We start from the raw sequence: 1,012,694 nt of genomic DNA on the forward strand, positions 1-1,012,694 counted from the left end.
GCCTGCAGGCTGGATATGGCCTTCCAGCTAAACACGATTTGACATTTTCAAAAAATTGTAAAAGAAAGAGGAGGAAGAAGAAGAGGAGGAAGGGGAAAGAAAAGAAGAACACACAACATAGCCCACAAAGTCTAAAATATTTACTTTCTGGTCTTTTGCAGAAAAGTTTGCTGAGCTCGGTCTAACGCAATGCAAATACAAGGCTGTAAATGAATTTAGCCCTATCCCAGCTCAGCCACAGCTAAAACAACTGATGTAGCAGATCTTAAAAAAAAAAAAAAAAAAATTAAGAGTGATGAAATATATAAAGTTCTCATCTAAAACTGCATTTGTAATCATTATAAGTAGAAGGAGGAAATGTATACCTGTAGTGAACATTCCATAATGACTCTGAAAATATATTTTCATCTATATGAGAGTTTATGATAACTCTATTTGACTCTAGCCTTCCATATACTTACCAGGTGGCAATATATGCCAAATTAGCCTATTAAGAATCATTGCAGGTATACTCTTTACTGGCCTACGCTTGTCTTATGGTACACCTATGAGTAAAAAAATGTACGTCCCCAAATGTCTAGGGAATGAAAATATAATGAACTCTCAAAACACATAGAAAAATGATGCACAGGGGTGCCTGGGTGGCTCAGTTGGTTAAGTGTCCCACTTTGGGTCAGGTCACGATCTCACAGTTCCTGGGTTCGAGCCCCACCCCCTCCTTTCTGGCTCTGTGCTGACAGCTCAGAGCCTGGAGCCTGCTTTGGATTCTGCGGCTTCCTCCCTCTGCCCCTCCCCAGCTCATGCTCTGTCTTTCTCTGTCTCTCGAAAAGAAGTAAATGTTAAAATAAATAAATAAATACATAAATAAAAATTTTTTGAAAAGAAAAATGATGCACAAAGTGAACAAACGGAATAAAATTGAATTTGGTACCTTTCTCCTAAAAGGAGTTTAAGAATCACAGAGCAATTGCACCTCCTCAGAATCTTGGGAAACAGGTTATGAACTCATTTGGAGAAGTGTTCTTTTACTCTGTGCCAAAGAGGCTCAGCTTTTGGGAATCAGATTCATAAAGTAATCCCAAAGACACAATGCAATTCCTTTCCGAATGATTTCCATATGTTTGTTCTAATTTTTTATTTTTATTTTTGATGTGTAGAAACTTTACTATAGAATCTACAAATAAATATTCGCTTTAAAAATATATTAACTTGCACCTGATTTGTCTTTCAGAATTGCGAGCTAGCTCACAATAATATTGTTTCATTGTTATTTATTTTTCTCACGAAGAAAGTAATGTTAAAACCTTGCTAGGAACTAACATTTTCTGATAAGGATTTAAACTATATTACAATTTTTAAGAAACAAAGTTTAAAACACCAGATAAAGTATTGAAACCTAGCATGCTTCACCATTTAATAAAATTATGACTCATTTCTGTAAAAAACTGCTTTTTTAGTAAGAAAAATGCTTTCTGAGCTAAGTTTAAACTGCCGGGGCACATGGGACACCCACAAACCCAGTCAGCAGAAGTCTCAAACTTCTATAAGATTAAAGGAAAAATAAATTAGTGTGTACAGAGAATGAAAAAAAAAAATCCCCAATGGTACGAGTCTATAAACGGAAGTAAAACTAAAACTCCCCTAAAATCCCCCAACCATCAATCCTTATAAATTCAGCACTCATCTTCTCCCTTGATTTCTTCAGGAGTCCCTTGTGAAATGCACACAAAAGTCCTCAGTGATTTTGATCTCGGAAAACAGAGTCCCCAAACTACGCTAAGCATGGCTGCCGACCTCCGTGTCCCAAACCGCTTAACTTTTAAAACCACGCAAGCACACGTGGGGCTTCCTGAGTTCTGCTAGGGTTGGGCGGTTTGGAACCCCGTGGATTTTGCAGGTGTGTAATCCAGGGCGCGCTGTACAGGTGGTGTGGGGCGGGGGAGGGGGGGTGCGGGCAGAGGTGTGTGGTGGGCGCCGCCGGGGCCGGGCAGGGTGGGTGGGGCCGGGCGTGTGCCCGGGTGAGAGTGAAGTGCTAGTGACAATACGGAGGTGGCGTGTGGGCTCCAGAGCTGGGAAAGAAGTAAAAGCTCCGCCCGGATGCCCCATATGGAGGGGTGATAGCCGCAGCCCCGCTCGTATTTAAGTGTCCTTTGTCACTAACAAGTTAAATTAGAGATGTTATCTTACAAACCACACACACGCACACAGCCAAACGTCCTATGAAAATACATGCTCGTGTCCCCTACTACGCCCCCCCCCATTCCCCCATCTGCAAAGAACTGAGTTTTACACCCTGCCCCAAATCCAATCCCGAATGCGGGAGCGTCTCCCTCCCCCCGGCCCTCGCCGCCCCCACGGCAGTGAGTCAGAGCCCGGCGAGCTCGGGCGCTGGCGCCCGGAGCACGCCGAGTGGGGCGACGGTGGCGCGGCAGCCGAGGAGGGAAGGCGGCAGGAGCGGGACGTAGCTCGGGCCCGCGCGGCCGGGGCCCGGGAGCGGGGTTTGCGCAAGAAAAGGCGCCTCGGCGGCCCCCGGCCGCCCCTCCCCGGCCCCGGGCTCCCCGCCCGCGCGCCTCCCCGGCCTCGCGGCGCGCCAGGCGCAGCGCGACGGCGCGAGAGCCGAGGGGAAGCGGCAGCCCCGCCGGCCCAGCAGCCCGGCGGGCGGCAGCCAAGGCGACCGCGGAGGCGGCGGGCAGGGCGCGTGCGCACTGCAGGGGCGCCAGATTTGGCGGGAGGGGGAGTGTCCAAAGCTCTTTGTTTGATGGCATCTCTGTTTACAGAGTTTACATTTTAATATCAACCTGTTTCCTCCTCCTCCTTCTCCTCCTCCTCCTCCGCGACCTCCTCCTCCTCCTCCTCCTCTCTCTCCTGAGAAACTTCGCCCCGGCGGTGCGGAACGCCGCTGCGCAGCCGGGGAGGGACGCAGGCAGGCGGCGGGCAGCGGGAGGCGGCAGCCCGGTGCGGTTCCCGCGGCTCCCAGCTGCGCCCCGCGCCCGCCGCGCCATGGCCCGGAGACCCCGACACAGGTAACGGGGAGCCCGGGCGGGCGGCCGCGGGCGGGGGCGCGCGGCGCACCGGGTGCTCGGAGAGCAGGTGGGAATGAGTTCCCGGATCTCCTGCGGGGCTGTCAGATCCTGCGAGGACCTAGAACCTCTGCCTGGGCAGAAGCCGCTCGTGCAACTGATGAATGGGAGAACCTATTCGGGAAATATGTCAGGGCGTCAGGAAGCATGCCCTGAGGCTCATTTTGCAAGTTGCACGGGGACCCATTTCTCTCTAGGGGGCAAAAAAGCAGCACGTTCCAGCCTGGGGCAGAGCGGTGCCCACCCAACCCCGGGGAGCCCACTAGGTCCCTGGCTTGATGCCGCGGGCGTCGGCGAGGGAGTCGCTGCGTAATTGCTTGATGCATTGCGTTATGTTTGGACTTGGAAGTGCAGAGCATATGGCAGATATAGGGAAGATGCCGGACTGTTTAGTAGCTGCAGGTAGTTCCTTTAAATTTCATTCATTCTTTATGGAGGCGAAGCAGAGCGGCAGCTGACAGGCGGCTGGAAAGATTTTGGGGAGGAAAAGGGTCGCTACATTTGCAAACTGCTTTAAGCCAAGGTTTTGAAGGCTCTGATCATTGTACTCTGGCAGGCTTTTACTTCTTATGCAAACACTTTACACGCACACGCGTCCGCGCCGCACATGTCCCCGCACTTGGGGAGGCTCGCCGGGACGATGGGTGAAGTCTGCTAACAGTGCGGCCGCGCGGAGGGGAAGAGGGAGAGGAGGAGGAGGAGGAGGAGGGAAATACTCGTCCGAACTGTCAGTCGCCGGCACTCCCGCTTCCCCTGGTCTCTAGGGGGACTGGACGCGCCGGAGCTCCCTGCGAGCCGCCGGGTGCGCGGACAAGCTCAGCGGCCGTCGCGGTTGCCACCCAACGGGGAAGGACGGAGGCGGGCAGCACCCAAGGCCGCTGCCGCGCAACCGGGACGCAATCCCCGCGGCCTCTTCGCTGGGGCTAGAGGTCCGGGCGCGGCGCGCACACGTGGACGCCGCTGAGGTTGCCGCGCCTCCCCACGCCCTGCTCCCGCAGTCTTAGGTCTCCGGGGCAGAAGAGGGGTGATGGGCCGACCCTCGCTCTGAGCTTCTTGGTGTTAGCCCCTGGGGGTAAAGCAAATCCAACCTCTTTTCCTTCGGGTTGTTTGTTTTTCTGGTACTTATTTGTTTTTGAACCGGCTGTCGCTCGTCCCCGCGCAGCGCTGGGAAGTTGCAAACAGCGTGGGTGTGGGCCCTGCCCCAGCACCCTCGGATCGAGTCTGGCCAGGCGGGAAGCAGCGCCTAGGCATGGCTGGGCGCGGGAGAAAATGGGAGGCCACCCGGAGGGCCCCTGGGCTCCCTACGCCTCGCCTAAGGCCCCGCCACGCGGGGCGGGGGTGCTGCCCTTGAAGTGGTTTCACCTTCGCCTTTGGGACTTAACAGCAGAACAGCCAAGGCACCTATATTTTTTCTTTTCTTTTTTTCTTTCCGAGAGCAGAAACTAGGAGTAGGAGAAGAAGGAAGCTGGGAAGGGGTGCTGGGAGGAGGCGCGGTGGAGGCTCCGCGCCCCGCGATCTCGGCTGGGCGGGTGGGGCGGGGCCGCGCAGGTTCCTTGCAGCTCCCAGGTAGCGGAGAAGGGTGGCGGCCTGGAGGGGCGGGAGCCTTGAACCTGCCTGAGGGGGAAGAGAAACCCGGCTGCGGGCTCGAAGCCGTTTCTTGCAGGGCGAGCGTCAACTCGGCAGGGATTATTAACCAGGTCAGCGAAATGAGTCTGAACCCCTTTTCTAGAATCACAGTAGCGGCCACAAGGCACTTCCTCCCACTCCCCTCCCTCTTCCCAACCCCCAACACCTCTTTTCTTTTTCGTTTCTTTGCACGGTTTGTTTCCTTGACAGAATGTAATATTCATAGTTGTACTCATGTAACCACACCAGGTCTAGCAGGTGGGGAGTCAAGTGCATCAAGCCTGAAATCAGCCTTTGAAAGTCCTCTGACTGTTGGGTCTGAGCAGATAAAGGAAAAGTTATTTCAAGTCCTTAGTAGAAATTAACCGTGCTACTTAGCCTATCAGGACAACTTAGAGCAAGGACATCGCATGCAGAGCTTAAAAGCCAGCCCGGGTTCCCAACCTGCTGACGGACCCAGGAGCGGACTGTGGGCCGCCCTGGGTTCTCCCTGCTGCCCTTGTGGCCTCTTCAGGACCTACGGAAGTTCCACACCACATTTCCCCCCAGGACTTCGGTTTTGCACGTCTCTGCCTCTGTGCTGAATTTGTAAGAAGCAGGGAATATCTGAAGTCATCATTTATTAGCACTGGAAAGTACCTTCCTAATAGAATCCAAGTCCTTAGGTATAGGCGAGGAACTGAGGTCCTGAGAGAGAGGAAGTGATTTGTCCGAGTCATGCAGGGAGGTGGAGGCAGAACTGGGACTGGCACTGTTGCCTCCAGACCCCTGGTCCTGTTTGATGCCTACCCGCTCTCACCTGACATTGGCTGCCCCCTATGGGCGGCGGTATTTGTTGCTAGTTCCCGAGAGGTGAGCTGTTTCCAAGAGAAAGATGCCCAATTACTAGTTTGGAAAATGTAGTTCTCACCTCTGAAAATGTGATCTCCAGATTTAACCAAACCTAACACTTTAAAGTAGATGGAATCTGTGACTCCTTGCTCAGACTACCCTGGTTTTCCTGGTATTCCTGATATTTTATAAGGGGGCCACTTCATTTGGGGGCTTTTCAAGGAGTTCCCTATGACCCTTTTGAAAGATGCTGCCCTACAGCTCTGGGAAAAAAAAATTTTTTTTTTCATCTTCTGCTGCTTGTGGGATTTTTTAAAGGGAAACTATTGCATTTATTAATCAGAGACTGTTTAGAGCCTGTTGTTGACAGTGGGGAACAGGAGCAGACTCTTGTTTAAAAGAATAGACACTAAATAAAAATTGACTATAGATTATAAACACAGCTCTCTTTTGTAGTGGCATTTGGCGTTTGCGTCACAGCCTACTTGTCACCATGCATCCTAGACTTTCAGATTGTTTCTCAAAATGATAGTTTTAAATTATGAGAACCTCCCATTCAGGATTTTTGGAAAGCACTTTTGCTTGACTTGTAAGGGTATATATATTTGTATATATTATATACCTGTATTCTATATGTATGAATTATACATATTGTGTATATATCGTGCACTTGTATTATATCTATACTTGTAAGTTACTTTGCGAAGACAAAACCTGATATAGATATAAATTTACTTTTTATTTTTTTTTAATTTTTTTTTTACGTTTATTTTATTTTTGGGACAGAGAGAGACAGAGCATGAACGGGGGAGGGGCAGAGAGAGACGGAGACACAGAATCAGAAACAGGCTCCAGGCTCCGAGCCATCAGCCCAGAGCCTGACGCGGGGCTCGAACTCACGGACCGCGAGATCGTGACCTGGCTGAAGTCGGACGCTTAACCAACTGCGCCACCCAGGCGCCCCTAACTTTACTTTTTAAAAATAATAATTTGCATCATGATGCTGCTTTATATCAGCATTTTTATTGTTCTCAGTTTGGTGGATTTCTCAATATTACAATGGAAAACTTTACTGAAGTTTCTAGGATAGTATAATTTAAGATATTTAGGATATGTTTGTATTACATTAATTTCTTCAGATACAATTTAAGATGGCATGTCATACGTTGTATAAGTAAAATTGTAGGTAAAAGTAAACTAACTTTTACTGGCTGTAACATTACTGCCATCTACTTAGTATATGATTAATAAACCTGAAGTGTAGCATTATTTCAAAAGTCATCAAAATTCATAATTTTGTCTACTAGGTAAAAGAAAAGCTCTCTTCAAAACACTAATGCATTCTTTTTAAAGCCATCTGGGGGAATCCCTCAGTTTTGAATCAGGTACATCTTAAGAGGTTTCAAATACCGTTCAGTCAGAAATAGAAAAAAAACAAAACAAAACAAAAAAGTCAGTAAGAGTCTGACTACCAAGTGGCCTAATTATTCATTTAGTTACTTAGGAAACAATATTGTAATCACGGCCACAGGTTGGATCAACTGTGCTGGAGTTTGGGGCTGTTGGATATTTTAATGCTTTTTGGATATTTTAATATTTTAATGGATATTTTAATTTTATGAAACCGTCTGGTCACTTGATGGCCTTATCCTTCCTCAGGTTTTTTAAATCCTTTCCTCTTACATTCTCTTAATCTTCTAATCTTTAAGGGATGACTATAATTGTATTGTTGGGTGTATTACTTCTTGAATTTTTTTTTCTCCCAATAAAACACCAGTACCACTGGAGTAGCATGATTGAGTTGTTTATTTTATTGGAGAAATATTATTTAAGTGATGTGGTGCATGCCAAAGATTTTGAGTGTGTACTTATGTGAAGGACATAGGCTCTTGTTTCTTTGATTGTCCTTAACATTAAGTTTTAAACTTAAACCTCCATTGGTTGGAAGGTTGCCAAATGTGTAACTTGTCACTGGGCTGACAGTCACAGCAGGTTTAAACATGCAGAGCAATAAGAAAGTTCCAGGTCCTTTGCCGTATCTGTGGATACCAATAACAGCAGAACCAGTTTACAATACTAGAGCAACAGAATGAAGAAAGCAATCTTGTTGTGCGAGTTTTCAAACTTTTATCTTCGTAACCTTTGAAAAGATTGAGTTTTCGTGTAAGTTTTGTAATCCAATAGTTTTAAGTCTTCTGGTGTCAGTCCCCGTCTGCCCATTTTTTATTTCTGCAGCATATACAGCAGTGACGAGGATGACGAAGACATTGAGATGTGTGATCATGACTATGATGGACTGCTTCCCAAGTCTGGAAAGCGTCACTTGGGGAAAACTAGGTGGACCAGGGAAGAGGTAAATAATCATGTTATCAAAACGTGGGATAAACCTAGAGTGTGTCAATTTATGAAGAAAATGTTACAGCTAAACTACAGGTGCTCAAACTCATTAGCATGAGCCTATGCACCATGCTGAACTCGCAGCACTCCCCCACGCGTGCGCCATACAGTCCTCTTCCAAACTCTTTGTAGTTCTTTGAATTTCCCGTCCTCAGTGTATGTTTCATCTGTGTTTCTCTCTACCTTTTCTGCTCTTGCCCTTCTGCACAACTCCTTACTCCTTCTTCATCATCTGTGAAGACATCACCTCTTCAGTGAGGCCATCCCTGGCTTCCCCAGGCAGGTTAGATGCATCCTCCAGGCATTGGCTACACATTCGTCCTCACTGCTGCTGTAACGTGTGCCTCCCCCAGTAGGCTGACTACAAACCTACCGAGGGCAGGGCTAAACGTCTGTTCGTTTCCGTGTTCCCTGAGCCCAGAATTGCTTGATACAAAGTGGGATGGTAGTAAGTATTCTCTGTACAAGTGAATGAATTGCTATGTCCAAAAACAAAAGTATGAAACATAATACTCCTATCTTGTCATAATGGATTACACATGAATGTCTGTTCTAACAGTGTGCAATGATGGATGGAGATGTGTCTTCTTTCCACCTTTCTCTTTCCCGTAGCTTATCAAAAGCTTGATCTTTGTAGAAATGGGAAAATACTTAAGGAGCAAAATTATTAATGTATGGGGAAAGTTACTTTTTCTTTAAAGTTTTCAAAAACTTTTGCGACTGATTGCAGAGGATTTTATGTTAGATTAAATGGTATTGATTCTTCTTCAGTTTCATTCCACCCCACTTCACTCACCAGAGCCCCAGTTGAGAGGCTCTGGCAGGATTGCTAGGGAGGTCCCTAGGAAATGCATAGTTTACCTATGGAGGTTGTGCTCTCAGATGATCCTGAGAGCTATAGAAGTTCTGTTGTTAACACTGGTTTCCTAATCCCTGTGTCTGTGTCCTTCTTGGGACTCACAGTGTGTGTGAAAGTTACCTTTGCAGAAAGGTGGGGGTTCTTCTTTACCTGAAGGAACATGCTTAGGAAGACACTTGTGAACTGAAAGATTTCTCCCTGACGTGTGGTGTCTTCTGTGTTCTAATAAGTTTGGCCTCATTTAAATTATGACTATGTTGATACAAAAATGCAATTACTTTCTTACATTATAAATACCTTCAAATGTAATTAAAAAGTGATCTTCTGTTGTTTGCGTGAAAGAGGTTGAACTAAGGAGATGTTAAAATAAAAATCGAACTGGTTCTTACTCAAGATCCTATTTGTTGCCATAGTTGAATATCTATTGACTCTAACATTTGGGTTCATAACTTTTTCCTGTCAAGTAAAACTTTGAACAGTTATCATATACTAGACATTCAGTGAGCCAGGCATTGTACTAAATGTTTCGCGTAGCTACTTCATGTAATCCCCAAATAACTACCTCGACATCAGCATTGCTACTGCTTAGATGACAGTATTGAGGCCCCAAAAAAAGTCAAATGATATCCCCAAGTGTATGTAACTAGTCAATAGCTTAAAGTCAAGTTTTAAACTTTGGTCTGTTTGACTCTAAATAAATCTATGCTCTAAACCAGTATATTAGATTAATATCTGTTGTATTTGGATATTTTTGAGTTTTTTTTTTTTCCTGGATTGGATTATTGGATTGGTTCCCTTTTACTCTAATTAGAGCAAAGTTATACAGTAAATGAATGATATCCTAGGATTAACTTTAAATGTCTTAGGATGAAAAACTGAAGAAGCTGGTGGAACAGAATGGAACGGATGACTGGAAAGTTATTGCCAATTATCTCCCGGTGAGTTCGTAATTTTTTCTTCTATGAAAGGAAATCTTCTCCCCATGATTTAAATAAGATATTCGGAGAGAGGGCATTAAGACATTACACATTTGCTCATATACAAGAATCAGGGGGAGAACTGCCTCAACCATAACTTATGGTTTATATTTTAATCTTTTTATTTATTTGGGTGATATAAATTAGCATTTTTATGACTTGTGTACATTAGGATGACTGAAGTCATGGTATTTCCAAGTTAGCTTTTTTGAATTTCCTGTTTATTTCAGTAGCCATACTTTTGGTACCCTGGCTGAAAATTTTGGACTCCATTTTGATTTATTCCACTTCCCATCCCATACGTCTAAGCAGTGACTAAGGAATCTGAAATTCCTTTGTCAGTCAGTCCCTTGTCTCCATCCTCCTTGTTGCTCTACAGAATTGCCCCCTTCCCTCTTCTCTGGACAATTCTGGTGGCTTCCTAACTGGCTTTTCTATTTGTAGCTTTCCACTTTTATCATCCATCCCAACCACTGTTGGCAGATGGAGCCTCCTAAGATGCAGCTGCATCCTTTGAAAATCAACAGCAGTAACATATATAGTCTCACAAATTAAGTACACTGCCTAGACCTGGCACATAGGGACCCTTCCACACGGCTCCAGCATACAGCTCCGGTTCACTTTCCTACTTCCTCTCTGTCAGCAGGTTTGGTTAAATTAATTTCCGCTTTACCTCCTTTGGGCTTTTGTCCTTGGTGATGCCACCTCCTAGAATGTTCCACCCATCCTTCAAAGTCCCTATCAAGAGCTTTTGCAGACACCTCCTAAGGAAACATAATTTCTGCTCCTGAGGAAAAGCTTCTGCTCTCAGCCCAATATAATTTTGCTTTGGTTTCTTCTTGCATATGAATCAAATTCTGCCTTCTATTAGTTAGTTACATATCTGTCTTTTTTTTTTCTTATAAGATTATACTCTCTCATCCTATCTTTATTGATTTTTGTTCTGCAGTATTAATACTTGAGGCCCTAAACTGAAGTGCATCTCCTAGGTTGAATGGGAGGCAAACTTTAATCATTTAGAGTAGGTTTCCATGGAAGCCCAACCTTCATGTGGAATCGCTAACAAGTCTTAGTTCATAGAGGCACTTCCACATGCTGAAGTTAAGGTTGAGTTAAATCGACAGCCATGTGTACAATATGAGGGTCCTTCAGTTCGCATGGCAGGATTATTTCACTTAACAGGTAGAGCTTCTAATTTTAGATCCAATTTTGATATATTCTTTGTATGTTTGTTAGCTGTAAGCAATGAGGGATAGGTAGGCTCTCCAAACATGCCCTAAAATGTTCCTGAACGTGTTTCCTGTATATTGTCTGTGTATGATTCATATAATAACCAAGTCTTCATGTGCTTATCGCATCATATCTATATGACAGTGCATACTTTATTATTTGTCTAGAATCGAACAGATGTGCAGTGCCAGCACCGATGGCAGAAAGTACTAAACCCTGAGCTCATCAAGGGGCCTTGGACCAAAGAAGAAGATCAGAGAGTAAGTTCTTTCCTCATTGGTGTGCGAATCACAGTTAAGAATATTCCCCAGACATCTTAATTAAATGTTTCCCAACTTGAAGAAACAGGTAAAGTGTACAAACAGGAAGCAGAGGACTCTATTCCCATATTTCCAATGAATGAAAGCAGAGTTTTAGACCCTTTCTAAAGATCTTGTAACACTGAAGAATGATTACACTGAGTCATTACATAACATTAAAACATAGGTTATTTTTGTGTGTTTATCTGAAGGTGATAGAGCTTGTACAGAAATACGGTCCGAAACGTTGGTCTGTTATTGCCAAGCACTTAAAAGGGAGAATTGGAAAACAATGTAGGGAGAGGTGGCATAACCATTTGAATCCAGAAGTTAAGAAAACCTCCTGGACAGAAGAGGAAGACAGAATTATTTACCAGGCACACAAGAGACTGGGGAACAGATGGGCAGAAATCGCAAAGCTACTGCCTGGACGGTAATAATATGTCAAAAAATATATTGATTGGGAAGAATGAGGGAGTGGGTATTGAACATTTTGTTTTAAATGTATAGCGAGTGAATTACATTCCCATTATTGTAAGTGTTTCATTAGATTTGCCAGATCCATAGGTTTTAAAACTGGAGGAGCTCTTAGAGTTTATCTGGTTGGGGACTTCCAGAATCCATCCAACAGTGAACTTTGGGCCGAGTCATTGAACTCTCCTCAGCTTCAGTTGCCCCATTTGCAAAATAAATAATAGCCTACTTCACAGGGCCAATGTTTGTATCGAATAAAATGATTGTCAAAGCACTTTGTAAACTATAGAACTCTAAACACAGAGAAGCAAACTGAGGGCAGACATTTTGTCTCTGGTCTGAGTTCATACAGCTGGTTCAGTGACCAGAAGGATCTCAGCTATCATTTTCCTGATACCAGCATTCATTTCATTATACCACTTGGCTTAGTTTTTTTCTTTTAAAGAAAGAAACAAGAGTATTTCTAGAATTATCCTACTGCTTCCAGGTTTTTAAATAATGTCAGTGTTATGCTTTCTTTTAATGAACAAGGCACAAAAAATGACCTCATCGTGAAGCACATCTCTAGAAGCTCATCTTTGTCGCACTCTCCCCACTTGAACAGTTTATGACACATTTTCTTTAATTTGGAAGATACTCTTCATTATAAATCTTACATAAACAATGTAAGAAAATATTTAATAAATTATATTCTTACGCAGCAGAATTGGAGAAAGGGACCTTCAAAGAAGGCCATGGCTCTGATGGTTTATGTAGCATTCTTGGGTGATGGTCCAGAGCACCGCCTCCCTCATGGCTCCCTATCAGCTTACAGGATCCAAGATATTGAGGAAAGAAGGCCTTTTCTCCCATCTGGCCTGAGAATATGCTGTTGATTCTTGTAAAAATTTAAGGGGCAACTGAACTTCCTCTTTCTTTAGCATACATGCCCCCACCCCCATCAAAATAGTAAAAGGGAGGCCTAAAACGTTTTTTTTTTTTTTTTTTTTTTGAATTGAGAAACTTTTCCTGAGAACTGTAAGACTTTAGTGAAAATGCTTTTCAGTTGGAACTGATATGGGGACGTAGCATCTTTCCCCTTCTGGATCCCATTTTCCATTGTCACCTCTGGTTATAGAACAATTTGAGATGGCCGTCAAAAGGTGGGAGTTTCTTTTTTTCTTTTTCCCTTTTTTTTTTTTTTTACTCAAAATTTCTGGCTAGTGCTATTCGAGACAAAGAGTGGACAGCGAGGCAGCGGCGACATCATTATCATTCACCAAACTTTACTGTGTGCCTGTGGGGGTGTGTAGGCCCTACTAAGCCGGTAATTTTCCAGAATAGTTGGATCTTTAAGTTGTATTAGAGTCTTGTATTGTGAACACTCAGAATAAACAGGAAGGGTTTGTATCGAAAATTCTCTTTTCTCAAGGAAACAAAATAGTTACAAAATTTAAAGATTTCTCGAAAGCCACATTTATTCCATCTTGTGTAATGAAGGAAAATATGGATTTTCAATTAGATAATAGAGGCAGCATGACTTTCAGAGGTCGGGAAGACTAAAACAATTTAAAAGAAAACACAAAAAACAAAAGACCCAAAGAAGAGGTCTCTGTGGGAAACAGTTTTCTGTCAATTAACTCTAATCTGAATTAAAATGTTTTTTTGTAAAATTCTTACATGATATATTTCTGTGCAGAACTGATAATGCTATCAAGAACCACTGGAATTCTACAATGCGTCGGAAGGTCGAGCAGGAAGGTTATCTGCAAGAGTCTTCTAAAGCCAGCCCGCCAACAGTGGCCACAAGTTTTCAGAAGAACAGTCATTTGATGGGTTTTGCTCATGCCCCACCTTCAGCTCATCTCCCTCCAGCTGGCCAGACTTCAGTTAACAATGATTATTCCTATTACCACATTTCTGAAGCGCAAAACGTAAGCCATTTCTGAGAATTTAGTTTACTGAAAGAGATGGTTATGTCAGCCCCAGGTAACAGTAATACCTCGCAGTCGCTGACTTTTCAAAGACCTTCCACAAAGGTGATCACCTCGCTTCAGAGCCTCGAGGTAGATAGGGGGAGGTATCCTTACCCCTGGTGTATGCTGGGAAGCCAGGATGTTAAGTAATCTGCAGAGGCGCACAGCTCGTAGGGCAGACTGCAGTCCAGGCTTTTGGATTCCAACTGAAGTGCTTCAGATCAGATTAGCTTTTGAACGTAAATCCACTTAACAAGTTCCTGCCGAGAAGAATGGGGTCATGAAGATGCATTTGTGGGCTTTTGTTTTTCTCTTCCAAAATGAAAAGTGAATGTCATATTAAATTTAAAGCAGAGATCCTTTGACACTGAAATGCGGCAAGTTTGATTCTGTCAAGTTTGATTCTGGTAGTGATCTATCTAGGAGAAAAGTCTTAATTTGCTCCTTCCACGTGTTTTCCTTCTCACTCCGAGTCAGGTGCAGTTCTGTGACACCACTCTCTGATGTCTTCTTTTGTTTTCCTTTGGATCAGTGTGATGCCTTCCTGATTGCCAGACATTTATATTTAGGGAAAGAAATGTCCAGAGTGGGTGGGGAAAGAAAAATTCGAAGCATAAAGGATAAAATCAGTGAACTTGTATCTTACAACTAACGGTAATAGATGGTGAAACTTAGCCAAGAATATGGAGCCCGTGTGCAAGTTATATTCAAATCATATTCCTGAATAGTTTTTATTCTTCTCTGTCTGTTCTATCATTCATTTGACTACAGACTTTCCAGAAAAGTGTCAGATGAGTGAACCATCATAGGCAGTTCTGTGCTCTTTACTATAACTAATAGTTATTCCAAGAAAAATATTTCTATTATAAACAACTAAGTCATCAGTTTTTCCCATTACAGCTTCTTTCATACATTCATGAATATATTTTAGGTTATATTTTTCATTGTGTTATTCTCTAATTAAGGGATACTTTTTGTCAAGATCAACGAGCACTCCAAATCTCTTGACGTTGCTTAAGCTATTTATTTGGCTATTTTTAAAGGCCCGGCTAAAATTTCAAACTAGAGGGTTTTTTGTTGTGTTTCTTTTTTCCTCTGTGCATGTGTGAATTTTATTAGTACAGTATTTTTTTTTCCTCAATCCTAGAGGAAGCCAATTCCCCTAAAGCGTATGTGACCATGAATGACTCGGCCTTTGTTTGTCTGCCTTTTTGATCTAGGTCTCCAGTCATGTCCCATATCCTGTAGCGTTACATGTAAATATAGTCAATGTCCCTCAGCCAGCTGCTGCAGCCATTCAGGTAAGATCATGTGAAGACCATTTCGTAAAGAAACCCTTTGGCTGTTCAAAGCAACTTTTTCAAGACATGCTTTATTTCTTTCATGTAAATACTTATTTTCGCTTGACTGACTGATGTAAAAAAAAAAAAAAAAAAGGGAGTAGCAGAGGGGTGGGTAGAGTTCTGGCCAGCAAGCTACCAATCTTCGCTTCTAGAGTTAAACCTGCTCAGGAATTCTCTGATTCTCTGATGTCATAAGTTGAACCAGCTCATCAGTCAGCACCCACTTGAGCCTCAGATTTCACATCGCTCCCTTAGGTGTGGAATGACACTCACAGAGCTTTGTGCCACATTTCGTTGGTGCCAGTCTCACGCTGAGGCTCATTGGGCTGTATGGCCCCTCATGACTGCGGGCCACAGCCATTGTATCTGCAGTAGCTTCAATCAGGCCCTTCTCTGTTTTTCTTCCTTTACTTTTAATTTCAGAGACACTATAATGATGAAGACCCTGAGAAAGAAAAGCGAATAAAGGAATTAGAATTGCTCCTAATGTCGACTGAGAATGAGCTCAAAGGACAGCAGGCGCTACCGGTAAGAATGCAACCAGGTGCTTGAATGTGGGGAGAACTTCACCCCGGTGCCCTCCTGTCTCTTTTCCCTTCTCTTCTGAGTGTTACACTAATCAAGACTGTAGATCCATTAATAGTGTTTCAAAAAAAAATTTTTAATGTTTATTTATTTTTGAGAGAGAGACAGAGAGTGAGTGGAGGAGGGGCAGGGAGAAAGAAAGAGACACAGAACCTGAAGCAGGCTCCAGGTTCTGAGTTGTCAACGCAGAACCCAACATGGGGCTGGAACTCACGGACCACTAGATCATGACCTGAGCTGAAGTCAGAGGCTTAACCCACTTAACACTGTTTGAACAGAAGTTGCTTGTAATAAAATGCAGTGGGTATCACCATGTGTGTTGACTAAATTAAAAGTAGCCCTTTTGAGTGGCAATAGAAACACAATATCCACTTGTGATTGTCACCATCAATCTTCCTGTTTTTCCAGGACTGTTACTAGTTCAAAGACTGACTAACAGATATAAATGAATGAAAATCTGCTTTTATTTACAAAGTTATGTATCTGTATGATACCTACTCATTTGATTTTTTCTTTTATTATTTTTCTTAACCTACATTTTCATACTTTCTAATTCACATATGATTTGAAGCATGTTCAGTATATACCTGTGAGAAAGATACACATCCTCTCTCTGTCAATAACACGGCTGCTCTCTTCTGTTTGCACGCATGAAAGCCCTGTGGACCATTCCTGAATTTTGACATCTTTTTGGTGATTGGCCGCAAACTGAGAAATCAGCGTGTACTTTGTGACAGATTTAGTTCAGCAACAAAGAGAATAAAAGAGATGCGATACCCAGTGGGTATTCTTAGGAATACATGTCTTTGGGGTTAAATCGTAAGATGATTATGTGCATATGTTAGCTCGACCACTTTTTAACTCTGGTTCACGTTTTGCAATTTCTCTTGTTGCATGGTCGTGCCGAAAGGAGACTTCTGTTAATTTGCCCTTCTGCTTTCCTAACCACGTTGATTTGACAGCCCTTCACTGCATCAGTGCAATCCGTAACATTAGAAAGGGATAGAAGCAATGAGAACATATGCAGAGAAAAGCAACTCTAACTCTCGAGTCCTCTGACCTTTTTGTAGGTTAGAATGAGAACAGGACAATTCTTAGTTCACAGCAACCATGCGTGGTCCTTTTGGAGATGATGTTAAAGTAGACTTTTAAGATGGACCATGGGAGAGTGGCACTTGAGGACACAGTCTCTCTGTTGGCAGTTTTAGCAAAATGATGACAGTGAGGGTGTTCATATAGGTGACAGACTATGCCACTATTAAAAAGCAGGGTCTTGCATCGATAAAAGGAAACATCTTGACGACTGTTTCATAGGCGCAAGTTTTGGATGATGCAACTACTTTTATCTTTCCTCCAACAGCATCTGATACCTTGTGCAACTTCGTTGCTAAGTTCCTTCTCCCTTTCTTCTCCCTACTCTTTCTTTATTCCCCCCCCCACCACCTCCTTAGACGCAGAACCACACATGCAGCTACCCCGGGTGGCACAGCACCACCATCGCTGACCACACCAGACCTCATGGAGACAGTGCACCTGTTTCCTGTTTGGAAGAACACCACTCCACTCCCTCTCTGCCTGTGGATCCTGGCTCCCTACCTGAAGAAAGTGCCTCTCCAGCAAGGTGCATGATCGTCCACCAAGGCACCATTCTGGATAATGTTAAGAACCTCTTAGAATTTGCAGAAACACTTCAATTTATAGATTCTGTAAGTAGAATTGTTAAGGCAAGTGAATGTTTTTGATAGTGAATTAGGAAACCCAGTTCTCAAATTATTACCATTTTCTATGGCAAATAACATGTTATTAGCATGTATGAATGTAAAAGTATGATTTTAGCCTTTGTGTCTGTTTTTTCAAAGATCTGATTTCATAGGCTATGCAGATAAAAGGTGGCTTTTCACGCATTTCCTTCAAAATGCATACTTTTTAAAATAGTAAAGTTGATGACCTATAAGTAGATCTCGGGTTATGGAGTACTGTTTGAGTTATTTTTAACGTATTTACTTTGTTACTTTTTTGTGTTTCTTTAGAATTGTGCTTTGCTTTTGTTTTTAAGTTTTGTTTTCTAATTTTTTGAAGTTGATTTGTTTATTTTGAGAGAGAGAGAGAGAGAGAGAGAGAGAGAGAGAGCGAGCAGGGGAGGGTCAGAGAGAGAGAGGAAGAGAGAGAGTCCCAAGCAGACTCCATGCTGTCAGCACAGAACCCGATGCAGGGCTTGAACTCACGAACCATGAGATCATGACCTGAGCCAAAACCAAGAGTCGGATGCTTAACCGAATGAGCCACCCAGGCGCCCCTAGAATTGTGCTTTGCTTTTGGGTCGCACATTAAGAATTATGTTTACTTAGACCTTTAAGCAGTCGTTCCGTGTATTTGAGTGGTAGCGAGTTCATTGCTGGTACATGGCTCTCTTCACAAAACATTGATGATTGATTACCAGCCCCAACTGGTTCACTGAGATAAACCATCTTTAGTGAAACAAACGTGAGGTTAGCACCTAAAAAGCAAATGTTCAGTTCATTTCCTTTGTTGCCCAGTTGGTTAAAAAGCACTTACCTGCATATCCATCCAACGGGATGAAGGTTGCCAAAATGTGCCATCTAGAAGAGGTTTTCTCTTTGCTTCGGATTGCATGCAAATGAGAGAATACCTGGAGGTCCCCGCAGCACACACGTAGGACCAGCCTGGAGGCCGCATGGTAGACCTGCCGTGCGGTGTGCTGGAACGGTTGTTAATCCTGACGCTATTTCTCAAGAGGGCCAGGTGTTTTCTCTGCATTCGGTGTTCTTTCTCAGTGCTGTGTTTCAGGTGATGGCACATATCGTGCACACACCATCTCAGAGTTCTGTGCCTCCCACATTGTTTCAGGATTCTTCATCATGGTGTGATCTCAGCAGTTTTGAATTCTTTGAAGAAGCAGAGTTTTCACCTAGCCAACATCATGCAGGCAGAGCCCTAAAGCTTCAGCAAAGAGAGGGCAGTCTGAATAGACCTGCAGGAGAGCCTAGCACAAGGGTGAACGCTCTCAAGTTGAGTGAGGGTTCACTTGACCCGCTCAAGCCCTTACCTCCTTCGAGGCACGGCACAGTTCCACTGGTCATCCTTCGAAAAAAGCGCGGCCAGGCAAGCCCCTTAGCCACTGGAGGCTCTAGCTCCTTCCTATTTGCTGGCGTCAGCAGCTCAACTCCCAAGCGTTCCCCTGTCAAAAGCCTACCCTTCTCCCCTTCACAGGTAGAGCATGATTTCTACACAGCTATTACTAATTTTCAACAGATACTCAAGCCTTCATAATCTAGAAACTAATCCTTTGGAACAAATGACTAATTACTGTTGCCCTCACTGATCTCGTTCCATCGTTGAATCTAGCTGTTGCTAAGTCATACTGCTTCCCAAAGTTTGAGCTGTCTGTAGGCTGGCTGATCATTTTGTCATAATTCTCGCTCTTTCTTTTGGTGGTTTGAAACATGGTTAGCTGCATGGGACGTGTTTTTATTTCCTTCAACACTAGAGTTTAACATTTCGGTCCCTTCCTTTTCTCCCCTCCCTTCCCTCTCCTTAAAAACTTTAGTAGATTTTCTTCCTATTTGTTCACTTATTACTTTGTGATTCACTGACCCAGGGGAGGAGGGAACCAAACTATATTTGGAGAGCATTTGTTTGAGTCGCAACCCGAAACTTTAAAGGTTCCAATCCATCCATATGTGGAAAAGTTTTGGAAAAGCATAAGGAACAAATGCTTAAGGAAAGCAACTTCCGTTTTAATTTTAATTTCTCAACATTGGCTTTTTGAGTTGTGCCATAATTTGTTATCAACCCAGTATTTGCCATAAATATCCTTTCATAGAATTTTTTTTAAGGCATGGAAATTATAATTCTTATCAGAGACTTGTATTCCTTAATTATGAGAATAATTGAAGTTAATAGTTAATTTGGCACTTTCAAACATTTTTCCAGTTATGTCTGTTGAATTTATTTTAAGGAGAGCTCTAAATATGAACAAATGAAGCACCCACCAAAATAATTATCTTGCTTTTTGCTTGTATCTTCCAAATTGTGTTCTGAAGAATATTAGTTCTACAAGACTTTAATAGATGGTCCAGAAAAAATTGAAATATAGAAGTTTGGGAAACACTAAGTCAGAGTTAAAATTGGTCTCTTTACTACAGGACCTCTCAGAATTTTTAATGAATTGGTGTGCATTATGAATTTCAGGAGGAGATTATGATATATGTATGTATCCCAAATTTATTGTATCTTGGAACTTTTTGAGGAACACCTGCTATTTTCCCAGAATGATGGTGTTCTGAGAAACACAGCTTACTATCCAAGAATTTTCCACATAATGCAAATCTTCTGTCATAATTCATGGATCATTAAAGAGAAAAAATAGCAAGAAAGAAAAACAAGAATTACTTTCCAAAAAATCACCTTAATGCTTATAATCTTAATAAAGAGTGCATCTCATTCTCTTTAATGGCAAATGGCACTTATTGAAAATTTTTTCTTAGGATTTTGCAAGTTTTTCAGCAATGACCCTAGATTTTATTTCTTGGAAATTTCATTCTGAACCTCGGGTGCTCAAATGAAATAAATCAATACCCTGTCCAATGCTATGTGCTTGTTAACATCTTTGTTATTTTACATAGTGGGTCAGTAAAACATACTTGCTCGTTTTCATGGTGTGGTTTTTAAGTTGGGCTGAATAAAGAATCACTGTTTAATCTAAGTAATTTTTTTCCCTTTCTTCCCATATTTAGTTCTTAAACACTTCTGGTAACCATGAAAACTTAGACTTGGAAATGCCTTCTTTAACTTCTACCCCTCTCAATGGTCACAAATTGACTGTTACAACACCATTTCATAGAGACCAGACTGTGAAAACTCAAAAGGAAAATACTATGTAAGTCCTTGGTTCAAGAATAAAATTATTTCCCCTTATTTACCTATATTTAATTAATGGAATACAGTCCCCAATGTCTGATCCATTTGCATGTACGTAATTTTACTGATCTACCTGTAATGTACATAATCATGTATATTCCCACATTGAATATATCTGTCTTGCACATGTTACAACTACCTAGAGGTGGCGAGTCAGAGGATAAACTAGATTACTTTTTGTAGCTCACTTCAAAATGTTCTATACATACAGAGGTAGTCCTTATAATTTTTCTGTTCAGTTTTTCTGTTTGCTCAGTAAGGCTTTTCTTTCTTCACCGAAGACAAGATTTTCAACCTCCTTTGCTCTCTGATTACAAAATTCAGAATAACAGTGGTATGGTTCTGTACTTAGTTCATATTTTTTTAATCTTATGTTTCCTTTTTGAAATTTATCTGTCGGTAGGACTGCTTCTAAAATCCCCAGGGATATTATATGATCAGAAGCCAAGGAGTGATGCCTCCCACATATTCAATAAAGGGCTTAACCAATTCGAAGAAATGGCAGAGAACATCAATAAAAAAATTCAGTCTTACTATTTCCTGTTACAACAAGTACCTTTTAAAAGGTGGTTTTCTATGTCTTCTGTGATGAGCCTGTTTTAATGAATAGATAAAATTTATTTGTAAATGACATCAAACCTTTACCATGTTTATGACCATTAGAAAGACCTAGAGGCACTCTGTGTATCTTCAGAACCACTAAAGAAAGATGAAGAATATTTTAATGCTCTTAGTCTTGGGAATATAATACTTTTAAATATTTGGAAATATGTGATGTATATGTTATCTTTTTGTTAACAGTACACATATGATTAATTCACATATCCAATTGCATATCAATTATAGGGCTTATTCAGTATAAAAATATTATATTTAATAGGTAGAATGATGTAAAAGGGCTTATGTTCTTTCATATTGAACCAACCCTTGTTTTCCCTTTAAAGTTTTAGAACTCCAGCTATCAAAAGGTCAATCCTAGAAAGCTCTCCAAGAACTCCTACACCGTTCAAACATGCACTTGCAGCTCAAGAAATTAAATATGGTCCTCTGAAGATGCTAGTAAGTTTTGGCCAAGGGCTTGAGGTTAGCTGGTGTATTAATTACAGACAGAAACTTGCCTCTGATGCAAACATACCCGCTCTTCCATGCAGCCTCAGACACCATCTCATCTAGTAGAAGACCTACAGGACGTGATCAAGCAGGAATCTGATGAATCTGGAATTGTTGCTGAGTTTCAAGAAAATGGGCCACCTTTACTGAAGAAGATCAAACAAGAGGTAAACGTGAGATCCTTGGGGTCAAGAAGGAACAAGATGTGAATCCTGCTCCCTCTGTTCCTTGTGGGCACGGAACGTTCCTTTATACGTCTGGCATCAGTACTGGGTAGCAGCGCTGCTTTTCATACAAGGTTTGCCTGCAAGATGCGGTTAAGAGGTACTGCTAGACTGTGGGCATGTAACCTTTCATTTGGGAAGCCAAGCCACTTCTATCTACTTCATGTGTGAGCAGAAAACATGTTAGAGAGGATAAAGGAGAGAGAGGGAAGCAGCTTTTTACCGTACTGTTTTATCACTGATACACCGATGGATAGATAAATAATACACCGACTTTTAATTTTCAGATGTCATGGAGAATTGAAATTTATATTAAAACAATAGTATCTAACTTCCAGCATAAAAGAAAAACGCTGTAACTTGCAGGGATCCAAGTCTTAGCTTGGTGGCAAGAAGCATTTCCAGCAGGTAGATACCGTGCCTCTTGAATTTATTTTCATATTAGGATTAATATTTAAGAGACTGGCCAGAAATTTACTCTTTTTTTTTTTAGCTTTATTGAGATATAATTGACAAAATTGTAAGACATTTAAAGTATACAACATGATGATTTGATATATGTATACATTGTGGAAGGATCACTGAGTCAATGGACATATCCATCACCTCACATGTTTATCTTTAACTTCTGCTCTCTTAGCAAATTTCAGTTCTACGGTACAATATTAGCCATGACACTTCCCATGTTACACATCAGATCCTCAGATATTGCTCATCTTACAGAAATTTACCAACGAGTGCCAATGCTCCATGGGAAGTTCTAGTTCTAGAAACAACAAAGCACTTCCTGTTTGCTTTCAGGTGGAATCTCCAACGGATAAAGCAGGAAACTTCTTCTGCTCCAACCACTGGGAAGGGGAGAGTCTGAACACTCAGCTGTTCACACAGGCATCGCCTGTGGTGGATGTGCCAGTAAGTACACGCCCACGTTATGAGATGTTGGTGCCTCGCAGAATTCTCCATGTGGCATGTGAGGCTCCTGTGGTTTTAGCACTATTTAATGCATTATATTTCTGAACATTCTCCATTACATGTTTATTTCCTTATGATTCCTCATGATCATTAATGTTGAATGCAGAAATTTTGTTTCTGTGTTGGAAATTCTTTTTCATCGCAGATTGTTTTCATTATTTATTTTCTTATGATTTGAGAGTCTTTGCCACTTAAAAAAATCCGTGGCATGAAAATATGTATTTCCGTGAAAACAGAATGTTAATCTTTGCATTTTCTTCTCCTTTGTTTATCTGTCTCCCAAATGTAGTATTTTCTCCTTGTTACGTAGTCTCCTGTTTGGTTTTTTGTTTGTTTTTTTTTTTTTTATTTAAATTTTTTTTTTTTCAGCATTTATTTATTTTTGGGACAGAGAGAGACAGAGCATGAACGGGGGAGGGGCAGAGAGAGAGGGAGACACAGAATCGGAAGCAGGCTCCAGGCTCTGAGCCATCAGCCCAGAGCCCGACGCGGGGCTCGAACTCACGGACTGCGAGATCGTGACCTGGCTGAAGTCGGACGCTTAACCGACTGCGCCACCCAGGCGCCCCTCCTGTTTGGTTTTGTGCAGCATCTAACATAATGCCCGTCAGCATCTATAGTAGATGCCCTTTATTGTTCCTATTATTGCATTACTTTGGTTGCCACCATTTTTTAAGATAAACTTTATTTTTTAGAGCAGTTTTGGGTTCATGGCAAAGTTGAGCAGAAGATAGAGATTTTCCACATACCCCTGTCCCCACACGTGCATAACCTTCTCCATTATCAACATTCTCCGCTAGAGTGGTACGTTTGTTACACTTGATGAACCAGCACTGCTGACCCTTTGTCTCCCAAAGTTCATAGTTTATATTAGGGTTTGCTGTTGGTGCTGTACATTCTGTGGGTTCGGACAAATTTATGCCATGTATCCACCATTATAGTTTCGTAGAGAGTAGCTTCACTGTCCTAAAATTTCTCTGTGGTCCACGTATTCATCCCTCCATCACTCCCCCACTCCCTCGCCAACCCCTGGAAGCCACTGATCTTTTTACTATCTCTATAGTCTTGCCTTTTCCAAGACTTCATATAGTTAAAATCAAACAGTGTGGAGCCTTTTCACATTGGCTTCTTTCATTTAGTAATATGCAGTTTCCTCCATGTCTTGTCGTGGCTTGAGAGCTCCTTTCTTTTTAGCACTTAGTTACCACTAAGTAATTTTTTTTTAAGTGTTAAACTTTTTAAAAATTTTTAAATAATGCACGGCTGTCCTTCATGGAGAATCAGAGCTAATAACAATTGATGATATTTATTCAGAATATACTAAGTGGTAGGTACTCTTCTAAACGTTTTAGATGCATTACTTCATTTAAGCCCCACAACAGCCCTGCAAGGTTGGTAACATTATCATTACCATTATACCAACTGGGAAACAGGCACGGGAAGGCTTAGTCCCTTACTTAAGACTACATAGCTAATAAGTGATGGTTCAGAGTTAGAACTCAGAAAGTCTAGTTCTAAATTGCATAGTTTAAAAAAAATTACTTGAAAAAAGAGCAGGTGCATGACTGGGGGAGGGGAAGAGAGAGGGGGAGAGAGGATCCAATGTAGGCCGCGCACTGCCAGGGAGGAGCCGAATGCAGGGGTAAAACTCACAAACTGTGAGATTGTGACCCGACCTGAAACCAAGAGTCAGACGCTTCACCGACTGAGCCACCCAGGCACCCCTAAACTCCACACTTTTAACCATCATACTATACTGCCATTAATTGATAACTCTAAAATATTTCCATACCAATGTATAAAATAAATAGCTCTCTAACTAGAGCTTAGTAGATCTTTCATTTTCAAAAGTATGGATTTACCGATTCCTTTAGCAGGTATTTTCTGAGTGCCCATCTCCCACCTAGAACTATATTAGGACCCAAAGCTTTTTGTTGTAGTGGTGTTTGCCATGATGGGATTAGGGTGAGTACTAGCTAAGGCCTTCTCGGAGCTCGGTGAGAAGAGAATTTCTGGCAGATCCCTGCCTTTGTTCCTGCTCATACGTATCACTTCATAATAATCTCCTGTCTATGGTGTCAGAATGTGTCGGCTCTCATATTCTCCACTCTCATTTAAATTTCAAATTGTTCTTTCCCCTCAGAATATTCTTACAAGTTCCGTTTTAATGACGCCAGTATCAGAAGACGAAGACAATGTTCTCAAAGCATTTACAGTACCTAAAAACAGGTCCCTGGCGAGTCCCTTGCAGGTAATTACTATTCCAACATTGGTGTCTTAAAAGCCATTCACTGAAACACTGTCATCTTGAGGGTTTTTTTTTTAAGACTTTAGATACAGATATAGATACAGCTTTTAAACAACTCTTGATGTCTAAAAATCTCCTAAAATTCCCTGTTGCCACTCATCTGAGACATACTAGAACATTTTATTAGAGCAGGTTTCCAAAGCATGATGAAGTGACACATTTCTTACTGTGACTGAGGGCAAGATCATGGGTTACATGTCTGTCAATATTTCTCTCTTCTCTCTTAAATAGTTTATACAAAGTTTATTGGTATAGTTTTCTTTTTATTTCCAACTTTTTATTTTTTACACTCAATTAGTAAGCCATCAAAACTCAGGCACTGTTCGAATTTTGAATGAAGTTTGAAATTAGCTGGTTGGAAAAGAATTACAATGTATTTGACTATCAGAATAAGAAAGTCAGCTGCCAATGTTGTGTGGCTAATCTGCAGTTGACCATCTGCTGCTGGGTTTTAATATCAAAAGAGATTTCCCTTGTAACTCTGAAGTACGTGTATGTTGATGAAATACAGCAAATTCCAGATTAATCCTGAGCCAAATGTAAATAAGAATGCAAATTTACTCCCCTAAATTATTTAAAGCGGTTCCCAACATTAAATAGCCCGATATCCAGCCACCTGCAGAGCTCACCTCCCCCACCACCCCTTTGAGCTACACCCAGAGAAACTTCATAAACCCTGGAGCGTAAAGAGAACCTGGAGTCTGAAGGGGAAAGTGCTGTTTGTACTAAGAGTTAAAGGCACTGAACTAGGTTGGCTTGCTTTGAGAACTTGCTCTCTTTTCTTTTCTTTTTTTTTCTTTTTCTTTTCTCTTTTAAGGGCTTCCCCATCATTGTGGTAGGCTTTCTCTCTGCAAATTGTGAGAATCTTAAAACTTCCCCATTTTAAGTATTTTTGATATCTGGCATTATAGTTTTTAACGAATGCAAATGTAGCTGGAAGGGCTATAGGCAGGCACATCTTGTTTCTTAATTCAATGAGGTTGCTTTCCTGTTGCTTCTCTCTGGTCCAGCTACTTTGGTGAGAGGTGATGGTTGACTGGAGTGTAGGACACAGAAGAGGGAAAGCCAGTGCCTGGGGTGGGGGATTCTGGAATGTTCTTGAGTTAGTCAGGGTTGGGTAGGCCACCTGTGGAAAGACTCAGAGTATCACCAAGAATTGGGACAGGAGGAAGAGAACGAATTCCACCAAGGCCGAAGGGAGACACAGAAAGCAGATTAGAAGCATGTCAAGGCAAGGGTCAGCTCCTTCAAAATTTTACCTTGCATTGATCCTGGCTCCAAAAAGGCCATGCTTTCTTTGTTTTTCTTTCCTTCTTCCTTTCCTAAAAACTTGGCCCTTGGTTTCCAGAACACAGAATTTGATTATTGCTGTTAGTACAGTAAGCTAGAGTAAACCTTACATATATTTTATAACCTAGTTTGGGATTCAACCTATGTAAGTTGTCTAATTTTTTACCTTAAGGTTTTTAGTGCTATTGCATTTCATAAAAATGATCAGTATGGAACTTTATTCTCAGCATATTTATATATTACTTAATGGAAATAGTAGTTATCTTTGAAACTCAAAATTAAGTAGTAGCCCTGTTTTATTAATCTATATTTTCTACCATAGAAAGGAGTCATATTTGGTACTCTACAGATTCTAATATCTGTACATTGGGATTAAGCCATTCACATACATCATGCTGTGAAGGCAATACTCGTCAATTCCATTAAATGGAGTAATTGAGATCCAAAAATTAATTTTAGAGTCAGTGCTTCTGTCTGTACTATAGGGCTTATTGATTTACACTGCTTAAATATATCTTACTATTCTGCTACAATAGATAACTAATTCATTTTAAGAAATCCTCATTAAATGAATTAATAGTACACACACACCACATATTTCCATTGTTTTGTGTCATGGAGATCTAGCTTCTTAGGTCATAGAAGTATGTGATTTCTAAAATGTTTTAAATTCTGTGATAAATATTGGAAAATTGATCAAGTGAATCTAAATATTTAAACTGATGCTGTTTATATTTCATATAATCCTGATTCAACAATATTTACATAGGTGTTTATGTGATTTGTTAATTTTGTTTAGAAGTTTTGCTTTATCATATATTTCCATTGGTAATTCGATTTGACCTAATCAGGCAGATTTCTCATTTCTCATGAAATTTCTCATACTCTCATGAACAGTATTATTGAACAGATGCATTTCTTACATGATCTGGCTATTCAACTTAAGAGTACTTAAGTAACCTATCACTTTTGTATTTCGTACTTAAATGTTGAATGGGATTTTAGCCATTCTAGATATTTTTATCATAGTGCTTTTAATTAAAACAACTAAATATAATTCATAAAATATTTTTAAATTTTGATACTTCTTTTTTTAAAATGTTTATTTATTTATTTATTTATTTAGAGAGTAGGGGAGGGGCAGAGAGAGAGAGAGAGAGAGAGAGAGAGAGAGAAAATCCCAAGCAGGCTCTGCGCTGTCAGCACAGAGCCCAACCTGGGGCTCAAACTCATGAACTATGAGATTATGACCTGAGCTGAAATCAGGAGTTGAACACTTAACTGACTGAGCCACCCAGGTGCCCCCAGATTTTGATACTTCTAAAATATAAAATACCTGCCACTTGTATAGGGCAGTTGGATTGTCTATCCATCCAATAGTCTAAATAACTTAGGTATAAGAACAGTTTATTGAAGACTAGTAATTCTGTGTTCTGTCATTTCAGTGTTAATCATCCCTGGCTTAATTATGACAATCACGCTTTAGAGCAATTACTATTTTTGAGGCCAATATACTGGAGCTGCACAATTCTAGCTTCTGATGTACATAGAAATGCACATGCTTATACATAAATATGTGTAAATTACATATAATATTTTAAAACTACAAATGCAAGAAGCTATGAATTGGCATTTTGTTTTGACAAATTTCAAACATACATAGAAGTATAGAAAATATTCTGTGATTTAGATTTAACAATTATTTACATTTTGCCATATTTACTTCATCTATTTTTATGAGGCATGTTAAAATTCCAGACAGTATGACATTTATTCACATATGCACTTCCAGATGTATCCCCAAAAATAAAGTTGTTTTCATATATAACTGTCATCACACATTGTTATTTATAATAATTCTTTAATATTCTAATTCTCAGTCTGTATTTAAGTTTCCCCATTAATTCAAAAAAGAATCCTTTTATTATCTGGTCAGATTGAAACAATTTCACATATTGCGTTTTTTAAAAATGTCTATTTATTCTGGGGGAGAGAGGGCAGAGAGAGAGAGGAAGAGAGAATCCCAAGCAGACTGCATGCTGTCAGCTCAGTCTTACAAACCGTGAGATCATGACCTGGCCAAAATCAAGACTTGGACACTTAATAACTGACCCCACCCAGGCGCCCCATTCACATTGCTTTTTGTCTCTTAGATCTCTTTTAATCTCAGACCAATGCTGTCCAATAGAACTTCTGCAGTGATTTAAATGCCCAGTATGCTCCTGTCCAATGTGATAGCCAGAATTTTCAGTTTTATTTAATTTATTCTGTTTTTACTTAATAGGCACATTTCCTTCCTCTTTTCCTGGAATTAACCATTTCCCCAAAGAGTTCTGATCCCTTCTGTGGGAAACGGTACATAGAGACCAAAATCAGGGTGCTAAATACATCCATGTGTTATGTGGGTTTTCTTTGAGAAATAATGAATTTTAGTAACTCAGAACTCTGAGTTACAGTTAAATTATAAGGCTTACGGAGAGGCTATATTGGCCATTATGCACAAATAATGTTCTATTTGTTTTTAAAATGATTTATGCTAATCTCTTTCCAAAAGGAATTTGTAGCAGCTGCACAATCTTATAATTGTTGGATGTCTTCTTCTTGTTTCAAAGGTGCTTTAATTTTAAATTGTAACAGCAAACAGGGATTCTTATAATAAAAATGTTCTGAGACATTTTTGATATTTGTGTCTTTCATGTAGCTCAAAATATGTTGAGATTTTCACATTGGGCCATTGTACCATTTTTCCTATGTTGTGTAGGGGTAGAGGATGGAGTCTAGAAAATTATCAGATTATCAAGTTTAGGGAAATAAAATCCAGCTTAGAAAACTTGCAGTTTGGGACAGGAAAGAGATTCATGGTGGAACACGATTCTGAAGTTACCCTGAGAGAGCCTGAGGCAGACGCACACATCCACACACACCCACACAAAGCTCCCTCTTCTGCAAGGAGAAAAGCGCTGCCTATTTTCTTCAGCATGCTTTCCATTTGCTTTCCATTTTGAAATAAATACATTATGCTAATAACCATTTCTTGAGGTAGACATTTCCATTGGCAGATTCGAAACTGTACTTAAGTTATAAGCCTACTGAACTTCTGTATTTTTCTCTTAAATTATAATTTCCTTTTATTCCTATTTAAGACCCGAGTGTAAAAGATGTATTCATATGCTCTCTTTACTCACTCACTTTCCTCTTTTTTGTAACCACAGAATGACAGCCTTAAATTTTAATTTCCTGGCTTGGCTTGTCATGGCCTTACTTTTGTAAAACAGTGAGTTTAATTTAAGTGAATTTCTTAAGCTATTATTATTTAAACACATTTGCACAACATCAAAGAATCTTAAAATATTATTGCAAGCAAACGAAACTCACTTTTTCAATTCCATGTGGTTTTGATTGCTCCTATCTTTATGTGAATTGTTAATGAAAAAACATTTTTAAATAGGGCAAACCCTTTTGGTATGATCAGCATTGCTGAAGAGCACAATAAACTAACACGCAGGCAAGAGAAATCTGGGTTCTACTCTAGAGTCCACCATTTTCAGATTGCATGATCTTAATTCATTAACCTCTTCAGGACAACATGTTCTCATCTATAAATTGAGAACTGTAGTATAGTATGTCCTCCTCTCATCATACAAGGCTGGTAGGAAGCAGAAATGGATATAATATTGGTTTCAAAATGGCAGCACAGTTGTCCATGTACATTGGTGGTATCTATTATTAGGCAAAAGCTGTGCGCAGTCTCTCAGAAAGGAGGCCTCATCTTTGGCCAAGTCTTCTTGCCCTGTGGTGTGCTATTTCCTCTAGCACGTTCTTTCTCATTCCTTGTTCCACTCTCACAGAAGTGTGTCAGTGGGTCACCCGAAGAGATAGCTGACTCAACTGATGCCTGAAATAAAGGTAGTCAGATCTCTGATGGAGATGAAACATCTGATTGATTGGTTTTCTCTATTTTTCTGCTACTTGTGTTGGCATGTCAACACACATGGAAACCGTCTGTCTACATGTGTCATCTGTCTTTCTGGGCATTTCTTAATGTAGTGTGCTGTTGTTGGCCTGCTTTCCTGGATACCCCTGGACTCATTTGGTTCTCCCTTTGGGCCACTTTTTTCCACCTCCCCCAGCAAGAATTCATGTAGCCGTTGGTAGTATTTCAGCGGCCTGCTTTCAATATATGTTATAAATTAAGCAAGTTTGCTGTGTACAGCTTTTGGATCGTAATAGGAAAGGCCGAATGAGGGAAGAAAATATATCAAGGTCAAATTCAGAGTGCCCTGCCCCAGACATTACAAGATGTAGATTTTTTGTTTGGTTCGCCTTGGCAAACGCTATGATACTGACTCTTCCATGGGACAGCAAAGATAGAATTGCTTTAGAGAAATTTGGCACTCGTCTTAATCTTAATAGTCTGAACTAATGTATCACTAAGGAAAGAACTATTTTCTCCAAAAATTGTGACACCCTAGGTTATGCGACATAAACTGTGTGTAAAGTCTGTAAACATGTAAGATGAAGAGACCCTCGGAGACATCTAGGACAAACTCCGGACTGGGGAAAAGTCTGTCCACATTAGCAATAGTTAACTTAGGCTTGGGTGGGCAGTAGAGGCACTGGTGGATAAGGTAACCTCCAATCACTGTCTGGACCTTTAATTCTCTAGTTTTTAAGGCTCTTTTCTATGACAAGTTGAAAATCCCGAAATTGGGGGCATTCCACTGTTTTGTGCAGACATAGGGAAGCAGTCGTGCATGAGAAAAGTTGGGTAGCCATAGACCTTGCCTTACATTTCTTCTCAGGTTTATCTCTGACTTTTAAGATACAGCAGCTTTCAAGATTTTTGCATTATCTCTTATAATTGATACATCTTTAGAAGATGCTCTTTGGGGAATGAATTCTGACTTTTAGAATTTTAGTCCAGAGTAAGCATTTTCTTCAGGTGAGTTAAATAGAATAATCAGATAATTTTTATCCTTATTCTTTAGGACACCATTCATATCTGTTTATTATTTAAAAACAGACCAAAAGAAAAATCCAATGCCATCTCACGAGTTGCTTTGGTTTTACAAAATCATTTTTTATGACTTATGCAAATTTTTTATTAGGTCTGCAAATTGTAAAACGCATACCTTGCCAAGGTTTTTGACATGAGCAGCTATTGTGTGAAGCTGCAATATAATATAATAATAACAGCAGTTGTTCAGCATGATAAAAAAAAAAAAACTATATTCCAAATGAAAATGTGAAGATAATCTAATTCTGACAGAACACCACCTGTGGACATGGTCTTGACTCATTTTATTTCTTCTGTTTTCCACAAAGGATCCCAGTATTTGTTTAAAGTGCCCTAGCAGGATATCCCCTTTAAAGCTTTGACAGTCTGTTTGCAGTTCACTTCTGCCCGGGAGCAATTAAAGGCACATTACAGGATAAACAAGGTGACTGTCAGGTGAGAGGAGGAGAATGTTCCTTAGGATTATTAATGTTGAAATGAATTAGGGTAGAGTGACAGGTCTGCATTCACGTAAGAATTCATGGACAGAAATCCTTAATTCTTATCAGTTCTTTAGCGTAAATGAAACTAAAATTTAGGAAGGAATAGAGAGGCACAAAGATAACAGATGACAGTATTAAAAAATATTCTTCTAGCACAAAGACATTTAATCCCTCTTTGTCAAAACTATTCTGTCTGCTTGAAAAGTTGGCCAATGGCCCCAGGGTTTCAAGGTAAAGAGAGAGAAGGAAATAGCAAAAGAGGAGGCCGCTGTCATTTCAGCTGTTGGACCTGAACACTTCTTTTCATACCTGAGTCCTTGACCTTCTGCTCTGCCTCAACTCTCACCCTAGAGGTCTGTGTCTGTTCTGACTGAATTTTTCTTCATTGTTGCAAGGAGTACTCACAGAGTGCAGAAAAGGAGCTGGCACACAATGACTACTGGGTCCTGGCATTTGTCCACGCTGGGAGGTTCAGGTCTTCCAAGGGGCTTGCCCTCCTGAGACTCTGAGCTCCAAGGCTCATATGCCCCCGGGATGGTCCATTTTCTGGAGTTCAGTGTGTTTCTTGGAAAAATCCATTCTTGGCTGAGGAAAAGTTGACTGTTTGAAAAGTTTCCTCAAAAGACTAATTAAAAATGTATGATTTTTAAAAAAATACTGATCTTGTGTTGAATATCTGGCCCTGGAGAAAGAGGCAAACATGAATAAAGTGGTGGGCCATGTGGGCCATCCAGTAAGAACACGGTCAAATTTCAAGTTGAGAATATATGAAACTGATAATACTCAGTATTCGGTTCTCCTGAACAGATTCTGGGAATCCTGCATTAACTTAAGTACTGTATGGCCAAGTATCAGAATTTGACTTTTACCAAGAGACATGGTATTGTATTCACACGAGATTGTTTTCACATAGTATTTTAAGATACTTGATTTACGCATTTCGAAAATTAAGTTTGCATTAATTGAAGCACCACTAAAGTAGAAGAATTCTTAACCAGAGGAAAATAGAAACGTTTGTCCTTTCTTCTCATTTTTTTCTCCAACCTCAACTTACATTCTCCTTTCCACTCCATTCATTCGCATGTGTTCTCTCAAAATATGTATTTTTGGGTTTTGTATGTATCTTTATGTAATTTGGATTTGCATATAAGATATTAGTATACGAAGATACTTCCTTCTGCTGTTTCTTGTTTTTTAATTTATTTTTTTACTTGAGGTGGGGGGTAGGGGCAGAGGGAGAGAGAGAATCCCAAGCAGGCTCCACGCTCAGTACGGGGCCCAACACAGAGCTTGATCTCACAACCCTGGGATCATGACCCGAGCTGAAATCAAGAGTTGGATGCTCAACCGACTGAGCCACCCAGGCGCCCCTTTACTCACCTGTTTTTTTCGATCCATGCACTTTGTTCTGTGTGCATCATCGGCTCTGAGCACTGCACAGTACTTCATGTAGACATCTGCCATATTTACCTGTTCACTCTTGAGTAGTGATATGTCACAGTGCTACAGGGACTCCAGATGTAAGCTCAGTAATTGAAACGGTAGCATCAGCTTTTTCCTTTTTTTAATTGGGTGTCATGTGTCCATTGGGTGTTTTCAGTGCTGCACCGAAAATTTAGCAAAAACACGTAGGCAGCCAACTCAACTGAAATATGAACTCTGTATGGGCAGATATACACTAGAGAAATATGTACCTTTAGTCCACTTGCTTGAACCTAGAGAAACATCATTTATTCAGAACTATTTCAAAGACCCTGGTGATTTTGTCTAGGAAAAGATTAAATGTGACCCAGTGGCAGAAGTCTGCTCCAAAAAAAAACACCTGTCATCTTTGTGATACACAGCTCCAGGAAAATATTATAATAATCCATCTTGCTATGTAGTATTTCAAGTTATGTGTTGAACCTCTGAGCCTTCAGAGCAAATATATGTAAACTTGGACAACTTTGCCTTGGTGGTGAGACAGCATGGCAGACTGGGCAGAAGCCGGGAAAGCCAGTTTGCGTCCTCTGAAAGCTCACAATTTAGAAACATGGCACCGTAAGCCTTATGTCACTGCAACTTTGTTCCAGCCACTAGGCTGGAAAACCCCATCACCAGACAAATACCACGTTCATTCAGAATTACTCCTGTTTGCTACAAAGTCTGATGACTTCGACTCCCCCTGCCCATCTAAATGCTTCTTCCTGCAATCCCAAGTCCACTGAGCCGCCCCCACTGTTTTCCACTGTGGAGGATGCTCATGGAAGCAGCATCTTACCCTCAGTAGGGACTTGCTTCATCACTTCTTAGCTGGGTGTCCTTGAGGATGTTGCCTAAATCCTCTCTTCCTTTAAAATTGGCCGGTGTGTAGAACAGGTGCACTGACTCCCACCTGTGCCCCAGGTATTTTGTGTAAGAATTAAATGAGATAAAACCTGTGAGACACTGGGCAGCATGGGTGGCACTTGCTAAATGTTGCACTTGACCCACTATATCTCTTTCTGTCTCGCGGTCCCTCCCACAAGCAACGTACAAATTGCAGCTTCCTGGTTCTTTTGTGCTCTCTCTCCACCCAGGTACACTCCTCCTTTCTCACTGGTCCATATAAATCCACCTTTTCTCGGGGCGCCTGGGTGACTCAGTCGGTTAAGCATCCGACTCTTGATCTGAGCTCAGGTCGTGATCTCACGGTTCCTGGGATCGAGCCCCACGTCGGGCTCTGCGCTGACAGCACGGAGCCTGCTTGGGATTCTCTCTTTCCCTCTCTCTCTGTCCCTCCCCAGCTGGCATTCTCTCGCTCGCTCGCTCAAAATAAATAAATAAGCTTTAAAACATGAATAAATGAATCTGCCTTTTCTTGCCATTTCCCAGACAATTCCTCGTGGTGCCACCCTCTCTTCACCTGGGCGGGGCACCACCAACGTCTTACCCTGCCCATTACTACTCCTCCTGTTCCACACCTGTTCACTCTGTCCCCTAAAGGACACTCTAGAGAGCAGAGAGGCCTTTCCTGTCTTCTTTTGTCCCATGGAAGAATCGCTCTTAGATGTCAATTCCAGGAATAGTTGTGCTTTGACTAAACCGCTGGTTTAGTTTTGAGCTCAGGGACCCCAGATCTTACATCTGCTTGAGTTTCTGTTTACCTCTGCATTGACGGCTGGACAGCTCAGAGACCAGCTTGAGGCTTACACCCAGCTGGTGCGCTGTACTTCATGACAAGTGTTTTACGTACAAATCTCACCCAGATCATCATGTTGTTTATTTTTTCCCCGTTTCCCTGTGACCCTGCCTTGCCCACTGTTTAAACCCTGTTATCTTATATTTATATTGTAATTATTCTAAATCCTTTTGGGAACTACGTAGAGCACAAATAGCACATATTTCAGTGGGAAGCAGTATGGAGGGAAGGCAAGAGCCAGGGCTGTGCAGAAGACAAACCTGGGTGCAGAGCCTCTCCACTCCTCACCCTCAGCGAGGCTTTGGAGGGTTATCTCCACCCTGGGTTTCCATTTCCTGCCTGACTGAAGACAGAACGTACCTCCCCCTCAGGGGGGTGGTGCTGTGTAAGTGAGATCATGACCCTGAAGTGCCAAACACTGGCTGCCTATTAGATACTAGTTCCATCCGTATCTTCCAGTGTGTCTATCCTGGTGAACAGATATTTCTAAATGAATTGATACTTAATTGGTACCTACAGAACAGATACCATGTTTAGTAGGTGTTAATTGATTCCAGCACCTCCAGGAGCTTCTTCACTCAGAGGACTGAAGCCCTCACCAGTTTGCTTCATGAGACACATTAGGTACCTGGGAGAATTATGCTCCTTTCTGTCTCCAGCGTTGTAAAATCACCCAATAGACAAAAGTGGGAAGTGTGTAGCCGTAGCTTATGGTATCGTTTGAAGTGGGGTTTTCTCTTAGCAATAAATGATTTCTGGCCCTTAATAGCACGTCCGAATGCTGGGGGGCAGAGGGTTAAGATTTTATCTGACAAAGGCTCCCTGGTAACTGCTCTTGCCATCCCGAGGTCAGAATTCTCTACGCTGGTTCTGCTGGGATCGGGGATCCTTTGCGGGCTCAGGTATGGGCTTCCTGTCTGACCTTGCCATTGCCCTCTTTCCCCCCCATTAGCCTTGTAGCGGTGCCTGGGAGACCGCATCCTGTGGAAAGACAGAAGATCAGATGACGGCTTCTGGTCAAGCTCGTAAATATGTGAATGCCTTCTCAACCCGGACTCTGGTCATGTGAGACGTTTCCAGACAAGCATTATGGTTTTCAGAACACTTCAAAAGTTGACTTGGGATGATATATCATTCCTTCACATGAAACTTTTCATGAATGGGAGAAGAACCTATTTTTGTTGTGGTACAACAGTTGAGAGCAGCACCAAGTGCATTTAGGTGGATGAAATCTTATGGGATTTCACCCAACTAAAAGGATTTTTTTTAATAAATAAATAAATAAATAAATAAATAACAGTCTTACCTAAATTATTAGGTAATGAATTGTAGTCAGTTGTTAATATCTTAATGCAGATTTTTTTAAACATAAAATGATTTATCTGTATTTTAGAGGATCCCACAGACCAGTATTTTTTTTCCTGTGATGGGGTTTTTGAAATTTTTACACAAAAAAAAAGGTACTCCAATATTTCACTTTTCTCAATCACTAAACACAATGCATTACTATAAATGTTGACTTAATACCATGGGATTATTAATCAAGATTGTAAATGCTCATTTATGGTTAATAACATTGGAGGTACATTTATTGTACTAAACCATTTTATGAGGTTTTTTTGTTGTTGTTGTCAGCTTGCTTTAAAAATTATTACTGTGTGAAATAGTTTTATAAAAAATTATATTTTTATTCAGTAATTTAATTTTGTAAATGCCAAATGAAAAATGTGTTTTGCTGCTATGGTCTTAGCCTGTAGACGTGCTGCTAGTATCAGAGGGGCAGTAGAGCTTTGGACGGAAAGAAAAGAAACCTGGTGTTAGGTAATTGACTATGCACTAGTATGTCAGACTTGTTAATTTTTTATATATATATATGTACTTTTTTTTCCTTTTGTAATACCTTGGAAAACTGGTTTGGGAGATTTTGCATTTGTTGATGTCATTGTTTTTTTTTTTTTTTTTTTGGTTTTTTTTTTATTTTTGGTTATTGTTGGTTTAGAAGAACTCGCATTGCACTTCTTTACTTCTTTTTTGGGAGATCTGTGTTGTTGATGTTCTGTGTTTTGTTTTGAGTTCAGCCTAACTGTTCTTTAATTCAGGGGTTATGTGTTTGATCAGCGTCCCCCATGGTTTCCAAGTGTAAGGTCTCAGAACTGCCGCACAGAACCTGTGTTCGCAGCTGGGGTCGAGAGCCTGGGGTCTATAGCCAGTTGCTGCCTTAAGAACATTTGGTGCAAGATGGCCGGCACTGAACTTTGATATGACAGTGTACTTACTGCCTTGTAGAGAAATAAAGCTGTGCCCTTATTTTAATTACTTCTGGCTTCTCTCTTGTGATTGTGGACGATAGTTATACTTTTAAGGAAATGGAGTGAACCCGAAGCACTTTCTTAGGTTAATAATTTGTGCACCATCTGAACCTCATGTGAAGAAGCCAAGAAAGAAGAACAAGAAAACCAAGTTCAGTAGTTTAGAAAATCATCACGTGCAGAGCGACAGCTGGGAGGAATCTTGCAGAATGTATTAGTCAGGGTTCCAGCAGCATGTGCACTGGGATAATGAGGACTGATACCACAGATGTGGGTGGGGATAGGAGGACCACGGGGTTGGTGCATGCACCTGGGTGGGTAGAGGCCTGAAGGACACTGTCACCTGGAGAGGGGCAGTCACGGAAAGCAGGAGCCCTAGAGAAGAGTCATGACCTTTGAAGACCTCACAGGGAGAGTGCCGAGGGCAATGCTTGACTTTACTTCCATCCTTCCATCTCTGTCAAGGGTCCTCGTCCACAGAACCAACCAGAAGCTAGAAGGCAAGGGAGCACTTGGATGTAAGGTCAGTCAGCCTCTGAGGACAGAGCCCGAGAACATTGACCTGCTGGGGCAAGGGTAGGGCATTCCAGCCGAGTCACCCATTCGTTTCACCTCCCTGTGTTACAGATGAACCTCTGCTGGCCTCCCTCTCTGCTCACCCTTCTTTTTCCTGTGCTACAATAGCCCTCTCACCTGGACGTCTTACAATTTCCTCTAGTCACTCTTGTCCAACTTAGACTTTGCATTCTCACCTGCACGATGCACTTGGTGTTCTAGAGCCAAGGATTTATTATCCCAATACCAGTCTTTAGGACTATTTAGGGAAAAAAAGATAGAGTAAAAAGACTGTTTAGTATTCTCCAATTGTCTTTTTTTTTAATGTTTATTTTTTGGGAAGGCGCCTGGGTGGCTAAGTCAGTGGAACGTCGGACTTCGGCTCAGGTCATGAGCTTGTGGTCCATGAGTTCAAGTCCTGCATCAGGCTCTGTGCTGCTTCAGATTCTGGGGAGCCTGCTTCAGATTCTGTATTTCTCTCTTTCTCTGCCCCTCCCCCATTCGTGCGCGCGCGCGCACTCTCTTTCTCGAAAACGAATAAACATTTAAAAAACATTTTTTAATTTAAAAAATTAAAAAAATAAATATTTTTGAGAGAAAGGGCATGCAAGCGGGGGAGGGGCAGAGAGCGAGGGACAGAGGAGCCAAAGTGGGCTCTGCACTGACAGCAGCAAGCGGGACGCGGGGCTCGAACTCAAGAACACGAAATCCTGACCTGACTTGAAATCAGGTGCTTAGGCTTAACTGACTGAGCCAGCCAGGCGCCCCCTTTGTTTTTCCGAGAGGTAATAACACATCATCCCTAACACAGTGTTTTTATATTCATGAACTCTCCGAGTATGTTCCAAGTGCTACTCTGCCCCTTACTGGCAGTTCAAAGTTGGACAGGTCACTGACCTTTCTGAGACTCTTTTATTCACCTGTGAGATGAGTTCATTCCTACAATGAAGTCGTTGAGTAACACGCTATACAAATATTTGTTGTTACATATGCTTTCTGTAATTAAGTAATGCATGCCATCTAGTGTGTCAAATGTTCATCTGACTGGTGATGTGCATTGCTGATTACAGAGTTAAATGCAGAGGTCATATTGTAACTATTAAATTAATGGCAAGAGTGAATTCAGCATTATGCAGAACTGAAACAAATATTTACCATTCTGAGGGGCACCTGGGTAGCTCAGTCGGTTCAACCTTGGCTCGGGTCCTGATCTCATGATTCGTGGGTTCGAGCCCTGTGTCGAGCTCTGTGCTGACAGTTCAGAGCCTGGAGCCTGTTTCAGGTTCCGTCTCTCTCTCTCTCTCTCTCTCTCTCTCTGCCCTTCCCCTGCTTGTGCTCCGCCTCTCTGTCTCTAAAATAAATAAACATTAAAAAAAAATTTTTTTTTACCTTTCTGACAAGTACATGACCTAGTAACTAGAAACTTAAAACTTGAACTAATGAAAAATAGTGCAGATTTAGGTTTTATGTACAAATACTCACACTCGTATAACACCCATTTCATCAGCATCTCTAAGACATTTATTTGTCCTGGCTTTTTGTTTTTAATCATCCTCCTTTCTAAAGCAGAGATTCAGGCAGTAAAATATATGGAAATAACATTTCTTACTACTCAAAAGAAAGGTTGTTCTTTTGAGTTCCTGTGTGTAAAGCTTGTGTCCACATGTGTACATCTGGAGAACAGGAGAGATGCTGAGAAAATTCTGATTTGTCTCCCAGCTGATAATGGGATTAATCGTTCAAGATGAGCCAGAAGTGCAGGGAAAATTTTCTTTGTTTCTTTAGAAATTATAAAATGCTAGAACTGGAAGGGACCTTAGACATCCTAAGGGGCTTCCCCTGTTTGTCACACTTAGAGGCCAACCAATTGATCTGAATTGAATTCAGACTCTGCCTTTTACCAGCTCTATGACTTTATGTAAGTTTTACTTTATCACCCCAAGCTTCATATTATTCATTGTATGTTTTACTTATATAGGACTTTCTTGTGTTAATAATTAGTGCACCAGCTGATACATCTCAATGTTGTTAGGTATTACGAAGATGATTGCATGACAGAGTAAATGTGTTCTTGCATCTTTGTAAAATGTTGCAGTGCCTAATGATTGGGTAAGTCACTGTAATGACTTAGGATCAATCAGAGAAAAAAACGTGTCGATTACCTAGCAATAGAGAAGGGAAAACCACTGAGGCCCATGTCTCTGATTGTGTTAAATCTAGTCTTCATATTAAAACTAACTTTAAATCTAAGTTATATCCTCTCAAAATATTCCTAACCATTCTGAGATGCCACTAAAAATATGTTTCCCCTTCCTGTACAAATGTTTGTGGGAAATATGGGGGCATATTTTTCCTCAAACTTGTTCGTTTCTAATCTGAAAAAGAAAACCAATAGATAAAATATGATGTGCAGGTCTCTTACACTGCACTTAAAATACTTACACGTTTGTTGCTTGTTGTTTTTTTTTTCTCTAACCTTTGCCATTATAATTTTTTTTCCCCCTCATTCTCCATTTTTTAGAGAGCAGAGTTAAAAGGAAGTCAACTAAATGCAAAGCTCTTCTTAGGGGCACCTGGCTGGCTCAGTCAGTAGAGCATGCAACTCTTGATCTCAGGGTTGTGAGTTCAAGCCCTATGTTGGGTATATGGATTACTTAAAAATAAAGGCATTTTTTCAAGTTTTTTTAATGTTTATTTATTTTTGAGAGACAAAGAGAGACTGAGCATGAGCTGGCGAGGGACAAAGAGAGAGAGAGAGGGAGAGACAGAATATGAAGCAGGCTCCAGGCTCCAAGCTGTCAGCACAGAGCCCAATACAGGGCTCTAACTCATGAGCCGTGAGATCATGACCCGAGCTGAAGTCAGACGCTTAGCTGACTGAGCCACCCAGGCGCCCCCAAAATAAAATCTTTTAAAAAATAAAATGCAAATCCCTTTTTAAAAATAAAGTTGCCTTATATATAATTATATGTAGTAACTTTGGGAACTGCAGCAAGATGAAACTGAACTATACATTTTAAGGAAACTGTATTTTGGTAATAAATAGGCAAGAATTCTTTTTAATTGACATTTAATGTAAATATTCTTGCTGCTGACGTGGAAATTGGGGAGATTGATATTTGCCGTATAGACCATATTTATTCAGTTAGTACCTATTGCGTATTTGAGTTGGGGTTAGAGTTCAGAACATAGCTGAAAATCCCTGGACAATGGGAGCTTACATTCTGGAGGGAGACAGGAGTCAGTGGATAATTACGGTGGGGTTGTAACAAGAGTAAAAGAGACAACAAGAGAGCACTAAATCTAGACTTGGAGGAGCAGCACAGCTTCCCACAGAACTGGCATCGAGCAGGACTGATAACACCAAGATAAAGCTGGGTAGGAATTGGAGGCGGGGTCAAGGTGAAGGTAGCATCTGACATTTCCTGGAGGAAAAAGACCCAAATAAAATGACTTGTCTTACTTTAAATTCATGATGGCAAACTGCAAAAGGGGACTCAGGCAATTCTACTACCTGAGGATATTCTCTGGTAAAGTCTTTTTCTCAGCTCAGAACATCAGTGAGAAAAGAGAAGCATCCCATCTCCCCACGTCAAAGCCGTCCACAGACCAGCACATGCCAAAGTCCTTTCCTTCCGCCTTAACATGGATGAGCACTCCCAGCTGCAATCAGGGGCCAGCCCTTCCATTTGGCCTCTGCAAGCTTGTATTCTTGTACTTTGTACCCTCCAGGGCCTCATCCTGCAGATAGGATCTTTCTCCTATATCATAATGTCTTCCTCTCTCCTGAATCACTCTTATCACATTAACATGGTCTACATCTCCCAGCAGTAATATCACCATGATACAGCCCCATTTATCTGTTCTTCATCTCAGCAAAACTACTTAAGGGATCTTCTATGGTCATGGGCACCACTTCCTCATGTTGTCTCCTCCAGTGGTCCACATGGTATGAACTTTCATTGCCCCTGTTCCACCATGTTTGCCCTTGTCAGTGTCACCAATGGCCTCCATGTTTCCAAATCCTTTGGTCACAGGCCTCATTTCACTTCAGCTATTGGCAGCCTTCTACAGATTGGCACTCCCACTTTCTTGAGCCACTTTCCTTTCTTGGCTCTAGGGTACCACTCTCCCGGTTTCCCTCCTTCCTCACTGGTTTCCTCTAAAGACCAAAAAGTCAACTAAGTTTAAAAATCTAATTGGCTTTATTCAAACAAATAGAAGGGAGCTCCAAGGAGTTGTGGAAAGTAGAAAGCTTCTACAGGCAGAAATGGGTGCAGGGGGCAGGGCAGGTGGAGGGGTGGCAGCTGCAAGACAAAGAAGTTATTAGCAAACGTTTCAGGCAAGGTCATCTTCCCTCAGGGGGAGAGGCAGGAGGTCTCCTCAGACAGATAATGCAGATGACCTTACTGGTGTTGATCAAGAAATCCCAGACTGAATGGTTTAAAATTCCACTCCTGGGAGAGGTTGAAACGGCAATTAGGTTATTAAGTCTTGATCGGGCTTAGCATAAGTGACTCATTTTAGGCCTATTGTTTCTTTTCTTTTTTTTTATTATTTTTTTTTATTTTTGAGAGAGAGACAGAGAGAGCACAAGCAGGGGAGGAGAAGAGAAAGAGGGAGACACAGAATGTAAGGCAGGCTTCAGACTCTGAGCTATCAGTACAGAGCCTGAGGACACAAGTGAGATCATGACCTGAGCCGAAGTCAGATGCTTAACCAACTGAGCCACCCAGGCTCCCGAGCCCGTTTCTTTTTAACACAGTTTGATACTTTCTTCCTCTTGGCCTCCAAGTGGTCCTTTCCTCCTTCCTCTCCATCATTCTTCCCAAGGGACTTTGTTACCTCTGTTGCTCTAAGTATCATCTTTATCTTTAGCCCTGACCCCCTTCCAGAATTCCAGATTCCTGTATTCTATTCCATATTAACATCCTCCCCACATAAACTTCTTAAATTTAGTATGAACAAAATGAAGCTCATAATCACTCATTGCTTCTATTTTTCTCATTTGAAATCATTCTCATTTGTAGTAATTAGCCCTCATTTCTTCCATTTCTCAAGCCAAAAAAACGTTTTTAAATGTTTATTTTTTTTGAGAGACAGAGAGCAAGAGAACATGCAAGCAGGGGAGGGGCAGAGAAAGAAAATCCCAAGCAGGCTCCACCTTGCAAGGCCCAACGTGGGGCTCAAACTCACAAACCGTGAGATCATAACCTGGGCCAAAATCAAGAGTTGGACGCTTAACCGACTAAGCCATCCAGGCATGCCTCAGGCTAAAAATTTGAGCGTCATCCTTGATTTCTCCCTTTACCTTATCACCCCTCCTTACACCCAATTGCTCACAGTGACCTGAGTTCTATACCTTGAAATTATGCCACCTTAAATGTGCCACATTTCTTCATTGTCAGTAATGACATTGTTAGTAATGCCACAATGCATATTAAGTGCTCACGGTAGAAGGGAGAGGGAGGGAAGGGTCCTAGCAGAGGGAAAAATAGTGATGTCTGAGAGGTCAGAGTGAGGAAAAAATGAAAGGGAAACCTGGGGGACCAGGAAAGATATGTGGCCAGAGAGAGAAGCCTATAACCAGTCTTCAAGAGTTTGAGTTGTGTCCTTAGAGATAAAGGGAATCATTGCATGTTGAGTGGCTTTAGACAGGGAAATAAGATGATTAATTTATACCCGACTTACATAAATAATTCTGTTCAAATCCCTTTTTTACAGATAGGATAAAATGAAACTTCAGTTTAGCAGAGCCAATTGATTGCAGGGACTAAATTTTATACTCAGCCAGTTGGGTTTTACATAGTACATTTCCTACTGTGTCTTAATTTCAAAGGAATGTGCTTTAATCCCAGAAAATCCTATTGAGAAATACCTTTTGCTCTGAAGTTAACAAAGACTAATTTATTTTTTTTTTATTTTCATAAAGGCTATTTTCACATTTTATAGTATATAAAGAAACTAGTACAGGAAAATTTACATAAAACACTTTTTTCCTTTAAGAGCAGTATCTTTTCAACCAATGATCAATAATTTATCTAAATTATTGTCATTTTCCTTGTCATCTTCAAAAGCCAAATCTTCCATTGGATTTTTAACATATGGTGTAATTCTTGCCCAGTAAGGAACCCTGACAATATTTGTTCTGGAGGGTGTTCTCGGCTTACTTTATAGTTATTGTATTTTAATCTGTAATCTAGAATACATTCATGTAGTCCAGCGATTTCACACTTTTTGGGGCATCAGAAACACACTGTGAACTTGTGTGATTCTTGCCCTTACTCTTGGGGATTCTGATTCATAAGTCAGGTGCTGACCTAGGAATATTTTCACAAGCTTCCAGGTAATTCTAATGCAGGTGGTCTGAGGGGACCACACTAGAAACCCTGTCTTAGGACAAACTTTTTTAGTCTCCCAAACCCTGTGCCTTCTTTATTACAATCCCCATGGATTTCAATTCCTGTGGAGCACATAATTCTTCATTAAAATGTACATTGGTCTATAGAATATTAGAAAAATATTAAGCCCATAACTATAAATAGAGTTTCTTAAATCCAGGGAATCATTGTATTACAGATATTGGCAATTAAGGCTGAACTTGGCTGTCAGATCCATCTTTTGTTTCAGTTTTACAATATGTGGCAAAGCATAATTTTACTCACAGTATGTCCAAATCTCTTTAAACATATGGCTCTATTGCATATGACCTATCAAAAGGGAATTAATAGCTCAAAAAGTTTAGTTCATTTACAAAATACAAAAATACCATTTCCATCCAGAAGTCCCCTGTTCTAAACCAGTCTTTAATCAACTTGCCAAATGCTTGTTCAAGTCACTTTACACCTCTCTACTTTGGAATTTCTATTTAAATGGAGGAAGTGTTTAATCTTGTATATAGTTACAAAGCACACAGAGGTTCTCAGATCAAAGACAAATAAAATTCAAAGAAAGCTTCAGTAGCTCAAAGACATTGAAATCCTAAGGACAGAATAGTGAGGTTTTCCTGCTGGAAAGCATCCTCTGAAATGAATTTGTAAATTGACAAATTATCCTTGACTGTGTTTGGGGGCAGATGTAAAGGACAGAGCTGGTGTTGGTTTTCAGTCACTTCGCTAAAGAATGTAAAACCATCCACCTATAATTTAGTGGTCCCAGATACCTAATTATGGACAGACTCCTCACCTTCCCTCCTTTGGTTAGTTTCCAAGTCAGTGAAGCAGTGACCAAGTGTATAGCCTGCCACACACTGGGATGGTACACGTTGGCTTGGGCAGTAGCCACATGACTTCACTTGGATCATACCAGATCCATTCCCCTCCCCAGTTGCAAATCTGCCCAAATGAGAAGACATTAGAAACATGTATCCTGGTTAAACGTAGTGAATGGAGGACATGAATTAATGCCACTCCATCGGGAAGTTGTACCAAATGACAATGAAGGGGGAAGTAAGGAGCACAAATATAAAAGTCAAAGAGAATAGAAAAGACCGGGTACTATTACTTTTTTGGCAAGAACCTAAATTATTCACGTATTCTACAAATATTTATTGAGCACTTCCCATGACAGGCAGAATTCAAAATTCTACAAATCTGATATATGTAATTTTCAAATTACTCACAGAGCAATATTGCCTTGGATGCCCCCCAAAAGTACCAAGAGAATGGTCTGTTTCAGATTTCCTATTTTATTAGCCATATTTCGTTAAGACGAAATGTCTTTATTCATGTTTTAACATTTCTGACATCAGCTGTGTCTTTAACATAGTTTGATTTTTCTTTCTTTGAAAATTGGTATTAAGTCCATAGAGCCCTGTACTTGATGACACCATAAAATAAAGGAAGAGCTTGAAACTTAAAATCAGAAATATCTGAAAAGACTCCCTAATGTTTTAGGGGCACTTGGCTGCTTCAGTCAGTGGAGCATGTGACTCTTGATCTTGTGGGTCGTGAATTCAAGCACCATGTTGGACATAGAGCTTACTTTAAAAAAAAAAGACTCCTTAACTTTTTACTTATGAATTTTTTCTGAAACCCACAGGGGTTCAGCCTTCACAAATTTTGACCACTTTTCCCAGACAGATCAGAGCCACATGCTTAACCGTGGCTCATGGGTTGATGCATGTCTAAACCATTCCGGGGTGGGAATGTTCTTATACTTTCAGTCTCTAACCCAATACCCAATGTGTGGAAGGTGCTTAATACATATTTGGAAAGTCCATGAAAGAATATGAGTTAGCATCCCTGCATCATTATTCATGACCTACCTGTGACAGTGATCAAACACTTCATCTCTCTAGGTCTGTGTTTGCTTAGCTATAAAGTGTGTTTGGATGGGGTGCCCAGGTGGCTCAGTTGGTTAAACATCCGACTCTTGATTTCAGCTCCTGTCATGATCTCAGGATTGTGGGATCGAGCCCCACATTGGGCTCCACACTCAGTGTGGAGCCTGTTTAAGATTCTTTCTCTCTCTCACTCTCGCTCTCTCCCTCTCTCGCTCTCTCTCTCCCATTACCCCCTCCCCCAACTTACACACACTCTGTCTCTAAAATAAAAGTTTAAAAAAGCTTAAAAAAATAAAATGAGTTTGGATGAGCTCAGCTATGGACAGACTCCTTCCTGCTCTAGCCATCTCCAAGTAAGTGAAGTCATTAAGCTGCTGCACATGGGAAACTACAGTGGTTTTAGAGGATTTATTTGACAAGTGTATTGTTCATGAAAGCAATGTACTTGATAACTGCTGTCTGGATTATGTCTCCTCCTAACGCATATGTTGAAGTCCTAACCCTCAACGCTTCAGAATGTGACTATATGTGGAATAAGGACCTATAAATGGGGGCATAAGGTAAAAATGGGGGTAATAAGGTAAAAATGGGGTCATATATATAACTGTGATGTCCTTGTATCCTTCTAAGAAAGGGAGATTAGGACACAGATGCACAGAGTGACCATGTGAAGACATAGGAAGAAGATGGCCATCTACAAATCAAGGACAGACGTCTTAAAAGAAACAAATGCTGCCAACAGCTGGATCTCAGGCTTCTAGCCTCCAAAATTATGAGAAAATAAATCGCTGTTGGTTAAGACACCCAGTATGGTACTTTGATATGATAGCCTTAGCAAACTGTACAATAACATTGGCTAATCACCAGTTGTACAAGAAGAGAAAAAAGTTTCTACAGTCTGGGGCTTCTCCCATCTCTGTTCCCAAACCTCCCAACTGCTGCTTAAATGGGAGTCCTTCTATTCCAAGGAACTCAGCAATGCTCTGTTGTGTCACCTAAAAGCCTCTTGATATAGGGAAGCCCTCTTTGTGTCTTATAGCTAATTCGTATAACTTCACTAGAGTCAGCTAACCAGCTGTATCACCATGCAAAAGTCTTAAGTCTACTCTCTAGCACTCTTACTAAAAATGCATATCATTGAGCAGAGGGTGGCAAATTATGACCCCTGGCCAAATCTGGCCCACTGCCTGTGTTAATACATACAAGAACATAGCCACGCCTTTTCGTTTGCACACTGTGGCTGATTTCCCACTACCGTGGCAGAGTTGAACAGTGGCAAGAGAGGCCACATGGCCTGCAAAATCTAAAATATTTATTACCAGGCCCTTTACAGGAAAAGTCTGTGACCCTAGTCCTTGAGGAAAAGTAACGGAAAATCACAATAGCAGTTCTATTTCCAGTGGTGAAGATAATGGATTGTGCTTTAGTTAGACTAATTGAGTTTCTGATTTCTCCATTTCCTGGGCCCTTTTGTTGGCTACATGCCATGACTGCTTTTGTTTGGGAGTTGAGAACATCTAGTAGTTTAAACATATACAACTGCCAACATTTGACAGATTTTGACCTACAAATATGGCAGCTTCATGTGACTCAGCCCAAGACTTCAGCCTCCTCCAGCATTCTCACTTTCCATTCCCCATTCCCTTTGTAGACTTCCAACTCCCTCAATGGTTGTCAACCTTGGCTACATACTCGATTCACCTGGAGAGCTTTTAAAACATTAATGCCTAGGGGCGCCTGGGTGGCGCAGTCGGTTAAGTGTCCGACTTCAGCCAGGTCACAATCTCGCGGTCCGTGAGTTCGAGCCCCGCGTCGGGCTCTGGGCTGATGGCTCAGAGCCTGGAGCCTGTCTCCGATTCTGTGTCTCCCTCTCTCTCTGCCCCTCCCCCGTTCATGCTCTGTCTCTCTCTGTCCCAAAAATAAATAAATGTTGAAAAAAAAATTTAAAACAAAACAAAACAAAACATTAATGCCTAGGCCATACACGGAACCAGTTGAAGCAGACTCTGGGGGAGGAGCCCAGCATTGGGTATTTTGGATGTGCCCCAGGTAATTCTAATGAGCAGTCAGGCTTGAGCATCCCTGAGCTACAAAGAGCTTTTGACAATATCTCAGTGCTGGGTGTCATGGACTCCTTCTACCTAGACAGAAGAATGTGGGCAATTGTAATAAATGATTGGCATAGCCCCTACTGCAAACCTAAGCCTGCATCAGTCAGCTGAAGAGCTTGTGAAATCCCAGATGGAAGGGCTCACCTCGAGAGTTTCTGATTCTGTAGGCCTGGGATAGGGTCCAAGAATTTGCATTTCTAACAAGGTCCCAGTTGATGTTGATGATACTGGCTCAGTATTTGCACTTTGAGAACCATTGTTCTATTAGTATCTTCCATGGGCACAGTGCCTCACTCAGAGTAAGGCTTTCATGAATGTTTGTTGAACAGAAATGAGAGAATTGTTGCAAAAGGGAAACCTAGTGACTTCTTTTGGCTAGAAGCTAACCATATGGTAGTGAATGAGATAAGCAGCCTCTGTCTTCATGGAACTTATGTTCTAGGGAAAAACACAACACTTCAGGGATGACAAAGAATATGAAAACAGTAATTTGAAAAGATATATGCAACCCTATGTTTATTGCAGTATTATTTACAATAGCCAAATTGTGGAAGCAACTCAAGTGTCCATCGACAGATGAATGGCTAAAGATGTTGTTATATGTACAACGGAATATTACTTAGCCATATAAAGAATGAAATCTTGCCATTTGCAACAACATGGAGGGATCTAGAGAGTATAACGCTAACCAAAATAAGTCAGTCAAAGACAAATACCATATATAGTATTATTCACTTATATGTGGAATTCAAGAAACAAAACAAATGAACAAAGAAAAAAAAAGATACAAATGAAACAAACAGACTCTTAAATATAGAGAACAAGTTGATGATTACCAGAGGGGAGGTGGGTGTGGGATGAATGAAATAGGTGGGAAAAAAACGCCTGAAAAAAAAACCACAACAAAACAGCTTCAAGGGTAAATATAACTATTACAAAAGAAAAACATAGAATACTATTACAGCACATAGAACTCCCCTATTCTCATGGTTCCTGATCCTCTGAGAAGCCCCTTTTAAATTCGATGTTGCTAAATTTTATCATCACTAGGGTATCTGGAATCTAAGAATAGAATACTCATTTTGGATAATACATAGATGACAAGGGGAGAGAGAGAGGGAGGCAGGGAGGGAGAGAAAAAGAAGGGTGAAGGAAAAGGCGGAGAGAGACAGGGAAGGGGAGGGGAGGGAGGGAGAGACAGAGACAGAGAGATAGAGAAAGAATTAGAATAGAAGAAAGCTGGTTGATAGAAAAGCAAAAAGTGTGTTTGACCAGAAGTCAGAACTGTGTTCCTACTTTGGTCGTATTACCACCTGTATTAGCTTGGGCGTCCATAACAAAATACCACAGACTAGACAACCTAACAGAACTTTATTTTCTCACAGTCTGGAGATGAGAAGTCTGAGATTAAGGTGACACCTTGGTCAGGCGCTAATGAATGTTCTCTTCCTAGCCTGTAAATGGCCACCTTCTCACTGTGTCCTTACGTGGCCGTTCTGTGGTGGCAAGAAATTCATCTACCTCTGCCTCTTCTCATAAGGCCACCAATTCTGTCAGATTAGGACCCCATCCTTATGACCTCATTTAACCTTCATTACCTCCTAAAAACCCTGTCTCCAAATACAGTCACACTGGGGGTTAGGGCTTCAATATAGGAAATTTGAGGGGACATAATCCAGTTCATAGAAACCACTGCTTATAAACGTAGGCTTACTTAATCAACTAAAAATTACATTGCCGCTAATATATCTAAGATCCTAACACTCACTAGCAGGGAGGACACGGAGGAGTGATTGAAGATTTTGTGGCTCATTCTTCTCCTCTCACACGCACATAGCTTTTGGAATGCTGGGACACCTCAGAATGAGGGCAGGTCTCCATTTTCAGTTACTTGAGCTGTGAAGGCTGCAAACACCAAGGGCGCATCTAGATTCGGGCCTCGTGGCAGACCAGACATCTGTCTGGAATATCATGGCCGTTGTGATGGCCCAACTTCTCCAAGTAGTTTTCCATCCCAATGGCTCAGTTGCTATTCTCCTGCAGCCTCTCTGGTTCTACAGTGCTTCCCACAACATGGGTTCCCCGCAAGCCCCTTGTTCACCTCTCCTACCATGGCTGTAGCCTTATACCATCTCCATAACCAGTTAGGATGACACGAGTGTTTTCATCCTGGGCTTAATGTTTTAATCCTTTCCTATATCTACAATCCTTTTTTCTTTTCTTTTCTTTTTTTTTTTTTTTTTTGCTTAGAATAATTACTTCAAGTTTTATTTAATAAAACAAATCAGTCCAATAGTTCCAAGATACAAAATTAACCGGTTATGAATGAAAACAGCACACAAATCAATCCTTCCTCAGGGGAACAGTCTCCTCCCTGGTGCCCCCATTGGTCGCAGTGCAGATTCTGAGTGCATCCCCAGTGTACATGTCCCTCTCAGCCGCTGAAATGAAGACATCTTTCACAAGCCACGTGGCTCTGTCCAAGGACAGTGCTCCACATTCTGCATGTTCTTTTTTTTTTTTTTCAACGTTTATTTATTTTTGGGACAGAGAGACAGAGCATGAACGGGGGAGGGGCAGAGAGAGAGGGAGACACAGAATCGGAAACAGGCTCCAGGCTCCGAGCCATCAGCCCAGAGCCCGACGCGGGGCTCGAACTCCCGGACCGCAAGATCGTGACCTGGCTGAAGTCGGACGCTTAACCGACTGCGCCACCCAGGCGCCCCAACATTCTGCATGTTCTTAAAACCAACCTGGTTGTCCAGCAGGGGCTGTAGCAAGGCCTCCAGCCTTGAACGAGTCCCTCTGGTAGGACCCTACTGGGCCAAAGCTGTACACAGCTCCTTTCCCGTCTTCATCCAGTCCCCCGATGATGTTGTAAACATAATATGGAAAGAAGCGACTTGAATAGAGGATTGTAGACAGCATTGCAGCAATCGCCCCTGTAGTCATGGTCTTGTTATTGGAATGCTTATACATCTTTAGTCTTACTTCAGTAATCTTTGTAAGACAAAATCTTTGTAAGACAGTCTCCATGAAATCCGCTGCATCCAATGACTGTTTTGTCTGTTAATCTGTAACACTTGGAGCTGCCCCGCATTTTTCAAGCTGCATTTTTTTTTAATATATGAAATTTATTGTCAAATTGGTTTCCATACAACACCCAGTGCTCATCCCAAAAGGTGCCCTCCTCAATACCCATCACCTGCCCTCTCCTCCCTCCCACCCCCCATCAACCCTCAGTTTGTTCTCAGTTTTTAACAGTCTCTTATGCTTTGGCTCTCTCCCACTCTAACCTCTTCTTTTTTTTTCCTTCCCCTCCCCCATGGGTTCCTGTTAAGTTTCTCAGGATGCACATAAGAGTGAAACCATATGGTATCTGTCTTTCTCTGTATGGCTTATTTCACTTAGCATCACACTCTCCAGTTCCATCCACGTTGCTACAAAAGGCCATATTTCATTTTTTCTCATTGCCACGTAGTATTCCATTGTGTATATAAACCACAATTTCTTTATCCATTCATCAGTTGATGGACATTTAGGCTCTTTCCATAATTTGGCTATTGTTGAGAGTGCTCAACACCCAGTGCTCATCCCAAAAGGTGCCCTCCTCAATACCCATCACCTGCCCTCTCCTCCCTCCCACCCCCCATCAACCCTCAGTTTGTTCTCAGTTTTTAACAGTCTCTTATGCTTTGGCTCTCTCCCACTCTAACCTCTTTTTTTTTTTTTCCTTCCCCTCCCCCATGGGTTCCTGTTAAGTTTCTCAGGATGCACATAAGAGTGAAACCATATGGTATCTGTCTTTCTCTGTATGGCTTATTTCACTTAGCATCACACTCTCCAGTTCCATCCACGTTGCTACAAAAGGCCATATTTCATTTTTTCTCATTGCCACGTAGTATTCCATTGTGTATATAAACCACAATTTCTTTATCCATTCATCAGTTGATGGACATTTAGGCTCTTTCCATAATTTGGCTATTGTTGAGAGTGCTGCTATGAACATTGGGGTACAAGTGGCCCTATGCATCAGTACTCCTGTATCCCTTGGATAAATTCCTAGCAGTGCTATTGCTGGGTCATAGGGAAGGTCTATTTTTAATTTTCTGAGGAACCTCCACACTGCTTTCCAGAGCGGCTGCACCAATTTGCATTCCCACCAACAGTGCAAGAGGGTTCCCGTTTCTCCACATCCTCTCCAGCATCTAGAGTCTCCTGATTTGTTCATTTTGGCCACTCTGGCGTGAGGTGATACCTGAGTGTGGTTTTGATTTGTATTTCCCTGATAAGGAGCGACGCTGAACATCTTTTCATGTGCCTGTTGGCCATCCGGATGTCTTCTTTAGAGAAGTGTCTATTCATGTTTTCTGCCCATTTCTTCACTGGGTTATTTGTTTTTCGGGTGTGGAGTTTGGTGAGCTCTTTATAGATTTTGGATACTAGCCCTTTGTCCGATATGTCATTTGCAAATATCTTTTCCCATTCTGTTGGTTGCCTTTTAGTTTTGTTGGTTGTTTCCTTTGCTGTGCAGAAGCTTTTTATCTTCATAAGGTCCCAGTAATTCACTTTTGTCAAGCTGCATTTTTAACGAAATCCATGAATAATGGACTACACCAGTGTGCCTGGCTCTTGATTTCGGGGTTGTGACTTTGAGCCCCACGTGGGGGGTAGAGTTTACTTTTAAAAAATAATGTGCTACACCAATAAGAGACTTGGGTGGAGCAGAATTTTTCCTTGCTCTTCATACAGCAAGACAATTGCCTAAATTCCTCCAAAATTCTCTCTTTCCGCGCCTCTAATTTCTCCCCTTTTACTGCTCTCTGGGTAAGTGGTAACATAGCGTAAACATCTGCTAATCCCCAAACACAGTGGTTGTGGTTTTAGCAATGAGAGGAAGAGTCACTGGGGTTTTACTTACTGGAGAAACTCCCAGCAGCCAGTCAAGCAGCCATAGAATTTCCCCCACCCAATTTACGAAAGCTAACAGTGTACACTGGAGTTCGTGGGGTTCCCAACACCATAAATTCCCAATCCATTGACAAGAATGTTTTCCTTTGGTTCAATACTTGTATCAAGTGAGTGGAACAAGGTATGAAGTACTATGTTCCCGGTGGACAGAAAATCAGCTATTGGCCTACGTGGACATTGTGGTTTTAAAACAATAGAAGAGTATTTCCAGGGCCTCTTTTCCAGTCCTCCAAAGCTCATATTGACTTCTCTTACTCCTAATATCTAGCTGTATCACTCTTTTGAAGTTGCCTTGTCTCTTCCTTCCATCACTGTACATATTTTTCAGTTTTCTATGCTCAAGGGGCTTTACCCTTCATCTTGGACATCTGGGCTCTTTGGCAGAGGCACAAGGTGGTCTCCTGTCCTTCTATATCCCATGATTCCATGATTCCTTCCCATGTCTTTTATTTTTGTTTATATCACTATTGAGAGGGAAGTCTCAGGAGGAAAAAAAATAAAGAAAGAAGGCTCAAAATATGACTCAGAATTAGAGCTGCAGTAAAGGAACATTCTCTGGGCCAGCAGGCAGGAGTTGCATTCTTGCCAACCCTTCCTATCAGCAGGCAAGCAATGCCTCCATTCAGACCGTGTGAGTCACTCTGAAACTAATTGCAGTTGGTGCTTTTATTGGCATCCTTCCTTTGAAGTTGACTTTCAGATCATCAGTGGTTTTGTCTGTAGACCCTGGTGCCAAGGTGAAGTGACAAACTTTGCTCACAAAGCAATATTCTTAACAGCATTTTACTCTGGGCTACCAAACTGTCCTGTTAAAAGTGAACACAGAAGAATTGATTGTGGATGGATAGGCGTAGGTAGATAGATATGATAGATATGATAGAGCAAGTATTATGAATTATAGAATCTGGGCAGCAAGTGTATGGGTATTACTTTAAAGCTCTTTCAACTTTCTTGGCCGTTTCAATAGTCACAAATAAAATGTTTGGGGGAAAGGAATACAACAACATCAGCAGTGAGGTTAGTAGTAGATTATAGACACTTGAAACCTGAGCTTGCAAGTAAGACTGTAGATCTTTGTATACTTTTTTTTTTAATTAAATGACTTATTGATAATTAAGTATTCTGTCCTCAATATTTTTCAAATTAAAGACATAGATATCATACAAGAAAGAAGGGATTAACACTTTGAATACCTTACATGTAACATGCTATCAAATTCCAAACCACTAATCATTTATTAAGCCATGGATAAAAGCAAGGGTTTTGATGTCAGATGATAATGGGAACATACATTACACCAAATTATTTAATCTCTTTGAGCCTTAGTTTTCTCAAGTATAAAATGGACCAGGGGTGGTGGTGGTGGTGAGGATATACACATCTTAAAGTTACAAGGTTCAAATGCTCTGTAAAGAATTAACTGCTCTGTAAAGGATAAAGTACCCTGTAAATGCTACTTATAAAAAGAAAACAACTATGAGAATTAAGACAGAATATGTTATCCCAATGTTTCAGACAAGCCCCCCCCCACCCCAAATTTGGCCAATGTTATGGGAATAGTACCACTGGAGCATTTTGAAAGGTTGAAGGTCCAGGAGACTCTCAATTAAACTCACCATTTTTCTTCTGAAGCACCTGAAACTCAGACTTTTCACTCTTAGAGGGGGAAAAAAATGGAAATAAAATATTGTGACCTTTACCTGTAGTTCTTAAGCAAATTACACAAAATCTGTATGTACCTGCCACAGAGACATAATTTGCACATTATCGAAACAAATGAAATGTCATGCTTGCAAAATTCCTATGAGAAATCCTTGTCCCAGGTCACTGTTTATGTTGCTACCAAAGATCAGAGTGGGACCGGCCCTTCCAACCTGCCTCAGAGAGAAATGGAACTAGGATAACACGACAAAGCAACACAAAACTCAGTGTCTTAAAGTAACAGCCGTAAATTATTTGTGAACCTACACTTCTGCTGATCTCAGCTGGGTTTCCTCAAGCACCTGAAATCCAGCTCTGCTTCTGGATTTGGCCCCACGGGTTGCTGGGCTTGTTCACATGGTGGCTCAGCAGAGTCCCAAAAGAGCCTGTAGGTGGGCACAGCCTCTGGAGACCAGGGCTCAGAACAGGCATGATGTCACCTCTTTCACATTCTGTTGGTCGAAGCAAGTTACAGGCTCAGCCTAGAGTCAAGGGGAAGGGAAATAGGCTCCACCTCTTGATGGGAAGAGCTACAAAGTCACATTGCAAAGGGAGAGGAATGATTGTAGCCATGTCTGAGAACAGTCTATCAAAGCAATCACGGCCTGGATCACTTTTACTCTGGAAGATGCTACTAAAAGGGTCAGTACATCTTCCCCTTTAAAGCAGATGTGTAGTTGTGGACCAAATCCTCTGTTTCAGGAATGCCCATTAAAAGGTGAGAGGCCAGAAACAAAGAGGTCCTGTGAGCTGTGAAAACAAATGCAATACTATCTGAATATTTTATAATTTTATTTTGGACAGAGGATAAAATAGCAATAATCTGTTGGTTAGTCTCTGAGTCTCTTGATGTCATGGTTTATCTTTAATCAAAAATAGATCTAGCTCAGAAAACAGTTATGCCTCCATTAACACGAAAGCATTTTCTACCGTTTCCGTGCACGTTAACATGCAGGGTATAGAGGGCACTCCAAGAGAATCTGGCTTTTCTCTAGGTGAAAGTGTGAAAGCCCTGGGATAGTTGGTCTCCACAGGCTTACCGCCTGAGCTGTATTCCCATCGAATGTTCCAGATTCCTTAGGTGGAAATCAGATTTCTCCCCTCTGACCACACAAAGCATTCTATTTTTATCTCTCTTTTGACACCTATAAATGTCTTAACATTACATTACATACATAGCTCATCTTCCTCACAAGATTGTTTTGTGTGTCACACCTTACTTTTATAGTCATTTTTGTGTCTCCGTTAGCATGTTATAAAGTACCTCATGGTTGGTGTCCATTCTGATTGCTTAGTAGCTCTGCTGTGTCATTGGTAAACACACACAAGAATCTGTGGACACTGAACCCATTATTATAGGGGATTATATACTCTGAAATATTCTCCTACTGTAACTAGATTTTATATATATTACAAAACATGCTTTCTAGAGTTTATGTATTTTGAGAAAGAGAGTGTGAGCAAGGCAGAGCAGAGAGAGGAAGAGAAAGAATCCCAGTCTCTATCAGCACAGAGCCTGATGTGGGGCTTGAACTCACAAGCAGCAGCAGATCATGACCTGAGCCAAAATCAAAAGTCAGACACTTAACTGACCCACACAGGCGCCCCTCAAAATATACTTTTTAAAGACTGTTTTAGCCTCGCAAAGAAGTAGAAGGAACCCCCATGCCCCCACCTCAACTCAAGGAAGACAACGAGGAAGCATAGCAGATGAAATCCAAACAATAAACAGCAAATAATTCCAAAAGTTGAAGTTGTCCTAGCAAAAATACTCATATCGGCTGTAACATGTGGAGGCTTCCACATTAATCCAAGGCCCCCGGAAGGGGACTCAAGTGCTTCTAACCTGGTAGTCTTGAAGGGCAGAACTCGAAAGATGGCCCCCACCCCCAAGATTACTGTGCCCTGGGTATTTAATCAATCACTAATGTAAGTGCTGCCATGAAAGAATTTTCCAGATGTAAGTAAAGTCCCAAGTCAGTGGGCTTAATAAATATTCTACTGCAGGCTTCACCCGGGTAGATACACCCTTTAAAAGCAGAGAAGTTTCTCCAAAAAGTAGCAGAAGAGGGAGTCAGAGAGATTCAAAGTGTGAGAGGGATTCAGACCATTGGTGGCTTTGAAAATGGGGGGGGGGGGGGGAGAGGGGGGTCTCACACAAGGACCAGAGAGAAGCCTCTAGAAGCTGAGAATCTTCCCCATCTGACAACCAACAAAGAAATGAGGACCCCAGTCCTAACCAGTTGTAAGGATCTGAATTCCACCTACAGCTTAGGTGAGCTTGAAAGCAGATTCTTCCCCAGACTCTCCGGGTAAGGGCTCAGTCCAGCCGACAACTTGACTTCAGCTTGCCAAGCCCTAAGCAAAGAATGCCGTCAGGCCCTCCTGGACTCCTGGCTGCCTACCTGTGAGCTAATAAATGGGAGTTGTTTGAAGTTTCCATGTTTGTGGTAGTGTGTTATACAGCAGCATTAAGACTATGCAGTTTTAAAGGTGTGACGTTTTAAAGAAGGGAGGAAATATAAGCAATCTATTCTTGAGAACTGGCTAGAAGGAAAACTGTCATCAGGCAAAATTGAGTTTCAAATTAAGGCATTAACTGAAATGGAGGCAGCATTCAAGTTTATCATGCACCTGTCAAAATGAGAAGATGATAGGAATAATAGAAAGATCCTGACAAATACCAGGGGCTATTACAAATATCCAGGCAGGGGCTATTTCTCTTCCTTCCTTCCTTCCCTTTCCTTCCTTCTTTCCTTTCCTTTTCTTCCTTCCTTTCTTTCTTTTCTTTCTCTTTCTTTTTCTTCTTTCTTTCTTTCTTTCTTTCTTTCTTTCTTCCCTTCCATCCTTCCTCCTTTCCTTATTTCTTCTTTCTTTCTTCCTTTCCTTCTCTTTCTTTCAGAAAACCAAGGGATATGCAAATATGTTTACATTTCATAAAGACAGCTTTTCACAAAGCAAAAGATAACAACACAGGGGGAGGTAAAGCTTCCTAGGCCCCCAAAAGTTCCTCAAAGGACAACCAGCTACAACATGGAAGCGACTGCCATCTTGGAGCAAGGATGCTGCCAGGCATGAAGAACTCCTCTGTTCCCTCCTGGCACCCTCTCCTGCTTGACACTGGAAACCCCGCCTTCCTGCTTGTTTACCAGGGGCAAGGAACTGGTGCGACACAGTCCCAGAACATTCTGGAGTGTTTGCTGTGAGATAAAGGGATGTGAAGGCCATGTCCCATAAGCACCTCTCAGCGGGTCCTGCTTCACGCTGGCCCGAGGCCCACACAGACACAGGGGTAACTTGATGGTGGGGGGGGGGGTGTCAGAGGGCTCAGAGAAAAGTGGACACGTCTAGGACTAAAGCAATAAACATGGGCTCTGTACACGGTGCTGCCAATATGGGTCTGGTGGGATTAGGCCACTTCATCTTTTGGACATAATGTACTGTGTGTAGGGAGGACAGTGTATGTGCAGGACAGTGAGAAGTCGGAAACTCCCCCGGGGGGCCTGAGAGGAATTTTTTTTTTTTTCATTTGGACACACATTTAGTCAGAAGAGGACTAAAAATACATAAAATCAGGTAGCTGAGTTGTGGAACCTACGTCACGATTCTATTGCTCCTGCGACAGTATAAATATTTTTCCCTAGTCGAGGAAATACTACCATCACTTAGGTATTTCTCACGGTAAGTTGGTAGCTGAATGATACCATCTTGCCCGGTGCCGTCTGCTTATTTTCCTGAACTTTCTGTCCATGCGGACATTTGCACAGCTCCGAGTATGTACCCTGCTTGGCACATATTTTTTTTTTTTACTTCCTTATTTATTGACTTGATCAGCTGTGATTTCTATATTGGTACCTGTGTTTATCTGGTGGAAAAAGTCCAAAACAAAAGTCCTAGCTACTGTTTTTCTCAAATATTACCCAGAGATTACTCAGCGAGGCCCGCACTCTTGCCAGGAAGAGTAGTAGACGGCCTGTGAACGTGTCCTCCTCGTACAATCAGAAGTGTATGAATAGATTATACCTAAGCATAGAAACCGTAAAGGATCCCTGAATGTGAACCTCTGAAATTAAGCACAAAGTTTTGAGTAACGGTGCTGTTTTCCATGGAGAGGGTGTTCAGTGCTTGAGAAAGCTCCTGTCTCAGCAATATTCGTTGGGAGTTGTTTGGATGCAAATGACAGGAACTGAATTTAACCATCAGAACCCACATTTTGTATCTCCTGCACACCTTGTGGGGGTCCTGACAGCCGGAGGTAGGAACGCAACACTTTGGGTGGTCTCTCCAGCTTTCTGGTGTGTCAGCTGCATTCTCTCCAGCCAACGACAGCTGCAGACTCAGCTTTTTTTTTTTTTTATGTTATTTATTTTGAGAGAGAGAGAGAGAGAGAGCAAGTTGGGGAAGGGCAGAGAGGGAGAGGGAGAGAGAGAGAATCCCAAGCACGCTCAGCGCTGTCAGGGCAGAACCCGATGTGGGGCCCGAACCCAGGAACCGCGAGATCAGGACCCAACCTGAAATCAAGAAAAACACCAGGAGGAAGAACTAAGAGTTTGGTTATGCATCAATGGCCATATAATGTTTCTTTTCTGATTTATTATTGTTCAAATTTCAGAGAACATTTGTAAACAAAATATATTTCAACTCATAGCAATGTTTGAATAAAGATAGATTTATGGGGAACTGATCTGGCATCCTATTATCTGTTATCTTCATCTAAATTTCAGAAAATAGACTTCACCTGAAATTTGTTATTTTTTAAATTTATTTTTATTAAATTTTTTTAATGTTTATTTATTTTGAGACAGAGACAGAGTGTGAGCAGGGGAGCAGTAAAGAGAGAGGGAGACACAGAATCCATAGAAGGTTCGAGGCTGTGAGCTATCAGCACAGAGTCTGACACAGGGCTTGAACTCACAAACCATGAGATCATGACCTGAGCTGAAGTCGGACGCTCAGCAGTGAGCCACCCAGGCGCCCCTACCTGAAATTTCTTATTGGAAGTATCTTATTTCCTGAAAAATGGTGTTTATAGTTAGAGAATCACGGGTCTTTCTGATTAAAAACAATTTTAGGGATTCCTGGGTGGCTCAGTTGGTTGAGTGTCTGACTCTTGATTTCAGCTCAGGTCATGATCTCATGGTCCATGAGATCAAGCCCTGCATCAGGCTCCAGCTGAGCATGGGGTCTGCTTAAAATTCTCTCTCTCTCTCTCTCTCTCTCTCTCTCTCTCTGCCTCTTTCCCCCACTTGTGCTCTCTCTCTAAAAGAAAAAATAAATTTAAAAAATGTTTTTAAGTTGGAAAATAGTTAAAGGTAAATATTATGACTTATAGTTGATTCCACGAATACATATTTCCAAAACAAAACACTGCAGGATATCACAAAGTAAATGTTTCCTCAGCTTATTCAAAAATCTGTAATGAGGCAATTGTGATGCAATCTGACAATTTGTGGCCGATTCCTGCACAACACATCAGACACTATGCAAATCCGACAGATGCTTGGATATCATTGACACAATTTTCACAGGGTTATAAAAGCCTCTTTCTAGTTTATAAAATTCACGGCCAGACACAGATGACCCTGCTAACATAAAGGAAAATGCAATGCATTTATAGAAAACCAAGAGTTTGGTTATACATCAGTGGCCATATAATGATTGCTTTTCTGCTTTATTATTGCTTTCCTGGGTTCTAGATTTCTTTTCTTTTCTTTTTTTAATGTTTATTTATTTGAGAGAGAGAGAGCGAGCGAGAGAGAGAGAGATAGTGAGTGGGGGTGGGACAGAGAGAGGGGGGCACCGAGGACCTGAAGTGGGCTCTGTGCTGACAGCAGACAGCCCAACTCAGGGCTCAAACTCATGAAACGTGAGATCATGACCTGAGCCAAAGTCAGACTCCACTGATTGAGCCACCCAGGCGCTCTGGTTCTTGATGTCTCAATATCCTTTCTGTCTTTCAAGACTAACTCTCTCCCTTTGGACCTGATTGTTGACATTTCCCCCAAATATGGATCTGGAATCCTTTCCTTGGCTATAATTTATGCTGGCAGGCTGTTCTGAGAAAAAGTCATGTAACCCAGTTCGGCTCCAGACAACTGTTGCTAAAATATCCCAGTCACCATATGTCATCTTATCCCAAGTAATAAAAGAAATAATTTCTCCGGTTTAAAGAAATACCGTCAAATCCCAACATGATGTATTTAAACCTGATAATACCATTTTAAATTTTATTTCAAAGAAGGAATAAGTAAAAAAATATCAAGGAATATTCGGGAAAGGAAAAAAAGTAGGAAGGAGAGCCAGCAATAATCCTGTAGCACTGGGTTGGGATAGCTTCATAGTGATAAGAACTTAATCTATCACAAAGGAGGTCTCATAAAATGACCAGGAAGGAAAGGGACAGTGGTTAGTGGTTAGAGATTGGTGCAGAAAATCCATCTATACCTGTGTCACACACTAGATAATATAATTTAAAAAACTAAATATTTTATAGAGTAAGAATTGAATATCCAATATCTAAATTCTGGATTGTTTTATTAACCTTAGAAGTAAAGGATTGACTCACAAAACCAAAAGTCAACAGATTTAGGTAAAGAGACTTTGAAAACATTTACATCTGCAAAAGAAAAAGTCTTCTTCAGCTAAAGTAGAAAGGCATACAAAGGCTGTGAAAAGATGTATACAGCAAATATGATAAATACAGCAAATTCTTTTTTTTTTTTTTAAGCAGTCTTCACATCCAATATGGGGCCCAAACTCACAACCCTGAGATCAAGAGTCACATGCTCTACTGACTGAGCCAGCCAGGTGCCCCAAATATAGCAAATTTTTTATTTTTTAAAGAATTCATTAAAAAATGCAGTAGATAAATGAATTAGCTGAATAACAGGAAACATAGTTAACAAAAATTTAAAATTAGCAACCTTGCTAAAAATAAAAATATACATAAAAATAGCAACAAGGATGTTTTTGGCAATTCAGACATCCCTCACACTGTTAGAAAAGGTTTAGGGGATTGGATGTACTCCTATACCCTCGCTGACAGTGTGAATGGCTGCAACTATTTTGGAAAACAAATTAGCATCACATATAAAGAATAATAAAAGCATTGTTTGCCTTGAGACGGTAATCCCACATCGGATAACTTGGTCAAAAAAAAAAGCCAAAATAAATAAGAAGCCATAGGATTTATGATAAGAAAGGAAAGAAAGAAGGTGGGAAGGAAGTTAAGAAATTGGAATGAAGAAAGGAAGGAAGAAAAAATAAGGCATTAATTAAATTATGGCACAATGCAGCCATTTGAAACAAAGTGTACCCTACAAAAAGCAAGGAAAACACTTGCTATGTAACTAATGTTCAGTTGCACACAGTGGGTTACCAAGCAAAAATGAACATGTACACCATTAGGATTAGAAGAGAAATTTCAAAAGGGAAAATAGTTGGGATTTAGTTTCCATCTTCCACATGTTCCTACTGTCCTTAACACTAATAATAAAGCATAGCTAATGCTCAGGAGACACATGATGCTTTCAGTCATGAATGCGCCCAGGCTGGCAGGTAGCCACATTCTTCATTGTTCATACAGAGGAGAGAGCAGCTTTGAATTGACCCTGGAAGTTTCTGGAATAGGAATAACAAAGAAAAGAATAGGAGAAAGTGAACTAAACTGCTTTATTTGCTCATTTATTTTAAGCCAGGGGATACCCAAGAGCATCCACTTTCCATATACACGCGAGGAAAGACTATTCAGGTAAATGATTGTTCGTATTTTCACTCAAGCTTCAAAAAAAGCACTTGATAAAATCTCCGGAACTGGGTTTAAGTGTTGAGTTACTTATCGGCACTTTGTTGTATTAATCACCGCCATCAAATAATAAACTATTTATTGGTCACTCCATTGAACGTTCGGCTCCACTAGCCTCTATCTGTTAGGGGTGTACTCCTCCCTAGTTACAAAGATACTTTTTCTAAGAAAATGGGAAGATCTGGCCTTTGGACTGGCTTTCTCCCCCTTCACATCCATCTTACACTTGTCTGATTGCTTTGGTTCCTGGGTTTGGTCAGAGGGGAGGGAAGCGAAAGGATTGACTCCCGGCTGCTGGTTTTTCCTACGAGTGTCAGGGAACAGGCTTTCCTTTTTAATGATTAATAACAACATGGTGGAATTTTTCTATTGTTCGGTTGTCATTTGTAGGCTTTCTATTGCTGTCATCCTGGCAGCCAAAAAAACCCCTCCAACAACCCAAGAAACCACTGCTCTGCCCTGGGATCAATGGGCAGCAGTGTTTCTGAGCTGACACCTTCAGGCGGAAGAGATGTCAGATTTACAACCATGCCCGCTTTGGCCTCCTCAGCTGTGAAAAGCTACAAGTGCCTGTTTCCTTTCAATACTTAAGCCTCAAACTACAACAAAAGAAAAAGATTTCTATTTCCTGCCTCCTACTCCTATAGTTACAAAACTGTCTTTTTGACAGGCTATTAAAATTTTTAACGTTGAGATGGGGGGAGTTGGGTTTTTTTTTAAGCACTCACGTTGATGGTTTTAGAGTATCTTGAAAGGCGAGGTGTGATTTAGCTTTCTGGGGTCAGCATTCGATTGCCTTAGCTCAGCCTTGGTCTCCCAGAACGCAATGCCACCGGCCCTGGAAAGGAGTCCTGGAGAAAGCAGTGGTTGTTGGTTAGCAAGGCGTTACTACAATAAGAATGTTATATACATAACTAACTATGGGCCTTAAAAATACTTCTAGTGCAGGGGCGCCTGGGTGGCTCAGTCGGTTAAGCGTCCAGCTTCCGCTCAGGTCATGATCTCGTCCTCTGTGAGTTCAGGCCCCCCACCCCGTGAGTTTTGGCCCCGCATCAGGCTCTGTGCTGACGGCTCTGAGCCTAGATAGAGCCTGTTTCAGATTCTGTCTCCCTCTCTCTCTGCCCCTCCCCCACTCATGCTCTGTCTCTGAAAAATGAATAAACCTTAAAAAAAAAATTTAAAAATACTTTTAGTGCAGATCTGGCTCATTTGCTATTCTATATTGTATATTGTATAGCTATTCTATGTTGTATAGCTGATGTGATTTGGTTCTTGGTCAAGAATTCACTATCTTACAGAAACTGATAGGAACAATAGACCGGAACAGGGCAAGAATCCTGACTGTCAGGACAGTTTTGTGGCCAGAATTGTTTAAAATCCATGTATATAATTAGTCACAAAGATGACAAATTGTGTTTTATATGTAGAATATTGGATCTAATTCCTTGTCTGCATCACGGAGGCTGTCTCCTGGGTAAAAGTAGGTTTTTTCACTAGTTTAGTTGTTTTCCTATCTCACATGTAAACATTTCACAACACACCAGGTACTTCTAGGGGTGACTACAGGATGTGCCGTGACATGATGTGTTGGTAGCTTTTACCGGTGGCTTTTTCAGCCAAGGATTCTTCATTAGAATCCTGATGATTGATATTCCGGCTTCACCGGCTCCAAACTCCTGGGCCTGTAGTCACTGTGGCCAAGCTCTCTCCACGAGGGAGAATCAGAGAAGAGGTCATGAACGACAGGAGTCCCCTGGATCTGCTCCACGTTAGGGCCCGTCTCTGATGGATGTATTTCCTTGTTGAGAAATAAAGTGTTATTCATTAATAATATATGATAATTAAACTAATGTTCTTATTTCATTGAGCTGGTTCTCAAAAGTAAACAGAGGTTACTTTGAGTTTGTGTTCCCTCAACATTTGTGTGGGACCCACTTGCAGGCAGAGTTCTATTTTGGTGACTGTGGGAAATCACCAAAAATGTGGAAAAACTGACCCCTGCACACGGAGTGACTCATGTAAATTTAAAAGGGTGGGGACTTTCAAGAGATCTTTTTGTCCAGGTTCCCTATTTCTAGGTATGTGCATAGTTGTGTTAATAAATAAGCAATAATAGGGGCGCCTGGGTGGCTCAGTGGGTTAACCGTCTGACTTCGGCTCAGGTCATCGTCTCAGGGTTCGAGCCCTGCGTGGGGCTCTGCACTGACAGCCTAGAGCCTGGAGCCGCTTCGGATTCTGTGTCTCCCTCTCTCTCTGCCTCTCCCCCGCTCACCTCTGTCTCCCTCTGTCTCTCAAAAATTAATAAATGTTAAAACAATTACAAAAAAACAGCTCAGTTTGCTTATGTCTGTGGATTGGGGATGCTAGTGTCCTAGAGCGAATGAAGAGTGTGTGTGTGTGCGTGCGTGCGTGTGTGTGCGCACGCGCGCGCACGGCGTGTATAGCACTTGACCATGGGTCTATATAACTTGCATCACATTTCGCAAAGGACCTTATCCTACCTTTCTCGCTTCTGGCATTAGAATTACCTGTGTGCACTTTAGGGGATTAAAGGTATGTTTTTTAATGTTTGACACATGTGGAGAAATGTGTCAGCGGAAAGGATTTGGTCTCCTGGGGAGCTCCCTTAGTGGGCCCGGTGGGGTGGACACTCCCAGCACACAAGCGAGGCCTCCGAGGCCTCCCGTAATGAAAAGTGACAGTGTTCCCAGTGGTGGGAGGCCACCGGGGAGAGGGCCAAGAGAGTGCTGGTGGTTCTGGAAGGATTTGCATAATTACATTCACCTGAGGGACTCCATTTACCCAACAATGGGCCCCATTGTGGTAAAGCCAGCTGCTGGCCATACTGTGAGAACAATGTGAGCTGTGGCCTTGTTCTCCTGAAACAAATGCTCCGGACCCTGAAAAATGACAATTAGCATTTTGAGTGCTCGTTCTTAATAGTACAAATGTTAGCATGTTGTGTCACACTCGTATAACGAGGCGTGTGTTTATGTGTAATACGTGTTATTACTTCCCACTGGGGCGGAAGGATGAGATACGATTGACAACACCCCATTTACAGACGCCCAACCTATCCTGTACACAGCTTCATATCATGAAGTGAGATGACCCTTTACGTACAGGTTTTCTGCTGATGTTTGGAAAAGAATGATGTACCAAAAGCTGCTCCTGGGTAAACGCACTTACTGTTTTGAGTTCCGGTACAGCGTCTTTTGTTCTGGGACTCTGCAAGCTTACAACGGGTTCGAGAGATGCTAATCAGAATTTACAGAGGAGGCGCTTTGGTGGAAGAGGCCGCAGCGCTGACACGTGGCCACGCTCTGTGGCTGGGGGCGTGTTTACCTAAGACTCCAAACAGACAGAGTGGAGATACCCAGACAGCACAAACACAGTGCCCGGCTGGGTTCCTGGTATTGCCCACATTTACATTCAAAAGGGAGGTGCACGGGGTGGGGGCTGCATGGCTCTAGAGGACGGTTCCTTGTATTGTGCTCATTAATTGTTACATTCTGTCCCTTAAATTTAGAGCACAAGGCACATTTTTAAGGGGAGAAAACCCCCTAAAGGAGGGTACCTAGTATTCTCAGCTTTAACTAAGTACATATTTCTAATGTCATTGTGTTAGCACAGCAGCATCCCCAATTGTTTTCTGCGTTTTACTGGAAAGTGGGGAAACACTGGAGCATGTTCCTGGGGAAGGAGCCAGGCTCTTCTTTTGAAACTCGAGCTGGGCCTAGCCTAATGCAAAAAGGGGGTGTTTGCTTTAGCAATTTCCTGGCTTTCTGATAAGATATAAAAGCTAGAAGCTAGCAGGATTCCAAAGACGGTAGTCAAATACTAGGTCCACGTGGCCTTGGCTCTGTCCCTGTCTTCCGGGGGGGGGGGGGGGGGGCGGGGGGGCGGGGCGCGCAGGCTAATGAAAGACAAACATGCTGGTTTTTGTTTTCCTTCGACAACAATCAACACGAATTACAAATGAAAGACACTCTGCTGTCAAGGAGAGGGCTCCCTCTAAGAAAGTGGTAACACAAAATGGCAGGACGCATGACAGGTGCCCTGAGAGCCTGTGTGCCCCAGGAGGCCTGGGGAAGGTCCAGAGTCAGGTGATGGCAGTTCTCCTGATAGAACCAAGCTTTGCCCCACCTTCCCACCATCACCGGGGCAACCAAGATGAGTTTTCTAAAGCAAACCCACCTCCTTGAAACTCTGCTGGCCTCCACAGCCAATGGCAGTGGCCCCAGGGGCCTTAGTGACCCATCAGAGCCATCCGGGCACCTAACCCTACCACAAACCTTGGGAATCAGAATTCTCTAGAGCAGACAGACACAGAAAGGAAATCGGTATTTATATTTCACTTTTCAAGTCCTCCAGCTTTTTGGATTCAGAGAAAGAACTACAACCACATGAAAGGACTCCAACTTCCATGATATATTATTTCCAAAGGAATTTAATTTCCCTCCTAAATGCCTCTGAGGGTTCCTGGGTTGAAGGGAAGGAGATGCTGAGATTTTACTTTTTTTTTTTTTTTCCTTTTCTCATTACCTCAACTCAGAGCTCCTGCCTTCAACCTTTCCCTCCAACTGTTTGGTGTCTCCCTATCCCTTCTTTGTTCCGACTGACCCTCCTCCTCCTCCTTTTCCCAGGGCCTCACCGCCACCAGCTGATGCTTCATTAGCGGTTAATAAACCTTAACTAACAGCAAGACTAATGACAGTGCAAAACACGAAACGAAGTAGTGTTTAATATCAGACAGCATTGCTCCCCAAATGACGTGGCCTTTCTCATTATTAGAGAGGTAACTGGATGGTTATCCCTGTCCTTATTCCCTGACCTTACCCATGTCCTGCCCCAGAGGGCCTTCTTCCCGTCTTCTCTGGCTTTCTCTTCCTCGGTTTCAAGCTCCTTCCTGTTATCAACGGGATGTTTGTGTTTTCCCTCAAATTCTTACGTTGAAGCCCTAACCCCTAATATGGCGAATATATATTTGGAGGTAGAGTCTTGGGAGCTGATTAGGTTTAGATGAGGTCAGGAGAATGAAGCCTCATGGTGGGATTAGTCCCTTACAAGTGCCAGGTGAGGACACAGCAAGAAGGCTGCTATCTACACACAGGAAGCAGGCCCTTGCCAGGAACTGAATCACACCAGCATCTTAATCTTAGACTTACCAACCTCCAGAACTGTGAGAGAGAAATGTTTGTTGTTTAAGCCCCCCACTCTGTGCTGATTTGTTATAGCAGCCCAAGCTGATAAGACATTTCCCTCCTCTCCAACTCTCCAAAATCATCTTCTACTGAAGATCTTCCTCTGGGCACAATCCAGAAGGTGCAAAAATTGAAGGTGTCTTCCTCTGCACCCCCTCTCATCTTGCAGGGCAGCTTAGCCCTTTTGCATTAGTCTCTTCCTCCAGCTAAGCTCCCGGGCCTTATACTTCAAAAACAGTATCAGTGAATGTCCCCAAAAGTAAGAGTGTTATTCCCCCAGGATAAATTCTGTAATTTTCCTGACGCCGTCAGATTTTTTAAGTTGCAAAGATTCACCTTGTTGGGACCCTAAAAAGCTTCACAGATGGTTCTGATGGAGCCAATTTGCTGGCTGTATCTGGCAACCGTAGGCTCCCCTTCAGTGGAAGATCCTTCTAGGAAGCCTGTCCCTCTTGGAGATTCCTGCTTACCCCAGAAAAGTCTCTGCAGTTTGCCCCCTGAAGCTTTCTGTAACCCCACCCAAAGGAGCTTTTGTTTTTGTCACACTGCTATACTTTGTACCTATCGGCATGGAAGCATTCATCTTGCGGTAATGGGATTTGGGGGTTGTCACTTCAGACTTCCATAGTGGTCCAAGAGTATTTTTTTTTTAATTTTTAATGTTTATTTTTGACAGAGAGAGAGAGACAGAGCATGAGTAGGGGAGGGGCCGAAAGAGAGGGAGACACAGAATCCAAAGCACGCTCCAGGTTCTGAGCTGTCAGCACAGAGCCCGACGCGGGGCTCGAACTCACGGACCAGGAGATCATGACCTGACCTGAAGTCGGCCGCTTAACCGATTGAGCCACCCGGGTGCTCCTGGTCCAAGAGTATCTTGAGAGCAAGTCTTGCTCATTATGGTGTCTCTGACATTCAATGTGCTTGTCATTTTGTGGAGTGTTGTGTGCTTACTGAGTGAGGTAAGATGTGGAATGACAAACATTGGTTGGATTTGGCAATTAGGAGGTAATTGGTGATCATGGTCACTCCAGAGGAAATACTCATTAGGGACAGGCTGCCTTTGGGGCTCCTCCTATAAATGGGCAGACTGGGACCTGCACACAAGTGCTTGACTGATGAGGGTGGCACAGTGGGATCTTACCCACAGTCCATCATCCTGGCCATGCCTTCTGGCATGTGTACCTCAGCCTACTGGAAGGATACCATGTACTTACTGATCTACCCAGAGGGCCACATGTTTTCAGTGTGTCAGCTAGAAGAGGCCCTTTGTGAATTACCTAAGAGGCACTGAGTGTGCTAGAAGAGTCCCTGCTGCTGTATAGCTCCCACCTCCTGGACTGGAGTCTTGCTTGGAACCCTACTGAGTCATTTCATTCGTTTCTCTCTGTGAAAGGGGAAAACCTATCACAGAGTTAAATGAAGTACTTCAGGAGGGCCATCATTGCCACGTATTTGGAAAATGCTCAAAAAGCCCAAGATGTTTCCACAGGCCCCTCAAACTCAACGTGTGCAAAACTGAAGCCATCACCTCTCCTGGGCAGGCCTGCCTCCCTGTGTTTCTTTCCATGGGTACATCTGACTGCCCAGCTAAAAGCCCTCCTGCCCTGTCATGCCTTCAGTCTACCCACAGGTCCTACTGGGTTCACCTCAAAGAGCTAATTCCCATCCTCTCCCCTCTGTTCTCTGGCCACCGCCCTGCCTCAGACCATCACCCCTTCTGACTAGATTATGTCAATTGCTTTTTTAAAAAAAAATTTAAGTTAATTTATTTGTTTTGAGAGAGAGAGAGATAAAGAGAGGGAGAGAGATGCAGAGATGCAGAGAGAGAATCCTAAGCAGGCTCCTTCTGTCAGCCCAGAACCCGAGTCGGAGGACTTCATCTCATGACCCACGAGATCATGACCTGAGCTGAGATCAAGAGTCAGACGCTTAATCAGCTTAGCCACCCAGGTGCCCCATGTCAATTGCTTCCTGTGACTTCCTATTACAGTTGGTCTTCCCTCACAAATTCATCCTCCAGATGCTCTCCAGACATCTTTCTAAAGACAGGATCCAGTCTCCTGCTTAAAACCCTTACAACATTCCCCCTTTACTCTCAGCCCATTGGCTGAGTCCACACTAGCTTGGTGTACAAGTCCATTCACTTTGGTGCCAACCTACCATTCTGCCCTTTTCCAGCTGCTCCACACTGTGCATTAGCCTGTTTCCTGAGTGCCATGCTCCTTCAAGCTTCCTTGACTTTGCACATGCTCTTCCCTAAGCCTGGGCCTTCCCCCCTTATCTGTCACTTTTATCTCCAGAATATTCTGAATCCCCCTCCAAGTTCTCTGTTCATTTTCTGTATGACTGTCCACTCCTCTGTTGTAGCACATCATGTTGACATACAGTCATTTGTTTAATTTCCCCGATAGGTCCTTGACTTTCACATCGAATGTGAGGTGTTGTTCATTTTTCTCTCTCCAGAATTTATTGAAGGGTCTGGCATTTATTTTGTGCAAAGTAAATGTTGAATTGAAAGTCTTTCCACAAAAACATCAACAGCTCTACAATGGAATAACGTCAACTACTAAGAAGAATGAGTTAGACCCACACGATTATAACCTCAGAGTGATATGTATCTATTTTTTTGAAACAGGTAGAGAAAATAACTCTTCACATTTGTTTTTGTCTAAATGTAGCCAAGTGGATGGAAGAGATCCTAAATTCAATCTTCTGTTAAGCCGTGAGCAAGATCGGAGGAAGGAGGGAAGAGTGATTTTCTTTAAAACTTATAACTTATATAACTCTATTGTTGGACTTGTCAAAAAGAGCTTCTATTGTTTTTGTAAAATCAATTAAGAAAAATGAAGTAAGTGGTTGGTAAATGAGTAAATAGGCTTCAGCAAAGAAGTGCTCAGAAAGAAGGAATATTGTTACCGTGGTGCAAACCCTAAGAAAATATGAAGAAGAAAGTCAAAATCCCCAAAACATATCATTAGGGTCTTATTATTCACTTTGTAAAGGATTTTTCTCTCCTCTGAAAGAATCTCCACAGGCTTCTTTTTAAAAAGGCAACTCCATTCAAGCTCTTATGCATTTGTTAACAGATGATTAACTACGTATTTGATGGGGGGTAGGCAGGGCCAAGAGAGAGAAAGTTTCAGGAGTCCATGCCAATTGAAGAGCTATCAGAAACAAAGATAAGCTCCATTAATATTATAATGTAATTATCAGGGAAATTATTGCACTGAAAAAATTCAAAGTTCACACAGTTTTTCTGGAGAAAGGGCACCCGGTATTTCCGGGAGAAGGGGAAGGTGCCTGCCTTCCTGGGGTTTGGGGAAGAGGTGCCAGGCCATCAACCTGAGAACACTGCACCCACCGGGCAGATACTGTACCCAGGTCCTAGATCTTACTGAGAAAGCAAATCCTTTTCAGGTGTCTGAAAGTAAAGCGGAGAGGTGGGTGGTAGTGAGTAGATAAGAAATCTCTTTTTTTGTGTGTTTATTTTTTGAAAGAAAAGAATAAAAGTTAGGGAGAGCAGATTTGGCAGTCACCTTGAAAACAGAAGAAATACTAAGAACCTTGCATCATGGCAACGACATGGGCCTACCTTATATTTTAGTCATTAAAGCAGAGGATGATGAGAACTACTAACTCATTTTTAGTATTTGATGAAAGGAAAAAAAAATCACTCAGGCTTGCATTATTTGACGTACCATGTGCTTGTCACTAGGGGATAATTTAAGAAAGAAATTTTCTACCAAAAGAAAGGAAATCAATCCATAGGCCTCTTGGGTTCCCACCCACAACTTGTATGTGATAAAATCGAGTGAAAAACAACAAGCATTGCCTTGAGGCGGAGAGGAAGAAGGCACAGTGTGGCAGTGTCTTGGAATCCTCTGGATTATGTAAAACAGGGGTGACAGACTTTTTCTGTAAAGGGTCAGACAGTAAATATTTTACTCGTTTTTCTGAGCCAAGCGATAAAATCTAGAATATGATGTAGGCTCTCTCATAACAAAAGTGAAGGAATATTTTTCCACAACTTTTTAAATTAACCAAGTTCAACACTTCGGACTAAAATTTGAATTTCATGTCATTTTCATGAGCATTGAAATTTCTTTTATGAAGTTTCTCAACCATTTGGGAATGTAAAAAGTGTTCTCAGTTCATGGGTCGTACAAAAACAGGTGGTGTGCTGGACTTGACCTGTGGGCTTTAGTTTGCTGACTCTGGACGTGGATAGAACATTTCCAGGTCAAGACAAATGTCCTGGATCAGTCAAGGCCCTACCAGCTCAAGCTGAGGTTGGCCATCACTTGAGAATTCTTCTCAACACAGGAGCGCTGCCAGTGACAACCATAAGAAGTGACAAAGGACAGCCTGGCCTGCGATGTGTGGCATCTCTGTAGGGACTACTCAAAGGACAGTCAACTCAGATGACAACTGGGTTGTACCTGCCCTTTCAGATCTGGTGCAACTGGCTGAGCCTCCATCCCCAGCCTTAGAAAGTCAGACTCCAAGGTTTCAGTTATTTCCCAAGGAGCTTGCCTGCTTGTGTCCAGGAGCAATTGTTTCTGCTGCATTAGGTCAGTTTATAAATTCACCTGTCCTTGTTTTCATGATTGCTTCAACCAGAATGGGGGAATTTGGTTGTTTTAGTATTTTTTAACCAACTCACAGACTTGCAATTGAAGATTTAGGGAGACATGGCAGCAGTAATGGCATTTGCTCACCATTGTTTATGTCATCACCATAGCCAGCATTTCCAGACAACTGGTTTGTTTTGTCAGATGCTTTTCATATATTATCTTATTTAATCTTTTAGTAGTCATCGGAAATAGATTTAAAAAAATTGTTACCACATTTTATATTTAAAAAAAAAAAGAAATGAAATGAAAGAGATTGAGGAATTTTCCAGTCACAGAGCTAGTTGGTGGTCGAGTTGAATTTGGAGAACTGTCAGCAACCCAAGAAGCCGGTGCTCCTAAAAGCCACCCAATCTCCATCTGTGGTGCTTTAATTGAACACTGGACTTTTTTGTTTTTGAAAGTCCTTTCCCACCTTCCTTTCCCATTCTCACTGGCCAGACCACCTTCCAAAGTGTCCTGGCTTCTCACTATTTTCCTGGTCCTCTCCTCACCTGTGTCTTTCTTACTTCTCCCAGATTGCTCCCATGAACTCCTAGTACCTTGATACAATTATCCAGAGTAATTTAGCTCTTATCAGCTCATATTCCCAAACTAAGCTCTACAAGAAGTCTTCTTTGAGAAATAATGTCATGTTATAGGAATAAAACCTTGATTGGCCAGGTGAATGTAGAATGATAGGACAAAATCTGTATGGAGAGGATGGAAGAAATAAAGTGTTTTACAACATTAGAAAAATGAAGAATTTCCCTTTCTTTCTTGGGGGGATGCAGCAAATAGACAAGAAAGGATGAAATCAGTGATTACTGAGCAGCATCGCAGAGAAGATATAGGACTTTTTTTTAAGACTTTGCTTTGTGGGACACTTGGGTAGCTCAATCAGTTAAGTGTTCGACTTCAGCTCAGGCCATGGTCTCATGGTTCCTGAGTTGGAGCCCCACATTGGGATTCTCCCTCTCTCTGCCCCCACCCCCCGATTTGCTTTCTCTCACCAAAATAAATAAACTTAAAAAAAGAGTTTGCTTTGCATGTAAGTGTTCAGTAATATCTTCTATGCATAAAAAGCTTTGTGAGAATATATGAATGTATGAAATCAAGAAATGAAGAATTCAATGGAGACAGAAAGTAAGAAATTAATGTAAGTTCCCTGAGAATCTAAAGAAATTCTATAGACTTTCCATATTGGATTTTTGACATTGGACTTCCCACAAGATGTGCTGATGTTACCTAAATCTTTAGCAACAGGGTGAATCTACATGGTAAAGTGTGAGCCCACAGGGAGAAGAACAATTCTATGTGGGTAGGGAGTAGAGAATGCAGAAAAAGAAATATATAAAGAGGGTAAATTGAAGGTCAAATGAAAACCATATTAGAGAGGGTGGGGTGATTAAGAAGGGGACCTGAATAAGGGCAGAATGGTGGGGCTGGAAAGGATGGGATGAATCTCAGAGAGGTGATGGCACCAGTTGGGTTCCAGGCACAGGAAACAGCAGCCTTTCTAGGTATTTTAACCAGAAAGGATCATGATGTAGGGAATTGGGTTCTTTCTAATATTTCTGGAAAGGCAGAAGAAGTAGACTCCAGGCTTGGGATGAACAACATTGCAAAATGGCCCACCTGGGAATTGGACCCCCCCCCTCTTAATAAGAAAAGGGGGTGATTAGGAGGGCATGTTCAGCACTGTCAATTTCAGGAAGAGCCTACCCTCGCTATAAGAGGAGTTGCCATCACAAGTAGGGGCTCTAGAGCTACGCTGTGCCCACTCCATCTGCAACAGCAAAACATTCATGCCTCAGTCCACACCTTGCAGACTTTATTGAGGCAGGTGCCTGGGTGTTAGAGCACAATTGTGCTTGCCAACAGAAACCAGCATAGAAAGATCTCTTCCATCTCATTTCTGCTCTCCAGATTTCATATCAGTGCATCTTATTGGTGGAACCGAGTTACATTAAGAAGCTAGTGACATGCCAAGCTATATGGGAGCCAAAGAAAAAAGGAACATTAAAATGTTGTAATACATAATGCAATACTGCATTACATTTTAATTTTTTAAAAATATTGCATTAGCATTCATTGTCTGGATTCTTGAATTTTTGATGTCCCCTTAAATTTTGTGCCTGAGGTGCCTTACCTCCCTCCTCCTAGCCCAAGCCCTGTTGGGAACTCTAGTTGCAAGGGAGTCTTAGAAATATATTTTTTAGCTTTCCATCCACTGCAGTAATGAGGGCACACTGGAGGATGTTAGCATGGAGGTAGAGAGGCATCTGTGACAGTTCATTTTATGTCTGGGCTATGGCTTGGGCTTGGCTGGGCTATGGAGCCAATGTTTGGTCAAACACCAGTTTAGATGTTGCTGTGGAGGTACTTTTTAGATGTGATTGAATTTAAATCTTTGACTAAAGCAGATTACCCTCCATGATGTGGAGGATGGCCTCATTCAATCAGTAGGAGGCTTTAAGAGAAAAGACTGAGGCCCCCAGTGAAGGGGGTCAAAATTACAAACTTCCAGTTATAAGTAAGTCCTGGGAATGTAAGGCACACAACACAATCATTATAGTTAACATTGCTGTGTGATATATTTGTAAGTGGCTGTGAAAGTAAATCCCCAAAGTTCTTAAGGAAAACACTTTTCCTTCCTTTTCTTTTCTTTTTTCTTTTCTTTTCTTTTCTTTTCTTTTCTTTTCTTTTCTTTTCTTTTCTTTTCTTTTCTTTTCTTTTTTCTTTTCTTTTCTTTTCTTTTTCTTTTCTTGTTTTCTTTCTTTCTTTCACTTTCTTATCTATATGAAGCGATATATGTTAACTAAACTTATTGTGGTGATCATTTCACAATATATGTAAGTCGATTAATTATGCTGTATGCCTTAAACTTATACAGTGCTACATGCCAGTTATATGTCAATAAAACTGGGGGTGGTGGTGGTGGTGACCTCTTTAGGTATTTCAACTAGAAAGGGACATAATGTAGGGAATTGGGTTCTCTCAAACTTCTTGGGCGGGCAAGAGAAGCAGGCTCACTTATATACACATACATCCTATTGACCTTATTAGTTTTGTTTCTCTGGAGAACCTTGGCTAAGGTTAACCTTATCCAAAGGGATGACAATAGAGAGGCAGTTTGCCAGGGTCTATTGACTGAGTAGAAGAAACAGTATTGGTTTTTAGTTTCAAGGTAGAGGGAGGTAAGAAGAAAAGGAGGGGACTAGGCTGATTCCCAGGCTCCTAGTGTGGATATCCAGCTGGTGCCTCTGGTCTCAATAAGGAAGACAAATACAGTGCCAGATACGCCCATGAGAAAACAGAGCACACGTTCATCATCCTTAGAAGACAGCTAACATCTCTCAAGTGCAGCCATGTTTCAGTGCATGAAAGCCACCCTATATGTGTCACAGGTTGCCTAGAATAGGCAATTTGCTTGTTCCCTCACTCATCCATTAAATAAATGGTTGTTAAGTGCCTATGAGTCACGTACTGTTCAATGGCTTTGGACGTCCAATGGTGAATGAAAGATCAATTCACTTCCTTCATGTTTTTATTCTTATTTAGGAAGATATAACAAACACACACACATGCATACACACACAGATAAAATAATTCCAGATAGTAATATGTGCAGTGAGGACCATGAAATTGGGCAACGTGATAAAGAGTGACAGGTAGTGGGGGCTACCCTGGACATGGTTCTTCAACTCAAATATACCTAGAACCCATGAGAATGTGGGAACCGACCGGATGGCCATGGGGTGAGGGGCCGGTTGAGTTGCTGTGTGTGTGAACAAGCTGGAATCAAAGTAATGAAATCCAGGCTTATGTGAATTATGAAAGGGAACCCAAGCACAATAGGAGCACTTGTAATGCACCCCTTGGTTCCCCATACTGAAGGCGAGTAGGTGGGAATTGAATGGGCCTCCATGGGGCAATGCAGACGGCAAACTGCACGGCAAGGCCCTGGCCCAGGGCTGAGTCTAAGAGCAGCGTGGGGATCCCGGTGCAATGGAGGCTCTCTGAGGTGCAGGCGATGCCTGGGGCTGTTAAATCTCCAGACTGACACAGTGCTCGGCACACGCTGGTTTCTCTCGAAATGTCAGTTGACAAATTAAGAAATCCCCTGCCTGAAGATGGAAGGAGCAGCCACAACAGAACCAGGGAGCCTTTGCATTCTGTGTGATTTCTTCACACTTGGGGAAGCATTTGCTTCCCTCTATGAAACAAGCCCCCACAGCTTTCCAGGTGGGGATGGGGAGCTGGCCCCATGGCTCCAATTCTGTCTCCTTGATAGCAGCGGTTGCTGTCTTCTTGGGGGGGACTAGGATTTGCTTTTAACACTTCTGCCATAGTGTGGCTCCAAATCCTTTCCTTAGGTTTGTCCCCTTAGCAGCTGAGACAGCCTGGAATTCTAGAAGACTTCATTAAATGCTAAGGAAGTAAAAAAGACTAGTATGCCAAAGAACTCAAGAAGGGTAATCTATCAGATTTACGTTGTATGGTTTTCTGATCTTTTTAGACCTGCAGGCTCTGGTACCACATTCCATGTAGAGAAATTGTTCAGGTCTAACCCCAAAAGATGGGTGCAGTTTCACAGATGACATGACTCAGCTCTAGGCCCATCACCACGAACAGGGAACAAATCTTCCTTTCTACAACGAAGCTTGTGTCTGCCATTAAGAGCTCATGGCCAGATCTAGCAAATAAAAATACAGGACACCCAGTTAAATTTGGATTTCAGATACATAACAAAGACTTTTTTAGTATAAGTATATCCCAAATATCGCATGTTCCAAATGTTGCATGAGGTATATTTATAACTAAAACCAGTCTGTTGTTTATCTAAAATTCAGATTTGACTGGGAGGCTCCAATTTTACCTGGCAGTTGTACTTAAGATCAAGAAAGAGATTTTAACTCGTCACCTGCACCTGGCCTTTTCACCTAATCCTCATTCTGGGTTCCAGTGCTGGGTCTCCACACCTCCCTCAGGGGTGGGTAGAGCTATTACAGCTGTCCCAGTCGTAAGTTGTGACTTCTTCCTTTATTTAAGACCCTACCTACTTCCATTTCTATACAACAGGGGTTCTTGCCTGTTTGGACAGAATCATAATATCTGAACATAAAATGAGCATATTATCCACACAACAGAAAGTATGCATCTGTCATCGTTTTATGCAGTCAGTACACAACAACTTTGTGTTTTCCTTTGGGAATAACTAAACTCAGTCCCCTAGTGACCGTATTCAAAAATCTTGAGGACAGTAAAGCTTCTTGGACAGTTGGTAGATATTCAGTCTAGAGCATTTCCATTGCTCTTACATATCAGAGGATTAAAATAGTCAGCCAACCATATGACATGCCTAGGAGCTATTTTCAGCTCTGTTTTAACCTGTTGAACTCCGGATAGCAACTTCTGTATTTTTATCTTATGTTATGCTTCCTTTGAGGCAATAAGTATGGGGCAGTCAGGTTAGAAAGAAATAACTAACAACTTTCAAGAAAACAATCTAAAATAAGCCAACTGTGTAGCGAACATAAAAATATACAGATTTCCTTTGCTTCTACTGGTAATGCCGAAGTCCACGTACTTAGGATGTCTGCACGTAACGTGTATTTAGCCGCGTGGTTCTTTTGCACTGAACCTTTTAGATCAGATGTGTTAGACTTTCTCCCTCCCCCACCGCACGATTAGTGTGAGACCTCTTGCCTCCTCAGGTTGAAGCAGAGTGGTAATACTGTTTAACTCTTAATTCAAACATAAAGTGTAACGGCCACATGAGCCATAACAGTATCTGTCTAAATATTAGCTGGAATTCCTAGTCCTGGTTCTTTTACTGACCCTGGCTGTCTAGGCAATGTTTAAAAGTGCCTGTAGTCACCTCCCTTTTTCCTTTGCTTATGTGGGCATGAGACTGTGCGTTCTTCAACAGGTTGGAAGCCTGCCTTGTTCGCTGCTGTCATGGCCGACTCAGGCTGTCATAACAAAACACCACTGATGGGGACAGCGGTGGCTTAAACAACAGGTATTTATTTTCTCACAGTTCTGGAGACTGGATATTCAGCAGATTTGGTTTCTTCTGAGGCCTTTCTCCTTGGCTTATAGACAGATGCCTTCTTGCTGTGGCCCCCTTGGTCTTTCCTCCGTGCATGGACCCTTGGTGCTTCTTCGTGAGTTCAAATTTCTTCTTCTTATGAAGACACTAGTCAGACTGGATGAGCACTCACCCGAATAGCCTCATTTTAATTGCATTACCTCTTTGAAGGTCCTATTTCCAAATACAGTCACATTCCAATGTACTAGGGATTAGGAATTAAACACATGAATTTTGGGGAGACACAGTTCAGCCCATAAGAACCACTGTCCAATAACTAATTCTGTGCCTGGCACCTGGTACGCAATAAATGCTGAATACAAGAACTTTGATAACGTCATTGGTGAGACAAGCCACTGAGTTTCTTGCAGTAGCTCATCCAGAGTGTGTGATTTTTAAGCTTTTCTACCTACACGTGTTATTTGCCATTGATTGTGTGACAGCAAGTAATCTGACAGGATATTAGATCTGGACACCCTGCTTCCACAGAGATTAGGCCGCATGTATGTTGGAGCATCCTTCCCGCCCCCAGGCACAGAGCCTGTCACTTCCACGGCGTCTCCACTGGCTCCCCATCAGGCTCCTGATGGCGGCTGACGGGAAATGCAGTGGCAATAATGAGGTTCCCCAGCTGTCTGTCAACTCTAGCCCTCCTTTCAACAGATGCTTGACCTCACCCTGTGGAGGCATGCATCTCCCAGTTTCCGTTATTTCCTTCACACTGGGAAGAGAAGTCCTAACCCACGAAGAGATCTCCTGCTACTTTTCTGGGGGAGAATGGGCATCTCGACAACATACCCATTGTCTGAGCTGCGCTTTGCTCGACTAGTCTTTCAGGGCAAGGGAGGAAAAAAAAAAAGCCCCAAAACTTTGATCCCTGGGGAGGCGAAGCGGAAGTTGATCTTCACCATTAAATTTTTTTATAGATAGCAAAGTCCATGCTTCCACCTGCATCCAAAGCACAGAGGCAGCTGGCAGAACAAAGCACCAGAGAAAAATAGCTGACCAGAATCTCTTAAATTGCCCATGTACAGGTGCAGCTTGTTTTTCATCTCGGTGGCAGTCACTAGTGATTGACAATGTTTTACTCAGAGGACTTAACCCTTTTTTCTCCTACATGAACCAGAGTCAAGGACCATGGTTTAGAAAATAACTCCTACCCCGCCGTCCATTCGAAAGAAATCCAACCGAAATGGATAGCAACGCTACTTCAAACCAGTGTTCCCTTCAGGGAAGGAAGGAACTAAACACTTTTAGACAAAAGTTTCGGAAAACTATCGCTAGGCCTCTCCAGCTTTGTTGCCAGGGCTGAGGTACTCCTTTTGTGCTGACAGACACCCAGATAGAGGTGGATGCTTTTCCGGAATGGGAGTGATGTCATGCGTCGGATTCTCTAGGTGTGTCATATGTCTTGTACCTGACCTAGAGAACCAATTCCTGTTTGCCCTCAACTTTTTTCCTTCACCATCAAACGAGCTGTCTTAGAGGGTAAGCGGCAGAGAGGAGACACGGGCATGCAGCCTAGGTTTCAAACTTCCCAAGATGGCGAACGGGACAGCCTTGCCTCGCTGGTGTTGAGCTGGTTTGTTTCTTTCCCCCATGACAACTCCCACCGCATCTCACATGGGGTTACTTTTCATAGTTGTGCACAAGGACGTTAGCCATTTGGGGAGTCCCCTTGGAGGAGCTGAATTTGTGTAGAGTCCAGATAGGTCATCTGCATAATGGCAGTCTTCGGAGCTTTCGTGGGGGATGAATTGAGGGATCACAGAGGGACGAGGGCAATTTTTAACAAACGCATGAACAAACATTGTGAGGGTGGCATGAATAGCTCTCAGAACCTCCACAAGAGTTGAACATTTGGAACAAGGCCAAGTGCAACGGAGGAATTATCTCCTAAATCGTGAGCCCTCCTAGCGAGAAGAAAAGTTTGTTACTGCTGATTACAAGTTCTCCTGAGCTCCCACCCGGGAGCAGAGTCCTGAGCCAAGGATGTTAATGAAGAGACAGTATTGTGGGTCAGAGGGCTTCACGTTCTGGTAGGTGTATTATAAATCAGTTCCTCTCAGCACCAGAGACGTCACAGATGAACATTTTTAAATAATTTAACTGCCCGGAATGCACCATGGTATGAGCACAGAGCATGACCTCCTTAACCCTCACAGCCATGGAGCGATGGTTTGACTTCTGAATGGAAAAAATGACATGCGGATAACTCTGACACTTCAAGAGTCTTAGCAAATTTCCAGCTGTCACACATGCCCAAGAGGCTTCCTAGTCTGGGTCTTTGGCCTCGACATGGGCTTGGAAATGAGTCCATGCTAGGTTCAGGGCATCTGTCCAGATGTTCAGGTCTCCACACTCAAACCAGTTAATCTGGAAGTAAAATAATCAAAGGAACTCTGTGGCCTGGAAACCAATCTCCCTCATTCATATATCAAAACTTTTGTATGAGTCTTGGTATGGTCATGTGGCCAAAAGCTATTGAATTGTAAAATTTTGAATTTCCAATAATCGTTTTGATCTTAAACGTGGATAACAGCTGCTAGTGATTGTGCATGAAATAAAATACCAAGATTATGCAGAAATTACAGCCTCAGCACCATGGTGATAATCTAATGAGGCAAAAGCTTGGATGTATGTCAACTTAATCAGAACAATAGGTGCTGTCAACCAGACAGAGATACTGTAGGAAGTAATGTCTCAGAAATAACACGGTCTGGAGTTCGGCGGCAAAACTCTTCTCCCTGGGAGTTTCTAGCAGGCGTCTGGAATATGTTTTTCCTTCAGCCCAATTCACAAAATCTTCTGTGGGAGCGGTGAGAACAAATCCTAAATTCTGCTTCAATATTTACCCCTTGTATTTGGACTTATGTCACCACAAAAGTGGAAGCAGAAAACTCACAGGCCCGGATCGACCCATGGGGCAGCTGAGCGCCCAGGATTTTCTTGTGGTTTTGGTCTCTCCATGAGGGAGATACTCTTTAATCACCATACTCATTCTAACAGATTTTCGAACCAGGGGTTATATAGAATGCTCTAGACTTTGGATATTCTTGGCCTTGGGAAAATGATTTTTTTTTTTTTTTTTTAAGTTTGTAAAGGTAATTACCATTATTTACAGTTCTGAGGGCAAAGCCCCACCCTGGGCTTTGGGCCAGGGGATCTCAGGCTGGAGTGTGGTGAGGTGAGCCAACTCTGAGACAAAAGCACAATTATGCTCACATAAAAACCAACACTGGTGGTAGTGGGATGAAGGAAACACCCACGCAAGGGGGAGGGGTGTGTAGGGAGGGGCTTCCTTTGAAGTTTTGCATAAATCTTGTAAAGTTTTCCCCCCCATCGTGCTGGGAATGAAGAGCCCGAGTCTTTATCCTGGGTCTCTTATTAAGCTGTGCCATAAGGAAACGGACTTCCTTCTTATTTGATTTGCCAATTTTTAAAACTGAACTTTAAATAAAAGAATTTTAGAAGAATTAAGAAAACGGGAAGTGTTGTGTAAGGTGTTATGGAGTTTCTTCATTTCTTGGCAGAAAGGAACTCAACTAAAACACCCAAAGTGGATAGCTTTCTTTTTTAAGCCCACTTCACGTTGTAGGTAGTTCACGGACCCTCCTTTCTGATTCACATCCATTTTCCACTTAGGAAACTTTTAAAGCTGTGGGGTTAGAAAAAGGGTTGCCACGGTGTGTCTGGTTCTCCTAGTCAGAAAATAATTAGCTAATACATAACTACTTGCACACGTTACCTTCTTGTTAACTATGCCATCCGCATCTTTTTCTTCCTGCCAGGTGATTATTGGTGCTAATGTTACGAACTCGTGGCCAGAAAGTTGTAATGGAAGTGTTGACGCGCCCTGAGATCCATGGGGGCTACAGGGTAACTAACCACGAGCAGCGAGTGGCAGGGAGAATCGGAACCCAACGAGCAGGCACCCCCAACCTGGCCGAGAGTGCATGAGTGCCCTGGTTCCCAAAGGGCTGGCCCCATGGATTGTCCATGGCACAGTTCACGAGAAAAGCCATAGGAAGTTGGATTTTCCCTTTCGGTCCCGAAGGAAAATACCCTTTGGGAACCGGTGTTAGACACATGAAGTCCTCTGGCTGTGACCTCGGTGAAGCCAAGGCTGAACGTGTTTCGGGAAATCAGCCTGCCCCTCGTTGCTGCACACCTGACAGAACCCGAGCGATCAGTTCTGGGCACCCAGCTCTTTACTGCCCCGCAGCAAAGACGAAAGGGGAATTACAGGCGGGCTGGACTTGAAACACTGCTGACACCCCGCCTGAATTTTCAGGTGCCCCGGGGAGTCCTTTCAACCACCTGGAATGGAGGCTGGTTCAAGGTACAGATGCAATATGTGTTTGTCTTGCTTTTGTTTGCACCTGAATACAAGTACCAGCTGGAAGCCAGAAGGTGTGGAGTATTGCAAACAATTTTGACTGTAAATAAAGAGAATGTAAGAGTTTAAAAAGACATTGCTGTGAGCTGCGTCCTGGGGGGGGGGGGGGAGAGAGAAAGAGAGAGAGAGGGAGAAAGAGGGAGAGAGAGAAAGAAGGGGGAGGTAGAGAGAGGGGAGTAGAGAGGAGGAAAGGGAGAATAAATACATTTGCTAAAGGAAATAGAAAAATCCACAGGAATTTGTAATGGTGTGACAGTGTTGCATATTTTCTATGGTATGGTAATATCCCTACCTACAATTTGTCCTCAAATTACCGATGTATAGAAAATAAGACTTTGGACCTGTGATCTGCCTTGCTCAGTACTGAATGTGTCTACTATGTGCCTGGCCCTGAGGTAAAGCCCTGGAATCACTGATGAAAAGATAGTTCATGCTACACTCAGACAGCAAGTTCACACGTACAGTGAGAGTGCTGCGTGACAGAGACGTCCCAGGGACCATGAGAACGGAATGGGCCATCCACGGCGCCCTAGGATAGTGAAGGGAGACTGGAGAGGGGGTGCATCGAGAAGGGATATCATACACAAACCTCTTCTTTCACCAAAAGACACAATTCCCACAAGGGTGTGAAATGTATTGGTGGTAGTCTTATCAGTCATTCCTTTTGGACTAGGATAATGTCTATAGCCTATGGAATTTGGAAATACAGCATTTTACTTAGATGCTAAAAGTTGACGTGAGTATTTCCAGGGCAGTATGCAACACCGAGACTCTTTTGACCAACCCATTTTGTTGAAGATTGTTCTGCAAAAGGCATTAGAAATTTGGAAATTATTAAATGTTTAACTTTCTTATCTAATCCTTATATCCTAGTTTACAAGCTGTGTGATCTGAGATACACAGCTTTACCTTTCTGAGCTGTAGGGTTTTTGTTCTGTTTTAAATGGGAGTAATAATATCTACCTTTTAAGTTTATTTTTTTGAATTGAGATAATGCATACAAGGAATCCTGTGCCTAGCCTGTGCTCAACAAATGGTAACTATAGTTAAAATTAGTCTGTAATAGTGAATAATTATAATAAACTTTTCCTTTTCCTGCTAAATTATGACTGTGCATAGGATAGAGTGAATAGGAATAATGACAATTATTTTGTGAAATTAGTGGCTACAGCCTACTAGAATGGTTAAATTTTTCAGTGAAATAATCCAGTAGTGCTGATGAGTAATTTATCTAATAGGATAAATGTCAAAATCACATTTCCCTGGCTGTGTAGACAGAGCGAGTGTCACAGCGAGGTTACCCACAATGGCCCACATTCTCAAGAAGCTGACCAGACTCTTGTTTATACTCAGGAGCAGTTACACTAATCCTAAGGAGAATTAGAAGATCAAAAGTTAAAAGCACATCAAGACTAAAAGTTAAAGGTGTTCAACAGCATCTTTAACATCAGTCACCTAGAAATCTGAGTGCACAGTGTCATGACCATAAGCAGACCTGCCTTAGCTGGACCCATGCCAAAGGATGTGGCGCCCCAGCCCCCTGCCCCAGTCAGCCAGGTCTGCGTTTGACTTGTGCACCTGTGCCTCAGGGTCTGAATGCAGCTCCTGAGACTTTTTAGGTAAACACTGCCGGGCTGGATACTGGGCTTACTTGTTGAACAAAGACTTTGTGAAGCTTTCAGGATTTTTTTTTTTTTTTTTAGATGATAAAAACACGGGTGATGAAAATGACTGGATTCACTTATAGGCATGAAAATAGATAACATGAAGCCATGAGTTCTTACGAGGAGTTGCTCAGACTCAGCAACAATCATAGTGTGGACTTTGGTCTATGAGTCTAGGAATCATTTCTCTCAGAAAACTACTGAAATTTTAAGAAAAGAGTGATCGAGGCATTGGATTCACAGGCAACAGGTTCAGATACACAAATTTTAGAAGACTTTTGAAGTTTTTTTCCCCCTCAGATGAATGGGAATGCAAAATATTATGCAAACCAGTTTTAATCTTCTGTATACTTTGCCTCAGTAAGAAAAATTAAAGGCAAAAAAAAGGGAGGGGTCCCATCCACATTTTAAGATTGTGTTTTTATGTAAATACAGTGTTGCTCAGAATGCACATGTGGCTTGAGTAGAACTCACCTTCTGGACAGGTCCTCCATCTTGGATTCCCTGGCTTTGGAGGCAGACTTAGATGTGATCAGTCATGGTTTTAATGTTTAATGTTGAATTCAGTGAATGCTACTGGCTGATGTTAGGCAGGGAAGAAGAAAAGGGGAGAGTGTGAGAAAGCAAAGAGAGAAGGAGAAAAGATGAAACGCTGCTATGACCACAGAAAGGTATTACAGAAAGACTAATGACATTTTCGTAGATTCCTTCCATAAATTCCCTACCCCGCTGGGTATTTAGAATTATTACAAAGATTATATTCCACTTGGGGACATCCTGTGATATTGAGCGTAAGCACAGATTTGTAAGAATTATCTCCGTCACACAAGAAATAGGAGAGAATACATTGACCAATAGATTACATATTAACGTTAAATAATACCTTGATTGATAGACTGTGAGTTTCGATGTCGGCTGTTAAGTGTCTTGGTAGACATTATTTTTAGGGTGCTATGAGAGCACAGTGAGGAGGCCACTAACCCATTGTTAGTAATTGGGAAAGGGATCTTAGTGCATACATTTGAGATGAAACCGGAAGGGCAATATTTAGCAAAGGCATGGTGTGGAAGAGTGTTTTCAGGTTGACAGCACAACCCAAGGGCTTGAAACAGCAATCGTGCTTTGTGGGAAGTACTGGGGTCTTGCCGTAATGTGAACAGAGGACATCCATGTGAATCACAAAACGGGATGAGGCAGCAGGGGACAGGTCATGGAGGTCTTTGCTGTCCTCAGCTGCTTGGTCTTTTGAATACCAACCGTTTCTTACTTTTGCTGTCAACTTTGGAAGTCACTGACTTTCCTTTGGGTTTGCTGTGATCAGAGCACAGGACTTGATTTATAGGAATTATTCTAAGCAAACAGGAAAAGCTGAATGGATTTAGTGACAGCGGATGGGGACACCAGTGGAGTTTGGAGCAGGGTGTGACATGCCAGGTTTGCATTTTATAAAAATACTCTGTGGTGCCTCCAAGTTGCTCAGTTGACCTAATGAAGTTCTAGATCAAATGGAGAGTTACTGTCTTTTAACAGAGAGTGTATTTGGTAACTTGAACAATAAGCATTTGGCTTATAAGTCCAATGCATGAAATGATTCTGTTTTACTTGGTTTATGAAAAGGTTTTGGAAAAGGACCCTGGCATTTTCTGTACATTTTCCTCCTCTTTTGACTATAAAACACAATTAAAAAGTATTTTACATGTTTTGGAATGTTATAACTTCATTTTTTAAATGTTTATGTTGAGAGACAGAGAGAGAGAGAGAGAGAGAGAGAGAGAGAGCGAGCGAGCATGGGAGGAGCAGAGAGAGGTAGAGAGAATCCCAAGCAGGCTCCACACTGTCAGCTATCAGGGCAGAGCCACTGCAGGCCCTGAACTCCCGAACCATGAGACCATGACCTGAGCTGAAACCAAGAGCCAGATGCCTAACTGACTGATCCACCCAGGCACCCCTAGAACTTCATTTTTAAGTGCTTGCATTTAAAATATGTAAATACTGGATGGCAGCAAAAACAAACATCTTACAGCTGACTTCAGAAGGAGATCATTCGATTCCAAAAGACACATCTAAATGAGTCTTATTAATTTATAGGTGCCTCTTCTATAGAAAACATTTCCTGGCTTTCCACATAATTTATTTCCACATATTTCAGATATCAGTGAGGAGTTTTCCTAGTTGGAAAGAACACAACATTGGGAGAAGGAGAGCTGGACTCTCATCAACAGTTGTTGGGCGAGTCATTTACCTCCCTTGTAATTGGTGTGAAAAATGGAAGAGTCTTGCCTTTTCTGTGTAATGAAGGTTGTTACACAATGAGGCTCAAATTCGGTGATGTTTGTGGAGGTCCTCTGAAAACCACTGTAGGGTGACAACAGCAATAAACACATGACATTTTCAAGGTGAGACAGAGAAGAGTTGAGGCTCCTGGTTCAACTGTCCATCCAGCTCCTGTCCAATGCTTGACAACCAGACATTCAATCACGTGCTGTCGAATAAGTGAATGTGTGTGTGCGCACATACACGCACACTTTTAAAAAATATTAAAAGTGTTAAAACTATTGATGATCCTGAGTTATAAAAATATATTTAGGAAGGTAGTTAATAATCCCAGCTTTTTAATTTTTAAAAATTTTATTTTAGAGAGTGAGCGAGTGAGCACGAGCTGGGGAAGAGAGGCAAAGAGAGAGGGGGTAGTGAGAATCTCAAGCAGTGTGGAGCCTGTTGCAGGGACTTGATCCCACAATCCTGGGATCACAACCTGATCTGAAATCAAGAGTCAGATGCTCAACTGATTAAGCCACCCAGGCGTCCCATCCAGCTTTTGATATATATAAACAGAATTAGTTCTTCTCTGTATCCAGTTGTCAAGATAGAAAATACACACACACACACACACACACACACACACACACACACACAAAACCTCTCTTCTCATACATGCATAAAAATGTCACTTCTCCACTCTCTCTTACCTATTTCCAACTCTCACTCATTCTAATTCATCACTGTAATAACCTAGTTTTAAGGGAAAGTTATCTGAATGTAGACCATGCTCTACATGGGATGGTCACTTTCAGCTGCGGATGAGGTTGAGAAGATTTAGGGCACTTTCAGAATTAGGATTTAGTCATTCAGCTTTAAGTGAAGTAAGAATGTTACCAAGTAGGCAGCAGTAGGAGGAGGGGAATCAGCAGAAGGCAGGGTACTGCCCTTGGTTTCTGTGATTCTGGACAACTTACCTAACAGGGGTGTGTAAAAGAAGGGTCTTTGTTTTATTTTTTGGATACAAACATACTGTCCATCCCATTTCCAAAATTTTACACAGTAGAGCTCTGAAGGGAGCTTTTCAGGGGTTGGGGGGGGCAGACGGGTGCAAAAGCTTTCCTACATTCCCTCTTGTTCACCTTCCCTCAGATTATTCTGTTTGGGGGAATGCATGGTTTGTTGTTGTTTTTAAACTTAAGCCCAAGCAACAAACTTCTCAGGTCCTCTGAGATAGGATCCATTTTCAGTAGTAAGGACCAAGAGAAAGGCAAGAACTGGAGAAAATACAAGGAGCATAATGTTTGGTGACTGGGCTGGAACCACTACCTTTGCCTGGCTTCTCACCTGTTTCCCTTGAGCAGCTTCCATTTTACCTTCTACCACCCGGGACCTATCACCTTTGAGATTTCCAGATTCAAGGAAGACCTCCTTGGGACCTCTTGTTTGTGATCGGAGGAACTCTGACCTTGTAAAAAACATGGACGAGGAAGGTTGTGGACATGGAATCAATGTAGATTTATTTTTTAGACGTGGTGTCTCTCTACTCCTCCAATAAGGAGGAGCCTTATTTACTAAGATCCACTCTTAACATCAACCACTATAACACCTTTATCAAATGACACATCAAGTAAAGACGGATCGTTCTTTCACACTGATAGGAACTGCCAAACAACTCGCTGCTTTTTAAAAGATTTTATATATAATTTTTATTACCTTTTTAAAAAGTAAACTCTACACCCAATGGGGGGCTTGAACTCACGACCCTGAGATCAAGAGTCACATGTTCTACTGATTGAGCCAGCCAGGCAATCCCAGAACTCACTGTTTTATAGGAAAATCTATTTTGGCAAAACCCCTCACAAAACCATTATTACATTATTTTCTTTCTCTGGATTGGAGGGGGGATTGGAGCAGGAATAATGTCTGAATTTATCTGTGCTCTAAGTTTACAAAACGGCGGGATTGTGGCTTTCAGAAAAGGAGGACACCCAGATGGAAGAAGTGGTCTTGTGTCTTCTTTTCAGGAAGAGGATGCGTCCCAGAGACTACCAAGAGGGAAGTGACCTTCAAACCTCCCATGAGAGAAACCCATCATAACCAGCAGCAGGCACCCATGCACGGGAAGGGCTGACCAGACTGTACTGTCTCCTACCCAGGGCCATTCATCTTCAGGAAAAAGACCACAAAATGCAGAGAACAGACTAAACTCATTATCTCAACCCAGGATCTGTTCTATATTCTAGATGTTCTTCTATTTTGAAATTCAAAATTGACAAGTCTGTCCTTGGCTATAGGGCATCCTGAATACAATAGTACTATATTCATATTTGAAAGAAAAATCTACCTTCACTTTATGTGGCTGCAAGATCTCCAACAACTATGGTATAACAGTCTGTCGCAAGTGTATTGGATGTTTCAGTTTGCCAGACCTGTCATGATAAATTAATTACAGGATGTTGCAGAAATGGCAAAGCTCCAGCAGCATCTTGCATGGTTTAATATAGCCCCATTTCCCCATTTCAATGTATTTGTGGTTAGATAAATCCTCAGAAATTTACAGCTGCTATAGACGAGTTTATTATGTACTCTGCCTGCACACATGATAAGTATAATAAGAATTTGATGTTCTTAAAGTACATAGATTTTACTGACATTTCTTTACCACCATGGAAATATTTAGTTGCTAAAAGTAGCATCTGCGGATACTTCTGAACATTAACTTCAGCAGAACAGGCAGGGATGGTTAAAAACATTACTATGCTTAACCAAACCTTCCATTTGCTTTAAATTGAAGAACTGCAGCTCAGAAAAAATTACATGGGGCATTTATATAAAATGGCCCTGTGAGCAAATTTAATAGAAAAAAAAATCAACTACTGATTGTCAGTTGAAAACACTTTAAAAACTGAACTGAAGCTACCACACTTTTCTCCAGGGAACCTTCCTTTTGTCTCATGACTGCTTTTCTCAAGCTTCAGTTCGTTTTTGCTCTGGCAGCAGTTATTTTCCTCACCTTCTTGCTCTTTTCTCCTTTTGCACTTTATCTTTTCCTTATCTTCAACTGAGCAAATCATTTCCATTCTATTCCAAGCGATTTTAAATGACTGACAATACAGAAGTTTACTTACATAAACACTGTACAAGCAAACCATTCCTACATTTTCTTCCACCATATTCTTTCACAATTCTTGACAAGGATCAAATGATGAATGAAGGAAAACTGAACTGGAAGTAGTTAAATTAGATTGTTCACTCAATACTTGTAGAAATGACACCGCAGTGTATATATTTGGGCCATTTTGACATCGGTGACAGAGGTGGGACGTGTATTGTGGTTATATATGCACTTATGACCCTCCCTCCACTTTTTAGATTGAAAACAGGAATTAAAATTGTAGATTCTTAGCAGTCTTAGCCTCCCTCATTGAGATAACAAAAATAATTCGTCCATAATCAGAATGAGTTTCAGGTGTCAGAAGAGCAACTTTAGAAAACAGTGTGCTGAGAACATATGCTTGATGTAGATTTGAAGACGATCATTAGAAAAAAAGCATTCTTTGTGTTTACAAAACAAATGTTTTTATGCTATCCAGTTCCCGCCTTAACTTAAAGTATTTCCTATTCACTTTAATAATTGGAGCAGAAGGGTATGATGAATGAAGCGCCTCATTACGAAGTTTGCTTTCTGGGTCTCTACAGAGAGTAGCTGTCTGCTTCTGCCTAGTTGGTCCATTGTTAACCCTAAATGATGCTGACATCAATTCTCCTGCAGATAATTGGGTCCATCCATAGATTGAGTTCTCCAGTCAACAGAGCCTTTTGATTGACGTGACTCTTGATGTTTTTATTATCTTTTATATGACTGGAATGGAGCCTTTCTGTTTCTTGAATAATATCTTACTGTACATGTATTAGTTTGATTCCACAGAATCTTTCTTAAGAAAATATAAGAATTGTAGTATGGAGTAAGTAAAGATTTATCAAAATAATTATGGGATAAACAAAGTTATCAGCTCAAAAATTTTTTGTTAACTCAGACATATTTCATTTTTTTTTTGGGTGTCTGTTGCATTAAAGACATATTAGATGCTTCTAGTCTGAGTGTGGTTGTGGGTACATCCAAACTGCTTCTTTCTTCTAGCTTGTGCTGGAGTCTCCAACAATAAGCATTAACTGGCATTTACTCTATACAGCAACTGAGATCCAGCCCTTCAGAGACCTCCCAGTAGAGTCTGGCAATCTCCATTTACAACTTGTGGTGATGTCACTGGTCATGTGCACTTGGACAAATTACTTAACCTTCAAAATCTTGGTTTCCTTATTTGTAGGGCAGGTAATAGTCTACCTACCTCATAGGTTTGATGTGAAGAGTAAATGAGATCATACACATAAGGCGAAGATTTGGGGAATATTTTCTGTTCCTGAGTTCAATGAAGCAGAAATCAACAAATACATAGCTTAAAAAAGTCAGACTGTTGAAAAATGTTCTCATAATTTACTTAACAGATACGGCTCTTCGATGGAAATCATTTAAATACATGTAAAAGTGTAAAGTCTTGGGGCACCTGGCTGGCTCAGTCGGTAGAGCACGTGACTCTTGACCTTGGAGTTGTAAGTTGGAGCCCCATGTTGGATGTAGAGATTGTTTAAAAATAAAATCCGTAAAAAACAAGTTGAAGGTCTTGAATTTAAAGGTCCTAGAACTCTAACTCTCAAAAATATTTGTGAGTTAAATATACAATTAAAGTGACATGTCAAATAAAGCTATGAAATAGTAAATTATTTCCCAGATATACTCTTGTCGAGCTTCCTAAAGTGAAAACGTCTTTTTGCAATAAAACTTCCCTGTAACTTAAAACTAAAATGAAGGTCAAGTATTTGCTTTTCTGGAAAGAAGCCTTACATAAGGTTTTAAAAGTACCAAGTATTAGTCACTTAAAAACACTGATTTCATTTAAAATGTGCATTTTAAACATTTATTTGCATCATGGTGTAAAATATTTCATGTCTTAAACCTTTAAAAACTTGATTGTTGTACTAGCTTTGCAAATCTTATCCACTATATAGTTTTGATATTGAAGAAAGTTTAATGTTCAAGATAGAGTAGAATCAATTGGGAAATAAATGTGTAAGAATGGCTTAAAAATATTATTTAGATCTAGAGAAAGATAGTGTCAAAATGTTACTTGTTTGGAGAAAAGAGACTTCATAAAATGGGACACAATTCAATGATTTCAGAAGATAAACAAAGAAAACTCATTTGTTACTAAGAAAATGTGCAGTATTAGAATCTTCAAATAGATTCTTGTGTCCGATTCCTTTACTTGACTATAATTTGGACTTCTATTTGGAGGGCACTTTTATGATCGCCCCCACCCCATCTCATGTTTGAGAGAATGGTGAAGATGTTTTATTAATCTATTTGTGGACATAACTGGAGTCTCATTTGTCAACAGGACAAAAGAGAGAAGGACTGGGCTTTGAGTAAAACCAACTTTTCCTGGTTTTGCCTCAATTGTTATTTTTGTCTTCAGTAGTTGCGATATAAAAATAACCCTTTATTTTTCATATGAACATTGAGATCTCAGCAGATGTTTAGCTCCCTTGACATATTTCATTTGTCTTGATTTAAAATCTTTCTGCAACTTGTTGAAATTCTTTGTGATTAAAACTGAAATCAGAGAATCAGTACGCATCTCAAAACAATGCGCTGAAACAGCAGAGATGCATATTTTTATTTTTTAATTATCAAGTGCATTCACAAGACAGAAAGAACAAGCTTCTACAAGGGTGACTCAAGCTGCTTGGGCCGGGCTGTACGTGAAGGCACAGATGTGTGCACTCAGGACACTGGGGGCTCTGTGCCACTCGAACAGACTTCTGTGCTGATCGCTGAGGGTTTTGGCTGGCATTGATGCCACTCACCACCTTCAAAAATGCTCCCCCCTTTTAAGTTCTACACAGCAGGGGAATGTTTACCAATTTTCATGCCTCAACAACATGTGCAGGGATAAGAGTCACATACATTTTTACTAGAAGATATTTTATATTGGGTATACATCTGGGCAAAATTTACACCTCAATGCTCAACACTGTTTTTCTCACTTCTTATTTTAATGGAATCAATTGTCTAATTTGGTAAATAAGTTTTCTGGTTTTTATTAGTTTTGACCTGTGTGGGATTACATATTTATTGACAGACTTATAATCACATAGTTGAGAAAGGAGAAGAGTCAAGAAAAAAAAAAAACCAAAGAAATGAACTTTTCTATTATAACATCACACTTTAAAATATATAGTCACACACACACACAAAATATATATATATATATATATATATATATATATATATATATATAGTCACATGGTAATGATACCATTGTTCTGGAACTCAAGAAATAAATAATGCAATGTAATAATTTAAGAATAAATGTTAAGACTAAAATAAATATTAAACAATGCTAAGTCTACAAATTACTTATATGCTTAAATATGAAGTGCTCTTTTTAAAAAGTAATTTGAAACACTGCTGCCAAAAGCCATTTTTAGTTTGTATGTATCAAGTTACATATATGATTCATTCAAAACTAACAAATTTGTTCCCTTTTAATGTCTTTCTTACTGGGACCATTTTGAATACACATTCTGAAGCTGCTTCCCTCTTAAAGTTAAATTTCAAAAGCATGTATTTCATATTCTGAACAGAACATCACACATACAATCACAATACAGATGTAAGAATATTAAATGACTGCTTAATGGACATCCTGACAGTGCAAACACTTTTCCTTCATCTCGGCTGAGTGGCAATTATGTTTTCTTCTTTATTGGTTTTCCAACGGTGGTAATGTAATTCTGATGCAATAACTAATACACATAAGGACCAATACTCGGATCAACAACAATCACAATGGTTTAAAATAATTAAGGTCAAAAGGCCCCATTTATTTTTCTACTCATACCTCGCTTCTGATTTTTCTAGATTCTTTCATAAGGACAAGGAGTAGTGGGGCCTTACTTTCTTCCTTAGTATCTGGAAGTTCTTCAGTCTGAAGAGAAATTCCGTTTGGTTTAATTTGTCATTTCATTTCTGTGTATTTGGTTGTCTCTTCATTCTTCAACTCTTTACTAGGAGAAAAGTACACAAAACGTACTAAATGAACTTAGACAATGTCTTTTGGCCACAACCAAATCTCGGTGTGCCCTGGCAACAACGTGGGTAATAAGCACATGGCGTAACACACACACACACACACACACACACACACACACACACCCAAGAAAGACCAAAGTACTAATCACCTATCTCCTAATGTGCTTCTTGAACACACTGTTAACACTTTTGGCACCGTTAGTGGTTGCGTAAGGCCTGCTCCAGCACTGACAAGTGAAAAAGAAATACACTTCTCAAATACAGACCCTAAGCACTCCAAACCTGGAGTAACTTCCAGAAATTAAGAGCAGGCAATCAGAATTCGAAAAGCTCTTCATTCATTGGAGGAAAAAATGTCATGGATGATGCTCCAAGGTTAGTAAATGGGAAGGATATAGACCATCTTATTAAATAGCATTCTTTCATTTAGTCAACGATTATGTCTATTTTCACAAAGTGGGTTAACTATTACATTTTTCGCATAAAACCAAAAAATGGTGTGGGTCATTTTTAACAAAGGTAGTGAGGGTTAATTATGCATTTAGATGCAGCTTTGAAATAAATCAAATTATGTCACTAATGAAAATCAAGAACCAATACGTGGATGAAACAAGGACCTTCTTAGAGAACATGCAGGAAGGACACAAAAACTAGGGGGAGATAAGCTAGTCGTGTTGAACCGGACACCCTTTACTGCAATTATTCATGTGCCAGTGGTGAGTATCTGAAAGTAGATAAACACGTTGCTGTCCTTCCTCTGAACAGAAAGGGCTTCATGCTTGATTGCTCTCAGAAGGCAGATGCCGCCTGAGAGTGATGGCAATGTGGCTAAGGTGGCGATCAATTCTACCAAGCGCTCCTGGGAAAAGTAGAGACTAGGGCATCCCGGCACGAAAGGGCAGGGTGACCATTTCCTAAGCCCCTTCCCTGGTAGCACAGGAGGCTTAGGCAACATCTGTGCTTTTAGGGGCAGGCTCAATCTTAAATAAATAAACTATCTTTTTTGCTATCTTTTTTTGATGAAAGACATTTATACACGAGGGGAAAGAAAATCCTCTGTCAGTCCGTTTCCGGACTTCAAATCTGTTCAGCAGAGCTAGCACAGATAAGGTGGCATTAAATGTACAAGTCCAAAAATGTTCCAAGTGAGGCTCACGACAGCAACTGAAGTAGAGTGTAAAAGGGTACAGAGGTGGTGTGCCAAGGTACAATCTCACTTGGGGCCAGAAAAGGGTGTCATTCATTCTGTCCCTGTGTGTATACATGGGAAGCACACAAAACTTGTCCCAAATTAGGGCCCAGGGCCCAATAAATATGGAAAAGAAAGCAGTAAAGGCTCAAATGGATGCTGAGCACCAGGGCCTGAGAAACCCTATAAACATCTGCAAGGGGCCATGAGGAAGGTAAAAGGATCTTAGAAGAATAACGAGGCAAAACAGAGTCAGAGGAGGAGTTTATAAAAGTGGTAACAAAAACAAAGAAGAAAAACAGAAAAGGGAAGGGAGAGAAGAGCAGCTGGAAGTGAGTGGGCTGCATCCTGCACGTGCAGAGGATGTAGGACAAGTGACATTCATCAGGTGGAGATGGCACTATGAGAAGTAAACAGAGAAGCCAGAGGACCCTCCGGAGAGGGAACCCTCCAGAGACACAGTGAAGCAGGCCGTGTAGATAACATCTTTAAGAGAAGTGAACCAGGCTAAGTGGGGTGCAATGCATCTTAACTCATTTATTCCTCATAATAATCCTTGAGGTAGGTATTATCCCTACTTACAGATGAGAAAACTGAAGAACAAAGAGCGAAAGAAGCTTGCCTAAAGTCATGTACAGCAAAAGTAGCCAAACAGGACATGAAGCCAGGGAATATGGTTCCGAACTCAAGCGTTCTTCATCCCGGGTTGTCAGCACAGAGCCCAAAGCAGGGCTCGAACTCACAAATTGCGAGATCATGACCTAAAGCCGAAGTCAGACGCTTAACCAACTAACCCTGCGTGAAAATCTAATCAACTGTCGTCGTCGTCGTCATCATCATCATCATCATCACTTAAGTATTCACTGTGTAGAACATTATGTGCAACACTTGTATGGAAGTGGACAGACTATATAGGCAGTGCTATGTAATAAAATTAATAATGTGTTAGTTTTATTCCTGTTTAAAACTCTGTTTTCAAACAATTATATTACAGTACAGCATGCTTCTCTCTCTCTCCTAATCAGAGACTGCGTATCAGCCTTTCATCACACGAGTTGTTTTTAAAAAAATGTAACAGTGCTTCCAATTGGTATAAGGAAGAGAACTACAGTACTGTAGGCCATAACAATTCATTCATCACTGTAGAGGCCAGGTGACTGTGAAGCAATTACAATGATTACACTAGGCTATCATAAAGTAATCATATTGCTGCATCTGTTATCAATGCATGAATGTTATATGTTTAAATAAATATGGACTTTTACATTACCTTTTCATTTTTGATGTCAGTATTAGTAATACATATTACACCTACAGTGTTTTATATCATATAAGACAATAATGATGTAGGTACAGACAGATGATTCATCTTGTAAACACGATGTGAACTTACGATATTGATTAGTACAGTAATATAAATGTATTTTCTCTTCTGTATGATTTTCTTAGTAACGTTTTTGTTCTCCAGCTTACTTTATTGTAAGAGAACACTATGTGATACATGTAACATACGAAATATGTGTTAAGTGACTATTTATGTTATCAGTATTCTGGTCAACAGTAGGCTGTTATTGTTTGGGGGAACCAAAGTTATACACGGATTTTGACTGCATAAAGCAGGGACTGGTGCTCCTAACCCCTGCGTTGTTCAAGAGTCAACTGAGTATGTTGTATACAAACTACTTCATAACCGTCTTTCTCCTACTTAAACATCTTTCCATGTCTATGAAAATACTTCAATAATGTAACAAATAGTATCACATGGTATTCTCTTATAGAAATGTTTTATAATTTAATCAACTCTATATTCATAGAAATTTAATTCTTTCTTCCTATTTTTAAAACACTGCTTGAAGGAACAGCCTTTTTACTGATTCTGCCCATGTATACTTGACCATTTTCCTATAATAGATTCCTAGAACTAAAACTGTCAAATCAAAGGACATGAACAGTTTGACAAGTTAAAAAAAAAAAAGAAGTATCACCAAGCTATCCCCCACAGGGAATGGATGAATCTTATACAATTACCAGCAGTGTATGAGGAAACTCAGTGCCCCCATTGGTTTTATAAGTTTGAAACTTGTTGCCATTTTGTGAGGGGAAAAATACTGTATCATTTACTAATTTTTGTTATTTGATCACTGGAAGGCAGACACTTCATATATTCATTTTCTTTAAGAATGTCCTCTGAAGGCCCTTTGCCAATTTTTCTTTTCTTTGTTGATTTTTAAGAGTTTTTAAAAAATATGTTAAGGGTATTAATTCTTTATCTGTCACATATCTTGTGAAGTTCTTCCTCATCCTGGGTTATTATATGTTTCTAGATTTTGCTTTAAATCATTTTGAAGTTCTTATTATTAAAATTTGTTTTAAAATGTTTTCTGATTCTGTTATCAAGGATAAAAAGTCATTTCTTAACCCATGATTGTAGAACTACTCATCTATATGCTTTTGGTATAAGGAGATTTAAGTTTTTTATAATTAAAATCTAACAATACTTATGAAAATTCTGAATCTGGTTTCCTTTAAGTAACAACTTCACAAAAGTGGACACATTTCACGTTTAGCAGACAAATGTCACCACTGCCTAACCGAGAAAACAGAGGCCTCTTCTTCAGAAAGGTCTTCCTGACCTTCCTACATTCCATCCCCCACAAGAAAACACCATCATTCAAACACACTTGTCTCACTGGCCTATCTCAGTACAAAAGTGACCCTGCCTTGTTTCAAATTCTAGTCTGTGTATTTCCTCTGGTCTCCAGGGATTATTCACCTGTCCTTTATCTTGAATGGCTCCTCCCCTGGGGCTCTTTCCTTTCGGTTTGTAACTCTTCTCCTCATTCCCCTCTCTACAAAGATCTCTAAATCCCGAGTTTTCTACTGGTTATTGCCCAGCCTTTTCTTTCCTTTGAAGTACGGCTTCTTGGAAAAGCAGTCTCTTCTGATTATTTTTTCCCTCTGCACTGGAGACGGTCTGATTCAAGGACTCTCATCAAAACTATCTTCTTGGAGGTCATAAACGGCCTCTTGACAGGAAATCCTGAAAGGGCACTTTTAAGTCCTTATTTTACTTCTCCTCCCTTTGGCATTCGCCATTGTTTATTTATTTTTAATAGCAGTATAATTAACAGAAAATATTATATTAGTTTCAGGTGTACAACACATTGATTCAACAACGCTGTCCGTTATTCAATGATCGTAAGTGTAGTTGCCACCTGTTACCAAAAATGGTATCACAATATTATGGACTCTATTTCCTATCCTGTACTTTTCATCTCCATGACTTATTTGGCATTTGTGATGGCGGACCAGGCCTTCCCTAAATCTTTCCCTGCTGACTCCATGCTACAACTTTCTCCTGGTTTTCCTCTTACCTCTATTAGGGTGACCTTTTGACTGGTTTGCTCATTCTTCTTCCCCTGCATATCCATTGTGTGTCCTCGGTCCTCACGGCTCTGCGCTTTGCCCACTTCAGAACTACGGGAGGGAAAGATGAGAAACAGGAGCCCGTAAGAAGACTGCTGCCATAGCCCACATGAGGCTCTGATCTAGGGCAGTAGCAGTGGGAACAGAAAGGGGAGATCAATGGATGGATCTGAGAGAAAAACATTAGGGAGATGCTCAAAATAATGTAGAGACATGAATCTTTAGCTGGTAGGGTTCCTTCTCTATTATGATGAAGGGACAGAATAAAATAAATTTAACTTCTCTTAGAAAAATATTAGATGCCCAGGAAAAGCCAGAATATTTTCTTATCAAACTAGATGGAAAAAAACATGTGTGTATGTGTAAAAATAACATGAGATTCCTTAATGACAAAGAAAGGGGTGAAGGAAATTTATGCATAAGAAAGCTGTGATATGATCCAAGAATTCCACTACTGGGTATTTACCCAAAGAAAGCAAAAACATTAATTTGAAGAGATATATACCTCTTATTTACATTATTTACAATAGCCAAGATATTGAAGCCACCCAAGTGTCCACTGACAGATGAATGGATAAAGAGGATGTGGTGTATCTACCCAATGGAACATTATTCAGCAATAAAAAAGAACATGGTATTTTTCTTTGTGACAACATGGATGGACCTAGAGGGTATTATGCTAATTAAAATAAGTCAGACAAAGACAGATGATTTCACTTACATGTGGAATATAAAAAAACAAAACAAGTGAATAAACAAGCAAAAAGCTGAATCAGACCTACAAATACAGAGAACTGATGGTTGACAGAGTGGATGGGAGTGGGGGATGGGCAAAATGGTGAAGGGGAGTGGGAGATCCAGGTTTCCAGTTATGGAATGAAGAGTCAGGAGAATAAAGGGTACAGCACGGGGAATACAGTCAATGAGACTATAAGAGTGTTGTGTGGCGAGAGATGGGGGCTACCTTGTGGTAAGCACAGTATAATGAAAAGACTTCCTGAATCACTAAGTTGTACACCTGGAACTAATGAAGCACTGCGTGTCAACTACACTAAAAACAAACAAACAAACAAACAAGCAAAGAACCCAACACTGTGATATTCTGATCTGTGGGATGTGGAATGCAGCTTTTCAAATGGTTCAACAGTAAGAGTAAAATATAAAACAAATACTTTGTGAATGAGTGCAGAGTAAATAGTGTTAGGAGAAAAGAAAATACAAAAACAATGAAAAAAGGGAAATTTAAAAAGTGGAAGACAGTGTCTCCTTTCTACCATGTCTGGGAATGGTGGAAGAGTTTGATCCAGATGCAAGAATTTCAAAATCAAGTAAATAAATAGGATTGAATAGAGATTACTACAAACTAAACCATGTTCTCTCAAAATCACAGGCTGAAGGGGTGCCCAGGTGGCTTAGTCGGTTAAATGTCCAACTCTGGCTCAGGTCACGATCTCACAGTTTGTGAGTTTGAGCCCCATGTCGGGCTCTGTGCTGACAGTTCAGAGCCTGAAGCCTGCTTCAGATTCTGTGTCTTCCTTTCTCTCTGCCCCTCCCCTGCTCATGCTCTGTCTCAAATATAAATAAACATTAGAAAAATAAAAAAAAAAATCACAGGCTGAAGTCCTAATTCCAAAATGGAAGCAAGGATCTTTAAGGAGGTTAATTAAGATTAAATGAGGTCATAAGGATGAGACTCTAATCTACAGACCAGAATTGGTAGTCCTTATTAGAAGAGGAAGAGACACCACAGAGCTCTTTCCAACACATGCATAGAGGAAAGGCCATGTAAGGACACAGCAAGAAGGTGGCCACCTGCAAGCTGGGAAGAGAGGTTTCACCAAAAATTGACCCCACTGCAACCTTGATTTTCAACTTCCAGCCTCTAGTACTGTGAAAAAAAATTTGTTGCTTAAGCAACCCAGTCTGTAAGCACTGATAATTTTTGCAAACTCTCTCCAGGGAACCTATTCTCAGGCATTAAAGTAGAAACTCAGGTGTCTGTGGAGGCTACGGTGGGTAATGCGGTGAATGAGAGAAGCAAGCTAGGGGTAATACAGTAAACTGACGAACTGGAGAGTGGATGACCCACACAGGAGAGGCAATCCGCTTCCTCAGCTCAGCTCATGGAACTGTGGTCCAGAACATCAGATTAATTTCAAGAGAAGTACAAAGTCTGCATTTATGTGAATTATTATTATTATTTTTTTTTTTGCATTTAGCCACTGAAAATTACACACACATACATACACATACACAGTGGAGCCAACCAAAGATACTAGGACTGCATCTTGCTGGCAGGCCCTAGTTTTTGACCTCTGCTCTGGCCACAGAATATCTCCTGGCCTCAGGGTACCCCAGGCACTTTCACACTTTAGCTCCCGACGTCCTGATTTCTAGGTCCTTCTCTTTTTTTTTTCACCCTGCCTCAATATGGTCTTTAGGGCTTACATACTATCTTATATCTTTAGCTTTTACTGACCACTGTAGGAAAGTCAGACTGTATGATCCTCTTCACTTTTTCTCTCATAATCTATATACAATCTAACAGAAAATTACCTTGAAAATGGATACAACATCTGGACTTTTGTTTGCAGCCAAGATGGGGAGGCAGGGACTGGATATACTGCTTGCCTAAAACCACCACCACCAAAAAACCCCACAACAAACTGGATAAAATATATGGAACAATAGTTTTCAAGACAATGAATCACTGGCAACAAAGGACACTGATACCCAAGAGACAGAGAACAAATGAGATGAGCCCTATGGTCACCCAGCTCACCGCCTTGAGAATTTCCAGGGTACGGCACAGGCAGATGAGGCCTGCATGAGTCCTGGTGGACTCCCTAACAGCTGAGGGCCTGAGGAGACGGAGATGGCTAGAGTTCACAGAGTGTGAGAGGAGAAAGCCTCACAGTGAGAGAATGTGAACATCTGCAAAGGGTTCCCTTCAAGTATTCAGAAGAGCTGGTGAACTCATGCACCTGAGGACATTTCCTAAGGCCAGAACAGTGCCTGTGCCTACCAGCCAGGCTGGAAGACCTCACAACTCAGAAGGGGCTGCCCAGAGTACCCAGAGGGATTTGTGTCCATAGTGAGGAATAATGAATGGCTCTGGTCCCCCCTAACAAACCTTGAAAGCAAGACCCGAGAAGATCAAAGTGTTCTGAAGTAGCTTAACTATATTCTAGAACAGAGCTTAAGAATATTTATAGAAATACAGAAATATCTAGTAACCAAAAGGTAAAGATTTCAATGTGTGGCATCCAATAAAAGTGTATTGGGGGGTGGGCAAAGAAATAGAAAAATACAACCCATGATGACGATCAAAAAACTGAAACTGACTTAGAACTGACTCAGATGTTAGAATTCTCATTAAAACAATGTTAGAAAAAACATCAAAACAGTTATTATAACTATATTCCACTTGCTCAAAAGGTTAAGTAGACCCAAGGATGATATCTGTAAGACCCACTGTGAATTTCTAGAGATGAAAACTAAAAGGCCTGAGGTGAGAAATAATACTGGAAGGGATTAAAGTCAGATGAGACACGGCAGAGAAAAGATCAGATAACTTGAAGACGCAGCAACAGAAACTATTAATAGAAATTAAATAGAAGCCACAGCAATAGAAAAGGTGAAACACATTGAAAAAAAAAAAACAACTAGAAAAAAAGGCATCAGGGAGCATGGGACACCTTCATGTGGCCTAATGTATGTGTAATTGGAATCCTCAAAGATGAGAGAAACAGGTGGAGGCAGGAAACAACAAAAACAAAACTAAGAAGAAAAAATGGCCCAAATGTTCCAAATTTGATGAAAACATAAACCTAAATGATCCAACTAACCTCCAGCACAGGAAACGTAAAGAAAATTACAAGGCACATCATAATCAAATTGCTCAAAACCAGTGATCGAGAGAAATCTCACAGGTAGCCAACATAGGGGAAACCATGCTCTGTACGGAGGAACACAGAGAAGCATGAGTCTATTTCCTGTTGGAAAAAACTGCCAGGTGAGAAGGCAATGGAGCTGAATTTTTTTTCTTTTGATATGAAATTTATTGTCAAATTGTTTTCCATACAACACCCAGTGCTCATCCCAACAGGTGCCCTCCTCAATGCCTATCACCCACTTTCCCCTCCGTCCCACCCACCATCAACCCTCAGTTTATTCTCAGTTTTTAAGAGTCGCTTATGGTTTGGCTCCAATGGAGCAGTATTTTTAAAGTACCAGAAAAAAAGTGCCGATCTTTCAACACAGAATTGTATGCCAAATGAAAACAGCTTTCAAAATAAAAGATGAACTAGTCCTTTTCATACATGTGAAAAGTAAAGGCACTCATTTTTAGCTAACCAACATTACAAGAGATGTTGAAGGGAATCCTCTGGGTGTAAAGGAAAATGGTACCAGATGAAAATACGGATCTACACAAAGGAATTAAAAAATACTGAAAAATGAAAACAAAATAGGCAAATATTAAGGTTTTCTTATTCAATCTCTTCCAAAGATGACAGTTCACAAAATTAATAACATAATGAAGGGGTTATAACTAATATAAATAAAGTGTGTGACTACAGAAGCATGAAGGTCAGGAAGGAAGAAATGGAAAAACACCATTTTAAAGTGCTAAACCCTAAAAAAAAAAAATCACTAAAAGAGGAAAGCACAGCATTATGGGTAATAAGCTAACAAAGAAAGATAAAATAGATAAAACATAATTTAAAACAAAGCTGAAAAAGTTGAAAAATGAGAGAAGAATTGAGACAAATAGAAAACAAAAAACAGTATAATAGACTAAAACTTCTCCATGTTAATAATCATATTAAATATAAATGTTTGCTTAATTATCCTAATAGGCAGAAATGGTCATATTGGGTAAAAAGAGCATGAACTCAGCTGTATGCTGCCTATAAGAAGCATACTTTAATTTTCAACCTATTTGCATTTTTATATTTAAAGTATAAAAACACATATATCATTCCAACACTATTAAGAGAAGGCTGGAGTGACTTTTCTAATATTAATTGAAGTAGATTTCAGAACAAAGAATAGGACCAGAAATAAAGTCATTTACCTCCAAAAAAACATAACAATCCTAAACATATGGGCACCTAATACAGAGCTTCAAAATACATGACACAAAACCTAACAGAGCTACAAGAATTAAAAAACAAGCCCACAATATTAGTTGAAGACTTCCAATACCCAACTCTCAATAATTAATAGAATAGATAGAAAATCAGTAAGGCTATCCCAGACATAAACAACACTTATTACCCCATGTGATCGAATTTATTTATAAAAGAACACTTCAGGTAGACAAGTGCATGATACTCAGTCTTTTCTTTTTTTCTTTTCTTTTTTTTAGTATAATTTATTGTCAAGTTGGCTAACATACAATGTATACAGTGTGCTCTTGGTTTTGGGGGTGACTCATCGCTTTTATACAACACCCAGTGCTCATCCCAACAAGTGCCCTCCTCAATGCCCAGCGCCCATTTTCCCCTCTCCCTCACCCACCCCCGCACCATCAGCCCTTAGTTTGTTCTCTGTATTTAAGAATCTCTTATGGTTTGCCTCCCTCCCTCTCTGTAACTATTTTTTTCCCCTTCCCTTCCCCCATGGGTTTCTGTTAAGTTTCTCAAGTTCCATGAGTGAAAACATGATATCCGTCTTTCTCTGTCTTATTTCACTTAGCATAATACCCTCCAGTTCCATCCACATTGCTGCAAATGGCAGGATTTCATTCTTTTTCATTGCCAAGTAGTATTCCACTGTATATATAAACCACATGTCCTTTAACCATTCATCAGCTGATAGACATTTAGGCTCTTTCCATAATTTGGCTATTGTTGAAAGCATTGCTATAAACATTGGGGTACATGTGCCCCTATGAATCAGCACTCTGTATCCTTTGGATAAATGCCTAGTAGTGCTGTTGCTGGGTCATAGGGTAGTTCTATTTTTAATTTTTTGAGGAACCTCCACACTGTTTTCCAGAGCGGCTGCACCAGTTTGCATTCCCACCAACAGTGCAAGAGGGTTCCCATTTCTCCACATCCTCGCCAGCTTCTGTTGTTTCCGGAGTTAATTTTAGTCACTCTGACTGGTGTGAGGTGGTATCTTAACGTGGTTTTGACTTGTATTTCCCTGATGATGAGTGATGTTGAGCATCTTCCCATGTGTCTGTTGGCCATCTGGATGTCTTCTTTGGAAATGTGTCTATTCATGTCTTCTGCCCATTTCTTTACTGGATTATTTGTTTTCTAGGTGTTGAGTTTGGTAAGTTCTTTATAGATTTTGGATACTAACCCTTTAACTGATATCTCATTTGCGAATATCTTTTCCCATTCCGTTGGTTGCCTTTCAGTTTTGTTGATTGTTTCCTTCACCATGCAGAAGCTTTTTATCTTGATGAGGTCCCAATAGTTCATTTTTGCTTTTATTTCCCTTGCCTTCGGAGACGTGTCAAGCAAGAAACTGCTGTGGCAGAGGTCAGAGGTTGTTGCCTGTATTCTCCTCTAGGTTTTGATGGTTTCCTGTCTCACATTTAGGTCTTTCATCCATTTTGAGTTTATTTTCGTGTATGGTGTGAGAAAGTGGTCCAGTTTCATTCTTCTGCATGTTGCTGTCCAGTTCTCCCAGCATCATTTGCTAAAGAGACTGTCTTTTTTCTATTGGATACTCTTGCCTGCTTTGACAAAGATTAGATGGCCATAACATTTGTGGGTCCAATTCTGGGTTCTCTATTCTATTCCATTGGTCTATGTGTCTGTTTTTGTGCCAATACCATACTGTCTTGATTATTACAACTTTGGAGTAGAGGCTAAAGTCTGGGATTCTGATGCCTCCTGCTTTGGCTTTCTTTTTCAACATTACTTTGGCTATTCAGGGTCTTTTATGGTTCCATATAAATTTTAGGATTGTTTGTTCCAGCTTTGAGAAGAATGCTGGTGCAATTTTGATACGGATTTCACTGAATGTGTGGATTGCTTTGGGTAGTACTGACATTTTGACAGTATTTGTTCTTCCAATCCATGAGCATGGAATATTTTTCCATTTCTTTGTGTCTTCAATTTCCTTTGTAAGTTTTCTATAGTTTTCAGCATACAGATCTTTTACAGCTTTGGTTAGGTTTACTCCCATGGTTTTTGGTGCAATTGTAAATGGGATCGATTTCTTGATTTCTCCTTCTGCTGCTTCATTACTGGTGTACAGAAATGCAACCGATTTCTGTACACTGATTTTGTATCCTGTGACTTTGCTGAATTCATGCGTTAGTTCTAGCAGATCTTTGGTGGAGTCTTTCAGGTTTTCCATGTATAGTATCATGTCACCTGTGAAAAGTGAAATTTTGACTTCTTCTTTGCTAATTTGGATGCCTTTTATTTCATTTTGCTGTCTGATTGCTGAGGCTAGGACATCCAACACTATGTTCAACAACAGTGGTGAGAGTGGGCATCCTTGTCATGTTCCTGATTTCAGGGGGAAGATCTCAGTTTTTCCCCATTTAGGATGATATTAGTCATGGGTTTTACATATTTGGCTTTTATGATGTTAAGGTATGTTCCTTCTATCCGGGCTTTCTTGAGGGTTTTTATTAAGAAAGGATGCTGTATTTTGTCAAGTGCTTCTTCTACATCTATTGACTATACATTTTTTTCAAGGGCACTAAAAACTTTTACCAAGAGAGACCATATTAAGAATCACAAAATAATTCTCAATAAATTTAAAAAGATTTGGATCATTCAGAATATGTTCTTTGACCACAATGGAATTAGAAATCAATAACAGAATGATATCTGGGAAACTCCCTAAATATTGGGAGTGAAATGACCCACTTCCAAGTAACCCAGGATCAAAGAATAAATCTGAAGAAAAATTAAAAAAGTGTTTTTGAAAGAAATGAAAATGAAACCACAATATATCAAAATTTGTGGAATGCCATTCAAGCAGTGCTTAGTGGGAAATTTATGGCACTAAATGTTTATATTAGGAAAGAAGAAAGGTATTAAATCGATGTCCACAGTTTCCACTTTAAAAATTGTGAAAAAGGACAAATTAAACCCCAAATAAGCCAAATAAAGACCAGAGTAGATACCAATGAAAGAGAAAATAGAGAAACAATAAGGAGAAATCAATGAAACAAAAATTTGATTCTTTGAGATCAAAATTTATAAACCATTATTAGCAAGGCTGATTGAAAAAAAAGAAATTATTTAGGCTGAGATTGCTCGCTGCCTTAAAAAAATAAATTACCAACAGCAGGGATTAGGGGGCTGCAACACTACTGCAGATCCTATTACTACTGAAAAGATGAGGGAATATTATGAACAACATTATATCAACCAATTAAATCACTTGAGTGAAATGGACAAATTCCTTGAAAGAAACAAACTATCAAGGTTTACATAAGAAGAAACAGATAACCTTGAGAGCTCTAATTCTACTGAATAAATAGAATTTGTAGTTAAAAATCTTCCAAAAAAGAACATTCCAGGGCCAGACAGCTTTACCTGTGAATTTATCCAACATTTGAAGAAGAAATAAAATGATGGCCATGAAAGTGGTGGAGCTAAGGACTTCTGAATATTCTCTTCTTCAAATAAGCTAAGAGAAAACTGGCAAAAATGGTCAGAATCAGCATTTTCAGATTTCTAGAAATTAGTCAAAAGCTTGTGGCAACTGGGGAATGTTTATTCAAGAAAAATGGTTGAACCTTGGTAAAAGCAGAGAGCTCTGTGGCATTTTAACTTGACCTAGTCCCATACCCCACTGTAGCTCTGTGGTGGCCTTGAAGAATAGCCTGCAATTTATGGCGAAAGCCAGCAGCCCGGCAGCTACTGGAAGGAACAGAACAGGGATGGAGCTCTTTCAAAGCCTCATTTTTAAAGAACTATTTTACTTGATCTGTCTGGTGGTTCCTTGGAAGATACCACTTATAAGGCTGTCAGTACTTGACCTATCTCAGAGCTGGCCTTTTCCCTGGGAGGCACTTGTTAAAACAATTACAGTTAGCTTCATGGCTGCCTGAGTGATGGATAATAGAAGCCAAACAACAGACTAACTAAAAAAGGTGAAAAGGAAAAGTTGGGGGAGTAAGATGTCCACACGAGTTTTCCCAAGTTCTGACACTATTCGGAGAGTCTAGAAGGTCTCACACATGTACGGTTGTGAGCATGCACAGCAGAGACCTAAGAAGGCTTTACGCCTTCACTTCTGGCTGATCTTAATGCTCTGTGCTAATAGGAAGCAAAAGCTAACACAGAGTTGTCAACTGCTTGGCTAAATATCGAAGGTGTGCTCAATACCCCAAGAGACCCCTTAGCAAGACTGAGAGACTTACTGGTTCCAGGTGTTCAAGGAAATCTTTGTCCAATTAGCTGATCACTAGTCAACCAAGCAGAGACTTCAGAGGCCAAACATCGTAATTATAGAGTTGTAGAAATTTGTTCAGAGAAGTTATTTAACAAATAACAACTATAATAAGTAGCATCAACAACCAACCCCAGGGAAGGGAAGAATCCAATTCTTAGAGTTGTCACATTATAGTCTTTAAAATGTCCAGTTTTCAACAAAAGATTACAAAGACATACAAAAAAACCAAGAAAGGATGGCCCATACAAAGGGAAAAATAATCAGCAGAAACTGTCCCTTAGGAAGTCTATACATTGGACTTTCTAGACAAAGACTTGAAATCTATTATTGTACATATGTTCAAAGAACTAAAGGAAATTATGTCACTAAACAGAGAGTATCAATGAAGAAATGAAAATTATAAAAGAAAAAATACCAAATCTACAGACTCTTCCAGAGAACAGAAGAACTAGAAATTCTTCTTAACTCATTCCATGAAGCCAGGTTACCCTAATACCAAACCAGACTAAAACATTACAAAAAAACCAAAGACCCATATTTTTCATGAACAAAATGCGAAAAATTCTAAATTAAATTTTAGAAAATCAAGTCCACAAATTTATAAAAATGATAACATACCATGACTAAATAGGGTTTATCCTAAGAATGAATCGTCAGTTTAATATTTGAAAATCAATGTAATCTACCATATGAACACATTAATAAAGAAAAATCATGATTATCTGAATAGACACAGAAAGAGCATTTGACAAAAATCCAACATCCATTACTGACACAAACTCTCAGCAAACCAGGAAATGAAGGAATCTACCTGATAAAGGACACTTATAAAAAAAAACCTATGATAATATCATATTTAATGGTGAAAGACTGAATGCTTTCCCACTCATTACCCATAAAATCATGAAGAAGATAACGCTACCTACTCTCATCATTTCTATTCAACATTGTAACATTATACTGGAGGTTTAGCCTTTGCAATAAGGCCAAAAAAAAAAAAAAAAAAGGCATCTGGTTTGGAAAGGAAGGAATTAAACTGGTTTTTATTTGTTTGATTGTCTATGTAGAGAATCTAGTAAAATATACTAAAAAGCTACTAAAACTCAAAAGACATTTTAGTAAGATGGCATAATGCAAGTTCAACATCCGACAGTCAGTAGTATTTCTATAAATGAGCAACAAACAATTATAAATATCATTTACATACGAAATACTCAGGAATAAATGGGTCAAACATCTGTAGGACTTACACCCTGAAAACTAAAAAAACAGTGCTGAGAGAAATTAACGAAGACCTAAATAAATGAAGAAATATGTTAATGAGTCAGATTACTGAATATTGTTAACCTATCAATTCTCTCCAAACTGGTCTGTGGATTCAAGGCAATGCCAATTGGAATCCAGTAGGCTCTACTGTAGAAGAAGCTTATTCTAAAAATCATGTGCATATAAAAAAGACCTTGAATAACTAAATTGACATTGAAAAAGGACAAAGTTGGAGGACCAATAATACCTACTTCCAAGACTTCCAGTTTTATTATAAATCTCTAGTAATCAAGACAGTGTATTACTGATTAAAGACAGAAAACCAGATCAATGGATCAGAACTGAGTCCAGGAACAAATGCACACAGATACTGACAATCGATTTTCACAAAAATGCAAAAAGGCCATTCATCTGAGGCAGGATTGTTTTTTCAATAAATGGGGCTGGAACAACTAGAATATGCAAATGCAAACAAACCAAAATAGATGATCTGATCCAAACCTCATACCATATATAAAAATTAACACAAAACAGATCATACACTTAAATATAAAACCTGAAAATATAAAACTTTCACACGAAGATGTAGGAGAAAACTTCTGTGACTTTAGGCAAAGGATGCTTAGACAGTATAAAGCATGATTCATAAAAGAAAAAACTGATAGACATCATCAAAATAAAGCTTGTTCTTTGAAAGCCACTGTTAAAAGAGAATGAAAAGGGAAAACAGAGGCTGGGAGAGAATATCTGCAAATTATGTATCTGCAGAAGAACATACTTAAAATATATAAAGAACATTGTGATGTCACACACCTCACAATGGCTGGGTCTGATTTCACAAAGTGGAGGTCGGGGTGGGGGGGGTGGTGGTAAAAAAAAAAAAAAGGCTGAGAAGTGGACAAAGCAAGAACTAAAAAAAAAAAAAAGGTTGCAAGCAACAGATATTTTAAGGAAAAAAGGTAAACCACTTCCTTCTCGTGAAAAGGAAACTGGAGTCTGGAACAGGATTATTATAAAACTGGAATGACAGGATACTTAGAATTAACTCTTAAAGCCTTCATTATATTAAGAAGAGATTTCATTCATTCAGTTCCCATCTGAGTGTTCATAAATAAAGGACTTTAATATTACTATCTGAATTAACTTTTCTCTGATCAAAGCTGTTAATGAAATAAAACATTCTATCTTTAAAAAAAAAAAACCCAACAAACTCAAGTTAAAACAGATTAATGACTAGGGAATACCGGATACTACTTATTAAGAATTGTCACATATTAATAGAAACTTCATTACCAACTCTCAGGCAGTAGATAATAACATCATAGGGGCATGAAGTACAAAAGGTGTAAGTTTCAGACTTTTAAGAAAATGCTTTGGTTAAATTAACCTATTGGGGTTTTTTCTTGATACCTGAAGAAGGGAGTACAGCTTTACTAAAATGTGTAAACATTACTTGCACAGAAGTGATTGACATTTCTAAAAAAAGTACAAATAAGAAAGAATAAAGATAAGAAATTCAAGTGGAAGTAGTAAGAGGTAGTCCTATGTGGCTTATTTATATATATTCTGGTCAACCAACTAAATAAGTTGCAAACTGAATGGCAAGACTGAAAGAAACAACACAATTAGCCTTCAGGGGTGCCTGGGTGGCTCAGTCGATTAAATGTCCAACTCTTGATTCTGGCTCAGGTCATGATCACGAGATCGTGTGAGATCAAGCCCTGTGTCAGGCTCCATGCTAAGCATGGAGCCTGCTTAAGATTCTCCCTCTCTGCTTCCCTCCCCAACTTGTGCTCTCTCTCTCTAAAATAATAATAATAATAATAATAAAAATTAGCGTCTGTCCATTTACTTGGGTACAATGGACTCATTTAGGTAAATTAAAGAAATAAAGAAATGGCTTTGTACATACGGGCTATAATATTTCCACCTTCCACTTGCCTACAGTTTTCAGGTCATTAGAAATGTATCTTAATTCATCCCTACTTCTAAGAAATTACTAGTATAGGGAAAGCCCAAAAAGCTGCAGATGAACTTGAGCATTTAGACATAAATGCTCATGAAAATTTATTTTCAGAAGCTTTGTAAGTGTTCTATGCTCAAAAGGAGAAGTCAAGCTACCCTGACAGTCTTTAGGAGCTGGGACGTTTTGTGAGGTGTTTTAAAAATTCTAACCTGGAGAGCATGGTGTGGATCTGTGTATCACCGGAGAATAGGCATTCAATGCAGTCAGTGACTACAGACTCTCATTTGCATATTAGATACAAGTTTGAAAATTTTTTATAAAACATGTTCAAAAACACCAAGAGTACTGTTGCCATAATGTATTAAATATGGTATTTAAAAATTTTTTTATTTTTATTTTTGAGAGAGACAGAGAGAGAGAGAGACAGAGTGAGAGAGCATGAGCAAGGGAGAAGCAGACAGAGACACACACAGAATCTGAAGCAGGTTCAGGCTCTGTCAGCCCAGAGCCTGATGTGGGGCTCAAACTCACGAACCACTAGATCATGACCTGGGCCGAAGCTGGATGCTTAACTGACTGGGCCACCCAGGTGCCCCTAAATATTATGGTATTTTTTGGTTGTTGAAACAATTTGTCCTTACTGTTCGTGTATTTTTTATATGTGTGATCTGTCATTGAATATAAACTCTTTAGGGTCAATGACTGTATCATCAACTATTATATAAAATTCCAGTGTGGGGCGCCTGGGTGGCGCAGTCGGTTGGGTGTCCGACTTCAGCCAGGTCACAATCTCGCGGCCCGGGAGTTCGAGCCCCGCGTCAGGCTCTGGGCTGATGGCTCGGAGCCTGGAGCCTGTTTCCGATTCTGTGTCTCCCTCTCTCTCTGCCCCTCCCCCATTCATGCTCTGTCTCTCTCTGTCCCAAAAATAAATAAACGTTGAAAAAAAAATTCCAGTGTTTTAGAGAATGGAACTGAAAACTTTCCCGGCAGATGTAACAAGAATGAAGATCACAAAGACCTGGGATGTGTGTTTCATACGGGAGGCAGCGGGAAAGCCTGGAAAGAAAAGCAGATTAGGAAACAGAGGACCTGTGTTCTGGTCCTGGGTCTGACATTTAGTAACCACAGTGACTTGAGACAAGTCACAGCCTCTAAGATCTAAGACAGGGGTCAGGATACTGGTCTGCAGGGAGATAGAACCAAATGTGATCCATGTGAGTGGCTGTGCTCTGAAGTGATACAGGGCTATATATAGTTATATCATCATCAGATTTTCTCTTTAAAAGATTTTAAAGCTTCCAACAAAATGGCATTTTACCGGGAAGCCTGACAACACTAAATATAATTTAAAACAAACAGACAGACAAACAGCCCAGCAGTCTGGGGATCTTGGCTCCTGGTCTGTGCACTGACACAGAAGTGCCCTGGGAAATTTATGCAAGGTCTTTCCCCTTAGTTTTCTTCACTAGAAAACAGAGGGGATAGAGAATTTCTAAGGAATCTGCTAGGTCATGATTCTGTGACTCTTTAAAACACCATTTAAATTACGTTTGTCTTTCATCTGTAGAATAAAACATTATCTTGTGAAATAATGCATGGTTTTATTTGATAATTCCTATAAAGTAGACTGTCATCTCCTTCAGAATTTTTGAAGTGAAACAGACATATTATTCTCCAAAATGTCAACATCAGTAGCAGGGTTAACCTGAACAAACATCTTCGTGAAGGAAATTCAGCTGGGATCATCCGGGTGCGTGTGTGTGTAAGCATGTACTCATATGCGTATGTGGGTATGGTTGGTGGATGAACAGGAGGGCACGACAGATTATCTAGGCTGTTCGAGGCTGTTACCCTCTTGGGATAGTTTGCTAGTGATTGTGTGAATATGAAGTTTGGGCTGAAAGTTAGGTACAAAATGATCTGCACTGATAAAAAAAATGAGAAATAGGAAGATTTTTGATATAAGGTTTTTGAGGTAAAAGGGATTTTCATTTATGTATTAAATGATGCAGCAAGTACCAAATGAAACTACAAAAACTTCCTAGTGATCTTTTATAACAAATACCTCGAAACAAGTTGCTTAAATATATTACGCATTTGGAGAAAATATACAATGATAATGTTCTGGGTATTACTTTCTTTTCTTTAATGTCTCAAAATAGGTATTTCATAATTTTTTTTAAACCACACATCATCTACGTGTTTTCAGTTAATGTCATTTTAAAATGTTACTCAAACAAAAATAAATGACAAAATGCTCCCAAAAAACAAAAATTTAGTATGATATTTTAATTTTATTTAATATTATTTCTTATAACTTAGTTATAATACATTCTCAAAGTCCAACCGTTAAGATATTCTTACGGGCGCGTGGGTGGCTCAGTCGGTTTAGTGTCCGACTTCGGCTCAGGTCATGATCTTGCATGAGTTCAAGCCCCACGTCAGGCTCTGTGCTGACAGCTCAGAGCCTGGACCCTGCTTTGGATTCTGTGTCTCCCTCTCTCTCTGCCCCTCCCCTGCTCTCTCTCTCTCTCTCTCTCAAAAGTAAATAAACACTAAAAAAATCAAAATAAAATATTCTTAAGCTAGCTCAGCTCTTAAAAAATCAATTATCTGAAATTTGACTTTCTTTTTTTAAAGTTTGAGTTTTTTTTTTTTTTTGAGAGACGAAGAGAGGGAGGGAGAAGAGAGAGAGAATCTTTTCCTTTTTTTTTTTTTTTTTTGTTTATTTATTTATTTTGAGAGGGGGTGCAGAAAGAGTTTGAAAGAGAGAGGGAGAGAGATTTCCAGACAGGCTCTGCATTGTCAGTGTGGAGCCCGATGTGGAATTTGAACCCACAAACCATGAGATCATGACCCAAGCTGAAACCAAGAACGGGACACTTAATTGACTTAGCCACCCAGGCACCCCAGGGAGAGAGAGAATCTTAAGCAGGCTCCACGTTCAGCGCAGAGCCCAACACGGCGTTCCATCCCACAAACCTGGGATCATGACTGGAGCCAAAATCAAGAGTTGAATGTTCAATCGACTGAGCCACCCAGGGGCCCCTGAAATTTAACTTTTGGTGTAATGTCATAAAAAGAGAAATGGAGAAATTGTCCTTAAAAAAACAAACAATACTTGTTTAGCGCTGCAAGTATTTAGAAGGAAAAGTTGCTTACTGTGTCACAGACTCTGAGCCCAGCCTGAAATCTTGGGACTTGTCCTTAATGACTGACCGCTGCAAAAGAAGAACAACAAACGGTAAGTACAAACTCAGCACAACGCAGGTAATAGTAGCAACTTGCTGAATGAGGAGAGAGCATGCTTGTTCTGAACATAAATGTCTACCAGCATAATGTTTTCACTCCTACGGACAACCAAGGAGAAAGTTCTCCAGATCATCTGAGCACTCTGTACGCATGTCAGTTTTCAGGTATGTGGCAAAAAAAAAGGTCAGATACGAATCAGTGTAAACTAATCTAGAAACACCATATGGCATATCACTTAAGTTCTAAATGTATCTTTCAACATCGCATCCTTCGTTCCTCATCCTTTTGGCATACTTTATATTTTCATAGTGATGACACTCATGGAATTCTATCTAAAATTTTGGATCTGAAAACCCAACCTTCTACAAAATTTGTTCGGTACATATTTTATTAACGGCACCTTTGTGAAGAAAACAAATTAAAAGTGCTTTCAGTGGTGTCAGATTATATTGTTATGTTTGATGGTTCCTCCAGAATTCCAGCATTAAGTCCGAATGAAAGTATACTGTGGGAAAATGGAGTTTGATATGAGACAGTATTTTATAAATCTACCCAACGTTGCTATAAAATTGGCTACAAATATTTTTTTAAAGAGGTAATTACATGTTATGGAAAGAATCCATTTAAAATTCACATAGAAAATATACAGTTACTAAGTTTTGAGCCATATACAAATCAAAGATATACTATAGCCACCTAATTATTTAATTAAAAAAAAAAACTGCAGAAAACAAAAACCAAGATGAAATCAAAGAAAAGGAGCACAGTCCTTAAGTTGTTTCAGTCTTAAGTTGTTTGAGTAACTACTGTTTTCCCAGTCTTATCTTTCCTGAAGATTGTTTTGCTTTTTACATTTTGTCCCTCACAATCAGATTCTGCAAGATCATTCTTTAGCAAGATTTGGCACTTGAGTATCTTAAAACAAGTATTCTTTTTTTCTTTTTAATTAGTAATGTTTATTTTTTAATTTACATCCAAATTAGTTAGCATATAGTGCAACAGTGATTTCAGGAGTAGATTCCTTAGTGCCCCTTACCCATTTAGCAACCCCCCCCCACAACTCCTCCAGTAACCCTGTTTGTTCTCTATATTTAAGAGTCTCTTATGTTTTGTTCCCCTCCCTGTTTTTAGATTATTTTTGCCTCCCTTCCCTAATGTTCATCTGTTTTGTATCCTAAAGTCCTCATATGAGTGAAGTCATTGGATATTTTAAAACAAGTATTATTAATCATAAAGATTTCAAGACGATATTATATTATGTAGTATTATTGCTATCTGCATAGCTTCAAATCAAGCATATAATAAAAACATAAAAGAACAAGAAGACTTAGTGGTGAAAGGTGGATCTTGTAGCAAGTGACTCAATTTCACAGAACAACCAAAGCACCAAGAACACCCTGATTTTTCCCTACTAGTGAAGATGATCTGACTTACTTAAAATGTGTTTGGGACAAAAAGTACAATCACATGAAAAATTCAAATTCACGGACTAATTCAGATTGCAGAACAGTCTACCTTCCCTGAACCCAACAGCGCAAGAAGCAAAAACCATCAAAATCTAAACTCAGAAAGTATCAATTATAACTGAATATATTTAGTTTTTCTCCCAGTCTTATGAAATAAATTCCAAAGACAGCAATCAAATTGATTTTAGTTTTTACTTGGTCTAAGTATTACTTCTATCTCTTTGCTCATGGCAAGCCCAGCATCTTACCATATGTATACGTATGTATGTATATGTATATAATGTGTGTATGTATTATATATATATATATATATATATATATATATATATATATATAAAAAACGTATGCAACTTTGTAAAAGTCTGGATTAAAAAAAACCCCTCGATGTAACAGCTCTGATCAGAATTTGAACCTACTTCAGAGGTTGAGGGAAGAGAAATAAGACTGAATTGTATATCACTGTTAAGTCAATGTTATTTTTAGTTATTTATCATGACCCTGACATATGAGTAACAACATATTGTCATGTGTATGTCTTACCAAACCTGCTTTTAATAGTCTGTTCATCATGTGAAATGGATGCAGAAAGTTTGTCGTAAGTAGATTTAACACTGTCCCTGCCATCTTTCCTGCTGTATTACTGTATTACAGTAACTGGCCCATTTAAGTCCTTCTTCATATTGCAAAGGTGGCTTAAATTGTGTTCAAATCTTATGAATCCCAAGTTAATAGAGTATCCACATTACAAAGTTTTAACACTTATTAAAGGACACTTATTTAATTAGGACCAATATTCCACTTCTAAACACCTTTACTCACTCATTCCTTGGTCTCAGCAGCAGCACGCCATATGGGTAGTTACTCATGGAGGCAAGAAGGAGGAGGAAGAAGGTATCTCTGTGAGCTGTTTTGTTTCATTTCCTTGTTTAGCAAAAAAGCCCCCACGGCTGTGATACCACCAGCCCACAGCACCCCCCACCATCCACCAGGCCAGGGAGCACGGCTGCCCTTCTTTCCCTCCTGTCCACACACACCTCTCAAGTTGTTTTGTGACTTCGTCTCCTCTTCACGGTACCCTTGATTTGGAGAGGAGGGGACGAAGAGAGGAAGAGGAGCAAAGCAAAGAAGACGAATGAAAGGACCAGAATCCAGGGGCTCCTGCTTCCCAAACCCTCACAGCTTCTTAGTGAGGCTTTTAAAATTAGATGCAGTGAGACTTAAACATGAAAGGAATGATTAACGAAATGATTTTAAGTGCCTCCACCGATCAAATGGGAGATTTACCAAGAAGAAAACAACTCATAAATAGCTTTGTAAGAGAAATGGGCCATGCAAACAACTCATCCAAGTATTTCTGTAAACTTGAAGAATGAATGTAAAATTAGGTAAATGTTCAATCAATGTCTGTTGTAGGTAGCACACAGGTGAGCTTTAAATAAGGCAAATTTATGGTATCGTACAGCTCTATATTTATGTGTTTATGATACCTTCTGATATCTTCTTTTTCATATAATTAATATCTACTGTTTATTTATACCCACTTGGTAGAAATTTTTTAAAAAGAGAGAGGAAAACAACAACTAGAGCTGGTGGCTAAATTGTAGTCGTGGCTCTGTCATTAGCTTTCCATGTGGCCTGAGTACAAGCCATTTCCCTTCTCTTGGGGTCTGTTTTTTACTTGAAAATGAACAGAAGGGGCTCCGAATAAAAGCGTGATCTATCACAGCACCATTCGCGTATTTTACAGATGAGGAAATGGAGGCCCAGACTCGCCAAGGCTACAGAAGTCGCCCAAAGGCTACAATTCTGGTTTTTCAAACTGATTTAACAACAAAACTATTTTTCAAAGACAGTTTTGCTTGGACCCCTCATATAGAGACACTTAAACGTGGAATTAGTCTAGGTGAAGTTAGGTTTGGTGGCCTGGCAAACCCTGTCTTCCCAGCTCTACTCCCCAGAACCCTAAAGAACAGGGTTCTACAGAGGAGAGTTTATAGACCACAGGACTAAACAAGCTCTTCCAGATTTCCTCTGTTGCTAAAATTCTGTTTCCAGGAGCACAATTTTACGATTTTATATATTCCCTTGATTCTTTGATTTTAGAATTTATTATTAGTTATGTGAATTGTATTTGATGCTGAATTATAATGCTTTTCCTTGAGGACAAAATAGTCCCGTGCATTAAGATGCGGTTTCTGGAAGGATATAAAAACACAAAGTGAAGGTTTTCATTTTGGTTCGTGATTTGTAGTTTTGGGTACTAACTGTGCCAGTTAGAAACAACAACAGGTATTTATGAAACCCCACTCTGAGCCAGGCACTGTGCTAGATGTCCTGGGGGTACAAAGCTGAGGAGGCTATAGGAATTCATGACCTAATGGGGAAAGCTTTACATACAACCAACAAGGCAGAGAGGAATAAACATTACGATGACGATAAAAAGGAAATGTGCAGAAATAAAGGAGCAGAAGCCTTGAATCGTAACTGGAAGTTTTTGAGAGGGATTCACAGAGGAAGGAGCATTTAGCTAGACCTTAAGAGATCTCAGGAGATCCGCTATTTCACAGCAACATCCTTCCCATGCTCTTTCTTCAGTTCACTCTTGACCAAAACTGGCATCCTTTAACCTTCTACCCTTTGTCCTTTCATTCTTTACAAAATCTCTGATCTCATGGACTTAACCAGTATGTTTAGCAAATGACTTCCAAATCAATACCATTAAACCAGATCCAGATCTTAAGTTTTCTCCAAAATGACTTGGCAATAGCTAGTTTTCAGCCAATTTTGTAAACACAGCAGTTTTTTTCCCAAAAACACACTTGGATCTGTAAATTTTCATCAGAACTACCTGCAAGTCTGAGTTTTCAGCAAATCTCTCCTGAGTGCCATAGATGTCTGCAAGATATCTGTAAGTGACTGTTGCATAGATGCTGCCAATTTCATTGAGTCTCAGATTGAAGTTCTTCTACTCTTATACACTGGGGTGTTCAAACTAGAAACCCAGGTTTCTCCTTAACCTTCACATGGATTTAGTTCACCAAATCCTAGTTTCTCATTGTATTTGGCGTGGATTATTGCAACAGCTTCTCCTGGTCATAGTTCCTTCAGTATTGCTTTTTTTCCATTTTTTTCAGAGCTTCTAGAATGCACTTTTGAAACAATTAGATAATCCTTTGGTGACTCCCTACTACCTCCAGGATAAGATGCAGCTTTTTTTCCTTTTTTTTTTTTAAGTTTATTTATTTATTTTGAAAGAGACAGCATGAGCGGGGGGACGGGCAGAAAAAGAGGCAGAGAGAGAGAATCCCAAGTAGGCTACACACTGTCAGTGAGAACCTGATGCGGGGCTCGAACTCATGAACCATGAGATCATGGCCTGAGCCAAAATCAAGAGTCAAGCGCTTAATGGACTGAGCCACCTGGGCATCCCTAAAATGCAGCTTCTTAACATGCCATAGGGACCTTCTTAAATCCTGTCTCCTTGTTCAGATTCAGCTTTTTAAAAATATATTTAAAAGTTTTTTTTGATGTTTATTTTTGAGAGACAGAGAGAGAGAGAGAGAGAGAGAGAGAGAGAGAGAGAGAGCGCACAAGCGAGCATGAGTGGGGGAAGGGCAGAGGGAGAAAGAGGGAGACACAGAATCTGAAGCAGGCACCAAGCTCTGAACTGTCAGCACAGAATCCTGTGTGGGGCTCAAACCCACGAACTGCGAGATCATGACCTGAGCCAAAGTCGGACACTTGACCAACTGAGCCACCTAGGTGCCCCAGCTCTTTCTGTTTTTAACTTTGCATCCCAACCTCTAGACCTGATGAAATACTTGTGTGGCCCAAGTGTACCAGGCCTTAGTATATATCTGTTCAGTCTGCCAGGAATGCCTTCCTTCCGTGAAACTCAATTTAGAAATCAATTCCTCTGGAAAGATTTTCCTGACCTCACGAAGCTTAGGTCAGGAACCATTTCTATTTGTTCCTCTTGCATTTTGTACTGCAGTCTACTGAACTCTTGTGCAGCAAAACTCCCAAATGTCTGACATCTGCCAGCTCTTTCAAGAGGGAACTCCCTGAAGGTGAGGGCAGACGATGGGCATGACCAGAGATTCCAGAATGATATCTATATAAAAACTTCTAGGAGGCAGTTAGAAATATACCTGGGGGATTCAGGATAGGAGCCAGGGTTACAGATGTAGAGTTTGGTACATCTGAGAATACCAAAGTGATACCCAAAACTATGGGGCTAGAAGTGATAACCTAGACAAAAATATGTTAGAGAAAAATAAAAAACAACAACAAAAAAGATGCAGCAGTGTACGTCTCAGAGAAGGCTTGAAATATAGTGGCTGGTGAAGCCAGGTGAAAAAAGTAGTAAGTTCAGCGCTGAAAGGAAAGAGAGAAACAGCAGAGAGACGGTAGTGTTAATGACCCAGGACATAGCGGGTATGGAGTATTTCTTTACATGGTCTGTTAATTGCTGGGTTTGGTCCTTCCTTCTACTCTGCATTTCATTCCTTGTCCTTTCTCCCTGTGACCAGCTAGCTGGCTTTAAAATTTTTCTGTTGAGTATTTCTAGCCACCTCAGGGCTTTTGCACATGTGGTTGCCAGTGACTCAAATGTATCCTCCCGCCTACCTGGCCCTCTTTTTTTTTTTTTTTTTTTTTAGTATTTATTTTTGAGGGGCGCCTGGGTGGCTCAGTCGGTTAAGCGTCCGACTTCAGCTCAGGTCACGATCTCACGGTCTGTGAGTTCGAGCCCCGTGTCAGGCTCTGTGCTGACAGTTCAGAGCCTGGAGCCTGCTTCCGGTTCTGTGTCTCCCTCTCTCTCTGCCCCTCCCCCGTTCATGCTCTCTCTCAAAAATAAATAAACGTTAAAAAAAATTTAAAAAAATATTTATTTTTGAGGGAGAGAGACAGAGCATGTGCAGGAGAGGGGCAGAGACAGAGACAGGGAGACACAGAATCAGAAGCAGGCTCCAGGCCCTGAGCTGTCAGCACAGAGCCCGATGTGGGGTTTGCACCCACGAACCTTGAGATCATGACCTGAGCTGAAGTCAGACGCTTAACCGACTGAGCCACCCAGGTGCCCCTAGCCTATAACTCCTATAAAAGCTGGAAGGGCAATTTCTGTCTAATTTGCCATTATGCTATCCAGACAACATCCCACTGCAGTGCCTGGAAAAACAGCAGGCATTCAATATGCATGTGTTAAATGAGTAAATAATAAGATGCCACAGGAGTGGTGGAGCAAGGATGGGGCTCACGGATGCAGTAGGAGCTAGAAGAACGTGGAAGGGAAATGACCAAAACCACCAGTGGAGGCGTCAGCTGTAGAAAGAAGGGGGCTTCCTTTTTTATCTGAAAGCAGCTGGAGAGGGAAGGTGAAATTACAGAAATACGGAGACCGTAGAGATGAGAAGTAGAGAAAATTCATGTTGGGGGACTTCTCTTCAGAGTCAGCTTGGAGTAAGAGGATGGGGCTGGAGGGATGTGAACGTCTCTGTGACACAGCACAGACAGAACGGGGCAGGGAGTCAGTCAGGAAGAATGAAAAAGATGATCGAGACCATGGGCCTCACTGAGGCTGGGAATCACAACCATGACGCAGAGACAAGCAAGACAATTACGTGACTTTCCTCAGCAGTGCTAAAATGAACAGTTTACCCCCAGACCTAGGGACCAGTAAGAGTAGTAATGCTAAGTCACACACTCCAAGTACTGTATGTATCTGGCATTCAACTGCTAAATAATTGCACCTTCCAGGACTTTATTTCTGGCTGGTCTAGAGTAACCTGATTTGGGGAGAATGAAAAACGACTGCAGGTGACCGGGGAGGCAGGAAACATCAGAATGCCACCCTCTCTCTCTCTTTTTGAATTCCTGCAAACTAAAGAATCATTTGGGTCATCCCCCTCCTCATCTGGGACTGAACTATTCGTTAGAGATGGGAGATTAAGGAAGGAAATTGGAGAGACTCATGGCGACCTAACTGTTTGATGAAGTCCATCGCACCCAGCCCTCTATCCACTGCTGAACATCTGCTGTGTGAGCATGAGCACCATCACTGCGGTCTCCGACGGGGGTCAGGTCCGACGTGGAAGATTCACAAACATCTCAGCACAGGTGCTCCTATTTGTCTGTCTGACCTTTCCATCACTCAGTAAACATTCACTGGATACCTGCTTTGTATTAGATGCTGGGGATTCAATTCTGAACATAGTCCCTGCCTTCAAGGAACATTTGGACTTTTTATTTCCATCCAGAGAGGAAGAAAGAAATAGAAGAAAAAAGTCAGACACATGAGTCATGCTAGAAGTAGCAGGTTGTATTTTTTTTTCTTTTAAACCAGCTTTCTTTGCCTGACCTTCTTCTTCATCTTTATTATAAAGACTTAATGGGTTTTATGGAACAACTATGTACTTTTAGGAGAGTTTCAACACACAACCGATCATTATTTATGGATTGCCTATTTGCGAATTCACCTCCTCACTACAGTTCACTTGTAATCCCAGATCAATACCAGCAGTGCTTTTATAGTCATTTGAATACGTGTGCACGTGCAGGGTGGTGAAAAATTTGAGCTGCCTGATGCACACAATCCCACTTGGGGCTGAAACACTAGAAACTTCTAAAGCTTTGGCATGTTTCAAATGTTCTGTCTTATTTCAGCTCTCATACTGTAAACGAGCATCCCTTTTGTGGTGTGTTTACTGCTATGTTTTCCACATTTTTGTGTTTGGCTTGGTGATTCTGCTGTTTAAAATGATCCCTAAGCAGCATGTTGAAATGTTGTTTAGTATGACTAAATGCAAGAAGGCTGATGTGCCTTAGATGAAATACATATGTCGGATGATCTGTGCTCAGGCACAAGCTATAGTACTGTTGGATAGGAGTCCAATTTTAATAAATCAACAATATATATATTAAATAAGGTGTCTTTACACAGAAACACACATAAAACTAGGTGATGTATTGGTTGGCTGATGAAAATGTGGTGGCCAGAGGCTCACAGGAACCTAATCCGGTATTTTCCCTGGAACACTGGTTCAGTATTCATTCACCAATTCAGTGTTCGTGGTGAATTCAGAGACCATAACTACTATGAACAATGAGAATCCGCTCTATATTTTTTGGTATGGCTTCTGTGTATCTACAAAATTACTATTTTACTGTTCTTTGTTGCTACCTTCTCTTACTCCTGACATATCTATGAAGTTTTTGGGAGCTCTGTCCCAGTCAAATCATAATAATTTATTGAGAATATTCTCTATGTAAAGTACTAAGATGAGGGGCTTTGAAAGGAACATTGATTCCCATTGGTTTCACATAGCTATGTGTAATGCTTTACAGGCTGCTATAATGCGTCAGGTCAACTTGAAGTTTATATATCCAGAGATCAAGGGATCTGAAGCACATATGTTATTCCTCCAATAAGGCTGGAAGAACATTTGCTAGCAAAATTCCGTAACTCTTGTGTCTCCCAGGGAGGCTTTCAGAAATATAAAGGAGTATCTCCCAAAGATTAGCATGTTTAGGGTAGGATCTGGCACCAGGATTTTTACACAAGTGCCCCAGGTGATTCTGAGGCCTAGCACTTTGATAACTATTAATCTGGCATAAATCAAATTGGCAATTTGTTGGGGTAGGAGAGCTAAGGACTACTTTTTGATTTGGTGTCTGAAGCTTAGTGAATATAGCTTAGTAACCAATAAGCATGGATTATGTGATCTCCTCCCTTGTTTTCTTCCCTTCTTCCAGCTTGAATCTCTATTCTTACCAACCCTACCCATCAAGAATTTCAATTGCCCTCCTGATAAAAATATTAAACAGAAACAGTGAGGCTGTGACTCATAAGTTAGTAAGGGAAAACGTATGTACAAATAATTTGGCACTGAAGTAGCAGGTGACAAATGTAGCAAGAGACCAACAATATGCCATGAGATTATGGGGGGAAAAGACTTCTCTGACCAAGTGGAGGTTCTGGCCAGTCTGTCTAAATGAATGATTCCTTATTCTTCTTCATTTCAGTATGTGTACATATGCATATGGATACGTACGTATCTATATTAGTTTGAACAAAATTGTTCAGTGATGTTGCTTTTAACTTTGCTGTTTACATCATTTTAGTAGGTTTATATCCATTATACCCGAGCACAAATCATGCTTTTGTTTTAACAATATTTATAATGTAAAATTTATTAGCTATAACAAATGAAATAATTAGACATGGCATTTGTGGTTAATTACAAAAGTTGTGATAAACAATGTGACCCAGGGAAGCCTGAATGGCTCAACTGGTTAAGCGCCTGGCTCTTGGTTTTGGATCAGGTCACCATCTCATGGTTTGTGAGATCAAGCCCAGAATTGGGCTCCACACTGACAGCACGGGCCTGTCTGGAATTCTCTCTCTGCTCCTCCCCGACTTGTGCATGCACGCGTGCACACATGCACATTCTCTCAAAATAAACAAATAAAAACTTTAAAAAAATAAAAAATTATGACCATACTACAAGATTGCTCAAATGGGGAAGTTCAATATGAAATATAATTTACACTTATACCTGCCAGTGAGTTTCAGGACAGGACAATAGATAGCCTCATGATCTCGGCCTAGGCATGTTTTCTACTGTAATCTTGGGAATGATACTGCTTTTAGTCAGTCGCTCCAAGATGGCATCACTTGGGCAGAGAACACTTTCTTACAAAGGAGATGTCAACCTTTGGGAGGTCTATCAAGCATTCTATGTTCTTTGTAAGACACAGAAGTGTGTAACTGAGGTCGCTACTTCAACACATCCACGGTAATGGGGAAGCATAAATAGGGGTAAACAAACAAACAAACAAACAAGGCTCATTAAGCACAAAAAAGTTCTGTAAAAGAGTGATAAAAGAAAAACTGTTTCAGTGTATTGTATTATATGCAGGGTTTGTGCAGATAAAAGAGACTTTTAAATAAAAAAAGTTTCTTTCCTTTGTCTGCCAACTAAAGGAGAACCGTGTTAAAATTAGAGATCATTATGGCATTATTGGGGCTGCTGCGTAATAACAAGAACATGAGCATATAGTTAATTTCTAAGGCAAAGGAAATAAATGGTAGTCAAGAGCTATCTAAATTTAAGTGAGACATTTTATATATACTTTTCATGTTGAGCCTCACCATAGTTGGATACATCTTTATGTGAAGCTATCATTTATAAGTAAGTAGGATAGTCTGTAACTCCATATAGTGTATATGCGTATAGCTTGCCAAAAATGGAAAAATGAGGGCAAAATTTCCTTAACAGGACCTTACAATAAGAAGAATTGTAATTGAAGGAAAAACACACATATGTATGTCACAATATTATATATGTATATTTTTATTACAATAGAGTAGTTCTCAACTGGAGGGGATAATTTTGTGTCTCAGAGGAAATTTGGCAATATCTGGGAGGCATTTTTGATTGTCACAACTGGAGAGATTAGTGTTTATGGCATCTAGTGAATGGGTGGACAGAGGCCAGGGATGCCGCTAAACATCCTACAATACACATTCCCTCAAACAGAGAATTATCTGGCCCCAAATGCCAGTGCCACGTTTGAGAAACCATGGAGTACTTGACAAAACACAAGAGGACAGAAAAGTCAGAGTATCAGAGAACTTCAGAAAAAAAGGACAGGCTTGTTGAGTCAGAAGACAGGGTGACTGATGTTAATCAATTCTGCCAGTATCTAAAGGACAATTTACAACCTGGAATGACTGGTGGCAAGTTCTCCCAACAAGATCTTACACATTTTATTAATTTTATTAAAATAAGTATTTATTTATTTATTTTGAGAGAGTGAGGGGGGAGGGGCAGAGAGAGAGAGACAGAGACAGAGACAGAGAGAGAGAAAGAGAGACGCACACAGAGAGAATCCCAAGCAGGCTCCACACTGTCAGTGCAGAGCCTGACGTGGGGATCGAACTCACAAACTGTGAGATCATAACCTGAGCTGAAATCAAGACTCTGATGCTTAACTGACTGAGCCACCCAGGCACCCCAACAACTTACATATTTTAGATCGGTGACAGATTATTAGATGGATGTTACTGATACCATCATGAAAAGCAAAAGGAAATACCATATTATTCTATCAAACAATGCTTACTGTCATAGTAAGAGTGAGTAATGGGCCAAGCAAAACATTGGTTTGACCGAGTACATCACTTATTTTATACTTTTAATGTATACTCATCCATTCAAAGACTGAATGCTACATCTGCCTTCTCAGAGTCATGAGGGAATGTCCTACAAATTCTTACTAATGGCTTCTTGGAACAATTATGAAATCTTTATTGAATTTATATTATTCTCTAAACTGGGTTTTCAATGGAAGCTCTACATAAGAAACCGAAACGTGATAGAGGATGGGCTCAGAGACTCAAATCAGGTGAATCATCAGTGGGTTGCTAAACTGGAAAACAAACTTGCCCTTATGTAATTTTGTGTAAATTTTAAGTAACGGGAGTTAAGAAGACATCAAGGATATGACACATTCCCCAAACTAAGCTACAGGGGGATTCTCTCACAGCCTCTTTAATTTTGGAACCGCTGGCAATGATGGAGGTCCCGGACCCAGGCTAGATAAGCTGAGAAGACAGGCTGTCAGCGGTGTTTCACTCTGCCGGGGTTAAGAGACTCCTGGAAACACACAGGGGGACTCTGCCCCAATAGGAAGCAACACAGCTGCTGAGGGGAAGAGACAAGGCAGCAGCCGAGGCACACGTGTCAAACACGCTGGCTGAGGCAAAGGTGTAAAAAGGAGAATGAGTAGAGAAACTGGTCACCAGACCTTTAAGAAGGTCAAGACCATACGGTTTCCTTTCAGGGTAAGAGAGATTTTGGAGGCTTTTAGAGTTTCTCCGTGTAGAACATTTAGGAACATTACTTTTGAAAGCAGAGTCTGTGGGCGTGAGGTGACTCATACTCCCTTTGCTGTCACATCATCAGGGTCCACTTACTTTCTTTGCAGAACATGTTCTCTCTCTAGGCTAATAGAAAATTTTCAGTTGTAGACAATGGTTTTTGAAGTTAATATTTTTCTCAAAATAGTTATAAGGTATTGAAACAAATTATAAGGAAAAATACACATCCGTATCGTCTGCACTGAGATTCCTCACAGGACACAGATAAGTACTTTGGTTTTAGATTTACTTGTAAGTTAAGATTTTGATTTCATGCTCTTCAGATGAAGGAAGAAAAGTAAACATTCCTGAAATTTTAAAACAGATCCAAACACAAACTAATTTTCTATCTACTTAAAATAACAAATTAGAGACAAATCAACTGTATTTTGTTTGATAAACCAAATTACTAAAGTTAAAAAAAGACATAAATTGATACTATTCTTTAGCAACAGGAAGGAGGCAATATTATGATTGTATTTTCAATGATTTAGCATACATTAATTAACTTCTGGATATCTGAAAAATCTGCTTCAACATACCAAAAGTAACCAGTGCCTATTATAAACATGTTGTTGGATTAAACATAATAAAATCATTATTACTTCTGTGGTTAAAAATAATTCAGGCGCACTCCTGGTACAAGGACCAGTAAATGGAAGGTTTTCTTTTCTATAGGAAGTGATTTTTGAAAATAGTGACATATAGCCCAGTTAATTCCGGCTTAATGAACTGTCTTCTTTTGGGATGAAGAGGGTAAATGAAAATTAGAGATTCCGTAGATGAAGACAGACACATGTACACTGAAGGCAGCTAATATACTGCCTACTGTTTTTCTAAGAGTTTGACAGAATTATCAATTTAAGATTTTGTGTGCATTGTATGCTTGGCTGGAAGAGGTACTACTATGGAGTTACCTGATGCTTCTGGGTTTTCTGTTTTGCTTTGGACTAGACAAGAAGAGAGTTGTTCCTGAATAAAACTGGAGTATCATGCACTTTGGTTTAGGGGTCAGCACTTTTGAATAAGCCCAGCCTACTCTCACTAATTCCAGATGCTCAGTAAAATACTGAACAGAATTAAAACACTCTTCTCCTCATGGGAGAAGCTGAGCTATAATGGATATTTTTAGAATTACCTTGAAATAGCGAAACTAATAAATATTATTCTTTTAATGAGTTTTTAGAGAAAGACAAAAACATCACAGTAATTTCTTTACAGTCACAAAAATAATCTGAAATTCCTATACATAATTATTACTATACACCTGGAATTTGCACAAAAACATACTTGGTTGTATCAATGTTGAAACATTCATAAAGTAGAAAATGCTTCTCTGCTTTGGGTTTCATTCTTAGCAAAAAAAATAAGCATTTTCTGAAATCTAAAAAAAGGGGGCATTTTAGGAATTAAAAAAAAAAAGAAAACTGGGCATTTCAGTACCTTGAAACTTAAAAAAGAATCAGAAGTATCTGTGCTAATAAGGAAAGATGTCCAGGATATACTGATGGGAAAAAAAATCAGAATATTAAGTATGATCCTAGTTTCATTGAAAAGAAGAACAGACATGAATAAAGATATGCATGCTCATATGTGCAGACAACATTTTTAACAGGATATGGAGGAAACTGTTGGAATGAACACAAATATTAGCCAGACAGAGGGGTTTTATTTTTCATTTACACTATTCTTTATTGGTTAAATTTTTAAAACTATGAGCATATACTACTTTTACATTCAGACAACTTACAGTTATTAAAAAAATTTTAAAACAGGAATTTTAACAGCAACTTTTCTCCCCAAATAAATGGATGACATAGGTTAATAATTAGGCTAGTAAAAATAGAGAGCCTAAGAAAACAATAAGGTCTAAAATACAAACATACATAAACCAAGGTTGTCAGCACTATTTTTTTCCCCAAGCTTCTCAGTTTTTTCCTCCCTGATAGCACCAATATTCTTCCTTCTATTAGATGCACATTCACAGCACATCCCGATAAAAATGTTCTGGAGTGAGCCTGAGGAAAACATTCTCCTCCTCTCGCTCTCCTGTGGTATAGGTAATGGCTGATCTGTCTGGGACTCTCTGGCCTATCATGGAGAGTCACCACCTCAAGCCCTGTGCCCGCCTCCTGCCCTGGGAGAGCCGAATGCTGCCATCACCCACTGACACTGCAGTGAACCAGATGAAATGCTGGAATGTACCCGGGGCTTTCAGCAACAGAACAGGTGTGCTCCACTTGGAAGGACTTACAGGATTCAGCAGCTGCCAAGCTATTAAAAGGTATAATTTTACTTCTTATTCCATAGTTTGAATAGAGATAAGTTCAAGAAGAAAGAAAACTACTGAGGTGGTTTCCTTTTTTCCTTAAAAAGTACAGAGAATACAATTCTAAAAACTTCCACATGGAGATGGGCCCCATGAAGCAAACATAAAACAGGAATGTAAAAACCAATGTGACACGAAACGTAGCTAGCTGTGCAGGTAACAGCTGTCTGTGCTGTTGACTAGGTGGTGGGGACAAAGGGGCACTAGCTTGAGAACATGAAGTCCGAGCTCCTAATTAGGAGTCATTCTGAACAAAACTCTTACAACCTTTCTGGATCTTGATTTCCTTATCTGTAAAATGAAGGAATTGACTAGAATCACCGTGGATGATCTCTAAGGTTCCTTCCATGTCATCAATTCTGTAATTCTATGAACTTAGGACCCTCCCCTCCACAATTCTAAGCACTTAGCAGAACTACTTTTCATGGTCTTCTTTTTAAACATATCTTCTATATGACAATAAATATAAAACTTGCACATGAAATTAAACATCTGATAGTATTTGTGGCAGGATCTTGATAAAATCAAACCATATATATTCTGATAAAGGACTCAACTGAAGAAAGGCAACTATGCCAGGTGCTAAGGAAGGCTGGTTACACATTTCTCAAGGGCTGGCTGTCTGCATCATGACTCAAAGTGTACCCAAAGCATTTTGATTACCTGGGACAACATTACTGTTTCTTCTTTTTACATAAGCGTGTATCATTCCTGATACTTTCTCAGAAAGGGAAAGTAAAACACTATCTACCTATACACCTGTTATATTCCTAGGAGAAAAACATGTAGGACTCTATTCTAACACAAGAATCCAGTCTGAGCAGATAAAATCATGTTCTTCAACCAAAGAAATCTATGCATCTTAAACGTTAAAGGCCATTTGAGTTCCCTCTCAACATGAAGACTCTTCTACTCTCTTGCCCGCATGGAGTCTTATCCTCTGGAAGTCCTTGCTTTACCTATTTTTATGTTTTTAAATGTTTTACTTTGCATGTCTGCAAGGTCCTTGAGGTCTGTTAGAACTAGCATTTGGGCAGTAGTGGGATTAGCCTGAGGCAGACCTCAAGGGTCAAGACGGATATCTGAAGAATTACTCTGCTGAATTATAAATATAAAGGTATACATGAATCATGGACATCAGTCTGTGAAAGGAAAAAGCACACAATATTTTTTGATGAAGTAAGTTATTCTAAGTGGAGAAGTAGGGGCAGAGGTGAGAACTGGGGACTCTGAGAAGCAGGTTAAGAGGTCTGTATCCATAGGAACACAGGTGCATCAGGAAGAGGTAAGGGCAATACCAACATCCCAGGCAGCCAGTAAGAGCAGACTTAGTTCAAGGCTACTGCACACAGACGTGGGGGTTGAGTAACCCCAATTTCAAAGGTCAGCATGATGTGGAGTCAGGGATACCAGGAAGTCACTAGAAGTAAAGGTTATGCCTTTCATAGCATCTCTAACAGTTCTTGACAGACTACGAATATTGTGAGCTATTACAATGACTCCCTGTGCTGATGTTATAAATGCTTTTTTGCATTAAATGTCTTTAGGTTGCAAATGTACATTAGTATCTTCCTAAATTCTTAACCCTGGTGCTCATTTACAAACAATGGATAATATTACACATGTAGCATTTGCTCAAATACCTTACCAACCCTTTGAACTGTATCCCCTGTTGTCCCCATACTATCACAGGTGACCACTGTCATATGTCCTTGCTGTATTTGAAACTGGTACTTTACCTAGAAACATTTTTTTTTCAGTTCTTTGTAGCACAGGCTGTTCATTCTTATATAACCCAACCATGAATCCCAGGTGCCTGGAGTTAACACATGCCCCCTCTTAACTCTCTGTTGTTAATTTTAGGCTATTAATACTTAAAAAAAAATTTTTTTTTTAACTTTTATTTGTTTTTGAGACAGAGCATGAACGGGGGAGGGTCAGAGAGACAGGGAGACACAGAATCGGAAGCAGGCTCCAGGCTCCAAGCTGTCAGCAAAGAGCCCGACGTGGGGCTCGAACTCAGAAACCATGAGATCGTGACCCGAGCCGAAGTTGGTCGCTCAACCGAATGAGCCACCCAGGCGCCCCAATACTTCTTTTTTAAAGTAATCTCTACATTCAATTTGGGGCTCGAACACACAGGGTAAGAGTTTCATGCTTTACCAACTGAGGCAGCCATGCGCCCCAAAGGCTTATACCTTTAAAACACTCTTCCTTGGATGCCTTGACACCTGACTACACCACTCCCTATTTGTCTTTGTAGTTGTTGCCTCAGACCTTGTGGTTACTCTAACACAATGGTTCTCAATGTTGGCTGCACATCTAAATAATCTGGAAAGCTTCTGAAATCTACCCATGCTGATATCCCATTCCAGAGCAATTAAATCACATTCTGGGTGTGGGGACAGGTATCGATATATATATATTTTTTAATTTCTTAGGTGATTTCAATGTGAAGCCAAGAGTGAGACATCTGTTCTAATGTAAGAATCAAGGACATCAGCTCTTGGGTCACCAGTGTCCCCTTTATCCCAACTCTTGTAACCATTATAGAATTTTAAAGTCCAAGAGAACAACCTATTCACCACTCTGGGTCCAGTTCCTTGACCAACTCAATTTTTACAATGTGTCCTTCTATTCACTTCAGCTCTTACACGTGCTCTGTGAATTTATTATAACCTCAGTTGCCTGACATCTGAAATATTAAGTAAGCAAAGAGTCTGTGGGCTTACAGGGCATAGTTCCAACTTTTTTTTTTTTAAGATTTTATTTTATTTTATTATTATATATTTTTAATGTTTATTTTTGAGAGAGAGAGGAGAGAGAGCGAGAGAGAGCGAGCACGCTGCGGAGGAGCAGAGAGAGAGGGAGACACCGTATCCGAAGCAGGCTCCAGGCTGTCAGCACAGAGCCTGACGTGGGGCTCGAACTCGCGGACTGCGAGATCATGACCTGAGCCAAAGTTGGACGCTTAACTGACTGAGCCATCCAGGTGCCCCTTAAAGACTTTATTTTAAAGTAATCTCTATACCCAATGTGGGGCTCAAACTCATAAACCCAAGTCAAGAGTGGCATCCTCCACCAAATGAGCCAGCCAGGCGTCCCCAGCTTGTCACCTCCTTTAGGGTCTGACACTCTGCCTCCACCTGGGCAGGCATGGCTTAGTGCAACCTTGCAGAGAACCCTGCTTTCTAAGTGGGCCAGTCTTCTCCTGATTCCACATCCTTTTCAATCTGGCAGATCCCCCATGGTGTGTCTGTCGCTCTGGTGACTCTCTTAACAACACTATCAAGTCTCTTATCCTCTTGTGCTTTATCACAACTGCCCTGGTTACGTATCGAACCAAATATGCCTTCTCCACTGCTACGGCCCGCATGCTGAACACAACTGAAGGAAAAAATCCAACTACACAGAATTAGGCCACCTACATTTTCAGAGGACACAAACAGCTCTCAGCACCACTCAGGAACCTCTCTAGATGTCTCAGATGAACTCTCGTGCCTGCTCTCTTTACAGGCATTCTAAGGGTCGCTATTCTTCCTAACTCCTTTGGCCCTCACTTTTGAAGTGGACCTCTTTTCTATGGTGGAGAACATAATGCCAACCTTAACTTCTAGAGTTCCACCCTACCAACTTATTTGTATCTTCACTGACATTTACCTGTCTCAGAGGGGCACTGCTCTAAGTTCAGCCTTGCTGACATTTTTGGCCAGATGATCCTTTGGTGGTGGGGGAGTTGTCCTGTACATTCTAGATGTTTAGCAGTATCTATGACAACAGTATCCCCCTCTATGCATGTATTTGTAAAAATATTTCCAGACCAAACGCCTGCCAAATGCCTCCCGGGAGGCCAAATCACCCTAGGTTGAGAACCACTGCTCTAAGCCAAGGCTAATCTATCAACCTGTCTTTCTGATAAAAACCTCCTGCTTCCTCCAAGATCTATGTGTGCTTTCTTTATCTATTTGCAACCTAAACCTGCCCATTGCTTTTGTCTCCTTAGTATAGAGTTTGACATGTCACTCCAGTATTTACACAGTCACTCGTGGAAGCGTGTCGCCCTCCAGACACAGTGGGAATTTTTTTTTCCTTTCAGGTGAAGCTCTGGGAATGACCTCTATGAGTTCCCTTGCCGAGGCCCCATTCTACTCTTCAATCCCGGTCATACTAGTTGTCAATCACTGATACTTCTGCACAGGTGCCAGGGCTTCCTGATTACCAAATGCTTCCACTGCCGAACTGACTGGCTGTTTCTGACATTGCTGACCATACCCTCCTTGAACCTTTCTTCTCTCCTGGTTTCCAGGGCACTTCTTTTTTTCTGGTTCCTTCCTTCCACTCGATTATTCTTTCTTAATGTCTCCTCTTTCTCAGATTCTCCCTTAAATACCAGTGTTCACTTGGGATTCTGTCCCTGGCTTTTCTCTCAAAACTCTACAACATCCCCCCCCCCCCCCCCCCCCCCCCCCGGGCTTTCTCCTTCATTACAAGCTTCAACTCTTCCGATAGAATACAATGCATACACTAACTCCTCCCCACGTGATCTGAAGCCCTACCTTCTCTCAAATTCCAATCCTGCATGTCTGACTTCCTAGGGACTATTTCCACCTGGGAGCACTACAGACACCACTAACAAATCAAGATCTCTAAAACTGAACTCATCACAGGCTCCTCGTTACCACTGTCAGTCTCTATGCCCCCAACTATTCCTCATTCTTTTATTATTTCCATGGTACTACCCTCCAATCAGTTGTATAATAAGCCAGGGCCTTAGCACAATCCTAGATTTCCAACTTCCCTAATCATATTCAATCAATCAAAAAACCTTATCAATGATACCTTACATCCTCCCTTGTTTCCCCACTAGTTCAGGCTTTTATATTTTATTTCAGTGGTTTCCTAATGAATTTCCCTGACCCAGGTCTTAGGTACCTCTGATCCAACCACTGTGTTGCCACTAGAATGTATTTTTAACAGACAAATCTGTCCATGTCACTCTCTGGATTACCTCCTCTAAGGGGATCCCCTCTGTCTGATGCATTTACAACGTAAGCATCTTAGCAGAGCACAATAAGCTCTCCGTGGCCTGGCTCTTGCATTTCTCCTCTCCTTCTCCCCATTAGACCCCATGTTCCTCAAACATAACCATACCATACCACAGTTTTCTCAAGTTGTTCCCTCTGCTAGATGTTTTTTCTAAGATCATCTAGCTAGCATATACTTTTTCATCGTATAAGCCTTAGCTCAAGAATGATCCTGTCTGAGAACTCTTCCTGGACTCCTAGGGCACATTCAGAGGGTTTCTTCCTGTGTGTTCCCAAGGCACTGTGCACATAGCTTCATGATAGTTCCCACCATTGTCCGCTGGAATTGCCCTAGTCCGCTGGTGTCTCACCCACCAGCCTGCAGGCTCCTGACGGGCATATGCTTTGCCTACTCAATCCTGTTTCTGTGAGGATGAATAGAACGCCCAGCATGGAAATAAGCACTCAATAAACAGGCTGAATGACTAAGTGACACATGGACAGGTTCAACTGTCAAAAAACTCTATCAGGAAAAAAAAACAACAACCGTATCATGACATGGTATTTGTACAAAAAATATATATGTCAGTTTAAGGAGTCAAGAAGTAAAGTTTTAGGTTTAATAAGTAATATATATGACAGTACACTGCTTGTTAAACTTTTCTATCGAAGTACTACTAACATCAAAAGAACAGACTGATATCCCCGGGGGATCAGATGGCACAGACTAAAAAACATGACATTTCTCTAATATATCCATTTTCTTTTATTTTTCTTTTTTTAAATTTTTTAATTTTTTTTTAACATTTATTTATTTCTGAGACAGAGTCAGAGCATGAGCAGGGGAGGGACAGAGAGAGAGGGAGACACAGAATCCGAAGCGGGTTCCAGGCTCTGAGCTGTCAGCACAGAGCCCGACGCGGGGCTCGAACTCACAAACCGTGAGATCATGACCTGAGCCGAAGTCGGTCGCTCAACCGACTGAGCCACCCAGGCGCCCCTATCCATTTTCTTTTTAGCTTAAAACATTCTGAATTCCTAGCAAGTCAAAGGAATGCTCCAGGAAAATAGAACATGTTTATTCTGTGGGCTCTAAGACCGCTAGCTTAACTGTGTACCTCAGGCGGGTGGGTGACAGGGTCAGCACAGCATCAACACAGAAACAGCATCACATTTAAAGTCACAGGTTCCATTTGGGGTCCTTGCCCCACCACCTGGGCTGTGACCTGGGGTCTATTTTCATCCCTCTGAGCCTCCTCAGTTTCCTTATCTGGAAAATGGCTATAATGGCTACTAATATTAATGATAATAATGATAATAATATTTGCCTTATATATTTCATAACATAGGTGCAATATTAAAAGAAACCATAATGAAAGCAATGAAGTATATAAGCATGAAAAATAAAGTTGTATTTTATCCAGAGAGCAAAAACTCCAGTTCATATGCAATCCATATTCTTGAAAACATTTACCTTTTGAAGAGCTGAAGAAGGTTTTTCCAGTTTGGTCTTCTCCTTTGTGGTTAAAGGAGGGGATCGCTCCTTTATCTCTGGAGGCAGCTCTTGATACAGTGCTGGAATTGAACGAGGAATTCACGTCACAAATTGAGGAGCACTGACGCCAGGGGTGGGGGAAACAGTGAGGGGGGGGCAGATATGAAACTAAAGGTATTGATAGTCACTTCCTTGGTGTAACAATAAGCTACCTGGCACTTCATATTATAGCCAATTTATAGTTGCACACAGTAGTTATCAAAAGAACATAATTTATGATTGGAAAGTTTTGATCAGCAGGATTTGAAAAACATAGAAGGTGTCATTTTCACTTCTTATGTGGTCATGCAGATGCTTATCTCATTTTCTCTCAACTCACATTTACCAGGAACCTGCTACAGGCAAGGTTACCCGCTAGGTACTGGTAGAGGAGTTGGAAGAGGATCAAAAGACAGCCTTTGCTCTCAAGGAGCCTACAATCTGGTCAGGGACAGACGTGTTCACAATTGTAACATAAAACAGAATATATCATTATTCAAAGAGAGACAATAAAGTCAAGTTCTGATGTGGATGGCAAATGCTCAACGCAAGAAGTGGTAGGTATGTCAGACTCTGAAGAATAGGTAGGATTTTGCAGGCAGAGGTAAGGAGAAAGAATAATTTGGGAAGATGGTACGAAATAAATGAGCATGGGGCTAGGGCTATATACAATATTGAATCTGTTCACAGTCTGAGTCTAAGGTTCTGATAGTCTAAGATTATAATTTATATAATCTATTTACATACAGTGTTGACTCTGAAAAGCTTATGTGGGAATTTTATTATTTTATTTATTTATTTATTTATTTATTTATTTATTTATTTATTATGAAATTTATTGTCAAATTGTTTTCTATACAATACCCAGTGCTCATCCCAACAGGTGCCCTCTTCAATACCTATCACCCACCCTCCCCTCCCTCCCATCCCCCATCAACCCGCAGTTTGTTCTCAGTTTTTAAGAGTCTCTTATGGTTTAGCTCCCTCCCTCTCTCTTTTTTTTCCTTCCCCTACCCCATGGTCTTCTGTTAAGTTTCTCAGGATCAATGTGGGAATTTTAAAGGACTAAACAGAAAACGTGTTTCAGTTAAATGAAAATCCTGGGCAACTCTGAATTGAGAGACATTGGTAAAATATAACTGATTGAAATCCTTAAATTATAAGATATATTAATTGGCTTTGTGTATGGGTTGATTTTATAATTAGGCTTCTTTATCTCTCATTGGAAAGGATGTTAGATGTCATTAAAGGAGCTGTTCATGTTTTTCTTTCCAGTGGCTTAAGATACAAAAGGAGTAAGTTCTTTATAATAATGGGGTACTTCTATTGTGTTCTCCTAGAGGACATGGCTTTCAACTGAACGGTTGGTACAGAGTCTGTTCACATATATACACTCCCTTAGAGCATTAGCTTTGCATACTGGGCTTCAGACGAAGATAAAGGACAATTTCTCCTACTATTTTTAGAGTGGGATATGCCGCTGATGGTCTTTATTCTCTAGTGTTAAAACTGAGCAGGTGCGTTTTTGTTAAATTCAGGTATAAAGTAGGATAAAGGGGAAAAGAAGATAACCCCTGATGAAGTGAGAATTCAATCATTATATTCTCGGGTTTTCTGAGAATTTTTTGTGTGTTCCGGATAAAAGGCTTTTTCAAGAAGCAGTGACTGAGGCCAAAAGCAAATACCAATTACCCTGGGATACAATAAGGAATTATGGCAGTCGAAGGATGGTCACTCCTTGGAACATGGAATTAATTTCTGCATGCAGCCATCAACCACCACTGCAGTATGCTTCAGAAGTCTCACTTTGGTTATTATGGAACAGAAACCAATTTTCATGGATTTTTAACCCAGTGTAGATCACATACCTATAGCCTCTCAAGATTCATAAGCCTAAGAGGTTATTTCTACAAACTAACTGTTCTAAACAAAATAACTACTCTAAAGTTAAAACATCTAATACCATCCTGCCTGGAAATAAATACATCATCTTTTTATACTGTCAAGTGAAAAAAAAAATAGTTTGAATGTTTCCACTTTGTCTAGAAGAAACAGTGGATTATGATACCTTGTTAAAATTACAGACATACTGCAGAGTGACTGTCATTGGGCCGGCAGCTCTCTTGACTTGAAAGTGGGAGTTACTCCTGCCAAACTGGGGCTGTTGATCTAGAGGGAAAGCCACCCCTGGGAAAGGGGAGGACGAACTGGGACATCTGAACCGAACTGCAAGTTGCAAGTACTGAGCTTATGAAAGTGACTGGGAATTAACCTGTCCCAAAATTTCTTCTTTCCGCCCTCTTAATTTTTCTCCACTGTGCATCCTCTTTTGAATATTAAAAGCAGTTTTAAGAGCTATCAATCATTTATTGCTCAGAGAAGAATTACAACAGTGGCATGGAGGAAATTCAGAATTTGTCATGAGGGAGAGAAGTGGGTCATTTTTGAGACACTTCGCACTTTTGAGGGGAGGACTTTGCTGAAAGCAGCAGATTAGCTGAGGGAAAGAGCTGCAGAGACCAGGAGCTCTGGAGACTGGGGAAGGGGGCCCTGGGAAGTACCAGGGTGCAGACACGGTAATGAGAGGGGGTGAAAGAGAAGTAAATTCATCTGCGCCTAGCCTAGCACCCAGTTCTCATGGAAGAAACGATTCTTCCTCTTTTCCTTCGTCTCTTTTGCTCTCAAAATTCAGAACTTACATTAGGAATCAATAGTACTTTTTGTTCAGCCAGTTTGGGTTAAATGGGGTTTTGCAGACTAGCCTGAAAGTCAAACTGTTACTTATAATATTTTCTTTTTTGCAGAAACAAAGGACTTAACAATAATGATTCAAAAAAGTGTGCTCTCAAGGCTGCCTGTACTACATTTTAAACCAGAACTATACAATTTTAGTGTTTCTGGAAGGACGCTTACAGGCGACGGAGCTGGACTTCCTCATGTTATAGGAGGAAACTGAGGCATATTGATGTTAGCTGTCAAGCAAGGATTAAAAGTCAGTTTTCCTGACCCCTGAGTATTGTGCTTTTGCACCAAACCATCCAGCGAACTGCTGATAAGAAGCATTCTTCTCAAGAAGCACTGCTCCACTTCTCTCCTTTCTTCAGTCTCTAAACTGTTTTATCTTCAGGCTCTCTGTATTAGTTCTATTTGTACCTCTCCAATGCCTGCTAGGACATCTACAGCTCTCACAAACTCCTATTCAGGACTTCTCCTCCAGCTCATTTCCTTGGCCTCTCACAAATGGGGATTTAATTCACCCGAGAATGAAACAACCCGATGTGGTTCCGTTCCAGCAGGTACCAGCCAGGACTGAGGTATACAGAGTACAAGAGAGACTGGTTCTCACAGGGCCTGTCAACTGAGAAGTCACTGCGGCAAGAGATGAGCCGACATGAGTGTATGAAGCAGGTGGCCGGCACGCAGGGCTGAAGAATGTTGGTAGCTAGAGAGGCAGGTCCCCTGGGCTAAGTCCATGAAGCAAATATTCCAATCTCGGAATGTAGTAGCTTTCCAGTGCATCAGTGCCACCTTTTTATTTTTATTTTTTGCATCAAGAGAATGAAAAGCAATACCCATTGGTAAACATATGCAAAAGTTACAGAGAGAGTAAAGGGTAGCAGATGATAAAATCTTGGACTATCAGTTATACCATATTAGTAAGCCAGGAAGGGAGCATAAAACTTACTTTCACTAGCCACATGATTAGCTGGGAAATAACCCTCCTGTCCCTTTCCTCTGCTGCCATACCACCAGTCCTCATTATCTTTGAAAAACACTCGGATAATGTCTCCGCGATGGATGCTTAGTTCATCTGATCGATTTGCTGTGTAGTCATAAAGAGCCACTACCTACGAGAGAGATAAGACCACCACAGCTTTATCACAACTGTACCACAGAGAAAACCCCCAACATTCACTTCCTCTTGCAGAAGAGCAGCTGAAACCAAAGCAGTACTTTGGTAAGTCTGAGGCTGTCTCAAGGTTTGCTAATGGGATCAGGGGTGGTGGGAACACAGCAGGAGAAGCAAGATAAAAGACTGCGGGATTGAGAAATGGTTAAGAGCATTCAATACACTAAGATTAGCTTCAAAATAGCAGATGTTAATTTTTTTTTAAGTGAATTACTTGTGAAGCAAATAAAAAGAAGGCTCACACACCATTCACTCTCTTAGAATTGTCGTATACTCCCTTTGGATCCCATGCTCTGTGCTAAGCAGATGTAACTGAAAAAAAATTCCTCAGAACGTCAACAATTTTACAAACAGCAAAACGTAATGAAACAGCCTGATTACATAACTTCATTGTGATCACTTGATCACTATTAATGTCTCTTTTAAAAATATATTTTCCCATGAACACATGCTTTTTTAGTATTTTATATCAAACTAAGTCTTTTGATTAAAAATACTCAATAAAGTTATTTTCACCAGATACAAATTTAAGAAGAAAAGTCTTTCTACAAGAATACTCTCTCCTATACTGTATGGTAGTCACTGTATTCGATCTTTTTATTTTTAAAAAACCCAATAAAAATGAATGGCTTGCACAGAAATTTAACAAATCCCTCAGAGCAGTTATAAGGATGAGGCAGACCTCAATCCATTTTATATGTCATGCATTGTATAACACAGAACATAACATGTATACTAAAGAAGAAACTACTTCTTTTCCTACTTAAATGGCGTCTGAAAATTAACAGGTTATACAACTATATATGTGATGGAAAATTATCATTACAATCCTTTGTGCATTTAGGTTACGTACTGATTCATTCACTCAACAAGTGTTTACTGAAATCCTAATGCGCCTGCTACTACTAGGGGCTAAATATACAATAATAAATAGGACCCTTTCTAGAAGGGCTACCTCATTTTGGCTCTCCAGGAGAATAAAGGATAATCAGGAATTAACCAGGTGAAGAGACAGAAAGCATGTCTTGGGCAAACTGTATTGCTTGTGTGAGTCCAGGGAAGAGAAACCCAAAATATTCAATATGGTGGGAGCCTGAATTAGCAGCAAGAGCCTAACTAGCCAGGTGGGGGAAAGAGGGTACAGGGACAAGTAGGGGCTAGCTAGATCATGCACGTTGTAGGAGCTCATGCTCATAATAGAGGCCATGGGAAGAGAGAAGAGTTTTAAGCAGGACATTCCGTAACAGTTTACAAATCTCTTTGTGGTGCCTTTTAGTTTACAATATTTATTAACACATTAACCAGGATATTTTAATGGATAAATGTGGACTTACCTGCTGTCACTATATGGTATAAGGGCAGTAAAAATAATTTAATTCAAATGGTACAAATGCCATTCCTATTGTACTGCTTAGCACAGTCTGTAATAAACAATATGCTATATAGGATGTGGTTTCAAGTTTACAAATCTTTTACAACTTTTAGTGTACTGATGCCAAACTATTTATGTAAAAGTGGAACTTAAAAATTTTTTTTTAATGTTTATTTATTTTTGAGAGAGAGAGAGAGGAGAGCAGGGGAGGGGCAGACAGAGAGGGAGACACAGAATCCAAAGCAAGCTCCAGGCTCCGAGCTGTCAGCACAGAGCCCCACACAGGGCTCGAACTCACAGACCATGAGATCACGACCTGAGCCGAGGCCAGACACTTAACCGACTGAGCCACCCAGGTGTCCTGTAAAAGTGGAACTTTTAACTCTTCCTTCCTTCTGTCTTCTCCTTTATTCTTCTAGCTGGCACTGTCACAGAGGAAGAAAGCTAATAAAAATGTTCTGAATGCCTGCCACGGTCTAGGTACAATTCTAGCTGCTTATGTACGTTCTTAGACAATCCTGTGATGGTATGAATTCTCATTTCAATTTTATAACTGAGGGATTTTATGTACCAAGAACTTTAGTAGCTTGTCTAAAGTAAACTATAAGGAGTTACTTTTTTTTTTTTGTCCAAAACTAAATACATTTATAGGACGTCTTTGTCTGGAATCAAACACACGAGGAAGCAGCAGAGAGAAGAAGGGACGAGGGACAGAGTTCCCCAAACCTCAGGAAAGAGCAGACACAGTTCTGGGCGGCACCATGTAAGTGGCTGGCTCTGCAGAGAGAATCAAGACCTGGGTCACCTGCAGGCCTGCTCTTTCACGACACCTGATTTCCAGCCGCAGAAAACAGTGGGCTCCTCACCCTGGCACTGGTGCACCGACACAGCACAACGTGGGTGAGTCTTATGGAAGGATGAGGTTGGTGTGTGCTTATTTATCAGGAGCCAGAGCTGGCTGCTCGGAAGAAGGGCAGGAGCGATTTGGCTCAGGCAAGAGAATCATTTATAAAGTCCCGTATCAGGAATGGGTCCTTGGGTGGATTACTGACAATCTGGAATCCATCAACCTAGAGCCAGAAAACCTTTCCTGAATTCTCCACTATGGTATTTGATAACAGTCTCTTCAGAGGTACAGGGGTCCAAAAGACCTCTAAGATCCTACATTTCAACTTGCCTGTTAAAGTATCCACTGATTATCCTCCTTACACAAATATTGCACACTATTTTTTTTAATGTTTATTTATCTTGAGAGAGAGAGAGACAGAGAGAGAGAGGGAGAGGGTGAGAAAGGGAGAATTCCAAGCAGGTTCTGGCTGTCAGTACAGAGTCCAATGGGGGGCTTGATCCCATGACTGTGAAATCATGACCTGAGCCTAAATTAAGAGTCTGATGCCCAACCGGCTGAGCCACTCAGGTGCCCCTATAGAACACTAGTGTTACACAGCCCTCCAGTCTTTGTAAGTTATGTTCCACCCTCTTTGACCCTGTTATGGACTGAACTGTATGCCCCCCAAATTCATAGGTTGGAGCCCTAACTACCATGTGACTGTATTTGGAGATAGGGCCTTATGGAGGTAATTAAGGTTAAATAAAGTCATATGGGTGGGGCCCTAATCCAACAGGACTGCTGTCCTTATAAAAAAAAGAGGAAGAAACAGCAGGAACATGCATGCACAGAGAAAAAGGACATATGAGGACACAGTGAGAAAGCAGCTGTCTGCAAGTCAAGGAGGGAGGTCTCAGGAGAAACCAACCCAGCTGGCTACTTGATTCTGGACTTCCAATTTCTAGAACTGTGAGCAAAAAAATGTTAAGCCCTTAGTTTACTGGTACTTTGTTACAGCAGTCCTGGCAGACTGACCCAGTTCTACAACCTGATGGTGTCAGATGAATCACTCACTACTACCTGCCATGGCACTGCAAATGGACACCTTAATTCTACCCATTTTAGAGCCTTACCAGCTTACAGTACGGTGTTCCAACACTATTATTTTATCTCCTGGTGTAGAAATGATGGCCTCGTCACCAAACTCCATCACCAACATCATTAGGGAGGCTACATCCCTCAAAGCAAAGAAACCGTCTTTGGAGCATGTCACCATCATACCATTACTGACATTTAAGCGAAAAACCGCTATACAGTGAGGAATCCGTGTGCTGCACATGCCAACAGTCCACATCCTGGCAGTGGAGTTATGGCCATTCCTTTATCGTACTGAAGGTACGGGACTAAAGCCACACGGCTTATATTCTGCTATCTAATCTATATAGTCTGCTTACACTACAGTGGGTGTTTTTTTGTTTTTGTTTTTGTTTTTTTTTTAATTTTTTTTTCAACGTTTATTTATTTTTGGGACAGAGAGAGACAGAGCATGAACGGGGGAGGGGCAGAGAGAGAGGGGGAGACACAGAATCGGAAGCAGGCTCCAGGCTCTGAGCCATCAGCCCAGAGCCCGACGCGGGGCTCGAACTCATGGACCGCGAGATCGTGACCTGGCTGAAGTCGGACGCTTAACCGACTGCGCCACCCAGGCGCCCCATCAAAAGACTTATTTTAAAAAGTTCATTTATTTTGAGAGAGAGAGTGAGAGCGAGTTGGGGAAAGGTAGAGAGAAGGAGAGAAAGAGAATCCCAAACAGGCTCCGTACTGTCAGTGCAGAGTCCAATGCGGGGCTTGAACTTACAAACCATGAGATCATGGCCTGAACCAAAGTCAGATGCTTAACCAAATGAGCCACCCAGGCGCCCCTCAGCCCAAGACGTATTAAAAGTCCTCCTTATGGTTATTGGCAGGATTATGACCAATTAACATAAAGTGAAATGAAAAGTAACATCTCAGGTTTATTATTTTTTTTGCCAGAAGCCTTGTTACAATTTAAGGCACATCAACTAAAATGTGTACAGTTTTAGTGCTCAAGGTAAATGCACTTACGACTTTATTACACATTTGGCATTCTTTAAGAAAGTACATTAAGCTTTAGTATAGATATATTCAGGTTACACTTGTGTTTCAAATGATAAAACATTGTTCTTTTTTGATTTTACATATTTTCTCCTCATGTATACAGGAGATGCTTAAAGTGAGCTCTGGCTACGTGGCTGGCCTTGGATTTATCACTCTGGGTATACTGGTACAGCAACTTACATGCAAGAACAATTAACTGGAGCAAAGGGAGAAGATACTTCTTTCTGCAGACTCCATAAGGACTGTGCAGAAATGAGTATGTCTCAGCCAGGCAGTTCCATTTACGTGTAAATGTACTGGGTTTTATGTAGTTACAACATGATGGGTCTGTAGCTTTTTTTTTTTTTTTTTCCTCAACGTTTTTATTTATTTTGGGGACAGAGAGAGACAGAGCATGAACGGGGGAGGGGCAGAGAGAGAGGGAGACACAGAATCGGAAACAGGCTCCAGGCTCTGAGCCATCAGCCCAGAGCCTGACGCGGGGCTCGAACTCCCGGACCGCGAGATGGTGACCTGGCTGAAGTCGGACGATCAACCGACTGCGCCACCCAGGCGCCCCTGTAGCTTTTTAAACTAGCAAACCCCTGAGAGACTGTACCTTCCAGGTGAAATATTTATAATAGATTGTGTTTCAAATGCTGTTTTCTGCTTCTTGGACATTGAGGAAACATTCTTAATTTTGTAGAATTGGCAACAGGGTTCCCCCACCCTCTTCTCTCAAGCTGTAAACTGTTTTTTTTTTTTTTTTTTTTTTTTTACAAGAAGTTATAAGAAGTCTGGGTACAGCTGTAGTATTTCAAATGCTTTCTGAGAGAAAGAAACTGTTTCCTTGGCCAATGAAGAAACTTCTCATGTAATCAAAGAGCAGTTTATATATCCTGATCCTTTTTTTTTTTTTTTTCACACAGTGTTTTTCTCTGGAATTATAATGGCTACAACAGCCTCATCAAACACTGTCTTCAATCCCTTCTGGGTTAAAGTTGAACTTTCCACATGGTGGCCCCTGTCTCTTGCTAGTTTCTGTCCCTGTTCTACATATAAACAAGATTTTCTTTCATATTATTCAGTTTTGCTAAAGTTTTGGGGCTCACCTTGAAGATCAGTCTGAGTTCCTACTAAACGAGGCACATTTAGTGTGTGTTCCCTAAGTTCTGATGCCCACTCCTCTTTCACATTTCGAAATAAGGTCACAGAGAAGCATATAAGGAAGACATCACGCACTGCATAAGATACAGGCCTCAGATGACCATAGTGTTCCTGTCTGATGACTATCTTCCTGTTCTGCTGTATCACAGAGTCTCAGGATGGGGTGCTTGCCCTCCGCCCTGTAGCTGACTGCACTGAAGATGGTGGGCACCACTCCTCCAGGAAGGCGTCGGTGGCACAGCTCATGAGTAGGTATGTCTTGCCAACCGCCACGCCCTTGAGCATCAGCCTCTGGGTGGGCCCCCCTTTCCTGCCATGGCTATGCCCACCCACTGCCCCAGGAACTATTTAACAAGTAAAATAAGATTTAAGAAAGTCTCATTCCTCAATGATGTCAATTACAGAATATTTGGTCTTTATTACTAAAATAGAAAAAAAGAGCAGATTAAAAAATACTAGTAGAAAACCAAATTTAACAAAAAATTCTAAATCGCACAGAAATACATTACTGAATATTCCAATGACTACTTTACTAAGTGACACTGGGACTGTATTTTATTTCATGAGAGGAATAAAAAGCATACAGCCCATTTCAAGCATCATGTGGTAGGAAGATATATGGTCCTTATGATTATTTCCGTAAGTACTATGTAAGATACCCCACAGATGTTTATAAAAAAAGAAACCAAGGTCCTATTATTTTTAACTGATCTTATCTGGATAATAATAAATTAAGAAAACAGAGATTAAAAAAAGTAAATAATTGCACAAAGTTTATTGTCTCTGTGCCAGGCAAACTATCTGTTCCTATCCTGCTATATAATGTTAGTATATGTGAACCTTAAACACTTTATCAAACAAATATTTGAAAATACTAAATTCCAAATATCTTCTGGTAAAGTAAGTAGGGTAATGGAAAGAATACCAAACTAGGAATTAACATGTTTAGTTACCAGTCCTGTTTGGGCCTCCAAGGCTGAAACGTACCATAAAACACTCAGACTGGATGGCTGTAAATGAACAGGTCTGGACCAGATGCTATGTGGTATGCCCTTGAGCTTTCAAAATTCTATCATAACATGTACTCAAGAAACTATTCCAAAAAAATAACATTCACAAATTTCAAGGTAAATTCAAAATAGTAATTTGTTGGATAATAGTGTAGCTGTATTATTTGTGATCATCCATAAATTGGAAAAGCTTGTTTAACTGCTACAACACCACACCGGAAAAGCCTCCTGGTACTGAATAAAGAACAACAACAATACAGCATTTCTTCTGAATTACCATTTAGAAATTACTACTTCTTTGACAAATAGGAATGACTTGACCTTTGGACTTCACACATAAAGCCACTCATTTTATTTGATGATTGGTATCACTTAAAACTTTTCCTGTTAGAAATCGTAATTCACACATTTTGTTACACTGAATCATTAGTGCTTCATTTGAGAAGGAGCTCAGATGTAACCTTTTATTGGTTATCTCCTAAAAAAATCAAGAGAATGATGCAAGCTATTTTATAGACTGGAGTACAGATTTTGTTGTTGTTGTTGTTAGTGAAGAAAAATGGCAGTGTAATTTTTCTTTCTTGGAAGGGATAGCAAAAAGAGAATTATGAATCACTGATTTAAGTTAGGGTTTTTATGGTGTGCTCTCCAGACCAGCAGCAGCAACGTTACCTGGAAATTTGTTAAAAATGCAAATTTTTAGACCCCATTCCAGAGCAACTAAAATCATTTATTCTGGGATGGGCCCAACAATCTGTGTTTTAACAAGCCTTCCAGGTGACTCTAACATACTTAAAAGTTTAGTTAGTATTTTATTTCAATGATCTACTTTATAAAACATGCACACTTCTTTTTTGCACATATAAGGTATGCAACTGAATGGGTAAGAAGCATAAAATATAAAGCCAAATCTTGTAACAAAGTGTTACTGGCAAAACTTGAAAAAAAGAAAAAGTAAACCTGTTCTTCCTTTCCTATTAGTTTTACTTATCTTGCTTAGTTTTCCTCTTGTCTCACTGAAATGCTGACTAGCTCTAGATCTGAGAAATTTAACATCTACTCCGTCATTTTATCAATAAGCACATGATCAAACTGCAACCAGGAGTCAGGGCAAACATTCCTTCAGTTTCCCTACAGCCTCTTAAGGATTAGTGAGATCTTTAAAACAGGAAAACAAGCAGAACTGAAAAACAGAATCTGTTCATTGAGCAACAATTATGAGGTACCTACCGTGCCTGAGCTATTCTGACAGGCTGGGGAGATAGCAGTGAACAATACAGACAACAATCCCTGCTCTAAGAGAGCTTCTGGTTTTGTTTTGTTTTTTAATTTTTTTTAAATGTTTGTTTATTTTTGAGACAGAGAGCGCAAGTGGACCAGAGGCAGAGAGAGGTGGAGACACAGAATCTGAAACAGGCTCCAGGTTCTGAGCTGTCAGCACAGGATCTGATGCGGGGCTTGAACCCACAAACCAAGAGATCATGACCTGAGCCAAAGTCTGATGCTTAACCGACTGAGCCACCCAGGCGCCCCAGAGAGCTTCTGTTTTACTGGATATTTTATTGTTTTTGGTCAGGTAGGCCTTTTCAGAAAAAGGGCTACTTTTAATACTTGCACAAGTTACTCTTCTGTTTATCTATTTTTAAGTTGCTAATACACAGTACCAGGGTATGTGCTCATATTAAATTCTAAAATAATTATTTATGAATTTCTTTTTTTAAAAAATTTCTTTTGAGAGAGAGAGAGTGCGCACATGTGCATGAGCGGGGGGGGAGGGGGGCGGGCAGAAAGAGAGAGGGAGAGAGAGAATCTGAAGCAGGCTCCATGCTGTCAGCACAGAGCCTGATGTGGGGCTGGAACCCACAAACTGTGAGATCATGACCTGAGCTGAAATCAAGAGCTGGATGCTTAACTGAGCCACCCAGGTTCCCTAAGTTATGAATTACTCCTGAAAGTATAATAAATTCCTTTAAATTCTTATAATAAACCATAAGCTATGAGTAAATAAAAAATTATTAAGAGCTAGATGCAAACAATATATTTAAACAAGAATAAATTCAAGTATTTGCAAATAACATATTACTCACAATTTATAAACACAGTTTTCGCAGTTATAAATTTTAAACTCTATAGTTTAAAGCAGAAATTCATAGAGATTATATATAGAAATATATCCCTTATGATAAATGAATATTCTTTTTAACTGTATTGTATTTATTACCTGGTTTTACCTACCTGTAGATGATACTTACCTAGCCAGGTCTTTCCATAGCCATAGGGTTGTGAGAGGTAGTAAAAAAATTTCAAAAGTACATAACTACATAAATGTTAAAGAACTTAAAAATAAACATAAATAGATAAATAAGTTATAAAAGGGTCTTCAAACAGACAGACCTGTATTGCTGTAAAACTACTTTGGAAAAACCCTCTCTAAACTTGAAAAGGCACTTAGTAGGGACTCCAATGTCGAAATAAGCAATAATTTCCATTGTTTTCTTTTAGAGTGAGGTACAGGTTTATGCCTCTGTGCTTAAGTATGCATAACAGTCATAAAACACCTGTTACTTAAAAATTACATAAGGTCTGAAGACAAGTCTTTAGAGAATGAAATTTAAATCTCTTTTTGGTGCTTAATGGCATCTTCAGGATTTCCTGAGCACCAATTCTAAGTGCAAACAGTTGTAGTCCTTAATATTTCAAGACAATCTATTACAGAAACTTTTGAGATCTACTTAAAAGCACTCCTTGATCTCACACTCCGTAAGTTCGAGCCCCGCGTCGGGCTCTGTGCTGACAGCTCAGAGCCTGGAGCCTGTTTCAGATTCTGTGTCTCCCTCTCTCTCTGCCCCTCCCCTGTTCATGCTCTGTCTCTCTGTCTCAAAAATAAATAAATGTTAAAAAAAAATAAATAAAAGCACTCCTAAAAAAATGTGTTAAATTTATTAACAGATTATAAACAATTTCTAAAAAGATGAATTAATTAAGATCTCATTCATGTAGTAAGTATCTCAAGTGTGTGCTATATAGAAGGCCATAGACACAGTATAGGAAATACAGAGAAATGCAGCCTACAGTTCTTGACCTGAAAATGCTTAGCATAAAATTAAGAAAAATATAGTTTCAAATACTGTACACTAAAAAATCTTTATTTTTAAAGCTTAGAAGAAGTTAATAAATTTACAATAATCTTTTTTATGAGATATTTTATATAAACACATCTCATTTAGATGTTTTAGTTTTAATCAACCAAGATTTTACATTTGCTAATTCTAAAACAAGTGTATGAATCTGTTTGAGTCTTTTCTCAGCATCAATATACATCTACTGGTATTTAATAATTTGTGATGCTATAGGTATGTGTGTATTCGTGTAGTTATATCTAGAAATATATGTATTACCATTTATTTAATGTTTACTATATGCCAGGGATGTGCTAAGCACAAAGAGTATACAAGTATATTCTGTGTGCGTGTGTGCGTGTGTGTGTGTGTGTGTATCTGTGCATACAGGTCTGCTTTTCTCCTAAGCCTATGCTTTTAGTCACTAAATTTACAGATTTAATTTTGAAGTTAGAGGCCTTCATGGAACCAAGTAAATATGAAGCTGCTTGGTTCATTGACTGTGACTTTCCTTAAGAATATGCTGAAAGGAGGGTATTAAACACTTGGCATTTCTATTAAAGAAGGCACCTAAAGAAGATCATCAAAGCATTTTCTTCATATTAGCTTCTTATTCACAATTAATGGATGACACCAAACTGGGAAGTTATGTGGGAAACCATCACTGGGCCAAGGTCACAGCTTTTTATGTATATTAACATATGTGCCCATCTGATCACTGCACTTTATATTTAAGGGTGGAGGGAATTACTGAAATGCTACAGGCAGAGTTAATTAGGAAAAACTTTTCAAAAGGATCTTGGGTAATAAGTTTAAATGTAAAGAAAAGCTTTTTAGGTTGCTGATAGCTACACATCAATAATTCACCGCTCATCTTATTTAAACACGACGCTTCCCTATTTCCAATTCTAATGTCAATCCAAATATGCCAGAAAAAGCTCATGTACATGCATGTGAACATGTGGTTTGGTGGGGAAGAAGAATAACAGAAAGATGATGAAAAAGCTTAATGGAAAATGTCCCTATGTTAGTATATAATTTTAACTGTGTTATGTATGGAGATGTACACACTTAAGGAACATGAAACTTACCATTTCAAATAGAAAAATATGAATCAGCAAATGGAATTTTTAAGATGGAAGTGGAAAATTTTAACTTTAGAACAAATGAGTAAAGGGGAAGCACTTTTGGAACAGGGGAGTAATGAAAACCGGCTCTTCCATAAAGGCAAGCACACTGGCAAAAATGGTCAAAACCAACTTTTTAATAAGTATGAAAATTAGCCAAAGGGTTGCAACAATTCAAAAAGCATGTATTCTCCCTCTCTCCCTCTCCCTCTCTCTCTCTCTCTCTCTCTCTCTCTCTCTCTCTCTCACACACACACACACACACACACACACACACACACACACACACACAGTTGAATCTTGGCAAAAACTGCAAACTTTGAGGAATTTTAACCTGTCCTGTTCCCATCACTCTCTTACCAGCTCTAGGGCAGCCTCAAAAACAGACTCACAACAATGGTAACTGAAAACCATGAGGCTAGCAGTCACCAGATAGGGCAAAATGGGTTCAGAGTGCCTCCAAAGCCCTATATCCAGAGAAGGGTCATTATATGACCTATATGGCAGCCCCTGAAAAGTCTGTAAAGTTCCATTCTCTGGGCTCATCTTTATTTGATGTGACTCAGAGCCAGAAATGTGAACAGCTGTATCCTGAGGATATTTATCAAAAACCATCAGTGGCAACTCAGATGATGATATGAGTTAGGAAAAGTAAGGGGCTGGCCAAAAATTAAAAGGCAACACTGGGAAATGATATGTCTACAGGATACTCCGAAAAGCTGCCACATATTCCTGGAAATCTAGAAGGCCATACACATGTGCAGGGCTGTGTGTATGCCTAAGAAAGACCAGAGAAGGCTCTAATTTTCATCTCTGGTTGACCTCTGTGCAAACAGAAAGTAAAATCTAACTAAGAGTTATACACAGCATATTGAAGCAATGAAAATAAGTCCCAACACACACAGAGCCCCTTGGAAAAGGGTGCAGAACTTGGTTCCAGGCATTTAAGGCAATTTCTGTCCAACCATTAGTTGACTACTAAGCTAACCAAACAGACATTTCAGTGATCAAAAAACCAAAAAAATATAAACTTTATATAATTACTTCAGGAAAGTCACCAACTAAAATAGTAACAATAACAAAAAATGACAAATCATGCGGAGTGGGTATAGAGAATCTAATTTCCAGGTCTGCCAATTTATATCATTTCAAATGTCCAGTTATCAACCAAAAATTATGATAAATATAAAGAGACAGTGAAGTATAACTCTACACAGGAATCAAAGAAGTTAAGAGAAACTATCCCTGAGGAATAGACATTAGATTTAATATATATATTTACACATACATATATGTTTATGTATGTATGTATGTATGTATGTATGTATATGTATGTACATATGTACGAATGTACGTATGTATATATACACATACATATATGTTTATGTATGTATGTAAAGATATGTATATATACATATACATATGTTTATAAAGATATATATAATAAAGACATACATATACATATATAAAATAAAGATACATACATATATACACATATAAAATATAGTATATATAACATACATATACACATATACATACATATATATTACATATACATATACATATATATACATTACATACGTAAACACATATAAAATAAATATATTACATATCTATATATCTATATCTATATCTATATCTATATCTATATCTATATCTATATCTATATATGTAGACAGAAAGAAAGTGTAAGAATTACAGCAAACAGAAAATGTCAATGGGGGCACCTGGGTAGCTCAGTTGGTTAAGTGTCTGACTTCGGCTCAGGTCATGATTTCCTGGTCTGAGTTCGAGCCCTGCATTGGGCTCTGTGCCGACAGCTCAGAGCCTGGAGACTGCTTCAGATTCTGTGTCTCCCTCTCTCTCTTCCCCTCCCATGCTTGTACTCTGTCTCTGTCTCTCTCTTAAAAATAAATAAATAAACATTAAAAAATTTAAAAAATAAGAAAATAAAATGTCATTGAAAAATAGAAATTATTAATAAAATAAAAATTCTGGAGTTGAAAAGCACAATATTAACTAGAGGGGCTCAAGAAATTTGAACTAGTAGGGGAAAGAGTCCGTGAACTTCTAAGATAAGTATTTTGGAATTATCTAGTTTGAGGAACAGAAAGAAAAAAGAAGAAAAATGTCAGAGCCTCAGAGATCTACGGGATACTACCAACTGTACTATCATATGCATAACAGGAGTCACAGAAGGAGAGAAAAGGGAGAAAAAATATTTGAATACATAATGGCCCTAACGTCCCCAATTTTGATGAAAAACATTAATCTGTACATCCAAGAAGCTAAACAAACCCCAACAGGATAAACTCAAAAAGCTCCAGATCTAGGAATATCATAATCAAATCGTTGAAACCAAAGACAAGAATCTTGAAAGTAGCAACAGAAAAACACATCACGTAGAAAGGATTCTCAATAAGACTAACAACAGACTTCTCATCAGAAAACTTGGAGATCAAAAGTTAGTAGGAATATGTTTTCAACATTTTGTGTTCAAAGACTCTGCCTATCATTCAATATGCAGCAAAACTATTCAATATGCAGCAATTAACATATTCCCAAATAAATGATAATAGAGATCATTACTAGCAGATCCACTCTTCAAGAAAAACTAATGGAGGTTCTTCAGGTTGAAACAAAAAGTCATTTGACAGTAACGCAAATCTACATGAAGAAATAAAGAGCAGCAGAAAAAGTAACTACACAGGTAAATATAAAAAGACTGGCTTTTTTTGTAACTTCTCCATTTGATTTAAAAGACAACTTCTTAAGGAAATAATTACAAAAATGTGTTGATGAGTTTACAGTGTATAAAGATGGAATCTATATAATAGTAGCACAAAGGAGACAAAAAGATAAAGAGCTGTATTACAGTAAAGTTTTTACATACTACTTAAATGAAGCTAATTTAATCCAAACTACATTGTTTTAAGTCAAAACGTTAGCTGTACTTCTCAGTGTAACCACTAAGAAAACAACTCACAGAATATATATATAAAAAGAAAAAGGGAATTAAAATTGTATAGTAAAGAATATTAATTTAACCCAAAACAGTGAGCAATAAAGGAATAAAGGAACAAAAAGATATGTCAGACATAAAGAAAACCACATCGTAGACTTAATTCTACCTCATCAATAATTACTTTAAAGGTAAATAAATTAAATGCTCCAAACAGAAAATAGAGATTATCAGAACGGAAAGAAATGATTCAACTGTATGCTATCAGAGAAATATTTTAGGTTTAAAGACAAAAAAAAAAAAAAAAAGGGTATGAAAAAAATACACCACACAAACAAGAGAGCTGCATATCAGATCTCTGATATCAGACAAAACAGAATTTAAAAACAAAAACTGTCAGTAGAGACAAGAATATTTTAATGATAAAAAATGAATCAGAGAGACATAAGTATAAATATGTATGCACCTCCTATAGCCTCTAAGTACATGAGGCAAAACTGATAGAACTAAAAGATGAAATAGTTCAACAACAACTGAAGCTGGAGACTTCAATACCCCACTTTTAATAGTGAATAGAATTAGGCCCAGTGTCAACCCAGAAACAGATGACTTGATCAAAACTACAAACCAATTAGATCTAACAGACATTTATAGAATGCTGCACCCAACAAAAGCAGAGTACTTATTTTTCTTATGAGCACACAGAACATTCTCTAGGATAGACAATATGCTACACCCCAAAATAAGCCTTTATTATTTTTTTTTTAAGTTTTTAATTTTTTTTCATTTTTTTGAGAGAGAGAGAGAGAGAGAGAGAGAGACAGAGCACGAGCGGGGGAGGAGCAGAGAGAGAGGGAGATACGAACCCAAAGCAGGCTCCAGGCTTTGAGCTGTCAGAACAGAGCCCAATGCAGGGCTTGAACTCATAGACAGTGAGATCATGACCTGAGCTGAAGTTGGATGCTTAACCGGCTAAGCCACCCAGGCGGCCCTAGCCTTTACAAAATAAACCCTGAAATAATAGAAAGTATGTTCTATAACCACAGTGAAATGAAAATAGAAATCAGTTACAGGAACCATTTGGGAAATTCACAGATGTGTGGAAATCAAACAACACACTTCTTAATAACCAATGGGTCACAAAGACATCACCAAAGAAATTAGGAAAAGATACATGAAAAGGTAAACATAATGTGCCAAAAATCTATGAATGCAGCAAAAGCAGTGATCTGAGGAAATTTTGTAGCTAGAAATGCTTTTGTTGAGAAGAGAGATATTAAATCAACAGCTAATCTTATATTTAAAAAAAATAAAACTAAAACGCAGAATAAATAGAAGGAAGGGAATAATATAAACACTAGCATGGAAGTAAATGAAATAACAAATGGAAAAAAGAAAAAAGAAAATTAATAAATCTAAAATTAGTTCTTTGAAAGACCAAGAAAATTAACAAAACTTTAACTAGGTTCACCATGGGTTGGAGGTAACATTCAAAATAATAAAATCAAATATGAAAGAGATAGCAGTACTAGCTTTAGATAAATAAAAAGGATCCTAAGGGAGTGCTATTATCAACTGTATGCTAACAAATTAAATAGCCTAGATGAAAGGAATAAATTCCTATAAAGACACAACATTGACTGAAGAAGAAAAAGAAAATCTGAATAGACCTGTAAGGGTAAAGAGACTGAAGTAGCAATCAAAAAACTTCCCACAAAGAAAAGCCCCCAAACAGTATGTATCATTGGTGAATTGTACCAAATGTTTAAAAACAAAATAACATCAAACTTTTGCAAACTTCCACAAAAAAATAAAAGAGAAATCAACACTTTCCAACTCATTCTATAGAGACAGTATTACTGTGATCCCAAAACTAGACAAGAAAACTACAGACTAAGATCTCTTATGAATATTTATGTAAAAGCATGAATAAAATACCAGTGAACAGAATCCACATGTAAAAAGTATTATATACCATGACCAAGTGAAATTTATCCTAGGAATGACAGGTCTGTTTAACATGAAAATCAGTCAATGTAAAAGACCTTATTAATAGTGTTAAGGACAAAACCCACACAATTATCTCAATAGATACTGGAAAAGCATTTAACAAAGTCCAACAGCCTTCCCTGATAAAACACTCAACAAATTAAGAACACAAGAAAACTTCCTCAACCTGATAAAGGCTATGTGCAAAAAACACACTACTTACAACACACTTAATGGTCAAAGACTGAAAGCTTCCCCCCAAAGATTAAGAATAAGACAAAGATATCCACTCTTGCCACTTCAACACTGCACCGGAGATGCTAGCTAGAATAATTAGGCAAGGAATAAAAAGGCATTCAGATGGAAAGGAAGAAGTAAAACTTTCTGTATTAGCAGATGACATGATCTCATATAGATAATCTCAAGGAATCTATAATCCGCTCCCCCCAACATCTTTTAGAACAATAAATTCAGCAAGGTTGCAGAATACAAGATCAATATAAAAAATCAAGTATATTGCTATGATATAAGCCGAGGAATGAATAATCTGAATATAAAACCAATTTCATTTGCAACAGCATCAAAAAGAATGAAGTACTTCAAACAGAAGTCTAAGAATTTTATACTGAAAGCCACAAAATACCACTGAAAGAAGTTAAAGACTATCTGGGGCACCTGGGTGCCTCAGTTGGTTAAGCGTCCAACTTTGGCTCAGGTCCTGATCTCACGGTTCGTGGGTTTGTGAGTTTGAGACCCACATTGGGCTCCCTGCAGTCAGAGCAGAGCCCACTTTGGATCCTCTGTCCTCCTCTCTTTCTGCCTCTCCCCTGCCCATGCTCTGTCTCCCTCAAAAATAACCATTAAGAAATTAAAAAGTATTTAAATAAACTGAAAGATACATGTTACTAGATTGGAAGACTTAATACTAGTAAGATTAAAATACTCTTCAATTTTGATCTACAGATTCAATAAAATCCCTATCAAAAAATTTATAGAAACTGAGAAGGTGACTGTACACAATAAACCTAGTATTGCCAAAACAATCTAGAAGAAGAATAAAGTCAGAGGACATGCCCTGATTTTAAAACTTCCTACAAAGTTATAGTAATTAAAACAGTAGATTACTGATTTAAGACAGGCATATGGAACAAAAGAATACAATCAAAGAGCAGAGAAATAAGTCCTTGCATTCATGGTCAAGAGATTTTTGACGAGGGTGCCAAGACCATTAAATGGGAGAGGAATATTCTTTTTTTTTTTTTTCTTCTTCTCTTTTTAAGTTTTTCTGAGAGAGAGTGTGTGAGCGAGGGAAGGCCAGAGAAAGAGAATCTTAAGCAGGTTCCATGCCCAGCCTGGAGCCCAGTCTCACGATTGTGAGATCAAGACCTGAGACGAAATCAAGAGTCTGAAGTTTAACCTATTGAACCACCCAGGTGCCCAGGAATAGTCTTTTATTTTTTTTAAATGTTTATTTTATTTTTTGAGAGAGAGAAGGGGACAGAGGATCCGAAGTGGGCTCCACGCTGACAGCAGTGAGCCTGAAATGACGCCTGACCTCACAAACCATTAGATCATGGCCTGAACCAAAGTCAGAGGCTTAACCGACTGAGCCACCCAGGCATGCCAAAAGACTAGTCTTTTCAATAAATGGTGCTGCTAAAATTGGATAACCCACATGCCAAAAAAGTAAAGTTGCATTCCTAAATCACACCATATGCAAAAATTAACTCAAAACAGATTCCAGAACTAAAGGTAGAACTAGATGTATAAGAAAACTGGAGTCATTCTTTGTGACCCTGGATCAGACAGTGGTTTCTTAGATATGACATCAAAAGCACAAGTGACTAAAGCAGAGAGTAGATAAATGGACTTTATAAAAATTTTTTAAAAATATTGTGATTCAAAGGACAAGAAAAAGACAACCTAAAGAATGCAAGAAATATCTAAAATCATATACTTGGTAAAAGACTTGTATCCAGAATATATAAAAAAAACTCTTAAAGTCAATAATAAAAAAATAAACCTAATTAGACATAAGTAATACAAATATATTTACATCATGTTTATATTTATATATAATTTATATAATATGCAATTGATGTTTATATAATGTGTTTACATTTATACATCATATGCCTGGCTCGTGGTAAGTACTCAGTAAGTGTTAGGTAGAACTATTATTATTTAACTCCTAAAGTTCTTTGAGTTATCACAGAGGGATTTTGTAAGAAAGTACTTCTGTAGGATGCCCAAGGGTATAAATGTGGTCCTATTTTTCAAATTAAATATAGAGTTGCTAACTTTAACTCGATTTCTAAAAACAATTCATTTCTACATTTGGCACAATAAGCTTTTAATCCAATATATTCATATACATATACATATACATAACATATATTCACTTAAAAATACTTCTGATTTGTAATATAGTAAAATATAATTGCAATTTGCCAATTAGGAAATAGGCAAAGGATTTGAATAGACTTTTCCAGAGACGATACACTTACATCAATTCAAAAGATGCTCTATTATTAGTCACCAAGGAAACACAAATCAAAGTCAGAAGATACTACTCAACCACTACAATGGATATAATAAAAAGGACAGTAACAAGTGTTAGTGAGGATGTGGGGAAATTTAAACCCTTGTACATGGCTGGTGGGATTTTAAAGGTTTAGACACTTTGGAGAACATTTGGGCAGTTCCCCAAAAATGTTAAACATAGAGTTACCATATGACACAGCAATTCCACTGCTAAATATATGTCCGAGAGAACTGAAAACATGTTCATACAAAGACCTGCACTTGAATGTTTATAATAGCTAAAAATGGAAGCAACCCCAAAACGGTCGATAGATTAATGGATAAAGAGTGGTATATCCATATAACAGAATATTATTCAGCCATAAAAAGGAATGAAATTCTAACGCATGCTACAACATGGATGAACTCTGAAATCATGCTAAGTGAAAGAAGTCAGACACAACAAGTCATAAGTGATATGACTGCATTTATATAAAATGTCAAGAATAGGCAAATACATAGAGACAGAAAGTAGATTAGTATTTGCCAGAGGCTAGAGAGAGAAGGAAGCAATGCGGGTGATTACTAATGAGCATAGGATTTCTTTTTGAGGTAACAAATACATTTAAAATTTTTTTTCAACGTTTTTTATTTATTTTTGGGACAGAGAGAGACAGAGCATGAATGGGCGAGGGGCAGAGAGAGAGGGAGACACAGAATCGGAAACAGGCTCCAGGCTCTGAGCCATCAGCCCAGAGCGTGACGCGGGGCTCGAACTCACGGACCGCGAGATCGTAACCTGGCTGAAGTCGGACGCTTGACCGACTGCGCCACCCAGGCGCCCCAACAAATACATTTTAAAATTGGAGAGTGGTGATGGTTGTAAAACTCTGTGAATATACTAAACCCCACTGAATTATAGACTTTAACAGGGTAAATTTTATGCTATGTGAATTATACCCAAATAAATCTGTGATCTTAGGGGCGCCTGGGTGGGCTCAGTCAGTTAAGTGTCTGACTTCGGCTCAGGTCATGACCTCGCAGTCTGTGAGTTGGAGCCCCGCATCGGGCTCAGTGCTGACAGCTCAGAGCCTGGACATGCTTCACATTCTGTGATTCTTTTCCCCTCTGCCCCTCTGTGCTCTCTCTCTCTCCCTCTCAAAAACAAGTAAACATTAAAAAAATTGAAAATAAATAAAAATAAAAAGAGAGCATAGAAATTGTGGTTATGGGAGGTGAAGCTGGTTATGATGAATAAAACAACAGATACAAGCAAAAATACAAAGATGGAAACCATAGTTCTTCACGACAGAGGGGAGAGGCTTGATTCTGGCTTTGGAAATGAATAAGAGAGGTTAGACTGTGGAAATATAATAGAAGAGAAAAAAATGCACGTGAGACCTAAGAGAGATAAGTAAGCTTAATATGTATATTACCAAGGATTTTTGGTAAAAACTGAACAGCTGGTAGCACCAGGGACAGAAAATTAAAGTCCCAATGAAAGTCCTGGGGAAGACAGGAATTTTATTGAGCCGTACTCAATAAAATAATTAGGTTCTTTGAGTTAACAACTGTTAACAGCCTAAGTACGTATTATAAAGATTTTTCTATTAGAATGGAGAAAGTAAAGAGTAAGACCAGAAATATCCACTGAGGAATCATTCCATATCAACTGAAACTCGTGTGTACACAGTGAGCTTTGCAAGTAAGTCCCAGGGAAGAAGGGATAAGCCCAATCACCTCATTCTTGGGTAATAGTCACAATTACCTTCTCATTCCTTCACTCCACTTCTTCAAACAGCTGTCTGTGGCATGTGGGTAGCATAGTTTGAAGTGCAGCAGGTGTTTGTAATTTCCTTTCTCAAGGTCACAGGTGACTATGCCAGTGCACTCGATAAACCACAGCTTCTGGGCCCCTTTCTTCCCACTAAACCCCAAGATCCCCTTCTCACATCCAGATTACTCTCTGCCACTTATATGACTTTAACTCACCCACTGCTATTAAAATTGAATTATTTCCAGGAAATCTACTAAGACTCTATCCACTAACCTCAAATCATATCTGATTAAAACTTCTTGGTGGGTAGATGGGATATTTTCCAAAATATTTTTTGAAATTGGCTTTCTTAGATAACTTCCATGTTAGATTTATTAGGAGGGAAGAATTGTATTTGGTTGTACACACCCCCCCCCTCAAATCCAGGGCCTCATGACCCTTTTTAGCTGTTACTGTGGTCAGCCTTTCCTGTAGTGCTTAGCTGCCCTTCATGACCACCTCTGCCCAATCTTGTTACAAGTTACACTGATGACATAAAATCAGAGGAGACAATATACAGTATAAAGCCAGGCTCTTAAAACCATAAATTGTTTTTATAAGTGCTAACTTTTGTCAACATTAACAGAACTGTTCCCAATTTCTACAGAATCTGCCTTGTGCCACTGAGTAACATTAGAATGTAATGGTTTATTCACATTAGCTGATTCTGCTTTTAAGGGAGTTAATATTTTTGGTTCATCTACCATAATTCATTAACATATTCAATTTAAATATTTCTAGAAGAAGCTTAAAGACCTTTTGTGTCTCAGTTCCCCCACTGGCAAACGATGATAATAGTGACATTTTTATTTTATACAACTGTTAATGATATTCAAATGAAACAACTTATTCAAATGAAATAACACTTGGCACAGTGCTTGACAAACAGTAAGTGCCTAATAAATGTTAGGTATAATTACTATACAACCCCTAAAGTTATTCAAGGTATCATGGAGCAATGGTGTTTTATAGCAAAATATTTCTGTAGAATACCCACACCTGTGAACATGGCCATATTTTCTAAACCAAACAGATCTACTAACACCAACTCCATTTCCAAAAAACAAAATTTTATTTCTAGGCTTGGCAAATAAGCTCTGAATCCAGAAAAGGCCCTCAGAGAAGTCGGCTAATGTTGCCATAAAATATCACACCAGGCAGAGCTATGGTGAGACAAGAAAACTTCATGAAGTTTCATTCAAAACACAGAACAAGAAGTTTCATTTCCTCCAGGGATTTATCTCACTTAATCTTTATGCATCAAACCAATCTGTGACCCAATTATGCGGTTATACCAGGAGGTGTCTGCATTACTGAATGCTGTGCTATTTCTGCCAAAGACGGATCTCTGGGGATCCTGAGATAATGGCAGCGTAAAGAGCATCCAGGAAGAGGAACATGCATGTTTTTACCAAGACAAAAAAAAGGATCTGTGGAACATTAATAGTGCCGGATGCCACATGTCCATCTAGGCAGGAAAAACAGAGCACTAGTTGGAGGACTTTTGATTACATTTCTCCCAAAATGGAAACTAATATTCCGGGATGATGAACGTTGAGTTTTTTCTTTTCTAAATGATTGCTTCCTTCATTTGATGGCATGATCAAGGCAAGTTTTGGTTTCTGCAATGGACTATATTAACACTTCCTTAAATAATCAAATTTTATACTGATTGTAAGGAAAATTTCAAGTAATCACCAAATCTTGTTTTATTTATTTATTTATTCATTCATTCATTCATTCATTTTTATCAAATCTTATTCATTCATTCATTCATTCATTCATTCAATTTATTTTTACCAAATCTTATTTTAAATGACAGGCAAGTAAATGCTTTGCTAAAGCACATAATGCAATTAACACTGAAATTTCTTTGAAATCATAACATCCTCCTAACAAAATTGCCCATATATAAATAAATTGTTATTTTTATTTTGTTCACTGTTCAATATTTTTCTAATGTTTTGAATAAACACAATTAGTAAGTGGTATTATTAAATCTGTCAGTGTTAAAGAGTTTGGGGAATAGCTATTATCATACCTGAGAAAAAAATTCAGAATTCAAAAGAATTTTGACAGGCTGGATACTGAGCCCAAAATGAATTGATGAAATTCAACAAGGATGAATAACTATACACTTAGGGTTAAATGGTATTAAGCTAATATCTGAAAGATCATTGTGTGCTGCACACTGTACTCAGTACTTAAAACAACAGAACAACACTAATGAGGAAGGTACTATTATTAACTCCATTCTAGATAAGAGGATGCTGAGGCACAGATCTGTAAATAATGGGAAATACGTTTTGACAGCACAAGCTTAAAACTTTAAGGAATTATGGTAGGTCACAATTCAATATCAAACACAATATCCAGATTACAGAAACCAATGGTAATCACTATATTTTTCACTGCAATTGGAATATTAAGTTCACTGCTGGATATCAGTTTTCCAAAGAATGTAAACAAACTGGAATGGAATCAGCATAGATTAAGATGAATAGAAGAAAATGGGTATACTTAACCTAAAAAAGAGAAGTTCAAGATAAAATAGATGCTCCAAGCATCTTAAGAGCTGCATTTACAGAAGAGGAATCTGGGGCGCCTGGGTGGCTCAGTCAGATAAGCATCCATCTCTCGATTTTGGCTCAGATCATAATCTCGCGTTTTGTGAGTCTGAGCCCCACCCTGGGCTCCTCACTGACCTGTGGACCCTGCTTGGGGTTCTTTCTCTCTTCCTCTCTCTCTGCCCCTCCCGTGCACTTTCTCTCTCTCAAAATAAATAAGCAAATAAACTTAGAAAAAAAAAAAAAGAAAGAGAACCTGATTTAGTCTACCAGGGTCTAGAAGCCAAGATACTAACTATTTGTAGTAAAGCACAAACTTGGGTAATTAATGAAAACACAATGCTTACAAGGTAGAACCAGTTTTTGCTTATCAGGAAACAATGTATCCACAAGTAAAAAGATTTTGTCTTTCTCAGTGACACATCTTTCTCATATGTTGATGTTAAATAACTACAAATGTGTAGAGACTAGAAATGCCTCAACACTTGTTATCACAATATCCCATTATTAAGAAATAATGTAGTCTATTGTAAAGTCTTGGTGCAAAAACTCTGAGGCTTCTCGGTAATATGTTAACAAGGAAAAGACTTTCCTGGCTCTGTATTTACTATCTGTGATGCTGGATGAACCTCTTCACTTTTCAGTGCCTCAGTTTCCTAATTTATAAAGTGGGAATAATGATACCTACCTCAGAATTATACAGATGGAGAGAGAGTAGATATAAAGAAACACTGGTAACACAGTAAGTATTCAATATATGTATATCATTAATGTTCACAATAAACATTAATAAATAATTTTTTAAAAAGTTTGTTTTTCCCAGGCTTCAAGCTATACTACAAAGCTGTAATCATCAAGACAGTATGGTACTGGCACAAGAACAGACACTCAGATCAATGGAACAGAATAGAGAACCCAGAAATGGTCCCATTGTCAAACTAATCTTTGACAAAACAGGAAAGAATATCCAATGGAATAAAGACAGTCTCTTCAGCAAGTGGTGCTGGGAAAACTGGACAGTGACATGCAGAAGAATGAACCTGGACCACTTTCTCACACCATACACAAAAATAAACTCAAAATGGATGAAAGACCTCAATGTAAGACAGAAAGCCGTCAAAATCCTTGAGGAGAAAGCAGGCAAAAACGTCTTTGATCTTGGCTGCAGCAACTTCTTACTCAACACGTCTCCAGAGGCAAGGGAAACAAAAGCAAAAATGAACTATTGTAACCTCATCAAAATAAATAAAAAGCTTCTGCACAGTGAAGGAAACAATCTGCAAAACTAAAAGGCAACCGACAGAATGGGACAAGATATTTGCAAATGACATATCAGATAAAAGGTTAGTATCCAAAATCTATAAAGAACTTATCAAACTCAACACCCAAAAAACAAATAATCCAGTGAAGAAATGGGCAAAAGACATGAATAGACACTTCTCCGAGGAAGACATCCAGATGGCCAACAGACACATGAAAAAATGCTCAACATCACTCATCACCAGGGAAATACAAATCAAAACCACAATGAGATACCACCTTACACCTGGCGGAATGGCTAACATTAACAACTCAGGCAACGACAGATGTTGGCGAGGATGCGGAGAAAGAGGATCTCTTTTGCATTGTTGGTGGCAATGCAAGCTGGTGCAGCCACTCTGGAAAACAGTACGGAGGTTCCTCAAAAAACTAAAAATAGAACTACCCTATGACCCAGCAATGGCACTACTAGGCATTTATCCACAGGATACAGGTGTACTGTTTCGAAGGGACACATGCATCCCCATGTTTACAGCAGCACCATCAACAATAGCCAAAGTATGGAAAGAGCCCAAATGTCCATCTATGGATGCATGGATAAAGAAGATGTGGGATATATATACAATGGAGTATTACTCGGCAATCAAAAAGAATGAAATCTTGCCATTTGCAACTACGTGGCTGGAACTGGAGGGTATTATGATAAGTGAAATTAGTCACAGAAAGACAAAAATCATATGACTTCACTCATATGAGGACTTTAAGAGACAAAACAGATGAACAGAAGGGAAGGGCAACAAAAAATAATATAAAAACAGGGAGGGGGACAAAACACAAGAGACTCATAAATATGGAGAACAAACTGAGGGTTACTGGAGGGGTTCTGGGAGGGGAGATGGGCTAAATGGGTAAAGGAATCTACTCCTGAAATCACTGTTGCAGCTAATTTGGATGAAAATTTTAAAAAATAAAAAATTAAATTAAAAAAATAAACCTCTTGTAGATCCTGGCAAAAAAAAAAAATGTTTGTTTTGAGCGAGACTGTGCGCACATGTGCGCATGAGCGGAGGGGCTGAAAGAGAGGGAGAGAGAGAATCCCAAGCAGGCTCCACGTGGTCAGCACAGAGCCTCATGTGGAGCTCAATCTCACAAACCGTGAGATTATGACTTAAGCCAAAATCAAGAGAGATGCTCAACCGACTGAGCCACTGAAGCTCCCAATGAATAGTAATTTGATAAAATTCTTGGAGATTCAGGATCATTAAGAGTATCAGTAATATAATAATGGGTAGTAATAATGTGTGCAATGTACTGTACTCAGATGGTAGTGCTGAACAAGAACATGCAAAATCACTCTTTTAACAAACTGGTGCTTGTCAGAGGGGCAGACAGGCAAATGGATGAAAGGGGGGGGGTATGGATTTCCAGTTATGTACTGAATAAATCACGGGGACAAACAGTACAGCACAGGGAATATAGTCAATGGTATTGTGATAGTGATGTATGGTGACAGATGGTAGGCACACTTGTGAGCACAGCATAACTACAGAGTTGTTGAAGCACAACACCTGAAACTAATGTAACATTGTGTGTTAACTACACTTCAATAAAAATAAAATAAAATGCCAAATTGTAGAGTTGTTAAAACAAAAAACAAAAATAAAACCCAAACTCCTTCTCTTGATGTATTACATACTTTACTATGGAGATAGATTCCTTTATTTTTTATATGTTTTTCTGCTATAAGACCTCACAATGGGTAAAACTTGTGAATTAAATATAACAGGGTTTGTGGAAAAGATGTGGTTGTTGCAGACTACTTAAAATCTATGGAGCTTTGTAACTAGGGCACTGACAGAAACAGTAACAATCTTAAACTATGTACTAATGTGGTGTTAAATCTTAGCTGGTGTTAAATCTTTGAACTCAACATTATTGTCAGTCCATCCTCAGACTGCAGCCCGTAAGCAGCATCCATGAGACCTCTTCTGAAATGCAGGTCCTTGAAAGGATTTACTGTCAACAGAGACCAGTCCATCAAAATTAAAAAGCCAACCCAGGTTTTAGACTTCATCAATCAAATGACAATTTTTTTGAAATTAGGAGAAATGTCTTAGCTGCTTCTTCATTTGTATTAGCAGTTACTAAAGCTACTAAAATGGCCACTCAAAAAGGTACTTTAGCTTTTAAAAACTGCTCGGTCTTGGGGTGCCTGAGTGGCTCAGCCGGTTAAGAGTCTGACTCCTGATTTAGACTCAAGTCATGATCGCATGGTTCATGAAATTGAGCCCCAGGTTCGGCTCCACGCTGACAACACAGAGCCTGCTTGGGATTCTCTCTTTCAAAATAAGTAGAAAAATATTGCTTGGTCTTTCCATTAGACTGAGAAAGCTGGCCTCTGACTGCTTTCACAGTTAAAATACGCAGAAAAAATTCCTCTGCTTTCATACTGACATTATCCATTTATTTATTAATGCACACAAGCTAACTGAAACCATAGAAACACACAGAAATACAGACTGTACTTACTTATGACAACAGTAAGTACTACAAAGAAAACAGGTTAGGGGGTTAAGCAGGTGATTTGGGCAGGGCATATCAGCACTTCGAAGCCCTGTGTGGCATTAAATGGGGCTCCCGCCTTCTGGCTCCTGTCTTCCCAGTTTAAGTCTGTAAGGGAGCAGACACCCTCTAGCATTTGTTCTTTTTGCTGCTTGCAGGGGGAAAATGACCAAAATGATTCCTCTGGAGTAAGGACCTATGGGAACCATGTGTTCATACTTCTAGGTATCTCATTGGCTTCCCTAAGAAAGTACCTCACCTAGAGTCGAAACTAAAATGATGTTAATTTTTGTTTTCAAATGCTTAAGATATGCTATTTAAAAATATTTAGGCTCTTTTGACTTCTTGAGTCATGGTTTTGATTAGCCTATTCCTCAAGTTCTACCAATTTGTGTAACTGGATGTGCCATTTCCTGTGTTAGGAAAAATAGTGAAAGAGTTTAAAATGGACAAAAAAAGATTGCAGGACATTCCTTCAATAGAATATCAGGCAGCCTGGCCAGTGCCTTTTTCCCACTCTACTACACATGCTGTCTAAACCATCTGTTGGCTCACTTGCACAGATATCTGAACACCATATTCTATTGCTTGGCATCATTTCACCACGTACTGGGCTTACGAAGGTGGAGAGATTCAGTCCTATAGGAAGGGACTTAGTTTTTGATCTATTGAAGGCAGCTAGCCTGTGTCCACCACATAAGCGGCACAAAATTTCCAATAGCAATGATGGTGATGGGCATTTGTTACACGACGTGGTGAACATAAATGCCATGTGTATAACATAAGGAAGTGAATTGTAACTGAATCCTGAGGACGAGCTGAAGGAGAGAAATGATGATTGTGCACTCAAGAGATGACTATCAGAGATTTGCTTAATTTTTATGCTTTAGTATGTTCTTTCCTAACGGTAAGGGCAGCTGAAAAAGATACACAGAACTTTAGATCCAGAAATGGACTTGAAAGATCAACTTCTTCAACCTAATTTTACCAACTAGATAAGTAAGTCCCTTGGCAATGGACCTTGCCACAAATGCCCTACCCTACTCCTCTGCCAAATGCTAAAATCTGGTTTGCATCTTTCTCCTGCCCCATTTATATTGCTAGACATTTTCCTCTGAGAAATATTCATTTTGAATGTAATACTATTGTATAAATACCTAAATTTCATTTTTCACTTTTGAAGAACATGGAAAAACAATTACTTTGCACTCTATATAGATTAATCTCATGACAGCTCTTTTTGCTAAATGCTACTTTCTTTTGTGAAGTAAGTCAGTGACAAACACAGAAGGCTGAGTGGACTGCTATTCTGTTTTCCATCCTCCTCTTGTAACAGGCTTCCTGAATTCATCCAGTTCTTCATGCCTCCTAGTGTGACCATCTAGCTTCCTTTCTAGGGCCCTGTTCCCATCTCTCCCAAAGCTTCTGTCTACGAATGACAGAACAAAACTCCCTCCATTTCCACCCTCCCCAGACTTCCAACATGCTACACTATTCCTGATCTCTTCTGACATTCTTCTCATTTCATCCGTCTTCTGTGAAGGTTCTTCTTCCAACCTTTAGAATATGGACATCCCTCAGGTCCTGCCTGTCTCTTTGCTCTTATTTATTCCTATAGTTTCATCATATTTTCATGTATTCAGCTAAGCATTATCTAATGACAGTGTATAAGCAATGGTACGACAGACACGGTCCCTGCTTTCATGGAATCTACATCCTATTGAGGAAGACTGGTGATAAACAAGAAAACAACTAAATAAAAAATTACAAATGGGGATAAATATTAAGAAGGAAAAAACAAGGTACAATAATAAAGACTAATCGGGGAGTATCTACTTCAGATAGAGCGGTAAAGGAAAGTCCTTTGAAAAGTTGACATTTATTGGGATCTAAAGAAAAAGGCTGTTACGCAAAAGGTGTGTATATTCCTGGCAGAGAGACCAAATGCTCAAAGGTCTACAGGTGAATGGGAGAGAGCTTGGCTGTGTTTGAGAAACTCGGAGCAGAGAGTATCATAGGGTAATGCTGGAGAGGTAAGTAGTGACCAGATAATGCAAGGCCCTACAGGCCCTGGGTTTTATTCTAAACATAAGGAGAAGTTACTGAAGAGTGTTAAGCCAGAGGGTAAGCCATTATGACTTAGATTTTAAAAAGATCACTCTGGCTGTCATGACTTTCAGACTGATGAATACCAACACATGGAGGGTTGCCCAATACAGTCCCAGTTTAGGCCCGTTGTCCTGGTGTAACTAGACTTCTATACCAACTCCTTTTGAGTCAGAATATGTAGTAAGTACATAAATACTAAAGCAAACTTTAAAAAATGAACACAGAAAAACAAAGAAGGTTGGTCAAGACACAGGCAGGCTTTGTGGCAACCTTCATCAGATTCCCTTGTCCCTGATGCCCCTGACCTAGGTGGGACCCTGGTGTCCTCCCTTTGATTACTGACCTAGTTTTACTTCTCAGGCTTGTGCTATGTTCTTGTCCTCAATATCTGGCCATCTCTTGTGATGAAATAATATTCAGTATCTGGTATACAAAAATATATTGAGTGGGGTGCAATGCATCTTAACTCATTTATTCCTCATAATAATCCTTGAGGTAGGTATTATCCCTACTTACAGATGAGAAAACTGAAGAACAAAGAGCAAAAGAAGCTTGCCTAAAGTCATGTACAGCAAAAGTATCCCAACAGGACATGAAGCCAGGTAATATGGTTCCGAACTCAAGCGTTCTTCATCCCGAGTTGTCAGCACAGAGCCCGAAGCAGGGCTCGAACTCACAAACTGCGAGATCGTGACCTAAGCCTAAGTCAGATGCTTGACCCACTGAGCCACCCAGGCGCCCCTTCATCCTGCTCTTCTAATACTGTTACTTAATGTGAGAGGCCCAGACACATTTAGGGAACTGCAAGTAGCTCAGAGTATTGGGGAAAAGCTGGAAATAAGTTTAGAAAAGTAGTAGTAGGACATCAAATGGCATGCTAAATAGCTTAGTTTTCAACTGGTAGGATATGGGGTGCACCATAGGATCCTAAATGCATGGCCATTCTTATCTTTTGGATAAACAGTTCTGTGGAGAATGGATTTGGAAGGTGAGTAAGAGGAGACTGGTTTCTGACTCAGCTTGTTATAGAGACTGGATATGTGCCTCCTTCCTGCACGGGGTTTTTGAGTGACTGTTGTCAAGAATCTGCTTGCTCCCTGCCCATGATGACAGAAGGACTTCCCACAACCTCTGCCCAGGCCTTCTGACTACTGCTTCTCCCGTCTGGACTTCAGAGCTATAGAGTCTGGCTCTATGAAGCACAGCAAAGTTAGAACTTCAAACTCATCCTCTCTTCTGAGTTCTAAGCCTATATTCTCAGTTCTTTGAACATTTCTACTTGTTTATGGCCTCTGGCTACCTGAAATTTAGCATTCTCTAAAAATCATCAAGTCAGAAGAGAATTAGGGAAAAAAGTCTAAGAAAAACATAAATGTCAGAAGAGTATGCTAGTGGGAAAAATCTACATGAAGCATCAAAATTTACAACATGTGGAAAAGCAACTAACATCTATAATACTTAATAAAATTGTTATATTATGGACAACTCATAAGTGATCTTAAAGGAAAACCTATTTTGCATTTGTATTCGAATTTCAACAGGACTGCTTTGAATTGCTACTTTATTGATAAGTGAAACAGATTCTTTTATGACAAGTTATAAATGCTTATAGTTTATCGGTTCCCTCTCCACCCTGCAATTACCTACAGGAAGAGATTGGCCATGGTTTTATTTTATGAGTTTTATAGGGGCACATTCACCCCAGTTTGCATACTATGAATTCCTGGAAAATTCTACAGACTGGAAAAAAAGAAAGTGCTTTCTTCACATCAAAAGAAGCATTTCACTTGAACTTCTGTATTTATCCATAAATATACAGCCCCAAGTACTATGTTAAAATGTGAAAGACAAATTTTACATAAATATATGTATAAGGCGTAGTATACTTGTGTGTTATAATAGAATATATAGCAATCTTGTGAACTTGCATAGTGGGCTAAACAATGACCCAAACCTAACAACAAAGACAACTTAAAATGTCACAGAGGGGCACCCGGGTGGCTCAGTTCGTTGAGCATCCAACTCCTGGTTTCAGCTCAGGTCATGATCTCATGGCTCGTGAGACTGAGCCCTGCCTCAGGTTCTGCACTGACAGTGTGGAGCCTTGGAAGTCTCTCTCTCCCTCTCTGTCTGCCCCTCCCCCACTCATGCTCTCTTTCCTTCTCTCAGAATAAACTTAAAAAAGAAATGTTGTAGACTAAAGATAGATTATCATAGAATCCAAAAGAGTCTTAGAATAAATTTTAATTTGTAGGATTCAGATCAACACCTTTACGAATAAGTTTACTGTAAACGGCAAGCAACATCATGAACATCTCAGATATTTTTCCAGAATAGTAAAATAGTGTAAAACATATTGAAATTTACTACTGATGAAACATTACATGACAAAAACTTGTCAATCAAGCCCTGAGAAAACCTAGAAGTATACCTGCAGAATGAATAAATTAAAAGTTTGTTAAATGCAACTTACAAAATGAAGAATAATGAATGAATAAATTTCTAATCAGACTAGAATATTTTAATTTCTAATAATTAATGAAATATTTAGATGGATGGCAAAAGTATCCCAAAACTGGTATAATCTTAATGAGACAGCCTGGATTTTGTTTCAACCCGTTGTGGCTGATGCAAGCTGTAATTATATACACTGCCAGAAAATCCATTTGTTAAAAGAAAATTTGTTCTCATTAATGCGGATTGTGGGATCACTGAATAAAAGAGGAAGAAAGGAGTAGTATTAACTAGCGTTACAGGTTTGGAATGCAGGAGCTTTATAAAAATCAGCAATCAATTCAATAGGCCATGCTGATGCTTGAATTTTTAACATACCAGTTTTCACTAGAAGAGATTCAAAAACAGTTCTTCTCAAATCACTAAAAATTCTGTACATATTCAGCATGGCTTATCGTGTTTTAATTCCAACAGAAAACATACAAAGCTATGGGAAGTTCCATGCATATAGCAGGCTATGGGCAGGTTTGTAATAATCTCAATAAGACCAAAGATTTACAGAGACTTCCTTATGCTAGTTGTGATTTTTCTCTGATTTACAAATGAGTCCTTCATTTAAAGTGAATATGAGACTCAAGCCTGTGCTTACTTAACTATTAACTAACTTTTACACCTGCCTTGCAGGGTTCAGACAATGACCTCTGATTAATCTGAGTCTGATATTATCCTTAACAGCAACTCGTTCTTAAAGTGGCATGATCTAATTATTTTCATGTAATCTAATATCATGACTGTCTAATGTCTTATTTGCTTTTCCTATAATAGTAAAGTGTTTGAGTGACTACCATTCAGGACAAAAAGAAAGCCACACATTTAACCATCAAATCTGAACTAGGACATCAGGTATAAAGAAAATAAAAGAAAATCTGAATATATGAGTAGGTAAAACAGGCTACCTTCGCAAAAGAACTGTTAGGCTGATGTTCAATGTCTCACCCAAAACACTAAATACCAGAAAGCAAAAGAGGATCAATTTCCATAATGTTCTGAGGGGAAAAGTTTATGTCCAAATAATTAAAAACCCTAGCAAACTCTTATTCAAAGACAACTAAGATATTTTAAAATATGTAGACTCAGATACTCAGATAATATACCTCTCACATTATATTTCTGGAAAAAAATAACTTGAAAATATACTGTTGGATATAAACAAAATTAAGAGCTCAAAATGCAAAAAAAAAAAGTGAATAGTGAGGTTTGATTCTCTTTGAAGGAGGAGGTCATGCCATGTGGGGATATTCTGTTTTACTTCTACTGAAGGCATCTCAAAAACACACAAGGTATTATTTAATGTCAGAAAGAAAAAAATTCCAAACAAAAAAATTAAAGCTCATGTGTTAAATGAACAACAACAACAAAAAGAAACAAGATAGTTAAAAAGAGAGTGGGAGAGAACACAGCAAAGAGGTGGTTTTGTTTTTAGGCAAACCTATACTTAAAGAACACCGCATCACATTAGAACACTATAGGATCAAACTCTCCTCCATAACCATAGATTTACTGAAAAGTTCATTCCGATTTGGAATGTCAAGAAACACAGTTTTTGACAGAGGCCTGAAAAAGTCTCATTTCCCTCACCTGCTGAACTGCTGTAATTAGCATCTAGCACTCTCTGGGACCCAAACCATCTGCGGTGGTTCTCGGAGCAACAGGAAAGTGGAGGTGGTAACATACAGAGAGAGGTGACCTGGAGGCTGGTGGTTAGGAACGAGGTCCAGGAAGTCACTCAGGGACCTGGCCTCAGCCATTCTAAAACCCTGGTCCACCGCCTTCTTATCTTTTCTCCGGACCCCAGAGTATCTCTCCTTTTTGGGCTAGAGTAGTACCAGGTTTGAACTTACAAATACTCAACTTTGTTAAAGTTTTCCGACAGACTTTTTCCTATTTCTTTTATGTCTAAGTATCTTCTTCTCTTAAACCCTTTAAGGAAAACAAGGGCACACATACAAAGGATGGAAATTAGGTAAGACTATTTCCGTGAAAATCAGACTTTTCCTCTCCTGAGGACCAGAAGACACTGGGTAATGAACAGACTTGTGATTCTATTTAGAGGTTATGGACAAAAGGCCAAAGTTAACTGTCAGCAAGGTAGGGGACTTTTTGGGAATGAGGGGGCAGTAGTAAACTAAGTAAATTAGTAAACTAAGGAGTTTGTAGTAAAGAGACTGAAGGAGCTCAGAAAAACATACCAAAATGCAGCCTGGCTCTAGTGAGGGCTTGGAGAACCAATGCATGTTTGGGGTGTGCCTGTATAAACCAAATATATTAAAACTTACAGCTTTATAGATCAGAAATGTTATTAATATATTAGGAGCTATAATTTAATAATCCAACTGAAAAAACATAAAAAAAGACCAACAATACCTAAACCCTTATGTATTAGATTTTGTTTGGTTCTTTGGAGTCATTCTGAGACTGTTAGGGCATTACTGTAAACATTAATGCCATTATTTCTCATGATTTCATGAGAAGTCAGTTCTATTATTTCATCATTTAGTTAAGATGGAAATCTACAATCAGCCTACAGAGTAAAACAAAAAAACTGTTAGGTTACACTTTTCTGAGTTCTAGAATGTACCAAAAAAACCCCCAACAAAACCAGAAATGGAAACACAGGTGCTGTAGGAAAGCCTATAGGAATAAACTGAATTTCAAAAGTATGTAAATCATCCAGTAAGTATCTTTTTCAAATACATTAAGGGGTTCCAGTTCAAGATGGTAACACAGGAAGATCCTCAACTTACCTCCTCCCACTGACACACTAAGTCTGTAGCTACATGTGGAACAATTTCCTCTTAAAAAACCAAAAGGCTGGCTGAATGAGGACTACCCCACAGGCAAACAAGAAGAAAACCACACTGAAGCATGTAGGAGAGCCTAAGATACAACCTTGCCATAAACCCCCACCCCAGTGCAGTGACCCACAACCGAGAGAAAAAGTAAAACCTGGAGTTTCTCCTCAAGGAGTAAAGGGTTCAAACCCCACCTCAGACACCTCAACTTTTAAGACCTACACCTGAGAGAAAATAAATTATTTTCCATAATTGCTAGTCTGCATTTTTTAAATATTAAAGAATACAGTGTACATGTTATGACTACTATTTTAGCATACTTACTAAAGTTTAACTGCAACACACACAATAGCCAAGTACTTTTAGGATTACAGTGGTGTTTAATTCCTCAAACACCACTTTTCCAGAGCCCCACACAGTAAGTTATCAAACAGGCTGGCTCAATCATATGAATTTATTACAAATGGAAAATGAAGGCAACCTGCCAGTGAGAAAAATATTATCAATAAAATTCAAATATAGTTTAATATTGCCTTTATTTTCATAAAAAAGGCATTACCAAATCTTTCTAACAGGAAATGATGAACTGTATGGAGTATCTAAAAGACTTAATATACAGGAATGATAAGAGAAACAAGATTATGCTCAGTGAAGAATAAGATATATTTTACTCTGTATTATTTTATGAATCTTTCAAGTGGGAATTGGCCACTGATACATATTTCATTCAAATATTATATTTAGAGAATAGAAGGGAAATTTAATTGTTTTCCTTCTACATTATCTTATACAGTTATCTTTAACATAGTAAATAGGTATTATAATTGTTAAATGCCTTTTGTTGTCTGGCAGTAATAGAAGAGGGATAAAAGTTTTCACTTCTATAATAATAAAGCATAGCAATTCATAAGAGAAATGAAACATGATGGCCTGCTTTTACTATTAAAAAATATTCACTCTAAATAATGATGCTAGTGCACAAAATAAAACTCATTTTAAAAAGTGTAAATAAATTTGTGTGAAGATTTATATTAACTTATTAAAAATCTAAAACATTTTTAAATTAAAAATCATTCTATTTATAATAGTAACATAAACAAGTATCTGCAAAAATGATACCATATCTTATTTTCCCAAATATTGGCAAAAATTAGTATGTTTTCCTCATTAAGTTAGAAAACATGAGGTTAATTTTCTTGAAGGGGTATAATTTTCGGCAAAAGGGAGGTCAAAAGACTTTTCTACAATGGCATTTTGTGTCCTATAACCAGGATCATTTTGTAGCTTATCAGTTTTAACAATGCAGAAATAGACTGTCTTACCGTTGGTGCTGTATCTACATGATGGTTACAAGGCTTTCTTTCTATGTTGATAATTCCTGTGCAAAGAAAAGATGGTAGATATTTGATTATACCTATTCATTTTATTGTGAAAACATTTATCTCAGTAAGAGGTGACTCCTATAGCTTATAAGGAAAAAAGTCTCATTTGAATGGCAGGATCCTTTAAAGTTCTATCATGAATTCTTTGGTCAGAAACAGTTGGAGAGTTTAGCTAACTAAGAGACCCAACTCAAAGTGAGCTGAGCAAATTTTCCCATTCAAGAGGTGTTTAGCAATAGTCTAAGATGTGTCCATACCCTGCTCTTGGCTCAAAAATTATACCATTATCTCCACTCTGCTGCAGTTCTTCCATTAAATTTTTATTTCTGACTTGAGGTCATCAAGTTTTCATAAAGAAATATCACAAAGGCTGTAAAAGGAATCACTTCCTTATTTTCTCATAAAGAATAAATAAATCTACTTGAATTTCTCTTTGATCACTTGACTTCCTACTATGTCATATTCTATTTATTCAATCACCATGGAGTGTCTGAAAAAAAAAAAGTTCCCCCTGATTCTCTCCTTTAAAATGATAATATTGACTGCTAAACTTGAGAAAAATCCTTTTATCATGTGTGGATTTATCTTTTTGTTCCGAATGTCCTTTCCTGCATTTCTTTGTAATAAACAGCTTTTAAGGATATAACACATTGCATCTCATCAATAAAGATACTGGTTCAAAGTCTAGCTCAGGTTAAAAATGAACACAGGTGTGGGTCTCATTTACTTTATAATCTCTGTCCATCAGCAAACCAACAGGTGAGTTAGGACATTAGAATAGTTCTAGTTCCTTCAAATAATGATACAGGCTTTCACATGCAAGGCTGCTTAGAAGTAAGAATTACAAGTATTGTTAGGAGCAATTAGCACAATTTCTGATTGAAACAATAGCTCCTCCCATTTACAGTCATTTAACTCATTCTTCTTCAAGTATGATAAGGGATTATGTGAGAGAATCATAAAACAATCACTTTTTATCACTGTGAAATAATATTTAAAAATGAACGAAGTACCATGAAACACGATTAAAAATTTTTTTTTGTTTCATTTTAAAAATTCAGCTATAATTAGCCAATGAAGTATAAAGCAGTATACTACCTTATACAATCAACTAATATTTACTAAGTGGCTATTTGGTATCAGTGATAAAAGATGAATTATAAAGGATAAATTATAATTTCTGACTTCAAGACTCGAGTAAAACAGAGGATTTGAAAAAAATACTCTAGTATATAGAAATACTAGAGTATTTTTTCATATACAGAGTATTTGAAATACAAATTTGAAATACAAATACTCTGTATTTGAAAAAATACTACAGAGCAAATTAAAAGTTTTGTCTTAATAATAACAAAATCTTTAAAGTAATTTTTATGCAAAGACATTTTTATTCATAGAGTAACACTGGTCTTGAATAAAAAATTTTTAAAAACCCCAAGTAAACATATTAGAAAATGTTCAGATAATGCTGACTCTTACTGGTAGATTTTAGTAATACTGAAGTATATAGAACAAATGGTGAAATCCCCACTTCCCCAGCGCCCACACTCCCCACAACCCTCTCTGGCTGCATCCACTGAGAACAGTCTGGCATGACACAGGCTTTTAATCAAGAGTTAGCAAAATCTTACATGTGTGTTCTCACTATTGTAATCTGACTGCTATAAAACTGACCTAGGCTGATTACTAATTTTAAAGTTCTTATACATTAAGAAAGTAACTTCAAGACGTTGAAAATAAAAATTAAATCTACATCTTCAGCTTATACAATTACAAAGAAAAAACAGCTACGTATTTTACAGTTTCAATTTCAGGATAAGTAGGTGGTGGAAACTAAAAATTTTTAAAGTGGATTATCCAAAGATATAACCTTAGTTTTAAATTTAGATTGCCAATTGAAATAATATGATTTGGAAATACAATTAATACATGTTTGTTCGAGCTTTCAGTAATGAATATACACAAAATAAGCTTAAGAAAAAATGTTCCCAAACAGCTTACTATTTTAAGTACATTTTACCAAAAAAGTCTCCATTTGTATGTTATTTCACTTTCATTAAGGTATGATAACAAGTGAAAGCTCCTAATAAATAGATTGCTGTGCTGGTTATTTTTGTGTGTCAGCTTGGCTTGGCCACAGTCCTGCATATCTGGTCAAACATTCCAGATATTTCTGTGAAGGTATGTTTTAGATAAGATGAACACTTAAATCAACAGGCTCTGAGTAAAGGAGATTGCTCTCCGTAACGTGAGAGGGTTTCATCCAGTTGGTTGAAGGTCTTAAGAAAAAGAATGACTTCCCCTGAAAGAGAAAAAATGTTGCCAACAGACTGCTTTTGGACTTGAACTATAACTCTTCCCTGGGTCTCCAGGCTATCAACTGACCTTGGAGGTTTTGTACCTGCCGGCCTGCATAATCGTGTAAACCAATTCCTCAAAATAAATCGATCTATATACACATTCTACTGGTTCTGTTTCTCTGGATGCTAACTAATACACTTAACTTTTGGGGAAACAATTTTAAAAAATGAAACTACAATTGTTTGTACTTATTCTAAATTAAATTTTTGTTCACTAATTAATCATGCAGTAATATGGTTAAAAGGTCCAACTTATTATGGTATATTTTAAAAATCCAAATACCTCACAATGAACTTAATATTACATCTGTAGAATAAATTAATCTACCAAATAACAAAATCAATATGTCAATAGATATTTACCACTAGATTATCCAGTCTGACAGTCTCTGCTTCTTGATATTTATTTACATTTAATGCAATTACTGATATGGCTATGTTTAAGTCTGCCATCTTGCTATTTTGTTGCATCTAGTTCTGTTCATTTCTCCTTTCTCCATACTCTTTTGAAATAATCAAATACTTTTACTATTCCATTTTATATCCCCAATGGCTATATTGTTAGCTACACATCTTTATTTTTTTCTTTTAGTGGCTAGAGATTGCAATATATATCTCTAATTTATTACAGGGCACCCTGAATTATGATTTTATACTTTACTAACAATATAAATATCTCAAAGCAGTATTACTCCATCTACCCTTCCACCCTTTATGCTATTGTTGTATTTTACCTCCATATGTTATAAACCCCACAACATTTTTCCTGGATACTGTTTTAAACAGTAGTATTTAAGAATGAAAAATCAGCTTTTTATATTTACACATATACTGATCCTTTCCAGTGTTTTCATTCCTTCCTGCAGATCCAAGTTTTCATCTGAGATCATTTCCCTTTAGACAGATGAACTCTCTGATCTCTCACGGTGTAAATCTGTGGATGACTGTTTTTTTTTGTTTTTTTTTTTCTGTAAAGACTTTAGCAGGCATTCATGTATGAAGGCTAATTTTGCTGGATATTGAAATCTAGGTTGATAGCCATTGTCTTTTAGCACTTTACTGATTTTATACCATTGTTTCTTACGAGAACAAAGCCATCATTTCTTACTATTATTCTCTGAATGTCATGCATTTTTTCCTTTGGCTGCTTTTATGATCTTTTCTTTAGGTTTCATTTTCCTCAGTTTATTTAAAATGTACCTAGGTGAGGTTTCACTTATATATATTCTTGGGGTTTGCTAAGCTTTTTATATCTTTTACGTTATTTTCTTTTATTAGAGTTGGAAAATTCTTGGCCTATTAGTTCTTCACCCTATCTTCTCTATTTTCCTTCTGGAATTCCATTTATACATGTTTAGATGATTTGATGTAGTCGCACAGGTCTGATGCTCTGTTATTTCCCTCCCCTACCCTGTGCTTCGATTTGGATGATTTTTATTGTTATGTCCTTGAGTTCAAGGATCCTTTCTTTCAATGTGTACCATCAGCAATTAGGTTCACTTAATGAACTTTTCATTTTATCTATTACACTCTTTAGATGCAGAATTTCCACTTATTTTTTTTATGGTTTCCATTTCTCTGCTGAAATTATTCATCATACCCATGTTTCTTCAAAAATTATTTAACATATGTATAAAAGTTATTTCAAAGTTCTTGTCTACGAATTCCAATCCTTCTACTGATTGTTCTTTTTCTTGATTATGGGTCACCTATTCCTGCTTATTCACATGCTTCATATTTCTGACTGCAGGTTAGACCTATTAGATATATAATTGGTAGAGAATGAGAGAGAAAGCATGCTTCCCCAGAAAGGGCTCACTCTTTCTTCTTCTTGAAAGCTATGGTGAAGGGTGGATCTTTGTATTCAAATCAGGAGTTAGCCTGGGTTGGGCTTGGGCTGTTGCTTTAATCTCGGTACATCTACTTATTAAATATCTAAAAATAAGATCAGTTCCTCCCTCTAAATCTGAGTAATGGATTTTTGGATCAGAAATCCTTTATCTTAGTTGTCTGAACAGGTTATTCCACTATCAGCCAGATTTCGAGACTTTTACATTCAACTCTCTTCCTAAGGTAAAGAACCTGTTCCTTTATGTACAGGCTTGTGAAATTTTCCCTGTATCTGAAAATCAGAAATTTTACTAGGGTATATCAAATTGTGTCTTGGCTATAATTAACCTTTCTTGGGACTTGATAAGCCCTTTAATGGGCAGAGTTTTATCAACTGCTTAGAGAAATTTTATTCTGTTACTTCTGTAAATTTAGCAGTTCATTTTATTTTACCTTCAAAATTTTTATCTTTATGATAACCAATGTACTTAATCTTCTAAGGAAGCATCTTCTTTTCACTTTGTCTAATGCTTTTAAAACTTGAAATCATACAGTTTAGCTTAGTTTCTTTCTAGAGGCCTACAAGGATGAAAGCAAACAGGATGGCAAACCCTAGAGAGTATATCAGAAGATCAAGTTTTTTTCCTGGGATCTCAATGCCAATGTGTCAGGAATGGGGGTAGGGGCAGGTGCGGGAGGGCTCTGTTCTCCTTGGTACTAAGCAAGGACATGTGCAGGGAAAGCCGGTCTCTTCCAAAGGTGTAGGCAAAATGTTTTTTTTAGAGTTCACTGAGGTCTCTCAGCCTACAGAAGTTATAATAAATGCTCTGGGTAACTGGCTATATTTGTCAGTTTAATGTTTTTAGTGTATCAAGAGCTTGGGAGAGCCTATGCACCACAGTGGATCTAAAAGTGCCTACATGCAAAGGGACCTACACAACTGGAGGAGTCTGGTTCCAGGCCCAGCCACTGGGAGAGGACTGTAACTTGCAACTGATGAGACCTGAGAGGAGGAGCTCACCCCTGTACCTCAGCAGGTGGGTGTTTTCGTGTTTTGCCATAGCTCAGACCTCTATCAGTATAGTTGGGACCACAAACCATGAGCATGCAAAGAAAACTATCAACTCTCATAAGGAGTTTCAGTAACCTGAACATGACCAAATAACTTTCTAGAACTGGTAGTGCCACTGATGACAAAGGAAGAATGAGAGGGTCTTTTAAATTAAAATGTAACGAAACAAACAAAAATCAACAACTATTAAGAATTTTAAGATATTAATTAACAAGCAATGAAGATAACTCTATTTTAAAGGAAGGAAACAGTAGTGGCTTCTAGAAAGTAAATAGGAAGATGGGTAGCATTCCCAAAGTCACACAACCAATGAGCAGCAGTACCATGACTGAAACCTACGTGTATGAGTCACAAACCCTCCAGACCCATTGGCGTGTTTGACTCCTGTGGCAAGGCCCTGATTTTATTCATCTTTGCATCTACAGTGCCTAGTCCAAATGCTTAAAACCCAGAAGACCCCCAACTCTTGAAATGAATAAATGGAAACTATGCCATATCCACTGAGTTCATGTGCTATAATACATATTTACCTGTGTGCATTAGTTATCAGAATGTTTGAGTTAATCTTCTAGGACTGCTTTCAAAAATGTTAATTTACTACGTTCTCTGGTAATGTATCTAAACTTACTGTAAAACTAAAGTGTGTTACTTTAAAATTTTCCTAATTTTCCAGATATTACACATTCTAGAGAAGTTAATGGAAAACATTTTACGCTTTTTGGGAGATGGTTAGGTATTTTATTTTGTAGAAAACTAGAGCATGACATTTACCCCTGTACTTGACTGACTCAAACAGCGGAATTATATATTTTACAGTTTCCCTAAAGTCCACACACCTTCAACTCAAGACCACGATCAAAGGAAAAAAAAAAAAAACAAGATAATGAAATTTCTTGCAAAAGCAAAAAAGGCAGGAATATGTGCCAAATTCTAGAGTCAGAATATATATACAGCAATATTATGTATCATCACCAAATGTTTATGGGCTACCCACTAAGCACAAGGCACTGTGCTAGGGACAAGAGAACCCTGATTCTCCCTTTCATGACCCCTTTTTAGGAGCCATTCACTTCATGCAACAATATAACTATGCATCCTTTTTGAGTTTTAGAAATCATGAATCTTTATATAAGGCAGAAAGAATTATGCTTTGATTACTTTTGACTAGGAAAAAATGAAATAAAATGTACTATATTCCAGTAAAATAGTTTTAGAAGGTAGTGTTCTTTCAAGGCAAATTTAACATAAAAGTTGTGCAGAGCTTGCAAGCATTCTTAAGAACTAGAAAAGAAGTAAAACTGTTTTTCAGATAATATAATTTTATAACTAGAAAATTCAAAAGAATCACTGCTAAAAGAAACATAATCAATAACAATACATCAGGAAGTTAGCACAATATAAAATTTAATATACAAAAATCAATATCCTTTACATATTCAAACTAGCTAGAAGATATATGACAAATACCTCATTTATAAGAGCAAAATAAAAGATAAAATACCTGAATAAATACAAGGAATGTACAAAACAATATGAATGTTAAAATACTTCTAAAAGACATAAAAGTAGCCCTGAACAAACAGACACCCCTTATTCTGCAACAAGAACATATAACATTATATAAAGGCCAATTCCCTCCAACATAATATATGAATTTAGTGTGATTTCAATAAAAAAAGTTTTTTGCCCCAGCACAAATTGACTCTAAAATTCATACAGAAGTATATGCAAGAACACCTAGAAAAATCCTGGGGAATAAAAAGAGCAATGAGGGGAAATAAACACTACTAAAGATCAATATATATTATAAAAAGTCTCTGCAATTAAAACAATGTGGTAATGACACATGAATAGACCTGTAGACCAGTAGAATATATTAAAATGTTCAGAAAAGGATCCAATTACATATGGAAATTACATGCAAAGAGGAAGAGATACTTTTTAATACATGGTGTTGGGATGCAATGTATGTTTCGAAAAAGAACTGATCCATACCTCACACCATACACTAGGAAAGGAATTCTTAATGGGTCATATTTAAATGCTAAAAAGGAAGCTATACCAATATTAGAAGAAAAAACATAGTGAATGTCTTTACAAACCCAATGAGAAAAGCTTTCTTCAAATTTTGTGCTGCAAAATCAAAAGCCAAATATAAAACTTGGAGAAAATATTTGCAACCTACATTACTGACAGATGACGTTTCCCTATTATGGAAAGCAAAAATATACAAATATTAATAAGGGTGATTTAAAATTTAAATTGGAAGTCACAGTATGAATTCATTGAGCTTTTAAGACTTGATTTCCTAGATATGTCCAGTGAATAAAAGTCTTAGAAGCAATGATATCCCAACAGCAATGAGTATACTCAGCCCCAAATTTTAGTTTCTAAATTCCATTATCCACAAACTAGTACCAGGACTCCTTGGAGAATTGACTGATTCCAGCTTTGGGGAGGGCAAATACAGGATGAACCTAGGACACTGCAAGCAGCACATACTCTGAGCTACCTGGTTCATATCAAAGGACACAGGAGTGGACATGAAGGGGCTCCTCCTTCCCAAATTAGGGAACAGTTTCAGCAACACAAAGAAAATGACAGTGAAGAAGTACAACAAAGTGAATGAAAAAAATTCACAATACTCAAAAGAGACAGGCAAGAAGAAAAGGAAATGCGCCTCTGGACTGAACACCAGCCAATAAATGTAGAACCAATCGTAACGTTAGAAACCAACCACTGTTAATAGTTATTTCAAGTAAGGATCATCAGTGGCTGCTGAAACCACTGAATAAGGCTGTTGGGGAACAGGGTATTCACATGGTCTCAAAGTATCAGCCCACAGAATACCCACTCAGCAATTACAAAGGGAAAAGTTTACCTTTACCACAGAGAGATCTAGTGTTCACCAAGTTAATCAAGGATTAAATTTAGCAACACAAGTCATGGAACACCCTGACATTCCATGCCTCCTAACGTGATGCAGAAAAATACACATTATAGTGTTCTTGCCAAAACAGTTTAACCTGAATCTAATCACAGTGAAATAGATAAAAACAAAACACTGGATATTCTACCGGACAACTGGCTCAGTCAGACTCTTCAAAAAAGTCCATGTCATGAAAAACAACAACACCAAAGGAGTAGATTAACAGAGATTAAATGAGACTAAAATGACACAGCAACCAATATAAGTGTGACTCTGGATTGGATGCTGGACAAATAAGCATGCAAACAAAAAACTGCTTAAGATACTTTAGATAGAATTAAGAAAATGTGAATATGAACTGTTTATTTGATATTATAGAATCATTGTTAATTTTCCTTGTGATAATGGTACCATGATTATATAGAGAATATCCTTATTCTTAACAGATATTTGAATGAAGGTTTTGAAGGGAAGATGCAAATGGTGCAAATTTGGTTTTATTTTATCTTGTTTCCAACTTTTTTGTGGTATTAAAAAACTTCAAAATACACTTGGGGAAAGGACTATAGACCCTTATTAGACATTTAATGATCATATAGCAGGCAAGCAAATAGTCAATGGTTTTGAATATTGCTAAATCTTCCACGTAAGCAGAGTAAACAGGGCTTAGGTTCTCACTGAAAAAATTTCTCAGCATTATTTAAAAACAGTCAATGAAAACACTTCTCCCAACTCTGAATTTAATGGAGTGTCTTCCTAAAAATAAGAAAAAGCTCCAAAATTAATGCACAAATGAATAAAAAGCTACAATATGTATTTATAGTTTACACATTGATAGCTTCACTCAATAAATCTGTTTATTGAGAAATAATTTTCATGGCAAATCCCTGTCCCAAATCAGAGGTATCAGTTATCTATAATTCTCTATTATTAGTTTTTACCCCTTTACAATTAGAGAAAAAACATTTCAAAGGACAATTTAAATAATAATATTTATCCATAATAATCCTGACTCTGGAACTACTCTGTATGTTTCGGAAGACCAGCTCTGGCAGTGATTAGCTATGTGACCTTGGGCAAATTATTTCTCCACTCTGTGTCTCCATTTCCTCATTCAGTACAGGGAAAAACAGTATGTATCTCATAGGTTGATGGGAGAATTAATTAATTAACTATAGGAAAAAATACTTCAAATTGCATCTGGCATACTATGTATGTTTGAAATATATATATATACACACACACACACACATACATACACACACACAGTATCAGAATGTTTATTTTGATGTTTAAAATAACGTATATTTGTATATTTTTTCAATAGCCCTCAAATACATGTAGAACTAAAGTAAGCATTATAATTAAATATTTGTATGAAGGGTCAGATAGTCTAATAATGAGTTCTGCTTTAGAAAACTTAATGGCTTGCTTCATACAACCTGAGGTAAAAAAATAACTAACTTTATCATACCATAAAAATATTTTTATTAAAAACTATGCCCATACATACATATACATGTGTGTGGGTTCAGATGGCATACATACCCATGTACATATATATAAACCCTGCCCCCTCCTCTCTATCCCATTACTTAACTTGGACTGTTTCTCCTCATTTGGATAACTGGAATAGATTCCTAACCAACCCCCCTGACTTGGGCTTTCCAATGACATCCCACACTGCCAGAGTGGCTATTCGAAGGAAAAATTGTTATCCTCTTCTTCTATAGCATAGTCTTTAGGATAAAAATCACCCTTCTCGAGTGTTTAACTCAACTGCTTAACTAAAAATGGCACACAAAGCTATTCAGGATGTAGCTACTGCCTGGCTCACTAACCATCCCCCCTGTCATTCACCCTTGCCATTCCCCCAGCTGCTCTTTAAGCAGAATGTACCTAAGCTTTCTCCATTTCTGACACCTCCTTCTAAGCTGAATTATTTCCTAGACATCCTTTAAAGCTCAGGTCAAACACTGTGTTCTCTAGGAAATGGTCTGTGATATTCTTCTTCAGACCGCACTCTGATTCATATACCTCCCTCCAGCTCTTCCCTCCCTTAGCATGCCTGTACAATCCTCTATCATAACATAAACTCGCTATGTTTATGAAAACTTGCTTAGTTCTATGTGTCATACAGTTCATATTTAATAAATGCCTGTTGAATGACTGAAAACACATATACAGAAAATGAGAGTTAAAAACATCTTGCAGCAAAACAGGCTGCAGATTCTCCACTGGTACAGTCATCCCATATTCTACCTATTTTTCTAAATATTCATCTAAAATACATTTTTAATAAATGCAAATCCTAAAATGACTTTTCCTCATCTAGCCTAGTAAAATGTTAACATTTGTTTTTTATATTGGACTTTTTCAGGATGGCATGGGAAGCCCTTTATTTACTGGATACATATTTCAGATTACAGAAAGGGAACATTCTTTGAACAATTTACTTTTCATGCATTAGAAGAAAAAAACCGTCCCACACTCAGAAACGTCAAAGGCTGAGGGCCCCGAGTCTACAAAGTTTGGATATCTATGCAGACCACAGAGGTAAAGCACAGTGAATACACAAAACCACAAATCAGTAGGCTTTTTCCTGTGTTAGTTATGGAAATAGGTAGTGACCTACTCATCAAGGGTATGTAAACACGAATGAGTAGGTAAAACACTGGAAAGGAGGGTAAGGGGTCCCTAACATTTGAGACTGGTAAACTGAGACTGGTAATGCTTCTGGAAAAGTACAAAGCAAGCAGGGAAAAGAGAGTAACTCTACAGTGTGGACGGCATCAACCAGACAATACGGCTCTTGGTTACAGCCCTGCCATCATAGTCTGTCTGTGCTTCAGTTTAAGCCTCACACCTGTTGGGAAGATCCTTCAGTCTCTAATAATCTGTGCTATTTATTCCCAACTACGAATACAAAATTAAATTCACTGATCCACTGAGAATATAATGTTAGCATATCTCTAACTTGTAAACTGATGCCCAAATAATTTAACTGTCCTAACCAACAATCACTTAAAATTCTACAGTAGTTATTTACTACCAAAAACTGCATACAATTTTTAGTATCTGACAAACATCCTCAGTAAACTCTTAACAGGAGATTAAGGTCTGTTCAAATCATACCCTTTGTGACATGCATATTTCTACATATTCAATCTGAGAATAGTAAGGATATATTTCTAATATAATTATGTCACATATTTATTATATAGATAAAGCCAAAATACTATAATTCTGTGTGTGTAAAATCCTTTAAATATAATTTAGTATCTGTAAGTCTCTACGACTAATATTATTTTAGCAGTCATACTACAGAATCTTGAAAACCAAAGTACAGCAACAAAAAGGATAAAATGTAAACTATCATAATAGAGGCATTTTTTTCTTTCAAATTTATTATTGCAGTGAAGAATTTTAAAAAAAGAAAACATATAGCACCAAAAGAAGCTTCATGCAATTGCCTGCTTTCCTCATTTTTTTTCCTTTTCTGTCTTCTGGTTAGTGAACATCCAAGCTATCTATTTCGGAATCATCCTAATGGCTCTTAGTCTCTTGGTCTCTTTTCATTTAATAGCCTCTTCCAGCTTATCTCATTAACTCCTGTGGACATCAAGACTACACACAGGCCACTGACTCCTTAATCTTTACTTATGCTCCAAGCCCATATTTCAAAAATTTTTTAAGATTTTATTAAGAAATCTCTACACCCAATGTGGGACTCGAACCCACAACCCTGAGTTCAAGAGTCACTCGCTCCATCGACTGAGCCAGCCAGGTGCCCCTCCAAGCCCATATTTCAAAGTATGCAGTCTAGTTCCTAAGACAGGGCCTGACTCATAGCAGGATATTTAATAAATGCGGTCCAAATGAATAAGCAAGCTACTAATACCTTGCTCTGAATGTCTTCCAGGCATCACAAACTCAATATGTCAGAAATATAATTCATTACCTTTTTTCCCCAGTATTTCTAGGTATCTCCCTATTTTTGTTAATGGACTGCCATCTACTTATTCACCAAAATTAGAAGCCATAGTTACCCTCAAATTCTCTATTCCTTACCACTCACATTCCAAATCTCTAACACTTAATGACTTAAACATCTCTATTTTCTTAAAAAAAAATTTTTTTTAATGTTTATTCTTGAGAGAGAGACACACACAGAGTGTGAGTGGGAGAGAGTCAGAGAGAGAGAGAGGGAGACACAAATCTGAAGCAGGCTCCAGGCTGCGACCTATCAGCACAGTGCCCGATGTGGTGTTCGAACTCATGAATAGTGAGATCAGACCTGAGCTGAAGTTGGACGCTTAACTGACTGAGCCACCCAGGTGCCCCTAAACGTCTTTATCTTCTTACTTCAGTCCCATTTTCCCACCTCGATTGTTAAAAATCACCTTTTAACTGACTTTCCTAGCTGGCATGCACTAACACCTTTTATGATTATTAGTTTTCTCATCTGATAACAATTAAATACTGCCTTCTCTGAGGATTTGTAACTACATCATATATACACTCCAGTACATTTTGTTCATTTTTCTTATTTAGAGAGTATCAAACTGTAAGATTCCATGTACCTCTCCTGTTTAAAAATATATCTCGGGTGACTGTGTGGCTCAGTTGGTTAAGCGTCCTACTTCAGCTCAGGTCATGATCTCATGGTTTGCTTTGTGAGTTGGAGCCCTGCATCAGGTTCTCTGCTGACAGAGAGCCTGCTTCAGATCCTCTGTCCCGCGTCCCTCTCTCTCCGTCAGCTGTGCTCACTCCCTCTCTCAAAAATAAATAAATATTAAAAGAAACTAAAAAAAGATGTCTCTTGTGAATATTGCCAGCACCAGGGAACAGGCAGTGTTCTGCACTTCATTTACACAAGATTCTGTGCAATATGGCCCCCTGCTACCTCTCTGGCCTCACTGTCTTCTACTTTTCCCCTCGTTCCCTTTACTCTAGCCATACTGGTCTCTTTGTTCTTCAAAAGAAGAACCACACCACACACATCTCTGATTTGAGATCTTGGTTAGGGATGCTATTCTCCCAGACGACATGGCTTTCTTTCTTCAAAATTTTGCTCAACTGTCAGCTTCCTTGTGACATTTTTTTTCTCGACCACTCTATTTAAAACAGCAATATAACCTCACTTCCCAGTTCACTTTAACCCCCTTCCCTCCTTTGCTTGTTATTTATTCTATATTTATTTGCTTATTGTCTCCTTCTCTCACTGGAAGGTAAGCTGAACAAGGATATGGATTTTTACCTGTTTTGTTCACTTATACATTCACATACCACCTATAATAGTGCCTGGGATAAAGTTAAGTACCCATGGGGTATTTACTGAATGTATGAATGAATGCTGCATTCCCAGTATCTGCATGTGAAAGAATTAAACATCCTTTAGAATTAAGAACAAAAGACTCCAAAAAAAAAGTTAAAATGAGAAAAGAATTAATGGAAAAAGTATTTTCATCTATTACACTGTTATGCTATCGAGAATGTAGGAAGGTGAGAAGTCATATTCTCAGGTCTATCTATAAAACAAATAATTTAAGTACTAGGGAGAGGTAATATGCTAAGATTCCAAACACAAGCATGATGATTTAGAAGACATTTTCCGTAACTCAAGGCAAAGAGATGTTATTAAAAAAAAAGATGTTGCTATATCAACTTTTTCCCTATAAAAGTTTAATGAATATTAAGGAAATTAATTTGCCTGTTATACTGTGCATTTATAACTGCCTTTAACATTAGTTGTTAATGTTAAATCATCACTTGAAAATATACAGATTAAAATTTTTTTTTTCAACGTTTTTTATTTTATTTTTGGGACAGAGAGAGACAGAGCATGAACGGGGGAGGGGCAGAGAGAGAGGGAGACACAGAATCGGAAACAGGCTCCAGGCTCTGAGCCGTCAGCCCAGAGCCTGACGCGGGGCTCGAACTCCCGGACCGCGAGATCGTGACCTGGCTGAAGTCGGACGCTTAACCGACTGCGCCACCCAGGCACCCCGAAAATATACAGATTAAAAGACTGAGAAGGCATTAAGTATCAAGCCTCATAACGTTACTACACAAGTGGAAATAAGGAAAAAAAGAAACACAAGAGACCCCTATCCCTGCACCAAATAAAAACACTTCACATTTGGTTGACTCTGAATTGGCCAAAATAAAACATCTGCTACACTGCTTCGACAGAGCTTAGTAGCTGTGAGATGTGACTTGACTCCTTTCAAAAAGAAGTCAGGTGTACACAACACACACACACACACACACACACACACACACACACAGTCACTCACACATATTCGTAGGAAAGAAAAGAAACTGGAGTGTTTTATAAATATTCACTCATTTATTCCCAGAACACCCTCAGGAGGCAGATTTGAAGGGTACAGTACAGTAATGGAGGTTATTACATGACTTATGATACACTGGCCTTATAAAAGGTCAGCATCAAAATTCAAAATCCTAGTTCTAAACTATCGTTGGGAGAAGTTTTAAATAGACAATACTGTTTTATATTGAATAGAAGACACACAATTCTAAGCAGAGCCATGAAACTAAGTGCATTTCACAAGGATAATGTGTTTGAGCAGACTGTTTCATGTCTGTATTCCCTTAGTGTTTTATGCTTATCTGCTGTTGAACCTAACCCCATTATTCTGAGGACTTTGAGGGCAGTCCTTTATCTCCCAGTTCTGCCAGGGTTTGGCACAGTCCCTGTCACACAGTAAGTTCTCCAAAAACAATTGTTGATGAACTGTATGAATTAATTTTTGATAAAGTATATAAAAGTTTTTTTATTTTTTTAAACTAACAGGTTCTGTTAGGATATTTCTACTAAAATACAGTATTTCTGGTTCTGTTCAAAAAGATGGATACTAGTCAAAAAACATTCTCAATTTTTACTCTTTATGAAATTATAGTTGAATATTTTTCAGAGGAGAAAGTTGAGAAAAAAAAGTAAATTGCCTGAAATTAGAACATTAGGACAATGTTCTACTTTTTACTTACTGAACGTTTACAATGTAAAAGCCTCTTAAATTATTTTTAAAATATGACCAGTCACTCCATCTAGTCATTTCTTAAGTTGCCATATTTGTCATCAACCTTGCTCTCAGACTTGGAGGCAAGTTGCTGACTAAGAACAACACAAAGAGTGATTCTTTACATTTTCATTCACTTTTCATTCAAGGAAAAAGCTTCCTGAAAACACACATTTAAAATTCTGGAAAATACAAATCAACATTATCTAGACATCTCTATCATTACCAGAAGGACCAGTTCCTAAACCTAATTTCCATCGTTAGTTGACATTTTCAATAAGTGATGGATATTCATTTCCAGAAAACATTACCAGTAAATTCTATGATATCATAGAATGTTCACTATCCAGACCAAACTGACTAAACCACAAAATTCAAAAGTATGCACTTAGGCTAGTCTGAGAGAAACCTTAGGACTATTCTGAATATAGTCTTATAAAGCATAACCTAACTGAGTAAGAGTGAATGAAAACTTAATAGTCCTCTTCCTCCAAATTTCCAGAGTCTTCCTCTAAATTTCTAGAGCCTTTGGTAGACAGAAACTAAAATGTTTAAAAACTGAATTATGTCTTGTCATAGACTTAATTTTTTAAAAAGTTACTCTGGGATGCTGGAATTTACAAAGGAAACAAAAATTATTTTTATGCTCTAAATGGTATTTCATTTCCCCCCCCCTTGACCAAGGGAGTAAACATGGGAACTGCTTCCTTGGTTCTAAGCAGTGCCCACCCTCAGCAAAATACATAAATAAAAAATGATTACTCGTTTTTAAATTTCATCACTTTTCACAGAATCACAGAACATAAAGATTGAAATGAAGGGATGTGAAATATGTGCAGGTACATCAATGGAAGGAATGAGTAAACTGGATTAACATGGAGTATTATTTGACTTTTTATTTTCAACATGAATTAAAAATATTTTTCATTAACAGAGATGTGGTCAACATCTTGAAATACAGATATATTGACTAGAATACTGAAAAACTAAATAGTATCTAGCAACTGAAAGATGTCAAAATTGTGGAATACTCATTTTCCCTTCAAAACCATGCCTTAAGTTTATTATCAGAAAAAAAGTTATAAAAAAATCTACTTTAAAACCTACATACATGAAAATATACCCTATATCATTTTGTATGCCTTACTGCCTTAGAAATGGAAAAACTGTCAATTTCAGTATGAGATTATAAATATAGTAAAATGCATCTTATGGTTGATGTTAAATAACATTAAACGTAGTCTTATTCTTAAGCTATGTAAAAAATAAAGTTACCCCTGGCCAAAAATAATTTATCTGTTTTATAATCTGGCCTTTTCCCCTTGCCAGGTACAGCCATATAAAGTTGTAATTCTTTCAATAATCCTCACTTTTGAGTGAATTGATTACTGACAGTTTCATTTTTCCCTGGAGGCAAAGCAGTAAATCAGAAACATTCACTACTTTCATCATGATGTAAATTATGTTCTGATAAAGATGAAAATTTCCAGCTCTCCTACTTTAGAACTACATGATAAAAACCACCTTTGTCATGGAAATGTTTTAACCAGTATGCCTAGAGACTGTATTTTGAAAAAATATATAGTGTACTAGAGGAATATGGATTTTAACACACAACATTCACTAAGTCTAATTCTAAGAACATAGTGATTTCTCTTTCTAAAATTTAGTGGGAAGTTAGGTAAATTTAAAATAAAAAGTTCATTGATTAAAATAGCTCTGAATATAGTCATAAAGATACTATCTATAACTCCTAGTGCATTTTAAGTCAAGCATGGGTTGGTATTTAAAAACTTTCACTTGCAGTAAACACTTTCCCATCCTCTATTTTCAAATGACAAGTCACTAGGATGAAATAACTTACTGCAGGTCATAGCATAACTAACAAAATCTGGATCTAAATTCAGGTGTCTGACTTCTAGGCTAAGTGCAAGCAGAATGTCATGTATTGATTTAAATATGAAGAGTAAGAAACTTGTCGACCCCCTATTCAAATTAATATCAATGCTGCTTATTAATAACATTTCTACAATCCTGATGATAAAACACCATAAAATTTTCAACATTATACTCAAGGAGGTCTTAATATTAAAAGAATTATATATATTTTAAAAAGTGGTAATCTATTTTTTATATCGTAACACTGATTTGTCTGGTGTCAGATAATGAAGATATACATAGAAGTAGATTTTGTAAGTCTGAACTGTCCAATGTAACAGCCATTGGCCATATGTGTCTTTTTATTTTATTTTATTTTATTTTATTTTATTTTATTTTATTTTATTTATTTCAAGTTTATTTTTATTTATTTTGAGAGGGATATAGAGAGCAAACTGGGGAGGGGCACAGAAAGAGGGAGACAAAATACCAAACAGGCTTCATGCACTGTTAGCACAAAGCCCAATGTTGAGCTTGAACTCACAAACTGTGAGATCATGACCTGAGCCGAAATCAAGAGGTGGATACCCAACTGACTGAGCCACCTAGGCACCCCTGTATGTGCCTATCTAAATTGAAATTGAAATAAAATAGAATAAAAAACAGTTCCCAAATCACCCTAGCTACATTTTAAGAATTCAATGGCCACATGAGGCTACAGGCTACTGTATTGGACTGTGCAGATCTAGAGTTTGGAAAAGCGGTCTGGGCTGAAGATAAGACACTGGTATAGAAGTTTTTAGTCAAGATATCACCAAGGAAATGAACATAAATATTGGAAATAAAAGAGGATCAGATTGTAGTGGAACCATGTGATAAGACATGGAAGAAAAGAGGAAGAATTAGCAAAAAGAGAATGAAGGGTAGTGGCTAATGAGATAAAAGTTAAAGGAGAATGTGGCGTCCCAGAAACCAGTATATTGAGAAGAGATCGAATGTGTCAAGTGCTGCTTATAGGTCAAGTAACATAAACAGGATTGACTACTTGTATGAGCAACATGAAAGTCACTGGTGAGCTTGAAAAAAAATAGGTTAGAAAGTTCAATAAATTTATAGAAGATGAAAAGTGATTAGAAGTATCTGTCTGAAAACATTATGGTGGGCTGCAGTAGATACAGAATTATCTGACAGTGAAACTGAGGACCTGTGGACACAGAAAAAGCATATTTTGTAGGGGGCAAAACAAAACCCAGGAGAAATAATTGAAGGTTCATATATAAAATATTTAGGCCAAACAGGCTGCAGATCGATCCCACATAAAATGGATGCTGCCGAGCATTAACCATAGACAAAAAAAGATTAAAAAGTAAAAATAAATCAGTGGAATTGTCCCTAAAAATATTATTGAACATACCACTTGGAAGAGTGAAGACTTCTACAAGTGAATACTGTTGCCCTACTTCTCATTCTGGCAATGAGTGTGACAGCCTGACAAGTGGACTCATTTATCTTGCTTGCTTACCCTAAATATAAGCTGCCAGTTAATATGTCTTAGCCACATATACAAAGTCCCCAATACTTTCTGCTAAAGTGAACAAAATAGCAAGATTATAGAGCTATTTACACCACAGAAGAGGGACACCATATTTGTACCCAGTCCTTCATATAAAAAAAAAGACAAATACCAATGATCATCAGATACAAAGGAAAAACCACTGGCATGAAACAAAAACATAGGATACATAAACAGATGAAAAAACTGAGCACAGGAGAAAAACATCAATTCAGACAAAAGAACTTTATTTAGAATTAGGAAGACGTAATGACATCCACAAAACTCTGACACCAAAAAGAAAAGGGACAAACAGGACAAGAAAGAGACCATAAAGATCAGAAGGACAGTTGGTGAGTTAAGAAAGATTCAGAATCAAGACAGGGCTCTGAGACTAACTCGTCAAAGGAAAGGACTCAAAGATGGGTCCACAGTTTCTACTGGAAAAATGGTAATGCTGTCATCCAAAATGAGGCAGGAGAATAAAATACAGAAGCTTTTTTCAGGAAATGAAAGCTCATGCATGGCAATGATTACATGTGTGTCATATATATGACCAAAGTGGTTAGTATATATATATCTTGCTACACAAGCTTGAGGCTAAGTATCTTCTGAATTTCATATTTCAGAGCCATCCATACTACAGTAGCTGTTTAACTTTGCCTAAGCTCTCAAAAAATTTACATGTGATCTTTTAAAAAAGGATGCTATACGCAAGTATTTTCTATAAATCTTCAAAATATAAAAAAAAACAAAAAGGTTCTTAATACATCAATTGGAAAATTTTGTAAAAGATAAACATCAGAATATCTATAAAATGCAAATTCAAAGGTCTGGCATGTGTTTTGGCTGCATTACGATTAAATTAGGTAGTTCTCATTTATTAAATCAGTAGAATCTCATTTTAATTTCTTATAGTTAATGGCTTTCAGTTGCTTTCTTTTTATTTTTCAGTGAATGTTAATATAATTATTTCACCTTTAAAGTGAATCCACTGGGTAAGTACTACAATATACTTCAACAACTAAATTTAATAGGCTCTTAAACAAAACGCATGCGCATGCGCGCGCGCACACACACACAAATGTGAGTTAAAAAAATAAAAGGAAAGCTTAAAGTTTTTTATTTTTAACACATGGGGGAAAAGGTTGAAAATTATAAGGTTGGAACCATATACACAATATAAATACCATATAAAATAGCTTCTTAGAAAATAATTGGCTAGCATCTAATGGACAAATTTAAGCTCATTCAAATCAACAGATTTAAATGAGGAGAAATGTTTGCATTCATATCCTCTCTTCAGAGGGTATTAGGAAAAAATTAGTAACTCAATGGGGACATTAATACGAAATGAATATCCATGTGAACGAAGAACCATTCATTAAGTATATTAGTATTTACTAGAGTTGATAAAATGATTTTTAAATTAGGAAATGATAAATATATAGATTATATTTTGTTATCAACACAATTGGAAACACTTTACTAATTCAAAGAATTTTTTTTTTCAACGTTTATTTATTTTTGGGTCAGAGAGAGACAGAGCATGAACGGGGGAGGGGCAGAGAGAGAGGGAGACACAGAATCGGAAACAGGCTCCAGGCTCTGAGCCGTCAGCCCAGAGCCTGACGTGGGGCTCGAACTCACGGACTGCGAGATCGTGACCTGGCTGAAGTCGGATGCTTAATCGACTGCGCCACCCAGGCGCCCCAACACTTTACTAATTCAAATGATATTTATTATTGAGGAAGTATAAGGGCTTCTATTACAAATAAGGATAAGTTTTATTCTTTTAACAAAGGGCTTGGGGCGCCTGGGTGGCTCAGTCAGTTAAGCGGCCGACTTCAGCTCAGGTCACGATCTCGCGGTCCGTGAGTTTGAGCCCCGCGTCGGGCTCTGTGCTGACAGCTCAGAGCCTGGAGCCTGTTTCCGATTCTGTGTCTCCCTCTCTCTCTCTGACCCTCCCCCGTTCATGCTCTGTCTCTCTCTGTCTCAAAAATAAATAAATGTTAAAAAAAAAAAAATTTAAAACAAAGGGCTTGACTTGGATCACTGAAGAATTACTTAGTAAAAATAATGATATTGGTTACTAAAATGGCACCTTAATTCTTTAATGTAACAATCAAACATCAGTGTTAGATATTCCAATTACAAGCAACAACAAAAAAAATCTAACAAATAAAATCTCATTCTTTGTGGTAGGGAAATATAAAATAGTGACTTGTTAAAGAAAAAATACTCATGAAATCAAGGTCATTTGCTCAGTGTCCAGAAAAATCCAAATATGAACATAGTCCCACACCTCCAGGGTTTTGTGTTGACTCGTACTTATGGGGAAAACCAAAGTTTCAAAGTTAAGTGGATTCCAGTGGATTATTTAAGTTTGAGATGCTCGTTTGAAAACTTTCTTCTTAAAATTACTTCATCTTAATGTCTTTTTTGGCATGCTTCTAAAAATTCTACAACCATTATTTGCCTCTCTGACGTGTTCTTTTTTTCTATAATCATCACTTATCACATTTTATTAAAACATGTCTTGAAATAAGATTTCCTCCATTCCTTTGGCCACAATATGATTCCAAACAAACAACAAAAAAAAAATCGGAAGAATCTCCTATAAAATCTCATATTGTTTATTCTTACAATTTCTTATGGATTTCAAAGTATTAAAAATATTTTTCTGATCCTCACAATGAAGTAGAAAACAGAGACAATACACCTGGAGAGATAAAGGCAGTTACCCAAGAAAACAGCCGGGCAGTGGCACAATTAGGGCTCGGGCCCAGCTCCCCTGGCCTTCTGACCCCAGGTCTAGTGCAGTGCTTTTTGCACCATAAGCCACATGTACTGAATTTAGAAAACTGGTTGTTTTGGAAAACAAATTCTTGCTTTTAAAAACTGCATAATAGGGGTGCCTGGAGAGCCCAGTCGGTTAAGCATAATTAAAATTAACTCTATAATTTCGGCTCAGGTCATGATCTCACAGTTCGTTAGGTTGAGCCCCACATCAGGCTCCTCACTGACAGCATGGAGCCTGCTTGGAATTCTCTCTCCTCTCTCTACCCCTACCCCGCTCGTGCTTGCTCTCTTTCAAAAATAAATAAACGTAAAAAAATGTAAAAAAACGTTGCATAATAAAAATATTTTTGATTCTTTTTAGTACCATAAAGCACATTTAAGGACATGTGTCTATAGAAAATCAGTTAATTCTGCAGACATCTTTATCTGTGATGGCAAATTCATTCCTGTCACCTGTCCCACCATCCAAATCGCAATCTTGGAATTCTGGAAGTCTGTTATCAGAATTCAATAAAACATGCTTTCAATTAACACTTTAAAGTTCATTAAGTAATACTATGAGAAAACTGCCAATTCTGATAACATGAGAGAGTTCTTTGAAGCTCATTTTACCTTCCTTAAAATGGAAACCCCCTTCTACCATCAGCTGTGTTTACTCAGAGTCATTGTAACTCCCGATTTTTGCCAACATGTTTTCTTTCCCTTCCTCTGAAATACAAGTGTCACGTTTCCAACTTGGATGTAATCTACCTCCTATGATGGGTTATATAATGATATTACAGAATCTCTGGTGAAACTAGGGTCCATTTCAGTGGTATTATAAGTTTTGCATTTTTCTGCAAATAATTAAAACCTTAAGAAATACTTGAAAAGAATAAAAATTAATTTTAACTGGAAAGTGGCTCCTAATTTTAAGAGCTGGTCAAGGGAATAAGTGTCTACTTGCCAAAGGCATGCAAAATCAATGGAAAAAATCCAGTTCTTCAAATATTAAACATGTAGATGCACAAAAGTTAACTTGGTATCTCTTAACCAATACTGAAGCCATCTGAATCAGTTTATGATTATGTCTAAATCAGATACTTTGCCTGTTTAGGATATGATAAAAACTGAGATTAAATGGTTGTTTGTAAAGTTTAATATATGTTTATATGGGCTATTGGAAAGTGCAGCCAAAATATGGAGAAGACAGAGCTATTATTGATTGTTTTTAAAAACCATGTCACACGGTCTTCCCTATCAAACTCCAAGTCTACAATGAAAAGAGATATATTAATAAACACATTAAAAAATGTCCTATTTTGTATGACTCAACTTACCTATTGAATATGAAATAAATTTAACTTAAAGCAATGCTGTGAAAAGATACACTAATAAGGGGTGCCTGGGTGGCTCAGTAGGTTGAGCATCCGACTCTTGATTTTGCCTTGGGTCATGATCTCATGGTTTGTGAATCTGAGCCCCACATCAGACTCTGTGCTGACAGTGTGGAGCCTGCTTCTTGAGATTCTTTCTCTCCCACTCTCTCTGTCCCTCCCCCCCACAAGCTCGTATTCTCTATCTCAAGATAAATACACTTAAAAAAAGATACACTAAATACATAAAAATGAAGCATGCTGCCCTTCAAATATAAACATGAAAAGATGATACACCACCTATCCCACTGCCAGTAGAATGAGCACTTCCTGCTAATTTCTGCTGCCCATAACAGTAATTAATTCTATTTTTTACTAAATAATCCACATTTTAAAATTTACTTCCATAATAAGTACTCTTGAGATGGCTGAATGGGATCTGGGATTGAGACAAACTATCACAGAACAAAATTTCTCTGCAGAGAACCTGTTGATTTGACTGCACACTTAAATACCACAGTATCACTGAAACTAAACCTTAAAAAAAATCTAACAACTAGCAAACTCAGAATTATATTTAAAGGTCAAAGCAAAGTAGAAGTTTGTCAATCCTTAGGAAATACCTTCATTTCACCTCAGCTTTAGCACAGAGTTAGTACTGTTCAGATTATTACTCTACAGTAGATTACAGACCTCCAAAGCTGGTAACAAAAGAGAACACCTGCAGCCAGAGGGACCACGTGGCAGAGTGGGAGGTCAATGGACCAGGAATGAAGGAGTGGCTCCAGGGCCAGCCTCACGGACAGAATCGAGAAGGCAGTCCACTCCACCTCCTACACTCGTGCCTTCCTCTAGGAGTAGGCAGTTTGGTACGGTAGTATGAGAGGGACGGAGCTAGGAGCGAGGAGATACTGTTTTAAGACACTACCAGCTACATGGACTCTGTCAAGCCAGCCTCTCTGCCTCTCCCTTTCACTGTAAAGGGCTGAGCAAAGTTTTAACGTCCTAGATGCTCTAGAAGGATTTCATGCCCTATGATTTTAATGTTTACCCTACTTCCAAGAAAGTTTTATCGAAGATCAAATGAGAATGTATATGAAAGCACTTCACAATTTTTTTTTATAAACACAAGTTACTCTTACTGTTTTAGAGATTTTCTTCATTATATACTAAAGAAGTATGGAGACAGTTTTGAGATGCAGTATAACATGTCCTCTACATGGTGAGGCATGATGAGCTATAACCTTCAGTTTAACCTAAAATGTTAAGATTACATTTTTGTTTTGTTCCCTCCAGCTTTATTAAAGTGTAATTGACAAAATTATAAAATTTTCATTCTTACAAAAGTTACTCGGGAAGAGATTTTTGGGGGGGATTTATAGTTTTAATTTTAACAGGATTAATAGAATTAGCTGATTTATTCCTTTGTAACTAAGAACCTAGAGTAATAGCCTAATGAATACTTCTTGAAATAAGGATCTCATAAGAGTTGTATCCAGCTTTTTTCCTGTCTAACCCATTCTTCACTCAGTTACCAGACGTATTTTTAAAATTTTTTTTTTCAACGTTTTTTATTTATTTTTGGGACAGAGAGAGACAGAGCATGAACGGGGGAGGGGCAGAGAGAGAGGGAGACACAGAATCGGAAACAGGCCCCAGGCTCCGAGCCATCAGCCCAGAGCCTGACGCGGGGCTCGAACTCCCGGACCGCGAGATCGTGACCTGGCTGAAGTCGGACGCTCAACCGACTGAGCCACCCAGGCACCCCTCCAAATACTTTTAAAGTAGAAAAGTAGTATTGTCCCTGGATTTGTAAATAATGTTAATCTTTTCAAGCTCAAGTTTATTATAATCTCTTTGTCAAAGATAATCATTTTGTTATTCCCAGCTGTCTCATCTTTCTAAAAGAATTCAATAGAAAATACACTGTCAAAACATACAGCCTAACAAACAGAAATAGTCCTCTTTAATTACCCAAAATACACATTTCTCACCTTGATGCTTTTTCGTTGACATCCTTTGAAAATATTATTCAAATAAATTTAAAACATTCGCCTAAAAATTTGCAACTGTACAGTTCGTTTCAACTCAGTGACTTATGTAGATTTCTATATCCTGTTTCTTCCCAAATGTATTCTACCTTGGCTTTCCTTGAAATTATAAAATGGGATTATCCATCAACTATGGTTCTTTTATCCAAGGGAAACTGAATCAGATTTAATATTACACATGTTTAAAATGCATGTTTTGCTACTTTAAAATTATTTTCTGTTCAACAAAATAGAGCTTGAGAGCTATCTACTATTACATTTACCAGGTTCAAATTTGCTTTTGAAATAACTTCAGTGATTTTAAAGAAAACAAAAATGCCAGAACATAACTCAAATATGAGAACTGACCACTACAATGCTATGAGCTACAGTTCTCAAGTGAAATAAATGGCATCTTCTAAAAAAACAGTATCTGAACATTTAAAAGAGTACTCAAAATAAGAAAAGGGGCTCACCGGTCTGAGTGAAACCAAACTGTTGAAGAATCTGATGAGCGGCCAGCATGTCTGACTGCTTTACCTTAGACGGCTGTGAGGAGACTGGCATTGAAGTAAACGAGAGATTTTTGTTGACCTGTAATAGGAAAGGCAAATCAGAACCAAAGTGTAATTTCCTGGGTTACTGATGCAAAAACTGGATGAGAAATGTTTGCTTACAATGCAAACCAGGACACATGGTAGGTCAAAACAAGTGGTAACGATTTATATGCTTAGTTTTTAAAGTTTACAGAGTAGTTTTTATCAAGAAAGGAATACAGTGGAAATGAAAGCAGAACTATAAAGTAAATCTGCCTTACTAAAACAAATTTGCTTATCATGGAATTGACATTATTAATAACAGAGTGGTCTTTTATTTATTTATTAAAAAAAATTTTTTTTAATGTTTACTTATTTTTGAGACAGACAGAGACAGAACGCAAGTGGGTCAGGGGCAGAGAGAGAGGGAGACACAGAATCTGAAGCAGGCTCCAGGCTCCAAGCTGTCAGCACAGAGCCCGACGCGGGGCTCGAACTCACAGACTGTGAGATCATGACCTGAGCCAAAGTCGGACGTTCAACTGACTGAGCCCCCCAGGCGCCCCAATAACAGAGTGGTCTTAAAAGTTATGCAAAGACATGCAAAAATTAAAAATGACCTGCCCCCTTAATTTTCAATTAAGAAAGTCAGAATGTTTCACAGCCACACTTCTTTAACATTCTGTGAAACAGCAGGTACTTCCTTTTCAGAGACTGTACAGAAAACACCTCTAATATTCACATTTTCATACATCACAGTGACACAGGTAACACAGCTGTAACCTAAGCTGCCAAGTGGAATAGTTCCCACTGTCTGAATACAACAGTCTTCTGGAAATGAAACCTGTAACAAGTACATGATAATAATAGCTTATGCAGGAAAATAAAGAACAGGTCACCAAATGTGTTAAATGTGTATTAGTAAATTTATCTTGCAACTTATAATTAATTTCAGCAATGATCTAGTCTCTTGTTGGTTATTAATAAATCATTATACCTTTATTATTTTTTGAAATAACTTCATTTTCAGAAATCATGATAAAATGTGATCTAATTCTGAAAAATTTTAAAGTTTGAATTTCTAATTCATTGTAAAATATAATCTGTGAATTGCCAAACTGTTAAATGATAGTTTATGGCATATAAATACTAATATATGAAAATAGTTGCCTTCCCTTGCTCTTTTCAAAAAATAATTAGAGGACAACTACTGTACTAATATTAAAAAATTCCCTTTTGATGTTCTACATAGCAGTAGATTGTGGTTCCTGCATGTCCTTTATCTGACTCATCATTCATATAATGTTTGTAAATGCTTCTCTTCTCTCAAATAGTGATAGTAAATGGTGTATCAAACTTTTCTTCTAAAGCAAAGGGCTTTTACATATTTGGTAAAAAAAATTATATATTATACCATATAATAGTATAGCTCTAAAGTTTGTAAACTGTTATGATGTCATTTTATAAAAAACAAAAATATTTTTCAAAATAGGGTCAAATACCGCATCAGTGCTAAAAAAAATTATCCAGCTTTAAAAATTCTATCAGGAGCCATGATTAAACGTTGAGCAACATTAATGGTGACTATTTACATCAATACAATACCTAAAGTGTCAATGAAATCATCTCACATTTTTGATTTTTATTTCCATCTTTAAGTGAAGATAATAAAAATAGTATGCATGCTTCATTGGGAATGTGCTGGAGGAACAATAAAGATGAATTGGTATTATAAAGTGCTATTTATGTATGCAAAACATAAAGCACTGGATAACATATTAAATAAAAAATATATGAAATAGAGTATGTTGGCAAAGGGAAGCCATAAAGTGCTATACAAATATACAGTGCTATAGAAATATTAGTTATTATTATTAACATCACTAGAAGTAAGAGTAATTAGAAATATGTAATTTAGTATAATGATACAGTAAATTTTTCATAGTGCTATGCTTTTAAATGGAAATATTATACACAATGATATATATTTATCACTTAACTATTTAATCCACTTCTCTTTTTAGAATCATTTTCAGTTTTACTTCTGTGTTCTTATAAAGTTTTTTCCTACATGTCAAACAATGCATTTTGAAATCTGGTCCAAAGGAACAAGTGTATGCTGGGGACACACACACACACACACACACACACACACACACGCGTGCGCGTGCACACGCGCAAACACACACACACACACACGCGCGCCATACTACAGGCTTTTTTAGTCTTCCTCTTCAAATATTTACTTGTGCTAAAACCAAAAAGAACACTGGGGAAGCTAGAATAGGATACTTCAATGTCTCTGCTCAAACAGAGACTTCACATATTCTTCCTAGGCATTTTAAAAATTCTGTTCTTTCTCAACACATTTCTTTAGGGACTATCTAATACCTATGAGGTGGTAAGTAGCAACATACAGCAGATTTCAAGACTTTGGATAGGTGTTAATTATTATAGTGACTTGAAATTCACACTCCAAGTATTTTCAAAGCTAGCCTATACATATTCACTACTTTACTTAAGGGGAGAAAAATAATAATAACCATTAACTAGAGTGAAGCAATATCTATTTTTGAAATATATGCTGTGGAAAAGAGTTGCTTAATAGTTTTACAACAACAGAAAGGTTGGCTAAGATAGTCTACCCTACACAAATCTACCCTCTTTTCACAACACACTTTTCTGCTTGCTTCATGCAAAAACCACAGTCTGCCAAAGTCAGTTTAATACTCCAAATTGGGGAGAACTAAAAACATACAAATTTAATGAAATTCTTAATAGTAAAAAGGAAAACATATCACCTGAACTTCGGCCAAGTTAATCACAAAAATGCTTTTGCTTACTCTTTCTGAACATAAGCAGCTTTGGGCAAAATATGCAAATACTAATTCTCTAGGAGGAGGTTAATTTTCATATTAAAAAAGTCATTACCCTGACCTCAAATTGAGTGCACAACACTGAACAAGCTAACAATTAGTTTCTTGTTTAGTGATTAGCTAAACTATGAAACCTTTGGGAGATACATAACACTCATTTTCATATGTATTTACACACCTCATCATTTTAGCTGATTTTAGATTATATGGTACATACACATGAAGTAGAATTGTTTTTAAAATTTCAAGTTGTGGAGATACTTCAAATTGCTTTTAAATTATAACTTGAAAGATGATAATATGGTCTATACATTTATGTTTGCAAATGTGTCCCCTCCTTCCTCCAAAAGGCTATTTTTTTCCATTACACTGGAACAACAATGCAGATAATACTTTCATTTGAAGACAGTTCTGGTTGCAAAAAAAAAAAAGCCCAATACCCAGGAAATGTTCTGTTGCAAACTGAATGTCTGTTATAAATATTAGAATCCCAGTATTAAAGAACAAGTGAAAGAGAAAACCTGAGCCACAATGAGACTCGAGGCAACTGAAGTCAGTCAGGTATCTTAACATTCTCATATGATAAACTAAAGCAGCTTAAGTTCCTGTGATTTCTAGGTTAGTAAAACCTAACAAATGAATAGCCTGTGGTGTCATAAAGAGAAATTCAAACATGAGCTCTAGGTCCCTAGGTATTTTCCATATAAGCTACCACAGTAAAGTGAGGGATCAGGAAGAAACACTGTGCAGAAGAGAAATTTCTACAGTAGGGTAAGGTGCCAGGAAGTCTCCCCCCAAATCAGTTCATCACTGCTACATGAACTAAAACCAGAATTCAAATTTGAATCAGTCATAACGAAGTTTTATTTTGCAGTATTTAATCAAGATTTTTTGAACTTCTGATATATATATATATACACCAAGGACTGGTAGTTCAAAGATAACTGATATGATTCCTCCATGCAAAGCTTAAAAATTAAGATGTAGTGCTGGTTCAAACCATTTATCCAACATGTCTTAGTCAAAGTCAATTTATCTCAATGTCTTTGGTTTTCTTCAAACTTTACCTCCTTTCTCAGTGTATTTCCTTACTTCACAGAGAAAATTTGGTCTTCAAGTCTCTGAAACCCTCATTTTCAAACCTCTCAAAGAATACAGCTCTTACATCCACCTTCACCTCTTTTCATCTAGTGCCCCTCTGTTGAACATTAATCCCTCCATCTGTTCCCTTGGGGATACCTTTTTTTTTAAAGTTTATTTATTTTGGTAGAGAGTGAGAGAGTGCGTGCGTGGTAGCAGAGAGAGGGAGAGAGAATCACAACCCACCCTAACAGCGTGGAGCCCAACACAGGGCTCGATCTTAAGAACCTCGAGATCATGACCTGAGCTGAAATCAAGAGTCCGACGCTTAACTGACTGAACCACCCTGGTGCCTCTCCCTTGGGGATACTTCAAGCTCTTCCAAATTCTACTTTCAAATTCTCCACTGGCTGTTTCCCTATAGGAAAAAAAGCATAGATCTTTCTACTTCAGTCTAGAAACAAATAGCAAAAAATGAAAAATTCTCACAATGATTCCATAATTTCCTTAAGCTTCACTGAAAGCCAAACTCCATGAAAAATAGCACATAACTGCTATCCATATAACTCAACCATTCAATCTCAACCAAGCACAATGAAGCTTTTCTCTACCAGAAGACTAAATCTGAAGTTAAAGTCACCCAAGACTTCAACTGGGCCGATTTAGCAGATTCACTTAAGCCTCTGAGATCTCTAACACTGCCAGTCACTCTCTGTTTCTGGAATCTGTTTTCTGTGGGCTATCCTGCCACCACTGCTTATCAGGGTTGCCTGTTAGACGCACTGGGCCCTCTTCTTCCCTCACACCACAAGGTCACCCTAGGCAGTAATATTTGTTTTCATCACTTCATCTGCCTTCTATGCCGACGTTTCTGAAATCCAAAACTCTTCCAAACACGTTAAGTTCAAAGCTAAACTAACTCCCTCCATTATTTACTGTCTCAGGGAAAGCTACTGCTATGCACTTAGTTGCCTCAGCCACAAGGGTGGACATCATCCTACACGACCATCTCACACTCCACAGAGTTGGTCACTAGGTCAATTAGATGCTTGGACATCTGACCCCACTCTTTGTCTCCAGTCAGGGCTCTAGTTCAGGCCTTTTTCTCTGCTTGCAAAGTACTGCAATAGTCTCCTGCTTTGTCTCCCTATCTCCTGTATCTCTAATTCTTCTTCTATACTACTAACAAGATAATCTTTCTGAAATGCTAATTTTACTAACATTTCTGGTTAAAACCTATCATCAGTTGTTCCACTAGATAATGTCCATAATTCTCATCCTGGCATACAAAGCTTTCTATTCTAATAATTACCTAGTTCCTCAACCTTATCACTCCTTTTCCTACGTTGGCTAAGACAAACTGTGTATAACTCTGCAGACATGCCAAGTTGTTTCATGTCCCTGTCACTTAGCTCATACCGTTCCATTTCCAGGAATGGGCTTTCCTTTTGCCTCCACTTTCCTGATGGATGTCAACTCCTTTTTCAAGCTTTAGCTCGAGTATTATATCATGTGTGAAAAGCCTTTCAGATTCTCCCAGGAGAACTTACCTCTCCCTCCCTTGTCTCCCCACCATGTCTCGTATCTTATTATCATACTGTATTATCACAGCACTGGTAACACTTTGGTGTGCTTAATTATTTGGTTAATTGCTATCCAACTGACTGTAATCTTCCTGAGGGTAAGAACCAGTTTTTGTTCATCTTTCTTTAATAAATAACTCCTATAAAACTAATAATAATTGCACAGAAGTCAAATGAAGTAATATAAATGTGAAAGCAGTGCATGTTTAAAAACCTACCCAAAGCTAAGGTGGTAACTGTGTTCAAGACTTCTCAAATGTAACCTTTTAATGATAAAAATTGGTAGAATGAAAGCCTTAAAAGTAAAAAATACATTCAATTTCATGGTTTAATACTCAATTTAAACCTAGAAATAGGTATGTGAAGTAACAGAAAAAAAAATATTGGTTTCTGGCTGCAGTTCCTGGCACAGAGCTCCTGTAATTTCCTAAGTGATAAAAGTACTAGGAGGATCTTTTGTTCTAATACTTGGTCTTTGACTCTGGTTCCAGACACTGAGCTCCTATATACCTTGGAATTTCCTGGGAGACAGAAATGTCTTTTGTTCTAATGAAGTCACTTTTGGTGTTCTCTGGGATGAGGGCTGGTCTCCAGAAAGATCAAGCCATGATTAGAAGCTTGGAATTTTTAGCCCATCCCCCCCCCCTCCATTTTCCAGGGAAGGGAGAGGGGCTAGAAATGGAATTGTAACTGATCATGCCTACCTGAAGAAACCTCCATAAAAATGCCAAGAGTATGGGGTTCAGATAGCTTCCAGGTTGGTGATCACATGGACGTGCTGGGAGTGCTGCGCCTGAGAGATCATGGAAGCTCCGGGCCCTCCCCACACACCTTGCCCTCTGCATCTCTTCCATCTGGATGTTCACCTGTATCCTTCATCCTTTTATAATAAACTGGCAAACAGTAACGAGTAAATTGTTTTTCTGAGTTCTTAGCTGCTCCAGGGAATTAACTGAACCTGAGGAAATTGGCCCGGGACCCTCCAATTTACAGCTGATTGGTCAGAAACACAGGTAACAATGTGGACCCACACTGGCACCTGAAATGTCAGAGGTGTGGTGGCACGTGAAGTCTTGTGGGACTGAGTCCTTAAACCTGTGGAATCTGCTGATCTGCCGCTCTCCTCAGGTGGACAATGTCACAATTGAGTTATAGTGTAGGACATCCTGTATCGCAGAGAACTGCCTGGTGTGGGAAAAAAACCACAGCCCATCTGGTACCAGAAGTGTTGTGAAGGTTGGTGGTAGAGCGAGAATAAAGGAGACACATGGGAGGAAAACTGGCTTTTCGTAAAACAAGGGGTTTTTCTTGTTTTCTAAAACTTTCAGGAATAAAATTACATAATTTCTTTTAGTGGCCTATTTTGGCCTGTACCACTCCTACAGTCAGGCCAGTCTCCCAAATACTGTCAAAATAACAACACTTAATTTGCTTTTCTCGAGTTTTGGAATGCCATGAAGGAATAATTTTAAGCATTAAAAACAAACCATTGAGAAAGAAACTCTCCAAATAGGCGTAAACAACTATTCTATTAAGATCTCAACTTAATTTTTATCTCTTCATGATGAAAATATCCAAACTTTTTTTTAGGAGATTTATAAAAATCATCATCTCTGGATTCTCCATTTTTTAAACCTTATTTTTTAGTGAATACTATGTTCTAAGATATATTAGATTATAATTTAATTATGACCTTACCTTTACAGCATTATTCTACTAAACATAATTCAATGAACTTCAGCTTGGCTGCATTTATATTCATCTAGCACAGGTGATATTACTAATTTAAAAAACAAACAAATAGCTTTGAGAAGCTCACAAAGGAGTGTGGAGATTCAGAAATGTAAGATTAGAGGTGGAGGCAGTACTATGTGAAGCTGAAAAAGAAGGAAAGGGAGGGAGGGAGAACAAGGAGGAGGGGGAAGAAGTTAGGAAGGAAGGAAGGAAGGAAGGAAGGAAGGAAGGAAGGAAGGAAGGAAGGAAGGAAGGAAGGAAGGGGAGAAGGCAGAAAGTTGTTTCTCTCTGAGGGAATTCATAATTTCATTCTGGAAAAGACAGCCAAAATTAATTATAATTTAAGGAAGAATAGGCCCATTTCTAACACATGCCAGGTATGATATAATTATGTCCGGAAACAGGAGAAAAACAGATTTAGTTCCATTTGTGAGGAATAACACAGAGCTGAATGGACACAGACTCCAGGCAATACCATTTCTGATGTGCTTCAATCCAACTCTAAGCCAAGGAAAAGAGCAAGGAAATCCGTAAATTGTAAACTCATACACCGATATTTTAGGGCTATCACAATTCAGAGCAATGCAAGACTTCTAATACCATTTCCTATCTTGGAGCAATCAGATGAGCACTTTTACAACCTCCCATCATCAAATTTGTATCCAAGCATCTACCCAGTTTCCACCTACTGGCCTATCAGATGGGATGAAAAATCCCTTCTTTTAAGGCCAGCTCCTCCACTAGTATTCAGGATTACATCCCCTCTCACTTTTTCAAGGACTTGAGGGCAGCAATGACCACCTCTGTGGTACAGTACCCACTTTTCCATCACTGCTGAATTATTCCAATCAGCAAATAAATATGCTTTGATGTTGTCCACTGACGACTCCTCCTCAGCTCCTGTTTCTCTGCTTCCCAGTCAAAATTTATGGACTTCTGTCCTCAACTCACTTCAATTGTGCGTTTGTCTCTGCCACTTACTGAAACAGTTTCCATCAAGGTAACCAAAGGACACCATCCAGCCAAATACAATCCTCAATGTTCTATCCTCATTTTGCTCATTCTCTCAGTCACACGTGATAGCTTAGCACCTCTCTTCCTTGGAATACTCTCCTCTAGGCTTCTCTGACATACGCTTCTCCTAGACCCGTGCCTCAGATCTTTAGCTACCTCTCCCCAGGAGATCTTATCCAATCTCACAGCTTAAATAAATGTAACTTAGCCCTAACTTCTTCCCTGAACTCAAGACTCAGAAGTCCAAACACCTACCACACAACTACGTCCACATCCAAAACTCTGCTCCTAAAATCTGCTCCCTCCACGCCAGCATTCCTCACCTCATTCAAAGCTCTACTAGCATCCGTACAATTGCCGCAAGCAGCAAGACAGAAGCCATCTTTCCTCTTTCCTTCACTTACACCACATCCAATCCATCGCTGAGCTGTGTTGAATCTGCTTCCAAAACATATTGCAAATCTGTCCACTGCCTGCAAATTCATTATCGCCACTGTGAAATTAATTAAACAGGAGGCGATGAGTCTCAGGCAGCTCTAATGCTATGGCGCCTGGCCTTACAGGCTATGGAAGCAAAGCCCAATCTAAGCCCGTAAATACCTCCAGGTTACAAAGTTGAAACCTAAGGACAACCAATCACAAATGGCCAACTAGGCTTTAAACTATCATCAATCTCTAATTTCCTTGCTTTGCTTCAGCCTTTTCTGTATATAAAGTCTTTCCTCAGTTCCTGCCAGTGGAGCACTTCTAACCATGTCCAGTTTGACGCTGTGCCATTCAAATCAATTTTTGCTCAAATAAACTCTAAAAAATTTTAATAGGTGTCAGTTTATCTTTTAACACCATCCTTAGTCCAGGTACCATCTCCTCATGGACAACCATGAAAGTCAGCTAACTGATCTGCTTGAAGACTTACTCCCTTTAAAATCTATTCTCACATTCTCCCCAGCTTAATACCTCCACCACAGCTTCTCTGATTAAAACAACACCTAACTCCTTACTGAAGGTTTAGCAGAATATGTTACCCTCAAATATGCCTCTTTGGCATAAGGATTATTTTCAGAAACTGCAGACACAGGAAAAGCTCTGAAAACAGGTAGAGAAGCTACCCTTCAATGAGGGAAATGTACTTAAAAAATTTTTTTTAATGTCTCTTTATTTTTGAGAGAGAGAGAGAGAGAGAGAGAGAGAGACAGACAGAGACAGACAGAGACAGAGCATGAGTGGGGGAGGAGTAGAGAGAGAGGGAGTCACAGAATCCAAAGCAGGGTCCAGGTTCTGAGCTGTCAGCACAGAGCCCAATGCGGGACTCAAACCCACACACCGTGAGATCATGACCTGGGCCAAAGTCAGATGCTTAACCGAATGAGCCATCCAGGTGCCCCAGGAAATGTACTTTAAAAAGGAGGCCTTTACTAGGAAGAGAGCTATGCCCAGAGAGACCTTTGTCACTGGAGGGACTTCACTACGTGGCAGGGCAGGCTTTGTTCGCCTAACAGTTCCTCCTCTCACTTTCCTGGGAATGGCTGCCTTCCCACTTGGGAGCCCTCTATCCCTATCGCTCCCTTTCCTACACTAAGGATGGTTTATAAAAGCCTCAACTGCCTGCAGCTTTGTAGTCTCATATTTTTGTGGGGCTCCCATATGTGCATAATTAGATTTTTTTCTTTTATTAATCTTTCTTATGTCAACTTAACCATCAGACCTAGAAGGACAGAGCCTAGGAGAGAAGGGAAATTATTCCTCCCCTGCATTACCATGCTTACAGGCATTTTAAAGGCATGCATGGTCTCCTGATCACCTCTCCAACCTCGTCACGAAACACCGTTTCTCCTTACTTGCTCATGATTACTACTTACACACAGTGCTCTTCTTTCTGCCAGTTATATTTCCAGATGAAGATTTTCCAGGACAGGACTAGCTCCTTGTCAAATGTTTCTCTCAGAGAGGCCTTTTATGAACACACTTTGAGGGCAGCTGTCCCCCACTCCCCCGGCATTCTCTGTCTCAGGGATCTACTTTTATTGTTACATCACTTATTGTCTGAAATTACCTTGTTTCCTTTTTTTACTGTTTATCTTCCTATGACAAAATGTGCCTATTCACTGTTCTAACCCAAGCACACATGTGCGTGTGTGTGCGCACGCACACACACACACACACACACACACACACACACACAATACTTACTAAAGCATGTTAATGGAAAAAAGGAATGAATCTTCAACAACATAAAAATTCGGCTGGGATTTAAGGAAGAAAAAACTTAGATACCTGGCAAAATTTACTACCCTGGTTGCAACAAATGAGAAACTGCAGAAATATACTTTGCTTTTAAGACTAAGGACTTTTGACAATGGCGCCCAAACCACTCAATGGGGCACGAACAGCCTTTTCAACAACTGGTGCAGAGACAACCAGGTGGCCACATGCAATGGGATAAAGTTATAGCTCCACATAGCATTATACACATAAAAAAAGAGAAGATAATCACAGACTAAGTGTTAGAGTTAAAAATATTAAAATCTTAAAAAGAGGTACATCTTTGATGTGTCAGGTTAGGCAATGGTTTATTAGATATGATACCAAAAGCAAAGTGACAAAAGAAAAAATAGATAAACTGAACTTCACAAGAATTAAGACCTTTTTGCTTTAAAGGCCATCATCAAGAAAGTGGAAAGACAACTCACAAAGTGGGATAAAACATATGCAAATCATCTATCTGATAAGAGATTTGTATCCAGAACTCTTAAAAAGTGCACATTAAAAAGACAATTTTTTTTTAAATGGGCAAAGGATTTGACCAGACACTTCTCTAAGCAAGATATACAAATGGCACATCAAACATGCTCAATGTCATTAGTCATTAGGGAAATGCAAATCAAAAGCCACAACGAGATACCACTTCTCACCAACTAGGACAGCTATCCTAAGAAAGACAGAAAATAACAAGTGTTGGTAAGAATGAGGAGAAACTGGAACCCTTACACATTCCTGGTGGGAATATAAAATGGCACAGCCACTTTGGAAAAGTGTTAAATATAAAATTTCCTCAAAATGTTAAATATAGAATTACCACACAGGATTCTAAAATGGTGCAGCCACTTTGGGTAAGTTTAGTAGTTGTGCAAAATGTTAAATGCAGAGTTATCACATCACCCAACAATTCCACTCCTATATGTCTCAAGAAATGAAAACATACACCTAAACAAAAACTGGTACACACATGATTGGAGTAGCATTATTCATAATAGCCCCCAAATGGAAACAATCCAAAAGTCTATAAACTGATGAATGGGTAAACAAAATGTAATGTATCTGTGCAACAGAATCTTATTTGGCAATAAAAAGTAGTATGGATAACATGCTACAAATGGAGGAACTGTGAAAACATTATTCTAAGTGAAAGAAGCCAGTTATAAATGACCACATATTCTTTGATTCAATTGATATAAAATGTTCAGAACAGGCAAACCTATAGAGACAGAAGGTATATTAGTGGTGGCCAGGAGTTTGTGTGTGTGTGTATGTGCATATACCTATAGAAATAATGACTGCTAAGAGAAACACGATTTCTTTTTGGAGGCAATAAAAAAGTTTGAAAATCAGGTAATAGTGATGCTTGCACAGCCTGTGAGTAAGGTAAAACCCAGTAACTGTATACTTCAAAAGGGCAAATTATGATGGTATGTGAATTACCTCTCAGTAAAACTTACCAAAAAAGAATAACTAGAGACAATAGTAAGGTTAATCTTTCCAAATACTTAATTTCCAAATATATCATCATATTTTCAATGAGCATTTATTTTACTTCTGTGAAATACTTGGGGTACAAAGATGAATATAACGATCCTTCATCTGCAGAGAGGTTCCAGATTAGCAGATGACAGTTTCCTCAACCTTTGGCAAATATGTACAGATCACCTGACTTTTGGTCATTCAGAGAGCTTTACAAAAGAAGCGTATATTAAAAAAAAAAAAAAGGGGGGGGGGGCGGCGCCTGGGTGGCTCAGTTGGTTAAGTGTCCGACTTCGGCTCAGGTCATGATCTCACGGTCCGTGAGTTTGAGCCCCGCGTCGGGCTCTGTGCTGACAGTTCAGAGTCTGGAGCCTGCTTCAGATTCTGTGTCTCCCTCTCTCTCTGACCCTCCCCTGTTCATGCTCTGTCTCTCTCTGTCTCAAAAATAAATAAAATATTTTTTAAAAAATTTTTTAAACAGAAGAAGCGTATATATATTTATTTGTTAAAGAGAAAAAGCTCTGAATTGCTAGCCAGAAAATTATTTTTTACTTTGGTTTTATATACTATGTACACTTAAGAAGAGGTAGTAATCTTGGAGCTACAATCACTATAGTAATCACCGCTATCAGGAGCAAGTTTCCTGAATATCTGCAGCCCAAGTCAGAATATAGCTTGTTGTCTTCTTCCCTTCATCTTCCTTCCCCTTGTCTATATTCCATATCCTGTTGACTTGCGATAATTAGGTAAAAAAGTGATGGGTCCTCACTGATACTGGACAGTTCAGCGATGGGGTAAGTATAATGTTTTCTCACATGTTTCCTCTATAAGATGCCTCATGTGAAAAGAAGCAATAGCCTAGGACCTACTTCTGTATTCCAAGTGCCTGCCACATGGTAGTATATGTTTACCGAATAAAAAAATACTTCCACTGCACTGATATGACACAAAGCAGTGTTTGAACATACCAACACCATGCTAATTCCCTTCTGAATGTCTCACCCTTTTACTCTGTGATAGATATAATTACATTTGATAAATCAATGAACGTCTAATTATTCAACTGAATTTGGGGAGTGGACAGAGGAGAGGGAAAGACAAACATATGGTGCCATTCCAACTCTTTTAAATTAAAATTTATTTTCTTGACAATGGAGTTAAGAGATTGCATATAAAATAGCTTTGCTTGTAAAAAGAAGAAAGCTGCTGTGTTGGAAGCATCTTAGATACAATTTGGTTGAAACTGTTTAATAATCAAAAGGTATGCTACTATTTTTCCACTAACTTTGGGGTCTTGAGCAAATCACTTGACTTCAATAAGCCTCAGCTTCCTCCTTTCTAAAATTGGAGTAACAATAATATCTAATTTGCCTGTCAGGATTGCTATGCAGCTAAATGGAAAAAGAAGTGTGAGACACTGGTATAAGTAAATGATCAAGAGCATTATAAGCACACAGTGTATCACTGTTATTTATGCGCAGCTTGCATGCGTTTCACGGCTTATACAGTTTACTCAGCATACATCCACTGGAACTGTACCGGTGTCTCTTACCTATTAAGTATCGTATAATATTTTTCTCAGAGGATCAAATGACCTTGCTGGCCCTTTACTGAAAGTACATTCCAATTACTTAATATTCTTAAATCTTCGAAAATATGAAGGTATTTGTTAAAGTCTCAGATTCCTGTATATAATTCTTTGATAGATTTGAGCTCAAATAAGGAAAATACACACCTGACTAGCTTTTGTAAAAGTTCTAGTAAAAACTCCGAATGGTACATTTCAATTCTCTGGTACATCACAATGAAAGCTCTGGTCTTAAAGTTATCTTCCTCCTGATAAAAACTGCTTACCTTTGCAGTACAGGCTCGTATCACCTCCTAAAAGAAATACAATACAAGTAAGGAAATATTCATAATTTTATTTTAATAAAATTATCAACTCTTTTCAACACATTCTGATATTAATCCTTTAATAACCAAAATCAACATCTGGGAGAGCCTCTTTGTCTATCACCCTGTAGCTGTCACTCTGCATTGTTTCCAATGAGCTGGAAAGAGTGTGAAATAAAAAAAGAGACTCAGTGAGTTCTTGGTAAATCTAACCTGCTGAAACAAAAGGCATGGAGAGCCCACGCACATCTGCCTCCAGAAAACTGTGTGGCCTCAATAAACTTCATAAACAAACCTAGTAATAATAAACTTGTAAATTCTACACCAGAGCCCTAACATGTCTCAAAGACGCACCCATAATTAATTATTGTATATAATTATCTCTACAAATAACAATGCTCATAAATATAACATCCATATTAATAATTTACTTCTGAGGAAATCTAGTAACAAACACTACTAAATGGCAAAGTATGTTATCAGTATTGAAGGAGCTACAGAAAGGAACCACCTACAATTCATGGGACAAGGGAAGAAAAAGATCGGTTTTGACAAAGAAACTAGTAAAAGTCAACATTATAATAAATGATTTGAAAATGTGCTGCTATGGAGACACAAAAAATATCCAAGTCCAATTAAGGTCAGCCAGCATGTATCATCAGACAAGAGAAACTGAGAAAAATGCTAACGATGAATATGGAGTTTAGGAAAAAAGAGAACTAAAAGAGGAGTATCAATTTTTTATCCAGAAATTTCTAAGGGAAAGAGACTATGTCTGAAGGGTATTAGTAATTCGATCACTAAAAGGAGAAAATGACACTGCCGGAGCATGAGATTCTGTCTGGACTGAATCTCAGTTCCAGCACTTGCCAACTGTGTGACACTGGTGATATTGCTTGAGCTCTGTAAGCCTCAACTTCAGTTTCCGTAAAATGGGGATAATACTAGCACTCACACTATAGGATGGTTTCGAGGATTAAATACAATGAACAAGTAAAGCACAGGAATTCATGATGTTAGTCATCATTCATAATTAAATAGATGTTAGTTATCATCAATCATTATTAGGTGAAATGTCCCAAAAGGTAGAGAAAACTAACCTTTTTGCAAAGCTGGCATAAAACATTTTTAAATCTATCTAATCCCTACTCCTATGACTCTGCTTATAATCAACTCTGTCATCATTAGCCTGGGCTTCAGATTAATTTTTAGAAGTGAGAGTGGTCTTGAGTGTTCAGGCAGCTAGAAAGGTATACCTTTCCCTATAAGTAAGTTTTTTAACTTCATAAATCAACTTTTTGTAAGTCTGATTACTCCCAGTAGGTACCCCAGGTTCTGAGCAAGTTTGGATGCACTGATAAGATCAAATTTTAAAAACAGCGTGACTTTTGGCAATGCTCTTAACATACTGTCTACCTAAGAGATCTATCTGGGCTGCAGTATGCCTTTCAGGTATTGCTGTAGCTGCAAATACAGTCAACTCTGTTAAAGGAAAGAGGAAAGAGCTAAATGACTAAATGGTAAGGCTATGGAGAACAGAGAATTATCTATTTTTGTTTCCTTTATTCATTAATGAGTAAACACCTGCTGAACTGGATTGGTTATGCAATTCACACACACACACACACACACACACACACATATCATACCCTAAGCTTGCACTATATTTTATTTAAAAAATTCCTACTGTGGTTACAAAGAAAGAAGTATCTCTAGTAATATAGTCCTCATAATATAGAAGTAATCAAGTCTTCCCTATTACACTTCTCTATAGAAGACCACTGTTAGAGTCTTCAATGGACTAAAAACCTAACAAGAAAAAATTGAGCTCTACCAAAATAAATTACAAGAAACAAGAAAAAGGATTTGTGACAAAAGGTAACAATCCAGTCAATGCTTGCAAAATATAAAAATAGAGCTGCCAAGGGAATAAAGAGGACATTTTGTTTTAATTCCCATACATACTATCTACATTCCAAAAGAAAATATATTGCAGATGACATTTGAAAGAGTTCGGTGCATTCTCTCAACATGGGAAAAACAGGGTTTTTCAAAAACCACAGCCATTATACACAAAGTTTTCATTTCTAAAGGCAGCCTTGGTCTACCTCAATCCCAATGCAAACAGATACTCTAATTTAAAAGAAATAAATAAATAAGAGAAAGAAATTTTTCTCTTATAATACATTATCAATCTACTTCCCCTTGCTTTTGATTTCATATCTTAAAAAATATTTTTCTGATTTTTCCTTTATATCTATTTTCTTTTGTTCTTATGTCCTTTCATTTATCTGAAGATGACAGCTATATAAGATGACAAAAGAAAAGCTACAAGGCTAAGGTAATTCCAGCACGTTAAGTTTTATAGTGGAAAGATCAACAGATTGTAGGAAACTTGTTTTTTTATTGATCAGTGAGTTAGTTGCTCATATCTGTGAAGACATTTTGCCATGTAAGATTTTACACAAGGGACACTTTTTTCCCTAGTGAAGAAACATTTTTCTCTAGTTTTTAAAACTCCATTTATCTATTTATACTTCCTTTTAAAATCTGGAACATCATACATTATTCAATTAAACTGGTAAAATACACAGAATTACAACTTTGAAATAAATTTATTAATTTACAGTACATATTCTAAAATTTATACTGATAAAAATAAAAATATTTCCCTTATATTCCAATGAAACCTGCATTCTGGTATAACTGAAACTCCAATTTTCTAAAGAAAGAAAAGTAGAGAGGAAGTAAGTATAGTCATAACTAAAGGTGTCTCAATATAGTTCCTCATATGTTTGGGTTAAAACTGGTGAAGATTCCTATCAATGGAGGAGAGAAAGGGATTATATTTATTAAGTGCCAGGCACTGTGCCAAAAGGTGACAACACGACAAGGAACAAGTCTGCACAGTCCCTGTCTTCAAGGAGCTCAAGGCTAATTCTAACTAAAGGAACTATTATGTTCAAAGAGCATTAAGCATTTTTAAGGATATCTAAGCTTCCCAATACATTTTATTAGTTATCTTTGAGAAAGTTAATGTAATAATTTATAATGAACAGAATAAAAAGCACTCTATTTTTAATTAAGCATCCTCCTCCTCATTTTCATGACCTATTTTCCAGTTTTATGGCCAGTCCTGATTTTGACAGCACTTTTCTTGTAGTGAGATAACAGTCCTTTTAAATATGCTTCAGGAACATCTGTATCTATTCTTTTTGGAAGTTCCTGCTTATTTATTTTATCCATTTCTTTGTTCAAGTCTTTTTTCTTTATTATTTAAGCTTTGGCATGTTAAGGAGGTTGTACCTTTAACATATTTTACATGAATAATTTCCCAGGTTGGTGCGCCTTTTGTGTTCGTGTGTGTTGTACATATGCACACACATACGCACTTCCATTTTTAAATAGCAAAAGAGATCTTGGGCTGGTCTTTACAGAAATATCAAGTCGGGAAAGCATGATAGTTTATCTATCCCATATCAGTCTGTTTACTGCAGTGGGTGATGTTAGAACAAATACCAGAAGGCAACCAAAAAAGCATTAGAAAACCTATTTTTAAGTAACCTACTTACTTTTTTGAATTAATACTTATTGGCATGGCAATGTAAAATAGAATCAAAATGGTTTTAAAATTTCCAACTTCTCAACTGCATAAAATCATCAGACATACTGTGACAGAATCGAGTCTCTGTTTCACTTGCTGCATCTTCATTGAAGAATTGTCAGCGTGGACGTAGTCATCTATCTGAAAAGAGCCTTGATGAGGCAGTTTAGGACAGGTGCATAAAGCATCTTGACTTTGGTGTATTCCAGGTAACGGAAATGTCCCATTGTAGCGTTTGAACATTTCACCCTCTTGCTGGGCAACTGAAAAAATACATCCATAATTAGTTAAAGTCATCATAGCAAAAGCACAATGAAATAATTAAGCCATGAGACTGTAGCATTAAACCAACGATCAGAAACTACATAATACATTTTAAAAACTGGGTGATAATAAGACAACATGACTGGCAAAATGTGAAATTGTGGAATTATTCAGTAATATAAAAGCATGAAAAAGGAAAAATAATAATTTCACAGATGATTTATGTCAGGCAGTATTATAAATCAGCCTTGAAGGCCATGTCATCTCTTGGTGTGGTAAAAAACATGTTGGAATGGGAACCTAACTTTAAATTTTTTTTTATGTTTTATTTATTTTTGAGACAGAGAGAGACAGAGCATGAGCAGGGGAGGGGCAGAGAGAGAGCGAGACACAGAATCCAAAGCAGGCTCCAGGTTCTGAGCTGTCAGCACAGAGCCCGACACGGGGCTCAAACTCACAAATCACGAGATCATGACCTGAGCCGAAGTCGGACACCTAACCAACTGAGCCACCCAGGCACCCCGGAACCTAACTTTAAATATATGTATACAGAAAACGTAATATAAAAAATCAAAGGCATTAGGGAGCCTGGGTGGCTCAGTCGGTGGAGTGGCCAACTTCAGGTCATGATCTCGCGGTCCGTGAGTTTGAGCTCCACGTCAGGCTCTGTGCTGACAGCTCGGAGCCTGGAGCCTGCTTCAGATTCTGTTTCTCCCTCTCTCTCTCTGCCCCTCTCCCACTCATATTGTCTCTCTTGCTCTCAAAAATAAACATAAAAAATATTTAAAAAAATCAAAGGCATAATAGAATAGAATTAAAGGAAAGGGAAGAACAATAAAAATAATTATTTGCAAACCCATCTCCCTAAAACAACTCTTTTCGTATTTCTATACCCCTCTTAATCTTTATACATATGGACACTTTACACAAGATACCATAATGTGAATAAAATTTAATTTTCTTCAATTTAATTACAAACATTTTTCGTATTTTTATAACTATGTAGTTACCACTTTTAAATGCTTTACAACATCTCATCCAATGAAGCACTATTATTTATTTATGCATTCTCCTATTACTAAATATTTACAATGTTTTGTTTTCCCTCATTACAGACCATGTATGAACAAGTACTTTTCATAGTTCAAATTATTTCTTGAAATAATTCTTTCTTTGTATTTAATTCCCCAGACTGGAATAGATGGCCAAAAGAGTGAATGTTTTTGATGATGACGACGACGACAAGGACAACAGCATGAATACTGTACTTTATGGTGTTTAGAATGCGTTTATATACACTATCTCATTTGATCATTTAAAATAAAGGAATCTAAAAATTTGTAAGTACCTGTTTGTATATACAAAGGAGAAAAGTATACAGTAATCACTTAAAAAGTATTTCCTTAATTATATAATTTTTAATAGAAGGACTTTCTAAACATAACATGAGAAGAAAGTGATACAATCAAGATTCATAACAGGGAATCAATCAATAGACCAGCCTCCAGGGTTTCTGTGGACTATTGAAGTTACATATAGAAATATGAATGTGTAAATGTTTATGGAAATCAGATCCGTAACTTTTATCAGATTATTTGTCAAAGGACTGCATGAGTCAGAAAATGTTAAGAATTGTCAACATAAAAGATGGACAGATTTTTCTATGTGAACATTTAAAGAGTCTCTGTTAAAATGAAAAAAATAAGGCTATCATAATAAAAATAAAAAAGCATAGGAAAGGTAAGAGAATTCCATCTCTGGCCAAAATAAGAGTAAAAGGGACCGGATTTTTCCTCCTGCTTGGAACTACCAAAACGTAGATAGAATGTATAAAAGGAAGAAGTGAAATTGTCTTTATAAACAGAATCGTCTATCCAGAGCTAAGATGATGGTAAGGCAAGTGAAGCAGTACAAAGGAAATTTATGGAGGTTCTCACTCTCAGGTCCTGGCCCCAAATTTGTGTAAAAAATCTGACTGGAATCTAAAAACATAAGTCATTAGAACTAACAATCAACTTTAGACAAGATCAGCATTATTTCTATAGACAAGTAACAAAGAGTCAGAAATTTAAATTTAAAAAATATATATCATTTAGAATGATATAAAAAACATGACATATTTTGGGAAGCATCTGATGATAGATGGGAAAGACATGTACACTGAAAACTACAAAAACAGTGCCGAGATAAAACTGAAGAAGAACCTAAATAAAGAGATAGATTATGTTCATGGTTTGAATAATCAATACTGTCAAAATGCCAATTCTCCCCAAATGATCTGTGTAATCTCACTCAAAATCCAGCAGGTCCCTTTTGGGGAAATTGTCAAATTCTAAACTTCAAATGGAAATACAAAGGATCTAGAAGAGTCAAAACAAGCTGAAAAAAAAAAGGGGGGAGTTATACAACTTGACTTCAAGTCTTATTATAAAGTGTAGTAATCAAGACACTTTGTTTTTGGCACAAAGATAAACAAATAGATAAGAGAACAGAATAGAGCTCAGCATGTACGGACATGGTGTAAAGCCGGTTCTTTTGAATAAATAGTGCTAGAACAAATGGATATTCATATGTGAGCAAATGAACTTTGATACATACTTCACACCATGTACAGAAAATAACTCAAAATGAATCTAAAACCTAAAACCGTAAGACTTCTCTAGAGAACACACAGGAGGATACTTTTGTGAGCTTGCATTAGGCAAAGATTCTTAGATACAAAACCGAAACTCCATATAAAACAAAAATTGGTAATTTAGAACGTCATCAAAATTGCAAACACTTGTTCTTCAACACTGTTAAGAAGAGAATTAGAAGACAAAGACTGGGAGAAATATTTGCAAATCATGTATCTAATAGAGCACCACTTTTATGGAGAAAACCTAACACTTAAAACTTCATAGTCAGAAAATAAGCTAACTAAAAAACGGGCAAAAGACATGAACAGACACTTCACTGAAGAAGATAAATGGAAGGCAAATATGTACATGAAAAGGTGGCTCAACAACATTAGTCATTAAAGATAAGCAAATTAAAACCAGCATGAAATAGCACTGCACATCAGTACCAGAGAGGGCTAAAATTAGAAAGACTGACTACTTCAAATTTAGCAAGGGTATGGAGATACTGAAATACACACTACTGGGAGAAAGGTTAAATGGCATAACCACTTTAAAAACAGTCTGGCAGCTTCTTACGTTAAACAGACATCTGCAATTAGATGCAGTCTTCCTACTCTTAGGAATTTACTCAGGAGAAATGAAAGCATGTGTTCAGACAAAGACTTGTAGATGAATGTTCATAGCAGCTTTATTTCTAATAGCTAAAAACTGGGTACAACCCCCATTTCCATCAACAGACAGGCTGTGATATATCATAAAATGAAACAATACTCATTGTAAGGATGAAGGATAAACTATTAATAAAAGCTAAAATAGAGATAAATCTCAAAGTAATTATGGGTGAAAGAAGTCAGACAAAAAAGAGTACATGGTATAAACAGTCTCACTTATACATAATTCTACAAAATGGAAATTAACTCATAGTGATTGCCATAGGGAAGGATGTGGTAGGGAGAAATTTCAAAGAAGCACAAAGTAACTTAGAAATGATGGATATGTTCATTATCTTGATTGAGATGATGGTTTCACACATGTTTAAATATGTTTAGATTTATCAAAATGTACATTTTAAATATATGCAGTTTACTGTATTTCAATGTACCTTAATAATGTTGCTCATACAAAAAAAAGCAAATGACAAACTAGTGATAAAAGGGGTTAATATTCTTAACATGCAAAGAGTCCCCATAAAATGAATTAAAAATAAATAATCTATCAGAAAATGGGCAAAGGACCACCACAGAAAATTTCACAAAAGAATAACTATGTGGCCAATAAAAGAAATATTCAGCCTCACCAGTAAGAAGGAATAACGGAAAAAAAGGCAAATTAGAAAATGATGTTTTTTGTTTGTTTGTTTGTTTGTTTTTGGCCTGTTTAACTGACTCACTGTACCTCAAGATCCTTTTTCCTAAGAAGCAAAATGGAGTAGCCAGGCAAGTACTGAAGTCATGTTTACAATACTGAAAAACTATGTAACAGTGGAATTGTACAATAATATTTTAAATAAATTATGGTGTATTTGTTTAATGAAAGGGAATTCAGCAACTAAAATTATGTACAGAAGTACAGCTGCCATGATGAAATATTACTAACATGTTAATTGCAGGAAAAATAGTTTATAAAGCAATATAATGGATATACAGAAGAATAATCACGTGGTTTTGTTTTGTTTTGTTTTGTTTTGTCACCGGTCTTGGGGTTTCATCAACCATGAATCTGAGATAGCACATATAAAAAATTTTAGGGCCTTGACCACTGTATTCATGCCCTACTTCATTTACACACTCTAAATACAGCACACACTCTTTAACGGGTGCTCTCTTTCTGCAGACCTTAATGATGAAAGGACCAGGGAACAATACTGAGGGAGAAGACCTGCTTAGAACCTACCATCCCAGAGGATGCTCCTTCCTCAATACCCAACTACTGTTTGCAGATGGAAGCGTAGCTGCTTCTATGCTTAGATTTTCATGGGTCTGCCCACTACTTTTCTGTACACGTTCTGAACTTCCCTTCCTAACACTGAAAATTTACTCTCAAATATTCAGATTGTTTAAAGAACAACAGAAACTTTGAGGAGGTGAAAGAAAAGTGCTCTTGAAATTGGAAACTGAAGGCTTAACACTAGTAGATGAGCCAGGGATGAATGAATCAACAGATAAAAATAATGTTTCACCATCTTTGCCTTATTTGCTTTTCAAAACTGTTCTTTTAACATTTCATTGTTTTGTTGTTGTTGTTGTTGTTGTTGTTGTTGTTGTTGAGTGGAAAGTAGAGCTGGACTTAAAGTATTTAATGGCATTTTCTGATTTCTCTGTTTTTCTGTACTTGGTAGCTACCTAATAAGCCCACCACGATTTAACTTGAAGCTATGAGTGATCGAGCACAGAAGCACATAAATGCTGATATAAGCAACAGTTATGCAGGATAGCAGGATTTTGATATTTATCTTATTCTTCTTGCCAAACTGTATTTCCTAAGTATTATGCTACACTAAGTATTATGTATCATATTTTCTTTAAAAAAGGAATTTTTTAACAAGTAAAAATAACAAAAAGCATTGCCTGTTTATTTTTGGTGGTATAAAGATGCCTTTCCAAAAAGATTACAATGGCCTACACAGATGCAGGTAACAAAAATAAAGCCCAAACAATTATGAATATTTGTTTCTGTTGTCTAAGGAGAGTTTTCTATGCAAAAGACATTTGACTGGGTTTCCAGGAGTCACACGGACATCATACTTTATATTTAACACTTCTAGTGCTGTGAAGGCAGTCATAAAAACAGAAGTCTGCAGAAATATTCAAAGACCTAGTTTCTCAGATACTAGAAACAGAAGCTACTTTACAAGTCTTTGCATTCTCCCCTCCCTCACCCTCCACAAATACATACACCTATTTGTATAGCGCTGTACAGATTATTTCACTGTAAAATAGGTCATAATGGAAGCTTTCTGAAATTCCCTTGAGCTCTACGCTTCTAACATTTCAAAGGTTTCTAAACCATTTTCACATAGGCCATGATTGGAGTACAATGTTGCAATTAAATACCTGTATTTCTTCACTTAGTCATTTTCTCTTCTTTGGCTAATTTAACTTTGTACACTTAAAACTAACTTAACCTGAGAAAACTCAAAATTGTAAGTCTCATCTCCATCCTTCCACCACTTTTTTAGGAGTGCATGAGAGCAGGCTCTGGGAATGCAAAGACACAGGCCCGTCTTGGGGCTTGGATCTCTTGGAGGTCAACAAATAAGTACTACTGTGTGCTCAGTCGTGTAGCAGAGGGACCCACAAGGTGCTAAGAACACAGAGGTGGCAACTACATTTGCTTAAAGGAATGATATACCCATCAAATTACTTATAAACCTGCCTACAATTGGCTATAATTGGGGATTTTAAATTTTACGCACTTAAATTCATAAAATGTTTTCATAACTGATAATCAAATTTTGATTTATACAAGTTCAGTGCTGTTGTGTACGTTCTGACCTTAAACAATTATAAAAAATAACGTGGTTTTCTCAGGAGATTTTTATCTTTATAGGAGGAAGAACAGAGGAAATAAGATATTTTAATCCAGAGCCTTTTGCATTCAGAGTGAATACATGTTTGTTATTATTAAAACCTATATTTACTTATGTTATTGACTTTATAATAAAGTGCACCTAAAAAAACAAAATATTTTTTCTCTTATATTACATTAAGATTTCCTTTTGGTTCAACACTTAATTCCTTTGCTCAAGACCTATTATTTTACACAGCTCTGTTAATGGGTATAGTCATTTTACAGGATACCTAATTTCTTTACTTATAGATGAACGATTTCTAAATATAGTATTACTGTAAGCTGGCAGGTCTGCTTTTCTAGTTTCCCAGCATTCAGCAGTTATGCAGCACCCTCCTTCTCTTCCTCTAACATCTGCAATGTGTAGGGAATTCCTGTGGTCTGAGTGTTTGTGTCCTCCTGAAATTCTCATGTTGAAGTTCTAATGCCCAAAGTGCTGGTACTTGGAGGTGGGGCCTTTGCGAGGTGAGCCCTCATGAATGGGATTAGTGGCCTTATAAAAGAGGTCTCAGAGAGTTCCCTCACCCCTTCTATCACATGAGGTCACAGCTAGAAGATCCTGTCTATGAACCAGAAAGTAAGCTCTCACTAGACATCGAGTCTGCTAGGCCTTGATCTTGGGGCTTCCCAGCATTCAGAATTGTGAGAAATAAATTTCTGTTGTTTACAAAGCCATGTAGTCTCTGGTATTTTGTTGTAGCAGTCTAAATGGGCCAGGACAAGAATGTTTAAGGGCTTATAATGGTTTTTTTAATTGTACTTTACTGGGCCCGACTTGTTCCTGCTTCAGCTAATCTTTTTTTTTTTTTTTTATATGAAATTTATTGACAAATTGGTTTCCATACAACACCCAGTGCTCATCCCAAAAGGTGCCCTCCTCAATACCCATCACCCACCCTCTCCTCCCTCCCACCCCCCATCAACCCTCAGTTTGTTCTCAGTTTTTAACAGTCTCTTATGCTTTGGTTCTCTCCCACTCTAACCTCTTTTTTTTTTTTTTCCTTCCCCTCCCCCATGGGTTCCTGTTAAGTTTCTCAGGATCCACATAAGAGTGAAACCATATGGTATCTGTCTTTCTCTGTATGGCTTATTTCACTTAGCATCACACTCAGCTAATCTTAAGAAACTGTATGGATGCACTAGAGAAGTTCTATTGAGTAACACTGATTCGAATAGCTTGGGTGTATTCAGGACCATTAGTAATTTTATATTTAATATTTAATATGTCAAAGAGAACTTATAAGTGTTACTAATGAAACTGTCCAGGGGCGCCTGGGTGGCTCAGTCAGTTGAGCATCCAACTTCGGCTCAGGTCATGATCTCACAGTTCGTGAGTTCGAGCCGCATATCGGGCTCTGTGCTGACAGCTCAGAGCCTGGAGCCTGCTTCAGATTCTGTGTCTCCCTCTCTCTGCCCCTAACCCACTCGCATTCTGTCTCTTGTGTCTCTCAAAAATAAACGTTAAAAAAAAAAAAAGAAACTGTCCAAAAAGCTATACAAGAAAGTGTAATAGATCCATGTCTCATAGCCAACCAAATAGGAGAGCATCTACCGACATGCAGCAAATCTGAACACCAAAATATAATAAACTATCTCCAGGTCCCCTGAAGTACATGCTATTGTCTTTCTGTTGATTTCCTATTCCATTATCCATCAATTTCCATATGTCATGCTATTCAACTAAAGTGTGTGATGTGTGTATCGCTATAGAAAATGGCTAGGATTTCTCTACTGAAGCCTGGTTCATGAATTCTTAATATACGAATGCTCTATACCATGCTTTATAGTTGCATTTTTGCCTTTGATAAAACACTAAGAGAGGTATTTGATAAAACAGGATAGATATTTTAATTTTACAGTGAAAAAAAAAAAACAGATACAAAAATGCTAAATTACTTGACCAGGGTCAAGCAGAAAGTGATGGCACTTTGTCTAGAATTCCAGTGAGCTCACTCCTACTCCAGCCTTTCCCACCACACTGCTATTTCACACTGTACTATTCTTCCTTCTTGATGCACTTTAAAAAGCACCAATGTAAACATAAAAAAAAATGTCCGAATGAGGAATTCACAGCTCTGGTTTATGCTCAAAGCTACTTTTTCATATGTCCTCAATCTATGAATGACACAACCAAATCAAAGTATCCATTTTGCACAGAATGTTAAAGTAGACACTTCAGGATACAACCAAGAAATAGGTAGTTTAAGCATATCTTCAAATATGGCATTTCTATCTCTTAATTCTACTAGGCTAACAATAGACACTTAAACTTGGACCTACCATCAGTTATATATGTTACTGCATAACCTTATCCAAGTATGAGAATTGTAATAACCGAGCTTGTTTTCAGGCATTCATCATTAGTACTTTAAGAACACTATTAAATTTATACAGACAACTATGCATATTAAATTTACCTCAGCTACATATTAGCTTGTTGCAAAAATATTACAAAATTAGTTACATTAAAATTTAATGCTACATAATAAAGATAATTCGTATTTTGGACTATACTGAGAATACAACTGCTTAATGCGTTGTAATTGTCCCCAACATTTGTAAAGGAATGAACTATTAATAATACTAAGTAACCAAAGTTCCTTTTAGTCTTAAGGGCTTTTTCGAAATATTAAAATTAAAAACAAACAACACACTTTATTACAGGAATATCTGGTTACCTTCTTAACTAAGTTACTTCATGAAACAGGAAATGCCAAGACTGAAGTAAGCAGACTGGCGTTTTAAAACTATGGGCTCTGGACTTAGCTGGGTAAACTTTAACATTTACCAAATGTGTGACCTGATGTAAATTACTTCATTCTCCCTGTGCCTCAGTTTCATCATATGCAAAATGAGGATAATAATAGCATCTACCTTGTGGGGTTTTGAGAGGACTATATGGGAAGATGTATGTAATATGCTCATAAGAGTAGGGGACACAGTCGGTTAAGCGTCTGACTTCGGCTCAGGCCATGATCTCATGATCCATGAGTTCAAGCCCTGCATCAGGCTCTCTGCTGTCAGCAAGGAGCCCGCTTCAGATCCTCTGTCCCCCTCTCTCTCTGCCCCTCCTCTGCTTGTACTCTCTGTCTCTCTCAAAATAAATAAATAAATACACTTAAAAAAAAAAAAAGAGTAGGGGACACAGTAAATGTTTGATAAATGATAGCTCCTACTACCACTATTATTATTATCCCCCAATTTACTCACTGATCATGCCTCTCATTCTATGTTTTTTATAAAATTTAAGGGAAAAATGCTATTCTATAGGATCTGTAATTCTCATTTCACACACTTATTGCACATCAGTAATATACCAGGTACTATGTTAGACATAAGGCATTGCAAACACCATGGACTTTTGGTCAATAAGCAACTTATATAACAAATTTTTTATAGGAACATAAAGGTATACATTGCCTTGAACTCTGGTAAAGTATGTTGCAGTGTGCAAAATAAAGCCATCAACAATGACAATGTAGGTGGTTGTTAATGAACATGAATCCAATAATAAAATCACATTTAGTGTCAATGCTAGAGATTGTTGTTCAGTTTAACTAAAATTCTTCCAGAGGTTTAATCGACAACTTGGAAAGCACAAAAGACTGGAAAGGAGCATGGTAATCTCAGTCTGATTCCTGGATTTTATAGCTCTGTTCAACTTGGCACACAATAGATGCTCAATAAAGATTTGTCTTCCCTCAGAAAGCCACTACGACTAAAAAGTACTCCAGAGTTAATCTGATTCAGAGAGAAGATTGCCACCTAGTGGAACGTCAGGCTCATTACCTGGGATTATCAAGTAATGCTGACAATTTACCAATTTAAGACTTGATCCTGCTTAAAATACTACATGTATTTTCATTGTGTGTTAGTATTCAGGCTAGGTACTGGTAATAAAAAGATGAATAAGCCTCCATCTCTGCTCCCTATGAAGTACAGATAATACAAAAAAATCACATACTCAAGAGGCATAAAGTAAATGATACTGCAGAAAAAAAAAGTCTGCTTATTAGACAATCAAAAGCTAGTACTTCAGGAAATTTCCTAAAGAGGCAAGTTAGTGTAGCAAATAAGAGCATGGTCTCCAAGGGTAGTTTTTTTGGATTCAAGTCCTGGCTCATTAAGATGAGGATAATTACAGCACCTATCTTTTAAGATTATTGTGAAAAATGAAGTGAATATATATAAAATGCTTAAAACGGTACCAGGAACAAAGAAAGTGCTTTGTAAGTACTAGTTATGATTATCATCACATGTAGAACAGGATCCCAGAGATGGAGGTAGACAGATATTAATAACAGAACATTAACTGCTAGAGCCTAGGTTCATAAATTTAATTCAGTGGAAGCCGTTCTCTTCTGACTAGTACTCTGTTATTATGGGAATCCTAAAAGTACATTATTTGTGGTACTCTGTGACTAAATTTTGTATTACTAGATGATTAACCCTTTCAACATCAGGCAAATAAAACTGCCTTCTGAAAGTAAAAATTGTGTTCCTTACCAAAAACAGCAAAAAGTCAGTAGAATGAAAGACCCAAAAGACCACAACCTGAACATATGCTTAGCAGGGAAAGATGCTTGCTGACTCTTCACAGATTTTGCTAGAACTGAAAGACAGATGATACATTTAGCTACCATTGTGGTCTCATTCACAGCTTATTCAACTTATAAAAAAAATGAGTTTGCTCCATTTTCCTTGAAAAATGTCTAAACGAATGAGCAGCTCTGATAAATACTATTTTAAAATCATGTAACTATTCTGTATCTTTCAAATTTTATACCATTAAAACATTTATATAAAGATACATGTAAACTTTATTTTCAGACAAGAAAGTCTGGGCAAAATATTCCTGTATTAAAAATAAATAAAATATAAGGCAAACCTGTAAAAGATTAATAATAAATACTATATGTTTTAATAAAAAATCTAAACACTATTTCACTTGATGATTCTGGCCTGTATTTAATAAGTAAAATTTATTTTTGGATCGAAAACAACTTTCTGTTTTCTTATGAATATATACCATTCACAAGAACTGTGCTAAATCTTGGACTGCCTAGGATTATGTAACTTCTTCCTAAGCTTCCTCATTTTAAAAATAGGCAACAAAGAGTTAGGAAAATGTGTTGAAACATTTTGAGTTTTGTTTGTAAAGGTATCAGTATATTGAAAATTGTGTTCTAAAATCATGGTACAAAATAATTTAAATTCCATGTCTATTATCTGAACTTTTTAATTTCTGAAACACTTTGAATTCCTTCCTTTTGACAGTAATACAGTATAGGTACAACATGATGTTCTTAACTTCATGATTTATTTTCTAATACAACTGACCCCAAAAGGTGCATACTCCAATAAAGGCTGTCAATAGAACGAATGAAAGGGGAAAAAACCCTTTTTTTCAATTCCCTTTCATAGAGAGATGCTTACCAGCATATTAAAACCTAAATTACCACAAAGTCAAGTATATATGGGTTAAATGAATATGGTAACAACCCATTTTACCTTTTTCCTTGTGTTAATATAGTCCTTTTCCATATATGAAGTACTTTCCCAGTTCCCGACTCACAGATTCCCCACAAATGGCTCTCTTAGGTGGCACAGGTATTAAACAGTAGTGGTACCACTTACCAGATCAGGAAATGGAGCTTCAGGAAGGCAAGAGGCTTGCACCAGGTCACTACAGCAACAGAAAGGAACCTAAAACCTCTGTTTTTGAATTCCTAAAAGCACTTTGCTCTTTCTACTGACATTTCTAGAACGGACTTCTTAGTCTAGGTGCCTACTGCTTCAAAACCAAACTGGCAAACCCAACTGGGCTAATCTGATGGAAACCCTTGATCCATGACCAAAAATTACTGAATAAAAAAAAGATAAGAGTGGGACTTTCACTTGCATGTGTAGTGAAAATTTCCAAAGCCTAAAGAAAAGCACATTAGGAATTAAATGAAGACTGTTGTGAAACCTCTAAAGGTTCTGAGGAAATAACTGCACTGCTGATTTCTGTACAACAGTCCCAGGTTAAGAATAAGTGCCTAGGTGTAACTCTCTTTCACAGGAAGATTTAGAGTTGGCACAGAGAAAGACCTGTCTCTGGATACATGTTTGCACCAGTCACCAGATTTGAATATGCATTAGAGAAACTGGTTACATCTTGGTAAGATTTTTAAAAATAAATTTCAATTTTACAAATTATTTTCTAATATAATTTGCCTGGAATAGCATAATAATAATAATAATACCCATTCAGTGATCAACAATTTCAGGCTTAGAACTTAACTGTTTAATAATTTAGCACATATCACAACCATTAACAAATAACCAATTAACGCTAACATTTCTGTGTGATCTGCGTGAACACAGTAAACGTAACCACTTGTATTTCATTTAAATTTAAAACTCTTTGCCAAATAATCCCACATTCATGTTACCTATAATGGATGTATTTGCACATTTATGCATTTATGACATTGTATGTAAGCCATCCTAGCTTAGCAAAAACAGTGAATGATGATATATGACATCCTACTCAAATCAGAAACTAATAAAGACCATTTATTTTTGAACAAGATTTAATATATAAAGAAAATGGAACTGTAATTTTGGGAGTGACAGCACTATCAATGCGATGTAGAACAATGAAATCCTAATTTCAGGAAAGAAATTAAAGAAATGTATGAAATACAGCATAAATCCAAACAATTCTAAGAATGCTATATTATTCCGAAAAATGTGTCCAGAATCTTTATTTCTTTATTTTTTCTCAGAATGATGGAGCAGTGTAATTTTAGAGTAAAAAAAGACATTAAATTTCCAATTCCAGATCTTGTTTCACTGACACTTGATTTTTTTGCCTTCCTTTTAGGTTAAGAAATTCTTGAAACTATAACTTATTATAACTATGTGCTCTGGTGAAAAACAGAAATATGGAATAAGAAATTAAATATTCAACTGAAAACATTAAAGATCCATATTTCCTAAATGTTATTTACCTTTGAAATTTAGTTAATACATTCTCAAATAATTTTTAGGTGAATTTGACTTGTGATGACTACCTTTCTATGATTCCAACATAAGGGCACAACCATTTATGTGTATCTTCGCTGATATTTAAACTCCATAATGATAGTGCTTTTGGAAAAATAAACTGTTATAATAATAATATAATCTATTTAATCTGTTTGGGTCTTAAAATATATTTAAGAAAGCTTTATTAATACAAAGGTTGATAGTCTTTACAGAGCTCATGATTCCTGGGTCAGTCTAAAAGTAAAGGTTACTCGAAATATTTTTATCAGCAGTGAACTTACCATGGAAATCATAAATATACAGAAGAATTGGCTCATTCTGCCCAAACGCACAAAATGCAACCATATTTTCAAGTGGGTGATAAGAAATGTCTCGAATGGGTGATTTGAATGGCAGGTCAGAATACATTGCAACTTGTTCTCCTAAATAAGAAAAGACATTCAATCATTTGTACTATCTCAAATATCTCTCATTAGAAGATTATTCTGCAACTTACTAAAATAGTTACAGTATGTAATAAAGCTCATATTATTTACATGAGAACTTCAAATACTTAAAAATAGTTCAGTAACTCTTAATTTTTTTAAAAATGTTTATTTATTTTGGAGAGAGAGAGAGAGAGAGAGAGAGAGAGAGAGAGAGAGAGAGAGGGAGAGAGGGAGGGAGGGAGGGAGGGGGAGGGGGAGGGGCAGAGAGAGAGGGAGACACAGAATCTGAAGCAGGCTTCAGGCCCTGAGCTATCAGCACAGAGCCTAATGCAGGGCTCAAACTCACGAACTGTGAGATCATGACCTGAGCTGAAGTCGGACACTTAATCGTCCAAGTAACTCTTATATTTATTTTTCATCCTGTTGGACCTTTTCTACTTTGCAATTCAACCTCTTCAATGAGGTTTTCCAGGCACAAAATAAAAACAAAGAACTTACTAGTAGAGAAGTATCTGACCCTGAAATCTGACAGAGCTGAGCAAATGCCAACTAACAAAGAACTCAGGGAGAACTCATAAGGAACTGCAGGCTCTAAAACTGAAGATACTGTCTGGCTGAGGGAGATCTGGTGGGGAATAAATTTTTCTATTTTTTTTTCCCCAGAGACTGAGATACCACCTGCTTTAAAGATATATCTGATTATTAATCGCTAAAAGAGACCTACAGTAGAGGCCTAAGGAACCTATGAAAAACAGAACTCACAAAGCAAAGAATCTAGATCTACTCATTGAAGGAGAAAAGAGATTTAACACTTCCAAACCGATCTTAAAGTATCGAAACATGATAAGAAAAAAAAAAAAAACACTAAGTGAACTGACTAGTCAAAAATGTTAAAGAAAAGATCGAGAGACTGTGGATTAAGGAGGGGCACTTGTGATGTGAACCAGGTGCTGCGTGTAAATGCTGAATCACTAAATTCTACATCTAAAACTAGTATTACGCTGTATGTTGACTATCTGGAATTTAAATAAACACTTGGAAAAAAAATTAAGAGAATAAGCACAGTGAACCAAATACTACTGATTAAAGATATTTTAAATTTTATAAAATCTCTCAATTTAGTGCTAAGAAATGTTTATGTGGTTTTAGCTTTTCTTTTGAAAAGCAAAGGTGAGGCACAAATGAGTAATTAATTACAGTAATTGAAGTAAATGGTGTTTTTTTTTGTTTTGTTTTCTGTTTTAAAGATTTTATTCTTAAGTAATCTCTACACCCAATGTAGGGCTTGAATTTACAACCGTGAGGTCAAGAGTTCCATGCTCTACCAACAGAGCCAGCCAGGCGCCCCGCCCCGGGTAAGCTGCTATTAAGTTTCAGACATCAAAACTTTGACAGGAATATGTTTGTTTCTAACAAAAATATATTATAGATATGTAGCCATTTGTATACTCACTTATATTCCAAATTCAGCTTATAAATATTTTGTATTTTGTATTACAATCTTAATTAAATACTTCTCTTAACATAGGATAGGGAATATAGTCAATCATATTATAATAATTTTGTATGATGACACATGGTAACTACACTGATCACTGCAAGCATTCTGTAATTATGTAACTGTTGAATCATTATGTTTGTCATACAGCTTAAACTAATATAATATTGTATGTCAACCACAATAAAAAATACTTCTCTTAAGATTGATAATATCTCATTATAAACATTGAATTATAATGTGAAAGATATCAAAACAGTAAAGAACAGAATGTTAACACAAATTTAGACTGCAGCTTAGTTCCATTATCAGCTTTCCCATTTCCCATTTGGATAAACATAATTGAGAACCTGAAATCAGAATTTCCTTGAAAATTATTCCAGAAAATGGCAGTTTTCACCTTCATTCAAAATAAAAACAAACCAAAAAATATTTTTAAGATAAATGAAATACTTACCTGTTTCTGGGTTCCAAACGTATACTGTACCATCCTCACTTCCAGCAAAGAGAAAAGTCCCACATGGTGTCAAAGTACTATGAATCTTTTCCCGATAATTTGCTGCACCTACAAATTTCCTTGCTGCTAATCTATAAACAAAAAAGATTTCACACATATAACCATGGAAGAGACTGGTGGTTAAAAAAAAAAAACACAAACCCTTTTCTCTTAAATACTTTACTTGCATTTAACGATTTTTGAGACTCTGTTACATGGGAGACATTCTATGATGGATGTAGAATAAAGAAGAGATAGTCCCGGAGGTCAGGGAGTTTCTAATTTAGCAGGACAGAGAAGGAATGCATCCATGTAAAACAGAAAATGGATACAGAAAGTGCCATAAAAGAACAAAAAGAGTACTTTGCAGATTTGGATAAAAGTGATTATTTCTAGCTATGCAGAGAGAGCCTATATTATAGAAGTAGCATTTGAGTTGGTTACTGAAAAATGTACAAAAATTTTATACTCATATTTTTTACAGGTGATAAATTAAAAAAAAAAAAAGTTTACTTACTTTGAGAGAGAGAGAGTGTGCACGAGTAGGGGAGGGCAGAGAGAGGGAGAGAGAGAATCCAGAGCCCAACAAAGGGCTCAATAGCATGAATCAAACTGTGAGATCAAGACCTGAGCTGACTGAGCCACCCATTTACCACCCCATGTGATAAATTTTTAAAATCACACAATGCAGAGTTGGGACACTTCCAGAAATATTAGATAAAAATATAATTAAATCATCTATTAAATATGGTATATAACTTTCTAGACTTTTTCGCTTGTGAATAATAACTAACATTATCTTAGTGCTCACTATGTGCCAGGTAGACACACAATTGTCCCCGATTTAACAATGACTCATGAATAACGGCCCTCTGTGTCAGAGCGTATAAATTAGGTATTATCATTTTAGTAGGTATGTATTATATCAAGTCTAAACGTACCTTAAGAAATCTTCTACTATGAGACAACAGAATATTCCCAGCTTTCTCCTACCATGAACATGATTTCTATGAACAAGCTTGTGTAATTGTACTTTTTCCCTGCTTTATAACTATTTTCACATAAATTCCCAGACCTGAGGTTACTGGGTCAAACATTTCTAGAGTCCTTGCTATATGGTGTAATGTTTTAAGCACTTTGCATGTGTAAACTAATTTATTCCCCACAAAACCCTTACAAATATGGTATATTATTTCCCCTATTTGAATGAGGAGGAAAAGAGAGGCAGAGAATGGTTAATCAGTTAGTGAGGGATGGAAAAGGCAGTATTTGACTCTAAGCAGTTTGCCTCTAGAGCTCAAGCATGATTCTAAGCTGAATACTACATACTACTTAAAAAGAGAATAACCAAACTTCTAAGGCCTGACCTTCTAAAATGTGGCTCTAATCTCTACTTCTAAAACTCTCAGGGCTCCTAGGTGACTCAGTTGGCTCAGTGTCCGGCTCTTGGTTTCGGCTCAGGTCATGATCTCACAATTTGTGGGATCGAGCTCTGCGTTGGGCTCTGTACAATTCTGTTTAGGATGCTCTCCTGTTTAGGATTCTCTCTCTTGCTCTCTCTCTGCCCTTCCCCTGCATGCATGTGCACCCTCTCTCAAAATAAATGAGTAACCTTTAAAACCAAAGAAATTCTCTCTCAGCACTCCTTATCAAGAAACTTATGCTTCTACAGATTTACCCACCTTGCCTCGAACACAACTTCTATTAACCTACCTCTGAATTTTATTCCAGGCTTTTCATGTTTTCCACCCTCCTGACAACACTTCTATCTTCTCTAAATTCCATCCATCCTTCAAGACCGAGCTCAAAGGCCAGCCTCTCCATAGAGCCTTTAATAGAAGACTATAGTAGACCTATCATCACCTTTACTATTGCCATGAAAGATATAATCCTCTTATTATGTATTTATCTTCATTAAAAAAAAATACATATCAAGTACTTACTATCAGCCAGGCATAACATAGGTACTATGTATGTAAGAAGAATAAGCAGATTCCAATCCTAGAAGATCTCACAATTTAGCCTCATTAAATGTTTTGTGAGTTATTTTGGAGGCAGTTCAACTAGATTATAAACTCCTAATGAACTCATTCTGCTAATCATTCTCTCATAGCACTGATGTCAGTACCCTGAACAGCTCCACATAACCTCCACATAAACACTGAAGGCCTTAACAGTTAGCCCTAAAAGATAATTGCAGAATAAACTAGTATAGACTACCACATTTTCCTTTCAAAATACAATAGTGACAACAGAACTAGCCTTCTCTTGTTTGTTTTACAAGTACTATTAACACCAAACAAGAACCATCAGAAGACCATGCTGGTTTGTCCAGAATTCCGCTGCTCTGCTTTTAACATTAAGGATATTTCCTTTCCTTATTTAGAAATAAAACAGAATAAGAAAAACCAGGACATGTGAATCAAAAGCCATCTCATTCTGTTATGGTAGTATATCAGAGTACTACGCTATACCAGTATCATAAAAGTAAAAGATATCTAAGGCAGAAGTTTCTTCTTCTTCTTTTTTTTTTTAATTGTGACAACAAAGAGCAACTGACTATATTTCTACTTCAGAACTATTCACATTTGAGCCAGAAAACTCTTTGTTGTGAGGTGGGGGCACTGTCTTACAAACTGTAGGATGCTTAGCAGTATTTCTGGTCTCTATCCACTATATACTATCTGGTCTCTATCCACTAAATGCTAACATTCAAAAATGCTTCCGGACACTGTCAGATGTCCTCTGGAGGGAAAACTGTCTATTTAAAAACTACAGCTGCATTTTATAAATATGAATTAATTCATTTCTTATTCTATGAGTGCTTAATCAGTCAATACTGAAATATACTTACATTCGGAGATCCATAATTCTCAAAGTACTGTCTTTGGTATGGATTAACAATCGTTTTCCATTGGGATGAACCTCCAAATAACTTATGGGAATCCCCTTAAACTCACTCTCTTTAATTTCCTGAAATGATTAAAAAAGATTATAAAATATTAGCACTGAACAGTTTATTGAATATGAAGCCTCTTTTAGAGTACAAAACTAATTTGAAGAAGTCATTTTCAGTTATAATTTAAAGCGCCCTTTAAAATTGCTAGCCAAAGAATTCCCAATGAAGGTTGAAAATAAAGCTGATAATATGTATTTTTTGACTGTTATATACGGCTACACTTAATTAGCATTATTGTAGTATATCCCCAAATAAAAAGCACTTCTTAAAACATAACTTCTAACATTGAATTTTCTTGCTTACCATCATATAAGAAAGATTCTAATTTTTGTAACTTCAAAAGTTAGTACGGAGTTAACTTTCAAATTCTATTTCAGTATGAGATCATTTTTTCATGTACTTATTTCCACTTTATCCTGAAAAGGGTATGTTATTGGCATCTTATTCTGAGCTCATTTAATTTAGATTGTAGTTTTAGGTTTTTTTTTTTTTTTTTTTTGAGGAACAAGAACCAAGATTTTTATTTGTTCAATTCTTGCATTTGAAGTATTCCTCAATGACATCCTTGGCCTGAGACTCTCTGCCACAGATAGTCTTAACCACTACACAACTGCAACCAACCACTTTATAGGATTTTCCCTCCCTGTTAATTTTACAGAGGCCGACCCATTCCCCCAGTTTCCCGTCGTCATCAACCTTAATGAGGTTGATTTGGTGTTCAGCACAAAGGGCCTCCCCACCAACTTGACATACAGAGAGAGGCTCATCCCAGTTGGATGCAAGCAGACAAAGACGGGCTTGATGCGTGTCTAAGGCTTTGGCAACTTCACGAATTCCACGTGCTAGGCCACCGTGGATGAGGGTGGTCTTCAGCACCTCTTGTAAAGCAGTATTAACGTCCATTACACCTCTAGCAGCAATGCCTTCCTCCGTGTGGTGGTGGTTTATGGTGGAGCCAAACCTAAAGTGCACCTGAGCCTCCAGGATTTTTTTTTTTTTTTTTGATAGTTATTTAAGGCAGCCATGGAAGACTCCTGGCTAATGATGTCAAGAAAGACATACATACTGAAGGAAAATCTGCCTGGATAAGCCTCACAAGGAAGAATTACTAAAGCAAAACTGCTCAGACTAAAGTCCACAGAGTCAACAGAAAGTCTGCTTTAACCTGCAGGCAGAATTTGGAATTAGCCTTCATGTCCTTCGAGGCTCCGACATTATGTTTTGTCGCCAGTTCCTAGAGGGGTCTCCTCTTCAGGGGCGGTTTGGCACCAGCTGGAGTACAGAGGGCTACAGTTCCGAGAGCAGCAGCTGAGCCCACGCTATCGCTGTCTGACACTGAGACCCACCGCTAGCTCCTTTTTAAAAGTTACAGAAAAGAGCCAAACACTGACAGCACAGATGGGGGTTATACTAATTGAACTACAACAACTTGGGGTCGGGGATGCACTGTTGGGGGTCTGAGAAACATTTACACAGATGCAAAGGTGCAAAATCAAAAACACAGAGCTGTCTAACAAGTTATGTTAGGCATGAATTTGACAAAAGTGCCAGCAGGTCTAGCGTTTGTAGTATCTGTTAATGATTTCCTTTATAGTTTTCTTTATCGTACTCATCTTCAAACTAAAAACGTCCTAGTTCTGAAGCCCATGTCCTGTAACAAGGAGTGTGTGCAACAGCACACGGACACTTCATCTTAAGGGACAGCTGGGTATAACCTCCCATGTCTCACTGCTGGCTGAAGAGAACCACATAAGAAATCAGAGTCTACAGTTTGTTCTAGGGCATTAGCTACTGAAAGACATTCCAGTTCATTTCCTGACTTTTTATTTTGGACTGTCTCAAGTAACTACCAGGCTGTCGATTTTGAAGATAAATTTGCCTTTTAACAACTATACTGAGGTAAAGAAACACACGATATTTAACACAAATAACAGACTTCGCATTTTACACGCAAATTACTGGAATAGGTGACTTTGGAGTTTTGCCAATCCCTCAGGTATATAAGAATTAGAAAGTTCTTTTCAAAATGTGTGAAATTAATCTACAACACGAATTCCAAGCCATCAATCATTAATCTGAGAGACTAGATGAGAATGACTAAAAATAGAATAGACAGTTTTTTAAACAGATCTGATAGATTCAACTAAAGTTCATAAAAATTCTTTTTCACTTAGAGTGTCTTTACTTCAAATGAGGACAACTGTTATAGAAGAACAAAAACTTAAGAATAAATTATAGCATAATAGAAACTATATCAACTTATACAAAACTCAGGTTTAAGAATTCACTTTGTATTTTTAACTAAAAAGTACTGAATACGCACCAACAAAATTGCTTAAAACACTTAATTGCTTAAAAACACTCCAAAAATGAATGTCTTTACTTCAAATGAGGACAACTGTTATAGAAGAACAAAAACTTAAGAATAAATTATAGCATATTAGAAACTATATCAACTTATACAAAACTCAGGTTTAAGAATTCACTTTGTATTTTTAACTAAAAAGTACTGAATATGCACCAACAAAATTGCTTAATGTACCAGCCACCTTAAAAACACTCCAAAAATGAAAGATTATTCGTTTGTTTCTGCCTACGTAGCAAAGTTTAAATGAAAGCAATTATAGTGATTGAAGAGCAGACCCCACTCATAATTACTTAATTTTGATTACATCATTGTGAAAGACACGACTGTTAAAATGTTGAGCATGTTGTTTTTAGAGTGATATTATTGGGTCAAAAGAAAGAATATGAATAGCAGATAACAGAAGTTATGACTTAGAGATGGTAATATTAACATATGCCTCATTTGAGCATAATTTCAGTAGTGGATCACTGAACGCCATATCACAAATTAGGGTTCAAAATAAGAAAGTGAAGTCTGACCAAAATGAAAATTTTCACTAAGTTGCTATATCACCAATTAGCCATCAGGAAGACTTGATAATGAATCAATGATAGCTTGCAGGGACTGAGAAAAACTTCACTTTTTTTTGAGAAGAGAGAACAGAGTGTCCTGACATCATATTTTTAAATTCATGTGGTTCAATTTTTTCTAATTTCTTTAATTAAACCCTAAATATGAAGTATGATTTTATACCTTATTTACACTCCAGTGATGCACTGAATGTGGCACATCATTAACTCTGACATAGGTATTCCAAACAACAATCACTCCTGTGCAATCTCCTGAATACATGTGATGACCTATTTAAAAAAAAGTAAAATTACTCTTTTATAAGTGCTACACACAGGTAGAAACAAATAATATGAAATTGGTAAAACACAGCCCAGTATAACAAAGAATCAGAGGGGTATTAAAAGGTGTTTTAGCGAAAAAAAAAAAGGCCAAAAACCAAAACACAATTTGTAGTCAAATCCCAATGATCTTTAAATGAATTCTTCACTCTACCGAATTACTTTTGACTTATTTCCCTTTGTCACTTACTTGAACTTGAATACAAAAAGAAATGAGCATCTTAGTGCATTTGTACATGGTTCAAATTATAAAGCCAAACAAATTATTTGAATTATCCAGTATGTCTGTATTGCTTACTTTCATTAACCTGTATAATCTGTTTTGTATTACTGGAAAAACACCTATATTTTATACATACTTTTAGCAAAGTGCCTGATACCAGTAGAAACTCAGTAAATGATCAGGGAATGAATAAAATAATAAGTAACAGGTGCTTCAGTTTAACATACATTCTTAGAGTCAAACCCCCTCATAGTTGAATGGAACCTCAGAGACCATCAAATTCAACTTCACACCCACTCAGGAATATCTACCACACCATAATGAACAGACAATTGTCTAGCAACTGTGAACTTAATATTTTACAAAGCAGCTATTCAACTGATGAACTACTCTGTACACTAGAATGTTCTTTCTAATTCTGAACAAAGAATATCTGCCTTCTGCTGCTTTGGTCCCATCTCTACCTACTGGAAGCAACACAGACTGACTTTCTTTGTTTCATGTATAGAGGTCTTAGTCAAATATTTGAAGAAATTCCTTCCTCTTTTTATAATCTGAGTTACTTCTACCATGACAAAGTTTACAGACACCTTTCTATCCTTGGTTGACTTTTCTAAATGTGTTCCAATTTTTTAACATCCTTATGGTTAAAATATATTAGCAGTATTGTCATTTTGATCTGGATCCCATACTAATTAATTATAGCTATAGTCTGTATACCCAGCGTCTGAAATATTGTGAAGGTATATACCATAATCATACAGATTTTGTGAGGAATAAACTAGTTTACACATGTAAAGTATTTAAAACATTAAACCACATAGCAAGGACTCCAGAAATGTTTGACTCAGTAACCTCACATCTAGGAATTTATGTTAAGAAAATAATAGTGCAACAAAGCTTTATATATATACATATATAAACATATATGTACATATATATATAAACATACACACACATATATATATAAATAAAATTCGTATTCACAGAAATCATGTTCATGATACGAGAAAGCTGAAAACATTTTAAGCATTGCCGATAATAGAAAATGTTTTTTTCTTGAAAATTTCTTCAGATACATTTAGACGACTCTATAACATATACCTACTAACTGTTAGCTGAATGCAGTGGTGCTCAGTACACAGTGTAAATACAGGTTTCTCCCACTATCTATCTAATATTCTTTTGGTATTTCCCGTTCTTCCTCATTTTAACCCTTTCACTCAAAAGCCACTTAAAAAAAAAAAAAACCTACTCAGGGGGCACCTGGTAGCTCAGTTGCAGTTAAGTGTCCGACTTCCACTCAGGTCATGATCTCACAGTTTGTGGGTTTGAGCCCCCATTGGGCTCTGCACTGACAGTGTGGGGCCTGCTTGGGATTCTTTCCCTGCCCCTCTTCCACTCACACTTTTCTCTCTCAAAATAAATAAATAAATGTTAAAAAAAAAAAAAAAAACAAAAAACCTACTAAGGGGATAATCACCAATCCAATGAAATATATTTATGAGATTTGACATATGACTGGTTCTCACAGTAAAGATTAGTTGAATATAAATGTTTAGGAATTTAATGAACTTAACATTACAAACAAAACTCCCTCAGTGCTAAATCTGTGCCTACATCTACCATATGATCTGCAAAATACACATATATACAAATACGTACAATTATCAATACACAAAATCCCTCTCAAACTTAAAAAATTATCTTGGTGAAATAAAATTAAAAAAAATTCTTCATGCAACTATCTTTCATTTGGAATATATTGTGACATACCTTCAACATCAAAACAGAGAGAGTTGATGAAACTCCTGTGTGTGTCAAACTGTCGGATCAATATGGCAGGATCCTCTCTCATATCAACTTTCCATATCCGTATCACGGAATCATAGCACCCTGTAACCACCACCTCTTTCACAGCGGGATGGAATTTAGCCGTGTAAACAAAAGAAGGATGAGGCAAAACTCTGAAAGTACTGGTACTATTTATTTCATTTTTCCATATCCTGGAAAAGGATAAAAAGTTATATATTGCTTCTGAGATGCACAAGTTTCTAAAACTTTCTCTAAAAACACAGCCAATGGGACTCAAGTAAGCAATGATTACAACCAATGGTAAACTAAATTTCCTAACAATCAAAAATAATATGATCAAAGATTTGATGGCTGGGGTTCTTTACATTTTGACAAAGCTATTTCTTAGTTATTATGAACCATGTTAATTTGTCTACTAATTGTAACTATACTGTAAAATGAAAAATTATATTTGGATAGGTCTGTTTTTCTTAAACATACCTACTTTTGTCATTGATTAAATACACACTGTATAGTTGGTAAAATACTGCATTTAGTACACTACACACAAAAAATAAAATCTAGGGAGAGCTTTAATTATCCCCCACTTAGGTTGTGTATATTGCTTTTGCAAAGTGCTCACTGTAGAGGTTAGAGAACAGGATACTCCATTAACCTTATATATGTAATTTCATAGCATAGATAAAGAACATGATCTCAAAGACTTAAAAGCCATAATGAAATAACTGTATGAATACTTGCATAAGATTAAAATAATTATGATTTTTGATAGAAAACAGACTACCTTACATTAAATAATCAACTTATGTTCAACACTCTCGTTATCTTTTCCTCTAAATAATGGACAATTTTTAAAAAGCAGTGTTACTGTCACTGCTACAGTCTTGACAAAAGAGTACATCTCAAGCGTTAAAATTGTTATGTCAGAAACTCTGCAATTCTAGTCAATGTGTAAAAATTGGAAAAATCTAACAACAGAGAGCTACTAAATGAGTGTAGAACACTGTTTTTTTTAACTTGATTAAATTACTAGAATTAGAAAAATATATTAATTTTTTAATGAGGGGATTTACAGTTCATTCTTTTAATTACTACCTAAGAACTAAAGCAAATTAAGTCCTTTTCAAATTTATCGAAGAAAGAAAAAATATGGTTGCCATTTAAGAATAACATTCTATGCATTTTCTCAACAGCTGCTCCGAATACAGGATATGATCTTCAATTACTAAGAATCCAAACTAATGATGAAGGAAGTGAACATGTTTTCAAGTAAAAATAAAGCATGTATGTCACTGCATAAACATTCTTACCATAGCAATACTTTCAATGAATGCATGCTGCATGAAATAGAGTACTTAAAGAACAAAATCATTAATTTGTGATTAATATTGTGAAGATTGTTTAAAAGATGAAAACTTCAGTTGCTTGCTAAAAAATCTCAGTGGTATAATCTGAAATACTATATAGCGGATAGAAATGAAGCAATCATACCTTAAAAACAGCTCAATTAAAACACACACAGCATTTTTGGGGGCACTTGGGTGGCTCAGTCGGTTAAGCGTCTGACTTTGGCTTAGGTCATGATCTCACAGTTCACGGGTTCGAGCCCTACATCTGGCTCAGTGCTGATAGCTCAGAGCCTGGAGCCTGCTTCGGATTCTGTGTCTCCCTCTCTCTCCCTGCCCCTTCCCTGCTCCTGCTCTGTCTCTGTCTCTCAAAATAAATAAATGTTTAAAAAAATTAAAAAAAAAATCCAGACACAGCATTTTAAAATAAAAATGAAGCTTTTTATGTGAAGACCTAACTGGTGTGAATGATGGCGTTCATCAAGCAAGCAATGGTTGAATCCAAGAACAAAAGAAACATATTAATGAGTCTGGGGGAAAAAATAGGCTAATCACAAAGAACAAGGAGATACTCAACTTGTAATGACTAGATGGGCGCACAAAAAAAAAATTATTACAGCTGGGTAAGAAAAAACACGAAGTTAAACAGTATGTGGGATTAAGGGTGGCATAGGGACCTATGTGCCTAACTGGAGCCATTACACATGGGAAAAACTGGATTATTTTAGGAGTTGCCGGTTAGAGAAAAATACAAATTATCTGGATGACAGCTAAAGATTTTGGCTAAACTTACATGGCAGAGAGCTATCCAGTGGGAAACAGTTGTACTCAGGAGACACTAACATGTGGTGTGGATCCCCAGGAAGATGGAAGAAACAGCCAGAGAAACTCATCCCTCTGCCACTCTTGGCATTAGCAACTCTAATTCTCTTCCTTTTGACATTAGCTTATTCATTTTTAGTAGTCCTTACCCCTTTCAATAACCTCACTCTTTTTGGTTCTAGTCACAATGTTTCTCTCGTCACTCAGTTAATCTTACACATTAATATTTTTATGATGCTAAGAGCTCTCAATCAGTATAAATTTCAAAGCTACAAAAAGAAAAAAGTATACTGTACTGCAACATATTATGTGCTGTGTGGAAAAATCCAAGAGTCTTCAAGAAATGGTTAAATCTGAGCTGAGTTTTAAATGATGACTATGAGCCCATGGTGGCTCATAAAAGGCACTTAAATGTTTGCTGAGTCACTGAGTTGGGCAGGAAGGCTAGGAAAAGGGCATTTAAGCAAAGGAAGAGGAGGCAAGGCTACAGGGCATGGGGGTTTCAAAGAGGGTAAGATACTAAGGGCATTTCAAAAGACTGTGTGGGTGAGGCCAAGGGCATATAGCAAGTGCACAGGACAAGGGTGTAGGGTCAAGGAGAAACATGCTTGTTATGCCATGCTAAGGAACTGGAACATTTTTTCTTTCTTTCTTTCTTTCTTTCTTTCTTTCTTTCTTTCTTTCTTTCTTTCTTTCTTTCTTTCTTTCTTTCTTTCTCTTTCTTTCTTTCTTTCTTTCTTTCTTTCTTTCTTTCTTTCTTTCTTTCTTTCCTTTTTCTTTTACAATTTTTAAAATGTGTTCGCATGTCCTCATGTGAGCAGGGGAGGGGCAGAGAGAGAGGGAGAGAGAGAACCCCAAGCAGGTTCGATGCTGTCAGTACAGAGACTGACATGGGGCTCGATCCCACCTACCTGACCTGAGCCGAAATCAAGAATTGGATGTCCAACCGACTGAGCCACCCAGGTGCCCCGGGAACTGGAACATTTTCAAAAGGGTGGTGGTAATCAAAGACTTCTAAAAATCAAGGCATTATGAAAGATGGTTTTGGAAAGATGGAGGAACAAAAGATTGAACAGTGGGAAAGTTCAGCACTAATAGTTTAAGAGCAGATAGCAAGGGCCTGAATGAAGGTAACACCAGTGAGGACAGAAAGAGTGTGACAGAATGGTGAGCCTTTTAGAAGGGTGAACCGACAGACCGTGGTGCTGCTTGGTTGCGGGGAGGAATGGTGGGAAGTAAAAAAAGAAATGAGGGCTCCCTGGGTTCCTGGCTCAGGAGACAAGGTGGATAAGGATGCCATTAAAAAATCCACAAGAGGACTAAAAGAGGAAAGCAAAGTTTTGTGATTATCAGCAAGTCTGATCTGAGGTGCCACGGGACAGTCCAGACAGAAGTGTGTAACAGAAAGTGCAATTCAGAAAAAGGTGGGCGCTAGAAGTCACTGCCTATGACTGAGACTCCAAGCCGGGAAAGACGAGAGAGACCAGGTCGAGCACCCCAAACCAGGGAAGATGACAAGAAGAGAATAGGCAGAGAATAGGCAGAGGAGGAGGAACAGGAGGCAGGGAATGAGAACTGGCCAGAGTCACAATAAAAAGGAAACAGAAGAGGTTGTCAAGGAAACCATTAACTGAGAATATTTGAAGACTGGTCAATAATTAAGTACTGCAGTGAAAGCAAACAGGATAAGGACCAAAACTGGCCCTGGGATCTGAAAATCAGCAAGTGACTGCTGACCTCTTGAAGAAGGTTTATCTAGCAGAATGGGAGTGAAAGCCAGACTAACTGGGTTGAAGTAAAGACAACGTGCATAGAATGCCCTTGATGATGTAGAAAGAAAAATAATGTGGTAGTCTGGAAAGGAGAAAGAGTTGAGAAAAAGATTTCTTAAGATAAGAAGATGTGAACGTATTTTTAGGATGACAGGACAAAGTCAATAGACAGGAAGATAGTGAAGAGACAAGAGGTAGGAAACAGAGCTGCAGACTGAAGGACTGAGATTAAAAGCATAGATCAAAGAGTGGCCGGAAAAAGTGTCTTTATTCACATTTTTGTTAAGGCAGCAGACAGAGATAAAGATGGGTACACTGACAGACACTGGGTGGAAAACCAGAGGGAAATACAGGAAGTGCATGTCTGGCTTCATTTCACTGTAAGCTGAAGGCATTCAGCTAATGAAAGTGGGAAGATGTGACTCAGTGTACAGAACCTGAAGTGCCATGAGGCCTGGATATGCCGCCAGAGAAATGAGGGGAACAGCTGAATTTTGATAAGGAAAAGGATTGTGCAGCTGAGATGAGAGCTCAAGTGATTTTAAGACTTACAAATCCAGGGGCGCCTGGGTGGCGCAGTCGGTTAAGCGTCCGACTTCAGCCAGGTCACGATCTCGCGGTCCGGGAGTTCGAGCCCCGCATCAGGCTCTGGGCTGATGGCTCGGAGCCTGGAGCCTGTTTCCGATTCTGTGTCTCCCTCTCTCTCTGCCCCTCCCCTGTTCATGCTCTGTCTCTCTCTGTCCCCAAAATAAATAAAAAACGTTGAAGAAAAAAAAAATTAAAAAAAAAAAAGACTTACAAATCCAGTCAGGCCTGGCAGGGTTATAAACTGTTCTCTAGTACAACCTGGCATCAGACAGAATGGCTATGCCGAGAAAACAAGCAGACCACAGGTTGTGGAGGATAACGTAAGGAGGGACGCATAGCAGGTTCCCAGCTACACAGGGAAGGAAATCAATGCTCACCAATTACTATCTTTTGCATTTAAATATAAAGTAAACGGTAATGATAACATCTTAATCAATTAGACATCTTATATTAAAAAGGAAGCTGATAAGACTAGTAAAAGAAGGGATCCAGACGCAAGGAGTATCTGCTACAAAGTGTGTTAGAAAAGCAGGAAGCAGAAGAGTGAAGTCAGAGGGGATCGCAAACTGCTCCAAGTATCAGCTTCTTAGGGTATAGAAATAGTAAGTGTTGGGAATGCAAGCTGGTGCAGCCATTCTGGAAAACAGTATGGAGGTTCCTCAAAAAACAAAAAATAGAACTACCCTACGAGCCAGCAATTGCACTGCTAGGCATTTATCCAAGGGATACAAGTGTGCTATTTCGAAGGGACACATGCACCCCCATGTTTATAGCAGCACTATCAACAATAGCCAAAGTATGGAAAGAGCCCAAATGTCTACCGATGGATGCATGGATAAAGAAGATGTGGTATATATATACAATGGAGTATTACTTGGCAATCAAAAAGAATGAAATCTTGTCATTTGCAACTACGTCGATGGAACTGGAGTGTATTATGCTAAGTGAAGTTAGAGAAAGGCAAAAATCATATGACTTCACTCATATGAGGACTTTAAGAGACAAAACAGATGAACATAAGGGAAGGAAACAAAAATAATATAAAAACAGCGAGGGGGACAGAATAGAAGAGACTCATAAATATGGAGAACAAACTGAGGGTTACTGGAGGGGTTGTGGGAGGGGGGATGGGCTAAATGGGTAAGGGGCACTAAGGAATCTACTCCTGAAATCATTGTTGCACTATATGCTAACTAACTTGGATGTAAATTTTAAAAAATAAAAAATAAAATAAAAAAAAAACCATCAAAAAAAAAAAAAAAAAAGAACCTCAGTGATTATCAGCCAGAGTCCCATTAAAATGAAAGGTGTATGGAAAGTGCATTGCAATTCCAAAGTAAAGGTCACACTGCTCAACTCTAATCTTAAATAAAGTTCTGAGAATGGAAAAAAAAAGAAATAATAATTTTTTATGTGCACCCACCTACATTTGTTGGAATCAAATTAAATGACATCTATAAAGGCATTCTGAAAAGCTGCCTAATAATACATTTAGAATACATGCAAGGTAGAGCAAGCAGCTAAAACAGTGTCAATGGCACTTCACAAAGTAGTTTTTAAAAATGCTACTGTGATACTTATTAGGTTGGAAGGGGTTAGATTATTTCATGACTGACATTCTGAAAAATGCAAATACTGACAATCTAGAAAACTTTTAAAACATGAGGCGCATATTCACTTACAAGTATCCCCTGCTTTTCGAAAGTCTGCATTATACCACTTTGCTTTTCCTAAGACCTATATTAGTACTTTTTGGTTTGTTTTCACTAACCCAAAGACAGCTGAAGAGAATTTTTGCTTTGATGAAAAAACGAGAAAAGCAAAACTAGGGTTCAGCATCTGTTTTGCAGTGAGCCCTTACAGAGGCAGCACACACCCCAAGCAGCGAGTAGCACCGTCAAGCTCTTCCCTGGAAACCACACTCAGCATCTCCACATTGAGCTGCTCTAGCTCTGAACTGTATCTGTGAGCATCTCCGCTTTATCCCAGTTTATTGTGTGCATCCATCAGCAAGACATGTCCTTTGGTATCAGAAAAGTCCAAGAGGCTATTTTTAGGTCTGGGAACACTCAAAAACTTTTCCATATACATTAACAGTAATTACTTCTGCATTTTATGCCATTTTTGTCCTAGGAAAAATTTCATAGAAATGCCATACTTTTGGAGAGCAGAGGAAACCTTACTGGCCCTGTACCACGTAGTGCAGCACTATGGCCTGGCCCCTGCATAGAGCTAACAGTGAAGACAGACCCTTACCATTAAGAGCTTATATTTTGGGGAAAATATCAATTGTTTAATAACCTCATGCCAAAGTATTAATCAAACAGTGTATATAATGATCATTGAAAGACACTGAGACCAAAAGTATTATACATTACCTAATACACTTAACAAAAACATCTTCAGGAAAAAAATTTTGCACTACGACTCATCTAATCAGTCTGTAGTATGCATCTCTGATAGTCGATCATCCAAACAAAAATGATGCATTAGTTACTTTCCTTGACGGCAAGCAACGTACAGAAGAAGTACTTCTCAAGGATACTAACCTGGCGGTGCCATCAGATGAGGCAGTAAGGATATAGCGATCGTCATGTGACCAGCAAAGATCATAAATAATATTGAGGTGGCCACACAATTCTCTCATGAAACGTCCAGAAGGAATTTCGTATACTAATGAAAATATTCAAAAATTAGTAGCTTTCCAGGACAGAGACTCTCAATCCAGTAACACATAAATACATAGTTTATGATAATCTGTATGTACATAAGGTAAGCACTGCCTCCAAGAATATTATCACCAAAGATATTTTAGCATAAAAAATTTCAAAGTCTACTTAAAAACAGTTTTTCATTTCCTTTAGACACAAGAATTTCCACATACAATATTTTACAATATGCTCCAATTAGCATTTATTCTCATCACTTCAAAGCAATTTTTCTAATAATCTTTGACAATCATTAATCAAATAATAAATAACATTTAAATTGCAACTCCAAAGATTCTATAATTTGGGCTTTCATGAATAAAGCATTAGTCTACTGAAAATTAAATTCCAACAGAATTTTAATTCTTTGAAGAAAAAATGTGAACTGTGCTACTGTCAGAAAAAATTTCTAATACTAAAATGATTTAGTAAGAGAATTAACAAAGACCCAATCTGATTAAAAGGCATTGTGGTTTTCCTGTAAGTTAGGTTCACAATAAAATCTTCCAAGACAATGACTGAATTTAGAACAACAAAGTGTGCAAGTCTCTACTTCCACCTAGTGGTAAAACCAAATCCCCTTTAAAATACTAAGCAGAACAGAATTACTTCCGGAATAGCAACAGAAGGACTTCCGAATATCTGCTCCCTGATAAAAACAAAGAGAACACTGCCAAAATTATCCAAATTAACTTTTTCAGAACTCTAGAAATTAAACAAAGGTTTGCAACAATATGAGGAGCATTTATTTAAGAAAAACAGCTGAATCTTGGTAAGAACCTGAGCTTCGTGGTGTTTTAACTTGCCATGTTCCCATTCTCTTCCCCCAAGCTCCAAAGGAGCTTTAAAAATCAATAGCCTCACAACTTAAAGCCAGCAGCATAGCAGCCACAGGATGGGGCAGAAGAGGTATGAAGCTCCCCCAAATCCCCATCCCCAAGACTTACTACTATTAACAAAGTCTAGAAGTTCCCTGAAAGTCTCCATTCTCAGGGCTTGGCTTTATTTAACTGGGCTCAGAGCATGCTCTGTGCGAACAGCCCTAACCCTAGGGTACGTGCTGAAATAATCAGTGGCATAGCTGTCTGAGGCAGTGATGCCAACTGAGGCTAAGAAGAGGCTGAGCAAAAAACTTAAAAGGAAAACACTGAGAATGAGATGTCCATAGGGGACTTCAACAAACTCCTGGGAATCTAGCAGGACATGAACATGTGAGTGAAAGACTCTAAGCCCTCTCTCACTCTGGCTGACCTCAGGAGGCTCTGTGCAAACATAAAGTGAAGGCTATGGCAGAGTTGCAAACTGCCTACCACAACATGTTAAGAGTACATCCCAATGCACACACAGATCCTCTTGGCAAAGGCTGGGTGATCTGCTCAGTCAAGACATTTAAAAATGTCTAACCATGGCTGACCACCAAGTTAAGTGAGCAGAGACTTCAGAGACAACAACAAATCCTGGGTGGGTGGGTAGAGAGGAGGGGGAAGGAAAGGAATCTGATTTCCTCAACAGCCACACTGTAATAATATCTACTTCTCAACACAAAATTAGGGAGACATGAAAAACCAAGCAGTCAACTATGGTCATAAAGAAATGAGGCAGTCCACAGAAACTGTCTAAGAGGAAGCCAAGATGTTGGTATTTCTAGACAAAGACTTTAAGCCCACTTTTACAAATATACTCAAAGATATCAAGAAAACTATCCCTAAAAATTAGGAATAATTCTCACCAAAAAAATACCAACAAAGGGACAGAAATTATATATAAAAAACCCCAAAAATTCTAGAGTTGAAAAATACAATAATGGAAATAAACAATTCACTAGAGGGGCTCAATAACAAATCTGAACTGGCAGAAAAATCAACAAACTTGAAGATAGGTCATTTGAGATTATGCTGTCTGAGGAAAAGAGAGAAAAAGAATGAAGATAAAAGAATAAAGCTGCAGGGACCTGTGGGACACCACCAAGTGTACCAACAAAGAGATGACAAGTCTCAGAAGAGAAAAAATAGAAAGGAGCAGACAGAACAATGTGAAGAAAGAAAGACTGAAAACTTCCCAATTTTGTGAAGACATTAATCCACACATCTAACGAGCTAAATAAATTTCAAGCAGACACATCATAACCAAACAATCAAAAACCAAAGACCAAATTCTTCTTCTGTTTTTTGAGACTTAAGCAATAAGTACGTCTAAATTTATATAGCATTTTGCACAAGTTGTTTTTAAGCATAAAGTAACATTTGTCACTGAAATGCTGAAAACATAAATAAGAATGAAAATAATTCCTTCACTGCCCGGAAGAAATAAATCACTATTAACACTCTGGAGTATGTTTCTTAAGAATCTTTTCTCCTTCATGAATAGGTTTTGATGAATTTTTAAAATAGCATGGGTATAATAAAACTACACAAAAAAAATCTGTTTGTTTTTAAACTAACATTTCATGAAAAATATATTTATTTGATTTATTTAACATTTAATGTTTATTTAAAAAATGTTAATCAAGCCAATTAGAAGTCCCTGCTGAAAGAATAAATCTGCTAAGAAATAAACTGTGTGAGACTGAGGGAAGTTCAACACTACCCTAGTGCTTTGGGCAGATGCCCATAGGGAGTGGGTTACTTCCTGCTGAGGAAGCTGGTTTTCATAATTATGCAAGAAATAAGGCAAAGTAGGGGCACCTGGTGGCTCAGTTGGTTAAGCACCAACTCTTGATTTTGGCTCAGGTCATGATCTCGTGGTCCATGGGTTCAAGCCCCACCTGGGTCTCTGCTGATATGTGGAGCCTGCTTGGAATTCTCTCTCTCCCTCTCTGCCCCTCCCTCACTCACTCTGTCTCTCTCAAAAATAAATAAATAAATATTTAAAAAGGAAAAAAAAGTAAGGGAAAGTACTTAATGCCTTTAAGTCTAGAAGAGATGCTCACTTAAAAAAGATCTCTACTGTTACAGAAAATTTTAATATGGTTTTCTCTATATTTTTTAAATGTTTATTTTTGAGGGATAGAGACAGTGCATGAACATAAGCATGCACCTCCAGAAAAAAGGAAGAGGGAATCCCAAGCAGGCTCTTCACTGTCCGCGCAGAGCCCAACATAGGGCTTGAACTCATGAACCCTAAGATCGTGACCTAAGCAAAAATCAAGTGTTGGAGGCTTAACTGACTGAGCTATTCAGGCACCCAAACAAGGTTTTCTATATTTTTTTTAGAAGCAATTTGAGAGTGGGTTTTGGGCCACTGCTGACTTCTCTACCATAATGAGAAGTCATTCTCTAGATACTCCTGAGCCAGATGTAACTCTTCTAATGCATATGAAATTCAAAGGCTTTCATAATTTAAATTATCACTGTTACCAACTGACCATAATGGACTAGAATTCCTCATGAGATTTATTAATGCCTGCACATTTCTAAATTTCTATTTTAAAATAGAAAATGCTTACAAAAATCCTCCTGCATGTTTTAAAAGTAAACTTACCATCCTTCATTTGGTCATTCTCTTTCTACTCCCGAACATAAATTTTATAGAAAGCTGTAAAATTATTGTTAAAAAACTGGAGGATTACTCAAATTAAGATTTCAATGAATTTTAAAAACCAAACAATGTCCTCCACATAGACTTTGATCAGATTAAACAGGCAGAATTATTACTCACAAATAATCGGATATCCGTCCCTGCTAGCACAGGCTGCTGCTAATATTCTTCCGTTGTGAGAGAAAGCAAGACAAAAACATCCTCGTTCTCCTGCATTTAGTGAGAAGAGGTGCTTGTTTGGAATACGGCAAGCCTAAGAAAACATGTATTAAGAAAAATAAGAAACATTAAAATATGAAGGCTAGTTGTTGATTCAATTACTAAGTGGTAGAGCTTTTTTTTTTTTTTTTTAAGTCCCTCTACTGTGATGCAGAGAAAGAGAAAAGCAAGTAAACAGAATGATGGAAAACTATAGTAAATTATTTTACTTCCTAAAGAGGGAATCAGTTCTCCATAAAATAAAGTCAATTTATACTCAATAAATTGAGTACTAGCACTTAATTCACCTAAACTGCGAAGCAATAATGCCATTATCTGGTACTCTAAAGTTGTCACTACTGCACAAAAGATATAGCCACGCACAAAAAAATGTCATATCAGATCTTTATTCCATGACACCTAATAAGTGATATTTGCTGAACCACAACTAATTCTGAGACCATAAATGCCCTATAGGGTCTAGCTTAAGCCCAGAATGTATGAATGCTCATTTTCTCTCTTTTTCTCTCTTAAAATCATCATCATTTGTGGCTGCCTTCCGAAAGGTACTTTCAAAGTAATCAATCACCTCTTGTTGGTTTCTTCTTCATTAATTTTATTAAAATTTCTTCGTTAATTTTTATGAATTACCAGACGAACCCAAAACTTTCCATGTATAATATCTACTGTAGAAAATACTACTTTTATTTGTCCCAATTCTACTTCTTCCAAACTTTCGTGAGCCTTAGTTCTTGTTATTCTGAAAGTTCAATTAAACATATATTGGACCCTTACTATATGCTATGAATGTGGTACTACCTCACAAATGTCTTTTAATATGTTCATCACAGCACCCTGTAAGTAACCATTATTTCTACATACAGTTAATAAGGATTATTCAGAGGGTCAAGTGCAACTTGCTGGGCCTAGTCAAAGACTATTAGCTCAAGAGTCTGCCTTCTGGACAGGTACCAGGTGCGTCACAAGTAGCACCAAGATTCAGCAGTATTAGCAGGCAGCATTACAAGCAGCTACTAGGAAAGTGGAATGTTCAACAGACATTTCTTAGGTGTCAACAAGGTAGCGGACACCATGCTACCCATCTTTGCCCTCCATTCTCCATCCACACATTTTAGAAAAGAAGGGGTGATAAAAAGAGGATAAAAATTGAAGGAAAAATCAGGAGGTTTTATAAGCACTTGCTGCCGGCAGTAGATGCGGCTGAGGAAAACTCTGCCACACCACCAAAGTAAAATCACTGAAGCTACTACAATTTTCTTCGTATGACCAGGGTTTAGCACTGTACTAGAAGAGGCGCTCAATGAACAATTGATAATAAAGGTCTTCCACATCTTTGACTCTTCTCCCTTCTTTCCTACCTGTCAGTCATTAAATTATGCTGGTTTTTGTTCTATCTTTCTCTTGTATTCATCCCATATTTTTCCTTTTTGTTACCATTATCCCAAGGTTAGACCCTTTTCCCCTCACACATTAATGACTACAACTGCCTTGTAGTGGGTCTCTCTCATTCTGATGTATCCTACCTCAAGATCTCCAACATGCTATGCCAGAATTAATTTGTTCTAAAATATGGTTATGAAGTACTATTATACTTTTCTCCTACCCAAAAACTTTCCATTACTTCCCACATCCCACACAGTCAAGTATTGGGCTACCATTAGTGATACTCTACATCGTGGGCCCAATCAATCATACCACTTTATCTCTTATGCAAACTCTGGTTTCCAGCCAGCCATTTTTTAAAAAATGTTTATTTACTTATTTTGAGAGAGACAGGAAGAGAGAGCACAGGGGAAAGGCAGAGAGATGGGGAGAGAGAGATGACCAAGCAGGCTCTGGTCAGCACAGAGCCCGATATGGGGCTCAAACCCACGAACTGCGAGATTATGACCTGAGCAGAAATCAAGAGTCAGATGTTTAACCAACTGAGCAACCCAGGTGCCCAATCCAGCCTGCCAAATTTCTGAGTGCCTGAATACAAGAGGTCCATTCCCATTTATTTACAACTTTGCCCCCATATTGAAACACCCTTCCCTGTCCCTCTTCACCCACCCCTAACTTGGCTGCCTTTAAAGTCTATTTCAAGCTCCCCCAACCTGTGGAATGAACCCTTCTTCCACCACTCCAGCTCACCTTCTTCATATCTGCAACTCTCAAATTGTTTTAGTTTCAGGATGGCTTCAGAGTCTTTAAAGAATTTTGAAGACCCCAAAATACTTCTATGTGGATATAACCATATTTATCACATTAGAAATTACAATTGAGAAATTTAAAGAACATTTCTTAATTCATTGAAAAAAATAACAAATAGCCAACCTATTAAATGTCAACATAAAGATGTTAGTCTTTTATGAAAAATAACTACATAAAATGAATTGTTCCACACTTTTGAAAAACTCTTTAATATCTTGCTTAATAAAAGACAGCCAAATGTTCATAATTGCTTCTGCTGTCACTCTCTTGTGCTATCACGTATCACTTAGTCTCTGGAAAACTCCAGTGTATACTTAAGGGAGAACAAAAGTGAAGAAGATAAACTAAATCATTATGAAGTAATCAGAATCATTACAATTCTATTATGAAAATTAGGTGACTTTGTAGACGCCCTGAAAGGGTCTCAGGACTTCCAGCAGTTCCCAAATCGCACTCTGCAATTATCATCAGAACTGCCTTTCCTCAAGACTTGTCTGCAGTACACCTGACAGCGAACAACACAGCAACTGTCTCCTGCTTCCCCAACGAATGTTGAAGGTCTCCAAGGGCACAGTCTAATGTTACTCTATCATTATTATTATGTTCAAAGTATTTTATTATTTTTTTTATTTTATTTTTTTTTTCAACGTTTATTTTTGGGACAGAGAGAGACAGAGCATGAACGGGCGAGGGGCAGAGAGAGAGGGAGACACAGAATCGGAAACAGGCTCCAGGCTCTGAACCATCAGCCCAGAGCCTGACGCGGGGCTCGAACTCACGGACCGCGAGGTCGTGACCTGGCTGAAGTCGGACGCTTAACCGACTGCGCCACCCAGGCGCCCCTATTTTTTTTATTTTAGAGAGAGAGTGTGACCCAGGGAGAGGGGCAGAGGGAGAGGGAGAGGGAGGGAGGGGGAGGGGGAGAGAGGGGGGAGAGGGAGGGAGGGAGGGAGGGAGGGAGAGAGAGAGAGAGAGAGAGAGAGAGAGAGAGAGAGAGAGAATCTTAAGCAGGCTCTACATTCAGCATGGAGCCTGATATGGGGCTCAACCCCATGACTCTGGGATCATGACCTGAGCCAAAATCAAGAGACAGATACTCAACTGACTGACCACCCACTCGTTCCATATTCAAAGTATTTTAAAATGACTTTAAGATGTATCTGTGAAATGGGACTCAAAAAGAAAGTCAAATGTGATGCAAAATACAGAAAGTAAAAAAGTCTATGAAGGTAATTATTCTTATGTATATATTGAATGTTTGGATAAATTAAGATTTTGGATAAACTGCACCTGGCAATGTCTCAGATGTACAGAATGAACCACTCCACTCTTTGTGGAAATAAGTAAGAGATCTGCAAAACTGTATCAACAATGTTTCTCGCTACTGTAAAATATGCTAACCAGAAAGGAAAACATTAATAAAAGCTTAAATATTACTCAACTTGTGGTAGAAAAATATGCATGTATATATATCTCCATCAAAATGTGATTCAGGAAGAAGCTGGGAATTAAAAAATAAATCTCATGAACCCATTAAAAAAATCCATTTTTTAATAAAATCCATTTTACTAAGAAAACCCATTATGAGATCTACTTCTTATAAACATCAGAAATCTGTTGTTTTATTGCTGTTATGGGTTGAACTGTGTCTCCCCAAATTCATAGTTGAAACCCTAACTCTAGTAACTCAGAATATTTATATTCTAATAATAATATTTGGAGATAAAAATCTCTAAAGAGTTGATTACATTAAAATAAGGTTTTGTTTGTTTTTCTTAGGGTGGGGTCCTAAACTACTAAGACTACTGTCCTCACAAGAAGAAAAGACACCATGGATGAACACACACAGAGAAAAGACCACGAAAAGGCAGCAAGATGGCAGCCATTTGCCAGCCAAGGAGAAAGGCCTCAGAGTAAACCAACACTTAACCCTGGGACTTTAGCCTCCAGAGCTATGAGGAGGTAAGCTTATGCTGTTTAAGCGCCCCCCCCCCCCCCCCCCCGCCCCGGTCTGTGGTATTTCTTTATCGCAGCTCCAGCCAACTGATAGAAAAAACCCAGGTCCCTAACAAAGAACCTAAGATAGTGCTTTTATTTTTATTTTTTTAAAATGCTTTTATTTCTTTTTGAGAGAGAGGGCATGAGCGGGAGCAGGGGGAAGGACAGAGAGAAAGGGGAACAGAAGATCTGAAGTGGGCTCTGTGCTGACAGCAGGGAGCCGGACCTGGGGCTGGAACTCACAGTAATATCATGACCTGAGCTGAAGTTGGATGCTTAACCAAGCCACCCAGGAGCCCCAAGACAGTGCTTTCATAAAGCACATGATATGCACGCTCTATTATTAGTTGCCAAGTGAATTAATGAAAAGACAAGATTGTGGTAAAAAAAAACAGGGATAATCTGAGAGGTTTTTTTTTTTTTTTTTTTTTTTCAACTTTTTTTTTTTTTTTTTTTGGGGGGGGACAGAGAGAGACAGAGCATGAACGGGCGAGGGGCAGAGAGAGAGGGAGACACAGAATCGGAAACAGGCTCCAGGCTCTGAGCCATCAGCCCAGAGCCTGACGCGGGGCTCGAACTCACGGACCGCGAGATCGTGACCTGGCTGAAGTCGGACGCTTAACCGACTGCGCCACCCAGGCGCCCCGATAATCTGAGAGTTTTAAGTAGCAAGCTAGTTACCCTCAGAACTGTTGGAGCTTTTAAAGTAAGTAAGGACACCTCTAAATGAATCAAGAATAATCCAACACTTCACCTGCCCAGGTAGTCGTTTCCACTTCACCACTTCCTTGGAATCTTCTAGTCCAGGTTCTGCATCTAATGAACTGGCCTCGTGGTGTCGTTCACAGTGCACTGGTTTACCTTTTTCCTCCTGAAGAGCCACCACAGAATGGTAAGACGGCTTTATCTAAATATGTATAGAAGTTGAGAAAATGTTAAGTATTGATTTAATCTTTTTCTCTTTTCTAGCACACAGGGTTTTTTAAATATTGAAACAAACAATATGGAAATGTTTTCAAAATGTAATTCAGAAAAACATTCTACTTTTATGTACATTATTCTAAATAAGATGAAGGGAACTTGAAATTGTAGTTCTATAAAACCAAAAAGCCTAGAAGTTGGGAGGAAAAAAACAATTCCGATGGTTGCATGAAATGGTTTTAATAATTCTATCCCTTTGTTTTTGCCTCTTCACCAACACCTACCAGATGTTATTTCACAGCTCTGATATACAATGGTATCTCTCCCCTTAATATGGCAAAACTGATACCCTAAAGACCTAAAGTTTTTAAATTGTGCTTTTCTTAAGAAGAGACTTAACTCTATTCAAATCAATGCAAACCAACCCTGTGGTCACAACTTACAATATCAATTACAAAATATCTAACTGTTCTGAAATGTCTCATTGCAAATAAGACAAAAACAAAAATTTTGTTTTAGAACCAATTCTTTGCTAAAGTCATTCATAGCTTTAATCTATGGAAAACAGCAGCAGAAATATTTACTGATTATTTGAATAATATTGTGAAAAGTGTGCCTATAAATCATGGTACTGCAAATGCCTGGACCAAATCTAGCTTGCTGTTTTTGTCAATAAAGTTTTACTGGAACATATTCATACCCATCTGTTAACATTGCCTACATATGTGTTATGTACCTACTTTTACGCTACAAAGACAAAGTAGTTCCAACAAAAACTATATGACCTACAAAGTCTAAAATATTAACTATTTGGTCCTTTACAGAAAATATTGGTCAACTCCTACTTCATATCATTTTTTATGTTTAATTTTTAAAAATGAATATTATTTTTAAAAATTCTCCTAACACTGAAACTTTTATTTAGTACTAAAAAATTCGTTTAAGTGTCTTTTTTTTTTTTTTTTTTTTTGAGAGAGAGAGAGAGCAAGAGAGGGCACACAAACTGGGGAGGGGGAAGAGGGAGAGGTCTAGAGGAAGAGAGAGGATCTTAAGCAGGCTCCATACCCAACACAGAGCCAAATGTGGGGTTTGATCCTATGACCCTGAGATGACTTCAGCCAAAATCAAGAGTTGCATGCTCAACTGACTGAGCCACCCAGGCACCGCCATTTAAGTATCTTTTAAAATATAAGCTAGCATAGGCTTAATACATAGCTGTTGAAAGTACTTTTATATTCCAGAAATCAATTAAAATAATTTTAGAGACCTTATCTTTCTAGAAATGGAAAATGTTACCATTTAATTTCAACAATGGAGAACATATATTTATATGTGCTATTAACTTACACATTCTGGAACTTTCAGTCCTCTTACAGTTACGTACAATGTTGATGGGTACCAATTTCTTGGGTGTTTTGACCACCATTCAAAAACCTCAACAACATTTAATTGGTATCGAGGCTTAGTAGGTGGGTAATACAGCTGCAAACGAAGTTTTGAATTGATGTTTACATTTCCATTGGCTCCGAGAAGCTTAAAATAAAAATTCATATAAAATATTACTTTCACTGAAAATAAATATATCGAGTAAAGCAATAGTACAAGTCAAAAACTCATTGAAGAAAAAAAAAGATTAATATGGCATGATGAACTTCCTTAGAGATATAAAGCAAAGAATACTGAATTGGTTAAACACAATTCCAGATCATCTCAGCAAAAGGTAACCCAAACAACTTTTTACATATTTTCTTGATAGCCGTCTGGCATGTACAAATTCAGGCTGTTGGTAAAGCACTTACATTACTGTGCCAGATGTTACTTTGCACAAAGGAGGTGATCAAAAGACCTTTGTTTGTAATAACAATGATAAAATTAAAATGTGTATTATTTAAACACAGAAACAAATTTTCCATTTGTTTGTATCAGTTTTTTAATGGGAACATTTTAATGTTTTAATTTTCAAAAAGTCAAAATCATTTTCAAAGAGTAATTAACATAAAGGCATTCATTACATTAAAAAATATTTTAATCTACGTTCTTAAAAAAGTTTATTCAATAAAAAAACTTATTAAAACAACTTATACTTAAGTAAATGGAGATACTTATGAGAAAAATAAAAATCTTACCAACTCAAAATAGGTCCTCTTTTACCAGACCATGACTCTAAGTTGAAGATGTCTGTTTTCTTTTTTTTTTTAAGTTTGTTTATTTTGAGAGAGAGAGAGACAGACAGAGATAGAGAACCTGAGCAGGGGAGAGAATCCCATGCAGGCTCCACACTGTCAGCGCAGAGCCCAACATAGGGCTCAATCTCATGAACCCTGAGATCATGACCTGAGCCAAAATCAAGAGTCAGACGCTGAACCAATTGAGCCACTCAGGCGCCCCCAGAAAATGTCTTTGTTAGCCGTTGTGTCCTCTACAAATTAGGAGTAGAAACAGTTTGGAACTTTTGCAGCAGTTCAGACAGAACATGAAGGTGACAAACTAAGAGAACAGGGACTGGGTGCAGGGAATATACTGAGTAGCTGTTCCTGACTGCTGCAACTTGGAAAGGAGAAAAAGGGAGGATTCAACAAAAACTCAAAGGTAGTGCTGTCCAACAGAACTTTCTGTGATGATAGGACTATTCTACATTTGTGGTCCTCAATACAACATACACTAGTCATCTATGGCTATCGAGCACTTGAAGTGTGGCTAGCACAACTGTGGAACTCAATTTTTAATTATATTTAATTTTAATTAATTAATTTGAATTCTAATAGCCACATGTGATTTGTGGCTACCAAAATGAACAGTGCAGCTCTAAGGCTGTAAACGTGGGAGACTGGGCTGATGGCAACACTATCAACTGAAGTAGCAGATACAGAAGGGGTAAAGAATATAGGTAGAATGTTCAGACTGTAGGAGTCTAGGTATTTATGGGTCATCCAAGTTGAAATGTCTGAAATGTGAGGCAGAAGCAAGAAAAGTGGGTCTAAGAAAGGCAGATCAAAGCTGAAACTATGAGTAGGAGTGACATTAAAGAGGTAAGTGGAAGACCATGCCGGAAACTGAAGGATGAGTACAGGGAAAATGAAGGAAACCAAGAAAACAGAGGTTCGAGAGAGTGATGGATGAAACACACATAGGTGTGATTAAAAAAACCTAAAGTGTTCACTCAATAATGTGGCAAATAGAAGTCACTGATTCATTTGAAGATGTCTGCTAGCTGAAACAAAATCCAGATTGTAGTCTGTTCAAGAATGAAGCATCAATAAAGAAACAGAGCTGACAAAAATATAGCCCATCTCATCCCTAGCCTTCTAGGGAAGAATGTAAAGTCAATGGAGGTCGTAAGCTGAGAGTTGATGTTATGATATATAGGGGTAAACAACAGTTTCAATAGAGTGATAGAGTTGTTCAGTAATTAAATAGTAAGCTCTCAAGACTCCCTTGATAAATCCTACTCCTGTCTTAAGCTTATCATAAGGGAATAATATTTTAAGGAGATACTATTCCCCAGATTTTAAATCAAACTTTCCTATAGGTTGTTTTAATACCCACCAGGCAATCTAGTTTACACTAGTATGATGATTAGCATGAGTAAATGACTACAATCCAGCCAACATCTTGCTATTAGTAGAACGTGGATAAATAAAGCTTTTTAAATTTAAAAGAATGGTAATATATATGTGCTAAATGAATTGAAAGTACCTTTAACTGAGAATTTGTATCTGGATAAGGGTCCTTTGGGTTTATTTGAACCCCTGTATAACTTTACAATATCCTAGGACATTCCTGGAACCAATGGTATAGGTATTAACACATTTAAATTTTAACTTAATCCATGCTACTTTCAAAGATGGATTTTTCCTAGTCACTGTTTCCATACATTTGTTCATTTTCTCAGTAGACATTCACCATACACTTTCTGTGTACCACTAATAGGCTGGGAGCTAGTGGTAATTATGCAAGAGAGATTTTCAAGAGAGTAGTATGTCAAATGCAAAGAGATATGGTAAGATAAGGACTAAAACATATTCAACAAATTTGCCAAAAAGAAGTTCCTGGTGATTTTGAAAAACTTACAATCTAATGAAGGGAATACGTAAGTGTTATAATACAGGAAATACATATAATACTTTACCCTTTATAGGGGGTGGAGAGGAGAGAATTCCTGATTTGCCATTTCTGCCAATGGCGTAAAATGGATAAATAAAAACCTATGTGACACTTAAAGGGAAAAGGCTATGAGACATTATTGTTTCCCAAGTGCAGTTTGTAGTAAATACTGTAGTTCTGCACAAAAATTAGCATAAAAGGAACGAAAGTACTTTCTAGTAAGACCACACAATGACAGTATTTACTATGTGAAAGTAACCTTTTTTTATTTGTTTTGGCTTTTGCATTATTTTTCACTCTAAATCAGTTGGTGGGGGAGGGATATAAAAAGGTTTTAACACGTTACAAAAGAGTGATTTTAGAAGGTGCATTGGACCAACTGATTCCCAAGTCCACTTTAGAATAACTTCCTCCCACAGCCAATCTGGCTGCCTTATAGCAAGCAGGCAGTCAGACTATACCTCTTCTAAAGACTCTCTATAACCCCCAATGAGGATTAAGTGCCTTACCTGGGTTTTCACACCATCCACTCTATAGCACATAATCACATAAGTAATATGGTTTTTAAATTTTTTTTAACATTTATTTATTGCTGAGAGACAGAGAGACAGAGCACAAGCAGGGGAGGGACAGAGAGACAGGGAGACACAGAATCTGAAGCAGGCTCCAGCTCTGAGCTGTCAGCACGGAGCCTGATGTGGGGCTCAAACCCACAAACCGTGACATGACCTGAGCTGAAGTCGGACACTTAACCGACTGAGACACCCAGGTGCCCAAGTAATATGTTTATACAGAAACTGAACTGGAGGGTAAGGAGAATGTCTAATTTATCTGTGAATGCTCTGTATTCAGCAGAGTGCCTGGCATTTCACAGACACTTAAAGCTTTATTGAATGGATGGATGCAAAAATGGAAAAGTTTTATAAAGTGTACAAAATAGGTTAATTTCAAGATGTTTTGTAACTCATTTATATTTGAAGTCAGAAATAGAGGATACCAGGAATAAAAGAATTTTTAACCTTATAATTATAAATTATATAAATTATGATTTATATATAATATATAAATTACATTAATTTATATATAATATATATAAATTATATAAAATATAAAATTATAAAATTCCCCTTTTGTAAAAACCAACCTATCCATGTCTTTTATGTCTGTTTAAACACTCAAAAGACACCATCATTTCCTACCTAGATTACTGTTAACAATTTTTAACCTTAATCTTCCATACCTGTATGTAATCTTCTATATCTGTACCCTCTCAAATCATCCTCCACCAAGCAAAGTAATCTTTCGAAAACATAAATCAAATTATTTTACCCCTTTGTTTAAAATCCTATAATGGCTTCCCATTGCTCTTTAGAATTCCATAATGGCTTTCTGTTCCTATAATGGCTTCAAAGACCTTGCATAATCAAGACTCTGTCTACGTCAGCAATCTTTTCAGACACCATTTCCACTCTCAGTCTCTGTCCTCCAAAATCAGCGGCCTTTTGGTCATCTGAGTACATCCCACTCCTCCCAACATCAGGGTCACTGCATATATGGTACCTTCTACCTACCTACAACTCTCTCTCCCACTGCCACCATCTAGCTAATACTCAGGTTCAACCTCTCTTCTTTAGGAAACCTTTCTGTGACCTTCACACAGTATTTACAAAAATTGCAAGGAATGATAAATTGTATAATCAATTGTTTTATATCTCCTTTTCTTGCTAGAAAATGAAATCTACAAGGTCAAGGAGTTTATCTTCTTTTTCACTGACTAGAAAAGTTGCTGGCACACAGACAGTATCTTTTTCAATACTACATACTCAGAACCACATAGTGTATCTGGCACATACTACATGCTCAATGAATATTTAACAATCTGAATGAGTATGCTCTAAGCTTGAATTAACAATTCTTCTCCACTGCAATCTTCCTCACATCACAACTCCCTATATGAAAGCAAAGTGATTTGGGGAAATGTAGCCAATCAGATTTGAAGATGATTTTTAAAGCATTTAAAATGGGTGAAAAACATACCTTGAGAAATGCCCAGGCAATTTTCCGAAAGCCACATTCTTGATTTTGAATTTCAGAGTTATTCTTAATTTCATCCATGCTTAAGAAATCAAGAATCTGTAAATATGTACAAAAAATTACTTCAGAGAATACCAGCCTACATGAAATTTAATATTTTCTAGTAAAATATTATTGAAATTAAAAGAATAATTAGTATACTTCACAAATGTTTTCTTCACATGGAAGAGAAGCATTTCTTATCTCATTTCATTCACCTTTAAGTTAACTCATTCTGTCAGTGAGGGTCCATTTTTTTGACCACTTTTATCTTTTATTAATAAATCATTTATTAAGAATTATTTCACATCCAAGACCAAATATTAAGGATCTCAAATATAGTTTAGGCACAAATACACCAAGCACAGAATTCTTAGGCTTTGATTGATTGATTGATTGATTGATTAATGTCTGAGAGCGACTTCAAAAATTGCTTAAAAAACCTGAGATCTGATCTCTGGGTCCTTCCTTGGATCACTTTCCTGAAGTTGGGGATTTTTCTCTTTGGATATGTGTTGTCATTAGGCTCTCAAGAGGATTTCTTTCATATCTCCATTCTGTCTGGATGTTCAGACTCATGGATGTGGACCCAAGCTGCCACAGACACTATCTGTGCTCTAGGTACTTGTCAGAGACGATCACTTAGAACTACCTGGTACTTTTCAAGAGCTCAGCTGAGACAACAAGTCTTTACAGATTGCTTAAAAAATGATTTTAAAGACTTCTAATAGATACCAAATTGTCCTCAATAAACCCTTAAAAAGCTGAAGTCAAAAAGTAGTTTTGTTTGACAATAACATTATGTTAAAACTTAAGAAGCAACAAAAAATGTCATAATCCAACAATCTTTCTTAAATCTACTAATCTTGGGGCGCCTGGGTGGCACAGTCGGTTAAGCGTCCGACTTCAGCCAGGTCACGATCTCGCGGTCCGGGAGTTCGAGCCCCGCGTCGGGCTCTGGGCTGATGGCTCAGAGCCTGGAGCCTGTTTCCGATTCTGTGTCTCCCTCTCTCTCTGCCCCTCCCCCGTTCATGCTCTGTCTCTCTCTGTCCCCCAAAAAATAAATAAACGTTGAAAAAAATCTACTAATCTTACTAAAATAAATGTGAATGAGCATTATAACAAATGACAAATTTCTATGACAAAGAAAAAGTTCCTTGACATACAAGTTACATCACTTTTCAAAAAAATCACAACTTTGTGTATATCACACAACATAATCACAGAATGTAAATAGTGTTTATATAATAAACATATAGATCATATGAAAGTTAAGGATCAGAAAAACATGTAATTCCACAAAATCAGTCATTGGTGCTCGTCACATCTTGCTGTTCCACTGCTAAAATTCTGCATCTTGCTTAAATGGGAAGAGAGGTTTCTACACTTCCCTGGGCTTATGGAGAGATGACATGAAGAAGAGAAATGTGTATTTCAGGTTTAAATCACCTTCAAAAACAAATTACCTACACCTAAAATTAAAGTAACTTTGGGGAAATATTTCCTTTACACTCTGAACCTTGATTTCCTTTGCTGGAAAAAAATCAGAATAACAAGTCAACTCAACGGCCATCTATTCCATAAAACTTTCCCTGACTGCTCTGACTCTGCACTAACCTTCCACATTGAAGAAGTTCTACTTCCTCTTGGTTATATATTACACTGTCTTAGCTAAGCGATCTCTATTCCTCTTTATTGCCCTTGATAGTATATAAACTCTTAGAGAGTCCGATATGTTTAATGAGTTTACATTTTATAAAACGGATTAAGAAAGAGGACTACATAGATACAGATTACATTCATCACCTCAGTTTATAGTCATGGTGTTGCTGTAAGAATTAAATAATAGAGTGAATCAAATGGCTAATTACTTGCACTAGTAAATGCTCAGGAAACTTGCTATTACTTGAATTTCTCACTTGTAATCTCCATAGCATATTACAAACACTAAATCCTGGGGATTCAATCCTCACACTACTTTGCTGCATTATTAAACTACTAAAAACAACAGCTTATATTTATGCAATTAAAATATTAATAACCAAACATAGTTTAAATCACTCTATTCAATCATACCTCAAAAAACAAGATGACTTTAGGGCTCTCATCAGAATCTCGAAGCAAATAGGGGAAGTTTTCATTAAATATAATTTGTTCTTCCCATTCTGGAAGTCTTGATTTTAACTGTTTGAAATCAAATGGCTGGGTCATAATAGGAAGAATGTAATCCACATTCTCTTTTTCACAGTAAGATGAAACAGGCCGTTCACTGTTCAAAAACAGATACGTCCAATAACATGATTAAGATTATTTTGAGAAGATGAGAAAAAAATATAGTGCTTGAGGTAAAGAAATAAGAAATAGTCGTGATATATGATGGAAAATTATTTTGGCTGTCCACTGAGAAAATTACAAATTTTATAAGACTTAGAAGTGGTAGTATCCTATTATCATCTTGTATTTATATGCTATTGATTGGTTTCAGTGAATCATTTTATTACAGAAATATAAAGCAAGAGTTCAGCATACAGAGCTACAATAAAGTAACTCCTTTAGAATCTTAAATGAGTCTATGATAAAACAGTACACCACATTTAAATAAGAAAATGAGTACAACAGGATTGCAAACCTTTTGAGGTATGTCATATTTTTTTGTATGCCCGAAGACAAGTGAATAAGTGACTTTTTTGATAATCCTCATGTTTCTCATCCCTGTCATTTTTCAAACCAAATGACTTTTTTTGAATTCTAGTATAATCATTTATTTTACTGTGCTTTTCATTTGTAAGCTTCAAGCAGGTATGAGCTATAGAAGTAATATTAGAAAAAAGATTAAATTCAAGATTCATTTCCCTCATAAGAGGCCCAGGTAACATACTAACTTCAAAAGAAAAACATGAAGTTAGACAATTAAAGCACTTATAGTGCAACATGCAATGATTTACACTGCAAGTTACATGCCATAAATTAGTCATGAAGTTTGGGAGAAGCTCTCTCAACTCCCCTTGACTTAAAATCAATCCCTGGGGGCACCTGGCTGGCTCAGTCAGTTGGGCATCTGACTTTGACTCAGGTCATGATCTTGCAGTTTGTGATTTCGAGCCCCACACTGGGCTCTGTGCTGACACCCCAGAGCCTGGAGCCCAGTTCGGATTCTGTGTGTGTGTCTCTCTCTCTCTGCCCCCCGGCTCATGCTCTGTCTCCCAAAAATAAATGTTACAAAAGATTTTTAAAAATAATCACTGAATTAACATATGTTCTCCATTTCTTCTATAAAACATACTGATCAGGGGCGCCTGGGTGGCGCAGTCGGTTAAGCGTCCGACTTCAGCCAGGTCACGATCTCGCGGTCTGTGAGTTCGAGCCCTGCGTCGGGCTCTGGGCTGATGGCTCAGAGCCTGGAGCCTGTCTCCGATTCTGTGTCTTCCTCTCTCTCTGCCCCTCCCCCGTTCATGCTCTGTCTCTCTCTGTCCCAAAAATAAATAAATGTTGAAAAAAAAAAAAATTTAAAACATACTGATCAGTATCAATGGTTGATGAACACCGACAACTAGTAAACTCTTCTCTAATGCAAATCTTTATCTCTAATGATAGAAAATAGGACTTCCATTGCAGACAGTTTCAAATTCAAGGGTTGGCTGTGCAATTAAAAACATTACCTATCATCTTTCTTGACATATTGACCAGTATGCTCATCAATCACATGAATTTTTACCATTGGGTGAGAAATCATAAAATCAGATTTAAGTCGATCAGTTCGGTGAATGTAAACTCCCAGGACAAGATCATCATCAAGCAAACATTTGGGATAGACAGGACTATCTTGGCTTGTAACTTCATGAACACCATCACCACCTGTGTCTTCTTTATCATCTGAAACTACATACATGAAAGAAAATCTACATTATAATTAATTGTTCCCATAACGATATAGCAACAATATAGCACCCTAATCTTTACAATCCATGATTATTTTTCTTTGTAACAAAGTAACTTCAAAGGAAAATAAAGAAAAAGCCAGACAACAGCAGATTACACTCTAAGATAAAATATTATGTTTACGAATGCATTAAAATAGGGTGAGGAATCTTTCTTTTTTTTTCCCTAACAAGAACCAAGAACACAAAAAGAAAATAATGAGAACTAAAGACAAAAAAGTGATTTTATTTAGGTATTTTCTAAGTAGAATATGTATCACTCAATTAATTTACAACTGTAATTTTTTCTTCTGGGTAGGAGGTAGCAGGTCAATGCTTCTGGCATCAGCAACTTGAAAAAGTCAAATGAATTACAAAAACCTTATTTTTAAAAGCATCAGAACAGTACAGAGACAATGTATAGCAGATGGACTAAAATTCCAGAGAAAGAGAATCATTCAGTGATAAGCTGATGGACTGAAAGCTCTTTTAGTCTCTGGGGACATTTGTTGATTCAGGGTGTACGCTGAGGATCAGGGTTTAGCCCCGCAAAAGGTCACCACTGGGAGAAAAAGTAGCAGTAAACTTTTAGCGGTTGATGGGGCTACAGCCATCATACTGGAGATCTGAAGAGCCTCAAACACATGGCTAATTTTTCCCCACAAAACTGAACTGAGAGACTGAAGAGGTAGTGAAATCTCCCCAGTCTTGTGGTACTAGGAAACAATGACCCACCAGAGGAAGAGGCCTGAAACAAAACAGGCAAAATAAAGCCCTAGAGGGAATGGTCATTTTCCACCTATAGCCACTTTTCACCTGGGGTCACTTACCAATTCTGGGTGCAGCTAGAGGTTGAGAATCCAGGCATGGCCCCTGGAAGAAGGCCCCGACTGGGGGCACAGAGAAGCCAGCAGAGATTCTGGTATTCACATGGGGCCGGAGTAACAAAACTGAAGACTTGAGGGGCCTCACACGGCCAGTCTCCCCCTCAAGGTATCTGCTAAATTTTGAAGCTGCATGGGGCTGAAGGCTAAAGGACTAGGCTGAAAACCTCGGAAGGGCAAAACTGAATCTCCCACAGTCTTTCAGGCTGAGGAGATAAATATTTGTCAGATTCTCAGTTCAAAACTCCTGGAAGGCCACATCCGAGGAATGGGGCAAATCAAAAATACAGCCTACCAAAACTAAAACCCAGTGTTGACCTAGCTCAATTTCTGATGGATTAAAATCAGTTTTCAACCCTATCTGCCTAAGAGAGTAAAGAGGAAACTCTCTCTAATAGGAGATAAAATCAGCTGGAGCCTCTAGCACTCTACACACAATATCCAGCATATAATAAAGAGTTACTAGACATAAAAGAGGCAAGACTATATAACCAACAACCAAGAGAAAAGACAGAGAACAGAAGCTGACCCACAGATGATCCAGACTGGAGTTAGCACACAAAAACTTTAAATAACTATGATTAATATGCTCAAGAAAATAAAGGGAAAGATGGGTTAAAATGGAAACTTCCTGGGGCACCTGGGTGGCTCAGTTGGTTAAGTGTCCTATTTCAGCTCAGGTCACAATCTCATGGTTCCTGAGTTCTAGCCCCATGTAGGGCTCTGTGCTGACAGCTCAGAGCCTAGAGCTTGTTTTGGATTCTGTGTCTCCCTCTCCCTCTGCCCCTCCCCTTCTCATGCTCTGTCTCATGCTCCCTCTCTCAAAAATAAATAAGCATTAAAAACATTTTTAAAAAATGGAAACTTTCTACAGAGAACTGGAATGCGTTAAGAAAACCAACAGGCATTCTGGTGCTGAAAAATAAAGCATCTGAAATTAAGAACTGGATATATAGATGTGTTTAACAGCATACTGGATACAAAGAAAGACATGATTAGTGAAACGGAAGAAAGAGCTATATCAATATTCAAACTGGAGCATAATGGAAAAAATTTAAAAAGAATATGGGGAAAAACATAAGAAACATGTAGATACACTTATACTTATATATATAAATTTATAGTCTAGAAAAAGAGGAGGGAATAGTGAAGAAAGTATATTCTAAAAAATTCTGACCAAGAATTTTCCACAATTGTTAAGTAGTATCTACCAGTAAACTCTAAGCAGGGTGAATTCCAACAAACCCATATTTAAGTATAATGTGACAAAACACTCAAATCAAAGAGAAAAAGGAAATCTAAAGCTGAGTCAGAGGTGAAAAAAAGTAATAATCCCACTAATGGGATGTAAATAAGACTGCTGCTGGAAACAGAAATGATGGAAGTCAGAAGACAACTGCATGATTTCTTTAAAGTGTTAAAAAAAAAAAACAAAAACCTGCAACCTAAAATTCTATACTAGCAAGTAGGCTTCAAAGATGAAGGTAAAGTGGGGCACCTGGGTGGCTCAGTCAGTTAGGCATTGGACTCTTGACCTCAGCTCAGGTCATGATCTCATGGTTTGTGAGCTCGAGCCCTGCACTGGGCTCTGTGCTGATCGCACAGAGCCTGCTTGAGATTGTCTCTCCTTCTCTCTCTGCCCCTCATCTGCTTGCACATGCTCTCTCTCTCTCACTCACTCAAAATAAATAAATAAACTTAAAAAAAAATGAAGGTAAAGTAAAGGAATTTTAACACAATAAAATTTGAGGGGATTAGGAGGCCTGTACTAAGGGAAATACTAAACTGAACTTCTCAAGCAGATGAAAAATGTAAAAATGGAGATTAAAGAAAAAGTAAATTTGGGGGTGAATATAAAGATCAGCGGTACAAAATGGTCAATATATTAGCTGTGAAGTTTAAAATACATGCAGAACTAAAATGTGTGATAAGAAACCTATGAGGCAGGAGAGAGAGATGCAGAAAAAAAACACCTGGCAAAATTAAGATGGAATTAAACTATTCTAATGTTCTAGCAGTATTGGGGGAGCATATTTTGTTAGGGAATTAATTTGTATTAGACTATAATAAGAATAAACTTCATGTTCTTGAGGGTAACAAACTGTAAAAGAATATAGAATTAACAAGTTAATATAAGAAGAAAAATTTTTCTACTTTTTTTTTATGTTTACTTGTTTTTGAGAGAGAGACAGAGCATGAGCAGGGGACGGGCAGAGAGAGAGGGTGACACAGAATCTGAAGCAGGCTTCAGGCTCTAAGCTGTCAGCACAGAGTCTGACACGGGGCTCAAATCCACGAACCATGACATCATGACCTGAGCCAAAACGGGATGCTTAACCAACTGAGCCACCTAGGTGCCCCTAGAAGAAAATTTTTAAAATAACTTGAACAATTCAAAAGAAGACAAGGAGGAAAAGGAACATAAAACAGATATATCATACAAGAAGCAAACAATGAGATAATAAATATAAAGACACAGAAAGACTGCAAACAAGGGGCTTTTTGTTTTTTTTTTTTAATTGCCTTCACTTTTATTGAAGGTCTGTTCCCAAGATGCTCACAGGCTGGGGGCTGTGACCCCACATGTTCTGGGGTGGGGGAAGAAAAGAAGTGAAGGCAAAAAGGAAACGAAGAGACACTATGGCCCAAGCAAAGGGGGGGGGGGGGTGCAAAGTAGGCACAGGTGGGACACCTAGGAGGTGGCATGGAGGAGAAACAGAGTAATGGCAAGCTCTATCTAGACCTGGGGACCATGGGCCAAGCATAGGTCTGAAGGCTACCCCTCCCTCACCAAGTTGGCACCACCTGGCAGTGTATTGTGGGTAATGATGGAGAAATGATGATGGGCAAAACTGTATGATGCAAACTCAAACACAAGTAGATTTTGAGGGAAAAAAATTATTAGAGATAAAAAAAGATACTGTATAATGATTGCTCTTATAGACTGAATGGTTCTGTCCCCACAAGATTCTTATGTTGAAATCCTAACTTCCAATGTGACAGTACTAAGAGTTGGAGTGTTTGGAAGGTGATTAGGTCATGAGCATGGAGCCCTCATGGATGGGATTAGTGCCCTTATGAAAGTCTACAACCAGGAAGTGGGTCCTCACCAGACACCAGATTTGTGGGTGTCTTGATCTTGAACTTCCCAGCCTCCAGAAATGTGCAAATAACTTCACTGTTTAAGCCATCTAGTCTATGATATTTCGTTACAGCAGCCTCAATGATTAAGACAACTTGCAAGTATCAATCTGACAGGAAGATATAATGATACTAAACATGCATAAATTCAATAACATAATTTCAAAAAATATAAAGAAAAAAACAGAAAGAAAAAGAGAAAGAAAAACCCAAAATTACAGTGTGAATTTTAACACTTAACAAATGATAGAATAAGCAGGACAAAAAAAAATCAGGAAAATGAGCTGGACACAATAAACCCAATCTAACTGACATACATAAACACTGTGCCCCATGGCATCAGAATTCACATTCTTTTCAAGTGCACATGGAATATCTATCAAATTGACTATAAGCTGGTCATAAAGAAAGCCTCAATAAATTCAAAAGACTGAAATCACTCACAGTTTGTCCTCTGAAAACAACGGCAGATAGAAACGAAAACAAGATAACTAGAAGATCACCTGCTGCCTGAGACTTAGACAATATACTTCTAAAATGGGCGATCGAAAGAGAAATTAAAAAGGAAATCAGAAAATGTCTTTATTGAATGATAATGAAGATACATCAAAAATTTGTGGGATACAACTAAAGTAATACTTCAATGAAAACTTAAGGTCTTAAATACACATAAAGACTGAAATCTTATTAAAATCTATCTTACAAAGCTAAAAATAAATAGCAAATAAAAGCAGAATGAAAAAACTAATATAAATAAAATAATCAAAATAGTACGACACAAATGTACGATAGATAAAATTCAAAGCTAAAGGGTGATTCTTTGAAAATCCTGAGACTTATTAAGATATCATGAGAAAATGAATTACCAAGATCAAGGGACACCCTTTCAGACACTGTAGACATAGAAAATTTGAAAATTTGGATTAAATAGACAAAATTCTCAAGAAATAGTCTCTCAAACCTGACAGAAGAAATAGAAAATATGAAGAGTGATATTTATTAAAGAAACTACATCAGATGTAAAATTCTTCCCACAAAGAAAACTTGACCAAAAAGACTTCATTAGTAAATTCTCCAAACATTTATGGAAGGAAAAACACCAATTAATACAAATATTTCTAGAGAAGTGAAAAAGATGAAACATTTCCCAACTATTTTTGAGATCACCAAGACCTTGGTATCAAAAACTCTCAGTATTTCAAGAAAGGAAAAGTACAAACCATTCTCTCTCAGGACCCCAGATACAAAAATCCTAAACAAAGTATCAGTTATTCAAATCCAGTAACAGATTAAAAAGTAGAGAAAGAGGACCTCTTCCAGGAACACATAGATGACTTAATATTCAAATAACAATTAGTCACATTAATAGAAAAAAATGGTGAAAATTTATATGATCAAGTTGAGAGATACAGAAAAAGCACCTGATAAAATTCAGTATCTATTCAGGATTGAAATTTTTTTTAAACGTTTATTTATTTTTGAGACAGACAGAGACAGAGCATGAACCAGGGAGGGTCAGAGAGAGAGGGAGACACAGAATCAGAAACAGGCTCCAGGCTCTGAGCTGTCAGCAGAGCCCAACGCGGGGCTCGAACTCATGGACCGCGAGATCATGACCTGAACGGAAGTTGGACGCTTAACCAACTGAGCCACCCAAGCGCCCCTATCTATTCATGATTTAAAAAAACTATTAGCCAATTAGAATAGAAGATAACTCATAAACTTGATACAGGGTATTTACAAAAAAACCTACAGCAAACACCACACTCAGTGGTGAATTAATTAACGGAAGCTTTTCCCCAAGGCTGATAAACAAGAAAAGGGTACCTGGTATTTTCACTTACTATTTAACACTATAATGGAAGTCCTAGCCAGCGTATCCAGGCAAGAAAAAGGAGTAAGATACAAGGACTAAAAAAAGTGCAATGAAATAATCATTATTAACCGAAGATTTTGACTGTGTATGTAGAAAATTAAAAACAAGCTATGGATACGCTCTTAGAAGTAATTAAATTAATTTAGCAGAAACACTGGATACAATACTAATTTTTAAAAAATCAATTCTATTTCTATCTACATAGATTTAGAAGCATGTATACATGCGCGCGCGCGCACACACACACACCCCAGCACCAAACAAACAGAAAAAATTTAAAAAACAATGTCATTTATGACAGCATTAAGAAACATCAAATACCTAGGAATAAATCTAAAGACAGACTCTCCCGAAACTTACAATATTACCAAGATAAACTGGAGATGTAAATAAATGGAGGGGCATACCAATTTCAGAAGTGGCAAGAATTAATACTTGGTAAAGATGTCAAATCGATCTAGAAAGTTGTTAAACTATAAATATCTTTCAATTCTGTATCAAAATAATGGTGGGTGTGGGGGAAAAAAGAGGGAGAATTGAGAAGCTGCTTCTAAAATTCATCCGGAAATTCAAAGGGCCAAGAATAGCCCAGGTAATGCTGAAGAAGAAAAAACTACTGGAGTAATTACACAACTAAACAGCAAGATCTATCATAAAGGTACAGTAATTAAGTCATAGTTGTATTGGTACAAACAGTCTAATGCAACAGAATGGAAACTGATCCATTCACAGTCATGTTACTGATGATAAAGGTGACACTGCAATACAGAGGGAAAAAATGCTCTCTTCCATAAACGGTACTAGGTCAATTATACATTCACACGGGAAAAAAAATGGGTCTTAACCACTACCTCTCACCATACACAAGAATAAATTAATTCCAGATAAATTGTAGAGCTAAATGCGAAAAGCAAACAAAAAACTTTCAGAAAATAATGTATACAAAAACATCTTCAGGACTTGGGAAATATTTCTCAAATCTCAGAAAGCACTTGCCACCAAAGGAACAAAGTGGGTAAATAGGGCTATATCAAATTTTCAAATTCTGCTTTTCAAAAAATACCAGTAATAGAAGAGTAAAAGCCAGAGTGGGAAGATAGCTGCACTATGCACGTGTGTATGTACGTATGTATTCCTTTCTGAGAAAAGACTGTCATCTAGCTATATGAAATATTCTCACATTAGAAAAGGCAGACAATTCCATTTCTTAAAAAACACACATCGAAGACTTCAACAAATTCACAAATAAAGAAATCCAAGTAGACAATAAACATGAAGAAGTTGCTCAACTTCACTAGCTACAAAAGTTTAAAGTAAAAATGAAATATCACTATATATTAAGAATGCCTACAATTTTAAAATACTGACACTATGTTAGTGAAGATGTGAAGCACTGGGAGCTCTCAAATATTGCTAGTATCATCAATACTAAACCAGCTCTGGAAAATGGCAATTATTTATTAAAGTGAAAAATATATACGATCTATAACACAGTGACTCTCTCCTAAGAAGATGGCCAAGAAAAATGTGTATCTATGCTCCCCAGACAGAAGATGTGACTAGAATATTATAGCCTTATCTGTACTCACCTAAAACTAGAAACAACTCAAATGTCCATCAGTACAACAGGTAAATTACTGTGGTACATTCACACAGTGGATACCTATACGGTGCAAAAGCAGAACTGATAATGAAGAAGCTCCACTACAGGCAACAACAGTATAAATCTCACAAAAATAATTTTGAGTGAAAGAAGCCAGACACAAAGAGCACACTATTTCTGATTCTATTTATATTAAAGTGGAAAAATTGACAAAAATAAACTGTGTTACATGTCAAGATGATGTGTACTCCTGAAGGGCAATGAACTGGAGGGGTATTTAAGGGATTTCTGGGTGCTAATGATGTTCTGTTTCTTGATTTGGATGATGATTTTATAGGCACATTCCGTTGGTGAAAATTCACTAAGTAGTGTCCCCGACACCTGCACACTTTTCTATATGTATACCACACTGCAACAAACATTTTAAAAATGTAGTAACGGGAACCACAAAGCATCATCAATTGCATATCCAATGAATAACTACCATAAATTCTAAAGTTGCCTATTCTGGAGGGCACTTGGGTGGCTCAGTAGGTTGAGCGTACAACTTGGGCTCAGATCTTCATGATCTCACAGTTCTTGAGAGGGAGCCCAACGTTGGGCTCCCTGCTGTCAGTGCAGAGCCCACTTCAGATCCCCTGTACCCTCTCTGTTCCCCTGCTCTCTCTCTCTAAAATAAACATTATATTAGTCCATGGGGCGCCGGGGTGGCGCAGTTGGTTAAGCATCCGACTTCAGCCAGGTCATGATCTCGCGGTCCGTGAGTTCGAGCCCCGTGTCAGGCTCTGGGCTGATGGCTCAGAGCCTGGAGCCTGTTTCCGATTCTGTGTGTCTCTCTCTCTCTGCCCCTCCCCCGTTCATGCTCTGTCTCTCTCTGTCCCAAAAATAAATAAATGTTGAAAAAAAAAAATAAAAAAAAATAAACATTAAATTTTTTAAAAATTGCCTATTTTGGTCCCATTTTTTGGCCAATAAAATGGAAATCGAAAAGGAAAAAAAAATAAGAGGTAGGAAAAAGGCAGTAACAAGAAAAATAAGAGGAAAGAAATGAGTAAAGAGAAAAATAGAAAGTAAGTGGGGGGAAAGGAAAAGTGGGAAGAAAGAACAGAAGCTGAATTAGGCTGAGGACATGGGAAGACAACAATGTTTGACAGAGGGATACAGCCTTAACATCTGAAATGTTTATTGGCTGTGACCATTTATAGCTCTTAATAACTACGAGTCTTAATTATTTAGGGGTTCTAAAACTCAATGGTATAAAGAAGAAATCTTCTGTGCCACAAAAGTGAACTACAAAGTTAATGTCATTCTAGGGTTCAATTAAATTAAGAATTAGAGGTGACTCAAGTAATATTAACTCATCACAGAGACCCACAGTTACAAATAAATCAATGTTTTAATATAGATGAACCCAAGAACAAGTGCCAAATACAGTTACCTCTTGAACAATGCCAGGGTTGGGGCGCCAACCTCTTGTGCAGTTGCAAACCTGTGTTTAATTAACCTCTGACCCCCCCAAAACTTTACTAATGGCCTATTGGTGACCAGAAGCCTTAATGATAACATAAATAGTCGATTAACACGTATTTCACATGTTGCACATATTTGGCAAGAATATATATACTCTTATTACAATAAAGACAGAAAAAAGAAAATGTTACAAGGAAATCACAAGGAAAAGAAAATACATTTACAGTACTGTACTTATTTATCGAAAAAAATCTGTTTAAATGAGCCTGCACAGTTCAAACCCATGTTGTTCAAGGGTCGACTGTATGTTATATTGGATTTTTTTCAATTATAGTCTTTGGAACCAGATATTCTTTAGTTTTAAGGACTCAAAGTTTTAGAATCAAATTCTTTTTATCAAGGCACACATTTTTTCACTTAATTTGGATAACAAACCTGATCTGGCCTTCTTTTTCTTTTTTTTTGGTTTGGATTTTGTGTCCTCTTGCATGCTGTCTTCTCCATTTTCTTCCATTGAGCTTATTTTACCATCTTGATGAGAATCTGAAGTAACTGTTCTAACTGGAGATTTCTTCTTTTGTTCACCTTCAACTGTGTCATCAGAGATGGTTAATGTACTGCAAATACAACCCAAGTACAAGCTGTTACAAATGCATTCTTCACTTTCTTCTTAATGGTGCAACAAAGTGAACAATGAACAGAGTCAAGGATAATCCTAAAATCAGTATTATTTCCTGCTAAGGGGATACATATATTTTATTATGCACTAAAATGGTGAACTGTCAAATTAGGTGTCAATGGGTAATATTTCATATTTGGTAATGAGTTACATACCCATGAGCCAAATTAAACTTAAGCTGTAAACTCCCAGAAAAAAAATGAATTTGTATGCTTATGAGCAATAGGTCTTTCTTTTTTTAAAAAATTTTTTAAAATGTTTATTTTTGAGAAGGAGAGACAAAGTATGAGTAGTGGAGGGGCAGAGAGAGAGGGAGACACAGAATCCAAAGCAGGATCCAGGCTCCGAGCTGTCAGCACAGAGCCCGACAAGGGGCTCTGTTTTTCCACTGACTGTTGAAAGGATCCTCACCCTGTTGCCAAGTAAACGACTAATGAAGGAATTTTTAAATTATTTAAAAACAAAAAAAAAATGTTTTAAGTTTGTTCTGCTTTCAAGAGGCTTCAAATACCCAACTTTTGACTTCTAGGTAATGATTAATTGCTTGTGTTTTCCAGTGGCTGGTGTGCCACTACATTTTCAGAAGGCTATTATTAAAATTAATAATTTTAAAGTTCTGCATCACATGAACTAATAAATGGTAAGGGGTAGCAGCCTAGAAGCATACTGAGTTGTGGAGAAAAACCAGCCTATTAAAGTTTGTAATTTATCAAGTAAAAAATCTGCATCTAAGTAATAAAAAACTGACTTCAATATATATAGTCATATTTTTAAAAAACACGTTGAGAAATAAAAAGATTAGAAAAATATTTCAAAACTGCCTATTACTCCAGAAGGCCATGCCATTTTATCACATCACCAAATACATGTATTTGTATTTAAAGAGAGCTATCTTTTGCATGCCAGTTACGTAACCCATGGTTTTATTTAAAATTCATGAACTAATATTTAATAGTGAGTATGGCTTACCAGTTCATAACAGACACGGTAGTTGTAAGAAAGGTTTGTGGTATACTGTGGCAGGCAGGCTCTAAGATGGCTCTCGATCCTCACCTCTTGCCATTAGTATCTTTGTCTAATCCCCTTCCCTTGACTGTGGGCTGAATCTAGTGACCCACTTCTAACAGACAAAATAGGACAAAAGTAATAGATGTCACTTCCACACCATGATCAGGTTTCACAAAGACTATGACTTCTCTCCATCTCCCTTTCCAAGTAGCTCATATGGAGAGGTCCATGTGGCAAGGAACTGGTATCTCTGGCCAAAAGTCAGTCAGGACCTGAGACCTGCCAAGCACCACATGAGTAAACTTAAAAACGGACATCGCAAGCCTTCCAACAACGATGTCCCCCAGCCGAGCGTGAAGATGAGTGCAGCCCCAGCTGACGTCCTAATTGCGGCCTATGAGAGACCCTGAGTCAGAGGCACCCAGTCAAGCCAGGCTCAGGTTCTTGATCCAAAGAAACTTGAGACAATAAGTGCTGTTTTGCTAACTTCTAGAGTAGCTTTTTCTTTTAATTTTTTAAATGTTTATCCTTGAGAGAGAGAGAGAGCACACACAAGCATGAGTGGGGGAGGGGGGGAGAGAGAGAGAGAGAGAGAGAGAGAGAGAGAGAATCCAAAGCAGGCTCCAGGCTCTGAGCTGTCAACACAGAGCCCGACGCGGGGCTTAAACTAATGAGCCATGAGATAATGACCTGAGCCTAAGTTGGACGCTTAACCGACTGAGCCACCCAGGAGCCCCTAGAGTAGCTTTTTAATGTAGCAACAGATAACCAATACATATAGTAAGGTGTTCATGTAGCAAATCTATTTGCCTTCCCTTTGTTACCACTGGTTGTCTAGCTTTTGGCAAGAGGGGAATTATGTTTAGGTGAGGACACTAAGGCAAACTGTCCCTGAATGCCAGGGAATAATCAAATATAGAATGTTCTCACCTCAAGTTGTTTATGTAAATGTGGATTATAGAAAATGAAGGTAATTAGTTAAAAGACATTTTTTATCTTGTTTTCCCCAAAGAGAGACATAAGAATACAAGTATGATCACAGAAACTCACATTGTACATGCAAACACATATGTGTAAGTATCATATATAGAAAAAAAAACCTAGAATACAAAATTTCTTATAATGATTACCTCTGGATGGCTGGATTACTTTTAGCTTCTTCTTTGTCGGTATGCTCTACAATAAGCAAATGTTACTTGTATGATAACGAAAAAAACACTATATTCATATACTGAACAGGCATTCATAACTCAAAAATGAGGGAGAAGTTGGGTTTCTGTTATTAAACAAGCTGATATAAATAAGTAGTTAAGGGTTAGAGACTCCAGAACAAGACTGGTAAGGTTTTGGCTAAACTTCATACTGGTTCTGTGACTGCACCCTTTCAAGTTTCCTCACCTGCAAAACAGGATGATAGTATTACTATTCCTCATAGGGTTGTCACAAGGAATAAATGAGTTAATTCTTATAAAGCACTGAGCATATACTAAGGTGCTATGGAAAGCATAACTGTTATTATTGTACTGGCAACAGGTTCACATGAAAGGTTAAGAATTTCCTTAGTATAACTGCAGATATTACTCAAAAGCTGAGAACACTAGTGTTTTTTAAAGAGGACCTTTCATATTTATCAACACAAAGTACCTTGACTCAGCTTTAGATGAGATTGGAACTTTCTTCTTTTTCTTTACTTTTTTTTCACTGTTCAATTTGCCATCATGCAATGAAGTATCTTTTTTCTCACTGTTCAATTTGCCATCATGTAATGAAGTATCTTTTTTTTCACTGTTCAATTTGCCATCATGCAATGAAGTATCTGAAGGAAAGTAAGTCAACTGTTCTTTGAGTTTCTTTCTTATTTTCTTCTTAATCTCCTTTGCCATTTCTTCAGCTACTTGAAGTTGGTATGCTTGCATCAGCTCTTCTTCCTCATCTAAATTATTATTTTCTCTTTCTTCATCTGCCTTCTCGCTTTTCTGACGAGCAACACCTGGCTGTGACCTGGTTTGTGCTTTCCGATGCATAGAATCCACCTTCTTCCTGGGAGTTGCCGGTTCCATTCCTTGTGCAGTCACCTGGAGTGCTGTTTTTACCTTTTTACTCGCCTTTCCTTGCTTGTCTTCCTCTGCACTGACATCATCTGGATTTTCAGGGGCTGACTGGAGATTCCTTAGTTTGTTTTTAGTGACTGGCATGATCTTCTCTGGGTTATTAGTGTTACTAGCACTTACATCATCACTTTTAGTTTCTTTACTTTTCTGAAGATTGCTTCTAACAGTGTCAAGCTGGGAAAAGACGACACAATAACAAAGTTTCAGCCGACCACAGTTCAGTTATGTAAAGAGAAAGCACAATGATCGTTGTTCAATGTGTAATCTTGGGAAAGTTATTTCATTTTTCACTTGGACACACTGATACCATTCTAGACCATCTCATTAGCACTATCCTAGTTTATTCTCTCAGCATTCAGTTAGTAATTTCTGAGAGTAACTTCAGATAAATGAGGTAATTAACAGGGAGAAAAAGTAGTTAATGACTTTTCAGAAGTGAATAAATTGCTCAAACCTCAAATGTTATTTTTCTCTTTGGCAGAATGATGCATACTTTAATTATAAAGTATTTGAGAAATTGCTAAAAGAGGCACAGAGTTAAAGCAATTCAGATTCCCCCTGCAGAAAACAAGGTCATTTATCTTGCTTCATAATTACATTCTAAAGTCAGAAGTCTATAGTTCTAGAATCACCCTACAACTGATTCAAATACATCACTGAAAATCCTGCTAAATATTAAACATTATCAAGTTAAATCAAATCACAGACTAAATACATGCCTATATATCTTTCTAATTAAAATTACTTAAGAGATATTTTTACTAGAAAAGGGCTAGAAATCAAAAAGAAATGTTACTAGTAATAGAATAAATATTCTGAGAAATTTCCCAAGGATAAAAAATAGAAAGGATTAGATCTTTGAGGAAATTAGCAGAAAAAACCACAACCCGCAGGAAAAGACTTCTCCGTGTTAGGGTGATTCTGGAGAAGCCACATAAGCCCTGAATCAAGTAACATCAGCAGAAGGAGGGGATTAAACCTGAGGATGACCAACTGAGGAGCTGGGAAGGACAGCTCTGTCCCCCACCTCCATTTGTGTCAGATGGTGACTTTCACCCAGAGGATAAGCAGGTGAACAGAGGGACATGCAGCATGCTTCAGGTAGGTACAACTGTCACCATACATACCTGGAATCTTACAGTATATAGCCTTTTGTGACTGGTTTCCTTCACTCAGCATAAAGCTTTGGAATTCATTCATGTTGTTGCATTTGTAGTAGTTTGTTCCTTTAACTGCTCAGCAGTATTTCATTGCATGGATCTATACTATGTTTCTCTATATACTAATTAATGAACATTTGAGTTATTTCCAGTTTTGCACTGTTATATGTTTTTTGTTTCTCTTGTATAAGCACCCAAAAATTACTGTGCTATAGAGTAAGTAGATGTTTAACTTTTTTTTTTTAATGTTTATTTTTGAGGGGGGAGGGGCAGAGAGAGAGGGAGACACAGAATCCAAAGCAGTCTCCAGGCTCTGACAAGCACAGAGCCCTACGAGGGGCTTGATCTCATGAACCGTGAGATTATGACCTGATCCAAAATCAGATGCTTAACCAACTGAGCCACCCAGCCACCCCTAAATGTTTAACTTCTTAAATAACTTGCCAAACTGCTTCCCAAAGTGGCTGTAACATTTTGAAGTTCCAAACGCATAAGAGTTCCATTTCCATAATGGCCTTATCAGCATTTACCGTTGTCAATTTTTTTTAGCTATTTAAATATGTGTGTAATGGCATTTCAGTATCGTTTTACATTTTAAGTTTTTTGTTTGTTTGTTTGTTTGTTTTTTGACAGAGAGTGCGCAAGCAGGGTAGGGGCAAGGAGAGAGGGAAAGAGAGAATCCCAAGCAGGCTCTGCACTGTCAGCAGAGTACCCTATCATTACTGTTTTAAATTGTATTTCCCTAATTAGCAATGGTATTGAAAATCTTTACACATGATCTCTTCTTTTTTTTTTTTTATTATTTTTTTTAACGTTTTTTATTTTTATTTTTGAGACAGAGAGAGACAGAGCATGAACAGGGGAGGGGCAGAGAGAGAGGGAGACACAGAATCGGAAGCAGGCTCCAGGCTCTGAGCCATCAGCCCAGAGCCCGACGCGGGGCTCGAACTCACGGACTGCGAGATTGTGACCTGAGCCGAAGTCGGACGCTCAACCGACTGCGCCACCCAGGCACCCCCGTGATCTCTTCTTTAAGTGTTAAAATTTTTTTGCCCATTTTCATTGGGTTATTTTCAAATAATTGAGTTCTAAGAGTTTTCAAATGTTCTACACATAATTTATCAGTATGTTGTTGAAAATATTTTTCTCCACCTATAGCATATGTTTTCATTTTCTTAGCAATGTCTTGAATTTTCACAAACCCGATTCATATTTTTTTCTTTTATGTTCATGCTTTTGTATGCTGAGAAAATCTATTCATAACTCAAGGTTACAATGGTTTTATCCTGTTTCTTCTAGAACATATGTAATTTTAGCTCTTATGCTTAGGTCTTTGCTCCACTTCTATTTAATTTCTGAACATGATATGATCATAGTTTATAATATTGTATATGGAGATATGTTCCAGCAACATTTTTTGAAAAGGTTATTTTTCTCACTCCTTGGCAATTCTGGCACACCTTGGCAATTCTGTCAAGAATCAATTAACCATACACATTTGGGTCTACTTCTAGACTCTATACTATTGCACTGAATCATGTGTCTATCTTTATGACAATAACAAGTTGTCTTGGTTACTACAGCTTTACAACGAGCTTTGAATCAGACAGTCAAATTCTTTCAACCTTGTTCTTCTTTTTAAAAATTGTTTTTAGGTATTCTAGGTCCACTGCTTAAATTTACAAGTAAGTTTTATAATTAGTTTTTCAAATCTTAAAAAAAAAAAAACAAAAAACCACCTACTGGCATTTTGATAAAATTGAATTGAATCAATAAATCAACTTTCAGAGAGTGGATAATAATGTTCTGTCAGTTATTATTTGACAACAATGATTCTTCTGATGCATGAACATGAGTATCTATTTGATCTTTGTTTTTAGCAGTTTGGGGGTTATCAGGATATAACACGCCTTGTACAGTTTTTGATAAATTTATTTTTGTAATATTTATTTACTTTGGAGAGACAGAGAGACAGAGTGTGAGTAGGAGAGGGGCAGAGAGAGAGGGAGACACAGAACTGGAAGCAGGCTCCAGGCTCTGAGCTGTCAGCACAGAGCCTGATGTGGGGCTCGAACTCATGAACTGTCAGATCATGATCTGAGCTGAAGTCAGATGCTTAACCAAGCCACTCAGGCGCCCCAACTTTGACCTTATATTGATAAACCCACTTCATAGTACTAGTTAGTAGCACTTTTTGTAGGTTTTTGTCACCTGTAAACAGAGACACTTTTACTCCCTTTTCAATCTTTATGCCATCTTTTAAAATAGCATTATTGCATTGGTCAGGGTCACCAGTACAATCATGAATACTCATGGTGACATAAGCTCAAACTTAGGGTAAAAGCCTTCAATGTTTTACTTTTAAGTATGATGTCAGCTATAGGTTTTTATAGATTCCCCTTATCAAGTTAAGGAAATTCTCTATTCTTTTTAAGAGTTAACAGAACGGGTGATGAATTCCGTCAAATCCTTTTACTGCATTTATACAATCATATTGTTTTTTATTTAATCTTTTAATGTGATGAATTATATTGACTGATTTTTCTAATACTGAGTTAATGATGTATTCTTGAGACAAACTTTATCTGGTCATGGGGTATTATCCTTTCCATATAACTTAAGATTGGTTTCCTAATATTTTATGGAGTTATGTCTGCTCTATGTTCAAAAGGGATACTGGTATAGTTTTCTTGTAATGTCTTTGTGTATCAGGATAATTAACGATTGCCTGCCCAAAGAGTAGAGAAACAGTTGCTCATTTTGTATAGTCTGTAACAGTCCGTACAGAATCATTATTACTTCTCCTCAAATGTTTGGTAAAATTTACCAATGTGGACACCTGAGAAAAGTAGGTAGTTTTCTTTACGGGCAGGTTTTTAACCACAGATTTCATTTTTTAAAGGTGTTCAGGGGCGCCTGGGTGGCTCAGTCGGTTAGGCGTCCGGCTTCGGCTCAGGTCATGATCTCGCGGTCTGTGGGTTCGAGCCCCGCGTCGGGCTCTGTGCTGACAGCTCAGAGCCTGGAGCCTGTTTCAGATTCTATGTCTCCCTCTGACCCTCCCCTGTTCATGCTCTCTCTCTGTCTCAAAAATAAATAAATGTTAAAAAAAATAAAAAAAAAATCTTAAAGGTGTTCAATATACAAGTTATCTATGCCTCTTTGAGTCAGCTTTGGTAGTCTGTGTCCTTGAAGTAATTTATGCATTTCATCTAAACTGCTAAATTTATTGTCATAAAATTATTTGAAATATTACGTTATTCTTTTCAGGTCTGTAACATCTACAGTGAATACCCTCTTATAGTCCTAATTGGTAATTTGTGTCTTCCCTTTTTCTTAATCGATCTGGTTAGAGGCCATGCAGTCAGACACTCAACTGACTGAGCCACCCAAGCGTCCCTGCAAATTTTTAGTTTTAAACTTTATGTCATTGTTTTTGATCTGTCAATGTTGTAAGTCAAATGCCTGTCATTTAAAAAATCTATTTTAGGGGCGCTTGGGTGGCGCAGTCGGTTAAGCGTCCGACTTCAGCCAGGTCATGATCTCGCGGTCCGTGAGTTCGAGCACCGCATCGGGCTCTGGGCTGATGGCTCGGAGCCTGGAGCCTGTTTCCGATTCTGTGTCTCCCTCTCTCTCTGCCCCTCCCCCGTTCATGCTCTGTCTCTCTCTGTCCCAAAAATAAATAAACGTTGAAAAAAAAATTTTTTTAAATCTATTTTAGAGTCTACTTTTAAAAATAGGAAGTTTAGAGTCGCCTGGGTGGCTCAGTTGGTTGAGCATCTGGCTCTTGATTTCTGCTCAGGTCATGATCCCAGGGTCATGGGATTGAGTCCCACATCAGGCTCCATGCTCAGCATGGAGCCTGCTTAAGATTCTCTCTCACCCTCTGCCTCTCTGTCCTGTTCACGCTCACACACATGCTCTCCCTCTCTCTCTGGAATAAAAAATTTTAAAAATTAAAAATAAATGTCCAGGAACGTTTATTTGTAGGACCAATAGTTCTATATGTCCTCACTACTTATTTCTTTCATTTTAAGTGTTTTAGCCACTTCTTCTCATGGAAGAATGCTTCAAATTTATCTTCCACATCACTAACTACATTTTCCATTGGTACCAATTCTACTATTTTGGGTTTAAGATATAGTTAAAAAAAAAAAACAACTAAAGAAAGAACATGGAAGGTGGTTTTAAATCTCACCTATTCTACTTTTGGTTATATGGCCTTGGCAAACCACTTAACACCTTTGTTAAGTGGTTCTTCTGTTCAGATGTCTATAAAATCTTTCATGTCTATAAAATCTCTCATGTGCAAAGTAAGAGCCTCAATACCTATGTTCCATGATTAACATGAAAATCAGAAACAGCATTTGGAAAATTCTCATCACAGTGCCTAATAGATTGCTGAAAAATAAGGTGAATCTGCCATTATTACGAGTTGTTACAGCCTTTTCCTTGCTTCCTTTTCTTATTTCAGCCAGCTTCCCTTCCCATGTCAGCCTGCTCTGTACATGAGACTCCTTGTTTTTGTTGTGAAGAGGTCCCATCTCTTCGCACCTTAGTGAAAGAGATCCTACTGGGTTGTGGTTAGGAGGGGAGGTTCCACAGCCAGAATGTTAAGACTGTGAATTCTGTCTGGTTCTACCACTAACTGTGCAAATTTAGGCAAATTATTCAACCTCTGTGATCTAGTTTCCTCATTTATAAGTGGAGATAAACCACATCATTTTGTTGTTTGTATTAAAAATGAGTGGATATGCATAAAATGTTTAGAAGTGCTTGAAAGATAGAAAAGCACTGCTATCTAGTAAATAGAAGCAGATATTCTTCCTCTACTCCTAAAATAAATCATTTCAAAAACATTTTGTTTCCCTCTAAGTCCTCCAGGAATATCCCCCCTTCTTTTGAGCTGAACAATCTCTTCCTAAGTATTTTTTCCTAGTATACTCATCTCTGAAAAAGAGAGAGAGAGAGAGAGAGAGAGAGAGAGAGAGAGAGAGAGAGAGATTTTAAATGGCCTCCTATGAACTAAAAGAGGCTGGGTAGGTCATGTTTAGTCACCTCACACTTGTGTGTTCCCAATATCTAAACTGGACCATAGGTAAATGGATGTACCTTCTGCCCATTTTCTGGCTGTCCACTTAACTGAGCATTCCAGGCCTAAACAGCATTTGGTTCATACTCACGAAGCCCAGTTCTAATAGTGAGAGAAAATATGAGGTTTCACTTTGACTAAGTCCATAAAAATATCCTCAGTTGTTTCCAGGGTTCTTTCTGCTTTTTTTGAGTACATACCAACTGGCTCAAGGAAAGGGCATATCCCAATAAGCAATGTTCCATCCTCCACATGCCTCTGTTCCCTACCACACTACATACTGGTACCACCAGAAGAAGCACGTTCTATCTAAGGGCAGCATCCACTACAGGAGACCTAACCTGCCCCATTCTGTCAGTAGTTCTAAACTGATGTGCAGTACTACACAGGTGTACTATGAACCCCGTATGTGTGTGCAGCTGATTCTGGCTAATGTCAGTACTTACTTTTGCTTCACTTGAGAATATATACTATTACACTGGTAACTGCCAAAGAGAATATCAGAATGAAGAGAGCACATGACAAAATTCAGAATAGGGTAAAATTTGCTACAAAATACAGGTTATATATATAACTTCTAAAACTCCTGCCAAAGAAACACTATATACCAATTTACCAGAACATGCATGAAGTTATTTGTGTGTGTGTGTGTGTGTGTGTGTGTGTGTGTGCGCGTGCACGCATGCACAAAACAGATTATGGTCAAAGGAGTAAAAGGTGGGAGTGAAGTAGCTAGACAGGTTTAAAGAGTGACTATTACATTAATTGTGGATACTATTACAGACACTTTATAATACCCTGGAATCAGGTTGCAGTCATTTGTTGATTTGTTTAGTGCTATTTGGGTTCTGCATTTTTAATCTCTTCAAACGTACTGCCAAAAAAATTCTATCATTTGAAAGTGCACCTCAAGTACAAAAGGATAATTACAGTCTTAAGGTTCCACTGATTCCTCTTGCTTCTGCTGGGTAGAATCAAATTATCTAGACTGGGTAAGTCTAGATAAGCCACTGAATAGCTGAAGTAAGATAATTACTCCCTAAGTCCTTCACAATGCTGGGTTAAAAATCTTCATTTTCTTTAAAAATGTGTAATATGTGTGGGCACCTGAGTTTGCCCAATCTCTCATCACTCTGTCTACGTTATTCTCATAGGACAGCACTCAAGACTGAACTCAGTACCCCAAGAGTGATATATATGGATTTTACCGTAAACTTTATTTTACCACACATTATTGACCATGACATACCTTTACTGTTGTTAATTTCCAAAGTTCCTCAGAGTTTTAATATGAGAGTCATAATTTCATGCAGAATATAAGTCATCATTACCAAATAACTGATTACTCACTACAATTTTTTCTCCAGATATGCCAGTTTTTTTCTTCAGTTTTTTTCGTTCATGTATAACATCATGGTGGGTCTTAAGCAATTCCTCAAAGCGAACTCTGGTTTTCAGTTTGGCTTCACTCTCCACTACAAATGATAAAGACTCATCATTTTCTGAACAATATTACTATAGCACATATCTGCATTATTATTATGTTAAAGAACACAGTCTTTAGACAACTACTTGAGTTCTTTAGCTACCTTAGAAGAAGTGACCAGTCCTTTCTTCTTAAAAAACTTTTCTTTTGGCTATGGTGTCACCACACTCACCTGTATCCCTCTCACCTGTTACTCCCTCTAAAAGTTTCCTTTACTCAGTTAACTTTCTTTTTTTTAATTTTTTTAATTTTTTTTTTTAATTTTTTTTTTCAACGTTTATTTATTTTTGGGACAGAGAGAGACAGAGCATGAACGGGGGAGGGGCAGAGAGAGAGGGAGACACAGAATCGGAAACAGGCTCCAGGCTCCGAGCCATCAGCCCAGAGCCTGACGCGGGGCTCGAACTCCCGGACCGCGAGATCGTGACCTGGCTGAAGTCAGAAGCTTAACCGACTGCGCCACCCAGGCGCCCCTCAGTTAACTTTCTATTTATGATGCACAGTAACATTAAATATTAACATTAAATAGAAATTGAAAACCAAACTATATCTAAATATAATATTGGTTAATGACATTGACTTTATTCATTAATTGGTTAAAGAATCCCTTTAAATAATCCCAACTTTTAAATAAATAAATAAATAAATAAATAAATAGATAACATGTATTGCATATATAAATTTCATAAAAGTCTTACCAGTGGGCATATCTCAGCTATATGGAGAGCACCAAGTTGTAATGTAAAGCCCTGACTCGATAAGCATCCTATCAAAACAAAGAGAATTTACTTGTAATACGGAATTTGCAAATAAAAATTACAAAACATTCTTCATACAAGATTATGTCATGATTTATCTACTACCTCATAAGATTTATACCAATAAAGCTAAGTTCTCTTCTCTTACTTTAATCTTATGCAAATGACTTAAATACATTCAAATCAGTTTAGGGTCTGAAAAAAGGTAAAGAAAACTGGATCGTATTTGGGTAAAATATTTATATGTTTGAAACAAAAAATTTAAAAAGAATCTTGAAAGCAGTAAATACATACTTTGTATATCAATGCACTTTTAATAAAAGTGTTGTAAGTAAAAAATAAGCTTTTCAATGTACTTTTAAGAAGCCAAACTCCACCCCAGAATTGACTTTCCCAAGAGCACACACTATGATATTGGTAAAGTATGACTGTGGGTACCATATTAACAGAAAATGAATTTAAACATTTTTGTACCTGCCACTGAAAATGTTGCAACAATAGAGAAGGTTAAGCACAAGCATTCATATCATTCTCCTCAAATAAAAACCTGGGTGTGTATTATTACATATCAAAACCAGGGATAAACTCAATACACATATTCCTGCATTTCCAATTTTACTTAAAGATGGAGGTATGGGTCCAAAACATATTAATTTCCACCTTAGAGCATAATATTCACACATTTTAAAGAATAAAGTGGAAGACTGTTAAAGAAAAAAAAGAGAGAGAGAAATATAATTTGAATTGGCTCAGCAATTATTGGTTGAGGCTCCAGATTCCTGGGGATCCACATTCATGTTCCTCTAATATTAAGGGTATTCTGGACAGAAAAGTCTAAGAAGAAACGCTAAAAAGGAAACAATGACTACACACATACACCTAATTATGCAGTTTAAATATAACAACTATCTGGTACACAGACAAAATAGATGTCACTAAATCCACACAGTAAAGACTCTTACACTTTACTGATGGGAGCCCGAATGTACTCTTTCTAGTAGATACAGATCTAATAAGTTTGGTCATCCACTTTCCAATCTACCCTAAGCTAGAAAAAAGAGAAGACGCAAAGGCAAGTGCATCAGTTACTGAAACATAAAGCAAATAAGAACCTAATATTTATATATTCCCTGGTCATTCAATACGTAGGAAAACAGCTGAACTATATATATGACTTTGAGTCATTAAGAAAAGGCTTACTTATATTCAGCTTAACCTGTTTTCCCTTAAAAAATTATGATATTTTAGACATTTCAGAAAGATAAAAACGACTGAAGAGGCAGGACAAAGAGTAAAGGATGATTCTCGTGCTTCTGCAAGTAGAATAATTAGGCTAGTAGTATTATTAACTGGAATACAGTACAAGCATAACGGAGAACTTTAAAACCCAAGTCTTGGGATTAGTCTTACAAACAATTAATTGTGACCTTAGGTGTTTGTTTCCTCATCTGTAAAATCAATCTAAAGGTGCACATTCAAAAGGTTGTTGTAAGGGTTAGATGATTTAGAACAATGCCTTAAAAAAAAGCACTGATAAACATCTGTTACGATTGTAACAGATATTTCCTACGGGGACAACACTCAGGTGAGCTTGGTGGGGCATGCTGAGCTGGGGCACTAACCAGCTACAAACGTTGGCTCCACTGTCAGATCCCTAGATTCAAATCCCAGTTCCACCTGCCAGTAAATTAATCTCTGGACCTCAACTTCCTAATCCTTCGAAAGGGAATCATAACTGTAAATTACTCACAAGGTTTTTGTAAAAATGAAATAAGAATATGCATGTAAAATACTTAGCACAATGCCTAGAACATGGCAAGCCCTTTGAAAATGACAGCTATTAGCACTGTGTATATAAATCTGTGTTTGTGTATGTATAATGAGATTGTTTGGTAGGCAACAGAATATAGTAATCCAGCAAGGAGAGCCAGGCTGAAGATTTGAGCAAGTTGTGAAGAGCGTCCACTGGATCTGCAGTCTGGAAGTCACGTGTTTGCAAAAATGTTTGTGAATGGGCAGAAATCCGGCAGCCATAGGTGGAGGAATGAATGGAAGGTGAGATCTATAGAAACGTGTGGATAATTATTTCTACAATTCTGCTTCCAACTGTCTTCCCCCACCCCCAAAGGCAGTGACATGAGGCAGTAGCTTTGAGAGACAAAAAGACTGTGGAAAGTTTTTACTTTTTTTTCTTAAGATTGTTTCCATGTTTCCATCACCCTATCCTTTTAAAAATAAATAAATAAGTCATCCTCCACGTTGCAAGCAGAGGAATCTTCTAAAATACAAATATGATGGCATCATTTCTGTTTAAATATCTTCACTAGATTCTGAGGCACCTAGGTGGCTCACTCAGTTGAGCCTCCAACTTCAGCTCAGGTCATGGTCTCGTGGTTCGTGAGTTCGGCCCCGCATCTGTGCTGACAGTTCAGAGCCTGGAGCCTGCTTCAGATTCTGTGTCTCCCTCTCTCTCTGCCCCTTCCCCACTTGTGCTCTCTCTAAAAAAATATAAACATTACAAAATTTTTTTTTAAATCTCTTCACTAGATTCCATCACCCACTGGAAAAAATAGTAAGTCCTTACCACCGGGGTTCAAGGCTACTTATAAGATGACTCCCTGCCCCTTTTTTTTTTAAACCTCTCTTTCTCCAGCCACATTTCCATACACATTTTGAACTCTAGCCATGTGCAACTACTTACAAGCCTTCAATCATGCCAAACTCCTTCTTGCCTTTGTACCATTACACGTACACCTCTCTCTCCTAAGAAATGACTTTCTTCTTTTGTCTAGGAAACTCCTAACTATCCTTTAACACTAAATGCAAATGGTATCTTTTCTGGGAGCTCTCTAACCTAAAGGGGCAGTTAAATACTTCTCTGTGATCCCACAGTGCCTTGAGCTTTACACCTCCCTCTCTACCTCAGCCCTTTATTTCCACCTTGGTAAAACGTTCTATGACCCAGGAAATTAAAATGGCACCTACTTTATTGTAAGGAGAAAAGGAAATAGTGAAAAGCAAAGTGATCAGCACCGTGGCTGACACATTGTAGGTGCTCAATAAAATTATGTCTATTATTATAGTACTAAAAACAATTGTGCCATAAATAAAATACATCAAGTGAATTACAAGTTCACATTATTTACTATCAGTAGTACAATGTATAGTTGCATAGACACTAATATTACTTAATACAGCATATACGTAACAGAAATAATCACCTCCAAACATTAATGTGTTTGAATGAATGACTAATATTTGATTAGTAACATCACTGGCAAAAATTAAGGGACAAATTTAAAATGGTATCTCTGGCCCTCATATATACCATTATTTTAAAGCTTCTCCCTCACAAATCCCTTTATAGGAGCTGCTAAGAAATACTAAATTTTGCTATTTATATATGAGATGCAGTACATTTCATCTCATATTTCCTTTTCTCTAAACATCTGATTATTGGCCAACACATGTGTAAAGACCATGGGGAGAAGAAGCAGAGGCTTGAATAATTTACCCTTTAACTGAATTTTATAGCACAGGAAAAAAAAAAGAATCCAAAAAAAAACGCTGTATGCATAATTCAACTAATAAATGAAGATAGCCTCCATAAATAAAGATAAACAAATAAACCAAGCACGGTTTTAAAAAACGTTTGGTATTTGTATTTTTCAGATATTTTTTAAAAACTTCCCAGAGTTCTCACAACGAGCAATCTTCCTCCTGAAAGCCCAATCAGTAACGGCAATAGTTAAAGCAACAGGTGAGAAAATTGTTAGCATCCTTTTCTCAAAACGTGAAAGCCATATACCCCAGTGAGTAGTTGTTCTCACAGTAATGCTGAAATGCAGCACAACCATTGGTAGCGATTCTAAAGAGTGTACTTTTCACATACATATCAAAACGACCCTTTTCTTATAAACGTAACACACTGATCACCTTTTCTCAGATGTAATTAAGGCATTTCACCGGTTCGAGATTCAGCACCAAGCTGACACCCTAAAAGGAAACAGACACCCTAAAAGGAAATAAACATCCTTAGTGCGCATCTGACTTAAATGCTTTTAAGCCAGAATCCGGAGTAGGAAAGCCAAAGATTGCATTCCCTCCACGCTGGCTCAGGACACCACACTGGGCGGGCCCGGGATGGGAGCCCAGGGATGGGAGCCCAGGGAAGGGAACAGGAAAGTACTTAGAGGTATTCATCAGAAACTACATCCCAAGGCTCCGCGGCACTTGGCGGGTCAGCCTGCGGTGGCGCAGTGCCGCCCCCGCGCTCTCGGACTCAAGCAGTCCCCCAAGTCGCGGCCCCCGGAGAAGGCCGAGGCAGGCCCAGGGCCCGGCCCGGGCTCCCGCCACCAGCAGGCCTGCAGCGTACTCACAGAGAACTGAGCTCAGAGCGGCCGACGGCCCGTTCCCCCCGGGCGGACACTGGGACGGTGCGAAGCTGCCTACCGCGCCGGGCGGGGCGGGGCGGGGCGGGGCGGGGCAGTCACGGGACGCCCCCGCAGCCACCCAGCAACCAGCCAGCCACTCGGGCTCAGAGAGCCGACTAGGTGCCGCAGTGCGGGCGGCGCGCCGCCTGCTGACGTCAGCGCCTGCCTACGCCGCCGTTCCCACGACAACCGATGCGGCCCGAGCTCCGGGACTGGACCGCTGCCCAACTTAGACTCCGGTCCGCGGCCCCGCCCCCGCGCCGCCTACGCCGGGGCCCCGAGCTGCTGCAATGCGGCGCCTGTGGAGGCGGTGCGCGCGCGCCGGCCCGCGGGCCTTCAGACTACGGCCGGGCACGCGCTCCGGTGATCGCGCGCCGGACTCCTCGTGCCCGTGCGGAAAGCGCGAGGCCGCGGCCCTCCGAAGAGAAAGAAATGCCCGGCCGGGAAGCCCTAAGGGGCGCAGGGAAGGGTCTGAACCCATTTGGTCGTCACGCCTGAAAAAGCGTTTTGTCCCTCAAAACCGTAGCCATCGCTGGAGCAAAACGAGAGGGGGCAGGGATAGACAGGGAGGCAGTCGTGGAGCCCTCCAAGGCGAGAAGCGTGAATGAAGGAAAGCAACAGGCACGTCACCGCCCTAGCGATCGCGCCCACAAAATGAAACATCCTTTTAAGCGTGGAGAATTGAATTGTGCTACAGACCAGATATTAAGGAAACAAATTTCCATGATTCGTCTGGCGCGGTGTTATGTCGCCATGTGTTTAAAGCAGAACAAAAAGAAAACCCTCATCTTTTTCCACGCCAAGTGCCCCCTCCCGCTTTCTAATTTCTGCCAGAGGCGCCATTTTTAGCTCCGAGTCACCAGGGATGGAAAAATACTAGTCAGGCCCCTCCCCAGCTCTTGAATTTTTTGCAGTTCGTAGTCATGCTCTATGCCATAACCTGTTGCTTAGTTTGTAAAGTGAGAGTGTTCTGCATATTTCTTTGGAGGCCAGCTTTTCCATTTATATTAGAACCACCACACTTTACAAAGCACATCTCATTTGTTTCTCCCAAAAGCTGTGATAAGGCAGTGAAAAGAAAAATTCCCATCTGAGGCATCTCAAAATGAACTGTTCAACTTTCTATTGAAAACCTATTACCCTCGGGGCGCCTAGGTGGCTCAGTTGGTTGAGCTTCCGACTATGGCTCAGGTCATCATCTCGCAGCTCGTGAGTTCAAGACCCGTATCAGGCTCTGTGCTGACAGCCTGCAGCCTGCTTCAGATTCTGTCTCCCTCTCTCTCTCTGCCCCCACCCACTCGCATTCGTCTCTGTCTCACTCAAAATAAACAAACACCAATAAATAAATAAGTAAATAAATAAAATCTATTACCTTTCTGGATTTCTATCTTGGTTTCAATCACCACTATCCTCCCAGTTTTCCAAATACCTGCAGAGCATCCTAAATGCCTCTTACACCAAATTATGTCCGCTCTGCTTTTTTAACACTCCCAGTGTATAGCCTATCCATCCTGACTCCCGCTGCTTTGTGCCAGCCTTCATCACTTCTCACTGAGATTATTGTGGGAGGGCGTCTTTACCAGTCCCCTGACTCCAGTTTTGATTCCAGAACGCCATCCTCCATACTGCTACCAGAATGACCTCACTAAAATTATAAATGTGATAATGCCACTGTCCTGAAAATTCTGCAAGGACTATCTGTAGGAGAAAATGTAGTCGCTTTACTTAAACTATTAAGACACTCCGTTTGCCTGACTAGTTTCCTCTCTCATTGCCTTCTTTCAATGTTACGCTTCAGCAATATTGAATGCATGTGTACCATGCAAAACAATCCATACCCTCATGTCCCCATTCCTGCGCATATTGTCTTCTCTCCCTGAAAAATCTCTTCTTGTGAACTCCTACTCCCCCACATCTCATCTCAAATGTTGTCCATACTTTGAATCCACTTAGCTATTTTTTCCCCTAGCTCCCTCTGCTAGAGAGATGTAAGGAACAATGATACCTTAGAAGCAATGAGCACATAGTGCCTATTTCTTGGTTTTTAAACACCATTCTCTATTTAAAGGAACTAGAGCTTCTTGGGGAAATGGCTTATTCAGAACAGGAGCAGGGGAAGTATAACACGAGCCTGGACAATTTTTTTACACCAGAAATTAAAGAGTTTTTACAGAATCATGGAACATATGAAAGGGACTCAGAAACCAGCTTAAAGGAGCCCCCATCAGCAACATATGGGGCAATCTGAGCACCACTTTAATAATATTAATAGGTTATGATCTGCTGAATAAAATAGGAATACTTGAGTCTATACTGAAATAAGTACATGAATATTTTTAAATGGGCATAAAGAAACGTCCTTTCTTATCTTAGATGGCCAACTAATAAATGTAGAAGGAATGATGTAGGTAGATATATCATCATTTGGCAACTATTATAGTAACAACTGATTCAGCCAAGAATCATCAATGTATGCTAATACCAGAGGGTGAGAATTTTAAGAGGAACATTATAGTCTTAAAGTATCTTCTGACCAAATACTAATTGCAAAGGGAAAAATAGGAACTTGACTGTACAGAAATCTGGCACCAGTGACCAACGTTACCGTCCCCAGTAATAGGACAGATCAGCATTGTAAGCCACCTGGTAAAGACACTTAGAACACACTTTTGTGATATTCCTGCCAAAAATGTACAACCTGAATCTAATCGTGAGGAAAGATCAGACAGCCACAAATTGAGGAACATTTTACAAAATCATAGGTCTTTACTATCCAAAAGTTTGTCAAGGTCATGAAAGACAAAAGAACTAAAGAACTTTTTCAGGTTGTAGGAGACTAAAGAGGCATGACAACTAAGTGGAACATACGATTCTGTATTGTATCCTTTTTCTGTAAGGATATTATTGGGACAATTGACAAAATTTGAATGGGATCTGTGGACTAGATAGTATTTTAACAATGTTAATTTCCTGATTTTGATGACTACAGTCTGGTAATATAGGAGATACTTTGTTTCTAGAAAATGCACACTGAATTATTTAAAAGTAATGAAGCTTCATATCTGTAACTTACTCAAATGGTTCAGAAAAAAGTATATAGAAGTAAAATATGAGTATGTGTAGAGACAGAGAAGGATAAAGCAAATGTAATATGTCAACAATTGAAGACTTGGGCAAAGATAGAAGTTCTTTGTACTATTCCTGCAATATTTTCCGTAAGTTTGGAAGTATTTTAAAATAAAAAATGTTGTGGGGCGCCTGGGTGGCGCAGTCGGTTAAGCGTCCGACTTCAGCCAGGTCACGATCTCACGGTCCGGGAGTTCGAGCCCCGCGTCAGGCTCTGGGCTGATGGCTCAGAGCCTGGAGCCTGTTTCCGATTCTGTGTCTCCCTCTCTCTCTGCCCCTCCCCCGTTCATGCTCTGTCTCTCTCTGTCCCAAAAATAAAAATGTTGTAAAGGTACTGAGATTTCTGGCTTAGGTAACTGGATGGAAAATGGCTAATTAATTAACAGTGGAAAGGCAGGAAGAGCAGGTATAAAGGAAAAGATAGTTTCAGTGGGATATATCCAGTAGGCAATTGAATATATAGTAAATATAAAAATGAGCCCCATTCAAACTGGAGAAAGCAGATATGTTGCTTTCCTCATTAGCTCAGAGCACCAGACTGAGTTCCTACTGGTACTAGGAGAGGCAAGCAATCAAGAGTAGTAGCACTCATAATAAAATTGGCCAACTATTCATGAAATAGATTTAGGGTATTCAAAACATTTAAATAAATATAAAATAGCAAATTTATTGAATAAGACCTAAGTATGGTTGATAGACAAAATGTTTCTCCCCTCTACAAAATATCCATTAACCAATCAAAAGAGATGTTGGCGTTACTGCTTGTACTGCATTGCTAGGTCTACCATGCAAAGTACCATAGACTGGTTGGCCTAAGCAACAGAAATTTATTTCCTCACAATTCTGGAGATTAGAAGTCCCAGATCAAGATTTTGGCAGGGTTAGTTTCTTCAGAGGCCTCTCTCCTACCTCGTCCTTTTGTCTTCCCATAGTCTTCCCTCTGTACCTGAGTCCTAATCTTCTCTTCTTAGAAGGACATCAGTTATATTGGATTAGGGCCCACCCTAATGACCTAATTTCAGTGTAATTACTTCTTTAAAAATCCTATGTCTAAATATAGTGACATTCTGAAGTGCTAGGGTTTAGGATTTCAACGGATGCATTTTGGGGGCAAAAATTCAGCCTGCAACACTGCGGGTGTTATTGTGCTGGAAGTACAACAGAATGCAAAGATGGGACCTGTTTGGATTCTCATTCAGAACAAACTGTCTAGATAAAGATGTTTCAGGCAATCAGAGATTTTTCACTATGGGCTGAGTTTGAGATGATATTAAGGAATTTTTATGTCTTTATAAAGGAAATAATGACAGTGTAGTTATGTAAGAATAAGCTGTTCTTAAGTCAACAGAATAGAATGACAAGATGTCTAAAATTTGCTTTAAAATATTCCAGAAAAAAAATAAAAAACAGGTAAGGGAAAGATAACACATATATACCTAAATTTTGATGGTCATTGAAGCTGGCTGGTAGGTACCTGGTATTTCATTATACTTTTTCTTTGTGTGTTTGGAAATTTTTGTAATACGCCGTCAAAACAAAAGTAGGAAAACTCATAGAGAATTTGAAAGACATAGAACCACAGAGAAAAAGGAAAAAATATTCAGTACTACTTCTTAAAGAGAATCCCAATTAGCTTTTTAAGGCAATTTTGTTTTTAGTCTGCTTTCCATGCATATTTTAATTTTGGTCATATTGTATATAATACACTTATTTCTGTTTTTTGAATTAACATTATGTTATACTTTCATTTCCATACTATTGTATATGCCATGTAAACTTCATTAAAATTTTTAAGCTTGTTAATAATGTTTGTGTGTACTCATAGTAACAATTCAAACAATCATCCAGACATTTATAATGCAGAAACTGAACCCCTGTCATATGATAATCACTGGTAATAGTCTTTTATACCTTACTCCTTTCCTTCATGTATATACTAAATACACTAAGTTCAAAAAAAAACAAAAAACTTCATACTATCAACTTTGTCCTGATGCCTTGTTTAGTCTTTACCATGTATCACCATCCTAGAAGACTTTTTTTAAATGTCAGTAACATGCATCTATACATTCATTTTAATGGCTTCATACTCTATCAGTTTTATTCCAGTGTTGCCTTATCAATTATGATAAGAATGCCAAATATAGTGGTTTTTTTGAATTAAAAGAGCTTTCATATAAGAGTCTCACATTATCACTAAATTTATTCCTCAGTATTTTATATATATTCAGTATTATTTTGAATTCATTAACTTCTCTCACTTCATTTGCTAACTGGTGATTGCACATTTTCCTACTTTTCCTCTATTCTAGGTCTCTTTTGCTAGTTTTTGTTTATTTCCTTAACCTCTTGGTATTGGAATATCCCAGAACTAACCTCTTGAACCTTTTCTCTATCCACATGTACTCACTTGGTGATCTCTTCCAGTCTCTATAGTCCCCTGGTCATACAGTCTACTTCCACACATGTCTCCCTAGCCCATTCCTCTCTCTTGAACTTCAGACTCATACATCCAACTGCATACTGAATATCTCCACTTAGATGTCTAATACACATGTCACGCTTACTAAACTCCTAATCACCACTTGAATATCAATGCCTCCCTTGAGGCTTTCTCCATTTTGTGTAATGGTAACTCCATTTTTTTTTCCAGTTACTGACGCTAAACATCAAACACCTTGGAGTACTCTTGACTTTTCTCATTTTATTATACCCCATATACAACCAATCAGATTAATATTGATTTGAACCCAAATCCCACATAAGAGAGGCTATATTTGTAATTTGGAAGGGACAGTTTTCTTCTACTCAAACTTTAGCCCAGACCAGCCTCCTGGTCTTCCTTTGTTGGTGTAGTCTCTTGAGGGTCACAGTTTTAGTCAAAGGTCTTAATGCCCACACTGAACAAGAGCTCATATTCTATGTTTTGGTAGGCCAATCCACTGTGGGACTACATTTAGGGAATCAGCAAATACCTCTAGTGTAGGATTACCTGTGAGTAGTCCCTGCTTACCATTTTGTTTCACTTTTTTTTTTCTCTTTGGGCCCCTGAGAAACTTCCTTTGCTTTTCAGAGAGTTCAGTGAGGCAATTTGGTTGGCATTTCTAGCTGATTTTCAGAACTTTTTTTTTTTTTTCTGCCGAGTATCTCTTTGACATATTGGGTAAAAAAGGATTCCTTCTCTCTCAACTCTTAATACATATTACAGGGTATGTATGGATTAATAGTGATTGCCTTGTAATAATGATTGCCATTCAAATTCAGCAATTAGATTATATGAATTACTGAAATAATTGAGTTTTCTTTATAAACTTTCTGTGAAGAGACTTGCTGATAAAACTTGGTGAGCCCGTAGATGTGGGTTAGGTCAGAATTCATGGAACTTCCCACAATGTATAAAGCTATTTATAGATTTATTTTATATATATAATATTGTTTTGTTAGGAAAAGTGTTTTGATTTAGGTCTCATAAGGCCTCATGAATAACAGGAACTGCAGTAGAGATAAAGGAAAACAACAAAAATTCATCAAATGCTCAATTTGGGTCTCTCAAGCAATGAACACTAGATGGCAGCAAATCAACATTTGTCATTACCAGGGCCTGAAAGATCCCAGTTTAAAGACATGGCCTTATTACATCTTATTATGCATCTATTTGTAATCCAAACCACTTAATTTACTGATGTTTAATCTACTAATTTGAATTTATAATAGTATGATATATTTGACACCTGGACTGAAAAATGTAGTTTCTTGATTAATAAATATAGTATACAGAATGGTGCCCGTACCATCAGAAGTCTGTCCAGCAACACTTCCAAGAATCCACTGTCTCAAGACCACTCTCTACACAGCTCATCTTTTGTCTATGATGTGAGGTCCTGTGGTTGGACAAAAGGTATATGTCAGACACTCATTCCGGTTCCTGTGTTGTAAGCCTCTTGTGCCTATTAATGCTTAAATTTTCATCTTATCATTCAAATGATATCTGTTTATTAGATTGAGAACTAGCTTCACGTTTCTTACAAAGTGTGAAAATAGAGGCTTCCCAAGCTTTATGATGAGTAATTACCAGGCCTCCTTCTCTAGGGACTCAGGTTAGATATTTCTACCATGAGTGAGAAGGGACTTTACTTGTTTTCACATTTAAGGTTATCTTTGTACAATCAGCATGTCAAATTAAAAAATATGTAATTTGGGTGTATAATTTAGCTTCATGAGCCCATTTTTTTCTCTCCATACCTGAGATCATTTATAATTTTATGTCTTTTGAAATGTTTGGAATAAATTATTATTAACAGAAGACATTAATAATACAGAAAGAAGGGGAAAATGACAAGGAAGTAGTTCACCACTTCCTTCTCCAAGTGCTGGTCCGAAGAGTACAGCAATTCACAATTCCCGTTTCTCCGCAGTTTCACTATCCAGGGTTTCATTTACCCGCTGCACACCCAGGGTTTGGAAGTAGATGATCCTCCTTAGGAGAATCAGCAGAAGGTCAATAGTACCCTAGCTCTATGTCACAATATGTCACAATGTCATTTGCCTCCTGTCATCTCTGCACATAAGCATTTTATCATCTCACATTATCACAAAAAGGGTGAGTACAGTACAATAGATATTTGGAGAGATCACAGTCACATAACTTTTATTACAGTATAATTGTTCTATATTATTGTTCACTATTGCTGTTAATCTCTTAATGTGCCTACGTTATAACCTAAACTTTTTCATAGGTGTGTATGTGTAGGAAAAAACAGTATATATTGGGTTTGGTACTAGCTGCAGCTTCAGGCATCCCTTTGGGGGGGGGGGGGTAGCGGGAGGAGGGCCTTGGAACGTATTCTCCTTGGATAAAGGAGGACTACTAAATCCCCTTAAGCAGGGTCGCCTGGGTGACTTAGTTGGTTGATTGTCAGACTTCAGCTCAGGTCACGATCTCACAGTTTCTGAGTTCCAGCTCCACATTGGGCCCTGCACTGACAGCCTGGAGCCTGCTCCAGATTGTGTGTCTCCCTCTCTCTCTGCACACCCCCCCCCCCCCGCCCCGCTCATGCTCTGTCTCTCAAAAATAAATAAAAACATAAAAAAAAATCTTTTTTAAAGCCCTTTAAACAGTTTCTGGTTTTGTTTCTTCTGGTGTTTACCTCCGTATCTCTTAACATTATTGCTAAATTCATCAGTTTTAAGTATTGCCTTAATGCACTGCTAAAGGAGATGAATGAACTCATTTGTATCACCTTCTATATTCCTTCCCCATCTCTTCCCAATAAAGTCATGTGCGGAGGCAGCAGACTACAGTAGAGAAGAGCACACTCTGGAATCCCATTTCTGCCCCTTGCAAGCTGTGTGAACTTAGGCAAGTGAATCCGTCCCTCTGAATCCTCTTCCTCATCTGTAAAATGGGGATAATTATAGTCCTTCCTCAGAGGATTATTATGAGGATAAATGGGTCAAAATACACCTAAAGCACTAACCAAGTGTTGATATTACTATATTTAATTTCTCTCCTGGTTATTTTTTAAGTAATATACTTACCCCTTCATTTTTGGTCAACTACATATCATATCTCTTGTCACTCTACTTTTTAAGATAAAGATATTGGCGGGCGCCTGGGTGGCGCAGTCGGTTAAGCGTCCGACTTCAGCCAGGTCACGATCTCGCGGTCCGTGAGTTCGAGCCCCACGTCGGGCTCTGGGCTGATGGCTCAGAGCCTGGAGCCTGTTTCCGATTCTGTGTCTTCCTCTCTCTCTGCCCCTCCCCTGTTCATGCTCTGTCTCTCTCTGTCCCCAAAATAAATAAACGTTCAAAAAAAAGAAAATTAAAAAAAAAAAGATAAAGATATTGGCAACCTTACCCTTCTTTTACTCTCTCCCCCCTTTCCACACCTCCATCTCACCTCCAAGTATTTTCCATCTTTTAACTAGTTCTATTTTCTGGGAGATTTTCTCAATTTGATCCTCTAAGCATCTACTGAAAATTTTACTTTAGCAATCTGAGAGTTTTACCTAATCATTAGTTTTACAGGATTTTAAAGATTCAAACTCTTCTTGACTATTGTGTTAGTCAGGATCCCGTCAGGGAACAAAAATTACCACACCGATACTTTGAATAGAGAAAATAACTGTGAACTAAGTACATTGTGTCCATTGAGAAAAGGAGGCAAAAGTGAAAACACAGGCCTTTTGAGAGTCTCAGAATTGCAGTTTGCAGAGCACAGATTCTGAAGTAACCAAAGTGTCCAGCTCATACGGGGGAGGTAAGGGTTTTTTTTTTTTTTTTTTTTTTTTTTTTTTTTTTTTAACGTTTATTTATTTTTGAGACAGAGAGAGACAGAGCATGAACAGGGGAGGGGCAGAGAGAGAGGGAGACACAGAATCGGAAACAGGCTCCAAGCTGTCAGCACAGAGCCCGACGCGGCGCTCGAACTCACTAACTGTGAGATCATGACCCCCAATTTAAATCATGGTAACTGGGAACATCAAGGACTATTAGTGAAGAAAGAGCCTTCTCTTAAAAGAAAATAGGATAGTATCTCTAGTGAACCCTTGGAGTTAAAGATTATGCAACTCCCAAACCTGAAACTACAGGAAATCCAAAGTTTAAATAAAACATTCAAATCAAACACAGATCATTTAGTTTTCTGAAGCCTTTTTTCCTTTTCAAGCTTCTATCACTGAGCATAGTCTGTTGGTCAGACAACTTGGAGTAATACCAGAAGTTATATGCTCATGCTCTAGAACTAGACAAACATGAATTTGAAACACATTTCCTACATTAGTTATCTAACCTTAATCTAAGTATATTACTAATGATATAATAATTCCTAAGATTTGTGAGTACTTGCTGTATTTCAGGCACTGGAGTATTTTTCATATAGTGACTAATCGTCACAGTTCCATTAAGTAGGTCGTAGTTTACAGATAAGGAAACTAAGGTGCAGGAAAGCTGAGCACTTTGCCCATGATGGCTACTAAATAGATGGAAACACAATGTTTGAATTCAGAAGACTGTGTTCCAGAATCTGGAGTTTTAGTCATTACACAATGCTAGTGCCTGACAAATAGAGCTTTATAACTCGTAACCTGTATTATATCAATCGCTGTTTATTTTATGTACTAAAGATCCATTCCATTCTTTCCATATCTACTCCCATTACTTCTACCTGGATGATACAGAAGCCCCTTAGGGCAGAACATCTCATCTTTCTTCAACCCATCCTCTTCACGGTTTTCCAAGGCTCTTTAGCATTTCACTTCCCTGATCAGAATTTTTCAAAGGTTTGCCTCAAATACTCAATATATATGGCCTACAGTGAACCACATATATCAGCCCCACCATTACTCTCCTATCCCCTGACCAGAAACACTATATGTAGTTCTGGAAGATGTCAGTTTCTCCAATATTTAAAGTAGAAACATGTCATATCAGTCATAATTTTGCATATTATTTTCTCTGGCTGGAACACTATCATCCACTTTGTCCATCTGTCAAAGTCCCATTGCCCTGCAAATGTCACCTCTCCTTTCACATGGCCCCCAATTCCCCAGTGTAGAGTAGATATTCATGCTCCAATGCCTTTGAAACACATTGATTGCATTTATATATAATGAACATTGGTTCATCCTGTATGATATGTACTGTCTTAGTCTGTTCTGGCTGCCACACAAAAATACCAGAGACTGAGTGATTTATAAACAACATAAATTCATTTCTCACAGGTCTAGAGGTTGGGAAGTCCAAGATTCAGAAGCTGGCAGATTTGATGTCTGGTGAAAGCCTTCTTCCTTTTAGACTGCCATCTTCTCTCTGTGTCTACACATGGAAGACAGGGCAAGAGAGCTCTCTGGAACCTCTTTTATAAGGGCACTAACCCCATTCATGAGGGCTGCATCCTCATGACCTAGTCATCTTTCAACAGGCCCACCTCCAAATACCATCACATCGGATATAACAGATGAATTTGGGGGAACAAAGGCATTCTAGTCTATAGCAAGCACCTTGAGAGCAATGATGATGGCTGTCCACCTTTTTTTTGTCCTGTATTTATCATACTGCTCTGCACATAGTAGACACTGACTATATTTTAACTGAATTTCATTCTCTTCACATCGCTCAGAAAATGTCAAAGCCAGGGGCACCTGACTGATTTGGTTGGTGGAGCATGCAACTCTTGATCTCGGGATTGTGAGTTTGAGCCCCATGATGGGTGTAGAGATTCCTTAGAAAATGTCAAAGCCATAAAAACTCACAGCCCGTTTCCCACTAGTTTAACCTATACTTCTCAGAAATTAAATTTCTTGGGAAATTGAAAATTTCTTGGAAAAAACACACTTGGTTCTACAATAGATATTGATCTCTAATTACTGAGTTAATCCTAACAAAAGAAAGACCTGATCAAACTAACCTAAACCCACTGTGGGACTTAGTTGGGAGGCAGAGAGTAACAAGGGAAGACAGAAGTGGGTGAATGGGGTTGATCGGGTCTGACCACTGGTCTAATACACCCAGAGTGCCCTTGCTGCCCAGGAGTGATTGCCACATTCTGGCCTTGCTCTCTGAGTCATACTTATTCCTTTATTTTCTCTTGGGTTCCCTGCATTTGATTCTTCTTTCTGTGAGCCTTCTCACCCTACTTTATCCCCAGTCTCTAGTTTTTCTTCTAGTAACTCCAGTCCTTTTGTAGAATTGAGGCTCTACCACGTTCTTTCTAGTCCTTTTCCTGAGAAAGTATTGCAACTGTCTTAATCTCAACCCAGCTGCTTTTTTTAATGGGCAGACTATCTAGAAAAGGAACTTCAAATTTTATTGATTGACAATATATCTTAATATAGTGAGTGTGTGTGTGTGTGTGTGTGTGTGTGTGTGTGTGTGCTTTCTACCCAGCACCTCTTCCTTCTTGTTTTGGTAAAAATACTTAGATTTTCATGTGGAAAATAATCCTTCTCCCATTATATGTGGTCTTGGAAGGGATGTCAATGAAAAAGCCCTACTTTTGCCTAATCTAAGGCCAAGACATGGACACAGGGACACTTGAACTAAGCAAGGACAATAAACTCTCTCTCTGTAAATTAAATCTTGAATGGGGTAACACAGTTATTGATGATTAATCTGATGGCAGCAATCCAAAGACACTATAAATTAGTCCTGACTATTGGATTATTGGAATTATCTGTTTTGCAGTAATTTCGTAGTTTATAATATGCATTATCTGCAATAACATTATGACAGTTCCATACTTTTGTTTGACATACAGTACATAGATAGAACAGATTTATCATATTTGGTCTGTAGGTAAATCATAAATCTTTTTAAATTGCTTAACTATATACCATTCTGAATCTTTTCATTCCACCAGGAAAATACAGGTTCCCCCCCCCGCTTTAAAAAAAATTAAATACCAAAATAACTATACTTAAATAAATAATGTTATGATGATGGCATTTAGAAATTCACAATAAGGCCAAAGCCTTCTATTTGCAGGGCTGCTCAGCCCTGACCCTGTGGAACACTCTGGGCAGGCCTGTGGGTTTTCTTCTGCGATAGTCTGAACTGAAGCTGGGAGGGGGCCATAGTGCTCACTCTCTTACCTTTGTTTCCTTTGCTCTGGATTTTAATTTTTGTAGGAGAGAAGTCAGCCCTAGGACTGGATCAGTTATGAAAGGCTGTGGGGAATTTCCTATTACAAATCAGAAAACAACTTAGATGTTTTCAACGCTTAACTTCAGGGCACTTGCTCCAAGACCCTCCTGTCAACACGCAGCTTCTGTTCCACCTGAGCTCCAGCTACCTGTGAGCAGGGCCAACATCATGACGTAGACAAGTGGTTGGACTTGATGATGCCTGGAACCGATGACACTGAATGGCCAACAAGCCATGGAGAGATCTGTGACATTTTGAAAAGGGTGTGTTGTAAAAGGTCAAATCTTTTGTTTTCCAGTCCAAGTAGTAACAGTTCTGTTGTTTGAAACCTACATACTCCTTAGAAGACTTGTTCTACTTAGAGTGGAATATTATGCCTGGGGGTGGGGGGCTGGGGCGGGGAAGAAATCAACACAAAGAAACTACAAAAAAGAGCAGGAAAGAAAAACAGTTAAGTGCAGCTCCTGTGAGTCCAGCAGTTTTTTTCCTCAATGTAACAAGAGGTTATCTGTCTGTCAAGTCTGTAGGGCCACCCTTACACACTGAAATGGAGGTGGATTAAATGCATGAAGCACCTGCTCTAACACAGAAAACTTGCAGATGTTATCAAGCAGTTCCATCTGACCTTTAACAGGACAAACAAAAGGAAATCATCCGTAGCTGGAAACAAACAAACTGCAAAACAAACAGAACGAAATCCACGCGAGAAGTCCTGTGTGATTCCAGAGTAGAAATGGAGTGATTTGAAATGTCAACGCCTCCCCACCCCCATTTGGTAAAGAAAGAAAGTACACGTCGAAATATTCTAATTCCACATGGGAACAACAAAAAACTGTCTTACCCACAGTGCCCTGCCCACAAGTCCCCTGAGCGAGGCGAGGTGGCCCCCGCGACGTCCTGGTAGGTCAGCTTGCCCCAAGCGTTGGGCCCTCTCGGAAGGACCCAGCTGCCGGAAGGAGGTTTCCTTCCGCGTGTGGCTTTGTGCAGGTGTGACTTCCGTCTTTAACTGAAGGCCGCCTGCATTTTTGTCTGCAGCGCTGAGGAGAAGTCCGACCGCAGGGGCCTCTACCTGCCGAGAGAATGCGCTGGCAACGTGGGTGGGAGGCAGCGTCCCCTTCTGGCACCACAGAGTTGACATTAAAGTAAGAAAAGCTCTCCTAGTGGCCAGACTTGGACGCCGTCCTCCCGCATGGCGGCCGGCAGCTTTCCCATGCTCGCCGCGAGACGAAGCTCGGCAGCCTGCGGTCGGGACCCGCTTCTGCCGCAGCCATTCGGACGGGTCGCGGTTCCAGCGCTCTGTGGGCAGAGACGCCGACCCCGACGTGTGTGTCACCAGCCGCTTCCGACCACTCGCCACTGCCTCGGACTCCCGGCCGTGCCCCGCGGCGCGGATTGGCACCACGTGAGTCCCGTTTTGCTTTACAGTTTTTATTGGTAGCTGGTGCCGACCTGGAGGTGACCGTCTGAACCGGGGTGGCCTGTCACATCTGAATGATCCCGCTAGCGGCGCCTTGTGTGGCACGGCTAACTGCAGGAATAGGTTCTACTTTCACTTTTCCTTCTTCGTGGTCTTCACACAGGTCTTTTTTTTTAAATTTTTTTTTCAACGTTTTTATTTATTTTTGGGACAGAGAGAGACAGAGCATGAACGGGGGAGGGGCAGAGAGAGAGGGAGACACAGAATCGGAAACAGGCTCCAGGCTCTGAGCCATCAGCCCAGAGCCCGACGTGGGGCTCGAACTCACGGACTGCGAGATCGTGACCTGGCTGAAGTCGGACGCCCAACCGACTGCGCCACCCAGGCGCCCCTTCACACACGTCTTGAGGCTCTTGCTTAGGAGGGGCCGGCACGGCCACCTGAGTGACCGGCCACCCACCCGGCGACAGCGTACGCGTTCGCTGGGGCCAGGCGGGCCTCGCTGGTGATGGGCACTACAGGGATCCAGTGGACGGCGCGAACCGTCTGCATGGCAGGCTGCTGGGAGGTGGAGGTGGTCACCGGGGCTGCGACGGTGGAGGTGACGGGTCATCAAGATGGGTGGACTAGACGGAGGCGAGCCTGGTGCCCTCCTGGACGAAGGCCCGTAGGGTGAATCTTCTCTCGACCCCTGGGAGGTGGGGGGGGGGGGGGGGGTCTGAGCGCCACCAATGTGAGCAGACAGGCTCCACCGGGGATGGGAGAGGCCGGGCACTTCCGAGAGCGGTCCCGGAGGGATTCTGAAGCAAGACCCTAGACCTCCTTTTCTAAAAACCTACTCAACTAATTTGCTTTCGGAAGCAGGATCTATCCTCCAGAAGGAACCTTTACCTGGTTCTTCCTGGGAACCTGGTACTTTGATTGCAATAACAATTCAGAGAGACATTGTGGCGTATTGAATTCTGCTTGCCCTTGTAGTATGGATAATTTTTTAGTGATGTGCATATACATTGCATTTAGAGTGAGTGGTTTATCAGGAAACATCGTAATTGCTTGTATGATTAATTGTGTTCAGGAATAAGGTGGCTTCGTATCATCCTTTAGGCTACCCAGAAGCTTCCTGTTCGTTTTCTGTCTGTGAGTCGTGGGCCATTAAATTGAAGTCAGATGGGATTCCACAGCGAGTTTTGTACTCCCCGGGAGCTGGATGGGCCAGTTTGCAGCACTGGTGGTTCCCGCGCCGGAGGCGGGGGGGGGCTGATGAAGTGGGCCGTGGTGTCTGGAATGTCGATGGCCAGGGGCGAGATGTGGGCCTGCTCTGGTTTCACGGGGAACTCGGCGCCTCCCGTCTCTCCCTCTTCTCGCTGGACAGGCAGCGATCACGATTTTGATGTTTGTGTTCGGGAACCCGGACGTGCACGCGCGCTGCAGCTGCAGCGGCGGCTTCCCACGCCTCTGAAACACTGTCCGTGAACGCGCGCTTCTGGTGGACGCAGCGCAGGCGGAAATCACCACAGGCTTGGGGCCTGGGCTATGAGGTCAGCTCCGGGCAGCTCTGCCCTGGCCACTGCTGCCTGGGGACATGAAGGTCTGGACGTGGTGCTGCAGGGTGGCGCCAGCGACCAAAACTCATGTCCTTTGAGTCCTGGGACGAGTTGGGCCCCATGGTCACTGAGCGCTTCCTTAGGTACTGGAACTGGAGGCCTTAACATGTGCATCATGGCCCAGTCTCACCATTGAACTGAGGGCCACACCAGGCCGCCGGCCCTGTCCTGTTTCTTTAAATATTCTATCCAATGCTTTATTGTTCGGTCCTGTAAATGACCTCATACCTTTGTAAGAAATCATTTTTTTGTGTCCTTAAATTGAACAGTGTTGGTTTACATACTAAAGCCCCAACTGACAAATGCAAATTCCTTGCTGCAGTGCTCTTCCCAGCATCTGGGAAGCCTTGAGGTCCCAGTGTTAACTCTGCTGAATCACCAACACCAACAACAAGGGTTTTTAATAATTGGGTTTTTAATAGTTCTCCAATCTTCCCGTAACTGGGAACTGATGTAACTAACAGATCCTATGATTTGCCCCAATGTGCTGATTTTCTGTGTGGTCAGTCCTTGTCATGATGATAGCACCGTCTATATTTACTCTTGTTGTTGTTGGGTTCAGTGTCGATCCAAACTTGTGCTACCTACTTTCATTATCTGACCAAACCTTTTCTTTTATGCTTTTCTGAGGTATAATTTACAGATCAGAAGATTCACCTATTCCCAGTGTACAGTTTAATGATTTTTAGCAAATTTATACGTTGGGTAACCCTCATCACAATCCAATTTTGAATGCCCAGTCTTAACGTGTATATTTTCCATGGCTCACTGATGGGTCCTAAAAGCATGTACTGTACAAGCTATAGCAACACCAGACATGGGGCAGACCTGTAGATCTGCTGGTGTCCTCAAGCTTAATGTAAGGGGAAAGTGTCAATGTGGTAGATTTCAGAGACAATTACTGTTATTGAAGGGGCGATGCCAAGGGTCAAATAGAAAAGACACTAGAAACCCCAAATGGGATCCACATAATAGGAAGCAGCAAGACAGACCAGGCACCTGGAAGCAGGACACAAGAAAGACATGCTATATGGTTCAACCTTATGCTGTGGGCAGATCTCACTGCTTTGAATGGATGCGACGCACTTTTGCTTCATAATGCCACCTGGTGCCTGATACCCCAGATTTCACTTAACATAAATTTCACTTAAGTTAAATTTTTCACTTAACAAATTTTTAACACATGGAATGAAAATGTTAACATATATAATATTAGCCTTGGGACTAGGGTTGAAAAATTTTTATTCTTCCTCCGTTACTCTTCATCTTACAGTGAACCTATCTGTGAGAAAAGTGGGTGATATGTGACTAACATAATGATGATGATACTTTATTCTAGCTCATGTCATACCATATTTGAATTAGTACCCTCCTGCTGCATCTCAAGCTTATTGATGAGTTACACCATGTAGGAATATAAAAAAATTAAGTTGGCAGATTTTGGAGACTGACTCTAGAAGGCTGGTGTTAATCATGAAAAGATCTAATATTGAAACAGAACAACTAGAGTGAACTTGGAGGAGAATAGAACTTTTAATTTTTTCTCTCCCCCATTGTTTTTACTATCTGTGATCATGTCTTCAAGGTGGCACAATACAGAGTGGCCAGCAAGGCCTTCCTGTTGCTTTTGTATGTTCCAGCTTATTATTCTTGCGAACATGATTAAGTTCTGTAAATATCTTAGTTTGGGGCTTAGCTGCAGCTACCCTGGAAAAAGAATATAGATTGAGAAAGGTACAAAATATATGTTTCCCCCTTTGGTAATGTTTAGATGATTTATTATTTCTTCAGAGTAATTAAAATTGGGTGTCAAGGACAGTTTTTTGAACATCAAAGAAAAACAAGAGCCCTGAAAAATAGAGATATCAGAAGTATTTCTTTATTTTATCTTTATGACATGGGTTACCATGGAAATGGAAGGGGTTAGAACAGAGAAAACTAGAGAAGATATGGTACCATTGGGGATTATAATGACTTTGTGAAGGTTTCTCTTTCAGAGATAGGTTCAGTTTGGACAACTGACTAACTCACATTATGTGGTGTACTCTAAATGGCCAATAAAATTCCCAAGGTTTTTCAAAGCAAATGGTGTTTGTATCTCACCAAAGACCCACATCCAAAATGTTACCCAAGACTTGTTCATACTACTTTGAAACTATCCCCACGATTCATAGATTTTTACAATTTCTCTGTTTCTGTTGCTTTTTTCTTAAGTCCCCACTATTTCTTGCCTGGATTCTGTGATGGTCTCTTTACTAAACTCCCCACCTCAGTTGTGCCTCTAGATCTATTCTGTGCATGGCTGTCAATGGGTCTGCTCATAGCCACCATGCTTGAATTTTTAAGTTTTCCATATCTTTCAGAATAAGGTTGACATATTAGGAAGACTCTTCATGTACTCTTTCAACATCATGCTTACCCCTTTCCTTCCTTACACTCTTATGTATCAACTGAGTACAACTATTTCATTTATTCGCTCATCTACTTAGCGAATACTGATTGAGGATTCAGCATCTGTTGGGCGCTGATCTGGGTGTTGGGAGTATAGTAGTAATACTTCCAGTTTTTAGAATGATTCCTGTTTGCTCTTACATGTAGTTCTATGTATATCTTCCTCTCTTCCAGGAACTCCCTTCCTCCTTACAAGCCTATTTTCTGCTAGGTGCACTTCTGACTTACTTCTGATAAGCCTCTCCTATCTTGTAGGCTGAATGAAGTGACATGATGTGTCATCTCATAATACCCTCACCCCTCATGCATTTATCACACTACATTTTTCCTCTTCTCTTTATACGCCACTAGGGTATAAGCTCCTTAAGGCGATATATCCTACTCCTTTCTGTATCTCCAAGACTGTGCCTTGCATCTTATAGGTGTTGTTTATGGGAGATCCTTTGAAAAATCTCCAAATGGGTTATGAAATCCTAGACACTGCCTAGTAATGATGTTTCCTTCTGATGGGAACAGATGAATTAAATATACTTTGATCATTGTTTTTAAAGCAATTTATGCAAAGGTGGCCATGCCTTTTTATGAAAGATATCAGCACAAAGGGAGAAAAGAATAACATTTGCAAATCTTTTGCTTAAAGCTTTTCCTTAGAAATCTACTTGTGTGCTTTTTTAGACAACTATTTTTTTTAAAAAAATGTATCTGTCTCCATAGCTAGATTAGGAGACATTTTGATCTTAAATTTGAACTTTTATATGCGAATTAAGACAAACAGAAGTTACAGAATTTGTAATGCATTTCACCACAGATACAATTCCTGCTCTGGAGAAGACATCAGAACATAGTCTCCACTAGTAGAGCACACCTGAATATCCCATCAACTGTGGCCCAGTCCCCTCTGTTGTCTACTCCTGAGAAGGCTGGATTTTCCAGAAAACGGACCCTGAGATTTGTATATGAGAGGTTTATTAAGGAGGGCTCTTGGAATCTACACATGAGGTGGGGTGGGAGGAGGTGAGTGAAGAAATCTGCACTGTGAACACTTATTATCCTACAGCTCTTAGTCACTTAGTGGGAAAATCTGATTTTGAGGTTCAGAACCGTTAGGAAAATTCAGATTCCCATCTCCATGGAAATGGAGGGCTATCCTAGGGCAGGAAAGTTATAGTAGATCCTGGTGTTTGCTTTCAAGTTTATTTCCCTCTTCTTTCTTGCTGTTAAAACTTATCCAGTTGTTCACCTGCTATGTAGCCATTGGCTCAGGAAAAGTGACTCCGATCCTTTGTTTCAAGAGGATAAATCTGACTATTCTTAGCCAATCATTGTAATTTGATTCTGTTCTCCAGAGACTGGATTAAGAAGAGGCATGCCATCTTTCTGGCTAATTTTCATTTCATCTTTGGATGAGGGGATGTCTGCTGGTTACTTCTCAGAAAGGCTTGTTTTAAGAAAGAAACATGTTTTAAAAAACCAGTGACATTCTGACTCTGGATGTAGCTGGATGAAGAAGTGGTCTACAGCTGCTGCAGTCACATGCACCATGAGAAGAACCAGCATAAGCTGATAAGCAAGATATTAAGATGGCAGAATGAGAAGATGGCAAGAATCTGGTCCTTAATACTTCTGTGCTACTGAATTAACCAACCCTGAAACTTCATGCATTAGGATGCTACAGAGAAACAGAATCAATGGGATATATATGAAATTATAAATTTAGTACATATATGTTCTGTTGATTTTTTATAAGGAATTAGCTCATGCGATTATGGAGGCCAACAAGTTCCAAAATTGCTGTCAGTAAGCTGGAGGTCTAGGAGAGCTAATGGTATAGTTCCAGTTCCAGTTTGAGTCTAAATGCCCAAGAACCATAAGAGGTAATGGTGTAGTTCTAGTCCGAAGCATGACAAGCTCAAGACCCAGAAGAGTTGATGTTTGAATTTGAGTCTGATGGAAGAACACTGATGTTCCAGCTCAATGGCAGTCTGGCAGGAGGAATTCTCTCTTACTCAACTGAGCCTTTTAGTTCTATTTAGGCCTTTGATGGGTTTAATGAGACCCACCCACATTAGAGTGGGCAATCTACTTTACTCAGTCTCTCTATTTAAATGTTAAACTCATCCAAAAACACCTTCATAGAAACACCCAGAATAATTTTTTAACAAATATCAGGGCACCTCATGGCTCAGTCAAGTTGACACTTAAACTTAACCATTACAATTGATCCCTTATCAACTTGTCACCCATATGCATCTCTTTAAGCCATAATTACTCCCCAAATGAAGACAATAACAAGGTCATAATTTTATCTAGGACCATACAACCATCTTGCATACAACTGAAAATGCCCCTTCTCTAGAAGAGGAGGTAAAGTCCTTGAGTGATGTTTGCTATTCTTCTTGATATCCTATAACTTAAATACCATGATGTAAAATTAGCAATACTTAAGTATTATGATACAAAGTCAATACATTTTATGTTACATAACAGGGGAATAAGAGAGGAAATAAGATAGAGATATACATAAGCTAATATACATGTAAGTATATTCACAAAAAAATAAGAAGAAAAAACTCATGACAGTTAAGTGCTTATTTCTGTAACTGGTTACATGGTCATAGCTAGTATTTATCACTACCTTCTTTTACTACCCATTCTATATTCACTCTGCCTTCATCAAGCACCTTAGCTGGTCATGGTTGATTACCTGATGAGGTGACCAAAACCTTTATTCTTGAAGGGTCTGGGCTATTAGTAGTTCTGCCTGGATTGGTTTTTTTGTTTTTTTTTTTTTAGTCTTCTAGTGACCTTAATCACAAAGTATGGGAATACTAAGGGATATATTTCAGACATACTCTTCCTGCTTTGTAGAGTAGCAGAGTAGCAGTCCCATTTCCCATTAGCAGTCAGAATCAGTCACCCAAGACAGCACAGTAACTCCCTTCTTTGCCTGTTGATTCAGACACAATGAGTCCAAAGTGGTGAGGTGGCAGGCTTAACTTCTAGTTCAATGGAATCATTGTTGTGTCTCCTGGTGAAAGCATTCCTTCCTTAGGAACTAAGACTAAGCCAGCAGACAGAAAGTTGCAAGAACAGGAAGCAAAAATTTTGCTAGTGAGTCATTAAGAGTAATAGTGAGTGCTGCTACTCCTGTTTCCATCCTTTGATTCCTGGACCCATGAATTCCAGTTATTGCAGAAATAATTCCATATATTGAACATTGATTCAGATCATACGCAGCCATCTGGAAACCTTGTTCCAGTCCTGCAAGGTATTAGCATTTAGCTTGTGCTATAGCTGAGTCTTCAAAAGACCATTCTACTGTTCTATCAAGTCAGTTGCTTAAGGATGGTGCATAACACAGTAAGACCAGATAATTCTGTGAGCCCACGCCCATGACCACAGCTCATCTGCTGTGAAGTGAATTCCTTTATCAGAAGCAATGTTGTATGGAATACATGACAGTGCGTAAGATATTCTATATGTCTACAGTGGTAGTTTTGGCAGAAGCATTGAATTAAAGGAAGGCAAATCAATATTCAGAGTGTCTATTCCAGTAAAAATAAAACTCTGTCCCTTCTATAATGGAAGGGATCCAGTGGAATCAACCTGCTACCAGATAGATGGATGATTACTTCAGGGAATAGTGTGATGTTAGGGACTCAGTGTTGGTCTCTGCTGCTGACAGGTTGGGCACTCAGTAATGGCCATAGGCAGGTCAACCTTATAGAAGTCCATGTATATACCAGTTCCATTTGATGATGGAGTCCTGCTGTGTATGCCCAACCCTATGGCTCGATGGGTAAGATAGCACCCAGCTCATGATGGGCAGTGGGATTGCTTCCTAACTTGGTGGGCCAACAATTAAGCAGTCAGCTTCTAATAAGACCCTGTATAAGTCTCAAAAGGAGAGTAGTTATCTGCAGAAGATGGCAGGGCTTTTTCCTGAAATCCAAGAGCCTACACTGTGATTTACCTATAGGAGTCCGCCAAAAGCTCTAAATAGGATTTCTGTCTGCCACTGATATTTCAAGCATCTTTGGATCTGCCTGCCAGATCATATGGCCCAAGTAGCAGAGCAGCTTGCATGGACATGTTGCAAAGTCTCTTTAAATTCTGGGCCCCACTCAAAACTAGCATCTTTACAGGTTACTTGGTAAATGGTCTGGAGTAGCGCACCCAAGTGAGGGATATGTTACCTCCAAAATACAAAGAGGCCCTTTTAGTGGTGTGCCTTTTTTCTGGTTGGAGAGGGGGTGCTAGATACAGCAACTTATCCTTCGTGTTGGAAGGGATATCTTGACATGCCTCACACCACTGGACCCCTCACAATTTTTTATTTATTTCTCACCCACTGACACACAAATGTCTTCCCAACAAGGTTAGGATACTTCTTGCTTGCCAGATCCAGTCAGTTCAATGCCATCAGTGTAATAGACCAGTACGATATCTTGTGGAGAGAAAGGTGATCAAGATCTCTATGAACTAAATTATGACGTGGCTGGAGAATTGATATACTCCTGAGGTAGAACAGTGAAGGTCTCTTGCTGGCTTTGCCCACTGAAAGCAAACTGCTTCCAATGGGCTTTAAATGACAGGGATGGAGAAAAAGGCTTTTGCAAGATCAATAGCTGCATATCAGGTACCAGGAGATGTGTTAATTTGCTCAAGCAATGAAACCACATCTGATATAGTAGCTGTAACTGGAGTCACCACATCCTTAAATTTACAGTAGTCCACTGTTATTCTTTAAGATCCATCTGTCTTTTGTATAGCCAAATAGGCATGTTGAATGGGGATGTGGTGGGAACCATCATCTCTGCAATTTTTCAAACCTTTGATGGTAGCACTAATCTCTGCCATCCCTCTAGGAATGTGTATTGCTTTTGCTTTACTATTTTCCTGGGTAAAGGCAGTTCTAGTGGCTTCCACTTGGCTTTCTCACCATAATAACCCTAACTCCGCAAGTCAGAAAACTAATGTGGGAGTTCTGCCAGCTGTTAAGTCTGTCTAATCTAATTATGAGTTCCAAAACTGAAAAATAACTATGGGTTATTTTGGTCGACCCATTGGGTTTGATGGAACTGGTAGGCCTACAGTGAGGTGGACCTGGGCTCAAACTCCATTGACTTTTATAAGCCTTTACTCTAGCTGGTGACCACAGTGATATTTTCGATTTCTTGGAATTAGTGTCAGTTCAGAGCCAGTGTCCAGTAGTCCCTGGGAGATCTGATTATTTTCTTTTCCCCAATGTACAGGTCCTCTGGTAAAGAGCCATAAGTCCCTGAGGGAAGGACTGGGAGAAAGGTTAATAGTATAAATTTTTGGCAGTGTACTGGGGCCCTTCCTCAAGGGCATTTGGTCTCCCCTTTAGTCAAGGGGTTCTGGGTCTGTAAACTGGCTCAAGTCTGGGAGAGGCCATGGCTCTCTGTTTTTATGATTCAGGTTAGACTTTTCATTTAACTTAGAACTTTTTTGCTTATACAGATCATGTAAGAATTTAGTAGACGTGCTACTTATTTCACTTATAGGAACACCATGTTCAGCTAGCCAGTATCATAGGTCTGTATGAGTCGGACTGTTGTGACTGTTGCTTTCACTCTGCTATTATGGTAACCCTGCCCACCTTGCCTTTGGTAGTTGAATGCCCTCATTTCACCCCTGCCACACCATGATCCATTTACTCTCATTACATTTAGGTTTCCCAATTCAAGGACTGTAGTCCCCACTGTAAGGTCTGGCCTCCAGAGAATAATGATCGCAGCTCTTCAAGGATGCTGGGGGGTGCCTGGGTGGCTCAGTTGATTAAGCTTCCGATTTTGGCTCAAGTCATGATTTCAAGGTTCGTGAGTTCGAGCTGTGTGTCAGGCTCTGTGCTGACAGCTCAGAGCCTGGAGCCTGCTTTGGATTTTGTGTCTTACTCTCTCTTTGCCCTTCCCCCACTCACACTCTGTCTCTCTCTCTCAAAAATAAATAAACATTAAAAATTAAAAAAAAGGATGCTGGGGCTCCCCTTACAAATTTATTTCTTACAGTCTTGATGAAAGGTACGTATTCTGGACACTCCCAGAGTGAGTGAGTATGTCTTAAAAGACAAGTCCATTCCAATCTCCATAAGTCTTTGAGGCCCTTCTTCTACATTAAACTAGGTATGTCCAGCATTTCCAACTTGCTCACTGTGGGCCACCATTTGGTCCATGTTTCAGCCAACCAACCAAAGAAACTGTTCAAGCCCTTTCTAACTCCCCAAGCTGCATAATTCAATACAGAATTTCTGCTTACTGAGAAATTAATAAATTCAACCTGATACAGTTATATGTTCCTTTCTGTATTATCCCACACCCTCAACGTCCATTTCCATACATGTTCTCTAGATTTCTGTTTGTATAAATTAGAAAGTTTAAATATTTGGGAGGGGGAAGTGGAGCACACCTCGTATGAGTCGTACTTGTACCTTACTTTTAGGGGCCTTCTGAGGTTTGAGTCAAGTTATAGGTCTAGAAGCAAAGAGAGATTGTAGCGGTTGGTCCTGAGGAGACTAAACATTGTCTTGTATGACAATTGCCTCAAGAGAGGCCATTACAGTTTTCTCAGTCAGGATTAATCCCCTCAGGGGTAAAGAGTTCTCTTCTATTGGGGGTAGAGAGGCCTCATTCTTTATGGGTGGAGGGGCTGCTTCCACCGGCAAAGAAGTTTCATCAGAATTTAGGGGCTCAATGGCCCCAGCATCATCAAAGTGTTCCCACATTCCAACTTTCAGGATCCCATCCCTTCCCAAGCCAATACCCTCACTTTAATGCTAGACACTCCATGAAGCTGGGAGTTCAACTTGCATTGTTATTCAGTCAATTGCAGTCTAAAGTTCTGTGTTTGATTTTCAGCAATTTCAGCCCTGCTGCTACAGGAGATAAGGGTCTCCTTCAGGACATACGTTGAAGCTTTCAGGTCATTTGTGTGGTGCTTAATATGTGGCTAATTCATTCTTTAATTTGACAAATACCTATTGAATGTTAGCTGTGTTCCAGCTAGGCATATGGCATGCTTCAGTGAACAGAGAAACAATGATGCTTTTTGTGGAACTGACATTCTAGTGTATAACCGAATGGTCAATAGAGGTTTGGGTTTATTTAAGTTTATTCCAAAATAAAAACCTACTACTTCAAACTGACATTTCTTGCATACCCATGCCTAAGAAGCAGATACGACTTAATGTAAACTTATAGACACAACACCATCAAATTGTTACTCAAATGAGACTCAAGCTTGGCAGGCTGTCAGGAGTTTCATTCCTATCAATAAACAGTGTCTGGAACTTATCTATTGCCCCAAGCCTGCTGTAGAGTGAGCCTGTATAAACGACTGTGTGGCCACCAATGTTAAGCTCCTTGGTCCCAATTCTAACCCTACTGTATACGTAGACTCTTGCCTCTGTTCTGTGTTTGGACTTCACTCTCTGCTGGTAATGGATTCCAGCCCCGAACCCTGGCCAAATTGTCTGGGCTTGGAAAGCTGACTGGTCTTGCCAGCCCCCTCTCTCTGGGGGATCTGGATCCTATCCCAGTGTTCTCCTGTCTGCAGTCCACTGACTAAGGCCCTCTTATAACCGAGACAACCCTTCCCACTCCAAACATAAAACTGTCATTTATTGGATAATAACACTTCCCATTTAACCAATTTCTGGTGTCATGCTCTCACCTGGCATATTTGAGATGATGACTATCAACATTAAGCTGGACTGGACTCAGGTTTTGTGTGTCCCCTTAGAAGCTGAAATTGGGGGGAATTTTACTGTCCTATTATCAGGCTGGCCCTGTCCCTACTTGGTTTACCTCCCTCTCTCTTATAGGTCTATAGCTGGGGTTCTCTTCTGAATCTGCTGCCAAGACCGATCAGATCACAACACAAAGAGTGAGACTTTTCAGCATTCTGTAGAGTCTGCTTTTCCAAACAGTGCTTTAGACTTTAATGACTCTTAATCATAGTTATAGGTAACATCTTATACTTTCTGTAGTAGATTAGGCCACCTGGAAAAGAATCATTTTCAAAAATTGTCTAAGATTCAGATGCTGCACCAAATGTTTATGCCTTTTGCAAGCAGTATGGTCCTATTCCAACATATCATGCAGAGTGCAGATCGGTGTTCCTTTTAACTTCAACAGTGATAAATATTTATTAAACCTCCACTATGTTCATGGCACCACACCAAGTGCTGCTATAACTATTTTTCCTTTCCAGGAAAAATAAATTCAAATATGGACTAAAAAGCCCAAACTCATGAAACTGGACTGACTTTGTTTCTTAAAAATTGAACATATTACAGCTGTGTGCTTAAATCTGATTTAAACAGGATGAAGACATAAACATGATTATTGTTGGGCATATAATACTGTCTGAATAAATAGACCAAGTGAAGACTTCCTCTAAAAACTATAGCACACGTATGTGAAGATGGTAGTTAACTTAAACATTCTTCTGCTGTTCTGTGACATGGCCAATTCAGAGTGTCTTGGCATTAATCTTAAAGACATTTAAAGACGCTCTCTTTTCCCCACTCTTTTTCTGTGAAAGTATATGTGAACCTTACTTGCAATAAAAATCTCATAATATTTTATTTCTTTTTAATGTACGATTTCTGTCAAATGCTGTGTGGAATAAATCAGCACTGACTTTTCAGATTCCAGTGCTGTTCCAGAGTTCTAGCAGCTGTAACACATATTTACATCTTCTAATACCCTTACTATTAAGGACATAAATGCAGAGACAGAATTTTTGTGTATGTATAAATATAAGCTTGGCCAATTGTGTCACTAACAAACTTCCTTCAGAAGGCTTCCAATGTTGAATTTTAATTATATGCTTGAACAATTAAGACTTTGGGATTTTGGTTTTGAAATACTTATTAGTAGAAAACATACTGAAATGTTGGATGTTCCAGATAAGTCTCTTTAATGATTTTGCATATCTGTGTCATGTTTGAATTAGAAATATCATTACTATTTTGATTTTATACATCTGTGAACCTAAAAACCTGCAGGACTAACTGTCCAGGAAAAATTAGTACTTGTTGCTCAAGTACTAATAAATGATCCAAGTTTTATGTAATTCTCACTATTTCAACATATTCTCTTCAGTATTTTGCTCTGTAAGACTTTCTGACCTCGTCATTTGTGGTTAAAGATAATATTTTACAGATGAAAGCATAGGTACCTTGTGGAGGAAGGCAAATATCTTGAATAGTGCTAGAAGCAAGTAGTGTAAGTAGTATTACACAAAAAACCTTTTTACAGATTAGTGAACTAAAACTCTTATGGTTAAAGATAACTGCCACAGATTAGCAGAAGTTCCTAGTTTCATTAACAATTCCCCATTTTTAATAAATGCCCTGCTTTACCCATGATTTTGTGGATAAGAAGTTAGCTGAGAAAGTTGCTCATTCCTCTATAATCACTTTTATTTAGTGATGTTAATTTGTGAATAATTTTCTTGTTTGTTGAGGCATGTGCCATGAAGTTCAGATGCAGGCTACTCTTTGTCCAAGAAAACTAATTAGTTGAATGAGAATGGGTTGTAATTATCAGAGGTGATACCAGCAAATATTTTTTCAACTTTATGTAAAACAAACTTTATAACAGTTAATTACGTCACAGAATTTTTTAGTAGGAGCTGTAAGCACTAACAATAAGCATTTAGTGCTTGCTGTATGTTGATATTTTTGCTATGCTCATTATATACTTTATTTCATTTAATTCTCCCAAGAGTCCTATGAAGTATATGCCATTATACTTTATTTTAATGTCACTGAATCTGATATTGCAAAGAAAAGTTTGTGCCTAAGGACAGATAGCTACCAGGTGGGTGTTGGGAATCCTGGGCTGGGTAATCGGACTAAACTTCCTTTGCTCCAATAACATTTTGTAAGTGTCTTTTACACAAGGATGTCTTATCTTCCTTGTAAGCTCATTGAAGGGAAAGACTATCTGTTGCTATTATGCTATAAACAAAATGTCTTATAAATTCCTTGATATAGCTTTGCTGTTGAGGAGTGCAAACATTCATTCAAAAATTATTATTAAGCATCTACTTTGTGCCAAGTTCTATTGCAGTAGCTGGAGATACAGTGGTGAACCAGAAAAACAAGGTCTTTATTCTTACAGCTTAAATTCTAGTTTCTGGGATAGGGTGTGAATAGGGGGTAAAGTGAGAAACACATCAGTTAATGTCCATCTGCCATAAGTTATTCTACTACAGTGATTGTCACATAGTCGGGTCTGGACATGCATTACACATCTGCTTCATGCTGGGACTATTAGTCCCTCAAAATTTTAACCTCAATGAAGAACATGAGTAAACAGCAGCTCTAAGTTTACACAGAAGAGCACCAATTAAAAATGTGGCTCATGGGGGCACGTGGATGGCTCTGTCAGTTAGGCATCCGACTTTGGGTCAGGTCATGATCTGATGGTTCATGAGTTCAAGCCCTGCTGTCAGTTCAGAGCCAGTTTTGATCCTCTGTCTCCCTCTCTCTCTGCCCTCCCCCTGCTCACTTTCACTCTCTCTCTCAAAAACAAAAATAAACATTAAAAAAATATATGGCATACGTGTTCTGACTTTCAGTTCAGAGATATGCCATTTTAAAAGACAATTTGGGGTGCCTGGGTGGCTTAGTTTAAGCGTCTGACTTCAGCTCAGGTCATGACCTCACAGTTAGTGAGTTCAAGCCCCGCGTCAGGCTCTGTGCTGACAGCTCAGAGCCTGGAGTCTGCTTCGGATTCTGTGTCTCCCTCTCTCTCTCTGACCCTCCCCCACTCACATTCTGTCTCTGTCTCTCTCCCGAGAATAAATAAACATTAAAAAAAATTTTTTAAAGGACAGTTAACTTGCATAAAGCATTTACTTTTGCCATTAAGTCTTTATGGCATTATATTATACTAATGTTATTAGTTTTAAATAAGAAAGCACTATATTTATTTTACTAATGCACATTAGTAAGTATGCATTATTAGAGATATTTTTATATGCTGTATTAAATGTAAGTTCCTTTGTTTTATTTATTATGAATATTATGGAATATTTGAAAATAGTTTAAAGTATAAGTTCTTTGCTTTAAAAAACCACATTACAACATTAAACATTCAGAGTAAATCTCTTATCTTCAGTTATTTATATTTTTAAAGAGTCCTGTATAAAGATTTCTTCTCTGGTTTGCTAAGTACCTTTAATATATTCATTCATTCAACAAATATATTATGAAGTCACAGCAGTGGAGAAAACAGGCAAAACTATTGCCTTCAAGGAGCTTAATTTCTTATGTGAGAGAGAGAAAAATAAATAAAGTGTTACATTACAAAATATGCTAAAGGGTAACAAGTCCTATAGAGTGGAATGAAGCAGGAAAGGGGGTAGAGAGTGCTAGAAACAACTGGAATTTTAAATATTTGGATATTGTATTTCTTCAGTTTTTGAATTAATAAAATACAGGCCTTCTACACTATTTTCTGTCTACCATCCCACCTCCCCATGGAGATATATTTCTTGTGCCCCAGGAGGCTGACCCCTGTAGAATGTTTCACTAGGGACCCTTTCCACCACCACTTTCCCTCCCTGGCTTCCAGCTGGGCTCAGCCAATTGGCTACATGGCAGGAGATAAGAAAGCAGGAGGAGAGAAAGGTAGGAGTATTTATCCCACCCTTCCCAATTTCATCATAGTTCTAGCAGTGGCTGTGTTCCTTTACCACCACAGCTTATCACTGGTCAATCTGTATCTAGAGTTGCACCTCTTACCAGTCTCTCTATCTTTGCACTTCAGGTTTAAAGGCTTGGTAATGGTGTCTCACTTTTGCTAGCCTCTACGTACTTAACCTACCCTTCTTGGTACATTTAATCCTGCCCACACATTGGTAAACAGCCCTTTCATTAAACTCACTGGACTAAAAACCCTTTGGAATGTACCATCTTTTTTTTTTTTTTTTTTTTTTTTTTTGCTCCTGAGAGCTCCTGAACTATTTCAAAAGAGATATAGCACAAACTGTTGGAAATAAAGCCTTTCAAAAACTTTTATATTGTGCATCACAGCATTACATTCAATAGCAAATAAATTACAAACAACTCATACAACCATACAACAAATTATTAACAAATGAGATTACATTAACATGAGAAAATATTATTCATCTCTACAGTGAGACTTATGAAGAAAACGTGGGAATAGAAACAGAGTATTTGAAAAAAAAAAAAGAAACATAGTATTTGAGGTGGGGTGAAGATCCATGTCAAGGAGCTTTGTTCTTATGTTTTCTTCTAGGAGTTTCATGGGTTCAGGTCTTCTATTTGTATTTAGTCCATTTTGGAATTAATTTTTGTGAGTAGTGTAAGATATGGGTCCAGTTTCATTCTTTTACATGTGAGTATCCAATTATCCCAACTCCAGTTATTGAAGAGACTGTCTTGTCTCCATTGAGCATTCTTGGCAGCCTTGTCAAATATTCATTGACCATATATGCTTGGGTTTATTTCTGTGCTCTCAGTTCTGATCTACTGGTCTGTTTGTTTTTATGCCAGTACCATACTGCTTTGATGACAATAGCTTTATAGTATAGCTTGAAATTAGGAAGTTTCTTACCTCCTGCTTTGTTCTTCTTTTTCACTATTTCTTTGGCTATTTTGGGGATCTTTTGGGGTTCCATATAAATTTTAGAAGTGTTTTTTTCTACGTTTGTAAAAAATGCCATTGGAATCTTGATAAGGATTGAAATGAATCTATAGATAGCTTTTAGCAGTGTTGACATTTTAACAATAATTCTTCCAATCCACAGATACAAAATACCTTGTCATTTGTGTCTTTCTCAGTTTGTTTCACCAATGTCTTATACTTTGCAGTGTACAGATCTTCCACCTCCTTAGTTAAATTTATTCCCTCAAATTTTATTATTTTTTATGCTATTACAAATGGGATCCATTTCTTTATTTCTCTTTCAGAAATTTTGTTGTAGTGTACAGAAATGGTACTGATTTTGTGTATTATGTATTCTACAACTTTACTAAATCATTGATTAGATCTAACAGTTTTTTGTTTGAGTCTTTAAGATTTTCTTTATATCATATCATAAAATCATATAATCTGCAAATAAAGACAATTTTACTTCTTCCTATCCAGTTCTGATATCTTTTCTTTCTTTTGCTTGCTTAATTGCTTCGCTAAGACTTCCAGTACTATGATAGATAGGAGTAACAATAGTGGGCACCCTTATCTTGTTCCTGATCTTAGAGGCTAAACTTTCATCCTTTCACCATTGAATACGATGTTAGCTGTGGGCTTGTCATATATGGACTTCTTTACATTGAGATGTGTTCCTTCTATGCCTAATCTGTTAAGAGTTTTTATCATGAATAGATGTTGAATTTTACAGATACTTTTTCTGCATTTACGGAGGTGATCATATTCTTTTCTCTCATTCTAGTAACATGATATAATGCATTGATTTGCATATGTTGAACCAGCCTTGCATCTCAGGGATAAATTCCACTTGATCATAGTGAATGATTCTTTTAATGCACTGCTGAATTCTGTTTGCTAGTATTTTATTGGGAATTTTTTTTGTCTCTACATTTATCAGGAATATTGGCTTAGAGTTGTGGGTTTTTTTTGTTGTTGTTGTTTTGTTTTGTTTTGTTTTTTCTCTATTAGTGTCCTCTTCTGGTTTTGGTATCAGGATAATGTTGTCCTAGTAAAATAAGCTTGGGAGCATTCCCTCTTCTTTACTTTTTGGAAGAGTTTGAGAAGGATTGGTATTAATTCTTCTCTAAATGATTTGGTGAAATACACCAGTGAAGCCATCTGGTCTTGGGCTTTTCTTAGTTGGGATATTTTGATTACTGATTCAATCTTCTCACTAGTAATTGGTCTGTTCAGATTTTTTTTTTATTTATTCCTGATTCAGTCTTGGTAAATTGTATGTTTCTAAGAATTTTTCCATTTCTTCTCAGTTGTCCATTTTGTTTGTTCATAGTTGTTTATAGTAGTCTCTTATGATTCTTTGAATTTCTGTGGTATCAGTTGTCATTTTTGTTACACTTTAATTCTAAAACTTAGCTATAATTATTAACAGACCTGGACTTGCAAGGTTGAAACACAGTTTTTGTAAAATAGAAAATTTAATTTTACGTATAGTTTCCCATGGTTTGTAATCAAGGCACACTCTCCCAAACAAACAATCTGCTTTATTTTTTGTAAATTTTTAAATGTTTATTTATTTTTGAGAGAGAGAGAGAGAGAGAGAGAGAGAGAGAGCACGAGCAGGGGAGGGGCAGGAAGAGAGGGAGACATAGAATCTGAAGCAGGCTCCAGGCTCTGAGTTGTCAGCACAGAGCCAGATACAGGGCTCAAGCTCACAGACTATGAGATCATGGCCTGAGCTGAAGTTGGATGCTTAACTGACTGAGCCACCAGCGCCTCGAACAATCAGCTTTAGAACTGAGTATAAACAAAATAAATCGTGTTAACATCTAGACAGCTATATTAGGTAACCTGGTTCTTAGTCTTTCAATGTGTGTTCATCAGCCTTTATTTCTATTGACCTATCTTCTAGTATATTCACATTTCAGATTTCCATTTAGTACATTCAGAGTCTGAAGACTGATATCTGACTGGATTTCAAGGAGAAAAAACTAAAAGGAAACTAAAAAGGAAAAACCAGAAAGAAACTTTATTTCAGATTTCTTAATCAAGAATTTACAGACAAATCTGATTCTTGAGGAAATACTCTTAAGAGGGAATTCTGAAAAGTGATATTCCAGAGTATGTGGAAAATAGATATATTCTGATGAAGTGCCAGAGTTGAAAGTCCAAGTGCTTATGCTCCAGTGACCACAACCCTAGATCTGGTTGTTTGATGTTTTAATTCAATTCACTTTTAGTTGTTTTGCTTTTCATTCAACAACAAAGTGCAGCATTATATTTTGGGGGGTAATATTCTAATATTTTTCTAAGTGTGGGATAATGAGTTTATCCTCTCCATCAGTTGTCACTCATGAGGTATCCAGAATCATCAAACACCAGTTGTCATACCTTTGATGTTGAAGGAATGCTGGTTTACTTTAGTAGACATTGGACCAGGTGACTAATCAATATTACACATCTCTAATTGCAGTGAGCCACAGAAACCTATTTCTCCTTGTTACAATGATCTCTATGAATGGAGTGATTTATCATATAAGTGATAAGGGGATGCACTGATGAAATATGCATGTTTTATTTTAATGCTACAGAACCAAACAAGGGGCTGTTTTTCTTAGTCATTATTTTCTGATGTTTTTAGCAAGCTTACTTATTCTGCTGTTCACTCTTTATGTTGCTACAAATTCCCAAGCAATCAAGATGCATTTTTTCCTACTGAACATGTATTCCCCCAAAGGTGACCAATTTTGGCAAAATTTCTTTCTTTTTTTAATTTATTTTGAGAGAGAGAGAGAAGGGGCAGAGAGAGAGAGAGGCAGAGAGAATCCCAAGCATGGTCTGCACTGTCAGTGCAGAGCTCCACATGGGACTTGGTCTCATGAACTGTGAGACCATGACATGAGCAGAAATCAAGAGTCAGACACTTAACCGACTGAACTACCCAAGCACCCCTAGACAAATTTCTTTTAATGCAAATCCAGTTAAATTTTTTTCTAAAAAATCATTCATTCATACCAGTTAATACATGTTATGGATTTCTTTGTACTTTTAACTAGGTGCCAAATTACAATATACAAATCTACATGAATGATGTAGGGTGGAGCTAAAAATAACAATGCTTCGTTGCCAGCTATGTGACCTTATTATAAGCCTAATCATATCAATGTTAATTATTAAGTATGAAGATGATTCTTTTAATTTATTTTTTCTATTAATTCATGCCTGGTAGTTTAGCTCTAATTATCCATAATCTCTTCTCAAACTCCCTTGTGCTCAGATCCCTTGTAGAGGACCATCAAATACTGAATGGGCTGTTGAAAGGTTCCTTCCTACCCAATGGATAGAAGATTCTAGGATGTCTTAATATACTTAATACTTTATTTAAATCACTCCTGGTGTGTGATTTATATATAGATCGGCTCTCTTGAATATATAACTGAATACAGTTATTAACAGGGCATTTCTAGGTCCTACTGGGTCTCAACAGGACCTACAAAGAAAACTTGTCTCAGATTCCATTCTGGGACTGCTTTATTATGAACTACTAATAAATTACCCCACAAGAGGTCACCAAAGCTCCAGTTTTTTATGGAGTATGAGTTTATGACTTTTGGCCTCACAAAAGAATTGAAAAAGATTTTGTTCCCTGGTTTTCTGCTTACTCAGTAGGCAGATCTGTCAGTCTACTCCAGCTAGACACGAAGGTAAGTAACAGAATTAGGGCTTAGTTAGGGCCAAAGCAGTTCATGGACATTTGTAGCCATCTGTTGTATGGGCCAACTATTATAGGGATATCCATAGTTTGGACTTTAGAAAAATGGTTCCTTAACATAATTTATATGTGAGAAGAAAGGAAAAGACAACACAGGCACCTTCTAACCTCAGTAACTAAGCTCCTTTAGCTCCTTTATCCATAAATTAGACCCTTGTAAAGACACATTAGCACTTTTAGGCCTTTGGTTTATATTCCACATTCTTGTACATACCAGAATGATAGAAGAGAGATCATATAAAAGAGGCTTATGCACAGGGTGCCTGGGTGGCTCAGTCGATTAAGTGTCCCACTCTTGATTTCAGCTCAGGTCATGATCTCACAGTCCTGAGATCAAACCCTGTATGTGATTCAATGCCGAGTGTGAAACCTGCTTGGGATTCTCTCTGTCCCTCTCTTTTTGCCCCTCCTCTGCTTGATTGTGTGTGCATACTCTCTCAAAAAAAAGTAAATAAATATTAGAAAAAAATAAAAGAGGCTTGCTTGCAATAAATAACTGCTTGGGGAATATTGAATTAAGAAATACTAGAAGTACTCTCAGTGATGGAAAATTGCTAGATCTAACTACTTGTTGGGAAGATTTTTAGAAGTAAGTAGATTTCTGTGAAGAATCTTTAAGAAAAGCTTCAATTTTCTTTATAGCAAACATGAATATTAATTTTTTTAATGTTTATTTATTTTTGAGAGAAAGAGAGCACTAGCACGTGTGAGTTGGGGAGGGTCAGAGAGAGAGGGAGACACAGAATCTGAAGCTGTCTCCAGTCTCTGAGCTGTTAGCACAGAGCCCAACGCGGGGCTCGAACCCATGAACCATGAGACCATGACCTGAGCCAAAGTCTGATGCTTAACCGACTGAGCCACCCAGACATCCCTATAGCAAACATGAATATTAAAAGAAATTTGAAATTATGGATTAGGAAAAAGTTAGGTTTTTAAAATTTTTTTTAAATGTTTATTTTTTGAGAGAGAGAGAGAGAGAGAGGGAGAGAGAGAATGAGCAGGGAGGGGCAGAGAGAGAGGGAGACACAGAATCCGAAGCATGCTCCAGGCTGAGTTGTCAGCACAGAGCCTGACATGGGGCTCAAACCCACAAACCATGAGATCATGACCTGAGCCAAGTCAGACACTTAACCGACTGAGCTACCAGGAGCCCCAAAGTTAGTTTTAAATTTGAGGATATTTTCCCCCACTCTTAGAAGCATTCCCCCAACCCTTATAAACATATTACCTTAACATAAAAATAGTGTTATTTGATTTCTCCACTCCCTAGATCTTAGAATAAATAGTGTTACTTTTAGAAGCCTTGTGCAGTAAAATTATTGGCTGTATGTCTACTTAGCTGGGGTCACTAGTTGCATTTTTTAATGAGTTCTATTACATAGGGGCAGAGGGTACAGACAGAACCTTCTCTTATTTTTTCATTTTTCTTCTTGAAATGGGGAATATTTAACTTGAAATATTGTGGTTTAAACATATACAAAAAGAAGTTTTATTGTTGTGAATCAAGTGTTTGAACATTCTTATGCTTTCATATGAATAAACAGTATTAAAATTACAAAGAATATTAGAATAGTAAGGATGGAAAGACCTGTAAAGATCCCAACCCTATCAACATAAAGAGGTTTAGACAAGATGATTTCTAAGGTCCTTTCAAGTCTGAAAATGTATGGACTTTATTTAAATTCTCACATTTTGGACTATAAAATGTCCATTTCTACTCCAGTGAGAATGTTTTGGGTGGAGGGCTTTTCTTTTTTGAATAGTGATCTTATGCCTCATAGTTTGGGAGCTAAAAATCAGAACATGAAAATCTAATTTTCTGCAGTTACTGAGATTCTGCAAGATTTCTTCAGCAATATTTATTTAATATATATTTTCAACTTCCATGTTAATGAACATACTGTTTCATTAAATGCTTTTGTAATATGTTAACATGTTAAACATGTTCATTTTCTTTTGAAGGTGGGAGATTCTTGTATCAGAGATGCTCATGAACTGAAAGGCCCAAGTGACTAATAATATAAGGACACTGAATTTCTATTTGATTTGAGTCATTACTCAGCAAAAAAAGGAGAAATGAAATGTAGGCTAGTCAGGAGAGTGGGAATGAAGGAGTAAACCAGTCCTATATGAAAAGGCAAATTATAGTTATAAGAATCTCAACGTTTTGTTTTTTTTTTTAATTTATTTTTATTTTTTTTATTTTTGGGACAGAGAGAGACAGAGCATGAATGGGGGAGGGGCAGAGAGAGAGGGAGACACAGAATCGGAAACAGGCTCCAGGCTCCGAGCCATCAGCCCAGAGCCCGACGCGGGGCTCGAACTCACGGACCGCGAGATTGTGACCTGGCTGAAGTCGGACGCTTAACCGACTGCGCCACCCAGGCGCCCCTATAGTTATAAGAATCTCAAAGAATCACGCAGTAAGCCATTTTGGTATCACTGCTATCTATTTCTCCATCCTAGGCTAGTGTTAGCTGATTAGCACTGGTTGTCCCCAATTTACTCGCTGTAAGCCCTAGGTAGGCACTGCTAGAGAACATTTCAAATATGTGTGTTACAAATAAGTGTGAGTCACCAACTCCTGGCCCAGCTGAAATGACACAGTCAGGAGAGGATTAGGATTGCATCAGCACTGCATGAACTTTACCTCATGCCTGACATTGGATTCTGTGCTTAGGACAAAGGCTTTCCTAGTTCTTACACAAAAGTAACAGTACATTTGAGAAAAAGGGACAAGAATATGGACCACTATATTGTTGCATCCATGCTAAGGCGCGCATTGTTTTTTTTAAACAGTTTTGTATCTTTGAAATCAGGTTGCATGTTACAAATGCTGTTGGCAAGGTGATAGTCATAAGTAGTCTTGGTTTGTATGGGTGCAAACTGGATCACAGCTGTTCATATTGCCTTCCCTTCACCGATATGTACATTGTTGATACAGCATGAGTTGAGCTAATTACCCTTTATAGTGCTTTTAAAGATGACACTATAATTCACCATTAGATTGAAAAGTTCTAGCCTTGGTAGAAAGGCTAGAAACAGTGCAGTGGGGTGTCTTTTTGGTATTAGTAAAATAAAATATTTATCATTGGAGGGGTGACCCCCTTTCTTATTGTCTTGCCAATTAATAAGATGCTTGAAGGATCCTAAGAAAGGAAAATACAAGTTTTTTAAATTGTGTAAGGTGTTGTGACTGAGATATAGGCAAAGGATTGATTGCCTGTCATTTTGCTATAACACGTGTGGTCTCCAGACAAAGACCATCAGCATCACCTGGGAACTTGTGAGAAATGTAGACTCTCAGGCCCGATCCAGACTTACAAAGTCAGAATCTGCATTTTAAGAAAATTTTCAGGTGATTCATATGCACATTAAAGTCTGAGAAATACCACTATCACAGGATAAGCACTTAACTGAAGGCAGGAGAAATTGCCAAATCCCTTTGAAAAGATGAAAGAAGTTTTAAAACAACAAGGAGTTGATGTGATCAATCCATTCATCATGCAGGGCTGTCATTCAAGTGTCAAAAACCAATATTGGAAACTTTTGCTGGGTTTGAACAGCAACTGCTTAACTTTCTGTGGCAAGTCAATGGAGGAAAAATTGAGACTATTAGTAGGTTAAATAAGAAGTGCTCACAAAACCCTGGGCTCTTTGATAGATCTCAAAATTGCACCAAAAGAATTCTTTCAATATGTATGAAATGAAAATTCTAAGTTATAAGAAAGCATTGTTATAATTGTATTGACAGCTTGTTTTGTTCCTTAGTGTTCCATGAAATAATGTATCTCCTAATTGATGGTATCTTAGACTTAATGAAAAGCAGTATAACACAGTGTGCTAAGTGCTATAATAGCAAGGAACAGAGAATTCTTTGGAGCAAACAGGAGACCATATCTCTCTCATAAGCAAGGAAGGTGTATTGCCTTGAACAAAAGTTAGGCAGGTAAAGAAGAGAATGGAGTGAAGTGCACTGAAGAGAGGGGAGTGTTCCAAGGCAACAAGGCAGCTTGTCAAGAAGCAGATAGAGAAATGGAACCAGGTTTTTATCTGGGGCAGGGAAGCAGACAGAGATTGCTGGATTTGTAGCTTTGCCTTAGCTGCAGTGTTACAGAGCAAAGGCAAAGGTAAGTACCTCCGAACTTCAAATGTAGTTTTGGTAGCTTACAACTCCTTTTCCCGCAGGGAGAATGGACCTTGCTTGGGGCCAGTTTTCCGTTGAATTAGGTTTAGGGACAAAGGTTGCTTTGTCCTTGGATTTTCCTGAATGAGTTTGGCCCGAATTTAAGGAATGGAACATTAGTTTTGATGGCTAGAGGTGAGGTTCTCAATCCTGTCTGCATATTTTAATCACTCCAATGATGTCTGAACCTCACTCACTGAAATTCTGAGTTAACTGCCTGGGGAAGGAGCATAAGTATTGGCATTTTTTGCCCTCTCCCTCCTTGATACTATTAGGTAGCTTATCTTAAAACCACAGGCTTAGGGTCAGAGTGAGTTTGGGTTAGAGGAGCAGCTGTCAGCAATATACATGAACTTCAGGGACCGTAAGTTTGCAAAGGAAGTGAAGCATCATTCAAACCTTTGCCCTTTAGGGGAAATTGAAGCTGACTTTCTGCCATTATCTTGTGAGCCTCAGGAATAACCAAACATCTTTGAACATCTTGGAACCCTAGGATAACCGATCTCTTTTCTGGCATTATGTGGGTGTTTGGGGTGTAAAAGCTTTCCCTTTCAGGCTCCCGGATATGTACTTTTCAGGGCAGCCATTAAGGTGGTGCTGCTGAGCTAGTCATATTTCACCTTGGAGGCAGTCTTTTCCCATTTTTTCCTCTTCTTTTTGTTCTTTTTCCCCAGAGCCTAGAAGAATGGATGGTGAACAATAACTAGCTCCTTGTTGAATAAATGAAAGGACGTATGGGCTACCCCCAAACCATATGATTTGTTGGTGTCAGTAGCACTGGGAACCGGGCACTGGCTGTGTGGTCCATATTCCAAATGTGTAGAGCTACCCTGACTGGTGACTTGCTTTTCTTGTTGATGCCACAGGAAATAGAGTCATATGGGCACTGTCTCCTGGCAACTCTAGTGGTGGGTGAAAGGGGTTAGGAGTTGGAGGTGGGCAATTTGTTATGCTTCTAGCATCAGGATGAGTTGAGTTCAGCGCGCAGCACTTTAAGCCCTTGGGGTCTAAAATCATAAAGCATCCTGGTACCGGGGTGAACATTTATTGTGTTTGTTGCTCAGCACTCACTACCCTAATTTGCTTTGAGGGACTGACTTTTCCCTTACTCTCAGTCCACGTGCTCAAGTCTTGTGCATACCCTACAGCAGAGGTTGGCAAACTATTGCCCATGGGCCAAATCCTACATGCTGCCCATTTTATAAAATGTGTGCTAAGAATGGTATTTACGTTATTAAATGGTTGCAAGAAATCCAAAGAAGAATAATATTTCATGATATGTGAAAATTATACAAAATTTCAAATTCAGTGTTCATAAATAAAGTTTTAGGGTAATGCTGCCATACTCATTCATTTATATGTGGCTACTTTTGTGCTTCAATGGGCGAATAGTTGTGAGTAGTTGTGACAGAGGTAATGTGTCCTATAAAGTCAAAAATATTTACTCTCTGACTCTACAGAAAAAGTTTGCTGACCCTAACCTAGACTATCAGTGTATGATTCTATTTCCATGATTGCAGTGTCTATTTCAGCATAAAACCCAGAATTAAACATCTGGACCTTTGTTTGAGCTTTTGAGGAAGATGGCTACCCCCTCTGCTGCCTCTGAGGATGTCAGGAACCATCAAGCAAGCCCCTAAGGATGAGGTCCTAATCAAGTTTGTCTGAAACTATTCTAGCTCTGGAATCTTCAGCTATGTGATTCAATATATTCTTTTTAATCTTGTATTAGCTACAATTGGTTTTTGTTGCTTGTAGCCAAAGAAACTTAACTGATAAGGTCATTTGTGTTTCTTGTTCTTGTTTTAAGAGTATTGTGTTATTACTTGGTGCATAAATATTCCTGACTGTCAGGTCTATATTGTGTATTGTACTGCCTTTCTTTGCTACATGTGGTGCTTCTGACTTGCATTCAACATTGTCTGATGCTGCTATCATGACCCTGCTTTCTTTTCGTTTATATTTGCCAGATAAGTCTGTTGAGTCTTCTGTTTTCAGCTTTACTGAGTTACTCACTTTGTTTCAAACTTTGCTTTTCAGTACAGCATGTCTTATTATGAGATCCTGTCTGATTTTTTTTTTACCTTTCCTTTTATTTTTTTAAAAGGATGTACGTTCTTTGATTATTAGTGGGTCCTTTTATACAATAAAATAGTATACACAGAGTATTATTTAGACTGTAAATGAGTCGTGTATTTTAAGCAATGTTTATCAGTTCATCCCCCTGGGCCTTCATGCTCTCTCACACCAACCTTCCTACTGGATGGGCCATACCCCTTTGTACCTTGTCATGGTCAGTAAAGTCCATGAGCTGACCTGTGACCACCATTGCCACAGTAGTTCAATCTCAGTTCTACATTCAAATGCATTCATTGCTCATGGCTGTTAACTTTTGCCACAGCTTCTTCTTCCTTTTATTGATTGGCTAAAGTTTGTTTCTTTAAGAAGTATTTATAGGACTATATTTCCTAATTCATCCATGTTTGCAATGTCTGATGTTGGTCTCTTTGTGCCTGCACAACACTCTGACTATAAAAATCTCTGGAGTGCATGATCTTTTTCCTGATGACAGCACATTTCTCCATCATCTTTCAACATTGTATTGTGGCTGTGGGAAAGTTGAAGCCTACTGGATTTATACTCCTCATAGACACCTCCTCATAGATTCTTTATTTTTGAAGTTTAATACCTTTACCAGGAAACAGACTTCACCAGTTTGATTAGTTGCATGTTCATTTCCTGAAATATAATGTCATCTTTGAATTGGTGAATTCCAATCTGCATTGAAAAAATGATTTTTGAATTATATTGTGAAACTTTTTTGTGTCTTACTGTTTTCTTCTTCAGAGGCACCAAATAAATATGTATTTGAATTCCTTTGTCTTCTATCGTTTTAATTTTCTCTCTAGTCCTTTTAAACTCTTTGGGTTTTGCTCACGTTCTCAAGCTTGCCCTTCATGACCTGGATTTTGTTTTCTCCGTTCTCCTTTCTGTTGCTTCCAAATGTGATAGTCTTTCATTTTTGTGATAGTCTTCTTTTTAGTTCACTGATACCCAGGAGGACTATTCAAAGTCTTCACCAGCTTCATGGCAATATATCTGAGGTGTGTGTTGTGGGTTTAAGTCTATTTTGGGGGGTCATATATCTTTCTTATCTTTCTTAGAGTGTTATTGCTTCAGCCCCATGCATGTCTCTCCTCCTTTTTTGTATTATGACTGATTTATGAATGAGGAAGTTTCTTCTCCTGAGCAATTAACAATTAGTAGTGGTACTACTTTCACCCCAATATCGCTCTGATTATTTACAATGGTTTACATGTATTCTCAACAGGAAAATCCTTTCATTGAATGAGTTCTAAACTTACTTTCTTCATTAAAAGAACAAGCTGGATAGGGGCACCTGGGTGGCTCAGTTGGTTAAATGTCCAACTCTTGATTTTGGCTCAGGTCATGATCTCACAGTTGGTGGGATCAAGCCCCACATTGGGCTCTGCATTGGTGGCATGGAGCCTGCTTGGGATCCTCTCTCTCCCTCTATCTCTCTGACCCCCTCCCTGCTTGCACTCTCTCTTTCTCTCTCTCTCTCAAAATAAATTAAAAAAAATTTTTTAAATCTTTAAGGAAAGGAAAAGAAGAAAAAGAAGTTGGATAGAACTTGTATTTATGTTTTTAGTTTTTAGTTTAATTTCTCTTGTTCAGAACGGAGCTTTAGTCTTTTCTCTGGTTATAAAATAGAACCTCATAGGAAGTATGAAACAACATAGGAAGCATAAAGAAAAAGGTAAGAATCACCTATAATTTCACCACTTAGAGATCATCATTATTTTGTTGTATATCAGTGTATAATTTTTAAAGCATTTAAATTTATATAGCATACATATGTTGCTATATATAGCATATATACACACATACACAGAAAAAATGGCACCCATTTGTGTATATACGTTTGTGTGTGAGGGCATAATATGTATATTTAGTGTATATACACACAGAAAGAAAAGTGTACTTATACTGTAAATATATAATAAAGGGATCTAACTTTATTTTCCCCTAATGGGTAGCCCCAAGGTTCCCAAACAATACACTAAAGTTCTCTAGGACACTATAGCAAACTCACAGGGTATCCCTGGAATTTTTTTACTCTTAAGGAAAATGCAGTTGTGAACCAAATAAAGGAAAACTCATGTAAAATGGAGTTGGGAGGCCAGAAAGGGGAGCTCTCACACCCTACCACTCCCCATCAATTACAGACCCAAAAGAAAAAGATTTACCTTGTCTACTTCTCTGGCAACAAAGTCAGCCGATAAGAAAATACCACAACTCAGCCAATGAGAAACTGTCTGAACTCTTACTTTTCTCCAGTGAACTTTCATTCAAAGCAGTCCCTCTGAATTTCCTCCTTTTTTCTGTGAAGTAACATTCTTCTTTAATCTCCAGTTTGTCATACCTTGTATGTGATGAATTGCAATTTCTGTGCTATGCGTGAATAGACCCATTTTGCTGGTAATATAACTGGCTGTTTTATTTTTTTAAGGTGGACGCAGGGGTAATGATATGTCCTGGCTACATCATGAAGTACTAGACTGAGGCAGTTCACAAGTCTGACTTTAGACTGAGCTATATTCCTTGTAATGACATCTTTTTTTGCAAAACTGGGTTGATGCAGTTAAAAGTATGTAGTACTCTGTGAAAATCAGTGTGAGACAGGAAATTGTGGGTGACAGTGTCCACTCTGATTCTAAGGTTTGAGAAGTATGCAGTTGCCAATACCAAGCACATCCCATTAATAGTAATTAAGAGTGAAATAAAAATATTTATTTCAATTTATGTATATATATTTTTTCAAGCACTGAAGTCTATGCATCAATCAAATGTGTAATAGAATAAGGATATTTTCAGACTTCCACAGTCTCAAAATATTTACCTCTCAAAATATTTATACCCTTTCTCAGAAACCCACTGGAGGATATGATACTTGAAAATGAGAGAATAAATCAAGAAAGAGGATCTGGAGAACAGGGGATTTATCATAGAAAAGCAGCAAAGGGAATTCCCAGTATAATGACAAGTTGCTAAATTAAATCTTTTATTCATTTTTCTGTTGGTCTTTTCATACTGACTTGAAGAAGTCTTAATTAATTGACTTGAAGAAGACTTGTCATTTTGTGGGTTATTTCTCTAAATTGCTTTTGTCTTTTGATTTTGTCTGTATTTTTTTAAGCTTTGCTATACAGAAATTTAACAATTTTATGTGATCAAATTGATTAATCTAAATATAACTTAAACTCTCAGATCCTATGATTGTAAGTTATAAAAGAAACCACTGTGGGGGTGCCTGGGTGGCTCAATCGGTTAAATGTCCAACTCTGATTTCAGCTCAGGTCAATATCCCAGGGTTGTGGGATTGAGCTCCATACTCAGCGCAGAGACTGCTTAAGAGTCTCTCTCTCTTTCTCTCTCTCTTCCTCTGCCCCTCCCCCACTGTCTCCCTCTCTCTCTCAAAAAAAAAAAAAAAAAGGAAAAAAAAGAAACCACTGTGTAGTAAGAATAGGGTGCAGGTGGCACAGATGAAAGAATTCAGGATTGCAGTCCAGAACATATGGATTACAGATAACATAAAGTAGTGTTATGGTTATAGAATTTAAGCCAGTTGCTTGATTGCTTTGGATTTTAGGTTTGTTATCTACAAATTGATATCTGTCAAACTCCTTCCAATTCTGTGCATTGATCAATTTCAACTTAATGTAATGGGAAGCTTTTGACAACAAATTTAAACTGGCTCTTGGAAAAATATTAGAATCCACCAACAACAAAAATTTCAGATTAAAACCATGAGACTAAGTATTATAAAATCTGAAAACATGCTGATTAAACTCATACAATAATTTAAATTGACTGCTGCTCAAAAGAAACTGAGGAAGGAAAAGATGTGTCCTCCTTTGGGCTGTGGTCTAGTTATCCAGTGATTGTGGGAATGGCAGATAGGGCATATAGAGGCCGGGACATGCAAACTGGTTTCAACCAAGCTTTTCACTGACAAAGAGGAAACAGATGGGAACTTACTAAAACTCCACCTGTAGTGGAGTTTGTGCTTTGAACACAAACATTTTCTTCTTGTTTTTTGTTCTGAGAGTGACAACTCATTTACAAAAGATGAAGTAACTGGAGAGCTCTGAAACTCACTGACAGTCTGCAAGGAACGTTCCTCACTCTTTAGTTCAGGCAAAAGATGGGGAAGGAGTGGGCAATAAAGAGGAGTTCACTGCTGTTGCAACTTTTTCTCTTTCTTTCTAAATTGCCACCACACATAACTTTTTCTTATTTTTATTTATGTGGTCCTATACAATACTATGATCAGGATGCATCTTTCATTAGCATTATCTGCAAACAGGAATGACACATTGCATGCATTTGTTCTGATATGGTACTAACTTTTTACCTTTAAATAAGTAAAAGTGCTTCTCAGCCAATTTGAATTTTGCATTTATTTTGTCCAGAATATAATCAGTGGAATAAATCTTCCATCTCTGCTCTAGATTCCTTTTGTTTTTCATGTTTTCTACTGCTGGTTTGTTCTTATTCTTGCATGTATATAGTGATAAAAGCAATCACAGCCATATAATTTGTGAAGATCTCATTTGGTCTTGTTGAAGATTACACAGTCAAAATAATTTCATTAGTATCTGAGATAAAATGATATAAATTTCAGGTCTCAGTCAGGATATATGGATAGGAATCAAATGAGCTTGAAAATCTGTTAACATTTGCACACGTTTGACACATCCATTTGGTCAATATAAGGTAGCTGGTATAGCAGACTAAATGGAGTAAATGCATTGGGTTTTTAGGTTGTTTGGAATCATCTTAGATGAATTCCAAATGAAAAAAATCCATATGCATTAAAAACAAACTAAAATTACTAAGTATTAGAGGACATGTATTCATAATCATTGTAAAACTTTTAATAATCATTTTGTGGCCACATGAGGCTAACCATTTCAAAATGTCAGGCAAATTTTTATTATAAACATAATGCAAAATGTTACAAACTATTGAGATATAGAGAAGAGTACAGGGCCACTACCTTAACATACCATTGTGTAAATTTTACTATCCATCCTCACGGACTTTTGTCTTATGCAGATTTTTACATAGCAATATTTACCTGTATTTAGTAGTCTATCAAGTGCATTTTTACGTTTGCTATATTTTGACATTATTTGTGATAGACATAGCAACAGTCTGTTTGTACTGTAACTTGCTTAAATAGTGCTCATTTGTTGAATAGTCCCCCATTTTTCTATTAAAATATCACTAGTATAAATGTATATTTATAAATGTATATATAAATAATCAGGTTTTTACCCGTTTTTAATTATATTTTTAGGAAGCATAATAACCAAGTTAAAATGTGTAATATTTTCTGTGGTTCTTGACTTATATAGCCAAATTGCTCAAAAAAATGATTATGCATTTTTAGAGTGCAATTAACAATGTCTGAATTTGCCAGTTTCACTGTACCACCACCAAAATAAAGAAACCAATTCCATGGATTTAATAGTACTTTTCTGTGTTTTGTTTTAAACTGATGGCCTTTGCAGAGTAGGTCCAGTGCTGTTGTAGAAATTCAGTTGTGGTTAGAGAGAATGGAGCAAGAGATCCAAGGCTTTCCTGGTGGTGTTTAGCAGTAAAAGGCAAGGCAAGTGTGAGGTCAAAGATTTTTAACTGGGTGTGGAGTGGAGTGTGAAAACATTTCTATTAAAAAACCCAGAGTTTTTCTCCGACTTTTTGGATTTTGGTTTTAAAGTTTGGCCTGTTTGATTTTTTTATTATGGGTTTGTTGGAAGTAAAAAAACAATCTCTATCACCTGCCACTTTAATAAAAAATGTATTACTTTTGTCCCCACAATCACTGTTTTGTGCATGGTAATGGGAGATTAGGTTTCATGTGCACTTAATCTGAACTTACCTGTGATCTCTGGCAGCCACAGCTCTCCAGCATGGGAAGCCCGGCAAGTGATTCTTAGCACTCTCTGGTAAGGAGGCAACTTTTGAATTGAAAGTCTGGCTTTGGAAACTCCAGGAGTTTTTTTTTTTTTTTTGAAGCACTTTTTATAATTTTTGGTACTTGGAAGGCCTAAGACTTCAAACAGCCTTAGGCCATTTGGCCATTGGTCAATTAGAGCAAGTGATTCAACTGCTTCTGCAGTTGGCAGTAGGGAAGACAGAGCAGCCTGGCCAGGGACTTACCGTACTGTGGGCATGAGGGAAAGTCTGCGACCAGCTGCCACCTAAGAAAGGGGTGTACGTGTGTGTGTGTGCGTGTAAGTGGGTGTGCATGTGTGTGTACACAGTGGCAAGGGAAGTAATGGGGTTTGGAATCCCATTTGTTGTCTAAGTAATATTGGCCAAACAATATAGCCCTGGTTTTTGCTTTTAATCTTTAGCTGGAAGACCTCTTATTTTCTGTGTTGGTTGAAAACTGGGACTGTTTCCCTGGTTACTGAGTCTACTAACTGGGGCAAAGTGTAAGGTGAACATGCCACCCTTTGCATTAATTAGAGCAAAGACCAAGTCTCTGTGTGGGGTGTATGCATGTGCCTGTGTTCAGCATTTGAAATAGGTGTGGTAGACCACGAACAGGGACGTGGGCTTGAATGTTTTTGTTTCTAGAGATTGAAGGAGTTTACTTTCTGCTTTGAGCAGGGTTATAACCTATGGGTAAAGAGCTGGTAGAACCAGAGAGGATGAGGACCAGGAGACAGAGAGAATGGCTAATGGAACATGCTCCTGGTAGATAGCTTATTCATTCACAAAGATACGGCTCAGCAGGCAATAGGAACTGGGGAAGATGCTTGATGGTGAATTTGGAAGCTAAGAGCAAGAGAAAATAACTGAAGTCCTGGGAATAGTGAACTTGTCATGAAAGAGCATGTTGAAGATGGAAAACAATGAAAACATACTTAGATGTGGAGACCTGAAAGGAGAGAACAAGTAGAGATAAAATTCAGAAATAAATGTGAGGTCAGTCTTATATTTGTCACTTTAGAAAATCAAAATTAAATTGGTATCTTAGAAATTTTAGGCTAAAACACATGCAGGCATTCCTCTGTCTTATTAGAGGTATCACGAGAATTACAGCAACTCCACTTTTGGCTCTGTATCTAACAGAACTGAAAGCAAGGATCTGAGCAGACATTTGCACACTCATGTTCATTAGCAGTATTATTCACAAAAGTCAAAAGGTGGAAGCAACACAAATGTCTATCAATGGATGAATGGATAAACAAAATGTGCAATATACATACAATGGAATATCATCCTACCTTAAAAAAGAAGGAAATTCTAACATGTGCTACAACACATGTCAGACATATGCTTAAGGACACGATGCTGAGTGCAATATGCCAGTCACAAAAGGAAAAATACTGTATAATTCTAGTTATATAAGGTACTGAGAGTGGTCAGATTCATAGATACGGAAAGCAAAATGGTAGTTGCCAAGGGCAGGGGTGTAGGGGCGGAGAGTTAAGTGTTTAAGGTACAGAGTTGCAGTTGGAGAAGATGAAGAGTTCTGGAGAAAGAGGATAGTGATGGCTGCACAGCAATGCAGATGTACTTAATGCCACCAAACTGTATAGTTAAAAATGGTAAATTTTGTTATGTGTATTTTACCACAATACCAAAAAGCACAGGGCCATATATATAAAATTATATTGCATAAAATTATAGTAATCTCTTGCCAACCACTGCTTTTGGAACTCTAGGGTTAATTTATAGTGATTTAAAATTTTATAAAACATTTTAAAAGTCTGACATCTTTTACATATGTAAGTTTAGTTCAGTTCTTTTTTTTAGATATTTTTTTAAAGTTTATTTATTTATTTTGAGAGAGACAGCATGAGTGGGGGGGGGCAGAGAGAATGGGAGAGAGGGAATCCCATGTAGGCTCCATGCTGTCAGCACAGAGCCAGATGTGGCCCCACTTCTGGCTCTGTGAGATCATGACCTGAGTGGAAATCGAGAATCGGACGCTTAACTGACTGAACCACCCAGGCACCCCAGTTTAGTTCAGTTCTTTACATGTGTTCCCAAATCTGGTTCTATCAAAATCACTTATTAAAGTTCATAAATGCACAAAATACAAATTTCTGGGCTCTGCCCCAGACCCATTAGATCATAATCTCAAGGAATGGCAGCCAAAAAATAGTATCTTAACAAGTGCTTCAATGGTCCTTATGCAGCAAAAGAATACTAAATCTTCAGATTTCTCTTTTCTCTTTCAGACCTGATAGGTTTATGCGGGTGTGCAGAGAGAAAATTTATCCTTTAAAATTTATCCCGTCAACAAGGAGAGAAGCATAGAAAACTAGTATAGGAAAATAAAACTTCTTTATCATCTTGATAGCTTATTAAAGAGCAAATGCATTTTGTAAAAAGGAATAGGGGAGCACCAATGATAAGTAATGTAGAAATTATTGCCATCCTTGGTAAGTGGCAAGTCATAGTCAGGCATTATTTGATTCAGAAAAATAAATAAGTTTTATAGTTACAGCACCTCCAATGTTGTGAAGCCATATATATATATATATATATATATGTATATATATATATATATATACATATATATATATATATATATATACACACACACACACATATGTGTATATGTATACACAATATATATACACATATGTGTATGTGTATACACAATAGTATATGAACTATTTCTTCTTTCAATTGCCTTCATACCTATGTAGGGCAGGGCCTTTGGGTTTATATATTGGAAGAATGCAAATGCAAGGCATTAATTTTCAAGCAAGTAGGTGATGGTTTTCAATCCTTTTAACTGGGTAATCAGGCTTATGAGTACATCTGCCTCAACAAATCGGTCACAAGACAGCAATAGTTGTAGAACAATTGAAAGAAGAGCTCAGGGAAGATTTTCTTTGAGAACAGGTTTTAATGATAAGTATGATCTTTTTGACAAGAGGTCTTCCAGACTTTTATTTATTCTGCTTCTAAATATCATATATATAAATATCATATATCATATCATAAATATCTAAGGCAAGAGATTACTATAATTTTATGCAATATAATTTTATATACATGGCCCTGTGCTTTTTGGTATTGTGGTAAAATACACATAATAAAATTTACCATTTTTAATTATACAGTTCAGTGGCATTAAGTACATCTGCATTGTTGTGCAGCCATCACTATCCTCTTTCTCCAGAAGTCTTATGTATTATATACAATATTTATTTATTCTGCTTCTATATATCATACATAATATATAATATATATAATATAGCTGTATATATAGTATAGCTATTTGAGCTCTTTTTTCCCTTTCCAACTTTTAATTTTCTATGAAAAAGTATTGCCAACAAACTATTGCCAGATCCAGAGCTTTTCAAGAGCATGGTTGGCAAGGAATTACTATAATTATTTCAGGCATGAAAATAAGCATTTATACACTCACTCTTCATTACCTTAAGGAAAATTGGACAAGTAACTGAAAACATTTTAATAACTGTGGCAGGACAAGGTATTAATAATTTAGTGGAGCAACTTCCTCCATGCACCACCTCTTTTCTGCCCTGGTAGAGAAGACTTAATTGAAAAAAGAATGGAAAATAAATAGAAGCTTGCTGATCCCATGGAGGATTGTCATGAAGGCATTTGTTAAGGCAAAATCTTAGAAGGCTTGTGGGCAGCCATCAGAGTTCCTGTGATTGAGGTGATGCCCACCGAAGGAACTGAGAAGGTATATCTTTGTCAGTCTCTGTAGGCTATTCTATCAGCAGGCCTCCAAGTTGCGGAAGGATCAATGTGCCATGGTAGGATGTGTGCTCAAAGGAGAAACAGTAAGATGGCAACCACAATGGAGTAAGAACCTGAGAATTTCACATTTCTTCCATACAGTCCCTTGAAGGGTGTGGGAGTAAATACTAATGACTGATATTTGATTAGCTGCTTCCCTCCCTAGGTGGGTGTGGGCTCAGATCTGGGAATAATTTGATATGGAAGATAAACAATTCCAGCATCTCATGTTATGGGGCAGTTTATACATGGTACAAATGATTATGGATATTGCTTACAATTTCCATTCCAAATTGATTTTTACAAGACTTGTGTTTTGTGTGTGGGGGAGGGGATTTGATTTTGCCTACTGGAAGATGTGGCTTTCCCTGAATCAAGTGTGAGAGAAAGAAGGAAAGATTGTGGAAACAGCTCTAAGCAGAAATGCAAGTGACACTGTTGTGGAAAATGTCAATACAAATTTTGGGACTAGAGGGTTTTTCAGAATTATTGACTTTATATAAATTATGCTTTTGAGGCTGAATTAGCAGCTATCAGAATCCATATACAATTTTTTTGTTTTCCATTTTTTATTGCTATAACATAATAGGCTTTGCTACTGATGGTATGTGTGAAAATACCAGTGGGGGAACAGATTTTTCTTTAACTGATTAAAATGTGTGGAGCTGCCGTGATGATTTCCTCTGTGTTTCCTTTGGCTGCAGATAATACCACAAAGCGAACTCAGTGACGCACATAGGCAGCTGATAACAGCTGACACATGTGGATCTTAAGCCAAGTGTATATTATCAGAAAACGAGCTAAAAACCCCATAAAATTCCCCACTGACTGACTTAAAAACATTCCTTTTAAAATCTCCTAATGACACAGTAGATGATCTTTTTAATTTTGCATACTAAAACACTTCTAGTGAAATATGAAATGAGAGTAAAAGTATGTCCCTTTAGTGAGTATGAGCTAAGTAGAAGTTTTAACGTACTTTTCAACAGCATAATATCTGAAAATTGCATAAATCATTCATTAGAATTTATAATTAACTATTAGACAGCCTTTATTTGCCTTTTAAAATTTAATGTTAATATTTTAATCAAAGTTCAACATTGACAGAGTTTAAAAAGTCAATACCATAGGCTTAAAAAGAAAAACAGCAGTCCTCTGCTAAACCTCTTTCCACCAGATTCCTGTTGCCTAGAGACACCACTTTAATCATTTTTGTTGTTACTTCTATCATTTACTTTAATATTTTTAATTAAACTGCTCACACTGTTATTTTCGAGTCTTTACTTTTAAAAATTGTCCCATGACTTCCTATATAGAAGTTATTAATTCTGGTCTCTTCCACACCCCCCCCCCCCACTTCTCTGTCCACACTCTTGCCACCTTACAATGTAGTTTTTGATTAAATCATTTTGGTACATTTTACTTGGTTAAATTACATGCTTGTTATGATCATTAAAGTGTCACTCACCACTGAACCATAGTGAATTATGATCTTTCTTCCTTGTACAACTTTTCATTTTCTCTACTAATTGCCTTTTGTCAAGTTTAGTTGTCTGTGCACACTCATCATTAATTTATTACCAAACTCTAGATCCCTTCTCCTTGCTCAATATGCAGATATCCTCTCATCTGTCCTTATCTTCAAATACCGTGGTGGCCATAGACCTGCACTGGTCAGCTATCCTTTGAGAGAGTCAGCGATGGGGAGGATAGGGATCACCTCCAGTTGCTGGTCCTGTGGGAGGCTTAGGCCATGCTTCCCCTGGATTTCCCCCAGCCAATAACTGAGCATGGCAGGCCTATTCCTGTCCTAGTACAAATGAGCAGTCTTTGCTTGGGACTGCCCAACCCTATTGGCCTGGTTGAAACTTTCTCACAACTGAGCTGTGGTCTGGGAATTTCTTACACAATCCTTCCTTCCCCCTCTTCTTTCACAGGTGTCAGATTGGCATCCCAGTCTTAATCCCTACTTAATCCTGCTACATCCTCCTTTATTCTCCACAGACATTAACCCCAATTAATACTTGCATGTCTGATCTCAACTTGGCACCTGCTTCTTGGAGGACGTGAATTGGCACAGGGAAGCTTGGGAGGGGTCTGAGAAAACAGGCACTAAGATAGGATTTGGGGACTGGCTTGCTCTTTGCCCAGGTGGTGAAGAGAACCTCATCCTAAAAAGAATGTGGGTGCTGATACAGCTGGAGGCCTAATTATTTAAGATTTCACTTATTATTTGGGGAACAAATAGCAGCCAGCCAGAGGGCTGATTATTGCTAAGTTCTATAGATGTTCTACAAGGGATAATAGAAAACTGAGGGATGGTTAACAAATAGTTAAGAGCTAACTGTAAGTACCAGAGGGACTTTCTGGAAGATTACTAATAAGCCCTTATCTTCTTCAGTGGAGGGACATACCCAGCCAAGGAACAGAGACAAGAATTTGTAAAGTTACAGAGCTGCTTAAGCGACATTTAAATGCTCAGCCAAAGCAGGTCCTGGGACCCCAGTGCATGGGATGGAAATATCTGGGAGATTGTTCCCAGAGATTTTTGGCTCTATAAGTCCCCCAAACTCTCAGAATTTATAGATGTTGTCCTCTTCTTCCTATCAAGGGCCATTTATTTTTTTTTGTTGGAAGATGCTGCAAAAGCCTCTCTCCTATGAGACAAGTGTCCCTTTCAGGAATTCCCCACCCTGTCTCCTAGCTGTGAAGCTGGTAGCTAAATCCCCACTGGGGTTATGCTAAGTCTGATAAGAGAGGAAAGAAATAACACACCAAAGGAGTGTCAAGAATTATTTAACATGTACTGACAGGAACCAGAGGAATACACTTGTAATTGGATTTTGATGAGACTTAATCAAGAAGGCCCAGTAGTAAGACTGGTTTGAAAAAACCTTTTTGACCTGGAAGTATTTTCCTGGGATGTAGGATTTAACACCCTGGCAAGGACCTGAGGCAATGGAACCAACTTACTTTTGAGTGGATCTTAGAAACCTGGATAAAACAATCACTTGAGTTGAATGGAATTGGCAGACTTTAGAGGAAGGACTACAAAGGCTGAAGGAAGTGGTCCCTCACAAGGAGGGAAGACATTTTATCAGATGTTAATGTCTACCAGAAAGCATATACCATGGAAGAGGCACTAAATAACCAAGTAGACAAAATGACTTGGCCATTTGATATTATATAGTCTCTGTGATCAGTCACCCTGGAACTGACAGGATAGGGAGATGAACACCCTGGAACGTGATGGAAGAGATGGGGGATATACATGGACCCAGTAGGAAGGTCTCCCATTTACCAAGGCCTGTGGACTTACTGCTGCCTCTGAATGTCCAGTTTGTCAGTAATGAAGACCAATGCTGAGCTCCTGATCTAGTATTATTATTTTAGGAAGCCAACTAACCACTTGGTGGCAAGCCAGCCATATTGGGTCTCTTACCTCCTATTTAATGATGGCCTCTATTTTCTACTTGAAGTTTGAAACAAGTCTGTCTACTTAGAGTGAAGGGGATTTGGTAAAAAAGAGTAGTGAGAAAAGAAAGAGGTTGACTATGGGATTTAGTAGGTACTAGTTATTTGAACAATAATAAGTGGGTTTTTAGAAACCATTTTTTGAGTACTAACAGTGGCAGGCATTGTATTAAACTCTCTTCAAGAATTATTTGTAATAGTTATAATCTATCACATTTACTTTGACAATTACTTAATATTATCTCTGTTATATGGGAAAGAGATGGTATGTTAATTGCCCGGTACATTCCTTTACTCATTTTATGTATATTTAGTGACTCTAATTGCATACTAAGCATCACTCTCAGCATAGTAAGTAAATTTGTCAGTGATGCAAACCAAGGACAGTCTCACTTCAGAATCCAATTTCTTTACAATAAAAAATTTAGGTCAATAAAATGGCTCAACAGTGCAAGCATGTTTGCCAAATGAGCCTCTACTGGGTTTACCATTATAATGAGACAGAGAACTACTGCTTTTACAACATGGGCAAATAAATTATTTCATAACTACTTAAGTCCATTCAAATTATCAAGGATAAGTCTGGAAGTTGAACTCCAACTTAATTTCTCTACTGTAATTAGAAAGATGGATTAATAGCTTGTCCTTTTATGTAATTTCCTTCTTGTATATTCAAAAAGCAACATCTTCAAAGATTTTAACACTCTTCCAGTAAATTACTGCTAATTCATAATTTAGGATATTTCACTTCAGTTGAAGTTAACATGGGCACTTACTTTGAGGAAATAATGTGATAATCATTGCAATAGCTTACATAAAATTATAAGCAAGAGTGACGGTGGTTGCATTTAACTCATTTTTTAAAATGCTATTTTATTGATGGTTTATTTCTTTGTTAGTAACTTCAGTCATTTATTGAAGCACACTCAAGTGGTATTTACTTGCACAATGCTATTAGATTTACAGTACTCAATTTGTGTTGAAAAAAACTATGATTTAAGATTTCCATTCTGCTGGGTTTTCTTTTTTTTGTAACTCATACAGTTTTTCTGTTTACACATTCACATCTAGTTTTTATTTTTGAGAGAGAAGATTTCTTTTGTTTATATTTTTCTATTGATTGTAGTTGGAGGAACAAATTGTATTGGCCACCTTGTGCATGTGGGACTTGTGTGGGAAAAGTGAAATGCTATGGAACATTTAAAAGCATACTAAAAAGCAACAATACATCCTTGAGGGTAAGTGCCATCCCATAGCGGTTACTGCTATGACCTCAGTTGTGGCACAATTTTGGCAAATAGACCAATAGGGCTAAGCACCTCTCAAAGCAATTTTTATCTTTGAACAAATATAAAGATGGAGCAGTAGAGTGAATTACTCATCAAGGGCTTGGCAAGAAAGATGAGTTACTATGAGAAAATGCTAGTGAATTTAATGACTCTTTGGGAACATATAGTCACTTATAAGTCTCTGGGGGTCTAAATTTGGGTAATTCACAAGTGTGAAATTGGCAGTCTAGTTAAAAAGACAGAACTTATGCATTGCTTTTAGAAAGCAATTTTAATATGAGAGGAACACTGGAAACTGGACAGGACATAGCAATATTATGTTAACGACTTTCATTTTGTCATGGTGGAACAGTTCATTGATTCCATGAGGAAGATGGAACAAAAGTGACTTCCTAAATGTCTTTCTTCTTCTAGGAAGAGAACAATTAATCAGGTAGGATAGCTCATTTGAAGTCTCTTTGAATTAGTTGCTATTCTTGATTTAAAAAGAAATTTCTCTAATAAGTAGGTGTTCAGAGTTTGGGGAAATGTCATTTGACTAAAGGGAAAAAATAATTTGAAATATCCTCATTTTCTCAAACTAAATTGGATTCAACATACCCTGTATGTTTTTAATTGACACTGGGATGTTTGAAGGGATGATTTACCAAGTATAATATATTCTTTTGTTTCTCAATATATTTCTCTTCCCAGGCCTTCAAATACTATACCTGTTACCATTCCTGCATCTCACCATTGAAATAAAATTAACGCAAGTATGTTTTTGAACACATTTTTAAAGCTTTTTATGTGTTTCTTCTACTTCCATCCAGGATGGAGTAATAGGGACTTGTCGCTTAAAGCAAATAGAAACCCAAGCAATGTATTTATAAAACAATGGATTTTAGACATTGGACACGAGAACACAGGACTGCAATCTCCTAAAGAAAAGAAACGAAGTAAGGTCTACAATTGCATCAGTTTACTGCTTAGCTTGTGGAGGGTACAACCAGAGACCGGGGGGCTTGCCAAGATGAAGAGAAAGGTTTGAATCCACAAAGGCCAAGTTAAGCTAGAATTTGTAGGACAGTGTACCAGTGAGGAATGAGCAGCACAGAGATAGAACTCTGGTGATATGGAGAGACCTCCCACAAGTCTTTGGTTGAATACTGATCTCCATAATGCAGGAGAGGAAACTATCTGATGTGGGAAGGGGGAACACAGTACAAAGAGACTAGGCTGAACAATTTTTAGGGCTCAAACTAGCTGGTTCATGTTTCCACCATCCAAATGGAAATAATTTGTTATACAAAAGGCATTGGGTAGGATGCCGAAAGAGTTTCAGCTTAGTTGTGGGCATAAATCGGCTCTATGCTAATGGATGCTCTTAACATACCCTAATGAAACTTAACAGCTTTAAGCCTCAAAATGATTTACCCCATTTCAAGTAACCTAACTGCATGCCAGAACAAAATCCTATGCTGTTCAAAGGAATATAGCAAAACCCAGCAAAGAACAACATAGAATTCACAGTGAATGGCATCAAACACAAAACTAACCAGCCATGCAGAGAAGCAGAAAGTGTGATTATAATCACATGAAAATAGAGATGGACCTAGAAAATAGGCCCAGAAATTAAAAGATGATGAAACTAGCAGATGAGGATGTTAGAAAAATGATTATAAATGTGCTCCATATGTTCAGGAAGGTAGAGGAAAACATGAACCTGATGAAGAGAGAAACAGCCCAAATGAAACTTCTAGAGCTGAGAAGTACAATAAGGGAAATGAAAATACAGTTGAATGGGTCATCGGCTGATTAGTGTAGAAAAGATCAGCAAACTCTCAGCCACAGAAACTGTCCCAAATGAGCACAGAGAGGAAGAAAAGACTGAAACAAATGAACAGAGTTGCCTGTGGGATACCAAGCTGTCTAACATACGTGTAATTGGAGTGCTAGATGAAGGTGGGTGGGAGGACAGAAAAATATTAAACAAAAAAGGGCCAATTATGTTTCCAAGTTTGAATATAAAGAGAAATTTTAAAAGGAAATCAGAGGAAAAAAGGACTAATAATGTACAGGGACAAAGAGAAGAATTATCACAAATTTTTTGTCAGAAACCATGCAAACTAAAATGTAAACTTAATGTTCTGAAAGGAAAAAAACTTCAAATTTTGTAATATTGACAGTTTCAAAAAGAAGGCAAATGAAATATTTTCTCTGTCTCTCTGTCTCTCTGTCTCTCTGTCTCTCTGTCTCTCTCTCTCTCTCTCTCTCTCATACACACACACACACACACGCACACACACAGTTGAGAAAATTTGTCACCAGTAGACCTGCACAACAAGAAATGTTAAATTTTTCAGTGAGAAGGTTCATAACTGTTATATATATATATTTTTTTTTAATTTTTTTTTCAACGTTTATTTTTTATTTTTGGGACAGAGAGAGACAGAGCATGAACGGGGGAGGGCAGAGAGAGAGGGAGACACAGAATCAGAAACAGGCTCCAGGCTCCGAGCCATCAGCCCAGAGCCCGACGCGGGGCTCGAACTCACGGACCGCGAGATCGTGACCTGGCTGAAGTCGGACGGTTAACCGACTGTGCCACCCAGGCGCCCCTGTTATATTTTTGATTAAACCTCTTTATAAATGTTGACATTCTTCCTTTAATCTGATATATTTTACCATAAAATTTATATTATCTGAAATCAATATTGCATTTTTACTTACTATATTCTTGCCAAAATTAGCTGCTCTCATCTTTTCATTTCTAATATTTCTAATAGATTTATTTAGGCATATTTTTCCCAAGGGCAATAGTTTGAATCCTGCTCTGTAGATGATTCTGGAGTGTTCGCCTTTTTTCTGAGTTGACTTTCAGGCAATTTTAATTTGTTGTTATAACAAATGTATTGAGTCTTTCATCATTTTGTTTTATGTTTTATGAAGCTTTATTTTTTTATGCCAGTACTTTTGTGTTCTAAGTTTTAAGGAATATTGGTTTATGTGCATGCCTGTGTGCTGCTGTTGCTAAGTGGACATTTTCTTTGCTTTTTATATTGCCTACTGAATTGGATGCCATCTGTATACTTTATCACTAATTCTAGTAGTGATCACTTTCATATTTGAAAATATGTTTGAATCTCTTCTTTTTCTCTGTTTCTCAATTTCAAGAGTGAAAAAATGAATTTGCTACTTTGAATGTAATGTGAATAATTTACTATATTTTACTATTCTCAGAGAGAACAGACTCATGTTTGCTATTTCATTGTATTTATTTTTTAGGAGACTACAAACTATTTGCCAAAGTGATTGTCATCTTACAGTTTGACCCTAAGTATAAAAAAGATTCACTTGATATTACCAGTTAAAAAAAAGTTTAGTCATTGTAGAAGTTTTTTTTTTAAAAACTGGAATAAAATTATTATGTAATATTATATAACTTCCAAGTATACAGCATTATAATTCAGTATCTGTTTGTGTTACATAGTAATCACCACCAAAAGTCTAGTTACCATCTGTGACCATATAATTGACCTCTTTCACCCATTTTGCCCTTCCCCTCTGATAAGCATCAAACTGTTCTCTATATCTATGGGATTTTGTGTGTTTCTTGTCCATTTGTTTTGTTTATTTAGATTCCACATGTGAATGAAATCATATAGTATTTGTCTTTCTCTGTCTGACTTAATTCACTTAGCCTAATATCCTGAAGGTCCATCCATGTTGTCACAAATGGCAAGGTTTCATTCTTCTTATGGCCGAGTAGTACTCCAGTATTTGTGTGTGTGTGTGTGTGTGTGTGTGTGTGTGTGTGTGTGTGTGTACTATATATATATATATATATATATATATATATATATATATATAGGTATATATACACTACAACCTTTTTATCCATTTATCTGTTGGTGAGCACTTAGGTTGTTTCAATATCTTGGCTATTGTAAATAATGCTGTAAGGAACATAGGAGTACATGTATATTTTCAAATTAGTGCTTTCTTATCCTTTGGGTAGATACCCAGAAGTGGAATAATTGGATTATATGGCAGAACTATTCTTAATTTTCTGAGGAATCTTATATTGTTTCCCATAGTGGCTGCACTGACTTGCCTTCCCATCAACAGTGTTTGAGGGTTCTCTTTACATCCTCCCTGACACCTATTATTTCTTGTCTTTTGGGAATAGCCACTCTAATACGTATGGGGTGATATCTTATTGTGTTTTTAACTTACTTTTCCCTAATAATTAGGGGTTTTGTAGTTTTAGCATTATGTTAACATCTGTGATCTATTTGAGTTAATTTTGTAAAAGATGCGATGATTAAAACCCCCTTGTTTCTCCATACAAATACTAGTTGTTCTAGCATCATTTATTGAAATTATCTTTTCCCTCTATTGAGTTATCTTGACGCTATTGTTGAAACTCAATTAACTATAGATATGTGGATATTATTTGTGGATGCTATTTTATTCCATTAATCTATATGTGTCTGCTTTTTAAAAAAATTTTTTTAACCTTTATTTATTTTTGAGAGAGAGGGAGACAGAGTGCGAGCAGGGGAGGAGCAGAGAGAGAGGGAGACACAGAATCTGAAACAGGGTCCAGGCTCTAAGCTGTCAGCACAGAGCCCAACATGGGGCTTGAACCTGGAAGCTGCGGGATCACGACCTAAGCCAAAGTCGGACGCTCAACCGACTGAGCCACCCAGGTGCCCCTCTCTTCTTTATACCACATTTTCTTGATTACCATAGCTTTATAGTAAGTCTTGAGATCAGCTAGTGTAAGTTCTTCATTTTTTTTTTCTGGCTATTCTAGAGCCTTTGCATTTCTACATAAACTTTAGAATCAGCTTTAAAGTTTATACCAAAAACACTTGTTAGAATATCAATTGAGATTGCATTGAATTTATAGATCAATTTGAGTAGAGCTGACATTTAGGCAATTTGAATTTTGGGATTTATAAACATGTATATCTTATCCACTTATGAATATCATTTAATTTTTCTGTAGGATGTTTGTAATTTTTAGTGTACATATCTTACACAAAATTTGTTAAGTTTACCCTTCTTCTCAAAATAGAAAGTAAAAAACAATCACGGAGACTTAGTACCATCATAAGTGATTTTAAGTATAGAGATTCTTCTCACATTCCTATTTTATTCTGTAGTTTGGCCAGAATGAAAGATGGCTGTCTTGGAGAAAGATGACAGATTAATCAACTAGTTACTCTATTTACAACAACTGTTCCATATATGGTCTTCATATTGGTATCTTATAAATGTTTTCTTTTTTCTATGTTAAAATATAGAAGATACCAAAAGTATTAGTTTTTCACTGAATCAATTAGTTCCTGGGGCTCTGGCCATTTCATAGGACATCATACACATTCGTTACATTGATGATAATATCAGTGTGGTAGGTGCTTTAGATTACATGTACTTCTGACAACAGAGGGGTCTGACATCTCAGTAAGTTTTTTTGAATCCAGGAGTCTTGGGTGTGAGAAGATAGATATCTTTGCAACAATGAACTCTTCAATGTTTAATGGGCCTGTTTAAATTTTAGAGGCAATTTATTCCACATTTTGGAGTACTGCCCATTTTATTAACTGCATGACCTAAAAAGCTGGTAGTTTTGAGTAAGATCTGAGCAAGAGAATAGCTCCATTTGACCCAGACTGCGGTGCAAGCATCTCAAACTCTCAATTCTTGTGTAGGAGGGAATCTGATTTTGCTGAAAGTGCCTATGGAAGATCAGAATGCTATGGCAGGCAGTGATAAGAGAATTGAGGAGGAGACTTATACTTTTGATTTGAGAGGTAGCTGGGATTGAAATTTGGCTCACTTCACTTTCTGCTTAATGGCTCCCCCATCACCAAGGAAGCTGTCAGGAGCTTGCTTGGTCTGAGTTCATGCACAGCTCCTTCTGCCTTTCTCCTTCTGTTGGACAAGTTTATGATACATTCTATAAACTCATCAAGAGGTACTAGTATAATAGAGTGTCTCAATACTTGACAACCAAAGACCACCAAGAACACATATGATGTTGAACAGGTTGAGTTTAATGCTTGTTGCAGACAGAGAGGATGTACCACACAGGGAACTGTGGGACATTTATGTAAGAGGCAGTTAGAAAGGACTAAGAAATTGTTAACCGTGTTAGGTATTTTGGGGGAGGGTTGAAGACCATGGTGTTTTGCTCAGGTTTGGATGTGATCAGGAAGCAAAGATAATTCTATGATTGGGTATCTTAAATCTTACCTATAAGTGGAAGGAATAAAATGAGGTTATATTTGTAACTGGTAAAGAAATAGCAGTCACTCATATTAGCCAGGTTAGGGAGATACTTGGTTATTTTTAATGGTTAGGGTAATATTTCATGCTTTTATCTGTTTTTAGATATAATTATGAAGTGATTTTTTTGTCCTAATCCATTGCAATCAGAGTGGCCTTGGCCTTGTCTGATGTCGATGGTCTGTAAAATTACTCTTGCTCAACAGGAGAACCTAGCTGTTAGTGTCAGGTCTCACCAAAGTCTAGCTGATGGTTCCAGGCCAATCCTGTCTGTTGGGGGCTGTTTCTCTGAAGAGCCACTGTTCACAGCCTTAATCTCAATAACACCAGTCTATATTGGCTTTCTATCTTTCCTTGTCTCATTCTTTCAGGTTCTTCACTTGTAGCCCTTGGAATGGAAATCTGGTTCACTCCACTTAATCTTAGTCTGTACCCTTATTATTTTCCAGGCATAATAATTTAAACTAAGACACTCTTTAAGGGAAAAATATTCTAAGAATTATTCTCCTGTTGGATGGGGGCAGTTCAGGGTTGATTGCTGGTAGTGGTTTTCTGTGATGCCATGTAAAAAGCATGCAGCATCTGTCAGGGCATGGTGACTGGGTAGGTGACAGACACCTACCACATCTACATCCTTCCAGATGCCTTGTTCTTACATAGGCCTCTAGAATGAAACTATAATCCTGAAAAAGAAAAAAAGAAGATAGGTAAGGAAATTCTAATTTCACTAAGGGAAAAGTTAGAATAAACTAAGAGTATCATGTTTTAGCTAATATTATGTTTCTACCAGTGAAAAAGCTTAAGACAGAAAATAAGTTCAGTGATTAAGAAAATGAAGAAAATCCCAAATTTGTGGCTTGACAATTCAAATTTATAATTAGAAGTATTGACAGTGTTCAGATGAAGCATGATCTAAGAAAGAGGAAAGAGGAAACCCAGGTTATTTAAATTTTCTTATATATACTTCTTCACATATGTAAAATTTTTCTACAACAAATATGTATTACTTTTGTACCCATGACTGGCATTAACTTGCACTATAATTGTTATTACTAAATTTATCCTAATAGAAATTATAACTGATGAAAACACTTAAATTTGTCTTGTTGATATATTCTTAGCAAATAATACCCTTTCATACTATGAAACTGAGAATTCTCGGTCTTTTTACAAACTCTTGAAAGTGAGAAACGGAATTCCTGCCTCTTGGCCATATATATCATTGGTAGTTGTAGAAGGAGCCCATGCTTATTTTTAAACAAATCTGTGATCACATAGATCACATGACATTAAGCAAGTGACAGTTCAATGGCAATATCCTAAGTTATTGCGGGCAGATAGATACTTAAATAGGTCGAGCAGGAAATGTTATGACATTCACTTTTGTGGGCAGTGGGGGCAGGGAGAATCTATTGTCAGTTCTAACTTCAACCAGGAAATGTCTCTTTCTACCAAAAGAAGTGTCATTCTACCAATCCCCCTTTCCATTTCCACAGTTATGTGGAAAGCCAGGTTCATGCAGTGGATGAAGCAGAGGGGCCTGTCCACTGTGAGAGGACAGATTGATCATGGAGAAATGCTAGTGCTGCTATTGGGTGCAGGGCATATAGGCAGGACTCAGAACCTTCTCCTGTAATCAGCTAATGCAGACCCACCATCTAATGATTCAGAAAGTGAGCAAAGACTAAAATGGAGAGAAAGAGCACAAAGACCCCAAGACCGTGCATTAGAGTGGGACAAGAATAACAAGGGGTAGGATGCACAGAAAGGACCCAAATGACATCAGTACTAAACCCTCAGCTGGCACTAATAGTTTTCTGGAGGCCAGTACAACTGAGAAATTGTGAAGTATATGTACAGATTTGGAAGACACAAAATGAAGATTACAGTATATTACCAATATAATCAATATGATTAAAAAGATAAGCTGCAAATTGGGAAGATATTGGCCACAAAGCAGTTATTATTTCTTTCGAGCATGTGCCTGGTATTGTGCTGAAGAGTTTACAGGCCTTGGTATGTGTGATTCTCACAACACTTTGAGGTAGGTACTGTTATTTCCCTTATTTGGATACCTGATGTTCAGAAGCACAGAAAACTTACAGTCCTGCAGCAAACTGTTGGCAGGGCTGGATTCAGACTCCAGATGTCTGACTCCAGAGTCTGCATTCTTTTTTTTTTTTTTAATCTTTAGTGTGCATTTAGTTTTGAGAGAGACAGAACATGAGTGGGCAGAGAGAGGGGCAGACACAGAATCCTAAGCAGGTTCCAGGTTCTGAGCTGTCAGCACAGAGCCCGACACGGGGCTTGAACTCACAAACCGTGAGATCATGACCTGAGCCTAAGTCAGATGCTTAACCAACTGAGCCACCCAGGCGCCCCAGAGTCTGCATTCTTAATCACTGTGTAGACTGTCTTTTCAAACTCACCAAAGGTGATCATCAAATATTCTGTGAAGAGCAACTGGAAACCCATCATTATCTACAGCGTAGTCCTCAGAGTTATGGGAGTATGACTGAGTCGAGAAATTGTTAGAGTGCAGATTCAGCATTTTGTAATAGATTTTGTTGTTGTTGTTATTTGCAAATTAGTAAGGTATGGAACATTTTCAGGTACTGATATTTGTGGATAACTGGGTCATATGAACAGCACCAAGTATTAAATGACAGGTTCGAATGCCTGGACTGAGCAGGAAGGCTAATTGAATTCTATCTTAGCAAGGTTCATTTCTCTCTGAGGAAACTACATTTCACACTTCCACAGCATGAAATGCTTCCATAGAGGTTCTTAATAGTTGACAAGTGTAGATCTAGATTTAAAGGTTGTGCAGTGAGTAAATTTGTTTTGGAATCAAATAAATATCACTTAAATTTGGAAATAGATACATTTATAGAAGGTTATAAGGCAATAAAGTAAGCACCCAAAATATGAGAATGCTTTTTAAAATTTCATTTGAAAATCTGTTTGGAAACCAATGAATATTTTGCAGAAGTAGGAACATCTCTTGCATTTTTTTCTGAGTTCAATTTTTAATATTTAATTTTTTTTAGATCCACATATAAGTGAGGTCATATAGTATTTGTCTTTGTCTGGTTTCTTTCGCTTAGCATAATGACCTCAAAGTTCATCCATATTGTTGCAAATGGCAAGATTTCCTCCTTTTTTAAATATACAGCTGAATTATATATATATATATATGCCATCAGGTTGTTTTGGTGTCCTGGCTATTGTGTTTAGGGCATTAATAAAAATTCAGATGCAAATATCTTTTTGAGACAGTGATTTCATTTACTTTGGTTATGTACAGAAAGTGGGATTGTTGGGTTATATGGTAGTTCTACTTTTAATTTTTTTAATGTTTATTTACTTTTTGAGAGAGAGGCAGACAGAGCACAAGTGGTGGAGGAGCAGAGAGAGAGGGAGGCACAGAATCTGAAGCAGGCTGTAAGCTCTGAGCTGTCATCACAGAGCCCAACGCAGGGCTTGAACTCATAAACCATGAGATCATGACCTGAGCCGAATGAAGTCAAACTCTTAACTGATTGAGCCACCCAGGCACCCCTACTTTTAATTTTTGAGGAACCTCCAAACTGTTTTTCCATAGTGGCTATGCCAATTTACATTCCCACCAACAATGCATAAGGGTTCCCTTTCCTTCACATTCTTGCCCACACTTTTTGATAATAGCCATCCTTACAAGTGTAAGATGATATCACTTGGTGATTTTGATTTTCATTGCCTGATAAGTAGTTATGTTAACCACCTTTTCATCTACCTGTTGGCCATCTGTATGTCTTCTTTGGAAAACTGTCTGTTCACAGCTAACATCATATGAGATGGTGAAAAACTGAGAGCTTTTCCTCTAAGATGAGAAGACAAAGATGTCTACTCTCACCAGTTTTGTTCAATGCAGTACTAGAAGCCTTAGCGATAACAATCAGACAGGAAAAAGAAATAAGAGGCATCTATATTGGTAAGAAAGAAGTTAAACTGTCACTATTTGCAGATGACATGATACTATACATAAAAGAAAAAAAATCCCTAAGGATTTCACCAAAAAAAAAAAAATGTTAGAAGTCATAAATGAATTCAGTAAAGTTTCAGGATACAAAATTAATATCCAGAAAATCAGTAGCATTAATATCTACTAATTAAGTAGAAGAAAGACAAATTAAAAAAACAATTCCATTTACAATTGCACCAAAAATAATAAAATATCTAGGAATAAACTTAACCAAAGAGGTGATAGATCTGTACTCTGAAAACTATATAAAACATTGATGAAAAAAATTGAAGATGACAGAAATGGAAAACATTCCATGCTTATAGATTATAAGAACTGATAATTGTTAAAATGTCCATACTACCCAAAGCGATCTACAGATACAAAGCAATCCTTATCAAAATACCAACAGAATTTTTCACAGAACTAGAACAAAGAATACTAAAGTTTGAATGGAACCACAAAAGACCTTGAATAGCCAAAAACAATCTTGAGAAAAAACAAAACTGGAGGTATTTCAATTCGAGATTTCAAGATATACTTCAAAGCCATAGTAATCAAAACAGTATAGATATGTAGATCAATGGAGCGGAATAGCGAGTCCAGGGATACACCCACATTTATATGATCAATTATTCTGTGACAAAGTAAAGAAGAATATACATTGGGGAAAAGACAGTCTTTTTAATAAATGGTTCTGGAAAACTGGACAGCTACATGCAAAAGAATGAAATTGGACCACTTTCTTAAACCATACACAAAAATGAACTCAAAATGGATTAAAGACTTAAATGTGAAACCTGAAGCCATAAAACTCATAGGAGAGAATATAGGCAGTAACTTCTTTGACGTTGGCCATAGCAACTTCTTTGTAGATATGTCCCTCAAGCAAAGGAAACAAAAGCAAAAATAAACTATTGGGACTACATCAAAATAAAAAGGTTTTTCACAGCAAAGGAAGCCATCAACAATATATCTTATGCATTTTTAATTGGTATATTCCTCTTTGGCTCAGCCTGAGGAATAAAAACCACAAAGTCAAGTTTTAATAGTTGGGGCTGAGGCATATCTTTCTTTCTGTGTGGAATAGATGGAAAAGAATAATACAAGATAAATAAACCTTTTCTAAGTAGATCTAACATAATAGATTTTATAAATGCTTAGGTTTGATTTTGAAATAAATTATTCTACCTGACCGCAGTGTTTTCATTGTAGATTAATATTAATATTTGACATATCAGATTATTAGATATTCATAGTAGTTGATTCCTAGGGCTATCATGGCTCATTCTTTTATTCAATGAATATTCATTGAAAGCCTTCAATAGGTCAAACTCTCTTTTGGTTCTGGGAACAATATACTTGGTCATAAGATAGTCAAAGGTCCCTTCCCTTTTGGAGCAAACACTCTTATGGGGAAAATGAGACAGTATTTAAAATTTAAAGCTATATATATCAGATGGTGTATATTTTTTCCTCTGAAGGAAATAAAGCAAAGTTCTTTGATAGGGAGGGACCTGGAGCTCCTTTGGGGTAGCAGTCAGGGAAGACCCAAATGGTCAGCAGGAAGCACTGGTGCAAAATCAGTGAAAGAACATTCCAGGCAGGGGAACTGATAGAGCTGCCAGTCAAGAACTAAGAAGTAGGCTATTCGAGAAGGAGATAGTACAAATAGTAGACTGTTTTATCTAGGCAACATAACCAGGGGATTACCTAGCATCCCCTCTACTATTGGTTAGGTTCCAATTCCATCCTTATAAGTGGATCAACTACACACTGTTTGGTAACACTGGTTTTTATTAACTATTCACAAAGATGGCAGAAATAACAAAATTGGCATTCTTGCATAGCAAACAAAAGACTAGTCTAGGAGTGACCTGGAGAAGCTTAGTAATATGAATGTGTCCAGTTTGATAGTTAATACGTTAATTCTATTATCAGTTATGAGTTTGTAGTTAACCTTCTATTAAAACTGTGAAGGAGGAAGAATACAATGAAGATGACATAGAGCCCAGCTTCTTGTTGGAACATGTTACTGAGCAAACATGCTACCTAACACACAAGTTAAATGCTGTTTGTTGTTCCTGGGGCTTTATTTGGAGGGTCACTCTTCTGGATGTTTTTTAATACACTGCATTCCAACAGCACTGGCCCAAGCCTGTTATTTCCACCTTATTGCTCACGTGGTTTTTACTCTGGTGCTGGTGTGCATAAGTGTGGTTGTTTCTGTGGTTTTCTTACAGGTTCTGGAGAGTTACAAATTGTGCAAAAGGTCATAGGTCAGTTTATCTTTCCAGATATAGAACAAAGCAAAACTCTAAAATTCTGGTTTTAGCAAAGTAATCTTGTAAGTTTAATTTGCCTTTCCATGATTAAAAACAAAGAACAAGTAAACAAAAAAACTTAAAAATAAAATCAGAGGTCATTAGCACAGAATAATAGTCTTGAGCCAATGGAGAAAACAAACAACACACACACACACACACACACACACACACACACACACACACACACCATATACATACACATACAGTCTCTCAATTATGCCTGCTCCTCTTATCTCTCTTTATAGTATTTCTTTTTTTAATTTTTTTAATGTTTATTTATTTTTGAGAGAGAGAGAGAGACAGAGCATGAGCAGGGGAGGGGTAGAGAGAGAGAGGAGACACAGAAAACAAAGCAGGCTCCAGGCTCTGAGCTGTTAGGAGAGACCCTGAAGTGGGGCTCAAACTCACATACCATGAGATCGTGATCTGGGCTGAAGTCGGCTGCTTAATGGACTGAGCCACCCAGGCACCCCTCTTTATAGTATTTCTTAGCTGTGCTTTTTTCCTAAAGGCTGAGAACATTTTGTGGTATTTTTGATGGGAGAAAGGATCACTAGGATCCTACACTATAGGTCTTCAATTCATAGGAACTGGTGGTAGAAGGGAAAGAAAATTGAGTCATTGTGGTGAGGGAGCCAAAGGCAACCTGAGGACAAAGCACAAGGGAACACCCTGCACCCACCCCCTCCAGAAACCCATAGACTCAGTTTCCTGGGGCCCTAACATCACACTCCCCTCCATAATGATGTAGGGAACAAAGGTAAGAAGGAAATGGTAGATAAAATTAAATATCCTTATAACCTGCAGCCCTTTGACAAATACTTGGGATAGGCAGAGTATCACATTTCTCCAGGAACTCCCTACTGTCTTAATGCCTTAATGCCTTACTAGAGGAACAAACAACCTTAGCTTGACAATAGCTAGGCCTCCAGTCTCCTATGAGTCTTCTTTAGCGTTTCAAAGTCCTTTTGGAAACCTCCCTTTTGCCTTTACCTTCCCCAACTCCATAGTATATATTCAGTTACTCCTCACAACCCCAGTGCAGCTCTTTCCGCCCACAGGTCCGGTTCCTGTGCTTTAATACAATCTTTTTGCACCAAAGATGTCTCAAGAATTCTTTCTTGTCTGTCAGCTCTGGACTGCCACCACCACTCTAAAAACCACCTCAGTTATAACTCAGCAAGGATAAGTGATCCAAGCTATAAATATACTGGTAATTCAAGAATATTTAGAAAGTTCTACTGATAAATTTAATTAACGGAGTATCGTAGTGGATGTAGTAAGTTGTTTCTTACCTCAAAATCTCCTTTTAATATTTTAATATTTATTTAAGATTTTAGTGAAAGATGTTCTCCTTTTTGGGACTTCCTCTTCTTCCTTTTGTTTCTTTATCGTAAATTCTATTTAGGGAGCAAAGTGAATCTTTGTTCTTTGTAACTGCAAAAGACTTGTTTTTAAAGAAAAAACTTATTAAGAAACAATCATTTCTGTTAATAAATTACAGAACTGGAAGATGTGTTGCTTAATTGTAGCCATCCTTAACCCTGGTTGCACATGGGACTCTTATAGACTCCTGCTTCTTAAAACTTACGTGCATGTGAATCATCTGGAGATCTTATTAAAATGCAGATTTTGATTAGGAAGTTCTGGGATGAGGCCTGAGATTCTGCATTTATAAGCCCCCAGGTGATGTTGATGCTGCTAGTCTGTGGACCACAATTTGAATAGCAAGGAGAGAGAGCTTTTAAAAATTGTTAATACAGAGGCCATGCCTAGAACAGATTCAGATTCATAGTATACAATGTGGGATGCAGGAATTTTTTAATGCAGATAATCCACAGATTATCTAGAGTTTGGATGAGCTAGAAGGCAATGCCAGTCCTGACTGTGTATTAGAATCTTCTGCAAATCATTAATGATGAAATTTCTGAATCTCAATAGTTTTAAATGTTTATAGCCAATGATGATGTAAAAAAACCACTATTCTGGGGGTCATTACATTATGTCATTGTATTAAATTGATGAAACTGGGTGAGATTTTGGGTATGTGCATAATTTTAGGGGTAGCTGCTCATAATTATCCATTAATTTTTAAAGGAGCTGATAACCCTGAAAACATTATAATCCACTGACTTAAAAAAGTCTAAACTAGAGATGGATTATTTTTTATGAAAAGATCCTTTATAAAATGGTCACATAGTAATGTAAACTCCTGAGCTATTCTATAATGTTCAAGTGTGATAGTACATCTAATCTTAAATACCACTGATTGTAAGATAACACAAGTATGTAATGTGTCACTAAAATAATAATAATAAGAAGAAATGCTCCTGATTAAACAATGATATAACACTTACTACAACATGCATTCTAATTTCAAATAGGCTAAAAAGGTTTTAAACTATGCTCTGGAATCAATGAAACATGCTGTTCAATTTTGGAAATTCTCTGTCCATAGAACTCTTCAGAAACACACAGATTATCTAAAGGGATTTCAGATTTGTATGTCTCACTCACTTATTTTTAATTGTAATGCTACTATTATGGACAATATATAGTGAGGGTGAAATACCTTTCTAAGTCTGTATGTTACAAAAAATGGTAGAAATCAGCCTCCTCCATTCTATTCTATTTCATTATTTAAATTCAGTTTAATAAAGGTTTAAAGTTTAGCTTTTACAGACAGAAATTATTAGCATTTTATTAAATAATAACATTTGTAATATATATACATATATATTTGTAATATATACACATTTAATTAATATAATACATATAACACATATAATATATGTAATATATATACATATATACATATATATAAATATATAGACACACATATAAACATATATACACACATATAAATAAATAATAAATATTTATTTAATATTTTATTAACTTAATTTATTAATTTTATACAAAGATATATACAAACATATAAATAAATAAGTAAATATTTATTTACATATATATGTGCACACACAATTGCATTTCCTAATTTATAAGCTATAATAGCAACTAGAATAAAATAAAACACACTACTTAGAAGATATTTTACACATTTACTTACATTCTTACTGCAGTCTGGACCTGTCTCTTTTTTTAATATTAGGGATGACAGCTGAGTAGATCTGAATTTCAAAAGTTGTCCATTAGTACCTAGAGGGAGGACCTAACTGGAATATAGAGAAGCTTTTGACTAAGAGGTCAGAATTTGTAAGGCTTCAAGATCAACACCAGCAGATTTTATATCTAAAATAGAATTATAATGATTTGCAAAGTTTGTTAACAAAGTTTCAAATATTTTGTAAGTAGAAAATCTTGTCAATTTGAATAGATAAAAAATCATGAAGAAAACTTTGAAAATTTATAACTAAGAAGATGCTGAAAATGCTTGATTTAATCTCTGCTTTTGATTTCCAAAGAAGTTTTGAGGAGTATATACAGTGTGAAATAAAGTATTCTGTATTTTAAAACAAAAATATATCCTTTCTATTTACAATGTTGTTCATTTTAGAGGAGTACCTCCAAGATTATGTAGTTGTCTCCTCAAGAGAATCAGTTGAAATTTACTGAATGAAACAGTTTAATAAAATGACTGGGTACAAAATCAATATCTTTTTTACACAATGAATGGCCATTCATATTCTAATGAAAAAGAATCCTTCTGTAGCAGCAACAAAAAATATAAAATACCTAAGGAAAAATTTAAGTGGAGATATAAAGGACCAATATGATAAACTCCAAAATGTTGATACAGATCTAATAATACTTGAATAATTTAAAATACATGTTATATTTTAATGAGAAGACTAAGTATCATACAATAGCCATTTTCTGTGAATTAATTAGATCCAAATGAAACTTTTTTGAAAACTCCAGTAAATACTTCTGAGATTGACTTGGAATAATACATTTCTAAAATGGTCTACACAATTTTTTGTGTGTGGTAAGAAGAGTAGTAGATGTGCATTTCCTTACCAAGATTTAAAATTGTGTAAAGCTGATAAAAAGTAAATCACTTAGGCACTTGAATAGAAATGTATCAATAAATCAGTGAAGTAAAACAACTAAGAAGAAACCCTAGCATTTTGGGAAAATATAGTATATGATGCGCATGTTATTTCAAATTGAAGGAATAAAAATAAATTATTCAGCAAATAGTATTGGAACAACTGTCTGTTAAAAATTGATGTTAGATTCCCTATTTCATAACTTTATACCACAATAAATATTTAACTATAAAAATAGAAGCAATATAAGTATTAAAAGAAAATACAGGTAAATATTTTTAAATCTTGATGTAGGAGGAGAGATCTTTCCAAGTAGGTCACCAAAGGTAAATTAATTAAGGAAAATATAGATAGATTTAAGTACATGAACTTTTAACTTTTATACACTAAAATCAGCATATGAATATAAAAGATAAATAATAAACTAAGAAGATATTATGGCATATATAATAGATGAGATATACCATTTACAGAAATCAATAATGAAAAGGCAACTACCCTAACCAAAGAGCAGAGAAACCATAAAGGAAGAAACATAAGGAACACCAAACACAAAAGTTAACCAAATTAGATGAAATTAAAGGACATATTGTATCATTTAGCCATTTTTGTGTAACAACATTCCCAATACAATGGCTAAGAAAACAATGATTTGGTATCAAAACTCACACATCTTTTGGTTGGCTGTGAGTTGCGTGCCTTGGAATGATCTTTCCTAGGCTTTCTTTTGTTTCTATATGCAGCTGGTGCCTGTGTGTAGCTGAGGCTTGCCTAGGATTGTTTACCTAGGGCAGTTTTGCTCCATGTGTCTTTCATTCTCTGCTAGAGTTCCACGTATTTCTCATCCATTTTTTTTGTTATCAGTTGGCTAGTGCAGCATGTCTTTCTTGTGGCGATGCTAAAAGTATAAAAGTGCAAGCCCAGTTGGGCAATAGGAGGGATTGCAAAGTCACATGGTAGAAGAAATGGATACAGGCAGCAGCAAAGATTGGGGGTCACTGATATAATCTATTAGATATTATCTTTTGCACATCGGTTGGTGAAGATTCTTTACGAAGCTTATAATATTCAGTGTTGTCAAGGGTGTTAGAGAATTGGTACTCCAATTTCCATTTCCTTTTGCTGGTGGGAGTATAAATGAATAATAAACTATTTGGAAGGAAATTTTAAGAGTATGCTTCAAAATCTTTTTTAAAAGTGTGAATTTTTACCCAACAGTTCCATTTTAAAGACTTTATTGCAAGAAAATAATGAGTGAAACATGGAAAATTGTGAAAGTTTAATCTGGGCTAATGTAGACCTGGTTGCACATGTAGGACTATCTTATATGTGTCTGTGTATGTGCACATGTGTGTGTGTGTATTTTGTAGTTGGCATTTTTCATTGATTGATGCTTGGGCCCATTATATATTTTGAATATCATCTCTGAGTATAAGGATATTAAGGACTATATTGTTTGTAATAGCAAATACATGAAAATGTTCTTTGTTACATTAACATAAAATTGGCAAAAATATATGTTGCTATGTCCACACAGTGGGTTACTAGAGAACTATTGAGATAATGATACTTTTGAGATACTTGAGATAATGATACTGACAATCTATTTTTATTTTTAAAAAGTTTTATTGAGAATTTCATTATTATTAGCTTGGGGAAAATATATGGGTAATGACAATGTATGTTGTGGAGTCAAAACATCCCATAGAAAATAGCTACAGTTCTTAAAGAACAGATTTGTCCAGTCCCATCACAAATGAGAGTCTGTTCCCTTTTGAGCAAAGGGACATGACTCAATAAAATTCATAAAAGAAATTCAAATGTATAGAAAGTAGAGTATTAGTAAGGAAGGTATGGACACTGTTATATACACATACATACCCAGCCATGGCTTCTATAAAACTAATGTTTGCTTGGTTCTGTAAAAGGAGGAAATATTTCAGGGTTTATGGTAAAGTCATTTTGGAGGTAGAGAAGGTTGGGTTGGAAAAGATTCCACATTTGTCACGCTTTTTTTCAGGTTTAATAAAAAAAGCGAGTCTGATTTAGTGAATGGAACATTGTTAGAAGTCAGAAAATATGTCTGTTTCTCATTATACTTTTCATTTGTAACATGACTTTGATGAAGGCCCTCCTCTTAGCATGAAAGTCATTAATCAACCAAAGGTATGTAAAACATTTACGATTTTAATGCAGATATTCAATAAACTTATGAATACTGGTTAAAAATAAAACTAAGAATCATTTTGTTTATTATATGCCTTGAGGATCCACTAAATATTTTCTGCTTTTGAGTATAAAATAAGAAAATTAATTAAAAGCTTAATTAGCCATAATATATTTTTTTGAAGAAAAACAGCAGCGGGTAATTTTATTGTTATTATTTGAAGCAATGAGAGACTATTGAGTGGGGGGGCAAGCATGCAGGTAATGAGTTTTATTGAAAAATCCAAATTTCAATGACAGATTTTGCAGATTTTTGACCAGTGTTCCATAGGTTCTATTTCAAAGTTCTGTTTGAGATTTGAAAAATGAGTTCTATTCCAAAAATAATTTTTGAAAAACCTTTAATTTGTTCCATCTCTGCAGTGTATTGATGAAGAAACTGAGATTCAGAGTAGGCTTCTACCCTAGCTCAGTGATTAATAACACTTGGTAGGTGTGGTTGAACAAAATGCTTTCACATCATTGTTACATTTGGTCATCACCACCATCATGTCACCTAGGGTCAATAGTTATCAGTAACCACCATAAGCCAGATGAGGAAATGGACACCCAACAAGTTTCAACAGCCTACTTAAGAGATGGAACACCCATCTCCACTCCTAGTCCAGCTTCTTCTCCTTTATTCCTTCTCCAAAGCACTTTCTACCTGACCAGGCTGCCTTCTGTTCATAATGGTTCTCTCTGGTACATGCTCCAAACCAGGGATGTTGTACCATTTAACTTAGAGTATTTATTTATTTATTTATTTTTATTTTTTATTTTATTTTTTTATATTAAATATAATTTTTGGTCAAATTGGTTTCCATACAACACCCAGTGCTCATCCCAACAGGTGCCCTCCTTAATGCCCATCACCCACTTTCCCCTCTCCCCCACCCCCCCATCAACCCTATGTTTGTTCTCAGTATTTAAGCGTCTCTTATGTTTTGCCTTCCCCCCGCCCCCGTAACTTTTTCCCCCCTTCCCCTCTCCCTTGGTCTTCTGTTAAGTTTGGCAGGATCCACATATGAGTGAAAACATATAGTATCTGTCTTTTCTGCCTGACTTATTTTACTTAGCACAACACTCTCCAGTTCATCCATGTAGCTACACATGGCCAGATTTCATTCTTTCTCATTGCCAACTAGTATTTCATTCTATATATAAACCACATCTTCTTTACCCATTCGTCAGTTGATGGACATTTAAGCTCTTTCCATAATTTGGCTGTTGTTGAAAGTGCTGCTATAAACATTGGGGTACAAGTGCCCCTATGCATCAGCACTTCTGTATCCCTTGGGTAAATTCCTAGCAGTGCTATTGCTGGGTCATAGGGTAGATCTTTTTTTAATTTTTTGAGGAGCCTCCACACTGTTTTCCAGAGAGGCTGCACCAGTTTGCAGTTCCACCAACAGTGCAAGAGGGTTCCTGTTTCTCCACATCCTCTCCAGCATCTATGGTCTCCTGATTTGTTGATTTTAGCCACTCTGACTGGCGTGAAGTGATATCTGAGTGTGGTTTTGATTTGTATTTCCCTGATGAGGAGTGACGTTGAGCATCTTTTCATGTGCCTGTTGGCCATCTGGATGTCTTCTTCTTTTTTTTTTTTTTAAATTTTTTTTTCAACGTTTTTATTTATTTTTGGGACAGAGAGAGACAGAGCATGAACGGGGTAGGGGCAGAGAGAGAGGGAGACACAGAATCGGAAACAGGCTCCAGGCTCTGAGCCATCAGCCCAGAGCCTGGCGCGGGGCTCGAACTCACGGACCGCGAGATCGTGACCTGGCTGAAGTTGGACGCTTAACCGACTGCACCACCCAGGCGCCCCTGGATGTCTTCTTTAGAGAAGTGTCTATTCATGATTTCTGCCCATTTCTTCACTGGATTGTTTGTTTTTCAGGTGTGGAGTTTGGTGAGTTCTTTATAGATTTTGGATACTAACCATTTATCTGATATGTCATTTGCAAATATCTTTTCCCATTCTGTCGGTTGCTTTTTAGTTTTGTTGATTGTTTCCTTTGCAGTGCAGAAGATTTTTATCTTCATGAGGTCCCAATAGTTCATTTTTGCTTTTAATTCCCTTGCCTTTGGAGATGTGTCAAGTAAGAAATTGCTGCGGCTGAGGTCTGAGAGGTTTTTTCCTGCTTTCTCCTAGGGTTTTGATGGTTTCCTGTCTCACATTCAGATCCTTCATCCATTTTGAGTTTATTTTTGTGAATGGTGTAAGAAAGCGGTCTAGTTTCATTCTTTTGCATGTTGCTGTCCAGTTCTCCCAGCACTATTTGTTAAAGAGACTATCTTTTTTTCCATTGGATATTCTTTCCTTCTTTGTCAAAGATTAGTTGGTCATACTTTTGTGGGTCTAATTCTGGGGTTTCTATTCTATTCCATTGGTCTATGTGTCTGTTTTTGTGCCAATACCATACTGTTTTGATGATTACAGCTTTGTAGTAGAGGCTAAAGACTGGGGTTGTGATGCATCCCGCTTTGGTTTTCTTCTTCAATATTACTTTGGCTATTTGGGGTCTTTTGTGGTTCCATACAAATTTTAGGATTGCTTGTTCTAGCTTTGAGAAAAATGCTGGTGCAATTTTGATTTGGATTGCATTTAATGTGTAGATTGCTTTGGGTAGTAGTGACATTTTAACAATAGTCTTCTAGAACTGATACATGAATTCAGCAAAGTCACAGGATACAAAATTAATATACAGAATTTGGTTGCATTTTTATACACCAATAATGTAGCAACAGAAAGAGAAATACAGAAACTGATCCCATTCACAATTGCGATAAGAATCATAAAATACCTAGGAATGAACCTAACCAAAGATGTAAAAGATCTGTATGCTGAAAACTATAGAAAGCTTATGAAGGAAATTGAAGAAGATACAAAGAAATGAAAAAACATTCCATGCTCATGGATCGGAAGAATAAATATTGTTAAAATAACTTAGAGTATTTAAAGAGACTTCCATCGAAACTGCCATTATTAGAAAGGATTGATCTCAAAATAGCAGTCCTGTGTGTAAATATGTCCAATAATGACCAACACTAGCAAGTAAGTACTGAGAACAGTATGAAACTTTTACTTAGTAATTTTACAGGATGGCTGTGTGTGTGTGTGTGTGTGTGTGTGTGTGTACAAATTGCTTTATGTGTATCTCTTCTATAGCAGATTTTAATAAATGGTATATTTGTAACTTTAAAAGTTATATTAAAGACCTATTATTTGAACACTGTAGCATTAGCATTGTAGGCATAAAAGTTCTTTATTTTCTCTCAACAAGTTTTAATGATATAATTGATTTTGAATTGGTTTTTATATAGTGTATTGTATTCCTTTCAAGTCAACTAAATTTCTGTAAGTTCTGTATGTTCATTAAAAACACTTGCTTACTTAGGGGCGCTTGGGTGGCTCAGTCGGTTCAGTGTCTGACTTCGGCTTAGGTCATGATCTCACAGTTTGTGAGTTCGAGCCCCGCGTCGGGCTCTGTGTTGACAGCTCAGAGCCTGGAGCCTGCTTCGGATTCTGTGTCTCATTCTCTCTCTGCCCCTCCCCCACTTGTGTTCTGTCTCTCTCTGTCTCTTAAAAAAAAAAAAAAACGCTTACTTCAATTATGACTCTTAGGAGTAGGAGTGGTAGATGAGAAAATGTGTATCTGAGGCACCCTTATGATGTCTGTCCTCCCTGTTAATTGATACATGCATAAAAACCTGCATGGGACCCTCAAGGATCTATTTGCTGAGGGACCAGGGAGTCTATGGAAAAGCACACATTTTAAGAATCCTGGTTCAGAATTTGTTTTGTGAAGATCTTATCATGTCCTCAGACATGAAAAATAAAATAAATGATAATGGCCACATTATATTCCGCTATATATATCTACTAGATTTTATTTAACCATTCCTCTCTGGTTAGACATTTGAGATACTTAAGATGTTTTTGAATCTTTGTTATTGTTTAAAATAATACTGAAATGAGCATCTTAGTGCATGTATCTTTGCATGCATCCCTAGTAATTTTTATAGGAGGAACTCATATAAATGACATTATTGTACAAATTCACACTTTCACCAATTTAAAATAATCTTTCTACTGCAAAATTTCACTAATCTTGAATCATACATCATTTTACCTAACATTACTGATTAAAAATGTTTCCTCAGTATATTAGGGCATTTACCATTTTATATCAGAGTGAACTTTTAAAAATGTATTTACCAGTACGTTTTTGTGATCTGTAAGTAACACGTATCTTTCTACATCTGAGATTTATGTAAAATAATATATGGAATCAGAGAATCTGGGATTCTCTCTGGGATTATCTCTGAGTTGAAGGATGATGGTATTTGTTTTCCTTAAATTTTTTGTAAGTTTCTGACCACATAATATTTTACATATAAAAAAATACAAAAAAGATTAATGGCTTCTTATTTGCAAGCAAGATACATAAAATATAACGAGATATATATGTATTATCTGATGTGGTTTGAAGTGTTGGGGTTGGAGCCCACGGCCAAGAAAGAATTCTTGAGATGAGATATCTTCAGTGTAAAAAGTTGGTTCTATTAAAGCATGGGGACAGCGCTTGTGGGTGGAAAGAGCTGCACTGGGGTTGTGAAGAGTGACTGATTAGAAAAGATTTTATACACTATGGAGGCTGGTGTCAGGGTTCCAGGAAATTGAATCTATAGGTTTCTGGAAGTTTGGCTATTGATAAAATTGGTTTTTCCTTGTAAATATTTCAGACAGTTGTAACTGAATGAGACTCATGTCCTCTATGACTGTGATCTTTATCAGTTAACCATTTGTTTTTCCCTTTTCTTTGTTCTTGGGCAGCCAGGAGTACCTGAGGAATGGCACACTTACTCCACCTGGGGAGACAGGGGTGCTAGCTTGTGCTTTGCCCTCAGCTTGCCTTTGTTTTCCACATCATTATCACACTGAAATTTTGTTCAGTGTTTTTACAAGACTTATTCAACATATGAAGGATTTCAGTCTATACACACTGCCCGTTTCCCTCAAAAGAGCTGTTTTTCATCTCTATAGCAATGTGAATGGGGTAGGACTATAAAAAATAGCCAATTGAAGATATAGCAAAACTGATATCTTGAAGGTACTCCCAGCATTTGTAAGCTGCCAGATACCCTAACATATATAGTGAAGTACTTAAGTATATAGGAACAAAATTACTTGAATACAAGAACCAAATTACTTGAATATTACTCCAAATGTTATACTTACTTCTTGAATGACCTTGAGCAAGATAAATTTGTATGCCTCAGTTTCCTCATCTGTGAAATGGGATATAAATGGAACCTATATTTAAAGGGTATCATAAAGATGAAATGAGAAACTGTACAGAAAGGATCTAGAAATCCTGGCACTTAATAAATTCTTAAAAAAATAATGACTATTACTATAATCAGGGCCTTCCTTACTTTATGTTTACCGAAATTTAGTTTCCCGTGGAAGAACACAATTACCAGATAGTTGAATGGGAGTGAGGATTGTTGTAATTATAATTTCATTTGCCTTTTGTGAAAATCTCTGTGACATCAAGGAGCTGGAATGACACGAACAAAGGCAGAGCCAATGAGAAGCAGAAATTATGTTCATGAGATAGTAAAAAAAATCTAGGTAGTCCACAGCATACCACTATTCTAATACACTATTAATTATTAATGTTAATGAACTAAATGATTGCTTATGTTTCGCCTTAACATAAAGATGAAATATATTTTAAGACAATGTTTTATACAATATTTATGTAATATACAATCTTTGCAAAATAAACAGCTATATGCCATGGCAGTATGTTTCACGTATTCATCCTAATCCATCACTAGGTAGCAAAGTTTCTGATACTTTTTTTACCCTAGAGGACAGGCAGTGGGGCTAAGGCATTGTCCAGAATGATTCTCCTACTAGGGAAGCAAGTGGTGAATTGAAAGAAGTTTATGTGCTGGTTTAGTACATTTGTTTTGTAGATAGAAGTGGCAAGGACCTAACTACCATGATATAACAAATCTAGAGTTGCTTTTTTAAAAAATCAGTTAAGTATGACAGGAAATGTTACAAGTACAACATCTGTGATGAATAATTAAGCAAAGATTGAATATGTTTATTGTAAGTAGAAATCCACTTCCAATGACCTTGGTGATAATGATAGAGTGAAATAATTTTAAAAACCATTCTTTGACAACTGTAGGACATCAGTGAAAGAAAATGAGGAACCACAAAAAGCCCAAAATAACCAAAGAAGGATAAGAAGGAGAACAAAGAAATATAAAAGCTGGAGTCATCACACTTCCTGATTTCAAACTCTATTCCAAAGCTATAGTAATCAAAATCATGTGGTATCAGCATAAAAACAGGCATGTAGACCAATTGAAGAGAATTGTGAGCCCAGAAAGAAATCCACACATATATGGTAAACTAATCCTTGACAAGGGTGCAAAGAATATACAATGGGAAATGGGAAAACTTGAAATCCACATGCAAAAGAATGAATTTGGACTTTTACACCATATACAAAAATTAACTCAAATTTGATTAAAAATTAAATGTAAGAACTGAGACCATAAAACTCCTAGAAGCAAACATAGTGGGTAATCTCTTTGACATCAGTCTTGTAAATGATTTTTTTCACTATTTCATCAAAAGCACGGGCAACTAAAGCAAGAATAAACAAGTGAGACTATCAAACTAAAAATTTCTGTACAGAAAAGGAAATAATCAACAAAATGAAAAGGCACCCTACAGAAGGGAAGAAAATATTTGCAAACCATATATCTGAAAAGAGGTTAGTATAAAAAATATATAAGGAACGTATCCAACTGAATAACCAAAAAACCCACAGGTAACTTGATTTAAAAAATGGGCAAAGGACATGCATGGACATTTTTCCAAAGAAGATATACAAATAGTCAACAGGTATATGAAAGAGTGCTCAACATCACTAATCATCAGGGAAATGCACAATGATATATCACATCATACCTGTTAGGATGGCTATTAGAGATTTGTCATAAAGATAGAGTACTGGTGAGGATGCAGAGAAAAGGGAAAACTTGGGGAATGTAAAAAAGGGAATATAAATTGGTCCCACCCCTATGGAAAAACTCTATGGAGTTGCCTCAAAAAGTTTAAAACGGAACTACAAAAAAAAAAAAAATAGAACTACCATATGACCCAGCGATCTGATTTCTGGATATATATATCCAAAGGAAATGAAATCAATACCTCAAAAAGATATTTGCATTCCTACATTCAATGCAGCATTATTCACAATAGCCAAGGTGTAGAAATAACTTAAGTGTCAGTTGATGGATGAATGGATAAAGAAAATGTAGAACATATACACAATGGAATTATTTAGCCATAGTAAGGAAGGAAATTTTGCCATTTTCAATAGTGTGGATAAACTTGGAGGACAGTATGCTAAGTAAAGTAAACCAGACACAGAAAGTCAGATACTATGTGATCTCACTTACATGTGGAATATATGTAGCTGAAAAAGTCTTAAGTTATAGAACCAGAGAGTAGACTGGTGGTTGTCAGGGGCTGGGGGTGGGGTAGATGAAATGGGGGAGAATGTTGATCAAGGAGTACAAATTTTCAGGTATCAGATGAAGTGCTTGGGATCTAATGTACAGTAAGATGATTATAGTTAATACTATGCTGTATATTTGAAATGTACTAAGAGAGTAGAACTTAAGTGTTCTTACCACGATCACACACAGAAGGTAATTATACAGTAATGCATATGTTACTTAACTTGATTATAGTAATCATTTCACAATGTATATTAAATAATCATCTTGTACCACTTAAAAAATCACATTGCATATTTGAATATGTACAATTCTTATTCCTACCATACCTCAATAAAAGCTGGAAAAATTTTTTCTTTTAATTTTTCTTTTAAAAAAATGTTGATGTTACTAATGGACTAAAAGTCTCAACTAAATGTTACTTAAGCTCTTCACTCTATTCTCTCCCAGAACTTCAAAAGTATTTTTTTTTGGAAAAATTCCCTTAAAATTATCTCTAGGCTGAAATATTTTCACAAACATTTTCATGTTTATACTTACCTTGTAAATCCAGAACCCCAGGCAGCTTTGGGGCTGGTTACCAGTGAATTAATCTGGTCAGCTGCTTCGAGCTGCTATTTTAAGGTCACTGTGCTGTGCAGTGTATACATTTTAGAGAATCTGTCCAGTGTGGTGTCACAGAAAAGTTGACTATACTTCCATGTAAAGAAGGGCTTGGTGAACGTCTGATCGTTAAACCATCCCTTTGGCCATATTTTATTTCATTGTAAATGGAGATTACCATGCAGAGGAATACCTGCCACTTTCTGGATGATTCCTAACTAAAGGATCACGTCATTCACAGGTCAGAATATACTCTCAGCTCTTAGCATTCCTATTATTTCAGACCCATTGAGAAGCTATTTTTGAAATATTTTTCATCGTTTGCTAATTTTTAATGAGTAGAAAATATGACAGAAAACACACTGAGAATAAACAAAGTAGTTTTTTTTTTAATGAGGTTTTCACTAGATGGATCTCTCATAAAGGCTCTATTCAGTAGTACCTTAGTTTTACTGCATTCTAGGGTTCTAGAGCAAATTCTGGAACTGAGGCTTAGATATACATATATTAATATATATATAACATATATTAATATATATAACATATATTAATATATATATATTATATATATATAATATATATATGTAAAACCTTCCTTTCTCCCAGTCTAAAAGTCAATCCTTATTGACATTCTCTGTTTCCTTTTCATATTTATTTTGTTCTTTCTTGTTATGGCATGTATTCCTGGACATTTATATATTTGTAACCATTAGAGAAAAAAAGGAAAAGCGCCTTAAAGAAGACAAATCAAGGGGCCTGAAAGTTACCAGCAACCTAGAAATAGTTACACACTTGTTAGCACACTTTTAGTAATGAAAAGCAATTTTTATCATTAACTTGGATTTATTAACTTCTTGAAATTATCATGGATATAAAAGTGGCTCTAATCTGCTGATACTCTATGGTGCTCAACAAAATTATTTTCATATAAAACAGGATAAGACATAATCCTTTTCTTAACTAAATATTATTTTTCAGCCATGAGCCAAATTTTTCTAGCTAAATGAATTAAAAAATAATACAAATGCATTGCCACTACCCGAGATATAGCAAAATCACATTTTCTGTGATTGTCTCATTGTCTCCTTGGACACTGCCCAACCACCATCAATCTGTTTTTCTGAATCACTGCTATGTGTGACCCATAGCTACTTCCATGATCATTGAGACCTCACATCAGTTTGGCTAGTGTTAATGTAAGTAGTGATGTTGCATCTTAACTGCTTTACAGCTTCTGTGGGTCTCCGTGAAATTAGGACCAATCTTCTCTCGCAATGACTGTGCCTTGTACCTTCTCAATCTGGCTGTATGGTGCTGCTCACATTCTTCACAGCTATCTTTTTTTTTTTTCCATTTTGGTGTGGCAATTTATTTCCTTAGTAAAAACAAGAAAAATCAAGATGTATATGAGGATACATGATATTATTTGGTTAAAAAATTCACTATTGCTTTTGTTGGTCTTTCAACCTTTTACTAAACTTCAAACAAAACTGACTTTTGCTGTGTCAGAGAATATCCTGCAAATTGTAGGTGTATATATTATACCATAATATGGCCTTGTAATTTCAAATCTATTCAGTAATGGTCATTGTCATAAACCTTATATAATATTTGCTTTTCATTGTTTACATATATTTTGTCATTGGTACTGTGTCCTCACAAAATACGTCCATTTCTGCAGTATTTATTGATTTATTGATTCTTTAATCTTTATTGATACTTTATTTTCACAACTGTGTACAACTCTTAAATGGATATTTATTTATATTTTCATGTTCAATCATAGAAAAAATAATCTTATGGGAAATTAGCCCCTGGCCACCATCTTTACATATTCCTAATGTATTCTTGTCATGGATTATTTGGTATATTTATCCTCCTATATTTTAAAATCATGAGTGTCCAACTGCTCTAGCCACCAAAGAAATTCTTGTGAACCCAAAAATACATACACTATATTTTTGAGGATTCAGTTTCAAAATAGAGCTAGTTTCTATTGAGCCCCATAAACCGAGGAGTCTTCTCTTAATATGTGTAAATATGAATTCCAATCATTGGAATATTCTACAAGTTCATTTAAAAAAAAACATAATGAACTTTTAGAAAGTATAGTTTTTGCCTTTCATTTTAGTAATTGTTATGACTTAAGAAATTTTGTGAAGGTATATATCTGTTTAAACATTTTTTTATAAAATGATTTTTCTGATTATGATGCAGTTGTTGTACAAATTAATAAATTCAGAAAAATACAAAGAAAATAAAAATAATGCATATTCTCACCAGATGGCAAATCATCATTACCTTAAAAAGGCATTTTTAATGCAAGTGAGAGCATATATGTTAGTTAACTTTTTTCTCTTAGCAGTATGTAATGTGATCTTTAATCGAATAGCCATCATATGAGGTTTCCATGATTTATTTAATAAATGCCCCATTCTTGGACATTTTTATTATTCTCATGTCTTTTACAAGGATGTAACAAACAGCCTTGAAAATAAATGTTCATGTGGTTTTCTGGTAACTGTTTCAGATCCATCATCTTGAATTAAATTACTGAGTCAAAGATTTGCATTTCCACCCACACTCTGCCTCCTCTTAGTGATTTAGTACTTTGGGTTGCCCTGATTTCCTTCTGTAAAGCCAGAAAGTGATGTGAGAAACTAATTTACAAAGGATATTGTTTTCCTTTCCCTCTTTCTTGCTCAATTGTCTTAGGCCAGTTCTGCAAAACAGTCCATGTGAGCAGGTTATTTGTAGGAGGGTAAGTGGAGAATAAGCAGCAGCACTGGAAGCAAGTTTGAGCATCAAGAGAGTAACTACAATGCACTAACACAGTCTCAGCCATCCCAAGGACAGAACAGGGGCCCAGGTGGCTCTACAGAATTTCTTGAATTGAGATGGGTCTTTGTAACCCTTTCCTGCCTCTGCCCCCAGCCCTTTGACTGGTCCTTAGATCAAGGTGGGCTGCCGCACGTGGGCAAGGCAGTGCTTGTGCTCAGCCTTTGGGTGGGATGAATGCCTTATCCCAAAGTGGGGGTCTGGGCGATGAACTACTATGTGTTCAGCACCTTGGCTCCTTGGATTTTGCATTATCAACCAAGAAGAGATGAGATGTAAGTCAAAAGAAATGTCTCTTATAGTTTGGCTCCCTCCCTCTCTAACTTTTTTTTTTCCTTCCCCTCCCCCATGGTCTTTTGTCAAGTTTCTCAGGATCCACATAAGAGTGAAAACATATGGTATCTGTCTTTCTCTGTATGACTTATTTCACTTAGCATAACAGTCTCCAGTTCCATCCACGTTGCTACAAAAGGCCATATTTCATTCTTTCTCATTGCCAAGTAGTATTCCATTGTGTATATAAACCACAATTTCTTTATCCATTCATCAGTCGATTCAATAAATTTCATATTAAAAAAAAAGAAAAGAAATGACTCTCCATTGAGAAAATTTTGGTCTTGCCTGGCACCTGAGTTGGAAGATGTATTTGAGTAGGTTCTTTCTCAAAGTTCTTCCACTTCTTTCTCAAATCTTGCTCTAGAATTCAAAATAACATTTACCGTGATATGAGAAGAAGACATCTTGAGCCATTTATTGACAAAGCAGTGACATTAAACACTACATATTTTATACACCAGTTTAAGAGTTTACTGGATGAACAAATCTCACTGTGAAAATAATTGTTACTGATTATATAACAAAGTGGCTTACTGTGTTTTGACAATTAAACCAAATTTTGACAATTAAAAAATTCTGTGAACCTCCCCCCCAGTAATCTACTTGTAATTTTTTGTTAAATATTTGCTGGCTACAGAGTTTTGTTTGGGGACAGTTTAATTGCTGTTGTACATGGTTGTACTTGTTGAATATTCATATTGTTTCTGTTGCCTAAGATGAAAAATTAGAATCATTTAACAGCATTAAAATATTTAATAGAAGCACAGTTCTTTGTTGCCATATTTTGTAAGTGCAGAGATGAGGGTTATATGGAGAGAGTCATTTGGAGTACATTCTACTCTGTATCTCCCACTGGATGTACATATAAATCATGGATAGAATGCATAAAGCAGATATTTGAAGACTCTAAAAAATAAATAGTAGCAGATGTGGCGGGGAAGAAGATGAGAATTTGAAGTACCACTAAATTAGTGGTAAGTTCACCATTTTTTACTTGAATCTTCTGGCTTAGATTCAAGGTAGCCTAAATCTTTAAATACACGTTGGAGTGCACTTGCTAGAGCTCCAGAATTTTCCTCATTCAGACTCTAGGTGAAAGAAAAGTGCCCTTCTGCAAATGAGAAGGGTGGCAGTGAAGGTTCACAGGTGCTTCAGACTCTGAGGGAAGGGAACTTTATTCCTTGACTAGAGGATGTAAGGTCCCAAGAAGGCAGGGAAAACACTTAGTGCTATTTTTATATCTGTGTCCTCTCACCACTTCACCCAATGGTGCAGTCACAGGGAGTGAGTAGCAGAGGAGGGTAAACAAAACGCCAGCTTTTCAACTGGAGGAGAGGAGAGCTTTGGGGAACCAGAAAGTGGGGTGGGTGGTGGGGTGCGCATGGGAGTTAGCACTGGGGGAGGAATTTGGGAAAGGGACTCCATAGATTTATGAATTTCCGAGCTCACTCTAAGAAACTGCCAAATTGACATCCAAAGTGATAGCACCATTTGCTCTCTCAACCAAAAAAAATATATGAGTGTTTCAGTTGTTCTACATCCTCACCAACACTTGGTATTGTCAGTCTTTTTAATTTTAGTCATTCCAATGTGTACATGTAGTGACGTGTCATTGTAATTTTAATTTACATTTCCCTAATGACTGATGATGTTAAACATATTTCATTTGCCTTTTGGCTATTCATATGTCTTCTTTAAGGAAGTATCTGTTTGGATGGTGTGTGCTCTTATTATTAAGGCTTCTCAGTGTAAGATTTTTTCGCATATTTTGGATGCAAGTTCTTTGTCAGACATATGCAATGTATTTTCTCCCAGTGTGTGGTTTGCCTTTTTACTTTAACAGTGTTTTTGGAAAAGCTGACTATTTATAATTGAAGAAATATAATTTGTAATTTTTTTCTTTTTTGTGTTCTGTCTAGTAAAGATTGTGAAACTTTTCTCCTTTACTTTCTTCTGTAAATTTTATAGTTTTAGCACTTGCAGTCAGTTCTGTAATCCATTTCGAATAGATTGTTATTTGTGGTGTGAAAAGAGTTGAGGTTTTATTCTTTCTCATATGAATATCCAATTGTTCTAGCACCATTTGTTGAAATGAATGTTCTTTCTCTATTGAATTACTTTGGGACTTTTGTTAAAAATCAACTGACAATGTATGTATTGGCCTACTTATGGGCCATATTCCATTCTGCTAATCTATGTGTCTTTCTTTAGGTCAATACTGCACTGTTTTGATCACTGTAGCTTTGTAATAATTCTTGAAATCAGAAAGTGCTTAAAATGCATTCTTAAAAAAATTAGTTTAGGCTAATTTAAAAGCCTTCAGCATTTCTCTTTAAAACTCAGAACTAGCTTATTTTCATTACAAACCTCTATGAGATTTATTGGGATTACACTGAACTACATATATATATATATATATGTAGTACATATACATATACTACATATATATATATATATATATATATATATATATATATATATATATGTAGTTCAGGAAAATTCTTACAGGAAAGAATTAACTTGTTAACAACACCGAGTCTTTCAGTCTATAAACATAGATTTGTATATTTATGTCTCCATTTAGTTAATTCTTCATTAATTTATGCAGCAATTTTTATAATTTTACTTATATAGGTCTGGCACATGTTTTATTAAATTCATCTCTAAGAATTTCATGTTTTTTGATGTTATTATAAATGGTATTTGAAAATTTGTATTTTGTAGTTGGTAAATAGGAATAAAAATAACTATTATATATTGGCTTTATATCCTGCTGCCTTAATAAATTCACTTACTAATTCTAGTAGGTTTTTGTAGATTTCTTAGGATTTTCTGTGTTCATTTTCATGTCATTTGTGAATGAAGTCATTTTAGTTTTGCTTCTCTCTTTACAATAGACATTCTTTTTATTTCTTTTTCTTTTGTTATTGATCTGGCTTGGCTCTCTAGTACAACATTGAATAAAAATGGTGAAAGCAGACATCATTTCCTGTTCTCAATTATGCACTAGGGTGGGAGGAGCATTTAATAATTCAACCTTGAGTATGATGTTAGCTGTAGGAGTTTTATAAATACCCTTTATCAGGTTGAGGAAGTTTCTTTCTAGTTTCTTCCTAGTTTGCCAAGAGTTTTTATCATGAAAGAATGTTAGGCTTTGTACCGATTGAGATGATCATATGATTTTTCTTCTTTATTCTGCTTATGTGTTGAATTACATGTATTGATTTTTTAAATGTCATTCAATCTTGAAATCCTGTAATAAACTGTTAAGTCATGGTGAATTACCTTTTTATATAATGTTCCATTCAATTTGGTAATATTCTATTATGAATATTTGCAACTGCATTCATAAGATATTGATCTGTGGTTTTCTTTAAAAATATTTTTTAAAAAACATGCACACACACATATTTTATTATTCTGACTTGTTCTAGGATGAACTTGAGGTGGTTTGAACATATCAAGAGTGTAGCACAAATAATTACTGGCTCAGTGCTCTCTTGCCTACTTGTTGGTAGCTCAGGCCACGCATACCACTAAAACTTCAGCTTCTGGAAGATATTGGTTATTTCTGTATTCATATAGGGGTGGTTCTGTTTTCACTAAATCCATCTAAAATACAATGTGTGCTCCCATTTTTTAGACTAAGTCCTTTGTTACATCAGGAAATATTTTCCCTATTATTTCTTTGAATATTGATTGATTCTTACCTTGCTCTCATTCTAGAATTCCTATTATACATTGTTTTCTTATATCTGGCCTCATATATATACATGAACATATATAAATATATAGATATATATGAATATATAATATATATATATTTATCTTTTTACCCTTGTGGTCTGGGTTCTAGAAGAATTTCTCTAGTTTGTCTTTTATCTCCCAAATTCAGATATTTTGCTGTGTCTGATTTGCTACTCAGTACCTCCTCTGTGATAAATTTGACAATAAACAATTGAGGATTAAATTAATTAATATGTTAAACAACTAGACTTAATACTCATCAGCTTTGTTTTCTTAGGGCATTAGCTTTTTAGCTTTCCTGTCTTGTTCCTCAGTGTCCATTAGTTTTCATGTTTAGCATTCTTTTGTCTGTTAATTTCACTCAACTATAAGGTATTTTTTTTTTATTTTTTTTCAACGTTTACTTATTTTTGGGACAGAGAGAGACAGAGCATGAACGGGGGAGGGGCAGAGAGAGAGGGAGACACAGAATCGGAAACAGGCTCCAGGCTCCGAGCCATCAGCCCAGAGCCTGATGTGGGGCTCGAACTCCCGGACCGCGAGATCGTGACCTGGCTGAAGTCGGATGCTTAACCGACTGCGCCACCCAGGCGCCCCAACTATAAGGTATTTTTAAAACCTCCTAAGAATTATATATGTCACATAAAAGACAATAAAGATTTGAGTGCAGTGCTAAGAAAAAAATCCATGAAAACTTGCTGTTTTTTTTCCCTCTTTAGATATGGGCTTATCTGGTTCATAATATTCTGGACAACAATGCTATATTACTATTGCTAACTAAAACCACTTAGTATGTGTCAGGCATTGACATTCTATGTATATTAATTTATTTAATCCTTACAATAACATGATAAAATAGTTACCATTAGTATTCTCATTTTACAGAATATATAACTATAACTATATTTATTCATATTATTAAAAAATAATAAGTGAGTACTGGTCTTAAATTAATTGTATAGTTAATTAATATTGGGGAATTTTCTTTAGGATCACTCTAGCTAAAATGAACTTCACTATGAGCAATGTTTTTTTCCCTTCTCCATATAACACAGACCAAGCATCTTCACAGGCTTGAGGCTAAGAATCTAGAATCTAATAACAACTTGAGTGTTGGAGTTGCATGCCTTACCTTTTACAAAATTCCTTACATTGCCTTAGTTCAGGTCCTAAGCTTCTCTTGTTTGAATTATTACAATTGATTTCTGACTGAGCTCTAGGCTTCAAGTCCTTCATCTATGTCATCCTCCACATGGATGGCTAGAATTATTTTGATCATTTACTTCCTTGATTACAAAACATTATTGGCTGCTCAATAGCATTAGGTCTTATTCTCTGTTCATAAAAACTGAATCCTAGCCTCACTTACCTCTCTACTGTTGTCTCTAATGACTAACTGAAAGCAAGTAATCCAAGGCCTTTATCCACTCATACAAATATTCTCATCATTCGTGCCTTTGCTGCTAAATGAATTTGCCAGTCTTGACTATGTGCAACCGATAAGGCTATTCTTCTGTTTATATTTGGGGAAAATCAGTTGCAATCATACTCTTACTGTCTACTATTTATTGAAGGCTTACAGTGTACCACGGTACATGCTAAGTCCTTTACATGTATCTGTTTTATAGATAAACAGAGCTGAGGTTTAGAGAAGCAGTCGCCCCAATTCAGTCAGCCAGGAGTTGAACTTAAGGGCATTCTAACTGCAAGCCTGAGTTCTTAGTCAGGACTTCTAGTGCTTTTTGCTTATTCCCTTCATTGAACAAGAAGAATAGAACTAACACTTCAAACCTGACATATGTACCCTGTTTTGGAAGTAATAAGATAAATTGCATCTGGGAAGCTCTGTCAGGAGGAATTTGAAGTTGTTACCGTCCCTTAGTTTGTAGGTAATTGTGAGGTCTCTTGAGTCTAGAGCTTGGCAGTATGTTTGCCAGTACTGATAAGCACAAGGTAGAGTATTTCCCCTTCTCCTTTGGTTAAAGGTCAGTTCACTTTTTTCATGTTTACTTTTCATTTGCTGATAAAGGAGAAGAATAAGAGGATAATAGATGTGATCCTTTAATCATGTTTCTTAATATTATGGATTGACATAAAAACATGGCTTGCTTTATCTAGACAGATGCGGTTTTATAAAATAGTCATGAATGGGCTTTTTGACTTTCAGAATAATTATGCACATAGCAAGTATATTTTCTGGGAAGTGCATCTTGACTTCCTTCCAGTGGATTTCTTTAGGCATTCATGGTTGTCACTTCCTGATCAGTGTGGGACAAGGTGAAATACATTTAACTGTATTTTGCTTTAAAGCAGAATATTTAAGGGATAAAGTAGTTGCTAGAAATTAGAGCTGTGGTTGCTTGCAATAATTAACTCAAGCCTTGTGAATGCTATTTTTAAAATTTGTAGCTCATCCTTTCTGTTTTTTTTTCAAATATTAAGAAATAGGGATTTTTAATGTACTGAGCTTAAACCCTGTAGTGGGTAAAGGAATTAATTTATTTAGCGTGTCCATAATGACACTAAATTAATAATTCAGGGTAGTTAAAAACTCAGCAGATGCTGGATTGACCCAAGGAAGGGTTTCGATCTAGTGAATTGTTTGGCATGACTAGTCTATCATTAAATAACAATCACTGAAGGCTTGAAAAGGCACATAACAAGCAAAGGAAAGTTTGTGTATTAGAGTGATAATATAAAATACTTGAATTAATATGCATTTTATATTTTATATAGTAATTATGTGGTGATAAATAGCTTAATATTTTACTATGTATGAACTCATTATCTACATTTTACATTTTTATACAGTGGTTATGTAGTATCACTCTACTGTGAACAGTTTGTATTATTTTAAGTCATTATCCAAGAAGATAACACAAAACTGGTTCATTTTCTTTTAAATTCCTATACAGAGGGGCACCTGGGTGGCTCAGTCAGTTGAATGTCCGATTCTTGGTTTTGGCTCAGGTCATGATCTCACAGTTTGTGGGTTCAAGCCCCATATCAGGCTCTGTGCTGACAGCGAGGAGCCTTCTTGGGATTCTCTCTCTTCCCCTCTCTCCATGTCCTTACTCCCTTTCAGAAATAAATAAATAAAAAGAAAAAAATAAATTCTTATATAGAATGAACTTCCACTATAGATTTTGTTTCTGTAATACAAATTTGAAAATGTCACTTTTCAAATCATAGACGTATTGAAAGTATTTGAGATCTTTGGACCCACATAAAGAATTTGTGTTAATAATTTGTTATTAGCCATCTGAAGCTATAATACTGAGTTCCTGCTACCCTTCAACTATTCAATGTGGATAAGCTTAATGCATGAAAGGAATAGTAATATTTCAAATTGTATACAAAATTATCAAGCCTTGTATCTTTGGTGTGTGGTGAGTAAGAAGAAGTGGAAATTTCATTAGTCTTATTAGGGTAGTTGTACATCATGGGGTGTGGATCAACCCTTGCAAGTTATAGGGAAAGTGGCATAGCATTTGCGATTGATTCATGTGCCACCTATAAATCTCAAATAGGAATAGCTCAGGAATTAAGATTAACTAACATTTATCAGTGGCTAATTATATACCAAGCACAGTTCTATGTGTTTAAGGTATATTCAATCATTACTCTTAACAAACACTTTTTTGAAATAGATACTGGTATTAATTAGATAACAATAGGCACAAGTGTCTTACAAATACAGAAAACTGAGGCAAGCAGTAGTTAAGTAACTTGCTGCATAGCTAGAAAGTGATGGGGCTGGGATCAAACCCTGGCAGTTTGGCTACCTCATCAACACTCTTAATTAACTACTTTGTTAAATAAATGTCTCCCTTAGGATTTAGATTTAGATTTAGGTTTAAGTCATAGAGTAGTTTGTTTTCCTGATTTTTTCTTAGTTAAGTTGGAAATTTTCTGCCAGCAAATGTCTAATTTATCTGGTGTTTGTATCTTAAGGATTGTCAAGCTTTAGAATTTGTTTCTTTATCCCAGTGGTCAGTTTAATGTTGAGCTCAAGAATTGTTTCTGAAACCAGCCCTTTGTTTTTATGAAGAGACAGAGAATATTCTATGGCTTTCTTATGGTTTGCTCCTTAGTCCTCCAAGCTATCCCATCTCTCCTGCCTTTCTCCTCTGTCCATGCTCACATGTACTGGGCTAGTTTAGGGTCTCACTAGCTTCCTCAAGGATGGTCCTACCTCGAGTCTCCTTACAATATATTTACTAGATTAACTTGAGCAATGTTCTGATCACAAAACTTATCAGTGTCTCTCCATTTCTTATTATATACAACCCAAACTCCTGTATCTGAGAGTCAGACCTTGGTGGTCTGTATCTAACTACCTTTCTAGTCTTGCCAAAAATTTCATAATAATCATGGAAGGTAACATTTATTGAGCATTTACTCTCTTTTCAGCACAGTGCTTGTTTCTGGTCACATAAAGATAAATATAACATAAAACAACACACTTTATGCCTTTGTGAGCACCACAGGGATATAATTGACACATAACATTGTGTAACTCACTGCTCCTGTTATATGCCATTTTTAAAATTTTTTGTTTTTATTTATTTTTTTACTTCATGGTCTTATTGTCATTCTGCCCTCCTTGAAAGTTTCTTTCCAGTTCTCTTCTGCATCTCAGTCTGTTGAATAATGATCAGACTGCTAGGCTGGGGATATAACTGATCTCTCTCACCACAGAACCAAAATATTCCTTTTTGGTAAACTCACATAGTGCTATAACCCTGTATTCTGGTTATGCAAATGATATCTCTCTACTGTATCTTAAGGACATCTTGAATTTTGAGATTTATTCCTCAAAGTGCCTAGCAAAAGTTGGCGATCAATTAATAGTTTCTATAAATTAATGTTCTTAGATGATTACTGTCCATTCTTATCAGAAAGATACAAGAATGGGTTCAAACTCCCTACTCTGTTTGGAAGTTTCAGGATTTAAAGAATCGTCATTAGCAGTTTTTTATATCATACTAATGGTTTATTTGGATCTTCAGGCATCAAGCTGAGCTTTATCAAGTGCGCTTTATTTTTAAGCAGTAAAAGCTTCTAATTATGTCGCATAATAAAGACAAATCTGGGAGAAGCTGAAACAGACTCTCCAGCAAAGGGTTGTGTGGGGCATGGACGACAGAAGCGTCTACCACATTTTATCACAACCTTCCTTGTTCTCTTGTGGTTTGACTTTTCTGGTGATGTCTAAACTTAAACAGAAAAGGAAACCCTACCTTGGAGGGATGACTTGGAATAGAAAACAAGGCCCACGGCTTTCCTGTTGGGCTGGTGGCTTTGACCTTGGCCACATGTGCATTTGCTTGGAACTCCTCCTAACATAGGTGTCATGTAAATATGAGTTATTATCAACATGCTTTCTTTCGGTTTCCTTGAACAAAACACCCTCTCTCATGACATGCTGTGCATGTACTTGGAATGAATGGGAGTTTTTGAATTTTAGATTTAGGAAGCAGAAAATGTGACTGACATTCATGTCTTTTTTTCTGCCTTTAATCTAGGGATGCAGGATTGGGCCAATATATGAAGGGAATAAAACGTAGGAGAAACTTCCTATTTAGCCATGAAATAACCAGGGATATGAGGTTGAGCTTATAGGCTCTAATTGAATGTGTTATTTTTCAATTTTATGAAAGCTGGCCTATGGTATTACTGTGCAGGTGTTTGCCAGCTGTTTCTTTTCAATTGTAATTCTTGTGAGCTCTGCTTTAAATATATATATCACTTGAGATCCTGAAGGATGAGATACTATTGTAGGTTCAAGGTAGTGGTTGTGGGATTGTGTTTGTTTCTAGATTTTTAGTTTGGTTCAACATGTTTAAAATATTTTCTTTTAATTGCTATTATGAGTATGTTTGTTTAAGCCTTTCCAGGATGGCCTCTACGCTCAAGTGAAGGAAAATATTGAAAGAATTAATAGGCTAATTAAAACCGTAATCTCACCTCTCTCATCTGCCCCTCACTATTCTGCCTAACTTGTATGGTTGCCTCAGTTTCCCATTTAGCACTGAACTTGGAAATTTGAACCATGAAAGAGGAATCATTTATATGCCTACAAGTTAACAAATAATAATAAACATTGTGTTCCTGGAACAGCAGCTTTCGGTCATTTCATGCCTTCACTGGCCTGTTGGCAGAGTTTCACTAATGGGAGAAGATCCTTCAGTTTGTCACATTGAATTATGGTCTGGGCACAGATAGATCAAGGAATTGTAAACCAAAGACACATGGACAGTATGTCGGTATTACTGTTCAGGATTCACAAGCTGTGGAGTTTAAACAGAATGGAGTGTGTCTCTGTTATTTTTATCATTAGAAAATTGAGGTTAAGTTATAATAATAACTAATACTTATAACTTTTATCATGTGCTATTCAAGTTTTCTATATGTGTTCACTTATTAATCCCCTTGCTAGTTAGGTATTATTATATCCTTGTTTTATAGATAGAGAAACTGAGACAGAGCAATGTTAAGAAACTTGTACATGATTATACAACCTGGATTTGAATGCAGGCAGCCTAGCTCTTTGCCCTATCTATACTAAACTATCTTGAGTTGTTGCAAGGAGTAAATAATTACATGGATTCATGATTTCAGAATTAGTCTATGGAAAGTGCCTCTATAATTCCTGTGTTTGGTATGTTTGACCTCCTACACACTGGTTAAGCACTTTTTCATGATTCCCGAGGAGCACTAATGTGAAGTAACAAAGCTTCTATCTAGAGGATAAGCTAAGTCAAGATGAGAAATCACACGAGGCATATTAAGGCATATCAGGGTATACCAGGTGATGTCAACCAAGTACGGGGTGTGTTGAGCTGAGACTCCTACATCAGGTTCCAGTAGTTCAAACTTTTCATAGGAACCTCCTTTTGTGAAACCAAGTATAAACCTCTCATACATTCTCATGTGATTTATGCTAAATTTCAGAGCATGCAAAAGCTCTATCACCCTGAGATTTCCTTAAATTAACTAGATCAAACTGCTGAGCCCACCATATGGGCTTCTGAAAAATACTTTTGCTTGTTTGCTTTTGGATGGGTGGATGGATGAGTAGATAAGTGAAAGAAAAAAAAGAGCTTAAGTTCATAAAGTTTCAACTTGCAATCGTTCATTGTGGCTACCAGGAAGTAATGGCAATCATTAGATGATTTGCTCTTCTTTCAAAGCTTTGTCCCCTCTTAATCCTTAATAAACAGGTAAGGAAAAGGAGCTGTAGCAAGAGGTCATGCTGTCTCAGTAGTTTTCTTTTTTCTTCTTGACCATGATTATCACAAAATGGGGGATAATTTAATCTCCATATTATTTTTGGCTGTGGGCCAAGAATATAAAGAGGAAGAGAAAATACAACCAACAACCACAAACATACAGAAAGTAAAACAAAGTTACTGAGTTAGAAAGTGAGACCCATGTAATGATGGCTTAATATATTAATACCATTAAATACTTTGCAAATCAACACTTGTAATTGAATGCAGATCTATAATTTATACATTTAGGATGTATACATTCTACCTTTATCTTCAGAACATTGGTTTTCTTTGATTTAATATATTCTTGCCTACTAATTGGCAGAAAATGGCCAGCTTTCACAATAGGTTTAAGTAGTCAAAACAAGGAACTGAGTAAATGAGGTGACAGCTAATATGTGCTTTACATATAGTAGACATACAAAAAATAATTGAGGAAATGTAGATAGACACACACAGATAGAGATAAACAGATGAAATAATGGTGCCAAGCTCTGAGCTCTACTTGGAGGGGTTCAGCCCTCTGGGAAGGTAGAAAGAACAAGTAAAATGGCATGGCCAGCCATTGCTAGGAGAGGTTGTTTGAATATAGGCTGAGATTCCAATGATATGGATAATACTTAAAGATTCAGAGGTTAACAGAAGCAGTCCTTTCAAAAGTGGCACATATGCCTCCTTTGGTGAGGAGAGGATGGTTAGTGTTTAATAAGTGGGCGAGAAGTGTTATTTAACAGATCAGGTGTTTTGCTATAAGATCAAGAAATGGTCAAGGCAAAAGAACTGGCCTAGGCAGACCAGTCAGTATATAGGGCCTGCCCTCAAGAGGTGAGTGGAACTAAATTGCAGAAAACCATTTTAATACAATGATTCAGGGCTTTTCGCTAGGCTCACTCTCCAATTTTCTTCACTTTATCTTAAAAAGATCCAATGATGAGATTTCACAGAATCCACAAAGCCATAAATGTCACATGCAAAAGAATAAATGTAAAGTTTTGCATTGAGCTTAAGAGACTAACTACTTAAGTGGATGATGGGAAGCGAGAACAAGCTCAGTAGCACATTGTGTGAGAAAAAAATTTAAAAAAAATAAAATGAAGCATTGCATTCGGACTTTTAAAATTTAAGCTTGACTCTGCCACAAATTACACTGTGTGACTTGTCACAAATCTTTTAGATTCTTAATTTCCTTATCTGAGAAAGAGGGTGTTGGGATAATATCATCTTTGAAGTTCTATCTGGACATAATTTTATAGTTCTGTAGTTTAGAGGTTTTTTACTAAGTACAAATTCAACATGAGGCAGTGCTGTGACATATGATGCCCCAAATCTAATTAATTAAAAGAAATACAGAGACTTGATAATTTCATGGTCTTCAAAATTAGTCACTTCATTTGACTGACAATCAAGTTCTGTCTGCCATATATTTGGAAGGATATTGAAAAATTAATAGCACATCTGCAGGAGGGTGACTGAAGTGTTTATGATTCTGGACACAATATTCTAGAAGAAATGTAAGATGAACTAGGGTTCATCATCCTAGGCCATAGAAGGAGGAGTTACCAGCAACTTTCTTCTAGTATCTCTTCTTGAAGCTCTACAGGGAACGTTATAGAAACCTATTACTAAAGGATACATAAAAATAAATAAAAAGAAGAACTTTCTAGTAATTAAAGTTCACTAGTAATAAACTGGATTGCTTTGTGATAAAGCTATGTCCCTGACAAAGATATTGTTCTGGGAAGTCAAACACCCATCTGTGGGTGGAAAGCTGGATCTGATGACTTGAAGGGTCCCAGGCACTCAAAGCTGCTTTCATTCTATGATTTTCTGAGTGCTAATGTTGGTTTTGAAATTACTATAAAAACAAATTCATGTGCTAGTGTTAGGTATGACTAATTTTTATGGCAAACTAGCTATTTTTTGGTTAATCAGAAATAAAGGGAATAATGAGAAATAAAATAAAAAGTTATCAACACTCAGACAAATCCATTCAGTTTCAAAGAGGAGATGTAGAAACTGCAACATAGTCTAGAGGTTCATTCTCACCAGCTCCTCTGCCCCCTTAGCCTTCGCATGTGTTTCCCTCAGCAGACCTCTTTTCCCATCCAGTCCCGCCTTGACATCTGCTTCTTGGAGAGTCTAAACTACACAGTAATAAATGTGAGTGGGTATCAGCTGTTTTACTTTGTTAGCTATTTTACTCTTTCCTCTATGGCTCTAACTTTTTTTCTGTGAATAGTTATTTTTTTCTGTTGGTGGATATAGGATTAAAGTGAGTTGGAATTTTTTGTGCTCTTTTCTAATGGAAAAATAGAAATGATCTTCCTGTTATAAAATAATTCATTATTTTAGGAGGACAGTAATGATTTAAAACTGAAGAATTTGAAGAAAAAAATGAGTATCTTAAGTGGAAGTATTTAATACCATTTAATATATTTTTTAAGTTTATTCATTTATTTTGAGAGAGAGTGCAAGTGAACGGGGGAGAAGTGGAGGCAGAGAGGGAAAAAGAATCCCAAGCAGGCTCCACGCTGTCAGCATAGACCCTGATGCGTGGCTTGATCCCACAACCCTGAGCCGATATATAGCGTCGGATGTTTAACCAACTGAGCTACCCAGGGACCCCTACCATTTGATATTAAACCTCACATCTAAATGGACTAGTAAAATTTATATTGGTGTATACAATGTCACTATTAATTTGTAGACATGACTTCAAGGAGGAACAGCAGGAAGGAAGTGAAGAAAGTCAGACACTTGACCAGGCCAAAATCTCTCCACTGTCTGGTTTTGGTGTCAGCTCGTCTTCTGTCTCTTGTGCTGGCATTTCCAGCCAGTACATCCTGGATGACCCAAAGCCAGGCATTTCCTGCAAGGTAGCAGGAGGGACAGGAAACACCATGTGCTTCCTGGTTTTGAAGGTGGCACAAGGCTGTGGGCAGCCAATAAAAGCAAACGCCCGAAGCGGGAGGAATTTGGTGACCCTGTCAACAGAGTTTTTCTTTTCAGCAGAATGATACAATCACTTGTAAAATTTGAGCGTGGACTCAACTAATAACTGGTGGGAACGCACTTACTGCAGAACTTTTACTTTCAGCGACTCCAATTTAATAAGGTATAGAGGACAAATGCCCACTCATTCAAGGGAGAGAAACAAAGACACACTCAATTTCAGTAGCCTCAGAGCTTGGCAGCGCCCTCAGTAGCGATAAGCCGACAGTTTTTGCCCTCAAGTTGAGGTAAGGCCATTCCAGAATCACTTCACCAAAGGGGTGGCTGGGTGGCTCATCCAGTTAAGCGCCTGACTCTTGATTTTGGCTCAGGGCATGATCTCACAGTCTCGTGAATTCAAGCCCTGTGTCAGGCTCTGTGCTGACAGCCCAGAGCCTGCTTGAGATTCTCTTTCTCCCTCCCTGACCCTTCCCCACTCACACACTCTCTCTCTCAAAATAAATAAATAAACTTAAAAAAAAAAAGAATCATTTCACTGAGGACAGTCTTGAGGAGAATTGAGGAGCAAAGACATAACGTTATGTCTTTGATGGAGAGAAGAGTGCAGTCATTCTAGTTGAGAACTGAGGTCTAGTTGAGGTCTGAGGCAGAGAGAAGGATTTGTGAAAGTGACCTGGGACCTTAAGTAAGCCTTTGAGGTTCTTAAACATGGTATAAAAACCCATATTTCAAGAAGTAGAGTGAGCCTAGAGGGAAAAAATGTTTTTACATTGTTTAAATATGTCTCTCTTAGGGGAAGGGAAGAGGACCACGATTTGTGTGGCCTCTCTTCTGGTGTTGGTGGTGCCTGGTGAGGTTAGGACAACGCTAAGTTTTTGAAAATGGAAGGATCTTTTATTCCCGAGATGCCATGTAAGATAATGACCAAAGGCAAGGTTGGGATCAGCATTGATACGAATTATAGTTCTATCACCCACTAGTTGTGTCACTTTGCAAAGCTGTTTAATATTCCTGAACTTAACTTCCTCATGAGTTAAATGGGCTAAGTAATAGAACCTATCACAGAAGATTTTTGTGAGGGTTACCTGAGATGTGGCATGGACAGTGTTTAGTAGAGTGCATGGAATATTTTATGGGAGCCCAGATTCAAAAGTGACTAACTGGAGGAGTTACTGAGGCCTCTCAGCACAATCTTGCTTGCAAAAATGGGCACGCATGGCTTTTAACCAGTTTTGTTAAAAATTAGTAATTCATGATGGTTTTATCAAAATACATGATTGGTACAATCAGCTTTTATCACACAATGCAGCTTATATTTGAATTACAGTTACCACCTGCTAAACAAATTCTATGATTTAGAAACAGGTAACCAAGTATTTTTACAATGAATAATTTCAAAATGAATAAATCCACCCATTTATTCAACAAACATTTATTTTAAATAGTGATATGTGCTATAAAAAATAAAAGAGGCTGATGTGATAGTGAGTGGGCTGTGTGCATGTAGGAGAGGTAGTGCTCTCTGATTTATGTCGGGAGCTAATCCTAAAGTCTAAATTCCAAAACTGCTTGAAAACTGCAACTTCTATAAAGTATGTCTGACTTAAAAATTGCCAGGTGTGTATAACATTCCAATTTAAATTCAACATTTCCTTGTGGAGAGTTAAATTTTGTTTGTTTTAGGGTTCGTGGACTTTTCCTGGTATTTTATTTTCATTCTATTTGAAAATGAAATTGGGGAAGAAAGGTTCTTTTCAGTAATTGAAGGTAAATCCTTAAGCATAGATTTGTCTCTGTTTGGCTAATGTTTCACTGACCCCTACAACACTGGCATTTCTAGAATGCCAACTAAGTGATTATTCTAAACTCTCCCCAGTTGATTTTCATTGGCATTATCAGAAGCTGTCAAGAACTCTTTCGATGGTTATAGTTTTTTGTGTTTGTGTAGTAGTTAATTTGCAATCATACATTGCTTTGTTGAACATTTGAAGTTGACTTGCTGATGACATTCTTTTCTATAATGCATTTCCCAGATAAAGTAGAATACATGCTTGAATTCTCAGGTTCATACATTAATTTAAGAAGAATTTATCAAGTGCCTGTTATGTGCCAAGTGTTTGTGATATTAGGTTGAATCCTATGCAATTATTGATATTCCATGCTTTTTAGCCTAAAAAATAAAAAAAAAATTGATTTGGCTCAACTTATTCAGAAACAAGTTCTCCTTTAAAGAGATTTCAACTGAATATAAAATTTTAGATATATAAATAAATGAATACCTTTCAAAGTTGTATTTACATCTAATTAGAAAATTTGTGACTATGGAAATTTAAAATTCTATAAGTCAAGAATATTTCTGTATAATGAAATTGTATCACTGATACAGGCTCTCATTTACAGAAATTTGTTTTTTATATTAATCGTCTCAGAGTAACAAATGCTTTCTTAAACTCTATGCTGTAACATAAGGAATTACTTATTTGGGCATTTTGTTGTGATTTTAAATGATAATTTTGAATCAGAAGTGAGTTAAATAGTAAGCTGTAGTTTGTTTCCGCTTGCAAGAAATAATTAATCTTTAACTTCTGGTATCCCTACCTACCTTCTTTCTAAAACACAAATAATTTCTCTTACCAGAAACATAGATTTTAAAGCAATCACAATATACACTGACACAGAACAGGAAATTAGAACGGTGCTAGAATGGGGAGAGACATGTACGTACTTGAATTCAGAGCTTTTTTTTTTCTCTTCTGATTGAATGCCTGATAAAAGCAGTGACATATGGATTCTGTTTTTATTCAAAGCCTGATTGTGGTTATGACTCCTGGCAGATATGTTCACCACTACAAAAGTCCACAAAGGCCTTTGAATTGTTGACTCTATTTAACAATCTGAAAAGAGTTCATTGTTCTTGGTCCCTTGGGGATAAGGGGAGGCAGGGTAGAATAGTGGAAGGGGGTTAAAAGGGAAAGCAAGAAGAGGGATATGAATATTGTAAAATATTGTTATTTTAAACCTGAAAGTTTTATTTTAGTTTACACTTAGGCATTGTTATATAATGGAGGGAACACAGAATTAAGACATGTTGTTTCAGGCTGCTAAACCCAGACCTCCTTCCTCATTCCAAGCTTACCTGCCTCTGTACCCACGCCCCCCCCCCCCCCCCCCACCCGTTCTCTCACTGCACAGAGGTGATAGGACCAAGCCTCCTACCAAGCTCAGAATTCCATCTCCTTCTTCTGGTCTCTTTACTATCCTTTTCTTCTGTATCTTCACCTTCTCTCTTTCTAATGGATCCTCCCTATCAACATTTAAATATATACAGATCTTTTCATTTAAAAAAGGTTCTTCATTCCCTTCAGTACCATGTAACTCTCTCTATCTTTACCAGCACACAGAAAATAGCACAGAAGGGAAACAGTTGTCTTGCTCAATGACCCCATTTCCTTAGCTTACATTTACTAATTAACCTTCTGAAAGGGTAAACTAAGGTCATCAGTCACTTCTCTGATGATAAGTCCAGCACATATTATTAAGATTTCATATCACGTGACCTCATATTAAAGAATAATATAGCTGATTATTCCATCCTAGTGGGAACCTCTGCTGCTTTGCTTTCCATGATTCTGGGTCCCCTTAGATTTTTGGCTAGCTCTCTAGTTTCCCCTTCTTCTTCTCCTTTACCAGAAAATCCTTACCCATCTAATTGTAAACATTGAACTCCTTCAAGCTTTAATCTTAGCTCTTTTCTCCTTTCCCAAGACCAACCTTATTCAATAGTTTCCCGGTCTCAGGGGCTCCTTATGTAAAAATTACTATATCTACAGCTACTGTTATGTTATCATGATCAATAAGTTGTAGATATGATCAATCAATAATAATGTTAATGCTCTTTTGAGGAGAGAATGATAATTTTCTACAGATATGTTTATTTTGGCCAACTTATCAGCATACTCATTGTGTGTGGCTCCCTTTCTCACTAAAAATATTAACTTGAAATAAAAATTTTAGTTTTTTTGTTTTCTTTTTTTAAAGCTTGTACTTGATTTTTTAAAACTCTCCAAGAAGACCTAAAAGATTTGCCACAAATGTCTGCTAAACAAAATGCTAATGAGATGTGACATGATGCATGCTATAAGGCAAGAATGTTCTTCCCCTATTTATATGACTAAAATTAGTTTTTAGTTTACCTTAATTGAAGAAAGAAATGGTAATTAACCTTGGCTTACCTTTAAAAATCAATTTTTTATTTTATTTTCATAAATTTTTAAAACTCGTAAGTCAAACAATAAGTTCAATGAAATAGAAGCCAAAATGAGGTTTACTTTTTAATATTTATATTTATTTATTTATTTATTTATTTATTTATTTATTTATTTATTTAATTTTGAGGTTTAGTTTTTTAAAGGTAGATTTGATCATTTAGATTTAAATCAAGTTTGTAACTTGATTTTTGGTTTGTTTCAAGTTTCTATTTAAATTCTAATTAGGCAACATACAGTGTAATATTGATTTCAGGAGTAGAATTTAATGATTCATCACTTACATATAACACCCAGTGCTCATCCCAACAAGTGCCCTCCTTAATACCCATCACGCATTTAACCCATCCTCCTGCCTACCTCCTTTCCAGCAACCCTCAGTTTGCTCTCTATAGTTAAGAATAACTTGCTTTTCATTGTTAGTTACAATACGAAGATTTATTTTCCGTGCTGAATAGTAAACATCCTAAAATCATAAGCCAAAGCAATGTAAATAAAAATACAGTTTAGGATACATAAAAGCCAATGTTTTTTACACAAGACTTTGACAAAATAGTTTCTTGCTGAGTGACATGATTAGGCTTAAATATAGGCCTACCAGTTGCAAATTATTGTGCAGATAATGTTCGTTCCTCCATCTGTTTTATAGGCCTATATTTGGCAAAAACTTGTTTGAACCAGCAAGAATGAGATGTACATATATAATATGAAAACTGTGCTTGTTTTTTGCTCAAAAATATATAATTCTGGGTCAAACATATGAGGTAAGCATACATGTATTTCATTTTCAACTGTAAACAGAAAACTACTGTCCTAGTTTTTGATGCTGGTTAAATGAGAAACACTCATAAATGAAGGAAGTTGAAACCACAGAAAAGTACTCACTACTTCCCTGTAAGTGGCAGGATACTCTGCTTTTACAGAAATCCAGAACTTATCTAAGGGCAGAGCACTAATTGGCATCTTGAGTTTATATAAGCAAACTTCAGCTCAAAGTTATTCATCTTCTCTCAAAGTCAAGTTCCCATTCTGAAAGGAAATCTAGAGAAAAGATCTCTCACAGTCATACACTTGGATTGAAAGGGAAAATACTTCCAGTGTTATTCTTAAGTTCTCTGGGTGGTTTCCAATATGGCTCAAGACTTGTCATATGCCCCCTCCCTCTCAAACCCAAGTTGCAGTTAAAATATTAAAGAATTTCCTGTTGCAATACATTTTTTCTAAAGATATGTTTTCTTTTAAATTCAGGAATCTTGTCACATGAAGTGAAAAAATGTTCCTGGATCTTACAAAGACTTGTTCAACCGGATAATGTGATGAAAAATGTTTGCTAGGTAGACTAGTTTCTAGAGCCATTCTTCATCTTCAAAACATCCAACAAAATCTGGCCTAATAATATGTGGAAAGTGCCTATAATTTCCTTTCGGCTCAAACACCCTGTTGAGAACTGTCCCCCTGTTAAACCACTGGATTTCTGTACGTAGAGGTAGGTATAGGTGCTCCCTTTCTAGATTTTCATACTGTTTTAAATCTGTCTTTGGTGAACTGGTCTTTGTTTAATAATAATTTTTATAGTATCATCCCGACATTTTTAAATTTCATATTCAAGAGGTTTTGACACCAGTAGCTCTCTGAAAAAGTAAATCAGTGTATTGTGATGTCAGTGAGAATGTGAACTTTTGGGGGGCACCATTAACACAGTTACCAATGCAGTTCTTACAAAATAGAACTTCTGTTCTCAGAGATGAACATGAACATCAAATGTATCTTGTTCTTTACTTGTTTTGAATAACATTTTGTAGTAGAAAAAACTTTTTAAAATTTCACTGTCATTTAGAAATCTTATGAATTCTACAGTGTGACATTTATTGGGAAAATTTGTTTATTCATCACTCTGGAGAGAAGCTGTTTATTTCCAGTTTATTACACAAAACCTCTTTAGGGTCATGTGACTTATCATCAATATGTTAACATATCATACTGGTTGAGAGTGGAACTTTTTCAGTTGTTGTACAGAATCTCACCCTCACATTTTACTAACTATAATTTTTCCCACTATCATTAAGTTCTCTGAACATTATTAAGTTCTCTTAAACTATGCAATATTTTTCCTAGATTATAAATTATTCTCCTAATAACTCCTAAATAAGTTGCTTTCTGAGCCCTTTCACTGAAAGTGACTTTTTTTTAAAAAACTAAAATCTTTTCTGTGTGTTTGAGATTCAAATTGCTTTTTAAGATAATTAGCATCTTTCTTGTCAAATGGCTGTATTTTGTAGAAGTCTTTCCAGTTTTGCTAGAGTTATTGCTGACTTTTTGTTGTTTGCCCCAGACTGTGCACAATGCATAGGACAGCTGGGATATAAAACTCATTCGGTAGCTTTTGTCATAACGGTGAACTTCCTTTGGGTCCCTTGCTGAACTAGTGCGGTGAATTGACTCAGAAGATTGCAATTCTTCATCACTAAAATCATCAAAACTATCCATAGACCTAAGCCTAGATCCTCTATTTCCATCTTATTTGTGTCCTCATCTTCAGAAATCACCATACTTGACCTTCAGACATATTTGTGAAACACAAATGCAGATAAAGTATGAAACAAAAGGCACAGTAATAAAGTGAGAAAATCTTGAGAAATTCTAAAACCTCATGATACGATTGACCTTTAACTGATGTAATACACATTTTGCAGCATTTAGTATAAGAGCAGGTGGCAGGGAACAATTTATTATTGGTGTGTATAAATGTCTTCTTTAGAATAAAAATTTCCCTTTGATTTTCTGTTACATTAGTAAAGCTTATTTGCTTCAAGTCAGTTGGCTGAGCGTAAAGGGAGGTGGGGAAGGCAATTTGAGAGGAAGAGGTTGATATCATTCATCTACCTTCCTCTATTTTGTGCAACAGCAACACTCATCAGACATCAAAGGCCTTCTCTACCTGGCATCAAAATGTGAGGATGGACTCATCCCCATGAACACTATCCTACTGCCTGCTGTTTTGTGCGCTGAAAGTTCTGTAATATAATTCCTAATGGGAATCCTCAGTCACGGCCCATTTATTCATGTAGCACATGAAGCTCAAAAGCTGATGTTTAATATTTTTTCAATCATTCTTTCACATAGTAGCCCTGGTGATATTTAACAGATCGTGGGATTCTGCAGAACTTCTATTGCGAAAGCCTGCTGAGATACTCTCACCTTCTCTCAGGGCTTTACTTATCTTCCTACAAATGTAAGCCTCCTCTTAGTTCTGAGCATGTGAAGTTGCTTGCTTACTGTTTCCACTTGAACGTTTCATAAGCATATCAAACTCAGTGTGCCAAAAACCAGATTCCTGGTGTGTTCCTTCTTCCTCAATTCAAAAAAGAAAATTGTGAGCCACTTCTAGTGGTGCCTGCTTCAACAAATACACCAATCAATATCCATTAATTGGACATATCAGCAACCTGGACATCATTCTTGACTCAATCTCTTTAGCCCCCATGTTTACTCAATCTCCAATTCCTGTTGACTCTACTTCCTAAATATCACTATATTGGATATTGTTCTTATTCTCTATCCTCATCACCCATTGTCAAACTAGTCCCCATTTTTTACGCTGAATTTCTAGAAGTGGGCTCCCTTATCTACTATTTATCAGTCCAATGTATTCTCCATTATGTTGCCAATTGGGTGATTTCTAAAATGCAGTCTTATCATGCCTCTTCTGGCTTGAGATTCTTTAATAACTATCAGGTCATTGCTCTTAAAATAAAGGCCAGAATCCCTAATAAGGCGTACTGTGATGTGTGTGATCTGGCCCCTGCTGACCTCACAAGCCTCACCTCTGACATCTCTCTTTTCCTCACTGCATTCCATTCATGCAGATCCTTAAATCCCCTGTTCTGTGTCTCCTTCTAATCTCTGCACTGTGGCTCATGCCAACTCGCCTCTGCCCATATACCTCCCACTCCCACCCCCACTTGATCTCACTCCTACCCTCTTTTAGATCTGAGTTGAAATGTTCTTTCCCCAGAGAAGCTAGAAGTTTCTTAGTACTATGTACTTCTGAATAATTTCACTTACCACAATTCTAATTATACAATTAATTGCACATTTTGTTGGTTATTATCTATCCCCAAAGCAACTCCGAGTGCTCCTGGAAGGCAGAGGATATATTTGCTGTGTTTACTACCTTATCTCCATCATTAACACATGCAAAAACAATTGGTGGGATAAGTAAGATTTTGAATGAATGCTTAAATTCACTGTTTTGCTTCTTTCATGCTATAGTTCTCAACTTCAGGAATAGAATTACCATAAGCATTACATAAAAGAAACCTAAATTTCTTTTTTTTTAAATTTTATTTATTTTGAGAGAGAGAGAGAGAGAGAGAGAGAGTGCAAGCTAGAGAGTGTGCACGTGAGTGGGGGAGGGGCAGAGAGAGGGAGAGAGAGAATTCCAAGAGAGATGCTGGGCTCAATCCCACAAACTGAGATCATGACCTGAGCTGAAATCAGGAGTTGAACATTCGATGGACTGAGCCACTCCAGCACCCCTAAATTCAGTCTTTTTAAATTAGACTTTTGACAGTAAACAAATTAGCTTTTAATATTTGAAACTTTAAAGAAAAAGTCTACCCCACCATCTCATGTGTGTTGTAAGTCTTATGTGATAAAATACAGCTTCAATATACAGCCAAGTGACAAACAACATGAAATTTTAAGTTATAAAAATAATTATCTGTGGCTTGAATTTATTAGCATGAAAAATCATCCTATTTATTTGTAAGAGCAAATACAAATAATGATTTGAGATTAGCTTTGCAGCTGCCGAGTATTTTGTACCCATTAATTATTGCACGGCACAGTTTAAAAATGTACAAGGAAAATACAAAGATCATTTTATAGTTTTATTTTTCTTACTATTATTTAGAAGATGACATTTTGAAATCAGTATTGCCTATGAAGAAAAATGTCTAAATATATGGTTTTAATAAATTTGCATGCCAAAATTAATATTTATTCTTTTTTTGGTTTGGATACAAACCAGCATAGACATGAACTTCGCTCATTTCTCCTGGGATACAAGAACACACTATTCAGATTCAATCAGAACATCCAGATGTAAATGAACTGTTCATCCAGAGTTCACAGGATGTTCACTTTGGCTTTAGTTCTTCCAGACTGGATCCGTGTCAAGACTTTTTTAAAAAATTAATTAGTAGTTTGGCAAAATTAAAGAATATTGTTATTCCAGCTTGAGATCCTTTAGAGTGACTAGTAATCTCAAAAGAAAAGTTGTCAAGATGTGATCAATAATTATTTAAAGTATGAAGATTAATAATTAACCTCCTGATGTGGACTATAAGGATTTATTCCCCCCACTATATTTTCGAAAAGCAGGGTAGACATTTATCAGAGAGGAATCCACAATCAAAGATAGAAAAGAACATGCCTTTTAAGGTCTTTTCTATCCCTACTTAATCTCTGCCTTTCCATATAGCACAGGTCCAGCCCAAGGCACCATTATGGCTTTTCAAGGCTGATGGGCTACTCCCTGCTGGTCGCCTAGACATGGCTGGTGGCTAATTCCCTGTTGGTTGCCTAGACATGACTGCACCAGTTGTTGGGATATTAACTAGTACAACTTACTATGGTCCTAAGAAGTGTAATGCTTTGTTCTTACCAGCTCCAAGGGATGAACATATGACAACCAAAACAAACAAAACCCCACACAGTGTCAGATATGCAAATTATTCATTTAAATTACTTGTCTGATGTCACATTTTTCTGATGGCAATATGAGACCAACACATTTTTAAAGTTTAGTCTTATATTTTCCAAAATGGCAAATTGTTTTTCAGAAGTTACGAGCCACCATGATTTGAATAGTTATAGCCTGGGGCTCTCACAGTCTTATTGTGCATTGGAGTCTTTTACCCTCTAGGAAGATAAACCTGGATTTGTAGTGTCCGGAACAGAGTCTTCGACCTTGTATTTAATATGTTTGGATTTGTGCAACACATTTCCTAGAAGAATTCTTCTTACTACCCGGGCAAACCCCCAGCAGGACAAATGTCGACATTTCTAGGTACATCATATTTACACAGCAGAAAATTAAAAATAAAAAACAAATTTAAAACAACTGGAAGAAAAAGACACATTACATAGGAGAACAATGAATGATGGCCAACTTTCCAGGCCAGAAAACCTTGAAATAATATCTTTAAAATCAATCAGTGCAGAAAAAAAATCAATCTAGAATTCAATGTCCACCAAAAATATCCCCAAAATTGAAGGCAAAAACCAAAACCAAAACAAAACCAGAAACATTTTTCAGTAGACAAAACCTAAAAGTCTTCAGTAAATCTGCGCTGCACAAAATGCTGAGAGAAGGTGTTTAGACTGAAGAAAAATGATACCAGACAGAACCCCAGATCTGCAGAATGCAGTGAAGGACACCAGAAATGGTAAATATTTGGTTAAATATTAAAGACTGTTTTCTTATTTTTATTTTTAATACATATATGTTTATCTACTTTCATTTCTTCAAAAATGTACTTACTACATAAAATAAAAATAACAATGTGTTGGGCTTATTGCTTATGTAGAAGTAAAATAAGAACACAATGCCTAGGAAAGGGAATAGATATTACACCTATAAGGTTCTTACATTGTTTGTGAAATAGGATAATTTTATTTGAGAGTAAGCTATGAAAACTTAAATATAGATATTATTATTTCTACACTGAGCAATCTATAAAAAACAATGTTCTATTCTTCTACATTGGAAAGCTGGACAAAGAGGATAAAATTATACTGAAATTAAGTAGGAAAAAGAAAATATTAAAAGTGATAGAAATCATGAGCTATATAATTAATTCTCTAAATTTTCACCAGGTTTTCCAACACAGACCACTACTCAGGAATGATGATTGCCAAGCGTGAAATCCCTATCACCCTGCTTAAATTCATTCAATGTCTCCCAACTCAAACTCTTCAGAGGAGCAGATAACACAGTATCTGGCCAGATAGCCAGAACCACACCTTCCTTTTCTCCTAGTGATTGACCAGTACATTTTCTAAAATGTAGCAGACACTGAATTAATATTTGTTAACTGTGTGAAATAAGAAATTAATAAATTAAAAATGATGGAGACCTTTTGAGGTCAGGTGCTGATCATTTCCTGGGTCAGTGTCATACACATTCTGCACTTGAGTAATAGTGAAACAACTGCCATTCTGTAGCAGGCTACATTATCTTAAATATGTCTCCTCTGCCTAGAATACTCCATACCAATTGTGGGTGGCTGGACAATTTCATCTCATTCTTTACCTGTGAATTTACCTTCATTTCTTCTGTAGAGCATTTCTGTGTTGCTGTAGGAAGAGAGAGCCATTCCCTCTTATCTATCCAATAGCATTTATTAGCGTGTATCTTTTCCAACTCTATTGGGAGCTTCTTGATAAAAGAGAGTGTCTTTTTGTTTATGTATCCATAAAATCTAGTATTTCTGCCACATGGTAAAGGCTAAATGCAAACAAACACTGACACAACTACATTAATATTTTATAACACGTTACATGTGTATGAATTGTATCAATAAGAGTAATATTGGTGGGTGGATAATTTGAGATGCATTCTTAAAACACGTGTCCCTGAGTATTGTGATTAAGCAAGTTGTCACTAGGTCCTCACCAGCCTCATTCAAATCTTTAAACAACTTCTTATCAGCAATGCCGACTTACACAAACTACTAAACTTCTCTATACCTAAGCCCCTCATCCACAAAATTGGGATTTAAAATGAATCTACCTTATTCTGCCATTGTGAGGATTGAGATCATCTTGGGGCATGTTGAGTGAAGTCATTAGCAGGTAGCACTTAGTAGTACTTGTTCTTGTTATTATTAAGTACTGTAGTTTGGAGTCAGATATGAGCCTGACTTGTTTATCATTTATCAGTTGTGTGATTTTGGAGAAAGCAGCTGAGCTTTCTGGGTCTCAGTTTATTTATTAAATGTACAGTGGTGAAAACCTTCCATAGAGCTGCTGTGTTGTGCTTTCACTAAGATAATGCATGTGTTTGTATATAGCAAATGCTTAAAAGATGGGGATTTTAGTTATTTTGATTTCTCCAGTATCTATTGATTTCTCTAGGATGAAGAAAGGAAGATGGTGGTGGTGCAACACCAAGTTGGGGGGGTGGTGGGTAGGTGTAACTTCCATCATGAAAATTTTTTGTATTATAGTACATAGACACATCAGGACAAATGCATCAAAAGCTATAAGAATATTTTCCAGGGCTCAAAAGCTTCCAAGCTAGCTATTCATAATCAAATAACCAACTAATGCTAAATATTAACAAGAAAAACAAGTGATTTCAAAGAGAATCTTAGAATGTTTTTTATCTTAAATATACTTTCTAATTATTTTGTAATTATTAATATAATTACACAATAGCTAAATCTATTCTGTTTTCATGAGTGAGCAATATGCTTTATGAAGCAACCCGTCTTCATTCATTCACATATTCAGAGTATAGATATATAGCTGTATAAAGCTCTGTTCTTATACAAAATAAGTTTAATAATGACTTTAGCTTAAAAATAAGCTGAAGTTATAGGAGATTGTATAGCTCATTATATGTTGACTAACAGGGATTAACCTTATTAATATAGAATTTTGTATTTTAAGGGTAAAAATATAATCTTTGACCCTGAAAATTTAAAAAAATATATGTGTATAAAAATGACTGGCTATATCTAGAAAAGGTATCTATTCTAAAAACTGCAGATATTTTATTTTATGAACAAGGTTAAATAGTTTTCATTCAACTAAATTACAAGTTGTTTCATACTGTTTTTGTTCTATTAATGAATATAGGTATAAAGCATGTTATTGGAACTGTAAAATCTGTTGGCCTAAAATTCGCTAGCAGTCTGTCTGATTTTAACCCAGGTAAGGAATGTACTAAATGTGTTGGCTACTGGTAGATGTAAGTTGTTTCCTAATGAATGAGTTATCTGCTGTTTTAGAGAACATATTGGCTAAAGTCTGCAACTATTATCGATCTGAGCATAGGTGTTGGCATTCAGTATATATTTCTTTTTTCCTAAGACTTGCTCATCAAAATTTGGTAAATATTAGGTGAACATAGGACTTACATTTTCTGTGAGTGTTAAAAAAGTAAAAAAAGGATTTTCTCCCACATAAAAAATGACCTAGTGGTGGACTCAAAAGAAACAGCAAAAATATACATGAAAGGATGCAGCATGTGCACTGAGGTCAAGCAAGAACAATGATCAGACTATGAAATGTGGTCTGTTCTGTTCAGACCTGGAGTGTGGTGACCCTGCTTATAAAGGTGGACCAGATGCTAAGTACCAAATGATCCTGGGGCTGGTGAAATAAAGAGAGGCATTACCCAAACAAGTTCATGAGTTCACTGGAAAAATGAGGAAGTAAAACTATTATCATGAGTGGCTGGGGTCATAGCCAGAACAGATAGAATGTGCTCCAAGACTAAGGATAAAAACATAATTGTGATGGGGTGGGAGGGAAGCCAGGCCTGAAGCCAAGGGATGAAAAAAATAAATGAGAGGAAAGGTAATAAAAGAGTTGGGTGATTGAGGAAGCTAGGTCTGTAAACAAAGGGTGTGTATCAAGCCCTTTCCTTCATGCAGTGCCCAGGGAAAGCTCTCTAGGGCTCAAATGGCCTCTAAAGGCACCACTCTCCCAGGCTAGACTGAGCTAAATGTAATTGTGCTGTTCTTTCATTTGAGTGGGTGCCTTTGTTTACTGTTCATAATTCTCAAGAGCCCAATCTTCTTGGTACCGTTCTTGAACTTTCAGTATTCTTATCAACAAGAACATGCCCTTTTCTTCTCCAGCCTCTTAGCATGGTGCCCCAATGTCTCTTGCTGGTTTGTAATCCTTGATTTACAAACAAAATACCCTTCCTAAGCACCCCTTCCTCTACCCACCAAATCAAAATGCCAAAAATACAGCATTTCTGAGTCCAAGGGATGCTACAGTTGTCATCCAAAAAATTAGGACAAGCACAGAAATTACAGCTCTTTCATTCAGATCATAAGTCAGACATTCTTGAACTCATCCAACAAATATTTAGCAATATCCTCATATGGTTTCTGTGTTAGGTAAGCCTTTCAGGCTGTGTGTCCCTATTCTGTGACTTTTGGTTGGGAGAGAACACCAACCTTTTGATTCCCACCTCATGCCAGCTCCCCCAAGGATGTGCTGCTGGCATAGGGTGTGGCTTTACTGATTACTCACTATGTGTGATCCTGCCAATTTTCATTAACAGGAATATTTCTATCAAAAGTTAGCATTCTTGAAATGATATTTTGTGGCTCTATCACATACTTCTTTTTTCCAATCTCTGATATCAGAAGTTTTAAAAAAATTTTTTTTTAATGTTTATTTATTTTTGAGAGTGAAAGAGACAGAGTGTGAATGGGGGAGGGGCAGACACACACACACACACACACACACACACACACACACACACACACACACACACACAGAATCTGAAGCAGGCTCCAGGCTGTCAGCACAGAACCCGACGTGGGGCTTGAACTCACAAACCGTGAGATCATGACCTGAGCCCAAGTCGAACTCTTAACCCACTGAGCCACCCAGGCGCCCCCATATCAGAAGTTTTTATAACTGACTTCTGAGCTCCTGTCCTGCATTCACTTTTGTTTCCTGGATATGAATGTGGATTCATTAGTAGATGTTAGGCAAAGGTTACCTCATAAGTCATTTCTGGGCTTTTCAAGGTGAAGTAATGCTCCCTTAACAGAGTTTTAGGGAAGAAGAATATTCTTTTCTTCTCCTTTCTTTACTTATTCAAAGAGACTCGCCCTATATTTCACTATTGGTAGAGATTGTTTAGTACAGCTGGACTGTCTTTCCAATGCACCAAGAATATGTGTTCATGGAAATTGGCTCTAGAGCAGCGCATCTCAGATTTGAATGTGTGTATGAATTGCCTGGGGATCTTGTGAACATACAAATTCTTCTGTTTAGTAGGTCATTGAATTTTACTGAATTTGTGCAGGGCAAGAAGTCCCTTCCTGAATCCTGAACCCGTGGATTACGAGTGTCATATGGAGTTTGTTAGAGATGCAGACTTTTGGGTACCACCCGGATTTAATCAGAATCTGCATTTTAATAAGATCTCAGGTACTTTGTACATTAAAGTCTGAGAAACATCCTGAAAATCACCCAAAATTAGCTACATAATGGCAAAAATGAAAGCACAATTACTATATCCTCTCTGACTACATCTTTACTGTGACCTTCTTGGATTTTTCCCTGAGGACGTGTCTGAATATGGTATCATTTGTCGTCAAGAGAAGCAGCTGTCCATTACTTTGTGTAATAAATTCTGAAACATTAATGACATTACTACTACATATAAATCTATATACCAATGGCTGCAAACTGGTGTCTAAGTACAGAAGGAAGGTATGTTTTGTTGGTCATTTTGTTTGTACTGTATGCAATTCAAAGGCAGTGGTCCTGGGCAGGTTGAGCAGATTAATACCCATTTTCTTAGATTTCGTATCTTCCATAGGTACCACACAATGTAACTACGAGCATTTGAGTTAGAGGCCCTTTGGAGCAACAATTCCCAATGTAAATTACATGGAACAGTAGTTTGAGAACAATAAGCAAATATTGTTTGACAAAAATGTTGCTGTAATCCATTAGGTTTGATAAACGGAGTGAAACAAAAAGAATTTTTTGAAGGATGTTTCAGAGGCTTTAAATTACAGTGTACACTTTGAATCTTTATTGCAACATCTCCCAAAATTATTTAGTCATGGAAAACTTTGTTACAGAGGATCTCAAAGGATTAAAGTTCTGTGTAATGTACTTTAGACCAAGGTTGGCCAACTACACTCTGCAGACCAAATTCACCCCACCACCTGTTTTTGTAGTGCCTATGAGCTAGTTAAGTGGTTAAAAACCAAAGAAGTATAATATTTCATGACATGTGAAATCTTAAGTGGGATTCAAATTTCAGTCTTCATCAGTAAAGGTTTGCTGCGACAATAGCCCTGCTCATTTGTTTACATATCACCTATGGCTGCTGTCATGCTATAGTAGCAGAATCGAGCAGCTGAGGGAGAAACCACATGCCCTGCAATGATGCAAATGTTTACAACCTGGCCCTTTTCACACAAAAAAACTTCACAACACCTGCTTTAGATGCTGCTGCTAAAAAGACCTAACCTCTTCATTGATAACAGTACTATCTTTTTTTAATGAGTACAGGTGTGCTAAAGCTAACACCATTCCATAGCAAATCAATGTTTTCTCACAGAGAAATTGTAAAATCGATGTAGTGAAATCGATGTAGACATGTTAAATACCCATTTTAACAAATTGTGAGATTTTTTGTTCTGAAGAATGCCTCAAATAACTTTCATTTTAAAAAATTAATGTAGAGTTTAGATTTGATAGCACACTTGTGCAATATCCAGTTATTACAAATTTTACCTGAATGAATTTCCAACTGGTTCTTCTATCACAGCACTTCTCAAACTTTTTGATCTCAAGAACTCTTTACACTCTTAAAAATTATTGAGGATCTCAAAGTTCTTTTATGTGTGTGGGTTGTATTCATCAATATTTATCAGACTAAATAAATTAAAACTGATAAATTAAAAAATATGTATTTATTACTCATTTGAAAGTAACAGTAAGCCCATTTCAAATTAACATAAATAACATATGTTTCATGGAAGATAAAAATTATTTCCAAAGAGTGTCATTCTTTGACATTATTTTGCAATTGTCTGGTTTAATAGGAAATAGCTTGATTCTTGTCTGTTTCTCCATTCATCTATTAAGACAGTGCATGCCATTAAGCCTCTGGAAAATTCACTGTATACATGTAAAATAATGAGGGTGAAAAAGGTAAATAATGTCTTGGATTTATTATGAGAGTATATTTGATTTCAAAGAAGGGGTCTCAAGGACATCTAGAGTCCTCTGTACCACACTTTGAAAACTGTTACTCTTCTGTAACTGAGAATGAACAATTAGTCATATACATCTCACACGCATACACACATACACACACACATACACACACACACACGCGCGCGCGCACACACAGGTTTACGGTGATATAAATTATTGGTGGTCCCTAATTTAGGAATGTAGTATGTTTCAAAGTTTGCCTCTGAGCAATCTGATTACTTATCGAACCTCAATTGACTTGCACTAATAGTATTTCAGAATCAATCTGTTTTGAGTATTACTAATTGTGTGTGAAAATGTATCCAGAGTCCAAGCCTAGAGTACAGGAAATGACTTTCTTCTTGCTGGCTAGCAATGATGTTGGAACTTCTGTACCTCCATCATGCCTCACCAGCTAGTGAAATTTAGAATTTCTTCAGCTCTAAGAAACTACTGGGGTGCCCCTGGCCTGGGGCCGGAAGCAGGAACATGATGAAAATAGAGACTTGGGGTGGGTGGGCTGGGAAGTAATTTTTCTTCTAAGAAATGCAGGAATTTCATAAGCATTTTTTCACTCTATTGCTTTTGGGCTTTAAATAAAGTCTTGTCTTCTTGTTTTCTGCAAAGCAGAATTTGCTGTTTTCTCCACTGAGAATTGCTGAGGCCTCTAACAACTCAAAGTAGCTTAAAGAAAAGATAATTTGTTGATTCCCATGACTTGAAAGGTATAGAAGGTAGAGTTAACATCAGACATGTTTAGATGTCATCACAACTTCTCTCTTCATCTCTCAACTCTACTTTCTCTATGTTGGCATCATTCTTGCTTAAACTTGTCCTTTCCATGATATGAAAAATACCACAACCAGCATGCATAGTCTTTCCAGAAGGAAAGAGAAGGAAAGAGACTTGCTTTATTACCAGTGCTGTAAAGTCTGCTAGTGTGCCTTCCCAAGTCACATGCCCATTTCTTAGTGGAAAATGGATGTATCGATTGGAAGTTCCTCTAGAAGGTCATGCATTGCTGCTAAATGAAATAAAGGGCCCTTTTGATATTTTCTGAGTGTTTTTGCAGTTTTTATATTGTAATTATTAAATTTATTAATTTGCTATCATAATTAATTGCTTTGAAAAAAACTGAGAAATAAGATGCCAAATGACAGATAAGACACAGAGTTTTAGATAGCTCACTCTACTCCTAATCTTCATCTAGGCATGGCTTCATACTCTGGAAAACGTGTCCATATCTATCTTGATCCTTCTTGAAGCTATTGTTCCCTTACGGTCTCTTAATGCAGGAACTGTCGTAGCTTTTTTGTTGAGAGGAAAGCTGAGACTCAGTAAGGCTAAATAATCCAGGGTCTTGTAAATGGTAGAGCCAAATCCTTCTCATCCCCAACTAGTTATCTTTCCACCACAGGTGCTACCTCTTTATTAAACACCTTGCTACCTGAAGAAATCCTAAATTTATTTATTCCTTCACGAGATATTTACTGACAGGCACTGTTCTGGATGGTGAGGACATACAGTGAGCAAAGCAGACAGGTCTTTGCTCTCATGGAGTTAATGTCCTAGTAAGGGAGACAGAAAATAAATAAATATCTATGATGTCACATGGCCCCAAGTACTGGAGAGAAAGTGATGGGAAAAGTGTGCTTTTTAATTAGCATGATTAGGGGCAACAACTCTGAAGTTACAATTAAACAGGAACCTGAATGAAGCCAGGAAGCATGCCAGAGGGATACTGGAAGGAGGGGCGTCCCAGACAAAAGAACAGAAAGAACAAAGGTTCTTGAGTGTCAGTGTTCTTGGCATGTGTGCAGGGCCTAGCAAAGAGGGTAGGGGCCTGGAACTAATTTTGGGTAGGGGTGGGTGCAGTAGGGAATTAGTTCAGAGAGGTAGCCAAAGGACACTTTATCCAGAAAGATCAGAGAAATGGAAACTGTTCAACTGTATATTCTCATTTTCTGGAAGAAAAAAAAATTTGACCATTTTAAGGTGTTAACCTTGAAATGATGAAAGAAGAGAAGCTTTCATCCTTTCTACCATCAATAAGCAAGTGTTCAAGCTTATATGTTCTATTATTTTACTCATTCATTCTTTCAGTCAACATTTATTAGGCACCCACTATCCTCTAGATTTTGAGCCATGTGTTGAAGCTGTGGAAGAGGAAAAAGGTAGTTTTGAGTCCTCCAGGACCCACTGCATATCATATGCAACAAAAGAGTGATCAGATTGACAAGAGCATCTTGCATTGCTTTCCACACATTTTTTCCCCCAGAAAGTGGTTTCCACAAGAACTAGCTGGAAACCTGCCATTCACTGACATGTTGCTACATATTTTTAAATTAAATGCTCTACTAGCAATGGAATCAGTGTGGTAATGGATCCATCTTACTACTGTTTCAGAAAGGTTTAAAAGCATTTAATTTCCATGTCACATTCATTAAAAATGCATGATGTCATGCACTCTGGGGAGCAGTCTGTTTCATAATTTGAAGTAGAATCAACAAAGCATGATTCAAAAAGGAAACAAAGGTGACAAGGTACAGAATAACATGAAGTGGTATACATCCACTTATCATGAACTTTCCTGGGATTAAGTGATCTGACAGAGAACAGAGAGCTTAATGGAAACAAACCAGAGAATCAAACTACATTCCATTGTCCTGAGAGAGAGAGAAAGAGAGAGAGAGAGAAAGAGAGACGGAGTAAATCAGAATGAAATAAAGCTGATGTTATACGCAGAAAACATTTTTAGCATTGGTTTCCTCTATACTGAAATGAGGAAAACAGAGGATAAGGAAGGCCAAGTGAGGAGACTGCATAATGAGCCATGGGATTAGAGAGGATGCAGGTCTGTGGAGTGGCCTCTGCCTCTGCAGTCAGAAGTACTGCTGGCCAGCTGGCACCCACCCTGCCTGAGGCTCTTTCATGTGCCTGGACTTTAGAATGAGAGAGGAGGGCTGTGGATATGCTCTGTCCCCAATATCCACTCCCCTTCCCTTCCATCTACTTCCAGCTCGTTTACATTTGTACTTGCACATTTCATCTGGGTCATGAAAGTTGGTTATATACTATGGCTACAGAGTACTATATTACATTTTCAAGGGCAGAAAGGGCTATATGTTAAGCTGCCAAATCAGATCCTTGCCAAAATGGTCCAAGCTAATGAGAAGGTTTGTAAATTACAGTTAAATGGATGAGCTGTGGAGAACAAGGAATACCATGGAGAGGTAGCAGATGGAATCATTGGGGGTCACAGGCTCTTTCACTGGCATTTCTTTGGCATGAACATAGTTGAGTTATTTGAGAATTTAAGCCTTTATGTGTTAATGTTTTAAGAATTCCTATAAATTTCAAGCTGGAACTAGGTCAAATATTATTCAGGCCAAGGGACCTATTGCAATGTTTTGTGTCATACAATCGGTCAGTAAACAGCAAAATGAATAGACAAATATCAAATTGCAGAAGTAAGGACAGTTTTACCATTTGAGTCTGATTCGTGCCCTGCTTCATCCCCACAGAGGGGAAATTTTATTAAATTTAGAAATTGCCACATATTATGGTATGCTTTAATTTTAACTAGTCCTAACACTGTGTCAGCTGACTCACTGACCAATTAATAGAAATTAGATGATTTTTCTAAATTGGTCTTTCCTTCTTTCTGAAGTTTTTCAAAGTTTTGTTTGGTATGTATTTGCTTTGGAGTCAAACAACATAATTTTTTTTTTAAAAATCATAGTTCTTTGAATCTTTGGACTATTTTCAAACTATGAGCCTTTAATTTCAAAGACTTTCCCATTTTGCAACTGAAGGCAAATGACCTTAAGGATCCCTAGAGAAGAAATCCTTAGAAATGACTAGTCAGAAATTTAAAGTAGAAGAATTAATTTCTTGGCTGTATCCCCATAATTGGTTGATCAAATAAGGGAAAAAATTTCTTATAGTGTGCCCAAGACATATTTTTACGCATATTCATTAAAAAGCATAAAACATTTTTGTGATGGAATGAATTTGATGAAATTAATGTACTTTTTAAACTAGGTTATTTCCTTAATAATGACTAAGAGAATAGAAAATACTTTAGTCTTAAAAAAAGCAATTATTATTCCACATTACCAAGCCAAAAACATTATTTAAAAAAATTTTTTTTATGTTTATTTATTTCTGAGAGAGAGAGAAAGAGAGAGACAGAGACAGAGACAGAGACAGAGCACAAGCAGGGGAGGGGCAGAGAGAGGGAGACACAGAATGTGAAGCAGGTTCCAGGTTCTGAGCTGTCAGCACAGAGCCCAATGCAGGGCTCAAACCCACAAACCCTGAGATCATGACCTGAGCCCAAGTGAGATGCTTAACCAACTGAGGCACCCAGGTGCCTCCCCCAAAATAAAATTATAAAATTGTTATAAAAATTATAAATAAATTAATTTTAGATGTAGGTTATGGTAATTTCTTGGGATTTGCCTGCACATCAGTAGCAAATTATAATCAGATAGATAAAAGTAAAGTAGATATCAGTTCTTCTTTTCCTCATGTCTTCTTCTTCTATATAGTTATGATCATCATTAAAAAGAAATGCACTAAATATCTAACATATATGGAGTTATGTTGTGGTATCTGCATTCCCTATTTTCAATAAATTGAAAAGAAAGGAAAACAGCCTGTTGGGTTTTTTGGCAAAATCCAGTTAGTAAAAGCTTCAGTATTTATTTTGTGTTATATTCATTTTTTTGTTGGTTGGTTGTTTCTGTGGCATTTATTATGAGGAATTTGTGTGACTGAGAATTAGTGGTGAGAATGGAATAAACCAGAAGACAGGTGAATAGGTATAAAAGGAACTAGAAAAGAAAAAGGACTATGCTTCCATGTGATGTGTTGTGCAGTTCAGCACGGAATGTTGTGGGGTTCCATCCAAGGTGGAGTTACCTGTTGAAGTCAGGAATGGCATCCACAGAGCAAATGCATCTGAAATGAGTCCTGAGTAAGGAATAGGAGTTCACTAGGTAGACTATGGTGAGGATGGGGAGAATGTTACTTGTAGGCAACAGCACCGTCAAGGCCAAGAAGCCAGTGAACAAATTCACGTGCATGTAGTTTATTCAGCAAGACTGTTGAGGGCCTTTGGGAAATGGGGCTGCAAGGCAAGCTGTGGCAAATGAGCCCTTCACAGGCCATGCTGGAGACTTTTGAATATAGGTAGGTGATATGAGAAGCCACTGAAGAGTTCTGCATAGGATGTGGGGGTTAAGTGTTTATGGCATGTAATGTATTCACCTTAGAAAGATCACTTCTGAGGTTGTGCAGAGGATTGAAACAGGGCTGTCCCGAAGCTAAAGGGACCAATCAGTAAGTGTTAGCATAAGTTAGGTTATGATGTGTTAACAAACAGTGTTTAAATCTCAGTTGCTTTGTGCAACTGAAGGTTATTTCCCCCTCTTTCTATAGGCCCTGCACAGATCCATGGGGGCTGTGTTCCACAGTGTCACTCGAGGACTCAGGATCCACCATGTTTTGACTGCATCATCTGGGACACATGGGTTTTTTTTAGTTACCAAAGCAGGGAAAGAGGCAACTACATGGTTGTGCTCTGAGTCTCTTATGCTTTGGGATGACAGTGACATGTGTCATTTCTTCCTGTAGTCACAATTAGTTACATGGCTCAGCCTAACCACAGGAGGTTGGGAAAATGAGGAAAGCAGACGGAATGCTTGCTGAACACCATGGTCCCTGCCATGGTAAGTTCAGGTAACTAGATGAAAGCTGCTATGGGGCTGGAGAGAAGGCAATCAGCTGTGAGTGGTCTTAGGGTGTTAGAAACAACAAATGACTCAGGTAATTTGGTGGGGAGTGAGAGAGGAGTGGCACAGAAGCCTATTGGGGAAATACTGGGTGGTGCCAGTATACACAGCTTAGTGAGTAAAACGGGTAGAGGAGTAGGTGTAGGGTAGAGAGTGATAAGGTACCTTTTGGCCAGGACTGGTGTCTGGAGAGCCTAATTAAAAATGTCCAGCAGTAACTACAGGTCTGGAGCTCCAAACAGAGTCAGGTCTAGCATTCATATTTATATACAATCATACAACTATAGCAAGAGATTGAAAACATTCAGGTAGGGGCACCTGGGTGGCTTAGTCGGTTAAGTGTCTGACTTCAGCTCAGGTCATGATTTCACAGTCTGTGAGTTGGAGCCCCACGTCAGGCTCTGTGCTGCCAGCTCAGAGCCTGGAGCACCTGCTTTGGATTCTGTGTATCCCTCTCCCTCTGTCCCTCCCCTGCTCATGCTCTGTCTCTCTCTGTCTCAAAAATAAATGAAACAAACATTAAAAATTAAAAAAAAAATTCAGGTGGATGATTCTTGTAAAGAGGAGAATATAGAATGAGAAGAGGTAAGATCTAAAAATGTTGAATTGTTTATGCAATCTGGAACCAGAGTCATCATCCCCAAATTGATTTAGGAAATAGAGGGTCAGAATGTCTGCTTACACAAGACTATAATTAACTGAGTTTGGAAGTGTGGTTGCAGAGGCTAGAGACACACTGAGAGATTTATTGAGTGCAATATTTATTTGACACCTAAGGAAATAAAGCAAGAGTTCTTATGAATTCCTGCAGGGATTTACTTTAGATAATGAAGAGCAACTCGACACTACAGATGATTAGACACTAAAGGGGTTTATTAAATGAAATGAGTGGAAACACTGATTTTTACTTCTTAAATCTCTCTGGTACACTGGTTTTCAAACTTTTTCAGAGGGGCTGCAGGATGCAAGGGGAAGCAGGAGCAGAGTTAGTTGTGACTTCATTCCACCTGTACCAGCTCTGCGGTGATTTGCTTAATATCCTAAAATTTCACTCGCAAAAGTTTCACACTACAAACAAAGGAAAACAAACATTTGTCTCCCCATCTGCAATGTTAAGAAGCCTTAGTGGAGGCTTTCATCGTTTCTCGGTTGGATTAGTTTATTGTTCCTCCCATTGGTCTCCCTATCGCGTCCTCCCTTTGTAATCCGCCCCCTACATTGCTCCCAAAGTGATCATTCTCAAACACAAATCCACTGCTGGCATCTGCTTCTACAGGCATTTATTGATTTCCTATCACCTTTAGTGTCATGTTAAACTTTATAGAATGGCACTTAGAAAGCACTTCCTGATTGGCTGGTACTTACCTTTCTCTAGCTCCATTTTCAGGATGTCTCCCTTTGTTCTGTGTGCATCAGGCATAATGAAAGATTGGTACCTGCAGTGCCCTGAAGGTTGAGAATGCCTTCTACTGAGCTAATTCGACTTTTCAGCTGCAGCTTCAGCACAACGTCCTCTTAGAAGTCTCTTTGACACCTGCTAGTCCAGGAGGAGTCCTCCTCTGAGACTTTGTAGCAACCAAATGGGTACTTCTCTCTCTCTCTCTCTCTCTTTTTTTTAAATATTTTTAAATGTTTATTTATTTTTGAAAGAGAGAGACAGAGACAGAGACAGAGACATATAATCCAAAGCAGGCTCCGGGCTCTGAGCTGCCAGCACAGAATCCGACGTGGGGCTTTAACTCACAAACCATGAGATCACGACCTGAGCCGAAGTCAGACCCTTAACCAACCTAGCCACCCAGGCACCCCAAAATGCCTACTTCTCTGAGAGCAGCCACCCCACATTATTTTATCAGTGACTGTGTTGGTCTCCTCAGTGGGCAAGCACCTTCGGGAAAGGGACTGGCTCATCAATTCAGTTGCCTCAGACTTGACCCTGTACCTGGCCCTCAACTTTGTTGTTAACAGGTTTATGAATCTCCCTTTGTGGAGATGGTCAAAAGTGATTGATTTCTATCTGTTTGATTCACTTGAAAATATTTGGTCAATGAACCCAGACTAAAGGACACCTTAAGGTTTCATTTGTATTTTGTCTCCTTTTTTGTGTTTTTTACACCTGTGGAATTCAGTAGCCTTGTAAATATAAATTTGAAAATGACATTTTTGAATATTAGGAAAGATTTTTTTGATTCTTCAAAATATAAATATTTATCTTTATATAAATAGGGGTGCTAGGGTGGGTCAGTTGGTTAAGCGTCTGACTTCGGTTCGGGTCTTGATCTCACAGTTTGTGAGGTGGAGCCCTGCATCAGGCACTGTCAGCATGGAGCCTGCTTTGGATTCTCTGTCTCCTTCTCTCTCTGTGCCTCCCCCACTTGCAATCTCTGTCTCAAAAATAAATAAATAAAAACATTAAAAATAAAATATAAACAAAAATGATATAAAACAAAAATTTGGATACAGAGTTCTTCTTTAATGGAAAATATTACTGTAGTCTTCCTGTTTCAAATGTCCTAAAACATTACTCTTTTTTTCTGTAGCAGCCCAGCCACAAATTTAATAGTGCCCATTTTCTATAAGACAGAGTTGAAACTCATTAGACTAATTTCCAGATCTTCTGTAGTCTGACACCAAGTGTCTTTTTCAACCACATTTCTCACTACTTTTTGATGCAAGTTTTTTGGCCTCACTTAGTTCTTTTCTCCTTATATTTCTATTTATTCTATTTGATTCTTGGATATTTTAAATCTAAAGTTTTATATCTTCTTATTTCTGGACTTTTCTCCATTATTACATCTTAGAATATTGTCTGTCCACTATTGGTTCACACCTTTGGATGTTCCGTGAGGCAGGTATGTAGTCTATGATTCCTGACTTCTTCTTTATATCCTCCATTGCTATAGAGATATTCTATCTTTGAATTCATCTTCAAGTATGACTTGTCTTCTGTGTAATCAATTTGCTGAAATTTAAGAAAATTAATGACTATATTTTTATTTGGCTTTAGAATTTGTGTCATAATTCCTGTTTTTATTTTACAGGTGCAAATTCTTTCTTTATATTTTATTTTATTATTTTTTTAAGTTTATTTATTTATTTTGAGAGAAAGAGCGAGCAGGGGAGGGGCAGAGAGAGAGAGAGACAGAGAGAGAGAGAGAGACAGAGAAGCCCAAGCAGGCTGTGCACTATCAGCACAGAGCCTGACTAGGCTCAATCTCACTTACCATGAGATTACCACCTGAGCCCAAATCAAGAGTCAGACATTTAACCGATTGAACTACCCAGGTGCCCTTCTTCCTTTATATTTTAAACATACTTATTATAAACTCCCTTTCATATTGTTCGATTATTGCTAGTTCCTCATGTCTTGTGAACTTCCATGTTGAATGTCCTATTTTGTTTTAAGGTTTTAATTTGTGGATTTTCTTCAGAGAGAATTATCTTTTCTAGAGATCCAGATAACCACCCTGGGGTGATGTCCACTGTTGTGTCTGTCAGTACTTTCAAAACATATTCATTCTGAATTATTTTTTGTGTTAGTTTTTCAGCCTGGTATTATCAGATACACTGGTAATGAGAATTCGGTTCTTATTCCCATGAAAGCTTAGTCTTGGGGTTATAATATCCCTAGAAGACTCTATTTTACCCACAGGGTGGGGCTGTTGGCTCATTTCCAGCAGAGATGTTCTGGATCCTTCATGGTTTGTGCACTGAGATGTTTTCGTTGATTTTGCACAGGGAGCCCAGTTCTGATTCCTGCAGTGCGTGTGTTTTCCTGGGCTGGGTTCTGGCCTTGAATGGCCATGAAGGCAACAGGCTTTGACACCTGTATTCCCTTGATGTTTGTAGCATCCTTTTCACTTTTGAGTTCTACTATATATTTAATATTTAAAAATACTTGTTTTTATTTCTATATGTTTAGAAATGTTGTGTTCAATTGATTGGAAAACTGTCTACTATTTTTGAGTATCCAAATATTTACTGTTTTGTTTCTATTGTTCTTTCTACTTTGAATAATCTCTCAAATTATCTCTGCCCGTTGAGAATTTCTTCTAACCTTCCAGGATTTGAGGGGCTTGCTGAAAGTAAACTCTTCTGTGCTTTTTTTCCTCCAGGGACCAAATTAACCCCTAAGTAGTTCCTTATCTGAACGCCTTTGACATCCATTTAATACTTAATCGTATTTATTTAAAATTGCTTTCTGGCTATTATTTGTATTCTAGTGAGATTATAAAATTTTTGACATTTTGGGCTATTTCTTAAGCTTCTTGGATTTTTCCATAATGAAATATATATATATATATATTTCATATGATATATATATATATATATAACTGGGAATTCAAATAAATACTTCCTAGTAGAAGAATGACTGAAATAAAAGATATACGGGAATCAGAATACTTTTACAGTATTTTGGATTAAAATTTGTAATTTAGATTAAATGTAAAAGGATTCAAGCGTCCAGGTAAATAAGATTTTTTGTATTCCTTTTTTGTTTGTTTGTTTTATGCTTAAGCATTTTATTCTGGATTCCTGAATTTATAAGGCCAGAGAGATTTCATACAAGGTCCTAGGTTACTGAAGGAGAACAGAAATTTTTATTTCAAGCAGTATAAAATTAATATGATAGATAAAATCTGAAAGGAATGTGTTTGTGCCAACAAAAGAAGCTTCCTTAAACCAGTTGGGAAAATTGGCTACCTTTTTTTCTGTTTAGAATTTGGTCTTGAGTAAATGAACTAACAAGCAGCTGTTTCTGAGTTACTTTCACAGGGAAATGTTTCTGAGTTCCAGCTCATAGGAGCTCAGGAAGGTATGGGATGCAAATTACATTCCAACACGAACAGGCCAATCAAGCCTTGAACACTTTTGAGGTCTTTGGCTTTGCCTATGAACATGGGAACACCCAAGGGCACCTTCAAATTAAAAATAAACACACTGTTCTAAAGAGTCCTGGATGTGTAATTTGGTAGAAATTTAAGGGATGTCTTTTTATAGTAACAGAGTCTAGAAAGAAAATAAAATTCAGGTAAGGTTAAGTCCTTTCCAGTCATAAGTGTATGTAAATGACTTTTAACTCTAAATTCAAGTACTTTGGGCATTTCCCAAGTGCCCTAATACTTTGTGGGTAAAACACAATATTTTAGTTCCAGCCTGATTTTTATAACCTACTGGATGATATCATATTAATAAAAATAATAGCTAACATTTATTGTATAATTGCCTTATGTCAAGCTATATTCTTATATTCCCAAATATTTCATTCAATACGTAAATAACCCTGTGATGTCACTATTATTATTATCCTCCATTTGCAGATGGGAAAAACTAAGATACAGAAGGATTAGTGAACTTACCCATGTCACAAAGTAGTCTTCAACTACTGAGGAATTCCTACTGGCTTCCTATTCATGTCGCTACTTTAGAAGACATATTTGTTTAGGGTTCTCTTGGAGAATTTATATTTTATTGAGAGTAGAGGGGAAAATGGCAGTGTTGGTTAACTCATTACCACTTGTTGCAATCTAAACTCACTCCTTCCTATTGTGTCATGGTTTGATTATACATTTCCTCTAAGTCTCTCTGGAAACTCCATTATCACCATTAATCTTGGGTTTAAAAGAATCGATGCCAGCTACCATCTGAAAGTGGACATATCCAATATGGATTAAATGTAAATTAAAAATCCAACATCAGCTGGCCCATCATACCTGTATACTTTATGCTTTCTTTACCCCACACTCTAATCCAACTTGTTTTCTCGCAAGCTAAGAGCCTGTTGTTGGCTCTCTGGGGGCACGCCACAAATTATGCTGTGTGTTTATTATGCCTGGAACCCCTGTATGCAATACTCCCCCCTTAGCTGTATGCTAAGGAAACTATGATTTCTGAAAAGCTTATATTTTAATATTTAGAGCAGATTTGTTTAAAGGAAGGATATGGTCAATGCTCTCTTTCCCTGTCTTCAATAAAGGCCTAGGTATTGGCTTTTATGTTTGTTTAAAATAATATTTTAAACTCAGAGAATTTTGGATAAGAAAAAAAGAAATGAGGTTAACACAAATAAACGGTTTTAAATTAAATTATCTCAGCTACAGAATATATTACTGGAAAGGTCTTGAGAACTTCTCTAGAGGTCCTTAAATTTTTTTCACCTGTACTCCTCAAGATGGGATGGTGGGGGATGAGATAAATTCTTTGCTATTTTAAGCTTCCTTCCAACTTTCTGTTGCTGTTATTTATAATTCGACTCCAAATAGAAAATATAGGCCTGTCTAAAGTATATTAAGAAAAGAAGCAACTGTTTGATCCCTATGAATACAAATATGCAATGATGATGGAAAAATTCAGGATGTTGGGACCACTAGTGCTCTATTCAAACTCTTAGGCAAAGTAAGCAGGATACTTCATTTTAACAAAGTTTCTCAACTTTTGATGAACTAAACTTACCTTAGGGAGCTTATAGAAGTACAGATTTCTGGGTTTTCACTTTCTACCTCCCCTTTCTGCCCCAAGTTTCTGAATTTGATTGCTTTCAATGAGCCTGATACATTATATTTTATTGAATATATATGTTTGTCACAGTCCCTTTGGAAGACACTTTGGCAGTTTCTTACAAGACAAAACATACTCTTACTGTAAGATCCAACAATCATTCTCCATGTTATTTACCCAAAAGAGTTGAAAACTTACGTTCAAAACAAAAAAGCTACAGATGGATGTTTATAGCAGCTTTCTTCATAATTGCCAAAACTTGGAAGCAACCACAATGTCCTTCAATAGGAAAACGAGTAAATAAACTGTAATGCATCCAGACAATGAAATATTATTCAGCTAAAAAGAAATGAACTCTCAAGCCATGACAAGACATGAAGGAAACTTAAATGCATATTACTAAGTGAAAGAAGCCAAGCTGGAAAGGCTGTGTACTCTATGATTCCAACTATAGACCTTCTGGAAAAAGCAAAACTGCGGTGACAGTAAAAAGATCAGTAGCTGCCAGGGCTTAGGGGTAGGAGTAGAGTAGGAATGAATAGGCAGAACACAGAGAATTTTTAGGTCAGTGAAAATACTGTATGATACCATAATGATGAGACATGTCATTAGACATTAGGCCAAATCCATAGAATGTACAATACTAAGAGTGAACACTAATCTAAACTGTGGTCTTTGGGTAATAAGAAGATGTCAATGTAGATTTATCAACTGTAACAAATATATCTATCACTCTGGTGGGGGATGTTGACAATGGGGGAAGCTATGGGAGCAAGGAGTCTATGAGAAATCTCTGTACCTTCGTCTTAATTTTACTATGAATCTAAAACTGCTCTAAAAATTAAAGTCTTAAAAAGTCTCAGGCAGTTGGTTTGTGTCTGGTTTCTCCATTATTACTAAGACAGCAGAGAACATCCCAGGGTTTATTTGATTCCTACCCTGAGCCAAGTTCTGAAGTGAGGTCTCTAGAGAAAGGATTCATATTCAAGGCCCTCCATACATACAGGCCTGACTCCCTGGTAACTGCTTCATCTGCTTGAACCTGAGCTTCAGCTCATTCTGCAGCTCCGCCGACTTTTGGGTCTGGCCCACATGGAGCCACTATCTGCTCACCTCTTTCCTGTTCATGTCATTCACAGCCTATGGAGAGAAGGAGCAGAGAAAGTGCTTGGTAACCACCCTGGATGTGACTCTGACTTTAGCCAAGGCCTCCAGTCCCATGGACCTAGAGAAAGCCACCTCCAAACCAGTCACCCTTGTTAGCTGAGAATAATTAGTACTAAGATAAAGGCCATTTAAAGTGAATTTAATTTTTAAAAACATGGGACAAAATTTCAGAGTAAACTATAGATTAAAACATGTTTTTGATTGGGGCTATACTTGAAATTGAAATTCGTAAAGTTTCTCATATTTAAAATATAGGTTCTAATCACAACTACACACTGATCATTTGAACAAAGCAGTAAGCATAATTATTTTAAAATGATATGGCAGCATAATCAACACCCTTCACTTCATGTTGGATTTCACAGCACAAAGAATCCTTTCTGTGTGCTGTGAGGGCTTTAAATCATTTTTAAGAAACATTGTGTCTTAGGGCACCTAGGTGGCTCAGTCCGTTGAGCATCCAACTCCTGTGTTCAGCTCAGGTCATGATCCCAGGGTCATGGGATTGAGCCCCATGTTGGGCTCTGCACTGAGCATGGAGCCTGCTTGAGATTCTCTTTTCCCTCTTCCCCTCTCCCCTGCTTGCACACACACTCTCTCTAAAACAAACAAACAAACAAACAAACAAAACTGTTTGTGTCTTAATCCTTGCTGATTTTTTTTCTACAGTTAACTGACCTGACTAAACCTGCCAGATCCTAAGTGGTCAGTGGCTTTCAGTATATGAAACCCTGCATTTTCTGCAAGCATACAACTTGGACTGAATTTGCATTGAGTTGCCTGCAGCAATCAGCAAAAGGCAGACCTTCTCTGTATACTGACTCAATAGTTAGGATTAAATACTGATGTTAGTGAGGAGAAATGTTTGAAAAAATACTGATTTTTTAAGTAGTCAGTTAATAATAAATATTCCATGACCAATGGTCTTAATGGGTGTCAACCATGGAAAAAGATCTATGGTAGGAGGCCACACATGACATTATTATTCAAGCTTTGCAATAACTGTGTGAACTTGGATCATTTGTTCAGCCAATATGTATCTGGTAGCTACTGATGCAATAGTAGAAATGTAAGGACGAAAGGAGACAAAGTCCCTACCCTCAGTTCTATACATAGGGATCTTCCCTAGTGAAGAGAGAGAAGAGGCACCTCGTAAGTAGCATGGAAAAACAGGAAGCAGTGTATTCTGGGAGGAGGGTAAGAATAAGCTGAGACCCAAAGGCTAGGTACCAAATAGTCTAAGGCTACACTGTCTATTATGGTAGTCACTAGCTACATGAAACTCCTGAGCACTTGAAAAATGGTTAGTCTGAATTGATATGTGCTAGATTTCAACGAATTAGTCTAAAAAAGGAATGTAAAATATCTCAATTTTTATATTGAATGTGATTAAAGTGATAATACTTTGGATATGTTAAGCTGAATAAAACATGCTATTAACATTTAAAAAGTATGGTTTATATAAGATTTAAGGTAAATATAGCAGAACATAATGTAATAAACACAATATACATAAAATCTATTTATTACTTCATTCATTCATTCATTCATTCATTCATTCGCAGTTGAAGATCAGTGCTCATGAAGGCCATTTATTTGTTTGATAATGCCAGACAAATTCACAAGAAAGAAATTATGGAATAAGAAGGGTGGAAAATGAGAACCAACTATTCTCTTCATAATTTCCAAAATTATATGTATTTTCACAAAAATCATAAATAACTGAAAGTAGTCATTTTGCCTCAAATTCCCAATCAAGTTTAAGAAATCTTTTGTCTGAATTTCCTAATCTTAGTGGGAGGCTAAATATTCAAATTTATAATGGGCAGACCATTATGATAATGGAACTCTGATCACAGTGACTACTTCAGCATTTGCCTAAATTCTCTTAAACCAAAAAATCTCTAGTGGGTCGATGAGAGGCAAAAAATGGAAAAGCCAGGTAGTAGAGGTGGTGACTTTTAGAGGGTGATATTTCTGATACTTTCTGAGAGTTTAATAAGCAACATTGAAGTGGAGCAAAGGAAATACTCTTCTTTAGATAACATGGGGCACTCTGAAACTGGATTCCAAAAGCTCATTCTTGACATTACTCAACTATGTCATATAACATTTGTGATGTACTTAAGGAGCAAAACCCAAGTCATAACAACAATAGACCTGCTTTGCCAATATCGCTTTAGTCTTAGAAGAAAAGGCTTTAAGGCAATTTCATCCTGAAAGCATTACTGAGTACCTATTATTTTCAATTCACTGCACTTGGCAATGAACATAAGAGAGATGCAGAAGCTCTCTTTTCTCTACCGATTCTTCAAAGGAAAGAGCATTTTCATTTTAATTAGGTGACAAGACGCACTGCTAATTGTTCGTGCCAATTTGCTGATCATTTGTAGTTCCAATATGGTGTCATAAAAGGAATCACAAAACCTTGTAACTTACTTCACTTTTTCTCAGTAGTTTTACAGATTGATACTATAAATGCGAATTAATTCCAAATAACTCCTGTCTTCTAAAAATCAGGCATGAACTAATATTTCCCACAACTCTGATGTTGGAATACCCATGGTTAATAGATTATATAAATTCAATAATTAATTACATTCTCATCTGGAAGAATCTGTATAAAAAAAGGAGCATGTAGATATTTGAGTGGGGGTGAATTAGAGCATATTAACACATTTTTTATATCAAGTACTTTTAATGTAAATTTAAACATTGTCAGATGAACTAAAGCATTGAAAAGATGAATTTAGGAGCATTGTGAGAAGTATAATAATATCCTTGATATTCAAATTTGGATGCCCATTGGAGTCATTTGTAAAATTTTTAAAAAGTACTGATACCCTGAAACCCCAGTGATGCTGACTTAGTTGGTCTGCAGTATGGCCCAGGCAAGGTGATGCTAATATACAGCAAAGTTTGAGAACCATTGGTTTAGAATCTAGAATCTAGTTTATTACAGCTTTCGGGTCATGCCCCTCCTTCAGGTTCCTAGACCCTTTTCTGATTTCATAGCCTTGTCAAACAGTTCTCTGATAATTAATTTCATTTCCCAAGTAGGTATTCCTGCTGGAAGGAGATAGTACTATTGTAAATAATTAATTGATTTTAAAGTCGAATTAGTCTCTGGTGAGTCCAAGCTTTGGAAGGTAATGACCTCCTCTCCTGCACCCCCCAAGCTGATTGGCCTTGAATATGCCTACCCTCATCAAGATTTGAGGCTTCCAGAGCTAGCAGGCCAGCCCTAGTAACGAAAAAGATCAACGACCACATGAAATCCATACCATTTTGTCAATCTGCTTCTGACATTTGCTTAATCATGTCCTTGGACCAGTGTTTCTCAGTCCTGGTTGCATATTTAAAATCCCCTGTGAAATTTTAGGACTCCTGATGCCTGGGCCACAACACAGACCAATTACATCAGAACCTCTAGAGGTGGAGCACCTGGGTGGCTCAGTTATGTGTCTGACTTTACCTCAGGTCGTGATCTCGCAGTTCCTGAGCTAAAGCCTGGCATCAGGCTCTCTAGTGTCAGCACAGAGCCCTCCTCAGACCTTCTGTCCCCCCTCTCTCTGCCCCTCCCCTGCTTGTGCTTACACACACACACTCTCTCTCTCAAAAATAAACAACACAAAAAATAAAAGAATCTCTGGAGTTGTGACCCAGTCATCAATGTTCATTAAATTTCGCCAGAAGATATAGTATGGGAAGAAAAATAATTTTCTCTTGAGCCTTTTAATCTGACACACCTGTGCAATCAAAAGACTTTGGGGTACCTGGGTGGCTCCGTTGGTTAAGCATCCGACTCTTGGTTTCAGCTCAGGTCATGGTCTCAGAGCTTCGTGGCTCTGAGCCCTACATCAGGTTCTCTGGCAGCATGGAGCCTGCTTGGGATTCTCTCATTTCTCTCTCTCTGCTCCTCCCCTACTAATGCTGTCTATGTCTCTCTCAAAATAAACCGAGAAACTTAAAAAAAAAAAAAAAGAAATTAAGAGGGAAAAACAAAAGTTTAATAACATTTATACCTTCTGTATATATGGGAGATGTCCAAGAAAACTGAATAACTCTCTGAAATGGCTGAAGCCACTGTTAAAATAACATCTTTAGCTAAAGACAAAAGAAAGATGTTGGAGATTGTAGGGGTTGGATGGGAAGACCAATTATGGAAGGGCAAGGGTGGGGGTGGATGGCAAGAAGCAAGGGTAAGATGGTTATGCTGATGGGGCGCCTGGGTGGCGCAGTCGGTTAAGCGTCCGACTTCAGCCAGGTCACGATCTCGCGGTCCGTGAGTTCGAGCCCCGCGTCGGGCTCTGGGCTGATGGCTCGGAGCCTGGAGCCTGTTTCCGATTCTGTGTCTCCCTCTCTCTCTGCCCCTCCCCCGTTCATGCTCTGTCTCTCTCTGTCCCAAAAATAAATAAACGTTGAAAAAAAAAAAAAGATGGTTATGCTGATTTATATTGTTGCTTTCTGCCCTGATAAGTTTCTAAAGATTTAGATTTACCATCCTTTTGGTACAGAGAGGGAGACAAATAGAATCTCTTACAAATAGAGATTCCCCTTATAAATGAAAATGCTTCTTACAAAATGATAACTTCTACTATTTTCAGAGCTTCTGCTATGTCTGCTCTTTCTTAAAAATACTCAGCCTAAAACAGTCCTTATGCCAAGAGACATATTTTGGGGTGGCAGATTCTGTTCCCCTTAAACATTGAGAACCAGTGGCTTAAGCTGTAATACTCTCACAAATTTACCTAAAACATTTCTGAATTTGTGGGGTTTTGTTTGTTTGTTTGTTTGTTTTAGCTGATATTTGAAACTGCAGAGATGTAAACATATATATCTTTTTAACCTCTAACCCAAGCTGGTTTGTTTGATGACAGATAAATATTGTTAAAAATCTAAAAAAAAAAAAAATAATAATTAAATAGAACTGCCTGGTAATATACTTACATAGCCCTTACTTTGGCCAGGGGCTCTTCTAAGCCTTGTACATAAATTGACTTATTTATTCTTTCCTCATTTTAAAGATGAGGGAACTTGCCCAAGAGCACACACTTAGGGTTAGGGCCAAGATTCAAATGAGCCAGTCTGGCTCCAGAGTCAGTAAGCTTAACCACAGTGACCAATGGGTGTGGTTGCTGCAACTGCCAGATGCAATGAGGTAGGTAATATTCTTATACTTCTATTTTACAGGTAAGGAACTGAGGTACAGAGTAACTTTCCTAGGATCCCACAGCTAGTAAGTGGCAGAGCTGGGATTTAAACTCAAGCAACTTGACCCTAAAGTTTGTGCTTTGTCAATAATATGGACTTCTTTTGCAAATATTCAACGGATGCAGCTTTTCAGAAACTTATGTTACAATATATATTGGAATTTGGTGTTGTAAGTTTCATGTGTGCTTTTAGGCTTATCCTTAATATTTTATGCAGAATTCTACCCAGGATTTTTGCACGACTACTAATGTACTGGAGAAGCCGTTTGTAAAGGATGATGCAGCTGCTTTATTAATATTAGTTCATGGTTTCAAAATTTCTTTGATGTATGCATACGTTAGGCAACATAAGTTCATCAAAGTTGCATGAAAAGAGAAGAAAAGATTCTCCATGCCCTTTCCTAGATCTTTGCCATTTTCCACTTCCAAAAATCTTAATTTCCATTATTAGTTTGCTGTGCCCTTAATTTAGTATTAAAAATCCAAGTTTCTCCCAGCTATTGGACATTGTCCCATTTCAAACTTTTAAAAACAAATTATTCAGAATTTTACAGCAATACTATGTAAATAGGACAAATACATCTTGGCTCTTGGCAAATGGCCTTGAGAATTGAAACAGTTTCACACTGTGGATTTCCATTAATGTCAAAAACGTATTGAACTTAGTCTTTGTAAAATGAATCAATTCTAGATTTTAAGAGGTGATTTTAGAAGTTCCTTGTCTCACATTTTAATAGGCAAGCAAATCGCCAGAGGGTCTTGTTTAAAAAAATGCAAAAATCTGGGAGGCTGGAGGTGAGATACAGGGTTCCATATTTCTAACAAGCTCCCAAGTGATGGTGATTCTGCTGGTCTCTGAACCACACTTTGAATAGCAAGGACATTGTACAGGTAAACTGGTTCTCCAAAGGAGGAAAACAAAGTTTTGATTTGTTGCTAATTTCTGAGATATAAATACCCCCACAATGGTCAAATTTCATACCAACATGGTATTCCTGAAAACTAAGTCAGGAAGAGATATGCAGCATAATATATACAAGGGGCTCTTGAGTGCGGGCCTAACACGGCTTCAGCACTCCACTGGATGTATGTGAGTTTAGACACACCCTATTTCAAGATTCAAAATAATAAGAGATGCTGTTCCACTCTGCAAAGGTTAGGGAGACAAAGAATGTTATAGGGAAAATGACTAAAGGTTAGTTACAAAGCGTTGAGAATAGGTGCAGAGTAATGTAGTTCCAAGGTCATATAGACTGGGTTAGAGAGCATGTTTAAGGAGTTAAAATCCACATGGGGCCAAGAATGGAGACTTTGAGGAGGATTTGAATCAGATTTGATGGTGATAGTTTCAGATGCATGGATAAGGAGAACATTCAACAGAAAAGGAAGTGAGGTAGGAACTAGCAAAATGTCTGATGCAAACAAGGTGAGGGAAGACATTGGCATTCCTGAAGAGTTGGGAGTGGGGTAGCTGTTCCAGGGGCTGAATAAGAGTATCCTGCTTTCACAAATGCTTCATTTTCTGGCATGTCTGGGAAAGAAAATACTCAGATTAATCAAACATCCAAGTTAACAGAGAGCTGACATAGGGAGTAGAAAGAGATACCAATGCTTAAAGAATAGAATACATTGAAGTATACAGAACCTAATTTCTTTGTTGTTTGATGGAGAAAGGACTTCTAGAGCTGCCATTTCTCAGAGCCATCACATGGAGCAATTTTGGTCCCTAATCGGGTACAGTTGGAGATGGGATGTGGGAAGTTCCATTCCCAGGGTGTTATAACAAGATTGTGTTCTTAAGCCCTTCCCCAAGGCTGCAGTGTGAAGCATCTCGGGAAAACTTAACGCCATAGAAAGAATTTCTAACTGGGAGAAATGCTCTCCTTTGCAATACGCTGAGTCTCTTTAGGAGTCCGGGTTCAGCTTCCTCATCTGTAATATGAGGCTAAAATACCTATCTCATGTGGGTTTTGTGAGGATTAAATGGTCAAGACATGTTAGTGCTCAATAAATACAAGTTTCTCCATTCCAAATACGTCTTTCAGAAAACCCAGGGCAAACTGTGAGCCATGTTTGAATGTACAGAGACCTTTCCTGATTCCACAGTAGAGGGCTTTCCCTAGATCCTCTGGCCCCTGCTTTAGCCAGCTAACCAAATGCCCTTTTACATTTCTGAGACCTGAATACAGATTTATCTTGAAAAAAAAAATTCTTTTCTTTCCTGTATCTTGGAATAAATGTGCTATTTCATTTTCTTAATTTGTACTTTGTTAAGAACCAGAAGAGGGAACTTAAGGTCAGTCAGTCTCTCAGGTTGAGAAACTCTGAAGCTATAAGCCCCAGAATCTTGTCTTTGTCTCTGATTCCAAATGGGCTTGTGGGGAAAAGTGATATAACCATGAGATCACTGTGTTCTTTTAGATGATTTCCTGTTTCCTGTGTATTTAAATATACAGGGAATAATCCCGCTATTAAAATGAGACCCTGTATGTGTGTATGGGCAGAAGTTCAATGAAAAAGGAAGAAAAATATGCTTGCTGAATACCAGATGTAGAATGCATAAATCCTGTCAGAACAAGTGGGGAATAGCTTTATGGCTGACTTGCAAGAAACCTAAGGGAGCTGGGAAGTCAGATAGGCATGTGTCAAACAGACTTATTTAAATCATCCACTTCCTCAGCAAAATAAAAGTTTGAGAGGGTTCTGTTTTCTTTTGTGGTTTGAAATTACAGTTGTAGCCTTAGAGGTCCTGCTTGATTGAGGGCTTCCAAGCAAAGAAGTTACGCTACCAAGTTCAGGCTCCCAGCAACAGTGGGATCATCCAGTGCCTCTGACTGAGGTCTCCAACCTTACCCTGTTTGTACTTTCTGCTCTTTGTCATCTTGGAAACAAATTGCAGTGCAGCTGACCACTGCTTCATGGCCCTCCAGCTTGTTATAGCTGAAAGGCTTTTTTTTTTTCGTTTGCATCTGGAAGAGAACGGTGCCCGCTGGCTTGCTTCTCAGAGCCGGCGTCAGATGGCACACGGTGATGTAGAGCACAACCGTTAGTGCTGCACACTTGGAAACTAGGCAACCCTTTCTCTCCCCAGCCTCTTCCTCGCCACAGTTCATACGTTGTTGGTGACTCTATATACTGCCAGGTTGTGTTAAGACAAACAAACCTGATTTAAAAACTAATGATTTGTGTTCTTGGTCACAAGATCCCCATTAATTTGTAGTGAGAGATACAACTAGACACCAGACATTTTTCAGATATGACTTCCTGACAGTTAGTAAGTCTCCTGGGAGGCCATCTAATAGTGAGGTAGGTTATTGGTGTGAATAGATGCAAAGGAAAGGTGTTTAAGTATTAATCATTTTCTTTAAGGCATGGTAGCTTCCTAAATTGTTTTTCTTGGGATATTTCTCTTTTAAAATATCCTGTTAAATATATTGTTCTGCCATGGCTGTACTCACTAGAATAAAAACAAAATATGGTTCTGTGAAAAGACCATGGGCTTTATTGTCAAACAGACCCAGGTCCAGATTATTCCAACTCTACTACTTACTGTGTGTAAACTTGAACATATGACTCTACCTCTCTGAGCTTCAGTTTGCTCACCTTCTTGCTGAGAGTATATATTTAAAGGCATTTATATAGAACCTACCACCGTATCTCAGTATCTGCTACTTTGAGAAGTCATGAAAAATTCTTTTCTTTTTGAGAAATCATGAAAAATTCTTAATGCTTACCATCATCCATCCATCCATCCATCCATCCATCCATCCATCCACCCATCCATTTATCCATCCATTCTTTCACTAAATGCCTTTTAAACATTTTTTACGTGCCAGTCATTGTTTCTATTGGTATAGCTACAAACAAGAGCAAGATGTGAGCTTTGATCATAGGATGTAGTCTCACTGTCTAAGCTGGAGATGTATGTATTTAAAGGTATGCACCAGGCACAAAGATGATATAAAGGTGATGTTCAGTTCTCTCTGGCTGAGTGTGAAGTGTCAGGAAAGCCTTAGACAAGGACAAGATTCATAAGCCAGACCCTGAAGAATGAGTGAGATTCCAGCTAAATGAGGTGGGGAGTATGAAGGATGGCGATGATGGCAAGTTTGAGCGTTTCGGAAAGTAGAGAGTGTGCAAAAGCCAAGAGACAGAGAAGAATATGGTACCTTTTGAGAATTACAAATTGTTCTGTGTTTAAAAGCATAGGTCCCGATGGGTATGGGAGGGTATGAATGGCAAGAAGGATGAGTCAGAACCTGTCAGAGGCCTTAGGAGACATGAAGAGGCATAATCGTTTTGTGCTGTGAGCACTTGTGAGCTGTGGAAACTTTGTGAGCAGATGCATACAGATCGCTATCCTACTGATAGAAAACTACTACCATAGAAGTGTTTATTAGATATGCACAATTATTTTTTATTTCTCTTGATGATATTTGGAAACATGCCTACTGTGAGAAACAGTCAAATTATCAACTCATGTGTTAGTCACACGTAGGCTCCTCCTTGACATTTTTTTTCGGGGAAGTGATGGTGGCAGCGGAGAGCTACACTGTTCTGTGCTCTTGTTTCACTGTTCAATCTTGTTAAAAGAGAATGTGTACTGTTTATATTTACTTTTATCCTCCATACCTTCTTTTTTGTTTCAAAAATTCCTTTTCTTTGAACTTTTTAACATTTATTTATTTTTGAGAGACAGAGGTAGAGCACCAGCCGGGAGGGGCGGAGAGAGCAGGCTCCAGGCTCTGAGTTGTCAGCACAGAACCTGATGCAGGGCTTGAACTGCCAAACCACGAGATCATGACCTGAGCCAAAATTGGACATTTAACTGACTGAGTCACCCAGGCACCCCTCAAAAATCCCTTTTCGTTAGCAAAACATCTGAAGAACTGCTCTCTTTTAGGACCACAGAGAAAAGGGACTAAGTTTTTGTCCCCAGCCTCTGTGCGGAAGGATCACTAGAGGTGGTTTGGCTTTGGGTAAATATTGAGGTAACGGAATGATGTTGGGTACAAAGCATTCTGGCAATTCAGCCACAGAGCTATTGTGATTTGGGTGGAGACACCCAGTTTGGGGGGGTTCAAGAGCTAGGATCCCTGGATTACCTCAGAGCCTGGGCCTCTACTATATCGCAGCTCAAAGCAGGATGTCCCAAGAGCATAATAAGCATTGGAACGAGGCTGACAGGTCGGGAAAATGCCCGAGAGAGGAATGCCAGATATACAGATGTAGGCATAAACTTCTTGGTTTATGGAATTAGTTCCCAACCATGTAGGGAAGAGTTCGAAGCAAGATTGGTAGTGAAATAGTGCCTTAGACACAGAAACTATGTGCGAGCCCAATAAGTTAAGTGTGGGGGGTGAAAGGGAGTGGCAGTTTGGAGGCTATGTGGGTGCAGCCTCACCTCTGGCCCTCTGGATATGGGCCCTATTGGCAGTAAGGTATGATTCCGAACTTTGTGATGCTAGTTTCCTTCCTCTGTCATGTGAGATATAAACTGGACCAAAGGACAAACTATGATGTGTGAGTCTCAGCAGAAATTATGCCTGGGGATTGTTGTTTTTCTACTAGTAAGAAAACTGGGGGGAAAAAAGGACAGAAGTGTGTGTGTTAAAGGGAATGGTTTTAAAGTTCCATGCTTTCATGTGCGTTTAAGAATGGCTCTTAGCATGGGGCGCCTGGGTGGCTCAGTCAGTTGAGCATCCGACTTCAGCTCAGGTTATGATGATCTTGCAAGTTATATATAAATTTGAGCTCCGGGTTGGGCTTTGCGCCAACAGTGTGTAGCCTGCTTTGGATTATCTGTCTCCCTCTCGTTCTGCCTCTCTCTCTCTCTCTCTCTCTCAAAAGTAAATAATCAGAAAAGAATAGCTGTTAGCCCTTAGCAGTGTGAAATACATTTCTTTCATCTTTGAACATTGGAAAGACTTCTATAATCTTTTTATTTATTTATTTTTTCATCTTACTATATTTGTATTCCAACCATGTGACTTCTTTTTTTATGTTAAATATAATTTATTGTCAAATTGGTTTCCATACAACACCCAGTGCTCGTCCCAACAGGTGCCCTCCTCAATGCCCATCACCCACTTTCCCCTCTCCCCCACCCCCCATCAACCCTCAGTTTGTTCTCAGGAGGCAAACCATAAGAAATTCTATAATCTTTTTTTTTTTAAACGTTTTTTAGCTGGGCACTGTGTCACTTCAACGTTTATTTATTTTTGGGACAGAGAGAGACAGAGCATGAACGGGGGAGGGGCAGAGAGAGAGGGAGACACAGAATCGGAAACAGGCTCCAGTCTCTGAGCCATCAGCCCAGAGCCTGACGCGGGGCTCGAACTCACGGACCGCGAGATCGTGACCTGGCTGAAGTCGGACGCTTAACCGACTGCGCCACCCAGGCACCCCTCTATAATCTTTTTAAAGTGCACTTCCATTGAGGGACAAAGAATTTTTCAGAATTAGTACTACAAATCATGGGATGGGAGAAGAGGTGGGGGTGGTGAGTGGGCTATGTGTATGTGGGGAGAGAGAGAGAGACAGAGAGACAGAGAGAGGAAGGGAGAAGAAGAGAGAATATGAAGTCCTTATAAGGTAGAGTGTTGAATGCTACATACTGTTGACTGTGGACCCCAGAATGTGTATGGTGAAATTTATTGGAACAAAATTTACATATTTATGAAAATGATGCAGTTTAGAAAAAAAATAGCTTGTTATGCTAGCGTCCTTTTCCTTTGTTGATGTTCCAAGGTTATACAAGCCCTGAATCTTTCCACATTTCCAGCTCTTATCTAAGAGTGTGTACCACCTGGGTTGGGAGGAGGAAGATGAATGAAATTGGGGAAGTAAATGGTGGGAAGTATCCTGAAAGAAATCAGCTAGATATGTTCAAGTCAGCAGGTTCCAAGAAAATTATGTAGTAATTTGAGAATTGTGTAAGGAAAGTTCTAACACATATTTTCTCTCATGTTTTTTTTTTCCCTCTTCTGCATGAACTTATAGTGATTACATCACTTCCCTTCCTCACCTCTTCCTCTTCTCCAACTTGTTGCTGTAGAGGCTACGTGAGTTCATTGTCCCTGGAAATGGAGCAGACAGAAGAGAAAGCAGTGACTGTGTGGTGAGCTTAAAGATATATCTATTCTCTGGGAAGTGGGAGGATGGGGAGTGGGGAAGGACAGAAGATATATATATATTAGCTATCTATTGTTTCATTATAAGTATGCCAAAATTTAGCAGTTGAAAACCAACATAATCTCACATAATCTCTGAGAGTCAGGACGGCACGGCTTAGCTGGGTGGTGCTTGCTCAGGTTCTCCTTTGGAGTTGCAGTCAAGGTGTCTCCTAAGGCTGCAGGCCTTTGAAGGCTCAGCTGGGACTGAGGTCTTCCAATTTTAAATGGCTTCCTTATATGGCTATTGGCTGGAGGCCTCAGTTCCTCACCCCGTGGCTTCTCCAAGAGCAAATGACCCATGAGCAAAAGACTGACAGAAGCTGTAGCGTTTATTATGACCTAGTCTTGGAAGTGATGTACCATCACTTCCATAGTATTCTGTACATGAGAAACAAGTCACTAAGTCCAGCCCACACTCAAAATGAGGGGAATTAAGCTTTGCTTCATGAAAGGATACCAGAGAATTTATGGACATGTTTTAAAACTACCATAATATGTATATGCCAACTTTACAAGGTGTAGATTTGAGACTAGAACAAAGTTATGGATAATGTCTCATTTTGTAACCAGCAGCCTCATCTGTAGTAAAAGCCCAGAGTTTATGGATCATCACAGCCAAATAGGAAAAGGGTTTGCTGGAAAAAACTTGTAAAGGATGTTATTTCACTTGTCTATTTATCCTAGGCCCCGGGGTAATGGTTACAAATTATACGTCTTACATGATTCAGGAACCTCTGCTGAATAACAACTGAACAAAAGGGCTTTACCAATTTGCTCCTGCTACAAACATGAGTGCCTGCTTCTCCAAACCCTTGGCAATACAGTAGATTATCCTTCTTTGATATTTGCCAATTTGGTAGGTAGAAAACGGTCTGAAGTTGCACTTTTAATTTCTATTTTTCTCTCTCTCTTTCTCTCTCTTTTTTTGAGAAGGCATAGGGAGGGGATGAGGGAGAAGGAGAGAGAGAATCTTAAGCAGGCTCCACACCTAGCATAGAGCCCAACACAGGGCTCAATTCGGAGTTCACAGCTGTGAGATTATGACCTGGGCTGAAATCAAGAGTCAGATGTTTAACTAACTGAGCCACCCAGGCGCCCCTCTATTTCTCTTGTTGTGAATGAGAGTAAGCTGTTTTTATATGCTTTAAACCATCTGCATTTACTTTACTGTCAACTATTTGTTCTTAATTTTTGCCTACTTTTATATGGGGCTTGTCTTTTTGTTTTTTCCTTACTAATGAATGGAAGTTCTTTACAGATTAAAGAAATTAGCTCTTCTCTGCAATGTGAGTGGTGGAAGTATATTCTTAGTGTGTCATTTATCTTTTTTTATTGTTTCTCATTCTCTTTTTTGTCATGTAGTGATTTAAAAAACAAATCTGTTTTATGGTCACATTCATCATGCATCAATTTTTTTCTCTTATAGCTTCTGGGTTTGTGTCATTCTAAGCCTTCCCATTCTATGGTTATTAAGAATGTCCTATGGTTTTTCCTTTAGTACTATTATGGTTTGTTTGTTTGTTTTGCATTTTAACTGTTATTAAACTGGTTCTTTTAATGCTTCACAATATTAAACTATAAATACTTCAGTATTAAAGTATTAGTGAATCATTAACTTTATGTCCATTTTTTTCTGCTGCAGATATTTCTGTTTCATTCTCAGTTTTCTCATTTGTGAAATAGGGATAATAATTACTATCGAGTACCATCCATGGCCTTTGGCGAGAAAAGACCATTTTCCAAACTGAAAGCTAAACCAGAATTTTCTTCCTCATTACTTAAAGCCTTTACTCCATGGTTATGTTCTCTGCCCCAATGGGACAATCAAGATTAACATGGATTGCAAAATAGCTTGCTTTAATAACAAAGGTCAAAATTCAAATTAACCATTTCATGTCTGCTTACATGGGGGCCCCTGCTTTCACCTATAATGTTTAATTACATTATTTTCAACAATATACATCCACAGCTATCACTGGTGAAGTAATTTTGGCTACTTATGAATCAGGATTGCAAAATGCCTCATATTATTAATGTTACAGACAAAAAGTTTTGAATTGGTTATTTGTATATCAAAAAGATAATTCCACTGAAATAATATTTTAAATATTGGTTAGGTTCTTGTGCCTTATCCCAAATTCCAGAGTTATGTATTATATGATGAGGGATGAGGGAAAATGTACTATGTCATCTACACACAACAGTATTTTGTAATACTGTCTCTCTGGTAACGTACATCTGAAGGCCACTTCAGGAAGCTCAAAATAACATCTTCCCCAGTCCTAGCAGCTGAAAGTGAGGCTCCTTGTTGGAGGCAAGAGCCATTGGCAAGTGGTTGTAGGCTCCAGAAAAGACATCCTGGTCAAGGGAATACGTCTTTATATTTATATTAGGGAAATCAATTCCCTAATATTTGGCAGTCATCCTGAATGGGAAGCACAGAGAAATTATGTGTTCAGTGTTGAATTTCAGAGGTGTACCATTTTTTTTTTCTCAGCACATGGCCATAAGGAGCTTTCTTGAGTACAGCCTGAGAGTCTAGGATCTGGAACTTAGTCACATAAGGCATGGAGATAGAGGGGATGTAGGGGAAGGTGGACCTAGCTTTGGAATATGAGAAACTGTGGAACTTACTCGGTAGAATGTAGTATCTTAAAGGCTATAGAGAATATAATACATATTCAGAGTGAACTATGATGTGACAGGGCCATCTTTCTAAGAATTTGAATTGTGCACAAAGAGGGCTAAGAAATTTACAAAAGCAAGCTTTAGCTGTAGTCAAGTTTGTAAGCATGAAACAGGGTTTCAGCCACCAAGGTGTTTCAAGAGAAGGAAGGTACTGGGGACATAAGGTGAAAGGTAGATCTTGAACCCCACGCTGATGGTTTGGATGTGATTAATCCCCAGTGTCTAACATTGGGGCCTATCTTGGGAAGTGGGGCAAAGCAAGGTAGCACAATGAATGAGGTAGTTCTGACTGGAGCAAGGAGGGAACAGAGGCCGGAGGGGAAAAAAAGGACAGTTTCCCAACACTGAGAAAGTAGCTGACTGTTATTGGTGATGCTACACATACCACTATATTTTGTGCCTACGAAAAATACATATTTATTCCAGGAGCATTTACTGGTTTTGCCCATTGGGAAAAAGGCATGTATGTATTATTTTTCTCAACGACATTTATGAATGTCATAAATGTAATGACAATCACGAAACGTTGGCTAATAGATTTGTAAATAGTATTTCCAGGGGGCCAAATCTATTAGAAAATGAGCCAGTCAAAAAGAGTAAAGTTCACCTGTTGCAAATACAAATTATGATCTTTTGAAATAAAAATAAAATTATTCTTTGATACATTGTGCATGCTATCCATGTTCTCTGCATTTCTTTCCCTCTGTCTTCTGGCTGTTTTGCTGCTCATTAACACCTCCATTAGAAAATGCACAGAGCAGTGACGGAAATAAAAATGCAAATTGAACTGCAACCAAGAATTTTATATATATATATATGTATATATATATATATATATATATATATATATATGCTTTTTTTAAATGTCAACATAAGAATGATATAAATATCTCAATTGTAAAAATAAATTGTGACCCTGATTAGCATATGGTGCTTTGGATATACAAAAAGTGGTGAGGAATTAGAATACTTCCTATACCGAAGAAGAAGTTCACAGAATGTTATCAGTAGAAAGGACCACATAGACAGATTGAATGAGCATCTATTCCTTCAGGTGGGAATTACAGAAAAATTCATTTTTTTATTAAAAAGTTTTTTTGATGTTTATTTATTTTTGGGAGACAGAGACAGAGCATGAGTGGGGGAAGGGCAGAGAGAGAGGGAGACACAGAATCCGAAGTAGGCTCCAGGCTCTGAGCTGTCATGTCAGCACAGAGCCCGACTCACGGCTTGAACTACCAAACCGCAGGATCATGACCTGAGCTGAAGTCGGACACTTAACTGACTGAACCACCTAGGCGCCCAAGAAAAATTCATTTTTAAAAAATGAATTGCAAAGTATACACCAACTCTTAAGACCTAACCACATTTCTGGAAGGAAACTGAAAATCTTGGCCTAAGCATGTAAAACTAGATCACTTGCTGGAGTTAAGGAATGCATGTGCAATGGAAATCCTTTTTTTAAGAAAATTATTTTAACACATTTTCATAAAGGAAGTTGGGGTGGCAGTATATGACACTAGTAGGAGAGTATACATCAAAATATTAATATTATATTATGTGTGTTATTTAGGCCATTCTAATTTTGTGTATATATTATATCTTAAATTTTCTACAATGCATATGTATTAATTTTATAATCCAAAAGTAACTTTTAAAGAAAATTTTATGTTTCACTGCCACTTGTTCATCTGTCAATGGAGTTTGTTCTGTGAGTTTTGTTAATCAAACCCATTTCACAGTAGGATGGAAATAGGGATCAAGACTAGGAATTTCCATCAGACAAATAATTTTAATGATCAGCACAAGGAGCTTAGCCCTAACAGGCTCATATACACATACTGATTAGGTTTATCAGGCTGCTTCCAAACAGGAAGGACTTTTTAAATTTAAAGACTGAATGACTCAACTTGTAGGAATTCAGTGGCTCAAAATATTATATTTTCTAAGTGATGTTATAAGATAACTGGACACAATTAAATTGTGGCTGTATGAAAAACAATTACCACTACAAAATATTAATGTGGTGAAATTGCCTATATTCAGTATTATATTAGAAATCTATACTAGCATATGTAATATGCATGTCGTATATCATACATATGTAAATATATCATATATATACATATACATATGTTAAATAAGCAAAAGGCAATTGAGGATTACACTTGTTATTATCTATTAGTGAATCTCCCTTAGCTTCAAGGAAATTATAGATTTAAAAAAAATTTAGTGGCACTGGTGAAAACAAAGTCATTAGAAAAATTTCACAAATCCTTTTAGGAGGATAAATAATACATTTTTGTTTATATTTTTATGGTACAAACCTCAAGAAGTGCCTGAGTTATCTGCCTAAACATGGAACTTATTTCAAGATGTGCTGATTGACTCAAGAACACAATTTCTGGTTTTCAAGATTGATTATCTGAAATCAGTCTGAAATTTCTGGCTCCACTGCCAAATTTGGACAAACTTGGAAAACCCTCTCCGTGTCAAAACGCTCACTTGCTCACGAATCTTTGAAACTTTATGCTGAGATTCACCATGAGTAATGCAAAATCAGAATCAGAATTGAATGTATCCTGAGTATGCCCCATAATTTGCCAAAACAGTCTAATCTGTTAAATATAAAATCTTCATTGAAATGTATAAAAGTGGTCAGTGACGCACATTAAAGCCATAGTTGTAGACTAGATAAATTAATTAGTTTATAATACTGCTGATAATATATCTGTGTTACTTCTATTTAGGTTATATTCCACTATGTTTATCAGTAAAAATCCATTAAGTATCATGTACCTCCTGATTTCTGAAAATTGAAGTTTATGGAAGTGAAGTGCTTTTTTCAAAATAAAGAATGTGGGCTAGAACTCAGATATGCAAAATCATGTGTAATCAGTGGCCATTCTCCCTGTCATTAAAGAACTGGAAGGGTCTTTGAAGGAGACTGATAGGAACTACAAGTCTTGGCATATATAATCATGAGATGGAAAGATCTAAGAGATTTCAAAAAATAACTTTTACTTTATAAAAGATTGATTACCAAAAGGTTAGAAGATAAAATTAATTAAGTCTGTGTGCCATCTTTACAACTTATTAATTATTGCTGCTAGTTATTTAATTTCTGCCTTCTGTTTTTCATTTTTAGAATGGAGATAATTATTGGGCTGCCTGGGTGGCTCAGCCAGTTTAGTATATGACTCTTCATCTCAGCTCAGATCTTGACCTCAGGGTCGTGAATTCAAGTTCTGCATTGGGCTCCACACTGGGCATGGAGCCTACTTATAAATGAATGAATGAATGGATGAATGAATGAATGAATAAATAGGGGCGCCTGGGTGTCTCACTTGGTTAAGCATCCGACTTCAGCTCAGGTCATGATCTCACAGTTAGTGGGTTTGAGCCCTGTGTCAGGCTCTGTGCTGACAGCTTGGAGCCTGGTGCCTGCTTTGGATTCTGTGTCTCCCTCTCTCTCTGCCTCTTGCCCACTTATGCTCTGTCTCTCTCCATCTCTCAAAAATGAATAAATGTTAAAAAAAATTAAAAATAAAAATAAATAAATAAATAAATGTAAATTAATAAAATGGAGATAGTTATTGTGTCTCTTACAGGGTTCTAGTGATGACTAAATGACTCAGTAATATGAAAGGCTTAGGACAGTGCGTGGTGCATAGTAAGTGTTCAATAAATGTTAGATATTATTGCCGCTATATGCGAAACACTCTTGTGCTCTTAACATACATGTTTTTATTTAATCCTTACAATATCACTGGAGGATAAGTATTACTAGTATTTCCATATGGCAGTTGAGAGGTTTGGTAAGAGGTCATATTTGCATAGCTAATAAGATTAAGAGTCAAGTTTCAAACCCAGATCTGCATAATCCTGGAATAGAAACTGGCAAATTAAGAATGTTTTTACACTTTTAGTTGTTAAAAAAAGTGGGACAGAGATTTTATGTGACCTTCAAAGGCCTAGTGTTTGCATTTGGATCTTTATGCATGTTTGCTGACTGGTACTTTAGAGCCATTTTTCTTTCTATAATATCAGCCTAGCCTGCCTTCTGAAAACTGGATGCCTATTCCAACTTCTAGAGTCATTCACTTTTCCATTTACTCAACAGATATGTATGAGGCATCTGTATAGGTGCCTGGTTTAGAAAAATAAATGAGAAACAGACATTGTATTAAGAAACTTACAGTCCTTTAGGGAAATCAGAGGGAACATTGATAATTATGGGACATTGTAGCAGGTGTTCTAGTCCAATATCAGAGGGTTCTATGAAAGCACATAGAAAGGACCACTTATATAGTATTCAGGGGTCATATATGCCTCCTGGAAGAACTAATAGTTGAGATAAGTCCTCAAATTTTCGTTTAAGAGTGGGTGTACTGTATTCTAGATAAATGGAGCAGCAAATAAGTATGAAGGCCCTGAGACAAAAAAAAAAAAGTGTGAGAATTTGAGGAGCTACAACTGTGGTTGAAGTTTACAGCATGAGGGGAGAGAACAGAGGGGGCACATGGCAAGAGATAAGGCTAAATGGGAAGGCAGGGTTTGAAGCACAAATGTCTTCCATATCATACTAAAGTGTTGGGCATTTATCCAAGATTCTGAACATTGTCAGGCTATGGGACTGTTGGAAACTTTAAGCAGGTAGATATTTCAATTTTCATTTTAGAATGATCCTTCTAGAAGCAGCATAGGAGATGTATTTCAGGGCATCAAGAGTGAAGGTGGGGATTCCAGCCATGGAGTTAAAGAGACTCAATTTACCCTCTTACCTTAATAAATTATAAAACTGAACAAAACATATAAAAGTAACTTTTTTCATACATTGGATAATAGGAAGCAAAAGACTATGAATCCTGTGGGAAGGGAAATAAATAAGGTGAGTTCTGTAATTGCACAGGATTTCTTCCTGGAAGCACATTCCATGCTACAGAACTGAGACGGAGATTCCAAGAAAAGAACAGCTGTTACATAATTGAGGAGATAGATCTGGATGTGCAGGAAGTCTGAGATGTTTTTAAATGGTGATGCAAGGTTATGCAAAGTAGGGAGATACACAAAAAAAAAGTGCCAGAGATACGCAAAGGAAGACCTGGGAGTCTTTGAAAAATATTAATACATGCATGAATGAGGTGAAATTTTACAAGGGTGAGCAAAGAAAAACTAGGAGGTTGTGAATGTAACAGGCTTCCATAAGTGGCACAAGCCTGAGAATCATGAACATTATCACCAGATAAAATGGAGAGCTCTCATTGATCACTTGGGGAATGCCACTCCAGAAAGTGCTATACTTTACTAGTAGGTTACATTGTTCCGGAAGTAAATGCTCCTCTAGACCTGCCCAAACAAAACTTAAAACAAGCCTCAAAATGATCTAACTAAAATATATATTAGGAAAGAAAAAATTATCGACAATAAATTATCTAGGTTTATTGGACCTAAGTTTATTGGAGTCTTTACTATAAGAAGCTAGGAAAGGAAGAGAAATTAGACCTTAAGTAAGTACAAAGAAAATAATTTAAAAAGTAAGAGTAGAAATCAAAAAATACAAAGCAAGCACTGAGGAAATTTATGAAATCCTAAACCGGGTCTTTGACATCAATAAAATCTATAAATATCTAGCTAACTTGATAAAGGAAAAAGGGAAGACACAAATTACCAATGACAGGAAGAAAAAGGAGACATCACTACAGATCTTACAGAGTTTAACTGAACAGTAAGGTAATATTATCGAAACATTTATGACAGAAAAGTTAGATTGTTGTGAAAAACATCCTGTGGTGGCAGAGGCCATCTGACAAATGCCAGCATAACAACAACAAAAATAAATAGTTTATTAAGTAATTTTATGTGTCAGTCCCTGGCTTGGCAAGATAGAAACAAATGAAGACCAATCAAACGAGAAAAACAGACCGTTTATTCAGAGCTTGCTACACCAAGGGAATCAGCCACTGTGAATTACATTTTGGCAGAGACTCAATGATAGGCAGAAGAGTGGGAAAATCATTATAAGTGAAAAAAAGGTATGTTTCACATATATCCTAATTGGAAGCCGGTGGGATAGGGAAGCTTTAGCCTGCTACCTAGAAACAGAACATCCTATGTGATTGATTAGGGGTACAAATTTGGCTTTCTCTGGTTGGTCCTAAGTTAGAAGTAGTGACAAAAATTAAGGAACTGTCAGTTATTGATGAAGTCCTGGCCATTTTGGGCTGATGGTTATAGAAATAATAGTTTAACTTTTTTGGATTATTGCTAGAGATAGCCATTTGACTACCTACAAGCCTGACTATAACAGGTTCACTTTCTGGACTATTTATTGTAGATAAAGGGGTTGGTTTTCTATCCAGGTTATGGGTCAGAGTTCTATTTTTTTATATGGTCTAGCCATCATCTGCATATTCAGTCCTTCAGTAATAAATCATATAGTGATACACCCTTTAATCTGGCAGTATAATAAAAAGAGTAATTCAGTCCTTACTGGGAGCATCTGAAAAGGCCTTATAGTGAAGGCAATATTTGAGATGAATCTTGATGTCTAAGCAAAAAGAGGATGAAAGGAAATTGCTACCCTAGATTACAACATTTTTAAAGAAATAAGCAGATAAGGGTGTGATGTATTCAGGAATCAGTGACCCTTTAAAGAAGCTTGAACATAGGTGGCAGGGGGGTGGGGTGGGGAACAGAACATGAGCTAAGAAAGAAAGGTTGGAACCAAAGTGTAATGGACTTTGAATAATAATAAGACATAATATTATGGACTTCAGGGGAGAGATGACTGCTTTTATGCCAATAGTTATAATATTGCATTTTAGTTTTAGGAAGATAATTCTTATGACAGTGGAAAATATGCACGGAGTGTATCAGGAAACTGGAAGCTTGCTTGCAAGCTAGGATGATATTTTATAAATCAAAAGAAGTGGCCGTGAAGGGCTTGATCTGGGCTGGATCAGTGGGCATATAACAGATAGAGATGATCAGTGCAGCATCTTGGACACAAAGTGAGTACTCCATAAATACAGTATGTTTTTGAGTGAATAAATGGAATATCTAGGAAGTGGAATAGATTGGGCTTGGTGACTTTTTGGATGTTATATCCTAAGAATAGGAAAGATTTAAGAACTATTAAAATTTTTAGGTTCAATACTAATTGCACAGCAATGCCGTGGGCCAAAGTATGAAAAATAAGGAGGGTGATACTTTATGAATGAAAATGCCAGGTTCAACTTTGGGCATGTGTTGAGGCTTAAAAACTTTGAAAAGTCTTTGGCAATGTGGTATGGAGGCAGGAGTTTGGGGGCTCACTGGTAGCACATGAAGGAGTTGGAATCGTATGAAAGGGTATGATTGGTCAGAAACACCTTTGAAAACTAGGAAGGAGGATCCAATTCTTGAGTAAATACACTGATTTTTAAACAGTAGATAGAAGAGGAAGTGTCAGTATTTGCCAACTAAAAACTGTCTCTGTGATCCTTCTTTGGAATTTCCTTTTTCTATTGCTTTGTGCTGTTCCTCTTTTTGGAAGTAAGATGATGAACAGAGCACTTTGAAGAAAACTGTAGAAATCAGGTTGTGTGGAGTGTACAGAATTCTGAGAATCTGACATTGAAGCATGGACTTCCAATGGGTGAATGGCTCTGTGGTATGAGGTGACCCGAGTTGGAACCCAAGCTCACTTAATTTATGTGACCTTGACCATGTTACTTCTTTGTGCCACATAGTAAGGTTAATTATAGCCACCTTAAAGAGTTTTATGATTAAATGAGATAATTCTATATAATATATGTAAGGTACCTGGTAATATCTAGCACATAACTTGAACTCAATAAATAAAAGGTGCTATTATTATGAAAAGAGCTAGAAGAGTAATACTAGAGAAAAGCTGTAAATATAATTTGTATTTTGCCACATACCAAATTGTTTATATTGCAAAGATAATTGTGGGGACTTAATTTTTTTCTCTTAGCCCTCCTGTCTTAAGAAAGAAATACTTTGCTTCAATAAAATCAGTTATGCTCTTTCTAAAAAAGGATTTCTTAAAACTTCCAAAATAACATTTTATTATTTCTTTAGTTCAACATATATACTTACCTTTATTCAAAATTACTCTCAGGATTATCTGTTACTATGGCACTTCTAACTAACAAAGATTTATTGGGTATCTGACACAGCACATGTCAGGTGCTGTGCTGAACATCAGAATACAAAATACAAAGATGAATAAGGTTGCTTCTCTTGAGAAATTCATTCATTCAATAAAATATTTATTTATCACCTACCAAAGGGCAGGTACTTATTTGGTGGTAAAAATGCAGCAGAGAATTAAAGCACATAGAGACTCTGAGCTTTGGCAGGCTACACTGAAGTAAAGGGAGAGACAAGAAAACAATAAATAGGTAAATAAAGAAGATAAATGTAGGTGGTGCTTAATGAAGAAAAGAATAAAGAAATAATAGGGACAAAGTGACTGGAAGAGACAGCCTGTGTGGCAAAGTGGTCTCTTTGGGGCTGGGGTGTGGTGAGGTGGAGGAACATGACAACAATAGTCAAATAATTACTGAATTATGAAACCAACTATTGTGATAGTTGGGGACAAAGGAAATTATAGACATAACAACAAAAAAGGCCAGTATGGGGGGAAGCTCTAAATGCTTTAGAAATAAATTACTTTGGAATAAAATTTTAGTCACTTTAAGGGTTTTTATATGTTTATGTCTCTCACTTTAACCTCATTCTTCAATTAGGGATAAAACGTAAGAGAGAAAAAAAAATAGCTTTCTTAGATTCTCCCAAATATTCATTCACTTTGGATATACATCTTGACTGCAAATTAAACTCAGGAATGTTGGATATAATTTTTGTTATAAGTAATATTTTTGTATCATTGAATCTCCGATCAAATAGATTTTCATTATGTATGTCTTTAAAGTCTAGGCTGCAAGTCTTTACTTTTCTTAATTATCTAACCAGCATGTAGAATCAAAGGTGGTATTTAAAGTCATAGGATTTTGGAACTGGAAAGGACCATTTTGTCTAAGTTGCTCTTTTGTGGAATGGAAAGAAATAACAAAAAACAAAATAACAGAAACTAAAGGGAAAAAAAGGATAATCGGCAGAACAAGAGTAGAAGCCATGGTTTCATATCACTGAATCCAGTGAATATCTTTCTAATTTTCTGATCCATTTCATAAACAAGTGCTTCCTATATGCCCCACACTATATTAGGCTCTGGATACCTATAGGAGTAACAAGCTCATTGCAGGAAATCATTCTCTCATCCCCAAGGATCTTGTAGATTGCCAAAAGATGTCTCAAGCAAATTATAAGTCATGACCTCTCAAAGAAAATAGGCATTATATAGAATATGTCAAATTGATACATGAGAACAAGTCCTTGAACATACTTATTCTTTATCCATATGTATTAAGATTTTGTAAACTACATTTTAATAGAGAAGGCTTTTGTATTATGGATTTTGAGTTTAAACCTAGACTCTGAGACTTATAATTTCTGACCTAGGAAAGTTGCTGAGCTTTAGTTTCTAGTGGCAAGTTATGACAAAATCACCAGCCCAGTGCTAGGAACATAGATTAGACACTCAATGCCCATTTACCTTTTATTTTGCTTTGTAAGTTTATACTTTCTTAAGAGAAGAAAATATGTTTGTAGAAAAGTGTTTGCAAGATGGAACCATAGGATCTGATCTATTAATTCATGCAGTGACTTTTATTGAATGAATGTAAGACTTAATCTGATGTTTAATTTTTTTTTGCAAATATTATTACTTAGTTATTTGGGTTAATAGAGTGATAATTAACTTTCCATTATTGGAAACTGATTATATTTGATTGATTTGTCTGAATCTCTAAACTTCTTTTAACTTTTCTCTACCAAACACAGACCAATTTTACTTGTATTTCATCACTATTATGATTGTAAAGGCCAAGTAAAGGCAGAACAAAAATTATCTTCTTCATTTATTTCTTTCGTCTTTCATGCTTTTTCTTCTGGCCCTGAATACACTAAAAATAGAACATTGAGTTAATAATCTATGAAACACTGGATAACTATTTGCAATAGAAAATCTGGTTTTTAATCTTAGCTCTTATCCTTACTAGCTAAATGATTTTAGACAGATAGTTGTATTGTTAGTCTTCAGTAGCCTTCTCTGTAACATGTGGGTATTAATGCCTACCATAGGACTGCTAGGAGGATTAAATGAAATAATATCTGTAAAGTATGGTAACTGGCACATAGAAAGTATTTAATAACTGATAACTATTTTTTGTCTCATTAGATATTTATTTTCTAAACAAGATTGCTTGTTCTCCAATAGCTAATTGCCGCCTTCTGTTGACATAGTTAAACTTCGATAAACATTTGAAATCCCATGTATCATTTATCACCTAGGCATTGAGCATAATATAAATATTGTCCAGATTCTATATCTTAGAGTGTATCAAGAATACACTCTATCAAGAGTGTATAAGAATACTCTTATCTGCTACAGATTTTTTTCTTTTTTTATTTACTTATTATTTTTTTCAATATATGAAATTTATTGTCAAATTGGTTTCCATACAACACCCAGTGCTCATCCCAAAAGGTGCCCTCCTCAATACCCATCACCCACTCTCCCCTCCCTCCCACCCCCATCAACCCTGTTTGTTCTCAGTTTTTAAGAGTCTCTTATGCTTTGTCTCTCTCCCACTCTAACCTCTTTTTTTTTTTCCTTCCCCTCCTCCATGGGTTTCTTTCTTTATTTATTTTTGAGACAGAGAGACAGAGACTGTGAGTGGGGGAAGGGAAGAGAGAGAGACAGACAGAATCCCAAGCCAGCTGTACACTGTCAGTACATGGGGCTTGAACCCATGAGCCATGAGATCATAACCTGAGCCAAAACCAAGGCTCGGACGCTAAACTTATTCAGCCACCCAGGGCCCTCAGATTTCATATTTTTTAAATGCCATGTACCTTGTGTCTGTTGGTTTCTCCAAGGAACAATAAATTAATGAAATATGAACCTTGTCCTCAAAAGGCATGAAGACCATACTAATTATAATACACATAGAATGAATGATGCATACATCTCTTTTTCTTTCCCTATTTATCCTCCCTCAGCAACTCTTGAAACTCTTCCATTTTGCCCTCTGAAATTCATGGCCACTCATAAAAAAGTATTTCCTCTAATGGAAACCTTGCTCTCATCTGACACGGCTTCCTCCACAGCCTTCTCAAGAACTAATCCTTTTCTCTCTATATCGATGACCCACTGATCCTAATGTTAAGGAAGATATCCACCTTACTTCTCATTGCTACACTATCCAATATGGTAGCCACTAGTCACATGTGGTCATTTAGATTTAAATTTATTAAAATTAAATGATATTAAAAATTCAGTTCCTCAGTTCTACTAGCCATATTTAAGTGCTCAGTAGCCACTTGTGGCTATTGGTAATGATATAGCACAGATATAGGACATTTTCATCAATGCACAAAGCTGCATGGAAGCTCTATTCTAGTTTATTCTTTTAGCTTCCTCTTCCAAGTCCCTAGCTGTGAATGTTATCAGCCTGTGCCATGCACTGCTCAAACCTTGTGACAGTCATCCATTCTTTTTTCATGAGGTAGCCCCAGGCTCATTTTCATCATCTACCTCAATGATCCTTCCAAATGTTGGCAACTCAATTTCTTGATCTCTCCTCCTCCAAGGATCTTGCTCTTTGTTCTAACTTAGTACTTCTCCAAACAGATTTTTGACTTTATTCTCTTACTAAAATTTCTTTTGTCAAGGTCGCTAATGAATACCATGTTGCTACATCTAATGATAGAGTCCCAGTTCTCATGTTACTTGACTTATCAGTGACATTTGCAAGGCTGATTACTTCCTGCTTTTAAAAACACTTTCTTTTACTTGGCTTCTCAGACACCACTTTCCTTTTCTTTCTTTCCTTCTTTCTTTTCTTTTCTTTCTTTCTTTCTTTCTTTCTTTCTTTCTTTCTTTCTTTCTTTCTTTTTTTCTTTCTCTTTTTTTTTGAATATGAAATTTATTGTCAAATTCCTTTCCATACAACACCCAGTGCTCATCCCAACAGGTGCCCTCCTCATTCCCCATCACCCACTTTCCCCTCCCTCCCACCCCTCCCCCATCAACCCTCAGTTTATTCTCAGTTTTTAAGAGTCAGACACCACTTTCTTTTGGATTTCTCGTACATCACTGGCTACTCCTACTTCATCTCCTGTGCTTGTTCCTTCTTATCTCTCTAACTTCTGAATACTGTGATGTCCTAGTGCTCAGTCTTGATAGTGCTTCCTTTTTTGATCTACATTAGCCTTGGTAATTTCATCCAGCCTCCTGATTTGAAATGCTATCTATCTTCTTTCTCTCTCTCTGTCTTTGTCTCTCTCACTTTCTCTCTCTCATTTTCAGACCAAACCTTCTCTCAAACTCCAACTTTCCTATCCATCTACATACTTACCATCCCCACTTGGCATTTTAAAATTAATGCATTTCCAAACTTACTTCCTGATTTCTTTCATAAAATTTTATCCTGTTGCTATCTTCCCTATCGTACAAAATGCTGACTCCATTTTTTCAGTCACTTAGATCAAAAATTTTAGCCTTGATATCTCTCTTTTTTTAATCTTATTTAAGTTTACTTATTTTGAGAGAGAGACAGAGACGAGAAAGAGAATCCTAAGCAAGCTCTGCACCATCATCAGTATGGAGCCTGACGTGGGGCTTGAACTCATGAACCACAAGATCATGACCTGAGCTGAAACCAAGAATCAGATGCATAACCAACTGAGCTAACCAGACACCTCTGATCTCTCTTTTTCTTACACTTGACATTTAGTCTATCAGCAAATCTTTTTGGTCCCATTTTCAAAATACATTGGAATCTTTTTTTTTTTTTTCTTACTACCTTCACTATTTCCAGGTGGTTTAGCCTCTCTTGCCCAGATGAAGTAGTAGCCACATAATCATTCTCCAGCTTCTATACTTACCCTCGAATTGTCTGTTCTGAAAAAAGCAGCCAGAGTTATGATAGTAAAATATAAGTCAAATCATGTGTGTCTTTTTTGCCCCAAATTCTCAACTGGTTTCCCATCTCACTCAGAGTGAATGTCAAAGTCTTTATAGTGGTGTAAAGTGATAGAGTCTGTCCCCTTAAACTCTTTGATTTTATCTCCTGTTATTCCCTGAGTGTCTATACTTCAGCCACCCTGACCACTTGCTATTTGTCTAACATACCAGACAAGCTCTTATCTGATTTCTTTTGCATTTGCTGCTTCTTCTGCCTAAAATTGTTTTCTGTCAAATGTCAAGCTTGCCCCTTCTCCGTTCTCATTGCAGCTTTCCCAACCACCATATTGGACATTGCAAAGCTCTCTCCAACCTCCAGCACCCTCCAATTTCTTTCTCAATTTTATTTTTTCTACATATTTTACCCATTCTTTCTATCTATCTATCATCTATCTATCATCTATCATCTATATCTTCCCACTAAAAGAAAAATGATGTTTTTTTTCTTTTTGCTTGTTTTATTTATTATTAAGTCCTTGACACATAATAGATGTTCCATGTAAATTTATGTGAATAATTAGTGGTGTTCTCTATATTAGTTGTATTTTTTAACTGAGATATTTTGTTTCTTTCTAAGCCTATTTCTTTTTCTTTTTTTTAGTGTCATTTTAATGTTTTTGTTTAAATTTCAGTATATTTAACATCCAATGTAATACTAGTTCTGGTGTAGAATTTAGTGATTCAACTCTATACAACCCCCAGTGTTCATCACAAGTGCACTCTTTAATCTCCATCACCTGTTTAACCCACCCCCCACCCACTCCCCCTCTGGTAACCATCAGTCTATTCTTTATAGTTAAGTATGACTATTTCTTTTTAAACTTATTTTAATTATTTAGATGATATAGATGTTAAAGTCCAGAATGCTGTGGGGGGGGGGGGATATATTAAAACCACCCGTTACACTCCAAAAACAAACGAAAAACCATAAAAAGTTATTTTTATAAACGTCCAAAACAAATTATTCTGCTAAGAAATAAAGAGTATAATTACCAGGAGCTAGAGAAGAGAGTACATCAGAGTGGGGGCTAAAGCTATATGCCTAATGGCAAGCCAGGACCAAATTAGGACAATAGGTGCTGAGGTTTCAGTGTTTACTCACGAGGAGAAACTGAGTGTGTGCTGGCCAAAGTGAAGGACCAGAGGGGAGACCACCAGGGTAAAGCTGGTGGTGGGGTGTTATAAGGAGCAGGGTACTGAATTAGACCCACTCAATGAAGAGGAAGAATCACCATGGATTGGAGCCTGGACCACATCACTTGCATAGGGTTCAAAATTGCACAATTTGTGTCAAGCAGAATCCCCAAGGCTCTAATTTAAGTCCAAGGTTGGAGCCATGAAACCCAGAGGGCCATATTGTGGCTCATCAAAGTCATGCTAGTGGTTACCTGTACTCTAGGAAGAGGGAGGGGGAAGGGCAGTCATCCAAAAGGACTTCAACTTTATCTGCAGTATTTGTTAGGGGGGAGAAAATCAAATATGAGAAAATGTTACCAATCTTCAGTTACTGTTGAAAACATGGGTGATTTTCTCTTTTTCTATATATATTTTAGTCATTATTTAAAAATTTTTTAAGTTTTATTATTTATTTTTGAGAGAGACAGAGATAGAGAGAGAATGAGCAGGGTAGGGGCAGAGAGAGAGGGAGACACAGAATCTGAAGCAGGCTCCAGGTTCTGAGCTGTCAGCACAGAGCCTGACGTGGGGCTAGAACTCATGGAGTGTGAGATTATGACCTGAGCGGAAATCAGACGCTCAACCGACTGAGCCACCCAGGCTCCCCTTTAGTCGTTATTTTAATGTAATGTTTTTAATATAATTCTTTTTAGACGGGAAAAGTTTCAAAAGAAGTAGGAGAGCTTTTCTAGCCTTTTTATGATGATTCTAGTGGCTTATGTCTGTTTCCCATATACTTCATTTGGTAGCATCAGGAGTGATTAAAGGAAAGAGTAAATTCCAATGAACAAATATATATATATATATATATATATATATATATATATATATAAATAATTTGTTTCTTGTAAGTTGTAATGCATTACAATCTACTGAAAATTTCTCTCTTAGGATAAAAGTAAAAAAAAAGAATCAAATCTAATTGTTTCCTTTGGTTCCCTTGATCAATCGTGATAGTATTGTACCGACTTGGAAGGAACTCAAACCTGCAGGACTTCCCATGCAATTCACATCATATGGCATTTATAGTGAATGAGAATAGAAGCCAAAAGAAGCACTTACATATCCCTGGATGTTTACATATGATTGTCAAGTAGACTTTATGTTGTGTGTGTTGTGTGGGTGTCTCGCTTTAAATTAAAAACTTTGAACTCTTTGTTCAAGAAGTAAATCCAAGTTTTGTTCGTATTTAGTGAAAATTGCTTAAGTGTAAATCTAGAATATTTATTTGCTGTAAATCTTCCTGAAAAATTCTATTAGATATAATAATCTGTGTTGTCTCTCCATATTAATATTCTGTACAAAGAACAATATGTTTCTGATAGCAAATGGCCTCTTCTGCTAACACTTCTGGGTAAAAAACTTACATTTTTTTTGAATGCTAACTTGGAATAAGAGCAGCTTTGTTATTCTACTTCACATATTGTGCTTTCAGATGAGTTTTCTCTTTAAATTTCACCTTAAAAGAAAATTCTCTGCTCTTCAGAAAAAAAGGGTATTCCCTGTGAGAAAATCTCATTCAAAATGCCATTTAAAAAAATATGCTTTGGGCGCCTGGGTGGCTCAGTCGGTTGAGTGTCCGACTTCGGCTCAGGTCATGATCTCACAGTCTGTGAGTTCAAGCCCTGCATCGGGCTCTGTGCTGATGGCTCAGAGCCTAGAGCCTGCTGCCGATTCTGTGTCTCCCTCTCTCTCTGCCCCTTCCCTGCTCATGGTCTGTCTCTCTCTGTCTCAAAAATAAATAAAAACATTTAAAAAAAAATAAAAATAAAAAATATGCTTTGGGGGCCCCTGGATGGCTCAGTCAGGCGTCCGACTTTGGCTCAGGTCATGATCTCGCGGTTCGTGAGTTTGAGCCGCGCGTTGAACTTTGTGCTGACAGCTCAGAGCTTGGAACCTGCTTCAGATTCTGTCTCCCTCATTCTCTGCCCCTCCCCCACTCATGCTCTGTCTCTCTGTCAAAAATAAACATTAAAAAAAATTTTTTTTAAATATGCTTTGAATCATCCTTTGCATCCCCTGTTCACTTTTTGTTTTGGCTCACTGTATACTTGAAAGCTGCTAAATAGATCTTACTCAAATTTTCCAAAACAATTTTTTATTGGAAAAAGACCAGGAATCAGAAACATAAATATTTGGACCTAAAAATGCTCCTTCACATTTTAAGAATTTGATGAAACTAGATGTTTAAAATAAACTTTTTTCTCTTTAATGGATTTAACAAACTTGTCCCTTGTAATTACTTGACATTTACTGTAAGTTTTAAAATTTTACACTTTTTATAAATATGACCTGTTTGGATCTTATGTCCAATCTTGGAACCGGTGACCTGGGATGATGCCCTGACCCCACTCCTATTGCTCTATCATTTGATACATTTAAATTATATCTATCTATATATCTATATCTATATCTATATTTATATCTATATCTATATTTATATCTATATCTAAAATGCCTGCAGAGCACTTTGAGATATTCAGAATAAAAAAAGTTCACAAATTGTAAACTTGTGACCAAAGATGGGACTCTTTTAAAAGGAAATAACAATTGGGAAAGCCAGGAGATAGAATTGAAGAAGCATTTCAACCAAAGGGTGATGAAGAAGGTTTGAAAGTAGAAAAAGAGAAGAGAATATAAACAGAGACCTGAATCTGACATGATCCCTAGTATAGCATGTCCAGGAGTGCTAATAACAGCTGATAACATTTTAAAATTCATCTTCTCATCTGTCATAATTGTGCATGAAAATCATGCAAGGCACTAGTAATATAGTACCCATGATGGGCTTGAGACATGACATTCTCCTAGAAATATCAAAAGATGAGTATAGCTTCCATGAAAAAAGTGTGAGGCATGTGTGCTATTCTTCAGGCCATCACAACAAAGATGATTATATTAATGAAAAGGGACTTAATTAGAAATGAGCACTTTGAGAGGAATTAAGTCACTTTATATTTATCACTTATATTTGTTATAATTACCTTCTCATTGAATTAATCAAGGTTGAACTCTAACCTATAACCCCAGATCACTTGCTAGAATTCTGTCTTTGTCCAAAAACCAAAATTTGGACTTCACATGAATTCATTATCCTGGTGTTATCCCAAACTTAGCTAATCAGTAGGAACAACTGTGTAGCTTAGCAGAAGGTCCAGGTCTACCCCAGACCACTAACTCAAAATCTCTAAGAAGGACTTTGGGAATCTGGCTTGCTTTTATAAACACTCCCAAGTGTCCAAGAGCCCTTGTATGATAGAGATATGGCTCAAATGTCAGGAAAAAAATTGGAACTTTCAGTAATTTATTAACAGTTGATATCTGAAATAGCAATAAAGTCTATCAATTATTTTGTGTGTGCTATGTGTCAGATATTGACATGAACCTTTTTCTATCTGCATACTAACACTTCTAGGAGTCATTATCCCCATTTTACAAACTAGAAGTTCAATAGCAGAACAGGTCTGCAGCTTGCCTAAGATCTTACAGTAAGTAAGAGGCAGAGCTGAGATTCTGCCTAACTCTGGAGCTTGCAAACCTTTCAGAACAGTATAAATATAATATTCTGCTTCTTCGTACAATGTCCTGACTGTGTGTATTGTTTGGTACTTGGCATGTTTGGTTAAGAAGACTTCCGTATTTATTTCCAACAATGTTCAGGAAGAAACATTGTGTGTTTTTAGGAACCTAGTATTAAATAAAATGCCCCAGTGGTAAGCTTCTCTCTCTTTGCTTCCTTTCTACTCCTCTTCCCATTCTGGCTAGGTTTGGGTCCTTTCCCAACAGTGCAGGTGACTGTAGGAGGTATACCCTCGCCATGGAGGAGAAAGCTCACTGGCAATGTTCTATCATTCTTCTGCAGATAATGACCACTCAGCCCTTTCCCAAAATTAGGTAAGCTTTGAAAATTTGGTTAATGCCTTTAGGTTCCCAGAAGCTCGTTCCATTTTTGTGGCCTGTGTGAAATTCTTATGTAATGTTCTTATGTAAAGTTACCTGCAAATTTGATATAATCTGTGTTGTATTGCAACAGACCACAAACCAAGAATTTCTTACTGTGGGTTTTCTATAGAAAGGCAGTGTGCTGTGAAAAAAAAATCTTATAAGAAATAAATCAAGCTTCATACCAGAAAGAAGCATACTCATTTTAAAGTATAAATGTCCTGAAATATTAAAGCAAAAGGGTGATAGAAAAATTCAGGAACATTGAAATGAATGAATGATGTTTGCTCATAAAGGAAAGGTGCTCTCTTTGGTTTCCAGCAGGCTTTTGATTCCCAGAATCATCCTGCATATATGTTGAATTGCATTGCTTCTGTTTTTATCTCTCTGCTGCATGCTGTGCAACAAGTAGATATGGACAATTATGTTTATTAGTTTGGGGAATGAAGATGCTTTTCTGGCAACCTGGCAGAGTGCTAAGGAAGCGTCTTTCAGATTCACTCATTCCGTTCTTGAAGTAGTCAGGCTAACTGCATACAAGCTGGGTGTTTAGTTTGGGGTTATGGACAAGGGGAAAATATTTTGGCTAATGTGTGCTTACGTCAATGGCTTAAGTCCCAGTCAGTTGAAGTACTCTTGTTGCTTAACAAATGCCTGCCCCTTTTGTAGTTCATCTTAAGAAATGCTAATAATTGTCTGATAGGTTGTATTGGAAGGGAGGGCTCTGTCATCAAAGCAAAAAGTCCTTCTGAGCATAAGCACAGTGTGTGATTAACTTACATATATGTTTTTCATGCAAATTTGTGTTTATTTAAATATTGATGGAATAATGATCAAATGGTCAAAGTAGCAATTAGATTGTAGCCTGGCTGTGTGGCATACATAAAATAGAGTTTCACTTGACCTGCCTCCATGCTATCAGTATAAACTTTGTTTTTCTTGGTCAAATTTTTGTGTCATATAAATGTTCAGTATTTTGAAATAATGAAGAACTCTCCCTTCTCTGGCCTTCTTCCACATCCTGATCTAGTCTTTGGTAGTATTTCTTCTTAGGACACCTGTACTCTGGCATCATTTGAATTGTAGAACAGAACAATTCTGCTTAAAGTGCCCAAGAATAGAATGATAGAGTTGAAAATGTCAACTTTTCAGAAATAGATGTAAAAATTCACTTCTCCACGCTCACAGTTGAAACTAGCAAAATAAGTGGAAAGCATTGATTTTTATTTTGTTTCTTTTCAAGAAACTTAACCACCGCATAGAGATGTAAAGATGCTTAAAGACACAATTATAGTACAAGCCAAAATATGATAAAGAAATATAAAAATATTTAGGAATATATAATAGGAGATTACAGAAGATGAACATCCCATCTTAGGAAGGCTCCATTTCCAGAAATAGGGTGAATGAAATACTCTAGAAACTTTCCAACAATATACTGGAGAGCTGGATAAAATGTGATAAATACCTTTTTAAATACACAGTTTGTCATGCAAGAAAGTAAGGTAAATTTCCAAAGAGCAAAGGGGAAGTTTGAAATTAGAACAATGAACTGATACTAAGTGTAAAGCTATCCTGGGAAAATAAACCAGTCTCAGTAACCCAGAGTCTTGGATTTTAATGAGTGCACACATGATAATAGTCAAGGCTTTAAGCCTGTGCAAGGTAAAGTGTATCCCTGCATAAAGCCAAACTCCTTTGAAATCTACATAGTCAGGGAAGTGGTGGGTTGCCAAAACAATCACAAAACAAAAATGTTTTGGACTACTAATAAAGGCAGAAGGGAAAGAAACTTGCTTGTCTTCACATGGAGCATGGATAGGTAAAAAATCCCCTTCTAAAATTTGGGAAGAGCAGGCTTGTTCTTGTAGGGTAATTTGGAAATTCCAGATGGAGGAATTGACTTCAGGTCATACTTAGTTGGTAGTGCCCCAGAGTTTCTGATAGAAAAAGAAAATCTAAGCAGATGAACAGATGCACCTACAACTTAGACCCTGCAGGATCCATTCATACAGATAAAGCCCAGAAAAACATGAACTAGCAACACAAAGGCAAGCTTACACAGAGAAACAACCAGCCTTGGGCTTGTTTGTTCAAGCAAAAGTTGATTCCAAAGACTTTGGATATTGTATTTAGTATGTCTAAAATGTAAATGTGTTTAAAATATTTAAGTAAATGATAGAGGGATTTAATAACATTAGTAAGGAAAATGGTATTATAAAAAAGACTGACACATGTAAGAATCAAATGGAACTTCCAGAAATTAAAAAGCATATATTGAAATTAATTTTCCACTGAGGAGGTTAATTCTCCAACCATAGTTGGAGAATTAATGAAATATAAGATCAATTTAGATATATTTCCCAACATACACCAGATAGAAATGTAAACATAGAGATCGTGAAAGAGAAATTAAGGGACATGAATAATAAAACAATTTGGTGCTATAAACATCTCAGTAGCTCAGAAAGTGGGAATTTAGGAATTTTGGAATTTAATCCTCAATTCAGAAAGAAGAACAAATTTCAAAGAGGACCAACTAAAAGAAGCGCGCACCAAGACACATCATACTGAACTATTATGATAAATATGCAGAGTATCAGAGGTAATAATAAAATACTAAGTGGTCAGAAAAACAAGATAGATTGTTTATACAAGAATGACAATTAGACCAAGAGCTGACTTCTCAAACAATCATGGGATACAGAAAATGTATAAAAATATCTTTCAAATTTTGAAAGGAAAAAACTGTCAGCTTATATTAATATGCTCAGAAACCTAATTGAATGGCCATCTATGACATTTTCAGATAAACGCAAACTGAAAGTGTCTATCACTAACAACTTGTTATCACTGACAAATTTCAAAGAAAAATTAACAACTTCACCATCACACTACAAAGTTTTAACAGATTTCTTAATGACTGAAAATTCAAGCAGTAAAATTAAGTAACTTCAATGACATACTTAACAAGCTTGATCTAATAGCGTATAGAAAAGCCAATAGTCCCAAATAAGGGAAAACATATTATCAACCCCACATTAGTAAACTGTTACCATTTGCCTTCATTAATAGATCATAATAAATATAAAAGATTATATTACACAGATCAATTACCTGAACAATTCAACTTGGTAATCAATAGCAAGAAGAAATTTAAAACTTTGCAATTAATTGTTAAAGAAGAGATCATAATGAAATTTAAGACACATTTAGAACTATACATTGTTATATACACTAAATATGAAAAATTTTAGAAAAGAAGACAAAATATTAAAGAGGAATAAAGGTTTAATATTAATGAAATAGACATTTAAATTAAGAAATTTAAATTAAGAGATTTTAAAAAGAATACTGGAAATTATCAGGGGAAGTTGGAAGAATTAACAAATGTAAGAACAGAAACTAATTCAGTATGTTACAAAGGACTGGAAAACAACCCCAAAGCTGTTTATACAAAACGCAGATAGAGGGGCGCCTGGGTGGCTCAGTCCGTTGAGCTTCCGACTTCGTCTCAGGTCATGATCTCACAGTTTGTGAGTTCGAGCCCCGCATCAGGCTCTGTGCTGACAGCTCAGAGCCTGGAGCCTGCTTCAGATTCTGTGTCTCCCTCTCTCTCTGCCCCTCCCCCACTCATGCTGTCTCTCTCTGTCTTGGAAATAAATAAACATTAAAAAAAATCTCATAAAAAATGCGGATAGATAGACAAAGCTACAATAAATTTGAGCAAAGGAAAAAGAGAAATAAAAGGCACAAAAAATATTAAAAATAAAAAGTGTAATGTAACTGCAGAAACAGTAAAAATTCACCCTTTCAAATATGATACAACCTTATGACAATATATTTTAAGAATTAGAAAAAAGTCCCTACAAAGATACAGTTGCAAAATTGACACAAGAATAAATAGAAGACCTAAATAGAATTATACTTAATACAAAAACTGAAATCCGTCACGTGGCAGAGATTTGCCAGATGCTCACTAGGCTATTTTCTTTCCCTAGAAATAACATCTGCCTTCCAGTTAGGCACCAGTTAGGTTGAAGTCGCAAGTCTGGTGCTAGCCAGTGGAATAAGGACAAAAATTAGTATATCACTTACAAGACTGTCCTTCACAATATTTTTTTAGGATCTCTGGCTTGCTTTCACTTGAAACTGAAGGTAAAGAGATTTTAAATGGTGGAGCCATGCAATAGAAAAAACTGGAAGGTTGCTATCCAGGAAAGGTGCTAGACCAACATCCACCTGCTTTACACTAGTGGTGAATGATAAAGAGACCTCTGTAGGAAACAATTGAAATTTAGGGAATATTTTTAATAGCTGCTGTTATAATCCTCCCCATTGCAAAACACATATCCCAGATAATTACACAGGCAACATCTACCACATGTTCAAGGGACATGTAATTCCAATCTTACATAAATTATTCCAGAGAAGGGAAAGAGGAAAAAGGCTAAAGTAACCTTAATACCAACACTTGAAATTAACATGAGAAAGAAATAGTAAGATCTATGAAAGAGAGCAATTCTAAATGAAATATTTGCAAATCAAATCCAATAAAAATAGATATGTATTATATATACATGCAAAAAATCATTCATCATTTAACAAATATCTTTGATCTAATACGTAACAAGCAGCAACATAACAACTTTAGATACATCTAAGAAGAAATAGACAAAGATTTTTGCACTTGTAAGCTTTCATTCTAGCAGAAGGAAATAAATGAGAATCTGTAAATAATAGACAGTCCCTAGTATCATCCTCAACTGAGACAGTGTTTGGCTTAGCGCTGCCCAAGATAGTCTTAATTTTGTAAAACTACATCGTGCTGATGACTCATACTGAGTTATCATTAAAGGGAATTCCCCAGCCTTTTTGTTTGCTTGTTTGTTTGTTTGTTTGTTTCATATAAACTGTTATCAGACCTCTTTACAATTAATTTATTATTACATTCACTAGATATATAAAACATCAAAACAGGATAAAATAATGAATACCCAGATATCCATCGTCAGCTTAAAAAAATGAAACTACACATTCAGGCTGAATCCCCTGGGTAGTGCTCTGTGCTTGTGTTTCCTTCTCTATATGCAATACTACCACTAACCTCAATTTGTTCCTGTTTTTTACTGTTATGTTTCTATGTATTTTTAAACATTAGAAAGTATTATTTTATAGCCTTATATAAATGTTAATGGGATAGAACAAATACCATTTATCTATGGCTTGGCATTAAATGATAGATAAGTCTGGAAAGGTGGTTCACAAATTTGGTAAAACCAAAAAGCAAAGGGATAGCAACTATTTGCTGCTTACAAGAAACATACCTAAAACAAGAGGACTTTAAATATTTAATTGACATCACAACATTCATCATGCAATAAACATAAGAGCTATGACCTGCAGAGTTGCCCACTCAGGTCTGCATCCTCTCTAAATCTTTTATGTGGACTATTTTATTTAATTATCAGAATGACATCTATTTGTTTGTCTTCTTAAAGACTTTCAAAAAAGTTTTAGAACTGCTTATGTAAAGATCATGCTTATATTTTGTAGGTTCCAAAGTACTTTACAGTTCATTAGGGTAAATGATATTATTGTCTATAACATTTCATTTTCTGTTGTTGTTACTGATTTTTATTGATGTAATGGATTTTTATATTGATTTATATTGAGCCACCTACTGAACTCTCTAACTAATTGTATTAATTCTGGTAATTCTTTGGATAATTCTGAAAACATTCTTGGGTTTTCTATAATTATACTTTCTGTAAAAACTGAAAGTTATGTTTCTTCACAGTCTATACATTTTACTTCATTTTTTGTTTTTACTGGTATAACTAGTACCTCCAGTTAAACTTTTAATTGAAGCAATGATAAAGGATACATTACTTCGCTGGGGCCAGCATAACAAAGTACCACAAACTGGGTGGCTTAAAGAACAGAAACTTATTATCTTCCATTTCTGGATGTTAGAAGTCTGAAATCAAGGCACTGGTTGGATTGGTTGTGAGCCAAGGATCTGTTTCAGGCTTCTGTCCTGGGCTTGTACATGGCTGTTTCATGTTCGCTTTCTCCCTTGTATACATGTCTGTCTCCAAATTTCCCCTTTTTATAAGCATACCAATCATACTGGATTAGCATCTACCCTAATGGGCTCATTTTAACTTGATTACTTCTGTGAAGACCCTATCACCAAATAGGGTCATATTCTGAGGTACTGGGGATTAGAACTTCAGTATATGAGCTTGGCAGGGGGGCAGAAGGGTACAGTTCAATTCCTAATAGATGATACCCTTGTCTCATTCTTATTTTAAAAGGAATACCAGTGACATTCAATTTTAAGTACATTTCAAAATAAATTTTATCAGGCTAAGGAAGTTCCCTTTAGTATTTTATTTAATAAGACTTTTCCCCCAAACACATTATTTTTATTTCACTTCAGAGCCAGAATGTGAAAGTAGGTCATGGAATGTTAGCACTCTTGATATGATTGCTGTCCTAAACTGGCTTTCCACTTTAAATCCCTAACTGACTAAATTTAAAGGCTCAAGAGATGTTTATCTGGGAAATATCAACAGGAAGCAGTGGTAACAATATGAATTTTAGACAAAATAAAATTAAAGCAAACAGCACTAAAATGAGAGAGTAATTTTATCATATCAAAAGTTATGACTCAGATGAGGACTTTAAGAGACAAAACAGATGAACATAGGGGCAGGGAAGCAAAAATAATATAAAAACAGGGCGGGGGACAAAACAGAAGAGACTCATAAATATGGAGAACAAACTGAGGGTTATGGGAGGGGTTGTGGGAGGGGGGATGGGCTAAATGGGTAAGGAGCCTAAGGAATCTACTCCTGAAATCATTGTTGCACTATATGCTAACTATTTTGGATGTAAATTTTAAAATATAAAAAATAAAACAAGTTAAAAAAAAGTTATGACTCAGAATAATATAAATTATGAACTGTAACTTAACATCAGATTACTAGACAAACAAATGGAAATTGAGAGAAACAAAACTGTTCAGAAGATTTATAACATATCTATTTCAGCTTTTGACAGATTCAATAGAAGAATAATAACTGATCATTTGAATAATATAATTAATAAGTTTACATGGTATATTATTTCCCCAAGGCATACAGAGTATTAATACCATTAACATCACAAACAAAAAAGAGGCTTAAGAAACAGGTCAAAATTAAAAAAAAAAAAGTAAATTCCCAAAGTACAAAAAATACACATATATTTTCTATCTAAAAAACAATAAATCTAGAAATTAATACCAAACGTTTAAATAAAGAAGTTTGTCTAATCAACTTAAAGAAAACCAAAACTAAATAACCATTATTTCAAAAATAAAAGAAAATCTATACTTGGTTTTAGGAAATATATTGGAGAACACTAAAACTTATAGAATAAAGCCAAGTTGTAATTTGGAAAATTTATAAGCTTAAGTAATTTTATTAGTAAGCTATACAGAATTAATATAAATGAACTAAACATCTTATTCAGGAATTTCAAGAAAATGTCAACAAAAAAGAAAGGAAGAAGGAAAAAATAAATACAAAGTGGAATTTAATAAATTACATAGTAAAGCAGTAGAATTTATAGTGTTAAAAACTGGGAAAATGATGAAATAGTCCTCTCAAAATTATAATAAAAACATAAATCCATATATACAGAATGAGAATTAGAAAGGAAAAAAGAGATTTAAAAGTATAGAAGATTTAAAAGCTTAGAATACAATGTTCAGTTCTGTTACCACCTTTGAAAATTTAAGGCCAATGAGGAGATTTGTGAATCAGTACAAAATACCCAAATTTAACCAAGAAGCAGGAACCAGAATGGTAGCATGGGAAAGGATTTACCAAAGAAATATCATTCTTCCAGAAAAGACTCTGGTTGCAGACAATTTTGTGGTACAGAGTTTGGGAGCATGGAGTCTAGTTCCAGACTGAGTTCAAATCTCAGCATTGCCCTTTATTGATGATGTGCCTCAGGGCAAGTAATTTAGCCTTCCCATGTTCAGTTTACTCTCACAATAAGATATCTGTCCTCTAGGGATACTACTTGTAACTCTAAAAGATTTCATCCATGTGAAGTACATAGAGCAGTGCTTGGTGTATAATGGGATAAAAGTATTATCTGTTATCAATATTATTGCCACTGATTACACTCAAACTTCAAGAGAATAACTTTGACATATATAACTAATCACATGCACTAGGAAAATATGAAGTGTGCCTAATTTATTCTCAGAGGTTATTAACATCTTTGTTCTATTTAGGTTTTGTTTGTTTGTTTCATTGTCACTTCCTTTTTTTTTGTCTTTTATTATTATTGTTTTTTATTTTTTTTATATGAAATTTATTGTCAAATTGGTTTCCATATAACACCCAGTGCTTATCCCAACAGGTGCCCTCCTCAATACCCATCACCCACTTTCCCCTCCCTCCCACCCCCCATCAACCCTCAGTTTATTCTCAGTTTTTAAGAGTCTGTATGGTTCGGCTCCCTCCCTCTCTAACTTTTTTTTTCCTTCCCCTCCCCCATGGTCTTCTGTTGTTGCTCAAGATCCACATATGAGTGAAAACATATGGTATCTCTTTTTCTCTGCCTGACTTATTTCTCTTAGCATAACACTCTCCAGTTCCATCCACGTTGCTACAAAAGGCCATATTTCATTCTTTCTCATTGCCAAGTAGTATTCCATTGTGTATATAAACCACAATTTCTTTAGCCATTCATCAGTTGATGGACATTTAGACTCTTTCCATAATTTGGCTATTGTTGAAAGTGCTGCTATAAACATTGGGGTACAAGTGCGCCTATGCATCAGTACTCCTGTATCCCTTGGGTAAAATCCTAGCAGTGCTATTGCTGTGTCATAGGGTAGATCTATTTTTAAATTTTTGAGGAACTTCCACAGTTTTCCAGAGTGACTGCACCAGTTTGCATTCCCACCAACAGTGCAAGAGGGTTCCCGTTTCTCCACACCCTCTCCAGCATCTATAGTCTCCTGATTTGTTGATTTTAGCCACTCTGACTGGCGTGAGGTGATATCTCAGTGTGGTTTTGATTTGTATTTCCCTGATGAGGAGTGACGTTGAGCATCTTTTCATATGCCTGTTGGCCATCTGGATGTCTTCTTTAGAGAAGTGTCTATTATTGTTTTTTTTTTTTTTAATTTACATCTAAGTTAGTTAGCATATAGTGCAACAATGATTTCAGGAGTAGATTCCATAATGCCCCTTACCCATTTAGCCCATCCCCCCTCCCACAATCCCTCCAGTAACCTTCTGTTTGGTTTAAGAAGGCGGAACCAATAATATGTCACAAAAATTTGGACTTTCTGTTAAATACATCTGCCCAAGCACTGGGGCTGAATATTCATTCTCAGGCTGTGTCATTTCTCTGCTAATATTGCTGCTCCTCTCTATGAGCCTATCAGCCAGTTTCCTCTGCTGCCACCGAGCTTCTGCTTTCACATAACTTGTCTTATGGATATGGCTTCATTGACCACCCCTCGCCACCATCATTCATCACACAGTATTCCTTCAGCTTCTGTCTGATTTCCAGTCAGTGTCTGAGCAGTGTTTTTGTTCATCTTTCCAAAGAAGGGATCTGATTGGCTCAGCTCATCGTATCCAGCCATAATCAGGGTTACTGCCCACCACCCAATTCCGATGCTTTGAGGCAAGAATCACAGATACCAAGCATGATTATCTAAATAGCAGGAGTTGTGGCAGTTTTCTAAGAATATGGTGTAATGAGCAGCACATAGTTTCTATCTATCATCTATCATCTATCTATCTATCTATCCATCCAAATAATAGGAGGGGAAAGAAAGGTGTAGAAAACTTGTTTGAAGAAATAATAACTGAAAACTTCCCTAACCTAGGGAAGTAAATAGAAATCCAAGTCCAAGAAGCACAGAAAGTTCCAAACAACGCAAACACAAGGAGGCCCACACCACAGCACATAATAATTAAAATGTCAAAAGTTAAAGATCAGGAAAGAATCTTAAAAGCAGCAAGAGAGAAACAAAAGGTTACTTACAAGAGAAAACCTATAAGATTATCAGCTGATTTTTCAGCAGAAATTTTGCACACCAGAAAGGATTGGCATGACATATTCTAAGTGCTGAATGGAAAAAAACCTACAGGTAAGAATACTCTACCTGGCAAGGTTATTAATCAGATTGAAGGAGAGATAAAGAGTTTCCCAGACAAGCAAGATAAAGGAGTTTATCACCACTAAACTAGACTTATGAGAAATGTTAAAGGGACTTCTTTAAGTGGAAATAAATGGCCATAGATATAAGAAAATTATGAATAAAAATGTAAAATATAAGAACATATACACCAAATGTGAGTAAGGCAGTTTAAAGGGAAGAGAATGGGAAAAAGAAAAAGAAAGGTTTTTCTTTTCTTTTTCTGTTTTCTGTTTTAGAATGTGTTTGAATTTAAATGACCATCAAATTAATGTAGACTGCCATTTACTTAGGATGTTATATATGAACCTCATGGTAACCGGAAACCCAAAACCTATGATAGATACACAGAAAATAAAGAGAAAGAAAGCCAAACATAACACTATAGATACTCCTCGATCACAAAGAAAGAGAGCAAGAGAATAAGAACAAAGAAGAACTATAAGACAACCAGAAAACAAATTAAAAGAATGGCAATAAGTACATACTTATCTATAATTACTTTAAATGTAAATGGCCTAAATGATCCAATTAAAAGAGATAGGGTGGCAGAATGGATAAAACACACACACACACACACACACACACACACACACACACACACACCAAGAAGACCCATCTATATGCTGCCTGAAAAAGACTTACTTCAGATCTAAAGACACATACGCACTGAAAGTGAAGGGATGGAAAAACATTCACCATGCAAATGGAAGTGAAAAAAAAAGCAAGACTTATATCAGACAAAACAGACTTTAAAACAAAGACTAACAGGAGACAAAGAAAACATTACATAATGATAAAGGGATCAATACAACAAGAGGATACAACAATTATAAATATCTATGCACACAATACTGGATCACCTAAATACATAAAGCAAATATTAATGGACATAAAGAGAGAAAGTGATGGCAATAAAATAATAGTAGGGAACTTTAACACTCTACTTATATCAATGGATAGATAATACAGACAGAAAATCAACAGGGAAACATTGCCTTTGAATGACATACTGGACCAGATGAACTAACAGATATATACAGAACATTCCATCCAAAACAACAGAAAGAATACACATTCTTTTCAAGTGCACATGGAACATTCTCCAGAATAGATCACATATTAGGACATAAAATGAGTCTCAATAAATTTAAGAAGATTGAAATCATACCATGCATCTTTTCCGATCACAATGGTATGAAACTAGAAATAAATCATAAGAAAAAAACTAGAAAAAAACCCCACAAACTTATGGAGAATAAACAACATGATATCATACAACTAATGAATCAATAAAGAAATCAAAGAAGAAATAACAAAAATACATGGAGACAAATGAAAATGAAAATACAACAGTCCAAAATCTTTGGGACACAGCAAAAACAGTTCTAAGAGGGCAGTAAACACAAAATGGATAAATTTCTAGAAACATACGATCTTCCAAAACTGTATAGTTTTTGCAGCACCATTTTTTAAAAAGACTAAAGGCTATCTTTTCTCCATTGTCGATTCTTCTCTCCAAGTCTAAGATTAATTGACCATATAAGCGTAGGGTTATTTCTGGGACACTATTCTGTTTTATTGATCCATGTGTCTATTTCTGTGCCAATACCATACTGTTTTGATAACTACATATTTGTAGTATATCTTGAAATCTACTGACTATGTGGAGGCCACGTCATTTACCGATGAGAAGAGGGAAGATTATTCTATAAATGATACTAGGAAATTGCCTTTTAGAAAAAAATGAAATTAGACTCTCAACTTATATTGCATGCCCAAATAAATTCCAAAATTCTTGAATGACTTCAGTGAAACAAACAAGATAATACAAAAGGCAAAAAATATGAGGCAAATGGTTAACTTTACATCGCAAGAGTTTTATAAATTAAAAAAGGCAAATTATCTAAAAAATATAGACAATTCAGATTAGAAACACAAAAGCCAATAAATAGGATGTAAGCTCACTAGTAAATAAAATATGCATACAAAATGCTTTTTTTCTCTGTCAATGTAAGAAATATGTATGATGCTTAATTCAGGCAAGATTATAGTTACATGAGTATTTCTCACATTGCTGATAGAAGTTGATATTGGTACATCATTTCTGAAAAGCAAGCTTTAAAAAGGTCATATATTTTGACTACTATGAATCTAGCCCAAAGAAACAATTTAAAAAAAAAACTATACCAAGACTTATCCACAAGACCCTTTTAAGTTTTTATTTATAAATGAAAACTAGGAATCAATCATTATGTACAATAATAAAATAGATGGGAAGTACATTATAAACCCACACAATGGAAATTTTAGACTACTATTTAGTGACAGGAAAATGCTTACAAAATAGTATTTAGTGGGGAAAAAGGCAGGATACACCTGCTTTATATGGTATATACAGTAGACCCTTTGCATTTAAAAGTATAGTATTTGATTATTAACATTTGCCTATTTGTGATGGACCTCAATGGTCCATGATGAATAGTATGTTTTCCCTTAGGGAGACTGCTTATGAAAGATTGCAGATTCTTTTCTAGTCAATGTTTGTTTATATGTTTCTTCAACTATGCATCAGTTCACTTTTAAAAATAGGGTTCTATAAAGACAGTCTTAAATTCTTTGATATCAGCATACTCAACAGATATGAATATTTAACAGGTTTTGTTTTTCCTCCAGGTCATTATCACCCACAACCCCCATCCTCTTTCCCCATCCTGTTCTCCAAATATTTATTAGGTCCTACAGGATAGAGTTGGACGTGCTGGCTTGGGTACAGAGGACTAAATTGAAAGAATATGTTATGAATGTAAGAGGCCTGTGATGGCACTTTGCCGTAGCACCAGTCAGTGAGGATGTGGCTGCTTGGGCTACGGGAAGGCATCTGTCCCTTTAGAGTACACTATTTTAAAGCAAAGCAACAAGAGGACTAAAAGAACACTCCAAAGCTAAGACCTCTTGACTCATTATTCCAAATTCATTACGCTTAATCAATCTCAGAGCTGTATTATAAAGCAAATAAGTTATTTAGAAATAATTGATTTGGGTGAAATTGAGGTCAGAAACACTTTGAATGCTGCGTGAGTACACATTTTCAACCAGATAGCTAGCTCCCTAACACCCTTTCATGCTTCAGTCCTCACCTGATGCCATTTCCTCCACAGAGCTTTCCTTGACACCCAGTTATCTTCCCTCCTCTCTCATAGCACCATACTCTTCTCTGTCACAGCACTGGTTTGGAAATCAAATAGCCTGCATTCAAACCCTCTCCCCTGGTGGGACTGTGGGCAAAATACTTGACCCCCTAAGCTTCAGTTTTCTTATCTATAACACCTACCCCAGAGGAAAATTGGGAAGAATACATGAGATCATTTATTGAAAGCCATTGACATAGTACCTGGTGCCTGGTAAGCATTTAAGCAATGTAAGTCATTCCTGTAATAATAATTTATAAGTATATGTTTATATGCACATTTATTTGTTTAAAATATTATCTCCATTTAGGAAAGGGTCATGTCAGTTTTATTTTCTACTTTACACTCTGCACCTAGCATACTGCCTAGTACCCAGAAGATACAAAATAAATATTTGATTTAATGAATGAATGAATGAATGAGCCAGGATTGGAATGATCTTGCTCTATATTCTAGGACTAGCCATTTATGTAAGATGGTATCTTTCATGTTCTTGTTCACGAGCTTTCAGTTTCATCCCTTACATCTCTTATGTATTCATTCAGACCCAGAGTGTGCATAGAATGAAGAAGAGGCCAGACATATTGTGATTACTTTTAATGGTTCTCTGTTCCTGTCATGGTGTCTTGGACAGACCTATTCTAGGATTTTGAGACTGGAGTAGATATTTGGTATTATGAATTCAGTTCATTTATAAGAATGTAAAATATTGTCTTTCTGGGAAAGACCCTATTATTAAGGTGACAAATGACTGGGAGACATTTGGACTGAAAGATCAACTGAACATGAGATTAACATTATTAAAGTAGGATCATAGAATGCACTTAAATATTTTCCTTGTGTTTTTCCCATGATCAACTTCATACAGGATCATTTGGAAAATGTAGGAAGAATGCAACATTTAAAGAAGAAGAAAATAGGGGCACCTGGGTGGCTCAGTTGGTTAAGCATCTGACTCTTGGTCAGGCCATGATCTCATGATTTCATGAGCTTGAGCCCCGCCTCAGGCTCTGCGCTGATGGTGCAGAGCCTGCTTGGGATTCTCTCTCTCCCTGTGTCTCTACTCCTCCCCAATTCATGCTGTCTCTGGCTCTCTCACAATAAATAAACAAGTAAGTTTAAAAAATTAAAAATAAATAGAGAGGAATAAAATATCACAGACACCCCCAACCCCCGAACCACAAGTGTTCATCTTTTGGCATATTAACTTCCTTTCACTCTAAAACAAAAGATTTTTAGCTCTGAGAGAGCCCTTAGGCTCTGTCTCCCTGCCTGTCATCCTTTCTAGTAAGTACTTCATGCCTTGTGCAAAGACAGAAAGAAAGCATGATTTGGGTAAGATAAACTGGGCTAGGCATATGGAAAACACAAACAATTATAAGAAAAAAAAATGGCTCTTCAACATTTATTTCTCAGCATCACAGGAAGTTGAATTTGTATAGAGTTTGAACCACCCTCCATTAGATCTACTGGTAAATGATTACACAATTCAAAATCCTGACCACATCCCAGCAAACCAAACCAAAGTGATCCAGAAGAATTACCTGCCCAATTTATACTATATCTAGAATAGGCTATATTCCTTTCTTACATATTACATGATATTTCTTGAACAAGTATTAAGTACTTTGATTAAAACTCAGTGTTTAATATGTTGGCCATTAGGATAAGGTGATTTTAGAAGATGTAATGTGGTAGGGTCCCCTCCCTAAGGAAAGAAAAAAAAAACAACCTCAAGAAAACCTCAAGGCAACCTGGCTATACACATATGTGACAACATCCCTCACGACCTTGTAAGATGAGACCACTTAATCAGACTGCATCTTTGTGTGTTACCATATATGGGAGACAAAGAAGTAGAATATATATAAAAAAAACTACTCCATGTGGCGTTCGGGGCTCAGTTCTTTGGGTATGAACCCAGCTGAGCCCTGCTGGCATGAATAAAGTTGCTTCCTGGAAAGAAAAGCCTCTGTGTCACGACTCTCTGTGCAAGAATCCTGCTACATTAGGAGAAAGTGATCCTGGTAAACAAGCATGGGTCATACAAGGAATTATTCCTGTAGTAGTAGTGATTATAGAAATAAAAAATTAGAAATGTTAATTTTAAGAAATAAAAAATGTTTTATAATAAAAACTTGTTTTTTTTAAAAAAATTTAACGTTTATTTATTATTAAGAAACAGAGAGACAGCATGAGCATGGGAGGGGCAGAGAGAGGAGACACAGAATCTGAAGCAGGCTCCAGGCTCTGAGCTTTTAGCATAGAGCCCGACGCAGGGCTTGAACTCACAAACCACGAGATCATGACCTGAGCCAAAGTCGGATGCTTAACTGACTGAGCAACCCAGGCGCCCCAATAAAAACTTGGTTTTTAATAAATACTTGCATTTTGATGAAATATAATTATGTCACTGAATATTTGATAGCATGGGGATATAATCATAATATTTGAATCAAAAAGCTATAATTAAATGTTATGTGCAGTAAAGTGCTATTCATGGAAAAAGTATTTCTTTATTTGGAAAAGAGACTGGAAAGATATACACCCAAATGTTAGTCAGGCTTATCTGTGTGTGATGGGATCATAGTGATTTTATCATTCACATGGAATCACATGCAATTATTTGTGCTTTTTAATATTTTCTAAATTTTCTACAATGAATATATATTTCAGTTGATTGTCCTATCTAGGCAACTTTATATTTTGAACTCAGATAAACCATCAGGCATTCTTAACCTGGAGTATTTGGGCTCCCAAAGGGTTTATGGGTAAGTTCAAAGCATCTGTGAACCCTATGAAACATTGTACACAATGTTACATGTGTGTTCCTATATATATTGTTCTTAGAAGACGATTCTTATATTGCACCAAATTCTCACACTGTAATGTGACTCCCAAGGCTTAAGGAAAATTACTTTCCAGTAACCTGTTCTAAATCCTGTTCACAGATGACAGTTCAAAGTAGGTGTCTCCCCATTCCTCATTTCAAAGATTCTGTATGTGTATAAACTCTTTGGGCTAGTGGGCCTTTTACACTAGATTTTAGTCTTCTATGCACATTTGGAACACAGCCAGAATATTCATGGCAGTATATAAAACTAGCATCCACTCAAAACTAACACAGAAAAGGTAAGCTATTTATTGTGTGATAAGAATTGCATCGTACTATCAAAACTCTCTCATATACCCTAATCATTTAAAAATAAGAACAGAAATTTCACATTACAGATAAATAGCATAATTACTTGTTTTTGTTATAAATTATTTTCATTAAATACATTTTGAAGTATTACCTATTGAGGAAGAATTCAACTTTGTCCCTTCTCGATCCTTATTTGAATAATCATATGACATAGATTTTTTACTCTATAAGTCTTCAAATGGTGTTTGGCCAAAAGCAGTAAAATCCTAAACTGATCTTTGTAAATGTATTTTCTTCTTGTGAATGGAGATAGAGAGGTACTCAAAGCTGCTTGTGCTTCTTGCTCATGGAAATTAAAATCTTATGGGGTAATGCCAACACCACTAGCATACCTGAAATCCTTAAAGAACATTTGTTTTTTATTCAAAAATTCAATTTCTTGAAATATTTTTTTCACTTTGTTCCTACTCTTTCATCTTGGATAATTGTACACACAGACTCACACACACTTCTTTCATTCATTAAGTGAAGAATTGCACTCTGGCTACAGAGACCACATCATAAGTACTTACTAAGTTATAAGGACAAAGAAGGGGATTCATTTTTAATTTATTATTCAATAAAATTATTATTTCCCATTTGGGACAGATAGAGAATTTGTGGCTCTTTTGAAATACCAGTCTTCAGCCTCATTTCTGTCCAGAGAACAGTACAGTCCTTTTGAGTTTGGCCCTATAAAGTGTTTCGTTTATTTGCTTTTTAATTCCAGGGTTGATCTTTACACACACTATTTCATGGTGAGCATTGGACGTTTGCCCCCATAGTCTTTGGGGAAGAAGGCATGTGGTGGTTTTCCTTTTTAAAAAGTTCTTTATAATCCACAGCAGCCAGTTTGGGTCTTGAAGACTTTGACCTAAAACTGTGACATTTTGTGGATTTTTGAACATTGCAATGTCCCCATCACTAAGGGAGAGGCGAGAGAGGATGATGCCCCCTTACTGTGGCACACTCCTTTCTTACTTCCTTTTGGTGATTGACTCCGATCTACCATGTACACTACTGGAGTTCTCATTACAAATCTTTAACTCTTAAAGATTAAGAATTCAGTTATAAATGATGTCTTTCTAAAAAGTAATCGCCATGGTCTAGAATAAGGATTATTATTAGAGAATTCTGATTAGGCCACTTAGAAATAGCAAGACACAAACCAAGGATCTGAGAACATGTGGAGGAGTAAGATACCCCTGGTAATTTTGCAGTGTTTGACAGGATAATATTTAAGAGTAGGAATAGTTCAGCTTTCTGACTTTTTTATTTTTAACTTTCTCATAAACTTTAAACTATTGAAAATCTGAGACACGGGGAAGCAATGTATGGGAGAAGGCATCTATTTGGTTAAAATGTTCCTTTATATAGTAACTGTAGTTTCCAACTAGTGATGTTCAATAGATACAAAATTATTATTATATTCAAAATAAAATGGAATCAATATCATGTTATAATCATAGCAAATACTAATAATCAATACTTAATGTTATTAATAATTATTATTACAATGTTCAATATCATGGGATACTATAAAAATATTTCTAATGGAAGCCTCTTGTCTCTTTTCTATACATTCATGAACCATGGAGGTGGGGTTCTCATGTTCTTCATAAATACTTTTCCCCACCACATCTCTAAACATCCCAGACTTTACTTTTCTTAATTTATTTTTGAGAGAGAGGGAGGGAGAGAATGAGTGGGGGAGGGGCAGAGAGAGAGGAGACACAGAATCTGAAGCATGCTCCAGGATCTGACCTACCAGCACAGTCCCCGATGTGAGGCTTGAACTCACAAACTGCAAGATCATTACCTGAGCTGAAGTCGGACGCTTAAGTGACTGAGCCACCCAGGTGCCCCCATCCCAGACTTTGCTATGTGAATTGCATCTAACATGAACATACTCATGCTTCATTTTTACAATCAGCTGATATCCAAGGAACCCTCCACCATTTCTCCATAGCTTCAATACAGAGCACATGGCTAATCTTCATTCTTCTTGTCAACACAATGATTTCAACACTACTTTTGGTGTTTCTTCCAATACTATGGTCTTACCTCTTACGATCTTTCCAAAAACCAATTTCCATTTCCATTCAATGTAGCCACTCTGTTTGTGATCAGAACTTAAATTTCATCATTATTTAAAACTATTTTATTGCTAATATCTCAAACTCTAATATTTCTTTTTTCCTCCACAAATTTTACTTTCCTGCTGCTTCCTTTCTACTAATCAGGATAAGAGCCAAAATGCCAACAGCATTTTTCAGAGAGCTAGAAAAAAACAATCCTAAAATTTGTTTGGAACTACACAAGACCCCAAATAGCCAAACTGTACTGATCAAAACAGTATGGTACTGGCACAAAAAGAGACCCATAGATCAATAGAACAGAATAGAAAACCAAGAAATGAACACACAACCATATGGTCAATTAATCTTCAACAAAGAAAGAAAAAATAATAGTCTTTTAACAAATGGTTTTGGGAAAACTGGACAGCAACATGCAAAAGAATGAAACTGGACCACTTCCTTACACAAAACACAAAAATAAATCCAAAATAGATTAAAGATATAAATGTGAGACATTAAACCATAAAAATCCTAAAGGAGAACACAAGCAGTAACCTCTTTGACATTGTCCATAGCAACTTCTTTCTAGATATATTATTTCCTGAGGCAAGGGAAACAAAAGCAAAAATAAACTATTGGGACTTTATAAAAATAAAACACTTCTGCAAAGTGAAGGAAACAGTCAACAAAATTAAGGGGCAACCTACGTAAGGGGAGAATATATTTGCAAATAAAGGATTGTGTCCAAATCTGTAAGAATTTATAAAAATCAACACCCAAAAACAAATAATCCAATTATAAAATGGGCAGAGGAAATGAATAGACATTTTTACAAAGAAGACATACAGATGACCAACAGATATATGAAAAAATGTTCAATATCACTTATCATCAGGAAGTGCAAATCAAAACTACAATGAGATGTCACCTTACACCTGTCAGAATGGCTAAAATTAACAGCAAACAACATCTCTGCATCTCTGAGGATGCAGAGAAAGCAGAAACTTTTGGGTTGTTAGTGGGAATGCAAACTGGTGCAGCTACTCTGAAAAACAGTATGGATTTTCCTCAAAAAGTTAAAAATAGAACTACCCTATGATAAAGCAATTGCACTACAAGGTATTTACCCAAAGAACACAAAAATACTAATTCAAAGGGACCTGAATCTCAATGTTTATAGCAATATTATCTATAATAGCCAAATTATGGAAATAGCTTAAGTGTCCATTGACTGGTGAATGGGTAAAGAAGATGTGAGATTATATATGCAATGGACTTTTAGCCATAAAAAAGAATGAAATCTTGCAATTTTCAATGACATGGATGGAGCTAGAGAGTATATGCTAAGCAAAATAAGTCAGAGAAAGACAAATACCATATGATTTCACTCATATGTGGAATTTAAGAACCAAAACAAATGAGCAAAGGGGAAAAAGAGAGAGAGAGAGAGAGAGAGAGGCAAACCAAGAAACAGACTCTTAATTATAGAGAACTGATGGTTACCAGAGGGGAGGTGGGTAGGTGATGGGTTAAATAGGTGATGGGGATTAAACAGTGCACCTGTTGTGAGCAGCACCAGGTGTTGTATGGAAGTGTATGAAACACTATATTGTACCCTGAAACTAATATTACACTGTATGTTAACTAACTGGGATTTAAAATAAAAACTTAAAAAAAAAGAATAGGACCTTTGAAGTCAAAAAGACCTAAGATCAAATTATACCTCATTAATTTTTGATATTTTAAATTCTTCTAAATTTGAGGTAGTCTAGATTAAAAACTATTATCTCACTTTTCTAACTGGTATCTCTTCCATCATTACTGATGTGGATGAGCATGTTTTTCATGTTTAACAGTTGTTTGCCTTTTGTTGTTTCTGTGAACTGATTATTGATCTGATTTCTATTTGTCTTTTTCTCAGTGACTGTTAAGAGTTTTTATATATTACAGGTGCTAATTCTTTGTTATAATATCACACAGCTTAATTTTCTTACAGTCTCTTCTATTTCAGCTATGTTTATGGTGTCTTTTTACATCTTAATAAAATCAAGGTCATATATCTTTTATGCTATCATTTTTGGCTTTTGTATTCTATTTAATAAGGCCTTCCCTCACCTGAGGTTATAAACTGATACTACTAGATTTTCTTTTGATTCTTTTAAAGGTTTAAAAACTTGTTGTTATGTTTTTTATACCTACCAAAATTATTTTTTCTGCTATAATGTATGCTATAATGTAGGCATCTACTTTAAATTTTATCCTTCTTAATAGACCACCTTTCATTATTTATTTAAAATACTACCCTCTCATGTATCAATATATCATATATGAACATATAAGTCTATTCTAGTTGGCCATTTTACCTAATATTTACCAATGCCACACTGGGGCTTATGTATCGTGAAATCTGGTGGAACAAGTCCATTCATTTACTAATTGTGTGACTACTAGAATTGACTTGCAATGCTCCGTGAAACATCTTGGGATTTTTTTTGGGGGGGGGGAATTGCATTGAATTAATGTATTAGTTTGGAGGAAACTGACATCTATAAAATGGTGGGTCTTCTCATTCACAGACATAGTAACCTCTCCCCTTTTCAGGCCTTCTTAAATTATGCTCAGCAGGAAGATTGTATAATTGACTTAACTAACAAATATTTAACACCGTTTTTATTAACATTTTAAAATTTATTCCTAGATACCTGGGATTTAATTGAAAAAACTCTTCCTGTAACATTGGTCCTTTCTCCTGATCACATTCTGTCACTCAAATTCCCTAAACTATCCATTTTTGAATGATAGGTTTGGAGATTCTGTTTCTCCCACTTCCATGTTATTTACTTTACTCCCATACAATTTGCCTTCCTTTCCTATCCCTGTAAAAAATACTCTTTAAAATGTTACTGATTATTCCTAAATTGCCAAACCAATAATTTTTTTTTCTGTTTTTATTATCCTCAGATTTTTTCTGTTTTATTATCCTCAGTTGTTTTTTTTTTTTTTCTGTTTTGATTCTTAAAACCATTTCAACATTCCTCCTTTGGTGTCCATGGCATTTCAGTCTCCTGATTTCTGTTTTTGTTTTTGCTTGTTCTTTTGCACTCCTTTGCATCTTACCTGGCTTTTTATTCTCCAGTTTTGTAAAAATAATATTTTTATGGTCCTCTTCTCTTTCTATGTGCTTCTTCCAATTTGCTCCAGAATGCAGGAACTTCTGTGTGCTTTCATCAGTGACACAAGCACTTGGCATATTGAAGGCGATAAATAAAGGCTTCTTGAACAAATAAATTAACTAATCATAGCTTCCAAATTGTTATCAACACCAATGTCAGGCAACTATTGATTATTGTCAAAGTTTGAACTCTACTTACCATTTTTGTGTTACTTTATGGTCCATTCTACTTTGTCTTATTTCTTGCTTACATTCTAATCAAACCAGGGTAATCACTATTTCCTAAGGTTGTGTTTGTTCCTGATGTTTTCTCTTTCTGGGATCCCTTCCATTTATATTTGTTGAAATCCTGTCTATTACTTAAGGTCCATATCATCTATCTTCTTTTCTTAGAAGGCTTTTCTCATTCTCTCTTATTTGTTGTAATCCCTTCCACTTTTAAATCTCCATAGATACTCTTTGGCTTCTACTGTCATTGCATTTGTATGTATCAATGATAAAATTCTATTTTTAATACTGGGACAGATTAAGAAGAATGATAATTCCCAATCTTGTCAGGGATGAGGGAAGAGAAAGTCTCAAACATTGTCGGTAGGAATTTTCAGAGGATAATTTGGCAACATGTATCAAAACCTTGGCAATGCAAATAGTCTCTGCAGTTTCATTTCTGTGATTTTTTTCCTAAGGAAATAGCCAGATATATATGTGTAATATTGTTTAGTATGACATTTTGTAAATTTAAAAAAATGTAAAACCTAAGTGTCTAACAACATAGTTTTAGTTCAACAAATTTTGGAATATCCTTATAATAGACAGTAAAGCCAAAATAATCTTTTAAAAGAACACTTACTTACATGAGAAAATATTCACAGTATAAAAAAATAGGAAACAAAATAATTTTTCCAGAATAATGCCATTATTCCAGAGAATAAATATTCTAGAAAATAAATATGCTTAAAATATTAGGAAGACGTATGCCAAAATGTTAATTGTGTTGTGGGGTTATGATTGATATAAATTTTTTAAATGTTTCCTATGTTTTCCAATTTTTTTATGCTTGTCTATGTTTTTTAAAAGGTGTCAAGAAAATTGATGCTTACATTTAAAATAGACTATGTGGTATGCCACCCAGATTCTTCCTCCTCTCCCCCTACTATCTCACCTATTAGGACTTAAGCTCTCATATCCCTGCTGCTAGAAGCACTGAAGGCTGACAACTCCCCGTTGAGACTCCCTTCCTTCAACTCCAATAATTGCTCTTCACTGAAAAAAGCTGCCTCTGAAGAGAGTTGCCTCTTCCAAGGTCATGCCCCTTTTCCCACAGGTAGTCTGCTTGCAATGACTTTACATGTAGGGCTCTAAAGGCCTCCCTCCCTTGTCCCAGTCTGAGAGAACTCTACAGGACCATCCAGCACCCCGAGCTCCCTGTGTTCTTAGCCAAGGTCTTTGTTGAAACTGTTTTGTAACCCACCTTCTCCCTCTGCCCACTCCTGCTTCCTTTGCTCCCCCACAGCTGTCAATTCTGAAAGCACACCATAATAAGCTTTCTGTATGGAAATTTTCACTTCAGGATCTTCTTTCCAGGGAAACTGACCTGGGACATCTGCTGTTCACTGGGCACTTTACATCTAGTACTCTCCGAAAGTCTTGCAAGAAGATTTTTAGGTAATTATTGATATCACTTCTTTGCATAAGAATAAAATTATATTCAAAATATTTATGTAATTTGTGCAAAGACACATTGTTACTAAATGTCACAGCCACACCAAAAGCAGGTATGTTTGGGAATTAAGACCATGCGTTTTGCATTCAGCCAAAGAGCTCTCTCCGGTTAGCCTTGTGTTTCATTATTTTTGTTCTTTGTTTTTCTTTCTGGTAGATGGCAAATTCTTTAGCTTCAGGGATTTTGTCTTATTTATCTTTGAATCCCCCGTAGGGTATTTTATGGTACCTTGCACATAATAAGTGCTCCATGTTTGTGAAATTGACTTGAACTAGTCAAGATTTAAAATGTTATTCTACTACTGTTCCATAAGAAATGCATTCCCTAAAAGGAAAAGAAAATAATAATGGAAAGATGTAACAATTTTAATTCAATTTATTTCACGAAGTAATTTCCTATAAAAAAGTGATACCAATTTTTTTCTCCGCCTTCCTATTAGATAACAAAATTCTATTTTCCAGAACTTTGCTTTTAATTACCAAAGTAAGCAAATCAATGAGGTGTAATAAACTTATATTGAACTTTTCTGGCAAATATCACAGTTTTTACCTTATATCCCTGATTCAGACCTCTATGAAATATAAATTATTTGAGCAAAGAACCTACTAAGAATAGAAAAATGTAACAAGAAAATGAGCTTGTTTTTAACACAAAACTTGAAAGTATATTAACAGAATTGAAGCAGACCAAAATGCTTGAGTGAGTTTTCCAGTATCTATTAGAATTTGCAATTGCAAGTTATATTTTTCTTGAAAAGAAAATCTGTCAGATTTGTCATTTTTAAAATACAAATGAAGTGAACATATCAATGATAGATTATATTTTTAGGAATAGATAGTATTCGATCCAGGTTTGGGCTTAGGGAAAGGGCATTGGAAAATAATTTACAAAAAGCACACGGTGTAGAGTTTTCCTATTGAGTAAGTGTTCTTTGTTCTTGTATGACTATAGATAGAATCAATGTGATCTAAGGATCAATTTAACTTAATTGATCAACTAAGGATCAATTAAGTTAAAAACTGTTAATGCTATAAGGCTTGGCAAAAGGCATAATGAATCTATAGAGTGCATTACTGGTAACTGACCCAAAATATTTCATAAAAGTGACCAATGCAATAGCCTTGATGCTTTTCTAGTAGGCAAAATAGACAGTTATACAGGTGGGATGATTTCAGGGGCCACCACCACGAGTTCAAACACTGTGAGTCTTAACACTGTGAGTTGGGAATTCATCATTTTGATTGACTACTTTGTTTTCTATTACAATACACATCTCCCTAAGAAGATAATATTTATCCATTTCTCAATATTTTGTTTTAGCCTTATTCTAGATGTTCTCTAAGAGTTTCCCAATAAAACATAAGCAACCATCTCTAAGCCTAGAAGATCAATTTATTGATAGCATTTCCCTCTGGACTCTAATTTTTCCTTTTGAGTAGAAATACTACAGTCTTTGAAAAAACCTCCATGCCCCCCCTTTTCCCCTTCCATTATAAAGTGCTAACAAAAAGGGACTTCTGAGTATGTAGGTATTTATGTTAAAGTGATTATAAACTGTTATTTACTTAAAAACCTCATATGCTTTCAAAGGACCACAACTGGGTTGCCCCCATTCTTTTCCCAGCCCCACCCTGATACAAACTTTCTTTCCAGTTCTAAAATGAGATTGATGTCTTCCTGAAAAGGCTTGGAAATTTTGAAATAGTCGTTTTATTACATCAGTGGAAACTTCTTAAATTAGTGAGCTAGTTAGACTAATAAGGATCTTCTCTTGAGATTGCAAACATCAGTCAAGAGTAATTTTATAAATAATTTTAACAGCATAAATTATTTTAGATGATTGGCTTATCTTAATTCCTACCTGAGATAATCCACTGAAAGAATAAGGTTTTTAATTTGAGAGAAAGGGAGCATGGAGGATGGGATGGCATAAAGGTGTGGGAAATTCTTAGGGTAGCATGAAGACTGGGACTGGGTTTGAGAAAAAGATACAGGGTGGTGCCAGATCAGCTTCTTGTTTCAAAATTTTGTCTTAGATGGGCTTTGATTAAGATGAGAGAGGTTCCAACTTTTATCTCTTCTTGCTCTTTGCTCTGTACTTTATTTCTGTCCCTTCCTATCCTTACCCAGGACAAGGGTGCCTCTAGCAACAGGAGACTTGAACTAAGCCTACTTTTACTAGAAATAAATCTAAATTACATTATGAGTTCATTGATTTTTGCCAGTTGGCTGGCATTTATGGTACCCACTTTTGAGAAAAGATGTCTTTACAAATCCGAACAATAAACACCTGGGAAGCATTTTACAACAAATTGATTTCTTTTTTTTTTTTTTCAACGTTTATTTATTTTTGGGACAGAGAGAGACAGAGCATGAACGGGGGAGGGGCAGAGAGAGAGGGAGACACAGAATCGGAAACAGGCTCCAGGCTCTGAGCCATCAGCCCAGAGCCTGACGCGGGGCTCGAAATCATGGACCCTGAGATCATGACCTGGCTGAAGTTGGACGCTTAACCGACTGCGCCACCCAGGCGCCCCATCAAATTGATTTCTAAGTCAGGCTCGTGGTTACAGACACCATTTTAACTGAGAAAGTACCTACTAAAGTCAGCTGCCCATCAGATGATTTAAATAACTGTTTCTACTGAGCAAGTAGAAAAGAATGGTGAGCTCATCCATTTTACAGTCAGAACATCCCCATGTGGCAGGGTGGGCCAACTAAAGAGGGAAATGTGGGCTGGTAAATATTTAGTAATTATTTAGTGTATAAAAACTTTAGTCATGGAGATATTTTCTCAATTTAAAATTTTAAGAGTCTTTTATTGGAGTTTCAGTGATGGGTATGCATTTGGGGATAAAAGGCACAAAATGTACAGACAGAAAATGAAATGAAACAATGAAAAACATGGCTCAACACACTCAGAAAAGCTACTTGGCAGCATTCTGTGAACTTTTAAAAATATGTTATGTTCATTGGCCTTGACAGCTCCTCTCTCTTGTTCCCTTGTCAACTTTACCCACCATCCCCCTCAAAAAAAAGAGCCCTCTTCTTTTTTCCTTTTCTTAGAAGGCTATTTTCCCTAAGAGAATTCTGCACTTTATTTCCTCATTCCTGAGTCTTTCTAGGGAGGATGGTGCCTAAGAATGGTGTTGTTTTCTGTTCACGTCATTAACTTTGTTAGAACTACACCAGATAAAGTCAGTGGGAGTCTTCCCTTCCCACATGAACTCTGTCAAGGCCATGGTTTCAGGCAGTTTATGGTGGGTACAGTGAGGTTCAGGATCTTAACCATGACCCTGTGGAGCATATGGAAACTGAAACTTCCGAAGGAAACTTTCCACTTCAGGTTTTGGCAAAGAAAATAATACTGAGACAAGAGCAAGAATTAGATCATGACACATGTTACTTGGCAAAAGAGGAAGTCAAAGAAAATAGGATGAAGAAAAGCCTAGGAGACAACATGTTGGCATCACTTTTGTACCTAGGACTCTCCTCCTTCTTTTAACTGCTTTCCAAGCTAACTTTTTATTATTCTTACTGCCTTTATGTTCTTCAAGACTTCATAGTTAACGAAACATGTGTTGAAAGCCATTTAGGTATTTATTTTTCTAGGGAGGTCTTTCTCCAATTGTAGAGCTCTCTCTGATATTCTTATTATTCTTGTTACTCTTGATATTCTTATTTAGTAATCTTTGATTTAAGAAATTGACTAGAATCCTGAAGGCAATCTATTGTCTTGTGAACTTTCATTTTTTCTTATTTAAAAATATTTTCGTTGTGTCTAATGGGAGAAAAGAATTATGAGGGTAAATCTTGGAAACCCATATGAAGGAGATAAGCTCTGAATCCCTCTTTGCAGTCTGAAAAGGACTATGACAAGCAGAGACCTAGGGAAGGGTATTCAGATAGGACAACAGAAGCAGAGGTCTGGAGGCTGAGACTGTGGGGAACGGGGATGAAAGGTGAGATTTCCCATGTGTAGGAAGAAAGTAGAATTTAGAAAGAGGTACATTTAGAAACATAACCTGCAGCCAGCTTCTGGCGATCCTTGAATGCTAAAGCAGAAAGATTTGGATTCGTTCCAAATGCAGCCCGGACCTAGTAAAGACTTTTAGACACAGGTTATATAACCAGATGAATTTTAGAATGATACCTCCTAGCAGCAAAGTATAGAATTAATTGGAGAGGAGGAAATGCCTGGGGGGAAAACAAACCAGTTGGGGTACAAGTGGAGAGCCTTCTACAAAAGAGAAAATTATCTCAGAAATAGGGTCAACAAGCTTTGACCAGTAATTTATTATGGCAATAAATGGGAGAGAGGAATAGGAGATGAGCTCACATTTTGTAGCCTGAATAGTAGAGAAGGGATGCAGGAGGAGAGGAGGTTTGAAAGGAAAGATATGTTCGCTTTGGGGGTTTTTATGAAAAAGTACAGCCTATAATAATCTTTGCTACTTTTCAATTGTAATGATCAGCTCCACACAGTTTGGGTCTCTATTATATACATTCTGAGATACATAATAATTTATTTATTTTTAATTCTGGTATAATTAATGTACAGAACTATATTCATTTCAGATATACAATTATAGTGATTCAACAATTTTCTGTGTTACTCAGTGCTCATCATAAAGTGTACTCTTAACCCCCCCTTCACCTATTTCACCCATCACCCCACCACCAACCCTCTGTCAACCACCAGTTTGTTCTCTATACTTGACTCTTGTTTTTCTTTGGCTTTTTTCTTTGTTTTGTTTCATAAATTCCACATATGAATGAAATCATATAGTATTTGTCTCTCTCTGACTGACTTATTTCACTTAGCATTATACCCTCTAGATGCATCCATGTTGTTGCAGGTGGCAAGATTTCATTCTTTTTATGGCTGCACAATATCTCCTAATATATATATGCTAGGATATATGTTAGGATAATATTATATATATATAATATATATACACACACATATATATATAAAACATCTTCACTGAGATATATAATATTATAGATAGTGTTATTATTATTATTTAATTCCAATATTATTTAATTCCTCATAATGTATGTGTGTATTGGAGCTTTGACTACCTGATTAGGATGTAAATCTGCTCATAATTGAATCAGAAATTTCTATAATAATCTAAGTCATCTTTTACTGTTTTCACCGGTCATGCTGTTATTTCTAAAATACAAGCAATATTTCTGTCAGATATTGCTATAAATTTGAAATGATTCATAAGTAAGATCAATAGTTGGGTGATTTTGAGGTGTTATTGTTTGAATAAGGTAATTTTTTACATTTTATTTTATTTTATTTTATTTTTTTAATTTTTTTTCAACATTTATTTATTTTTGGGACAGAGAGAGACAGAGCATGAACGGGGGAGGGGCAGAGAGAGAGGGAGACACAGAATCGGAAACAGGCTCCAGGCTCTGAGCCATCAGCCCAGAGCCCCACGCGGGGCTCGAACTCACGGACCGCGAGATGGTGACCTGGCTGAAGTCGGACGCTTAACCGACTGCGCCACCCAGGCGCCCCTACATTTTATTTTAGAGAGAGAGAACATGAGTGGTGGAAAGGGGAAGAGAGAGGGAGAGACAGAGAGAGAGAGAGAGAGAGAGAGAGAGAGAGAGAGAGAGAGAGAATCATAAGCAGGCTCAAGTCAACATGCCTGCATGGATTCATCCATGCCTGCATGGATTCCAAACCCTGGGATCATGACCTGGGCCAATATCAAGACTTGAATGCTAAACAGACTGAACCATCCAAGTGGCCCCAGGTATATTTATATAAAAAAATATATTTTTCTTTCACATTAATCTTAAGGAAGGTCTACTAACAGTTGTTTATGCATCATACATTTTGCTATATAAAAACATTGCAGTTTTAGAATAAATACGTCGTATCAAATAATTGTTTTCATTTTGTTAGCAATTTAAACTCAGATATTTCACTTGATACTATTTATATATACATGCTTGTATGTTTTGTAGTCTTACTTATATTCAACCCATGACTGATTCTGGACTTTCTGAAAACTGGCCCAATATTTTTGACATCTTTTAAATAGGTGGCAAACCATTTTCAGGTACATTAATTTTTTTAAAAAATTATGATATACTGGGGCACCTGGGTGGCTCAGTCGGTTGAGCGTCTGACTTCGGCTCAGGTCACGATCTCACGGTCCGTGAGCTCGAGCCCCGCGTCGGTCTCTGTGCTGACAGCACAGAGCCTGGAGCCTGTTTCAGATTCTGTGTCTCCCTCTCTCTCTACCCCTCCCCTGTTCATGCTCTGTCTCTCTCTGTCTCAAAAATAAATAAACGTTAAAAAAAAATGTGCTATAATTTTTACAGATGTTTTGAGAATATTTTTGGCTATCTTGATTTAAAATTATTACTGTGATTTAAAGATATTTAGAGTCACACATTCCTCCTTGAGTAAGGTCAGTGGTAGGCAGCAATGTCTGTTCTGACCCAAGAGGAAGTCTAGGGTTTTATTCTCTGGAGAGGACTCTGAAATACAGGATGCCATGACATACCCTAATCCTAACTCTACCTCTAACCACCACCCCTAACCTTAACCATTACCATAACTCTAACCCTAACCCTAAATCTAAACCTAACCCTAATCCTAACCCTAACCCTAGACGTGAGAAAGAGGGTTCCTGAACACATGATAAGAAAAGCTGAGAAGCAGCCTAGTTATTCTGGAGAAGATTCAAAAAATATATAACACAAAATGAATTTTCCTATATATGTTTATATATAGTTTGTGATAATTATGATGCATTTATAATGCATATTATGTATCTTTTTACCAATTAATCTTCAATAACTATAAAAGGAACTTAATTTTTATGTCCATTAAGGTGCTCTCTATATTTATATGTCTAACCTATCAAAACTGAATCCAAGACAAAGAAACATTCTCCAGGAAATTAGTTAGGTGATCCTGGCAATTATTTTATAGATTGTATTATTGCGGAAATAACGTGCTACTTTTTTTCTGCCGGGTTTTTAACCTGACCCTTCTTTAAGCCCAAAAATTATGCATCCTGCCCCATTGACTTCAGGTTTGGCAATATACTTCATTTGGGCCAGTGAAATATATGTAGAAGTAACATAATACTCTTTCAAGCAGAATCTGTAAGAGTAATTGCCTAGTTATACCAACATTTTTGTCCTCTCTTCTAGAATAGCGTGTCATCGAAGGCCTATACCTTCTGCCTTGGTCTCAAAATAAAGTACTCTTGGAGCAAAACCTTGGTCAATCTATAACTGTGTAATTGATGAGCTCCTCGGATTTGGGGGTTATTTGTTAACTGTACCATATTTACTTTAAACTTACTAAGCCAAATAGCTTTCTGCATTCTTGATTCTTGTTATCTATTCTTCATTTTAGTATAAACTATTGTAGACTTTTCTACATTTCCTGTATAAATATCAGTCTTTTTGTTTGTTTGTTTATTTATTTATTTAGTTTTGAGAGAGAGAGAGAGGGCATGGATGAGCGAAGCACAAAGAGAAGGAGAGAGAAAATCCCACGAGGGGCAGAGAGAGAGGGGGAGAGAGAAGGAGAGAGAGAGAATCCCATGCAGGAACTGCACTGTCGGCACAGAGACTGAAGTGGGGCTTGAGCTCATGCATGAAGCAGCACTTGAACTCACTAACCATGAAATAATGATCTGAACCAAAGTCAGGTGCTTAACCAACTGAACCACCCAGCACCCCCAGTGTATTTTTATTAAAAGGCATAATACCATAAAATTATAAATTAAAAAAAATTGTTTCACAGTGCACTGTGAATATTAAGCCAGATGGATAAATGTGTATTTGTGCCTTTTCTGGTTGAATACTGTTCTCCTGATGGAAGGTATTATGGTGTAGTGGTTAAGGGTACAGTCTCTAGGACAAAATACTCTAGGTTCAAATCACTAATACTCTGGGGTCAAGTCACTGTTCTACCACTAACTATGTGACTACAAGTAAGATATTTAATTTATTTGTGACCCTACATAACTGACTTACTTGCCTTATTGTTGAATAGTTTTTTTCAGTGTTTTTCTATTTTAAGAACATGTTAAATAATACCATGGGCACCCTCTTCTGCCTCAACCTCTTTTCTGTCTTACCCCAATTTCTCACAAAGCCTGATTCTTTTAGTTTTAAAATGTTTTTTGTATCTAATCTTATATCTGGTACTACCACTACCAAATTACATGATGATTTCAATATATGTAAAAGAGTATGAAACATTTTATAAGTCAGTAACTATTCTTGACTTAATAAAATCTCTTAGGAAATGATTAAAAAAGGAAACCTCGTTAATTAATATCAAAGACTCTGGCAACATATCTCCTACTTGTGAAACATTAATGATATTTTCATTAAAATAAATAATAAGTCAAGGACGCCATCCATTATGCCAGTAGGCAATGCCATCCATTATGCCAAAAGGCATTCCTTTTGGAAAGAAAGGTAAATTCAGCTTTTTGAATGACCTTGAGCTATGAATAAAATGTTCCTTAGAGTGTTCTCAGACTTCTTGATGTACTCCATTTTATGCTTTATACTATCAATTAACCATTTTAATACTTTCTTTGAAATAATAATAATATTAGTCAAAGTGAGTTATTTACATTTAATGTCCAACTCTGTCCAGCCAATAAAGATTTTCTGTTCATCAGTAAGCATGTGTTGGTTGGCTTCCTTACCCCAGATGGGGAGGTTGGATTAAGTCAGCCATACAACAGGGTTCCCTTGCCCTAGAACAGAAGCAGGATTTCCTCTTTCCTGCAGCTATGGATGTGTGCATTGAGAAGAGAGGGGAGGAAGTGTCAAACTGACTCCTGGAGAGTGGTTCAATGGTGGAAGCCGAGGAAGCATGCTTGAATGTTCTTTATATCTGCAAAGGACTGGAGTTGGTGAATCAGGTGAGAGGAGCACCAGGAAAAGGATGAAAGAGAGAAAGAAGGTCACTAGTGTATGCGGCTTGGCCAAAGAAGAGTCCTGTCCAAGGCCAGTTCTTTAACAGAGCAATTTCAAATTCACTCAGTAGCCTTTCTGTGATTTCAAATTTACATGCATCTCGGATATACTCAGTCTTTATAATTCATTGCTTTCCCATATTACAGGGAATATGTGTAAGCACCAGAAAAGGTTAAAGAAATACGTTGGCTACTCTGATGGATATTTTGAAAGCAACACAAAAAATATGCACTACTAATCAGAGTTTTCAGCGCTTTCAGTCAATAGAAAGGAAATTCAAAAGAAAAATGGGATATTGTTTGATGAGTCAAAGTAGAAGTATTTACTTAAATGTTACCTTGTGCAAGCAGAGAAATATTAAATCTGGTACTATCATACAAACAGCTTTGGCCTCAAGAAACCAGCCAGACTTTAAAGATTTATAGAAATCTTGACTAGTGCTACAGACTCCATCATCACCTACATGCAGATCTTAGCACCAAATCTCAAGGCGGGGTTCCCAGTAGAGAATTTCTGGAACATGTGTCCATTGGTGCTGCAGCAATGTTTTCTGTTATGTAACTCAGCTGGCAGGATCAAACACAGAGCCTGGAGGACGGCAGAGCCACAGTTCCATGCTGTGAACAATCTCCATCACTCAGCCAATCAATACACAGATAGATATGGACCACCTAACCTATGGATGGGGACTGGACTCACACAGGTTTGTTTGCCTAATACAGTGTTTTACAGGAAAACAAAACAATAGCTTTAGGTTTTGAGATTAGACTGCAGATGGTGAGAAAAAAAATGTTAGGAAGAGGCAGAGTCACAAATAGGAATAATTACCCCAACTTCTAACTAAATTATAATCTTTATATGCATATAATGTAGGAAGTATGTCAGATTCAGTATTGTAGATAGAAATCATATAAGTTCAAATAAAAAGAGCAATATTATAATTCCTTTTTATTATACAATCAAGGGCCATTCTACATTTGCAAGATAGAAAACAATTTTATACTTTACATGAATTTTTTTAAAGACCTAGAATTTGGCCTGACTCTGTGTCATGTGATATTTTATAGCTCTATCATTGAACGGGACAAAATTTCTTAGGTGGGATGTTTGACTTAACTATGAGCACATTTGTTATAAATCCAGGATCCTTTCCAGATGATTTTTCTTCAATTCTTGTGTCAAAGGTTCCTGAAGACTCAAAGCCCAAATTCAGTTCAACTGAGCCAAGGGAAATCTTGCCACTAATAACACAGTAAACTCAGGGCACTGAGATATTCTGGCTGAAAATAGTCCTTCCATGAGGGGTAACAGACTCTGCATCAATTATGATGGCAACTGTTTGTGAAAAAGCAACACTTTTAGGGGCACCTGGGTGGCACAGTCAGTTAAGCATCTGACTTCTGCTCAGGTCATGATTTCATGGTTTGTGAGTTTGAGCCCCACATGGAGTGAGCCCAGGCCCTGCTTTGGGTGAGCCTGAAGACCGCTTTGGGCTTTGCGCATCCTCTCTCTTTCTCACTTTCTCTCTTTCTCTCTCTGCCCCTCATGGGTCTCTCTCTCTCTTCCTCTTTCTCTGCCCCTCGCTCACTCATGCTCTCTCTCTCTCAAAATTAAAAAAAAGCAACACTTTTATAATATTAGCTTTTTTTTTTTTTTAGAAAAATCAAATTTAATGGCTGCCTACACAGTCTGAATTTACAGGATCAGGGAAATTTTAGTAAACAGCCCTCTAATCCCAAAACATAAGAAGGCTGTATCAAACAATTCTCCAAATTTCCTACCTGCCTTCTGCAGGTTTTTCTGATTTGTCGTTGAATTTGTTGGAATTTCAATATGGGAAAAAACCATGTCAGACATCTCTTTATTTTTCCTGCCCCAGAATTCCAAAACTCAGCAAAAAAAAATGGTGCTTTCCTATCACCTCAACCATCCTCTTGGACATCATACCAAAAAATCCACTCAGAAACTGCCCATCACTAAGTATGGTCTTCTGTTTCCTTTTGCCTACTTTATGTTTTAAATGTATGCAGGATTTTGATTTTATTCAGGTATGGTGAGGCCAGTAGATCAGGGATGATTGCTATTGAAAAGATAGTTCATTGCACACAGTTCCCAAGAGGACTGGGCACACCACACCATTCAGAGCCATGTGGGGGGAAGCACCAAGGTCTGTAGGAGGCAGAACTGAGGGAAAAGAAAGATGAATGAGAGCCTTTACTGTGGTTTTTGCAGGAAGGAGTGGGGGAAGCAGAGTAAACAAGCTGAGCAGGTTTAGGATTGGCTGCTTTGAATAATTTAGGCTAACCCTGAGCTACATGGGTGGTTCCTCATTGTCTAGTCCTTGGCTCTAAGGTAATTTATAGCAGAAGGGACAGGGCTCCAGACTGCAAGATTTTAACACAAGGAAGCAGGTGGGGTCTGAACTCAGGATTGGATGGTTTATCTATGGAAGATATGTTCACATGTATTATCTCTAAGAATTAGCTAGCCCTGGAAAGGACAGTCTGTCCCCAGTCAGCAAGGCCCCAGATGCCAGAGAATCAAGAATACAGAATATAAGAAAACATAGCTAATGTACCTCATTATCAGAGCAATGAGGAACCTATTTTAGGAGCTTTGGCCCTTGAAAAATCCATTGATTAATATACAGAGAAAGTAGGCACTAAATTCACTAATGTAATGGGATTTTTTAATGTATTTAATTTTCCACTCATTGTGCTCAGTATATTTAAAAAGCAGAAAGTCAATCCAGAGCAGGACTGACCTGTCCAACAAAGAGTCTCCTTATGTCACCACATCTCTGCCTTTCCTATAGTTAGAGTTCCTCCCCAAATCATCTTTCTGATGACTAGACAGAATCATTTAAGATTTTACTGCATCTCTTGATAACGTAATAGATTAGGAAATCAGAGACAGTTTTGAGAAAATAAAAAGTAGTTATAGAACAACTTTAGGTAGCAAAAGCTTAGTAATACAGTGTGAGACTGTCTTAGCCATCTCTAAGTTTTTAATCTTACGATTTCCCTGGTACCCTTATGGATACAGTGAGTTTAGGAAAATCACATGGATGACCAAAATGAAGCAATTCATTCCCTCAAAGCACAACGATTTGTTATGCACAATGATTATATTTTAATTTTAAGCATTTCTTCTTGGATCTAATTTAATATTTCTGTTTCTGCTATAAAAATCTGTCTTAAATTGTTAGTTGCCTTAAATGATTTTTTGGAAAGGGGAGAAGAACAGCAAACATGCATGTAAATATATATCTTTATGTCCGACAAAACATGTCTTTTTAGAGGGAAAATGTTTTAGTAAATGAGTAAGTCAGTGATGGAATGAGGCACAGAATTATCACTGTTCAAGGACTTTATACTACATAGGAGCTTGCTCCAGACTCCTCTTGAACTAAAAAAGGAGCCACATGTGAGGATGTAGAATTTGGGTCCCCCCCCTTGAACATTCCTATGTCTACTTTAGAGCTCCTACATCAAAGGATAAGAACCTCATGTGGAGCTGGCACATCAGATCAACAGGTCCTGGGCCTGCTTCACATAGATGTTTGGTCCATTCATTGCTGTTACCCATCTCTTCCCACCCGGCGCTCTAATCTGGCCCATGTGCCCTTCACCAACAGTGGTAGACAGAATAATGCCTCCTCCCCCATTCCCTGCCAAGATGTCCATGTCCCAATCCCTGGAATTTATAAATATGTTATCTTATATGGCAAAAGGAACTTTACAGGCATGACCAAGATGAGATCACCCTGGATTAGCTGGTTGTCCCTTAAATATAATCACAATGATCCTTATAAGAGAGAGAAAGAGGAAAAAAAAGGTCAAAGGCACTAGTAGATACGATGACAGATGTAAGAGGTTGGGGTTAAGGAAAAGACCATTAGCCAAAGAAGGCAGGTGGCCTTTAGAAGTTGAAAAGGCAAGAATATGGGTTTTCCCTTAGAACTTCTAAAGGAACCAGCCCTGCCAACGATTTGACTTTACTCTCATACTCTAAACTGAATATTTGTCTCCCCCAAATTTGTATGCTGAAACTTAACCCCCATATGTCGGTATTTGGACATGGGACCTTTGGGAGATGATTAGGTCATGAGGATGCAGTCCTCATGAATGGGATCAGCTCCCTGATAAATAGACCTTGGAGAACTCCTTCACCCACTGCCTGTGAGGACACAGTGAGATCATAGCCACTTATGAACCAGGAAGCAAACTCTCACCAGATACCAAGGCTGAGGATGCCTTGATCTTGGAAGTTGCAGGCTCTGGAAAGGTGAGAAATAAATTTCTGTTGTTTTTAAGTCAGCCTGCATATGGTATTTTGTTATGGAAGCCTGAATGGACTAAGCCACTTTGTAAGAATCCTTTTGGGCTTCTGACCTTCAGAACTGTAAGATAAAAAAAAGTGTTGCTATAAGACACCAAATTTGTGGTGATTTGTTATAGCAGCAAAAGGAAACTACTACACCAGCCAGTCCCCAAATGATAACACTCAGCTGTTTCAGGTTATATTTTCTATTTTTTGCAATATTGAAAGGGCATTTTTTAAATGTAAGGAATCTCTTCCACCCTGTTTCCTCCACACCTAAAATAGTTTTTTCCAATTAAGTATAACCTCTCATAATAAAGAAAAACTGTTTGAAACATTTATTATTCCCAGCCAGACAGGAGCCTCATGATGACATATGAATGAATGAAGAATCTATTCTAATGGAGATTTGGAAATCTTAGACACACACACACATACACACACACATACGTAATTCATTATGAGTTGTATATAATAAAGAATATACATATTTATGTGTTTTTAAATATATATGCATATGTTTATATGTGTGTGGTTATCTATATCTATATATTAAACTAAGAGGAAAAAACTCAAGCCACAAACAATTATCAACTTCCATATAGATGCCATTTTGTCAATATTTTTTTCAAACATTATTTCTAGAGGGTAATTTGGTGGTGCCTATAAATTCGAACATGTGTACATCTTATGGCCCAGCATTCAATATTTAGGAATTTAATCTAAAGAAATACTTTTTAAAAGTGCAAAAAATATATGTATAATAATGTTTATTGCAGTACATCATCTTGTAACAAGTTGAAAGCATATGTGTCATTTAAGAAATGTATTTTAGGTGCGCCTGGGTGGCTAAGTTGGTTAAGTGCCCAACTTTGACTCAGGTCGTGATCTTGTGGTTTGTGCATTCGGGTTTGGTGCTGACAGCTCAGAGCCTGGAGCCCACTTCAGATTCTGTGTCTCCCTCTCTCTCTGCCCTTCCCCCACTCACACTCTGTCTCTCTTGCTCTTTCTCTCAAAAATAAATAATAAAAATATTAATAAAAATATATATAAATGTATTTTAGTTTATCTCATTAAAAATGAAGAGATTAGAATGTACCATCAGAGAAACATGTCCATGATATATTGTTGAATTTATGGAAAATTTTAGAACAGGGAAGCTTTAGATTAAAATATATCATATGAGCCATAAAAGTACGTGCATTTAAAAGTACTGTAAGAATTTCCTTGGGTGCATCTGGGTGGCTCAGTCGGTTAAGCATCTGACTTCGGCTTAGGTCATGATCTTGGGGTTGGTGGGTTCGAGCCCCATGTCGGGCTCTGTGCTGACAGTTCAGAGCCTGGAGCCTGCTTCAGATTCTGTGTCTCCCTCTCTGTCTGGCCCTCCCCTGCTTACCCTCTGCCTCTCTATCTCTTAAAAATAAATAAACATTTAAAAAATTGAAAAAAAAGAATTTCCTTGGGAGCCTAATTACTTCAAAATATACATACATATTTACTTATTTATATAAATCATTAAGATATATTGCTAGCATTAAGAACAGAGGAAGAGAAAAATTTAAGATAATAAATTTTAATTTCTGTTTCCAAAGTTAAAATTATACAAGTACTGTGCTATATTTGTCTATTACTGTAGAAATAGATAGAAATAGATCTCCCCTACTTTTTTTTGCACTGTAGAGTTTGAGAAAATGTTAAGTCTCTGAGAAACACTTTGAAGATTTTAGTCTCTTGATCTCACCAAAAGTCCTAAATTAATAATTTTTATTTATTAAAATAAAATTTTCATTCTTTATTTTTATTTTTATTTACTTTTTTATTAAAATTTTTTTAATGTTTATTCATTTTTTGAGAGACAGAGAGAGACAGAGCTTGAGTGGGGGAAGGGCAGAGAGAGAGGGAGACACAGAATCCGATGCAGGCTCCAGGCTCTGAGCCATCAGCACAGAGCCTGACATGGGGCTCGAACTCACAGACCATGAGATCATGACCTCAGCTGAAGTCGGATACTTAACTGACTGAGCCACCCAGGCGCCCCTCATTCTTTATTTTTAAACTTAAAATTTTAGGACAGAATCAAACTGTAATTTGGGAGGAGAGGTTGGAATGAAAAACGTTAAGAATGCTTACTAAATAGATGGTTATACAATTTCTTTTTCCATTAAGTTTATTTTTTAAATGTTTATTTATTTTGAGAGAGAGAGAGAGATAGCATGAGCAGGGAACGGGAAGAGAGAGAAGGAGAGAGAGAATCTCCACGCTGTCAGCACAGAGCTGGGACTCAATGTCAGCTGTAAGACCATGACTGTGAGATCATGACCTGAGCCTAAATTGAGAGTCAGTTACTTAACCAACTGAACCACCCAGGCGCCCCCTTTCTCCATTAAATTTATAGGTGACTCTCATGCAAGTCAACTTTTTAAAATGTTATTTATTTTAATTTTTTTAATGTTTATTTATTTATTTATTTATTTTTTGAGAGAGAGAGAGAGAGAGCGGGGGAGAACGTGGAGGGGAGGGGCCAAGAGAGAGGGAGACACAGAATCTGAGGCAGACTCCAGGCTCTGAGCTGTCAGCATCTCAGAGCCTGATGCAGGGCTCGAACTCACGAACCATGAGATCATGACCTGAGCTAAAGTCAGACACTTGACCAACTGAGCCACGCAGGTGCCCCTAAAATGCCATTTAAAGGAAAACAGATAAATACAACTCTGGAATTATTTTCCTATAAAGGAAGGAAGAAATGTAAATGGAATGATGCTATGTGCATGTCTTTGTCCTAGCAATTTTAAAATGTCATTGCATTTGGTTCACAAATGCTTGTTGAGGCTAGAATCATTAGTCACATTTTTCTGGGGAGGAGTAGTTGTCCAGGAAGCACAGTGTTACGTCGTCACATGTTCTGACATGGAACTCATGACCTCTTTCCACAGCAAAGGTCATAACAATATTCTATGGTTTTATGCAACCTAACTAGTGGAATTATGTTTCTTGAATTTATATTTGCTAAAGGTGAGCCTTTATCTTGGGCAAGTTCTATTAGGAATGTGCAAACACAAAATGCAGCCATTTAACATATCTAAGATGATAGCTGCTCTAGAAACGTTCTGGCTCTGAAAAAGAACAGTCGCAACTTAAACTATGTATCTTGAGCATTTCTCTCTTAAAGACTATCGTTAGCCATTTTAACTGCAGGGAGATTAGAGCTTTTAATTATCTTATTGTCAAATCTGCATGTATCAAAATCTGAATTTAGACATATATTGTAAACATAAATTGGTATTTTTAGGCAAAGCTATAACAGCTCCCTGTGATACTAACCACCCAGATATTTTGCTGTGTAGTTTGGATCTTACATTTGTTCTATAGTTGGATAAACACCTACCTCAAGTTCAGCCAAGAGTATGTAAACAACTGAGACTATTATTGATATGAATAATAACCCAGCTTTCATAAGAACTGAATATACATATTTTCAAGGAGTGTTTATATTTCATAAATCACATTGAACTACGATTTCACATTTCTCTCTCTCTCTAGCAAGACCCTTTGAGGAAAAGGATTTTGTCCTGTTTTGTTCAAGTTATACCCCACATTACTGCACTTGATTAATTACTCACATCTTCAAAGGTTAACCAGCTGATATCATTCACATGTTTTCATCCTCACTGCCAGTAACTGCATTCAACATCTAAAAACTTCATTTCCTTCAAGGAAGCTTCTCTGATATCCCAGACTGATAAGGATTTGCCTTTGTATGTACCTTTCTCAATATTCATTGTAATCTTCTGAAATCACTCATTTGCTCTCTGGCAGCCTCCACTAAGATGATAGGGTAAGAGCTGAATCTCATTTGACTCTACTCTGTCTCCATCTGGATAGTAAATGAGGCCTGTGGGCACTCTATAAGTGCTTATCAAATTAAATATTTCTCCTTACCCTATTCTGTTTTTGATAAGTAAATGTTATTGAGGTATAATTTGTATCTAATAATATTCATTCATTTTGTATGAACAGGTGGGTTACTTTTGACAAATATATACCTGTGTGTACCCATCACCTAAATCAAGATACAGACTATTTCCATTTACCCAGAAAGTTTCTTCATCCCCTTTTATGGTCAGTCCACTACCTTTTGCTCCAGAAACAAAAATCTCCTTACTATAGAATAGTTTTACCTATTCTAAGAGTTCATGTAAATGGAATCACACAATATGTGCTTTTTTTGTGCTTGGCTTCTTTCACTCAATTAAATGTCTATGAAATTCATCCATGTTTTCATATATGGAAGTCGTCCCTTTTTATTGTTGGGTAATATCTCATTGTGTGAACATACCATAATTTATTTAACCACTCAGCTGCTTTGTGAAAGCAACAAACCTAATCTTTTATATTTACTCAATTATTTACCACTTGGGGGATTTTGCATTCTCTCTTTTTTTGATCTAAATTATATTAGGGTATATTTTCTTTTGGCCTTATGATTTTCTTTCAGAATTTCTGGCTGAGTAGTTGGCTGGCGGAAAATTTGCTCAGCTTTTACTTCTCTGAAAATATCTTTATTTCATCTTTGTTTTGAAGAAAATTTTCCTGGATATTGAATTCTTTCTTGGCAGCTTTTTCTTTCAGAACTTTGAATCTGTCATTTCCTTGTTTTATGGGCTCCATTTTTTCTGATGAAAAGATGAAATAATACTATCTCTTTCCCTTATATGTAATGTGTCTTTTTTCCTCTGGCTGCTTTATTGGATGGTAAGTCCATCTAATATAATTTTTATTTCAGTTATTGTATCTTTTCATTTCTAGATTATCCAGTTGATTCTTTTTCGGGGGGGGGTGGCGGTTATTTCTCTGTTGAAATTCACTATCTGCTCATTCATTAGGTCATAGTTTTTCTTTACTTATTTAGCATATTTTTCTTTAATTTTTTAGCATATTTATAAAAGCAGGTTTTTTTTTTAAGTTTATTTATGTATTTTGGGAGAGAGTGAGAGAGAGCGAGAGAGTGCATGAGCGGGAGTAGGGCAGAGAATGAGAGGGAGAATCCCAAGCAGGCTCCGTGCTGTCAGCACAGAGCTGGATGCAGGACTCCATATCAGGAACCATGAGATGATGACCTGAGCAGAAATCAAGAGTGGATGCTTAACCGACTGAACCATTCAGGTACCCCTATAAAACCAGTTTTAACCTTTTTATCTGTTATGTCCATTATCTTGTTAATCTTGGAGTTCATTTCTATTGTCTGCTTCCCCCCGCCCTTGATTATGGATCACCGTTTCTTTGCATGTCTAAGAAATTGTGTATTAAACACTAGACAGTAGAAGTGATACACCTTAGAGATTCTAGATTTTTCTCTTTTTCTGTGAAGAATGTTGATTGCTATTTTAACGAGGAATTCAGTCATTTTGGACTCATGTAGGGTTTGGTTTAATTGTAAGCCTCAGAAGGTGCTGCCTGATGTAGGTACAGCCCAGATCTCCCTCAGGGACCTACAGAGGACCTCCATATAGAATTCTAAGATAGTTCCTTCTTTTCCAATGCCAAGCTTCATAGATTCCACTGCTTAAGCTCCCCCACCCTCTTACCTTGACTTCCTTGGGTCAATGGGACTGATGGGTTCTGTTGGAACTCCTGTGCAGCAATTTAAAAAGTGTCCATTAAGCAGAGATCCAGGGAAATAATGGGACTAACCTTGTTAACTGTACTTCTCCAAGGGTCACAGTCCTTTCTAGCCTGTTGTTCACTATCTGAAAACAGTTGACTCGTATATCTTGTATAATTTTATAGATGTTTATTGCAGTGGTGATAATCTGATACTAGGTATTCCATTCATGCTGGAAATGAAAGTTCCTCTATTCTATTATTTTTCTTTTTCTTATATTATGCATCTATTACCCTTTAACACTTAAAGTAATTTACTTATTTATCAGACACTCATGGATTATCATCTGCCTTTTGCCCCCACCCTGCCAGAATATAAGGAGATATTTGACAAATATCTCAGATATGTGTCAGTTTTTTTCACCATTTTATTTCAAACACCAAGAACAGTGTCTGGCACATAACTGGTGCTTAATCAATATTTGTTAAATAAGTGAATATATTATCTTAACCCTCTTACAGCTAAGGAGACTTATACTCAAAAATTGAATATATGTATATTTAAAAAATTTCAAATAGCTAGCTAATAGTAAGACTTGTTCTAAAGCTTCTGAGTCAAAACCCTATGCTCTTCCCACAGCACCATTTTTCTGTTCCTAGAGTAAGACAGATAGAGAACAAGCTTGAGAGAGAAAAGGAACTGGGAGGAAAAATGCACCACTACATTTCCATTAACATCCTAAGAAGATGCTGATTTTTGGCTTTTTTGTTCATTCAATAAAATAGTTCTATATTCTATGTGTAAAACTCTGTACATAATGATGAAGCCTTACTTCTGGGTAAGGATTTTAGAGAATCTGGTTTGGGATTTGTGGTTTTATAATCTCATTTACTTATGCTTTCTTTCTTTTCTTTCTTTCTTTCTTTCTTTCTTTCTTTCTTTCTTTCTTTCTCTCTTTCTTTCTTTCTTTCTTAACCAAATGGTGCTTCTTTGAATGGGAAATTGAGTCCCAGTCATGGCTCCGCTATCTACCAGCTGTGAAACTTTAGAAAAATATTAACCTTTATAGAGCTATGTTTTTCTTTTTTGCTAAATGGTTCCAGTAACAAAAGGTTTTCCCACCACTCATCTTAAATATAGGTCAAAACATATAATGAATTTTAAAATACTTGGAAAATTATAAATGCTTATACAAATGTTAAATATTATTCGAGCTGCTTAGAATCTGAAGTCAGTAAACTTATATAATGACTATGAGTTGTAGATTATGACTAAAATCACATGTAAATAGCAGTGGTGGTTATCAAAAGAAGTATATTTATTTTGTGTTAAATTGCACTTTATAGTGGGCCTTAATAAATCAAACCAAAAGAAAAATATCTCTGACTTATGTGCCTAACAAGAGTGTTATAATACAAATTTACTTCAAATTTCTTTTAAATATTGCAACTGAGTTTTTTTTTTCTTGGTATAATTAGGGATTCTTTTACCAATATAAAATAAGATACATGGAAATAATTAGAATGAAAATGAAAACATACTTTAAAAAATAATTTAAGGGTTGGGATAACATTTTCATTTGAGATCTCATCTAAAAGATCAGAGGGAGAAGGTATAATTTTGTTTCCAGTTACAAGTCAGTAGGATACAAAGTAAAATTTACCTGATTTAAAAATATTTTACTTATCCAAAGGGAAATGCTTCTTTCTTTTACATATAAGCATACTCTTAATCATTTTCTTTATTGATATAAACACTTGTCCTGCCTGATTTAGGAAGTTTTGGATATTTCTATTGTATTCTTCTTCTCTTCCTTGGGGAGTACAGTGAGGAGATGATTATGTGTACAATTTATAAGGAAATGTGGTATTTTAGCCTAAAACTATATAACCAGTAATTGTGAGTTAACAGTTCTCATTCTAAATATCAATTACATAATTCTGGATTTAGTGCAGTTCTTCTCTAAGATCACATATTAAAGTATTAAGATTGAGTTGCAGGGTGCCTGGGTGACTCAGTCAGTTGAGCTTCTGACTCTTGATTTGGGCTCAGGTCATGATCTCATGTTTCCTGGGATCAAGGCCCTCATCGGGCTCTGTGCTGTCTGTGCAGAGTCTGTGTGGGATTCTCTCTCTCTCTTTCCCTCTCTTTGCCTCTGTCCCACTCATGCTCTCATGTTCTGTCTCTCTCAAAATGAATAAATAAACATTAACAAAAAACAAGATTGAGTTGCCTCTTCAGGCTGTTGGAATGAGGATAATTTCTTTGTTGAAAGGGGAAAAAATGGAGGAAAGATTGATACAAGAAGGTAACAGTTGAAATCTACATAACTTGACAAAATAGAAGTTGTCTGGAAAAGGAAGAATTAATATTTTCAGTCTAGTGCAGCAGCTGAGAATCAGGTCAGGCAAACCCATTAAATAAGAGATTCCTGTAGGAATTACATGCACCGGAACTGGTAAAGGGGTTTGTAATTAGCAAATAAATTATGTGTAAGTAAATGTATGTTTTTAAATTACTTGAAGGCACATACATTAGTTTGTTTCAAATAACTTGAACATCTATTTAAACATTTAAAACATTTTCTCAAGTATCATTTGTCTACTCCCTGCATGCGAGCGTACGTGCGTGCGTGTGTGTGTGTGTGTGTGTGGCTGGGTGTGTAAAGACCTATTCCACAAAGAATGAAAAGGTACTGTGTAAGCAAGTTGAATTGGGATTTTCTTTTATCTGAGAACAATGAATCAAATGTAAAAATCATTAATGTCTATTCGTAGAACTGTAAAGTCTCACTTGTTATTCTATAATGCTGAAATAGAATATAGGATCTCTTTGGGGTGCCTGGGTGGCTCAGTCAGTTAAGCATCGGACTTTGGCTCAGGTCAGGATCTCATGGTTTGTGAGTTCGAATCCAGCATGGGGCTCTGTGCTGACAGCATGGAGCCTGGAGCCTGCCTGCTTCAGATTCTGTGTCTCCCTCTCTCTCTCTGCCCCTCCCATGCTCCTGCTCTGTCTCTGTCTCTCAAAAATAAATAAACATTGAAAAAAAAGAATATAGAATCTCTTCTCATTGAAGAAATGTGCATTCAAGAACCTTCTGAACTGGCAAGAAATCTTCCTTTTAACAGCATTCCCCAAGAAAATTTTGGTATTCTTGGACTGAGGACAATTCTTAAAATTTTTCAAGACACATGAAAACTCATGACAAGCTCATATGGATTTACAGTGTGCCAGTGGAAGTAATTTTATATTTGGAAATGTTATTCAGTCCCTATTATGTGTTTTTTCCCATGGCAATACATGAAAGTGAATATTAATATTTGGACAATTCCTTAATGGTTAGATAGCTAGCAATCACACTCTGAATATTCTAAACAGAAAAAAAGCTCTAAAGAAAGGTATTTATTGTAAATATTTTATTTAAAATATTTTTTAAATATTTATTTATTTTGAGAGAGAGAAAAAGAGGGAGCGCGAGCATGAGTGGGAGAGGGGTAGAGAGAGAGGGAGAGAAACAGAATCCCTCTGTGCTCATAGCACAGAGCCTGACAAGAGGATCAGTCTCATGAATCGTGAGATCAAGAGTCAGATGCTTGGGGGCGCCTGGGTGGCGCAGTCGGTTAAGCGTCCGACTTCAGCCAGGTCACGATCTCGCGGTCCGGGAGTTCGAGCCCCGCGTCAGGCTCTGGGCTGATGGCTCAGAGCCTGGAGTCTGTTTCCGATTCTGTGTCTCCCTCTTTCTCTGCCCCTCCCCCGTTCATGCTCTGTCTCTCTCTGTCCCAAAAATAAATAAAAACGTTGAAAAAAAAAAAAGAGTCAGATGCTTAACCGACTGAGCCACCCAGGCAACCCTAAAAAGTTTTAATGGAAAATGAATAGCTATACTTATTTAGTTTCCACACAAAACATTTTCATGTACATTATTCTAGTGAATCAGCACAGCAGAATGGGATTTTATAGACTCAGTTTGCACACCAAAACTTAAGTTAAATTGTCTGTGATCAAATAAATAGTAAGGGTTGTAGCCAGAAACCACAGACAGGTTTTCTGACTCCAGTAGGTAGGAATTCCAATTTGTTAAACAAACATAAACAAAAACACAATGCTAACCGTAAACATGTTCTTTAAGATCCTTCTTTCAAGTGGTGGACATTTTGGCCAAGTGAAAAAATTAATAAGTATGGAGAAATTTTATTTAACTATTAAAGAAATTAAAGATGTTTATAAAAAGAATCATATGAAATTTCTACAGTTAAAAAATACCTGAAATGAAAAATACTCTGGGTGTGCTACATACAAGTCATATTTCATCATTTTTTGAAAACCAGTAATATAGAGAATATCTTAAAACCAGGAAGAGAAAAAAGATACATTGCATACAGGGGAACAAAGGTAAGAATGATCATGGAATTTAATATAAACCAGAGGCTGTGGAATAACATCTTTAATGATGTAATGAAGGAAAAAAGAAAATTGTCAACCCAGAATTCTATATCTAGTGAAAATGTCCTTATGAAAACAACATAAAAGCATTTCAACACAATCAAAAGCTGAGGTGAGGTGTCAATCTTCTTCAGGCTGAAGGAAATGATACCAGGTGGGAACTTGGACCTACAGAAAGGAATGAAGAACCTCAAAGATTTAAATATGTGAATAAATAATACTTTTTTTCCTTACATGGCTTTTTAAAAATAAAATTGGTTACATTAAAAAATAAGGTGGTATTATAGGTGAAGATATATGAAAATAATACCACAAAGGACAAGAGGAAAGAAACAGAAAGATATTGCACATGGAGTGGTACAATATTAGATAGTAGATTGTGAAAACTTAAAAGGTTGAATGTTGTAATCTCTTGAGTAATCATCTAAAAAACGAAACAGTGATGTGGAGTTAATAATCTAATGGAAGACAAAATGAAATACTGAAAATAATTAATTGAAAATAGAAGAAAGAAGGAACAAAGGAAAATAGGGACATTGGCCAACAAATGCACTAAAAGATGCTCTTCATTCTTAAGCATCAGGAGAATGTAAATTAATGCCACAATGACATACCAGCACACATCCACTAGAATGGCTGAAATTTAGGGGAAAAATGCCAACACAAATGTTTAAGTGGTGTGGTACAACTGTGACTCATTCATTGCTGATCTAAGTATAAATTTTTACAACCACTTTGGAGAAGTCTATGGCAGTCTTTACAAAACTGAATAAAACCTAATATGACCACCTCAAAGTATTTACCCAAAACATGTGCACTAAATGACTCATTTGAGAATATTGATAGCAGTTTATTCACAATAGGCAAACTGGAAACAACTCAAATGTCCATCATTAGGGAAATGGGTAAATATTTTCTGGTATATTCATACAATGAAATAATACTCAGCAATAAAAACAGCAAGCTATTGATACATGCAAAAACACAGATGAATCTGAACATATTACAGCGAACTGAAGAGGCCAGACTCAAAGTTCTGTTTTCCATGATTCCACTTAAATATAACTCTACAGCAAGCAAAACTAGAGTGACAGGAAGCATATCAGTTTTGTCCTGGGGCTGAGAAAGGGGAGGTCAGGAATTGACTGCAAAAGGGCAGGAGAGAACCTGGTGGTGTGATGTATGTATTCCATAACCAGATTTGAGTAGTATTACATGAATGCCTACATTTGTCAAAATTCACCATGCTATACACATAAAATGGGTACATTTTGTTGATATAAAAAATGAAAAATAAAGTTTATTTAAAAAAAGAAAAAATAGTGAAGCAGAATAAGTTTAATAGTTAAAGTGTATGTAAATTAATATTTTTGAGGGAGAGAGAGCAGGGGAGGGCAGGAAGAGAGGGGGGCAGAGGATCTGAAGTGGCCTCTGGGCTGACAGCAGAGAGCCTTATGAGGGATTCAATCTCATGAACTGTAAAATCATGGCCTGAGCTGAAGTTGGACGCTTAACCAACTGAGCCATCCAGCCACCCCTATATTAGTTAATATTGCCTATTTGTTATTTGAATCTCAAACTGCCAGTCTGGAAGAAGTCCACATTTATCCGAGGTAGTCAGTACCTTTAACTTTCTCTTCTCCTAGCAGTCCTTCACCAAAATACAAGTTAATGAATATCTCTCAGAGTTTCATGTCTGTTACAAATAAAGTCACAAATTTCCCAAAATATCTTGAATAGTGAGAGTTACATTGTGAGACGTGAAGAATTTGTAGTTACAATTGCTCGAGCTTTTTAGACTACTTGCAATGCACAGAGAGAAGGCAATAAAAAGTGCTCCAATTTTGCTTCTTGAGCTAAGTTCAGAAGCTGATCAAGTTGATCAGCTTTATGGTATACAGTAAGTATCATCATTGTTTGGCAGCTGAATTTGAAATAGGACAGATGTCATGAGTCAGTCAGGTATCAAGAGGCTTCCCACATTTAGTATGAAAGTAAATTAAACACACACGCGCGTGCACACACACAGACACACACACGCGCACACCATTTGGTTTGCATGTGACTCTCTAAAAGTAAACATAGTTTGTTGTTGTTGACAACAGAAAAATACCAAAGGACCTGTTTGTCTGAAACTATTTCTTATTTCTGCCCTCTGGTTTTGATTATAGGCCACTGAGTCTCATCATTCCACTTCCTTCCTGTCATCTGTACCAACAGGAAACATGGAAAGTAAAGAAAGGGCTCAATTCATGCTTGACAACAATAAAAATGTTTAACCGATCATTCAAACTTCTCTCATCAGCACCAAATAAGCTATTAGATTTGTGATCAAAACGTGAAACTTAATCATTAGAAATTTATTTTGTTCCCTTCACAGGTACTAAGTAAGAGGTACCAAAGAACCAGAGGTCAGTTCACTGAAATCCGTCTTTTCCTTTCTCAAGTAACTGTGCAACTGTCTGATCCCTAAAATAGGTAGTTGATTTTAATCTTGAAGGACTCTGCCACTTTTACAATGCTTTCACTACAGGAAATTATGATGCAGAGTAGAAGAAACGTAATCAAAAGTAATGCTATCTTATTGAGCGTCCAAAAATATTTTCCAACATGCACATGATGCAAATTTACTTAGAGAATCAATTACATTATCTAAACAAATTTTATTTAGCCCTTCAAAATATACGTAGATAGATAACTTGAATATTTGAAATGATCCATGACATTGGAATCAATTAAAAATAAGTTGATACTGATTACATTTTAAGAAAACATTAGCATATTGTTAAGTTATAGTAATTTCCATTAATGCCATTGAATTATTGAAGATTATAAGAAATATAGGCGTGTTACTTTTGTTTATATTTTAGAACATATTTCTATACCATTGAGTAAATAATAATCTTATGTTTCTTTGTGGTAATCAGGAAAAATGCAGAGTACTCTTCTATTTATGCTGATTTAATTGCCATATTTACATATTTCCTTTTGAATGTCTCATACATCTGTTCTTAATGTTTCTATGAAAATTATATTAAAACCACAAAGTCAAGGTTTTGATGAGTAGCTCAGAAGCAACCCAAATACAATATAAACATTAGAATATAATGCTTCTCATGGCTAGTGATGGGCAGGACCATTTTTCATGGAGACTGCAGAGCCAAAGAAGCCAAAAATTAGAAATATGTCAGCCTCTAAGTTTAAGATTTTTTTAATAGATAAATGTTTCCAAATGTGCAAGGCTACCCAAAGTTACTTTGATTTTATTCTATTCCTATTCTAAAAATAAAAGTTTCCAAAGATAGATTAATACTTTCTTGTGAAAATTCTAACTTATCTCAGGAACTGTAAGGTCAAAAATACTGTTTAAAGATATGGGGTGGTAGTGATGATCTTGCATGTGAGAAACATGAAAACATAAAGATATCTAATGAATTATTCAAAGAACATAATAAACAATATGTTAGAAATTGAGAAAATGTATTTCACCATATTTTGAATGTAGACTAATTCAGATCCAAGTTTCCATCTGGTATCAAAATAACTTTAAGATACCTTAAACAAAGGAATTAAATAAGCTATAAATCAGAAATTATAGATAGTGTTGACTGTTTAATCAGGAATATGCATTTGTCATTTATCTTTCTGCAGTGGCTCAAGTACATGTCCCAAATGGACACTAAAATGTTACCCTTTAACCTCTTTGGCCTTTGTCTTCATATCACTAATATGTAGCAACTCAACTAGTCAGGCACAATGGACTCAAATATCATTTTTCTATTATCCTGAGATATATGATCTAAATATAAAATAATGAGCCAGATGACATCTCAATGTCACTTTCAGTTATAAGATTCTTGGTCATTATCATTGATTTTATTTCGTTTTCATATTGAGACCAAATAATAAGGAATATAAGCACCATATGGACAATTTACTATTCAATAGGAATGGTATCACTTCCCAGTCCTCTCTCTGACATTCCTCTCCCGCAGTAAGTTAAATCAAGTATGAGAAGGTAAATCATTATTTGCCATTCTCACTCCCTCTCTTTTCCTATTTAATACAAACAGTATTAGATAATGGGAACTTTTTAAAAAAATGTATAAAGAGGTTGTAGTTGTATAAAAGGGTTCCACCATTTGGGAGAACATTTTGGCTTAATAACACATATCTCCAAAACATTATATTGAAGGGGGAAAAAGTGGCAGGGAGATACACTTGGTCTGATACTATTTTTATGATTGAAAAACATTTGAAATTACATCTTTTTTCCTGAGTACATAAGAATAAGAATAAAAACATGCATATAACAATAAAGATGAAATCAGAAGTGTTCATACTGGGGGAAGGAGAAGAGAGAAAACTATTCAGAGACAGATGAACACAGAAATATTTGATTATATTGGTAATATTTAATTTTACACCAAGTGTAGGTCTTGGGGTGTGTATTATAGTATCCTTTTGGCTTCTGACATTTCTGAAATATTCCATAATGAGAAAGTTTAAAGAAAGCAAGATTATTCAGCTTGAAGCTAAAAAAGTGATTTATTTTTTATGTGGAGCATGAGAACCTGCTGTTTTCTGCTTTCATAAACAGAATTGGAAATTTAGGTTCAATATAAGGAACTTTCCCAGGTTAATGAGTTCTTCAGTATTGCCATGGGTTGCAAAGAAAGGTTTCTGTGGCTCCTTCTGAACATGTTGATAATGAGGCTGGGCTTTTATCTCTCTCCAGGAGCTTGGGTGGCCCTGGCTTAAAGTGGACTCATCACTTCCTTACTACCATCTGACTTTTCAGTTCTTACTATAGATGATAATAGTTTAAGATGAGGAAGGAGAAGAGGAAGGAATGAACATTTATGAGCACGCATATCAGAGATTAAAGCCCCCAGAGCAGGCCAAATAATAAACAACACAGAGAAGTAGACCCTCCTTTCATTTTTGTCCTTTATGATTAGAAACAATTTCTAAGGAAACCAGACATATATTCAGTTCTTTTCATTCAATGTCTTAAATCATTTTTTTTTATCTGCATAGGAAGTCTTCTGGGAAAGTACCTTTAAAATATCTCCAAATATTTAGCCAAATGATAGAGTCAGTTAGAAAGACGTTGATCTTCCACTGTTCCATTTCTATGTCCAGCTGAGATGGTTGCAGACTGTGTATGGTCATTATCTCTTTACTGGGATGAAATTTAACTTGATCCTGCATCTGGAAATGGGACTTAGACTACTTACATCATGGTATTTCTGGACAAGGGATGATATTTGCAGGCTCCATTTTCTAACTACAGAAAGAACAAACATTTCTTTGATACCATTTATTAGTTGTTAGTGTTCAAATTTATGCTTTGGTGTGAGATTCTTGAAATACTGCCACTTCTGCTCCATGTGTAGGAATTAATCTGCATGTTTATATAGATGGGGTGAAATCTGGTTTATTTCTTTCTTCCTGAATATTTCTTTCCTAGGGCTTCTAGGGAAGCTGCTAGTTAGAGACAAGAGGAATCATGAATCTAAGGGGTTTTACATCCATCTCTTATATAGACACACTGCCCAGAAAAATCACTTTTGTCAACTTTGATCAAGAAACCATGTAAAATACATGACTACCAGGAGTTTTTTCTATTTTGTTCACTGCTATGTTCTTGGTGCCTAGAATACTGCCTGGCACAGAGTTGGTGCTCAAAACATGTTTGTTGACTGAGTGAATGGATTACAAAAACAATCGTGTTTTCGTGCATGAATTCTTCCTAAAGATTCCGAGGTTTTCTTATTTACATAAATGTTAGGATTTTTATATGTTTTTGTTCCCACTACATGTAGCAAAAGTACTTTTGCCCTCTCAATAATAAAGTGTTTATAGAATAAGTGTTTAACCTAAATATTATGTGGTGAAAGTATTATTTTTTTAATGTTGGTGGAATTTGGAGTATTCAGGATTGCTTGTCATATAATTCCAGTTATTCCTACAATAGGACAAATTTCCGTTTAAATGTTTATTGTACACACACACACACACACACACACACACACACACACGTATGCTAGGGAGGAAAATAACATATACATACAGAATGTTTACTCATCTATAAAACCCAGCTAACAATTTCCGATCTGGCTCACTCCAAAGGCTGTGGTAAGAATCAAGTGTGGTAAGAATCATATTCTAAAACTTTTGGAAAATGCAAAATATCAAGTCTAGGCACTGCAACATGCATTCTTTATTTAATTTCATGGGGAAGGAGATGCAAAAAATTGACCCATTTCAATTATAAGTCAAGAAATAACAAGCTTAATTTTTGACACCCAATTGAATTTAGCAAAAAGCAGAGCTTAATCATACTGTCAAACCAATTCCACAGGTTGAAATAATGATCTCCACAAACTAATTGTGTCAATGTTCAGAAAAAGTCTATATGTTCTGAAGACTATGCATTCAAGTATTATCCATTTTACTAATAAATAGGGATTTCCCCACAAGGCGTTGTCATCACAGAGAAATTAAATTTATGGTTGGCACACCCCTCAACTGTAAATATTTTGCCTGGCTCATTAGGACATATATCATAATATATGTCTCTATTTCTGACTAGAAAATATGAACATAGTAATTCTATTCAGTAAAGCTGGAATTTGATCTAGCCTGTGTTAATTTTACTCAAGACACACACATAAATTTGTATTTGCAGGAGGGTTATTTAAAATAACAAATTTTTTTTTTTAACGTTTATTTATTTTTGGGACAGAGAGAGACAGAGCATGAACGGGGGAGGGGCAGAGAGAGAGGGAGACACAGAATCGGAAACAGGCTCCAGGCTCTGAGCCATCAGCCCAGAGCCTGACGCGGGGCTCGAACCCACGGACCGCGAGATCGTGACCTGGCTGAAGTCAGACGCTGAACCGACTGCGGCACCCAGGCGCCCCTAAAATAACAAATTTTTAAAATCAGTACTTTGTTATTTAAATATCAGATTTACAGCCAGAAAGTTGGATTTTGGTTAGTTGTGCTTATCTGTGCTGAATTATAGCAAATAGAATCATAGTAAAATATTAGCATTAAAATATTAGGGTTTTAACTATTTATTTATTTTGTCAAAATAACATATTTTGAAGAGCACCTATCATCCTACTAGCTAATGCTTGATTATTTGTTAGTGGAAAATTCTGTATAACCTGTATTTTTGTATTTGCATTTTAAGGCAATAAAACTTGATTGCATATAACTCAGACTATGAAACTCCACTAAATATTCTCATTAATATGTCCTCATATTTTGGATGGAATAATTTGGATAATTCTAAAACTATCCCAGGTGCTGTTAACATTTGTTGAGCATGGGAACTACAGACTTCTCCAAGCACAAGACAAGAGAAATTCACTTTAAAAAATTTGTCTACTCTTTCCTTACTCAGCCTGAACTAAGAATATAGTAGCAAGACAAGGATTTTTTTCAATGTCTAGTGATTTAATTCAATTTTAATGTTTCAGAACCATATGTAACAATTTCCCTTCAAATTAGTATAAATTGGCAAATGTATGAAAATTTCTACATGCTTTGGGTTTTTTTTTCTCTTTCAGAACATAGTATTTCACAGCAGTTGAGTTCTTGGAACTGTGAAAAGTATATAATTCTTTTTAAAACAGTAAAAACAGAAGATTGTGTATACAAAAAGGTTCTACTAAACCCATTAAAAATAGCACTACCTTTTTCTCAGAACTAATAAGCAAATAAAACTAGCTGAGATTACAATTACTGGATGTAGTCTTGGCAGATTTGAAGACAAATATTTTCCCAAAAGCATAGAAATAAGCATACCCAAATGTTTTCTTTCCAACAAAAAAAGAATGAAAAAAAAGCTACATTCTGTAAACCTAAGTGTACAACGAATAGACTAGATTAATGTGTATTTCAGAAAATAATCTTGAAATAATTTTTTTATTATTTAGAAAAATTCACTTCCATAAGTTAAATTTATTTATATCCTTTTTTATTTATTAAACATTAAAAGACTTCACATTAACATTACCACAAATATTTGGCCAAGCATGCCAGATGCTGATTACAGGCCTATGACAAAAAATCTGGCATATTTCCAATCAGATGCCTCTACTGTATTCCAAAACAGAGCATTTAAAAATGCAGTGTTTCTCTGCTGAAGGATGTTAAATCCCCAACTGTGCATATTTGAGAGAATGTAATCTACTCATTGTAGCTAAACCATTAGAGCAGGACATTAACATGAAACTGAAAAGCAAGGGATGTCTCTGGGTGATGTGGCAGCATTAAAGACCAGAGAGCCTATAGCTGCACACATACAAACTCAAGTACAACTCACAGACTGCATAATAACAGCTAACATTTTTGAGCACTTACTCTGTCTAGGCAAGGCGTTTCATGTAGACTAGCTCATTTAGTCCTCACAATCCTATAAACCAGGAACTATTCTTATCACTATGTTAGAGATAAAAAAAATGTGGCACACTAGGTGTCCCATTTTATGTCCAAAGTCTTAAAGGCATGCATCTCACATTACATACGTGTTCTGATATAAAGACTAAAGATTCCAACCAGACTATCACTCAGGACGTAGCCAGTCAAGTATGATGTCACAAAGTGGACTGAGTGGCCTCTGTCATACCACCCCTTTTGTCTTTTGCTTAATCATCACTGTGCCTAGAGTTGGCATTTATCATATATCTACTTTTACCTTCAATAAACAAAGCCCATGATGTCAAAGTTGGTTCCAGCAACAGAGTATCTAAGCAGGAATAGAAAGGCTGCTCATGGCACTGTTCTGTTTCCCTGAGGTTACTTTCTCCTTAAGGTTTCTGGCAGTTAGGTGCTACTTCCTTCACTGTGGGCTCAGGTTTTTACTCTACTTTTCACAACATGGTTCAAGTGTGCACAGTGGATTTATAACAAGTTTTAATACCAGCCACCACTTATGGAGCTCTACTCAAATTATCTGCATTTGTACTGTGCACTGGGCTCATTTAATCCCAAATAAGAGTTATTATTTTCTTTTTTTTTAGATAAGAAAAAAGAGGCCCAACAAGATTAATCAAGTTGCCCAAGGTTACTGAGCTTAGAAGTGGTAGAACTAGGTATAAACTCAGCTTTCTTTTAATTCGATGACTACATCCTTAATTTTTACGCTTGAACCTCTTCTTCCCCAACTTCCCAAGGAATTATACCCTAACACAAGTTTACTCAAAATTATATTTTAAAGTGTTCTATATGCCAAATACTGTACTAGGATTTTATGTGCTAAGAATATACCAATGTCACACTTTTTAAGTAGTTTAGAGTATGTCAGGGAAGAAGCACATAAAACAAGTACTTAAAAATGTCAAATGTCCTGATAGGTTAGGGCCAGGTAACTATCCCAATGTAGGAAGAGCTGATAGATGATGCGTTCACCCAGGTAACGTGGAGGAAGCTGGAGGAGAGAGGAATATCTTAGGTAGACCATAGACATAAAGGACCTTAGGGAGAGAGCATGACATATATATATTTTTAGCATATTCCACCATTTACTCATGTTACCAAAAATAGTTTAATCTGATTAAAAAATGGGCAGAGGACCCAAATCGACATTTTGCCAAAGAAGACATACAAATGCCAAACAGACACATGAGAAGATCCTCAACATTGCTAATCATTCAGAGAAATGCAAATCAAAACCACAGTGAAATATTTTCTTATACCAGTTAGAATGGCTAAAATCAAAATGACAAGAAATAACAAGTGTTGGTGAGGATGTGGAGAGAACAGAACCTGTGTGTACTGTTGGTGGAAATGTGAATTTTATAGCCACTGTAAAATTTTGTGGAAATTTTTTTCCCCATTGTTTTGTGGAAAACAGTATTGAGGATCCTCAAAAAATTAAAAATAGTGGGGCATCTGGATGGCTCAGTCTGTTCAGTGTCCAATTTTGACTCAGGTCATGATCTCGCAGTCCGTGTGTTCAAGCCCCATCTTGGGCTCTGTGCTAACAGCTCAGAGTCTGGAGCCTGCCTCAGATTCTCTCTCCCCGTCTTTGTCTCTGCCCCTCCCCCACTCTGTCTCTGTCTCTCTCTGTCTCTGTCTCTCTCTCTGTCCCAAAAATAAACATTTAAAAAAATTTTAAAAATTAAAAATAGGAATATGGTATGATCCAATAATTCCACTACTGATATTTACCCAAAGAATACAAAAACAATAATTTGAAAAGATACATGCACCCCCATGTTTATTTCAGCATTATTTACAATAGCCAAGACACAGAAGCAAACTAAGAGTCTATCAATACATGAATGGAAAAGGAAAATGTGGTATATAGAGAATGGAGCATCATGCAGATATATAAAGGAAGGTATCATACCATTTGAGACAACAGGTATTATGCTAAGTGAAGTAAGTCAGACTAAGAAAGACAAATACCATATGGTTCCACTCATAAGTGAAATCTAAAAAAAAAAAAAAGAATAAACAGCAGAATCAGACCTACAAATACAGAGGACCAACTGATGGTTGCCAGAGGGAGGAGGAAGGGGCATTGGGCAAACTGAGTGAAGGGGAGAGGGAAGTACAGGCTTTCAGCTATGGAATAAGTAAGTCATGGAAATAAAAGGCAGAGTGAATGGAATACTGTCAATGACATTGAGATAGCAATGTAGTAAGACAGATGGTAGCTACACTTGTGAATATAACATAATGTATAAACTTGTCAAATCACTAAGTTTTACGCCTAAAACTAATATAACATTATATGTCATCTATAATCAAAAAATAAGCACATATAGCATTTTTCTTCTTATGACTTTAGCTCATTCACACCCCAACGGAGGAGAAAAAAATCCCAAAACAATTTTAACTGACCACATTCACAGAAAATGACCTCATAATATACTACAAGACACAAGGAGGTATCATGTACTCTGTGTCCAAATATTTCTCCTCTATTCCTTGTACAAGGTGAGCCACCATCATTGAATATGCTGTGAACCAAATCAAAGCATAACTTCAACATATGTCAGGTCTCACTAGAAATGGTAAGTATAGTAGAAATTGGACTTTTTCTAGCAATATTTTTCTTTAAATAATGAATATGTCCAGAATTGGATCACATAATGAGAGGGATAGTATAGTGAGCAAAATCTAACAGGTAAGAAGAGGACAGATCATGTAAGACCATGGAAATCATGATAAGGATATATCTTCTTTTTAAAAAAATCCGTAGAAGAACACATTTCGCAACCTCCTGACATGATGCACTGAGGTCACTTTTGTGTTGTTTCTGCCAAAAATGTATAAGTTGAATTTATGAGGAAACATCAGACAAAGACAAATTGGGAAATATCCTACAAAGAAAGTGACATATACTCTTCTGAAATATCAAGATTACAAGAGTCAAAAAAGAGTAAGGAACTGTACCACACTGAAGGAGATAGATCAAAGACACAGCACAACTAAATGTAAATTGTGATTCTGGATTGGATCCTGGATCCACACCTATGGGGCTTATATAAAAGAGTGTGCTTTTTTTAGGAAACAGCATGAAAGTATTTAGGGGCAAATTGTCATTATTTCTGTAATTCTCAAACAAATCAGAAAAATTACACACACATACACATACATACACAGAAAACAAATGTGATAAAACATTAATTTGGGGAATCTGAATGATCCCCAAAGAAGCTGAGTGAAGGGGAATTCTTTGTATTACTTTTGTGAATTTTCTTAAATCTGAAGCTATTTATTTCAACCTAAATTGAGACCATCTTTAACACCACTTTTCTGGAGTGTGTGTGTGTGTGTGTGTGTGTGTGTGTGTGTGTGTGTGTATGTATTTTTGCAACCTAAATTGAAAGAAAACTGGAGGCACAGATTACATTTTCCTTTCTATCTAAGGCCTAGTATTTCAGGTTTAGTTTTCTCTTTGTGGATTTCATTCCCTGCTGGGTACTCTCAACACAAAATGACTTCAGTCCGTCTCCCTTCCACAGAACTGAGTTGTCCTTGAAGGTTTTCACAAGATAAACAAATCAAAATGCAATCAAATAACCCCAATATCCATGCAAGACATACAATAGATTCACATTTTGCATTGGAGCTAAAATTGAACTTGAATACATTATAGTCAAAATCATCCTAGAACAACCTTTAACTATCCCATTAAGTAGGGGATCATTGATTTGTAGAGTCATTCTTATGCACAGTAAATTTTGACAACCACTGAGCTGAACAAAAGGAACAAAATAAAAATTTACATATAAATGTCTGAGCATTCAGATAACTCTGCTCTTAAGATTATCAAAACCTGAGCAGTCTGCGGTGGGGAAGGGGGTAAAAGAACAATTTTAAGTGGTTCTGCTTGCTGTGGAGTTTATTCCATTTGGTTTAATGTTAAGCCTCTAAAAGTATAATACATGCAAATAGATTTGTTTGTTGTCAGGATTAAACAGGAGTAGAACAAATAAATTGTCCTTCCAACCATGAGGGAGGAACTGGTATCACAGTAGGCCTTTCACCATTAGCAATTAGAAAACTAGAAAAAAAACAGGAGAAGTCACTGCCTTTAAACATTGCAAAAAAGGCAGCAGAAAACTGTGGTCCCTGAAGAAGAGCAAAAATGAGCCGTGCAACTGTACCAGATTTCTGCCTGGTGTCACTCTCTAGACTGTGGTTCAGGGACAGGGATCCCAAACAGTACAGAAGTCTCTCTGAGCTGAGGAAACAGGTGAGAATTCAGAGCCAGTAAGATAGCTGGAATTTGTATGGCAAGGTTCTGGAGGGAAGTGAACTGTGCAGAGAAGGAGTTCCAGAAATTTGCCTAGGGATCCCCTTGAATCTTTGGCTGAATAGTAAGCAGTGTATATGCAGGTAGAATTCTGAGGTGAGACAAAGTATAATACTATGAAAGAAAACCTACTGAAGAGCTGAGAATTGAACTCCCACAGCTAGACAAAGAAGGAAGACATTGGTGTTCTGTCCTGCCAATGTGAAAGGGCCTTATGAACAATACAGATTCAACAGAGACCAGAGCTATGCTTTGGGAGTAGGGCAAGACTAGTCCTAGAGAAAAGGTGACCTTTGATCTACCCTAACAGTAGGGCTTGAAAGAATCAAACTCTACTGCAAGTAATTTGACTATCTATGGGAACAAAACAACACTCTATTAAGGGAGTCAGTAACATCCAGATAGTCAACAATGAAGCATCTATAATGTCCAGTGTGGGGTCCCTGGGTAGCTCAGTCGGTTAAGTGTCTGACTTCGGCTCAGGTCATAATCTCACAGTGTGTGAGTTCTAGCCCCGTGTCAGGCTCTGTTCTGAGAGCTCGGAGCCTAGAGCCAACTTCAGATTCTATGTCTCCCTCCCTCCCTCTGCCCCCCCCCCCCCACTCATGCTCTGTCTCTCTCTGTCTCTGTCTCAAATATAAATAAAACCATTAAAAAGTATTTGTAATGTCCAGTGTATATTTAAAAAATACCAAACATAAAAAAGTAGGAAATTGTGGCGCATAATCAAAATAATAATTATTTAATAAAAACAGACCCAGAAATAACAGATAATGAAATTAGTAGACCATGCCTTTATGAAAGCTATTATAAAAATACTCAAGGATTTAAAGGAAAAAGAAGATAAAGAAATGATAAATCTCAATAGGGAAATGTAAACTATAAAAAGGAAATACTAGAGATAAAAAATACAATATCAAATATTAAAACTCACTGACTGGGCCCATCAGCAGACTAGACACTGCAGAAGAAACTATCGGTAAACTTGAAGGTGGCAATGGAAATTATCCAACTAAAGCATAGAAGGAAAAACAAAATGAACTGAAAATCAATGATGGAGTTTCAGTAACTTATGGTATAACTTCAAGCAGATCTAGGAAGCTCAGCAAATTTCAGGATAACATAAAGGAGACCATCCAAGAGCATATCAGGGTTCAGTTAGGTAAGAGAACTACTACATGTGATGGGCAACAAGGGACTTATTTTGAGGATTAGACCTTCTGCAATTTTGGGAACTTGTTAGCAGTCTATATAAGGCTGTTGACTCTGTGCCAGCATGAAGCCTGAAATCAGCAAGGAAATACAGAGATGAAGTGGAAAAGAGCAAAGATGAACCTTGAGGGAATCTGTGGGGAAAAACTGAAATCTGTGGAAAAATTAGAACCCACTAGAATAAATAAGAACATGTGTTTGTCTTACCTCCTTTAATTTTGTTGATGTGAGTGAATTGCAAGCCAAGCTGGAAACCTTCTCCAGGAAGCTGTAGGTGCTCTGGACTAGGATTCACAGGATCTGAGAGTAGCTCTGGTTAGAAGAACTGCATCAAAATTTAAAAATTCTGGTTATCGGGGCACCTGGGTGGCTCAGTCGGTTAAAGGTCCAACTTCGGCTCAGGTCATGGTCTCACAGCTCGTGAGTTCGAGCCCCGCGTCGGGCTCTGTGCTGACAGCTCGGAGCCTGGAGCCTGCTTCTGCTTCTGCTTCTGTGTCTCTCTCTCTCTCTGCCCCTCCCCCACACATGCTCTCCCTCTCTCTGTCTCTCTCTCTTTCTCTCTCTCTCTCTCTCACTCTGTCTCTCTCTTTCTTAAAAATAAATAAACATTGAAAACAATTCTCGTTATCAATGCTGATGTTAAGGAAATAAATATGAAAGATTCCACAGATTGAGGGAAAACATTTGCAATACAAGTGCTTTTATACAAAACATATAAACACTTCTACAACTCAATGGTAATAAGACAACCCCCCCCAAAATAGATAATTCCTTGAATAGGTACTTCATAAAGAAAGATACATGCAGGTAGAATTGTAAGCACATGAAAAAGTGCTCGGTCTCATTAATTATCAGTGAAGTAAATTAAAATCACATCACAAGACATCACGAAGAACCCACTAAAATGGCTAAAATGAAAAAGACTGACAACATCAAATGTTGGAGGAGTTATGGAGCAACTGACATTTTTGTACATTGGTGGTAGGGCTGGTAAATGGTGTATAACCACTTTGGAAATGAGCCTAGAGGTTTTTCATAATGTAGTCATATACCTGCCTGTGACCCAGAAATTTTACACTTGGGCAATTGTCCCAGAGATGTTTTTTGTTGTTTTTTGTTTGTTTTTTTGTTTGTTTGTTTGTTGTGCAGACACAAAAAGACTTGTACAATAATGTTCCAAGCAGATTCATTCATAAATAACTAAAAGTTAGAAACAATCCAAATATCCATGTACAGAAGAATGGATAAAGGAACTGTGGTATATTTATACACTGTATTGATTATAACTCATCAGTAAAAAGAGCTCACAGCTTATATGTGCAGCAATATGAATAAACTTCAAAAAATTCTGCTGAGTGAAAGAAGCCAGACACAAAAGGGGACATACTGTATGATTCTGCTAGTCTAATATATGAGGATTCCAGAATAGTGGTACCTGTGGGTGAAGGGCTGAGGCTGATTGGGAGGGGGCACAATGGAACATTCTGGGATTATAGTCGTGTTCTATATTTCAATAGGAATTTGAGTTTCATGAGTATATATAATTGTTAAAAGTCATCATACTGAATAGGCACTTCATTTAATCTATCATGTGCTGTATGCAATTGCACTTTTTCCGGGGGCCATCACATAATAGATACTCAAGTATTTGGTTAAATTAAACTGAATTATTTTTTATTATGCCTCCATGCACACTTTTTGTTGTTGTTGTTAAGTTGTGAACTAACTTCAGCAGCTGTTTCCTGCCTTTCTAAGTCAAATTGTCCTGTCCAGGCCCTACTAGACAGTTCTTATTTTCATGCCCTAGAGTGTTTGTTTCAGGACCTATTGCAGTTATCACTGGGCTCTTGTGATTGACTATGTACTCTACGGTTAAAAGAAGCTACTAAAATCAGAAAAGTCAAAATGATGCATAGGCTACTAGGTGTAATTACGGTTCAAGTTCACCTGCATGTCAGGTTAAATAATCTCCTACCAGACTGAATTCTTAATATAGCAAAAAAGTTCGTCACTTGCAAACAGCTAAGCAAACCTGGGGCAGAGGGTTATCTAGCATGAATTCTCATCTGTTGGGCAGGTTTATGTATATAGTAAGTAAGATTCCTCTTGGCGTGGTTGTATATTTGACAGCCAGAATCAGACTCAGAGCCTATCCTCATGTTCTGCTTCCCTGGGCTACAATCAATGTCCACTTGATCTGTGAGGGGCTGTTAGTGCTGTCAAAGCTCACAACCACTCACACTGCCTGCAGGTGTCTGTAATGCCTGGTGAATGACTTTACCATTCTTAATTCATGAATGAAATCAACTCCTAGGACAACAAAAACCTCATTGCTTCAATTAATTATAGTGAGAGAAATAAATAAAACCAGAAAAAGCCTCCAGATTTTTAAAAGAATGAAAACAAACAACAACAACAAAAAGACAGAAAAAAATGCAAAGAAAAAACCAAAAAGAAAGAAGATGAGAAAACTCACACATGTAGGGGCAGCACTTTATGAAGAACATAATGTCCCCTCAGTCTCTGTTATTACAAGATGACTTTGGATAGTTGCATTGATTTTTTTTTTAAACACATAACTCTGTTATTCACATTAAGAAATAACTTGGGGCACCTGGGTAGCTCAGTCAGTTACTAGCGGCCAACCTCAGCTCAGGTCATGAACTCACGGTTCATGAGTTTGAGCCCCGGGTCAGGCTCTGTGCTGACAGCTCAGAGCCTGCAGCCTGCTTCAGATTCTGTGTTTCTGTTTCTTCCTGCCCCTCCCCTGCTCATGCTCTGTCTCTTTCTCTCTCAAAAATAAATTTAAAAACATTAAAACAGAAAAAAAATTAAGTCTTTGGAATATATTGCTTTCATTCAGAAAATTCTCTTAATAGCACACATCTTTTAGCAAAGAATCAAGTTCATTAATAATCTAGTGAGTAAGAATATATTTAAATCATGGCTTTATGTCCTCTTATAGGCCCTTTTAGAAAGCCATGATTTTTGGTGGTAGGTACAGTTGTGAATTTTTAAAAATTACTGATTCATCCATTTAAATTATTTTATTGTATTTATATACCCTGTAGCTATTCCATATAATGACTTGGGAAATATTCTTACAGAATGCCTCTTGATCAAATTTATCATGAACTGGGTATTTGCTATTTAAAAAAATAGATGATTAAGTATGAAGTTAATTCTGTTTTCTGAATCAAAAAAGTCTACAGACAATATATATAATTATTAAATGCTAATTAAGTCTTGAAAGGGCATTTTGTGACCTTTTGAAAATTGCATATATATACATATATATATATATGAATATATGAATATATACTCAGTGGGATTTTTGCATTAGGAAATAGGATAAATCACTTACCGAAGGTCCTCAAGGTTTTATTGTTTTTTTGTTTGTTTGTTTTTTCACTTTCTGACATCTAAATGACCCTGAAGTGTGGTGTTCTTTCAATTTTGTTCTGTCTGCTATTCACATTACAACTTTATCTGGTAGTTTTGCATTCATTTATACATCCACTAAGCTATAGTGGATACCTTCCCCTTCCATTTGTTCATTAATCTGTCAAATAGTTATTGAGCACTTACTATTGTAAATACTGGCAACACAGCTGTGAACAAGACAGATGTAGTCCCACCCCAATGGAGCTTAGAGCTTCTTGTCACATAAGGAATTATACAAATGATTACTTAATTACAAATATGACCAATGTCCTGAAGAAAAACCTGGTCAGTTGTGGAAATGTGGTTAATCAAGGTCTCTTCTAGTGTCAGGAATTAGTTTAAATTTTACAGGTATACTATTTTCATGTATAGTTACTTTGCAACAACAGTATAGTCATTTTTTAGTTATATCAGCCCCAGTCCATCTGCTGGTGTTGAACAAGTATTATACTGATCTGATACTTTTGCCCAAAATGGAAATGGTTTGTGTTGTTTGAATTACACAATTTGCTTTTGGGGTACCTGGGTGGCTCAGTCAGTTGAGCATCTGACTCTTGATTTCAGCTCAGGTCATGACCCCAAGGTTGTGGGATCGAGTCCCGGAGTCTGCTTGAGATTTCTTCTCTCTTTGTCTCTCTCTCTCTCTCTCCCTCTGCCTCTGTCTCCCACTGCCACACACACACTCTCTCTCTCTCAAAAAAAATTAATTAAAATTTAAAGTTTATTTATTTCTGAGGGAGAGAGAGAGAGGCACGTGCCCGCACAAGTGGGGGAGAGGCAGAGAGAGAGGGAGACACAGAATCCGAAGCAGGCTCCAGGCTCCGAGCTGTCAGCACAGAACCCGAAGTGGGGCTCAAACCGACTGAGCCACCCAGGTGCCCCAATTAAAAAAAATTTTTTTAATAAAAAAAATAAAATAGAGGTTTAAAAAATAAAATAGAATAAAATTTTAACTATAATTTTTTAGGTTTATTTTTCCAATAATTAAGTACAAAGTTAATTCTGTTTTCTGAATCAAAAAAAAGCTACAGACAAAATATGTAATCATTAAATACTAACTAGGTCTTTAATGATAGCATTTTGTGACCTTTTGAGAATTGCATTTATTCATTCCTTAGAGGGAAAACAGTAAAAATAATTAGTTCTTTATTGCTTAAGATGCTAGAGATTGATATAGTTCTGAATTTTATAACAAACAATTTAAATGTTTCCTTATCAAACAAAACATTATTCTTCCAAGTTTTGTTTGATGTCTTTTAGCTATAGTCATACTGCAAGTACAAATGTTAATTTGCTCACCTTTATTGACCTAATCATAGAACTATATTGTTTACCTGTAAAGCTATATAGTTAATATAGCTTAACTATAAATAATTTAATAAATAAATATCAGAAGCAAGATTTTATTTTATAAACTGCCTGGAATCTATGAATGTTTTTCTTTAACTTTCTTAGCAATTTCTATATCTATGTACAATAATCAACTGTCTTGCTACACCTTATCCAGAAATTCAAAACAATGACAAATCTTGAATGTCATTGCTGAGATATGCCTAGATTAGTAGTTTGAAGTTGTTTTTAATAGATTTCAACAGTCCTGTTCATTTTATAGTGGTATTTCAGAGAAAAGACCTAAAGCCAAAAGTGATCACAGTTTTGAAATACCCCAATATAGAAATTTATTTTGGAAAACTTAACATTGCATTACTTTTATTTTGTGCATTTTCCAATTGAAGAAAAACTAGCTAAACTTTTTCAAGAAAATGTTAGTCATTGTATTAGTCTAGTTGGACTGCAATAACACAATATCATAGACTGGGTGGCTTAAATAACAAAACTTTGTGTTTTCATAGTCTTGGACAATGGAAATCTCAGATCAAAGTGCCAGCAGGTTGGTGTCTCGTGAGGACTGACCCCCTGTTTGGCTTTCTTACTAGGTACCCACATGACCTTTCTTTGGCACATGTATATGGAGAGAGAGTGGGTTCTCTGATGTCTCTTCTTTTAAGTACACTAATCCTATTGAATCAGGACCCCACTCTTATGACCTGGTTTACCCCCTAATAACTTCCTTAGAGGCTCCATCTCCAAATACAGTCATGCTGGGAGTTAGGGCCTCAGTATGTAAATTTTGGGGGGACGCAAACATAGTCCATAATAGTCATGAAAATGTCAGTTTAGGTTAACTCCAAAATCAGTAATGCATTGTTTCACTTAATAAGATTGAAACAACCTTTAATTCTCAAAGCTTGGGTTCTCATCAGCAACCCAGACCATTGGGTCAGACAGAGATAATTTCTTGTTCAAGATGTTATGTAAAAATGATACAAACTGCATACCAAGGTAACATATTGACAGAAGCTTATCTTGTTAGCAGTACTTATAAAAAGATATTTTAGTACCTTTTAGTGCAATATCCAATATATCAGGGAATGTTAATTAAAGGAGATATAGTATGTGATAGCCATAAACCATATTTTAATAGATACACTTCACTCACTGTTCTGCAGGAAAAGCAAAAAAAAAATGCATTGTATAAAAAAAATAGCATTTCCAAGATGAAGCAATAATTTGAAGCTATTTTATAGATATAGCAAAAGAAATCTTGTTAAATGAGGAAACACAGGTTTTGGCACAAATAGGTTTAGGTTCCTAATTACTTCTTTTACTTTAGCTACAGAACTCTGGCTTAGCTGCCATAGGAAAGAATACTGAGGAAGTACTGAAGAAACACTCGCGTGAAAAGTGAGAACTCAGATGTCCAAACATGGAAGACATAAACAGGCCTGAAAAATCCTGTCCTCAAAGAAATTAGAACTACAAAGAGATGCTTTCCAAAGTTAAAATTTCTGTGGTGGAATAAACACCTCATTCTTATGAAAATGGTGAGTTCTTAGAATGGATACAAAAAAAAAAAGCAACTGAGTACAGCTAGATTGCTTCCTGGTGTTTAGTGCTGGAGTTCTGATGTTTTTCACCCAAGAAACCAGTGTCCTTAGGGTTTGCAGAGAAAGACCTTAGCTGTCGTGGAGCCCTCCCCCATTTGTGTGTGTGCACATTCTATGTGTAGCTCTGTCATGTAACCGAGCACTTCACACAGAGTCATATAACTCTCCTGGGAAAGTGAGGGGACGAGAAAAGATAAAAGGGAAGCCAAGGAGAGCACCTCCTGACAAGTAGAACATCAGTCAAGGTAGCAGTCAGTGTGATTTTACAGTGCATGTTGACACAAGAACAAATTAACTAGGCAGGTAACTTAGGTATCAGAGGTCCGTAAAGATTATAGTGGATAAAGTGGTTAAAGTTGAGTTGAAAGAATGAGACAAGTTGCTTGCTAATTAAATATTTTCTAGCAGGTCAAATACATTTAAAAAAAATTTTTAATGATTATTTTTTTAAATTTTTTTAATGTTTTATTTTATTTTTGAGACAGAGAGAGAGACAGAGCATGAGCAGGGGAGGGGCAGAGAGAGAGGGAGACACAGAATCGGAAGCAGGCTCCAGGCTCTGAGCTGTCAGCACAGACCCCGACGCAGGGCTCGAACTCACGAACTGTGAGATCATGACCTGAGTCGAAGTCGGATGCTCAACTGACTGAGCCACCCAGGCGCCCCTAATGTTTATTTATTTTTGAGAGAGAGAGAGAGAGAAACAGAATGTGAGTGGGGAAGGGGCAGAGAGAGAGGGAGATGCAGAATATGAAACAGGCTCCAAGATCTGAGCTGTCAGCACAGAGCCTGATGTGGGGCTCGAACTTGTGAACTGTGAGATCATGACCTGAGCCAAAGTCAGATGCTTAACCAGCTGAGCCACCTGGCTGCCCCTAGTAGGTCAAATACATTAAGAGGTTTTTTTTTTGTTTTTTGTTTGTTTGTTTGTTTGTTTGTTTTTTTACTGATCCCCATTATGAGGCGTTTCCATGACCTGCATTCTAGTCTGATAAAACTTCAGTGACAGAGATAGTGTTTGGCTTCTGTTTGTTTCTTTTTAAACAGAGATTCAGTGAGGTAGATCTGGAAAAATGAGAGCTGCAGCAAAGTCATTAGCGATTTGATCCAGCACCCAAATATCAGTTTTTGAAGTAAAAAAATAAAGTTCTAAACTGTAATTATTAATCAGATTGTAAGTTATAAGAACGTTGTATATATGAAAAAGTGTCTCATTTTTCCTGATAAAAAAAGTCATTAAAATGAATAAATCCAATAGAGTCTTAAAAAAGTACTCAGTAGGGGGTGCCTGGGTGGCTCAGTGGGTTAAGCCCTTGACTTTGGCTCAGGTCACGATCTCGTGGTTCATGGGTTCAAGACCCACATTAAGCTCTGTGCTGATAGCTCAGAGCCTGGAGCCTGCTTCAGACTCTGTGTCTCCCTCTCTCTTTGCACATTCTCTCTCTTTCTCTCTCTCTCTCTCTCAGTCTCTCAAAAATGAATAAACATTGAAATTTTTTTTAAATACTCACTAGTACTGCTTGCATTTCATTTAACATGGTTTATTTAAAATTTTAGAATAGTTGGGGCGCCTGGGTGGCGCAGTTGGTTAAGCGTCCGACTTCAGCCAGGTCACGATCTCGTGGTCTGTGAGTTCGAGCCCCGCCTCAGGCTCTGGGCTGATGGCTCAGAGCCTGGAGCCTGTCTCCGATTCTGTGTCTCCCTCTCTCTCTGCCCCTCCCCCGTTCATGCTCTGTCTCTCTCTGTCCCAAAAATAAATAAACGTTGAAAAAAAAATTTTTAATTTTAGAATAGTTAACCTGAATATAGGAATGTTCCAAAGTTTATAAGAAACTCAGTAGAAAAGATGAACAAGGCAGACATAGCAGCCACATACACCATGTTTGTCACATAATAGATTCCCTCTAAAGATTTGTTAACGTATTGACTGCATAGCTTGAAGGCCATAAAATGGTACAGCCTAAATTTTTTATGAGGTGCTTTGTAAATATCTTGCATTTGTCTTCTAAATGCAACTTTTGCTGTATTCTGGGACTGACTACTTTATTTTGTTGTAGCTAACAACAGTTAGTTGTTAGTAGCTTTGCTTTGATTTCCACATTTTCCTTTAAATTTTTATGAGGAATGACATGGGAACTGTAATGTTTACATTTTACATCCCCTAATTCCATCCTGTGTTCAAGGAAGGTGGAGAAAGAGCAACAGGAATTTTGTGAAGTATGTCTCAGCTCATAGCCAGAACCTGTGTTCAGAACTGTGCTGGGGATGAGAGAAAGCTCTGGGGACAAATGAGAAAGGTAATGGATGTGCAGATTTTCATGAAGAAACCTGTAAGACCTTGGGTTCAAGAAGCAGATAGACTCCTCTAGGATTGTGGCTCTACCTACTTAACCTAAATAAGACACAGTTCTTCATTTATAAAGTGGAGATGAGAGTGAGTATAAAGATTAGAGGCAATATGATTAGGTTCTAGAATACAGTAGGGGCTCAAAAAATGTTATCACTATTCCAAAGAACTTTTAGTGGTATAAAAAATATAATAAATATCATCTAAGAATCATAGAAGATTCTGGGTGGATTATGGTCTAAACCTCACACCCAAAGCCCATCCATGAGGAAATTGCAATGGGACCAAGGAAAGCTAGGAACTATTGAGGTCTTGAGCTTTAAAGGAGTTGTGAGGAGCTGTTCTCCCACAGGATTTGAGAAACTTGCCAGGGAACCATTGCCCCAGTGGCTGAGGCCCGGATCCAACCTGATGGTTCCCCAGACTTGTGACATCAGCACCCACTTGACTCTGACTCTCACTGCAATTTAGCAAGTCACTGCCCCCTTCAGGCAGCCTAGTCCAAACCCCATCAATGATGTGCCCTTTGGAGCACTCCTTCCCCCTAGAAAAGTGTGGGGCTCGGGAGAGTACAGTACAGAAAGGAGAGGCAGGGTTTCAGCCCTTTGGCAAGCTTAAACTCCCAGCCCCCATTTCTGGCTTTCAAATTCCTCCACCATTGACTCTAGATCTCCTGAATTTGGCTAAAGGACTCTTTAAAGATTCTCATTGCTGATGCCCTAAATCCCTCCTTTGGCTGCTCTCCTTCCTCTATCTCTAGAGTAGGGACATTTGCAATCTCCATCTGGATGACTAATGTGAACACGGAAGTTAGGTTGGTTGCCCACTCCACAGATTTAGGCAGGACCCTTACCGATGGGCAAGGCACACATTTCTACCACCAGCGGGTACACATAATGCTTGTTCCATAACTGAGAGAACCTGAACTTTTAGTTTAAGTGGTTTGGTGGTAGGGCTGGGGCAGAGCTGTGGGCAGCCTGTGCTGGAGTCCACATTCCTATTCTGCCAAGCCACTTCCCTCTAACTGGGGTGGGTTAGAAGGGAGGAAGAATGGGGGGGATGGAGCTAGAAAGGTAGGCTGTTGCCGTGTAAGCAGTGGAAAGTCAGAGAGGTCAAACAAGTTTTTGAGAAAAAATAATCTGTCGGGAAAATGCAGAACTGACTAGAAGAAGGAAGATATTGAAAGACAGAGAGAGTGCCTAGGAGAATTTTACATGAACCCAGGTGTAATAGCTTGGGAACTCCGCCTAGGAGATAATATTAGGAATGAAAAAAAAAAGTAATAGACATCAGCCAGGAAAGATTGCCCCTGCCTGGTGACAGACTGAAAGTAAAAGTAATGATTCTGGTGTTGAGACTAGATAATGAGAACTAGTTAAAACAACCACAAACTCCCCGAGATAACTAAGAAGTTATAGTTAATAATCCTCTTTTGTGTTATCTTCACCTTAAACATTGCTGTTTAGATCTCCCTTACTGGATTACACTTTATACTAAATGATCCTGATATTATCAGCTTTCTTATTTTACCATTTCCCCAAACACATATTCATATGAAGGCTTATTAATGGGCAGAATTAGTATGCCCATGCTCTCTGCCACCTCTCAGCCCAAAAATGGGGTTCTGGAGATTAAAAATAAGAATGAGAGCTCTCCTTTACCGAACTTCTATTATGTATCCACCTCTAGGCCAAGTTTCTTATATGTATTTTCTTTTTTTTATGTTTTTATTTATTTTTGAGAGAGAGAAACAAAGCATGAGCAGGGGAAGGGCAGAGAGAGAGAGAGAGAGCAAGACAGAATCTGAAGCAGACTCCAGGCTCCAAGCCCTCAGCACAGAGACTGTTGCGGAGCTCAAACTCAAAAACTGCGAGATCACGGTCTGAGCCAAAGTTGGAGGCTTAACCAACTGAGCTACCCAGGCTCCCCTTATATGTATTTTCTATTAAATACCCATAGTGACTCTATGACATTTGTGCATTTATTATTCCATTTTACTAGAAAGAAAGCTAAAGGTTGGAGGGGTATAGAAACTTGTTCAAGGTCATAGAGCCCAAAGTGGCAAGGCCAATATTGTATCTTCTGACTATCTCCTCCAGAGCCCACACTCAGCCACTATTGATAATGGTATATAATAATTGATTCTAAACTCATTTGAAAAAATATTCTAACTGGGGAGGAGAAGTGAGGAAAAGTCTTAACATTCTTTTTCACACACCAGCTTATTTATGCTATAAAGTACCATCAAATAGGAATGTTTATGTGGTTTTCCTTTAAGACTTAAATGTGATCTGAAGACTATTATCACATTTTAATGGCCTAGAACATGGATGTAACATATTTCCAAGAAGGAGAATTTGGTACTATTGAAAAAATCTAGAATCCCATCCAATAATTCATTATTTAAAAAAGAATTTTTAAATGTTTATTGATTTTTGAGAGAGAGAGAGAGAGGAGGAGGAGGGGCAGAGAGAGAGGGAGACACAGAATCCCAAGCAGGCTCCAGGCTCTGAGCAGTCAGCACAGAGCCTGACGCGGGGCTCGAACTCATGAACCGCGAGACCATGACCTGAGCCAAAGTCAGATGCTTAGCCGACTGAGCCACCCAGGCACCCTAGTTCATTATTTTTAATCCAGATATAAACATAAAGTTATTTCAAGGTATAAATTCGTGAACAGAAAGAATGTCAGTGTATTATAGCGTACCCATAAAGAAGTCTGACTGTTTAAACAGTAAGCCACTATTTTATTCCAAATTAATGAGAGAAGAGGTTAACAAACGGGCACACAAATCAGAAATCGAAATGTCCGGAGGTCAGTAGTTTTTTTTTTTAATTTTCATATTTTATTTGTCAGTTCTCTAAGTGATTTTCAACTAAGCAAAAACACATTAAAGGAGAAGCTCATTTCATTCATTTGCAAGGCAGACTATGGATTTCTTTTTGCTGGTCCTCTTTGCACTTCAGTGGAACAAACAGTGCAATTTTTATCCCTTCTGTTTTTAGAGCAGCAGCTGTAAAAGTAATTAATGGCTATAGGAACTCTAGCATGCCCTGCAGAAGGCCATTCTGCATTCAACACGAGCTGTGGAATCAAAGCTGCCACTTCTGATGCCTCCGGCCCCTGAGGGCGCATCCTGGTGCATGCTGAAACGTTCCTGTCTCCACCTCAGAGTCTCCTCAGCACCCTCATTCCTTTTGGCCACCGACACCTGTAAAGAAAAACTTGTGTCAGTGGGTGTTTTCATACTACTTCAAATGATGTCTTTGGTGCATGTTCAAAATTGTTTTAACCTCTTCAAGTTGACAGTGATGACCACAGATTTTCTACCCGTAGTGAGTAAAGACATGAGAGCAGTCATAAATTTTATAAAAGGATGTGTGTTTCCCCCTATTTTTTTTCTCTTCCTTTTCATCTCCACTTTTTTCTTTGGTTTCTCTACCTTTCTTCCAAATATATTCATGCAAAAAAACATGGCCGCGGTTAGGTAATGTCAGGTGTAATAAGGAAGCCTGCCATGTGAGCCATCTGCGTGGTTAGTGGACCCGATGTTAGGATTGAAACCAGATGAGCTGGCTTGCAGACCTTGGCAAGGCTCTTGCTACCTGTGACCTTGAGTAAATTGCTTGACCCTCTGGATTCTCACTTTTCTGATCTATGAAATAAGGATAATAATACTTGCCTGGTTTACTTCACAATGTCCTTGAGAGATAATGAATGTGAAAGCGCTTTTAAACTATCACAGTGCTATACAAACATAAGGAATGATGGTGTTCATTTTGACAGAATAAGGCTCTCCACAAACAGTGGTGACAGAGAGGGGTAAGCCTGGGATTCCTTTGTTCCATCTCATTGAGTCATGTAATAACACTGAGGCGAAGACTTTATGCTGCGTTTTCCCTGGTGGACCGGGGGAACGCACATTTGCCAAATATGGAGGGGGAAGCGGAGCCTTCTGGATCACCTCCCGTTTCTGCCCTGGAGCTGAACAATTCTACACCTCCAGAGGAGATTACTGATCTGACAGTCCTGAGGCTCCCTTCATTCTGCCTCAGCTGTGCTGCTGCTCCTCTGAAATGCTCAGCAACGGGATGTTAAATGGTTATGGCTGTTGCCCCACCCTTGGGAGAATGCCCAGGGGATGTGGACCGCCCCCAGGCAGCCCGCAAGAAGCTGGACCAGACAGTGCAAAGTCACGGTGCATCCAAGCACCAGCACGCACATCTTTTCTCCACCACATGCATTTTCAGGGTGCCCTCTAGCAAATATCCAATATTGGACATTTGAAAAGTTGGGGAACTGTCCTGTTAGTCTTTTATTCACCATTATAAGAAGGTGAGATAACATCATCCAACTGGAATTGGATAAAATTGGTAGAAATTTTGACTGGACTGTAGACCTGGGGCCTAAAGTTAGTCTGACCACGGACAAGTAAAAACATTAAAAATTGAAAATAGCATTCAAGATATTTGTGAAGATTCACTTTCAGTTTAATTTTTTTCCCCTCTCTCACTCAGACTACAGTGTGGGAAGAATTAAAAAGTTTTAATGGGGGCGCCTGGGTGGCTCAGTCAGTTAAGTGGCCGACTTCAACTCAGGTCATGATCTCATAGTTCATGATTTCAAGCCCTGCGTCCAGCTCTGTGCTGACAGCTCAGAGCCTGGAGCCTGCTTTAGATTCTGTGTTTCTGTCTCTCTCTCTCTGCCCTTCCCCTGTTCACACTCTGTCTCTCTGTCAAAAATAAATTAAAAAAAATTTTTTTAATTTATAAAAATAGTAAAAATGTATATGCTAAACTGATAAATGTGTTCATTTCACAAAAATGCCTTAATTTTGTGTTGAATCTAAAACAACAGTTCTCAAGCTTCTTTTTTTAATGCTTATTTATTTACTTTAAATAAAAAAGAGAGAGAGGGAGGGATAGAAAAAGAGGGAGAGGGAGAGGGAGAATTCCAAGCAGCCTCTATGTCAGTGCAGAGCCTGATGCAGGACTTGATCTCACAAACTGTGAGATCATGACCTGACCCCAAATCAAGAATCAGACGCCTAACTGACCAAGCCACCTAGGCACCCTGCAGTTCTCAAGCTTCTTGGTCTCAGGGCCTCTTAAAATTCATAAATTATTTAGGACCCCAAAGGGCTTTTGTTTATTAAAGTTATGTCAATAAATATTTACCGTATTAAAAAGTTAAACCTGAGGGGTGCCTGTGTGGCCCAATCTGTTAAGCATCCAACTCTTGATTTTGGCTCAGGTCACGATCTGGGAGTTTGTGGGACTGAGCCCCAAGTCAGGCTGAGCTGACAGTACAGAGCCAGCTTGGAATTCTCTCTCTCCCTCTCTCTCTGCCTGTCCCCCACACTTGCTCATGCCCTCTCTCTCTCTCTCTCTCTCTCTCTCTCTCAAAATAAATAAATAAACTTTCAAAAAAGTTAAACCTGAGAAGTTTTAAAAAATACTTAATTATTAATTAATTCAAAACTAATAGAAATAAATTCATCTGTTAACACCAGAGCAATGGTAACATATGCCATGTAGCTACTGAAGACCTAAATTGTTAACTCATGAGGAAATGAGAGTGAGAAAGGCAAATAACTTCTTATACTTGCTTTTTGATAGCCAAGTTGAGAATCTTAACCTCTCAAATATTTTGATCTCCTGGGAAAGGTATAAAGAACTACAATATATTATTTTGCTTTTTTTTTTTTTAATTTTTTTTTCAACGTTTATTTATTTTTGGGACAGAGAGAGACAGAGCATGAACGGGGGAGGGGCAGAGAGAGAGGGAGACACAGAATCGGAAACAGGCTCCAGGCTGTGAGCCATCAGCCCAGAGCCCGACGCGGGGCTCGAACTCACAGACCGCGAGATCGTGACCTGGCTGAAGTCGGACGCTTAACCGACTGCGCCACCCAGGCGCCCCTTATTTTGCTTTCTTTAAAGAAATTTTTAAAAGTTAGTTTCACTGACCTGAAAAATATATTTTTACTGTTAAGATTTCAGGCAATGAGTTTGAATCCTCATTTTGCCACTTAGTGATTGAATGACATTAGACAAGATACGTAAGCTTCCCAGAATCTGTGCCCTCATCTGCAAAATAAAGATGATGAAAATATACCTTGTGATGAATAAATGAACTTATACACATGTATGTCACAGTTTCCCAGAGAAACAGAACCAATTGGATGTATATGTATATGTGTGTATATGTCTATAGATGTGTATATATACATATATTTTATTATCTCATATAATTATATTTAATATAAAATATTATGTTATAATAGATAATAGATAAATATTTTATATTATATATATATATATTTTATATCAGTGGGGAGAGAGAAGGAAAGAAAGAGGGAGAGAAATTTAGTTTAAGGAATTCGCTCATGTGATTACAGAGGCTAGAGATAAGGATAGAGAATCCAAAATCTTCAGGGTGCACCAACAGGGTGGAAACTCAGGGAAGAGCCAATGGTGCTGTTCAAGTTAGAATGCCATCTGCATTGGGGAGGTGAATCTTTTGTTCTGATCAGGCCTTTAGCTGATGGCACGAAGCCCACTCATGTTATGAAGGACACCATGTTATTCAAAGTCCACCAATCTGAATATTAATCAGATTCAAAACTCTCTTACAGGAACATCCAGAATAATACTTGCTCACATATTTGGGCACCATAACCAGCCACGTTGACACATAAAATTAACTATTACAGTGTATAAAGTACTTTGCCTCATTTTCTTTGTTTGTTTTGTTTCTTAAATTCTACATTAAGAGTGAAATCATATGGTATTTGCTTTTCTCTGTCTGACTTATTTCACATAGCATTATACCCTCTAGGTCCATCCATGTTATTGCACGTGGCAAGATCTCATTCTTCTTTATGGCTGAGTAAAACTCCATTGTATATAAATGCCACTTCTTCTTTATCCACTTATCTGTGGATCTGCACTTGGGTTGCTTCCGTATCTTGACTATGGTAAATAATGCTGCAGCAAACATTGGGGTGCGTATATCTTTTCAAATTAGTGTTTTTGTTCTCCCAGGGTAAATAACCAGTAGTGGAATTATTGGATCCTATGGTATTTCTACTTGTATGTTATTGAAGAAACTCTATACTGTTTTCTACAGTGGCCGTGCCAATTTACATTCCCACCAACAGTGCATGAAGGTTGCTTTTTCTCTACATCCTCTCCAACATTTGTTATTTCTTGTCTTTCTTATTTTAGCCATCTGACAGGTGTAAAGTAATATCTCATTGTGGTTTTGATTTGTATTTCCCTGATGATTAGTAATGCTAAGCATCTTTTCACGTGCCTGTTGGGCATCTGTATGTCTTCTTTGGAAAAATGTCTATTCAGGTCCTCTCCCCGTTTTTTAAATTGGATTGTTTGGTTTTTCTGATGTTGCCTTATATAAGTTCTTTATATATTTTGGACGTTAACCGCTTATTGGATATATTATTTGCAAATTTCCCCCATTCAGTAGGTTGCCTTTATTTTGATGTAGTCCCAATAGTTTATTTTTTAGGTGTTTAATCCACTTTGGGGTTTTTTTTGGTGTGTGGTGTTAGGAAGTGGTCCAGTTTTATTATTTTGCATGTAGCTGTCGAGTTTTCCCAGCACCATCTGTTGAAAAAACTGTCTTATCTCCACTATATATCCTTGCCTCCTTTGTCACAGATCAATTGACCGTATAAGCATGGTTTTATTTCTGGGCTCTCTAATCTATTCTGTTGATCTATGTGTCTGTTTTTGTGCCCACATCATACTGTTTTGATGACTATAGCTTTGCAGTATATCTTGAAATCTGGGATTGTGATATATCCAGCTTTCTTCTTCTGTACTGTATACTGTACTTTGAACAGTGCCAAGTATAAACAAACTCTCAACAAATATCAGTTACTATATATTGCTAATATTGTGTTGAATGTATTGTTTGATTTTAAATATTGTTGCATGAAAAACTAAGTAATACATTAGAAAATTTTTGTAAAGAAATGAAAAATCGAAACTCATATGAGGATATATTTTTGTCAGTGTGCAAGAGGATTCAGACAAATCAATGGTAAAAATATATATATTCCAGAAATAGCTTTTAATATATATATATATGAATATATATATGTATATATGTGTGTGTGTGTGCGTGTATATATATACATATATATATAGTGATATATGATAAAAGTTGGCATCACAAATCATTGTGGAAGTTGAGTCAATTATTCAGTAAATAGTGTTTAAAAGTTATCTAATTATTTGTTTAAAAGTCACTTTATAGCATCTCTTTATTTCAAGTGCAAATAAATTTCAACAGGATTTAGGAATGAAATGCTAAAAAAAATAAAAACCACAAAATGATTCCGTAAATAATCTACACGTTTATCTATTGATAAATATTTAGCTTATCTCTGGGTAAGAAGGACTTTCTTAGCTTAGAAATCATTAAAGAAATGACAAAACATCAATATTTATTACATTTAAATTACCAATGTTAAAGATAACTGACAAAGAATATCCACACAAATATAACATATAAGAGCTAGTATATTTAAAATTTGGTGAGCTTGTACAAATTAAGAACAATCTAAGACCCCAGAAGAAAGAATAAAAAAGGGATCATATTGCTCTGTTAGCTTCCTTGGAGTCAGAAGAATGAAACAAGTACAGGTTACTTATTATACTGGAAAGTTATGTAGGATTCCAGGGAAAGTGGAGTTAAAAATTACAGTCGGCTTGGATCTCACAATCATCTGAACTGGAATAGGGGGTCAACTCCAAAAACAATGATAACAGTTGTTCAGTTGGAAAACCTCTTTGTTCACTTGCTTTTCTACCTCATAAAAACCAAACCTGATCAGATGCTTTGGTAACACTGGATCAGTTAAAGAAGTTGACTTATGGGAACACTTCTGGAGATTTGTAACATCAATAAATAAAAAGCGGGTGTGTTCTAAACTTTCTATTGTGTTAACGCATATGCAATGGCTTGTTTAAAATGTTTCAGTCCTGATTCTTCCTCCCCCTACTTTTGGTGAAATTTTATGGTCTCATCAACTATGCTCCTTTTCAGGACTGTGATCCTATAACTGATGAGGACTCACCATCCATGCCATGCCTCTCACAAGTGCACCACACACCCCTATGTCTCAACACCACAAAGAACAATTGCTTTGTAGGATTAATTGGCACTTTAAAAAATTAATGTTTATTTATTTTTGAGAGAGAGAGAGAGACAGAGCATGAGGGAGAGGGGCAGAGTGGGAGGGAGACAGGCTCCAGGCTCTGAGCTGTCAGCACAGCGCCTGATGTGGGGCTTAAACCCACAAGCCGTGAGATCATGACCTAAGCCAAAGTCAGACGCTTACTGACTGAGCCACCCAGGCGCCCCTCATTGGTACTTTTCAAAAAGTGTTTGAAGAAGGAACTTCCTGTTTCTGGAAAATGACTTGCACAGGTTCATTCTTATCTCTGGTTCCTCCAGACCAGTATAAAAAATCTGGCTTGATTCATGGAGATTGGCTTAGGCTGCTGGGCAAAAGAGCCAAGTCCTGATCCTGATCATTGCCCAAGAGCCTTGTGTGTGGTCTCATAGAGAGAACACTTGGCCAGGAGTCAGGAAATTGGAGATCTGCTCCTGGTCCAGTTTTGAGGACAAGTGGCAGGGCCAGCTTTGTTGGACTCCAATGGAGCTTGTATGCCTCTAGCCTTCAAATTTCAGTGCTCTTTAAAAAAGAAAGGCCTTTGAATTCACACATCTTTTGGTTTGAATTTCTGTCTCTCATGAACTTCAGATTAGATGTACCTCTCTGAATCTCAATTTTGTCATTTATAAAATGGAGAAACGACCTATATTATGCCACTTAAGTGCAGACTAAATGAAATAATATATATAGCATTATACCATATAGATATGGCATTGTGCTGGCCATATAATAATCTCTCTTGGATTATTCTCTCTCCTTCCTCTTGGAGATTATCTCACCATCTTGTTTCCTAAAAAACCCATTTTTAATTAATTTTTGGAGAAGAAAAGATCATATAAATTCATCTTGTGTATTATTGCCTAATAAGGCATAGTAAGTGTTCTTTCCCAAGTATATTGGCATTTTTGCAAGGAAAACTGAGAAATTATAGCTGTCATGATCATATTGAGGCAGCAGCAAGAAACCAATAAGGATTGTGTCTAGAGAGTCAAAAGAAACTCTCCAGGAAATGTTAGTATCATAACATTTTGACTCAATCTTTTGATTTAAGCCTTCTAAAACTTAAATTGTTGATATTTTGCAAGAGGTAGGATATAAAGATTATTGTCAGTCACACCTTAGGTGTGGTTTAGCTTTTCAGATCCCTTTTCAAAAGGGAAATTTTGATCTGCGTGTGTCAACGGGAGTAGGGTTCAGTTTGTATAACGTGGATATTTAAGGAATTAAGGGAGAAAACAAATAGGAAAGAAAACTTCCACATAATTCACACTTGTACCCAGAATTGTAAGAAATTATTGGCATAAATAAGTACTTCTGCATAAAGTGGTTTAGGATGTTAATGTATGGTATTTTTACTTATTATTCTTTATTTTGAAAATTTCCACTCAAAGGTACATTTTAAATAGTACCCTTTATCATCATTATGCTCCCCCACTTACTGTAAATGCCCATAGAAAGTCACGCATTTCCTTCCTGTTGAACTATTACTCTACAAATCATAGTAGTGTCCTAGGATTTTTACTGTGTAAAGTTTCATTGCAGCATTTGTGGTAAACTCTATTGTGTATGATATTACATGATAACAACAATGCCTGGTGCCTAAAAGCTATAATGACCAGCTATTGTGCGGTCAGTAAGAGGAAATTATATAACCTTAGTTGCCAATATGCTGTTAAGGGAAAAGTCTTCAGTTTGCTCCAGCCCACCCCCTGCCCCTGTCACTTACCACTAATAGTAGGTTTTACAAATAGGCTGAGGGTAAGTGGACCCTGGAGTACTATTCTCTGTACCCCAAAACCATGCCCAACCCTTCCGCTTGGTTATTTCCACTTGGTTATAAATCAGTGGTGGGCAAGTTTTGGTGTATTTAACTCCCACGCATTTACTCTGTCTATTCTATCACAATCCATGTATGTCTAGTATGTTCAATCTAGGCACTTACTTTATTTCTTTAGTTATATAAAAATTTTTTTTTAAAGAATAGTTTGACTTCTGATACAGGTCATGTTGGACTTCCCCATCGTGTTTGTTTTGTTGGTGGTGTTTTTGTTTTTTCCCTTTTCAAGTATTACTATTTAGATTAACAGGAATGGTAGCAATGGTTACTACTCCCATGCCCCTGTGAGTTTTAGTCTTCACATCCACTTCCCTTCCACAAGTGATTGGCTTTCAAACAAGGTCTCTACTAAGCTTCAGTGTAGGAGGCAGCCACTCCTCCAGGGAGACAAAGCCCAGTCCCTCCGTCAGCCTATGCTGGCCACGTGCTTGCCCTGACCCTGTGTCTGGCTCGTGTTGCCCATGATTATGGCTCTTGCTGGCAGCTCACTGGCCTATGGGCCAGAAAGCAGAAAAGGAATTTAGAATTACAGGGGGAAATGATGCTTAAAAAGGCAACAGTTTACTGATGTCTATTTTTTTTCCACTCTGAAATATTTTCATACAGTTTGTGTCTTATTCCATCAAGTATGGTTGGTTGCACTTCTTAAGAAACTTTATTCCATTATACAGTGAGTCTTGGTGAAATAATCCAAGGAGAGTCTACTGAGAAAATGTATCCACAGCTTTTTTCACTAAACATGTGACAGAATAGATATGGGGGGTGTGAATTTTAAAAGCTTTCTTTAAATAAAAGTAATAATATATTTTTCTTAGTTAAAATGTATTAAGCATATTATTCCTTTTGTCCATGTTAATCAGTCATTTATATTTATTCTATGTGTTCCTCTGTGTAGTGAATCTCCTCAGGCATTTGATTCAATGCTTGAAAGGCTACATGCTTTAATAACAAAGTGAACAGTGACAAAATAATTATGCCTATTGTTTTTATCACTACTGGATTTTTTATTTTTAATTTTTTTAATGTTTATTTATTTTGGAGAGAGAGAGAGAGAGAGAGAGAGAGAGAGAGAGAGAGAGAGAGAGAGAGAGAATGAGCAGGAAGGGGCAGAGAGAGAGGGAGACACAGAATCGGAAGCAGGCTCCAGGCTCTGAGCTGTCAGCACAGACCCCAATGCGGGGCTCGAACTCACAAACTGTGAGATCATTACCTGAGCCAAAGTCAGACACTCAACCAAGTAAGCTACCCAGGTGTCCCATGATTATGTAATATTGTAATATAATTCCTATTTGGGCTCCTATGGACTTTAGATGCCCTATTTCTCCTGTCCTTCCTTTAGGTTTTGTGTTGACTCTTTTCTCTATTATCTTTTTCTTTTTTTTTTCCTCAGACTTTCAAAGCATTTCTCAGTGTGACCATTATCGAAACTCTACATCTGAGCCACTTGTGGTCTTGTTAAAAATATTCTTGGTCCTTATTCCCCACATGGCCAACTGAACTGGATTCTCTGAAAGAGGGACCTAGACATTTGCGTTTTGAACAAATACCTCTCTCCTCCCCAGGCGATTCTAATGCATGTGGAAGTTAGAAAATAGATCTTCTAGTATCACCTGCAACACAGTTATCTTTCCAAATATGTCTCTTTTTTTTTTTTTTTTGGTACTTTCTTCCTTCTTTGTGTCAATTCCTCCATTTTCTTATTTATTTATTTTATTTATTTATTTATTTCATTGTTTCCTCCAAATTTGTATTCAAATTCTAGTTGGTTAGAGGTGCCTGGGTGACTCAGTCGGTTGAGTGTCTGACTCTTAATTTCAGCTTAACTCATGATCCTAGGGTCCATGCTGAGCGTGGAGCTTGTTTAACATTCTCTCTTCCCTCCCTGTGTCTTTCATGCTCTCTCTCTCTAAAATAAAAAAAAAATTAAGAAATAAATTCCAGTAGTTAACATACAGTGTAATATTAGTTTCATGTGTAGAATTTAGTGATTTACATACCATACCCAGTGCTCATCAAAAGGGCCTCCTTAAAATCCATCACCTATTTAACCCATTCCTCTGCCCACCTCCACTCCAGTAACCCTCAGTTTGTCCTCTATAATTAAGAGTCTGTTTTATGGTTTGCCTCTCTTTTTCCCCCCTGTGTTCATGTGTTTTGCCTTAAATTCATATGAATGAAATCTTATAAATACATATAAATCATATAAATGAAATCATATAAATACATATGAATGAAATCTTACAGTATTTGTCTTTCTCTGGCTTATTTCACTTAGGGTAACACTCTCTAGCTCTATCCACATCATTGCAAATGGCAAGATTTCATTCTTTTTTATAAAAAGATGCTCAATATCACTCATCATCGGGGAAATACAAACCAAAACTACAATGAGATATCACCTCACACCAATCAGAATGGCTAAAATGAAAAACACAGGAAACAATGGGTGTTAGTGACAATGTGGAGAAAGGGGAACCTTCTTACACTATTGGCAGGAATGCAAACTGGTACACGACTCTGGAAAACAGTGTGGAGGTTCCTCAAAAAGTTAAATATAGAATTATTTTATGATCCATCAATTGCACTACTAGGTATTTACCCAAAGAATACAAAACTACTAATTTGAAGGGACACATGCACCCTGATGTTTATAGCAGCATTATCAACATTAGCCAAATTATGGAAAGAGCCCAAATGTCCATTGACTGATGAATAGATAAAGAAGATGTGGTCAATATATAGAAGGGAATATTACTCAGCCAATTCCTCCATTTTGAAGAGGATTTGTAAGCCAGTACAAAACATTATTACTTCATTCCATCCACCAAATCTGTATCTAGCCTTAGACTTTATCATTGTCAACTTTTTGATCGAACAGAAAGATCCAGATCTGTCCTTAGTCATTTAATTCTGTTTTAGAGAGGGCCTCCAGTATTCCATGGCTAGGACCACACAATTAGGTAGATCATTCTTTAGCATCTTGAGAGTCCAAATCGTGTTGTGACATTAAGGTGAATAACTGAAATAACAAAAACAAACAAACAAACAAACACAACAAAAATCAGTTCATACTTGCCAAGTTTCTTCTTTTCAAATCTGTTTCTAAAAGCTCCAGGTCTTACAAGAGCTCTGGGCTGTGTCCTATGCCTCCTCCCCACTCTGACTCTGAAACCTTCTTAGTTGTCATATTATTCAGACATGGGAAACACTCAGAATGGTGTCACACACATGCCATGTGTATTTTATAAATTTAGCTATTATCATTATTAATATTATTTTAAGTTATACTCAAATAATATTTTGGGTAATAGAGCATATCACAGGTGAGCTGTGAAGGCCCTAAACCTATTTAATTGATTTATCTACATGCTTGTCCTATCTTCTGGAGCCCTCTGGGGACTCTGGCTTAGGCTTACACCCTTAGCTATTCTCAGTTTTCACAGCTTTAAGAGGCTACCCCTGACCTTGTTCCAATGTCTTAACCCAAACCCTGAGAACCTCTTAAGAGAGGGCCAAACATTGTATGTCCTTGTGAGTGTTTTCAGTCTAGTGCACTAACCTTCCTGAGACCGAGAAAACATATTTTTTTTCTTTGATTCATTTTATCTAACTGTCTTGGACAGTTCCTTAAATGGGTTTGTTGATAATAACCATGAACATGTTTTCTTTTAAACTATCTCTCTGATGAGTGTTTGGTGGCTTTAGAAATAGAAGTTTTTGCATATTAGTATGGGATGTTAAAACCTGAATGGGTGAGGCTGACTTTGTATGACCTTACTGAAGTGATGTGTGTGAAAAAGTCTTATATTTAAAAAAAGTTTTATATTTGACAGGTCCACGAAAAGACTTTCACCACCCAGGGCAAACTTTGGGAAAGACACAGGCTTATGTTTCCATATTGTCAATCCCAAATCCATAAAGTTTCCGGATTTTCCAAAAGGATAGATTTGTGTCTTAGGGTGGTAGAGTAGGTATAGCAGAAGTGTTAGGTTTCTCATATGACTGGGCAGTAAGCCTCTTTGGTATCTGGCCTGACCAAAAGTATTTTTTGAAGGGGATCTCGTTCTGCCATGTTATTTTTCAGTTTTTTCTCAAAATGTCTTTAAAGATTGCACTTTGTAGGTAACACGGTGGGCAGCCAATGCAGAGACCCCAACCCTGAGCAGACTTCTGGCAGAAGAACTCAAGAAAAGGCAATGAGCCCTTGATCTGCCAGAGTTGGTGGAAAAATTCAGAGAGTGACAAGAACTACATTCACCCAGGAGACAAGTCTGAGTACAATGATTTAGCCCCTATGGAACTCACCTATAAGCACAGTACAGAGTACCTGATATTTACTCAGTGTGGTTTTTAAAAATCAATCAGTGAATGAATGAGTGATTTTGTTTATGTTAAATCTCTGACCAGTACATAGGGGTTCTATTCCCAAGCCAGACCAGGAAAGGAGGTTCTGGATCTATCAGACAGCAGCTTCACAATGTTCAGGGTCCTCAAATACCATCTTGAGTTTGACCAACAATTCCAGGAAGTAACCAGCAAACATTCCTCTGCCCCACCCAGCATGTTAACCACGCCAAGGACAGTTTTGTGAAGCAGTTGAATGCAACCCCCAACTTTAGGCAGCCCGTGGAGAAGCCTGCGGCTGAGGCCCCAGATTCACATGGATGTAAGCTACAGTCCTGGGCAGGACTTTGTCTGTCTTGAGCTTGAAAACATATCTAGGAGACACCTTGGTCAAGAGTGCTGCCACTTGTGTGTGTGTGGGGGGGGGGGGGGGTGGGGGGGGTGGGAGGGGGCTCTGGTCCCAGGCTGAATTGAAGCTTTTCCATAGTGAGATGAAGAGCCCACATCTTGAGGATTGGAGTCTTCTCTACTGGCTGTTGGGCCAGCATTCTCAGTGCACTGTCCCTACTGCACAGTTTTTACAGATTTGCCTTAGACTGTTTGTGCTGGTGAAGAAAGACAAGTCTCAGCAGTCTGTTAGAGAATAGGCCTTATGTCACCTCAAAAGTTCTAAGAGACAGTTTTCCTCAGGACAAGACAAAAGACACTGGAGAGGTAGACCTATGGTTCTTGACTCTGTTCTTTTTTTCAAAAAATTTTAAAGAGTATTTATCCTTGAAAGAGAGAGAGACAGAGTGTGAGTGGGAGAGAGGCAGAGAGAGAGGGAGACACAGAATCTGAAGCAGGCTCCAGGCTCTGAGCTGTCAACACAGAGCTCGACACGGGGCTCACTGTGAGATCATGACCTGAGCCAAAGGCTGACGCTTAACCAACTGAGCCACCCGGGTGCCCATTAACTCTATTCCTTTTTCTTTTTGTTTTTGTTTGTTTTTTGTTTTTTTGTTTTTTGTTTTTTTAATATAGCTTATTGTCAAGGTGGCTAACATACAGTGTATACAGTGTGCCCTTGGTTTTGGGGGTAGATTCCCGTGATTCATCGCTTATATACAACACCCAGTGCTCATCCCAACAAGTGCCCTCCTCAATGCCCATCACCCATTTTCCGCTCTACCCCGCCCCGCTCCATCAACCCTCAGTTTGTTGACTCCACTCTTAAAGTGGACTTGCTCCTCCCATGTCAAAGACTAAAACATCGACACTGTAAAGTCTACTGACAATAAGTCACCTTTCTGGGGAGTTTGGAGCATTCAGGATACTATGCTATGTGTTAATGTTCCTCCTCTTCTAATCCATTATTTCTAGGCTTCTTATTGATGAACGGCTTCGCTATTTAAGATTCCAGTTGAAGTGGGGAAGGCAAGAATGTAAATGAGTGAGAGAGGGAAGAGCAATCAGCAGCTATATGGTTGGGTTGGCAGGAGCTGGACCACAGAATGGAATGGGAAGCGCTGAATAAAGCTGTCTATCTTGTACACATCAGTTACACCAAGGAGGGAGCCTGGCCTTAGTCAGCTGCATGTGGGCTATCAGAGTAGCTAAGTCTGCTGAGAAGACAGGTTTAAGGGAGAAGTATTGCTTTACCCGAAGCTTTGACCAGAAAGGGATGCTGAAGTGTCAGCACAAAATGGAATGAACACAGAGTAGCATTTGTGTGTACATGGAATCATTCAAGAACCTGTGGGGAGGTCAGAATGAAAAGAGGGGCTACTGGGAGCTCAGCTGAGAGCTGCTCTAAAGATTTCTAAAAACAGCTACTACCCCTTTCAAGAATGACTAATAATTATTATATGAGGCAATGTTTGTGAACCAGGCCATAACAAGAGTTGAAGAAAGTGCCTGCTCAAAAGTCAAGTGTCCAAAATAAGTATGATTTTATAAAGAAATATATTTTATAAAGAAATATAAAGTATGTGGTGTGTGTGGTTTTTTGAAAACATGTATGCAACTAGAACTTATAGACCTTTTTCCCCTCACTGGCTTGTCACATTTGACTATTTAAAATTTGAAAAGAAATAGGTATATTTTTGTGTGTACAACTATTCAGTATTGCATCTCTAAGTACTCTCCCCTACCCCCAACACAGAAACACATGACGAATAGAATTATTGTTTTGTAAAAGTTTGATGGTTTTCACTTCTTGGAAGTTGGGTGTTACCAGTTTGTTCATTGCCTTTCTAGGAAATGTGGTCCACCTGCTATAGATGAAAATACTGTCAAAGTGTCTCCTCCATTGTGAAAAGACCCAAGGAGAAAATATATTTTATAAGTGACAAAAGGCTAGAACCAGTTCTTAAATGTTTGCTTGGGGGTTCAAATTAAAACTCAGAACATACCCACTGACCATGTTGTTCTAATTAAAATATATTAACATTCATGCCAATTTGGACTGTGAATATCCATACAAATGTAGGTCATCAAAAGAAAGAGTATATGGATTCCACATAAATGTTGTTTCTATCACTATTTTGATTTTAAGTGGGATGTGCAGAATATGTGTGAAAATAAGATACTGTTTCTACTTTCAGGATTAATCCTTCCCAATATAGGTATTTTCTTTTTCTAGAAATCCCTTAAAGGATTCCTTTGTTCATGTCTCCATCACTGTCCCCACTACTCCCACTTGATTCCTCCACAGCACCCTTTTCCTCTGAGAGCTATTCATTCCTCCCCAGCCACTTTGTGGTAACTGCAGGGGTTACCAGGGTACAAGATCCTGCCTCTTCTTTGGCCCCAAGGTGGACATCCTAGGCTCTCCTTTGGTGTGTTGAATTTGAATCCATACAGAGTATGAGAAAAACCTACAGAAGTTGTGTAATGTAATTTTTGAAGGTATAGGCAGCCATAGTTTCTGCCATGAATGGAAAACGGCCCTCCAGTGGAAAAGATTAAGGTTGGTCTTCCAAAAAGAGCAAAAAAACGACATGGAGGGTAGTCCTGTCAATATACAAGCTCTTAGTTCTACTTATTTTTCTGGATCACAGCCTATCCTGAGATTTGGTTAGTTCAACACTTTCTTGGATTGCCTAAAACAATAAATGCCCACTTGTTCTAAGTGAGTAGTTCTTGAGTTATTAGTCATCTAAATAAAGAGTCCTACTCAGAGAATTTGGCAAACTCCTGGGTGTAAATATGGAAAGTTGTCTTGGGACAAATTCTTTCTTTATTTTTTTTTATGTTTTATTATTTTTGAGAGAGAGAGAGAGAGAGACAGATAGACAGTGTGGGTGGGGGAGGGGCAGAGAGAGAGGGAGACACAGAATCCGAAGCAGGTTCCAGGCTCTGAGCTGTTAGCACAGAGCCCGATGCGGGGTTCAAATCCATGAACTGCAAGATCATGCCCTGAGCCAAAGTCGGACATTTAACCGACTGAGCCACTCAGGCACCTCAGGACAGATTATTTCAAGGAAAAGTAATTAGAAACATCAATCCATAGCCAGATGTATCCATGTATCCATGTATCCATCTATAAAGTATAGATGGGATATGTACCATTGGCCACAACCCACATATGGTGGTTTGAAAATATGTTGCGAAATATTTTATGCTATACCCTTCTTTCATAAGATGGGATATAATTTACCCTACATTTAAAATTTTTTTTAATGTTTATTTTTGAGACAGGGAGAGACAGAGCATGAATGGGGGAGGGTCAGAGAGAGAGGGAGACACAGAATCTGAAACAGGCTCCAGGCTCCAGGCCAGAATCTGAAACAGGCCCCCTGACGCGGGGTTCAAACTCAGGACCGCGAGATCATGACCGAGCTGAAGTCGGGCGCCTAACCGACTGAGTCACCCAGGCGTCCCTAACCTACATTTGAATATGGACCCAACATGGTGACTTGTTTCTAACAAGTAAAATATGGCAGAAGTGATGTTATGTGACTCCTGAGACGAGGTCTCAAAATGGATGGTCTCCACCTCACTTTCTCTTTTATGGATCATCACCTCCTCTGGGAGAATGGAGACTCCATGTCATGTAGACATTCAAGCAGTGCTGAGAGAGGCCCACATGGGGACGAACGGAGGCCTCTGCCAACACCTGGTACCACCTTGCCAGCCACATAAATGAGTCATCTTCAAAGTGGATCCTTCAGTCCCAGCTAAACCCTCAGATAACTATAGTTCTGGCCAATATCTTGACTGCAAGTTCATGGGAGACCCTGAGCCAGAACCATCTAGACAAGCCATTTCTGAATTCTTGACCCACAAAGATAATAAAATATTTGTTAAGCCACTAAAGATATGGAAAATCTGTTACATAGTAATAGATAACTAATACAATGTTCAAGATTCAAGAGAATTATTCTGAAGAGGTTAGTAAATCTGCTTCAATAGTAAGTAATAACAGAAGATCCCAAAATAGGCAGCCCAGTCATAGAAATAATTGGAGGCCATGATTTAGAAGCTTGGTCTCCTTGAACTGAGGTTCCATATAGAAAACATGATTACTGAAGAACAGGTAGAAACAGATCACCTACTATAAAAAAAATAAAAATAAAAAAGTACAAAAAGTTTGTTCAAGTGCATAGTTTTAAGGTCAAGCATATTTAGGATTCAAATATTGGCTTCACTAGTTTCTGTTTGAAGTTATTTGTCCATATGTTTAGGGTAGTTTCGGGCTTAAAAAATGTTACAAAAATTATCAAGAGTTCCAGTGTATCCCTTAACCTATTTCCCCAGCTATTAACATTTTAGCATTAAAAAGCATAGCATAGGAACATAATGAAAATAAAGCAAAACAAATTTTAAAAAAGTGTTCTAATACCAAATCTATGAAAAGTTTTTCTCATGAATGACAGGAATCTCAATTTGTATTCATAAAATGTGTATTATGTCAACCTATTCTGCTCCCTCTTTCTCTTGTCCTTGCTTCTACTTTTCCAGGGCATCTAGGTCCTTTTCTCCCTGCTGGGTCAAATTATTCTTTCCCAATGCAAATTAATGTATTCAAGCTTATTTCTCTCTTCAGAAGATCCATCCATGAGTGAAGAAGCCAGTGTGAAATTTCTTAATCTTAGTTTCTCAATATTTTAGCAAACTAATTTCCAGAATGAATAATTCTTGCCCACCACACCCACACCAAGAAAATTTGAGAAATTGATCGTGAATTTCTCAGAAAAATAACCATTTAAGAAATGTGCGAACTATAACAAATTATTAATGTATGTATCTTTTAAGGAAAACATTCTCTCTCTCTCTCTCTCTCTCTCTCTCTCTCTCTCTCTCTCTAATGTTTATTTACTTTTAAGAGAGAGAGAGAGAGAGAGAAAGAGTGCAAACCAGGGAGGGACAGAGAAGGAAGGAGACACAGAATCTGAAGCAGGCTCCAGGGTCTGAGCTGTCAGCCCAGAGCCGGACGCAGGGCTCGAACCCACAAACCATGAGATCATGACCTGAGCCGAAGTTGGATGTTTAACCAAATGAGCCACCCAGGAGCCTCCCTTCTCTTTTCTATCTTATGATATAATGGAGTATGTTTTTAGAGCTTGAACTTAACTAATTAGAGCAGAAAAGTGAATAAATGAGAGTTAAATGCTGGATAACCACCAGCCACATAATTGTGTTGGGTTGTGAGGCTCTCTTTTCTGTCCTGAATCTCAGCTCCATGAAGACAAAAACCATGCATTACTCAGTTCTGGGTCCTGCATAGCAAACACAGTAACTGGGCATCAAAAGGATATGTTACTTGACTTCAATATGATAGAGAGGTTTCCTCTAACTTTTACATTTTTGAACAGTTGGTTTAAAAGTTGAGTACACATTCTTGGGGTGCCTGGGTGGCGCAGTCGGTTAAGCGTCCGACTTCAGCCAGGTCACAATCTCGCGGTCCGTGAGTTCGAGCCCCGCGTCGGGCTCTGGGCTGATGGCTCAGAGCCTGGAGCCTGTTTCCGATTCTGTGTCTCCCTCTCTCTCTGCCCCTCCCCCGTTCATGCTCTGTCTTTCTCTGTCCCAAAAATAAATAAACGTTGAAAAAAAATTTTTTTTTAAAAAATAAAAGTTGAGTACACATTCTCTAAGACATCTATCTCAGGAAGGAAAAAAAATCCTTATAAAGGGTCACTCTGAATACTCATAAATAGAGCTCCGCTGTCAGGGATGTGAACAGATCTTCCTACCAATATGCCACCAGGACCATTTCGTGGCCTAGACCGTCCCCAGAAGTTCTTATCCTTCAGTGTTACCTTAAGGCCATATCTTGGAGCCCCGCAGTGCAATTCATCCCTTGTTACTTGTCTTCACCTCTGAACACAGAGTAGAACCTAGTCCACATCCCTGGAATCGCTACACTGAAGGCAAGTCAATGGCTCGCTCTCTACTTAAAAAAAAAAAAAAAAAAAAATTAATGCTGATTACTGAGAAGAAGTAAAAAGCAAACAACAGACCTTGTGAAAGGACAGTCATGGTCCAAATTCAGTTTTCCTAGTTTGTGACTGAGAGTTTCCTAGTTTCCTGAGTTTCCTAGTTTGTGACTACCAGCCTCCCTTCCTGCTGGTATTGTGCTCTGCTTGCTTTATTTCCTTTTGGGTTTGCGAGGTACTGGAGAGGAGCCCTTTCATGCAGGGTTTTATTCTTAGTGGATATAGCACTAGACAGCATCCACAAGGAATGGTTTAATACATAGTTGTTGAAATAGTAAATGAATGAACCATTTGGCTACTTTTTCACCAATCTGACTTGGGAGAGGATGCCATAAAAACACTGTCAGGGTAGAGGAGTTGAGCAGGGGGAGGGCGCTGGGGGGAATAAATGGAGCTGGGAGGCAGCAGAGGAGGAGAGACACAAAGCCAGTCACTGACACTGCAAATGCGAAACCTCCTCAGTGGGAGTTTGACCTCCCCACATAGTAATTATGTGTCATATTGTGTGCATATTCTATAGCTTATTTCTCAGAACATATTTGTGGGTAAATTTTTGCCTATGCTGTTTTCGTAAGATGTGTTCTACATAAATGACCAAGAGCAGCCAGAAACAAAACCCACCAAGTCCTGTTTTGTTTGTTTTTCTCTTTGCTAATATAGGCAAGACTTAAGATAACTGAACTACTTTTCCTACCTAGAATAGAATGATTTTATAAATTCTTCAGCTAGCCTACAAGTAATTTGCTTTGACATCTGTGGACTTTCAAAGCCCGTAGAACGGTTCTATTTTGTATGTGTGTGGTTACTGCTTTCTTGGCACACACTAAGGATATTTTTGACTCTCTCTTTGCTGACATGAGCTATAGAGTCCAGTTAAGAAAACCCTCTGAGTGGAAACAAACACAAACTCACCAGAACAAATTAGGGACAGGGGAACTTGGAAGCAGTGCAAGAGTTGTGAAACCATCAGAACATCAGGATCCAGGATGCTCCTTTCAAGTTCCCTAGAATTTCTGAGAACACTCTTTGGGAAGTGTTTTGTTTTCACGGAAAAGTTGTTCCATGCCTAACGGAACGAAGAAGCACATCGCGTGAAGACTGGAGACTGAACACATTTTCAGCAAAAGCCAATCTGGTAGCAAAAGTCTAAACATTGTACTCTCACAGCTCTGTCAGAAAATGCAAAACTTTCTTGCCCTTATCTATTATATGAAACTAAAAATGATTTAAGGCAATTGAGGCTTCTGTTTCTTCCCAAGGAGAAAATCGATTTCACGGAGTTCTGGTGTGTATCAATCAACACGATTGTTTCAGATTAGCTTTTCAGCTGAAATATGCTGTTATATCCAAGTGTGCCTGACATACTTTTGTTAATTCATTAGGCAACTCTTTATTGAATTCTCAACCAAAGAGGATAGCCATGGCCAGCTTAACGAAGAGGCAGATTTAATTTTGTTTAATTGAGACATAGCTGACATATCACATTGTATTAGTCTTAAGTGTACAACATAATGACTTGATAATTGTATATATTTGGAAATCACCACCCCAATAAGCTTAGTTAACTTCCATCACCACCAATAGCAACAATGTTTTTTTTGCATGTTGAGAACTTCTAAGATCTACTCTCTTAACAACTTTCAAATAAATATAAAATAGAGTTTTGTTAGCTATAGTCACCACACTATACATTACAGCCCCAGATTTAAATTTTTATCAAGTAACTATAGTGTAGGAACATAATGAAGCCTATCCAATTCTAATTCCACCATTAATTTGTATCTGAAAGGACAAGCAGGATACATGTTAGTGTATCAGGTAACTTGGATATTAGCCAGTTAGCATATGAAATAGGACTTACACAGGTTACAAGATTTTGAAGTCGGAAAGGGACACAATCAAATGTGGGAAAGAATGTAGGTCTCATATTTCTGGATTAGCTGCATCTTTATGCGTGTGAGGTGAAACTTTAGAGGAAAAGGAAAAGAATGTCAGTGATCAGTTTACATGAAGAGCAGGTTTCAACCGATCTAAGTCGTCCCAGCCAGGCTGGGCCAGAATGTCCTCACATAATCAAGTGTAGCTTTAGTGGTACAGAATCATTATCCCAAAAGGGACCTGCTAAAACAAGCCCATTTCTGCTGCTGCATAGCCTGGCCTTTGGTGCTTTAACTTTCCTTTCCCTCCTTTAGAAGGCTGATTTACAGCATATTAGAAAAGGCACATGCTTTGTGGCCAGCCATTCCCAGATCTGAGTCCTGTTCTGACGCGTACCCGGCAGTGTGCGATCTCTGTGTGTTTCATGGCCTCTGTGCCTCTGACTTTTGCTTCAAAAAATGAGACTGGTAATAATACTTCATGCAATGGAAGGAGTTTGTTTGTTTGTTTGTTTGTTTATATTTTTTGGAAGGAGTTTAGATAAAGCACTTGCCACAGAGCAAGTATTCAGTTCCTACTAGCTAATATCTCTTGCAGAGACATCAAGGCCATTTCTTGTTAACCGAACTCAACCAACTGGCCTCTTGGGTCAGAAATCCCTCAGCAACTGGTTAGCACTAATTACAAACTCTTTTCAGATTAGCACTCTCAGCGTATAGTTAGGCAATTACCAGCCACTAAGTTTTCCCCACTTAAATATTTCATAATGGTGGTCTGTTTAGAGCAGTGACTGAAAAGCAAAAAGAGCTTCAGAATTCATAAAGAAGCTTTATGTTGCTTTGTTTCAGAAAAGGAAACTATCTGACAACTTTTCTAAGAAAAGGCAAGCATATATGAAAGTATCTGAAGTGCATTGAATAGAGAAAGGATATGAGCACAGGAAAAAGTACATTATTATTTTAAAATAATTTTTAAATCTTTTAAAAGCACACGCTAAGTTTAATAGTGTTTTTTTGTTTGTTTTGTTTTGTTTTGTTTTTGTCACTGAGTGACTGCTAGGGTTGGTCTTTTCATTTGGTCCATGGTGACCACAGCTCCTACAGTTTGGAGAGTGCATTGAGCTCCCATCTGGTGGATTCATTCTACCTCTTCAGAGGGATTTCTGGCTCCTAAAATAAATTTACACAGGTAACATCAAATATTTTGTATTCTGAAGTAACCCAGTGGAAATTCAGGATGAACATACCATTCAAAGTCCCCATCTTCCGTACTTGTTTCCCTCAGGCCATAAACATCCTAAATTCATCCCATCCTTAGGTGACTTGATTATGATTTGGCATCTCCCTTATGTTGCTATGGCTGTAGCCTAGAGTATGTATAGCCCTCCCTGACTGGATCCATTTTCTCCACTCTCATTCACTGCTTAACCTTCATTCAGTACTTCCTGCTGCCCTCTTGAAATCGTCACTGCCCAGCTAGAGGAGGGAGCTGGTTGCCTATAGACTTGAGAGAGGGGACCTTCCTACAGCCCCCACAGGGGTCTATATGCTCCTGAGGTGATATTAAAGGAACAGCGAGCCCTGCGAGTGGTCCCATCATTACCAACTCTTGCCTTGGAAGGAGGATGCAGCAGGAGTTGAACTGAGCTATGGGAGGGGAGGGGGAGTCATTGCAAGGAAAAGTGACCCATGCCTGGAAGCCACTAGTTACCATAATAAAAAAAAAAGTGACCATTTGTAATCAAAGTCTGTGTTTCTTTCTGGGAATTCATTTGTATTTTAAATGCTCTACATCTCAAATTATCTGAGTTCCTTAAAAGTACAATGATCAGATTCATTTACTTTTAATGAATAGACAAATTTGTTTGCTTTAGTGGCGCTTGGGTTTTCATTTGAAAAATTCAGAGGAAGAACTCCTCTGTCTTTAGTCAACTTCCTAATTACACTAATTTTATTTGATTGATATATTAGGCTCTGGGGGGAAAGGGAAAATAGGGGCAGAGAGGCCACAGTACAATCCCTTATTCTCAGCTCCAGACAGCACAGGAAATCCTCAATTAAATTGTACCACTTCCCTCAGCACTCAATAAAACACACGCATTATATTTAGTATCTTTAAACTCATTTATAATAATGATTTTATGTGAAATGGTGCAGTGAATCCATTCCTTCTAGACCTTCTTTTTATTATTATTGCAAAATAATGCATGCTTCTTGTGAAAATCAAAAGCTGAGGCAAATACATCATGAAAATTTAAAGTTTCCTTCTGTCTCCCTTAGGTTTTCATTAGAAAACTTCCTGAAACAGTTTCTTTCAGTTTAGGGATGTAGGTAAGAGGACATCTCCTCACTCACGGTAAGGAAACTATGCATTTAATATCACGCTGGAACTTTTTCTTGACACGATTAGGAAGGAAATAAGATGCAGCAGTATAGCTAGCATCTCAGAAAAGGGAGTCTGGCCATGGTTGTGCTGTAGAAATTTTTCTTCTGATGCAAGGTCTGACTTAGAACAATGTCTGCCTTGTGCATACCCTTTCACGAAGGGTTGGCTGGACGCTGACAATTAGTAGCTTGACACGTAGTCTTCTGAGCTGGTGGCCCAATAAGGGTCTGGAATGGGTTTTCCTTCTGCCTCTGCTCCCTGGCCTGGGCCACCACCCAGGTGAATGATAGCTGAGGAGGAACCATTTGCCCTGGAAGGGGCTGTCCATGGCTGAGCAGCATACCAGCTAGAGGCCTGGATAGATCACGGCGGTAGGGAGTACATTTGTTTTGTGGTGAGCCCTTGAGAACAGCCATCTCCACCTCCAGGACTTGCTCATCCTACTGTGAAGGAACGGACCAACCCCAGCTTGTTCCGCCGTTCTCTACCTTGACCTGTATCTAGGTGTATGCTTCCTCCTCTAGATCTGTGAGTGTCTGTGACTCTCTACCCATTGGGGTACACAGATAGGAAGGCCTCTGGTTCCTTCATCAACTAGTGCCTGGATTGCAGGCTTAGCTACCAGCATTAAATCTGTTCCCATCCAAGTAGAGAAAGAGGAACTTTCAGGGAGACTCAGGACATAAAAGAAGAAAAAAAAAAAGCAAAAATTCAGGGTAAAACTCTTTCCAGAGTGGTGTTCATTTAGATAAATATTTTCTCTTTCAAAATGACAGACTGAGGGGCTCCTGGGTAGCTCAGTCGGTTAAGCGTCTTCTTTGGTTCAGGTCATGATATCACTGCTAATGAGTTCGAGCCTCACATTGGGCTCTGTGCTAACAGCTTAGAGCCTGTAGCCTGCTTTGGATTCTGTGTCTCCCTCTCTCTCTGCCCCTCCCCTGCTCATGCTCTGTCTCTCAAAAATAAATAAACATTAAAAAAATTTTCTTTTAAATGACAGACAGTTTTGGAAGGGTGAGATCCCTGACAAATATAGCCCCTTTATACATTGTCAAAACAGTCTTGGAGTTTGTGCTCTAAGAAATTATCATGATTCCGTGATTTTCCATATTTCATTAGCTACTCTGGAATAGAACTGGAACAAACTGGCTAACAGGACACTATTTCTCAAAATTCTGTAATCATGATGATCTCTGATTGGATTTCAAGTAAATAAGAAGGAAACTGGCAAGCATTAGCATCCAAGTACCTCTAAAGATTGAATAAAACTTTTACATGTCTTTTTTATAAATAAAAGTTTTTTATAAACTTTTTTATAAATCATCTGAAAAAAGCTAATTAATTTTAATGATATTTTAAGCATCAGAAGATTATTTGGCTACAAAATTAGCTCAACAATTATTGTTGCACTTATAAAGATAATGTGTTAGCACTAAATCTAATCTATATTAATGAGAGAAAATTACCACTAGTTTTAGGATAGATTATGTCTGTTTGACAACTTTTATTTATTTTTTTTATTTTTTATTTTTTCCGATGCAAAAGCAAAAGAGAACAAAACAGAGAAACACAAAAACAGACAAACAGAGGACCCCTAGAAAGTCTTCCAACTCCATGGAAGCAAAACTGAAAGCTAGCTTAGACCTTTGAGGGGATTCCACGTCCCTCCAGAAGGGAGGATCTGAACGTCTTCCGAAACTCCCAGCCCGTGGTCCTCCAGTGCGTCCACTTAGACCTCATCGGGCACTACCAGAATTTCAGAAATGAGCTCACACAGAAAAGACGGAACGAACAGACACTAACCGTGGCCAGTCAGGCTGTCCGGGTCAGGGGTCCCTCGGGGGTCTTGGGGATCCCGGACAAGCCCCCAAATGTTATGCCCAGAATTCGTGACCCCCAAAGACCGCCAGGGAGCCGAGTCCGATGTAAAAGCAAAAGAGCCTTTATTCGAGCTAGCTCGAGCTCAATCCCCTACCTGCACCGACGCAGCGGTGAGATACTGGGGAGAGAGCTGTTTGACAACTTTTAAGGATATGTGAATACCTTGATCATCTTTATAGTTTCTTACACACTGGGAATATTATATTGTCCAGATCACTGACATCAGGACTAAGCTGTCCACAGTAAAAGGCAGTAGAAATTGGACCCCTTTGTATTTCAAATGTACCTTGTACACAGTGAGTACTCAATAAATAATTGGTAAGTTGGTAGGGGTCACTTAAAGTGCCAAGAGTTTTAAATGGTCTTATAATCTGACTTGCTAGTGCCGTAATCTTTTTACTTTGCTTTTGTATTTAGAAAGGAAATAGAGAAAAAATTAGGCTGGTTGGAGAAATTAGCATTTGACTTTAAATCCTAGCTCCTAGCCATATGAATTTGGACAGGTTCATATTCTCTCTAGAATTCTACATGCTTACCTGTAAAAGGCAGATAATGATACTTTCTCAGAGTCATTATGGGGATTGGCTATGATCACATATGACAGCAGCCCAGGACATGTTCTAACTGTGTAGCAAATGTCATTCCCTTCCTTTCACCTTTATGTGGTCCAATTGACCTGTCCTCTCCAGGTGTTAACATAAGAATTATAACAAATATTAAAGCAATATGTTCTTCCTCTTAAGTTAACAGTTCCTCAGCTCATTCATTCAACCTTTTAGCAAACACTCTCTGAGTACCTAAATCTGCCAACCAGGGTATGAAGCAATGGGGTTTACAAAGAAATATAATACACAACCCCTCCTTCCACAAACTCATTAGTTGTCCTCACTGCATCCACCCGCTTTCTAGTTGTGGAGCAAAAGGGGAAGTCCATCAAAGAGTTGGGGGAAATAAGGGAAAAATTTGTTCTTGTTACATTCTTAAAAACCAATTGGTATAGGGGCGCCTGGGTGATGCAGTCGGTTAAGCGTCCGACTTCAGCCAGGTCATGATCTCGCGGTCCGTGAGTTCGAGCCCCGCGTCAGGCTCTGGGCTGATGGCTCGGAGCCTGGAGCCTGTTTCCGATTCTGTGTCTCCCTCTCTCTCTGCCCCTCCCCTGTTCATGCTCTGTCTCTCTCTGTCCCCAAAATAAATAAATGTTGAAAAAAAAACCCAATTGGTATAAAAATAAAGAATTTGTAAATAGTAATAATAGTAATAATAACAACAACAACAGAACAAATTATGCTGTATATAGTGTACCAGAGAAAATTATGCCATTACCTTCTATTTGTAAGAGTCAATGCAAAGTTAAGTTAACCTTTGGTTTGTGGAATGCACTCTGAAGTTTTCATGGAAGTGAATAATATTTTGCTGTTTGTCTCACCTACTTTTCCGAATGTTTCTTTGACTTGTTCTTTTCTGAGTTTACATATAATTTCAATGATGTCATCTAATTCATAAACTCTTCCTTTTCAAGAAGTGTTCCCATCATTGTGGTGAGTAGCATTATGTTCCTTTACACTTACTGAGTATGTCACTACTGAAACCAGGATGTGCCCGGAGTGATGGCTTCCGTAGTTCTTTTTATGCATTTTTGCTATCTTTTGAGAATATCTTTTACCCCGCTTTAAATTTCAGATCCGGAACAAAGCCTGTGTCTTTCTCGGGCATCACTGGTACTGACATACTATTGAATAAGAGATATTTGGACTTCTGTGTTTGCCTGACTTGGGAGGAAGGGGGAAGAGGTACTCATTAGAGCGGCTTCAGAATGTTGAGGAGGACAGTGTAAGGAAGAAGGCTTCCCAGAACTCCTTTCTACTCTCTCTACCATCCCCACAATGTGGGAGGGAGCTTGATTCTGACAGCTGTCTGCAGGAAGGAATTTTTAGCCATTCTCACCTGTAGTTATCTGTCACTGTTGGTAGCATGATTTTTGAATATGGATATAGGTCTTTTTTAATGGAGAAAATTCTTTATATCTCAAAGTCAGCTATGCATTTTAGTTAAAGAAAAGAAGAAAATCTGATAATTAAGGTTATTGTTAGTATTGGACCCTGTCCTTGACCGTAGCACAATCCACATTCATCTCCGAAGAACATTCAGTACCCAGCATTTTGCCCTTTCTTCCTGGAAAATCATTAAAGTCCCACCAGGAAGTCCCAACTGGCCACACTTTAAGAACATGGAGCTGAGAAATAGCCTTTGCACCATGCTTAAGGTCACGATTGCCAGCAGCTCCGATGGCCTCTGTGGAGCACTCATCTTCTTCATCTTCAGCTTTCATTTGTTGGGTACTCGGATTCCCACCTCTCCACAGTTACTGTTCTTACTGAACCCCAGGTTTCTGAGCTCCTCAAGTTTGGGATCCCTGGTTAGAGTTTGTCAAAAATAGACTTAGGCTTTGTCCTCACATTTCTTGTGGTTAGCTTCAGTTTCTGTGGGTTGATGCTCATGGAACAGTCGAAAAAATACAAAAATGATGTCCTGTCGTCCTTAGAAGGGTTTCTTTTCTTTTTTTTTTAAATGTCCATTTATTTATTTTGAGATGGGAGAAAGGCAGAGACAGAGAGAGAGAGAATCCCAAGCAGGCTCTGCGCTGTCTGCATGGAGCCTGACAAGTGGCTCAATCCCATGAATCGTGAAATCATGACCTGAGCCAAAATCAAGAGTCAGATACTCAACCAACTGAGCCACCCAGGTGTCCCAGAAGGATTTTCTGTTGCACGAAGTGTGCTAGGATTCTTATCATGAACAGCCTAGGATGGAAATGTAAGAGAAAAAAGAGTCGGGAAGAGAAGGGCCCGAGCTGAAAGAATGAGCAATATTCAGTTCCCCCTATAGATTTTTTCACTCTAAGTGCCATTCACAGAAATTTGGTATCCATGGAGACGAGTGCAGTGCATGCTAGGTTACATATTCTCTGCAGTTACAAAAGGCTAGCTATCCAATCTGATGCTTTGTTTAGGAGTAGCAAAGGGAAAGCATTTGAGTAAAGAGTTGAATAATTAATTGAGCACCTATCATGTGCAGGGAACACGATTTGCACAATGAAGATACAAAATATACAACAAATGATGATAAATATGGGATCAATTATTTCTGTGTAGGTATTACCTATGAAAATATGAGAGAATGTTCCTGTCATAAATTTACGTTTTATCTGTTGCTTTGGGAGAAAACAAAATATTATCAAATATAAGCAGAAATATCTCTGAAACTTATCTTATAATTGAACAATAAACAAGAAGTCAAGAATTCCCAGAAATTGAATAAGAAGATCATAACAGCCTTGCCCTGCAGGCTGGTGACCAGAAATGAGGCAAACCTGGGGAGAAAGGAAAATAACTGAGAGAAGCCAGTGTTTGACAGCATGACGGTTTAATCAGGGGTGAGAGCTGTCACCGCAAGAAGAGTGTGTTCAGAGGAAGAGAGAGTGAGGAACAGTCTGGAAACAAGAACCCATTTAAGGAAGTTGATGTAGGTTATGCCCAGGAATGGGAAGTTCATGGAGATTTCTGTGAGAGTCCGGGGAGAGGCACCCCTTGGGATGATAGGAATTCGCTGGGCTACAACTCTACCTGAACTCAAGAGTAAATCATAGAGAAGCCCGCTAGAAAAAACTCTGCTTTCTTACCTATCAGTGGAACGGGGCAAAGGAGTTCTGGCATTGCCTTGGGGAATAAGCCTGGGTGTCTAGAGGATGAGGAAAATGAAAGAATTAAAAGCTTAACATTGTTTGAATTGCACTCAGGGAATGATATATTTGGATCAATTTTATAGCCTCTCAAGAAACTAGAAAGTTACTGGCCCCTGCTGCTTATTTATTGGTAAGTTCATGTGTGTGATACGGGTGTTCCTTTAATCTCTAGCAAACATGGAGAAGGTGGCAAAGTCAGTATTGATTTGAGATCATGAAGCATAGAAAATGTGGATTTGTCCTGCACCATGGCAACAAGCAGACAGGGAGATAATAGGGAGAAAAAATTGACCACTCTAGAGAAAACTGCATCCATGTTTTCAATCTCTTGCTGAAATATGTCCCTAGCTATTTTTTTTTAATATGAGAACCAAGAATGTTTTCCTGTTGACAAACGTCTACCTCAATAAATAAGTGAGGGTGCCCTACTAAGCATTTAAAATGCTGTGTGCATATATCTCCATGTTCACAAAATAGTTTTCTTGTTACAAAAACATTTTTTTTCTTAAATTTTATGTTAACACATGAGTTATAATCAACACAGCAGATTCATACTGTACCAGACATCCCCACTGACCCCTCTCCTGAGATAAAGGTTCAGAGTTGTCACACTGTGATTGTATATCTGAAGAGGAAAGTCATCACATACCTCTGGGGTCTTTTACAGAGGGATTCTGTAGTACATGTGGCCAAGGCTTCGCCATACCTACATGGATCCAATAATTGTAAAAGTCGGTCATCTCCCCAGCCACGAAGCTGCCAGACGTATACACTTGTTCTACGGCTTGCTTCTTCCAACTGGTTAAAGCCGTTTAAGGACATTGGGATAAGAGACCTGACATGAATACATCGGCCCATCCTTTAACATAAGGATCTGTTCCTCAGGGAATATCTGGTTTGGTATCAAGAAGCATCTCCTCATTTCACTGTTTGTATCCACACTATACCAGTTCTGCATGTGTTTTTGTGGTTCTCTTGTGAGAACAACTAAATGTAAAGGTGGCGTTTCCTGCTGCTTGCCACCCTCTCTGAGACATAATTTCTTATAGCTGTTTTTTTTTTATTTTTTTTAATGTTTATTTATTTTTGACAGAGAGAGAGAGAGACAGAGTGTGAGTGGGTGAGGGGCAGAGAAAGGGAGACGCAGAATCCGAAACAGTCTCCAGGCTCCGAGCTGTCCTCACAGAGCCTGATGCAGGGCTCAAACCCACGAACTGTGAGATCATGACCTGAGCGAAGTCGGGCACGGAACTGACTGAGCCACCCAGGTGCCCCTGTTATAGCTGTTTTTTTAATGCAACGTGGAATATCTGCTCTACTGCCCTGCCCACTAAAATCTTTTTCCTCCTGCAAAATATGAGCCTCATGCCTTGATCATTCAATAAAACATCCAAGCCCTTTCCCTTAGATTCACATAATCTGGACTCGCAGCATAGTTCACTGCTACTGGCTCCCAGCATAGTTTTGACTGTTGTTGTAAGGACCTCCTTTCTGTTTTTTTTGAATTGCTTTCTTTGACTCACATATGTTCACATTCACTCTCATATGTTCATCAATTCAGTCACTAAAGAGCTACGAACTGATGGCCTGGTAAATGTCAGGTAATGTGCAAGGTACATTACGCAGCTAGTTAGACCAAGTCCAGTGACCTCATACAGCTTACTACCTACGGGGGGGTATAAGACTGAATTCTTAAGAAAGGCATGTGTAGGGGCGCCTGGGTGGCTCAGTTGGTTAAGCGTCCGACTTCAGCCAGGTCACGATCTCGCGGTCCGTGAGTTCGAGCCCCGCGTCAGGCTCTGGGCTGATGGCTTGGAGCCTGGAGCCTGTTTCCGATTCTGTGTCTCCCTCTCTCTCTGCCCCTTCCCCGTTCATGCTCTGTCTCTCTCTGTCCCAAAAATAAATAAACGTTGAAAAGAAAGGCATGTGTATACATTCCTAAAATATAGGTAAAATGTTTTCCTACCCACTACTAGATTCCTAAAAAATAATGTGTGACTTGAACCTTTCTTTGTTAAATGGAATTCAGGTTTTCAATGTCCTCAGACATTTAGATCTTATAAAGTTTATTAAGGAATCCTGTGAAGTTAATTTTGTAAAGACTCAAGAAATTAAAACCTTTTTAAAAGGGAAAAAAAAATAATCTTTATAAACAAAATCTCTATTTCAAATGAACTAAGGGTAATTGCTATTTAAAGGAACCCTGCTATAACATTGCAAAGAAAGGAATTAACCATCAAATTTTTAATAAATTAGGACTTTTAAATTATAATTTCTTTAACATTTTTTTTTAATTGGAGAGAGAAAGGGAGTGCGAGCGGAAGAGGGGGAAAGAAGGAGAGGGAGAGAGAATCTCAAGCAGGCTCCATGCTCAGTGCAGAGCTTGACGTGGGGCTTGAACCCATGGCCCTGGGATCATGACCTGAGCCGAATCCAAGAACTGGATGCTCAACCAACTGATACACCCAGGTACCCCAAATTATAGTTTCTGTATTGCAAAAAGCAGGACCTTTAGCAATGTAAAAAATTTAATCAATAACAAAAACAAAATGTGAATTATAGGAAAATCTAAATTGATATAACAAAAAGAAACACACAAGCAGTCCAACACACAAAATCCTTTACCTCTTATGTTCTGAAGAAGCAACTTTCCCCGAATTCTTTGCCTTAAGACCTTTTTCTAGGGCTGCCATTAACAAAATGCCACAGATTGGGTGACTTAAACAACAGAAATGTATTTCTTCGTAGTTCTGGAGGTTGGAAGTCTGAGATCAAGATGTCATAGCATTTGTTTAATTCTGAGGTCTCTCTCCTTGGCTTGTAGATGGATGCTTTCTCCCTTTGTCTTCACATGTTCTTCCCTCTGTACCTATTTGTGTCCTAATCTCTTTTCATAAGGATATAGGTCATATTGGATGAGGGCTCACCCTAACAACCTCACTGTAACTTAATTATTTCTTCAAAGACCATATCTCCAAATAAGATCAGATTCCAGGACACCAGGAGGTTAGTGTTTCACTATATGAATTTTGGAGAGACACAATTCAGCCCATAACATGGCATGTCTCTAGGTTAGAAAACTTCAGTGTGAAAGTAAATTGCCACAGGTTTCATGACACAACCTTTTTTCCCCCTTCTATAAAAACTTCCATGTGGATTAGGTTTATCAGATAGCTGCCATGTTCAGAATAGGGGCTTTCTATGATTGTTACTGACATGATAACAGTTCAGCTTGGACAGGAGAGAGTAGAGGAATGGAAAATGGATCCACAAAATGGGTGGGAAATGAGTGGAAGAATGAGGCTGGAAAATGCTGCGGAAGGAGCTGCCTTCTAGAAGGTGTGCTCACAAGTAGCCAGGTGAAGGCAAGGAGGAAGGCGAGGGAGCTGCAGAAAAAACCAAAGTTCCTGGTGCTTGCAGGCTGAGGGAGAGTCTAGTCACACATAGGAAAGGGGGTAAGCAAAGCTAAATTGTGATTTGCAAATTCTCTGATGGGGAATGGTTGATGATAAGCATTAAATGGTAGAGTTTAGGGTTTTTTTTTGCTTCTTGCTTTCCAATTGTATTTTCTATTTGATATTTTTGCTGTGATTCTGAGCCAAATTAGCACTTTGGAAAACATGGTCTCCAAAGATAGTCTTGATTTGGGAAACCATTTTGGTGAAAGCAAAGCAGTGGTCAAAGCAAAAGAGAAAATAATTTGAAATGCAAATTATTTTAAATGCATAGGAAGAAAATCCAGTAGTAGGACAAATATTTCTCTCTTGTCAAATTTTAAGTAATTCATTGGTAATGAATTTTGTTGCGGATGGTATAAGTTTTCAGCTCATAGTAGGGACACGATAAATATTTGTAAACATTATTTCCTTTATGCTTGACAAAAACTTTCCTGTGAAGAAGCAACAAATCATTTTCAAAGGCATTAAGATGTGCTTTCACTGCATTACTATCCTATCACCAACAAGGAGGAGGGCTCAGATTGACAGACAAGGTTATAGTGAAACAGAAAGGAGAGGTGGCATAAAATATAGATCAATTGACAGGAATGTTGAGTTGATAGATGAGGAAGGATGGTGTGCATTGGAAGGGTTAGTGCAGGACTCTGGTGAGGAGATCACTAAGCTTGGGGGCTCTGTACCAGTTAGGAAGAGCTGAGAGAAAAGGTAATGACCTGCCCCAGACTCCACAGAGGTTGTTACACCCATCTTCATTGTTGAAAGAAAATTTCTAAATTTAAAACCCTGTCTATTTTACCCTTATTAAAATTTTTTTCTTTGGATTCTGTGACACCACATTCTTTTTTTCCCCCTCTTATGTTGCCACTTTTGTCCACATTTTTTAAAGGCTTTTTTTTGTTTGCGTAGCCCTTGAATACTGGTGTTCCTTTTGTGTTTTTCTTTCCAGACCGTCTTCTCTGTTTTATAAATCTGATAGAAATCTACTAATGTGTAATAATGTATATTTATTATGTTTTGTATAGGTTGAAAATATCTTAATTTATAATGTCTTTGGTCATACAGAAGACTCTAACTTTGGTGTAAAATACTTTATCAATGTTCTTTGTTGCAGCCTTTGCTTTTTGAAGACCTTTTAAAGGTCTTCTCTACTTTGAAATCACATATTTCCAATCATATGCTTTCTGACGATTTTATGGTGTTGGCTTGTCATGTTTCAGTCTTTTACCTAACTACAGTGTATATTTGTAAATGGATTGGGGAATGAATTTAAGTTTCACTTACTTGGATGTTGCATTTTCCAAATGGCTAGCCTTGTCCTGACATAGCTGATGAAGTAGTCTGTTCCTTCTTGACTCATTCAAAACACCACCTTTATCATATAATAAACTTGGTATACATATTGATTCACTTTTAGACTTTGTTCTGTTCTATTGACTTATTTTTCTATTTATTTGTACCTCCATCAATACCGTGATGTTTTAGCTTTATAGTGGTTTAGTAGTTGTAAAAGACGTTGTCCTGTTTTCTGGTCAGCAGATTTAACATTATTAGTTATATTTCACAACTTGAAACACAATTTTCCTTAAATTCTGTGACACCACGTCCTCCTTTTCTCTTGTTATGTTGCCACTCCTTGTCCATATTTTTATAGATTTCTCTTCCTTTGCCTAGCCCTTAAATGTTGTGTTCCTTTTGGTTTCTCTTCAGCTCTTTTTCTGTTCTCATGCTGGGCACACTTTCTGAGTGATTCCATCAGTGCATATGGCTTATTTCAACAATATGATGATGCTCAAAACTGTTCTCCTAACCTATGTTTTTCTGCCCAGTTTGAGAACAACATATCCATCTTCACTTTGATGTTAGGCTCCAAACTGAACTTATCATCTTCCCTGCCAGACCTAACTCAATAAGTGACACCCATTTGCCATGGCTGAAACTTCAGCATCATTCTTGATTGTCTTGTTCCGTATTGTCATCCCACAGTAAGTCTTTCAACTTTCACCTTCAATCCATCACCAAATCGTATTGATGACATTGTTCCCAAACAACGAGAAATCGTCTCATATCTCTCTTTCTACTTTACCACCACCCTCATCCAGGCTACTGTACTTTCTCCCCTGGTCCTCCTGTCTCCAGACTTCCCTCTTCTGGTGTCCATACAACTGCCAAAGTCATGTTTCAAAATACGAATTTGATCATGTCCTTTATTGTTTAAAGTCTTCAATATATCCCCATTTCTTTTGGAACAAAGTCCTAATTTCTTAATATGACTAAAAAACCCATACTGTCTTCACTTCTTACCCCGCCAGCCAAACTGAACTTGCTCTGGTTCCTGGAATAAACCAGGCTCATCATCACCTGTCCATGTTTGTAAGTGTTATCATTTCAGCATGTAATACTTTTACATCCTCTGTACCCTCTCTTTTTATTGGAGCAGCTCCTAATCATTTCAGGTATTCCTCCTCTTTTACCCGAGTACCTCTTACTTATCCTTTACATCTCATCTCAGATGTCACTGTTTTCACGGAGAAGGCTTTATTGAGTTAAAAATCTGGTGTTGATTTCTCTCCTATATACTCCCAAATCACCCTGAACTTCCCTACCACATTATTCACTCCACTGTATTGTAAATCACATGTTTAATTGTCTGTACCCAGCACTAGACCATTCTGCTAATAGGGATACACTACTGCTATTTTAATTCCCTACTTGCAAACCTTTAATAATCCCTTATTCCTCAATGAGTAAAATTCAAATTTTAGATTTCACTTTCTATAATTTTTCACTGATCTACCATGTTTGCTTCACAATATATCATTCTTTTCCCATGTCCTATACTCCCATTATACTCGACCTACAGGTCAGTCTCTCAATAGAGCACTTCTACCTGCTCAGGACAAATGCAATCTCAGACATTATGCAAAGTCTTCCCTTTGTGGGAAGTAATATCCTCTTTCTCTGAATTCCTATTGTTATCTTTTCTATCTTTAGAGCCCTTGTTGCATCTTTCCTCTTATTACTGTTATAACAACCTGTATCTTACCCTTGAAGCCAAATATATGGCTTTTAAAGGTAGACATCACATCCTGCTGATCTCTGTCAACCCCAATGGTATGTTGAACATACACCACTGGGTTCTACCAATAATTTATGCTCAATAAGTGTTCCTTGAACAAATTTAATATATTTAAGGTCACTGAGAAATTTATCTTTGTAGAGATGCAGCACAAAAAGAAGCACATCTTGTATTCTGTTAATAGAGAAAATAGAGAGTTAAATTGTAAAGGAAAGAAAATGACTAAGAGTGGTCATTTCTATGAGTCATGAGCTATTTAAAAAGGGAATTTGGGAAGAAAATGAAGAAGCTGAAATAAGGTGGCTCCTTCTAGATTATTTTTATAACTAATAAATTGCAGAAAATGTGGTCACTTCAAATGTCATGTTTCAAAGAATACTCCAAAGTATATGTTAAATAATGGTGCCTGAGAAAACCAGCTAGTATTTTAAACACAGTAGTCTTAGATGAATATTTGTGTGTGGTGGAAATGATTAGATAGATATAGACATAGATAAATCCTTAAAGTTTCTCAAGCTGCAAGTGGTGAAGTATTTATATCAGGGAGAGGAGAGTTGACAGTCACTTCTAGGAAACATTGACACTGTATATTGAATTTGTTAGGACTCTTCCTGTTATAAGTAACAAAGTCAACTGAAATGGCTGCAAGCAAAAAAGAGAATTCATGACTCATGTAACTGTATTAGTTCACTTGGGTTGCATAACAAAATATCCTAGTCTGGATACTTAAACAATAGAAATTTATTTTTTCAAAGTTCTGGAGACTGGAAGACCAAGATCAAAGTGCTAGCAGAGTTAGTGTCTGGTAAGAGTTCTCTTCCTGGCTTGCAGTCAGCTGCCTTTTGGCTCCGTTCTCTCATGGTGGAGACAGAGATATTTGGTGTCTCATCCTTTTGTATAAGGGCACCAGATCTATTGGATTAGGGTCCTATCTTTATGACCTCATTTAACCTTAATTACCTCCCTATAGGCCCTATCTCCAATTACAGTCAAATTGGGGATTAGGGCTTCAACATACAAATTGGTGTGGTAGTGGGGTGGGGTGGAGGTGGGGGGAGTGGGTGGGAACAATTCAGTCCATAGCACCGACTGTTGGAAATTGACTTCTCAGAGACCACTATCTTGGTAGTGTGTATAGCTTCATGGCCACTCCTTTATTGGTTTCCTTCAATGGATCACCGATAATTTTCCGATATCTAAACATTGGATGATCCCAGAGTTCAGACCTTGAGTCTATTCTCATTCATCAAGTGATTCCATGCCCACCATGGCTTTCAATAGCATCTCATTTGCCCTTAGCTCCCCAGAATTATTTCCAAACTTCCCATATGACATTTCTATTTGGATGTCTCATGGATATTGTAAAGGTAACATGCTGTCTGGTATCACTTTAATTCATGACATTTAAACTCACATAAGCCCTTGGTCATCATGTTCTACTTCTATGAGAACTCCTGCTTTTTACTCTTCTGGATGACTATTTCATACCTTTTCTCCTCAAATCTTCCCCAATTCTTCTATCCTCTCTCTTAGTCAATACTCCTAATTTCCTCTTTCACTGAGAAATTTGAAATCACAGAGAGCTTTTACAATCTTGCACCACCATTACAACCCACTAAGAAATATACCTCTACCTTTTACTCTGCCTTCTCTTCTGGATCTATGGATGAATCATCCATGCTGCTTTTGAAAGCCAATCACTTTATACTAATGTTCCATCACTGCTGTGACAGATTAACACAAACTTTATTAGTTCATAGATCTGCAGGTGGCTTGACTAGGTACTCAGCTTAGAGTCTCAAAAGACTGAACACAACATGTCAGCAGGGCTATGTTTCTTCCTTTGGGCTCTAGGGAAGAATCCATTTCAGGTTGTTCATTCAGGTTGTTGGCAGAATACAATTCCTCACAGCTGTGGAACTGAGGTAGCTGTTTCCTTGCTGCTGTCAGCTGGGGACAGCCCTTAGCAATGAGAGATCTCTCTCTGGTCCTTGCACATGGGTTCTACATCTGAGAGCCAGTAGTACTGTGTTGAATACTTCTGCTACTTAGAACTTCTCTAACTACTTCTTCTGCATCTCTCTTCTGCTTCCAGCCAGAGAAATTCTCTGCTTTTATGGGCTCATATGATTAGATTGAGCACACCAGATAATTCAAGTCAATCTCCTTCCTTTAAGATCTATCAGCTCAATTGTATCTGCAAAGTCCCTTTTGTCATGTAATATAATATATTCACAGATTCCAGGGATTGGTCATCTTTGGAAGGCCATTCTGCCTATCACACACTCAATGTCTCCAACTTTATTCCCTTCTTTCTTCTGCATCAGTAATTATTCTCCTCAATTGGATCTTTCCTATCAGCCTACAAAAATTCCAATATTTCTCCCATGTTAAAAATACCTTCTTGACTCCACTCTCCCTTCCAATTATTGCCCCATTTATCTCCTCTTCTTGGGGGAAAAACACCTTGGAAGAATTTCCTATAAGGTCTGTCCCCACTTTTTGTTTTTTATATTCTCTCCTGACCTTTCATTCTTTCTATTGTATTGGACCTGATCTTTTCAAGGGCACAAATGATTACACATTCTAAATTCAAGTGTCAATTTTCAGTCTTCATCTTACTTTCACTTTACAAAGCCAATCATTGAAAATTTCCTTTGTCTTCCAAGATCTCACCCTCTTGTTTTTTTTCTTATCTCTTAGAGGTTCCTTCTCAATCTCCTCCACTTTTTTTTTTCTCATATTCCTGACTATCTAATGTTGGATTTCCTGGAGCTTTTTTATTTGTACTTCTTTCGGTAATTTCATCCAATCTCATGGTTTTAAATACCTTGAATATACAACCACTTCCAAATTTATATCTATCGCCCAAACATAGATCTATCGTCCCCTGAACTCCAGCTTGTGTATTTAACCATCTACTCCATATCTCCTGCTCAATGTATCCTATATAATCTTTTACTTCATTATGGTCTGTCGTCTACTCTCAGAAAAATCGAAGTTTCATGAGGGCAAGGGTCTTTGTGTTTATTGTCTGTTTGTTTTCACTGCTTTGTCTCCAGCACTTAAAACAGTGCCTACAGAGAGTACATAATCAATAAATATTTGTTGCTGTTGAATGAAGGGTCAGAACCATTTTTTACTTCAGCTCAAAACCAGATTCTTCTTCTGGTTACCCCCATATCAATATGTGGCAACTCTATTCTAGTTTGCTCAAGCCAGGATCCTGGGAATTATTCTTGATTCCTCTCTTTCTTTCACACCCCACATCCTGAAACCCTGCTAATTCTATAAACACACACACACACACACACACACACACACACACACACTTCTAGAATTTGACCCTCTCACCTTCTCCACCTTCACCCAAGTTCAAGCCATTATTGCAATGGCCTCATCATTGGTCTCCTTGCTTCTACCTTTGCTTCTCTAGAGTCTATTTTCCATTCAGAAGAGAGAGGAAATCCCTTTAGAATTTATGTTAATCATAGGCATTCTTTGTTCAAAATACTCTTATTTGTTTTCCATTTTGGAATAAAGTCTAAATACTTTAAACAGCCTCTAAGATACTTCTTGATTTTGACCCAGACATATCTTCCTAAAACGACTTCTTTCTTTGACTCATTCTCCTCCAGCCACTTTATTTCCCTTGTTCTTGAATATGCTAAGCATTCACCTAACTGAGGACTTTGCACAGCTTCCTTTGCCTGGAACTCAGAGACACAGATGATCTGCTTCTTCATCTCATTCAGGCCTCTGCTCAAAGTTGCTTTATCATATTGCTTCCGTGATCATTGCACCTAAAATAGCAAACACACACACACACACACACACACACACACACACACACACACACAATTTTGCCCTTATTTTCCTTCATTTCAAAGACTTATTACCAATGGATATTATATAGTTACTTATTTTTATTGCCTGTGTTCCCCTTTCCCCCAAATGTAAACTGCTTGAAGGCAGATACTATCTGTTTTGTTCATTGCTATATCTGCAGCATCAAAGATGAACCCTAACAACTACAGGCTTGTTTAACCCTAGCACATAGGCTCTTAGAGAGCTATAAATACCTCTTTTCTCAAAGTATCAGTATTAATATTTGGAAAAGGACTCTGGCCTTTCTTGAGTGATGTGCCTACCCCTCAAATATTTTCTGTGTTTAGAGCAATGGAAAAATCTAATTGGCCAGTCTGGGTCACATGCCCCTGTAATGGGATGGGAGGTGAGGGGTGGGGAGTTGGGGAAGGCTGTGCAATCCATAGATAGAGAAAGGAAAGTTTCTAAAAGAAAAAAAAAGAGGTTCTGTTAGCAGAATGAGGCAGGGGGAGAACGGAGAGAATATGCGGGAGGCAGAAACAACACAAGGCCACCACTGAGAGTTTCCAGAGTAGCAAGACAAAAACAGGGATGAGCTGGGGCCCCTGGTAGAGGAACTATCCTTAAATAACTGTACCTTCACACACTTTGGGAGAGGACATGCTGAAACCCCAGGCATGCCTGTATGGCCTCAGTGTGCTCAGCTTCTTGAATGACTCCCTGTGGGGATTTGCAGGAAAGATCTCCCTGTCTCCCTGCCATGAATACTCCTGAGGCTTCTCCACACAAGCTGGAGGAAAGATAGAAAATCAGCGATCAGCAGCGTAAACATGATTCCTATTTTTCACCGCACATAACATCACTCACCAGCTCATTTGCAGAACTCTGCATCCATGACTATAAAGATTAACTAACAACTCATTTTTAGGTGAGTTTGAAAATGAATTAGTTTGAAAATAAGCAACAGCTGTGAAGCGGACATATGTACATACACTCACATTTGGGGGGAAAAAACAAAACATAAATCTTGCTGCTATTATTTAGCCCAAGGCTTTTGGTCTGCTTTTTGGTTTTGTTTTTGTCTTTGGATACACTCCACCCCAAGGTATTTTAAATTTTAAAAATTTATTCCTGAATATAGAAAACGTTCCTTGGGTCCTCCTGAGAGTGGGGTGCCCGGGCTAACCACAGGCACACACGCATTCCTCCCATAGTACCGTACGTTAAAATTAATAGCACATGCAGAGGAAAAACTAAACCCTTTGACGTCACTCTCGAAATGAGGAAACATAAACAGAAAAGGCTCCACTCCAGTAAGCTGCCAGAGCTGAAGCCGATTGGTCTCTGCTTTTCCTTGCCTGTGGCAACTGACGGCACCTCCCAGCCTCGCCGGCCGGCTGCCTGCCCCGCTCCCCCAGCCAGTCGGTGGGTCTGGGCACTGCAGCAACTCGGCTCTGTCCCAGCGCTCGCCTGGGAGAAAAGTGGTGTGCTCACCCAGAGAGGATCTATCTCTCTTTCCACCTTCTTTCTCTCTCGATCTCTCTGTGTGCTGTTGTGTTTCTTTCTTTTCTTTCCTTTTTTTTTTAATTTTTTTTTTTTTTTTTTACTTAATTATATTCCTAATCCTGGATGAAGTTGCTGGACTCTGCAGCACAAGTCTTCATGAACAAGCAGCACCGCTCAGAGATTTCACGGCATTCAAAGGTCACAGAACTGCCACTATGGTTAAATGTCTTGTTTAATGGTTGAGGTAGGTACGACCAATTTGAGCGGCAAGCTCATTTTTCTTGAGAGAACAGAATCACAGAGAGATGGCAGGAGTTTTATTTAAAATGAACCTGTACATATATTTATAAATATATATATATACATATATATACTTTTTTTTTTTTTGGTCTGTAATCGTTACTACAGCAACCAGCTTTTGAATTTCCTTCCTTTTTCTAGGCGAACTGACTAAACATTATCACTTACCTTGAATTAACTGTTTCATTCCAACCAGCCCTAATGTGGGACTCCAGGATTTTCGCTGTGCTTGGAGCCCCCACTGAGGAGGGCTTCTCTCTCTTTTTTTTTCTTTTTTAATGAATGCAATATTTCTTCCTCAATGTAAATCTTAGAGTTGGATCATTTTTCCTTTTAGTGAAGACAGAATAGGAAAATATTGGTACAGAGCTTGGTGAGGGTTGCAGGACAGGGGGAAAATATCAGGTTTTTTTTTTCTTAAGTTTGTCATGTTGTTTGGTCGCAGACTTCAAAATGAAGAAATTAGTAGGAGAGAGGAATAAGCTGGTAATAAAGTTGAAGGCAGAAAACCCTATAGAAGGTATGTCAGAAAGATGAATTCTTGATGAAAAAGCACTTTATCACCTTGTTGCATTTTTTTTTTTTTTTTAATATTCTGGACTTGGAAGTCGGCAGGGGAAACGGAGGCACTGAGTTAGATGACCAGTGATTTAGATCTTATTATGTATAAAGGAAACGAAAAAGTTCTTTATTCACCCTGCAAATTTGCTCATTATCTTTTCCTACAATAGTTGAAAGCAGAGTGAGATATTTAACTAGGGATTTAAGTGATTGAGCCTGGGATCTAATTAATCATCCATAGATTCTGTTCCTCATGTGCTCTAGCCAGAGTGCCTGTTTGAGTAAATCTCTTTGCACCAGAAGGCAGGCGTATACAGTAAACACACTAAATGCTGCAGAAGCAGGGCAAATAACACAGAGCTAATGTTGTTTTCAATGACACGTTATTATTATGCGCTGAGGGGGACCCCTGCTAAAGATCATTTCTGCCCAAAGAGTCAATTTTTGTAAAAACATTTCAAGTAGCATATGGTTCGCATGGATTTCCTTATTACCCTTCTCAAAGTTACGCAATAGCAAGTAAGACAGGATTATTTGAAACCATTACCCTGTTTCCAGTATTTCTTACTTGATTTTTTTTTCAAGGTTTCTATTCCCAACCTCGAGAAACAGAAATTTTAAAAAACTGGGTCACGTTAGCAGTAATATTAGGCAAGGTATCAAATACATTGTGCATTTCAAAGGGTTAACCAAATTAACTGCATAAGACTATAAGTTAAGAACTGCAAAAATATTAGCTCTGAAATGCAGAGGATGTGCTGTGAATGGACAATTGCTTTTCTGCAGCGCCTAGTGGGAAAACAAGGACTTTGTGTGTTGCAAATGCCTAACTGCAGCTCCTCCATTTCCTCTGCTTTATCTTTTATTCCTGGCGGTGAAACAAAGATGGGTGTCAGTAGTTGCGTCTTGATTGACATTTTCTCCAACAAAATGAAGTCACTTCTTGTCTCCCGTAGAAGCCCAAAGTTAACTAGTTCCAGCTCCAAAGACTGCCTCCTCTTCATGGGGATTTTTACCTGACACTAAGCGGTCCAATGTCAGACTCTACTCACCCAGTTGAACAACGTGAGAGAAAATCGTGGTGACTACGTGTCAGCAAAGTGGCTGGGAGAAACCCTTTTTTGAATCAAGTTACTTTGGGAAAGGGTGGAAAAATCCAAGATGTGTTAGGAACAGACACCAACTTAGGGAAAATAATTGTACATCTTTTAGTGCTTTCCACAGTGTCCAGCACAAAACTACTTATTGTCAGTTCTCAATAAATACCTAGTGAAAATGTTTGCTGAGCACTTACTACCCTTCATATATTATAAATTATTTAAATGATTTTAAGATATGGCATTTTTGACTGCTTTTGAAAAATATTTTTGATGTTAGTCTGGCCTAAAATATAATCTAGAAATCAACACATCAATGGTACAGATGAGGACGTTCCAAACGTTGGCTTGTGTTGTTTTCAGCCAAAAGACCTCCTACCCCAAACGGATTCAAAAGTAAAATCACCAAATTTCCTCAGAGTGGGAATGTACCACCTTGAATATGCCTCTGCCTCATAATTAATCTTCCAAAGTCTAATTTGTTCCTAGCTAGGTTCAGATCACAGGGGAAGCTACTCATCAACTCACACAACATAGTATTAGAAGGAATTTTTTAAGCAGTAAACCAATCTCAAGCAAGATGAAAAGGGCATGATTATCAAAATTAAGAATTAGGATTGACTTCAGAACTTCTAAAGGTAAAAGCTAACAGGTATTCTAAGTGGTTCAACTCACACTGACTTTTGGGGGGTCAGCTAATGGGGAAAGTAGGTAACTTACTGAGGGCCCTCAATGTACAGAATGTCTTATCCCCCAAATCCACCACCCTATGGATTCAGCACATGTATCCCAAAGTAGCCTATAGACAAGCCTATAGAACTCCTCTAGGAGGTACATCTGGCTGAGGAAGAAGGGATTGCATTTGGACATGCAGTGAGACCCTCTCCCTCAGTGCCTCCTCGTGGTGGCATTCCCATTTCTCCTAATGATATGCCTTGGGGAACACTTCCATCCTTCACATGGAAGCAGTTTTGCGATTAGTACTGTTGGCTTCTACAAGTATCCTAGGTGACTTTGTCAACATGCTAACTTTGATGCTTGAGATGATGCATACTTGGTATATTAGCAATTTTTAAAGTGCTTGATATGGAAATTTGGGAGAGGGAAGGGAAAAAGGGATGTAGAAACCCAAACTGACAATATCTGCTGTATTCCTGCATTATTAGAGATTTGAACACAGAGAGTGAAGTGTGTCAAAGTTCTAGCATATAACCAAGGAATTTATACTTTCCCAAGAATCATTTAAGTATCTAGATGATTTAATTTGTACTTAGAAAGTGACTTCACGGAGAACCCTAAAAAGAAGAGCAGACAGAGACAAGTGACCAGGGTGGGCGCCCTCATTCAGGCTCTAACTAGCTGGGTAACTCTGAGCCATTGCTTCATTATCTGTAAAGGAAACGGATTATATTATATTTCTAACAGTAGTTTTTAGATGAAACGTTTATAGTATTCTTAATCTCAATTTGGAGTTTTTTATATAATTCCATTCATATATAAATGTGAAAATGTCAAACCTTTATTCAAAAGACATCAAAGTGTGCTCTCAACATGTGAAGTAAAAAATAGATAAGTGATGAGTCCCACTTTTGGGAAATTTATATTCTGGTTGCACATATAAACAAATAGCACAGTCTGTGCAAAGAAATAAGTGGGAGAACAAAGGAGAGTTTGCGAGGGAGGTGATGATGAAAAAAAATGAAACAGAAGAGGTGACTTTATGCAAATTGGAATTTAAGAAAAAACTAAATTTTCTGTCTATGTATTTATTTCTATTATTGTGATCTTTAATATGATCAATTGAAGGCATTGTCATTCTTCTGAAATAATATATGTAATCGTGTTCTTAAAAAATATAGTGTTGGGGAGCCTAGGTGGCTCCATCAGTTAAGCACCCAACTCTTAACTTCAGCTCAGGTCATGATCTCCTGGCTCCATTCTTGAGTTTGAGTCCCACATTGGCTCTGCTGACAGTGTGGAGCCTACTTGGGATTCTCTCCCCCCACCTCTTCCCCACTGATGCACTCTTTCTCTCTGCCCCTCCCCCACTCATATGCTCACATGTGCACGCACACGGGCGCACTCTCCCTCTCTCAAAATAAATAAATCAACCTTAATATTTATTTATTTTTTATCCCATTTGTTGAATTACGTTACTGTACAAGCCTGAGATGGTGAATTATATCAGTGAATTAAATCAATGGAAATGATAGTGTCTTCTCTATCATTGCTTGAACTTGGAGTCCCTAGGAATTATAGAAAGCAGGAGCCCTTTGAGAACTTTAACAGAAGTCCCAGATGCCAGCAGTCACTTAGCACAAGGAAGGAATGGTCACAAGCTGCTATGGGCTTGTGTTCTGGGAAGTGCCCTCAGTGCTAGGAAACTTCACATAATGGCTCAGAACTTCCAGAGATGACCCATGTGACTCAGGGCAAATTTCTTACATTTTAGAGTCCTCTGTTTGCTCGTCTTTAAGTGAGGCTATTGGAATATTTCAAGGATGGCTTCTTCCTTCCCAAATCTGTGATTTACCCTGACAAGATTAATATTGACTTAATAGCATTAGTTTGTTTTTTATTCTTCCACCTCTTCCATCCTTTCTACCACTTCCCTTTATTCTTGGCTTTCGCTCAGTTATCCAAATTCACATAATTTCACCTCCAAAATACTCTCATTGCCAAAGACAAACAAAAGCAAAACAAGACCTTGGGTTTTGGAGAATTTCTCCTCAGGAAGACTATTGCTTCCCAGGAAAGGTCACGTATCCCTGCTCCATTTCTCTTGTGTGAGGCTGATGTGCTACTCCATGGCCTTGGCACTCCTTCAGACAGTAAAGGGACAGCTACTGTTTGTAGCTGCGGATTTACATGTTAGATGACAAGTGTCTTTTTCCAAAGTGCCCGTCACTATCCTAGATTTTCTGTATTATTTCATTTAGTATCTCCTTACCTCCGATTCCGGTTTCTTTAGAGTAACTGACAACCTGTTGATAATTAAATTGGAGGAATTCTCAGACGGAACTTTTTTTTTGGTGAACTGGTTGTCCATTGAGTACCTGCTCTGAGGCCTTGCCCTGATGAGAAGGAGTCGCTGCCTCATCTTAGTGGTAGGATTTGGTGCAATTCAGTTACCCGAATCCAGACACTGGTGAGATCTTGCGTGGGTCAGAACATTTCTGCTGGCATCGCCTCTGGATGACAGTTTAGTTTAACAGCTCAAGCATGTGGAGCAGGGAGCAGGGTTTGTAGTTTCAGGTAAACCTAAAACTAACTTGCCACTAAATACACAGGAAACTGTTAAACAATATATAATTTTTAATATACTAATGTATAATTCTCCCAATATTTTGAAAATCCAAATCCTTTCATGGCTGCTTTATACATTTATTTGCATGTAGTATAGAAATAAGAAAATCATAGCCTTAGCCAATATGCCAGCAAAGATAGTTTATGTCATACATTTAACCTTCCTCCCTGTCTCCCTTCCTCCCTTTCTTACATTTGTAAAGAGAATGTGGAAAAAATTAAGATTGGTAATGAGATGTTGATGGAGTTTCCTTTTGTAAAATTTGGAGATTTGTTTTAGTTTTTCCTTTCTAGTGGTTGGTAAATACACATAAGATTTTTGATGAAAACTCCTGCTCAGATTATTTTCTTATTAATACCTTTTGTGTTTTACATTGTCATAATGAACATATCTATAAGAAATACATAAAATATCCTTTCCACATGATGAAAATTAGCATTACTTGCCCACAGCTTCAGACACACAAAAGAAAGATTCTGTTCAAAAAAGGAGTTAGTACATGACTTAAATACACTGAAGGATATTTAAGAGTTTTGAGTTCTAAGAATATTCCTTTCTTCTCCTGGGATAGGAGGTCAGGTCCTGGGCCAGTCTGGATGAGGGCCGTTTCCAGGTATAGACATAGTAGGTTAACATATACCTGATTTGGTCAAAATCTGGTATCTAAAGATATCAAATGGCCAATGATTTACATATTCTCTGACCCTAGTAAATTTTAGTCTAAGAATATGTCAAAATATATTTATTTTTATACTGTTTGTAATATTAAAAAAAAACCCAGAAACTTCCTGAACCCAATTATAGGTGAGTTGTTGAATATGTTACTTCAAACCTATGCAACAGAAAGCCATACAGTTATTTAGAAGAATGTGCTAGATCTACATATACAAATCTGGAATGGTTTTTGTATGTAGTAAGTGAAGAAAAAAGTTACATTAACACTTCCACAGCTATATATACACATTCATACACACTGATAGAAAATTTCTGAAAATTCAAATAAAAATCATAACAATGGATGTCCCTGGGAGAATTTGGAGATGGAACGGGAGCAAGGCTTACTTTTCAGGTATATACTTTAGAATTGTTCCAACTTTTCTCCCCATAAACCTATTATGTCTACCATGGGGGAAATTACAGAGATTTATGTATTATTCTGTGATACTTAAAGTTGAGAACAAATAGAAAGTAAAATAAGAGTTCTATTTTGTTTTTAAATTGCTTCATTAGCTTCTTCCTTCAATCCTATTGAATTTTCCCAAGTGCCTTTGATATGGTGAGGGAGCACAGTATGACCAGGAAGTAACAGTCCTAACGTGAGGAGATAGATAAACCTTCACTGTTGTTTGAGTAACTTTGGGCCAGTCGTCACTCTGAGGACCAGTTTCATCATGGACAAAACAACGGGCTTAGTGAAGGCCAAATTACCCTTTAGCTTTCACATGTGCCTAAGAAAAATTTATGGCCTGTTGTGTGCCCAACTACTTGAGACTTTTCACCATAAACGGAATGTACATATTTTACAGTACATATTTTATTGGTTTGAACATTTTACCTAAATTTTCTGTTTTAGAATTGGTCACTTTGGTTTAATTTTTTGAATTAATTAAATATGCAAAATTTATATTCATCCAAATAGTGTTTAGGGAAACTGCTCATCATAGATAGACTCTTTAAATTAAAATATATGATATCATATATTCAAAAAACAGTAGAAAACACTATTTGTATTAAGACGTGTAGTTTATAATACAGGCAACTAATGCTTCAGTTTGAATATGATTTATACATGTTTTGGTTTTACAGGAGAAAAAAAAAGACTTTCATTTCCCTTTCTCATTATGCCACTTGCCAGCTGTGTCCAGTCAGATGAAAGAGCTCAGTCATTCAGAAAAGTGTAGAAGCAGCCTCATAAAAGGAGATGCTGCAGTGATACAAGGGTCTAAAGAATGCCTTGATTTAGAAAAGCTCATTAAATTTAAGAAAAAAGTTGTTTTTCATGTCATAGAAACAGAGTATATTTCTATGTCTTTAAGACTAGTGTTCTTGCTTTTTCAACTAAATGAAGACAATTTCAATTTTGTTTTCAATTCGATGGAGAAAGGTGTTAGTCGTTTTAGTGATTCAATACTTTTTATTTTATATTTTTCTAGACCTTTCTTACTATGTTTGGAGTAAGGAGTAATCTTTAAGTAAAAATAAAATGAAAGAGATAAACATACCACAGATAAGAATTTGTGTCATAGCAGTTTTTGAATGACCAGAACCAACATTCTAAACTTTTCTCTATAAGGGCACCTTTTGGGATGAGCACTGGGTGTTGTATGGAAACCAGTTTGACAATAAACTTCATATATTGAAAAAAAAAAACTTTTCTCCATAAATCTCTTTTAATTGTTAAAAATATATTGATCACTTAATTCAATGGCTTAGAAATAAAGTAATTGAGAAATATTGTCCTCTTTTTTATTAGTATGTTGTCTCCAAGTGCCTATGCATGCTTACGAGAGAGACAGTTTGAAGGCAAGGACTTTCTCGAACTTAAAGACAAATGTATATAAAAGCTTTGTATGCAGTTATTCAGTTCAAAAAGACTGAGTTGGAGAACACTCCCTATTTAAGATGCCTGTAAATCTTTTAAAAAGAAATAAATGCATTTATTAAATTAAGTGGTAATAATTATAATTGTTTAAAATTCAGTTTGTGTATTTTATGTGGTAGAAGAGAAGAGAATGGAAGAAAAAAAAGAAATTCAAACTCTCAGGGGTACTAAACTTGTAACCTAAAGCCTGAGTTCAATTCCAGATGCTGGTCTTACTGAGAGTAATACTTTCAGCAAGTTATTGATCATTTTTGACTTTTTGAGTCTCTGAACTATAAAGTGAGGTACCTGTAGTTTCTAAAATTTCTCAGATTTACTTACTGTGCAAATGGATGGCTTTCCTATGTAATTAGTGGCTCAGTTCATAGCACAAATGTCAAGTCCTCCATTCTTGAAACAGTCCTGTGAGGAAAGGATTAATTATGCCCATTTTAATGAAAAGGAAATAGAGGTTAGAAGTTACAGCTAAAAGAGTTGGTATGCAGCCCCAGCTTTTTAATGACAATTTTTTTATATATATTTTAAATGCTTTATGTTTCAAATCCATTTGTAATCATTCTAAGCATGAACTGGAAAAATATTTATGCAAAACATAAAAACCTCTGTTTCAAATGTTAAAGTAATCTACTCGATATATTATTTACAGGAGGTTCCAGTACATAAAGGAACAGCACTATTTCATTTTAAATGCATTCACAAAGGATGAATCTGACACTTTAAACTTCAGAAGTTTGGCTGTGAGAGGCAGTATAGTGTAATGGGGAACAGTGCAGAATCTAGCACCATTCACTTATTAGCAATAAGATGCTGAGCAAGTTATTTAATATCTTTGGGCCTCATTCTCCTTATTTATAAAAGAAAGAGTTTATAGTTGTAGCCTCATGAGATAGTTGAGAAGATCAAATGAGTTTTACTTGTAAATGCTTTGAACGGCGTGTGAAAGAGAGTAAGCGTCGTGCGTCTATCTGTTGGTACTATTTTCTTACAAACTTTAAAAGTTATTTCATGAGATTGTAACAATTTTGTGTATAGTGCTGTTGGGTGCTTTAACATTTAAGAGAAATACAGTTTTTTATTTTTTTTAACTTTCTGTATTAAGTAATAGTGCACAGACAGAAAAATACACATCATATAAATGTACATAATGATTCACTTTTTAGAGGTGCAGCTCTGTGGAACCATTACCCAAGCCGAGATATAGAACATTATTACCTTATTGCCACATCAGAAATCTCATCACCCCTCCTCCATTCTTTCATTCACCGTCACACTGTGAGACCCATTCAGTTGTTGCATGTAGCTGTATTTTATTTTCATTATTCCATAGTGTTTAATTATCTGAATATGCCCATTCTACTGTGGAAAAACATTTGAATTGTGTCTAATTTTTAGTATTATAAAGAAAAATACGGGCCTGGGTATTCTTGGACCTGTCTTTGGGGCACAGGTACATGTATTTCTGCTGAACGTATACTTAGGAGTAAGTTGCTGGCCAACAGAGAATGTTAATGTTCAACCTTAACAGAAAATTCAAAATTGCTCCAAGTGGCTAAAATAATTTACATTCCCACCAAACATGCATGATAGATCACTTCCTCACTAACCTTACTTATTAGCATTTAGTAGGTGTGTAATGATAGCATATCATAGTTTTAATTTGTATTTTCCTGATTGTTAATTAATTTGAGCACTTTTTCACATGTATATTGGCCATGTAAACATCTCTTTGTCAAATTTTTAAACAAGTTATTTATATATTAAATTATGGGGATTCTTCATATATTTTGATACCTTTGATTGCTATATGTTATGCAAATATTTTCTTTCAGGGGCACTTGGGTGGCTTGGTTGGTTGGGTGTCAGCCTCCTGATTTTGGCTCAGGTCATGATCTCATGGTTCCTGGAATGGAGCCCCTCCTCTAGCTGTTAGCACTGAACCTGTTTGGCATTCTCTCTCTCCCTCTCTCTGCCCCTCCCACACTTGCATACATGAGTGCATTCTCTCTCTCTCTCTCTCTCTCTCTCTCTCTCTCTCTCTCTCTCTCTCCCTTTCCAATTAAATAAATAAACCTAAAGAAAACAACAGATACTTTCTCCCATTGGTAAAATTTCCTGTTTTCTTCTTCAAGAGTATTTTGGTCATTCTAGGCTCCCTGCAATTCCATATAAATTGTAGAGTTAACTTATAATTCCTCCCTAAAAACCCAATCACTGTTAGGATATTGATCAGTTGGGGAAGATTGACATTTTTCCTGACTCTTCCAATTTATAACAGAGTTTATCCCTCCATTTATTTAGGTCTCTATTAAATTCTTTCAACAATATCTTCTAGCTTGTTTTGTGGCCATTTTACACATTCCTTGCTAGATGTAGTACTAAGTACTTAGTATTTTGATATTATTCTAAATGTTATCTCTTCAATTTCAATTTTAAATTTTTGTTACTAATACATAGAAAAATAATTTTCTCTGTATCAATTTATCAACAACCTTGCTAAACTCATTTATGAATTCTAATACTTTATTCTATAGATTCCTTTCATTTTCTATGTAGGCAATCTTACTATCCCAAAATATTCACAGTTATATATCTTCTTTTGCAATACTGAACTTTGTCTTACTGTACTAGTTAGGAGTTTCAGTAAATTGTTGAAGATGATAACCATGAGTAAATGTATTGTTTCCAGTCTAAGAAGGAGAGTTTTCAATATTTTTTTACATTCGGTATGATACTCTATGTCTGGAAGTTTCTTTCTATCCTTATTTGCTAGTTGTTACAAATATTTGACTTACCAAATGTGTTTCTGATATCTATCATGTAACTTTTCTCTATTATTCTATTGTGGTGGTGATTGATTTTACAATGTCAAATCGAACTTGAAGCCCTAGAACAATTGCAATTTGGTTATTGTATGCTGTACTCTTTTATAAAATTCCTTGTTACCTTGTTTCTGGATTGCTAATAATTTTCAGGGTTTTGAAACTATGTTGAGGAAAAAGAGTAGCCTAAAATCATTGTTTTGGCAACAATCTTATCAAGTCTCCATGGACCTCATAGAATTAGAAAAATTATTCTTTTGAAAGTGTTTTGGGAGAATTTATGTAAATTCATGTTATGTTTTCCTTAAATATTTGTTAAAAATTATAAATAATTCCATCTGGTCCTGGAACATTTTGTGGGCAAGTTTATAGTTATAGTTTTAATTCCACTAATTTTTGTGGGCTATCCAGATTTTCTACTTCTATTTTCAGTTTTAGTAAGCTCTTTTCAGTTTTAATATAGGTCTTATCTATATTATCTACATTCAGTGACTATCATGAAGTTGTTTGTAATACCCTGCTTTAATATTAGTACTGCTTTTTATTCTTGCTACTAGTTTATTGTGCCATTTCTGGTTTTCTTTTCCCTATGGTTTTGTCAAGATCAATTTCATTAGCTAGTTCAAGTAAATAAATTTTGCTTTTTTATTATTTATTTATTTATTTATTTATTTATTAAACATTTATTTATTATTGAGAGACAGAGAGAGACAGAGCATGAGCATGGGAGGGGCAGAGAGAGGAGGAGGCACAGAATCCAGAGCAGGCTCCGGGGTCTGGGCTGTCACCACAGAACCCAATGCAAGTCTCGAACTCACAAACTGTGAGATCATGACCTGAGCTGAAGTCAGATGCTTAACCGACTGAGCCACCCAGGCACCCCAATAAATTCTGCTTTTTTAAATCTTTATGTATATTTGATGTCTATTTTTAATTTCAGTTCTTTATTATTCCCTTCCGTCTCCTTTCTTTAGGTTTATTTGCTGAGGTTTTTTTTTTTCTATTTTTTCAATTTTTTTTTTTTAGCTCATTACTTTTCAGTCTTTCTTCTTTTTGAATATATACATTTAAAGCAATACATTTTTCCTCTAATAGTTGGGGCTGCATGCCAATATTTAGTGTTTCTATTATCAGTTAGCTCAAAATAATTTCAATTGTAATTTCTTTTGGGACCTATAAATTATTTTAAAATGCCTTTATTAATTTTAAAACATATTGGGACTTTTTAGTTATCTTTTTGTGATTGTTTCTTAGTATATATTCTACTGTGATCGTAAATCATACTGCATATTATTTAAGTCTTCGAAATTTGTTGCAGCTTGTATGTGTGACCCACTATATGGTAAACTTTTATATATATTTCACATGCACTTGCAATGAATGTATATTCTGTGGTTGGTAGATACAGTGCCAGTTAGAAAATTGGGTAATCATGTTATTCAGATCTATACGTTTACTGACTTTTTTCTGCTTCTAATTACTGAAAAAGATAAGTTAACGACTCCAAGGTAATTGTGGATTTGTCTGTTTTTCCTTTTCATCCTGCCATCTTTTACTTTATATATTGTGTTAACAATGTGAAATAGCCATTTTTATGGATCAAAATAGTTGAATATCATTTTTATGTAAGTTAAACTAATACACTAATATTTTAATGGTGTGCTATTAGATCATACCTTCACAGTGGGGGTGATAATTAGTTCTTATCACAAGCTTTATAGCCCTCCAAAAAGACTTAGTACACAGATATACAGTGTAAATGGTATTAAAATTTCAGGAGGGGAGGTAATTAGGGGAAAGAAAAACTAAAAAGGCTCCTTAAGGATATCTAATGATACCATATCCATGATAATGGAAAAACAGAGTGAGAAATCCTTAAGCTAGACAAATTTAGAACTGTTATATCTTCCTGGTGAAATGAAAGTTTTCTCATAATAAAACATCCCTTTTTTTTTTCTCTATTAATCCTTTTTTTTTTAATTTTTTTTTTCAACGTTTTTATTTATTTTTGGGACAGAGAGAGACAGAGCATGAACGGGGGAGGGGCAGAGAGAGAGAGGGAGACACAGAGTCGGAAACAGGCTCCAGGCTCTGAGCCGTCAGCCCAGAGCCTGACACGGGGCTCGAACTCACGGACCGCGAGATCGTGACCTGGCTGAAGCCGGACACTTAACCGACTGCGCCACCCAGGCGCCCCTCTATTAATCCTTTTTATGTACAGGCTTATTTTCCATTCATTCGGTTTTTAATTTTCTGTGTTTATGATTTAGATTTATCTCTTTACAGTAGATGGAAATATTGTTTTATTATTCAGTCTGATTATATTTGTCTTTTCAGAGGAGTATTTAGTCCTTTTATATCTAATGTAAGAGTGATATATTTGAGTTTAAGTGCTGACTTACTATGTACACTCCATTTTTATTTCCTGTTTTATATTTCTTTCTTTCTCTTTGCTAGCCATCATTTGTGTTGAGTATATTTGTCATCGCATTGCTCCTTTCCCATTAGCTTGTTATTTTTACACTTTTTCACAATGTTTTACTGGTTACTATTGAGGTTACAGGATGCATCTTTGACCTAATCAAAGTATAATGCTAATTATTAGTACTGTTATCACCATATGGGAAATTTGAGAACCTTAGAAGGAATGTTTTAACTACTTTTGCACCTCTCCTGAATTACATGCTGTTTGCAGGTATTCAGTTTTATATAATTTAAGTCCAACAATAATGAATGTAACTATGTTTTTATACAATCATATATACTCTTCATGACTTCCCATGTCTCTGACATTACATATAGGATTTCTTTTAGTCCAGTGGTGATTTGGTTCAGGTGTTTTTTTTTTTTTTTGTCTGAAATGACTTTATCTTGCCCTTTTTAAATGTGCATGGTTCCTAGGAACAAAATTCTATATTGGTAATTTTCTTTCTCCACTTCAAGACATTATTATATTGTCTTAAAATTTTTACTGTTTCTGTTGATGTCAGAAAACAGTATTTAAAAGCAATTTCTCCTTTTTACAAAAAAATTTTTGACTATTTGTAATTCTTTATACCTTCAGTCTCCAGTAGTTTTCCCATTATTGCTTAGTTGTGGTTCTCTTTGCATTTATTCTTATGAAGATTTGTATGATTTCTTAAATGTGCATCTTGATATCTTTCAACAATTTTGGAAAGTTACCGTTAATATTTTCTTTTAATAGTTATTTTGCCCCACTCTTTCTCACTATTTTTAATGGGACTCCTATTGCATATATGCCTAATCTTTGAACATTTCTACCTCCATTGTTTACCTTTGGTTTCTTTGATCTTCATTGTGGACATTTTCTTTTGACCAGTATTTTATTTTCCTAATTCTTTCTTTAGCTGTATCTGATCACTCACTGAATCCATTAAATGAGTTGACAACTTCTGTTATGATATTTTTCAGTTCCAGAATTTCTGGCATTTTTCTGTAGTTTCTACATCTCTTTCAAAATTCTCAATCTTGTTTTTCATATCCTTGAGTATATATTATACATAGTATTTTAAAGTCTTTGTAACTCTTGATTTATATCTTTTGGGTGACTATACTTAATATCTGCTAGTGCTCTTGGTTGTCTCAAATTGTCTTACCTTTCATATGCCTGGTTATTTTTGGTGGAGTACTGGACATGGTATATAAAATATATGGGGATAACTTGAGGTCTAGTGTGATATTCTTTCTCCAGATAAGATTTACGTTTGTTTCTGTCATGTTACCAGTGTCGGTAATAAACTTGATTGTTTTAATCTCAAATGAATATATATGATGTGTTCAAAACAGTGGATGGCATAAAATAAGTACTGTGGAACTATCTTTTTTTGTTTGTTTATTTACCTTTCATTGTTGTCTACTGGCTATGAAAAGAGAGAAAGGGAAGAAAGTATTAAGGATAATTTATATGGCATTATATGCACCAGAAGTAAATTCTCAATTTTTTTCATTTTATTGTCTTTTCTCTTATATTTGAAATAAATTTAAAAATGACAAGTTGTATTATCAAAGTCATAAACTAAGTAGATAAAAATTAGTACGTGTTCACTTTCCATTTTGCACTGGCCATTGGCCATTATAACCATTATGCAAAAGTTAAAAACTCAGAAATAATAATTTCAACAGTGTAATCACCTTATTATATAATTATTATTTGCTAGTAGCACTTTAACAAACACGATTATTTTGGAGATTGTTAATATTCTAATGAGATCTTGGGTCAAAGAACTATTTGTAATAGATTTTCATTTGCACCTCACATTTCCAATTACAGATCTTTACAGAAAGGTGTTATTTAATTCTTGATTTATGGTTTTTTGCTTGGAAGCTAATGTTTTATATAGTAGCTGATATAAATTAGCTACAACAAGCTATTAGCAACTTCCTTCGGTTTTCCAAATTGTTTTACAGTGTGTAGTTTCATACAAGCAAATCTAATGTCACTGAATGAAGATGGTACTCCATATGTGCTATAAACACTAAAAAATTTTTATTTTCAGCACACTAGCTTGTCCTGTGGAATAAGCAAATTAATATTTAAAATAGTTGCAAACAAAACATTCCTGGGAATAAGTTTAGCTACACTATAATCAAGTTCTGGTTTAGTTATGTAAAACCAGATTTTTGGTGTTCTGTGTTTATCTATTGCTTCTGGCAGTTTATTGGCTTTTCTTGGGTGCGGAGGTCCTAGTACTACTCTATGCAGGTTTTCCAAGGCTGGGGTATCTTTGGAGCACTGGTGAGCTTGAAGTCAAAGCTAATAAATGCAAACTATACTAAATACTTACCCTAGAGTCTAATCGCTGATTATTTATGAGCATTTTCAAACAGCGTGAAAATATGTATTTTTACAAGAGAAATATTAAAAAGTTAAGAAAAAAAGCACTTAAGTTGGGGAGGGGCAGAGAGAGAGAAAGGGAGAGAGAGAATCCCAAGCAGGCTCCATGCTGTCAGTGAGGAGCCCATTGTGGACTCGAACCCATGGACTGTGACATCATGACCTGAGCCAAAATCAAGAGTTGAATGCTCAACAGACTAAGCCACCCAGGGACCCTGATATTTTTAAACAAACATATATTTCTAGTTTCCATACATTGTATATTTTCTTGTCAAAATAGAAATGAAAAAATTGCAATCTAAAAAGAATCAATGTTCAGTAATTTCCAAATATATTGCTAAGTATATATTAAAACATATTAAACTAAAAACACTAATAAAAGTTAAGTTTTATGGAACGTTACTATTTTCAATGGATAATATCATACCTCACAAGTAATAAAAAATAAAGGAAATTGACTTAATATTTAAGCAAAAGAACTAAGTTTTATGTGTTTCTCCATGAGTTTTTAAACTAAAAAGACATTTTTAGCTTTAGCACATTGTAATAGCAAAGAGTTTTTATAAACTCTTGAGCAACTAAATAGCAGTTATGCAGTTTTTAATTGCCACTGCCTCAAATTCTTTTGAAAAGGTACATGAGTTGTTTGTTCCATACTTAATACAACAAATATTCAATGTTTCTTCCTTCAAGAAATACAAAAAGGAATCCATAATTAAATACTTAAACTAGTTAATGTTCTAATTTAAATTTTACAAAACTTGACAAACCTGGTAATTTTGACCCACATTTAGATTATTCATGCACTCTTGATTAAGCAAGATGGGTTCAATTATTTTCTAACTGTGAAATGGGCCTAAAATTATGTCATCTATCTCCAAAAAGGTTTGATATCATAGGTTTTTTATTTTTCTTTAATTAGAGTTTCAGGCTGGGAGAATTTTTTCCATATGGCTAAAACGAGTTTCAAGTTCCACATAGCTGAGAATTCGTTGTCCTGGGCTCTTGTCATAGAACAGGAACACATAGAGACCTCTTCTCATTGATGTGAAAGCTTCTAAATATTTGTACATGTGACAAACTATTAATCAGTCCAAATTTTTAGTATATCAAATTCATAAGCACTATTGAGAAAAATTCTAATTTCTGATTAGAGCTCTCAGATATCCTCAGAAAATCTCCAATAGATAGGTGTAATTGTCCCCTTTTGAGGAGCAAACACAAACTCTCGTTAATTAAAATTTTGTCTAACGTCACTGCTTTTAGTTTTTTTTTTAATGTTTATTTATTATTTTGAGAGAGAGAGCATGAGCAGGGGAGGGGCAGAGAGAGGGAGACACAGAATCCTAAGCAGGCTCCAGGCTCTGAACTGTCAGCACAGAGCCTGATGCGGGGCTTGAACCCACAGACGGTGAGACCAAGACCTGAGCCAAAGTTGGATGGACACTTAACCGACTGAGCCACCCAGGCGACCCTAAGATCACTGCGTTTAAACAACAGACGCAGGATTCATTCACCCAACTATCAGGTACTTGGGGACTCAATGTGATGTAGGGACTGGGGATATGAATGTAGAAAAGACAAAGTCCCATCCCCATGGAGCTTGCGTTCCAGTGAGGAAGATTGGCAGGCAGCACGTAAACAAGTAGGTAAGACTTGATAAGACTTATCATTCAGAGATGGCTAAATGCCATGAAGAAAATAAAGTAAGGTAGGGCGTTAGCTGCTGTCCACAGAGCTGTGGATGCATGTTGGGAAGTCAGTGGGGTTTTCTCTACAACTGAAATGATGAGAAAGATGCAGCCATGGAAAGACCTGGAAGAAGAACCATCCAGGCAGAGGAAAGAGGGAGAGCAAAGCCCTGAGAAGGGAGCAAGTTTCACTGGTGTCAAGACACAAAGGGCCAGCGCTACTGGAGCAAATGAAATGGTGAGAAGGATGGAGACGAGTGGTCCTAGGTAGGCAAGGCCCAGGCCGTGTGCACCTTCACAGGGCATGGCTTGAATCTTACTCTCTCACTGTGAATGGAAACCACTGAAACCAATCATACAGGGAAGAGTCACCAACTGATTAATGTTCCTGGATGGAACGTGGATTGTTCAGCCCAGGATACAGCAGCTGTCGTGGGCAGCTGCTGGCTACGGCAGGCCAGTCGGGAGGTGAGGGTGGCTTGGACTGCATCAGAGACGGTGGAGTGTTGTGTTCAATGTTCAGATGTTGAGTATCTGACAGTAGAATAGATGGGACTGGATGGTGGATTGAATATGAAGGAGAGAGCAAGACACAGAGCTCGTGATTCCAGGTTCTGGAGCCGGACTCCCTGGGCTCATATTCTGGCTCAGCCTCCCATGAGATTTGTAACCGTGGACGAATAGCCTCGGACAAGTTGACGAAGGTTGCTAATTGTGCCTGTGGTATAGGATTAATATCCAAATTGTGTGTGTGTGTGTGTGTGTGTGTGTGTGTGTGTGTGTGTGTGTGTATACACTTAGAAGTGAGTTCAATAGAACTGTATATTGTGTACATGTCAGTTAAATAAAATAAATTTGAGAACAACTGATGAATGCTGGATGTTTGGCTCACATCTCTGCAGGTACCGTTGATAAGATAGGGATGATGGAGGAAAGATGAGGTTGGACAAGCAGGAGGCAGAGGGACTTTAGGAATTCCGTTTAGGACACATTCAGTATGAGATGCAGTGTTCAGGAACAAGATCAGAACCAAAGTTAGATTTATCAATGCATACGCTATTTAAAGTCTCGGTACCAGATGAGATCACCTAGAAAGACAAAGTAAATAGGAAGAGGGTGGAGGTCTAAACCTTCCACCAGCATCCAGGGGTCAGGAGAGGAGGAGGAGCCAGGAAATGATTCAAATACATGCACATCTGGTTTTTACAGGGTGCTGCCTATATTATTGGAGCCTTGCCAGAGCTCATGCTTCAGAAGACTCTATAGACATGAAAGCCTCTTTATACATTTCTGGTGGCAAGGGGCTGAGGCTTCCGGCTTGGACCCTGACGACAGGAATTTTCCATACGTACTTGAGAACAGCACAAAGAAACCGTGGTATAAATATGCTGTTCCATGTTTACTTGTAGATGGTTTTTCTAGCACAGTCATACTTCAATGTGGCCCCTAATGAGAGCTCAGTTGCTTTACACGAGCTCAGTTTTCTTTGCACAAAAGTGTGGGCATCTCCAATTTATAAAGATACAATTTACAAAGATTTTTGTTTTGGTACAAAAGTTTAGAGCTGGAAAAGAATCATTCCATAGACACTGTATTATTTATGACACTTTGATTTCCAGTCAGCTCACCAAAGCCTGTGTAATCCACAAAGAAATGCAATCCAAGTGCAAACAATCCATAGACCCTAAAACAACACATGGCACAGGGTTTATGCAAATACTCATAAGATACCAGGGACACATTGTATTCTCTTATTGAAGCTAGCAGAGCAAGGATAAGAGCTTCCTTTTGGGTAGGGATAGCTGGGGTCAGAGAAAGGTACTCCTGTGGCCATGGTCATTAACGTATAAGCTAGCCAGCGATTGTATAAACTTAGGCATATGAATTGAGGAAAAGAATTCATGGGAAAGATGGGAAACTTGAAATCTAGTCTTGGCTTTGACGTTCACCTCTGTTATGAACCCAAAGAAGTCAATAACTGTTCTGCAGCTCAGTTTACGTTCATTTTATATTGGTTATAATTGTCCCTCACAGTGTTTTTGTAAGAGTAGATTGATGATATATATATATATATATATATATATATATATATATATATGTGTGTGTGTATAAAATATGTTGAGATATAGCTGTAAAATATGTATTCACTGTGGCAGTATGGATGTTGGAAAGATCCTGGTAACTAATAACTGCTGTTCATCATTATTGCTATTTTTAAATAATTTTTTTAAAAAATTACTTATTTTGAAATAGAAAGTGTAAGTGGGGGGGGTGGGTAGAGAGAGGGAGAGAGAGAATCCCAAGGAGGCTCCACATTGTCTGCACAGAGCCTGATGTGTGGCTCAAACCCATGAAACCATGAGATCATGGCCTGAGCCGAAACCAAGAGTTGGATGCTTAACTGATTGACTGAGCCACCCATCATCCCATCATTATTGCTCTTCAATTTTAGTTTTTAATTTTTTTTTTTCAACGTTTTATTTTATTTTTGGGACAGAGATAGACCGAGCATGAACGGGGGAGGGGCAGAGAGAGAGGGAGACACAGAATCGGAAACAGGCTCCAGGCTCCGAGCCATCAGCCCAGAGCCTGATGCGGGGCTCGAACTCACGGACCGTGAGATCGTGACCTGGCTGAAGTCGGACGCTTAACTGACTGCGCCACCCAGGCGCCCCAATTTTAGTTTTTAAAAATGATTCTTAGGAGACTATGAATGGCTGGATTTTAATCATGTGGAGCAATAATAACAAAACTGAAATTTGAAAGAAAACTGATTCAAACAATTCAGAATAATTTCTATTCATAATAACATTGTGATTAGGCCACGTCTTGAGCTCCTCCAATTTTTCCTAACAGATGCTTTAGTGAGTTGTCAAAAATGATCTAATTCCAGCTTTCTTAAAAGCCTGAGCATTTGCAGAGAAGAGTTCAGTTGCTTTACCAAATTTTATCTTATGTAAATATAATCAGTAACATCCTTATAATTTACCTCCAAAAGGTGATCTAGAATTTCATTACAAATCGTTATTCACTGATTTAGTGCTGCTTCATGTACTAAGCCAGGAAGAATGCCTGTTTATGTTTTCATAATTTTATCAATGACTTCCCAATAGCGTGTCACTATTGAGTGAATGTGCTCTGTTTCTCATTTGTTCATGTCCACATGAACATTACATTACTTACATTATATTTTACTTACATTATGTTTTGAAAACCATTTTGAACACCAGCAGATTGCCAATATCCTGGACTTGGTGAGGATTTTCTCACTTTATATTTTATTCTACAAAGAGAAAGGGTTCTATGCAACAGAGCAGTTTTTGTGTCTTGGTGTATTGTCTAACGTGTCTTATTTATTTCAATCAATATTCTATAATTACTCTTATATTAATTGATTAATTTTACAAGTATGAAAAAAATCACTCTGGTAACTATCCATGTACACAATCACTCCCTAAAGTGAAGGTATCTGATTATTACACTTCATGGAAAATGGAGGGCCAGAACTGAAAGAAAATCTGACCTCGTGATATATCAGTAAGTGGCAACTATTACTTAACTTCCTTCACTCTTCTTTACCACAGCTTGTAAATCTCCCCCATCAGAAAACACTTCTGAATTCCTAAACCATCCACAGACACAAAATGACACTATACACGAAAATATCTAAGAATGGGAGCAAATATGTCTTCCCTATATGCATTATCAAGTGTCCTTTTGTCTCCAGGTTTTTAAAAAAAATATTGTAATGATTACTTATTTTTGAGAGAGAAAGAGACCAAGCGTGAGCGGAGGAGGGCCAAAGAGAGAGGGAGACACAGAATCCTAAGCAGGCTCCAGGCTCTGAGCTGTCAGCACAGAGCCCCACGTGGGGCTTGAACTCACAAACTGTGAGATCATGACCTGAGCCAAAGTCGGACCCTAAGCCACCCAGGCACCCCATCCAGGTTTTTAAACTAGACATATGAGTCCAAGAATATTCTTTATAATTTTTCCACTGAAAGAATACATTGTCTTGTAAGTATATTTATTATGGAGGGTTTTTTTTTCCTAAACTGTTTTTGAAGGATTATTTAATGATTTTTTTTATATAGATCTTTAATATAGAATGATATAGTTCCGGGAATTTTGCTACTTCTGGAAAAGAGTAGGTGCTTTAAAACAGTAATAGAATTTACTGAATATATGAAATAGGTGTATATGATTTATTGTGATGGGCATTATTTTTATCTTTGTTGTGATTATAAATACAATAGAAATGTGTTGTAAGTAACTGAAAAAACAAAACATAAATATTGATAATCATTGTTAATACTTTGGCTTATATTCATAGAGAGATTTTTTTAATTTAAAAAGCCTGCATTTTTAATTGCAAATATTTTGAATGTACAGAAAACTATGGAAAATGTTATGACAGACATCTGCGTACTCACTACCTCAATAGCTGTAAAATCATTCATTCAACAGATAATAATTGAAAACTGCTAAATTAGACACTGTTCCAAGCAAGTGCCTGCAGATTCACCAGTGAGCAAAACAGATACTGGGAGGGGACACAGTGAGTTAAATGCATGTATAAAAGATAATAGTGACAGGGTGCCTGGGTGGCTCAGTTGGTTGGGCTTCCAACTTAGGCTCAGGTCATGAACTAGTGGTTCATGGGTTCAAGCCCCACATCAGGCTCTTTGCTGACAACTCAGAACATGGAGACTGCTTCGAATTCTGTGTCTCTGGAGGGTATCTGTTCCTTCCCCGATCTGTACTCTGTTACTCTCTGTCAAAAATAAAGATTAAAAAAATTAAAAAAAAATAATAGTGATAATTGCTATATGAAAAAAAAAGCAAGAAAGATGGTTAGGGAATGTTGGGGAGCGGGGCATGAAATTTTAAAAAGAGTGCTTGAGAAGCTTCACTGAGCAGGTGACTTTGTAGAAAAGATCTGGGGAACTGAGGGAGTAAATCATGTAGATACCTGGAGAAAAATTGTCCCAGGCAGAGGGCAGAGCAAGTGCAAATGCCCCGAGGTGGAAGTGTGCCTGATGTATGGAGCCTCTCTATTACCTCTTTTATCTATCTCATTAATTTTTCCTCTTAATCCAATGTTTTTTTTCTTCTACTGACTTTTGGTTTACTCTATTGCTGAATTTTAATCTTTCTTTCTAATTTATGCATTTCACATTGTAAACTTCCCTCTCAGTACATTTTTAGCTGAATATCATAATTTTTAAAATATGTAATATTCATTGTGGCTCATTTGTAAATATTTTGTAAATTCTGTGATTTTTTTTTCTATTCAATAATTAGTTAGAAGTGGTTATTTTAAATTTCCAAGTGTGGGGGGGGGTGGAAAGATTACTCTCTCTTTTGTTACTGATTTCTAAATTTGAGGCATTGTGTTCAGGAAATGCTGCTTACGTAAAATGTTCTTAAATATTTTTGAGACTTGCTTTATAGTTTAAGTCACTAATTTTTGTAAAAAAAAATCAAATCCACATGAGAAAGAAAAGAAGGTATTTTCTGTAATTGTTGGAAACAAGGTTTGTATATATAGTCATTAGCTCAAGCTTAGCTGTGTTCTCAAAGTCATCTATCCTCTTACTAGCTTTTTGACTGCTGGGTCAATGAGTGCAATAAGCATGTCAAAATCTCCTGCTGTGATTATGGATTTGTGAATTTCTCCTTGTAATACTGTCAGTTTTTGCTTTTTACACCTCGAGGTCAGTCTGGTAAGTGAATGCAAATTAAGAATGATTATCTTCCTGGTAACTGTTACTTTTATTTCTGCTATGTAGTCTATTCCATCTAATATTAAAATATTAATAATCTTTCAATAATCTTTTAATATAGAAACTGCTATTCCAGTTCTCTCTTAGTTGTTATTTTCCTGACATATCTTTTTTTTTCATCCTCCTACTTGCAACATTTCTGCAAGTGCATATTCTTGGTGTGTCTTTTTAGATAACAGACCTGGATTTCATTTTTTTTAATTGTATCAGAAACTTTCTTCTAACTGTCAGTTTTAACTTTGGTTTCCTATTCATCATGCTTTTTTTCCTGTTATTTCTTATTTACTCTTTTTCTGCTTTCCATTGGATGGATTTGAGTTTTTAAATTCATTTTCTCTCCATTGGTTTGGTGATTTGGCATTTTACTTTCTTTTTATGGTTTCAGTGATCAGCTTTAAATTTTTAGCATTCATGTTAGTGTTAAGATATAAATAAGTGTATATGTATTCATTATCTCCATTACACCCCAGAATAATATAAGGAACTTACTTAAATCATCTTCAATCAGATCCTGTCTCCGAACCATGTTGTTATCCTCTCTATTTGAACTCTACTTTATTTTTAAACCCTGAACCAAAATTTTTACGGTAAATACTTCTTTAAATTTACCTATGGTTCCCAACATTGCTTAACATTATTTCCTACATCTCATTCTTTCTTCTTAGGTCCACATTCTTTCCTTGAGGGTCTGTAAGTAATGAATCCTTTCCATGTTTAGATTGGAAAATATCCTTTTTAGCCCTCACTCTTGAATGATGATTTGACAGGATCTAGAATTCTCTAAGTTTCTTTCATTTACTTGCAACACTTTGAGGATAGTATTTACTTGCATTGCAGTCTCTATTGTTGCTGATAAAATTTTTTCTGTGAGTCTAATTGTTGCTTTACGGCACACTGTCTTTTCTGGTGGTTTTTAAGGTTTTCTCTCCGTTCAACTCTGCAAAGCACAACCTGACACAACGCTAGAAATACAAAGGATCTCTTGGGGGAAATGGCGTGTGGAGTATCTTTCACAGAAGGGGTCAGGAATAGGTGGGAGGTCTTCAGCCTGCAGTGGCAGGTCTGACTCTGAGAGTGGAGAGATGAGGAAAGGGGTCTGGTGTGGAAGCTTCAACCTGCAGGGCAGCTCTGAGAGCCTCATTCAGGCTCACGGGGATCTCCCAAGCACAACTGCCTGTTAGAAACGTTTGGCTTTGGGCCAGAAGGGGCTCTGGTACCCGCACCATACCCAGCATTGACTGGGAGCATTCTGAAAAGAGTGGCCTCCATGTGAACACTGGTATGGACCTTGAATGTGTAGCATTTGGGGCCCGGAGTGGGCCTCTTCCAGCAGGTCCTCTCTTGATAGCTAAGGACTGCCACTCTCTCGTGTTTTGCAGACTCTAGATTTACCTTTATTTATCTTGCTTATTCTCTCATATTTCTTTTACGCTTCACACATTTCATCAAATCTGGCAAAATTTCAGCCACACTTTCTTTGAAAACTGCATCTAATACCTTTTCTCACTTTCTTGAACATCTGTTCTGTGTATGTGGTTGGCATTCTCCTTCCATGATCCATTTTTCTTAAACACTCTTTTGTGTTTACTGTGTCTTTATTTCACTATACTTCATTGTGAAAGTTTTCCTTAGGGTCTCTCTTCCAGTTCTGTAATCTCTTGAGCTATGTCTGAGAGGCTTCGATCCATATTTGTTTTCATCTTCAATTAATCTTTTTTCTTAGTCTAATTTCTAGAAGATAGATTTGTTCTTTTAAGAAATTGCCCATTCCTTGTCAGTTTCCTATTGCTTCCTTATACCTTTGATCCTTTTATTTACTTCCAATGATGTTTAGCCTACCTGTTTTGTGGATTCCTTCATATTGTGTTATTAGCCTGTGTTCGAATTCTCCTGTTTACTGGCACTTGATGAATTTGCTTTTATTAATTGTATCTTTAAAATTGTTTAGCTTACTTTCAGCAAGGATTTACATTTTTTCATGTCTTACATGTTTTGTGTTTTCTTCCAAATAGTATCCCAGGAATTTTGCCATTTTAGAACCAGTTCATACATTTATTTTTTACACTTTACATTCCAATACCATTTAAAAGCCAGACTCAGGTCTTGGTTCTCAATTTCTCATGTGAGTTGTTTTTTTTTCTCTGTATAGCACAAAGAGACTGGCTTGCCATTTCCCTGGAATGATGAGCAAAGACCTGTATTTCTCCTTTCCTTGAGGGACAACCCAGGATTATGTTAATGAAACTTCTTGGTTCCAGTTTTCTTCACTTCGGTCTTTGAATGAACACTAAAATCTCAGTCCTACACTTACAAGTTATTAACATCTTTCTTACTTTTGGTTCCCCCAAAAGCCAATCTTAAGACAAAAATTCAAGAGCATATAGACTTTGAGGGGGGTGGGGGGGTACTCAGCAGCCTAGTAAGACAGAGGGGAAGTGAGTGGAAGAGAGGTGAAGGAAACCACTAGAAAGTGTGTATGTAAGCCAGCTATGTCAATGCACAATTAAAGTGGGGAATTCTGGGAAATGGTGCAAACACATGCCTCATAATTAACCTACCACAAAGGGTTGTGTAAACCATATCTGGGGAATCATTGGTTGAGGGTTACTAGGGCTGGGGAGGGAGGAAGTATTATTCTCTGGCATTTCCAACATGCCACATGCAGTCAGAGCAACTTTCCAGAGTTGTGGGGAAAGAAAGCTCCAAGTTACAGAGATGTGGATCCTGGCCATTGCAAATCAGCAGGAGCACCCTAAAAGGCCCAAAAGATGTGGTAGGAAACTCCCAGCATCTACTACAACACCCCATTGGTTGCACAGTCTCTCATGACCAGAACACCTGGATTTAAGTTCCCTGTTTGCTCTGGTTCTTAAAGATTTTCTTTTCTTTGTTTTATGTTTAATAAGGTATTTACAACTTTTGTTACATATCTTAAACTTTTATTTCTAAAGTGTGTTTATAGGTGGAAAGAGGTCTATCTAGATCAGTCCTCATGTTGTTGGAATGAATATTCCAAGATATTTAACATATACTTCAATTTTGTAAAGTAAGATCATACTAAATATGCTATCATAACTTGCTTTTATACTTAAAATAACTTTGACACTTTTTCTGTAGCCAGACATGAACATAGGTCTAACTCATTCTTTTATATTTATTTTTCCAAACTCGTTTAGATAGATATCTGCTTACAGGATATCACTATTCAAAGAATGCAATAAACATTATTTCATCTATGTTCTTACATATTTATTGCTAGTGTGTTTCGGGAATAAGATCCTATTACTAGAATTTATGGGTAAAAACTTTTAGCAGTTAAATTTTATTTTATTTTTTTAAATATAATTTATCGTCGTTAGCTAACATACAGTGTATACAGTGTGCTCTTGGCTTCGGGAGTAGATTCCCATGATTCATCGCTTACATACAACACCCAGTACTCATCCCAACAAGCCCTCCTCAATGCCCATCACACATTTTCCCCTCTCCCCCGCCAACCCCCCACATCAACACTCAGTATGTTCTCTGTATTTAAAAGTCTCTTATGGTTTACCTCCCACTCTATTTGAAACTATTTTTTCCCTTCCCTTCCCCCTGGTCTTCTGTTAAGTTTCTCCTATTCTACGTATGAGTGAAAACATATGATCTCTGTCTTTCTCTGACTGATTTCACTTAGCATAAACCCTCCAGTTCATCCACGTTGCTGCAAATGGCAGAAATTCATTCTTTCTTATTGCCAAGTAGTATTGCATTGTATATATAAACCACATCTTCTTTATCCATTCATCAATTAATGGACATTTGGGATCTTTCCATAATTTGGCTATTGTGATAGCGCTTAGCCATTAAATTTTAAAAGGTAGTACCTAAGTTGGGTTTTTTTCACCATTTTTATTCTTACCCACAACAAATAAGGGTATCTTTTTCCCTTACCTTTACCAAAAATGTATAATATCAATTATTTGATTATTTGAAGACCTGATGAGTGAAAAGTGGTAGGTTACTTAATTTGTTTAATGTAATTATTAGTGAAGAAATAATTTTACATGCTCCTGGTCATTGGCATTTACTTGTAACACTTTTTCCCATATTCTTATTGGTCTGCTCATTTTTTATATTTGACACCTGAGAGCTTTTTTACATTTATGAACACTAGCCCTTTGTCATGTGTCTTGAATATATTTGAGATTTATATTTCCTTTTTCGAATTTGTTTATTGTGTTTTCTTACCCATGTAAAATTTTATGTGACCAATTTCATCCATTTTTGACTTTGTGGTTTCCCATTTTCATATGCTTTTAAAGGCCTTATGTAATTATTAATAATAAAAAGCATTTCAGCAGTTATTGAATGGTTACTATGAACTGGGTATACCATGGCATGAAGGAAAAAGGGACAAAGATGAATAAGAAGCCTTTTATTGCTTCAAAAAGTATCATATTAAATATAAAATATTTTGTTCTGTAGAAGGAATGAAGTAAATAGACCTTTTCCCCTCTACAAACAAACAAGGGAACAGATAACAATTCTCCAAACTTGTGTATCTTTTTTTAAAGAAAAACTTAAACCAGTCAAAACATCAACACCTATAGTAAATAATAATATTTAGAACTGATCAGCAAAGAAACCAGGCCTAGAACTCAAGGTCTGTTTACATACTGATACTGTGAAGCTCTCAAAACAGTGCCACTTCTTCATTAGCTCAGGCAAATTCTGCAGGACCTACAAAAAGAGAGGTATTTTATTAATGCACTTTGTAAAAAATGTTTAACCAGGACTCATCTCAGTAGCATTTTTAGACACCTAACTATAAAGACCAGATTTTGCTCAATGTTGATGTAAAAGAATACTGTTTTAAGACATAATCCTTGCCCTTAAGAAAATATAGTTGGAGAGCCAAAATATGCACAAATGAGACAAAGAATAATTTGAAGGCAAATAGGGGAGAGCATTCCCTGTGCCTATAAGTGCACATACTGACAGCTTAGAGAAAGAGTGCCCAGTCACCCTGTAGCAATCAACAAGTATTCCTACCAACTCAATATAGAGATTCCATAAGTTGTAAGCTTGCAGATCATATTGGTATTTGCCTACATAAAGGACTTTGAGACAGTGAGAGAGATATAAACAGAAATAAATTTCTGTGTGTATAAAATTACATAAAAATATAAATATCTACCAAAAAATTAAATAAATAAGGACAACCCCAAAGTCTTGATTTTTCTGTTAATATAGTGGAGCAGAACAGTGAGCAAGCCATGAAGGCAGGTGGTCTAGAAAATTCACTTATCTTTGTTTTCATACACATACTGAAAATTCACCCACAAATCACATACTAATGTTGCTGACACTCATCACTCCTGTAAATGCCCAGCCTGACCCTCTTTGGCTTGAGATGCCTATCAACAAAACAGGGTTCAGAGGGAAGGTCGAAAGAAGAAAAAACGTGGACCTCAGCTAGTCCACCAAACAGCTAGTCCACCAAACAGAGAGTCTACTTGGGGAAGTCTCCACTCTTGTCCCCATTCTTTGGGAGCAGAAATGTTGGTGGATAACTTGAGGGTCTCTTGAGTTTATTCATCTATCAAACACTTACTGAGCAGACACCATGAGCCAAGTAGCATATGTTTACATGGATGGAATCAAGGGTCACTTTTTAACCAGTTAGAGAAGGAACATCCCAGGCAAGAGTATGACCAGTCGGAATGGTAAATTGAACGTGTAGAAGTAGGGAAAACACTGCAGACAATCTGATGGCTAGGAGGAGGTTTCAGATGGGAAGTGGGAAAACCGAAAGTATAACAGGATTGAAACTGAGGCGTGGGAGCACCATCCTGAGTATGAAGAAGTACATTTGTCTTTATTCCTCTATCCTGGAATTTCAGCAAAAGAGAATTTGGAGCTGATCATCCACTGGGCCCTTGAGTTGAGAAAGGCAAAGAAAATTGAAGCCAAGATTCCCACATAAAAGAAATCCTTCAGCAGAGGGGATTTCAAACAGCTTAGCTAAATAATGTCCATTTGGGGCTGCTAGAGAGAGAGGGAAAGTTGTATTCAGGGGGTGAGGCAAGCAGGAAGAAGGCAGTTGTCTGGATGCTTTCTTTGCAATCTAGATAATACTAGAGTTCAGCCAGTGAATAAACAAAATTATAAGTTTGCTAATACTTCCAATCTCAGAAATGCCGAAAAGGAAAAATATTTTTTCTTTTCCAGGCAAGAGTCATGTCAGGGTAAATCTCAGACCAGGCTTGGTGTTTGCACATTTCCCTCAGTGTATTTCGGAGTCTGGGAAGTACAGAGGCCCCACAGGGTGGGTATGCATCATTTGCTTTTATTGCATTTAAGTTTTGGAACATGCAATTGGTCTGTGCTGTTTTATCAGGCTACATGGCAGGCATATCTTTGACAGAGTCTGTGTTGGAATCACAATTTTGTAAAAAAAAAAAAAAAACGTTAAGTTCAGGTCTGGAATCTGCATGTTAATATCCAGGTCCTGCAATGTTTTTAACATCACATACCTACTACAATGATGCGTAAATCTAGAGAAACCATAGGCTTTAAGACAATAAAGAGCAATATGCTAATAAAGCCGAAATTTACTATAAGAAAGCCGACTTGCCCCGACACCAGAATGGAATCTGTTTACAAGGCACTAGCAGCATCTCTGACTCTTCCTTCCTCTTTCTCTATATTACAGGGAAATCTAATCTATATTAGAGAAACTCAAACTACTCTAGAAGAATGCAATTTAAATAATTGCATTGTGTAATTGAAATAATTATACAACTCTTTTTGTTACACATTGTTGAAAACTAAATTGAAGACAACCTCTTTACCTTAACCTCTCCCACCCTCCCTCTTGCTTCAATCTGTAGAACAGGTTTAGAATAAGTGTATTCCTTATTATGTAGCAGTAAAATCCTTTTCCTATATATTTAATAATATGCTGTAGAACCATTCCTCAAGTCAGATTTAAATGTGCAAGTGATTAGATTTGGGATGAGAAGTGAGACAGCTGGCCTGATTTGTCTAGGGGAATCACTCAAAGCTGAAGTGTAATGTTCATGACTAATTCCCCTCTCGGATATCTGCATCACACCCAGTCCTTGTTTATTAGCATACAATGTGACCACCTGAGAACAAAAACTTTTGTTAAATTACCTCCTGCTTCCCTAAGTTCTTCATAGTGCTGACCAAAACATTCTATGCAATTCATGTAAAAAGTCTTCAGCTGAGAAAAGATTATATTTCTTTCCCTCCTTTCTCCTGCTTCCTGGCCCCTTGTTTGTTTGTTTCCCTTCAATATCAAATTATCTTCCACTACGTTTCTTTCAGTTTGAACATTCTCAATTTCTCCCTTTCCATTTATCAATCCTTCTGCCACTTTTTCTTATATCCTCAGTTTAAACCCTATTCAGTGATAAGTGTACTTCGCAGACTGAACAGATGGATCACAACACTTTTTTCCTTAAGATTTCCATGTATAGCAATTTTCACTTCTCAAATAAAATAATGGTGACGAAGGTAAAAGTATCCAATCTTTTCCACGTGTCTATGCAGGTTTTAAAGCAGTTTTTCCACTGCGTGTACCATGCAGCTTCAGAAGGCAGGCTCTTTACCACTTTTGATTTGTAATTTTTATTTTGTTAAACAGATTGTTTCTACCGTGAGAATGAAGATTATTATCTATCTTTAGTAGGCTTTCTTTTTTAGGGCAGTTTTTTTTTTATTTTTAATTTTTTGGGTCTAGTTGACACACAATGTTACATTAGTTTCAGGTTTACAACATAGTGATTCAACATCTCTACATGTTATGCTATGCTCACCCCAAGTATAGCGACCATCTGTCACCATACAATGTCACTGCAATACCATTGACTATATTCCCTGTGCTGTACCTTTTATTTATTATTATGACTTTTTCATTCCATAACTAGAAGTCTGTATCTGACACTCCCTTTCACCCATTTTACCCATCTCCCCACCTCCTTCCCTCAGGCAGTGATCGGTTTCTTTGTATTTATAGGTCTGATTCTGCTTTTTGTTTATTCATTTGTTTTGTTTTTAGATTCCACATATGAGTGAAGTCATATGGTGTTTGTCTTTCTCAGTCTCACTTATTTCACATAGCATGATACCAACTAGGTCCATCCTTGTAGCCACAAATGGCAAGATCTCATCCTTTAATATGGCTGAATAATGTTCCAGTGTGTGTGTGTGTGTGTGTGTGTGTGTGTGTGTGTGTGTGTCTGTATCATGTCTTCTTTATCCATTCATCTACCAATGGACACTTAGGTTGCTTCTTTATCTTAGCTATTGTAAATAATGCTTCAATAAAAATAAGGGTGCATATTTCTTCTCAAATTAGTGTTTTTTTGTTTTCCTTGGGTAAATAGCAAGTAATAGTATGGCGCAAGTGCCTTTATTGTCAGGGAGACCAGAGTGGCATATACAAACAGAAGATATGAGGGGATTCCTTTCGTGTGTTTGAGCGTCACTAGGTCACGGAGAGGGAAGGGCAAGAGGGAGCTTGTAGCAGGCAGGGACCAACCTTACTTATCACACTGGTGTACCTGATCAACTTGGAAGGGTGGGAATACTGAAATATTTGGAAAATATGAAGTTTTGAGAATTTATAAAACTTAGGCTATCCAAGGCATGGGCCTCAAATATAGAAAGTGATGTCTCATTTTACTGGAATTAAAATTATCTGATGTGGGCAAAATGTAAAGAGAACATAAAGGGAGAAGAGGAGCTAAACTCTGAAAAAAATGAACATTTATTTATTTAATATTTATCTTATCCCATTCAGTAGGCTATCTTTATTTTTATGTAGTCCCAATAGTTTATTTTATCCTTTGTTTCCCTTGCCTGAGGAGACATATTTGGAAAAATGCTGCCACAACTGATGTCAGAGAAATTATTACCTGTATTCTGTTCTAGTATTTTTATGGGTTCAGATCCCGTATTTAGGTCTTTAACCATTTTGAGTTTGTTTTTGTGTATTGTGTAAGAAAATGGTTCAGTTTCATTATTTTGCATGTAGCTGTCCAGTTTTCTCAACACCATTTGTTGAAGAGACTGTCTTTTTCCGATTGTATATTCTTGCCTTTTTTGTGGTTGATTAATTGATTACATAAGCATGGGTTTATTTCTGGGCTCACTATCCTATTCCATTGACCTATGTGTCTATTTCTGTGCCAGCACAGTACTGTTTTGATTACTAAAGCTCTGTAGTATATCTGAGATCTGGAATTGTGATACTTTAGCTTTGTTCTCCCTCCACAGTCAAATTGGACCCTTCTTGTATCCTTCTTTAACCACAGCTGTTAGAATTCATGTCAAAATCTGTCCCTGGTCCCAGTACCTTCTTTTTTTTTTTTAATTTTTTTTTAACATTTATTTATTTTTGAGACAGAGAGAAACAGAGCATGAATGGGGGAGGGTCAGAGAGAGAGGGAGACAGAATCCGAAACAGGCTCCAGGCTCTGAGCTGTCAGCACAAAGCCCGATGCGGGGCTCAAACTCAGGGACTGCAAGATCATGACCTGAGCTGAAGTCGGACGCCTAACCGACTGAGCCACCCAGGCGCCCCCCCCCCCCCAGTACCTTCTTAAGGTCACTGGTATCCTACACACCAAATCCAGAAGCCCTTGTTGGGTTTTATTCTCTTTTACTCACTGTGGCATTTAATGCTGTTGGCAGCAGCATTTTTTTCTAGAACCCACTCTTCCCTTGTTCTTGGGAACACTTTATATTTCTAATCTTACTCATTAGTCAAAAGACATGTATTGAACAGAAGGGCCCTAAGTCATGCATGTATCCTTTTCATTGTCTCCTGCTGCTCTTTTCATGATTCCTGATGCCCCATCCATTCTCTGTCTTTCACTCTCTGCCTCTGGTCTGTCTGCCTAAGAGTCAAATTAATAAGATTAGAAATTCTGAGTTAAAAGGACTGTAAGGACCAGTTAACCCACGTAGCATTCTACAGATGAAGAGTTTACACCCAGCAAATTACGGGTGTCCCCTGCAATCTTGTAGCTAGTCAGTGGCAGAGCCCATATCAACTCATGTAAAAGCCAGGGGGATTTCCGTGCTGGCTCTTTCTTTCACTTGTGTGAAATTGCATTCTGGACCTTCTAAAGTTCCAGATCCAACTCCACTCTTGAGTTTCTAGTCTGTCATCATATTTCTGTTCTTCTCTATTTCAGAGACTGGTTTTAGTCATATTTGATTTCTCCGAATTTTGCACTTCCTTCCACCCTTACAGCCAAATACCCATGATGTTCAATGAGTCTTTCTTCATGATGGCCTGAGAGTCTGCTTGTTTTCCCTTCTCACTGCTACCACCTTGGCTTAAAGGTGCATCTCAGTGAAGCTGTATAATGGTAAACATCTTTTCAATGGTCTTCCAGGCTTTGGTCTCTCTATTATCAGTCAATTCTACATGTCATTTTTGGAAATATCACTTTTCCTACATTAACCTGTCACAAAACCAGTGCTTATCTCCATTTATAAGCAGTTCTCTTTAAAAAATGTTAAATATTGAGGAAAATAAGAGACAGCCCTTTGGAGAGGCAACATCTGTGACAAATGGACCTCTATGGGACAGTAACAATATTTCCTTCCTTCTCTTTCTTCCTTCCTTCCTGCCTTCTTTCCCTTAACAAATATTTACAAATATTTGCTGAGCATTTGTACTGGGTAAAGTTTCATGCTAGGAGCTGGAGATACAATATTAAGTCTTGCTTTGGGGTATTTTATAATTTCTCTGCAGATTAATTGCATAAACCTAAGAAAAAAGAATTCTTCCCTAAACTGTGATCCCACTAGAAAAAATAAGAGAACCTGAAATGTAGTGCTTAGATTGGGAAAGTGAATATACCCGTTAGATTAAGTAATGATGGTAACACAGTATTGACAAAGAAAAGATACTAAATATACACTTGGGTGTTGGTATTTATTTAAACGTCCATACTACATTCTGCTATCAAAATTGTTAATCAAAGGCTTATACTTTGTTATTAACCAGTATTTATAGACACTATTTTAATTAAGGGCTTTCTTTTCTTGAAAAGGGCTTAATTGGCTATGCTGATCTATACCCTCGCTATTATCCACATTTGGAAAAGCTTAGTTAGTTGCTCCAAATAAGCATAACTTATGGCAGTTTCTTATAGCCAGGTCTAAGCCTGGTGTAAACTAAAAAATCTCATATATTTCTTTCTCAATAGCTTCTCATTGTTTTTAGCACCAATTTCAATCTTTTGGCCTTATGTTTAGATTCCTCTAGTATCTGGTCACAACCTACCTTATGACAATTCATCTCCTGCTACTCTCCAATTCTTTACTCCACTATGCTTACAATTTCCTTGGATATTTCTTTGGGTTTACCTATCTCGTTTCTTCTTTTGGAATACCATCTCTTAATTCTCTCCATCTCTAATACTATTAACCTAATTAAATTCTTACTCCATGCCAGCTAGTGCACTGAGTACTTTTATCTGTTATCTCATGTAATTGTTACAATAACCTACGATCCTAATGAGCCTCTTATGAAGGTAAAAATATGGGGGCTTAGAAGAACTAAATCATCTGCCCAAGGCCACACAATCAGATCATTCCAATTGCAAAGTCTAAGTGTGTAGCCATTATGTTGTGCTGCTTCCAAGGGCTTATACCTATACTTCTGGGTAATTATCTTTGTAACATGATAAATTATCTGACATCTCTGAGCTCTGGCAAACCTAGGAGAATGTATATATATAAGATTATGTAGATATAGATACAGATATGGATATATAGATATAAATATCATTAAAATAATTTTTGTTATTCATTTATGGTTATTATGGTATAAAATAAATGTCACTATCTTGGATTATTTAGAAACATAGATCAAAGAAGTAAAACTACTGTCAACAGTGAAGTATGGGTGGCTTTGTTTTTCAATGTTTGTAAATCCTTTTCCAACTATGGTTTCTGAATACCCAGAAGGCAAATGTAATTAACATGATCTACCCCAAGGAACATACACTTAAGGAAAACAAGCATAGGTACTATAAATGTCTAAAGTTATGAGATTTCTTAATTTTTTGTTAATGTTTATTTATTTTTGACAGAGAGAGAGACAGAGCACGAGTGGGGGAGGGGCAGAAAGAGAGGGAGACACAGAATCTGAAGCAGGCTCCATGCTCTGAGCTGTCAGCACAGAGCCCAGTGCGGGGCTCAAACTCACGGACTGCGAGATCATGACCTGAGCCGAAGTCAGACGCTTAACCGACTGAGCCAACCAGGAGCCCCTAAAATTATGAGGTTTCTGAGTTAGAAGTGAATTTTTAAAAATATTCAATCCAGATGAATTTTCATAATTATTCCTCATTCTCGGTTAGAGAAAATATGTCTTGGTATTCTCGAAGAGAACTTCAAGGCATTAATTTACTTACTGCTTCATTTAAACAAACAATACTCATTAGCGCCTGTTTTGAGCTAGCTCTTCTAGGCTCAGGAGATGCAGTGATGAAAAATCAGAGTTCTTATTTTCATGGAGTTGAGAATCTGAGGAATAAGCATTATATCAATCACCATGCAGATAACTACTTGTTTACACCTAGGATAAGGGAAGTACATGTTATGATTGGAGTGCTTAAGCAGGGGAATGAATACTAGGTAATCCAAAGTCTTTCTCGATGAAGAGACATTTAGTTAAAGAGGAATGCAAAGTTGCATAGACGTTGATCAGCTGAAGCAGATTGGGGAGAGGTTTTGCTGACAGAGGAAACAGCATATACTCAACTTCAGAAGAGAAAGAGAAGGCTGTTATGGCTGGACTTCAGAAGAGAGGAAGGAATGGCTGTAGACAAGGCTTGAGTGATGCTCTTCCAGGTTATGTTATGTTTTCCAGATTTTAGTCTAAAAGAAATGGGAAGCAATTAACTGATTTTAAGTGTGTGTGTGTGTGTCCATATTACAGGAGGCAGCATGATCAGAATTTTATTTTAAAGATACTTCTCTCACTGGCATGTGGAGAATAAATTTATAGGGAGATTCTTGCAGTCTGCCCAGCAATGATGACTGTACTAAGGTGGGGGGGGGGGGAGAAAGGAGATGGAAAATAACTGATGGATTTGATGCATACTTTGTTTTTTTAAAAATGCTTATTTATTTATTTTGTGAGAGAGAGAGAGAGAGAGAGAGAGTGCAAGCAGGGGAGGGGAAGAGAGAGAGAGAGAGAGAGAGAGGGAGAGGGAGAGAGAGAATCGCAAGCAGGCTCCAGTGCAGAATCTGATGCGGGGCTCAGTCTCACGGGCTGTGAGATCATGACCTGAGCGGAAATTAAAAGTCAGATGCTCAACCGACTGAGCCACCCAGGCACCCCTTGATGCATATTTGAAGGTAGAGCTAGCAGGGAGTAATGAATGGTTGAATGTGGAATGTGACAAAGAAAAATATCAGGTATGATTCCTAGGATTATGGCTGGAGCAGCTGAGCTTATTGTATCACTACTTTGATGGAGAATACTGGAGAAGAATGAGGAGGAGGAGGCACAGAGAAAGGGAGGGAGGGATTGTGGGAAAGAGGGAGGAAGGGAGAAAGGGCAGAAGTTAGGAAGGAAGCAAAGAAGGAAGGAGAATGAGAAGGTCTTATGGAGAAGACTGTTGTTCCGTTCTGGGCATGTTGCAGAATTTAGGATACTTATGACTTATTCAAGTGAAGTATTTATGGAGGCAGTCAGAATATTGATTATAACTCTGAAAAGAAGTCTGGGTTACAGATATAAATTTGGAAACTAACATCATGACTCTGACATTTGAAGAAAAATGACATAAATTAAGGGCTCCTGGGTGGCTCAGTTGGTTAAGCGTCTGACTTCGGCTCAGGTCATGATCTCACGGTTCATGAATTTGAGCCCTGTGTCAGGCTCTGTGCTGACAGGTCAGAGCCTGGAGCCTGTTTCAGATTCTGTGTGTCTCTCTCTCTCTCTCTCTCTCTCTCTCTCTCTCTCTCTCTGCCCCTCCCATGTTCGTGCTCTCTCTCTCTCTTTCTCTCTCTCAAAAATGAATACAGGTTATTTTTTTTAATAACATGAATAAGAAAACAATAAAGTGAGAAGTGAAGAGAATCTAAAAACTAAACCCTGAGAAACGCCAGCTTTTAAAAGTCAAGTGGAGGAAGAGGGGATAACAAAGACTAATAATGAGTGGCCAGAGAGAGGATGAGAAGCTTAAGTGCATAGTGCCCCAGAAGACAAAAGAAGAGAACATTTCAAGGTGGAGGAGATGGGTGGGCCATCCAGCTAATGTGACATGAAGAAGTTGGTAAATCCTGTCTCCATAACACGAGATTTACAAATAGCTAATAAGCATATGAAAGGATGCTCCATATCATTAGTTATTAGGGAACTGAAAACTGTAATCACAGTGAGATATCATTACATGTCCACTAGAAATAGCTATGTTCCAAAAATCTGACAATACAAAAGGTCAGTGAAGATATAGAGAAACTGGAAGTCTCATATATTTCCAGTGGGAATATAAAATGGTACAGCCACTTTAGAAAACCAGTTTGACAGTTCTTAAAAATCATGTTTGCGGGGCGCCTGGGTGGCGCAGTCGTTAAGCGTCCGACTTCAGCCAGGTCACGATCTCGCGGTCCGTGAGTTTGACTCCCGCGTCAGGCTCTGATCTGGGCTGATGGCTCAGGGCCTGGAGCCTGTTTCTGATTCTGTGTCTCTCTCTCTCTCTCTGCCCCTCCCCCGTTCATGCTCTGTCTCTCTCTGTCCCAAAAATAAATAAACATTGAAAAAAAAATTAAAAAAAAAATTAAAAAAAAAATCATGTTTGCTTACCATATGGCCCAGCAATTCCACTCCTTGGTACGGACACAAGAAAAATTAAAACATATGTCCACACCAAGACGTGTATGTGAATGGTCATATAAGTGTTATTCATAATAGCCAATAACTAGAAACAATTCAAATGCTTATTAGCTGGTGAATGGGTAAAAATAATATGGGCTATCCACTCAATAGAATCCTAGTCATCAATTGGATAAACCTCCAAAACATTGTGCAAGTGAAATAAATCAGGACAGAAGACCACATATTGCATGATGCCATTTATATGAAATGTCTTTTAAAAGACCAGTTTACAGACAGAGCAGATGAGTACCTGCTGAGGCTGGGGGTCAGAATGGCAACTCACTGCAAACTGAATAACAGGGTATTTTAGAAGATGATGGAAGTGTTCTAAAAGTGGATTGTGGAGATGGTTGTACCACTGGATAAACTGACAGTTGTAGAACTTCAGACTTACAGTGGTGCATTTTATGGTGTATAAACTATACCTCAATAAAGCTTTAAAAAATGGAATGGTACTCCTTCTTGACTAACCTGCAATGAAATAGTCCCTATAAGCCTTCTTTCCTCCTCTAAATTTTACTATTTGTTTGTAATCTTCCTTTACTATGGTAGCAATATATTCTACTTGTTTTTGAACCTAAATCCAGTGTGGAGGAGAACTTCTTTTCTGAAGTTTGCCTTAGAACATAAATGGAATCTCTTCACTCAGCAGTTTGATCTCCACAGGTCATGCCAATTTGTAGATTCTCAAGGATGTCTTAAGGTTCCCTTCAGGAAACTGGTTCATTCTGGAGGAATCCTGAGGTTTGGATAATATGCTCTACCAACAGAAGCCCCAGGCCTATATCAGAATGTAGGTCTAAACCAATTCAGGCTCTTGCTGAACCACTGCCAGTCTGACCCGAGAGGACCCTGGCTCTGAGCCCACTCTGTCCAGCTTGCTCCAGCTGGAAGATCTTGCTTGTTTTTCACACTAACCTCAGGGTGTGAATAAGGGAAGGACATCAGTTATATTCTTTTTTTACTTTGTAGTATGTATGACACATAATAATTTACAAACTTGCTCTGTTCAAACAACATTTTCAAAGAAAAAGTTCTATCATCAGAGATTTCTAAAGAAACATAATTTTGGAATGTGGTGGACAAGTCAAAACTGTTCTTTAGTCTCTGATTTGTTAACATCGAAAGTTCATTGGACAGATTCTAGGCATTCCCTGTGGTATTTGGAGCTGTGAATCTTCTGTGCATTCAGACAGGCCAAAGTAGCAGATGAGAGCACTGCTATGGGTTTGTTTCACTCTGGTGAATGTAAATGATTCATGTTCGGCAGGGTAAGAAAATATGCACAGCCTCAAATATGCAGTTTGACTCCACTAGTAACCCAGAATGCCCATCAGTACACCTAGCATTTTTAAGTGTGCATCATAACTCTCCAAGGATCAGCATCATCTTCCCTGAGATCATTATATATCTACAAAAATAAGTAGAAGGAGGAAAATGTGGAGCAGGATTGAAAGAGGAAGCAAATACAGCCTCGCTTTTTTGTTGTTGTTGTTGGTGTGGGACAAGTTGTATTGAGCCCAGGAAAGCAAACAGACACTTTTCAAAGTCCATGGAGGAAAATGCAGAAATTGCTAATCTGAAAATGGCCCTGGTCACCTGAGTGCTGTGATATTTTGGGTGCCCCTGCTCTACTCATGATTCTCGACTCATGAGCAACCCCCTTTCCAAGAAACTACTAAAAGTTCAAGTGTTTATTCATATATTATTTTTAAGTTGGTAGTACAGCAGAAAGGCATAGTTTCCTTTCTTGCAATGGGAAGTGACGTGACAAGCCCTTTTTTCACCTGCTTGCAGGATTCAGAGGGTTTCTGCTGCAAACAGGCTTTGGTTACACATCTTCACGGAGTACGATGTGTTTTGACTTTACCATGTCACATTCCAAAAGTGATGCTGTGTTTACAGGTGCCATATATTTTCTCCCAGGCCAAGCCAATGAGCAGAGACATTCCTAATCTTTCTGACAAGATCTTAACTGCAATATTGTGCTGTGTTAGGAAAACTAGATTTCAAAGCAGAAGCAATACTTATAATTTCAAGATGAGAACCCAAGAGTAGTAAGAAATGATAAATGAAAAGAATCTGAAAGAGTGACACTCGTTAAAATAAAAATCCTTATGGAGATGAGTCTACATAAAGTCATAGATCATTAGGGACAAAGGAAGAATGTATATGCCAGACATTAAAATGGCCAGTTAATTTTATCTATTCTTACCATGGGTTAAGAATTCCATCCACATGTCTCATTAGCAATGCTGAGAAAAGCAAGGCAACCTTCAGAGCATTGTTAAAGTCATGAATGTATTACAATGAAGTCAGAGTGAATTGAGGCAAGAGATTAAAAGGACTTCCAGACTAGGAGTTCTTAACTAGAGGTCCATACCAGAATCATCTGGAGAAAGTGTTTCATGCCAGCGTTCCACTGACAATCATTTTTATTCATTTGGGTCTGGAGTGAAACTCAGGCATGTGAATTTTGAAAAATCCCCAACCCCCCACCCCACCCTGCCGAGGGATTTTTATAATAACCCTAGTTAGGAAAAGAAAGCATTTTCTACTTTGTAATTATATATCTGCCACCTTCTCCCCTAGATTTCAAACTCTTTTGAAAGGAGCCTGCCATATTTAACTTGTGTCTTTTGCTATGCTTACCACAGCTAGACTGTAAGCTCCAGGGGGGAAGAACGTGTGCTAGTTGTTTTTATTATTGTAATTCCTCCTGCCCCACCCCCACACCTCCAGCTAGAAGAGCACATGATCTATCATTGATACCCAAGAAATTGAATTTTGAAAATGAATACTAGATTTGAAAGTTAGACCAAAAACCACATCTCCCAGAAGAAAACAAGCAGTAAGTTCTTTGGCATTGCTTTTGGTGATATTTTTTTGATTTGACTCCAAAGACAATGGCAGCAAAAGCAAAAATAAACAAATGGGACTACATCAGATGAAAAGGTTTCTGCACAGTGAAGGGAAACACCAACAAAATACAAAGGCAGCCTTCTGAATGGGAGAAATTGTTTGCAAACGATATATCCAATAAGGGGTTAATATCCAAACTATATAAAGAGTTCATACAGCTCAATGACACATAAACAAACAAAAGCAATCCAATTAAAAAATGTCAGAGGATTTGAATAGACATTTTTTCAAAGAAGACATACAGGTAACCAACAGGTGCATGAAAAGATGCCCAACAGCACTAGTAACCAGAGAAATGTAAATCAAAACCACAATGAGATATCACCTCTCACCTGTCAAAATGGCTACCAAAAGGACAAGAAAAAACAAGTGTTGATAAGGATGTGTAGAAAAGGGAACCCTCATACACTGCTGATGGGAATGTAAATTGGTACAGCCACTGTGGAAAACAGTTTGGGAGGTCCTCAAAAAAATTAAAAATAGAACCATCGTATGATCCAGCTATTCCATTTCTGGGTATTCATTCAAAGAAAATGAAAACAGTAATTCAAAAAGATATATGCACCCCTATTTTCATTATAGCATTATTTACAATAGTCAAGATATGGAGTAGCCTAAGTATTCACTGATAGATGAATGAATAAAGAATATGCTATATGTATGTGTATAAATATATATAATAGAAACTAGCCATAAAAAAGAAAGAAATCTTGCTATCTGCAACAACATGGATAGACCTTGAGGGTATTATGCTAAGTGAAATAAGTCATACAGAGAGAAACATATACTTTTCACTTATATGTAGAATCTAAAAAATAAAACACAGGAACAAATGAAACAGAACAAAACCCATAGATACAGAGAATAGACTGGTGGTTGCCAGAGGGGAGGTGAGATGGAGGGTGGATGAAATGGGTGAAGGGGATCAAGAGGTACAAACTACCAGTTATAAAATAAATAAATCATGGGGATATAATATACATCATGGTGACAACAGTCAAGAATATTGTATTACAAATTTGAAAGTTGCTAAGAAAGTCAATCCTGAAAGTTGTCATAAGAAAAAACTGTATCGGGGCGCTCAGTCGGTTAAAGCATCTGACTTCTGCTCAGGTCATGATCTCACAGTTTGTGAGTTAGAGCCTCATGTCAGGCTGAACAGCTCAGAGCCTGAAGCCTGCTTTGGATTTTGTCTCTCCTTCTCTCTGCCCCTCCCCTGCTCATGTTCTATCTCTCAAAAAAATAAACATTAAAAAAATTTTTTTCAGAAAAAAATTGTATGTTTGTATGGTGACAGATGGTAACTAGACTTATTGTAGTGATCATTTTGCAATATATACAAATGTCAGATCACTGTGTTGTACACCTACAAATGCATATAAATTATATTTCGATTTAAAAAATGAATACTAGGAATTTAATTCTATGTATACAGACTTAAGTTGATTTTCTTCTTTTCTATCATTATTATTATTGTCCTAGTGGATTCTCAGATGTTTGTTGAATGAACACATTGAGTTTTGAAAGTTAAACAGAAGTTATTTTAAGAGGCTTTTGCATGTTAATTGTAGAAATCAGTCTCATTACCTTATATTCATTCATGTTCTCTTTTGGGGCTTCTGAAAAATACATCTTTAATTTATATTACATTTGGTGAGAACAGCTCAATTGCACTTGCTTTCAGAAAATTGGGAATCAAATAACCAATTTGAAGTAAACAGAACAAGCAAATACAGTTGATACTATTAGATCAAGTGCCATTCCCAATGACATTATTAATGGATTTTGCCTCATAGGACTAGCATAACACTTTATTTTTTGTAGCTGATGTATCAAAAAAGCTATTTGAACCATTGATTTCTAAGGTCTTATAATCCTAATTTTATTTTGAGGAGATACTTACATGTTCTAGTGAAGTACATGAAAGGAAATAAAAGCAGTTCTAGTCATTGATTAATTACTGAAGTCGATACTGACATAATATCAGATAATGGAATATATTATAATAACCCACTTCTTCCATGTTATTCAATTTCCTGATAACTGAAAATAACCAGGAATGATAAAACTGGTTGATGTCAAATGTGGATTGTTATTAAAGGGCATCAGGCAAGTTTACATACAGAAGGTATGATTTGAAATGTTCAGCTAGTCACCTTCATATGAATTATAACAAGCTGAATAGTTCTCAAAACCTTTATTTATTTATTTTTATTTTTTTCTAATCTTTATTTATTTTTTGAGAGAGAGAGAGACAGAATGTGAGTGGGTTAGGGGCAGAGAGAGAGGGAGACACAGAATCCGAAGCGGGCTCCAGGCTCTGAGCCGTCAGCACCAGAGCCCGACGTGGGGCTCGAACTCACGAGCTGTGAGATCATGACCTGAGCTGAAGTCAGACACTCAACCGAGTGAGCCACCCAGGCGCCCCTCAAAATCTTTATTAAAGATGGTTTATGGGGGCGCCTGGGTGGCGCAGTCGGTTAAGCGTCCGACTTCAGCCAGGTCACGATCTCGCAGTCCGTGAGTTCAAGCCCCACGTCAGGCTCTGGGCTGATGGCTCGGAGCCTGGAGCCTGTTTCTGATTCTGTGTCTCCCTCTCTCTCTGCCCCTCCCCCGTTCATGCTCTGTCTCTCTCTGTCCCAAAAATAAATAAAAAACGTTGAAAAAAAAAATTAAAAAAAAAAAAAAAGATGGTTTATGTTTTAGGAACAGTGTACTTGCAGTAGACCAAACTGAACATGTATAGGTGGAATATGTACTTTTTTTTCCATCTTCACTACTGAACTTACGTTCTAGAAAGTCTTTCCTATTTCCCCTCTATCTATGATCTTGCCTCTCTTTGAACCCATATGTATTGATTTTGTAGCTCACTTATGCACTTACCTTGTTTTGTCTTCTTTTAGACACTTTACCAAATTGTAAACACCTGTAGAAATGAAACTCATTCTTACTCATGCTGTGTCCTGTTATGACAAGCACATAGCAGGTACACAATTATAGGCTCTGAATTAATAATCTGTTATCCAGAAATTAATAATGACAATATCTTCTTAATCCCAAGAATAGTTATACCATTGTCACTAAAGTAAAAAGAGAACATTTGACTTCAAATTTTGAAGTGATTTAAAGTGTATCTTTTAAGCTGTCACCGAAGTCATTTATTCTAGTTAAAAACCTGATCCATTTATTTCTATTTTCATGCATAATTTATATCCCACCTACTTCCAAAAATTAGTTGAAGGAGCCATTAAGAATATGCCAATTATGGAAACTACTAAAATATCAATAACAAAACCAATCACACAAAGTTTTATTCTGAAACTATCTGGGTATTTTCAAATGTTTAGAGGTCAAAATATTGACTACACCTATATGCATTATCTCTATGCCAAGTGGAGTTTGGGGAGGTTTATTTGTTAAATATTTTAAGGTAATTATCCAGTTTATCATATGATTCTATTTCAAGTATTATTTTTCTTTTAATCTACACTATTAACTTATACTGTTATTTAAAATGGTATGAACTATATATATATTCAGGTGAAAGATACCTTAACTCTTGACTTCAAACTAGTTTATGAAGAATTCCCAAGAGTTGGGAAATCAAACATTTTAAAGTCTCTGCAAAACCACAATAACAAGAATTATAACTGATTCCCATTTTCCTTAAAAGATGATTTGAGGGGAGGAAACAAGAGAGACTGTTCCAAGAGAGGAACCAAATGTGTCTCCAAATGGAGACACAAGGAGAGAGGAGAGACCCCAACAACAAAAGCTTTCCATATTCCCACCATCCAAAAATGCACTTCCAAATTGCATAATTCCGATGAGCTCCACACAATTAACCTGGCCAAAGGAGTTGTGTGGTTGCCATTTAACTTCCCACCCAGCTATGGTGAAACATGCAATACAGCTTGAACATGTCATTTAAATTGAAAATGAAGCATTTGGGCACATCGGTATAAGATGGGTCCTTCTAAATCTGAGAACACATTTACCCAGGTGGGTTCAATCATAATTCCTACTCTGTAAATAAAATTTCAATCGAGCTTGAAAAACTAAAAATTGATTTTTAGAGGTGTATTTTTTTTAAAGAAAATGTTTGCAGAAAAGGAATTGTAGTTCAATTTTAAATATTGGGTTATTTGATTTAATGCCTTTCTATTTGAGATGGGACTACAATAAAAACATATTAAAGAATTATCATTAAAATATGTATAGAAGTTGGGGCGCCTGGGTGGCGCAGTCGGTTAAGCGTCCGACTTCAGCCAGGTCACGATCTTGCGGTCCGTGGGTTCGAGCCCCGCATCGGGCTCTGGGCTGATGGCTCAGAGCCTGGAGCCTGTTTCCGATTCTGTGTCTCCCTCTCTCTCTGCCCCTCCCCGTTCATGCTCTGTCTCTGTCTGTCTCAAAAATAAATAAACGTTAAAAAAAATAAAAAAAAATATGTATAGAAGCCATCAAATCAGGTAAAGGAGACAAATCCTGTTTGTTCAATGAAAGCAATTGTGTAATGGAATAAAAATACAGGAATGAGATAAACTTTTTTTGAAAGTTAGGCTCTAAATTGACAATAATATGAAGGCTGTCTCTCAGTACCCAGAGGCACACCTGCAATAAAGAACTTTATATCATTAAGAAAGAAAGTAGCAAATGACTCGAAATACATTAATAAGGACAATGAATAGTAAAAGCTAAGGACTGTATGTCCAAAGTCGATGCTATTTAATCAAGTCCTAGGAAACAAACTCAAGTTTACTTCTAACACAACAGATGAACTTGCTGCCAAATGCGAGGTGCCATAATAACTGTATCAGGGAGAGAAAAGTCTGCCCCAGAACTAGAAAGAGATCTGGTATCCTATGGCCTCTCTCTGATAAGTACTAATGCTGCTGGGCCCATGGGTAATTCACTTACACTAGTTGTGTCCATTCTTGACCTTATCTTATGTACCTTAAGTTCAGTGCTGGTCTGCCTGTAAGAGTTTTAAGAAAGATCAGAGTTAAATGTGGTTGTAGGCTCCTGCAGGGCTGTTAGGAGCAAGAACACTGTGGAAATAGAGGCTAAAAAGTACACTCACTGTAGCCTGGGAATGGAAATAAGGCCTCAGGAAAACACTTAATGCATTAGAACCAGGCAGAGCTTTCTACTTGTAAATAAAGGCTTCTGCTGCATACTGATAGGGCTTGCTAAGCCATTAGCATTAGTGTTCCTGGAGGAGCCAAGAGAAAAAGGTAGGGGAAAAAAGAATAGGAGGGAAATTTTCGCAGAAAAGAAATAGGCTTGCATTTCGTACCTCTCCTTCACCTAGCACTTGCTCCTTCAGCTTCCGTGTCTCACCCCAGGGTCTACTGCATCCGCCCCAAATGTACCTATCTTCTCATTTCCTGTAAAACAAACATTTTAAGAATCTCGCACCCTTTCCCACACGTCTTCCTCCATATCTGATACATTTCTTTGTAACTAGCTATAAAACTTGGTGCCGCTTATAAGAAGTGTAACTGTTGAACAAAATGGAGGATGACTTTTGGAGAGGCCAGGCCTAGAATGTGCCAAGTGATGGATATATGAGAAAGCAGAGAGAGGACAATTCATTCTCCTTGCGTTGATGCAGTCACAGTTGGGTGAAGGACAGGAGTAGAGGGGTGGATTAGAGCCAGAGGTGGAGCTAACTGTGCAGGAGCCTTGCTGCAGATGAACATGTTCATACCTGAATATGTTAATTCGGTGCATCGGGTCGCTGACAGATAAACCTCCGTTGGGGCTCAAGGTAACTACTCCAAGGCACTGTTCTCTAAGATTAGCCCAGCCAATCCCTAAGAGTTTTTCTAGCCTGTGACTTAATACTTACATCTACAGCCCTAGCCTCTTATTGTGCACCTGTTCCTATCTGACCAAGTCAATTTTCTGCTTTAAAACCTTCAGTTATGATCATTGCTACCTTGTATGGGTTTCTACCACATGCCCAGTAATGTGTTGATGCTTTCCATATATCTACTATAATCCTTGCAGTGTATGTACTATGATCGGTGCTACTGTAAAATGTATATAGCTATCCTCGTTTTGCAGATGAGGGAAAGTAGACATGAAGAAATGAAAGAATTCGCCCAGGAGTGCAAAATTGGTGACATAACTGAGAATCAAACCAAAATAAGTCTGGCTCCAAAATCAGTGCTCACTGCTCTAGAGTTCAAACCGTTCAGTGGTTCCTTGGTGTGCTTCCCAAAGCCCTCCACAATCCTGCTGCTGTGTGCATTCCAGCTCCTTCTCTGGCCCTCCCTTCCTTCCACTTACTGCTATGACAATAGTTAAATACTTACAACTCACCCCCCCCCCCCCTTCAGTGTGTGTTCATGCTCTTTCCTCCTCTTGGGACACTGCTCTCCAATCCAGCTTAGCACCCTCATCTGTCTAGATGTAGGTTCCCTCAAGAAGGACTCCCAGGTACCTCCCTCAGATACACAGCCTACACCCATCGGAGTGCTTGCAAAATAGTGTGCTGTCACAATGATCATTTTCAGGTATGTTTCGCCTACACAGTAAGCCTCATGAGATAAGAAACACGTCTTTCTCACCTTCACATCGCTAAAACCCAGGGCAGTGCTTGGCACAAGCAAGAACTCTCAGAGTGCTTGAATGAAACTTTTTTGAAACTTTAGAAATACTTTCCCATTGGGGTGTGTGTGTGTATGTGAGAGACAGACAGACAGACAGATAGAGAGACAGAGAATAAAAGTGTGTGTCTTTAATCTTCTCAACTTGATTTCATGTTTTTTAAGAATAGGGGAATCCTATTTTTATTATTGTTCTCTTTCAAAGCCCCTTGCCTGCTGAAGACAACAGAATGACTGACCCTGTTTATGTCAGTGTAAAATACACCATGAAGGTGAACTACACAGAAGAGAAAGTCAGTGAGGGCAGACGGCAACAGAGAAAAGTACAAATATACTTTGTACATGAATTTTAACGACTTGCTAACAGATTTAAGATTCTTTTTTTTAAAGAAGTAATTCATCTTTTTTTTTCAATTTTTTTAAAGTTTATTCATTTTTGAGAAAGAGAGAGAGACAGAGCGTGAGTGGGGGAGAGGCAGACAGAGAGAAGGAGACACAGATCCAAAGCAGGATCCACACTCCACGCTGTCAGCTTAGAGCCCGATGCAGAGCTGGAACCCACAAACTGTGAGATCATGACCTGAGCTAAAGTAGCTTAACTGACTGAATCATCCAGGCGCCCCTAAAGGATTTAAGATTCTAACGAAATTATGCAATATAAAGCCAGGCAATTAGGAATAAATGTTTTGTCTGAGATAATATAGAAAGAAGAAAAAAATGGCATTTGAACTGCTTACTTCAGTTTGGGCACTTAATTTAGCAATGCTTCCCGACAACTAAAAATCAGAAATCATTTAGTATCATGGATTATCAGTATTCATTTGACTACAAAAAACAATAGAAAATCTGACTTACATATAGGTTCTTTCTTCTCGTGGAGAACTGAAGAGGCAGTCAGCTTTGATTCAATAGCTGGATTATGTCAAGGTCCCATCTCTGCAAGCCTCTGTCTTTTCCTCAGGCTTCTCATCTGTCATGGTTGCAAGATTGTTGCTGCTGTTCCAGACATCACATCCAGGTTTAAGTCATAAGGAAGGGAGGGAGCCAACAAACTATGTCTGCTGCTTGTATCAGGAAAAGCAAAAGCCTTTACAGACTCTTCTCGAGTTTTATTGAACAGAGCATGTTAAATGGCCACTTCTAGCTGGAAGAAAGTTTTAAAAGCATATATCCTACTGTGGCAGGACACATTGCTACCCAGATCAAAACTGACATTCTGTTTGCAAAGAAGAAAAAAAGCAATATGTACTGAATAGGCAATTCACACTGGTTGCAAATTGTAGATTTTACTGTTTGCCAGTAAATATCATATAAACTCCAGAAGAAATTTATCACATACTTCAATAATTACCCAATGAATTAATAAGCACATATTTGGTCCCCTAAGTGAACTCTTGGGTAAAAGAAAATAACCAAACAATTTTTCTGCTTATAAAGTAGCAGAAAATTTTTGAAAAATATATGAAATTATAAAACAAAAAGGAATGGTCGGGCACCTGGGTGGCGGTTAAGTGACCGACTTTGGCTCAAGTCATGATCTTACAGTTCGTGGGTTCAAGCCCTGCATTGGGCTCTCTCCTATCAGCACAAAGCCTGCTTCGGACCCTCTGTCTCCCTCTCCCTTCCCTCCCCTACTCTCTCTCTCTCTCTCTCTCTCTCTCTCTCTCAAAAATAAACATTGAAATATATATATATGTATTTTTGTATATACACACACATACATATGTATGTATATATATAATCTTCCAAATCTTCCAACTGATTAAGTTAAAAGCTGATATGTAATAGTTTTGCTTTTATTAATTTTTCTTTGATTATTCATGTGAGTAAATGTATTCTAAGATGACTAATACAAAATGTATTTCTTTGTCCATTTTGCTTGTTTATATCAACTTTCCATTAGGATATTTGTATTTTTTGTATTGATTGATAAGAGCTCTTTCTATATTATGAATAGCAATTATTACTTATGAAATAAGAATAAGAATATAACTATTCATTTTTAGACTTTTTATCTTTGATACTTGTCTCTTTCATTTTAAATGACCTTTTGCAAATTTTTTAAGAAATATTCATGGGTAATATATTTTATAAACCCTTGTACATATGACAAAATTTTTCTGTTGTTTTCACATATGTCCCTGAATGACAACTAATTGGGTCTATGATTCTCTGTTTACATCCTTTTAATCTCAAAACTAGTTATTTCTTTACCTGATTTCTAGAATTTAATGTATCTTTAATAGCCCTTTAAATCTCCAATTCTCGGGGCGCCTGGGTGGCGCAGTCGGTTGAGCGTCCGACTTCAGCCAGGTCACGATCTCGCGGTCCGTGGGTTCGCGCCCCGCGTCGGGCTCTGGGCTGATGGCTCAGAGCCTGGAGCCTGTTTCCGATTCTGTGTCTCCCTCTCTCTCTCTGCCCCTCCCCTGTTCATGCTCTGTCTCTCTCTGTCCCAAAAATAAATAAACGTTGAAAAGAAATTTAAAAAAAAAATAAAAAAAAAAATCTCCAATTCTAGCTGTTTTCTTAGATTTGAGAATTTAATGTGGTCAACAAGCTATCTGAAGTTAGTCTAAGATTATTCCTTTGTAGTTAACTTTTCCCCCAGGTCACCTAGATTTTATTTTTATAAATTAAGCTATCTTTTAATAAGGGAAAACCTCTGCCATGTAGTTTGTTAGTAGGAACACTTCTCTATTTTATCTTTTAAATTTAATTTCTTAGGCCATAATGAACATGTTCAATCTGAGTATATGGATTTTTTTCAGCACAAGAAAATATTTCTTTAATTATGTCTTGATCATTGCTTCTTTCAATTTCTTAAGAACATCAGTAAACTTCAGGTTGGATTTTTTGTATATTGTCCTCTATACCTATCATATTTACATTCTTAAAGAGTTTCCTATGATTTTTTTTTCTCTGATTCAACTGTCTGCAGTATTAATTCTGATCTTTATTCTTTCCAATGTGAATTCAGGTATTTTGAATGCACTTACAGTTTCCTTTTAATTCTACTCTATTTCACTCAGGTATCTTTAATTCAGCTTGTTGTTTTTGGTTTTCATCCTGACTTCTTCTTCTTCTTCTTCTTCTTCTTATTATTATTATTATTATTATTATTTTAATCTTTTCCGTCTCCCCATGTCTTTCTGCTCCAGTTTCATGGAAGGTATGTCTACCTGTTCGCTATTTCTGGAGTCAAATTCTTAAATATTTTCTTTTAGTTGTTACATTACATGTATCTCCTATGTATCTGTATGGTGATTTCCTTATTATATAATTCTTTTTTTCAAAATCCTCACATATAGATTAGCCTTCCATACTCAGTATTTCCAATCGCTAGGATATCTGTCTTTGGACCTTCTCACAGTTATTTCAGTGTTGATGATAGTAAAGATTCTCTTAGCTCCACTTTAAGTGTCTAAGCAATATTCAACTGCAGTACATGTTACACTGATGCAAACCTTTTATTCTCCATAACTAGTTCTTTGCCACCATGAATCTGAATGCTGTTGGCCCCTCTAAAAGCCTTACAAACAACTTTTTCCCAATGATTTTTGGATGCCATAGTCCATGCAGCACCAATGGCTACAGTGGGGAAAATAAGATCTTGGACTCACACGACCGCTAGGAATCTGACCATCACAGACATTTGTCAAAGGAACTAAAGTGGCAACAACTGCCAGTGTATTCAAGCCATACAACCACAAACGAGATCACCCACTGCCAATGAAGAATGCTGCTCTTCAGGAAGAAGCATAATAACACAGAGCAGAACTGGGAAAGTTCTACATGCATAGAGAGCTCCTTTGGATGTAAATTTACAAGTCTAGTTAAATAATAAGGTAATAACTGTGCTCGGGAACAAAATATATTTTCTCTTATTTATATAAGGTGGATGATTTCTGAAACTGACTGTAGTTTATGTGGGATCTTTTACTGGGTGGGATAAATAGTAATTATCCATCCATATTAAGTGATTCTTTAAAATTTGAACTTGAAAATGTTTTTTATAGCGGGAGGTTCATAGGCTGGCTCATATTAAATGTCCAACAAATATTTCTCAATGAATAGATGAATGAGTATTGAAAGAATAAGCCTGAAAGGAGTGGGGAGCTGAAGTAGAGTTGGGGGTACTCTTTTCTTCCTGTCCCCAAGGGGTAGCCTCTCTGAACTATGGCCAGTAGGGTACATGGCGCTGAGAAGGCCCAGGTGGAAGGCTCAAGCTCCATATTGGTACACAGCAGCACGCCAGGGAGCAGCTGTACCCCACAGCATTTTGTGAGCCTCCAGTTGTCTCCACCACTTATTCAATTCCAACAGATCATGCTTAGTTTATTGCATCTCAACAATTGGTAACTTCTACAGTACACTAAGCCCCTAGTTTTCAAAAACAGTTACTTTCAATGAATAGTTACTTCAATGCGTAGGGTTTACATAATAAGGGATTAGTGTGGAGAAACATTGATTATTACACTTCTAATTATCCTGAACTGTGCAGAAACTAGAAAGCAGAATGCCTGAGTTCTAATCCTGTCTTGGACCCTGTCTGACATTGGGAACAGCTCTGAATCTCTCTCAGTTTCAATTTCCATATCTAAACAACGGAAGAATTAAACAAGATCATCTCTAAAAGACACGTTGGCTGTAACGCCCTACAATTCCTTTTTCAGATAGAGGGGACACTGTTCCCTTTACCAGAAACTAAGAAGGTTTATTCTGTGAATGTGGCTGTCAGAGCTGTATAGGTGTTTGTTTAGATGTAAACAGGAAAATTGCTTATGATGCTTCTACCCCTACTGTAGTTTGAGATTAAAAGGGTGCATTTTTTTCAGTATGTTCAGTTTTCAAAAGACATGCTGGAGGAAGTCAGCCAATTTCTGCCCACACAACTTCCAAGTGACGTCAATGGAAGCAGAGCACACAGATCTCTAGGCAAGTTTTGGCTCATTATGTGAGGGTTTTTTTCTTTTTTTAAAGAACAACTGCAAAAATGATTTCTCTCAACTCAAATTACACAATTTGTTCTTCTTTGTGCCCTGAGTCAGCAATAGACCTCATGTGGAAAATAAAAGCAAGATCTCCTTTTTACACATCAACTGTAACAGGACATAGTTATGTGAAATACGGGATGCTTGAGATTGTCAAACCCTCTAAGTAATATTCCTCTTGCCATGGCCTTCTCCTGATTTCAGTACAGAAAGCTGATGAGTGATCATCAGATGGACAGCTGGAAAAACATACCTAATTATTCTTATTTTGATCCTAGATTTGATCTCCAGTCCTGCTGTTAATGTGACATATCTTAGGTTTATGGCTTAACTGTTGGCAGTATTTTAAAGGACTCTCCTGGCAAGAAAATATAATTTGTGTTTTGTCATCTCAGCTTTACACAATAAAGTCAATTAGATTTGGTAATTGTATTCTACCAAATATAAATATGACTATAAGAACAAGACTAGTTAAAAGTCATACACCTCTTAATACATGATAGGCACAGTCTGTTCAATCCTTCCGGCAACGTTGTAGACTTGGTTTTGTTTTTCTTCTGATTTTATGGATTAGGAAACTGAGGATCAGAGAACTGAGGTAAATAGCCCAAAGACACACAGCTGAGCAAGCGGCATTAGGATCCCAAATCAGGCAATCTGGCTTCAAAATCTAACCACTATGCTATCCAGGCAATAAGTTGCTTATTTTTCCACTCAAAAACACTTAATGATACCTAATTATTCTAGGCTCTGAATATAGTTAGTTACTAGATAATGTGGAATAATGACATAGAAACAGAATGAATAGATGGGGGAGCGAATTCAGATTTTTTGCACCAGATACTATACTAGACAACTCACATCTATATAATCTATGTTAAAACTGTGTGAACAAAGCTGTTTAGTAACATTTTATTGATGAAGATACTGAGTTGTAGGGAGGTTGTCATTTCCCAAAGATTACACAGCTGGTGAAGGCTTGCATTTTAGCCCAATTCTGTGTGTTTCCACCACCTGAATTTTCTTCACTACCACACGCTGCCTCCGTGAGCATGAGTAAACAAAATACTTACAGTTTATTGTCTTAGCTAGAACAGAGCACATGTACAGGCACCCCCAGTATTTGGGAAGGTCTTAGAGTTACATTAGAGGTGAAGATACCAAAGGACATTTCAAGATTTTGGAACTTTCTTTCTCCATACTCCACTGTGGTCTGTATGGACCAAACAATATTGGAAGAACTATGTTCAAGTATAGGTCCAAAGCGGTCCATGGACAAATTGGAATGTAATTTTAATTAGCTGACCTGAAAACAGCATCAAAACATTAAATTTCTTCTTAAAGCAACTATAAGTGAATTCCATGTTTTATGTATAAAGCCTGGTATTTTTAAAGGAATTAATAGAATTTTTTTAGTGAAATGGCAGTTTTTCATGTGTATGTACAGAAATGAAAATTGGTATCCTATATATGATAATTCCTAAAAGAACCTGTCTATAAATTTTAAAAGGAGAACAATATGAGAAATACTTAAGGGAGTACCTTGTTTTTCAAAATCAAAATGCGATATAAATTTAGTATCATTTTGTTATCCCCCTCTTTTTGACTAGAAAACTTTCCCCCCGAAATATTGCCAATGAAATGAGACACAGTCCGGGTTTAAATTGTCATCCTTTCAGAGTTTGTTTACATCACACCAAATGTCTTATTTGTGTTTAAATACCACAGGGAATGGGCAAGAAATTTTATGTTTAAACTGGACTTTTTCAAGGCTTTCAAGGCCAGAATATTTGCTTTGCCAAAGACCAAATTATTGCAAAGTGGAGCAAGCACCTGATCTTGTGGTGAGTCAGAATAAGTAAATATGTCCACCTGGAAATGGAAACTAGTGCTCCTAAGACCCTGAGGTGCCATCTGTTAACCTGGTGACAGCTGTCCCCTTGTTGGTGGCTCTACTTGATTATACATATTGAGAGTGGGAATCCCCTAGTGAACCTGTTTCCCTAACACATAGCCCACATCAATTGAGTACTTGCTCTTGCAAATTTTAGCACCTTCCAGACCACCACAAGTTCTTGAAAACCCAAAAACACTTAAGAGACAACAGGTCACCTCAGTCCATACCTTCTCCACGATTAAATAGGCATTCTAAGAAATAACATTTCTAACCAACTTTCATCCACAAAAGGTCTCAATAAACTGTCTTTCCAACCACGTAATTGTCCTCTGATAATAAGAGATTAGCTGTATTAGAATATTACATCCAAGACTATGACGTAAATAACTTTGACATGTGGGGGAACATAGTGTTACATTTAATCATGGCATCAGCACAACTTTCATGCATTTTTTTAACTTCTCTATCCTTCTTGGGGTTTATGGGGATCTCTGAACAGATGGGAGTATGCCCAAGATCAGAGGTTGGCTGTTCCATCCATCCTGCATGAGGAACACAAGATACAATTTACGGCTGTTCATTAACCTCACAGAGTTAATTTACCTTCTGTGGATGCAAAATTTCTTTTTCCTTTGAAAATTGGGTTACAGTACTTCTAGCTTCCTGAAAGTCACATTCAGGGCTGGATCATGGGCATAGGACCCCACTGAATTGCATTGCATTTCCATTTTGTACTAGGATTCTGCAAGTTAGATAACCTGTCCTGGTCACATTGTAATGTTAATGTAGGAAATACAAAATGCTAATTTAAGGTATAAGAACTAAATGAAAAATTGACCAAAGTACCACTAACATATTTGAGAGTTTTTTCCAAGATGTTCCATTTAGCAAATATATCTGGATTTTTTTTTTTCTGGTAAAATCATCCTATTTGTTAAACTGATAGAACTCTCCAATGTATTATGTGATACATGCATGCATTTTTATCTATGTATATTTACAGACTTTTGGCGATTGAATACTTTGTTTTAACACAATTGATAATAAATTGAGCAGAAGGGAGTAAGAAAAGAGAAGGACCAACCAGATTCCATAATCTCTTAATTTAGTTGTGGCTAACCACTTGAAACATTCAATACTGTTGCCTTTCTCTGTAATCATTACTTCTCCTTCCTCCTTCCTAATCTGCCTTGTCCTCTTTCAGAGAATTCATGATCCTTTCTTAGTTGTTTTTGGAATATTGTTGTTTATAAAAATGCTGCAGACGTGTAAATGTCACCAAAGTTGAGATTGAACATGGCCAGACGAACAGCTTGGAAGCCTGGAGCCTGAATGCCTTGATAACAGTCAGAACGGCCCGTCTTACCATGTTCCTCTTTCTTTGTCAGTGTGGGTGCAAGGGCGTAGGGAGTGGGCCACCATGATGCTAAGTGCACTATGCAAAAGCCAGCATGAATCCGAGGCCTTTTTGTGGACAGAAAGGCCTGATTGTGTGGGGAGCAGCTGGAATGCATGCCGGTCACTGTTCGGAGTGGTGTTAGCAGGCCCTGTTGGCTGGATTGTTTGAGAGAGTGACAGAACAAGGACAGAAGGCAAGGCTCCTTCTCTGTACTTTGGTGGCCCTGTAATTTTCCTTTTCTTCTTTGTTCAAATTATAAAGAAAACTCCCATATGTTCAGAATTCTTCGACCCTGTTTTTTCAATTGGATGCTGTTGTTTCGAAAGTGCAAGCCTCCCTTTCTGACTTCTTGGAAGTCAACTGTTCAGAAAATGTGCCCAGAATGACATGGATTAGAGAATACAGCAGAACCGGCCTATGGTAGAGACTCAAAGGACATTTTAATACAGGTGTGTGGATAAGGCCTGAGGTGGGACAGTAAAACACTTGTAACCAATAGCATTCTAGACAACTTCTTTGTATAGAATGGTAAGGGGGAAAAGCCAGAAATTTTTTTCATGGTGTCTTTAACTTTATCAAACAATCTTACAAAATTTTCTGCAAAATAATAACCAAAAGCTTTCTCCACTGGACTACTCACAGACCTACTGGCTGTAGTTTCCAAAAGTTGGAGAACACCCAAGCTCTGATTTTTGTCCTTATGTATGTTATTGCACCATCACTTGGTCAGTCCAGACCTCTGGACATCTGTTCTCCCCACTCCCACCAAAACATACAGCTCCCGGTCACCCAAGCTCATCTGCTGAGAACAGACATGATATGTAAAATCTTATAAGAGGAGGAGGTTCCAAATGTCCCTATTTTGCTATTTTTGTTGGATTTTATTCTTCAGTTTAAATAGGAGAGAGTTAAACTCCTGGATTATGTATAATCTTCTCTGCACGCAGATATGAGAATAAATGGTATGAACATACTTTACACAGGGTTTTCATATAATGAATCAGACACATATTTTCAATGACATGAAATCTTACATTTCTTATTTTGATTTAGGTTTTAATGAGGCTTTTTTTTTTTTTTTAATTCTCTGGGCTTTTCCTGGAATGTCAGTTTGGAACTGTGGTTAATGAGATTTCACTTGAGTCCACATGCGTTTTTGGCTCCCATAGCTGATAGGGTAGCTCAAGTGAACCAGCTAAATGGATTTTAATTGCCCACCCCACCTATTCTTCCCAGCTCATGAAAAGCTCTGGAATGGCTTGGTAAGAGAAGAGGAAATTAACTGATGAAGCTGTGTACATGGTGAACTCCAAACTCAGTCTCCCTGCACCTGGAAATCTGTGCTAAACATCTCTGCTCAGCTCCAGGTTGGCCTCCTGCCTGTGGCTTTCTGTTGCTTTCTGTAGGATTCTTCGAACACCCTTCCTGCACACATACGATTTAGGAGTCGGTCAACAATGTAAGAGGAATTTGTGTAGAGATTTTAGGGTTCTTCCCATGTGGTTTTCGTCTCCTTGGAGCTCCCTTCTCTTCCCAGCTCTTCCTGCAGCCCCAAACTCTGACTTCTGATTCCTTAAGCTAGTAAAAGTGTGCCTTTAGCCCCTCTTTTCTGGCACCCCAAGGAAATTTTGAACTCACCTTTCTCTTGAAGATCATTCTCCTTCCAGTTTCTGTGAGTTTTGGTTACTGTGCAGTGCCTTCAATCAATTGTTTGCCTACATTTTATCTATTTTTCATGGTTGTTATCAGAAGGAGGGTTCCTTCCAATATAGGTTCTTGTGCCACACTCAGACCTGAAACTCCTGAATTACCATAATTAATAAGAGTACTAACAATTTGCTGGTTAAAAATTGAATACACAAAATCAACTGCATTTCTATACACCTGGAAAAAAGCAGTTAGACAAGGTAGTTTTAATTTCGTTTACATTTACAATTTGATAGAAGGATATAAAACACCTAATAGCTAATCCTATGAAGGATGTGCAAGGCTTTTCTACAAAAAATGATAAAAAACTTATTGAATAAACAGTTTGGGAAGATTTTAACTATTACCTTAAAGACATACGTATCTCATTCTTGGGTGAGAAGACTCAAAGTGACAAATAATATTAATTCTCCCTATAAGGGAAAAATGGGTAAAAGATTGAAGAGACATGCCACAGCCAAGGAAACAGAAAATGGCCCATAAACATTTGGAAAGATGCTCAATCTCACTGGAAATCTGGAAAATGCAAAATTAAGTTCTCGGGAAATATTATTTTACACTTACCAAATTGGCAAAAATCTAAAAATCAGACAGTATCAGGTATCGTGGAGAAACAAGAAGGCCAGTCAACCGCTCATAAGCGATGTAAATGTGTCCAACGTCCTTAGAAAATATTAAGTCATCATTTGGTTTACTCCTAGATATTTATCTGAAGAAACTTTTATACACGTGTGTGTAAAAATGTAAAACTGTTGTTACTAATAGTAAAAACAAACAAAACATAAAAACCTTGAAGCAACCCAAACGTCTATCAACAGCAGAATGGATAAGTATATTGCGGCCTTAGAGTACCACACCATCTAGTTTCATTTGCATAAAGTTCCAAACCAAACAGCATGAAATAACATATTGCTTTGGGCGTACCTGGACAGGTGGGTCTAGTGAGGAGGAAAACATATCTTGTTATGGAAGACATAACATATCTTGTTATGGAAGATAAGGTTAGGCAACAGGGGCCTGGTGATGGGGGGGTGGCGCAGCCCTGGTGGAGACAAGACTGCAAGGCGTGACATTTGAAGGTCAGCACCTGCAGCACTGGGATTCTCAGCGAACATGCAGGTGTGATTTTGGGAGTGGTTCTAGGCTGAATTGCTCAAACCTAGCACTCCATCACTCCCGGATACTGCACAAGCTACCAGTTATTCTTGTGGTAGCATCCTGGACTGTTTACATAAACCAGAGCACCTTCCTGTTGCTTGCAGCTCGAGTCCCTGAGAGGCGTATTGCATTTGTGGTGTCTGTGGGAACTTAGATATCATTTCCTAAATTTCAAACTCGTATTTCTGGACCATTAGAAGTTTGGCCTGGAAGCGTTACCAATATACAGTCAAACTGTGACTACAGATGAGTTCACCAGGGAGAGTATGAAGCATAAACTTCAAGGAGGACGCACCACAACATCCACTGCTCCCACTTCTTATCTACCAACACCTTGTGTTGAGATGACTTCAGGGCAATATTGGCATCTACACACCCCACTCTTCTACAAACCAAGATTGAAGACACTACTTTAGAATCATAGGTACTATCTAAGGATATATCAGAATACTCACTAGGTGGGTTTTTAAACTTGCTTTGATTATATGGCTTCCACACAGTCAAGGATATTATTTCATTATATGAAGAAAATTTCTGAGTGACCCCATACTCTTAGAACAAATCAGAGCATTGGTCTGCATAATTAGCCTACATTCTAGTGTCAGAAGCCTGACTAAGAAAGAGTCAAAAAATAGATTATTTGCTAACAGGTCATTATATAACTATCATATAATTGTGTAATGTGTATAATTCCTATCATATGATTATGTAACGTGTAATATATTGTAACAATGTAATACATTACATATAATCATATTATATATCATATAATTATGTAACATGTAATATAAGATAACAATGTAATATATTGTACAATATTATATATAATACTACTGATAGTGATTATGTAATTGGTAGCACAAAGCTCTATTCTGCATACATAAATCTTTCACGAGAGATAGAATATTTGAAATGTTAGAATAAAAGGAAAAAGTGAAAACATTTGATTATGAAAAAAGGATTCAGTAATTAAAGTGAACATCTCATTAAAAATAGTCTTTATTTGCAAGAAGGCTGGAGAACTCTAATTAAGTCATAATCTGTCCCTATGAGTAATTAACCGTGGCAGGAAAATTCTAGGTGGTCCGTTAAATCTTTATACGCACAGCTGTTCAGGGAAAAATATAAGCAAACCCAACACATGCCCTGATTTTGGATGGGTGGTAAATTTTCTCCAGTGCCTGATTGGATGTCTTTGTCCACCTTTGGTCATGCATATCAAGAGCTGGTATTTTAAAAAATAAAATATTTTGTGAATAATTTTTTATTCATTATATATTGAAATGATAATTTTTTGACTACTAGCAATACTTGAATATTAGAAATTAAAATTTTTTAATATTTATTTTTGAGAGGGAGACAAAATATGAGTGAAGGAGGGGGAGAGAGAGAGAGGGAGACACAGAATCTAAAGCAGGATCCAGGCTCTGAGCTGTCAGCACAGAGCCCAATGAGGGGCTTGAACCCACAAACCCTGAGATCATGACCTGAGCTGAAATTGGACACTTAACGGACTGAGCCACCAGATGCCCCTTAACATTTTATATATAGCCTGCATTTGTAGCTTTCATATATTTATATTGGATGACACTTTGGATTTGTGGGCTGAAAGCAGACATGGGAATGTTTTTGAAGACAGAGGGCTAAGGAGCTATAGAATTTCCTAGCCAGAAGAGACATTCAAAAGTAAATGATGCAAAAATGCTTATGCATTCTCAACATAGTCCCCACTTTCCTCCACACAAGCTCACACAAAGTTCCATGCATCTAAAGCTTTGATTGCACAAATGAAGAGCTGTTGTGATAGAGACATTCCTGGAAAGAATTTCCTATCCAGTGTTCTAAATGTTCTGTTAGCATGTAAGTTGTAGAGTCAGAGGAAGAATGTAACTGAAAGAAGAGACTGCACAGGAGAGATCATTGACAGAGAATAGAAGGGAAAGTAGAAGGGCATTTGAAAAAGAAAAAGAAAATGAGCAAAAGCTGACGTGTCTGGATGGCTCAGTTGGTTGATCCCAGGGTCATGGGATTAAGCCCCACATGGGGTCCCTCGCTGAGCATGGAGCCTGCTCAAGATTCTCTCTCTCTCTCCCTCTTCCTCTCTCTCTCTCTCTCTCTCTCTCTCTCTCTCTCTCTCCCCTTCTGCCCATCTCCTATACTTGCTCACTTTCTCTCTAAAAGTTTTTTAAAAATGAGGAAAGCTGGAAGGAAAAAATAATTGTGGGTCTCTACAATAGCGACAAATGTGCTATTGATAATAATCAATGCCTTTAGCTTTTAGATTACAAAGATTTCTTCTCAAACATTGTTTTAGTTTGTCATCGTAGAAATCTGTTTTTATCATTCCATTTTACAGGTAAGAAATTGAGGCCCAAATTTAAGAAACTTGCCCAAAATCAATTAGTCGACAGTAAGACCAGAACTTGCGGGTTCAACAGTCTCATTTTCCCAGGACTGGGATTTCTCAGCTCACAGGATTTTCAGTTCTAGAAGCAGCAATGTCTGAGGCAAACCTTGTCACTGCACACTTAAACTCATATCTTCTGACTTTAAACACTACCCTTTGCATTAGTAACAATGACATTTATTGACTATTTTCTGTGTGCCATAGACTATATAATAAAGACCTCACATAATTATCTTTTAAATCTTCAAACTTTTAAAAAATATATTTATATATTTTAAGAGAAGGGGAGGGAAGGCCAGAGAAAGAGGGAGAGAGAATCCCAAGCAGGTTCCAAACTGTCAGCACAGAGAGAGACATGGGGCTCAATCTCACGCACCGTGAGATCATAACCTGAACCTAGTCAGACACCTAACCAGCTGAGACACCCAGGCACCCCTATCTTTTAAACATTCAAAACAACCCCTTGAGTTAAGTTGACTTTTTTCCTCATGTAGTCTGGATTTAAAAAAAAAAAAAATTAAGTCTCCCAAATCATTGCTAACTTAACCAAAGTCACACAGCTGGTGTGTGTCTGGATTCAAGCCCAGACCATTCCAACCCAAGGCTCACGCTGCTGCTTAGCATGCAGGGGGTTCAGGACCTGTATGAAGATGTAGCTTAACTGAAATCTGTAGGCTTTATCTTCACCACGAAGCTTCTACTGCAGCTACTTTTAACTGCATAAAACATTCCTCCCAGCTTGTATCTTGCTAGTCTGTATTTGAAATAGTCTCTCTTACCGAAATCTTACCGATGCCTCTCCCTACTTTCTACTGTGTCTTGATTCAAGAAGTGTTCTTAGAAGATAAAGAAATTTAAAAAAAATTTTCTTTCTCATTTGACATGTACCAGCAAGAGTTGCCAGACAACTTGTCCTTAAAATTATGAGCAATTATATTTGCTTTAGTAAAACTCTACTTTTTGTTGCCATCTATGATATAGTCTGCTCTTTAAAAATATTTCTTGAAAGAATATGCATTATTTACATAGAACAGAACTCCTTGGCACCATTTAAGGCATGAAAACACACATGCAAGTTTATCTCATGATCCTGTTCTTACAATGTGTGTTAAGATTAAATTCCCAGATGACAGTGACTGTGTCACTTTCTTTTCTCAGTTATACACCCATCATAGACACACTGATCAACATGAAGAAATTTTTCCAGAAATGTAGAATTGAGTAGAATATAGTGTTAGCCAGTGATCTTTCTGGCCCAGAGGATTTATTTGATTTTCTTATTGCCTATGGCTTTAAGCCTGTCACTTCCTTTTCCTCATACTTTAGCTTTCCAGAGTTGCACATCCTAAGCAGTGTTAGTATATAGGTGCCACTTCAAAAGGAAAAACTGATGTTGGATATTTGAATTATTTACCTTTTTACTTATTTTATTGAATTATTTATTAACTTTTACTTATTACTTTTTTATTGAGGTAGAATTTACATATTCTAAAACTTACCCTTTTGAATTCATTGTTTTGAAAAATAAACTGCACACAGAACACAATCAGAATGTCGAACATTTCCATCACTCAAAACAATTCTCTGTGCTCCTTTGTTGTCAACTGCACTCACCATTCTGAGCCCCTGACACCAGTCATCTGCCTTTTGTCCCTATAGATCTGTCTTTCTGAGACATGGAATCATGTAGCAGGTAGACTTTTAAACTGGCTTCCTTCACTTTGTATAATGCTTTGAAGATTCAGCCATCTTGTTGCATACATCAGCATTTGCTCCTTTTTGTTGCTGATTATGATTCCAAAGTATGGATATACCAAAATTTAATTATCCATTCCCCAGTTCATGGATCTTTGGGGTTTTGTCCACCTGTTACAAATAAAGGTGCTATAAACAGTGTACAGGTCTTAGTGTGGATGCATGTTTTCATATCTTTTGTATTCATGTGTAGGGGTAGGTGGTCATTGGATGGGCATATGTTTAGCTGTATAAGAAACTGCCAGACTGTTTTTCAAAATCATTATAACACTTTGCATTCCCATCAGCAATAGAGGAGAATTTCAGGTGCTATACATCCTTGCCAATACTTAGTATCATCAGTCTTTTTAATTTTAGCCATTCTTGATGTATCTTGTGGTTTTAATTTGCATTTCTGGTAGATCTTTTTTTTTTGTATAGTGTGTATTCAGTACAATGATCTTACATGTTACAGCTGCTAAGTTTTGACAGATGCACACCCCTTATGTAACCCATACCAGATCAAGGTAGGGACCATTGCCAAACCCCAGAAATCCCCCTATGTCCTGTCCAATCACTTTTATCCCACCACAAACAACCACTGTTGCAATTTTTTTTTCACCGTAGATTGCTTTTGCCTGTTAGAGAACTTCATATATAGGGAATTCTACAGAATGTACTTTTTTTGTGGCTGGCGTCTTTCACTCAGCCTGATGTGTTCTGAAGGGCATCCAAGTTGCAGTCTGTCTGTCATGGAGTTCCTTTGGTTACTGAGTAGTGAGTGTTCCACTGTACGGATAAACCACAATTGGTTTGTTTACTCTTCTGTTGGTAGACATTTCAGTTGTTCCCAGTTGTTGTCTACTGTGAATAAAGCTCATATAAATATTTGCTCAAATAGTTTTATGAAGACTCTTTTTATTTCTTTTGAGTAAATAGCTAGGAGTGGAATTGCTGGGTCATAGAGTAGGTATGTGTTACCTTTATAAGAAGCTGCCAAGCTGCTGCCCAAAGAGGCTTCCCAGGTTTGTGTTTCCACCTGCAAAGTATAAGTTTCAGTTGATTTACACCCTGGTCAAATTTTTTTCGCTTTTTTTTAAAGTTTAGTCTTTCTAATGGATATGTGGTTATATCTCACTGTGGTGATATTGCATCTCCCTGATACTAATCATGTGCTTATTGCCCATTTGTATGTCTTCCTTTGTGAAGTGTCTGCTCAAGACTTTTGCCTTTTTTTTTTGGATTATCTGTTTATCACTGACCTATTGTCAGTTGATTGAATTGTAGTTTTTTAATAAATTTTGTGTACAATTACTTCATCACATATATGTTTCCCTTTGTGTGTGGCTTGGGAGAAGTCTAATAAAATATAACTATACATAATATTACACATATAATATCTTCATAATGTATGTAATATAATATTTAATATACTTTAATGAACATATTATATAAAATACAAATGTTAGATGAGGAGACATTTTAATTTGATGAAGTCTGGTTTATCAAAAATGTTTTTTCCAGTTTTATTGACAAGTGACTGACATATATCACTGTATAAGTTCAAGGTATATAGCGTGATGATTTGATTTACATATATCGTGAAATAATTATCACAGTAGGTTCAGCTAACATCCATCATCTCATATAGATACAATATAAAGAAAAAAAGAAAAAAGCGAAGAAATTCTCCTTGTATTGAGAACTCATGGGATTTATTCTCTTAACAATCTTCCTATACATCATGCAGCAGTGTTAGCTGTAGTCATCATGTTGTACATTATGTACCTAGTACTTATTTATCTTATAACTGGAAATTTATACCTTTGACCACTTTACTCCACTTTCCCTTCTCCTTACCCTCCACCACTGGTAATCACGTCTGATCTCTTTTTCCATGAATTTGTTTTTAGATTCTACACATAGGTGAGATCATATAGTATTTGTCTTTCACTATCTGACTTATTTCATTTAGCATAATACCTTCAAGTAAATTCATGTTGTCACAGATGATAGGATTACCTCACTTTTCAGGGCTGAATTATATTCCATTGTATCTCTCTCTGTCTCTGTCTCTGAGAGACAGAGACAGAGAGAGACATCTATCTATATAGATAGAGACAGGCAGAGACAGAGACAGAGAGGCAGAGAGAGAGAGACATCATGACTTCTTTATCCCATCATCCATCAATGGACAGTTAGGTTGTTTTCATGTCTTGGCTATTGTCAGCAATGCTTCTATAATCATGGAAGTGTAGATATCTTTTCAAGTTAGTGTTTTAGTTTCTTTTGGATATATTCCCAGCAATAGAATTACTGAATCATGTAATAGTTCTATTTTTAAGTTTTTGAGGAAACTCCACACTGTTTTCCACAGTGGCTTCACCAATTTACATTCCCACCAACAGTTCATAGGAGTTCCCTTTCTCCACATCCATACCAGCATTTCTTATCTCTTGTCTTTTTGATGATGGCCATTCTAGCAGGTGTCAGGTGATATCTCATTGCAGCTTTAATTTGCATTTCCCTGCTCATGAGTGATGTGGAGCATCTTTTCATGAACCTATTGGCTTTTGGGTTACTTGGTGTTTTTGCTATTGAATTATATAAATTCTTTATGGCTTGCAAATATTTTTTTTCCATTCTATAGGTTGTCTTTTCACTGTGGACAGTTTCTTTTGCTGTACAGAACGTTTACACTTTGATGTAGTCCCTCTTGTTTGTCTTTCATTTTGTTGCTTATACTTTAGGGGGCATATCCAAAAACTTCTTTCCAAGGCCATGTCAAGGAGCTTTCGTCCTTTGTTCTTCTCTAGGAGTTCTGTGGCTTCAGGTCTTACATTCAAGTCTATGAGCATTTTGTAATTTTGTAAGATAGGAGTCCAGTTTTATTCTTTCACATGTGAGTATCTAATTATCCCAGCACCATTTACTGAAGAGACTGTCTTTTCTCCACTGAGTGTTCTTGGCTCCCTTGTCTAGTATTATTTGACTATGTATCCTTGGGTTTATTTCTAAGCCCTTGATTCAGTTTTATTGATCTACTCTTCTGTTTTTATGCCATACCATACTTTTTTTATCACTATAGCTTTATAGTATAGCTTGAAACGAGGAAGGGTGGTACCTCCTGCTTTGTTCTTTTTCTCAAGATTTCTTTGTCTTTTAGAATCTTTTGGAATTTCATACCAATTTTATGAGTGTTTTTTCTACTTCCATAAAAAAAAAAAAACCTCATGAGAATCTTAATAAAGAATGCATTGACTCTATAAGTGGCTTCCAGTATTATTGACATTCTAACAATATTAATAATCTCAATCTATGAACATCAGGATACACATTTATTTTTGTCTTCTTCAATTTCATTCGTCAATGTCTTGTAACTTTCAGAGTAAAGATTTTTCACCTCCTTGGTTAAATTTACTCCTAAGCATTTTGTTGCTTTTGATTCTACATTAAATGAAACAAATTTATTTCTTTTTCAGAAAATTTATTGTTAATGTATAGAAATGACATTGATTTTCGTATGTTAATTTTGAATCCTGCAACTTTACTAAATTCACTAACCTTCTCTAAAGGTTATTTTGAGTGTTTAGAATTTTCTTAATATAAAATTATGCCATTTTCAAATGAAGACAATTTTACTTCTTTCTTTTCTTGCCTGATTTCTCTAACTAGGAGTTCTAGTATTTTGTTGAATAGGAAAGGTGAGAGTGGGAATCCTTGTCTTGTTCTTGATCTTACAGAAAAATCTTTCAACCTTTAACTATTGAGTATGATGTTAGCTGTAGGCTTGTCATATAAGACCTTTATTTTGTTGAGATATGTTCCTTCTATGCCTAATTCATTAAGAGTTTTATCATGAAATGATATTAAATTTTATCAAGTTCTTTTTCTCATCTTTTGAGATGATCATATGATTATTTTCTCTTTTTTTAAGTTTATTTATTTTGAGAGAGAGAGAAAGCATGAGTCAGGGAGGGACAGAGAGAAAGGGAGAGAGAGAGAATCCCAAGTGGGCTCCACACTGTCAGTATGGATCCCAATGCAGGGCTTGAACCCACAAGCTGTGAGATCACGTGCTGAAGATCATGTGCTGAGATCATGTGCTTGACCTGTGCTGAAGGCAGATACTTAACCAACTAAGCCATCCAGGTACCTCATCATATGATTCTTTTCTTTCATTCTATTAACGTAATGTATGACATTGATTTGTGTATGTTGAACCATTTTTGTATCACAGGGATAGATTCCACTTGATCATGGTGAATGATCCTTTAATGTGTTGCTGAATTCTGCTTGCTAGTATTTTATTGAGAATTTTTACATCTATATCTGTCAGGGATACTGGCCTGTAGTTTTCTTTCTTAGTAGTATCATTTTTTGGTTTTGGTATTGGGATACTGTTGGCCTTGTGAATGAGTTTAGAAGTATTCCCTCATCTTTAATTTTTTTTGAAAAAGTTTAAGAAGGATTGGTGTTCATTCTTTTTTAAATGCTTGGTAAAATTCACCAGTGAAACCATCTAGTCCTGGGTTTTTCTTACTTGCAGTATTTTTGATCACTGACTAAATCTCCTTACTAGTAATTGATCTATTCAGATTTTCTGTTTCTCCTGATTCAGTGTGGGAAATTGTATGTTTCTAATTTTTTTTCATTTCTTCTAGGTTGTTTAATTTGTTGGCTTATAGTTGTTCATCATAGCCTTTTGTGATCCTTTAAATTCTTTTAATTTCAGTTGTAATGTCTCCTTTTTTATTTATAATTTTGTTGATTTGGACCCTTTCTCTTTTGTCCTGGTTAGTCTAAGTGTTTGGTGATTTTGTTTATTCTTTCCAAGAACCAACTCTTAAATTTCATTTATTTCTTCTCTAATTTTTTAATTTCCTTTCTTCTGCCAGCTTTGAACTCAGTTTTTTTCTCTTTTTCTAGTTCCTTAAAGTATAGAGTTAAGTTGTTTTTTTGTGGGGGGGATTGTCTTGTCTTGCTTCTTAATGTAGGCATTTATTGCTATGAATTTCCCTCTGAGGACTGCTTTTGTTGTATACCATAAGTTTTGGTATGTTGTGTTTCCTTTTCATCTGTCTCAAGAGAATTTTATTTCCCCCTTTCATTTCTTCTTTGACCGATTGGTTTTTCAAAAGAGTGCTGTTTAATTTCCATGTATTTTTGAATTTTCCAGTTTACCTCTTGTTATTGATTTATAGTTTCATGCTACTGTGGTCAGAGACAATGCTCAGTATGATTTCAATCATTTTGCATTTGCCAAGACTTGTTTTGTGGCCTAACATATGGTTGGTTTATCAAAGAAAATGTTCTATGCGTGCTTGAGAAGAATGTATATTCTGCTGTGGTTGGAAAGAGTATTCTGCATATGTCCATTAGATCCATTTGGTTTCTGTCTGGGTGATCTGTCCATTGTTGAGAATGATGTTTTAAAGTCCCCAACTATTATTGTATTACTCTTTAATTCTCTTTTTAGCTCTGTTTGTTTTGGTTTATATATTTAGGTGCTTTAATCTTGGGCACATAAATATTTATAAGTGTTATATCTTCATTTCTGATAAACAGCTGTACCAGGTATAGTATTTTTGGTTGACAGTTTTTTCCTTTCAATAGTTTAAATATGTCATCCCATTCTCCCCTGGCCTGAAATGTTTCTGTTGAGAAATCCACTGATAATCTTACAGGGGTCCCTTGTATGTAACTTTTGCTGCTTTTAAAGCTCTTTCTTTCTGGTGTGGCTCAGTTGATTCAGCGTCTGACTCTTGATTTCAGCTCTGGTCATGATCTCATGGTTGTGAGATTGAGCTCTGAGTTGGGCTCTGCTGAGCATGGAGTCTTCTTGGAATTCTGTCTCCCTCTCTCTCTCTCTCTCTCTCTCTCCCCCAAAATAAATACATAAATATTTTTTAAAAATACTCTTTTGTCTCCGACTTTTGACAATTTAATTATAATGCACCTCAGTGTAGTCCTATTCAAGTTCAACATTTTTGGAAACTTTCGGGCCTCATGGATCTGGATGTCCATATCTCTCCCCAGGTTTGGGAAGTTCTCAGCCATTGTTTATTTATTTTCATTCAAGTATAGTTAACATACAGTGTTATATTAGTTTCAGGTGTATAGTATAACAGACATTATTGTTTTAAATGTACTTTCTTCCCCTTTTTCTTCTCTTTCTAGAATTCTCACAGGTGAATATTGTGTCTTTTCATTGCATCTTATAAGTCTTGTAGGCTTTATTCATTCTTTTTTATTCTTTTTCCTCTTTGCTTATATGATTGGATAGTTTCTAATGTCCTGTCCTCCAGGTCACTGATTCTTTCTTCTCAGGTTTGCTTTTGAAACTCTCTGTTGAATTCTTCAGTTTAGCTGGGATTCTCTAGGATTTCTGTTTGTTGTTTTCATTCTTGTTGATAGTCTTTATTGCTTTGTCAATCTTCTTTTGTTCTCGCATTGTTTTTATAATTTCATTTAGCTGTCTTTGTGTTCTTGTGGTTCATTTAACTTCTTTAGGAGGAATATTCTGAATTCTTCATCTGAGGGTTCATAAATCTAGATTTTTTAAGATCAGTTATTAGCTTTATTAGTTTCTGTTGGTGGTGCCATATTTACCTTGTATTTTATGAGTGTTGACTCCTTATGTTGATATTTGCACATATGAGTAATAAGGTTCCTCTTCAGACTTTACAGGTCTGCTTTGGCAGAGACAGATATTTGCCAGTCATCTCAGCTTGGGTTTCTGGGTTCATCTGCTGGTAATGTTTTTGGGCAGGTGGGGCTGACTATTATGGTCTAATTTGCAGTGAAGCAGCTCTTTGAGTTCTGAGATTGGGGATGGGGGGCATTGTGTCACTGGCTCTGAATAGTTGGTTGGATTGCTACTTTGTTTCTCTACCCATGTGAGTCTGTAAGATGGGCTCCACAGTTTCCTGGATTCTCTGGTCAGGCTTACTAGATAGTTGGGACTGAGTACTATATTCAATTTGAGATGGGGTTATTAATTAGCTTCCCTGCCTTGGCTTGGCAGCACACCAGTCCAAGGGCCTGTGTAGCTTGTTGTTGGGGAACCCAAATCAAGCAAGAGAGTACAGTGAATTCCCTTGTCAGGTGAGGCCACTGGTTTTGCTCTGCAGATGAAGAAAGCCACAGGCTGCACTCTGTATTCAAGTGTCACTGTAAACAAGACTGTTAGATGGCCTATGCAGTTTTCCATATGGTCTGGTTAGGTCGCCTGGTCGGGCAGGCTGGAGACTGTATTCAGTAATATGCAGAGCTATGAATTAGTTTCCTTGTCTGGGTGCAGTGGGAGAAGCAGCTCTAAGGCTGCTAAAGCTCATTGTTGCCTTAACTCAAGCTGACCCACCCCTCACCTCCCAAGTTCTCTGGTTTTCCAGGTCCACTGGCTTGGCTTTGAAAACTATCAGCTCTGTCTATCCTTTCAAATTAAGTGCCACCAGACCACACAGCTTCTAGGTATTCTCACCAGCTCTTCTGGTCAAATGGGGCCAAGAGCCACAGTGGGTAGGTGGAGCTGTGTCTCAGCTCCATTGCGTAGGCAGGAAAGGGAGAGCCTCAACTTCCTAAACCACCTCTCCATTTGGGAGGGGCTGGGAGCTACACCCACCCTTGGCTATAAATTAATTTCCTCTGCACAGGAATCTTCCACCAATGGTACTGGCTTTGCTTTGGAGGTGATCAGTTTTGCCTGCCTGCCTCTCTACTCAAACACTGTTGGGCCACACAGCTTCCAGGTGTTCCTACCAGCTCCTCCAGTCAGATGTCACTAGGAGACATTCTCCACAGTAGGTGGGACTGTGACTCAGCTCCTTGCCTCCATGTGGGCACACCAAACTCTAGGACTGGCAAAACTTTTCATTTGACTATTCAGTTCAGGCAGATCTGCACACCACTGAGCTCCTTGTTTAGAGTACACTGTAGACTCAGTTCTGCAGATGAGCAAAACCCATTATTTTGGATTATTTTTTTGCCACTGCAGGTGTGAACTCACTGTGCCAACATCCATGTGGTAATTGTTGTAAGCCCCTCCCCATTTCTCCATCACAATCAGATTCCCAGTGGTTGAACCCTGCAGATTCCCCTGCAATCACTGCAGGGTGAAATCAGAGTAGTGGCTCTCATAAAGTGACCCACATTACTGGGATAAGAGGGAGGTTTGCTGTCCCCCAGGCTCTTTTTTTCCTACTGGAGGAGCCAGGGGCTCAGGGAAGATGGCAATGTGGTCAGTGTGTAGCTCCTCTTACCCTTCTATTGCAATCTGTCTTAGTCTCTGTGGTGCAGGGGATATTTAAACTTTATCCCCAGGTTCTAGGATTCTCTCAGGGATATCTTGTTCTTGAATAGTTGTTAGTTGTTCTTGTGAGTGACAATGAAGTCAGGAATGACCTGTGTCACCGTCTCAGTAATGTCACTCCCTTCAAAAGTGTTTTTATGGGGCACCTGGGTGGCTCAGTTGGTTGAGTGTCCAACTTCAGCTTAAGTCATGATCTCATGGCTCATGAGTTCAAGCCCTGCATCAGGCTCTGTGCTTACAGCCAGAACCTGGAGCCTGCTTCCTATTCTGTGTGTGTGTGTGTGTGTGTGTGTGTGTGTGTGTGTGTGTGTCTGTGTGTCTGTGTGTGTCTGTGTGTGTCTCCCTGCCCCTCTCCCCCTCATGCTGTGTCTGTCTCTCTCAAAAATAATAAATAAACATTTAAAAATTTCTTTTAAAAAGTGTTTTTATAATGGAATTGTTTTCTTAATTTTCTTTTGGGTTGTTCATTGCTGGTGTATTGAAACACAGCTGATTTTGCATGTTGATCTTGTGCCCTACAACTTTGTTGAATTCATTTTTGTCTCTCATAGATTTTTTTTTCTTGGTTAAATCTTTTAGATTTTCTATATCTAAGATCATGTCATTTGTGATTAAAGACAGTTTTACTTTTTCAAAGAAGGTGTTTTGATAGTTAGTTCTTTATTTTAAGAAATCTCTGCCTACCACAAAGTTGCAAAGACAGTCTATGCCTTCTTCTAGCACCTTTGTAGTTTTCACTTTTACATTTAGGTTTGATACATAAAATGTTTTTTTTAAGTGTATGGCATTATAATGCTATATTATCATGATTACTGCTGCTTTAGAGCAAATCTTAAAATCAAATTGTCTCCAACATTGTTCTTTTTCAAGATTGTTTGGTTATTCTAGATTATTTGCATTTTCATATATGTTTTAAAAATTAACTTGTAATTTTTTACAAAATTTGCAGGATTTTTTAACCTTTCTTCTTTTGTGCCTCAAATTGATTAGTTTGTGTTTTGCAGTTTTCAATGTCATTTATTATTTCTGCCTGTGTGTCAAATCTGTTATTAAGTTTCTTCAATGAACTTTTCATTTAGAATATTGTATTCTTCAGTTCTGAAATTTTCATTTGTTTGTCTTTCACAGTTTCTAGTTTTCCACTGAGATTTGTCATCTGTTTATTCATTATATTAACCTTTTTCCTTTGAATTCAGAACATGTTGATAATAGCTATTTTATTTTTATTTTTTTTTACATAGTAAACAGTTATGCTGAGGCTAAGTCCTAACCTTTTGATGGCTTCTACTCAGACGGCTACTGGAAATAGATTGTCTTTCTTTTGCTAAAGACAATTACGGCCCCTGCCTTTGAAAATCTTACTGTTTGTGTAAGTGGACAGAACTATTATACCCAAGGTGGAAGGCTTATTGTGCAAACCACCTCTTTAAGGCCAAGGCCTTCAAGGTTGAGTAAGATTTAGGTACACAAAAGAGGGAGTGTCAGGGCTTTAGCTTGTCTACTAATTCCAACATCTTTGCCATTTCAGATCTGCCTCTATTTTCTTCTGGTCGCAGGTTAAACTTTTCTATTCCTTTATACATCTAGTAAATTTTTGGAGGCGTGCTGGATATTGTGAATTTTAACTTGTTGAGAGTCTGGGTTGATTTTATTGTCTTTCTTGAACAATTGTTGAATTTTGCTGTGGCAGGAAGTTAATTTATTTATAAATCAGTTGACTCTTTCACGGTTTCTTAGGGCAGGTTTTATGTAGTTCTTACTCTGCACCACACTGGCCTTCCTCCTAAAAGGTGGTGATTTCAGATCAGTTGCACGCCCAAAGTGTCAGTGAGGCATCTCCACTCTGGCTGGCCAGGATTCCTGCCACCCCCAGCTCTACGCACCCCTGGCATCTTGCATCCGCTCCCAGTACATAGTAGCCCCACTCTGCTGTACCTCACAGGGTCTTGCCTTGGGCATGAACAGGTTAGTATTTACCCAAAGTCTTAAAAAAAAACCTATTAGACAGATTTCTATAGTTTCTTCTCTATGCATTTTCCCTTTCTCTCCTCCAAAATTGGAGGAGACTGCTCCAAAATTTTAGTCACTCCATCAGCCCCAAACTCAGGTATCTCCTTGGCTCAGCAATACTAGTGGGCACTAGTCTTTGGCTTCACCTCTCTGTGCCTAGGGAGAGATTTGGGATATCCAGGGAGGTGTCTTCATGTGATTCCTCTCTCTGCGTGACCACGGTTCTGTGCTAAGTGTCTTTTAATAACTGAAGGCAGTTGCTTCCGATATTTTGCCATTTTTCAATTGTTTATAGCCAGATGAGTTTTATCATTGGCAGTCATTTCACTGTGGCTGGGAATGGAAGCCACCCATATCATTTTTTACGAATATGGCAAAAAAGCACGTTAAGCCCTGGGCTTCAGATGTTTTCTTCATGTTTCAGATTTGGTGTCATCTCTGAAACCAGAATTTCGGTTTTGTTTCTTTACTGCTACTAATACATGTGCAGCTATAAAGCAAAGTAAAAGTATCTGCAAAGGATAACATATGTCTTGTGAAAGCATTATATTCTTGTAAGATGTACTTCTATGTTAGGATGTATTTTATAGGAGAACTCTGCAAAACATTTGGAATTTCGGTTTTACTTAAAACAAGTTCACCTTTTTATCATAGGCAGGTCCTCTGTATGATTTATACATACGACACAAAGGTGTTTATTTAAATAGAAATACATTATCTGTGGCATTTAAGGCATTCCATCTCTGGTTTGGCAGAGAGTAAGTACAGATTTCTATCATGTTTGAAATATAGCATCTGATGTTTTATAGTGGATGAAATATTCCCAATCCAATTATTTCGGTTATATCGGCTGGTACGTGTTAACATGAGGACTGTTTTGTGTTGTGTTTATTTCCTCTATGGTCTTATGGGAACTTTTTAAAGCTAAGTGTCTTGTGTACTTATTTAAAACACTCCCCACATTATTATTCCTCATAGGGGGAAATGTGAAAGCATCAAGATATCATATCACTTTTTCAGGTCAACTGCATGTGGGAGTCACTCTCCAGGGTAAATGTGTGTTCAGGTTGTGAAAAGAATCACAAATGTCTTCTCAAAATAAAAGAACTCCTCTGGCTATAATATAATAGGATAACAATCTGAGCATATCTTTCCACGTGTGCTACCAAACACCTCCTTTTTTTGAAAATCTCTGACTTCAGTTTCAGTTGAAAATTAAAGGCAACAGATAATGAATGCGTTGTTCAGTTTGACCTAACAAGAAGACTTTTAGGAGGCTCACCTAAGGATCCAGTCTTCCAGATGTTACATCTTTAACTCTCTGGCTTATTATGACTTTGCAAATCTTGGTAAGAAAAAAAAAATCTAAGGGGCACCTGGGTGGCTCAGGTGGTTAAGTGTCCAACTTCGGCTCAGGCCATGATTGCATGGTTCATGAGTTCGAGCCCCACATCAGGCTTTGTGCTGTCAGCACAGATCCTGCTTTATATCCTCTGCCCGCCTCCCTCTCTGCTCCTTCTCCCCACTCACGCTCTCTTTCTCAAAATAAATAAAAACATATTTTAAAAAAAATAAAAAAAGGTACAGCCACCTAATAAAATGTTATTACAAATTATGTAATTTATACACTTAAGCAATCATATCCTTCTGTGAATTGTTCTATCATTCCCTACAAATGCTTATAGATTATTTTTTCTCAATGTGACAGTAGTACATCCTGCTGTGATTGTATAAGCCCCATTCGAGTACTTGTGCTGTGCTTATTACATAGGCAGTCTTTAAGCAAAACACACTGTATTTTGTTTTTCCTGATAGTTCCACATGTACTCTACAGTGGAAATGACTCCAGAAACAGAAGACCCAAGTTTAAATTCAGTCTCTGCCACTTAGTAACTAAATGAGCTTGTGCAAACTACTTAACCTTTCCAGGACCACTGTACATGTTAAATGGTTATTAAGATAGTACTTGCTTCATAAGAGAGTTGAGAAAATTAAGAGGTTATGCAGGTCAGATCAGTGCCTGGCATATTGTAAGCACTCAGGAAGACTTAACCGCCGCCATCATCATCATCATCATCATCATTACTGTTTACAAAGCTCTTTGAAATCAGCTCATTGAGGAGCATCTGGCTGGCTCAGTCGGTTAAGCATCTGACTTCAGCTCGGGTCGTGATCTCGTGGTTCGTAGGTTCAAGTCCTGCGTCAGGCTCTGTGCTGATAACTCAGAGCCTAGAGCCCGTTTCAGGTTCTGTGAGCTTCTGTCTCTCTCTGCCTCTCCCCCCCTCACGCTCTGTCTCTCAAAAATGAATAAAAGTCAAAATTAAAAAAAAAATTTTAGCTTTTGTTCATTTTTGAGAGGGAGAGACAGGACATGAGTGGGGAAGGGCAGAGAGAGAGGGAGACACAGAATCTGAAGCAGGCTTCAGGCTCTGAACTGTGAGCACAGACCCCGACATGGAGCTTGAACTCAAGAACTGTGAGATCATGACCTGAGTCGAAGTCAGACACTTAACCGACTGAGCTACCCAGGTGCCCCTAAAAAATATTCTTTTAATTAACTCATTGAGTGTTGGGGCACCTCAGGCTCAGTTGGTTAAACCTCGGACTTCAGCTCATGTCATGATCTCATGGTCTGTGAGTTTGAGCCCTGCATTGGGCTTTGTACTGACAGCTCAGAGCCTGGAGCTGCTTTAGATTCTGTGTCTCCCTCTCTCTCTGCCCCTCCCCTGTTTGCATTCTGTCTCTCTGTCTCTCTCAAAAATAAACATTAAAAAAATAAATAAATAAAATTACCTCATTGTGTGTTTACAACAGGCCCTTAAAGTAAATATTGTTATCCCCATTTTATAATAAGGAAATCAAACTCAAGATACAGGGTTTTTTTTTTTTTTTAACTCTAAAAAGCTATATTTTGGTCTCAATTTTCCTAGGTAACATTAAAACATTCAGACTTTTTTTAATGTTGATAATGTTGCTAAGTTTAACTTGCTTATCTGCTTCAATTAAGTGATAATTTCATAGGTACCAAGTTTTTTTTTTTTTTTTTTTTTTTTTTTTTTTTTTTGCCAGAGTTCAAGACTGTGATATATTTTGCTAAAAGGAAATGTGGCTAATTCTGTTTAGTCCCCTACCATATCCGTTACAGTTAACAATACAGAGCTGTTCACTATCGCACATGAGGAACAGGTTAAAGGCATAGCACTTTTCCTGACATGTAACATGTCAGTCCCCCTCCATGCTTCTTTTTCCTTCAAAATAAATGCATCTAAAGTTTTCAACTGTTAATCTTTTGAGAAGTTATTTCTTTGATTCTAATTCTGAATTCTCAGGTATATAAGATCCCTCCTATCAATGTGGACAATTTATTTTTCAAATCATTTGTAGCTTGGCCTCCTGAAAGACTAGTCTGTCTCTAGGACTATTTTTGTGTGTTCTCTATGTAAGAGGCTCCTCAAACTTTTTTCCATTCCCATAGCAAGGCTCCACCACCCGAATGATCTTTTAGAAGGAGATTCACCTAAATATCAGTAATTATAGTTAACTTATCAACCCATAGAAAAATAACCACAGCACATGACGTTCTTTAGGGATCCTTTTAAGCACTGATTTAGACTGAGTGTGTGATTTAGGTTACTTTCCACTTCTTTTAAGAGCTAAACACAACCTAAGAAAGGAAAGTTCTTTGAAGTGAGAGCTGGTTGACCATTTCCTGCAAAGAGTGTCCAATCTAGTTGAAAATATCTTGGAAATGTCTCCGGATTCATCAGCAAGTGCTGGGGGAAGACGTCACTGTGGGATTTCTACCGAACTTTATGTTCTGATAAACAATGTGGTACGGGTAGTTCCCACTGGTAAATTCTTTTTCTCTTGGGAGGAGCAAGCAAACTTCCTTGTTCATTTTTAAGCTTTGTTTAAAGGGCAGCAGAGGGTAAGACAGAAAGAGCCTGGGAGTGATCAAATGCCAAGGAGGACCACCTCTTGAAATCAGCGAGTGCTAAGGAGAATATTTCAGTGTAGTTCTATTCCTCTTTAAGTACAACATAAGTAAATAAAAGGAGTTTCTTGGAAAATAAGCTATTTCCAACTAACCACCACTTGTGCCCTATTTTAATCTCCATCCTAACACTTTGTGGTAGAATCCAGATGGCAAAGGTTATCTTGGAATTAATGCTTTCCTTAGATGAATGGCTGTATTCAAGAGGCTGATAGGATGACATAGCAGTGGCGAAAGGTCCTCAGCAGTAACAATAACAGAGAAAGAGCCCAACAGGCGGTTTTGCAAGCTTTACCCCTGAACGAAAGCCAAGAGAACATATTGCTTGTCACCAAACTCAGAATAAAAATAATACTAGAATTTTCACAGAAGTGAGCACATGAAAATTTCCTGCTTATTAAGCTGTTTCCATTAGGAAATGGTCCCTTATATTAAAATTTTCATAGTAGAATGCATCCCATCACCTGGGCACTCTGATTGTTTTAGTTTCATTTTTTCCAGAAAAATTACTTAAGTAATTGCTGTTTAGAGAAAAGGATGCTTATTTTCTTTAAGAAAGAAGGATAATGTGCCAATAAAAATAAAGAAAGAAAACATAGCTTACAATTTATTCGAATGCCTTTAGAGAATGTTAAGCTAGGTTCTCAAAGCCACATTTATTTGTGGGTTGTTTTAGAATTTAGAGGAATATTATCAAACCCCAAATAACAATAACCACAGTCTCTTTTTAACCTGTTCTCCGTATCCCTTCCTATAACCAAAAAGAAAAACACAGAAAGCTTCAAATTCCCCGTATAGTCTCATCCCAACCTCTCTTTTCAGTATTCATCCCCTCTCCTACTCTTCCTAAAAGCAGCCACAAAACAATGAAAAATAAAATTTACTGAGTCAGACTGAGCAGAGCTGGTTCACAGCTTTCTCTCTTTTATAATTCAACATCCATAAAATGAGCATCAGCGTTAGAACTCAGTCCCTGAGGGTTATTTTCACTATAGTTTTATAAGGTAAATCTTGAATCCAAGTTTTTACTGCCTGACATTGTTCATTCTAATTCTTATTTCTATTTTCTCTCCTGCTGACGGCCACTCTCAAGATCTCTCACATCAGAAGTCTTTATTTTCTCATTTCCAACTCTGGATAATGTAAGAGAAAACACAGGCCCCAAGTGGTGTTTTATGAGTCAGTAAGGTGCTCCCGTGTCCCGAATGGCATGCGAACCAGGGAATCGTTTGGAGTTGCAAGTTTCAATAGCGAAACTCTATAGCTTTCTTGGCCCTAATAAAACCAGGTCACAGCTGCCTGGCTTCCTAATTTGGTTTGATGTACTGTGAATTCCCAAGGGGATAAGTCACTCTCTTATTCATATGAGAGTACAGGAACCATTCCAAAGCAAAAATCAGTCAGAGTTTATCTGTGATTTTAAAGGCCCTCTACCACTCCACCATGCAGATAATCTAGAGCTGACTCTCATCAATCACTTACCATATTGGAGATGAATTATATGGCAGTTTTTCATCTTTTGAGATACGAACTTTATTACCGTGAATATTCACTACAATAGTCTTGCCAGGGGATTTCTTTTTCTGCTTTAGGAATTGCAGATGGATATCGATTATAAAACACTGAACATGAAACCAATAACATGGAGAGAAAATGAAAGTTAAAAAAATTAATTATAAAGTATCTTAATAAACCGAGTCTTATATCATGTTTAAGAGAGAGCATTATTATATATTTCTATTGTTACCTGCAAGCTCACAAGAACACCATTACCCATCACCTTGCTTTATAAGATTTGACGAGGCAGAAAGATCTTTCCTGTTGGTCATCAAATTAAGACGCAGTGTGACTTTACACACTGTTGCATCTCAGAATTTGGCTGTGTTCTATCTTTGTGGTTTCCCAGAGCCAACCACTTCAGGTTGTTTGGGTCTCTGCCAGTGACTATGTCACTGATGCTTTTAATAAAGGGACCCAACCACCTTCTGGAAAACCTCCTTGCTTTATTAGAACTTTCAAGAGCTATCAATGCTGTTTTATTAGTGTTTATTAAAAAAGAAAGAAAATAAAGTAGCCAACACAGTCTATGTAGTCTGCTTTGTTTTCCTTCTTTTATGGCATAAAATAGAACATGTGTCATGAAAAAGTTCATGCAATTCTCAACTGTGCGTTGAATGCCTACTGTGGGTCAAACTTTGCACAAAACAGATATCAAGAAGACACATGACCTTGTCCTGAAGGAGGTGCACAGAATATCACTTTTTAAAAAACTTAATCGAATAACAAAATTAATCTGTGAAATGTGAAATTTGTATGATGCCATATTTGGTATGATACTTAAAAGTATACAAAATTGAGGCTAGGTGACTTTATTATATATGAAATAAGTTAATAAGTGATAAACAAGGCTTCACAATAATTTAAAAGTAGTGGATCACTCAATGAATGGTATAGGGAAAACTATTTAGAAAAAAATGTAAATGATACTAGCCTCAAGTAGAACACCAAAAAGGTATATTAATGGTTAATTGTATTAAGAACCATATAAAATAGAAGGAAATGTTCTATGTATGTAATGGTCTTAGGATAGGGAAGGAGTTTCTAGATACAAGTCATGGAGGAAAGAACAAATGTTAAATTTGATAACATAATGTATAAGTTATATGTAGAAATTTTGTAAATTAAAACACAAGTGATAAACTTCATAAAATACTTACAAAATATAAAAACAAATTAATACCTCTAATTGTATATTTCATATGAATCAACTAATATTACTAACTATATAGTAGAAAAATAGGAAATGAGATAGAAATACACAGTGAAAGAAATTCAAAGAAGTGCTGAACATGAACATATATTAAACTTTATTAGTGATCAAAGAAATCTAATTAAAATAGCAATAATAAATAAATTTTTGCCTATCATATTGATGATATTTTTAATATAATAACAACACAATGAAGATCTACAAGCAATCTCAATCAATTCTGATTGATACTAAGACGACTTTTCTGGAAATCTGTTTAACATTAAGTATTACAAAATATGTTAAAGTTATTGTTCTTTGATCAAATAATGCCAATTCTAGAAAAGTGTTCAAAACTAATTATAAAACACTTATGTGAAAATACATTCATCACAGTGCTATTTACTATTTTCAAAATTGTAAGAAACTTAATTGTTTTGTTATAAAGAAATAAACACCCTTAGTGACTTTATTTATTTTTTTATTTTATTTTTTTTACACTTATTTATTTTTGAGAGACAGAGAGAGACAGAGCACAAATGGGGGAGGGGCAGAGAGAGACAGAGACACAGAATCCGAAGCAGGCTCCAGGCTCTGAGCCATCAGCACAGAGCCCGACTCGGGGCTCGAACTCACAATCTGTGAGATCATGACCTGAGCTGAAGTCGGACGCTCAACCGACTGAGCCACCCAGGTGCCCCACCTTGTAGTGACTTTTTGATTACAGATTTTGAGTCACTATTTTTCAAAATAACTTAATGACAAGAGGGAAATCTCTTGAGATATTGATAAGTGAAAAATTGTATATATACTAAAATATTTTTTAAAATACATATATTCATTCAACAGACAAAATTCATGAAACTTTTACTATGTTACAAGTAATGTTCTAGGTGTTTTATGCATTAAAACTCACATAAGCTCTAAGAAGTAGGTACTATTTGTATCCTCATCTTAAAGAAGGAAAAAAATTAAGGCACTTGCTTAAAAACTTGCCTAAGATCATCTTTGCTGGAAAAAATAAGGTCCGTATCCTCATATAGCTTACAATCTAAAAGGAGAGAAAGACATTAATCAAAGAATTATCAAAATAAATGCGAAATTATAGCAGTGAGAATAACCCATAAAGTAGAGGTCCATTCTAGAGGGACTGACTTCGTCTGAGAGACAAGCAAGAAGTCCCTTGCTTCAAGGGACCATGATTGAGCTGACAATTTAAGCAAGAGTAAGTGTGAAATGATTAGTGGGTAAACGAAAAGGCTAGAATATTCCAGGATGAGGGAACAGCATGTGCAAAAACTTTCTGGTAGGAAGGTGCATGGCATGATGGGGAGAATTGATAAAGCTAAGGCAGTTAGAGCAAAGAGAGAATAGGAGAGAATATGATGTGAGACAACATTCGAAACACAACCAGTGGTCCACAGATGCTCATTTATAGGTTAGCGTATTTATAGGGAGCCTGCGGGGCCAGATGACTTGACCAAGTCATCTACTTGGTGATGGTCTGAAACAGGTCTCCTGGTTTCCAGACCAGAACTTGTTCCACCACATTACGTTTGCTTTAGTACAGAGGTTTTCAAACTTTCTGGGTAGCAGAATCTTATGCAACATTTCCAATAAATGAAAGAGATCAAAACATTGTAGTAATATATAGCGTTTTGTTTTGTTTTGTTTTAGTTTCACAGTTTATCTTTTACTTGTAAAGTCAGTGAAAAGAATGGAGCTGTTTTAATAACACAAAAATGTGAATGGGCGATGGATGATATTTGTAGTTTTATGTCAAAGAATACAATATATTTCTGTAGTTTGTTTTTTTCTGTAATATGGGGAAAATCCTGTTCCAACATAATAAGTAGTTGCAAATGGTAACAGTTTTAATAGTTTGTATGGGAGTCTTAGAATAGTTTCAATTACATTGAAACGGAAGCTGAAAGAAAAGTAGAAATTCTTCTATTTTAAAAGTAAATTGTTAAAAATATCTAACATGGGGCGCCTGGGTGGCGCAGTCGGTTAAGCGTCCGACTTCAGCCAGGTCACGATCTCACGGTCCGTGAGTTTGAGCCCCGCGTCGGGCTCTGGGCTGATGGCTCAGAGCCTGGAGCCTGTTTCCGATTCTGTGTCTCCCTCTCTCTCTGCCCCTCCCCCGTTCATGCTCTGTCTCTCTCTGTCCCAAAAATAAATAAACGTTGAAAAAAAAAATTAAAAATATCTAACAAATATTCTCTTCCTTAATTTCCAAGCATTCAACATGGGGACTGTCAATGACAGATTCCTCAGCTGGGTCAGATCTTCAGTGAACCCTGGTGAATGTCATTTCAGTCTGTGTAAGCTGCTCTAGCAAAAACACCACATACTAGGTGGCTTAGACAACACAAATTTATTTCTCACATTTCTGGAGGCTGGGAAGTCCAAAACAGACACATCAACTGATTTAGTGTCTGGTAAGGGCCCACTTGCTGGTTTCTAGATGGCCATCTTCTCACTGTGTCTTTGCATGGGAGAGGGAGAGAAGGGAGATCTCCGGGTCTCTTTTATCAGGGCACTAATCCCATTCACGAAGACTCCACCCTCATGACCTAATCACCTCCCCAAAGTCCCACCCCTAATACCATCATATTTGGAGGTCAGTTTTTAGCATATGAATTTAGGGTGACACAAGTTGTGGGGGACATTTAGTCCATAGTAAGTGTTATAACATTATGAGACATTCAATATGTCATTAAAAAAAAACAACAAAAAAAAAAACCAGATTATCCAGGAAGAAGATATCTCACTCTCTGCCTCAGCTTGATATTCAGGTACATTTCCAGTCAAATGTGTTTCATTGCTGACACTTTGTCTGTGGTTTTAACTCTTACTGTAACATGATCCTGCACTGCTAAATTGAGCTTGTTATGTTTATGACAAAACAAGTCAGCAAGGTATGCAAACCAGTGAAACCAATTTTTTGAGAGATACCTCACTAAAGGAAATTTTTAAAAAGTGAATTCCTATCAGCACCTTGCCATAAACTCTCAAGGAATTTTGGTATGAAAAGTTCTAGAACACTGCACATATTGACATGCCCCCCCCAAAAAAAACGCTATGATTTAAAGACAATGTCTTAATGATATTTACAATTAGAATGATCTTAAAGCATTGCCTTGTCAGATCCTTTTAGCAGCTTGTATTCTCCTATGACACATAAATAACTTTTCAGAAATAGTTTTTATGTAAGGCACAAGACACGGTTTTTTCCCTAACACTCTTTATAAACCGCCTTCCATAGCTTTTTAAAAAAATTCTTATTAATTTCGTTTGTCATTTCATTTGTTGGAATGTTAAAAATGAATCTACCCACTCAACCTAACCATTTCTTCTGTGTGACAAGTGTTTAATAAAATACCATATTTTTCCTGCAAAAACCTACTGAAGAAAGAAAGAAAAGGAAAATGAGCCATAATGATAGTCTTGAAATGTTGAATTTGTAAATCTTATACATAATCTTAGTCTTTAAATAAATTTAATATTTCTGTTGTATTCATGTTCTTAGACTATTTTCTGGCTTATAACACTATGTTGCTAATTGTCTAATTGCCTTTACAATAGCAGCCTACTCATCTGTTATACTTGTTAGCACACAGTTTAATGAGTCTTCTCTGGAGAAAAAGGTGTTTCTTCCCCACATACTATATAATGCTTTTTACTCCAGTTTTTTCCTGTAAAATTTATGCTAAATTAATTGGTGCAGCCGCTCTGGAAAGCAGTGTGGAGGTTCCTCAGAAAATTAAAAATAGACCTACCCTATGACCCAGCAATAGCACTGCTAGGAATTTATCCAAGGGATACAGGAGTACTGATGCATAGGGCCACTTGTACCCCAATGTTCATAGCAGCACTCTCAACAATAGCCAAATTATGGAAAGAGCCTAAATGTCCATCAACTGATGAATGGCTAAAGAAATTGTGGTTTATATACACAATGGAATACTACGTGGCAATGAGAAAAAATGAAATATGGCCTTTTGTAGCAATGTGGATGGAACTGGAGAGTGTGATGCTAAGTGAAATAAGCCATACAGAGAAAGACAGATACCATATGGTTTCACTCTTATGTGGATCCTGAGAAACTTAACAGGAACCCATGGGGGAGGGGAAGGAAAAAAAAAAAAGAGGTTAGAGTGGGAGAGAGCCAAAGCATAAGAGACTGTTAAAAACTGAGAACAAACTGAGGGTTGATGGGGGGTGGGAGGGAGGAGAGGGTGGGTGATGGGTATTGAGGAGGGCACCTTTTGGGATTAGCACTGGGTGTTGTATGGAAACCAGTTTGTCAATAAATTTCATATATAAAAAAATTTATGCTAAATTAACCTGAGAATCTTACTTTTATGCTCACAATGTTTTGTTTTAAAATAACATTGTAAGTTGGCAGAAAGGATAGGATCACTGTGCAAAAATTTCACAGCCTAAAATACTGTGAGGACTTGGGTGACTTTTATCTTTGTAAAAAGTGAATACTGTCACTAATAACACTCGATGCAATTTTCAAGTGGCTCTCTGGGAGATTCTTCCCCACATTGCTTTCATTTTGCTCACAATGTGGTGAACAGTGGTGACAAAATCCGTTTATGTCAGTATATCAAGTTATTGTTTTATTTTTATGCTCTTGTACAATCCACTGTCATTTTCTTTCCAAATTGCTGGTTTTAAAAGGCGACTTGTTTCTAATTTAAAAGTTCTTATTACATTTTTGTTAATTATAAATGTAAAAATTGATTCCAGAATACAGAAAACTTACATTAAGATTAGGAGAAATACAAACTAAGACAAAAAAAACACCTACTAGTTCACGTACGAGTTTTATCTGTAACTGTGCTATCTACACATGGCTTCTGGTTGAGGTTTGCTGTAAGCACAAAATATACATGAAATTTGGAGGATTTAGTGCAAAAAAAAAATGTAAAAATATTTTGGCATTAATTTAATGCTGAAATAATATTTTAGATATCTTGGGTTAAGTGAAATATACTAATAAATTAACTTCATTGCTTCCTTCTCCTTTTTTGTTTCAGTTTTGATTTTTCCTGTTTTACCTTTTATAAAAAGTGGCTGCTAGAAATCTTAAAATTACATATGTAGCTTGAATTATAGTTCTAATGCACAGCACTGGTCTCCGATATATCATTAGCATTCAGTCACTTATTCTCCCCTGCCAAGAGCACGTGTTATGCAAATGCGCCTGAACTTACCTGCCTTTGATTGAGTGGGGTACACAGAAGCTATAATAATGTGCCTGCTGGGTTAATTTCTCACGAGCAGACACACATGGGCCTGCAGAACCATTGTGGTTCCAGTCAAGGATATACACATGAGAAGTTCAAATATAAGGCCAGAGATGTCAGGACACGCTCTATCCCTGACCTTACGAGGAGCTTCATAGTGATCTATGTTTTATGGATGTCGTTAAAGAACCGTTTAATTGTGCATATTTTTGTTACATTTTAACTACTTAAAAATATTTTAATTGAAATATTTGTCAAGTAATTGGTACTGCCCTTAAAAATAAATACATCTGAAAACCACATGGTTCCCCAAAACCAGTTTGAAAGTTGCTGCTTTAGAAGAATCGTCACATGTGGTTAGGTTCATTAGTCAAATATATGTATCAATCTCACTTTAGCTTTGTTTCCTCTCTCTTTGATTTAGATGAATAGTTATGTGCATAACATTGCAGGGACTGATTCAGTAGGTCTATAGGGATATATGTGGGATCTGAAATGTTAACAAGCTTCCACTCTGATATAATGAGACTCTACCTATTGAGAACCCAATTGAGGGCCAATGTTGCCAGCCATCATTGAGGTCAAAGTCTTATTCATCCTAACTAGCTCTTGAGATTCTACCTTTGAAGTCATTAAGCTCGATCCTGAGATAGACTGCTGGGTTTGAGAAATGATGGCCAACAATTCTTACAAAAAAGCAACTGGCATTCCACTTGTTGCTGTTCAGAGTAAATTATCTAGATTTTTAAGTTGACTTGTAAATTTTGGAACTGAGTGCACAAGTCATACATCCTAGTGCACGCATAAAGATAAAGTCATTGTGAGATAATGCATGAAAGGTACAGGGAAGTGTCTGTCATAAAGAAAGCACTGTCTCTTTTCCCTTGTATGTGTTGTGTGTATGTGCATGTGTGTGTGTGTGTGTGTGTATGCACGCACATGTGTTCAGAAGAAAGATTCTTTATCAATAATACTATTCTACCAGATACGTATAGAAACTAAGAAGTTGTTTAATCATGCACTTGAGTTATAGTTATTTAAATATGAATATCAAAATAATATTTTTATCCTTCTGGGATTTCCAAATCGTGTTGCTAAATGCCATTTAACTTCTGACAAGACTGAAAGCCAAATTGCCAAAAGAAGCAAATTTCTATTTGCAAGAAGCAGCTATTAGAAAGATGTTTTTTTTTTTAATAGTTAATTGAATGTCAACACTGGGTATTTCTTAATAGACTAACAGAAGAGTCCCCATAGAGCAGTGAAATATCACATAAAACACATACAAAATATAAACCAAAACCAATATTTTATTATCATTCCACTGGATTATATTACATACAGATGGAAGGACTGGACTTACTTGGAGTTTTCTTGATTTTAGTGGTTTGCGTGTGTCCATCAATTTTAGAGTATATTTTTTAAAAGCTCCTATCTTGCTGAGATAGAATGAGGTTTTAGTTCTAGACTATTTCTCTAGGCTACAATCTATAGTACAGAATGCTATTATGAGTCATATTTATTTTTAAACAAGTCTTTTCAGTATATTTATAAAAGTACAGTAATTCCTGTGGTCCCTAAGTTTAGTTATGTGTGTTTATCCTTATCTTGGGAGGAAGAAATTTAGTTGATAGTATATTTTGACTATTTTTCTGAAGTGTAAAACCTGACAAGATGAGTGATGCCTTAAAATTTCTAGGAAAATCTCTTTTTGTTAAAGATATATGAACTTTGCAGATTCTAAATCTGGCCATTGCAAAGTAGCATTCAAATTTGCTTTCCTAGTTCCAATTATTTTTCTAGAATAGAGTTATTCTTTGGAAAAAAGTCAGGAGGTGTAGTCAATAAGGAGCCTAGTCCTTAGAAAATAGTATCCTTCTAGCCTGACGGCCCTTCTGTATACTTGACTTACTTTGCTTGTGGCCAAGTCTACAAAAGGAAGCAAACAAGAGCTGTAGAAATAAATTCAAATAATTTTGAGATGAAAGGATAGTCAGTGATGAGGGACCTGCCTAAGGTCATGGAGCTGGAACTAGGACCCTGCCTTCTTCTATTCCTGGCACTTGGGACAGTTTGAAAGTGCACTCTTTGCTCATTACTAGACTACGTTTGAAAGAAAATCACAAAAGAAAAAAAAAATAAGACCAGAAGGAGATGAGAAACATCTAGCCCAACTCTCCTGTTTTCCAAGGTAACACTAAAGGACACTAGCAACAGCACCACCAATGGTTGCTCTTAGAGGTTGAGATTCCCAAGTCCTGCTATTTTTCTCTCTCATGGAAGAGCCCAGGACTACCCATTTTTTAAAATATTTATTTATTTTTGAGAGAGAGCGTGTGCGCGTGCGTGCACACTCGTGGCGGGGAAGTGGGGGCAGAGAGAGGGGGAGTCTGTGCCGACAGCGGAGAGCTCAGTGTGAGGCTTGAACTCACAAACCAAACCATGCAATCATGACCTGAGCTGAAGTCAGACACTTAACCAGCTGAGCCATCTAGGCACCCCAGTTCTACCCATTTTAATAAACACATCAGATAACTTTTATGCCAACTAGAATTCGAGAATCAATGCATCTTCACATATCACATGTTTAAAGTGCAAAATATTATCTCTGTATACAAAAAGTATATAAAATAAAATACATATTGAAATAGGCAATTTGGAAAACTGATCCAAATTAAGAGAGATTAATTATGAGAGCCTTCTTTGAGGAAGGTAGGTGAGCCAGTGAAATGTGCGATGGTCCTACGTTACTGAGGTTCAATGAAGTAAGAGTTAATCTTGGATAAATGTGCAGAAGTGGATATGAATAAGTCACGCGTGCACATATATATGGAGAATATTATATCAGTAGGATCTAGGAATCATACTGGGAAGTGAGGGGAAAAATAAGACTGCGTGGAAAGTGATTCTCACAAGATAAATGTTACTGTTTGCCAATTTTTCATGCTTCTAGACACCCTAGAATTCTATAAGTGTTATTGGTAATGAAATGAAAAACACAATAGCAAAACAAATACATGTTTGTTATTTCTATTTGTCAGAGATTTAATTTAACCCGTTGTGTTATCTAGGCCATGTTGGCAGTCCAAAGAGGAGAAATATTTCCATTCTTTAACGAGCTTAAAATCTAGGGGCACCTAGGTGGCTCAGTCAGTTAAGCATCAGACTCTTGATTTCAACTCGGGTTATGATCTTGTGGTTCAAGAGTTCTAGCCCCATGTTGGGCTCTGTGCTGACACTGCAGAGCCTGTTTGGGATTCTCCGTCTCCCTCTCTCTCTCTGCCTCTCCCCCCTACCCTCTCAAAAATAAATCATTTTTTAAAAAGAGCTTAAAATCTTAACAGGAGTAATGAATCCTAATATCAAAATACTGTTTATAAGGCAGGCAATGCTGACCACAGAAAAATGCAAATTGGCATAAAGATTTGGAGAGGAGGGATATTACATAATATACAAAACATACCAAGCCGTGTGACATGAGGGATGGGGGTGAATGACAGGGAAAGTGGTCTTTAAGCTGGATCTGGTGGGCAGGCGGAATTTATTTACGTGCATTGGCCATTGTCACTGCTTAAAATTGAATTTGGGTTTTAAATTTCAGCCATTTTAAATGAACTCACCTCAAACAGAAAGTGTATCTTTTCCTTAATTAAATTTATCTTCCCAAAACAAATAAAATTTCCTTATCTCTTTTGGGTTGGTAGTAAGCAAGAAAATAGAGTGTAGTTCAAAAACTATAACCATAAAATTAGCATAATAATTATAAGTGTTAAAAACTTGTAAATGATTAGATCTTTCTTCTGAACATTTTTAATGCCTTGTACAATTTTTCAGTCATATGTTTAGTCATATATAATATGGTTCCTAAAATATATTAGTATGTTGATACAGAGAAAGGAGGCGTTTAGTCTTGAAATTTGATTGTGAGGTTCTTTTCTTTAAGATATCTAAACTTCAAAATGCCAACAGACCATGCAGATGATGTCTCTCTACACAATAAGCAGAGGTCCAAGAATAAAACCAATCTCCTTACATTGGATTCTGCTCTTTTCTAATGATTCTCTTTCATGCTGATAACAAACAATAAGTATGCAATGCATCTGTCTTACTTCACTCCAAAAGTCTTTGTTCTCCAGCAAGACTAAAACTCTGGCATCAAAGAGTGTCAAGGGTTTTTATTGTTTAGTTGGTTCTTGTTTTGAATCCAGGTGTTCTCATACTTTGGATAACCAGAACTGTTTTTGCTTACTCTTGGATGACTATGTAGACTTTTGTGCATGCTCCCTTTTGCTCTATTAGGATCACATGTCCTTTAACCCCTGGTTTTTCCTTCCTTCCTTCTTCAACTAACATTTATTAAATGCCAATTAAGTATGAGACACTGTGTAAGGCTCCGGGAAAGTAATTGAAGATAAATTAGAGGCCTTACTTGACTTTTAGTCTAGGGAATTATCTCAGCGTGATTAGTGCTCCCATAGAGATCTATCCCGGTGCTTCCATGGCGTCTAGAAGAGGTACTCACCAGAACGTTGGAGATGGAAGAAGTCCACCAGGAGGAGCAAAACTCATTACAATCAAAGCTGTAAGCTGAAAAACAGTAAGGAGGAGCTCCTTGGTGAAAGTGCAGGGGCCTACAGGTGCACAGAATAGTGAATCTTTGGGAGGGTAGCTCAGTAAGCCTAAAGCAATGTACCACTGGGGAGCAAGAGCCAGGAGATGTAGGGCCCTCTGTGCCAGACGAAGAATTCTTGGTTATTTTGAGGTGAAGGGTAGCCATGGAAGGCCTCTGACCAGGGAAATGGTGGACTCAGAATGTAGACTGTTCTGGCTGCTATGTGACAATGAGAATAGTAAGAAGGGAGGTTTTATTAAATAGCTGTGCAGAACTGCATGCTGGTCATGGCATAGGGAAAGGTAGATGGATTTGAGCTGAAGCCAAAGGACTTGAAAAGTCATTAAATCGTTTTGAGGTAGAGGCGAGTGGGAGGTTGCAAGACAAAGGGAGAAATCAGAGAAGACACTGAGGATTCTTGCCTTTGCAATGGAGTGAGAAAATAAGGGAGAATTCAAAAATGTCATAAAAAATACTTGCAGGATACTCCCCTCCCATACATGCTAGTGGTTCATGCATGACCAAGACTTTAATTTACATTTACTTTATCATTCACCGTACGATTTCTGAGGCCATTTGGAGTTACATGTGTAATTGAAAGTTTGTGTTGTATTTCATTTTTTAAAAGTCTCACTTGCCAGAGCTCTTTGGCTCTCTTATTCTGATCATCAAAATAGTTTCCGTATGCGGAAGCATTCTTGCCAACTCACCTAACCACATGCTTGAAACATCGGTTGTTAATAGGTTGGCTGGTATTTTATCTTCCTTAAAATTTGCCGTACATTACAAGTTTTGCACGTTAAAGGTCAAGAAAGATATTGCTTTTCCTTTTTAGAGAGTAAAAGCCACTCACGGGTCTAAAATGTGAAAATAAAGACTAGTAATTATTTTACATAAGTAATATGTATACCCAGTGAGTAGTTAACATAAAGATACTCAAAATCAGATCTTGGTTTTAGAACTTTATTTTGAGACAAATGTCATAATTTTACCTCTTTATTCATCAATTTCAACTAAGTACTCTCTTTTAAAGAATAATCTTCAATGATCTGATATCAGCAATAGCATGTGAAACACTGATAACCTGTTTGTAGAGACGAAATTGAGAATGCTATCCAACATCAAGAGTGTTCATTTTGAAAGCAAAAAAACCATTACTTTTCGGGTTTAGATGAAGAAATGTTTCACTAACAAAGAGCTGGCTCTAAAAGAATGTTGGCAACGGTGAATATGAAAGGTATGAATGGTGGCAGGCCAAGAAAGCAAGTGAACATTACTTCCTTGATTCCAAAAGTTTAATATTTTCATTTGTAATAAATGAGTAACACTGATCAAAAATTTTTCCTGGAATCATAGCAACAAAATATATTACAGGAAGTGTTACAAGAGAATGTCTCCTCTCTTAATAACTTCAGAGTAAATAAGAGATTTCAACATGAAGAACTCTATTCCACAATGAGGTTAGCACTGTGAACTAAGTGTTGTTTTTTTGGACATTCGGAGGTTTTAATTCCAGGCTTTAAGCTAGGTTTAATACCCTTTGCAATATACGTGTGTGTGGATGTGTGTATGGGGTGGTTATTTGCATGTAAACATGCACATATGCACACCAAAAGAAATCTACATGTATCTCCAAATCTTTGTGCAATAAGGCAGGATAGTAACAAGATTTTAAAAACAGATGCTTGGTAAATATTTTTCATTAACACACACACACACACACACACACACACACACACACACACACATACACACACACACACATACTGTTCCAGAGGCTGATGGGGACATATGTGGAATATATAAAGCAGATCTAGATTCAGGCCTTAAAGAGCTCGTGGTCTATAGACAAAGTAATGAAAATGTGACCTAGAAAATGGAAAGTGGCTACAAGAATTATAGGAAATCCAGGAAAGAAAAAGTTAACTTAGACTCAAAAATATCAGAAAAGCTTCATAAAGGATCACCCTGTTATCTGGGTCTTAAATAATATGAACAATTTGAACATATGGAGAAAAGAAGGTAGACACTGAATGGAGAAGTAGATATATACCTACATGGATGCACATGTACATATAGAAACATCATTGAGTCAGGAACTTTATAGATAACGCCTACTCTTCAGGACAACCCTATGAGGTGGGGAGGTTGTATCATGTTTTAGAGAGGATGAAGCAACTTTAGAGGGTTTCCTGAGGCCACATGGCTGGTAAATGCCATCCGCAAGCCGCTGGACTCCAAAGATCAAGCTCTCTGTCGCCCCTTCTTTGCACTTCCTCCAAAATACAAGGAACGTTTGGGACAAAGGGAGCAGCAAAGATTCATTTTGATTTGAGGGCAAGGTAGTACAATGTCCAGAATGAGAAATAAGACTTTTTATTCTCTTTGCTTGACTCTGATGAAGGCCAGAGTATAAGGGTGTAATATTTACAGAGGAATATACTGTCCACTTCCTATGTACTGGGCACCGCACTAAGAATCTCACATGTGCTAATCACATTTAATCTCTTAACACCTCTGTGTGGTCTCAGTTCTTCAGGTGAGAATACAGGCTTTGAGAGAAAGATAAGCCAATTCCCAAGGTCAAAGTGCTAGGAAATGGTGGAGGTGGGATTCAAAGTTGCTGCTATGAGACTCCAGACAAAAGCCTGGACTCTTACCACCAAACTACAGCACACTAAGCAAAGTTAAGCATGTGTTTGTGTGTGTGTGTGGATATGGCACACTTTTCATACCTAACAATGATATCCAGAAAGGCTTGTATTGACATGTTTGAGTTGAGTAGAATTTGTTTAATGATGACCAGATTCCTTGGTATGTTATATTTTCCTCATTCGGCCATGCACAAAAGCATTTATTAGGCATTTGCTTTATGCCAAACATTCTGCTTGATCCTAGGATTCAAAGCTAAGGCACGGCCCCTATCTAGCCTAGGTTTTCGAAATTTAAGGCTAGTAAATTAATACAATGAGTCTATAAGCATTATTGCACTTGTGTTCAATTTCTTTCTTGCTTTGCTAAAAATACACAGAGGAAAGAGTTTTATGTCATTAGGTTAAAAAGATTCAATATAGGCAAAAACCTCTTCATTCTCTGAGCATTAGTTACTTAATGAGCATTATTAATAGATGAATATATGTCATATTGTAATGTCAGATAACAGGCAGATTTACTGAGAAGCTAATGAAGCATGATCTTCAGGATTCCTTGAGTTTATTGACAGTAATAAGAATGAAATCTCAAATCAAGGATCATTGTAAGAAGGCTGAAGAGGGTCTTGAGGCAATAAAGTGATTAGAATGAGTATTATAAAACATCAACAACACAGTACCTACTACCATAAGTAGTCCCCAAGTGACCTTTATACAATTTTTCTCATCAGACACTTGAAACACTTCACTGGTTTAACCCTCCAAACAGACACTAATGAGATGGAATATAGATATTACTTCTATTTCCTGATATGGACTCTGATCAAGAAGATTTAAGAACAAATTTTGTTTGTTTGAAAGAGTTGCTGGTTGAAAAACTAGTGTTTATGGTTTTTGCTTTTCAGGGAAAACTACAGCTCAAAAATATAAGACTTAGAGAAATCTTTGCCTTTGGGTGGGACTCCACTTAAAGCATTTATAGTAGGTTCACTGCACATCCCAGATGCCAATTTCTTAATGGTGTAATGGCATCAAAACTTGCAATTTGAGTTTATTTAAATTTTATGTACAGTTTTGCTCACTTTATTCTTCTAATTTGAATTTTCACCATCTCACAGATGCTTGACTTGACTGCCACATAGTAATGAATGGATTGGGTATATTTTGCCCCAAATCATTTGTTCGTTCTTTGTTTTAAGCAATATTTATTGACACCCTACGATGTGACAAATGATCTAGGTTCTGGGGAAGAACAGTGAACTAGACAAAAGTCTCTACCTTCATGGAAAGAGATCCAACAGGATGTGACTTTTTAATACTGCTCTTATCACAGTATATTGTAAGGTTTAGTAAGCTATAACAAAGCAGAATACAACAGTTAGCTAAATATGCACGATTTTCATGGCTTTTCATTTTCATTTGTAGCTTATAAGACCTGTCAGTTATTTCTCCAAGATATTGGATTTTCCAGCTCTAACTTGGGGTTGCCATGGATTGCCAGTAGAACTTACAGAGTTTTGGCCTTTCCAAGGCCAAATCCGTGTCTCAGAGCTGTCCATACGGAGATGGTCAATGCTATTTGACCAGTAATCGTTTTTTGATCATCTGTGGGAACATCTGGATCTTTGACCTCACAAGTAGTTATACAACGAGCCCTTATCCCTGTGGAAAAGTGTTTGTTCCTTTGTGGCTCAGAAGCCCTGTGTTTGCATGTTAGGCTTGATGTTCTGGAAGTCATTTTCTCTAGCACTGGGGTTATTTAATTCCAAGGACTGGTTTGAATTTCTTTTAAAACTATAAGTGTATAGGATTACATTTAATTGTTGGTTTATGTACAGGAGCATTACTGCACTGAGCTGCAAGGAGCACATTATAAGTATTCCTTTGTCCTGTATAAATATTCATTCAGTTACCAGCTGGATGAGGTCGCATGAATCTCCAAATCGTGATGTCTGTACCATGATTTGGAGGTATTGCTGATATTATCTGTGAAGCTTTTGCTGTCTATGGGGTCATTTAGAGTAGCTTGGAAATTGCAGGGTAAATGAAGAAAACCAATGTCTAAAGCTTGGACAGTTCACCCAGATGGCTGGAGTTTAGCAATTGTGAGTAGGTATTGTTGACAATACACACATCAGACAAAAGGTGGTTGCTCCAAGTGCTCACAGTGTCAGTCTTCTAGGGGCAGCAGAGGGACAGGCTGCATGTTATGTCAGCCTGAAGTACAAGAATACTGGAGTCCTGCTCTGGTTCGATTTTCACTCTGAAGGTGATGGTGGATAAACGAATGATTTTCTTGAAGTACAGCATGCTTTTCCAGTAGTTTCTAGGAGGAGATTCCATCTCCAGTGTTAGGGAAGGAGTTGGTTGAAGGACCCTACTTCCAGCATCTTCGGGGATCCATGGACTTGTCTGCTAATCACCCTTTCACTCTGTTCTCAGTCTTCACCCTGTGCATGGTTTAAAAGAACTTGCTGTTTGTAATCTGTTCGTGCTAGACTTGGAAATTTGGCAAGCCACCTTCTTATTTCCATGATCTACCCTTTGTAAAGGCCATACGGATGACAGCAAATCTGAAGAAATCTATCTGCTTGTGAATATCCTGTGTGCAGTAATACTGGAGAGTCAGAAAAAGTGCAGTTCTGGTTGTATTCCTTACCTTCATTGATTGTCAAAACTCTAAGTAGTAGGAATACCAAAGATAATATTATTAAACACTCAAGTATAAGGTGATGACTCACATGGCAGAACACTTTTCCCACTTAAAGATACTGCCAAGTGTGGTGAAGAGCAACATCAGTCAGCAAACGTGACTGCTGTACCGTATTCCCATTACAAAAGCTTTCTAAACACTTTGGGATTTCTCTATTGCCTTGAACAGATGGCCTGTGACCTGCAGTGACTTTGTTCAGATTCATGGCCTACCCAAGCACGTGTCCAATCACTAAATGGAGTCCCACAGGGCCATGTGTGCTCTGGCCCCTGACAAACTCCCCAGCCTAGTGTCCCTCATTTGCCAGTTCACCTGATTATCTGAACCCCAACCCCTTCTAGCCATTCCTAACTTCCTTCATTTCCTCAGTCACCTTTAGGCTTTTGCACCTGTCGTTTACTACTCAGAACAAACACCCTTCTAGCTTATCTTGTGCCTTCAACTCCCACTGAGGACTTGTTCGATATTAGTTCCTCTCTCCCTTATCCAATCAGAATACATTATTCACAAACTCTTCCACACCCATCAGGATGTGGCCAGTGTATGAGAAACCTCTTTCCTAAACCCATTTGGATTCCTCCCGCCTCCTCAATGCCAAGGAGAAGGGCGCATCAGGCATAGTCAATCTCTGGGCACCAAATGGTCTATAGAAACTTTCTAAAGTCAACATGTCCACTATACAAAAAGTCTGCTTGGTTGTCTTTAATTAGGACTTTAAACACACAAGTATTATTTGAGAATAATATAATCAAAATTGAGATAGGTTCCACTGAATTTAATAAGTAAATGCAGCCATAAGCAGCTAAATACAGATAATTACTTTTGCTGCATTGGAAAGAGTTCAGTGAAGTTTTGCTGAATGAATGAATATTTTAAAGGAATATTCAACAAAAGTGAGACTTTAGATCTTGAAATCCTTCCCTTGTAGCAACTAGAGTTAATTGTCTAGTAAGGATTAGTGCAGTTTTCAATCTGCTCTTTGCCCTCTGATTTCCCATTCATTCATTAAACAAATACTTGTTGACCACTCCCATCTCACAGGAACTACAGGTTTGTGTCCCTTTATGTGTGCTTCAGGCACCTTGAGGCTACCCAGGTCAATGGCTCAAAGTCCACATTAAGGAGCTAACATGGAATAATACTGGAGGGCAGTTGAAAAACCTATGGTTTTCGTGGCTTCTCTGCTTCCAAATAATTGTATATCCTTGAAAGTAATAATTTATTGGGTACTTACTTCTACCGGCCACTATTCTAGGCCCATGGCATAGGCAGTAGTGATATCTTCATTTGACATGTGAGGAAATGGAGGCAAAGAATTGTTGAATAACTTGCCGAGGGTGATGCATCTGGTATTGGGGTCTTGTTTTGAACTCAAGAGCTCATAGTCTGATCATCAAAGACCTTAAAATGGAAAGTCACCTAGCTTCACTGTACTTGTTTGTTTGCTACATCTATAAAGTGACTTTGTTGGCCACAGCGGTATCCCAGATCCCTCCCAGATTAGAGATGTGTCTTCTTGGTACTGGAACTGCCCTGCCCAAACTACAGATCCTCAAATAGTCCCTCTTCCTTTTCCTGCATTTCTTTAGATCTACGTCTCACACGAGGTGCTTCCTCACCTCACACCTCACCTCTGCTTCCTCTCTCATTTAATACTTTCTCAAACGCCATTGCTCTCCCCAGCCTGGGCTTACCACCCCAATCCTGCCCTGCCAACCTCTGGTCTCTAGACTACTCTGGCTTTGCAGGTTACCCTCTGAGGGACTGGTGCTCAGGAATTTGGCAGGAGCAAAATTTCTCTCCTCACAAAATCCCCTGACTCACACAGTAGAACTGTGTTTTGAATCGGTACACAGTCTCACCAAATGGCCCTCTCCACTTTCCACCTCCTTCCTTCTACAAAACAGCATTCACAGCAGGCCCTATTATGGGTTTCAGAGTACACAAGATGCTTTCACACAAATTACATTAATTATTTCAGTAAAGGAGTGAGCATTGTTACTACCTCTCCTCTACAAGGAAGTTCAAAAAGGTAAGTAATACTATGTCCAAGATCACACAGCTAGAGAGGGATAAATTGGGATTTGAATCCAGATACTCTAACTTCTTTCCACTATAGACACTCACTTTATAAAAGTTAAGTATTTATGCTTTCACAGAAGTGTCTTTCTGAAAGACAATCAATGCTTAGGGCTCTGAGGAGATAAATAAAATAGGAAATTGTATGGGAAAATTCTGACATAATTTTTGCTATCTTTATCAAGATCTGTGGTATACGTTTTTGTGTCTGATTTAGGACAATTCTCAGAGCCCATATCAAAATGATTCCCAGAGTACCTTGGACTATGATGCCCACTCTGTTGCTATAACTGGGTGCATTAAAGAGATACCCCAGTTACATTCTGCATGCCATTGGGTTCCACAGGTACGGATTCTGCTAAAATTGTGCTTGATCAAAGCTATAGCCATTGTTTTACACAATGAAATATGTGATATTCAGTGTGTATTCCAATATGTGCAATGGAAGTCAAGAATAAAAGTGCATGGAGAAAGCCTGCATATACTGAAAAGCACAACATAATACACAGCAATTCTGAACCTGTGCATCAACTGACCCCAGGATCTCCATACGGGTGTCCCACTACACATTAGATATATAGCCTTTCTAGTGCCCTCTACTGTCCATGGCTCAAATGACAGAAAACACAGTTCTGCATTCTAGATGTTTGCTTACTAACAACAACAACAAAATTACTCTTGGGCTAAAACCAGGTTTTCCAAGTTTTTGTTCATAATGAGTAGTTTTTAAACATTTAAAAATAGGGGTATGTAATAAAATGTTGAGAGACTCTCTGGACGTTACTGCTGCTGGCACTTCTCTAATAGAAAGCATACGCCATTGAGCTAACATTTTGTTCTTTGACTGAAGAAGAAAACAAAGCTGTTAAAAGCTTGGTAGGCTCATTTTCCAATAGAAATAGCATTAATATCTTTCAAGTCACTTCTAACCATAGCTAATTAGAGGTTTATGAGGGATGGCCCTGCCTGAAGGGTCACCTCAGGTAATATAGCCCACAGATTCGCTGTTGACTGTTGGCAACAATGGATTTGTTAAGAGTTTCTACTCAGCTCGAGGTGATTATCTTTTTTTCCTTTTGCTAGCGTGTCTCCTATTTTGACTGGCTGAGGTCGGGTTGGACGATGAGGCCCCAATTCGAAGACAGTGCCAGGTTGTTGCTGGAGATCTGCACTGACAGATTGTTGAAAACTTATTAGTCTGACGTTTTAACAGCCTGAAACGGGATGGAAATCTGCTCTTTCACTGGAAAAACTTAGAAAGGAAAACATGAGCTTGAGCTGAAATCAGCTCCAGTTCCAGATCTGCAGTCCTCTGGCACCAAAGAACCAAGGGCTGCCACAGTGTTTAGAGATTAAGGCCTGGCTATGCCACCCACACGGGAGATGGGACTCTAGCCACTGTAAAGTAGGAGACCCTGGAAATGCACCCTCTGGGGGCTGGGGAAATTGTGATGTGCTCAACAGTAGGTGCTAATGGCTTTAGCAGTAGCAGAAGTCAGCCTCACAAGAGATTTCAACTGAGTGGTTAGGGACTGCTCTTTTGGCTATAGCCATTCTGTGTAATAATTTAAGAAAAAAGAATAAGGAGACACCACAGACTTGGTATACCCTCTTGGAGCTGGAAATGAACAAAAGATTGTAGCCAATACTATTGGTGAGAGATATCTGGGACCACCAAATTGTAATTATCTATTACAATGCAAAAAGAATTTATTAGGCATCCTGGCTCTTCAAAATTCAGTCGGGCCTCTCTAACTGGGCCCAGAATTCTTTTAGTCACTGTTGGCCCATACTTATCTTTCATCTCACCTGTGACTACCACTTTGATTAAGCCCTCTATCCTGATGTACCACAATTTGGTCTCCTCCTGAGCAGCTACTTGAAGGGTCCCAACAGGGATTCAGGGCTTCGCACTGGCACCTACCTCTGCCCTGTCCTTTGTCAGCCAACTCCTTCCAATCAGACCTGTGGCTATCTCTTTCTGGAAGCATTCTGTGATAGCCCCAGACAGCACTGGGGGCCCACCACTGAGGTTACCCACAGTCTCCTATGTTCTGACTTCAGACTAAGCAATAAACTTCTGGGGGACATTTGGAGTTCCTAAGACTCATACGATTTTGTATTCACACTTACAGTACGGTACCTGCACAGAGTAGGTACTCAATAAATAATTTTGAATGTTTCTTCATTCATTCATTCACTCATTAACTCATTTGATAGACAATGGAGTTTCAAGCCTCTAGACCCTTGTTAGACTTTGGGGAGTTCAGTTTCTTAACAGAAGCTATCTTTTTATGATCTAAAGACCTAAACCATTTTCTCTTCAGGCCTATCTTCTGGGGTCTGGTTTTTATTAGTAACATTCTGTTTATTGTTGGGGAAAAATGTGAGATGGAAAGTGACCCAGATATTATGAGATGTCTTCTCGATGTCAAGTTTCCCCTTCATCACTGCGCGCAGTTCCACGTCATGTGGCTGCAGCTAATGGCAGCACTTACTGGTGTGTATACATAAACGTCCAGAAAACATTCTCTTTTCACGCTACCCCAGATAATCTCAAATTTCAAGCATGTGCCCCGGAATTTCAGTAAAGAAATATTCATTCTTTCATTTAATTAACATCGGGAGTGTCATCATGCAAGACACTTTGAGGTTCAGGGGCAAACAAATAAAACAGAGGCATCAACATACGGGCATTTGCCTTGTTTACTAAAAACCTCACTAGAGAAATTAATTCCTGAATGGGAAACTTGCAGAATCCGAGAACTTGGAAATGGCGTGAGAGTGGGGGTGGGGGTGAGGGGGGGGGTGAAGGCAGCCTGTGCTGGGGCCTTGTCTGCTGCAGGTTGATTCCGTCGCTCCTGGCACAAATGAGATGTGCTTCGTTTTCCATCAAAAAGCAACCATGGTTAGCACTTCAGCTCAGGAAACTCAGTTTTGATCACTTTTTTTTTTTCCAAAATAGATCTAGTGATATACCAGGGGCTCTTTTTGTTGTATTTGTTTTAATGATCTATCAAGCACAGACTTGGGCATGTTGGGTCTTTCTGCATTTTTACAGTAGCTTCCAGCATTCCATCACTGGCTCCGTGGGTATCAAAAGGCAATCATGCCAATAGCTTCCTAATCTTTGGATCATTGCCATGGTGGTGTGGTCTTGAAGTTAACAATTCCAGTGTTGCCTCTTGTGTCTCCACATTTCCAATGTGGCCCACCATCAGCTCCCCTCGTAAGCCAATTCTGCATTTTTGAGACTCATTTCTAGGTGCCCAGCCTATAGCCTGCTCCTCCAATGCGTTTATAAGTACCTAGTTTCATGTATAAATGCCTTTCTGCTTTAAAAAAAAAAAAAACAACCTATAACTATGGGAAGAAAATAATCAAAGAATCACAGCCTATTAATTATTTGCTGATAGCATTTAACATTACCTACTTACAGAAAACAGTTATTGACTCAGCTGGCAGTGGGCCAAACCACCAACCAATGAGGATTTCTGTTTTGTGTTTTGTTTACTAATGTTTCCTCCCATCCAAAGATATTAAGACACCTGCCCTAAAAAGATTAATTGCTGGAGGCCCACTGAGAGACTAAAATATTCAAGTGATTGGAAATATTCAGAAAAATAAAAAGAGCACACAATTTTATTTGAAGCAGGAAAAATATTAACTGATTTAAGAATGTTAGAAGTGCTTCCAGTTGAACAATGTATGAATTTTTCACTAACGTTAATGTTTTTTATTTAATTTTTTAAAATTTCTTTTGAGTACAATAGTTACTATGATTCATATTTAAATATTTTAATTTCAGATATAATTTTCCCTTAAGAAAAAGAGGTGTGCTGAATACTTTAGTGTGATTTTTAAAAATTACACCTCATAGCAGTTTTTCATAACTAATTTTAAGGTGGAAGTAATGAAAAAATATAGTTCACTTAAAAGAAATATATTTTATTTCACATTTTGCTGAAACGTGATCTAACTAATGGAAATTAAATATTTTTAATTAAAACTACTAATATAGATGTGGCATTTTATATATTTATATATTATATTTATATATTAATATATAACATCATCTTTTTCTTCCTGACTAAAAGGTAAATTTTAGATTTAACACAGAAAAATTTTACTATATAGGAATTGGCAACCAAATTGTGAAGTATTCTGACTTTTTAAATTAGAATTATTTCTTTATTTTTAATCCTAAATAATAATATGAGAATTCAAATATACTTTATGGAATAAGTTAGATTTATTAATTTGTATTTTTGTATTATGGTCTCATCCACAGAAATTTAAATTGGTACATTCTTGTTCACAATGAATTAAAACTAAACTTATGATGATACTATGATGTAGATAAGCTTGACTTTTTTTTTACAAATGAGAAAGGAAGTTTGACAAAACTAAATAAATTGTCCATGATAGTATAGTTGGTAAGTGAATGCAGAAATAAGATTTGAACTTAGATTAGTCTAATACAAAACCTATGCTCTAATAGGTTGCAACTCAGGCAAATAGTCAGTGGCTAATGAGCGAGAGGAGGGGATGTAAGCAGACATAGTCTATTTGACCCGGGCAGTGAGTAGATAAACAATAGCCAATATTTAAGAATCTGCGTATACTAGTCAAGCATTGGGTAAGCTGTCAGCTTTCATTCTGTCACTTACTGGAGAGGAGTCCTCTACGGTGAGTGGCACTCTCTGTGCCTCAATTTTCTACTCTCTTAAAAGACAATAATGAAAGTATAAGATGGTAGATGTACAGCACTTAGAACAATGCTTAGCTCATAGTATGGGCTAAATCAATGTTAGCTAGTCCACAAATCTTCTTTAAGTGTCTTGTAAGTATGAGACACCAGGATTATATAATGAGGCATGTTAGGAGCACAACAATGAAAGTGGTTTGATTCTTAATATCTATGAGGTTAACAGGCATTACATACATGAGTTCATGTGCAGCATATCCTATGTGCTGTAGAAGATCGTATGCCAGGAGGGTCCAGCCCCTTGGCGAGGGATTTCAATAATTATGCCCTATTATTTGGGTCAGTATTAACTGGGAGAGAAGGACACAAACAAGGAGAGTTGACATTAGTATATGAGGCACAAAAACAAAACGAAACTGGAGATCCTATGGAGAGATGGGATCTTGAGAAGGAGGCAGAAGCCTGGTGATCAGAACCAGGTCAAAGTCAGGATCATCCAGCAGCAGTGAGCTGGGATGAGAAGTCCCAGCATGCGTGACCAGGTAGAGCCATGAGGAAAGACAGCTGCAGCACCTGAGAACCCAAGAGGGTATGAGACCTTCCCCCATGGAAGATCCTGCAGTTTTCTGAGACTCGGACCCCGTGGCTTAGCCCAATTAATCTCTTAAACTGGGCCATTGCCCTAGGTTTCACAGCAAGCATGAGCCTGGCAGCCAAGGCCCTTTAAACACTGGCATCAATGAGAAAAAGCACTGGAAAGAATCTGGTTTCTTTCAAGTTCTGAGAACAACAGATTCCCTTCTGGGCATGCTTTAAAATCTGTTACCATCATCAGGTAATTTTACAAAGCAGAGCAGTTAAAGAACTAGTCAGAGGTGCCTCAGCCATTTCCCAGATGGCCAGGGAGATGAAGACAGAAGGAAGAGGACTGCTTCATCATCAAAAGGGCCACCGCACCTGCCCTTGATGCTTGGTCATTAGCTTGTGTGGTCAGTGAACCCAGGCAGGCCATGACTGTTAAGGAATGCATGCTCCAGGAGTTGCAGAAACTTCTGGATTTCTTTATGTCTAGGAAAAAGAACAAGACCCATGGCACCACCCTTACCCACACCCACACCCACACCCACACCCATCTGCCTCTGAAAGGGCCATATATGTAAGGTTAGCCTTGGGTTAGGGTAGCCATGGGAAATCATGCAACCTCCACCTACCATCTGCTTCCATCCCCTGCAATGAAAGAAGGAAAGTTGTATCCCAGCACATGTGTGGGCTTTGCCATTGACAAAGGGTAAGGGAGCACTCCAGAATTCGTTCCTTGTAGGACTCAGAATATGGATTAATAGAGCTTCTTAACACTTTGTTTTGCCAAGAAGTTGAAAATATTTTTGAAACCTCTGATCTTTCATTTAAAAACGATTAATTCTTTCAGGTCATAAAAACACCACTTTAAAAAAAGCAGGTAATGCGGAAATGGATCCTAGCAATTTGAATGGGTTCAACCTTTGCCAAAACACAAGCAAAACAGGAAAGACAGTTGGGTCAGATGCCACGGGTTGTTAATCCTCACATTTGCTCTCGCATATGACTTTGTGGCATATATTAGCATCCCCATGTTACTTACAAAGAAATGAAGCATGAAGAGATTAAATAGCATGATAAATATCACATGATATGTAGGTCAGCAGAGTAACCAGGAAAAAAAGCTCACAATACAGACTTTCCATCTAGTATTCCTTGACCTCTTACCACCTTCAGGAACAACCAACCTGTCCTCTCTGCAGTCCATTCTCTTGATTCACTGGAACAGCTTGCTTCCTTTTCATGGCCCTGAGCCAAATGTCCATCTCTCTGTGCATGATGTAGGTCATCCCAGGAAATGGATTGGTTTGAATGTATGTAATTGAGTTGTCCTTTTCCCTCTCAACCTGCCTTTCACAATTATGAATGAAGAATGTATATCCTCTGCATATCTTCCCCCAACCCTGAGTTTGATGTTCATTATTCATCACCTGTTTTTATGCTTTTTCTGTAAATTAATATATCTACAAATAATGTGTACTATTTTTAGGTTATCTTCAACGTCATATAAAATGGAGACAGTTCTATGTATTTTACATGATTTGAAAATTATATGTATTTGTATGATTTGAACACTATATATTTCACATGATTTAAACATTATTGTTATATAATTGATTATTATATATTTACATGTACATGTTACATACATAATATATGTTTTTAAAGTATACATAACTCTAATTCATTCATCTGAACTACTGTGTAGTATTCCAGTGGTGAATAATAGATTTATCTGTTTTGTAGCCGAACATTAAAGCTATTTGTGTAAATTTCTCCAGTTGTCAGTTTAGAAGATAACTTGCTAGGTCATAGGATATGTGCATTTTGACTTGACTAGATTTTGCAAATTTTTCTTCAAGGTGATTTTATCATTTTACAAGTGCCCCTTTCTCTACATTTTTAATAACAGTTTTTATTGCCAGACTCTTATGTTTTCCCATGCAGAGGAATTCAAAATAGACTTCAGTTTATCTTTAATTTGCTCATTCTTGATTATTAGTGTGGTTGAATTTATTCTGTGTGTTTACTGACCATTTAGATCCCCTCTTCCATGCATTGCTAGTTCCTTTATCTGTTTTTCTATTGGACTGTTTGCTATTTACTTATTGATTTTGGAGGATTTATTTACATATTCAGGTACTAACCATTTGTCAGTCATATACGTAAGTGTAGTCCATTCCTAAAGAGCTAATTGTTGTCTCCAGAGTTTACCTTGCACAAAAATTTTAATAAGCAAGTTAAAAATAAGATATAGGTAAGAAAGTTGCCATTTCCATGAGTCTGTGAGTTCAGGAAGAGCATTACGAGTGCCACCTTTTCATCATTTCCTTATTTGTTTCTTTCAAGTTCAGAGAGTTAAGTATAGGCCACCTAGTTTTGTGTTTAACAATGTGTGTGTTTGATTGCAGAGTGGGTAGTTTAGAATAACTCCCATCTGAGGAAGGACCAGTTTTGAGAGTGATTAACCTCCAATTATTAGATCTAATAGACTGCATATCTTCCACTGAAACAGAAAACATTAGACACCGAATGCATCTCAGGCCATGACTCCTCAGAGGAACACACAAAATGAGCTCTAGGCAAAGGCATAAGGCATGAAGGAACAATCCATCCCAACTTAATATCTCAAGTATTTTACTACCAGGAAAATCCCTACTCATGACACAAGTCCCTAGACTCAGATAACCAAGGAAAACATGAGAAGTAGAATAATGTTATGCTGATGTCAGGTTGCATAGACACATTACCTTGGGAACACTGATATAAAATCTGAAAATAATTATGGCTTTCTTTCTCTTTCAGAGGTGTGGTGAAATCTTGTTTGAAAACCCTGATCAGAATGTCAAATGTGTTTGCATGCTAGGTAAGAAGACTTCTCGTTTTAGATATATTAAGTATGTGGATGTTCTATGGACTTGATGTTCTTCTGTTGCCTTGCTGACTGTCTCTTGTTGCATATTGCAGAGACTTATAGGCTTTTTTTATGGGTTTATAGACAGGTATAATACATGTATATTGGAACATTTGATGACAAAAAAAAGGTTTTTATCTTATTAACTGTCAGTAAGTCAGGAATCATGCATCTGAGCATTTCAGAATTTTTCTTGGTTCATCAGCATAACATAGAATTGGGTGCTTTGTATTCACGCAAATGTGATGAAAAAGTAAGAATCACACTGCAGTTCCTAAACTGGAAATGATAAGTTAGGTAAGTAAACTATGAAGAATTTCTATCACAGCACAAAGCTCTTACAGTGCCTGGGAGAACTATAAATGTGAACTAATCTACAGTTACCCACAATGCATTTGTAATAAAATTACAACACTGTAATGAAAAATAATTTGTTCTTGTAGGATGATGTATCATCAATGCCTTTCACAAACTCTTAATATATAATATTCCAGTAAGAAATGAAGTGGATATTATTTTCTTCATTTTATAGGTTAGTAAACTAGTACAGACAATATAAGTGATGCACTTAACCTCAAAGTGAGAAATAGTCCAAATCATGACGTGAACATTTTTAAAATGTAAAGCTTTAGGTACAGTGTTTAGATCTTATTTCAATCACTAAACTCTGTCCAATTAACTTTCAGTTAATTATTGAAATAGGACAAAAAACAGTAGCTTAGATAAATAAAAATAATCCTTAAATTTGACTTTCACCAAAATTTTACCCTGTCCATTCCAACTTTGAACAACACTGATTAGCAAAGAACAAAAGTATTCATTTTAGCTTCTTCCATTTTCTCTGGCTAATTCAAATATTGGCAGCTAGCTTATTGGCGAGATGACTCAAAAGCAGTCAGCAAGATAGAGGCATAGGAAGGTCTTGGTAATGTATAATCCAAGATAATCAGGTAATAATAACCAAGGATTGCTCGTGACTTGAAAAACAAGCCAAAAATACAAACAAACAAACAAACAAACAAACAAACAAAAACAGACACCATATTTTCCTAGTCTTATGATCCTCATTTTCTTGTGCTAGTGTTCTAAACCTGTTGCAGTTCCTATATGTTTTCATTTTAATTAAGATGGTAACCATCAAGTAACTCATCCATTGTCAAATGAAGAGTGCATAACAATGAACATAGCATAGCATCCATACAACCATTTCAAATATCCAGTATTCCTATCCTTTAAGCATGAAAATGCCTCAAAAATGCTGATAGATATAGATAGGTAGGTAGATAGATAGATAGATAAGCAGAAAAAAATCCCTTTGCCCAGCCATTACGTCCCAACCTTAGATTTGGGAAAACATTTCATCACCACATCAAATCTATTCATCAATTAACTTATTTAATTTTCACAATAATAAAATGAAGTTTGTGCTAGTGTTATCCTCATTTTATAGTTAATAATAATTGAGGCAAATGGTTAAATAAGGTACCTTAATACCATTAAGATATTGTATGATTATGGCTTCTACCTAATCTAGTAATTTTAATCATTTTTTTAACTTCTAGTGATTTTAAGCACATGAGCACATCATCTATTTTGCCTGAATTTTCCTTTGTCCTAGTTTCTCTGTGAGTTACCTGTTTAGTTTATAGCTACGACAGGGACAGCAATAGACTGTTTTCTACTGCCTATAGACTTGTTCTCACTTAAAGTAAGGCCAATTATCTTTCCATCTCTTCTGGATTATATGGAATGGTTTATATTGCTGCCAGAAGACATTCCTGGCCACGAAGTGTATCCCAGTGAATCTGCCACATTATACAACATTCAAAAATTAGAAATATACTTACATTAATCAGTTCTATATTACTTTTACTGTCATAACAATTATAATTAATTAAACTATTAAATATGTGAGAGGTGGAGTCTATCCTAAACATCTTAGATCATTTATCCTAAGCAAATTAAGGCATGACCTCTCTTTCAAAATATAAATGTCCTTGGCAATAGCAGTATATTATCGAGCTTGTAGATTTTATTAGTTTATTAGATTTCTATTTTCTTAGTGATAGGGAACTAAATAGTATAAAGTAATGTAAGAATGGAAGTTTTTGTTAGTTTTGAGGGCACAGGAAAAATAAAGATGAAATAGGAAGAACAATGGTGCCTTTTACCTTTAAAATAGATGGTAAATATTTATGTGGTGTCAAAAATAATACCACGTCTAGAGACCTTGATTTATTCACATAGTGAAAATTGTGCCTTCAAGGAGCTTACATCTAAGAAGGCTTAGGCTTTTTCCTACTTATCTGTTTAAGAGGATTGCTACAAAATTTAATTGAAACATTTACACAGTCCTTTGAAATCTTAGATGAAAGAGAATACCAAAATAAAACTGTTATGGATATCAATACACATGGATCAACCCACCATTAGCAGGTGTCCACCTGAAGCCCATGGGCTGCCATTTCACAGCAATACTGTACAAATTAATAAGAGGAGAAGTGAAATCAAATGGTTTATTCCCTTAAAACAAGAGAAAATCAAGTTATTAACATGTAGCTCCTGTAACTGAGACCATATCATACTTCATCAGGAAAGGGCATCTGTATTCACACAACAGCAAAACACCTCTTTACCATTATCTGAAGTATTTGTTGCTTCCTTTGAAAGGAACCTGCGATCATGCCCTATGGCTTCTTAAAGCATTTCTTGAGAAAGCGTTATACCTCCAACAGTAAAGGATATTCTTTGATATTTTAAGGGGATATTAACTTTTCTAAGTATTGCCAATCATGAGTATAGTTTATATTTTTGCAGGTAATGTATAATGTTTTTATGAATAAGGCAAAATATCTAGACAAGGAAACCAAAGATATAAAGTCTGCATTTCCAAACCTTCATCTCGCATCTTTTTGCCACCGCAGAACTGAGTTCCCTAAGGGAGGCCAACCTGAGACATCCACAGCTTTAAATTGTGAAGTTGGGCTCACTTTAACCCTTAAAATCCCCCCTCTTTTCCCACTCACATGCCAGATTTGGGGTGCCTGCCCAGTTCCCAGCTGTGATCTGGTTTCCACACAGTTGAGACAGAATTTGGAAGAGGGTCACTAGCCAGGGACACCATTTATAGTTCCTTCTCTTCCAGTAGTGTGTCCGCAGATCATTATGAAAGATACTTTGAGTATACGTGTTAAGCTGTGTACCTCACGACTTCCAGAAATAAGTTATCCTCACCAAAGTCGTGCTTCTGGCTTATTACATTAAGTGAGACATCAGTGTAAAATTCACCTTGAGTTACTCTGAAACATGAATTCAATGCAGTTTTAAGTGGAAGCAAACTACTATCATGCATAGGTCTTATGGGGAAATCATTTCTGGATTCAGAGGAATGGTTCGTGCTGCATATGAAGGTAAAAAAAGATGTCCTGCAGGGCTGGCTGCACTGAGTATTAAGTATTCATTCGGTAGAATTCTCTCAGAGAGGGCAAATGTGGGCAATTGAGTTAAGCACCAAATTGTAATAAATGTTGCTTTCTTCTTTCCTTCATCCTTAGGGCATATGTTTAAAACTTGTACTTCCCCCATCTCCCTCCTTTTTTAAAAATTTAGCCATGAGATTTCTTTCAACCCCAGATTAACCTCAGAAGTGCACATAACTGCATTAAAAGGTATATAGCAAGACTTGCACCTTAATGAGGTATAATGAACTGAAAGCAAAGGAAAAAAGAAGTGGAGGAGAGATTAGTTCTCATTGCACGAGTAATGTAGGAAGGATGATGAGTTACTAAAAGGATTTGACCTTTTAAATATAATGAATCAAACTGATTCACAAAGAACCAAGAGTATTTTAAAAAATTATATAAAGCGAGCAATGTTGAATCCTTTCTTAGTCCACTTGCCAACCTCACTCTGTGCAATGATAAATCTTGGGGAAAAAAACTTTCAAAAAAGCATTCCCCATCAGACTCGATGCCTCTTACAACTGCTTCTTTCTCCTTATTCCTAGAGTGAGATTCTCTTAAATAGTAAGCTTTAATTTGTTGGGGGGTTTGGGGGGGGGGGTTGGGGTGAGGGGAGTGGTTCTAATTTTTTAAATTATTTTATTTGAGTATAGTTGACACACAATGTCACATTAGCTTCGGGTGCTCAACACAGTGATTCGACTTCTCTATACATTATGCTATACTCTCCACAAGTGTGGCTACCCTCTGTCACTATACAACATTATTACGATATCATTGACTCTATTCCCCAGACTGTGCCTTTTATTCCTATGACTCATTCATTCCGAAACTTGAAGCCTTCATCTCCCAGGCCCCTTTTTGTCCATCCTCCACCCCCTGCCTCTGGCAAGGATCAGTTTGTTCTCTGTATTTATAGGTCTGATTCTGCTTTTTGTTTGTTTGCTTCTTCATTTGCTGTGTCTTTTAGATTCCACATATGAGTGAAATCATATGGCGTCTGTCTTAGTCTGACTGATCTCAGTGCAATATCCTGTAGGTCCATCCATGTTGTTGCAAATGGCACAATTTCATTCTTTTTTGTGGCTGCATAATATTCCATTGTGTATGTATATTGTATCTTCCTTACCCATTCATCTGTGAATGGACATTTAGGTTGCTTCCATATCTTGACTATTGTAAATAATGCTTTAATAAACAGGGGTGCAGATATCTTCTTAAATTAGTATTTTTGTTTTCTTTGGGTAAATAGCCAGTAGTGGGATTACTGGATCATATGGTATTTCTATTTTTAGTTTTTTGAGGAACCTCCCTACTGTTTTCCACAGTGGCTGCCCTAGTTTGCATTCCCACCAACAGTGCATGAGGGTTCCTTTTTCTCCACATCCTCACAAACCTTTGTTATTTTTTGTCTCTTTTGATTTTACCTATTCTGACAAGTGTAAGGTGAGATCTCATTGTGGTTTTGATTTGCATTTTCTTTAATCTGTAACTTATGGTATTTTGTTGGCTCAACTTCTCCAACCTCTTTATCAAGGTTTAAGTTTATAATTTTTCAAGGTTTGAAATTTTCAGTGATCCTTCTTTTGTTTCATGCATGATTTTTTTCATGGTGATTGGTGCTTCGTCATTGAATGTAAAATATGCACTTGTTTTTACCTGCCATGGTTTTTTGTTGAAGTTTATTAGAAATCAGTTAAAGAGATTTCCAGTCTTAAAGCAAGAAAATACCACAAAATCAATGTTTCATTAGCATTCAACATAAGCAGAGAGACTTGCTTTCTAGTCATACTACCGAAAAATTAACTGTGTACTCATATAAAATGTTTTGTCTTTTAGGCTTTAATTTATAATTTTTTCTGCAAAGTAGAAATTAAAACATCTGTTCTTCCTAGCCCAGGGGTTGTACTGGTGACAGAATAAAATGTTCTGTGAGGAGACTTTGCCTGCTGTAATGTCCTAAATATTGTTTATGCATCAATAAATTGGTAAATAAATAATAAACAATTGAAAATAAACAAATTGATGATAATAAAACATAAATAATAAGTTATTTACTGATGACATTAATAATGTTTAGAAAAGCAACTGAAAAGCTGACACATTATATAAAGGTGAGAACAATTTCTAAAAGTATCAAACGCATTCTTCAGAACTGTGTAGTAACTCTGGGGCGCCTGAGTGGTTCAATTGGTTAAGCGTCTGACTCTTGGTTTCAGCTCAGGTCATGATCTCATGGTTTCATGAGTTCGAGCCCTGCATTGGGCTCTGTGCTGACAGTGCAGAGACTGGTTGGGGTTCTCTCACTCCCTCTCCCTCTGGCCCTCCCCTGCTCTCTCTTGCTCTCTCTCTCTCTCTCTCTCAAAATAAATAAACTTAAATTTTTTTTTAAATTGTGTAGTAACTCAAAGGTATTCATTCAATTCTCATTCAACAGATATGCATTGAATACCTGCTACATGCAAGGTATTGTCCTGGGCACTAGGAATACACACCCAATGGGACATGTGTCTTGTCCTTGGAGGGTTTAACAGTCCAGGAAGAGACTCAATCCCTGAACCCCCAAATCTGCAGCACCAGCTTGAGATGACACATGAAACAGTAATAATAATAATAATAATAATAATTATTATTATTATTATTATTATTATAAAGAAGTATGTTGGGACTTCAAAAAATGGGGGAAGTGTATACAGTTGGGATATGAAGACCTGTAGACTTAGATACGCAGGGGCTGAGAAAATGGCAGCATTCTAGGTGGATGCATGGCCATATTCAAAAGTCCAGATAAAAGAAAGCTGGGGAGTAGGAGGGAGCAGGAAGTGTTTCATACCACATGGATGATGGAAGAATAAATTGAAAAGGAATTGGGGGCCTTATTATGGGCAGTTTGACTGTTGTCATTTACTCTAAAAAGAGAGAAGTATCAGATAAGAGAGAGTCCTGATCTCTTTTATTTAGAGAGTATTTTTTCAATTATAGAATTTTAGAGAATACTCTGTAAACTAGTTTCTACTTGACAGCTGTTAAGGACAGCCATTCATCAGATACTTATGAAATTAAATAATTTTAACTCAATAACTATTTGAATCTGATGGCCTGAATTCTAGATTCGATTTTTTTCATCTTAATCTTTTCCCATTGATATTAAATATTATAGTATTTTATTTAAGAAGTAAAACAACATTGTAATCTTTTATACTGGAGAAAATTGTTAAAAGGTTTTTTTTTTCACTTTTCAGAAATTTGTCCTCTAATAACATGGGTAATTTTTGATATATTTTGCTCTTCACTGGCATCAGCTCATGATTTTTGTATGTAGACAACTTTGAGGTTCATAAATATTTTTCTTAAAATTAATACACAATCTGTCAAATAATATTTGATATCAAAGTAGGCCACTGTGGTGTAGTAGAAAGAACAGGGTATTTAAAGATTTGGTACCAGCTAAAAACCCTGTGACTATACACCAGTCACTTAAAGGCTATAAATATCAGTTTACTCTTCTCTAAAATGGAATAATAAGTAATAATAACAGTATTAGTATGTATGTTATCAGGTTTGTTGAGGATCAGAGAACACAATATTAAAGCATTCTATAAACTTTTAGAACTACTAGAAATATAACATTATTTTTATTAAATACTAATAAGTAATTTGTTTGAAGTACCTGCATTTCATTTGCTATTAGTAGTATTTTGTATATGCAAACTGATATATGCAGTATTTTGTATATGCAGTATATTTGATATACTGAGAATATTGAACTATCTCAATTTGGTTAAAGTGAATAGATATTTTCAAATGAATGTTTGCAATCTAGAAATAAGCATATTATCCTCATAGGTTATTAAAGAAAGACTATGGTGAGAGCTATTTTATGTGTACTTGACCTTAGAAGTGAAGGGCTTTTTTTAAAAACAAAAGTTTTCAAGTTGCTTAACTGATTTATCAAGATTAAAATGCCATAGAAATTTGAATTAATTTTAACTTACACGTTTGAAGCACTTCATATCATGTGGACAAATGGACAAATCAATTCACTCTTCCTATATGTATGTTCATGTATGAGATTTGCTAACTTTTAAAAGAGGGCAAATTGAAATCTGGTTATTTCCAAGAAAAGGCGTGGGGGCATTATCCCAATCACTTACTCAGGATCTGCCTTATTTTACTTTTCATTGCACTTCTCAGCAAATGATGTATTTTATATTTTTGTCTGTTTGTTAATTGCTATGTCCCAGCGTCACCCCACCACATAGAATGTAAATATCATGGCAGCAAGACTTAGTTTTATTCACTGCTGGGTGTCCAGCATCTGGGACGGTGTTTGGCCACCTAGCCTATATGAGAACCCAACATTTACTGAATGGATACATGCTGATACATTTGTGAGAACAGCAAAATCACCTGCAGGGCATGACCCAGATGTATCAAAACCTGGTTGGTATAGCATTTAAAACCATCTGCTACCTCAGCTAAGGCATGGGTGAGCTCCTACATGAACTAACTGGCAGTTTCCCAAGCATATTACTCAAGGTTACAGGATGATAACTGTGTAGTTCTCTACAAACAGGCAGTTAGGACCTAGCCTAGAAATCAGGTAATTAACAAATATTTCCTGAGCACTACCTATGCTCAACCCTCTGCTGGGGATACTCTGAAAGTTGATCTAATGAGCAAGGTAGAATCCTTATCATGAGAGTTTATTCCTCTGCAGATGGAACATTGTGTTGAGAAAACAGGAGGAGGGCTGTTATTTTGTCTTCTCTATGTTTACAGGAATATATAGAAAATCATTTTACCCTGAGGTTTATGATTTAAAAGTTTTTCTACATTGTCTTACTGACTTTAAAATTTTTTCTTTGGAAGTCGTTATTGCCTTGCTTGAGAAAAATAAGTCTCCTAGTTTCACAGTTGCTTTCTGTGGAATGCAGCAGCATTTCCAAGGCAACAAAACACCACGCTTTTGAATGCAGCAGGGAGCCAGGGCTCAGATAAGAGCTAGCTGCTAATAACAACACAGGCAGAGGTCATTCTATCAGAACTGAAGCTATAAATCCCCAAGTGATAGAAGTGTCAGTCTTGTGTTGGTTTCCTTTTCTCTCTGAAGGAAGAGACCCTTCATACAAAGCTACACTTCAAAAAATTGTTCAATCAACAAATATTTATAGATACATAAGGCATGCCAGGGTAGGAGTGGAAGACAGGGAAGGAAGTTCTGGTTTCTGCCCTCAAGAAGCTTCCAATCTAGTAGGAACTATGTAGACAAAAACAACATAGCATGCTAGATCATAAGAAGGATGGGCCAAGGTCTTGTGGAAAGGGAGGGTGGAGTGGTGTCAGAAAGACCTACACAAGAGGTGAAAAGGAACTGAGTGTCAGAGAGAAGCAGCAGATAGACCTGTGAGGCTGGGAAGGGGCGGCCTGCTGGAAAAGCCATTGGCATTTCTAGGAAGAAGGAGCAGCAGGTTCAAAAAGCTTAATATGACCGAAAAGAAAAACCGTAAGTCATTACTCCTGAAGAATACAGTAAGAGTAAAGAAATGATGGGGGTGCCTGGGTGGCTTAGTTGGTTGAGCGTCTGACTTCAGCTCAGGTCATGGTCTCATGGTCCATGAGTTTGAGCCCCACGTCAGGCTCTGTGCTGACTGCTCAGAGCCTGGAGCCTGCTTCGGATTCTGTGTCTCCCTCTCTCTCTGCCCCTCCCCCACTCATTCTCTCTCTCTCTCTCTCTCTCTCTCTCTCTGTCAAAAATAAATAAACATTATAAAAAAATTTTTTAAAGAACAAAGAAATGATAAGATAATCAATGTGGAAAGGAAGGTGAGGCAGATTGAATGGTTCTATAACAGGACAAAGAATCATTTAAGGATGTTCAAGCAGAGCTACAATGTGAGACACATGTTTTAGACCGAGCTGGTTAACTAGAGAATGCCCTGGAGGAGGATATGACTGGAGAAGGAGAGGTCAGTTTAAGAAATTGCAATAATAATCAGATGAGAAATGATGAGTCCTGCCCAAACTGAGACAACATCAAGGAGGACAGGAGGCACAAAATTCAGGAGACTTTGAAAGGGGATGGTGGAACTTTATAATGGATTGACTATAGGAATGTTATTTAGAGGTGCTGTTTCACCCTTCCCCAGACAACCTTCCCCAGTGGAAAGTGCATGAAAATCAGATTTGCAACCATGGGAAATGAGTTAAATTTTGGACACAGCCAATTTGAGATGCTGAAGGAACTCTCAGAGATAGTAGGGAGTCTGGAGCTCAGAACAGTGATCTGGGAGAAGGCATTAGTGACAACATATCAGTGATGATATGAGGAGGTGAGGAGGGAGGTGGATGTGCACCTTGGAATGCTTGGAAGCAACATACCAAAGGGTTGAACTTGAGCAAGAGGAATCTAAAGAAGCTTAAATAGGTTGAAGATTAAGGAGTGAGCAGAGAGACAGAAGGAAAACAAGAGAGAATGGTATTGTCTTAGCCATGAAGAGAGAGATTCAAAAGGAAGATCACGATAAAAATGTGAACTACAGTAGAAGTCAAATGCGATCGAGATTAAAAGGCATTCATTGGACTTAGCAACCTGAACTATCAGCAAGAGTATAACTAGTAGAAGGTCAAAGATAGGGAGGGTGGTGCACAGACAAGGAGCAGAGAACCAAGGAGGGGCACTAGTCTATCAAGAAATTTGTCTGAGAAAAGAAGGTGAAAAATAATGATGGCCTGGAAGGAGTTCTTAAGATGGGAAAGATTTGAGAATGTTTCAATTCAGAGAAAAAAGAGCAAGTAGAGGAAGTGGCTGAATGTTTCCGAAGAGAAAGGAAGTAATTGTGAGCTGGAAAACCCCTCCCACTGCCACAGAGAAAAGGCAGTGACAGTGGACAAGGAAGAGTAAGGGTGGAGACATGCCCATCAGGTTGAAGATGGGCAGAAATTGATATCTCCATCTAATTGCCTCCCTTCTTGTTAAGAAGAAAGCGTGATATCTTGGAGAGAATAAGGAGAAGAATAGAGGAGGCAGCATGAAGAGGTAGATAAAGGTTTGAAATTAATGTAGGAAAGAAGAAAGAACTGACTAGAGATAGATCAAAGGGAATTCCGAAGCAGTTCTGATGTTAAACTCGATGAAGTAAAACACCAACGCCAATCTATACAAATTAAAAAATGTTGAAAACACAGTGTGTTCGAAACGCACATTTCAGAAAAGTGACTGCCTCCTGTTCAAGAGCACCCTGCCTTCCCTTTTCTCCTTAGGGGTCTCCTCTTCCGATGGCCAGTCAAGGTAACCTGCACAGAGCTGCTTTCCTTGACCCTAATTCACAAGATCCTCTCTCTCATCCTGTAAATGTTGAATTATTTCTCCATTTTTTTTTCATCTAGCAGGCATATTCCAAGGGAGTAGGTCTCCATCTTATTGATCTTCGTATTCCTAGCAACCAGCATTGGCCCCAAACTCCAAAAGAGCACAAAAAATAATTCCTAATGAAGGTATAAGAAAAATTTAATGTTTCGTGTTTTCCAGACCTTCTCCTCTGACCCCAAGGTGCCTCAAGGGGAGTCTTTCTTGACCTATCTTGGCCTAAAAGGAGATGACTCCACATCCAACTCCCTATTGTCAAGGAGACCAGAGGCACTAAGCCATTTGAGATCTGATGGTACCATTATCTCCTGAGCTGGGCCGCCCCTGGCCTCTTCAGCCACCCCCGGAGCCACTGTCGTGGTTCATTTCCCTCAGTTACAAATTTTATTTAAAGACTTTTTGCTCTCAGAATGAGTTCACCTAGGGATCTTTGTGTACATCAAACTGTGTTTTTATAATGTTCCAGAAAAGGTGTCATTTCTGGTTGACTCCCAAACAATGTTGGACTTTTTATTGAAATGAATACAGATTATAATTGTATTTCATTGTGAATTTATACATTTTTAAACAAATTATTCCTGTAGCCTTGCTATTCAGGGTGGCTTAAGACGTCCCAATGTGGAAGTACCTGGGTGGCTCAGTCAGTTAAGTGTCGGACTTCAGCTCAGGTCATGACCTCCTGGATCGTAAGTTCGAACCCTACTTGGAGCTCTGTGCTGACAGCTAGGAGCCTGGAGCTTGTTTCAGATTTTGTGTCTCCCTCTCTCTCTGCCCCTCCCCTGCTCATGTTCGGTCTCTCTCTCTCTCTCTCTCTCTCTCTCTCTCTCTCAAAAATAAATAACCAGTCTTATTTATAATGTTATAAGTTTATAATGTTTTCTAATGTGTATAGATTATAAGCATGCACAAAATATAAAAATTTTCAAAGTTATGTATAGTATAAAAGTTTGTAGATTATAAAAGCACAAAAAGGTAGTTTTAAAATATTGAAAAAATAAATCTTTGTTCCAATTGTATCAATTCCTTCTTTGAATTACATTTCTTTGTCATCTAATTACCAAAAAATACTTACTTACTTGCCAAGAGACCTATTCCAAAGAGACAGCTAACTGGTAGTCTAGAAAGCTAAGTTTCCATAAGCCCAAAACTTTCATATTTGAAAATTAATGCAAGTCTTTAATTTTGTGATGCTGGCTTGGACATTATCAAAATTACTGATCTTAAAGGCAAATCTAAAATAGGTTATATATCATAACAAACAAATGCAAAGAATTTGCCTTTTCCTACTTTAAGATAGTCAATCACATATGAATTTAATACATTTGGCTTACAGTGAATATTCTTAAAATTTTATGACTTGCAACTTAATGAGATAGTAACATTATATGTTTCTCTTTACCTAAATTCTAGATTCTGAAGTCTCTCATTCTATGTGGAACAGTAGAAAATTGGAGGTTTCATTCTGAAAGAGGCCCTCACACTCCTAAATATAAGAAAATAAATCCAGAAATGCTAATAGGATGTAGACTTCTGTAACATTGGTGAACAACAGTATTTTTATTGTTCGATGATAGCCACATACTACAAATCTAAGAATTTTACAATATGTACTAAATCTATGAAAAGAGTTACCATGCTGATCTACTTTCTAAAATGTATATTACAGTGTCAAGAAAATGCATTTCAATATTTCTCACTTCTTTAAACAGTTAAATATTTGTAAAAAATAGTTGAACATTTTGGAAGTACGTACTGAATTCAAAAATACATTTTCCACATTTCTTAGGTAAAGTTCAGCATCTTATCCCTGAGTTACTGCATTCCTTATAGAATAAGTTTGTTAATAATAATTAACTCCACTAGGCAGTCTGTGTGAAAGATAACTTAGTCCCTCTGCTTTCACTTTTTGAATCATTGAAAGTCGTCTTTCATGAATCATGTTTATAAGATGGTTGACTAATAAAATGCCAAGATGACTGTGGGTAACAGTAGGTGAGCGACCACGACCGTGATTCAGTTAATTTAGCAGACATTTGGAACTTGGTCTTAAGCATATCTCTCTCAATATTTGAAGGGACTTAGTTCTTTCAGATATTGCTTTCACAGGACTTTAAAGTTGGGAAGAGCTTTGAAGGTCAAGTAGGAGAAGACTTCTTCTCCTAGCCTAGTCCACATGCCTGGAGCCCAGAAGTTCAGGGTCAGATTTCAGATATGAGAGCGCACAGAATCATGTAAACTTTTAAGCCATTCAATGTAGTAAAGGATTTTTTCTCTACCTACAATTTTTTGGCAATTGTACTGCTGAAAATGGAAACATAGTCTATTTAAAAACAAAAATCAAGACAACAGTGTGACTGTGCATGCCTATTTTCTTTACTTCCCTGTAGGGAAAACTTCTTGGAAAATTGGGTTGAAATATTATCTTTAGAAGAGCAAGTTTGTTTTTTTTTTAATTTTTTTTTCAACTTTTTTTTTTATTTATTTTTGGGACAGAGAGAGACAGAGCATGAACGGGGGAGGGGCAGAGAGAGAGGGAGACACAGAATGGGAAACAGGCTCCAGGCTCTGAGCCATCAGCCCAGAGCCCGACGCGGGGCTTGAACTCACGGACCGCGAGATCTTGACCTGGCTGAAGTCGGACGCTTAACCGACTGCTCCACCCAGGCGCCCCAGAAGAGCAAGTTTTTAATTAGTGTCTTTAACATTAGTAAATAGGAACTAATATGGTGTACATGTATCTAAGTTTATATTTATCAATAGCCTGATATCCCTCAACAATTGAAATTGCAGCTTGCATATTTATTGGCATTTCTAATTCTCCTGCTATTAGTCTATTTAGCTATTGGTTTATTTAGATAGAAAATTGTTTCTTACTTTTTTATTGAAATACAACTTAAATTCTGATGAGCATCCTATTTTTACAGCTTAACGAATTGTTACAAAGTTAATACATCCATGTAAAACCGAAGAGATCAATATAGTTTTCCTCATACCTCCTCCCACACATTACTTCCCAAAGATTCCATACTGACTCACTGACTTCTATCACTAACCCCTAATTTTGAAATTTACATGAATAGAACCACAGAGCATTTTCTACTTTCTGCCTACCTTCTTTAAATCAACATTGTCTATGAGATTCATCCATGCTGTTGCACATAGCTACAGTTCATTCTTTTCTTGTTTCTTCTGTTATAGAGAAGAGGTCAATAAATTGACCAGGGGCTAAATCTGACCTGTCAACTGTTTGTGTAAATAAAGTTTGATTAGAACATGGCTATGCCCATTCATTCTTATATTGTCTATAGCTGTTTTCATATTACATTGGCACAGTTCAATAACTATGATTCAGTAACTATGAAAAAAGACCATACGATTGCCCCAAACCTACTGTATTACAGAAAAAGACTGCTGACCATTGCAGTAGAGTATTCTTGTGTGGGGGGGGGGGAGGCAATTTATTTATTTATCAATTTTAGTGGTAATGAACATTTACCCAGTTTGAACTGTTACAAATAATCTCTAGTTTTGGACTGTTAAAAATGATACTGCTGTGAACACTCTTATGCATCTTTTTGTGCACAGATATACACATCTTCACTTAAGTATTAACCTAAAGTTACAACTTCTAGTATAATTAGAATAGGGTATTTATTGTTCAGCTTTAACTGATTCCGCCAAATTGTTTTCCAAAGTGGCTGTACCAATTCACCCTCCCACCAATTGTGTATGGTAGCCCAATAAATAAATTAACACTTGATAATAATCTTTGAGTAAAAGTTAGAATACATAATTCATCATTCCACTCCATACAAACAACATTTCATGCAATAGCCTTTAATGAGATCATGTATCATTTATGTAAACAAGTCATTAGGTTGACAATGGTAGTAGTAAAACATGTATACTGTATTTGTTGATTAACAACGAATATTAAAGAACTGGAGTTTGTTGCATAAACCAAACCAGCAGCTATTTTTTGCTGAACACTTGGAAATAAGTATCCCACAAGTGATCCTAATACATATTCCCCACCCACAGTGGAACTATAAACAAAACCCTGGTTCGTAAATAAAAACTCTTTTGTGTTGAGGTAATTAACTTCCATTTTTTTTTCTTTTATGCAAATACAAAATTAACCAATTTTATTTATTTATTTACTTACTTACTTTTAGAGACAGAGAGAGTGGACACACTAGCAGGGGAGAGGGAGAGAGAGAATCGCAAGCAGTCTCCACACCCAGCACTCAGCCTAGCGTGGGGCTCAATCTCATGACCCTGAGACTGTGACCTGAGCCAAAACCAAGAGTCAGATATTTAACCGACTGAGCCACCCAGGTGCCCCCAAATTAACCAACTTTTTAAAGGCCTCAGGTTATAGATATGAACTTATCATAGGAAAATTACAGTTAAGGTGTCTAATCCTGACATATCAATAGTCACTAGCATAGTGATTCTATAAATCACAGAGCAGAGTGATTCTAAATCTAATCCTCACAAGTTTTTGTGGATTTTATTGACAAATGCTTTAGGAGTGAGTCAGCAAAGTATTTTCATTTTCCCTTTTTATCAGTTGCTCTCATTTTGGGTATTTCCAGGTGGAGCTAGAAAAGTCATCATTAGCCAGTATCAGAATTGAGTGCAATGACAGGATTATAACTTCCCCAAACTCAAGATGTTTTTGACTTCGTGAATGGTGGGATCATGCATAATCTTTATTTCCTTCTTTTTGTCTCTCTGTATCTTCCAAGTGTTCAGCAAAGGGTAATTATTAGTTTTATAACGAGAGAGATTTTAGGTTGTTTTTCTGATTTCTAAGGGTACAAAGCTTGTTTCTTATTGCTTGTTTGCTATACTAAAACCTACATCAGACAAGTGTCAAAACTTTGAGAACTTGTTCCAGCCGTAAAGCGGACCTACTGGAGGAGGTGTTTGTAATCTGGAACTGCGCCTTGAGGTAGCCAGTATTTGGGTTGCTACATCTTGGGGATGAGTTGTGGCTTTTATTAAATTATCTGTCACAAAGTTACTTTCCCCCAAAACAAATGGACTTTCTGAGATCAGCCGCTCCCTTTGCAGATTGCGTGTAATCCCAGCGATCCTGTGCCTTGTGTCACAGCTAAAAGCCCATGAAATAGCACAGAAGTTGCAAAACAATATGAAAGTCAAGTAACTGAGGTTTGTGGTTCCCCAGCAAATGGAAGTCTTCCAGAACAAACATGCTCAGTCTGTTGCACCGGGGATGGGTGAGGGCTCATTATACAAATGTTATGAAATAATATGGAACAAAACCCTGTGGAACTTCCTTAGGTCCTCAAAATTGTAACAGGCAAATTGTTAAGAGCCTGTCTCTGCCTCTACCTCAGAGAACCCCTGCCACCACCAACCAAGCTGTTATTAAGAGGTATTTCAATTATACCAGAAGAATTTGTAACTTTCATTAGGCAAGCAAACAGAAGACAATTGCACCTTTTCATGTTCATGGTCTCTCTATTATTCCTTTCTTCTCAGCTGGGACCCCAAAAGCACGAGGTTTTTTTTCTAAGTGAATAAAGGTATGCATGCAGTTCTGTATTCAGAGAAGAAACAAGGAGAAATGTTTAATGGCTCTACATGTCCTAAAGTCTGTCTCAAATATAGGAAGATACTGCTGACATAAAACTATATACAGAATTACATATATACTGTGTTTTTCCAAATATGTATGGTTGTGTATAACTGTGTATGTATATAATTTTTAGTGGTAGAGAAAAAATTTACTTGATTCATCATATATTTCTGTATTTTACAGTTTTCCTACCATAAGCATGTATTTGTTCCTTTTAGGGTAGAAAAAAATTAAAAATGAAGGACCTTCACCAGTGAAATTGCTCTATATGATACTATAATGGTGGATACATGTAATTATACATTTGTCCAAACTCACAGAATGTGAGTCAACCCTGATATAAACTTGGAACTTGTTGGTTCATGTCCATGTTGGTTCATCAGTTGTCACAAAATGTACCACTCTGGAGGGAGATGTTGATAATAGGAAGGTCTGTGCACATGTAGGGGCAGAAGATACATGAGAAATCTCTACACTTTCTGCGCAGTTTTGCTGTGAACCTAAAAAAATTTTTTTTTAAAGTTTGTTTAGGAAGGAAGGAAGGAAGGAAGGAGGGAGGGAGACAGGCAAGGAAGGAGGGAATGAAGAAAGAAGGGCAGACCTGCTCATAACTTAAAAAAGGAAAGAACCTTGGGGCGCCTGGGTGGTGAAACTCTTGGTTTCAGCTCAGGTCATGATCTCACGGTTTGTGAGTTTGAGACTCACGTTGGGTTCTGTGCTGATGGCATGGAGCCTGCTTGGGATTCTCTCTCTCTCCCTCTCTCTCTGTCCCTCCCATGCTTACACACACATTCTCTCTTTCTCAAAATAAATAAATATTTTTTTTTTAAAAGGGAAGAACCTTAAAGCTACATAAAAAGAACTGGGAAAAAGCAGTGTGCAGTTGTAGTCTGATGCACTCTGGAGAGGCTCTGAGAGGTTGTTCAGGGACAGGACCCTGCTGGAGAACTTTTCCTGAGAATTAAGAGACAGGCAAGCCTTTGTTTGGGCGCTATCATCCAGTTTATTGTTTTCTCACAGGAAAATTTAAATGTGTTGTGACCCCTTCAGCAATCCATCTGTTTTTCAAATAAAACATTTTTTCTGAGTCTATTTTTAAAGTAAACCCTCTACTGGAAGGAAATTCAGTGGCTTCCCTAAAATATATAGCCTTGACATTGTATCCATAAGCATTGTCATTACAAAGAGCAGTGTTGAATACCAAGATTTCTAATGTACAGTTATAAATTAATGACAAAAGAAGGAAAATATTTTTTGTATGATATTTGCTTATAAAATGAGCCTGGTTAATCCAGAGTTCATATCATATAATATCCTATGGCTACATGATATGGTAATGCTGATTCACCCAACAAAAATAGGTTATTGAGTACTTACCAACTGTATACACTCCTTTACTAGATAGCAGAAAAACAGCAGTTAATAAAACAGAAAATCCCTGCCCTCATGGAGTTTAGATTTTAGTGGGACATGGGAGCAGAGGGGATGGACAGTAAACAATACAAATAGGTAAGTTATAGACTACATTATTGTATTTCTTTAATCCTTATTTTTGAGAGAGAGAGAGAGAGAAAGTGTGAGCCAGGGAGGAGCAGAGAGAGAGAGGGAGACACAGAATCTGAAGCAGGCTCTGGGCTCCGCTCTGTCAGCACAGAGCCCGATGGGGGGCTCGAACCCACTAACCGTGATATCGTGACCTGAGCAAAAGTCAGACACAACCAACTAAGCCACCCAGGCACCCCTAGGCTACATTATATTAAAGGTGACAATTTAAAGGAACACATTCTACTAAGAGAGAAATAAAGCAGGGGTGCCTATGAGGAATGGAGTGATGTTAGTAAGGGAGGGGTGGGGGTGCAGATGTTAGCTAGAACAGCCAAAGTTTTCCCTGAGAAGGGGAGCATAAGCCAGGCTCTGTCCTATGTAGGAAGAATAGGACGTGCCAAAGCTTTGAAGCAGGCGTGAGCGGGAGGACCCAAGGAACAGAGGAAGACAAGTGTTCCAAAGCCCAGGAATGAGAAGGAGGAGGAGCTGAGAGGTCCTGGGAGCCAGATCACATGAGTCATTGCAAGGACTCCGGGTTTATTCTGCAAGAGATGAGGAGCCATCGGAAATTTTTGAGCATTGGTGTCATGTTTTAAAATACTGGATACATTATGTTCATTTTTCAAATTAACTAAACAAGAAAGAGTGCTTGCATTATGGTCCTAGAGAAGTATATTCACGTTGTCCTGAAATGGGTGCTGGAAGGATGTATCTGGGGAAATAACAATAAGCAGATTTAATGCCATATGTTATATAGGTTCCAGATAAATGATACTGTTAATGTTCATCTGACTTAGGAAATCAAACTGGGGGAAGTATCACTCTAAAGTGGTTAAGATTTAGAAAGGAAAGGTGATTGGCAATCTCATATTTAAAATGTTTCCTGTCCTTAGAATGTTCTTATTTACTTTATTTGTCTTCAGAGAGGCCTTTTTTGTTGCTGTTTAATTTTAATAGAGGGGACTGTCTGTTTCAGTGCTTCCCTCTTTGACTCTTTTCCTAATTGGTAGCTTAGAATCATAGTTAATGGTCTACTCAGGAAACCAGTTTCACTAAAAAGCAAAAGAAAGGGAAATGTCTCCCTTTTCTATCATCTTAAAAACTGTTTGCAAATATTAACAGTTAAGCAGGATCCAAGCATCTTATGGCAAACAGCAGGGACGTTGGATTGTTGGAAGGTTGTGCACGCACAACGCCTGTGTTCCATTGACCTAGACTAGAATGTGAATACTGCCCCCTGGAGTTGCAGAAAACTCTCTAATGCAAAGATTCAATTGAGCGTCGGAGGCCTGATTTCATGTCCCGCCTCTTCTAAAAGCTGTTTCACCATCTCTTTCTGTCTCAAATTCTTCATCAAATGTGCTCGACAACCCCCTAATAATTCCTACTTTACATTGCTTATAACTTTGAAGATAAAATAAGGTAAGATGAGTGAAGCACATGGGGAAAAAAAAACAACAATCTAGGCCAGCATAAGGCAAATGAAAAGTATGGTTACTTTTTACCTAGAAACCATGGCAGCTGAATGAACTTGCTTTTCCTGTAGATTGCCTTTGGTGAAACATGACTAACTGAATGGAATTGCTATCACCAAAATATCAGCTTGCACCCAACCAGGATAAGGGCGCCTGGGTGGCTCAGTCGGTTAAGCATCCAAGTCTTGATCTCAGCTCAGGTCACGATCTCATGGTTCATGAGTTTGAGCCCCGCATCAGGCTCTGTGCTGACAGCGCAGAGCCTGCTTGGGATTCTCTCACTCCCTCTCTCTCTGCCCCCTCCCCACACGCTCTCTCTGTCTGTCTCTGTCAAAATAAATAAATAAACTTTAAGAGAAAGAGACGAAAGAAAGAAAGAAAGAAAGAAAGAAAGAAAGAAAGAAAAGAAAGAAAGAAAGAAAGAAAAAAAAAAGAAAGAAAGAAAGAAAGAAAGAGAAAAACCAGGATAATGCTCTGACAGGGTAAGTCTTAAAACCTGTGACCTGGGATCAGAAGTAACGAACTGTCTGCTCTCAGACAACAGTAGCAAATTTGCTCAGCCGATACTCCTGGATTAAATGTCCTGATTAATCTTTTAGGGTCTGTGTCCATATGTGACATTTTTGAAAAGCAGCGATGCTTAATTTTATATTAGACTGCGCAGTTTGGCTTGTCTTCATTCCCGAAAATACACACAGACGCTGTAGGAAAGTTTTTGGCAGAATGAACACTGGAATACAAAGGAGACGAGAGGTCATGGGAGAAAGGACATGACTGATACCTAAAAGGGAGCCAGTGTCATTTGCACTGGACCTGAAGGCACACTGCAAATTCTTAAGCCAAGGTAGCTAAGGAAAGAGAAAATTAATGACTCCTGAGGAAGTATTCTCTTGAGTAGACTTGGCAAGAATGCTGTGGTTTTTGAAAAAAAAAAAAGGCTTGCTTTTGACCACTCTGAAACATTCAAATTCATATCGAAACAAATGACTCCAGAATCTCAGTTAAAAAGAGTTTCTTAATACTCATCAGATACATATATTAAAATATTCATTTTTCTAGGGACAGTTTTGAAAAAAGACTTCCCTGTAATGAAGAAGTAATCAGAACTCATTGACACTTCATCATATTTCAGAATCTTCCTTGGCTCATTAGAGAGCAAAAGTGTCTCACAGATGAAGAGATAAGTTCACTATTTTGTAAACAAAGCTGGAAATGTTGCAGCCATCTGTGCTGAATTTATTGCCAAGATTTTACACTTAAGTTGCAGTTTTTAAATCTTCTTTGATATCAAAAGCTTCAAGTCCAGAAGCTCTAGCCAGTACCTGCTGTATAATAAAATCATTATTAAGCCTACATTACTCCATGTTGCTTTGGAAAGTTTAGTAGAAATTGCCTGTTGCATCACTTCTGGACATTTTTAATGTCCTGTGTCATGGAAAAGAACCCCATGGCTGTTCCAGTGCAGAAGGAGGAAAATGGGAGGAGAAAGGAAGGAAGCATAACACAAGTGGGGAAATTATGAAGAGAGGTGAGTTAGTAAAATGCCATGCCACAGTCAACAGTGGCCTAAGAGTGTTTTACTAGAGAAAATGATTAATTGAGTCCGCGCAAAATAAATAAAGAAAGAAAGAAAGAAATAAGATCTAGCTCGTACCAAAACTGCACGCATTTATTTCTCAGCAAATACTTATTGAGAACCTACTACGTGCCAGCCATTCTTCTCTGCTGAGGAGAAAACAGCAGTGACTAAAATAAGATCTCTGATCTCATGAAGTTTACATTTCAGTGGTTGAAATAAATACAAATTAGGTAAACCCACACAGTTTCAGGTAGTGATAAAGACTATGCAGGAAACCAAGGCAGAGTAACATACTGTGGGGCAGGGGTAGCTTTTTCAAGTAGGATAGTCTCTAAGAAGGCATTCCAGGCAGAGAGAGAGCTGCAAAGGGTGGGGAACAGCCAGAAGGTTACCTGGAATGACTGGACAAGAGTGAGAGCAGCAGAAAGGAGCTGAGTTCAAAGACACACAGGTGGGAGGGCATTCTACAAGGTTCTCTAGGCCAGTGTTTCTCAAACTTTAAAATGCACACAAGTCACCTGAACATATGGTTAAAATACCATTTTTTTTAATTTTTTTTAACGTTTATTTTTGAGACAGAGAGAGACAGAGCATGAACAGGGGAGGGGCAGAGAGAGAAGGAGACACAGAATCCGAAACAGGCTCCAGGCTCTGAGCGGTCAGCACAGAGCCCGACGTGGGGCTCGAACTCATGGACCGCGAGATCGTGACCTGAGCCGAAATTGGTGCTCAACCGACTGAGCCACCCAGGTGCCCCTAAAATACCATTTTGATTCAGAAAGTCTGCAGTATCAGCCCCAAGATCCTGTCTGTCTAACAAGTTCCCACATGACGCTGATATTGCTGGTGCCCAGAATGCATTTTAAATATCAAGCCCTAAATCCATGGCAAAGAGTTTAGACCTCATTCTAAATTCACTGTTCTGAACAGAGAGTGTCATAACATAACTTAGGTTTTAATGAGATCACACTTGCTGCTGTGCAGAAAATAGATTCTGAGTGGGCACTGGGGGCACTGGGAATGAACAGTGACAGTAGTCCAAGCAGGAGAACAGTGGTTTGCACTAAGAAGACCATAGTGGTGGGGAGTTTCAGTTCAGGCAATATTCTGAAGGTAGGTAAGGCTGATAAAACTCCCTGATGAATTAGATGTAGTGAACAGGAGAAAAGGGAGAATTGTGAATAGTTTGCCTAAGCCGCTGGGTAAATGGTGATGCCATTAGCTGAGATGAGTAGCAAGAGAATTAGGGATGGACAGTGACATGACTATAAAAGAGGCAGGTATTATGCATTGAATTGTGCCCCCCATCCTCCCCCTGCATTCGTATGTTGAAGCCCTAACCCCCAGTGCCTCAGAATGTGACCTCATTTAGAGATAAGAGGTAATCAAGTTAAAGTGAGACTGTTAGAATGGACCTACTTGCAAGGTGTCCTTATAAAAGGACACTGGTGTCCTTATAAAAAAAAAAAGAAATTTGGACACACAGACACGCATATAGGGCGGGTGTCACAGGAAGATGAAGATGGCCATCGATACACTAAGGGGAGGAGCCTGAAACAGATCCTCCCCTCCAAGGAATCAACTCTACCAGCCAGGGAGGAGCCCAGCTCCCATCCAGGGTTCTGGAAGAACCCCACCCCTCTCAGGAGCCTCACCTGATTTTGGACTTTAAGCCTCCAGGACTGTGAGACAATAAATCTTTATTGTTTCCACCATTCGGTTCATGGTATGTTGTTTCAGCAACACTAGATGATGAGGTGGGTGCGGTGCTCTTTTAGGCAGATCCTCTCGGAAGAGGAGTCCAATGATCTGGGAAGGAGCAGTTCAGGAAGAGAGAACAGCCTGTGAGCATGTGTAAAAGTTCTGATAGAAACAGGTGTCGCCAAAATCAAACTTTTATTTTGGACCCCAGAAAACGGTAGTAGACATTACTGAGTTGTAACACCGGGTTTCAATTCACAAGACATTGGTGTGTGTTCTCACTGTGCCAGGTATTAGTTGCACTCCTGAGCAAGTACCTTCAACTTCTGAGCCTTAGTTTCCCCATCATAAATGGAAGCAACAGCACCCATGCACCTGTCCCACCAGGCTGCTGTAAGGTCCAAATAAGACAAAAATGCGAGTGAAAGTAGTTCACAAAGTACAAAAGGTCATGTAAGCGTCAGTATGGTAGTTGTTTGTGGTTGTAACTTTTGTTATTGTTTCCACTCCGATAGAGGATGTGCTATTATGCTGTAATGCGTGGACATAAGCACACGCCAGACATACAACTCAGGGGCCGTGTGCCTTCATACTATGAGGATGCTCCGTGTCTCTTTTGGTAGCAATCCAGTCATCCATCTTATTTTTTAGAAGCTAAAAAACCAAGTTCATGTGATTTTAATTAGAACCATATTTTTATTTAAAGTGGGAAGCAACGGAAGATTGTGGTAACATAAATCACAAGTCATCTAATCTCATTTAGGTTCCATGAAAACAAGATGGGAATCTTTGAAGTCAGTGTGTTTATTTGCTAATCCACCCCCACAACAAAAAGAAAGAAAGAAAGAAAGAAAGAAAGAAAGAAAGAAAGAAAGAAAGAAAGAAAGAGAAAAAAACAAAGAAATCACATTATGTTTCTCAGAACTGTTTGAACAGGAAGTATTTTCTTTGCAGAAGTTATTTAAAAAATAATCCGTTTGGTGTCTATGCTATAAATCAGTACTCGGTTGAGAGGGAACCATCTTAGCTACCACTGTTGCATCAAATTGTGCAGCTCATTGAAATAAACCAAGAGGCTTTCCTGAGCATTGGTGATGACCTAAAGAGAAGAGATACCCGAGGCAGATACGCGACAGGATGGTGTTCTTGACACAGTTAAGGTGGAATGGGAGTGGGTATCGGGAGAGGAAGGTGCAGAAATTGCCTATAAAACAATCTTCCATCCTGCCCCAAAAAAGTCTCAGAGCTCTTTTTTTAATGTTTATTTATTTATTTTGAGAGAGAAAGAGCTAGAGAGAGCATGCAAGCGGGAGAGAGGCAGAGAGAGAGTCCCAAGCAAATTCTGGGCTGTCAGCCCAGAGCGGGACACAGGGCTTGATCCCACAACCGTGAGATCATGACCTGAGTGAAAATCAAGAGTCAGGCGCTTCACCGACTGAGCCATCCAGGCACCCCAGGGCTTATTTTAATGCACTTAATGTTGTCTTTTATTTTCTGTAATAAATTATGTCTTGTTGGAAGATGCCCAGTTTAGTGGCTTAGTGGGAAGCAATGACCAAACTGAGGCACTACCAGCTACTTATGCTGTCCTGGCTGTTGGTGCTTCACTAGCAGCAGCAGGAAGACTCTTCATGTCCAAGGGGTTCTTGGGTCCTGTGCTCAGACTCGAAAATTAAACTGGAGTGACACTAGTCAATGAGCAAAACTAAATCATTCCTAACATCTTGATAATACAGTGCTCAAAACATGTTCTTTTCAGATAAAGCTAATCAGCTGCTATCAACTATTAAATGATTATCTACAACAATAGCTAACATTTACTGGACACTTTAGATGTCAGACTGCTATGTGTTTTCCATGCATTCTTTCGTTAATCCTCAAAATAACCCTGCAATATTTTAAATGCCGTCAATTTCTTCTCATTCAGATTTAACCAAATGTGTTTGTTTGTGTGTGTGTGTGTGTGTGTGTGTGTGTGTGTATAATTTCACCGTCTTTATATTCAAAATACTAGCCTCTTTTTAGTTTTGATCTTAGGAATGAATATTCACTATGTTCCCTAAGACACAGACCCTGAGATACCAGGCAATTACAGCTAAAAATTTTAGTGCTTTATATTCAAAGATAGAATGTTATTATATGTAGCAGGCAGTTTAAGGTAAAAGAAAAGAGAGTAGACTATTTCTCTCCAAATGGCTCATACTGAACAAACTGGAAAGGAGTCAACACTGTATGTGCAATTCTCTGGCTCTCTTTTACAGGATGGGTGATTGTGAAGTATGTGTCATTTCTTAGAAGCTTGCCTGATAAAATCACTAGGCACTTAAATCCCAGAAAGTGTATTCTCAATATGTTGGGAATATGTGACAGACACTTCTTGTACTTGAACTAAATCAAGGTCCGTATCTATCTTTAACTATAGCTATACAATCACTGCTATCATGCAAGACTACAATCCTTCTGCTGCACCCTTTTCTAATCCAAAGATTCAAAGTCACATCAATTCAATAAGCATGTGTCAAATTCTTTTTGTTTCCAAGATACAGTGCTGGTGATTGTATGAGTGGATTTGCAAACCTCCAATGTCCCTCTCCAGCTATTCTCCCAGGGATCACACACTCAGATGTCCCCAGGAGCCAGGCGGGTGATGTGTAAGAGTGAAGTTGATGGCATTCGATACAAGACACGGTAGTGGTGGTGACAAGGCTACCTAGAGAGCAAGTGCCCCTCGTCAAGCATGCATTTGCTGCTCAGCTCCTGCCACTCGATCCTATGACGAATGTAGGCTCCATGTAGCCATCTCCACAGTTTTTTTTTTTTTTTTTGAGAAAATCGAGAACTTCAGATATGTGTGCAAATATCCTGGTTTGTCAATGTTGGCAACTAAGATAATTTCCCTTTCTTTCAAATGCAGTGCAGCCAAGTTTGCTAGGCCACCACTTTGCAACTTTTCTTTAGGGATTCTCAGTGGGGAGGAGATGTGTCAAAATGTTCCCATCCCAACCTCTCAGCAGCTCTTACCCTCTGCCCTCTCACACCCACAGGAAATATCACAAGATGCACCTCCCTTCTTCCACTAGGAAGGGTATGAGCTTTGGAGAAAGTGAAAACTAAGTCCTTCAAAGAAAAATGTGCACTCCAAAATCTAACTTTTTCCCTCCTGCCTTTGGATAGAGCGGCAGATAATATAACACCATCACAGACAAGTATGCATGCACATTTTCATTTCTCTAAGGGAAAAAGAGTCCTACGGTATTTGTATTCCTTACAGATCACTGGGAGGTCTCTGACTGAGGGAAGGAAGTCAGGAGAGTGAAGAAAAAGAGGTCTTTGTTTTCAATGTATTGGGTTCAAGGGAACAGCAACACTTCCAAATTAAAACAGCTCAAGAGAGGGGCCCCTGGGTGGCGCAGTCGGTTAAGCGTCCGACTTCAGCCAGGTCACGATCTCGCGGTCCGTGAGTTCGAGCCCCGCGTCAGGCTCTGGGCTGATGGCTCAGAGCCTGGAGCCTGTTTCCGATTCTGTGTCTCCCTCTCTCTCTGCCCCTCCCCCGTTCATGCTCTGTCTCTCTCTGTCCCAAAAATAAACGTTGAAAAAAAAAAATTAAAACAGCTCAAGAGATTTAGAGTCAATTTTAAATGAGACTCCTGACAAAAACTGTAGATGTGGGGGCTATGAGAATAGACAGAACAATTAAATCTCAAGAACTGATATAATTCCCAATGGGGTTGCCAAACATGGCACCATGACCAAGACTGGGAAGGTTAAGAAATGAACTTGCCCTAGACCCAGCTGCAGTGGTGAGATGTTACATCAATAGACCCAGCTGCAGTGGTGAGATGTTACATCAAGCTACAAAGGACATCTCCAACCAAGCAAAGGAGTGAATGGCAACAGAAAACAGGATTTCTTAACCTTGGGAACCACTAAATGAAGATTTATTGTAGAAAAGCAAAGCCAAGGGAAGCCAGAAATGGTGGTATTTCAGTATCCAGACTGCAACAGACACCAGAGAAATCTATTTATAGTGAAAATCTATTTTTATCTTAAAAATAGACCAGTTATTAGATCCCAGAAAATCAAACTAGTTAAAAATGAGTTTGGTATACTCATAGAAGGCAGGGAACTATGCCATCCCCTTAGAATGATTTTTCTCAAGAGTAATTAAACTTAAAATGAATTCCTTCTGAACTTTTACTCTTTATTCCTCAACTGGTATTGTCCACAGCTCAACTTTTGCTTCTCTGGGCCACTTGGGGGAGAAGAGGGAGGAGAGGGAGTTGTGAGGGTCCCTGGGTCGTCACAGTGGGCTCTCAGCTCTCATAATGGTCCCTGGGGGCCAATTTTACTGCTTCCCCAGTGACCACTTCTGGGAGCTCTGTTCCATACTTCTCAAAGGGAAGACACCTGTTAGCAGGCAGAGAGGAAGCAAGTACAACAGAGTTCAAGGATGATGCAGGACAGCATGTCATTCTTTCAGGTCTCTAGAGTTCATTATACCTTTTTCTGGACCATTCTATGAAAAGGCATCTAGAGAGCTTAAATAGTGAAATGCAAAAGACCTCTTCGCTCATCCTTTAAGCAGCAGCAAACGCCAAGAAATGTTTCAGAGCTTCTATGTGATTTCTTTACCTGGAGTTCCATCCTAGGGCTACTTTCCCTAATTTATTTTTTTGCTTTGGCAGTAAAACTCCTTTTGATCCCAGAGTAGTCTATGTTATCCAAATAATACAATAATGACTTTGGAGATATCAGCCTTGACTTTCCATTGGTTTGAGTTTCTGGCTGGTTCACCTAGGCTACATCAGGTCCTGAAATCACCCTGAAATTACCCATTCATTACCTCCACATTACCACACATAAGCATTAGAGAATGGGTATTGGTGACTTTACCTAGCATTAGATCTCTATGAGTATGTCCAGATATGGGGAGAGAGAAATCTATCCCTTGAATTCTGTGTATTCCAAGAGAGCTTAAGTTTATCTTGTTACAACTATCGATATTATGGTTAACATGAGGAGAAAAGGTGAGCTGAGACCAGCTGGGGCAGAAAAACAACAGTCTACATTATCTAGTCCAAAGAGGTTGGAGTCATCTTGCTTCTGGTTAATCTAATGGTAGGAACAAACCCATAGGAACAGATGAGCAGTCTGGTGTATGGAAGAGGGACTTCTGGGAGGCTCATAGCATTAGTGATGGCTATGGAATCATAGATCTGGGGATCCAGCCTGCTCATGTGAACATGAATGGACACATTACCCAGCTTCAAAGAAATGGGCTTGAAACAATTTGATGAGGGGCCAGGATCATTTTGTTATCTGCTAGGATTCACATTAAGCTCCAGCTCCACAAAACACTTGAATAGACTCAGAGATCCAAAAACTCAATCAGAACACTTGTCAAATGTTTCTCTTGGCATTGAGGGTACCACTTCTCACTGGCCGCCACACCCTAATGGTTATTATCTCTCTTGGCTCACCAACAAGAAAGCAGCAACAGAGTAGCTTCCAGACCCTAGGTAAAGCTTGGAGATGGGTCTTCTAACCTGACAGATTTAGCTCTCGTTGGGCCAAGGTGGGGATAGGGACCAATTTATTAACGCTAAGAGCTGGTAAGGCCAGAAACGGAAGCCATGAATAGGATGAGGTAGGAAAGGAAGGAAGAAGAAGGGGAAACGGACGGGTAGTATAAAAAACACTGGCCAACTCAGATGACCTTCTCCCACGTGCTCCCAATTTGCAATGGGATTGCATGAGACTAGCATAAAAGTGTACTCCAAAAGATTGAGAACAACACCTCAGTTCATTACTTCAGGAAGTCTGAGGAGCATTCACACATGAGTGTTTTATCACTTGTGCCTACCTGGGCAAAATCAGGCAAACCTGTAGCTATGTTTTGGCTTCTACCTGCCTCTCTTTTTAGACTCGGTTCACACTCATGCCACCTATACTTGTTAGGGTTCTTAGTCCTGAGTATCAAATATAATGCAAAGCTAGCTTAGACACAAAGTGGAGAAGGATTATTATAAGGGCCCAAGGGTGCTTTATGAAACTTAGTTTTAGTAAATCTCTCGCCCAGACTTGGGACACAACTGGAAGAAGGAACTACAGAGCCCGTCTCTGCTACTCTGAATATCTGCTTCAGGTTTCTCTCTGTCTCTGCAAACAAGCTTTGTCTGACTCGGAGGTGATGTACATAGTCTCCCTCTCCCTCTCCCCCCTTCTTCCTTTCCCTTACCCCCTTTCCCTTTTTCCCTTTCTCTTTCTTTTCTCTATTTCATCTTCCAAATACAGAGAGCAAATCTGACTGGCCCATCGTGCATCCAGTGCACATCTCTTGTCCAATCAGGAGCCACTGGGGGGTGGTTCATGTAATGCACCATAACTCAGAGAGATCCCACCTTAGAGACCAGTGTTTCTCAAACTTCAAGAAATGAAGCAAACTTTATACGAATCACATGCCCATCTTATTTAAATGTAGATTCCAATTAAGTTCGGATGGGACCTGAGACTTTGTATTTTTAACAGGTCTCTGGGTGATACTGCTGCTAGTCTGTGAATCACATGTAGCAAAGTTATAGAAGATGGGCTGGGCAAATTCTCAACACAGTGTGGCAGTTGTTTTTTGTGCAAAATGCAGCACATACATTTTCCTGCCTTTCTTCAGGCCCCTGGATGTTCATTTCTCTTTGTCATGGAGTCGGGTTTATTCAGGTGTGCTTGTCCTTTCTGAGAAAACCCTTATGTCCTCCAAGTATTTTTTTATCACGCTCTTCTAACAACTAACCTGATCAGAATTCCTAACCACTGTTTGTTCTCATCTAGTCTTTGTGGAGAAAAGTGATCTGAAGAGGAAATACAAATCACCGATCGTAGTTTCACCATCAGTTTAACGTGGTAGTTTAACTTTTGCAAAGTATTAATTAAATCAAAAAATATTTATGAAATATTTGGTCGTTAGCCTTCTTCTTTAGGAAAATATGCTATATTGTCAAAGGAGTGAATATCTAATTGAGGAATTTGAATCACTATGGCAAGAAAATAAAAATTTTAAGACAGGACAGACACAATGAAATATTAGAAATATTAGGGTTCAAAGCGCACAGACTCCAGTTGGAGTCTACAGAATCCATGAATTCTGATTGCTGTGCTGGGCTTTAACTGGTTCACCAATACCTATGGTGGTCTGAACCAGCTTCAGAACCACTGGTGGTAGCCAAAGAGATCTGGTTGTATCCCAGCTAGATTATCCAGGTAATTTATACAGAATCTATTTTTTACATTCAAGATTGTGTTTTGGAGTGCAGTATATCCATAGAGGGTTTTTCTAAGGAAAACTTCCTATATTACATAAGCACTTAGCCAGCAGAAGAATAGGGCGGGCCAGAATTCACCTGAATTCTGAGACAATGCAGGGTTTAGGAAGTGTCCTAACTAATTATGAAATTTGTCTTAAAGCCTGTAAAAGTATTTTTTTTTAATCCAAGTTTAAATGAGTTGGTCATGACACTGAAGTTTTCTAAATAGGAACTTCTTTCTTTTTCCTGTCTCATATATGAGCATTATAATGAAATAGTTCCCAAATCCTACAGGCATTTCTCTCAGGCTGCCCAAGCAAGAGATTCTCTGCAGACCACATAAGGTTTCACGGATTCCTAAAGATAAGAATGAGTTGATCTTCCATATAAACACCTAGAATCCGTTGCAAAATCCTGCAGGAGTTTGTTGCCTCTTGCACTCAGGGGCCTAGAAATCTTGGAAGATGTTGTTTGCTGCCAGTAAGGCTCTATGTTTACTCAGGTTTCTTCATTTCCCATGCGTGTGTGCTTGCATACCAAGCCAGGAGCATTTACTCCTATCGTTAGCAACCTCTTGCAAAGCTGACTTCCTCAATATTACCACAAATGCTAAAGGAATAAGAAGTGAAGCAAATAAGGTTGACGTAGTTTTCTTCAGAACCAGATGCTCCTGCCGTGTGTTTTTGGCAATCCTTTCATCCACCTATTAGACCAGCTGGCATGGGGAAAAGAGGCATGCTTTGAGTAAAAATACAACAATTGCAGGAAGATTTTTCATCAGCCAGGATTGTTGATGAAACAGTCAGCTTGAGGTAAGAAGTGACGCAGATTGGAGTCCCTGCCTGAGACATCAAGGTTACTCATCAGAGAACCTGAAAATAAATTGTAGTCTCCCAATTTCTTTTTTTTTTTAATTTATTTCTTTATTTTTGAGGGAGAAAGAGAGTGCAGGAGGGGCAGAGAGAGAGCGAGAATCCCAAGTAGGCTCTGAACCCGATGCGGGACTCACACCCACAAACTGTGAGATCATAACCTGAGCCAAAACCAAGAGTCAGACACTTAACTGGATGAGCCACCCAGGAACCCCCCACCCAGTTTCTTTTTTTTTTAATGTTTATTAATTTTTGAGAGAGACAGAGACAGAGACAGTGTGAGTGGGAGAAGGGCAGAGAGAGAGGGAGACACAGAATCTGAAACAGGCTCCAGGCTCCGAGCTGTCAGCACAGAGCCCGATGCGGGGCTCGAACTCACGAACTGCAAGATCATGACCTAAGCCAAAGTCAGACGCTTAACTGACTGAGCCACCCAGGCGTCCCCCAATTTCTTTTTTTTAAAGGCTAGTGTCATGCAGATGCTAGCACACATTCAGGAATGATGCTCCTGGTTTCTGTTCCCTTAGAACCTCTCAGACTAGATTTCTATTAACCTTTCAAAATATGTTTTACCTAATTTGAGAGATAGAGACATTTTCAGTTTGAACAGCTTATTCCCCTAACCACAGAAATTGATTGACAAGTGTTTATATGAATTTTCTAATTGAAGGGGCCAGTTGGATGACTGACCAGTGGTATCCCACATGGCATGTGTTGGCTTTAATACAGATCCAATCCAGGGCTCTTCTGGGCTCACAAATATATTGAATTTTCATATAGAAAATAAAATTTAGACGGGGGTTTAACCTGAGAAAAAAATCAAAAGAGTAAGGATGATTCTTTATTGTGGTAGTTTATAAACCTGGGTTCTAGAACCAGACATGAACTTGAACTCTGGTAACAGAAGTGCCTTATTTGTACTGTGCAGTGTTCCTCACCTATCATTGTGGGCAGAGTTGCTGTGAGGGTACGTTGAGATCACGTGGGAGATATGTAGAGTCTACACTTGGGAAGGCCTCAAGCCACTAAGGCTGGCACTACGCATCTCTCTCTGATCCCCCCTCCCCCCACCCAGTCTTCATCAGTCCCAAGGAAAAGAGAACAGAAACAAACAAACAAAAATGCAAAGGTGACACGAGAGAGAGGCTGGGAGGAACTCTGGAGAAGTTTTCAGAACCACTGCCTTCCCTGTAGAAGTAATGGCATGAAATTAAAGCCTTACATAAGCAACGTGGGCACAACCATCCCTTTCGCCTGCCCTTTTGCCACCAGGCTAACCCTGTTTAAGCACCAGCCTTCACACTTTGATAATTGGCGTTTCTTCATCTGTGACTGCAAGGAGAGTGTCGTGTTCCTGTATTTTCCACAAATTCAGAGGAAAATCCCACTGGGAAACGAACAAAACTCTCCAAATAGCTCTACTTCCCGTCTTCAGACACACTGTCCTGTAATGCCATCTACCCCTGTAGCTTAGCTGAGCCGAGTCGTCGGGCTGCTAGGTTGTAGTTTTCTGCTGTTGGATGGGTTGAGATGACGACAGGTCTTGGCATTATCCTGGAAATGTTGTCTGGGGGAGGCCAAAATTTTCCACCATTTTTTTCTAGATAGGTAGAGAGATGAAAATGGTTAAAGGAAGGGTTCTGGAAAGGAGCAGGAAGATTAGTCCAAAGAGTATCTTTCTCATTTTAAAAGGGAATGATTTCCTTGGACATAGACTCCACTTTGGCAAAGCTGCTGCATCAAAATCAAAATCAAAACTAAAGCTGCTGTGGACACCTTTAGTTCCTCCAACCACATTTCTTGCGTGCACACAAAAGATAAGACAGATAAACATAGTTTGGAGTATTTCTGTTCCCTGGAAGGATTTGGACTATAGGAAAAATGGAGCCAGTTATCTTGTAGCTAGCTCAAGCCTGACTTAATTCCAAGCATTTCATATTCGGAGCAACCGGAACCTTCCTCGATGCGCTGGCAAGGTTATGCCTTAGAGAAGGAAGCAGTGGCTTCAGGAGTCCTGAGCAAGGTGGCAGCATACAGGGGCCACTGAGCCCTGGAGAACAGTTTTTCCATCTCCGGATCCTGTACAGCAGGGTGTTTGTGAGACTCGTTGCTCAGACACCCAGATGATGCTCTCAACTCCCGTCCCATCCCACTGCTAATAAAACTCCTGGGATCCAATTATACTGCAGCTACTCCTCTAGCGGAGATTTTAGCCCTGTGTTATAGAAGGCACCCATACTGCTCACCAGAGACCCTAGCATCAAAGCCCCGTGCACCGTCTGCTCGTATTTGCTGCAGCTCTCACATTACGGAATCTGTAATAAACAGAAACCTAACTTTCTTTGAGTTTATGCAGATGAGGCTGGTTGATGACAGTGTGAGCTGCCTTGACTTGTTTACCAAAAGATCTCTGAAATGACAGTAATTTCAGTAACTGAGGTGATGACATTTTCCTTTGAACCCTCTACTCCCAGTGCATTGTGTGAAAATGTCTGAACAAATGAAAATGTTCTTCCTGAACATTGCAGAATGGTGGACTTCAGAACAACTTATTAATATTGTTTGCATATGAGAAAACATTTAGAAAAGTGTAGTAGCCACCTAGTTAAGTAAGCTTTTAAACATTTTTTAATGCTTTATTTATTCTTGAGAGAGAAAGAGAGAGACAGACAGAGCATGAGTGGGGGAGGGGCAGAGAAAGAGAGAGAGGGAGACACAGAATCTAAAGCAGGCTCCAGGCTCTGAGCTGTCAGCACGGAGCCTGATGCGAGGCTCGAACTCACAAACCACGAGATCATTACCTGAGCCGAAGTCCAATGCTTAACCGAATGAGCCACCCAGATGGCACTAAGCAAGTTTTTTATCAACTGAATGCTAAAGAAACTCAATCAAGCTTTGCTTGCAGAACACCAACAGGTTAGTGGTTAGGAAGTTAAAATATGGTTATGTTTCCAGTGTGGACATCCTAACTTGATGGGTCACAGCAATGTGGCACAGGTACTCTGTTCACATTTTGATGCTGAATATGTCCTGGACAGCTCCATCTGCCAGATCTGAAAAACACAGGAGTCAGGAAGGAGAACAATACAATCACAATTCTACCTTCTCCTTTATATAATGAACCTGTATTAGTGTCACTTTCTTCAAGAGGCTTCTTTCAGACAGGGATATTATGAAGGAAACAAATTCTGAATGTCGATGTTCCAGCAAAATACGTTTTACATTATTTGCCAAAGTTGTAATCATTAGGAGAGTGTAGTTTTGTTTTGTTTTTTCTCCTAAAGCTCCAGTCTATCCCAGACCAAGAATCTGATGAGATTGGCCATGCTATTTTAAGGGAAAGAGATTAAATGACTAGCCCCATCTTAGGTATAATCTTGTTACATGTAAAGCACAAGAAGCAAGAAGAGGAAAAAAGATTGTTGTTTGCACATATCCCCCCTGAATACTCTGGAAACTTCTCCTAGTAGAGAGCTATGCTAATACTGTCAACTTTCTGCTCTACGTTATTAAAGGAGGCTATGTTGTATTGAAAGTTATATTTTTATCCAGAATGAATTATCTTTACAAGTAACTAAAACTTTCCCCAAAGTAACACAGTGATCCTTAACCTTGACACAGATCTATAATGGATTACACATCTAGAGGAACAACAATAATGAGCAGAATTTATCCCTTTTAAAATGGTGTGTGCTCATAGTCTCAGCTCAGGTAAACATTGGTCAGAATTGTAAGGATTGCATCTGGGTAGATGGCAAGAATAAGGTGATGCCGATTCATAGGAATTGGGGGCATGATCCCTCTGGAGTTTGTATTGAATATGAGTGCACTCCCAGTCCCAGGGTCTGACTTGCGTTATGTGTGGAGTGGCTCCTGAATTTGATTAATAAGGGATTTCCCTGTATAGTTAATATTAGTTTCAGACACTATGTACAAGTACATTCTGTCTGTGACCGTGCTGTACGGCATGGAAGCCACCAGACATCAGCCTTCTTTCCTTGATCACTGTTCGGACAGCGGTAGTTGAGATAACTTGCATGAGACACATCCCACTTGTTAGCAGAGATGTCCATTTGCTCTAAAGTTAGAGTGTGTTTGTGATCACACTGATGAGAACTAGTAACCTGGCTGCAAAAACTACTCCCTTTTCTTTCTTCCAAAGAAGAAACAATAGGACAATTGTACCAAACAAAGGTACATTTCTCCAAAAAATGTCTCTCATATTTCTGCTTTGATTCGCTAACAAATACATAAGAAGGTGAACATTTGCTAAGCAGGAAGCAAACAGTAAAGACTGATACACACACACACACACACACACACATACATATACATACATATGTGTGCCAATATATGTGACATGAACATAATACATAAGGTATTATGAGATATATGAGATATATGAAATATTATGTATATAGAAATGTATATTTATTATATAAATAATAAAAGGGAGGAAATCACTATATTTCAAAGCTACCTATATTCGCAGTCATAGAATTGTTTTTTTTATGTTTATTAACTTATGAGAAAGAGACAGAGACAGAACACAAGCGGGGGAAGGGGCATAGAGAGAGGGAGACACAGAATCTGAAGCAGGTTCGAGACTCCAAGCTATCAGCACAGAGCCCAATGCAAGGCTCAAACTCAAGAACCACGAGATCATGACCTGAGCCAAAGTTGGACTCTTAACCAACTGAGCCACCCAGGTGCCCCACAGTCATAGAACTTCTTGCTTCACTAAGATACTGATTTTTTTCACATAAAGCTCCAATTTTAAGTCTTATAATCCAAAAAAGTAAAAATTATAAATCATGAAACAAGTAGATTTTCAAGATATTTGTGTATTTAGAAAATCCAAATAATTGGTTGGATAAATCACAGTGATGTCATCAAATATTCAAAATTATATTTCCCCCCCTCTTTTTAACTGCATGCATGCTGTCTTAGTCTGCTCAGTCTGCCATAACAAAATACCATGGACCAAGAGGTTTAAACAACAGAAATTTCTTTTCTCAGTTTTAGAGATTGGATATCTGAGATCATGGTGCCAACATGGCTGGGATTTGCTGGGGGCTTGTTTGCAGAAGATTTTCTGCTTGCAGAAAGCCACCTTCCTGCTATGGCCTCACCTTATTGCTGCGGCAGAGAAGGAAGAGAAAGCAAGCTCTGTGGTGTCTCTTTTGTCAGGGAAATAATTAATTCATGAGAGTCCCACCCCCATGACCTCATCTAACCTAATTACCTCTCAAAGACCCCATCTCCAAATACCATCACACTGAGATATGAATTTGGAGGAAACTGAAACAATGAGTCCATAACACATGCATATCACATTTGTGGATTTACACAGTCTTGAGAGATACCATTCCCTATAATATCATGTCCACTCTAAGTACTATCCATCATGTGGGATAATGGAAAGCATAACTGTATGTAGAGGAAATAAATTAACAAGTCAAAGTCCTAGAAACCTTATCATAAGAGATATTGGAATGGAAGGACCAGAGCTCCTTGAAATTAAGAAGGAAAAACTAAGAGAGGACATCATCCGCAAATACTTTTTAACTTCCTTATGGTTCCAGAGTGTGGAATAAATGGAAGTTAGAAAAAGGTAGAGTTTGGAAAACTATAAGGCAGAACCTCCTAAAAAAGAGAGCTGTCCCAGAATATGAAGTAGTAACATCTTCAGCACTGAACTCATTCAGACCAACAATCCTTTTTCAGGGATGCTCAAATGGAATGTCTGAATTGGGCAGCACTTGGGACCAGATCTCTTCACAGTCCATTCTGATTCTTAGATGCTATGACTAATGATAATTAGTCTTTAAATGGTTCATATGTGAATAGGGGAAAGAATATAATGACCAAAGTAACACACAATATTATCTTGTGTTAAAGGGTAGAAAGGGGGATCCAAAATATGTTCTTCCTTAGAGATGCACCCAGGATAAAGTATTCCAAGGAAATCTAATGTTCTGGTCAAGTGGCTAAAACGAATTATAAACCTAAGAATTGGCCGATATTTAGGAAAATCTCATCTCAAGAGAACCATGAGATAAGAGTTTTGTTGTCATTGTTGCCTTATATTATTTATTTTGTTTTAAGGGCATACACTTTATTTCATGGACTGTATATTTTCTATGGAACAGACAGACTTGTGGATATTTGTGAACTATAAATAGTTACTAAGCCTGTTGCAATAAAAATTAATTTCAGCTAATCTAAAACAAGATTCATCTTAGTTATCTTTCCTTAGTTAAGAGAAATGTATCCCTTATATAATCTTACCTGCTTTAATATAGTCAGAGTTCTAGAATAAGGCACTCTGTCTCTCTTTTTTTTATGTTCAGAAATACGCAAGATTCACTTTCTTCTAACAAAGATACCTGTTTCAGATTAATTTGCTCTCTCTTCTGAGATATTCAGTCCTGTTTGATTAAACCAACTGAAAATGCAAACAACCTAAAGGATATCAATCAGATGAACTTGATAAAGTGCATATAGTTCTCACAATTGACTATACCTACTAGAATTTAAGATAATAATCGCAGGACAGTACTATTTTATCCATCACTGTATTCCTTCTTGCCCTTAATGGTGCCTGCCATCAATAGGTTCTCAACAAAAATTAATCAAATAAATGAAAAATTATTTTCAGAGACGTAATTATTACACAGATGAGATACAGGAAAACATATCAATCAAATCTGTACTAGAGAGTTGTTTCAATTATGATGGTCCATATTGTTTCCTCAGAGCTAAACTACCTACTTGGTATATCACCCAGGACCTCTGGTTTCTTTCTATTCTCCTCCTGTTTGCTGCTTTGTTATTGCATGAGCAATAGCTATTTGAGATGTAAAATTCAAATTAGATTTGAATATTGGTTGTGCCTCTTCTAAAAAGTTCAGTAAGTAAGGTTTTAGATTTGGGGGAAGATTTACTAACTGATTCCATTAATAGAAAGTTTGCTTCAGTGAAATCATTGTGGGTCAGAAGCAAAGGTTGTATAAAGCAAGTGTCAATAATGTGGATTATTTAGGGAGTGCATTACTGCAGATTATAGTCATGGGTAAAAGGAAAGTAAAACAAAAGAAATTATACTTGGATGCCTTGAGATGAGAGAATGCAATGTCCAATTTCCTTACGTACAGGTAGAAAATTCAGTCACAAAAAAAACACTGACCTGGGAAATAGCAAACCCTAGATTTTCACCAGGGTATTTGGCATCATTTTACACCCTGAACCCCAGGTAATTCATCAATATAATGCAAGACAAGACTTGGTTGCAGAAGACTGGTCTAAAGTGATCGTTCTCAAACTATTCTCCTTCAGTATCACTTGAGAATTTGCTAGAAACACAAATTCTCTGGCCCAAGACAGGACCTATCAAACCAGAAACTCTGGGACTGTAATCTGTCTTGACATTGTTCCCTGTGATTCTGATTTACATTAAATTTTGAGAACCATGAGATTTGGGTCCCCTGGTAAAGCCATTGTGAGGGCTTTAGAGGCTCTCTGTTCCCCTCTAGTCCAAATGGCTCTTGAGACAAAGGCTCCTATAACCAGTGGCATCTGGCTGCCCAGAAGTGGAGGTTAGACATAAAAATGTTAAGTGTCATTCTTTTACTGCTCTCTGTTCCCATTCCCCACTCCTTTCCACCAGTGCAACCAAATTGTCCTCAAGTGACTACTCACTTCCTGCTTGCTGACCTCTGAAATTCCTTCAGCTAGGAGAAAAGCCTTTCTAAATTAGATTAATATTTTATATATTACTATATTGTGTCACTATAATCCATAGTTTATTCATCATCACTACTGTGATAAATCAAAGCAAAAATTGAAGGTGGCTGTCTCTCAGTTCCTTCCCACAAATGCTAGCCTACAAATTTTAACCAGAGCACACTCTCTTAGAATAATTCCTTTCATCAGTGCTCTGGTTTAGGTGACAAAACTGGTTCATTTTAGGCTTCAAATATATATCATTTATTTGCACTTCAAATTATTTTTTTAGTTTATAATCTTTTAAAGTTCAGATTAAACTTGCATTGCACAATACCTAAGATATAGTCATGGGCAATAAACATTAAATTCATTTGTGACAGGGGCACATGGGTAGCTCAGTTGGTTAAGCCTCTGACTTCGGCTCACGTCGTGATCTCACAGCTCATCAGTTCGAGCCCGGGTCAGGCTCTGTGCTGACAGCTCAGAGCCTGGAGCCTGCTTCAGAATCTGTGTCTCCTTCTCTTTCTGCCCCTCCCCTACTCATGCTCTGTCTCTTTCAAAAATGAACAAACGTTAAAAAATAATTAAATACATTTGTGACAATACTTCAGGTTTTCTCTGTGCTAATTTTTAAACAGATAAGATCTCCTTTTCACTTAATTATTCCTTGTAGCTAGACGCTATGGATGATTTATCATCTGGATAAGTGATAACAAATGAAAGAAAATGTGATGCAAAATATTAGCTACATGTCTATTCCTATTTCATCTACAGATATTAAATTGCATTTTCTGGTGTTTGGTCCATGGAAAGAACACACTTGAGACACTTCAGAATAACTCTGTCACACAAGTGAGAATACTCACTTTTATGAAGTGAGAAACTTTAAGGTTTATAAAGTGCTTTCAAGTACACAATCTCATATGACACTCCCAACAGCTCTGTGAAGTAGGTTTGGGGTTAGTACCTCTTATTTACTTGACTGGAAAAAAGGGTCTAGGAAGAAGATTCAATGACTTGCCCAATGTCACATAGTGCGTTATGAAACCGGTTGTTGGTCCAGATGCTCCTATCACCCATACTCAGTTACCTTTTTCATCATCATCATAAGCTGAGCTCCCAGAGTTTGGTCAATCCCAGATGCATTGACCAGGTCACATTTCAGTAGGTGGCATAAAAGGAAAGGAAAGAACACTTTGTTGGAGGCTGGAGGCTTTCTGTGGGTGCAGGCTATCTCGTATCTGACTCTAAAAGTAGACATTAAAAATCTAGTCTTAGTCAACATCTCAGCACGCCACAGCAGAGTTGAAAATATCAACAATATCATCTTTTAGAGGAGTGTATCTTCTTGCTCTAAAGCTGAGTGGTTTTCAATCCTAGCTAATCCTTAAAATCAGCTGGGAAGATTTTTTAAAACTCAGGAACTTCAGCCTCATGCCCCACCTCCCCATCTCCATGAATCTAGCATGGGGTTCAAGCACTGATAGTTTGAAAGTTTCACAGGTGACTCTAATGTGTAGCCAGAATTGAGATCCATTGATATAGTTGAAATGGAAGCTAGGCTGTTACAAACTGACACAGAAGTAGTCTTTTTTCCTCCTCAGTCTAGGTAAAAAGAACATGTCTGTTGACATTCCCAACCATTTCTATGGGGAGGCTTTGTATAATTTCCAAACAAGCCAGAAAGTTGCATCTACTAAGGGAATTCCTGTGGACTGTTATCAAAGGGCTTATGGTTAACTGATGGGCTGAATTAATAGTGAGCATTAAGGCAGATTGAACCTCAAAATTTGGGCAGATTAACAAATTGACCAATGTGGAAGGTCCAGATTTCAAGTTTAACTTTGAGTTTCCTATCTCTCACAAGACAAGCACTGGTGGTAATAAAAAGGATGCTTTCTTTCCTTTACTTGTCAAGTGTGCATGGACCAGCCCTTATAAAAACTTGGATCTATCCAGATAGACATAGGAAGAGAGCTATAATTACCTTGAGTAAGCAAAGTAATAAACGGCAGCCTGAAAAACAACTTCTAGAAATCTAAGAGGGACCTAGGTCTGTCCTTAAACTACCCCTTCCTTTAATAATCCCCTGTACAAGGAAACTGGTAGAAATTACATCAATAACTAAAGATTCTTCTCCCTGTATTGGATCTGATTGTGTATAATGTGTGTAGAGAGGGGGGAGGAGGTCCCAAAGAGGAAACACTCAACAGTAAACAGTCTTGTTAAAGTGGATGAGTTAATAAGAAATGAGACATTTTATGTAAAATGAAGAGATGAATGTATCATACAAAGTCACATTACTAGAGGAAAAAATTAGAAGGTGCTCTCCTTAAGGGAATTGAATATATTGTATATAAGATTTCTATTTCACAAAAGATACATTTGATCCCATCCTACTTAGTGTAAGGGAATATATAATTATTAATTAATTTTTTCAGCTAAGCACATGTATAAATGGATCCATAATCAGAAAACCTTAAGTCATCCAAAGTCAACTGAAATGGCTTCTCCACAATTTATAGAAGTCAAGGGTATCAGTGAACCCACAATACACCAAATAAGGCAATTGAGGCATTTTAAATTCAAGAACTTCCCTTCATTATATTAAAATGGTAAAAAAAATCTCATTTATTCAATTGTATTCAATAAGCACTTCTTGAGGATCTGTCATGGATTTGGCATTGTTGAGAGTAAAAATAATATAGTACTTCCTCATAATAACTGTAAAATACATATTAAATGAGTAGAGAATGCTACTAAATATAATAGAATTATTATGTAAGACAGCATATATTAAAGTTATCATTTAAATATATATTATTACTAGAAAAGAAATATAGAATAGAAATGGTAAGTACTGCCATCATTTGGAAGGATAAAAAACAAAGCTGATCAGAGCCATAGGCTGTTTCATTCCTCATTCTAGCAAATCTTAATAAAACAGCGCTTTTATCAGGAGAAATTATTGGCTGCCCATTCCCATCAAATCAGGTCTGGCTTCTTCTGTTCATAATCAAGGATTATTCAGAACTGGACCCATCCATCCTGACTTTTAACGTCCCCTCCCAACTCTGCATTCTGTTGTTGGTCAGACCATGTCCCTTCAATTGTTCTGTAGCCCTTCTGTCCTGACTTTAATCACACTGGCCCTTCCTCAAGGTCCTCAGGCCACTCCACTCCCCTTCCCAGACCTTAAGCTTCTCTCTCCCTTAACCCCCACAACCTCCTTGTTCCCACTTGCCCAGCAAAATGAAGCCAAAAGCATGACACTTTTCTCTGACAAATCCAGGAAAAGGAAGCAGTTCGTATCAATGGAAATGTGTCTGACTCCCAGTATTTTGAAAACATCAAAGATCCTAAAAGACATTTTTTTAAAGGTTCACTTCTTAAAGAGATACAAATCATACTTTTTTCTTTTTGTCAGAACTGATCTCTCATTTCCATTTAACCAGCCAGTAAGGACACTTCCCCACTTCCTGTGAGCCAGTTCAGAAGTGATGGTGGAAAAAGGAAGCCATTGTGTATGCTTCCCCACCCAGGGATACTAGTTCAAAGACTTGGCCATGTTTATTGCATGTAAAAGTATTTTACTATACGACAATCTGAGTGAGTTAAAAAGCAATATTCTAGTTCATACATTTGTCAGGAAATAATTGGAAATACATGAAAGTAAAAAATTAGTGAACTGTCAGAATGGCTAACATTAACAACTCAGGCAGCAACAGATGTTGGCGAGGATGTGGAGAAAGAGGATCTCTTTTGCACTCGTGGTGGGAATGCATGCTGGTGTAGCCACTCCGGAAAACAGTATGGAGGTTCCTCAAAAAACTAAAAATAGAACTACCCTACGACCCAGCAATTGCACTACTAGGCATTTATCCACAGGATACAGGTATGCTGTTTTGAAGGGACACATGCACCCCAATGTTTATAGCAGCATGATCAACAATAGCTAAAGTATGGAAAGAGCCCACATGTCCATTGATGGATGAATGGATAAAGAAGATGTGGAATGTGTATATACACACACACACACACACACAGAGACACATACATACACAATGGAATATTACTCAGCAATCAAAAACAATGAAATCTTGCCATTTGCACCTACATGGATGGAACTAGAGGGTATTATGCTAAGAGAAATTAGTCAGAGAAAGACAAAAATCATATGACTTCACTCATATGAGGACTTTAAGATACAAAACAGATGAACATAAGGGAAAGGAAGCAAAAATAATATAAAAACAGGGAGGGGGACAAAGCATAAGAGTCTCTTAAATACAGAGAACAAACAGGGTTACTGAGGAGGGTGTGGGAGGAAGGATGGGCTAAATGGGTAAGAAGCATTAAGGAATCTACTCCTGAAATCATTGTTGTGCTATATGCTAACTAACTTGGATGCAAACTAAACAATAAATAAATAAAATGGTAAAAAAAAATAATAAAATTTTTTTAAAAAATAGTGAAAAGAAAATTAAAATAAACCTAGAAGTTTGTTCTCCTTAAGAGCCCATTATATTAAAATTGTTTTTTTACTTTAATTGTTAACACTAATTTCCCAGTTTCCTTTAAATAAGGAGATATACACAGAAAGAGATTTTTTTTTAAATGTTCCCCCAAGTTCATTAACTCTCACTTAAAGTTCACCCTTAACTAAGAAAAACACTTCTACCTGATGGTGACATATGCTTAGATACAGGAACCTTTCCAAGAGGACATAAATTCCTTAGTATCAAATATACAAACCTAAATAAATATACTGAGAATATTGGCATAGAATTTTCTAATTTCAAAACTATGACTTTATAATTTGGCATAATCATTGTCTCATATATAAATAAGCATGTCTTTCAAACTAATTTTTCTAGATTTCTAGATTTATTTATTCAAATAAATTAAGCAATGGTGCTTGCTCTATTTTAGATTATAAATATTTTTGAGGAAAAAAAATCATATCACTCAGAAGTCCACTGTTTTACCAAATGATCCAGCAACCAGCTGTTTTACACTATATTTTTAGATTTCCTTTTAATTATTTATTATACAAACTCCCCAAAGCTAAGAAAGAAAGTAATATCATAGTTTTCTACCACAACAAAGGGCAGAAAAATGACAGAGACAAAAGAGCAGATTTTTATCAATATAGGACAAGGAGGAGCATTTTGTGACTTCTTTCTCTGTCGATGTAACCCATTTAAACAATCTAGCTTTGTTGCAGAGAGGAGTGTCCTCCTTCTTTTTAACTCATTTTCTGTCCCATTGTGGAATGGTAAACAGCAGAAATATACCCATTTGACCCAAAATGTAGTCTTTTATCCTGGCCTGGTTGTTTTGATCCAATGCTGAGAAGAAAAATCTAGTTACCCTAATTCTTTTCCAGTGTGCACAGCACTTGTATGAGTAAATCTGAAGGACCCAGGGAAGAATACAGTAAATATATTTTTCGGTGTTTTCTCTCTCTGAAAAATAACGATCCCCACTTAGAGCACAAGGCTGCTGTGAAGATTAGTGACATTAAATTCCAATTACAGTTCCTTTGAAATATGATCCTGTGGCCAAATATTGAGGCTGATAAGAAACACTCAGCCCATTCCCCACTCCTCAGCTGGCACTTTACCAACTAGGTCAAGAAGGAAGCTGGAATTCATCGTCCCCATCAAGTCTGTGACTTAACTTCTGAGCTAGCCTGTGGCGTGGTGGTGGTGGTTATTTACTGACCGTGTGATAATTTCAAGAAGCAGAGGAAGTAGTTCCTATGGTAGAGGGAACATTACACGTTTGTTTCTTTTCTATAATTCTACTAAGAATCTATACTAAGAAAATAAAATACGGAGAAAAGCTTTCTGTACAGAGATGTTTCTACAGCACTATTTATAAGAAATAAAAACTTTCATAATAATCTACATGCTTAAAAACAGAGGAGAGATGAATTTAATTGTCATAGAAGCATATGTTGAAACATCATGCAGCCATTAAACACCATGTTTGCAAAAAGTTTTATTGACAAGATTGTTTTTTACATTAAGTAAAAAAGAACACAAAATGATATAAATGATATAATACCAGCCCAGATGCTATATATATATATATATACTATATATATTCTCCAGGAATAAAGGAACATTTCTCACATTTAAAACACACACACACACATTCATACACACCCACATAACCACTGAAAATGGAGTCAAAAACATTTTCCAAGCTATTCTACCATTGTAGGCTGTGTGACATTAGGCAAATCGCTAATCCATGCTTCATTCATAGACCATAGAAATTTTATCTCAAAAGACTGCCCTAGAATTAATTGATAAAATGTATTTTAAATCACTTTTTAATAGGAAAAGACCCATACAATTACATAACAATAGTTCTTGGAAGTACGAAAGAGAACCTTCTACAGTTTCTCCAGGTTAGCCTATATAGTGAGGACAGAGTTTTGCCATCAATCCTTCAGCTACTGGTTGGAATTCTGACCACCATGAAGGAAACTTGTGCAGCATGTGGTGAAACCTGGTTCCTATAGACTAAAAAATACATCTGTGCAAGTTATTTATCATAATAAATAATATGTTTCAGTTTACTTATACAATATGATATGTATTTTGAATTATTTTTCAACCTTGCCTTAAAGTTGAGGGCCATAACTTAAAAACTCCAAAAAGTGATGTTCAGACATTAAAATTCTCTTTCTTTCTCTATTACTAATCCAAATTATGGAGGGAGGGAAGGAGGGAAGGAAGGAAGGAAGGAAGGAAGGAAGGAAGGAAGGAAGGAAGGAAGAGAGGGAGGGAGGGAGGGAGGGAGGAAGGAAGGGGAGGGAGGGAGGGAGGAAAGGAAGGAAAAATAGAAAGAAAGTGCAGAAATATGGCTCCCTAATCTACTGCAAGAGAGGTTAAAAAAATGTAATTTTCCTATGTGCAAACAGAGCATTTCACTTCTTCTCTGCCACACACTCCTAGGTAAAGAGAGAAATAAAGACGCCTCAGACCTAGAGGAATCAGAGAACTTGAGTCAATAAGTTGCCTGTGGTTCAGTACAGTTTGAGAAGGGTGTAAATACTGTATAACCTGAGGAACATTCCTAGAAACTTTCACAAACCATCAGATGATATAAAAAAAAATAAATCACAGAGTTCAAAAACTATGAAATCTTTTACTGTTTTTTGAAGTCAACCTTTAAACTGTCTATACCAGGGTTTAGGAACTTCCAACCCACAGGAATATAGATAGGCATTGGACCTAATCCCATAACTAGGCCCTCCCTTTTTTCAGTTCACATTCTAGCTTTTTTCTCATCTCCTAGAAGAAGCATTTCAGGCTTATTAACTTGACAATGATAATAAGAATTGAAGTCAGTTTATAGTTTATAAGCTGAATCCAGAGAGCAAGAAACTGTAAATGGAAAGTAAAGTCAGAAACACAGTGATGAAAATTGGATCCCATAACTAGGATCACAGAAGCATAAGAGGCTAGGGTCAAGTGGTTAGGGGGCAACAATCAAGGTCCTGGCTCTAGGGCTAGAACAAGGTCAGTCCAGACAAGCAAGTCAGAGAGCCCAGCCCCTGATGCCTGGTGAGGTTGCACATGGAACTCCCAGATTTCCTGCAAGGAAGGTGCATTCACTCAGAACTCTATCCAGGCCACACACTGGGCAGCCCACTTCTCAGTCAAATGTTAGCATTACCAAGACCCTTTGCCTTGGAGATTTATATTGTACTCATATCTCAGACCTCAAACAGATCAAGCTGGGATTTGTTTGTTTTACTTTTGCAGATGATTGATGGAGATAGAGATTCATCCTAACAGTGATTTTTCACTTCTAACAGCAAAAAAGGAAAAAAAAAAAGTTTTTTGTTTTCCTTTTTCTCTCTTTACAGTGGAAATATGTATAGAATTTGCCCTGTTCTGTTACACAGATGGCAATACTCAGTGGCTCCCAGTATTTAGTCATTTCTCTTTGCAAGGAAATATTAAATATGGAACATCTTTCTTCTCAGAGTAAGACCACCTTTAGGTCACCAAGGGCCCATTTGTCACTATTTAATTGAAAATAATATGGGTTCTGAATCATATAGCCAAAGTAATGGTAAATATAATTACCATTTAATAACATAGACTTTATTATTAATAGCTACTGTGTTGGCCAACCTTAGAGTCACTCTTTTACTTGATTGTTGTATCCCTGTGTCCAAATGTGGATCTTGGTCTTTAGAATAATATTCTCCTTTTTTACCCAAATTTGTCAGTCTTTGCTAACCAAAGGCTTGCTGTGGACTGATCAAAATTGCTGTGGACATGGGACAAGCACTATGGATAATGACTAACTTGATGGAACAGCCTCAATTAGGTCCTCATCTCTGACATTATCCAGGCTGGTTGGGCTTGGAACCATAGGATGTGTGTGTAGACATCTGTCATCAAGTTTTTGTTTTTAAAAAATAAGAAGTTGAAGAGTGTAAATTTTACTAGATTTGGAGAATTCAAGTTCTTGGAACATTATAGTGATTTATAATATAGTTTCTGTGGCTTCCCTGGTTGAGATTTAGGGTCTTTGTTTTGTGGATGCCTTCCTCGTGTGGTAGAAAATCCAATTCTAAGCCAATAACACATTTGTGACAATTCCATAAAGGAAAAATAAACCAAAAAAAAAAGCACTTGAGCAACTCGATTTACCAGCTTTGACTAAAAATCTGCCACATCTCACATCTCTCAACAACTCTACCCTCATAGGGAGCACACCTTCTGCTTCCCAGCCCACTGTCCACAGTCACCTTCCACCTTCTGATTGCCTAGGAGGAGGCACTATCAGCAACACGAGGCCTTCGGGATTCGCTTTTTCCTGGGATTCTTTTTGTGTGCTCTTGTTCTGCTGATGGCCCCACACTGTGAACTGTAGCTGCTACTCACCATTGGCAAAGTCCAGAGAATTGGAGAAATCAAGATCCCTTGAGACACTGACACGCAGACTTAGCTAGAGTGATCGGGCCAGGCGGGTTAAGTAACTGCTTGTTTTGTCCTAATGTACTTGTTTTACGAATGTCTATTCACAAGTAGTTTCAGAGTCATGACATGGAAAAGTTAGGGTATGAGGAATGTGTGTTTAATGTCTTTTCCATTTTTTTGTGGGTGCTTATGGGCCATACATGGTTTTCAGCAATTCAGTCATCTTAGCTGGGAATTGAGAAAGGGATCTGTGAAAGTCTATATATAGAAAGAGGTAGTTAAATACAAAAGAAAAACAAGAATATAATTCCTTTGGTTAAAGAGAATACTCTGGCAATAAACTGTAATATGAAAGTAATTTTCTCCATTTTAATTAATATCCAGCTAACATCTATATCCTAGCATGAACTTTTTTTCAACATTCTCTTTACTGTGGAGAGTAAAAGTAGCCCCATTCTACAGTTAGGAAAATGGAGATACATAAAACATCCAAGGGTCTCTTCCAATATAGCAAAGAGCCAGACAAAAGCTAATGACTTCCAGATGTAGGATATTTTTCAAAGAAGATGCGACAAATCATGTTATCTTTGATGTAACATGTGTAGAACTAACACAAATGTTTGCTGTTGAAACTTACAATAGTCAGAGGGGGAGAAAATCTTTTTCATCTTTTTTATTTTAAAATTCCTTTGTGTATGTAGTCACTTCTCCAAAACCAAGCCAAGCTATTTTCTATGAATAACTAAATAAATTATGCAGCAAGTTTAATTAAAATTTCCTTGCAATAAATCTTAAAAGTTTCTTTCTCATTTTACCAATACTTCTTTGGGAGAAAAACTCAGGCTCGATGAGAGTGGCCGACACTAATGTCTTCCTCTTTCTCCCCAAATTCAGTAGACAGGAATAGTTGTTGAACTCAGGAAGTCCCAGCAGTCCTTATCTGGTGAGCCACACTTACTGTGTGCCAGGCACGAAGGTCTCTGCCTCCAAGTGACTTTCAGACCAGAGGTGATAGCTAAGACAAGTGTGCTCTTAGGAGTGAACACAGACAGCCACAGCAGCGTATGGGAGGTCTTCAGATTTGATTTGTGAAAAAAGTGAGAACCAAACTAGTACCTAAAATATGTGTAGGAATTAGCCTGGTGAAGGAGTGTGCCTGGTGAAGGATTGTAAGTAATGCTTCAGAAAGGTAGAACAGAATATGAAAAGACCCGGAAGAGGGAGAGCTTGTAATGTTTTAGAAGATCCCAGAGAAATCCAGGGTGATAGAAGTGATGGTAAGTGGGAATAATTTACCTATTGGAATCTCCTGTTTGCACTTTTCGAATATATTAAATTTACAGACACTCAGTAGTGTAGTAGGTTGAACAGATGTTTATTGAGATATTTATTGAGATTATATTCCTGATTTTGGAAGAACTACCTATTCATTTGGGGAAACTTGGAATATATAAAAAAGCTATATATATATACATATGTATATATATATATATATATATATATACATATGTATATATATAAAATACATACAAGAAAATAAAATCACCCACAATACCACCAATTTTGATAACCATTGTCAACATTAACTTCTATAGAATATTCATTATATTATTTAATGAGCGTTTTTAGCCTTATTTCATAATATATTTTTTCACAATTTGAGTATATTCCTCCTTTTGCATATATATATATACATATATATATTGATATGTATTTTGATGATATATATTCCATTCATTTTTAATTTTTACAATGTTTATTTATTTTAGAGAGAGAGACAGAGAGAGACAGAGAGGCAGAGCATGAGCAGGGAAGGGGCAGAGAGAGAGGGACACAGAATCTGAAGCAGGCTCCCGGCTCTGACCTGTTAGCACAGAGCCCAATGTGGGGCTCGAACTCACGACCTGTGAGGTCATGACCTGAACTGAAGTTGGATGCCTAACTGACTGAGCCACCCAAGTACCCAATGTTTATTTATTTCTGAGAAAGAGAGAAAGAGAAAGGGAGGGAGACCGCGTGAGTAGGGGAGGGGCAGAGAGAGAGGGAGACACAGAATCCGAAGCAGGCTCCAGCCTCTGAGCTGTCAGCACAGAGCCTGACCAGGGGCTCAAATTCATGAGCCACAAGATCATGATGTGAGCTGAAGTCGGATGCTTAACCGAGTGAGCCATGCAGGCACCTCTATTCCATTCATTTTAAAATAATTTTAATTATTTGATTTACAAATATATTCTAATTTTGTATGTTTTTATAAAACTATACATTCGGTGTGTAACTTTTGGCCCAGTTGAAATTAATTTGTAAGCTATCAAGCTGTCGTATTTCGAAGAGTTGGGGCTCATACAGGCCTCTATTCATTAGTTTTAAAACACCACTGTGAAATGGCAAGTATTATTATCACTATACTGCAAATGGGGTATCCAGAGCAGACAGTGGTTGCATTAACCAAGACAAGGCTAGAAATAAACTGGGGTTATTTTGAAAGTAGGAAGGGTATAAATTATAAGTGAAATTAAAAAACGGTGATCTATATTTCTATTGAAAAGCCTCATCTCTTTGAAATGATAATGCATAAAACATACTGGCTCTCTATTACTTTTCCATAAATTAAGAATCAAACCTGACCTTGGGAAGTCCACATGGATATCAATGGAAAGTTAAGCCACTTACATATGAAGAGTTATTGCCAGAACCTTGCCTGAAAGCTTACACAGTATATTAGAGCTTCTAAAAGATTAAGTCAAATATGGATGTTGAAGTTAAAGTACACATAGATGTGCACATGTGCAAACACACACACACACACACACACACACAGAATTTTAAGACCAAAAGTAGCACCAGAGCCAGTTTCATGATATTTTTATTAGTAATCTTTACTTGGGCACAATTTCACTTGAAGCTGGTGGGATTTTTTTTTCCGGAGTCAAGTCTGCAGAATCAAGCCTGTTGGGACTCAGCAAACCACAACAGACGTCATCAGATCTCTGGTGCTTCAGGATATACATACTGATCACTGCAGGGGTCGGGGAAGGGTTCTTCTTTCTTTCTTTTTTCTTTTTTCTTTTCTTTTTTTGTTTTTTTGTTTTTTTTTTTGCTTGCGTAAGCTCACACAATTATCAGCGGATATAACCCTTGCCTTTCTTTGAAGTGTGAGCTATCAAAAACTAAATAAACCAGATGAGCTCTTTTCTGATTCAAGGTGGCAGAGCAGACCAATGTCTGAATGACATTTCTTTTTAAGGATGGAAATAGAATTACAAATTTACTACATCTAATTTGCACCTTTCTTTGAAAAGGTGGCGCTCCAAAAGAAATTTTCTCACGTGCCTTTCCTCCTAAGAATAAGTAACAAAACTGAAAATAAGAGAATGGCAGGATGATTGACCACACAATACGTGAAGTTAGCCAGAGAATGAGGGGGAAATTGCCACCCAGGAAAGAAAGTGACAAACATTGGGTCGATGGCATTCAGATAACCCCTGTTCTCCTCGTGACCAGATAAATATACATTCTTGATTCTCAGATTCTTTCCATTCTTGGTGCAATACTTGAAAATAAAATTTAACCAGGTTTTTGGCATTTTCATCTTTTCTGGGAATACTTCTAAATGACCTAGGGGAAATTTTCTAAACCAAAGAACAGTTTTGGCAGCAGAAACAAGCCTCAGTATGTATTATGATTGAGACAAAGTAATTTAGCCTTTTACTCATGCAAGGATTTATGAAAACATCTACGTTAGGAAGAATAAAGCAAATTTGACATTGTAGAAAAATGTTTTACATTTTCTTATTTTAACTCTATAAAAGAAAAATATGATTGATGATTTGTAATAAACAAGAAGAACTTAACTAGATTATTAATGTCAGTCTTGTAATTTACTCTGATAGAATTAAGTTCTCAATTGTACCGTATTTGTTCTATTTCTTTTGCTGCTTTCTCTGTTGTAACCCCTCTGGGCTTTATTTTTCTCATCTGTACAATGGGGATCATAGTTCCTATTCCAAAGGTTTGCTGGGATGATTAGATGATACAATATAAGTAAAATGTCTAACCCCATGGCTGTACACAGTGGATTCTTTCTGATTCATTCCTTTCTACCTTCTTATTTTCTATGGCATTTGAAAAAAGTATGTGAGGACTTCAGTGGATTAATTGTGTAAAGTCCAACTAGTAAGGGCACAAAGTCAAGTATGTGTAAAGGAGCTACCATTTATGAGTGCTAACTACGTACCTGGCACATAATAAATGCTTTATAAATATTAGTTATTATCGTACCACACACCTCATTTTATCCTCACAATAACTCTGGAGAGTGTTTATTTTTATTCTCATTTTCCAGTTGATGAAACTAAAGCTTGGGAGGTAAAGTAACTTGCCCAATGTCACACAGCAGGATTATGACAGAGCCAGAATTTCAACTGAGATCTGCTCCAGAGCTCCTGGCCTCACCCCTGCACCATGCCACAGCTACTGAAATACTGGGCAGGAAAGCCTTGGGCAAATTTAATCATCTGGAACAGAACAGAGAAACCAGAAGTAAGCCAAAAGGACCTCTGAAAATAAAAGGCAAAATAGCTAAATTCTCATGTGTGCATTCTAAGAGAAATTCTTGGTAGCTAAGCTCTAAGCCTACTTATTTAAAGAACAATGCACTCTGGGGACTTTGGTGCCTCAGTCAGTCAAATCCCTTACTCTTGGTTTCTGCTCAGGTTCCGATCTCACGGTTCGTGCATTCAAGCCTTGCATCAGGCACTGAGCTGACAGCATGGAGCCTGCTTGGGATTCTCTCTCTCTCCCTCTTTCTCTGCTCCTCCCCTGCTCATGCACTCTCTCTCTCTCATTCTCTCTCTCTCTCTCAAAATAAATAAATAAACTTTAAAAGAAAAAAAAAAGAATAATGCATTACAAGGACACTTAACCAGCTTGGTTATCTGGTTTCGTGGACTCTAGAAGATTCAAAGAAGTAGAATTGAAAGTAAGCACAGGTTACTATAGCCAAATGCCTTGAAAACAATACAAATAACTTCTGTAAACCTGTCAAATGCTGACCCCAGGTTTTTTTTAATGTTTATTTATTTTTTGAGAGAGAGACAGAGACAGAGACAGAGAGAGACAGAGTGTGAGTGAGGGAGGAGCAGAGAGAGAGGGAGACACAGAATCTGAAGCAGGCTGCAGGCTCTGAGCTGTCAGCACAGAGCCCAACGCGGGGCTCGAACTCACAAACTGTGAGATCATGACCTAAGCTGAAGTCAGACATTTAACCGGCTGAGCCACCCAGATGCCCCAACCCCAAATTTTTAAAAACTATAGTAGCCTGTGCCATTTAGCATAGGAACAAATGACCTGAAAACACTCAAATAATCCTTGAGGTACAACTGATATTCATCATAAAGTCATTTAAACTGTTAAATTGTTAAAGCAGATCAGAATTATATTACATATTTCACAGGAAAAAACAAATTTCATCCAAATATATATATTTTTTTAGTTCAGGGACTTAAATAGGAAATAATCAATGAAGCTTAAACACACCTCCTCTGTTGACAGTATTAGTTAAAGGGTTATGACAAAATTAATCTTTTCATCATTAACCCTGAGAATTTAACAACATAAACTTTCATCTTTGCCTTACTGGACTTTCTTCCATCATATATACATTTTTGAATTGGGTTATCAAGGTTGTATTAATGGCAAGACTTATATCAGGCAATATTCAAACTGATAGAGTAAATGGGTTCTCACAAGGTTTAGGAAGGAGCTGTCAGCTTTTAATCTTACCACTAATAGTTTAACATAAAGTGTGATCAGAAAAAAAATGAATACATTTACTGGAAAAACACGAATTCCTAAACATTCTCACATCAAGCATTTTTGACGGAACCTGTTACATTTCAACATCTTTACAACATTAATTTCACAGCACTGGGTAGTTAAGGACTATGATGGCAGTGGATCAAATAGCCAGGGAAACTATCAACAGTATTAAACAGTGACCTAGGATTTTAAAAACCACAATTGTGTTTTGACTTTTATCTGTAACACTTCAGGCATCTTGGGACAAATCATTTGATGGCCAGAGGAATCCCAATCTCAGCATGACTGGCGGGATGGAATAGATTCAGCCCCAGATTTCAGATTACTGAATCCAACATAAGTCAGGGAGACACCAACCCACCCCCAGAATCCTTGGAAAGCCCATAAATGAGGACCAGACAAAACAGCACCTGAGAGATGGACTGATTTTTCTTTCACCTGTTTCTTCGTTTAGAGCATTACTTGAGCACATTCCCTATTTAGTCTCAGACTCCTGTTATGTAATCCACTTTCATGGTAGCTCCATACAGATGACATCAATATGGAATCGTTTGAGGACTATATTCTTCACCTGAAGACTGCGTTCTTCTCCTAAGTGGTCTTGGACAGACATGGAGGTATCATACAATGGACTTAGCACATGAGCATTATGGCCAACCTGACTAAATGCAATCAACTCCTCAGCATCACAAATAATCTTGAACCCAATCCAGTCAAGAAAAAGAAGGCCATCGCTTGGTATCTGGACTATCATGCTATTTGGAAATGAAAATCTTTGAACACTCTAGGCGATGAAAAGAACACGATGCCTTCAAAACAAAATACAAAATCTGAAGTTATCTTAAGAATTCCAAAAAAGTTCTGATGTTTCTTGAGATATTTATTTCCATACTTTAATATATATATAGAAAAATATTCTTATTATAAAAAATTTGGGGTGACCCTGTTTCATTGACGACCTAAATCTAGACTTAGTCTACTTATTAACTGATTTTTGTGACCAAGCATCGCTCATATTCAGTGGTGTATGCCTGGGCATGCCCCTTCCCCTGATAGCCCCAAAAATGTCTCATGGCCATCCACCCATCTTAGTCTTTATTTTTACAAAAATGTAGTCTCTTTTTATGTCCACTTCATGAAATCTATATGCATAGTACTAAGTGAATTCTTTAAAATACATTCCTAGAAGTAAATACTACAGAAATACAAAGTATTATTCTTAATGGCTTACTCCTGAGATAAATAAAAATTTCTCTGGGGATAAAGGGTTCAGTGAAATAAGATGAATAGGGTGAAGGACATTCCAGGACTATCTAGCCAATATTTTTCTAGTACACAGGGTGCCTTGCAAGAATTTAATTGGTTCATACGATTAAGAAATTAATTCCCGGGGTGCCTGGGTGGCTCAGTTGGTTAAGCATCTGACTCTTGATCTCAGCTCAAGTCTTGAGCTCAGGGTCATGAGTTCAAGCCCCACATTGGGCTCCATGCTGGGGCATGGAGCCTACTTTAAATAAAAAGAGGAAAGAAATTAATTCCTAGAAAACAAATTTATTTAATTTATTTTATTTTATTTTATTTTATTTTATTTTATTTTATTTTATTTTATTTTATTTTATTTTAGAGAGAAAGAAAGAATGAGAGCAGGGGAGAGGTGTGGAGGGGGAGAGAGAAAGAGAAAGAACGAGAGAGAGAGAGAGAGAATCTTATCCAGGCTTCGCACTCAGTGCAGAGCCCCACTAGGGCTCAGTCTCACGACCCTGGGATCATGAGTTGAGCAGAAATCAAGACTCGGGCTCAACCAACTGAACCACCCAGGCACCCTGAAAACAAATTTTTAAATTATTAATTATTTTTTGTTTATGATAGCACATAACCATTGAATATTTTGTTATTGTATTTGTGTGCTTGTTTATGTGTTTACTTTCTGACTCTTCTTACTGGGATGTAAAGTCTGACTTGTTCAAAGCTTTGCTTCCTTCCTAGATGAGGGCCACATCCTATGGAAGGTGCTTAATAAATGTTGTTCAGTGCTGTTAAATTCCAGTCTTGGCTATTGACAAGTGCAAGAAGAATGAAGTACTGTGCCTCTGAGACTACCTGGAAAAGATTTGTCACCAAGGGTCACACTCCCGTAAGAAATCTCTTGAGTTCTTTCATTATAGGCACCATCCCCTGGAAATAATAATAATAATAATAATAATAATAATAATAATAATAGAAGGCTTTGAGATTGCTTTATTTTTTCAGGCCATGGAGATATTATTTAGAAAATTGCTACTTTAATCCTCTAAATGATGTTCCTAAGGCCTGAAGAGGTAAAGGAATTTCCCAGAGTGTTTTATCTACCAGTCAGGAGCAAGCTTCTTACAGTGTCCTAAGGGATTGACTTACAAGGGGACAATGCCTTACCAAGAAAACCTTTGATAATTCATTAACTATATCCTTTAATGGAAAATGAGGGAAGAATGGCATTTTAAAAATTCTCCTCTAGGAACAATTATGCTATGGAGGGTTTCTAGAGATTTAGGGAGAAACTAGTTCAGTATTCGATATTTATGGCTATTTAGATCAAGCTAAAAAAATTTTAATTTTAACCTGTTTTAGAGAATTAGATCTGAAGAACCGTCTAGATGATCTGAAACACATGTTAGAAGTTAGAACATGAGGGGAAAATGGTGGCAGAACAATATTAAAGTAAAGGGCCCAGTGCCGATAACCTCTAGGGTCTTAGATTACCCTTTAAGATCATTATTAGTGTAAACCTGGACTTTTTTTTTCTTTTCTCTTTAGTTTTTTTTTTTTTTTTCATCTTTGTCTTCTTTTTCTCCTATCTCCTTGACTAGTCCACACTAAATATATACACTCTATTTTTCCTAACTTTTGCCTCTTCTATCTTTTTGCCTTCATATATCACTTTCTGGTTGTACTGATGGCCCCAGGGCTAAAGGGGTTACTGGTGCCAGCTCCATAGAGAAAAGAACAGATCATTTGAAGGAAATGACAGTAGCTGCCTCTTATGGAGTACCTACTTTGTGCCTGGCCTTGTTCTATACATTTTCTATAAATATTTGCATTTAATCCTCTCAATTGGCCCAAAAACTCAGTCTAAGTTTTCCAACATCCTGGTTCTACTGGTGAGTGGGGCTGTTTTGGTTGATTTGCTTCTGAAAACTGTATCTTTAAAGGTTCTAAAGGAAACCCCCCCAAAAAATAGCAACTTGAAGAAAGTGGATGTAAGTGGCACATTTGACCAATAGGTTAGAGACAAGAAAGATACAACAACTGAGGATCTCCCAAGTGAAATCTCAAGTGCTTTTGTATAACCAATCTCTTTTATTTGCATGTTAGTTTTCTTGGAGGAAAATGTGACTTTACCAACCTTGTTAATGGGGGAAAAGTCCTAACCCTTCAGTAATTTCAAGAAAACCAGTATATGGTTTAGGTCAAAAAGAGTACTTGATTTTGCAACACCAGTATCCCTTCTGAGGTTTTTCAAAAATGCTGTGGCCATCCCACACAGAACTCTCTTCATGTTTTTGCCACAAAAACAATAGTGCTATTTCAGCACTCACTGTAATCGAGACCACTTTACGAGGTGCTCTCAGGAAGCTATCAGAGAAATAAATGCCTGTGCTCCTATGATCTAATATCATAAAAATGAAATACAAAATTTACATGCAAAATGGACATAGAGGCAAATGCTAAATAAAACAAGGCATTAATTATAATGTGTCTAATATGTGTTGAGAGTCATAGAATAATTTGATTTAATTGGATTTAGTCAAAGATTTGGAGTATTTACAGGTTTCTCAAATAAGCAAATGAATTTGTTCATTATTAGTAGTACAGGAAAAGGGGAATACCAAGATGGTTGAGCATCCTGAAGGTCAGAATGATTTGCCCAGGGTTTGTACTTTCCTTTCCTTAGGGATGTTTCTCAAGAGCCAAGACCTTCTGGGGGCGCCTGGGTGGCGCAGTCGGTTAAGCGTCCGACTTCAGCCAGGTCACGATCTCGCGGTCCATGAGTTCGAGCCCCGCATAAGGCTCTGGGCTGATGGCTCAGAACCTGGAGCCTGTTTCCGATTCTGTGTCTCCCTCTCTCTCTGCCCCTCCCCCGTTCATGCTCTGTCTCTCTCTGTCCCAAAAATAAATAAACATTGAAAAAAAAAATTTAAAAAAAAAAAAAAAGAGCCAAGACCTTCTGTCACTTTGCAATACCTTTATAAAAGAAGGTGCTATGTAAAGATGATGTGAAATTTATAGGTTCACACTTCCCTGATGGAAGAACTATGGATATAAATGACTAAATAATCAAAGTTACTATGGGGAAGTAAAGCCAAAGAAAGGAACTGAGGCAGAAAACAGAAGATGCCTGGTCTACTGGAAACATGGTTGTCCTCAGCTTCATCTCTGATCTAGGACCCCAGGACAGAAATCAGCTGGGCCAGATCTGAATTTCCCACATGTGTTGTCATCTGTGCAAAAGGTGACCCAAGTTATTTCTTTAACACTCGGAAACACTTAAGGTTCTTTCCCCCCTCTTTTCTGGCCAAGCTGTCTAGAAAACACAGATGCATCGGGCATCTGTGATGAAATTGTAAGCAGCCTTGCTAAATGGCTCCCAAAGGACAGTATCTCTCCAATGTCTTGGGTAAATCTAGTGGACATCATTCACCAGTTCCACATCATCATTCTCTGGTTCTTCAGACTGGGGAGTTTAGGTCCAGGACAACAGAATTGCTGCTGAAATTATGTTTAAATAATATAGAAACTACTCTGATGATCTTTTATCACAATTCCCAAATAGTTCCAGTGCATAGCAATGGCAATCACAAGTTATGGTATGGGTAAATGAAGTCACCCTTCATAAGAAATAGGGTTATTTTAGCAGTGTAGTGTCTCATTTGAAGAAACCACCCCATTATTGGAGGGACATTCGTCCAAAGCTTTAAAAATGTCCATGTGCACCACGTTCTTTCTTGCTGGTCATACTGAGAAAGCAAGACTTTCTTCAGCACTTCCTGGGTGAAGGTGTGGACAAGATCTAATGCCCAATCTGATATTGACAGGCATGACTTCATGGCAGTAAATATGGCTTGAGGAACAGGAGATGTAATCCTGCTATGAAGAACAGCTATAAAAATAGGTGCCGAGATGTCAAAATTATTCTTTCTTTTCTTCTGACTTTCTTCATTTAACTGTTTATTATGATATAGCCAGATATAGTTATAATCTATGAATCAAGCAGAGTACCTACTGCTTTATACAATACCTTAGCCACACAGAGAGTGTTAAGAGGGAATGCTCTAGAATCAGCCTGCTGTGGTTCAAATCACCTTCTAAAGCTTGATCGCATCTGAATCTTGAGAAAATTACTTTCATGGTGGGGGGGGGTGTGTCATAATGGTGCCTACCTCATCTGGGTTCTCATAAGGATAAAATAAGGCGTTTCATACTAAATGTTGAGTGCCATGACCAGCTACATAAACACTCAACGGAAATGCTTTGCTCAGGTCTATGGGAATCCAGGGCTTAAGGTGTTTGATAATGCTTCATTATTGGTAAAATTAGAAAATGATCTGCTATGGATTGAATGTGTCCTGCCAAAATTCTTGTGTTAAAACCCTAATTCCAATATGTTGGTATTAGGAGATGGGGCCTGTGGGAGGTAAATACATCATGAGAGTAGAACTCTCATGAGTGAGATTAGTGCCCTTATTAGAAAAGACTCAAGAGAGTCAACCTCTCTCTACCACATGAAGATATAGCAAGATGGCATCCCCAGGATGATGACCCTCACCAGAACTTGACCATGATTTTAGACTTCCAGGCTCTGGAACTATGAGAAATAAATCTGCATTGTTTAAGCCACCCAGTCTATGGTCTTTTACTATAGCAGGCAAGGCTTACTAAGCCATGATCTAATTGAAATGCTTAATTTGCTTCTAAAGTCCCTTATAACTCTAACATTGCATGATTTGTATTTCTTTGCTCTCTTAGAGTAAGAACCTTTCCTAAGCTACCAATTTGCTACGTACATGATATCAACTCACATGAGAAAAGTAATGAGAATATTCTTAAAATTTTTAAATTGTTACATCTAGACTTTAAAAAATTATATCAGCAAATAAAAAATAATCAACAACAAAAAAACCATCCATGTTTCCCTGGCTAAATACAAACTTTATATAATATAGTTCATAAATTTTTTACGTCTTAAATAAATTTCTAGCCATTGTCCTCATTGTCAAGATATGGAAAAAAATGTGCTGGAAAAGTTGGTTGCCATCATTATTAATAATAAATACAAATTGAGAACTGTTGAGACCACATTTATATTACAGCACTATATAATTCACTGTGCTTTACAGTTATACGTCTGTCTTTCTCCATTAAACTTGTAATTTAAGTATAGAGTCCATGTTTTTCTATATCCATCACTTGACATGGGGCACTCAATAAATTGAGAACTACTCAGTGCATGCAGGTTGAATTAATTAATGGGTAAATGAAGGAAAAATCACTAAGATTTTATGTTGCAAAGTATGAAATAATGGTCCCATCTGTCTAAATTGGAAGACAAGACGGAGCATCAGATGCAAATAGTGATACAAATGACATTAACTTACAGATCAATAAAATGGGTTGTTTAAAAAGAAGAAGGAATTTGAAGTGGAACACAAATATTTCATAAAGAAAATGGGACTTTTTCTGAATCTGATGAATGCAAAAATCTTTCCCAACAAAGTAAGCAACAATATATTAGTTTTATAAGGCTTTTGTAACAAATTACCACAAACTTAGTGGCTTAAAACAACACATGTTTATTATCCTATAGTTTGGGAGATGAGAAGTTTGAAATGGGTCTCACAGGGCCAAAATTAAGGTACACACAGGTCTTCAGTCCTTTCTGGAAGCTTTAAGAGGGAATCTGGTTTTTGCCTTTTCTATCTTTTAGAAGTTGCCCTCATACTTGGCTGGAGGGCTCCTTTCTGCCTTTGAAGCCAGTGAATCTCACATCTCACCACTCTGACCCTGAACCTCCTTGCTTCCCTAGTCCACAAGTGAGGACTCGTGATTTCATCGGACCCATGTGATAATCCAGAAGTGTTTACCTATTTTAATGCTGGGTCATTAGCAACCTTAATTGCATCAGCTACCTTCATTCCTTTTTGCCATGGAACCTAATATATTCATAGGTTCTAGCGATTCGAATGTAGACATCTTTGGGAGGCCAATATTCTGCCTACCGTACAAAATATGACAGGACATCTGGCATGTATGGACAACAATGTAATTTTCATAGAAATTTTTTGTGTCAAGTGTAAGTTCAGTGAGTTTACAGAACTAATTAAGTGGGAACCTTTTTTGAAGGCATTAAATGCTCAACAGAGGGATTTGGACTACATGTATAAGTAATAACTCTCTTTGTGTCAGATTAAAATTGGTATTTTCATCACTTTTTATTTATTACATATTTGAAAATGACGTGATCATAAAGTATGTCCTATTCAGAATGCCACAGCTATTAAAGATAAATAAGACTTTACTGAAGGGTTTTTTTAACAATTAATGAGAGATTTAAAAATCATTTTACTTTTTTATTTTAGAGAGAGAGAGAATGTGCAAGCAGGGGAAAAGGGCAGTGGGTAGAGACAGAGAGAGACAGAGAGACAGAGAGAGAGGGATAAAATCTCAAGCAGACTCCACACTCAGTGTGGAACCCGACACAGGGCTCAATCCCCCAACCCTGGGACCATGACCTGAGCCTAAGTCAAGAGTCAGAGGCTCAAGTGACTAAGCCACTCAGGCACCCCCAAAAAACACATTTTACTAGTAGCTCAAATCAATTGATTCCTTAAAGTTTGAAAGCAGAAAAGTAATAACAGCATTAAAAAGGCATTTTTTAAAAGGTGATTCTGAAATTGACCGCTTATACCCTAATCAAGATACACAGACGTAAGAGTAGTGAGGTATGTGAACATAGGCAAGTCAAAGGCAGGTGTATTTTACTTTACACTTAAATAGGCAACAGAACATTAACATCAAAAGCAAAGATGGATCAAAGAACAAAAAAATACAGGATGTCTCATTGTCAGGCTGCCAAATGGATTCAGGAATGGTGGTCACGGAAAAAAGAGAGTAAGAGGACTCAGAGGTTCAGATGAGAAAACAGGGCAGGACCATATGACGTAGACAAAGGTTATGCCAATCATTTTGGATAATTTATGGAATAGAAGAAGCAAAATTTAATTAGCATTTGAATGTGGGGTGGAAAAGAAAGTTACCAAAAGAAACTCGTAAAGAATCTTTTCATGACGAAGACCTTATACATACATCAATGTTGTCAAATATTCTAGTGTGCTAGGCTTTCTTTCCTTGATAACGGTGCAGTTCTTCTTCTTCTAGAAATGTTATATATCAAAAAGGGGGCTGGGGGGAGTCACTCAGGATGCCTGTACTGTTCTATACAGGGAATGCGTTGTACAATGTCTATATGTTAAGTGGTCTCACCTTACCTTGACTCTGCTTCCATCACAGAGGAAAACAGGGTCTAAAATTATCTAAAATAATAACCATGATATATTTTAGTTTTAATCTAATATCTTCCAGCTTTCTCTTCCCTGTTTTTTAGTTACCCTGGGAACAACAGGAAATATAGGTGTTAGTAATCACAGGGAAACAGCCTTAGAAAGAACCAGGAAAGACAATGGGAAAAAATATACCAAACTGTGTTTCCAATTACCAGCAGATGCTTCCACTTATTATAAGCGTTCTTATTTAGTTAAATATACAAATTTTTTTAACTGTACAAATTTTTAATTGCGTAAATCGTGGTAGTGTTCTAGCCTCGTGCTCTTGATTACCCTTGTCTCCCATTCGATTTCACGTGCCTCTTGCTTCTGGCATCACTTTCCCACACGTACTATCCCTGGAGCTGCATAAATTCTAGGCAATACCTGATAAAGAGTGCAGCCTGTTGCGGAGTTTATCTTATTTATGTCTTGTGTTTTGTTTTGTGTTTCACTGTGGCTGTGACATTACAGTATGTTTCTCTGAGTCAGCAGCACCATTGGCTCCTGGCTATAGCTCCATGAATGCCTACTTATTTTTTTTTTTTTTTTTCCATTTTTGCTTAGCGGGAATCATCTGGCCACCATTCACTCATGCCTGGAATATCACAGTGGGAAAGATTACCAAGCTTCATCCAAAGACCACTTTATAAAGACCTCTGATAAATCAAATGAAGGAGCAGGTCTTGGTGAGAGTATCCTTAATGATGGAGATTCAGGACTCAGAGCCTTGCCTGTATTCTGATTGTTCTAAACATAGCAACAGGACCACAACGAAATGCTGGAAAGAAGAGGGAATGGCAAAATTGGCCTAAGCAAATTTTTTTTTCACGTTTGGTCAGAAAAGATTTTCAAAAATAGCCACTTAGTTTTGAAGTTAAGACTCCATCACAGATATTATTCATCACAGTAATTTATATTGGACATTCAACCATATTTTTAAAGTTAATTCACAGGGGAAAAGAAATGAATGAATGAAACAAAATTTAAAAACCACGTAGTCGTTCAATGTCATGAATGTTGCTGGACACAGCCCTGCTCTTACACCGTGCTTCTGGTTGCTTATTTCTAATTGAGACTATCTGACCTGCGCCGGTATTAATTGATTGTTTTCAAGAATCCTACTATGTATATCTGTAAAGATTAGGATGTTAGCTGCATTTTCTTTCATAAATAACTAATATGGGAGAGGCAGAAAGTATCTGTTACATGGTAACCCTCTAGCCTTGCTACTGAGTGTGGTCCACCAGCAGCAGCCTTGTCATCCCCAGGAAGCTTGCAAAGTCTCAAGGCCCCACCCAGACCTGCCTGATCAGACTCTGCATGTAATAGGGTCTCCAGGTGATTTATATGTGCATTTACATTTGAGAAGCGTTGCTTTGGAGCATCTGAGAGACACCTTCAGGTGTAGATATTTTATGTAACTCATAATCACCAGGAAGTACTAAGTGATAGATGAAAAAATAAAGAATACTTTGAAGAGGCAGTAGGATTATACTCCTACACGTGTAGCAGTTGAAATTTCCTTCTGTGAAATTGACTTTGAACTCCATAAACATAAACATAAATGAATGCCAAGGGAACAAATAGGTCCTGTTAGAAGATTATGTGTTTTGCCATCTTATAACTTTCCTTTTATGTTGTTTCCTTTTATGTTATGTGATATTGATAATCTCTCTATATCTTATTAGTGGTCTAGGGTTTTTTTTTCTCATTATTATACTAAGAGGGGAAAAAACCTCACCCAGGCATTCCTCAGCATTTCCTTGTGGATGTCTAGATAATCTCCCCTCCAGCCTCCTTGAGATCTACTCAGCCTGGCCTAATTCTTGAGAGTTTCCAAAATTCAAACATCCCACCAGCAAAAAAAAAGAAAAAAAAAAAAGTAGAAACATATTTCAGATTTTGCTTAGGCTACTTTTTTTTAAAGACTTTTTTTTAACGTTTATTTATTTTTGAGACAGAGAGAGACAGAGCATGAACAGGGGAGGGGGAGAGAGAGAGGGAGACACAGAATCTGAAACAGGCTCCAGGCTCTGAGCTGTCAGCACAGAGCCCGACGCGGGGCTCGAACTCACAGACCACGAGATCGTGACCTGAGCTGAAGTCGGCCGCTTAACCGACTGAGCCACCCAGGCGCCCCTCTTAGGCTACTTTTTAAACATTAGATTTAGTTTTACCCACGATACTTCTTTTAAAAACACATTAAATGAAGACCAGCAAGGAGCAATGAAAATTATAAAAATGCTGGAGGCATACACCCTCAAGCAAAAAATTTGAGGCCCACATAAGTTAGTCTAGGGAAATGAGACCGGTGGAAGGCCTAAACACACATGTTCACAACCACAGCATATGACACAGAGCCGTACAGCTCATGAACATCAAACATACCATTAGTCATCGCGGGCTAAAATTGGAATTCCCAATCAAAGGAATCTATACAGTACTAACCAGAGCACTAAATAATAATGATGGTGCAAATCATGCAAGCTGACATCCTAGGTGTGAGTCACAAGCCGTTCTCACAACTCCAAAGGGCAGTTATAATAAATATTTATCCCATTGAAACACTTTTTTTTAACTCCTATTCTCTCCCTTATCTACTCTCATTCACCTGTCAATGTCAAAACATTTTACCTACTTTACCCCACTTTTGTACCATTAAATCCGTCACCACCTCTCCCGGTACGCTAATACCCCTGCCTTTGATTTCCTCTGCTCCTGCATCCTCTTGGGGAACACAAATTTCCAAAGTAGGACCTACCTGAAGGGTCGGGGGATTGACTTTTTCAGGTTTCTAATAGACCCCAGGAAAACATAGCCAAAATCTGAGTTTAGGTAAATTGTCAATTATGACTTCTTATAGTTTAGAAATAATCCTTTAAAACATTTATAGCTCATTATGGGTTTAAATTAACTGAGAGGTTGCTCTTCTTTTATTTTTAGAAGATCCCAATGTGACGGGTAATGTGGTTGTTGCCATCATACCCATTTATGGAGATGTCACTAGGTTTGAGGCAAAGTTCAGTGGCGAGCTGAGATCGAAACATACTTTTTGTAACCCTAAGTAGTCTCAGAGAGCTGCTTTGGAGATTTCGTTGTTGTAGCTATTTCTTCAGAAGCTGGCACACCTGAATATGAAATTGTAAAAAGTTTACTCCACTAACAATCTTCTACAATCGGAAATAAGTTCTGAAATCCTAGAAAGGTTTCAGCCAGAGGATGCCTTGTCACACAGTAAAGCATCAAATGTTTGGTAATGGAGAGAATAACGGGGTGGGGGGGGGTTGTTTGTTTCAGGTTTGTGTTTTGTTTTTGTTTTTACTATGCAACTGTGTCAATGTATGGTTTTTCAACAGCAGGGAGGAGGAGCAAAGTGGCGAAAATCAAGTCTTCCTGCCATTTTGTTCTCAACCCCTGTGTGATTGGACTCGTTTGTCGTGGGTTAAGTGTCAGAGACAGTAAACTTAGCATTAGTTAAGATGTCTGAGAGCCAAGATAGATATCTCATGCTAGTTCCAGTTAAAACCCTGGCTTGTCTCTTTAAATGTGCAAAGCAAAGAAATGGAAGAAGCGGTAGCTCAAAATGAAAACCAGAGCCTGAGGTGGGGAAGCCAGGCAGGTCTCTGGTCCCTGAAAAGGGTTGTGCAAAAGGTTCTCCCTTCTGCTTGAGCTTTCACTGTTAATACACATTTGCAGAGTGAATAAGGGAAGACTTGACTGTAGTTTAAACACTTGTTGTGAAATCAAACTGTGAATCTACTTTTCCTACCTCGTCTTTCCTCATTTTGCACTGTCCACTCTCCTCCCTTTCCATGAGACAGTAGAGATGCGTGCTCCCTGATGTGCTCCTTATCTGCAGACCAGGTCCCTTCCCCTATTTGTTGGCATCATTCCTTGAGATTAGCGAAGGTCAAAGTTACTACATTTCTCTTTCTTTCGAAGGACACTGTAAATTGTTTGAGCTTCTTCTACTTAGACAACATTAAACAAAGTTGAAAGACCTGTTTTTCCTTCCTTGCTCATTTTGAATTTCATTTGAATTGCATTTGTGAAACCAGGGTGGTCGTGTGTGTGTGTGTGTGTGTGTGTGTGTGTGTGTGTGTGTGTGTATTTACACATTTGTATTTAAACTGATGGAGAGGAAAGGCCAGGACAAAATTAATAAACTCCCTCAACAGTTTGAAATTTTTCTTTAAAGATAGAAGCAGATTGGGGGCTAATAAGCTTATGAAGCACTACCAAACAATCCGTGAGTGAGATTTCAATTCAAATGAAGTTTTGTGAGAATCTATAGATAGATTCCAAATTATAAAAATTGAAATAGATACGTATTTCCAAGTTTCCATTTAAAAATTCATTTCTGAAAATAATTAGAAATATTTAATATTACTAATATTTTCTTTTTTAAATCACATATAATACTTACCTGCTTAATGACTAGAACACCCACAAGTCTGTAAGAGCTTAGCATAGCCCCCAGAACGATAGAAATTCTTCGAAATAATCCAGGTTCTAAATCATTAGGTCTTTGAATCTTTGTTCTTGGCTATATCCGTTAGTACTGTGGTTACCAATTATTTCCTTTATGGCTGCAAACACATAGCAAAGTATTTTTGGTAGAATTTAGGTATCCATTGGAACGAGGATTTTTTGACTTGGTTAGTTCTCATTACATTTCTTTTGCACAAGAAAAGAACTACCCTATTTTCCTTTTAATGGAAGGTTAGGTTGGCTCACAATGCCTGAATTAAAAATGAGGTTATTTTGAAAGTTTAAAATGTCCTATATGTAGCACATTAACTGCAGATATTAAGATTTGTAAGAATCCTCACAAGTCATAGATGAGACCTCTTTTCTCCATGCCTGCTCTGGGTGCAGAACCTCATCACCAGCCCCTTGACCCCATCCCCAGTGATCCAAACTTCTGGCTGCAGGTACAAACTCAAGGTGGATGATGCCCACGGAGGAAACTTAAAATCACAGGTTTACAGGCATGCTCTTCCAACGCAACTATCTGAAGGACAAAAAATATCACAGCCTATGAAATGTAACAAAACCACCTGTTAAAGAATATGTGTGGCATAATAATTTTAGTCTGAGTACTAGCATCTTGTCAGTTTATCCCAACCTCTTGAGCCTGTCGTTGAGCCAAAAATCTCCTGAGCCAAGCTTTCCCGCAAGATTTCCTGTACTTCCTGTTTCTATGTGAGACAGAAATACCATGAGAATGACCTTTCTTGTGGTATTTTTGCACTTCTACCCTGGGATGAAGATAATCCCATATTGGGGAGAATTTTTTTTAATTCTGCAAACTTTTCAATTTTGAAATCTTCAAAGTAGACTCCTTCTTGGGAAGGAAAATTTGAGATGCCGCTTGCTTGGCCCTAACTCATCTCCACTAGGAAGTATTCATGTTCAATGATCCAACATTTTGTAACTTCTCTAAGATATTTTTTACAAGGAAACAATTTGTTACAAGGAAACAATACAGAGAACACAGTGGAAATTTATATGCTTGGATTTTTAAAAATGTCATTCTGAAAGAAATGTTCCACGAAAAGTTGTATTCTTAATGCATTAGTGTATGTGACATATTATATCATATATTTGTTTTCTTTGTTCTTAACCCCTTTGTTCCAAGGGTCAGGATATCCTGATGCTAAGTACTATTGCAAAATAACTGAACAAAAATAAAAATAGTCAAACACTTAGGAAACTCTTCAGTTGTTATGTCAAGGAAGTTTGTGACTGAGGAGTGAGTTTAAGACATTATTCAGGAAATATGCTCATAGAGTGCAACAGCCTACATGTGCTTTTTAAATAAAATCATTTCAAATCTAGAGAGCTTTGATGCCTAGGTGTGATACAAGCATAAGATCTGGAAGGGCTGTCAAACATGATGGAAGCATCACACTGATTCTTAAGTCCCTTTATCTCTTAACAAAGAGGGAAGTTAGGGGCTTCTGGGTGGCTGAGTCATTTGAGCATCTGACTCTTGATTTCGGCTCGGGTCATGATCTCACAGTTTGAGTTCGAGCCCTGAGTCTGGCTCTGCACTGTGTCAGCATGGAGCCTGCTTGGAATTCTCTCTCCCTCTCTTTCTGTCCCTACCCCACTCATGTGCTCTCTCTCTCTCTCTCTCTCTCTCTCAAAATAAGTAAATTAACTTTATTTAAAAAAAAAAAAAGGCTCATCTTTCTCATAAGTGGAACACTGATTTTTCCCAAATTGGGCTAAGTGAATATGTAGTTGTTATAGGAAGAGCTGTCTGATTAATATTTCAATAATGAAATTCACAAGCAGCAGTGTCTTCAGTGTCTTTTATTGTTATTTTATACCCTCAAAGATGTTGATGCTTCCTCACCTAGTAGGAAAGAAAGTAGGTTTACCAGTGTATTTTTCCATCCGGAAAAAGAGAAAAGCCATTTAACTCAGTGTGGGAAACTAAACTTATTAACCCTAGATTTAGAGGAATAATAACAACAACAAAATTACAGTAGCCTTTGCTGGTTTCACATTGTAAAAAATGACGTGAGGGCAATGAAAATAAAACACACCTTACAACGGTCTTTTTCCTTTCCCCGAAGTCTCCTCTTCTCTCCCCTGAAGAAACATCAAATGACTGTGTGATAAACATGCCCCGCAAGGAATGTAGAACAGGAGCAACAGATTGTACATCAGCAAAACAAAATGCCAAGCAAAATAAAGCCCTTTGCAATGGCAGAGATGTGAAGAGGAGAAAAAGATGGGCTTGTAGCAGTGGCGGCCAAGAAAACAGGAGCTAGCCACGTGGATGTTCAACTTCAAATTGTTCCTACAAACCCAATTTGCCGACAAAAGTGCCCAACACAATACCACCCCACTTTCATTTATGTCTGGGGCTTTTCACATAAGCTACAGGGGGCACCCCCTTCTGTTGTGTGGTTCTGACTTGCAGGGCTGGCTTCTCCACCTGAGCCGTGGGACCCAGCTTGTGCCTGGCCCAGGACTGTCCTCAGCTGAACCCCTCACAGGTGGGGGCACAGCAGTTAGCGACCCAAATATCAAGTCCACAGCGCTCTGTCTCTGGAAAGTGGATCTTCAACACTCTCTCCTTTCTTTCCAGTGCCACGTACGCCACCCCCACCCCCCACCCCCCCCTTCCCCCAAGAATAGCCTTTAAAATGATTACAGTTTTTTTTGCGAGGGGGTTTTAACAAGCCCAGGGTACCTATCCAGACTACGCAACCCCACTGCACGATCGCGTGAGGATCTTGGTGCTTCCCTAATTCACTTCTTTCAGAGTTAGCTTTGGGATGTGATTCAATGTTATTTCCCTTCCAGCTGAAGGGCGGCTGAGGTTACGAAGGGATTTGACCAATAGGCCAAAACCCAGTTAGGTTTGCTGACAACCCAGTGACAGCGAGGGGGAGGGGTGTGGGGGAGGGGAGTGTGTGAACTGTGGGGTGAGGATCCATCCCAGAGCCTTCTGCCTAACCCCATCCCAGTGCAGACGCGGGGGACAGACAAGGTGGCCCCCCGCCAGACCTTCCAGAGAGCAGCAGCTGCAAATCGGTTCTGCCAGTGCTCAACTTCCCGTTTTCCGAGAGCTCCTTGGGACTTGCGGGGCTAGAGCCAGGGAAGCTTCTAGGCTTCCTGCACCACGGAGGCGGGGGAGGGGGGCGCACTCTTCACCTGACACCTTCAGATAACCGACCGGCCTCTGGAGGAGCCCTCGGAGAAGCTGGCAAAGGGGGAGCCCCGCTTCTTGGCCTGGAGACAAGCCACTTGACAAACTTTGACAAGCACCAGAGGAGAACGGGGAACAAATGAATCCGAAGAGGACAGGCAAACGCTAGAGCCTCGATGGCTCTCCCCCCAGCAGCCGTCCCAGCGGCGGCCTGGGATTAATTAAGCGCGGTGCCGCCAGTGCCCGGGAGAGCTGGGTGGGGGGGAAAGTGCGCTCGTCTCCAAGGAGCGAGCGCGGTGGCACTTCTCACCGGCGAGAAACCTGGGCAAGTGAGTCGCCGCGTCGTCAGTGTTTGCGAGCGCCTGAGCGACAGGGAGGCTGTGCCAGGCTGGAGGAGGCTTGCCTTTCCGGAGCTGGAGGAGATTTCCCGGGGCTTCGCCTTCCCCTGCCTGGGAAGACTCTCCCGTCTGGCGGCGGCGGCGGCCGCGGCGGCCCCGGCAGCAGCGGCCCCAGCTGCTCCGCGGGGGGACGGGGCAGAATGCCTGTCCTCGAGCGCTACTTCCACTCGGCAGAGCTGGGCAGGAGGTGGACGGCCCCAGAAGGTGTGCTGCCCTCCTCCGCGGGCGGCCGGCCGGGGTGCCAGCAGGGGCCGCTGCCCTGGGACTTGCCCGAGATGATCAGGATGGTAAAGCTGGTCTGGAAATCCAAAAGTGAGCTGCAGGCGACCAAACAGAGAGGCGTTCTGGAGAACGAAGACGCTCTCCACAGCTTCGCAGGTAAATTGTGAGGTGCGAGAGGTAACAGGGCCAAGTCCGATTGCTTTGGGTCCCTGCCGTGCAGAGCCCGAGCCAGAAAAACGGGAGAAGGAAGGAAGACCACTTGCAGCACGGGGTTCGAGGGCCGTGGTTAATGAATGTTTGCTCCATCGTAGGAAGGCATCTTTAAAATTAAGAAGGATGTGGTAGGAGGAGCATTAACAGACTGGGGATCCAGTAACCTGGGCTCTGGGCTCCGCTCACACTTGCTTGCCCTGCGGCTTAAACAAGTGAAATTTCCTGAACTTCAGTCCCCCCAAAAGAAGGTGGAGGTGGAATTAGATGTTCTTTACTGGCGATCCTGCCCCTGCAATTCCTTATTGGCAAGTCAGAATTCTCTCCCAGACGATATTCTTCCTGGGCTGCTTTTTGTAACGCTTTTTATAAAGTAAAATACGTTTCCCGATCTTTAACTATGGAGCTACGGCATGTATCGTGTTCCCAAGACTGAGTGGTCTGGAAGCTTTGCATGTCCTGGGAAAAGTTGGCAAACTTCCTTGCCTCGATTTCCCCTTTGGAGGTGACAATCAATAATACAGATTCCCCCATTGATACCAGGAGAAATCAACTCCCTCACAAATGTGGAAATGATGACTCATAGGGACTTTGTCATGTTATAAGAATGTGCTGTGTTTAGGACAGTTATGGAGAACCTTTCTGACAGCCGGCACCACAACCACCAGGACAGCTAGGATCCCTGCGAAGGATCCCAAGAGGCTCTGATAAAACCGTAAACTAAGAAACCGTAACTGGTCGCAGGGTGCTCTCTTCCTTTGGGGAATGTGTTGGTAGCTATTTGGAAAGTGGTGGTTCACTTTAGAGGAACAAATACGAGCGTGTGTTTATGCATTTGAAGTCTTGGCTAGCCCTATGCAACGGAATCCTGACATACTGTTGGTGGTGAGAGGTAGGAGCCTAGACGGGACAGATAGACCAAAAATTACCTCTCTTCCTACATGGAAAGGGACTAAGAAGTCAAAATGCAGCTAATCTGATTTTTAACAATTTATGTAGAAACTTTTGTAAGTTGCCTAATGATCTAAAAAGAATATCATTACAAAATAATGTTCTGGACCAAAAAAAAAAAAAAAAAAAAGACTTGAAAGGAAGGGGGAAAATAGTGTTGGTCTCTAGTAAACCTGAGGACTTAGGGATGAGAAGAAAACCAGTGAGACTGAGGTTTATGTGGCAAATTGGAGATGAATGCCCAGGGAAGCGGGTCTTGGCCAGAAGAAAGGAGGTAATGCCAAAGCCATCCGTATTTCATGGGAGTCGTACAAGACAGATGGAAAAACCCACCTGGACAGACAACTTCACTGTGACACTGCAACTGTTACCACTCTTGGTTTGTTTCAGTAAATTAAGTGATTAAAATTCATATTTCAAATTGCGCTTTTGATAAAGTTACCTAATTCAACAGCCGTTAGCACGTGTTGGGGATAGGTTTATGTTGTTATTTGTACTATAGGTGGTTGGAGGGTTAATTCTTGAAAAAAGCAGTACTACAGACAGAAAATAGAACTTCTGTGACTCTTTCTCACTTAAAAGGAACATTTTTCAGGACGTTGCAAAGCTGACTAGTGGAGTCTTAATTTATCCCTGGACCACTGCCTCACTCGCAGTGGAATCTCTCAGCAGCCACTTTGGCTCCCGGGCAGGCTGTTCCCTGGTCTGCTGTCCCCTTTGTCCTGTTTGCAGGATACCTTCTCCAAGGAGGTCTGCCTCTTCTTCTTCTTCCCTCCCTGCCCTGGCATTCTCAGGGAGGTGAGGGGCTCTCCCTTCCTGTCATGGGCATGAGAACTTGTCATCCACGTATGCAGCCTGAACCATGTGGTGCAGCCCCAAAGACAAGTTGCTTCACTTTCCAAATTGTCTCCTGCTTCCTCCCGTCCTGTCCCTGATGCTGAAGCTCCTCCCCGAATCAGGTGTTCTGTGCCATTCTACCCAGAACAGCGTGACAGTGAGGGTCTCAGGAACGCTTGAAGAATAGTCCCAAAAATCTGGCGTGTTTCCATTTTTAGAAAGACAGGGTTTAGGCTGTATTCAGTTAGTGTACAGGTTTTATGGTAGAAAGCTTGTCAAAAAAACACCAAGACGTATAATGATCTCTCTCTCTCACTATCTCTCTTTCTCTCTCAACCTCGCTCGCTCTCTCTCATCTGACCCTTGCCTCAGAACTCTCTCACAATTCATATTTTGACAGTGCTAACAACTTCCTGTTCCTCAAAATGCGTCAAGTGGTGCCCTATCTCTGAGCTTTGCCTAGTGCTTGGAATGTCTTTCTTTGACTTAGCCAACTAAAAATGCTTTAATTCAGGGCGCCTGCGTGGCTCAGTCGGTTAAGCATCTGACTCTTGATCTTACAGTTTGTGGGATCCAACTCCGTATCAGGGTCCGAGCTGACACAGAACCTGCTTGAGATTCTCTCTCTCCCTCTCTCTCTGTCTCTGTCTCTCTCTCTCAAAATAAATAAATAAATAAATAAATAAATAAATAAATAAATAAAATTTTTTAAAAATAAAAATAAAAAAATAAAACAGGGCACCAGGGTGGCTCAGTTGGTTAAGCATCCGATTTCAGCTCAGGTCATGATCTCACAGTTCGTGGGGTTGAGCCCCACATTGGGCTCTGTGCTGACAGCTCAGAGCCTGGAACTGCTTTGGATTCTGTGTCTCCCTCTCTCTCTGCCCCTCCCCTGCTCACTCTCTCTCTCTCTCTCTCTCTCTCTCTCTCAACAATAAATTTTTAAAAAAAGATTAAAAAAATTTTTAGTAAAATAATAAATAAATAAATAAATAAATAAATAAATAAATAAATAAATTTTAATTCAAACCACAAAGTCCACTTGAAGCATCCCTTTCTTTGTAGGGGCTTTCCTGCTCTCCACCCCCATGCCCCGGGGGCATCTTCCCCCACAGTTGTTTGTTTCCTCCTCTCTGCTATCTGTACCTGTATAGATGTTACATTTGTATCACACAATATATTTGCCATGCTATAACCACACACAAGAAAACTGAAAGCTAAAACATTCTATGTATATTTTCACTGCTTGTGGTAACTGATACATAGGTTTACATGTTTTAAAAACCATGAAATTGCAGAAGTTCCAGATAGAACCAATAGTCTTCAAGACTTTAGAGGTGGATATCACCGCTTTTTAGTAAGTTGAATGTAACATTAAAGCCTCCAGCTCTTCTTTTCTTTAGGGAGGGGCATCCTTATTTTCATTCATACATCTCACACAAGACTGGGACTTGGTTTCTCACAACTATAATGGAAAAGTGTTCTGAGATTTTGCTTAGGTAATAAAGGCAGACAGCAAAAGAATTTGTGGGAAAATAAATGCATAAATATGTATTCATGAGAGGCTTTAAGATGAGCTTCACTAAATTGTGAGTGATGGACGACAGACTGGAACAGTGTCCCCTGAAGGGAGCAAGGACGTGCGAGAGAGGAGGTTACATGTATGAACATCTTCCTTCCAGCTTCAGATGGGTGTTGGCTGGAGACTAACAGTGACTGTCATAGCGATAGGCTGGAGGAGGGAATGGGGGATGACAGGAAGAAGTGGGGCTCGTCATCTTCACATGTTGTGCATCTGGGCTTTGGTGGAGGCACTGTTTGCTCTGGAGAGAGCTCTGGAAGTGATCAGCATGCCCAAAGTTGGAGCACCAACTCAGTTCATTGGATCATATCCAACTGTTTAATTTTCTTAATACTCACATTGTTTTCCCTTTATGAAACAAAGGATGGTCTAATTATCTAGTTAATCCAAAGAGGTGAAGAGTGGATTAGAGACTAAACAACTTGTCTGGGGTCACATACTGACCCTGTGTTAGAACCAGAACAGGATCTCCATCACCCAGCTGTAGTCCACAAAACTGACACAAGTCAGGCACAGGCTAGGTTATTTAAAGTTAACTAAGACATTGTTTTATTGATTATATGTAGAGGTACAAACATAGGAACTCATGATATAATACAAATCTTGGTCAAACCAGAAAAATTATATTACCATGCAAAATAAGCCAGACAATTGTGCCTTTACATTTTTCTACTATTTTGAGGGCTTTAGTTTTAGATCCAAGCTTCAAGTGCTGGGAAGGCCCAGGGGAAGATTCCCCATCTATCATCAAAAAAAAAAAAAAAAAAAAGAAAGCTTTAAAGCATGGTGGTGGTAGCATGCCCAGGAGGGGGTTCTGGGGAGGGAGAAGAAGGGCAGGAAATAAATAGGCAGTTTCTCAAATGCAGTAAGTGCAAGTATTAGTCTAATTGTGATTCTCGGCAGCAACCTAAAGCTAGACATCTCCTAACAGAGCTTGTTCTCAGTTGAATAAATAATTTTATTTTGGAATTCAACCAAATAACTACAAATTCTATAGCCACAGAACTTACCTTTCTTTTGGTGTCTCTGGTCTAAATTTTACATTATTTACTTATTTATTAAGCTTGTGCTCATTTCAATAGCCTTTGGTATCAGAAAAATATAAAAATACCTAACTCCCTAAAAAAAAAAAAAAAAAAAAAAAAATATATATATATATATATATATATATATTTTTTTTTTTCCCCATGCCGTTGTAACTTTCCCAGCCTTTCCAGGAGAATAAAATATCAGAAATTTGCTTTATACTTTGCTCTAAAACTTAAACCACCTCAGAGGAAAAAAATCTCCAAAAGAATTCTTTGATTCCAAAACTCTACAATTCAAATTGACATTCAAAGTACTATTTTAAAGTACCTCAAGTATCAAGCATAATATAAATATATTGAAGATTGAAACATTCTTATGATTATAAGTCAAGGAGCATTTATTGGATGTTTAATGTATGCCAGGGACTGTGCTAAGCTCCAGGGACTCAGGGAATAATCAAATGCTTATCAAGAGAAGAACAATTATAAATTGGTGAACGGGAGTTCTGTCTACAGCATCTATGTGAAAACAAGCATTCATTGGTTTAAACCTTTCTGTCAACTCCAAGTATTGGCAATAAAAGTGGTGAAATTCAAAATCATTTGTTAAAATTCAAACACATTTTCAATCACTCATCAGTATTAATGATCTCATTCAAAGCAGGACAAATTGCTTTGATCAAAGAATCAATGAGTCTTAACAGTAGATAACTTGACATTAATTCATAACATTTTTCTAAAATAACTACTTGTGCATTAGTTTGCACTCAATCTGTAGCTAAACTGGGTAATAATCGTTGACACTTGAATCTGTTTTTTTTTTTTAATTTATTTTAGAGAAAGAGTGTGTGAGTGGGAGAGAGAGGAGTAGAGGGAGAGAAAGAGAATCTCAAGTAGGCTCCACGCTAAGTGCAGAGCCCAGTGTAGGGCTCCATTCCACGACCCTGGGAACATGACCTGAGCCAAAATCAAGAGTTGAATGCTTGGCTGACTGAGCCACCTAGGCACCCCTAATCTGTTCTTAAATCAGAATGCAAAATTGAGCAAACACTGGAAGACAGCGTCTTACTTTCACTAAATCTTGTCCTTCACATGACTTCCTTATTTTTATAAATGACATGACCTGTGCAGAAACCCTTTTTCAAAACTGCTCTAACTGCCCGGTTCCAGTTGGTTCTAAGTCCATAATACAAATTAGTAGTAACAGAGCATTGGTGCAGTGCTGAGATTTTCAAATTTTTAAGTCTTACCTCTCTCACTCAAATTGTGTGAACCTGGGCAAATTATTTCACCTCTCTGTGCCTCAGTTGCCTCTTCTATAAAAAGGGAATAATGATAGCACCTTCACAAAAGGTGAAGACTAAATGAGATGATAACAAACAAAAAAAAAAGCCTAGAAAAGAGCCTAAGCCCTACTACATTCTCAGTAGATGTTAACTATTATAATTATTGGTATTATTGCTATTTTCTCAACAATACCTCATGCTCATCACCTGCTTTCTATTTAGTTCCATGGCCCTTGGCCAAACTTCATGTTTTCTTTATCATCTTGCAGTAGCTCCTAACTCTAGTACTCTCTGTACCCTTTTTTTTTTTTGATGTTTTATTTATTTTTGAGAGAGAGGGAGAGAGAAAACGTGAGTGGGGAACGGCTCTGCTTTGAGATCAGACTGTGATCAGATCAGACAGCCCATTGCAGGACTCAAACTCATGAACTCCAAGATCATGACCTGAGCCAAAGTTGGACGCTTAATTGACTGAGGCACCAACATGCCGTTCTCTACCCCTCTTCTTTCTACTGTGTGATTTAGATCAGTAACATCAAAAGAAAAATCAGAATATGTCTTGCCCTTCTTCAGAATCCTTCAGTGATACTCTATTGTCTGCAGAGAAAATCCGAATACTTTTATCCTGCATTTAAAGCTCTCCATAGTCTGGAACTAGCTCACTTTTCCCATCTCATCTGTCATTATTGCCCCATAAGCACTTGCATTCGACTCAGACAGGACAAGCATGCCACAGCTACATCCTGGCTTTCTGTTCATTGCTGACTTCCCTCCATGCCCCCAACTTTTGCCATTCCTTAAGACCCCAATCATATACCATTCCCTGCACAAAGCCTTCCTGAGGTTACTGAAGGAGTGTGTGTCTTTCTCGTTTGAAGTCTCACAGAACTGTCTCTGTATTTCTTTCACAAACAAATCACTTTGTCATAATTAATGTACATTTTCTTCCTTCCCTCCTGGCTTCTCAGCTTTTTGACAATCTGAAGAACATTCTATTTTCTTTGTGTTCTTCCTAACATCTTTCACACATTAGCCACTCAATACACTTCGATAAGTAAAAAAAAGGAAATTATCAGAAGGAACAAAATAGCTTACAATTTGCCATTAAATGCATGAATGAACATTTTTTTCTAGGCAAAGATTATTCAAGAAATATGAATTTAGTTATTCCTTTTAGTGGAATCATTTTTAAGTTTATATTCTGGTAGAGGATCAGGATTAGTCATTATAGCTTTTAAAATAAAAGAAAAGAATACATGACAGTGGATTCCCCAACTATTAAAAAGGTATAAACTATGTACAAAACTAATATGAGACAGTTCTATATTCATATAGGGAAGTTGCAGTGCACTGATAATTATAAAATTTTAGAGCAAATGCATATAGATTGTGAATGCTTTTATATACTTTAAAAATAATTACTCTGTTCAGGCATTTTGGAACCTTTTATATCAACTAAAGTTTGAAAAGTTGCTTTTTTTACAGATAACAGTCTGTATATTCCTCAACGTAATTTCAAAAATAGAATGCGGAAGGTGTGTGTTTACCCAGTCCTACAAATGAGCTTTTGAGGGGTTGGAGCTGAATGGAGGATGTTATTCCCACGTCCTCTGCTCTTTGCCTGGAAACAGTTTTTTTTTTTCCCTTCTCTTTCTTTCTTTCTTTCTTTCTTTCTTTCTTTCTTTCTTTCTTCTTTCTTTTTTTTTTTTAAACAAGTCTGGTTAACTGAACAGCAGAGCATTGACTTTTGCATCTTACTAATTTCTAAAAGGAAAACATTAGAAGCTTTATTGTAAAAAGACCAAAATCTCCAAGTTATTTTTTTCACTCACAGAAGCAATGTAAAGAAGAGTGTGGTCTTTTCTACTACCTGATTTTTCTCACTCTTCAATTATCAATACACCTCATAGTATGTGGTAGGTATATATCACCCTATCAAAAAGAGGAAGCAGAACACAAAGTACTTGTGATTTAATACAGTGCCCTAGCCTAGATCTGTATACAGTGTAGACATCATTATTTCTTTTTCTATTTTTTCCCTGTCTTTCCATAAATTTCTCTTTAGAATTGACTTCAATCTCTAAAATGCTAAGAGACCACCCAAGAGGTGAGCTTTGTATCCTTCCGTTTGTCTTAAATTCCTTGAACTACAACATTATGAGAGAGTCTTTCTTCAGAATACTTCTTCTCACCTAAAAAATCTGCTTGGCATGATATGTTATAGATTATAAACCACGCCCCTGTCCTGAGCATTTTGTTATTCCCTCAGCTCTCACACACGTGCTGAGGGAAGACTACAAAAGAGCCTTTAGGTCATGGTCCTTATCATCAGTAACAAGATAAAACTTAAAAGTAGGCCTTGTGTGCGATTGGAAGGCAGAGTCGACAAGACAAAGCAAGGTTTAGTTGTGTGTGGCCTTAAAAGTGAGTCCAAGGGGCCAGGCAGATTACAGAAAAATAAAATCCCTAGAGAGAAAGGGACAGATTTTTCAAAAGAGATTGAGTAGCAGTTGCACGTACTTGATAGTAGAAATCGAAAGGTGGAAAACCAGAAAATTGTAAAATAAAATCAAGGTCAATAGAGAGATCAAACAAAAATAAATGTAAGTAAGTGTAATGCAATGAGAAATGTAATAAATGTGCTAAAATAAATGTAAATCTTTAGTTAAAGCATTCATAAGGAAAATTAAACAACCGAGGGCATTGAGACACATTTAGTGCGATAATTAGAACATCCTCAGATTTTCCTTTCTTCTAGAATTAAAGCCAAAGCACAAGACTCTTTTCTTACTTATTTCTGCATCTCTTTTGGATGGCACCCAAATATCTCACACAAATATAGATAACCTTGATGACAACTTCTGGAAACTGAAAGAGATATTTGTTTAGAGGATCTGTGTCAAAAATTCATTGAAAAGAGTTGATAGCTTTTGTTGAAAAACAAAAAGTTAGAAAGAGAAGAGAAAGAGACAAGTAAGGAGACAACCGTGGAGTACCAAGAAGAAGGAAGTGAAGTGAGATCACTACAAAGAAACTGGATCCAAGTAGAAGAAGTGTAAACAAAAACATATAGAAATGAAAACAGTCACTGTTGAAGACAACTGTAGCAGAGATCTCAAATGTCCACACTGAAATGTGCAATAAAATACAGCCTGTTTCTCTTCAACTAATCAAATCTTCCTCTTTAGCCCACCTGAATGGGATAAAAAAATTTATATTTGCTCATTATCATGGTGGAGGTCAATCTTTTCCAGACTAAATTACTTCTTGTGGATAAATACTTCCCCTGCCCCTTGCTTTTCTGCAAGGTGGTTCTGGGTGATCGTGTGCCTTGGGCCCACGCACACCTATCTGAATGTGCCTGCTGCACAAAATGCAAAATGCATGTTCATCTGACCACTGGGTTCTGTCTTTGACTCTCTTCCCCATAATTCTCCAGGGTGTCAGGAGTAGATGGCCTTACTTTGTGCCATATTCTGCTTCCCCAGAGAGAGCCTCTAGTGTGGAAGTGGCAAGAAACCATATCTGCCCGCCTAACTCTCAATGACAATGGAATCTAATGAGAGAATGTAGAGAGTCCCTTTATCTTTCCACAAAGACCAGTTTTCAAGTGTATTGTTCTGCTGCAAGCTCACACAAAAACCAACAAACCAAACAACAACAACAAAGGAAAGCAAACAAACACAAAGACCCTTCTCACTCTGAGGGTCAATGATGAATCTTGACTCCCTCTTCAAAAAACACTACCTCCAGGGCCACCTGGGTGGCTCGGCTGGTTAAGCATCCGACTTCAGCTCAGGTCATGATCTAGCGGTTTGTGAGTTCGAGCCCCATGTCAGGCTCTGTGCTGACAGCTCAGAGCCTGGACCATGCTTCAGATTTTGCATCTCCCCCTCTCTCTGCCCCTCCACCACTAGTACTGTGTGACTCGTTCTCAAAAATAAATAAAAAACATTAAAAAAACAAAAAAAAAACCCACTATCTCCATTACATACTGATTGAGCTACCATGTGCTGGGCCCGTACTTGAGTATTGCATATTCAATAGTATTTATTTTAGTTACATTCCTATGCACATGCTGGACCCAGTTATTCTACCCTATTACCTCTTTCTCTTTCGGTTAAAATATACACATGCATTTCAGCAACCAATCTCAGGACTTCGACGCTGAAAAGTTCAACTGAATGACTGTAATACATGAAACAGGATGGGAACAAGTGACACCTTTCTGGTTGGTTTCCACATCAAAAGCTAAGGTTTTATATCTAATACAAATTTGAATTGCAATCGTAAACATACAGTGCATTGTATTCTGGTCAGGTCTGATACATTTTCATTGCTTATATGTGCTCATTGGAAATTTCTAAGAGGTATTCTCCTTTCTCTGCACTCTGGCTCCTAGAGAGAAGGATGGGAGGGATGGGAGATGCCAGGAGAAGTGAGGGTGATGAGGAATAAGGCTGCCAGCTCTGTAACAGGGAAAACAGCACTGTTTTCTTCTACCTCTGTAACAGGAGTCATTATTACCTTTTCCATGGTAGCTGATATGAAGAACCAGCTACCTCCCTCCCTGTTCTTCTGTCTATAAGTCATTCAAGGTTTATGTACACCTATCTTTTTGCCCTTAGTTTCTCCTTTGAATATTAGTTGAGTCCCACATTGCTTGTCTTGGTTCAATGTATCATTCTACAGTAGAACAAAAGAAAAGATTTCCTTGTCAGTTAAATAGGTATATAAAATCAAGAACTGTGAACTCATCAGATTCATCAACTCTAAAGCAATTTCTACCCCCTTTAGTCCTAAATGCCCTATTGTTTGATTTGGTGATAGATAAACGCACTGTAGAATGTGAATAGATAAAATTGAACTAAAAAATTTTTGTCTTGAAAAAAAATTTTTTGAATGCCTCCACCCTCCAAAAATAATGAGAAACACTCTAGGAGGTCACAGAATAGAAAATGGTGTTTGAATGTCATATCCAAATATTTAGCATCTTCTACCATGCAAGAAGTCACAATTGAATAAGGACTTGTTCCTAACTCAGAAGAAATTGAGACCTCTATTTACTGGTTATTTATTCAAGATATTCAGAAAGAGAAATAAATCAAATTTCTATGTTTTTCTTGCAAAGCAATTTGATTGAATAATTATGGTTTGAGTGTCTACTCAGTGCATAGCATTATGTTATGTGCCTGGAACGAAAGCAGAAGAAAAAGAAGTTATGACCTGTTAGATGAGACAGACGTATAAACAACTCACTGATATCAAGGTAGAAAGGCATATGTCTCAAGATACAGTAGGAATAATACTCTGTGGAAACACTGAGGAAGGACAAAGACTGCTTATTCATAAGGAGGTAGTCTGGGGCCATATTACCAAAGACCTCATCTACCTTTCTGAGGAGTACATCCTCCAGGTACGAGAAGGCTTCAAATAATTTTAGTGGGAAGTGACATGATAAAGTTTACATTTTAGAAGGACTGCCCTACCAACAGTGGCTGGTGGAGAGTTAGACTTGAGGTAAAGATACTAATGCATTCCCAACCATCAGCTTGGTGTTCATTGGCCATATTTAGTAAATATCAAGAATTTTGAGATGTTGAATACTTTCCCTTTAACTTACAGACCAACTTTCCCAAGTGCTATAGTATTTTACACAGAACTACAAGAAATAATATATAAACCATCCAGTTGAAGCGCTTTGCCACTTGGGACCAACCTGTCCTGAAGGAGGTGTATTCCACGTGTTCTTCCATCCAGACCTCCCATTCCAGCTGTGATCCTCACTTCCACAAATTCAAGACCTGACACAACTGATCTTCACAGTTTCACGACAGCCTGTCCCTCCTACTTCGCCAAGTCGTATTTCTTCTGTCTTCAGGTTGCCATGTTTTTTAAGCAATTAGTTCAAGGCTAGGTGCCACAGGATGGATGAGAAAATGTCTAAGAAAAGTGTAATTTTTATATAGTTTATAATGTAGTGAGTTAGATAAAACCACATACTCAAACACAAACCTAGTGTGATAGATACCCCAGAAGACTCCGTGTTAACTCACCCTTCTCTAGAGGGACCCAGGAAGGCTTAGTGTGGACATAGCTTACAGCTATGTCTCTAAGATCATTAATATCTCAACAGATATGACAAAGTGACCTTCTTGGTGAAGGAATTAACATGAATGTAAGTACAAAGGCAGAAAAGCACAAGAAACGATTGAGAAATGGAGGTTAATCGAGTTAACTTAGTATGATGTTTAAAGGAAAAACTAGTGGGAAACAAAGAGAATTAATGGGACTGGGTTGCATATGAACAAGAAACCTTCACTTTTGTAGAACCATTGAAAAATTATAAGAGGAAAAATGGAGAAGTCTTTGAATTTTATAAAGGAAAGTGCCTCTAAGTTCATCTAGTGAAACCACTGCAGTTGTTTTGTTTTGTTTTGTTTTGTTTTGTTTTTTGATGAGAAAACTGAGAGCCCCAGAGAGGTTACACACCATACTTGGAGCCAATTCTAGGTCCCTCAATGCCCAGCCATGCTATTGATTCAGCCATGCTGCCTGCCATGGTCAAACTCCAAAAATGCGTCTCTCCATGATAACCTCTCTAAATTTCATTTTCTGTCCTTTTCACTCCAAAGCACTAACATCTCTATGATTGCGTTATATGTGTGGTATCCATCTTACACAAGCAAGGAGTACACGTGCACCCATAAATGCATGCGTGTATGTGAACACACATGTTTTTCTTGTTCCCAGACTTGAATTATAAATTGTTCTGGACAAGCCCCAAGCTCTGGTTGTGAATTTCCCATCTAGCGTGCTGCATTGTACTAAAAGGGTAGTTGCCCACCAGAAAAGAATACCAGATGTAAGAATTTAAGCGGGATTGTGAGGTTAAAGGAAGTTATATATGAAATAAATAGACATGGTAGCTGCTGGTTGCTATAGCCATTATAAGTGAAATGTTACTGTGATCCTATATAATAGTTATGTTTCTTTCTGCATGGTTGCCTGGAGATAGAGTTGCAGGAAGGTGGGCCAGACAGGGCCAGTGCATGTGGCCACTGAAAGCGTGGGTCTGTGGTACGTTTGCCCGTGAACCATTGAGGATTAACCCCTCTCAAGCTTTCTTTGCAAACATAGTGTTTAGCTCAGAAAGCCCATGGAAGATTTAGCAACATTTAGGCAAGATTTTATAAAGCTCATCTGCAGCCACTTTTATTTTTCCTGATTCTATAAGGTGTTTGTATTCCCAAAAGAAGCGTACAGGCCTTGGTGGCCAGTTTTCCTCCTTTTTGCTCTGAAGCTATCTCCTGTCCTCTCAAAAGCCTTCTTAGCTGCCTGCATTATGCCATTCACAGCCCGCCTGCTTATTACCACCCAAATAAGGTAACAGAAATACAATGGAAGTGGCTTCTTCTTTTTAATGAACAATAGACCTTATTCCATTAAAAATAAGACCCTACTCTGAACCATTACAGAAACATTTTTTGATGTTAGAAACGTCAATGGCTGTGGGGTGGGAGTGTTGGGGGCAGACAGAGCTTTCTGCTGCTGTTCTTAATTATTTTTACTTCATGCCTCCTCTACCTCTGGGTCTAGCTGAGGCAGAAACGGTGAAATGCCATAAAATAACCCTCTCTCGAAGTATATTTGGCCTGACAGGAAACAGGAAATACCAGAAAAGATCACAAGAAAAGCTGTAATCATAAGATTTCTAGCCTAATTCTTTTGACGTCAGCCGTTTAGATAAGTCAGATAAGCAATCACAAGCATCCGCGAGCTCCGGAGTGCCAATCCAAATACCCGAAGTGCATCTTCAACCCCTTTGAACTTGCACATTGTTGTTTTGCCCCTGCCCTCTTCTCTTCCCCACAAGAAGCATATCCTGAAATTGTGAATTATGAGTTTAGTGTCAACATTAAGGTATTCAAAGGCATTACACAGAACTTCTAAATTGGTCTTATAGCTAATTCAGCTGGCTTCGTGCATCATACACTCTGGATGAAGCTGACTGTTGATAAGGCATGAAAAAAATGGACTCTGGCTTGTTTCAAAAGGAGTTTGCTTCCTAAAGTTTAACTTTTCCAATCTTGACAACTAAGTGATAGCTGTACTTTGTCTTTGATAATATGCTAAAGGACACATTACCATCTCCAAAATATGCTAAAGGATTCAGTAACATCAGCCATCGTTATTATCACCTTTCCTTGGCCACCACTACCTCCACTGCCCCCGTAACAAAATACTTACGGGTTGGTTAGATGTAAATTGCATGGGGCATATACTCCCCTCTAAGTTTTCATAACTTCAGAAATAGAACCAGAGAATTTAACCATTAGATGATAAGCAGAGGCACAGGTATAAGCTGTTCAGAGAATGACATAAGAGATTAAATTAAATTACATAACATGGAAATTTAAAATTAAAAAAAAAAAAACTTTGAGGACAAGAACTTATTTAGACATCTACCTATTTCCAAAAAGATTTTTAAGCTTATAAGAAAGTCACAATAAAACATAAGAACACAAAGACATAAAACTATTCTGTTCAAGATGAAAGACAAAAACTACATAGTAAAGGAGGAGGAAAGGAGAACAATTACACAAAGTAATTGAGCAAAACTGAGATCTCAGCTTCCTAGCAGACAGGGCAAAGGGTAACAGAATAATTATAGCATTCATTATCTCTAGGAAAATTCCCTGGGAAGAAAAGCATTTTTCCTGGCATTGGGTACATAAATAGGACTCTCTTATCATGATCATGGTAATGATGAGATATGATATGATATGATATGATATGATATGATATATATAATGGAGGATGATACTGGTATGATATGGTAGTATAATATAGATGATATGGTATGATAATGGGGGTAATGTGGTATGATATTGATGACTTGGTATATAGTAATGGAGGGTGTCCCTCCAAGGACTTTAAGCAGATATGAAGAGGTGTGCCACCTATGGATAGTTTTACACACTCAGTGAAAGATGATTCCATAGAGACCATTCAGTTGGGAGTCAAAGGAGAGGTGGCCCCAGCTTGTGGCTTCGGGGTGGTCTGACATAATGAGGAGTCAGGAACATGTACCCAGTCACGAGGAGTGAGAATGGAATAGTCTGTCTTTGTCAGGGAAGTGCAAGCCTCAACAGAGCTCAGCTCTTGTGAATGTAGAAAGTTAGGTCACAGGTCCCTGGAACATGGAGCTCACACAGATCTGCTAATTTCATCATGGGCATACCTGCCCTTATAATCTTTAAAATTGTAAGAGAAAAATTAAGTAACAAATGTTTCCTCTTAGATGGTAGAAATATTTTTATATTTTCCCTGGTTGTGCCAGACATTTGGCTCTAACTAAATACACATGGGTAAAGTGTCCCAATTAGGTCAGAGGTGAGTCTTGAGTCTTCCCTGTGTGTGTGTGTGTGTGTGTGTGTCTGTGTGTGTGTGTGTGTGTTTTATCTGATACTCTGTCTTGAGTAACACAGCTAAGCCCTTTACTTTGTCAGTGTTTCCTCAGTGCATGAACACATGTAGGTACTCAAAAAATGTTATATTTAATGTTCAGAATAAATGCTATCTGAACATATTTTCATTGTATTTGAACCCATTACCCACAGTCTGCCTAACATCTTGCTCAGTGAAAACCCTCATAAAATTTCCCAAGGATTCAGAAAATTGGAAAGAATGTATGTGTTTAGATTAAAAGGTAAATATTATATTCAAGAAAGCCCAGTAAGTATGAAAACAAGTGGATTTCTTCCTATTTAGTACAAAAGTGATGAGCAGCTGGGTGTTAAGTATATAGAGAGCTGCAGCCAGTCATCTTTTCTGAGACCGCTTCCAAATAACCTTACCAAGGAGTGTGTGTGTGTGTGTGTGTGTGTGTGTGTGTGTGTGTGTTGGGGGGATGGTGGGCTAAAAGAAACAGATTCATGTCAGAGAGAAAACAGGCCCTCTCTTTGTCTAATACACTGGACCATGATCTTGCAAAATAAGTAAAGACAAGAGTAGAAAACTGAAAAATGAAAGGAAGCACAATTGGGCAGAGTAACACCTGATTTCTACAAAGAACAGTGGAATTTAGAAAAGAAAAAAGAAGGCCTGACCCAGATAACCCCAAACGTGGCCCAGAGAGTAGAAGGAAGAAATGTCTGGACACCCTAGAAGGACTTGTTACATACTGTGTCTTCTAGCTTCTTAGAGCTGAGCTGCTCTTCCTGACAAGTCACCAAGGCCAAGGTGAGTCCTTAACTCTCAATAGTTGCTATACATTTATATCATCAGTCTTGGTCACACTAACCAAGTTGAACTCTTGCCCTTTAATTGGAAACCAAGTGTGAATTAAGGGTCAACCAAGATGTATGCAAACACAGGCATTTTGTATACTTGCTACTGTAAAATTACTTTGAATCAGTGCTTTAACGTGCTTTAAAGGCTTCTAAGGCCACCTTAGAGGTTACTGAATTCTTTCTAGGGTCACTGTTATTTGCTGTTGCTCTGCAAAGCTGAAAAGTTAAACGATACAAAGAACTGCACTTCTCGGGAAGCCTTCAATTCTCCACTCTTTTGGAAATATTGCATCCATTGTTTATAAATTTGGTGGTTCTGATTCATGTTCTTTTTTTAAATCTTGTGAAAAATTAATAACCTCCTACTTTCCTACACCCTTCCCCCTTTAGGCCTATCACTGGGAATGCTTCTCTTTAATTCAGAATTGCCATGGTTAAGTGATGGGCTCTAGAATCCATGCATCTTTACTAAACTCTTTGGACCTCAATTTTTTTGCTATAATATGGAAACAATGATGGAAACTGCATTATGGTGCTGCTTTGGGGAGTAAGCCAGATAATCCATGTAAAAAACCTACCATACTGCTAGTGCTAATGATTATTACCCCACAATTTTCTTATTTCTTATAATACAAAGGAATATTAAATTGGCTTTTTACCTTATCCTTATATTTGCAATTCTAGTAATACAATCTTGAAACTAGTCTTTAATTTCTTTAAGTTTATTTATCTTGACAGAGAGAGAGAGAGAGAGAGGCAGGGGAGGGGCAGAGAGAGAGGGAGAGAGAATCTCAAGCAGGCTGTGCACTGTCATCACAGAGCCTGATGCAAGGCTCAATCTCACAAACCATGAGATTATGACCTGAGCAAAAATCAAGAGTCAAATGCCTAACCAAGTGAGCCACTCAGGCACCCCTCTTTACTTCCAATTTTTAATCCAACTTTTACTCATTTTACATCAGTATGTACAGTGAAAGCCTAATGCTTCTAATCGTACAATTACCAAAATATTCTAATTGGTTCGGAGTGGAGATACAGAGTTGAAAATTTGGTTGAGTCCAAGTACATGCAAAAGTAATTTCTAAAAGGATGTTGAATTTGCCAGTACTTGGTTTTCAACTAAATCCTTTGTTAAAACAAGTTAAAATTCGAGAGGCTTGTATTCTCATTTTTGAGTTGTCAATTGTTTATGGTATGAATCGCCACTTAACATCAAAAATCTATTTAATCACAAAGTCTCTATATTACCATTTTTGTCGAGATGATATCCGCTTAGACTTTTTAATGCAGAAAACCAGTTCATGGCATGTTGGCATTAGAATTCCAGCCACAGCTTTTCAGGAATCAAGATTGATCACTCTTGACAAGCGGCAGACCTTTCCAAAGCACCACAGGGAGAGAAACTTCTCAGAAACCAGAGGTTTTGTAAGGAGATCAACATAATAGCTTATTTCCTAATGAAACTGGCAGGAGCTGATGTCTTCTAGTTATGTTTAAGAAAACCATTAGATTTCCTCATGAGATTTCAAAGTTTGGATGACCTTCAATTAGAGACAAAGGACAACCTGAAAACACATAACATCTGGTCATCCCCAAATGTCCAAAGAAACCTGAAATTATTCAGCACCACCAGCCTGTTCATTGAACAAAAATCATCTCACCTTAAAGGTCTATTTCCTGGGAACTCAGCAGCAAGGTAGAAATAACAGCCAAGGGGAATTAAGAAAAATACTGTCTGATTAATTGCTTTCAAAGGAATAGGTTTAGTCAAAATTATCCCACTTTGGAATGTACAGGCTTAGTATATGATATTCCAGTGTTATGAGCAATGGTAGATTCAGGAAGCTTATGTACCTCACCTTATCAACTCAAGTGTTGGTTGGTAACCTCTTGTGCTAAACAACATGTGGATTTGAGACAGATGAAAGGGAAGCCATGTGGGTGGGGAGTAGGTGACATTTTCATAGGTGGCATTTTATAGAATTCAGGGGAAAATATACTATATCATGTCCATTTACTTTAAGTGTTACTAGACCAAAAGGCATTCCTTTGAGGACACTGATTTGCAAGAGAAAAAGTGATTTATATAAGGAATAGTCTAATGGAACGTAAAGCTTTTAGGTTCTGCCATGAAAATATCAGAAACAGGACTGAGAATCAGCAAACTAAATACAGACAATCCACTTTTCAGATGCATGAATTATGAACGAGCCACTCTGAGCAGTTGTTCAACATAAGCAGTGGTGACATGTCAGGTTGACCTGTGCTTTGGACCAAGGGTGACCTAATAGCCACTTTACAGTGTACGAGTTAAAAGTGACCTGTTTCTGAGGCAGAGAGAAGGCAGAAGAATGCATGCAGACTCCATCCTTGGGGCCGATCTCTCAGTAGTTCCTCAATGCAATTATACAGAATTAATCAATCCCTGGACATGGAATCAAAAGACACCTTCCTACTTGCTATGCAGATGTAAACTTTCCTCTCACTGCACCAGAGCCAGTCAAAGTGCAAGCCGTGGAGATCTGAGCCGTGATGGAACCATGCCGGGAGGGCACAGTCACTTGAAACAGAGCCCATGTTTGATTTAAGCTCAGAATGACAACTTTGGCAAGAGTGGGTGATGGCTTTGCTGCATTTGAGCAGGAAAAGCCTAGACGCTAGGCATAAATTTCTAAGTTTTAATTATGCAAGCTCCAAGAACATAGTGGCTGTTTGAATACTATCCTAAAGTCCATTTGATTAATTTTCCCAAAGTCATGCCATTCAGTTTTCAAGACTTTCACGTTCAGGATTTTAGCTCTCACCTCCTCACACTTGAAATAAATGAACTGCTTCCATGTATAGAAGGCTAATAATCCTACATTTTAATTAAGAAAATAGTGATGCTGATGCTTGGAACATTGAACACCGCTCTACAGAAAACATTTGCCATAAATTGATCATTCCATCCACCAGAAATCAGACCTCTGCCGAGCTTAGAGAGTGATGTGAAGAAATACAAATTACATCCCCCTTCTCTTCAAAATTTACAATCAAAGAATCAAGCAGGAAAATTAGCTAACAATTCAAACCCTTGTATTCTGATGTCAAATACTAGTCTGAAAAGTTAGAATACATCTGAATCAAAATGGATAATTATTTTAAATCTTGCTGATAAAAATAAATATCTGACATACCCTTCCTTCTTCTTTAGCTAATCTCCATTTGCAGAACTTTTTTCCTGAATAAGGCTTATTTCTAAATCTGGGTCATCATCCCAGACCTTCACCTTGTCCCTGACTTTGATGGAGGAAAGGACTGATTCTTTTGCTTCCATTTGATTTATATCATTTTTCTCTCTGTCTCTTCTGCCCTCTCTTCTTTACTGCCCACATTAAGAAAATTTAATATATTAAACTTCATATTTATAAGTAAATAGCCAAGTTAGTATAGATATTGGCTTCATAGAAGAAACATGTGAACAAGAACCTAAAATAATTTTATTAGCAGAATAAGAAACGTAAGAAACCAGGAAAAAAAAGTATAAACTATAAGAACATCTAAGTTGTGGTAATAAAAACAAGTTTATTATAAAAATGTAAGTATACAAGGAACTTTCACATTCATATTATTTCCTTTAATCCTCAGAACAACCCAGTGACATAGACAGATACAGAATTACTACCCCACTTCACAAATGGGAAACTGAGGCTCAGGTTGTGTAAGAGATTTGTCCCAGATCACAGAGCTTAAACAAAAAAAGATAAGAAGGCTTTGTATATGGAAAAAAAACTAAAATGGCATTTGACAGATGAATGAATAAAGAGTCATATAGATAGATAATGGATAAATAGATAACATGAAAAATATATATAATGGAAATTATATGTGTGTGATGGAATTTACATGTATATAAAATAGAAATTATTCAGTCTTTACAGAAAGAAAGAAGAAGAAAGAAAGAAAGAAAGAAAGAAAGAAAGAAAGAAAGAAAGAGAAAGCCTAACATTTGCACTGTGAAGCAACCTGGAGGACATTTTGCCAAGTGAAATAAGGCAGACACAAAAAGGAAATATTGCATGATCTCACTTATATGTGGAATCTAAAACAGTCAGATTCATAGGCTGAGGAAAGAGGAAAATGGGGTGATGTTGGTCAAGGGGTACAAAGTGTCAATTATGCAGGACCAATAGAGCAGATCTAACTTACAGCGTGGTGACAACAGTTGTATCGTATACTTATAATTTGCTAAGAGAATAGATCTTTACTCTTAACGTATACTTATAATTTGCTAAGAGAATAGATCTTTACTCTTAACACAGACACACGTACCATGGTAACTGCACAGAGGTAATGGACATGTTATTTATCTTGACTGTGATAATCATTTCACATTGTATGTATATGTATATCAAGACATCAATTGGGAAGACGCATGGGTACCTCAGTTGGTTAAGTATCTGACTCTTGATTTCAGCTCAGGTCATGATCTCAGATTTCGAGTTCAAGCACCACGTTGGGCTTTGCACTGATAGCATGAAGACTGCTTGGGATTCTCTGTCTCCCTCTCTCTCTGCCCCTCCCCTGCTCTCTCTCTCTCTCAAAGTAAAAAAAAAAAACAAACAAAAAAAAACAGTTGTACATCTTAAATATATACAATTTTTATGTGTTAATGAAATCTAAAACTATTTTCAAAATTGAAAATAATAATAATAAACGAGAAGGCTTTGCACAATACCTGCCACTGAGTACATGTTCAGTAAACTCCAAATTTTATCACTGTGAAACAGAGCTGGGGTTGTAGTCCTCTGCTTCTGATTACAAGTCCAGGGTTCTTTTCACTTGGTACATACCCCTTGATATAAACCACTTCTTTAAAAAAAAGAAGTCCTTTGAATTATTTTGGTTGTTCTTTCAGGGCAAACCCTGGCTGGAGGATTTTTATAATATTTCCTAGAACATTGTGCTGTGCCTGGTGGCTGCCATATAATAGATGCACAATAATGATCTCTTGAATGCATAAATGTAATTGAATGAGGCAAATGCTATGAAGTTGACTGCCACCCTCTGTTTTATTTTACTCTTAAATAAATTCACTTATTAGCCAGTAGCATAACACACAGCTTTCTTTTTGAATGAATCAGTATTAGTGTGAATAGCATTGTTTACGTGAGAGTCTAATAAGAGATTTTTAAAAATTCTGCCCTAATTCAAGGATAGTTGTCCTCGGTAGAAAGACCTGAGAACTAGTCTGGGATAAGGAATTCTTGAACAATTAACCTACCCTTCATGACTCATCCTCCTCTCCCCTCCCCCATGTAAGAAAAGAGGATGGCATTACCTGCCAAATCTGAAAGTCAAAGGGTTGTGAAACTGGGGCCATAGTTCCTCTCAATGCTTTCAGTGACTTAGCACTATCCGTCGGAAGTCATGAGATGTGTTCAAATTTAACCACGCGTGGGGTCAAATCCACCAAACACATCTCCCAGGCTTTAAATGAGCATCTAATTCAGGCTGGGCATTGCGCCTGGCCCAGGGGGTACAAAGGTGACTACGATTAAGATACTACAGGACAGTTACGGAGAAAGCAACTCAACATACCCAGCTTCTAATCCTGGTCTGTTGCTTACTAGGTATGTGGTGCTTGACTAACTAACCTGTCAGGTCTCAGCCTTCTCATTTGTAATGAGTGAGCACTGTTCTTGCTATGTTGTTAGACTTCAAGCATGGGATATTGGCATTACTTTACTGGCCCTCAAGATGCTCATGGTCTAGTGAAAAGACAAAAATGGAAACAAAGAATATTGGGGCACCTGGCTGGCTCAGTCAGTTAAGCATTTGACTTTGGATCAGGTCAGGATCTCACGGTTCATGGGTTTGAGCCCCACATTGGGCTCTCTGTTGTCAGCACAGAGCCCACTTGGGATCCTCTGTCTCCCTCTCTCTCTCTCTGTCCCTCCCCCCACCTCTCTCTCTCTCTCTCTAACAATTAAATAAACATAAAAAAAGAATACTGTGTGGTATTTGACAGAGAGTAGGGCACAGCTCTGTGAGGACACTGAGGAACAGAGGCCTAACCCCTTAGTGCTGAGGGTGTAAAGTTGTCAGGAACTAAACAGTGTTCCAATGTTTTCTGGGTGATCCTTACACCATCCTCGTGAGGTAAGGCCTATTACAGTTGTCTCCCCTTATCCGTGGGGGATATATCCCAAGAGCCCCGGTGGATGCCTGAAACCACAGATAGTACTGAACCCTACCTACATTATGCTTTTGCCTGTAAACACATACCTATGATAAAATTTAATTTATAAATTAGACACAGTAAGAGATGAACAATAATGAAATGAAACAATTATGACAACATACTATAATAAAAATTATATAAATGTGGTCTCTCTCTCTAAATATCCTACTGTACTCACCCTTCCTCTTGTGATGATGTGAGATGATAAAATGACTATGTGATGAGATGACGTGAGGAGAATGACGTAGACACTAAGACATAGTGTTAGGATACCATTGACTTTCTACACTGCGTCAGAAGGAGGGTCACCTGCTTCCCAAACACGAGTAACTGAAACCATAGAAAGTAAAAGCATAAATAAAAGGGGACTATTGTATCCTATTTTGTGGCTACGAGAAGGAAGGCACCTGGAGGTTAGGATAGTTGTCTGAAGCCACACAGCTAGAGGGACAGAATTGGAACTCACATTGGGGACCTCCAGAACACACACTATTAGCCAAGGTGGCACACAGCCTCTTTTCATGGAAGTTTTTCAGAATATCAGAGAATTGCCAAGCAAACAAAATAAGAGAAGTCCATTTCAGGCCTAAGAACAGCAGCTCTGGGGTCCTGAGAGATTCCTTTCCACCTGCCACCCCTTCCTCTCTACCTACAATGCCCAGTTAAGCTCTGACCCAACCTAAACATCCAGATCCCTCTCTAGAAGGGATCTGAAGTTGTTTCCAGGGTCTTGTGTTGGCCTGAAGGCTGAGTTGTCCTAGCAATGCATTAGAATCCACCGTTGATTCTAAGCCGTCTTGAATTCTTGGTGGGGAGAAGGGATGTGGAGCAGAGACTGATCACACTGACCTGAGTTTGGATTAGATTTTCTACTGTCATTCTAGATTCTCAAGACCTTAGTAGGGTCAGAATTGAGGCCAATTGAGAGAAAATACTCTCCACACTCAGTGTGGAGCCCATTGGGATTCTCTCTCTCTCCCTCTGCCCCGCTCCCCACACGCACGCACTCTTTCTCTTTAAAATAAAAACACAACAACAATGACCACAACTCACAATATCAAAGCAGTTATATACACCCATTACTATTTCCCATCCCTGTCTTCCTGTCTGTTTCTCCCACCACCCTGGGAAGTCACAGCCTCCCTCTTTCAGATCTCGATCACTGCAATAGTCTCCCGAGTTCCCTGTTTTCAACATCACCTAAAGGCGAATCCATCCTAAACACAGGTTACTCTTTCCAAAGCATAGCTCTGCTTATGCCGTTCCCCTCAAAATCTTCCAGTGGCTTCCCACTAATCCAGCATCCGAAACATACTGCAAGCCAGCCCCCCTCTGTACTTTCCACTTCTCTGCCTCGCTTTTGCTACATGCCAACAAAACAGGACAACTTGTGTTTCTCTTACTATAGCTTCCCGCCTCTGAACGTTTACTCAAAGTTGTCCTCCCCCACTGGACATTCATGCCTCATCCCCAACCCTCTAATTTCCAAATTCCCTTAGCTTTCAAGAATCAGTCCAATTAACACTTTCATGAAGCCTTCCCTGATATCTCAGGAATAAATACCTCCACACCTGTAACCCATAGCATCTCTTTTTTTATCTTCCAGCTAATGCTGTAGGTACTATTGTATTTTTCATATCTCCTGGCTACATAATAAATTTTCCTCCAACATGCATTTCCAGGGGCAAAGTAGGGACTTATTAAACTGCATTTAATTAATTAATAACATTGAATGAAGAACATACAATGTGCGAAATAGCATCTTGTTTAGGACTCTATTAACATGTGAGAAGACTATGAAAATATCCGCAACTCCTTAATTGTACGTCTTTTTACTCTGGGGTTCTTTTTAGTGTGCAGCAGAAGACTATTAGGAGCTAACATTGTTCTGCAAGTGCAGCTGTATTAACATTGCAGCTCTAAAGAAAAGCATAAGCAGGTCAAACATATGCTTTGAAAGAAGAAAAACAAACCAAATTATAATTACTTTCTGTCTGTGCATGAGGAGCCAAAAATCACCAAACGATAGGCAACAAAAACCACTTCAGCTTTCTATCTCATAAAGGCAAAAGCTACCCACCTGCTTCTCTGCTGGTGGCAAGTTCATTGAGTAAGAGGCTGGGGACAAGAGACTCAAACAGGAGGAATCGACAGCAGACTACCTGTTTCCTTACATGTGGGGCCTTAATGAAGACCATTCTCTTGAAGCTACGAAGGGCTCAGGCTAAGTCCAATTTGGTTTGCTTGCCCGGTCCCAACTCATTTCTCAACTGTCTCATATAATTATCTCCATCTTCATACCTGGAACCTTGGCCAAGAACTTCACAATGTGGGTAAGACAACCAGCCCCATTCTTTTCCCTTCCTTCCAAAAGGAAGCCCATTCACATGCCCCATAAAGTATTGTTTTCATTGTCTTTAGCTTAGTTGTCACTATTTTTTGGAAGGCTGTTCCTGATGCCCCTAATAGATTAGGCCCTTAGTAGTTCTAAGTACACATACCTTTCATTCTCCTTCACAACACTTGCAATGATATGTTTAATTTCTACCTTTCCCCCAAACACTGTAAGCCCTTTACAAGCAGAAACATTACTTGTCCCTTATTATGCCTGGCACATGGTTCGTGCTCGATAAATATCTGTTGTGAATAAACGCACAAACGAATGCAAGTCACAGAGAATCCAGTGGCTTGCAAGTTTACGAGAATGGCACGTGCTTGTGTGTGTGTAAGTGACATTCATACCTCCTCCTTACAGACAGCCCATAGCCCAAGTACCACAAAGCACAGTTTCACACGTGCCTAGAAGTGAGTAAAGGAGACACCTACTGGGACTCATCTGGGGACAGGAGAACTTGACAGCAGCCACCTGGGAGCCCTGCCAAAACCTGGGCTTGTTGGGTGTTCTCAGTTTACTTTGAGGACGTCATATCATCATGCGACGAACCACTTCCCTGACATAATTATTTATAAATAAGCTTATCAGATTGAGCCTTCACTCTACAAAACTACCTTTGAGGCTGTCACAGAAGAACAACGGTCGGAAAAACTGAAACTATCATCCCTTTTCTCTCGTATGAGAAACCGTGCTAACGCTTACGAGTATCAGCTAGACACTCTCTTAAAAAGAGACCACAGGCTTGATCTGATCATGTTGGGAGTCCATTGCTTTTACTGTAGCTAACGCAAGTGGTTTTCAACAAGCATCTCATTTACTCTCAGGGCTTCAGGAACGTTGCTCTTTTAACTCTAGTTTGGGGAGCGTTGTGGGATCCTGTTTGGAACCTTCCCACCTCTTCCTGAGGCCATAGGTGTTGCCTTCCAAAAGGACCAAACTAAACCCAAACAGCAAACAAGGGATCCAGGGTGTACACGTGTAAGTTAAATGACATTATTAAACAGTTCAGTAGACCTGATTAGGTTGCATGGTGTTTACGTGATCATTTAATCTAAATGTTTTTTTCTGGATTAAAACATAAAGTCTGATGAGGCATAAACTTCAGAAAGATCAGTTTTCTAGAGTAGCAGCTGTCATTGAACAGTTAACATTTCAGATTTTAAGTGCTAGGTTAGGCTCTTTTTTATCAGTTCTTAGTAATAATATGAAAATGGTACTTCCCCCTATGATTTTCAGTTCTAACCGGTGGTTTACAATCAGATCATCAATTCCACACATCACTGCTTCTTCAAAGCTTCTCACATTCCAACATTTCCACAGAAGTTGTTCTTTCCTTTTTTTAAGTCTTAACCAAGCATATCCACATGTGGTTCTTACCTTATTTTTAATCAATCTCACTTAGTCACAATCCAGAAGAAAGTACCTGTAAGACAGCACAGCCATCTCCTGCCCCATTGCACAGCAGCTGAGACCCATTCCCATGATTTTATCCCCGAGGCAGGGAAATTTGGCTCCCCAAGGGTGACTCAATGAGCTATTAAAGCAAAGGTACAGCCTGGATTCCTTGTTTGCTCTTCAGGTTTGATTGGTCCTCCTAGAAGCCAACTGTATGGTCAGAGTGTGTGGGATGATGCTGAACGAAATCTATAACAGAAATGAACCCTTGTTGATACTTATTTGCAAAGCCATCATGTTCTTATTGGAGCATCCGTAAATTGTGAGGAATGCAAACCCCTTAGAGAGTGTGACACTTTGGACAAATCAGTGGAATAGTCATGGCCTGGGCTACAGACAAAGAATAGCTATTCAGCTCTCACACTATGCAGATGCAAACAGCTGTCTCACATAAAAGGGAGTTGTTAAAAAAATTGTCAGGTATGCAGTATATTCTGTTACATAAAGTACCATGATAAATATTCTTTAAAAAGGAAAAAAAATTGCACAGCATCACTTAGCAACCGAAGCAGAAGAGATGGGGAGATAGAGCACGAACCTGAAAAGAGAGAAATATGAATTCCAGTTGCATTTTTGTCCATGATTCCCTGAGTACTCTCCTCTGAACAGCCACTCCTTATCTCGGTAGGAATTCCTTTACATAATGGAAACAACATGCCTTTGCCCCTTATTCACAGAAACGTTCTAGATTATAAGATGAGGTATGCATATAAAATCTTTCACCTCGAAACATCTTCAATGGTAACAATTTACCCATTTTTCTCCAGACTAAATGATCCCAACGCTAAGTGAGACCACATGAAGTTTATTTCTATTTCTCAGTGGTAACCATATGCCTTTGTTGTTTTCTATCCACCCCAGCCCCCAATTAGGCTACACGCTTCATGAAGAGCTGCACACCAGAGCTGAGCATAAATATTTGTGATCGAAGTGATTGCATGAAAAGCGAACAGTATTTAAATTATAGAACCTAAAACTCTGTAAGACACTCTGATTAAGACCTGATTAGCAATATGTAAGAATTTCTCTGCACCAAGCACAACTCGAACTAAGGTCTTTTACTTTTTTGGTTGTTCGTTGTATTTGTTTTCCATTTAAACTATTGTAGATGTGACTTTGAGCAGGATTTCATGTTGATATAGATGTGGCTTCACATCTAAGCGAGGAAGGTGTTTTTCAAGTTGCTGGCAGTGAGCTGCCAGTATTTCCCACACATTGGACCCTGTTTTTTCAACACCTTGTGGATCACTAATTGGAGTTTGCATAATCTACCACCAAATTGCAAGCATTCCTTTGAAATGAGTGGAGCACACACTTCCCTTTCAGAGTCAATGAAAAGAGAAGGTCAGGAAGAGGAAAAGCGGCAAACAATGATCCTCTTAATTAATTTAGAACTGAATTTCTGGTTCTTGATTTTCTTCGGGAGAAGAAAAAAATGGGAACGCAATCTGAAAAGAAAGTTTGTGGTTTATGTTTTAATCCTAAAAACAGTTCAATGGTTAGCTGCCCACAGCGCATTAATCCACATAGCAAAGGAAAAACAATTTTGAAATAACTTGCAAATGTACTCTCTATGTAACTTTAAAGGCAGAGAAGCTAGAAGCAGTAAGCAGACAGGGACAAATCATGAGACAGAAAATGCTCTGTGCACGCAGTGAAATAACCTTTCAACCATTTGAAAGACTGTGTGTGACTGCACATGCGGGTGCAAACATGGACATGTGAGGTCACATTAGATTGCACTCATGGAGGACTTAGAAAATAATCAGCAGTGAACGTGTCCTCAGACAGAAAGTCATGATTTTCCCCTCTACTTCAGTTCTTGAAATAGTACAGTTTAAACCGTCTCAGAAATGCAACACTGTTATTTAAAAAGCATTTGGCTGTGTAAATGTGCAGTTTTCAAGGTATTCAAGAAAACAATTATTAATGTACTATCTTAAATGCTTTAAATTAACGTCTAGCCAATTAAAATAAACTGGGTCTTTTGAATGAATCATTTCCAGTGTTTTTGAAAACTCAGTTTTTAAGTATACAATTATGAAATATGAAAAATGATGTTAAATTTGTGTTTCTTTGTTTTTATTACTGCACTGAGATCATGAAATCTTCATCAGGAAATAACTCAGATGAATTACCTTGGTTAAAAAAAAATAAATGTTAAAAAATAAATTCAGAGTGGTAAATATAATGCTACAGGATTCAGGTAAAGAAGTAGCATATCTTTTTTCTACTTCTCTATCGATCTATCTCTACTCTGAGTCACCATTAAAGAAAGAGTGTTATTCACACAGCAAATGTAAGCTAAAATGAGCACAAAAGACCCCCAAATTTAAAGAATTTTAAACTGGCAAATAGCAAAAATTAGAAATCCTCCAGTGGTTAACTTTTTCTGGGCATACATATTATGTTGCAGGCAAGACACTGCACTGTATTTTAAAGGTTCAAAGCCTGAGGTACATGGGGGGCTCAGTCGGTTAAGCGTCCAACTCTTGATTTCTGCTCAGGTCACAATCTAATGATTGGTGGGTTTGACCCCTGGGTCAGGCTCAGTAGGTTCTCTCTCTCTCTCTCTCTCTCTCTCTCTCTCTCTCTCTCTCTATTCTTTCTCTGCCCCTTCCCCCCACTCATGTTTTATCTCTCTCTCTCTCTCAAAATAAATAAATAATAAACCTTAAAAAGAAGAATCAAAGCCTAAAAAAAGTAGAAGCACAATTTAAAACCAACTTTAAGAAACAGCTACCATAACTCGAAAACAGTTGATAACATATCATTTTGATGTGACACATAGAAGAGTTTAATTAGAAGTAGATTGAGTTTCTAAATTATAATTGAACAGGAGAAAAAGTCTATCACGTTTGAATTCCTTTGGATTATAATCAGTAAATTAAGGCGAATTATTTATTTCACAATGGTGTCCAGGTAGGATATTAATTAAGCTCTATGAATACCCATTCAATTTGTGTTCAGACCTATGTTTTTCACATTTTTAATGATTATGTTAATACATGGTTCTGAAATCATTAATATTGCCATAATCAAGTCTCATGAATAAGAATATTGTTCAAAGAAAACAATTTAAGTGTACTCTAATTTTCTCTTGCATTTTGAAAGTTCAGTAACTGATCTAGATGGGATAGCATTTTACACATTCATTTATGCCATACATCATGTAATTTAAAAAACAGTGGGATTTTTGTGTACTTTAAAATACTAATACACACACCCTCTCTCTCCCTCTCTGTCTCTCTCTGGCTCTCTGATTATTTAGAATGTCACTTTTTGATTTTTTTCTAAAAATTTGCAACATTTTGACTTCGTATTATCGTCAAACTAAAATACTCTGGTGGATTGATTTTCCTACATGATCATATTACTTGAACATTTACAATTTGAATCCAAAAATTTAAAGTCAGTAGAAAACAAGTTATTTGGGATTACATAGGAACCAAACCCAAACTCTTGCCCAAATGAACAATTGAAATTCCTGTTGAGGTTTGAAAAAGTCTCCACCACCCCCTCAAGTGTCCTACTTTTCATGCAGCTCAGCACTATCCCAACCGAGCCAGAACAAGGAGCCCTGAGATCCCTGTGGTCGGCTGTTTCCCAAGTATTCCAAACCCACGCCTGGACCAAGAAGCTCCAGGACCTCATCAGAAGCCTCGACCCCAGGAGATTTCTAGCTATATTTCCAAACCAGAGAGGTTTGGAAAAGATCTCATTGAACCTTCGACCCACTCATGACTTGCCCATCAGTGTTTCGGTTTGAGGAGCTCACCTAAGAGTACTGACTACTTTCGCTATAGCTGCATAGTTAATATGCCATTTGCACTGGAGAAAAGTTGGCTGCAGATAGGCAGCATGGTTCAGCTTAACAACCTAATAAATATATTGAAAATAACCAATGAAAACAAAATTACAGAGACTGTCTTGTAGCGAAGCTGCCATAGTCTCTGCAGCCAACCTCAGCCTTCACCTCAGCACTGCTCAAAATGTAAAATCACTAAAGCATCAGAAAGGTTGGACAAGAGGAGAAATAAAGTAGAAAAAAGTTGAATTTCAAAATTTTGGAAATTTTATTTTCAAAGTGCTAAAAAGGGGAACAGAGGAATAGATCATTTCACAATAGTTACAGAAACACCAAGATATGATAGTTCTCTGGGCCTCAGTTTTCTCACCAGAGAAATGGTGTTCAGAATACATCATTCTAATGTTTTGAGAATTAAATGAGATGAGCCTATGACAGCGCCTTTTAAGATACACAACACAATAAGAACTAAATAGATGTTAACTTATTTCTTGGCGTCCATTGAAATTTTTCATGAATTCAGTCATTCAAAAATATTTAGTGAGGGGCACCTGGGTGGCTCAGTCGGTTAAGGGTCTGACTTTGGCTCAGGTCATGATCTCACAGTTTGTGGGTTCGAGCCCCATGTTGGGCTTTGTGTTGAAGGCTCAGAGCCTGAAGCCTACTTTGCATTCTGTGTCTTCCTCTCTCTCTGCCCTTCCTCTGCTTGCACTCTACCTGTCTCTCAAAAATAAATAAACATTAAAAAAAATAATAAGGGGCGCCTGGGTGGCCCAGTCGGTTAAGCGTCCGACTTCAGCCAGGTCACGATCTCGCGGTCCGTGAGTTCGAGCCCCGCGTCAGGCTCTGGGCTGATGGCTCAGAGCCTGGAGCCTGCTTCCGATTCTGTGTCTCCCTCTCTCTCTGCCCCTCCCCCGTTCATGCTCTGTCTCTCTCTGTCCCAAAAATAAATAAACGTTGAAAAAAAATTAAAAAAAATAATAATAATAAAATAAAAATATTTAGTGAGCATCCATTATGGGGCAAGCATTAAAATTTGTCCTAAATATATATTGGTAAATACTACAAATATCGTCCCTGCCCTCATGAAGGCTACAATCTAATGGGGGAAAACAGCAAATAAATAGTGAGGGAGGAGGGTAGGGGAAGACAGACAGATAGAAACTGTCATTAGTGTTATGAACAAATTTCAGTGATAGGAAACAGTGGGGGTGAGGCACCTGGTAAGACAGATGCTTGAATTTTTGTTTCTTTATTTTTCTATCCATCTTAAGAAAGAATAAGTGTCTTCTAATAATCACATTTTACCTTCATCATTTTAGCGTAAGTTTCACAGTGTCACATTACCCTATGGAAAAACTATCCACCTTGTAGGACAGAATATTTCAGACAGAGGCTATACCACTGAAGACTTTTCTGGACATAGACGGCCTAGCTAACTTTCATTTTGTCATTACTGAGAAAGGTCATAGGAGAGGTTTTGACAGAGTGATGCTGTTGATATTTAGAATCCTGACTTTCTTGATCCTGTTCAACTGAGCTGTAGACCAGCATGTGCGATGGAAACTGGCCTGGTTGCTATGGTGGATAATGTCTTGACAACAGACATGGGTCAGGTGTCCCTCTTGGATCTTTCAGGCTTGTCAGCAGCTCTTGATAAAGTTGGTCGTGTGGTTTTTATTGGCTCACCTGTACATTCTGGTAGGACGGGCTAACAGCCACTCAGTGTACCCTTCTCTTTTTGGAAAAAGTCCCAAGGGTTCCTTGTGGCTGGTGTGTCTGAGAACATGGTTGGTTCCTGTGTCGTTTTGGCCTACTCTCCTGGTTCAAGCGTGTTGATAGAATATCTGAGGCAGCAATGTCAACAGGGGTGGCTGCATTTAAATCTGCCTTCGATTTCACAATCCAGCTCACTGTTGCCTTGTTTCTGTACTGCAGGAGCACTCCAGTAGGGCCACAGCCAAAGACCTCCTTCTGAATGACGTTAAAGGGAGGGTACATAACACATATTGCTGAACTGTCTATATGCCAGCTACTGTGATTGGTCCTGGGCAGCAGCTATTCAAACACCCCACCCTTTTTATGTAAAGAATGTGATTGGGGTAAATAAAGGTATAATGTTTCTTTCCTTAATCACCAAATTAAGGGCATCTGTATTAGTTTCCTAGTGCTGCCATAACAAAGTATCACTTATTTTCTTATGGTTCTGGAGGGTAAATGTCCAAACTCAAAGTATCAAGGTTTGCTTTCTTCTTAAGCCTCTCTTCTTGATTTATATAGGGCCATCTTCTCCCTGGGTCTTTACATGGTCTTCCTTCTGTGGCTGTGTCCAAATTTCCTCTTTTAGAGAGACATCAGTCTTATTGGATTAGGACCCATCCTAATGTCCTCACTGTAACTTAATTACCTTCTCAAAGACCCCCCTTTGCAAATACAGTCAGATTCTGAAATACTGAGGGTTAGGACTTTAACATATAAATTTGGGCGATAGGGGCACAAGTCTAATGTAGCAGCATCCTTATAGCCACATATAGTGTAAACCTAGAAATATATCATTAAAGTGTATCAGAGTATAAGTAGCCATGGATGATGGTAATTTGTATCTTTCCAATTGCGAATCTCAACATACTTTATAAAAACCTGTTATGAAAGTAAAATGCAAATTAAAAACTGGTATTTCACCAAAGTCTCATATCTGAATCAAATGAAACATTTTAGTTCCCACATGATACCCAATAGACCCAGTTCCCTGGTGGAGAATTCATTCCCACCCCATTCCTAGGAATTTTCTTTCCAAAAAGAAATTTTGGAAATGAGATCATAGGAAGAGCTAAAAACCTCGCAAAGATCAAAGTTTGGAATCACTAATCTTCAGAAAGGTTGGACAACAGGAAAAGTAGACTAGAAAAAAAAGCCATACATAATATATAAAAGTTGAATTTCAAAATATTGAGTTTTATTTTCAAAGTGCTAAAGAGGGGAAGAGAGAGATAGCTCATTCCACAATAATTACGCAAGATCATTCAGTTAACTCTAATGAGGAGAAAGGTCTGAAATAACCACACTAAATCAAAGACTTTGGTCGACACTTGTTAATGAATAAAATGTTTTCAAGCCACAGTCACCGTCGGTGAAAGAGGTTCCATCAGTCCTGGATTTTTATTTTTCAAATGTAGGGTATAATTTCTTTGTTGTTTATTCCAGAGCTGAGCCACTTGATAATGAGCACAAATGTGTTTGGTGTTCCGGTGTGGTTCACATAGATGCACACAGGTTTCCATGATTATTTTAAATCCTATGGAGTCATCCATTGCTAATTCAAATCTGGCCAGAATTCCTGGTTCTGATCTCATCCCAGGGTGAATTGAGGTTAGCTGCTGGATGAAATGCTCAGTTCAGTTGAATGTGAGCCTCGTGCCAAGCTACATGTGAGCTGAGTGCTTCAGGGTGCCAGTGATAAATCGAGAAAAGAGAGATCACATGAGGCTGAGGGTCCTCTTCTGCAGGAATATTGAGCAGGGTTGCAGGTCAAGGTACAAAGAGGATATGTCTTTGCAATGTAAAAGGCATTCCTCAAAGGACTGATTAATCTGGGGAATAAATGCCAGCGAGGGCTGAATGTGAGCTTTGCTCATCTTTGGTTAAATGTGTGATGAATCCTTGTATTCTTGGAGTGCCTTTCCTCCAACATTTAGCTAAGGCCACTCATCCTTCACAACACATTTAACTGAAGGCAAATGGATGAGTGCCCACCTGACAACTTCAATAATCAGACGTTGTTTCCCTTACCGACCTCCCCTTGCAAGATCCATTCTAGGCCACGCCTAATTGATTCCCTGAAAGAAACCTCATTGTTACAGTAGATTTGGATATCTGAGCATCCTACTTCCAAATGAGTGATAATACCACAAGGATATCTCAGAATGCCAGTGGTGATGAAAAACTTTAAATATCCTGAAAAAGAAATTAGATGGTTTCTAAAGGAGACAAAAGAAAAAAGCATCTCTTTGGAATCTTTGATTAGGAAAAGTTATACACAACTTTCTGTGCAAAATCCCATCCCAACTCCCAAACAGTCTTCCTTTGGGCAGTATAGATTATATCATAAGGAGTAGTGGAACTTATGTTTTATAAGTACATATACATTTTAGAGTAAATGTTGAAAGATGCATACCATATACTCATAAAATAGCTTTATAATTAAAAAAATCTATACATGCTTATTACAGATATTAAAAACAAAATGGAAAAGCACCAATTAAAAAGTGGCCCAAATTCTGTTACTCAGGAAAAATTTATTTTGTTAATACCTTTCAGACATCTCTATATGGACTCGCATGCAATCTTCATATAAACGGGGATCATACCTTTCATCCTGTTGTCTAACCTGGAGAACTATATATTCTTAACGAGTAGATAAACTTCCTGACTTTGCTCTTCTCTTTAGAGACCATCACTTTTCATGCTCAATGTATGTTTATATATTGAGACCACATCTTGAAGCTATGCTGTCCAATATAGTAATCATTAGCCATGTGTGACTATTTGAATTTAAGTTAATGAAAATTGAATAAAGTTAAAAATTCAGTTTCTCATAGCCACATATAGCTGATGACTACACTATTGGACAACACAAAATAGTTTCATCATTGCAAAAAGTTCTATGGGACAATGCTATTAGAACCAGATTTTCTTCAGACACAGACCACTTAAAGGCTGGGATCTTATTTATACACTTGAACTTTTCAAGCACTTTGACTTTTGACTCTTGCCAACATAATATGGGGTCAAACCTCAACTTTATCAGACACAAGTTGCGACTCAGAAACCAAACATTTGGATGAAGAAGGCAAAGAGACTTATCGTTTCCAATGATTTCTCCAGGATCGTGGCTTTCAACTGTTCTGGTGACCAAAACAACACTCTTCATAAGAATCTGGTCCATTGAGACATTATGGCTTCTGCTTAGTCAGATGAAATACCTATCTAAAGTGTGAGAATTTGAGGGTACGTTCTCCTGGGTAGATTGGGATCCATCCTACTTCAGCGGGGGAAAATCACTCCAAATATCAGAATATAAATTTAAAAAGGACAATTAATGAACAGCAGGGTCTGGGAACTGGATCCAAACCAACCACCCACCTGCAATTCTTCCAGATCTTATGATACAATGATGAGGAAAAAACTGGAAGAAAAAAAAAAAACAAAAAAACCCCTATGTTCAGTATCATATTCTTAAGCTGAGCAAATAACTCTTCCCCTTTTTTGGTCCCTATATCTCTAGAGAACATAATACAGAATTAAATTCCAGGCTTGTTCCAATAATTCAAGAAAATAAACTTCCAAGTTTTTATAATTTATATTCAGTTTAATAAGCACCTAAATTTATATGCTCTCCAATCTGACACAAACTCCTCCTCCCACCCCCAAATCTCTGGAGGCTGAAAGTTTGGCAGTGAGAACAAACATTCTCACGGAAGATTTCTTATCCTTCCTCCTTCCACTTCAATTTTAACTTCCTCGAAATGGCCTTTGGGGTTTCATTTCAACACATTTTCCCCCAGTCTTGGTAGGAGTGTGGAAATATGAGGAGAAATAGCAGCATGAAAAGAGATTTACAGTTTCTGTAGGTTCCCAGTATGGTTTCGTTTGAGGTCTGTGGGAAGGCTTGGAGTCCGTTTTCATTTGATACGAACTGTCTTATCCCTGCTCATGAGCCATTTTTGTTCAATGGATACCCATCTGACAGGAAGATCTTTCTCAATGCTCTATGCTCAGGAGAAGCTTCTAGAAGGACTATTGTCTATTAATTGTCTTATTTATTTTTCCTTTGTTTAATAAGCATTTATTGAGCAGCTGCTGTGTACCTTGGAAAGACCCGAGTATCATGCTTACACACATTAATGAGAAGTGGCTCCTGTCCTTAGGAAGCTCTAAGGAGAAAGAGAAGCCAAATGTGATGAACGTTAGGATGGGGTGCTGCACAGAGGAGGGGCACCCAAGGCAAAATGGGGGAGGGGGGTGTGATCTGAGAGAGTTTTCGCCAGGAGGAGAAATTTGAACTGAGTCTTAAAGCATAGCTACGAATTAGCCACATGGTGAAGGCGGGTAGGAATAGCCCAGCCCTGGGAAAGGGGGGAATGGCACCATGTTTGCAGAAGACCAGTAAATTGGTGAGGTAGGTATAGTAACCCAGGCAGGTAATAAGAATTAGGCAAAGTCAGATAAGGAGAAGCCCTCTGTTTCATTCTGAGAGCAATATAAAACCATTGAAGAGTTTTAAACATAGCAGTGAGAGTCATAATTTCAGGAAAATTAATGTAGCCTGTTTGTAAGGGATGGACTATAGGGGAACACACATGGGAAGAGAGAGAGAGCCACCAAATAGATGTGACCAATGTGCCTTAGACAAGAAAAGGATACTTAAACTAAAGCGTATTGAAGAAAGCACCCAATGGGATAAATTCGATAAATAGTAGGAGGTAAAATTTCCAGGATCTGATAACCAGTTGGACAAATGGAAGAGAGCTAGAATGGCTTCAGTAACAACTGAATGATTAGAAAATAAAATAGTCTTACAAGATTTGTTTTTTTTTGGGGGGGGGGGTTAGTATCAGAACATCTACTAACATTCTGAAGAGCACTTTTGGGCTTTTCTCTGCATATCACAACTGATTCTCTTTGTCCTAGAATGCTTTGCCTCTCAGATCAGTATTCTTTCTAGACTTCAATGACTCTCTCAAAAACAAACAAGCAAAGAAATCTAAGGCATCATTTGGTTTGTGGAATATTTTGAATTTTGGCATCAACCTCAATAGAGGTAGACTCTCTCTTCAAACTGCTCTTTATCCCATTTTTATTTGCATATTTATGTATTTGTTTGATTGTTTACTTATATATAAATATCATCATCATACATTAGAGCAGTGGTTCTCAAACTGTAGCATGGATAAGAATAATGTGGCAAGTTTGTTAAACTCGTTTCCTGGGCTTTAATCCCAGAGATTATGATTCTGCAGTTAGCCCATGGATCTACATTTCTAGGAATTTTATAGTTGCTGCCAATATTGCTGGTCTGAGGATGATACTCTGAGACCCCCTAATTTATAGTTTTGAGAGAATAACTCTGATTTGTGGAGCAATGCAAGGTTCTTTCCTGTGTCCTGAAGTATCCACAACATAGAATTGACGTCAATGGGAATTACACAGGCCACAAAGGTGTCACACTGAGCTCTTAAGTGTTTGTGACCAACCCCTCATCACTAGCTCTTGCCTCCTGTTTTTCAGCTGCATTTCCCATTGGGCATTGCTGTTGCTATTGGTTTGTAAGTTGCTGCAGTTACGGCTCTTGATGATGTCAAACAGTCCCAGCTGGAGAGAGTTGAGAAATGGGACCAAACTTTCCTCTGTCTGAACTTCTTTTAGCCTATCTGAACTTAAAAGTCAAAGACTAATAACCTGATCGCCTAATCACCTGGAGAAGGTGGCAAGATTTGCTAAATATTACCAGACACTGGAAAGTCTGTGATGTCAGCTCAGAGACAGTTATGAAGTTAGCCTGGATCACAAAAAAGATAAATGGGTAAGAACCTGTCTTACTATAGCATTGTGAATTTAACGGCTTGCTAGTTGTCTTGGCTATGAATTCATTTTCTTGTGAATGGTTTCAAATTGTGTATCTCTCCTAGGCAGAATGAGCCTCTTCTGTCTATTTATGATATTAGGGAGTTTTTCTGGTCTTTTCCTTCAGCTATATATTTTTAAGTCTCAGGTACAGAAAAATCAAACCAGAAATTATTGAGTAATTCAGGTATCAAGTGAAGAGAGGCAATGAGAGTAGGAATAAGGGACAAATGTAAAGGATATTGTAAAGCAAATGGTAAAATACTTGGCTTCTCCAACAAGGACTATATGGGATGAGGAGAGATGGTTGAAATTAACTCCCAGGTTTCCAACTCTTTTGACCAGGAGGATAGCGTCAGTGACATAAATATGGAGATTAAAGGGGGATTCCTTTAGGTAAAAATGGTGAGTTCTGTTTTGGACATCCAGGTGACCGTGGGGCAGCCAAGTAGAAGGGTTTCGAAAAAGTTGGAAATCTAGAACTGGAGTTCAGACGAGAGCAGTAGCTTGGGGGATAGCATTGGAACACCCCTCCTTAGAAGTGAAAACTGAAGCCCTGTCAATAATGACTTCACTGAGAGAACATCCACGAAGGAACGAACGGTCAGAGGACTGAGGACTGAATCCGAACAGTCCTTCCAGAAAGGTTCCAAATAAGTTCTTCTTGGATTTGATAGCGTCATGTATTTTCAGTTAGTGTTTTGGTTAAAATGTAAATAGTATTTCTGTAATATGGTTTGGGTTACCAGTAAAGAAATGCCCCATGTGCCTGCGGGTGTGCACATATCCACTTGTGTATGTCTACCTATATAGAAAATATGGCTTAATCTGCACAGTATAGAGGTTGAATTGGGAAGCATAATAGACTTAATAAAAGACATAATAAAATAGTCTGAAATGTCATGCTAACTACTATGAAAATGGCTGTAACTTTTCTCCCTTTTTTCCATATCATTCATGCCACATGATACTGATGTGGGGATACTTTCCAGCCACATTTGAAAAACCTCCCCTGAAGTTGCAAACCCAATGGTTTGGAAGGGAGATTTCAAATAACTCAAAATATACAGTGTAAACAAACTGGCCTTTTAGTATGAAGTGTACTAAATTAAAGAAACCAGATGCTTTGGTTGGCTTGGAACAGCTGGATTATGATTGGCTCTCCTTCACTAACCATTTTCTTTGGAGCCTCTTCACCTCCTGGTCCTTCCCCCTCCTCGCCCTCTTCCCCTTACTTTCTCCCTCCTCCCCCAGCCCTCCTGCTCTTTCTGATTTTTGTTTTTAGGCAGCCATAAGCTCATCAAATACAGGAGACATATCTCCCAGGTATCAAATGGTTTCTGAAAATAGAGTTGTTAATTTAAATTGTTTGCCTGTACTCATAAAAACTTGCTTACTGGAAACCTGGTGTGTCTGAAATACACCTTCAATCATACTTCTTAATGTGAAGGACTTTTTTATGTAACAATTTTATTTGACTTGAAAATTAAACGTTAAAATATTTCTCTTTCAATGCTACCAACTGGGACATTTTATAGAGTCTCTAGGAAATCACTTAGATCCATAAATCTCCAAGTTATTTATCCATATAAAATCATGAAGTCTCACAACCCTCTGAGAAAGGAATCCAGACCCAAATATCCCAGTTCATTAAAAGTTAGATGAACTGATGAAATCGAGTGGCTTTCCCTGACACAGGAGTTTTTACTGGTCAAATCTACCCTATCCCAAATCATTGATGCCATGGGAAATTATTTAGCTAATTTGGATTGAAATCTACTTTCGTATGAAATATCTATAGAACTGTACCAGAAATGTATTTTCAGCTTGAACTGTAGGGATAAGATCCCAAGAAAGGGAATGACGGAAAGAAAAGGAGAGGGAAGAAAACTTTCACACAGCCTGAAAGATAAACACTTTTGCCTCAATGAGTTTTTTGTTATTTTTGAAAGCAGACTATTTTTTAGAGAAGTTTCAGGTTCACAGCAAAATTGATCAGAAAGCACTGAAAGTTCCCATGTAACCCATCACCCCCCAACCCTCAGCCTTACCCACTATTGACGTCTTGCACAAGGGTGGTACGTTTGTTATAATGAATGAACTTATATTCACAAATCATTATCATCCAAAGTCTATGGTTTACATTGGAGTTTTACTCATGGTGGTGCACATTCATTCTATGGGTTTTGACAAATGTAAAGTAACATGTATTGTTCATCATTATAAGCGTCAGTGATTAATATGCCTTATAATTGGGGGCAATTTCATGTTTCTGTGACTTAAGATAAACACCAATAATCTCTGTCAGAAGGCTTAATTATGGCTTAGCCATAAAGGTGGTCATGAAAGACTTTGTAAGTATAAAGTGTTCTATTAAGTATTAGATATAAAAAGCAATTGCCAAACACTTCTTCACAACTGTGAATCATATTGTATCTCAACTGGATATGGAAATTTTGTTGTAGGCCAGGGCATCTAAAGTGCACAAATATCTATGTTCTTCCTTTAAAGAGAAATTTTTGTGGTGCTTTAGTAAATCAAAGCCTACTGATGACACTGGTTCCAGACAGTTGGGGAGGTGGAGGTGGTAATTTTATTTCATTTCAAGGAAGTAGAAAGAACACTCCAGAAATTCTCCATGACCTCTTTTTTTCTCCAAAATACCCATCACCACTACCCTTTCCCTCCACCCTTCTTTCTCTTTTGGGGCTCAGCTCTGAGCCAATGGCCGACCACAATGGCTTCATTCTGCAGGAGCACTGGGTGTAATGAGCAGGCACGTCCTGGAGGTGATAGTTCCAGTGTTTTTCCCACCTTAGTTGAGCTTGGCAATAAATCTTTTCAAAAATGCAGCATTAGGGGGCACCTGGGTGGTTCATTCAGTAAAGTGTCTGACTCTTGGTTTCAGCTCAGGTCATGATATCACGGTTCATGGGTTCAAGTCCCGCATCAGGCTCTGCACTGACAAGGCGGAGCCTGCTTGGGATTCTCTCACTCTCCCCATTTCTGCCCCTTCTCTCTCTCTCTCTCTCTCTCTCTCTCTCTCTCTCTTTCTCTCTCTCAAAATAAATATGCATTAAAATTGTTTTTAATTTAAAACATGCAGTGTTGTATTAGACATTTTCAGGGGGTCATATCATATTAGATACATTTTAGAGGATCTTAAAGCAGTAAGTAATGCATCAGAGATATGGGACCTTTTTGTTAGCTAGCCTTTCATTTCACAGTCTGACTTGGCTTCCCAGTTTTGAAACAGGAAAAGGAAAACAAGCCCGCCACGCTCCGATGCTACATCACTCACTTCTCAGAAGCAGGAGAAAAAAGAATTATTCTTTTTGCAGAAACTACACATACAAAGAATGAGTCGGGAAATTATTTTCTGTGTCTTCACTCTGCATACTTGTGGTAGAAGTGCTGTCCTGGTACTAGTGTGTTTTGATATCTGTGGGGATTTGCAAAAAAAGCAAAGACAAAAGCTTCTGTGCCGGTAGCCCAGTTTGTCTTGTTTCTGTCATGCACCAGCAGGCTGGGTGTTCAGAGAAACGGCTCCGTGCCTGACTGACTTTGAGTAGGTGGCATCAGTTCACATCCCCAGGCAGATATGGAAATCTTGACTTTCATCAATGTAGGATGCTCACTCTCCAGAGGATGCAGGGCTAAAAGCAAAGAATTGAGGCAAAATAGCAAACAGAAAAGTCAATACTGAAAAGTAAAAGGAATTTCTGAAGCTCTCACCCTTTTCCCAGGACAGCTCCGCTTGTAACATGGGAAATGATTGCAAGGCGTCGTGTTTACTGTTGTGTCTTTGCTCCACTTTAACCCCTGGCCTCACCGTACTCCACCTCACTGGGCGACACTGAGATGACAGTGTGACTGAGCTGCAGAGGCCACACTGCAGACTTCAGCGTATTTTATAATTCATGCCACTTTGGGGTGATTATTAAGCTCTGAGCTTTGTTAGGTTTTTTTTTTGAATTGCTCATCCCCACAATGCTTGCCCATAATACCCTTAGTATCACTTCGTTAGCTAGCATTTGCCGCCTCCTGCTAGGCTGTGATTGCTTCTTTCATACATGGGTGTTTTTAGCATTTGCCCATCAGGTAGCTGTTCTGCAGCAACTAACAGGCCCCACAGAAATGCATCTCTGTCAAAAGAGAACTTTCCCTATTATTTTGTTTTCTGTGTATGGATTGCGTCTCTGGGTAACTGGGGTTATGACGTGCAGGGAACATTTTGTACTCTGCACCGATTCTGAATATTCTGTACCTTTCTTTTGCACAACTCCTACATTAGTATTCCCTTCCATGTCCACCATGATGCTACTTACACTTTCGTGCTCTAATTCTTTTTTTTAATGGCTTTGAAATATTCCCCTATGCCATCTGCTTTCATCCTTCTCTCCCTCTCCCTCTTTTATTCCACTTTGACCCTGTCTTGAAGCTTTTCCAAAAGGGACGTATCAGAATACTGGTACACGCGGGAATCCGGTTTGTCTTTTCCCGACCGACACCTCCACGATAATTTACAAAAACATTGACACCAAGGTTGACTATGAGTGCATTTCAACCCAGAGTGAATTTTGGCTGCATCTCCTAGAATGTAAAAAGCGTAAAAAAAGGAAAGTCCTGTTATGGGAGACACTCGGCAAGAGTTTGAGAACGTGGGCGACTGAAGCTGTGTGCACACAGCGCCAAGGCGGAGGGCGCAGCCGCTTCGGAAGAATATTGAGAAGCCAGATGTTCTTCCCATGGGCACAGAATGTGCCAATCACCATCCAGACCGCAGGAAGCCTCGGCCAGATTCTGGGGGAAGGAGCGCCTTCACATGCCAACTAGGAAAGGGCTTTGTTGTTTCTAGGTGTCAAAATTATACCTGCGTTTCCTTATGGACCCTTCTGTCTGTAAGCACCCATTCACCCGTCGCAGGTGGGTGGGAGAAAGAAAGCATACTGAGGACAGAAACATCTTTCTCTTCCATCTTACATCATCTTAACAAATAATTTTATGGTTTGTGATCATAGAGTAGCTGGGCATCTTATGTTGATCAATGGTGCGGGCATAAACAAACACAAATGACTTGTAGAGGGTGACTTAAGCTACTGTCCCAAGTGCGTCAGTCCATTTTCCCAGGCTCACTATCGGAGAACCAGAAATGTGGGCTCCCAAAAACTAGTACTTCAAAATTTCCTTAAGAAGCTTTTTCATCTCTAAGCAGAAAGAGAAAAAACATTTTCTTCTAAGTTTGTTTACCATCAAGGAGGAAGAACAAGACACATTTCCCTCCCACCCGCCAAATTTATTCTGACTTGGAATTTAAGTCAATTCCATAAAAATGAGGCCCAGTTAACTTTCACTTTGGCTATACGTAAACAGTTTTCTGAGGTCTGAAGCATTAACTTAGACAAGCAAGCAGAAAGCGGTAACTTTACGTCCCCACTTTTCAATACGTGTGAGGCATGCAAAATTTCCTATTGAACAGCAAAGGGAAGCAAAAAAGAATCTTTCTTGTGGATATAGTTCCATACTTTGAGGAATATATACATGTACATATTTCCAGCTTGAGAGCAATTTGTTCTCATATGTGAGTTTAGAGATTGTAATGCAATATAGATAGGTAGCAAGCAGAGTTCTCTTCCACCACTGAAACTGGTGAGTCTTTTGCTGTGAGAACTGTCCCAGAAATTTAAATAAATAAATAAGCAAATGGCTTAACTTCCCATAATTTCAAAAAGTCAGTCCTGGTGGCAGAAAGTCTTTTCTGTAAATCACATAAGGAAGAGTGGACAATTGGGGGGAATTCTGTGGGGCGATCCATCCCATTGCTGGTATACCGGTGCCCGGAAGACCTGAAGTTCAATGTTACTCTCAAACCAAGCAAGTGGACTGCTATAGAGAATTTCTGAAAATTGGACAGAAGAGAGAGAAGACAGATGGAGATGGATATAGTAAGACTAAGTGCACCAGTCTAAGTGCACTAGACTAAGTACACTAGTAAGATGTGTACTAATGTGCTGTACACGTATTACACGTGTTGTAACATGTTATGCCGAGGGGAGAGAGGAGAGACTACTCCATAAGGTGGGAGCCAAGCAGAGTGACCTTTAGGGGGATATTATGGACAACTACTCTTGGTATTAAGAGAGAAAACAAGAGAGATTGATTCCAAATTCGCCAACACTAACTGAGGTTGTGCTGTATCTGTCATACCCTACTGGGTGTCCCTGACTCAAGAAGAGCATAAGCTATGTGAGGAGAAAAGGCAGGGACACATTAAAAGTTTTCAAAGCACAATGCAAGATGTCACAACCACAAATAACATAAGGCAAAACAAGATTAAAAGCCAGGTGAACAGAAGACCACAGATTGTATGATTCCATTTATACAAAATGTCCAAAATAGGGAAATCTATAGAGATAGGAAGGAAACCAGTGGCTGTTGGCCAAGGAGAATAGAATGGGGGCCTAGGAAGGTGATATCTAAAAGGCATGGGGTTTCTTTCTGAGGTGATGAAAATATTCTAACGTTGACTATGGTGATGGTCGCACCTATCTGTGAATATACTAAAAATCATTGAATCACACACTTGAAAGTGGCGAATTATGTGGTATGTAAGTTATCTTAATAAAGCCAGTATTTTAAAAATGTAAGATAATGAAATATATGGAAAAAGAAAAGCTAAGTAAAAGGAAGGAGTAGTAAGTTCTCCTAGGAGTGGGGTCTTCCTTCTCAGTCTCCCCACCCCCAGTCTGTACGTCTTTACCAGCTACTCATAGGGAACAAAACAGAGGGGGCACTGAAATACTCTTGCTCACCTAGAAACAGTGAGACGCAGGTAAAAGTCTTCAGAAAACATGGGCTTGTAGCCCACTTAAATGCGAGGCTCAATGGGGCCCCAATTCAAGCCGGGGAGAACTATGAGCATGTGATGATTATTAGCTTCTCCCCCAGACAAAAGGGCTTTAGCTCACAACAACACAAACCCTTGGATTAAAAAAAAAAAAAAAAAAAAAAAAGTAGGCATTCAAACTCTCTGAGGCCCTCTCATAAATAACAAAAAAGATTGGCACCAGGTAGGTCTTACCAGAGTCTACAGCATTTACAGAGTTCTTCTATTTGAATTTATTTCAAGCAGTCAATAAATAAATGGTTCCATGCTATTAAAAATGGAGAAAAGAGAAGACTACAAACATGTGCTCTACCTCCTGCAATTTGGTCCATTTCCCCGGCTCCCTTCGCAGAGAAAGATGTAATTGTTCACTTGATGACCCTGGTACCTAGCATATTTTCTTTGGGGCCATCTTTTGAATATTATTTTTGTGTAAAGCCAAGTAAATGAATGGGGAAGTTGAAAAACATAATCAGAATGTTGTATTGACACTGTTGTAGATTTTCCGAATACCGAAAAACAAGAAATGAATGGAAACGAATTTGCCAAAGTGAACATATTATGCATCTTTATATAGGGCATCGTCCCAAATGGGAAAAAAGTACCCTTGGATAAAACAAAATGACAAAATATTTATTGAATATTTTAAATTTATGACATACATTTGTCATATTTAGGCAGAAGGCTTACCCTCGGGGACATAAACTCTAAACATTTACTTTTTTGTGTGTATCTTTTTCTCTCTTCCTTATTTTTATCTCTAGTGCTCAGAAGGCACTTCTGGCTATTTGGTAGGAGCTACAAATATTCTGCCCAGGCACAGGCATATAATTCCCCTAGATTCATCTCTCTTTCCAAAATGTCTATCTTGGTGATATATACAGTGATTGCTAGTGATTTGTGTAGGTCCTCTGAGATAGTCTAAGACACTAAATGAAACTTTTAAACTAATTCAAAGCGTTCTATATTAACATTAACCTTGAATGACCCAGCAATGACTGTTCTTTTGTACCACAAGTGATGCCATTAAGGATAACATCCTTCCATTAACAGGGTAGCATGGATCCCTTGACACAGCTATGAGAAAGGCTGATCATGTGTAGAGCATCAAAGTTTGGAGGGGAAAAAAAAAGCTATGCTGAAAATTTTAGAAAAGACCCAGAAGTAAATGCTCAATAAAATTGGTGATGAGTTATTACTAAAAGTGTACTACAAACCTAAAATTCCTCATTTAAGAATTTGGAGAATATCTGCCTCTAGCTGAAGGGATTATAAAGATATTAGATGGCTTCATAGATGCTATATAATAAAGTCAGATTTTGTACCATTACCTGTATTTTTTTCCAGAACTTGAATTGCAACGTCTATATATTCAACAATATGAAATATATATATTTTAAATATATATTATATTAATTTAAATATCTAAATATTTAAATATATATTTAAATTATATATAATTTAAATATATATTATAATATATATATATATATATTTGGCCCTGCAACCACTACACACTACAGGATGTGTTCCTGGGCTCGGGCCTCAAACTCAGTGGGCCAATGGCCAATCAGCCCTGATGGCCCCCTGTTTCCTTGGTATCCACAGGCTGGCGCCATGGCCCATGTTATAAAGCACATGAGAAGCAGCTGAAACATACCTATACTTTAATGTGCTCTTAATCTTGTCAGTAAATATTTTTCAGACATAGTCCATTGTATTGTTTTGTTATACTTTTGCTTTGAGAGTACAGACTGTTGTTGACCAAGTCCTTCCTCTGCTCTGACTGCCCAATTCAAGAACAAATGTGCCCATTACCCTTCTGAGTCTGAACCAGGGCATACACAGAGTGCTCTAATTTTTGCTCAACAGCCAAGCTTCTCATTGCAGGGCCAAGAGTCTTTGTCTCCCATTCCTCCACTCCAACCCCACCCCAGGTTTTCTTGCACCAAGCAACCCCCTCTGCCATCTGTTTCTCCATTTGCTGCTCTGACCCTTCTTTTTGCCAGTCTATGAATTCATACTCTACATTTTCACTACCTTTTTCTTTATCTTTTCAAGATGTTCTACAAGTCTGTTTGTTCCACAAAGCCTCTCCTAGCTCACCAGAGCAGCGATAATATATTCCTCCAACTGAAGTGCCCAATTCCAATAAGACGCAATTCAGAAATACCTAAAGATGAGGTATATTATAAATATTTGCTTTCTGTACTATTTGCTTTTGTCTCGTATCTTATCTCTACTTTGCTGAACAATTGTGCTTTGGGGTATCTCCTTTCACATGTGTGTTCCGTTACAGAATGGGATATTTATCTGTTTTCAACAGTGTCTCCCCCCATTGAAGTCTCTGGGAATCTTTGTAAAAATCCTATGCCCAGACTCACTCCAGACCAATTAAATCAGAATATCTGATTGAGAACAGCTGCTCTTAGATAGTTGTAAAACAGAGGAGAATGTTAGTCTAATTTTCGCCTCGCATCCTGGGATAAAGAGGGAAAATCCTGACCAGTTTGAAACTATAATGGAAAAAAAAATAAGAGAAAATGTTCTGTTGAATCATATGATGAGAAGGTTGGCTATAGGTGAGCAAGAGCTTATCTCTCTTCTGGTCACTCCCGTGTCAGTCCAGAGAAATAACAGCATTTACTCTAAATGATGGTCCCCTTCTTCTACTTTAAGTTTCCATGACCCATACACCACTCTACCCAACTTGCCCTGATGATGAGTGGTAAGATTCTAAAGATTGATTCCATGATCCTAATGAAGTATGCTGACCTCAAGAAACATGTATTCTAATACATCAAACTTATGATGAGCTATGTTTGAAGTTTCTTTCCAGGTAGTGTTGTCTTAATTGTATAGATCAGAGTTTCCTGGTCAAGGGGTCGTGAACAGGTTTCTAATGTTCCGAGACATTGGTCCCCCTCAGCCGGTAGGGTGGCCAGGCGATTCTAGTCTGAGACTCTGGGCTTGCACAGCCAGATACATTTAACCCAGTAGGAATCAAATGTTATTTTCTGTGTTTTATGAACTGAAAAAGCAGGGAAGTCTTGGAGAAATACAGACAGTAGAATCTTCAGTGGCTGAAATACTAAGCAATACAGAGCACCAAGTTTGTACTCAGTATTAAAAAATTATATACTGCGTTTGCGCAGTATATATCCATCCATCAGTTACAATTACACTTGTAAGGGTAAAGCCATAAACAGCAAAATATCAGATTTGAAAAACTAAACAAATGGTGCTAAAAGAAATTGTCCCCCTGGTATCATCACCTGGCAGCATAAAAAGTCATTTTCATTATATGATATCGCTCATAGTCATAGTAATCTTGTATTTAATAATACATGAGTATAATAGACTCACAATTGGTAATCAATAGAATCTGATCGAGAATGAATTTATTTGTTTGTTTCTTTGTCATCTCCAAAAAAAATACTTCAATATATTTGGATCAGTTTTTTGATTCTAGTTCTCAAATTCAAATAGATTAAAGTTGTGTAATTAGGTTTGGACATGTAGAACTACTTTTCTTGGTTTAATTGTCAAAAGAGGAAAGTGGTGGAGTGCAATTCACAGAAAAAGGAATTCTGATAACCGTTAGGGTTTAATTTCAAAAAGTGAGATGTGTATGTTGCCATCAAAATTGGATCTGTGACTTGATAAGGACGGAAAACTCTAAAAGACAGATTTATTATAATCCACATCCATTCAGTGAATTCAGACATTGTTTTCCTAATAATGGCTAAGACAAACTCTCAAACTTTGGAGTTGGTAGATAAGAAACATAGAAATCATTTTATACTGAGATCACAAAATGCTCAGTTAAGAATAGAGAGGTTTACCTAGAGAAGCCAAATGAAGGTGCACAGAAAGTTCTCTGATGAATCCAAATATTTTAAAGATATTAATGACATGCATAAAAGGCAGAGAAAGCTTCATCTAAACAAAGGCAAACATAAATGTGTGACACAAATCATGAAGAAAGAGGATTTTACAAGGATGTATAAAAATGTTTTTTAAAGAACAAGAATGAAACAGTACCAGTCCATGGCCTAGGATATGGCAAAACATTAAGAATAGACGTCTAAGAGAAAGTAGTAAAAGCTCAGGGTCTTTTTTTTTTATTTCTTCTTGTCAAAAAGAATTCATTCAAACTAAAAAAAAAGGAACAGCTTTGTTTTTAAAATGGTTCAGTGGGGAGGGTTGAAACGGAAGCTCAAGAAAGTCAAAAACAAGCAAACAAACAGAAACGATGGCCATTTGGCAAAATGTCAGGTTTCAGAGTCTAATGAATTATAATCCCACCTATTTGCAGATATATTTGCTAAACTGTCAGTAATCTTCATGGAAGCATGGAGGATAGAAGCATGTTGGAAAGTGAGTAAAAGGCAAAAGTTGTCTCAATTTTATTCAGTTAAAAGAGAAAATACCAAATGGCCTCTGTTTATAAAGTACCCCCATTTCAGTTTGGTCTCCAGGTTGAGTTATGATGGCCCCGTAACCACACAGGAGGAGGATGCCCAGAGCAGATCAGCAGAGGTTGATACAGGGATATCACGAGTTAGTTGAGTTCCAGTCACACAAGTGGGACTTTCTGGGACTGCTTCTACAGTAGCCAATGTTTCTGATTTTTCTATTTTATCTGCTTCCTGACTAGTCCTTACTCCAAGTAAATATCCTGCAAGGTCTTTCTTCCAAGAGTGTATCTTGCAAAGATCAGTTCCACTAACTTTACAGATAAAATGCTCCAAAATATCTCTCTCCTTAAAATACATGTATTTGTATCTTATATGTTTATAAAATTGATAGGAAACTTGTGTGAATGAAGTAGCCACATGGCCAGGTGCCGTGATCCATTTTCTGTGAAGCCAGGAAAATACTTACTGTGGTTTAGCACCCTCATATAGAGAGGCCCTGCACACTTAGGCCCTGAGAGAACACCTACACCGGCCCCCTCCTCTGAGTGATAAAATCATAAGGCAGGGAAGACAGGGAGAAGGAACGCACACAGTGACAGGCCGTGGTGACTGACTGGATTTGCCATAACTAGGACACTGGACAGGACTCGGGTTATAAGAAAAGATAGCACATTCATTTTGGGATCTGCTTAATATATAAATCTCCCCCAATAGCCTATTCTCAACAGAGCAGCAAGTGCGATCCTTTAAAGACATTACATCATGTCTCCCTCATAGTAAACCTCTGTGTCTCCGTGTCTCTCTGAGTCCTTAACCTCTCTACCACTCCCCTCCAAGCCCAGCTTCTCCTGGCTTGTCACTTCTCTGCCCTTATCTCTCCCTCTGCTTCAGTATGCTGTCCTCCTGGCTGTTTCTAGTACATACCAAGCATGTTCCTTGCCGTCTTGTGCTTGCTGTTCCCTGAACCTGAAATGCTCCTCCCAGATGGTCTCCTGGTTCTTCCCACGTTTCATTCAAGTCTTTGCTCCAAGTCACCTCAGAGCAGCCTTCTTAGACCCTCCTGTATTTAAAGTGCAGCCCACACCCACCCACCCAGACCTCCCAGCACTCCCTCTTCTCTTCCCTTCCCTGCTTTATTTTGCTCCACGGCACCTATATCACATCTCTATAGGCAATTTATTTGTTGATTTTGCCTGTTGTCTGTCTCTTCCCAGTAGAATCTGAGCCCCATGAGAGCCGATGTGTTTTGTCTGTTTTGCTCACTGCTGTATCCTCCGGCTCTATAACAGGGCCTGTTCAAAACATTCAAAAAGATTTTTAATTGAATTATTTTGAGTATAGTTGACACACAATGTTAAACTAATTTCAGGTGTACAACATAGTGATTCAAGAGCTCTATACATTATGCCATGCTCACCACAAGTGTTGTTACCATCTGTCACCATACAACACTGGTACAATACCATTGACTATATTCCCTGTGCTGTAACTTTTATTCTTGAAACTCATTCACTCTGTAACTGGAAGGCTTTATCCCCCATTCCCCTTCACCCATTTTGCCCATTCCCCCACCCCCTTCCCCTCTGGCAACCATCAGTTTGTTCTCTGTATTTATGGGTCTGGTTCTGATTTTTTTGTTTGTTTGTTTATTCATTTGTTTTGTGTTCTAGATTCCACATGTGAGTGAAATCATATGGTATTTTCTCAGTCTAGTTTATTTCACTTAGCATAATACCTTCTAGGTCCATCCCTGTTGTCCCAAATGACAAGATCTCATCTTTTTTTTAAGGCTGATCAATATTCCTCAGACATATTTTTGAGAAAGAAATAAATAATTATCCAGCTGGTCTAGAGATCCCAAAATAAATTAGAACCAGAGGTGTAGGTTTAGTTATACAGGACAAGAATTGAATGGGCAATGGTACTTGATAAGGGAAGCCAGCTAAGATTTTGAGCTCAGTATTACACATACACACACGCACACACACACAAGCTCCATGTAGAGCAAATATATAGCCAAGTATTTTCCTCAAAACAGTCATCTTAGAAGACACTTGAAAAGTATGTTTTGTGTCCAAATGTGTTTGGGAAATGCTGTGTGATCTCACCTTCTTGGATATTCACAGTAGACATCAATATATTGAAAGATCTGAAAAATCTTGCACGTATTAGTGGGGGTTTTCCAGGGTTCTCCTGACTAATACAGATTTTGGTACCAAGGGTGGTTCTAGAGGAACAGAATCTTAAGGATGAGTTTTGTGAGTTGACTCTAGGTTTTCTGGAATTGGATCTCTAATTAGATTTAAAGATGCTAATTAATCTCTTCCCAGTAATAAAGAAAGCACTAGAAATCCATGTTGTGATGTGGCAATAGAGATATGAAAAATATCAACCTTGGATACTCCTAATCAGACACTTATAAGAGACAAGTTTCTGGGTAACCATATATAAGATTCCTTTGAACATTTTTGTCAAACTAATGAGTATAATGAGATTGGCTGGTTGTTCTTAATGTCGCTGGACAAAATGGAGAAAGGAAAAGCGAGTTAAGGGATTCAGATTTCCAGCTCAAGCACTACATAAACGACCTACAAGCTACTATCTCTGTTCTGAAAGAGACTTTTCTTTCCTATAGCTCTGGATCTGAGATTCCTGAAAAACAAGCCCAGAATCTCATCATGCTAGTGGCTGAATTGCAACATAAGCTGATTCCCAATATCGCAGGGTGTCTACTATTAAAGTGAGGACTTTGATTGGGAAGGAATGGAATCTTGGTCATTGGAATGGGGACATATGGAAAGCCCTGGACAAAGCTGGTGACACCGAACCCCTAAATTCTGATGACTTTCTTTGCCCATAGAAGCAGCCTCTTCACCCTGTCATAACAAAATACTATAGACTGGGTGCCTTAAACAACAGAAATTTGTTTTCTCCCAGTTCTGAAAGTTAGAAGTCCAAGATTGAAGTGTCAGCATGTTTGGTTTCTTCTGAGGCCTTCTCACTGGTTTGCAGATGGCCACCTTCCTGATGCATCTCACATGGTCTTTCTTCTATACTCATCAGATTAGATTAGGGCCCACTCTAACACCCTTGTGTTAACTTAATCCCTAATTTAAAGGTCCTATCTCCAAATATAGCCACATTCTGAGGTACTGAGCATTAGGGTTTCAGTATACACTTGGGAGGCAGGCACAGTTTAGCCTATAACACTGCAATTTTGTAAAAGTTCAATTTTGTTAAAACTCCATGCTTCCCAAGAGCATTTGACTATAGCACTCTTAATTCACATGTTCAATTACATATCAGAGAGTAATGTTCCTGACTTTGAATATACTTTAACACTGACCCAGATTTATATAGTAATATCAATAATACTATTAAACAATAAAAGTATAATAATATAAAATAGAATTTACATGATGTCTTTTATATATATTTAATATTTAGCAACATCAATAATAATATTCTTAATAATAAAAGTTTATTACAAAGTAATTGACAGAGTGCTTTTATCCACGTTATTTCAATTGATTTTTACCTTCTATGAAGAATACAGGGCAGATATTATTATCTTTACTTAATGGAACAAAATATTTCATAAAGCCTAGAATGGTTAAGACTTAGTAAGGTCATAGAAGTAGTAAATAGTAAATTGATTTCTTTACTCTGTAATACAGCTTTTAAACACTATATAATACCCACCCTCCCATATACCATGGCTCTCACTTCAGATCAAGATGTGTTTGAACAGGGATCGTACCATATTAGGTAAGAGCACATGCTTTGGAGCCAGTCTTCACACTCACTGGTTTCAAATCTGCCTTCACACCCACTGGGCCATGTTATCATGGAAAAGTAATTTAATACCTCTCTGTCCTTCAGATATGCTATTGATAACAGTTCTTCTCTAGGAGAGTTATTCAGAGAATTAGTGAAGTCATAAAAAGTACTTCAAACATTTCCTAGCACATACTAAATGCTCAATACATGCTAATTATTACTATAGAAATAAAAGTTACTGGCTTTAATAGCAAAATAATATCCCATAACATGGATATAATATAATCAAGTTAATCGTTTTCCTATATAGTCCATGTTTGTCACCTGTTTCCCTTCTGAAAAAAAAAAAAGAACAAAAAATGAACAATATTTGAAGATTAAAAGAATCCTAAGTGCCATGTTGAATTAGAAGTGAATTAAGAACTTCCAAATACCTCCTAGCTCTGAGCAGACTTCAGCAGTGATTATGGTGGCCTGGTGGTCCTTCTGAGGTCAGCAGACTTGGTGTGGAAGTCTCTTAAGAGCAGGCTATCTCATGGGACTTTGAGTATTTCCTGCCCGTGATCAGCAACATCTTTTCTTGCAGTATTTTGGCAGGTTTGTCCTTGTTCCCGGCCAGATTCAGGAAGTTCAGAAGCACATGAAAACAAACAATACATTAAAACACTTCTCTCAAATTATTCAAAGTTCAAAAAAACAAGAAATTATTCAGCAATATTGGGACTTGGCCATTATTTTATCTTATTAATTATATTTATTCTCAATTGATGTACCCATTCTTTTCTTCCCAACAAATACTTTTCTTGGCAGTGATTTACATTAAACTTTTTTCCTGAAGTATATTTAAGCATAGGTAGTGATTAGCACGGTATCAATGTATTTTGCAAAACTATACAGGAATTTTCATAACTTGGACTATTTTGTCCTCTGTGCAATTTTCAAATTATACTTTGTTATTAATATCATTCTTAGTGACTATTATTGTTCTTAAGATTAGCATGATTTTTTCCTAAAAATCTCTTCCCTTTATTTCAGTGACCATAGTTGGATGAATCACAAACCAACAATATAACATGCTGCTTTTCCAAATTTTACTTATCACTTAAGATCCACCTAAATATCTGCTCCTTGATAAAAGCCTTCCCAATTTCCCAACTCCACATGATGGAGTGGCTTCTATTTCTCACCATCATCACTCAACTAAATTCAATGGACTTTTTTCAATCATCATTTCACTTACTCTTTAAGCAAAATTTATCTGAAAACCATTCCCTCCCTCTTGAATAACTGTTCCATGACACAACAAGCTTCTGGATTTCCTCTTACCTCCATGGCTTCCCCTTCTCCCTTATAGACTCTGCCTTTAACAAGACACTAAATGTTATAGTTGCTCAAGGTTGGATGATAAGCCCCATTCACTTCTCACTTCACTTTCTGTGCAACTTCATACATGCCTATAGTTTAATTTGACTTATACATTTATATCTGCATCCCAGACATTCCCTCTGGGTGTCAGACTCATGTGTCTAGCTGCCTACTTGACATTTTTGCTTTGAAATCTCAGTAACTCATTCAATGTGACCAAAGTTGAGCACGTGAACTTCTCTCCCCAGATCTGGTCCTTCTGAAATTCCCTTTTTCTATGATAAATACAATCAGTCATCCAGTTATGCAAGCCTATAGGAATTATCCTCGATACTTCCCTCTCCCTCAGCCTTCATATGCTATTCCTCACCATGTGTCAATTCTACCTACTAAATATCTCTAAAATCTATTCACCTCTCTACCAGTACTACCACTCTATTCCAAGATACCATCTCTTCTCACCTGGACTATTACAACGATCTGCTAACTTGCCATTCTTGTCCCTCCAATCCATTCTGCATATTGTACCCGAAGTTGTTTTTTTTCAATATGTAAATCTGATAACATCATCTTTCCCTTAAACTCATCCATGGCTTCCTAATTCTCTTGGAATAAAGTCAGACTCCTCAGTCTATCCTACAAAGTCCTGACACTTACCCAACCTCATTTTATACCATACCCCACCATATCCACTTCGATCTTTTTGCTGTGATGCACTTGCTCTTATTAGGTTACCTCAGATATGCCATCTTCCTGCCATAGGACCTTTGAAAATGCATTTCTGTCTGCCTGGATTGCTGCACTCAGGGTGATCATGTAATGTGTGATTCGATCAGAATACTTCTGAGTGTGAAAGGGGCACTATTACTAATTATACCTGGCAAAACAACAGGTGTAAATAAAGATTTTTCCAGGGAAAATCAGGACATATGTTCACCTAAAATGATTTTGTGTTCATTCAACAGATCTCAGATTAAATGTCACCTCCACAGGGAAGCTCAAAACAACCTTCCTGGCAAGGTGAAGTCCATTATAAGTTTATTAATACAATATAGGTCTCTTTTATTCCACTATCCAAAGTTGCAACTTTACATTTATGCACATAATTGTTCTTTGATGTCCCTTCCAGTAGACTAAACTCCATGAGGCCAAGACTCTTCCCAAGGTTCTATACCATTGTATTGTCTGCCAAAAACACTGTGTCATAAATATCATATATATTAAATATCATTTATTGAATGAAGAACATAAAATAATGCCTCTTTAAGAACTTCCTTTTTTCTGTGATTGGCACAACCATCCAGTTATGCAATGCAGAAATCTAGGAATTATCCTTGACACCTTCCTTTCCCTCAGCCCCAGTATTCAGTTCTTCCTCATGTCCCTTTTCTCTGTAGCCTCCTCTCTCTCCTCTTTATCCCCTTCCTCTCTCTCTCCTCCTTATCTCTCCTGCTTTGTGTGTATATGTGTGTGTGTGTGTGTGTATTTATATATTTTTTTCAATTATACTTAATTTTTCAAATTATACTTAATTTAAATATACTTATCATGATATGCACTGAGTAATGTAGGCAATTGTTGAATCACTATATTTGACACCTGAAACTAATATAAAATTACATGTTAACTAAACTGAAATTAAATTTTTTTAATTTAAAAATTATATTTAATTTAAATATTTTAAATTAAATATATTATTAAATATTTACCTTTAAATAATTATCTTTCAATTTTACCAACTGAAACATTTTATGAGATTGCTAGGAAACCACTTGAGGCCCAGAAATTTTCAAGTTACTTATCCACATAAAATCATAAAGCCTCACAATGTTTCTGAGAGAGGGATCCAAACACCAATATCCCAATGCTACTAACGGTTAGACTTCTTCTAGCATATACCATATTTGCTTATTTCTGTGACTGTCTTCTAGATGATTATCTGAGTGCCAAGATGGCATCCTATGGACCTTTGTATTTCCCTTTTCCTCTCCTACATTCTAACACTTTGTATAATGTTGTGAATGAGCATTTATTGAAATGAACTGAATTGATCTGGGGTCCGCTCAGAGCCAACCTAAAGTTGGTCCCTTTACTTACTCACTTACTCAAAAGTTCTACTGACCTGCAAGATGCCTACATCTGCAGTGGGATCCATACTCCCTCTGGTCTAACCTGCACCACTGGGGCCTCATGGGTTCCCATGACATGGGCCACAGCATTCTTGTCATGGTGGGATTGCAATGCTCCCATGAAAAAGTACCAGGATAAACATTTGTCTTTCCCCAGGACATAGCTTTGGTACTCTCCTTTTTAACCCTAAACTACCCAGCACAGAGAAGAGAAAGAGCTCGGGAAATCAAAGGAAACCATAATAATGTCATGAGTGATTGCACTGGTCGCTGCTGTGGAGAATGGGGACGGTGGCCCTGTGCAGCAGTGGTTAGAGAGCAAGTGTTCCCGACGCCACTTGGCTTCTAATCCCAATTCAGTCACTTGTAAGCTCTTTGCGTTCCTCAGTACAAGGGGGATGAAACACACATCTCCCTCAGGCAGACTGTCATAAGGACTAAACCATCTTATACATGTAGAGTCCTTAAAACAGTTCCTGACTTAGAAATCCTCCTAAATGATAATGACTATCATAGGAGAGGGGAGGTGAGGGGGCAGAAATCTCAGAAGAACAGTAACAAAGAATAATAGTTACTATTTTTTGAGTGCCTATGATGTGCCAGGCATTATGAAGGGGTGGGGTGTGAGCAGGAGCAGAGATACCTACGTTTATAACTATATAACACTTATTTAAAAACAATAAACTTTGCTTTGATGAGATTCTGGAAATGAAAAGCATTATCCCAGAAATAAGTGAATAATATGCAAGTTTACATCAGTGTTTTCATTACTTAAGGCAGACCCAGATCACATATTCCCTAAAATGACTCTGCAGATTATTCCCCTTATTCTTAATCTTTATAAGAGGACATGTTCTTTGTGTTCTTTTAAGTTCTTTTACAGCTTCTTGGAATTCTCTTTAGGCATTTCTGCTGCTTCTTGTTCAATATCTTTTTTTTTTATTAGACTCCTGTGTTCCTGGTGATTGTAACTTTTTTTTCCTCAACTTTTTTTTTTCTTATTTTCCCTCTGTATAACCATCGAGCTGAAGAATGTCTAGTCTGCGTTGAAACCTACCTCACTTACTTTAGAAAATAAAGGCAGTGCTATTTATACATTCACCTTTGTAACATTCAAGTCCCAAAATGCACCTCTGTCATAAAGTATTTAATAAGTCTAAGCAAAAGCTGCAAGGTAGTATATATAGTATTGTCTGGGGACTCTAACTTGGTGAATTCTCCTTTCTCTTGATTTTGATATAGAGACCAAGGTTTTTAAAATGAAAAAAAAAAAGAAAGAACTTTTTTTTTTCACATGCAAAGAAAACTTTATTTTGTTTCTTTTGCCAGAAGTGTGGTTTTGGCCAACTAACTCTGGTTTGTCTCTTTCCTACACACAAAGCCCTCTCAGCAACAGCCCAGAAATACACAATTAGTGCAACAGGTCAATAGACAAGAAGCCTCCTACTCAGCCAGATCAACACATAGCCCTTAGTAACTAGACAGGCCCAGGCTCACTCAAAAAAGTAAAGCAGAAGATTGAAGCCCCAAATGGGAAATTTGGTCTATCAGCCATCTTGGATCTCATGCAAGCTCATAGCACTCAGAACAATCATCTCTGCCTGAGTTATCTAAACTGGCTGCCTGTACTATCCCATAAATCTACGGAGTGATCAAATTGCACAACCTTCCTCCTCTTTGTTTGGCTAGATAAACATCTTAGAAGAAATAATTCACTTTGCTAATTGAGAGTAGTCATCTGAAATGTTCGAAGCCGCCAGCTGAGGCAGTGCACCCTGGCGAAAGCTCCTGTCTGAGATCTGGGGGTCTGGGTTCTGTCTGCCCTCATTTTGCAAGTTTACAGCACTGACGTGAATTAGTAATGTCTAAAGGAGCTCAAAGCAATAACTTTCACGAGAGCTTCTTCTCCCCACCATATTTGGGCCGCTCCATGGTTGCATCTTTCTGACGCTATCACCAGCTCATCTTCCTTGTTCATAGCGACACCCCTGCTATGAATCTCTCTCCGTGTTTCCTGCAGCTGTCATCATCACCTTCGTCATTTGTCTCAGATGCCATAGGAGCACAGTAGCCACTGCTCTGTTCCTTTCCGACCCCATTTCCCCACCCTGAAGTGACCTTGACTCCACAACCGGGGCCAGAGTCTGGTTCTTGTCATGTGGCCCATGTTTCAGCCACTGTAAGTTGTCATTGCTGTCAGAGTCTCCGCCATATTTGCCAGTTACATAAGAGGCCACATAATGTCTGCTCCCTAGCGCAAGCTTTTATTAAACAGAGACAGCCCGAGAGGCCAAGTGGGCAAGAGGTCCATCCCGGAACCACGTCCCCTGGGAGGGTGAGTGGCTGTCTCTGGGTCTTGGCTCCTGGAGCCACTCAGCTCAGCTCTCTGCCTGTGTTTGTAGCCTTAAATACCCGAGGACGACATGTTATGTTTTCGGCCTGAAGGGGCAAAAGAGAAGCAGCCCTTTCAAAATAAGAATTTCCCTGCTGTTTGTTTCATTTTGGAACACAATAAGGACAGGCTGAGGACACGACTCTGAGCTGTCAACACTTCCGACCCGGCTTCCACAGCACCTTTCGCTTGCCAGAAAAAAAAGTTGCCTAAGTGAAACAAGGGCCTAATGAATAGTCAAAATAATTGTTTAGCTTGGATATAAGGCCTTAGGTAAATAGATGATTGCCTGAGACCAGAGGCCAGAAAAAGCAGTTCAGCAGGACGCTACTTGTTCTGTTTTTCGGACATCAGCCCAGTGGCCTCTGCTCCTCCAGGGACGGTTGTTACTGAATTATTTCTCTCTTCCCACGAGCATATTGAAGCAATTTAGTATCAGAAGGGGCTAATAACAGCAGGGAGAATGAGAGAGAACTTTCTATATTGGAAATATATCCTTAAAACATGAATATTACCTTATTCTCAAATAAATTGAATGCTCAGGATGTGGACTGTTTGGTTTGTTTGTATTTACCTTTCCGTGTTGAAATTTTCTAAAATGCTTTGGTAGCCCACTTACAATTGTCCTCCCTCCTGCCTTACTAGTACTTTAACATGATTTCATCCTTTTTAAACACTATTATTTACTACCCCTAAAAACCATCATTAGGTTTATGAGTAATCCACTTCCAAAACTATAATTGTAGTTATCGACAGAAGAAGCATTGAAAAGGAAGCTTTCAGGTATGGGTTTTGTAGTTTGTTGTTGTTGCTGTTGATTTGTTTTGTTCTGTTTGTTTATTTAAGTGTCTTTGCTATCAACTTTCTTCACTGTTTCTTTTTCCCCAAAATGGCATTACATCATGAAAATTCTATTTAATTAAGAGCTTGATTAAATTAGTTGCTAGGTAATTTCAGTTCTACTGAATAATATTTTTAATAATTGCTTTCCATCTCTTACTTGAAAATAATAGATGCCTTGTTGATCCAGAACAGGATTTGGTTGTCTTACTCGTTCGGCTCATTTCCGCTGGACTGCTATTCAAATAAACAACATCTATCTGATTGAATCCTGAACTCATCAAGGGGGTGGATTCCCCTCGTGCTCAAGTTTCAGGAGTCATGATGAATATATATTTGGTTTATTGGCAAATAGCAATCAAAGCATACATTGGGCCATAAAAAAGTGAATGCTTAGCTGTTTCTATGATTTTTTATCCTGATGATATAGGATAAAGGTTAAGAACATGGGGTTTAAGAGCCAATTTCGAATTTGAATACAAACCCCACCCTTACTAATTCTGTGAGCTTGGACAAATTATCAAATTTCCACTGGTTTCAGTTTCCTCATCTGTAAAATGGTCTAATAATAACACCTACTTCGCTGGGTTGTTGGGTAGATGATATTCAATAATACATGTAAAATGCTTAGTACCGTGTAAGGTTTCAAGAAATTCTAACCCTCATGCTATTCTCATGCACCTTATAATTTCCTCACAACAACCCTGTGAGGGAGGCGAAGCTGCTGTAATTATGCCAATTAATTTAAATATTAGAAAACTGGACCTCAAAGTGGTTATTGAGTTGCCCACAGTCACCCAAGATGGTGAAATATTGATCCTGTCCGTAACAGGAATCTCTGAATTACTCACATATTGCCTTCCCTTTACCCAGCTTGCCTTGTGATGCTGTCTCCTCCATGTTTCCCTAAACCTAAAGCCCTGAATGATAATGGGCGTCCTCTGCCTTAGACTGTCAGATGGACAAAAGGAATAAGTTTTGACAGAGGCTTTAAAACCTCTATTGATATTATACAGAAGTTTTCTGGGAAAATGGTACCCTTTGAACTACACAGTCAGGAGGGATGCTTTGCTAATCCTGAGAAAAAAAAGTACTAGTGGACAAGTGATTTCCAATTGGTGAGCCTGAAACCCCCTAGAGAAGCCCACAGGGATGACACAACGGGTCAACAAACCTAAAGCCTAGCCGGCTTCATAGACCGAATGAATACAGGCTTATCCATGCATAAGTTTTGAAGCATATGTCTATCTGATTATCATTTAGAAAATATAAATCATTTAGGCACTGCTGAATTTATTATATCATTTTGGCATGCTGTATTTTCCCAATGGCTGCTAAATTTCACCTGTCATGTGAGGGTCTGTGACTTTTTTTTAAACCATTATGTACAGACTCCTTAAGAATAGAAACCAATGTTATTGAGGAGAGAGCTCTGCCTATGAAGTTTAATAACCTAGATTTAAGGACCAGCCCTGCTAGTTATAAGTTAAAGCACCATAAACTCAGCCAGTCAGTTAAAGTCCATAGATATCTACTGAGTGCCTCTAAAGGGCCCGCCCGCACCCTGAGCTGGAGCTGGGTAGGTGAACAGCAGGCCTGAACTTTCTTCCTGAGCCTCCATTTTCTCACCTATAAAGTAAGTAGAATAATAGTGGCTCTCCTCACAAGGCTATTGTGAGCATCCAATGAGATAAACAAGAAAATAAATACACTGTGATGTTTGTGAAAGTGCTTTGTGAACTCTTTAGAGTGCTGTAAACATGGAGTGTTCAAGACAAGCTGCCGAAGACAAGAAAACCCTTCAACTCTCCCTAGTGGATTTCCCATAACTGCTGGCCATCTACCCCCATGAACTTGCCAGATGCTAACAGCATTCCTTTCTTTGATCTCAGATGATATTCATATTTATAAAAATGCTTTTCCATCTCTTTCTTCCTCCGCCCCTTCTATTCCATAAATTGTAACATTCCTTAATATCAACATGGCACTGTAATATCAGATTATACAAAGCATTAAATAAGGCACCAATATAAAATTCAAAGTACAGAATAACCCAGAGGCTCAAAGCTTGCAGTTTGTAAGCCCAAACATACACAACGCCCATCTGTAAGGGATAGTTTAAACATTGCCAATGGCACTGGTTACAGCTGAAGGGGATCTCACTCAGACCCTGGTTAACTCCAGGGGGTAGGAATGGAGGAGAGATGACTGTCCCTTTTCTCTACTCATAGGCTAAGGCCTCACTGCCACCTCATGTCTGGGAAAAAGTGGTTTATGGGAGGGGACCCATTACTCGTGGAATTGAAACTTTCCCTGATTCAGTTCTTCCAGAAATATAGAAGATCTCATGTATTTTTCTCTCTCCTCTAATTCCATATTTTATGTGCTAATTTGTACATTTTGTCTTTATATTTATTCTTGTCAACAGAAGACATTCACTTAGAGTCTGCTAAGTGCCATACAATACACAAAGCACTATGGAAAAATGCAAAACACATAATTAATATGCATGATCCTTTGCAGGAGTTTAGAAAGAAGTAAACCCAGCATTTATTGCAGGGCAGCAAGTGTTATTTTAGATTCTTCAACCCATGACACTGTGAACCACTGAGGTTTAGATAAATAAATTTCCCAAGATCATACAGGTAGCAAGTGTCTGAGCCGAGATTGTCCTAGGTCTATTTCGTCTTAAAGTACATGCTCTTTCCATTCTATTTCATTCCCTCCCTTGATCGGGAAGGCAGAAGACACAGCAAAAAGGAACGTGAATGCAGACATTAAAGAAAACCTGCAAATGAATAAGTTCTACAAGCTCCACTGACTATTTCGTGTACAAGGGTGGCAAGTGTCTGAAGTACCTGGAGCTGGGCTGGCCTTCATGGAGCAAATTCTAAAGCAGATCAATGATAAAGCCTGGGCAACAGGGCAGTGGACACTAGTCAGAGAACAATTGTGCTGGAACCAAGAGAAATAACATTGGGCAGTTAAACATTCTAACAAGAATAAAAGTTTTAATCCCAGAGCATCATTTGTTCTCCCAGATTCAGATGCCCCCTCTTTGTGGCCCTCAGACTATGCAAATCTTGTGAATTACTAAAATTTTCGCAGATCCATCTTCCAGGCAAATCTAAAAGACAACAGAGTGCTTCTTCAGTTATTAGAGTACTGCTAAGTTCATTACACTTAACATTCATTAAATATCCCCTCTCACATAGCTCTCTGTTAAGCAAGGTAAGTGGAAATCATTTTCCTCCTGACATTTGGTTCCAGTGACATAAGTGAGTAAGAGGATTTACAGAGGAAAAGTGAATACACTTGGCAATGTTTTCAAACATTTGTTTGGATTTTCTGTTTTTTAGGAGATGTACGACTAAGGGGTCAGACGGGGGTTCCTGCTGAACGCCGCGGCTCCTACCCATTCATTGACTTCCGCCTACTTAACAGTGAGTAATCAAGTGTACCTGGAAAGGAACAAACGTTTTCTTAAAAAAAAAAAAAAAAATCTCACTTCCCTCTGAACTTCAAAACCCTCAGAGGTCTGCCTTCCTTCCTCCATGTCTCCCCTCCCAAATGGAACTTAACCCTTTGTCTTTAGATTTCCTCCCTAGTGAAGTGATTCTGGCACTGCCTTACCTCCCAGAGCTTTAGTGAGAATCAAATGAGATCATTTCAGCTTTCAGAATGTAAGTCTTAAAAACCGTGAAGCCCTATACAGGGAAACTTATTCCTTTCATCATCCAGCACATTCTTTCCACCTTCATCCAGAACTAGACCAGATGAGATTCTATTTTATTGTTAAAACCCCACAGGGAAACCTACTCACATATGGCCCTTAGTAACTATCCATTGTCTAATTCTCCCTTCTTTGTCTCAAGTCTCTGAGATCTGTTCTTGCATTCCTCATAAAGCTCTACACCATGGCTGAGCCCTTATAGTGTGCCCTTGCTGCTTCTTCCATTAGAACTACCTCGGAAAGTCATTTCTTTCTATCTTTCCCCTTGATATATTACTCCTTATTTGGAGTTTTGCTCAATCTCTGGTTCATAATTCTGTTAATTTCAAATTCCTCTGGAAACCCAAACCAGTGACCAGTCACCCTGCCTGATAGCATGCCTTCTATTGCAATCATCCTGCACTTTGGACTTGGGGTGGGGACGGTGGGGGGAGAAACTGGATAAATTTCACAGTTTGCTCCAAGGTTTTCAGTGTTTGGTTCTCATACCACTTCCCATCGATAAATTTCAAAGTTCTGGGTTGCACCCACAGAGTATTACTTTCCTTTGGCATAAACAAGTTCAGCAGAAAGGTAATTTGATTTACCTCGACCCCTAAAAATTACTAGGAGAAGTCAAAACTTGCTATCCTTGGATCCTCAAAAGGTCAATAGTGAATAGAGATGCTTGTATTTCTCCTAGCTTATTAAACTTCCATAGCAATGTGAAATATCCGTTTTCTCAGCTCTTTCTGGGACACAGAGACTTGGAGTAACCTTTCCATACTAGAGATAACCTCCCCAACCCAGTCCCTCCCCCAAAAAAATGCATTTTCGAAGACACAGTTGATTTGCTAACCCAATGTAATATTGGATACAGACTATGGGGAGCTCAAATGGTATCTCAGCTTTTCTTATGACCCTGATTAGGCTAGTCCAGCTACTCATGGAAGTTACCCCTTTTGACAATATCTAGATTGTACTGACTTCCAGTTCCCAGGCATATGGTTCCACCAAGCAAGATGGGGATGAGCAGAGGGTCCAGTTAATTCACTGTTTCAAAGAGATCAGGACTCTCCAATGGCTTAACATATGAAGTGTGAGATGGAGAAAATAACCAAAAAAGTCTCTTTCAATATTAGGTGAGATGTTATGTCATGTTTTCAAATATAAGGCATGAACAAATTAGGAAAAATAGGAGATACTTCTCTTTATAATAATTCCAAGGTTCCAAATGATATAATCTGTTTCTAAATTATCCCAATGTTAATAAGCAACATCAGCTAAGAGTAGTTGTCTTTGCAGGTGGGATTAAGGAATAATTTCCCTATATACATCATAGGTCCTTGCAACACTTGGATTTGGGTTTTTTTTTTATAATCTGTTTTACTTTCAGAACGTTAAAAAAACTGAAAAAAATGTATAAAAATTTTAAACAGAAAACCAATGCAGATAATATTTCACTACTATATTATTCACTATATAACAAATCACATACAAGCAGGTGCCATCCTGTCATCCCTCTTCTGAAGGTCCTCCAGAAACTTCCTAGTGTCTGGACTGACCCCCAGCCTCCTCCCCCTGGCCTGGGATGCTATCTTCCCTCCACCCCCATTCACCCCGTATGTTGCTCAGGACCCTCCACACATTAAGTGATAGTGTTGGCCATCCATTCTGAAATTCCCTTTCTCCTCTGCTCAGCACTGCACTCTGGATAACTCCTTCACTCATGTCTCTTTAGCAATAAAACATGCTAAGGCGATATCAACTTACCTTCATTGTATTTTGCTTTCTAGTGGACTCACTTTTTTTTTCCTAAATGTGTAGAACAGTTCCCTAAACAGACTACAAGATCCTGAATATCTGTCCAACTAGATCAAAGGATGCCCTCAAAAAGACTGTATTAAATAATTATAAATGTCAGTCATCCCCTATATTTTTCTCAACAGCTCAGATAGGACTGAAGCCCTCTTCCTTATTTGTGGTACTGTCTATTCCATTGTCAAATGCCTGGCATACCCAGTTACTGAATTGAAAATTGAATCAATAACATTACTGCAGTCATTCTCCACAATTTCCTACTTCAGTCGGCAATTAAAGTAACTTGTCGCCAGGTAGAACCAGGTATGTTCTATCTGTGTTATGTACAGTCACGTAAGATGTAATACACATGTCATACCTCCTACTACTTTATATAGAGCCTGTTTAGTTCTCTTTAATGTCATTCATGTTCTTGTTGGGGTTTGCCTGCCTGAGTTGTTAGTGTGTGCTTTCTGCCTAGAGGGAAACATTTTAAATATACTTCTATAAAAATTTAAAAATAAACCCCAAAGATACATTTTGGGACCTTTTGCTAAAACTCTTATTTTTACCAACTGATTCCAATTCTACACAGTAAGTACAAGACTAGTTTAAAGTGATTTTTTTTGTATCATTTACCTTAATTTTGAGTCATTTTTTTTCCAAGTACAGGCAGAGACCAAAGATTATTTTCTTCAGGTGCTTGCAGTTTTGCTCTCTCTCCCAAGGTAGAACCTACTCTTGGACTTGCTTAAAAAGACAATTTATAGGAAAAACCAAAGCACCGTACCCTCTATACCCTGTGTCTCATCCCTACAGCCTTTCTTCTAAAATGCTTAGTGAAACCCACATGGCTGCCACCCCCTGTCCAGAGTGTCCCTGGGGGGTTACCTTCTACCACTCTCTTCAACATATGTCTTGAATGGCTGGAACATGTGTAACAAAAATATACATTACTAGTAAGGCCCATTGCACTTCTCCACTGGCCCCATCAGGCACAGCCCCAACCTGCCATAGCAGAACAGAAAACATCAGAATTAATATCTAAAATAACTTTTCTGGGGGCACCCCGGTGGCTCAGTTGGTTAAGAGTCCACTCTTGATTTCAGCTCAGGTCATGATCTCATAGGATTGAGCCCGGTTCATGGGATCAAGCCTGGTGTGGGGCTCTGGGCTAACAGCACAAAGCCTGCTTGGGACTCTCTCTCTCCCTCTCTCTGCCCCTCCCCAGCTCAAGCTCACTTTCTCTCTCTCTCTCTCTCTCTCTCTCTCTCTCTCAAAATAAATAAATAAACTTAAAAAAATAAAATAGCATAACATAAATAAAATAACTTTCCTTTTTTCAGAATAAAGTTTACAGATATTAAAACAGTTAACCAGAATGAGACTGGGCCAATGACAACCAATGCAGTAAACCTGTGCTCCCGTCCATGCCTATTTTGTGACAGATAGATATAGAGATAGAGATAGATAGATAGATAGATAGATATGATGTTTATTTATTTTTGAGAGAGAGAGACAGAGCACAAGTGGGAGAGGGGTAGAGAGAGAGGGAAGCAGGCTCCAGACTCTCAGCTGTCAGCACAGAGACCGACACAGGGCTCCAACTTATGGACTTCAAGATCATGACCTGAGCAAAGTTAGATGCTTAACCGACTGGGCCACCCATAAGCCCCCATGCCTGTTTTGTAAATAAGATTTTATTGGAACATAGCCATGCTCATTCATTTATATATCATTGACAGCTACTTTTATCCACAGAGACCATATGGCCCACAAAGCCAAAAATATTTACTATATGGCCCTTTACAGAAAAAATTTACTAACTCTTAAATTAGATTTTTAAACAAAATTGAAAGTGTTTATGACATCTCCGTAGGTGCATTCAGCCTGGTCTGTTTTCCTTTGTTCATGTCATTTTTTTCTTTTCAATCCCCAGTGCCATCAGTTTACTTTCAAGGATGGATTCACATTGGCTTAATTTACATGCGACAGAAATATAAACAGAGAACTTTTTTGCTGGTTCAGCATTTAAATTCCACAATTATAATTTCTATCTGCACAAACATTCTTCTGTAAGAGGTGCCCCTTTCCCATATTTTTTGAAGACATGGGACTACCACACCTATGAACTTGTCTACATTCTACATTCTACATATAAGATGACAATATACACCTAGTTTGCCTGGCATAGTCAAATTTGTACCTGTTTTCCAGGCATACTTATTAATAATGCCATTTCCCACTCCCTAAGTATTCTGGTTTAGACGACAAATTACAAAGTCAATGGAGTTTATAGTTTTTCTACAAAAAAAAAAAAAAAGTTACTTCAAGACAACACCTCTTAAATGTCACTTTCAATCCAGGAATAAAGATCAGAAAATCCTCCTCATAAGAGATACAGGCAGATCCATGCATGTCTTGATTGAGAATAGGTAAGATAAAGTTACCTGTTGACAGACAGTATTATTTACTATTTATATTTTATACAATTTAGAAAACAGGCATTTATATGAACTTTGAGAAGTTTCTCTGGATAAGTAGCCGAAAAACGTGGCTTCATTGCATAGGCCACAGGAATCATAGACCTTTAAAGAAGATTATCTTTACACCTAAGCATGGGGGGTGGGGGTGGGCAGAAGAGAGTGAGAGGAAAGGGTGACAATTATTTTTATTCTACCTGAGATACTAAAACAGAGACCTGAAAGAGGGCCGGAAGAATGGGAAAGCCATGGCTTGATTATCCCAATGCCAGTTTCCTATAGATTTATGTCATTTACTAACTCTGTGTGGAGGGAAACAAGAGAAGAGAAAATGGAGAGAGGAGTGTTCAGAGAAACGTGTGGCCTCAGAGGCGAATGTCGCAGAAGCAATCACAATTTTCTGCAGAACAGGTGGTTACAGCTCCCCTTGTACATCTCTGTCTCCTGGTTTAATATAATCAGTAGGCTGAGTAGATAATGACTAGGTGGAGATGTTCCCATGGCAACCATTTCAGGGCAACACAATGTGATTTCCACACTCGCTCAGCAAAGGAAGTGACATACAAAGCAAACATTCCCAGTGACTGTGGAGCTTGAAGGAATAAGGCAGCTTTAGCTGCAAGTTTCAGGGCAGCAAATTCAGCTGCCACAGAGAGCCTGGAGCCCCAGACGAGCCACAGGACTTTGCAGTAGTAGGTTAATTGGCTATTTGGCTTTTCCTGTTGGTTAATTTGCTAATCTTGATCTTTAAAGTTCTATTCCTCCAGATCCGCCTCTCCAGGCGGGGCCATTATCGCTGCACAACCATGAGGTAATTTTAGCAGAGCTACAAAAAGATTTTCCTTTACCCATTACTTTTGATCGAACTAATAAATACTATATATTTATGATATATAAATATATAATATACATAATATATACATATATAATTATATATATATATATATATATATATATATATATATATCTTTTTATGGAGAACAAGTGACCCAGAGACTCAAATACTTTTTTTAAAAGCTGCCATCTAAAACGTTACACCATGCAAAAATATAAAGTACATTCACAGAAGAGCTGTCAACCAAAAGCCACCCAGCATGTTACAAACCATCTAGTGCTTAAGTGATGTCCCCATCTTAAAGAGGGACAATTTGCTTATAAACTCAGTTTTCTAAGAAAGAATTCCTAGTGGATGGTGATAGCCTTTTAGTAATCTTCTTAAAGGTGATTCTTAACGTTACCTGTGAGAACCACATAAATGTAAAGAACCTAAATTAAAATGTTACAGGGTGAGGTGTTTAAGGGCACAAACTTGCAACTCGTCGATAAGTAAGTCCTGGAAATCTCATGTACAACACAGTGATTATAGGCAACTGTATTATCAACTTCAGAGTTGTTAAGACACTACATCCTAATTATTCTCACCATGAAAATTAAATGATAATTATATGACCTAATAGAGATGTTAGCTAACACAGTAGTAATCATATTGCAATATATCAATGTATCAAATCAAACACCTTGTACACTTAAGCTTACACAATGTTACATGCCAATTAAATTTCAATAAAAAAAAGAAAAAAGGAAAGAGAATATGAAATACAAAATACACTTTAAAAAATGTTATGGGGTGATTTAAAAGAAATCATATTGAGAAGATGATTTCCCATTCTCCCCAAAATTCAGGCCCGCAGCCCCATGGCCCACAATAGAGAACAGAGATGCGAGCTGGGACTAGCTTAGACTTCTCCTGAGTGCCAGGTAACACTCCACAACTTCAAAGTTCAACATTTGTCTTCCTCTAGAAGAAAGACAAGACGTTGATTGTGGTTGCGGCTCCTTTCTGACTCATCTGGATCGTGCTCCATGCTCCAAGCTCCCCAGCATTTCACATACAGAAGTACCAGACCAACAGGATAGTTAGCCACTGAAATGACTGCATTGCAGAAGACAGAATTGATGTTGCCCTTACTTTCACCCATTCCCTGTCACTATTCACCAATGACCATCGATGGAGCACCTCCTAGGATAGACCGTGAGCCAGGTCCTGGAGATATAAAGATAAAATGAGACAGAGTCCCCGTCTCTGAGAACTTTATAGAGACGTAAGCCTGTACATTTTGATGTGATAGGATACATTTAATAACACATGCATGTATAATAAAAGCATACATAAAATGAGAAACATGTATGCATATACAGGATTCAGAGGAAAGCAGGATTAACTTCGGGGAGGTTGGGGACAGGAGCAATTAACTCAGTCTTGGGAAATCATAGAAGGCGGTCTGAAGGAATGAAAACATGAACAGGACTAAAGCAACAATGAAGTGAGGACGGCTGCACACTTTTAGAGCCATTCTGAAATGTGCTTCAAGACCTAAGGAACCAAGAAAGAGTCGTCCACAACTCTACTCAACTAGATATAAATTTTATTGGAAGATCAGGTATTCAAGTAGAAGCCGAAGAAGTCAGGAGAGATCACTCAATATATCTGACTCTCTGGGGAAAACCATAATGAAAAAGAAACAGTTTTCTTGGAAAATTTTATTGGAAGATCAGGTATTCAAGTAGTAGCCGAAGAAGTCAGGAGAGATCACTCAATATATCTGACTCTCTGGGGAAAACCATAATGAAAAAGAAACAGTTTTCACCTTCTTTTTTTTTTTAACTTTATTTATTTATTTTGAGAGAGAGGGTGCCTGCGCAGAGGAGGGGCAGAGAGAGAGGACGAGAGAGAGAATCCCAAGCAGGCTCTGCACTGTCAGCACGGAGCCCAATGCAGGGCTCGAACTCACAAACCACGAGATCATGACCTGAGCCAAAATCAAGAGTTGGCCGCTGAAATAACTGAGCCACCCAGGCACCCCAACAGTTTTCACCTTCTAAAGCTAGGACTGAAAACAGCCCTTGCCTTTTGTTAACCTGGCTGACACTGTTTAATCGATTCATTATTTTTTAGATGAGCGATAAAAAGTAGAAAATTGAATCAGGGAGCTCAGGGAGGCCAGTATTCCCTCTGGGTTGCCATTCATTCATTCAATAAATAGAATATCCACTGTCTGCCAAGCAGGCCATGAGGCCAAGGTGCACTGAGCCACACCAGTAACCCCGGGGCTGGGATAGCTCTTGTCCCAGACAGCAATGAGACTGGAGTCTGCCTGAGACACCAAATACTAATACCTCAACAATTCCTTTCAGGTCAACAAGGACTGGGGTAGCAGGGGGCACCTACCACATCCTATATATACCTCGGCTGGGGATTCTGACTGCTCAAAAGGAAACTTTTAGAGATTCTTTTACCCTCGAAGACCTAACAATCTCATTACATAGGCAAGACAAACACACATTAAACCAAGGACCTTGCAAGAGCATAAATGGTCTAGTTCTAAAATAACTGACAAAAACAATAAATCAGAGACCAAAGAAGGCAGAGATTACTGAAGTGCTCTGAGCAGGAAAAGAAGGCTTTATGGTCTTGTGCTGAATTCTGAAAGATAAGATAGAGTGTTGTCTTGTGAAGGAATTGCCTAAAAGTGAGACTGAGCTGACATATGGGAGACATTAAGTCATTAAGTAGGAGAAGGTCCAGAAAGTAGTAAAGTATGTTGACTAGAGAGAAAACGAAAGGCTTGGAATGCCAAGATAAAGAACTTGAACTTGACTCATTAAACAAAGAGGGTCACTAGAGAATTTTGAGAAAAACATAGATGCCATAAAATAGTGCTTAAGAAAATTAACTAACACTCATATGTAGGAGGGGCAGACTCACTAAATCAAGAGAAACGTGATCAGGCAGCAGACTACAATGGAAGTAGAAAGAAGGTATAAATCCAGAGATGATGTGGAGAAAAGGAGATAAAACTTGATGATACTGAATGCTGGGAGATCCTGGGGTTGTTCTGGCCATCTGAAGAACTGGAGATGAGATCAACAGTGAAGAAAGTTGGAGGGTGAGTTAGGGAAAGATAGTGAGCTCAGGGACAGGTTTTTTGCAGAAGTCAAGTCCAAGAGAGAGCTGTTAATAAGGGAGCACAGTACAGGTCAGAAAGGCCTGTTTTGGAAATTCCATTGTATTCCTTGGGTATTACAATCGTCCATGAGTCATATGGCCAGAACAGGTATCTTTGTTCAAGGGTCAACAACAGCTGCTTTGTTCAAGGGTTCCTATGATTCTAGTTTATAATAAGCTTGATTTAGCAAAGCATAAGATTATCGATAATAAAACCCACAAGGACGTCTCACCAGCAATTTATTTTCCTCTGTGAGAAACTATGTAAACATGATTCAGACACCATCCTACCCCACATCATGGATTCTGTTATGGTACAAACGTGTTTGCTTATGTCAGAGCCCAGCAGGTTTGTTAACTCCCTGGAATGTAGCACAGAGAAATGGCCATTTTCTACTGCAGCACTTCCTTGAGTAAAACCCTGATCCACTCAGAGTATTTCTGGTATAGTGGGTTCTTTGGATTTCTGGAGACAGTAAAATAGGGAAGCAGGAGTAAATTAAGTTTCTTTTGACTGAAGTTATCCTATGAGTCACTGAGCCAGAATGAGTTGTTTGTTAAATAAAATTAAATTCAGCCTCCTACCCAGAAGGAAGCACAGCCTACCTCTTGTGACTTCATTAATAAATAAAAGGAGGGGTTATGCCCTCTCATTTCTATCATACCTTTAAAGTTTGAGAAGATTTAAATGACTTGCCATAGTCCCTGTTTAACTCTACATATGAAAAAATAGAGTGTTCCATCCTTAGAATCTTTTTGTGTTTCCAACTTGAGATCACTGGGTTAATACAAGATCAAGAAGATCATTTTCTCTCTAACTAGCAAACCAAATTGCCTTGGGGCACCTGGGTGGTTTATCACTCATAAGTAACCTAAGAGAGGGCAGTAGAACCAGTGCCAAAGGAAAGTGGCAGCATTTACCAAGGAAAGTCCCCAAGGAAGATGGTGGTGGCCACTGCACCCAACCACAGCCACCACAAGAGCTTTAAGATAGGAAGTGCTTAATCCCAGATACAGGACCCATGAGACCAGGTGGAGAGCCTTCTTAGGCAAGGCCCCCAAGGCTATAGGTCTCCAAAGGCCTGGAAGCCCAGGAGGGCAGCTGCAAACACCAGAAACAGCAGAGGTCTTTCTCACCCAACCTGGTCCACCATGATGGCCCCACCCAGAGCCCCATGCACACTGCATTCCCCCTGCTAAGTGCACACCCTAACCCCAGTTAATGGAGGAAGTTGGCAGAAAGCTCTTCAAAAGAGCTTTGAAGTCAGACCTGAATTTGAATCCTACTTCTTTTGTGAGTGTGGGAAAAATGCACACACTGCTTACAGTTCACATTTATGGAAGGAGATTGTAACACCAGCCTCACTAGAGAGGTAAATGAGATCAGTGTGTCCAGCAGTCCATCTTGCTTGTAATAAGTCCTCAGTAGATGTAGTTGAACTTTGGATGTACCTTCCTCCTCTACTGAGTGCACCCCTCCCCAGCCACCTCTTCTCCTAAGAAGTATTTATTCACCCCTCTCCCACCATTATGACCTTTGTGAAACCTGCTTCAACCTTCCCAGAAGACTAATTACTCAGTCCCTCCTCTGTGCTCCCACCGCATCTCCAAGAAAGCATCCATCACACTGTAACTGAAAACTCATTGAACTTGAGTCTCTGGAGAGTATATTACAAAACTTCCTGAGGCTACTTGATGTAGCAAGCCTGGCTCTGGACCTTTCTGTGAGTATTAGGGAACCACTGACATAGGTCAGTTATGTCATACACATATTATATCAAATAATAATAACAATAATAGCTAATATGTGTGGAGCTCTTAGGTTCCAGATACTGCTTTGCACATGGTGATGCATTTAATCCCACAAGATCCCTATGAAGCAGGGACTACTATTTAAGATGAGGAAAATGAGGCCCAAAGAAAAGAAATAACTCACCTAAAAAAATAATTTGCAAGCCAGGGCACCTGGGTGGCCCAGTTGGTTAAGTGACCGACTTCGGCTTCAGGTCATGATCTCACAGTTTGTGAGTTTGAGCCCCGCGTCGGGCTCTGTGCTGACAGCCCAGAGCCTGGAGCCTGTCTTGGACTCTGTGTCTCCCTCTCTCTCTGCTCCTCCTCCACTCGTGCTCTCTCTCACTCTCTCTCAAAAATGAATAAACATTTTAAAAACTTTTTAAATAAAAATAGAAAGAACTTGTAAGCCAAAATTCACACCCCAAAAAATCCAATACCAGAAGAGCACAAGCTCTTAACCATGTGGACTATAATTCATCTTTATATATGAATTTTAATGTTTAAAGGCAATACATGTATGCAAGATATTCCTTTTATGTGTCATATATATAATTACTCATATTAAATGTTTTCCTTATATTATAATAGTTATTTTCTTTTTTTATAGTACATTGAGACTCTCCTTTTTGGCATAAAAATGCTTCAATATCATTGAACAAATATTTCTATAACCTAATGAGAAAATATATAATCATACATGTAACTAATTTCAACTATGTATTCCAACTGCTCTGGTAGAAGGTGCCAAGTGACAAATTACTCATTTTATCGCCCGACCTTGTATTCTTTGGTAAGAAAGAGAAGGGTGTGGTGATGACAATGGAGGACACTTGTCAGCTGTCCCCAAAGAAAAAGGAAATGGAATCGCTGTTGTGACAAAGTCAGATTTGAGGCTGCCACCAGTTACTTTAATTTTTCTCAAGGGGGAGTTGGTTATTTCCTGTCACGTAAACTGTGCATTATCAAAAGAAAGTTTCTCAAAACGTCTATAATACATTAAGTAAAAAGAAGCAGGATACTATAGATCTTAAACAAAGATCTCAGCTACATTTTTTTTAAGCACCAAAATTTTAACAAGTATTGTTTCTAGATGAATATTATTTCCTTCTTCCTGTCTTCTGTTTTTCTATCTTTTTTTTTACCATGAGCAAGTATTCCTCTTATCATCAGAATGAATGGGATTTTATGAAAAAGAAAAAGCAATGTCAATCTGAAATTGAATTTTTTTTCTAAATAAAGTAATATTAAGATGCAGAAAATGAAGGGGCGCCTGGGTGGCTCAGTAGGTTAAGTGACGGACTCTTTGTTGCGGCTTAGGTCATGATCTCACGTCTCCTAAGATTGAGCCCGCATTGGGCTCTGTGCTAACAGAACAGAGCCTGCTTGGGATTCTCTGTCTCCCTCTCTCTCTGCCCCTTGCACACACACTCTCTCTCTCTCTCTCTCTCAAAATAAATAAATAGACAAAAAAACATGCAGATGATGAAGCTATAGCCATAGGCCAGAAAACATTATATTACTTCCACCTTAGAAAAATAACTGAAAATTATGAAGTTAGGTATTTATCAAAGCTATGTATGGTACTTCACAATAATGGCTTGTCATTAAAACTGAAATTTATTCCACAGAGCATGAAATCAAAGTTCTAATTCACGTTTTAACAGCACTTTACATTTGACGAAACTTTCAAATGAAGTCACCCAAGAATTCTTTTAGCCCCGTTTCTCAGTTTTACAAGCAAAAACAAAAAAAAAAAAGAAAAGAAAACAAAACAAAAAAGAAAACAGCGACGCTGCAAGGTAATGACAGAGTTAAGATCTGGGATTCAGGTCTTTTAACATTCTGTTTTTCCATTCAACCACAGACCTTCCTTATTTAAATTTTCCTTAAATATATTTTTTTAAAAAATTTACCACTTGCAATGAAAGAAAAGACAAACCAAGTGTTTCCCCTGAAAGTGGTGCTGGAGCTAGCTCCAGAACAGTTGCCTGGAGTTAGACTCTGGCAGCAGGGGCTTCCAGACCTCTCTGTCCTCCAGCTTCCTGGGCTGGGAGAGAAGGATTGAAGAATATGTACCTCACAGGGCTATCATGAGAAGTACTGAGTAAGTGTGCCTGAAGTGCTAGCACAGTGCCCATCACAGTATAAATTCTCAATAAATGTGGACTGTTGTTAGTTCTGGTATTGGTATTTCCATTTCTCTATGACCATATGTAGAAGTACTTGGAAGAGTATGAAATACGTAACAGTGCAATGCACTTGACGTATGTTGAGGAAGAGCATGATTTATTCCCCTTTTCAGTTTCCCATTCTTCAACTTACTCATTCTTTCAACACATCTTTATTGAGCCCCCTCTACATTACCAGACATATCTCTTTCCAAAGTATGATTGTAAATAAAGTGGTAGAGAGAAAACAGTAGCTAGAAATCTGGAGTAGGGAAGGCTTTTGTGGTTTATTTTTTTGCAAGACATCTAAGCGTGCTGAAATTATGGTGAGAAAGATCTAGTTGAGAAAGAGCAATGGGCTATATAGGACAGAAAAGTCATAACTAAAAGTAAAGTGTCCTGAAAAGGTGGGAGGGGGACTGGCCTTAGAAAAGGAAGTAGCTCTTGTAATAGAACAGGCAGAAAGAAGAAAAGAATGGCTGCCAAGTAGGAAGTTTTGTAGGTTTTGTATCAGAGAAGGAAGGAATTTCCTGCCTAATGACTCTAGTTTCTCTGTGAAGTAGGACACAAGATGGGGAGTCAAGGAGACAGGGCAATGGACAACCCTCTGATGGTCATGTAACTGTCACCCAGAGTGCTAGTTCTGTGCTCCACCTGGCCACCAGTACTCATCATCAGAAGTACCACAGCTGTGGTACCACCAAAAGAGAAATTCCCCGCAACAACATGGTGGCCTAGCCCCACCGTGGTTGGCTACGCATATGCCATTGCTTTCTCTTTTTCTCACAGTGTGGGCCATTATAGAAAAGCCCATCGCGATTCCTGCTCTGCTCCACACCCTCACGTCCCCCTGAGATACAAAACTGCAAAACAAAGAGATAACCTCATGTCGGAGACTCTTCTCTCCTGTGCTTATTTGTGCCGCGTGGGTAATATAATCTGTAAGGAATGTTTATCCACGAACACAAGTTTTACCTCTGTCTTTCAGTGGCTCTGTCCTGCGCACCCACCCCACTACCATCCAGAGGAAGCAATTCATTGCATGAAGACAGTTGTGGCTGTAGCTGTGGCTTTTCTAGGCAGAAGCTGGGCCATGTTCCCTCCTTGCCCTTCTTTCCCCATTGGCTCAGGTTCCCACGGCAACGGACAGACTTTTTTCCCTAGTTGCCAAGAAATTAGTCAAGTAGGACATACTTACCTTAGCATAATTATAAGCCCCATACCCCCCTTCCCTCGTTCACTCACTATTTTTTGACAATCCTTGCCATGTGAGGAAGGAAAATCTCCCACCTCTTTTCTTATTCTTTTCTCATTCTTTCATTTTTGTGCCTTACCACATTAGCTCTATTTTCTATTTTGGAGACAATTCTGGTAAAGACCAGAAAGCTAAAAATCTGTCCCAAAAATCTCCTTGGAAGACCTGGAACAAATCTCTTCTTTTGTAAAGAAGAAAAGATAAATTAGATCAAACAATTCTATTTATTGAGCAACTACCATGTGCCAGGCTATGAGTTATAAGAGATACAGGATGAAAAAATATATGTCTTGAGAAATACTTGTACATAACTCAGATAAACACCAGATCAATTGACAGGTGCCAAGGAAATTCCAATGAAAAGATGACTGGAGATTCTAGGGAAAGACCTCATGAAGAGATTGACATTGACACTTGTGTAAGTGGAGTTTTTTTTAAGTGCATTCAAAATAAAGATCAGGAGTGGGACAATGCTGAGTTTATTCAAAGGGTGAGTGCCCTTAGGTCCTAGAGTGAACTCTTAGTGGTGAAGGGAGGGAGTAGCAGGGTTGGAGGGAAAACAATAAGAATTGATGTTAAAACTGGTCTGAGGGACACCTGCATGGCTCAGTTGGTTAAGCATCGGACTTCAGCTCAGGTCATGATCTCACGATTCATGAGTTTGAGCCCCACATCAGGCTGTCAGTGCAGACCTGCTCTGGATCCCCTGTTCCCCTCTCTCTCTCCTCCTCCCTGACTCATTCTCTCTCCTCCTCCCTGACTCATTCTCTCTCTCTCTCTCTCTCTCATAAATAAACATTAAAAACAATTTTTAAACTAGTCTGAAACTTTTACTGCATGATAAGGATTGGTTAGAACAAGAACAGAGACCATCTTAAATGGCAATTTGTCATTTACTCTGTAAAAAATAAAGTGGAGAATCACTGAAGGCTTTTGAGTAAAGAAAAACACGTCTTCTCTCCCTTGTATCTTGCCTAGCAAGTGGTTGCTTCTTGCTAATATTAAAACAAAAACATGACCAGTTATTCCTGGGTATACAGTGAAAATGCACTCTTGGGACACCTGGGTGGCTCAGTCAGTTAAGTGTCTGACTTCAGCTCAGGTTACTATCTCACAGTTCATGGTTTCGAGCCCCATATCAGGCTCTCTGCTGTCAGCATGGAGCTGTCTTCAGATCCTCTGTCTCTTTCTCTGCCCCTCCTCCCCCCTCATTCTCTCTCAAAAATAAATATTAAAAAAAGGGGGGGGGGGCGCCTGGGTGGCTCAGTCTGTTGGGCGCCTGACTTCGGCTCAGGTCATGATCTCACAGCTCGTGAGTTCGAGCCCCGCGTTGGGTTCTGTGCTGATAGCTCAGAGCCTGGAGCCTACCTCAGATTCTGTGTCCCCCTCTCTCTCTCCGCCCCTCCCTTGCTTGTTCTTTCTCTCTTTCTCAAAAATAAACATTAAAAAAATATTTTTAGGGGCGCCTGGTTGGCGCAGTCAGTTAAGCGTCCGACTTCAGCCAGGTCACGATCTCGCGGTCCGTGAGTTCGAGCCCCGCGTCGGGCTCTGGGCTGATGGCTCAGAGCCTGGAGCCTGTTTCCGATTCTGTGTCTCCCTCTCTCTCTGCCCCTCCCCCGTTCATGCTCTATCTCTCTCTGTCCCAAAAATAAATAAACGTTGAAAAATAAATAAATAAATAAATAAATAAATAAATAAATAAATAAATAAAAATATTTTTTAAAAAGAAAGAAAAAGAAATGAATTCTCTATCACATCACCACCTTTAACCCAAACTCCTATAGCTTAGATCAAAACTTCCTTTCAACATGCTTCACAAAAACAACATGTACTGGTCCCAGGGCTTCACTCTGTGTCAAACTTGGTAAATGGAAAGTCCCGGATCTCAAGCCACTCTCAGTACAAAATCTGTAATTGTAACTGTAAAATGAGCTAATGTTTCTTGAAAGTGTTCTATGTGCCGTATATATAAAACCTTGTGTATGGGCTATACACTAAGGCTGCTGGGACACCCTTCTGCATTTGTCTACTCGCCGAGTGAGTATTTACGGAGAACCTCCTGTGTGCCAGATACCGTTCCAATGGCTTAGCTCCCACAGTGGAAAAGAAACAAAGTTCCTTCTTTCAAAGGACCTCTTTTCGTTAAGTGTTTCCTCCATCGCACTCATCCCTCTTGAGTATAGCAATAATTACTCTTTAAGGGGTAATATTAGGTTCCCAAAGTGTCAACAGTACTCTTGATGCCAAAGTGTCTCAATACCTATGTAAAAAGTCACAGGCAAATAAATTATAACACCTCAGAGGGACATCTCTTAAAAGATGAGAGTTGATTCATATGTCGAAAGGTGAGCATTTTCTAGTCAATCGGATGTTCTCTTAGTTCAGAATTGCCAAATATGGGTAGCCTGTTTTGAAAGAATCATAATATAACCAAAAACTCCTAACACGAAAGCTATCTGAGGGCACAACTTAGTTTTTCTTCAGTGACTCATGACTTCTCAGAATCTTACAATTCTTCAGAGTCAATTATTTTAAGTGGCAGTTATTAACTGGAACTTCAAAGCAATCTTTGTGAAGAGTTTAACTTTCTTATTTTTAAAATTCCCATTAGCTGAACCTGTAAATGCCAGTCGTGCCTCCAGAGATTTTGAAAATAATATAAAGTACTGGGGTTTTGTTTCAGCTGTTTGGAAATGACTAACAGGGTAATACAATGGATGAATTTCATCAAACATTAATAGCGGGATAAGTAAGAAACACCCACTATATGGAAATTAATAATAAGACGTGTCACCATAGTCTCATGACAGGAATGTTCTCTTGGAGTATTTTGAGCGGTGTAATGGCTCTCACCACCGGTATCTTTTAAGTGTCTTAAACAGAGAAGATTTAAGAGAAGGAAACACTTATGCTCCTTTAAATGATAGGAAGCACTGGTAACCATTAACCGATGATATTAATGGCATAAAGAATAGAAACGGGCGACTTGAGGTGACTTAGGGACAATTTAAATTACGTATGAAGAATGAAAACTTGGGCTGAAGTATTAAGAAATTCTAAATTCCATTCCTTAAATTGTGGAGTGGAATTTTAAATGAGGCTGAAAAATATGTGCAAAGTATCAACAAAATAGTATACTGTTAGAAAAGCTATACAAACAAACAAAAAAAAACATTGAAATAACTTTGGTAGAAAAAATTAAAAGCCAAATGACAGTATCATGTGTGCACATCCTCTGATGCCAAGCTCAGACTGTCTGACTGATTTGGAGTTTAATGTTGTATCACTATCTATTATCTTGTTGGAACTAATGGAGATTAAATTGACTTTTATTTTTTTATAATTTTTTAAGTTTATTTATTTATTTAGAGAGAGAGAGACAGAGAGACCGCATGCACGCAGGAGGGACAGAGAGAGAGGGGGGGAGAGAGGGAATCCCAAGCAGACTCTGTTAGCGAGGAGGAAGAGCTTGATTCAGGGCTCGAACTCACGAACCGTGAGATCATGACCTGAGCCTAAATCAAGAGTCGGTCACTTAACTGACTGAGACACCCAGGTCCCCCAATTCTCATCTTATATTAGTGAAATATAAGCTCACAAAAAAAGAAACTCTATTTTGTTCACTGCTAATTCTAATGCTTAGAACAATGCTTTGCACATAGTAAGGGCTTGACAAATATTTGTTGAGTGAATAAACAAATTATGTAAGGTGTTTATTCAAAAAGACTTGTTGCTTTGGATGGCATATTCTCTTCTTACTAAATTTAAATTGTATGTAATATGCTTATAGCAGTAGCTGGAGAATTTGCCCTGTTACAAGAAGTTTTTCAAATGAGTTTGCTTAAGAGTGTCTTCATAAAGATTATCAGTATTATGTGGTAATTGCCTTTAAATCATGTTTTCCAAGCCAATAATCTTCATTACTGTGTATCCTTTATAGCGCCGGTTCCCAAAGTACACTGTGCATACCATAGGGTGCACTTGGTGACCTTTTTGTCACAAAGCACGGCCTTCTTTCTTTTACTTTAATAATTACACGTTTATTTTCATGTATAATAGGAAAAGTATAATGCACATCCAATCTGGTTTTTTATTGGTACCAAATTTATAAAAGACATTTTTAGTAAAAATGAATTTATTTGATTTAAAGAAAGATATTAAGTAAATACTGGTATAGGTGGGTATGGTAAAAATCATGATGGCATGTAGATGACTAAGTTCAGAAAAGCCTGATCTTGGTTCTTGCTTGGAGTATTAAAGCACAGATAGCAAATTCTGTGTTCTTGTACTATCTCCCTATGCTACTGACAGGAATCTGTTACTTTACCACCTTGATCAGCTAAGTTTTTATCTAGCTTTTAACCCTCTCAAATCCAATGTCTCCTTTTTGTAGCAAATATTTTATATTTGCTTTTACTATCCTGAAAGACTATCCATAGCCTACATATACACTAAGTTCAAAAAAAAAAAAAAGAAAGAAAAAGTCAACCTAAGGTCCTACCTATATTATAAAGCGGAAATACAAGAAAAGCAATCTGTGACTTCAATTGTTCATTTTCTTTTATTATTTTTTTAAATTAAAGTTAGCTAGCATACAATGTAATATTGGTTTCAGGAGTAGAACGCAGTGATTCATCACTTACATATAACACCCAGCGCTCATCCCAGCAAGTGACTTCCTTAATTCCCATGACCCATTTAGCCCTTCCCCCCTCCTACCTCTCCCCTCCAGCAACCCTCAGTTTGTTCTCTAGAGTTTAGAGTCTCTTTTATGGTTTGCCTCCCTCTCTTTTTTTTTCTTTCCCCTTATATTCATCTGTTTTGTCTCTTAAATTCCACGTACGAGTGAAATCATATAGTGTTTGTCTTTTCTGACTTATTTTGCTTACCATGATACTCTCTAGCTCCATTCACATCATTGCAAATAGCAAGATTTCGTTATTTTTTACGGCTGAGTGATCATATATATATGTGTATATATATATATGTGTGTGTATATATATATACACATAGATATATATGGCACATCTTCTTTATACATTCTGCATACTTTGATCATTGCACATACATTACATGGTTTCAATGTGTAAATGCCAGGGCATACTCAGCCCAGCCGGCAAAAGGATGCAGTCACATACTGCACCTCCATGCTGAGTCACGGTGAGTGTGACAGCTGCGAGTGCAGATTGACACAGGTTTGTCATAGTGGTAAGGCAATCCGATATCACAAGCAGTCTTACCTCTGGTGGTTTCCTAAGACCAAGAACCACTCTTGGGAAATCCTGTCCACAACCCCTCCGGCCAAAATGACATCCCTCCCTTAATTCGCACAGTGCTTGCATTCCTGAAAAGGGACAATATAAACTGTGCACTTGTACGTGAAGTGGGGGAACAGGTCAGGTTCCAGGTTCTGACCATGATATAGAGGCTTTCCACTACGCGAACACCCGCACAGCCACTTAGAAGTTGAATGAGCTACAGGACAACTGATGTGTGGAACTGTCTCCACACTTCGAGACATCTAGCGTCCCTGGCTCCCTTCCACTGTCCATGAGGGCGCTTTCCATCATTGTGACAGTCAAAACTGCCACCCCCATCATTGCCCAAATGCCTCCCACACTGATCTCTTAAATCCAACAACACTCTTGGGGTTGTTTCTTAAGCTCCTCGTCACTAACTAACGTGTACTTAGTAATCTACTTTGGGCTTTTTATTTATCAGGGACAGCTTTTGGTTCTAAAGTGTCTTAAAAGATTAGCTTTATGTCTTCAACAGCTATTATGATAATATCTATTTTATTATTATTACTGAAGTTTTATTGTTTATAGCTTGTTAACTGTAAAATTTCTCTTTGGCTTAAAGCTGGTAAGGAATAAGTTTTGTTTTTGTTTTTTGTTTGTTTTTTTTTTAGTTGGAAACATACTTATTACATTCTTGTTAAACAGTTCACTACATACCTTACAGAATGGGTACCACAACCAGAGAATAAGTTCTCTTAAAGCAAATTTCGGAAGCTTTGGTTGCTTTTAAGGAAAAATACTTCAGAGTTGAGGCTTCTGAAAGAATCTGAAATTCAATATAACTAGAAATCTGGTTACTGAAAATCAGATACTTCTTGAATTATCTAAGCCTCCCAGGGCTGCAAATGTTGACAGCATGGCTTTCCAGGCAGATTCTTGGCATAATTTTGAGTGGGTTTTGACCAAGTCATGCTAAGAAATTTGCAACTGCAGCATTCACTGGAGTGTACAAGAAGGAGGAAAAAAAAAATAATGAAAACTTTCCAGGGTGAAAGACCTTAAACTTACTGAACTTCTGAACTTTACGCCCTGTTGTGATGTTTCTGACACTTTGAAGAATAGTTCTGGAGAGTCTCCAAACAGCACTCTCCTCACTCCATTCTTAAACAGTGTGAAATCTGTCAACCCAAACAGGTCATCAAGAGGGCAGACTAGGACTTGTCATTACTGAGAGGGATGTTCTCTAGGACACTGAAGAAGCTGGGCAGATTTTGCTTTTTACCAAGAGGTAAGGCCTGGCATTTTGAGAAAAAGACTGATTCCCATTCATTCAGAAAGCCGGCTTTAGCACGTACATCTGAATCAAATCTGCCCTATTCGAGTTACCAAAGTAATGACTTGATATCCGTCCCCTGAATTCCTACCAGAAAGCTGACTGTTGGAAATAACTGAGCTTTATTTGCAAAGATGGAAAGTTTAAACACTTGCCTCAGCTCAAGATAGAACCTGATTTTTTTTTTAATTAATTCTACTGCATGTGACAAAGAAACAATATCAGTTAATGAGAGGCGTGGGAACTCTTTTGATGCCTGTTCTACTTTTTAAGTTTTTTTCTACCGAGTTCCTTAACCTTTTGTTACTCTGTTTCTCTACTTATAAACCCGGAACAATGATAGGTATTATTAGCTCAAGCTATTTTGTTCAGAGAACTGGGACCTCTGGGCAAAATCACCAAGTCAATGAAGTTTTTCTTTGACTTTTACACCTTCTTTTACTCATTCCGTTGTGCTAAGTGCTGGGGATTAAAAAGTACATAAGACATAGCCCCTGTCCTCAAGGAACTAACAGTTTAGTGGGTACGAAATAACTATGACAATTCTGAGATGCATGAATAACTGTTTTGCTGAATATAAATTGGGGGTGGGGTAGTTATGGGAACCCAGCACAAAACATCAGCAACTACTGGGAAACACAGGGAACAGACTTTCCTCCCAACTACCTTCTTTCTCCTCTCTCTGCCTCTCCACCCCCCCCCTTCCAGCTGTTTCCAGAGCAGAGCCTCCCCCATGACTTTCCTTATGATATAGAGCCCCAAGCTTTAGACTGACTTCTGCCTTCTTCCATCAGAATCTATCTGATATTACCTACCTACCTGCAAACTAATTCAAGCTAACTTATTCATTGATGGGTTAACTCTTTCCAGATGATATTTGCCTTCTGACTGGGGCTGTCCTTACATATTCCACCAGTCTTTTTGAGCATGCACAGTCTAGGTAAATTCCAATTCTTTTCCCCAAGACTGATGAGTGGAAGAACCAAGACTTGAACCTGGTGATCTCACTGAAAGCCAAGGGATTTTTCCTTGGAATTACACTTTTTTATTCCATCCACTTATAGTGTGCTGGCTCTACCTAGCTAGACAACCCTACTGGCTGGGCCTTCAGGTGGAGCAGTAGGACGGTGCTAAATATGGTGTACCTAAGTGAAGATGCAAGAGAACCCAGGGAAAATGGCATCTCTACCAGGAGTCATTGCTACTCCTGGAGGTCCAGAAACTATGAGGGCACTGCTTAGTTATCCAGCCACACTACCTGCCTACTGGAAGGGCAGCTGGAGGTCCCAAGAGAGTGCAGATATCCACCCCACCCCACCCCCAAACCCAGGATCACTGTTTTCAGCTATTGCTGCCATGGAGGAAAGTAGTAATCTCCCCTCTGGACAAGGAAATCTCTAGGAGAAGAAGGTGTGTCCGCCTCATGTTTCACCAGCCCTGCCCAGTGTCTGGACCAAAGTAAACATTTAGTTAATATTTGAAGAAGGAAAGGAAGGAAGTAGGGAAGAATGAGAGGAAAAGAGAAGGCAAAGGAAGAGAAGGGAAGGGAGGGAAGGAGAGGAGAGGGGAGAGGAAAGGCTGCACTATCAAGACATGATTTCTGGAGGAGGGAGAACTTTTGGAGAGTCTGGATGGACTCATGGGTTTGGATTGCAGAAGAGCATATGGAAGAGTGTTTCTATATGAAGATGAACAATGTTGGTTGGAGTCTGTAAGTAAAGATGAAATTTACATACAGTGAAATGCACAAGTATTAGGAGAAATGTATGTACTTGTGTAACCACCGCCATTATAAAGATAAAGCCAATTTCCATCCTCTCAGAAAGTTTCCTCTTACCCATTCCTGTTCCCACAGCACTCAGTTTTCTGAGTTTTCTGGTTACCATTCTGTAGATTAGTTCTGATTCTAAAAATTAATACAAATGGGATCATATAGTATGTGTTCTTTTGAATCTAGTTACTTCATAATGTTTTTGAGATGTATCCACATTGCTTGTCAGTAATTCATTCTTTTTTTACCATTGACTAGTATTCCATTGTGAGAATTTACCCTGATTTGTTTACCTGTTTTCTGGCTGATGTGCATTTAGATCATTTGGAAGGGAAGGGAAGGGAAGGGAAGGGAAGGGAAGGGTGAGCTATTGAAACAATGGAGGATAGTTCTTCTCTTTGGTCATTCCACAAGTCTTATAGCTGCCAAATCTCTACCAACTCTTCCTCCATACTGCCTCCTTCAGACACAGCAATTATACTCTTCACTCTGAACAATCCAGTGCTAATGATCTCGGGCAAAAGAAACCTCAGTACAAACACTTCATACTCCTCTTGGTGTATTTCTATGCCACACTGCCCTTGCTCCCTGCCTTTTCATCCCCACAACTCCTACTTGAGCAGGACTGTCTACAACTTTAGTAGGTTTTGCATGTATTAATTTTTTTTTTTGCCAAAACAGGGTTTTTATATGCTTGTTTTTAGAGTTTAGAGCTCTATTGTCTCTGTAGCCCTAAAAATAGGAACATATTTTAGACCAACCACTCTACACCTGCAGTTAGGCTTCACCTCATCTGGAAGGGCATGCAGAACCCTGTCCATTACCAGAAAGAATACAACCTCACTCAAACACATGTGGGATTCAGAGGGCAGTGCAAAAACTTCCTTGCATTTTGCCTCAGATTGGCTTTCACTGGTATATAGAGACCGCTTCCAATGGGTGCTTGTATGCCTCTTCTCTTTCTTATCTCTCCTTCATTCCTCTTCTCCTGTCCTGTCCTCCAAGCCTCTCCACCGTGCCACATCCCCTGCGTACATACCAGGAGCCACCTTGCCTCTACCCCTTGGGGGTTATTTGACTCCAAAAAGGGCCAGGGGCAAGTAAATCATCATGTTTTTGAGAGTGGAACCCACTGGATTTTCTTCATCTGGATCATATTTTCTGCTTTGTATGATAATTTCTAGGCATTTTCATACATAAAATATCCCTTGCCCATCACAGCTGAAATAGAAATGAAAGTAGTGAAGTCAATCAAGTGTCTATACTACCACCTTCCTTTTGAGGTCAGAAACACTGTCTTAAAAATGTTGTATATTCAACTACCTAGCACAAAGAAGATGCTCAATAAATATTTGTAGGTGGAGCCTAATCAGTGTTTACCACACTGCTTAAGCACTGAGACCCAGCAGGACAAGTTGCCAATTCATGATTAAAGGGCTTCTATTTCATTCCTTGTCAGCTACCAAAGAGTAGTGTATGTTTATTAAATATCTGTTCCTGAGTTGAATATTATTTCACATTGTAAATGTAATTAGAAATAGTTAGGAAACACATCAAGGACATATATATTTCCTGGAGGGAAGGAAGGGGGGAGGAAAGAAAGTGCCCATGAGCCACGTTGAACAAGTAAGATCAGGCTCTCAGAACACGTCTCAGTCAGCAGATGCCCTTCAGGTAAAACCTTAGGTGACTTTAAGGCTTTGCTCCAAAATGGTTAAACTAGAGGCCTGTGTGCATCCTGTCACAATTTTATTTTCAGCAGCCCAAGTACCTCCCACTCTTTCCCTTCCCCAGAAACTGCAGCTCTCTTCTGCGTCCACAACAAAAATGTTTGTCTTTTCCAAAGCTTGAGGCACTAACCCAGGCCTGCAAATTTCTTTGTGTAATAACATAATAATCAAATCACGTTAAGTCAGTGTCAGTAATACATGTGTTTTCAATTTTAAAGCTCACAAGTGATTTATTATTCACCTCCTAATATTCCATTTGTATGTTTACTGCTAGAAACAAGAAAGTTACATACATAGAATCGCTTCCAAATTTTGCTATGAAGCTATTTCTCTGGTTGTCCTGTAGTTGTTTTATAAGTTGTCTTTCTATATTTCTCGCTGTGACATTCCTATTCAATGATATAGATTCAACTTTTAAATCTTTATTGGTTTTAAAACACTTGTATTTGTGAATTATATTGACATTTCCTTTTATTATTTTTGTTTTACTATACTTTTTTTATTTTTTTAACATTTATTTATTATTGAGAGACAGAGGGAGACAGAGCATGAGCAGGGGAGAAGCAGAGAGAGAGGGAGACACAGAATCCAAAGCAGCCTTCAGGCTCCGAGCTGTCAGCACAGAGCCTGACACGGGGCTCAAACTCACAAACTGTGAGATCATGACCTGAGCCAAAGTCAGACGCTCAACAGACTGAGCCACCCAGGTGCCCCTTACTATACTTTTTTAAAGGAGAGGAATCTGGGTATTGATGTATGACCATACCCCAGGGAAATAGGGTCCTATGCTGGACCTCACATGTCTCCTACTTTTTGTCCTTTCCTGTAAAGAATAAAATATAAGGAACTCTATAGCATCATCTTCAAGGTCAGATATAGCTGGGTCCCAATCCCTGCTCTGCTACTTATCAGTTGTGTGACTTTGGATAAATTACTAAACCTTGCCAGATACATGGCTTCATCTATAAAATATACCCATTACCATCAACTTCACAATACCCACTTTTATGAAAATTAATAGGAAGACAAATGTATATGACTTAGTACGTACTCAGTATTTCCTACTTCCATCATTCCTAGCCCCAAGCCCTCTTGTTCTTGCTATGGATAGAACACATGGAATAAGAGGCCAGTTGCATTTGTTCTAGATTAAGTACATCCATTATATCTTTGGGAATAGTTTGGGTATCCATGCATTAGTAGTCATCTAAATCGACTCTTTCTTCTCTCTGATCTAGCTCCATGTGATAATATATAGCTTCCCATGGCCTGTTAATGGTATAAGTCTTAATGGAAGCTTGTTCCTTAAGAGTGCCCTACACCAAGAGTTGTAGATGTGAATGCACCTAAGGTGCCACACCTAAGCCATAGAGAGCCATGGGCCATAAGAGACAAATCTCAATGCACAGATAAATATCTCAAGTTCCCTACTGCACTAGGGTGAGTATTTACATTTATAGAGTTATACTCCAACCACTTCTAATACCCACTTGATTCAATCCATTAAATCAAAGTTTTCACTCAGGTAAAATATCTTTCAGGTAGCCTTTGTAGCCTATAAAAGAAAAGGAATTCACTTAAGATGCACTTAGTTTCCAAAGAATAAACTATAAAGGATCATTTTCTGGACATTTTTCAAGATACATGTTCTTATCCAGGCCTCTACCAATGGATAAACTCAGCACTAACCTACCACCATTCTCGAGATGTGCTTATAATCATCACAGAAAATCCAACAAATTGAGAAAAGAGCTAGACGTTCAAGTTCTTCTGCACAGAGGTTCACCCTTGTTATCTGTTGTTAGATGAATGAATCCTTCCTCTTCTGGATAATTCATTCAATCCTACAATCCCATGGTAGCACCTATTTGGAAGCAAGGTAATGGGCTACAGTAATGACGGGAAAAATAAAAATCTTGCACCTCAATCAACAATCACCTCATCCTTTCATTTCTTCATTCAATAAACACCTTTTTAGCCAGTCCACACACTATTTAAGACGTGGCCATATCCTGACGGGGCTTACAATAGCGAGCACAGCACCTGCTGCCTCATCAGAGAGCTAAGAACGCCTGTTACTACCATATCAACTGCAATGCATTAGGAGGACTCCCAGAAGGACCTGAAGGTCTCTGACTGGGAAGTGAGGAGGAAATATTTGAGGTGGGCTGTTGTAGTGTGCATGGCATTTCAACAGGTAAAGATAAAACTCAATGGAAAAGGAATGTGGGAATCAGTACAGAAGCAGAAAACCATAGGGGACCTGGTAGGAGGTGGGAAACAGCAAGAACAGAGACCTATTTATCTGCAAGGGGTCTGGCCAGAGACAAAAATGGAAAAATAAGTTGGCATCACGTTTGGAGAGCCGTGAATACCAGAATAAATAATATGAACTTACCTAAGTAGACATTGGGGAGCCACTGAAGAATTTGGAGCAGAGGGCTGACACAGTCGGGATTGTGCTTGAGGAATAAATCTGTCAGTGGCAGGTGAGGTAGATTGGAGGGGACATCTGGGGGCGATCAGAAGGTTTGCCCAATATCCTGGGACAGGCGAGTGAAGAAGTAGCAGACCAAGTGAAAGCAGAGGAGCCAATGCACATTACAACACACATCTGGAATTTTCGTAGTGAAATGGAACAATTCAAATATCTATCTCCAGATAAAAGACCACATTTATTTTAAATATGTGCTGAGAATCAGGAAATTAATGCAGCAATTTTTAACCTCTGGAGACTTAGAATCAACTGCAGTTTGGTCACCTCAATTTGCTCACCACAAACCATTGCCCTCAAAACTCAGGATCTGCTAAACATTTCAAACTCTGAGAAGCCAAGGGTTCAATAAAACCGCATTGTGCCTGGAGTGTATTTCTTCTTTAGGATTGAGGAAATTTGATCTGCTCCTTACTAATTCATTCAAATTTCATTCAAACTGGGATTTTGAAAACCCTCTCTATTGCCCAAAGAATCTTGAGTTTATTTTAAAGGCCTTTTCCCCTCCTTTACAAAAAGGAAGTAATAGCTTTCCATTCATTCCTGAACCCAGGAAGTTAGAGATCCATAATCCTTAGGTTGGAATGGATTGTATGGTGGACAAAACACCGGGCTGAAAACAGCACATTTTGCCAAAAACCAGTGTGTTGTGTGGCTGAGGACAAGCATATGACCTTCATGAATACTTTCTGAGCTTACTTCCTGGTGCCGATGCAGCAGGTGTGGGGACAGGGAACAGGAGAAGGGGGTCATTCTCTTCTATGACTCCTATCTGGTATGCTGGTACCCTCTTCACTGCCAAGAACATGAAAGAGAAATGGCAATTGAAAAAAATAAATATGTTAGGGGTGCCTGGGTGGCTCAGTCGGTTGAGCAACAGATTCTTGATTTGGGCTGAGGTCATGATCCCAGATCATGAGATCAAGCCCCACTTTGGGATCTTTGCTGACAGAGCAGAGCCTGCTGGGGATTCTTTCTCTCCCTCTCTCTCTGCCCCTCCCCCACTTGCACTCTTTCTCTCTCAAAATAAATAAATAAACATTTAAAAAAAAAAAAAGAAAAGAAAAATAAACATGTTAAAAAGTAGAACCAGAGAGGGGCGCCTGGGTGGCTCAGTAGGTTGAGCCTCCAACTTCAGCTCAGGTCATGATCTCACAGACCATAGGTTCAAGCCCCGCGTCAGGCTCTGTGCTGACAGCTGGGAGCCTGAAGCCTGCTTCGGATTCTGTGTCTCCCTCTCTCTCTGCCCCTCCCCTGCTCATGCTCTGTCTCTGTCTGTCTCAAAAAATAAATTTAAAAAAGCATTTTAAAAAATTAAAAAAAAATAAAGTAGAGCTAGAGAAACAATTTACCCTATCTTAAAGACTTTCCTCTTCCGCCTCCTCCACCCACTCTGTGGCAGTGTTGACACAAAGCTCTTCTTCTAGTGACAGCCATCAAGGAGTCGTGAGTATTTGTTGTACACAGAAGAGCTAATGACATGGGGCTTTAATACGTCTCTATTCAAGAGCTGATTTTAGAGAACTTAAAATAGCTGCTTTTAACTCAAATTGATTTCCCAACTTCAAGTTACATTTTCAAGTGATGGTGTACTTTGTTTGAGTTTATTTTCTTTCTCTTTCTTTCCTTTTCTTCCCCCAGTGTTTTGTTATTGTTGTCGTTGATGTTATATGTATTTTTGTTTATTAGCTTTTTGGTATTACCACTGATTTTCCTCCTTTTCTATTAAAGGCTAAGGCTAGAAAGTGCCCTAGATGTTAAGGAATTTCATTTGTATTTTATCTCAATCCAACTGTTCAGGACTTCAAAGGTCATTTGTAATGACTATGTCTTAAAAATATGTCCCTCCATGTGCACACAGTCGCCACATTTGATGCTACAGGTCAAATAATATCCTTGGTTGTCATCAGTCCTCCCCACCATTTTCTAAGTGCTGGGAATATATATACAGGAAGAAATAAACAAATATGGCCACTTATGACCACTGGTGATTTTTGAAAGACTGGGATGGAGATCGTAACATATTTTACAAGGCTTTTTGGCAGTTAGTTCTTTCATGACTAAACGCAGACTTTAATATCTAGAGATGCTAAACTCTGAAGGATGGAATTTGAGTACTGATGTCATTACAGCCAAGTCTGAAGTATGAAATTTGCTGAAAGCACATGAAAATGAATCGAAGTATTTAATATGTTGAGAGGAGCACCAGTCTTATTCAGAGGCTGATGTCTTTAGCACCTCATCAAGACTACAAGCCCACATTGTACCATTTAGAAATCATCGATATTATTTTTTATATACAGCATCTTTAAAATGTTTTCACCTTTTAAAGTAGTTTACTTAAAATTGTATCTGCAGGGCAAGTGCATCTTAGAAAAAGTTGTTTCGCTCTTAAACCCTATGTTTTTCAAGAAAATTGCCATTCTGGACAACTCCTCTAGTTTCCAACTTTGCAGGGATCCTGAACCCTGAACTAGAAGAATTGGTAGCAAGAGATAAAAACTATGCTACAAATCTGCTTATTTGCGCTCCAAGGCACCTGAAATCGAGTGAATTAACTTTTTCTCATCTTTTTAAAACCCACATATTTAAAACTAGAATTTCAACCCGATTTCTCCAAGACTTATTATTCTTGAACTTGAAACTGGAGCACAGACACAGGAAAGTCACTTAATCTGCTCGTCATGTATTTAACACCTATAACTTGCAGGATATTGTGGAAATTCAAAGGAAACAAGCAGGAATGTGGCCTCCAAGACCAGTACAGCCTTATTAGAGCATCAGGTGTGTAAATAAAAGTGAATTTGCAATCATACAGGGCACAGTTGAGGGTTACAGTGGGAGCCGATCACAGAAACAGTGGTAGGGGAAGGACCTGGGCCCTGGAACTCCTTGAGGGTTTGAGAAAATGATTTCAAAACTAACCTATAGGTTCTAGCATCTTGCACTTTTTAAACTAGCTTATTATTTAAAAGAGGCATTTGATGATGATATTTCTGTAAGCTGAGATAATTAGTTCAAATTAATCAACAAATTGTGCATAGAGTTTCCATTATGTGCAAGATTATGCACTAAATACAAGGGTTTACTGTTGTGTGCCAGTCTCCGCCTATCAATAGCTAATGTTGTGGCTGGACCAACTCTTGTGGTTCTTATGGTTGCAAGATACCCTTGAGTAGTAACCATCAAGAAACTGAAAAAATAAAGGTTTATTACTTTCAGGACCTGGAAATTACACAGCACACGTGGGGTCACACAGCAAAGTCATGGGTGGAAAGAGAGAGTGTGTGAGCACAGGCTAGTGTTCTTTATTGGGGTCAGGGGTGGGGACCTAGGGTTTTGCAGACTCAACTCTTTATTGGTGAATTTAAAAGGTAGGAGTGGGGAATTTAAAGCACAGGAAGAGAAAAAATAAGTGGCCCACATGGTTAGTTATCGAAATCAACCAAGATCTCTAAAACAAGGGAGCCTCAGTGGAAGGGAGGTAACCTGGCTCTTTGTTTAGTCCTGTGGCTGACAATGTGTTTATTTAGAAGAGCCTTCTTTGAAGTGGATGCCCCTTTGAAGCGAATGGCCCTGGGAGCAACGTTTAAGTCAGGCACTGGCATTACCAAAACAAAATTTTATAAGCTGTCAGGACTTAACACTACAATTGCAAAGTTTGATGAGATGATTTATGCTCTTGGGGGCTAATAAGTTATTTATACTAATAACTCTATAGTGCAAGACATGTTAAAAATCCTATAAAAGAAGAATAACAAAGCCTATGAATAGCCACTAACCCAGCAAAGACTTTCATTATTATTATCATCATCATCATCATCATCATCATCATATAATATAGGTATTATAATGAGTACAATAATTATCAGAGTAGGGCATTTATTAATAACACATTATTTAAAAGATTCAGGTGCATTAATGCTCTGAACGTATTAAGTTTATGGGAGTTGGGTCTCCATGTTTGCTTGAGGCGAATTCTGCTCACTTAAATATAAAGGCATTCTTTGTTCTTATAGCACCTGCTTTATTTCTGCATCAGTTACTAACTATTCAGATTCAGGAAACAGTTGATACAGACCTTGCTTCTGTATAAGCAAGACTTATACGTTAACAGAAACAGTAAGTACGCTTATAGATTTTCTTATCCTAGATATTTATTCGGGGCTTAAGGTTTCTCCTTGTACCAAAATTTATCAGCCCCTATAAAGAGAATATGCTATGAAGAAGGTACTCAAAATGAAAATAATTTTTATTAACATTTTTTGTATTTAAGCCAACCCCAACTTGTGAAATTTAAAAACTACCATATCAGCAGTGCCAATATAAACTTCGTAACCCTAAATTAGTGTCTAAATTGTGCAGAGATGTGTTAATATGTACATATTTGTGAAATTTATAAATGAACAAGTGAGCAGAAAATGAATTTCACAGTCCAGGTCAATGCACACATAGATGAGGCAGTGAAACTATTCTGGAGCACCATTTTAACTGTTCCAAATGAAAATTCGGGGACCGATAGCCCATAAAACGACAAAATCCAAGCAAAAAGCACCATTACAATAACTGTGAATGCCTTTAAATAATGACTTTTTTAATTATATAACGATATTAAATAACCAGCAAGTCGTTATTAGGCACATCGCTAAGACTCTCCAGATTTTCCCGAGTTGAATTCAGCTGAACTATCTGTAAAATGAAGCTTAATCATTTAAACTTCTACCCAGATATGCATATCACTATACCCCTAATTACCAAAGTCAATACACTGGTTATTCACTGAGCGTTCTTTTGGAAATAAATGTATCCAATGTTATTCAATAATTGTATAATACATCTGAACACTTCAAAAAGCAGTGCCTGGGGCAAGCATACAGCATGGCAATCTATTCATGTGTTGTTTCTTATACGGATTTTTTTCTCCCAACCGCACCTTCAGCTTATATCCTAATTTGTCGTTATCTCACAGAGCACAAAGTGCTCCCTAAATTACAGTTAACAAATAAGTTATTAATGCTGTTTTAAATAAATTTATCTTTCTTGCATTATTGAATGTTCTCCTTTTTAGAGAGCTAGCTTGAGGATTTTTTCATTTAGCTTCATGTATGTCTTCAAATAAACCCCATTGTTTTCATAAGTGGCTACCTGAAATCAATTCTGAAATATTTTCTTACCTGGGAAAGAATAACCCAGATAGAAGTGCTGAATGGCATGATCATGGCTTGATTGGTATTTTAGAAAAAAATGGCCACCAGTTAATACTGCAGCAGGGTGGATAGCTGCCTGCCAATCTCAGGAAGTTCGAAACCGCAAATAAAGACTATACCTCATGATAACCAATTTGTTCCAAAACTTTGAAAATCCTCCCTGTGAATAACATTGTATGCTACCTTTTTTTAACCTACAGGCTACCACAAAAAATTAACCACGAGACGGTTTTATTGTCTAGATTTATTTTAATATTGAGCATGTTTTACATTATCTGAGCGTGTGCACCAAAGATGTAAGACAGGGTAAGAACTCGGGCAGTGGGGTACTTACTTCCTACCCCAAATTAGAAAGGGTGCCAAATAGCTCAGTAATCAAGGTATATCTTATTTTAAAGCAGTATTTTTTAAATAATAGTTAAGGCCAAAAAATATCAAAAATTTAAATAAAGATCGAAAGAGACCTACATTCTGGCATGCTGGTGGACTACTATCTGTTTGACTACAAGGTAAAAAAAAATAAGCAGGGAAGAAGGGAATCTTGCCATGTTCTTTGGCTTAAGGGCAAAATGGATCTAAGTTAATACTTGATAGCATCTTTAGCTTAGCAGTATTTTTGTCAACATGGTAACTGCAATGAATACAAACCATTATATCCTATCATCTGTATTTACTATATGTAACTTAAGTGTCATTATCTTACCTATGAATCTGTTTAAAGTATCACACCATTTAGAAAGCTGAATGGACGTTTACAAAGGAATACAGTTGATACTTGAAAAACATGAGTTTGAACTGTGTGAGTTCCCTAACACAAAGATTTTTCTCAGTAAATACAGTACCGTACTGTAAATGTATTATTGTCTCTTCCTTATGATTTTCTTAATAACATTTTCTCTAGTTTACTTTATTATAAGAATATAGTATATAACACATGTAATGTACAAAATATGTGTTAATCAACTGTTTATGTTATCAGTAAGACTTCCAGTCAACTGCAGGCTATTAGTTATGTTTTTGAGGTGTCCAAAGTTATATGCAGATTTTCAACTGCACAGTGAGTGGGCCCCCTCCAGTTCCCACATTGTTCAAGAGTCAACTGTAATCCATAATTTGAATGTGCTATGTTTGTGGCATATTTCCATCATTCAGGCTTACCTTGTTTACTTCTGGTGCCATTATGTAAATGCTCTCAGCCACATAGGAGATTTTCTTTTAGTATCTTAGAAGGGGGGAATTTTCATAGAAGGCTAAAAACGGAATAGATCATTGTATGGCTTTTTCCTTTTAGATTTGTACATAACAGGAATAACTCATTTCATTTACTTATTGACATACTTGCTTTCATTCTATATAATTCTACATAGAACCATCACATTTCTTTCCTCCGCCGTGTAGCAAAACTCCTTGGGCTGTCTACACTTGATAGCATTGCCTGAGATTTCTCTTCTCATTCTCTCTTCTTTATATATAAAATGCCTTCAAATTTACAGAAAATTTTCAAGGATAGGATAACATTCATATGCCCTTTACCCAGATGCACCAATTATTATTTTGGCCTATTTGTCTTTGCTGTATATTTTTTCATAACCCTTTGAGAATCTGTTGTGCACATCATGCCCCTTTATCCCTAAATATTTCAGCATGTCTTTTCATAGAAAAAGGCATTCTTTTGCATAACCACAGCTCAGTGATCAAATTCAAGAAATTTGTAGATAGACTATGACTATATCATATCCAAACTTCACAAATTATTCTAATAAAGTCATTTTTGGAAAACTTGCTCTGATCCAGGATCCCATTCAGTCATGCAAATGCACTTAGAGCACGATATCTGGTATCCGTTATCCTAAAACAATACCAGAGGCTATCTTTGACTTTCACAACATCAGCATTTGTTAAGAGCACAGGCTGATTATTTTTTAGAGTGTCTTTCAACTTAGGTTTTTCTGATGTTTCCTCTTTCAGGGGGGTTGGCTGTGCATTTGAAGCAGGAACAGAGCATTGGCAATGTTGCGTCCTCAGTGCATCACACCAGGAGGCATGTAATGTCACCTTCTCCCATTATTGGTGGTGTGAACTTTGACTACTTAGGGAAGATAGCGCCTCCTCCACTAAAAAGCTACGCATATTTTCCTTTCCAATTAGTAAACCCGTAAGGAGATACTTTGATACTATAAATTATCCTGCTGCTCTTTAAACTTTCACCGAATAATTTTAGTGTCCACTGATGATGTGGGCATGAAGCAATTATCACCATAAAAGTTGCAAAATGGCAATTTTCTGACTCTATTGGCTCACACTCTCTGCAAGGAGGAGCTTCCCCTTCTCATTTATTTACTTACTTAGTTGCTTACCCATCAGTATGAACTCGTGGGTTCTTCTTTCAGTCAGTGGTTTATAACCAGCTCTTCCACTATTTATGTTGATGCTCAAAGTTTCCCCTATTTGTTCACAGGGACCCCCTTCAGGTCATCTCCTCTGTCATGTTTAAATGATCTCATCATTTATCAACCTCTCCCTTATCTTCTGGCATTATAAGAAGTTACAGTCCTTCCTGTACTTTGCTGCCCCGGTCCTAGACTCGACCATTTCCTCAAGGTGGTCTGGCTCCTTTTAGTGAGAAATTGTCTTTTAAAACCAAAATCTGGAAGCTAGACGTGTGACTAGGGTGTTGTTGTTTCTAGGTTGGATAAAATGTGCTCTGTTAAGTGCATAGTTCAGCTCATTTTGACAAATTTATACACCCGTGGTCAATTTTCAGTCTGCATTGTACTTGATCTATTAGCAGCATTTGATACTGAGGACATCTTCCTCCTTGCAATATTGTCTTCACAAGGCTTCTGAGAAATGATCGTTTGGGGTTTTTTTTTTCCCCCATACCCACTGGATAGTCCTTTTTAGTCCTTTTGATTTTTCTCTGTTCTTCTCTATATCCTTTCAAAGTTGAAATACTGCGGAACTCAGACTCTGATGCTTTTCTCATCTGTATGCATGCTCACTCCCTAGTTAATCTCATCTGACAACTCTCGGATTTGTATCTCTAACCCAGTCTTCTCCCCCAAGCTCTGGGTTTTATAGCTACTTATTTCTACCTGACATCTCCACCTGAATTTCCAGGAGACATCCAAATTCAGCACATGCAAAACTGAAATCCCCTGTACAACTGCTCTACCTGCAGCTCTCCCGTCTCAGGGGATGGCAGCTCCATTCTCCCAGTTATTCAGGGCAAAAATTGGAAGTACCCAAAATATACTCTGGATCCCTCCCTCTACTTCTGGTTCCTTCACTGGTCTCCCCCCTGCCCATAATCTCTTGCCATCATCTCTTGCCTGGATCATTCCAATGACCTCATAACAGCAGAGCCTTCTTCAGATCCTTTGTCTCCCGTTCTCTACCCCTCCCCAGCTTGCACTCTCCCCAAAATAAATATTTTTTAAAAAATAGAAAGAATTTCAGCCAAACAGCATTTCCAGAGAACAGCAGGTTTTGCCTGGTCTGAATTAAGCCTTTGCATGCATAACAAAACCTAAGGAACAAACTGATTTTGGTAGGTGTCTACCATTGGGGAAGGCCACATTGCCCACTGTTTCTCTATCCATTGTGATTCTGAGTTTCCTAAAGGAGAAGGGGAGATGGGAGGAAGCATCAAAGAATCCAAAATTTCTTTATATATGAACTGTACGTTTTTCTACTAGAGTGTTCAATTTTTATTTTTTTAAAATCTTTTTTAGCGTTTATTTATTTTTGAGACAGAGAGAGACACAGCATGAACGGGGGGAGGGTCAGAGAGAGGGAGCCACAGAATCTGAAACAGGCTCCAGGCTCTGAGCTGTCAGCACAGAGCCCGACGCGGGGCTCAAACTCACAGACCGCGAGATCATGACCTGAGCCGAAGTCGGCCGCTTAACCGACTGAGCCACCCAGGCGCCCCTAGAGTTTTCAATTGACTCCAGATTCAAATTGGGCAGAAGATGTCTCTTATGTGACCCTGGAGTGACTCATAGAATTTCAGCTGAGATAAGACATACCTTGACAGGCATTCAGATAATGTGCTTGGAGTATTTCTATAGTCACCACAATGTCAATAGTCAAGTTTTGAAAGGCCCATGTCACATGAGTATTAAAATATCTCTCCTGACAGGATCAGGCTTTCATGGCCACCAGTAAAAGAGAATATACTCCATTACAAAGTAGACACCCTCTCTGCTTCTCGTCAGGGAAATCTAGGTCCCTTTTGAACGGAGAGTATTGATTCCTTTGCCACTGATGTTCTGGGACATTAGGAAACATTTTCCTCATGTATAAGCTAGTGTATTTAATTCAGAGAGTGTAGGATGAGAACCTGGTCTAAATTTTTGAGACTTGGCTTTAATATCACAGAAAAAGCATAACTACTCCTTTCAAATGCATGCAGAAGTATGTGGATTTCATTTACAAAGCATACCAGTGTCATTAATAAGAAAATGATGTTTTTAATTTATATATTTCATGTCTTCCAAAATTACATTCAGAAATGTCTTGATATTTTAATGAATATAATATATAAGAAAGGTCATTTTCGTTCTAGAAGAACTTCAGATGTAGAATTAATAGACTGTATTAATCTTTTCAATTTATCTCCTTTATAATACATTGTATTTTTACATAGTGGAGAAAATAGGGTTTATTAAATATATAACTTCTGTATTTGATTACTTTCCACAGATACAACACACTCAGGGGAAATTGGCACCAAGAAAAAGGTGAAAAGACTGTTAAGCTTTCAAAGATACTTCCATGCATCAAGGCTGCTTCGTGGAATTATACCACAAGCCCCTCTCCACCTGCTGGATGAAGACTACCTTGGACAAGCAAGGGTGAGTCAGTTACCTCTCTGTTCCCTCCCATCAGGCTAGTGGCCAAGAGCATGTGCCTCAGTTGATAGCACTGGGGTTAGAGTCCAACTTCTGCCACTGAGACGCTCTGTGATTCTGGCTAGTTAACACGTCTGTACTTTTCTTCAAATATGAAATGAAGTTAATAGAAACACCCACCCATAGGGCTAATGCAGAGATTAAATGAGGTAAAGCATGTTTACATGTTTTATATATTCATGCCTAGCACATGCTAGCTATTTTCATTTTTACAAATGGGCAAAACATTGTGCATAACAGTAAGTAAAATTTTGAACTGACGGATTACCACTGAGAGAATAACTAAATCTTTAAGCCCATTGAATTATCTCCTTGTAATAGCTACACTGAAATTAACCCAATAATTACCAACTCCTTTTTTTTTTAATGCTTATTTATTTGTTTTGAGAGAGAGAGGGAGAGAGAGTGAGGGAGGGGCACAGAGAGAGAGAAAGAGAGAGAAAAAGAGAGAAAAGAGAATCCCAACTAGGCTTCACTCTGTCAGCATGGAGCCTGATGTGGGGCTTGATCTCCCAAACCATGAGACCATGACCTGAGTGGAAAAGTGGAAATCAAGAGTCTGGTGCTTAACCAACTGAGCCACCCAGGCACCCCCAGTAATTATCAACTCTTAATTCCATTTACATATATCAATACAGTGCATTGTCCTTTGTATAATTTTTATTTCATTCAAATAATTTTCACTAATTTTACAATTATTTTTACCATTCATTGATCAAGGGTTGAAACTAACATGTGACTATCCAAAAAAAAAAAAAAAGGTTAACAAGTTATCTCTAGCCTAAACTGTCAAAGGAGTTTAAATTTCAAGATAAACTGTCATAGTTTAAACAAAGTCAGAAGTAGTGTCTTAGAGTTTATATGCTATGTAATATTATGCTATCTATATACTATTAAGAAATATATACTATTAATATATAGCATTAATGACTAAGCAGCAAGTAATATCAGAAGAACTAATTCCCAACATTAGATCTAAAAAAGGTGGGGGTGGAAATCACTCCTTCTAACAACTTAAGTCTTGAAATTGAGTGAATGTCTGGTTGGTTGGTTGGTTGGTTGGTTGGAGAAAAAAGAACAAGCCTGAGATCCCAGCACTGGGGCATCAATGACAGAGCACTCTCGTGCCCCCCTCCCCTGCCGAGCAACCACCCCTCAAGAGAGGTGACACAGACATGTAGAAAGAACTGTGGGTCACAAGTCAAGAAGATATCAGGGATCAAGTCCTGGTCCTGCCTTTAGTATTTGACTTGGGTAAAATGCTCAGCCACTCTAAATCTCACAGATAGCCTATTATTCTTTCATTTTTCTGATAATGTTGTGAAGGTCCATGACAAGATTTGGACTTTATTGGAAGATGCAGGGAAGACCTGTAGTGGCAGGAGAGTGAGCTTGTCCTTACTCGAAGTGGTGGCTTTGAGAGGAGAGAGGAAGGTCAGTCGCAGAAGCCATAGTGAGGGTAGAATCAGCAACCACAGCTTTGCATCTGAGAGTTAAAAACCATCTAAGCATGGGGTATTTAAAAAAGAGAAATAGGATGATAAGTCTACATTGGACAGCAGGTCTTTAAATTATCCAGTATTTGCATTTGCCCACTCCAGTTTCCTATCTGTTAGAGTGTGTTAGAGTGGTTCATTTTGCATTTAGTCCACATCGAGCAGAATAATGTGCTCAGCAATCATTTTTATTTCATTTTTTTTTAATTTGATGTAAACATTCTCAAGTATATAGTAGTTTGTGATGTAGAGACTTTACTGAACTACAATTTTAACAGATAGCAAATTTCATGTGTGCTTATTATGTACAAATACTATTCTAAGCACTCTACATACACTACCTTATTTAATACACACAAAAGTCCTCTGAGGTAGGCAATATTATCAGCCATATTTTTCATATAGGAATCTGAGGTACAGAGAGGTTAAGGAACTAGCCCAAGTTCCCACAGCCAGTAAGAGATGCAGCTAACACTGAACCAGCCAGTTTGATTCCAGAGCCTGTCCCTTTTACACTGTTGTTATTAGTACATAGAGTAAGGCTTGTTTTCCCACAGATCAGACAGCAGTGTGCTACTATCTTCAACTTCTCAATTGTTTAATTCATTGTCTGAAAGTAAATGTTTAAGTCTCCGTTATGATTCATTGGAGTGCTGTTTTTTGTTTGCCTTTTCAGCATATGCTCTCCAAAGTGGGAATGTGGGATTTTGACATTTTCTTATTTGATCGCTTGACAAATGGTAAGTCACCCAAAAGAATTCTATTTTCAGACACTGTTATTCTTTTTCCTTTTTTTTCCATTTTCATACGTCTGCAGCCACTCGAGAAGGGCCAGGGCAAGGGAAAATTGATTCAGATGAAAAGTAAGGACTGAATTAGGCCTTAGAATCTTAAGACCATTTCCTTCTGGCCTTGATGATCCCAAAGGAATTTGGAAACCACAGATTAGATTCTTTCCTCGCAGAATACTTGGGCCACATCCAGACGGAGGAAGTTCATTGTTAGTGGGTGAAAACCAGAAACATTAAAGCTCATCTGATCAGTCCTGACTCTTACAGGGCAGACATTTGTACATTTTCATTAAGTGAGCTGAATCTCCCCCAGTGCAAGTATTGTTCAGAGAGGCTGGGCATCGTTGGAAGAAAACATTAGCTGACGGCAGTGTGTAAAAGTGTAGGTTGCAGCTGAAGGGGAAAATAGACATTCCCATTGATTTCACTTTTAAAATCATGGTGCCTATAAAGATTTTGCTTAAGAAAATAAAATCTGATTGTACATTCATCTGCCCATTAAACAAATGCTGATAGGCCTAGAAAGCCAATGAAAGGAATCCTATCTGATGCTGACCTTCACATGCTCCACCATCGACCAGGCTTGTACTTTAAGTCATTACAGATGGTTTTCTCACCATTCCGTTACTTGACAAATAACATACAGTTGAGAGATGCAGCCTAAGCCCATGAAGCCGAGCTTCACACTGTGGAAAACTAACTAGCCATATAAGGATGGACCCCACAATCTTATATTTCACTTTGCTCAAATCAACTGAGAAGTGGGTGCCAGTAGATGAAATCAGCTGTGAATGAAAGGATTTGTTCAATGATATTTGTTCAAAAGAGAGTATAATCATGACTCTCATAGAAAAAGAAATGATTCTATGTCAAAGAATTTAACTCAGAGAATTTAACCTGTCAAAGATTTAACTCAGTTAGAGATCCAGTAAGATGCTACAGCTAGTTAAAGGAAAATTCAGAGAACAACACATATATAAACAGTAAGAAACGCTCAAATGAATTTATAAGTAGCTGTAAAACTGGGAAGAGAAAATCTACTGCATTTTCACCCGAGTGATTTCGTTTGCATGTATATGGACAAGAACCACTCGCAGTGCTGTTAGTTACCTACAGCTTTGAGAGTTATGAAATAGCTCAAAGACAATGGAAGCTGCAGAAGCACAGGATCAGGCACCCTGGAAGAGTGTGTCTAGGCAACACTTAGTTTTCCACTGAAGACATCCAGTCATCATCTTGGTCCATTTCAAAGTCTTTCACAAATTCTATCATGCTTTTAAAATTCAAACCCATTATTCTTTAATAAATTAACACATTTTTATTCAGGAAAGAAACAACATTTCCTGAATGCTTACAAGTCACTATTGCTTCAGTTTTGCCTCTCTGATAGTTGTAAACTATCTCATGGTCACATCTCATCTTGGGTGATTTTGAATGGGGAGAACAAGCAATGGCCATTAAGCAATGCGATGACTTGGATACCCCTGTGACTCTAAGAATTAATTAGAAGCAACTTAAGACACATTGCAAGTGACTATTAAACTGTGTCTTTAAAAAATACACACACACATACACACACACGCACACACACCCGTGTGTGTGTCCCTGATACAATAGTCAGACTCCTTCTAACTCTTAATGCTTTCATTGCCTTTGGCATAGAGTGAAGGTCTGAGCTAGCTCTTTTCACTTGTTTGGTACGAGGCAACCTAGGATCAAACCACAGTCATAGTATCCTTTATACTTGAAAGAGTTCAAAACTAACAGGGAAAAGGAGACCTATCAGAGACCTTCCATTACAGAAACTTTGGATTCTTTTGTCAGTCTTGATAGTTCAGTGGTGATAAAAATGTGTTGAAATAGGTGACTGTTTTCCTGTAGGAAACAGCCTGGTAACACTGCTCTGCCACCTCTTCAACACCCATGGACTCATTCACCATTTCAAGTTAGATATGGTGACGTTGCACAGGTTTTTAGGTAAGTCTTTATTTCCATATTCTACCTCCTTTCCCCTGAATTATGGCAGTCCATAATATTCTTCAACGTAAAGTGGCAAGAACAATAGCAGGGTAGATGAAGACCTCAAGTTAATCTTAAATTATCCCATCTTAATTTTAAAATATGGTTTACCCACTTAAATCCTTGAAAACACTATTTACTTGATTAGTCATATTTATAAGAGATAAAAGCTACATAAAGAAAACAATCAAGAGCATGTAACTGTTAAAGAAATTACTGATCTGCTTACATATCAGCAAAATCCCAGTTAATGTGCGCCTCAAATAATTCCAATCTGGACACGAGTTGCTGAAAGTCTTCAATAGACTTTTTTTTTTTTTTTTTAGATAATAAGAACTACCATTTATGTAGTGCCCCCTACATGCAAGATGCTCTCAGTATATTATCTCTAACCATTTCAACAACTCAGCAAATTGGGTGTTGTCACCACCATTTGGCTCACAGTTAAGGAAAAGTAGAAAGACATTTCATAACTTACTCAAGGTCAACACTTGTAATTGGCAGAGCCTCAGTCCAAGCCCAGGTCTGTCTGACTTGAAAGCCTGCCATGTTTCCACTCAACTCCGCCCCATCACTCTCTATCAAAAACAGCCCCAGTTCTTACTGGACTTTGTGCACATGATTATTTATCTGCCAAATTATCCAGGGCACATTTTTAATCACCATATAACTTCCTGCTGCCACTTAGCTTGTTTCTGGCTCCTTTGATGTGCCCTATGGCTATGCTTTGGATTTGGAAGCTGACTTAATGCCTCCAGAGTAAAGTAACAGTGACATGAGAGCAACAGAAGTAATGACAACCAACCCTATCTGGTGCTTAAATATGCTGGGAACCCTTCTAATGACTCGCATATATTAATACATTTAATCCTTAGAGCAGCACTTTGAAATTGGAACTATGGTTATCCCCATTTTATAGAGAAGGAAACTGAGGAAACTTACGGTTAAGCAATTTGCTCAACATAAATACTAAGTGATAGAGCCAGAGTTTAAATGTAATTGTTTTTAAAACCTGTAAAATAAGTAATATGTGGCACAAAAGAAATATTTGAAAACAGCTCTAACGTGGCTCAGTTCCAGAAACACAAATGACCTCAGGCTAATTGAGTTTAGATTTCTTGGGCAAGGTAATGGCCACAAACTGGCCAAATAATGTTTATTTGTCTAAAGAAGGAGAACACAAGATACTTTGGACATGTGTATGCACACAGAGTAACATAAAGACTGTAGAAATTTGATGATAGAAATAACACCAGAATTCAGAGCAAAATTCGTAGCATGGGCTGAGAAAATATGGCCACACTTGCAAATCTGGATATTCTGTACACACTGAATATATTGCATCCTAAGCATGCCCTGACTGTTAACTAAAGCAGACTAATTGCTTCTGTAATTAGCAAAACAAAATGGCCTTGCTTATGTCTCTACTCGGTTCCAAGAGCACTCTGGTCCTTACATTGGAAGAGTATGAGAGAGGCTAACTTAAATCTGAATAAGATAGAAATAAAACCAAGTTCTCCATTAGGTCAACCCAGTACTTTGAATTTCTGTCTGAAGCAACCTCAGATTTGTTTTCGTCAGTGTTTGCTATTCGAGTGATAAGCCAATCTTTGGACATCAGGGGTCTGATGCTCTTTAAAAGGAAACCTCTTTTATGACATATTATTCATAAATGGCAGCAAACTTAAATAATTAAACTATAGTGTGAAATAAAGTTGTCCTTTTCCTACATATTTATTTTTCCAATGAATGAAAGCCTTGATGAATGCCAGAAAGGGGTGATTTATGAAGGTGGTGAGGAATCCCAAGGGCCTCACAAATCCTTTTAGCCTTTCTCCCGTCTGCCCTCCCCCTCCTCCTCACTAAAAACAGCCCAGTAGAGCTGCCAAGCTTGCAAACCACATTTATTTTTAAAGGATCCCCAGGCTGCACATTTTGGAGACACTGATATTTTTTAAGTAAAAGGGACCCTCAACAGTTCAGAGCTAGTCTGCCCTTCCTGTTTTGGTTCTAGCTGATTGAGTTATCTGTTTGCCTCCTAGTCATGGTTCAAGAAGATTACCACAGCCAAAACCCATATCACAATGCTGTTCATGCAGCCGATGTCACCCAGGCCATGAACTGCTACCTGAAGGAACCCAAGGTAAAGCAAGACTCAGCCACCGCCTCAGCATTGGAAATGCCAAGTAAACTGTCTGCTAAGCCCCAAATCACCCAATATATCAGAATAACTGTGTATGGATCATTCACAATATGAACACAAATTATTTCTACTAAAGTTCCAGTATCAGCTCTGAAAATTATATGAAAGAGAATGTAAATTTTCTGAGTTTTTTTTCTCATAATTTCTGTATTTTTGAGCCTGCATTAGGACAAAAACAACCCTCTCCGTGACAGTCTACATCTTAGATATCTTCAAAACTCTCAAGAAATCATTTTGCCTTGGAACTTTGCCACCAATGTTACCAGCAGTGAACTTTTCTGGGAAAATCTCCCACCTCATGTTTTTTGATCAATGAATAGAGTCAAAACTCCTCAAAACTCAAGCTCCATTTCCTATAAGCCAATGGGGCATCCTGATTCAGGCCCAAGAAAATTGTGACTTCAAGGATCTCAAAGTATGTTCTGATGCAACAAACAAATCCAATACTAAAAACATAACAATAATATTCATTAGTTGAAATATAAGCATTTTTAGCCATATAAAACTTAGTTGCTAGAACATACAGGATGAATTTTCTTAAGCTTTTTCAAAAATGATATCCTAGTCCAAGTCTCTGTTTAGTTCAGTTTTAGTATCAATCACTAAATATATAGATGCCAGACAGGCATTCCCAAAACAAAACTGGGTAGATGCCTCATCCTTATAAAATATCCCATTAAAGGTTGTGTTTTTAATCTGTAAGTTGTCCAAAAATTGTAATATATCACACCGTAGTATATTTAAATTTAGTGCTAGATTTGCATTCTCCTGCTTGGTTTCTTAGTGAACCAAAAAAAAAAAAAAAAAAAAGACAGATTCTTACACATTCCCCCACTATTTATTACACATTGAAGAAATATGCAAATTTTGTAATTCAGCCCACTCTTGATTTCATATTCAGTGGCAATGATATAGTGGATGGTTGAAATACACAAATGATTTTTTTTAACTTGTCCATTACTTTGGCTTTAAATTTTTCCTTCATTCACTGCTTTCTCAAGGAGCAAGGCTGATTTCAGGCTCTGCCTTCTCCCCGCTCACCAGAGAGCAGTCTTGCCAACAGGAATACCACTGCACCAACAAAAAGAAACAGATGGGAAGCCTGGGTGGCTCAGTCAGTGAAGCATCCAACTCGATTTCGGCTCAAGTCATGATCTCACACTTCGTGAGATCGAGCCCTGCACAGAAAAAAAGAGAGAGAGAGAGAGAGGAGCAGTGGGAAGAGGAGAGTAGTTGAATGAATGATCCAGAAAGATTTGACTTGCTTAATTCCCTTCCATGCTGTCCTTTCCTCCCTGCAATTCCATGTGACTATCACCTCACTGACTGCTTCAAGAGGGTAAAGGTCAGGATGAAAGCCTAAAAACTACTGTGCAAAATTATGTGCATAAACATCAATCAGTCTGCCAATTTGATTTTTTTAACAGCTCGCCAGCTTCCTCACACCCCTGGACATCATGCTTGGACTGCTGGCTGCAGCAGCACACGATGTTGACCACCCAGGAGTGAACCAGCCATTTTTGATCAAAACTAACCACCATCTCGCCAATCTATACCAGGTAAGGGAACCCAACATTGAGGCACAGTTCAGCCAACTGCCTTAGGCCCAGTCCTGGAGCCTGAGTCTCATCTTTGGAGTTAACCTTTTTTCAGGGCCAGCCTCAGTGACCATAGCCACAGAGCATGGATTTGAAATAGGTCTAGGATATCCCAAGGTAAATTAAATTGGTATCACAAGGTAGATGAAATTGTCCAATGTAAAACAGGATCTCTGAGCCTACCCTCTCAGATGTGAGAATATCTGTCTCCCTGGACACCGTCTCATATATAACGGCCAATTGAAGCCAGTCCTTGTAGGACCTCTATAAATGATACTTCCCAGCTCCAATCCTAATTCAAATTTATGTCTTTAAGGCATTTCTGAACTTGACTGGCCTCTAGGTCAGAGTATGTTATCAAAGACAATAGGCATATTTTGCTGTTCTAAAATGGTCAGCAGTATGAGTAGGTTGGCCTGGAGAACTTTTATCTCTGATGTTATTTAAAATAATAAACTTTAAATCATAAATGAATAACTCCCAGAATTTTTAGTATGGGTCTTTGGAGACCTTTGGTTGTCTGTCACAAAATCATTGCAAACAAGGTGGTCATTGATCTCAATTTTAGTAGATCTTTTGAAAAAACACAGTGCTGAAAAATTCCTGACAGATCCCTATAAAGCACAAGTGGAACTTGAAAAAAAGAAAAAAAGAAAAAAAAAAAAAAAGCCTTTCTCCATCCAATTGATTGATTAGCTTTTAACATCAGTAGGAACTGGCATTCCAAGGTTTATGGATCCACGTGGCCAGCCAGCACCCGGAGCCTGGATAGATGTAGCCACATAGAAGGGACAGGATGACAGAACTAAGAAAGATTTTGTTGATGAGCTATAAATTAAACAAAGAAAAATAAAAAATAAAGCTAAACTTTCTAAAGCATCTCACAAGCTAAATTTATTACTTAGAAAAACATAGACCTGAATGATGGGACTGAAAGCCCCCAGATGGATTTTCTATTCCTGTCAATTCGGGTTTTTTCAAATGTCTTTTATTAGACAAAGGAAATCAATCAACAAAATTGGCTACTTGATCCATTCCCATATAAAGTAAATGCTTACATAATTCTAGTTTCTCGTCACCATATAAATTATGTCAATGAAGTTTAAGAGAGTATCAGCTGTGGGGCACTTGGATGGCTCAGTAAGTTAAACTTCTGACTCTTGATTTTGGCTCAAGTCATGATCTCACGATTTGTGAGATAGAGCCCCAAGTCGGACTCTGCACTAACGGCATGGAACCCACTTGGGATTCTGTCTCTCCCTCTCTACCTCTCCTTGCTCTCGCCCTTATGTGCTCGCTCTCTCTCTCTCTCTTTCTCTCTCAAAATCAATCAATCAATCAATGAGAGTGTCAGCTGCTACTTACTGATTTGTACATAAAATGAGAGTCGTAAAACTGTACTTTGACATGTAATATATATAAAACGTGTAATGAATTCACTTTTAAGCAGGAAGTTAAAAAGAAATACTCCAGATGTTAAAAACAAGAAAGTAGTTGTAGAATTTAATAAGAATTAAGTACTCATTGCTAATTAACAAAAAATTATTCTCAAAATAAAAACACTAGTCTATCTTGTTCAGATATTAAAATTGTTCTCAAAAAAATGAATTTCTTACCCAAACGTTTGAAGTGCAGATAACTTTTAATAGTTTTTATTTTAATCTCTTTGTTAAAGATAAACATTCCAGTACAACCAAATTCTTCAGCCTTTTCAATGCAACATATAGTCTTGTATGTTTTTAGTCAGCAGCTACTTATTGCATATGTCATATGGTACACTAAAATCTAGGAGTACAATGATGGATAAAATGTAATCTCTGCCCTCAAACATTTGTTCAAGCTCAGATGTTCAAAATGTGCAAAATCTGAGAAGACTTAATCTCAGTTTGAAAGTTTTGGGGACTTAGCTAAAGTATACATATAGATATAATTTTTTTAAGTCTTGAAAGAATAAATACCGGCTCTGTTCTTTGTATCCAAAATGTTACTATAATAAAGCGAGCCAGTATTTTTTCTAGCAGTAAATTTGTCCATCTGAATTGTCTGGCCTGATCCTTGATAGGAAAGACAAGGATCCTTTTCATAATAACTAAAAAGAAGTTGGGATATAGGACTTGAAAACCATATACGAGATATTGTCTTCATCAGTATCCTGCTCAACTGGTGTTAGGATCTCTTGGAAGCTAGATAGAGATTCTGGTCTTCAGGTTGTAAAAATAGTGTTAAAGGCAAACCAGGATCGCACAGTATCATCAACATAATGTCTACTATCTTAGAGCCGACGAGGATAAAAGCTGAAATTTTTATCAGCCAAATTGGGAGCTAACATATTAAAAGTAAAAATTGCTAAGAGGACCTGAAAATATTATGAGATTTCAATTCTGCCCCCAAAATTGCTGATGCCTTTTATATTTGGCTATATACCATTATTTATTAACCATCAGAGGGAATTTCAAAAAGGTAATGAAAATTCTACGTCCAATACAGTTCAACAAATTATATAACTAACCTTTGTTCAATGCTTACTATGGTTCAAAAACTGTGCTAAACGCTTTTTATGTATTATATTATTTACTCTGCACAATAGTCCAGTTAAGTGGATACTATTATCATACCTATTATTCAGAAAGAGGAGAAGTGATACTTAGGAAATTCAAGTGTTTTTCCTGAAAATAAATAGCTAATTAATGGCAAAGCTGGAATAAGTCTTTTGTCTCCAGAGCCAAAGTGACTAAGCATTATACATACTGTCTCTAAAATTCACATTGATCACCTCGTTTCTATGGGTAGGACACTAGAGCTCTCCACCAGGTTTTCCTATTGCAGTGAGGGAGACAGAGGGGTTAGAGCCAAGTGGCTTCAAGTGGGAGGGACTTTGGGAAGTACTCTTCCGATGGTGTGTAGCTACAAAGTGGGATGCAAAGACAGAAAGGGATTCCGCAGAGGGCTCGGCTGGAGAAAGAATGGTAAACTGAGCCGTGGCATGTAGCATTTTGAGTAGCAGAACTGAGAAGGGCACCCTAGAGGCAGCATGAGCTGGGGTACTTTGCGGATTAAAACCCACAACCCTAGAATAACCAAAAACAGACTGTGTCTGTGGCCGTTAGCTGGGCATCGTCCTGCCATAAACCATCCCTGCTCTCAGAGCAGTGTCTTGGGTATATTTTCATTAAGTGTATATTCTCTCTTTTGTAGAAACTGTACATTAGCTGTACAGAACATGACGTGGGTCAGAAAATCTCTTCTCTGCATCAGGTTGCAGAGCAACTTGGCATAACTTCAGGTTTTCAATTTCAAGAAAAAAAGAGTGTGCCACATAACACATAAACTGAGCAAGACCATTAACAACACGTGATATTTAAAATCTTTGCAAATGTAGACTTTCAGCCTACCAAGAACCTTTTAGGAAACTGTGTGCAGATTTCCAGAGGATATACCTATGCAAGTCTTTCTAGGGTAAGGATCCCTAACTTACACTCATATTTTAAAATGAGCTATAGATTCTGAAAATATTAAGAACCATGGTAATGAGTAAAAAATATGTCTATATACTATATATATTACACAATGTATTATAAATATGTATATACACTATATATATTACACAATATATTGTGAATATATATACACACACAAAAATTATACACACCCCCCCCCACACACACACACATTTGGTTAATGAGAATCCAGTAGAGAAGATGTGCCAGGAATTATGTGGGTTGAGAACACCCTGTGCGTGACTTTGCTACAATCCAGCCTTACTATAAATGAGATAAAATAGAAGAGAGCTTCCTCTCCCTCCTCTTGTTGGCTGTGCTCTTTTAGTTCTAATAAATAAGATCATTGCATAACTCCCAGCCTGTGCTTCTGCCCCAAGATAAAGAGAGAGCCAGGGCAGCTGGAGTGAAGGCCAGGTCAGAGGGCTCCCTCCCATTGTCTGCTATCTGGACCGGACTCATTTGCTGAATTGCCAACCCAACTTCAACATGAAAGTGATAAAGGCACTTCCACCTGGCACCTCTCTCATCAGACTGGAAGCCATCCAGTTGTCCATGGTGGATTGAGAAAGGAACATGTGAGAGATTGAGCTAAGCATTTATCTTGTGTCCCTCCACCCTGCAAGTCCCCAACACACAATTGCTCAGCAATTGAGCAAAGTAAGCATTGAATCAGATAAGGTATTGGCTATTACAATTGCAGAAGGAATCACTTGCAGCTCAATTTCAAGTTTAATTTCTTTCGAGAAGAGGCCAACTAACTACTGACAGAACAACCTAATGAATAAAATAATTAATAATTAATTGTTCCTTATAGCCTAATATAATGTTTCATAATATTACATTCTATACTGTCTTGCAGAAGTTTATAATCATTTTTCTTAGCTACTTATCGCAAGCACTAAGAGCAGGTCAGCATTTTTCACCACTTTTTACTCTTAATGACTCTGAGCCATAAATATGAAGTTGACAGAGCCTGCCACATGGTCCTATGACCGCTACTCAAATAAGCAACTGCCAAGACTATACATAACCTCACAATTTCTGCAGTCTGAAAGGTGTTTTTGGCAAGTAGTGTGAAAATTGTAGGAAGGAGGCTTAAATTGGATCTTCTGTTTCATAAAGTTTCTGCTGTTCACAGTGAGGTAACTGGCATGTTGCCTGTCCGTGGCCCTCATCTGAACACAGGCCTGCCCCACAGGACAGTACTTAATGTCCAGTTTCCTTGGTCTCAGACCAGTGTCTTGGGAAGATGCAGACTGACCAAGAAAAAGATTTCTTGCAACAGGCAGTAGTGCTACAGCTTTTCCAAGGGCCACGGTCTTTAGGATTCAAGGAGACCACCTGGCTTGTTAGGGAAGAGCTCAGCATCTCCGTGATCTCCTAGAGTCTTGCTTCTCTGGTTCATGAGCAATTAAAAATGAAGACACAGGCGACGTTCCTATTGTTGTTTTTCTTCCTGTGTCCTCTGTTTTAAAAGGTGTCATTCACTCTGATTCCTATGGTACACCAGACCTCTCAGCTTAGCAACAGATTTTAGTCAAAGAAAGAGATGAATGGTAGGGGGGGAGGGGGGCAGTTTAAAGCCACCTTGTAGGATAGCAAATCTGCTCTGCCAGATTCTCTTTGACAAACAAACTCTTGATTTAATTTGAAAACCTGGGTTGGTGGTTTACTAAATGCCAGATGTGAAGCTATTCAGGAACAAAAGGATTGTTTTCTTCTTAGGGTGGATGACATCTTGACAATTCCGCAAAAAGGGAAATACAGGTTTTGCCATACGGGTTTTAAGAGTTTTATTTTTCTGAATTAAAATTCTAATAAGCCTTGTTATTTCCAATATGCTTTGTTACCTACAAAGGTAGCTATATACTCTTTCAACTCTAAGCTGACGATCGTCTTTGAAATTACAAATATGAAGAGTTAGGGACACGAGAGCACACTGTCGTGAAGATGGTGCGACACTGCTGAGCCGATGTGGTCCCTGATGCAGGCCTCCAAACAGGGCGGGGATTTCAGCAGATACTCAAGTTGCGTCATTTCATCCCGTGTTCAGATCTTCACCAGCATTTCAGATTATTTTCTTCTTTTTTCAATCTGCCCTTTGCTACTCCTAGTCTTTGAGCCACTGTGAAGGCCAGGTGAGCCTATGGTCACTGAGCCATCCTCCTGTTAGCGAGGACACAGATAACTGGCCGCTTCCTGTGAAGCACCAGGATGTCCGCACCTGCTCACTGCAGCCTCTCCCCTGAGTGCATTGCACCAACATTATCTCCTTGTCCACACACAGCCTGGCCTGGCTCCAACTCCTTCTGCTGTGCAGCCAGGATGAGTCTCCTGAAACTCAAGTCTGACCCCATGGGTGACTGCTTAAAACCCCATTTCCCTCAGGATTGGGTCCAAGGATCCTAACACGATTTGCAAACCCTGTTGTGATCTGGCCCTGTTACGCTTTCCAGCTTCTTTTCCTGCTATTACTCAACTAGGCCTCTGTGCATCATCCAGTCCGAACTACTTTTAGATTCCCAAACATATCACTCACTCTTTTATTCATTCAACAAATATTCATTGAGTGCTTAATACACACCAGGTGCTGGGAATATAGAAGATGAACAAAACAAATAAAAACCCCTGCTTTCTACTAGGGGAAACACAATAACTGAGTAAAATTTGTAATAGATTAAAAGTGATCATTCTTAGTGATAAAAAAAATAAAACAGGGAAGGAAGTATCCCTCTTGCTTACAGGTTTTCACACACATGCTCTTCCTTGTGCTGATTTTAATGAAATGTATTCCTCTCCACTGACTGTACTTTCTGATTCCTCTCTCACTCATCTGTTTGAGCTCAATTTGGACATATCTTTTTCCCAAAAGCTTTCTTTTTCTTTAAAAGCCCATTTTTGGGCTGCCTGGGTGTCTCAGCCAGTTAAGCATCCTACTCTTGACTTCATGGTCATAGGATCGAGCCCTGCATTGGGCTCTGCATTTGCTTAAGAGGGTCTCTCTCTCTCTTTCTCCCTCTGCCCCTCCCTTGCTCATGCTCTCTCACTCTCTCTCAAAAAAGTAAATAAATAAAAGCCCATTTCCCATGCTTTTCCTGTAAGGGTTCAAAGTCCTTCATCACTTACCTTATCACAGCGTTCATGTCTCTAAATTGCCATTGCCTGGTCAGAAGTCCACATTCCCCACCCCCAACCCCCCCCAAATTGTCTGAAAGCTTCTGGAAACCTACCTCATTCCCTGCTGTATTCTCAGCATCTGGCACAGTCCTGGTGTTCAGTGAATATTTGTTGGGTGGTAGGAAGTTTGCTGGATGAGTAAGCAGAAGGATGGATGGATGGATGGATGGATGGATGGACAGATTGGATCCATGCAGGAACAAAGACGGAACCTGAGTAACACTGAGAGATCAGAAATATTGGCAACAGCAAGTACATGCAGAGACCCAGAGTGGAAATCTGACAAGCAGAGTCAATAACACTCAGACAGGGAGACCACAAAATCAAGACACACACTTCCACACTTCACTTCCTGTTGATCATTAAGTTCTTATCACGCGAAGAATGAAAAGGATTGAATGAAAAATTATTTATGATGATTTTCTGATTTGTTTACCTTGGAATTGACAAATGCCATCTGATATATGTTATTTCTGGAGTATGTCTGATCCTGGATATCTACGAATGAGTAGTGGGAAAGAGCCCATCGCTGTAATAATTCTAAAAATCTCTTTGACTTTCACCTCAATATAAGGATTTCCCATCAGAAGACCCCAAGTCTGGCTTCTTTCAGATACTGACTAAAAAAAAATTAACAGGACTCTTTTCTTGTAACAGTTATTTAAGCTTTTGTAGCTACCGAACTTTAAGGTTTCAGAAATTAATTACTATATCCACTCAACAAAGATTGACTTGTTTAAGTGGCACTGTGCCACATAGCAGGGCACGGAGATAAATAAGATATGCTCCCTGTTCTCAATGGCAATCATGTATGGCAGCAGTTTTCAGACCAGGCCTGTGTGCCCAGGGGAATACACAAAGCCTTTCCATGGGGGCACACAGGCAGGAAGAGGGGTAACAGAATGCATCTTAAGGTCCTTACACTGACCTGCCTGGACTGTGCTTGCAGACCAGTCAAGCCACTTCTGTATTTCTGCTCTTCTCACTTTACAAAAGAAGAGCCCATCTCTCACCCACCCCACATATTGCATATTGCCTGATTGCACCCATATTGTATCTTGTCCCAACAAAGGAGCAACTAAAAATATTAAAGGAAGTCACCTACAGTTGAGAGATTATCACTCTCCCAACCATCTCATAAATAGATGTATTGCCAGAAAAGTTTTGTTCCTAGCCACAATTTTTTTTTCCAAATTTGCAACATACATGCATTTTGATCAATAATAACAATTGCATTGTAAACTCAAAGCTGGAAAAATATTTCCTACTGAGAGCCTGATGTTAGAAATACTTTTTAAATTAAAATTTCCGTGTGTGTACTTATTTCTGTTGCAGAGAAATATGATCAGGTGACAATAAAAGAATTTCACACACAAAAATATATTTCATTAAAATAAAATTCTATGGGGAAATAGAATGGAAATATAAGTTCTAGAAGGAAAAGAATCCATTTAAAATTCTAACTCAAAGAATAAATTATTCATATGTGGTTTTTTTCAACAGGTGATAAATGAAGATTAAATGCCTTTGGTATTTAGATTTCCTTAGATACATTTAATACAGAAAAGAGTGATACGATGATTTTATATGAAAACACCAGTAGTAGGGGCACCTGGGTGGCTCAGTCGGTTGAACGTCCGACTTCAGCTCAGGTCATGACCTCACAGCTCGTGAGTTCAAGCCCCACGTCGGGCTCTGCTGACAGCTTGGAGCCTGGAACCTGCTTCAGATTCTTTGTCTCCATCTCTCTCTGCCCCTAACCCACTCGCATTCTGTCTCTATCTCAAAAATAAATAAACATTAAAAAATTTTTAAAAAATAATAATAAAATAAAATAAAACACCAGTAGTTGCAAATATGCAGAACATTATATCTTGTGTTACCATTGAAATCTATGATTTAAAATTTTTTTTAATGTTTATTCCTTTTTGAGAGAGAGAGAGAGAGCAGGGGAAAGGCAAAGAGAGAGGGAGACACAGATCTGAAGCAGGCTCCAGGCTCTGAGCGGTCAGCATAGAGCCCAATGCAGGGCTCGAACTCACAAACTGCGAGATCATGACCTGAGCTGAAGTTGGACGCTTAACCAACTGAGCCACCCAGGCACCCTGGAATCCATGATTTTAGATACCGATTTTTTTTTTTATTTTAAACTTTTTTTTTTTTAACGTTTATTTTTGAGACAGAGAGAGACAGAGCATGAACGGGGGAGGGTCAGAGAGAGGGAGACACAGAATCTGAAACAGGCTCCAGGCTCTGAGCTGTCAGCACAGAGCCCAACGTGGGGCTCGGACTCACGGATCGCGAGATCATGACCTGAGCGAAGTCGGCTGCTCAACCGACTGAGCCACCCAGGTGCCCCTAGATACCGATTTTAAAAGCTACACGAAGAGCATAGTTTTTCAAAGTTATTTTCAGGAGTAAATAAACAAACACCTGGGAGGATCACTGATATGTGGGAGCCAGCCAGTGAACAAAGTTGCTATGAAGTGTCTTGAACACCAGGAGATAAGCTTGGGGGGGGGGGCGTGCAAGAGGGAGCTGTCAGTTCTGTTTAGAGAACTAAGAAAGTCTTTCCCAGCAAATAGCAGTGGTTCGTCTTAGAAGAAGTGTGCGTGGAAGGCGGGGAGCAGGTATGGGCGGGTGGGTGCACACACACACACACACGTTTTCGACTTTGTTAGGTGACACTCTTTTTGGACTCATAAAATTCTTTGCTATCACCCTTATACAAAAACCAAGCATTCTTATAGGTCAAAACATTGAGAAGGCTTTTCATTAACTCTTCCGGCGTAATATGGAAGGTAGTAAATTAACTTTAAATTACTTGATACATTAGTGATGTAAACAAGGACAGAAGTTTATCTCTATCCTCCATAAAAGAAGCCTGGAGGTTGGCAGGTCAGAGCAGGCACAGGGACTTCACAAAATTAAGGATGAGGGGACCAAGGATCCTTTTAGTTCTGTAGGAACTACAGCCTCGTGGATGGCCTTTGCCAGAGAAGTCAGTTCCCTTTAAACAAGTTTCCCAGAAATCCCACACATTTCTGCTTACATTTAATGAGTCAGAATGTAGCCAACTGATGCCACCTAATTATAAAGGAGGCTGGAAAATGTTATCTTTGAGACAGGTAAAAACTGAGGCTCTGTGAGTAAGGAGAAAAAGAAAACAGATTGAGGGGGTGAACACTGAGTAGTCTCCACTATACCTGATGCTTGATTTTAAAGCTGAGACTATCAGAATGATGAATCGGCATGGTCTTTCCCTTTATGTGACATTCCGTCTCCAGTCCATGAATCACTGCAACACTCATGCGAGTATTTTACTTCCCTTTTCTTGTTTTGGTCACTGCTTGGGCTGTTAGATATTTCCACTGTAATGCCCACGTGTCCAACAGGTATCTCGAACTTGACCTGGCCAACACTGAACTCCTGTAAACCCTCTCCACCCACAGCCTGCCCACCACAGGTTATGGGAATGCCATCCTTCCAGTTGTTCAGGCCCAAAACACTGCAGCCATCCCTGCAGAGCCAGATTAACCACCAAGACAAGTCTTCACTGTCTCTTGCCGGGATGACTGCTTTTACCCCCCAAATAGCCTGCTACACCTGCTTGTACACTTATTTCCACCAAAGTCCATTTGCAACATAGCAGCCTAAGTGATCTTATTTTTTTTTCAATATATGAAATTTATTGTCAAATTGGTTTCCATACAACACCCAGTGCTCATCCCAAAAGGTGCCCTCCTCTATACCCATCACCCACCCTCTCCTCCCTCCCACCCCCCATCAACCCTCAGTTTGTTCTCAGTTTTTAAAAGTCTCTTATGCTTTGTCTCTCTCCCACTCTAACCTCTTTTTTTTTTGTTTTCTTCCCCTTCCCCATGGGTTTCTGTTAAGTTTCTCAGAATCCACCTAAGAGTGGAAACATATGATACCTGTCCTTCTCTGTATGGCCTATTTCACTTAGCATCACACTCTCCAGTTCCATCCACATTGCTACAAAGGGCCATATTTCATTCTTTCTCATTGCCACGTAGTACTCCATTGTGTATATAAACCACAATTTCTTTATCCATTCATCAGTTGATGGACATTTAGGCTCTTTCCATAATTTGGCTATTGTTGAGAGTGCTGCTGTAAACATTGGGGTACAGTGCCCCTATGCATCAGTACTCCTGTATCCCTTGGGTAAATTCCTAGCAGTGCTCTTGCTGGGTCATAGGGTAGGTCTATTTTTAATTTTTTGAGGAACCTCCACACTGTTTTCCAGAGTGGCTGCACCAATTTGCATTCCCACCAACAGTGCAAGAGGGTTCCCCTTTCCTAAGTAATCTTATTTAAATTTTACATAATTTCCTTCCCCTTGCAGTGGCCTCTTATCTCTCTCAGAGTAAAAACCAAAATCCTTACAACGGCCAGAAGGCCATGCATGATCTGGTCTCTCATTGTCCGACTTCTTATCCTAATACTTTCTCTCTCACACTCTCTCTTACCTTCAAGCCTTTGTTCAAATCTTACCTCTTACCCAACTACCTTACCAGCCCCACCCTCAAAGGCTCTCAAATTTCTACTAGCCTGCTCATCTTTTCTCCTGTCCATGCATTTACTATCTTCTAATAGTAAATTGTTTATTATCTGCCTCTCCCCATCCCTGCCACCACTATTTCTCTGTCTGTTTTGTTTGTTGATGTACTCAGTGCCTAGAACATAGTAAGCGCTCAATGTATTTATTGAATGAAATCAAGTAATTTGTCCAAGAATGTATTTTGTAAATTAATAGAAAGCACTTTCTCTGTGCAAGGCTTAGAGTGGACTGGATACAAAAGGAACAAGACAGACTTTCTACTCACATGTAGCTTATAATCTGGTAAGTGCATGAGTAACTCTGACATACATCTATGGCACTGAGTCTAGCAGGACTCGGGACTTGAGGAATGCCAAAAGAAAGAGCTACATGACTCAGGGAAAAAGCAAGTCTGCCTCTGACTGGAATAATTCTAAATGGCTTTGTGGATGGAGTATTTCAAGTGGACTTTGAGAGACAGGTGATAGTTTGATAAGTCAATACAGAGAAAGAGGGGTTAGAGGATCATAAGTCACCTTGGAAGACATGAACTTAACAAAAAGGCGCTGAAAGGAGACTCCTATATTAATAATTTAATAATTACATCAATAATACATTATCGTCTTACTAATACAGCACCATTTGTTTGGACCGTAAGAGCTTTAGAGGAAAGGAGAGGTGATGATATTCAATTATCTCAAACATGTAGGAACAGGATGGCAGCTGGGACAATTTTCTGATAGCATTGAATGCTGAGCTAAGGAGTTAGCCTTAATTTATCTGATAAAGAATCATGTAGGATTTAGAGCAGGGCATGGGAGAAAGCAGGTGGCATGATCATACTGAAATTAAGTGAGGTCCCTGAGGGCAGCAATTTTGTCTTATTAATCTTTCCATTGTCAGTACCCACCATAGCACCTGGCATATTAATAGGTAGTCAAAAAATATTAGTTTATATTTCAACCAATGATTAAGGAGATGGAAAAAAAAAAAAAAAAAAAAAAAAAAGCCTGTCCAGTAAACAAGTCACATTCTGGAAACTGTAGGGAGGACGGATTGAAGTAGGTTAGAATTAAGAAGGATAATAAAGCACTGAAAAAGGGTCACTTCAATGAAAGGAAGGGATGGGCATTAGTGACTCCGTGTTGCAAGAACATGAGACCAACAGGTCTCATCACACGTGAGGGCTAAAAGTGGCTGCCAGATGAGTTCTCCCCCAACACAGCTTCAATCTACTCAACTCATAACGTTCCCACTACAAGAGTTTTCGCAGTGAAACTAAATTTAAAGGTAAACATGAAGATTCCAATGTGGGGCTAGAAACTGACATCAACATAAAATCATCAACCATAGACCTTAAAGCAGCAACTATAGGTAACTTGTGGAAAATTAAGCATAACTGTAGGCCTTCATCAGTTTATAAATGTCAGGTTTCTGAATGCTTGGATATGGCCACACAGAGGAAATTCTTGGGAGGCGGCAAAGGGTGTGTGCAAAGCTTCAGCCTTGAGATCCGGCAGGCCTGGGTTTAAGGCCTTCTTCAACCACTCGCTAGCTGTGCAGCCCTTCAGAGAAACCTGAGATTTTAGTATCTGTGAGTTAATGATAAAAACAGTAGAAAGTTATGTAAGGATTGAATGAGATCATGTAAACCAGTACATGCTGTACTAGCAGGTACACAGTAGGTGCTTCATAAATGTTAGTCCCCCCCCCCCCTTTTTCTTATTGTCTGGAATCCACTGAAGTACTCCTACTTCTAACACAGTTCTGGCCAAAATATACCTTTATTTATAACGACTGTTCCACGAAAAGTTGTGACTGTAATCATGTATTCTATTGTCTTTTATTCTGTGCCAGCCTCCAGGCTCACTCAGTTCCCTTCCACTTCCCCGGTGCTCATCTCTAAATATGGTCTCACAAGCCAATTTCTCAAGTATCCTTTTATCCTGTCTTCAGGAAAATTATTAATGAAGATGTAAAAATCAGGCAGGCATGAACAACAATGCTTAAGGCAATCCTCCAGACGCTCTTTTTTCCACTCAACAGGGATAAGGTGTCATTTATCATCAGGTCTTGTTACAGTTTTCTGGCCCCTTGAAAAACTCACATGAGGGCACTCATGGCCACATCTACAAGAATTAGTCTTGCAAGTGAGTGCTGATGAGTGACTGAACTAAATGTCACAGCAATATAGAACATCGATGACATCACACTAACCTATCACTCTTTGCTCTCATAAATCTTTACAGTCAAAACAAATTAGTCTGGCACGTGATTTATAATAAACATTCTCTTGTGTTGTATGTGGCTCGTGCCCAAAAGGAGATAATAGACCAGTTGATAAAAGGGACAAAATCTCATCACTGCTTCAAACATAGTCAAGTGGTGAATAAATAGTAACTTCTTGGCAAGGAGAGAAACCAAGAGTAATAGAACAGCCTATACAGAGGACCTGATGATACAAGACTCTGCCTCACGAAGCTCATTCTACAAAGTCCTGGAGAGAAATCATTGTCTGGCATTAGAACCAAGAACAGTTGACGTTTTCTTGAACTTGCTTTTTCCTAATGGACCCTAGACTTTATCACTCATGATGGTTCTCTGTTCTCATTTGCTGAAGAAGTTGAGCATTGTGTGGGTGACTCAGGTATAGTGGGGGGTGGGCATGATAATGGAATGTTTCCCCATCTGTCTCCTGGCTCCGTTTAGTCTCCTTGATTCTTTCCTCTCACTTTTTTTTTGATTGTGGCAAAATTAACATAATACAAAGTTCACCATCTTCACCATTTTTTAATATTTATTTATTTATTTATTTATTTATTTATTTAGAGAGTGAGAGGTAGGGAGGGACAGAGAGAGAGGGGAAGAGAACCCCAAGAAGGCTCTGTGCTGTCCACGAAGAGCCCATGCAGGGCTTGATCCCACGAACCATGAGATCGTGACCTGAGCCAAAATCAAGAGTCAGGTGCTTCGTCAACTGAGCCACCCAGGTGGCCCACCATTTCTAAGTGTACAGTTCAATGGCATTAAGTGCATTGCCACCCTCATCTCTAGAATTCTTTTCATCTTGCAAAACTGAAACTCTGTACCCATTACATAATAACTCCCTATTACCCCAGCTCGTGTCTATCTTCTGTCTTTATGAATTTGACTCTGAGTACCTCAGATAGGCAAAATCATGCAATACCTCCTCATTTTTAGTGAATCGATCTTCCTGTGTTTTGTGTAAGTTTATAACCCCATATGAAAAAAATGGAGAATGAATAAATAAATAAGAAAACAGAGCAAAAATATTTCCTAGGGACTAGAGGAGCTCTATTCTATTAGAATAAAGCACAATGGATTGTAAGAAATAGTCATCATTTAACCAGCTAGCTAATGTGTACACAGCAGCATATGTAAGATAACAATAAAGTCAGAAGAGAGATGGAACATAGTAGAGGTTCCCACAAGGGAAGAAATATCAAGATAATTGAAGAAGGAAGTAATTGTGGATTCAAACTCAGACCTAATGGGCTACATGCCAATATACTGGTCACGAAGATTATTGATAGTACTGCTTCCATGGCAGTGGTTTTCAAACTTGAGTTAACATACAAATTACTTACCACAAACCTACCAAATCAAAACTGAATTGACCGGGCCTCAGAAATCTGAGTATGTCACCAGCTTCCGAGGTGGTTCAGACACAGAAGGTTCTTATCAGTATTAAGAAACAATGGTCAGGGGACATCTGGGTGGCTCAGTCGGTTACGTGTCTGACTCTTGATTTCAGCTCAGGTCACAATCTCATGCTTTGTGAGTTCGAGCCCCACATCAGTCTCTGGGCTGACAGCATGGAGCTTGCCTTGGATTTTCTCTCTCTCTCTCTCTCTGCCCCTCCTCCCCTCTCTCTCTCAAAATAAATAAATAATTTTTTTAAAAAGAAAGAAACGATGGTCAGTGCGGTAGATGAAAGTAGAGGTTGTGGGACCTGCCTCTGTTTAGCTGAGTAGTATAGTATAATCTTGGATTGGTATATATATAGCCACATGGAATCCATTCCACATAGGAATACCTATTTTTACCTGCTTCACTTTTTTTCGTCTACATTGAGTGCTGCCTGACTGAGCTACCCAAAATGGGGGCATTGGCAAGAGAGAATGACACCAGAAATAGACTCTCATTCAGTCCTCCAACGGAGTCACAAGGGTCAGCCCTGCCACTATCCCACCATCATGATAGGCCTTGTGGTCGTTTTCTTTCATGTTTCTTTTCTCGTCTGCCTCTTTGTCAGCAAGTATCAACTGGCTGAAATGAAAACACTCGGTGAAACTGTTCAGTGTGAAAGATCAGAATCTGACTTCTCTCTCATTTATAGCTTTAATTTTCTTTCTTTCTAGAATATGTCTGTGCTGGAGAATCACCACTGGCGATCTACAATAGGCATGCTTCGAGAATCAAGGCTTCTTGCTCACTTGCCAAAGGAAATGACGTAAGTGGCGTAGAGATGAAACATACTGATGTCCACACGTTAGAGATAAGCTGCTTTCTCTAGGGCATGCTTGAGACCCCAGGGCTGATGGCAGGGAGCCAGCCGGCTGTGCTTCCTGCCTGCGCTTGGTTGTCGATCAGAGGAGACTCAGTGTCAGTTACAGCAGCCCAGAATCCACGTCTCTCCCTGAGCTTTGAACGGGCCTTGGATAGTCTATGACCTGACATCAGGAAAAAGGATAATAAACAGCTCTCAGCTTTCACACTCTTCAGCATCAGTGCTCCACTTTGTCAAATCCCTGTCTGTTATGTTAGCAAAATTGTCCTCCTATAAAGATCCAAATAATAAATATTTATCAAGCAGGAACACAGGAGATCTCAAGCTAGATTTAACACTAGTTCAATCAAGTTTGTTTTGTAATTGCCAATCTTAGCAAAAATAGAAGTCAGAAATTCTGTCCTGAAATGTCTTTTGTTAAGTAACTGAATTGGCCGCAGCCATTGTTTTGGCCATTAATTTACCTATGTCTGTTGCATTTTAAACAGAAGGGGAAATACTAGTTTCCTGGTCCACTGTTTGTTAGCCCAGGTATTTAGGCCAAGCCTTACTAAATCCAAAGCCATTGCCTCATTTTCCACATGGTCCCTAATTAGCTGCTGTAACATCTTCCAAGGTCACCACTAATTCTGATCTGTTGAATTAAATGCACAGGGCCCAAGAGAGTCAAAAGAGTAGATAGATCCCTGCACCCTTCTTTCTGAAGAATTGCGAAGGGTGCATAAGTTAAAGTCAAGTGCCAAGTTGTGTCTATATAGAACAGGCAGTATGCTCTGGCTCCTGCTTATTCCCGGCCCTGTGATACTATCTGGTGCTGTTCCCTAGCACCCAGAGGAATGTGGAATTTGCAGGAAGAACTTCAGTTCTGATAGCTTTTTACCTCCTGGGATGAAATAAAACCAATCTTCATGCACGGAATAGAATCCCGTGTTTTTTGCTATAGTCCTTGCAAAGATCAAAAGAATTAAATGCAAAAGAACTAAAACCTTGGGGTGCCTGGGAGGCGCAGTCAGTTGAGCATCCAACTCTTTATCTCAGCTCAGGTGATGCTCTCACAGTCCCTGAGTTGGAGCCCTGCATCAGACTTGGGGTTCTGTCTCTCCTTCCCTCTGCCCCTCCCTTGCTTGTGCTCACTCTCTCTGTCTCACTCTTCCTCTGTCTGTCTCTCAAAAATAAAATAAAATAAGAACTGAAAACTTGAGTAAGAAATCAAGTAAGAAAGAGAAGAAAGGAGGAGGAGGTAAGTGGCAGGGGCAGCTAAAGAAAGAAGAGAAGGGAAAGAAGGAGAGAGGGCGGACGAGGAAGAACAAAACTGAAGGAAAAAAGGAGGAAGAACGCAGGACCAGACTTGTTTCTGTAATACCAACACTAATCCTGCTGGTTGCTCAGTTATACTCATTTCCTGAGATCCTCCACACATCCCTATGGATTGCAAATAAAATGCCATATTTTTATGTCTTTATGGGATGCAGTGTTATAAATCACTTTTGTAGGAAGAATAATTGTGATGCAAGAGTCTGAAAAGGGATGTGGTGGGAAGTACAGTGGCCAGTGCTTACATGCAGTTGCCTGTTTGTTCATGGTCTCAACCTGGCTGGTGATTACAGACATTTACCTTCTACCTATTCATTAAACTCTGTGTGCTCAATGCACTCTACAAAGTAAAAGGATGTAAAGTATGACCCATATGCCCAAAACATTGGCGGGGGGGCGGGGGGGGAGGGGGGCAGAGGAGTAAAGAACGGGTTCAAACTTAAGCGACATCAACTTAATATAAACTGCTATATGCAGAAGGTGTTATATACAAACCTAAATATACTTAATTTTTAAAGATTAATTTTTAAAATTGCTATGGATCTTGTCTTCCATTGATTACTTTCTATGTGTGAGGTAAAGCTTTAACTCGCTTATGTTTCCAAAATGTCTCATTTTCCTTACATACCATTTGTCGACTAACATATTGCTTGCCCATTGGTTTTTAAGTGTCTTAACTACCTATTATTCTTTCTGAAGTTCCAGTAACTTTCTCCAGTCTGTTTGTTCAATTGATGGATCTTTCCATACCATGTAGTATCAGCCATTATTATTGTCTTCCTTATTATTACTAATTATCGTGCCCTTTCTCTCTCCATGCAAATCTGAATGTTTGAGCTGGCTTCAGCTCTTTAAAAGCACAACCTAAACTTCTGTGATTCTGTCAGTCTTTTTGTGTCCTACTTAAGGCATGCATTCAGTTTTTAGACGCACAGTTACCATGGCAACGTGTAAACTACCACAACTTTGTTCACTCGCGATTTCAATCACTCTCTACAGTTACTAGCATAGCTCCTGACCAAAGACAGAAGTGGCGGTGGAGGACAGACTGGCCCTTGGGCTCGGAGGGACTGGACTCTGAGTAACAAACAGAATCAAAGGCAGAAATGAGATTCTAAACCACCTGATGGTGACAGAATCAATCACCTACCTCAAAAGTATTTGCTTCGTGTGTGTGTTTTCTCTTTCCCTCTTGTGGATGCAGACAGGATATTGAACAGCAGCTGGGCTCCTTGATCTTGGCAACAGACATCAATAGGCAGAATGAATTTTTGACCAGATTGAAAGCTCACCTCCACAATGAAGATTTAAGACTGGAGGATGTACACGACAGGCACTTTATGCTTCAGGTAAACAACAACAACAACAACAACAAAGGCCCTTATCCTTGCTGAGTAAAAGCACTTGGGGACATGATCCATAATTTTAGCACATGTGAGATGGAGTATCCCCCAGGGTAGAAGTTAGAACGGTGACCTACTTTATTGAAAGCTCCGAGACACGTGAAATTTTTAAGCGGTTTCCAAGCAAGCAAACGCTGGGTTTCATGTCAGTAAGTTGATAATATCTCACTTTTCCTTATCTGGTAACTGGTGCCCCACAAAGTAGCCCTGCTGGGGAATTGTATGTAGTAAGAATCTACAACACTTTGTGGCTTGATGTAAAATTGACCACGGTCATACCTGCGAGATTTAGAAATACTGTTTCTGTAACACAGAGATATATTATGTTAACTATGGTACAAACAAAAACTGAAAAACGAGTAGCCGTTCCTTCATATAAAACCTATTTAATCAAACCCTGCTTTACTTCCTGTTACTAGCTAAACTCATATTCTCACAAACATGTTTACCTAGTCTTGCCATTTTTAGACACCAATAAATAAACTATGTTAAGGGTAATTGAATGAACCGAATCGTATCAGGCCCAGTGCTTTCGGCTTCTTTCCACGGCGAGAAGCCATTTGCGGCAGGAGAAGAAGAGGACAAACGGACCTCAGAACTGGAAGTCCGACCTGGTGTCCAAACCACAGCCATTTTCTTGATCTTCCATTTTCTCTCGTCTTCCTTCTTTCCTCTTGGCACAAAAGACTGGATGGAAGGACCCTGGATCCACGTACATAGACCCACTTTGGCCAGGGAAACTGAACCGCACCTTGCAGACTGAACAGAATAGTGTTCTTTTGTCCCATGCTTTCATGATGCCCCCTGCAGCTGTCCAGAGTGCCCCATCCTTCCCAGGAAATACCTCCCTCCCAGCTGTAGAACTACATCCCCCTCCTTCTTTTTTTCCAAACTAGTCTTTCTAGTCCCTGAGTGTCACAACGATCAACCAGGTATCTGGTTTTCCTGACTCCAGCCAAGTTGGGAGTTGCTGAAAGATTTGGCCCGAACATTTGCATTTCAAAGGGAAAGCTTGCTGACGCAAATGAATTGTAAATGAATTCCCAAAGGGCAGAACCTGGAGGACGCTTCTACCCCTTTCCTACTCCAGTAGTTACTGGCTTCCCCATTAACCGGGAAATAAAGGAACAATCAAATTTGTAAGTTAATATGATTGGGGCTTTCCCAGATGCCAGTGATTCTGTGATGTCAAGGAACTAGATCAAAACAAATAGGCACTGCTGGTGGGCAGGGCACGCTACCAGGAGCCCATCTCGGTGGTTGGTGAGGAAGGGTGAGAATCTACTTTTCTGGGAATTCATGGTAAGCCTCTTAGGGTCAGCATTATTGACAAAAGCTGGCCTCCCCGATCCAGACCTGGGTGCGGTAAGCTTTGAGTTAGCTTTGCAAACAACACACTCCAAGGTTTGATAGGACTTAGCTCCCTGGACTGCAGTATGAGCTTGCTTACTCACAGACACAGGCACAGGAGGGCAAATAAATTGAAGCGATACATGGAGTCTGTCAATGTGGCCACTGTGAGAATGAGGTCCAAATGATCTCACTTGAGCCTGACCTGGCCCCTGCGGCTTCCTTGCCCATGAAGGGTGGGGCAGTAGAAGGAGCAAGGCCATGGCTTTCCTTGGCCTACCCACCCCAAGCCTCCTCCAGGAAGCTCCGTGTCCTTGGACGGTGGCTCTTCTCTCCTTCTCATAGCTATAAAGTGGGAATTCTGAATGAAGGTTTTGTGCAGCGGTGAGTAAGTGCTGTTTCCTGAAGAGGCACTCTGTAAACACGGGCTTGGTACCTGAGGCACACTGGCGGGTCGGACAGCCCCTTGGGCTTCGGATACATTTGCTGCTGAAGGATCATCCTCTGACCATCTCTCCCTGCCCTGTCATTTCTCAGATCGCCTTGAAGTGTGCTGACATTTGCAACCCTTGTAGAATTTGGGAGATGAGCAAGCAATGGAGTGAAAGGGTCTGTGAAGAATTCTACAGGCAAGGTTAGTACTGATCTGACAGCTGAGTTTTCAGTGCCCCTCTTCCTTTTAGGCATTTATCCTAATAAAACAGGAAATGGCTAATCTATCATGACATTTGTTCTTTCATCAACTCTTATTATCGTAACCTTTCTCTTCCACTCTCTTGCAAACCATCCAGACCTTTTTTGGAAATAACTTAAAAATAAATAACAATGTCTTACTATGTGCAAACAGGTAGTAAAGAGAGGTGATAAAAATGAGCAAAAATGGGAGATAAATGTGCGTGTGTGTGTATGTGTGTAATTTTTTAATGACTTTCCTCTGTGGATATAAGAATGTAAGGGACAGCTTGATTTTTACTCTGACCTTCATTTTAATGAGTTTAGCACAGTCTAAAGGCTAAATGCCATTTGGGGTCAATGTTTTCCACTCTGACGGGACTCAGACTCTGTCTCTAGTCCTTCCCCTGTCTTTCTTAAATAAAGTTAATGAAACAGAGCACAGCTGACCAAGAATTGAACTCATCCTCTCAAACATATTCAGTGAGAAGAGAAATGGCCCCGAGTTAGAGTATAAGTTTTAAGACATTAACCTCATTCAGAAATAAGGCAATGAATTAGCCAACAGGATCTTGACACTGGGTGGGATATCGGCCTTTAAACCCAGCCTGATTTCTTCAGACCTGGTTTCAGTGCTCAGGATGTTTGTTCAGGTACAGCAGTGCCCTGATGTTAGTGACAGGATCGGGTTTGAGAGGCTGAGAACAAATGAAGCCTGAAGTGTCCCACATACCGGCTCCGTGGGGAGGTCAAGTAGCAACGGTGAGCCTTTTGGAGAAGCTTCCATCAAAAGATGTGTCAGTAACATTGAGATGGTCCCAAAGACACAAGACAAAGCAAAAGGGATTGGGTTCATGTGGGGCCAGAAGGCTCTGGCCACTGTCTCTTTCACTCAGAGAAAAAGTGCTCGTGAAGTGCCCACAACCCTGTGTAATTTCATTTCAATTGAGTGTGAGTGGTTAGAAGTCAAAAGATCAGTTCTAGTTGCCTATGATATAAAATCTCCTCTGAGAGAAAACAAAGGAAATATGATGAAATTGGAGCAGGAGGTTTAGATTAGATAAGTATTTTCTTTATGATATAGAAAATACTGAAATGGCAACATGAGAGAAGGGCTAAGATCTTCATGTTTGGAAATCAAACAATGGGACAGGAAAGAGATTCTACTGTGTCCCTTTGGTTTTGACTCAGCCATGCAGTTGGCACTGTGGCAGTTTAACCCTTTCATTTGCTTATCTTGCATCCTATTTGGATTATAAGCAACTTGAGAAACAGGCCATGTCACTTGTGCCAAAAATAAGGCCCATGGAATGGGTGTAGTGAAGTTACTAACTACGTGGTGAAGTTATTAACTACGTGGATCAAAGGAAGGTAATCCATAAGATCTCACCAAAACCAGGTGTTGTCCTAATAATATATGCACGTGCAGCATTGTAAGATGGAACAACCTAGAACATTTGTAACTCTAGCCACGAAAGGTGAGCTACCATGCACTTTGCTCTGCCATGTCAGGCAGAGGGTATGTCGGGTCCTTTTTATTTAATAGCCTTATGGTTGAGCAGAAGTTCTGCCTGTTTAGAAAGAGAAAGACCAGAGTCTCTGGTCATCCAAACTGCCTATCCTCCATACTGAATTAATTTTTGTAATCCTATAAGCATGATTCACATCATTTTGATTAATCTGATTCTGGCTCTCAGTTTAGGATTTGGGTTTCCACAGATTGCTCATAGTCTTGGCCAAAGTATCTTTGATGGTTCTTGATGTTGAGCAAAGGAAAACCTTTAAAATCAAGGTTGAGGAGATAGCAGAAAAGAAGATGAAATCCCATGAATTAGGAAAACAGCATTAAATTCTGAGAGCAGAGATTAGGATTCTATACATCATTCGACCCCCTCCTCTCAGTGTTTCAAGGAAGTGGAATCTCTGTCCTTTTGTAGCTATGAATTGATATCGTCTCAATCCACCAAGATTCCCAGAAGTTTGTATTGAATATCTGCTTCCAGCCTTGTGTAAACCTTAGCAAAACTGTTACTTTCCCTCTCTACAAAGCCCCATTGAGGCAGTCACGAAGGACACAAGAATTATAGTTAATGTTTAATAACCTCGAAAAACTAGGAAGTAAATGTCCTTAAAGAGCGAAGTTATGCAATTTCCCCTTTGTATTCTCTACATTGATGAACAAAGAATCTAAAATACACAGTGCTTTACAAGTACATGTTGAATAAGTTAATGAATAAATGATCTAATTGGGTGATCTCTAATGGTGGAGGTCACGGGAGAAGATCTGGTTCTCAGGAAGGCAGTATCTGAACTGGGTACTGAAGGATGCGTAGGGTCCTGTATTTTCCAACAGGGTACTCATGAAGCACTTGTGATTAGAAAAATTTAAATTAATTAAACAATTAAATTCAAATTTTAGTTCTTAGTTTTATTGATCAAATTGCAAAAAAGTAACTGTAGTGGGCCGTGCAGAGAACATTTCTGTCATTACAGAAAGTCCTTTTGAGGGGTGCGTGGGTGGCGCAGTCGGTTAAGCGTCCGACTTCAGCCAGGTCACGATCTCGTGGTCCGTGGGTTCGAGCCCCGCGTCAGGCTCTGGGCTGATGGCTCGGAGCCTGGAGCCTGTTTCCGATTCTGTGTCTCCCTTTCTCTCTGCCCCTCCCCCGTTCATGCTCTGTCTCTCTCTGTCCCAAAAATAAATAAAACGTTGAAAAAAATTTTTTTTTTTTAAAAAGAAAGTCCTTTTGGGCACTGCTGGTCTACATAAGGAGGGGTGGAAATGGACAAAGGCACTGAAAAGGGGACCTGCTTCACAGAACAACTTGGATCCACAGAAAATGAGAATGTGAGGATTTGTGGAGGCCCCTGTACACCAGGGGCCAAAAATGAGTTATTAATAAGTCAGACTGGAGTCAGACAGAGTATAAGTAGGGAAAAAAGATACTCCAAGAAAGGAATAAACAGGATTTGACGCCTCAATATGGAAAGAGAATGGAAGGCAGAAATCAAAGAAGATTCCTCTAAAATGTCAAGCTTGACTGAAAAATCATAATTAACAGAATTATGGAGGAAAGGAGTAGAACCCATTTTAATATTAGAACTCATTTTAATATTAAATGGCATCCTGCTCTGTCCTCAAAAGACTATTATCATCTCACGTCCCTGAATTCCTCAGGTTAAGCCATGTGATTTCCTCACATCAGTCTTGAGAATAACCAGGCCTCAGGGGACCACGGGAGGCATGGCTACAATCTTAGAACAAGTGACAAATGTGTGGCATCTTTTAAGTTCTAGCTCAATGGTTAAGTGCAGACACATTGGGTGCAGACTTCGTAGGTTGAAATCCCCCTTTTACTAGCAATATGACTTGAGTGAAAATACTTCCTTTCATCTCCATTTCCTCATCTGTAAAGTGGGTATTATAATGAAGTTGTAATGAGGATTAAATTAATTAACATATGTAAAATGCTTAGGATAGTGCCTGGCACATAGTAAGCATGATATAAATGTTACATTTATATTGTCTGTGGTTTAGAGGTGTACATTCACAGCTGTGAACTCAGCTAATGTTTCTGAGGACTAGCTTCTCTACTGATCAACCAGACTGTTTTCCCAATGCAAAAATTACCCATAATTTTTCATCCCCTGCAGGACTGATAAGGTATTCTGATAAAGCTTTACATGGTACATTTCTTCTTTGGTCTTCTAGCTGACAAAGGCATTAAAAAGAAATATTTGTCTGATTTTTATACTTTTTTAAAGCTTAGTTCCATTAGGTGAAACTAAATCAGAATAAAAGATAAGAAACTTTTAAGAAATGAAACAGAGGAACATAGGGGAAGGAAAGGAAAAATAAGATAAGATAAAAGCAGAGAGGGAGACAAACCATAAGAGACTCTTAAATATAGAGAACAAACTGAGGGTTGCTGGAGGGGAGGCGGAGGAGGGGATGGGCTGAATGGGTGATGGGCATTAGGAGGGCACTTGTTGGGATGAGCACCGGTGTTGTATGTAAGTGATGAATAACTAAAATCTACTCCTGGGGTACCTGGGTGGCTCAGTAAGTTAAGCGTTGGACTTCAGTTCAGGTCATGATCTCACATTTCATGAGTTCGAGTCACATCAGACTCTCTGCTGACACCTCAGATCCTGGAGCCTACTTCAGATTCTGTCTCCCACTCTCTCTGCTTCTCCCCCACTCAACTCTGTCTCTCTCTGTCTCTCTCTCAAAAATAAACATTAAATCGGGGTGCCTGGGTGGCTCAGTCGGTTAAGTGGCCGACTTCGGCCCAGGTCATGATCTCGCGGTCTGTGAGTTCGAGCCCCGCGTCCGGCTCTGTGCTGACAGCTCAGAGCCTGGAGCCTGTTTCAGATTCTGTGTCTCCCTCTCTCTGACCCTCCCCCGTTCATGCTTTGTCTCTCTCTGTCTCAAAAATAAATAAACACTAAAAAAAAAAAATAAAATAAACATTAAAATTTTTTTTAAATAACTAAAAATAAAATCGACTCTTGGAACCAACACTACCCTATATTTTAACTAACATGAATTTAAATTAAAAAAAAAAATCTTTATTTCTGATTAACTTTGTAGCTACAGACCAGGATGTTCCTCAAATGAGATTTTCTAGTCCCTCTTCTCTGTCTCCTAACTACTTACTATTCCTGGTTGTTCAGAGGAAATCAGACTAAGGTCAGGCAGAGTGAAAGGCAGGGGCAGCATAAAATCTGTTCTCTTAACCTGTTACTTAAAGCCAGAACTTCCATTTCATGTAGGAAATTGCTCATTACTTGTATCCTTGTTTTTGTATATCTTGGTCAAAGTTTTTTCTAGTCCCAGAGTGTACCTATTTACAAGGAACCTATTGTAAATGGTCATTGGCGCTCTGATATTTTAACTTTTCATGGAAACTACGAGAGCAAGGCAGGGCAAGTGGGGGGGGGGCGGTTCCTGATGGGAACAAAGCAGTGAATGGTAATTCTCAGAATAGCTTCTTTGAACTAGAGGGTTAAAAGTAGCAACTCATTTTTTTTACAAATTCTAGATTACCAATATTTCTTCTTCTTTCTTCTTAGGTGACCTTGAACAGAAATTTGAACTGGAAATCAGTCCACTATGTAATCAACAGAAAGATTCAATTCCTAGTATACAAATTGGTGAGTTGAATTCAGTTTTAATTTTAAACAAATACTTTTGGCATCTCTGCCAAGTCACAAAGAAAAGAAGATCTACCCACAGCTTTTGAAAGATCCAAAGTGGGGGTTTAATGAAGAGCCGAATCCAAATAAACACTCTAATCATGACTAATCTACTAGGTAATTACCAATGGAAAAAATTATGAAAAATAGGGTAACGGCTTTGTTATAGACCCTTAACTAGCCTGTATTAACTTTGTAGTTCAAATTCAAATCAAAACCAAATAGCGTAGAAGGAAACTAATAAGCATCATCTATTGGCTGCTGAAGAGCAGGTTAGTTCACACTCTCTCTGGGACTTAAAGAGTAGAAAGTCGGCAGGATCAACCTTTAGGACCCTTCCAGTCTGGCTCACTACCCTTCACCCCCTTTGCAATCCCAAGAGCCCATGCTCTGTGAGCTATGCCATCCCTTGTGGCCCCGGGTCCCATGCTTCTTGACTCCCCACTTCCAAAATGTATTTTCAGTCTTATTCTCAAGTGTCCATTGCAGTAAACTGTTAAATTGTGATGCTGATGCATCTAAAATAATCATTACTGTAAGTTATGCATCAGATCGTTACACAAGTCAAACTGTGGAAATTTTAGGCACATAGGAAATATTTTTGATCCAGTAAGAATGTCTATCAGCTCTTAAAGCTCTCCACCAATTCCACCTACATTCAAAGCAGATCTTTTCCTGGAAGTTCCTTCCATTTAAAACCAAACTCAGCACTTTAAATTTTACCCATAAACTACAGCCCTCACATGCACGAGTCCTTGTTTTTCGCCAGTTCCCACAGACCTCAGAGAACTTAATGTATTCACAGTGCTGCAGACCTCTGCAAGGCTTGAGGCTTAAAGCCTCTACTTGGAAGGGAATGGGGCATCAGAAAAAAACAAGCTGAAAATTAAGAAAGCCAGAGCAAGTTAGTCAAGTAATGATATGCCTATAATCACTAAGAGTCAAATCTAATCCACGACAGAGTCATAAAGTCATCTTCAGGAAATAGAAACCGAATTAATCTGGTTACAAAGATTTGAATGACATATGCAAATATTAAAATAGATATGTTGAAATTTTGGGATTATTGGTGAGCCATTTTTTTATCCAAATTGCCCTTAGTATTGTCATGGTGTTTTTACAATTAAATTGATTCTTCCACCCAAAAAAGGAAAGGGTGGGAGCATTATAAAAAACAAAACCCGGGAAGAATCCAGGGTGATAACATAGCTACAGAGTTGCTGGGGCAGTGGGGGAGGGGATCAGCATCCACAGAAACGCAGCCTTGGTCCCCTTGGATCAGATAGTCTCCTCCGGTTGCTTTAATTATGGAGGTTTTGCAGATGTGATCTGAAAGGAGCAGGCCCTGTCCAAAATCCTAACCCCACGGCCTCGTTTGTTAAGCTCTGGCTAGAAAGAAATTTGCCAGGCTCCTGTTAAAGACATTTTGTGAAAAGCGTTCACATTGTTAAGCACACAACCTGGATTTGCAAGACAGACCTGATTTTAGAGACTCTACCCTGTTGTTGTCATGAGAACACACTTATTTTGTCAGATCCTATGTCCTGGTTTTCAGCACAGGAAAATGTGGTTACCATAGATACCTGTTTTTAAAATGGGGTGGGGATTGGCTGAATAGGAAAATCTCCTGGATGCTACATTAGCACACCAATAATAAAGAGAAAGAGAAGGTAATTATAAAACAACCCTTCCCATGTAAATCTTTCTCTGTCTCCGTTCCACACCTCCCAGCTCTGTAGGGTCAGTGTTGGGAGGTGTGGTGTGAAGGGATAGACGAGGCTAAACTGGAAAAATCCAACTAGATAGAGCCTAATGGGAGCTCTAGGCTTCAGCCCCCCAGACAAGGATTTTGCCAGCAGGTCCTAAGTAATGCAGCTCTTTCCTCTGTCCTGATTCTCCCTGGGACTGAAACTGTCCCCTCCACAGTGAGAATCTCCTGAGTGCCATCTCAGGTTTAGATCTGATTTTCTGTTTAAGTAATTGATATTAACCCAAGAGGAAGTGGGGTTAAAAATCTCTTTCCCTCTCTCCATCAAATTCTGCGTTTTTTAAAAAGAAGATATTAAATCAAATGAATCTCTAATTGGTGAAATCTATAGAAGGAGGAAGAGAAAGAGGCTTGCCTTCAATCCCTATTTACTCTGAGGCCATCATTTCTCGCTTCCCCCAATTCCAACCCACCAGGAGGACAAAATCCAGGCAAAGTCAGCCCATCGCTTGCATAGAAGAGAAAGGTTAGCACCATGCGCTGGGAACGGGTAGAACAGGTTCCCAAATCTAATCTTGCAGAAGCCATCTTTCATTTGGAAAACTGCCCCCTGGTGTCTATTCAGGCTTCAAAATGGCTCTCCTATCTACTAGGAAAGGTCTTTATATTGGACAAGTAGAAATCCAGAGGTATAATTTCAAAGTAACTTCAGGAAGAAAATGAGTTGATGTTGAAGTACCAGATTTTTAAATGTTAGATTTGTAGCTTTTTTATATTAAGGTAAATTTTATAAATATTTACACTTTAAACTTTAGAATAGCATAATTTTGTGAACTATCTTTAATATCTAATCTCTCTTAAGGTGGAAGATATTAGAAATTAAATATAGAGGTTGTTGGGCGCCTGGGTGGCTCAGTCGGTTAAGCATCCGACTTCAGCTCAGGTCACGATCTCACGGTCCCTGAGTTCGAGCCCCGCGTCAGGCTCTGGGCTGTTGGCTCGGAGCCTGGAGCCTGCTTCCGATTCTGTGTCTCCCTCTCTCTCTGCCCCTCCCCCGTTCATGCTCTGTCTCTCTCTGTCTCAAAAATAAATAAACGGGGGCGCCTGGGTGGCGCAGTCGGTTAAGCGTCGGACTTCAGCCAGGTCACAATCTCGCGGTCCGTGAGTTCGAGCCCCGCGTCAGGCTCTGGGCTGTTGGCTCGGAGCCTGGAGCCTGTTTCCGATTCTGTGTCTCCCTCTCTCTCTGCCCCTCCCCCGTTCATGCTCTGTCTCTCTCTGTCCCAGAAATAAATAAAAAACGTTGAAGAAAAAAAAAATTTTTTTTTAAAAAATAAATAAATAAACGTTAAAAAAAAAAATTAGAGGTTGTGAAGAAAATGAAGAAAATTCAGGAATAAGAAACAAGAAAATTTAAGAAGGAAATCCTTGCTTGCTGACTCCCTATATACCATATCAAACTACAGAAGTCACTAGCTTAAACTTGGATTATCTAAAATGATCTCATAATATTTAAATCATATTTAAGATGAGATAATGCAGAAGTGTAAAATAATATTTTGCATTTCTGCATCCTTTTTCCGTCTCTATAGCATCCTCAAAGGCCAAGTATCTGCTGTTTGTTCAATAAAAAGATCAAGTCAAGCCTTTATAATTTATGCCCTTGTAAACATTCGGGGTCAGTTGTTGGAAAGTTTGTTATGCTGAAAAGCACTTGCCTTTTCTCCCCACACCTATATTTCAAGAACATACAATAAGACCTAAATATGTCCAAGTTTGTGATGATTCCAATAACTCCAGCCTAGACTGAGAGTCCTTCTCTGCTTTAATAAATCATGTTTAATATGGAAAGCACACTAACATTGAAACATGATTTGAAAGCAACAAGTCTAAACTAATTAAGAGAATAGAGATATCTAATATCAACCAATTTTATCTAGTCATTGAAGTAGGGATTTTATGTGCATATTGAAGATGAATGAACTTCTATTTACCTACATTTAGTGGTTAACATAATTGATAGTAAGACAAAACTATAAATCAATACTCTTGAAAAAATATCCTACAGGGTAAACATATGAATTCTTCAGATGGTCTAAATCAATGATGTGGTATCATTTGCCCTTTCCTCCCCTCCCCCACCCTCCCTCCTTAGCTCCAACACAGACTTTTTCCTACCTTTCTCCTTATATGTCTTTCTCCCTCAGCAAATAATAATAGCCAATATTTATTGAGGATTTACTGTGCACCAGGAACTTTCTAAGCCTCTCACCTGTGTTGTTATTTCATTGTCATAACAGCCCTGTGGGTTTGGCACTCTTCCTAGCTCCTTTTTACAGATGAGGAAACTGAGGCCCGAGAGGTTAAGAAACGAGCCCAAGGTGACATATCTGGTGCTCCTAAACTGAGGATAGGGGCCATCTCATCTTTTTTTGCCTTCACTTCTCTGGGTCACAGAGTGGGGTCCCGATTGGGTCTGGGAGGGAGAAGACGTGGGTTTTACCGCCTTTATGGAGCTGAGCTTGGCCTCGCCTGTTCTAGGTTTCATGACCTACATCGTGGAGCCGCTTTTCCGGGAATGGGCCCGTTTCACTGGAAACAGCACCCTGTCGGAGAACATGCTAAGCCACCTCTCACACAACAAAGCCCAGTGGAAGAGTCTGTTGCCCACGCAGCACAGAAGCAGCAGTGGTGGCGGGGGCAGCCCCGACCATGCAGGCCAAGGGACCGAGAATGAGGAGCAGACTGTGACCAAAGGCAACGCCCCGTAGTCCCAGCCAGCCTGCCCCTGCTCTGCACACGGAGAAGGAGAACCTCCTCGAGCAGAGGCCTCCTGACAGGGTGAAAGCTCTGAGGGGGTTCCTGCCAATAAGCCCAGCCGCCTCGTGGCTGCCGTCCTGGGGCTCTTTGGAATGCTACCCTCCTCTATTTTCCTGCCTCCTCTCCTCTTTTCGAGTGTACAGAAGCCATCCGTCATCTCAGCACTAGCTGCCGAAATAAAGCAACTCCATTTAGGAACGTGGGAGCTGATGAGGGGCAGGCCTGCCCCTCCAGGAGAAGACCGGGGAGTCAGAAAGAGGTGCTTCTGCCATGTTCCCCTCGGGCCCTGGGTCCCACTGTGACAGGTGACCGTCGCTAAGGCCAGAGCATTTTAGTGTTAGCCATCTGACTGCTGATCTGCATGACAAAAACACCAGCATCTTTGGAGCTCCAAGGAGATGGGTCTTGAGTGCGAGCGCACAAACCAGAGCGTGAGAGAAAGTACCTTCTATTTTAATAATAATTCTTATGATAAAAATAATAATAAATCTTTTTAACTTTTCTATTTGATGCACTAGACAATGGATCTAAAACTTTGGACTAAAAGATTACTCAGTGTACCCAAACTTGAACAGGGGGTTCATAGTTTTTTGTTACTGACTTTATGCCACTTTGGGTCAGAGATTCGGCATCTCCTCAATGTAAGAAACCACGTTTCCCATCCCTTCCGAGGGGAAGGTGCTTACAGTTCATTCCTTTGCACCATTAGCCAATCTGTCTTTTATCAATAACTCAGATTCAGTGACACGTTTATATGCACACATGTACATTTTCTGTAAATACCAAGCGCTACTGATTCCCATGCCAAAATACATGAGTATTATGGGATTGCTACCTGTATAAACAATGGCACTGTGAACAGAATACTGTTAGTTTTAATACAAGAGAATGCGTGTGTAAATAGGATATAGAGTTTATTAATATACGATTGTTTGCAGATAAAGGCCTTAACTTTAAACGTCTTTCATCTTCTGAAAGCTGCCCAACGTAAATCCTCACAGGTATCCCTCCGAACTGCCTTCCCATGTCCATCTTTCTGCTTTCCGGCTAAGGTCACAAACCAAAACTGAATAAAGTCTTTGAGGAAATCTTTTGGAAACTTCACATGCATTCCGCTTGAGACCATAGTGTTTAATCTATGGCACCAGGCACCGTTTCCTCAGATTAATGAGACGTTTCAACAAGCCTGAAGTCACTTTTCAACACAGCGATGTTGCACACTCTGTTCTAACAAGCCAGCTGATTAGCTTGCGTTTGTGTGACTCTAGTCTTGGACTGTGGCGGTGTGTCAACCTTGCAGGAGACATGGCAGGTCTCGCAAACCTTCTATGACCCTGTCACCTAATCATCAGGGAACTTCCTGCTCTCCCACCACACTCTTCTCTGTCATGGCTACAGTACCAAAGCACCTTTGGTTTATGGTTGGCGTGCATTTCTTTGGTGTTAATAGTAACTGGATTTTTCTTTTTCCTTAATTTCATGTGAGCAACTACCTAACTGTTTAGCTGAAGTTAACATTATCTGAGTAAAGAAAACGATTTCGGGTTTCTGACCGAATTTCTCTTTCCGGCAGGTCATTGTGGTTAATTGCAGTTCTAGCGAACGGAGTCACCCTGGCATTTTGTTGGCATTTTTTCTCCAGACACTTGGTCAGAAAACCAGTTTGCTACAGCATCCTCCTCTAGTGGCTAACCTCTGTGCATTCAAACTTTTCCTTAGAAGTTCGAGCATAACTAACGTTAGATGAAAATTGGCATGTCCGTTTCTTCTTACCTTAAATCATGTTGAAGTGGGAGAACAGTATTATGATCGCTTCTGCCACTATCAAGCTGTTTGGCAAACTACGAAATGACAGCTCCTATTTCCTACGTGCAACTGTTGTGGGGGGTTTTGTTCCTCCTAACGTACCCATGAAACGTTAGAAACTTGACTGGTTCGTAATACGTTTCTGTAGAGAGACTGAAGTGTGCAGAGTTAAGGTTTAAGGGAAATTTTGGAGAGTTGGTTATATTTTCATTAAAGTAGGAGAGATTGTCAGATGGTACTAAAGAAAGTGTGAAAACCTCATGAAATGGGTGGGTGATAAGTTGAAATTGTTGATATGGGTAAGAGAGAAGTTGTGAAATCTTAACACCAACTTTTTTTTTCTTTCCATAATAACTATGAACTGACACATGATTCTTTGTTGCTTTAATCTTCTGAAGCTCTCAGCTTGGTGAGGCCCCAAAAGAGAAAATGTTGAATGTATTCCTGCTTCCAAATCTCTCTTACTTTGGTTTGATGGTGCAGAGAGGGCTTCTGAGTGGTCTGTGTTTAACGTTCAGGAGATCAAGTGAAGGAAAGCAATTGTCGAGGATGATACAGTAAAGAAGGAAGACACTGTTTAGCTACTGGGGCCTCTATCTTGGGTTTAGGAAATGGACTTTGTGTAAATTATATTTATATTGTAACTTAAATAAGATTGGAGGCATTTTCAGTAGTTCCAGGTTTATAGGACAAAAGTGTCTATGTCACTACTAGGTCTTGAAGAAGAGCTCACAGAGAAAACTACCAAATACCCAACAGTTACGTCTATGAAGCAGCTACTCGTACAATAAAAATTTGAAGTAAAACGAGACATTATGCATAAACTAGATGCATTTTTGTCCTTCTCTCAACCATCTGGAGTTTTCTTGAGTTCCTCATGTGTTGGCAAAAAAAAAAGAGAATGTGAAAACTTTTTTCTTGCCTACTAGTGGCTCTCTTTCAATAGGAGGAGTTCAATTACTAGTTAAGACACAGCTGTTGGATCGTCCGTGGATTTTAAATTTATATTCTTCTTCTGGTCCCCGGACCATCGATAGTTGACTTACCGAGTTTAATTCTGTCATTACATGAGAAGAAAGGAATCAAAGGGCTATTTTTAGTAAGTAAAGTAAAGATCAAATTAAGAAAGAGAGAATATATATCACTGCCAGGCCTGATCGTCAAAGCCTGCTTGTCCTTTAACAGCATTCGTGAATAGGCTGAATCCTGTTCATGAAGCCCTGACCTACCCATAACTCCCTCTAGGCTGAGTAAAAATCCTGCTCTGTTTCTACTTGCTTAAGGCTTCCCACAAAGGCATTTGGACTGTGTCCTGCAACACTGTCTTCAGATAGCGCTTCCTACAAAACACAGATTTGTTTTGTAATCTTCTCATGTTAAATCAGATCTGCTCACTGATGTGAATTTGATTATGAGCTTGTGTCTCACTGTATTTCTAATGCTTTGTTCTTTTAAGCAAACCCTAAAACTTGTGTTGTTTTGTGTACACATGTGAGATTTGGGGGAAAAAAAAAAAAAACAACCTTGTGAGTTTTGCCCAAAATGTGACCTAAGTATCCATTGGCATGTCTCAATGAATAATTAAAAATAAAGGTAATTTCTTAAAAACATCAAGGTATGAAAATATGCTGATTCTCACCAGGTAGGATATTACTAGCCAACCAATCAGATTCAACAGAAAAGGTCCACTGCTCAAGATGGGAAATTTTCGAGGGGAAAAAGACACACAGGTACACATACGGTCTCCATGTGACTCACTCTATTTGGGGCTGCAGAAGTAGCCATGTCCATGAAAGTATCACTTGGCACTTAATCCCAAGTTTGGGAAAGAGGGCTCTCTATCACCGGTCAGTTCTACACTTCCCCTGACTCCTGATATTTTTCTGTTTCACATTTGTCAAACTCATATATGAGTGAGAATGAGGTAAAGACATAGCAGACTTAATTCAATAATTACTTGTGAAAAATATGATCTCGCATTTCAGGACCGGGAGCCGTCAAGAACAATAGAACAGTTCATGCAGGACGACTGAGTACCCTAAACCCATCTGGACATAGAAGAGAAAGGAAAAAAAAAACAACAAAAAAAACCACCACCCTTATTTCCCAGAAACAACCTTGTATCTACATACTGTTCTCAAGTCCCTTTTATTTAAGATTGGATTCAGAATCTCATTAATTCCTTAATGCTTCCCTATGTCCGAATATAAAGCCACTTTTTCACTTGTGGATAGTCTATATCCTAAAATCAAAAATCAAAATTGAGACCTCAATGGTTTTCCAAGTAAAAGTCAGGCGTGATTTTCAAATGTACCCCGGGAACCTCGCTGAAACATTGTGAAATAAGTCAAGCCCGTGTGAGCGATTGAATTTTGATTTGGCAGATATGGATTGAGTACCTACTGTGTGCCAAAAGTTGCACTAGATACTTGGGATTAAAAAAGGCTCCATTTCTGCAAGAGCATTTAGACTGTGACAAAGACTGGATTGCCAGTGAATGCTTCTTAGAGAATCTGCGAGAACATCTGTGGGGATTCAACCACAGCCAAAGCGCTCTCCTGACACGCAGCATAACAGAACACAGATAATCTTTGGACACTGTAAGGGCCAAGGGCAGGCTGCCCCAAAATGTTCCACTTCAGCATATTGATCATTTTATTTTATTTTTTTTAGTTCAACTTTATTTATTTATTTATTTATTTATTTATTTATTTATTTATTTTAATTTACATCCAGATTAGTTAGCATATAGTGAAACAATGATTTCAGTAGATTCCTTAATGCCCCTTACCCATTTAGCCCATCCCCCCTCCCACACCCCCTCCAGCAACCCTCTGTTTGTTCTCCATATTTAAGAGTCTCTTATGTTTTGTCCCCCTCCCTGTTTTTATATTATTTTTGCTTCCCTTCCCTGTGTTCATCTGTTCTGTGTCTTAAAGTCCTCATATGAGTGAAGTCATATGATATTTGTCCTTCCCTAATTTAGCTTAGCATAATGCCCTCCAGTTCCATCCACGTAGTTGCAAATGGCAAGATTTCATTCTTTTTGATCGCCGAGTAATACTCCATTGTATATAAGTGTATTGATCATTTTAAATAAAAGTCACTCAAGTGACAGCCTGTGTAAGAAGGACACTCAGATCCTCCTCTGTCCCTGTGAAAAGCAGGAAATAAATCTCCCATTTGAGAGGTGCCCTCCCCATACCAAGAGATAGAGACATCCTTGTCACCAGAGATGGGAAATTTAGAGCCAAGAAGGCTGTATAAACAACCTTTTTTACTCTTTACTAATTTGCCACCTCAGCCCAAATTCTGTTTAGCATCCCTAACTGAAGCTTCCAAAGTTAAGTTGTCTTCATGCCGCCAACTCCTTGCAGATTTATTGTCTCTTTGTCTAGAGAGTATAAAACTGCCTGCCTTGGTCATTTCTTGAGGTCTCCATTTCATTATTGGGCCTCCATGCGCACGTAATAAAACTTTAGGCTTTTCTCCTGTTAAGTCTGTCTCGTGTAAATTTAATTCTTAGTTCAGCCAGAAGAACCTTGGACCGAGGAAAATCTCTTCCTTTCCTTCAAGACGAAAGGGGGTCCCAACCTTGATTCTGTCACTTATTCATTCTGTGACTTCAGGGAGGTTACTGAACCCCTAAAAAATTATTTCCAGACAGTAATACCTTTTATAGTATTGTGGTGGCAATTAGAAGAGGCCGTACCAAAAGCACCAAGCACCGCCTCTGGTACATGGTAGGCTGTCAAGGCATGCAAGTTCTCTCCTCATCAACCACGAGAAGCTTGGCAAATAGCCATTCACACATGGGTAAGAATGTGAAGAATGTATGGGGGAAAATACAGTAGAGAAATGCTGGTGATTCCATGTTAGGAACTCAAACTCATGTTTACTTTTTTTATTTTTTAAACAGATTGGCTTATTTATTTGCAAGGCTGGGTAAAAAGATTGTCCCTTCAATCCGTTGCTCAAATGAAAATGCTGGGTCAGCTGCAGACTACCTTTGCTTAGCCTTCTACACTCTAGAGGGGAAGATACTGGATCTTTTGTTTGCTGTTCTGTCAGACGTTTCTGTGGAGGAAACAGCTCCCAAACCCAAAGTGAGAATCATTTATCTCCCTTGTATCTATGCCACCAAAGTGCTAATTCCGGCTGGTGATGGCTCTGGTCCTCTGTGTCAGGTCCTAGAAGGTTTGCTGGCTCCACAGGCTCCCCTCGAGGGCACACGAGTGGACGCCTCTCGGATGCACACACCTCACATTTCCAGACACATTCTCAGCCATTGCTCGTGGTCTGTCCCGAACAGGACGGAAAACAGAGGCACTTCGCAAGTAACACCCTGGCAGAGAAGGGGAAAGACTCAGTCCTGCCTCCATGAGCATATAATGGACATTTGAGTAATGACTAAACAAGAAGCTTTTAGCTACAAAACAGTCTGCGATGGATTTTTTTTTTCAATTAAGACAGAGATATTATTAGGAAAAGCCTAAGTTTTAGCTGATATGATTTGAAGATCCATTATTGCCTTCTCTTAGTCATCCAAGCAACAGTGTGTTTTTGATTCAATTGCCTGAAATGTTTTAAATTCTAGTTAATTAAATGCAAGATTTAATCTTCAAGAGTTACCCCCCCCCCTTTTTTTAAAAAGCAATGTAGCAGAGTTTTAAAGTGTGGGCTTTGGGGTCAGACAGACCAGAATTCAAATCCCTCGTGATCACTTGCTGGTTAACACCAGGCAGACAATTTAATCCCTCTGAGTCTCCATTTCCTCACATGTGAAATGAGAGTGGCACCTACCTTCTTGTTGGTTGTGATGTCAAAATTAGAAAACATACATAAAATATATAACGTGGTTTCTAATAGAGGGTCTTCAACAAATGTAAACTACATCATTTAAAACAGGGGCGCCTGGGTGGCTCAGTCGGTTGAGCGTCCAGCTTCAGCTCAGGTCATGATCTCACCGTTGGTGAGTTCGAGCCCCACGTCGGTCTTTGTGCTGACAGCTGAGAGCCTGGAGCCTGCTTCAGATTCTGTGTCCCCCTCTCTCTCTGCCCCACCCCGGCTTGTGCTCTGTCTCTCTCTGTCTTTCAAAAATGAATAAACATAAAAAAAATTTTTTTAAACAAACCTACAAAGTGAGAGTTGGGATATATCTTTCACTTTCTCTAGGTTGTACACTTTTTGTGCAAAAGAAAACACAAGAAGCATTAATAGACTTTGGGCACAATTATATCTATAGGTGACCAGCTTGACCATAAAATAACCCTTATAAAATGCGGACAAAATATTATAAAAATATTTCTAAAAGAAGACAGTGTTCTTGGGGCACTAAGGATACACTGATAAGACCAGGGAATATAAGGAACTGTCTTTTCTGATTATAAAGTAAATACTCTTCAGCCCAGGCAGAGAGGACTTTTAATCTAAGCTCTTCATAGAATTGATGATACCACAATCCTGGCTAGAGAAAAGGTTTAGTTAGTAGACAAAACGTGATATCTTGTCAAGTTTTCACGAATTCCACTCATACCCTATAAATCCTATCTATAGAAGTTTCCAGCGGTTTGTCCCCGTGCAACTTCCTCAGATCCTTCTGTCTATGGACAGCAGAGGCAGACAAGTCAGTTATGGTCTCTGTAAATAGGTGACCCTAAAATAGATCCTGCTCCTTTAAACTAACATTTTCAAAATTGCTTAAAAATGTGTGTGCCAAAAGTTGTGTAAGCATTACCTGGAAGAAAAAAAAAAAAAGTCTTCACAGCCAAGGAAGTTTCAGGAACAATGGCTTAAGCACACAGGTTTCCTTTACTGCATAGTTCTCAGAGACTCCGATATGCTAATGGACATCTCAACAAGATGATGTGGATGGCGTTGTTGGTTTGGATCTAATATCGGTTTCATATCATGAAGTCTTCCTTGACCACACCAAGCCAGGATGATTCCCCTATTCGTCATTTTACTGCCCTAGTATTGTTAGTGACTATTACTTGTTATTATTAGTGGGGTGTATGTGTGTGTGTGTGCGTGTGTGTATGTTCTGCCCAGCTTGAGATGTAGTATAACATTGTGGTTAGTTTGCCTGAGTTTGCGGATGATTTTACCACTTACTAGATGTCTGACCTTGGGACAAGTTTCCCAACTTGTTGTGCCTTACCTTCTGCAATGATAAAATGATAATTAAAAATGTGACCCATTTCATAGAGTTTTTGAAGATTAAAAAAGGGTTCATGCACGCAAAGCACTCTGGGCAGTGCCTGGCTCATGGAAAGCACTCAGTAAGTGTTGGCAGAAACCAACATCTCCCTTGCCCCTGCGTCACCCTCTCAAATCAGATTTGTAAGTTCCTTGATAACAGGATAACCATCTTTTTAAGTACATTCTCCTATAATACAGCACAGAAGGTCCTGAATAAATACTTCGTAAATGAAGGAATATATTTCAATTGATAAAGTGAAAATCCTATCGGAATAATAAGCTAACATTTAAACCCAAACAAATGAGTTCCAATTGCAACAATAAATGTCCAAATAATTTGAATGTAAATGTTGTTTTTCAGGTACACAAATTGCTACCTGACAATTTTCTTCTTTCTAAGAACATGTTGGGAAAAAAATAGGTTTTCTTCTCCTAGTTTATGAGTCTACTCTTCTGAGTGGTGGGGACAAAGATCAAGTCCCCGAAGGACTTGAGGTCCAAAGACATCCAGATTTTTCCCACCCAGCTGGAAAGGCAGCCTACAAAAGGACCACTAAATGGCTCCCTTTGCAAGGAAAACAAAAGTCCCCTACTGTATTATTCAATCCAAGAGAGACGAATCCCTACCTCATCTTTGAAAAGGAACATGAATCTCATATTTTATCCTTGTTACAAACACTTGAGATCACACATGACCGACCCCTGCACTTCTTCCCAGGAAGCAATTTACATGTGCATTTTTAAAGTTGTCAGCAAAGTAAGCTAATGAACTAAAGTGAAGGGTCAGGGTTTTTAATTATTTACTTTTTCCTACTTCTCCCTGCTACATTTTTGTTTGGACCTAACAGGAGATTCAGACTTCACACATCAATGGATTTTCATCCACAGAAAAAGCTTATAAATGAAAACAAAATACTGATCGTGTCACGTACTAGCATAAGTGAGAAGTATATTCTGTAATTACAGACAGATTTTCAAGGGTTGACCTAAAATGGGGAACAACAAAAAGTTCTGATGGATCTTTCAATAGTTAGGTTGTGTACCATGCTATGAAATATTTCCTCGATGCTTCCACTGACTTTAACTTTTAAATATGTATTCATCATCCCATGAAAAGCTTTTCAAAAGATATCCTTTTGTGATGAAGCTTTCTTTACCTTAAACTCAAACGTGAAGGTTGAGATATTTCTTCACTCTGTCGACCTTTTGTAACCGCAAATTTCCAGTTCTTAAGCATGATTCAGTGAATGTCCGGTCCCACCAACAGCCTACGTAAGCGACAGGCACATCTCCACCACAATAATCATTCAGGTTATCATTGCACAGGCGGTGGACAATGGGGCATGTGGGGCACCAACACCAGCCTTCAAGCAGCATGAGATGAGAAGAGCCTTCAGTGGGGCGAGGTGATCCACAGAGCAAGGGCTGTGTGCCAGAACCTCATCCTGCTACCAAGTTGAAGCGTATGAGCACCAAGGAAAATTGCCTTGGGAGTGTGGACGAAGGTGGAGAACCCGACTTAAACATCTAACGTGTCTACTGCCTCTTAATAAAGTTACATTTGGGCTAGCAAACAAACCTAGAGCAAGCAATTACTGAACATGATGGTTTCCTCTCTGTTATATTCAGAGCTAAGTGTTTAAGGAACACATTTCTTTTTATACATTGTTGGTAAAGACTCTGAGCAGATGTCAAGTAAGTCATTACACTTTGTCCATAGAGGTCGCGGCACTTGTAAGAAGTGATCTCTGAGACTTAATCTCATTTCTAAAACAGTAATCATACAGCCTATTTTGCAAATGGGTAGTGAGGATTTGAGCTCGTGTATGTGGAGTACTTTACACGGTGTCTTGCATACTATTGACACTTAGTAAATAGTAGGCATTATCCACCAAAAGCAGTGGTGGTGCTGTGTTCCATGTGCTGCAAGAGATTATTTGATTCCTCTTCTAACTCAGATGAAACTGCCAATGGATATAGGAAGCAAGGAGGAGACCTGACTAGGGGAGTAAGCTTATACTGATTTTTCTCCCACATGTGAAGAAAATAAGCATTTAAGAAAGAATACTCAGGGGGTGCCTGGGTGGCGCAGTCGGTTAAGCGTCCGACTTCAGCCAGGTCACGATCTCGCCGTCCGTGAGTTCGAGCCCCGCGTCGGGCTCTGGGCTGATGGCTCAGAGCCTGGAGCCTGTTTCCGATTCTGTGTCTCCCTCTCTCTCTGCCCCTCCCCCGTTCATGCTCTGTCTCTCTCTGTCCCAAAAATAAATAAACGTTGAAAAAAAAATTTAAAAAAAAAAGAAAGAAAGAATACTCAAGATGAGACAAAATTACCACTCTCCTTGTGTATGAGTCTCCCAGTGGTGCTGTAACAAATTACCGTCAACAGGGTGACTCAAAACTTTATTCTCTCACAGTTCTGGTAGGTAGAAATCTGACACTAAGGTGTCACCAGTGCCACATTCTGAGGTCTCCAGGGAAGAGTCCTTCATCACCTCTTCCAGCCTCTGCTGGTTGCCAGACATCTTCCATGCCCCTCGTCTTCTAGCAACTTAACTCCAGTCTCTACCTACAGCTTCACAGGGTGGTCTTCCCTATGTGTCTGTGTGTCTGTCTTCTCATCTTATAGAACCAGTCATGGGATTAGGGTCCACTCTTATCCAGTGTCATTTCATCTTAACTAATTGCATCTACAAAGAACTTATTTCCAGATGAGGTCCCATTTGGAGCTTCTGGCTGGACATGAGGGTTGGGGTGGGAGGCGGATTATTCAGGCCAGTACACCTTGATATTCCTCGCTCATCTACTCCCTCCTTCACCTCCCCTCCCCCCTCAACACACACACACCCCATATACACAACATGCACATCTTCCAGATTTCTCCTGAATGATGCTATGGGGATAGCTTCCTTCAGGTTTGAGGTAGGGTTGTTTTTACATATTTGGAGATAAAATCTGGGGAAGTCTCACAGAAAGGAGGATCGAAAGAACATCTTCATTTCTTTCTTCTATTTTCTTTCCTTACTCATTCAGATCTGCCGCAGGGAAAAAGTTTCCGAAATCCCACTGGCATCAGCCATCTGGAAATGACGATGTGAGTCTTGTTCCATATTTCAACTTCTCTCTCATCATCAGTGTTTCAGATGTTTCAATCCATTCATTTATTTATTTGACAAATATACAAGATGCACCGAGTTTGTGTTAGGCACTGGAGAGTCACTGTGCTTATAGTTAAGGTAAACAACTAAAGAGAATTCATAACCAATGAATCATAACAGGTGAAATAAAAGGAGAAGTAGGAGTACTATGGAAGGTCATTGAAGGGAAGCCTAACACACTGTGGGTCAGGAAGAGAAATCAGGGAAGTTCCCATGGAGGAAGGGATGCCTCAATGGAGATTTAAATGTTGAGTGAGGAGAGGGGAGAGAAAAATGTTCCAGACAGAAGGGACAGTCATTGAAATGTTTCTGGGGGTGAGAAATATCAAGGCGCGTTCGGAAACTGAAAAATTTGGGGGAAAGGAGGTGATTCAAAGGAAATATTTAGATACTTGTGTAGATTATAAGGAGTTAAAAACACACAAAAATGGCAAGTGTGCCAACTCCCAAGGAGATTCGGAGAGCAGGAGGACTTGGAGGCGAGGGTGGACACACAACCGTCGTCGTAGGAGCAGGAGGGGAGGAGCACTTGAGGTGCACAGTTGTTTGTGGAGGGAGTGTGGGAACAGGCTCCCTCAGGGGCAGTTTTGACCAGGAGATCTTGGCATACAGCCAACTCCACCTCTTCCTCTGGGGCTCCAAGCCCAGCAATCCTACCGCTATCAACTCTGTGTGCAGTCTGGAGGCAGTAATAGGGTCTGTAACTAACACTTTTCAAGCCTCCTTTGTACTGTGTCCCCAGAGGCAGCTTGCTGTTGACAAGGAGGGCCATCAGGCCTGTAAGTTTCCCGATGAAATGGAGATGCAAGACAAGTTTGGAAAAATAGAAATCTACGCCCAACCAATCAAATGGGCCACCCTTTTTTTTAATGTTTATTTTTTGAGAGAGAGAGAGTGAAAGAGAGACAAAATGTGAGTAGGAGAAGTGGGGGGGGGGGGAGAAAGAATCCCAAGCAGGCTCCACAAGGTCAGCCCAGAGCTTGACAGGAGGCTCAAACTCACGAACTATGAGATCATGATCTGACCTGAAATCAAGAGTGGGATGCTCAACTGACTGAGCCACCCAGGGGCCCCAATCAAATGGGCCACTCTTCAATGATGGAGAACACCATGGAGCAGCAAAGAGCAAAAGCATAAGCTGAAAGGTAAATTATTTTTTTAATAAATACTGTCAGTCACACACTGGAAATGCAGATAATCTTTCTGTAGAGTATAAATCAAGAATATCCATATTTTAATCTAAGTACAGAATCTGTGTCCAGTGCCTGGCCACACTCAGTTCAGGGAGAAAAGAGTGCCCAGAAAACAGCTAGAAAAAGGGGCTCCACTCAAGCCCTTCTCCACTGGACCAGCGTTGGCTTGTTCAGTAGCACACATACTAAAATTGGAATGATACAGAGAAGATTAGTGTGGCCCCTGCACAAGGAGGACATGCAAATTCGTGAAATGTTCCATATTAAAAAAAAAAAAAAAATAGCGACCATGAAGAAAAAAGGTATCATTTGATAGCATCCCTGCTGCACAATGATTTCCTATTAACATTTAAGAAAGAGACCTTTCTTAGAATTTGAGAATTTGCTGGAAAGTAAAATACCTTTTTGTCCCTAAAAGTGACTTTGCTGTCCAGAAGCCTCCAAGCCTTCCTGGAATTTTTATTTAGAATTCCAAAGAGTTCCATAAAGACTTTCAAATGCAACCACATCTTCTACTAACTTTATATGTGGGGGGCTTCTTCCTCCCAGAATCATAGGGTATATAATCCAATATTCTCTAGAAATAAAAGTTAATTGTGGTAATTCTACTAGGAAGGGCAAGCACCACTTTCAACCAGAGTTTGATTTCCAAATCAAGACTCAAGTCAGCAGTCATTGTGCTAAAACATATAATGTGTTGAAGCTATCCTAGCATATTGGGTTAGTCCAAGAAAGATTTGGAAGAAAAATAGAGAATGGCTTGATTTGGATGGTTGCAAAACTTCTCCAAGACTTTTCACCAAAAGGATCCAGCATTTGGGATGTTACTATTCTCCCCTGCAACACACACACTCTAATACAATCAACCAGCCCTTATCCACCAAGCCAGTGATTTCCAGCAGCAGCATAGAGGGATGGTTCCAGATTGCCTCAAGTTAAACTCTGGCTAAGTCACTTATAGCTGGTTGTCCCTTGGCTGGTTTCACAATATCTTTGTTTCTATGCTGCATCAACGCAGCAATAATATTACCTCTCATAGAGCTGTTATGAGTTGCAAATGAGTTAGAAAATTGAGGGTCACATACTAATGGCTTGATAAGTTTTTAAAATTTTTAAGTGGTCATATGAATGGGCAACATAGTAACATGCTCTCTTGACCTTCTTGCCTTGCTCAGAACTCAAGGAAGGAGGGTCACTGTCTGTAATATTTTCCATACGTACTTTTAATGTATCTCAATATGAACCCATGGGTGCTTAGAAGTGTTTTTGCTCTCATGGTAGGTGTTGCCCTATTAGTGACATAATTTTGGAGTTGGCGTTCCCAGACAAAGTCTTCTCTGGAACTGTCTAATTCATCTCTTCAAGCCCAGAACAGGTCCCTGGCTGGGCTTGGCTAGCAGATAATAGTCCACAAATGATTGTTCAACTAAACTTAACCTCAGACAAAATAGTTATGGAAGACTTAATTTAAGGGCATCAAAAGGAGACAAAATGCAAAGGATGGGAATGTCCAGGAGTGGCGAACCAGGGTCTGGACAGAGTGGCCTGTAAACCAACACCTGGAAACAGAAGTAAAGCTCCCACTCCTCCTTCCAGTGGCTCCTAGCTGACCATCCTCCCTCCCTCATCGTCTGTCCACATTGGGAAAATTGCCAACAGCCAAGCTGTGTGGAACAGAGCCACAGAAGTTAGAAGGGATAATTAAGGCAGACTTCCAATGTCCTGGTGACAAGTGGGCAAAAGCACATTGGGAAGAGTCCCAAACAAGACAGACAGCAACTGCAAAGGAAAATGGAGCCCTCTCTGTCTTCACTTCATAAAATTCCAAGCAAACTCCTACCTCATGCTCTTCTCTGGTATTTCTTCTCTTCTCTAGGATGTTTAAATGCCTACTTTTTCTTTTTTTATATATTTTTGTATTTTTTAAATTTTATTTATTTATTTACTTTATTTATTAGAGAGAGAGAGAGAGAGAGAGTGAGTCGGGGAGGGGCAGAGGGAGAGAGAATCTTAAGAAGTCTCCAAGTTCAGGGGCGCCTGGGTGGCTCAGTCGGTTAAGCGTCCAACTTCAGCTCAGGTCATGATCTCATGGTCCGTGAGTTCGAGCCCCGCGTCGGGCTCTGTGCTGACAGCTCAGAGCCTGGAGCCTGTTTCAGATTCTGTGTCTCCCTCTCTCTGACCCTCCCCCATTCATGCTCTGTCTCTCTCTGTCTCAAAAATAAATAAATGTTAAAAAAAATTAAAAAAAAAAGAAGTCTCCAAGTTCAGCATGGAGCCCAAAACTGGGTTTGATTCCATGACCCTGGGATCAAGAGTTAGATGCTTAATTGACTGAGTAACCCAGCGCACCCCAAATGCCTACTTTTTTCAATCTCAGAGCTCTGACATCTCAGTCCTGTTGTCATCCATTCCATTCATGTAGAAAACATGTAGAGGAAGAATAACCATCAGAGGCTTCCTCAATATATGCAAGGGAAAATGAGAAAGAGCTACTTCCTCACCCAGAATAGAAAAATGGCTCACTCCAGAGCAAACGGGGATGGGGAGGCGGGGGGAGGTGGTCACCCTACTCTTCAATCTTCTCTGAAGACTTCTTGTCTTCCACTCACTACTAACATGTTAGTATCCCAAGGGCTCCATCCTTGACTTTCTGTCTTGTTCACCCTATAAAGTCTCCTTGGTGACTTTATGCAACACTGATATATTTGTGTGATGTGTTTGTGTCAGGGCAGCGTGAGCCAGGGAGAGCCCTGGAAGAAGACCAGCAACCTGGGTCAGGTATCCTTTCAGGTGACAGAGCGGCAGGGTGATCAACACAGTCTGGTTTGCCCAGGTCTGTCCCCATTTTAAAATGGAAAATCCTGCATCCTGGGGAAGGCAGACCCAGATGGTTGATAGACCTTGATAGAATAGAAGCTCTAGCATAAAAAGAAGGCCTGGGTTCAGATGGGTCTCTGTCTCTTAACGACCTGGGTACGGCCTTGGGTGCGTCATTTAACTCTCTGAGATGCAATATGGAAATGGAGTTGCTCATTGGTCCCTGGCTTTTCTGTTTAGTTAAGCCTTTTGAAATGGATCTTTTTTGTTGTTCAAAAGTAGCCGCAAATAATTATTATGCTTCTCCCTAATATTTCATAGTACAGTTAGTAGGAAAGAGGAGACTGTGTCTATGAAAATACTTGCTAAATAGTTGACAGCTTATAAATACAAATTATTATTGTTGTCATTTTTATTATAGAAAGACCCTTTATTTTCAACAGCTAAGTAGACACAGGCCTGGAGTGACCACAGGCCTTACTCAATGGGGAACCCCTCCCCCTTGTTTTGAAATAGTTTTTAAACTTCAAGAAAACTACAACTCTTTTATATTTTCTCATGTAGAATGTTGTCCCGCCCGAGATTAATGGTCATTCTGAAGTCTACCAGACAATTGGAGAGCAAGCTGACAAAGCCAAAAAATGTTGACATCTGGTTTCCCTTTAAAACAAGAACACATTTCTAGGGGTGCCTGGGTGGTTCATTCAGTTAAGCGTCCAATATCGGCTGGTCATGATCTCGCGGTTCGTGAGTTCGAGCCCCGTGAGTCGGGCTCTGTGCTGACAGACAGCTCGGAGCCTGAAGCCTGCTTCGGATTCTGTGTCTCCTTCTGTCTCTGCTCCTCTCCCACTTGTGCTCTGTCTCTATCAAAAATGAATAGGGGCGCCTGGGTGGCTCAGTTGGTTAAGCATCCAACTTCAGCTCAGGTCATGATCTCACAGTCCGTGGGTTCGAGCCCCGTGTCAGGCTCTGGGCTGATGGCTCAGAGCCTGCTTCCGATTCTGTGTCTCCCTCTCTCTCTGCCCCTCCCCCGTTCATGCTCTGTCTCTCTCTGTCTCAAAAATAAACAAACGTTAAAAAAATTTTTTTAAACAAAATGAATAAATGTAAAAAAAAATTGAAAACAAGAACACATTTCTCACATTGCATTTCAGATATGTATCACAGTGGAAATAAATACATTCACGACAAGACGGAAGCCAGAAGTAAACTGCAGAGCTGATGCTACTTGGGTCACTGGGAAATATTTTGGGAAATAGAAAGAAATGAGCTCCCTGATTGCCAGAGACTAGAAACCTCGTGCCACCCAGAAATGTTTGTGTAATTAATTGAGGGAGAAATGTCAGGGTACTGCTTCAGTTTCATACACACCTCAGAGGTGTGCAGGATCAGAGGCAGAGCTCTATTCCTTGAGAGCAAAAGGAAGGAGCAAGAAATGAAAGCTGCACAGAAAGGGCACCGTCTATCTTGTGGGCCAGACATGAGCTCAGTCAGGGAGAGTGATCTAGAGCTATTGAAACAGGCCCCTTGGCCCAAGGCAGCTCTGTGAACCTTCTCTGACTTCACAGAACACTCACAGGCTGTCTATAACAAGGACACGGCTTCTCGAAAATCGGACTGCTTCAAACACCCACATTGATTTTGCAAAAATGACATCAACAAAAGCTACCAACAGAAGCCTGGGGCCCCCAGCAAGTAGGATGGCCAGCCACGCTGTAGTGAGAACACAGCTGCCATGCCCACAGCCTCCACGCGGAATAGAGGACTGACCGTACTCGCATGGCTCGCGTCCGCTCTTCGAATTACATTTATGTGGCTCGGTACTGATGTGTTAATTTGCAAATAAGGTCTTTGTTCCCTTTGTAACATTGAAAATTGTCATCACCTTTAGGAAAAGAAATGTTTCCAAGCTCTGACGGGGCAGCAAACTGTTTTACACGCACGCAACATTTAACTAATTTGGGGAGTTAATACGGCTGCCAAAACCCTTTCAGAACGTGGAAAACGAGGTCTAGAGCCAGGCCAATTAGTCAGTTAGTGGAGACACCTGCTCCTCCTTCCCGCCACTTGCTTGCCAGCGGCAGTACCCTGGGAAGGGCTCCGCAACTGGCCCCTGGCTGCGACTGTCCAGGGAATGAAGCAGACGGCTCAAGTCACTTGCACCCGGCTGCGTGCATGCACACACACCCGGCCACGCCGTGGGATGGTGAGCTGTCCACACTAGTGGGGTCTTCCTAAGAGGCAGAGCAGGGTTCCCTCCTGGAGAGTGGCAACTGTACAAGCCCAAGGGGGTCTCAGATCTTGGAAGCTCATCAGTGGCGAGTTAAAACAGGAAGCAGAACGAGAACTCATCATGAACGGCGGTCCTCACTGAAATCCAGTGACCTGAGGTGCTCCCTAAATCAAAAGAATCTAAAATCCGAAAGTTTCTCAGGCTTCCCCAAGGTTCTCAGAAGTCCGGTAACATGACGGTGATGATGACGATAGTCGCAGCTGACATTTACGAGGAACTTATCAAGGTGGTATGTTAAGCGCTTGGCATGAACTACACACTCACAACTGCCCCATGACGTGAACCTTTTGACTGCTTCTCATCTCCACTAGAAAACCGAGGGCCAAAGAGTTAAATCATTGTCCAGGGTCCATGAAACCAGGCCAGCTGGCTCCAGAGCCTGCCAGTGCTGGATGGCCTCTCAAACGCTCCCTGAAGGGTCCTCTCTGCTTGAGGACCTCCGAAGCAGGCAGCTCTTCGTACCTCCAGCCAGCTCTGGGCGTTAACTTCATCAGTGTGAATGCGTGCCCGTGCACACACCCTTTTTATCAGCGATTGCATCTCCGGGAATTTAATACACAAATGTTCCTGCCGACGGTTATTTATTGGTGCACGTTGTAGTTTATACAAGAAATAACCCAAATTTCCGTCAAGAGATAACTAAATACATTCTGCTGTGGCCACCCAGCACACTTAGTCAATAAGCCTGGCTTCGCTGCTTGGTCCTCCAGCAGCCCTGCCGGCACGTGGCTCAGAGAGTGGGTAGCACCTTGGTGGGAAGTAAACCAGGCCCTTTCTTCCAAGCGGAAGCAGCCCATTTGTACAAGGCTGCAGGACACCTGTACAAACCACATGACAAGCAGCAGCCCTCTAGCCCACACTGAATCTGCACCCAAAAGCAAAAAAAAAAAAAAAAAAAAGAGGCACCCCTACATCCACACATAGTCTCTGGAAAGACACACAGAACCCAATGCCCACACTTGCCTCCCAAAAGGAGACCTGGAGAACTGGAAGATGGGGTGATATGCTTCTTACTTACAAGTCTTTCGGTCATGTTTGCATGCTTACATGTGCACGTGAACCAAGCATACTGTAAAACAATTCAAAATTCAAACAAATGGAAATAACATAATTATGACTGATTGGTCACAAACAAAGCACTAGAAAACCCCAATCTAAGCATCCAACAATCTGGGGAATGGATAAGTACGTGAGCGGCTACCCATTCGGTAAATTATTATTACCATTATTCAGTAAATCGTCAGAGTTGGTGGTGCAGAAGCCACGTAGCAAAAAGGAAAACTATGTCGATGATAATGTTAATGGAAGAGCAAAGTACCACACTGTATGTGCAGGGTGACTGTAATCAAAAGAATATGAAGAGAATTGTCTTCTCTTAGCAGCTGGAAGGAACATTTCTCCTGAAGGTGGGAATGGGAGACATACCTTTGTTGGGAAGAGGGTTCAGGAAGCCTTTCGGGGCAAAGCTGAGCCTTTAGAGCTTCTCTAGATCCCCAGGGAAAGTGTCAGTAATTTCTACTCTGCTCCTTAATGACATTTTAAAGTGACTGGATTCTTTCCGCAAAGACCACATAGGCAGCCAACCCTAATTATTTTGCGAAGTACCAAAAGAAAAGGGAGGGAGGCTAAAATAAACTATGGTCAATTGCTAGGTAGTCATATTAGCAAAGGGTTCCCAAAATGCTTTTTTTTTCCTAATTTGGGATAATATGATTTTATTACCTCTATACTTTTAAAAAATCAGTGTTTAGGTGTCTATAGAAAGAAGCAATGAGAAGTAATGCCATTCCAGTTATCAGAGGAAGTTGTGCAGAAGAGACTAACAGGACGGCTTGGTAATGAAATCTCCATCTTTCTCAGATCCTCAGAATTTCGGGTTCTTTCCGTCTTGGTGTTCAGAAGGGAGTCTGAGCTGCAGGAAGAGGGAGGTGGGGAGCAGGAGGGAAAACCCTAGAAGCAACAACTGACGTTTTCTCTTGATTTTGAAAACACCTAACCCTAGGAATGCATCTCAGGTAGGTAACTCACACAATGCCCTTAGAGAAAATAAGGTTTGGTACAGAGAAAACAACAGGATTTCCTGATAACACCTGTTCCGTGGAGTATATAACTAGACAGTCTGGAGGCCCATATCTCTAAAGATCACGTTGTATGGTCCTCTTTCACATCTAAGTAGGTGGAAAACGAAGGGCTGATAATGTGTTAAAACCATATTTTTGATCCTCTTACCTCTGGTGTTCTTGCCAACTCTGACTCATCCTTCATGCCTCAGCCCGCAGGAGATCATGGGATTTGTAGGCAACAGGTGAGCCCCAAGCCTGCTATTGAACATATCATGACTTCTCACATTACTTAAGCTCTCTACGCCTCAGAATCTCCACCCATTAAATGGGAATAACAGTATCTACCCTTCAAAGTTATTTTGAACATTAAATGAGATAATGGGTGCGAAAAGACCCCTTATCATTTTAAGGCATACTATATCCTATTATCCAAAGTGAACAGAGTTTATACTGTTTCAGAAAATACAGAATAATTCCCCCCTCCGGTAATATAAATGAATAAAAGACACAATTTTGGGATATCACGTAATTTTATGGCATTACAATTTAAATGTTGCTAATAAACCTACAACTATATATTGACTTCACATTTTTCTTTGATTTCCACGTGTACTTATAACTAGAACCTAGCGTAAAGGAAAATGGGCTCATTTGACTTCTCTCTTACCTTAAGTCCCCTTAAAAAGTAAAAAAAACAAAAAACAAAAAACAAATAAATAAAAGTCCTTTGAAAGAAGTTGTCTAAAGAGGAGGGTAATGTCATTTTCTTTCTTTTTTTCTTTTTTTTTTTTTTAAATTCAAGTTAGTGAACATATGGTGTACTAAGGGTTTCAGGAGTAGACCCCAGTGCTCCTCCCAACAAGTGCCCTCCTTAATGCCCATCACCCATTTAGGCCATCCCCCCGCCTCCCCCTAGCAACCCTCAGGTTGTTCTCTGTATTTAAGAGTCTCTTACAGCTTTCCTCCCTCCCTGTTTTTATCTTATCGTCCCTTCCCTTCCCCCACGTTCACCTGTTGTGTCTCTTCAACGCCACGTGAAAGAGGAGGGTAACATCACTTTCTTTAAGTCACTTTTCCAAATTCAGCAGAGCTGCAGGCTGCAGCCTGAATTTAATCAGAAAGTGACAGCTGCCTGCAAGGTCCACGCGGCCTAATGAGAATATTTTCCCTGGTTCTTTAACTCGTTTCTCTAGGTGAACATGTTCTCGGGGCGCCCGGGCGGCTCAGTCGGTGAAGCGTCTGACTCTGGATGTCGGCTCAGGTCATGGTCTCGCAGCCCCTGAGACTGAGCCCAAGTTGGGCTCTGCGCTGACAGCTCTGCCCCTCCCCTGTGCTCACTCATTTGTCTCTAGATAAGTAAACGTTTTTTAAAACTTTTTTAAATGTTCTAAGTGGACCTTTCTTTTTCATTATATTGGCTACCAGTACATGCATACTATGAAATGATAAACTGCAGTGTCATCATCGCTTATTATTATTGTTGTAAATAAACAGGCTAATCAATTACACGTGAATATTCTGAATGACATACACTTTAATATCCCAGATCACAGAGAGCCCAGACAGCCCATCCAGGAGGCCCAGGCAGGGAGCTCACGGGGCTTCAGCAAGCATAGCTCTGGGGTTAGAAGGTTCTTCCTGCCTCTGTCTACTCTGCTTGGACCTCTGCCGACAGGCTAGGAGCTTCCACCTAGAGCAAAGAGGAAGATCACAGCCTCTCCACATGAAAAGAACTAGCGTGCGCTCCATGAATCTCCTCTTTATCTATTTATTTATTTTGAGAGAGAGAGAGAGGAAAGATGAGTTGGGGAGGGTCAGAGAGAGAGGGAGAGAGAGGATCCCAAGCAGGCTCTGCACTCACGGTTAGCCCTGACCCGGGGCTTAAACTCAGGAACCCTGAGATCATGACCTGAGTCAAACTCAGACGCTTAACCGACTGAGCCACCCAGGCGCCCCAGTCTCCTCTTCTAATTAAATACATCAGATTGTGTGAACTCCGTATAAAATAGGCCGTCCTGACCCCCTCACCATCCTCATCAAACTTCTCTGGATGGACCTTATGGTGACAATCACCCCCCACATATATGCTATTCTAAGCACTCTCTAAATTCTTCAGTGTACCATGGAACTTTTCTTATGAGCAGATATTACTTCTATTGTTTGTAACTTAAAGTTGCACACATTCTATAGTGTTGAGGAGGTTTAAAAATCTTACTCTCACTCCAGGTGCCTACTGAGCTTGTTCCCTTATAGCTGGAATTTCTACACTTATAGGAATAAATTTCTCTTTAAATTTTTCAGAAAACACCTTCATATTTTCATTTAAATTAACATCCTTAACATTCTTCAAGGTCAAAGAGAAAAGAATTACATGCATCTAACTATTAAGTATTTTCAAAACGTCGGGGCGCCTGGCTGGCTCAGTGGGTAGAGGATGTGACTCTTGATCTCAGGATTGTGAGTTTGAACCCCACGTTGGGCATGGAGACTACTTAAAAAAAAAAAAAAAGGAAACTACAAATCTCTACCAAGAACAGGAGACCTCGGAAAAATGCTATGCGGTCAAAGCTAGAATGATTTTGCATCTTTCACATGTATTAGTTAAATGTCTTGGAAATAGACCTACTGGAGTGGTTACACTGAAAAACTATTTCAGCTAAATGGGGCACCTGGGTGGCTCAGTCAGTTAAGTGTCTGACTTCAGAGTCTGCTTAGGATTCTCTCTCTCCCTTTCTCTGCCCCTCCCCCACTCCACTCACGCTGTGTGTGTGTGTGTCTCTCTCTCTCAAAATAAATAAATAAACTTAAAAACAAACTATTTCAGGGGCGCCTGGGTGGCTCAGTCGGTTAAGCGTCCGACTTCGGCTCAGGTGATGATCTCACGGTTCATGAGTTCAAGCCCCGCGTCGGGCTCTGTGCTGACAGCTCGGAGCCTGGAGCCTGTTTCCGATTCTGTGTCTCCCTCTCTCTCTGCTCCTCCCCTGCTCACACGATGTCTCTCTCTCTCAAAAATAAATCAAGATTAATTTGTTTTTTAAACAAACTATTTCAGTTAAGCTTATGATTGTGAAGTAAGCTAAGCAAGAGTTGCAATTGGGGTGAGCTTTCAAGTCTCTTATTATATCTCAAGGACGTGGCATAGTCATGGTACCTGGAACATGGTAAGCATCTGCGGATCAGACTGTGTTCTAGACGCCGGGGCTATGCCTTTGAATAAAGCAGGACAAAGTTCCCTACTTTGGTGCAGCTTCCATCGGCACACCCACCTGTAAGTATATACGTGGTGGTGATATGCATCCACGAGTTAACAAACACAAAAATACAGAAGTTCACGGTCCCTCCCACATCCTATCCTAAAGAGCAAGCTAGTGTGATTACTATCTCAGAGGCATGATCATGAAATACAAGTGTTCACTGCCCTTAAGGGATCATTGGTGTGCTATGATTTAATTGGGCAAGAGAGAATATCTCAGGCCTTCAAATAAAATAAATACAAGAATAGAAATCTCACCGTGGACTTGTCTACTAAACAGGGTCAGCATACTTGGCCATTTGTTCTGCTACATAATAGGTAAGGGATAAACACACATTTTGTAGCCTCGAAGTATTTAGTCATAGGGTCTTTTGCCAAAGTCCTCGTTTTAAAGAGAAGGAAATTGAGGCCAAAAGATGTTAAATGACTTGCCCGATACTATGCCATGAAGTAAGACCACAGCACTGACTCGTGCTCTCCTGGTCCCCAGGCCAGACTCTTGCTAGTCACAGCTTCTCTCTGTCACGCCTGGACCGAGGGAAAGGGCACGAATAATCGTGATGGAATGCACAGGAGCCCGTTTTTCTAAAACTCCAGACCTGAAGTCAGGTTAAAAGAGGCAAAAGGAGGAATTCTTACAAAAATAAAATTCTTAAAATTCTTAAAAGAGGAATTCTTACAAAATAAAGCTTGCCCTAAAAACTATGAAACTTACAGTCAACACAGCATGTAGCAGGTGAGATGCTCAAAGACGGGGGTAGAATTCAGCACAATGTTTTTATTCACTTCAAATTGATCATCACTACCGTCAACAATGTATGAGGTTAGAGATTCCTGGCAGCAGGCATAAGCCATTAAAGGAGAAGAAATTAGCATGTGTGATAGTTTACCTTCCATCTACTTTTTTAGTGACTGTTTTTGGTCATAATATTCAGTTTGAGTAGAAAACAGCTGACAGGCATGAAGGTCCTGTGTGTATCACAAAGAAATACAGGAAAATAGGTGTTTTTATGATGCAATACGTCAGTAGCTTTGGTCACAACTAACTTCCTTTTGACCTAAATAGACAAGAATATTTTCATCTTCATCCCAGATTTTACTCTATCATCTCTGTTAAAACTAAATTTAAAATCTTGGATCCAAGCCAATAATCAGTCACAAAACATATTGATGATGTTAAAGTCCTATGACTTATTTACTGACAGTTCTATCAGAAATTCTATATTTAAAATGAGCATTGTGATGGGGTGCCTGGGTGGCTCAGTCGGTTGAGCGTCCAACTTCGGCTCAGGTCATGATCTCGCGGTTTGTGAGTTCGAGCCCCGCGTCGGGCTCTGTGCTGACAGCTCAGAGCCTGGAGCCTGCTTCGGATTCTGTGTCTCCCTCTCTCTCTGCCCCTCCCCTGCTCGTGCTCTGTCTCTGTCTCAAAAATAAATAAAAACATAAATAAAATAAGTATTGTCTTTCCCAACATCATCCTGGGTAACACATCCCATGTGGGTAGGCATTGCTCAAAATGTTTTTGGAACCAGTCTTTAGGAAATGCCTTCAGAGCCAGATTACAATCCTGGCAAGAGAATCACTCGAATTACTTGAAAGTCGCACTTCATTTGTGACCAATTGTGATATCACCCAGCTTGGTCACCCACTCATTCATTAGCTTTGGCACTTATTTGGCTATTTCCAGAAGTCAAATTCATCATTAAAGGAGAAATAGTTACTCTCGCTGAAGTAGTTTTCCAAAGACTCTGAGCCAAGTCTTGGGCAGGCTGTTCCGTGACACATGCTGGGACAGAGAACTAGCAGGAAGGGAGGAAAATCTGGGCTGGGCAGAGACCTGCTCACCGGGGTCCACGGTGTGGTCAGAAATGTCAAGCAGGTCCCCAAGACTGGTGGTGGTCCCGTGAAAGCCAAAGGTCTCACCATCCCCAGGATGGCTCAGGCAGTCAGTGGTTTCAGCCTGACCCATCTGGCCAAGGAGGCCTGGCCTCACAGAAATCTTTCCCTCCAAACACGGGCCACACAGACTGAGAGCAACGGCCCTTGGCCTCAGCAGCCCTGGCTTAAATCCCAGCTCTGAAATCTTCTAGCTGTGTGAATTTGAGCAGTTAGCTTGCATTATTTTCTACACTTTTGGATAAAGTCTGTTACTAAATAATAGGTGAGGTTTTAACTAAATAAATTGACATCGGGTCTAAATTTAAATAAATAAGTAAATTGACATCAAGTCTATTTTTTATCACATTTGTCAATGGAAGACAGAGTCTAATAGTTCCATGTGCGTACTCTAAAGTCAGACAGACCTGGGTTCAATCCCAGTCCTTCCACTTAGTAGCAACTAACTGACCTTAGACAAGCGACCGGGGTTCCATGAGCTCTGTTGTCTTCATTGGTAAAATGAAGATTAAAAAGACCTCTGTTGAATGGTTGTGATTAAATGAGATGACCTATATATACTTAGGATCATCCTTTTTTTTTTTATTTTTAAGAGAGCGTGCACTCAAGCAGGGGAGGGGCAGAAGGAGAGGGAGAGAGAATCTTAAGCAGCCTCTGTCCGCCCCGACGAGGGGCTCCATCTCAGGACTGAGATCCTGACCTGAGCTGAAATCAAGAGTAGGTCGCTTAACCAACTGAGCCACCCAGGCACCCCTACTTAGCATCATTCTTAACACCTCAAAGTGCCCATTAATTAACATCCCATAATAACATAAGTACTATGACCATTGTTTGCGTATAGAAGGAAATGAATGACACCCAAGTTCTAACCTCAAGTTGTTCAAGAGCCCAGTGGAGTTGGGGAGAGACAAACAGGGAAGCAGTTATAAATAAATCCAGCAGTGAAGAGAAGGGCACAGTTTTGTGCGAACCACAGCGGGAAATACTGGAGCGGGTAGGTGGGAGAAGGAGAGTCAGAAAAGGCTTCTGAGGAAAATGCTCTTCAAACTGTGCCTTGAAGGAAGAGTACAAACTCCCCACGTGGTGGAAACAGCAAATGCCAAACTACAGAATTACGTCAGTATAGTGCTCCAGGGACCTGAAGTTTCATGTTGCTTCTGGAATTTAGATGAGGTGGTGGTGGGATCCACTGGGAGGGGCTGGCTTATCAGCCAAGTCAAGAACTTGGACTCTGGAACTCAGAGTTTGACTCCTGGCTCAGCAGCTTCCTAGTAGTATGACCTTAAGTAAGGTACTTAACACCTCATCCTCTGTGCTCGCTTCGGCAGCACCTATACTAAAAATTGGAACATCTCTCGTCCTCAGTTTCCCCATCGGTAAAAAGGGAGTATGATTTAAATGAATACTTGTAAGGGACCTAGTGCAGTGACTAGCACAATTAACATTTCAAGGAATTTAGCTACTGTGATTACCAGCATTATTAACCATAGGCAGCAGGACCATGGAACGCAGAAAACGTGGTCTGGTTTCCAGGGAAGCAGGGTGCGTAGGGAGCAGACACAGCACAGGCTCCCTCGCTGGGAGCTGGTGGGGTAAGGCTGAAAACCTTCCCGTGCGGGTGAACTCAAAGGTCTTCAGTAGGGGGGCCAGGCAGAAACCTAGTCAAAAGCTGAAGAAATCACATGGGACACACAGTTCCATCCCATTCGGGAGGTCCTCCTGAGCGACGACACCATAGACTCCATACCCCAACAGCTGGATTTGAAATCATTAATACCCCTCTCTGGATTAGTTTTTGACACGGTTTATTGCAAGAAGACGTGAGACTAACATAGGAGGGAGGGGAAAGGCGGGCAGGACAATCTTTTAAACAATTACAATATCTTCGGAAACACATACTTGCATGTGTCAGTTATGGTATGTGCAATAAAAATTCCACCATGTTAACGCCAATCTTTACCAGATTAAAAGCCAAAACTCTAATCCTATTATTTATAATAAGCCTTGGGCTTCTCTCTCATAGTAAAACAAATAGCTGTATTCAAACTGAGGAACTTATGAGAATCTTTTTTTTTTTTTATTTTATTTTTTTTTTCAACGTTTATTTATTTTTGGGACAGAGAGAGACAGAGCATGAATGGGGGAGGGGCAGAGAGAGAGGGAGACACAGAATCGGAAACAGGCTCCAGGCTCTGAGCCATCAGCCCAGAGCCCGACGCGGGGCTCGAACTCCCGGACCGGGAGATCGTGACCTGGCTGAAGTCGGACGCTTAACCGACTGCACCACCCAGGCGCCCCATGAGAATCTTTAACAATTAAGCAAAACTATCTCCTGCTTTTATCATTAAATTGTATAAATATTCATTATTTGTTGGGAAAAGAGTTGAATAAGCCTGATGACATGGATAATCTCAAATCTATCAAAGACATGGCCATTTATAATTCATGCATATCCTTTAAAGAAATCTGCTTTTGCAAGTAATACCAAATCTAACTTCGTGTGGTCTACAACTTCTAAAAATTTGGTATCCCAAGGTGGGGTTAGGGGTCTTAACATCAGCCTACGCGCTTTCCGATGTTATACTTCCCTCTTGTGGTAAAATGGAAAACTGCAGCCGCAAAGTTTTGGTTTGCTTTGGTTTTTCTTGGAGTTTCCAGTTACGTTATCTTGCCTGACTTTACATATCCTTGTACGACGCCTTAAATACTTTCTGGAATAAGGCAAAATCTAAATAAATAAGAAAAAATGTATAAATGGCTAGTACTGCCTAGGGGTTTAAAACATAAAACCCTGGGGTGCCCGGGTGGCTCAGTCAGTTAAGCGTCTGACTTCCGCTCAGGTCATGATCTCACGGTTTGTGAGTTCGAGCCCCATGTCCGGCTCTCCAGAGCCTGGCGCTTGTTTCGGATTCTGTGTCTCCCTCTCTCTCTGTCCCTCCCCCACTCACACTCTGTCTCTCAAAAAATGAATAAACGTAAAAAAAAAAAAAAAAAACTTAAAAACACGTGAGAACCCTTTGCTTAGGTACAAACACCATCATCTGTAAAATGAGGATAACTATAGTAGTCAGTCCTGTTATGAGGATTAAATGAGTCAATATATGGAAAGTACTAAGTACTAAGAATAGGAACTGATACATGAGTGCCACTAAAAATGAGATCTATTGCCATCACCAAAAAGGTCCATTATAGCTCACTCCCAAGTACAGTGTTAACAGAAGTTCTCAGGGATCCACAGGCCACCTCCCCCCACTGTGTCCAACCCAAGACCGCATCCCCTTGGTAGGAATATTTAGCAGGGAGTACAGAAACTGAAGTGGCACCTAAGTTGAGCTATGATTATGTCTCGTTTCACAGGAGCAAGTAGGTCATAGAATATTCATATGTATGTTGGACCTCGGCACACTCCTTTTAGCTTCTTCATTTTACAACTGAAGAGCTTGGGGCCCAGACAACTGATAACGCAGTTCTCCCGGCACATTTCCAGCCCTTCTTCCATTGGTCCCCAAAGCAACATGATGTGATAACCGCTTAATGCTTCTGAGTCCTTAGAAACATAAGTAATTTCCATGAGAAGGCCAAAGCTGTAACTGACCAACCACAGGTTGCCCCTCCTCACCCCCGAATTTTTTAAATGCAAATATTTTCTTGCAAGTAGGCATAAGAACCAGCCCGGTGGAAGGATGACAGGGAGCCCGGGCATTCTGGGCAACCAGTACTACTCAAGCTGACTGCAATGGAAGGCAGGCTGGGTTCTGCAACACCTTTGGAAATATGTCTTCGGTGATGGACTTGATGCACCACTGTGGTCTTAGAACTCACACCTCTGTGGAAATCGCCCTTGCTCAACACCCTGCCCCCTTTCCCAGTGTTTGGTCAGTGAGAGAATACAGAGACTCAGCATCCTCTGATCAATGGGAGACTACCCCCAGAAGGCTATCCCAGCTCCCTATGGGATCTGACAAGGGCCGCCCTCATTAATACTGCATCACACCCCAGCTTCTCGTGCACCCACTCCCGCTTCCTCCCTTGCAGGGTCTTCTCCTGAGAACCCCTAGACAGACTCCCTACATCTGAGTCTACAGAGAACCCCACTTGTAACAGCCCTTTTCTGATATGAAAATCTTACACTTCATTCCACTGACCAGTGTTTGGTTTTGTTTCCAATTTGAAACAAATCCAATTACACACTCAACCTCTCCAATCTAAGGAGGGCCTCTGCTTAATATCCAGCAGAAACCCTCATTCCTTATTGCGATCATATAAATGGCTGCATCTCCCCCAACCGAATTCCTGTTTAAACTTCCTAATTAAAACACAAAGATACTCGCATTGTAAAAGCAAAGGCCCTTTGATAGATACCCCACTCCCCACAATGGTCCCATGCCACTGGTTTTGATTTGGGGCCCCAGATTTTGCGGCACACCCCTGCAAAGCCTCTCGCCTCACTGCCCCCACCAGCACCACTGCCGTCATCGGCACGTCTCAACCAGGCAAGATTCTGAGCAGTATTAAATTCCTATGGTCTCTATTATAAAACCAACACTTTTTCTTCATTTTCCGTGTTAAAATCCTTCATCAAATACCCTTGCTCAAACACGTTATAGGATTGACTAGTAGCCAGTTGGGAAGAATGCAACCCAGTTTAAGGCATCCGGGGAAGAGGGAGAGAGAGGGTCTCTTCTAGGGCAAGTGGGAGAGTGTTTCAGTCAGGAAATTAAGCTAGCCTTTATATAATTTGTAAGAAGAGTTTCAGCATTCATGGCATGTTTAGGCAAGTTTATGAGGTAAGCAAATGATTTTATAAATAACACACAGTATTAGATCATGTATGTACAGGGTTCATGAAGGCTTACACAGAATCCCTGAGCCTCAGGAACTCCACAGTAAACCCCAGTCACCAGAAGCCCAATTGTGGGCCCTTTGGGAGGCTTCCTGAAGGGTTTCAGGGCATGTGGTTATGACTTCCAGGACACCAGAAGTCATGCTTCCGAACAGAGGGAAGCCCAAGGCCAACTGAATCCCCGTGTCATGGTGCAGAAATGTGCTTTGGGTAGGTAGGAAATTCATCCTGAAATAGAACAGAAAAGCCCGCCCCTGCCCCCCTTAAAATCACCTTGAAGTCTAACAAGAAACGTACTTCCCTTGGCAGAGGATGGCATCTTCCAAAGGTTTCTTCTCTTAGTTGTTGAAGAAGGATTGATTGTTCGTTATGTATTTTTGAGTAAGGAAACTATAAAACTGAAAACACAAGACTCCCTTGGGGGTTAAAAAGCAGTTATTTCAGAGGGAAAAAAACCCTCTAATTGCAAGGACAATGGAGGAGAAAAGGCAGATGAGGGATATGTACGTGAGGGGCAAGAGCAGACAGCTGATAACAGGATAAGAAGTATCAGAAAACTACATAGAAGGAATGACAGGCAGGTGTCAAAGCTACCCTGCTGCACATGCTGTGTCACGAATGCTTTGGACTGCAAGTAACAGAAAATCCAGAAGGCCCGTTTTTCTTATGTCTCTCAAATAACAGGAAGTCTGCAGACAGCCCTTGCTAGTATTGGCTCAACAACTCTGTGATGTCAGAGTTCACATCTCTGTGATCCAAAGCCTGTTCCTCATGGTCATAAGATGGCTGCAGCATGGCCACTCCTAACCGGAAGGTGGCTGGGGAGAAAAGGGTTGGAAATGACAGTGAGCCAGGCAATGAACTGTCTAGCACAGCAACAGGAAAACCGGGCAAACCAGGCTTTTCTCAAAGGGGAGGAGTCTGGCAAAATGGGTAAGTGCCGAGTCCATTCAAATGGAACCTAGGCTCCCAGCTGTTGTGTAGGCTGAAGAATCTAGGGGAACATGTAAGTTTCCACATCTCTGTAGTATATGAATGAAGAGGAATAAAATACCTATTCCAAGCATACATGTGTTTCATTTTTATTACCCAAGGCATTCTCCCTTCAAAACTCTTTCAAAAAAATAAAAAGGTTCAGACGGTTATGACACAGTAAGGAGAAAACATGAATTTGATTTGCTACAAAACACAACCAAGTTCAAAAACCACATTTATTTACAAAAGTACAGAGTATCAATGTAAAAAGGAAAAAAGGAAGTAAAATGATAGGCATTCATAGTTACATAGACGTGTAGGTAAAACTTACCAAGATTCTTTAAATATTTCTGCTTCTAACAAAGTCAGTTTCTAAGAATAATGCTTTATCACCTCAGGAGGAATTTTTAGGAGACTCAAGCTATATGATTCAAACTATAACTATTCTAATGAAAAAATTGTATTTTGTATTCTTCGAAAATCTCCAAGTTCCTGGAGGTCAAGTAAACCAGATCACTACCAATTTCTAAGATTCAAAAACTCTTAAATTAGGAAGTCATAAATGCTTTTAAGAAATTGATTTTAAACATCCAGGGGCATCTGAGTGGCTTAGTCAATTAAACATCCAACTTTAGCTCAGGTCATGATCTCATAGTTCGTGGTTCAACCCCCACATTGGCTTCTGTGCTGACAGCTTGGAGCCTGAAGCCTGCTTCGGATTCTGGGTCTCTCTCTCTTTCTCTCTCTGTCCCTCCCCCATTCACACTCGGTCTCTCTCTCTCTCTCTTAAAAATAAATGTTTAAAAAAAAAATCGAAATATACTATCATTTGCTGAGTACAATATATAGTTTTCATTAATTTCTTTAAAAAAATTTTTTTAGACATTTATTTATTTTTGATAGAGACAGAGCACAAGTGGGAGAGGGGCAGAGAGAAGGAGACACAGAATCCGAAGCAGGCTCCAGGCTTCAAGCTGTCAGCACAGAGCCCGACGTGGGGTTCGAACTCACAAACCACGAGATCATGACCTGAGCTGAAGTCGGACCCTTAACCGACTGAGCCACCCAGGTGCCCCAGTTTACATTAATTTCTTAATCTATTAAAATGATTACCCTAGCGTGGGACCCTACCGTTCTCTAATGAGAAACATTAAGTCATTTACTACTTAGCTCCTAGGAAAATCATCCAAAGAGTGCATTCAGCTTTTAATAACAGCAATATACATGCAGAAAGAAGGCCATACATCTAACCACTACCGTGAGTAACCAGTTACCTGCTGGATCTTCCAAGAACAGAGACAGGTGTTCTTATGAGTCAAGACTCTTTAGACCCCTGCACTGATATATTCCAGTGCACAGACTTCATTCAACTTTGTTAACGGACTGAGATCCTTCAGCATGTAGTGAAAGGCACGCGGGCACACTTCAGCGACCTTTCCTTGCCAGTGTAGACTCAGCTGACATTGTTCACACATTGGTCAACATCTTTGGGGTTTGTCAGTTCTTCCTTTAGTTCACTGTTCTGTGAAATGGGACGCCAAACTGAAATAAAGCAAACGTTCAACCCGGAAATTATTCTCAGGTAAAAGCAGATGATAATGCAATGACCAAACAACTCCTGGAGGTTTAATCCATCCAACAATAAATAGTCCTCTGAGACAGGACTATGTGTCTCTCGGGCACTGTGCCCAGAGCTGAGCACACGAAAGTGAGGAGTCTCAGCTGCAGAGACTGAATGCCCAGTCAACTACAATTTGAGTCCCCATGTGTCCAGCCCTCAGCGAGGTGCCGTAAAATCTACAAAAAGAGATGGTTCTTTCTCTAAACTGCTTGTAGTTGGTTGGAGATAAAATGCTAAACACTGAACAGTGTAAGACAACCCAGAACCTCATCGCTTATCCACCATCACTGGGAAATATGTTCCACACAGCGAACAGCTTACATAACTGAAGGTTTTCAGATATCCAAAATTTTAATAAACCCAGCTCTAGTCACTGCTCTGCCAATCCAATGTGGGGTTACAGGCAGATTATTTCAGCACTCTGAGGGTCAGGTGATACTGGCCTGACTTATTCATGCTTTTTTATTTTTAGGACATTGCTGTGAAGATCAAACGAGGCGTGCAGAAAAGTACATGGCAAGTTATACATTTCTACACAAATGTCAAATGTTTATTTTCAGGCACATTGGCATTTTTGATTGTAATAATTCTAAAGTAAACCATACTTTCTGGCCCTCTTACAGTTAAGAGTGTCCAGAGTCAACATGATGAACACACCCACGAGTAACTCAAGAGACAGCCCTGCCCGTGCTGGAACACAAGTGGGACAATTTCCCCCACTCTGTTAAGCTCTTTGAGTTGCTATCTGCTTTCCAGTTGTTCCGTGTCCACTGCTGAACCCCCCACCCCTCAGAGCTATGCACCTGCCGTTAGACCCCAGCCTCCCTCCCAACCCTCTCATTCCCAAGGCTTATTCTTCTGTACCTACTACCTCAACTGAGCTGTGATATGGGAAAACCAACCCCCAAATTAAAGCTATGTCTAAATCAAAGAGACTTCAAATAAGGAGCAATTTCAAGGGTCAAATATAAATATAGAAAACGTCCTTTTAAGCAACCAAGAAGCATTGTCACTGAAGGTAATTATGATCCCATTTGCTTTTCAAAGAGCACTGTTAACATTCTATTTAACTAAATAATCCAGTCTTTATATTCGCCTGAGAAAAATACTGGAGTACTTAAGTTTCAGACTTCGTTCATACAGCAGACAGCAACATCAAGTCAGCACCCATCCAGGACAAGCCTTTATAAATTTATGCACAAGTATTTTTCAAATCAAGTGTTTTATTTAAAAAAAATTCATAGTAAGGTACAAGCAGAAAAGGAGCATGTAAAAGTTAACAGAAACAACAGAAACGTTAGCGGTACCAGCAAATAACTGTATGGTCCATTCTGCGCAAGAACTTCAAGAGAACTTGAAGGCAGAGATACATCATGGACAATACGCTTTTGAAAAATTAAAAAATTAACTTTACGTTATTATAGCTCACTCTTGAAGTTTCTGGACTAGAAAATGGAGAAGACTCCCAAGACCTATTTTCTTTCTCAAAGGAATCATCTTCTTGGAATGCAAATTTCTGCTTAAGTGCATGGGATATTAAAGACACTGGATCCCAGTGTGAATCTTGTCTTTTCCTCTTATGAATGGGTCTACCTCCAGGTGACCTATTTAAAAAAAAAAAAAAAAAAAATGAATTAAAGCCTTGTGTAATTAAGCTCCTTGTTGACAAACATGCCAGAAATACAAGCATAATAAGTTACAATCTAATTATTCTTCAAGAGATTGAAAATTTTTGCCAAGGAATAAGGAATCTGGAAGGCACAATGAATTAGGAATTAGAAAACCAAGAAACCGATGGGGCACCCGGGTGTCTCAGTCGGTTGAGCGTCTGACTTAGGCTCAGGTCATGATCTCACAGTTCGTGGGTTCAAGCCCCATGTAGGGCTCTGTGCTGACAGCTCAGAGCTTGGAACCTGCTTCAGATTCTGTGCTCCATCTATCTCTCTCTACCTGCCTGCCCTCCCCCCCCCACCTCTCTCTCCTTCTCTCCCCCACAAAAAAATAAACATTAAAAAAAGAAGAAGAAGAAAAAAAAGAAAACCAAGAAACCAGGAAGTCTGGTTCCTAGATGTTTGGACTGAACAACTGGATGATGGTGTTGTTGCCTTTACTGAGATGCAAAAGACTTAGGGCAGAACAGGTTTTCATTAAGCCATAGGACTAGGTGAGATCACCAAAGGAAACAATGTGGATACAGAGAGAAGGGGACTGAGGTCTGAGCCAAAGGAAGAAAGTGTTCCAAGGAGGAAGGGACCACAGACAGTACCAAATACTGCCAAGACGTCAGGTAAGAGGAACAATAAGAATTGACCATTAGATTTAGTACCAGCGTTACTGGTGACCTTGACAATGCACAGTTTTCAGTGGAGTGATGGGGACAGAGACCATATTACAGTGGTTAGAAGAAGGCGGTGAGAAATGCAAAGTTCTGATGAGAAGAATTTATATCAGAAAGAGAAGCAGAGAAATAATAATAGCTGGGGATATACATGTTTTGAAGATGGTAAATACTCAGGTATGGGGAGAATAAAGTAGAGAAGAAAAATTTGATGATGTAGAAGACAGAAGGGATAATTTTAGGTAAAATCCTTGAGAAGATAAGAGAAAAGGAGACCTTGTGACCAAGGGGAGAGCCTGGACATGAGCAATGGCATTTCATTCACAGTAACAAGAGAGAGGGCAGAGAACACGAACAGTGACTGTAACTGTGAAGATGTGGCAAATCTTATCTGACTCTGTAGTAATGTATAATGCACGGTTAGTTGTAGAAAAATGAGATACTGGGGGTGGAAGGGAGACTCTACCAGCCTCCTAGCTGTGTCTCCAGTTATGGTAACAGCCAGTCTTACACTGACTGGGCCCAGTGATGCCAATAAGCCCTCTAGCTGGAACAAGTGTGCACATTCAGCCACATTCTTCTCTGTATCAGCTTCCTCACACAAGGGTCAAATCATACCCTCATTAATAATGAAATGACGAGTCTGCCCTAACACTATTATACAGAAAATATATTTTCTCACTAAAAACCTCATTGAGGGATTTCCAGATGAACATGGCAGATCTCTGTGAAATCCTACTAAAATGACAGTAAAGAAATTAAAAAAATACATACCCACAAAGACAAAGAAATTACGAGAGAGTGGGTAAGAATTGCAACAAAACACTGGAAGACAGTGAAGATAGTGGAGGGTGAGCTGCCTTCCTGAAGGGGCTCCCCTGAAGGGACTGAGGAAAAGTCTACACACTGAATAAAATGTAAAACTCAAGACTGAGTCCCCAAGTGCCCAGCATAAGAAATTAAAAAAGGAACTCTCCAGGGAACATCGTCATGAAATTTCAAACCAGGGCTAAAGAGATCTTAAGTGTTTCAAGAATAAGGAAAATAGATTTGATACATAGCCAGGAATGAGAATGACATCAGCTTCTCCACAGGAACAGAAGCTAAAAACTGATGGAACGATGTCTTCAAAATTCTGTGGAAAAATGGTTTTCTGCCTATTGTATACCCAGCCAAACTAGCAATGAAGTGTTAGAATGAAATCATAATTTTCAGATATGCAAAGCCTTAAAATAATCTTTTTTATAGACCCTTTCTCAGGAAGGTATGGGAAGATAGGACACCCAAGAAATGGGTGAGGCAACACAAGAGACAGGGTAGAGAATGCCATAATGATGGCCAAGGAAATCCTTGGCATGGTAACAATGCAGCAGGCTTGGGGGAACAAGACAGTGGAGCAGAACAGAGAACTCCTACAGGGGAAATTATTTTAAAAAGAAAAAGAAAGAAACTCAGAGAGACAATTATTAGCTGCAATAAAAAATAAAATTATTCAACAAGCAAAATGTAATCATAACATAAGGAAATGGCTTACCTGTGAATGTTTACTGTTATAAGGATGTAAATTCTGAATACTGATTTAAGTAAAGACGATGGATTTAACTATATTGGGAAGACAGAATAAGAAGTGTATTTATGCGTACATGTTAGGCGGCAGAATGTCTGAAAGGATGTACTCCTGAGTTTTAACAAGCGGAAATAAATATAGTTAAAATATCAAGAAATAGCAAAAGGAAGTAGTACACTGTTCCAAAATTATGGAGATAAGACACTAAAAGAAACAGTAAAAAAAAATTGAAAATGATTCTTTCTGGGAGAAGCGTTTGGAGTGAAGAAGAATCAGAGAGAAGACCTGTCTATGTTCACTTTGATAAATATAATAAATTATTACAACATCACTAATAGAATTTTGATTCATTTCTCAAGTTATGACAACATACCGTTCCACAGCACGGAGCTTAACCTTATTCATATCCTTTAGAATGTCCAACATATTCGGAACATCTTTATTTTCCTGGCTTTTCGAACGATGACTGTCATTAGTCTTACTATCACCTGACTGCTGTCTTTTCACTTCATTTGCTGAGTTATCTGAGTTACACGTATTATTAGTTCCTGGCCATGTGAGTGAACATGGACGTTGCGGAGAAGAAAGCTGAGGGGGCACTGGAGGAGGAGGAGCAGGTGGAGGGAAGAACACTGAACTTGAAAATGGATCTGGTTTGACACTCAGTTCAGCAGTTCCTGGCGATGGCCTTTGTCCCAAACTGCTAGGTTCGCTGCTCAAGTCAAAGAGGCCTAAAAACAAAGTAGTCTGTTGAAAAAATCATGCAAAATTCTCTCCAACATAACACATAACACTAATTAGAAACAAAAAAGGAACAATTTCAGTAATGCTACTAAAATAACGATGTGGCCAGGAAAAAGAAGCAATCCCATCTGCCTAGTAATTTTTATAAGAGTCAAACCAAAGAATAAGCTTATTTTTAATCCAATTAGGATTTTCTGGGTAGGCCTTTAAAGGGAGGAAGGGTGAGAATGCATTTTAAAAAGAAATCAAAAAGTGCTTTTTCAGTAATTAACATATAGTCTGAATTTCATCCTCTATTTAAAAAGGCTAAAACACAATCAACAATTCGTAGTTAGAAACATTCAAACTGATATATTCACTCTATGATGACACTGTAGAAATGCCCAAGCATATATTTTCTAGGCAAGGCCTAGGACGGATACTGAGTACTTAACTTTTTCACAACAGATTTGCTCCCAAAAGACTTTTTAACACGACTGCTTAAAAATAATGTGTGTGTATATTTCATTTTAACTGCTATTATTATATATCAATATGTATATTTATGCATAAAATACATAAATATACAACGCTATATAAACATTTCATGTTATATATAAATTATATATGTGTATATGGATGTGTACAGATACATGTATATATTATGTATGTGGGTATATGTTGTTTAAAACCAGTCACATCTCTAAAAATTTAGGAAAGGATCATCTGGAAAACATTATTCAACCTGAATTTAGTGAAAGAACAGCAGCAATAACTTCAAACTACAAATACATGAAGACCTTATATTCATCTTCTTTCAAATTAATATATTCTTCCTCATAAATATTGATGCTTTTCTGAAGAGTTAGAATAACTTTACTTAGAAAACAGCTTTTCAATACAAAAGTACAATCTACAGCAGTACAGCTGGAACCAGAGCCATGCCCCTCACCGCAAATGTGTCTCCATTTATTCTACATAAACATCAGACGTAGCAACATTACACCCTCGATATCCTTGACATATTTAATGTCATTCACAAGACACATTAGCATCTGATGCTCTCATTTGGGACCCTACTGACTGAAATGAAATGGTAGGTGAGCACCATCTAACTAAGACAGAACGCAGCATGGCACTCACCAGCGTTTGCACGGTTTTTCAGTTCCTGCATTTGCACAATTGCAGCGATCTGAGTGCGAAGAAAAGTCAGCTCATCTTCGAGGGCAGCTATTTTTTTAATTGCAGCTTCATTTACAGGCCCATCGTTTTTGGTTCGTTTATTCTGTCTTGGAGCAGGCAGCAATGGATTCCAAACTGGTGGCAAAGGATGGAACAATTCCATTTTCTTCTCGTCTTCATTTTTCCATATGCTATTTCTGTGGGTAGAAGGAAGGAAAAACTGAGGGGGGAGGTGGAGTTTCCCCAAAGAAATAAATTCTTTCAGACAAAGAGGAATAAAGACACAAAAACAAAAATCAGAGTAGCTCTCTTTATCTCATCATTGTCTCCAGACTCACTGAGGACAAGCACAACAGCTTATGTAACTTTGTATTCTCAATATCTAGAACAGAAGAGTCGCCTTTAATAAGTGACCAATAAGTGGTCAGTGAATGAAGGAACAAGTCTTGCTTTTAGACTGTAAAACAAAAATAATTGTCTTGTAACTGTTCTACCTAATTGGTTTAAACACAGTACAAATTGATTTATTTAGAAATAAAGTTGATTTACTTAGAAATTCTACATACTCTGAATATATGGTACTGAATGGCCTTATACTAAGCATTATGTCAGGGATAAGTTTATGGTATTCTAATTTTTTTAAAATTGATAAACATAATAAATTGATACATAATAAATTTAGCCAGAATATTTGGATAATTGACCCTTATTGTGTTTATAGCCTATATCTGAATATACTAACACTTAAGTTAGTACTCCCGAACAGTAACACATTCAAATTTCAAATATATTTATTTAACATCGTTGCCTGGTACACAGTAAACACTATTTAAGTTTTGGCTAAATATGTAAAGAATAACCAAATATGGTATCTAGCATAGGAAACAGCTTTCTCCTAAAAATGGACATAATGATTTTGACACTCTTTTAATATCATTCCTTCCTAGGCCTACATTAAGAGAAATGGGAAATAAAAATGTCATCCTTATTAGGAAGCTATTAGTAGGTCACAGGGCAGTACAGGGACAGACACAAGATTCAATTAGTATGATCGAACTTCAACACGTGCAAGAATTAAGATTACAGCCCATATCCCACCTTCCACGGGAGGTATGCAAAATTACCGAAATCTGAGATAACTGCCTTCTTCATCATTTGCCACACGCAAAGTATCAGCAAAAGACGGAACTACAGATCCATAGTCACCAGGGTCTACAGAGTTCAATAGAGGGATCAACTGAAGTAAAAAAGGGGAAGAAAAAAAAAAAAAGTCAGAGCTTTGCTGGGGTGGGGAGCAGGGGGTAGAACACATGCATGCCCATGGAAATTGCCTAAATTAAAAATCCCTGAGTTAAGAGGAAAAAGGATATGCAACAGAAAAACATGCACCTGTTAGTGGGGCAAAAAATACTGAGGAAAATGTCATCTAAAGTCTAAACATGTAGCAATATTCTCTACCCTGGTTAATGTCATCTATCATAAAACACAAACTAGAATAAAATAAGCTATTCAGGTGTTGCTTTGTGTCTGCTCATCTTTGAATGTAATTACTTAAAGAAATAAACTGCAGAAATAAAAGAAATAAAATGCAGGAGGTTTTTGGCTTTCAGGAAACAGTTCTTTTGTTCTACTCTATCTCTAGAAGTACCTGGGATTATTGTATACATAGTGCTTAAACAATGCATGCATGTTGACTGACTTACCTCAAAATTAGGCCTGGGACAAGGTTCTAGAGGAAGAATTTTCCCAATAAGACGAACAATACTCCGAGCTGATCCATAGTCTTTATTTTCTCTAATCTGCAAAACCTATTTACACATAGAACATTGTTTAAAAACTACTCTGTGAGGGGCGCCTGGGTGGCTCAGTCGGTTAAGCGTCCAACTTCGGCTCAGGTCATGATCTCGTGGTTTTCGAGTTTGAGCCCCACGTCTGGCTCTGTGCTGACAGCTCAGAGCCTGGAGCCTGCTACAGATTCTGTGTCTTCCCCTCTCTCTGCCCCTCCTATGCTCATGCTCCGTCACTCTCTGTCTCCCAATAATAAATAAATGTTAAAAAATTAAAAAAAAAAAAAAACACTATTCTGTTAAAGCATGTTTATATATCCATGAAGAAAAGTAGATGTAAAGGATGCACTAACACTTATTTTGAAAAGAAAATACAGAAGGGCATACTCAAAGTATTTTCTTCAAAGAATTAAACTTTGGGGTGCCTGGGTGGCTCAGTCTGTTAAGCATCCAGCTCTTGATTTTGGCTCAGGTCATGATCTCAGAGTCCTGAGACGGAACCTCTGTCCAGCTCCGTGCTAAGCTCAGAGCCTGCTTGAGATTCTCTCTCTCTCTTCTCTCTCTCTGTCTCTCTCTCTCTCTGTCTCTCTGCCTCCCCTGCCCCTGCTAGTTCTCTAAATAAGTAAACTTAAAAAAAAAAAATTAAACTTCATTCATATTTGTCCTAAAAAGAAAAAGAAAAAAAAAAGGATGGGAGTTAACCTATGTAATATTCCAGAAAGAAAGGTCTCTTAAGAAAGCACCACAGGGGCACCTGGGTGGCTCACTTGGTTAAACATCCAACTTCAGCTTAGGTCATGATCTCCCAGTTCGTGCATTAGAGCCCCACATCAGGCTCCATGTTGACAGCTCAGGGCCTGGAGCCTGCTTCAGATTCTGTGTCCCCCTCTCCCTTTGCCCCTGTCCTGCTCATGTTCTGTTTCTCTCTCTCAAAAGTAAATAAACATTTAAAAAAAAAAAAAAAAGGACCACAAATTCATTTTTGTCCTATTTCTGATAATGACAAAATACTTTAGGGGCGCCTGGGTGGCTCAGTTGGTTAAGCGGCCAACTTCGGCTCAGGTCATGATCTCGCGGTCCGTGAGTTCGAGCCCCGCGTCGGGCTCTGTGCTGACAGCTCAGAGCCTGGAGCCTGCTTCAGATTCTGTGTCTCCCTCTCTCTGACCCTCCCCCGTTCATGCTCTGTCTCTCTCTGTCTCAAAAATAAATAAACGTTAAAAAAAAAAAAAATCTTTAGTGAACTTTATCCAGAAAAATTGCCTCCTCTCCTCCCAGCTAAACATCTTTTGGCCCAGTCAAAAATTGACAATTTCAGTTTCTCAAACAATGAGGTAATACAGAGTGCACTTATGTAATTCCTTTCAAAGGTGAAATAAAGAGGGGGAATAAACTAATCCGGCACTAGACAATTTAAGAATTCTTTACTTACAGTGAACTATATCTGCCAGAAGTCAGTTCTTAAAAAGATGATAGAAATGAAATACGCTACTATAATTCAAATAACATCTTGTCTTTTGGCTTGGGCTTTCCAGATTGGTGTAAACAATTCCCACAGAAGCCTCCTCAAAAATATGACATAATATTTCTGCTTTTGGCAGAGATTTCAAGACAAAGAAAGCACTTTCTTCAAAAAGCATTAAAACTTGGACTTTTCATTTTTCCTAAGATCCCATAACAAGGAGAATTTATTACAAGCAACAGACGTAGGTAGCATCCTAACAGCATCTTCTTGGAAATGGACATACAGTTCTAGAACTCAGGAAAAAAATCTGGGATTTAGATGGATTTGGGAATCGTCAGCAGACACAATACATGATAGGTAAAAATTAAAGCCATTTGACTAGTTGAGAAAAACTGGGGCTAGAGAGGAAGATCCGGAAGCTACTGGCACAGAAAATGCCATTCTTCTACTTTCAAATAGTAAGATTCTGAATGTATCCGATCACATCCAAACACCTGAGCTCAGAGCCTTACTATTTGAAAGTAGAGAAAACATTAAAACATTAAACTGATTACATCATAGGGTGCCTGGGTGGCTCAGTCAGTTAAATGTCCAACTTCAGCTTGGGGTCATGATGTCGCGGTTTGTGAGTTCTAGCCCCGTGTCGGGCTCTGTGCCGACAGCTCGGAGCCTGGAGCCTGCTTCAGATTCTGTGTCTCCCTCTCTCTCTGCCCTCCCCCACTTGTGCTCTCTCTCTGTTTAATGTTTAATAAAAAATTTGAAAAATCTTTTTAAACAGATTACATCTACTGGCCTCATAAGCTTCCATCAATTCTGCGATCTCAGTCTCCACAACATCCTCCATGTATTCTGTATTATTCTCCAGTCACCCTGAAAAGTCCTCTGCCACTTGGCCCAGTTCTATCTATCCGACTGAATTACCCACTCACTACGTTAATAACACGAGCTCTTTTGCGTATAGCAATTTTCCTCATGGTCTCAAAGACAAGCCAATGTTATCCTAATTGCCAAGCACTTACGCATGTGCCCAAAGGGCACCACTCTACCTCCAGCCCTGGCACCAGCTGTTTTTACCTGTCTTCTAATGTCAGATTCACACTCCTCTACAAATTTGACTCTGCTTTCGGGAGCTTCCTAGGCTCTAAATTCCTAAACCAGTTCCAAGGAGCACCACACAACAGGATACCTAACTACACGTAACTTTGTTTCATTTGCAGTGTTCTCTCTGCTCCATTAAGACTATCAACTCCAGGGGCAGAGATGTGTTTATGTTCCTTTTCAATCCTACAGGGTAGTAGTTCTTAACCATAAATCACAATCACCTACACCTACAATCACTTCAGAAGTACGTATTCTCCAAAAGAAAAAAAACACAAACCACACACGTAAGACAAATTTTCTAGTAGCTACATCTGAAAAAGTAGAAAGAGGTAAAATTAATTTATGTTCATTTTTTTTTTGAGAGAGAGACAGACAGACATAGCAAGGGAAGGGCAGAGAGAGAGAAGGAGACACAGAATCTGAAGCAGGCTCCAGGCTCTGAGCTGTCAGCACAGAACCAGATGCGGGGCTCGAACCCGCAAGATGTTGATTGTGACCCGAGCCAAAGTTGGATGCTCAATCAACTGAGCCTTCCAGGAGCCCCAAGTGTTTATTTTACTTTTGAAAGAGAGAGAGGGAGAGTATGAGCAGGGGAAGGGCAGAGAGAGACTGGGAGACAGAGGATCTGAAGCAGGCTCTGTGCTGACAGCAGAGAGCCCAATGCAGGACTTGAACTCACAAACGGTGAGATCATGACCTGAGCTGAAGTTGGATGCTTAACAGACTGAGCCCCCCAGGCGACCCGGACTTTACTGATGTGACTTTCCTACCAAGCAGAGATTTTCAAGTTGTTTCAGTGATAGGTTCATTACCACTCAAAAAGTGTTCATCCTCTTGATATTATGTGTTCTCATATTACTAATGGATAAATTACCCCAACTACTCTTAGCTGGAGAAAATAAATTACAAAAACAACAATATTTAGAAAGACTACAAATCCATGCTGACTTCAGCTGGGTATTCTGCACAGGTATATTCTGCGACCTCTTCAGAGCATGTGTTGTTCTCTACTGTCTTGCCCAAAGCAATCACCAATCTCTGAAATCCCCAAAGCCACCATTTTTATTACCTGGCAGAAGCCTTGACTCTGCTCTTACTGAGAAAACCAAGGACTCCAACTTAACATACCTCAATTTTTATTTCTCTCCATTCCAAACCTCTCCACCATCTCTCACTTTTATCCTACTCAACTGTCTGTCTTCTTTCCAAGACTTATTATTTATATTCCTTGCCCAGCTACCTTCTCCAGGACATTGCTCATCACTCGCTCTTTCATTTGAATTTTTAACTTTTTTTTCCTGTCTATGAGGTTCTTCTCCAATGCTTGCAAACATGAAGTTATCTCTAACACTGGAAAAAAAAAAAAATGTCGATCCTACTCCTTCAAGTTGATGGCTCTTGATCTCTTTTCACAAACTTTTCAAAAGAAAGTTGCTGATGCCACTACCCTTCCTTAGTTATGCTTCAAACTACACTACAGCCGCCACTCCACCTACACAAATCCCTAAAGGTATCAATAATCCAGTAATAAGCAGATCTTTAACTACTATTCAGTCCTCATTATCTTCAATGTATTCTTGAAATTCAAAATGCATCAGTAACACCCAACATCTTCCGTTATGTCACCAAAGTCCCTGAATTCAAATATCAAAAGAATGTAGATAACCACAAATCTGAAATCTCTTTTTCCAACATTCTAGAACTATTTCTCTATCTGTAGGATATTTGTATTTATATAATCCAACAGCACATCTGGCTCACTTCACCTCCTGATTCAAACTAGTTCCTCATACTGAATTGCCTATTTATAATTTATAACCACTCTTCAACTTACTTTTGTTTAAAATCTTGAAAGTGTCCTTGGCTATTCTCTTCTAATTCATCCCAACAAATAGCAATGATTTGCCCATTCTATAAACTCCCCAACTATTCTTTCTTATATTCAATCTTGTATTATAGTTATCTGTATGTTTTTATTTGTCATATTGTATTTTAAGCAGTATGAATACAAGATCGTTTATTGCTCTATATCACCCAAAGAACCAAGCATATTGTGTTGGATATGGTAATGCTCCATAAGTAGAGAAAATTGGATTTGCCTGTACTTCTTAGGCCTAAGTCATCCTCTCTCCAGATTTATTCTGAATTTGTTGAGCTATAACTTGCCATTATATACCCAAATATCAAACTTAAATTACTTTATTTTATTTTTCTTTTTAAAAAAAATTTTTTTTTAACGTTTCTTTATTTTTGAGACAGAGAGAGACAGAGCATGAGCATGGGAGGGTCAGAGAGAGAGAGGGAGACACAGAATCGGAAGCAGGCTCCAGGCTCTGAGCCATCAGCCCAGAGCCCGACGCGGGGCTCGAACTCCCGGACCGCGAGATCGCGACCTGAGCTGAAGTCCAACGCCCAACCGACTGAGCCACCCAGGCGCCCCCAAACTTAAATTACTTTAAATAAAACCACTGGATAATTAAAATATATTTTACCTGTGAAGGTCATATCTATATTTTGCTGCATGTGCACCTTTTGCTGGCATTTGACCTATCTAGTAAATAGGTTGCTAATAATCTTATCCTCCCCCTCCCCCCCACCCCCCCACCCCCTCCCCCCACCCTTTTTTTTTTAAGTTAACTCTACACCCAACTTGGGGCTTAACTCACAACTTACAACCTGGAGATCAAGAGTCACATGCTCTTCCGACTGAGCCAGCCAGGCGCCCTTAATTTTATCCCTTTTTTTTTTAACGCAAACTACCTAAGGTACACTATTGGAAACTCAGCTTTGTTACACCTGAAAAGTAACAATCTTGCCTTAAATTAAATGTTTACATATATATAGCTCATTTTCAAAGTAAGACCCAGCAACAAATACAACAGGTTCATTCAAATCCATTAAAAAACATTTACCTGGTCTATGGGAACACCAAAATATTCCAGCATCTCTCTTAAGATATTCAGTATGAGTGACATTGATGAAACAAATACATAAGCGAATTCAAGGAAACATTATCAGTTTCTTGATACCTTCCGGAAAAACAATTTAGAAAATATTACTCTTGACCAAAAAAAAAAAAAAACAAAAAAAAACAAAAAACAAAAACAAAAAACAAAAAACAAATAACAAAAAACACGATTGCCACAAAACTGTATTAAGTAACCTGGAGGAATCCTTTCGTTTCACATTACACCATCAACTGATCTCTTTTGGCCAGCAGTATTTTGAAGGAAGTCAAAGAGAGAGAAGAACGAAGACGTGGGGAAGGGCTGATAAAGGAAATTTCAATTTATCAGTTAAATTGCACTAAAAGCTCATAAGATGTTTCAGCCTTAATAAATATCAACCAACAATAAATTGGACACTTAGCAGGGAAGCCTTTAGGTTAGCTGCGACAGCGAAGTCCCCGCTCTCCTGGAAGCTCTGGGTTGAGGAGAGGGATGAGTTCAGCTCCTGAAGGCAGGCAGGGGGCCGACCCAACGCTTTAACAAATGAACAGCGGCTCTTCCTCACAAACGAATAGGGTACCATCCATCCTCCTCGCTCATGTTAAAGACAAGGAATTTGGACCCCAGATACGCGACGTGACTCAGTCACCCAACTAAGTAACAGGCCGAGACTAGCGCCGGTGGTGTCAGTCGCCTTGGCCGCAAGCTTCCTCAGGGGCTCTCCAAACCCAGAATGATCGCCTTGCTCACCTTCCTCCGAAGCCGAGCCTGCGAGCAACCACCGGGACACCAAGCTGCGGTCCTTAAGAAACGCTGCCTCGAATCCGCAGTCAGCGACGCCCTACGTGCGCCCGTCCTGGTACAGGAGCGCTCGGACGTCGACTCGTGTCCGCCCGCGCGCCTCGGTTTGCAAGCCACAGACGGTAACGACGCCCCACACCGACCCGGGGCTGGACACCGAAACCCCTTCCCTCAACCTGGGTAACTCCGCAGGATGCTTGGCCCTTACCTCCGGTCTCCCACCCACCTTGCGGCTCGCCCCGAGGCCGGGCACAACTTCCGCGTCCCTGAACGAAAATCAAACTCCGCGGGCCAAGCCAGTTTCCGAGCTCATTGGACAAGCCTAAACATACGTGCTTCTGATTGGCTGCGTTATGACGTCAGGCTAGTTACGGTTATTTGGGCCGGCTACTGGGATATTTCCTTCTTCCTCTAGGGGGCGGGCCTTCCGCGAGGCAACCAATAGAAGCCTAGAGACAGCAGGTGGAACGGGGGGGGGGGGGGGGGGCGGTGCGAAGATGGTGACGCAAGCTTCTGATGCGTCCTTAGGTTCCTCCATGCTAAACTACTGGTGTCGACCACACGGTGTCATGAAGGTATTAAGGGTCTTGAGCCAGGCCCATGATCCGTAATTCGTCCCTTTTCGCAGTGTCGTTCCCTATACACCCAGACGCTAAGCGGGGCCGCGCTCTCCTCTTCCCTTGAAGTCGCTATTTGTTGTCTGATCATTTCATTCAAACATTATCTGCTTATGGGATTAGCAGAACCAAAGCAGTCTTCAAGGGATGTGCACCTTTGCAGTACTTACAATGTTCGCTCACCAAACGCTCCTGGTTATCCAGGCTATCAAATACGGACCGGACGTTAACCTGGCCGAGTATTGTTAAGTAAGGACTAAATCCTATCAAGTGATACCCATTTTTAATTCTGGTCTGGGTTTTACTGGCTTCGTAGGACAGAGCAACATCTTTATTCCTACTTCAGCCAAGGATGCACTGGAATGACATGACAATTAAGATCAACTGTGCCTGCTGCTGACCTACATTAAAATAAAATTTTTAAAAATGGGGTCTTTTGAACTAATCTCTCTATGGTCCACATTTACTCATTCAATCCTGAGTGTTATGTGCCAGGCACTATTCTAAGCATGGGAAATGCAGTAACGGGCAAGACCAGTAAGGTCCTCACCGTCCTGCAGATTACATTCTAGTAGAGACGTCAGAGAGGCTATCCCTGAGCATTTTCAAACCCCATCTCTTTCCACTCTTTTCTTTATAGCACTTATCACCACGTATATTCATGCTACCGCTATCGCCAAACTAGAATGTAATCTCTAGAACAGGTACTTTTGGCTTGAACCATGCTGCTTCTCTAGTGCTTTAGAAAAGTGCCTAGTATATGGGCCGCCTGTCTGGCTCAGTTGGTGGAGCATGCAACTCTTGATCTCATGAAGGGTCAGGAATTCAGACACATTGAGTGTAGAGCTTACTTCAAAAAAAAAAAATTTAAAAATTCTTAGAAAGTGTCTATTATATACAATGAACAATCAATACTTGAGTAAGATAACTGGATATGGGACAAAAGAAAACAGACATCAGAAATGATCTGTAACTAACTGGCAGAATATCCCAATAGTCCACACTAGGTTAAGGATGAAAAGGCAGAAGAGGCTGTTGGACAAGGTATAAGTGAAGGCAAATGGGTCAGCCACCTTACTTGGAATCACTGAGTCACAATTTCTTCAAGTACCTTGTCCTTTCCTTTTGCCCTCCTAAGTATATAAATCATGATCTTGTAGCCACCTCCCTTTCCAGTCCGGTATCAATCAGCACACATTACAGCCAGACCAACACTTCCTCGGAGAATATTAGAATACGAACCAGCACTAAAGCTACCTTCACCATGCACGCTACACCCTCCATGAATGTTTTGCTGACAACTTACCCCTAACATTCTTCAGAGATCTTTCCTCCATTTTGTTTATGAAAGACTCATACATACCACATCTTGATAACCTTTTGAGATTTGACAGTATTTTTCAATTGCTCATGTTTACATGAAATTATTTTCTTGGCCTTTTAGAATGATGCAAGATTCAGGAAAGCTTTTTTGACTTCAGTTACCTTTTCTGCTGTTTTTGAGTAATGTTCAGAAATACGGTGGCTTGCTTTCTAAGATTTTCCTGATTATGTTCCCCTCCCCCAGTTTGATCTAAGCCCTCTCCTATGGTCTCAACACTCAATGATTCTACTTTTGCTACTTTCTTCTCAGTGTGGGGTCCAGTCCTGTCCTTAAAAGGGAGTCTTGTCTTGGCTGGTGTTTTGAGAGTTCACTGGGGAAAATTGTCCCAGTCTCTCCAATCCTTCCTTTGGGTACCTTGCACTCACTATGGAGAGGACAAAATCCAAGTTTCAGTTGAATAATTTGAGATTCTCCTTTTCTCAAGTCTGCCAGACCCTACCCCAACTCTTCCTTCTCACATAGAAACCAATACCAGGCAGGTTGATGGTTTTCCCCATTTGATATTTGGAGGTTCATCACCTAGTTTAATTCCAAAAGCTGTCCATAGGTATTTGGTTTTGCCATCCAAATGTATTTTTCCAAAACTACTAACACTTTATAATCATCATACTATGTTCTGGATCCCCCACACCAAGAATGTTTTATTCACCTTTACACCCATTACCAGGCATACTTTTTCAGTGAATAAACGAAAGGTGAGAGGCTGAGGGCTGGTTTAGACAAAGGCTAGAAAGATGTGTATACTCAATTTTGCCAAATACCCAGCAGAGCCCCATTAGCCTATGCCACAAGCCTAAGTTTGTTTTTGGTGATGAACTCAAGTTACTGTAGTTATCTTAAACAGTGGGAAAGAATACAAATTAACCTTCTACCAAAGTAGGAAATAGCCTCTCCAATGTTAACCATAAGGGTTCATATGTAAATGTGATCTCCACATTGAGATGTGCTAACCCAGAAAGTTCATTTAAATTTTACATTTCAAAAAGAAAAAATATTTAGGCCCTTTTTCTTTCTATTCTGCCTATGCTTGAAGCCTCTCAGGGGTAGTGCTAATACAGTACACTTAAACCAACCAGCGCTATTTAAAAGATTAAACACCTCTTAAAATTCATTAAACCTTTACAATTATTTATTCAAAAATTTTAACTATTTGAGAGCAATTAGACCAAAATTTTCCCTGATACTAAAATCGTATTTCAAATTAAATTCTAAAAATGTGCTTTGTATTGACAATTAAAATAGTTAATATAAGAGACCTATTAACTATATTTCTAGGTCTATTTAAACTGTAGTAATATCTATACTATAAATTGCTATTTACTTGTAGTGTTACATTAAAATTATAAAACCAAAGTTAAATGTTTATAGTCTAAAAGCAGGATTTCTTTTTACTTGAGCCTTTAAAAATTTATACAAAAGAAAAACTAGGTTATGCTTAGTGTATGAGTCCAAAGGTCTTATGTGTCTATAACTACTCATACTATGTTCGAGCAAAAATAGTTTACTATAGCTAGACCGCTCTAAAGGCAGAAAGGTGAACTGCTGCTTGATTTTTCTCGTTCCATTTTTTTTTTTTAGAAGATTCATATGACTTCATAGACTCTGTACTCTGTTTTCTGATACAATCTTACGTTCACAAATAGGAATGCCTTGACTCTTGTGAATCACTTAAAAAGAGTTGGTTAAAACCTAGAACACAGAAAAAATAGTTAAAGGATGCCCTTCTAGTCTTATCCCACTTCTGGATCACTCAGACAGTCAGATATACATCAGTGCTACTAATGTTTGCATTTAGGCCTTTTCATTTTTAGCAATAATCGACTCATAATTTGATACTGTCATGGTCCCAGTAACAGGAATAAAAATATTCTACTTCATAAAAATTCCAAGTAACTGATTTGGATCATCTTACAACTAGTAACAAATTAATTGCCATCCAAAGATCTGATATATATCATAAAGAATATGGCCTAAGTCTTACAAAAACAAACAATAAAAAAAAACTAAATTCATTCCTATTGCAACATTGAAAAAAAAGTGGCAATATGCAGCATTTCTTTTTAATTATCACTGACTGGTACCCTCAGATGGTAACACACAACAAAGCAAGCACCTGAGAGTAAAAGGTAGCTCTTAAACTTCAATTAAGTAATCCAGAGAACTAGGAAAAAACTTCAGCTTCAGACAACACAGATTCCTGACAAAGACTTCCAGATTCTCAATACTTTTACAAGCAGAAAACTTGCTATTTACAAGCGAACTACTCTTTTTAAGTACGTACATGTCTAATATTAGCTCACTGAGTCAATCAATAAAAGTCTACGTTGGGGCGCCTGGGTGGCGCAGTCGGTTAAGTGTCCGACTTCAGCCAGGTCACGATCTCGCGGTCCAGGAGTTCGAGCCCCGCGTCGGGCTCTGGGCTGATGGCTCAGAGCCTGGAGCCTGTTTCCGATTCTGTGTCTCCCTCTCTCTCTGCCCCTCCCCCGTTCATGCTCTGTCTCTCTCTGTCCCAAAAATAAATAAAAAAACGTTGAAAAAAAAATTAAAAAAAAAAAAAAAGTCTACGTATCTATGACTTTTATTTACTGGCTCTGGTTGTCCTCTAAATACAGAACATGTTAAAATGATGAGGCTGGACAAAGTAACATCAAATGTCCATCCTGATCCTTATATATAATTTGAATTGTAACTCTATTTCCTCTTTTAAGGGAAACCCCTTAAAACACTTGAGGACTGCTCGCAAGGACCCATCTCAGTCATCACTGCTCTACAGCAAACATTCCAACTATTCACATGACACTATTTCAGACATCAAGCTTCTGGTCCCTCTCCTTTTAAATATATTTACTCTTAAAAACATGGAACTGCACAAGAGTAACATGAGCCACATATAAAAAAAAAAATTAATGATCTAACTCTTCTGTTCACTGCAATCCGACGTCTCTTCAGCACATTTTAAGGGAGCTTAGACTGTATTATGTTTTAGCAGCAGCCACAAAAAAAAAAAAAATGGCTTATGCTAATCAAACCTCTATACGTATACAATTATATCATGCTTTAATTATACATTCAAGGAGCATTTATTTCATACCTATGTATGTATGCCATACACAATGCAAACTGCTAAACATTTATTCTGGCAAAGAAAGACATTTAAATGGAATGAGTTGCTAGCCTAAAACAATGTGCTACATTCAATGAGGACATAAAAAGAATTTAGAATTTTTGCTAGGGTGTAAGATTTTAAGATAGGTAAGTGAACAAGGGGTGGGTAAGTGGGTAAAGCACAAAGGTAAACACTGGCTCATGTTGTTCATCTTGACTAATATTTAGGCAAGAGAAGACATCGAAGGGTTTTAGCTAAAAATGACACCAATTTTACGGCTGAAAAATATCCCACAGGCGGCAACTAAAGGATGAAATTTAAGGGCTAAGGAGTCCAAGTCAGGAGTCTACTGCAGCAGTGGGGGTATCTTTACCACAGTATTAGAGAGGTGAAAAGCAGATCAACACTCTGATTTTGAAGTAGAAGTATTACCACCAAATGTATGCACACACTATAAGTATATAATTTAACTATAAGTTAAATTTTATATTTTATTGTAACTTTCTTTTCATGCTTACATTTGGTGTGATACTCAATTTCCTTCAAAAAACTGAAAGAGTACTTAACATTCCCCCCATGGCAGCTTTAGAAGCACCCTAATAAAAAGTTTATTGCTTTCTCTTTCTGGTACATTACGACAGAAAAATTACCATCTTCCATAGTCAAGGGCTAGATAAGGTAGCAAGTAAACAACTATTCTGGAGGATGAGAATGGTATTCTTTTTCCATGGCTTTATGCACTCCATGAAATTCGCAATTACAATGATAGTACCAAGAAGTTATCACTGCCAAATACACAGGTCATGCTATGAGTAAAAATCCTTCCAAGTCATTTAATATGAAGGTGTACTTAATTATCATCTAGTTTTACTAAAAGGAGTACTCATTACTGCATCAGGAAGCTGGGCAACCCCAAGAGATTACTATGAAAAATCTCATTTTGATTTTTAGGAGAGTAGTATTAAAATCCACTTGCCCAATCCTTTTCTACTTGTAAGCATCAAGATTATCTTCTGCATCTTAAGAGTGCTGCCAATAGGTTCAACTGTTTTAAATCATCCAAAGTATCTGTAGGAAAAATATTTTTGGGTGGCAGGGGGAATATTTTTCTTACGCAGAGATTATAATTAAGAAACATTATTTGAAGTTTTTTTTTCTAGTAGTGGGAAACACAGATCCTAATGTCTGTGTCTCTTTTTTTAACCAATGGGATCCATTTTTAAAGACTAAAGTATGATGTGACGTAACAATATAAAGAGAACTAGAAGACTTAATTAAATGTAGAACTTTGGCTTCATCTGCATAGTCAACACACACTTATCATTACTGAATGTTTCAGAAATATAAGGAGTCCAGCTCATAAACCTACACAATCTCAAAGGCTCTTGAGTAAGACAATGGAATACAACAAATTTCCATATATCTCTGAGATTCTAAGAAACTGAATAATAACAAATCCTGTTGGCTTAAAACTTCATTAATATAACCCTTGACATTCAGATGTAATAATGGTTTTAACTATTTGATAACCCTAATATGGTAACAGATAACATTCTAAAATTTTGTTAAAGGATGTATCAGGATCTCTATCCAGAGACTATTAAGTCTAGACTAATACAATCCCATGACAATAAACTTTTTTTCTCCAATTGCCTCCTAATATATTATTAGTCAAAATATATACTATAGGTCTTAGCACACAAATGTCTGTGAAAAATGCTTTTTTTTCAAGTTGACAGAATGGTCCACTTTGTTAAAAGGGGCATGGTGAGAATTACACCAAATTTTACACAAAATTATAGTCTAACAAAACAAAATCCAACCTCTTTTTAGTTATCAATGGACTACTATCGTTTTTAAAAAGAGAAGCAATGCTGATTCTCCATAATATTATGGCTGGCAAGTTCTTGTATTAACACAAGAACAGGAGAACTAGACTAGAAATCTGGAATTCCTGTATTCTCTAATAACAGCTTGGAATTACCAGGGAAAACAAAAAAATAACAGTATATGGGGTTTGAGTTTTGTGGAGTATGTATCAACCCCCCAAAAAAGCCATAGCATACCAGTAATTTTACTAACAGAGGAGTTGGTATTCAAAAATCTATAAATAGGTCACAGAAATCAGCTGTATAGATCAGACACAGAAATAGTTTCAAAATCAGGTAAACAAACAACGGCTATTACCACTTATGACATTTTATTGGCATATGACAATTTACAAGGGTCCCTGTTGCAATATACAACACACTGAGTAAGAATCGTTTAGCCATCTACATTCGTTCGTATTGGGTAGTATTTTTACTCAAATTATAATTTAATTCCCAACACTTGATTTTAACTGTGACAAAAGGGAACAATAGTTAATTCCTTAAAGTAGGCTGCAATTGGAAAAACATATTTTGCTATTTTATATTAAAATTCCTAGAATGTTGAAAGGTATACACACCTAAAGACTGAGTCATGGCCTTCTTAAACAGGTTTCTTAATCCTTTCTGGAAATATCCTTTGGTTCATTTTTATTTTCCTTCTCTAGGCAAAAGGAAGTCTGTTAATGCAGGTATCAAAGAGTTATTTTCTGTCATTTGTAAACAAATACCCTTACCATTCAGCTTTGTAACATGTTATGAAGTGTGGAGTTAAATGTGGCTTAACACAACATAGGCTTTTCATATGTTTGGCTCTGAAAAAGAGAACATCCACAATGGCATCCTACTGCAGAGTTCTATCACCCTTCTTACTAAATTCTGGTATAATCCTCTTTCCTCAATTTTGTGTAATAGAATAAAAGTAACCGAATCATGTATCTATTTGGGTTAAATCAGCACATTTGCACTTAAAATATAACCTGCTGATAGAATTTGGGTAGGTTTATTCCCACTCCCTGTTAAACAATTTCTCAGCAAATTCCCTTTTTCCTATTGTCTTAAGTGGAAAAACAAAACTGCACATTTATAGTCATGCACAGAGATCCAGTATCTAACCAAATAATAACTTAAAATAAAAGCTAAGTTTATTTGTATAAAATAAAATGGTTATGAAAATTCTTGTGTTGAAGATTAAATCCATGTTGCTTTCGCATGTAATTAAGTATTCTTCTGACTAGGAGATTAGCTGTGTCCTGACTAACATAACAACGAACTTGCTTTGACAGTATTTCCTCTGCTCTAACGATTTCAGAAAAGACAAAATTAATAGGAGAAATCATGCAATACTAAGGGTCCTAGGGCCATAAACATCATGTATATTGAATTTTGTTTTCTTATTTTTCCCTTACAGTTCTTAGCAAATGCCTTTGGCTGCAATCAAGGTGCTAGGAGCACTGCAAATCACGAAGGATGAAAGATCCATATATTAAGATCTTTGAAAAAGTTTACACTTAACAGAACTAGCATTTCCTCCTTTTAATGCAAACATATACAACTAACTTGGTTCCTGAATTAACAAATGAAATTTGACTACTTTTACAGATGGTCACTGACAGAGACTTGACAGTGAAATTTACTATTTTGAGTTTTCATTTAAGAGCTATCAGCATAAACAAAAAGATAATCCACATCTGAAAGATTATCTACCTGAAGAATAGAACCCTTGGGAAGAAAAAGAAAAAGCCATTTTATAAACTGCAACTGCAAATAGGGAAAAAGTAAAAACCAAGTTAGACCAATGCTGCAACAAACTTCCTGTCAAAACTTTTTATTGAAAAACAAGTTACTTAAAATACTAATTAACATAATGGTTTTTTTGCCTATTTTTCCTTATGGTTAGACTACAAACTAATGTTTCAGCTGTCCAAAAGCTCAAATAAATATGTAAGATATGAAATCAGGTACATCTTTTTAATGTATCAACTTATTCTGCAGGATAATCCTCTTCCATACCAACACCAGGATTACAGGTTTTGTTCTGTTTCTTAAAGATGATCAGTAAGAATGGATTTTTTCATCTGTATTATTACAGACCAGTTCCTCTCTCAAAGATTAGCTGATATCTAAGACCATGACTCAAACTTTCAAATAAGAATAGAAAAAACATTGAATTTTCAGCCCCAAAAGTAAAGGCTCCTAAGAATGGTTTTATAGGCCACTGCTTGCTTTCAATTAAAAAAAAAAAAAAAATTTCTTGTAATTTTCAATCTTTTAATAGCTTGTATTTTTTAACTATTGATAAAGCTTTTTTCTCTTTTTAAACATTTGCTGACGTGTTAAATTAGCTTAGTTTGCCAAAGTAAGAACCTTTTCTGTGGTACACCTCAAAAATTAGTCACCCTACAATGTAGTGTGTTTGAATTAAGGAGAATGTTAAACAGATGTATATAGTTAAAATAATTAGTGTGGTCTCTATAAACAACTTCTGTCCAGGGATTTGTATGTAGAGCTAACGTTTACTTCAGAATAAACATTAACAAACAGGGAAGGAAGAGAATCAGAACTTTCACAGAGCTGTACTTGACCATATCTTATAGACAAAGCGAATTACAATGCATGTAACAAAAACAGTAAAAGTATTTTTTTAAAAGTTGATAGTTACAAATATGGTACGTAACAATTTTCTACTTTATTTCAGTACAATTTTCAACATACAGTCTACTATTTTTCAAGATATTTGAAGACTTAAAACAAAATTTCTATTGACTACTTGCAAACAGTAAAATTTAAGTAAAATGCTTACATTCTTATTTGAAAACAAAAATCAGGTAAAAAAATGGTGGGTGCAAGTTCTGCTCTCTGTTGCAATCTCACTTCAGATTTACTATTCCTAAAAAAACAAAGAGAAAATAAAGATTAGCAAAAATGTGGAGTGAAAATGATCCGTAATAATCATTGTTCCTAAAAATGAAATAATGAACTAACTGGCCCACCAAACCCATGATGAAGAAAATCCATTAGAATCACTAACAAGATGAAATTTTCTACCTTTTCTTCTTTGCGTCTGTCCTTCTTTTCTTCATTATTTTCCATGGTCTCTTCTTCATCTTCAACAATCCCGTCCCCTTGGTATTTGTCATGAGTCCATTTTGGACTGCTACCTGATTTTTTGAAGTTAAAGCGCCCTCTGCCACGTTGAAAAGTACCACGACCTCTTCCTCTTTTGGCCCAATAATCCACACCATCATCTCTGTCATCATGCTACAGAGAGGTTAAAAACAATCATCACTAAAATGTCTTTCTTGTAAGTAAAATGATTATAGCCCCATTAAGTCATGGTATAAATCTTCTGAAGACTGGGGTATGGGACATTGGTAAATGTCTAAAACACATTAAACCAAAGCCAGTAACACTGAATTTTACAGTAAAAATGTATTCCATTGTGAAATCAAGTAAATACATCTTACTGCTTTATAACCCAAGCACTGCAAACTGTCCAGACAATTTTTTGGAGAACCTCAACTGCTAAACTACTGCCAGCTTTCATAGTTTTGACTTTTTTGCTTTCCATTATTTCAATCTAAGTCCACTTGTTAATATACTGCATGCAAATGAGATAAAATAACCTTTATTTTTCCCCAAAACTACCAGTCATAAAGACGTAACAGTCACAAAAATGTTATGCAACACTTAAATAAAATAAATGCTATGAATTATACCATACATGTAGGAACAGATTTTAAAATCCTACAGAGATTTAAATCTAAACCAATGTATATGGCACATCAATCTTCTAGGCTAGAGAATTTCACATGCTAAATCATGACAGCATGGTCCCTAGAGTAATAACTTATTTCTTCTTCACCAACATAGTACTACAGTTTTCTATTACATTTGAACATTTATTTTTCATTAACTCTACCCCAATACAGATATTCCCCAAATTACAAATTGTTCCATTAATCAAACACAATCTACAAACTGAAAAGCCCTTCACTTTGTGGATAAGTAGAGGAGTATTACCGTAAAATACCAAACAAAAAGCCAAAGTTCACCTGTAATATAATTTAATTAATTGTTGCCCACCTCAAACTCTCAAGTCTGTCACCTACAAAAATGGAGAAAGAGGCAAAATGATGCCCCTCAATAAGATACTGGGTATAATGCAAATAATGTTCCATAACCTGTGAAGTACTGGTATTGACCAGCTGTCCAAAAGTCATCAAAGCTTTTTCTCGAGTATTATGTGGTATAAGCACCTTTTTCAAAACACAGACTGTGCCTTTGTGCATATTCGTGTAATACAGATCACCCTCCTGGCATGACTTGCAAAGCTCAGTTACACAAGTAACACACAAAGCAAAAGAGCACTTACCAATTTCTAATCCTCTATCTTTAACAAGCTGATGAAAAATGACAAGCTAGAGGTGTGTATGACTCCAAAAAGAGCGAGTTGAGGAACTATCAAAAGTGTAGATTTCAGAATGTCAGAAAGTTTAATTACAAACCTGAAATAAAGTATTTTTAAATATTCTCTCACTCAAAATGATACCCACACAACTACGTAACTTCAGGTTCCCTTTTGGTATTGGCACAAACCACCACTTAAGAGTTTGTGTTTGTGGCATTTACACAGTATTCCACTTATTTGTGGGAAGAAGCAAACAGGTTTTGAGAGTCAGAGGCATGTTTAAATCTAAACAGAAGCTGTGACTTTACGTTCTCATTTTAAAAACTGGGAGATAACCATGAAGTCACACAGATGATCTATAAAAAGTGCCCATCCCAGTGTATGACAAGCAAGCAAAGAGTAGTATTAATAATGCTTACTAAGGGTAAGACATTGTTCTGAGCACTTTCCACGTATTTACTCCTCTCATCCTCAAACAACCCTATAAAATACTGTTAACTAATCCTACTTTAGATCTAAAGAAACTGAGGCACAGCAAAACTGAGCTACTTGCCCAAGGTCACAGAACTAGTTCTCTCCACCACTCCTTCAGCCATCACCCACAGTATACATTTCCCAAGTATCTGGTGGCAGTAAATGATTTCCATATAAAGCAACTAACAGCTACAGAAATAGAAAAAGCAGAGGCAAAGCTAGGCACTAAAGTTAAACAAGCCATCACCTTTAAATACCCTACAGCAGCTAAAAGATTGCATTTTTCAGAGTACCCTGGCAGCTAGGGGACATTTTAATGCTAAGCAAACTAACTCTTAATCTTCAAGTTCTAACTTCTAAGATATTAGTCCTACTACAATTTTTTAAAATGAATCACTTCACATGATAAAGGACCAGAGAAATTATTTGTAATGCACAAAAACACATTAACAAAGGAGGCCATATTAGAACAAAACCTCCTGAATCCTCTTATCTCTTCTCCACAGAATGATCATGTTTCAAAGGGCTAATTGATTAAAACTCCTACCCTGAAACTCCTTCCCCACCAGAGATTTTCTCTTCCTCAGAAGACATCAACTCTACACTGAGAACCTATCCACTCCAGTACTTTCCTATTTGCTCCAACTCTTCACATACTCACCCCTCCACAGAATTTCAGGTTCTAAGATAGACTATCTTTCCTACTTGTTATTGAAAACATCACCATATCTTTGCATAAATCCAAGTGTTGAGATGAGAATTTTCAGAAAAGAATACAGCAAATGTTATTATTACTCAATATTGGAGAAAGAACGGTAGGGTGCTTTCAGAACCCTAGTTCTGGAGCCCAAGGCATGGGTTCAAATCCGAAGTCCTATTCTACTAGCCATGGTCAAGCTGCTTAATCTGTATACCCCAATGTTTTTCATCTATAAAAGTAGAATAAAGGACTCCCCTCGAAATGATTTTTTGTAAGCACAAAATAAATTTATACATGTAAAACAGGAACCTAGCACAGTGCATATGCTCAATAAATACTATTATTACTAGTAAGTATTAATGTTTCATTAATATGGGCATAAGCAGGGTGCCTGGGCAGCTCAGTCCATTAAGCGTCTGACTTTTGATCCCGGCTCAGGTCCTGATCTCGCAGTTCCTGGGTTTGGTCCCATGTTTGGGCTCTGTACTGGCAGCGCTGAGCCTGCTTGGGTTTTTGTCTCACCCTCTCTGTCCCTTCCCTGCTTGCACGCATGCATACACTCTCTCTCTTGCTCTCTCAAAATGATAAACTTAAAAAAATATATATGTGTGTGTCTGTGTGTATATATACGTGTGTATACATACATGTGTATATATATATATGTACACATGTATATATATATATTATATATACGTGTGTATATATATAGTCAAAAGTTCCATGTTCGTCAATTATTCTTAGGAGAACATCTAAAAGTTTTCAACCTCGTTTCTTATGAATATTTTTGTTTATATTTCTAGTCTCAACAATAGCGGTCTATAAAATATATTTGCAAAAGAAGCAAAATCTTTCAAATTTAAAAATCCATGTAAAAACCAGAGCTGTCATTTCAATGGTTCATTAAGAACTAAAATAATTAACTCTGGGAATTGATTTGTAAGAAAAAAAAAAAAGTATTAACATATTAATTTGGGGGTGCCTGGACAGCTCAGTCAGTTAAGCATCCACCTCTTGATTTCAGCTTAAGATGGAGCCCCACACTGGGCTCTGTGCTGACAGCAAGGAGCCTGCTTGGGATTCTCTAACCCTCTGCTCCGTCCCTCCATCCCCCACCCACTGCGCATGCGTGCACTCTCTCAAATTAAATAAAATTTAAAAGCTTAAAAAAAATGTTACTTCTGGGGCGCCTGGGTGGCTCAGTCGGTTAAGCGTCCGACTTCAGCTCAGGTCATGATCTCACGGTCCGTGAGTTCAAGCCCCGCGTCGGGCTCTGTGCTGACGGCTCAGAGCCTGGAGCCTGTTTCAGATTCTGTGTCTCCCTCTCTCTCTGCCCCTCCCCTGTTCATGCTCTGTCTCTCTCTGTCTCAAAAATAAATAAAACATAAAAAAAAAAAAAAGTTACTTCTGGTGAACATTAGTCTGTGACAAATCCAAGTGTATGTTTTATATAGAAATGAAGGTTTTTAAATACAGCCCAAAATAGCAACACATGTTATTTGCTACTAAGTTCCTAAAATCTTAAAATAACATTCTTCTTAATTAGTAAAACTACTACCTAAATGCCAAACTAAAATGGTACGTCCCATTACAAGAAAAAATTACAACATTGGATTCTAAAAGTATGCCATAGAAAAATGAAGGTGTGGCCTAAATTAAATATTTGTAAAGGATTCAAAGTATTAGTTACTATCTACTTGTCCACCTCTCATTTCCCTCTTAATCTTTTGACCTATAACATCTGGTCTACTTCTCTGGCATTTTTTTTTTTTTTTTTTTTAACAGTGTGATATTTTTACTAGCACTCACCCACTGCTCGCCCCACCTTCAACAGGGTGGCCTTTTAATCTCTTCTGACTGGGTGATCTTAACAGGGCTTTAATTGTGTCCTGGAAGATGATGGCTCCTAAAATTTTTTTCCTCTAGATTCGCATTAGCAACTTTCCATTGCACATCTGCACTTAATTTCTCCCAGGCACCTCAAGAACAGAACTTAATCTTCTCAAATGGGATCCTTTCCCTTGTATTCCCTATCCCAGAGAGATCCCTTCATCTTACTACCAATACCCAACTACATACAAGATCTCTGAGTAAGTCCTCATTAATATTACTTTCACTTTTCCATTACGTAGCCTCTTAGTCCAGACACTCAGTAACCCTCAGATCGGTCTGTACAACCATGATTTTTCTAAACTCTGGTTAAAATCCGTATTTATTTAGATACAGCCTCCCACAACTTGGTTTCTGCTTTTTCTTAATTTTACCAAACTTACACCAACCACCTAGCCAAAGAGTTCTATCTCAGGATGTTTCACGCCTACAATCTGCAGTATACCTGTCTATTTTTTAAGCTCAAGATTCAATCCCAGTTCCTCTATGAAGGCTCTCCTAATCACTCTCTTTGAAATAATCCTCCATTTCCTGCCTTGGATGAAATCCACTACACATATATTTAGAACTTTTGTTTCTAAATTTTTCCAGCCAAGAAATGATACATGTGTTTGCATTCATGGTACCTAGTATAAAGAGCAGTTTGTGAATATATAAAGTCTGAAAATCAAAAACAAGATAGATCTTTTAAACTTTCCTATAACTGAATAAAGTGCCTTTTACTGTCCACGTTGTCAACTCAAGTAATTCAAACAAGTATAAATTTCCTCTTAGGGGAGCATATGTTGAGCAAACAGTATGCATTAATACCCTTTAAAAACTTTTTCGGACTTTGTTCATTAAACTACTCAAAAGAATCAAACAGAAGCTAATTTTTGATTGCGCATTCTTCAAACAACATAGATCTACTTCATCATTTAGCTCTCTCCTCTCACTTAGCAGACAGGTCATGGGTATTCAGGTGTATTCAAATATATTCATAAAAAACTAAATGAAAGACACAATTCTATAAATCTAGTACTATCTTCCTCCTTGCTTCTGCAAAACAACTAATCTTCAGAACTGATCTCTGAAAAGCTAAGAAATAAATACTTCTGGTAATAGTTCTGGTATTTTCCTAAGTGTCTATAATGCTGGATGGACCCTTTTCTCCCATGCCAAACTACAGAAAATCTCCATCTTTACCTAGAAACTCTTTCAGGACCCTCCTCTAGTTTCACCCCTTAGAAAACTACTTCAGAGGAAAAAGTATCACAAAGAAGCATCAAATTAGTGTAGCCAGCAACTTTCCATATGGAATTTTTCATCCTCCTTTTATTCCAGAGGAAGTACACAGCCTCCCTGAGATCCTTAATTACATGTTCTGTGAAAGAATTCTTCTGTCTTTCATTTAAACAAACAGCTGTGATGATGGAAGATAAATCTTAATGAGATGTTTCTACAACTGCCATTGTCTTATAGACAGATGTGAAACCTATGTTAATGTTCTCTGAATGTGGCTATCAAATCAGGTATAGTTTTAGTTTACCCTGATCAGCCTATAGGTGACATCAATAAAATATAAACAGGACTAAAGGGACCCACATTTTCGAAACTTCAAATCATCTGGGTCGTGAATTTTTAAAAGGTTTCCTAAATTATGGCAAAAACTCCTCATAGTAGTGGATACCTCTACTCAAATGTATTCACCCAGTATGCTTTGAAAATTAATGCAAACCAAATAAACACAGATTTCTAACACCCACCAAGAAGTACTTCTTGCTCTTTGGGGTATATTCTGGATCCCATTCCTCTTCCTTCGGTCTCTTTTGAAAAGTAGTATTTGAGTTGTTTGGACCAGTATTTGTCCCAGCAAAAACTCCTCTGGCTCTTCCTCTGCCTCTAATTCGAAACTGATTAACATTAACAAAGCTGTTTAGTAATGCAATCAAAAGGTATTTAGTTACATGCAAACTCTAATTTTACTGCAGTAACAAAAAACAAATTCCCTACTTTCCTTCCTAAATCTCAATTTCACAGCCACTGAGGACAGAAAGGGTGGCCATTTTATACTATAGGCAAAAAAAATCTGCCCACTGAAAGCTGAATAAGTTAAGAAATGCAGTCAATTTAAGTATTAGCATACTGACTACAATTTCATAGCCTGAACTAGTATTTTTAAATAATCAAGTTGGTTCTTTCCCCTTTTACTACCCAAAAGAGTGGTCTAATTCTTTGAATTATTATAGGAGTCCCAACTGTTCAACTATCACCTATCACCATATAAGCAAAGCTCTTCTCTTTCACAAATGATCTAATTAATGAGCCCTACTAATAACTGACTGGATACTCACTCGAGGTAGGAATCTGAATATAGAAATTAAAGAGTCAAGAAGATGCACTACTGTGAACTTGTAATTAATAATTGTAACAAATTTATGCAAACATAGGGATAATGTGTATGCTATGTAGAATAAAAACAAAAGCTATATGATTTCTATGATTATACACATATAAACAAGGACTGGGAGGCAAAACAGGCAAAATAAAAATAGCTGTGATACAGACGTTAGGGTTTTTTTTTTTAATGCTTTAAGATATCTATTCAAAAACTAAGTGATTAAAGAACTGGATCTCAGTAACTTTACTTGACTCTTGGGTCTTCATGCACCATGTACAGTTATTGATTCCAAAATTTTAAAAAGTATCTAATTGATATATGTATATGTGTGTGTGTTTGTGTGTATAGTTATATATATATAATTATATATATATACATATATATACAGCTCTTTAAAAATCAGAAACATTTTTTACTCTGTATACAAAGAAAGCATCATCCCAGCTGCAGCCCTTCCTCCCAACCCTTAAATGGCATATCTTAATCAATATATACAAATACAATTTCACTTTCCAAGACTAATTCTAACTGCAGAAGTAATGACTCGCAACAATGTCTAAATCATGAATTTTACTTTATGTACAGTGCTCTAAAGTAAAGCCCTACCAACAATCAAAGGTAATTCTATTACTTACAAAGGTTCCTCGTGGTCGGCTAACTCCTCCAAAGCCTGAGTATTCTTTCAGTTCGTGGTGAGTTTTAAACTCATCTTCTCTTTCCTTCTTACTCTCCTTTTCTTCCCGAGAACTGGGAGAAGAAGGTGACGCTGAAGATGATGAAGATCGAGAATGATCTTGCTCTCTACTTTTATGTTTACTGCAAAATAAATAGAGAAAACAAAAAATATGTGCTATTTTTAAAAAGACAAAGACCCTGTTGAATCTTATAATAAAAGGGATATTTTTCAAGTAAAAAAAAAAACTATCCCCTATTAAAAATGATTACATAACTAAAATGATTGGGTGTTAAACTTTGATACAGCCTGCTTCCATTCTCCTTCAATATTTGTTTTACATGACTACTGAAAACATGATATAGCCTGCCAGTTAAAAACTGGCAGTCTGGAAACTTCAAGAATAAGGTTCACTTCTTCAGTATTTTTAACTTTTTGTTGTTGTTGTTATTTTAAGGAAAGGAAAAGAAGAGTAGGAATAAGTAAGAATGTTTTTAAGGCCAAGTTTCAAAATGACTGCAGTATGTACACTCGGGGTGAGAACAGTTGATATGGTTTGGGCCATTACTCCATTAGAGAAATAAAAGCATATGACATACAAATACCGGTAATAAATTAAAAAACACGAGTAAAATCCACCATTTACCTAATGAATAGCAAGAAAACGATTATCTATGATACTTAATATTCCTATTATTTATTTGACTCTACGATGATCAATTTTACATGGTTCTAACACAACACCCGGAAAGGTCATACCTGCGGTAACTCTTACCACTGCTAACAGTATCCATGGAAACATTACTTTGAAAGATTAATACACATTGCTATTTCATAAAAACTAGTCCTTCCTCCCCCCCATCTCTCCCATGTTAAACCACTAGATATCAGTTTAAAATTCTTGTACTCTGGGTGTTATGAGTTGAAAAAGTGCGGAATCAAGCATAACGAACCAAAGTTCTTACACAAACTGTTTCTAGAAATGCACTGCATTGAAGTCCAACCTCCTGATGTAGCCTGGATAATAGGACACATTAATTTGTCATTTTTTTTTTCAGTGTTAGCTTGCTATTCCAAAGTTTTTGTCCTCATCCACCATAAGCCGTGTAAAAGACAAATACATTTTTGCTGTAAAACAAATAATTTTAATTGTTTAAATTTAAACATTCGATTACACAGTCAAAATTGAAAGCAATTAAGCTGACAATTATTAAAGGCTAATTAGAAGCTAAAACCTAACTCAGACAGTTTTAACAATTACCTGTCATCTTTGTAAGATTTGTATTCCTTGTAATCTTTTGGAGTTTTTTCCTGCTTTCTTGATCCACTGGATTCCCTGGAGCCCTTGGAATCCCCCCGTTCTTTACTTCTTTCTTTTCTCCGACGATCAATGTCATGCCGAAGATCAGCAGAATCACACCTTAATTTTTTATCTCCCTATAAAAGACAAATGTAAAATACAGACTTCAGGAGAGAAAAAAAAATAAAGATATAAAGATATATACCCAAATTTTATGCCAGTTTTTAATCTGGGATTTTAGTATCAGAAATGAGTGGATCATAGCATACTACTTCCATACTTGGTTTTAGTTTTGTTAAAAAAAACACACTTGGTTGTTTTGACTCAACATTTGTATACACAGTGCAACGGGACTATGAAACTAGGAAGTTACGAAAAGCTAACTATCTTGAAAATAGCATAGGTTTTTGTTCAAAGCAATCCATAATAAACTTTGTACAGCAGAACAAAATAATTGTTTTTCCACTCAGCACATCCTCATTGTCATCACTCATCCTTTTCAAACAGCTTTTTTGTAAACAGTTGAACAATGACAGAAGTTACAGTCTAACTGTGGTTGTAGTATAGCCATCTACCTATAAAGTTAAGGGATCCTAAAGTAATGGTTCTCATTACTGAAGCCTCATTTTATCATCAAGCTGTTCCCAATTAGGTTGACGAACCCAATAAAAACCACTTCAAAAGGAAGAATTCTGTAATTTCCATAACATGCAAGTGGAAGATGATTAACAAAACCAAGTAAGGTTGAATAAGGGTAGAAACAAAGCCAGAAAGATATTATTCCCAATCCTGTACTCAGTATTTTGGGCCATATACTGCCCTTTCTCAATTCAGGTATTGCAACGGACATTAGTTTAACTGGGTCACAATTCACCTCCTTCTTGTTCCATTGCTTTTTCAAATACTATATAATTTAGGAAGATGGAAAGAGGCATCTAGGAATGAAGAAAAATTATACATCAGTAAGATGCTAAGCAATGTGGACATCCTTGCTAGTATTCAACAATAAGAAGTACTTACTCTGGGAAATCTAGCTATAATATAACCGTTCATCAAAAAAAAGTATAAATATATCTCCAAATGGTATCAACTACTCACCTATTTGCTCCCTGGGTAATTAAAAAAAAAAAAAAAAAAAAAAAGACTAATCAAGAGTAAAAACCTTCCTTACTCACCGAGGTATTACCAAGCCCACAAGTAACAAGATAATTTAAGTAAAACTACTTTGTAAACTCCAACAAAACTATACATACGTTAAATAATAACACATATTATTCATTCAGATCAGAAGACGAAGGATAAAAAGCAATGTCATATCCTCCCCTATCTATCATAAGTAATCACTATTTTCTCTCCTCTAAATGAAAACATGGTCTGAGTAATGAGGAAAGAAACAAGATACTCACTCTGTCAGAGCACAAGGATAGACTAAATTGTTGGCAAAAATAAACCAACATTGAACCCAAGATATTGAAAGGAAAAGCCAAGATTAGTATTCACTTCTCAGAATCTGTTTTTCCAAGATCAGTATGCCCACACAAAGAAACCACTTTCTTTTAAGCTCTAAATTTCTCATTTAGTAAATTAATAGCATGCCCTATTAAAATATTTGTAAAATACAACCATTAATAACAGCTTCTGGTAGTAAAGTGCCAACGTTTTACCTCAACTATTCAACTCTGCAAACACATGTAGTCTCATTTTTCCGATTACAAAACCAATGTCCAAGAGACTAATTATTTTCCAAGCATCATACAGATAATACCTGGTTATAGCCAAAAGTGGAACCAAGCAGCATTTCCAAGTCCCCTGCCCTTTTCATTACAACAGACAGTTGCTCCCTTTCTACCTGTCCCCACATTTCTACTAGACCCATATGACTTGTCCTATGGACTAGTCTACCTAGAAAATGTCAGTTTCAAATCATCAGCATGTATCAGAGTCCCCTTAACAAACACATTCCATTCTCATAGACCTCCCTCCCCCACCATTCACAGGTTTTCTCACATTGAAAACCTTCCTTCCCCAACCCACAGAATTCAATCCTGACAGTTTCTGTTCCAACTGTTCACTTGTAAATTGCTTCTCAGAACACTTATTTCATAGTGCAGACCAAAAATGCCCAGTAGTATGGGGGTTACTTCTTGTTCTCACTGTGAAAAACCTAGAGATATTAATTTAGGCATATATAAATCTGGCTAATCTATTTCACCTCAAAACTTTGTATAGAAACCCTACTAAAATTCTTATCTTTGCTTTTGTAATTTTCCTTTGTCTACTTAGAACTTTCTTACTTTCATTAGCATTTTAAAAAGTTGGTTTAACTAAGATACATAGCTTAATTTCTTTTATAAAGGAGTGCTATATACACTACCTTATATTCATATACTTACAAGTTAAAAATAGAGAACCTCTGCAAATACTTTGTCTACACAAACTATACTTAGCATATATCATTAACTAAGCCCAACTTAACAGTAAAAAGTCCATTCAAAACATACCTTTTGATTTTCTTCTTTAAAAACTCTCTCTTCTCCTGCTAAACGAGTATGCTTCCTCAGGGCACTTGGAGAGATGTCAATTCTCCTTAATGTAAAATAAAATATTTGTAGTCACAGTAACTATTGTTCCAAAAATTCCTCAGAACTGTCCATTTTTATAATGTCCAGTTATTTCTCTCCCAATCAACTTTAGCATAAGATTGTTAATCTAATTCCTGGTAGACAATTAAGAAGACTACATCCATTAAAGGTGAATTAAAATGCTTCAGATATTTTTATATATAAAGAAGTTTAACTTTTTAAAACAAATTTATTTTAATCAAAAAAAATGTGTTTTGATTAAATTGAATGTTATGTTAAGTGGCAACCATCATACAATTATATACTTCCATATCTTTAATACACACATGAATATGGTTATTTGTTCTTAAGTATCTCCAATAGTTTTACATATTCAGTGGATCTTTGGTGTTATCCCTGCCTTTCCTTGCCTTTTAAAAGCTAGTGTCAACTGCAACTTCTCAGCACTTCTTCAGCGGTCACCACCAAAACCCTACCTACTATTTACTAAGAACTCAGATACTTTATGACCAATACTAATTGTCACCACCACCCTGCAAAAGAGGCACTGTTGTCCTTATGTGGTAGATGGAAAAAACTAATGGTCAGAGATTAAATAAAGGGTTACTCTAGGCATCCAACTCCCTCCCAAAAAACAAATGTGTTAGCTATTTAATTCCTTACTGAGGAGTGGTTGATAGTATTTTAAGTTCTAGGAACCTGTTTAAACAAATAAAATAAAAACTGAAAAGAAACAGTAAATTATAAACTTCTCAAGGCTGGAAATATACTTATTCAAGGTATAAATAAAAAATAAAACCAAAGTTTATCTTGTATCATGATGACACTAGCACAGTTCCAATATGATCAGTATCTTCCCAAAAAAACAAGCAAACAAATAAAAGAAATGGTGTCTTCCTATCAAAACAGTATTTTTATACGTCCATTCAATAGTGCACATACCTGTGTATCTCAGGGCTCTTTTGCCTGGCACTATGTTCTTCAGTGGCTTTCTGATACGAAGTGAACCTCTCGTTTAGAGTCACTGCAGCTGATTTGAAGTATTGCTCTGTTGATTTAGGAGAAATACTGCCCAATTAGTTATCTTTACTTCAAGAGAGATTTTCATTTGTGACAGAAGGGCATGTAGCAGGTGAAAAGAAAATAAAAATACTCAAGAAACCTAGCAGAAGAGAATCAAGTGTTACAAAGAGCTCCTACTCTGTCCCTTTTAACTTCTACCTCAACAAGTAACTGATACAAAGTTCGTCAGAGAACCCTGTCAACGCTGCATAAATTCCAAGAACAATAAATAGACTAAATTGAGAATCTCTAACTTGATTTGAATCATACAATACTTCCTCAAACAGAACAAAAGGAATAATATGTGAATGTCCTTATACCTTGCCAATATAAACCAGGGAAGTTACTTCAAGTAATCATTTGCAAAAAATACTGAAATAACTACACAGTTGGTTTTAGTGAATACAATTACTTCATCAAGAACTATACTGACAACAAAAACTGGATTTAAGAAAAAACTGAATACTACCATTTCAATTGAAAATACTTTTCAAATCAATTAACACTAATTACTCCAAAAATCTGGCATCTTGGCAAACCTGACAGCACATTCTCTATTATTCTCTTGTCCTTCTCTTAAATTTTAAAATTAGTATTATCAATACTAGTTTTTAAACCATTCAAGATACGCTGTAAACGTAAAATAGAAAGACGTATAAAGTCATGAAACGTTACATTACTAAGCAAGCTATCTGCTTAACAGGTCAACATACATCTTTGTCAACTTACCGCCCAATATCCAGCACATGTCTCATAACCAATCATTAAAACTTGAAACGGCCACTACAAGGGTAGTGCCTCAATCATAATTCCATGAAACCCAGGAATTTGAGCTAGCAACTCAGTTTTTATGCCATTTTTGCCAGGAAGACAGAAGATTCAACTTTGCCTGTATCTTTCAACAGCTATTTTACTTTGAAACATGGATTTTGCCATTTCAAAACATATTCCAGGACCTAGTTACAATGAAAAAGAAAACATCACTGGGCATTTTCAGCTCTAAATTAAGAAAGAGCTGTTCAGATCGGTTGCACAATACCAATAATGAAACATAACTACAGTTCTTTAAAAAAAAAAAGAAAAAAAAGAAAAAGAAAATGAAAAAGAAAAAATTTATCAAAACCTGATCTCAAAATTCAGCAATAAACTGTAAAATGTGGAGACAGGTCAAAAAAAGGCAAAAAAAAAAAAAAAAGAAAAAAAAAAAGAAAAAATGTTAATGTTTCATATTTTATGTACCACAATAATATGGTCACAAACTGGTTCACAAACCTAGTTATAGCCAAATAACAAAACTTTTTTGTTACCCTGTTTAAATAATTACAGTCAAAAAGAAATTAACTATTCACTGTTTTGAGACATCAACTGCATAAAGAATTTGCTAATGACAAGTTTCAGCTATTACAATGAGTTGTTCTCATAAAAAGACAAATTTTTTTTAAAAAATGGCTTTTAAGACCAACAACCACGTAGCTTCCTGGGTAAGAACCTATTTCATAGTAAGCTGCCTTTTAAACACAAAAAGAAAATAACAAAAACAAAACAACCTAATTGCCCAAAAAGTCATACCCTAAAACATTTGAAAATTATTAGTAACTTTGAAGCTAGAATTACATACGGGTGAAAATAGAGCATCATTACTTTAGCTAAAATGAACACATGTAACATCTTTAGGACTTAAAGAAAGGTTATTATCATCCACTATTCATGTAATCACTACTCATCTAACATTTTTAAATCACTTGAACTCTTTCCCCTTTAAAACTTCCAATAATTCTTTTTCCAGTTTACCTGTCATTTTAAAAAGCTAAGTATTACAACAATTAAGTAACACAAAAATATAGATAGAAAAACAATACTGCTTTTCCACTGGTATCGGGTTTCTTTAAAAGTTGAAGTATTACCCTCAGTAATACTCAAGTCACCATGGCCTTGCTTTATTCTAAATCTATGCAAGAGTACATTGTTAAGTCATAGGCATGCAAGGATAAATCATCTGTAAGCATTCTACCCTTCCAATACAGTATGACACATTTCAAAGACTTTGCATTAAATATGTATCAGTTTTGTCACAATACAGATTTTTAGAGTGTGTTTTAACTCTATTTAGTGTTTTAATCACTTTGTATTAAGTATCTCTATGGGTCTTAATGCTAACAAAACTGATAGCTCTTTCATGAAACTATTTTTCCAAATTTCTCATGGTGTCTATATATTACTTGCTAGCCCTAGAGTACATTAATTATTAAAAGCCTAGTTGTTCACTTTCATTTACAAGAAATGCTTAATTCATACTAATAAACATACCTTTAACATGATGAACCAAGGACACAATGTGTTGAATAAATGACTCTGAAGTGCTTTTGCTGGCCTGTGGCAACTTAATGTGGTCAAAGATGGATCGGAATTCTTGTTCTTTCTTGACAGAATGGACAAGTGTACTAGCAAGTAGCCTGTCTTTAGTCAAGGAAGCAGGTCTGGAGCATATCGGTAACAAACACACACATAACAAACAAAATATACCATTGGTTTGAATACGAAAATGGGAGTGTGTTCACAAAATAAGATAATTAACTAGAATATTAACTAAGCAACCACAGGTTACTTCTTGGGTATCAATGTGGAATTACCTGTTAGAATCATCAAGTGGAACGGGTGCCATTTTGAGTTTGACTTCAGGTCGATGAGAATCACTGGCTATCATTTTGATCCTAAGTGGGCTCTCCTCTCTGAAGGTAGACTTTTCTCGTGCATCCAGATTCTTGTGTAGAGGGGGACTGTAATCAAAGAGGTCTTTGAGCTTTTCAGACTTTACCTGCTCAGGTGACTGAGTTTCTTTCTTTACTGTTATTCTTTCAGAATTTTTGTCGTCTTCCTTGTGCTTATCTTTTGCAGTGCTAGGCCTTTCCACTACGTAGCCAGTCTCTTTAAGTTTATAGTTTTTTTCTTCTCTAAATCCATCACTTTCTCTATTGCCTTTCAGTGAAACTTTGGACTTGTACTTGGGTCCTTCCTCCTCAGTATTCCGGTGAGATGTAGTAGCAAAATTTTTACCCTGATCTGCAAGGACTGACTTCCTGAACTGTCTATAGTCCTCTGTCTCCTCTGTGTCATCCCCTTCGGAATCATTAAACTTTTGTTTTCCAGACTCTTTATCGCTAAAGTAATCTAGAGCTTCCTGATCTTCCCATTCTCCCTCTGCCCTCCCTTTCTCTGATCCTTTCTCCTTTGGAGCCTCTTTATCCCTGGTATTACCCCTATCAAGCAGGAATACTCTAGACTCTTCATCTGTGAACCTGTGAATAAGCAGAGAAGAGGATGGTAACTCTGGATTGCATTCACTGTGGATCACTTGTATACTTCTACATGTTGCCCAACATCGCAGGACCAGTAATAAGAGAAAAAAAACCACCGAAAACTGTTTTTCATAATTCTACTTTTAAAAAAACATTAAAAGCAGCCATACAGCACTCTCAAAAACCTGTTCTAGTCATAGCCACAATTCTGCACGAACAAATCCAATTCCAGAAATTCTATAACATGCAACACTTTAATTTTTGAGGCTAAGAACCACTAAAAAACAATGTACCTATCTATCAGAACTCTACATATAATTATACTCAAAATTTCAGACTATTACACTTCCCTACTAAAATAAATGAATTCACAAGAGTAAACTTAGTAATATTATTTAATACTCTAAGTGAATCACAAAATATTTCACATCTACTCTGCTGCAGAAAATGATTTCTGGCAATACTAAGTAGAAGCTGTATTAGTTCAATAAAAAATTTTATTCTAGGTTATACAGCAATATGCCATAAATAGCATGCCTGTTCTATTTTCTCAAACTACATTTAGCAACCAATTTTCACTGAGTTTTTTAGCAACTCTTCGGCAATGCTTGAAATCAGAATTTAAACAAAGTATATTTCAAAGGTTACTAGAGCAAGAAATAATTAGCTTTTCTATAGTCAGATTTATTAAGAATTGGCAGTTGCATGTAGAATACCACAAAAGTAAGAGCACGTACTGTAACTATTATTCACATAGGCCACGTTATAATAGCGAAGAAAACAAAATAAGCTTTCAATGCTCTAACACAAAATTAAGTTGTTACAACATAACTATTAGTTATGCTTTATGTTACTACATTTTTTTGTTTACATTAATTCTAGACTGACTGAAAATGGATTAAAATTGAAAAGAAATATAAATTAGCTTCTATTAAAACACTTAATTTCCAAAGTTAACCAAATGTAGTAAAAACCACTTGGAATTATAAAAAAGTCAGGAGTAAAAATGCAATTGTAAGTCTTATATACCCAAACAGAATACAAAGAACACAACTATTAATATTATAATCTAAAAACTTTAGTGTTTACCTTTTCAAGAATTTTCCTGTCTTTGCAGTTTCCTGATCTCCACCATCAGGATAAAATGAAGAACGTCCCCTAGCCTCATCTCTTGGAGCATTCTGTGGTGTGATTGTCTTTGCAGGGCTTCTTCGTGAAGGGATATGATGAATTGGACTATTCTGAGAAGGACTGTACCGACTAGATCCATTTCCAACAGAACCAGACCCAGATCTTTCAGGACTATGCTGAATGGAATGTGAATGCTGAGAGGGGGTGTTTTTTGCAGAGTGAACTGTACTGAGCATGGGGGCATCAGAGCAAGACGAACTCTGACTAGGCGGTGTAGCGATCGGTGAAGGACTATGAGGAGATCTGGGACTGTTATCATAGGCTGAAAGGCCAGGCCAAATATCACCAGATGTGGCTGATGATTTGTTAAATTCATCAATAGATTCAGATGGATCATGTTCAAATGTATCTTTCGGTTCCTCTTGTGATTTACTTTTCAAAGGACTCTCTTCTTGGGGCTCCCCTTCAGCTTTTTTGGTTTGTTTTTCCTGAGACCCTCGTCTTTTAGAGACAGGAGATTTGCTATATGGGGATGAAGAACGAGAAGAGGATGATCTTGGAGACCTAGAAGATCTATATGACCGGCGAGATCTGCTTCGGGATCTTTGAGAAGAAACGGATCTTCTTTTTGGACTCCTGGAACGTGAACGACCTCGTCTAGGACTCCTAGAGTGTCTTCTATTCCAGACAGGTCTATAACCACCTCGATGGTATCTACCTCCTCCTCCTTGATAATACCCTCTGCCCCTTCCTCTGTACCCATAAGGCCGTCTCATTCCTCTATTATTTCTGTAATCTCGACGATAATCTCTAGAATAAATACGATCTCTACTACGAGATCTTGAGTATGTCCTGGAACGAGACCTAGAACTAAAAATGAAATAAATATCAATGTAAGAAAAACAAACTATTCTATTCTACCGTTCTAAATACTTCTGGTTGAAAATAACATGTAAATAGTCCAAACCAAAAATGTATATGAAAAAAAAAAATCCCTCTCATTTATACAAAAGTAAAGTTTACTGTTTTCAATGAACAAAGTTTCATTACTAAGGTAAATACTGAAAGAATAAAGTAAAGGCCTTAGGAATGAAGGCACACAAAAAAGGGAAAAAATGGATATACCTAACAGCAGGACATACTAAACAAATTACAGAAAAGTTATTCAGGTACTTATAGTAAAACAATAAAAGAATATTTAATGGCATGAAAAATACTCATCAATGACATACTACTGGCCAAATGCACATATAATATTGAGACATCAGAATCAGAAATAATGAGAAACTATGAAATAATATGCAAAGATGATTTATTGTCAAATAGTTCTCCCATTATTCATCTCTTAATGTAAATTCAAAGAAATCTACCATACATGTACAGTATAATAAGAATCTGAGATCTGAAGTCAGACTAACTGAAATCAAAACTAAGCTCTGCCATTTACTAGCTTGCAACCTAAACAATTCTCAATTTCCCCAACTCTACAATGAAGGTAGATGGATTCATTTCACAGGGTTATTTGAGAATATATTAATGACTTTAGCATTGTGTCTAAGTATAGCAAGCACTCCATGAACATCAACCAATACCACTATCATTATTAAAAGAATTAAAAACACAGGAATTCACCTGTATCTCTTCTTTCTAGAATGTGATCTTGATCTTGATCGAGAACTAGACTGTGATCTAGACTTTGATCTCGAAGAATGTGATCTAGAATTGGAGCGACCCATTTCTTTTCTCCTAGTCAATAAGAGAGCAAAAAAGTAAAAAAAAAAAACCCAAAAAACAAAAAAAAACTACCATTCAATTAAAGAAGTTTCACATAAGACAAATTGAATTTTATAAGGCACAAGTTTCTCTAAGGATCTTACTCATCATTGTTTCTTTTTTTTTTAACTTTTTTTTTAAACATTTATTAATTTTTGAAAGACAGAGAGAGGCAGAGCATGAGCAGGGGAGGGGGGAGAGAGAGGGGAAAAGGGGGAGGGGGGGAGGAAGAGAAAGAGAGAGAGACAGAATCTGAAGCAGGCTCCAGGCTCTGAGCTGTTTGTTAGCACAGAGCCTGACACGGGGCTTGAATTCACGAACTGCAAGACCATGACCTGAGCTGAAGTCTGACGCTCAACCGACTGAGCCACCCAGGCGCCCCAGGATCTTACTCATCATTTTCAAATGAATACTGAGACAATTATCCCTGACTAAAACTATATCTTCACCTGCATAACAGGTACTATATATTGTAGATACAACAGCACCTACATGCCTTAATTCAAAAAGGAAGCAGCTGCAGAAGCCAGAAAGTAATATCAGACTGCAGCAGCATGTTAGAGGTTATTCCATGACCAATACAAATGCCTACCTCTCCTGTAAAAAAGATAAATATCACAGTATTACAGATAAGGAACCTGAAACAAAACACAAGTGGCATAATACTAAAAATAATAATAATAATAAACCTAGCGACTGTCATCCTAAGTGCTTTATGGCCTTAATATGGGACTAAATTAACCACTCCATGCATATAATGCTGCATGACTACATTAGAAAAATGGACTTATGTGACAATGCTAGTTCACCCTGTAGCTTTCTGGTAAGTCAATGGACTGTAAAGATTGCTGCAAAAAAAGACGGTGGAACTACAAGAAAGAGAGAAGCTGGGCACGAGTATTCTAACTTTTTCTAATATTGCATTAATATCTAATGAAATAATCAGACCTCATTGGGTACAGAAATCATAATAAGACGCAACGATTTAGGAAATCTACTCACAAAATTAAACCTACATAGGTACCTCCCAAGTTTATATGTGCCCCCCCAAGTTTGTTTATGCTATAACTATTTCCAAATTTCAACTAACTTATTACCGAAATCATTGTTTCCATAAAAATTGACTCACTAAACTTGCAACAGCCTCCAATTCTCTTACAACCCAATATTTTTGAAGGCATTTAACTTTACCTACCTAGGCTCTGCTCAGTATTATGAAATAATATTTATAAGTGCTAACACTGAGTTGAATTACAGAAAAAGCAACCATCATATCTGCATATACTTCATCAAAAAACAAATGACAGGGCACTTGGGAGGCTTAGTCGGTTACGTGTCCAACTTCAGCTCAGGTCACAATCTCACGGTTTGTGAGTTCAAGTTCCACAATGGGCTTGCTGCTGTCAGTACGAAGCCCACTTCGGATCCTCCTCTGTCCCCCCTTTCTGCCCCCAACCCCACTCTCATGCGCTCTCTCAAAAATAAATAAACATTTAAAAAAATAACAAATTCAGGGTTTCAGATACATATATTTATCTCAAAATAAAACATAACTATCCTCAAATACACAAACGTCACCTCTATCTTCTCATAAATAAGGCATATGTAAAGATACTACCTTCCTCAGAGTTGTACTGAGTACTAAATGAGTTGACACAAGTAATACAATCAACTTTAATTAACATCAGTGCAAAAGTGTTAAAAAGTTATAGAATTTCTCTTATATGCATAAGGGAAGGAGTTATTTTGTTATTTTTAAGCAGCTTTGTGTTCTGAGTCTTTGATGTATAAAAGTGGAAGCAGGCACACAACACAGAGGCAGAAGATAGAGAATCTTTCTCATAAAAAAAAAAGTTTTCTCATAAAACTCATAAAACTTAATGTAAAATCTGGCTTACTTCATTCAAGCCACCAAAACAAACACCACAAAAGCTTCAGACTACATCACTTTTAATCACTCAGACAGAATTATGAATTAGGTAGTCACATTTTCTCAAACTAAAACTGAAAACTAGAAAAACGAATGCTATTTACCTTGGGTTTTATGCAGGATTAAGCAGTCTGGTGAAGTCTTTGAGATGTTGTTAAAATTCTTCCTGGAGAAAACGTTCTGAGAAATTAAACTCTGAATTCAAATTCCTAGCAAAGATTAAAAAAAAAACACACAAGGAGTTTGATTTATGGTAAATTAAAATACCCACTTTTCACAACAATGAATCATATTAGGCAGTGAAATAAACTCTCAATAAAGGCACTAATGATTTTAGGGAAAGGGAGACTGATTTAGGAAATAAACTTTTGACCATAAAAGCTTAAGAAATTTTTTTTGTTTTAATCAGAATGCAGATGTGCACCATGAAACTGACAGCACTTTTACTTTTTAAATACTTGAATTTTAATGACAGCAATTTGAGCTTTAGAAAACAGAAGCTATGCTGCTATCCTATCAAAAAAATTTCAAAGTGGCTAATATAATGCCAAATATGGTACTCTTGGAATAGCAAAACATGTCACCTATTGGTTATTAGTATTCATAATGCTCTTAACTATATAACTTACCTAAAGTATGAGTTTAATGTTTTGCTACTTATCTTAATCTTTATTCTCTTTTGGCCACTTCCTTTCTACAATTGCATTTGAAACAGGTTTCTAAAATTCATATGAACAGCTATCACAGTAATCCTAGCTCTGTACCTAAAAGCATTTTAATACACGTACAAACGTTCCAATAAAAGAACAACTTGTAAATGAAACAAGTATCTAATAAAAGCCAATACTGTTCCTAATTTACTATTACTACACAAATAAATTTAAACTTTGCACAAAATATTAAGCAGTTATCAATACTGAAAAAGTTAGCTTTATAAATAACATTCAGTGATTACCAATCATGTGCATAGGACATTCAAAAAACATGAAGGGAGCAGAAACTAAAGAATACAAGATTGATACATGCCTACAATCAACAAATTCATAAACCACTTTTAATGAAAAAAATATACATAAATATGAAAATCTGTGAATCTTACCAAAGATCCAATAAAAAATGCAATGAAAGTAGAAATACAAAGGAAAAGAAATGATAAAATTAAACTGGTCAACCAACAATGTTGTCCCCTAGGGTGCCTGGGTGGCTTAGTTGGTTAAGCAGCTGACTCTTGATCTCAGCTCAGGTCGTGATCTCAAGGTTGGTGGGGTTCGTGGGTTTGAGCCCCACATTGGACTCTGTGCTGCCACTGCAGAGCCTGCGTGGGATTCTCCCTCTCTCCGCCACTCCCTCTCCATCTCTCTCTCAAAATAAATAAACTTTAAAAAAAGTTAAGAATATTGTCCCCTAAATACCCATGGCCCTACCGCTGGGAAAATTAAGAGATTTGAGGTTCAATCTACAAAGAATAGGAACTTAGTAATTAAGAAAAACATACTAAAATAAAATACAATAAAAATACAAGACTGGATACAAAAACAAAAGGATTTCTAAAGTACATGCATGTTTAGCTTTAAAAATATCGAATCCCCCAAGGGGGGGTGGGGGCAGAGAAAAACTCTAATCTTCTAAATTGATGTATTGTTATGAAACTTTACTCTGGACCTTCTAAGTCCAACACTACTGATTCATTACTGGAAGTGATACAAGACTCATTTTAGTTAACACTTTCCCTAAACATTTCTAAAAGGCTAATTTTAATTTCTGCATATATGAAGAAAAAGTCAACTGCCAAATCCCTCTTTACTCCAAGTCATGATTTTTTTTTGAAATTCCAAGAAAATATACACTAGAAATAATAAAGGGAGGAAGGGCTGAAGGCTGTTTTACTAATAGATACATATTTTGTTCACAATCTATAAGTATATTCAAGTACCCATACCAAGAATTCAAAAATCATATGTGAAGCATGACATAATATATTTAATACTATTTAATATATAATATTTAATGAAAAATATATTTAACATTTAACATTAATATTTAACATAGTCAGTACAAAGACCATAGTCAGCTCAGCGAATTCTTTTTTTAATGAAAATCTATGTACAAAGCACTGTGCTAGTTTTATGGGAAACATGACTATGGCAGAGGTGCCTGCTCCCCAATAACTAACTAGTGAAGAACAGAAATCAACAAATCATAGCAAAGACATCTTAAGTACCAACTTAAGAATTATGCTAAGTGACCTTAAATAAAATCATCTCACTTAATGCTCATAATCTCATAACCTCTTCTCTCAAATTAAGAGAACTCTAAACTTTTAGAATTCATCTGAATTTACAAGGTGCCTATTACATGCCAGGTACTATTATTCCAGCACTGGAAATAGTGTACTTTAAGTGAAACATTAAGTTTCCTATTCCCTTGGAAATTATGTTCACAAGGGAGAAAGGGAGAGGGGGAAAAACCCAGAACATGATGTGTTAGGAAGTATAAAGGACTACAAAAATGGGTTCTTGGGCCCTAACATTAAGGTTAAGTTCAAGGGACATTTCAAGGTTCCACAGAAAGAACAGCATTCTAGGCAGAAGACACAAACTTGGCAAATTCAGGACAGAAAGAACACTAAGTTGAGGCACTGTGAGAGGAGAGGATGTGAGATAAAGTAGAAAAGGCAGGAAAGGACCAGATCAAACTGCATCTAGTAAGAAGGCCAGAGTAAAATCTAAATATATTGGGAAGGCTCCGCAATCAGGGAAGTCACAGCATCGCATTCGCGTTTTAAGATGGCTGCTGTGAACAACATGAACAACAGGGAGAGATCAAGGAGATAAATTACAAGGCTGAAATTCAATATAATTGGTTACCTGGAAAAGATAGTAGCAATAAAGCTAGAAAAAAGAAGCCCAGAATCTAGTTTGGAAGTGCAGTCAACCAGTACTTGTTCACAGGTTGTTGGTGTGGATCAGAGAGAAGAAGCGGGGAAAAAAAAACCGCGGTCCTAAATTATCAGTTTTGGGCTCAAACATCTGGGTGATGTGCAAGTTTGGGAGAGAAAACAAGAGATTAGTTTGCCATTTTTGGATGCCTATGGTCACAGAGTGTAAAATGGTTAATCCAAAATTTAACCCAGACCTCCTGATTCCAACTCCTGTGCTCTCTCCAATATACTGACAGGTGCTTGATGTGGCCATAACCTATATATAGAATTCAAAATGCCAAATCAATCATCCCTTTATTATAACCTTAGATCACTTACTAACATCAGAAAAAGAAATGTAAAAAGAGATAGGGAATAAATTATTTTTATGCATTTTTCCAACTGATTCACCAACCAGTGAGGAATGTAAGAGAGTAAGTCAAGCTTTATGTTTAAAGTTCTTAAACACCTTAACAAAGTGTACCTTTTATGCAATACATTATGATCAGCTAGAACACAAATAATGAAAAGAGCAGACAATGGAGTTCAACAACACTGAAGCACCCCCAAAATGGATTCTTTAGATAACCCAATCAAGCATATTTGAACCAAGTCTTCATTTTAGCAGATTCAGGGAGTTTGGCTTCCAAATTGTGATACAAATTATTGCTACTCACATCTTTAATAACGCTAAAAATTATATCCTAAGACTATTATTCCAATAGACTAAGTTTAAAAATCTGACTTGACCATTAGCTAGATGCCCAACACTGGTCAAGGTACCTTACTCGCCTTCAGCTTTAACTTCCACAAGTATAAAATAAGGCTAATAATGGTACTAACTCATAGGTTTAATGTTACACAAACTGAATAAATGTAAACAGCCTAACCTTTAGCACACGGTATGCACTCAAATGTTAGCTTATGCACTCAAATGTTAGCTATCATTATTGTTAAACCTGGCTTGTGACAGCTTTACCTACAGGTTATCCACTAATTTTACTTCAAATGATTCTTGTAAGAATAACATTTTTGACACAGCATTAATAACATTATAAATGTGGAACAAAATAACGAGAATTTTGCTTTAAAAAACTCCAAATAAAGATAAGTAAATAATATTAGAATTGGTAAATGGCTAATTGCTAAACTTAAATAACGAGAACATCGGAGTTCACTATTTTCTCTGCTTTTGTGCTTGAAAATTTCCATAATTAAAAGTTTCTGAGGGGTGCCTGGGTGGCTCAGTGGGTTAAACGTCTGACTTTGGCTCAGGTCATGATCTCACAGTTCGTGGGTTTGAGCCCCACGTTGGGCTCTATGCTGACAGCTCAGAGCCTGGAACCTGCTTTAGATTCTGTATCTCCCTCTCTCTCTGCCCCTCCCTTGCTCGCACTCTCTCTCTCTCTCTCTCAAAAATAAACATTAAATAAATAAATAAATAAATAAATAAATAAATGCAAGGTTTTGAAAAATGATTTAGTCACAAGTTTTTAGTTCTTTGTCCACTTTTGTCATCCTGCTTTAAAAAAAAAAAAGAGAGCATGGAAATGAGAAAAATACCTGCATTCTAGATCAGGCTGTGCCACTCCCTGGTTCATGGAGCCTTAAGTAAGTTTTCTACCTTCCTGGTCTCTAACCTAAGCGGGGAAATATTAGATCAAGTTTGAAAACTCCACAAAATATTATACAAATGTAGGCTACAATTATTACTACCTTAACATCCGTAGACTAGTTTTTTTTTTTTTTCCAGTCCTGGGTCAAAAAAAAAAAATCAAAGCTTAAGACCCTGAAATAACACACGAATGACCACTATGTAAGAAGCTGTGTGTGAAAAAGGAACAAATCCATAACCTAGAAGTATAACCTAACCATGTACACTTACTACCCAGAGATATGTTGGGCTTCTAGATTCCCTTACCTACTTCTTTGTCAATAAATCACTGCAAATTACACAGTGGAATTCAGCTACTGTTCAACTAATAGTTTTGAATGCACTTTTGAGGGGCGCCTGGGTAGCTCGGTCAGTTGGGCAACCAATTCTTGATTTTGGCTCAGGTCATGATTTCAGTGTTCATGAGACCCTTGAGTAGGGCTCTGCGCTGACAGCACGGAACCTGCTTGGGATTCTCTCTCATCCTCTCACAGCCCCTCCCACGCTCAACTGAGAGCACTCTCACACTCTCTCTCTCTCTCAAAATAAACAAACACACACATGAATGTAGTTTCCGGAAACTCCCAACCCAAAGCTCTATATAGAACTGAAGAGACTTCTTCTATTTCTACAAGTCTTTTGAACACAGTTAAATCTAATACAGCTAGTTAAATTCAACTAGACCTGAGCCTATCAAGGGTGTTTTACAGACCTGTCTCCAAGTCCTGAAGTACTATTGTTCTTACAAGAATTAGCTCTAGCTAAAAATCTCCCATGCCACCATTTTAATTACCCAAATGGAGGGCGATTCCAAGTTTACCACAACGTTACAGTGAAAACTGGGATCCTTAAAACAAGATGGCTATAAGCCATCTTTCAACTTTGGGTTGTTCAGCTATGAGTTTAGACACACAATCCTTCTCATCAAATTATCCTCAATTGGCTAGAATCACATAAAAATGCAAACAAACTTGTAGCAGCTTCTCCTATGTAAAGATCCTTTACTGTCTAAACAGTAGCCCCATTCCAACTAAAGTCCAACTGGAATGACAATTTACACGAAGATTAAGGAATTTTGGCTTACTTTTTAATACCAGAGAAACAGTAAAAGGCGCTGCTGCAAAAAGATGTGTCTGAACACATCTCTAACGTCAGTTTGGGTTACATTTGCCTTCAACTTTAGTCCTAAGTTTTCCAATCTAAAACGCTAAAAAAAAAAAAAAAAGTTGACGTAGAAAAGTAGTTGCCAGTAGTACTGCTGCTTGATTCTAATAAGTTAGGTCTTCAAAGTAAAGAAAGCCAACTTACGGACTTAAAATGAGGGCAAAGTCCCTAACTTTAGCTCACCACTCCCACCCACTTATCCCACCGTCTACCTACCATGGATGCAACATTTCTGACACGACAAAAGACCTGAATCACTTGCCGAAAAAAGGACGTGGTTTCGCTTGTACTACTGGAGAACTGCCTTTTGGGACCGAGTGTGACAGGGCTACTCTTGGATCCATCAGCTAAGGCCTGCTCCCCATGCTAGGAAACAGTAACCAGGCACCAACTCTTTAAGGGTCAAGAGTGCAGGTTCGCTTAAAAATAGAGTGGGTTTCCAAGGCGATCCAGGAAGATTAACCTCGGAGAAAACTGTCCCGCGACACCGAGGGCGGGAGGCAGATACCGGGGTCAGTGACGGGGACAGCTGAACATGTTCCCAGAACAGAACCGAATTTTAAAAAACGAGGCGTAAACCGATGGGTAGCGTGAAACCGGGAAAGAGGAGTTTAAAGACGACGCAGAAAGGAGTCAACCTACCCAACGCACTTTGCTGCAGGTCAGAGCTGTTTTACCAAAGCCTGGAAAGAAAGGTGGCGATCCCAGCCAATAAGAAGCGAACACAAGCTGCACCTCCAGCGGCCTCAGGAGCCGTAGGCGGAGAAAGGAGGAAGCGCGCGTGCGCCGGGAGAGCTTTCAGACGGGCGCGCGCAAGGGTCCGGGCCGAGGAAATGGGGGAAGGGTTGAAGAGGGAGATGTGCGCACGCGCAGGGAAAGGCCGCGCGGTCTCTGGGTTTCGAGCCAGGTTCGCAACCGCGCGCGCGCGCGCACCGTTCTCGCTACTCACCCCACCCCCCACCTTTTCGACCTGTAGTGCCTCGAAAACCTGAGAAGATCTGACGGGGAAACGCATAAATAACGGCGAAACGTCTCCTGGGTCCTCCTGTAGCCGCCAACCCGTCACCACCCACAAAAGATTCAACAATAATTCACTCGTCCTCGGTATTTACTGCCCTTTGAGTGATTTGAATGCAGCATGAGGCCTACCTGAAACGCCGAAAGCACGGTTCCCGGGACTTATCTCCGTTGTAACTACACAGCGGCCATTTCCCGACTCAAGCACGGGAGGAAAACCATAGAGGTATCTTCGACGCGCTAGCTCGTTTCCGTCACTTCCGATTTGGGGCGTGGCCTCCAGTGCCGCTAAATATCTGGCCTAGCCCCGCCCACCCTTCCGCCCTAAACCGGCTTCCTGGCTGCTATTAAGATTTGCCTGAGGCTTTCTGGGAATTCGCGTGGCTAATCTCGCGCGAAGATCTGGCGGCTCCGCCCTCCGGTCTGGCGCTGCCGCCTCGGTTGCGGTGACGGTAGACGGTGGGCGGAGTGGGCTGTTGGGTCGGGAGGGCTTCTGGCCACACGGTGCGATTCGCGGGCGTTTCTACTTCGCTCTGAGGGTACACTGAATCTCTCTGCCCTCCCTACTTTTTTGCTTGTTTGCGTTATTCTTTCTGTGGCGCTGACTCAGACTAGAAACAAAAAGTCTCGGGCCTAAGAAAAGACCGGGAAGCAAGAGGGCTGTGTTCTCACACCGAGTCTCCTCCCTTTGCCAGTAAGCGCCTAGTTCCTTCTTGGACTCCTGACCGGACACTTGCAAGTGTCGCTTTTGCTTTGATATGTAATGTGCCAAACACACTTCAATAGTAGAAAAATGGCCACGAGCTAAGTCCCTTCCAGAGTGATGTCAGACCAACTCTGCTATCCCTAAAGGAGTTTGCACCGCAGTGTTCTGAGCGTCTTAGGCTGTCTTGGTTTGCATCAGAGGGTGGTACTTCTTTCCTCCCGATGGTGCTAAAGCATTACCACTTGGGCACCTCAGAACGTTGGCATAGGTATAAAAATAATGCACAGCACGAAGCATAATGATTATTTATGCCGGCCGAGAAACAGCCCAATGTAGCTTGGTCTGCCAAAAATGTAAGTCAGATTATAAATAGGCAAACTGCTTTTGATTTGGGTAGAATTTCAAATAAGAGCCATAGCACATTTTCTGTTAATGCTTGTCTGGGCTGCACTTTCTTCCTTAGGGCCTAGAACCGTTATTACTTTGATGTTTAGGGACGTAGACTACCTTAAAGGATTTCAAAGTTGTAATTAGCAACCAGTCTTCTGTCAGTTAAATCCAGTGTTGGGCCCTAGTTATGAATTTAATACTGTTTAGGGCGTTTTCTCAGCCCGATTTACCGGCTCAGCTAGAAAAAGTATCTCAGTTTTCTCTCACTATACAGCCTGCCCCTCACCCCACCACCAACACCATCTGAATGTGGAAGCAGTAATCTTTGGCGTCCATGGTGCACTAATAAGTCCCAAGCATTTAGTAGGTGCTGGGTAAGTATTTGCTGAATGAGTGAACTATACTAAAAAGAACCTAGCCATTGATAGCTCAATACAATTCTAGTATTCTGCAGGTACAGGGGAAAGTTGTTGAAAGGTTTTGATCAGAGGTATGGCATGACACTGGACAGAAGGATCAGTTAGGATGTTGTTTTAGTAGTTTAACTGAGGTCATGATGATCATGGTAAGAAAAGGAAAAGTTGTAAATATGGTTTAGAAATGGGATTGACAGGGGGCTCCTGGGTGGCTCAGTTGGTTAAGCGTCCGACTTTGGCTCAGGTCGTGATCTCACAGTTCGTGAGTTCAAGCTTTGCATCCGGCTCCGTGCTGACAACTCGGAGCCTGGAGCCTGCTTTGGATTCTGTGTCTCCTGTGTCTAACCCTCCCCCACTCATGCTCTCTTTCTCAAAAATAAAACATTTTAAAAAATTAAACAAAAATAATAAAGAAAGAAATGGGATTGACAGGTTTTCCTGATGGACTGCATTAGGACTTTACAGAAAGGGAGGAAATAAAGGAAGTTGTGGCTTTAACTGGGTGGATTTGGTACTGTTATAATAATTAGGAAGATTGGAAAGAATGATAGGAAAGAGAAGAATATAATAATTAGGAAGATTGGAAAGAATGATAGGAAAGAGAAGAATGAATATGTTCGGATATGAGAAGGAAATCAGGAATTCCATTTTTACTATGTTAGGTTTGAGATGTGTGTGAAACATCCAAGTAGATACACAAGATATGAAGTTGAACGTGGGGGTTTGCAATTCAAAGGAGTGTTCTGGCTTGGACATAAAATATAAAAACAATGCTTAAAATCATGGAATGAAAGATAGACAAGAGATGACTGGGGACTGAACGATAAAGAATCCCAACATTTAGAAATTTGTTAAAAGAGGAGGAGGAGCTAGTAAAGGAAACTGAGAAAGAATGGCCAATGAAATAGAAAATAAGTTAAATCGAGTGTATTGGTTATTTATTGCTGTATAACAAACGACCCCAACATCTAGTAGCTTAAAACAACATTTTTATTCTTTCACAGTGTCTGTGGGTCAGGAATCTGGGAGGAGTTATCTGGATGGTTCTAGCTTAAGGTATCTCATGAGGTTGCAGTCAATCTGTCAGCTGAGACTGCAGTCATCTGAAGTCTGCAGATTCACTCCAAGATCATTCAGGGTTGTTGGCAGGAAACCTCAGTTGCTCATCACATGGACTTCTCCATAGGATGCCTGAGTGTCCCTTTACACAGTAGCTGGCTTCCCCCCGCCCCGCCTCCCCCCCAGAGTAAATGATCCAAGAAAGGGAGAGCCCAAGACACAAGCTATTATAACCTAATCTCAGAAGCGACACACCATCACTCTGCTGTATTTCACTTGGACCAAACCCTGGTACAGTGTGGAAGGGGGCTACACAAGGGTGTGAGTACCAGCAGGTGGAGATCATTGGGGACCATCTTGAAGGCTGACTACCACACCAAGAGAGATAAGTGTTTTAAGTGTGTGAGGTCAAAAAGACAAAGGACAGAATATGCTTATGTGTAATTTCACCTGCAGGAAACACTAAGTAAATGCAGTAATTGTACCTGCCTGAACTGAGCCAGGTAGGAATACTGAAACGTACAAGCATCTCAAACATCTGCCAGTTACTTCAGTTCACACCCATCTGCTTCTGATGTTACAGCTTTCCATTTGATTTTAGAAACCCTCCTTCTACCACTTCACAATAACTAACAACTCACAAGCTTCCCGACACCCACTTCCACAAGTAAACTTTAGGTATTTTTAAGATAAAATACTATATCAATTGTAGTATTTATTTCTTGGTCAAGTCTGCTACCATTTTTGTTAGGTTCCTTTTTTTTTTTTTGTAACTGATTAAGTTTTTGAGGATCATACCCTAATCCTGTTTTTCCATAGACCTGTGGTTTTTATTGTGTGATTTTTGCATAGCACCGTGATTTTTATGAACACATATGTTGCATTTGAGCAAAACTGCATAACAGTCAATATATAGTCCTAATTTTAACAGCAAAGAAATCGAAGCTTGGAAAGGTAGAGTATCTTGCCAAAAGTCACATGGCTGTTAAGTGAGGAATTCAGATTTTATCAAAGGTCCATCTGACTCTAAAACCACCTTGTTTCCACAGCAGTATTTACTCACATAAACAGTTAAAATAGACATAATATTAGATTAACCTCACCTCAATTGTTGTTCCTATTTTATGCAACTTGATTGATAGTTCCCATGTGTCCTATTCTAGGTAATAAAATATATACCCTAGCAAATGTGTATATATGCCTATTTACTTATCCGAATAGTTCTCTATTATCCATAAATAAAGAAACAAATTTATAAATTTCATATTGTCCAAGCAATGATTAGGTGGTCTTGCTAGATGAGTGATGCATGATATAGTTTTACTTGGTATATTTTAAGTATTAATGTTTTCTTTTATTTCAAATTTCCTTTTTCATATATTCGATTAAGGCACAAGATAAGTAGTAATATTACTGCTTCTTCCTGCCATACTATGCTTTCTCAGCAATGACAGCGTTGGGGATTATCAGTCTAGATCTTACCTGGAGCACTCATTGCATATACCACAAAAGCACTTAAATTAGGGAAGATTAAGTAGTTCCAAGATCTGGGCCACAGTGGTTTGCTACATAGGATAGATATGAAATGAAAATCTGTAGAAGGCTTTCAGGCCATTATATTTGTTAGTGCTGTAAGAAAAGACAAGACATGAGGGGACAGGTAACAATATGGGCAGAAATTGTCGATTCACTGGTCCAAGATGACCATTTGGTATGATATCCTTATGCAAGCCTAGACAGCTCAAGGTTGGATTTAGGTGCACATTAACTAAAAATTGAATGTTTAAAGGGTTAGAAAAGCAAGGCACTAAGGGTAGGTACAATAAAATAAGTGTGGAAGAAAGCAGAATTAAATAATCTCTCTGAGAGGCTGGCTCAGTTATAAACATATGAATTACCTGCATGGAAAGTATATGCCTGTCAACTTTCCAGAGATAAACAATTGCGTTAATGTCAAAAAGATGATCAAATTTTGAAAAGTAGATAAAGTCAGCTGGATGAACTGTGATGCCATATTTCAGTCTGTTATTCAACACATTTTTCATCAAGATAGGTAATGATCAGGGCCACAACTGAACCTTCTGTGCTCCTCCAAAATTTGATCATGCTCAGTTTATGGAAATGCCTGACTCTTGCCCCATGAAACTGAAAGGCTTTAGAGAGCAAATGTATGAGAGAGGAATGAATCTTAGTCGAGGCCTTAAAGTTACTGGGAGTCTTGAGATAAATCCAGGTCATGAGCAAAATTTTAGCCATCTTTGCAAATGACTGTGCCTTCCATATAAGTAATATGATCTTATATAGGGTCATTATAATTTTATTTTGAATGCTGGTAAAATAATTTTACCTTGAATCCATTTACCTTGGATATTCTACAAGCATTATTAGAGACCCAGCTGTTTTACTCCTAGTCCTTTAGCTATTTATAAAGAAAAGCACATTCAAATTTTCTTTTGCAATGAACTGGTGAAAAATTTCATCATGAGAATATACATCTGTAATCACGTTATAACTGATTTTAATGCAGCATGAATTTTTTTTTTTTATGGAAAGGATGAGGCCTTCCCTTAACTGCCTTATCTTATTTCTAATATTATGTCCCATAGTCTGTATATATTGTTTACCTTAGAAACAAAATATTATACTTTGCTCTATTAAAAAAAAATTGTTTAGGGGCGCCTGGGTGGCGCAGTCGGTTAAGCGTCCGACTTCAGCCAGGTCATGATCTCGCGGTCCGTGAGTTCGAGCCCCGCGTCGGGCTCTGGGCTGATGGCTCAGAGCCTGGAGCCTGTTTCCGATTCTGTGTCTCCCTCTCTCTCTGCCCCTCCCCCGTTCATGCTCTGTCTCTCTCTGTCCCAAAAATAAATAAACGTTGAAAAAAAAAATTAAAAAAAAAATTGTTTATAGCATTTTCACCAAATCTAAAAAGCCAATTGTAGTTCCAGTAAGAAAGAAAAAAAATCCTGCACATTAATATTGTTCATCAATTATTACATACATTTTAGTTTCAAAGTTATTAAAATGTGCAAAAATATGCATCATAAAGGTAATGTAGTATGGCATTTAATTATATCATAGAGTTAAATTTTTAGTTTCCATATAACTATAGCAATTACAGATACAACAGTGTCATAACAAATTTGTCATGAGTTTACTTCAATTTATATATTTCTTTTATTAGAACAAGTGTTCCATGTAAGTTAAAATATAAATAACCTTCTGATTATTTCTTCATTCTTTAATAAATGCTATTTAAAGAAGAAAACATATGAAAGGAGCCAAGGGAACTGTGGAAACAGAGTCACAAGTGAATAAGTCTGTCTTGAAATAGAGTAACCAGAAATCAACTCATTCTATATGTTGGAAATTGTTAAGAAGTAAAAACAATAAAAAGCTACAAAATTAAGAAAACTCATCCTATCAAAATGACTAATAAAAGGGAAGGAGGGCGGGGGGAGAGAGAGAGAGAAGGGAAGAGAGACTCTTAGGTCTGGGGAAGTTACTTAAAAATATTAGAAGAAATCTGGCTAGGTAGCTAGCTTTCCTTTGCTTCTCTAGAAACGTTAAAAGGGTTCAATTTGAATGCCAAATAGAATTATTCTTGGCATTAAGGATTGGGGATAGGTTGGTGGAAATAGAAGCAAATGGAAATGATATCTTTTAAATATCTACTATGCCCCACATACTGTGATAATAATTTTAATATTCACAAACAATCCTCAAAGAAATGTATTGGCATCTGCATTGTATTAATAAGGAAACTGATTTTTTTCAGGATTAAAAAAATTCACCCAACAGGTAACAAATTGAAGAACCAGGGTTTTAACTCTTAAGTTTAATTCAAAGTCTGTCTTTGTACTACTTTTTGGCTGAGAATTTACAACATCGGAGGGGAGATTGTAAACTCCATCCTTCTGGATGTGTTTGAGATTAGGTCAAAAACACTTTGGGGGAGTATTTTGTGAGAAATTATGCTTGGAGGCAGTCCAAATGGATGTCTTCCAAATTACTAAACAGCTCTAACCTCTTGGAAAACTACCCATCAATTATCCCTATATTTGAGTAGTTCAGGAGAAAGATGGGTTGATCCCAAAAGGCCTGGATTTTTCCCTTCTAGCTTCATATCGCTTGCTTACCTATCATTTTATTTAAAAGTGGCCTGTCTTCTGAAAGCAAGGTCAGAATTTGTGAGTTTTTAGATAGGGGCTTTCGTCATGCTTGTTTAGCCCTGTCCTCTTCAATATCCAGCATCCTGACTAGTAAATGGGAGCAATGATAGGAGCCTGGTTCTTAAAAGGTAAAGGTTTTGTGGCTGCTCAGCTCCTAGCTTTTCAAGAAAACAGTCACTAAATCTTACAGCAAAAATAATATGGGCTTCATCACTGTGAAAATCACAAAGAAATGAAATACAATAAAAATAAAACTTCTTTGGAAAACTTTATGAAGACAGGCTGCCTCTTTTATCTGTTAACCAAGTAAGAATTAGTAAAAAAAAAAAAATCCTAAAGTTCATTAAAAAAAATTATGTATATTTGTATAGAAATACGAAGAATAAACCTCAAAAGTAGAGTATTTCTACTTGGATGGCCACGTTATAGATTATTTTTAAGTAATTTTTTTCCTTTGCTTTTCATATTTTCTAAAATTTCTACAAGAAGCATTACTTTTATAATAAAACTTTAAAATGTAGATTACTTAATTTTATTTGAATGTGTAAGATCACGAGGAGTTAAGAACTAAGAAAAGATGTTTTTTGTATGTTGTTCTTATAAATCAGGTGTCAAACTCTAACAAAGAGGAATAAAATATCTGTTACTAAATCATGTTCTTGATAAACCTAATTCTAACTTACTGCTAGGGGGATATTATTTCTTCCAGAAAGAATTTGAGTTGTTTCTTTCTTTCTTTTTTTTTTTTTTTCCTGGTTGCCCTACAGTCTTCTGTTTTGCTTCATGAATCTTCTTTTGAGCAATGAAAGGAAGTACTACCATTCAGTGAGAAAACAATATATGTTTAATTGTTTGCTTCCATTTAAAAGGAACTTATAGAGGGGTCCCTGGGTGGATCCAACAATTAAAGCATCCAACTCTTGATTTTGGCTCAGGTCATGATCTCCAGGTTCTTGAGATCAAGCCCCGCTTTGGGCTCTGCACTGACAGTACAGAGCCTGCTTGGGATTCTGTCTCTCTCTCTCTCTAAATAAATAAATAAACATGAAAAAAAAACTTTAATAAATAAATAAAAGGAACTTATATGCTGAATTCCAACCAGCCATGATAGATATGCCTAAAAATGGCTTGATCTTTTCCAGGACAATTATTTTTAAAATTCATTTTGTCACAGTGGAATCTGGCTAGTTAGGTAAAAAGTTAAGGACCACTGGCTCATTTTTCAATTCAGTTTTGGAAAGGATTGTAAAATCATGGACCTGACTTTGTTTTTCTAGTGTTTGTGCCATTTTTTTGTTTTTCTGTCCATGACCCCCCTACTCCCAAAAAAGCAAACTTAATATTGTACTGTAGCTGGATTGATTTCTGCCAACACAAACCCATCCAGTAACTTTGCCTAGACACAGAATGTCTAGAGAAATATTTCAGGGAGATTTCAGGGAGATATTTCTGGCAATGGCAGATGAGATGATCTGTTACCCCCACAATGAAATGCTCATTGTTTGAAAACAAGTTCATTAACGTGCTTAAAAATCATTCAGGAGCAGGAGCCATACAAATATTTATCATTATTGGTCATTTGCAATTTATTCATAGGGATCCAGCTGGCAACCATCTGGTGCATAAAACTGAAAACTGGAGGGGGAAAAAAAAGTAAAAGTCACTGAAAAAATATAATTTAGTCTCCATATGTCCTTGACACATATTAAGTTAGTGAATTAGTTGTTAGTGGAATGAGATACATATATGGAATTTAACACAAAGGTGAGTTGAAATTTTGCTTGCAAGTATATGTTGAAAGACAAAATGAAGTAGTAGCAATATCATAATAGGCAAACGTACTAGGGAGTATAGTCTAAGCTATGTAACAAATGACTCTCATACACATAGTGGCTCACGTGCAGTAGCTTTTCCTCTCAACATTTTCAGGCAATTATACCAGGTTAGTAAAAATTTCCTTAAGCAGTAATTCAGGGTCTTAGGCTATGTTGTGGCTCCTTCATCTCATAGGGCCCATGGGCAGAATTCAAGGGTCCACAAACCTCCAAAGGATCCATGAATAGAATTCAGAGCTGTCAGTATACTTGTATAAGGAAAATTACATCCCTTTTAACTCTGAACCAAAATTTATCATTTCCTATAATTATGAATGTAAACAAAAACCACAGAAGTATTAGCAGTACTTGTGACTTTGTAGCAAATACAAATTGCAGATTTTTTTTTTCTTGTTATCTACAGCTTTCAGATGATTACATCCCTGGTTGTCACCTTGAATGTAGCCTTTTGAAAGACTCTGAGCCAGAACGACTCAGCTAAGCTGCTCCTGACCCACAGAAACCAGGAGATAATGTATGTTTTAAGCACTAAGTTTTGGGATAACTTGTTACATAGCAATAGATGACAAATATATCCACATATTATCATATTACTAATTTTATAAATAATTTGATAATTGTATTTAATACAATTTATTTTCTTTATAATTCTAGTATTTTATTGTATACATATTGAAAACATTCTGAGAGGGAATGCAGAGGCTTCTTCGGTATGCCAAAAGAATCCATGACACAAAAAAAATTAATCCTACCCATGGCCTCATTGTTGCCTTGTGCTAGCTGGCAAAAGGAGAAAAGAACATGGAAATGTACCTCTTTTTTATCTCCTTGGCCTGGAAGAAGCAGATATCATTTTTAATCACATTTTCAGGGGATGAACTAGTTACATAGCCACAACTTGATGCAATGGCGGCTGGGAAATGTAGTCCTTGGTGAACTGCCATTTGCTAGCCATTGCTCTATGTTAGGGGAGGATATATTTTAATAGATAGTGCCAGAGCAAATACCCAAATATTAAGAAAAGAATAATATCTGCTAGAATAAAATCTTAAAGTTAATTTGAAAGATAAACAGAGTCAAATGAAAGAAGCAGGTGGTAATGACATAAACTATTTTCTGTGAATTGATTTTTATTTCAAAGAATAAGACAGGTATGGATCTGAAAATGTGGAGAAATAATTTGAGTCCAGCATCTAAATCAGAAAATCAGAAATGAAATTTTTCTTTAGTTGTCCTTAAGAATAAATTTTGTCAGATTGTGAACACAGAATCTTAACATTTTGGAAGTAATTAAAGAATGGGATGGAACCACTGGTGTTCATTCATTCAGTAAACATTTTCTGAGAGCCTACTATGTAGTGGAGTCTATAGTAAGTACTGGAAAAAATGAGATTGCCAAAAATAAGATAAGACTTTTGCTCCAAGAGAGCTAATGATGAGGGAAATGGCTTAGTCAAGTAAATCTGTACAGTGTTCTTTGCTGGGTACTGTGACATACATAACCACAAGGTGCTAACAGTAGAATAATTACTTTTTTTTAATTTCAACATGCCTTGGGATAAAAACATGATATTAAATTGGAATGTCAGGCTTCAGTTGTTAAATAGGGTAGGATTTCCTTGGGATCATTTATGGAGCCCCACCCAGGATCCCTGAATCCACAAAGTAAAGCTATCCTCCTCAGTGTTCAGAGAAAGCTTTCAAAAGATTCCAGTCCTCTGCTGATGTGGGAATAGCAAGAAAGAATTCTTGGTAGTCCACCACATGGTCTCATACATGTAGTGTCATGTGAAAAATTAGCTATCCTGTGTTCCCTCCAATATTTACAAGCTAATCAGTGACTAATGATTCCCAGAGAAAAATCAGGACACAGAGAAACTGGGCTGCCAATAGCTCATCAGGTGTCTTTAAGATTAGGCAAGCCTGTTTTCCCCTTGGATTGTGTCAGCCCCATGCTCAGTTACATGGGTCAGTGAGGAAACAAGAGTGCAAGCTGGCTCTCAGTCCCATTTGAACCTGAGGGTGCACATGTGATGCAGACAATGTATAATTATTAATCATAGGCAGAGGCCCTGCTGGAAGTTCCTTCGCAAAATAGCACCTCTCCACACTACACTCTCCTCCTGAACACCTGTCACTATGTTAACTGCCCCCCTCAGCAACTTGGGGAGTTTTTAACACCACATCTATTCTCCCTACTTAGCCAACAGCGTTACGTAAGAATTATATTCCATTTTTAATGTTGACTATTCATTCATCATTTAACAAATATTTGTTGATAAATTATTCCTTGGGTGAAATAATGGAATATTATACATTATGATGAATAAATGATAGGAAATTAGTGGTCTCGTTGAACACAACTTCACATCAAGAAACGTCTAAAATCTATACTGCATTGACACATCACTCTGTAATTGCCATATATTGGAAAAAATAAGGGAGTGAGTGATTATCCTAGTTCTATTTAAAGAAACATTTGGTTTTTAAGAGCTCTTCAAAAGGATCTGACTCTTACAAAGATACTACTCCTGGCATTCTGCCAGTTGACAGTATTTTGCCTCTGTGATATGTAATTCATACCCTCCCTTCAGTCATCAGTTTAAAGCCATAGTTCTCAAGCCTGGTGTCAACATGCTTGTGAGTTGCATTCAGTTGTGCAGCATTTTGAATGCAACCTTTTTTTTTTTTTTTTTTTTTTTTTTTTTACCAATGTCATGATATGAACTGAGATACTCCTTCCTCCTCCTTCTACCATTGAAGTGTGTCACCATTCATCCCAGGTGATTCCAATCGAGCAAATGGTCCTGGGACCAGCAACCTTACCTGGGGACCTACAAGAAATGCAAATTCTCAAGTCCCACCACAGAACTACATAATCAGAAAGTCTGGGGATGAGGCCTAGCAAGCCATTTTTAACAAACCCTTCAGGTGATTGTAGTGTACGCTCAAGTTTGAGAACCGTTGTAATAGACCCATTCCCAGTTGATCAAATGGTCCTTCTATTGTAAATAAGCTCAGGAAAGAGTCAAATGCTCCTTAACCCAATAGGCTAGTGCTATTATTTCACAGATAGAATAGAAGTCATGTTAATCGGAGGACTATGACGATTCTGGACAATGCGGGAAACAGAGGCAGTAGTAGGTGCCCCTAGGTAACTTGAGGCAGGGAGGGAGAATTGGCTGCAACCCTCACTGGAGTAAAGATTGAACTGAAATCTGAGCACGTGCCATCCGCTCCCTGCAACATCCGCGTGGGACCATAGCTCTGCACTTTTTCCTGCAGAGCCATGGAAACCTAGAAAGAGAGAAGCCACTCTCAGCATCCATCATGGTTTACATAAGAAGAAACCTCTGCACACCAGGGGTGGTCAAGCTGCATAAGAAGAAATCTATTCTAGAAAATTCTCCAGTAAGGACAGACAGAAGGAGGGTATGAGTACACCAGATAGCTGATAGCAGAGCTTGAGGAGTTAGGAGCGAGGGTGGGGTGAGAGTGGGGGCTGAGGTTGGCAGAAAAAGGCTTCTGAAGCAAATTAGGAATGCCTCAAAGACCTGAGGGATTTTTGCCTACCTGTGTGTTAAAGGCACAAATCCCAGTTCATTCTAATTAAGTTGCTTTTGGAATGATTTTACAGTAAAAACAGACTGCTCAGGATGCCATTATAGTTCACTGTGAGAAGACAGATCAGATGGTACCCCATCTGGAAAGACAGCTCCACTCTCTGATCATAGGCAGGGCTTTCTCACTTTCATACTCCAAGCTGAAAATTCAGCAGCCAACAACCCAAAGGGCCAGTAGACTGTTGCCCCTGACTGACGGCTCTGAGAAGTCAGTGAGGGAAGTGGAGTAAATGGAGCACTGCCCCAATGTCCTTGCATAGCTGATAACTCACTAGTCCTGCTGTCTCAGGGCCCAGCCCTTTGCACTCTACAGAAAGCAGTGTGCTGTAGAAGTCAATGAGAGCCCAACATGGGACTGGGCACCCTAGAAAGGGGGTATGTTATTCTTTCAGATCAGGCTCATTTAGGACTAGAATGAAGTGAAAGGTAATGGCAATTCCAGAAAAGATAATATTCATACAGAAGGCTAAATCTAAGCTAGATGTTGCCTTAAACCAGGGGTGATCAAGCTGCAGTTCATAGGTCAAATCAAACCCTCATCCTACAACAGCAGAGTCCAATAGTTGCAATAAAGAATGTACGGCTCACATTAGGCCTAAAGTATTTACTATCTAGACCTTTCCAGAAAGAATTTGCTGGCCCTGCCTTAGACTCAACTCTAACTCTTGGGTCTTGGAAGTCCCAAAGCCCTCCACTCTCAGGGCCATTCTGTCAATGAGAGAACCTTAGTTATGTATAACTGTTGTTACCCACTAGTTGATCCCTACATTTAAAAAAAATTTTTTTTAAGTTTATTTATTTTGAGAGGGAGAGGGGAGCAGGAGAGGGAGGGAGGGAGGGAGAGAGAGAGAGAGAGAGAGAGAGAGAGAGAGAGAATGAGAATCCCAAGCAGCTCCACACCAGCAACTCTGAGCCCAACACATAGCACAAACTCAGGAACCCTGAGACCGTGACCTGGGCCAAAATCAAAAGTCGGATGCTTAACCGACTGAGCCACCCAGGCGGCTCCCCGATCCCTACATTTTCACCAAAATAGAGTATCTACCTCTCTTTGCCTATTTTGCTCTTTTCTTTGCTTCTCTTCAAAATTACATTTGATGTTCACTTTCCAAAAGAATGTTCTTTTCTGTTTCTTTGACTTTTTCCAACAGTGGTTCTGCCTTCTGTTTGGCAGCTTTTTTTTTTCCCCTTCAGCTGATGGTTGCTTACTATATGTACTAGGTGCTCATCTTGGTGTCCATTTCTGTGTAGCTCACTCATTTTCCTCATCCCCAGCCACGGACAATCAAAATATTTTTAAAAGCAGTGGCCTGTGACACCAACTAACCACAATATAGATCCGAAAGTCCTCCAGTCCCCAACTGTGAAATCAAGCCTGTGGATCAGCCTACTTGACATCCTATAAGTATGTGCCCAAACATACATTTACCTATAGTCTGCTTTCTTTTTCTTTGAGACCAAATTTTCCAGTCAATATGAAGTCTGCCTTATTACTCCACATATTTTAGGGCTTCAATTCTTCCAAATGGCAAATGCTAGAAGCTCTAGAAGCTTGTTCTGAAAATACTATATGATAGCCATTTATTTCCTCTACTATGAATACGCAAACCAGCAGGGTAAGTAAATAGGCTTCATACCTCCTATGTGTTTTTCACATACCTTTTTGATAATCAAACTGTATCAGATATTCAAAATATTTGATAAATTATTTTTAAGGGTGCATCCCTTTTTAGGATGACCCTTTTGATAGGCAACATAAAAGATAATGTTGTAGAAAATTCCAGATTATTGCTTTCCTAGAGGATTTCAGATCCAGGAGAACTATTTCTATACTTTCTCTTGTTTATGCAATAAGCCTATAGTGCTTCATTGAATATGTGAAATACTTTATACTTTGCTAAAGTTTAGTGTAATAGAGATTCTTCAGAGGCCATTTTTGCCTCTAGTCAAATTCTTGCTAGAAGAAAGTCATTATGAAATGGCAGATTTATTTATCTTTTCTACATCAAGATCTGTAGTACAAAAAGAAAACCTAAATCATATTGGTGCTATTTGTTTAGAAAATGCATTCTAAAAGACTTAGGGATACGGGCACCTGGGTGGCTCAGTTAAGCGTCCAATTCTTGATCTCTGCTCAGGTCATGACCTCATGGTTTGTGGGATCGAGCCCCATGTCGGGCTCTGCACTGACAGTAGGAAGACAGCTTGGAATTCTCTTTCTCCTTCTCTCTCTGTCCCTCCCCTGCTTGTACTCTCTCTCTCTCTCTTGCTATCAAAATAAATAAATAAACCTTAAAAAAATTAACTATATATATTTTATTTAACCCAATATGTCCAAAATACTTTAATTTTAGCATGTAACTAATATTTCAAAATTATCAATGAAATATTTTATATTCTTTTTTTTTACACCAAGTCTTTGAAACCCAGTGTATATTTTACACTTACAGCATATCTCAATTTGGCAGCTAAATTTTTGCCAGAAATATTCAGTCTGTATTTAGATGTCGTAAAATTAACATCTTGAAAAAGTACATTCACATAAGCAAGTTGTTCCAAATGCACTTAAAATTTTTTCCAATAACTGAATCAATTATCACTTTTAAAACTTATATTTAAATTAAACTAAATTAGAAAATAAGTTCCTTGGTAACACTAGCCACCTTTTAAGTGCTCAATAGTCTGAAGTGGCTAGCGAAAATCAGAGAGAAAGAAAATGATCAACTCAGTGTAACAATTGTAAAATGTTAAAAGTTGTTGAATTTGGAAGATGGACATACAAAAGTCCTTTGTACAATCCTTTAAACTTTACTGTCACTTAGGACTTACTTAAAACTTAAAAAGAAAAAATACAAAACTATATTTATTATACAAATGATCAATTCCCCCAAAAAACAAAACAAATATACTATGTTCAGTTAAAATTTCTGAAAGTAAATTATGTGGGCTATTTTACAAATAGAACTTTATAAGCAGTTCTTTTCTTTCCAATCCAAATAATAAAGTAATTCTCAAGCACCTCAAGTCCTAGCCATGGTGCAAAATGTTTCATGCAGACTCTGTCAGGACACCTTTTATTGAAGGTAACAGAAAAACAATTAAAGCTGGCCTAAAATAGAAAGGTAATTTGTTGGCTCCCATATCTAAGAATATTTGGTTATTTCACAGCCCTGAAAGGAGATCTGCAAAAACAAATGCCCAGTGCCACACGCCTGGATTTTTATCTGTCTGTATTTCTCATTTCTGTATGTTGTCATTCTGCTTGTAGGCTGACTCTGAAATATGGGGAAGATGACCATTGACAACTGCAGATTTATAACTTATCATCTTAGCAAACTAGCTGCTTCTTTCTCCCAAGTTAAATATAAACACCAGGGAAAGATTCTAAATGGCCCAGATTAAATCGCATGCCTACTCCATGGACAAATTAATGTGGCATCTATGAGTGACCAGGCTAAATTCACATGCCCACCTCTGTGGTCAGAGTTTCTAGGTAAGAGAGATAGTATATTCAGCTAAATTAAAATTGGGATCATTCACAGAGTATCTTGCTATCTCATTTCAGATCTTCAGCAGCTCCTATAATCTCTTTCAGGAACATGCCTCCATATTCTGCCCATTTCTATGTCCTCAGATATTTGTCGTAGCAGGGAAAGAAAATATGGTATAATAGTTTACACTGCTAACTCTACAGCCGGGGTAATAAGGTTTAAATTCATGTTCCATTACTTAATAGCAGTGCGATCTTGAGCAAGCTGTTTAAACTTTCGGAGCCTCAGCTTCTTCATCTATAAAATGGAGAACATAACACTACTCTGAAGAGCTAGAAGTGTGTTAACTCATTCAGTTCTCACAAATAACACAATGAAGAAAGGGAAGAGAGAATTTAAGTAGTCAGTTCAAACTGATATCATTCCTAGGGAAATTCTGTCTAGCCTTCATGACATGCCTATCCCCTGGAAAGGGGACTGTGGGGACATCTTGAATGACACCTCTGCCAGGTCCCTGTGGAGTGAGAGAGGAAGTCTACCAAATGAAGAGTGGAGATGGGAAAGCATGCTGGCAAAACAAAAGCCAGATTTCTGTATACTATAACACTGGCAATAATTGACAGAAAAATAAGAATAGGGTTTTACTCTCATGAGTCAATTGTGGGTCAAGGCAGTTGGATTAACTCTCCCTCTAATGACAACTAAAAATGTGGACAAATAACTTTTTTTTTCTTTTTGCTTCAAGGCATTAAACAAGTAAAAGGGTAGGACTATTAGGCCACAATCTGGAGAAGATGATGGGTAAGGAAATTAACTAGGCACTTTTACACTGAGTAATTTTACCTAAGGGGCATTTGTGGATTCTAAAGGAGGTGTCTAAGATGCTGGGAGGTACTTTTGACAGCTTCTCAGGGAAAGTGATTAGAATCAAGGGTTCTACCAGAAGGATGGGCCTTATTTTGGGCTGGGAATCCAAAGGGCTTCACCAAAGGACTAAGCATGAAACAGAAGTAGATAGGCCATCACTGGGACTGCAGCTCAGCTTTGAGTCATCTCCTTCTCTTATTGAATGAAGTCACTAGCCAAAATCCCAGCTGCCCAAGTATTCCAGGGCCTGGTCCCCCAAGACTTTTGATAGAAGCAAACATAAAACTTCTGGCAAGGAAGATATCCTCTTAAGTCTCAAATTGTTTTTGCCAACAATTTGACAAATATAATGTCTGACATTCAATCTCAAATAACTAGGCACATGGGAAACAAGACAACATAAGAAAGCCAGCAGAAAGAAAGAAAGAAAGAAAGAAAGAAAGAAAGAAAGAAAAGAAAGAAGAGAAAAGAAAAGAAAAGAAAGACCTCTGAGTGTTCTAGATACTGAAGTTATCATATAGAAATTTTATATTTATCCCAGTCGAGGTGATAAAAGGCAAAATTGAAAGTATGGGCAGATAATTGGAATTAATACTAAAAAATGAAAATTTGAGAACTGGAAACATTGCTCCCATCATATTAATGAAAACAAATTGGATAAACCATAAAAATATAGTTCTTAAAGCCCACCAGAGAGATAAGGTCATAAGAAAACCTAATGAATTCAAACCCAAAGAGTGGAAACTTCTTCTAGAAGTGAAAGGACCTAACAACTGACTGTATCCTTGGCAGGGCAGTGGTGGGTAGGACAGTTGGAGGGAAGGAGGAAGCTTCCACAGATACAAGTAAAGAGAAAACAACTGAACTTACAGTGAAATTCTAAAGACTATCTGTGGGCTGACTTGGTCATTTAAAATCTCTGGGAGATGCCCATCTTTTCCATGGGCCTTCTCACAGTGTTCATGAAAGAGATTGGGGGCCAAATGGGAAAACTGAGCAATACCCTGGCTGAGGCACAGGTCCATGGATAGGGCCTGCCGAAATCTGAGGTCAGGACAAGAGAATAAGTCCACAGACACTCTGGGCCTTGCATTACCCATCAGACATCATTTACAGCTGGGGGGAGAGCTGAAGCTATGAGAGAAGACCCTCTCTCACTGAGGTACAAATGTGGGGCCTGCAGAGGACTGAGCGCAGGACAGAAGAGCAGAGATGAACTCTTCAAACATACAAATCCCAAGTATACTAAAGAAAATGTTTTGGCTCAACCCTTGAATAATCTGAAGACTGTGGTGAACTGAATCTAATTAGAATCACAACAAAGCCCAGGCCCAGCTCAACCATAGACTAGATTGACTTAACCTCCAATACTAACATCCTGACAGAAAAGGAGATGTGCCCCTTTCTGGATATAAAGTTTATTCATTTCAGTCTCTTCAGTTTCTCTACATCCTGCATTTAACCAAAAGTTATGAGACATGCAAGAAAGAAAGATGGTCAAGTTATGGCCCAGAGGCAAGGTATGACCATGCATGAAAGATGGCCAAGATATCAGAATTATCAGATAGGGACTTTAAAAGAACTATAGTAATCATGTTAATGTATCTAGTTGGATAGGTGGACAACATGACTAAAAAGACGGAGCATTTTAGCAGAGAACAAAGACATGGAAACTGTTAAGAAAGAGTCAAAGGAAAATACTAGAAATGAAAAATACACAAAAGAATACTTTGGTGGGCTCATCAGCCAACTGAACACAGCTGAGGAAGGAATCAGTAAGATTGAAGACAAGTCAATAGAAATTATAGTAAAAAAGAAAAAATGAAAGCGAGAGCAAGAAAAAGAACAGAGCACTGAAATCTGTGAGTCAATGTCAAAGGGCCTAACTTATTAGTAATTGAGAAGACAGAAAAAGAAGACAGAGAATAGGGCAAAAAACGTATTTGAGTTTTTCAAAATTGATAAAAGACATCAATTCACAGATCCAAGAAGCTCAGATACACACAAAGATTAAGATTCAAGAATTACAAATTAAAGAAAACCACATACAACACCCAATAATCAAACTGCTAAAAACGAAAAATAAAATCTTGAAAGCAACCAGAGGGAAAAAAGATACATTACCTAAAGGGGAACAATCTTACAAATGATAACTGATTTCTCATCAAAAACACCGAAGCTAGGGGCGCCTGGGTGGCTCAGTTGGTTAAGCGTCTGACTTCGGCTCATGATCTCACAGTTCACGGGTTCTAGCCCTGCATCAGGCTCTGTCTGTGCTGACAGCTCAGAGACTGCAGCCTGCTTCGAATTCTGTGGCTCCTTCCTCCCTGCCCCTCCCCTGCTTGTGCTCTCTCTCTCTCTCTCTCAATACTAAATAACCATTAAAAAAAATTGTTTTTAAAAAAACATGGAAGCCACAGAGCATTGGGTGGCTCGGTTGGTTAAACATCTGACTTCAGCTCAGGTCATGATCTCACAGTTCACGAGTTTGAGCCCCACAGCAAGCTCTCTGTTGTCAGCACAGAGCCCACCTCAGATCTTCTGTCTCCTTCCCTCTGCCCCTTCCCTGCTTGTGTGCTCTCTTACTGTCTCGAAAATAAAGAAACATGAAAAAAAAAAAAAATGGAAGCCAGAAGACAAAAAGGTAAATCCTAGGGCAAAAGTAAATTCAATTGTAGCTTTATTAAATACTACCAAAATCCCCTCAAGAGGATTGTACTAATTTGAAATCCTACCATCAATGTAAGAAAGTGTATTGCCCGACAGGTTTGCTGAAAGAGTGTATTGTTACCCTGTTTTCGATCTGATAAGGGAGAAATATTGTCTCAATGTAGCTTTAATTTGACTTCTATTATAAGCAAGGTCAAACATCCTTTTACATGTTTAAGGGTCATTTTTTGTGTGTGCTGTTATTTTTTAAATTTTATTTTAATTCCAGTGTAGTTAACACAAAATGTTTTGTTAGTTCAGGTGTACAATATGGTGATTCAACAATTCTATACATTACTCAGTGCTCATCATGATTAGTGTGCTCTTTAATCCTCATCACCTATTTTACCCATCCCCCAACCTCCTCCCCTCTGGTAAACATCAGTTTGTTCTCTATATTTAAGAGTCTGGTTTTTGGTTTGTCTCTTTTTTTCTTTATTTTGTTTCTTAAGTTCCACATGAATTAAATCTTACGGTATTTGTTGTTCTCTTACTGACTTATTTCACTTAACATTATACTCTCTAGATCCATCCATGTTGTTGCAGATGGCAAGATTTCATTCTTTTTTATGGCTGAGTAATATTCCATTATATATACATATCACTTCTTCTGTATCCATCCATCTATCAATGGACACTTGGCCCACTTCATAATTTGGCTATTGTAAATAATGCTGCAATAAACATACAGGTGTATATATCTTTTTGAATTAATGTTTTTGTTTTCTTTGGATAAATACTCAGTAGAAGAATTACTGGGTCATATGGTAATTCTACTTTTTAATTTTTGAGGAACCCCCATACTGTCTTCCACAGTGGCTGCACTAGTTTGCATTCCCACCAACAGTGCATGAGAGTTCCTTTTTTTTTCACATCTTTGTCAACACTTGTTGTTTCTTGTGTTCTTGAATTTAGCCATTCTGACAGGTGTGAAGTGATATCTCATTGTGGTTTTGATTTGGATATCTCTGATAATGAGTGATGTTGAGCATCTTTTCATGTGTCTATTGGCTATCTATGTCTGTTTTGGAGAAATGTCTATTCATGTATTCTTTCCATTTTTAATTAGATTATCTGTTCTTTTGGTGTTGAGCTGTGTAAGTTCTTCACATATTTTGTCTTCTGACCCTTTATTGGATATATCATTTGAAAATACCTTTTCCTATTCAGTAAGTTGTATTTTAGTTTTAGTTATTACTTCCTTTGCTGTGTAGAAGCTTTTTATTTTGATGTAGTCCCAATAGTTTTTTTTTTTTTTTTTTTTGCTTTTGTTTCCCTTGCCTCAAGAGATATATCTAGAAAAATGTTGCTACAGCCAATGTCAGCGAAATTACTGCCTGTGCTCTTTTCTAGGATTTTTATGGTTTCAGGTCTCACATTTCTATTCTTAATCCATTTTGAGTTTTTGTGTATGATGTAAGAAAGCAGTCCCATTTCATTCTTTTGCATGTAGCTGTCCAGTTTTCCCAACGCTATTTGTTGAAGAGACTGTCCTTTTCCCTTTGCATATTCTGGCCTCCTTTGTTGAAGATTAATTGACCATAAAAGCATGGGTTTATTTCTGGGTTGTCTATTCTGTTCTATTAATCTATGTGTCTCTTTTTGTGGCAGTACCATACTGTTTTGATTATTAGAACTTTGTGGTATATCTTGAAATCTGGGATTATGATACCTCCAATTTTGTTTTTCCTTTTTCTTTTTAAAATTAAAAAAAAATTTTGTTCTGTTTTGAGAGAGAGAGAGAAAAAGAGAGAGAGAGAGAGAGAGCCTGAGCAAAGAGGAGGCAGAGAGAGAGGGAGACACAGAATGTGAAGTAGGTTCCAGGCTCCGAGCTGTCAGCACAGAGTCCAACATGGTGCTTGAACTCACGAATCATGAGATCTTGACCTGAGCTGAAGTCAGATGTCCAACCAACTGAGCCACCAGGTGCCCCTTTTTTTCTTTTTGAAGATTGTTTTGTCTATTTGGGGCCTTTTGTGGTTGCATACATATTTTAATATTATTTGTTTTAATTCTGTGAAAAATTTCATTGGTATTTTAATAGAAATTGCATTAAATTTCCAAATTGCTTTGAATAGTATGGACATTTTAACAATATTTGTTTTTCCAACCCAAGAGCATGGAATATCTTTCCATTTGTTTGTGTCATCTTCAGTTTCTTTCATCAGTGTTTTATAGTTTTCAGAGTACAGGTCTTTCACCTTCTTGGTTAAGTTTATTCCTAGGTATTTTTTTTTCTTTTTGTTGCAATTGTAAATGGGATTGTTTTCTTAATTTCTCTTTCTGATACTTCATTATAAGTGTATACAAAGGCAACAGATTTCTTTCTTTTTTTTTTGCAACAGATTTCTGTATATTGATTTTGTATCCTGTGACTTTACTGAATTCATTTATCAATTCTAGTAGTTTTCTGTAGTAGTTTCTACAATTTCTAGTAGTAGAGTCTTTAGGGTTTTATATATATATAGTATCATGTCATCTGCAAATAGTGAAAGTTTTACTTCTTCCTTACCAATCTGGACACTGCTTCTTTCTTTCTTTCTTTTTTTAATTTTTTTTTTTAAAGAGAGAGAGAGAAAGCATTTGCGTGCACACTTGCAAACAGGGGAGGGGAGGGAGAGAGAGAGAGAGAGAGAGAGAGAGAGAGAGAGAAAGAATCTTAAGCAGTCTCCATGCCCAGCACAGAGCTCCAATGATGCAGGGCTCAATTTCACAATTGTGAGATCATGACCTGAGCCAAAATCAAGAGTCAGACGCTTACCTGACCAAGCCACCCAGGTTCCCCTATTTCTTTTTCTTGTCTGATTGCTGTGGCTAGGACTTCCAGTACTATATTGAATAAAAGTGGTGAGAGTGTACATGTTTGTTCCTGATCTTAAGGGGAAAGCTCTCAGTTTTTCATCATTGAATATGATGTTAACTGTAGGTCTCTCTCTCTCTCTCTCTCTATATATATATATATATAGCCTTTATTATTTGAGGTATGTTCTCCCTAAACCCACTTTATTGAGGGGTTTTATCATGCATGGATGTTGTACTTTGTCAAATGCTTTTTCTGCATCTATTGAAATGATCATATGGTTTTTATCCTTTTTCTTATCTATGTGATGTGTTGATTGATTTGTGGATATTGAACTACCGTTGTATCCCAGGACTATATCTCATTTGATCGTGGTGAATGATTTTTTTTAATGAATTGTTGGATTTGGTTTGCTAACATATCATTGAGGATTTTTGCATATATGTTCATCAGAGTTATTGGCCTCTAGTTCTCTTTTTTTGTAGTGTCTTCATCAGGTTTTGGTATTAGGATAATGCTGGCTTCATAGAATGAATTTGGAAGATTTCCTTCCTCTTCTATTTTTTGGAATAGTTTGAGAAGAATAGGTATTAACTCTTCTTTAAATGTTTCATAGAATTCACCTGTGAAGCCATCTAGTACTGGACTTTCTTTTGAGGGGAGTTTTTTTTTTTTTATTATGGATTCAATTTCATTGACGGTAATTGGTCTGATCAAATTTTATATTTCTTCCTAATTCAGTTTTGGGAGATGATGTGTTTTTTTTTTTAAGTATCTTTCATTTTTTTTAACATTTATTTATTTTTGAGACAGAGAGAGACAGAGCATGAACAGGGGAGGGTCACAGAAAGAGGGAGACACAGAATCCGAAACAGGCTCCAGGCTCTGAGCGGTCAGCACAGAGCCCGACACGGGGCTCGAACCCACAGACCGGGAGATCATGACCTGAGCTGAAGTCGGACGCTTAACCGACTGAGCCACCCTGGCGCCCCAGGAGATGATGTGTTTCTAAGAATTTATCCATTTCTTCTAGGTTGTCCAATTTGTTGGCATATACTTTTTCATAATATTCTCTTATAATCCTTTGTATTTCTGTGGTGTTGGTTGTTATTTCTCCTCTTTAATTTCTGATTTTGTTTATTTGAGTTCTCTCTGTCTCTTTTTATTTTTGGCTAAGTTTTATCAATTTTGTTGATCTTTTCAAAGGAACATCTTATATTGGGTTTTTTAAATTTCTATTTCATTTATTTCTGCTCTAATCTTTATTATTTCCTTCCTTCTACTGGCTTGGGGTTTTGTTTGTTCTTCTCTTTCTAGCTCCTTTAGGTGTTGATTTAGGTTTTTTGTTTTTTTTTTTAAGATTTTTCTTGCTTCCTGCTGTAGCAGGAGATAAAATAGTGACATTTTATCTTTTATCTTTTTTATTATGAATCTTTTTTTTATCCTAATGTCTTTTGTTCAACTCTTTTCCATCTCACTTTATTTTTTCTTTTCTTTTTTTTTCAAAAGAAATTTTTTAGTGTTTATTTATTTATTTTTGGAGAGAGAGAGAACAGAAGAGGGACAAAGAGAGAGAGGGAGAGAGAATCCCAAGGTGTGCTAACAGCACAGAGCCCATTGTGGCGCTTGATCCTATGAACTGCAAGATCATGACCCAATCAGAGAGCAAGAGTCAGACGCTTAACCAACTGAGCCCCTTAGGTGCCCCTCCCCCTCACTTAAATTTTTTTTTATATTAAGCACATTGAACCTTCAACTACGATATGTATTGGAAATATTTTGTCCCAGTTTAGCAGCCCGACTTTGACTTTGATTATGGTATTTTTGTCATGAAATGGTTTTGATTTTTATGTAATCTAATGTGTCAGTTTTTCTTTTGCTGCAATCTGGACTTTCAGTCATAGTTAGAAAGGCTTTCTTCTCACCCAAGATAAAGATGAATTCACTCAAGTTTTCTTCCAGTACTTATATGCTTTCATTTTTCACATTTAGGTCACTGATCCATTTGGAGTTTATTCCTATATATGGCATGAAGTAAAAATCTAATTTTATTTTTTTCCAAATGGCCAACCAGTTGTCCTAGCACCATTTATTAAAATTCCATCTTGGTCTCGGTAACTTGAAATCCACCTTTGTTATATATTAAGGTTTCATATGAGCTTAGATCTATTTCTAGACTTTTTTACTTCAACTATTTCTATTCTATCTACATACAGGTGCACCTGTATATTCACATGCTAGTACTGTTTTAATTATAGAGTATTTTTTTAATGTTTATTTATCTTTGAGAGGGGGGAGGGGTAGAGAGAGAGGGAGACAGAGGATCTGAAGCAGGCTCTGCACTGACAGCAGAGAGCCCGATGCAGACTCCAACCCATGAACCACCAGATCATGACCTGAGCCCAAGTCAGATGCTTAACCAACTGAGCCACCCTGGCATCCCAATTATAGAGTCTTTATTTATTTATTTTTATTTATTTTTAAATGTTTATTTATTTTTGAGGGAGAGAGTGCATGCAAGCAGAGAGAGATAGAATGAGGAGGACAGAGGATCCAAAGCAGGCTCTGTGCTGACAGCAGCAAGCCCGATGTGAGGGTCAAACTTACAAGCTGTGATATCATGATCTCAGTGGAAGTCGGATGCCCAACTGACTAAGCCACCCAGGCACCCCTAGGGTCTTTATAATATATAGTTTTCAGTATGGGAGAGTTAGGGGGATACTCCCTTTTCATAAATGTTTTTTAGTGTTTTCCTGACAGTTTTTACATGGTTTTCTATATGAAGTTAAGTGTCAACTTTCCTAGCTTCGTGTAAATGCTAGAATTTATTGGAAGGAGGACTGAGTTAATTGATAAGTACATTTAGGGAGAACTGACATATTTATGATGGTGAGTTATCTTATCCAAATATGAGAGATGTCCTTTTATCAAAATTAGTTTTGAATCTTTTAGGACAGTTTTAAAGTTTTCCTCATATAGATTTGTACATTTATGATTAAATGCATTCTTGTTGTTTTATTTTTGTTGCTATTGTAATTAGTATTTTTCTCTCTCATTACATTTCTAGTTGGTTTCTGTTTGTGTATATGAATTCTATGATTTCCACATGTTAACTTTATAAAGGATATAAAGTTTAATTGTTTGTTAATTTTATTATTAATTTTCTAAGGTTTTCCAGGTATACCATCATATCATCTACAAATAGCTAACAAAGGTTTCTATGGAAATTGCCAAGTTGATTGTAACATTTATATGAAAATACAGTAAAGCTAGAAGAGCCAAAACCAAAAGGAAAACAAATGTGGTGGCCTTATACTACATGATTTCAGGTTTCACTGCACACCACAGTAATGGTGATAACTGTGGCATCGATGTGAGGATAGACAAACAGATGGAACAAAATAGCCTAGAAATGGACCCACACAAACGTGGTCACTTGATTTTCAACAAAGTCACCAAGATGACTAAATGAAGAAAAGAAAGTTCTTTTTTTAATGTTTATTTATTTTGAGAGAGAGACAGAGAGCGTGAGTGGAGGAGGACAGAGAGAGAGAGACACAGAATCCAAAGCAGACTCGAGGCTCTGAGCTGTCAGCACAAAGCCCAATGCGGGGCTTAAACCCATGAACCATGAGATCATGACCTGAGCTGAAGTCCGATACTTAACTGACTGAGCCACCCAGGCGCCCAAAAGAAGGTCTTTTTGAATAAATGGTGCTAAACAAGTGGATACACATATGGAAAGAATTGACCTTAGTTATTATTACTTCCTGACCTTTACTGAACTTTTGTAATCTTAATTTTAACATTGAGAAAAAGTCATGCTGTAGGTCCACAACTCCTTATCTGTGGTTCCAAAACCTGAAATTCTCTGCAAACCACAAGCTTCTTTCTCAATCTTTTGGTGCCCAAATCCAACCTAACCTAATTTATGTGGCCACAAACCTAATATGAAATGATTTGTGGCTACTTATGTAGCCCCTATGTAATTTACTACATTCATATATTTTACTGCAGGTGTATAAATTTATTTGATCATAAGCTGTTACCCAGATCCTGCTGATTGTGTTCCATACCACATAGTATATACAATATATTACCTTACCAGAATCCAAAATGTTCTGAATTCATACATATATACTCATGAGATGATACATATAAAGTGATTAGTATATAGTTTGGCACAGAGTAACTTCTCAATATAGGTTGATGACTTCTCCTCCTCCTCCTCTTCCTACTACAACTATCACCACCACCATGATTATTATTACTATTATAAAGTATAGGAGTAGCTGAAAAGGTGATTAAACACTTAAAAAGAATTGAAATAACTAGTAACAGCAATAGAGGTTTAAAGGAGTGATTCAGTGTCTGTCAGTGAGTTCAGTCTCTCTGGCATCCACAGGGAAGTGGCATTGATGGAGCAGTACAGATCTTTGTGAGGAGGGGGTGAAACAAAGCCAAGTGCCCATTAGAAAACACCTTCCCCTCCGCCCCAGCTGGAGAGTCTCCCTGCTCCTGCTAGTTTTAGAGAATCTGAAGGGATTAGAGGAGGTGGCGGGTTTCCTGATACAGCACAACCAGGCAAAGATTGTTACCATCGAAAAAGAAAAACAGTTTGCAGGGCACCTGGGTGGCTCAGTCGGTTGAGTGCCTGACTTAGGCTCAGGTCATGATCTCGCAGTTCTTGGGTTCCAGCCTCACATTACAATCGCTGTCAGCCTGTCAATGCAGAGCCCGCTTAGGGTCCTTTGTCCCCCTCTCTCCGCCCCTCCCCCAATTGCGCACTTCCCCCCCCCCCACACACACCGCCCCGCCCCACTCCCCGATTTTTTTTTTCTTTTCAGGGAGAGAGGGAAGGGAAAGAGGAGAGAGAAATAAATACAGGAGAAAGAAGAGAAAGAGAGCAACCAAAAGAACAGCTCTTTTTCAGAAACAGCTTCTTTTTCTTGGGCCAGCGCTAACAGTGAGTCATGACCAGTGACTATAATTATGGGAACTTAAAGGTCCAATGAAAAACTTCAAGAAAAAATAAACTATAACACAAGCTGTTAAAGTTACTGTCCCAGAACACTAACAAAAGCAGGCGGCTTGTATTTTGCAGAGTTAGGTGAACTAAATAAACCCAGTTAGCCATCGTTTGACTACAACTCTATTTTAAAGGGATGTCTGAAAGTAGGGAGGAGGAAGATAAAATCTCTTTGTTATGATTAACAAGGGCCTTGATAAAGGAATCCTCCAGGTTCAGGACGGATGGCGTAAGACAGAAACAGGCTGAGGCGCACAGCATAGAATTAGAGAAGAAAAGATCCAGACCACCAGGAATATGTCAGTTTTCTTCATTAGGAGCAGAGCTTTCGCCACCTCCTTCTGGGACCCACTGCACCACCTTTGCATTGTCATTGTTATGGACTAGGTAACAATGTCCTCTCTTTCCCACCAGACTCACATAGTGAAGCTGTACCCCTCAATCTGATGGTATGTGGAGGGGCCTTTGGGAGATAATTAGGGTTAGATGAGGTCATGAGGATGAGGCCTGTGATGCAGTTAGTCAGGAAGAGAGCTCTCACCAGGAGCCAAATTGCTGGCCACCAGTGATCTTGGCCTTCTCAGCCTCCAGAACTGTGAGAGGGTAAATTTTCTGTTGTTGAAGCCATCCACCCTACAGCACTTTGTTACAGCAGCCTGAGGAGACTGAGACAGCACGTAGCAATACACTTACACCTGCTCACTCGTTCCAGGATGTGGGGTCCGTCCTTCCAAATGAATCCTATTGTCATTAGTCCCAAACCAAAGACCCCTCCGGGTATTTTTATAAGCACATGGATTGACTGACCCCTGAGTATCGTAGCGTAGCCGGGTGAGTGAGATAAAACCAGGAAGCTGCACCCCTTCCATGATGCTGCTTTAGTAAGGATTACTTCTGCCTGGGAATGTGACAAGTTAAACAAGAGAATGAGGATAAGATAGGTACAAATAGGCCGACTTCTTTATACAATGTAAATGACTAATAGGTGTTGGAAGAATGAAACCAGTGAGGCTGAATCTTCTTGGTGGCTCGCTGCCTCCACCTTCTGGAGATTTGGAGACATAACAGGGCTGTCGGTTAGGTATTTTTGTGCTTAATAATTCCTTAAGATCACTCTTATTACTGAAAATTAATGTTGGGATAAAAACAACCAAAATCTTACCATGTCAAGATCTTGTAGGTTGAAAGATTTAAAAAATTCCACATTACTTTTAATGTCATTTGTTATGTCTAAGAAAACATATTACTGGCTATTTAGAGTCTCTTCCTGCTCACACAGCTTATCCAGTTTAGAATATACTTATTTTTATTTTTAAATAAGCTTTATGCTTGAACTCATGACCCTGAGGTCAAGAGTCTCACGTTCTCCCAACTGAGACAGGCACCCCTAGAACAGAGATTTTATGATCAATAGTCCATTTTTAGCTAAAGATCAAGTCAAAAAGCACCTTCTTTCTCACACTTACACAGGACTCTTACTATCATAGATCTGTATGAATTCAAGACTTTATGTCGTCCAGATATTTTAAAAATAATGTACCATCCAATCATGATTATAGACAATAGGAGATAAATTCCTTAATGTGAAAAAGCCTACAGCAAACACCATTCTTAAGTGTGACATGTTGGAAGGTTTTGCTTGGAGTCCAGGAATAAGCAGAGGCTGCCTCCAAGCACTAATCCTATTCAACCTTGTACTGGAGGCCTCAGCCAATGCGTGGTGGCATGAAAAAGGACAAAAAGTAAGTATCGAAAAGGAATAAATAAAAGTTGTTCTTCACAGATGATTATCTGATTGTATACATAAGAAAAAAATTAAGTTACAGATAAATTATTAAACCAGTAAGAGAGTTTACTGAGAGTGCTAATACAAGATTTTTTAATTAAAAAAATCATTCGTATGTCTATTTATCAGCAACTAATGGCTAGAAAATAAAATCTTAAGAAAGAGGGGTGCCTGGGTGGCTCAGTCAGTTAGGCATCATGATCTCATGGTCGTGAGTTTGAGCCCCATGTCAGGCTCTGTGATGATAGCTTAGAGATTGGAGCCTGTTTCAGATTCTCTGTCTCCCTCATTCTCTGTCCCTCTCCCGCTTGCTCTCTGTCTCTCTCCCTCTCTCTCACAAAAATAAATAAACCTAAAAATTTTTTTAATCTTAAAAAATAAATCATTTATAGTACTATCAAGAAATATCAAATACCTAACAATAACTCTAAAGAATGTGCAATTCCTTTAGTTAGAAAACTCTAAAATTCTGAAAGAAATTATTAAAGAAGATTTCAATGAATGAAGTCATATCCCACTTTTGTGGACTATCAGAAGACTAGATAATATAAATCAGTTCTCCTCAAATTTATCTCCAGATACAATGCAAACCCAAACAAAAGTCCTATAGATTTTTGAAATGAAACTGGTTCTGAAGTTTCTTTGGAAATGTAAAAGTATGAGACCCACTTGAAGAATACAAGAGGACTCACTTCACCTGATTATTGTTATATCATGCAGTTTGGGCTCAAGGATAGACAAATCAATTATGGGATACAATAGAGAAACGCATCAAGAGATAAAATGGACATTTGGTTTATGACAAAAGTTGGTATTGAAGAAGAGTTGCTAGAGGGCAGCTTATCAACAGTGCCAGGACAGCTGGTTATCCAGAGAGAAAATATTAAAATAGATGGGCTAACAAAAATGAACTCCTAATGTAAGACTGTTGTGGACTGAATGTTTGTGTCCCCCTCCAAAGTCATATGCTGAAGCCCTTAACCCTCAGTGTGATGGTACTTAGAGGTGGGATCTTGAGGAGGTAATTAGGTATAGATGAGGTCATGAGGGTGGCGTCCCCATGATGGGATTAGTGTCCTGAGTTCATGTGCTTTGCTTTCTCTGCCAAATTGAAATGGCCATTTGCAAGCCAGGAAGAGGGCTCCCACCAGGAATTGAGTGCCAGTATCTTGATCTTGGATTTCCCAGCCTCTAGAATTGTGGGAAATAAGTATATGTTGTTTAAACCACCCCAGTCTAGGTAACTTATTATGGCAGCCTGAGCTGACTTAGATGAACAACTTCTTGAGAAGGGTAAAGCAATGAAGATTTTTAAAGACAGTGTAGGGTATCTTCATGACATCAGGGTTGGGGCAGTTTTTTAAATAGGACACACAAAAGAAAATCCACAAAGGAATAGAATAACTCTTAAAATTAAGAATTTTGTTCATCAAAAGACCCCATTAAGAGGGTGAAAACACAAGTCTAAATTGGGAAAACATATTTGCACAAGCAATAAAAAAATTGCATGCAGATTATATTATGAACTCCTTACCAGTCAATAAGAAAAAGACAAAACCCAAAGAAAAATAAGAGACATGCATCTCCAAATGGCTGATAAAAACTGAAAAAGTGCTCAATCCCATTAATAATCCATGAAAGGCAATGGGATACCACTGGAATGACTAAAATTTTAAAATCTAACAAGACCAATTTGGAGTGGGAATGTGGAGGTCTCATCATTGGTTAGAGTGTAAATTGGTACATTTATCTTAACTTGGCATCACCAACTAAATTTGAACATTTGCATTCCTGTCATCAAGAAATGCCACTCCAGATATATAAAATGTGTGTGAGTGCACCCCAAGACACATGTTCAAGAGTGCGTAGCAGCAATGGATTTTCTGAGAGAGAGCGAGCGTGTGGGGAGGGGCAGAGTGAAAGGGAGAGAGAATCCTAAGCAGGATCCACGACCAACAGGGAGCCCACAAGGTGGGGCTGAAGCTCATGACCCTGGGATCGTGACCTGAGCCAAAATCAAGAGTCGGACGCTCAACCGACTCAGCCATACAGATGTCCCTGTCGCAGCAATATTTTAAAAAATCCAAACTGGAAACCACACTGATATCCATCAAGAGCAGAAACAATATATATAGATTGTGGCATATTTATACAGTGGAATGCAAAAGTAAAATGTGGACTCTTAAATATGTAATGTTAATTAAAGGAAACCAGACATAGAAGCATACACACTGTATAATTTCCATTTATATTTGCTGTAAAAAAGACAGCAAAACCACAGTGTAGTGTTTAGATATGCTTAGGATAAAGGCAGAAAGAGAGCCAAACAAGTGATTATATTCAGATAAGAATAGTGATTACTTTTGAGGAGGGAGGAATTTGTGTTTTGGAAAGGACATGCAGATGTTTTTGGGGGGTCTGGTAATGTTTTCTCTGACCTGGGAGATTTACATGGTGTTAGATTTCAAGTAATTTTTTAAGCTGTAATTTATATTTTACTATGTTTCTGTGTGTGTATTATATGTCATAATAGGAAAAAGATTATAATCTAATCTAATCTAATCTAATATAAACCTATTGACCTGGATAGCTCATTTAAGTGTCTGACTCTTGATTTTGGCTCAGGTCATGATCTCGTTCATGAGCTTGAGCCCCGGGTCCATTGGGCTTGGATCAGGCTCTGTGCTGGGTTGTAGAGCCTGCTTGAGATTGTTTCTTTCCTTCTCCCTCTGCCCCACCCTGCCTGCACTCATGTGCGCTCTCTCTCTCTCTCTCTCTCTCTCACACACACACACACACACGCAAAGATCAGAACTCCAGATCCTGCACTTTTAATTAGAACATGATAGCACCAGTCCTTCTATTGTCCCAACGTCCTACAGGATGCTTATCCCTGCCAGTTTGATTCTAGGTTTGGGAATCTTTTAGATTTGCAGCATTAAGGACAGAAACGGCTCTGAGGTCATGCTGCTGAGCTGCTTTGGCCCCGTTCGGATCCGAGTTACTGGTCCAGATGGAGCGATATCTGCTAGTGAGAATTAAAAGCAAGAGGGCTTTCAGGCCCTAATAAGATTGTTCCCTGGCCAGCACAGAACAAAGCATTTAGAGTTTATAAGCCTTATGGTTAAGTCCAGAGTGAACAAAAGCTTGGATTTTCTTTTGAGGTGAAATGAACTATATCTTTATCACTCCATAATGAGGCCCACTCTCTTTGTGGATTTTTAAAAATTGCTTTTACAGTGAATTCTGAAAATGTTTACCGTGGGGCTAGATGTCATGTCTTTCTCTCTCTGAAATAAGATTTAACATTTGCATTAATTAAAAATACTGTTTTTAGGGACGACTGGGTAGCTCTGTCAGTTAAACGTCTAATTTCAGTTCAGGTCATGATCTCACAGTTTGTGAGTTCGAGCCCTGTGTAGAGCTGTTTGCTGTCAGCCCACTTGGGATCCTCTGTTCCCCCTTTCTCTCTGCCCCTCCACCGTTCTCATGCTTCCTCTGTCTCTCTCTCTCTCTCTCTCTCTCTCTCAAATAAATAAACATTTAAAATAATATATTGTTTTTAGCCTGCAGAAAGTCTTAACGAGATATTCATTTGTGAGACGGTATTTAAATGGAAGGATACATAGTAGGTTAGTGGTACAACAGCACAAACGTACAATCAATAAATATTAATTACAGAGTATAAAGGAAGTGAATAAAATTTGAGGTCGAAGAGGAAGAAGAAAGAGAAAAGGGAGGAGGAGGAAGAAGGGCCGGAAAACGAGAAGAAAAGATGATGATATGATTGTAGAGATAAAGGAAGGACACAGATTCTTCATTTGAAATAACTCTCAGAAAGCACTTCATATTTCAAGTGAAAAGCCACCTTACACAATTGCTGAGAAATATTGGACTGGCTTGTACTCTGCAGTCCTGTTAGTTACTAGAATGAAACTGTGCTTATTTAAAAGTCTGACGGGTCCTCTGAATAGTACAGATCTGGTCTTTGAAAACACATGTACATTTACATAGCACATAATTGGGAAAGCCAGTATTTACCTGATGTAATTGTGGAGGCTTGGTTCTTTTCATTCATTCAAATTTCATTCATGAGAGCTTGAATGACACAGACCATTTATACTCTTTCTTTATCACTCTGCCCTTTGTTACACATTTCCTGAGAGGATAAATCCCAGTGTAGAAGGAGCCATGATGACAAGGGCATACAGTACTTAATAAAGACTGTATGCTGTGTTCAAAAAAGTGCCCAGTGTGGAAGTGAAGGTTAGAAAGGATTTCTTTGCTGGCTATGTTTCTTAATCCCATTTTCTGTGGTCTTGAATAGGATCAGGGCTTGGAGGGAGGCATAGAAGGAGGTACCAACTAGAGGGGAAAGCAAGGCAGTGGACTGGTGTGTGCCAATATTTTCCAGCGTTGCTCTGTCAGCCTGCAGTGAGGAGACTTTCAAGCGTATGGAACTGCAATGGTTAAAATATTATGTCAGTGGAACTTTCTAGTACAAGTTAAGTTACTCCCCTGATGGAAGGGGAACGAAGTTTTGCCTCACTCCTATTTTGTGCCAGGCACTTTATTATATTAAAAGAAAGTCTTTTCAGTCTATTCCCTTTAAAAATACCTGGTCTTAGGGTTTAGAAGAAACATTTTCACTCCTTGCTCACCATGTTTCTTATACTCTGGTTGCCTAAGTAGGATAGTTGAGTTGACAGCATGGAGTAGTAGAAAAGGAATAATGTTTACAATGAGGCACACCTAGGTTCCAATCCTGCCTCTGGCTTTTACCTTATGTGAGACTTTGATAGGTTCCTTAAAAAAAAAAAAAAAAAAAAAATTATTTATTTTTGAGATGGAGGCAGAGTACAAGTGGGGAGGGGCAGAGAGAGAGGGAGACACAGAATCTGAAGCAGGCTCCAGGCTCTGAGCTGTCGGTGCAGGGCCCAACACAGGGCTTGAACCCACAAACCGTGAGACCTAAAGTCCGGCACTTAACTGAGCCACCCAGGCACCCTAATAGGTTCCTTAATTTTTGCAGAGTCCAGTTTCTTCACCTGCAAAAAAGTAAATGGCTCTCCTTTTGCTTGTCTTGCAGGAGCCTTGTGAGGATTCAATGAGAATTGCACATGAGCAGCTTAAGAGTCTGGCTTGTGGTAAACACAACATTTAACATTTTTCTTTTTAATATGAGATTTGTATGTGAGATGAGGACTAAGCTTTGTTTCTCATTCCCTTTCCGATGTTCAGATTATTTACCCCATTGGCAAGGCAAAGAAGGGGTAGGTAGGAACCTCAATCAAGATTCATTAAAGGGGTGCCTGGGTGGCTCAGTCAGTTAAGCAGTCAACTCTTAATTTCAGCTCAGGTCATGATCTCATGGTTCATGAGTTCTAACCCCACATGGAGCTGTGAGTGCAGAGCCTGCTTTGGATCCTCTGCCCCTCCCCCATTCATGCCCTCTCTCTCTCTCTTTCTCTCTTTCTTAAAAATAAACACACATTTTTAAAAAAGGATTCATTAAAGTCTTCTTTGTAGGCTTAGGAGGACACAAGAATTAAAAAAAAAAGAGAAACCAAAAAGAAAAATGAAGACAGGAATGAGTTTTCCTTACTTTTTTCTTTTTTCAAGATAATCCAATTTAACTTGTATTTAATATTATCACTAGGTTTTGCCCTTGAATACTAAAGTTTTAGTTATTAATTTTTCACTCAAGAATTTTTTATATGGTGAGTATGGGCCCTTTGAGGGACAGCAGTTTATATTTTGACCTAAGTTTCCTCTCTTCCCCCCACCAACCTATCTTAAGAAGCAAGGAAAAAAGTAGTGCCAGAATGATCAAACTAGAAGCCCCATTTGATGCATGATGGGCATCGAGGAAGGCACTTGTTGGGATGGGCACTGGGTGTTGTATGTAAACGATGAAACACGGGAATCTACCCCCAAAACCAAAAGCACACTGTACACAATGTAGGTTAGCCAATTTGACAATGAATTATATTTAAAAAAAAAAAAAAGGAAGAAACCCCATTTGCGACAAAACACGAGGCAGTATTTGGTGGCACATTTGATCACAACATTTTATCTGAAGATGATTTCTGTTTTCAAGAATCCCTGTTGTTTGCAGGGAATGGAATAAATCTTTTTTGCTAAAATGGCAGCATAAATGTTTTAATTAAGCAAGACCCAGAAGGGGTGTGGAATGTCTAATTAGACCCCATGGGTACCAATGATGTCCGCCGATTGAGGGATGGTTCCCCAGCCGTGAGAGAAAAGCTTTGCCGAGAGCAGTTGGCGCCTGCCATTCCCCACGGTCGGTCGCCATAGTGGTTTCTTTTTCTCCCTGAGAATGTTTGCAAATGGAGAAGTATTTTACTGAGTCCATATCTCATTACAAAATCCATCTCACCACAAGTTTCTAGTGAAAATGAGAAAGGGAGAGAGAAGGAGAAAGAAATGGAATGAATCTGCAGGCAGGGCTTGAAGGTTTGCACAGTGCCCGTCTCTCCACGGGTTTCTCAAAGCCCTCTCCGTCATATCCCCTGGGCACTTTATTCCAGATAGATCAAGGAGCTATGTCTCCATGGGAACAGCATAGAGAGAACAAAATGGGGAATAAAGTTCATGTATATAGCGCATAACTGTTGATTTTTATGTGCTGGCTTTATTCATTATCTCAGAGCTGCAGTGAGTATGGAGTGTTTCATGGGTACCTGAGTTCCCAAATCCTTTTTTTCCTATCCCTTCCCACCCATCCCTAAAATGTCAAGCACAAACAGCTGGAGTTACTAGCTGTACAGTTTATTTGCATAACCCTCCCTGGGCTGTGTTTGGTGGATGGAACACAGGCTTTGGAGCCAAGGTGGTAAGGGTTCAAATCCTGGCTCTGGCACCAACCTCAGTTCCTTCATCTATAAAATGGGACTGATACTTCTGCCAGCTTCTGGGAGGATTCAAAATGGTGCATAGAAAGTCCCTGAGCCTGGCACAGAATAGGCCCTTAACAAATGGTAACTACTATTCATATTATTATTGACCTTCTGCTCCCTTAAATGGTTCTTGTCACATTCTGATTAACAGAGAAAGAAAGTAGGAATAAGGAGTGGAAGGAAAAAGTATACTCTTCGGCAGATTTCAATGTTATCAGCAGAGCTTGTATCTAGAACTAGAAGAAAATGTCTTATAACTAAACATCTGGATTCTTCATGCCTAAGAAGCATAAGGAAATGGTCCAGTTTTCAAGGCATTGCTGCCTCAGTGTGTGTTTTAAAAACATCATGTCATGTCGCTTGTGGTTTCTCTATTTTACCGTTATATACAGGCTGTCAGACTGGCCAATCTCATCAGCCCTGCGAGCCAAAGACAGAGGATACACACACACATACAAAAGCCTCTGCCAGCATAGCCTATTTGTTTTGTCATGGCAACCCTTGTCACTTCCAGCTGGAGAGTGAGTGATGATGTCATTATCAAGAGAGGACTGGGGAGCAGGCTGAGAACCCAGTCTGAGCTATAGGATTACAGAGAATTATATTTCAGATTAAATGATCATGTTTTGGAGAGCAGCCATCAGTACAAGGCACTTAGGCTTGACATAAATGAACACACACTGTCTTTGGCAAGGAAAGAATGGAGTTTGAAAATTTGACATTAAGAGCAAAATCTCTGTGTATGTGATTTTAAGAGAGAATGCATGAAGCTCCTTCAGTGTGCCAGCATATCTGTATTAGTGTTGGGTGAAACTATAAATGACTCTCATGGTCTGGTGGTTCTTTTAAGTCTCAGGGACCAAGTACAACATGGTCTGGTCAGAGATCTGCTGCTGGCTAGAGATTGGGACGAACTGGGGGCTGCTGAGTAGACAGATTACCCATGAGAGGGGCCAAAAGCCAGGTCTCCAGCAGCCAATGACAGAATCTGTATCCAGAGGCCCTCTGAAGACTAAAAGGGGGTGCCAGTATTACATGCCCCCAGTAGAGCAGGCATAAATGGGGACTGTTACAGGCAAACCAGGATGCGTGGTCACTACATGTAAATCCTGGATGCATGATTCCTTCATATGAAAGCGGCTCTGATGTTTTCGCTCTAGAAGTACAGTCATACAGCAAAACAAGGCTGAGAGGGGGATTGGTCACCTACATGCAGGTCAAGAGACTAGGGGGCCAGATGTCACCTCAAATAAACTAGCCCTGGCAGAGGCTTCACACACATATGACTGTAGCAAGGGAGAGGTGTTTCCCCATTTGTCTGAGAGCAACCTGGGACACCACTAGACCAAACGAATCATAACCTCCAGAATAGAGACTGTAAATTTGTTTTCTTAATGTTTATTTTATTTTCGAGAGAGAGAAGGGGAGAGCAAGCAGGGGAGGGGCAGAGAGAGAATGAGACAGAGGATCCGAAGCAGGCTCTGCACTAACAGGAGAGAGCCCAATGCAGGGTTTGAACTCACAAACAGTGAGATCATGACCTGAACCAAAGTCAGATGGCTCACCAGCTGAGCCACCCAAGCACTCCTGGAAAAGAGAGAAAATGTGTGTCTCATAGAGTCTTAGTGCTAAAAGGAGGCAGCGGTCATCTAGGGCAATTTTGTCTTTTCACAAACTAGTATAGCAGAGTGGTAGTTAGCCTGAACTGTGCCTGAGGCAGAATTCACAGCCTGCTCTTTAACAGCAGTGAGCTCTTGGCCAAGGTGCTTTGGCCCCTGAGCCTCGTGGCTTTATTGAGAGGACGGTGTAATGTATATAAAGTGAGATGTCAGTAGGTACAAGTTATTGTCACTGACTTTCTGGAGGTGGGAGTCCTGGTGGTTTATGGCACAGCTGTGACCTGAATTCTTAAACTAACTAGGTCATAATTGTCATTACATTTTCTGTGCTCATGGCAAGCGGAGGGAACCGAGATCACTCCAGACTTGTGTACGTGTAGTTTTTAAACTTCTAATTTTGGAATAGTTTCAAATTTTAGAAAAATTACAGGAGTAACACAAAGAGCTCTCACATACACTTCATGGAGATTCCCCAGTTGTTAACTTTTTATATTTGCCTCATCATCGACTCTCTCTCTTCACACTCACACATGCGCACACACATACGCACACACACATTGTATCTATTATATGTATATTCTATGTATTTCTCCTCTAAGCTAGGAGTACCCGCATGTGCCCCATTACCCTTTACTACCTCAGTATCTAGTTCCTAACAAGAGTACCCTCCTACCTAATGAGAGTACAATCTGGAAATTAACATTTATATGTTACTTCCAGTTATTTCTCAGACACCTCCCCCATTTATTGTGCTTATTGTTCCAATATGGTCTTCTGCAAAGGAGACAATCCAGGCGTATATGTTATATTTAGCTCTAAGATTTTTTTTGGCTCCTTCCATTGGGAAATATTTCTGTCTTTCCTTATCTTTTATGGCATTAACATTTTTTAAGTGTACAAGTTTGCTACTTTGTAAATGCTCTTTTGGGGATTGTTGGATGTTTTATCACTGTTAAAGTTCAGGGTATGCATTTTTGCCAAAAACAAAAATATACCATGTTTTCTCGTGGATCGTCACGTGGGTTTGTCTCATGACTAGGACTAGGAGGTTAGTGTTTATCTTTTGATTAATATATTTGCCAGGTTCCTCTACTTTGAGTAAATAAGTATTTTATACTTTGTAAATTAATAAATGTTAGGTACTTTGTGGGAAAAGACTTTAAGACTATATTTCTGTGTATTCAGCTATACACAGATGCTGTACCTCATCAGTTTTTCCCTATTTGTGGCATTCATTGATGATTATTGCCCGAGTCAATTATAATTGCAAAATGGTGGCTTTAAAATTTCATCCTCTTTCTGTATTTATTACCCGAAATTCAGCCATAAGGTTGAATTTAGAGGCAAACTCAAGGAATGGGCAAAGGTCAGAGTCATGGTGCCCGTCTGTTGGTTCCCTTTCACACTGACCCGTGCGACACTCAGATTGAGCGAGACTTCAACATGAGGAGGCAGCTGGGTCAGAACGTTCAGTCTCTTGAGGCAAAAGGTGCTTCAGCAGTGGCATTAGGCTGCAGGAGCCAGCAGAAAACAGAGTAGAAAGAGTTTGCGGGAAGTTTCCTAACAGTGAAACTTGGAGACTGAATGTGGACTGGAAAACCAAAAAAGTACACGTGATGTTTTAAGCCTGGATGATGGTAGGATAAAAGATAGGGATGTCAAGAGACTTAAATTTGCAACAGGCTTAAATGAAGCAACAGGCTTAATTTTTGGTAGGTTGAGTGTGAAACGCTGACAGGAGGTACAAGCTGTATCGTCTGACAGGCAGGTGGGCCAACAGAACTACCTCAGGAGGGAGGTCAGGGCTGGAAGTGAAGATCTGTGAGTCATCTGCACTGGAACAGGAAACGGATATGGGTAAGACTGCTATGTGAGCCAGTTTTGGGGAAAGAGAAGTTGGTCCAGGGCAAAATCATAGTGGGTGAAGTGGGGTGCTGGAAAGAGAAGGAAGACTCAATGAAGAGGGCAGGGTCAGGGCTCAGGAGGACCAGGACGCTGGCAGAGCCACAGGAGCTGGTGAGGATACTGGGCACGGACTTGCTCAACATCCAACCCATCCAGAGTCTAGAATGTCTTCCTATAGAGTCTTGAAGGCTGAAAACTACCTTTGCCTGACTTCCTTGCAGCTAAAGGGTCTGGATGTGATTTAGGTTCTGAGAATCAGGTGCATCTGAGTGAGACTTGAAAGCTGTAGACAGCACTTCTGGCAGCTTCTGCTGTTCTGCTGGCAATTGTCCTGGAATTGTCGGGTTTTTTTCCCCTACAGTATTCCGCATCCAGGCGCTAGCTTCCTGAGGGATGAGAGGCAAAGATCTGGGAATCCATGTTTTGCTTATGTACCTCTAGAAGAAAGTTCAGTTGCGGTGGCTCCTGCTGAAGTCAGTGGTTCCAGGGACAGCTTCCTGATTTATCTTCCTCATGCGAGAGGGATAGCATCTCTCCCAGTGGATCATATTTGCTGTGATCTGGAAGTCACTCCTGAAGGCCCAGTCTGGAGCATACTCTTCCAGTCCTTCCAATAATTTAAAAAGCACTTAAATCCCTGTCGGCTGAAAAACACCGTGGTGCTTTCTCTTTTCTGCAACTGAACTCTGATACAAAATCCAATGGAGAAAGGATGTTCAAGAATAAAGGGCTAATCAGAATCACTATATTGTACACCTGAAACGAATTTAACACTGTACATGAATTATACTGGAGTTAAAACAAATTTAAAAAAAAAAGAATGGGTTAATCAATATTTCAAAAGCTGTCCAAAAGATGAGGATTTCATTCATCCATCTATCCATCCATCCATTCGGTCCATTAAAACAGTTATCACTAAGTCCCTAATGTGTACCCAGGGACTATGCTGGACATTTGGGATACTACACAAAGACGAATAAAACACTGCCCTTCCCTTCAAGCATTCAGTCTAGAATCATGAACTTCAATGGAATAAACTGTGGCAAGCACACCGATGGAGACAGATTCAGGGAGCTAGCATGAGGGAAGAGGAAGGGTGCTGAATCCATGAGACTCTGGAAAGAATGTAGGCTTCATGAAGGAAGGAACACAAGGGAATGTTGAAGGAAGAGCCTTTTATTTAGCTAATAAATTATACCCACATGTTTACCATGGGTTGGGCACAGTGCTAAGATCTTTTTCTAGATCTTGTGTAACCTTACAAGCATGCATATCAGCATTTTATAAATGAGGTCGCTGAAGTTAAGCTCTTGATTCCATGTTATCTGAAGGGCATTCCTTCAGGTCATTCTCTGCAGAGGGCACAGCAAAGGCAAGGTTGAGAAACATACTCTTCGTCTGGCCAATACCTGAAGATAGGGCCCGTCTCCCAGCCTCTGTGGCAGGATAGGAATCCAACTTTAATAAAAGCCAGTTAATAAGCCCAGATGAGTTTCGCATGGGCCAACAACCCCCACCCCCCTTCCAGCTTTTTGTTAAATGTTCACTTCCCTCTTAGTGCCTGCTTAGCCACCTTCCTATTTCCTCATTCTCCTTTTTATTCATTTTTCTTTTCTGGTTTTAAAGCAAGGCAGAGTGTCGGCATGCAGCATTTCATTTGCATGTGTCTGGAGTCTTGGAAGCTTGACTACCCTATATTGTCCTACAAACGGACCTTGAGAGCTCGTTTGGAGGTTCTAGAAGCTACACAGATACCCTTGACCAAAAAATGGTCCTCCTTTATTGAGCACACAGCTTTGGGAGGGACACACATGGAGTGGTGATGGAGGAAGGGGACGCCTGCCTAGCCAGCCAGATTAGCTCAATCAACCCTATCAATGGGGTAACAGATAATGCAGCCAGATTGCCCTCACAAGCCCCCTTATTTATTCTCCCTTTTAAAATGCACAGTCACTTGTGCACAAAGTTGTGTGCACTTTACCCTGGATTTTTCCCATTACAACAGTATGTTACTGATTAAAATCTGTCCTTACTAGTTTAACTGGTGTCTGGCTTTATCTTTGTTTTTTGTTTTGAAGTTTATTTATTTGAGAGAGAGAGAGAGAGAGAGAGAGAGAGAATGCAAATGGGGGAGGGGGGAGAGAATCCCAAGCAGGCTCCACACCTTCAAAGCAGGGCCCAACATGGGGCTTGATCCCACAAACTGTGAGACCGTGACCTGAGCCAAGAAAAAGAGTTGGACACTTAACCGACTGAGCCACTCAGGCACCCTGTGTCTGGCTTTGTCTTTGACCGCTGTCTGGGTAGAGTGACCTACCTGTTTCTCTCAGGGTGACTTTTGTAGTTTCTGTGAGATTTGGGATTTTGAGTCCCGTTATTGTTGAAAACCTGCACCAAGTGTAAATCCATTATGGGCAACAGTTGTAGCCTCTCACATGACGTTACAACAGCAGAAACAGCAAGAGCAGACCTCTCTTGTGGCGGCAGCAACGTGGACAGCAGCAGCAAGTGGGAGCATTCAGGGTGGCCTCTTAGTTTGGACAGCTGGCTTCCTTCTATAATTGGGGCTGAATCGGGACAGGTGGCTTGGCTATGAGAAGCAGGCTTTCTAGGCTGGGTGGAGCGCAAACGCATCTGGGGGTGCTCCTGGCCCAGAAAAGAGATCTGCAGGAAATACGAATCTTTTCTGGACCGAATCAAAGGGTTAGGAGGGTGATATCGCTCATGATCTGCAGGAAACCTAGGAGTCAACATAGCGACAGTGATGCCTTTAGGACAGCTCATTTTCATCTCTGGCACATTTCTAGTTTATAATCTATGCTCTGTTTCCATTTCATTCTTTCCTGTTGAGAACATGAGCAACAGATTATCTTTCCATCAGAAAAGGTTTTTGGCCTGTATTTCTCTATCTCCACTCCTAAAGTACTACCTTCATATCAATAGAAGACTTAAATTTGGAGCACTTTATGTATAAGAAAGACAACTCGTGGGTCACTGTGCTTATAATAGTGCCCCCAAATCAATGTTCTAAAAAATCTGTTAGCTAAATACAAGATACTGTTTTTAAATGATCTCCCATGCTGTTTTGTAACTAAAATTTATCAATGTAAAATAAGAATTTTAATAGGACAATTACAAAATGTAGAGGCCAACTGAACAAATTTCACGAGTCTTATGTGCATATTTATGTAACATTTCAATAGCTTTCAGATTTCTGTACAAAGCACAGCACTTATTTCATTACCTATTCATATTTCCTTACCACTCCCTTTGGTCCCTACAAAAGTATCTGAAAAAAAAAATGCCTCCCTGACTGGCAATTTGTATAAGTAGTGGTAGCAATTTACTTTTTACAAGTACTTGATAATATTGAGTTTAGCACGTTGTTGGAAAGGTTGTCTATTAGATTTTGTAAGAGATTCTTTCAGAAAATGCTAGCAGAGGCTCCAAGGACTGTGAAGGAGAGCACGGTATTCAAAAAATGTAGAGACCTCACGAAAAGGAACCTGGGACAGAAGAATGAAGGTGAGAAAACAAGAGTTTAGCAGCTGGGAACCATGGGCCTGAACATAGAGTAGGGACAATGGCGGACATGGGTGATGATGGATGATCATAGGCCTGCGTCCACCCAGAAATTAAGGCACATTTACTGTTCAGGGCGCCTGGGTGGCTCAGCTGGTTAAGCGTCCAACTTCGGCTCAGGTCACGATCTCGTGGTCTGTGAGTTCGAGTCCCGCCTCAGGCTCTGTGCTGGCAGCTCAGAGCCTGGAACCGGTTTCAGGTTCTGTGTCTCCTTCTCTCTCTGCCCCTCCCCCACTCATGCTCTATCAGAAATAAATTTAAAAAATTTTATTTATTTTTTTTTAAATTTTAAAAAGCACACTTACTGTTCATTTATATATGGTTAGAACGGAATTAGGCTAAAAATTATGTTGAAAATGCGTATGTGACAAAATGAGAATGAGAACACCAGAATGGGTTTTCCAGGTTAACATTCATTCATTTACTTATGAAAAGAGCTGAGTCTTTACTTTCTAGGAGATAAAGTGTTGTTTTTTATAAAATCGTGCTAATAGACCTTAGCATAACCTCAGTTCTGGTTTCCCCTGAAGCAGACTCTATAGCACGACCGAGTACAAGTGGTTTATCTGGTTGGTACTCGAGGTACTTCGAGGGGAACTCCTCGAAGGGAATGGGGAAATGAGACAAGGAAGCAAAGGCAACCAAAGAATGGAGTGTTACCAAGCCAGCTACCATGGTAACAGCTTAATCCTGTGAGGAAAAGGTATATACCTTTTCCTAGAGTTTCCTCAGATGTGTCAATGAAGACATGTGGGCTGATGGCATGGGCCACTGAGAGTGGCCTCGAGCGTAATTTTATCTTTACTTGGAAAATGACGTTGGTCACTGAGGTCAGTTCCCCACTCACCGTTTTCAGCCCTCCCCCAATTACATCCAAACACAGTTTGGGACACTGACATTCCAGCCCAAGAGCCCGTCAGTTGGCAAGGTCAGTAACAGCACAGGGCAGGTGCAGCTCAGAATGAAGAGGCGAATTCCTGTCAACTACCCCAAGGAGGAAGGAGGACTCCAGAATGAGCAACAGAACATACCAAGGGATGCCCTTCCTGACCTTCAAATCCAACAAGGGCCTCCAAATTCTTGCCTTCCTAATCCACCTCTTCTCTGACGACTTTTGGTCAGGCAGCTCCACTTGGGGAGGAAAAGGAGTCGTTAGATATGGTCTGAGTACGACACGACTTGCTTAGCTCTCGAGCTCCCCGCATAGCTCTACAAACTTCCTGCGGCTCCAGTTTCTGCCAGCATCTCCTGAGGCTTGTCCAAAGTTGACAGCAACTTCCAGAGAAGCACGTAATCATCCCCGGCTCTATAGCTGACAGGATCACCCTAAATATGTCAGAGGACGTCAAGAAGTACCTCCATATATATAAAAAATATAACTAATTCTCATTGGAAAGAAAACAGTTGGGGGGGTGGATGAAGGAGGAAAAATTAGGACATTAAATGGTAATATGGTAACAACCCCAAAATGATCACTCTAAACTGGTAATGCTGTTCCAGACAAATGAATTCTCATGTGTTTAGCTTGCCTGGTATAATGCTTAGAACAGGCAACTTATTTAAAAAAAAAAAATAGTGGCGCTCAAGGCCACTATTTAAAAACAGTGGCTTTTCCCACCTTCTGGGGCAGTGTCCTGCCTATCACAAGGACTTCAGCTTAGAGACAAAAAAGCATTTCACATCTATTGAACAATTACTATGTGTCAGAAACTTACATTTAGTCTGAGTCCAATCTTGGTAACTACTAAGAAAGCCCAACGGGATGGGCATTGTTCTCCCACATACAGATGAAGAAATCCAGACTCGGAGCACACAAGTAACTTACCACCCCTCAGACGACTCATTGGTGCAGACCTGGTATTCAGACCTAATGCTAACACCAGGCGCTGACTCTTCTCTGTTCTATGGCTTCCAACATTGCGTCCCATCTCCTAACCCTCCTCTCCTTTTGGCCTTCTGCAAGGTGTTACTAGAGAGCCAGTAATTCAAAAGTGGTTGTCAGTCGTACTTACGTTTTCAGCATATATTTTAAACAGCCATCAATTTTTCCCCCTCACGTTACCAATCTTGGCACTAATTACTAAAAGTACTTTTAA

At 38.2% G+C, this 1,012,694-nt stretch overlaps 6 protein-coding genes, 2 long non-coding RNA genes, 1 other non-coding gene and 2 pseudogenes across 31 annotated transcripts; 4 read left to right on the forward strand and 7 right to left on the reverse strand.

Annotated features, from left to right (window-relative positions):
• Window positions 1-2,744: 2,744 nt before the first annotated feature.
• MYB (MYB proto-oncogene, transcription factor) lies at window positions 2,745-37,476 on the forward strand. Of its 3 annotated transcripts, none has more exons than XM_023254420.2 (16): window positions 2,745-3,023; window positions 7,773-7,890; window positions 9,660-9,731; window positions 11,168-11,260; window positions 11,512-11,732; window positions 13,452-13,686; window positions 14,949-15,029; window positions 15,495-15,599; window positions 17,108-17,362; window positions 18,525-18,887; window positions 20,414-20,556; window positions 21,542-21,656; window positions 21,749-21,874; window positions 22,733-22,843; window positions 25,047-25,154; window positions 36,113-37,476. In XM_023254420.2, the coding sequence occupies exons 1-16, from the start codon at window positions 3,001-3,003 to the stop codon at window positions 36,227-36,229; spliced, it is 2,286 nt and encodes a 761-aa protein (XP_023110188.1). In that variant the 5' UTR covers window positions 2,745-3,000; the 3' UTR covers window positions 36,230-37,476. The 3 variants fall into 3 exon arrangements, with proteins under 3 accessions (XP_023110188.1, XP_023110190.1, XP_044914023.1); XM_045058088.1 differs by lacking the exon at window positions 2,745-3,023 and adding an exon at window positions 4,654-4,777; XM_023254422.2 differs by lacking the exon at window positions 18,525-18,887 and having other exon boundaries at window positions 2,868-3,023.
• Window positions 37,477-61,608: 24,132 nt separating this feature from the next.
• On the reverse strand, window positions 61,609-65,051 carry LOC109500220. Its single transcript, XR_002157866.3, has 3 exons — window positions 64,497-65,051; window positions 63,624-63,746; window positions 61,609-62,711 (listed from the first exon to the last, which is right to left on the reverse strand). It is a non-coding gene; the product is annotated as an uncharacterized LOC109500220 (long non-coding RNA).
• A 28,610-nt stretch (window positions 65,052-93,661) lies between these two features.
• AHI1 (Abelson helper integration site 1) lies at window positions 93,662-301,080 on the reverse strand. Of its 11 annotated transcripts, none has more exons than XM_045058093.1 (27): window positions 294,088-294,270; window positions 289,649-289,716; window positions 288,815-288,939; window positions 280,909-281,389; window positions 280,749-280,866; window positions 277,853-278,034; window positions 268,186-268,405; window positions 266,603-266,795; window positions 264,491-264,586; window positions 259,697-259,882; window positions 258,183-258,335; window positions 253,139-253,271; window positions 249,323-249,446; window positions 242,207-242,436; window positions 240,050-240,156; window positions 236,845-236,963; window positions 233,952-234,082; window positions 231,850-231,990; window positions 218,145-218,341; window positions 214,436-214,462; window positions 200,497-200,614; window positions 175,107-175,162; window positions 139,724-139,886; window positions 135,979-136,079; window positions 114,675-114,733; window positions 98,848-98,950; window positions 93,662-94,259 (listed from the first exon to the last, which is right to left on the reverse strand). In XM_045058093.1, the coding sequence occupies exons 2-27, from the start codon at window positions 289,656-289,658 to the stop codon at window positions 94,257-94,259; spliced, it is 3,576 nt and encodes a 1,191-aa protein (XP_044914028.1). In that variant the 5' UTR covers window positions 289,659-289,716; window positions 294,088-294,270; the 3' UTR covers window positions 93,662-94,256. The 11 variants fall into 11 exon arrangements, 9 of the variants coding, with proteins under 9 accessions (XP_044914028.1, XP_044914025.1, XP_044914026.1 ...); XM_045058090.1 differs by adding an exon at window positions 293,645-293,723 and having other exon boundaries at window positions 280,749-281,389; XM_045058091.1 differs by lacking the exon at window positions 294,088-294,270 and adding an exon at window positions 301,059-301,080 and having other exon boundaries at window positions 280,749-281,389.
• Window positions 144,728-147,869, reverse strand: LOC109499910 (annotated as a pseudogene).
• LOC109499911 (40S ribosomal protein S12-like) lies at window positions 237,410-237,935 on the reverse strand. Its single transcript, XM_045058097.1, has one exon. It carries the CDS (start codon window positions 237,850-237,852, stop codon window positions 237,478-237,480), a length of 375 nt encoding a protein of 124 aa, XP_044914032.1. The 5' UTR covers window positions 237,853-237,935; the 3' UTR covers window positions 237,410-237,477.
• Window positions 295,699-319,126, reverse strand: LOC101081896 (annotated as a pseudogene).
• Window positions 308,189-887,754, forward strand: PDE7B (phosphodiesterase 7B). Of its 5 annotated transcripts, XM_045058098.1 has the most exons (14): window positions 308,189-308,311; window positions 436,661-436,778; window positions 676,201-676,261; window positions 809,450-809,533; window positions 845,791-845,942; window positions 848,172-848,235; window positions 850,168-850,263; window positions 852,348-852,448; window positions 853,936-854,067; window positions 869,730-869,821; window positions 872,397-872,541; window positions 874,483-874,579; window positions 879,691-879,771; window positions 884,060-887,754. In XM_045058098.1, the coding sequence occupies exons 3-14, from the start codon at window positions 676,255-676,257 to the stop codon at window positions 884,287-884,289; spliced, it is 1,281 nt and encodes a 426-aa protein (XP_044914033.1). In that variant the 5' UTR covers window positions 308,189-308,311; window positions 436,661-436,778; window positions 676,201-676,254; the 3' UTR covers window positions 884,290-887,754. The 5 variants fall into 5 exon arrangements, with proteins under 5 accessions (XP_044914033.1, XP_019686840.1, XP_044914034.1 ...); XM_019831281.3 differs by lacking the exons at window positions 308,189-308,311; window positions 436,661-436,778 and adding an exon at window positions 570,768-571,205; XM_045058099.1 differs by lacking the exons at window positions 308,189-308,311; window positions 436,661-436,778 and adding an exon at window positions 600,198-600,289.
• A 9,097-nt stretch (window positions 887,755-896,851) lies between these two features.
• On the forward strand, window positions 896,852-896,961 carry LOC111560628. The gene has a single exon (XR_002742631.2). It is a non-coding gene; the product is annotated as a U6 spliceosomal RNA (small nuclear RNA).
• A 20,696-nt stretch (window positions 896,962-917,657) lies between these two features.
• On the reverse strand, window positions 917,658-934,808 carry MTFR2 (mitochondrial fission regulator 2). Of its 2 annotated transcripts, XM_011282596.4 has the most exons (8): window positions 930,313-934,808; window positions 929,778-929,883; window positions 929,527-929,643; window positions 923,968-924,072; window positions 923,389-923,501; window positions 922,226-922,461; window positions 920,733-921,090; window positions 917,658-918,058 (listed from the first exon to the last, which is right to left on the reverse strand). In XM_011282596.4, the coding sequence occupies exons 3-8, from the start codon at window positions 929,587-929,589 to the stop codon at window positions 917,851-917,853; spliced, it is 1,083 nt and encodes a 360-aa protein (XP_011280898.2). In that variant the 5' UTR covers window positions 929,590-929,643; window positions 929,778-929,883; window positions 930,313-934,808; the 3' UTR covers window positions 917,658-917,850. The 2 variants fall into 2 exon arrangements, with proteins under 2 accessions (XP_011280898.2, XP_019686843.2); XM_019831284.2 differs by lacking the exon at window positions 929,778-929,883.
• A 2,845-nt stretch (window positions 934,809-937,653) lies between these two features.
• Window positions 937,654-967,963, reverse strand: BCLAF1 (BCL2 associated transcription factor 1). 6 transcript variants are annotated; one of them, XM_011282593.3, is made up of 13 exons: window positions 967,825-967,963; window positions 961,042-961,146; window positions 958,867-958,980; window positions 957,193-958,098; window positions 955,438-956,103; window positions 955,115-955,284; window positions 952,688-952,793; window positions 951,665-951,749; window positions 949,125-949,300; window positions 947,826-948,006; window positions 946,556-946,702; window positions 940,387-940,599; window positions 937,654-940,228 (listed from the first exon to the last, which is right to left on the reverse strand). In XM_011282593.3, the coding sequence occupies exons 3-13, from the start codon at window positions 958,968-958,970 to the stop codon at window positions 940,223-940,225; spliced, it is 2,760 nt and encodes a 919-aa protein (XP_011280895.1). In that variant the 5' UTR covers window positions 958,971-958,980; window positions 961,042-961,146; window positions 967,825-967,963; the 3' UTR covers window positions 937,654-940,222. The 6 variants fall into 6 exon arrangements, 5 of the variants coding, with proteins under 5 accessions (XP_011280895.1, XP_004001569.1, XP_044914035.1 ...); XM_004001520.5 differs by having other exon boundaries at window positions 957,193-958,104; XM_045058100.1 differs by lacking the exon at window positions 967,825-967,963 and adding an exon at window positions 967,318-967,338 and having other exon boundaries at window positions 957,193-958,104.
• Window positions 967,117-1,004,987, forward strand: LOC123385549. The gene is made up of 4 exons (XR_006598320.1): window positions 967,117-967,336; window positions 967,652-967,918; window positions 976,671-976,781; window positions 1,001,662-1,004,987. It is a non-coding gene; the product is annotated as an uncharacterized LOC123385549 (long non-coding RNA).
• Window positions 1,004,988-1,012,694: the final 7,707 nt, after the last annotated feature.

Source organism: Felis catus, chromosome B2 (assembly GCF_018350175.1).
Source record: "Felis catus isolate Fca126 chromosome B2, F.catus_Fca126_mat1.0, whole genome shotgun sequence".
In the NCBI taxonomy this organism is placed as follows: Eukaryota; Metazoa; Chordata; class Mammalia; order Carnivora; family Felidae; genus Felis; species Felis catus.

Excerpts from the sequence above, each read along its gene's own strand:
- MTFR2 (XM_019831284.2), bottom strand. The coding sequence starts at position 929,589 with ATGTCACTCATACTGAATATCTTAAGAGAGATGCTGGAATATTTTGGT. Across the intron at positions 922,462-923,388 it reads GGCAGTTATCTCAGATTTCG|AAATAGCATATGGAAAAATG; the intron begins GTAATTTTGCAT and ends TTCTACCCACAG. Across the intron at positions 921,091-922,225 it reads GAAAAACCGTGCAAACGCTG|GCCTCTTTGACTTGAGCAGC; the intron begins GTGAGTGCCATG and ends CTTTGTTTTTAG.
- AHI1 (XM_045058091.1), bottom strand. Across the intron at positions 259,883-264,490 it reads TTGCCTGGGCATTTCTCAAG|CTTCTCGGAGCCAATGGAAA; the intron begins GTATGTTTTTCA and ends TTTTATTTTAAG. Across the intron at positions 218,342-231,849 it reads GTATATTTATGATTTCCATG|TTGCCCAGCAAGAGGGTGAA; the intron begins GTAAGTTCACTG and ends GTATTTTTTCAG.
- BCLAF1 (XM_004001520.5), bottom strand. The coding sequence starts at position 958,970 with ATGGGTCGCTCCAATTCTAGATCACATTCTTCGAGATCAAAGTCTAGA. Across the intron at positions 956,104-957,192 it reads ACAGGAAAATTCTTGAAAAG|GTTCACAGATGAAGAGTCTA; the intron begins GTAAACACTAAA and ends GCTTATTCACAG. Across the intron at positions 946,703-947,825 it reads GCCGACCACGAGGAACCTTT|TTTCGAATTAGAGGCAGAGG; the intron begins GTAAGTAATAGA and ends AATGTTAATCAG.
- MYB (XM_023254420.2), top strand. The coding sequence starts at position 3,001 with ATGGCCCGGAGACCCCGACACAG. Across the intron at positions 3,024-7,772 it reads GCCCGGAGACCCCGACACAG|CATATACAGCAGTGACGAGG; the intron begins GTAACGGGGAGC and ends TTATTTCTGCAG. Across the intron at positions 13,687-14,948 it reads ACATTTCTGAAGCGCAAAAC|GTCTCCAGTCATGTCCCATA; the intron begins GTAAGCCATTTC and ends TTTTTGATCTAG.
- LOC109499911 (XM_045058097.1), bottom strand. The coding sequence starts at position 237,852 with ATGGACGTTAATACTGCTTTACAAGAGGTGCTGAAGACCACCCTCATC.
- PDE7B (XM_011282597.4), top strand. The coding sequence starts at position 746,503 with ATGCCTGTCCTCGAGCGCTACTTCCACTCGGCAGAGCTGGGCAGGAGG. Across the intron at positions 850,264-852,347 it reads GACGTTGCACAGGTTTTTAG|TCATGGTTCAAGAAGATTAC; the intron begins GTAAGTCTTTAT and ends TTTGCCTCCTAG. Across the intron at positions 879,772-884,059 it reads AATTCCTAGTATACAAATTG|GTTTCATGACCTACATCGTG; the intron begins GTGAGTTGAATT and ends CGCCTGTTCTAG.